This window comes from Bubalus kerabau, chromosome 5, assembly GCF_029407905.1.
Source record: "Bubalus kerabau isolate K-KA32 ecotype Philippines breed swamp buffalo chromosome 5, PCC_UOA_SB_1v2, whole genome shotgun sequence".
Lineage (NCBI taxonomy): Eukaryota > Metazoa > Chordata > Mammalia > Artiodactyla > Bovidae > Bubalus > Bubalus kerabau.
In genome coordinates, this window is record NC_073628.1 from 100,189,226 (window position 1) to 101,342,658 (window position 1,153,433).

The 1,153,433-nt window shown below is 46.9% G+C and overlaps 5 protein-coding genes, 2 long non-coding RNA genes and 1 other non-coding gene across 11 annotated transcripts; 3 read left to right on the top strand and 5 right to left on the bottom strand.

The window, feature by feature from the left end:
* The first annotated feature begins 58,921 nt into the window (after nt 1–58,921).
* On the top strand, nt 58,922–64,979 carry UTS2 (urotensin 2). Its single transcript, XM_055582413.1, has 4 exons — nt 58,922–59,170; nt 61,973–62,080; nt 62,861–62,904; nt 64,854–64,979. Exons 1-4 carry the CDS (start codon nt 59,068–59,070, stop codon nt 64,965–64,967), a joined length of 369 nt encoding a protein of 122 aa, XP_055438388.1. The 5' UTR covers nt 58,922–59,067; the 3' UTR covers nt 64,968–64,979.
* Nucleotides 64,980–68,755: 3,776 nt separating this feature from the next.
* Nucleotides 68,756–137,612, bottom strand: PER3 (period circadian regulator 3). Its single transcript, XM_055583784.1, is given in 24 exon segments — nt 68,756–70,106; nt 70,424–70,486; nt 71,659–71,854; nt 73,277–73,427; nt 73,991–74,174; nt 83,495–83,606; nt 85,218–85,396; nt 85,754–85,870; nt 86,559–86,792; nt 92,751–92,918; nt 93,504–93,628; nt 94,083–94,215; nt 103,776–103,902; nt 104,497–104,625; nt 106,240–106,345; nt 114,154–114,310; nt 114,774–114,880; nt 117,789–117,867; nt 122,573–122,715; nt 125,959–126,010; nt 132,771–132,972; nt 134,921–135,036; nt 136,327–136,472; nt 136,902–137,612. Coding segments are annotated over 22 exon segments (3,102 nt in total). The 5' UTR covers nt 137,081–137,612; the 3' UTR covers nt 68,756–70,106; nt 70,424–70,486; nt 71,659–71,698.
* Nucleotides 137,613–141,742: 4,130 nt separating this feature from the next.
* Nucleotides 141,743–151,338, bottom strand: VAMP3 (vesicle associated membrane protein 3). 2 transcript variants are annotated; one of them, XM_055582416.1, is made up of 5 exons: nt 151,177–151,333; nt 149,065–149,146; nt 145,144–145,302; nt 144,336–144,387; nt 141,743–143,537 (listed from the first exon to the last, which is right to left on the bottom strand). In XM_055582416.1, coding segments are annotated over exons 1-5 (315 nt in total). In that variant the 5' UTR covers nt 151,179–151,333; the 3' UTR covers nt 141,743–143,517. The 2 variants fall into 2 exon arrangements, with proteins under 2 accessions (XP_055438391.1, XP_055438390.1); XM_055582415.1 differs by lacking the exons at nt 141,743–143,537; nt 144,336–144,387 and adding an exon at nt 144,827–144,963 and having other exon boundaries at nt 151,177–151,338.
* A 1,547-nt stretch (nt 151,339–152,885) lies between these two features.
* On the bottom strand, nt 152,886–162,648 carry LOC129653100 (uncharacterized). 2 transcript variants are annotated; one of them, XR_008714956.1, is made up of 2 exons: nt 162,387–162,648; nt 152,886–156,150 (listed from the first exon to the last, which is right to left on the bottom strand). It is a non-coding gene; the product is annotated as an uncharacterized LOC129653100 (long non-coding RNA). The 2 variants fall into 2 exon arrangements; XR_008714957.1 differs by lacking the exon at nt 162,387–162,648 and adding an exon at nt 161,509–161,814.
* A 4,893-nt stretch (nt 162,649–167,541) lies between these two features.
* LOC129654283 (calmodulin-binding transcription activator 1) lies at nt 167,542–831,484 on the bottom strand. The gene is made up of 21 exons (XM_055583785.1): nt 831,303–831,484; nt 830,947–831,014; nt 658,864–658,999; nt 433,069–433,140; nt 275,890–276,043; nt 253,280–253,420; nt 249,837–251,683; nt 243,333–243,459; nt 236,127–236,261; nt 185,066–185,217; nt 181,521–181,717; nt 181,067–181,145; nt 180,498–180,813; nt 179,560–180,086; nt 176,565–176,752; nt 175,828–176,074; nt 174,687–174,758; nt 173,148–173,168; nt 171,382–171,575; nt 169,825–169,899; nt 167,542–167,645 (listed from the first exon to the last, which is right to left on the bottom strand). The coding sequence occupies exons 1-21, from the start codon at nt 831,321–831,323 to the stop codon at nt 167,558–167,560; spliced, it is 4,857 nt and encodes a 1,618-aa protein (XP_055439760.1). The 5' UTR covers nt 831,324–831,484; the 3' UTR covers nt 167,542–167,557.
* On the top strand, nt 492,477–492,549 carry TRNAG-UCC (transfer RNA glycine (anticodon UCC)). The gene has a single exon. It is a non-coding gene; the product is annotated as a tRNA-Gly (tRNA).
* Nucleotides 831,485–1,048,990: 217,506 nt separating the features above from the next.
* Nucleotides 1,048,991–1,051,584, top strand: LOC129653101 (uncharacterized). Its single transcript, XR_008714958.1, has 3 exons — nt 1,048,991–1,049,085; nt 1,049,498–1,049,643; nt 1,051,481–1,051,584. It is a non-coding gene; the product is annotated as an uncharacterized LOC129653101 (long non-coding RNA).
* A 2,764-nt stretch (nt 1,051,585–1,054,348) lies between these two features.
* LOC129653099 (calmodulin-binding transcription activator 1-like) lies at nt 1,054,349–1,138,930 on the bottom strand. Of its 2 annotated transcripts, XM_055582418.1 has the most exons (5): nt 1,138,776–1,138,930; nt 1,108,621–1,108,690; nt 1,103,676–1,103,794; nt 1,096,699–1,096,848; nt 1,054,349–1,054,613 (listed from the first exon to the last, which is right to left on the bottom strand). In XM_055582418.1, exons 1-4 carry the CDS (start codon nt 1,138,818–1,138,820, stop codon nt 1,096,822–1,096,824), a joined length of 261 nt encoding a protein of 86 aa, XP_055438393.1. In that variant the 5' UTR covers nt 1,138,821–1,138,930; the 3' UTR covers nt 1,054,349–1,054,613; nt 1,096,699–1,096,821. The 2 variants fall into 2 exon arrangements, with proteins under 2 accessions (XP_055438393.1, XP_055438392.1); XM_055582417.1 differs by lacking the exons at nt 1,096,699–1,096,848; nt 1,138,776–1,138,930 and adding an exon at nt 1,131,783–1,131,866.
* Nucleotides 1,138,931–1,153,433: the final 14,503 nt, after the last annotated feature.

Consider the following 1,153,433-nt stretch of genomic DNA (forward strand, 5'->3'; position numbering starts at 1 on the left):
TTGTCTGCCTACCACTGACTCTCTGCTGTGATCCTTGGAAAGTGCCTGTGACTATGGGTTGAATGAATGAGGGAATGAATGACATCAAGGAGGCACACTAGGAGCCAGCCATTTATCGAACGAGTGGCAAGAAAATATTCCTGCAACATCAACTCTCTTCACTTATTGAAAGAAATCCTGCCAAAATTCTTCCCTTTTACCCAATGAAGCCAGGTTGGGTGAGCTGCTCACTATGGTTCCTGAGAACTCTAAGATTGGCAGTGGTGTATTTTCTTTGAGCTTTGATCATGATTGCTGCTCATACCATCAGGGAGAGGGATTTGCATGACAGCTGTTGTTTAGTTACTAAGTCGTGTCTGACTCCTGGGACCCCATGGACTCCAGCCTGCCAGGTTCCTTGGTGCATGGGATTTCCCAGGCAAGAATACTGGGGTGGGTTTCCTTTTCCTTCTCCAGGGGATCTTCCTGACCCAGGGATTGAACCCGCATCTCCTGCGTTGGCAGGTGAATTCTTTTCCATTGGCTGAGCACCATATAAGTGTTCTTTTCCACTTTGGGATAACTGGGGGGAAACTTAAAAGATTTTACCTCCCATTTGAGAGGCATACCATTCCCTTTGCATTCTGACTTTGCTTCTCTTCAGAGGATCTGAGATTTGGATGGGATTTCAGTTTCTGCTCTTGGTGTTGGCAGGGTCCTGGGAAATAAACAATTTACCCCAGTGTGGAAGAGACAACTTAACCTGTCAAACACAGAGAGCTGAGATGAGGTGGCATTAGATGAACACAGGCTCGCATACTTGTTCTGTCGCTAAGTCGTGTCCAAATAATGTTTGCGACCACGTGGACTACAGCACACCAGGCTTCTCTGTCCTTCACTATCTCCCAGATATTGTTCAAATTCGTGTCCATTGAGTCAGCAATTCTATTTAATCATCTCTATGCATGCATGCATGCTGAGTTGCTTCAGTCGTGTCTGACTCTTTGTGACTCTATGGACTGTAGCCTGCCAGGCTCCTCTGTCCATGAGATTCACCTGGCAAGAACACTAGAGTAGGTTGCCATGCCCTCCTCCTGCGGATCTTCCCAACCCAGGGATTGAACCTGAGTCTCTTATGTCTCCTGTATTGGCAGACGGGTTCTTTACCACTACCATGACCTGGGAAGCCTAACCATCTCTAAGAAATCCCAAATTGTGCTCTTTCAAGATTTCTTTTCACTATTATTAAAGAAATGTATAGCAAACCAGAATCTTTAGTGAACTCTCCCATCTGATACACCTAATAGACAGCTTGAGGCCATACAGTATCTGGGTTCAGTTCATGGGCATTGGACTCAGCCAGTTTGAGGTTTGATCCCTGTCACCATCCCTTTTCTCTGAGTCAACATAATCCTCTAACGAGGATAATGGTTTCCTCCTGCCTAAAATGTCATGGGACAGTTGCATAGATGACATAAATATGACATTTATCACCATCCCCTTTGCAAACCAAGCGCTCAAGGAACAATCTTACCTTCTTCTTAAATAAGCATGGACAGCACATTAAGCTGTGCTCAGTGCAATAGTACTTCTCTTGAGCCTTTAGCATTCCTGCTTGCAGTCAATGCCAATAACTCAGTGTAATTATAATCAGACATCCTTCAGTCGTGGTGTTTCCAAATATAGACACTGACTGATCTGGTCCTAAGAGGTCCCAAGAAATCAATCCTAGCAAAACTGCCCAAAGTGGGGCTGCCTGCTCACCTTCTGTGCAACTTGGCAGTCTGATAACCACTGCTGTTTTCCAATTCTTCCTCCTTCACTGAAACAAATACAGGAGTATTTGCATGCACTTCCCTCTACTGTAAAACATTCCATTTATTAAACTTTACAAGTGAATTCTGAGTATATGTTTGACAGTGAAACAGTGTTTCCTTATTTTAAAAGACAAAGTCCTGTATGGCTTGTGTGCTGTGTCACTCAGTCGTGCCCGACTCTTTGCGACCCCATGGACTGTAGCCAGCCAGGCTTCTCTGTCCATGGGATTCTCCAGACAAGAATACTGGAGTGGGTTGCCATGCCCTCCTCCAGGGGATCTTCCCAACCCAGGGAATCTTCGAACCTGGGCCTCCCACATTGCAGGCAGGTTCTTTATGATATGAGCCACCCGGGAAGCCCACATGGCTTGTGTAACAAATACATGTTTGGTGCTTGAAATTACCCCACGCTCTGCTTATTCCTGTCTTGCAAGAACACTGTTTGAAGAACATGTTTTTAAAACTGGAATTCTTCTTCTGGCATATAGATCTCAAATATGAGGCATTTCTGAAATAAATTTAAATGTTCATAGAGAATACTATGGAAAAATCATTCTCTATTAGAATTTTTAGGTATCAATGATTAAGTTGAATAATTTTTAATATACAAGTTTTATTTTTTATATTTTTAAAGTTTTTTTTTAATGTGGATCATTTTTAAAGTTTTTATTGAATTTGTTACAATATTGCTTTGGTTTCATGTTTTGGGTTTTTGTCCTCGAGGTATGCGAAATCTTAGGTCCCCGACCAAGGATCGAACCTGCACCCGCTGCACTGGAAGGTGACGTCTTAACCACTGGGCCACCAGGGAAGTCCCTGAAATGCAAAATTTTAAATAAAGATACAGAATAAGAGTGTTAAAACAACCTCAAATGTAACTGCTTAAGTTGCTACAATAAAGAGTAAAAACAAATTTGTTTTCAATAATACATTTTCAATGATATTTTTTAATTAGGCCATTCCACTCAACTATATATACTTACTAATTATTAAATCGAATATTAATACAGCAATGAATTTCTTCTCTCATTCTCATGAATAGTTTTATAGAGCCCTAGAGGTGAAACTGTTAGATGACAGGGCATGTGAGTTTAAAATGTTTGTAGGTACTATACAGCACAGGGAACTCTATTCAATACTCTATACTGACCTATATGGGCAAAGAATCTAAAGAAGAGTGGATATATGTTTATGGACCTAACAGAAGCAGAAGATATTAAGAAGAGATGGCAAGAATACACAAAAGAACTGTACAAAAAAGATCTTCACGACCCAGATAATCACGATGGTGTGATCACTCACCTAGAGCCAGACATCCTGGAATGTGAAGTCAAGTGGGCCTTAGAAAGCATCACTACGAACAAAGCTAGTGGAGGTGATGGAATTCCAGTTGAGCTATTCCAAATCCTGAAAGGTGATGCTGTGAAAGTGCTGCACTCAATATGCCAGCAAATTTGGAAAACTCAGCAGTGGCCACAGGACTGGTAAAGGTCAGTTTTCATTCCAATCCCAAAGAAAGGCAATGCCAAAGAATGCTCAAACTACCACACAATTGCACTCATCTCACACGCTAGTAAAGTAATGCTCAAAATTCTCCAAGCCGGGCTTCAGCAATATGTGAACCGTGAACTTCCTGATGTTCAAGCTGGTTTTAGAAAAGGCAGAGGAACCAGAGATCAAATTGCCAACATCCGCTGGATCATGTAAAAAGCAAAAGAGTTCCAGAAAAACATCTATTTCTGCTTTCTTGACTATGCCAAAGCCTTTGACTGTGTGGGTCACAATAAACTGTGGAAAATTCTGAAAGAGATGGGAATACCAGACCACCTGACCTGCCTCTTGAGAAATTTGTATGCAGGTCAGGAAGCAACAGTTAGAACTGGACATGGAATAACAGACTGGTTCCAAATAAGAAAAGGAGTTCGTCAAGGCTGTATATTGTCACCCTGTTTATTTAACTTATATGCAGAGTACATCATGAGAAACGCTGGACTGGAAGAAATGACACCACCCTTATGGCAGAAAGTGAAGAGGAACTCAAAAGCCTCTTGATGAAAGTGAAAGTGGAGAGGGAAAAAGTTGGCTCAAAGCTCAACATTCAGAAAACGAAGATCATGGCATCCAGTCCCACCACTTCATGGGAAATAGATGGGGAAACAGTGGAAACAGTGTCAGACTTTATTTTTCTGGGCTCCAAAATCACTGCAGATGGTGACTGCAGCCATGAAATTAAAAGACGCTTACTCCTTGGAAGGAAAGTTATGACCAACCTAGATAGCATATTCAAAAGCAGAGACATTACTTTGCCAACAAAGGTTCGTCTAGTCAAGGCTATGGTTTTTCCTGTGGTCATGTATAGATGTGAGAGTTGGACTGTGAAGAAAGCAGAGCACCGAAGAATTGATGCTTTTGAACTGTAGTGTTGGAGAAGACTCTTGAGAGTCCGTTGGACTGCAAGGAGATCCAACCAGTCCATTCTGAAGGAGATCAGCCCTAGGATTTCTTTGGAAGGAATGATGCTAAAGCTGAAACTCCAGTACTTTGGCCACCTCATGCGAAGAGTTGACTCATTGGAAAAGACTCTGATGCTGGGAGGGATTGGGGGCAGGAGGAGAAGGGGATGACAGAGGATGAGATGGCTGGATGGCATCACTGACTCGATGGACATGAGTCCGAGTGAACTCCGGGAGTTGGTGATGGACAGGGAGGCCTGGCGTACTGCGATTCATGGGGTCGCAAAGAGTCGGACATGACTGAGCTACTGATCTGATCTGATCTGATAACAGATTCACTGTGCTGTACACCAGAAACTAATACAACGTTGTAAATCAACTATACTCCAATGAAAACAAACAAACAAAAAAGATATAAAAGGTACCCAAGTGACACATCTTGGTAGAAAAATAAAGTCATATTTCCTGATATGAAAAAAAGTAATATTTTAAAATATTAACCTGTAGATTCAGTGATGCTCCATTAAAATTTTTACCATTTGGTGTTCTTCATGGAATTTAACAAACATTTTCTGAAAGGTATTTCAAATACCAAATAACCTGGCTTATCTACATCATTACTTTCCAAGAGTCCATCTTTCATGTGCTATCTAGATTTATTATTATATAAATACAGATTGAGAGGAAGCAGTTAACATTTATTTTCTATTTCAACACATGTTCCAAATTGATTAAAACAATGAATCAAAATATTTTGCATTTTAAAACAAAATAAAAATGTTTATAGGTGTTGCAAAATTGTCCTTTAACAGGGGCTGGCAGGAAGAATGATGAAAATGTTCTGGAAATAATGGCAATAGTTACACAACACTGTGAATGTTCATTTTTCCCTCTAAAGTTTTCTAATGACATGTTTATAATACTGCTAAGTCACTTCAGTCTTGTCCGACTCTGTGCGACCCCAGAGACGGCAGCCCACCAGGCTCCCCCATCCCTGGGATTCTCCAGGCAAGAACACTGGAGTGGGTTGCGATTTCCTTCTCCTGTTTATAATACAATATTCTATAATTCAATCATTTCTTTTTCTACTGAAGCACAGTTGACATATAGTAGTATGTTAGTTTCAGGTGTCCTCCATAATGATCTGACAATTTCATACATTATAAAATGATCAGCACAAAAATTCTAGTAACCATCTCTCCTCTTATAAAGTTATTACAATATTATTGACCATACTTTTAAAAACTTTTATTTATTTATTTATTTTGGCTGTGATGGGTCTTCATTGCTGCATGGGCATCTCTAGTTGCAGAGAGTGGGGTTACTCTCTTGTTGTGGTGCAAGGGCGTCTCATTACCATGGCTTCTCTTGTTGCAGAGCAGGGCTACTAGGGCTCAGGCTCACTAGTCGTGGCACTGGGGCTCAGCTGCTCCACCACATGTGGAATTTTCCTGGACCAGAGATCGAACCCAAGTCTCCTGCGTTGGCAGGCAGATTCTTTACCATTGAGCCACCTGGGAAGCCTCCATTTCTTTTTTTTATTGAAATACAGTTGACTGCTGTGTTATGTTAGTTTCAGGTGTATTCTGTAATGATCTGACACCTGCATACATTGTAAAATGTTCAGCACAGTAATTCTAATAACCATCTCTCCCATGTAAAGTTATAACAATATTGTTGATCATAGTCTTTAAGCTGTACATAATACATACCTGTTGCTTATTTGTTATATAATTGGAGGTTTGTACCTCTTAATCTTCTTCATCTATTTTGCAACTCCACCAGTCCCCTCCCTTCTGGAAACCAAATATTTGTTCTCTGTATCTGTATGTTTTCATTTTGCTTTTTAGATTCTATGTATAAGTGAGATCATATGGTATTTGTCTTTCTCTGTCTGACATTTCACATAGCATAATGCTCTCTAGATTCATCCATGTTGCTGTAAATGGAGAGATGGTCTCTCTCTCTTTTTTTTTTTTTTTGCTGAGTAATATTCCATTCCAGTAACATTCCATTGGAATACTCCATTTCATTCCCATGTGGCTCAGTGGTAAAGAATCTGCCTGTCAAGCAGGAAATGTGGGTTTGACCTCTGGGTCAGGAAGATCCCCTGAAGAAGGAAGTCGCAACCCACTCCAGTATTCTTGCCTGGGGAATTCCTTGCACAGAGGCGCCTGGCGGCTTATAGTCCACGGGGTCACAAACAGTTGGACGTGATTTAGCAACTGAACAACAATATTCCACTGTACATACACCACATCTTCATTATCCATTTATCTATTGATGGATGCTTGGGTTGCTTTCCTATCTTGGCAATTGTAAATAGAGCTGCAGTGAACATTGGAGTGCAGATATCTTTTCAAATTAGCATTTTTGTTTTCTTCAGGTAAATACCAAGAAGTGAAATTGCTGGATGATATGGCAGTTCTATTTTCAATTTCTTGAGGAACCTCTGTGCTGTTTTCCACAGTGGCTGTACCAATTTACATTCCCACCAGCAGTGCACGAGGGCTCCCTCCTCCCCACAGCCTTGCCAGTACTTGGTATTTGTTCTTTTTAATGATGGTCGTTCTGACAGGTGTGCAGTGATACCTTATTGTGGTTTTTACTTGGGTTTCCTGATAATGAGTGATGTTGAACATATTTTTATGTGTCTACTGGACATCTCTATGTCTTCTGTAGAAAAATATCTATCAGGCCCTTTGCCTGAATTTTTTGAGTTTTTTTGATGTTGAGTTGAATGAGTTCTTTGTATATTTTGGATATTAACCCCTTATTGGACATATTGTTTGCAAATTAGTCCTCCCGTTCAATAGGCTGCCTTTTCCTTTTGTGAATAATTTCCTTTCCTGTGTAAAAGTTTTTTAGTTTGATGTAGTCTTACTTATCTGTATTTGCTCTGTTTCCCTCTGCCTGAGAGATATAACAAAAAATTTTGCTAAGACTGATGTCAGGGAGTGTTCTCCCTATGTTTTCTGCTAGGAATTGTATGGTTTCAGGTTTTACATTTAAGTTTTTAATCCATTTTGAGTTTATTTTTGCATATGATGTGAGAAAGTACTCCAATTTCATTCTTTTGCATATAACTATCCAGTTTTCCCAAAATCATTTATGAAAGAGTTTGTCTTTTCCCCATTATATATTCTTGCCTCTTTTGTTGTAGATTAATCGCCGACATATGTATGAGTTTATTTCTGGGCTCTGTATTCTGTTCCAATCATCTATGTGTCTGTTTTAGTGCCAGTAACATATGGTTTTGATTATAGTCATCTTGTAGTATAGTTTGAAATCAGAGAGGATGATACCTCCAACTTTTTTCTTCTTTCTCAACATTGCTTTGGCTATTCAAGGTCTTTGCATTTCCATACAAATTTTGTGTTGAATTTATAAATTGCTTTGGGTGGTACAGTCATTTTAACAATATTAATTCTTCCAATCAGTAAGAAAGGTAAAACTTTCCATTTGTTTGTATTGTCTTCAGTTTATTTCATCAGTGTCTGATAATTTTCTGAGTACAAGTCTTTTCAGCTCAGTTCAGTCCCTCAGTCATGTCCAACATTTTGTGACCCCATGGACTGCAGCATACCAGGCTTCCCTGTCTATCACCGATTCCCGGAGCTTTCTCAAACTCATGTCCATCAAGTCGGTGATTCCATCCAACCATCTCATCCTCTGTTGTTCCTTTCTCCTCCTGCCTTCAATCTTTCCCAGCATCAATGTCTTTTCTAAGGAGTCGGTTCTTCGCATCAGGTGGTCAAAGTATTGGAACTTCAGCTTCATCATCAGTCCTTTTGATGAATATTCAGGACTGATTTTGTTTAGGATTGTCTGGTTTGATCTCTTTGCAGTTCAAGGGACCCTCCAGAGCCTCTCCAACACCACAGTTCAAAAGCATCAATTCTTTGGCACTCAGCTTTACAGTCCAACTCTCACACTGGAAAAACCATAGCTTTGACTAGACAGACCTTTGCTGGCAAAGTAATGTCTCTGCTTTTTAATAGGCTGCTAGGTTGCTCATAGCTTTTCTTCCAAGAAGCAAGTCTTTTAATTTCATGGCCACGGTCATCATCAGCAGTGATTTTGGAGCCCAAGAAAATAAAGTCTGTCACTGTTTCCATTGTTTCCCCATCTATTTGTCATGAAGTGATGGGACTGGATGCCATGATCTTAGTTTTCTGAATGTTGAGTTTCAAGCCAGCTTTTTCACTCTCCTCTTTCACCTTCATCAAGAGGCTCTTTAGTTCTTCTTCACTTTCTGCCATAAGGGTGGTGTCATCTGTATATTGAGGTTATTGATATTTCTCCTGGCAACCTTGATTCTGGCTTCTACTTCATCTAGCCTGGCATTTCTCATGAGGTACTCTGCATATAAGTCACATAAGCAGGGTGACAATATTCAGCCTTGATGTACTCCTTTCTCAATTTTGAACCAGTCCATTGTTCCATGTCCAGTTCTAACAACTCTTTTACTTTCTTGGCTAAATTCATTCCCAGGTATTTTATTCTTTTAGATGCAGTTGTAAATGAGACAGTTTTCTTAATTTCTCTTTCTGTTATTGTTGGTATGTAGAAATGCAACATATTTCTGTATATTAATTTGTGTTCTGAAACTTCAGTAAATTTATTTGTCCTAATAGTTTTTGATGCTGTCTTTAGTATTTTCTATCTATAATATCATGTCATCTGCAAACAGTGACAATTTTGCTTCTTCCTTTTCAATTTGATTTATTTCTTCTTCTTGTCTGATTTCTATGGGTAAGACTCCCAATACTTTGTTGCTGTTCTTTTTTATTATTTTATTTATTTTTGGCTGCTCTGGGTCTTCACTGCTTTTTGTGCAGGCTTTCTCCAGTTGAGGTGAGCAGGGGCTACTCTTCATTGTGGTGCGCAAGCCTCTCACTGCAGTGACTTCTCTTGCTGGTGAGCACGGGCTCTAGGTTTGCAGGCTTCAGTAGTTTGTGGAACACAGGCTCAGTAGTTGTGGCTCATGGGCTTATTTCCCCGAGGCATGTGGGATCTTCCGGGACCAGAGATCGAAATTGTGTCCTCTGAATTGATAGGCAGATTCTTAACCACTAAGCCAGCAGGGAACCCCAAGACTTCCAATATTTTGTTGAACAAAAGTAGCCAGAGTGGGTATCCTTGCTTGTTCCTGATCTCAAAGGAAATGCTTTCAGCTTTTCACACTTGAGTATGATGTTGGCCGTAGGTTTATCATGCATGTGTATGCTTAGTCGTGTCCAACTCTTTGTGACTCACTGGACTGTAGCCTGCCAGGCTCCTCTGTCCATGGGACTTTCCAGGCAAGAATGCTGGAGTGAGTTGCCATGCCCTCCTCCAGGGGATCTTCCCAATCCAGTCCCACATCTCCTGCATTGCAGGAGGTTTCTTTCTGAGCCACTGGGGAAGCCAGGTTTATCAAATATAGCCCTTATTATGTTGAGGTTTTTATCCTCTATATCCACTTGTCAAGAGTTTTTATCATAAATGGATGTTGAATTTTGTCAAAACCTTTTTCTGCCTCTATTGAGATGATCATATGATTTTCACTCTTCAATTTGTTAATGTGATATATCACACTGATTGACTGGCAGATACTGAGTCATTCTTGCATCTCTAGGATAAATCCCATTTGATCGTGGTGTATGATCCTTTACATGTATTGTTGAATTTGGTTTGCTAATATTTTCTTAAGACTTGTGTTATTAAATTTATTGAGAATTGTTTTGTGGCCCAGCATGTAATTTATCCTGAAGAATGTTCCATGTGCACCTGAAAAAAATGCATATTCTTCTGCTTTTGGATGGAATGTTCTGTATATTATATCTATTAAGTCTACCTGATCTAATGTGTCATTTAAGGCCACTGTTTCCTTATTGGTTTTCTGTCTGGATGATCTGTCCATTGATGTAGGTGGGGTGTTAAAGTTCCCTACTTTTATTGTGTTACTGTCAATATCTCCCTTTATGTCTGTTAATATTTGCTGTATGTATTTAGATGCTTCTATACTGGGTGCATATACATCTAAAATTGTTACATCTTCTTGTTGGATTGATCCTTTGATCATTATGTAATGTCTTCCTTTGTCTTTTGTTTGTTTGAAATTCTGTTTTGTCTGATGTAAGTATTGCTACCCCAGCCCTTTCTTTCCATTTGCATGGAATGCATTTTTCCATTCTCTCGTTTTCAGTCTGTATGTGTCTTTAGATTTGAAATGAGTCTCTTGAGGCAGCACATATATGGATCTGAGGTAGTAGATAGACTGGGCTCCCAGTTGGCTGATTTAGAATCAGCCAGCCTCCTCTTTGCATTTCCTGAGACAAGAGATAGGTAGGTTCCAGCTAAGGAATTTACAATCAGCCTCCTGTTTGCTCTTAGCGAAAGTGAAAGTGAGTGGCTCAGTCGTGTCCAACTCTCTGTGACCCCCATGGACTATACGGTCTATGGAATTCTCCAGGCCACACTACTGGAGTAGGTAACCTTTCCCTTCTTCAGGGGATCTTCCAAACCCAGGGATGGAGCCCAGGTCTCCTGCAATGCAGGCAGATTTTTTACCAGCTGAGCCACAAGGAAGTCCTTAATGGAAGTAACAATATAAACAAGGTCAGTCTTTGTCTCTTGTAAACACCTCAAGGGAATGATCATGGCAAGGACACAGAGAGGCAAAAACCCTGTCTGAGTAAAAGATAATAGAGACACTACATATGTACATAAAGGCTCCTTGAGATAAAAAAGTCAGAGGATAATTCCAGACCATAATGAGTCTTGCTTGTCCCAGAAACCTTTACTTCGAGATCCTTCTTAGCTAAGATGTGCACACCCCAGGAGAGGGTCCTGAGACAAATTAACCAGAGAGGGACAAAGCAAGATGCTTGGCCTGAGGGAAGACTAAGACTGGAAAAACTGCCCCCTGCTAAAGGATTTAAATTCCCAAAGGCATGACTCTCTGAGCTCACCCATGAGTCTTTCTGCCTGTACTTTTCTTTTCAGTAAACTTCTTACTTTACTCTTTTCCTTTGGCCTCCTCACCTGAATTCTTGACTAGGCAGGCAAAGACTAGGGACCTCAGCCCTAACTGCTAGCTCCTGTGATCCAGTGGTTAGGACTCCAGATCTAAGACGTTGCTTTCAGCTACCGCTTACTGCTGTTTGCTTCCAGCAGTTTGTTACCACTTACTGCTATGTGCATCCAAAATCAGGTCTAGATTTTTTTTATCCATTTGGCCACTCTATGTCTTTTGATCAGAATGTTTATTCCATTTACATTTTTAAGCTTTAAGCATAGTTGATTTTGGAGAAGGCAATGGCAACCCACTCCAGTACTCTTGCCTGGAAAATCCATGGACGGAGGAGCCTGGTAGGCTGCAGTCCATGGGGTTGCTAAGAGTTGGACATGACTGAGCGATTTCACTTTCACTTTTCACTTTCATGCATTGGAGAAGGAAATGGCAATCCACTCCAGTGTTCTTGCCTGGAGAATCCCAGGGACGGGGGAGCCTGGTGGGCTGCCGTCTCTGGGGTCGCACAGAGTCGGACATGACTGAAGTGACTTAGCAGCAGCAGCATAGTTGATTTACAGTATTTTAGGTGTACAACAAAGTGATTCAGTTTTATACATATATGTAACTGAATCTATATATAGATTTTTTTTTCTTTCATAGTTTTCATATCTCTACTTGTGGTTTTTTCTTTTCCACCCAGAGAAATCCCTTTACCATTTTTTTTGTAAAGCCAGTTTAGTGGTGCTGAACTTTTCTAGATTTTGCTTATCTGTAAAACTCTTTATCTTTCCTTCAAATATGAATAATAACCTGCCAGTAGAGTGTTCTTGGTCATAGGTTTTTTCCTTTCATCACTTTGATATAGCATATCACTTCCTTCATGCCTGCAGGGTTTCTTCCCTTGCATGTAAGTAGCTACTTTTCTCTTGCTGCTTTTAAGATTCTTCTTTATCTTTAATTTTTGTCATTTTAATTATAGTGTGTCTTGGTTTGGATTTCTCTGGGTTCATCTTGTTTGGGACTCCTGTGTTTTCTGTGTCTGGATGTTTTGTCTTCTTTCTCATATTAGTAAATGTTTCTTCTAATAAATTCTCTGCCTCTTTCTGTTTCTTCTTTTTCTAGGAGCCCTATTATGTGAATTTTAGCTGGCTCCTGGCCTGATTTGGCCTTCAAAGACAGATGTACTGGGGGCTCATCTTCCCAGATTGAGGAGTTAAATGTGGAGCTCAGATCCCTCACTGTTTGGGAAGGTTCTCTGCAATTATGATCATTTGCCCATGTGTCAGTTGCCTGTCTAGGGTATGGCAATCATAAGTAAACTGTTTTCTCGAGTTTTATGAGTTATTATTGCAAATTATTAAACTTGAGGGAGGGGTCATGGAGTTCCCTCAATTTATAGCTCATCAGTCAGAAATACTGAAGGAACTTGTGATAGGCATTGGAAGAGAGGCAGTCTTATGGGACAGAGCCCTTGGCTTATGAGGTCTATTCTAACAGCAGTAGTTAGTGCCAGATTTGAACTGAATTGTAGGACTTCAGGTTAGTGAATTGGTTGAGGTGGAGGAAAAAAAAACAAAAACACATACATCTGATGTCAGAAATCAGAGTAAAGTGGTTTGACTACAGAGTCAAGTGATTTTCTTCTTGCCCTCCCAAGCCTTACTCTCCATGCCCTGTGTATCAAGTCTTAATCAGACCCAGCTTCCCAACCCCCTACAGTCTTCCACTGAGTCCTCTGGAACCCAAAGTCATTGTCACAAAACCCCCTGAGTGCAGTCTTCCTGGTCCTGCCTAGTGGTCCTCTGGCTGACCACCCAGAACCCTGTGCCCTTTGCAGAATCAAAGTCTAGGGGCTGGACTCGAGTTAGAGTCGCCTCTAGGACTCTTCCTTTCTTGTAATAAACATTTTAGCATCAGGCTCAGTGGCTTCCTCCCCACCATTAGCCCATTAACACTGTATTCTCCCCTCCACTCCCCCAGCCACAACACATGGCGTGTGGGATCTTAGTTTCCCAGCCAGAGGTCAATCCCATGCCCTCTGCAGTGGGAGCTTAGGTTCTTAACTACTGGACCATCAGGGAAGTCCTAAGCATTTTATTCTTATTATAAACTATCCATGACCCATCCAAAGTTGACCTCCTTTCTCCTAACACCTCATTCACCACTCCTTTTGTCAAGGCTAGAGGGAACTTGTCTTTTCCAATAACTGCACCATCTTAAAAAATTCTGGTTTTAAGCATCCCCCCAACCCGTGGCTGTACCATTCAGTTCCAGCTTACATTCTCTACTACTGACAACCTCAAATTCTTCATCAGCCTGTAATCTGCAGATTGGATCACATTTTCCTGTCTAGCAGCCCATTCTATTTTTTATAGTTGTTTTTGAATCGAAGTATAGTTGATTTACAATGTTGTGTTAGTTTTGAGTGTGTAGCAAAGTGATTCATATATATAATATATATGGTTGGTGATGGACAGGGAGGCCTGGCATGCTGCAATTCATGGCGTTGCAAAGAGTCAGACACGACCTAGCGACTGAACTGAACTGATATGTACATATATTCATTTTCAGATTTTTCCCTTGTAGTTATTCCTTGGGCTATATAATAGAGTCCATTTTTATATAGTAGTGTGTATATGTTAATCCCCAACCCCCAATTTTTAAAATTTATTTTCATTTTTATATTTTTAAATTTTAAATTTGTATCATTTATTTTTATTTTTAAATTAAAAAAAATTTTTGGCCACACCACATGGCATGGAGGGTCTTACTCCCTAACCAAGAACTGAACCTGTGTAAGTGCAGATTTTTAACCACTGGATCACCAGGGAAGTCTCTCAAACTTCCAACTTTGACCCTCTCTTCCCCTTTGGTAACCATGAGTTTGTTTTCTGTGTCTGTGGATCTATTTCTGTTTTGTTTGTAAGTTTATTTGTATAACTTTTTAAAAAGATTCCACATATAAGTGATACCAAATAATAGTTGTCTTTCTCTGTCTTAGCAGCCCATTCTTGCTTTTTCTTCCCCCAGCTTAGATTCTATGATGTACTGTCCCTCCAGTGCCTTTCTACTAACAAGCTCACTGGAAAATCTCACCCCAATTGAATCCCTCTCTTGATTGCACTCCAGAAGCTGGCGGGGCTGGAGAAAAGCTCAATGAGATGCCTGCTTTCTCATCACACTTCCCACCGGAGACCTCCAGGTTTCCTCATCATGACCCATCACCCTACATTTCCCTGGTCAGGTGGCTTTCTGCCATGTCCAGATGACCATCTTGAATTTTCCACTCTCTTCTCAAATTTCAGTAACCTCTGCTTGCTTCCCTCTCTGATGATAACCCTTTTATTTCACTGAAAAAAGCAGGAAACCTCAAAACAGAATTTTGGCTGGCTGAATAATGGCCTCTCAAAGCTATCCACACCCCGACCCCCAGACCTCTGACTGTGGCGCCTTACATGGCATGTGTTACCTCACATGGCGGAATTAAAGTAAGGATCTTGCAGTAGGGGGATTATACTGTGATTACATAGGTAACACTCCAAAAATGAGGGCAATTTCCCTATTTTAGGGTTATCCGATTAGCGACCTCAGTTCTATTTCTGGGGGATATCTTTAGAATTCTGCCCACCACATCACCCATGCCTGCATCGCCCTTGTTTTGTTTCATTTTCCATCAAAGCACTTAACATCATTGAACATAAACACACACATATGTATTATAACATATACCTTATGTGTTATGTGTGATGTGCTGTGCTTAGTCACTCAGTCATGTCTGACTCTTTTGCAACCCCACAGACTGTAGCCCACCAGCCTCCTCTGTCCATGGGATTCTCCAGGCAAGAATACTGGAGTGGGTTGCCATGCCCTCCTCCAGGGGATCTTCCCAACCCAGGGATCAAATGCAAGTCTCCCATACTGGAGGCAGATTCTTTATCATCTGAGCCACCAGGGAAGTCCTCTATGTTATATACACACACTCAAATAAATACCATATATTGGGCCATTAAGAAGGCTCGAGAATCGATACTTTCAAATAGTGGTGCTGGAGAAGATTCTTGAGAGTCCCTTGGACAGCAAGGAGATCAAACCAATCAACCTTCAAGGAGATCAACCTTGAATATTCACTGGAAGGACTGATGCTGAAGCTGAAACTCCAATACTATTGCCACCTGATGTGAAAAAAGACCCCGATGCTGGGAAAGATTGAAAGCAAAAGGAGAAGAGGGCAGCAGAGGATGAGATGGTTAGATAGCATCACTGACTATGCTGAATGAATAGTCACAGATGAATGAATAGAACAGACATGAGTCTGAACAAACTTCTGGAGACAGTGAAGGACAGGGGAACCTGTGTGCTGCAGTCCACGGGGTCACAAAGGCTTGGACACAACTTAGCAACTGAACAACAACAAACTACATGATGGCATGCCGGGGTCCAGCCCCGGTGGAGTCAGGGGTTTCCAAGGGGAGATGGCTTCGGGGATCAGGATATGATAGAATTAAAGATAAAAAGAGTGGTTAAATAAGGATAGCTCAGTGAGAAAACTCAGTGGAGAAAAGAGGCTGAATAACCTGGTTTACGTGGAAAGCTAATAAAATTCCAAAATAAGGAATTTACGTCACCTACGTAGGCCACAGGTGTCCTACTGTTCTCCCGAAGGAGAGGAGACACTAAGGCCTCCCAGGTCAGATCTTAGAAGCCCAGGCATAGTTAGTAGGCTTGAGGAGTCTCCACGCTCCAATTCAGCCAAAAGGTGAGAGAAAGAACAACATGGGGAGACCAAGTTTCAGTGAACAAGGCCAGCACTTTATTTTCCAAAGTAGTTTTTATACCTTAAGTTGTGCATAGAAGATAATGGGGGAAGGGGTAGAGTTAGCAGTAAGCCAGGCTTTCTTCCTGCAAACTTTATCATATGCAAAAGTTTAGGTGAATTACATCATCTTCTGGCCAGGGGGCCTGTCAACATTTTAAGATCCTTTCTTCAGAAAACTTGTTTTTCTCTAAAGGTGATTATTCTAAAGTCAGGCGCCACCCTCCAAAAGCATTAGATAAAGTTGCATTCCTATGGGGCAAAGGTGTGGCGGGCTATAACAAGAAAAGAATTAACGCAAGGGTCCAAGGTTACAAACATTAAAGCTACTACTTACATTCCTATACACCAACTATATTAATCAATACACTGCCAGGGACACAGTAGGTAATGGATATGGAAACTTAGCAGCAAACATTGGCCCAACAAGTGAAAAACCCTTCACCAATACAATTTCTAATCAATCTTTTAACTGCTCAAAGGAATCTGTATTTAGACAGTTTAGAACATCTCATGCCTCTCGCGGTTGGGAGGCTGTGAACAATCACATGTGGCCAGAATAACCTTCAGAGGAGTTTGTAGGTTGAAACACTCTTATCACGCCTAGGAACTTTATCAACTGGAGCTCTAAGTTAACTCTTTTTCAGAGAGAGGTGGTGGGGGACAGGCCCCCATAAAGTCAGAGCTGTAGGTGAGAGCACAAAGCAGTAAAGTAGGCAGACTCTGGTTTTGCGGGTAGATGCTCAAGAATTTCCAGGGGGACTCCTGAGGCTCGATCCCGCCTTTGCATATGCCAAGCCTCCTTCCTCATGACCTTTGCCACAGGCGGAGTTCCTCACACTGGTTCCCGGCATCGGCAGATAATAGGCTTTACTCAAAGTCTTTTGACTTTAATGTTAATCACTTGCTTAAAAACAAAAAACAAAAAACTTTCATAGCACATCTAGATTGGGGTCTGACCAAAGCCTGGTTACAAGAGCCTAACCAAATTGGCATTGTAAAATTAACTATCACAGAGGTACTTAACTGTGTTGGCAATGTTTATTTCCTAAACCAGGTGGTGGAAATACAGGTATTTATCAAATTATTCTTTAAACCATATTTCTATATCTAAAATACTGCATGGCCTTCCCTGGTGGCTCAGATGGTAAAGAATCTGCCAGCAATGGGGGAAACCTAAGTTTGATCTCTGCATTGGGAAGATCCCCTGGAGGAAGGCATGGCAACCCACTCCAGTATTCTTGTCTGGAGAATCCCCTTGGACAGAGGAGCCATGGCTACCATCCATGGGGTCCCAAAGAGTCAGATACGACTGAGTGACTAAGCACAGCACAGCAAATACTGCATATAGAAATTTAAGAGTAAGTAGTAAACAGCAATAATAAGAATGCATTCTTAAAGTACTAGAATAGAAACAATTACACATTATACATATTCTTTAAAAAGCCTAAAATAAAAATTTCTATAGAGCCATAAAGTTTAAATTATAATGAAATTGATCCAAACAGATTCTAATATAAATTTTGGGGACATTTTACTCCAAGATTTGAACTTTAAAAATCACAGAAACTTAGAACCTATTACACAGAGTGAAATAAATCATAAAGAGTAAAACAAATATAGTATACTAATGCATATATATGGAACCTAGAAAGATGTACTGATGAACCTATTTGCAGGGCAGCGATGGAGATGCAGACATAGAAAACAGACTTGTGGACACGTTGGGGGAAGGAGAAGATGGGACGAATGGAGAGAGTAGCATGGGAACATGTACACTACCGTATGTAAAATAGATAGCCAGTGGGAATTTGCTATATGACTCTTGGAGCTCAGACCATCCTCTGTGACAACCTAGAGGGGTGGGATGTGGTGGGAGGTGGGAAGGAGCTTCAAGAGGGGGGGACAGAGGTATACCTAAGGCTGATTCATGTTGATGTATGGCAGAAACCAGCACAGCATTGTAAAGCAATTATCCTCCAATTAAAAGTAAATTAAGATGTATTTTTAAAAAGTAAAAACAAAAAATCACAAAACCCTAAAATTCTAACTTCAGTAGTTTGTGTGCAGCAAACTTTTTTCACCTAACTCTTGTGTGAAAAGTATATCAAATGGATAATAAAACACATGGCTCATTTTACAAATTTGGGGTACTAGTCAAGGAGAATAAGGAATAAGTTTGTTTGGAGGTTTTTTTTTGTTTGTTTGTTTGTTTTGGTTCTTGGGTCAGAGATTAGCCTACTCAGATTCTAAAAGGCTGTGGCTCGTTTTCTCCCTCCCCCCCGCCCCCGCTCCCTCCCTCCGTCCTTTTTTCTTCCTTTTCTCCCTCCCTTTTCCTTTTCTCTTTCTATACTAAGGATGTCACCCAAATATAAATATAATAACATGTGTTCTTGCAAAACTTGATCTTTTAGATTTCATCTTAAAAAAGTCAATCAACTGGAAAGAGCAAAATCCCTCTACCACCAGAGGGCAGTAAATACCACTCGATGCAGACGTCTGGGGTGTGCTCAAAGAGTGCCGGATGGGAAAGGAACAAAATATTGAATTCCTGCCTCTCCTGTGGATGGAAAGAAGCTGGCTTGTTGGAGACCGTGGAGCTAGTTGCCATAGTCTGTTAACCTCAGAGGTTGCCAGGCCCCTAAACTGAATGAATATGAAATAGTGTTATTTCAAATTGAATGAATGAGAATGAAATAGTGTTAGTGTGTGTGTGTTAGTCACTCAGTTGTGTTCGACTCGGCAATGCCATGGACTGTAGCCCACCAGGGTCCTCTGTCTGTGGGATTCTTCAGGCAAGAATATTGGAGTGGATTGCCATCCCCTCCTCCAGGGGATCTTCCCAATCCAGGGATCGAACCCAGGTTTCCTGCAATGAAGGCAGATTCTTTACCATCTGAGCCACCAGGGAATGAGATAGGAGATAACTTATTAGGGATACTCTTCTCCAATAATTTAGTCTAATGATTGTGTACAACTCACCAGAAGAAAGAAAATATGTGCTCATGGACAGTATATAAGAAGAGAGGAAAAGCAACGCTGAACAAGGCCATTTTAGGGCACATATGACCTAATGTGGAGAAGGCGATGGCACCCCATTCTAGTACTCTTGCCTGGAAAATCCCATGGACGGAGGAGCCTGGTGGGCTGCAGTCCATGGGGTCACTAGGAGTCGGACACGACTGAGCGACTTCACTTTCACTTTTCACTTTCATGCATTGGTGAAGGAAATGGCAACCCACTCCAGTGTTCTTGCCTGGAGAATCCCAGGGACGGGGGAGCCTGGTGGGCTGCCGTCTCTGGGGTCGCACAGAGTCAGACACGACTGAAGAGACTTAGCAGCATCAGCAGCAGCATGACCTAATGTTAATAGAAATGATTTCCAGGGCCTTTACCAAAGTGGTAAAATTGTTGGGACTTACCCCTAGCTCCAGGCTTCCCACCTGCCAATACAGGAGATGCAGGAGATGTGGGTTTGATTCATGGTTAGGGAATATCCCCTGGAGGAGGACATGGCAACCCTCCCCAGTATTTATGCCTGGACAATCCCATGGACAGAGGAGTTTGGCAGGCTGCAATCACTAAGAGTTGGACATGACTGAAGCGACTTAGCATGCACCCTTACCTCCAGCAAAAACCCTCTTCCCTGACCAGTTGGCTGGACCCCTTCAGAAGAGGAGCGTCTAACCTGGAACCCAAAGAGACTGGAAGATAGTTTCTTTCATTTAAAAAGCACTGGTAAGAGTGGGGTAGAGGCACATGTTAGTTCTATCAGGACAAAACTTACATGAAAAAGTCAGGTCTTTATAACCCCCATATGGAGGGCATCAGTGAGAGCCTGAGACACAAAGGCTCCCAGCCTGATCCCGGCTGCAGCTGTTGGACCAGGTGGAGGATGGCTGCCATCTGCAGTCCTCTCAACCCAAAAGACAGAGCCCCATGGCCTTGCCCCCGCCTCCCCAGGTCTCTCTCATCTCATCTCTCACTTCTTCCTCTCATCCCCTCTGCTCTAGGATCACTGACTTTCTGTTCCTTGAACCTACTCAACACTTTCCTGCTTTAGGGCACTTGAATTTGCTGTTTGTTCTGCCTGGAATGCTTTTCAACCAGACCTAACCCCCAAGGGCTCAGCCTCATACATTCAACTACCTGCTGGTCGTGTCACCCATTACAGGGTCCTCACAGATGGGTCACGCTCATAATATTCCAACCTTGTCATGCATTCTTGCTTTGTGTGTGACAGTCCTGCATTGACCCTGGTTCCTCCGCTATGATGGCTGAAAAGTTACTTAGCTTCTCTGGGTCTGTTCCCTCATTTATAAAATGAAGACAATAGCACCTACATTACAGGCTTTTTGTGAGGATTTAAATGAAATTTTACATCTAAATCATGTAGCACAGGGCCTGATCCATAGAATATATTGGGTTAGTCAAAAAGTTCATTCAAGTTTTTCTGTAACATGTTATAGAAAACCTGAATGAACTTTTTGGCCAGCCTGATACCTCAATGAATGGCTACCTTCACAGTAAATTATAGTATGATGTTACTGTTGTTTAGTGGCTAAGTCGTGTCTGACTGTTTGCAACACCCTAGACTGCAGCACACCAGGCTCCTTTGTCTTTCATTATCTGCTGGAGTTTGCTCAGATTCACGTCCATTGAGTTGGTGATGCTATCGAATCATCTCAACCTCTGCTGCCCCCTTCTCCTGTTGACGTCAGTCCTTCCCAGCATCAGGGTCTTTTCCAATGAGTCGGCTCTTCGCATCAGGTGGCCAAAGTATTTGAGCTTCAGCTTCAGCATCAGTCCTTACAATGAATATTCAGGGATGATTTCCTTTAGGATTGGCTGGTTTCATCTCCTTGCAGTCCAAGGGACTCTCAAGAGTCTTCTCCAGCACCACAGTTCAAAAGCAATAGCATCTTCCTCCATAAACCAGCTCCCCTCACTTCCTTTCCCAAGGCAGATAACAGATAAGCATTCCTAGATGTTGCTTATCTTTCACCATCTATATTGAACTCATCAAAAAATCCCAGTGTGTGCATCCAGAATCCAGTCCCTTCATTCAATCCTGACAACCACTTTCCTAATTCATTTCATTATTTTTTTTTTTTTTTGCCTGGGTTATTGCAGCAGCCTTCCAACTTGACTCTCATCCATGGTCCACATGATGTTTAAAGTAATCTATATTACTTGGTCAGATGCAGGTACACTTCGTTTTATTGTGCTTCACTTTACTGGGCTTCAGAGATAATTGCATTTTTCAAATTGAAGGTGGGTGGCAACCCTGTGTTGAGCAAGTCTATTGAAGCTATTTTTCCAACAGCATCTGCTCACTCTGTGTCTCCAAGTCACATTTTGGTAATTCTTGCAATATATTAAATTTTACTATTATTAATAATATTAATAGTATGATATTTACTATGGTGCTCTCTGATCAGTGATCTTTAATGTTGCTATTGCAAAAAGATTAAAATTTGCCAAAGACGCAGATGATGGTTCCCATTTTTTTAACAAAAAAGTGTTTTTTTTATAATTAAGGTATTTACATAATAGACATAATGGTATTGCACACTTAATAGAGTATAGATAGTGTAAACATAACTTTTACATTATATTGCATTAGGAAACCAAAACTGTATGTATTAGGAAACCAAACAATTTGTGTGACCCACTTTATTTGGGTATTCACAGTTTTACAGTGGTCTCAAACCGAACTGCAGTATCTCCTATGCATGCCTGTAATGGGGCTTCCTGGGTGGCACATAAAGAAGCCATGTGCCAGAGCAGGAGCCACAAGAGATGCAGGCTTGATCCCTGGGTTGGGAAGATCCCCTGGAGTAGCAAATGGCAACCCACTCTAGTACTCTTGCCTGGAAAATTCCATGGACAATGGAACCTGGTGGATTACAGTCCTTGGGGTCGCAAAGAGTCAGACACGACTGAGAGACTGACTGAGCATGCACACATGCCTGTAATCAATAGGGTTGATTCTGTATACTGTAGGACTTTGTCATAAAATGAGACTACAAGGTAAGAATAGCATTATACCAGTAAAGTCATCTAGATTTATGGTTTAATTTGATGAAGTTTTTACTGTTTTAATTAGTTCATCTAGAATTGACTTTTATGTTTGGTGTGAGGTAGGGATTCTGTTTTATTTTTCCTTTTAAATGTGTGCGTGGTTAGTCCCACTGACATGTCCAGCTCTTTGCAACCCCATGGACTGTAGCCCTCCAGGCTTGTTTGTCCATGGGGATTCTCCAGGCAAAAATACTAGAATGGGCTGCCATGCTCTCCTCCAGGGGATCTTCCCAACCCAGGCCTCCCACATTGCAGGCAGATTCTTTACTGTCTGAGCCACCAGGGAAGCCCATCCCTTCTCCAGGGGATCTTCCCAGCCCAGGAATCGAACCAGGGTCTCCTGCACTGCAGGAGGTTTCTTTACCAACTGAGCTATCAGGGAAGCCTTTTAAATGGATAACCAGCAATTCCCCACTTAGTTGCAAAGTGGTTTGTTTTTTTTTGTTTTTTGTCACACTACTCAGCTTGTGGGATCTTGTTCCCCAGTCAGGGATTGAACTCCAGGGCCCTCAGCAGTGAGAACACAGAGTAATCCCTAGACCACCAGGGAATTCCTTGCAATGTTGCTTATTTTAGGAGAGGTGCCAGGTCCCCATAGCAGCACGTGGGATCTTAAATCTTTGTTATGGTGTGTGGATCTTTAGTTGTGGCATGTGGGATTGACCAGGGATTAAACCTGGGACCTCTGCATGGGGAGTGAGAAGTCTCAGCCGTTGGGCCACCAGGAAATTGCCTGCAATATTACTTTTGAAAACTCAAATACTAATTATGGATGAAGTGAAAACACAGTTTGGAGGCTTAATTCACACATTAAAGTTCAAATAAAGTCTTTATCAGATAAATTAAAGGCTTTAAATATCTTTATTTAAATATCTTTATTAAATAGAAGATTCCACTCAGCACTTGTGATATTTCCCTTGGAAAGGGGTCTCAAAATAAACTGAAATAAGGAAAGATGGCATTTCCCCACCCTCACCTCACTTTCCACCTATTGTCTGGATGACAGAAACACAGAATGTCATTTAACTCAAGCACTGATATAAAAATCTCTGCTGCCTCTGAGATTTAGTATCTTAAGCACTGGCCCAGAAAAACAGAGCATCCTGTGATGTACATTCAACTCTTAGTTCAGTTACAAAACATAGTTCCTGAATGAACTCTAAGATTCTTGAATAATCAATGAGAGTTGGTTTAAAAAGAACAAAAATAATGCCATTTGCAGCAACATGGATGGACCTACAGATTATCATACTAAGTGAAGTAAGTCAGAAAGAGAAAGACAAATACCATGTGATATCAGTTATGTGCAGAGTATTAAAAATTATACAAATAAATTTATTTACAAAACAAAAACAGACTCATGGGCATAGAAAATAAATTTATTGTTGCCAAAGAGCAAAAAAATGGGGTGAGGGGGATAAACTAGGAGTATGGGATTAACAGATACATACTACTATAAAATAGATAAGCAGCCAAGACCTACTGCATAACACAGGGAACTATATTCAATATCGTGTAATAATCTATAATAGATAATAATCTGAAAAAACATATAGGTATAATGATCAAATTGGGTTCGATCCCTGGGTCAGGAAGATCCCCTGGAGGAGGAAATGAATCAGTTTTATGTACACCTGAAACTAACACAGTATTGTAAATCAATTATAAATCAGTAAATATATACACTTCTTATTTTTTTATTTAAAAATTTTTTTAAATTGAAATATAGTTGATTTACAATGTTGTGTTAGTTACTGCTGTATAACAAAGTGATTCAGATATATATATATATATATATATATATTCTTTTTAAATATTCTTTTCCATTATGATAAACCATTATGGTTTATCATTGGATATTGATTATAGTTTTTTATACAGTAGGACCTTGTTTATCCATTCTGTATACAAAAGCTTACTTCTATTAACCCCAACCTCACTTCATCCCTCCCCCAACCCCCTCCTCACTGGCAACTACTAGTCTGTTCTCTACGCCCATGATTCTGTTTCTTTTTCATAAATTATCAAATAATTTATGAAATTCAAATGATAATTTGATTAATTTGTTTCACATTTTAGGTTCTACACATAAATAATGGTATTTGTCTTTCTCTTTCTGACTTATTTCACTTAGTATGATAATCTCTAAATCCATCCATGTTGCTGCTAATGGCATTATTTCATTTTTTGTTAGCCAACCCTCCTGTTTTGATCTTTTTCTTCAGGATTGCTTTGGTGATTCTGGATCATTTATGGTTCCATATGAATTTTAGAACTATTTCTTCTGGCTCTGTGAAAAATGTCATGGGTAATTTGATAGCTGCTGCTGCTGCTAAGTCGCTTCAGTCGTGTCCGACTCTGTGTGACCCCAGAGACGGCAGCCCACCAGGCTCCTCTGTCCCTGGGATTCTCCAGGCAAGGACACTGGAGTGGGTTGCCATTTCCTTCTCCAGAAATCACATTAAATTTGTAGATTTCTTTGGGTAGTATGTAAATTTCCCCCTCAAGTGCCTCTTTATAATTAAAAAAAAACAAAGCCCATTGGCACCGCCATGATTATCACACCTCACACTGGCTGAGCACATTGCCGCACTAACACCTGTAACCCCGCACCAAACCTGGGGTAAGCAATGTCCTCATCCCCAGTTTGCCGATGAAGAACAGAGAAGCAGAAGGAAGAAAAATGTCCAGAGGCAAGGTGGGATGCCCTTCCTGAAAGTCGGCCCTGAGCCTCATGGGTCAAACCTCAAAATGTTAGCAAATAGAACCTCTACCCCTTCAACCTTCCCCCAGCTAATTGTCACCTCAATTATTCCTCGATCCCAGAGGTGATTCCCAGACACCCAGCCATCATCTGGACACAATTCAGTTGGTCAAAAGTCATGCCTATGAAGCAGGGCACTCAAAGTTGGTGCTGTGGGACAACCCAGAGGGATGGGGTGGGGAGGGAAGTGGGAGGGGGTTCAGGATGGGGGGACACATGTATACCCGTGACTGATTCATGTCAATGTATGGCAAAAACCACCGCAATATTGTAGAGCAATTAGCCTCCAATTAAAATATATAAATTAATTTTTTAAAAAGTCATGCCTAAATCTCTCACTTAACAAGTGGTCTAGTGAGGCAGAAGCACAGCACTTTCACCCGCTTCGTCTTAGACATTGAGTCTTGGATGAGACGGCGGGGGGACTTTTAGCAGTCGGGTAGTCCTGTTGGCTCTGGCAGCTGATGAAAACCTTGGCGTAGAGACAGCACTGAGAATGGAGAAGGAATGAAGAGAGGCGTACAGACTTTTTCGGGAAGAGCTACCTCAACCTCGTTATTGAAAGAACAGAAGACCGGTGACTCAGAGATGATGCATCAAAGGCCAAGGCTGGTCCCTATGGGTGAGGGTGGGGGTAGGGAACAGAACCTGCTGGAGGGTGGGGAGAAGACAGCGGAGACTGCTGAGTGCTTTTCGGGAATTGCTGCATTTCAGAGGAAAGTGTTGTCTCTGTGAAAGGGAATTGTGAGCTGGAACTGTGGTTTAGGTGAAAAAAGTTATTGAAGAGACAGATGTGGATCATAAATATAGATGTATAAGTTAAACTTCAAGGCTAGCCTGACAAAGCAATTAATGAATCCAAGAGTCAGGACTGTTTCGGGCTCTTCATTTGATGGAGAGAAGCAACTGTTTAACATTTGAAGTCTTTAAATGTGCTCAATTCCTCGTTGATCCCCTAAATTCCTAGGCCCCTCATGCTCAAGCCAGGGCAAGAATTCTCAGCATCTTCTTTCTACACGTCCACTTTAGGCTGCTCATGGCAGGTCATTTCTGCTTTTGAGCCTAGCTGCAGTCAAACCTATAAAATGTCAATCTAAATGGTTTCATGTTAAAAGAAAAATGATCACCAATGACTACCCCAAGTTCACTTCTAATCTAATCTGTTTTAACTTTCAGGTATTTTTAAAGTAATGTGTTTATTGTTGCAGATAAAGTTAATGCTTCAACTTGATGTGTGTGATCACATTCATTATCAGGAAGAAGAATTTTGTCCTTCTGCTCCCCCAATCTCTGCTTTAGCAACCAGATTATAAGTATGTCCCCAAGCCCAAAGATAACGTAGAAGTCCTTCTGGACATTGACACCTGCTATGTGAGACCCTATGCTATGGTGAGAAACACATTAGAGGGTGCTGCCATTATGAAAGGCCACTGCAGGGCCCCACAGATGGAAAAGGCCACTCCAGCAACTTAATTCCATTATGGAATCTCTTAAGAACTGGAAAAAAAACAGAATGACGATTTTTGTGATATTGCCATGGTCATGTTGACGGAATCATACCACCTGCTACTTGGCAGTCAAGAACAGGGACAGCTCAGAGAGAAAGAAATAAAAGCTGAAATACAGCCTGTAAGAATGGCCAAATCTGGACCTTAAAGCTGCAGAAGAGTTACTGTGTAATATAATGGCTGTATTGATGAACTGAAGCCCAAAGAGAGAGAAGGGCAAGAAAAATTGTGCTCTAGGGTTAATGCCCGGCTTCCCTGGTGGCTCCATGGTGAAGAATGCGCCTGCCAATGCAGGAGATGCAAGAGACACAGGTTCGATTCCTGGGTCAGGAAGATCCCCCAGAAAAGGAAATGGCAACTATGCCATTATTCCTGCATGGGAAATCCTATGGACAGAGGAGCCTGGCGGGCTATAGTCCATGGGGTCGCCAAAAAGTCTGACATGACTGAGCCACTAAGCAACAACAACACAGGGTTAATGCCGAGATTTGAAGACTGGATTGTGTTTGGCAGCTGTGAGTAGGTCCTTTGTGAAATGTCAGTTCTTTTGCCACCTGGCACCACCTGCTCCCAAGTTCTTCAGAAACGTCTGCCTTTTAATGGAAACCTGTAACTCGAAAATGCTGATTCCTCTAGATCTTTAAGAAAGCAAATACTACTGCTTTTGTTTTCTCAAAGGTAGAATGTTCAATAACTGCCTCTGTGCTGTGTTCAAGACAAGATCAGTCCACTGTGGCTGGGTTGGTTTCCTCAGGGTTCTCACACATGTGATAGTTCTACATGGGCTTTAGGACTGCTGATGGTAGTGCGTGGGTTTGTTAAAAAATAGAGGATGAAAAGAAAGGAAAACTGTTCCAGTTAAAAAAAACTTAATGACTCTTAAAAATGATTTTTAAGAAATATTTATGTATTTGGTTGCATTAGGTCTTGGTTGCATCATTCAGGCTCTCTAGCTGTGACACAGGCTGCAGAGCAGGCAGCCTCAGTAGCGGCGGCATGTGGGCCTAGCTGCTTCATGGCACGTGGGATCTTAGTTCCCCGACCAGGGATCGAACTTGCGTCCCCTGCATTGCAAGGTGGATTCTTAACCTCTGGACCACCAGAGAAGTTCTTTTATCTACTTTTGAATCTAATAAAACTTAAATCTGTCAGCAATATCGATTTTGAGCCTATTGTATGAAGAAGGCTGACCTAGAGTTTGCAAGATTTCTTCTCTCTGGAGTTTAAAAGCTAGAGCAGCCACTATATTATATATAGCTATTCTGGAAATATTCCAGGGACAAAGGAAAAGAGAAGGGAAAGAGCCAGAGAGAACCCATGGAAAAAGCAACTCCAGGGCACTCATTGGAGGCTGATCCTGTATGGATTGGTTACTAGTGCTGTGTAACAAACAGCCCCAAAATGTGATGGCATAAAACAATCATTTTAATATATTCATGGATTACATGTCCTAGGAATCAGTCTCTGCCCACTACTTCCTGCTGGTTTACATAGCATGCTTTTAAGGAGTGAGGATTCAAATGAGTTCACAGGTAACTTGATTTTGGAAAACTATGGAGGTTTACAGAAGGAACTATCTTTGAGCAGCTGTTCTCAGTGCAACATTCAAATCTGTAGAAACAGCAAGGCTCATTGGATGAACATTTAGAATATTAGTAAATTGCTTGGATATTCCCAAAGTTCTACTTCAGAGGATCGGACCATGTGACTGTGTTTTGTTATCATTATTTTGTGTACTGTGTCCAAAGTTACTTTTTTTTTTTTTTCTAGTTTTTTTTTAATTTTTAATTGGAGGATAATTGCATTACAAAGTTGTGTTGGTCTCTGCCATACAACAACGATCAGTCATAAGTATAAAAAGTTACAAATTAAACAGAGTGAAGTAAGTCAGAAAGAAAAAGAAAAATATTGTATATCAATGCAAACTAGAAAAACATCTACTTCTGCTTCATTGACTATGCTAACGCCTTTAACTGTGTGGATCACAACAAACTGGAAAATTCTTCAAGAGATGGGAAAGCAGACCACTTTACCTGTATCCTGAGAAATCTGTATGTAGGTGAAGAAGCAACAGTTAGAACTAGACATGGAACAATGGGCCGGTTCAAAATTGGGAAAGGAGTAAGTCAAGGCTGTATATTGTCACCTGCTTATTTAACTTCTATGCAGAGCACATCATGTGAAATGCCAGGCCGAATGAAGCACAAGCTGGAATCAAGATTGCCGGGAGAAATACCAATAACCTCAGATATGCAGATGACACCACCCTTATAGCAAAAAGTGAAGAACTAAAGAGCCTCTTGATGAAGGTGAAAGAGGAGAGTGAAAAAGCTGGCTTAAATTCAACATTCAAAAAATGAAGATCATGGCAAATAGATGGGGAAACAATGGAAACAGTAACAGACTTTATTTTCTTGGGCTCTAAAATCACCGCAGATGGTGACTGCAGCCATGAAATGAAAAGATGCTTTCTCCTTGGAAATGACCAATATAGACAGCATATTAAAAAGCAGAGACATTATTTTGCCGACAAAGGTCTATGTAGTCAAAGCTATGATTTTTCCAGTAGTCATGTATGGATGTGAGAGTTGGACCATAAAGAAGGATAAGCGACAAAGAATTGATGCTTTTGAACTGCGGTGTTGGAGAAGACTCTTGAGAGTCCCTTAGAATGCCAAGAAATCAAACCAGTCCATCCTAAAGGAAATCAGTCCTGAATATTCATTGGAAGAACTTATGCTGAAGCTGAAGCTCCAATACTTTGGCCACCTGATGCAAAGAGCCACCTCATTGGAAAAGACCCTGATGTTGGAAAAGACTGAGGGCAGGAAGAGAAGGTGACGACAGAGGATGAGGTGGTTGGATGGCATTATGTTCTCAATGGATATGAGTTTGAGAAATTTCCGAGAGATGGTGAAGGACAGAAAAGCTTGGCATGGTGCAGTCCATGGGGTAGCAAAAAGTTGGACACGACTGAGTAATTGAACAACAGCAACAACAATTATCCTCTAAGAAAGATAAAAAATAAAAATTAAAAAAAGCAAAATACCCATTAGTAAAACAAAACAAACAAAAAAAGTGTTCATGCTTTTTGTAAAGTGTTTGTTCTAAGCACATTAAATGTCTTTCGAGAGTTAAAAAATATAACATGTTCATGGATCATGGAATTCAGACAAGGGTGACTTGTCCCTGCTCCACAAAGCCTTGACCTTTAGCTGGAGAAATCTGGTGCCTGGAAGCAACGCAATTGCTGAGGTTAGACTCACCCCAGAATCACCTTCACTGCCATGCCGCGCTGGCACCTGGTGGTCTGCAGAAACCCAGCTGGGGCTGTCAGTGAGAATCCCTATGCATGGCTCTCCTTGTGGTCTGGGTTTCTCATGATACAGTGGCTTCAGGGCGGTAGCTGCTTACACAGTGACTTAGGTCTCCAGAGGTGAGTGTCCTGGTGCAGGATTACCTTTTATGACCCAACTGCAGAAATCACACAGGGTCTCTTCCCCACGTTACATCTGTTGCAAGTCACAAGGTGGAGGAGTTTTGTTTTATTTTGGATGCACCGAGTCTCTGTTGCGGTGCGCAGGTTTCTCCAGTTGTGGCACACGGGCTTAGCTGCAGCATATGGGATCTTAGTTCCTCAACCAGGGATCAAACCCGGGCCCCTGCATTGGGAGTGCAGAGTTTCAGGGAAATCCCAATAGTGTTTGTTTGTTTTTAATAAGGTATTCCTTAAAAAAAATTTTTTTTAATTATTTATTTTTGTCTGGGATGGATCTTCCATGCTTTTTGCATGGGCCTTCACCAGTTGCAGAGAGTGGGGTTGGTCTTCCATATGGTATGGGGGCTTCTCCTGTTTTGGAGCACAGACTTCAGGCACACAGTCGTCAGTAGTAGCAGCAGGCAGGCTCTAGGCACGCAGGCTCAGTAGTAGGGTTAGGATTAGGGTTAGAGTTTGCCCAGCTCTGGAGCTTTAGCTCAGTAGCTGTGGTTCATGGGTTTAGTTGCCACGTGGCATGTGATATCTTCCCAGGCCAGGGATTGAACCCTGGCCCCCTGCACTGGGAGTGCAGAGTCTTAACCACTGGGCCACCAGGGAAGTCCCTAGATGCTATCTTGTTCACACAGTTTGTTCATACAGTTGGCTCTTGAGATTACTGAAGGGGAAGCAAAAGAAGGGATCTGGTGATTTCTTAGCTACTTATTCTTCATCTCTACTGCTTTGATCTATGGAAAGAGCCAAGGAGTTAGGCAAGATATTGCTTGATCAAAAGATTTGAAAGGTGTGTTTTGGACTAGAGATGAGTAGAGCAAGGGGATGCCTGGTTTAAGGTCAGTGACAATATAATTTTGCCAAAGTGACAGGACAAAAGGGGGCTTCTGCAGAGAAGCCTTTCCTGTAGAGAGCTCTCTCCTGTCAAAAACTGCTTATGAGAGGGACCACCCACCTCCTCACAAGATACATCAGACCCCAGAACCTGAGCTGCTACCACAATTCTATACTGAATTCTATATTTTCAATCCAAGTAAAACAAGTTCTAGTGGTCATGATTCTTAGAAAGAAATACTGTCTTGACTTTCCTAGTGATCCAGTGGTTAAGAATCTGTCCGCCAAAGAAGGGGACATGGGTTGATTCCCTGGTCCAGGAAGATTCCACGTACCACAGGGCAACTAAGCCCGTGTACCACAACTACTAAACCCATGTGCCCTGGAGGCCCTGCTCCGCAGCAAGAGAAGCCACCATGATGAGAAGGCTACCCACAACTAGAGACCTTCGTCACTGCAAATAAGAGAAAGCCTGCCTGTGGCAATGAAGACCCAGCACAACCAAACAACAGCAGCAAAAGATAGATTAATTAATTAAAAAAGAAACAATGTCTCAGAATATAAATGATAGTTTATTGATGTGTGCCATACTAACCATGGTAAAGAAGAGGAAGAAAGAGAATAAAGCCCAATAAAATCAACTTCATAACAGGTTTAGCTCATCTTTCAGTAAATGTATATAAAAGAATTCAGTCATAGATCAGTTTGAAGGACATTCTTTGAACTGTAAGACCTGCCGACACTGAGAAACTTCCAGTCTCAATGACTAGGAAAGAATCCATCAAATTCCCTCAGCTACAATCTAACCTTTCAAATCAATGAAAATGGCTTTCCCTCTAAAAACTTTGGCCTTCCCAAATTAACAGAACTAATCTACCTACAGAGAGATCCAGAGGGTGAACCTCCAATCCTAACACTCACATGGTAGAGACTTTAAGACAAATCTCATGTAAGAGTAGAAATTGTATTTAATGAAAATGGAATCTCCCATTGTAATGTAATTACACTCTACTGCCGGCAAAATGCTTTCTTTAAAATGCAATTCAGTTCACACTGATTAAGTTATACTGCCCCATATATTTAAGCCAACAAGATGAGTATAGGATACAGACTAACCATGATATCAACCTTGTGAAGGTCAAAAGAACGACAGACACACTCTCCAGGCTTAGTTTTTAAAAACTGTTCACGTAAGGAAAATATTTCCTTGCATGCTTCTACTGAGGGCCTGAATCTGGTCTACAGTTCGCCAAAAGAGGTTGAAGTTGTGTGTGGTGTATTCATTGGTGTTTTGAATGCAAATGTTACTATTTAAAGATTGGCCTAAAGTGTGACATTGAGATATCTATGAAGAAAAAAGGAGGAAAAGAACAATTTTTAGCCTAATTTGTGTTATTATTTAGACAGAGTTTCAACTTCAGTGACAAGTCCTCCTTCTTTAAAAATCTTTTCATTTTATATTAGAGTATAATTGACTAACAATGTTGTGTTAGTTTCCAGTCTACAGGAAAGTGATTCAGTTACATGTACAAGTATCTATTCTTTCTGAAGGAGGAGGAAATGGCAACCCACTCCAGTGTTCTTGCCTAGAGGATCCCGTGGACAGAGGAGCCTGGTGGGCTGCTGTCCATGGGGTCGCACAGAGTTGGACACGACTGAAGTGACTTAGCAGCAGCAGCAGCATTCTTTTTAAAATTATTTTCCAATTTAGGTTGTTACATAATATTGAGCAGAGTTCTCTGTGCTATACAGTAGGTCTTTGTTGGTTGTCTATTTTAAATGTAGCAGTGTGTATTGGTCAATCCCAAAATACCTAACTATCCCTCCCCTTCTTCCCCACCCCTCTGCCCTCCCCCCACCGCCCATAACCCTAAGTGTGTTCTCTAAGTCTGTGAGTCTGATCCTGTTTTGTAAATAAATTCATTTGTATCTTTTTTTTTTAGATTTCCCATATTTTTTTCTTTTTCTGACTTACTTCACTCAGTATGGTCATCTCTAGGTCCATTCACGTTGCTGCAAATGGCATTATTTCATTCTTTTTAATAACTGGGTAGTATTCTATTGTATATATGTATCACATCTTCTTTATCCATTCCTCTGTCCACTGACATTTAGGTTGCTTCCATATCTTGGCTACTGTAAATAGTACTGCAATGAACATTGGGGTACTTGTATCCCTTTGAACCATAGCAACCCATATGGAAGGGAAGAAATCAAAGGATAAAGAGCAACTACTTGGGACCTCTGAGAAGTAAATGATAGATGAACTAGTAGGGAAATCAAACTTGAAGGAGAGGTGGAAGATTTTCTGATTCCCCCCTCCCCCTTTTCTTTCTGGTTTTGGGCCAATCATAGAATAGGTAAACTTTTTTGGGGGGAGTCAAAGAACCAAGAAAAGGGGCCTATATGAACCACAGCATAGAAGAATTCTTGTTTTGTTTTTCCTTTCTCTCTCTATTTTTTCTCTCCAGGCCCTGCCCTGAGACCCCCAGCAGTAGACCTATAAAGTTTCAAGGAAAAGCAGCTGGATTTCTAGCCGAAGGACTGAGAAAGGGACCCATGGGAATCAGCAGAGAGAGAAGAGAGTTGGGGAAGGGATCTTCTAAGTCTATGTATGAATAAATGCTTGCTCTTGAACACAAATATATATAGATATAGAAATATAGTTGATATATATATATATAGTTGCTGTTTGTTCATGAAGTTATGTCTGATTCTTTGTGACTCCTTTGACTGTAGACTGCCAGGCTCCTCTGTCCATGGGATTTTTCCAGGCAAGAATACTGGAGTGGGTTGCCATTTCCTTATCCACAGAATCTTCCCAACCAAGGGATCGAACCTGTGTCTTCTGCATTGGCAGGTGGATTCTCTACCACTGATCCACCAGGGAAGCCCTGTATCACTTTGCTGTACTCTTGAAAGTAGCACAGCATTGTACATCAGTTATACTTCAATAAGAAACAAATACCTCCCAGCTCTCCCCGCAACAAACAACAAACAAATGAAATAGAAATCACACAGATAGAGTCAGTTCTATAGCACCAATAATATACTCCTACTCCCAAGTGAAAAAATTTAGATCTGCACAAAATCTGTATGTTGGCACTCACAGCAGTGTTACTCATAATCACCAGAGACTGCTCTTCCAATAGCGAATGAATGAACAAATTGTGGAACACAAGTAAATGTAATACTTCAAGATAATGAAAAAACTGAAATATTGACTCAGATGAATCTCAAATGCCTTATGCTGAATGAAAGAAGCCAGACCCGAAAAGTTCTGTGCTGCATGATTCTGTTTAGCGGATATTCATGCAAAGGCACACTTTAGGGATGGGAAAGGGATTTCCAGGATGTGTGTGGGAAGAAGCACTGACCACAAAGGGTCAGCATGAAGGGATCCTGAGGTGTGGGTAGAACTATTCTGCACCTTGATTATGGTGGTGGTTACATAACTATCAAATTGTCAAATCTCATAGGACTGTACAGCAAAAATCGTTCACTGCATACTAATTCAAAATCAGAGAAATGAAAAAATCTATCTGAGTGTAATCTGAGCTATCAGTCCAGTTTCTAAAGATGGTGGGGATTGCAAAAGAGAAGTTTTAAATCAACAAGGACATGGGAGAAAATTCCCTTTCATCATTGCTTTATTCTGATAAAATAAAGAAGGGAAATAAATGTTCTGTATCATATTATTAAAATACTAACACAGTCAACAACTGTCAATGGATTTTTTTTAAAAGAAGAGGATAGGGACTTCCCTGGTGGTCCATGGGTTAAAACAGCAGGCTTCCAATGGAGGGGGCATGGGTTTGATCCCTGGTGGGGGAACTAAGATTCCACATGCTGCCTGGAGAGGCAAAAAAAAAAAAAGGGCAGAATAAAATAGGATATTTCCTTTTAGAAGAAAAATATTCATGAGGTCAATAAAGTGATGTCAAGTTTCCTTAAATAACATGCATCATGGATTTCTCCCTCCAGAATGCATTAAACTTTGGATCATTCTGGCATTTTTTCCCCCTTAATTTCAGGAGGGCTACTGAAATCCCTACATTCATTCCCTGTGCCTGAAATAAAAATATAAAAAACAAAATATAGGTCAAATGCAGAAATAATATTTCCTTATTGTCATACAACTCCATCTTCAGCAGGGAATGACAAACACTCAAAGTATATTTTAGCTGTTTTCTTTGAATGTCATACTGTTGTTGGAGCAGCATTTTGTTTTGAAAACTATAGACTAGATCGATGTGCATCTGTTCAGGGGAGTGTCCTGTGTATAAGGCTTCCCAGCAGGAATGACCATGAATTGGTCTGCAACTGTGTCCAATTGTGTGTGAAAACATAAGCCCATTAAATGGCTCAGAACATTAAGAACAAATATTTCTCAATACTTTGTAAATGGGAATATTTGTAAGTACTGCTGCTGCTGCTGCTGCTAAGTCACTTCAGTGCAACCCCACAGACAGCAGCCCACCAGGCTCCTCCATCCCTGGAGTTCTCCAGGCAAGAATACTGGAGTGGGTTGCTATTTCCTTCTCCAATGCATGCTTGCATGCTAAGTCGCTTCAGTCATGTCTGACTCTGTGCAACCCCATGGACAGCAGCCCACCAGGCTCCTCTGTCCACGGGATTCTCTAGGCAAGAATACTGGAGTAGGTTGCCATGTCCTTCTCCGTTGTAAGTACTGAATGTTTTTAAAAATATGTTATAACAATGTCTTTTCAATGCCAAACAAAACCATACAATTTTCTTCAGCAATTTCTCAAAAAGAATTTTTATTCCCATGTGGTGACTCAAAATCTTAATTAGGTGCAAAAACACAACTAAATATCAAGTATAAAAATTCTTTAATAAGGTAAAAATACATCCTCCTGTAATTCAAACTGTGAAATTAATCCATTTTATTAACCTTCAATTATAGGAGCCATAGAGTATGCTTATGACCATGCTTAACTTCTATTAACAAAATCCAGAAATGGGCTTCAGAATTAACTTTCTAAATAATACTGATTTAATTCCTTTTAAAAAAGTTTATTTGTGATAAAACTGTGGAGTTGTTTAAAATCTGACATAAGGAAGCCCTATTAGAACCCATTTCTTTTATTTTGGGCATTCTTGTAAATGACAAGTCTGTTCAAAGCCCTCAATCTGATCCAGCATTGACTGATCCAGCTTGGGTTTGGATCCTATGAATTAACATTGAAATAATTTCTGCTACATTTATTTAAAATTAACACTAGCTTGAAACCATCTTGAGCATCTCTGTCTGAGCTGGATACAGCTACCTAGAAATGGCAAAAAAACTTTCTTTTTTCAATTTGATAAAATTAGCCATTGGTGTCACAGGTGGCACTAGCGGTTAAAGAAGCCTCCTGTCAATGCAAGAGGTTTAGAGACGTGGGTTCGATCCCTGGGTCGGGAAGACCCCCCAGAGGAGGGCATGATAACCCACTCCAGTATTCTTCCCTGGAGAAGCCCATGGACAGAGAAGCCCAGGCTACAGTCACAAAGAGTCATATATGAGTGAAGCAACTCAGCATGCATGCACACACAGCAATTGGTGTTATTTGGGGCAAACTGCAATCTGTTTCAGAAAAGGCAATGGCACCCCATTCCAGTACTCTTGCCTGGAAAATCCTTGGACGGAGGAGCCTGGAAGGCTGCAGGGGTCTGGAAGGCTGGAAGGGGTCGCGAAGAGTTGGACACGACTGAGCGACTTCACTTTCACTTTTTACTTTCATGCATTGGAGAAGGAAATGACAACCTACTCCAGTGTTCTTGCCTGGAGAATCCCAGGGACGGGGGAGCCTGGTGGGCTGCCGTCTATGGGGTCGCACAGAGTCGGACATGACTGAAGCGACTTAGCAGCAGGAGCAGCAGCAGCAGCGGCAGCAGCCATCTGTTTCCTCAGTCTGGAGGAACTCAGATGAGTTTGGAGTGTGTGATCCAGACCATAGGAAAGGGTAGAGGTTTGAAAGACTCTGGTTCCCAGAGAGCCAACGTGGGCACGAAGCACTCAGTGTCAAACCTGCGCAGGGAGAGCTCGGCCTGCAGAAACAGAAACTTAACACCTGTACACCTTATACTTCAGAACAGGTGCGGGGCAGGTGACTCCTGATGGCCCGAGAGACAGATCCCTTGATCTCAGGGATGGAACATGAAACTGGGGCCCATCCAGCCTCACCAGTCAGGGGCTGTGATTTCACCATATCATCCCCAGCTCTGGCCTGACAAGCCCCCTGAGTTCCTAACCAGGTGTCTTTTTCTGCCCACATGGTCCTGGGAGGCCTTGTCCAGCCTTGACTTGGTGCACCTGGCTCCTTCCCACCACCAAGACCACACTCCCTTCCAGCCCTGCATTTAGTTCAGTTCAATCACTCAGTCATGTCTGACTCTTTGTGACCCATGGACTGTAGCAGTTCCATTCCAGGCTTCCCTGTCCATTACCAACTCCAGAAGCTTGCTCAAACTCATGTCCATCGAGTCGGTGATGCCATCCAACCATCTCCTCCTCTGTCGGCCCCTTCTCCTCCTGCCCTCAATCTTTCCCAGCATCAGAGTCTTTTCTAATGAGTTGGCTCTTTGAATCAGGTGGCCAAATACTGGAACTTCAGCTTAAGCATCAGTCCTTCGAATGAATACTCAGGACTGATCTCCTTTAGGATGAACTGGTTTGATCTTGCAGATCAAGGAACTCTCAAGGGTCTTCTCCAACACCACAGTTCTTAAAGCATCAATTCTTCGGCACTCAGCTTTCTTTATAGTTCAACTCTTATATCCATACATGACTACTGGAAAAATCATAGCTTTGGTTAGATGGACCTGTGTTGGCAAAGTAATGTCTCTGCTTTTTAATATGCTGTCTAGATTTGTCATAGTTTTTCTTCCAAGGAGCAAGCACCTTTTCATTTCATGGCTGCAGTCACCATCTGAAGTGATTTTGGAGCCCAAGAAAATAAATTCTCTCACTGTTTCCATCTATTTGCCATGAAGTAATGGGACCGGATGCCACGATCTTGTTTTTTTTTGAATATTGAGTTTTAAGCCAGCCTTTTCGCTCTCCTCTTTCACTTTCATCAAGAGGTTCTTTAGTTCACTTTCTGCCATAAGGATGGTGTCATCGGCATATCTGAGGTTACTGATATTTCTCCCAGCAATCTTGATTCCAGCTTGTGTTTCATCCAGCCCAGCATTGCGCATGATGTACTCTGCATATAAGTTAAATAAGCAGGGTGACAGTATACAGCCTTGACTTACTCCTTTCCCAATTTGGAACCAGTCTGTTGTTCCATGTCCAGTTCTAACTGTTGCTTTTTGACATGCATACAAATTTCTCAGGAGGCAGGGAAGGTGGTCTGGAATTTCCATCTCTTTAAGAATTTTCCAGTTTGTTGTGATCCACACAGTCAAAGGCTTTGGTGTAGTCAATAGAGATGAAGTAGATATCTTTCTGGAACTCTCTTGCTTTTTCGATGATCCAGTGGATGTTGGCTATTTGATCTCTGGTTCCTCTGCCTTTTCTAAATCCAACTTGAATATCTGGAAGTTCTCAGTTCGTGTACTGTTGAAGCCTGGCTTGGAGGATTTTGAGCAGTACTTTTCTAGCCTGTGGGATGAGTGCAATTGTGTGGTAGTTTGAACATTCTTCGACATTGTCTTTCTTTGGAATTGGAATGAAAACTGACCTTTTCCAGACCTATGACCACTGCGGCATTGGCCCCACCTCTTCCGCCTGGGCTATGCCTCTCATCATACCACGCACCACTAACAGATCCTGCTGAGCCCTGGCCCCTTGGCCCAGTCGGGTCACTGCCCTCACCCCACCACTCCAGATGCCACCTAGACTTGGCCAGGTTTTGCCAGGCTCCACTACACTCACATACATCAACACGCCTCCAGACCGGCCCATTCCAGGCACTGCCCCGCCCTGGCCTAAAGAGCTCCCGTGCCAAGGCGTTGGCTGCTGGTGCAGGTGGTGGCACCCTCCTGTGGACCCCGAGTCTCTCTTCCCAGCTCTGCTCCCAAGGTTGCTCTATGCCTTGTTTCTCCTGCACTTCCAGGACAAGAAGACCTCGTCCTTAGCAAGGCTTGAGGGAAACCCAGTCTCACACCACCAGTGTCGGCTTCCCTGACCCCCTGGCCCAGCCCAGGTGTTAACCAAACGCCTGACAAAGGGACTGCCCAGGATGTGGACACATGGACAAGGAGGAAACAGAAAGAAAAATGTACCTTTGGGAAACTTTCCAAAGAGAATCACTTTCTGAAGAAAAATGATGTACAAACCCATAAAAGCTGGTGGTAGATGAATGGATGAAAATGTGAAACTTAAATAAAATAACTGACAAATTATTAAAGCAGACTAAAATTTAATTGGGAGTAGTCTCCTAAGAAACCTGTATATGGGTCAAGAAGAAACAGTTAGAACCCGACATGGAACAAGTGACTGAATCAAAAGGAGTACATCAAGACTGTATATTGTCACCCAGCTTATTTAATTTACATGCAGAATACATCTTGTGAACTGCTGGGCTGATGAAACACAAACTGGAATCAAGATTGCCAAGAGAAATATCAACAACCTTAGATATGCAGATGATACCAGCCTTATGGCAGAAAGCCAAGAGGAACTAAAGAAAGAGCCTCTTGATGAGGGTGAAAGAGGGGAGTGAAAAAGCTGGCTTAATAGTCAACATTAAAAAAACAAAGACCATGGCATCCAGTCTCATCACATCATGGCAAATAGATGGGGAAACAATGGAAACAGTGAGAGACTTTATTTTCTTCGTCTCCAAAATCACTGTGAATGGTGACTGCAGCCGTGAAATTAAAAGATGCTTGCTTTTTGAAAGAAAAACTATGACAAACCTGGACACCCTACTGAAAGGCAGAGACATCACTTTGCTAACAAAGGTCTGTATAGTCAAAGCTATGTTTTTCCAGTAGTGACATACAGATGTGAGAGTTGGACCATAAGGCTGAGCCCCGAAGAATTGATGCTTTCGAATTGTGGTGCTGGAGAAGACTCCTGAGAGTCCCTAGGACTGCAAGGAGATCAAACCAGTCCATTCTAAAGGAAATCAACCCTGAATATTCACTGGAAGTACTGATGCTGATGCTCCAATACATTGGCCACCTGATGAGAAGAGTCAATGCATTAGAAAAGACCCTGATGCTGGGAAAGACTGAAGGCGAAAGGAGAAAGCAGAGGATGAGATGATTTGATAACATCACTGACTCAATGAACATGAATCTGAGCGAACTCCAGGAGATAGTGAAGGATAGGGGGAGCCTGGCTTGCTGGGCAAAGAGTTGGACATGTCTTAATGACTCAACAACAACAATAATAAGTGGAGAAATTACAGTTGGTGACAAACAAGCTATGGTGAGTGGAGCCATAGAACAGTCTGAAGAGACAAAAGGAAGGTTATCTTTTATTAGGTTTTAGGAGGAACTAGTGGAGGTTTGCTTTGAATAATAGTTCACTGGAGAAAAACAAAAAATTTGAGATTGTGAGGGTTTCTCATTGGCTGCAATTGGACTGGGGCAGGGAGGGATCTTCTTTCCTTTTCTTTAACAAGAGATGAAATTCCTATGTGAAAATATCCTTTCTTATCAAAATTACTCTTCTTCTGTCTTTCTTTTGGTTATGTGGTTTGCCATGAGTTGGTACCCATATGAGAGCTCTTCATTCAGGGCTTCCTGACTCCATTTCAAATGAGGTAAATGAATGGATGAATGGTGAGTGGGTGGGTGGGTGGATGAATGGTAGATAAGTGGATGGTCAATGAATGGATGGTGGATGAGTGGATGGTGGATGGATGGTGGATGAATGGATGATGAAGAGATAAATAGATGAAGTGTAGATATATGTTTGGAATGTTGGATGAGTAGGTGGATGGAAAGATGAATAGAGGTAGATGGATAGGTGGTGGATGGGTAGATGGACGGATGGGTGGGCAGATGGGTGGATGGATGGCAGATGGATGGGTGAGTGGATGAATGGGTGGGTAAATGAATGGATAGATGATGGGTAGGTGGGTGGATTGACGGTTGAAGTGTATATGGTTTGATGGTTTGATGGGTGGATGGATGATGGATAGATGGTGGGTGGCAGCTATTCCTAATTGTCTTTTTAAATTTTTTATTTATTTTTAATAGAAGGATAATTGCTTTATAGAATTTTGTTGTTTTCTGTCAAACATCAACATGAATCAGCCATAGGTATACATATGTCCCTTCCCTCTTGAACCTCCCTCCCACTCCCTCCCCATCCCAGCCCTCCAGGTTGATACAGAGCCCCTGTTTGAGTTCCCTCCATCATACAGCAAATTCCCATTGGCTGTCTGTTTTACATACAGTAATGTAAGTTTCCAAGTTACTCTCCATACATCTCACCCTCTCCTCCCCTTCCCCCATGTCTTTTCTCCATGCTGCCATGCAAATAACTTCATTGGTACCATCTTTCTAGATTCCATATATATGTGTTAGTATATGATATTTATCTTTCTCTTTGCAACTTACTTCACTCTGTATAGTAGGCTCTAGGTTCATCCACCTCACTAGAACTGACTCAAAAGCGTTCCTTTTTATGACTAATATTCCATTGTGTATATGTACCACAACTTCTTTATTCATTCATGTGTCGACAGACATCTAGGTTGCTTCCGTGTCCTAGCTATTGTAACTAGTGCTACAATGAACACTGGGATACATGCGTCTTTTTCAATTTTGGTTTCCTCAGGGTATATGCCTAGGAGTGTGATTGCTGGGTCATATCCTAATTGTCTTTTGAAGAGTGGCCCCAGAGATCAGTGGAGCATACCATTAGGGATAAAAAAGGTGTGTTTTGGCCAGTCATGTCTTTATCATACAGATATGTGCTTTAACTAATAGCCAACAAATATTTATTGAGCACCTGCTATGCTCCAGGCAGTAAGAATACAGGAATGAACAAAATAGAGAGCCCTGCCTTTTTATGGAGCTTACAGACACTAAATAAACCAGAAGTGAATAAAGCCCCCTGTTGGAGGGCTGTGGAGAAAAGCCATCGTGGGGTGAGGGGCACAGGAGGTGAGGGAGGGTCCTAGGGCAGCCTTTGTTGAAATGCATTCCTGCTTGTAAACCACTGGATGTCCTTTACAGAGACAGCAACCATATTACATGTTGAATGAAAGGAGTACATGGATGAACGGCAGGAAGAAATGGACCATGGGGTAGCCTGGCCCTCACAGCTAGGCATTGGTGTTCTTCCATTGAACACTGATGATTTCATGGGACACCATCAGACAAGGGTACCCTGTGTCCATGCTGGACCAAAGCAAAAACAAGAGCACTCCAAAGTCACATCTCCTCAGACAAAAGCAGGAATATTATGGGAACCACAAAAATGGTCCGATGTCTCTTATCCTGACTAATATAATGGATGGCTGCTGCTTTTCCAGTTATGAGTTAGTCTCCCAATCTTCTGGATAAGAATTAATAAACCATCTGGATTTCCCCAGTGGCACAATGGATAAGACTCCACCTTCCAGTGCAGGGGACAGCAGCTCAATCCCTAGTCTGGGAGATCTCACGAGCCTCAGAGCAACCAAGCCTGTGCATCACAATTACTGAAACCTGCACGCCGTAGAGCCAGCGCTCCACAAGAGAAGCCACCACAATGAGAAGCCTGTGCACCACGAGGAAGAGCAGCCTCTGCTTGCTGCACCTAGGGAAAGCCTGTGCTCAGCACTGAAGACCCAGTACAGCCAAAAACAAATAAGTATGAGTTAGTAAGATATCCAAACACAAATTCATCGCTGCTTCTTGACAGCATCCAACACCACGCAAAGCCTTGCCTCCTTGGACACCACCTCCCCATCACCCAGCTCAAATCCTTAAAGTCCTTTCCAATTCCTCTTGTTTCTCATGATGTAGGGTTCTACAGAACAACTAAAATAACCCAACGTTTTCTGGCTGCAGGTGTGTTCTTGTTGGTTGTTGGAAAAAGACATTGACAGTCAAGAAGCAATCAAAATGAAATTATTTGAACTGAAACAATAATTCAGTATTCTGTGGTTTTTGAAACTTGAGAGATCCTCTCCTGGCCCCCACTCCCTACCGTTTTTACACTGGAGGACCTGGATAACCTAAATTCTCTGATTTCAGAAAAAGCCTCCAGGAAACACAAGGAGAACTCTGGAAATCAAAGTTTAGTTACTGCTCCAGGGAACAAGAGGGCTTTCTTGACTGAAAAATCCAGTACCCCTGTGAATTAGGGATTCTGATGACTTGTGCAAAATTTGGTTTTAATGATTATATTTGAAATGTAATGGAACAGTATAGCTAGCCTTCCAGTATACGTGAGTTAAGGATGGAAAGTAAAAATAATAATCATTAAATAAAGTCACCCAGTTGACCCAGCTCATTTTAGCATCAATTCTCTTCATCAACCCATCATCTGTGAATCTTTTCTGAACTTTTCATTTCTGTTCAACTTTACACCCTGCTCTCAGTCGTGATTAATATTCTCCAGCTGAAATTCTCCTCTAATATCAGAAATATGACAAAAATGCTGGCAGAAGCCCTTTGGGCATCATTCAGGTGACACTTGAGTCATTCTCCTGAACCTCTCTGAAATGAGCTTCTTGTGTAATTGGATGAATCAAATCAATAAATGGAGCGGATATTTATCCATCACCCTTCCTCTTCCGCCATCACTTGTGGGGTGTGACGCATGCCCTAGTGGATTAAATCCAGACCCAGGGTGTCAGAACTTTGGCAGCTCATCCTTCTTTGAGAAATGGTTTTCTAGGTCACAGGCTGGAGATGGACGTCTCTGAAAGAAAAATGATGCCTGAAAGAGAAGCACCAGCCCATCTGTCACTGCCCAGAAGGTCCCACAGAAATTCATCATTTTTCAGGCAAACGCATGGACTTGTTTTTCAAAGTACTTTACAAAAACGTCTAGGCCTGTTGGATTGTGCTCTTGTCATTGGGAATATAGCCATTTTCTCATGTGGTCACCCCCATTGCAGGGTAGGGGTGGGAAAGTCATACTAGTCCAATTCCATTAAGCCAGTTCTTTTGGGTACCCTGCAGTGGAGGGACTCCTGAGGCCCAGGACTCCCCTAGAAAGAGATTTTCCACATACTCCCCACCTTTCAGCAATGTCAGGAGTGGGACATTTGAGGGGTGTTACATACAGAGAACCAGCTCAGCCAGATCTGGGTTCCCATGACAGGCACAGTGCTGACCAGTTGGGAACTTGGGCAGCCCCACTTCCATTATCTGAAAAGCAGGAGAGTCACTGTGGCTCTGTACCTCCTTCCTGGACACCTGGCCATGTGCTGCCCACAATTCACAGAGCCTGGGACACCAGCATAAACCTTGGCATCATTTTTATTATCCCACTTATAGAGTAAGTGCCAAGCTTCCCTAGTCTGTTTGTGGAGATGTGGGCTTGCTGACTGTCACTGGGAGGCTTGTCCCCAAGCCTGGGGACTCTGCTGGGCTGGCTAGGCCCTGGCTTCCCCCAGAGCAATGTCCACACTCCCATGATGGAGCCAGGCACTCACATGCTGCTTCAACAGATGCTGGTGGAATAGTGTACGATTGTGTCCTCTGAGTCTGGAAATTAGATGTACAAAGTTCAATATAATCCTCCTGCAACTGGATGGGGCTTCATTACTGGGCTTGATAAAAATGTGTGCCCACAAGGGAGAACCAGTTCCCCATCTGCAGTAAATCAGTTGAGGGTATTAACATAGTCAGTCTGCTGTCAAAGTAGAGATGGGTACACATTAGGTGATGCTCAGTCAGAAGCGTGCATGTGTGTGCAGTCACTCCAATTGTGTCCAACTCTTTGTGACCCCATGGACCATAGCCCACCAGGCTCCTCTGTCCATGGAATTCTCCTGGCAGGAATACTGGAGTGGGTTGTCATGCCCTCCTCCAGGGGATCTTCCTGATCCAGGGAGCAAACCCACAATTCCTGCATTTCAGGCAGATTCTTTACCACTGAGCCATTGGGGAAGCCCCAGTCTGGAAGACTGTTTTGTTAATAAACCCACTAGAACACAAAAAAGCATGAGGAAGATTACTCTTAGGAGACTAGTTGGCAGGTCTATAAATTTGTTTTCAGATTGTGGAAGCTATTGTACTGCGAAGAAGAAAATTTTGGACAGCTGGGTTATTTTGTAATAATTTCTCTTCTACATTTTTTTCCTGGGTATGATTCAATACATCTTTCCTATAATCAACCAACATCCACTTGTGTTAAGTTCTTCATATTTTGAGAGTCTCCCCATTTTTTCACAACAGGAATTGATGATGTGTTTTGAACTTCATCTGATCATTGCTGCCAGAACTCTGATTCTGTGTCTGGCACTGTGGTCAGCCCTGAAGATGAAGATGATTTGTGGGATTCGATGGGATGACACATGAAAGCTCTGGCAGGTGCCTGGCATGGTTGACCAATACCTTCCATACATGTCTAGGATGCCCTGGACTGGGTTGTTTAAACAACAGATGCTTATTTACAGTTCTGGAGGCTGGAAATTTAAGAAGGATGCCAGTTTGGCCAGGTTCAGATGAGGGCTCTTTTCCTGATTTGCAGGCAGCCACCTTCCTGCTGTGTCCTTACATGATAGAAGGAGATCATCTCTCTCATGTTTCTTTTCAGAAGGGCACTAATTGCATTCATGAGAGGTCCATTCTCATGACCTAATCACCTCCCCGAAAGGTCCCACCTCCCAACACCATCACTTTGGAGGTTAGGGCTTCAAAATATGAATTTTGGGCACAAGTGTTCATGTCACAGGTGGGTACATTACTTGATACATCTTTTTCCCCTGGGCTCCCCAAGGAGGGGAGCAAGCACAGGGAGCCTTCAGGCTGGGTCTTAGGGATGAGTTCGATGTCTACAAGGCAAAGAGCATCATGAGCAAAGGAGAAACTTCAGAGACACAGGACAGTGTCCATCCAGAGGTCAGTCCTAAGTAGCTCACTCTGTGGGGAGGTGGTCCCAAGAGTTGGGCTAAAACCAGATTAGGAGAGGGCTGGAGCCTCCTTTGTAAGGGAAGGAGTGGACTTTCTCCTGAGAGCCCTATCCCACAAGCATTTGGCTTTCTGATTCTGTTCCTTTGCTCCTGGTGCTCCACAATGGCCAGAAATTCCTGCTGGGGGGCTGAATGGAAGCACTTCCAAACCAGCCCCAAGTCTGATTTCCTGTCCACTCTGAGCTGAGAAGGGCTCTGGAGGCAGATGTCTTCTACATTGAGCAAGCAGACGGTGGCCAGTGTGGTAAGTGGGAAGATTGCAATAGTTCCTCTACTGAGAAGTGGGGTTTCTCTCTGCTCTTGTTACAGGTTGAATTGTGTACCACCTCCCCACCCCCAAATTTATAAGTTGAAGTCCTAAATCCAGGACCTTAGAATGTGATGTATTTGGAGCCAGAGCCTTTAAAGAGATGGCTAAATGAGGTCATATGGGTGGGTTCGAATCCAGTGGGATGTGTGTCCTTACAAGAAGAGATTAGGACACAGACCCACACAGAGCAAAGGCCTTGTGAAGACACAGGGAGAAGGTGGATGTCTACATGCCAAGGAGGGAGGCCTCAGACATAACCATCTCTGTGGACAACTTGGTCTTGAACTTCCAGCCTCCAGGACTGTGATGCAATAAATTTCTGTTATGTAAATGCCCCAGCAAATTATTACAGGACCCTTTGAAGGTAGGCTGGGTAGGCTTAGGTGAAAGGAATTTAGTGTAAGTGACCTTAAGGGCTTCCAAGTCAGGTCGAGGTCTCAAGAGCCCCAAAGCTTTCACTCTTGCCCTTGTGCTGCCCAGAGACACCTCATACTGCCCTGAGACACTGTGTGAAGGCTTGAGGACCAGGTGGAGAGGGAGGCCTGGCTGCCAGCCAGTACCAGCCCCCAGCCAGGTGGGTGAGGTCCTCTTAGAAGCCAGGGCAATGTGAGCGACCAGAACAATACCAGCAGAGTCCTCACCCTCTGTGAACAATGCAGTCCAAATTGCTGACCCCCATACTCAGGAGCCACCACTTCATGGGAAATAGATGGGGAAACAGTGGAAACAGTGTCAGACTTTATTTTTCTGGGTTCCAAAATCACTGCAGATGGTGACTGCAGCCATGAAATTAAAAGACGCTTACTCCTTGGAAGGAAAGTTATGACCAACCTAGATAGCATATTCAAAAGCAGAGACATTACTTTGCCAACAAAGGTCCATCTAGTCAAGGCTATGGTTTTTCCTGTGGTCATGTATGGATGTGAGAGTTGGACTGTGAAGAAGGCTGAGCGCCGAAGAATTGATGTTTTTGAACTGTGGTGTTGGAGAAGACTCTTGAGAGTCCCTTGGACTGCAAGGAGATCCAACCAGTCCATTCTGAAGGAGATCAGCCCTGGGATTTCTTTGGAAGGAATGATGCTAAAGCTGAAACTCCAGTACTTTGGCCACTCATGCAAAGAGTTGACTCATTGGACAAGACTCTGATGCTGGGAGGGATTGGGGGCAGGAGGAGAAGGGGATGACAGAGGATGAGATGGCTGGATGGCATTACTGACTCAATGGATTTGAGTCTGAGTGAATTCCGGGAGTTGGTGATGGACAGGGAGGCCTGGCGTGCTGCGATTCATGGGGTCGCAAAGAGTCGGACACGACTGAGTGACTGATCTGATCTGATCTGATCTGATACTCAGGAGCCAATACAATGGTGTTGTCTTAAGCTGTTAAATTTTGGGGTGATTTCTTGCACCGTAACAAATGAATGAGACAATAAGTTTCCATTGGGATAATAAACACAGAACCCATGTACCAGGTGAAAAGATTTCCAAAAATTCACTCATTCAGCAAATCGTGTTTGAGACCCAGTGTGTGCCAGCCTCTGTTCTAGGGACTTAGGATACACTGGTGAGCAAAACAGAGTCCTTGCCTTCATAATATCGCTAATAAATAGAATAAGTAAATAAGATATGGTTAGTGAAAACACTTTATTCAAAGATTGTCAGGCAGGACCCATGAGCAGAGGCAAAGTTGTGTTGTTGTTGTTGTTGTTGGCTACAGTTGGTTTTTGTCGTGCACAGGTTTTCTCCTGTTGCAGCAAGCAGGGTTACTGTCTAGTTAAGGTTCAAGGGCTCAGTAGTTGCAGCTCATGGCCTCTAGATGAGGGGGCTCAGTGATTGTGGCCCACGGGCTTAGCTGCCCTGTGGCATGTGGAATCTTCCCATGGACTAGAGATTGAACCCATGTTCCCTGCATTGGCAGGCAGATTCTCAACCTCTGGACCACTAGAGAAGTCCATATATTTTTAATAATATCTTTAAAATCAGGCGTAGGAACTGTTTTCTTTCTTCTGTTTTGGAAAAAATGCTCTTTTTTTTTTTTTTTAAAGAGCTGTTACTATTCTGTTTATTTTTGGCTGGGCTGGGTCTTCACTGCTTCACAGGCTTTTCTCTAGTTGTAGCGAACAGGGGCTGCTCTAGTTGCAGAGTCAGGCTTCTCATTGTGGTGGTTTTTCTTGTGGAGCACGGGCTCTAGGGCACACAGGTTCAGTAGCTGTGGTTCCCCAGCTCTAGGGCGCAGGCTCAGTAGTTGTGGTGCATCGGCTTAGTTGCATGTGGGATCTTCCTGGATCAGGGATGGAGCCCGTGTCCCTGGCATTGGCAGGCAAATTCTTATCCACTGAGCCACCAGGGAAGTCCTCTATTTTTTAAAAAAATATTTATTTGGCTCTGTGGGGTCTCAGTTTTGGCATGTGGAGTCTTAGTTCCCCAACCAAAGATCAAACTCACATCCCTTGCTTTGCAAGGTGGTTACTTAACAACTGGACCACCAGGGAAGTCCCAGAGACTCAACCTTGATGAATGAGCTGGCCATGTAGATATCTGGGGTGAGCATTCCAGGCAGAGGGAGCAGCCAGTGCCAAGTCCCCAAGGTAGAAGCCTGCTTGGAGGACAGTGAGCAAGGCAGAGAGAGGACCATAGAAGAGGAGGGATGGCCCACTGAGCTACTGTAAAGACTTTTCTCAGAATGGAGTTGTTGTTTTTTTTTTTTTTAATAATAATAAACCAGTATTTGGGTGAGTGATACCCAGGGGAAGCCTGAAGTCCAGAACTGGCTGCTTACCACCAAGAAGAACTGAACAACTCTTCTTGCTGTCAAAAGCTCTCCACACTCACAAACCTGCTGGGAGCTGTGCATAGTCATGCCCGTGGGTCCTCCTGATTCTATCCCGTTCCCCAGGAAGGGGGCTTTGTGTGGTCAGTAGAGGTGGGATGGGGCAGTGGTCAGGCACCAGGCGCTCTGCTTTGTGGCCTAGGTCACCATGTGAAGACACCATGTGAGGTCATTGTCACCAAGAAGACCACCTGTGACACTGACCTTCTCTAACCATTTGTCTCCTGACCTTGGGACCTTATCGGCTGCTGCTGCCGTTTCTCTTCCCGCCCCCCTGCCCCACACGCACACAGCAAGATTCCTTCAAAGAGCTCCTCATTCATGGGCTCTGCTTCTTTCCCCTCATTCTCACTTGAACCCACTCCTATTGTCGTTGCAACCCTCTAAGCCACCAAAACTGCTCCAGTCAAAATTGTTAGGCCTTCTGTGTTGCTCCCTGGATCCCCTAGTCATTCCTCATCCGCGGTCTTTGATGTGGTCTATCCCTCCCTCCTTCTAGAAACGCTGACTTCATCAGGCCTCTTCCTTGATCTCTTCTCCCTTGCTCCCCCTGCCCCCCGTGGACCCTCTGCTAGCTCCTCCAGTCTCCCCGTGTGGCTCCTGGCCCCATACCCTCCTCTCTTTTCTCCACCTTCACTTCCTTGGTGATTCATGCATCTGATGCCTTTAGATACTGTCTGATGACCCCCATATTTTACCTGCAGCCCTTCCTCCTGGACCCCATGTGCATCCAGACACCCTCCTGTCCTCTTCTCTGGGAGTCTATGAAGTACCCTCAAATTAACATATCCAAATCACCCTGGACATCCCCTGCAGACCTGCTCCTGCATTTTAATTGCAGGTGACGTCACCTTCCAGGTTCTCAGGCCAATAACTTTGGGGTCATCCTCGATGTATCCTCTCACTTCCACTTCACCAGCAAATCTCGTTGGCTCTTCCTTCAAAATAGCTGCAGAGTCTTCTTTCTCACCATCCCTAGTTCCCATCTCTACTGAGTGGTCCCCACACCACTTTTACCCTGTCTCCCTTGCAGTCTCCTTCCCACACAGTGGCCAGAGTAAGCCTTTTAAAAAGTAATTCACAGGGACTTCCCTGGTGGTACTGCAGTTAAGAATCTGCCTTGCAATGCAGGAGATGAGGGTTCAGTCCTTAGGGAACTAAGATTCCACATGTGGCCGAGCAAATAAATCTACCTGCCGCAACTAGAGAATCAGAGCACTGCCTCAGAAGGTCTTGCGTGATGCAACATAGACCCTGCCTGTGTGCTGCAACTAAGACCCGATGCAGCCAAATAAATAAACAAAATAATTACATTGTGCCTTATTTTTGCTCCAAATGAACGGGGGCTTCCTTGGTGGCTCAGATGGTAAAAATGCAGGAGCCTGCAATGCAGGAGACTGAGATTTGATCCCTGGGTTGGGACGATCCCCAGAGAAGGGAATGGCTACCACTCCAGTATCCTTGCCTGGAGAACCCCATGGACAGAGCAGCCTGGCAGGCTACAGTCCACGGGGTCTAAAGCAGTAGGATACAACTGAAGACTAAACACTTTCACTCACTTTAAAACAGCAAGTCTTTAAGAGCCTAGATCTGTCCTACCATCCTTCTGTCCTCAACTCCCACTTTCTCCCCCTTGACCGCTCTGCTTGAGCATTGAATTCCCGCGTGTGGCTCAAACAGGCATAGCCCAGTCCTACCTCAGGGCCTTCCCCTATTCCCACGGCCTGGAACATTGTTGTTCTCAGATGGCCACATGATATGTGGTTCATGCCTTCCATGCTGACTACCTGTACAGAGTACATCTATGTATAGTCAACATCACCCTCCAAAGTGTACTTCCTTTTTGATGGCACTTGTCATCACCTGGTGTAAACTGAGGCTTTGTTTATTTTTATATCACCAGTATCTTGACCAGTACCTGGCACATCCTAGGTGCTCAATAAATATTGTTGAATGAACAAGGGAATGACATGACTCCCTTGTTTAAAGCCCTCATTGTGTCCTCATGGTTATTAAAGTGAAGTGAAGTGAAAGTCACTCAGTCCTGTCTGACTCTTTGTGACCCCAGGGGTTATACAGTCCATGGAATTCTCTAGGCCAGAATACTGGAGTGGGTAACTGTTCCCTTCTCCAGGGGATCTTCCTAACCCAGGAATTGAACCCAGGTCTCCTGCATTGCAGGTGGATTCTTTACCAGCTGAGCAACAAAGAAAAGCCAAGAATGCTGGAGTGGGTAGCCTATCCCTTCTCCAGCAGATCCTCCCAACCCAGGAATTGAACCAGGGTCTCCTACGTTGCAGGAGGATTTTTTACCAACGGAGCTATCAGGATTACTAAAGGATAATCCAGATTTATTGATGTGGTGATGCGATCCAGTCCTGTTGATCTCTCTAGTCTTTGCTAGCTGTGTCCAGGTTTTGAAAACATGTGAGGTGCATCCTCTAGGCCCTGGTTTAGGCTGGTCTCTCAGCTGTGCCTTGCTCACCTCTCCTGCAAAGCCCTCCTGATTCTCCTGGGAGACCTTTGATTCCCACAGTTTATTGTTGTGGAATTGACAAGCGAGGCATTCAGTAACTGTGTATAAGAAATGGTTGCATGCATGCACGTGTGCTCAGTCGCTCAGTTGTGCCCTACTCTTTGCGACCCCATGGACTATCACCTGCCTGGCTCCTCTGTACATGGGGTTTTTTTTTTTTTTTTAATAGGCAAGAATACTGGAGTGTTTTGCCATTTCCTCCTCCAGGAGATTTCCCCACCCAGGGACAGAACCTGCATTTCTTGCATCTCCTGCATTGGCTGGCAGATTCTTTATCACCATGCCACTTGGGAATATAAATTGTTGTTGCTGATGTTCAGTCACTAAATCATGTCTGACTCTGCACCCCATGGACTGCAGCACATCAGGCTTCCCTGTCCTTCACTGTCTCCTGGAGTTTGCTCAAATTCATGTCCACTGAGTCAGAGATACAAATTAAACCTACAACTAACATAGATGAGGGTAAATATAGAATTTTAATTAGAATAAAATTAATCTATCTCTGAGCATATGACACATTTTTTTTTAACTTTTTCTTGCTGTTTTTATTATTATTATTTGGCTGCACCTCGAGGCATATAGGATTTTAGTTCCCCAACCAGGGACTGAGCCCATGCCCCTGCATTGAAAGCATGCCGTCATAACTGCTGGACAACCAGGCAAGTCCTGACCTATGATTTGCACATAAATAGAAATAAGAGTGGACCCCATGACATCTGAAACATCAGATGGATGTCTGATTCTGAACTTCCACAAACCAACATCGGCCTAAAAAACAGCATGATATAGCAGTATTTGAAGGGCACAAGCACATTCCTATTGGATCATCCTAAATTAGGAGTTAGTCATCGCCAAGAAAGAACTGAACAGGCTTAAAACTTTTGGCAAAGTCACTTCCCATCAATTTCTCCTCATTGAGCTCTCACAACTGGGGACAATCGCTATAAATACTACATTCAAAAGTTCTGCTCACATTATAAAAAGGTAAAGATGGAGCAGAGAGGGTCAACTTAGATCAGCTTCAAAACAAGGACTAAAAGGAGGTTTTTGACTTGGTGCTCCATGGGCCCAAGTCACCCAAAAAATGTCCTATTAATTGTTTGCTTCTACGTGACACAAAAGCAACATCCTTCTGGTTAATAAAGGGGATTTGCAATTAATAGAAGCAGTCCCACTGGTGATGATCAAACCAGTCAATACTAAAGGAAATCAACCCTGAATATTCATTGGAAGGACTGATGCTGAAGCTCCAATCCTTTGGCCACTTGATGTGAAGAGCTGACTCATTGGAAAAGACCCTGATGCTGGGAAAGATTGAGGGCAGGAGGAAAAGGGAGTGACAAAGGATGAGATGGTTGGATGGTGTCACTGACTCAATTGACATGAGTTTGAGCAAGCTCTGGGAGATAATGAAGGACAGGGAAGCCTGGTGTGCTGCAGTCCATGGGGTCACAAAGAGTCAGATACGACTTAGTGACTGAACAACAACATCAACATGGGTTATGAAAGGTGGTCGTTGTTCATACGTGTTCATGAATGTGAAGTCGTGATGCCCAGCACAGGGACTGTTAGGACTGAATGATGTGCTTGGGACATTTCTGGGACAAGGTGACATTGTTATTGACAGTCTGTTGAAGGAAAGAGGCTAATTTTCTTTTAAGCTTAAGCTTGAGTAGTAACTTAATTAGGCCAGGCTGTAAAAATCATCACTAATAACTGTCAGAAGTACCCCTGAGTCACCAGAGAATGACAAACTTGGCAGACAGCCTCCTCCACAGTGGAGAGGAGCAGTCTGGTGTTTCCCTGTCTCTAAAAGCCCTCAAGGGGTGCCAACAAGCCCCTAGTCTCAGCTTGAATGCTTCTCATCTCTTGGAAGGAATTTACTTCATGAGTTCCTACATATACACACACAGGCATGTAAGCACACACACACCATGCATATATACTGTGTAATACATATATACTGTGTAATACATATATACTATATATACTTTTTACATATATATTTTACATCTATGTGCAAAATAGCATTTTAAGAAAAGAAAAAAATCTTGTACCTTCACACAACTACTTTCAATTTTATATTATATATTTTTATATACATAAAGTTCTTATCCAGAGTCACCTTTTTTACATAGTGTCAATCATCTTATATTCGAATTCTTTAAACTGGGAAAGGACATCAAGGCTGTATTTTGTCACCCTGCTTATTTAACTTATAGGCAGAGTATATCATGCAAAATGCCGAGCTGGATGAAGCAGTAGCTGGAATCAAGATTGTCAGGAGAAATATCAATAACTTCAGATATACAGATGACACCACCCTTATGACAGAAAGCGAAGAAGAACTAAAGAGCTTCTTGATGAAGGTGAAAGAGGAGAGTGAAAAAGCTGGCTTACAACTCAGCATTCAAAAACTGAAGATCATGGCATCTGGTCCCATCACTTCATGGCAAGTAGATGGGGGAAACAGAGGAAACAGTGACAGACTTTATTTTCCTGGGCTCCAAAATCACTGCAGATGGTGACTGAAGCCATGAAATTAAAAAGATGCTTGCTCCTTGGAAGAAAAGTTATGACAAACCTAGACTCGGAGGCTTAGTTGTGTCTGACTCTTTGTGACCCCATGAACTATACAGTCCATGGAATTCTCTAGGCCAGAATACTGGAGTGGGTAACCTTTCCCTTCTCCAGGTGATCTTCCAAACCCAGGGATCAAACCCAGGTCTCCCATATTGCAGGCGGATTCTTTACCAGCTGAGCCACAAGGGAAGCCCACAAACCTAGACAGCATATTAAAAAACAGAGACATTACTTGGCTGACAAACGTCTGTCTAGTCAAAGCTTTGGTTTTTCCAATAGTCATGTATGGATGTGAGAGTTGGACCATAAAGAAAGCTGAACACCAAAGAATTGATGCTTTTGAACTGTGGTGTTAGAGAAGACTCTTGAGAGTCCCTTGGACTGCAAGGAGATCAAACCAGTAAATCCTAAAGGAAATCAGTCCTGAATATTCATTAGAAGGACTGATGCTGAAGCTGTAGCTCCAATACTTTGGCTACCTGATGCAAAGAACTGACTCATTGGGAAAGACCCTGATTGCTGGGAAAGATTGAAGGCAGGAGGAGAAGGGGATGACAGAGGATGAAATGGTTGGATGGCATCATGTACTCAATGGACATGAGTTTGATCAAGCTCCAGGAGTTGGTGATGGACAGGGAAGCCTGGCATGCTGCAGTCCATGGGATAACAAAGAGTCAGACACAACTGAGTGACTGAACAACAATATTATTGTATTGCCCAATTTGTATAATCTTTTAGTTACTATTTTAATGATTACTAAAATCTCATGTTTATAACCTCTTTTGGCTACTAACTCAGTCACTTGTGTTGGGCATTTGGGCCAGAGATGGGGGCATGCAGGTTGAGTTATGGGGCTTCCCTGGTGGCTCAGTGGTAGAGAACCCACCTGCCAACACAGGAGAAGCAGATTTGATTCCTGGGTCGGGAAGATCATCTGGAAGAGGAAATGGCAACCCACTCCAGTCTTCTTACCTGGGAGACCCCATGGCTCCCAGAGAAGCCTGGAGGGCTATAGTCCATGGGGTTGCAAAAGAGTCGGACATGACTTAGTTGTTGTTCACGACTGAACAACAGGTTGAGTTACGCTGTGGATATGTTTGCTTTGAAAAAGCAAACAAAAGTCCTAGCATTAGCTAGGATTTTGTTGTAGTTCTTGAGTTTTGTTTTTTTTTTTTTTTTAAGATTTTAATTAGTTGCCAAGGGAAAATCATGGATAACCCTTAAAATCAGATTTATAACACTCAAGCTTGGCCTCTAGCAGCTGCAGTCCACCCTCCCTTAGAGAGAACACATGTTCTCCACTAGGTTGCAGATACCACCACTCCCTGTCGTCATTCTCCAAGCCAGCATCGCTCATCTACATTATCACGTCTTGATTCCTAGATGCACTTGAATTTTCAACCTTTGGTTTAATCTCTTTCCCACTCTAGGTAATTGTTTGCTTCTGTTGTATTATTTCCTTAGGGTATATCTCTGAAATAAGCTTCATGGGTACAAATACATTTTTACTCTTGCTATAATATACTTCATTTGGGATGTCTGTTTAGGTCACAGTCCTCTTTTTTTGGGAATAACTGTCCTAGATCCTCTCCTGTAAGGGAGCTCAGCAAAAGCCCAGCTTTCCCACCATCCCCCACCCAGGGAGATTCTGCTTCCTGCTACTGCAAAGTTCTTTCTCATTCTGGAAGCTACCCTGTGACTTCCAAATACACTTTATTTTCTTAAGCTGGATCTAAGTGGTTTCTGGTGGCCCCATTCTGCATGTCGGTTTCTTTTTTAAAATACTTTATTTATTTAGTTAGTTATGCTGGGCCTTGGTAGCAGCATGTAGAATCTTTAGTTTCGGCATGCGAACTCTTAGTTGCGGCATGTGGAATTTAGTTCCCTGACCAGGGATCAAACCTGGGCCCCCTGCATTGGGAGCATGGAGTCTTAGCCACTGGACCACCAGGGAAGACCCTGAAATGTGCCCATTTTAAGTGTACAGTTTGATGAGCTTAGATCAGTGTATGTATCTGTGTAACCATTGCCTTGATCAAGATACAGAACACTGCCATAGCCCCCAGAAGTTCCCTTGTCTCCCTAAGTCTATCTTCCATCTCCCACGGAACTCTTTTTTTGTTTTGTTTTAAAAACTAATCTCTTGGTCAAATTCCTGTTTTTAAAATTTATTTTTAATTGGAGGATAATTGCTTTACAATGTTGTGTTGGTTTCTGCTGTACAACAGCAGAATCAACTATAAGGATACCTATACTTTGATGCCATAGACTTGTTTTTACCTGTCCTAGAACTTCATTTAAATGGAATCATGCAACATGTACTCTTCTGGGTCTGGCTTATTTCACTCGGCATAGTTTTTGAGATTCATCCGCCTTGTCTTTATCAGTAGTTCCTTTGCATTGCTGAGTGGCAGTCCATCATGTGATGTCTCAATCATGGCTGACTCTGCAATCCCATAGACTGTAGCCCACCAGGTTCCTCTGTTCATGGAATTTTCTAGGCCAAAATACTAGAGTGGGTTGCCATTTTCTCCTCCAGGGGATCTTCCTCACCCAGGGATTGAACCCGAGTCTCCTGCATTGCCGGTGGATTCTTAACCGTGTGAACCACCAGGGAAGCTTATGGTGTGATGTGGCACTGTTTATTTAACCAGGCTCCTGTTGACGGACATCTGAGTTATTTACAGGTATTAACAGCAGTGAACACAAGTGTCTGTTGAATGTATGTTTTCATGTCACTTAGGTGTACACCTCGGACAGGGATTTCTGTGTTGTGTAGTTTGTGCTCAGCTGCTCAGTTATGTTGACTCTGTGCGACCCCATGGACTGCAGCCCACCAGGCTCCTCTGTCCATGGAATTCTCCAGGCAAGAATACTGGAGTGAATTGCCATTTCCTCCTCCAGGGGATCTTCCCAACCCAGGGATTGAACCAGAGTCTCTTGAGTCTTCCTGCACTGGCAGGTGGATTATTTACCAGGTGGATTATTCCGCCACCCGGAAAGCCCTGTTTCATAGTGTAGTACGTGTTTGACTTCACAAAGTCTCAAATTGTTTTCCCGAGAGATTGCACCATTTTACATTCCAGTCCCTTATATGACAGGCCCACGCTCTGTACCTTTGCAATACTTGGAATTATCGATCTTTTTGATTGCAGGAGTTGTGGTGGGTATGTAGTTGCATGTCATTGTGATTTTAATTTGCATTTCTCTTATAACTAATGATGCTGTTTTTTCAAGTTCTAATTAGCAGCCTGAATAGAATATCTTCTCATGTGAAGAATCTGTTCATTTTGATTATTCTTTTATTTGGGTTGCTGGCTTTTTGAGTTATGATTGTTACACCATCTGGGAGAAGTCTTTGGTCTGGCATAGGTTTTGTGAATATGTTCTTGCAGCTGTGGCTGGCATTTTCATTTTCTTAACAGTATCTTTCAAAGAGCAGATGTTTCTAATTTTGATGATGTCCAATTCATCCATTTTTTTCCTAATATGGCTGGTGTCATGTCTAGGAAATATTTGCCTGCCTTCAGTTTGTGAAGGTGTTCATGTGTTCTTTTCTCTAGTAATTCCTTAGTTTTAACCTTATGTTCAGGTCAATACAGGGTTTGGGACTTTTAAAAAATTTTTTATTTATTTGGCTGTGCTGGGTCTTCGTTGTGAAACATGGGATCTGTGATCTTTGTTGCAACATGTGGGGTCTAGTTCCCTGAACAGGGGTCAGACATGGGCCCCCTGCATTGGGAGCTCCAAGTCTTAGCTACTAGACCCCAGGGAAGTCCCCAATACAGAGTTTTGAGCAAAGAGTTGGTATGACATAATATATGTGTTAATAGCATCATTGAGCTGTTTTGAGATGAGACTGGTGGGCTGAATTTAGCCTTGAGGACGTTAGCAAGGAGGATACTGCGATGATTCAAGCTGAGAGCAGCCAGGCAAAGTGGGGCTTCAGTGAAATACTGGGAATATAGGTGAGGTTTTCAGGCTTTTTCTTCATCTTCCTTAATGAATATCCAACTTTAAGGAAAGTTATTTCCCTTCTCTGAAGACCCCTGTGCTTGTAGTTTTACATGAGGCCAAGTGTATGTATAGAACTTGCCTTGAGATTGAATTTTTGCTGTGAATTTATCTTCATTTTTTAAAAGTAAATAATTTGTTTTGACTTTAATTTCATGCATTGTCATTCTTCAGGCATTGTTGTTCAGTCACTAAGTTATGTCAGACTCTTTGCAGCCCTATGGATTGCAGTTCACCAGGCTTCCTGGTCCTTCATTATCTCCCTGAGCTTGCTCAAACTCATGTCCATTGAGTCAGTGATGGCATCCAACCATCTCATCCTTTGTCTCCCCCTTCTCCTCTTGCCTCAAATCTTTCCCAGCATCAGGGTCTTTTCCAATGAGGTGGCTGTTTGCATCAGGTGGCCAAAGTATTGAAGCTTCAGCTTCAGCATCAGTCCTCCCAATGAATATTTAGGGTTGATTTCCTTTAGGAAATCTTCAGGCATGAAGCCCCAAAGAAAATATGACAGTTCATCTATTCATTCACAAAAGATTAAAAAAGAAAATCAACACATTTCACGCAGTGCTCCACAATACTTCTGCTGGGTAAGACTCATAAATCCATGTCCCTGTCTTGGACACTTCAACTCCTGTCTGATCCTTTCTTTAACTCGAGATTTATTGCTCTCAATTACTCCTTTTTGCCAGATTTATAAACGTAACTGTTCTTTATTTAATACCTATTTTGTACACTAGGCAACAAGACAGTAAATTTATTGTCTATGAGTTGCTACTTTGAAAAATTACATCAATGCAGAGTGATTGCTTTTCAGCCTTCCTAGCCAATAAATTCATTTCTTTTTTTTTTTTTGTAGGGGATGATATGAGGTCATAGGATAATATATATAATCGCTGATTACAGAATTAGAAGAAGCAAGTTGCAGGCAACTGCTCTAACACTGGACTCTACCCCCGAGAAGGAGCAAGTTGGAAGAAGCTAAGAAGGAGACTTCTATCTCCTGCCAATCATGTATAAGCTGGTCTCCTGCTGTTTGCTTTTCATAGGATCCTTAAATCCGCTCCTGTCTCTTCCTGTCCTTGACTCCAGGCAAGAGTCCCTACAGCTCTTAGGTAAGATGATTTTTTTTCCCTTATGTTAGTCTTGAACACGTCTTCAAGGGTCTTAAATACAAAGTTAAAGATGAAAATGAAAATTCTCTCTTAAAGGAGTCTTGTTAATAGTCCCAGCTATGAAAAGAATTCTGAGGATTCTTAAGGCATGTCTCAGAGTCAAGAATGGATACAGTTTTTTCCTTTCTAAAATATAAAAGTAGAAGGGGAACATTGCTTATTTAACGTGACTTCTGTAATTCTGAGTTATTTTGGTCAGTCTTTTTTTTCTGTTTTGAAAATGGCACTAAATTTAAAACACCATTGCTTTTAGTCTTTATTTTAAGTGAACTGGTTGAATGCAGAACTGGTTGTTCCAATTATAGATTAAAGTATTTTGATTTTATCTTATATTATTTTAAGTTAAAAGGCAATCATCTGACATGTGTTACATGAAAAAAAAATGTTTTTTAAAATATAAAAAAGTAACCAGCTGGGACTAGAGTAGACACAGATTTCCAAGTTCATTTATCTTTTCCTTCTGGTTTATGTTTCATTCAGTTCAATTCTAAGTTGAATTTTTTAAAGTGTATCAATCAAGGAGATACTTATTGTGCTTTTAGCTCTTCATTTAACTTAAGAAATGAAAAGGTTGGGGAAAAAAAGAAAAGAAAAAGTTGATGTTTGGGGATTGTGTTCATAAACATTTTAACTGGATTTTAACTTGTCTTTAATTGTGGATACTTTTAGACATTTTTTTAAATAAAGGAAATAAAACTCTGGTAAGCCAGTAATTTTATAATTTCTAGTCCATAAGTTTCTCCCAAGCAGCTTTCTGATAATAGTCAAGCACTAATTCATGCACTATTAATCACTTTCCAGAGTCACTGAACTCAGAAGTGGCAGTCATCTTAATGGTTAAAATGAGCATTAACTTTATCGAATCTCTGCTATTTAAAAAAAAAAAAAACTTTGAAAAGCATAAGGTGAAACGAAGAATGAATATTCAGATATTACTGACATCCTCAAAAAATTACATGTCATTATTATGATTTTTTAAAAACTTGAGTGAGTGTAGCATCCCCTTTCCAGTTCTTAATAGGTGGCAGCTTATCTTAGCATTTTTGCCTGAATTTTTTCCTACTTACTTGTTTCTCCATAAATGATCCTTCCCTGGTGGCTGAGCAATGCAAGAGACTCTGGTTCAATCCCTGGGTTGGGAAGGTCCCCTGGAGAAATAAATGGCAACCTGCTCCAGTATTCTTGCTTGAAAAATTCCATGGACAGAGGAGTCTGGCGGGTGGCAGAAAAATCGGACATGACTTGGCAACTGTAAACAAACAACAACAAAACAAATGATCCTTCATGACAAAAATATTGATATGTAGCCAAACTTTGTAGACTTTCATTAACATTCTTCAGAAGTACCATGAAGCCTTCATGATGGCTTGCTTTTTATTCTGCAATCAACGTTGGAGCTGAGGGTTTGAAAGCGTTAGTGAAGCAGGCACTCCCTGCCTCACTGCTTTTACAGGACTCCCTGGGGGCTCTGATCCCCGCAAGGCAGAAACCGGCCAAGAGAACAATCTGGGCCCAGTATCACTCACCAGCCCTCACACTCACCTTTCGCACACCTGACACAAACTTACCATGCATCTTCTATGCTACCAAGCTGACCAAATTACAGGCTGAAAATGTTGCTATCAGCTTCTTCAAAGAATATTGTAAAGCTGACTTGTTTCTGATCATTGTATCTAAATCTTAGAGGCCAGAGAAGAGGTGCTGTTATCCTATCTGCTTTAGGTGTGAGTGAGTCGCTCAGTTGTGTCCAGCTGTTTGTCATCACCACGGATCTTAGCCCACCAGGCTCCTCTGCCCATGGGGTTCTCCAGGCAAGAATACTGGAGTGGTCACCATTCCCTTCTCCAGGGGATCTTCCTGACCCAGGAATCAAGCCTGGGTCTTCTGCATTGCAGGCAGATTCTTTATTGTCTGAACCACCAGGTCGGAAGAACATAAACAAGCCCGTCTTTTAGAAAACCACTCCTTTACTGTTCCTCTCACTCCAATTTTGCCACCCCTCTATCTAAAAGCAAAAGGCAAATGATAGCAGTAGGTAAACAGAGACGAAGAAGAATCACTTTGTAAGTGGAAATGTTTTTTCACTGATTCTGTGGCTCAGCCCAATCCTTTTTTTTTTTTAATTTTTAACATTTTTAATTTCTTTACTTTTTGGATCATGTGGGATCTTAGTTCCCTGACCAGGCATTGAACCCACACACCCTGCAGTGGAAGTGCGAAGTCTTAACCACTGGACCACCAGGGGAGTCCCAGCCCTACCTTCTTATTCAGGGTAGTGAGCGTCCAGCAAGGCTGTGCAGGCAGGAGTCAGGATGAGACCCATGCCTCATGATTTCCTGTTCTGCTGGCTTGCAAATTGGACTGTAGCGTTCCCACTTCTCTGTTAAAATACTGCTAATGACAAACCATGAACTCAGTATTTGAAATCTGTCTAGTATTAGCTTCCTGTTCCTGGTGCATGCTCATGCTCAGGCACTCAGTTGTGTCCCACTCTTTGCGACCCCATGAGCCTCCTCTGTCCATGGGATTTCCCAGGCAACAATACTGGAGTGGGTTGCCATTTCCTCCTCCAGGGGATCTTCTCAACCCAGGGATTGAACCTGTTTCTCCCGCATTACAGGCAAATTCTTAACCACTGAGCCACCTGGGAGGCCCCTCCCTGTCCCTGGTACCTCCCTAAAGACAATGGGGAACACAACTGAAGCAGGAGCTGTCACTAACATCAATCATTGCTCTGTGTAGCACCTGAAGATGTCAGATCAACTCTGGATGAGCTGGAAAGAGCGTCTCTTCTGCAGATGCTGCCAGAGATGTCAGGCGCAGAGACAGCAGAGGGTCTTAGGAACACAGGTAAAATGACTCGTGTTTACAGGCTGTCTGATTTCTTTGCTACTGAATTTATTGTGAGTGATCACTCTCCCCTCCTGCATACAGTCTTCCTCTGCCATCTTCTGTCTCCTTCTTCTCAGCAACTCCTTGCAAGCATCCTTCTCTGCTTGGCCCCTCAGCATATTCATTCTCTGTATGATTTGGGGGGTGGGAGGCAAGGGGAGGGAAGAAGAGCATTATCCCAGTTTTCAATAAGTACAGTTTATAATGCTGGCTTCCCACTTAGGTGAGTTAATCTATCTGTATCTCAAATTCTTAAACCAGTACACAGGAATGATTAAAAAACAAAATTCCCATCGCATGGGGTTATTGAGAAGATTCAATGAGGAAATGCAAGTAAAATGTTCATCACAAACACAAAATAACCCATAAAATGTCAGCCTTTACTGTTTTCTCAGTGACAGCATTCCTCCTAGCACAGATACAAATGCTCAGAACATTCTGGAGTCCTTTAATAGATTTGGTTTTGTAGAAAGAGATTCATTTGTAATAAAGTATTGTTGACAGACTACTGAACTGCTACGTCACTGAGGAAGGTGCAGTGCCCTGTGAACTCTGGGGGCTAAAGAGCCAGGTGCTTGCCCATCCTCCATCAAATAAATATCACTGCGGTGTGAAGGAAGGAAAACCAGAAACTAGACATGATTTAGTAATATTCTATTTTGTGTGTTTTAAATAAGACAAAGATAAAATGGAAATAATAGATCTGATGATGAATGGTTTCAAAATACTGTTTTCCAGATCCCATTACCAACATTTTTTACCCAAGAGGAAACATGAGAAAGGTAAGTAGGTCCTATGTGAGAGTTAGGTTAAAAAAGGTGAAGATTTCTATGCCTTGACTTTAGAGGAGCCTCAATACGAACCAGTCAAGCCTTGTCAGTACAAATCTTAACACCCAGTATTATTTCAAAGCATTATTTTTTTTTCCAAATTTTGATCCATGTAAAATGGGGATACAACAAGAACTTACCTAGTGTTCATCTCTGATAAATGATCATAACAAGTTTTAGAGAATCCAAAATAGATAAAGGCCTTGCCCTCAAGTCTGTCATCCACTTGTGCTGTGTCACTGATTATCTTCACTGGGTCCAAGGAGCAGCAGTACTGGCGTCACGTGGAAGCTTGTGAGAAATGCAGACTCACCCCACCCCTCAGCACCTACTGAATCAACATCTGCATCTGAACAGGATTCCCCCACGTGGTTTGTATGCACAGTAAAGTTTGAAAAGCACTGTCATATAATATCTAAATGGAAGAAAGACAGGGTCAAAACACTGAGAGGGAATATGTGTGGTAAAGGAGAATATGAAGGAGATAATTTTGGGGGCAGAAGACAGACTATGGTAGGACATGATTAATGAAAATATTAAATGGTTAGAAATGGTGCACAATTAATGGAGGACCTTAACTGCTAAAAGAGAAATCTGTTTTGATCATTATCAACCCCTCAAACTAAACTGAGCTCAGTTATTCAGTAATGTCTGACTCTTTGGAACCCCATGAGCTGTAGCCTGCCAGGCTAGTCTGTCCATGGGATTTCCCAGGCAAGAATACTGGAGTGGGGTACCATTTCCTTTCCAGAGAATCTTCCTGGCCTAAGGATCAAACCTGCACCACTTGTGTTTCCTGGACTGGCAAGTGAATTTTTTTTACCACTAGCCCCACCTGGAAAGCCCCAAGCTAAATTAGTGTTTCCTAAAGGATTTTCTGTAAGGTCCTTTGAATTCCCCTGTAGCTTTTTTGGTAAAGAATCTGCCTGCAAAACAGGAGACCCGGGTTCGATTTCTGGGTCAGGAAGATCGCCTGGAGAAGAAAATGGCAACCCACTTCAGTATTCTTGCCTGGAGAATCCCATGGGTAGAGGAGCCTGGTGGGCTACAGTCTATGGGGTCACAAGAGTCAGACACGACTTAGCGACTAAACCACCAAAGGATTTTCTGTGAATATCAGTCCCATAGAGTCAGTCTACAGGGCTGCCCTGCATTCTAACCCCTCTCCTGTCCTGGAAATTCTTTGTGTATAAAGCCTCCAGGAAATGAGATAAGTTTTAATCAAGAATTTCCCAAATATTTTGACCAGAAACATCTTATTTTGGTGTAGTGCCCACTAACCTCCTTGTAAAAATATACCCTGAAAGCCCTCAATTCTGAAGATGGCATACACTGCCTGAGGTTCCCAGGTGGGGTAGACCACACAGAAGGGGAGGGTGTGGCTTCTATTACATTAAAAGTTATCATTCAGATATTTATATTCTTCTGAATAGAAAGATTATGGTGAAAGACTCTAAAATCATAAAGGTGATTAGTAGAGATGCTCATAAAATCGTAGAATAAAAAGAAAACTAAAGGTCCATGATTAATTTCAAGACAAATAAAAGACCTGATTTACACAGAAGACATTGAATGTACAGAACATGTTACTGAGAGATGAAATAGAAACAGGTAAATGAAGGTTTAGGAAAATTCATGGCAATCACGAGGCTAAATAGACTGGATGGACCACAGGTTGGGCACAAGGAGACCTTTCAGAGTCTACATACTGGGTGCTCACTGCAATTCTACCCCATGAAACAGCAAGAAAACCCTTTTTAAAACCCTTTTAAAGGTCCTGTATCTGAGTAAGGTTCATTTGTGTGTGTGTATGGCACTCAATTAATTGATAACCTATTTTTTTTTCATTTGTGTGTGTGTATGGCACTCAATTAATTGATAACCTATTTTTTTAATTTCAGGTCTTCTCTGGGCAAGATCCTAAGCTTTTCCTGAGTGACCTTTTGTCCAGAATTAGGAAACAATCTAAGAAACGTGGACCTTCCTCTGAATGCTTCTGGAAATACTGTGTCTGAAGCAAAATGACCCTCTACTAGTTACCTCCAAGATGACCATCTGAGAAAATGTAAAATAAAAATGCTTGATTTGAAAGCAGTATAGATGAAAAACTAGGCAAGCTAGACCCTGTTCATTATTATATGGAAAATAAATCCTCTATGTTTTGCAGATACTATGAGTGGTTGTTTTACTTAAAAATGTATCCTGAAAAACAAACAAACAAACAAAAAAAGTACCCTGAAAATCTATACTTTTTCTTTTTAAAAATAATTTTATTTATTTTTGGCTGTTCTGGATCTTCGTTGCTGTGCAGGCTTTTCTCTAGTTGACGTGAGCGGGGCTGCTCTCTAGTCATGTTGCACAGGCTTGTCACTGGTGGCTTCTCTTGTTGCAGAACACGGACTCCGGGGCACACGGGCTTCAGCTGTGGCTCCCCGGCTATGGAGCACAGGTTCAGTAGTTGTGGCGCATAGACTTAGCTTCTCCACCATATGAGGGATCTTCCTGGATCAGGGATCAATCCCATGTCCCCTGCATTGGCAGGTGAATTCTTTACCACTGAGCTACCAGGGAAGCCCCTATATTTTTTTCTTTCTTTCAATTTATCCTTAAAGAATTATCCAAAAGTTTAAAAGTAAATGAATAAATGAACAGAAGCAAATACGAAAAAGTCATAACTGCAAATTTTACTTAAATAGTAAAACTCCAAATCATTTGAACTACATTATCTTAGCAATGATGTCCTCTCAACCCCTACAAATAACAATGTAAGTTATTACTTAAAAAAAATCCGTATCTAAGCTTGGAAAAAGATCTACAGTGAAGGATGCTGAAAGATAAGGGCTGGAAACAGTCTGAATTCTCCTTAGTTTCTGATGGAAAATGTCCACACGCTCAGATCCCCTCTCCTTAGCTGGCCTGAGTATTGAACTGGTGAAAACTTTAATCTCTGAACACTGAAGTCTGTTCGATCTCAGTTGCTGTGAGCTCAAGGATCACAATACTGGAAAAAATACCTTCATAATCTGTTCCTTAGAGAAGAAAGCGGAAGTGGGATTTAAATTGTGGAATGGAAGAAATAGCCTGATTTGCTAAATTTTTAAAACCATGTGTGTGTGTGTGCACATACTAACTTATCCTCTTAATACATTATATCCTCTTAATATATTGACGTAGCTCATCTCTGTATAGAGTATGAAGCATGAGAACCAAATGGCCCATGCCCACGGCAGGAGTGCTTCTCCTGGGAAACCAGGGTTCCCCTTCTTTGCTCTGCCAACCATACCCCCAACTCACAAGGAATGAAGGGTCAGGTCTGTGCCAAATAACCACTGATAGTACTTACCAACAGCCATCCAGAATCTCTTTCGAATGGAGGTCTGATAAATCTTTCCTTCCCTTATTTAAGGCACCAAGAACATATAGGAAGATGGTAACAATAACCCTGTATACGAGACAGCAAAAGAGACACTGATGTATAGAACAGTCTTATGGACTCTTTGGGAGAGGGAGAGGGTGGGAAGATTTGGGAGAATGGCATTGAAACATGTATAATATCACGTATGAAACGAGTCGCCAGTCCAGGTTCAATGCAAGATACTGGATGCTTAGGGCTGGTGCAATGGGACGACCCAGAGGGATGGTATGGGGAGGGAGGAGGGCGGAGGGTTCAGGATGGGGAACACATGTATACCTGTGGCGGATTCATTTCGATATTTGGCAAAACCAATACAATATTGTAAAGTTTAAAAATAAAATAAAATTAAAAAAAAAATAACATATCGGCAGGGCAGGTTGTTTTCAACTTGAAGGATGGATGTGTCATCTCAGGACCAGGCTGGCTGGGAGGATGCTGTAGCATTGCTTGATGCTGAAGTTCAACTGAATTCAATCCCCTAACACAGCACTCTGGCACCACAGGCTACAAGAAGTTTATGATGCCAGGAAGAGGTCAGGGTGGATTTCATCATTGCAGTAGAACACGAAACCCCTCCTGTTTTGTGGCAGACACATGGCAACTGCTCTTACTGCCCAGGCTCTGGAGTCAGGTCCCTGTGGCCACACAGCTGTGAGCTCTCAAGCAGGTCATCCAACCCCCACCACCCCCATGTCCTTCTCCATCAAATGCGAGCAGTGACGCTGCATATTTCATGGGTGGTTGCAAACATTAAATGAGATAATTCACAGGGAAGCACCAGAACAGTCCCTGTGGGCAGAGCACACACTCCATCAACACTGAGCTCTCTTCCCTTCCTGGGTTGTTTGTGTGTGTGTGTGTGTGACCGGAGGGGCAGGTGGTTTGAAAGGGGTGATGTTTAACGAATCCTGTTGGCTTCAGGATCCCGATTCATATTTTAATTCTGAGACTGTTGCTCCCGGGTTCCACAGTCAGATTTTGTGAAACACAGGTTCACTCTACAGAATCTGAGAGAATAACTTTGATAGTTAAATTTTATAAATTAGGCGTTAAAATACAACTGCACTCATTTCACATGCTAGCAAGGTAGTGCTCAAAATCTTTCAAGTTAGGTGTCAGCAGTATGTGAACCAAGAACTTCCAGATGTACAAGCTGGATTTAGAAAAAATAGAGGAACCAGAGATCAAATTGCCAACACTTCTTGGATGAAAGAGAAAGCAAAGGGATTCCAGAAAAACATCTACTTCTGTTTCACTGCCTATGCTAAAGCCTTTGACTGTGTGGATCACAACAAATTGTGGAAAATTATTAGAGATGGGACTACCAAACCACCTTACCTGTCTGCTGACCACCTGTCAAAACGTAACAGTTAGAACTGGACATGGAACAACAGACTGCTTCAAAATTGGGAAAGGAGTATGTCAAGGCTGTATATTGTCACCCTGCTTATTTAACTTATATGCAGAGTACATCATGTGAAATGCTGGCCTCAATGAATCACAAGCTGGAACCAAGGTTGCTGGGAGAAAGATCAACAACCTCCAATATGCAGATGATACCACTCTAATGGCAGAAAGTGAAGAGAAACTAAAGAGCCTCTTGATAAAGATGAAAGAGGAGAGTGAAAAAGCTGGCTTAAAGCTCAACATTCAAAAAACTAAGTCTTAGTCTCATCACTTCATGGCAAATAGAAGGGGAAAAAGTGGAAGCAGTGAGAGATTTTCTTTTATTGGGCTCCAAAACACTGCACTGCAGACAGTGACTACAGCCATGAAATTAAAAGATACTTGCTCCTTGGAAGGAAAGCTATGACAAACCTTGATACTGCATTAAAAAGCAGAGACATCACTTTGCTGCCAAAGTCTATGGAGTGAAAGCTATGGCTTTCCAGTAGTCATGTATGGATGTGAGAGTGGGACCATAAAGAAGGCTGAGTGCCAAAGAATTGATGCTTTTGAACTGTGGTGCTGGAACTGACTCTTGAGAGTCCCTTGGACAGCAAGGAGATCAAACCAGTCAACCCTAAAGGAAATCAACCCTGAACATTCATTGGAAAGACTGATGCTGAAGATGAAGCGCCAATACTTTGGCGACCTGATGCAAACAGCTGACTCACTGGAAAAGACCCTGATGCTGGGAAAGATTGATGGCAGGAGGGGAAGCGGGTGACAGAGGATGAGATGGTTGGATGGCATCACTGACTCGACAGACATGAGTTTGAGCAAACTCCAGGAGACAGTGAAAGCCCAGTTCTGAAGGGAAGACCAAGTGCCATGTTGTCATTGGGAAGGAGCTCAGACGCAGAGATGACACAGACATGTGTGCAGAATGACCCTAACGTGAGCAGCCTGCAGTGTGTTTCAAACTCAGGAAATACTTCTCAATAACATAAGTGATTTATGTATTCGGGGCAAAGGTTTGTTCATGGAGTGCAAGAAAACTTCTCAAGCTTTACATGTACACCCTTTATTGTTTTTAAAAAAGACACCCAATTAAAATATTAATAACCATTAAAAAAGGGAAATCCACACAATGATAAACTTAGCTGATACAAAATTTCCATTTGGATTAAATTTACCTTTTGAGTTATGATGAAGTTGCACTTAATTGTAAAATGATTCCATTCACACAGCATCTGTTGTTTGTAAATTCTGACCTCTTATTCAACAAAACACAGCCTTTTGGTAACATTTATGTAAACATGGAAACCTGTAGTACACATTTTTATTACTGATTTCTATAGCCATCAATACAAAAAGTTACTAAACTTGAATGACAGTTTACTGTTGGGTGGAGCCCCTGTGGTGGGGAGAAGCTGGCACTGTTGAAACTTCTCTGCTCATCTTCAGAAGCAGAAGCATCATGGTCATTTCTAAATATACCAGCTCAGCTATTTACCAAAACACCAAAACTATAACTGGTTTTATAGCTCTGCTTACAACAAGCACCAATTTTAAATTGAGCCTAAATGTGTAGTAAGGCAAAGAAGCAGTTAACTGTCAATAAAACAAACATACAGAAAGAAATCTGAAAGAGGGCTTGTACTAAAAAAGTGCATTCACACATGCAGAATGGTCCTCTGACTGCTCTGTGTCATTTCTGATTTACACAAGTCAAAACGGTCATCAGCACAGAAGGCTGCAATGATTGTATCCATGACAATATCCAGGCTGGTTCACTGTTTAAAATTTGATTTTTCACCAAGGGCAAAAATATCACACAACTTAACCAAAGCAATGAGGGCTTCAGAGATCATTTAACAATCAAGATGGAGCAGAACAGAAGAGTTCTCTAAGCCTAAGATAGGAATATGGGCATGAAACGGCTTCAAGTGAGAACATTCTAGAAAAGTCACAGTCATTGTTTCAAAGTGGTTCTGACAGTTAAAGAAAGAAGTACCTTCTGGAAACTACAGCCGGCCCCTGTGATCGAAGTGGGAAGAGTCGGGGAGGGTAGAGAACTCTGGATGCAGAACCCACGGGTATAGAGGGCTGGCAAACCTTCCTGTTATAGAAGGGATGTTGAGTGTCCATGGATTTTGGTATCTGTGGGGGTCCTGTAACCAACTCCCTGCAGATACCAAGGGCCAACTGTTCTACTTTAGAAAGTAAATCTATGAGAGCTTGAGTCTCAGGTCAGGGTCCAGCAGCATCATGGATAGAAAGGTCGATTCTCCTGATTATGATCATATGATTATAGCATTTTATAAAAAGCTATAAGAAAGGAAGAAGCATTTTCCTAAAAAACACAACAAAAGCAGAAAAGTAAGTTAGTTTGTTGCATGTTATTTAAATGAGAAAAGGTTACTGGGGTCTTCATTTTCTTCTATTCCTGGTTCTGACCTGCACGGGTGTGATTTAGACACCATTTCAGGTTCGAGAAGGAATCATCAACTCTCTAAGAAGAGGGCCAACTTATCAAGTGAACAACTCATGTGCTACTCAGGAGAACGACTATAGCAGGCCCAGGAAGCCCTGATTTGTGGCAGACTGGGCACCCCCCTTGGCTAGGGCCCTCCCAGAGACCCCTCACCCCTACTTAAGGGCAACACTCACCTTTATTTAGGGGCAAAGAGAAGACAGTGGCCATGAGACCTCTGGCAGGGATGGAGAGACCTCCTTTTGCATAAATTGGTTGAAAAAGAAAGAGTGAATTGTTAGTTTTGATAGGACAACATTTAAACACACATGCATAAGAACTTATATAACTTCAAAAATGTTTACAATCATTATTTTAAAATGTAAAAACAGACGAGTCAGAAGGTGATTGAGCTAGAAGCTCTTTTGTTTTTAACATTACACATGCAAAAGCTAATTTACATCCTTCAAGGAATAAGCCCACTGTAAGCTGATTGATTTAAAAATATATTTATTTGTTTATTTATTTATGGCTGTGTTGGGTCTTGGTTGCTGCACGGGCTCTTCTCCAGTCATGGTGAGTGGGGGCTACTCTCTAGCTGCGGTGCATGGGCTTCTCATTGTGGTGGCTTCTCTTGGTGCGCAGCACAGGCTCTAGGGCATGTGGGCTTCAGGTGTTGTGGCCCCCGGCCTCTAGAGCACAGGCTCAATAGTTGTGGCACACGAGCTTAGCTGCTCCACAGCATATGGCATCTTCCTGGATCAGGGATCAAACCCACGTCTCCTGCACTGGCAGGTGGATTCTTCACCACTGAGCCACCAGGGAAGCCCAAGCTGATCTATGTTTAAGAGAAGACTTCCAGGATTTCAGTGGAAGGCAGAAAATCAAAAGGAAAAGCATCTATAAGAATGAACGTCAAAGTTCAGCCCTAAAAACCAGGAATTTCCAGGATACCAATGAGCTATATGTTTTCATACTGGTAAATGCTGGCGTGGCCTGTGTTGTGAGAACTCTGGAACGCTGCCGCTTAACTGTGGAGGCACATGTCACCGTGTGAAGACCAGGCAAGGGCAACGTGGTTATGGAGACTGTCGGGAAAGGTGCGTGACCTCTAGTGGGGATTTCTTCAAGTCTCTACTGTGGGGCAGGAGATGATCCATGTAACAACAGAAGAAAGCCAATGAGGCTGACGTTTGGGCTTTTTCTCGCTACACTCCTAACTGCGATTTATTTGGGGTGACACCTGCAATGAAGTGTACACATACCTCTTTAGAGGCCATCCAGCCTCATTAGAGGGCAGCTAATAAACCAGAAGAAGAGTCTATTCGCCAGTTTAAATACACTGGGAAAAAGGAGGAGTGAAAGAGTCTATATACAATGTCTGCTTCAGGAAAAAGATGTCTGCTAAAAAATCAAGAAGGGAAAGCCTTACCATTCAACGACAGCTTCTTGGTCCCTTAAGCTGCAAGGGTTCACAGAGAATCACAGGGAGGAGGAGCAGTCCAACAGGTCTGGAGGGGGAGTGCAGGTCCTTCTTCAGAGTCACTCGGCTGCTGCCTCTGTTGGATCCGGACCATGGGGTCTGCAGCATCACCAGCTGAGTCTCTGTGTCTGCAGGTGGCACAGCCCTCCCAAGGGGAACAAGAGTAGGCAGGTGAGTTGGTGTCAAGTCATCTGCAAAGTTCTAAAGTCAGTAAAATGCCGGCCTAGCAACCTATGTCTAATTCCCCCACATGATTTATTTAATAAGACTATCTATTATTTATACTATATTTATTTAACTATTTAATTTATTTAATTTAACTAATTTATTTAACTATATTTAATAAGACGATTATAGTTCATTCTTCATTATTAGAAGGTAAATGATGGTAATCATTTAAATACTTCTGCTTGAATTGTTCTGGGGCTCATTCTTCATATACTCTACCCACAGAAATCCTACCTCTGGCGTCAATCTAACATCTTGAATTTGAACTCTTCTCAAACGTGCATGTGTATTTGACATGCAAATCTTATACTCACCTCTCCAGTCAAGCACGGATCAAACCATGTGTGTTTATTCCTAATTGACCCATAACATTCCAACTGGGGGAAGAAAAAACCACTTGGAGCCAAAAAGACCTGTATTTAAAATCCGATGAACTGTGTGAACATACACAGCTGTGTCTCAGTTTATGCAGGGGGCTTGGCTCCTGAGGCTGTGAAAATCTATGGATGCTCACGTCCTTACATAAAATGACGTAGTCCAGTCAGCACTCAAGGGTTCCACATCCTTACCGGGACTGAAATTTGACCCGTGACATACAAGGCCTCACTTTGTTGCTATTGGTAAAGTTGGGGTAATAACACCTCCCACAGAGGAAGTTGTGAGAAGTAAGGTTTCCAGTGGAATAATGCAATGCATGGTGGGCCTTCTGTATCTGCATGCTCCACATCCACAGATTCGACCAACCACAGATCCAAAACATTTGGAGATAAAAATTCCAGAAAGTTCTAAAAGTCACAACTTGAATTTGCCATGCACTGGCAACTATTTACATAGCATGCATGTTGAATTTACAAGTATAAACAGCATTTACACTGGATTAGGTATTATAAGTAATCTGCAGATGATTTAGGATGTATGGGAGGATTAAATAGTGAAGTAAAGTGAAGTGTTGGTCACTCAGTTGTCTGACTCTCTGTGACCCCAGGAACTACAGCCCACCAGGCTCCTCTGTCCATGGACTTCTCCAGGCAAGAATACTGGAGTGGATCTTCTCTAGGGGATCTTCCTGACCCAGGGATTGAACCCAGATCTCCTGCACTGCAGGGGGATTCTTTACTGTCTGAACCCCCAGGGAAGCCTCAAGGAGGATGTGCACAGGTTACATGCACATACTATGCTGTTTCACATGAGGGGCTTGAACATTCGTGGATTTTGGAAGCCGCTGGGAGTCCTGAAACCAATCCCCTGCAGAAATCAAGGGACAAGAATACAGCCAGAGCCCAGAACACTGCCTGGCACAAAGCCATCAGCACACGACAGCTGTCATTACTGTGCTTACCTGGGTGTCTATTTCCTGAGGGATCGCCCGGCGCTGAATCCAAGAATGCACACTGGCTATCTCCTCCCTTTGCCCTGGAGAAAACTGTGGCTGCTGCCATCTCATGCTTTCCAGCTTGTCTAGGTCTTCTTTCAGTACAATTTCTTTAACCCTGAAAACAAACAAGGGCACAAACAAGCTTCATAGTCCTAAATAAGGCACAGGGTTCTTCTCTTGTCATCCAAAACCAACACTTCATTTTGGTTTGTAACATACTTCAAATCTCTCATTAAAGTATGACTTCATATCTCACATTGAAGAAAAACAAACTGACTCATTTCTTTGTCACGTTGGTAAAGCTAGACCTCTTCTTGATGGAAAGCACCTGCATAGAGTTTTAATGAGTCATATGGAAGAAACAGGTTTCCTTTAGGTCTTCTCTTCTTTTAGAATGAGAAAAAAAAGCCCAGACTCTAAAAATAGTTCATGTACCTGTGAGCCATCTTGGAAAGCCCTGCCTCTCTTTGTTTTCACCTTATGACATATAACATTTGTATCCACTTCCACCACAACCCTTGTTTTAAGAAATCACTCACAATTTGACTTCAAATCAATGAATTTGAAAATACATATCTCTGAGGATATGTATAAAAATGTTAAAATCACTTTTTATTAAAAAACACAAGAAACCCCAAAACACTTATATAAAGGTGGGTCTTCCAACGTGCTTCTTACCTCTCAGGCACCTGATACATCATTAGAATGAGGTCAGGTGTCTGCTTTATCATTCTCCAAATGGACTCTTCAGCTAACTTAGGAAATGTTTCTTTTTTCTGTACATCCTGAGATTGCTGCCCATTTTGAGAGATTTCTGAAGAATCATCACTAGGAGCAAAGTTTATACTGTTGCCACTGCTTCCTATCAAAAATCAACAACAACAAAGAAAGCCAAATTAGAAAATACCCGTCAGGGGCTGATCTGCCAAGCTGATTCTCATTCTTCACAGACCTGGGAGACTAGCTGGTAGTGTCCTTCACCACCCAGCCCAGCGTCATCCCAGGTCACCTCAGCCTTCCCGTTCCTCCATCTTTCCAAGATCTCCTTCTCACTCTTCCTGAACTATCTGCTCCTCAAGGTCATACCGCCTTTCTCATCATCACCCATAACTGCTGCATCTCAGCTCCACTTTCTCCTTTGCTTGTTCAATTGTTCCAGCTACAAATCTGGAACAGAGCTTTAGTCATTCTGCTTAGAGCCCAAAGCCTATCACTCAGTAATACTCTGCCATACCTGAGTCTTTTCCCCTTTAATTTCCCACAATATCAAATGTCAACTCTGATAAAGCCACTTATTAATTCCATTCTTATCTGAATCCAAGTTGCCAAAAGCATAGAGAAAGTCACACGGAACAGGGTACGTCGGTTCTGCAGTAAATTCATCATCACCCGAGGACCATCAGAAAGCCTGTAATCCTGGTACAGTTCTCTGGTCACTGCACTGTTTCCAGCAGGATTATCTTCTGATCCCTATTTCCTTCCTCAGTCTCACTTATAAGGAAAGAAAAGGAAGCCATGAGAAATGAAATTCATTACCCTGATGCCAAACACAAATTTACTCATATGTGCATTCTCTCTTCATTGCCCTATTAAAACAGAGAAGCCACCCATCCATGCCAAGGCCCATCCCTTTACAGCTGCTATGGAGCCTCATAGATCATTCCTTTCCTGTCCTGCATCTAATTCTTCCAGGTCCTTCTCATTTACTTCGGAACAATTAAAACGAAACAAAGTACCTAATTTTTAAAAAATAAGTGTATGGATAAATACAAAAGACATTTTTCCTCATTAGAAGAAAATCTCTTTGAAAGGTAATTATTTAAAGCCAAAACCAGCAACATTTTTACTGTAGGACTTGTAATACATGTTGAAATAAAATGTATGACACATTTTACTTAGCACAAAAGACAAGTGGACGAAATGGAAGTACTCTGTTTTAAAGTTCTAAGACAAAAAGTGAAAGAACAGTGTAAACTGTGGTAAGCAGAAGACATATGTATAAATCCTACAGCAATGACTATTTTTTTTTAAAAAAAAGAAAAAAAAAAAGAATAGCAGAGAAGTCAACAATGGAGAGAAAATGGAACTTTGGGGCTTCCCTGGTGGCTGAGATGGTAAAGAATCCGCCTATAATGCAGGAGACCCAGGTTTGATCCCTGAGTTGGGAAAATCCCCTGGAGAGGTAACGGCTACCCACTCCAGTATTCTTGCCTGGAGAATTCCATGGACAGAGGAGCCTGGAGGGCTACAGTCCATGGGGTCACAAAGAGCTGGTGTGACTGAGTGACTAACACTTTCATGTTCCTTCTATACTCATTTTATAGAGTTTTTAAAATCACAGATATTGAATCTTGTCAAATGCTTTTACCACATCTATTGAGATGATTTTTATCCTTCATCCTGTTAGCCACATTATTTCACCCTGATTGATCTATGGATGCTGAAACATCTTTCCTTCCCTGGAATAAATCCCACTTGGTCATAATGTGGTGGTGGTGGTGGTTTAGTCACTAAGTCGTGTCCGACTCTTGCGACCCCATGGACTGTGTAGCCTGCCAGGCTCCTCTGTCCATGGGATTCTCCAGGAAAGAATACTGGAGTGATCATAATAAATGATCCTTTAAATGTATTTGCTAATATGTGGCTCAGCTGGTAAAGAATCTGCCTGCAATGCAGGAGACCTGGGTTAGATCCCTGGGTTGGGAAGATCCCTTGGAGAAGGAAAAGGCTACCCACTCCAGTATTCTGGTCTGGAGAATTCCATGTATGTCCATGGGGTCACAAAGAGTCAGACATGACTGAGCGACTTTCACACTTGAGGATTAATGTTCATCAGAGATAACTGGCCTGTAATTTTCTTTGTGTGTGTGTGCTGTCCTTGTCTGGTTTTGGCATCAGGTAATGACAACCTTGTAAAATGAGCTGCGAAGTGTTTCCCCCTCTTCAATTCTTTGGAAGAGTTTGAAAAGTAGAGGTATTAAACCTTCTTTGAATGCTTGGCATAGAATTCACCTGAGAAGTTGTCTGGTCCTTTACTTCTGTTTTTTGCAACATCTTCAAGGACTGTTTTATTCTCTTTACTAGTGATTGGTCTACTTGACTGGTCTGATGGTAGTGGGTTACCATCTCTTCATGATTTAGTCCTAGCAGGTTATGTGATTCTAAGAATTTCTCCATTTCTTCTAGGCTGTCCAGGTAATTGGCAGATAGCTGTTCATAGTATTCTCATCTAATCCTTCGTATTTCTGTAGTATCACTGCATTTCTCCTCTTTCACTTCTGGTTTTATTTATCAGAGTTTTGTCATTTTTTTCTTCTTAGTAAGCCTAGCTAAAGGTTTTCAATTTTATCTCAGTTTCATTTCTTCCCTCTCTGATCTTTATGTCCTTCCTCCTAATGACTTTGGGCTTCATCTAGTCTTCTTTTTCTAGTTCTTTTGGGTGTAAAGTTAGACTGTTTGATATTTTTCTTGTTTCCCGAGGTAGGCTTGGATTGCTATAAACTGTCCTCTTAGTATTGTTTTTCCTGCATCCCATAGGTTTTGACAAGTTATATTTTCACTTGTCTTCAGGTAATTTTTAATGTGTCCTTTGATTTCTTGACTCAATAGTTGTTTAGTAACATGTTGTTTGTGCTCAAGTCGCTCAGTTATGTCTGACTCTTTGCAATGGACTGCAGACCTCCAGGCTCCTCTGTCCATGGGATTCTCCAGGCAAGAACACTGGAGTGGGCTGCCATTTCCTCCTCCAGGGGATCTTCAGACCCAGGGATCAAACCTGTGTCTGCCAGCATCTCCTGCATTGCAGGAAATTCTTTACCTACTGAGCCACCTCAGTCTCCACATATTTGTGAGTTTTTCAGCTTTCTTCTCATAGTTAATTTCTACTTTCATACCACTGTAATTGGGGAAAAAAGGCACGATATGATTTCCATCTTCTTTAATGCCTTGTGACTTGAACTATCCCTGAGAAAGTTCTATATGGACTTGAGAAGAATGTGTATTCTACTGCATTTGAATTGACCATATATATCCATCAATACATCCTTGCTGTCTGGATGATCTATTCATTGATGTAAGTGGAGTTTTAAAGTCCCCCTGGTAGCTCAAATGGTAAAGAATATGCCTGAAATGCAGGAAATCCAGGTTCGATCCCTGGGTTGGGAAGATCCCTTGGAGAAGGAAATGGCTACCCACTCCAGTAATCTTGCCTGGAGAATCCCATGGACAGAGGAGCCTGGCGGGCTACAGTCCATGGGGTTGCAAAAAGTGCTCCTATGCTAGGTGCATAAGTATTAATAACTGTTATGTCTTCCTGATGACTCGTCCCCTTTATCATTATATAATGTCCATCTTTGTCTCTCATCACCTTTTTTTGAAGTCTACTTTGTCTGATACAAGTATGGCCACACAACTCTCTTTTGGGTGCCATCTGCTTGGAGGACCATTTTCCATCCTTTCTTTTGCGTCTGTTTTTCTGTTGAGCTGGGACAGGTCTCTTGGAGGCAGCATATAGTTGAGTCTTGCTTTGTAGTACTCCAACCACGTTGTGTCTTTTGATTGACAAATTCATTTACCCATATGGTGATTATTGGCAAATGGGGATTTAGTATGGCCTATTAATCTTTTGTTTTCTGCATGCTCTCTTCCCCCATTGTTTCTTTTTCCTTGTGTTTCTGTCTGCCATTTTGGTTTGGTGGTTTTCTATAATGTTTTTCTCAATTTCCTCTTTTTTTTTTTTTTTTTTGGTTTCAGATTTCTGCTCTGGATTTTTGTGGTTACCATGAGGTTTGCATAAAATACCTCATAAATAAAATAGCCCTTTGTATGCTGATACCATCTCATCTTTACTTACCTATACGGGTCTGTCCTTTTCCTCTTCCCCTTTCATGGGGGAAGTTGTCTTAAATGAACCACTTTTATGTTATGAGTCTGTTACCCAACTGAAGTAGCTTTAGTTGTTTTTACTGCTTTCCTTCCTTTTAACTTTTATGCTCCACCAGTGTGTCTAAAAATCTATTCTGACTGAGTTGGGATTTTCTGATTCTATTTATACCTCACTCAAGGTTTTGTGTACTTTGGCCTTTTCGTTTCAGGCAGAAGAGCTTCTTTGAACATTTCTTGTAAGGCAGGTCTAGTGGTGATAAACTTCCTCAACTCCTGTTTGTCTGGGGAAGTATTTCTCTTTCATATCTAAAGAACAGCTTTGCTGGATAGTCTCGGCTGACAGTTCTTATATTTCAGTATTTTGAGAATGTCATTCCACTTCCTCCTGGCCTACAGAGTTTCTGTTGAGAAAACTGCTGACAGCCAAATGGGGGTTCCTTTGTAGGTTATTATCCTTTGCCCATTGGTTGCCTTGAAAATTCTTTGCCATTGACTTTTGACAGTTTTAATGTCTTGGAAAAGAAAGTATTTTTTCATTGAAGTAATTAGGTATTCTCTTAGCTTCATGGACTTTTCATTAATACATTAAGTTCCTCTCCCATGTTTGGGAAGTCTCCAGCTATTATTTCTTTATATTCTCTATTTATCATTAATTTTTGCCATTTTAATTGCAACGTACCTTGGTGTGGTTCTCTTTAGGTAGATTCTGTTTGGGACTTTTCTTCCTGGACTTGTATATGTTTCCTTTCCCAGTAACCTGGGACGAGGTTAAAATGGGCTATTTTCAGCTACTATGTCCTCAAGTATATTCTGTAATCCTTTTTCTCTCCCTTTTTCCTCTGGAACCTCTATAATGTGAATATTAGTATTCCTGGGAGTTGTCTCAGATGTCTCAAAGTGTCCTTACGCCTTTTTATTCTGTTTTCCATTCAGCTTCAGTGATTACTACTACTCTGTCTTCCACCTCACTGGTCTAGTCCCCTGTATCATTTAGTTTACTATTGATTCCTTCTGGTGTATTTTTCATTTCAGTTATTGTATTCTTCATCTTTGTTTGGTTGTTCTTTATATTTTCTAACTCTTTGTTAAAAACTTTGAATTTTTCTCTCTGTTTATCCATTCTTCTTCCAGTTCTCTGATCATCTTTACAGTCATTACCTTGAACTTCTTCTTGGGTAGATTGACTATCTCCATTTCACTTAGCTCTTCTGGGGTTTAAATCTTGTTCCTTTGCTTGGACCATGTTTCTATGTTGCCTCATTTTGCCGAAATTGCTGTTTTCATGTCTATGTATCTGGAAGGTTGATTACGTTTCCTGATCTTGGAGAAGTCGCCTTTTGTAGGAGTTGTCCTAATGTCTCAGAAGCACACTCCCCTCTGGTCATGAGAGCTGTAAGCTTGCTCTAGGACTGACCCCTAGGTGAGCTGCTGGGATCCTTCTGTTGTGGTAGGCTAGCTACCATGGGTGGTCTGGTAGGCTTGCTTATCCCCCCGTCTGGTTGGTTCCTAGGCCTTGTCTTTTGCCAAGGTTGCAAGGACCACAAGGCACCTGGGCAGCACCCAGGGGCTGAGATGGGTGCACTGGGGTGAGGGCTGACTCACTGGTGGGTGGAGTCAGTGTCCGGGAGATCCTGCCAGCCCCCTGGCAGGCAGAGATGTGTCCTGGAGTCTGGCTGTAGGACCCAGGGGTCCCAGAGCTGATGTCATACTGCCAGTAGGTGGGGCTGGTACCTGACACAGCTGGTTGCAGGGTCCAGGGTATCCTGAAGCTTGTGCTGGCCTGCTGGTGGACAGGGCCAGGGCCCAGCTGGTCCTAATGTTGGTGCTGGCCTGCTCACATGAGAGCTAGGTCCACAGGCTGCAGGACTGCCTCTCTCCTGCACTGGTGCTTGTCTGCTGGTGGGTGAGGCTGGGCCTGCAGCTAGAGCAGGCTTGCTGGTGGCTGAGGCAGGAGGTTCTGGGTCTGGTGCCTGCTGCTGGTGGGAGGAGCTGGATCCCAGGGTCTCTGTGTGTAGGGTCCTGGGTGTCCGGGGTCTAGTACCTGCACACAGGTGTGTGGGGCCTGGCCCTTGGCCCCTTGGTGGGCAGTCATGTCCAGGGAAAGGTGTGAACTTAGAGGTCTTAAGGCAGCCTGTCTGCTCTTGGGTGGGGCTGTGCCCCTGCCCAGTTAGTTGCTTGGCCTGAAATGTCCCAGCACTGGTGCCTAAGGCCAGTGGATATGGGTGAGGCTGGGTTTGGAGGCCAATAAACTAGAGCAAAGATTCCAAAATGGCACTAGCCAGCAAGGGAGTCCATGTGGTAGAATGAGTGCCCCCAAGTGGCTGCCACCAGTGCTTACATCCTTGAGGGTGAGCTCCCATTAACTGGCTCCTGCCTCTGGGGAGCTTCCTGGTGGCTCAGATTGTACAGAATCTGCCAACAATGCAGGGAATCCGGGTTTGATCCCTGGGTCAGGAAGATCCCCTAGAGAAGGGACTGGCTTCCTAGGGGACTCTCCAACTTCAGCCTGTGGGTCTGATCCAGGCTCCTTCCAGATTATTGCTTCTGCCCTGGGTCCTATAGCATGTGAGAGTCTGTGTGCACCTTTTAAGAGTGGGGTCTCTCTTTCCCACACCCCTCTGACTCTCCCCAAAGTAAGACCTACTGGGCTTCAAAGTCAAACATTCTGAGAGCTCCTCTTCCTGGAGAAGGATGCCCAGGCTGTGGGGACCAACATGGGGATCAGACCCCATGCTCATTGGGGACAGCCTTGCAATTGCGATTACTCTTTCATTCATGGGTCACCTACTGGGGAATATGGGTCTTTACTGTGACTCCCACCACCTACCCGTCTCATGGTTCCTTCTTTATATCATTAGTTGTAGAAGATCTTTATTTTTTTGAAAAAATTTTTTGGCTGCACTAGGCCTTCACTGCTGCCTGTGGGCTTTCTCTAGTTGTTGACAATGGGGGCTACTCTCTGGTTGTGGTGCACAGGCTTCTCATTGCAGACGCTTCTCTTGTTACAGAACTCAGGCTCTAAGAGCATGTGGGCTCAGTAGTAGCAGCTCACGGGCTCTACAGCATGGGCTCAGTAGCTGTGGCTCCCAGACTCAGCTGCCCCTTGGCGTGTGGAATATTCCTGGACCAGGGATCGAACCTGTGTCCCATACATTGGCAGGTGGATTGATTCTTCACCACTAGACCACCAGTGATGTCCAAAAGATGTAGGTTCTGATCTTTTTTATTGATAGGTGTTCTGGAAGCAGCTGCAATTTTAGTTTGCCTGTGGAAGGAGGTGAGCTCACCTCATACATAAAAAGTAACTTAAAATGGACCACAGACTTAGCTATAAAAGCTTAACCTGTAGAATTTCCAGGAGAAAACAGGAGGCCAACTTAGTGACTTCAAGTCAGGCATGAACGTCTTTAAAAAGGACACAAGAAGCACAACCTATAAAAAAAAAAGTTGATGAAAAAAAAAAAAAAAAAAAAAAAAAAAAAAGTTGATGAACTGAACTTCATCAAAACATTTGCTTGTACAGCCACTATGGAGAACAGTGTGGAGATTCCTTAAAAAACTGGAAATAGACATGCCTTATGATCCAGCAATCCCACTGCTGGGCATACACACTGAGAAAACCAGAAGGGAAAGAGACACGAGTACCCCAATGTTCATCGCAGCACTGTTTATAATAGCCAGGACATGGAAGCAACCTAGATGCCCATCAGCAGATGAATGGATAAGAAAGCTGTGGTACATATACACAATGGAGTATTATTCAGCCATTAAAAAGAATACATTTGAATCAGTTCTAATGAGGTGGATGAAACTGGAGCCTATTATACAGAGTGAAGTAAGCCAGAAAGAAAAACACCAATACAGTATACTAACGCATATATATGGAATTTAGAAAGATGGTAACAATAACCCTGTGTACGAGACAGCAAAAGAGACACTGATGTATAGAACAATCTTATGGACTCTGTGGGAGAGGGAGAGGGTGGGAAGATTTGGGAGAATGGCATTGAAACATGTAAAATATCATGTATGAAACGAGTTGCCAGTCCAGGTTCGATGCACGATACTGGATGCTTGGGGCTGGTGCACTGGGACGACCCAGAGGGATGGAATGGGGAGGGAGGAGGGCGGAGGGTTCAGGATGGGGAACACATGTAAACCTGTGGCGGATTCATTTTGATATTTGGCAAATCTAATACAGTTATGTAAAGTTTAAAAATAAAATAAAATTAAAAAAAAAAAATGAAGATAAAGATACAAAACTGAACAAAAAGACAAGCCACACACATGGAAGAAAAATGAGTGTTTGATAATAGACTTGTATCCAGAATACACACAGGAATCTTACTACTCAATAAAAAAACTAACAAGCCCCCCACAAATGGGCAACAGATATGAACACATCTGGATGGCAAATAAGTAGACAAGAAGACAGCCAACACCATGAATCAATAGTCAAATGAAAACTAAAACCACAGTGAGTTTTTCAGTGCACATCTACGTGAATGGCTAAAATTTAAATGATGGACAATGTCCGGTGTTGGCCAGGACGTGTTGTAAATTGGAGTTTTTATATGTGGCCGACAGTGATGCAAACGGTATAGCCACTTTGGAAAACAGTCTGCAGTTTCTTATAAAGTTAACTATAAACTTACCATGTGACCTAGCAATTTCATTCCTAGGTATTTAACCAAGAAAAATGACAACATATGTCTACAAAAAGACTCACACTTAATGTTCACAGCAGTGTTCTTCTTAATAGCCCCCAACTGGAAACAACTGAATAAACCATCAACTGGTGAATGGCTATTCATACAATGCAATTCCACTCGGCAATAAAAAGGAGCAAATTACTGATATGCACAATATGAATGAATCTCAACAGCTCTCTGCTAACTCAAGAGAACCCTGACACAAAAGACTGCACGCTGGATGATTTGATCTATGTGAAATTACAGAAAGAGCAGCGTTAAAGTGACAGAAAGTGGATCAGTGCCTGCCAAGAGCCAGAGGATCAGGGACAGGCTCTGACTGCAGTGAATCAAAGAACGTTTCCAGGTGGTGGAAACATTGTGTGTGGTGACTGAGGTGGTGGTTACACTGCTGTAAGTCCTTGTCAGGATTCTTATTTTGTACCCCTAACTGCAGTGAATTTATTGTGTATAAATATACCCCAATACAGCTTACAAAAAGAAAAAAAAATATTTTACTTTCACACCAGGGCCAACACCTGAAAGCCCATTAAACAGTGACCTCCTAACCATGGGGTATGAAGAATATGTCATTTTGAGCTACTACCTGATGCTGCAGAGCCCGTTCCTGGTGGAGACACTGAGTGCAGTGATGCTGTGGATGGTTTCTTGGTAGTAAAACCATCTATCTTAGTCCCACTGCTGCCACGGAGACCCTGCTAGAAAGTAAGAACACAAGGAAAGAGACTGAACATCTCAAGCATCATATTATAGAATAACTGGCAGATCTTCAACTTCACATGTCAAACAGAAAAAAAAAAGTACATAGCAATACATAACTGAGAAGTAAAACATTTTCAGCCTGTCCCCAAGAATCTGGTCAAAGTTCCTTTGCATATAATGTTAAAGATATGGCTTGTGTGTGTGTATATATGTATATACACACACACAAGTGAAGTGAAGTGAATTGACTCAGTCGTGTCTGATTCTTTGTGACCCCATGGACTGTAGCCTAGCAGGCTCTTCCATCCACGGGATTTTCCAGGCAAGAATACTGGAGTGGGGTGCCATTTCCTTCTCCAGGAGATATGGCCTGTGTGTGTGTGTGTGTGTGTGTGTGTGTGTGTGTGTGTGTATATATATATATATATATATATATATATGAAAAGTGAAGTCGCTCAGTCGTGTCTGATTCTCTGTGACCCCATGGACTATAGCCTAGCAGGCTCTTTCATCCATGGGATTTTCCAGGCAAGAATACTGGAGTGGGGTGCCATTTCCTTCTCCAGGAGATCTTCCCGACCCAGGGACTGAACCCGGGTCTCCCGCATTATAAGCAGATGCTTTACCGTCTGAGCCACCAGAGAAGGGGACCTAGGTCACTGACCAAGGAGCGGACCCAGACCTCCGGTACTAGGAGCACGGATCTTAGCCTCTCAACCACCGGGGAAGTTCACTACTGCTTTCTGAGCACATTCCAGGGCTTCTGTGGTGTCTCAGATAGTAAAGAATCTGCCTGCAATGCAGAAGACCTGGGTTCAATCCCTGGCTCAGGAAGATCCCTGATTCTTGATCTAGATCATCAGATTCTGAACATTTGTTAAAAATGGTTATACCTTGAAGTGAGGACTGAAGAAAACCTTAGTGAAAATACTTATGTTTGTCTTGGATCCTATATCTAAATATAGGAAAGTCTTGCCCCAAAGTTTAAACTGACAAATCTGAGAAGGCCTTTTTACATAAAGAATGAAAAGTTAAAGGAAAGTGACAAAATTTTTTTCATATAAAATTGATATGTATCAGTATAAAACTATAAACTGCCTACTTTACTGATAAATAATGACAAGGAGGAGCTCTCCCCATACAGACCTGCTATCCCACAATTATGTCTGAAAAAGTAAAACTGTTCAATTTATGTCTTGTCAGTATGGCTTGCTCCTAATCTAAATAGTCCATAACCCCAGTGGTAAGAGAACACATTTTTTCTAGGTAATGAACATTTAAGTTTAATGCCTAGATATCAAATTTTAAAGCAGAGGGGAAATCCAGTTCACAAATAAAGTTTGAAAGATAGCACTTGGGGGAAAACCTAGCAAAGTAAGAATTCAGGACATAGAAAATCCTTTCACTGCAGCTTTTTAAATGGAGTCAGGAGGGAATACCGTGTGTTTCTGTAGAACAAAGTCTTAACTTCAGCTGTAATGAAGGTTACCCTCAGCTGTAATGCAGACTAGGTCATTCATCTTGAGCTTCAGCACAAAAACCTTAATTTTAATAAGAGGACGCACAGTTACTTTCTTGTTCGTGTGTTGGAAGTTAGCATCACTTACACACACAGTTTCTGGGGATGCACAGGATCGGAGCCTGTCCTCCTGCAGGAGGTCAAGCTGGAGCATGGAGCTTCTCCCTGAGTTAATGAGGGGGTGTCCTTCATTCTGTGTCTCCCACTTCTCCTCTCTGCTCCTTGGGTTGATGGTTGAAGACGGTGGGCCCGGGTTTGGAGCCACTGCTGATACCGAAGAGAGTATTTCAGAAGAGGGTGCTGCTCCCAAGAAGGGATATGGGGAGAATGACAGTGACAAGAGGGGAGAGAGAGAGGGGTCATGCAGGAAGATGTTCACAAAAGTGTCGACGTAAGCAGAAGGCAGAGCTGGGAAACACTGCAGGCTGCTAGGCAAAGGTGGCTCAGGCAGCCTTGGCAGTACAGTTATCGAAGCTTCGTGTTCTCTGCCAAGGGAGGTCGTGGCTGGGAGGCGAAGAGCTGGGACGAGGCCAGGGGCTGGGCTGGGAACCATCACTGTAGCTGGGAGCGAGGGGCCAGAGGCATGGGGACAGGAGGCGGAGGAGGGGCACCAGGGCTGCCCACCCTGGTGGGGACAGAAGTGACCCTTGGCGCTGCTGCCATCTGACCACACGAGAGGCTTCTTACGCTTGTGTTTCCCCTTTTTGCAACCAGCTGATCGTGTCGGCCTGGAAGCAGAACCTCCTGCAGGATAAAGAGGGAGACGAGTTACAGAAAACTAACCCAGAAGAGAAGGACTCCATTGACAGGTAGTTGTAAGCACATTACAAGGAATAAACATTGGTCAATAATAACCATGTCCACTACAGGAATGACAGAAAGTAGACCTCGAAAGATGGACGAGATCCTGGATACAAGCTGTTGCTATAAAGTAAACCCCATTTCAGCATTTCTCAGCCATCTTCTTACAAGCAAACATCCTACACTTCATTCCACATCTTCCAGGACTCATGTATGATTCCTAAACTTGATAACTCTGTTGATAAATGGAATATATATATATTTAATTTATTTGTAATTAGAGGATAATTGCTTTACAATGTTGCATTGGTATCTGCTGTACAACAATGCAAATCAGCCGCAAGTATATGTATATCCCCTCCTTCTTGAACCCCCTCCCACACTCCCGCCACACCGCTCTAGGCTGTCGCAGAGCACTGGACTGAGCTCCCCGTGCTATCCGGCAGCTTCCCACTAGCTGTCTGTTTTACACCTGGTGGTGTATATGTTTCAGTGCTACCCTCTCTCCCTTCCTTCTTCCGTCCCATGTCTACAAGTCTGTACGTATTCATCTGTATTGCTGCCCTGCAAATAGGTTTGTCAGTACCATTTTCCAGGTTTATATGGAATATATTTTTTAAAATTTAACTACCTTGAACATACAAGTATTTAGCTTTGCTTCTGCTTTCCTGCTGAAGATAGGAGCTATAGGGTGACTACAGAATCTTCTCCTGGAATTTATCTACATAGCTCAGCTCTTCCTTCTGTGTGTGGGCTGACAGCACAGCCTTTGTGAGCCCTGAGTGTTTAAACGCTTCTGCAGCCAGTGGAGCTGGGTGTGTGCTGATAGTCCAGGGCTCACAGGCCAGCGGTACGTGCTCTGCTGGAGTCAATTCCGCTGAAGTGGAAGAAGACAGATTTAATTTTAACTCCAACTGGTTATTTTGCATTTATTTACTTTCACTAATTTAACTGCCTTTCAATGAATTTTTACAATCATTACATGGCTGGAACATAAAATCTCCATCAATTTAGCAGGTACATTTTTATTTTTCAGCCTTGTTTTACACTCTTTGCATACTTATATATACATTTTGGGCTTCCCTTGAGGCTCAGCTGGTAAAGAATCTGCCTGCTATGTGGGAGACTTGGGTTTGATCCCTGTATTGGAAAGAACCCCTGAAGAAGGGAATGGCTACCCACCCACTCCAATGTTCTGGCCTGGAAAATTCCATGGACTGTACAGTCCATGGGGTCACAAAAAGTTGGACACGACTGAGTGACTCTCACTTACTTACTTACATACATTTTAGAGTTGTAATGCTCAATGTGCACACATTTATTTAGATCCTGCTTTCATTGTAAATATTTTTTTATCTCCATGAATTCTTTGAAAAATTGTTATCTCTGGATTAATCTTTTAATATGTAATATAAATATGTGGTTTAAAAATTAACATGTGTTAGACATTTAGTAGCTTCTCCCCAACCTTGTGTAACACCTGCCTAGTTCTCATTTATTCTCCCCACAGAAAACCTTTTATTTGCTTATTTATCTACTTTCTTTAAGCATCTGTAAATAAGTACAGATATAGATTCTTATTCCTTTTCCTCATTTTTACCCAAAAGGCATATAATCTTGTACACTAACCTGCAGTGTCTTTTTTCATTTAACAATATCCCTTTTATCAGTACATCACATAGGATTCCACTTTACATGCATGCATGCCACATGCTAAGTTGCTTCAGTTGTGTCTGACTTTTTGCGACCCCATGGACTGTGGCCGGCCAGCCTCCTCTGTCCATAGGATTCCCAGTCAAGAATACTGGAGTGGATTGCCATATCCTTCTCCAGGGGATCTTCCCAACCCAGGGATCAAACGCATGTCTCCTGCACTGGCAGGTGGATTCTTTACTGATAAGCCACAGGGATGCCCATAACCACCTGCAGACAAATGCTGGGTTGCTTCTAAACATTACTTCTTCCAGGTACAAGAGATTTTACAGCAGACTCTGGTGGTCCTTCCAGCCTCCATTCCCCCTCTCCTCTGCTGTGTGGTACTGAGGTGTGGGTAGGCTTGGTCCCACTCCACTTCCAGAAACGGGCTCTGACTAGTCTAAGTCAACACACTGGACAGAGGGCCACGATGGAGGAACAGGGACTGGACTGACCTTCTCACCTGAAATAACTAGGAAGGGACAACATATGTGAAACAATAATTTCTGAGACACAAAACATCCTACGGGATTGAAAACAAGGTGAACCTCAGGCCTGCCTAGCTACTGCCTTGAGAGTGAGGAACAAGGTGGGCTCCCTGAGGGCAGAGACAGGCGAGAGAATGGGGAGGTCACAGTGGCTGGAGTTCAGGAAGATGAGTGGAGGGGACAGCTACACGAGAGGCCTCCAGACAGTTGTAGGGAACCCCCAAGTCCTCAGCAGTTCATTCATGGGAGGAAAAAAAAAATCAGCTGAAAGGATCAGACTGAAGCTCACAGCAGGTGGAGAACAGGGCTCAGTCCCATCAGCCAGGCTAGAAGATCTCATAACCCATATGCACAGGGTAGAATACTCTTAAGAGTCTTGCCTCAGTAGTAGAGAAGAACTAGACCTCCCTACACCGCTCTGTTCCTGTCTAAGCAATTTAAAAAGGAAAGCCTGAGAAGATCCATCTGTTTCCATGAAGTTAAACTGGGTCCCAGAATAAAGCTCAACAAATGTTAACAGGAATATTTGGCACCCATTCACAGAATCTGCTATCCTATCAAAGGCTACTTGGCATGCGAAGAAGCACGAAAATACAGCCCACAAAAAGGAGAAAAATTAATCATGCAAAACCAACCCTGGCTGGGAGAGAATTAGAACTGGAAGATAGAATATTAACAGTTATACTGTATTTCATACAGTCACAGGGAAGATATTTTAAATATGCTATATAAAGACATGGAAGATATTAAAAAGACTCAAATAGAACTTGAAATGAAAACTATAATATGTGAGATGGAAAAGCTACTGAATGGAAATAATGACAGATTTTACAATAGAAAACACTAGTGAACCTGAAGACACAGCAATAGAGACTGTCCCAAAATGAAACAAAGACCTAAAAAAATGAAAAAGTTTAAATGAACAGAGCATCAGTGGACTGTGACACAACTTCAAGCAGCCTATATGCATATAACTTGAGTCCCAGAAAGAGGGCAAACAGAAAAAATATTTTAAAAATAAGGGAAGAAGTTTTTTCAGTTTGATGGAAACAATAAACCTACAAATCCAAGAAGCCGAATAAACTCCAAGTATGAAAAACATGAAGAACTCTACATCCCGGAACGTCAAAATCAGACTGTCGAAATCAGTGATGAGTAGAAAAGCTTACATGCAGCCAGAAGTTGCATATATATGCAAACAATACAGATGACAGAAGACTTCCTGTCAGAAATGATGCAAATGAGGATTCAGTAGAGCAGCATCTTTAAGGTACTGAAAGATAAACACTGTCACCCTAGAATTCTCCAATCTGTTAAAATGTGTTAAAAACATGAACGTGAAATAAAGACACTTTCAGATGCACAAAAATGTGAAGGAGTCATCACTGGTAGACCTGTACTACAAGAGACATAAAAGGAATGCCTTGGGCAGAAGAAGGGTGATACCAGATAAATCTACATAAAGGAATGAGAAACACTGAGAGATGAGTAAAGGGATAAACACTTACATTTCTTTAAAAGATAATAATTACATAAAGTAATAACAACATAGGGTGGGATATCTAACACATGTAGAAATATATGCCAACAGACAAAGACCAAGGTGGGTAAATGAAGTTTGGTATTTTAAGTTTTTTATACATGAAGCGGTATAATATCTCTAGAAGACAGACTGTGAAAAATTAAATGCATACACCATAAACTCTAAAGCAACTACTAAAATAAACACCACTTTAAATACCAAGACATACATAGGTTAAAAGTAAAAGGTTAAAAAACAATATCAGATTATATAAAAAAAAAAGCTAGAGTGAATATATTAATATAGACAAAGTATACTTTAGAGGAAAGAAAATATAAGAGATAAAGAAAGACATTTCACAACGATAAAAGGATCAATTAATCAAAAGGACAAAACAATTCTAAACAAGACCCTGATGCTGGCAAAGATTGAGGGCAGGAGGAGAAGGGGGTGACAGAGGATGAGATGGTTGAATGGCATCACTGACTCAATGGACATGAGTTTGAGCAAACTCTGGGAGATGGTGGAGGACAGGGAAGCCTGGCGTGCTGCAGCCCATGGGGTCGCAAAGAGTCAGACACAGCTTAGCGACTGAACAACAACAACACGCACAAATTAAGACAATTTCAAAATGCACAAAGCAAAGACCAATCAAACAGCAATGAGAAATAGACAAACCCACAATTATGGCCAGAGGCTTCAACACCCCTTCTGAGGTACAACAAGTATTCAGAAAATCAGTGGACAGAGAATAATTGAAAAAACTATCAACCAACCTGACCTAGTTTATACACTGATAGAATATTCAACCCAACAGAGGCAAAATAAACATCCTTTTCAAATGAATACAGAACATTTACCAAGATAGACCATATTGTAGACCATAAAACTAGTCTCAATAAATTTAAGAGTTCAAGTTTTGTATTTTCTCTGATCACAATGGGATTAAATTAGAAATCAATAAAGAAGTATGGAATATCTCTAAATGCTTCCTAATATATGATGATACATATGAAAATATAAAATATTGCAAAGAAAATATTAAAAAGAATATTAGGCAGCATTTGAACATGATGAAAATGAAACAAAATACATCAAAATGTGTGAAATGCAGCTGAGAGTAAAAGGAAAGTTTATACTCAAATCCACTAAGGAAGAAAAATGTCTGAAATTAATGACTTCAGCTTCCATCTTAAGAAACTCAAAAAAACAAGAGTAAGGTAAAACAAAAATAAGCAGGAATTTCCCTGGTGGTCCAGTGGTTAAGACTCTGCACACCCAATGCCAGAGGCCTGGGTCAATCCCTGGTCAGGGAATTACAGAATTGATATTATTTTTTCCTTAAATGTTTGCTCAAACTCACTAGTAAAGCCATTTGGGCTTGGAGTTTTCTTGTTGGAGAAGTTTTTATCAACAAATTCAGTTTTTTAAATAGATATGAGGCTATTCAGGCTTTCTACCTCTTGAGTGACTTTAGTGTGTATCTCTCAAACAATTGGTCAATTTTGTCTAAGTTGTCAAGTTTATTGGGAAAACTTGTTTATAATGTTCAGTTGTTATTCTTTTGATATCTAGCGATGGTAGGATCTCTAAGGATGTTTCCTCTATAATTTCTGAAATTGATAACTTATATCTTCCCTTTTTTTTTTCCTGATCAGGCTTACTAGAGTTTGATCAATTTCATTGCTCTTTGCAAAGAACCAGCTTAAAATTTTATTATTTTTCTCTATTATTTTTCTGTTTTCTACTTAAAAGATTTTTACTCTGATCTTTATTTCCTTTCTTCTGCTTCATTTTTTAAAATTTGGCTGCACTGGGTGTCCCAACTCATCATCAGAATATGGTGTAAACCCCAGGAATATGGGCTTCCCAGAAAGCAAAAGACAGATGCAGCTTAAGACCATTTGGGCTCTGATTCTGCTTGCTCTCCTTAGAATAAAGAGGTGGACCTGCAGATGCTAAGACTGGGGTAAGATCAGGAGAAATAATTATCAGTAAATACTAATTATTCCTTAAATGAAAACATACAGATTTCAGTATGAATTCTTTCAAAGTAGTATTAACATAAGACCAAAATATACAAAGTCTAGTGCTGCAGTCAAAAAAAAAGGTTTCTGTATCAGGTAAGACCCTGCCTTGCATGGACTGACTGTGTCACTGACTGCTCCGTATCCACGTGGGTATCCGAAGCATTAAGAACACGTACACTAAAAGATATGCATCTGCTCTTATCCTGAGGGACTAGTTCAATTCCAATAAAAGTCTACCTGTGGCTAATTAGAAATAATAGAAAAATATATAGAAATAAACTAATCTCACAATAGCCGTGTCTCTCTCTGGTCTTTTCCCACCATCCACAGTCCACTTGTCAATATAATGCTCTCCATCTCAAAGGGTGGCATGAGGATTAAGAGAATTAATTTATATGAAGAACTAAGGGCAGGGGATGGTATACAGTAACAGCTCAGCACATGTTCACTTATATTCCACTGAAGACTAGTAAAGATAAGTTAGACACAATCTGAAAACCTGACTGAACATGTTTATCACCATTTCCTTACCTACCAAAGCAAATCCTTATGAAGAATGCAAAAGTCAAAAGGGCAGGTGAGAGCAAAACAGAATAAAAAGGAGACATCAGAATAATTTACTAAGTCACTATGTTAAAGGAAGAGAGCTTCAAACATACACTCCTCATTTATAAGACCAATACAAAAACTTGAATGTGTTTATATGTATAATCCACCTAGTCACCATTGCAGTCCAAGTTCAAAATGAACACACTCTTTCAAGGTCAGCAACAAAGTAACCCAAGGCAGTCTCAACAATAATTGCATTAATAATGGTGAAGACTAATTGATGGCTTACTACTACAGACCAGGTACCATCCTAGGAGCTTCACACGTGTCAGAGAGTTGACTGGCCAATGACATAACTAGCAGATACAGTCCAAAATATGCTGACCATTATAAACGTGATGATATTTCCAAAAATACTTTACCTGAAAAAAAATCCATCTTAAACATGTTTACTAAGTAAATGGTATTAAAGACTTGTTCTTACAAGGGTTGTATCTAACGTTGAGTGTATTCTAAAGTAAAGGCTACCATGGTACCTGAGTCTGGTGGTGGGATGTTGGCAAGGACACTGCTGGAGCTGCCCTGGCTTGTGTCCAGGCTCAGAGTCACTGTGCTCAGGGTCCATGGAGCTCCTCTTTCAGCCTCTGTGGACTGCCCATTAGTGGCCATTTCTGATGCAGGTACAGCTGGGATCTGAGAAACAGCTGGTGATGTAATAGTGAAAAGAAAAATTCTCAACAGGAAATTCATATTAAAAACCTGAAGAGTTTACAGACATTTATAACCGGTAAGTTAAAATCTACTGGTCATGTAGAGGCAATATGAAACTAGGATTGTTTGTGATTGCAATGAAATAATTAAAGGCAAAAGATGAAAGAAAAACAGGGCTTCCCTGGTGGCTCAGTGGTTAAGAATCGACCTACCAATGCAGGGGACACGGGTTCAATCCCTGGTCTGGGAAGATCCCACATGCCACAGAGCAACGAAGCCCGTGAGCCACAACTACTGAGCCTGCGAGCTCTAGAGCCCATGAACTGCAGGTACTGAAGCCCATGTGCCTGGAGCCTGCGCTCCGCAACAAGAGAAGCCACTGCAATGCGAGCCCAAGCGCTGCAACAGAGAAGCCCCTGCTCGCCGCGACTAGAGAATGCCCATGTGCGCAAGGAAGACCCAGTGCAGCCTGAAGTAATAAGACAAATAAATTATTTAAAATGCTTAAAAAAAACAGACGAAAGAGAAACAGAGAGGGGTGGCTCTCTTGATCTAACTACAGAAGACACCCCTCTCACCTTGCAGTGCCTGGATGTCATCTGCTCTGTGGCTTTGTCTGACCTCTTCTGAGGATGAGGAAGTTGTATTTGTAGAGGAGATACACTTCCTCTTCAAAGGTGGGATGTGGTAGCTCTTCAGGTACCTGCATATTAATAATTCGGCCATGTATTCCTACCTGCCCCCAACATGGGCACCTCTCACCTCTCTGCTTTCCTTATGCCATTTCTGTTTGGGATATTTCACTGTCTTCTTTGGGTGAAGTCTTCCCTGACCATCTGGGCCCTCATCAAGGGATTCTTATATATTCCCTTCTATGGTCTTGCACTGATTTTCACAACTTAATTCTTATGAGCACAGGTCTTGTCTTCTCAACTATATTCAAAGAAGGGAAGCATCTTCTAACTTTCTGGATCCCCTGAACTGTTCAATTTATTATGAATTGTAGGTGGCATGTATCTACTGATCTATAGTGAAATATCAAGACAATAGCTGGTGAAAAATCAAGACAACAGCTATTAAAAATGATACAAAGGCTCCATAGTGACAACACACACTTCTGGAAAAACTAACACATTATCAAAACTTGTGTCTCATACCTAATAACACTATCAATACAGTTTATCTGCTGATAGGATGGGCTACGCTGAACCTTTCTCAAATCCTCACAGGACTCAGTGTACATGCTATTATTTTTCACTGTCTGGAAGGAAGAGGAGGTCTTCTGCTCATCTGAAATAGAATGAAAGGATGTTCAATTAAAAATATATTCTTGAGAACATGTACTTATTTAGCAAAATTAAATCATGATATTTTAGGATAGATATATGGTACTTTAGAATAGACATGATCAATATTATATAGCTATTAAAAATGAGCTCAGATCTAAATGAGCAGATATAGAAAGGTATCACACAGAACAATTACATGAACAACTGCATTTGTACCTTTTAAAAAAGGAATGAAATAAATGTTTCAGGCAAAGATTATCAAGGAACAAACGGGTGAAAGGTGAAAGGCTGATGGGGACTTTTACAATGTTACCACCTGTACAACTGATGGATCCTGGTATCACTAAGCAGGGGGTGACAGACACAGTGCGTTCTTATGTGTGGTGGCAGAAAGTGCGTGGCACTGCCTGTGCTGAATTGGTATCCAAGAGAACATTCTATGATGACAGAATTGTATTTTATCTATACTGTCCAACCTGGTAGCCAGTACCACATCCAGCAACCAAGCACTTGAAGTGTGGCTACAACAAAAGAGGAACTACATTTTACGTTTTATTTATTTGTAACTTATTTGTATTTAAATTGCAAAATGTGGCTGCTGCTGCTGCTGCTAAGTCGCTTCAGTCGTGTCCGACTCTGTGTGACCCCATAGACGGAAGCCCACCAGGCTCCTCTGTCCCTGGAATTCTCCAGGCAAGAACACTGGAGTGGGTTGCCATTTCCTTCTCCAGTGCATGAAAGTGAAAAGTGAAAGTGAAGTCGCTCAGTCGTGTCTGACTCTTAGTGGCCCCATAGACGAAAGCCCACCAGGCTCCTCCGTCCATGGGATTTCCCAGGCAAGAGTACTGGAGTGGGGTGCCAGTGGTTACCAAATCGGATAGCAGAGGTATAGAGAGAGAAAAAAGACCACAGGCTGGAGCACTGAAGAACCTTCTGTAGAGAAGACACAGCCAGTAGAGGAGTCTTATCCAACCACTGATTTATTCTCTGTATCTATGAGCTTTTTTTTTTTTTAGATTCCACATATAAGTGAAACCATACGCCGTGTGTCTTTCATACAGCACAGTTCTCCTAAAGTCCTTTTGCTGCCACAAGGGAAGAATTTCATTCTTTTTATGGCCAAAGAGTATTCCATTCTCTATATATACCAGTTGCTTTATCCATTCATCCATGGACGCACACTTAGGTTGTTTCAATGGCTTATTGGAAATAATTCTGCAATGAACATAGTGAAGCATATATCTTTTCAAATTAGTGTTTTCATTTTCCTCAGATAAATACTCATAAATGAGACTGCTGGATTATATGGTAGTTTCATTTTTAATTTTTTGAGGAACCGCCATACTTTTTTCCACAGTGGCCACACCAGTTTACATTCCCATCAATAGTATAAAAGGGTTCCCTTTCCTCCAGGTCCTCACCAACACTTGCTATTTCTTGTCCTTTTGATGGCCATTCTGATGGGTGTGAGGTGAAGTTTCATTGCAGTTTCGATATGCTGTGGTCTCTAACCATAGCTATGGATTTATTTCTCCTTGAAATTTTCATCAATTTTTGCTTCATATTACATATTTTGAAGCTCTGGCATTAGGTGCATCAACAGGCTTGTTTTATGTTCTCAGAGAATCAACTTCCTAGTCTTTATGCAATATTGCTCTGAAAGCCTCAATCTAAAGGCGACTGTGTCTGACCTTAGTACAGTGCTTTCCAGTTTTCTCTGGACTCCTGTTAGCATGGCACATCTTTTCTAACCTTTTACTTTTATCCTATGTTTTTAATATTCAAAATGGGTTTTGTTGACAATATACAGTTGCACTTGCTTTTCCATCCAGTTTGACAATTTGTCTTTTCACTGGTATATTGAGATCATTCACATTTGATGTGATCAATGCTGTTGGATTAAAATGTACCCCCCTTCTAAAAATTTTAATTGGAGGATAATTATAATATTGTGATGGTTTTTGCCATACCTCTTGCTAGTTGTTTTCCATTTGTTCCATCTGGTTTTTTGGTTTCTTTTTTCTTCATTTTCTGTCTCACTTGGGTTAAGTGTTTTAAATTACATTTTACCAAGTCTACTGACATTATTTATACTTCTTTAAAATTTTTTACTAATAATTATCCTGAAGTTTACATACATATTGTAAGAAGTCAGTTTCTATCTCATCAATATACTCCAAATAATAAAATTTGGAAGGAATTTTACAACAGTATATTCCCAATACCTAGCTCCTGTTCTTTGTAGTATTTTTTACACACATTATAAATGCAAAATATTCTTTTTGCTTTAGTCAGTTATCTTTTAGAGTAACTAAAAATAAGTGAAAAATAATATGTATTTTATCTTAAGTGCATAAGTATTAGTCACTCAGTCATATCTGACTCTGTGTGACCCCATGGACTGTAACCAGCCAGGCTCCTCCATCCATGGACTTCTCCAGGCAAAAATGCTAGAGTGGGTAGCCATTGCCTTCTCCAGGGGAGCATCCTGACACAGGGATTGAACCCGGGTCTCCTGCACTGCAGGCAGATTCTTAACCATTTGAGCTACCAGCTCAAGGAAGCCCTTGGCATTTCATCTTAGTTTATTCCATTTCCAGTGCTCTTCATCGGTTTGTGTAGACCCAAGTTTTATGTCTGGCATCATATTCCTTCTACCTTTACAAATTCCTTCAGGACTCTTATAGAACAAATTTACTGCTGGCAGTAAATTCCTATAGCTTTTGTTTCAGAAAAATCTTTATATCTCCATTTCTGAAAGATACTTCCCACTAGGTGTATAATTTTGCATTTATGGTTTTCTCCTTTGAAGATTTTACTGTCTTCTAACATTCATGGTTTCTGAAGAAATGTATACTGTAATTTTTATTCTTATCTTTCTTTCTCTGTTTATAATCTTTTTTCTTTTGGTGACCTTCAATATATTCTCTTGGTTTTATTTTAGTTTGAATATGATATGCCCAAGCATTTTTATTTTGTGATTTTTTTTTTTTTTAATGCTACTTGATGTTCTTTGAATGTGGAAAATCTCAGCCATTATTTCAAGTATTCTTCCTGGGATTCCAATTACTCCTACTAGATCATTTAATCCTGTCCTCAAATTCTTTTTTTTTTTTTTTTTTGGCTGAGCCACATGGCATGCAGGATCTTAGTTCCTCAATCAGGGATTGAACCCACACCCGCTGCACTGGAGTCAACCACTGGACAGCCAGGGAAGTACACCTAAGTTCTTAAGAGGTTCTACCTGAATGTCCTGGTTTCCTTCTGTTTCAGCTTGCATCATTTTTATTCATTCACCTTCAAGTTCATTGATTCTCTTCTTAGTTGAGTGCCCATCAGTGGCATTCACTTACCTCCAGTGCTGCCAGCATTTGCACTTGATCCTTCCTTTTATGTTGCCTCTCTACGCTATGATTCCTTATGTGGTTTTGCATGTTGTCTACCTTATCCTTTGGAGCCTGTATTCATTATTCAGTTATTTCCAATGTCTGTGTCCTGCCTGACTCTTGTTCCAATGACTATTTTGTCTCTTAGGAGGTTTTTTCCTTGGTTTTCGTATGTTTCACAATTTGCTGAGAACATATTATATAAGACAGCAGGGACTGGGCATGGCTTCCCTTCCACAACATCAGAGTCAATCTAATTAAGCTTTAGGCCAGGCTAAAGGTCTACTGTTGCTATGACTTCATTCAGTGTATGACAGCTTTCAGATCCCTCCAGTGTCACTCTGCTTCAGGTGGTGGCTGGTCCCCTGAGAGCTCTTCTTTTCCAACATTTGTTCCACTTTCAGGTCTTGGGCTTCCCTTTGCATCGTGCCTCAGAGAAGGTCCGTCTCTTGCAGGTGACAAGATTCAGTCGGTTACGGGATCCAGCACTTACTTCACTTCATGTAAGCGTGTGCCTCTCCTCAGATTACAGGCCTGCTGGCTGTCCTGTAGCCTCAGCACTCTGATGGGTTCAAGAAAGATCATGAACTTAATGCCTGTCTGGGCTTTTTCCCTGTTATGTTTGGAATGAGTTGTTCAGTTTATGAGTCATCTTTCATCTGGGCTTTGTGTCACCCTTGCAGCGGAACATTCAATTTCCCCTAATTTCCCCAGTTCTCTGGCAGCAGGTTATCAATCGGTATGTACAGCTGATGAAGGGACTTTACGTGTCTCTGTTGTTCCTTGTCCTGCCATAATACATTTAAAAGTTTCCCTTCTTAAGTGTGTGTGAGTGCTCAGTTGTGTCTGACTCTCTGCGATCCCATGGACTGTAGCCCGCCAGGCTGCCCTGTCCATGGGGTTTGCCAGGCCAGAATGGTAGAGTGGATTGCCAATTCCTTCTTCAGGGGACCTTCCTTCTCCCAAGGATTGAACCCATGTCTCTTGTGTCTCCTGCATGGGCAGGTGGATTCTTTACCACTGTGCCACCTGGGATGCCCTATTATTCTTTCTTATTCTTTCCTAAAGCATGACCTGCCTTCATAAAACGGGTCAACATGTATACTTAAAACCCCGTGTTCTTGTGTGCTGCAGCACCCCGTATATAAAACATGTGTACAATGACCACTTAGTGTTTTCCTTTTCATTGGTGTATGTCTCTACTCAATTTCTAATACTTAAATTATAACATTTTCCATCTTTAAGTTGTATTCCTGTTCTCTTGAGTAATAAAGATTTTTTTTTAAACTAGCTCTTTAAACTTGTAGGTCTTAAAATGTTAATACAATCAAGATGCCCAAGTAATATCAGTTTTCTGAGGTTATTCCAAATGGCAACAGATTTTTCCCCAAAGTCACATCCCAGGTGTGCTCACTAAATATAACACATATGTTAGAAAATGTAAGTTTTTAATAGCAGCATAAGTACACAGAGTTACCTATAGCTTAAATTTTATAAAATGGTGAACAAAGTACTGATGTCTGCTTAGATATACAGCTTCAAACAACAGTACTGGTGGTATTGCCACACCAATGGCAGATAGTAAGAAGCTGGATAAAGCAGGAGCTTACAAAGAATTTCTACTCTGAGAAAAAATTCCAGAGGTCAGGACACAAAAATCTCATCAACATGAGATCAGAGGTCAAGGCAGCAGCAGGTAGCACTACCTGGATCAGACGATGAAGAACACATTTAGAGAATTTAGATTTAAGATCTCCCCCAAAGAATTTTCTCTGCCAGGACATGGGATAATGATAAAGAGCAAAAAAAGATATTTAAGATAAATCCTTTTGTGGAGGAGATCTGATGGTGTCAAGCAACAAAAAGAGTTGTCATTTCTATCTTGTGCCCTTACGTCTACAGCAAAAGAAACAAATGGAAACGTGAAACCTTCTGTCAAGGTGAAGAAAAAGTACAAAAACCCAAAGTAAAGGACTTGCTGTATCCAGAGGGCATCCTATGGGCTCCCAGTGATACCACTTCTAGGAGCCACAGTTTGATATTTTTGTTGTGGAAATCATGTCAAGTCCCAAAAAACACAGCTACTATATTATTACTGACTTCAGATAAGATTTCACCCTATTCTGTAAAATACCCATTTGACAATGGTAGAGACCATCAGTAACATTTAGGTGACCAAAATCTACAATAACTTCCAACATTATATTAATATTTGAGGAGAAAAATTAGAAGAGAAATTTACATAAGTAAAGAGTTATGAAACTCATATATATGTGAAGTGAGGTGAAGTGAAAGTCACTCAGTTATATCTGACTTTTTGTGACCACATGGACTGTAGCCTGCCAGGCTCTTCTGTCCATGATATTCTCCAGGCAAGAATACTGGAGTGGGTAGCTGTTCCCTTCTCCAGGGGATCTTTCCAACCCAGGGCTCGAACCCAAGTCTCCCAGATTCTTTGCCATCTGAGCCACCAGGGAAGCTCGTGTGTGTGTGTGTGTGTCTGTGTGTGTCCGTGTGTGTATAGATATAGCTTATCAGTTTCAGTTGAGTTGCTCAGTGATGTCCAACTCTTTGCAACCCAATGAACTGCAGCATGCCAGGCCTCCCTGTCCATCACCAACTCCCAGAGTTCACCCAAACTCATGTCCATTGATCGGCGATGCCATCCAATCATCTCATCCCCTGTCGTCCCCTTCTCCTCCTGCCCACAATCTTCCCCAGAATCAGGGTCTTCTCATGACTCAGCTCTTTGCGTCAGGTGGCCAAACTATTGGAGTCTCAGCTTCAACATCAGTCCTTCCAATGAACACCCAGGACTGATATCCTTTAGGATGGACTGGTTGGATCTCCTTGCAGTCCAAGGGACTCTCAAGAGTCTTCTCCAACACCACAGTTCAAAAGCATCAATTCTTTGGCACTCAACTTTCTTTATAGTCCAACTCTCACATCCATACATGACCACTGGAAAAACCATAGCCTTGACTAGACGGACCTCTGTTTACAAAGTAATGTCTCTGCTTTTTAATATGCTGTCTAGGTTGGTCATAACTTTCCTTCCAAGGAGTAAGTGTCTTTTAATTTCGTGGCTGCAATCACCATCTGCAGTGATTTTGGAGCCCCAAAAAATAAAGTCAGCCACTGTTTCCCCTGTTTCCCCATCTATTTGCTATGAAGTGATGGGACTGGATGCCATGATCTTAGCTTTCTGAATGTTGAGCTTTAAGCCAGCTTTTTCACTTTCCTCTTTCACTTTCATCAAGAGGCTCTTGAGTTCTTCCTCACTTTCTGCCATAAGGGTGGTGTCATCTGCATACCTGAGGTTACTGATATTTCTCCCAGAAACCTTGATTCCAGCTTGTGCTTCCTCCAGCCCAGAGTTTCTCATGATGTACTCTGCATATAAATAAGCAGGGTGACAATACACAGCCTTGACGTACTCCTTTTCCTATTTGGAACCAGTCTGTTGTTCCATGTCCAGTTCTAACTGTTGCTTCCTGACATGCATACAGGTTTCTCAAGAGGCAGGTCAGGTGGTCTGGTATTCCCATCTCTTTCAGAATTTTCCACAGTTTATTGTGATCCACACAGTCAAAGGCTTTGGCATAGTCAAGAAAGCAGAAATCGATGTTTTTCTGTAACTCTTTTGCATTATTGATGATCTAGTGGATGTCGGCAATTTGATCTCCGGTTCCTCTGCCTTTCCTAAAACCAGCTTGAACATCTGGAAGTTTATGGTTCACGTATTGCTGAAGGCTGGCTTGGAGAATTTTGAGCATTACTTTACTAGCATGTGAGATGAGTGCAATTGTGCGGTAGTTTGAGCATTCTTTGGCATTGCCTTTCTTTGGGATTGGAATGAAAACTGACCTTTTCCAGTCCCATGGCCACTGCTGAGTTTTCCAAATTTGCTGACACATTGAGTGCAGCACTTTCACAGCATCATCTTCTAGGATTTGAAAGAGCTCAACTGGAATTTCATCACCTCCACTAGCTTTGTTTGTAGTGATGCTTCCTAAGGCCCACTTGACTTCACATTCCAGGATGTCTGGCTCTAGGTCAGTGATCACACCATCGTGATTATCTGGGTCATGAAGATCTTTTTTGTACACTTCTGTGTATTCTTGCCACCTCTTCTTAATAACTCTGCATTCAGATGCTTTTCTCCTTTGCTTTTTGCTTCTCTTCTTTTCACAGCTATTTGTAAGGCCTCCCCAGACAGCCACTTTGCCTTTTTGCATTTCTTTTTCCTGAGGATGATCTTGATCCCTGTCTCCTGTACAATGTCATGAACCTCTGTCCATAGTTTATCAGGCACTCTATCTATCAGATCTAGTCCCTTAAATCTATTTCTCACTTCCGCTGTATAATCATAAGGAATTTGATTTAGGTCATACCTGAATGGTCTAGTGGTTTCTCCACTTTCTTCAATTTAAGTCTGAATTTGGCAATAAGGAGTTTATGATCTGAGCCACAGTCAGCTCCTGGTCTTGTTTTTGCTGACTGTATAGAGCTTCTCCATCTTTGGCTGCAAAGAATATAATCAATCTGATTTCAGTGTTGGCCATCTGATGATGTCCATGTGTAGAGTCCTCTTGTGTTGTTGGAAGAGGATGTTTGCTATGACCAGTGTGTTCTCCTGTCAAAACTCTATTAGCCTTTGCCCTGCTTCATTCCGTACTCCAAGGCCAAATTTGCCTGTTACCCCAGGTGTTTTCTTGACTTCCTACTTTTGCATTCCAGTCCCCTATAATGAAAAGGACATCTTTTTTGGGTGTTAGTTCTAGAAGGTCTTGTAGGTCTTCATAGAAACGTTCAACTTCAGCTTTTCCAGCATTATTGGTCAGGGCATAGACTTGGATTACCGTGATATTGAATGGTTTGCCTTGGAAATGCACAGAGATCATTCTATCATTTTTGAGATTGCATCCAAATACTGCATGTAGGACTCTTTTGTTGACTATGATGGCTACTCCATTTCTTCTGAGGGATTGCTGCCCATAGTAGTAGATATAATGGTCCTCTGAGTTAAATTCACCCATTCCAGTCCATTTTAGTTTGCCAATTCCTAGAATGTCAACATTCACTCTAGCCATCTCCTGTTTGACCACTTCCAATTTGCCTTGATTCACGGACCTAACATTCCAGGTTCCTATGCAATATTATAACATCAGACCTTGCTTCTATCACCAGTCACAAGCACAACTGGGTATTGTTTTTGCTCTGGCTCCATCTCTTCGTTCTTTCTGGAATTATTTCTCCACTGATCTCCAGTAGCATATTGGGCACCTATGGATCTGGGGAGTTCATCTTTCAGTGTCCTATCTTTTTGCCTTTTCCTACTGCTCATGGGGTTCTTAAGGCAAGAATACTGAAGTGGTTTGCCATTCCCTTCTCCAGTGGACCTATAATGCATACAGACTAACTTCTTAAAATAATGTCAACTATCATGATTGATCCAATTCTTCTGAAATGTTCCTTACCTCGTATTGAGAAAAGAAAAGCATGTAAGCAAGAAAAAGACCAAGTTTTTCATTCAATTTAGGTCACTGACATTCTCCAGTTGTTTGAAATTATAGGAAGGGATTATCATTTTAATAATATTTGATTATCTGAAATCCATTGTAAAATTAACAAGTTTGGTTTATAAATTGCTCATACAGAGGAACTGTGGTGCTGGAGAGTCCCTTGGATTCAAGGAGATCAAACCAGTTAATCTTAAAGGAAATCAACCCTGAGTATTCACTGTAAGGACTGATGTTGAAGCTGAAGCTCCAATACATTGGACACCTGGCATAAAGAGAGAACTCGCTGGAAAAGACCCTGATACTGGTAAAGATTGATGGCAGGGGAAGAAGGGAACGAGAGGGGACAAGATAGTTGGGTGGCATCACCAGAGCGCAGTCCGTGAGGTCACAAAAAGTCGGATGTGATTTAGAGACTGAACAACATAGAGAGGAAATCAACAAATCAGTTGGAATTAGCAGAAACGTCAGTTCTTTAGTAGAAGTGTTCTGTGACTACGTTCTAACGCCGTTCAGCTTTCAGGATAGTAAGTGCTGCTGCTGTCGTCATTATTATGATTATTATTACTTTTGTCATCTGGGTATATAAACCTGAATAGCAACACCCAGGGGTCATGGCTTCATGAGAGCGGGGAACTGCCCTGATGACAAACCCCCAGGCTGTCCTGAGCGGGTTCCCGACACTGGCTTGTTTGCTGACTTGGCCCTTGACTCGATGTAGAGCTGCTGACCTAGATTCTTGATCTTGTTCACACTGGCACAGATCTGCTGTAAAGTCAACTTAGGGCAAAGAGTGATGAACAATGTTTCAAAGATTGTAACAATGTGCATCAAGAGATATATAAACCAAATACATGTAACTCTTGGTTCTCTGAGGACAGAATAACTGAAATCTCCATAACAGCATTAGTTCAGTCTTCCGCTGAGCCACAGCACATGGGTGCCAAGGAGGCTTTGCATCAACCTGTCCACAAAATGCTAGTTTTTAATTTTGTTTTATTTTATTTATTTATTTTTTTGGCTGCACCCTGTGGCATGTAGGACCTTAGTTCCCAAACCAGGGATTGAACCCATGCCCTCTGCAGTGAAAGTGCTGAGTCTTAACCACTGGACCACCAGGGAAGCCTCCAGGCTAATTTTTAGAAAGCACACAAGTAGCCTAAATGCCACCTTCTTAAAGGTGGGATTTTGTTTTTACAGACATTTTTCCCAAACCGAAGTAGATCAGAAGGTCTATGACCATCGGGTCTTCAACTCAAGAGCATATACTGAGAAGCCACACACGTCGAGGTACAGAACCGGCGCTGACACGTCACGGGTAACAACACATGGAGAAAAGGATAAGTGCTCAGAAGCACACACGTGCCTGCTCACCGGTGCCTTCGGCTCCTCATCCACGCCATGCCCGCTGGACTCACTGGAGGAAGCGAGGCTGACCTGAGGCTCCTGTGACCCACTGCTCCCCAGGCTCCCGTAGCCGCTGGACATGCTCCCGTGAACGGGCTGTGAGAGAGAGGGAGGCCCACGCAGCCCCAGGTTACACGGCAAGTTAGAGGGGAGAACTGCATTACCTGCCTCTGTGCTCACCTGCAGTAATCACTAAATTAAGGTAAAAATTTTTGGACTCCTAATGGTGGCGTGTGAAGGGTGATGCTGACGTAGAGGACATTTCTCTCTCATCTCAGTAATTCTCAAGGGCAGAGTTTACTTTTCTAGTCTAGGTGGGTATTTAGAGTACAACTTTTTTTTTAAAAGCCATGGTTAATAAATTTAACAAAACATGAAAATAAACTCTAACTCTTGATGCTGAGTTTAAAACAGGCAGAACAAACAAAATACCAATACATACCATACTATCCCCCCAAACCTAACAGATACTTCATGAACCCTAGAGATGGCTGGATAGCTTCATTGACTCAATGGACATGAGTTTGAGCAAAGTCTGGGAGACAGTGAAGGACAAGGAAGCCTGGTGTGCTGTAGTCCATGGGGTTGCAAAGAGTCAGACACGACTTAGCAATCGAACAACAGAGATTTTATGAACGACATTTTGAAAATTACTGACCAACAGTTTTAGTGGTACCACTGTTGTAGCCAAACGCTCAGGGAAGCCAACTCACTCAGAAGGACAGCGTGAATAGCGGAGTGCAGTTTATTACATCGGCAGGTCCAAGGCAGAGTTTCCTCTTGACCCAGAGACCCTGACCGATATTTGTGACAACCTTTTATATCCAAAGTGTAGGTACCCAAACCCATATCCCCAGATTCTTAAAACCCACTCTGGACAATGTTATTAAAAGATACAATCAGGTTACAGCCATAAATTCACATTCTAAAGCTATCTGGACATACAGCTTAGCCAACAGCAATAGGTATTATTAAGATTATAGTGATTGATTACACAGGGGACACTGCATTCCTTCTGGCGCTGGGAGCTCTAGCTAAGTACAGGGTCTGCCTGGTCTGGTTTTTAATCTGCCCGAGAGGCCTATTCGGCTGCTGGTATTTTATCTCCATGGCCTCCTAGATATACAGTCCAAAAGTTTGCCGAGACTGTAAGACGGAGTTCCTTTTCCTTTAAAAACGGAGTCAGTCCAGTGAGGGCAACCTGCTCCTCTCCTCTTTCACCATTAGTAAACACTCAGCAAGGTTACTCACTGAATCTCTAGGAGAAATCATTTTGGTACTTGTTTTCAACAGGTAGTTGTTTTTCACACTTTTGCCTCATAATGACTAGAGATACTGAGACCTGCCACTCCTCCCCCCACTTTTAAAATTAATTATTTCAAAGAACAGCAAAGCTAAAACACTGGCAGCATTTGAAAGACAAGAATTCTCTCATTTAGAAATAACTTCTTTGTCTAATTGCTTCCTGTGACTCATTATGCTGTCTTCAAAAAGGTTCTTACAAAAATGTCCTGTGTATTTAACACAGATAAAGGAAAACAAGATTAATGAAATTTAACTTAAAAAGAAGACAAAAATTTCTGGAATGTAGAGGGTAAGGCTAGCAGTTTATTTCTGTGAAATGACTTTACTAAGACTGAATGTTAAAATTAAACACAACTATGAGAATTTTGTGTTTGTTTGTTTTTTTTTTTAAATCTCTCACTTTACCTGTAAGAGAAGTTTTTGAATTTGTTCTTGTAATTCTGTGATGTCTTTGTCATCATTGCTCATCTTTCTTACTCTGGTGGCAAAAATATCCTTGTTTAGTGGACTCCTACAAAATGCCAAGGGAAAGACTGAGTCAAGCAATTTAAGATTCATTCACAATGAAGTCTAAAGTGATCTTTAATAGAACATTCAAACAATAAAGCTATGTCTTTACAAAGCAACTCTTCAACTCCAAATACAGAAAATATGAAGCTCATATTCTATTTATGGAAGCAGAGAAAATCCAAAGAAACAAGGGAGACGTTAACAGATTTTAGTTCAGTCTCTTCATAGCTCATATCTTTCCATAATCATTTCAGCATTGTATCTGTATAAATTTAAAACAGTGACAAGTAACCTCCTCAGCTACTAAAGCATGTTCAACAACTACTGGTCTCCAAATTTAACATGAACTGAGTAACCTACTGGTTCTGAAACTGAGGGCTTCCTTGGTGGTTCAGACAGTAAAGAATTCACCTTAGATGAAAGAGACCTGGATTTGATCCCTGGGTCAGGAAGATCCCCTGGGGGAGGAAATGGCAACCCACTCCAGTCTTCTTGCCTGGAGAATCCCATGAACAGAGGAGCCTGGTGGGCTACAGTCCATGGAGTCGCAGAGTCAGACACGACTGAGTAACTAACAATTTCACTTTTCACTTTTTTTCTAAGAAATTTTAAGACCTTGAAAGTGAAAGTGAAAGTGAAGTCGCTCGGTCCTGTCCAACGCTTTTCGACCCCATGGACTGTAGCCTACCAGGCTCCTCCCTCCATGGGATTCTCCAGGCAAGAATACTGGAGTGGGTTGCCATTTCCTTCTCCATTTAAGACCTTAAGTTTGTCAAACAACATTCAATGCTTAATGTATCTAATCACTTGAGCTATGTAATAAAGATGACTCTGCTCCCATCCTCATGGTGAACATGTGGCTGTCACAAAACCTTCAGTCTTCTTTATATTCAAATTCTAGAGCATCTGAAATCTACTAGCTGAATAGCAACTAAGAGAAGGAACTGACGACGACTCAGGACCCTCTATGCGACAAGAAGTAGCCTTGCTTCATGACATACATCAAGAATAAGCCACATTTTCTAAACTCTCACAATAAGTGAGCACCACTGCAACTACTCCACCACTTCCCCCTCCTCCTGTCCCATGCACCATGAGCCTGAGTGTCATCCAGAGGTGTCTGGGCTGCTGGTCAAGTGCAAGTTTGAGTGAACATAGGACGTCCGACTTTGTGCAATGAGACTGGGATATTCCCGGTGGGGACCCTTCATACAAAACTGAGCTGTATATTTAATCACCAATTACATCACTCAAAGGATTTACATGAGAGGATTCCCTGCTGGTCTAGCCATGAGGACTCAGAGCTTTCACTGCCAAGGGCTCAGGTTCAATCCCTGGTCAAGAACTAAGGATTCCTCGGTGGCTCAGTGGTAAAGAATCTGTCTGCAATGTAAGAGATGCAGGAGATTCAGGTTTGATCCCTGGGTTGGGAAGATCCCCTGGAGGAGAGCATGGCAACCCACTCCAGTACTCTTGCCTGGAGAATCCCATGGACAGAGGAGCCTGGTGGGCTACAGCCCATAGGATTGCCAAGAGCCAGATACGACTGAGCATGCACATGTAAGGAACTAAGATCAACTAAGATACCACAAACTGCATCACTCAGCCAAAAAAAATGATTCACGTCGCAAGAGCGACACCACTTTCAACAAATGCTATCAACTCAGCAGGAAGAGTTGGCTGCGGTGCTCGTCAGGAAATTGGTTGAAGGCTAAGGAAGGAAATTTGATATTCATCTCCTCTTTGCAACTTCCTCCCTCAGAGATCGGTGAGAAAGTGACTCTCACCGAATGTGAATTTTTTTTTTTCTGTAATGTGAGAGGTAATAAGCACCTAGCCTTCCTCCCCACAGAGCTGCTTAATATCAAAGAGATAATTAAGGTTAGGGTCCCTCACTGAACACTCTCACAGCCCCCTCCCGCCTCAACTGTCACCTTTCCAAACTCTACTCGTGTGTCACAGCGCATGAGTCGCTTCTGCTTTCCCGTGCGCGCTGGGCTACATGGAGGCAAAGAGAATGTCTGCTCTGTGTACAACCTCATCCTTAGGGTCCAGCACAACGCCTGACTCAGCAGCTACTTCATTAATACGTATTGAAGGAATAAATGCATTAAAGTAACTACACAAACATAACAGATAATTATTATTCTGTGAGAGGTTAATACCTACTAGACTCTAAATGCTTTCCCTCACATAACCCTGCATGTGGAGATGCAAATATTGGTATAATCTTTAAAAAGCACTGAAAACACTGTAAGTATTAATATGTCAATTTATTCCACATATTTTTAAGATTGTTTTTTGATGTGGACCATTTTTAACGTCTTTATTGCATTTGTTACAATATTGTTTCTGTTTTATGTGTTGGTTTTTTAGCCTCAAGGTATGTGGGGTCTTAGCTACCCAACTGGGGATCACACCTGCACCCCTTGCAATGGAACTCGAATTTTTAACCACTGGACCACCAGGAAAGTCCCTACTCCATATATATATATATATTTTTTTTTTTTTTTTAAGTAATTTTTTTCTCTTTCCTTTTTTTAAATTACGAAAGTGTGGTATTTACAGAAGACTTGGAAAATAGAGGAGAGTTACATATAGCTCCTATATATACATATATATACATTATTTTTTAAAGTAGATAAATTAAGATTTTTAGTTGGGGTTTCAATATCAAAGGGTTTCCATGGTGGCTCAGATGGTAAAGAACCCACCTACAATGCAGGAGACCTGGGTTCAATTCCTGGGTTGGGAAGATCCCCTGGAGAAGGAAATGGCTACCCACTCCAATATTCTTGCCTGAAGAATTTCATGGACGGAGGAGCCTGGCTACCTATACTCCATGGGGGTCACAAAGAGTCAGGCACAACTGAGTGACTAACACAAACACACTCAATATCAAACTCTCAAAAACGAATAGAATGAATATACAGAGAAGTAGAAGGATATAGTAAACCTGGGAAGCACTGTGAATCAATTCAACATAATTAAGATTTATACAATTTTCACACAACAGTAGGATCCAAATTATATTCAAGCTCCCATAGAGTCTAAACTAGGAGACAATGGAACATATCCAGGGACATAAAACAAGGTGCAAAAATTTCATGGTCTAAAGGTACTGAAATCCTACAGAGTCTGTTCTCTTATCACTGTGGAACTATGCTAGAAATCAGTATCAAAAGATATCTGAAAATAACTCACATATTTTCAACTGCAATGTGACATGTACCAAGAGAGATTTTTGACTTATTAGCCATGGAAAGCCCCTATTCCATACATTTTTAAATCAAAGAACGGAAAGGATAGTTGGAGAAAAAATCTAGGACATTCCTCTGGTGCTGATGGGGAGGTGCTCAGACCAGTCAACAGACACCCAAATGGACATCTCATCAGAAGAAGTGGGGTTTCCTGTATTCTTTCTAAGCAACCATCTAATTTTATCTTCATTTCCCAACAGGTTTCCCTATTGGGCTGATCAATATGAATAGCTCTTCCTTGGCAGTCATATTAGCTACCTTAATTATCAGATTAGTCTTCTACCACAAATCAGCCTCATGAGTCAGGGATGCAGGGAGCCTGATGCTTCCACTAAGGCTGCAGACTCACTCTGCTGAGAGGCTGAACCCTGGAGCACAGTCAGGTCAGAGCAACCTGAGGCCTATCTCACCATGGCCCAGCATCACTCCATCACAATATTAACACAGGATAAAATAAGTCTGACTGGGAGATCTACTGTTCTTAGTTTTATGCTTATATCTGCAAAGTTGAATAAAAAAATACAAAAGATAATTTATCAACCTATGGTTTTTCCAGTGGTCATGTACATATGTGAGACTTAGATCATAAGGAAGGCTGAGTGTTTTAGACCTGATGCTTTCGAACTGTGGTGTTGGAGAAGACTTTCGAGAGTCCCTTGGACTGCAAGGAGATCAAACCAGTCAATCCTAAAGGAAATCAACCCTGAATAGCCACTGGAAGGACTGATACTGAAGCTGAAGCTACAATACTTTGGCCACCTGATGCAAAGAGATGACTCATTGGAAATGACGCTGATGCTGGGAAAGATTGAAGTCAAAAGGAGAAGGGGACAGCAGAGGATGAGATTATTAGATAGCATCGCCATCTCAACAGAAACTGACAAACCCTTGGAGAAAGTGGAGGACACAGAAGTCTGGCGTGCTGCAGTCCACGGGGTTGCTAAGAACTGGACACAACTTAGCAGCTGAAAAAGAACAACAGCAGCAGCATAACACTGAAATTCAGTTCAGTCGCTCAGTAGTTTCTGACTCTTCGTAACCCCATGACCCACAGCACTCCAGGCCTCCCTGTCCATCACTAACTCCCGGAGTTCACGCAAACTCATGTACATTGAGTCGGTGATGCCATCCAACCATCTCATCCTCTGTGGTCCCCTTCTCCTGCCCTCAATTTTCCCCAGCATCAGGGTCTTTTCAAATGAGTCAGCTCTTCACATCAGGTGGCCAAACTATTGGAGTCTCAGCTTCAACATCAGTCCTTCCAATGAACACCCAGGACTGATATCCTTTAGGATGGACTGGTTGGATCTCCTTGCAGTCCAAGGGACTCTCAAGAGTCTTCTCCAACACCACAGTTCAAAAGCATCAATTCTTTGGCACTCAGCTTTCTTTATAGTCCAACTCTCACATCCATACATGACTACTGGAAAAACCATAGCCTTGACTAGATGGACCTTTGTTGACAAAGTAATGTCTCTACTTATTAATATGCTGTCTAGGTTGGTCATAACTTTCCTTCCAAGGAGTAAGTATATTTTAATTTCATGGCCACAATCACCATCTGCAGTGATTTTGGACCCCCCCAAAATAAAGTCAGCCACTGTTTCTACTGTTTCCCCATCTATTTGCTATGAAGTGATGGGACTGGATGCCATGATCTTAGTTTTCTGAATGTTGAGCTTTAAGCCAACTTTTTCACTCTCTTCTTTCACTTTTATCAAGAGGCTCTTGAATTCTTCTTCACTTTCTGCCATAAGGGTGGTGTCATATGCATATCTGAGGTTATTGATATTTCTCCCAGAAATCTTGATTCCAGCTTGTGCTTCCTCCAGCCCAGAGTTTCTCATGATGGACTCTGCATATAAGTTAAATAAACAGGGTGACAATATACAGCCTTGACATACTCCTTTTGTTATTTGGAACCAGTCTGTTGTTCCATGTCCAGTTCTAACTGTTGCTTCCTGACATGCATACAGGTTTCTCAAGAGGCAGGTCAGGTGGTCTGGTATTCCCATCTCTTTCAGAATTTTCCACAGTTTATTGTGATCCACACAGTCAAAGGCTTTGGCATAGTCAAGAAAGCAGAAATAGACATTTTTCTGGAACTCTCTTGCTTTTTCAATGATTCAGCAGATGTTGGCAATTTGATCTCCAGATCCTCTGCCTTTTCTAAAACCACCTTGAACATCTGGAAGTTCATGGTTCACATATTGCTGAAGGCTGGCTTGGAGAATTTTGAGCATTACTTTACTAGTGTGTGAGATGAACACAATTGTGCGGGACTTCCCTGGCGGCTCAGACAGTAAAGCATCTGCCTACAATGCGGGAGACCCGGTTTCAATCCCTGGGTGGGGAAGATCCCCTGGAGAAGGAAATGGCAACCCACTCCAGTATTCTTGCCTGGAAAATCCCATGGGATCATAAAGAGTCAGGCACGACTGAGCAACTTCACTTTACTTCACTTTGAGCATTCTTTGGCATCCCCTTTCTTTGGGATTAGAATGAAAACTGACCTTTTCCAGTCCCGTGGCCACTGCTGAGTTTTCCAAATTTGCTGACATAGTGAGTGCAGCACTATCACAGCATCATCTTCTAGGATTTGAAATAGCTTAACTGGAATTTCATCACCTCCACTAGCTTTGTTCGTAGTGATGCTTCCTAAGGCCCACTTGACTTCATATTCCAGGATGTCTGGCTCTAGGTCAGTGATCACACCATCATGATTATCTGGGTCATGAAGATCTTTTTTGTACAGTTCTTCTGTGTATTCTTGCCACCTCTTCTTAATATCTTCTGCTTCTGTTAGGTCCATACCATTTCTGTCCTTTATTGAGAGCATCTTTGCATGAAATGTTCCCTTGGTATCTCTAATTTTCTTGAAGAGATCTTTAGTCTTTCCCATTCTATTGTTTTCCTCTATTTCTTCGCACTGATCACTGAGGAAGGCTTTCTTATCTCTCTTTGCTATTCTTTGGAACTCTGCATTCAGATGCTTATATCTTTCCTTTTCTCCTCTGCTTTTCACTTCTCTTCTTTTCACAGCCATTTGTAAGGCCTCCTCAGATAGCCATTTTGCCTTTTTGTGTTTCTTTTCCACGGGGATGGTCTTGATCCCTGTCTCCTGTACAATGTCACAAACCTCCATCCATAGTTCATCAGGCACTCTGTCTATTGGATCTAGTCCCTTAAATCCATTTCTCACTTCCACTGTATAATCATAAGGGATTTGATTTAGGTCATACCTGAATGGTCTAGTGGTTTTCCCCACTTTCTTCAATTTAGTACTGAAGAGTTAGGTATAATTCCCATTCCTAATAGAAACAGACATCAAAGGGAAATTTATGGGCTGGCTGAGAAACCTACAGGTCAATTTTATACGGACCACAAAGCCCAGGGACCAACAGGATATCAGACTATAAGAACAATGGTCCAAGTTCCTTGGGATTCATTTGTAAGGTTTTTACACAGACAGGAAAGAATAATCAAGCAGGCTTGAATTAGAAGTGCCAGGAGGCAAATAAATATAAAATAATCTATATTTAAAAAATAAAGATGCAACAAAATTGAGACAAATAAGTGGAATTCGACAGCAGAAGAAAAGAAAAAAAATAGAAAAAAGAAAAAAAGAATCTTATAGGCTCACTAAAGAGAATGTTAAAGTTGAGAAAAGGAAAAGAAGAGAAAAAAAAACCCCTTACTTCAAACCACTATCCACACATAATCAAAATTTATATTTTATTTCTTTCTAATCTTCTTTTTCCTGTTTCATAGTGTTTGTTTTAAACATAATTAGGCTGTATAAAAATTCTGCAGGCTGCTTTTCCCATCACCTAATATATCAATTTCCCATGATACATAGTTTCTATAAAAATTTTCATTGGATCAATATAATAACATGTCAAACAAATATTTCAGAACTTCCTTAATGATGACATTTAAGCTATTATTGGTCAATCCTAAAGGAAATCAACCCTGAATATTCATTGGAAGGACTAATGTGAAGCTGAAGCTCCAATATTTTGGCCACCTGATGCAAAGAGCTGACTCAATGGAAAAGATGCTGATGCTAGGAAAGACTGAAGGCAGGAGGAGAAGGGGAAAGCAGAGGATGAGATGATTAGATAGCATCATCGACTCAATGGACAAGAGTGTGAGCAAACTCCAGGAGGGAGTGAAGGACAGAAAAGCCTGGTGTGTTGCAGTCCACAGGATCAAGAAGCGTCTTAAATGACTTAGCCATTGAACAACAACAATATAAGCTATTACAATTAAATAACATTGCAGAATCTGTCTTTTCTTTACAAAGCTCTCTGCATGTAGACTTATTTCTTTAGCATACTCCCATAATAGAGTTACTAGGCCAAGGAAGTAGAAGTAAAAATATTATAAGGCTCTTAATATTTGAAGGCCAAAATGTCTCCCAGAAGCACTGTCAAAAACCTGTTCTTTGTTGAGTTCGTGTGTCAACTGATTCAAAGAGGAGTCAATGGGCCCGAGAATATTATTTGAAAAAACATTTTTTAGAAAATAGGAAAACTGATTGACTTACGTTCGCACTTTATGGCGACCGATGATGAAAGAAACCTTCTGGCTCCATGGGTTCACGAAGCTGGACCAACTGGAGTCCAGTATGACGTAATCCCCATTTTGACAACAAAATCTAATGGGCAGGTGTTCAAAGGGAGGATGGCCTGCATACTTCAAGACTACATAAAACAATGAGACAGAATTTAACATGAATGTTTATTACAAATGCCTCTCTTGAGGCACTTATTTGTAAATGTTTTAAAATATCAAAATAGAAAAAAATAATGTTTCCGTGGTTTCAATACACTGTTTTTTTGATTCAAGGTAACACTAATGATCAAGGGGCTTCCCAGGCCGCACTGGCGGCACTGCTTGCCAATGCACGAGAGACGGGCTCGATTCCTGGGTCGGGAGGATCACCTGGGGGATCCCCTGGGGGAGGACATGGCAACCCACTCCAGCACTCCTGCCTGGAAAATTCCATGGGGGTGGTCTGCAGTCCAGGGGGCTGCACAGGACGGAGTGACTGAGCACTTCTAATGATTAGAGGTTGAGAGAAGCTCTAGTGAGAAATGAAATGAAAAATTTAAGGAGATCAGTGAAAAACAAAAAAAGCCCTCCTGTAAAGAAGCAGGTGCTTACCTTTTTGGTGCACAGCAAGTATCAGAGAGCGATCTTCCGGGTGCAGGTACACTAGGATGGATGTCCCGATCAGGTCCTAAGGTAGGTAACCCAGGAAAGGCACGGCCCTGAGCACAGACACAGCACAGGCAGCACGTCATCGCGCCAAGCGACTGTTGTGCCTTACACACTCTCAACAGTACTTTTCAGATAAACTCTAAATATGAAGAAAGGTACGCAGAGATGTTCATTACAGCATTTATAAAAGCAGCAAGCAACCCGAGTGCCTGTATTGTGGGTAAAGAGTTAACATAATCTAAGAAGCGCTGGTCACTGGAGGTGTTGCATCAGAATCACCTGCCAAACTTCCAAAAGCCAGACTTGCAGGCTCACCGCTGCCTAAATCAGTGTTTCTGGGGTGAGACTAGGAGTCTATACTTTTCACAAGTTCTGTAGAGGTCTCAGAGGGCTTCCCTGGTGGCTCGGACAGTAAAGAACCCGCCTGCAATGCAGGAGAACTGGGTTTGGTCCCTGGGTCGGGAAGATCCCCTGAAGAAGGGAATGGCAACCCACTCTGGTATTCTTGCCTGGAGAATCCCCATGGACAGAGGAGTGATGGGCTACAGTCCATGGGGTCACAAAGAGTCAGACACGACTGAGCAACTAACATTTTTCACTTTTTCAGAGGTCTCTTGAGGCCCTCAATTGCACTGCCTTTTAAAAAGTCTACAAAGATCATATTATAACACAGAAGAATGCTTATGGTGTTAAATGAAGAAAGCAGGCTACAAATTTATACAGAGTATTTATAAGTATACAAAAACAATGTCTCCCTAACAGTAGTATCAAATAGAGGACCAGTCACAAAGACATTTGTAGGATAAATGTTCATAAGAAAATTCTAATGATCAGACATTCAAGATGACTTAGAAAAAAAACTGACTCTGTAAACATTTTCTATGTGTACAAATTCACAAACAGTTTCTTTTTTTCATGTATATATAAGAAAGAAAGAAAATGAAGTCGCTCAGTCGTGTCCAACTCTTTGCAACCCCATGGACTGTAGCCTGCCAGGCTCCTCCATCCATGGGATTTTCCAGGCAAGAGTACTGGAGTAGGCTTCCATTTCCTTTTCCAAGGGATCTTCCCGACCCAAGGATCGAACCCAGGTCTTCGGCATTGCAGGCAGATGCTTTACCGTCTGAGCTACCAGGGAAGCTCATGTATATATAATCTTTGTTATTTTTTGCCACATCTTCATGATATTCAGGATCTTAAGTTTCTCAACCAGGGATCGAATCCACACTCCCTGCAGTGGAAGCCTGGAGTCTTAACCATACTTTCTAATGCAATAAACTTAAGCTATTTTTAGAATATCTTTAGCCAAATTTTCTTACCTTGTACAGATTATATTATACAAAGTAACTCACTATTACTGTTTAGTTTCATAACTAAATGGTAATAAATGGGTAATAAATCCATTTCTGGAAGTTAAAAAAACTTTTTATTTTTTATTTATTTATTTTTTTTTGCCTCAATGCAGTTTGTGGGATCTTAGTTTTCTGATCGGAGAAGCAATGGCACCCCACTCCAGTACTCTTGCCTGGCAAATCCCATAGATGGAAGAGCCTGGTAGGCTGCAGTCCATGGGGTCACTAAGAGCTGGACACGACTGAAGCAACTTAGCAGCAGTAGCAGCAGTTTCCTGATCAGAGATTGAACCCAGGCTCTCAGCAGTAGAAGTGCAGAGTCCTAACCACTGGATCATCAGGGAATTCCCTGGATGTTAAAAAATTTTTAAAACCAAAATTAATACCTATCATAACTGTGTCAGATTTTTTCACATTTTTGCTTTATGCTCACCTATAATATGATTGATGTATTAGTTCTCAGATTTTCAGGTTTCACAAATAAAGTAAAATTTTTACATAAGCGTGGGGGAAGATGGCACCCCACTCCAGTACTCTTGCCTGGAAAATGCCGTGGACAGAGGAGCCTAGTAGGCTGCAGACCATGGGGCGGCGAAGTCGGACACGACTGAGCCACTTGACTTTCACTTTTCCCTTTCATGCATTGGAGAAGGAAATGGCAACCCACTCCAGTGTTCTTGCCTGGAGAATCCCAGGGACGGGGGAGCCTGGTGGGCCGCCGTCTATGTGGTCACACAGAGTTGGACACGACTGAAGCGACCTAGCAGCAGCAGGGGGAAGATGAAGGGTACGATCAGGGGATAACAATGTTTCATTTTTCCAAATAAAGGTATAAAAAAAAAACAATAAGCAATGATGACTATCTACTATCACTACTTGTTAAATAACAAAGACTATTTTAATAACTAAAAAAAGTAGGTAGGACACAAGTTCAAAACAAGTAACAATTCTTTAAATTAAGTAAACTTAGCTTTACAAAAAAATAAGTGTGCCTTATTTTTCTTGCTCCTTTCCCCCTTCACTTCAGACTAATAAAAATTCATCATAAACTGGGAAGCACTTGCCTAGAGCAAGCAATACATGTGCACAGGGCTCAGAGGCCAGCGTCTAGGTCTCATTTTGACCATAATTATACGCTATGGGGGCTTCCCTAATACACTGCAGGAGACCCAGCTTCCATCTCTGGGGTAAGAAGATCCCCAGCAGAAGGGAATGGCTACCCACTCCAATATTCTTGCCTGGAGACTCCCACTGACAGAGGAGCCTGGCGGGCTATATACAGTCCATGAGATTGCAAAGAGTTGGACACAATCCTGGGACTAACACTGATATACTATGGGTCCAAGGTTCACTGTCCTCTTGGGCAGCACGGAAAAATAATTCTGACCCACCTAAAGCTTTGAAATAAAACATGATAACTTGTAAATCTTAGAAGTACAACAAGCAAGATATGTTAAAATTTTAGACAACACAAATTTCAAACTAACAAACATCAAATGGGCAAATGGATAGATGTCATTATGTAGATGTATGTTAAACATAAAGTTTTAAATATTTTAATTTATTTTCCAAAACAAATTTCTTTTAGGCTTAAAGAAGTACTTACCTTTCATCTATTTCAAGAAAAACACAACCAGGAGTATGTGTTGTGGTAAAAATTCTTTTACCTGCTGGGATTCGAGGAGCTATGAAGAACAGAAAGACTCGTTTTAGAGGCAAATATCTAATTAATTATCCACTTAACATATTAAAAAGGCAGCAAACTATATGATATGGCAGAAATCTCACTTAAGGGGCAGGCCTTTGAGCAGCCAAATCTAATACTTTTCATTATTAACTACATTTTAAGTAGGTCAAAAGGTAAAACCTATGGGCTTCGCTGGTGGCCCAGTGGTTGAAAATTTGCCTTATAGTTCAGGGGACACAGGTTTAACCGCTGGTCCAGGAAGAGCCCATATGCTTCAGAGCAACTAAATCCAGGAGCCATAACTACTGAGCCCTCACCTGAGAGCCAGCCCAAGTACTACAACTACTGAAGCCCACTCACCTAGAGCCTATGTTCTGCAGCAAGAAACCACCAGAATGAGAAGCCCTCGCACTGCAACTAGAGAGCAGCCCCGCTTGCCAAAACCAGAGAAAGCCCTCACAGCAACAGAGGCCCAGTGAAGCCAAAAATAATAATTTTTAAAAAATAATACCTACTCAAGTTAAATACAGAGAGTCTGTGTACACTGAATACTTTATTCATCCCAAGTAATCCAACAGTCAAACCCAGAGTGATTTAGAATTCAGGGTGGGAATCTTTTATTATACTTAGAGGTTGCAAAATGTGGTCCACTGGAGAAGGGAATGGCAAACCACTTCAGTATTCTTGCCTTGAGAACCCCATGAACAGTATGAAAAGGCAAAAAGATAGGACACTGAAAGAGGAACTCCCCAGGTCGGAAGGTGCCCAATATGCTACTGCAGATCAGTGGAGAAATAACTTCAGGAAGAATGAAGAGACAGAGTCAAAGCAAAAACAACACCCAGTTGTGCTTGTGACTGGTGATAGAGGCAAGGCCCGATGCTGTAAAACTGCATAGGAACCTGGAATGTCAGGTCCATGAATCAAGGCAAATTGGAAGTGGTCAAACAGGAGATGGCAGGAGTGAACGCTGACATTCTAGGAATCAGTGAACTAAAATGGACTGGAATGGGTGAATTTAACTCAGATGATCATTATATCTACTACTGTGGGCAGGAATTCCTTAGAAGAAATGGAGTAGCCATCATAGTCAACAAAAGAGTCCGAAATGTAGTACTTGGATGCAGTCTCAAAGATGACAGAATGATCTCTGTTTGTTTCCAAGGCAAACCATTCAATATCACAGTAATCCAAGTCTACGCCCCAACCAGTAACCCTAAAGAAGCTGAAGTTGAATGGTTCTATGAACACCTACAAGACCTTTTAGAACTAACACCCCAAAAAGATGTCCTTTTCATTATAGGGGACTGGAATGTAAAAGGAGGAAGTCAAGAAACACCTGGGGTAACAAGCAAATTTGGCCTTGGAATATGGAATGAAGCAGGGCAAAGGCTAATAGAGTCTTGCCAAGAGAATTCATTGGTCATAGCAAACACTGTCTTCCAACAACACAAGAGAAGATTCTACAGATGGTCAACACCGAAATCAGATTGATTATATTCTTTGCAGCCAAAGATGGAGAAGCTCTATGTAAGTAAAAACAAGACCAGGAGCTGACTATAGCTCAGATCATGAACTCCTTATTGCCAAATTCAGACTGAAATTGAAGAAAGTAGGGAAAACCACTAGACCATTCAGGTATGACCTAAATCAAATCCCTTATGATTATACAGTGGAAGTGAGAAATAGATTTAAGGGACTAGATGTGATAGAGTGCTTGATGAACTATGGACAAAGGTTTGTGACACTGTACAGGAGACAGGGATCAAGACCATCCCCGTGGAAAAGAAATGCAAAAAAGCAAAATGGCTGTCTGAGGAGGCCTTACAAATGGCTGTGAAAAGGAGAGAAGCGAAAAGCAAAGGAGAAAAGGAAAAATATAAGCATCTGAATGCAGAGTTCCAAAGAATAGCAAGGCGAGATAAGAAAACCTTCCTCAGCGATCAATGCAAAGAAATAGAGGAAAACAACAGAATGGGAAAGACTAGAGATCTCCTCAAGAAAATTAGGACTTCCCTGGTGGCTCAGATGATAACGTGTCTTTCTACAATGCGGGACACCTGGGTTCGATCCCTGGGTCGGGAAGATCCGCTGGAGAAGGAAATGGCAATCCATTCCAGTACTATTGCCTGGAAAATCCCATGGACAGAGGAGCCCGGTAGGCTATAGTCCATGGGGTTGCAAAGAGTTGGACACGACTTGAGTGACTTCACTTTCTTTCTTTCAAGAAAATTAGAGATACCAAGGGAACATTTCACACAAAGATGGGCTCAAAAAAGAAATGGTATGGACCTAACAGAAGCAGAAGATATTAAGAAGAGGTGGCAAGAATACACAGAAGAACTGTACAAAAAAGATCTTCATGACCCAGATAATCATGATGGTGTGATCACTGACCTAGAGCCAGACATCCTGGAATATGAAGCCAAGTGGGCCTTAGGAAGCACCACTATGAACAAACTAGTGGAGGGAATGAAATTCCAGTTGAGCTATTTCAAATCCTAAAAGATGATGCTGTGAAAGTGCTACACTCAATATGCCAGCAAATTTGGAAAACTCAGCAGTGGCCATAGGACTGGAAAAGGTCAGTTTTCATTCCAATCCCAAAGAAAGGCAATGCCAAAGAATGCTCAAACTACCGCACAATTGCACTCATCTCACACGCTAGTAAAGTAATGCTCAAAATTCTCCAAGCCAGCCTTCAGCAATATGTGAACCATGAACTTCCAGATGTTCAAGCTGGTTTTAGGAAAGGCAGAGGAACCGGAGATCAAATTGCCAACATCCACTGGATCATCAAAAACGCAAGAGTTCCAGAAAAACATTTATTTCTGCTTTCTTGACTATGCCAAAGCTTTTGACTGTGTGGATCACAATAAACTGTACAAAAATTCTGAAAGAGATGGGAATACCAGACCACCTGACCTGCCTCTTGAGAAACCTGTATGCATGTCAGGAAGCAACAGTTAGAACTGGACATGGAACAACACACTGGTTCCAAATAACAAAAGGAATTCGTCAAGGCTATATACTGTCACCCTGCTTATTTAACTTATATGCAGAGTATATCATTAGAAACCCTGGGCTGGAGGAAGCACAAGCTGGAATCAAGATTTCTGGGAGAAATATCAATAACTTCAGATATGCAGATGATACCACCCTTATGGCAGAAAGTGAAGAGGAACTAAAAAGCCTCTTGATGAAAGTGAAAGAGGAAAGTGAAAAAGCTGGCTTAAAGCTCAACATTCAGAAAACTAAGATCATGGCATCCAGTGCCATCACTTCATAGCAAATAGATGGGCAAACAGTGGCTGACTTTATTTTGGGGGGCTCCAAAATCACTGCAGATGCTCATTGCAGCCATGAAATTAAAAGATGCTTACTCCTTGGAAGGAAAGTTATGACCAACCTAGACAGCATATTAAAAAGCAGAGACATTACTTTGTCAGCAAAGGTCCGTCTAGTCAAGGCTATGGTTTTTCCAATAGTCATGTATGGATGTGAGAGTTGGACTATAAAGAAAGCTGAGTGCCGAAGAATTGATGCTTTTGAACTGTGGTGTTGGAGAAGACTCTTGAGAGTCCCTTGGACTGCAAGGAGATCCAACCAGTCCATCCTAAAGGATATCAGTCCTGGGTGTTCATTGGAAGGACTGATGTTGAAGCTGAGACTCCAATAGTTTGGCCACCTGATGCGAAGAGCTGACTCATTGGAAAAGACCTTGATGTTGGGAAAGATTGAAGGCAGGAGGAGAAGGGGATGACAGGATGAGATGGTTGGATGGCATCACTGACTCAATGTACATGAGTTTGCGTAAACTCCGGGAGTTGGTGATGGACAGGGAGGCCTAGCATGCTGCAGTCCATGGGGTCACAAAGAGTCAGACACGATTGAGCGACTGAACTGAACTGGGAGGTTGCATGTAACTAAGCAAAAAATTAGGATGTGAGATTGAGAGAGTTAATTCTTAGGTAGATTGACAAGGAGTCTGCCTCTCCCCAGCCCCCAGCACAAGAAAGGAGTCCAGGGCCCTTGAAGAAGAGAAAGGGACAAACATTTTTTTCTACACTGCTTTGTCTAAGTCACATAAGATGTTTTTTCTTAAATTCTGAGTTGTTATGACAACAATCTTTAAGACTAACTTTCTTCAAGCCTGGAGCTAATGATTACACAACAAAACAACTCTTGTCCCTAAGTCCTGTGATTTGTGTGAATTTTTTTGCACAGGATGATAAATTCCAAAAAAGCATGTGTCACGTTACAAGCAGAATCAACTACAATTTCAAAATATAATGAATGGAAGCTGCTTCTATACTGATATGTGAATTTAGCAATGTAGTTACGCCATCAGAAAACAAACTACACTGTACTCAGGGGGGCTTTCAAAACACTTAAAAAACCTAAACTCATTCTTGTGGTTTCTCTGTGCAACAGTTTCAGGGCTCCTATGTCACACAAGACAGAAGCAAAAGACCACAGGATGGTCATCAGCAGAGAAAGGATAGAAGACTGTGTATCTGTGGCCAACTCTATGCTTGGACCCGGTGGCCCTGCTGTCCTTGAAGGAGACACCAGCCCCAGAAGTCAAGGCTGGCAGACAGAGACGCTGGGAGACTGGGCTCAGGGAAGAGGTGGGCTCTCACGCTCCTTTCTGATGCATGGACGCGTCACACCTGAACTGAACGCAGATACTCCCGACTTACCTTGGTAGCCCGAGTGAATCTTCTCCACCAGCGAGAGACAGCAGGGCTCAGGCTCCGTGAGGGCCGAGCTGTGCATGTGAATCAAGTAGGGGGTGATCCGGAATGGGCAGTAAGGCCGCTGCAGCTCCCTGGCTTCACCTCCACTGAAGAAGCAAAGAGTGGTTAGTGCTGGTCATGAAGCGTCCACTTAGTCCAAGGTGAAACGAGGCCAGGGAAAATGTTCAGTAATTTTCAAGGGAGATATGTCCAAGTCTCAAATGCCTGAACATATTTATTTACTTTTTAAAACTTTAGTTTGTAGTCGGGGATAGCTGATTAACAATGTTGTGACAGACAGTTTCAGGTGAACAGCAAAGGGACTTGGCCACACATATACATGTATCCATTCTTCCCCAAACTCCTCTCCCATCCAGGCTGCCACATAACATTGAGCAGCGCTCCCTGTTCTATACAGTAGGACCTTCTTGGTTTATCCATCATAAACAGAGCAGTATTAAACATATTTATTTTTAAAAGAAGGGAAATGTTAGTTTAAATGTTTAGTACCCAAGGGCAATGATACTTGTTTGTTATTCGATGAGTAAGAGGTTTTCTGGAAACCTGGCTCATCACTCTGAGTGTGAACTGGTCACTGATTCCAGCATGACTGTCCACTCCTGCTGGGAAGAGAGACAGGCAGAGCCGTCCATCTCATTTCATGTGTCTAAACCAAGCATCACGTAACAGGGTCCCTTGGGACCAGTGCCCCCAAGCCAGCCCCCAGGCACCCCCTCCTTTCTACATTCTTGTTCAAAAGACAGATCCAGCACCGCCACTCCCCTGCCTGGTGCAGGCCTGGCCACGGTTAAAGTTATTCATGCCAAATGATCAGTACATGTCAGTTCATTATACTAGTTTTTATATTATTTTGAAAATTCTCGGGAGTTTTAAAAATAATTAAGTGGCTACCCTGAACAAACGTTTCATCCAGGAGTCAGCGTGCCCTATGGTCTCTGCCCCTGCTTCCTTGTCTTTTCCACCCACTCCATCCCCATCCTCCCAGGAGCCAGGCATGCTCTGCCCAGGGTCTCTGTCCTCGCCCAGAATGTCTTCTCTCAAACACGCTGCTTCCTCACCTCCTTCAGGGCTCTGGTCAGTTAGGCCTCTAACTAGAGAAGAGTTCCTTGACCACTGTGAATACACTGGCAACCTCTCCACTGCCCGGAACCCCCTTACTCAGCTCACGGTTCTACACGGAACTTACTACCACTGACATATGTATATTTACACAGCTGTTTACAATTAGCCCCCATCCTATAGAACACAAAATCCATGAGGGCAGAACTTTGTTTTGATCCTAGCACCACAGTGCTCGCCTCAGAAAAAGCACCTGAAAGGCACCTACCTGTCTATTACTAGAGTAACAAACACATACAACGCTTACGATTTGGCAGGCACTGCTCTCAGATCTTCATGAACAACTCACCAGCGCGTGACAAAGGGAACCAGCATGGGCCTCCTCCCCTACACCATTCCAGGTTACCCCACCCCAAACATTTGAATACTATTAGCCCAGGTCCCCCCAAGTCCATGGAGTGTCTGAATGATCTATTACAAGGATTTTTCTTCTCTAAATATCAAGGCTATTTATTAACAGTAACTTCAACACTAATGTTGGTGATCACAATGTCATTTTTAAATGTTTTTTTCTTTTACTATGAAGGGCTCTCCCAGCAGCCCAGTGGTAAAGAATCTGCCTGCCAATGCAGCAGACACGGGTTTGATCCCTGGGAAGGGAAGATCCCCTGCAGGAGGAAATGGCAATCCACCCCAGTATTCTTGCCTGGAAAATCCCACAGACAGAAGAGCTGGCAGGCTACAGTCCATGGGGTGGCAAAAGAGTCGCACACGCCTGAGTGATCAAACAACAACAAACATTAACATGTCATAGTAAACTTAAAGGAGAAAAAAAATCACTAATAAATTCTACCAGAAATCAATTACAATTAAACTTTTGATCTCTTTTTTTCTAGTTCTCTGTCTCTGGACCTTTTAGTGAAAGTTGCTCAGTTGTGTCTTAACTCTTTGCGACCCCACGGACTATACAGTCCATGGAATTCTCCAGGCCAGAATCCTGGAGTGGGGTAGCTGTTCCCTTCTCCAAGAGATCTTCCCAACCCAGGGATTGAACCCAGGTCTCCCGCATTGCAGGTGGATTCTTTACCAGCTGAGCCACTAGGGAAGTCTTTAAGTCTTCTCATAAATATGCCTATCTTGCTTTAAGGTTGTTCAAAGTTGCAAAAATTAATTTTAAATGTGACCGAAAAACAAAAACCAAACAAAACCAAAAAGGCCCCAGACAACAGTGGGCTTCAGATCTGAGTGATCTTTCCGGTCTTTTCTCCTATTGTATTACTATCTACTTTTCTCATGGGTACATGTATCTTCTCAGTTAAAATATAAGAACTCCTTGTAGCAAGAACCAGGTCTTGTCTCTTGTATCCATGGAAGACCTAGCTGAATACAGAAGAATCAAAATAAGTGCTAAATAAAATCAGAGGGGTAAACTTGGAATTTGGGATTAACAGATACAGACGACTATATATAAAACAGATAAACAACAAAGACCTCCTACACAGCATAAGGAACTATATTCAATTATCATGTAATAACCAGTAATGAAAAAGAATCTGGAAAAGAATATATATGTGAATAGTGGTGCTAGTGGTAAAGAAACCGCCTGCTAAGGCAGGAGACACAGGAGATGGGGGTTGGATCCTTGGGTGCGGAAGATCCTGGGAGGAGGGCATGGCAACCCACTCCAGTATTCTTGCCTGGAGAACCCCATGGACAGAGGAGCCTGGCGGGCTACAGGTAGGGTCGCAGAAAGTCAAGCATGACTGGAGCGACTTAGCACTGGCATGCACACGTGAACGATGGCACTAGTGGTAAAGAGCTCACCTGCCAAGGCAGGAGATCTAAGAGACATGGGTTTGGTCCCTGGGTCAGGAAGATCCCCTAGAGGAGGGCACTCCGTTATCCTTGCCTGGGGAATCCCATGGATGGAGGAGCCTGAAGGGCTACAGTCCACAGGGCTGCAAAGAGTCTGACACAACTGAAGTGACTTAGTATGCGTATATATAACTGAATCACTCTGCTGCACACCTGAAACACTGTAAATCAGCACTGTTTTTTCATGTGCGTGCGCATGTGACGCCATGGATTGTATGTATCTCACCGGGCTCCTCTGTCCATGAGATTCTCCAGGCAAGAATACTGGAGTGGGTTGCCATTTCCTACTCCAGGGGATCTTCCCAACCCAGGGATAAGCCACACATCAAGAAAAAATTAAAATATAATCAGAGCCTAACCCACTGCTCCTGGCCTCAGGGAGCCCCCATACTCACCCGATTCTGCAGTAGAAGGACTTCACCGGTGCCAATTCATACTGTGAGGCCACTAGAAACAAAGACACCCGTCAGTGTCCTGCCCTGGGTGGCTCCCCCTCAAAGCACCACTAACCAAACAGGACGCTCTTTTAAGAGACAGAGCTACTCTTAAAATAGGACTCTTCTCCCCTTTACCAAGATCTCATCCCATCCAGGATTTACCCAGGGCTTTCCTGCTGATCAGCAGCCCTCAGGAGAGGCCCTGAGAGCCGCTGAGGATGGCCTTTCCCTGTCATCTCCTGCAGTTCTGTCTGTGTTTCTACACCTGCCTGCACTCACTGCTTTAAACGCCAATACAGTCATCCTGTGACACAAGTATTTTGCTGGTGATATTCCACGCCATGGTAATAGTTTGGACACGTCTCAAAGACTTGGAATTTAGACTACATAGAGCTTTTGGGTATAGGGTATATAATACATTTTTTCCATTGTGTTTTCTTTCCTTGGATAAATTTCCCAGAGCTGTGTACCTAAGCGATATGATCATTTCATGACTCTCATAATATGTTGGCAAACTAAGTTCCAGAAAGTGGTACCAATTCAGTGTCATTAATAACATTTTCTCGGGATTTCCCTGGTGATCTAGGGGTTGAGAATCTGGCTTCCAACGCAGGGGAGTTGGGTTTGATCCCTGGTCAGGGAAATAAGACTCCATTCGCTGCAAATAGATTCACTGCTCTAGAGCCTGTGCTCTGGACTAGAGAGCCTTTGAGCCACAATGAGGACCCAGCACAATGGAAAGACAGAAATAAATTTTTCCCCTCACAACTCTCATGCCAAAGGTTCTGCTTCAGTTTTATAAACTTTTGCATTTGTTTTACTGATTTATAAGGGGGTAATTCAGAAACCTTTAAATTTGCCCACCTTAGGACACAGCAGGAAACTGAGTCTATTCTCAGGTATTGTTGATTACTTTTGTCTGGTGAGTCTCCCTAATTATATATCTTGAACATTTGTTCACTGGAGTGAACAGTCCCCAGTTATAGGAACCAAGGAAATATTTTTTTTAAAATACACTGAAGGAGCATTTACAATGAGAATTCTAAAGACCCAAAATACCAAATATAGTCCAGGCATTTATATCCCTGAGGGAAGGATCATTAGCAAGAGTCAGAAACTGGACTTCTGAATAATCAAGAAAAGTGTTTATGACTTTTTAAAAACCTCCAGTTTAAAAGTAAGTGGACTGATGACCAAACTATCATAATTCATGAAACTCTAAGAGCTGCAGTCCCAGAATCCTGAAACCAGAAGTTCTTACAGAATATCCATGAGAAATAAAGGAAAGAACTTGACAAAGTGAGCTGCCCGGATGGCTCAGAGGTAAAGAATCGGCCTGTGATGCAGGAGACACAAAAGATGCGGATTTGATCCCTGGGTTGGGAAGATCCCCTGGAGAAGGGAATGGCTACCCACTCCAGTATTCCTGCCTGGAGAATTCCATGAACAGAGGAACCAGGTGGGCAACAGTTAAAAGCGTCGCAGAGTCAGACACAACTGAACACAGTGAGAAAAAGAAGTGAAAAAATAAGGTAAAGAAATTCATTTCTCTAAGATGTCCTGTTGTCTCAACATAAAAACTGTTTCACTCAAGGCTCAAATAAATCATGGAGGAATTAAGGCAAGAGAAGGATGTTTCAAAAACATCCTTAGTTTCCTGATCTGACTTTCAGATCAGACTGGGGGAGCCAGGGTCAGACGGGAGCCATGCCGTGGGGCCACTTTCAAGTGCTTAGCTTTGTCTGGGGCGAGGTTTCCCGCTTTAAGGTGCAGTCCCAGCAGCCAAGCTGTCAAAGGGGCTCTGGATTCACGGCGCCAAGGTAAAGGCCGCTCCATACTGACAGGCAGTGTGACACCGGCACCTGTGACTGTGGCAGCCCAGAAATGGCTCAGCTCTTGACTGTGGGGGACCTGACTGCCACCCAATTCCCAGGCCACGCACTGAGGGGCTCGCAGATAGGACTACTCCATCCAGAGGCGAGGATCCTCTAGCATGTGGAGTTTGGACCCCCTTTAGGTGCCTGGCCCAGCTGCTCTCTAAGCTGCACTGCAGCCTGAGCTCCTGCCCCCAGCCCTCCTTTGGCCTTGCTCCTTCCGGCCAGGCCCGTGATGCGGGTTGAGGGCTCCTCTCAACCCCTGTTCCATAACCATAACTGCCCTGCTTCTAAGCACACACAAATCAACACAGTTACTGTGTCGGTCCACTGGAGAAGTCTTTGTGAAGGTTAACTGGGTTACTCCACTAAAGCATCAAGAAGGGATCTTGACAACCAGTAACCACTCAATAGATGACAGCAGTAAAGATAAGCCTTGATGCTGTGGATGCTCCAAACATCCCCAGGGCTTCACTTACCCACTGACTGCTAGGTCCTCTCGGCAACCCTGTATTAACAGGCACATCAGAAACTAAGATTCTCATTTTACGATGAGAAGCCAGGTGGCCTCCAAGGTTCACAAGTTCGGTCGCTAGGTCATGTCTCTTTGCCACCCCGTGAACTGCAGCATGCCAGGCTTCCCTGTCCTTCACCATCTCCCAGAGCCTGCTCAAATTCATGTCCATTGAGTCAGTGATGCCATCCAACCATCTCGTCCTCTGTCACCCCCTTCTCCTTCTGCCTTCAATCTTTCCCAAGATTAGGGTCTTTTCCAATGAGTCGGCTCTTCACATCAGGTGGCCAAAGTATTGGAGCTTCAGCTTCAGCATCAGTCCTTCCAGTGAATATTCAGGACTGATTTCCTTTAGGGTTGACTGGTTTGATTTCCTTGTAGCCCAGAGAACTTTCAAAGAGTCCAAGGTTCATGAAGGGACATAATTCAATTTGAAACTCAGACCTTCAGATTCCAAGGTTAAAATTTCTTGCACATAAAAAATACTGCAACTCTACTGTAAGGTAAACTCGCCTGCACTATTTATGCATCAGGCATCTGAATTCAGCTGCACTCCCCAGGAGTCCTCAAACACAGAACGTCAGCCTATGGGATCTCAAACAGTAGACGGGTGCCCACAGTCACTTCCACACCTGGGCGAGTGTGTGCAAGTTCTTGTTGCTGAAGCTGTGTTCTAAAGAAAGAGTGGTCAGCTCCTTCTCAGAGGTCTATATGACAAACCTAAGTGGAAACGTGCTCTGACACTGGGCCAGACCTGACGACCACTGAGTTATACAGCTTCCTATGTCCTCTTAATGTTCTCTGAACTCAAAGGAACGGACAGAAGGAGGCAACACATGCATAAGCCAGGAGCAGTGTGGGGGCTAAAAAATGGCTCTTGGGGAGAGTCTGGATCCTTGGGGTTCCTAAGGCAAAAGCACAGTGTCAGGAGTGAACGAGATGGACACCGTCTTTATGGAGCAAGTTAATGTTTAGGTGTGAAAGACAACAATTTCAGAAACTAGTATGTTTTCACAAGTAGGGAAAATATTAAATAATTAGCAAAGATAAGAAGGTGAAAAAATCAGACAGAGACAGTAGGGTGATACTGAAAGGTAAATGAGAAAAGAGCTGGTGAACAGTCCCACATGTGGGTTCTGCTCACAGTTGTACCTCAGCACCTAGAACAGCTCTCAGCCCACAGAGACAGCTGCATAAATGTCCCCGGGATGAATACATGACAAACAAAAGCAGAAAAACAAATATGGACAGCTAAAGTTTGATAACACATATTTAGGAAAGAGGAAGAAAAATGAAATCAGTGTTTCTGAATGATGGCAACAGGAAAGAAGGAAAGCTATGACAAATCTAGAGAGCATATTAAAAAGCAGAGACATCACTTTGCCCACAAAGTGTCTATATATTCAAAGCTATGGTTTTTCCAGTAGTCATGTATGGATGTGACAGTTGGACCATAAAGAAGCTGAGTGCTAAAGAACTGATGAGTTTGAATTGTGGTGCTGGAGAAGACTCTTAAGAGTCCCTTAGACTGAAAGGAGATCAAACCAGTCAATCCTAAAGGAAATCAACCCTGAACAGTCACTGGAAGGGCTGATGCTGAAGCTCCAATACTTTGGGCACCTAATGTGAAGAGCTGACTCATTGGAAAAGATCCTGATGCTGGGAAAGATTGAAGGCAGGAGGAGAAGGGGACAACAGAGGATGACATGGTTGGATAGCATCACCGACTCAATGGAAATTAGTTTGAGCAAACTCTGGGAGATGGTGAAGGACAGGGAAGCCTGGCATGCTGCAGACCGTGTAGTAACAAAGAGTATACGAGACAGCAAAAGAGACACTGATGTATAGAACAGTCTTTTGGACTCTGTGGGAGAGGGAGAGGGTGGGATGATTTGGGAGAATGGCATTGAAATACGTATAATATCATATATGGAATGAGTCGCCAGTCCAGGTTCGATGCATGATACTGGATGCTTGGGGCTGGTGCACTGGGATGACCCAGAGGGATGGTATGGGGAGGGAGGAGGGAGGAGGGTTCAGGATGGGGAACACATGTATACCTGTGGCGGATTCATTTCGATATTTGACAAAACCAATACAATATTGTAAAGTTTAAAAATAAAATAAAATTTAAAAATAAATTAAAAAAAAACAAAGAGTAGGACATGACTGAGCGACTGAACAACAAAACAGGAGAGAAGGAGCTGGAAGAAAAGCAGGGGTGACAGGTGTCTTTTCCGAAGCTTCTACAAAACGTGTACAGAGGACAGAGAGAGGGTCTGTGGTTAAAAAAAAAAAAAAAAAAGCTTGTAAAACTGATCTTCACTGGGCTGGGCAGTGGACTGAAAACCAGAAAAAAGTACAGAAATCTGGATCTGTAGGATGAAGTTCTGGGGATCCACTTCACAACAGTGTGAACAGACTTTACGCTGCTGAACCATATACTCAAAAACGGCTGTTGTTCAGTTGTTAAGTCATGTCTGACTCTGCAATTCCATGGACTGCAGCATGCCAGGCTTCCCTGTCCTTTACCATCTCCTGGAGTTTGTTCAAACTCATATCCATAAAGTCAGTGATGCCATCCAACCATCTCATCCTCTTCCACCCACTTTTCCTCCTGACTTCAATCTTTCCCAGCATCAGGGTCTTTCCTAATGAGTCAGCTCTTACAATGGTAAATTTTGTGAATGTGTTTTTTTTTTTTTTACCATAATAAAATAATCAAAACAAGAGAAAAGGGTTTGGGATCAAAAAGAAAGCTGACCTATACTAAAATCTTTAAAAGATGTTTCATTAAAAGTATGAAATAAGATATAAAGGGTGACTTGAAAAAGGATTTCTGTCAGTTTCAGAAAAAACATCTGCTTCTGCTTTATTGACTATGCCAAAGCCTTTGACTGTGTGGATCAAAAAAAACTGTGGAAAATTCTTCAAGAGATGGGAATTCCAGACCACCTTACCTGCCTCTTGAGAGTCCCTTGGACTGCAAGGAGATCAAACCAGTCAATCCTAAAGGAAATCAGTCCTGAATATTCATTGGAAGGACTGACGCTGAAGCTGCAACTCCAATACTTTGACCACCTAATGCAAAGAACTGACTCATTGGAAAAGACCCTGATGCTGGGAAAGACTGAGGGCAGGAGGAGAAGGAGAGAACACAGGATGAGATGGTTGGATAGCATCACCGACTTGATGGACATAAGCTGGAACAAGCTCTGGGAATTGGTGATGGACAGGGAAGCCTGGTGTGCTGCAGTGCATGGGGTCACAGAGAATCGAACATGACTGAGCGACTGAACTGAACTTACCTCCCTCCTGAGAAATCTGTATGCAGATCAAGAAGCAACAGTTAGAACCGGATGTATATTGTCACCCTATTTATTTAAGTTATATGCAGAATACATCATGTGAAGTGCTGGGCTGGATGAAGCACAAGCTGGAATCAAGACTGCTGGGAGAAGTGTCTATAATCTCAGATATGCAGATGACACCACCGTATGGCAGAAAGCGAAGAGGAACTGAAGAGCCTCTTGATGAAAGTGAAAGAGGACAGTGAAAAAGTTGGCTTAAAACTCAACATTCAAAAACTAATGTGAAGCTAAAGCCCCAATACTTTGGGCACCTGATGTGAAGAACTGACTCACTGGAAAAGACCCTGATGCTGGGAAAGACTGAAGGCAGGAGGAGAAGGGGATGACAGAGGATGACATGGTTGGATGGCATCACCGACTTGATGGACATAAGTTTGAGCAAGCTCTGGGAGACAGTGAAGGACAGGGAAGTCTGGCGTGCTGCAGTCCATGGGGTCACAGAGAATCAGACATGACTGAGTGGTTGAACTAACTGAGAAAGGATCAACAAATGCACGGAAGATGACATGAGATAGAAGATGGCAAAGAAAATTTCGAGTAGGAATCCATCCCCCATCCCCCAGTTCAGGCAAAGCAGCATTTTCAAAGGAAAACAAAACTTTTTCCAGTTTTTCCAGAAGGAAAACTGGAAAGGGATCTAACTTTGAGAAGCTTATCTCTAGAGAGAGAGAATGAAGTCAGTGTAAGAGGAAAAACATTGAATTGTATTCACGTGAAGGAAACAGAGCCTTTGTAGCAATTAACCTGCTATATAGCATGCTGTAATGAAACCATATTTATAGCATATAATCTGTGAAATTAAGTTGACTAAATGAAAGCAAGTTTATTGGACCTTTATGTCATTAGAAGCATTTAAAATGTGATTTTCATCACACTTTGCCTTTTAAAAATAAATAAGAAAAACCATATAATTTGCATTGCTGAATAATGCATTCACTTGTATACTATTTCTGGTAGAATGAAACTGATCTTAACCAGCTGAGATAAACATCTGAATATTGGTCCCATTACCTCTTTGTGTCCAGTTGTTCCAGAACGGAAGCTGAGCATGGGCAGTGTGCGTGTAGAACACCCTCATGTCTTGGGGGGCAAGCAGTTCAACAAAATGACAAGACTCCAAGAACTCTTTCTTACAATTCAGGATCGAAGGAGCCAGTTCAGAAACGTGCACTAACCTTCCAGAGAGAAGTGAAAACACTGCCACAAAGGTATCCTATGAAAAACATTCAAAATAAATGCACGGTGTTGAGATATGACTAGCAACATTTCCTGAATAAATTTCATCTAGATATCTACTATGATCAATAACTTGAAATATACACACACATACATCTGGCAAAGGTAACAAAACTCTCCAACATACTTCTTAGTTATCACTGTAAAACCTGCATTTTTCCTTCTGAAGTAAGTTCTGCCAAACGATACACCAGCTCATTCTATACCTATTAAACAGTGAATCCCTGGTGGCTCAGACGGTAAAGAATCTGCTTGCAATGCAGGAGACGTGGGTTCAATCCTTGGGTCAGGAAGATCCCTTGGAAAAGGGAGTGGAAACCCACTTCAGTACTCTTGCTTGGAGAATTCCATGGAGAATTCCTGGCGGGCTACAGTCCATGGGGTCAGAAAGAGCTGGACACGACTGAGAATGACTAACAGTTTCAGTTTCACACTATACACTGTGTTCACTCAATTCCTTCCTCTTTGCAAACTGTGCTGTATCCCTAAGAGGATGGTCTTCCCTTCGCCTGTGCATATCTAGGCTTCAAGATCAAGCTCTAGATTTTCTTGCTCCAAGATGCTGTCTTTGACATACCTCGTAAGAATCGTTTGTCTACTTCGTTTCATTAGACATAAACATAATCTACTTATAATCAGCCACGGTTTGTACTGCCTAGCACTGGCATATGTTTTCCTCTCTAGTGTTAATCTGAAGATCTTGAAAACGTTTTTCTAAAGCTTTTTTTTTTTTTAATTTCCATAGCACTTACTACAATACTATAAACACACTAGTTATTAATAGTAAAACAAGCATGTAACATTAGGGATATCTTGTGCTCCAATATTATAAAATCTTTAAGTTACAATTATGTTGTTCAGTTCAGTCGCTCAGTCGTGTCTGACTCTTTGCAACCCCATAGACTGCAGCAGGCCAGGCTTCCCTGTCCATCACCAACTCCTGGAGCTTGTTCAAACTCTTGTTCCATCTACTCGGTGATGCCATCCAACCATCTCATCCTCTGTTGTCCCCTTTTCCTCCTGCCCTCAATCCTTCTCAGAATCAGGGTCTTTTCCAGTGAGTTGGTTCTTCACATCAGGTGGCCAAAGTATTGGAGCTTCAGCCCCGGTCCTTCCAGTGAATATTCAGGACTGATTATGTTGAGGTCTACACAAAAATTGGGCTTCTCAGATGGTGCCAGTGGTAAAGAACCTGACGGCCAATGCAGGAGACATAAGAGATGCAGGTTCGGGACCTGCATTAGGAAGATTCCCTGGAGGAAGGCATGGCAATCCACTCCAGTATTCTTGACTAGAGATCCCCATGAATAGAGGAGCCTGGTAGGCTACAGTCCATGGGGTCACAAAGAGTCGGACATGACTGAAGTGACTTAGCATGCATGCACTATACATAAATTAAGTAATCTCCATCATGTCAGCAAAACATGAACCTCAATTATTCTGTCCACATGAAGAAAAGATAAATACTAAATAACTCTTTCAAGATTTTACAAAAGATGGCATCATCTCAACTCACCTGGTCTATAAAATCCTGTTGTTACAACCTGGAGTAGTAGGTATTGGAACTAAGAATGATATAAATAGAAATCAACATTTGGCGATTAGAATACGATGCAGGAAATTACTCTGTAGTGTTGCTTTTTTCTTTTTCTTAATTTGGGAGAACTCAGGGATGCTAGGAGAGAGAGGCACACCAGAACCAAAGCAAAGCCGACCAGCACTCATGTGCTGCTTCCTGTTTTCAGATGTTTTCTTTGTCAAGGGCAAGAGAAACTCAAGATGACTCATTAGCAGTTTTCTCCAGTTGTTTACCTCAAACTGTGGTTACTGAAAGGTTCAGTTGTCACTTTTAAAAATTTACATCAAGATAAGGTCCCTAGGAAAAACCACCCCGGGCTGATACGGCAAAATTTGTGAATTCTTACTGTGTTTTTGCAAGTGTGCTCTGAAGCAATAGTGGCCAGCTCCTCCAGACTGTACAAGGTCACATCAGCTTGAGGTGCTCTGTTCTGACTGAGAATCTGGAAGGACTCACTGTTTGCTAAGAAACACAGGAAAATAGATAGGTAGTCTGTTTCACAACAATATCTTTAGGAAGTCATTTTCATCACGATTACAGTTGGCTAATTTTTTTAGGATAGGGGCACCTTGGAATATTTTCCTTGAAAGATCAGTTTTTTCTTTCACCTAAAACACTGACAGTCGTATAAACTTACGATTTTGAATTTATGAATTTGGCATGTTCTGGTTCATAGGGAACAAGATAAATTTAAAGTACCAAAACAAGGTACTGAAACCAAAAATTCTCAATATACACAGAGGGGATTTGTATGGTAGAAACATCACTTTAGTATTCAGGAATTATATATCATCTATGAAGCCACACGGAGAAGGTGATGGCACCCCACTCCAGTACTCTTGCCTGGAAAATCCCATAGATGGAGGTGCCTGGTAGGCTGCAGTCCGTGGGGTCGCTAAGAGTCGGACACGACTTCACTTTCACTTTCACTTTTCACTTTCATGCATTGGAGAAGGAAATGGCAACCCCCTTCAGTGTTCTTGCCTGGAGAATCCCAGGGATGGGGGAGCCTGGTGGGCTGCCATCTATGGGGTCACACAGAGTCGGACACAACTGAAGTGACTTAGCAGCAGCAGCAGCAGCATGAAGCCACAGAGGTTTGTGCTACAGAATGTGCATTTTTAAAATCTCTTGGGAAGAAAGTTGTCAAAAGAAAAGTGTTTACAACCATTCCATTTTAATTTGGTAAATTCCTGACATGACATGACTGCATTTTAAAAGTCCAACTATTTTCCCCCCAATAATCATAGAAGACAATATTCCTTTAAAAAGACAATCTCCAAAATGTGGTTATGCCAAACTCTTACTCTCCCAAAATAAAGCTGCAAAATACTGCAACAAAAATACTAAACTATTACACAAATAGGGCTTCCTGAATGGCTCTGTGGTAAAGAATCCACCTGCCAAGCAGGAGACGCAGATTCGATGCCTGGGTTGGGAAGCTCCCCTGGAGATGGGCATGGCAACCCAATCCAGTATTCTTGCCTGGAGAATCCCATGGACAGAGGCGCCTGGCAGAGGCACTAGGGGTTGCAAAGAGTCAGACACGACTGAAGCGCATGCACACAGTGCTAATTTGAAAAACTAAGATGCCGGTGGCATCAGTGTAGATTTACTCATCTCACATAGAACAGCATAAAAAACTCAAAACATTTCTGTGCCTAAAACCAAGCAGACAATGCTTCTGGCCTGGGTGTCATCTATGAGCAGTGATGTTTGTGCAAGACTGGATTTTCTGGGCAGCCCGTTTACCTTGTGCCCTGTATACACAGAGAAGGGCATAGTTAAGGGCATCCACTGTGCTTGGTTTACTATGTCTTTTCGATGGGAAGTATTTTTTCATTTCTTGGACAACCATTCTAAGTTCTTCAGAAACTCTGTTTCGATCTTGCTGTTCACTGTAAGATCAAAAAAAAAAAAAATTCTAAATTCACATTTTGGATTACAATAGGTCAACTTTCATTGAACAGCGTATTTCGGGCTATGCCTGCTTTCTGAGCACTTAACATGAATCAGCTCATTCAGTTCACAGATTTATTACCCCCTTTTTACATGTGGGGAATCACAGGTCAAGAAATTGGTAAACATCAAACCTTTTCTACTGTTTGATTCCCACTTCAGCCTAGAGTCAGCAATTCCCTAACCACTTTTTACCTACTTAATATAGATAATTTCCTTTAGTGTCTCCAGGGTTATTTCATTCCAAGCTGCTGGAGACTCCCGGTAAACTTTTTCCTAGGCTTACAAACAAAATGCAAAAAGATGGAAGCCCGTCTTTCCCTTCTACTGCCCCAGCAAAGAACAACAAACTCATCAGATCATTTCACCTGTTGCTGGTCTGCACGAATTTGCTCCGCAGCTCGCATTTCTGGCTCCATAGCTCAGCAGCATCATTCCCGGGCGCCTCAGGACCACTGGCCTGTGGTCCTTCAAGTTCATGACGCTGACTCCCCCTGGGGTTCTCAGATTTACCACTGGACCTTTCTACATCTTCACAGGGATCCATCTTTCGCCCAGCAGCCCTCAGTCAGTCGCCTGCTCTTTGCTACTTTGCAATCGGCGACCGAACCATATTTCTCACTGTGGTCCATGCCACCGCCTTAGAAATATCAGTCATCATTAGCGGGCAATTACTGACCCTGCTCCTCCCGGGGCACTTTTCTCCCCAGTATTTCCCTGCAATTTTGGATGTCTCCGCTCACCGGAAATCCACCCTGAAGGGGGAGGGTGGAAATAAAAGTGACAAGTGTCAAGAGAAACACAATTCGATTCCGGAAGCCCAGCTGTGGCTCCTAGGGTGAGCAGCCCTGGGGGAGGCTCCGGCCCCGGCAGCCTCAATAATCGCCGCGCACCCAGGAACAGAACCGAGCAAGGAGCCACTTGAAGCACAAAGTTCCTACAGCGCAGGACAGGCTTGAGGCGACCGCGGCCGGCGGGCTCCGAGCCCACCAGGCCCGGGCCGAGCGCTCACCCGCCGCCGCCGGCGATGCTCAGCCCAGCGGACCCGACCGCGCGCGGTCTCGAGGCCCGCCGCGTGCCAGGCGACCGCCGGCACCACGCCCCCCTCGCGCCACGTGACACGGCTCCACCCTCGCGGAGCGCGATTGGCCGCCGCCGCCAGCTCTACGGGTCCCCATTGGCCCGGGGGCGGGGTCCGCGCCGGAGCGCCCGGGTTACATAAAGGGAGGCGAGGGAGCGAGGGCAAAGGCTCCAGAGGCCGTTACGTAACGCCGGGGATTCGGCCTGAGGACTGCCCACGACTAATCCTACTGGTCGGCGCGTAGGCAGGGGGCGGAGGGAACCTGAGGAGGCCCTAGTCCCCGCCCCCTTACGGCGTCGGAGGATGGGCCACGGGGGCCGCCGGAGCGAGCGCGGCAGTGATAGGACGCCGGAGCCACCAATCACGAGGGGGCGGGCCCCGAGCGGCAGGGTGGGCGGGATCGGCCCAGCCTCCACGTGATTGGCAGCTGCACCCCACTCCAGTACTCTTTCCTGGAAAATCCTATGGACGGAGGAGCCTGGTAGGCTGCAGTCCATGGGGTCGCTAAAAGTCGGACACGACTGAGCAACTTCACATTCACTTTTCACTTTCCTGCATTGGAGAAGGAAATGGCAACCCACTCCAGTGTTCTTGCCTGGAGAATCCCAGGGACGGCGGAGCCTGGTGGGCTGCCGTCTATGGGGTCGCACCTTAGCAGCAGCAGCAGCAGCAACCAGGAAGCGCCAGGAGGTGTCCGGGAGAGTGGAGCCGGCGGGTTGGGCATCCGGAGGAGGGCGCTGGACGTCCTAGCGCAGCGCTTTCCTTCTGTCTTCTCGAGTTCCCTTCGTTTCCATCTTTGTTAACGACCTTCTTTCTCTCACTCCTGCCGACACTGAGCGGCTGGGAGGACCCAGGCCGTGTAGCCGACCTGGGAAGATCAAATCTGGTTTTCAGAAGTGGAATTCTCACAACTTGAAACATTTCCCTCGTCTTCCTAAAGATTTCATTTAGCAACTGGAGAAAGACAAGTGTTTGTAAAAGACACTATTTTGGAAGGGAAAGTGTAGAGAAGCCCTTTAAAAAACACAGAGGGCTCTTTTTAATTGTGTCTCGACTTAGCTGAAGTGTGGGATACTGTGCAGAGATTCTGTGCTGTCTCCAGTGCCTGGTACAGAAACCTTCAGTATTGGTTGGATGAATTGAAGCAATTGTGCATAAAAGAGGAGGGTAAAGCGGAATGTGGCAGGTCATATTAGGTATTGAATGCATGTGAGCATGTACAGTGACTCAGTGGTTTCCGAATCCGACTCTGCGACCCCACGGGCTGTAGCTCTCCAGGCTTCTCTGTCCTTGGGATTATCCCGGCAATAATACTGGAGTGGGTTGCCACTTTTCCAGGGTATCTTCCCCACCCAGGGATGACCCACCGTCTCCTGTGGTTTCTACATGGGCAGGCAGATTCTTTATCATTAGCACCACCTGGGAAACCTGGGTATTAGATAAACCACCTTATTTTTTCAAATGATGTTCACTCTCCTCTGAAGCCCTGTTTTGTTAAACTGCATTTATTCAGCAAATGTTTACCGAATGCAAGTCTGGGGATTGCAGGTTTTGATGGAGAACAGAGAGTTGTTTGCTACACATTACATTTGAGATGTGCGTCATACATCTCAGAGTGGTCAGGTAGGCAATTGGATTTGCCAGCTGAGAGCTTAGGGGAGAAACCAGGGGTGGAGATACAGCTTACATTTAAGGGAGTCATCAGAGTCTCTGTGGCGTTCACAGTGGTGGGTGAAATGGTGTCAGTGACAGAGTGCAGACAAAGAAAGGCCAAAGGCCAAGCGTCAGGGCATAGGGAGATAAGGTCAAACAAAGAATAAGGAGCCATAGATAAGGCTGAAAGAAAGCCAGGAGTGTGGGGTCCTGGAAGCTCCATAATGAAGCATTTCAAGGAGACAGCTGGCAACTGTATCAAATGCTGGTGACAAGCAGAGTGAGACAAAGGCAGAGAATTTCCTGTTGGCCTTCACCAAGACGATGACCTTGGTTACAGATGTCTCAGTGGTGTGGACTGAAGAAAAAGAGGACGTGCAACTACATAGGGAGGAATTTTGCTGTGAAGAGCTATAGACAAGCTTTGTTGACTGGAGGCAGGGATGCGGGGATCACTATTAAGTGATGGCGTGATCCAGTAGGAGGTGAATGAATCCGGAGAGGTGAATGACACAGAAAGGAAGAGCTGCAGACAAGAGGCAATGGCTGGAGAGAAGTCCTTCCTGCAGTTGGGAATCCACAGTGTTGCCCAGAGGCAGGCACTTCTGCCAACATGGGATTGTCCATGTGGCAGTAGAGAGTCAAGTAGATTTCTAAATGCACTTACCTATTTAAAGGATGAGGGGAAAAAATATTTCCGAATAATAACTATACCATAATTGGTTTATTTAGTAAATTCTAGTTTTACAGGTTGAATTTTCTGCTACTATGAAAAGCAGCTCAGTTGGAAGTTTGCTTATTTTTTAAACGAGCTAAGCAGTCTGGTCAATTTTAAAGCAAATAATTAATCCTCGTTCAAAACCAATGAAAAAACTACTATACTTTAAAAAACATTTCATTCGTGATGCAAATGTAGAATTATCATGTAGGGGACACAACTCATTAGACGAGATGGTTGGATGGCATCATCAACTCAATGGAGATGTTTGAATAAACTCTGAAAGACAGTGAAGGACAGGGAAGCCTGGCATGCTGAAGTCCGTGGGGCCACAAAGTCAGACACGACTGACTGAACAAGACAAGGGGAATCTGCCCCCATTTTTTGACTGAAATGTCAACACAGAGGAAGATATTCATAGAGGTTCCACTTCTCCTTTGGGTGACAGGTAGGACTCCCTTCTGAGGTGAGCCACGGTCAACAAAGTCACTTTGGTTGATGAAATGTGAGCAGAGCTGCTGGCTCCATATCCAGACGGGGATTTTGAGAGCCAGTGCACAATTCCTGATGGTTCCTTCCTTCTGCAGTGATCAACTAAAATGAATGTTTATAGGAAGTTCCCCACCCTGTCTGCAGGAGCTGATGATAGCGCGTTCCTGCTGACTGGCATCAGACACAAAGCACAAGCGAGGCAAAAACTTGAAGCCGTTGCGATTTTGGGGGTGTCTGTTACACAGCACACTTCCAGCATATTGAGTGATAACAGATGGTGACCAAAAATACCAGCAAGTCCAGCAGATGTGTCTGGAATGATCCCTGGGTGGGTGATGGGGCCCTTCTCTGCAACAGTTAATGACAGGAAGACCGTGAGGAAGGAGGGGTTTCCTTGTCTGGTGAACACTGAGTTTGAGAGGCTTGTATCCAATAGGCCAGGAATCATCAGCAGATTAATGAATGATCAAGAGCAGAGAACTTGCCTGAGGGCAGGTGGTTAAGTAGAATGAAAAGAGAAGTTGGCTGAGGTCCCACCCTAAGGAACCCTGACATTTAAGGGATATGTAGTGAAAGAGGAGGCCATTTATGGTAGATTTTCCTTTAAAATCTTGAAAATGATACCAAGGGTTCACATGTATTTCATTCTCTCAAGGTCCTGAACAAAAGGCAGAACTCTCAGTGCTTTTTCAGGAACATGACTGTCTGTCAGACAAGAAAAACAGTCACCATCTACCTGAGGCAATGGAAAGAAGTCAACCTTTTTCATCAGATTCTACTGAAAACTGGCATTTCATTGTAAACATAAGTCTCCTTCCACCCATATTATATTGTTCTGTAGGGGTTGTAGAAGAAGTGTGGAAGTATATTCAAGGGGAAAGAGATATGCTGAATGAAAACAAGAGACACGGTTTGGAGATGTCCATTCCCCACCTGGGTCAACTTCCCCATGTCCCATGGGGGCAGCTGTTTGACCCACCACATACTGGCCAGCTCTGCACAACTCATTTCCAAAAGACCATCTATTTAAGAAACTCAAAAGCCAAATCCTGAGTGTTTCAGTGACCATAAGGAAGCCAGTTCCCCAACATCTCCTCAGCTGAAGAGCACTATTTTATACAGGGAGTGGGGTGTGAGGAAATCAGGGTCCTCAGGCAATGAGGAAGGGGAGTCAGGGTCTGTAAGGGAGGGGGTGAGCAGTAGGGAACACCGTTTCAGGACTTGGACCACACGCTACTCCTCTATCAGGGACACAGGCACCAGAGTTATGTTTATAAACACTTTATTCAGTTCATTATAGTGGGTGAGTTCCCAGCTAAACACACAGATATACAAGTTGGGTATTCCTGGGTTAATGCAGCCAGTGGGTTACATGGGACCAAGCACCAAAGCTGCAGAATCAGACCTGGCAGAGACCTGAGACAAAGGTGGGCCACTGTCCAGACACTAACTGCTGTCCCCTTCTCCCAGCAGGGCACACCGCAAGGCAGGTCTTCAACTTCATACCATTGCACTGATGTCAGGGGAACAGATGTTAAAGTGGAACCCAGGTCCTGATGCACCTTAACTGCTGTTGCTTTGTATGTCACCAAGTAGCATGTGAATGAGACTGTGAACACTCTGGTCACGGTGAGCCCCAGGGTGCTAAGACTTCTTTCCCTCTCCGTGCCTCCTCGCCTGTTTTCATTCCTACCTGACTTCTGGACCTTAAGCCACACACTCTGGTGTCCAAAGTCTCACATACACAACAAAAGTCTCTCAGCTGACAACACCTCTGCCCAAAGCAGGGTCTCATGCAGAAAGTCTGTGATGTCAAAGAAAGTGTCTCTTGTTAGCTGTCCCCTGGGAAGAGGGTCATCTACCCTGACCAATGCCTAGTAGAAAGTGAAATTTACAAGACAGATTTAGAGAGTGGAATATGGATCACAATTAGAAACAAACTCCAAGAAGCTGTTGTCTATGGGGACTGGGCCAGAAAATGACCTGTCTACAGACAGTCTCACGTGAAGGCTACAAAATTGCTGCTCACATATTATTAGAAACATACTGGGGCTTACAGCTGATCATCTGCAAACTGCTGAGTAAAATGCTGCCCACAGGTAGGAGACGGTCAGCATCGAGCTCAAATCCTCTCTAAACCTCAGGAAAAATGCTAGATCGGAAGGGCAGTTGCAAGACCTACACCCTTTCAAGGGCAAGAAAGGCCTGCCAGGATGTCAGAAGTTCACACACAACATTACAACTTTAATTCTGAAGGGGACCTTGAGTTCCACTGGTCACTTTTCTGAATTTATCTGGCAGGAACAAACTTGACGTCTGACTGGGATTTAACTTTTTGGCAAGATAGAAACTTTGGTCACAGCCATAGTTCTATAAAAATGTTTTAGAGAGGTTATTATTTCTGATTAAAACAATATTTTTAGCAAGTGATACATAACAGTAACAAGAAAGTAAACACCTTCATATGTAATGTAAGAGCAAAAACTCTTTACCAGTATCTTATTTTAAAATACAGCAAAGGTCAGTAGTGTCTATAAACAGTAGAGAGTTCTGCTATAGGGAATCAGAAAGAGCAAAATAAGGCACAGCCTGTTATTGTCACAGATTTGTGTTAGGCAGTGGTGTTCTTTCTGGAAGGCACAAATTGGAATCTGATTACCCAGAGGTTTAAAATGAGGGTAATGTCATATGATGAGGACAGTTAACTTGGAACAAATTTCCTTAACTGCAGTCAATGGCAATTAACCAGACAACATTACTGCTAGGTTATAACACTCTGCAACCGAAGAAGTCCTCTCCATCAGCCCATTTGTAAATCTGAAAAGGCACTGTGCAAAACGGAGGCTGGGCTGACCACGCTTCTAGTTTGGAGTGCATATTACAAAACAAGGCACGTCTCCTAGGAAACAAACTTTACAGTCACTAACAGAAAAATAATCATTTTAGACAGAACAGTAGGCGAGCTTGATAATATAGCAGGTTCTAAATCAAAAGTCTTGAAGAGGTTTCTTGAACAGCAGGCTGGAGTTTCACTGGTTCTTCAGGAAGATATACTCCACACTAACAAGCAGAGGAGATTTAAAAAAGGAGAGGGCAGCGGGGAGAATAGCTGTTTAGTCTTTCAGTGCAAACACAGAATAAACATCAAACACTACAGTCTAAGTGTGAACAGAAATTCAGTTTCTGGCCAATTTCCTACTAGCAGCTTCTCTACATTTTGTGGAAGATTAGAGGAGGCTGCCGAAAAAAGGATCCAAGACACATTTCTTTAAATAGTTCTCATGTTCTGGGCTACTAGTGGCAATGGGCTGTTCCGATACTGTCTACAGTAGTACTAATGGTTATAGAAATAGTATTAATGATAGTGTGGGTGTATATATGTTCCTTTATATAACTATTCTTATTATATGCCAGGCACCATCCTAAGCACATTTTATATATTAACAGCTTTGTCCTCATAATAAACATATGAGGTAGGTAGTAGTATTATTGTCCCCATTTTATAAATGAGGAAATTGAGATTCAGAAATAAGAAATTACTTGTTGAAGGCCACACAGCTGGATGGTAGAACAGAGTGGATCAGAAGTAGCCCATGCTCTTCATCACTAGGCTGTACTACTTCTCATGAAAGGAAATATCTGATGAAAGTTATACAGAGATCAAACTTATGGATCAGGATAATGTTTATGGTGAAAATCTCAGATTCAGCACTCAAGTATTTACAACACTTACTAACAAAAAGGAAAATCTTTGGGATACATTAACATCTCCAAGGGAACTTTTCTGAGCTCTTGTACATGAAGTCAAATGTGAACAGACAAGACTTTCTGCAATGAGTTTGGAGCAGGAGAACTCACCGACAATGATAATGATGATGATGACCACAACAGTGATTCCTATCGCCCACATCTGTAACCAAACATACGTCCACTTCACATTCAAACCCAGACATTAACGTGCCAACTGAAGAGTATCATTTAGTATCATTCTAGTCACAGAAGGAGAAATTAAGGTGCCCACCCATCCCAAATAGTCATAATTATTAAGGCCTAAACTTAATGTTCTTATTAATGTTCAGATAGGTGCTAACGCTCACCTATCTGCTTTTTTATAACACGTTCAAATGATTATGGTCTCTAGATAGGCATCTGTCTGTGGATACATGGATTAAGCCTGTGTCAGGTATCTTCCAACCCAGGAAGGGATGTGACCACAGCCCACTTCTTTGGCAACCATGTGAACTCAGCTTTGGGCCCTGCTCTTCACGTGGTGCTTCCTGCTTTTCTGTGGAGCATGCTGCAGCTCTCCAGCACCTCTTTCCTTTTACCCTGGAGCCATTTGCACCTGCATGCAAACTGACCTTCCTGTTCCAGCCCTCTCCTGTCAGTCTGTGTGCAGGGCTGGAAGGGGCTGCAGTCTGTGACTGATTCTGGACCTGCTTGTTTCTACAAACTTCTGAAGGTCAGCCACAAAGCATGGAGCATTCTCAATTGTGGGGGCAGAAAAAGGATATGTAGTCAGAGTTTTAGATTCAAAGTCAATGCAAATTTCTGTGTGGGAAGTCAGATTCACCTCTAAGACTCATGAAAGTCCAGTATTTGTAGCCTTTGTCTACCCCAAGACAAGACAGTGACTTGATATAAAGACCAGTTAAAAGCGAAGTACCTTGCAATTCTTCCACCAGTATTTTCTCTTCAACTTGGCAGCACTTGTTTCAAATTGGGAGGCTCCTGCCTGTAGCGCATCTGCACGGTCATCCAACTCAGAGAGCTTCTGGTCTCTTTCCAACACTTTATCCACATTGACTCTCATGATGTCCACCACCTGATGAATATGATCACATTCAGGTACAAGTAAAGGAAAGAAAAACACAACTCATCAATGAAGTTTACTGGCATTTTTTTTTTCCAGGTCAACTCTTTACTCTTTTGAGTCAAACTTTCAAAAAAGAAAAAAGGGTTGACTGTTTCACGATAAAAACACTCAGCAAACTAGGATAGAAGGGAACTTCCTTAACATGTTACAGGGTATCTGTGGAAAACCCATAGTTTACATCCATGCTCAGTGGTGAAAGACAAGGAGGCCAACCTTCAGTACTGCTGTTCAACACTGTACTGGAAGCTCTGGCCAGGTAGGAAAAAGAAATTAAAAAGCATCCAAATTAGAAAAGCTTCCTGGTGGCTTCCCTGGTAGCTCAGCTGGTAAAGAATCTGCGTGCAATGCAGGAGACCTGGGTTCGATCGCTGGGTTGGGAAGATCCTCTGAAGAAGGGAACGGCTACCCACCCCAGTATTCTGGCCTGGAAAATTCCATGGACTGTATAGTCCATGGGGTCACAAAGAGTTGTAAACAACTAAGCAACTTTCACTTTCCTTTCAAATTAGAAAAGAAGTAAAATAATCGCTGTTTGTAGATGATTCCATGTACAGAAAATCCCAAAGAATCTACCAAAAAACCCTACTAGAGTTAGTAAACAAACCCAGTAAAGTTTTAGGGTACAAGATCAACAGCCATACATTAGTGTGCTTCCGTAACTAGCAATGAAAAGGAAATTAAGAAAACAATTCCATACAATAGCACCCCCAAAAATAAAATACCCGGGACCAAGGAGGCCAAAGACTTGCATGCTAAAAACTACAAAACACTGCTGAAAGGAATTAGACCTAATGAAATGGGAAGACATCTCACATTCATAGGTTGAAAGACTTAATTAACAGTGTTAAGATGGCAAAACTCCCCCTAGTGATGTACACATGTATAGATTCAATTCAATCTCTATCAAAATTCCAATGGCTTTTTTTTTTTGCCTAAATGGAAAAACTAGTCCTCAAATTCATATGGAATTCCAAGGGGCCTTAAACACTCGAAACAATATTGAAGAAGAAAAACAAAACTGGAGGAGTCACACTTTTGAGTTTCAAAACCTGGTGCTTAGATAGCCACATGTGAAAGAATGAAGTTGGACCCTTACCTTACCTCACATGCACAAATTAACTCAAAAAGGATCAATGACCCAAATACAGAGCTGAAAACTATAAAACTCTTAGAAGAAAACATAACTCTTTACAACTTTGGCTTTGGCTGTAGATTTGGCCCCAAAAGCAAGAGCAACAAGAGAAAAAAACAGATAATCTGGATTTCATAAAAATTAAAGTCTTTTGTGCTTCAAAAGACTATCAGGAATATGAAAAGCCAATCCACAGAATGGCAGAAAATATTTGCAAATCATATATCTGACAAAGATTTAACATCCAGAATATATAAAGAACTCTTTATCAACCAACATTAAAAACAGACTACCCAATTAAAAAACTAGTGATGGTCTTGAACAGACATTTCTACAAAGAATTTATACAAACAGCCAACAACCACATGAGAAGACATTCAGCATCTCTGGTCACTAGGAAATGCAAATTAAAACCACAAAGAGTTACTAATCCATACTCATTAGGATCAGTTCAGGATGGCTATAACCAAAACAGTAGAAAATAACAAGTGTTGATGATAACGTGGAAAAACGGGAACTCTTGGACATGGCTAGTGGAAAGGCAAAATAGTGTAGCCACTGTGGAAAAGCTTGACAGTTCCTCAGAAAGTTAAATACAGCATTACTATGGCAGTGGTTTAGTCACTAAGTCATGTCGACCCTTGCGACCCCATGGACTATAGGTTGCCAGGCTCCTCCATCCATGAATTTCCCAGGCAAGAATACTGGAGCCGGTTGCCATTTCCTTCTCTAGGGGATCTTCCCTACTAAAGGATTGAACCTGCATCTCCTGAACTGCAGGTAATCTCCTCCATTACAGGCAGATTCTTTACCACTGAGCCACCAGGGAAGCCCTTAGATACATAACCAAGAGAAATGAAAAGAGATGTCCACATAGAAGCTCACATGAAAATGTTTATAGTAACACGATTCATAACAGTCAAAAGGGGAAAACAACTCAAAAATCTACCAACAGATGAATGGATAAACAAACTGAGGTATCCACCTGCAATGGAATACTATGCAGCTACAAAAAGGAATGATGTACCGACAGACGCCACAACTAGGATGAATGTCAAACAAATGATGCGAAGTTAAAGAAGCCTGACACAAAGGCCATGCATTGTATTATCCCTTTCATATGATACATCCAGCAGAGGCAAAACCACAGAAACAGAAAGTCAGTTAGAGGCTACCACTCTGGAGGAAGAGGGAATGGGAAGTGATTACTAAATGCCTACAAGGTACTCTTCAGGTGATGAAAAAACTGGAACTAGACAAAAGGAATGGCTGCAGGGCATTGTGAATACACCAAATACCACTGAATTATACACTTTAAGGTGGTTATGCAAATTTCCACTTCAGTTAAAAAAAAAACTCTGGTAAAGGAAAAGTACCAAAGGGAGGGAGGAGATATGTGTCTACCTATGGCTAATTCATGTTGAAGTTTGACAGAAAACAGCAAAATTCTGTAAAGCAATTATCCTTCAATAAAAAATAAATTAATTTAAAAAAATGTAAAAAAAAAAAAGGACCCAATTTGAGTTTGTAAGTAAACAGAAGTTTCATGGAAGATGGAATTAGAACGGGTTTCTTAGCATGAAAATGTAAACAATTCAGAATTTAGTTCATAAACAAAACCATCGGACCAAAATATTGCCATAAGATTTAACAATGGGATCTAACATTAGTTTAACTCTGCTTTTTAAGATAGCCTAATACAGAAAGACCAAGACAGCCTTGCTTAGCTATGATGGCTTTTGAAAGAGAAAGTGAAAGTGAAGTTGCTCAGTCGTGTCCAAGTCTTTGCGACCCCGTGGACTGTAGCCCACCAGGCTCCTCCGCCCATGGGATTCTCCAGGCAAGAATACTGGAGTGGGTTGCCATTTCCTTCTCCAGGGGATCTTCCCAACCCAGGGATCGAACCCAGGTCTCCTGCATTGCAGGCAGATGCTTTAACCTCTGAGCCACCAGGGAAATACGAGCCTAAATTTCTCAAATAGTCCTTCCATTGTAGGTCTGCATGTATAGGGCAGAAGAAAAGATGCTCTAAGGGCCTCCCAACCTAACATTTCTACAAACACAGATCTGCTGGTTAGAGCAGTTTTCCAGCACCTGCCTCTTGCACAGTACTGGATGGCAACTGACAGAGATTTGTTGGGCTGGGTAACTGGTAAAAAGCATCCTGATGAAAACTCTGTTCAGAAGGATTCATCCTGGCTTCTGCAATCTACAGACCTCATCCTTAAGATTTTATTATTTTATAAAGCAGTTCTTTTTTCTTCTCTAATGTTTAATTTATTGTGGCAAAATATACATCACCAAGTGATTCTTGGGAGGAATGTCCTCAGGGAGAAGAGCCTGTACTTTAGGTGTGTGATTTGGTTAAAGGAAAACAAGCTTGAAACCAGGAGGATATGACTTCTCAGGAGCTTAGAAAAGGGCTCCCAAAACAGTAGGGGACAAATTTTTGTTACAGTTAGGATAGTCCAAATTTACTTTACGTTCACACTTCTATGATCCTTTTCCTAAACAGAACTATTCCCAGAGGGTTCTCATGTTGGCTTGTAATTCAGGTTTTCAACATTTCAGAGCAATACCTCATCCACTTGATTTTGTGTCTGCTGAAGTCTTCTACTACTGCCAGCGGCAGCGCTTGAACCTGCAGGTGCATTTGTAGTCCTGAAACACGTAAAGACACAGGCAAGAGTAAGTTAGGATTCCAAACACATTTCTGTTAAGTATGTGGATATTTTCCAGGACCCTCAGTGTTAGAAATTTCAGAACTAAAGCAGAAAATGAACATCTTTTCTGCAGCAATGAACAAAGGTTCTAAAGACATCTCTTCTAATTCCTCTAAAATTTCAAAGATTCACCCACATGTTAAAAGTGACTGAGGTCTAAAGTGAAGGTTTGATAAGCTCTCCTTTGTATCACTGAAGCATCTGATCCTCACATGAAAGTCAAAGTGTTAGACATTCAGTGACCCCCTGGACTATAGCCCACCAGGCTCCTGAGTCTATGGGATTCTCCAGACAAGAATACTCGAGTGAGCTGCCATTTCTTCCTCCAAAGGATCTTCCTGACCCAGGGATCAAACCCAGGTCTCCTGCATGGCAGGCAGATTCTTTATCATCTGAGCCACCTGGGAAGCCTGATCCTAAGATAGGTAGATGCTATGTTCCCATTTTTTTTTATTACTTGTTTTAAGGTATACAGCTACTTAAATGCACTCAGTACTCTTCTGATCTTTTCACTGTGGCAAGAACTGTCTTCAGAGTGGTGAACAATTACAGAACACCCTTTTTCCAGTACAGAGAAACAGACTCACTTAGAGAAACAGAGTGAGGAACACTAGGATGCAGGGAGTGGGGGCGGTGTGAGTGGCAAAGATAAGATGAAGCAAGGCTCCCTCTCTTGAAAGGTACTTCTTTTAACATCCTCATTGAATGCTTTACTTTTCCCCCAGACAGATCTTTTTTGAGCACTCTGGCTTGGAAGTCCTAATTGCTTCCATGACTTGGTTGGCAATACTTTTGATTTTTCAGAGATACCTATATACAGTCTTGCCTACAGCCTTGCCTTCTCCTACAGATCCTTCCTATGTCTTAGGTCTCTTCCCTGTGTCTTTCCTAGAACACCCACTGATTCATTGATTCAACAATTATTTTATACCATGTGTCAAAGATTAGGGATGCAGCAGACCCCAGCCATGCCCTCAGAGTTTACTGTCTGAGAGATAACAGCAAAGGGTCATGTACTATGCATTTGCTGCAAGCATCTTCTCATTTAGTCCTCAAAACTCTTTGAGGGGGACACTACTACTATTAACCTCATTTTACAGAAAACTAAAGTAAGGTTTAGAAAGTCGACACCACCGGCTGCACTGGAGCCTGTGTTTAGACCAGGTTCTGTATAATTCTACCGATCTAGATTTTAACTGCTGCGATCATCTGGCACAGCAGCCTCAAGCAGGAAGACTCCAGAGGAGGGGTGACCCTAGTTCCGGGAGGAACCGTGGGAAAGCACCCATCCCTTTCTCTGTAGGTGAGCGACAAGCAGGTTGAGGCGGGGGACAGCGGGTCTTTGTGATTCCTGACCTTTAGCGTTCTCTGAACTGTTACCACGGGAAATTCCTGTTTTCAAGGGCCACTACCAGAATGCTTCTGCTTAAAAGGAGAAGGCCCACAGCTCTGCGCCTGAGTCCACTCAAACCACAGGTGCTTCAAGACAGGGCGGAGGTCCTTCTTCCCCTTACAACTTCCGGAATCCAGCCCAACACTAGGAGGGGAGCAGGCGCTCCAGGACGAGGGCTGCGGTCACAGCACCCCTCAGTGAACTTGGGGGGGGGCAAGGAGGGGAAAAAACAGGACGGGGAGGGGAGGTCGGAGCTGAAGCAGGGCTGGCGGTGGAATTCTCCCTACCTCTGGGAAACCCCGGCTGCCCCGCCCTCACCCCTTCCGCGTCCGCCCGACAGCCGCGGGGCCCTCAAGGGCGGCCGGCGGGGCCGCAGTGCCGACCCGGCCCGTATGCAGCCCGCACTCCCGGGGGCCGCCGCCCACCCCTAGGCCTTGGGAGCCCCCGCGCATAGGCGCGCGGGGAGCGCCCGCGTCCGAGGGGCGGCGGGCGGGAACCGGGCCGGGCCGGGGTCCCAGCCGCGGTCCGAGGTCCCTCGGGCCCTCGGGCCCTCCGCGCCGCGTCCTGTCACTCACATTTTGGCGGCGGAGGCAGAGTCTCAGGATCGGCTAACTGGCGCTGCGGGACCGGAGGCCGGGGACCTGGGACCTGGGCGCGGTGCCGGCGGCGCAGGGGCGATGACGTCATCGGGAGGGGCTGACGGGGTGGACGGGGCGCGCGAGGCGCGAGGGTCGCGCCGGAAGGGGGCGGGGTGTGTCGAGGGCGGGCGGGGTGTGTCGGGGGCGGCCCCCTTCCACCGAGCGCTGTGGCCAGTTGCTGGGCGACTGCCGGCTGTCACTGCCCGCGCCAGTGCTGACCTGGGGCACGTGAAAAGGCACCACGGAAATAAATGAGGGTGTGGGAGTTTTACGTTATTCTGGGCCCGTGAGTTATTCCTCTGACTGTGACAGCATCGGAGACAGCCCTTGGGCTTCTGCTTAAAGTTCCCCATTAATCCAGTGGTCCTGGAGACACCACATTTTCGCAAGAAACTTGTTAAAATGGGAGGGGAGGTTCATTCATAGTATTTGTTACAGGCATTGATTGGATTAGGCTTCCTTTTCGTGTGTTCATTTGTGACACAAATATCTGTCATTGCACAGATCTTATTATTAATATAATCTCTTCATGGAAATCTTGATATCAGGGACTGTACTTTCTACCTTTCTGTATGTATTTCGGGACACCAAGCACAGAATACGTCCTCAACTTCTGAATTTCCGGTTGAGGCTGAGGCACAAATCTGAGTAGTGATTTACTGTGCAAGGAATTTCAGTTGTACTAAAAGCGTTCCTACCAGCAAAGGAAACTCCAGCGTTAAATAAACAGAACACCAGTAGGTCAACTGGCAGAACAGATGAGAAATGAAAAAAAAAAATAACATCAAACTGTCTTTTCCAATTCTAAATGGGATTTGAAAAAGGAAATATTAGTGTATATTAGAATAAGAAAGAGTGTCACAGAGGTGAAATTCAGATTGAGTTAAGTAGCTAACAAGAGAACTTTCCAGGCATGGGAGGAACAAATCATATGAACAAAGAACAGTGGACCTGGACACGATTTGAACAGACCAACCAGGGAGTGCAGGTTGGGGCAGAGATGAAAACAAGACTGAGTAGTGAGTGAAAATAAACAAGAAAGGAGAATATCATTTCAGTGCAGTGGGCTCTAGAAATCACTGAGGCTTCATGAAACTGGGAGATCTATCATGCAAAACTTGTCTGACAGCAGCTCCAGAATGGTTTAGATGGAAGAGGGACCACCAGGGAGTTGAGTTTCTGCAGTGAAAGGGAAGACTGATGCCAGGGTTCCGGAAAAGAAGGCTGGGCTTAGTAGTCAGCTGAAAGGTGCATTTTTTAAAAGTCAGAGGGCTTTAACTGAAAAGGTGAATTTCAATCCGTGTTTTTATCTTTCCCGTAAGTGCACTTAGGCTGAGAGGTGCCTGAGAAGGTATCAATAACTCAAGGACAGTGAATATTGATAGATGTATACACATAATATACACATAATCTAAAGCTCTTTGAGATCCTCCTTGAATCCAATAGTGGACAAGCAAATGTTCTAGGAACAGTGGTTCTATTAATAAATGTTCTCTTTCCTGGACAGACCTGAAACTATGTAGCATTCCATGTCAAAACACTGCATCAAGATAGAAGGAACTATTTGAAATGATTTTGTAAGGTTTAAAACCTGCTGATCACCTTGGATTTCAGTATCAGGTGAAGTTAAAGCAACACACACATAGTATGGGGAAATTTTCTTCATTTTTAATTTACAGCAGAAAGAATATAAAGCATTCAGAAAACATTTTCCATATTTTAAGGGCAATTCAAAACATTTTGCATGGTTTCCAGCAGCTGAGTTCTTCAACAGATCCATTGATTCAATGATGCTTTACATGCACAATTACAAAAATAAAACTTACAAAAAAGAAGACATCTAGACTAGTTTTACATGCAAGTCTCAGGGACCCCCCATTGGGCGCCAACTACTGTGTGGAACTGCCATAAGCGACCGTGCAGCCAGAGAGGGGTTCGAGTTATTGTCTCGATTTCGTTCACACAGTACAGCTGATTTCAAATGGGTAACAAGTGTAGCAATTAAATCATCAGGAGACAGAATAAGATTAGCTATTAATTTTATAATGAGATCCTACTCCTGGCACTTGGGAATTCAGATTATCCAAGAAAGCTGCGCTTACCTATCATCTTATATTCAAAAGTAAGATTCACAAACAAGAAAAAGCGGTCAGAAATGTTTCATTTCAGTGGAAGTGCATTTGTACCTCACCTGGGATTCACAGTTGTACTGGTAGATGACACTGGTAGGTTCTGAACCTACTTCTATCCTCTCCGTAAGAACGCTCCTAACTATGTCAGTCTTTTATCTTCCAGATTATCTAGCTTACTCAGCTAATAATGTAGCATGTGAGACATTTAAAAAAAAAAAAGTGAGGGTTAAAGCAAATCCACTGAGGTCATTACTCCTGTCAAAAGATCGGCTATTTGTACCACAATGGAATAAACGTACCTAAATTCAGGATTACTAAAGGATATTCTGAAAGAGCTGGCTTTCACATTCTCTTCCCATTTATGAATGCAATTGTGTGTTTGTAAATTACTCAGTGTCCTCCTGTAGGTCAAATTGTGGGAAAATAATGGGGGAACTGCAACCGTTGCAACAAAACCCACACATTTAAAAACAAAATTGAGTCAGGTCAGTTTACAAATGTACAGGTGGCTGCTAGTTGTAGGGCTGTCACCGTTGTCAAAGCTGATCACAAGCAGTAAGACATATACTGTACAGTAATTCGAGGTTGGCAGTGAAAGGAAGTAATTAAAAAACAAGTACAATTATAGAAAAGGCACCAAGAGCACTGACCCCAGTTGTTACCACAATCTTTTTGTATCTATCTTCCTTCTAAGACACCAGTTTAAAAGCTGATTTGTGAATATTTTTAGGCTTCATAACAAGCCTTGAGTTTTCACTTACAGTTGGCAGCCAGAACCAAGGGAAAAAAAAAACACCAAAACTATTCTCTCAGCTTTACACCAACTGATCCTGAAACTTAACCTGGGAATTTTAAACTGGCATCGGCAAGTGCGAACTTGATTCTCTCCATTTAACATTAGTAGTTGAATTGTTAAAAAGCATCAGATTTCTTTGGCTCCTCATTATGTGGAAATAGTAATATACCATGACATTCCTACGAGACCAGTTTGCATCCTTTTAATTTGTAGTTATTTTGTGTGCAATTTTTTATTACATTTTCTGATTTCCAGCAGGAGATATGAAAACGTGAGATATTTTTCTATTTTTCATCCTATTTCTTTTGTCATGTTTTGACCATTCTAAGTGTTCTTTGTTGGAGTGAGTGGATGGTGTTAAGCTATATACTGATTCATCTTAATGATTATCTGTTTAGCAAAATTAACTTAATTTTCTTAAGCGATATCAGCATTCACATTACTTGGCACCATTGGCAAAAAAATCTTTTAAATAAAATAAAATAAACTCCTGGTAGCCAAAATTAAATGTAAACATATCCTTTTTTAAGTAATGTTACTCTGCCTTTTTTTCCTAAGTCTTAATACAGTAGCTCTTTTTTTTTTTTTTTTGCAGTTTAGTCATGCTTTAGCAAAATGTTCTTCTAAAGAACATTTAAAATAAAGTACTCTTATAGTGAAATAAAGTTTTTTTTTCATTTTACAGACCATAGCCACTAATGCTTTGCTTTTTTCATTTCTTTTTCTTGATTTCATGCACATATCTCTTTGTTTTAATATATACAATATATACAAACAATACATCCACATTTTTTTCTCGCTCATTCAGACAAAACTATACAAATAATTTTATCTTGCCATGTTATTGACCTTTGTGAATAAAATATTTAGCAATTAATATAATCCCTTTCAAATATTTTCTCACTTTCCATTTCTACCTTCTATATATACACAGAAACTGCTCAGGTTGGATGAGATATAGCCAAAAATATGGAATTTACTGGCCAGAACGCAGCACCACACTGATCTTTTAGGTGGCAAATGTCCAGGCAAGGTTCATGATTCCTTAGAATGACTACAGTTTCCAAGGCTACTAAAAAAAGCTACATGCTTTACCAACTCTTTAAGTAATTCTCATTGCACAAGAAAGTAAGGCAAAAAAATTAAAGTGCTGAACATGAGAAAAGGGATAAGATGATGACTCTCCTCGCAGGTTCTTGGGAGGTGGTGGGGACAAGAAAATAAATTTAAACTCTGTACGCTGTTCCTCGTCACTTCCCATGCATTACCCGTGTACCACGCACCCGCCCCCTCTGCAAACTTCCACAAAACACTAAAAACCTGCAGATTTTTAAAAGTTGCATTAAGTGTGCTGTAGAGATTGAAACGCAAACAGACAAACAAATTAAGATCAAATAAACACAGTGAAGGAAATGAGAACACACGGACCCAATAAAGATTTGTATGATCTAAGCCCTCCACTGAGAATCAATCCCAAAAATTCAGCTTCTTGGAAATAACCGACAGGTGCAGGAACAGCATTCTCTTCGTTGCTAGTGCATCCCCACCTTTTCTTATCTATATTTTTGGTATAAATATTTGTACAGTTCCACACGATGTTTGAATACAGCCCTATGTGAGAAGGAAGATGGCTTCTTCCTAAGAGGAGGAAAGCCTCTTTCGATTCCTCGTGGTGTCTTGTTTGCCCATGATCCAACAGAAGATTGAGTTCCAAGATGTCTTGCTGATCAAATTAAAAGTTGTCCATGAAAGTGCAAATGCAATGACCAAAACATTCCTGTTAAAATCCTGCAGCTGATCTCCCCAAAACTGCAGAGGGATTGTGTGTGTGTGTGTGTGTGTGTGTGTGTGTGTGTGCATGTGCGTGTTGTTGCATGTCTCTGCTAAAAACAGAAATGAAAACAGTCTGAAAAGCAGTGTCACATTGCTAAGGGATGCTGTTGTATGTCTTCAAGTTCCTTGGCCTTTTTCAATTCTTTCACTCTGGAAGAGAAACAAAACAAAATACCAGGTGATAACTATAGAGTGAAACTGTCACCAGATAAAGGAAAGGGTGTGGCCATTTCCCTAGGAAGTAAAAAGCCAAGACAAAAACCCCTCTGAGGACTGATGGCTAAGGAAACTCCTGTGAAATTGCTGGGGAAAATATTCAAGTGGAAGACTGCAGCCTTCCTGAAACTCTCCTCAATATCAAGAGCTCTAAACACAAAGCAAAACCAAAGTTGAAAGCATTAAATCAAGTCTAACAATAACGTGCTCCTTCTAGAAAAAGTTAATTGGTCAAATAACTCTTTTTAGCCTGGTCGACCCCCATGAATGCCCTGTGATTCCACAGGATGCAAGCTAGTTTGTTTGCACACACGTTTGTTCATTAGCTTTTGATGTACCTAGGGCATGAGTTCTTGCTTGGCTCACAGACTCAAGATCCTGAGCTATCTTGAACCTGATGGGCTCCCCTGCACAACTCTGATTTTGCCCAGGTATTGTTCAGTCTTTCTGATTTTCAGAATTGTTTACTTTCCTCCCATTCCACATTGGAGCTTTAAAAGATGTTTGGGTCACTTCCCCCGTGCCCCTGGGTAGACAGCACCAGCGTGCAATACCAATAAGGTACTTCTTTCTGTTTATCAAATGTGTGGTGGTAAACAAATTTAAATTGCTATAAATAGAGTCAGGGAAAGTTCACAGCAAATTATTTGTTGATGACTGCTTTCAGTTGAAATTTTTTAATATAAAAATTTGCCTTGGCTTTTGAATGAATATGGCCACCTGATGCATATGGGGACCTGGGAAAGTGGTTCTAAGCTAAAGAATATATTTCTCTTTATTGTCAGATAACTAAGAGCTTGCCTGACTATTGGATTGGTCAAAGGCAAGTGTGACTTTAGGGTCTAATTTCTGAAGTCAGTGTGCGCTGTGTTAAGTCATACATAGATTGTTTGCAGCACTGCATGGCATGTGGTAACATTTGTTTACTAAAAACGGGTGTGAGAGGATGATCTCAGCCACACAGAAGCAGCAGTTTCTCTAGACACATACACTCTACCTCAATAGTATGAAAAGAAAAAAAATTTGATTTGTTTCCCCAATATGGTCCTGTACAGAGCTAATTCCCAAATACCATTTTCTCATTCTCTAAGAGAAGGGCCTCTCCTGTTATCTTAAGTTATATGGGTAAGTTTAAATTTTATTTTAAGAAAACTGTTAGTTTCCTTTCTAGAGAATGCTCAAGTGGAAATAAAACATTTTGAAAAACCAGTAATAAGTTATGGCTCTATTGAGGTTGGCATTCAATGAAATGGCACGTGTGCTATAATAGCGATTGAAGAAAATTATATTTACCACCTCCAAGCAGAATCATTTCTGAGTATTCTGTCAAGTTGGTATGATCTCTTCAAAGAGAAGATGCTCTCTTTCAGAAAAAAAGCTTTGTCATTTTATCATCACCAGAAAGAATTATAATATTTGAAAACGTACTTCTTTGTCTGATTTATTTACTAAATATACCAAGCCCAGTTTGCTCAAACAGTATATCTTCGAAACTATGAAAGCCTTCTTTCTTAACAGGTACACTTAGAATACCCTGCTGTATTCACAACTGCATCCAGGTATCATTTGAACTTTATGATTAAGTACATGATGGATTATTAAATTGTTGGGTACTCTGGGTCATACTGCAGTACAAAAATACACATCATTATAGGTCCCTAGTTTTGGACATGCATACTTGATAAATAAATGGCTTTTTAAAAATTGAAACATGCTATATTCTGTGTTCAATTTTTAAACATGCAATATCTATACTAACAGTCCTCTGGCTGGAAGAATGCAAGGCATGCACCGATGCCACCTTTCCTTCTGGGCATGCAATGTACCCGTACTTGTGCAGACCTCCTTGCCAAATTACCGCAAAATGTGCATGCTACTTCGGATACGACACCTGACTTCTGCACTAGCACAGGACTCCTTCACAAATGTGCAACAGAAACTCCATCACTGGTGAGACTTCTAGGATTTAAAGAACCCTGAACTCAAAACCTGAGAGCATAAACACAAAGATCTCCATTCACAATTTCTCTAGTGGGAACAGGAAGGCTTTACGAATCTTTTTTTTCCTTTTAGTAAAGTCTTCAAGTTTTTATATTTTTATTTTTTGGCCACGCCGCCCAGCATGTGGGATCTAGGCTTCCTGACCAGGGATCGAACCCAGGTTCCCTGCAATGGAAGTGCAGAGTCAGGCTCAGGTCTTTAGTCACTGGACCACCAGGGAAGTCCCACTTTACAAATCTTAAGTTCATCATTGGGATGAACTAAAAAGGAATGTGAATTATAGACCAGAAATGTTTTATAACAAATGTTCACACCAAAAATCTGTAATCAGCTGGTCATGTGGGTATACTGCAAATTTTTTTTAAATGGTCACATTTGTTTCTGTGCCTTTTTTTTTTTGCTAGTTTCTTTTTGAGCTAATTAAAATGTCAACTAAGGTTTTAAAGTTACTATGTAAATATGGCGCTATGAAACTAGCGCTGGCTTCACACACCGTTAAGTTAAAGCGAGTTGCATGTCCACAAACAGAATGACCACAATTACCAACTTGGGGAAAATGAGACATTCCTATTTCCAGATATATTTTCTAGGCTTTCCGAACTACTGAATTCCGATGGAGAATTAGTTTCACGGTACAGTTTTCACAGTCTGCTTGCATTACAAATACAAAACATCAAAACGAATTAAATGGCATAGGCATTTTTTAAAAGGAAATTGTTAAAGGAAAAATTAGCAAAAAAGGAAGAAAATGCACATTCCTATAGCTCGATGGGATCCTTAGTGTGTGTTACCTTATTTAGTCCTCACAACCTCACCATCTTCTCCAATTTGTAAATAGAGAACCTGAGATTTGCAGAATTGAGCAGCCTGCCCAATTATATGTAATAGTTAACAAATGGCAGAATGGCGATTTGAAGCCAGGTTTATCTGGCTTCACTCCTCCACTCTGATGCCTCGAGCAGTATCTCAGGGCAACAGCAACAAAGAATAAATGTTTAAACCCAATTCTTATTTGTCTTTTCCAAAAGTCTGTACAGAAAACATGCATTTAGAAATTTCCTGTGGCATGGGTGACTACAATGTTGAAACTGATGACAATTTCCTTTTCTCAATTCTAAGATGCCACCCTTTATAAAACCATGTGTTCATTTTATTACAGTGTTTTAGAGTGAAAAATAGCTCCACGTAAAACACACACGTGGATCTGAAGCGGATCTGAAACGTGAAAGGAATGGGTGTAAGAATCAGGGCAGCCGAGGACTGTTAGCTTCATTTACCAATTTCCTGAGCATGTTGATTGCTAACATACCCCTAGAAGTGGCTTTTACAGTCTGCTCTACCGAGATCATAAATGGAGGTTTATGTGACTCAAGGGTAGATTATTAGGGTAAGACCGTGGTGCCTAATTTTTTGTTTTGTTTTGCTTTAAATCAAATGTCAATTGGAAAAAGTATGTTTGAATGTTAGGCTGACTCCCCAAAATACCAGAAAACACTTATATTCACTGAAGTGAATGAGAACAACTTCTGATACAAGGATTTTTGTTAATAAATTCCGAGTTAGATGTTTCAAACCACAGTATTTCAAATAGTCACAGAAATTTGTGTCTGCCTTGTCTCACTCATTCAAGACGTGAAATAAAAGGCACAGGTTAATTGAAAATACTTCTACCATGAAAAGGATGTACAATAAAAGTTTAACAATTATTATTTCTGGGTAATATCCCTTGCTTATTTGTATTTCCAGAATGCACTACGAGTATGTGTTTCCTTCATAATAATGATCTCTGCTTGTCATTTTATAAAAAACTTATAAGATATTTTTCTATCCATCAGTTACAACTACTGTGTCTTACAAACACTGTAGTCACATGACATTAAAGAACAACTGAACAATTCAGTGGAGGGGAAAAGATCATTGTTATAGACCAAAACCAAAATCAATTGATGGAGCTAGTTTCATTGATCCTGCCTATATTATGAGCTTCTTTTCAGTGTGAAAACTTGGCAAATGTAGAGCAGAATTTTTGAAATTGGAAATATACTTGAAATCTCAGTAACTGTAGTCATCACACCTACAGAACTGAGAATACAGATGTTCAAGTCATCATGTCTACAGAACTGAGAATACAGATGTCCAAGTTACCCCATCTACAGAACTGAGAATACAGATGTCCAAGTCACATCTACAGAACTGAGAATACAGATACCAAGTCATCACATAAAGAACTGAGAATATAGATGTCCAAGTCATCACGTCTATAGAACTAAGAATACAGACATCCAAGTCATCGTGTCTACAGAACTGACAATACAGATGTTTAACTCACTGCCTCTGCAGAACTGAGAATACAGATGTCCAAGTCACCACATAAGGAACTAAGAGTACAGATGTCCAAGTCACCACATCTACAGAACTGAGAATACAGATGTCCAAGTCATCACATACAGAACTGAGAATACATATGTCCAAGTCACCACATAACCAAGTCATCATGTCTACAGAACTGACAACACAGATGTTCAAGTCATCATGTCTACAGAACTGAGAATACAGATGTCCAAGTCACCACATAAGGAACTGAGAATATAGATGTCCAAGTCACCCCATCTACAGAACTGAGAATACAGACGTCCAAGTCACCACATCTACAGAAATAAGAATACAGATGTTCAAGTCATCACATCTACAGAACTGAGAATATAGATGTCTCAGTTATCACAAAAAGAACTGAGAATATAGATATTCAAGTCATCACATCTACAAAACTGACAATACAGATGTGCAAGTCATCACATCTACAGAACTGAGAATACAGATGTCCAAGTCATCAAGTCTACAGAACTGAGAATACAGATGTCCAAGTCACTGCATCTGCAGAATTGAGAATACAGATGTCCAAGTCACCACATAAGGAACTAAGAATACAGATGTCCAAGTCACCACATCTACAGAACTGAGAATACAGATGTCCAAGTCATCACATACAGAACTGAGAAAACAGATGTCCAAGTCACTACATCTGCAGAACTGAGAATACAGATATCCAAGTCACCACATCTGCAGAACTGAGAATACAGACGTCCAAGTCACCACATCTATAGAACTGAGAATACAGATGTCCAATAACCTTTGGTTACATTACACAAACTCAACTAAGGGTTACTAAGTTTTGCGTTCTCTTAAAGAATTACAAGTGTTAGACTCATTCAGGTCGAGGAGGGAAATGAATTTAATAATCTCCATGTTAAAAAAAAAAAAAAAACCAAGGCCTGTGATAATTACACTTACTTCTGAATTCCCTTGCATGGAAGCAAAGCAGTCTTCCTTGAGATTGTGAAGACAACCATATAGATAGAAACTGTAGCTTCTGCAGGTACAAGGAGATTGCTACTCTAAGGACAGCTGCCAGGACCATGTATCTGAACTTTGCACCCGTTAACTTGGGAAATGGTCCTCGTGTTACTGGCTTGGACTTATACAGTAATTAGAAGAGTACGACTTTGGCCTGTGATCATCCAGCTATTAAAATTAAAGACAACCCTGAGATTACCCCCCCAAACATTCTAGGCTGAAAATAATCACTTTAGGATATTGCTTCAGTCTCAACCCAAACTGCGTTGCGCTGTAATGCACTGAAGTGAGGAAGAAAAGCAACAGCACTGAAAGCCAGCAGAAGCCCACGGGGTTTCTGTCCATCAGACGTCCCATGATCGTTATGGATAAATGAAGTAGGCCTGCTTCAGAAACTCATAGCAAACAATGGCTCCATGGGTAAAGCATTAGGCAAAGCGGCTTCATTACATCTACTTGGTGATGCTCAGCCAGGGAAATGTGTCATGAGTCAGTGGATCTTGGCAGGTATATTCTTGCAATGCTGGACGTCAGAAATGTACAGGGCAGCCAGAGGCGGCTTTCTGCTTAGTTACCTGTTGTTCTGAGAGCTGCAATAGCTCGTGGGGGGGATTAGGCAAAGAGAGGTCTTGCCATTTTCCGGATACCTCATTTGGATTGCAAAATGAAAAAGACAGAGAGGCCCAATAAGAACAACACAGAGCATGTTGTCTGCAATGTAACACACACCACTGTGTTCCCAAAAGATTCATTTCCTAAAAGAGGCAAGTAAGACAGAATTACTTTGGAGATTTTAATGAGATGCCACGTCCCACCTTCATCTCTCACTCCTCCCTGAGCCGACTGGGCCACTTGGAAATTCACCTAACGTCACGTTTAACTAGAGAAGTGAGACATCCGAGTTGCTGACAGACGCTGTTCCTTAATTAAACCGCTCACTCGCAGGCATTGTTAGAGAGCTGCCCTTTGGACGAAAGTGGAGAACCACACACAAAGTCTATGTGTGACCTGCAGAACTTGCTAGTGACCCACTGCAGATATTTGGTTTGACTGCTCTTCTCAAGAATCTGTGCTGTCAACGCTACTTACCAAGATAACTAGCAGCATCTGGTTAAGTGTTTGGAAACCCAGCTGTCAAATAGAAAACCTGTTGTTTAAAAATCTGTGATCAGAAAGTGTTATTTCTTCTTCTCCCAATCAGGGCTCTTTTCCTTCCAGTTGCATGGTTTCACCCACCTTTACTGAACATGGGTAGCTAGGCCAGCAATTTATAAGAAATTGGTTATTTCAATACCGGGGGTCCTGCTGTTTACAATACCTGCAGGGACTATAACAGGTTATTAGGCTCTCTTGCAGAAATCTGATCTCATCAGGGAAAGAAAAAATTTGTCTAAGGCAATTTCTATTTTAGTCTCAATACCTTGAGAATAAACCTGTTAGGTAATTCAGCTGTTTTCTATTTTCTTTTTCATCTGAGGCATCCTGGTTTTTCTGCTGTTAACACTGAATAACACCCTGTTTGAGACACTTAAAATCCAACTGGAATGCAGAATTATTTACAGCCTGTGCACTAAAAAATTTCTTCAAGCTTAGCAATCTTTCAGCCATTTACTTCAGTTGTATCACACCTCAATGAACTAAGAAAATAATAATTAAATCCGTTGACTCAAATATCTGTGTTTAATGCTTTCTCGAACAGATAGTTATTGTGTCCAAGACAAAACAAATTCCTCTGACGGCATTAGGATTTGGATGATTCCATTTTAAGTGACTAGATAAATTAGGGGCGAAGTCTGGAGGAAAGAATTAAGTGAAAATGAGCTAGATTCGGCGAAGACCATTTGGTGCTTTTTCTTAGCTTTCCCCAAGACTGATAATTTGAATGGGTATTTTCTGATTGCTCAGCTGCTGGAATTAGCTTACTGGCTCCCAATTTTGATGGCTGACATCACTTCCCTTTATATATCTTTCCGCTTCATTAATTTAGCAGTTGGGGTCAAACTGCCTTTTATATACACTATACCATGAAATTTCATTCTTTCACTTTTCAAATTATTATCTCTGAATACGTAAACCTTAAATGTCTTAACTATGGTGTACTTTATACATTAGTAAGCATATTATCTTCTTTGGCATAAACTTCAGGAATATAACTTCTCCTCAGAGAAAGCCCTGCCTCCCAAGGGACTTCAACCCAGGGACTCTTAAAGGAAGGGCCATCCTGACTTCTCCAGTGGACAGAGAGAACACGAGATCCTACTGGGAATTAGACAAGACACAGATAAGTTGTTCCTCGTTTCAAGTTGTTGTTTAGTTGCTCAGTCGTGTCCAACTCTTTTGTGACCCCATGGACTGTAGCCCACCAGGCTCCTCTGTCCATGGGATTTCTCAGGCGAGAATACTAGAGTGGGTCACCATTTCCTTCTCCTGGGGATGTTCCTGACCCAGGGATTGAACCTGCGTCTCCTGCATTGCAGGCAGGTTCTTTACCACTGAGTCACCTGGGAATTCATATGTTAGAGAAAAATAACCATATTGGAGGGAACCTGAAAGCTTCTGAGTTCCTCTCTCTCCAGCCCCCTAAGACCGAGAGGGATGGGGGTGTTATGAAATTCCAAGTTTTCATGCATGAAGAGTTTTAGGAACTCACAGCAGAATGCAACAGGCATTCAAGAAATGAAGGTGGGGACTCTGGTTGGCATGGAAAAGCACTTCTAGAAAATGTACTCTTAAAAAGGATTATTAACATACCAGACCCTAACAAGCTTCAAAAGTGCATAAGCAACCGCTTTTACTAAACTGTTGAATCCTTGCAGCAAACTATATAAATTGCATAGAACATGCAAGATACTACCACTTGTAATTGAATTGAATACTAGGGCATGCATCTGTTCTCCTGGGAGTTTTTTTTCTTTTTTTAATGGAAAGAGATATTATCTATGTATGCAGAGAGTGAGAGGGAATAGAAGAAGAGAGAAATGGAGATTTGTGTTCCATTTTTCTCTTGTATTTCAAACACAGAGGAATCTGCTCAAATCTCTGAGCCGGCTCCACCACATGGGACCTGAAATAATTCAACTGTGAGCAACTGCCTAATTCTAGAGAGCTCTGACTAGTTAAATTTACAATGCCATGTAGCTGCTTTACATTTTTTAAAACAAATTTCTCCTTCAGTGTCAACTTTTTACAGGAATATATATATATTATATATATATTATATATATATATAATATTATATATATATATATGTTATCCAGTTGTGTCCAACTCTTTGTGACCCCATGGACTGTAGCCTGCCAGATTCCTCTGTCCATGGGACTCTCCAGGCAAGAATACTGGAATGGGTCAGTGGATCTTGGCAGATTCCCTTTTCCAGGGGATCTTCCTGATCCAGGGACTGAACCCAAGTCTCCTGCATTGGCAGGCAGATTCTTTACCACTGAGCCACCTGGGATCTTGACTTAGGAAGAACAATAAAAACTCAATTCTCTTGTCACCCTAGGTCAGCAAACTACAGCCTGTGGACCAAATCCAGCCCAATGCACATGTGTGTAAATAAAGCTTTATTGGAATACAGCCATGACTACCCACCGATGGGAGTGTCTGTGGCTCTTCTCATGCTTCAATGGCAGAACTAGATACAGTGGTCCTCTCCTTATCCGTGGTTTTGCTTTCCAAGGTTTTAGCTGCCCACAGGTCAACTGTGGTCTGAAAATATTAAATAGAAAACTCCAGAAATAAACAATTCATGAGTTTTAAATTGTGTGCTGTCTGAGTAGCGTGATAAAATCTCACACTGCCCCACGTGGTCCTGCCTGGGACGTGAATCACCCTTTTGTCCAGCACATCCATGCTGTATATGTGAACTGCCTGTCAGTATAGGCGAAAACACAGTATATATACATATGCATGTTTAGGGTCTGGTACTACCCATCCACTAGGCATCCACCGGGGTCGTGGCGTGTGTCCCCCTTGGATAAGGGGAACTGCTATATTGCAACAGACATTTATTACCTGGCCTTTTAATTAAAAGGCCTTTTAATGTTTGGATTAAAATATAATAAATAAATATTAGCATCAACACAAATGTGGTTGTATGGGAAATAACATCTCCAGAGACATTAGAAGTTTGGGAATTTTTGAAGCATGATCTTTTCTCAGAAATCTTGTAAATGATTAAATACAGTGCTAGCGTAAGGTAAGAAGGGAGGATGTTGGATGTAGTTGAGTTGATAGAGGTAACTGCCAAGTTTTATTTTATTTTTCTGCCATGTTAGATTTTTAAATGCATCTTAAGACTATCTCTAGGACAAAAGTTGCCTAGTTAACCTAAATTCAAGTCTGATTTTGGTGAATTCAATTTCTGGCTTTTAAAAAACAGTTTTCTGCCTGCTACATCCTTTATTATAACTTAAGATGTGTTTGAGAAAACTCCAGGAGATAGTAAAGGACAGGGAAGCCCAGCATGCTGCAGTTCATGGGCTCACAAAGAGTTGGACATGATTTAGCAACTGAACGATAACAACAAAGACTTGTTATAGGCATGTCTGCATACTTACAAATCAGCATCAGAGTCTAAAAATCTCACAGGTCCACTGAACTACCGCTATCATTTCTTTAAACTGGAACACGCACTCGGGACTGTAATACAGAATGCACAGATTCCAGACACTTCACAGCGCCCTGCCTTTCTCCAGCACTGTCATCGAATGTTGGAAGTCGGCTTCACTCCCTTTTGGATCATGAACGTACTGGGCTGGTTCAGGAAGCGCAGCTCTGGGTACTGACTTGGCTCTGGGTACTACTGACTTACCTCCTAGCACTAGGGAAAGGGACAGTTAGAAAATGAAACTATGTAACTCTAAATACGAAATAGATGAGTTAAAAGAAAAACATCAGTATTGCCTAGCAAGCCTTCTTGCTTTGGAAATTTCGACACAGAAGTAGTTGAATTTCATGTAGCAGATTATTTTCATCGCCAATTACCACTTGCTTAAGGTTTCCTTCTAGTGCAGCCTTGTTTAGATTTAAACTTGTCCCACCAGCCACCTTTTTCACACGGAAGGCTTCTCCCACCAAGTGCTAGCATGCCCTGCGGTGGCTTCAGGGCCTTTCAGCTGCTCATGCATTTTTCTACGTCTGTATGTGACTGTTCTCCTGTTGTATAAAGTAGCAGTGTTAGTAGTCAGGGTTAGTTTTTATCTTATTTCATTCGAAATGGATGTGAAACTTTACTGGCATACCTAGGCTGCAGCCCCATGCAAGCAAGCAAAAAGCAAAATATTGAAAATGGAAGGTAAAGATAAACTGGCTAGCAGGCAGCTACACTCACCCTTTTGTACAGCCTATGGTCCACCAGGGGGCTTTAGACAGTAAAACAACACCAAAGAGCTATTAGCATGTGAGGGTCACAACAGAAATCTTATAAATAGCTTTATTTCAACAACAACAACAAAGAAACTATAAAGTAGTTCCTTTTTTTTTTTTTCTGGAAAGAAAGAAAAGGAGAGTGGTGGTGGGAGATGTGAAATGAGCAGGTAGGAAAGTCACCAATTTATTTTTTGGTCTAAAAATGTTGAGGTCACATGACTTGGCAAAATCCTTAAGAAATGGGACACTTGCTGTCTCCCAATGCCACTTCCTACCTACATTTTCTGAGAGGGCATCATAGGAAATTTCCTGTTTTAATGCTTCTAAGGGACAATACAGATGATAGTCTCTCTTAAGATAATATTCAATAACCTGGATGGAACAGCAATGAGGTGACAACTTATTCTAGGGGAAGTGAGTTCAAACTTCGAGGATAGCTTTTCGGGATTTCTTCAAGTTCCTTCATTGACTATATAGGCGTGGAAAGTGAACACTGACCATGCATAGTAGACAAAGGTTACTCCAATTTGCCTGCACATTTTTTCTAACATCTGGAATATCAAGGGGCAAGTAAAAAAAAAAAAACAACAACAAAAGAGCCAAGAGATGTCATTGTTTAATCCCAAACAGTGAAAAGAACTTCAGACCCAGAATCTGATACTTTCTTCATAACAAATCTTCTAGTTAGCTTCATGAGGTTATTCCTGGTAAAAATAAAAGCTGAAGAAAGACAAAATCCTCACGAAATGCTTCTTACCAGTCTGAAAAAGGAGAACTCTTAAAAACGAGTGAAACCATTCCTTCACCCAGGCTCCTATGTGAAGCACACTTTTGGGCATTTATGTTCTTACCCTCTCAGTTCATCCAATATAAACACAGTAAGTTGTGGCCACAAAAAAGAAGAAGAAGAAGAAGAAAATAGGATTGTATTGAACAGCTTTGCTCACATTCACCAAGGAGGCATTGGTTGTTCAGTAACTCAGTCATGTCCTAGTCTTTGCGACCCCGTGTAGCCCACGAGGCTCCTCTGTCCAAGGGATTCTCCAGGCATGAATACTGGAGTGGGTAGCCATGTCCTCCTCCAGGAGATCTTCCCGACCCAGAGAGTGAACCCGCATCTCCTGCATTGGCAGGAGGATTGTTTACCACTGAGCCACCTGGGAAGCCCAAGAGGCATTACGTATGCATATTTTCAAAGTTTGAGGATACAGAAGAACCAAGGAGAATTCAACTTGAGAACATATTTGTTTGATGTGGCTTAAGGAAGAGCAATGTTGAGGGGGTTTTTCTTAAAGATCAAATCTGCTGGGAGAGTGTTAACCACAGACTCAGTGGTGCTGGGGAGAATCCTCCTGGGCTTTTTGTTTTCCAGGAGGAAGAGGAAGAAGGGAGAAGAGTGTGAACATGCATTGAAAGGAAGGACTTGGTATTGCCACCAAAGGAAGAACAGCAACTCCTTGATTTGGCTGCAAGTCCTCTAAGGCAGGTATGACTAAATAATAAGGAAGAGACTGATTTTGGTAAGGCCTGGAGAATTCATTTCATTATGTCCTGGTCCTGCCCCATATTTTGATATGCATTTTCTAACAAGACTTGCTATTTCAGAACACTGATATGGGATGTCTCATCACTTAGCTAATCAGGGGAGAACCCCAATCACCGCAGGTGGAGAGCAAATGCACTGCAGAGGAATAGGGTAAAAGTGCCTCAGCTGCCCTGGCAGCCAATTCTGGCTAAAGAGTACCGTATATATCCTAAAGAATGTTCCTTTTAATTATTACTGCATGTGTAGCTCTATCCACTTTCCCTTCTGTGTTCATATAAACAAATTATTTTGTTAATTTAAGTAAAAGTGCACACAAGTAGCCAGTTAACCCCTAGTAAGTTTCAGAGTTAGAATACTGCCAAAGTTAGCAAGCAGACAATTTGAGGAGGAAAAACACTAAAGTGAAACCTCTGAGGAGTCACACTACACCCAGACAGCTTGGGCTCTGGGTACAATTAAAAGGGAAGAAATCAGACATTAAAGAGCTTGCTTTCAAGTTTGGGTCTGTGAACTGCATGGCTCCTGATGGACGGAGAAACAACAGAACCATGTGGAGAGTCGTCTGAACACAGCTCAGACAGCCAGTGTCACAGAAGTGAGGACAGAACATTAACCCATGTAAAGAAAACAAACGCGGGGTTCACCAGCCCCCGAAATCTGAGTCAAGGACCGCGTCTTCACCAAGGCATCTCAAACTCGGGAAAACACAGAGAAAGGTTTGGCTCCCCAGGAAGATGCTGGAGTCATCAGAGCCCACTTCTAGTTGGAAATTCACCTCCCATCTCAAGGTGCCTGTCCTTTCCTGCCCAGTTCCCTTCCCACCACCTCTCCTGTTCCCCATCACAGAAGAGTGGGAATTGATCGGCTGATGGAGGGTGTTAGCCCTGACACCACCAGCAGAGGGCACAAGTTATTCAGTGGAAACGACATCAGAAAACTTGGTACTCGTGGTTTCCCATCCTTTCCTTCAGAAGAGAAACTCTTTGTCTTTTCTGTTTGGACACACATTAGCACAGGAAGGGTTTAGAGTGAAGACCACACTGCTGAAGAAAAATCTGGAATGAAAAGCTACGCAGCTAAGTTCTCCTCGAACCAACACAGAGAAACACTGGCAGGACCCCCGTGATTCAATACACACACAGCACCGTCTGGAACAGAGAGCAGGGTTCTCACGACTGTCCCTAGAGTGAGTTCTGTCCTCCTGGCGTCACTTTAGCCTGATCACTTGTGGGGCGAGCGGGTGGTTAGCTTCACCTAGGAGTTTATGAGTGGTTAAGGCAATGCGGGTGGTTTCCTTCTTCTAGATGAGGAAAATGTCAAAATGAGGGTGAATGTACCTGTGGCGACAACGGCGTAGAAACCTCATTATCTTTCGAGCAGCCTGGTCCTGCTTTTTGGTTAGCAAACTGCTCCTGAAAAAGCCAGAATATGAATTACGGTCACGAGAACAGTGCTGTGAAGTTCCGTGTGTGAAAGCTGAAAGCAAGTCAGTGGTGAGAGAGAACTTTTAACCCGACAGTTCATGCAGCAAATCCAACAGCACAAGCCTATCTCGTGGATTTGAGTCTGGACATCACTGGGAGAGATGGAAGGAGGGGAGTGTAAACACTCTCACCACTCAAAGGGAGACACCAGAAGGACTGAAAATAAGATGTCCTGCCACTACTCCTCAAGTCTTTGTAAGCTCGATTTGTTGAAAACGGGACACAGACACTCATCCGCCGTGTTTGGGCTTTCTCAGTTTAGTTCATTCTCTCTTTGGGCTATTATTTTAAGACTTTTTTTTTTTTTGATGTGTTCCATTTTAAAACTCTTTATTGAATTTGTTCAATAAAGAACCAAAGAGCTGACTCATTGGAAAAGATGCTGGTGCTGGGAAAGATAGATGGCAAAAGGAGAAGGGGGCAGCAGAGGATGAGACAGATAGCATCACCAACTCAACGGACATGAACCTGAGCAAACTCTGAGAGAGTGTGAAAGACAGAGGAGCCGGGTGGGCTGCAGTCCATGGGGTCGCAAAGAGTAGGACACAACTTAGCAACTGAACAACAACAAATTGAACTGGTTACCCCTATTGCTTCTACATTATGTTTTTTTTTTTTTTTTTTTTTGGCTGCAAGGCATGTGGGATCTTAGCTCCCTCACCAGGGAATCAAACCCGCACCCTCTGCATTGCAAGGTGAAGTTTTAACTACTGGACCACCAGGAAGTTCCTGGGCTATTGTTTTCTAAACTTTTGTCATTGTATTTTCCAGGGCTAAAACTCTTTATGACTCTCTGCAAAATAGAATAGCTCAGCCCTACTTACTTTTCCAAGGTCGTGGGTGTAGACACGCTACAATTTAGACGACGATCCTGTGTGTGCACCCATGTGCTGTGTGCTCAGTCGCGTCCAACTCTTTGCGACCCCTGGACTGCAGCCCACCAGGCTCCTCTGTCCATGGGATTCTCCAGGCAAGAATACTGGAGAGGGCCGTCATTTCCTACTCCAGGAGACCTTTCTGACCCAGGGATCGAACCCACATCTCTTTTGTCTCCTGCACTGGCAGGCAGGTTCTTTACCACTGTGCCACCTGGGCAGCCCCAGTTGACTATATTAGGGTGACACCTTTCTGAGTAGGAACTGTGGTCCTTCCAGGTTCTGATACAAGTTGAAACCGGGTGGGGCATCAGAATGATTGGGTGGGGAGTGGAGAGAGACAGAAGGAGCTAAATGGACCAAAATGGGCAAAGGGCACAGGTATAACTCTACGGTAACACAGCCTCTACACTGCTCTGGGAGGAAATCACTGCAGAATGCTTCACTCCCTGTACAGACCGACCCGCACGTCTGCAAGGGGCTGCTCTTGCGCCCGAGCCGGGGTTCTCCTGGCTGCCACCAGATCTCCACCCACCTGAGCTTCTGCTGTACGATGACTGCTGTCCGGCGCGCCTGCCGTCTCTTGCCACACTTCTTATAACTCCGGTAGAACTTCTGGATCAGCACAGCGGCACGCCGGCTCTGCTGGAATTTTTTTTGTTCATAGTAACTCCGGAATTTGCTCTGGATCAGGATGGCAGCCTGGGTCATCTTTTTGTAAAGTGCATACTGTGAGGGCACAAGGAGAAGCAGAGCAGTAACAAGGGGAGCCATGCAGGCGGGGTGTCCTCTAAGCCGACCGGGTGAGGACGGCAAGAAGGAAAACTACTTTTTTCTTTTCTTTTCGTGTTCTGTTCTGGCTTTCATCATAAAACAGGCAAATGAAGCTTCTTTCCACCTACCTTTCCAAAATGCAAAATGTTAACTTTAAGAGTCACCTTCAGACAATGCACTGCTTTAAATGTGTTTTCCCCCACCTCAAATATCAAAATCGTTTACCCTTCTCGGAAAAAAGTTTTAACAGCAATAAACTGAGACACTTGAGTTGAAAAAACATATTTAGGAAGTAAAATTTTATGATTTTTTTTGTTTGTTTTTTGTTTTGGCCAAACTGCTTGGCAGGTGGGATCTTAATTCCCGACCAGGGATTGAACCCGTGCCCCCTGCATTAGCAGTGTGGAGTCTTAATCTCTGGACCACCAGGGAAGTTCCAGGAAGTAAAACTTTACATGTTGAAGATGAATATTTCCTATCCGATTTGGAAACGCTTTGAATTAATCCTTTTTGGATGCTTCCCAATTCCTGCCAAACACAAATCCACTTCATCTGACTTCTAACTAGAAGTTCCACACGACATATTTCTGAGTTACAGGGTCCCAAATACAAGGCTTATCATGAAACGCTGACACCTTTAAGCCACTTTAACCTGCAAAAGATTAATGCCTGTCAGACCAACACAGGGGTGAAGCCATGAAACCTGGAAGGTGGCCCCAGAGCTGGGGACCACTCGGCAGTCAGTCCCTGTGCCCTCCAGCCAGCCTGCCACAGAGATGGAAAGTAAGGCACGAAGGCACGCTCGGGGAGAATGAGTCCCCTTCCCTGCCAGGCACGAAAAACGCAGAGCTCTGCAGATGTTAGCAAAGGCTCTGTCCAGATTGCTAACCACTTAGACTATGACTCTAGGGACCAGAAGTCACAGGCGAGGGCTTTGCTCATAAGAAGCCAACTTACCATGAGAGGGACAAGTGCTCCTCAGAACATACCTGTGCCTAAGTCTCCCTCTGCATGTTTAAGTAGAGTGAGGGGCAAAAACTGACTTCTCAAAAGGTTCCAGACACAGGGCCCTGCTGCAAGAACCCTCTTGAGTCTTATCTGATCCACTTGACATTTTCATTTGACCCAAAGTTTTTCAAGACAAGGGCACTGCATCCCACAGAGTCTCCATGACCTTGGCCTGAATGCTCTGCATGGTCAGAACCTTGCAGACACAGCTCAGCACAAGGGGAAACAGGTAAATTTCCTCGGTGGCTCACTGGGTTCCCAGTGATTATCTTGGATGGATTGTTTAGATGGACACTGGCCAAGAAAATGTCCCAAGACTGCTTGCTGAAACCCACACCAACGGCATAACCACGTGGTCCCCAGAGGATAGATGTGCTGTGGTGAGGTGGCCGGGTGAGGAGGGGGTATGCCTACTGAATGACCGTGCCATCCTAATGGCCCCTTCTTGTAGCTGGTGATGGGTGTGAGGCTTGTGACTCTGGTGGAATGGTTTGTGAGAGGACTTGGGTGTGTCATTACCTTCAAGGCTATCCATGTCAGCTTGGGGGAGAAACAGAAAATACAAGATTAATGTTAGATTGCTGAATAGAAGGAAATGAAAAACCAGAACCAGAACCAATGAAATGCCCAACCAAAGAAAGAAACAAACAAAGAAAGGCCTTTCATCTTCCAAAATACTTGTCTTATATTTGTCAGTATTTTTTTTTTAATGCCTTCCATCTTTCTGGTTGTAGCCAACACTTCTTTGGGAGGGGATTAAAAAAAAAAAAAAAACACAACTAACAAACTCACATTTTGGAATAAACTCCTGCTGTAATCAAAGACTTGAAATTCTGATTCTGAGTATTGCTCTTGTTAACAAGAAGTCCTCTCACCAAACAGAAGCCAGGATGGTTCCCAACAGGGACTGTGGTGTCAGCGTTTACACAATAAACCTTCATTTTCTGGGACCATGAACTCAACTGGCTATAAGCTGAAGACACTCCCCCCGCTCTCCTCACAATTAAGGCTTAATCCTAGAGAAACTTGAGAAAGTGGCAATCCACATGAGACATCAAGCAAATCTTAGAAATAATAAAGAGAACAGAATCCTGATTTTCTGTGTGGCTGGCAGCTATCTCAGCATTTATTATTCCTTAAACAAAAGTGTAAGACCTACCAAAAGCACCACCTAAAAAATGGTTCTACTAAAGGGACTGAACTTTACCGTATGAACCAGTCAAAATGCAATTCGGCACTTTTTAATATCTCTACCTAGGTGGTTAGAAAGGTCCAATGTTTACTTAATCTCTCTGAGTCTCAGCTTCTTCACCTGCCAAATGGAAATAAAACTGTGCACTTCAGATATTTTTGTAAGGAGAAAATGAAATGATGAGTCTGAAAGATCTAAGGTATATTAGGTGTTCTCTGAACAGTGCCCTTCCTGTCTGACTAGAAATCCGTGACCCTGCAGGTCACTTCACAAGCAGTAATACTGAACGAAAGAGTAATTCAGGTGCTCCTCTTACAACGCTTACCTAAGGAATGCTCAGTGTAAGATACTCTGGGCTTCTTCCTATTTTCAAAGATTTTTTACAATTCTTCATTTTACACTGGGTAAGAAGCAGCCAAAAAGAAAAACCGGCTGAAGGTTATATGATGTGTATGATTCAAGGTAAACGATAACAACCAGTATTTACCTTCTCCCATCACCATACCAAACCTCCTCAAGCTCTTTAATTACTAATGAGCTTAATAGGCAAAATGACTCACACAGAGCCTCACTTCAGACCCAAATAGCTTCCTCTGTATCAGACCAACGTTGCAGGAAGTGATACCACTAAGAGGTCAACAGTCCGAACAAAAATTATTTTGTGGCAGTAGATGCAGATAATTTTTTGTTTGTTTTTCCTTTTTTTCCCTCTTTCGGAACATTTTCCTCTGGTCTTTAACCAAGGTGATTTGAAGCCAGTCTTTGGGTCAGGCATCGGATGCTGTGCTCTCTGCCAAACATTACACGGGACTCCCCACACCTGTTTGGATGCTGTGTGGGTAGGACGCATTCACAAGCTGGCTCACCTGTTTATATTTTCTGTAACAACGTTGAATGACAGCTGCCGCCACTTCCTGCTGCTCCCGTAAGGGTCGGCCCTTCAGGGGAAAGCGAGGCAAGAAAAGAAAAGATGATACAGTATAAGAAATGCAGCTTTCCCAAGACTTCAATGGAATGACCACTCGTTTCATTGACTTTCTCAGAACTGAGACCCGAGGTTTACCAAAATATGACAAGTTAATTTCAGGATAAATTAAGAAAAATGAATTTACAGAATACCTCTCTGGCTATTCTGGCTTTTAAACAGAACTATCATATTTGGATGTCAGGAGGCCTCAACAACAGTCAAAGGATTTAAGGAACTAGGTATTGTGCTATTTGTCCTTATACATTGCTGCTCTGTTCTGTCCTTCCTAAGATAACACCGAGTCCTCTACTTCTGGGTCAAAGATTGATGACTTACACACCTCCCTGTTGTTGTTTAGTCGTTAAGACATGTTCGACTTTGCAACACGATGGACTACAGCATGCTAAGCTTCCCTGTCCTTCACTATCTCTCAGATTTTGCTCAGACTCATGTCCAGGGAGGTCAAAGACTCCTCTGAGAGATTGTGGAAGGCTCTGGACCTTGCCCGCCAAAAACACACTTAGAGACACTTCACCATAAAATTTTAGGAGTTCATGGGCAGCCAACAATCAGCCTCCAGGCCTCCAGCCAGAAACCCCTGCTCCAGGTCATATGTTCCTTGTGGTAGAGATGTCAACTTTGTATTAACTAAATAATGAATATCTATTATTACCCTGACAGTAAGTTCAGAGGGTAATAACCATCGCATTACTGGTCAGTTTTATTTCACTAAAGTTTCTGACAATTCTTAATAATCTTATGTGACCTAATTATAGAATCTTTATTTCAAATTATAAGCTCAGAGAAAAAAAGAAATGGCATGTATTTCAGTTTGAATGATTCTGACTTTTCCCTGATCACAAAAGGACTCTGTTGTCTGTTTTTGTTTTTGTTTTTTAAAGAAGTTCTTTATTTTTGGCTGCAAAGCATGTGAGATCTTAGTTCCCTGACCAGGGATTGAACCCTCACCCCCTGCAGTGGCAGGGCAGAGTCTTAACCACTGGATCACCAGGGAAGCCCCCAGGACTCTTGTCTTTTACCTTGTATTTCCGGAAAGCTGTCTGGACAAGCCTGGCCGCTTCGTAGAGTTCTCTCTGTTCGTGATCAGACAGGGTCAGCTGTGCAAATTCATTCTCCACCTTCTCACTGGTGGACGCACTCAGGAACTCAGACCAGTCTGCTGCAGAGGGAAGGCTGGGCTTCTCAAAAGTTATTTCACTGACTGGTGAGCCTACAGGGCTCAGGCTGGTATTAGAAGAAGGGGTGAGAGGCTCATTATATGCACTTCTGAAACAAAAGAAGACATGAGGCAGAGAGGCTGGTGATTGGTCTGCAGGATTCATCACACATCGGTCAAAGAGACAAGATGGTACCCACTGTGGACCATGAAGGATACACCTCTACTCAGTCCAGAGAGATGCTACGGAGACTCTGGGTGTCCTTCAATTAGTAAGTTCATGCTGAATACCTGTTATGAGTTCAGTACTGGGCTAAGTACAACCCGGAAAGTCCACTATCCAACTGTGAAGCTTCAGTTGAACTGGGGAGAACATGCTATGACACATTATCTCCTACACTCTGCTGTGGGAAAAAACATCACAGCAGAGGTGAGGAAGAAAGAGGTCCTTGAGAGAGGCAATGAAATCCATCCTAATGCTCCCTTCCTTCCTTGATAAGGGCATCCACTACCCAGATCTCCTCAGATCCAGTGGGTCTCCTGCGCCTCCAGGTAAATCCAGGAACTTGCCCTGGGAAGAGGCCCGTGGACTTTACTGACCTGATCTGGGCAGCATTTGGCAGATGGTCTACGTCAGCCAGGTAACCAGCCAGCCAGCTCATGGTACTGCTAATGGTGGCCACATCTGTCCTTTCCAACGCCGGGGACTCCAAGGGCACAAAGTTCTCCTGCTTGATCCGCTCAGGTGTGGCTTCAATGATGTGCTCTGCCAAGGTCATCATGTTCACCTGGAACCCGGAGGTCACAGAGCACTCAGGTTAGGATGGCGCCCTAGAAGCCAGCCAGGCCCACCTCCCGCCCGCTACCTGGGAAAGAGAGAAATGAAGGAGGGTGGGCTTACATGACAGTCCAGTGCCCTCTGATATTATCTAAACATTTTACATGATTCGCTCACATATGCTGAGATCCCAGATCTGAGGAGCTCCAAAAATCAGCTCGGTCCAAACCTTAAGTCTTTGAGAATATCTGGCTTATGCCTACTTTCTACTATCAGCTAGGATCAACTGATTAAGGATCCTAAGGCCTGGGTAGTTCTAGAGGACGTGGTCATGTAATTATAGTGATATTGCTGGTTACCTGACCACTTGTTCTTGTTGTTTAGCTGCTGAATCGGGTCTGACTCTTTGTGACCCCCATGGACTGCAGCACTCCAGGCTTCTCTGTCCATGGGATTTCCCAGGCAAGAATACTGGAGTGTGTTCCCACCTGACCACTATGCCCCTCCACACTTTGTCCTGCCCAGAGAACCCTAGTTTTGCAGAGAGCAGCAAAGAGCCAAAGCCCAGGGGATAGCTGGTGACTAAGACAAGCCACCTGTCCTGATCCTCCTCTCAGTTTCCCACCTTCGTGCACCAAGGCGGGGATCTGTGACCAGCCTCTGGACAAGGAGACTATACACAAGTCTGCTGGGAGAGATGTGGGCAGAGCTTCTGCTTTTCCCAGTGAAAGGTGCTGATGCACCCGGTCCCGCCCCTCTTCTCCTGTTCTGACCACAGCCAAGTTCAAGAAGCCACATTATGATCATAAAGCAACAGGAGTGAAGAGAAAAGCCAAAAGAATAGAAAAAAAAAAAAAAAAATCCAGGTCTCTGATGGCATTAGTGAATCACCAAACCTCTGGACTTGTAGAAGAAAAAGAAATCACGTTCTTATTAAACCACTGGAGTCAGGGTTGCTGATATGAGAATCCCAAAATAAATTCCTAACATATATTTAGGAATCCTCACAACGAGTCTGGAGTAGATCTATTCAATTAGAATCAGAGATATGAGCTTGGTTTTAAAAGTTTTCTTGCACATCTCTTGAAAATGGAAGTTGAAATACAGCAGTTTTTAAGTGAACTGAAAATGTTCAGAAAGGATCTATACAAAAATGATTAAATGCTTATCTTACAACATGTGTGAACCTCATGAATATTATGCTGACTGAAAGAAGCCAGACACAGAAAGTGACAGTTTATGATTCTATTTATATAACATTTCTAGAAGCAAAATTCTAGGGGACAGAAACAGATCCATAGGACTGGAATGGGAACAGAGGTTGACTGCAAAGGGGCACAGGGAACTTCTGTGGGGGGAACGAAGTGTCTTAAATGGGACTTTTGTGATGATTGTGAATTTTGTACAAAGTCACAAACGTTCATTATGTTGAACACTTAAAATGAATGAATTTATGGTATGTAAGTTATACCCCAATAAAACTGTTAAAAAAATACTTATCTTGGGTAATTTTCGATATTGTCAACAAAGAATTGTAACAGGAATACAAATGAAAACATTTAGGGAAGAAATATCACAGCTTTTCTTCTCCTATATTGACCGTCTTGATAACAGGAGGAAGTAAGTCCTACCTTGATTCTTTTCCCATGAAAGTATTAAAAAGTAGAATTTCTGGAGACCAAAGGTTATAACTATCTGTAATCACTCTTCTCCCAAATCCTCTATTTTATAAAACTGTGTTAACATCGTAAGTGCAATACTCTGAGATACCAAGTAGATGATTTCTTAATGTGACAGCTACAGAAGGCAATGGAATTTAAACGACTTTAGGGCTTTTTGTTCAAATGATGTTGGGTTTTTATTACAATTCTCCTTGGGTTCTAATATACGAGCAGTTTTCACAAGTGTGCTTAGATATGTCAGAACAATGATATGTATATTTACCATGTTTTTATTCATACATCTACATAATTACATAATTATATATTAAGTATATATACTAAGTCAAACTTTCTAATTGTGTTGTCCATTTTTTTCATTTTCTCTTCACATGTACCTCAGCTGACAACTTTTGAGACAGTCGCCTTAGTGTCATACTATGATTGTGGTTCTGGTACCACATTTCTTTGTTATTTATTTGCTTTAATATTTATAAACTATGTTGTTAGGCGCACAATGGTTCATTATGGTCATAACTTTTTGATAAATTGTATATATATAATATTTGCCTTAATTATACCTTTTTTTTCTTTTTTATACTCTTTTGTCTGTTATATCTTCACCTGTCAGTTCATTTTCATCCTTTCTGTTTCATTTTAATTCTGTCTTTTACAAGTAGTATATAATACACTTTGCTTCTTTTTATCCAGTCTGAGGATCTTTTAATAGAATTAACAGTTTCCAAAGTGGGAATGACTCATGCTTAAAAATATTCCTATAATATTATATTTCAGAGTATTATTTTTGTTGTTGTTTTTTTTCCTTATTGCCAATTCCTGAACTTTTCCCAAGTGAGCCAAATTTTCTTTCTCCCCCCTTTAGGTGACTTGGAAACCCTGAGCCTGTTTTGACACTATCTACTAACTTGAAATTTCTAATAAGCATATTTCCAGTCCCTGGTTTTCAGGCCCAGTTCAAAATGTTTGATTCACGAGTGGCCCAACTGAAGACGACTCTCCACTAGTCTTACACAAAAGCCCAGACTTTGAACCAGTCACTGGTGAGAAAATGACAAGACCTATAGGAAACTGGCAGTAAAGAGCATGGAAGTGCAGGTGGATGGACCAGCCCCTGCAAGCTTACCTTCTCCACGCTCACCTGTATGTCATCCATGGGCTGTGAGCACTCCTCACTCTCTGTACCATCACGGTAGGCCCCCAGCTCGCTGTTCACCACCTCTCTGTTAGCCATCATCAAGACACTCATTGGTTCCCGTGGACGCACCTGTGAAGGTGTTGCATCCTTGCCTACACTGGTCCCCTTCGGATTTCCAGTCACCTGTACTGTAGACACACCAATGTAAAGATCTTTGGGGTTCCACTTTACTACCGGCTGGGATGCAGAGGCGTGGAGGAATCCTGCAGTCTCTGGAGTGGGAGGGGAGATCTCCCGGCTGTAGTCCCTCAATCCTTCACTGGGGCTGATTGTCTCGGGGACAGGCTGCTTAGAACTAGGGCTCTGCTTCCTGATATTTGGCTGTTCCAGACTCAGTGCAGTGGACAGCAGCTTCTCCTGCCTTGCCTGGAAGTACTCGGGGTTCAATTTATGCTTTTTGGGAGCTGGATAATCTTTGTGGCTCTCACTGCTGTAGTAATTAGAGGGTTCAGACCGAGGTCTTCTCAGCTCTGAAAAGTACAGTAGAAAGGACAGTCAGGACAGGTGGTACAGTGAGGAATGCTAAAGAATTAACACGTTCTCTATGCCTGAGAGACACAGAGTGCAAAGCCAGAACTCAAGACACATCCCTAACATTTACATATTCCCCAGCAGCATATATTGTATTCAAATAATCCTCCTCCAAAATTTGTAGTTCTTTCTCACATTAACATAGTTTTTTTTTCCCCCCTCAGTTTTGGGCGTGGGATGGGCGAGCGGGGTTGGGGGAAGCACTAGGCATTCTAACAGCTAAAAGGAAAATTAGAAACACTAAAAAGAAAACCCCAAACCCTTAAACGTATGTGAACATCCTATGGACTTTTCCGAGGGTAGTGACATGACAGCAAAAGGGGAATCCGCCAAGTGCTGAGATGTCTTACCTGGGTTGGTACTTGCGATGACAGTGACTCCTTTGGGTATTTCTGGGGAGCTGATGGCCTCGCTGTGCCACTGGCTCACCCAGCTCTCCGTGCTGGGCTCGTCGCCTGCAGGACAGTGGATTCTGGGGTTCTGTCCTAGCTGAGCCTGCTCATCCCTCTGCAGGTGCTCCAGACACTCTGCTAACTTCACGTGACCTCGTGACCTGGCGATTCCCAAAGGCAGCCTTCCTAGAGAGTCTGGAATAGAGATGGCCCGACGGTCCCATTTGTACAGCACGACAGCTGCTTCCAAGTGCCCGAGAGCACACGCCCACATCTAAAAAAACAGAGAGACAGAGTGCGCTTCCTCAATATGAGTTAAAAAAAAAAATCCTATTTGACTTCTGCCACTGCTGCCAATTGACAAATTGGCCTTTGGCAGCAATCTCAACAGTGCCATAAAACATTTCCTTTACAAAGTGGCTCCGATATATGTCATGTATCAACAAGGGTGAACACAAAGGGAGCCAGGCATATCCTTATGCCAGCCCAGAAGAACAGTTTGGGGACTAAATGAACCCATTTCTTACCAGAGGAGTACAGGAGAAGTGGTCCACGTTCAAGGGGTCAACCTCCAGTTCCAAGTCAATGCTGTCTGCATGCTTTGTGCTGGAACAGATAGCATCACAAATTACTGCACAGAGAATCAATGTTAAAAAATACCACAACATTATAAAACCCACAGAGATGAAACTGAAGTGGGCAGCCAACATTGCTGATGGGAAGAAACAAAGTCCCGGGTTTCCTAGGTGGTTTGGATGCTCTGTTTTGCCAGGAGCCAGGAGGAAATGAAAAGTCCAAAGTTTACTTTAGCATCTCGCTCAGTACTTCTTGGGCGGAAGTTCACAGAACTTTGTGGAACTGTCCTCAGAGAGACTCCTTTGCTGAGAGGATTCCATACTCCCTGAATGGCCAGATTTCCGTCCACTGGTGGACACACTAAGAGGAGTGCCTGCTGATGGGTGAGGAGGACACCGGCCTTACCGCCACTTGATGAGGGTCTGGATGAGGGTGGCATAACCCTGGGCAGCGGCCAGGTGGAGGAGGGTCATCCCACGGAAAGTCTTTGAGTGGATCAGATGCTTGGACTTTGCCCAGCAGGCTCGGCTCATCATCTTCTCACACACAACAACCACTCGGCTCTCAAAGCAGCTGCCCAGCGTCCCAGGGCCGGATGCGCACTGTAACAAGACAACACGTGTTCCGATGACCAGAGGCCCAAAGGCCCACCACCATGTCAGCCTTCGGACACCAGAGGGGGAACAAACTCTGTGTGATTAGCAATTGAAAACGGGAAGCCCAAAACTGAAGATAAGGAGGCATCGTGAAAGAGAGACAGAATGTGCCGAGTCCAGCTTAGCGGCACACCCACAGCCGGGCACACGGGAATCTTCCACAACTCTAAGGGCATCAGAGTCTGTCTACTGCAGCTGACAGTCTGACTGTGAACTCCATGCTGATCCAGTTCAGGTAAAGCATATACTATAAAACAAACAAAAATGTGGTCTAGCCTCCCAGGTGATGTAGTTAAACATTGTAGACAGGAAACCGGCAGAGGAGAGCGAAGCAGGTAACTTTCTTAATGCTTCTACGGAAGGGGGGTTGTGGGGGGCTGCTGCCTGGACCGCTGACTCCCCAGCTCCTTATGGAGGAGAACTGTCACTTGGGGATTTTTCTCCCTAAATAAGAACTCGAAAATTTGCAGCTGCATGGATGGACCTTACAGGTGTTCAGTGAAATAAGTCAGAGAAAAAGACAGGTACTGTATAATGTGTATCACTTATATGTGGAATCTTAAACAAAAACCAAACACACACACACAGAAAGCCTTCTTGACTTCATGGATCCTGAGAACAGACTAAGAGTTGTATGCAGAGGTGGAGGGTAGGAGGTGGGCAAAATAGTGAAGGAGTCAAAAGATGCAAACTTTCAGTTATGAAATGAATAAGTCCCGGGGATGTCACATACAGTATGGCAACTAAAGTTAGTAACACTGAACTGCATATCTGAAAGTTGCTGACAGAGTGTATCTTAAAGGTTCTCACCACAAGGGAGAAAAATTATAAGTGTGATGACAGAAGTTAACTAGGTCCATCATGGTGATCATCTGGCAGCGTACACACACGCTTAATCATCCTGTTGTACACCTGAAACTAACACGGTGTTATATGTCAAGTATAGCTCAATTGAAAAAATAAATTTAAAAAATCCAGGAATAATCCAGTCCTTTATAGAAAGCAAAAAGGGGGCTGGGGAGGGCATTAGAGACTTCCAAATTCAAGTGTTATTACAGTACTAACAACAACAGAGGCATATGGGAAAGAGAAATTCACTCATTTTAACCACCTGGCTTTCTTCTCTTCATTGTAAGGAAGTTGTACAAGAAGAAAAATACAATCAAAGTTAGTAACCTCAGCTTATCTGAGTCTCTGTGATAGGTTTTTTTTTAAATGAAATTTTATTCAGAATCCCCAGCATCTAAACAAATGACATTTTACTAGCCTCAAATACCATCTGTGTTTGTCTACAATATTTTCTTTTTAAAAATTTTTTATTGGGGTATATATTTTATCGGGGTATATTTTATTGTTTTACAATGTGGCATTAGCTTCTGCTGTACCACAAAGTGAATCATGTGTATGTTTATATATATATCCTCTCTGTGATAATTTTATGTTTCATACCCACTCTCAAACAAGTGAGACTTTAGTCCAATTCTCATTTATGGTGTTTTTTTAAGATTTTTTTTTGATGCGGACATTTAAGTCTTTATTGAATTTGTTTCAGTATTGCTTGTGTTTTATTGTTTTGGTTTTTTGGCCGAGAGGCATGTGGGATCTTAGTTTCTTGACCAGGGATCGAACCTGCACCCCTAGCAGTGGAAGGTGAAGTCTTAACCATTGGACCAGGGAGGTCCTGTCTCTGGTTATTATTTTAAGTTATTTTGTCCAGTAACGAACCCCATGAAATACTTTTGTTCCTCACTGTTTTTTTTTTTAATCTGGAAAACAAACGCCTGTAAAAAATTTTTAAACACCTAGAAAATGGCTATAATGTCACCCTCACTAGAAATGTCGTGACATGTTATAGGCATGTAGTCAGGCAACCCTGACCTGCTGCAGAATGGCCTTGACTTGAAAGACCCAGGCAGGGCTGCTCTGTATACACCAAGCAGATGCATTCCGGACACATAGAAGTCACCAGGTAAGGAACAAAAGGAATTTTTTTTTTTGCATTAACAAGACCAGCTACATCTCTATCACATAAAGTGGACACATATTCCTTGACGCCAACGTAAACTGATGAAAGAGTATTCAGTAGCAGTTAATACGGGATCAGATAACAGGCCAGGGGCCAAACAGCTGAGCTATACAATGGACATTACACTCCAGTCCCTTTCTGTAGCCTTTGTCAGTGAAAGAAAAAGGGCTTTGTGGAACTCTTATTTTAGCCATGAGATACACAGTAAACAATGTTTACTACTTTTTATAAAACAGTTGTATCAGGTGGACAAGAAGCCTTAATATTTTACTTTGTGCCAAGTCTTTCCTTGTCCATTGATTTCCAAAGACAGGTGAGAAATAAGAAAATTTTCCAAAAAAGGTTGATATTTTTGGGAGGGTGGTGGTACCTTATGCTTTGTTTTCATCTATTACTAAAAATATTACTAACACTTGATATTTACAAGTCTCATAAAACTCAAAATGTTTACTTACAAATGTGATTGTTCAGGGAAAATCATCATCTTGAAGGGAAAGAGGGAGAATTATCTGAGGCTTTTAGGTAATGGCTCAGCAAGGAAGGTGATAAACACCATCCGTCCCTCTACCTTTATTCTAGAGTCTCCTGGGGAAAAAAAAAATGTCTACCTAGGAAACTTTCCCAAAATGAAGCTCCTACAAGAAACTGATATAAAACTCTCAAGACTCCTGGGACTCTAGTATTTGGTGATTTCCCTGTACCCAACGACACTAATTCACCCGCCACGGAATTGCTGAAAAATCATCTGGACAATGACAGAATGTATAATGGTGTTTTATTGTTCTCTACTGAAAAGGGCCCAGTTTCTCTGGGCCCTTTTCCGATCGAACTCCCAGAGTTTATACAAGTCTTATGAATTACTGAATTCAATTACGGTTTCTATTTATACTTAAGATAGAGATAGGACACAAGATACAAAATAGGTTCTAACTGGACTCTGAGCCCAGAAGATCTGAGTCATCGCCTGGGCTCTGTCTTGTCACTGGATGCCCTCCCTCCTGCTGGCAGGTAACTGCAGTGACTTCTGAGGTCCGCAGGTGATTTAAGGCTTAGGGAGGTGAACGACTGAGAAGGCCCACAGTCCAGGGCTTCTTCCCTGTCGAACAGACTTAAATACTCAGAAGCACAAGGGCTACAAAGCCCCCCGCCCTGCCTTTTGCCTCAGCCAGGAAGCACACCAGTGGAAGAGAAGAGACTTGTGATCGACTGCCACACTCCTCGGTGAAACGTGAAATGTCAGGAAGGCGATGGCCCTCAAGGACTCGTACCTGGGCTTGGCTCCCTCCGTTGCCGCTCCCTGTGCCCCCTCCGCTGCTGCCTCCTCCACTCCCCTGCTTGTGCTGCTGGGACCCGGTCATCTCTGCCATCCTCCTCTCCATCTGCTCCAGCCGCTCCAGGATGGACATCCTGAACTGGTTATCTAGGGCAGAACATGGAAGGGTAAGGCTGTGTTTCGGAAGAATGGGCATTAATCCGTGGCCCAGTCCAGCCTGTAGGATGGGCATCCAAGACGATCACCCACTCAACCAGATCACCTGGGTTTGTCCAGGCTGGTGATGACCCCGACACCTCACACAAGACCGTAGCCGTGACTGCAGCCCAAGTTCTCAATGAAAGGAACAGAAAAACCCTTTCTGTCAAGGTCGTGGTTTCAGGTTCCGGGACCCCATTTCTTTGTCAAATTCCCCAGTGGAAACCCTGAAGGGAGATCTGGTGGACAGGCCCCTAGAGCAAACAAATGAACACAATTTAAATCGGTGAAAGAAAGCAATCATTGGGACTTCCCTGGTGGTCCAGTGGTTAAGGATTTGCCTGGCAATGCAGGGGATGCTGGTTCAATCCCTGATCAGGAACTAAGATCCCATATGCTGTGGATCAACTGAGCCTGTATGCCACAGCTAGAGAGCCCCTGCATTGCACTGAAATATCCCTCATGGCGCAATTAAGATCCCTTGTGCCGCAGCAAGGACCCAACACAGCCAAATAAATAAATTAAATTAAATAATAAAAGTTCAAGTTCATTTAAAAATAAGAAAGCAAGAGATCACTGTGAGAAAGAAGAATATACACAAACCCACACACATATAGTTACATATATATATATATAAAAGGTATATCAGTTATACCCAAAAACTGAAAAAAAAATTATTTTCTGATCCAGGCTCTAGCTGCAAACACACACACATATATGACAGCTGGAGTGAGGTAAGAGCTCTGCAAAGCCCTGAGGCAGAATGTTCAAGGAGAAGAAGCCTCCCACCTAGACCACACCCGAAAGGACAGCAGAAGATGAAGTTGGAGAGGTGAGGAAGGACCAGACAGGAAACAGTTAGAACACTGGCTGTGCCATATAATAGTTATATAACTCTGATATATAACTCTATATAAACTCCTCAGTTTCCTTAACTCTTAAATGGGCATAGTAACAGTCCTTATCTCAGAGGGTTGCTGAGAGAATTTAGCGAATTAACAGATTTGTAAATGCTCAGGACATGGTTAAGTCCCAGACAAGGGTGCCAGCCATCAGCATCATCTTATGGTAAGGGAATAAAATATCTTGGGAAATTGATCAACCTGCTGTGAAGGCACTATTTTCAAAACACAGCCATCTGAATCAAGAAAAGGAGTACCCTGGAGAAGAAATATTTTATCAGCCTCCCTTGTCATCCAGATTATAAGTCCTGACACTAGGGAGTAAACAGTACTGCTCCGCAACTAAGCCTGTGCACCACGACAACTGAACCCGAGTACTGCGACCACTGAAACCCACGAGTCCAGGAGCCCGTGCTCCACCACGAGAGAAGACACAGCAGTGAGAAGCCTGCACACCGCAACTAGAGAAAAGCCCCGCAGCAGCAAAGACCCAGCACAACAAAAAACAGGCAAGGGAACACTCCGTGCGCTACTCACCCATGAAGCAACTTCACAAACGTTAACCCATGAACCCTCATGACCGTCAGGTGAGTCGGGTCTGCTGGCCTCATCTTACAGATCAAGATACTAAGGCATTCACGCGTGCAAATAGCATCTGACTCTGCGACCCCACGGACTGTAGCCTGCCAGGTTCCTCTGCTCAAGGGATTTCCCAGGCAAGAATACTGGAGTGGGTTGCCATCTTCTACTCCAGGGGCTCTTCCCAACCCAGGGGTCGAACCCATGTCTCCTAGGTCTCCTGCATTGGCAGGTGGGTTCTTTACTACTAAGCCACCTGGGAAGCTGACTGAGGCATGAGAAGACACTTTATCTGTTGGTCTCCATGATTCAGAGCTTGGCCACCAGGTGCTAAAATCAGGAAGGGAAAGTCATGGGAAGAGAAGACGCACAAGAGTTAGCTGATCTTACCCCAGGGAACAGAACTTTTTTCTCAAAGTCAAAAGGTAGTAAGCACCTGTTTCAGGGGCAAGTTTTCAATACTGAATGTCAAATTGATTTCACTTTCCTAAACCACAGAAGCAGGACGAGGAAGACTGCTTTGCAAGAATCGTATTATTTTCTTAGTAAGCTATTTCCAGGACCACCACCAAAGGAAAAGCCTTCCTCTTTAAAAGAGAAAGGTGACATCTTTCCCCCCAGTTTCATACAGAATGACAAACTCTGAGACCCCTCTAAGTATCTCAGTGGCATGGTCACAGATAGGGGCTCAACCCTGAATGAATATCTGCTTGTGATGTACCGGACATGGCTCGTCATCCTGGGATCACTGATGGGAAACTTCCAAGTTGGTCCCAGAACCCTTTCTCTGTGCCCTCTCCACTGCTGCTGCTGCTAAGTTGCTTCAGTCATGTCCGACTCTGTGCGACCCCATAGACGGAAGCCCACCAGGCTCTGCCATCCCTGGGATTCTCCAGGCAAGAACACTGGAGTGGGTTGCCATTTCCTTCTCCAATGCATGAATGTGAAAAGTGAAAGTGAAGTCGCTCAGTCGTGCCTGACTCTTAGCGACCCCATGGACTGCAGCCTACCAGGCTCCCCCATCCATGGGATTTTCCAGGCAAGAGTACTGGGTGGGGTGCCATTGCCTTCTCCACCTCTCCACTAGAAAATGGGAATTTTGCAGAATGCAGCACTCCTCCATCTGAAGCCAACAGAAGACAAAGAATTTTACCTTTTAAAAGACAGTGAACTCAAGTGGAACAGCAACTATCCTTCAGGTATGTTTTTAAACTCTCCTTGCTTCCTCCTGATCCTGCCAGCCAGATAACCACCCAACTCTGAACGCATGCAGAGAGCCTCATGCAGACTGCTGAACCAGCTTAAACATCTTGATGGTTTCTTCTGCCAGCCTGCAAATCTTGTGTCTCTTGAGTATGTGTTTAGAATCTTTTCGCTTCTTTTGGAGCTTGGTTTGCACTGGTCTGGAGCATGGTGGCCAAGATTAACATGCCAAGTCATGCCAACAGGGAGAAGGGCACAGGGCACGCCACGTGGCTGTGCTCTGCCTGTCGAGGTGGTTCTGTTTCAGCTGCACTGGCGACAGAGCAGGCGGCCCTGGTTTGCGCCCCCAGCCCATCCCCCGTCCAAGCCCCTGCCAATGCAGCTGCCTGTCAAAACCGAATGACCCTGCAATCCCACTCCTGGGCTCGGGCCCAGGGAAAAACATGATTCAAAAGGATACATGCACTCCAGTGTTCGCTGCACCGCCATTTCCAATGTCAATAACCAAGACATGGAAGCAAACTAAATGTCCATCAACAGAGGAATGCATAAAGAAGACGTGGTACACATATACAACGGAATATTTTACTCAGCCATTAAAAAGAATGAAGTAATGCCATTTGGAGCAACATGGATGGACCTAGAGAATATCATACTGAGTGAAGTAAGTCAGACAAAGAAGGAGAAATATCATACATCTCTTATATGTGGAACCTAAAAAGAAATTATACAAATGAACTTACTTACAAAACAGAAAGACCTGCAGACTAGAAAAATACGAACTTACGGTTGCTGGAGGGAAGGGATAGTTAGGGAGTTTGGGATGGTCATGCACACACTGCTATATTCAAAATGGATAACCAACAAGAACCTATTGTATAGCACAGTTTGGGGGAGAATGGACACATGTATGCTGAATCCCTTCCCTGTTCACCTGAAACTATCACAACACTGTTAATCAGCTAAAACCCAGTAAAAATAAAGAGTTTAAATTTTGAAAAAAAAATATATTAAGGTCGAGGGAAAAAACACTAAGTCACCAGCGCCCGGTCTGCCCCAGGGGTCACTGGCTCCTGCTCCCAGACTGAGCGTCCAGTGCCAGCCCCACAGTGGACTGTGTGGTCAGCTCTCACACGTTATCAAGCTGTTCTAAGAAGCACTTAGTGAAGACACTCAGAAGCAGTTATTTACCTCTTAAGAAAACTGTATCATGCAGAACAGCATCGCTGAGCCTACTGACTTCAAATGGGGGAGGTGGTGATGATTAAAATACGAAACAATTGAGCTGGCATCCTGGAGCACAGGACCATGGTACCCTGTGGACCAGGAATCAGATCACACTTCCTTCATCATCTTAAGATGATGGTCTACACCTCTCCATGACTGGCAAGTCAAGAGCAACAATGTGATGTTAGTTTTGGTTTTATAGCTTTATTAATTAAACCTTTATTGTAAGATACTCAGCAAATTCAGAACTATCTCTCATGTTAATTGTGTTGCTGTTGTTGGCTAGCATCATTCAGTTGTGTCTGCCTCTCTGCGACCCCACGGACTGCAGCATGCCAGGCTTCCCTGTCCATCACCGTCTCCCAGAGTTTGCTCAAACTCATGTCCACTGAGTTGGACATGAGTGATGCCATCCAACCATCTCATCCTCTGTTGCCCTGTTCTCCTCCTGAGTTCAATCCTTCCCAGCATCAGGATCTTTTCCAATGAGCTGGCTCTTCACAACAGGTGGCCAAAATATTGGAGCTTCAGCATCAGTATTTCCTGTGAATATTCAGGGTTGATTTCCTTTAGTATTGACTGGTTTGAAATCCTTGCAGTCCAAGCAACTCTCAAGAGTCTTCTCCAGCACCACAAATTGAAAGCATCAATTCTTCAGCACTCAGCCTTCTTTATGGTCCAACTCTCATATCCATACATGACTACTATGGACCTCTGTCAGCAAAGTGATGTCTCTGCTTCTTAATATGCTATCTAGGTTTGTCATAGCTCTCCTTAATATGCTATCTAGGTTTGTCACAGCTTTCCTTCCAAGAGCAAGCATATACATCTTAACTGTGTATTACTGGATAAAGGTAATATAATTATTTAGAAGCAAAAGACTTTTGATTAAAAACTAGTTACAGATCCACTTATTCATCTGCAAGTATTTATGGAGCACTTACTGGGTACCATGAAATTAAAAGAAGCTTGCTCCTTGGAAGAAAAGTTATGACCAACCTAGACAGCATATTAAAAAGCAGAGACATTATTTTGCCAGCAAAGGTCCGTCTAGTCAAAGCTATGGTTTTTCCAGTAGTCATGCATGTATATGAGAGTTGGACTATAAAGAAATCTGAGTGCCGAAGAATTGATGCTTTTGAGCTGTGGTGTTGGAGAAGACTCTTGAGGGTCCCTTGGACCGCAAGGAGATCCAACCAGTCCATCCTAAAGGAAATCAGTCCTGAATATTCATTGGAAGGACTGATGCCGAAGCTGCAACTCCAACACTTTGGCCACCTGATGTAAAGAAGTGACTCATTGGAAACGACCCTGATGCTGGGAAAGATTGAAGGCAGGAGGAGAAGGAGATGACAGAGGATGAGATGGTTGGATGGCATCACCGACTCAATGGACATGAGCTTGAGTAAACTCCATGAGTTGGTGACAGACAGGGAGGTCTGGCGTGCTGCAGTCCATGGGGTTGCAAAGAGTCAGACACGACTGAGCGACTGAACTGAACTGAACTGACTGGGTACCAGGTACTGGGGGATGCCTTAGTGAAGAGATCCCTGTCTTTCTCTGTTGACCAACAAATAATTTTTGCAGCCTGAAGCACCTGAATTGTTGAATTAACGCGGTGTGGAGGCAGGGAGGAGAGAACAATGTGCGGATGGAGGGGGCTGATGAGGTTTGCCCCAGTCTCATCCATGATGTTTCAAACAAAGCCAACGGTGATTCAGTTCTGAGGGGTTGCAAGCCCCCTGTCCTTGGGACAGTTTGAGTGAAGTGATCAGATTGCTCCCTCGGGAGACCCTGGCTGGACGGAGAGCAAGCCGAGAGCACATGTTTCCTAGAGCATGTGAGCCTCCAGGGGTGTGTGCTTCTGCTCAGCCCAGTGGTTTTCGGTGTCAGCAGGCAACAGAATCACCTGGAGGGCTTCTTGGTGGGCCCAATGCCCAGGATTTTTTGGTGTTGGGTTTCTAAAACATTTATTTATTTTTGGCTCTGCTGGATCTTTGTTGTTACGTGGGCTTTTCTCTAGGTGTGGAGACCCGGTACTCTTGCTTGTGGTGCATGGGCTCGAAGGCACCACTTGGGCTTCAGTAATTGTGGAACACGGGCTCAACAGTTGTGGCTCCCAGGCTCTGGAGCACAGGCTCAACAGCTGTGGGGCATGGGCTTAGTTGCTCCATGGCATGTGGGATCTTTCCCCATCAGGGATCGAACCTGTGTCTCCTGCATTGGCAGGTGCATTCTTTACCACTGAGTCACCAGGGATGCCCCTGGGTGTTGGTGTTGATGCTGGTTTTGGTGTTGGTAGGCTTAGGTGAGCCCAGATATTGCATTTGAAGCAAGTTCTCAGGCGATGCTCTGGTTTGGGACCACATCTTGAGGACTGCTGCTCTAAGACCCCATCCTCTCTCCACAAGAATGAACCCTCTCTCTGCCCAGTGTTTGTTAAAGAAAGGCCCCAGGACCACCTGCTCCAGCGGAGACACAGGTTCCCACCCAAGGTGGACACATGAAATGTCACCTCCTGTATATCACGCAGGGGTACCCAGTGGTTTAACGGTACAGAACCTGTCTGCTCTGCAGGAGCCGTGGGTTTGATCCCTGGGTTGGGAAGATCCCCTGGAGAAGGAAATGGCAACCACTCTAGTATTCTTGCCTGGAGAATCCCATGGACAGAGGAGTCTGGCGGGCTACAGTCCAAGGGGTCGCAAAGAGTCAGACACAACTGAAGCAACTGTGCACGCACGCACATACATCATGGCGGATCCCTCCACACGGGCTCCAACAGCATCAGCTGCACATCTTCTCATGCACACGGCCAATTCACACCTGACAACACTTGAAAATGATTTAAAATACACCTCCTTGCCCTGCTTTCTGCAACTAATCAGGCATTACTTTCTCAACCTCACCAAACCTTACCTCTTCATTGCTCTCTCCTCTCTCAGTGGGATGTCTTCCCAGGTGTGTTTTTGTCTCCTGCTTCTCTCTAAAACAGTTTATTTACTTGGATGGCTTCAGGGGATGAGACGGTTCAACTGCCATGCAGCAATTCCTTCCCACTACATTCAAGACATGTGCACCCACCTACCTGTACCCCAGATGAAAGATAAATGATGCTGATGGCACTGTAACCAGTCTGGCTCACAATTCATTCCAAGCCTCTTCATAAGCCTGTTCGACCTGTTTTTTTGTTTGCTTGTTTTAGAAGAAGCAGCATTTCTAGACTAAGCAGCAATGAAAGAGTAGAAAGAACACCAGAGTAGAGAGAAGGGCTACAGGTTTAATCCTGTCACCGTGTGACTTTGGAAAAATTACGATCACTTTGCATCTCAGTTTTCTCATCCATAAAATGAGAATGCTGCTGCTGCTAAGTCGCTTCAGTCGTGTCCAACTCTGTGCGACCCCATAGATGGCAGCCCACCAGGCTCCCCCGTCCCTGGGATTCTGCAGGCAAGAACACTGGAGTGGGTTGCCATTTCCTCCTCCAATGCATGAAAGTGAAAAGTGAAAGTGAAGTCACTCAGTTGTGTCCGACTATTAGCGACCCCATGGCCTGCAGCCCACCAGGCTCCTCCATCCATGGGATTTTCCAGGCAAGAGTACTGGAATGGGGTGCCATTGCCTTCTCCGATAAAATGAAAATATCACTATCTTATTGTTACCTATGAGGATGATGAAACAAAGCAAACTTTTAAAAAAGTAGTCAGATTCTCTTAAGTCTGAATTATTACTGGGGCTTCCCAGGTAGCTCAGATGGTAAAGAATCTTCCTGCAATGCAGGAGACCCGGGTTCAATCCCTGGGTCAGGAAGATCCCCCAAAGGAGGAAATGGCAACCCACTCCAGTATACCTGCCTAGAGAATTCCATGCACAGAGAGGCCTGGTGGGCTACAGTCTAGGGGGTCGCAAGAGTCAGACATGACTTAGCAATTACACCACCACCAATTAACATTTACCTAAAATTTCTAAACAATACCAAAGTTTTAAACACACACACACACACAAAAACTTCATGAAGTTAGATAGCCACAGTGTGTTCCAAGTTTAGGTTTGTGATTTGCTGCTGTCAAAGTGAAGAATCCCAAGTGTTTGGACATCTAATGAAAGGAACTGGCTGTGTCAGGAACCAACAACTACCCAGACTAAGGCTCTCGGTTCAGCCACACCTACCGTCACCTGCAGATTTTGTACAACTCACTTTAAATCTGGGAACCGAATGGATTTTCACATTGAGCAATACAACATGAAGCAATTTCTGACTTTATATCAGATAATCTAGTTTTACAAAAACATGAATCCCTCCCCTGTGACCCACAAAGTTAAATGTCAGGTGTTTGGCAGGAAATGGGTCTTTGCCGACAGCCTCGGGCAATTGTTTAGGGGTCCTCTCATGCTCATTGGTCTCCAAAGCGACCAGGAATGTCATATGCTTTGGGGTCCTGGGGCGATGCCCATCTTTCTCCATATCCACCTGGTGACCTTCTTATTTTTCAGGGTGTAGCTCAAACATCCTTTCAGAATTATTATTTGTAGCTATCACTGAGCATCTACATGGGCTAGACATTCCACAGGTTTTATTTTTAGTCCTGGAAACAATTCTTATTTTCCTCTCCCTTTTACAGATGGGGAAGCTGAGGCTCTGAAAATGTGTTATTTATCCAAGGTCATGAGCATCAGTACAGGGACTTGAGCACAGGTTAGGCTCTGAACCTACTTCCTAGTCCACTCAGCAAGCCTCCGTGCCCTGTTCTGTGTCCTGACAGCATTCAGCAGACGAACCTGTAGTTCTTTATTTACCTGGCTGAATTGGGTCTTAGTAGGGTACTCGGGATCTTCCATTACTGCATGTGGCTGAACTGCCCCAGGACATGTGTGATCTTAGTTACCCGACCAGAAACTGAACCCAAGTCCCAGCAACTACAAGGTAGATTCTTCTTTCTCTTTTAAGTTTTTAAAAAAATAATAATTTTAGTTTTTAAAATTAATTTAAAGAATTTTAAAAACTATTTACGGCTGCACTAGGTCTTTCTCTAGCTGCGGCAAGCGGGGGCCACTCTCTAGTTGCAGTTCAAGGGCTTCTCACTGTGGTGGCTTTCCTTATTGCAGAGCATGCACTCCAGGCTCGTGGGCTTCAGCGGCTGCAGCACTCAGACCCAGCAGCTGTGGCACAACAGGCTTAGTTGCTCTGTGGCATGTGGAATCCTCCCGGCCCAGGGACTGAACCTGTGTCCTCTGCATGGCAAGGCAGATGCCTAACCACTGGACCACCAAGGAAGTCCCTACAGGTACTTTCTCACATGTGTCATTTCTTCCAGAGCAAGCTTTCTGCAAGTCTTGTACCCTTGGTACCAGATCCAGAGTGGGCATACCCAGTTGGCGGGAAGGAATATCATGTTCTAATTTAAGCTCCTTCAGAAGCCAACTAATGGATGAGGTCAGCCAAACTCTGGAATGAGGGCTCCAAATGACCTCTACTCTCCACAGTGGGCTCCAGGGGGCTTTACATACGCTAGCCCATTTTATCCTTTATTCTCAGGGAGACAAAGAGCATTGAAAATGACTGAAGCCCAGTGGAGTTGTTGTACAAGCACGTGAGAAAGCTCTAGGCATTTCCCTGGGTGGCTGCCCTCTCCTTGGGGCTCAGGTAAGGAAGTTACGTAAGTGCCGTGTGTTGGTGCAAGACTCTGGCAGAAAAGCCGCAGAAGACCTGACTTCTCCATAGACACAAGCCGGGATTTCACGCAATGTCACTTTCCTTTATCCACTGAGATCCCCGTTATCAATACAGATCCTCACCCTTCAGGTATTCCCACTTTCCCCAGGGAAGTGAAGTACTTGGATCACGGGACCTGGCACCGCACCTTGATGAAAGGACTACCTCTAGGTAGTTACACAAGTGCTTAACAGGTTGAGCTGTTGGAGAAACGGGACAGTCTTACTGTGAGACCAGAGAGATATTTTCGAGAACAGTGGGCATGGATTTGCACAGCCTGAAAATCAGCAAACAAATAACATCTGCAACCCCGAGAGCTTGCTATGACAACTGCTCGACCCAGGCTACCGCTGGTCTCACTGCCAGAGCAGGAGAGAAAGTTTTGCCTTGGCAGGTAAATGAATGAAGGCGCGATCATCAAATACCATCTGCTATTTTAAAACACGTTATTTGTGGCTCTGGCGCACATGTGCCCTCTGGTTGCTATTTGGACCGGGGACCAGAGGCCGTGTCTCCTGTTCCGTGGCCAGCCCTTGGCCATGCTGGCAGTAAGGGCTGCTGAAGCATAAGAAGGCATGACTCCGGCTATTTCTGTAGAGAACTGTAACTGCTGCCGAGGAAGCTGCCTGCATTTTGCAGGGGAGCTCAGAAGGATGGGAAACACGAGGTCGCTTAATTCCTTCCCAAAATCGAGGGGTGGCCAGAGTGCCCAGAGCGGCTCCTCCCAGGAGAGCTGCTGAAGACGTTCAAGTGCAGGGGAGAGGGTGAGGCCTGCCTGGAGATAAGGCACAAGCTGTACCACTCTGATTTTCCAAAGCAACAGCTAAATTTAGCCTTAGGAAAAACTGCCTTCCTCCACTTCTTCACAACTCCCAACTCTATGGACCAAGACGCCAGTAATGGACGTCAGCAAGCCTTCTTAAGACCGTCTTCATTGGCTGGGATGGGGGATTTGGATTTCTTCCTGGTCTATGGTTCACACTGCTCACAAAGTCAGAGTCTCAGGTGCGATGGGGAAAAACCCTTTAAGCTGATGAAGAGCGATGAGACGAACTTATGAGGGGCGCAAAGCCAACCTACAAGGATTTCTCCTTTGAAATCCTTCAGTGCAAAGCGGGCAAAGAGGCCCAGCCTCTATCCTCTAAGCACACGAAGGCTCAGTGGAACCCAAGGAGCTCAGCTGGATCATGACACAGCATCCAGAGTGTACGAGCACCCGGATTACACAGGAGCCAACCTCACTGCCAATCAAACAGCAAAGCAACTGCAGTTCAAGGCCGCAGAACTGCAGCTAGTGAGCGTGAGAGCAAAGGAGATGGGAACTCTGACAGACGCGCCACCTACCTTCATCAAGTCTACAAAAGAGGAGGCTTGCTAATGTCCCCCAAAGCAGCACACTTGGAGGCCACTGCCTCAGCAGTTTCAGTGAAAATGACAACTGCTGCCATACACGCTACACGCACGATGCGCACAGATTGACACATTCCAGAAATGGGTGGGGCGATGGAGGAAACCACAGACACCAACGGGATATTTTTTTCCAATTATAAAATGCAGTTTATTAAAAAATTAAGGCTGATATGAAAATATTTCTTTCCTAATACATGTCTTAAAATTATATTAAACTTCAGAGGTAAGCACTATGCAAAATTTTTAACTTTTTATTTTGTATTGGAGTAGAGCGGATTAACAATGCTGTGATAGCTTCAGGTGGACAGCAGAGTGACTCAGCCACACGTATACATGTATCCATTCTCCCCCAAACTCCCCTCCCATCCAGGCTGCCACATAACACTGAGCAGAGTTTCCTGTGCTGTACAGTAGGTCCTTGTTGGTTATTCATTTTAAATATAGCAGTGTGGACATGTCGATTCCAAACTCCCTAACTATCCTTTCTCTCCCATCTTCCTTCCTCCCCCCCACCCCGCCCCCAGTAAACATTACCAATGGGGTCTTTAGAGGGAAAAGATGTCAGGATGTGAGTGAGTGCTGAACTTTAAATATCTTGCCCAGATGAGGTGGTAAAGGAAAATCCTGCATTTAAGAACCACAACTGCCAAGACGGGAACTTGTACAAAACACACAGAAATTGTCAAGGGGCAAGCATCCATTAATTAACTGCCAGCAGGTTGTCCTGGGGTGCCCAGCTGTGCCAAAAAAACCACTCCGAGTCCTCAGGGAAGAAGGATGGGGAATCAGGGCCAGAACAGACTCCTGCTCTGAAAGTCAAGTGCATACCCTCTGCTGGGCCTGCACTGCCTAGTGCCTGTCGGGGTCCGAGGGGTGGAACGGTGAACAGCACGACTCAAGTTGTCACGGTGGCCACCAGGGACACAGAAACCAAACGAGACGTGTGCCTTCATTTCCAGAACCCCATCCTGATGGAAGCAGAGGGCAATGAAGAGCGACCTTGACAGTTCTATGGGGCCAGCGCCTGCCTTTACTCTGTTCACTCATCTTCCTGAGGCCTGGCACATAGTCGGCCCCAAATAAACATTTACTGAACAAGGGACTTAATTTCCTCTGTTCAAAAGAGAAAGTGTGAATTTCGAGTAGGACAAGGCAAAGGAGATTGCGTAGGACAAAATATTTGTTTCCATTCATCATTTCCAGGTGACTTTCCTCCAGCCAGGTTATAAAAAGCAGTTCCTCCCTTTCTCTCTTCCCTAATCCCATCAAACAGGTTGGGGACCAGGCACGTGGAAACAAACAAACTGACCGAGCCAGACACATGATAACGCTTTTGCCTGAGCAGCACTGCTCCACGAAGGCTGGGGGACAGAGACGATGGGGGAAAGTCGAGTATGCAATAAAAGAGAAAACTCTGCCAATGAGAAGTGTTACAAGGTACTTGGGGCAAAGGTTTTTGTTTTTGTTTTGTTTTTTAAAAAGTCCTGGGTGCTTCTAGAGAACGCTGCTCATCACAAGAGATGTTGTTTGCCCTGAGTTTCTGGTGATTTTCAGCATCTGAGTGAAACACCGTGCACCGTGCATTCGGGATTCTGGTTGAAAGCAGCCTCTCGCTCTTTCCAGCTCACTCCCCACACATTGCTTAGAGCCGCAAAGCTTTCTCCCTGGGCTAACTGTAGGGTGCCGATGTTCCCAAGCTGTCCTGCGACCTCGTGAGAGAGTTTAAGTCCAAGATGTTCCACAAATACACATTTTTTTAAACTCTGGATTCTACAGAGAACTCGAAAGTGTACTACTTTTTTTTTTTCCTACAATGACGTAAGATTCTGTAAAACTCTGGGATAAATATAGACGAAGAGGTCCTTTTCAAATCAATTGACTGAAATGTCTCTATTTTAAAAGAAATAGCTATACTGCTTTAAAATACTGGATGTATTTTTTAAAAAGGTGAAAACAGATAAAATGATCTAAAGATACTGTTTTACAATTTATCATAGGTCTTTCTGACAGATAGAGAAATAGTTTTAAAGATCAAAGTTATACCACTTTAACCATTTTATTACAAAATAAAATACTTCTCCAAGGGAACCACCAGACCCATAGAAAAATTTTAACCAGTAAGCTCCTTTATTCAATATTGTTGTGATCCCTGTGAGGACCATTTTGTGTCCTGGCTCCAGAAAAAAAGTGAAAGTAAGTGAAAGTGTTAGTTTCTTAGCTGGTCTGACTCTTCGGGACCCCATGGACTGGGGTAGCCTGCCAGGCTCTTCTGTCCATGGGATTTTCCAGGCGAGAATACTGGAGTGAGTTGCCATTCCCTTCTCACTGCTTAGAAACACATCAAGGGCTGCTCTCCTGTGTCTGCAGGCTACTCGCTTCCACAAATTTTGAGTTTGGGGGGGCTGATACTATTTGATATTACTGGGTTGGCTAAGAAGTTCTTTTTGGTTTTCCCATAAGCACGTACAGAAAAACCCAAACAAACTTTTTGGCCAACCCAATACATCTTCTATCAGCACTCCATGCCTAGACTCGAGTCATCTTCAAATTTTTACAAATTCCAAACGAGTGAGGCCTCAATGAATGTATTACTGAGGCCACTATTCAAACATCCCTTGGATTAGGGGGAAAAGCTAAAACCTTATAGCACTTTTCACTCAATGGGGATGCAACTTGCCAGGGGGTGGGGGATGCAACAGTTGTCGGGTCATCTTGCTATTCTCGGGGACCTCTCCAAATCAGGCTTCTTTCATCATCCTACAGGGGTTCACTGGTGGCTCAGTGATAAAGAATCCGCCTGCCATGCAGGAGACTTGGGTTTGATTCCTGGTCCGGGAAGATCCCCTGGAGGAGGGCATGGCAGCCCACTCCCATAGTCTTGCCTTGGGAAATCCCATGGACAGTAGAGCCTGGTGGGCTACAGTCCATGGGGTCGCAAAGAGTTGGACACAACATAGCGACTAAACAACAACAAAAATCATCCCACTCTGAGTATAGCTGGTCTAAAGGTTCAGGGAGCAGTTAATGATGGAATAAAAGGTAAATAACCAACTCAAACTGCAGTGGGAGCTAACCCTGCTACACACCCATCAGAAATCCCTGACATGGCCCCCCTCTCTTTTTCTTCCCTGCTTCTTCCCTTTCCCTGGTCTCCCTTCCCTGCCTTCACCTATCCCCCCTACCCGAACCTCTCTAACTCCCTCCTTCTCTCACTTAACCTGGATCCAGGTATGTCCCTTTGAGATGACTGATAAAAATACTTACGCTTAACAAGAGATTAGGGAAAATGGAGATTCATGAAAAGAGTAAACGAAAGCTCACATAAAGCTGTTATACAGAAAATACACACTAAATATCCTCTAAGATGGTTAACTCTGAGCCTCAAATTTGGCTGAACTTAGCAAACAAAGCAAAAAAGGGAGGCAAGATCAAGATCACTGTCAATTGCTGTGGACAGCATGGCTCTTCTAGGTACTGAGTGCTGAGAGAAGATACTAGTAAGAAAGGCTGTGACATAATGCAGTGGTCCCCAAACTTTTTGGGAACCAGGGAGAAATGTTTCCATGGACGGAGTAGAGGGATGGTCTGAGGATGATTCTCAGAAGGAGTACACAACCTAGATCCCTCGAGTGCACAGCTCCCAGGAGGGTTTGAGCTCCTATGAGAATCAAATGCCACTGCTGATCTGACAGGAGGTGGAGCTCAGGCAGTAACATGAATGACAGGGAGCAGCTGTAAATATAGAGGAAGCTTAGCTCGCTCGCCCACCGCTCAACTTCTGCTATGCAGTTGGGTTCTAACAGGCCATGGACTGATGCTGGTCCATGGCCCGGGGTGGGGGTGTTGGGTGTCCCTGATTTAACAGACCTCAACATCCTTGCAATAAAGGCAATGCATGTGTGCATGCTAAGTCGCTTCAGGCATGTCCAACTCTTTGTGACCCCATGGACTGTAGCCTGCCAGGCTCCTCTGTCCATGGGATTCTCCAGGCAAGAAAACTGGAGTGTGTTGCCATTTCCTCCTCCAGGGGATCATCCTGACCCTGGGGTGAAACCCATGTCTCTTGCATGTCCTGCATTAGCAGGTGGCTTCTTTACCCCTGAGCCACCTGGGAAGTTATTGCGCTAATGTGCGCTATAAATTACTGGTAAAGAGCTAATGGCAGGCATGTCTCCTAACACTTATCTGATCATTTTTTGTGGTGGGGAACATCTTATATGCATGTCTTATAAGTAATTCCAACAAAAGGGTTTAGTAACTAAAACTAGTCCTAAAGGATACCTTGATACAGACAGTCTCTGAGTGAGGAAGCTCCCGGTCCACTTTAACCTACCACAGACCCCAGCAAGGTCATGTAGGTTAATGGTGAACGTCACCCAGGAACTAGCGTGGGAAGCTGCTGGACCCCACATCGCCTCCCACTGCCTCCGGTCTCCCTCCTTAGGGGGCTCCTCCTCTCATTGTCTGTGGTTCAGTCAATTCTTCCTCAGACAACCTCTGACACACTGAACCACCTCTTTAGCCACATTTTCCTTCCCTTTTCATTGTTCTAACTCTTGGAGATACAGCAGAAGGATTTCTGTCATTCTTTTGTTCAATTTAATAATAAAAATATGACTGTACTGATCATGGATTGCCAAAGAATTGATGCTTTTGAACTGTGGTGTTGGAGAAGACTCTTGAGAGTCCCTTGGACTGCAAGGAGATCCAACCAGTCCATTCTAAAGAAAATCCATCCTGAATATTCATTGGAAGGATTGATGCTGAAGCTCCAATACTTTGGCTACCTGATTCAAAGAACTGACTCATTGGAAAAACACCTCGATGCTGGGAAAGATTGAAGGCAGGAGGAGAAGGGGACGACAGAGGATGAGACGGTTGGGTGGCATCACTGACTCAACGGACATGAGTTTGCGCAAGCTCCAGGAGTTGGTGATGGACAGGGAAGCCTGGCGTGCTGCAGTCCATGGGGTCGCAAAGAGTCGGACATGACTGATCGACTGAACTGAACTGAACTGAACTAATCATGGATAATAAGATTGTTAGGGTTATCAAGAAACTGAAATTATTTACTTTCTCTGGGTTTATTCCTCTAAAAAGTTAGACAGCTGGAGTTTGTAATTTCAGAGAATCATTTAGGGTTCCACCAGTAAATTAAGAATCTTCACCAATAAGTTTCCATTGACTGAAATTCTTTTATGTATACATTTATTAGTATTTCAAGAAGGTTCATTTAATATTCAAATGTGCAGTTCATTTTTCCATTTGTCTTGAAACATGTAAGTATAGGCTATGTATATATATTATGTAGACTAGTTAGTTCAATATTTTATAGTTTATACGGATATATGCATGCACACACATTATTTTAAATTTTTCTTCTGCAAATTCTGAGTATCTATTATGGATTCAAAAGGTTTTTGTTCTCAGTCTAGCCTGGGAATCTACCCACCATTTACTGCACTGTTTGGGAAATATTACTTAACTTACCTTTAAGTTTTTAGAATATCATGAACTTTAGGATGGGCACTTCCTATTTTTTACATTATTAGATAAAACATCTTTCACACACAAATGCCAGAGGCATCGATTCTGGCTAGAATGGAATGAGTGGTTTCTTTCACTAGAAAAGACAAAAGCGTATTTAAAGAAATCTTTAGTGGATGAATCCAAACCACAGAGAGCAATATTAAGGACCTGAATCCTATTTTCTGAAAATGATCTTAGGGAATGTTAGTCAGTACCCATTTAAAAGTCTACTGAAAGGTGATGATCCTGGGGAGCCTTCAGTTAAAATGGGACCACGAAAATGAAAGTATGGAATGAGCCTTTTTATAAGCTTCTGCAGTTTCAGAATGAAGGGTGCTTTCTCAAGGAATATGAGACTCAAGGGTGAAGATCAGCGCAGTATGCCTGCTCAGCATCCCTCCCCTGGACACTGGCCATGACTCTGTGTTTCTCCTCAGTTCAGGTGGTTCTAACCCCAATTCTTGTCTCCAGGGGCGGGCAAGTCAGGTCTCGCTAATGAGGGTACCACCCCTCCTTCTTCAGGTGATTGGACACAGGAGTCAAAGTGGGCCAGCAACAGAACATTTCCTGGAAGTCCTGGGAAAGAAGTGCCATCTTCCCAGAAATATTTGCTAAAGTGGCAAAATATAAGCCTGGAGCTTGAGAGGGCCATCTTGCTACAGCTTCGGAAACTTCTGCCTGAGAAGAAAATCAACACAGAGGAGAAGAGAGCCAAGAGACGGAGAGACAGGTTCCTAGCGACATCACTTGAGCATCTGGAAGCAGCTGTACTTGAAGACAACTCCAAACCGGACTTCATGAGAGTCAATAAATTGCTTTTTTTTTTTTTTAATAGAAGCCAGTTAGAGTTCTGTCACATAAGGCTAAAAGAGGGGCCTGAGGTGAATCCATCAACTGAAATGTGGATCCTTCCACTAATAAATCCTAGAAAAGTTCTACTTTCACTTACCAAAAAAAAAAAAAAAATCAGTTTCATTAAACAGACCTTAGTGACAGTATCTAAGAATCATTCAAAGATCCCTATTAAACATGGGACAAATTCTGGCAGAAATAAACTGTCATTCTCATTTGAAACATTCTGATTACCCAAATAAATCAGAAAAACAGAGAAAGGTACACTAAGCTCCTGCCTAGCTAGACACCTTCTGCTGTTGAATTAAATACTTACAGAAGTATTTTAACTCTTCCTGGCCTTAACCCACTGCCAAACTGACAGTCATAACAACAGACACATCCCACAAAAGAGAATCACTACAGAATTGCTGCTGCTGCTGCTAAGTCACTTCAGTTTATGTCTGACTCTTTGCAACCCTGTGGACTGGAACCTGCCAGGCTCCTCTGTCCACAGGATTCTCCAGGCAAGAATACTGGAGTGGGTTGCCATGCCCTCCCCTCCAGGGGATCTTTCCGACTCAGGGATCGAACCCCTGTCTCTAGGTCTCCTGCACAGGGAGGTACCACTAGCGCCAACTGGGAAGACACTGAGATTTAAAGACAATTATGAATTATCTAATCCAGCGGCTTTCAACAGGTTTTGCCTGTGGCCCACAGAAAGAAACAGAGCCCAATTCGTGCACATGCACACACACATCCCCTCTGAAACAAAGACTTCCCAAATTGATACTGACCATACTACATGCAATGCATTCTGATTTTAATAACTAATGACACTGACCACTAAGTTAATTTCCTGAACCACTACTAACAGGCTTAGAAAACAGGCTGAGGTACTGATCCAGGGCTGTAAGGTGAGTTACCTATGATTTCCCATTTACTTAGAGGTAGAGCTAAAACAAAAACACCTTACCATACTATATTCAAGCAAAGAGCTGTTACCTTCACACATTTCAGCAAGTTTCTGGCCAATCTTAAGAGAGCCCCCAAGATGACTCAGGTGTTAGACCCTGCTATTTAACATTGGCAAGGGCCAAGACTTTTAAAGCCACTTCAGGACCACTTAAATGGAAACCCAAATCTGCTAGGGATGGTGAATGAACCTGAATGGGAGACCCTGTGGAGCTTGGGTCTGAATTACCAACAGGCAGGACTGAACTGAATGCACGAAATAGGATCAGAGTCATGTTTGTTTCAGAACACTCCTCTTACGTTCTTCTCACTCACTCTGAGGAGTAACACCATGCATACGATTTTGTGGTCAATGAGTAGTATTTATGAAAGTTCAGGGTCAGTAGGGGGGAGACACAGCTTCAGTGCCAGCCTGCCCCGCAAAGAGCCACTAATCTAATCTGGGAGCTGAGGATAAAGGGTTCATTAATGAGATCAGGTGTGAGTTGGGCTCAGAGAATAAGGAGGAAGAATTTTAAAGGGTTCATGCTGAGTAGTTGCTGGGGCGGCGGGGGGGGGACGTAGGGAAACAAAGTGGGGGATCAGGTTTGGAGGGTGGGGAAGGTCAGAAGAAGGAAGGCAAAAAAAATAGACTGGTTCATTTTGGTAGTTGATAAATGTACATTTGATACATTTGGAGGCACTTGTAACAAAGAAAAGCCAGTCATTTGACTTTAGGGCAACCCCCTTAGGCAGGGTAAAGCCCCTCACCATGACTTTCATGATCAGGAGCTCCAATGTCCTCAGGTGAGGGGTCACCCAGCAGGTTCCCTGGCACTTCCTAAATGTTCAAAGTGACTGATATTAACCTGCAGTTTTTAAGCTGATTCAATGTACCTTGTTTAGACTTTTCCCACCAACAGAGTTCATCGATGGCTGTCAGAACTTCCATGAAATATAAGAAGACGAATGGCATGTGAGGATGAGATGGCTGGACAGCATCACCGACTCAAAAGGCATGAGTTTGAGCAAACTCTGGGAGACAGTGAAGCACAGGGGAGCCTGGCATGCTGTGGTCCATGAGGTCACAAAGAGTCAGATATGACAGGGCCGCTGAACAACAACAAATGACAAGTGAGAGGTAAGAAAGAGAAAATTAAGCCGTGTCACGTCTACAATTTCCAGAGAGCTTAGAAGGCAGTACTCGGCATGCCTCAGAAGGTGTGGAAGGCTTTATGGAATGGAGGTCCCTTCCTATCTTCATTAGTACCCCCAACTCACTTCCCTGGACCCTGGCTTTCCCTTTGCCTACTCCCTCTTTATTTTACCTATTTTCACTGCATACTATGTATCTCTGTAACCTCCCTTGTTCAGTCACTAAGTCATGTAAGCTCCCTTAACCCCCTTAAAAAAAAAAAAAGGTGAGATGTATGCAAATAAACTACATCACATGTGGATGCCAAAAGCTTTCTGGCAAAGGAATATATAACTGCAATAAACTCTCGAATATTCAGCTTATGTAGCGTGACAAGATGCCACGGTTGATATTTAACAATGAACACTTGGCACCACTCGGAGAGTCTTCTTTCTAAAAGATCGATGGGATACAAATACTAACCCACTTTAAGTCAGAGAGCAAACCCTTTTAAGTGTAAGAAGATATGGCAGCCACACAGAAACATTTGTGAAAGGGGTGGGGTAGTGGATACCGCTAAGGAAGAAGAAAGGACTTTCCAAAAACCACTGCACTGGCAGAGGAACGGTGGCAACTTTAACGGAATGGTCTTTATTGACCCTCCTGGGTGATAAGAAATGTAAATATGAAAATAAAATATAAAATTTCCCTTAAACATTTAAACAGGCAGCCTACAAGTACAGCTCTGCAATGTCAGAAGTTCACAACGGCGAGGCTAGAAAATATCAGAAAAATTATGATGGCTCCCAAAGACAACTCTCGATAACTGAAAAGGACATTTCCGGCAGTGCCAGAATGCATAGGATCATGAGCTGAGCTGAGCACTGGAATCCTGGCCATCAATACGTGCTTCACACCTTTCTCGTGGGAAACTTTCAAGGTCAACTGATTCTTTAACTTCACCATCTTTCTCCGGTGAAGTAAAAAATTTTCAGTTCCACCATTACCCATGTTTTCTAGGACAGCCCAACATGAATGTCCTACATCAGGGCCAGCTGCTGTAACAAGCAGGAAGGCCCAGCAGAGCCCTCCACAGAGGACTGAAGAAAATAATAAGGGGTCTCTACATGTTTACCACAAAAGCACAAGAGTTAGTAAGAATCCTTAAGGGATATGATGTTGTTATTAACTACTGCACTAAATATTAAGCTTCCACTCGGGTTATTTGGAACATAATTAGGATGAGTGGGTCCAGGTCCCTTAGGAATTGGAGGCAGTCCTCTGCTTGTTTTCACCTAGCTGAATTTATTTGGGAAATGCATACCCTGTAAGCAAATGTTGTTTCTAGAACATTAAACATTGTTGTATTCCTGAAATCTAATACTAAGAAAAAAGAGAAACATAAGTTTATTTGCTGGAGAAGGGAATGGCAACCCACTCCAGTATTCTTGCCTGGAGAATCCCATGGACAGAGGAGCCTGGGGAGCTACAGTCTATGGGCTCACAAAGAGTCAGACACGACTGAGTGACTAACACACACAAGCCTCTCTGCTATCATCTGATTTGGGTCTTAAAATAAGAAATATCTTTCTATAAACAAACACCATGAAAAGTGCTACGGCTTAATATATTTCTTTTAATTAGGTTCCCAAGCAATAGTTCGTAAGACACAGATTCTGTAGAAAAACTCTGAAAAACTCCTTTAGACCGAGAGAGAAAAGGACTCCTTTACATGAACCAGACATTTTATCGTGTGTGATAAAACTTTGGGTGAGCACAATTTTTAAATTCCAGGTTTTGGCCCCACTGGGGGAAGAAATATAATGCATTCAAGCAAACAAATACACGAGGCACTTCATAATTATCTAAGAGCTCTTCTGTTTATTCCATCTGCTTTGCCAATTAGGTACTTCAGATTTACCAGTAGAAATCATGCTAAGCAATGGTGAACGAAATACAAAACGGGCTTTAAAGCTGCCATCATTCCCTGGTGAAGCCATTGATTAGGAAGATAAGTTGCAAGGGTATTACGTTTTCAGATATTTGATGCCTGCACAAATCTAAAGATTGAAAAACGGTCTCAAACATTTGAAAACCACCGGGGCAGCCTCTGACATTGTGCAATACCAAGGCGACCAAAGCAAGCGAGATCTTATAAATGCAAGAAGGTCACGCTGAGCCTGGCTGGTGGAAGACAGGGTCAAGGCGCCTCTCCCGTCCCTGGTCTGCAAGTAAGCAAAGCTCTCAGGAAGTTCTTCCAAATCTTTAGATTCTGAATTCAACCAACTTTCCCCGCCGTGTTCTACGCACAGATTAATAAAACGTTCATTCACTCCATTGGCCTGCTAGCAAAAGGCAGCCTCCAACCGCCGAATCCCGCAGAGGCGCCGGGGGGCCGAGAGCCAGGCGGTTCGGCCCCTCTCCCCGCGCCCGGCCGCGGGAGCGAGCACTCCATCCGAAAAGCCCGCCGCCCGGACGCGCTTCGCAAACAAAAACCAGCCGGCGGCCCACGGGCGCCCGCGCCGCTCGCGCCCGCGCTCCCCCGACGCGGCCACTCCCCGCACGCGCATCCCCAGACCGCCACTCACCCAAACACTCCCACTGGCTCGCGCGCACACTTGTGTCCGCACACCCACGCCCGCACCCCCACCTCCCCACCACACGTGCGCGCTCTCCCAGACTCGTCCCTCTCGCACCCCACGCTCCCCACGAACACGCGTGGGCACACCCCACCCAGACACACTCGGTAAACACGCCGGGACCCACGCGCACTCACGCGTCAAAACACACCGGGCCACTGCGCTCTCTCCATCAGCTCGCGCCCCCCCCCTTCCCACTCACTCCGTAAACACCCGTGTTTGCGCCCCCGCCCCGCAAACATGCGCACGCCCTCCCCCGGCTCCATCCACACACGCCCCGCACGCTCATCCAAACACCCCCTCCCGCACGCTCGCCCCGTAAACACTCTCGCCGGCCCCCACGCGCACCCGTCGTCCAAACACACTCCTCCCTCCCGTGAACACGCGCGCCCCTCCCACGCCCTCCCCCCGCGCCTCCACAAGCGCGCGTGTCCTCGCACCCGCTCCTCCGACACGCTCCCTCCCCCAACTCCGCGTAAACACGCGCGCCCCCGCCGCGAGCACGGGTGCTCCCCACGCCCCGGCCGCGGCGCGCGCCCGCCCCCGGCCCCGCCCCCGCGCGCTGGGCCGCCCCGCGCGCCCCCGTCGGCCGCCGCCCTCGCCCCGCACGCGCCGGGCCGACTCTCCCCTCGGCCGCACGCACACTCACTCGGACTTGGTAAGCACGGCCAAAGCTCCGTCGGGCTGGCGCCGAGCCGCCTCTGTCTTCCTCCTCCTCCCGCGCGGCCCCGCCCGGCCCGGCCCGACAGCCCAGCCCTGCCCCGACCCGCTCAGCTCCACACGCCGCAGCTGGAACGACTCGGGCTCCGGGTACCGTTGTCTCCCCGCCACAGCCCGAGTGCACCGCCCGGGCCAATGGCGGGGCGCGGCGGTGAGCTCACCGGCCTCGGCCCCGCCCTCCTGGCCGCGAGGACCAGTCGGAGAGCGCCACGTCACCCGGAGCCGGGCAGAGGCAGGTGTGGGGCGCGGAGCCGCTCGGCGCGGGGACTGCGCCGGAACTGCGCCCGAGCCGCGCGGCGCCGCGCTGGACGGCGGCGGGCCCGGCCCGGAGGGTGCGGGCGGAGCGCGGCCCCGCGGCTCCGGGCGCGCCACGACCCTTCACGAAGCCGCTGGCCACCCCCAGTCCAGGTTCCAAGAGACCCGCCAGCCGGGTGGCCGAGGTCCACTCGAGGGCAGGGACGACTCCGAGCCCGACGGCCGCGCCCGCTCCCCCGGGCCCACGGCCCCCAGAGCTCGTGTCGCGCGGCGGGGGCGCTCGGGCTGCGTGTTCCCTGCTCCCGGAGCCTCCCTGCACCCGGCCGCCGGCTCCGAGCCCCGGGGCGCCGTCGGGTCTGCCAGGAAGCCCCGCACCCAGTAGCCCTGCGTGCCCGGGCTCCCAGCGCATCCCAGGCGCACCCTGCGGCGGCGGCGTCTGCAATGCAGCCCCGGGAGGAGCCGGCGCTGCGCGGCGAGCAGGGGAGCGCAGAGGGCTGGGCGCGAAGGAGGGGCGCGGCCACCGGCCGACGGCTGTGGACGCGGGACAGCGCTCGGGAGGCCGCCGGGGCACTTGGGCGGGTCCCCGAGCCGCAGTGCGGAGGGGCTCGGGTCGTCGACCAGGGCGGGGCCGGTGCAGGACGGCTCCCGTGGGAGTTCAGGAGCATCCGAGATGCCCATTTCGGTGGCACAGCGCCCGACCTCCTTAGCTGGAGTTCCAGGGCCTCCGCCCATCCCTCGACTCTAACCCTGGTGTCCAAAAGTTCTGGCTTCGGCTTTCTCACTTGGATACTTATGCATAATATCCTCTCGCTTCCCGCCTCAAGCCCAAGTCACACCTCTCCATTAAGACTCAGGTTTCCAAGCAGCCTTCCCAGGCATCTCAGATGGACAGCATCACCCCTTCTGCTTTCATTTAAATTAACCCCACCCACGGCCTTGCACAGAGAAAGTGCTTGACCCACGCAGGCTTGTTATGAGCCCATCTTCTCCTTTTTTCTTGATATTCTTAATTATCTTAAAATTTGGTTATGTCTCCTCTCTGCCATCTGGGTTAAAAAGAGTCGCAAAAGATGGGGGCGGAGTCTCTTTTTTCTGAGCCTACCCAAACACACAGAAAAACAACCAGAGAAATTTGCACAACCCTCGAGACTGTGTGGGCTTCCCTGGTGGGTCAGCGGAAAAGAATCTGCCAGCCAATGCAGGAGATCTGTGTTCGATCCCTGGGTCGGGAAGATCTCTGGAGAAGGAGATGGCAACCCGCTCCAGTATTCTTGCCTGGAGAATCCCAGGGACAAAAAAGCATGGTGGGCTATAGTGCATGGGGTCCCAAAGAGTCGGACACGACTTAGTGACTAAACAGCAGCAAAACACACACAAAAACAGCCAGAGAATTTTGCACAACCCTGAAGACTATACAACCAAAACAGAGTTCTCGTTTAGAGACCAAACCAAAGACATCTTTTGGGGGTGGGTGGGCTGCCTCCATCCTGTGCCACGCCTCTGAACCAGGAAAGCTAGCAAGTGAATTATGGCCTCACTCTTGGGGGCTGACCACTGACTAAACCCCAGCGGGTCCCTCACCTGCTCTGACAAAGTCAGAACACTCTTGAGCACTCACAGTCCTGCTCCAACAAGTCCTTCATACTCACTCCTACCCCCATTGCCTGCCCCCTGCTCTCACCACACTGGACCCCTGCACTTCCCAACTGTGCTTATGTGCCTTCTCCCCTTTATCTGCTAGGTGCATTGGCTGCTCTCCACTGAGCAGCCCCAGGATCATTGTTATGCATCACTATTTCAACACAGGGTGAGCAGGTTCTATTTGTTTCCAGGGGAGGCAATATAAGGGTAGTAGCTGGGGACAATGTTAGTTAGATTTTCCCCGCTTGCTAACTGTGCCTTCCTATCTATGGGTGAGAATTAGATGAGCTAGTAGATGTAAGATGCTTATATCAGTGCCTGGCACTTGAGGTATACTTATTAAAAAGTTAGCTCTCTCGATGCTATTAGAACATCTTGGGGTGGTGGATAGTGACTGGAAGGAGAGGGGGCTTCTGAGTTTCTGGTGATGTTCTCTTCTTGATCTGGGCACTGGTTTTAGATTGTGAAAACTCAATGAGCTGAGTTTCACATACTTATGATATATGCAATTTCCACATGTATATTGTACATTAACACATGCTAAGCCTGCTAAATTGCTTCAGTCATGTCCGACTCTTTGAGACCCCAGTGGACTGTAGCCCGCCAGGTTCCTCTCTTCATGGGGTTCTCCAGGCAAGAATACTGGAGTGGGTTGCCATTTCCTACTCCAGGGGGTCTTCCTGATAATAAGTATTTTTAAAAGTTAGTTATTACTAGCTAAGAAAGAGACACCGCTAATCTCCTTGAGAACAGGAATGGAATCTCAACTTATCCTGGCACCTTGCACAGCATCATGCATACTGGAAGGACCCTGCTAATAGGTGTTGAATTGCTCTGAGTGAACTGGGAGCAACAGAGACCAACTGGGGAGGTGGGATCACAAGGGGCAGCACCTGCCTTTATACTTGACAGTGCAGGGAACTCAGGATGTTGGGTCCAGGTTCAGCTACCTGGACCCAACTAAAGAGAACGCCTCTAGTCTTTTCTGTCTTTCATGTGGGGAAGTTGGTTTTTACTTCCTGCCCTCCTTGGATTTGCTTTTAAAAAGATGGAAGTTCAGCTCTGGTTCAGACCTGGCCATCCCCACTGACTGCCATGACCCTTCACCCTTCCTGCAGCAGCCCATGCCCACCTGGCATGAAAGAAATGTTTATCCAAGTATCCATGGCTATGGATGCTTCAGCACATTGGCTGTGCCCTGGTGTCAGAGTCAGGGACAGCAGCCTGGAGCTCTCTTTCAGGCAGCTCGAGGTAACATTTCTACACTAGGAAAGTCCCCTTACTTTTCTCTGCTGGGGTCACCCACTTCCTGAAAGATCTCCCCCTCTCCTTCCCCTCTAAATCTGTCTCTGGGTAGAGGCCACCAGAGCAAGCGTCCTCCATGGGCCCATGTCTGGAAGGCAGACAGAGTTGGGGGGTGAGCTGGATGCTTCCAGAGCAAGCTCAGAGCTTGGGCAGCATACTGGATCCAAGTACCCACAGGGTATTCATGCTCTGTTCCAGGTTAGGAAATGACAGGGTAAGACAGGCCTGTGCTTCAAACAAATTCTTCCACTCAGTTTTTATGGGGCTTTGCATTTATCTGAGTCGGTTTTTTAAATAGTGAAGAAGAAATCTTTGTTCAGTGATTAGTTCACTTGGCAGCATCCAGACCAAGTGCAATTGTTGCATCTTAACACATTATATTTTTGCTTCAGTATTCTTTTTTAACATTTTATTGACCAGGGGCTTTTTACAGAAATTAACACCTGTGACCAATGATTTGTTATGTAAGTGAATATTGAAATGTCTCTGGTCAATAATGTCCAAGTAACAAAAGATTTATTAACATGTATCTGGTCAATAAGTTGTTTAAGCAGAAACCTAACCTCTGCTGAGGATCTCAGGAGGAACCAAAGGGAAACATCTTGCTGCAGGCGAGGATAAAGGGAACTAGTTTGTTGGATGCCTGACATCTACCTGCTACTCACTCACATACACTGCTGCTGTTTCTCCCGCAAGTTGGATATTGTCCAGAGGCGGGGAAATGAGACTTCAAGGAGTTAGATAACTTGCCTAAAGTCATAAAGATGGTAAGCAGGAGATCTGGGTTTCAAGTTTCAAACCTGCACTCATCCTGCCCTTCTGATGGTTCTCCCAATTACCTGAAAACTCCTGCCATCATTTAGATTCCTGTTAAGAAAGCAGTCTGGGAAAGTCCTAAGAACCAGGACCTGCCCGCCACATTCTTTTCTTCAGCCCTGGAAGCTGTGAGAGCTTGTTTATGTCAAGAGGTAGACTCTACTGGGTCAGGTACCTGAGTGACTGGGGTGAGTGGGGCTCTTCTTGCCAATTAGCATTGAACTTGAGCATGAGAGAGAAATAAATCACTTTACCTTGGGTTGTCTGTTACTGTAGCATAACCTCACCTCTCCTATCGCATAAGAAATCAAATATGTTTCTGTACATATTAACTTCTAATAAAAATAATCAAATAGGAGTCTTCCCAAAATAAGTGATCACTTAAAAATAAGCACAAGATGCATAAACAGTGCATCTTTAAGGCTTTAAGAAATAAAAAAGTAGTTTTAGAAAACATGAGCAAGAGTGACAAAATAATTCAATGAAGAAAGAAAGCCTTATATGTCTTTTCAACAAATAGGTCTGGGGCAATCGGATGTCCCCATATAAAAGAATGAAGTTGGGCTCCTACCTCACACCATATGTAAAAATCAACTCAAAATGGATCAAAGACTTACATGTAAGGACCAAACTACAAAATTCTCAGGAGAAAATGTAGAGGTAAATCTCCCAGTCTTTTGAATTTGGCAATGGCTGCTCAGCTATGACATCATATGCCTGAACAACCAAAAATAAATCAATAAATAAATTGGGCTTCATAAAAATTAAAAACATTTGTGCTTCAAAAGACACCATCAAGAAGGTGAAAAAACCAAAGTTTGTATATCATATATGTGATAAGGAAATTCCATCTAGAATATAAAAAGACTTCTTACAACTCAAGAATAAAAAGAAAGCCTAATTTTTTAAAAATGGGCAAAGTATCTGAATAGATATTTCTCCAAAGAAGAAAAACAAATGGCTAGGTGAAAGAAGCCAGAACTGACACCTGCTCCAACAAGGGTGGACCTTGAAGACACTATGCTGAGTTGAAAGGAGCCAGTTCAAATGATATGACTCTAGGATAGGGAGGTTTATAGAAATTTGGAAGTAGATGCATAGTTGCCTTAGGCTGGGGGGAGGGTGGGGGCTTGGGGGAAGGAGCCTAGGGGCAGTGGGACAGGACTGTTATGAGTAAAGGGGTTTCTTTTTGGAGGAATGAATGGTTTCAAAAATTGAGTAGTGGTAATGACTGTACAACCCAATGAATAGACTAAAAACTTTGAATCGTACACCTTAAGTGGGTGAATTGTACAGTATGTTAATTATATCTCAGCAGAGCCAACTCATTGGAAAAGACCCTGATGCTGGGAAAGATTGAGGGCAGGAGGAGAAGGGAGCAGCAGAGGATGAGATGGTTGAATGGCATCACTGACTCAGTGGACATGAGTTTGAACAAACTCTGGCAGATACTGAACGACAGGGAAGCCTGGCGTGCTGCAGTCCATGGGGTTGCAAAGAGTTGGATACAACTTACTGACTGAACAACAAAGAGTTGTAAAACACAAACACAATAAGAGGAAGAGAAGAAGAATGAAGCTTAAAAAGAATCAATGGATTAACTTTAGAAGAGAAGACCAAGTGATGGAAAAAGGAAAACTGAGGTCAGGAGGGTCTGATGACTGACCCTTGGTCAGTGGGTCCCCTCCTGCTCACTGAGTCCCCATGTCCAGCCCTCGGTGGGATATGGTGGTGATGGAGAATGTGGATCGAGAGGCCGGGCCAGGTGATTGCTCAATGAGGCGATAAGACAGATATAGGAGAGGCGCTGAACACCATGAGGACCCCCCAGGGCCTCCGAGGATGACCTCAGAAGAGGGTTCATTTCTAGTTGTGCTTCTGAAGGATTGTGAAAAGACCAGGGGTGAGTCCATCCAGTTCCCACTTGCTTTGACTGCCTCCTAGACAGCTAGGGATCCTGGAGAGAACCATGCCCTGAACTTGGGGTTCCTCCTGGAGAAGTCCCTATAGACCAGGGTTCTCCATCAAATGGTTGGCTGATTCAGAGGTGAAGGCGGGCTTTCAGAGAACAGTAAACACTTCAGCTGAGTTGCCACTGTCCTGGTCAGGCCCCTGAACCTTCCATGGGAGGGAGGCGCTGGCATGGGGGAAGGCAGCCTGGACTGTGGTTCCTGCCTCACCACTAAGTACCTGTGTGCCAAGCTCCTTACTCTTCCTGTGCCTCAGTTTCCTCTTTTGCAAAACGAGATCTAAAGCCATGCAGATGGGGTCCTGGCAGGTCCAGCAGAACCTGACAGAGCGAGGGCCCCTGAGCTTTGGCTGCAGGGACCGTTGGATTTGAAATGACCAGTCCTGTGAATGCAGCTGCTTGTGTGAGCCCAGGCAACCCACAGCATGGAGGACACTGATGCAAGCATGCTTGCTGTTTTGAGCCACTCAGCTTTGGGGTGGTTTGTTACACAGCATTAGATAAGAGACAAGATGTTTGCTACCTGGGCAAACCATGCTGCCATGATCGGTATTAGCCCAGGAAGGCTGTCAGCGCTAATCTACAGGGAGGAAGAAGTTCATTAGCCATCAGCCTAGGAGCTTGAAGTTCTCTCTTAAGGACTGTGATGCAGGAAGAGACTTCAAAGAAGCTGGGTGAAAGAAACCACCTTCGTGCATTCTCCTTGGTGGCTTATAGAGGCCCATCCATAGTTATATATGGATAATATATAATCCCTCTGTGCCCAGCCCCAAGATGATACATGTGCCAGATGATAAACATCATGGCTAGTCTCCTATCAGAGTGGGGGACATGCAGAGATGTGCTCAGCAGCAGAGTCAAAAGATGGATAATCCCACGTACACTCAGGAAGTGATAACGTGCAGTGATAAAGCACCCATTCAACGGGCTTTATTATGTGCAGCCCTGAGCTGTGTGACACAGAACAAGTCACCTGGAGAGACTCAGCTTCCTTGTCAGGAAAATGGGGATGAAACATCTCCTGGAGGCAGGGAGAGGATGAAATTGGATAATGAATGTAAAGTGGGAGCCCAGGGACAGGAGGGCACCTAGTGTGGGCTTCGGGATGAGGACCAAGGCCAGGGCTGGAACTGTGATGGTCTTCATGATACTCTCCAGGGTCTTTTGTTGTGGCAGATTCTTTCCCACCACAGTTTACTACCGAGTGCACAGTTGGTGTGTGAGGGGGCTGGCCTGAAATCCTAAGGCACAGCTAGGAGTCACAGATGGAGGAGCAGGACCTCTAACCAAATCCTATTTTGTAGTCATTCAGGAAGAACTGGGGCAAGAGGACCCAGACCCCTTAACTCATGCCAGCGTGGCTCATGGTTGCACCCAGGCCTTCTACCTCACCAAGGACCCATCTGCTCTAGCTCTCTGGGTAAAATGGTCCTCATGGACAAGCAGGTGCAGGATCCATGGACGGAGAGTGAAGACAGCTCAGTGAGCAGGTGCCACCTGGGGAGGGGAGAGACCTGGTTCTTCCTCTTGAGATGGGAGCTGCCATCACCACCATCATCATCACCACCACCATCATCACCACCACCACCATGATCACCACCATCACCATCACTATCACCACCACCACCACCATCATCACTATCATCATCACCACCATCACCATCACCACCACCATCATCACCACCACCATCATCACCACCATCACCATCACCATCACCACCATCACCATCATCACTATCATCATCACCATCACCACCATCACCACCACCATCATCACCACCACCATCATCACCACCATCACCATCACCATCACCACCATCACCATCACCATCACCACCATCACCATCATCACTATCATCATCACCATCACCACCATCACCATCACCACCATCACCACCATCACCATCACCACCACCATCATCACCACCACCACCATGATCACCACCATCACCATCACTATCACCACCACCACCACCATCATCACTATCATCATCACCATCACCACCATCATCATCACCACCATCACCATCACCACCACCATCACCATCACCACCATCACCATCACCACCACCATCATCACCACCACCATCATCACCACCATCACCATCACCATCACCACCATCACCATCACCACCACCACCATCATCACTATCATCATCACCATCACCACCATCACCACCATCACCATCACCACCATCACCATCACCACCACCATCACCATCACCACCATCACCATCACCACCACCATCATCACCACCACCATCATCACCACCATCACCATCACCATCACCACCACCATCATCACCATCACCACCATCATCATCATCAAGATAACATTTATTAGGTACCAACTCCATCTTTACACATGTTAATTCCTTTCATCCTCACACCAAGCTTGTACAGTGGGCGTTCTTATTACCACAGTTTTACAGAGGAAGAAACAGGCACAACGGGTTAAGTAACTTGTCCTGGACTGTGCAGTAGTGAGCCCCAGAGGCCCCAAGCTTCCACACTCCAGAGCCGGAGCTCTCTGCTTGGCCTCACCTGGAAACTAGGGATACAGCTTCCAAAACAGTACAAGCAGGTGAAGGGCCCCTCTTTGGCCAAAGGGTAGGCTTGGCGGCTTGGCTGGCAGGGCCACTGCCCCTTCCTTCCCTAGCTCACTTCCTGAAGCTGTGCTTGTTAACACACCACCACCATTTGGTGCCAGGAGTCTGGGTGGCACACAGCAGACACACTCAAGGAGACAGGGTCATGTCTGGCCTTAGAACCCTCTAAGCTGGGCCAGCCAGGCCAGTCTGTGCCCGGGCTTTATTTTAATCCAGAGCCCTAAAACCCCTAGAAGACAGAGTAGCCAAGTGGTGAGTGCTCAACTCAGGAGTCAGAAGGGCTGGGCAGTGTTTCCAGCTCTGACACTTTGGAAAGGCTCTCTTCTCTAAGCCTCAGTGTCTTAATCTATAAAACAGGGATGATTATAGGAGCTGTATCCCAGGGTAAGCTCGAAGCCTGGTGCCCAAAAGGTGTTCGCTCCTTGTCTTAGCTAAACAATAGGGCAAGGTGACTTGACTAGTCCATACCTTGGCCAAAGGAGCTATAAAACTCAAGCCCAAGCCAGCAAAACTCCAGCTGAAGCCCCTGGCCTGGGGGTCTGAGTGTCGGGCCCTCCATGGAGTCCCAGAGGGCAGGCCTGGGGCCTTGGCAAAGCCCTCACAGCAGGGATGAAATCCTCTTCATGCAGGATATCTCAATTTTGGAGAATGGCTCTTTTATGGGCTGAGTAGTGTCTCCCCTTCCTCCATCCCCCACCAAATCCATAGATTGAAGCCCTGATTCTCAGGACTTCAGATTGTGACTGTAGTATTTGGAGTCAGGGTCTTTAAAAAAGTGATTAGATGAAAAATGAGGCTGTTAGGGTGGAGCCTAACCCAATGTGACTGTGTCTTTACACAAAGAGGAAATTTGGACTCCCAAAGAAACAGCAGCGGTGAGCACACTGAGAAAAAGCCATGTGAGGATACAGCAAGAACGAAGTCATTTAGCAAGACAAGGAGAGAGGCCTCAAGAGAGACCAAACCTGCTCACACCTTGATCTCAAACTTCTAGCCTGCAGAACTGTGAGAAAATAAATGTCTGTTATTTCAGCTGTTAGGTCTGTGGTACTTTGTCACCTGGCAGTAACAAAGACAAGCTGACGAAGACAATCTTTGTCTTCTAAGCTCAGCTCCCCACATATCCATGCATCTCCTTACCTGGCTGAGGGGTTATAGACCTTCAGGTGCAGAACTCTATGGGAATGAGATGGTTAGATAGCATCACCAACTCAATGGATGTGAATTTGAGTAGACTCCAGGAGATAGTGAAGGATAGGGGAGCCTGGCGGGCTCCAGTCCATTGGGTTGCAAAGAGTCCGACACGACTTAGCAACTGAACAACAACAATGACCGTGTTCAAGGTCACCTTTGCCAAGTCAGGTTCCAACCCCACCCCCAGTGGATCCTTCCAGGGAGGATCTTGGGAAGTTCCAGGCTTTGGGGTCCCGTGAGCATCACAGGCACTTTCCAGGCTGCGGATGGCCTCTCTTCCATGCACCCTACTGCCCAGTGGAGTCAAAATGAAGAATAGGTATGTCAGGACTTCCCTGGTGGGCCAGTGATTAATTAACAGTCTGCCTTGCAGTGCAGGGGACACAGGTTCGATCCCTGGTCAGGGAAGTAAGATCCCACATTCCTTAGGGCAACTAAACCTGTCCTGCAATGAAAGATCCTGTGTAACACAACAAAGATCCTGTGTGTCACAACTAAGACCCAACACAGCCAAATAATAAATATTTTTTAAAAGAAGAATAGGAGTTTTTACCCAAAAGGCACACTCAAAGTACATTTATTAAAACTGCTTTGCTGTACTTTTTTTTTATGAACAAGATACTATTCATTTTTTAAAATTTGGTAATCTGATTAAAGAGAAATGAGCATATTCTCTTGAAGGTGACAACAGAGTCAAAAGACCAGGTGTCTACACTGAAGACCACTTTGAAATCACCATCCTGACAACTGCTGTGACCAAACCCTGAAACTTCGGCATCAGTGGTAACAGGAGTTGGGAAGCCCCCCATTTAGAGGACCAGCAGCTTCTTACAAATAACAGATCATTACCAAGGTCACTAGCGGAGGCTTGTCAAATCAAAAGGGAAAGCACAATGAGAGGCGGGTGCATTTTAAGCTACAGCCATCTCTGAGAAGGGGAGCTGACACTGAGCTCAGGAAGTTTTAGACACCTTAGGTGCTAAACGCTGCTACTGAGAAAAACAAAAACAGCGGCCAAGGAAAAGCACAGATGTGTTACACACACGTGTGTGCGCCCCCACCCCCATCCCCCAGGCTGGTCTCTCTTTGACACCCTGGTTGGTCCCTCACGGTGCAGCCGTGGCCCCACGCAGGCCTGCAGCTCACCAGCTTCTGGACCATTGATGCCGAGTCAGCAGCCCCTGGTTTGGCCCTGCTGCCTGGTGGGCCTGAGAAGTACCATCCGCATCAAAGTGAAACCCCCTGGGATGCTTTCCTGAGAAATGCAGCCCCACCCAAGGATCCTCCACGCTTTAACTCACTTTCAAGTAACTTAACGTCAGGGCCTTTCAGCAGATATAAAATGAGCCCCTCTTCACCTTCTTACTGGGAATCAAACCTGAGGATGCTGGGGAAGAAATGATGTCTGTGAGCGTAGTCAGGGGACCTGGAGGTTCACATGTCCTGCTGCATGACTGCTCTCTGCTCTAAGTTTTCTATTTTCCTGCTACTTTTCCAAAAAAATGAAGTGAAAGTGTTAGTCGTTCAGTTGTGTCTGACTCTTTGCAACCCTATGGACTGGCCTGCCAGGCTCCTCAGTCCATGGAATTCTCCCAGTAAGAATACTGGAGTGGGCAGCCATTTCTTTCTCCAGGGGACCTTCCTAACCCAGAGACTGAATCCAGGTCTCCTACATTGCAGGCAGATTCTTGACCATCTGAGCCACCAGGAAAGCCTCGTGATAAATGCACCAGCCATCTCCAAGTTCCAGGGCATGGGGGACTTTGAATGCGCCAGGCCCAACTTCATGAGGGCATGTCTACACCACTTCTTGGAAGGCCCTGCTCAGAGTGTCCCTGGCTTTAGTTTATTCCCCAGGGGCCCAGGCCAGGCCTTCTGATGTCATAATAAACATCATCAAGCTTATAAAATTAGAGCATTGATGCATTTTTTATGTCTTAGAATCACACTGAATTGTTAACATCATAGAGGATGGCTGAACGCTGCATCCATGTCTTCCTTTTCTCTTAAAGGTGAATTATTGAGCAGGGATGCTCTTTGCTCAGGCCCCCACCCCAGCTCTGAGATTCCTGTTTACACCCGGGTGGTCAGATCCATTTGTAAGGTTAGATCCATTTCTATCAGTGTTGGGGGAGGGAAAGGAGCACTGTCGAAGGAGGGGGCACTGGTGAGGGGACTTCCTCCAGGCTCCCAGCCCCCAGCGCAGGAGAAGGAGATGGGGAGAGCGTAGGGGAGGGAGCTGAGTGGGCAGCAGCTCCAAATGGAGCCACTCATAACCCTTTAGCAGCAAATGGAGCCACCAGGAGAACACTTTAGTGAGGAGAGAACACTGCTGGAGCGGGGGGTGCTGTCTGCAGAATGGAGACAGGATGAAGGTTCATTTACAGAGCATCACGGGCCATGGCACAGGTGAGCAATTTAAAGAGGTAATTGAGATAATATGTCAGAATAATAACCTTAGCTGTCAAAGGCTCTTAAAATTTCTCATTTGATTTCACATTTAAGTGGATGGATCTGCAATCTAGTGAATTTCACATCCCTGCCCAGGAAATCTTGAGCTTTGCACAGTATTCTCTGCAGAAGACAAAGTAGTTGACTGAACCATTTTTCATAATAAAATGTGTTCTTTGGCCCGAAAGACTTGCTGAATGCTACACAAGATCTGCGTATGGGCGACACTTTAAAAACAACAGCAACAACAACAGCAAAAACCATGTCAGACACATAGCATTTCTTCTCTCAACAAGAACAGCAGAAATGAATTGGTCTGCTGGGGTGAGGAGCAAGAGAGACAGGCAAGAACCAGGTAGGGGCAGAGGAGGGGAGGTGCAGTTCTGCACAGTAGAGATTTTAACCTTGACTGAAGAGAAGACTGGCTTTTGTCCTTGCCTTCTGGGAGGTGAGCTCCATGCCCTTGGAATGCCACACCGGCTGGGAGTGGCTTAGTTTGCCTGAGTCACTGGATAGTCCTATAATATGATTTAAGGTAAGAGCTAGTTATACTGGTTAGTTGTGGGGTTGGGGCTGGCCAGTCTAGAAGGATCAACTATGTGATTTAGGGTAAAAGCTTTCAGTCACATGGTATCAGCCAACTCAGGAGAGACTGGAGACTCAAGCTGAGATCAGCCACATGGGCAGCTGCTCACACGTATGTAACTGTTGTTCAGTCACTCAGTCGTGTCCAACTCTTTGCAACCCCATAGCCTGCAGCACACCCAGTTTCCCTGTCCTTCACCGTCTCCCACAGTTTGCTCAAACTCATGTCCATTGAGCTGATGATGCCATCCAACCATCTCATCCTCTGTTGCCCCCTTTTCCTCCTGCCTTCAATCTTTCCCAGCATCAGGGTATTTCCCAGTGATCTTTTTTGCATCAGTGGCCAAAGTATTGGAGCTTTGTAATGGAGCTCCAATACTATGTGATGGAGCCCCAGTTAAAAACTCTGGAAACCAAGACTCAGGGGAGCTTCCCTGATTGGTGATTCTCCATCAGCAGTGTCATACATTGATCCAGGGACATTAATGCTGGCCATGACTCCATGGGAGCAGACAGGGGAAGCTGGATGTTTGGTGCCCTCTTGGACCCTGCCCTGCACACCTCTTCCCTTGGCTCGTTTCCATGTGGGTCCTCTTGATGGAATTAACTGTAACTATGAGTAGAACTTCAGCTTCTTCGGCATCAATGGTTGCGGCATAGACTTGGATTACTGTGATATTGAATGGTTTGCCTTGGAAACAAATTGAGATCATTCTGTTGTTTTTGAGATTGTACCCAAGTATTTTGGATTCTTTGCATTTTGGATTCTTTTGTTGACTATGAGGGCTACTCCATTTCTTCTAAGGGATTCTTGCCCACAGTAGTAGAATTAAATTCATCCATTCCAGTCCATTTAAGTTCACTGATTCCTAAAACGTCAGTGTTCACTTTTGCCATCTCCTGTTGACCACTTCCAGTTTACCTTGATTCATGGACATAACATCCCTGGTTCCTATGCAATATTGTTCTTTAGAGCATCAGACTTTACTTTCACCACCAGACACACCCACAACTGAGTGTCGTTTCCGCTTTGGCCCAGCTTCTTCATTCTTTCTGGAGCTATTTCCTTGATCTTCCCCAATATCGTATTGGACACCTACTGACCTGGGGAGGGGGGTGGGCTTGTGAGTATAACAGCTTTCACGGGCTCTATGAGTCCTGTCAAAGATTAAAATCAAGCATGGATTGTGAGCTGACCAACTCTTCACACATTCTTTCTACCTATGAAGAGCATTTCTATGAACAAACATCATTTTCATGGTCAGCCCCTGTCAAGTGCTGTCTCTTCCTGATGGAACACAGAAGGACTCCCAGGCCCTCGTACATGCTCACCTAATACTTAGAACCTGCCCCTACAGGTTGCTCATCACACCTACTGTCCCATCTGGCTTGCCTCATGTCCTGGGCCATGCCCTCCCGGAGGCAGGGGCATGCCCAGTTGACCCATAAAGCCCTGAATCCAGGAGAGTGCCCCTCAGATGGCTGGGACTCAGCAGGTACGAGTGACAATGGGCAGGTGTACAGGTTGCCTTCTGCCAAAACTGCTTCTTCCAATGTGGTTTATGACCTGGTTGAGGGATGAGGTGCTTACCTAAGAAAGTGGGGCCATAAGTGCCAGAGGAGGTGGGTATTGTGAGATCTCAACAGGAGCTTGTACATGAACATGAAGCTGTTGGCATGTGGCCTCGCTGGAATGGCTGTCATTGTCATACCAGAGCATTTTGGTGCGCTGAATTCCATGGGAATGAGTGTGGATAGCCAGGTTTTCATGGCCCCCAACTCTGCTACCCACCTACCAACCCCTTCATTCATTCATTCATTCACTGACAAGGCTAAGGTGGGGCTGAGTCAGACAATGAGGAAGTCACAGGGGGTCAGATGAGACCCTCCTCCAGACCCCAGGACTCTGACACACCACGCGATGATTTGCCAGGGACCTGTTGGGAAGTCCCCAGTCTCTCTGAGGTCCAGAGGAGAGATGGGTCTGAGTAGCTCAGGGAGGAAATTTACTTTTTCTCTTTTCCAACTCCAGGGAGCTGAGCGGTGAATTCTCTGTTCTCACTAAGTGGCCCCATAAAAGCTCTGAAGGCAGCCTCAAGGACACATTTAATAAAGGTCAAGAATCTGCATTCTTGTCTTAGGTTTTTTTCCTGAAGCTTGTCCAGTGATGGAGAGACCTGAAAGGGGTTGGTGGTGCCTGGTCAGTTGTGGACACCTGCCCCAACTGCTTTTGACATCAGGGGCCATGCAGCCTAAAGCTGGAGTCAGTCAGCAATGAGGATGACGGTTACAAAAACACCACTGGATGTCCACCCACCCATCTATCCATCAATCTATCCATCCACCTGCCCATCCATCCATCTATCCATTCACCCATCCATCCATTCACCCATCCATCCATTTACCCATCCATCCATCCATCTATCCCTTGAAGAAATACTTATTGAGCAGGTACTGTGTTCATGGCCTCTTGGGGCAAGCTTATAATTAAGATAAAAGTCCTTGGCCTAGGGACTCAGCTAGATTCTCCCCTTTGTCAATTTGATTCCCACCCCTTGACCCACTTCTTTCCATGCTACCTTCATGCAGACATGTCACAGACATCCCCTGCCCACATGCTTCTCTGAGCTCTGGATCTTAAGTCCACTGACTTGCTATTGACTTCTCCCTGCAAACTCAGCCCAACTCGTGACAGGTCTTCCTCCAGGGTGAATGACATGGAGGCCCCTTACCTAACCAATCTATAAGTCCTACTGATGCTACCTCATGAATCTCTCTTGACTGCCCCCTTCTTTCCAGAACCACCAAGTCCAGCATCATCTCAAACCTGGAGGATTCACTGGTCTACCCTTGCTTGCTCTGACCCTCCTTCAATCTGTTCTCCATCCAACAGCCAATAGCACTTTTCGAAATGCAAACTTGGCCATGTCTCTGCCCCTCCAACCCTCCATGGCTTTCCTCTTCTTGGGGATAAAGCCATTATTTCTCATCCTGGCTGGTACCTGGGGGTCCCTCTAACCTGTCTGATCTGATCCCCACTCCCTCTCCACCTCCCAAGCCATCACATGCTTCCTACAAAGCTCCTTCCCACCACAGGCTGTCTGTTCCCTGAGTTTTCCCTCCCTCTTCATGGAGTTAGCTTCTGCTCCTCCCTCAGATCTCAGATCAGGGGTGACTTCTTCAAGAAGTCCCCCCACCCACACACATCTCCTCCTAACCCTCCATCACAAATTCCCCACAGACTTGCTTGTGCACAGGCTTGGTGGTCAGTTCTTTTTTCCTCACAGGGACCTCATCTGCTCTTGTCCATCCATTCTGTTGTTCCGATTCCAGACCTGGCCCAGTATCTGGCACCCAGTGCGGGGTTCCAGCACCAGTTAGTGAATAAATGATAACAAAGAAAGAATTGCTAGGGGAGGAATTTACAAATGGTAGTGGGAAAGCCAAATAAAAAGAAGGTGTCCTGAGTTGGGGGGAGGGGGACAAGGGGAGGGGAAGTCAGCCTTCAGAGCAGACAGGCCTTAGAATAGAAATTTTCAATAGCGCCAGAGTTCTTTAAAGTGACCACAGGGTGAGGGGCCAGAGGGAAGAGCATGTGTGAAGAAACATGCCCAGAGGGGAGAAACAGTACAGAGTTTGGGGAGGTCTGGGTATTTTGGTAGAGAGGAGGGGAGAGCCTTCTGCGGGGGAGAGGTGGGAGAGCTGAGGATAAGGCAAGAAAGATAGGCTGACGTCAGCTTAGGAAGGGTCTTGGGGTTAGACTGCACAGTCGGGATTGCCCCTGACCTTCCCAGATGGCCACGCCCCTCCCCACAGGTGCTGCTGGCAGCCCTGCCTCCCTTTCTAACTCATCATGTGGCACTGGGCTATGGTCACCAGTTTTCAGGTCTTCCCCTCCCAGGGGACAGCACCTTGCACCGAGCCTGGCACACAGCAGGCGCCTGTCAATCTTTTCTGAACACAGCAGTGAGGTGCAGCATGGATGGGGGTGGTGCTGGAGAAAGTGGCAGCAAGAATGGAGCCCTCCTGATGGGGAGGCTCCAGCCCTAGGGATGTGACGCTAAAGGCCTGCAGTATAAAAATGGCAAAGCAATGGAAAATGGGAGGAGGAAGCCCTGTGGGTTTTAAAGGTGTTCACTTACAAACTTCTTGGCTTGGTAGAGAGGGGATTGTGGGGAAGAAAGAAGCAGGAACAAAGGATGTTTCTAGCTTTGCAGGCCTCTGGCAGATGCAGCACGATTACAGCAGGGAGAAGAGGCCAGAGGAAGACTCCCACTGTGATGAGGTCAAGAGCAGATGGGTGGGTTGAGAGCCATATGTATGCACTGCTATATTTAAAACAGATAACAAACAAGGATCTACTGTACGGCACAGGGAACTCTGCTCAATGCTACGTGGCAGTCTGGATGGAGGGGAGTTTGGGGAGAATGGATACATGGATCTGTATGGCTGAGGCCCTTTGCTTTTGTTGTGTACCGGAAACCATCACAACATTATTAATCGACTGAGTGTGTGCTAAGTTGCTTCAGTCATGTCCAAGTCTGCGACCCTGTGCACTGTAGCCCGCCAGGCTCCTCTGTCCATGGGATTCTCCATGCAAGAATACTAGAGTGGGTTGCCATTTCCTTCTCCAGGGGATCTTCCCGACCCAGGGATGGAACCCAGGTCTCTTATGTCTCCTACATTGGCAGGCGAGTTCTTTACCAACTAGTGCCACCTGGGAAGCCCCTTAACCGGCTCTACTCCAATACAAAATAAAGTTAAAAAAATAAAAAATAAAAGGAGGGTTGATCAGAGGGAAAAAAAAGAGAGAGAGAGAGCAGATGGATGGGGTCAGACCACCTGTGTATGATTCTTTCTGCATCACCTGCTCACTGCATGTCTCAGGGTCCTCGTCTATACAATGGGGACTTTGTTGTTTTGTTGTTTAGTGGCCAAGTTATGTCCGTCTGTTTGTGACCCAATGGACAGTAGCCTGCCAGGTTCCTCTGTCCGTGGGATTTTCCAGGCAAGAATACTGGAGTGGGTTGCCATTGCCTTCTCCAAGGAAGCTTCATAGGTCGTTGGGAAGTCTGAGTGAGTTAGCACATGTAAACGCTTCATGGATAGGGCCTGGCAGTTGGTGGCACATGGATGTCAGCTACCGTAACCCCTGGCTGGACAGCTCTGTGCCAAGAGGCAGGTTTGCAGAAAGAGACAATCACGTGGCTCAGAGGTCTGTCAGCTCTCCTTCACGTCTCAAAACCCAGGGATGCAGCTTTGGTGCCTCTGACGTGACACAAGACATCAGCAGTGCCACCAAATAGGGTCAGGAACCATCTCAGACCCAGACACGAGAAAGGACACTCGGGAGCCCTTTCCACCTGCCGGTGTCAGAACTGGCCTGGGGCCCCAGCCAGTTGGTTTCTCACCTGCCCTGTATCACAGCTCCTGGAGTCTGTGAGTCTGGCTGTGGGATGTAGAACGGGAAGTGGGTTGGGGAAGCCAGGCACGCTGATCTAGAGGACATCTGTCCTGATTCAACAGTGATTTGTGGCCAATCACTGCTCTTCTGGGGGCCCAGATTCCTTCCACAAAGATGAGGAAGTCAGAGGACGTGATAGCTGCTTCTTTCAAATTCTGTCTCTTGAAGTGTCTCATGTCCACTCTGCCATGGATTTTTATAAATCTCTTCTGTTATTAAATATGGAACATCTGACACATGCCTGCCTGTCCCTTTTTTCCCTCAAACAAAGGACTTTGAGTTCACGAGTGGAGCATGTTGGCAATGGAGAAAGCTGGTCTCCAGCCTGTCAGACTATTCTGAAAGTCCTGTTTTCACAGTGGCAGGAGACAAGGTCTGTCACTGAGCTGCTTGGAAGGGATCAGAAACGTGTATTTTTAGGAGTTTTTAAAAGGAGAGGCCTTACGCAGGGTCCCAGCCAGAGGCCATTTTGCCTTTTCAGTCCTGCGAGGAGCTGGAAGGCTCATGGGGGAGTCTGGGGTCTCATCTCACTCAGCTCCTGGACTCCAGGACCTGGCTACTTCCCAGAGGCCGCGCCAGCAACCACTCCACCCCCAGCCCCTTCTCTTTGCTGACAAATGCTGTCCTGGGCCTCCCCATCTCAGGACCATGGTTCCTACTGCTGAGTCAGCAGATCAGCACCTCTAGTCTTTCCCAGGGAGGTTCATTCTGGGAGCCGGATCCCAGAAAAGGTGAAGGAAGCTCGCAAAACTCTGGCCTGAATTGGCCAATCCGTAGGCCTGCTGGTCTTTCTGGGATCCCAGCTTTGCCAAGAGGTCTTTCTTTGAGTTTAGGCCCCCTGGAGCAGAGCTGACCCATGTCCAAATGATGTGGTTTGATAACAGGAGTCTGTTGTAATGGATTTAGGAGCAAGGGTGTTGCTGCCTGAGCAGGCCTGTGGGTCAGCCATCGGGCTCACCTACAGGATTCCTGCATTCCAGCCACAAGTGGTCGGGGCAGAGAGGCGTCTCCACCGAGTCTGACATCCACACGCCAGTTGGGGGTGAGTCTCATTCTGTTCCTGCCTTGGGATTTGCCTCCATTCCCACACCCCAGTGGAGAGTGACTGGGAGGGAGTCAGTCCCTGGGACTCGAGCAGGTGTGCATGCCTCCCTGAGTCCGGAAGACATCCCAGGGACCACAGACCTGTGTGCTGGTTTGCTGGGCCAACACCAGAGGGCACAACAGGAAAGGCAGGATCCGGGGTCTTTTCTCCTGCAGCAGGAGGGGTGGGGGCACAAGGTCTCCTGGGCCAGGTCTTTCCTGTCCTGTCCCAGCCTGGGGTAGGCCAGGGCTCCGAGCTCAGAGACAGTCTCTGGGAGTTTTCAGCCACTTGTCTGGGTTCTGTAAACTCAAGGAGCTCCCTCCTGCCTTGGGGTCTTTCTGTATGTGGTTTGCTCAGCCTGGAATGCCCTGCTCCCCTACTCCTGGCATTGACAGGCTACCACTTCTCTTTTCTCGAAACACCCTCTTCTCTTGGTCTCCCTGTGGTCATGTCTTCCCTGTTTTCCTCCTGCCTTGCTGGGTGCTTCTTCTCACCCGTTTGCCAGCAGCTTTTCCACTTGACATCCAACTTCCTTGGAGGTCCAGTGGTTAAGAGTCTGCATTTCCAATACAGGGGAATGGGTTCGATCTCTGGTTAGGGAACTAGATCCCAAATGCCTTGCAGCAAAAAAAAAAAAAAAATACTGGGGGTGCCCCTGTTTGGCCCTATGCCCTCTCCTGTCCTTTATCCACCCTCCTTCATGGCCAACTGCACCCCAGACCCAGGCTTCCCTTGTGGCTCAGCTGGTAAAGAATCTGCCAGCAATGTGGGAGACCTGGGTTCGATCCCTGGGTTGGGAAGATCCCCTGGAGAAGGGAAAGGCTACCCACTCCAGTATTCTGGCTGGAGAATTCCATGGACTGTATAGCCCATGGGGTTGCAAAGAGTCGAACACGACTGAGCGACTTTCACTGCCTGCACCCAGACCCATGATTTTAAACTCCGTTGCTCAGCTGATGACATCTCAAGTTTATCTCCATTCTGGACCCTTCCCTGGCCTGAAGACTTTCAAACCCAATGAGTTGCCTGGTGACTTTAACAGCCTGTCAAACATAATGTGACCAAAACCCACTCGAGAGTCCCCTCTCTCCCACTTCACTGCTTCTGCAAACTCCTCCAGCTCAGGAAGTGACTCCCTGAGTCCCCAACCCCCGTTGTTTAAGCTCCAAATCTAGGCAACACACATCCTTCTCCTCATCCTCCATGTTCAAATCATCAGCAGGGCCCTTGGCTCTACCCTCAAAACATCTCCAAACTGTGTTTCCTGTGACTTATCATCCAGCCTCCCTGGAGCCACCCTCATCCCTTGCCTGCATAGATGCAGAGCATCTGGGGTGGATTCTCTGCAGGTGGAGTCACAATTCATGCTCCAGACAGCAGCTGGGGGCAGCAGGGATCCTGAAACAGAACTGAGCGTGTTCCCTCACCTCCTTATAACCCCCCTCCCCCACTGTCCTCAGGATGAAGTCCCAGCTCCCTGCCTTGGTTGATGGCCACCCCTCTCCCAGGCCTGGTCCCTTCTCATTCTGCTGCACCTCCCCTTAACTCTGTTCACCACCACACCCCCCTCAACACCCCCAACTCACCAGGTGACTTTGTTCCTGTGGTTCCCTCTACCTGGGATGTCCTTCCCAGGACCTCAGCCTAGTTGGCTCCTTCCTGTCGCAGCATCTTCCTGGAGGGGCCTCTGCTGGCTCCTAACCTCAAGCTGCCACCCTGGCCACCCTCTACCAGGTGGCCACCCATTGTAAGTACTCTGACATTTCCTCTGTGTGTGTCTGTTATTTTTCTCCCTCCTTTGAATGTAAACTCCAGGAAAAGAAAGGGCCCCTGGAGTCCAAGCAGTGCCTGGTGATGCAAGAAGGAACGACCTTCGTGGAAGGAGGCAAGATGAGAGGCCAGAAGCCTGATTAGGATGTGCAAGAATATTTGGGGCTGAGTCAAGGTGGTGGTGGGCTTCCCAGGTAGCTCAGTGGTAGAGAATCTCCCTGCCAATGCAGGAGATGCGGGTTTGATCCTTGGGTCAGGAAGATCCCTTGGAGAAGGAAATGGCAACCCACTCCAGTATTCTTGCCTGGGAAATCCCATGGACAGAGCCTGGTGGGCTGCAGTCCATGGGGTCGCAAAGAGTCTCAGACATGACTTAGCGACTAAACAATAGCAAATTAGTTAATAACAGATCCAACTAGTTAAAACAGCTTCATTGGATTTGGTGGGGCCCTAATCCAAAAATGGGTGTCCTTGTAAAAGGAGAAAATAGAGACACAGATACAGAGAAAGAAGATGCCATCGGATGATGGAGGCAGTGATTAGAGTTATGTTGCTACCAGCCAAAGAGCACCAAGGATCACTGGTGGTCACCAGAAGCTAGAAGAGGTAAGAAGGATTCTCCCTTACAGCCTTCAGGGAGTGTGGCCCTGCTGACACCTTGATTTTGAACTTCCAGCCTCTAGAATTCAAGAGACTATGTTTATGTTTTAAGTCCCCAAGTCTGTGGCCATTTGTTATGGTATCAATGAGAACCTCATGCAATGGTCAAGGATAAGTTGGTTGATGATGGCCATCAGGGGTCGAGCTTCCCACCTTCAGGCCTCAGGATGAGCCACCTATGCCTTGCCACCCCCTCCCCCAGATGGCTGGGAAGCTGACCCTGTGAGAGTGACCACGTCTGCCCGAGCTCCAGGGCTTCACCCGTGGGTTTTACTCTGTTTCCTGCCCAACAGCCAGGACAAGGATGCAGAGACTGCCTCCCTGGCCTCTGCAGATGCCGGGCTTGCCGGTTCTCTGCAGGGCACCATTCGTCACTGCTGCAGCGAGGCGGCTGAGGCCCAGCCCCAAGGTGACCCATCCCTGCTACATGGAGAGCTCCACACAGATCCATTCAGTGGGGCCCGGCCGTAAACCGCAGGAGATCACATCCCCTGGGGGCATCTGAGCACCAGGCCCCTTGGTTTCTGCCTAAGAAGGGCTAAGGACGGACACCCACCCCAGTCTGTAATGGCATGGACCCCACAGAGAACAGAAAACTGAGGAGGAGGAGGGAGCGAGGCCCTGGCTGGGCAGCTGCAGCTCAGACCAGAGGTCCTTCTGGCCACTCAGCTTCAAGATCCAAATGTAAGACTGGCTCACATCAGCTTCTTTCTGCCACTGCCATCTTATCTCTTAGGTCTCTGCTGTGCAAAGAAATACCCAGAGACCCAAGAGCTAATCCACGTTGGCACACCCCAGACCCCAGTGTAGGTGAATGCCAGAAGATTCTAGGCAGTGCTTCTTCTTACTTACTGAGCAGACCCCTGTGTCCAAGCCTGCGAAGTTGGTGCAGAGTGCTCCCAGAGGAGGAGGGCATGGACCCCGCCTTGGGCACTAACTCAGCCTGTAATTCAGGCACTCTCCAAAGTCAAGACCATTCACAAATGCTCTATGTCTGACCTGAAAGACTCTCCTGAATTTTGTATTCTACTCCATGAAACAAATCTTTGATTTAGTAAAAACAGTGGCCTTTCAAATTAGTTACAACTAGATTACTTACCCCGTGCTCCTCCCCTGCCCCCCATCATCTGGTAGAAGTGATGCGTTTTCTGATAGCTCTGTGCATGTTCTCCCTGGTTGAGGGTTTGTCACACAATAGGCCCAGAGGAGGGTGGCTGGGAGGTGGGCTGGGGAACCTGCAGGAGGGAGGGAGCCAGGCCAGGAGGAGCCAGCAAGGTACACATATCAGAGAGCCCTGGGGTGTCCCCATGGGGGCAGGAAGCATCCAGAAGCTTCCTGGGGCCAGTCTCACAGTTGGAATGGCCCCTCCTGTTGCCACTGGGCTGCGCCTCTGACCTCAGGCTCAGTGTGTGGTCTCCCACTCCTGGTGGGTGGAGGCTGCTATTGGAAACCAGCCGGCAGGGGAGAGGCTGGCAGGAGCATGGCCACAGGCCAGGGACAGGCGGCTGGGAGGTGAGGGGAGGTGGACAGAGCTGGGGACCATCCCAGCTACACATCTTCTAATAGCAGTGAAGGTTTGGTCACAGAAGACCAAACAGGGAGACCAAATCCTTCTTTTTCTTCTCTCCACCTCCTTACCGGAGGGCAAGGCTCCCATCTTCCACACTTCTAATCCGGAGCCCGGCTGCCCCAGAGCCTGGCTTACTGGGTACTCTACTCTGGGCCTGGTGACCTGGACCACAATTGCCAGGGTGTCCGCCCTGCCCCCGAAGCAGGCCCCTAGGTGATGAAATGAGAGCTACTCTGCCTCACCACTCTGCCTCAGATGACAAGGTCCTTCCCCTACTGAAGGTCAGCAGGAGGCCTGCCCAGATGGCTGGCCGGCTGAACCCAAGAAAGCTGCATCCGTGACTCCCTTCAATCCTCTCACCCTGGCAGGAGGCTCAGCCACCCAGAGACAACTGAAAATAGAGTCTAAGAATAAGCTGCTTAGTAGGGTTTGGAGAGGGGCCCAGGCCAGGGCCTTGGGGAGCATCAGCTGGTTGCAGAGGAGAGAACCAGGCACCCCAAACTTCCACTCACCTCTTCCAGGGACAGGGTTACTTAAAGGTGTCCCAGGGCCCTTGGCCAGATGTGAGCCCCATCCCCTCGGTTCTAAAGCTGCAGGATCAAACCACCTGGGTTTATGCTTTTTGCAAAGACAGGCCCAGCCCATGCCATCTAAACACACAGCATCTCCTCCCCACACTCAGCAGAGCCCTGGCAGTCTCCACAGGACCAGAGGTGACCAGGAGTGACACTTCCCAGAGGCCTTCCAGAAATGGTCTCCAGGGTAAACTGGCTGCTTGACTGCCTCTAGCCTGGAAGAGGCCCCATTGCTCCCCAAAGTCATGGGTGGCCCCCCCAGACCACCCTGGGATCCTGGTGCAAGCAACCTGTGGAAATTTGCTCTGAATCTGAACGTCTGGGAGAAGAAATGGTGAAACTGGTAGCTCCCTGAGCGCCTTGAGTAAGGGAAGTGACTGTTGCACCTCCTGGGACCCTTGCTGCTCCCTCCCCGCAGGGGAGGCTCTTTCCCCTTCCTTAGCCTGGCTGCAGCCTGCTCAAGCTGGAGATCTCAGCGGAAGAGACACTTCCTCCGGGAAACCTTCCTGAACACCGGGCTGGATGCAGCTCTCCTGATGTTTCCCGTGACACTTCATTCATTCACGCAATCATCCCTAAGACAGATAGGAACTGTGGCCCGCAATCTGCCAGCCTGTGCTAGGCAGGGGGTGGGGGTGGGGGTGGGGGCAGGCACACAAGGCCTGTGCCCCCCCCTAGAGCTCCCAGTGAGGGACGGGGAGGGGGGGGGGGGCGGAGGAGGCCCCTAGGTCTGGAGGAAGCGATGCAGCGCCCGCGACCCCAGGGGCTGCGCTCCCCAAAGTCGGCTTGAAGCGGGTAGATGCCGGTGACTGAGGTTCTTCCCGGTTCTCCCCCTCCCGCGTTTCCACGCGCCGTCTCCGCTTGGATGGTTGTGTCCTGCTGAGCTTTGGGGGACGCGGAGCCCCTGCGCAGATGACCCCCTGCGGGGACGATCGCCTCCCACCAGCTCTGGCTGCCCAGACAAAGGCTGCGCCCCAGCTGCGGCCGCTAAGCGCGTGGATTCCGTGTCAGCGTCCCCCACCCAGTCTTTAGTTTGGCAAGCCAATCTATATTTTAAACAAACGAAAGCAGAAATTCTCTTCCCAAACAACTCTCCCTCTCTGGGATGGGGGAGGGGCAAAGAGCGCCCCCAGGATCGCGAGCGGGGCAACAGACGCGGGGCGGGGGCTGGGACCAGAAACTCGCGCATCCAGAGGCGGCCGCCGGCACGGGAGCGCGCATCCCTGGCCGCGCGTCCCCGCTCTCTCCCCGCAGCGGGCGAGGGCCTAGCGGTGCCGCAGTCCGCGGGGCGGGCGCGGGCGCAGCTTGCCCGCCGCTTCGCGCAGGGCCACTGCATTGCAGCTGCGCCGGGGGTGCAAGAGTGCGTGTGTGCATGCGTGTGTGTGCGACTGTGTGTACACGCAGCCGCGCCCCAGTTTGCCAGGCGCTGCTGTCCCCGCACCCCCTCCCGTTCCGCCGCCGCCCCTCCCTCTCGCCGCAGCGCGCGCGCCCGCACGTCCCCGCGGCTTTAACTGCGAATTTGCCCGGTAACCGTGGGGGCGGGAGGGACTGAGCCGAGGAGCTGCGGAACCCGAGGGGAGGGGAGCCGAGAGGAAGGCTTCAGACAGCCTGGCCGCTGCGGCATCTTCTGCGACACACTTCTCCACTGCCGGGTCATAGGGTTGGCCAGAGCCCTGGGGACCCCCACCCTCTGGGCTGTCCCAGCCGTCCTCTCTGCACTGAGAGGATTATGTCCCCGGCGCTGTGGCTGCCCCCCGACCCCCCCGCCCTCGGTATTATTTATCAGGCTGGATAAATGCGGGTGGCTAAATCACTTGTATTCATTGAAGGGGGCGGAGGACTAGAAGGACGTTTTATTCCTCTACCCTGGCAGGGTGGGAGGTCTCATGGTTCCTGTGCTCTGGACCCCTTTCGCCTCCCACTATTGAAAGGATGCCTGGTCAAGCCTAAAAGGAAGGAGAACCAAGGGGTCCTTCCAGGCCCCCATCTACTCTCTGTCTGGGGGTGGTCCTGCCTTCTCCCCACCCCACCTCCTGTCATCTCTCCTGTGTATTCTGCCAGGGGCTGGGGGATGTTTATTTCAACCGGAGGCCTAGGGAGGTCAGAGCTCCAAGTCCCTGCAGAGGGGGCTGCTGAGGAGCAGTGTTCAGCTTGGCCAAGGACTCAGGGGTGTGCTTCTCATGGAGCAGTTAAGGTGGCTTCCCTTCCGCATGGTTCCTGTCATAGCGTCTTCTCCTGCAGGCACCCTCCTGGATAGCTGGCTCTCTGTCTCCCCTCCCCCCGCCGGGAGGCCGGAGGTGGGGGGTGGGGCAGCTGATATTTCCTGTGCTTCCAGGTGAGGCTCTGCTTGGCTGGACTTGGTTCTCGAAGTGCTCCATCTCCCATGCAGGTCCCACACTGACTGGTCCCAGCATCCTTCAGTCACCCTGGAGAGGTGACCTGGTCACTGAGGGAGAGCCAGGGCTCTGCAGACTTCCCTGTTCCCTTTCCCATTTGTTCTGCAAAACTGAAACCGGATTTCCTGAACGGGAGCCCCTGGTCACTCTGCCCTTCTCTGTTACATCCTGCGGGTCATCCGGCTGGCTGCAGCCTTGGCCAGGGTGACTGCCAAGGCCAGCCTGGTGCTCCCAGGCAGCCACTGCCAGGCGCAGATGCCTGCTGACCCAAAGCCACCTCCGGGAACAGCTCAGAGGGTTCAGTGGCTGGGACGGCTGCCAGGCACCCTGTCCCTTCTGGGGCCAGGGCTGCGATGAGGCTGAGGTTTACACCCTGGGTGGCTCAGGAAGGCTGCCAAGGCATGTAACCATGCCCAGAGATCCTCCAGCGGCCAGCAGCAAGGGGAGGTCTGAGAGGGGAGAAGGCAAAGGGCTGCTGTGGATGGGAAAGGGGAGCTTAAGGAACTGACCCTACAGAGGGCCCTGGGTGAGCTTAGCCGAGACCTAACACCTTGGGTTGGCATGGTCTCCAGCAAGGGATCCCACAGACGGGCATCTCTGCAGCTGCCCTGATACAAATGGCAGGTTCAGTCATCCTTTCCATTCCGTCTCTGTCCAGAGCAGACCATCAACTCAGCCCTCCAGCCAATTTCGGAGCTTCCCTTGGGCATGTCCAGGCATGGAAGGGCAGTCTCTGACCTTAGCACCCTCCTCCCCAACACCCCGACACTCCTGCGGAGCAGGGCAGCTGCTCTTAGAGAAGCAGCCTCAGCCATCACATCCAGCCTCCTCCCTTGGAGCCGCCGGGGGTTCCCTGGCCCTCCACCCTCAGTCCTGATGGTGATCCTGGGCTTGTGTCAGATGCTGTACAGGACAGTGCGTGCTCAGTTGCTCAGTCGTGTCAAACTCTTTTCCAGCCCCATGGACTGTAGCCCACCAGGCTCCTCTGTCCATGGAATTTTTCAGGCAAGAATACTGGAATGAGTTGCCCTTTCCTACTCCAGAATATCTTCCAGACCCAGGGATTGAACCTGTGTCTCCTGCGTTGGCAGGCGGGTTCTTTACCACTGTGCCACCTGGGAAGCCCATATAGGGCAGAAGCCTAAGTAAAAATAGCTTAGAGGCAGGAGTGATGGGTGGGGAAGAGTTTCCATAAGAAGGTTTGGCTTATGGTCTCTAAAAGGCAGAAGCACTGGACACACAGCCCTGAAGTCCAGCCTTGGAATCAGAAAGAAGCCCATCGTGGGCTGCCTTCCCCCGGCCTCGCCTCTGAGAGGCTCAGGGCTTGGTAATGGCCTCCAGGAGCCCCTCTGCTTCCAGGAACTGCCCTGGGTGGGTGGGATGGGGTGGTAGAGGATGCTTCGACCTGGCTGCTCCGGGGCTGTCGAGAGAGGCTTAGCAACTTGGGGGTTTGTCTGGCTGCCAGATCCCCTGGCAGGCCCTGGGCCCAAGCTCACAGACTCACTGTGTCCCAGGGAAAGGCCGAGATTAAGGTGAGTCTCACCAGGTGAGACTTGGGCCCTGAGCAGAAGTCAGGACACCTGGGTGCTTCCTCCTTTCCCACACCTTGTGCACAGGGTTCCTGGGTGTCCCTCTGCCTTGGGGCTTGGTAAGGTGACCCGAACGCCCTTCTTACCGTCCAGTGACAGCCAGTCGTGCTGGGAGGACGGGAGTGTGGGCAGGGCCCGAGCTTTGTACTCAAACACCACCGAGTTGGAGATGATCTGGTTGTTGAAGGCAACTTGTAGGGTCACAAGACCAGTGTCGTGGGCTGAAAGCAAACGAAAGACCAGTCAGGGCGGGGGTTGTGGGGGGGCGTGGACCTCTCCCCGCCCCCAACCTTGTGTACCACCCCAGGGCCTGGAGGAGCCTCTTCCCTCTGCTCCTCATGGATTAGCCCTGCCTGGGCCTGCTCATTCCTCGAGGCCAAAATGCAGTGCTGCTTCTACTAGAAGGCTTCTCTGGGGGCTGGACTCAGCCATTGCCCCTGATCACTCTAGTTTGTCACTGCCTGTTTGCCCCTCTGCCCTGTTGGGAGGACAGGGACTGGGCGCTCTGTATAGATTTGTTGAATGAATGAGTGAACGGTCCTCCACTCCACAGCATGCCTGACTGAGTCCTCCCCCTCCAGTCCATCCTGGGGGGTGAGGTTGGGTTCATGTCCAGCATTTCCTTTGTGCTTATTTCTGTTTCGTCCTTTCCTGCAAGCAAGTCCTGACTCACTTAGCATGGCCTGCGTTGTATTTTCAGAAGTTCTGCCTCCCTGATGGAGGCAAGGGCTTCGTCTGTGCCTGTTACTCTGAGTCCAGTGGGGGCTGGGCTGGGGGCTGGCAGGAAGCTTGTGCCTCCCTCTCAATGCCTGGACAGCAAACTTTGGAAAGACAGGCCCTTATGGGCCTCAGCAGCTGTTCTGACTCCAGCACAGGGCCCAATGAAAACTTCTGGTTGAGTAACGCATGGGATGTTCTCACTGTCTCCCGGCCTTGGGCAGAGACCGGCTTTGTTTCTGGGGAAGAGGCTGCTGTTGAAGTCTTGGGGACCGGGTGGGGGGCTGTGCGGGCTGCTCTGCCCCACCAGGCCTCGTCCCCCTACCCCCACCGGGAGACAGCAGGGTTCTGTGCTCTCTGCCCTGCTTGTCTGGAACCAGCGATTGGGGCCTCCCCAGGACAGGTTTCCAGGGAGGACGCACCCAGGGATCGTGTTACTGTTTGGGCTCTTGGTTTTCCGAAGCTTAGCCTGGAGGAAGCTATCCAAGTCAGCTGCTCCTGGGGGCAGAGGAAAGCTCTGGCTTCTCTGGGAGGACGGGTGGTGTAGGCTCACTTCCCGTGGGAAAACCAACTCATCCACTTGTGATGTCTCTCCATTTCAGGTAGAGGTGTTACATCATCGTTCCCAGAGTGGGTCTTCAGGAAGTCATTGCCCCAGGATGACCCGCAGGCTTATTGTCCCCCTGTGCTTTCTGCCCTGGTGTGGCTCCTCAGATCCAGGTCACAAGCTGGCTCTGTGGTGGGTGGGTGGGTGGGGGGGCCGGTGTCCTGCAGGACCTCCTGCCGTGCCTCTCTGGGCAGGGAGGCCCAGCCAAGTCCAGGCTCCAACTACATCCCCGGGGAAGACCTCCGAGCTTGTGGTCACTCGCCTTCCCTGGTGATTTGCCTGGCTTACCAACAGGAGGGCAGGACATCAGCGTGCGTCCATCTGAGCCTGCCCAGCTCTGCTCGTCTGAACACGCCTTGCTGGCCCTGGGGAGTTCAAGGATTCCCTGCACCAGATGTTCCAGCCGGAAGGTCCTCCCCCGCCGCTGCTCATCTTCCACCATCTCCTGGCACATGCACAGCCTGCAGTGATGCTGGAATGGTGGCAGATCCAAAGGTGCCCCGTCTGTCCCCAGAGAGATGCAACAGAGAGCACCTGTCACCGTCTCCTGGGTCTCAGCCCAGCGGTCCCACACACACAGGCCCATCACTCAGGGTATTTCCTGGAGTCTCTTTCCTTCCCCTGCATTCAGTCCATTAGTGGGTCCTGGGTCCATTGACTTCTCTCCATCTTAACAGCCACCATGCCAGCCCAGGCTGCCATCACTTCTTCCTTCCCAGATGCCTGGACTCCTGCATTAGCCTCCTGCTGAGGGCAACCTCAGAACACCTGAGACCTACCTGTCCCTGCTGGGATGGTGTCAGGGGGCCACACTTGGGAGGCCCCACAGGACACAGGTGGGAGTGTGTTCCCCGGGAGATCCTTCCTCCTTAAGTTGGGAAGGATTACCCCTCTGCTGCTTTCTCTGCTTCTTTCTATCCTCCTACAATCCATTCTTCCACACACCCAGAATAATCTTTAATTTTTTAAAAAAGGTTTTTTTGTTCTCTGTTTGGCGGTGGTGGGTCTCAGTTGTGGCACGTGGGTCTGCGTTGCGTCATGGGGGATCTTTTGTTGCAGCATGTGGACTCTCTGATTGTGGCTCACAGGCTCAGTAGTTGCGGCACGCAGGCTTAGTTGCCCTACGGCAGGTGGGATCTTAGTTCCCCGACCAGGGCTTGAACCCACGTCCCCTGGATTTCAAGGTGGATTCTTAACCATTAGACTGCCAAGGAAGTCCCCACCCAGAATCATCTTTCAAAGACATAATTTTGGTCAGGCTGCTGCTGCTACTGCTGCTAAGTCACTTCAGTCGTGTCCGACTCTGTGTGACCCCATAGACGGCAGCCCACCAGGCTCCCCCGTCCCTGGGATTCTCCAGGCAAGAACACTGGAGTGGGTTGCCATTTCCTTCTCCAATGCATGAAAAGTGAAAAGTGAAAGTGAAGTCGCTCAGTCGTGTCCGACTGTTTGCGACCCCATGGACTGCAGCCTACCAGGCTCCTCTCTCCATGGGATTTTCCAGGCAAGAGTACTGGAGTGGGGTGCCATTGCCTTCTCCCCACTTAAAACGAGTGGCTTCCATTGCAGATAAAACCAAATCAGACTCCTTCTTATGACTCAGAAGGTGGGACATGATTTGGACCCTGCCATCTTCTCTACCCTAGCTGTCTCCTACCTTTGTATTTCTCCAACTTACCCAACCTGTTCCTGCCTCAGGGCCTTTGCACCTCCTTTGCCCACAGTCTGGAGGCTTTTCTCCTACTCTTCAGGACTGGGAGCATCTCATCATTCAGGTTCCAGCCTACTGTCCCAGCCTACTGTCCCAGCCTACGGGAGGCCTTCCCTCATCAGTCTATCCAAAGGAACCTCCCTTACTGCATTACCATCTTCTAGTGTCCTGGTATCATTTTCTCCAGTTTACCCTGGTTATGTCTTTGTTTCCTTTTTTTTTGTCTTCTACAATAGAACGTAAGTTCCAGGAGAGATGGAAGCTGGTCTGTTCTGATCTCTTTATGTCCAGGGTCAAGGTCAGTGCCTGGACTGTTATAGTCTCTCAATACATGTATGTTGAATGAATTGCTTAGAAAACACAGTGCACTCGCTCATCTTTTTTTTTTTTTTCCCCAAATGATGGGAGGAGAGAAGATATGCAGGGGGAACACGGTTTTTTGTTTCGTTTGTTTTTTGGCTGTGCTGGGTCTTCATTACTGCGTGGGCTTTTTCTAGTTGTGGTGAGAGGGGGCTGCTCTTCCTTGCGATGGGTGGGCTTCTCATTGTGGCGACTTCTCTTATTGCAGACCACGGGCTCTAAGGGTTTCAGTAGTTCCAGCTTCAGTGGTTGTGGCTCCTGGGCCCAAGAGCACAGGCTCAGTAGTTGTGGTGCATGGGCTTATTTGCTCCTTGGCATGTGGAATCTTCCAGGATCAGGGATTGAACCAAGTCTCCTGCATTGGCAGGCAGATTCTTTACCACTGAGGGAAGCCCTGCTCATCTCATTTTGAACTTCATTTTGCCTTTGGTGCCTCCAAGGACACCAGGAGAAAGCGCCAAAGAATTGATGCCTTTGAACTGTGGTGTTGGAGAAGACTCTTGAGAGTCCCTTGGCCTGCAAGGAGATCAAACCAGTCAATCCTAAAGAAGATCAGTCTTGAATATTCATTGGAAGGACAGATGTTGAAACTGAAGTTCCAATACTTTGGCCACCTGATGGGAAGAACTGACTCACTGGAAAAGACCCTGATGCTGGGATAGATTGAAGGTGGGAGGAGAAGGGGATGACAGAGGATGAGATGGTTGGATGGCATCATGGACATGAGTTTGAGCAAGCTCCAGAAGTTGGTGATGGACAGGGAAGCCTGGTGTGCTGCAGTCCATGGGGTCGCAAGGATTTGGACACGACTGAGCGACTGAACTGAAGTGACTGACTCCAAGGACTCCAGAATGGGGCTGTCTGAAAATCCCAAAACAAAGTCTTCTTGTTGTTGGCAGTGGGGGTTGGGTGGGAGGGGAGTGTCCTTCATCTTCTCCTGAGCCTGGTTGCCCTTCCTAAGTCTCAAGTCCTCTTTCACTGCTGCTTCACTTGGGCTCAGTGGCCTGACTTGGTTGTCTCCCTCCTGACCTTGGAACATTCCTGGAATCTCACAGGAGGGAGTTTCCATTTCTGTGTCTTCTGCAGCCAGTGATGGAAGGGGAGCAAGAACCGTATTCTTGGTCAGGGTCAAGTCCCTCCATCCGTGTTGCCTGGGCACGTGCACCAGGCCAGTGGGCGGGGGCAATTTGCACCCCCTGTGCCCCCTTCTCCCATACTACTTCCTCAGGTGGCCTGGCTTGTGCTCACAAGCCTCTGAGGCCTTCTTGTCAGCAAGGCCAGTTTGGTTCTCCTTTCAAGTCTCCTTCATTTAAGATCAGCTCCAATTTCCCTGAGCCTCTGGGAGACCCAGGGCAGAGGTCCTCAAGCAATCAGCATCATCCCCCAAGCCAGGGTGTGGCTTGTTTGCGTGACCGACTCCTTCCTGACTGAGAGTTCCTTGGGGTCAAGGTCAGGGTTAGGGGTCTTAGCCTCTATTCCAGGTGCATACCAGTTCCTGGCAAACTGCTTGATGAATGAATGAGTGCCAGGGCTGTTTTACAGAGTGACATGTTTCCATTTGGGCCTCAAAAGAGGGATGTCCAAATGGGACCCCCCTCTTTGTGGTTAGGGGTAGAACAGGGCGGGTCCCCTGGCTCTCAAGCTGCCTGAGCCTCCCTGGGTCCAAGATGCAGGATGCTAGGGGAGCCGGAGCCACTGGGAGACATAGTGGCCTAGGCAGACTCTCCTGCAAGCTGGCTGCTCTGAGGACCCAGAGATGCTCTGGGTCCAGGAGAATTGCCTGTGAGACCTAAACAGCAATGGACCCCTCTCCCCAGTCCCCTACCTGCTGCCAAGGACAAAAAGAGCAAGGCCTCACTCATGAGAAGCTTCATGAATTGAGCCAGTGAACCTGAAGCTTCCTGGACCTGCCCTCCTCTCAGTCCCTCTGCCAACTGGCCGGTGGTTTTTAGAGATGCAGAAGAGGGGGCTCAAGAGGTCAACCCCTGGGCTCAAGCCACCAGATGGTAACTGGCTGATCTGGGATGCGTGATGTGACTGCTCCGGCGCCCCGGGGTTTGCCAGGTCCTGGCCTGGGACACCATCCAGAGGGCACACAAAGGCCGGTCTTTTTTTTTTTTTTTTTTTTCCGGAGGGGTAAGATAACTCAGGACAGACAAGGTCTGGGTCCTCAGCCAGGCAAGAACCAGGTACAGGAAGTGGCATCTATTTATAGGTCAGGCCAGTGCCGTTCCAGCAGCAGGTGATAAGTGGGTAGGTCAATAACACGCTGCCCCCTCCCCCTCTCTAGCCAGCAGAGGTTGGGGGCTGCGTTAGCTACAAGCAGCCCTGAGCTTTGATAGGCTGGCCCAGCCTGGCTGACGTCCAGATGGCTGTGCTCCAGCCCCAGGAGGGCTGCTGGGAGCCTGGGAGCAGCAGGACCGAGTGGGAGCCAGCCAGGCCGCCCGTGGGGGAAGGGCCAGCAGGGGAGGCCGCCAGGGGCAGCAGCCCTGGCTCCCTGGGTGTTTGTGGTGAAGAGGTTGCTGTATTCAAGTGGAAGCTGAGCCGGTGAGCCCAGCCCTGCAGCAGGGCATTCTGCTCTGATGGGCTTTGTGGGGAGATGGAGAGAGAAGAATGTTCCTGTCAGCTCGGGAGCCCCAGGTTGGGGGTGTGGTGGGGGCGAGGTAGACGTCTAGGGTGGCCAGAGGTTCAAGCTGGACCACCCCAGGTGAACCAGGCCCCTGGCACCGACCAGTTCTACCCCTGACTTGGGGACCCCCGCCCCCACTTCTCTTCCCCCCAACCCCTAGCTCCACAGGGAGCTCTCTCTTTTTCTCTCTCTCTCCCCTTTTGAAGTCACCTTGGCTTCAGATGACATGGAGTGGGACTCTTCACCCTCACCACCCACCTCCTCCTCTGCCTCTCTGTCCATCATCTGGGCCAGCTGGACAGGTCATCCCTGGGACTAATGGTATCTGGGAAGCGCAGGTTGAGAGGTCACACCAGCACCAGCCCAGGGAACAGAAAACTATGAGCAGATTCGAGTAGATATCCACCCCCTTTCTGTGACATGCCAGGCACTTTTCGAGTCCCGGGGGGCACATGGTAACCAAAAAAGACACAGACTCTGTCCTCCTGGAGCCCACAGGCCAGTGGGGAGGTAGCGATGACCAGAGGTCAAGGGCAAGTTGACCAGACAGGGACACCAAGCTACGTGGACGATGATGAGCCCCGCCAGAGCGAGAGGGAGAAGGCCAGAGCCCTGGGAAGAGCACAAGGGGTGGGGGGGTACCGTCCCCGAAAATGGATGGAAACCTCGTGCCTGCACCTTCTGGCCACGGGGTGGCTGGAATCACCGATGTATAAAAGGAGTTTGTGCGGATTAGTCTCAGTTTGACGCCCCGTCCCCGGTGGCCTGCTGGGTCTTCTCCCTCCCTCTCTGACCTGCTCTGTGTCCCAGGGGACTGGTCCTGTGGCCCGCATGGCCTGGGCTCTCTTGTTCTTGTGACTTCTGCTTGGCTTGGGCCGTGGGAGAGGGCTGCTCTGTGGCCCCAACACCAGATGTAGCTCCTGTCTGGACCCCTCCACCCACCGTGCTTTCACCAGCTTCCATCACCCTTCAGGTGGAGACTGGTTAGAGCTTCCTGCTGTGGCCAGTCCTGGGTGTGCCCACCTGGCTCGCAGGTTGACTAAATAGTCCTCCGTCAAGTTCTCTTCAAAACCCAGCCCACCTCACCTGTGCCCCCATCTCACTGACATTCTAATAGCTGATCTGGGACTCACTCCTTCACAGTGCAGGAAACTGAGGTCCAGAGAAATGACACAATGTGCCCCAGGTCACCCCTCTCGCCTGCTGACCCAGAGCCCAGTGCTCCGGGGCCCCTGTGGCCTCTGCGGACAGGCGGCCTTCTCTCTTACCTGGGCAGTAGCAGCGCAGCACGCCAGGCTGAATCAAGGACGCAGGCACCGAGATCTGGTCGAACAGGCAGCTGTAATTATTGCTGGCTTCTTGCCAAGGGCCTGTGATGAGAACCTTCACTCCTCCCTGGAGGGAACAGAGGCCAGCAGGGGGCGGGGGTCAGCCACAGGGCGACACGGGCCTCCGTGGCTGCACCACTCAGACGGCGGGCCACACCCCCAGCCCACGTGCTTGTGGAACATGCAGGCTCCCCATTCCCATGAGCCCTACTTTATTTGTTTCTAAACTTTTGTTTTGTGTTGGGGTCTAGCCGATTAACAATGCTGTGATAGTTTCAGGCGCACAGCAAAGGGACTCAGCCATACACATACATGGATCCCTTCTCCCCCAAACTCCCCTCCCATCAGGCTGCCACTTGACACTGAGCAGAGTTCCTATATAATAAGACCTTGTTCATTATCCATTTTAAATCATACAAATGAACTTATTTACAAAACAGAAACAGACTCACAGACTTAGAGATCTAACCTATGGTTGCCAGGGGGCGTGAATTGGGGGAAGGGAGAGTTAGGGGGTTTGGGATCCACATAAAGCCCACATTTGAGAACCACTGTCTCAGGACTGTGGCAGGGAGAAGGGCCCCAGTTCTCCTCCCCCTGGTGTGCAGGGGCCCCAAGACGCCCTTTGCCTTTCACAGCTGGCATCCCGCAGGGGGATGGCAGTTCTGACCCCTGACCCCCTCCGGGAAGTGGAACTTCCAGCTCTAGCCAGAAGGGAGCACGGTCTGTCAAACCGTTCCTCTCAGGATGCACCTGAGAAACTGGCTGGGGGCACCTGTGGAAGGCAGTGGAGGGGAGGGAGGGGTGTTCTCTTTCATTCGCTTGTGGACAGACTGTGGGAACTCTGAGCTGTGGAAACAGGCCTGGGCATCTCAGTGGCCCCCCAGGGAGCGGACATGGTGGTGGCAAGGATGAGTGGAGACCCAGGAGGCCCAGGGTGTGGGGAGAGCCAGGGAGGTGGATGCAGATGGTGATGGGAAAGACATTGGAAGGAGCGCTCCGGAAGGGAGAGGCTCAGAGGTCGCTCTGGGCTGGACGGGGGGCTCCCTGCTGGGGGCTGGGGACTGGGTGAGACTGTGCATGGCCTCCTGACTCTGGGTTGAGCCACAGAGGGCACCCCTCTGTGCCGCCAGCACGGCCTGCAGCCCCCTGACTGTGTGTGCACATCGTACCTGCAGCCCTGATGTGCTTGCAGCCTGGCTGAGCGGCAGCCCCTCTCACAGGGCGGGGGTGGGGCAGGGGGAGGGAGGAAGGGGGATGGCGGAGGGTGGCTCAGATGACCTTGCTCAGCTCCAGAGGAGAGGGCCCCAGAGGCGCCCAGGCGCAGGAGGGTGCAGGAAAGGGATCAGCACTCCCTGACCGCCTGCTGGAACCAGCCAGGGCAGCCACTCAGGGTGGCCTCATGTCTCGGTGCCCTGGGCAGTCCTGTTTTATTGTCTGAGCTTAGTGATTAATAGCACACTGTCCTGCCTGATGTGGGCAGCACGGTGTAGGTGCCCCACTCAGGGCTCAGACTGCGGTCACTGAGTCGGGGAGGCTTGCCCTGGGGGTGCAGAGGGTGAGGTGGCTGGCCTCTAGGGCTCCCCCGGCTCTCCTAGGGTGGGCGAACCCAGGCTCCAGCCGTCTTGCCCAGCAGGGGGCCAAGAGCTGCCCAGGACGGGGTGGAGGGCACCACCTAGTGTCCAGGCAGGAAAAGTCAGGAGGCACCCCTGCTGGAGACCTGGGTGCTGGAGGGCGGGTGAGGAGCACCTCACTTCTCCAGGCCAGAGAGGCCAGACCCCAGCTCTCCTGCTGCTCCGAATGCCAGCGAGACACTCTCTCCTGCTCACTAACCCGTTCTTGGGTGACCTGTCCTTGGCACTGGCCCATCCATGCTCCCAGCCTCAACACGGCACTTGCTTTGGAGGCTCCCCACAAGGTTCCTGGAAGCAGACCTGGCGCAGGACTGGCCTTGGGTGTCCGTAGTGAGAGGCTTAGAGGTGGGTCCCCCATGGGCCAGCACAGAAAGGAGATTCCCCCCTGGAAGGGGCTCTCCCAGACTGGAAGGGGCTCTCCGAGACTGGAAGGCATTTTCCGTGTGATCTTAGATGGGTCTTCCTTCCTCTGCCTGGAATGGCTAGGAAAATCAGCTTCCTGCTAGACAACCAAAGTTTAGAGGGCAGTAGAGAGACCTCCAGAGAAGGCAATGGCACCCCACTCCAGTACTCTTGCCTGGAAAATCCCATGGATGGAGGAGCCTGGTAGGCTGCAGTCCATGGGGTCGCTAAGGGTCGGACTCCACTGAGCAACTTCACTTTCACTTTTCACTTTTCATGTATTGGAGAAGGAAATGGCAACCCACTCCAGTGTTCTTGCCTGGAGAATCCCAGGGACAGGGGAGCCTGGTGGGCTGCCGTCTATGGGGTCGCACAGAGTCGGACATGACTGAAGCGACTTAGCAGCAGCAGCAGCAGAGAGACCTCAGGACCAAGAGCCAAAAGCAGGAGGCCTGCCCCTGCCCTCCAGTAGCTGTGTGTCCTCAGGCAAGTGGCCCACCTTCTCTGGGTGGCATTTGAACTCTAGGCACGCTCTGGCCTTAACTGTCTTTGGTTCTGACATATGGCCCCAAGGAGAGGTTTGGAGTTCTGTCAGTGGGGCGGGGCTGGGGCCACATCCACGAGTCCCTGGGGCTGGGAGTGGGTGCCTGCCTGGGAGTTGTGCCACATGACTCGGGAGAACCTAACTTTGGGGTGCCTGGGAGCACCTGAGACCAGGTCGGGGTACAGTGGTCCCTGGATCCTGGGTAGTGGAAGTGCAGTGGCTTCAAGAGGCCACAGACAGTTACTCTGTGAGAAAAAAGGGAAAAAAAAAAAAAACACAATAACCCCAATCAATAGCTGCTAGCATGAAGCCAGGGCTGCTGTGAGGAACAAAGGACTGCAGAGATTACTGGAGAACATCAGGCCCTTCTCCATGGAAACTGTCACGGGAGGGGCTCAGCATCCATCCCGTTCAGGAGGGGGTTTCCATGGCAACATCGCCTGGCTGGGCTGAATCACTGTGACGCGGGCACCTGATGGCTCTAATTGCAGACTCCTGTGCCTGGTGCGGCAGGAGCTTCAGTGGAGGGAGATGACGCAGAAGGGCTTGGGAGAGGAGAGGCAGCAACACATGCTACCTGCAGTCTCTGTGCCCCTGGAGCCCTGAGATAAAGGCTCTGTATTTCTGATGCACCTAGGGAGGGTCCTGGAGCCTGGGGGAACATCAGTGTGTGTGTGTGTGTGTGTGTGTGTGTTAGGTGGACAGGTGGACACGGCAGAGGGGAAACGGGAGCAACGTGTGTGGAGGCGGAGGGACACTCCAAGAAGAGAGAGCAAGATAGCCCTAGCTTTAGCATCCCTGTGAAGTAGGTGCCTACGCACACTCAAATTTTAGAGCCGGGTGAGGGCACTGAGCCACTGACCTCATATTTACAAGCGGGGAAGCATCCCCAGGCCTAGGTCTTGCTGCAGAGCCCTCCACAAGCTTTGCAGAACCTGACTAGAATGGGGCTCCTGACACAGGTGGAAGCGGGCTTCTTCCTGGTGGAGAAGGGGTGAGGGCGAGGGGAACCCTGCTAGCTGATGGGGGGTGCTCTGATGGGAGGGGGGAAGGGGCACGGGAGGAAGATGCTGTCTCCTGCAGGAGAACCCAGGAGGGGCAGTCCCTGCTGCTGGACCCGGCAGAGGGAGGAAGTGGCTGCAGATCCGCTGGGGCCTCTGCAAGAGGCCTCCCCAAGCCACCACATCGGGCTCCAAAGCGCCTGGCTGGGTGACATCTGCCCATTTCCCAAATCAAATTGAGTCTGAGCTGCTTTTGTTTCTGGGTAGCTGGAAGCAGGGAGAGCTTCTGCAAAAGCAGGCTGGCTGCTGCCTCCCGGAGGGGCTTCCCTGGTGGCTCAGACAGTAAAGAATCTGCCTGCAATGCGGGAGACCAGGCACCCGGGCCGTCATTCCTTTCCTGTTCCTGTGCCGCCCTCTCGTGGCGAGCTGCTAAACTGACCTTCTCCGAGATAAACAGTTCAGGGATCCGCAGGTCCTCGATTGGATGGATACTGGAAGGAGAGGACCAGGCTAGCCAAGGGCCCCTGACCAGTGCCCACGGGTCCCAGGGCCTTGGGATGTGTAGTCAGCTCACAGGACAACCGCAGGGGTAAAAACCTTCGCTTCCTTGGGCTCCAGGGAGACTCAGCATCCTGAGGACCGGATCCCAAGGTTGTGGACTTGGGCCTTGAAGCCACCCTGCTCAGCAGGACACTGAGGCCCGGAAGGCAGGTTTCAGAGTCAGGCCCAGGAGGCAGCACCCCAACTCCCAGCTCTGACCTCCCCACGCCCCAGTCCCAGGGCTCCCTCTTGGCTTCTCTGAATTGCAGTCTTAAGCCCTGTGGCGGGGGGAGGGGGGCAGCTGCTGGGCTGAGCTGACCTATCTCTCCAGAGGGCCAGGGTCACACTGAGCCACACCGAGGGCAAACTGAGTCAGAATCTTGCAGAGTCTTAGAGCAACCGCGGGGACTGGGGGCTCCCATGGCGGGGGTGCCCATGGATGTGGGCGGAAGAGGCAGGTGCTGCTGGAGCTGTTCACTGAGTCCTGACAACACCCCAGTAAGGAAGACAGGAAAGCAAGCCACCTTGGCTGAAGTCACCTCCGGCCAGCCAGCAGGGGACAGGATTTGAATTCGGACTGTGCGCTCCCAGCCCCGTGCTCCTCACCACATAGGGGAGCCACCTCTGGACACCTGAGCTTTGAAGCGCCTGTTGCCTGTGGACCCAGAGCTGCTATGATACATGCTGAATCTCTGGGAAGCTCCTGTTCAAGGTGGGGTCACTACCTGGGCTGATGTGGCATCTGAGAGCCGGGACATTCGTGCACAGTGGACACCCTCTGCCACGACCACGGCCACGGCAGGAGGACACGGAGAGGAGCCTGGGCCATGAGCTGCGAGGGCCACAGAGTAATAACCAGTAACATAATAATAAACTACTGATTACTTGCTACGGGCCAAAGACTTTACCAAGCCCTTTTGGAACCTTGCCTCACCCCGAGGCAGGCACTGTTATCACCTCCACCTGATAGGTGAGGAAGCCGCGTCACAGGGAGGGAGGGTCACAGCAGAGCCAGGACTGACACCCAGAAGTGGACCCCTGAGATGTGTCCTCCACTCTGGGCATCACTGGCCCCTTCACCAGGGCCCGGGGGAGGCTCAGAAGCAGAGATGGTCTCTCAGGAGAGTTTCACTTTTCAGGGAACCCCATTAGCTTGTCCCAGGGCAAGCATCATCCCGGGAGCCCCTAACAGCGCCTGGGTCTGTTTAGCCAGCATCTCTGCCCTGCCTGTGCTGGAAGATGTTTTTTTGGGGTGTGCATCACTGCCTTTTGGTGACCCCGTGAGCTTCAGGATCTTTTAGGAGCACCATTCCTTCAGTGTCCTGGTAGCAGCCCCTACCCCGGAGGCTAGGCAACGTGTCAGGGGAGCCAAGGGAGCCGTGGGCAGCCGCCTGCAGCCTGGGGAGAAAGTGCCAATCTGGGCCCCAAGGTGCTGGGACCCAAGCACCTGGCAGGTGGCCTGGGAGGGGGCATGGGCATGGCCTAGTGGGCAGCAGGGGGTTAGGGAAGGCTCAGGCCATCCATCCCTTTCCTATGCCATTCTACTTCACAGGAAAAGCAAAGGTTCCTTCCTTCATCACCTGCACCAGCCTGGAAGACCTGGGTTTCCTGTGGTCCTGGGCTTTGGAGCAGTGATTCTCAACATCAGATCTCAGCCCCCAGAAACTGAGGACAGACCCAAGGAGGGGGCTGAGGCCACCGGTGGGAAAGCCTGGGTCGTGTAACATGCCTTTGATCTTGTTGAGGCTGGATATACCCCCAAATCTCACAGATGACTCTTCAGAAACTGTACCCTCCCTCTCAATTTGAGGGGAATTTGTTTTGTGAAACAAATCAAAAGCAATGGATACAGATGGTCTATGGTGGTGACGGTGGATTTTCAAATGGTTTTCCAGCAGCCCTAGGACACTTTTTCCAAAAAAAAGACAAAGCAAAACAAAGCAAAACATGGATGGAATCTTAACACATCAGCCACGTGACAGTGGTGACAGCAAACACTGACCCTGGCCCAGCTAGGGGGCCACCGGCCTCCGAGGAGAGCCCTGCTCCTGCGAGGACCGGGAACGCTCCTTGAGAGAGGCGGGGTATTTCTAGTGCCATGGGGACAGAGGGAGGGGACTTGGTCTGCACCGCCCAAAACTTCAAGGGGAGGGCAGCCACATGCAGACGAGCATCTCTTGCTGCATGCTGGCAGGTGGGCAGGTGGTGAGGCAGGTGGGACAGGTGAGGCAGGGGGGGAGGCTGGCAGGTGAGGCAGGCTCGACAGGTGAGGGAGGTGGGCAGGTAGGGCAGATGAGGGGTGGTGACGGCAGCGGCAGCTTACCTCTGGGTAAGACCACTCCGGGGAGTAGTCGGTCACCATGAACACCCGTCCGCTCTGCTGCAGCATCCCCAGGGTGCCCGAGGCCGAGGCGGCCGAGACCACCTCAGCGACGTGCATGTAGGCCATGGTGCCAGCCCCGCCCTCGGCGCTGCTCAGCTGCAGGCCCCCTTGCTGGGGGCTACAGCAAGGGATGCACATCTCAGCCTGGGTGAAGGGGGCGCGGGCCCCGTCCTCCGACTGCGAGAGTGCTGTGCCGTCCCCCGACACCAGCTGGTGCCCGTAGATGGTGCCACCGCCCCCCTCCACGGAGATGAAGTCATTGATTAGGTCGGAGAACTGGTTGCTGAAGGAGATGTCAAAGTGGTCCAGGCTGAGCTCCATGTTGGAGGCGTTGCCCAGGCCGGGCTGGGCCACGGGGTAGAGCCCCTGCACCACATTGCCCGGGAGGAGGGGAACGCCCCCAGCACTGCGGATCACTCCGGTGGGCTCTGGCTGCAGGTAGTGCTCAGAGCTACAGGCCTGAAGCTCCCCGGACTTGATCAGGCCCTCGCCCCCTTCAGCCACCTGCGAGGTCTCCATGGTGACCTCCCCTTCCGTCGCCATGGCCTGGAAATTGGCCTGAAACTGCATGAGGTGGAGGGAGGATGTGGACTCGATCCGCGTCTCCACGTGGCCGCTGCAGGAGCTGGTCTGTGACGAGGCCTCCGTTTTCACCGTGGGCATCACGAAGGTGCCCCCAGAGTCACTCAAGCTGCTGTGGGCATTCTGCTCGATGGGGAGGGGCTTGCTGGCGTCCTGCAGGAAGAAGCTTGGGGAAGGGGTCTGGTGGACATGGGGGCTGTGGCCCGTTTGGCTGAAGCTGGACGTGTAGTCCTTGTTGGAGTCTATTGCACTGAAGTCCATTTGCTCCAGCGTGGTGCTGGGGCTCAGGCCACCGCCCGACGGCAGGAGGCTGGAGCCGGCGGTCAGGGTGAGGGAGCTGGATGCTGCAGCCGCCGCGGATGAGGAGTAGGCTTCTTTGGCCATCTGCTGCTCAAAGGAGGTGTCCTCGGTCTTGATCTCCTTGGTCAGGACGGTGGTGAAGCCAAAGCCCCTCTCCACGGGTGGCGAGTGCCGGACGTTGGTGCTGACCATCTCGGCTTTCAGGCCTCCACCCCCATACGTCTGGCCCTGCTTTGGGTTATTGAGGAAACAATCGGGGTCAAAGTTCATGGTGGTTTCTGGAATCTTCCGGCCCCCGTCGAGGGTGGTGGAGAGGACAAGCTCTTCAGACACGTTGGTGGGCAGCATGGACAGGCTCTCCGAGCTGCCCGTGGTGGGGAAGGCGAACTTGTGGCCGTCGGAACTCACGGCCAGGACGAGGCCCTGAGAGGCGTCAGGCGAGAGGAGGTGGTGGTTGGGGCCAGCGGTGGGGGACATGGTGTACACGGCCTCGTTGGTGACCTCGGACATGAACACCGTGGCGCTCTGGGACAAACTCCCCATCACGGACGCCACCGCCATGCTGGACACGCCCGTGACCACAGGGCTGTCCACCATGTCCGGGTCGCTGTTGAGCCCGCTGCTGATGGACACGGGGGAGCTCTGGGTGGTGTCGGGGACCTCCACCTGGTTGGTAGAGGAGACCTCCGTGCTGTTCTGGTGCAGCAGCACGGGCTTGGCCACCTTGCCGTTCCTCTTCTCTCGACCCGAGCCCTTGCCGTGGTGGCTGTGCTCCTGCTTGCCCTCCGACACATCATTGTGCTGCACCTCCGCGTGGCCCCCGCACCCGCCCGCCCGCGGCTCCACCTTCGGCGAGATGATGCGGTGTTTGGCACTGTTACACTTGTGCACGCTGCTGCCCGCTCCTGCGGAGATCGCAAGCACAACACACACGCGCGCACACACACGGGTACACATACACACACATGCACCAGAGAGTCAGAGCGAGGGCTGTGGTGGGCCCCGTCCCTGAGGCTGGGGTCAGGCAGAGCCCAGCCTGGGAGATCAGGCAGCCCCTTCTCCACACCCGTCCCCGAGGCTGGCATGGGACAAACCCTCAGGCTGTTGGGCCATCTTACCCCACCTGGGTTCTCACATGCCCTCCGAAACCATCTTCCTGACCTGGGCTCTTTGTCCCAAATGGTCTTTTCAAATAGTAATCGAAGCGACCCAGTGCATGGGTGATCGGGAAGGAGGGGCTGGGGAGAATGTCATCCTCTAGGAAAATCCTTCCCAGCCTTGGAAGCATTCACTTACTGGACTGGGCCTTGCTGGCCAGAGGGGCTCAGTCCGGGATGTTGACCGGGCCCCTCCCCTCTCCCGCTAAACTTTCCATGACTGCCCAGCAAGCCCCTCTGGGACTGAAAGCCAGAGATTGATGGTGTGTGTGTGTGGCTGGGGGTGGGGGGGGGTGAGAGGTGGGGGTGGGGGTTGACTGGGAAGGAGGTGGAAAGCAATGAACTCTCCCTGGACTAGCTCTTAGGCCCCAGGACCAAAGAGGGTTCTAGATTTCACTCCAGAGGCAGAAAGGTTTTTGGGGCCACCACCGCCTGTTTAGCTAGCCTGAGCCTGTCCTTGGCTCTTTGTAGGGTGAGATCCTTCTAAGACCTTAGCAAGGATGGAGCCTTAGCTCTCAGTTGAGTGGCAGAAAAGAAAGAGCCTCGGGCTCTGAGCATTTTGAGCAAGCTGCACTCAGGGCTCTACCCCCAGGCCTCCACTTCTGTGTAATTTTCATTCCATCTGATAAGGGTGACTCTGCTTTTGATGAAAGGGTGGATTCTCCCCTGATCTTGTTCCAGCCTCACTAAGATTCCTAAATGCATGAAGAGTTCTCGGAGAAGCAGCATGGCCCTCTAATGGAAATAGCTAATTAAGGCAGCTAGGGAGTGAAGAACTACATTTCAAAGAGCAAATACCATTATCAGAAGCACAGACAATCGGGATGGGGGTGCAGGACACTGCGTTCTTGGAGGAGGCAGAGGTGAAAGCGAGAGGTTTAGCTTGAGCGTTCCTACTGACTCAAGGCTGACTCCCTGGAAAAGCCTCTGTTGGCCCAGTGCCCCGGGGACCTGGCTCCTGCCTCTGATGCCTGAGATCCTGAGGCCTGGAAGGCACCTGAGGCGGGTGGATGTGGACGGTGGCCCAACCCCATGCACTCCTGACTGTGCTGCTCACAGCACCTTCCAAAAGGAGGTGTTTATCTGGAGACTGTTCTCTCCTGCCCAAAGGGGGCTGCCCTGCCAACCTCGCCAGTCCCACCAGCCCCACCAGCTTCATCAACCCCACCAGCCCCACCAGCCCCACCAGCTCCACCAGCCTCACCAGCCTAGCCAGGCAGGATGAAGGAGAGTTGCCGTGGGTGCTATGGCCTGGATCGTGGCTGACCCCCCTCCCCTCCTGGACGTCACACCCACTGCCTGGGAGCGCCCTTTGCCCGCATGCCTGCTGGCGGCCTGGCTCACCCAGGCTGCCGGTGCAGAGGCAGTTGTGAGTCCGAGGCGGCGGCTTGGTCTGGTGGCTGTCGAGGATCTGCTGCACAAGCTGCTCCACCGAGAAGCCCGAGCTGCTGTTCCCATTGCTGCACGTCCACTTGATGCCGTGGACTGTGGGGAGAGAGGCGGGCGAGGGGGTGGTGCGGTCAGAGGCCACCTGTGCCTGGGGGAGGTCCTGGGAGGGATGGGGCCTGAGCCCTCCCGGAGCACGGCCCCCTTTCTGCTGGCAGGCTGACTCCAAGCACCACAAAGCGATGCCCGTAGGAGGGGAGAAGGGAGGAAAGAGGGAGAAACCAGGCTGCCCTATCACAGCCCCTCCCCTGGGGAGCTCCAAGCCCTCCACCCCCACCCCCCACCCCTTCTCCCATCCTTGCTTCCTGTGGTGCCGTGCTGGGAGGGATCGCCCAGAGAGTCGCTCTGGTTTTGCAAAGCTCAAGTGGATCTGGTGGTTCTTCAAGGGGTCGTGGAGTGGAGGCACAGAGAGCGAGGGTGGGGAAGGAGAGGTCCGGGAGGCCTAGGGACCTCCCCAGAGTGCAGGCTGTGGAGACGTGGAGGAGAGATGGTGGCTGGGGGGTCCGGCTCCCAGCAGGATGCGTGGCCAACCCTGGCAGAAGGGGCACTCCAGCTTCCTGCTCTCACCAGACTTCTCAGCCTCAAGGGGCTGCAGATTGAGCTGGGGGAGAAGGGGGTGGACAAAGGGCCCACATGGCCTGGACAGCGGGTGTCCACTGATGATGGCCGGCCACCTGGATGACCGCCCTGCAGTTTCAGCTCCCCCTTCTCTACCCTGGACCGCTGCCATCCCTGGTATTGGAGTGGGGGCCCGGGATGGCTGAGGGTGGGCTCCCCACCTGCCTGGCAGGACGGGGCTGGAGGTCTAAAATAAACGACCTGCCTGGCTGAGTGTGTGGACTGACTGAGCTTCACGCCCACTTGCCCTGCTGTCCTTTCTCAGCTGTAGCAGACCCGGCCGAAAGGCGGCTGAGCCAGGGCTGGCATGTTGGGCACATGGCACAGCCCAGCTCTCTCTGGTGGGTCCAGGGGGCATGGGCCCAGAGGCAGTGAATTCACAGACCCAGGGTTGGGGCTGGTACTGGGGGTTGCAGGAGGGACCCAGGTCCCTCTGAAGGGGGGATGGTGGGAGCTTATAGTTTGGGAGGAAGCGCAGGGCATCAGGGCCCAGGGTCAGAGTAGGGAGAGACCAGGGGCTTTGCCAGGCAAGAACAGTTTCCTTTCTTCATTGCTTAAGCTGGTCTCACATGAACTCCAGGCAAAGAACCGTCACAACTTGCAAAGCCTTCCTTTGCTTTGTGAGGGGCATAAGGAAACACGTAGGGAAAGTCTACACAGCAGGTAACTTCCCTGGTGGCACAGATAGTAAAAAATCTGCCCGCAATACGGAAGACCTGGGTTTGATCCTGGGTCAGGAAGATCCTCTGGAGTAGAAAATGGCAACTCACTCCAGTATGCTTTCCGGAGAATTCCCTGGACAGAGGAGCCTGGTGGGCTACAGTCCATGGGGTCACAAAGAGTCGGACACGACTGACCGACTAACACAGAGCAGGTGAGAGCTGGATTGGATTCAGACCTGGATTGGAGCCCAGGCTTTGGTCTTTACTTGCAGTGTGAATTTGGGCAAGTCATTAAACTTCTCTGAGCCTCAGTTTCCTCATCTGCAACATGGGAATACGAGAGTAGCCACCTCACAGGGTGGCCTGGGGACCCCGATCTCCTGCTTGGCACTCTGTGTGGTCCCCGCCAAGAGTGGCTGTTGTCATCACCATTAACGGTGATGCCGTGGTGGCAACACACACACGGGATGCTGGCCCTGCCCTGCGCGTCGGCCGATGCTAGGCCAACAGGCCGGGCCATCCACAGGCGGCTCAGCCTTGGAACGGGCAGGGAGAACTCCATGGTGCTACCCATCTCACGTTTCTGCTGCTTGTCAGCGCCTTCCTGTAGAACTTGAGTGGTTTTTCAAAGAAATCCCGCGTGAGTGTTGTGATCTGCTGGGACTCCCTCGGGAGCACTGCTTTTCTTCTGTGTGCCCTGTCCCAGGTGTTTGTCCAGCATCCTTGACCTCCACTCCATTCTGATGAGCCTCTGGCTCCTCTGCTTCCTGCACCTTCAACAGTACTAGGGCCAGGCCCTGCACCGGGCGGGTCCTGAATTGTGACGGGTCATCGAGACAGGGTACTGGCTGAGTGGCTTCTGCTCCAAGCTAGCTCACCTGCCTGGATTTGAAGCCACGGGTGCCTGTTCAGAACCCTTTGTGATGGCGATGTTCAGGGGTCAGGGATTTACAGCCCACCTTTCCACAGGTGGATGGCATCTCTCCTTGGGATTCCCTGGGAAATTCTCCAGCAGCCCCAGGAGGTTTGAGCTCCTGCTGACTCAGGGCCTCCTGCCTGGCAGCTGGAAGGCACAGCCCAGGCCAGGGGTTTGCAAACCCTGTCATAGTCTTGGAGTGATTTTCTCAAATAACCTCTGCCTAGAAATCCACTATGGAAAACAGATCACAGTGGAAGGGGCCTGGCTCAGGTGGGAATTGGAGTCAGGCCCTGACACCCATTCCCAGGATCTCCCTTGGCTCAGGACCTTTTCCAGAATCCTCAATTTATAGATGAGAAAACAGAAGCTGGGGGGCAGGGTGGGGCCCAGAGGGCAGGACTCAGGACCCCTTTCCTTGAACTGCGGTACACACAGATGGCCTTCCAGCTGTCCGTTCCCTGCCCCAGCGTGGGGGTTCCAGAGGGGGTGCCCAGGCTTGTTTCTAAAGCCCTGCAGGAGTTCCTCCCTTGCAGTCAGGATGACAGTCACACAGTTCTGTCCTGGGCCCAGAGCCTGCAGGTTCTGCAAGCCTGGGACCAGAAACATTCCCAGAGCTCCTTGCAGTGTGTTTCCTTGTGGGAGGGCTTGGAGCAGCTGCTCATTGCACAGCCAGACCAGGTGTTCTCAGGGAAAACCTTCCATGAGTCTGAACTCGAATCTCTGGGGAGATGAGCTGGGCTCAGGCAACCCCCCCTTGGCATCTGGCCACTTGGCAACTCCCTACCCAAAGCTCTGAGGTCCTGGGGTTGAGCGGCTTTGTTAATCCCCAGATGGGCAGTCACCTTTGCTGGAATGTTCTGGCATTTCTGACCAGGACCCCCTGTGCTGACAACTGCCTCTGAGACCAGTCTCCTCTGGCCCTCATGAGGGTGCGGCTCCCGAGTTCTCTCTGCCTCTTGCTCGTCTCCTTATGTTGTAAAGGTTATAAAATGAAAACCCAGTGAAGGGTGACAGATTGCAAGCAGAGAATTTCTGGATGCTAAATGCAAATTGCCTACTGTCTTAGCACATCCAATATGCAAATTGTCTCCCTCCCACTCCAGTGGGGGCGGGGAGAAACCCCCCCTCCTTGGAGGTGGTGAGCTGTTAGTACTGAATATCAAATACTATCAAGACGGCTTTTAACATGTCACGCTCCGCTTCCCGACACGTAATGAATCAGCGGGAAAGGAGATTTCTATGGGGAAAAGAGCTCTGCGGAAGGGAGGTTACTACACGCGCACTGGCCCCTCCCCCTCCACCGCCCCTCCCCCTTCATAAAAGCAGCGGAAAGGAAACTGCATTGAAAGTACAGTTGGTGAAAGGTAAGGTCATGACCTGGGGTGGGGGCGCACAGAAAGAGAAGAGGGAATTCCCCCTCCCCCCAAGTCACCTCCTGGTGGCTCTGGGCCACCTCGTGCCCTCTCCCGAGGGCTCAGGGGTCCTGATTCCCAGACCACAGTTGCCGGCCCTGCCTGGGGTGGAGGAGGAGGCTGAGTGTTTGCTGCCGAATTCCAGGCAGAGGGGGCCCTCTATAGCCACCCATACACGAGGAGGCCTGGGCGATGGTCCCTGGCTGCTCAGGTGATGTGCCCAGGAAGGCTAGGGCAGGGAGGTACCAGGGATGGGGAAGGTGGGCATGGGTGATTCCTCACAGGCCTGCACAGGACAGAAAGTGGCCAAAGGGCCACACTGGCCAGCAGAAAGGGGTGCGGCAGGGCACTCCTGCAGCGCCGCCACAGTCTTGCTGCTGCCTGGGGAACCCAACGCTGGCTCTGCCGGGCGGCCTGCCGCAGGCCCGGTGGGAGGACTGGTCTGTGAGCCGACAGCGCTGACCCGGCCTATCCACAAGGCTCACCCTAACGACCTCCTGCAGCTGGGCAGCCACGGGAACACTAATCTGAATCATCAAAATGAAATCAATGACAACAGCATGGCGCCACGCTTTGGGGGTGTCTTCAGATGAGCAATTCACCCAAGAGGTGGCCAACCACCAGGAAGAGTGTAATTGAGATCTGGAGGCGGGGCTGGGGAAGGTGCACGGGTGAGGCACCCCCTGCCCCTGCCAGGGGCTGGCTGTTAGACAAGGGTTATGTCTGCTCCTTCCCAATTTGGGGGGTGATGGTGGAGAGCTTTGGCCAGCCAGGCTTAACTTGACCCCACACTGAGCCGCCCTGTCACCCATTGTGGACAGAAATGTGTATCCCCAAATTCTTAATTTTGAAACCCTGACCTCCAATTTGAGTATATTTGGAGACAGGGCCTTTCAGGAGTTAATTAAGGTTAAATGAGGTCCCAAGGGTAGATCCTAGTCCAATAGGACTGGTGTCCTTATAAGAAGAGGAAGAGACATTGGGAGTGAGCACACAGAAGTCATGTGAGGACACAGCGAGAAGGTGGCCTTCTGTCAGCCAAGGGGAGGGGTCTCACTGGAGACCAGCCTTGCCCACACCTTGATCTTGGACTTCTAGCCTCCAGAATATGAGAAATAGATTCCTATGGCTCAAGCTGCCCAGGCTGTGGTGCTCTGTTATGGCAGCCCCAGATGACCAATTAATACATTAATAGTTTCCATCAGGGCTTGGGCTTCCCAGGTGGCCTGGTGGTGGAGAATCCACCTGCCAATACAGAAGCTGCAGGAGATGCAGCTTTCATCCCCTGGGTTGGGAAGATCCCCTGGAGGAGGAAATGGCAACCCACTCCAGTATTCTTGCCTGGGAAATCCCATGGACAGAGGAGCCCGGAAGGCTACAGTCCATGGGGTGGCAAAGAGTTGGACACGACTGAGCGACTGTGCATGCCCGTATGCCATCAGGGCTCAGGCCTCCCCGTCCCCAGGCTTCCTGGCTAGGGTTCTACTAGCCAGGAGAGACCCACCCTGCCCTTTCTGCTGCACACATAGGGTGTGTACATTCGAGGGGCCCTGAGATCTTTCTGGAATGCCTCCTTTTGAAACTGAGCAGGACTCTGGGGCTCCTGGGTTCCCCTCTGTTCCCCGCTCCTTGTTTGTAGGGAGTAGACTCCAGTCTCCACGACCTTCCCTGAGTTCCAAAGGGCAGGTTCAAACAGTTGCTAATCAAGGGAGGAACAGCCAAGGAATCACCTGAGTCCAGAGGGGAGAAATCAGAGGAGCTCATCAAGAAGATCACCCGAGAGCAGACTGGAGGGCTCGCACAGACCCTGCACACAGCCTGTTCTTGTCAGCAGCCCCACCCTTGAATCAATGCTATAAGACTCCTCACCAGATCCTCCTGGGTGAGGACACACAGGTTTGCAGGGCAGGAGCCCGTTGTGTCCCCCTTTGCCTGGCGAAGCAAAAAAGCTATTCTTCTCTACTTTACACAAAACTCTGTCTCTGAGATTGGATTTGGCACTGGCGCCCAGAGGCTGAGCTTTTGACCTCACTTTTGCTGCTGCCTTTTTCTTTTTTCACTTTCTAAAAATTTACTGATTTTTAATTGGAGGATAGATGGTTAGATAGCCTCACCGACTAAATGGATATGAATTTGAGCAAACTCTGGGAGATAGTGAAGGACAGGGAAGCCTGCTGTGCTGCAGTCCATGGGGTCGCAAAGGGTCGGACAAGACTTAGTGACTAAACAACAACAAAACTGCTTTACAATGCTGTGGTCGTTTCTGCCACACATCACCATGAATCCATCCCTCTAGGTTGTCACAGAGCACTGGGTTTGAGCTCCCTGAGTCATATAGGAAATTCCCACCAGCTATCTATTTTACACATGGTAGTGTATGTTTCAATGCTACTCTCTCAATTCTTCCCACCCTCTTCTTCTCCCCCTGTGTCCACAAGTCTGTTCTGTCTGTGTCTCCACTGCTCCCCTGCAAACAGGCTCATCAGTACCATCTTTCTAGATTCCATACATATGCATTAATATACAATATTTGTTTTTCTCTTTCTGACCTACTTCACTCTGTATAATAGGCTCTAGGTTCATCTGCCTCACTGGAACTGACTCCAATGCATTCCTTTTTATGACTAATATTCTACTGTATATATGTACCCCAGCTTCTTTATCCATTCATCTGTCCATGAACATATAAATCTTACCCTTCCATCCAGCACATGCCAGCTCAAGTGTCACCTCGCTCTGGAGGCCCTCCTGGTTACTCCAGCTCTGGTCCCCACTAAAGCCAGAGTCTGAATCATGGGGACAGGATGTTGTTCAAGGGCCCTGTTCTATTCTCCATGCTTTGAATGATTCTTGGCACATAGAAGATGCTCAGTGAACATCAGTTCAGTTCAGTCACTCAGTCCTGTCCTACTCTTTGTGACCCCATGAACTGCGGCACACCAGGTTTCCCTGTCCATCATCAGCTCCTGGAGCCTGCTCAAACTCATGTCCATTGAGTCGGTGATGCCATTTAACCATCTCATCCTCTGTTGTTCCCTTCTCCTTCTGCCTTCAATCTTTCCAGCATCAGGTTTTTTTTCCAATGAGTCAGTTCTTTGAATCAGGTGGCCAAAGTACTGGAGTTTCAGCTTCAGCATCAGTCCTTCCAATGAATATTCAGGACTGATTTCCTTTAGGATTGACTAGTTTGATCTCCTTCGAAGAAGGCAATGGCACCCCACTCCAGTACTCTTGCCTGGAAAATCCCATGGATGGAGGGGCCTGGAAGGCTGCAGTCCATGGGGTCGCTGAGGGTCGAACATGACTGAGTGACTTCACTTTCACTTTTCACTTTCATGCATTGGAGAAGGAAATGGCAACCCACTCCAGTGTTCTTGCCTGGAGAATCCCAGGGATGGGGAAGCCTTGGTGGGCTGCCGTCTATGGGGTCACACAGAGTCGGACATGACTGAAGTGACTTAGCAATAGCAATAGTTTGATCTCCTTACTATCCAAGGGACTCTCAAGAGTCTTCTCCAACACCACAGTTCAAAAGCATCAATTCTTCGGTGCTCGGCTTTCTTTATAGTCCAACTCTCACATCCATACGTGACTACTGGAAAAAACCATAGCTTTGACTAGATGGACCTTTGTCAGCAAAGTAAAACCTCTGCTTTTTAATATGCTGTCTAGGTTTGTCATAACTTTTCTTCCAAGGAGCAAGCGTCTTTAAATTTCATGGCTGCAGTCACCATTGCAGTGATTTTGGAGCCCCCCAAAAATAAAAAAAAACAGTGAACATGGGTGGAGTGAATGAATGAATGTGTAGTTTCTCAGTTGCTCATATCCTCATACGCATTGCTCTCTTTTTGTTTTATCTGTTCATTAATTCTCCCAATGAACTGGAAGCATAGCTCACATCTCAATAATAACAACAAAAAAATGTTTACTGAACTTACACTACATGCCAAGTAATTTGTTAGGTTCTTTCTGTGTTAATTCCATTATAAAAAGAAATAAATCACAATAATACCTACCCTGGATTGAGTATCTACTGTGGACAGGGCATTGGGCAGTGGTTCTCAAAGTGTGGTCCGAGCCATGGTATAATCACTTGGAAATATGTCAGAATGCACATCCCCTCGCTAGCCCAGTGATGAATCAGAGATTCTGAGGTGGGGCTCAGATCTGTGTTCTATCATCTAGGGAAACTGATGCTGGGAATTTGAGGCTCATTGGTCTAGAGATTACATCTCTCATCTCTCAGTGACCTTTGAGGCAGCATTATTGTCCCATGTTATTAATGTGAGAATCAAGACTCAAGAAAGTTATGTTGCTTGCCTAAGGTCACACAGCCCATAAGTGGGGGCGGGGAGGGGTTGTAGTGGTCCGCTGGGCCATCTGCCTCCCATGGGTCTTCCCAGCCTGCATCCCTCCCAGACCAAGGAATGGCTTGGACGGTTCAATATGGGTGGAGAAGGGAGGGTAACGCCTATCAGAAGGTCAGGGGTTCCCTCCACTGGCTTCACGTCTTAGAGAGATGGGTTCGGATTTCCTGGGGGCTGGTGAGTTTGCAGGAAACTCAGACCGGCCCTGGGGCTGGGCCAGGGGCTGCCCCTCACTGCCCTCTCTGACTCTGGACGGGGCTGGTTTTCTCAGAAGGGCCAGGTGGGATGGGGGTGGGGAGGGGACAGAAGTTCTAAAGCCTCTGGCTCTTCCTTCAAGATCATCCTCACCTGGGACCGGGCCAGCTGGGCAGCAGGGTGGGAATGTGCAGCCCAGAGCTGACCGTGCCACCCAGACGAGGACAGAGGAAGCCTGCCTTGGGCTCCAGGGGCAGGGCAGGAAGTGGGAGGCAGGGCCTGCTGTGCACCTGCTCTTGGAAGAGAGGTGGGGAGTCTGTGCAAGGAGAACATCTCAGCACCAAGACCGAGACTGCTGGGGCTCCTGGAGGCGTGCCTGGCCTTGTTCATTGCAGCCCACTGGGATGTTACTGCTCAGTCGCTAAGTCATGTCTGACTCTTTGTGACCCTATGGACAGAAGCACGCCAGACTTCCCTATCCTTCACCATCTCCCAGAGTTTGCTCAAACTCATGTCCATTGAGTCAGTGATGCAGTCGGACCATCTCATCCTCTGTCATCTCCTTCTCATCCTGCCCTCATTCTTTCCCAGCATCAGGGTCTTTTCCAATGAGTCAGCTCTTTGCATCAGGTGGCCAAAGTATGGGAGCTTCAGCTTCAGTATCAGTCCTTCCAATGAATATTCAGGGCTGATTTCCTGTAGGATTAACTGGTTTGATCTCCTTGCTGTCCAAGGGACTCTCAAGAATCTTCTCCAGCACCACAGTTCGAATGCATCAGTTCTTCAGCGCTCAGTCTTCTTTATGGTCCAGCTCTCACATCTGTACAGGTCTACTTGGAAAAAACCATAGCTTTGACTATACTGATCTTTGTTGATGAGTTTCAGGGAAATTTCTATGAAAGACAGGGAGCCTGAAGAAAGACTCTTTCCGGAAAATGTGAGATTTATGGGGGCAGCGTTTGTCTCCTTGCTTGGATTTCTAGTCACTGGGGGTGGGGTGGAGTGGAGAAGGCATCCATGGAGTCACAGGAGGGGGTGGCAAGTAGGGGCTGGGGTCCAGGGGTAGCCGTCTTGATTGTCTGCAGAAGTCTTAAACATTTCTTCTCACTGTGGGGACCCTGGGCAGTGGTGGAAATTTCCTGAAGGGCCAGGAAAAAACTTGTGAGTTCAGTGCCCAGCCAGCTGTACAAAAAAGAAGGGCTGGGATTCAGGAACGTCCAGAACCTGTGGGATGCAGGTTGGCAGGACCACGCTGGCTGGGGGGTCGTGGGCCCCAGTGGCTGCAGCTCTTTTCCTCACAGGCATGTGATCTTGGGCAGATCTTTGATTCCTCTTGGCCTCAGTTTCCTTGTCTGTAAAATCGGTGCCTCTCATGGGTTCACCTGATGACACGTCTCTGTTCCCCACTGGACTTGAAGTCAAAAGCGGGCCCCCACACCCCGGGTTCTGATTGGGTGGCATCCACAGGAGGTCTGAGCAGGACAGGGGTGATGGCCCTGAGTGAGGTGACCATTTCTGCTCTGAAATATCATGCCTGGAACACTTTGGAAAAGAATTAGAGAAGTACTCTGGAAGTCCCCTCACCCCACAGTGGCACTGGGACCTGGGGAGAGCAACTGCCTGCCCTCCTTTGTGGGGCAGTAAATTCTGGAAGGATAACTGGAGCTTGGGTCACCAAGACAACAGCAAAGATGGCACCTGTTGGGATGGATATTTGGCCTTCTTTACATAGGAGGAGATTGCTTGGTGCTATGGTGAGTAGGTGACAAGTGGCATGTTGGTGACAAAGAAAATCCTCCCACCTCTTGATAGAGGCTTATGGAGGGGACCTTTCTCCTGGCTGCCATCAATCTGGGCTTGTTCAGTTCCTGCCCAGGGACTCAACTCTCCAGAGGCGGCCGTTTAACTGCTGTCCCGACAGGTCACCTTGGAGACCAAAACGGGCACTGCGATAATTTGTCTGGACAATGGTGTCCCCTGGAGGCTCCCAGGCAACCCAGAAACGTGGTCATCCCACAGAAGAACCACGTGACAGAGGCGGGCAGGAGAGGGGCCCTCACGTGCCTCTCGGGGCCTGAATGAGCCTGTTCAGACGTCTCCCAGTTGTTGACACTAGAAGGCTGTCTCTATGGCAACAAGGTCAATGGGAAATGGCAGCCGCGTTGGTTTAATTTTCACTGTATTCTTGTTGACAGGAATAAAGGCCCAGCTTCTGATTTCTTGGTTCAACTGGATAAAATTTTCATTAGCTTTAACTTCTCATATCCAGACACCCACATACGATTCAATTTGCCCATCTCACCCTCAACTCTCATTCTCTATGGGTCCTGAGGACAACATTTTCAGAAATCTCATCTCGAGAGGTATGGAGGCTGAGCAGGGCAGGGACTGGATGGCATATGTGTGTGGGGACATGTGGGCTGTGCCCCAAGTGAGCTTGTAATTCCTGTTTCTGAGGACGTGGGGCACAAGATCCACCCCCCAACCTTTTACCATCTTCTACCAGGAGGCATCAGCTGTATTCTGACAGTGAACAAGTCCAGGGAAAGGCAGAGGGTCTGGGGGCTTCTTCCAGGTGGGAGGGACCTCGGGTAGGGGGTAGGGAGCTGGTTTGGGTTGCTCAGGCATCACAGCAGGAGTTCAGGCCACGGGGGAATAGAGCTTCCTCTACATCCGCACTTGACCTCACAGGCAATCTCCTAGGGGCTCTGCGGCATTAAAAAGTGGCCTTGGCTGAGTGTTTCTGCGCTGGTCCCGCTAGCTGGGCCAAGGATATGCATCGTGGAGCCATTCAAGGCTCGGAGAATCTCCTGACTTGCTGAGTGGCATTGTTGCCGAGGCGGGGAATTCTTCGTGCTATAGTGGGAGCGTGAAGCCCTTGAGGTTCTCTGATTGTCTAGTGATGTTGAGTGGAAGCCCTATTTGGCAAGGGGAGAGGAAGCTTGAGATTTTCTCCTTCACCTGGGAACCACGTGAGCTCTGAATCTTCTCTTTTGGGCTCAACTGCACTGTCTTCTCACAGGCTCTGCCCAGGGGCAGAGGTGGTGGGAGGAACTGGCCGTCCACCAGCCCCTCCAGGCCACTAGCAGTAGGGGCAGAGACCAGGTGGTGTTCTGCATGGTTTCCATCTTTCTTTTGGGAGACCCTGGGCTCAGACATCTCCGTGTGCTCAGACATGGTGCCTGCAGGGAGGCAGGTGCCCTAGAAAGGGGGTAATTGCCCCTGGCTCCTAACGATGTGGGCCAGAACCTTCGATCTTCAAAGAGAAGCTGAAAATCTGGGGACTAAAAGGCTGGCAACAAATTCCAAGTTGAAAAAAACCACCCCCCCCCCCCAGCTAGAACAGGGCTGTGTCAGCCCTAGGAGGCAGTCAGGCACCCCCCAACACCACCACAGAGAGGTCCCCATCAAAGCTTATGGAATCAGTGGGTGGCAGAGTTGGAATGGGGGAATTCTGTAAAAGCAGGGGGTGCCTGGTGCCCAAGTGGCCTTGAAAGGCAAGTAGCCAGGGAGAGACAGGAAATCAAAAGAACCATTTCTCTTAGCGCTCCAGTCTGGGGGCCAAATCAGCTAAATAAAATTTAGCCTGAGGGAGAAAGGCATATTTGCAAAACCACCTGGATCCTCCCAGCAGAGCAGAAAAAGAAAGTCAGCCCATTTTTAAATCAGCCTATTCTACTAAGTGAAGTAAGCCAGACAGAGAAAGACAAATATCATACGGCACAGTTTATCTGTGCAATCTTAAAAAGAAAAGATACAAATGAACTTATTTACAAAACAGAGATTCACAGACACAGAAAACAAACTTATGGTTACCAGTTGTTCTTTAGTTGCTGAGTCCTATCTGACTCTTTTGCAACGCCATGGACTGTAGCCCACCAGGCTACTCTGTCCATGGAATTTCCCCTGGCAAGAATACCACGGGTTGCCATTTCCTTCTCCAGGGGATCTTCCCCACCCAGGGATCAAACTTGTGTCTCCTGCCTTGGCAGGTGGATTCTTTTACCATTGAGCCACCTGGGAAGCCAATGGTTACCAAAGGGAGGGATAAATTAGGAGTTTGGGGATTAACATATACATACTGCTATGTATAATAGCACAATTTACTCAGTATTTTGTAATAATCTGTAATGCAAAAGAATGTGAAATACACACACACACACATTTATGTAACTATATCTATTGTTGTTGTTCAGTCACTTAGCCGTGTCTTAGTCTTTGTGACCCCACAGACAGCAGCACACGAGGCTCCTCTGTCCTTCACTGTCTCCTGGAGTTTGCTCAGATTCACGTCCACTGAGTTGGTGATGATATCTATATATTTATTTGCGTGTGTGTGTTTAGTTTCTCAGTCATGTCCGACTCTTGATGACCCCATGGACTGTAGCCCACCAGGCTCATCTGTCCATGGGATTCTCCAGGCAAGAATACTGGAGTAGGTAGCCATTCCTTTCTCCAGGGGATCTTCCTGACCCAGGGGTCAAACCCTGGTCTCCTGCATCACAGGCAGATTCTTTTACTGTCTGAGCGACCAGAGAAGCCCCTATATCCAAAGCCACCAGGGAAGATATCAATGTTGCTGCTGCTTAGTCGCTTCAGTCATGTCCGACTCTGTGCGACCGTATGGACTGCAGCTTGCCAGGCTCCTCTGTCCATGGGATTCTCTAGGTAGGAGTACTAGAGTGGGTTGCCATGTCTTCCTTCAGGGGATCTTCCTGACCCAGGGGTCAAACCCAGATCTCTTACATTGCAGACAGATTCTTTACTGCTGAGCCACCATGGGAGCTGAAAGCTGAAAGCTGAAATATAGATATATTATATATAGATCTGTTATATCTATATCTATATATCTCCATCTGAGTCACTGTGCTCCAATACTTTGACCACCTGTTGCAAAGAACTGACTTATTGGAAAAGACCCTGATTCTGGGAAAGATTGAAGGTGGGAGAAGGGATGACAGATATTGAGACGGTTGGATGGCATCACTGACTCCATGGACATGAGTTTGAGTAAGCTTTGGTGATGGACAGGGAAGCCTAGTGTGCTGCAGCGCATGGGGTCGCAAAGAGTCGGACACGACTGAGCAACTGAACTGAAATGAACTGAAGTCACCATGCTATACACCTAAAACTAACACATCACTTGTAAATCAAATTATACTTCAATAAAAAAAAAAATCAGCCTTGTCTCTCTCCTGTTTCTGCACTGCCTGGTCTCCCTCATGCCGGGCTGGGAGGTGCCAGAAGGCATTCCGGTGGAGAATAGTGAACGTAAGGAGACCCACCCTGCCAGCTCTTCATCTCAGCAGCTCCTAACCACAGGGACAAGCAAGGCTGGGCAGGGAAATCCTCCCCTGGTCCTCCTGCACTGAACCACTCCCCCTGTGAACCACTGAACCACTCCCCCAGTGACTCCAAATCCAGCTGACACAGGCAGGGAGGGGGGACCTCTGGGTCTTGCGGGCTCCGTGCACTGATGAATGCCTCTGCACTCAAGACAGAGCCTAGGTCCTGGGCCCCAGGCCCCCCAAGGGGACACCGATGTGCTCCTCTTTACAGTGTCCCAGGGCTTCTCATCAATAGGGACTAAGGGGACAAAGTAGGTGATTAAATAGTTAACCCTACTAGGGGATTATAAGAAGAGAAAAAATATGAGAGACCCCTGTAAGCTAATGATCACTCAAGAAAGCAGGTTTGCTTACCCACAAGACCAAGCAGGGTTGCTTAGCAATAAAATTCATGCAGCAGAAGGAGGAAACATCCCCCCCCCCCACAAACAATAAAACAACGGTGGCCTGAGACCCACATCCTGCTCAGTAAGCTCAGTAAGTTAATGACCCCTAGGACATATTCTCTGCCCACATAAAAAACAATAATTTGTGGAAAGATGACATTTCACAGTAAAGACCCTCATTGTACTGAGACCTGAAATATTTTTTCCATAGTGTCATGCTGTCTGGGCTTGATGGTGTGGGGACAAGAAAACTCTCCTGCTCAACCTGGAGGAGGAGCTTGATATGAACTCAAAAACGAGGAGGAAGGTGGTCTTTGTCTTCTCTCCCTCCCCACTTTTCCTTTGATTATGAAACTGCAGACCAGTAAGTTTTTAGGGTAGCTCCCTCTTGCCTGCCTGCTTGTAAGCCTCATAAGCATTCTATTCTAATAAGTCACTTCTTATCTATCACTTTGCCTCTCACTGAATTCTTTCTGTGCTGAGACATAAGGGACTGGAGCTCTTTGGAGCCCCCTGAAACACCATCTAACAGTTTCAGAATGACTTCAAGTCAATAAGTGTTTGGCAATACCCCATTATGTTCTTGGTCCTAACATCTAATTTTCAACCCAAGGAAACTCCTTATGTAGATACCATGTCTTAACCTAGAGTCTGGAAAGACGTCACCGGGTCCTGAAATAGCCAGAAATGATACACCATGTTGTTTGTGCAAGTTTGAGAGCAGCATTCCCTCAAGCCTCCCTTCCACCTGAATCTGAGAAACAGCTGATGCTCAAGGAGGCCTGTGGCTCCACCAAGGGGCCGACCCTGATCTCCATGGCAGGGCTCCTTGGCTGGCCTTTTGCCAGAAACTGGGTTAGACTGGAATCTTGCAAGAAGCAGGAGAATCTTGCTTGTTAGAAAATAAATGTTCCCAGGGCCCAATCCCGACCTGTGGAATCAGAATGTGTTGAGGGCGCGGGTGGGAGTAGGGTACAGGAGTCTGCCTACCAGCAACCTGCTCCAGAGGTTCTGATGGGGACCGCTGCTCCTGGCACTGAGACAATGTCTGTGTCCAAGCTCTATGGGCCACAGATGACTGGCAGGGATGGGGTGGTGGGGTTGGGGGTTGAGAAGGAGGGAAGTATAGTTTCCCTGAGCCTCATTGTTCCAGCCCCACCCCTACCCACAGAGCAGGTCCCCGACACCAGGTCCACGGGCACGGATGCATCGTGGCCCCTGCCTGCCCGAGGCTGGGGAGCAGGGCTCCTCCAGATAGCTTGCATCTGAGCTGCTCTGCTGATGCAGGCCACCAGGTGGCGCTAGTCGACCAAGAACCGGTTTGCCGGTGGGGGCCCAGAAAGGAAAGCCTTTGTTGATTTTACTTCCTGATGTTCTATAATCACCAGGATTACAATCTAAGCAAAAAAGCAAAACAAATAAACACCGCCCCTCTTACTGGGTCTTTGGTCTTTGTCTGGAAAATGATGAGAAAACAACAGACGCCTTGACTATACAACCCGAGGGTTGGTGTTACAGCAGTGAGGTCCCCCCGGGGAGGGAGAGGAAAGGGTGGGGGCTCTGAAGACCCAGGAAGCTCACTGTTGGTTTAACCTGCAGGGCAAGGAGCTCCTGGAAGAGGGCCCTGAGGACCAGCTTCTGTTCTTTTCAGTCTCTGCTGCAGCAGCCACATCTCAGCACGGGGGTCCTGTCTCCAGCCGCCTACCTTTGCTGGGTCCTCCTGGCCTGCTGTCCTGCCCTCATCGCTGCACAGAGGCCAGGAATGCATGCGAGGGGCTGAGACCCTGGCTCCTGGAGACCCCAACAGGCTGAAGGTGCCCAGGGACTAAAGGTGATGGGGGTAACTGAGGATTGATTGTGGACAGCCAGGAGGGCTTATTTGATCCCCACACTCAACATGGGCTCCACCCACTATCAACATGGTCTTCATCACCTCATCCTTGACATGGCCTCCACCCTCAATGCCAACATGGCCTCCACCTCTCTCTACACACAACATGGCCTCCACTCCTCTCCACACTCAACATGGGCTCCACCCTCTCCACACTCAACATGGCCTCCACCCTCACTGCCAACATGGCCTCCACCCTCACTGCCAACATGGCCTCCACCCTCTCCACACTCAACATGGGCTCCACCCTCTCCACACTCAACATGGCCTCCACCCTCACTGCCAACATGGCCTCCACCTTCACTGCCAACATGGGCTCCACCCTCTCCACACTCAACATGGGCTCCACCCTCTCCACACTCAACATGGCCTCCACCCTCACTGCCAACATGGCCTCCACCCTCACTATCAACATGGCCTCCACCCCTCTCCACACTCAACATGGCCTCCACCTTCTCCACACTCAACATGGCCTCCACCTTCACTGCCAACATGGCCTCCACCCCCTCCACACTCACCATGACCTGCAATCCTACTGTCAACACAGACTTTATCACTTCATTCTTGACATAACTTTCTCTCTCACACTCAACATGACTTCCTCAACATGTTCTTCACTCCCTTATACTCCACGTGAATTCTGCCTTCTCCTCTTTGAGCATGACCTTTAGTACCTCATACTCAACAGGCCTCTATCCCCATCCTTAACATGGCCTCCTGCCTCACATGACCACTGACCATGTGACCACTGCTCACATGACCACTGCCACCTCAGACTCCATGCGCTTTCCATCACTTCATACTTAATGTGCCCTTAAAGCCTCAAGCGTGACGTCACCTCAGTATCACACCCGTGTGTGCGTCTGCCTGTTTCCTCCTTTGTGCCTCCCTGCCTCCTGCCCGTCCTGTGTGTTCATCCAGGCTGGGTGACAGGAAGCCTTCTGACTGTCTCTGCCCAGGTTCTCTGAACGTCTGGGTACTTGAAGGCAGAACCATTGACTCTGCTCTCAGTCCATCTCCTTCGGCCTCCTCAGCTGGTCCAACCTCTTGGATTTGCCTTCCTGAGGGCGGGGCCTCAGCATTCCCCCCAGGGCAGCTTTCCCAAGCACAGGGCTGGGCTCAGGGCAGAGGTTCTAGAAGCCTGTTCTGGGCGGGTGTTGGTGATGCAGGAGTCCCTGACGGACCGTCAGCTGGCCTTGCACAAGGCTTAGCAGGGGTTGAATGCTGAGCACTCACCCTTTTCCTGAGTCTTTAGGAAAAGGGACAGGGTTCCTGCTCTGGATGCAGCCCTGACACCTACATTCTTTGTGTCCACATTGAAGTTTGATGGCATGGGGCTTCAGGGTAGAGGCCATGACCCCTCCTGCCCTGAGGAGGTCAGCGCTGCTCAGAGCTGGGGTGGCCTGTGCAAGGCCCCTCGCTGTTGGGGGGAGCAGGGCAGGATCCACCCCCACCCCCAGGTCTGTCCTGCACATCCGCCCCCCCTCACTCCCACTGCCGCTTTACCCACTCTCAGGGGTGGGGTGGGACAGTCACGTGCTTGCTCTGGCCCGGATGGTGCCAGTGTCTCCACCTGAGGGCTGTGGTCTTGGTTTCCGGCCCCAGAGGCAGGGTGGTGTTGGTGGTGGTGATGGAAGGCTCGTGTGGCTGGAAGGACTAGAAAATCAAGCACTGCCCTGCTGCCTCCCGAACATGTCCCTGAGTGTGTGCTTGTGGGTGGTGAGGGCAGCCGTGTGTGCATGTGTGCACTCGGGAGTGTGTGGACATTTGCATGGGTGCCCCTGTTTTGCCCACCCAGTGCTACTGAGACCTGGGAACCCCTGAGCAATAATAACAGAGGGGCTCCAGGAAGGCAGTGGGAGCAGAGCCAAGCCCAGAGGTGGCTGGTGGGGCTTCCAGATGGCCTCTGGGGCCAGACAGGCCTCTGGGAAGGCCCCATGTTGCTGGTCAATGCAGGGCTCCCTGGCTGGCTAGGGTGCGCCAAGAGGAGCCCTGAGTGGGGACAACTGGGGGAAGGGCTGAGAACACAGCTTAGAGCTCCTGCCTTTATCCCTCACTCTGGATGGAACAACCTTGCCACCTGCTAGCTGGGAAGCGGCTGGCATGCCTATCCCCTCCCAGGCTGCCAAGGAATGGGTGAGGGAAGAATGCCATGGCACTCAGAGGTGAGGGTACACTCCAAGGGAACTGGCTCCATCTGGCTTCCTGAGGGTGGAGGGTCTGGGCAACTGTGGTTCTGGGCAGCCAAGGATCACTGAGCAAGTTTCTTGCCAGGCTGGCTGGACTGAGGTGCAGGGCTCATCTGGCCCGTCATTGCTCCCACTTAAGGTTGATGGAGAAGGAGCCGACCCCACCTGCCCAGCCCCGCTCACATTATGGCAGTGTGGGGGCCAAAGAGCGTGCTCTCTCAGATCAGCTGCACTGCAACAGACCCTGGGGTTTGCAAGATGAGACCTGCTGACTTTTAGATCATGTTCACTTGAGTTCTAAAAACTCCAACCCCCAGACAGATGGAACCCAGGGTATCCATCCTCAGGCCTTGAGTTAAGCTGAGCCAAGCCTTTCTCAGCTGAGGCCTTACAAGAGGCACCCTGGCTGTACTGAAGGACTCAGTACAGAACTGAGAACTTATTTCCAGAGAAAGTTAGGATGTCAGTACTTAGAAAAGACTTCACTTCCCAGATTCCCTTGCCAACGAGGGGGTGACTACCACTGAATTCTAGCCAATGACATATGAGTGGAAGCGTTGTATGCCACTTCTGGTTCCTGTCTTTAAAGTTAAGAAAGTTGCTCTCCTTCTTCTTTTCCCACCAGTTGGAATGCAGTTATGATGGCAGGAGCTGGAGCAGCTATCATGGAGCCACATAAAAGATGGCAATACCCTAGGAATGGCAGAACAACCAGCCGGAAAGAGCCAGGATGGCTGATCTGATTCCTGTCCCTGTGAGGCTGCCCTATCAATCCTGAATTGCTCTGTGAAAAAGAAATAAGATTTAAGCCACTGTTCCTTTTATCTTTGTCACAGAAGCAGGACCCATATTCTAAATACTGCTGAAGGGATTGCAAAAGACAGAAGGCATCCTTGGAAACATGCTGGGAATTCCTATCAGATATCTGAATATTTTTTTCCTCTCTCTCTCTCATTTTTTTAAATCTGGAGGAGGCATCTTTCAGTTTGCAGACTGAAGGAAAGTCCCCATGCAACAAAAGGTCACCACTTTTTTTTTAAGGTGGGGTTCTTGGAGTCAGTCTGGCACAGAAGCTGGGGTCTGTGAGATCCTCCCACCCACCTTCAACAGGTGAGGCAGAGGCTGAGGAGCGGTTTCACTTCACCCCCGCTAAGCACAACATTTTGATTGAACCACTGACAACTCTGCTGTAGGGCAGGGAAATTTGGAAGCATCAGGAAATCAAACCGTGAAGTCTTTGAAGGAATGTGATTTATGTGAAAATGTGATGAAGCTAATGTGTTTGGCTCCGGCGTCGGGTGGCACGCCTGATTCTGGAACCAAATCTGATGCCTTCCTGGCTCGCAGCACACACCTCTGCTTTCCCCAAACACGGGGAGCTGGTGTCCTGTGTGTGTGTTCCAAGCCGGATCGGCATCTAAAGCTTTTATTGGAGCCATATTTCCTGGGCCGTGTTTCCAGGCTGTGCACGTGTAACCAGACCCCCACACGCACGCACGCATACACACACACACCTCCTGAGTGACTGCACCGTGCTGCTCCCGCCCCCGGACACCACAGAGCCAAGTGTGATTAGACTTATGAGGAGTTTGCTGTACTTTTCCATAATTCCCATGATGCACTGCAAGCTTTTGGAAAGGCGCTCACAGTTCCCTCCTGTTAGGCATCAGGGTTGGACCGAGGTCTGTTTCCAGCGCCTGGAGTTCATGGCTTAACCCCTTCCCCTGCTGTGGGGACATGCACTCCTATCGGGCTCCTGTGGGTGAGGGTGACTTTTCTGGGGAAGGGCCCCTTCTGAGAACAGGGGATGTGAGGAGGTAGAGACAATGAAGAGAGAAGGAAGCATCTCAAACAAGAGGATGGGGGAAGGAACTGGGGTGATGGAGTGACTTACAGGAAAGGGCCCCCTGTGTGTGTGTGTGAGATATGCTGGGAGGGCCCAGGCCGGAGCCTCTGACAATGGTGATCACCTTAAAAGGTGTCTCTTTCCTCGGGAACATCCCCTTGGCTAATCTCTGGCTAACTCGGTCTCTGGAACCTCCCAGGACATGGGACGAAATAGTGGTCTCAGCACCTTGGACCTGGGTCTGCAGAAACCCAGGAGCCAAGCCCAGCCCCACGGAGCTGGCTGGGTGATGCTGGACTTGGTAGAGAGAACGCTGGACTCTTTCTCTCACTTTACAGAAAGGGAACTGGGGTGCAGTGAGGGTAGGTGATGGGCCTGAGGTCACACAGTGGAGCAGTCACGGAGCTAGACAGAGCACCCCACTCCTGAATGCCCAGCTCTCACTCAACTAGCCTGACTGGGTGGCGCCAGTGCCCAAGGCTAGCGGAGTCCTTGCTGCTGCCCAGACAAGCCTCTGCCAAGAGGAAGTGTGGGCAGGCCTGGGGAGGAAACGCAAGGCCAAGGACAAGCCCTACACATTTAGACACCACTGAATGGAAGGGGTGGGTGGGCAGGGGTGAGCGGAACCCCTGGCACCATTACCTCACTCTCCACGCAGCCAGGCCTGGCCATGGAGGGTGCCACCGGGCAGCTCTGGCTCCCAGGGCCTGGCCACTGGGGTCTTTGTCAGGGACTCAGGTCCCTGAGGGCAGTGGATCAGGCTGGGTCCAGTCGCACTCATTCAGCACCCACAGATATTTAGAGAGAGCCCTGCGTGTGCCAGTATGGTGGGGGGCCCGAGGAACAGCAGACAGGAAGTACTCATGGCAATGAGCTGGGACGTCTCCCAAGTTTCCAGGTGCTCTGCAGAGCTTTGCAGAGCTCGCGTGGCCCCTTCCAGTTAACTGTGGGAGGCTGGCTTCAGTCTGGTGTCTCCCTGAGAGGTGTCAGGAGGCCCGGGGTGCTGGGGCTGTAAGGTCCAGCCTGGGTGGTCTGGGATGGTCAATGGAAGAGGCACTGTTTGGGCTGAGGTGGAAGGATGAGGTGGGTGAGCAGGTGAGGGTGGAGGAGAGCCAGGCAGAGGGGGGTCGAGAGACTGCAGTTCCCACGGAGGGACCACCCGGCCGGCAGCCCGGGAGGGCGGGGGCACCAGCGTGCCTGAGAGTGGAGGAGCTTCGGGCACACCTAGGAGCTTGTGCTCCGTCCCGAGGGCGCCAGATGGCTTCAGCTCAGGATGGTTCCACTGGACATAACCCGAGCCTGGAAGACCCCAGGCCTCCTGGCTTTAGTTCCTGGTGACAGCAGCAAGGGCAGGCTGGCCAGACCCTCACCTCGGGCACGTGGTCCAGGAGGAGAGCATGGGGGGACCTCAGTCTTGGGGTCGAGCCCCTGAGGGGGCTGGCCCATTGGCCTACTGGTGTCTACTTCCCTACACAGAGGCTTCTCTGGTGGCTCAGATGGTAAAGAATCCACCTGCAATGCAAAAGACCAGGGTTTGACCCCTGGGTTGGGAAGATCCCCTGGAGAAGGGATGGCAACCCGCTGCAGTATTCTTGCCTGGAGAATTCCATGGACAGAGGAGTCTGGTGGGCTACAGTCCATGGAGTCACAAAGGGTTGGACATGACTGAGCGACTAACACTTTCACACTTTCCCTGCACAGAACGCTGTCCTTCCTGACTCCATCCTCAACCTGTGGCTGCTGGGGGCAGGGGCCATCCTCATCTGAATACTGAGGGCCTCTTTGGACGAGCTGGTCACTGCAGGTGCCACCTGGCCCTGGCTCAGACACTCAGTGACCCGATACTGTCTCCAGGAAAGGACATTTCACTGGCTCTCTCTACATGGTTCTTCCCCGCAGCTCCACTTCCAAGGGGGCACAGGTTCTTAGGGCCCTCTTGACCGGCTCAGTTAGGTCCCATATCATGACTGGTCTTTGCCCTGAGCCTTGAGAGATCAGTGTTCCAGAGCCCAGGGCCCCGTGCGCTGCACGGCTTTCCTCGGGTGTGTTCTCCCTGAGCCCCGCCATGCAGGCAGCAGGAGAGGCCACCCAGAGCCCCGGCGGCTGCCCATGGAAACGAGACACTGGCCGCATCCGGCTATCTGGGCACGCTTGGTGTTTTGCATTCAGTGATCTGCACCTGACAGATGCTCCCGAAAGCATCACTCCGCTGACAAAACGAAATCCAGCTCAGTTCCCACCGTCTGTGTGTACCGCGTCTGGGAGCAGGGCAGGCCCCGTGCCCAGGAACAGATGGGCCAAAGCCAGAAGGCAGCCAGCCCGTCCTCAGCCCACGGGCCTCTCCCTCCCCAGACTGCCACCGTGATCCTGTCTGCGGCCTGCAAGACAGCGGTCGGGGCACTCCCAGCTCTGCTCCTCGCTATGGGTTTTGGGCTCAGGAACCCCCTTTCTCATCTGTAACGCAGGCTGACATCCTGGTTCTGGCTGTGGCTTAGGGAGTCCCCCCTCAGGGACTGTGGGCTGGGCAGGGTCCTTGTAAATGCTGAGTTCACCGTCATCCGAGCAGAATGGGGCTCCCACACCTGGGTCTCCACTCCACAGAGGACCTCTGGCCCCGTCTGGGTGATGCTGGCCGGGCCCCAGTGCACCCTGGCCGGCTGGCCACGCCTACTCACACATGGGCTTCAGCTGCCCAATGAGCTCCTCCTTTGTCCATTTCGCCCACTCCTTCTTGTCGGTGTTGATGGAGCAGAGGATGGGGCCACAGGGCTTGCCGCAGTCCTCGATGGCCGGCACGTTCAGGTAGTGCACCAGGACGATGTCGGGGTTCTGGGGGAGAGCACAGACACTTGGCAGCATAAGGGTGGCTGGGAGCCCGCCCAAGGTCACCCCGCCCACAGTCATCCCAGCAGGCCTGGACAGGCTGCGCATCCCCATGCCAGGCTTTCTCAACCTGGGCACCACTCACCATTAAACCAGCTCATTCCCTGTTGTGGGGGCCATGCTGTGAAATGCAGGATGCTCACCAGTAGCGCCCCTGGCGATCACCTGCCAGAGGCCATTAAGCACTGCCTCCTTTCCTCAAATCTCCAGATTTTGCCCATTGCCCCACTGGGGCACCAAAATTGCTCCGAGTTGAGACCCACTGATCCACATGTGAGCAGCTTCATGCATAACTAAAGACCACACGTGCATGCTCAGTGGCTCAGTTGTGTCTGACTCTTCAGGACCCCATGGACTGTAGCCCGCCAGGCTCCTCTGTCCATGGAATTTTTCAGGCAAGAATACTGGAGTGGGTTGCCATTTCCTCCTCCAGGGAATCTTCTCCAACCCAGGGATGGAATCCCCATCTCCTGCATTGGCAGGTGGATTTTTTTTTACCATTGTGTCACCTGGGAAGATGTAATTAAGGACCACATATGAGGTAAATGTATCTCCAGCCCCACATCCAGGACCCGTGCCTACAGCTGCCCAGCAGCACTGGCCCCTGTTCTGTGCTCTACATGCATTTCCCCTTTGCAAGTCTCTGGACTCCCCTCGCATGGACATCACCACCACCCTCCTCCTACGGGAGAAATGGAGTTCCTGGAACTTAACATGCTAGGATCAATTTTTTTCGGCCATACTGTGTGGCACATGGAACTTGCCCCACTAGGGATCGAATCCGTGCCCCCTGCAGTGGAAGCATGGTATCTTAACCACAGAAGTCCAAGGCACCCACTTCTAAGAGTTGGATACCCTTCTGCCCCTCAGGCTGTGGTCTCCCTGCACAAGCATCACCCAGGAGACAGCTGTCACAGAGTCTTTGAAAACTCAAAAAAAAAAAAAAAAAGAGTCTTTGAAAACTCCTCCTCGGAAATCTCCAGATCTTTTAAGTGGAAAGAACTCTCTCCGTGAAGATGCTGAAGACACATTTTGTCCTAAAATGGTTTCATTGAGATGGGTCAGCCTCTTCCCATCAGATCCAACTCAAAGTGCCCTCCATTGCTCTGCCCATCACCAGTTCTGGTAGCCACTTGCCAAAGGGGCTTTTGTGGGGAAGCAGCTACATTGCAAAGACCACAGGCCCCTCTGTGGCTTTCAGTGACCGCCCCTCCCACCCCCACCCCATTCCCAGAAAGCCAAGCTGTTCATTGGGCCACGTTGGGCCTGATAATGTTGTTAAGAAAAAGCAGCCATGTCACTGAATAAACCAGAAAGGCCTTATACCCCAATCAGAAAGTATTTCTTTGCTTTCCTCTCTTTTTTCGGCCATGCTGTGTGGCACGCAGGATCTTAGTTCCCCAACCGGTGATAGAACCTAAGTCCCCTGCAGTGGAAGTGCAGAGTCTACCACTGGACCATCAGGGAAGTCCCAGAAAGTATTTTTTGAAGCATCAAGAAACATATGATAATATATCAAGTACAGCAGGAAACTGTGGAAAAGCCACTTGGAAGACCCCATTCTCTGCTGGTTCTCAGATGCATCTCTTTGACTTTTCCCTTCTAATACCCAACAAGAGGAGTCCTGGGTGGGTGGGTATAAGGACCCCCATCATGGAGTAGCTTGAGTCTGCCATCACCTTTTTGGATCTGATCAGAGCAAGAGTAATACAGGACCGTGTGACTCAATCGATGCGTTAATAAATAAAGACTGAAGATGACACCATGACCAGTGCAGGAAGGTACACTGGCATCATTTTAAAAGATTTTCAATAAGGGTTGAAACGCAGGGTTTTTTTTCTGGCCAACGCTCAGTTAACCAGGAAATTAAATCAACATGAACAGGAGCTTCTCTTTAATGGCGGCATTTCTAGATTGCAGTAATCATGCTTCTTAATAATAATGATAATCCCTGACATCGGCACCGCACTTTCTTCTTCTCAAAGCACTTTCCATCCATTATCTAATTTGGTGGCTGTGCAAGCCCGGAAGGCAGGCTGGGCAGGGCAGTGCACCCCTGACTACAGTGAGGACCCTGAAGCCCAGCGAAGCTGTGTGCCCAAAACTGTGTGCCTGGCAATGGACAGAAGACGGGGCTGGAAGTCAGGGTTCTGACTCTGCTTTCAAGTCCTGCTGAGATCTGGTGGCCTCTCTTTGCCCAGTCTAACTGCTTTCCCGTTTCCTGTTTTACTTCATCCTTGCAATATGCCCACGAGGCAGGTGGGCTGGCTAGATCTGCCATGCTCATGGCCTGGATGAGGTAGTCCAGGAGATGAGGGACCATACACCCGCATTCCAGCCCTGCATCCTTCCTACCAACCAGCACACTGGCCTCCCCAGGCGGGGAGCTCCTGCCTGAGCCTGTGCCTGGCCAGACAGCAGCGCTAGCTGCTGAGCGAGACAGAGTAAAGATCAAAGGGACACAGGGACGCCAGGGCTTCCTCTGATCCCAGCCCCAGGAGCAGGAGCCCGGCCCTGCAGGGAGGAAGCCAGGATGCCAGATGTCTGAGAGATGAAAGGCCCACAACTTCCTGCCCCACTGCCCCACTGAGCACAGCCTGGGTGCTTGGAAAAGCTGTGGGAGGGCATGGTAGTGGGTGTGCGGGCAGGTGGGGACCTGGGGAGCAAAGGGCAGCCCTCACCTTGCATCAAAACTCCCAGAACTTGAGTTCCTGCCCTGTGGCACTTGGACTCTCCTAATTCAGGAAGCCCCGTCCCTTCCTTCCAGGTCCAACTCCATTTCTGCATAACCAGCTTCTACCTACCCTATGAAGACAGGCACAAGGTTTGCCGCCTCCTCCAGGAAGCCCTTCTGGACACCTCACCCTCTGTACTTCCACCACAGCAGGGTGGAGATTGTGTTTGTGTCTTAATAGTCTGTGCACCTCTTTATCTGCTCAACAACAGGGACAAAGCCTGGGAGCTATCACTGTGTTGGGCAATGTCTGCTGCTCATTTCATGTTTGTAGAATTGCATGAGGCTGACTTTGGATGCAACCAGTCCATTCTGAAGGAGATCAGCCCTGGGATTTCTTTGGAAGGAATGATGCTAAAGCTGAAACTCCAGTCCTTTGGCCACCTCATGCGAAGAATTGATTCATTGGAAAAGACTCTGATGCTGGGAGGGATTGGAGGCAGGAGGAGAAGGGGACGACAGAGGATGAGATGGCTGGATGGCCTCATTGACTCGACGGATGTGAGTCTGAGTGAACTCCGGGAGTTGGTGATGGACAGGGAGGCCTGGCATGCTGCAATTCATGGGGTTGCAAAGAGTCAGACATGACTGAGCGACTGAACTGAACTGAACTGAACTTTGGATATTCTGTTCTTACTCTTCCCAGACTTGTGTTCAACTGACACCTGGCTTTAGTTTTCAGTGTCTTCGAAGGGCAGGGCAGCTTCTCTGAGCATGGGGTATTCATAGAAAGCTAAAGGCAAGGCTGGTTCTTAACCTTTTCTGGGTCTAAGGCCTCTGAGAATCTGATGAAGGCTGGGGCTTCCCAGGTGGCTCAGGGGTAAAGAATCTATCTGCCAATGCAGGAGACCCAGGTTCCATTCCTGGATCAGGAATGTCCCCTGGAGAAGGCACTGGCAACCCACTCCAGTATTCTTGCCTGGAGAATCCCATGGACAGAGGACCCTGGTGGGCTACAGTCCAGGGATCAGGAAGAGTCGGACACGATTGAACAAGTGAGCATGCACACACGTGGCTTCTCTACTCCCAGCCCCGAAGAATGCCCAAAGTACATCAGCACTGCATTTCAGGAGTTCACACATCCAGTGGTCTGTGGGTGCTCTGCCTGCTGCCAGTGACGTAGGGACTCAAGATCCACCACAGCCCCTTTCAATGCACCCAACACGTACATCTTCCCAGGTGCCTCCATTCTAGGCCTTATACTTCTCAGCGGCCTTGATAGCCTCAGTCCCTGACGGCTGCAAGGAGGCTGGGTTTGGGATTAGGAAAGGCAGAAGCGGGCTGCATCATGGTTTATATCTTTAACACAAATTCCATCCCTGGGCCTGGAGTTCCCACAGCTGAAACTCCTCAGTTGAATTTTAAGTAATGACTTCCTGGCTTGAGGCCGGTTTTAAGACACAGAGTGATTGAGGTATTTTTGGAAATTGGGGGCACACATCACTTCTTGGCAACATTGCGATTTTATTCATTAGTTGTACATTTTATTGGGTGTTTCTGGCAGAAAAATATATTAGGCATAGAGCTCCAATGCTTCAGTTTCATGGGGGAGCTCATAACAGTGTCAAATCCTGAACGAGTAGGGAGCTGCCAGCCCGGTGGGGCAGGCTGGCTCCAGGGGACACGACCAAGGATGCACTCCACCAGACCCACCCAGACTCTCGGTCCTAGACCGTTGTGAAGCCAGCCTGCCTTCATCTCCCTGTCCCCACCTCAAGCATACATCCTCTAAGGGTCCCCCAGGATTTACCACCCAGGTCAGACCTTGCAGGTCTGAGTTCTCAGCTAGAGGCTCTGCTCTGGGATACGGAATTTCCATGAAGATGTTACAGGCCGACCCTGCAAGGTGAGAGTGGCCTTTGAAATGACCTCCCTGAGTGTCCAGGAGGCTTGTCTGCTGTTAAAGGCCTGGAGGAGCCCGATGGGGTGGCTGTGGAGGGGAAGCTGAGGTTAAGAGAAAGTCTCAGAGAAATTTCACAGTATGGATGTTCCTTAAAAAAGCTAAAAATAGAACCACTATATGATCCTGCAATCCCACTCCTGGGCATATACCCAGAGAAAACTATAACTTGAAGATACATGTGCCTCAATGTTCATAGCAGCACTATCTGCAATAATCAAGACATGGAAGTTAGATTAGTGTCCATCCACAGAGGAATGGATAAAGAAGATGTGGTACATATATACAGTGGCATATTACTCAGCCATAAAAAAGAATGAAACAATGCCATTTGCAGCAACACGAATGGACCTAGAAGTTGTCATACTGAATGAAATAAGTCAGACAGAGAAAGACAAATATCATATGATATAGCTTATATGTGGAATCTAAAAAAGTAAGGGTATGAAGAAACTTACCCAAAACAAAAATAGAGGTACAGATGTAGAAACAAACTTACGGTTACCAGGGAGTCAGAAGGGTGAGAGACAGATTGGGAGATTGGGACTGACATATACACACTACTATGCAAATGGCTCCAACACTTTGGCCACCTGATGTGGAGAGCCAACTCATTGGGAAAGACCCTGATGCTGGGAAAGATTGAGGGCAGGAGGAGGAGGGGACGACAGAGGATGAGATGGTTGGATGGCATCCCTGACTCAATGGACATGAGTTTGAGCAGGCTCCTGGAGATGGTGAAGGGCAGGGAACCATGGTGTGCTGCAGTCCATAGGGTCGCAGAGTCAGATATGACTTAGTGACTGAACAACAACAAATGCAGATAACTAATAAGCCTGGCGAGCTATAGTCCATGGTCTCACAAAAAGCTGGACGTGACTGAGCGGCTAACATACACATACACAATAAGAACCTACGTTATAGCACAGGGAACTCTATTCAATAACTCTGTAATGGCCTATATGGGGAAAGAAGCTAAAAACGAGTGGATATATGTGTATGTATAACTGAGTCACTTTGCTGTATACCCGAAACCAACACAACATTGTACATCAACTATGCCCCAGGAAAAAAATTCTCAGAGAAGTTCCAGAGTTTTCTGGGTGGAGCCATGGACTAGGAGACCCCCTTCCTCCCTTTTGAGCTCTTCACCTATGAGTGGACAGAGCCCCCACTCTTCTGTTGCAGGGGCTGTGATGGGGCCTTTGTGAGGTTCAAAGTCCCATCCTGGAGGGTCCTGGTCTTCTAACTACTAGTTGCCACCAAACCCCAAACCAACCAAGCCCTGGTGTTTTTCTGGAGAGAATGACCAGAGCAAGCTTCTAACAGGCAGTTTACCCACTTACAATGCACACCTTCCCCACTGATAGTCTGTCCATCCAGATTTTCCTCTTATGGCTGTCTTGTCCCTTCCTCCTCAGGCCTCACAGCAGGGTCTTTGTCCCCCTGCCCCCTCACTACCCTCCTCCAGCTTCACGGCCTTCTGCCCGCCATATTCCAAGGAAGGCTTTATTTCCCCCTCCAGCCTTCCTCCCTGCTCTGCTCCAAGCTCACCTGTCCCATTGCCCATCAAGGGGCCTCGGAATGCCCCTGACTTATGTGACCCAGCCTTATGGCTGCACTCCCCACACCTGGGCCACCCCGGCTTCACCTGATGACGAATGGCACCACCTCCCCGCAGTGGCCCCAGTTAAAGTCTTTCTCCTCTCTGTCTCTCCCTCCAATCCACCCGTCACCAAGTTCCATCAATTCTCCATCCTCAAGTAAGCCTGCCCACCCCCGACTCGGCCCCACACTCTGGAGACCACCTGGTTGGAGCCCCACCCCCTGCCACACGGACCGTCCACCTGCATCTCCCTGCTTCCTCCCTCCTCTCCTCCCCATCCCTCTTCTGACACTAGCCAGTGGACCCTAGGATTCCGGCACGGGCTCCCTGGCCCAAGAATGAACCCCACCCTCCTGACTTGGTCCTGGGGACCCGCCATCTGTTTTCCTCTCCAGTCATTCGTGCTCCCCTGGGTTCGTCCTGCTCTGCTGCCTTCTTTCTCTCCTGAGCTGTTCTTTCTGACTGATGTGCTCCTCGCCACCAGAGTCTCAGTGCCACCTCCTCTTGGACACTGTATTCAGAGACACCCCCAGCCATGCGTGGTGCCTCCCTGCTGCCACCTAGGGCCCTACTGCCTTTGCAGCCTTTATTTTCCTTACTGTGGCACCCACCCTGGTTCACATTTCTGAGCAGTCACAGCTGGGTTTGGCCTGTTTTCCCATCTGGAAGCGAGAACTCCGGTGGCCGGGCTCCGTCCTGTTCAGAGAGGGCTCCCAGAGCCCCGGGGTCGGGGGGGTGGTGCTGTCCACCTGCTGAGTGCCAAGGGTAGGGGCCACTCAGCCGCCCCCAGAGCCCAGGCCCTGCTGGGAGAGGGGGTGGTGTGGGGCAGCTCCCTTCTCCTGGTCTCCCTTCAGCTGGTCCTCAACCAAGCTCCTCCTCAAGTTTTACTGGAAATGAGAGGTTTGGACTTGCTACGGACCTAGTTCCAGGCTGTGGGCTGGGCCTGCTGGCCAGAGAACTGTGAGCTAGAGCTGGTGGAAGAGGGTTTCCTGGGGCCGAGTTAGGGCTTGTCCCCTAAAGCATCTTTCCTAGTTGGAGTCTTTCACCTGAGCTAGGGGGACAAACGGAAGCTGGCCCAGGAGGGGTTGTGAGAATGTTCTGCAGAGAGCATGCGGGGCTAAAGTGAAATCAGCTCCTTAGCTGCAGGACTTGTCAGAATCTTGGGGATACCCTGCCCGGGAGGATCTCTGGGTGGGCCTTGTGCAGGCAGGATTTCCAAGCTTATTTGACCATGAACCTGACCACCTCTTGGGACCCAAGTGTTTCTTGGAACACAGTTTGGGAACCACTGATAGAGTTCAAAGTCAAGGGAAACCACCATTAGCAGTTGCTGAAAGGCAGGGCCCACTGTAGTTTCTGGGTCCCTTTCCCCTGGGGCCCATCCCTGGCCTGGCCTGAGGCTCACCAGGCATTTGAGCTGCTTACAGGTGACCACCAGGTTTCTAAGGAAACCTGACCAGCTGGGTGCACTGTCCCCACAGCCCTCCCCTCTCCAGAATGCCCCTTTCCTGGCATCTATGACTACAGTTGTCTTTCCTGACCTGGGTACCCCAGGCTGCTGGGGTACCCATGGGCAGACATGGGACTGAGGTGGATTCCCTGCTCTCAGGCTGAGCAGGTAGGGGAGAGGCAGGCAGGAGAAGGGCATTGGACTGGTAGGGGGAAGTAGATTTAATCTTAATTACAGGTGATGGGGATTTCAGGAGGGGAGACTGCTGTGAAAAAGAAAGCACCCCCCATTCTGCTCTTCCACGAGGGTTAATGCCCTAGCGGGGTGTTAGTGGCTGGGGCAGCAGTGGAGGGGGCGGCTGGGGTGCCAACGGCGGCATCAATGATCTGAGTTAATTTGCAACAGCTCTTGCTACAAACAGGACAAATCCCTAGACCCTGGTGGCTGGGGCGAGGTGGGTGCAGCAGCCCAGGAGAGCATCAGGTGGGGAACGGCTGCCAGGTGTTTCTCTGTTTGTTCCCACAGGTCCTTTTAGCACAGCCCCGAGGGAGAACTGAACTCAGTCCCCCGCATCATGCAGAACGCGGGCCTGGAGGGCTGGACCTCAGGCCTGGGCGAAGCTGGAAAGGGAGGCGGAGGCAGGGTGGGAGAAGGAGAGAGGAAAGGAAATAGACCAAGGTGCTCAACAGAGATGTGAGAAGCCAGGAAGGTGGCAGCCAGGGGGAACGCAGGCCTGGAGGGCTGGACCTCAGGCCTGGGTGAAGCTGGAAGGGGAGGCGGAGGCAGGGTGGGAGAAGGAGAGAGAAAAGGAAATAGACCAAGGTGCTCAACAGAGATGTGAGAAGCCAGGGAGGTGGCAGCCAGTGGGTGGGGGTGACACAAAGACTGGGGGTTGGGGATGCCAAGCTCGTCCCTGGAGAGCTCTGACTTCCAACCTTGAGGTGATGCCCATGGGACTCCTGGGACTTCTGGCTCTGATTGCTGTGGGCTGGGGTGCAGAAGCATGTGTCAATGGCAAACACTTGATCCAGCTGAGCCCTCATGCCTGCTCCTTAGGCTGGAGGAGATGAGTGTACATGTGGTCTTAACCTTGTTGGCAGGGAGGCGAGGCAGGTAAGGGGCTCAGGAGGGGCCTGACCCACAGCTGATTAGAATGGGCGTTCGTGACCTGTTACTGGTTTGAGATGCAGGTGGGGACGCCTTCCAGTTTGCAGGGGGAAATGGAGCCCTGTGCCTCCTATAGGTCAGGGCTGCTCCAGGGTTTGTAGTGCAGGCCCTGGAATTGGCAGAAAGCAGCGCGATTTCACCAGAGACCCAAGTGGCCTGGAGCGAGAACCTTCAGGAGCTCATATCCTCCCGGCCTCAGCCAGCGGTGGGCCCCAGGTGCCTGGATGCTAGGGGTCCTGCAGCCGCAGCCCCGACTCCTAGCCTCTGACTGTGAAGCGGGAGACAGCTCCCCTTTCTGTGGAGTTAGAGGGATGGTGGTGCAAGAAGTGGTTAAAAATGCAAAAAGCTGTTGGTTTTGATAAAGAAAAATGCAGCTGCAACATCTGTTTGACTCTTGTTTGCAGCTTCATCAACGCTAAGTGTTCAATAAATCAGGGTGGCATGGTGCTCCGTTTCTTCAGTGGCTCGGTCATTAATCTCGTGCCAGTTCTCATGAAAAATGAAGGAGAGAGGCCGTGTGATGGTGAAAATGTATACATTACCCAGAAAGTCATAATAGCATGTAATAGTGGCCACACACCTCCCTACTAGGGCTGGGGGGAGAGGGTGGGGGCCGGGACTGAGCGCCACCGGCCTGGGAGGAGGCGGGAGGCAGAGAGCAAGTCTGCAGCGTTCGCGAGTCCATTCTGTGGTTGCATTTGTCGTCCGAGCAGATTCTGAGAGCCCTCTGATCATCACAGGCAGAGGCTTCCCCATACCTGGGTGCTTTACGAACGAGGCTAGGCGCCCATAAAACAGGAGTGCAAAGCCGGCAGAAAGAAGGGCAGAATTTATGAGAGAAGGAATAAATGATGATACCAGGCAGCTCAGGGCCAGGGGTGTCACCACGCTGCAAAGCAGAGAGAAATCCTCTCACATGGGCTCCAGCTGCTCTGGGCGGCCTGGCACCTGTCCGCTGCCCTGGATAAAGGTATGGGGTGGGACCACTGTCCCCCTTAGGTCTCCAGGGGTCTGTCGGCCCCTGCAGCCTGCCAGGCCCTCCTCGTTGTCTTTTCCCTACCTAGGGAAACCCAGGTGTTCCCATGACCGAGTCCACATTTTACCACCATCTCTGGAGGTGTGCTGGGTGCTTCTGGGGGGGCAGGACCATGCCTGTACCCCCAGAATGCACCTCCCAATGGGCGCCTCTATTTGCAAAGATTGCTTTCTGAGTGTCAGCGATGTGTGGGCCCCACCTTTATGCCCCATGAAGGTCTTGTTATTCACTGCATTCAACAACCCACAGAAGCAGTTGACATTATTACATGTTTGAGGGCTGCAGACTCTCATGCTCAGGACTCTGTGATTCAACCCAGGCCTGAGCTCCATGCCAGTATCACCTCCCCTCCACAGGGGCCCTGGGGCTACAAGGGAGCTCGCCGGACAGCAGGTGGAGGGCTGCGGACCTAGCCTCGATGCCCTGAACAACCACAATGAAGATAGAGCTGTACCAGAGCATAAACAGATCCAGGGAGCCTGGCTGGGCCCATGGGGCCCTGGGAGCTGCTGGAAAGTGGTGGGGTGGGGTGGCTGTGGCTCCACGGGGCACGGCCAAGGCGGCAGAGCTCCTGTCTCAGTGTCAAGGACCTGTGGTGGTCAGGACACCCTAAGTGGTCAGGCAGGGCTGTAGAGTTTGGGGGAGGTTGGGGACACCTGGAGCTGAGCACCTGGCAACTGGGTGGAGGGGGGCAGAAGCAGGTCCCCAGAGTTGGGGCCTGTTGAAGAAGCCAGAAGAGAAAGAAAGGAGGCAGAGTAGGATATGAAAGAGGTGCCCCTGGGCGTCCCTAGTAATAGGCAAAATCAGCTGTCAGTTGTGGGCTTCCTGGGAGCCAGGCCCACGTCCCTGGCTGGGGACCGGATGCCGCTGCAGTCCCAGCAGGCGGGAGACACAGAGAACCTCCTTGCTCCTCTGCCAGTGCTCAGCAGAGTGGGGACCTGGAGACACTTGGGGGGCTCACAAGGGGCCTCATCTCCTGCTCCAGGCAGGGAAAGAGGCTAGCAGCCTTGGGGGAGCGCCCGCGGCCCCTCCGCCAGGCGGCCGTCATTAAGCCCGCACGTGCACCAGAGGGAGTCGGGGGCCTGCAGCCCATCCCCGCTTTGGAGGGAGGCTGGGAGACTTAATTAGTTAATGTGGGTAAAGTGGTCTAAAGATGAAAAACCCTGGGTAACTGCTGAGTGCTGCGGCTGCTGCCGCATCTGTTACACAATCACCAGAATTTTCCAGTCATGGGAATACAGTTAAACAATTTCCACCTGCTGTGGGCTTCCAGGAACCCTGCCGGCTTGGGGGATGGCCAGCTCGGTCCTCTTTCACCCACAGGTGATGTAGGGAAAACACACGAATTGTGGGAAATCACACCTGGTACCGTCCTGACCACCCAGGGACACTGAAGTGGAGATGGTGTCGCTCATCCCGCGAAGTTAAAGATGCCTGGGCTCAATGGATGCTGCTGGTCCAGACTTTCTGAAAGCCTCCGAGCAGGTTCTATCCAAAGGCCCCTGGAAGGTCAAGCCATCCTGGAGGATGCTGCTGGGGAGAAGGTTTAACTGTGCAGGTGGACCTCAAGGCCCCACCACACCTGTGGGGTGGGATGTGTGGGCACATTCTGGATGGACAAATGGAAGCCAGAAGATTCATGCTGGCTCAGGACCAGGCCATGTCTTACTTAAAATCATTATGCTTTGGGGGAAGAAATTCCCAATAATATCTCCACGTTTGCAGATGATGCGAAACTGTCCCAGGTGATGAAGCACCACATCATTTGTGATCAGTCTTGAGAGGACTTGTTTAGTGGGTGCAAAGTGACAGATGGCACCCGCTGTGTGGGAAGCGCAGGGCCCTGGAAGCTGTTCAAAACTAGTTTTTAATTAAAGAGATGCTTTTTGTGCCATTGGGCTTCCCAGGTAGCACTAGTGGTAAAGAACCTGCCTGCCAATGCAGGAGATGTAAGAGACTCCGGTTCGAACCCTGGGTTGGGAAGATCCCCTGGAGAAGGGAATGGCAACCCACTCCAGTCTTCTTGCCTGGAGAATCCCACGGACAGAGGAATCTGGTGGGCTACAGTCCAATGGGGTTGTAAAGAGTCCGACACAACTGAAGTGACTGAGAATGCATGCATTTTGCGCCATTAAACTTTGTCCTGAGGGTGGAAGGTGGGGGCACCTTGAGGATGGGTTAATCCAGTCTGGGCTCTGAGTCTGGCACTGCCACATTCGCCAAGGCCAAGGCTCTGACGGGCTGGCTCCTGCTGGGTCAGCATGGGCCCTGCCTGGCACCTGCTCCTCCACACTTGGTCATGGGCGGGTTTGATGGGCTGTGCCTCTGCTCACCACTATCCCCAAGCCAGGAGGGAAAACCAATGTCATGGTGGGAAGGCCACAAGGAGTCACAAAGAGGGGAGAGCCTGGGAGTCAGAAAAGAGGGTTCAGGACTTCCCTAGTGGTCCAGTGGTTAAGGCCTGCCAGTGCATGGGACTCGGGTTCAATCCCTGGTCCCGGAAGATTCCACATGCCTTGGAGCAACTAAGCCACAGGCCACAGCTACTGAGCCCGTGCTCCAGAGCCCGTGCTCCAGAGCCCGTGCTCTACAACAAGAGAAGCCTCTGCAGTGAGAAGCCCCTGTCACTACAACCAGAGAAGCCCTCATGCAGCAACAAAGACCCAGAGCAGCCATAAATAAATAAATAAAAATTTTATGAAAGGATGCTGCTGCTGCTGCTGCTAAGTCGCTTCAGTCGTGTCCGACTCTGTGTGACCCCATAGACAGCAGCCCACCAGGCTCCGCTGTCCCTGGGATTCTCCAGGCAAGAACACTGGAGTGGGTTGCCATTTCCTTCTCCAATGCATGAAAGTGAAAAGTGAAAGTGAAGTCGCTAGGAAGAACTAAATTAAAGAAAAAAAAAAAAAAGAATAACACAAATTGCCTGTGGAGGCTGGTGGGCCTGTCCACTCAGGAAGACAGCTGGGGTTTCTGGAAGCCAGTGTCCAGAGTTGTGCTGGCACCAGGAAGGACCAAGCCCGGAGTGCCTGGCACGAGGGCTCTTCATCACAAACCTTGACCTGGGGCAGTGAGTGAGGGGGCGAGGGGAGGCTCCCTTGTGGAGGCGTGGGTGGCCATGCTGAAAACAAGATAAGGATTTTTCTGGCCAGAAAGACAAAATGCTGAGCGGAAATGTGACTCAGGTCTTCCAGGTCAGAAAAAGGAGAAGAAGGTGAAGGCATGTTTTTCCTTTCCAGATTCCCGAATACTAAGAATATGGGTAACCCCCTGGAGCTCAGGGAGGCAATTTAAGCACAAAGTCTGCACAGCGGGCAGTTAATGTAGGAGACTCATTATCTCCAGGGAGACATGGGCTGAAATAATACGAAATAGATTTAAAAAAAAAAAACGGGCGACATTAGTTCCTGGATGGCTGATCCATAAGGTGTTACAGAAGGAGGGCAGGAGATTGGGGGTCATCTCTCTCGGAGCTACCAAGATGCTCGGTGTCCCCCATCCCCTACTCCGCCACCTCAGGAGGGACGGACCCAGGCTGGAAGTGTCAGCTGGGGTGTTTACTGCCTGCTGTTGCCTGCTTGCCAGGCACTGGACAGGACACCGGGGTCTGGCAGAGCCTGAGTCTGGATGAGATTCCATTTCTGTCTCCTGTTTGTCATCTGATCTCACCTTGAATTCATTTTTGAGTTATTAGAAATCACTGCAAGGCTTGCTGCAACCAGCCCCGGGGTAAGAAGCCCTGGCCCTTTCACTGGGACGTGGTGCTCGAGGGATGGGATTGAGCTCAGGGTGGGCAAGCCCTGGCCCAGCAGGACGGAGGGTGGGATGGCTAGGCATGGGGTGATCAGCTGTCAGCAGGCTGAAGCCCCTGCTCCTCTGACCTCCTCTCCTCCCCCAGGAGCCAAATCCATGGGCCACATGAACCCACCCCTCCCCACCAGCTTCAAAGAAACTCTGCCTGTGTCTTAGACTCACTGTGGCCACCTGGGAGGCTGGAAGCCAAGCCCACTGCTATCCCCTCCCTGACCCTCCGCTCTAAGGATGGCGCATTAGCTGTGCTCCCAAGACTGATGTGTGTGCTCAGAATCCTGCCCCATTAGGCAGCAAGTCAACCTCATTAGGGGGCTTCCCAGGTGGCTCAGTGGTAAAGAATCTGCCCGCCAATACAGGAGACCTGAGTATGGTCCTTGGGTTGGGAAGATCCCCTGGAGAAGGAAATGGTGACCCACTCCAGTATTCTTGGAAAATTCCATGGACAGAGGAGCCTGGTGGGCTACAGTCCATAGGATCACGAAGAGTGAGACATGACTGAGCACATTGCCAATCCATCAGATGACAATGACCCCAAACAGTCATCCAGGAGTCTCCAGAGTGACTGACACGCTCTGGAGCCTTTCCTGTCCACTGGCTCCTCACACCAGCTCTGGGGGAAGCTGAGCATTGCCACCAGACCCATCAGTCACATGAGCCCCCTCTGACTGATGTGATCTGCCACTGGGCTAATGGGAGGCAGAGCTGGACATGACTCTGGTACATTTGGTGTTCTCATGGTAAGAGTATCCAAGTGTTCTTTAGGGAACCAACCATCTCTTCCCAACTGAGTCCAGGGTCGGAACATGTGATTCAGGCTGTGCAATCAGAACCCTGTGTTCTCTGGGCTGCAGTGATTGGCCATGAGTCCCAACCAGAGGCAATCAGAGATAATCCCTGGACTTGGGAGGAATCCCTGGGTCAGGGGATGGGGGGCGGGCAGAGATGATGCTCTTTCCCACCGGACATGACCTGGGATGAGGAAGCCTAGAGCTCCTGGAAGCCACCTCTTGCCAATACATAGAGTCCAAGAAGGAGACATATAGAAGAGACAGAGTCAAAGGAAGGAGACCATAAGTCTCCATGCCAGTGACTGAGTCCCTGGATCCAAATGTGCCTGAAGCCAGCCCACCTCCAGACTGCTCAGGAACTTGAGTGCCCAAATCTCCTCTTGTCTGGAGCCAGTTCAAGCTGAATTTTTCTGTTGCATCAACCGTGAGCCCTAACTCCAAAACAGACCATATGTCTTCCTTTTACTAAGTCTGTCCTCTGGTTACCACAACAACCACCATCACCATGGCTACCAAGAGCTACCAGTTATTCAGCACCTGTATGCTCCAGTGTTGGGTGCTAAGCTCTCAGTACATTGACCCCTCAGGAGGCAGGACTGGGTACATCATTTGTACTTTACACACGAGGAATATGAAGGGAAAACTGAGTAGCCTACCACCCCCTACTCCACCAGGTCTGTCTGATGCTAAAAGTGCTGGTGAGTTAGGGTGGTCCAGATGTGTGCTCTGGAGATCATTGCTTGGGTCTGAGCCTGGGTTCTGCTGCTTCCCCGACATGAGCCTTAGGCAAACACATCTCAGTGCCTCAGTTTTATCACCTATAAAAATAATAATACTTACTCCACCAAGTTGTTGTGAAAACTAAATGAGATAAGGCATTTGAACAGTGGCTGACACACGGCAAACCTTCAAAATTGACAAGTATTCTCACAACTGTCTCCCTGAACCTGTGTGACTTTGTCTCACAATATTGCTACAGAGAATGTCTCCCTAAGATCTTTTGAGGACTTCTATATGGAACAAAACCAAATTGATCCAGACACTGCTTATTTGGGAAGTATAATTCTTAGGCAAGAGCCCATCTAGGCAAAGTCAAGATATTCTCTTAAAACACTGAAGAAGCATCTTTGTCCCCAATGGATGCTTAAGCCATTGAAGGGTCTAAATGAGCTAAAACTGGTCATTCTTGTCCAGACAACAGGATCACTGAGACAATTCTTGGCTATCTTCCAAGTGCTGGAGAGAAACAAATACACATTTCTTGAAAAAAATTTTGTAATTTAAGTGTCCATGAATTTAAAGAGATATCCACTCCACCCTTATTCAGCCATATCTCCTAGTGTGTGGGATTCTCCTGGGCCTCTAGAGTCATTTCTGGTCCTCAGCCAGATGATACAGGTGTCAGATGACTGGCAGGTCCTTGAGGAAACCAGGTCTTCCAGTCTCTTCCCTAACGATCACCAGTTACCTCCTCATCTGGTTATGGTTCAGTCGCTCAGTCATTTCCAACTCTTTGCAGCCACATGGACTGCAGCACGCCAGGCTTCCTGGTCCTTCACTATCTCATTGTCCATTGAGTCAGTGATGCCATCCAACAATCTCATCCTCTGTCACCTCCTTCTCCTCCTGCCCTCAATCTTTCCCAGCATCAGGGTCTTTTCCAACGAGTCAGCTCTTTGCATCAGGCGGCCAAAGTATTGGAGTTTCAGTTTCAGCATCAGTCCTTCCAAAGAATATTCAGGGTTGATTTCCTTTAGGATGGACTGGTTTGGTCTCCTTGCAGTCCAAGGGACTCTTAAGAGTCTTCTCCTACACCACAGTTTGAAAGCATTAATTCTTCATCAAGACATCTGGATGCTTTACATATTTTAATTTGTGCAGGAGAGATCCTCAAGGATCCTGCAAATCACAGGCTTTGAACTGAACTGTCTGCATATTCCTCTTGGAGCAGAGTGAGAGGAAACTTGGGGATCATCCACGCTCCACCTCTTTCTGCTTCCAGTTGAGAAAACTGAGCCAAGAGAGGCTATGGCTTGTCTGGTAGCTCCCAATGAGGACAGGGCCCCTCCAGCACCTCTGCTGGCATCCTGCTCTGCCCCTTCCTGGGGGCTTTAGAACCATCTGGAGCCAACAGTCATACCATCCTTGCTTCACGGAGAGGATGTGCAGAAGGCCAGAGTTGGTCTGTTCACCCACATGGCACCAGCAATGAGGCTGGCTTCCTGGCCACCGCCCTCCTCTGTGACCTTGACTGTGAATAGGCTCCTGAGATCCACAGTGGCTGGAATGAGAGCTTGTGCTTCTTGTTCACCATCTTCCTGGTGGGAGCAATGGTGGGGAAGGTGCTCCAAGCAGGGAAGTCTCGGGGGCTGAGAGCTGGGCCACCCTCCCCCTAGTCTGAGGGTGCACCCCAGGAGCCCCTCCACTGAATCCTGTGTGTGTGCCTGTGGTGTCACTTCAGTTGTGTCCGATTCTTTGTGACCCTACGGACTGAAGCCCACCAGTCTCCTCTGTCCATAGGATTCTCCAGGCAAGAATACTGGAATGAGGTGCCATGCCCTCCTCCAGGGGCTCTTCCCGATCCAGGAATGAAACCTGCATCTCTTGCGTCTTCTGCATTGCAGGCAGATTCTTTACCGCTGAGCCACTGGGGAAGCCCCCCACTAAATCCTACTAAAGACATAAACCCCAAGGCTCTCCCTTGACTGACAAATAGGCCGGCTGTGGAGGCAGCAGAGGATGACTTGTGCCTGGGCCACAGAGCATCTGTAGGACTTTTATGCTCTGCAACTGTAATGGTGAGATTCCAGCAATTGTCTTAGAAGGAATCATGATTAAATTGAGCTGTATGTTTTTCTAATGTGTTCCCCGGTTTCTCCTTAATACCTTGGTAGGACAAGATAAAGTGTAATCACTGAAGTAATTGTGGCACTCAACAGTTTATGCCTTGAAAGAGTGACTGGGGGTTAACAGAGCCATGGCAGGGCAAGGCTTGGATTTGAAATTTCAGTTTTTCTTTGTGTTATTTCTTTCGAAATCCCTCTTTATCTCCCTTCTTTCTCCACTGGCTCCTGGAGCTTGCTGATATAACCTGTAAGCCTCCCTGGGTAATAATGGGACCTGCCTTACAAATGACACAGGCAAACGGGGGCCGCCCCTCTGCAGAGCTGCTGTGGAGGGGCCCTCCTTCCCCAGAGCCCATGCCCTTGTGGGCAATGCCAACTGTCCCCTAAACCGGCAGGGCTCAACATCCTGGGTCCCAACACCAATCAAGACCTGATCACTGAGTCCTGAAACCACCGACTGCAGCCAAGAGGCTGGGCTGCCCAATGTTGGCCCCCCATCGACAGCTCACCAACTCTGACAACTCCTGGAACCATCCCCCATCCTGGCAAATGTCAAAGGTGCCCTTGGGGCAGAGGGCTATGGCCCACAGGGGCCTGAGGACCACATCCCTCTCCAGATGGCCTCCCCCAGCTTCCTCTGGGGTCTCCAGGCATCTGCCAGTGGAAACAGAACTGAGCCAAGGAGCTGGGGAGCATCAGAATGGTGGTGGGGCACCGTGGCTCCCGTGGTGCCCAAGTCTACAGAGCCGTGACACCAGCAGAGCAGAAGGAGGGTGGAAATCTGGGACAGGCGAGGTCCTTCTCTCTGTCCCCGAGGTCACTGCCCCAGTCTGGTCCTCACAGCCTTAGCCATGCAACCTGGCACAGCCCTCCTGCGGGTCTCCCTGCCTGAAAGTCAGCCCCTCTCATTTGCCTCCCAGAGCCCTCTCCTCTCATCCCAGTCCTGGTGGTGAGTCTGCTGGCTGCTAAGCTTCCCTGGTGCCTCATTTCCTGTGAATGCAGCTCCCTCCTGATAACAAAGCCCTCACGATGGGCCAGGTCTGCCTATCATCCACGCCCCCTTGAGTACCGCCCTCAGAACCCCAGCTCAGTCCTCAGGACCACTCAGCCTGCTCTGCCCACCTGCTCTGCCTACCCTGTTCCAGGGCCTGGAACCTACCACCCAACTCAGCAAGTTCCCATTCCACCTGCTTGTCGAGACCCTGCTCAGATGCCACCTTGTCCTTGAAGCTTCCCTTTATCCTCCCAACCAAAAACATCTGCATTCTCCTTGGATGCCCAGATCAGCCCTCCAGGCCTCCTGCAGTGTCCTCTCCAGTCCTCTTCATCACACTGATTGTGCACCAAGTCCACGCCCCTCTCCAGACACCAGCAGCAACATGGTAGGCTTGGAGCGTATTGTGCTCAGTGAAATGTCAGACAGAGGAAGACAAATACTGTGTGCTATCACTCAGATGTAGAATCTAAAACTACTCAGCCAACTAGTGACTGTAACAGAAGAGAAACAGACTCACAGATAAAGAGAGCACACCAGTGGATACCGTGCAGAGGGGAGGGGAAGATAGGGGGAGGGGCTAAGCAGTACAAGCTGCTACATATAAATACATAAGCTATGAGGATATATCATACAGCACAGGAAATATGACCATAAATGAAGTGTAATCTTTAAAAATTGTGAATCACTATATTGTATACCAGGAGCTTTCATAATGTTGTGCATCAACTATACTACAGTTTAACAAATAAACAAATGCCAGGCTTCCTGAGAGCAAAGTCTATGATAGAAGGAAATCCATTCCTTGGTATGTGACCAACAAGTGTTGGCTGAATCAAGGCTGGGTGACCTCTTCTGCCCTGGGGGTGTGGTGAAGGGGGTGCCCAGCCTGGACTGGCACAGGCAGGGATGCTGTGTCAGAGAGCAAGGGTGTCAGCCAGCGGGTCACACACACCACACACAAATAGACACACCCCACCACACACACACACACACATCCCTCCCATCCACACACACCACCCATCTAAACATACCACACACATGTATACACATATCACACACATACACATACACATGCCACACACCAGACACACACCCCATACATAAACACACCTCCCACCACACACACCACACACCTATATACACATATCACACACACACACACATATGCCACACACCACATAAACATCACACATACACCACACACACCACCCACATACATATAGCACCCATCCACACATATCACACAGATAAATACACATATCACAGACCACACACACACCACACACACCACACACATACATATAGCACCCATCCACACATATCACACAGATAAATACACATATCACAGACTACACACACACCACACACACACCACACACATACATGCCACACACCACATACACACCAAACACACATACATACACCTCCCATCCACACACACCACACACATATATACACATATCACACACACATGCCACACACCAAACACCACACACACACCACACACATCACACACCTATATACACATATCACACACACACACATATGCCACACACCACATAAACATCACATATACACCACACACACCACCCACATACATATAGCACCCATCCACACATATCACACAGATATATACACATATCACAGACCACACACACACCACACACACCACACACATACATATAGCACCCATCCACACATATCACACAGATAAATACACATATCACAGACTACACACACACCACACACACACCACACACATACATGCCACACACCACATACACACCAAACACACATACATACACCTCCCATCCACACACACCACACACATATATACACATATCACACACACATGCCACACACCAAACACCACACACACACCACACACATCACACACCTATATACACATATCACACACACACACATATGCCACATACCACATAAACATCACACATACACCACACACACCACCCACATACATATAGCACCCATCCACACATATCACACAGATAAATACACATATCACAGACCACACACACACCACACACACACCACACACATACATGCCACACACCACACACACACACACACATATGCCACACACCACATACACACCACACACACATACATACACCTCCCATCCACACACACCACACACATATATACACATATCACACACACATGCCACACACCAAACACCACACACACACCACACACATCACACATATACACACACTGCCCATCCATACACATCACACACATATATACACACATCACACACATATACATGCACATGCCATACCACACACACACCCCATACATACTCACACCTCCCACCACAAACATATGTATACCTATCACACACACATATGCCACACACCACACATACACATACCACACACTCACACACACACACACCCCCCTCAGTTGTGAGGCTCACAGCTCTCTTGTTTGTTTTCAGGACTCACGGCTGCTTGAAGCTGAAAAGACAGACGCTGGGCCAGGGGCCTTGGCGCCAGCCCAGGGTAACTGGGACACCCGTGTTTGCAAAGAAAGCGTTTGTGAAGTGTGAAGAAATCAGAGCAGCGCTGTTCAAAAACTGTTTAAATTTCACTCAAAATGTTCTATTTTGTGTAAGGAGAGAGTCCCTTTAGAAAAACACTTGCTGGCGTTTGTGAACTGATGTTGCCATGGAGCCATGAAGAGGAGCTGGCTACCAGACATAGCAGTTAGTTCTGCGTGTGCTAAGTCGCTTCAGCTGTGTCTGACTCTTTGTGACCTCATGGATCGTAGCCCACCAGGCCCCTCTGTCCATGGGGATTCTCCAAGCAAGAGTACTAGATGGGTTGCCCTGCCTTCCTCCAGGGGATCTTCCTGACCCAGGGACTGAACCCACGACTCTTACATCTCCTGCATTGGCAGGCAGATTCTTTACCACTAGTACCTCCTGTGAAGTTAATTCTGTGGTTGTAGGTGAATTGAGCCCACAGCTCCTTTTGGGGAAAGCTGATGGGAAGGGGAAGCAAAGAGGCAAAAGTTGAAATAGTACCTCTTGTGATGGAGGATTTTCAACTCACTAGAGCAAGGTGCCTTTTTTTTTTTTTTAAAGCATTTTCTTTATGCCCCCTTGCTGCATAGGAGAAAGGATGCAAAGCTTTCTCTCCAGTTATCTTGAGATGAGGGGTCCAGCTGTCCCACCCCTCAGTGGGTGCTCCAGGAGAGGACTCCTCGCCCCTTAGAGGGACAGTTGCCTCCTCTACAGAGTGAAGAAGAATGCAGTGCTCACTCCAAAGGGTGCTCATTTGTTCATTCATTCATTCAACGCACATCACACACATGTACTTAACTAGAGCTATGATGTACCAGGGCTGGTCCAGGTTTGGAGTCCGTGGTAAACAAGTCTAAGTGCCTTGCTCTTAAAAATCTTGGGAAAGACAAGCTAGAAATACCTGAAGACGTGCTGGGACTTACCTGGTGGTCCGGAGGTTAAGAATCCGCCTTCCAATGCAGGGGACAAGGGTTCAGTCCCTTATCAGGGAACTAAGATCCCACATGCTGTGAGGTAACTAAGCCCATGGGCCACAACTAGAGAGACCTCGTTGCACAACTATAGAAAACCCACAAAGACCCAGTGTAGCTAAAATATAAAATAGAAAAGAAGAGGTGCTTTGAATACTGCCAGGTGCTATGCTATTAGGGGCTTCCCTGATATCTCAGTTGGTAAAGAATCCACCTGCAATGAAGGAGAACCCGGTTCAATTCCTGGGTCGGGAAGATCTGCTGGAGAAGGGATAGCCTACCCACTCCAGTATTCTTGGGCTCCCTTGTGGCTCAGCTGGTAAAGAATCTGCCTGCAATGCAGGAGACCTGAGTTTGATCCTTGAGTTGGGAAGATCCCCTAGAGAAGGGAAAGGCTACCCACTCTAGTATTCTGGCCTGGAGAATTCCATGGATTGTATAGTCCATAGATTGCAAAAAGCTGGACACAACTGAGCAAATTTCACTTTCACTTTCAGGTGCTATGAGCATAAAAAGAGGCAGCGATGGGTGAAGGTGGGTGAGTGCATTTGACCAAGGAACTGAGGAGGTGACCTTGAGCTGAGTTTGAAATGGTAAGAATTCGGCCATGGGAAGACCTGGGGAAACAAGGGTTCAGCCCACCGAAGCGTGAAAGGAAGAGCCTGGGGCAGCTCAGGGCCATTCAGGAAAAAAAGCTTTGAAAAAGATGAAATGGAAGTTCAGCCTGAAGGCTGAGCTTTGGGGCTGGTGAGGCAACTAAGCCCCATCCCTTTCATGATGGGAACTCTGCATCTACCCCATGTTCAACGGCTGCCTGGCCCAGAGCTGGGCTGGGTTAGTCTTACAGCAGGTGTTAGTGTCAGTCGCTAAGTCGTGTCTGACTCTTTGCGACCCCCTGGACTGCAGACTGTCAGGCTCCTCTGTCCATGAAATTTTCCAGGCAAGAATACTGGAGTGGGCTGCCATTCTCTTCTCCAGGAGATCTTCCCGACCCAAGGATTGAACCCGGGTCTTCTGCATTACAGGCAGTTTCTTTACCAGCTGAGCCACCAGGAAAGTCCCCTGGGTTTGGTTAGTATTTGTTGAATAAGCAACACAGACCAGGCACATTGATGTTGAATGAGCTTCCACCTTGAACTTAAGAGTCAGTCTCTCAGTGGAAGGAAAGCCTGAACATTTTGACATCAAATCACTCATATGGGTAGCCAAGATACTGCAGAGACAAAACATACAATTTTATCCATTACTAAGAAAATCTACCTTGTTCAAGGCTTGTTCTGAAAAAAAAAACAAAAAACACAACAACAATGTTTTCTTGGCTATTTATTGAATGAAGATGTAAAAAAATGGGTTTTAATTAAGTCAGTAGTTTTCAGTAGTGGGAGTCCCTTGTTCAGCAAGATCAAACCAGTCAGTCCTAAAGGAAATCAACCCTAAATATTCATTGGAAGGGCTGATGCTGAAGCTGAAGCTCCAACACTCTGGTGACCTGATGTGAACAGCTGACTCATTGGAAAAGACCCTGATGCTGGGAAAGATTGAGGGCAAAAGAAGGGGATGACAGAGAATGAGATGGTTGGATGGCATAACCAATTCAATGGACATGAATTTGAGCAAACTGTGGGAGATGGTGAAGGACAGGGAAGCCTGGCGTGCTGCAGTCCATGGGGTTGTAAAGAGTCGGACATGACTTAGCAACTGAACAACAGAAACTAACTTTGGAATTAATATCAGATAGAAAGAGTGTACCAATCTGTTATCTCACCAACAGCCAGGAGATGGAAAAAACTTGGGCTTGAAACCAGGCCTTGGCTCAAACCCCAGCAGGGCCATTGGAAATGCTGTGTGGTCTTGGGCAAGTTATTTAACCCCTCTTAGTCTCACATCCCTCACATATAAAACACCTATCAGGGTGACTGTGGGGATCCAAGGAGAAAATGAAAAAGGGACCCCCAACACCATCCCCAGCAAGTAGTAACCACTGTCATTGATTGATGAATCACAAAGAAACCACTCTCGGCCCTTCTGCCCCCTCCACCTCTAGGGCCAGGAACTGAAAGAGCCTGGTCAACTTTATAGTGACTTTGGAGGCAAATAACTCCCTATCTGACAGTCATTTCTGTAAAACCATAGGTTTGATGTGACTCCAATGTCGCATGAGGTCACCCTGAAGAAGATGCCATGTTTTGTCCTTAGCTGTATTCTATCTAGAGGCAGAGGGGGTTGGTTGGGAAGCCAAGATGTGGCAGAGTTGAGCTGATGCCTAGAATTTTGCAACAAACCAGGTAAAAAAAATCAAAGTGACCTTCTCAGAAGCAATGGTCCCATCGTGGCCAGGTGTGTGGCTGGCATTCTCATCCTGGTCTGGACTGCATGGACTTTCGCCTCCCTTTTCCAGTAAACTTCCAGCAAGGCCAGCACAGCACTGGGCACCCAACCCCACCCCCAATTCCTTTGCTATTTAAATACACTCCCAGTGATGGAGAGGTCTGAGCTGTCACTGCTGGGCAGAGGCAACTGACAGGAAATTAATTTCTTAGTTTCTTGTTAACTTTGAGGGGAGTATCTTTGTGAAGCAGCATTGCCAGGACAAGGTGGACCAGGACTTCCAGCAATTTTAATATTGGAGATTGGCACCAAAGTGTGATGTGCAGCCTCCTTTGTCACCTTCTCAGGCTGGCACTGGGCTTAGCAAGTGTCTCTGGAGTGGAAATTCCTGGCATCTGAGACTGCAGCACCTGGTGAAAATTCTGCTGATGCTGACAGGTGACAGTGACAAGATATTCTGGCTGTGGCCTGTCATTCTGAAATGGAAGGGCCCTGGGGCTCTCCAGTGCCCACCAGGGGGTCTTCCCAGAGCCCTTGGTTGCTCTTGGACCAGTGGCTGCACGCCTTGGGATCTCTTCCCTCTGGCCACCCCTCTTCCCCTTGCTTGGCCCTCGCCCTGCTCTCTCATCCTCCAGTCCCAATCAGGGCTTCACTGCCTCCTGTGGATTTTCACCTTCTCTGCTGGCCCTGCTCTTCCTGTGATGAGATGGAACTTTGACAGGTTCCATTTCTGGCTCTGACCTTTCCTCAGCTCTTCCTCGCTCCTCCCGCTCCACCTTCTCTGGCCCCATTCATCTTGCATCTGTCCTCGGGCTGCCTCTTCTGACCTCCCTACCTTCTCATCTCTCCTTCCCACATTCTCTTGTCAAGGGACTCTTTGGTTCGGTCTGAACGGTCAGGTTCAATTTCTCAAGCAGAACCTTTGAATCTCCCTGACCAGCCATTGAATGTCTTTGTTCCCTAGCTGAGCATCAGCTGATCTCAGCCCCAGCCAAGGTTTGCCTTGAGGGCCTTGGCTGTAAATCATCTTCTTTACTCAGTCCCAGACCTTTCCTCCCACCCCTTCTCTCTTCTTTTTCCTCCCCCCTTCGAAGCCACATTTATGGAGTACCTACTATGTGAGTGCTGGAACTGATACAGGAATGCTAAACAGGTGTCTGCTCTTCAAATGTTTAAGTCTCCCAGGGAGATACTCATATGAAACTAAGCTGAGTCAAATATATTCTCTTTTTGCCAGAAACCAAAGAAAGCTCTGTTGGAGAAGGGGAAAGAGGGGTGATGGCTAGTTCTGTCTTCCAGCTTCCCATCACTTCTAATTAGGAAGCCATTTTCCTTTCTCCCCTACCCCAGGGAGCAAAGCATCATGGGAATATCCTGGATGCAAGCCAGGCTTAAACACAGTTTTTCAATCTCACAATGGTAGACATTTGGGACCGTATGATTCTTTGTTATGGAAAGCTGTCCTGTGCATTGTAAGATATTTAGAAGCATCTCTGGTCTCTAATACTAAATGCCAGTTGCATCTCAGAATAGTGACAACCAAAACTGTCGGCAGACATTGCCAAATGGCCCCTGGGGAGCATAATTGGCCCTGGTTGAGAATCACTGGGCTACACAATGAGCCCAGGTCCAACTCATTCTCCTGGTAACCATGTTGGTCAGCATTCAAGACTTCAAGAGGGATGGGGAAGAGTCAGTCTGTCCTTAACAGCGCTAGGGCTGCTTCTGGTCTGTTCTGGGGGTTCATTTTAATCTTATTTTTGGTTTCTTACATATACATTTCTTTGTGCTCAACATTTAATAAGAGTGTTATATGGTGGATGCTGAGGGGTTACCTACCAGCATTTATTCTCCACCAAAATCCATCCCCCTCCACATAGCCATGAGTGTAGGGGAGAGGGGTAAGTGCGGGAGAGGTGGGCCCAACTGCCCATGTGATTTTCTGCCCACCCCCCATATCAGTGGGAATTATTTGGGAATGATATATGACCCAGTTCTGGCTAATAAGGCAGCAGAAGTGTGAGGGCTTCTAGGACAGGGTTTCTCACTGGCAGGTGCTGCAGGAGATCCCACCTCCTCTTTTTCCAACATGCCTTGTGTGCAGATGTAAACTTGGGCTTGCTGTAGTCACCTTGCTCCCAGCAGGAGATTGAAGCCACCATTAAAGATGATGGAGTGAAGATTTGGAAAGGACCTGGGTAGAAGGCTCAGTGGAGGAGAGAAGCTGGATCATGGCTTTCCCCCTAAACAATCAGATCTCCAGCCCCACCTCCTCATGCTTTTGTTGTCATCAGGCAAACTGGGAAGCCTGCTCCTTGCGGGGGGACATGCATGGCCTCAGCTTGTTTCTCAGCCCCAGCTTCCTCAAAATCTGAACCACTATTTGCATCAGCTCAAGATGGAAATATCCTAACCAAATTTCAATAAATCCCGATTTCCCTTCCTGATTTCTAATCCAGGGTAGGCAAAGAGAAAATTAAACACACACACACACACACACAAACCTTTGAAATAGATGGCTCTAAATTGAAACCCAAATAACATAACAGCTTTCAAACTGGCACTTGCAATTGGGCTGAGCAAACCTAATTCCATATCAAAGGAACAGGGAAGTATTTTAATTATCTCATTCTCATAATGGGAGAGGAAACTGGTTCCACAGGAGGTAAACACCCTAAGCCACCAGGTTTCCCTGTAAATTACAATGCTCAACTTGAGCTGACAAGGAGAGGGGACGCTTCTTCCTGTTTGATGGTGTTCCCTGACGTGTGGCCTTTTACTATAGTCATAAAAAGGCAGTAAATTAGGAAGGCGCTATAAAATATCATCGGAACCAACTGGGATCAACCATGAGAAGCCAAATTTCCAGTCAAAGCCTTGAAAATGAGGGAAACATGAAAGGCATTCAACCAGTTCCCAGGGCAGAGTCCCCAGCCATGGAGAAAGTAGGACAGCACTTCCAAAGGTGCAGAGTTGCAGGTCTGGAGCCATGCACAGAGCAAGAGGAGAGGGAGAAGAGGGCTGCCTCTTCCTAAAACATTATCCTCTTGGCGTGGGGTCTGCTCAGGCTTAGTACAAGTTGGAGAAGCAACTTGGGCTGAGATGCTATCTTCTTATTTACCACTCAGGTAACACTTTGAGTTACTCTGTGCCAGGCACTATAGGTGTGGAAATAGAAGAGGGAGCCTCTGTCCACAGGGTCCAGAAGCAAGAGACAGATGATGTATCAGCCACATGGTCTAATGAGATCAAGGTTAGCTGAGACGACAGTAAGGGATACTAGAGCTGATGGCCGCAATGGAAAAATGCCTGGTTGCTGGGCGAGCACTGCCTTTTGGAAGCAGCCTCAAGTCCACCTGAATAATTCAGGAGTACCTAGTCTATAGCATGGGGTAGGGCTGAGTCCCTGCCTGGCCAGTGCTAACAAAGGTAAATGTTTATCTATGCCAGGCATGGGGCTACAGGCTATATAAGTCTTTCTGTCTTGAATCTACATGAGAACCTTATCAAGCCCTGTTATGATGATTGGCTCTTCTTAAAGGCTTAGGACAGAGAAGGCAATGGCACCCCACTCCAGTACTCTTGCCTGGAAAATGCCATGGATGGAGAAGCCTGGTAGGCTGCAGTCCATGGGGTCACTAGGAGTAAGACATGACTGAGCGACTTCACTTTCACTTTTCACTTTCATGCACTGGAGAAGGAAATGGCAACCCACTCCAGTGTTCTTGCCTGGAGAATCCCAGGGACGGGGGAGCCTGGTGGGCTGCCATCTATGGGGTTGCACAGAGTCGGACACGACTCAAGTGACTTAGCATAGCATAGAATAGCAAAGGCTTAGGAAATGGGCTCAAAGAAGTTAGAGAACCTGCTTTTGGTGACAGTTTCATGCTAGAGGTACCAGTCATAGAACCCAGAGCAGTCTAATTTTGCTCTGACTGGTTCGGCTCCCATGCTAAACATGTGAATGGTTGAGACTCTGGACTCTCCACTTGTTGGATTATTTCACAGTTGAGAAGTCTTCAGATCTGACAGCAAATCTGTATGAGGAACATAGATCCTGGTCCTCTGGAAACAGTGTCTTGGACACCTTAAATAGTGCTTGTGTGTGTGTGTGTGTGTGTGCATGTGCTTTGACCAACATCTTCAGGGTGAGCCCTCCAGCAGGACATTCATCCCTTGTCTGGGTACCCTGGGTATTGGAGTGTCTGATTAGTGGGGGAAGATGCTACGCCAAGATCTGAGTACTGGTCAGCTTTGAGGCCTTATTTGCTCTGCTGATATGCTAGTCTGAGAACCAGAGGGTAAACTCAGGTCCCTCCAGGAAACTCCCCAAGCTTTTGAAGTTTTCTCCCTTTTCCTTGGTTCCAGAAAGAATTGCCTTGAGTGACTTCAGCCCAAAAAGTGGCTGTTGATAAGCCCTGAAGTTTTCTTCCTGCTTCACCTGACTCTGCTTCTACACTTTTGTGCCATCACCTCCTCCCCCAATGGAGGTGGAGAGGGTCCTATAGACAAGTCTTACTGATATTTAAAGCCAGGATTGAGAGACTCCTCAGCCAAGAGTGGGACCTCATGACCCATGTAACTTGATCTCCTGGATTCTAGGTCATGGCACTGTGACCCAGCAGCCTCCTGGCTGGAGAAGAAGGTCAAGGCCACCAAAACGGCTCATAACTGAGCCCACAGGAGGCTTGGATATCATTCCTGGCCCCTTTTCTTGGCTCCCAACAGCCTCAGTTCCTTGTGGGAAGGGCTGTTTATAAAACAGAAAGAGCAGTTACAGCCACATGTACCTCAAGAGCTCAGTCCTCCATGTCTTAGAGGGGAAATTTCACTGCAGCTGACACCTGTGGGATGGCAGGACTTATTTGGGAGACAGATTTATAATAAACAGCCTTATTTAATAGAGCCCCAAATATTTGCACAAAAATGAGCCCACCGTATAACTTGCTCCATTTATCTTCCTGCTGTCACTGGGCATATCTCTCTATTTTATTACTTTATTTTCCAGTTCCTCCAGCTCTGCACTCACCTCTCTCTTATTCCCACCACAGCTGTCAGTCTGGTGGCTCCATCCTCCTCCCCTTCATGCTTCCCTCTCTGTTAGTACCCCACCTCCACTACTTCAGGGGCCTTGGCCTCTCCCAGACCCCTCCCTTCCTTTAGGAGTCCAGGCAGCAACAGCGGTGTGCCCTGGAGAAGTAGCCCTCTCTCAGAAGCCCTTCCATCCCAATCTGCAGGGAGGCCTTCTTTTTTCAGCAACACGGACAGAGCTTCTGGCCACTGTTCTTTTAATAGACTTGGCCTCGGCCTGGAGCCTTCAGGAAGCTTCCTTGCCTTATCTCTTAGCATTCCTAACACTATAAAGTAAACCCCAAGTGGTTTCTAACCTCCTACTACCCCAAGACATAGGCTCAATAACAGGGTGAGAAATGTATGAAAAAAAGGAGCGATTTTAATTTCAAAGTTCTGCCGACATGTGAGTGCTCTAAAGGTTTATATACACAGAACGCCCTGCTTGAAATATCACTTTGAATTCCATCCGTGCCATCGCGCCTCTAATGTGCTTCTGTTTTGGTTTCTCTCGGCAATGGGAGCCTTTGTGTTTTAATAATCAGAGGCACAAGGAAGAGGGAAAATTATAGCTGGGGATGCCCAGGCTTGGCTCTTCATCATCCAAGTTAAATTTGCCTGAATTGAGGGAAAACATCCTTTTAAAAGGGTGGTAAATGGGAATAATAATCTCTTACATTTACAAAACACTGGGTATTTTCAAAGCCCTCGTGCATTCATTAACTCATTAGATTTTTTTTCCAGCAAACCTGTTCCAAACATTCCAAAAATAGGAGTGGGAGGCTGAGGAGGCTACCTTGGCAAATGGAGAAACTGAGGCTGGGGGTGTGTTAGTAACTGGCTAGAGGTCATTCACAGTGGCCAAACTGGGCAGGTTGGACAAGGCCATGAGGTGGCAATGCTAGCCATCCCCTTTAACAGCCACCCACCTCTCTGTGCCTTATCCACCTCCCCGAAGTGATCTTTCATCTCTCCTCCCATCAAACAGTCTCTCCAAACACAGGTGCCACTCAAACCCCTCACAGGAGTGCCTGCTTTTTTAGGAGAATTAAAGTCCAAAGCAGAAGGAGAAAAATCCGTAAAATCAGCAATGAGTCTTTGTCTATTGAGCATTTACTTTGGGCTAAGACATGTGTTGTGGGCTTCCCAGGTGGTGCAAGTGGTAAAGAACTTGAACGCCAATGCAAGAGATGCAAGAGACTTGGGTTTGATTCCTGGGTCAGGAAGATCCCCTGAAGCAGGAAATGGCAACCCATTCCAATATTCTTGCCTGGAGAATCCCATGGACAGAGGAGTCTGGTGGGCTACAGTCCATGGTGTTGCAAAGAGTCGGACACAACTGAACGGCTGAGCACACATGCATAAGACATATGCTGTATCCTTGACATGCATTATTTCATCTAGCCTCCTTAACAACTCTGAGGATGCTTTAGTCCCATTTCACAGCAACAAAAACTGATGTTCAGAAGATGATCGCTAGGTACCATTTGGTCACGTTCACACCCAGGTAGCCGACTACAAAGCCCAAGCTCCCCATCTACTTCCTTTCTGTCTCCGAGGGCAGTTTTTAGCATCAGCTCCTGGAGGACTTGAGAGGGAGTATGAGGTCTGCTTTGCCCACGTGTCCTATAAGTGGCCAACTTCCTTGAGCTGCTCCTGGAGGACCAGAGTGCTGTGGTCTCTGACATCCCATGTTCCGAGGCTACCCCTCTACCTGGCATTGCTCAGGATGGGAAGTCCATGGACCACGTCCTGGATGTGGCAATGACATTCGTGCAGCATTGTAACATTTCAGAAAATGAGTTGCTGTATGGGTGGATGAATAAGTGAATGAATGAATGAATGAAGAAGAGGGTCTGACCTTTGTAGGTGTGCAGACTGGGGGCCAGGCAGCAGAAAGGCAGTAGCAGTCAGGACATGTAACACCTGACCTGGCTCAGAGCCCAGATCCTGAATACAAGACCCCCTCACCTGGCCCCTGCAGCATATGTTCCTCCCTCCCCCGCCCAGCAGCATCAAAAGTGCCTGACAACTAAGAGGAAGTGAATGCAGCTACCCCAGTTTTCCCAGGGTTCAAGGTGAGTGAGGAGGGCGGGAGCCTCAGAGTGTCAGGGGGCCCCATCAGATAAGCCTGATATGACGGCGTTCATGGTCTAGCCAGGGTTGGGAAGGCTGATGGGGGATTGTTCCAGGCTGTCTCCGGGGTTGGTGTCATTTATAGGTTCTGGAAATTTGTTACTGTTGATAACAGTGACGAGCCATAAACATCTCAGAGTGAGGAATGTTAATAACATGGGAGGCATTTTTTAAGTGGTGACTTTGGGGAGCCTTCGGCCTGTCAGAGCCAAAGGGGCGGCTGTTGTCACTGTCGTATATCTGGGAAGTTATTCCGGGAAGGTCGTGCAGGGCTTCTGTTGTCATTACGTACAAAATATTTCAATTTTCCAGAATAGAGTCAGTTCTGGCATCAATGAATCTTCATCTTTTCTCCTTTTTATGTCTCCCTGTTTGTCTCTGGGGTCTGGTTTTGTGTGAGTAGGAGAAGATGGGCATAAATAGGTGGCTGGGGCTGGAACAAGACACAGAGCTGTGAATTAGGGGGCATGGTTAGGGATGCAGGATGAGCCCCCAAGGCCCTCTGAGGGGGTGGGGAGAAGCTTGACTGGCTCAGGGCCTGAAAGGAACCCCTCAAACAGCTCGCACCACAACTCATCCGCTCCAGCACACCGCTCCCTGATGCAGCCTGAACCTCCTGGTCTTGTCCTTCTGCTCACAAGGTCATTTCTCCTGCTATCACAGCTTTTCTGCCTGCCCACCCCTGAGTCCAGCCTGCTGCTTTCATCCCATGGAGAGCGGGTGCAGTCGGCGCGATTTATCCAGCACCTAATCATGTGCTTTGCCGTGTCACAACTCCTGTTCCCCACTTGGCAATGGGTCTTAACTCTCATCCTATTTAACTTGTCCTCAATTTGTCATCACCTCCTTGTGGGCAAGGACCATATCACACGCTTCCGCAGGCTCTGAAGGGGATGCCTGCTGTTTCTGCACCTCTGTGCATCCTCTTCTTCAGGGCCTGGTGAACCACTGCCGGTTCTCCCGACCCTGACTCTGGCTTTCTTGGCTCTTGTGCTGGTCTGGGTGCTTCGGGGGCAGCCACACTGATCATCTTCTAGCTTGCACCCACGGCTTTGGACCCTCTTCCCTCCTGGCCTGTCCAGCACAGCACAGTGCTGGGCACACGGTAGGTCTTAACTAAATGAGTGGGTGAAGGAGAGGACTTCATCAGGGCATCAGCTAGGATGCAGGGGCTTGGCAGTGCATTCCAGTTCCAAGGGGAAAAGCTTGTTGCATGGCCAGAACTAGAGTTCACACCCAGCCCCGGGTTATCCATGTGTTAGACACCATTGCTGGATGGCTGCCAGCTCCCTCTCCCCCAGGTCCTTTAAGCCGTGGCTCATGGGTCTGGTTGGGCACCTGCTGATGCCATGAGGGAGGGACATAAAGATTTCCCAGCTGGGGCCTCCGCCTTCAGGAAACACACACTTGGAGGGTGTGATAAGACTGGTGCGATCAACAAAGAACGTGTGGGTGTTTGGAGGAAAAGAGCAGCCAGGGTGCAAGGGGGTTCTTGGACAGAGAAGGGGGTGTGGGGCTGGGTATCTTTGCTTCCCACATGTCTCTTCCACTGCCTTATACTCCACCTGAACCTTGTCTTTGAAATGCCTTATTAAACGACAAAGGGCAGTCATGGCCCCCATAAGTCCCAGCAGGATGGCTCCAGCCCTTTGACCACTGGCCTGGCTTGCACTCTGGGCTCTAGAAATGTCAGGATGGCCACGCCTGGCCAGTTTACCTCCAGTGCCTCACCCCCCAGTGAGCTCCAAGCAACATCGGCCAGCACTGCCACAGACGGAGGTGGAGCTGGGGGAAGCACAGAGCCGTGAGGACCAGGGGGCCACACCAGGGATGGCCCCGGGGGTAGGGGTGTGGGTGAGGGGCAACCTGAGGCAACAGCAGTCCTGGCTCTGCCCAGGTGCCCAAGCGCCTCTGGGGAAAGAAAAGTGCCTGACAGGTGAGGCCAGAGCAGTTTCAACTGCACACAGCTTTTGTAAGACTCTCGCTTGCGAATTGGACCCATCCGTGGTGGGCCACCCTGGACCTCCTGTCACATTCCCTGTTGGGCACAGCCAGCCTCCTGCTCATTCAGGTGCCCCAGTCAGGCTCAGGCCCTGGCACTTCTCACATCCTGCTCCCGATCATTTTAGGGAGAAAGTGAAAACCCGCAGCTGGGCTTGAACCCTGCTTCCAGGGGCAGAGGTCCGCTCTGGAGAGTGCAGTCTCTCAGGCTGCGTGTGCCTCCTGTTCCTGGGGTCAGGGTTTGACCCTTTGCTCCCTACGACACTGCTGACAAGCTCCCTGGGAGGGGCTGCTCCTCATCACTTCAGAACTGCAGAAAATGGAGTGTTTGAGGTATAAGGGATCTAACCCGCTGGTCTCCCCTTATTCCCGTGCCAAGGCTGGTGGGAGGTCTTGGCTCATTACGTCGGATCAGCCTGTTCACCGTGTGTCCCCGGAACTCAATAGCTAGCTATAAATTCCCTTCATTTGACCCATATTTGTTCAGCACGAAGTGGGTTTCTGGCACCATGTGTTCGTGAGTGGCAGCCCCGCCCTCCTGAGGGAGCTGACTGTGAGAAAGGCAGATGGGGAGGTGGGCGGCAGAGAGCCCGGTGCTGTTGCCTCCTTGGAGCCCCGGACTTTTCAGTCTCTGCACTGAACTGGCTCTGTAGGCATCCAAGAGTCCTCGCCTTGTCTGTTGATGCTGTTGTGTGTGTGAGTGTCCATGTGTATACTGTATGCTTTTGTGTTCACACATGTGCACACGAGTGCCTGTGCACGTCTGTACATGCCTACGTGCGTACGTGAGTGTACTGTGTACATGCGCACTTTCATATATGTACATTTATGTATGCATGTGAGTGCTGTGTGCATGTGTGTTCACACACTGCACACATTTGTCTGTGCAGGCAAGCATCTGTGCACGAGTGTACTGTGTATACGTGCGCTTTCATGTATGTACGTCCATGTGCACGGGTGTGCCTTGTGCATGTATATGCATAGCACACCGTGCATGTATGCCCACATATGTGTGCCCCATGCATGTTTACACATGTGCACACAATGCCCGCTCACACACGTGTGCACTTTCATGTGTGTGCACATGTGTGTATGCACACATGTGCAAATTCACACACGTGCACACACATGCCTGTGCATGCATGTGTGTGTGTGCGCTCTGTGCATGTGCATGTGTATGCACACACAACTGCTCTCTGCACTTTGCACTCTTGGAAGGTGGGGCTGAGTCTGCACCCCACCCCCTGCCCCCCAAGGGGTCCCCATCCCAGTGTTTGTCAAGAAATTTCCCCATGAACCAGCTCAGAAGCCAGAGGCAGCTCTGCTCTCTCTTGGAATCCACTCCCAGAACAGGCAGAGGCCTGAGTCGAGTGCAGGGCAAAGAAGGCTGGGGGACCACCTAGCTTAACCCTCTCGTTTTACAGCCCAGAGAAGAAAAGAATAGGAGGTGAGGTAAGAGTGCGTCATGTCATGTGCCTGGGCGCTCAGTCGTGTCTGACTCAGTGTGAACCCCTGGACTGTAGCCCGCCAGGCTCCCCTGTCCATGGGATTTCCCAGGCAAGAATACTGGTGTGGGTTGCCATAGTGAATAATAATAGCTACCATGTTTTGGCTGTTTTGATGCACCAGGAATTGCACCCCCATGAGCTCACTCATGTTCACGGCTGCCCTGTGGGGGAGCCACCTCATCTGGCTTCACAGGCAGGAAGGGGAAGCTTGGAGAAGCAAGCGACCCGCTCAAGATCACACAGGCTGTCAGTGGTGGAGGTCCAGGGGAAACTGAGGGCCGGAGCTCTGACATTCTCTGCAAGGATACTGGGCAAAGGGTGACAACCGGCACCCGACATCAAAGTCCATTCCTGGCTGGTGCAGGCTCCTGGCTGCATGTGCCTCCTCTCCCTGGGGTCAGGGTCTGACCCTCTGCTCCCTATGGCCACTGTTGACAGGCTTCCTGGGAGGGGCCGCTCCTCATCACTTTTGAACTGCAGAAAAGATTTGAGATACTAGGGATCTAACTGTCTGGTCTCCTGCTTTAATCCTACAGGGGAAATGAATGCCAGGGGAGGTCTTGGCTAAATATGTCGGATCAGCCTGGTTCACTGCGTGTCCCCAGAGCTCAGTAGCTAGCTGTGAATTCCCTTTTCTTGACCTGTGCTTATTAAACATGAATCGGGTGTCTAGAACCCCACTCTTCTCCCTGTTTTTACTCGGCTTGGTGGGCGGCAAGCTGGGCTGGGGCTGCAGGGAGAGCCCTGAACATTCCCGAGGAGCTCGGAGGCCAGAGCCCAGATGCCCTTCCCACTGCCACTCGGCTCCTGTGCACAAGGGCTTTGATTTTCCGTTAACACCCAAAGTTGATCGGAGCCTCATGAATCATTCATGAAGAGGCTCCAACGAGATCATTATTTTGAGTGTTGAGTGTCAGGAAAACAGTGTCTGACGGGTAAACATGATGTCTGATGACAGAACAGCCGATGGGGTCACCCGGCAGCCGGGCACCTGCCACGCTGTGGGGAATTTTTAAACATTAAAAAAAAAAAATCCAAGCTAGGCTCAGGGAGGAGCAGCAGACTCATCACCAGCCCTTTGTCTGTCGGCTCCCCAGGCCAGGAGGAGGTGGGTAGCGGGCAGGGCTGGGGAGGGTCCAGAGCATCCTCTACCAGGAAATGACTCAGCGCGGCCCCCAGTCCCCAGTCACGGTGGCTCCCAGCCCTGCAGGTCCCAGGCTGCACCACCAGCCTCCCTGCCAACACAAAATGCAGGCTTCTTAGTTAGGCAGCCCCTGCCTTTGCTCTCTCTTAGAATTTCCCAATAGATCATCCTTTTGGAAAAAGCCAGGGAGGCCTCAAGCGCCTGTCCATCCACCTTGGATCAAGAAAGGGTCTGGCCTCTGCCTGAAGGCTGCGCAAGCACCTGGCTGGACCAGCTCGGGCCGAGGCCCCGGGGGCTCTCCCAGGCCTCTGGCCGTGTTGAAGCCACTTTCTAGCAGATGACAGTTTGTCAATAGCTTCACTACCTGCATTATTTAAGCAGAACAAGGTGAACCTCAGCTGTACCCTTGAGCACAGATCAAGTTGATGGTCAGACTGGACGCTACAGGCAATTAGGTTTTCTAAAGAGAAAAAGGGCCAGAGGGGGCCCTACTGGCTCCTTCCCTGCTGCCAGCCCTCGGCCCTCCTCCCTCCCTGGTCATCCAGTCCTGTCCCCAGGCTGTCTTCTGCTCCACTGGGCCCTGGATTTCATGAGGGGAAGGGGGTACTCGCTCCCAGAAAAGAGTTCCTTGGGCCCTGAGAATCCCCCAGAAGAAGGTCCAGGAGGCTCAGCCCTGGCTCTCTTCCCAGCATTTCTGCAGGGACTTTCCTGGCTGCCTCTCCTTGCCTCCCCAATCGTCTACTCACCTCAGCTCTCTCAGGACCAGGCTCACGCTTGGCCATTATGGACTTTCTCTTCTCTTTACAGACCCCCTTTGACCAGGCTTATTCCAGGTGAGTACCAGGTATAGCACAGGTCCCCCTGCAAGGGTCACAGCCTAACCTAGAAGAATCGATGCTTTGATCTAGCTGAGGACTCGGGCCTAAGAAGGATCATGACAGCTCAGAGCTGGGAAGGCCCCCTGGGGTCATCCAGCCCTGCCTCCAACGAGCATAGACACCTTCGACTCCACCCCGCAGGCTCCTCTGCTTCATCAGGGACAGGGGCTTGCTCCCTCACATACCATCTGTTCCATCCAGAGCACTTGGAATCATTATCATTAGAAAGATAATTATTACTTTTCATAACCTGAGGCCAAATCTCCTTCCTTAAAGAGTCTGGAATGATTCTGTCTTTCAGGTCCACAGAGAATAGGAACTCTATGCCTCAAGATGTGAGAGATAGTCCTTCAAAGATCTGAAGAAGATTCATGTCACTCATCCATCCACACACCCATCCATCTATCCACCACCCATCCATTCATCCATCCAATTTCCTTTCCATCTACACATTTATCTATTATCTTCCCATGAGTCCATCTATCTACCCAACTACTTACTCATCCATCTATCCATCCATCCACCTACCCCTCTCACCATCCATCAACCCACATATTCACCCACCCATCCATACATACACTCACCTATCTATTCTCACATCTACCTACCTATCTACCTAGTCACCCACCCCTCTTCTATCCATCCACCTACCCATCCATCTACCTATATATTCATCCATCCATCCATTTGTCCACCCAATCATCCACCCCTTCATCCTTTCTTCCATTTGACATGCATTGATGAAATGCTGCTACCACTCTGGGTGTTGAAAGATGCAGTCTCTGGCCTCAAGGAGCTTATACTCATAGTGCTGAGGCAGAATCACAATATAGCCTCTTGCTAGAAATGTTGTTCACTCACTAAGTGATGTCCAACTCTTTTCAACCCCATGGACTACAGCACAGCAGGCTTCCCTGTCCCTCAGTATCTCCCACAGTTTGCTCAAACTCATGTCCATTGAGTCAGTGATGCCATCCAACCATCTTATCCTCTGTCACCGTCTTCTCCTCCTGCCTTCAATCTTTCCCAGCATCAGTGTCTTTTCCACTGAGTTGGCTCTTTCCATCAGGTGGCCAAAGGACTGGAGCTTCAGCTTCAGCATCAGTCCCTCCAATGAATATTCAGGGTTGATTTCCTTTAGGATTGACTGGTTTGATCTGCTTGCTGTCCAAGGAACTCTCAGGAGTCTCCTCCAGAACCACAATTCAAAAGCATCAGTTCTCTGGTCCTCAGCCTTCTTTATGATCCAACTCTCACATTCGTACATGACTACTAGAAAAACCATAGCTTTGACTATATGGACCTTTGTTGGCAAAGTGAAGTCTGTGTTTTTTAATATGCTCTCTAGGTTTGTCATAGCTTTTCTTCCAAAGAGCAAGCGTCTTTTAATTTAGTGGCTGCAGTCACCATCCACAGTGATTTTGGGGCCCAAGAAAATAAAATCTGTCACTGTTTCCACTTTCACTATAATAAAGGAATGAAAACAGCATCTGAGGCTTCTGTTGCTCTATGTTCTCAGTTTCCTCCCCAATGGTTCTGAGGACTCCGGACCCCTCCTCACCCTGAATAACCGTCTTTGATGACTCCTGGTTTAGACACCATTCTCTTCAGGCCTCAACACATAAAATGGCGTTGGGCATTATCTGGTCTACAGCCAGTCTTCACTGAAGCCAGGCTTGAGCCCAGGGAGTGACTCTTTAGCTCAGAGGGTCTGGCAGGACAGTCTCCTGCAGTTTGAGGGGCATTCTCATCACCAGAAGAGGGGGAAATGTTTATGCCATTAACACAAACACTCTCTTCCCAGCTCCTTTGTAGATCATGTCTGGTTGCTTTCAGACACACCAAAGAACATTTCAAATGAGTCCCTGGCGGGCTCAGCTGGGAAGTTCTTTCAGCCACTTAAAATTTCAGCCTCTGAATGTGAGGCACACTGGTGGTAATTGTTCAAGAAAATCAAATGAAAGCAGATACAGCAAGTTTCTGGTTATTTATCAGCCGCAGATATAGGCCACTTTTCATCATGCTGAGCCTCAAGAAAAGATAAAAGCAAGAGAATTGATCTGAGCTTCTATTGTGAAAGCGTCAGGCATTGCAGGTGTCCAAGTTCCGTCATAAAGGAACCACTTCCGGGTCTGTGACTTGTCTCGGGCGGCAGCTGTTGGGTCTCAGACCCTTCTCCAATCACTCCTGGGTGGGGGGGGGGGGTGCAGTAGACATTGACCTCTGGCATCACTTTTTCTGCTTCCCAAGGGCCGATGGTGATTGCATCCATGAAATTAAAAGATGCTTACTCCTTGGAAGGAAAGTTATGACCAACCTAGATAGCATATTCAAAAGCAGAGACATTACTTTGCCAACAAAGGTCCGTCTAGTCAAGGCTATGGTTTTTCCAATGGTCATGTATGGCTGTTAGAGTTGGACTGTGAAGAAAGCTGAGCACCAAAGAATTGATGCTTTTTTGAACTGTGGTGTTGGAGAAGACTCTTGAGAGTCCCTTGGACTGCAAGGAGTTCCAACCAGTCCATTCTAAAGGAGATCAGTCCTGGGTGTATTTTGGAAGGACTGATGCTAAAGCTGAAACTCCAATACTTTGGCCACCTCATGAGAAGAGTTGACTCAGTGGAAAAGACTCTGATGCTGGGAGGGATTGGGGGCAGGAGGAGAAGGGGACGACAGAGGATGAGATGGTTGGATGGCATCACCGCCTCAATGGACATGAGTTTGAGTGAACTCTGGGAGTTGGTGATGGACAGGGAGGCCTGGTGTGCTGCGATTCATGGGGTCACAAAGAATCAGACACGACTGAGCGACTGAACTGAACTGAACTGAACTGAAGGGCCCCCCAGAGGCACCTGTGAGTCTCAGCCTGGTGAGAGAGGCTAGGGATCTGGACCTGGGTGGGATCTTGCATCAGGATCAAGGCTGGGGGCCTGTCCATGCTCCTCTAACAACACAGACCATCCAGGACAACCTCCTTACTCTCTGCCCAAGGGCTTTGCTTAAGTTACATGACTCAGAGGGCACTGGAATTCTGATGCAGTGCTTGTCCTTTGCTGAAGTCCAGGCACAAGCTACCCCTGAGGGTGGGAGGTCAAGGGTGGGAGAGAGGCAGACCAGGAAGATGGAGGGCCACCATGCCCAAGAGACCACAGTGTTGGTAGAGGACAGCCAAGGGCACTGGGCTCTTCCCCCCTCCCCTGTGATGGTTACTGTCCTGCATAACTCATCCATTCCATGGGATATAATTATTTTGTCAAATACCTGTCAAGACATCATGATGAATGTATTTTTTAGTTACTTTGGGTAAGCAGATCAGCCTTCATGATGGGAGTAGGCCTTATCCAATCAGCTGAAGGCCTTAAGAGAAAATGACCAGGTGGTGCAGTGGTAAAGAATCTGCCTACCAATGCAGGAGATGCAAGAGATGCTGGTTTGATCCCTGGGTCAGGAAGATCCCTTGAGAGGAAAGTGGCAACCCACTCCAGTACTCTTGCCTGGAAAATCCCATGGACAAAGGAGCCTGGCAGGCTACAGTCTATGGGGTTGCAAAGAGTTGGACATGACTGAGCCCACACCCCAAGGGAAGGAAGAATTCTGCCTCCAGTTGCCTTTAGACTCAAGACAGGAATATCGACTCTTCCTGAGGTCTCCAGCCTGCTGGTTTGCCCCATGGAATTTAGATTGCCAGCCCCACAATCCTGTTAGCCAATTTCTTAAAAAAAAATTTTTTTTATTGGCGTACAGTTGCTTTGTAATGTGTTAGCATCTACTGTACAGAAAAGTGAATCAGCTATACATATACATACAACCCCTCTTTTTTGGATTTCCTTCCCATTTAGGTCACCACAGAGCACTGAGTAGAGTTCCTTGTGCTATACAATAGGTCCTCATTAGTTATCTGTTTTATACATGGTATCAATTGTGTATATGTGTCAACCCCAATCTCCCAATCTCACTTCTTCCCCCTTGGTATCCATACGTTTGTTCTGTATATCTGAGTCTTTATTTCCTAAGATAAATCTCTCTCTCCATATATACATACTATTTCTCTAGAGGACCCATTCACCCAGGAGGAGATTCATACCATACCCCTCTGACTCTATCAAAAGCTCATAAGTTTCCCCTCTTAGGCCAGGATCTCTCTTCTTTCCTGGGCCGCACTTGGGACCACAGTTAGCAACTGATCAACCAGTCAGTAGTTAAGAGGAAATCATGGTGCTTCCGGCTACTTGCTGAGCACTCACTCTGCTGGACACAGAGCTAACTCTTCATGCTCATCACCACCTGCCCTCATGCCAGTCCTAGGAGGCAGGTCTGTCATTGCTCCCATTTGGGAGCAGAGGAATGGAAGCTCAGAGATGTCAACCATCTTGCCCAAGGTCAAAGGCAGCTGGTAGCTGTAGACCAGACTTGAACCCAGCATTGTCTGAAGCCCCAACCCATTTTATGGATTCTGGTACTGGTATTTGTTGGGAGCAGGTAGGTGGTGTTAGAAACAAGCAGGCCAGGATTGTAGGGCAATAAAGAAGAAGATGGGACTTGCCTGGTGGTCCAGTGGTTAAGAATCTGCCTGCCAATGCAGGAGACATGGGTTCCATCCTCGGTCTGGGAAGTCCACATGCCACGGGGTAACTAAGCCTGTGCACCACAACTACTGAGCCTGCCCTCTAAAGCCTGACTGCAACGACTAAGTACACACGCCACAAGTACTTAAGCCTGTGAGCCTAGAGCCTGTGCTCTGCAACAGGAGAAGACACCACGATGAGAAGCCTGCACACAGCAATGAAGCGTGGCCCCTGCTTGCCACAGTTAGAGAAAGCCTGCACGCAGCAACAAAGACCCAGCACAGCCAAAAATAAATAAATACATTAATTAATGAATAATAAAAAAGGGAGATGACTGCAAGGATGAAAGCCTGGGCTCCCAGGTGCCTAGGGGGACATAGCCGGCCCCCAGGGACATCAGCTCTTGTTGGGAGTTGCCAAGGGCTGTTATCTCGTCACTCTATCCCACAGGTAGAGGCCTGGGTGGGGGTGGGTGGAGGGCAATAAAATCTAAAATGCCAAGGGATCCTGGGAAGCCAGGCTCTCACTGCTTATCTGAAGAGTGGGCACCTAGCATGTCTGGGAGCAGGCTGTGCATGGCCCAGGCGAGGGCAGTCCTGGAGCAGAGCTGCAGGTGGGCACGGATCCTGAGGAAGGTCGGCCCATGACACACACGTGCTATGAGCAGGCATGAGGAGTAGGGAGATACTAGGAATATTCTGGGTCAAGGGCCCTAGCGGCTGTCAAGGTTTATTCTAAGTCAAACAAGAGATGGTCCCTTGTTCCCAAGATCCAGGTGGCACCTGGCATGGAGTCATTCTCCCTGAACCTGCCTTCATTTCCACCCAGACCTCAGGCACACAGCTTGGCTGCAACAGGCCAGGCCAGCCCCTCCAGCTCTGTCTTGGATTTCGGCAGGTGGGACAGACAGGCCACCAGCCTTCCTGGACTCCGCAAGCCCTCCTGTCTCAACCCTTCCGCCCCACCCGCTGGCTCCTGGGAACCGTCAGCCCCGCCTGCACCAACTGCTCGGCTCTGTCCCCTCCCTTCCCATCTGCAGGCCTCTGGGACTTGTCACTTATTGTAGTGACCTGTCACGGACTTCCTGCCATCTCCCAGGACAGAGGAAGGAGAAATGGGCAGGAATCAGGTAGGCTACTATGCTGGAGCCTGGGACCCCAGGGACTCCATGGATGGCTCTCACCAGACGGTGGCCAGGTCTCCAGCCATAGTTTGCCCAGGTACCGATCTCTTGTCTTTTGCCCTGAGAATGGCACCAGGATTTCCCTGGTTGCCCAATGGTTAAGAATCTGCCTGCCAATACAGGGGACACAGGCTTGATCCCTGGTCAGGAAAGATTTCCACATACCGCGGGGCAACTAAGCCTGTGTGCCACAACTACGGAAGCCCACAAGCCTAGAGACCATGCCTTGGAACAAGAGAAGAAACCGCAGTGACAAGTCTGAGCACCACAACAAAGAGTAGCCCCCGCTGGCTGCAACTTGAGAAAGCCTGAGCAGCAACGAAGATCCAACACAGCCAAAAAAAAAAAAAAAAAAGACACTTCTTTGGGGCAGATAGCTTGCCTCTTCAGGCTGGCTGGAGGCTGGGCCAAGGCCAGGGGTGGGGCGGTGTATGCAAGGAGACCCTACCTCGGGAGTCAGAGGCCTGGCTTCTGTAGACCCTGAGTAGGGAACTTCCCCTCTCTGGGCCTCCAGTTCCCCAGCTGTGAAGGAGAGGGGTGACTCCATCACTGCTCCCTGGATTCTTTGGGTCTGGTGTCACGTGTTGATGTGCAGGGTGGCCAGGTATCTCAGAGTTTACTGAGTGTCAGAGTCCCCTGAGGATCCACCCTCCCTAAACTCCAGTTAGCATCACTGCTTAACAGGCACCCAGGGTGCTGATGGAGGGCTCTAACCTCTCTGAGAACCATGGCAGCAAGCCTCCTGCAATGGGGCCAAACCCGGAGGCGCATCAGGCCCCACCCCGACCTGGTGAGAAGCCCAGGCAGCAAAGGGTAATTAAAAGTATAAGCTTTCAGGGTACAACACATAGAGTCCCCCTCCATCCCCCCAGCTCTAGTGTGTTGGACAAGATTCCTTCCTTTTCCCATCTCTAAAGTGGCTAAAGGAAATCAACCCTGAATATTTACTGGGAGGACTGATGCTGAAGCTCCAACACTTTGGGCACCTGATACAAAGAGCTGACTCATTGGAAAAGACCCTGGTGCTGGGAAAGATTGAAGGCAGGAGGAGAAGGGGGTGACAGAGGATGAGATGGTTGGATGGCATCGACTCAATGGACGTGAGTTTGAGCAAACTCCAGGCGATAGTGAAGGACAGGGAAGCCTGGCATACTGCAGTTCATGGGGTCACAAACAGTTGGACATGACTTAGCCACTGAACAACAACAATAGTTGCTAAACCTACTTAGCTTCTTCTTAACCAGTCTGGGCCTCAGTTTTCCCATCTCTCAAATGGGGGAACATATATCAGTGGTTCCCCCTCATGGGATTGCTGGGAAAATTATATGTCTTCATGGTGGGAAGTGTTTGGAGCTCTTCCTGCACAGGGCATCCTTGGAAATGTCCAGGCTCCATGACGCTAAACGAGATTAGATTCTAGATTCAGCAGAACTGAGGGAAGAAGCAGCCACCCACCTTCTTTGTTTTAAGAAGAGCCAAACGAAGGCACTAAGTTTATACATTCATTTTGCTACAGACGGGAGGATTTAAATAGCTTCCTAAAAGGTATTTTTAAAAACTGCTCTTCAATGCTCCATTAAAAGATTCTCTGCCTTGCCTTGGCGTCTCCAGGGCTGCCAAAAATACTATGAAAATTACTAAAATGCAGTCTGCGGTCGGCTCTAAAAGGGTTTGCCAACTGGCTTCAAATAATCTAAAACCTGATCCCATCTGATCTGGAACACAAGAGCTCGCGTTGCTCAGAAGGATGATCTGGGAGCCTCGTGGAAGCACCTCCTTACTTAAGAGACCCACGTGGACCCCACAGGCCTCCTTCCTGAAAAGCTCTCTTCTTGGCTTATGGAAGCCACAGTCGTCTGTCCTCTCCAGCTATCTCTCCTCCTCTCTCTCCCCTTCCTGTCATCCCTAAGTGTTGGGAACTCTCAGCCTCAGTCTCTGCCCCATTCTTTCCCTTCTGGCTGACCTTCCACACACTGACCCTCGACTCTAGTTCCTAATCCTGACTCGGGTTCTGACGTTATCACCCAATTCCAAACTCACAGTGCGTGTGTGCATGTGCTAAGTTGCTTCAGTTGTGTCTGGATCTTTGCGACCTCATGGACTGTAGCCCGCCAGGCTCCTCCATCCACAGGATTCTTCAGGCAAGAATACTGGAGTGGGTTGCCACCTCCTACCCTAGAGAATCTTCCCGATCCAGGGATCAAACTTGCGTCTCCTGCATTGGCAGGCAGATTCTATAACACTGGGCCACTGTATAACACTGTGCCAAACCCACAGCATCCACTGCCTATTTGATAAGCATGGACTGAATGTCTGCGTCCCCCAGAATCCCTATGTTGAAGCCCCAACTCCCAGTGTGATGGTGTTAGGAGGTGGGGCCTCTGGGAGGTGACTAGGGCTAGATGAGGTCTTGAGGGTGGGGTCTGTGATGGGATTAGTGCCCTTAGAAGAAGGTGAGGCCAGAGGGCTCTCTTGCTTTCTCCGCCATGGCCCCCTTAGGACACAGGCAGGAGACAGCCCTCTGTGAACCAGGAAGCAGGTGGCTCCTTGATCTTGGACATCCAGCCTCCAGAACTGTGAGTGACACATGACTGCTGCATGAGCTGCCCTTTCTGTGGTGCTCTGTGATGGCAGCCTGGGCAGACTAAGACATCACGGCTGGCAGGGCAACCACAGCCACCGTGATCGAAATACGGCCAACGTGGTCCTTGGGAGCCCACCTTGGTCTTCTCTTCTGAGCATCTGGCACCACCACCCACCTGGCTCTTTAGCCCTGAGTCCATCTGATTCCTCTCTTTGCCTTATCCTCATGTCCAAGCCTTTGGCAAGTATTGTCAACCACACCTCGAAACCCTGATGCTGGGAAAGACTGAGAGCAGGAAGAGAAGGAGGTGACAGAGAATGAGATGGTTGGACAGCATCATTGACTCAATGGATGTGAGCTTGAGCAGACTTCAGGAGATAGTGAAGGACAGGGGAGCCTGGCATGCTGCCGTCCATGGGGTTGCGAAGAGTCTGACATGACTTAGCGACTGAACATCACCTCAGAACAGATCCCAGACCTCATCCCTTCTCCCTTCCCCATGGCTCCTGCTCTGGTTTGCCTGGTCATCCTCTCACCTGGACACTGCCTGGCTCTTCTGTCTGGTCTATTTGCCTTCACCTTGGCTTCTCTACAAACGACCATTTAGCTCTTACCAGCTAGAGGAAGCCTTTAAAATACATCAGCAGGTCCTGATGTATTTTCAATGCTTCCAAGGCTTCGGCTGAAGTGAAATCCACACCCCGACCTCCCTTCTAGTCATTTTCGACTCCCGGTCCCCGCCCCTTGCCCCCTCCCCCATGCTCAATGTCCTGTTCCTGCTTTCTTTCTTTTTCCTTCCTCCCAGCCCCGGTGACTTTGCATTGACTGACTGTTCCCTCTGCCTGGAGCATTCTTCCGGGTTACTCTACCACCTCCTAGGAAGAGAAGAAGTCATAGAGAATCCTCATTTTCCAAGGAAAAGGCCCCAGGGAATGCTGCTTGGCCTCAAGGAGGGCTCTCTAGGTCCTACATAAAAGGCACAGACTAGAACCCTTCTGATAGGACTCAAAGCTCCCAGAGGCGGTCCACACTGCAATGTCTGCATGCCCATCATCCATTCTCCACTGGTGGGATGCTCACAGCAGCCAGGCCTCTCACCTGCTAGGTCCTGTATCCTTAAGCATCCCTGCTCTGGGCACTGGGGGCGGTCCCCATCTCTGGAGGGGGTTCTGCCCCATTCCAGTGGGACGCTACCCATGTCTCATGTTGGAGCATTCACCAATGCAATCCAATGTTGATGCTCCTGTTAGGAGGCGGGCAGGCCCTGTCCCCTGTAAGGTGCTGGGGACAGCAGACCCCGAGTCCAGGGGATGTGCCGCAGGGGATCTGTGAGCAAGATAGAGGTAACCAAGGAGGACTATGGCTGCCGCCGAACCTGTGCCAGAGCCAGTGGGGCTGAAGCTTGGGACCAGAGGCAGAGAAACTGCAGATGTAACTGAGGGGCAGGTGGAAGCCCAGCCATGCAGGGCATATTTTGGCCAGAGTAGTAATCTGCATTTCTCCGTGAGAGCAGAAATCATAGGAGGGATTCCAGTGGCCTCTGATCCCCTGGACAGAGGAGCCTGGAGGGCTATGATCCATAGGGTGGCAAAGAGTTGGACACGACTAAAGGGACTTCAGTAAGCACTCACGCACACACACATTCCTCCCTTGGACGTCACTGCTGGGCCCAGGGTTTCCCACCCGCTGTCAGCAGCCCTCTCCCACCATTTGACTGCCTCAAACAATGAAGAACTGATTAGAAGTTTTAATTGTGTCTGGAAACTTGGAGGCCTTGGAGCTGTGTGAAAGGCCTACTTTAAATGTTTTACAATAACGGTCTGTTAACAAATTCCAGACTTAATTTATCCAAGAACTTGTTAAAATTCCCTCTGTGCAGCCACGCAAGGAATGTGATTTTGAAGTCATTTACTTACCAATAAATTACAATGGTCTGAAATCATTAGCAGCAAAGTAAATTGTTTTAATTGATCTGAACTTCCTTCCGATCCAGGGACTCTGTATCTTTGCTGCTGCACTTTCTAAAGGTCTAAAATAACAAATTAACCTCGTTTGAATCCTGTCATCTTTGGAGTTGTCCTTCCTCTCAGCGACCAGGAAGGAAAAGGAATCCATGGTGGGAACAGGACTTCCTGCTCTGGCCCGGGACTGCCCAGAAACAGTTCAGCTTTGAGGTTGATATCTAGCTGCAGGTTACCCTTTCCACTGTGGGCAAGTCTCAGAACCAACTGGGGTTTATGTTCCTTCTCTGGTCCTAGGCTTAGTCATATATTTTATTGTTATTTATCCAGCTGTTCATTTTCGTTTCGTGCAATTTTCTGTATGTCTAGTATGTGTGACTCATCGGACAAGACCCTGATGCTGGGAAAGATTGAAGGCAGGAGGAGACAGGGACGACAGAGGACGAGATGTTTGGGTAGCATCACCAACTCGATGGACATGAGTTTGAGCAAGCTCCGGGAGATAGTGAAGGACAAGAAAGCATGGCATGCTGTAGTCCACAGGGTGGCAAAGAGCTGGACACGACTGAGCAACTGAACAACAACAGCGTGTATGACAGTAACAAGAGCAAATACAGAAATACATAAAAAGCTTCGAGTCTGCTTCTAGTGACCTTGATTCCCAGACAGGTCCTTGGGAGAGTCCTGGGATTATGTGCTAAGCCATCAATACAGTGAAAATCCCCCTCTGGTCTTTTCCACAGCACTTCCAGAGTCTGAGCCCTGTGTCTGGTCACTGAGGGCGTGCAGAGGAGCCAGCCACCTAAAAAGCAGGACCAGAGAGTGACCGGGGCTGCATTTTAGGACTTCTCTGGGTCCTCTCTAAACCCATCCTAACCCTGACCCCGACCCTGACCGGTTGATGGGGAGGGAGGGGGAAACTGGGGTGACTGCTAGTGGTCCAATCCAAGTGCGGCCAGTGTTTGGGGGTGACCTCTAGCCATAGCCTCATAAATTACCTCCAAGGTTGAATGGGCCCAAGTCACAGTCCATTGTGCAGAGAGGCTGGTCCAGAGGGCTGTTGCCGTGGCCCTGGGCTCCATTGCTCTTAATTTCCTAGAACCAGGGTTATATAGGGGGATAGTGGTGGACCCAGCATCATCCAGGCTGCCTCCCCGCCCCCGCCTGTGCCTAAGTCCCTGTTCTGTCCCTGTGGAATGCTTTGCTTTTTCTGCCTGGAACTATCCTTCCTCTTAACTCACTGCTGCCAAGTAAGGGGCTCAAGATGGGCCCTGGGGACTTCCCTGGTGGTCCAGTGGTTAAACGTTCACCTGCCAAGGTAGGGGACACAGGTTTGATCCCTGGTCTGGGAGAATCCCACAAGCCACATAGCAACTAAGCCCATGTGCCACGACTACTGAAGGCCGTGTGCCTAGAGCCCGTGCTCTGCTACAAGAAGCCACCGCCACGAGAAGCCTGCGCACCACAGCTAGAGAGTAGTCCCCACTCACCGCAAATAGAGAAAGCCCAAGTGCAGCAACGAAGACCCAGCACAGACAAAAAATTAATTAATTAGTTAAAAGAGAAAGCTGGGCCCTGCCCAGGCTGGATGATGCCCAGCTGTGTACGAGTCCTCCCAGAGGTGCCTCGGTCCCCAGTGGTGGTGGCTTCTGTTCCAGAGAACACCCCATCCCCACCCCAGGAAGGTGGGGGCCCTAGGATGGTCTACGCAGGTGAATAGGGACCTCAGGGCTCAGGGTGGAGATGCCCCAGGACAAGAGTCCAAACCCAGTCCTGTTTCCAGAGCAGGTTTGGCGTGATGCCGCTGGCAAGGTGTGCAGAGGGCTGGCAAATCCCATCCGCACACAGCCGGGCCTCCTGCAGCCAGCGCAGGGAAGGCTGATCAAACAGGAGGAGGCCGGGGCTGGAGCCGCGCCCGGTGTCAGACTATCACAACAGTTTATCTTGCCGCATTGACTGACGGAGGAGCCTCAAGAGAGAATTATGAAATCCACAAGCAGAGATACATTTACATCCCAGCAATCACTCGTCTTATTCCCAGGATGGAAGGAGAAGCCAGCCCAGGGCTCTGGCGTCTGCCCTGAGACCTTGCCTACTTTCCCGCTGTTGACAACACAAGAGCAGAGATTTCTTTTTTGGGCCCCACTGTGCAGCATGAGGAACTTTTCCGACCAGGGATTGAACCTGTGCTTCCTGCAATGGAACCATGAAGTCTTAACTGCTGGACTATCCAGAAAGTTGGAGAGCAGATATTTCTTTCCTAGAATTCTGAGCAAACCTTGTGAGACTAACCCTATAGGTGCTGAGCAGCAGAGGCTGGCAGGGTGTCTGCGAGCTGGGTGGAGAGAACCATCACCAGCACCAGGATACCAGGGGCCTGGCCTCGGGACGACAACAGAACGTGTCACAGACAGCTCCTCACTGTCAAACGCAGGAGCACTGACTCTGCACCCTTCAAGGTCTCTGTCTTCTCCTCATTCCCAAGCAACCCAAAGACGACCTCTGCTCCTTTGTGGGAAACAAGACAGAAATGTCCCAAGGCTGGAGAGCACGTGCCTCTCAGTGTGGAGGGATGCAGGGAGCCCTGTCAAGGCGGTGGGAGGTCTGGAGCCCCTTTTAGAGTACCTCTCGGCTACCCTGGGGGCAGGGCTGGGTCTCCATCTCTGCTGGCTGATGGAGCCAGTGACCCAAGGATGGGCAGAGAAATGCAGGAGGCAGTTTTGCCAGAAGGAAGGGAGGTTACCCCAACACTCTTAACCCTCAAGAAAGAGGCGCCCGAAGGCAAGTTTCCTTGGCCCAAGGAAGCGAGTGGGAGATACCGTCACCACCAACACCCTCCCCGCACCCCAGCCAAACCCCAATCTCAGGCAGGAAACAAATGTTAATGGAAAGCACTTAAAATGGAAAGGGAGTCTATTTCTCCTTAACTGTCTCTGGCTGCACAAAATTCTGAGAAGCGATTGAAGGTAAATTGCTTGGTTTTCAATTTTAAGCTGCACTTATCCAAGCACGATCAGTCTTCCCTGATAGTGGCAGAAAATAATAAGCGTCTGATGCCGAGTTGCCCTGGTGCCCAATAACACGGGGGGCTCGCATCCCCATTTCATTAGGGGAAGACAGAGTGTGCCTTATGTGAGTTTATTGAGATGATAAATTGCCCCGTCACTTCCCTTTGGGTGAATCTCCTGCCTGGAGGCTGTCAGCCCTGCTCTGGGGGCAGCACCCAGTGGCGAGGCCAGGGGGGTGCCCAGGTCACAGCAGCAGGGGCCAGTGGCCCATCTGGTCAAGCTTGCTGTGGACCCCAGGGCTTCCGAGAGGCACGAACCGCATGGTTGGGGCCAGGGCGTGCTCAGCGCCCAGCCCCAGCCCTTGCTCTGCCTGTGACCTTGGGTTCCAGTCCCTCAGTGTCAGCTATGAAGTGCGGGTTGCATAGGCAGTGGTGAGGGTTAGGTAGAATGGCCATGCAGAGCTGCTAGTGTAGTTCCAGCACTGAACTCTGGAAGCTGGGAAGATTATGAAGCCTCTGGCAGCTCCTCCTTTTCCTTCTGTGCTGCCGAGCTGAAGGCTCAAACCCCACAGAGACCCCTGTCCCCTAACCCCGCAGAGGCTGGGTGCCCTTGCAGGACTGTGCCAGTTGGGGGCGCTACAGGGTAGCAGCACTGGGGTGGGCTGCCAGGCCAGTCCAACCTGCTCAGCCTCATGGCCCCAGGGGGTTGATTCAGGGCTTGTCTAGGGTGAGGCCCATGCAGCCATAGTGTCCCCTTGGGCTTCCCTGGTGGCTCAGATGGTAAAGAATCTGCCTGCAATGCAGGAGACCAGGGTTCGATCCCTGGGTGGGGAAGATCCCCTGGAGAAGGGAACGGCTACACACTCAAGTATTCTTGCCTGGAAAATCCCATGGACAGAGAAGCCTGCTGGATCCATGGGGTCGCAAAGAGTCAGACACGACCGAGTGACTAACACTTTCACTTTTAAGGTGAGGCTTCTCCTGGCTCAGGGAACAGGAAGGTCTCCCAACAGAGCCCCAGATGGGGCTGTGTAGGTTGAGCCTGTGCCTTTCTATTGGATCCTAATACCAGGGGATACTCCCCAAATGCCCCAGGGCCTAGGGCAGCATCCTGGGCCTACCTAGCACAGTGGAGACAGGCCACAAGGGCTTGCATGTTTGAATGGCTGCACACTGGCATGCATGAATGAATAAATGAATGAATGAACAGATAGGGGCATGATGGGCGAGCAAGGATCTGTCCTCAGGAGCTGCTCTTCCCTGGACCAAGGAAGGAGGGAAGGTGTGAGTGCGTTTTATGTTCCTCCCAGGAACATGAAACGTTTCACATCTCTGAGCCTGACCTTCCTGCTCAGCTACCTCTGGGGGCCTCTCTAGTCCCGATGACCCTCCCCCGGGGGAGGGGATGCCTCCAGGTCCCAGCCAGCCTGGGACACAACCCTGGCCGTGCCTGCAGGAGGAGAAGAGGTTCTCGCAGAAGCCAAGTGCAAGGGGAGGCCAGGTGTCTGGGACCTGTCTGAGGTTCTCATCTCTAAACACTTAATGTGAAGATAAATGGGTCTGAAAGGAGCGTTTCCCCCTCAACCATGTAAACACGGAGCGGCAGCTGAAGCAGTCACATTAGGTCTGACACGTGGAAGCTGTGAGGTATTACTCACCCTGATAAGTTTAATGTATAATTTAGAAACATATCATCAAAATGGGAAAAAAGGGAAGAACCTCTTAAATAACTCTGAAAGATATTCAGCTCTGAAATCACCGGCGGTTAGAGCCGAGGGTGAGCAGCCCCCTCCCTGCAGATGCGCACCCCACGCCTGGAGTAATTGGATTTAGATGGATCCTCAGGCAGAGAGCCTCAGGGAGGGACAATCCACCCTGTCTGAAAGCGGAGAGCTGGGTGGGTGGGGGCTTCCTCCTGAGCCCCAGGGGTCTGCTGGGCCCAGCGGGACTGCCTGCTGGAGTCAGGCTGGGTGTGGGATGGACTCAGCCCGGCAGGCAGGCTGCAGCTCCGGAAGCCCGGGGAAGGTGCGCGGGCCCCCATGAGGCTCCCCTCCCCTGCTTCTGCCTCTCCCCTCTCACTTGATCCTGGGGGATGAGGGTGGAAGAGGTGCACACGTTCCTGCATTTACATTTCTCTCTGCCAGGGAAGCTGGTAGTAGGTACATGGAGGGGTCCCTAGGAAGCTGTATGCAGGTGTCACAGAAGGTGAGCTGGAATGGGGGGATTTCAGGGACACCACGGGCTCCTGTCCTGGGAAAACCTGCCCACCTTGGTTACCCAGCCCCCGTGGTGATGCGGTCCCACCCCCCAACAGCAGGGTGGAGGCAGCCCCAACTGGCACCACTGCTGTACCCCCGCCCCGGCCCCTAGCACCAGGTAGACAGTGGCATCGGGGGACTTGCTCCTGGTTCAGTGCCCACTGGCCACGGCTTGGAGCCCCTGAGCCCATGTTGCCTTCTCTGCAATGTCTCTGGTTGTTGCTACTCCACCTGGAAGGGTGTGAGTATTAAGAGAACACGCCTAAGGAGGTAGTGCCCGCCCAGTGTGCCCCAGAGGGCAGCCTTCTCTCCTTTCAGGTGTTTCTGCTCTGATGAGACCAGGACAGAGCTGCCTGGGAGGTGGCCTTCAGGGCCCATGGGGACTGGCAAGGGGCTGCTGGGGTGGGGGTTGCTGCCAGATCCCCCCCAAGTGGGGTTTTTAGAAGACACCTGTCGGTGCCCTGCACCTGGGTTTTCGGGTCGTTGGTAGGGGCAGACCGTGGTGTTGGTTTGAAAGCTCCCAGGGGGGTCACCCAGGGAATTTGAGCACACTATGGGAGAGAGTGAAAGACAGGGAAGCCAGGCGTGTGCTGCTGTCCATGGAGTCACAAAGAGTCGGACACGACCAAATGACTGAACAACAAGGGGTGACCGTGTCTTTGGCTTCAGAACTCCGGCCCAGAGGGGGCACGCAGCCCTTGGCCCATGGGGCTGTGTGAGCTTCATCTCAGGCCCTGGGAGTCCAAATAAAGCTCCTTCTTTGGTAAAGGGGAGGAACTGATATTTGGACCAAGGACGTTTCCTTAGTATCTAGGGTTTTATCTTCAGAGTGTGTCCAGTCATCACTGCTGCTGCTGCTGCTGAGTCACTTCAGTCATGTCCGACTCTGTGTGACCCCATAGACGGCAGCCAACAGGCCCCCCCCGTCCCTGGGATTCACCAGGCAAGAATACTGGAGTGGGTTGCCATTTCCTTCTCTAATGCATGAAAGTGAAAAGTGAAAGTGAAGTCGCTCAGTCGTGTCCGACCCTCAGCGACCCCATGGACTGCAGCCCACCAGGCTCCTCCATCCATGGGATTTTCCAGGCAAGTGTACTGGAGTGGGGTGCCATTGCCTTCTCTGACAGTCATCACTGGCTCTGCTTAAACACCAGTTACTGACACCTGCCACTTGGGCCTGAGATGTAGCTGCGGGGGCAGCCTGCCATGAGGAGGGCAATGGGGGGTACCCCAGGGCTGAGGGCTTGGACATAAAGATGCCTGGGGCAGAAGAGGACCTCAGCGAGAAACGAGCCCCTTCCCAGATGCCCCCTTCACTCTTCCAAACCCCTCTGTCATTTTGGCTCCTTTGCTCCAGGGCCCGTGGCCTCCCTGGGAACTGCCCTGACCACCTTGCCTCTACCAAATGTTTTGAGGATTTCTCAGCTTGAATTCCACCCTTGTCTCTGTGAGCATCTCTGAGGAGCAGTGGCCAGGGTACCAGAAGATGCAGAATGAAGGCTCAGCGTGCCTGCCGGGCAGCTGGAGCCCACCTGGGAAACTGGACACAGTGACATCAGAGCCACCGTGTCACTCACAGAGGTAGTTCCATGGGGGGAGGAGGAGTGGGAGAGGGAGGTGTGGCAGGGAGGATGGGGGCTGACTTGAACAAAGGCCTTGGGGCAGGAGGCTCGTGGTGGATTAGGGCCCTAGAGCTGGGTCTCGTAACTTGTCTGAGCATCAACACTGACCTGCTTCCCTTTACTTCTCAGCATGAGCTCCCCCAGGATGCATGAACCCGGGCCCCTCAGTGTCCCTCTTTGCCCTCTTTGTCTCTTAAGGGCACCTGCTCTTGCATTCCCATAGCCCATTCTCCACTCCACAGCCAACATGATCCCAACCCCATTGGCCTCTGGATCCCAATCCACTGACCTCTGTCCTTACTGACCTCAGAGCCCCAGGTCTTTGATCAGCTCTAGGCTGGGCCCATCTGCTCCCTGGTCACCTCTGCAGCCCCACTGCCCACTTGTCTCTTCCTGGCATGTCCTATGGAGGTACATAAGCCTCCTGGTTGTTGGAATGCCAAACACGCCAAGTTCACTTCTGCCCCAGGACCTTTGCACATGCTCTTCTTTCTGCTGGGACTCATGGCCCATCCTCTCTGCTTCTCACAGGTCTCTGCTCAGAAATCACCTCCACCAAGACCCCTTCCTGGCTACTCTCTCTAAAACCCTGCATTCTTCCTTCCTCACCCTCCTTTGTTTTCATTACAGCATTTATCACTATCTGAAATGACATTACAGGTCCACACTCCAATTCCAAAATCCATAAGGCTCTGCAAACCAAAAGCTTTGTTCATAGCTCATTTGGTGGCAAAACAGGATCTGGACTGACATGAAGCTATTTATAGTCATGGTTCAGCCCTCTTCGTGTGAATATTCATGTATTTTCCTGCAGAAATATTAATACTTGTGATTACGGGGAGTTACTACACACCCCCCTGGGGACATACCATAATACATGGTCTATACACCACAGCAGGTTTCTCAAGTGCAAAGTCTGAATGCCAATCCAGGCTGCTAACCCTGGGTGCTGTTGGTGTCATGCACCCCACAGTTCTTTGCTCTGGGGGCTGCCCTGTGCAGTGTAGGCTGTTGAGCGGCATCCCTGGCCTCCATCCATTACATGCCAGCAGCATCCCTTCCTCTCAGAGCTGCGACCACCACAGATATCCCTAGATGGTGCTCTCAGTTGTGTCTGACTCTTTGTGACCCTATGGACTATAACCCTCCAGGCTCCTCTGTCCATGGACTTTTCCAGGCAAGAATACCGGAGCAGGTTGCCATTTCCTCCTCCAGGGGATGTTCCCAACCTAGGGATCGAACCCACGTCTCCTGTGTCTCCTGCACTGCAGGTGGATTCTTTACCCGCTGAGCCATATCACCATAGTGGGGGACCACTGGCTGAAGTACATCTGATCCTCAGAGTTTCAGATGGATTCTGGACCTCTCTCTACTGGTTTATTTACTTACTTGGAATGTAAATCCACAGGGGCAGGAATTGTGCTAGTTCTGTTTTCTGCTGTATCCACAGCACCTAGAGTCTATCTCAGGGCTGGCACTTAATAAATAACTTTGAAAGACACAAAGGATTCTATGGTTCCCCCACCAGGCCCCTGTGGTCCTCAACCCATGGGTTCATCAGAATGCCCTTCAGGTGCTCCCTAGGAGGAATACCTTTCCATCCATCCTGGCTCATCTCCAGGGATGCAACTGTACCCTGAAGGCGTAGGCCCTGGAGCAGCTGCTCAGATCCTTCACCTGACCCCACTGCCACTAGGAGGTCTGGACGTTGTTGACCTTGGATTCTCCATCCCTAGGGCTGGGACAATGATCCTTGCCCACATCTTGGGAGATGATGCCTTACGAATGACTAGATACTCATTCACTGTATGGAATTGAACTTCCTTTATCTTCTTCTGTACCTGACACAGGTGTGGGGGTTGGAAGGGCCTTGTGGTCCAGGGCTGACCTGTGAGGGGACAGAGCCTCCAGATGATGCTCAGAATGTGATCATGGGCAGGCTGAGGGGAGGGGAGGGGAGGGTCAGAGATGGGGATCCTTGATAAGCCTTGGTCTTTGGCTTGTACTCTGCTAAAAAGTGCTCATAGGATTTCATAGGAGGCAGGATAGGTTTCTGGGTCCCATACACATGTCTTTCCAGTGATAGTTCTTTCTTTACTTGATTACTCCCAGTGGTGGGAAGCTCATCTCCTTCAGTGGCAGCTTAGTCTACGAGAGGACAGTTCGAACAGTCAAAAAGGCCTTCCTTCCACTGAGATGAAATCCAGTAGCCCCACTGTTGGTCCCACCTGCTCTGCAGAGCTCAGAGCCCCAGACCAATGCCCCCCAGCACACCCTGGTGTTTCTGGCATCCTCAGGCTCCCTTATTTCATATCCACACAGGGAGGCCAATATTCTTGGTTCTCCCAGGACAGTCCCAATTTTAGTCTCCATGTTTTATTAACAGCAGCCCTTTCACTCTTCAAGGAAGGTCGCCTTTTATCCAGGGTTCCTATTTCACTTCTACCTTCTCACATGTATTTTCACATGATGTGGAATTGAGTTCCTTTTTGCCCAGGGTGATGAGAGGATTGAGAAGGGATCCTCTTCAGAAGCAGCCAGACCTCCTGCTACAAATAAAGCCCAGCCACTCTCCACCAAGCATTTGCTTGATCCCCAGTCTTGCCTTCAGATTCCTGCTTAGCTGATTTCCTTTGGAAGGTTCTGGGGAGTGTGTGCTCAGGGTCTGAGTGGGGCTCATTGACATCCAGCATCTAGGGGTTTGACAAGAAGGTGATAAAAAACAAACAGGGGTGGGCAGATGGAAGGTGGCCAATGAGATGTAAGTGAAAGGGGCGTGTGCAAGTTTTGGGAAGTGTTCTTAAAGGGAGGAGCTGTGCCTGGGATGCAGGCATGATGGCTGGAGTTACAGCAGCCATATTGGACAAGAATGGATGAATAATGGAGTGAATACCAAAGCAACAGGATAGAAGCCTAGGTGCCCTGGAATTGTGGAACTACCATCCTAGCCCTCAACCACTTCTATTTACAGAGAGAAATGAACCTTGATACACTGAGCCTCAGTTTAGGTTTTCTGACGGTCCTAGCTGGATCCATCCCCAATGTATCCAGAGCCCAAACATGATGCAGATAATCATAGAAGACTTGTGTATGGCCACACCTAAGGGTGCAGAGCAGGGTCTGGTGAAGGTCAAGGTGGTGAGGCCCTCAGGAGTGGGATGGGGAGGGGATTTAGGAAGTCGGCACCAGTTAAAGCACTGTGTTATTGGAAGGACAGGGAGTTTCTGGCAGATTGACAGGAGGCAGTTTCTTCTTTGGCTGAGCAACTGCCGCGTGGGTTGTCATTTATGGGAACCACCAGTTCCCAGCAAAGCAAGGCTCCACTTTCTCTGGAGTCAGACTCCTAGAGCAGGTGCTCCAGTTTGAGGGGATCACAGCCACCTCTCCTCCTATCACTGAGAATCATAGAAGCAATGAACGATGCCCTTGGTCTTCTAGGAGAAAGCATCCAGGAGCTGAGAGCTCATATGACTGAGAAGAAGCCTGCTGGCAGGTATACTTGTCGAGGATGCTGACAGAATCCCCAGCTGGAGTTGCTACGAGGCCGAGGTCCAGGGAGACAGGGAGCCACACCCAGGGTGCAGGGCTGGTGGGAGGCTCTTCCCTGAGGGGCTGCAGCCACGCTGGGGCTGTCCTGTCTCTGAGAGGCTGACCCATGGTCTGGTGGAGGATGGGAAATCCTCCCTGTGGCTCTTTTAACACCTGCCTCTGGTCCGCCCCGCCTCCTGTTTTCTGGCTCCTAGCCCGGCCATTGTTTCTGTACTTTCTCCAAATTAAAAACCCATCTCTGCCCCTTCCTAGGTAAAAAGAGTGAATTTTCAATTCGAGTATGTGGGAGGGTGTCCCCAGGGAACGGAGTAATGAAGCCGCTGGTGCTAGTTGCAAAACAAATAGATAAATCAATGTTTCAATTTTCTCCATGTGAGAGAGCGGCTGCGTTGCTTAGCAATTCAAAGAACATTACTGCGGGCTCTTGGAGGCAGCCATAAATGCTCCAAAAGTTGCTGGAGTTTGAGTCATATTAGAACGACAAACTAACTTATATTCTTAGAGCCGAAGCCAGTTGGAGCCAAGGATGTGGGCTGCTTCCAGGAGAAAGCCCTTCAAACCCATTTTTTTTTTTTTTTTTTTTTTTTTTACCTCAGGGCACCCAGCGGGATGAAGGCGGGAGCCCCCATGGGTGGGCAGGTTGGGCAGACCCAGAGCCCCACTGGACCAGCAGTACCAACAACACCCAGGCAACCTGCCTCTGAACCTTCTGGGCTGCCAGGGTACCACAGAGAAACAAGAGGGGAGCCTGCTTTTTCCTGGGCCCAGAAACCTCAGCCCAGCCAGTCCTGCCAGGGTGCTTCCTCTCTCAGTCCTGCATATGGAAACACAGCCAGCTGCCTCCCCCAGGTCCCTGCTTTCTGCTCCCACACCTTCCATGGCTCCCCGGTACCCTGCCCACTCAGGCATTGAGAACTACCTTCTGTATTGTATTTTATAAGCACTGCACATCATCCCACTTTCTCAACGACCTTTTGAGCTAGCTTCCTTTAGTATCCCCATTTTACAGGTGAAGAAACTGAGGCTCGGCAAGGTATGCGGCTTCCTGAGGTCACATAGTCCGGGCCCAGCTCTTCCCACTATATGTCACTGAGCACCTCTATGACTGAGGCTTGTGGTGGATGCTGGGCTTGGGCACATTTTGGTTGGGGAGTGGAAACACAGGCCCTCCCATCGCAAAGAGCCGGATGCCAAGTTCGCCTCCAGCCAGCCGCCTAATCCGGGAGACAAAGCACAGGAGGGGTTTTGCCCCGTGCTTGGCATGAAATCAGCCCTCAGGCCCAGGTGCAGTGGGCATGAGTGATAGCATCGTCCCGACACAATTGTCCTAAAGCTGGTGTGAGTCTGTCTCCGCCTACCCAGGCCCAGCATCAGCACACTGTGTGTTGAGGGCACTCTGGAGGCTGCTGGGTCCATGATGAATGAGGCTGAAAATGGGATCAGGGGAGGAAACCCCAATCCCTCAGCCTGGATCCTGGTTCCCCTTGTGGCCTGAGCCCCCAGTCTCCCCACCTCCTCCTCCTGAACTTCTCCTCCCCTCATTCTCTGGTCACACTGTTCCCTCCCTACATGTCCCCCTACCTGGGACTTCTGAGGTCCACCGGAATCCCACGTGATTCCCAAAGCCATGACTCACCAGCAGGCCGGGCTGTGTGACCCAGGCAGAAGGCTCCATATGTGGGTATCCTGTCTGCCACCTGGCCCCCAGGGAGGAGAGCCACAGGTTTCTGTGGCATCCAGGGTGTCTGCCATGTTCCAGACAGGCCATGATGCCCATGTGACCCCACCAGGCTGCCCGTGCCTGGAGGTCAGCCCCTGCCAGCCCATCTGCTGCCTTGCTCTTCCCCCATCCCTCTCTGGAAGGCTCCTCCCTCTTTTCCACTTGCCCCACCCCCCAAGCTCCCAAGGTCCCACCCAAATGTCACTTCCTGGTGACACTTCCTCCCCGCCCCCAGTCCCTGCTGGAACCCACATACTTCTGCCAGAAAATTCTCTTGTTGCCTCAGTTCACACATCTGCCTTCTCTCTTCGACTGTGAGCCCCCCGAAGGCCAGGGCAGTCTCGTCTCTCCCAGACCCCAGCCCTGGGGCTGGATCGGAAGTTGACCCCAGGTGGATTTAGTTACGCAGCCCAAGGCTTAGGGTCTTACCGCTTCTCACAGCACATGTCTCTACTTGTTGCCATGACCCTCTCTGCGCCAGGGCCAGAGATGAAAAGGAAGCCCATCTTTCTTCAGAGCACTATCCAAAAACTTAAGAAAATGGGCTTTGGAGTAGAACCAGCTAGCACCGAGATCTAGTGCTGCCTCTGAGTGCTGAGAGCGTGGAAAATTCCTCAGCTCTCCACCCCTTGTTTCCGGGTCCCCAGCGGCAGGAAGTAATTGTGGCCCCACCCCCGGGGCTGTTGTGAGGCTATGGGGCACACTCTGTGATGCCCAGGCCCCGATGCCCCCACTGGGACTGCTGTTATGTCCTGACGGCCCTGAGCGTCATTCTTTCTGGAGGCTGCGCTGGCTTCTCCAGGTCAGAAGAGGGCTATCAGTCACGGCACCAGACTGAGGGCCCAAAGACTCAGGCCAGCGGGCCTGTCCCTGTCCTGGGAGCTGTGGTCAGCCCAGATGCCCCCAGCGCATGCCCAGTCACCCCTCTCAGGTTTCACCTCAGCCACTTCCGGTACCCTCCCCTCCCCAGCCCGCATCGGGTCTCAAGCTGACCCCTTGATGGCGGAGTTTGGCCCTTTCTCCTGGTCCCTTCTTCCATGAACCTAAGGCTCTGCACTCACTGAAGAAGGAGGCTGGGCTAAACCTGCTGCCCGTGCTCCAGGGTTGGGTAGGGGTGGTGATGGGCGAGCCCATCCCACCAAGGGGATGGTCTGAATGCCTCAGCCCCATTTCCTGGGGGGGGGGGGGGGGGGCGTGGCCATCTGTGGCCATGGAAACGGGGGAAGCTTGGGTCCCTGAGTCCGTGTGTTGCACGCCTCATCAGTGACGGCTGAGGACAGGTGGGCAGACTTTCCCGGCAGTGACTGTGGGACCACAGGTCACCGGGCAAGGCGCCTTCCCAGAGACGTCACTGGAAGAGCGTGGGGCTACGGATGCGGGGAGGCAGGCTCCAGAGGCTCCCGGCTCCTCGGAGGACCCAGGGCTGTGGTTCTCCCTGTGAAACGGGGAGTCAGGAATCACTGACGCACACGACTCCGTAGCTGGGCCACACTGCAGGCCCTGCATCACCCCCTCCTACAGGTCCGGGAGCTGGAGACGACCTGGCTGTGACCACCTTGAATCCTCCAGGGACCTCGCCTTAACTGCCTCAAGAGAGAAGTAATAGGTGTGTGTAGGAAGATGAAAAAGTTACCAGGTCCAACTGGAAACAAGGCTTCCAAAGTCAGATGAGTTTGGGAAGCAGACCTCTTACCCCGCTTGGGGATTCTTGATGTGATGTTAGCTTATTTCTGGGAAAACCTGTCAAATTTGATTTATCCCGTGTTTCCCAAAGTCACCTGGTCATGGAACCTTGTTTTTGTGGGACAGCAAATAATGGTGGCTGTTATTTATATTTTGAAATACATCACTTGAGGATGATGATCTGGATCATGGGTTGGCAAACTACAACTTATGGGCTGAATCCGGCCCACCACTTGTTTTTGTAAATAAAGTTTTATTGGAACACTGCCAGCCCATCCAGGTGCGCATTGTCTATGGCTGGTTTTCCTGATACAACATAGACCAGAGTAGTTGTGAGAGAGGCAGGAAATACCTACTATCAGACCCTTTAAGAAAGTCTGTTGACCTTTGTTTTACACCTTATGAGAGTATTTGAAAACAATGCAGACTTCTGTGGGTGTAAAGAATATCAACCTATTTTTATACCACCAGAAGCATTTCCAGTTAGGAAGGAAATCTGATGCTTAAAAAAAAAAATGCAGCTCATACTCCAAACAAAATCCTGAACCTATATCTGCTATTAGAGTGGGGAGGGGAGGCCAACAGCGAGACTGGCTAGAGCAGCTGTCCCCTGTGCCATGACTGACAGTTAGGGGGTGCCCTGGTCTTCCGGTGACCAGGAGCTGAGGTGTGATGTCTGTGCTTGCAGGCATCCCTCTGGGCTGTGGTTGTGGGTGGTGGTGGGCAGCTGGCTGGTGAAGCCTGAGCACAGGCTGGGAAAGATTGGGGCTTCTCTTCAAAGCTGTAAATCTTAAATAATAAATAGCACTGGGGGTGGTGGGTGGGGAGTTGGAAACTTCAGACTCACTCAACACACCTGGGTGCATCTAGAGCATCTTGGGAGGCCTGGACAGCCAGAGGTGATGGGGATCTGAGGACCATCTCCTCTCAGCCTCTAAGGACACAGAGGCAGCCAGAGGTGATGGGGATCTGAGGACCATCTCCTCTCGGCCTCTAAGGACACAGAGGCAGCCAGAGGTGATGGGATCTGAGGACCATCTCCTCTCGGCCTCTAAGGACACAGAGGCAGCCAGAGGTGATGGGATCTGAGGACCATCTCCTTTCGGCCTCTAAGGACACAGAAGCAGCCCTGTGGATCCTTCACTTTGATCAGTCCTGGGGCTGCTGCCTTCTTAAATTCAGCCCCAGCCCCTATTCTCAGAGTGACAAATGGGGGCCTCATTGGCAAATGCCCAGTATTTGCACTGATGAGCCCTTCACCCTCTAACTGCCTGCCCAGGTGGGAGCCTACCTCCCTACACAAGTCTCTAAAATGTGGCTTTTGTGCTGTGATGCCCCCTCTCAAGGATTATCACTGGCTCCCCAGTGCTGCTCCTCTAAACGGCAGTGCCAACTTGACTTACTCTCCATAACACATCCCCACTCTGCATGCTGAGGTGCTAATGTCCCTGGTGCCCCAGGGCTGAGCCTCCCTGGAGTCAGGCCCATTCCCCTGCTCCACTACCTTGAGCTTTCTCTTCCATTTTCCTCCCTGAAGTACTCAGCGAGGCAGGACCTGGCAGGATCCCTTAGCAATCATGGTGAATGGTTATGACAAACACTTTGACAAGTGCAGCTCCTCTTCCCCTGCCTACCCCATGCCAGACATTGCCAGACATCACAGCACTCTTCTCTGAGCTAGAACTCAGATGCTCCCTTGACAAATGTTACTAAAAGCACCAAAGCCTCTTTGCCATCATTTTGCTGGGGTGAAAATGGAAGGCTTGGAAGGGGAGGTGACTGGCCTAAGATCACATGATCATTTGGGGCAGAGTCAGGCTGAGTTCCCTCCTCCTGGACTGGTGTTCTACACATGACAGGCCATCTGCAAACTCCAGATCCATTTTCTGTAAGTTGGATCTTGCCTGAGACAAGCAGGAAGGACTAAGCCTAGCAAGGAGCTCAAGCTCTTGCAATGAGTTCTGACCCGCCACCTGACCTGTCTGTTCCGTGGGTGTGATTTTGATGCCCCAGAAATAGGGAGGTGTCTGAGGCAGCGTGAAATGGAGGAGTTAAGTGCAGAGGCTCAGCCCAACACTGAGTCAGGCCACCTTGGGCTTGATCCCCAGCTCCCAGGGTTGTGAGGCTCGGTAAAGCATAACCAAAAGAAAACTCACACTTACTGACATGTAAGTTCAATCCTTAGATCAGGAAGATCCCCTGAAGGGGGGCACGGCAACACACTCCAGTATTCTTGCCTGGAGAATCCCATGGACAGAGGAGCCTGGTGGGCTACATTCCAAAATGTCGCACAGAGTTGGACATGACTGAAGCGACTTAGCACATAGCACAGCACTGAGCATCTAACACCCACCAGGAATGGAGCCCAACCCTCCAGGCAAGGTTCTGTGCCCTTCCCTGCCTTTTGAGACAGCACTATGAACCCATTATACAGATGAGAACACAGAGGCACAGAGAGGCAGAGTCCTGCCGGGTGGGGGAGGTAAGGGATGTACATGAAGCAGCAGCCAGGGGGCATCACATAAGAACTGTTGGTATAGATATTAAGGCTGGATCTATACCTACGTTCTTCCCCAGGGCCCCTAAGCCCAGGCCTCAGAGGAAGCCAAGCGTTGGTGGGCCTGTGTCTGGGAAATGGCAACAGCAGCTGGACACCAAGCTGGTTGGAGTGGGGAGCCTGGAGCTCTGGCCCTGACTCAGCCAAATTGACCTCAGAACTCTCTTTGCCAACCCCTGAACATCCAGCGACCTTCCCCAGGACAGTGGCTGGACTGTGGCTCATGGAGGGCAGAGCTGGTCAGGGAGACTCATCTGTGGGGAGAGGGAGCTGAATAAACAGCCCTCCCTTTCTGGAAAATGACCCTGCTGATCCAGAGTTAAAAATAGAGGCACATCGATTGGGCCATGCCCAGCACAAGTTATCAGAGCTTCATTGGCAAAATGACTGGCTTGAGTCAGCCCCCTGGGTAATTAATTTTTCTCCTCAGCTGGCCAGGGAGCATCCCACGCACATGCTGGTCCATGCACAGGAGGCCTGCGTATCCCCAATGCCATGGCTCTCTCGCCAAATGCCCCAGGGAGGAGGGGGGCTGCTGCTCCCCCTGGTTCCATTCAGACACCGCACTGGTGTAATTCATGACACCCAGGAAGTCTGCTTAGAAGGTATATGGGACCAGCTTACAGCCCTCTGTGGGTGGCACTGCCTCCTCTCCTGTCATCACCTGGATGAGCTGCTGCTGCCGCCCGGGTGGGCACTTACACCAGCGCCCCAAGCCCTCTCTGGTCCCTGGCAGTGGTCAGACCTGGCTCCTGGCCTGGGTGGACTCTCGCGCTTCCCGGAGGGGCTCCCAGGCTGTGGGGATGGGCGCGGAGACCACATCAGTGGCTCACCTACTGATGGCACTGGGAGCCACATGGTTTCCCATCCTTCAGGCAGCACCCGCCTTGCAGGTGCACGTTCCCTCTCTAAAGCAATTTCTTTCAGCCTTCTTCCTCCCCAGGGTCTCACCTAACTGGATGCTGATGTTACCACTGAACTGGAGCATCAGGTTGAGTAGTGGCCCACGAGATTCATGCCCACCTGGCACCTCCAAGTGTGACCTTATTTGGAAATAGGGTCTTGGCAGAAGTAATGAATTTAAGGCATTCTGGATTGGGGCTTCCCAGGTAGCTCAATGTAAAGAATCTTCCTGCAATGCAGGAGATGTGGGTTTGATTCCTAGGTCAGGAAGACTCCCTGGAGGCAGTGTTCTTGCCTGGGAAATCCCAAGGAAAGAGAAGCCTGGCGGGCTATAGTCCATGGGGCTGCAAAACAGTTAGACATGACTGAGTGACTGAGCATGCATGTTGCAGAAGGAACCAACCCTGGTGACACCTTGATTTCAGACTTCCGGCTTCGTGAATTCAGAAACGTTTCTGTTGTTTTAAACAAAAGAAACGGGTCCTACTGGACCTTAATCTGGGGCTTTCAGCCTCCAGAGCTATGAGAAAATAAAATTCATGGTTTAAGCCGCCCTGTCAATGGTGTCTTGTTATGCCACCTCTGCTGACTGAGACACATCTAGTGAGTTTAGGATGACTGCCCCTGGGATTTCCCTGGTGGTCCAGTGGTTAAGACTCAAAGCTTCCACTGCAGGGGCCGTGGGTTTGATCCCTGGTCAGGGAACTAAGATCCCACATGCTGCATGGCCAAAAAATTAAAAAAGAATGACTACCCCTGTTTTTCAGTTGAGGAAACTGAGGCTCAGAGAGGTTAAGGGACATCCCTAACTTCATAGGGAGCCAGGGTTGAACTCTCTTTTCTGACTCCAAAGCTCTCTCCTTCCTGTGACTCCCTGTGGCTTCCTCACTATGACATTGGTTTTCTCTCCTGGTCTGGGGTTGGTGGTGAGCCGAGGCACTGCCCATCAACCCGCCAATGACCAGGCTTAGGGAAGAGGGGTCCCAGGCAGGGTTCATGCTGACCCAGCAGGAGCCAGCCCATCAGGACCTTGGCCTTGGTGAATGGGACAGTGCCAGGCTCAGAACCCAGACTGGATTAACCCATCCTCAAGGTGCTCCCGCCTTCCACCCCCAGGACAAAGTTTAATGGCATGAAACACATCTCTTTAATTAAAAACTGGTTGCAGAACAGGTTTCAGGGCCCTGGCTGAGGCCCCATGCAACCAAACTCATACCCCTGCTGGTAACAGCCAGCACCCTGGACTAGCCCTCAGCACATGCACATACCAGCAAGGGTTTACCCCCAGCTTCCCCTTCTCTGTGCTGCCTCTCTCTACTCTCCCAGATCTTGAATACTAAGTTCTTCCAACTCTCTCCCAAAGAACCCTAATTCATACTAGAGTGTAAATGACTCGCCATGGTCTGTGAAGGAGGGTTATACCCCATCAAAGATCAACATGAGAAGCTCTCTTGCATGGACTTCAGGATTGAGGCAGAGTGAGGGGCATGTGGGCCAGCAGGGAGCCTTGGAACCCTCACGGAGCTCTGTTCTCCTACCCGAGGTCTTGGCAGGTGGCTCTGAGGCCTCACAGGACCCCTAGTTACCAAAGCAAAAGGCATTTTTAATTGATATACTGTTTTTAATAAGGTAGAGAACTAGACACATGGTTTTAGAAACTTTTCCACTCAGTTAAAAGGATTAGGGGGTTCCCTGGTGGCTCAGTAGTAAAGAGTCTGCCTGCCAATGCAGGAGATGCAGGTTTGATCCCTGGTCTGGGAAGATTCCACAGCCTTGGAGCAGCTAAGCTCTTCTGAAGGTGACTCCCCCACACCTCGTCCTTCTCACAGTGCCCACAGCCCTGCAGGTCCTCCTTATGAGCTAGGCTTGCTGTCCCCCATCTTCACTCCAGCCACTTCCTCTGTGGTCATGACCATCAGTTTCTGGAAGGCCTCCTGACCTCACAGCCCAGCCCCTGGTGCTTTCAGCCTGTGTGTCCTTCCTCGGTCAGCACTGGCTCCTCCTCCTCCTCTATCAGTCACCTGAATGTCACCTCCTCAGGGGGCCTCTGTGACCACACTACTGAAAGTCGACTTGCCCACCGCTGCCCCTTATTTTGTGTCCTCATGGTCCCCATTACACGGTCTCTAGGCCGACCTCATTTCCTCACTAACAGCTGTTTGCTCAGTCTTCTCTGTCCCAGACCCTGTCTTGGGTACTGGATGATACACAGGGAACCCCACGAGCCCCTGTTTTCATGGATCTGTGGTTGCCCGCATGTTTTCAGCCTTTCCCATCACATGCAACGTCCTTGGGGACAAGGCCCACTTTAACATACCTGGCACCAGGACCGTGTGAGCAAGAGGAGCTTTAGGAAATCTGTCCGGGTAAGGTCCGAGCGTGTGAAGTGCTCCCAGTACCAACCACACAGATTTGGGGCTTGAACTGGTCTCACTAGCTCCCTAGCCTAAAACAGGGCTCCCTGGCTGTAGGAGGTCATGTGTGGGCATCCCACCTCCTCCCCTTGTGGAGATCAGGAGGCTGAGGCCCAGAGACAGCAGGAGACTTACTAAGCGCGACACAGCCCAGGGACCTGGAGCTCCCATGGGGGACTCTGCATCCTGGCTGGGCTGAGGTCTGGGTGTCACATCAGTTTAACCAGGTGTGCAGAGCCATGACTGCAAGATCTTTCTGAAGCTGGGCCCGCCTGTGTGTGGCTTAGGCCCTGCTCTCAACCACGGGGGGAGAGGGAGGTAGACGGGGCCAGCAGGAAATTTGGCAGGAGCTGGGCCGGGGTCTCTTTGGTATTCTGTGCACTGCCTGGAACTCAGTGGGTGTTTAAGAAATGTTTACTATTAATAATAAAACCAACCTTATTTACACTAGGCCTGTCTCCAAAGATCACTTTACATACTTAGAAGTAACCTTAATTACTCTCCCAGCAGCCTCTGGAGGTAGAATTGAACCTTTAAGATTTATCAATGGAGGGAAAGGCCCAGAGAGCGGCAGCAAGGGCCTGGGGTCACACAGGGGCCTAGCCAGTTCCTCCCAGAGGCCCTGTCTCCAGCTTCCAGGGAGCACGAGATATAGGAAAACCTTCATTTTTCTTTTAAAAGGGATTACAGGGGCAAATTAAGCACCAGCGGAGCTTCACATGGTGGCTGAGGCCTCCTCAGTGGCAGGACATGGTTCTCCCGGGGTCCCAGCCAGACAAGGGGGAGCTGGGTCCCAGGCTCTGCTGCCCTGTCCCCGTCACAATGGCAGTTTTTGTGCAGAGCTGGGCACCTACTGGGGCAGCTCTAGGCCCCTGGCGTGGACCCCAGCCCAGCCCTCTGCTCCTGGCCTCTCGCTCCGAGATGGTCTGGGAACCAGGTTGTCTGAGAAAGGGTTCCCATGGCCCTCATCGGCCCCTTCCCCCTTCCCCAGGGCCTCACTCCTGTTGTCCCAAAGCCTGTCCTGACCCCACTCTGCATGGTACTGTGAGGAGCGAGTTCAGACAGAAGGATGGACCTGTTTTCTGCCTCAAGGAGCTTTTTATATGTGGGCGGTGGGCCCCAGCCAACTACATAAATGTCCCCTTGTCATCTGGTTTTATAAGAATGAAGTCACCGGTCACTGCAGTCACTGCCCTTCAACACTCCCTGGAAGGTGTTCAGAGTGGAGATCAGGAATGGGGTGCTCTGGCCTCTGGGAAAAACCGGCAGGATGGGCTTTTGAATAGTTAGATATTCTTAGGAGAAAATTGGATGAACCTGATTTCTTGCATCTTCTCATACTTAACAAAGCATTACAATTATTTATGATGACATCGGCTCCTTGTGATCAGCAGCAAGCATATGCCAAAATGTATGCCTGACTGCACGCTCCCCTTCATCAAAATCACACAGACACTGACACCCCCCCAACTCCACTAAGAGGCTGTTTCCCGGGCCACAGTCTTCATTTTGCCCCCAGTAAAACTTAACTCACAGCTCTCACACTTGCCCAGCCTTTCTCTTTCTCATTTCTCTCTCTCCCCATCTTTCTCTCTGTCTCTGTCCTTTTCACACCATTTTTCTCTGTTCGTTGTCTCTCCTCTGCTTCCTCTCCCAATTCTTCCCTTACTGCCTCTCCTCCCTTCCTCTCCCCTCCTCCTTTGCTCCATGAACCTTCCAAGACTCCCCTGTTCCACCCCGGTTCCTGAGATCTTGCTTCCCCAGAAACATGGAGGGCAGTGGGTCTGGAGAGCTTTTTGGATGACGACCGTGTGAGGTGGAGACCACACACAGGCCCAGGTACGCACACACATGCGTGTGAACACACATCCCCGTGACCCGTGTATCTGCTCCATCTTATGTTTGGCATGCGGGGCCGTCCCAGGAAACAGGCAAAGGAGGATGCTCTCTAGCAGCGGCTGGGAGTCTAAGAAGCCTGTGAATAAAGAGCTCTCCACTGCCTGCCAGGGGAAGACGCTGTCCTTTCTCATCAGTTTCACCGAGTTCACTGTCAGCTGCAGAATGGAAACCCCGAAAACCTGAGGCAGCTGTCCCTCCCCGGACTCTAACTGTGCCTACATGCCACAGCAGGGACAATGATCCCCTCAGGGTGCCATCTCCAGGGAGGGGACCATTAGGGCTATCCACTCCAGTATTCTTGCCTGGAGAATCCCATGGACAGAGGAGCCTGGCGGGCTATAGTCCACAGGGTCGCACAGAGTCGGACATGACTGAAGTGACTTAGCAGCAGCAGCAGCAGCAGCAAAGCAACCTAGCATGCATGCACAGCATCTCTTGCCTTGGAAGCTGGTCTGGCTGGAGGTGACGAGGATGGCCCTGTCGAGGCCGGGGCTCCCCTCTCCAGGAGGGACTGGGAGGACTAGAGGGAGGACGATGCTCAGAGAGGGAGATGGGGCCTGGCCACCCCAAGAAGCCTCTGGGGCTTGCTGGCCACCCACATGGCCCATCATGTAGAAGACCTTTCCCTGGAATGGGATTTAACGTCTATCTGATCCTCCTTATTTGGATTCAAAAAACTGAACACTGAAAGTGAAAATGTTAGTCATGTCTGACCCTTTGGACTGTATGTAGTTCACCAGGCTCCTCTACCCATGGGATTTTCCAGGCAAGGAAGAGTGGGTAGCCATTTCCTTCTCCAGGGGATCTTCCCAACTCAGGGATTGAACCTGGGTCTCCTTCATTGGCAGGTGGATTCTTTACCGTCTGAGCCATCAGGGAAACCTGAACACTGAAAGGGGCCTTACAGATCAGTGATGTAACTTAACGCCTCCATCCACACGCACTGCCCACCTGGCCTGCTCGCCTCTGTCTCTGGTGCCCACCATGACTGAAGGAAGTCTCTTCCTCTGGCATGTCAGTTCTGTGGGGCAAGGGGTCGGGTCTGCTTTACCCTCAGTGTAGGTTCCCAGTAGGCACACAATAAATGTTTGTTGAGTGGCTGAATGAGCCCCCAGTTGTCACAGCTGTGACATCTGGCAGGTCCCTGAATCTCTCTATGCCTCTATCTCCCCGATGAGCCTAATGAGATACACGGTCCCCAGTGCTGTGGTGTCCCCATGCGTGAGTAGCATGGCCATCCCTTCAACTTGGGTGACTCGATGTGGACAGTGCACTGGCTGCCGTCCAGTCTCAGGATGGAGGTCTAAGCTAAACCCAGGCCAGGAGCTCGGAATTCTACATGGGGAAGACAAAACTCCCTTGAACCACTTGGGTAGGCTCCCCTCTATGTGACGAGGCTGCTGCCTACTGGATCCTACCACCTGCCAGCTTCAGTCCTGACCATCACCCGGAATAGGCTTCTGTGGGGCAGACCAGCCCCCTGAATCCACCCCCTCCTCTCCTCCTGGGTAAGGACCAGGACCAGGTTGAAAACAGCTTCATTTCCAGCAACCGAGTGGAAGGCCCCAAGACAGACACTTGTGTGGGCTTAGCAGCCTGCTGGGTCTGGCCGGACTCAGTGGCCATCAGCTCCCCTCACAGGTCCCCATATGCGAGGAAAAGTCCAGAAGGGGAAGTGACCAGGTGAGCCCAGCTGGGTGGGGTGACCCAGACACTGTAACTCAGGACTGAGGTCACACTGGTGTGTGTATGGGGAAGATGGGGCATATTCAAAGGTCACAGCAGGACAGTGGTAGGGGGCACCCAGGAAATGTGTCTGTGATGGGCCTGCCAGCCTCAGACCAAATCAGGATGTGAGCTCAGCAGGGTGGGCAGCCCCTGAACTCCAGCCGAGCATGGACCCGGAGGCATTGGGGAGATGCAGAAGGTGGAGCTTTGCAGCCCGTGGGTAAGTGGACTTGGGAGGAAAGGACCAGCTGCTGCCTCATGCAGACGTTTGGGGCCAGGAGACAAGAACCAGGAGGGCAGCTGGCTGGCCTCAAGAGGGTTAACGGCAGCTGCGGGAAACACCTGCCCTGCTCCACGAGGGCCTGGGTGCCAGCCTGACTCAGATAAGCCATCTGAGCAACATTGTCCAACAACTCGGGTATTTCTTCCAACGGCAGTGGGTGACATCTCCGAAAAAGAGGAGATAACACTTCTGGAAAGCACAGGTAGCATGACAGCCGAGTTACAACAACCTGTCAAGGGGGTTCGGGGGCTGTGAAGCGGGGGACAGGAGGGGGTCGTAGCGGGGGGGTGGTGGGGAGACGGGGGAGCGGTTGATGCAGCCATGGGGATGAACGAGGCAGAGGGAGGAAGAAGTCCCTGCGTCGGTGGCAAACTAAGCTTAAATTACCCAAACTGCCTCAGCCCTTCCAGGCTGCTGCTACCAGCCGCTGGTATCAAACTGAGTTATGCCTCCAAACTGCAGGAAAGCACTGAATTAAACAGCTTAGTGCTTTTGCATATTCAAACTGAGGGAAAGCACCATAAAATACACTGAGTAACAGTTGTCTAATGCACATTCCTTCATTTTTTTTTTGGGTTACAATAGCAGGTTTGGGGGAACCTGGAAGCCTGGGGCCTGCAGACCTCAGGACAGGGTGGCTGTGACCTGCTCCTCTTAGCTTGGAAGTGAGTCCAGAGGCAGGCAGGTGTGGGGTGGGCAGGGCGACCTCAGGTGGCTTTTCCTGGGGCACAAAAGCATCCTCTGAGCCCCCTTTCTGGGTCATCATCTCGGCCATGACCCTTTGATGTTGTGTAGTCGCTCAGTCGTGTCCATTTCTTTGTGACCCCATGGGATTAGTAGCCCGCCAGGGTCCTCTGTTCATGGGATTCTCCAGACAAGAATACTGAAGTGGGTGGCCATTCCCTCCTCAGGGGATCTTCCTGAACCAGGGATTGAACCTGGGTCTACTTTATGCAGGCAGATTCTTTACCATCTGAGCCACCAGGGAAACCCTGACCCTTTGATGGGGAGAATCTAAGCAGCCCTTCCCAGGGTCTGTCTCCAGAGACCCTTCTGAGTCAGCACACGGCACAGGTGGGACAGGGAAGCGACAGAGCCAAGGAAGGCGGGGGCTGCTGGGGTGTCCTGTGTGGGCCGGGGTGTAAGCAGGTCTTGGGTTTGTTCTCTCTGACCCACAAGCCACTTCTGCCCCGGGAAGTAGGCAGGAGTCATTCTAGGACTGTGGCCTGGGGGACCTGGGAAGGCAGTGGGTGGTCTCTGTCAGGCAGCAGCATCTGTGGGGCCCTGCATGCTGAGCCAACGCCCGGCAGAGTCAGCTCCGCTTTCCGGAATGCTTTGTGCCAGGGGCCCGCTGTCTCACTGCCCCCCACAAGGCAGCCCCTCTCTGGGCCTGATGGAGGGGCACCGCTGTCAGATGCAGACCACGTTCCTGCCATTGGTGATGTCCTGCAGGGACTGGGAACCCAGCGCCCTCTGGTGTCAAGTGACTCCCAGGAGGAGGCCTTCTGCCCTGCTGGGCCCCCTGCCATCCCTCTGTCTCTCCATCACCCCAAAAGGGGCCTCTGGAGGCTCCTCCGAGGCTGCTGACCTCAGCTATGGAGGCTGAGCACACGGCAGGGGCCTGAGGTGATCGCTAACCAGATGCTGCTGGTGGGACCCGGCTGGACCCCACCTGCCTGGGGGCATGGGTGGGGGAGGGAAGCCCTTCACCCACCCACCCAGCTCCCCCAAACCAGTGCCCAGCTGTGCTTGAGATGTGCCTGGTCTCGTATGGAAGCACAGAGATGAGGACCCCGTCAAAGGATAAAATGCCTCGCTGAGGGTCACACCCCAGGTCCCATTCATTCTCTCCTGACCTGCAGCTGAGGGCCCCGAGAGGCCGAGGAGTGATCTGAGGTCATTTCATCCACGAATGAATCATTACCAACGTGGCTGACACTGGGTCTTGAGCCAGCTGTGGTGCATACCTAACCCCGTGACCTTAAAACATGATCCATCAGGTCATGCTCCTGCTGACACTTGGGCCAGCTGGTCCAGCCTGACCACGTGCATCCAGAGAGCCCTAGTGGCTGGTTTTGGAGGCCTGGGCTTCATCATGGCCCAGACAGCAGTGTCTTCTCAGGGCCTGATGGAGACACAGACCAGTGGGTATCGTCCCCTGGCTGATTCACAGAGAGGGGGGAGCAGGGGTATCTCATGTCCTGGGCTCCCTGCCTGAACGCCCACAGTGACCTGCACTTCTTTCTCCCTCCCCTCATCGTGGGTTCAGTGCCGGAGACCAGGCTGCAGGGGGCTTCCACTCACCCTGTGACATGCTCAGCGCCCCATCTCAGGGCACACGAGGGGTACGGGGCTGGAGGACATAGTGCAGGTCCTCATGCAGGTGCAGACACCCAGCCCCCTCCCTCCCCCTGCCCTGGGGCTACAGGATCCCGGGTGTGGACCTTAACCCCACAGCGGGAAGGGGAGAGTCACTCTCTAGCCACTGGACCTCAAACGCTTACTTGGAGTCAACTTCACCCTGGCCTTGGTCTCCTAGTCTCAGCAGTGACTGTGGAGGGAGAACATGCTTATCTCTGCTGGGAAAGATTGAAGGCAAAAGGAGAAGAGGGAGGCAAAGGATGAGATGGTTGGATGGCATCACTGACTCAACAGACATGACCTTGAGCAAACTCTGGGAGACAGTGGAGGACAGGGAAGCCTGGTGTGCTGCAGTCCTCGGGGTCAGACACGACTTAGTGACTGCACAACAACACCATGTTTCTCTTACGTAGAATCCCCAGAAGGATGAAAACATCATGTACGGCCATAACAAGCAAGAACTGACCTCTCACCCAAGACCCTCGCCGTGTTCCCAAACTTGCTGCATGTTCAGCAGTGCTTCCTTCTAGAACTTTCCTCCAGCCAAGCCTCAAGACCCTGTCTGTCCCTTTATGTCCCAGAGGCTGCAGGCTCAGTTTAAACCCAGAGCGGGGGTGCTCATACTTCTGCCAGGACCCTGAGTTCACAGAGCTCTGCTCTGGACCCCAAGGGGCTGTGGCCACCCTACACCCATCCTGTGACAGAGGCGGGCTGGCCCACCTGATGACACAGGAACCCTCTAGCTCCGACCCCCACCACACTGGTCTGTGGCTTTAACTGCCCCTTCCGGGAAGCTCCAGCTTCGCTCTGTGTAAAAATATGAATGCAGGCAGCTGGGCTCCCTGCCTCCCTCTGCTCTCTGATCCTTTAATCTGAGACTATTAAAACTTCATTCCACTCCTATTGGTAAACCATCAATCACCGTCACCAAGCAGCCTCTGGCTTCCAGAGCCCAGCAGGGGAGGGCAGTAGGGGGAGCGGGGGAGGCCACAGCTGGTCACTGAGGGCCCAGACGCAGGAGGGACCCCCTGCAAGTCCCTCTCCCCTGGATGCAGCCCGAGCTCCAGAGCTGCTGTGACCTTGAGAAGGACTGAGCTGCTGGGCGATGGGAGGCAGGCGGGAGGCTCATGTCTGGGGTGGAGAATGGCCCCATGGCCTTCCATATTGGCCACTCAGGGCCCCTTGCAGTGGGGTGGTTGACAATGCCCACGTCTGGCCTCCAGGGGGGCAGACTCCCGGGGGGCAGACGGCGCCATCAGCACCCTCAGCCTCCTCTTTCCTTAGCTGCAGACACATTGAAAACCTTGACTTTTCTTTCTGAGCGGCCCCCAGCTTCCTTCCCGGTTCAGATCCCAGGCTCCCATGTCCTTCTTCCCAGAGTGATCCTGACCTCAGGCAGGAGGGACAGGGGTTCTGGGCTCAGCTCTTAAAGGTTAACTTCCGACCAGGCAGCCCCAGCCCAGTGCTTACAGGATTATGGGTCTTTTTCTTAATTAAAAAAAATCCAATTAAATTAAGATATCAGAACTAAATAACACTCAAGTCATTACTGCGACTTTTATCTTAATGACTACAGCTGCTGAATCCTTTTCCAGTCCCGACGGCCTCCTGCCACGGTGGAGGGAGGGCATTCACTGTAGAGGGGGCTGGCCAAAAGATGTAGGGTGGGGTGCGCTCAGTGACCCCAGAGTCCCTTGCGCCCCCACAGGTACTGGGGCTGGGGCCTCCCTTCCTGTCCCAGCAACTGTGTTCCCTGCCCCTCAGCCTGGTGCATTAAGGCTGCACGGGCCACTTCAGAAGGAACAAGGGTGGCGGTCCCTGCACACATTCTGATGACTCTCCCTGAAGAAGGAGCAGAATCCCCTTCTCTGCTCTGGCCCAGGAGCAGCTGTCAAGACCCTGTGGGCTCTCCTACTCTGAGTGGGGGGAAGGGGCTGGTCCCCGGGCCCCCAGGACCTCCCTGTGGAGAGTCCCATACAGGGGCTCCTGCCTGTCCCCCTGTTAATCCCCAGGGCCTTGGTCCCCTCTTCCTGCCGTGTCCTAAGGAATCCCGCCCTGCCTGGAAGTACTGTACTGTGCCCAGAGATGGAGATCAGGCCCAGCACAGGCCCATGCAGCCCAGGGGTTCGGGGCTGGGCAGGCAGGGCCCCTGAAATGGGAGATAAAAGGCTGCTGGAGTCTGAGGGGCCTGGAGGGGTTCTGAGTCGCAGGCAGGTGGCAGGGGGTGGTGGGGTGAATCCAGGGAGCCGAGCATGGAGGAACCCTGGTTATCACTTTGTCTCAAGAATTCCCAAAAGACAGGGCGAAGGAGGGAGAGTCCGAGAGCTGGAGGCCCTCCCGATACTCATCTCTACAGGGGAGAAACTGCTTAGCGGGGGCTAAGCAGGCTTCCCGCTCCACCACCACCTCCTCCATGGCAGCCCCAGACGGTTCCGCCTCGGTTCTGTTTCCTCTTTTCGGGAGCTCACAGATGGAAAAGGCCCTCACTGGGACCCTAGACGACCACTTCCACCATAATGACATCAGGATCTGAGGCTGCAAGCCCCCTGAGGGCAGGTGGCAGTGTCCCCTCATTCACCTGTCCCCTCTCACCCCCATCCAGACCACAGTCTGGCACAAAGTAGGTGCTCAAGAGATGTATGGCTCATAGTAGGTGCTCAACACATGTGTGGCACATAGTAAGTGCTCAAGAGATGTGTGGCTCATAGTAGGTGGGAAGCACTCCCTAAAAGCAACCGCGATGAGCGATGGACCTGGTATCCCCCCTGAGTTCTCCCATCTCTCCATGAATGTGTATTACTGTACCAATCATTTTAAAAAGCAATGACAATGATATATTTCATTTGTTTTTTTTTTACTAAAAGACAAAGACCTATAAAGAAAGAGACTCTGGAAAATTCTGGATCTAGAACGTCACAGCTGAATTAGTGGTGCTGTTCAGTCGCTAAGTTGCATCTGACTCTTTTCAACCCCATGGACTGCAGCGTGCCAGGCTCTTCTGTCCTTCACTATCTCCCAGAGTTTGCTCCAATTCATGTCCATTGAGTCAGTGATGCTATCTAACCATCTCATTCTTTGCCATCCCCTTCTCCTTTTGCCATCAATCTTGCAAAGCTGAATAACAGCTGGGAAAGCATGTGTTCCAAGCCCCTCTGTGCATCAAGGAATTGAGGGTCCAGGGATGGGTGGGAGTGGGAGAGAGCTGGTCCTGTAGCTTGCCAGGGCTCTGGACTCTTGGTCCAGGCCTTTTCTGTGAGATCATTCCCAGTGTGGACATGGTGGGATCTGATGGAGCCTGGGTCAAGGCCATTCAGTGTCCTGGGTCTTGGGGTACATTCAGGAGACAGGACATAGGAGGAGAAAATCCCCAGGGTTGGCTTGAATTGTATCCACCCTCCCCCTGCCTCAAATCCATGTCCACCCAGAACCATAGGATATGACCTTATTTGGAAATAGGGTCTTCGCAGCTCTAATTAGTTAAACTGAGATGATATGATGGTGAATTAGGGTGGGCCCTCATCCAGTGGGGCTTCCCTATATTGGCTCAGAGTTAAAGAATCCGCCTGCTAATGCAGGAGACACAGGTTTGATCACTGGGTCAGGAAGACACCCTGGAGAAGAAAATGACAACCCACTCTACTTTTTGCCTGGGAAATCCCATGGACAGAGGAGCCTGGTGAGCTACAGTCCATGGGGTTGCAAAGAGTCAGACATGATTGAGTGAGTGAGCACCCTACATCGGTATAACGGTGTCCTTACATGGCTAAGTTGTTTCAGTTGTGTCCAGCTCTTTGATACCCCGTGGACTGTAGCCAAACAGGCTCCTCTGTCCATGGGATTCTCCAGGCAAGAATACTGGAGTGGGCTGCCATTTCCTTCTCCAGGGGATCTTCCTGACCCAGGGATGGAACCCACGTCTCTTATGTCTCCTGCATTGGCAGGCGGGTTCTTTACCACTAGTGCCACCTGGGTGTCCTTATAAGGGAAGGAGAACCTGGGCAGAAACACAGACACACACAGGGAGAAGGCCATGTGTCCACAGAGGCAGAGATGGACATGATATATCTACGAGCCAAGGAATCCCTGCAGCTGTCAGAAGCGGAAAGAAGTCTTCGGGGGGAGCAGAGCCCTGCTGACCTTATACTTGGACTTTAGCCTCCAGACTGTGAGACAATCAATTTCTGCTGTTTAAGCCTCTCGGTATGTGATATTTTGTTACAGCAGCTCAAAGATACTAATACACCCCTAGCCAGCTTCAGCAGGAGGAAAGCCCCTCCCCCATCAGAACCTCCCCCCATCCATCTTGCCAATGCTGGTTCTCTTGCCCAAAATAGAATACAGGAGCCCGGGAGGTAGGTTCAGTGCTAGCTAAGTCTCCTAGAGGCTGGGCCTTGACTGACTCCCCAAAGGATATCAGCAACCTCACTTGGAATGCCGGCTTGGTCCCCTTCTAGCTGTGTGTGACCTGAAGCCATTGAAGCTCCCAAGACACCATCCGTTCATCTGAAGAATAGGGGTAAGCAAGAATCTCCACCACCTCTCCCTCCCTTACAGTTGCCAAGATGTTTAGAAATCCCTTTGCAGCATCACAGCAGAGTGTCTGCTGTGAGCTGTGTCTCATTAGAGATGCTGGGGTCCCCGGGTGAGTGCAGTCTTGTGGGGAGATGCTCCCAACCTGGGGCTCACACCCTGAGAAAGAGAAGCTTGCTTCTGTGAGCATCCTCCTGCAGAGACTGGATGGCCAAGCAGGTGTGAGCAGGCGGAGGGGTCGGGGTGAGTGGCCAGGCAGGTGGAGCATGTTTCTATGGAGCACATTTGAGGACCTGCGAGAAGCCAGGCTGTCTGGAGAGGAAGGAGGGGGCATACGGTTCCCACTGGGACTAGACAACACGAAGGGACATGGTGGTCTTCAGACTTAGAGGGAAGATTTTTAATCAGCAAGGGTGTGTGTGTACGTGTGTATTCCTGTATGAAATGACCAGATGAGCATTTTTTATTTTTTCCTTGTTGGCTGTTGAATGGAGAGGAATTTGGGAGGACCAGAACTGGGAAAGGGTCCAGGGGAAGGCATGTTATTAAACATGCCTTTTATTTTATGAATTTCTGATGTGGGACTTTCTGGGTAGTCCAGTGGTTAAGGCTCCACACTTCCACTGTGGGAGGTGTAGGATCAATTCTTGTTCGGGAGAACTAAGACCCCATATCAAATGTCACACGGCCAAAAAGTGAAAAAAAAGAAAAAAGAAAAAATTGAATTTCTGATGCTTTGACATCTGGGGTCTCCCTGACCCTGGAGAGATCACTGCTTACAGCTAGTTCCTAGAGCTGGTAGAAGACTAGCCCCCATGCGCTTTTATATGCAAACCAATCCCTGCGGAGCCCCTCACCTCCTCCTCTATCAGGCTCTCACTCTAGCCACTATCCTCCTGCCTTAATCACCCGAGACAGGTGCCAGACAAGAGGAGCAGCCCTAGTGCCCCAGGGCCCACTGAAATCTTTCAAACTAGCCAACTCTAAACCTGATTTCTTTGCCTTGGCTATTCCTTCCCACCCATTGCCCATTGTTCAGATGCTCAGTTGTGTCTGACTCTGCAATCCCCTGGACTGTAGCCCGCCAGGCTCCTCTGTCCATGGGATTCTCCTGCAAGCATACTAGAGTAGGTTGCCATTTCCTACTCCAGGGGATCTTCCTGACAAAGGGATTGAACCCAGGTTTCCTGCGTTGCAGGTGGATTCTTTACCACTAGTGCCACTTGGGAATAAAGAGAAAGTGTTAGTCACTCAGTCGTGTCTGACCCCTTTGGGACCCCATGGACTGTATCCCACTCTGTCCATGGAATTTCCTGGGCAAGAATACTGGAGTGGGTTGCCTTTCCCTTCTTCAAGGGATCTTCCTGACCCAGGGATCGAGCACAAGTCTCCTGTATTGCAGGCAGATTCTTTATCAATAAGCCACCAGGAGAGCCCACGGAAACCACAATAAATGTCCTGCCCACCTTCCCTCCCTTCCTCTGCCTCCCTGTGGCACCTCCCTGTGCTGTGTCCTCCCCTCTGGCTTGGGGACCTGTGAGTCACAAACCATCTTTTCAGTGGCAGTCATCTCTGGATCTGTTGGCCCCACCCCACTGGAATAATTATAAAGCCTATGTGTTAAATCAGAAGGACTGTGGTGGAGGTTAGCAGTGGGTGGGCACCAGTGTTGGATTTGAGTTGTTCAGAAGATAAGACAGACAGACTTGATGGCGAGTTGATGAAGGACACAGAGAGATGGGGGTGGCATGGGTACCTTCTGGGGTTTAGGCCTGGTTTGGAGAGACTCATGCCAGGAGCTTGACTATTGAGCTGGGACCCTGATCCCATCTGCCTGGGGCACTGAGGAGATAGTGGGCCTGCAGGAGGGTCCAACCTTGGGTCTCAAGAAGGGAAAAGGAGAAGGCAGAGGAGAAGATTGCAGGTGGATAGGGGACCAGGAAACCAGCTGACCCTGTCGAAGGAGATGGGATGGAGGCTTGGGATTGGGTTCCAGTCCCAGCTACCCTCCTGGGTCCTGCTCAGGTGCACCCCAAGAAAAGCAACACCATTTCAAAAATGGAAACACATGCTCCTTTGCTTTTGGGGGAGGTTTCTGTCAATCCAAGCTGTCAGTTTCCTCCAATTCTAAATAAGGGAATGCTCCGTGGATCCCATAAATAGATTTCCAAAGATGCATGCCAATCCAGTCCCCAGAACAGACCCCACCCCCTGAGGGCCTCACAGGGGCTGCCAGGTACCACCCCCTTTCGCTGGAGGGCCCCACGGCTGCAGGTGCCTGAGAATGTCTGCAGGCTCACAGTTTACTTCGAGGTGCAGCTTTCGCACCTCATTACCCAATGTTGACAGAGGCAGCTGATAACTCTGTGAGCCTCCTTCTCGCCTCCATTAGCAGATTGCTGGAACACAAAATCTGAAATACTCAGCTCTCAGATACAGGCCCCACCATCTGGCTGGGGGAGTCAGCTGGGTTTGGATTCTGCCCTAAAAGAGGTTTGGCTCCTTCTTTGGCGGGGGGCGGTGGGGGGGATGGAGCAAGACAAGGAAAGGGATCGCAAGAGTAGGGGCAACTCTGGAAGGTCATGAAAGCTTAAGTCCTGGGGAGGAGGACACCCCCAACTTGTGGTCAAAAGGGGCTTCCAAGGAGCAAGCCCTTGGGAGGAATGTGTGCTTGGCGTTCATGTGTGGCTGAAGATGGGAGAAAGAGAAGAGGGACAGAGGCCAGCAGGCTGGAGGCAGTGACAGGAGGGGATGGGGAAGGGAGGGCTGATCACTTCCATGTTATTGGCCAACCGGCCAGCTGCAGGGCCAGCTTGAGGATTTTGAGCCCACATGCAGGCAGGTGGAGCAGGAAACAGTGCTGTGATCTATTAGTAATGTCTGCCCTGGGCTTGGGAGGGGAAGGAGGCAGGCAGTAGATTAGTCATCTCTGAACTTAAGGCAGGTGGTTTAGAATTAAGATGTGAAAGAACCATGTCACCACCTTCCAGGTGGCACCTGGAATGTGGGGCTGAAAGCCATCTGAAGGGACTGTTGGGCTCTGTGCTTCTTCTTCACGGCATCCTCTCACTTCTAATGACCAGAAACTCCCTGAGGGCAGCTGTGTCCATCCTGCTCACAGCTGTACTGTCAGCCCCTAGAACAGTGTACCCAGTCATGTCTGACTCTGCGACCCCATGGACTGTAGCCCACCAGGCTCCTCTCAGTGTCTGACACATAATTGTTCCATCGGTAAGTCATGTCCCACTCTTGGTGACCCCATGGACTGCAGCTTGCCGGACTTCCCTGTCCTTCACTATCTTCTGGAGTTTGCGCAAACTCAAGTCCATTGAATCAGCGATGCTATCTAACCATCTCATCTGCTTCCCCCCTTTTCTCCTTCTGCATGTAACAGGTCTCCACAAAAGGCTGTTGAATCACTGACTGAAGAGTGAGTGATGTGGGGGGATGGAAGGAGGGTGGACCCTTCTAAAAATTCCTGAGCCCCAGGCCAGCAAGGGCGACACCATCTCCTTCTGAGGGTTGAAATGAACCACTGCGACTCCCGGCCCTTCCTTCTACTGGGGTCACCTTTGGCTTCCAGCTCCAGGGCATCCCCCACACTCATGTCTCTCCTTCCTTCCTCCCTGCAGCACTAAAGACAGCACACACCAGGGTGCTGTTGTGCAGAACCAATCGCTGTGTGCCCAGCAAGGGACACGCTTCCCAGGACGGTGTGCTGGGCAAGTCGCGCTGGTCTCAGGGTTCACTCCGAGATTCACAGTCACGTCCAGGTTCGGCCCTGCCTCCGCAGCACTTGTTCAGACCCGGCTCTCAGTCACGGCCACAGCAGTGCTCTGCCCTCTGAACCCGAAGCCCAGCTCCCCCGTGCAGGTGAGAGCCTCTCCCCTCTGAACCCCACACACTGCCCCCCACTGCAGGGAGTGTCTCTCCTTGGAGCTCTCTGTGCTGGGGGTCCTGCTACTTTGTCCAGGGACTTCTGGTCTTTCCCTTTCCTGGAGCTTAAACCAAAGAAGAAATTTCTCTTGCTTCTTTCAGCACCCCACTCCCTCCCCCATGAGGGCCTCCAGGAGATTTATGGAGAGGCTGTTCTAAGCCAGGTTCTATTCAGGGATAGAGGGTGGCAAACGGAGACCAGCACGAGCTCTTCCCCTGCTCTGTGGACCTCTCTGGGGAGCGGCAGCCTGGCTCCCAGCAGCTCCCTGCAAGGGTCTGTGGCCACCGTGAATGGATGCTGCACGGCCTCCAAAGGGCTGACTTGGTTACATCCCTCCCTCACCACCAGCCTACTCTCCTCATCTGCCAGAGACCTGGATTCACTCATCCACTCACTCATTCATCTGTCCATTCATTCCATATACTTCCTGCAGGCTGGGCCCTGTCTTGGACCAGAGTTTGGCCTCTCTGAAAGCCAGCTAGACTGTGGGGACCCCATGAGGTTCCTCCAGCCTTACAAGCCGGGAGGTGCAGGTTTATCATGAAGACTTCCTGCTCAGGTACTGCTGATGCCCACAAGCCCAATGGTCCTCGAGCTGTCTCTCTCTGTTCGGTGGATCATCACCTCCTGGTCCCTCTTTGCTTCCATGGAAGTCACTCTGGAGCACACAGAGGGCAGAGCTCAGCAACTTTCTGTTAAACGGGAAGTTACTGAACTTGCATGGGTGGCCACCTCAGTGGACGGGCCTCTGAGCAGCTGGGCCAGGAAGGCCAGCTTCTGGACCTCCTCCCAACCTTTTTCCTCCTGGTCCTGGCTCTGCTGCTGGCCCTCCCTGGGTGTCAGGCTTACATGGGATGGTCCATCAAAGGCCTTTCCACTTCCCAGGTCGGGCCAAGACCGGCATGTCCACTGTTGCAAGTGAACAGGAGTGGCAGTAGCTCTGGGAAGCTGAAGAAATGGAATGTCATTTGCCTGACCCTTGCCCAGCACCCTGCAGAAGGCTGAGTGAGGTCAGGGGTCAGGGTCCTGTCATGGGATGCAGGGGTCCAGAGATGCTCCCTGGGCTCCAGAGCTCGGCCAGGAACACACAAGGGGTTAGATGACCTTGGGAAGGCCACTTGCTAAGAGTTAGGTCCATCCCTCTGTGGTCTTGAAGGAGGTTGGCATGCACTGAGGTCAGGATTTACAGCCCAGTTCCACCATCTCTGGGCTGGGTGGCCTCTGGCAAATCAACAAACCTCTCTGAGCTTCTCTTCCCTCATGTGCAGAAGAGGATCACACATGCCAGCTTCAGGACTCTGGTGAGGATTAAATGAGAGGATTTGAAAAGTGCACAGCCTGGCACTTGGCCCAATCTACACAGGGTCCCAGGACCATGCCACACTCCCTCCTCAGGGTTTCCTGTGCTTGGCTCTGAGCTACGGCCTTCGGGCCTGCAGGGGTGCCTGGGATGTGGTCCCTGCCCCTGAGAAGGGACCAGCCAGCTGGAATCAGAGATTCGGGAGCCCTTCTGGCAGCAGGGGCCCAGTGCCAGGCAAGGCACAGGGGAGTCAGGAAGCTTCAAATCCTTCTCTGTGTCTCAGAAGCTTCCTGAGCCAGAGTCCTCTGAGTAGGGAAGGGGCTGCTGGAAGCCTGGTTGAGGGTTCACCCCACAGGTGTGGGGAAGGATGCTCGATGCAGCTTTGTGCAAATCCTGTTGCAAATGGAGGGAGTGAATGAGGGTCTGGGAGTCAGGGAGCTAGGTGGGTGTCCCCTTCTCTGACCCCCACCAACACTCATGCAGGCACATGTGCAGGTGTGCGCGCACACACACACACATGTGCACATGTCTTTCGGCCTCTGTCCAGCTTCCAGAGCCCGGCTCAGCCTCAGAACATGGTAACCTCCTCTTCCCCTTTCCAAACCTTCTCCTCTTCTGATGGGGGTGAGTCTTCAGGGAGGGCTGAAGGGGAGGGGTCTGCGAGGGCCAGTGCCAGCTGCACTCAGCGTTGCCCTCCTTGACCTGACTTTCCGGGTCAGTCCTGCTCCCCTCTTGAACCTTTGGTGCAACACTAGGCACAGTCTTCATGGCTGTTCCAATCAGGAACTGAAGAATAATCACAGACAAGTGGGGCTGCTCCGCCCTGCGGCTCCTCTAGTGGGAGGACGTTTTCCTCCCTCCAGTGTCCTTCTAAAGGAACCAGTGGAGACGCCCCACGGGCAGGGAGCAGAGAGAGTCAGGATCCTCCTGGCTGAGCTATGTGGCTATGAACCCAGCTGCTGGGCCTGGTAGGGAGAGGGCCGATGGGAGGGGTCAGGTGGAAGGGGACCAGGTGGGAGAGAGGACCAGATGGGAGAGGGCCAGATGGGAAGGGACCAGGTGGGAGAAGCCAAGTGGGAAAAGCCAGAATGAAACTTTTGATGGAGCCATAGTAGGAGCTATCGTGCTGTGAGTGTGACCCTGACAAAGAAGGTCAAATGTCACATGAGCAGACCTAGAACATGCTTTCCCAGCGGACAACAGGATGACCAGATGACTTGGTGGATGCCTGCTTATTGTTGTTCAGTTGCTAAGTCGTGTCAGACTCTTTGCAACCCAATGACTGCAGCCCTGATGTCTGCAGTGTAATTATTAATTTATATTAATTGTAATTGTGAATTATTATTTTTCTCAAAATTCAGCTGATCAATATGCATACTCCTATTGATTATCATAATTCAGGGATAGCATATGCATGGCAGGTCGTCCCATACTTCCTGTTCCTCTGTCCAAGGCAGACATTGCTAATCAATCACATTACTCTTTCTTCCATGCCTGGAGACCTTCTCATGAGCTTCAGAATCCTTCTCACAACAGCATTAAGGGCGCATTGATAGGAAATGAGGGTATCCACATAGGAGAGGAGATGGTGGCAGAGATGTGAGATTCGTTATATACAAGGAGATTGATCAAACATGTAATCATATTTAAGGATCATGGGAGACAGTTTTCTTACTATTGGAGAAAGTGAAAGTGAAGTCGCTCAGTCGTATCTGACTCTTTGTGACCCGTGGACTATAGCCCACCAAGCTCCTCCATCCATGGGATTCTCCAGGCAAGAATACTGGAATGGGTTGTCATTTCCTTCTCCAGGGGATCTTCCCGACCCAGGGATCGAACCCAGGTCTCCTGCATTGTAGGCAGACGCTTTAACCTCTGAGCCACCAGGGAAGATAGTTACAAATATGGAAAGGGAGAGTAAGAATGAATGCTCTGGAGATGGTTTGGAATTGGCTATATTGGAGTAAGCTAATGGTTTTCAAAATATCTACCTCTATATGTAGAAATAAGATATAAATTGTATCCATATCTGTATCTGTATCTATGGGCTTCCCAGGTGGCACAGTGGTAAAGAATCTACCTGCTAATGCAGCAGACACAGGTGTGATCCCTGGGTTGGGAAGATCCCCTGGAGAACGAAATAGTGATCCACTCCATTATTCTTGCCTGGGAAATCCCATGGACAGAGGTGCCTAGTGGGCTACAGTCCCTGGGGCTACAAAAGAGCTGGACATGACTTAGTGACTTAACAACAACAACAAATGTCTATGTCTATATCCATATTTATATCTATATCTATCCGTCCATCCACATACACAAAACATGTATATTGTTGTTTAGTCACTAACTTGTGTCAGACTCTTTTGCGATCCTGTGCACCGTAGCCCACCAGGCTCCTCTGTCCATGGGATTTTCCAGGCAAGAATACTGGAGTGGGTTGCCATTCCCTTCTCCAGGGGATCTTCCCAATCCAGGGATTGAACCCAGGTCTCCTGCATTGCAGGCAGATTCTTTACCACTGAGCCACCAGAAAAGCCCAACACATGTATATATGATACATGGCAGCAGTGACCTCCCAATAACCATGAGTACACTCACACTTAGATCTTGGCTTCTAAATACTACCTTTCACTAAGAGGATCAAAGCTTCATTGGACAGATGGCTGATCCCAAGAAAGTACAAAATGTGCCTGGAACATCTTGTTCAGATAGCAATAAAGCAGTCAAGAAATGATGATTTTAACTTACAGGATATTGTACATCAACTATATTTCAATTAGAAAAAAAAAAGAATGATAGTCTTATAAGAAATGACACTGAAGCCAGCTTGAATGGGCACCCACCAACCAAATCTGAGACCATTTGGGCATCAAAATAAATAATGATAGTAATGGATTATAACCCACGGAATAGTTAAATGATGAATCAGTAAAATTATAAATAAATAACTGAATATTCTCAACATTTGATGAGGAATAATATATTTATGTGGTCTTAACATATTTCCTGATGAAATACTGATTAACTGCAACAGGAAAAACAGTAACTTCACAGTGGATAATCCTTGCAGGAGCCCCCTTAATGGAGCAATCTGAGTGAGCATCACCAGAATTGAAATTCTGTACCACCCAAATTGTTTCTGTGAGATTCCTGCCAAAAATGTACAACTTGAATCTAATCATGAGAAAACATCAGACAAACCCAAACTGAGAAAAGTCTATGAAATAACAAGTCTGTACTTTTCAATAATGGCAACATCATAGAAGTCAAGGACAGAGTGAAGAACTGCTCCAGACTGAGGGACATGACGACTAAATATGACCCATGATGCTGATATTATTGGGACAATTGGTAAAACTTATTTTGCTCTTTGGAAGGAACACTATGACAAACCAAGACAATGTATTGAAAAGCAGAGACTTCATTTTGCTGACAAAGGTCTATATAGTCAGATCTACAGCTTTTCCAGTAGTCATGTACAGATATGAGAGTTGGACTATAAAGAAGGCTGAGTGCCAAAAAATTGATGCTTTCAAATTGTCATGCTGGAGAAGACTCTGGAGAATCTCTTGGACAGGAAGGAGATCAAACCAGTCAATCCTAAAGGAAATCAACCCTGAATATTCATTGGAAGGACTGATGCTGAAGCTGAAGCTCCAATCATTTGGCATCCTGATATGAAGAGCTGACTCTGGAAAAGACCTTGATGCTGGGAAAGATTGAATGCAAAAACAAAAGGGGGTAGCAGTGGATGAGATGGTTAGATAGCATCACCGACTCAATGGACACGAATCCAGCAGCAAACTCTGGGAGACAGTGAAGGACAGGGGAGCCTGGTGTGCTGCAGTCCATGGGTTTGCAAACAGTGGGACAAGACTTGGCGACTGAACAATAACACTGAGGATTAGGTGGTAGTGATGTAGCAATGTTAGTTGCCCGATTTTGAGAGCTCTGCAAAGGTTATGTAGGAGAATGCTCTTGTTTGAAGAAAACACACACGAAAGTATTTCAGTGTAATGGGGCATCAGATCAGTGACTTTCAAATGGTTCAGAAAAAGTTTCTTTCCATTGAAATTTTAGTTAACTGGTGATTGTTTTAAAAATGTTAAAAAAAAAAGACAGTTTAGAAATTCCTCCAACACAAATTACTGCATTAGCAACTTATGGTTCAAATTTTAGTAAGCTAAAATGAAGCAGATGATGCCAATAAGGTGTACATTTAAAGATAAACCTCAGCTCTGTAGAAAGTCCTTCTGTCTTGTGGGTGTATGCGAGTAGCTCAATCGTGTCCAACTCTTTGAAACTCCATGGACTGTAGCCTGCTAGGCTCCTCTGTCCCTGGGATTCCCAGGCAAGAATCCTGCAGTGGGTTGCCATTTCCTACTCCAGGGAATCTTCCTGACCCAGGGATCAAACCCATGTCTCTTGTGTCTCCTGCATTGGCAGGCAGATTCTTTACCAGTGAGCTGCTTGGGAAGTCCTGGAAAATCCTCTTTGTATGGCAATTCTCAGAGTCAGCAGATCTGGGCATGTTTTCCTAGGAGTGAAACAGGTATAGGCAGCCCTGGTTTTTCTATGCCAGCAGGGAAGAACTCTACGTAATCAGGACTGGCTACATAATTTGTGGGGCCCAGCGCAAAATGAAAATGTGGAGTCACTTGTTAAAAAATTAAGAATTTTAAGAATGCCACAGCAGAACCTTAAACCAAGCAATGGGCCCCACGTGACTACATACATTTGAATTGGCTCCTGCAGTAACAACCTCCACTGGCTGTTGCTTTAAGAACTCGAGCTTTTGTAATACTCAGAGATGGGATGAAAGATTTATGAATAACTGTGTTGACCAGAGTATTATCTCTAATGCTGAACACTGACAACAGAATAAACATCCAACAACAGGAAATGACTAAATAAATTTCAGTATGTCTGTAAGAAGGAATATTATATAGCCATTAAAAATCATGTTTTGGAGAATGCTGAATGATAGGAGAAAATTCTGTTGATCTAATGTCAAGTGAAAAAAAATACAAAACACTCAACAGCATCTATATCATATTATCAATTTTGGAAAAAAATATTTCATACATGTGACTGTAGCAAAAAAGACTGGCAGGAAATAAACCAATATGCAAATGGGGGTTCTCTCTGGGTGATGGGATAATAGGTGATTTATAGGCAATTTCTATTATCTTTTTTCATAGCTTTTCACATCTTACAAATGTTCTACCCTGAACATATCTACTTTTGTAATTAGAAAAATATTTTTAAATATTTGAAAATAACATACCATTTGTTATCATGAGCCTGTTTGCTTTGTAATTAAAAAATTTTAATAAAGACAAAAGTAAAATAATAAAAGGCTGTTCATTCATATTTAGTCAATTCTTATGGAACATCTCTGCCCAAGCACAATGCTTGGCTCTGGAGGAACATAGAGGAGGCACGAGCTTATCATCTCATGGTGAGACAAAGGAGTAAACTGAAAGACATTCCCAGGTCTTCCACACACATCTGCTTGGGGTCCAGGAAGACCCAGGACAGAGCAGGACCCCACATGGGCGTACCTGCATGCAGAGCCTGGGGGGGCAAGCACAAGATCATATGCCCCTCCCAGGGGACTCCCGCATGCTTCAGTAGCAGGCACCAGGGGAGGTATTTGTTAAACATATTTCCCTTTAATAAACTATAACTTTAAAAGCTATGGCAGGCTCTAAGTAATCAATACCACATTGCAATAATTTCAGGCAAACAGATTTATATTCTTTGCACCTTGGACGGCACGCATAATCCTTTATTCTTTGAATATACTTAGGAAAACTGGGTTTATTTGCACTTAAACCCGTTTGCTTTATTGACCAAGTGAAGCCTGGTGCCCATCACACCAACCTCTCTCCCATTCTCTGACTCAGCAAATCCAGCTCACGTCAATAACTACGACAAGGGTGATGGTTCTTTCCTCTGAGCCCACTCCACAATGATGTGTATTTACACACACCTAGAAGTAGCATTTTCCTGCTCTTCCTTCTCTGAGCTGGGGAGGAGTAGGCAGGGGGCTTGCCCATGCAGCAAGGCCAATGGTCAGAAAATAATTTCCAAAATGTCACAAAGAGAATATGTGGAAGGGAAGGATCAAGAAAGAGCAGAAAGGAAGGAGGAAAGTGAGAGAATGAACAGAAGCAGCCTGGGAGAAGAAGAAAAAGAAGAAAAGTCACCCTGTCCTTCAGCATAGCTCCATGTCCTTTCTGGGTGAAAGTCATTTTGCTGGGGGACCCTGCACCCCGCAGCTCTGCAGGTTGACACACCGGGGCTATTGGAAGCAACCCACTGGGGCATGTCATTAACTGAAGACCAATGACCTACTCCCTCCTTGTGGTTGCAAAACAACTTAATGCAACTAATCAACTAATTCATTAAACCTCAGAGAGGTAGGTCAAAGCCTCTATGATTTAGTCAATTAATCAAGGACCGGAGTTTCACTTGGTGTTTGGTTCTTAGCAATAGTTTTCTTGACCTTTTTTTGACTGTTTAACAATCCCTCAGAAGCCTTTAACTTACTGCATTTTTCATCCTCAACTGGTCCATGGTTCCCACCTGCACACAAGGCAGGGCCAGCAATTAGGCCCCTGTGTCCAGGCTGGTGCCCATGAAAAATGGGGGGAGGCAGGTGGAGGGCGCTAATCCAGCTGTCCTGCAAAGATGCACAGTATTTCCTGCATCAATTACACGTGCCCCCGAGAAGTGGGAATCTACTGAACTCACAGCCGGGGGGCCAGGAAGCAGAGCAGGTGCTTGGGAGGTAGGACTGTGGCACCCTTCCAGCTGCTGCTCCCTCTGGCTGGGGCCACAGTTTGGGGGCAGGTGGGATGGTAGAAAGAAGTGACCCTCAGGAGCTTAGAGATTTAGTGGAAAGACTAGGGGTTAGTCCTACTCTTATGGTGAAATCTGCATCCAAAAATGAACTCACTCCAACTAAGTCTTGCCTGCCTTCCAGTTCTAATGTTGGGCCCAGTGAGTCCCTAGGACTGGGATTCCTGTATGTCCTCCATCCATTCTACCCACACACCCACTCACCCATCCATCCACCCATTCACCCATCCATCCATCCATCTACTTGTCCATCCTTTCCACCCATCCATCCATCCATTTACTCAATTAATAATTATTCACTGAGTCCCAACAATGTACCAGGCACTGTCCTAGGCACTGGGGCACAGAAAACACACAGTGGATCAGGTCATGCTAACAAAATCACAGTGCATAGAATATGTGCAGTGTTTACTGGGCAGGTCCAGAGGGAGCCCAAAGAAGGGTGTGGCTATCTCTCTGGAAGGTAGCATTCCTGGAGGAGGTAACCTTCCTGGAGGAGGAATGTAACCTTCCTGGAGGAGGTAGCATTCTAGTTGGGTTCTGTAGGAGGCACAGAAGTTTGCCAGGCAGCCCAGGCAATAGTAAGGGTGACGCCAGCAGAGGGGGCTGCTTGGTTCCCTGCCTGGAATCTCAGCTCCAAGCTCAAACTTCTGCCCACCTTCTAGTATTTCTCAGATACGGGACCTGTCTACCAGGCCCTTCTCATGCTGCCTGTGCAGGGATCTGTCACACTGGGGCTGCTGGTCTCTGGGCTCTGCCCTCATCATGTCCTGTCAGAATTTCCATGAGGCCTTGGAGAGTCTGCTCAGCCATGTAGGCAGATAAACAAGAACCATGGTATCCTATGCAGAATTATTTTGATACTGTTTCAGTGTGCAGAGTAAGTACCCAGAAATCAGGCTGTGTACGCTGTGCGGGGCACAAGCCCAGGAGGCGCCACTCCCACAAGCTGTGATTGGGGATGTGTCCCTGCGAATGGCTCAGTGCAGTGGCTCCAAAAGGAGTATCCTTCTCCCACAAAGAAATATGCTGTGCACATTTCTCCTGAAACACATGGCCCGCTTGCTCTATCTTTCATTCCCCACTTTCAAAAGAGACCTGGGTAGAGGAAATATTTCTCTAAGAAAAACCACAGTGCAGGCACCATGAGAAATGGCAACTGCTCCCTGGGCCCAAGCTGGGGAGGCAGCACAGAGGGGTGTAGACCTGGAAGCTGACGGCCTCATCTTGGGAGCCGTGGTTTTCAGCAACCCTGGCTGGTTGCTGCCAGGTGGGGATTCAGACCAGTGAGGCCAGGTCTTCTGGTTTTTCAAGAAAAGTCAGAAATCTTGAGTTATAAATCTTTATGTATACGTTGGCTCAAGTCTTTATAAAACATTATGTCAGCCAAACATGTTGGAAGGCCTGGGGTCTCTGTGTTTGCAACCCTGGTCTGGGCAGGTACAGACTCCTGAAAATTAGAGGTCGTGATCTCCATGATGAGCTCTGATCCCTGGTGGGGAGGCGGGGGGTTTAAGGCAGGCTTAGAATTCAGACGCCTCTACCTGGGACTTGCTGGAAAGTGGTGGTAGGTCAGAGCTTGGATGTGTTTTTGCTGTTGTTGTTCAGTCGCCCAGTTGTCTCCGCCTCTTTGCGACCCCATGGACTGCAGCACACCAGGCCTCTCTATCCTTCATCATCTCCTGAAGTTTGCCCAAGTTCATGCCCATTGTCATCTCATCCTCTGGATGCCCTCTTCTCCTTCTGCCCTCAGTCCTTCCCATCATTAGGGACTTTTCCAGTGAGTCAGCTGTTCGCATCAGATGACCAAAATACTGGATATGTTTTGGGAGGCTCAAAAAACTAAAGGCCAGGGAACCCATCTCCCCAAGTAGAATAGAAAGTTGGGGTTCATTGGCAGTAACAACTCCATGCTCTTTGGCCTGAGCCCAGCCTGGTGCAGGGTTGTCACTGGGGAACCAGCAGGTCTTACTATTACATCTTTCAGAAACCCTACTTCTACGTCATCATTAGGGACAGACTCAGCTTGTTGGGTATGAGGTTTATACAACTTGACGGGTCTCTGTTAAGAAAAAGAACACATAACTGGAGAGGACCTGCAACCATGATGTGCTGGCTTTTAGAGACACAAAGGAGCCATTGACATGGATTCAGTCCCAGCTCTGTTTTTAGCGACTTCATGTTGGTAGCTTGAAATGGGCCATGATGGGACTATTTACAGGCTTTCCAGGTGTCTCAGTGATACAGAATCCACCTGCCAATGCAGGAGACATAAAAGACTCAGGTTCTACCCCTGGGTCAGAAAGTTCCCCTAGAGGAGGAAATGGCAACCCACTTCAGTATTCTTACCTGGAAAGTTCCATGGATAGAGGAGCCTGGCAGGCTACAATCCACGGGGCAGCAAAGAGTCAGACAGGATTAAGCGACGGGAGCGCATGTGCACAGGAGTATTTACACGATGGAAATTGGCAAATGACAGGAATCAAGCACCGCCCTCCCTCCCCTTGCCAGAGAGTCAAACCAGCACACCACTGCATGTCCAAATGAGGACCCCTGAAGCTTATACCTCATTAGCTTCATGGTCAACCTGCCTCTGATCAAAATACATTGATTAGGCAGGAATGCGCTGAAAGACAGAGGGGAAGAAAGAGACAGAGCAGTGATGTCCAAAAAGGAAGAAGGATTTCCTTCCACAATAGAAGAAAGTAGAAAAATATTCTTCTGAGAGCAAGAGGCTTTCCCTTCTCAGGTTGAGCTGGGGGGAGAAAAAAGAGAGAGAGAGAGGGGGAAAAAAAAAAAAGAAATCTTCAATTCCCCAAAGACTCCACTGAAGCTGGAGTTTCCCTTTGAAAAGTACATGGTTTTGGGGCATTTGCTGAATAAAATCATCCTAAATTAAAATCTCATTTCTTCCAGGGGGCTGGAGAGTACGTCTATTTGTCTGGGACCAAAGGATTTAAATTCGTTTTAAGGGAAGAGATTCATCACGGGACGGGCTGAAAAGCTTCCGGGAAAATCCGACTCAGCTCTCGCGTCCTTATGCCCTTCAGCAGCCAGAGGGCCCTCCTGGGAAATCAGGCTGGAGACCAGCAGCCCCAGCCCTGACCCCGGCCGGGTTCCCTCAGCCCTCTATCCTACGTCCCCTATGACCCCGCCCCTGATCCATTCCAGCTGGAAAGCCTGAATGCAGCCCTGGGGGACACAGATGCCTTTAGACAAAGGGCTGCTGGGTCTCTGCCGCCAGGGCTGTGCTTTGCGCTGCCAGGGAGGGGCCCCCTGATCACACCCAGCCCCTTGGAAGCCAGGAGGGCTCCACGTGTCTGCTGGACATTCTGCACTGAGGCCAAGGGGATTAGGGTTCAAAGCGTCCTTCCACAGGGTTGGGGGTGGGGGCACTTCACTGACTTGAAGGGGTGGGGGCTCTGCCAGCTCCAGCCTGCTGCCCAATGGGCAAAGGGTCACAGGAAGAGTGTCCTCGCAAAGACAGCCCAGGGGACCCCCTCCGTTTAATCACGTTCTGCCCCATAAACTGTGGGTAATGCGTCCCTCCAAGTTAAGCCATATGCCTCCGCGCTTCTGAATGCAGCAATAGTCGGATGGGGGGCGGGGGTGGGGCAGAGGTAGAGGAGGTGGCCCCTGCAGCCTGGAGCAGCTGCTAGATGTCACCCCCCACCCCACGCCCCCACGCATCCCTGGGCATCTGCTAAGCAATGGTTATCCAGCTGGACAAGAACCCTCTCCTAAGCTGTGAGCCCACAGGGAGGGAAGTCAGGAGCCGAGACCCAGATGTAGTCCAGGGAAGCTCCCTGGAGGAGGCAGTGTCTGAGATGACACAGGAGGACTCAGCAGGCAGAGGAGGGGTGAGGAGAGCATGGGGCGGGGGTGGGGGGCTGCCAACTGTGCTCAGTCACTCAGCTGTGTCCACCTCTTTGTGACTCCATGGACTGCAGCCCACCAGGATCCTCTGTCCATGGGATTCTCCAGGCAAGAATACTGGAGCAGGTTGCCATTTCTTCCTCCAGCGGATCTTCCCAACCCAGGGATTGAACCCGAGTCTTCTGCATCTCCTGCTTTGGCAAGTGGGTTCTTTACCACTGAGCCACCTGGGCTTCTATGGGGGGCCAAGGCCTGGGGTGAACAAGACCCTGACTTGCTGGAGACACTGGGAGTAGCTCAAGGGATCTTTGGGGACCTGGGGCTTCAAGCTGCAGGCTGAGGAACAGTTCCTGGAGAGTCAAAGGCCTGGGGCAGATCTGCTATTTACAAAGAGCCCTGTGTCTGATGCCCAGAAATCCACACATGCTGTGAGCACCCACCCGGAGACACACCCCACATCGCCCTCCCACCCTGGTGGTCCACAGAGAGACCCCTTCACACAGGTGGCTGGAGAAAAGCCAGCCTGGGGGACCAAGAGCCTGCGTCCTAGGCCTCTGCAACCCCAGCCCAGCCCTGCCTTCTGGGAAACTCGCAGACCTGCCCAGATCCTAATCCTGGCATCTCCAGAACTTAATGGCCTTTGATGGAGGGGGAACTACAAAGCAGATAAACCAGAGCTGTAGTGAAGGCCAGAGGCAGTGGGCAGTGGGGCCCCAACATTGGGGTGAACCGCGGGGCCCGGAGCCTCCTCTTTGTCCTTAGATCTTACTACAAAGCGCCTCCCCACCTGTACCCGAAAAGTGCTGAGTCAGATGCAGGTTTTTTTTGTTGTTGTTTTTTTAATGAAAACACACTGCAATTTATTTTGCATGAGAATCTCCAACTATGTGCCCCCTGGGATCCAGACTCCGTGGGGAAGGAGCATGGGGTTTACAGCCTGTCGCTGAATCCGCAGACCTAGTGTCAGGGTTGGAACCCCAGCTCCCAGCCGCCAGGGATGCTCAGCCCTCCTCTGCCTTGTCAGCACTTAGTGTCACACCAGGCGGAGGTTGTTCCGGGCCAAGTCTATAAATAAAGGATTTACAGTGAAGGTTATTAGCGTCGGGTGGAGCTGTAATCTCAGGACCCTCGAGTGTTGTGGGCAGAAATAAGCATGTGGCACTTTTTGTTCTGGTTAAAAAAATAATGACCAGAGCAAATGAGAGACGCCCCTGCCGAGACAGGCAGTGCCTGGGTTCCTGGAGAGCAGTGCCTCTTTGACTGAAGGTCCCCCCCATACCTCCCCCACTTCCCGGTCCCAAGGAACCAGTGCTGGGAGGTGGTCGGTTCCCGGGCCCAGGCGGTGAGCATAAGGAGGTGGCTGTCTGCCTAAGCTGTGAGGTCAGTTTCCCCCGGCTCTATCTCTGGTCAAGGCCACGTTTGTGTGCATCAGTAATACAACCCGAGGAGAGATTTCTGTCCACTCCTGTACCCGAGACAGCAGCGCTGCCCACCTCTCCATGGTGACTGAGCCATGTCCAGAACCCCTCAGATCCTAAATTTAGAATCACAGAGGCCCTGACCCCATACTCTCCCCTGTGTGAAAATCAGCCTGCTGTTACAAACTAGCAAGTGGTGGATGGGGGGAGGGGGCCCCCACTCCCTGGGACCTTAGAGGAGCCTTAGAGGGGCTAATGTCTGGCTGGGGTGATGTCTGGCCTCAGAAGAAACGTGCCAACCAGTTGGAGCCCGGTGTCACCCTATTCATTCATTCATTCATTCACTGAAATTCAGGGAACTCCTCCTGAATTCAGACCCAGTCCTGCCTTGACCCTGGTGTGAACTGGTGGCTTTGGCATCTCCGAGGCCTGGAAGGCATGAGCAAGGGGCTGGCCTGTGGTCCCAGGTATCACCCCGTCACTTGACTCCTGTTCTCCGGTAGAACTTCCTTTCCCGCCCCCTCCCCTCTTTTTTGGATCCCCTCTCTGCCCCACCCCTGCTCCATGTCTCTCTCTTTCCTCATCTTTTCTGAAACCTAGGCAGAGTTGCTGGTAATGGGCAAAGCCAAGTCTGCTTTATGTGTCCCCGCGGCAACCCTCAGGATGGGCCATAAATAATGCTTTATGCTGACCTCTCTCTAAAGCTGAGGACTGTTGGAGCCCTAGGCAGGCTCCCCAAGCCCCCAACTCAGCCACTTGTGGCATTTAGGGGTCTCAGGGAGGACGGGGGAGGAGGTCCTGCTGGAGACTCCCCTTCTCACTGCTGTGACCTGCCAGCTGTTGGCATTTTGCAGTCAGAGCCCGATGATGCTGCCTGGAGGAGTCAGAGGGCGTTGGTCAGTGTGGGGAGGGGCTGCAGGTGCCCAGGGAGCGAGTAGGGGGGTTAAGAAGGGGTGGGGAGCAGGCAGCGGCACGCCACGGGGGTTGCCGTGGGGACACATGAAGCAGACTTGGCTTTGCCCATTTCCAGCAACTCTGTCTAGGCGAAATGGATCCTGTGTGAAACGTGACACAAATTTATTTGGACAATTAATACACCATTGTAAGCTGCCTCTCTTCCTGGGCGGCCTCCCCCTCCAGGGTCTGCAGCTAGCTCTCCTGATGTGGGCAGAGAAGGCACCGAGTGTCAGGGAAGATTTAATTCCTCTCTGTCGAAAATGAATGTTTGGAGCAGGATGTTGGTACAAACTAAAAATAGCCCCGCGTTCCCCAGCCTTGGCCTCCAGCCAGCTCGGGCTTTGTGGAATATTATGATGATTCTCACGTAAAGGAAAGACTAATGGATTTCTTCCTTGAGGCAATTAAAAAGTGATTTGTCACACACCAAGATGTATGGCTTTGTATTGGCAGATAGGAGGCTGTGAGAGGGCCGGGTGTGGGGGGTGGGTGATGGATGGTGGAGAGGGGTTCTTGGGGCCTGTATGTGGCTGCGGGGTCCCAGGGGCTCTGAGGGGAGCCCAGGTAAGTGAAGGAGGTGAGGGGGTGGGCACAGGCAGGGGTCAGGACCGGCTCCAGGCCCAGCTCCCTGAGGCCTGGCCCCTTGGCCTCTGGAAAGGCCCCCTCCCTTGGCTTCGGGTCTGCACCGTTTCCCACATTTCAGCCCCTTGTAAGAGTCCAGGAGCCCCCAATCCTTCTCCGGCCTCACCAACAGGGAGAAGGCTGGTCTTAGGCTGTTCTTGCCTTTGGCGGGGGAGCCCTGGCTCCCCTCCCGGTGCTTCTTTCCTTGAGGAGGAAATTATAGAGGACAACAGGGACCCTCACCGCCCCTCACTCAAGCTCAGGAAGGAATCCCTTGACCCAGGAGTGGTAGGTCCCCCTCCTGCCCCTGCTGCAGAGGGCAGGGCCATCCTGACCCCCACCCTGCATGGAGCAAGGTGAGGGGCTTGCCCAGAGGAAGCCTTGGAATGGACGTGGGGCAGCCCAGGAAAGTTCTCCACTGATTCTGAGGGCCCTGAGTCAGAAGCCCACTGCTGCCTCCCACCCCTGGGCATGGCAGATTCGTCAAGAGTAACACAGGATGTCAAGCTCCCTCTGTCTCTCAGTCAGTTCAGGGCTCAGCCAGGTGGACACAGTATTATTCATCCTCAACCTCCCATCTGCACCCACCCTCTTGAGCTCCAGTCAAAACTCTTCCTTTCTCAAAGCACTGCCCACTCTGGTCCCCCAGCACTTCTGGGGTCCTAGGTCAGCTTCACCCCATCCCCTTTGGTACCGCCACCCCACCAGCTACTTCATCCTTCCATCATTCTGTTCTTCCTTCTCCATGTTATTCATCCTCATCCATCTCCCAGTGGGTGAGTGTACTGAGCCTACCCAGTCTGTCCTAGACTGGGAGGGAAGAGGGTGCCACCTTCAGGGGTTCCAGGAGAAGATGAGGGATGCTGGAATCCCCTGACTGGTGAGACTCACCGACTGAGCAGGATTGAGAAAGAAGCTGAGAAGCTGGGGCAAGGGCACTGGTGGTCAAGAAGCCTCTCTGGGGACCTCCTTGGTGGTCCAATGGTTAAGATTCCACCTGCCAATGCAGGGGACAGGCGTTCAATCCCTGGTCTGGGAAGATTCCACATGCTGTGGGGCAACTAATCCCCTGGGCCACAACTATTGAGCCCACCCACAGCATCTACTGAAGGCTGTATGCTCTAGAGCCCGTGCTCTATGACAAAAGAAGCCGCTGCAATGAGAAGCCCACGCATCGCAACTAGAGAGTAGACCCTACTCGCTGCAACCCAGGAAAGCCTGCGTACAGCAACAAAGACCCAGGGCAGCCAAACATTAATTAATTCATTAATTAAAAAAAAACCCTTCACCAAGATCCCAAAGTTGCGTGGAGAGCAGGGGGAGCCAGAGGGAGGCCCCTTGGGATGCAGCCTAGGGCTCACATGGGCTCCTGGTCAGTGGTCACCCCAGCTCCTTAGTGAAGATCCCCAAACCTCTACTTCCAGTGTCACCTGACCTCTTTTCCTCCACTCATTTCCCCTCCCTCCTACTGCTTTCACTTCTTTTGTGGCTTTGGACATCTAAGAGACTAGCTTCGTTTGAAGCCGTAAGTATGCCAGCAGTTTAGGGGCATTTTGTAGGTAGACTGAAAAAATAAAAAGCTTTCCTCTCACTCTGAAGCTAATGTCCAGCTCCACGTTTCTGTGGCTGCCCTGGATGGACGCTCAGAAAGGAGGAACAAGGACAGCCGATCGGCTCATAGGGGGTCCCAGCCCATCAGAGTCCCTGAAGTGTTGTGGACGGAAGACTCAGCATGGAAGTGCTTTGCTTATTCTATGAGGTTTATCTAAGAAACTCTTAGCTCTCAGAGGCAGCTCAGTTTCAGAACTTTTAGGAACACAGAAAGGCAGAGGGTGCCCAGTGTCAAAGTCTGTGTTCTGGGACCCAGTCGGTCCCTCTCTGTGGAGCCAAGCCCCTCTCTTCCGAGCCCCACCCCTCTTCCTAGAGCCCCGGCCCTGGGGACCTGGGTACACCTCTCCCAGGCCTGCTTCCTCGCTGGAGTCCTGGTGGGCCAGAATTCATCTCTCATCTGAGCCTGTGGTTCCTCTGTGAGGGCCTCTGGAAATTTGAGCTTCTGTGAAGGTTTGCAGCATAATGACAACATCTGACATTGCTGGAAGGCTCATTTTGTCTGGCACTGTCCTGAGTGTGGCTGCATGTGTTAGCTCATTTAGTCCTTCCAGAGACCCTAGGAGGTAGGTGTTATGATTACTCATCCCATTGTACAGAGGAGAAGAGTGAGGCATGGGGAGGTTGAAGAACATAGAGACTTTGAAAGACACACAGTGGCATCAAGGCAGAAGAACAATGAATCCCTTGGATTCCACTATTCTTTGCTGGGCACTTTGTCCACAGCTCCCGGCCTCCATCCCTCCCTTTCTTCTTTCATTCATACCGTTCTTCCATCTTAGTACTTCCTGAGCATATTAAGAGTTCAGACTGCTGGAGATACTTCAATGAGTTAAAAAACGAACACACAACAAACATATTCTGTTCTCGTGGATACAAAGCTTACATTTAGGAGGAAATGATAATGCACATTTAATGAGTCCCTACTGTATGCCTGGCACACAGCTTCAGGGCACCAGAGACTTGACTCAGATGGACTGAAATCTGAATCCTGGTTTTGCCACCATCTGCATGGCCCTGGACAATGTCCTTAACTTCTCAGACCCTCCAGTGCTGCTGGGAGGAACCTGGGGTCCATTGGATGGTAACATTCGTGAGGTCACAGAGCTCCTTGGAGTGGGCTTGGTCTCTATAAATCTCAGAAATGTGTGCACATCCCTAGCTGCTGGGGACTGACCGGTGCACCACTCCACATGGAATCAATAGACTTAATATTTAATAATAATTTGCTGAAAGGCACTTCGGTCAGCTCATCGCATCAATGCTGCACTAATAACAAATCACTTCTTAAGTTATTAGCCTCGGTTCCTTTCATGAAGCTCTGGTTCAGTGTGTGGCAGGGAGGGAGGAGAATGAGCAGGGGCCCCTCTGAAGCCCGGGAGGCCAAAGTGGCCCTGCACGTGCTGTGTGATGGGTGCCTGGGTGTCTGCGGATGGCCACAGGAGGTGAGGGTGGGGGGTGGGGGTGATGGTTGGGGACTGGGCATTGCTGCTGAGTCCACCTGGCCCAGGAGATCCACCTCACTGCTAGGGTCATTCCGGATCACAACCACCATTGAGCCAATACCTGCTGTGTGCCGAGCTCTACATTATACCATTCCGCTGAAAAATCTAACACCATCTTTAAGAAGGGACTGCTTTTTCCAGTTTACAGATAAAGAAATTAAGATTCCTTGTCTAAGGCCAATAGCTCAGAAGTAGCAGGTCTGGGCTGTACACATAGGCTGGGAGGACCCACACATGAATGTTTGAAACCTTTACACAGAGGAAGGATCTTAGAGCACAGAGAACATGTGCCCAGCGACAGGGTTCCAGGCCCAGCTCTTTCACTTCCTCTCTGTGTGATGTCAGGTAAGTGACTTAATTGCTCTGTGCTCTAAGTTCGTCATCTGTGAAACAGGGGTGACAATCATGGCACCTGCCCCAGAGGATGCTGTGTGGACTAAGTGTGCTGACAGGGTGGGGCTGAGGCCAGGATGAGGTGCCATAATCCTGCCTGGAACCCCGTGCATCACACTCACGTTCTTTACCTTATTCCTTCACAAAGGATGGGGGGGGAGGGCTGCTGGACCCTGGGGTGAGAAGGAGGGATCAGACAAAGTTGCCCCACACAGGGAAGCAGGTAGAGACATGTCCTAGGTCACAGTCACCTGGGATAAGCCTGTCCATGCTCCACACTTCCAACCATGCTGAGTCATGCTTCCTCTGGTCCTCTCCACCCCCAGAGTTACTCAGACCTCCATAAAGCTCTGTGAGGTGCCATTATTCTGTGCCCAGGGCACCCCAGAGATGGGCAGGACCCAGGGAGCTGGTAGAAAGTTGGGACTTCAAGCAGTGAGCTGAAATCCCTGCTAGTTACAAGCATGGTGGAGGTGGGAGGGGGACCAACCTGGTTCTCTTTCTAGCCCATGCTGGGGGATAGGCCCATGGGACATATTCTCAGACACTGTCAGTGCTACAGACTGAAGAATGTACAATCTTTCTTCATCCATCCACCCACATAGCCGTCCATCCATACATCCACTCGTCCATCCATCTATCAGCTCTTTGGTTTCTTGGATCTGAATTCTGACTTTCTCACTAACCTGGTGCAAGTCTCCAGGCTTCAGCATCCTCATCTGTCAACTGGGTGTGCCATTGCCTCTTTCTGGGACCACTGTGAGGGCACAGGCCACAACCCACTTGAAAGCTCCTTGTCCAAACTCACAGACACTCAGCAGCAAGATGTCAAATACAAATTGGATTCACAGCTGAGTAACCTGGGCTCTTGGAAAGGAGGCAGGCTCCCTGGGCCCCTGAAGGACTTTTACTTGTACTTTTCTTTAAGAATGAAGATTTTTACCAAAATATTAACTGTAGTCACCTTTGAATGTCAAGTTTTGCGGCTACTGCAGTTTAAAATTAGACCTGCCTGTTTTGTCTGAAGTTTCTAAACCTTCATCAATAAGCTTGGATCATCAGTATCATGGAAAAGATAATTGAGGTGTTGAAATATCTTCCAGCCATTTCCCTTGGGGGTTAAGCCATGACCCTTGCCTTCTATTTTTTGATTTCCCAAAAGGGAAAGGAACCACATGAAAAATGCTTAAGAACCAGATGGGTTGCCTTGTGAATCCAAAGGGAGCGGATCTTCTCAGCCTTCTTCCAGGCTGAGATTGCAATCCTTGTGTCATGGTGTCCGCAGCTGGGAGGCTTGGAGGCTGCTATGCTCCATGCCCACTCTCCTTGGCCCCAAGATAACTCAGGGAGACCCAGGTCAGGTTTTCTCTAGAGCTGGAAAACCTGTCCTTGGCTCTGGGAAGTTCAAGTTCAGTCCTGCTCTGCGCCCTGCAGAAACTCAGCAGCATCAGAGCAATAGTTCAGGGAGAGGGATGGAAATGCAGGCCATTTATCTAGGGGGTGGGATCAATGGATGGTGCTGCAGCAGGCAGTGAGCATGGGCTTGCTGAGTCCACCCCCAGGGCTCCTGCTGTCTGCACCCCGAAAAGCTTCTCCATCCTCTAGGAGCTGAATCTGGAATACCAGCGCTGCTATTTGCCCCAGTCTCTGGCTATTTACAGTAAGAAAGAGGGATCTGGAGTACAGTGGGTGAGACAAACAAGCACAGGCTTGAGTTTGTGGAGTCCCAGAACCATAGCTAGTCATGGGGCTCTCAGGTAAATGCCCTCTTCCCTTTAACTGATTGGGGAATAAGCTCAGAACTGGGCCCTCAGTTCCTTGGCTCTGTCTGGGTCAAGTCACCATCTTCCAGTGACTTCTAAGAGATAGCCTGGGCTGGACTAGATGAGTCTTGGGCTACTTTTATGCCCAAGGGGCATGACCCCAAGTCAACCAGGCTATTTTTCTCTACCTCCCTTGACCTTCCACTGTCCAGATCACCTCCCCAAGGTCAGGGTCCAGGCTCTGTGCTATGCCCTTGGCTCTGGTCCCACCACACCATATGGCTTCCCTGTCCCAAGAGTGAGTTTAGGTATCTCAGTGTCCCAAGGAACTAACAGGGGGAGCTTCTCTGTGTTGTGGGGCCAACGGAGACTGACCTGGGGCTGCCCATCTTCAGCCCAAATATGCATTGTCTGAGAGAGGATGCCTCTTGGCCACAAACATGACTCCATTCAGATCTCAACCCCTCACTAACTGGCAAGTTAGGTCAACTTTCTCAACTTCAGCTTTATTCTTGGAAAACAGTCACACCTCCTTCATGGGTTTGTTTTGAGACTCACAAGGTCATCATCGATCAAGCTGACACGATGCCTGGAATCGGTTGACGCAGAGTCAGGGCAGGCCTGGGACCCTGCTCCGAGCAGGAGGGAAGAGCCGGCTGGTGGGGGCAGGAGGAGGCAGGCCTGTGGAGCTCAATGATAGCTCTGGGGGTGGGGAGACTTTCCTGGCACTCAGAATCCTGAAAGGCCAGTTTCTGGGAAACAGAGGCCCTAGCAGCCACATGACTTGGAAAGTGGTCTGATGCCCACTGATGCAAATAGAGTCGATTATTCAAACAAAGCTCCTGGAGGCAGCCAGCCCAGGGCCTGGTAAGGCTGGAGCCAAGCCTTGTCTGCTGCTGGAGTGCAGACAGGAGAGCCAGGATCCTCATTCGAGGGGGGCCCTGAGGATGCTTAAATGGTCCACGTCCAGAGCCCAGTGAGTGGCTGACTCCACTCCACTCCATCTCTACTTCCTCCAGGAAGTAGGTGCCCTCACTGCTGTGAATGGATCCAGAGAGCCATCTCTGGTGGAAGGAGCTCTCCAGTGGTCATGGGCTGGTGCTGTCCTCCCACAGTTTACCTCCTCTGGTCTCCAGGTGCTTCCTCTTAGAAGTCACTAGGAGGTGTCTCCACACTGAGCCAGAGCACGGAGGCTCCAGCCCTCATCACTTAAGGGGGGAAGGCTTTTTATTTAATTTTTTTTACTTTTGAAAATGCATTTTTATATAATTTTTAAACTTTATTAATTTTAATGATTTTTTTTTTTTTTGGCTATACCTCATGGCATGCAGGATCTTAGTTCCCTGACCAGGGGTAACCCATGCCTCCTGCAGTCAGAGATGTGGAGTCTTAACCACTGGATCACCAGGAAAATCCCTAATGGCTTTTTATTTGAGAGCCCCACAACTGGCTGAGGCTCTCAGGATATGTGGTCCAAGTGCTATTAATAGTTCTTTCATAAGGAGGGTTGGAGAGGTGACCACTCAGAAACTCGGGTGGAGTGGTAGACCAAATAATGGCCCCCCTCAAAGGTCCCTGTTCTGATGTTCAACACTGGGAATATGTGATGTTACATGGGAAAGACGGCTTTACAGATGTGATTAAGGACCTTGAGGTGTGAGACTCCCCAGACGATCCTGGGGCCCCATGGAGTCATGAGGGCCCATATAAGAGGGAAGCTGGAGGATCAGAATTGTGAAGGTGATGTCACAGCAGAAGCAGAGACTGGAATTATGTGAAGTCACAAGACCGGGAATATGAGCAGCTTCTAGAAGCTGGAAAAGGCCTGGAAACAGATTGTTCCCTAGAGCCGCCAGAAAGAACACGGCCCCGCCCTCAGCTTGCTGACACTGATTTTGGACTTCCAGCATCCAGAACTGTAAGATAATAAGTGTGCATTTTTCAAACCACCAGATTGGTGGTAGTTTTGTTATCGCAGCCACAGGAAATTCACACAGACCCTTTCCTCGCAGGCATTGAGTCTAAGGAAGCTGAGAAATCAGGAGGTTTTAACCTCACTTTCATCCTGGTCTATTCTGATGTCAGTTTCAGCCATGGCTGATAAATGGCCATCTTGTGTCAAAGTCACCTGACATGGGTGCTCAGGTGACCAGTATCCAAATCTCAGTGACCCAGGACTGGAGATGGGGGTCAGGTAAGAGACTGCACCCCCTGCACACACACCTCCTTGTTAAATACTCCTGCTCTGTGCCAGTCCCTCCCTGGGCACCTTCATGAACAGAAGCCTCAGGCAGTGTCACCAGACCTTGGAGACAGATGTCATTCATTCCATTATCAGGTGAGAAAGCACGAGAGATGAGAGCCATTGAGTAGCTTGTTTGGGGTCAGCCCGCAAGGAAACGCTACAGGTGGGATTAACACCTATCTCTATCTGACTCAGAAATTCATGCCTTCTAATCCCTCCTGCCACCGTGACTCCCACTTTCTTATAGATGAAGTTTTGCTTTTTCTGGAAGATGCTAACCTGAATGGAGGACCCAGAACTTGCTGGGGGTTAGGGGCATATCCCTGCCTCTCCATTCAGAGCTACCTTCTCATCACTGGGCAGCCAAGGAGGTGAACTGGAGCCTGCAGTCCCTAGCAAGTGGAAGCTGGGACATAGGTGTACGTCCCTCTTGCTCATCATCAAGCCTGTAGATGGAGCCCTGCATGCCATGGTGGTCTCTGGACTTTAATTACTCGTCTTCCCTAAGAATAGTGAATAGGACTTCCCAGGAAAGGTGGTTAAGAATCCACCTGCCAATGCAGGGGACACAGGTTTGATCCCTGGTTCCGGAAGATCCCATGTGCTGCAACTAAGCCTGTGCACCATAGCTACTGAACTTGCGCTCCAGAGCCTGTGCTCTGCAACAAGAGAAGCCACCACAATGAGAAGCCTGAGTACCACAACAAAGAGTAGCCCCCGTTTACTGCAACTAGAGAAAGCCCATGTACAGCAATGAAGACCCAGCACAGACAAAACTAAAATAAAGTTAGAGCAAAAAAAAAGAGTAGTGAGTAAAGGGACACATGACATGGATAAGGTGTGACCAGGCATAGGAAGCCACATCCTAGCGTGTGGGACCACGCTGCCGGCAAGCTCCACCTTCAGCTGTAGACCCTCTGAACCATACCCTTGAATTCTGAACATTCATTAGAAGGACTGATGCCAAAGTTGAAGCCTTAATACTTTGTCCATCTGACTCGAACAGCCGGCTCATTGGAAAAGACCCTGATGCTGGGAAAGATTTATGGCAGGAGGAGAAGGGGACAACAGAGTATGAGATGGTTGGATGGCATCACCGACTCAATGGACACGAGTTTGAGCAAACTCCAGGAGATGGTGAAGGACAGGGAAGCCTGGTGTGCTGCAGTCCACAAGGTTGTAAAGAGTTGGACATGACTTAGAGACTGAACAACAACAACCTTCTCTTGCAAAGTGTCAACTGGCACTGTATTCCGCATTCTGGATCTTTCCAGGCCTGGCTAGCTGGCTGCAGACATGTCCCACTCCTGGGAGTCACAGGTACCCTTCCCCTCTGAAGAATGGGTGGAGTTCACCCCTCGGAGCTCCTGAGAAGGTCAGGAGGGCCTCGTGCCTCCAATCATGACCTGAGGGTTTCCCCCTGTCCAGCTCCCCCAAGTCCTCCAATGCTTGGTCAAGTAGCAGGAGAGGTGAAGGCCGAGGCATCTTGTGTCTTGGGGTCAGAGAGACCGGCTATGAATGGTGACTGCATACCTGCTAGGTGACCCAGGCAAGTGGCTTCCCTACAGTTTCTTCATCTGTAACGTGCAGTGACCCCACCCCACCTCCACCAAGTGACTGCTGTATACACCACAGGAGATCCCTCCACAGATGGAGCCCATTGGAGGCAGCAGGACCTGGAGGCTCAGAAGGTCCCTGGTGGGTGGGGGTGGGGGTGGGAGGAAGCCCTCCCAGACCCTGCTCTACCCTCACCCTCCAAGTCCCTGTCTCATGTGCCCCCAGGTGCCAGCAGAAGGAGTTTGGGATTTCACAAATCCCAGGAAAAGAACTATTTGGCCAGAGCCAGCCCAGGCCGGGACCAGTTGCCCATAGGAGTAGGTGGAGTCCTGTCTCTCTCCGGAGACTCCTGCCATGAGGGATCCCTTATGGGACCCCTCTTGTGGCTTGCAAGGAAATCTCCAGAGATGGGGCTCAGAGATGGGTTGTGGGTTTAGGATGGGTCTAGAAGCTTCCATGTGTGAGCACAGATCCTGGGCTGGGCCCTGGACTGGGAGCTTCACAGACGTCACCTCACTGAATGCTCATGTCCGCCCTCCACTCCATCACAGAAGGTGAGACAGAGGCAGCTTGTGTTCAGTTACACAGCTGCGGGGGCTGGAGACAGGGCTTGAAACACCATCTGTGACCAATGCGAAGGCCAGGGCAGCCTCTCTCTGAGCCTCAGTTTCCCCACGTGAAAAGTAAAGGGTCAGACTGAATCCAAACCTGCCAGGGTCATCCACAAAGAGAAACAGGGCAGAAGTGCCTAAGGGCAGGGGGTGGGGCAGGGCCCTCCCTTTCAGCCCCAACAATCTGAGTCTGTTTTTTTTTAATCTTATCCTATTCTATTTATTCTTCTAGCCTAAATGAGGCAGACTACTCTTGCTCTGCATCAGGCCAAGACTGTAAGAATTTCCCTGTTACATGAAGGCCATATGCTTTAATGAAATCACTGGGGGGGGGGAAGGAATCCTTTGTAATTTTCTCTAGTTCATTTCATAGCATATGTAAATCCTCAAGGAGAGAGAGGGGGAAAAGAATGAGGGCGAGTGTGTAGGTCAGGGGTGCTGGCTAGGTGAGCATCCCTACTTCCCCCAAGAACTTCCTGACATTTCTGACCATGCCCTAGGCCACATTCAGCCTGAACAAAGCCACCCTGACCCCTGGATGTCATAGCCCTCTGTCCACCCTCCCCGGCACAGACATAAGGAGAATGAACCATGAACAGGCCCGTCCACAAAGGGCAGGCTCCCACTCCCTTGGGAGGGTTTATAGTGTGCAGAAGGGGTGACCAGGGAAACAAGGAGAGCTCTGACTCCTGCAGGGCTATTCCTCGGATGGAAACTCAAGGACCAGCTGTTTTGGGCCACTGTGTCAGAAAGAGAGGCACCTGGGCTGCCTGCATGTGCCCTCTCACTCTTGGCCCCCTGTAAAGGTGACACTGGTCTCCCCAGATGGCATGGAGCTCTGGTGGGTAAAGAATGAGGCAAGGCTGGCCCCTGTCCCAACTTCTCTGCTGTCCCCTCTGCTCCCGGCCGGCCTCCCCGGTCTTCATCCCCAGTCACCCTGGCTCTCCACTGTCCCCGAGTCCCCACCCCTTCCTCACCAGGTCCTGCTGGAACAAACCCCTCTCCTTCAGAGGACCTGGATTCTTTCTGTTCTTGCCGGGAAGCCCCTGTTTTCGTCCCACCTGTCCTTCAATTTACAGGGAAAACTCTGGGGAGTCTTCCCACAGGCTTCCTGTTCTTATTTCAACTTCTTATATTTTGTTCATCATGGATTTTACGCATTCCTTTTGATTTAAAAAAATGATTGTTGGGACTTCCCTGCTGGTTCAGCAGTTAAGACTCTGTGCTTCCAATGCAGGGGATGTGGGTCAGATCCCTGGTTGAGGAACTAAGATCCCATATGCCTTGAGATGTGGCCAAAAAAAATAAATAAATAAAATGAAAACAGCAAAAACAAACAAAAATCCCACTGTTATCCACAAAAAATAACTCCTGCAGTGTCAAGGATGGTGTTTCATTAAAAGAGAAGACGTTTAAAAAATATTACTTTACATTATCAGTTGGCTTGACCACTGAGGGTTTTTGCATCCCCTTAAATCTTGTGCCTGGGGCTTCTCTCATGGCTCAGTGGTAAAGAACATGCCTGCCAATGCAGGAGACGCAGGTTCCATCCCTGGGTCGGGAAGATCCCCTGGAGAAGGAAATGGCTACCCACTCCAGGTATTCTTGCCTGGGAAATCCCATGGACAGAAGAGTCTGGTGGACTACAGTCCATGGGGTTGCAGAGAGTCAGAAAGGACTGAGCAACTAACCAACAACTCAAACCTTGTGCACAAGGAGAGGCGAGCTCTTCACTTTTCTTACCAGAGCCTGGGCCTCCCAAGTCTGGGTGGCGGAGGCGCTTGTGGGGTCATGGGCCGCAGGAGCCATACATTCTGCACTGTTCTGTTTGCCTCCCTTTTGGGGCTGTGAGCAGCTCCCACCATCCCTGCCTCGCCCCTGCCCCCAGCTCAGGCCTGGGCAGTAAATGATGGGTGCTCTGTAAGTGCCGGTGGAGGGAGACCCTGGATCCAGGCTGCTGCTTGTCACGGCCACCCAAGCTGGGCTGTGGCCTGAGTGGGAGGATGGGCAGCATGGGGGACCCGGGGAGGGTGGGCTGACTTCTCAGATCTTCAAATGAAAATGTAATAGCCAGGTATCTCTGGATACCCACCGGATCTTCCCAGCCAGAACTTTAAAGGAAAACTGAGCCTCCCTCTGCTCCCAGGAGCCGCTCTGGGCTGTGATACTGAAAAACCATAAATTCACCCATTCTCCAATTTAGCCAGACTCTGCCTGAGGCCACACTGATAATAATAATATTATTGAAGAGTCTTGCATTTAGAGAAATTGTTCCCTTGATTAAAAAAAAAAAAACAAAAAACTGAGGACATCAATAGTGTTCCATCCCATGGCTGTGGCTGTGGGGAGGAGGGTCGTTCATGGCTCTGCAGAAGCTTCTGGTGTTCTGCCTGGGGGTAGGATGATGTGAGGAGGTTGGTTTGTCTTCTGCCTGTGGTGGGCTGGAGGCTCTGGTATGGGAGGGGGCTGAGAGACACTGGAGGGCAGCCAGGGGAGGGTGGGCTCAGGGGGCTCTTTAGAACATGTGCTTCCTGGACAAAGAAAACAGTTGAGTGGAGAAAGCTGGGGAGCCTTAGTCCCAGCCGACCCCAAGGGGAGCAGGGGGACAGATAATCATGCCTAATGAAATGGGAGTGGTAGGGGAGATGCAGACGGAGCTTGTGTGTGAGACCCAGTTTCCCATGGGCACAGAGTGTTCCCTCATTTCTATATCCAGGGCCTGGTCTGGAGGGCTCCGGGCTTGCCGAATGAATGAAGGGATGAATACATGAATGTGTGAATGACCTGCACTGGCCTGTCAGAGCTCCTTTCTCTGATTCTTGCTGACACCAAAAAGGAGCCTCAGTGTAGGAGAGCGGAAGGGGTGGAGTAGAAGACAAGACTGTTAAAAAGACATTTATTTATTTATTTGGCTGCATGGGGTCTTCGTTGCCGCACAAGTGGTCTTCGTTGCCTCCTATAGGACATTTCATCGTGGCTCAGACTCTCTAGTTGTGGTGCGTGGGCTCAGTAGTTGTGGCACAAGGGCTTAGTTACTCTTCAGCATGTGGGATCTTAGTTCCCCGACCAGGGATCAAATCCATGTCCCCTGCATTGGAAGGCAGAATCTTAACCACTGGGCCACCTGGGAAATCCCAGAAGATGACCTGAGCTCAGAGCCACGGCCCCCTAACCTGCTACTGTAGACCCTTGAAGATGGCTGTGACGTGCAGCACTGGGGGCAGTACACGCTGGTGATTCCCAACATTTCAGACAATATGGAGAGCGGTGTTTAACAAATGAGGGACCTCTCTCAGCAAGTCCAGAATAGAGGGAAATTATCTCAACTGACAAGCATCTACAAAAAGCCTGAAGCTAACATAACATGTAATGGTTATACTGAAAGTTTTCCCCCAGAAAAGGATTTCTGCTTTCACAACGTAGAACAGTGAGTTCAAGCGCAAGAAGGCAAGAAAAAAAGAAAAGGCATATGGATTGATCTGGAGGAAATAAAACTGACTCTATTTCAGATGACATGATTGTCAACAGAGAGAATCCCATGTCAAACAGTGGTGCTGGAGAAGATTCTTAAGAGTCCCTTGGACAGCAAGGAGATCAAACCAGTCAATCCTAAAGGAAATCAACCCTGAATATTTATTGGAAGGACTGATGCTGAAGCTCCAATACTTTGGCCACCTGAGGCAAAGAGCTGACTCATTGGAAAAGACCCTGATGCTGGGAAAGACTGAAGGCAGGGGGAGAAGGGGACAACAGAGGACGAGATGGTTGATGGCATCACCGACTCAATGGACATGTGTTTGAGTAAGCTCTGGGAGTTGGTGATGGACAGGGAGGCCTGGAGTGCTGTAGTCCATGCGGTTGCAAAGAGTCGGACATGACTGAGCGACTGAACTGAACTGAACTATATACATACAATACATACATATATTTATTAAGAAAGTGATGTTGGAGGAGGTCTAGATGCATAGATCAACTGAACGCCATATAGAACCCAGAAATATCCCCACAAATATGGTCAACCAATTTTTGACAAGGTATGTAAGCAATTCACTGGAGGAAGAATAATCTTTTCTACAAAAGATGCTAGAGTCAATGGACATCCATAGACCAAAAAAAAAAAAAAAAAAATTTAACCTGAACCTAGACCTCATGTCTTCTGCAAAAATTAACCAAGGATAGGACTTCTCTGCTGGTCAAGTGGCTAAGACTCTGTGCTCCCAATGCAGGGGACCTCGGTTCAATCTCTGATTAGGGAACTAGACCTCACATGCTACAAGTAAGAGTTTGTATGCCACAGCTAAAAATCCCACCTGCTGCAACTATGACCAGGTGCAGCCATCTAAGTAAATATTTAAAATATTAAACAAAGATGGATCACAGATTAAAATATAAAATGTAAAACTGCAAAATTTTTAGATAAAAAATAGAAAATATTTAGGATCTAGGACTGGGCAAAGAGTTCTAGATGGAACATTAAAAGCATGGTCCAAAGAAAAGAGAAAAATGGATAAATTGGACCTCATCAAAATTAAAAACTTTTAATTTGCAAAGGCCCTTTAACGAAGACAAAAAGGCAAGCTACAGACTGGGAGAAATGTCTGCAAACCACATATTCAACAAAGGACTAGAATATATTCTCTAGTATCGAGACTGTATAAAGAAACTTTCAGAATTCAACAGTAAAAGCCATCAAGCAATCCAATTAGAAAATGGGCAAAAGATGTGAATAGACGTCTCAGCGAAGATGATATACAGATGGTAAGTAAGCACATAAAAAGATGTTCACCATCATTAGCTTCAAAGAAATGTAAATTAAAACCATAATGAGACATGACTACACACCTATCAGAATGGCTCGAATAAAAAATACTGACAACCTCAAATGCTGGTGAGGAAGTGGAGAAAGAGGATCCCTCACACACTGTTGGGGGAATATAAAACCACACAGGCCTTCTAGAAAACAGTGTCTCATAAATTTAAACATGCACCTACCCTATGACCCAGTGATTACACCCTTGGGCATTTATCCCAGAGAAACAGTTATGTTCACAAAAATCCTGTATGGGATGTCAACAGCAGCCTTCTCGGTAGCCTCCCAAATGGGAACACCCACATGTCCTTCAGTGGATTAATGGCTAAACTGTGGGACCTCCACACAATGGAGTATTACTCAGTCGTATAAAAGAGTGAACTATTAATATTGATACATGCAACAATATGAATGAATTTCTAGTCAATATCTTGAGTGTGGCGGTGGCTATACAAATACATACATACATACATATATATATATGCTAAAACTACAGGATTAAACACACAGGCGTGCAAATAAGAACAAGTAAAACGAGCACTGAGCAATGGCTGTATCGGTGTCACTATTCTTGTGGTGTGCTAACACTTTGCAAAATATTACTGTTGGAGGAAGCTAGCTAAAGGGTAAATGGGATCTCTCTGTATTATTTCTTACAACTGCTTATGAATCTACAATGATCTCAATAAAAATTTTCAATTACAGATGAGGGAACTGCTGGGGATGTTGCCTTTTAATTTTGCCAAATAAGTCATTAAAAAATAATCACCCCATCTACTGTTGCCATACTTTCATAAGAGAAAGGGCATTTTCAGCGTTAAAAAAAAAAAAGCAGGAAGGTCACAGTCTCAGAATAAAAGATGGTCTTTTCAAAATGAACATTTAGCTTATGAAAAGCTCACCACATTTTTTGTATTTCTTTCATTTCTCCAAGGACTGATAAGAATTCCATCCTACGAGATAAAGGATTGATGACAAGCGTTTGGGAGTCACTAATATTAAGTGCTGGCTGGTCAGATAGGATTCTTGGGAAGGTGCTGATTGTGTGTGTGTGTGTGTGTGTGTGAGAGAGAGAGAGAGAGAGAGAGAGAGAGAGAGAGAGTGCGTGTATGCACATGTGCCTTTGTCTGGAGGGGATTTTGCAGTCTCCGGAGGCTGTGTTTAGGATAGGCTGCTCTGATTACAGAAAACGATGCTCTGGTAGGTTCTGTGGACACCTGGGGAGTCAGGGTGGGTGCCTTTCCTGGAGATGTGGGACACCTGCATCCCCCTCTCATGTTCTCTGCTAAGATGCAGAGGCTGCATGGAACTTTGGGTCCTCAGGACCCCAGGACAGCTGGGATCATCCAGGTGCAGGCCACCCTCAGCAGCCAGTGTGCCACGACATGGTGCCTGGTGAGATGCCCTTACTGTTCTGGGCAAATTCTGGGTCCTCACAGGTTTCTCTCATGCTGCAGGGAGAAGCATCCCTTTCAGCTGAATCCTCCCTGTGGCGAGTCACCCTATGACCCCCGTGATTGACGGCTTGATGAGATTGGAAACCATGCGATGCCCCACTCACCCCGCCTCCTAGCCAAGAAGCTCACACTCAGCACTTCTGAGAAAGGCCTCACCCCAGTGCCTGTCCACTAATTGAATAACACTCAGCTCCACGTTCTTCCATTTGGTCAGGAATTAGATTTCACCCATCCAGCTCTGGGCACCACGTTAGCAGAACTGTACAGAGGAGAGTCCCCAGAAGAGGGAGGCCGCTGTCAGCCTGTGACTGCTCAAGGTGTGCTGACTGACCCCAGCCCACAGTGACCACATGCCCTTTGAATATAGGGACTGCCTGCTCTGGAACTTTCCTTGAGTGGACTCTCATGTGGCTGAGGGGCACTGTGGGGGCTCAAGTGCTGGAGTGGCCCATGTCTCACCATCCTCAGGTGGGGTGATGGACAGACAGGATGACAGCAGTGGGGACTGAGGTGTCCTCAACCAGCAAGGGGCCTGCTTCCACACTCCTCTACAAAACAGCCACCCTGCAGGGAATGGTTGTTCGGCATAGAGCCTCAGAACCAAAGCTGGAGGTGGGCATGTTTCCTAAATACAAACATGTGTCCCTTTATCCAAGCAAGTGGTCTTGCCATGAATTTGTCCATCCATCCATCATCCATCCATCTACTTATCATCCATCCTTAATCCATCCCTCCATCATCTCTCCATCTATCCATCTTTCCATTATCCATCCATCATCCTTCCATCATTCACCCATCCCTCCATCCATCTATCTGTCTATCCATCCATCATCCTTCCATCTATCCATCCATCCATCCATCCATCCATCCATCATCTAGTACATCCCAGGCACTGACAGGGAATCTATCAGAATGGTTGCGAGCTCAGAGTTGGAACTAGACTGCCTTGGTATGAATTCCAGGTCCACTACTTACTAGCTGTGAATTTACCCAAGTCACTCAACATTTCAGCACCTCAGTCTCCTAAACTGTGACATAGAGAAAGTGATAGCATGACACTCTTGCATGGATTCAAAAGTGAGGTGATTTAATGCAGGTAAAGAATTGAATACAATGTATGAGAGAATAAGCCCCCAAAGAAGGTTAAAAACAAACATGGCCTGCATTAGATGTTGGGACACAGGGAAGACAAGATGCCACCCAGACCCTAAATAAAACTTATTAACACCTAAATAAAACAATTAACACCTAGCAAAGCACTGGACAGAGGTTTCTGAACTTGAGAGTGGGGAGGATTCCAAAGGCTGATCCCATAGAGCCATGGCAGGGCCAGGATTCTGCATCTCTAATAAAGCCCTTGGTGCTTCTGATGCAGTGGTCCAACAGACCCCCTAGGAGCCTCAGGGCTCCTTACCAGAGTGGGCTTTTGGTTTTGAGGTGATTTTGGAAAAAAAAGAAAGAGGAAGAGGAGGAGGCGGGCGGTCGAGGTGAGGGGCTGCAGCCTGAGAGGCAGCCAGCTGAGATCGGGGAACCACAGGGTGGGTCTGCAAGCCAGAGCCTGGTGCTCCTGGTGACAGAGCTGGCGTGCCAGCCAGGGGCAGCGGGAGCCCCCAAAGGGCAGGGGGGCTCTGTGCAGGAGTCCCTTTTCCTCCCACAGGATGAGGGGTCTCTGTAGACTGCTGGGTAGGGAATGGCATGAAGTGGTGTGTGTTGGACAGACCACCCCTGAGGACACTGTGGGCCATAGAGCAGAGGAGGATGAAGGGTACTGATGTCCCCGAGATGAGCAGGAGATGATGCCAGCAGCTAAGGGCTGGGCAGGAAAGCTGGGGAGGGCACAGCCCTGCGGACAGAGGTGGGGACAGCCTGGGGGAATGTTTCACGGACAACTGACAGGTTTGAGCGGTGCAGGGTAGGGGTGAGAGTGGGGTCAGGAGGGAGGGAAGAAGCGTGGATGGTGAGCTCAGCATCACCCTCAAAAAGTAGAGGGTTGGGGCTGCCCGAGGGATGTGTCCAGCAGGGGTGGATACCAGGTCTTCAGCTCAGCTGGCTCAAGGCTGGAGATGGAGGTTTGAGCATCAGTGACCCAGATCTTGAGGGTGGTCCAGATCTCAGGTCCATGTACAGTGAGGCAGGGACAAGGAAGGTCCCCAGCTGAGGAACATTCAAGGGAGATCCACAAAGCCGGGAAGAAGCCTGCCTCCAGCTGGAAGAGTTCCTGCACTCCTTGATGGGGCTTCCAGGCTTCCCTGTGCATGAGGGCTCCAGGTGTGTGGGACTCCCTCTGCTGAGAACCCCAGGGGCGTGTGGCTGGGCCAGAGAGCCACCCATGGAGTTTCCCTTCCTGAGACTTGATTGAAGAACCTGTTTGCCCCTTCTGCCTCCCCCGGCCCCTGCCCACCTGCCCAGGCCATGAGAAGACAGACGTACCCTCCCCAGAGTCCTCGCCAGCATGGAGTACCTCACAGCACCCAGACATTTCTGGCACCTCACCTTGCAAATGAGCTGTGGACGACCTGAGAAGACTTCTAATTAGAGCATCTGTTTATGATCTCAGCTTCAACTGCATATGAACATTTTTCTCCCCTCTCCTTATCTGGAGCAGGCTGTCTGGGGTGGCGGGTGAGCAGGAAGGAAGGTGGGAGATTTCCTTGGGGACCCCCTTCCTCTGGCAGGGGGACGGGTGGGTCTGCTCTTGGCCCCTCCCCACCCAGGGCTGGCAGGCATCACAGGCAGCTTTCCTCAGAACACTTAATGGGGGTATTGCCATATTCGACCTCAGAAGGGAGATTATATTGGCCAGGTTCCCTCTATCCGTGGGATGTGATGGGTACCATGAATTTCTGCTGTGACATTTGGCTTCTAGAGAGACGGCAGCAGAGAATGATGGACACATTTCATTTCAAGAAGAGTCAACTCAATGGAGTTGTAAGACACACGGTCTTCACTAAGTCAGGCAGCGTGGGTCCTTCTCCAGAACCTGTTCTGGATGGGCAAAGGGCCCATCTCCTCCAGGGCAGATGAGAGGGACCAGGCTCCCCACTTGCCAGGCTACCCAGCTTCATGTTCCATGCACTAGCTGACTTCTTCAGGGCAGGCTGGGGGTGCCAGACCCACAGCCTCTCAACCCCATTGCCCAGCACTGGACTCCTGATGAAGTTGGTGAGGATGAGGGTCACACCCAGAATGAAGAGGCCCATGCAGAGGAGAAAAGATGAGCATAAGGAACGGGGTGGCTCAGTCTCTGGCAGGTCCAGTCTCACCTCTGGAGGAGTTTCTAGAGGTCTAGGGGCTAAGTGCCAGCTTTAATTTACCAGGTACTTTTTCAATTGTATAAGAAGTAGAGCCTACAACCAGCCATGGGAATTGCTAGAGTCCCAGTCCCCAAGTGAGTGAAGTCACTCAGTCGTGTCAGACTCTTTGCGACCCCATGGACTGTAGCCTGCCAGGTTTCTCCATCCATGGGATTTTCCAGGCAAGAGTAACAGAGTGGGTTGCCATTTCCTTCTCCAGGAGATCTTCCTGACCCAGGGATCGAACCCTGGTCTCCCACACTGCAGGCAGATGCTTTACCCTCTGAGCCACCAGGGAAGCCCAACATACACCGAAGTGCTTTGTAACCTAAGTTAGCATATAATGACTGCAAAAGAGGAGCTCAATTTTAGCAGCACCTACAGGTGCCAGCCTCTGTCCTGGGTATGACCATCCTCATCACGACTCAGAAGAACAGCATCATTATACCTGTTGCACAAGTAGGGGAACAGCTTCAGGGAAATCAAAACACTTGGCCAAGGCCCAGATAGAAGTGGACCCAAAACTTCCCCTTCTACAAAGAAGTCCCTTTGGTATCCAATCTATCCTGAATGTATAACCAGACCAACATACAAGGCATGTTCAGAAGAACCCTGCCAATAGCTATGAATAATTATAAATAATACCAGTGGCTCAGCGGTAAAGAATCCATCTGCAATGCAGGAGACATGGGTTTGGTCCTTGGGTTGAGAAGATCTCCTGAAGAAGGGAATGGTAACCACTCCAGTATTCTTGCCTGGAGAATCCCATGGACAGAGGACCCTGGCAGGCTCTAGTCCATAGGATCGCAAAGAGTCAGACATGATTTAGTGACTAAACGACTACAACAACAGCAAGTATAAATCATCAAATGACCAACTATCAGAGATTGGTTAAATAAATTATGGTCTATTTGCAGAATGGAATATAATGTGATCACTAAAAAAGATCATGCAGATCTATATCCATTAGCCCAAAGAGATGCTCATGAAATGTTATGTAAAGGAAAAAAAAAAAAAGGCAGAGTTACAAGATAGCACTAAATAATACAAGTATATTTTAAAATAAAAGTTCACATATTCGTGTGCCTAAAAATAGCCTATGAACTTTAAGTTCGTACACTAAAAATGTTCAAGCTGTGATTTCATGTGATTTATGTTACCTTTTTACTTTTCTTTATTGTTGGGTTTTTAAACATGGGCATGGATGAATTTGGAGAAGGAAATGGCAACCCGCTCCGGTACTCTTGCCTGGAGAATCCCATGGATGGACTGTGGTAGGCTACAGTCCATGGGGTTGCAAAGAGTCGGACACAATTGAGCGACTTCACTTCACATGGATGAGTTCATAATTTAAAAGGAATAGTAGAGCTGTACTCATTTTACAAAGAAGATACCACTGAATGTCCTTTCACCATAGAGGAGGGTTCCCTTCATTTATCTAAAAATATGCAAGCTCTCCTCTGGGGCCCCTTCCTCTGGATTGTGGGGATGAGGGAGCAGGTCTATGACAGTCCTGTGGGACGGCCTTGGTCCCTCTCCCTTTCCATGTGACATGCTCAGGAAAGAGTCTTGATTTCTTCCCATCTTGGGGTAAAGGAATGAGGAACATGTGACTCTGAAACATCTGAAAAGAAGGGAGCCTTGGGGAGCCATTTGGTCAACTCTCCCCCATCCACCTGCTCTTACCTTCAGCTCAGCCATTTTGGATGGTCCAGATGCTGGGAAAGACTGAGGGTGGGAGGAGGGGGCGACAGAGGATGTGATGGTTGGATGGCATCACTGACTCAATGGACACGAATTTGAGCAAGTTCCAGGACATAGTGAAGGACAGGGAAGCCTGGTGTGCTGTAGTCCAGGGGGTTGTGAAGAGTTGGGCACAACCGAGCAACTGAACAACAACAAGCTCCAAAGAGTCTGCATTACAGGCTGGAGGACGCTTCTCCCAGGCCACAGGAGGGGCGTGCGGGCTCTGGACTCTGGCCAGCGAGCTGCCTGGCTGTCACTGGCTGCCCCTGTGGCCCCTTCCTCCTCCTAACCCCCATTCTGCAGCATGACTTCAACAGGAGGCTTCAGGACAGCAGAACAATTTAATTCCTATTACAGTATAAAAATTAATAACATTAAAATGTCATGATCATCCCACACTAATTAAGCATCTAATGAATAATTAGCTGTGGACACATCTGACATTTTTGGTCATTAATCTGAGCAAGTGTTTTAAGTTCCAAACAAAAACCCCCTCTGTGGTGGAGCTTGCAACTTTGTGTGCAGTGGCAGAGACATACAAAAGCATCCTGCATTTCCTGCTCAGCGGGGAGGCAGGAGAGGGGCCAGAGGAGAGGCTGGTGCAGACTGGCCCTCTCTAATTGGGTAGCTGTGCTGGGGAGGGGCCGATGTGAAGACTCGGGGGCCATCAACATCCTGAGCCCCTGGGTCTGAGCCCCTGGGTCCATAATCCCTGTACGTGGCTGATGACTCAGAGGCAGGGATCAAGCAGACTGTCTTACTGGGACCTCTTGTCCTTCCAGCTTGTGAAGCCTCAAGGAGGAGCAAGGGCCTGGGGTTGTTGAGCAGACTTGCCAATCTGACCCTTCACTTAAAAGTGAAGTCAGGTGTTTGAGGCTCATGCGTGGCATCAGCAAAGCGGAGACCTAAAGAACAATGGCTTGGGATATTGCTGAGGACAGGACTCCCCTCTTGCCCTCTGGTCCCTCTCATTTCAAGATAAGCCGGGGCGCTCAGGCAATGTCACAGTTGCAGAGGGACAGCCTGGGATCCCAGCAAGAGCCCAACAAGGTTTAAACCTGGGGTGACAACCCCTGGCTGTCAGATAACCTGTCGCTCAGCTCCTAAGATAGCTGTGTGTTGTTCAGTCTCTCAGTCGTGTCGCACTCTTTGCAACGCCATGGACTGTAACCCTCCAGGCTCCTCTGTGCTTAGTACTCACACACAAAACTCCAGGAGGAGACAGGGGCCCAGAGAGGTTAGGTGACTCCCCCAAAGTCACACAGCTGGAAAGCAGCAGGGTCTAGACGAGAATCAGGGTTTCTGGCTCCAAAGTCTGCATTTTAGATGCTGCTCCTTATACGACTTTCTTTCTAATATCTGAAGGAACCCTCCCAAGGTCACAAGAGCATGGAACTGCTGGACCCAGATTAAATCTGCCCACGAGTAAGCGATGCTCATAAGGGCATGTGGTCTCAGGTGGAGGGAGCCTTCAAGGACCCCTCTGGGCTCTCAAGGCCAAGCAGAAATCAACAGACAGCTTGTCCTGGTTTTCCTCCAAGACTGTCTTGAATCTCAGGCGTACATATCAGCTGGTGTGCTCTGCTGCTAACAAAGAGGGAGCCCCAGGGTCCCGCATGAAACAGCCTCAGCCCCTAGGACCCACAGCTGCTGGATATGTGTCCAAGGTGCCCCCGAGGGAGAGTGTCTTCCCTCCCGCTACTGTTCCCATAGAACCTGAGAATGGGACTGTCTTAATCTGCTCAGAATGCTGTGACTAAATACCACACTCTGGGGGGTAAACCACAGATATTTATTTCTCAGAGTTCTTGAGACTGGAAGTCTGAGGTCAAGGGCAGGCATGCTTGGTTCCTGGTGAGGGCACTCTTCCTGGTTTTACATGGCTGAGAGAGATCTTGTGTCTCTTCTTCTTATACGGATACTAATCCCATTGTGGGCCTCCACCCTCATGATCTCATTAACACCAATTACCCACAGAGGCCCCACCTCCAAACACAATCATATGGAAGGTTAGGGCTTCAAGATATGAATTTGGGGGACACTCATTCAGTCCATGGGCAATCATTCAGTCCATGGCATGACCTTACTTGGGAATAGGGTCATTGCAGATGTAACAGGTTAAGATGAGATCATACTGGAGTAGGGTGGCCCCTGATCCAACATGACCCGAGTCCCTATATTGCTGCTGCTGCTAAGTCGCTTCAGTTGTGTCCGACTCTGTGCGACCCCATAGACCACAGCCCACCAGGCTCCTCTGTCCATGGGGTTCTCCAGACAAGAATACTGGAGTGGGTTGCCATTTCCTTCTCCATGAGTCCCTATAAAAAGGGGAATGTAAGGCTTCCCTGGTGGTCCAGTGGTTAGGAATCCTGGTCCTGGAAGATCCCACATGCTGCAGAGCAACTAAGCCTGTGCACCACGACTACTGAGCCAGTGGTCCAGAGCCCAAGAGTTGCAACTTCTGAAGCCCTTGAGCCCATGCTCTGCAACAAAAGAAGCCACTGCAATGAGAAGCCTGAGCACCACTAGAGAGTAGCTAAAGAAAGTTTGCTGCAACTAGGGAAAGCTCATGTGCAACAAAAAAGACCCAGCACAGCCAGAAATAAAATAAATTAAAAAAAATTTTTTTAAACAGGAAATGTGGACCCAGGTGCACAGAGGGAGATGCCACGTGAACATGAAGGCACAGGTGGAGGCAACCATCACAAGCCTGGAGATCATCTGCAAGCCATCAGAAGCTTGGAGAGATGCCTGGACCAGATTCTTCCTCAGAGCCTTCAGACAGAACCAACTCACCATCACCTTGATCTTGGTCTTCCAGCCTCCAGAGGTGGGAGACAATAACTTCTGGTTGTTGAGCCACTTGGTCTGTAATGCTTGGTGCGGCAGCCTTAGGAAGCTAACTCAGATGTCTACAGGCATCTCTACTGTATCTAGGACAGTTCTCCTGACCCCCTACAGCCTCCTTCATTGTTAGTGAGACCCCTGCAGCCAGTCTGGAAGCTTCTCTTTCTCTACATCCTGCATCTGATTGGTCAGCAGACCCCACCGCTCCACTGAGCGTTCGTCTGGAATTGGACTGCTTCTCACCACACACAGCTCCCCCATGGGTACCACCATGGTCCTCAGAAGCACCTCCCACTTGGTCTCCAGCATTGTCCCCTGAAATCTCCCTCTGATAATCAGTGGGATGGTGTTGGAATGTAAGTCACTCATGACCTACAGAACTCCCATCTCTCATCCTCCCTCTAGGCCCTCCCCTCCTCCTGCACTGCAGCACCCTCCCTTCCATGAAGACGCCATGAACACTCAACGCCTTGGCACAGTCTGTTCTCTTTACCAGATGCTCTTCCAGCTTCCCCTGACCCAGTTCTCCCTGCTCCCAGGAGAAACCTGCGTACGTGGAGAAACCTCCCCAGCAGGGCCTGTCAAGCCACCTTCAGGAGATTACACTGCTGTCCAGCAGCCATCGCTCCCCTACTCCAATTTTTCTGCTACCATTGCTGGCTCCACCTTGTGATTCACTTTGGCCACTGCAAGCGGTGGGGCAGACATGACTTCCCAATAAACCAGGTCCCCGAGCAAGGCTGATGAAACAGCCTAAACCTTCCACTCCGCAGGGGCAGAGCCCCAGAAGCTGCTATGATTGGAGGGAGAAATAAATACCTGTTCTTAGCCTCTGAGATTCCCAGGCTGCCTGTTACACAGCAAACCTGACTAGTAAGTTGCCTCCTCCCCGTCTCCTTGAAATCACAACTCATCCTCTCTTGGGGACCCTCCAGGTCTCCCCTGTCTTCTGCTTTACTGGCTCTCCCCCCAGCACGGAGTCCCTCCTCCATGTGGTATGACTGATGATGCTTGTTGCTCGGTGTCATCACTCTTGCTGGGGGGTAAGCTGGGTGGGTAGGGCCCTTGGTCTGCTCTGGTCTTCTGCATATTCTTGATGCCCAGAGGTGTGACTGGCAGGAGCAGGTACTCAGTGCTCCTTTTTGAGCAATGAATGAATGAGAGAGTGAGTGAATGAATGAATGAAAAGCACCCTCATGGATCAGTAATGGGCACTCTCCACTCCCCTATGGAGAAAAGGTCTTAGCTCTGTGCAGGCAGGAGACCCTGAAGAACAGCCAGACTCTGAGCTGGGCAGACCAGGGATGTGGTTTCAATTTTCCAGACAAACCTGAAATTCTCGAGTCTGGATCAGAAATCCTGGGAGCCTCAGAAGGCATGGAGAAAACAGAGAAAGCTCCCTGCCACCCACCAGTCCCCCAAGTCTGTGCTCTGTCCCCATGGCTCCTAGGAGGGGATAGGAGGGACTAGAAAGGGCTCCTAGGCCTAGAAGGGGCTTCCTCTGCAAAGTGAGGTTAGGGGCCAGGAAGACCGCTGGGCCACAGTCTCCGCACAAGGTTCCAGGCACCCAGAAGCCCCAGCAATGGCCGGGTTCTGGGGAGAGAGGATCTCAGAAGCATCACCAGCCTGTTGGGTTTCGTCTCCAGGGCTATGCTGTTCCCCAGCACTGGGGCATCTCCTAGGGAACTGCTGAATGAAACAGCTCCAGATAAATCCAGTAAATTCTGGGGTAGGGGCTTGAAAGGGGGGTCAGGAAACTGTCATTTCTTTTCCAGGCTTCCCAGGCCTGAGAACTGCCGGGCTTCATTCTTCCACTTCCCAACACAGGCATCTCAGTAACCAGCACTTTAATGAAGCAGGGAGCCTTATTTCAGAACCTATGATGTTAATACCAAGTGCGGCACCTCTTTCTGGTGTGAAGATCGGTTGGAAAGGGGCCTGTCTGGTCCCCGAGTCAGTGTGGTTGTCCAAAGGGAACCATATTGCCAGGAGGAGGCATATTTTGGGGCAGAAGGACTTAAGAATGACAGTCAGAAACTTGAGCAGGAGACTCACTGGTGGAAAGAAAGAAAGTGAAAACAACCCCATGGACTGTGGACCTCCAGGCTCCTCTGTCCATAGAATTCTCCAGGCAGGAATACTGGAGTGGGCTGCCATTCCCTTCTCAGGGGATCTTCCCAACCCAGGGATCAAACCCGGGTTTCCTGCATTGCAGGTGGATTCTTTACCATCTGAGCCACCAAGGAAGCCCCTCACTGGTGGGCAGGAGCTCTTTACCCCATTGGTGGCCCTCCCACCAAGAGGCATCCTGGCCCTAAGTAGTGACAATTTTTAATGGGCAACCATTTGGAGAAGGAAGCTTGCTGGCAGCAGCAGAGGTAGGGAGAGCCCATATTCTCATCAGATTTGCACCCCCATACCCCAGCCTCTGTTCTGTGGCTCGCTGACGGCTGTCCCTGCCCAGAGACCAGGAGGAGACCCAGGCAGCTGCTTGTGGTCCAGTCTGGGCCTCAGGCCTCGGTGCATTTTTACAGCCAAGTTATAAACCTCTGAGAAATGGGGTTTATAATGGAAACTCTGACACCACTAGAAATATATCAGCTCTACTGGGTGCTCTCAGCATACAGCCCTAATTTATAAACCACTCAGGGATCCCGGGTCATTTTGAAACTTACAGACAGTAATCCAGAGGCAGAGTAAACCAGGAGGAGAAAAAAATGGCACAAGCGTCCGTGGATTATGAAGTGTGTGGAGGCCGACAGCTCAGAAATCAACACTGTGTCACAGGCTCTGGTCTCTTTCCCGAATCCTGGTACTCCCCACCCCCACCTCCATCTCCAAGGGACCTGGAGGAGGCCTGCAGCTCCATCATTTGCCCAGATGCTGCTCCGGGCATCTTCTAGCTGTGTCTTTAGTGTGAGGATTGGAGAAAGAGGATGAGGGAAGAAAGGGTCTACCACGTGGTTTGACGAAAGAGACGGGTCTTCGAGATTTTTTCCAGTGTGTGTTCTCCTTTACATTGAAACAGTGCTGGAGTGGGCAAACTTTACTCACCAGAGACACAAGCTTATCCCTAAAGGGGGCGGAAGACCCTATGCCCACTCAGCTTGTTGCCATAGGCCTTGGCTCTGACACCCTGGCGACCAGCCTCATTCCCAGGGGCCACTCTTCTGCCCATCTGCTGGGGAGGGACCCGCAGCAGTGAACGAGTGGCAGGAAGCCCAGCCCATCCTCACTGAGGGCTGCAGACTGGGCCTGGGGAGCCTGCAACCCACATCCCCCACCCCGCCAGCACTTAGCTCCCTGTCTCAGGCCAAAGCCATCTTTCCATGTGTTTTCCAGCACTCTGAGGACCCTCACCTTCTTACTCAGCAACTGCATGTGTGGAAGAAATCAGGATGGAGACAAGGGCCCTGGAGGTAACCAGAGTAGTATTATAATTTCCTCCTCTTTCCTAAGGACAGGGATGGGCATCCTGGGACATTCCCACTTACTCCCTCTTCCTGGGTCTCCCCCTCTCCCTCCCTCCAGCCTTCCTTCCTTCTTAATTCAGTAATTCCATTCAAGGAATATTTTCTTGGCGTGGCAGTGAGCTGGGCTCAGTGCCAGGTGCTGGGGACGCGGAACGACTCGGGGAACCTACGCGTCATATGAGTCGCTTTGTAAGAAAACCAAGGCACTAAAGCAGCTTTTCCCGCCCATTTCCACCCATGCACTTTCTTGCTATTCCTCTTTAATTCCATGTGGAATTTCAAAGTAACTATTATGACTAACAACAAACCAAAGTCCCTTTGTGGGGGCGTTTTCAAACCACACCAACCCTGTATCCAACTTTCAGGGGATTCCTAGCTGCCTCTTCTGATGGAGAAGTAGACCCCTCCCGGAGCCGCTGGCATTCACTAGGGGCCACCACGGCCGGGATGGGGGTCTCCCATCGGCATGGGGGAGCAGGGCAGCAATAGACCTGGCACAGAGCATGGGCTGAGTAGCCCTGCTCTTGGGAGGGGAGCCTCACTCCTCCAGTCCCTCTACCTGTAATCCACCTGGTAAGGGTTTCCCAAGGGGCACTAGTGGTAAAGAACCTGCCTGTCAATGCAGGAGATGTAAGATATGTGGGTTCGATTCCTGGGTTGGGAAGATCCCTTGGAGGAGGGCATGAAACCCCACTCCAGTATTCTTGCTTGGAGAATCCCATAGACAGAGGAGCCTAGAGGGCTATGGCCCATAAAGTCACAAAGAGTCAGACACGACTGAAGCTACTTAGCATATGTGCAAGTGTGCCAGCAGGTTTTGTGGGATAACAAGCAAAGTGCTAAGCTCCCTGTCTGAAACACAGAACATGGGGTGTGCACAGTAAACCTTGCTGCTGTAGCCATTCGTCAAAGGAACAAGCAAGAGTGGGAATCGTGTGAGCAAAGGCCCTGAGGCAGGTCCAGCATTCAGTCAATACTCATGAACGGTGGCCGTGAGCTGGCAGAGGTACCACTGTGTGACTAGCAGGGAGACGATAACATCTTTTCAGAAATATGGTGGGGCATCTCTTAGGAAGGGTGTGTACCTGCCGGCTCAGGGCTCAAGTGTTCTTTGCAGGGTGTGCATCAGAGTTCTGCCCTTGTCTGGGTGTGGATGCCCCAGGGAGCCCCCTGGGGACTTGTACTCTGCCTCCAAGGTGGGGAACCGTGTGCCAACTCTGTGCCTGGCCTTGAAGTTCCCTCCGCCCCCTCCTCCCTCCCTCCTTCCTGGGAGTGTGTCTCTCACGGCTCCTAGGAAAATGCAATTTGAGTCAAGCCACTTTCAATTACTGCGATGCAGTGTTCTGAGCCCACGAGGTGATAAAGGGCCTGCTTTCTCTCCTGGGAATGTTTGGGGTTTTCCAGGCACCAAAGGAGAGAGGAAAAGGAAGTGAAGTTAACTGCTGCTTAGAGGAGCAAACAGTTCCAATAAGATCCCAGGGCTCGGCTGGTGCCCCCCTCATCCTGCTCTGCAAACCGCGGGCACCCCCACCCTTATGTGGAGACCAGCCCCTCAAAAGCGGAGAAACCAGAGGGCTGGGGACGAGCCCTGGAGCCAGAGCAGGGGGCAGGGGACCTGGAGAGCTAGGAACGGTGGGGTGAGTGTGTGAGCGTGCAAGGGTATGGGAGAGGCATTGAGTGTGTGCATGTGTATACACGTGTGGGATCATCAGGTGAGCAGTATGCACCTGAGTGTGTGCTCCCACTTGTGTGCATTTGCTCTCCACATGTCTCATGAGGTGCACACAGGTATGAGCCTGTGCATACCCATGACGGAGGCTGTGAACCACACTGAGCCCCTCCCCCAGGGATTTTGCATCTGGGCTGGGGGAAAGGCAGGTGAGACATGGATACCACATCCCTGTGGAGTCACTGTTCGGAATGTCCCTGCCCTCTGGGAGAGTCTGGTCTGCTCTCCAAAGTGACCAGGACAAACATTCCTGCTGGCCATGGAGCATCTTTGTCCTGTGCACTGGAGCAGCAAAGAGATGAAGGGCCAGTGCTCTAGAATGTTCTTGACCTTGCTGTCTCTCTAGTGCAGAAATGTGGCCTGTCCTTTGGTGCATCCCAGCTCTTTTGCTCCTGTAGGTAACACAGGTGGGTGGGGCCCAGACACAGACATGGGAAAGGCTGGAAGCTTCTGGGTCTGTGTCTTGGAGTAAGCTGGCAGACAGACCAGGTGAATTCCTACTTTTTGTTTTGAGAATATTAATTTTTATTTTTTTTAACAAAAACATTTAATAAAATATCTTTGTGATCTTGTGGTAGGGCAGGAATCTTTTTAACTTTTTGTTTTGTATTCGGATATAGAATCTGCCAGCAATGCGGGAGACCTGGGTTCAATCCCTTGGGTTGGGAAGATGCCCTGGAGGAGGGCATGGCAACCCACTCCAGTATTTTTATCTGGAGAATCCCATGGACAGAGAAGCGTGGGGAGCTACAGTACATGGGGTCGCAAAGAGTCAGACATGACTGAACGACTATGCACAGCACATAGCCGATTAACAATGTTGTGATAGTTTTAGGTGGACAGCAGAGGGACTCAGCCCTACATATACATGTATCCATTCTCCCCCAAACTCCTCTCCCATCCAGGTTGCCACGTAACGTTGAGCAGAGCTCCCTGTGCGATACAGCAGGTCCTTGTTGGTTATCGATTTTAAACATACCAGTGTGAACATCAGACCAGGTGACTTTCTAAAGGAAACTCAAAGTGGAGCCTGTGCCATCTGACAAAGCTGTGCAATCCTAGGTCCCCTTCCTCCTTAACACGTGACTGTCTTGCTCACAGGGTCCCCCGGAAGCCACAGGAAAGGCTGAGCCTCATGTGCTGGTGAATTTAGAGGCTACACCCAGGTAGCAGGGAGCAGGGCAGTGGGGTCAGTGTGCTGCCCATAGTTGGGAGCCAGGAGTCACACCTGGTGGTTTCTCTGGGCCAGGAGAGCTGTGGCTGTGGGATGCTGGGGAGCAGAGCTGTGAGGGGAGGCTGACTGCCTGGGCCCCTCCATCAGTCAGGCTGGTTCTCCCTGCGGCTGGGGCCCCGACAGCAGTGTGCTTTGCCACCAAAGTCCTAGGATGTGGCTATTTCTCTGGTTTACTGGATCTCAGTCAAAGCCAGATGTGGGTTGTAGGGGGCAGTCTTCTGGGGCCCAGAAGGTCCCCTCTGGCCATGCCTGGAAATCCTTGAGCCCTCTGGGCTCTGGCAGTCCCCTCTTACATCGCCATCACCTGGTTTTCTCCTTCCTGGCTGCCCACCCCTGCCCTGCTTACCTGCCTCCTCCCAGCCTGTCCCTCCAGGTCCGCCCCCTCCATGGTTTGGTCCCCAGAGGCACAATCAGAGGTGGCTCAGGGGAGGGCATGTGGAAAGGTCCAGATGGACCCCAGCTGTGGGGAACGTGGGCAGGAGGTGTTGCCAGGATAGCAGTGAACATCTCGTGTGATGCTACCCTGTGGGTTAACCTGAGCCAAGTGCAGACAGGCCGGCCTCCCCACCACCTGAGGGCTCAAAACCTAAGAGATCACAAGCCTTGATGGACCCTGTCGAAAAGGGGAAAGCTGTGATGGTTCCTTGGGACCCAAAATGAAGCCTGGGATGGCCTGAGACCATCCAGCATATATGAGCTATACCCAGCATAGCTCATAGACAATGTGGCTCAGACAGTAAAGCGTCTGCCTGCAAGGCAGGAGACCCAGGTTCGATCCCTGGGTCGGGAAGATCCCCTGGAGAAGGAAATGGCAACCCACTCCAGTACTCTTGTCTTGAAAATTCCATGGACAGAGGAGCCTTGTAGGCTACAGCCCATGGGGTCGCAAAGAGTCGGACATGACTGAGCGACTTCACTCACTCATAGGCAGAGCAGCCCTGAAGGAGGCTGGCCCTGTGCTCAGCTCCAGGCAAGTCTTTACACACATGTTCACATGGAATGTTCACGGATGTATAAATGGGCGATAGAAAGCCAGTTCCTTCCTGGAGGCTGCCCAGTGGACGCAGATCCTCCTCTCGTGTTGTTCTCATGATCTGCCCCTGAGAGCAGTGGGTGAGGGTGGTGACCATTCCCCTCCCTTTTAGTGAGGCAGGCCAGGCCAAAGGGAGACGCAGGCCAGCTCCCCACGCCTCTACCTGGGCCAGTTGTGTTTCTCTAGGATACACTGGCTGAGCTCTGCAGAAAAATTACTCTGAGTTCTGAGACCTGAGAGCTGTTTGATGAGCACACCCCTGGCTCCTATGCCCCATCTCCAGTGACATGTTCCACATTTTTTGTAACAGGGACCCAGGCAGGAGGGCCCTCCATGCTGCAGACTCTGCTCATGGGCTGCAGACCCGCCCTGTTGTTCAGCAGAACCTGGGAGCATTTTCCAATGACTGGATACCATTTTACCAGGATGAAGGCCGAGGCTATTGCGGTCAGGCCTGGGGTTTCCTAACAAGCCAGAGGGTGACCAGCAGGCTCCCCCATACTGTGGAGCCCACAGGCAGCCCCGCTTCCTTCCTCCTTTTTTTTCTTTGGCCATACCATGCAGCTTGTGGGATCTTAGTTCCCCCATATGTGCATGCATGCTCAGTTGCTCAGTGGTATCCGACTCTTTGCAACCCCACGGACTGTAGCCTGCCAGGCTCCTCTGTCCATGGAATTTTCCAGGCAAGAATACTGGAGTGGGTTGCTATTTCTTACTCCAGGGGAATCTTCCCAATCCAGGGATCAAAACCCTGTCTCCTATATCTCTGCACTGGTCAGTGATTCTTTACCACTAGTGACACTTGGAAAGCCCCTTACTTCCCCCACCAGGGATCAAACCCAGGTACTTGGCACTGGACTGCCAGGGAATTCCCTTCCTCCCCGCCCTGGCCCCGCCCTCTGTCCAGGCAGGGCTAAGAGCCTAGAACAGAGGAGTGAATGGGGGCTGCCTCACACCCAGAAGCTTAGCTTCCAGCATGATTTTCCCTCTAAGCTCATTGGTACCCACCGGGACCCTCGGGAGACCGAGCAGGGCCCACACACCTCTCTTCAGCCCTGGAACTCCTTTTCCAAGTGCTGAGCAAGTGTCCAAAGATAATAAATGAAAATTTATTATACTTCCCCATAATCCACAGTGGATTCATTTCTGTTCCTTCACTGACTTCAGGTCCTCGTACACTTCAGGTCCCCCTGGAGCATCCTGTGTCCTGCTCTTGTTACAAGGGCCCCGGTTCCCAGAGCTCCCAGGGCCTGGGGCTCAGCTCCTCCTCTGAGAGGCTCCACCTTTCCAGCCTGTGCCCCCCAGGGAAGCAGGGGGGGTCTGTGGACAGGTCATTTCTCCAAGGACCTCCCGCTAAAGGAGGCCATTTGCAGACTGGAGCTGGGCTCCTGCCCAAACCAGGGACCAAAGAAACACTTGGAATTCGTAAGGAGATTCTGCTGAGCTGCCGGAGCCCATCAAATTTTTATTGAATGCATTTCCTCTGGAGAACTTGTGTACTAAATCCTGCCTTGGCCGTATTAGAGGAATAAAAATTCCATGCACAGACTTGACTGCAAATGTTCCTCCTAAGGGCAAAGGACACACTTTCTCAAAGGCCACATTTATTTTTTTTTTTTTTTTTTGCACGGAGGCTGGGTATGGGCTTGTCCTTGGCCAGGGCCCAGAGGGCTCCAGAGCAGTGGGCTCCTTCCTTCCATGTGGCAATGGGTGGGATGGAAACCACTCCGCATCCTACCAGCCCACGTTCAAGACTTCTGTGGACTTGGACCTGTCCCAGCAATTTCTCCTCACCGCTGCACCACTTGCTCCAGCCCAGAGTGAAACCCACCATCAAGGGATCAGGGGAACTCTTGGCTTCCTCTCTACCCTGGAGGCTCAGGTGGGTCAGGACGATACCCTGGAGAAGTAAATGGCAACCCATTCCAGTATTCTTCGCTGGGAAATCCCATGGACAGAGGAGCCTGGCAGGCTACAATCCATGGGGTTGCAAACAGTCAGGCATGACTGAACAACTAAACAACAATCACCCCATTAAGCTACATTCCTGGTTGTCCTCCACCCTCCTGGATGGGCTCTCTTATAATTCTCTTCTGGACTCCGACTTTGTGCGGTTGTCTCCCCAAGAGAGATAAGTCCCTTGAGATAAGGTACAGTGGGGGAAATGAGAGAGATAAAGCTCCAGAAAGTATTAGAATCACAAGTGGAAGGTCTGCACGAAGTGGGAGATTACTGTGCAGCATCACACCGAGAACTTGCCAGGATAAACCAACCAAGGGTGATTTGTGGGCTTGAGGTCGCCTGCCAGCAAGTGTGGACGGCACGCAAACTGGGGTTGTCTTTCTTGTTCTCTGGACTGGCCGTGACTTATCCAGGTTTCCCTGGTGAGAGAGGATGGGGCAAGTGGCTCAGAGGATTGGGGGCAGGGTGGGGAGACCGTCTCCTGGACCCAGGCCGCCTCAGGGACAAGGAGGTGCTTGTGAGCAGCACTGTGGCTGATGGCATGGAGTGTGGGCCTGATAGAGGCTTCATCTTTGGGGGACGGGGGTGCCAGTAGCCATTCCAGCCTGTCAGGTCCCTCAAAGAGCCCTTTAGGTAAGTGGCCTCGGGCAAAGCTGCAGCCACTTTTCTTTCTGCCTGTCTTGGGGGATGCAGTTAACGTTCCGTGAAACTGAAAGGCTGGTGGCCTTTGTGGGCTGGGCTATCTGTCCCGGTCCTGGGTCCCCAGCGGGTAGCACCTGGCTTGACTTTATTACTTCCTCCCCAGGCTGAGCCCAGGAAGGGAGCCCATCTGTGTTTCCCCAGACTCTCTGGACAGAGGCTCCTGGGCTGAGCTTCCTGACCACATGGAGGGAGGGTGATGGGGGAGGGGCTGAGGCAGGAGGAGCCTCCTTCCCGCTGTGCTTGGGGTCAGCATACTCGGAGGAGGAAATCTGGACCGCAGTCCTCTGGGAGACAGAGGATGGATGGCATGACCTCCGAAGCACCTTCCTTTAATGGGGACCACGAGCAACGGGCCGGGCAGGCTGCATTCTCTCTGCCCTCATTTCCTGAAGCACCCACTTTGTAATTACGGCCGACGCCAGACGAGCCAAGCTTGACTTAGATGCTGGGGATCAGTTCCCAGGGAAACGTTATAGTGGCTGTGACATTTCAGCAGGGCGGCAGTCACCAGGGTATTGAGCAGATGCTACAGTCAATGAGTCACAATTCCCTGTCCCTGGCATGGGGACGCAGATGCACCTGTGCATGTACGAGTACCCAAACTGCTAGAGCTTGCAGGCTGTGATGGGCTCATGGTCACCATTGATGCACGCCACCCCACCCCCCCACTGGGTGCAGGCCACCCACATCTGGAAAGTCATATACATAAACTTGCGTGTCCCACATACAGTTCTATCCCAGAAGGAGCGCTCCTGGCTCACACACATCTTTCTCTCTCCTGCATGCCTTCCCACATGTGGGCTGCTTTTCAAGTACAAAGGAGCCCCGTTCTATTCAGGCAATCCGTATGAAGCTGACCTCGCGCAAAGACCAGGCCACCACGCTGCTCTGAGCCGTCCCTCTGGGTCCAGACAGTTCTGCTCAGGGTGCCTCCCGCTGACTCCTGGGAGCGGGTGAGGGGAACCCTGAGAGATGGCCCTGGCCCAGGGGAGAGAGAAAAGTGGCTCGACAGTTCTGGATAAGAAGAAGCTTTCATCCACCTGAGATTAAATTATAGCTAGGAGGCACTTCTGAATAGGACCAAAATAGATAACTGGAAACAGGCAGCCCTACTCTAAATTCCCAGAATCTGTAGTCTTTCATGGGCTGGGTTATCCTTGAGAAGCTCTTACAGTATTTCTGTTTGAACAAGATCTGGGGGGTTCCACGTGGAAGAGTGTGATCTTCAGGTTAATAGAAGCCGCATTAGCAGAAACCTCCCTGACAAAAACTCAAATCTTCACTTCTCACCCAGCCAGGGGCTCGTAGAGACTCCGGACTGGATCCTACTTGGCCTGGAAGGGGCCAAAGTGCCCAGGGCATTGCTTCCACCCCTGGTATGCCAGCAGCCCAGCTGGCCCTCGAAATGAGAGACTGGAGGTCAAGGGTCTGACAGCCTTGGACTCAGGCCCTGCCACACCAAGGAGGGTGGATGCTGGCTGGTGTGTGTGTGCTCAGTTGCGCAGTCGTGTCAGACTCTTTGCAGTCCATGGACTATAGCCCACCAGGCTCCTCTGTCCATAGGATGCTCCAGGCAAGAATACTGGAGTGGGTGGCCATTTCCTCCTCCGGGGGCTCTTCCCCACCCAGGGATCAAACCCACATTTCTTTCATCTCCTGCATTGGCAGGTGGATTCTTTACCACGATTGCCACCTGGGAAGCCTGGATGCTAGTTGGTGGTCAATGCAAATCACTTCTATGAATGGAAAAATGGGTGCCAAGACAAAGCATCTTAGAAGGGACTCTGATGTCTGAGGAATTCATTGCTACTCTTCCACCACTCCCCACCTGAACTGGATCCTCCCTGCAAAGAACCCAGAAGGCAACCCCAGGAATCAAATGAACCCTAATAACACTGATTGAGGAGAAACAGAGCCAAAGGAGAAAAATTGCTAAATAGCAGTTTGTCGGCCCTGAAACACTCTTCTGTCCTCTGTCTCCCACCAGGATGCAGGCTTGCCGTCTGGGTGCAAACAATGATTAGATTTTTAATTATTGATGAGTTTGCATCTCTTACTCCTCTGCAGCAACCAGACAAGAGTCTGATAAGTTTGCAAGAAGGTTTTCAAATATGGGGACCATTCTTTTGGAGTGACAGCATGTGGGTCAACAGAAACTTGGGTTCCTTGTCTCTTGTTAAGAAACAGGAGTGGTATTGGCCCCAGTCACCTGTCATCCTTGGCCTTCCAACTGGCTCCAAGGGCATACAAAACAGGGCAGGGTCAAGCTCTCTGTCCAGGACAAATAAAGTTTGCCAGTCGAGGCTGCGGGGCTCTGGGACCCTCACTATTGTCTTTTGTGTTTTCCATGTGGCTGCAGGCTCCTGCCTGGGGACCAGAGACTCTAGATCCTTGACCTATACATTCCCAGACCCCAGCAGCCTCGCTCGACCCCCTTCATGGTTTCAAGTCCCCAGAGACTTCCTGAACTGCCCCCTTTCCCCCATCTGGGAGGCAGTCTTTCTGGTAGATGCCTGCAGCCCAAGAGATTGAATTCATTCTTATTTCCAGGTGCTATACATTCAGATGAAGTTCTTCTTTGGATCTTCTGCCCAGAAAAGTATAAATATTTCTGATCTATAGCAAATGTGTTTTCCTTTAGCTAACATCTTGGCAGGCAAGTACACTAATCTCCCAGGAAAATCTAGGGCCTGAATAGCAAGCAGATTTTTTTTTTCCCTGAGCAAATAGAAATTCTGAGTTGCTTTTTTAATGTTGCTTTTTTTTAAAAACAGCAGATCTGGAGAAAAATCACAGTCCATTAAATCTGCATCTCTTGAAAGAAAAACCCAGAAGGCCACCTCCCCATCAAAGGCAAAATGAACAGAGTTGGGAAGTGTGTTTAAAATGCACCAAGGGAGCAGCCGCCATCCTAAATTACCCCGCTCAGCCTGCGGATGCAGGGGTTCAAGCATCCCCTACGAGATGGGATGAGAGAGGCCGGTCGGCACTGCACAGCCCGCGAAGTGGAAATGGGACCCGTCTGCTCCTGCCGAAGGCTCAGGAGTGCCCCACCCTGTAGGTGCCAGGGACCCCAAAGTTGAGCAAAGAACATACCTAGCAAGACCCCAGACTCCCCAAACCATTCTCGATTCACATGCTTACATTTTATAGGCTCCTTCTGTGGCCAGACCTGGGGTCTGAAGTGGCCCCCAACTTAATCTCTGGGGTATGGGTAATAAAAATGAGGTCAGAAAAGGACCTAAAGCGGTGGGTCTGCTGCCATGGGCCAACTACCGAGCAATGCTGAGGAGTGTGTGCATGTTCAGTTGTATCCCACGCTTTGCAGCCTTATGGACTGTAGCCCACCAGGCTCCTCTGTCCATGGGATTCTCCAGGCAAGAGTACTGGAGTGGACTGCCATTCCCTTCTCACCACATAGAAACACATCAAGGGCTGCTCTCCTGTGTCTGCAGGCTACTTGCTTCCACATTGAGTTTTGGGGGGCTGTAAGTTGATACTATTGGATTGGCCAAGAAGTTCTTTCAGGTTTTCCCATAAGCGCCTATAGAAAAACCCGAACGAACTTTTTGGCCAACCTAATACATCTTCCATTAGCACTCCATCCCTAGACTAGAGTCATCTTCAAAGTTTTGCAAATTCCAAATGAGTGAGACCTCAATGAATGTATTAGTGAGGCCACTATTCAAACATCCCTTGGGTTAGGTGGAAAAGCTAAAAATTTATAGTGCTTTTCACCAAATGCGAATGAAACTGTTATAAGGTTATCCTGATGCCCTCCTTGTTGCTGTTCAGTTGCTAAGTCATGTCCAACTCTGTGACCTCATGGATTGTAGCCCACCAGGCTTCTCTGCCCATCGGATTTCCCAGGCAAGAATACTGGAGTGGGTTACCATTTCCTCCTCCAGGGGATCTTCCCGACCCAGGGATCAGACCTGCATCTCCTGAGTCTCCTGCATTGGCAGGTGGATTCTTTACCACTGAGCCTCCAGGGAAGCCAGCACAGAGGAGTAGGTGTTGTTATTTCCACTTCCTTGTCTGGAAAGGTCTTTCCATCCCACTTGACTGGCTCCTCCTGTGAGCCAGAGGCAGGTGGAGGGATTGTCTGAACTGAGGATCCCAGGACCACAAAAGGCTGAGCCTCCGTGCACACTGCCCAGCCCAGACCAGGGCAAAGCAGGCCCTTCTGGAACCTTCCATTACTTCCCCCTCACCGGGTTGACCTGTCTGCTTCTTTCACTCTAAAAGGGGAGTGGGTGGAGTAGGGAATGGCAACCTATTCCAGTATTCTTGTCTGGAAAATTCTATGGACAGAGGAGCCTGGCGGGCTACAGTTAATGGGGTCTCAAAGAGTCAGATACGACAGAGCACAAACAAACAAAAAAGGGTCCACTCTAAACCCAGGGTGATCTCATCTAAAAATCCACAATTACATGCGCAGAGATCACTTTTCCAAATAAGGTCACTTTTGCAGGTTCTGGGGGTTACAACTGGGGCACATCTTTAGGGGCCACTTTGAAACCTGGTGGCTTCTATGAAACCCAGGACGTCCCTGGTGTCTCAGACGGTAAAGCATCTGTCTACAATGTGGGAGACCCGGGTTTGATCCCTGGGTTGGGAAGATCCCCCGGAGAAGGAAATGGCAATCCATTCCAGTACTATTGCCTGGAAAATCCCATGGACAGAGGAGCCTGGTAGGCTATAGTCCATGGGGTCCAGACATGACTGAGCGACTTCATGTATGAAACCTGGTAATGAAACCACTATGAAACCACCATATATCTGGTACAATCTGGTAAGAAAAAAAATATAAGGGGAGTGGGTTGCTCTAGCCCCTCTCATTTGGATGACAAGCAACACCTCCACCCAGGAGACTGCTTCATGCCTTCCCACCACCTTGTCTGCAAGAAGGTGTCCTTGATCCAAGTGGGAGAGCACCCCACACTCTGCCCACTCACCTGAACCAGCTGGTTGCTGCCAGCTTCCGGCTCAGAAGCTCAAACCGAGCTGGTGAACGTCCAACACCAACAATGCGGACAAAGAACTCCACCCAACACAAGGGTTGGACCACAGCGTCCGTCTTTGGTTGGAACACGGAGAGCTCACAGAAGGGAGCATATTAGGCCTGTGTTTTTCATCATGGAGATGGTAAACAAACCCTGAGGAAGAGCTGCCCATCACCCGAGCTGGCTTCCCGACAGGAAATGGTATGAGTGACTTCGTTTTTAAACATTATTATCCTCTTGAAAGCAAAAGATAAAGGACGCCTTGGAGCAGCCAAATTGCTTTGGCTCAAAAATCATTTTAAATACCATTTCCTTTAACAAGCCTACTGCCTGGGCAACGGATCAACACTATCCATTTTAACCTTAGTCAGTAGGAGGAAAAAAAAAATCACTGGAGTGCTTGTAATTAGTTAGCTCTCTCCCTCTCTCCCCACCCAGATATGTTAACTAATGACCAAACAATGCATACCCAAGTCCTATTTTAAACAACTGAACCCATCAGGGATCATTTTCCCTCTGTGTCTACTATCAACCCAGACAAGGGGGATTTGGGGCTATTTTCAACCATTCCCAGAAAGTACTGGAAACAGTCTTCCCCTCTTGCTTAGGTTGGTAAAGCACCAAGTTAGAGCGGGTGTTCACCTTTGCCCTTAAGCTAAACAAGTCTCTTTAAAGATGTCTTTATGAATGGGAAGGATGGAGCCAATCTACCTCTGCTGGGGAGGGTCAGGCATGGAAGGGCTCAGACGAAAGCAGGGGTGGACAGGTGACCTCTCAGGATGCCGCTCAGATAGAAATGCTGTTAATAAATAAATAAATAAAGCTTGGAGGCTTTCAGATGTGTGGGTAGAAAGTGTGCTGTGGTCTCCTTTTTGTTTTGGAAAGAAAAGGAGTTTCCATTAGGTTATTTGCAAACAGACAAACTAGGAAAACATGCATAAGTTCAAAGTAAATGACTTTCACAGAGAATAGCCTAGGCGGTGGAAGGGATCCGAGTCTCTGCGTTTGTTCTTGTTTGGGTCGAGAGACATGTGCACAGGAGGGAGTGTCTTTACTGCTGAAATGGGAAGGTCTGAAGAACTTTTGGGTTGTAGCCTCGCCTGGAGGGCTCTAGGTCTCCCCAAGGAAGAGTGTCCAACCTGGGAGAGGGTGGTACCTCCGCCTACAGTGCCCTCAGAGGCCACATCCATCTCCAAGGACCCGGCTCAGGACTTTATCTTCACAACTAGATCGGAAGCCCCTGCAGGACACACGGCATCTTACAGCACAGACCCAGCAGGGAACTCACTTTGGCACCAATGACTCTGGTCCCACCAGCCCCTCACCAGGTGAAGGGGCAGCTTTAACGCTGCTCTTGGTAATTACAGTTTTGGCTTCACTGAGGCCAACTGTAGTGCTTCTGGGAGGATGGACTCCTTACCGAGTGACTGCCCATTTTACCTGCATCTCTTACAAAAAATAGGCTCTCAAACTACAGCCACTATGGAGAACAGTATGGAGATTCCTTAAAAAAAAAAACCTAGAAATAAAACTACCATATGAGCCAGCAATCCCACTACTGGGCATGTGCCCTGAGAAAACCATAGCTGAGAAGGACACATGTGCCCCAGTGTTCATCGCAGCACTGTTTACAATAGCTAGGACATGGAAGCAGCCTACATGTCTGGCAGATAATGGATACAGAAGCTGTGGTACATATATACACAATGGAATATTACTCAGCCATGAAAAGGAACAGACTTGAGTCAGTTCTAATGAGGTGGATGAACCTAGAGCTTGTTATACAGAGTGAAATAAGTCAGAAAGAGGAAAACAAATGTTTGTTTGTTTGTGCTAATATATATTCCTCATATATTAGCACACATATATGGAATCTAGAAAAATGGTACTGATGAATGTATTTGCAGAGCAGGAATAGAGACTCAGACATAGAGGACAGATTTATGGACACAGTGGGGGCAGGAGATGGTGGGATGAATTGAGACAGAAGCACTGAAACATACACATTACTGTGTGTAAAATAGATAGCTAATAGGAAGTCGCTATATAACACAGGGAGCTCAAACCATGCTCGTGACAACCTAGAGGGGGAGGGAGGTTTAAGAGGCAGGGGATATATGTATACCTATGGCTGATTCATGTTGATGTATGGCAGAAAACCAACACAACATTGTAAAGCAATTATCCTCCAATTAAAAACAAACAAAAACTACCAAAAGAGCAGATACGAAGCCAGGAAGCCCAGAGAGGGAAACTCAGCTGAGATTTAGGATCAAGAGAGTCTGATTCTGGGTCTGGGTGAAGAGTTATTCGTTCCGCAACCCTCTGCGACAACCAGAATGTTGCATCAGTTGGGGAGGAGAGAGCATCCCCTGGGCGGAGACGGGGAGGGCTCTGTTTTCAGATGCCTGGCGAGGCTGACCCTGAGGTCCAGCAGGGAGCATGGAACGCTTCCACTGGGACCCAAGTGCCCTCTTGTAGCTGCTGAAAGTCACCCCGTGTAACGAGCAGAAGAAACAAGCGAATGACACCAGTACGCCTCCTCCCTTCTGTCCAGGGGACCAGGCACAGGTGTGTGTGTTCACGTCCCCACTTCCTCTAGGGCATGGAATGTCAGCCGAGGGCCCTCAGTGTGGAAGCATGGAGTGGAGGGTCGGACAGTTGGGGTGTGGCATTCTCTGCCGACGTACCAGCCTCACAGGGGGGCCCTACTCAGAGAGTCTCGTACATGAAGGCCCAGTCATCTGACTGCATGCATCCAGGGTGACTCTTTGCTTCCCAAAGGACTCCCACTAGGGCCCCCGTGAGCCTGTGTGCTATCTGTGCCACCTCTGGACTGTAAGCGTCCAGAGGTCAGGGTACCCGTCTGCCTGGTCATCCCCGGGTCCCCTGCACCCGGCACAGAGCAGTGGTATCTGAGGAATGGATTTCTCTAGTGCATTTAAAAAAGATCTCAGAGCCTAGCAGGTGCCTTGGTGACCCACAGTGGAGCCGATCTGCCGATTCTCTAGGGACAGCTCTGTCCTGCCCCACAAAGACTCCATGAAAGACCCCTGCACTGTGGGGTTTATTTAAGACCTTCTGGACCGTACTGTATAATATGTCATCTGGAGAGCTAAATAGGACAATAGGAGCCTGGCTAAGGGGCTAGGAGAGTGTCATTGTCCCTTCCCAGGCCAGGGCCACTAGTGGGGAGGAGCGTGGGCACAGAAGGGAGGGGACTTCTACAAGGTTACGTGGAAGGAGAAGCCAAGCACTAAACTTTACATGGACGATTTCATGACACTTTTATAAGGTCCCTACAAAACAAGTCTCTTAGCATCCATTTACAGTCAGGGGAACCAAAGGCCCAAGAGGTTAAGAAGTGTGTCCCCAGGTCATGGGGCTGGGTGGCCGAGGAGAAACTTCTACAGTGGAAAAAGGCCATGAGCCCCCTTGGGACGTGACCTTAGACCCTAGACAGTCCCTGGGGCCCACGTCTCCCGCCTCCTCGCTCATCTCCTCACCACTCTGACAGTAGCGGGCAACCCGCCACCTAGGGACGCCCGGGGCACAGTGTGGTAGGCAGAACACAGGCAGGTGTGTGATGGGTTTCATCAGAGGAACAGAAGAGGAACAGGTGCTCCCACTGAAGGTGTGAATGAGTGAATGAATGAATGCGGACTGAAGGTTTCCAGCCTGGAGTCTCGGGAAACCACAAGCACATTTGGGCCTCACCTGCTGGCCTGAACTTATTCCTCCAGAGTCGGGATTATAGGGTGTTCCATGACGATGAACAAGCCCAAAGTGTGCACGTGGGCCTGATTCCAGCAACCCCAGAGATGAGGACAGATGATGGACTCTCCAGAATCAACACTGCTGGGGGGCCCCTTGGTCACCTGGAAACAGCGCTTACAAGGCTTCACCAACAGTGCTGGGTAAATGTCAAGAAGGGGGCAGAGGGACCGCAGGGCCACAGAGGAGGCCCACCCTGGGGTCTGGGCCAGTGAGGCCTATTCTGGACCATGACCTCTAACCCCAAGTGTTCTGGCCTTCAGGTTGCGAGTGCGGCTGTTGAAGGCCGCCATGCTCATGGACCGGCCTTGACATGCACACGGGAGCTCTCGGGTTTGCTGACTGGAGAACCCACGTTCAACTTGGAAAAGTTTTCCAGCTTCTATCAAGGGAGTCTGCAGAAGAGGCTGGGGGCGGGCAGGGTCTGTGGCAGGACAATGCAGGAAGCTACTCAGGGAAACAGAAGCCATCCCTAAGGGGCAGAGATCCTGGACAGGCACTGAGAGGAGCTGACAGCTTTTGCTTCCCCTGTCCTCTTCCCGAGAGGAGGCACAGAACTTTAGTGACCTGATCAAGGTGGCCCGTCCAGGGAAAGGGCCCCCAGACCCAGAGGCGGACACTTGGGTCTGGGCTTTGCCTGGCCGGCCGTGGGGAGGAGCCCTGGGACTCTGGGCAGGTCCAGTCCCTCTGGGCCTCTGTTTTCCATCCTCAGAGGGTGTCCTGTGCTCCCCAGGGAAGGAAGGAGGAAGGGGGAATGTTGTCACTTCCCCTGTCCTCCCCCAGCAATTCTGCAGGCTCTGAGACTCCTCTGTGAGATTCTACCACGGATGTTCATGGGGGCCGGCAAGGAAGGAGGGTTTTCTTCCCAAGCTGCCTGCCTCCTAATGGCTGTCTCCTTCACTACCCCCAAGGGAGAGAGCAGAGCATCAGGTAAGGGTGATGCCCCAGAGGACCCTCTGCAGCCACAGGTGGGATCAGCTTCCCCATACCGGCAGACCTCTTCCTCCCCAGGTCCCCACATCAATTGCCTGTTGGTAACACCCTGTCTCTCGGTCTGATTTTGCAAATCTGGGTGGGCTTTTGACTTTTCTGGGAACTTTGCCAGCATCAGCACCTGGTGCCTGGTGAAGCTGTCCCTCCCCACCCTCACCCAGGTGATCACAGCAGGAGGAGCATGGTGTGTCCAACTGGCTTGCAGCCACGTCCATCTCCCATGGAGCCATGAAGCCCACTGTCAACGTGGGTTCACACAAAAGCCCGGCGTCGGTGCTTGGCCACAGTTCCCCTCACAACCTGCACCTCCTCCACCCATACCAGGCTTTCGAGTCAGTTTGTGAGAGAAATAGAGCCTAAGTATTAACAAATACTGTATAAAAATCTCAGCGAGAAAACTCGCATTCCATGGAGCGTCTTGGTCTTTGAGGCAGGACCCGGGTGCCTCTTTTCCTGCCTTAGTGGAGATGAGGTCGGGGCTCTGCATCTGCAGGCTGGTCTTTCCCAGGATGTGTCTGTGTATGTGTGTGTGTGTGCGTATGTGTGTTATATGTATCTCTGTGTGTATATGTATGTGTGCATCTCTGTATCTGTGCATCAGTGTGTGTGTGTGTATGTGTGTATATATGTATCTCTCTGTGTGTATATGAATGTGTATATCTTTGTGTATCTGTGTATCAGTGAGGGTATCTGTGTATCTGTGTAGATATGTATCTCTGTGTATCTGTGGGTGTGTCTGCAGGCTGGTCCATCACAGGGTGTGTGTGTGCGTGCATGTGGGTATATGTTTCTGTGCATCAGTGTGTGTAAGCGTATCTGTGATGTGTGTGTATATGCATCTCTCTGTTTGTATGTGTGTGTATATCTGTGTGTGTGTGTGTGTATGTATCTGTGCATCAGTATGTGTGTATCTGCGTATGTGTGTGTATATATATGCATCTCTGTGTGTATATAGGTATGTGTACATCTGTGTGTGTGTCTGTGTGATGAGATGGGCAGAAAGGCTGGGTAGACAAAACAAATTGCAGCCTCAGGCTCCACACCCTCCCAGGCCCCTTTGGTCCCTGAGGCTTGAAGTGTGAAGCTGGGGGTGATATGAACTCTTTGGAGGGGGTGCTGGGACCAAGGTCTGCACCCACTCTGGCTTCCCCAGCCTGCACCCCAGCCAACAAGAGCACACCCAGCATTGGGACCCAGCCTCCAGGTGGCCATGGAGCTCCAGACCTGCCTGTGGAGAGGCTCTGGCCACCTGGGCCAGACTGACCAGGAGTGTCTAGAGTGAGTCAGATGGCAGATGGGCAGATCCCAGATGAAGAGGCAGGCTGCTGTGGTCTGTTCTCCCTGGGGGAAGTGAGGAGAGGTGAGAGAAAGTGACCATGGCTCCAGGAAACATGTCAGAGGCCAAAAGGCAGGTCTGCGAACAGAGCTGTGATGTGCAGACAACTGAGAGGAGCCCAGCTGCATCACAGCAAAGAACCCAACTGGAAGGTAACTAATGGGACCAAGAACAGGCCAGGGTCTGGGATCTCCCCTTTAGGTGCCTGGTTCTAAAGACCCTGGAAAGTGCAGCCTTTGGGATTCTCTGTGGTCCTTTGCTTCCTGTCCCTCAACCAAGGCTTGGACACCTACTGTATCCTGGGCCCCTCTATGGGCTGGCATCTGAATGTAGTTTCTTCCCAAGAGTTTTCTTGCATCACCCCATTAGCAATACTTGCAGGCCCAGGCTGGTCCTCAATGGACATCTCAGGCGGGGCTGGAACTAGCGTGAGGCGATGGATTGGTCTCATGCCTTGGGTTAAAATTTAAGTAGGTACCCAAATGCTCATCACTGAGACAAATGCTATTTTAATGCAACCTTCCAAAAAAATTAATGCAAAAATTCTCAATGAACTAAATGCTAAAACGTTAAATAAAGATAGGATGATCATCACTGACTTCTCCTTTTGCCTTAAAGCTCTGATATGGCTTAGGCTGGCCCCCGAGCTGAAGGGTAGTGGCTCCACCACAAGTGAAGGTTTATCGCCCAAAGTGCTGGCTTCCTAGTCCCATCTGGGTTGCCACGACTGCTTCTCTCCGTGTTAATTCGAGGAGACTGAAGCACAGATGGCAACTGCTGAGGGGCCTTTGTGCATTTGCTACAGGGAGTGAGGAACACGGGCGGGACAGGCGGCCATGTGTGAGAACAGTCATTGCTACCGTGGGTTCCTGTGCACTGAGCACGTGCCATGTGCTCCGTGTCATGCTGAGTGCTTCACACGTGTTGCGGCTTTTTTTCCTCCTCCCAACAACTGCCCCAGGCAGGTACTGTTATCACATCCATTGTGCAGGTGAGGAAACTGAGGCACAGAGAGGTTAGGCTACTCCCCAGAGGACTACGGGCAGAGCTGGGATTTGAACTCAGAGCCTGAGTGTGCTAGGAAGGTGGGCAAGGAAGCCCCTGGTCCTGCCTCGGGGAGAGAAGCAAGGGGAACTTGAGAGCAGGACAGTGCCTGGGGAGGGACAGCCCTTACTGGGGAGGAACTGACTATCCAAGTGGAAGCCAAGGGCACTGCCATGACCCTGATGAGATGTCCACTGAGTCACTCCAGGCACAGGGGTGGGGCGGTGTGACCTAGAGTCTGGGGCTGGCACCCCATGGAAGGTCTGGGGAGCTGTGACAAATACAAAGGGGACAGCGACCATCCTGGACCACATTCAGCCTTAGAGATCGCCATGGTGGCAGCTAACTTGTCCCCATGGAAACTCAAGCAGGAACCTCCTCCTTTTACTCCACAAGGCAGGAGCCTTTGTCGTGTGGGCAAGGACTAGGGAGGCCCAAGCAGGTCCTGTGACATAGGATGTGGGCTCCAGTCTCCACATCTGTGCTGCACAGAGGTGACAGGGCAGTGGTGTGCTGAGCTGGATGTGAGAGTTGCTTGTTATGTTTTCAAGAACACTGTAACTGGGGCTTCCCCAGTAGTCCGGTGGTTAAGAATCTGCCTTGCAATGCAGAAGACATGGGTTTGACCCCTGATCGGGGAACCACATGCCATGGGGCAACTAAGCCCCTCACTGTAACTACTGAGCCCATGCGGCACAAACTAGAGAGTCTGTACACTGCCATGCAAGATTCCACATGATGCAAGGAAGCACCCACGAGCTGCAGCTAAGACTCGACCCAGCCAAATAAATATTTTTTAAAAAGAGAATGTTGTAACCAATGGCCATCAACTTGGAATCCTAAGATCCGCTATAGTGGGAGTATTTACACCTTGGAAATTGGCAAATATAACCCATCAGGAATTTGTTTTTGTTCTTCCCTCCACACCCCGCCCCGCCCCCCCAACAAGAGACCTGGTTGTTAAATATTTACCAGCACACCACTGCATTATGGAACAAAGTCTCAACACCTACAAAAATCTGGCCACCTCTCAATCGGCCATACTAATCACAGGAGCATTTGTGTGTTTCTTCCCCAAAGAGGCGATCATCATGCCAAACAGGGGTTATAGTCCAACATTGTTTCTGGGTCTGAAAACACAATCTGTTTCTGGCAGCAGAATGGTCTTTGATCTAATTAAGCTTGACTCGGGCTGCTGTTGTAAGCCTGCATCCTCTGATCAGACACCATCGGCTGGCGGCTGAGTTGTGTGCTGGGGTGGCCAGGAAGCCAGCCTGGAATTTTAAAAGGCTGTGGGTTGCCTGCAGTCTCCACGTAGAAGGGTGTCCCAGAAGGAGAGGCCTGGCCTTTGGGAAGCAGGGTTCAAGCCCAGTTCCTCCTGTAAATTGAGGTGTCCCAGGTAAATCTCCCAACCTTCCTCTGACAGCTGTACTATGCAAACAAAGGGGTTGGGCCAGCTGGTCTCTGAGGCCTTTCAGGCTCTGCAGCCCATGAAGCTGAAACCTCCCAAGTTGAGTGGGGCCTGGCTGGTGCCCCAGAAGCCCCTCCTGTAGAATCAGGGTTACTCCCCGGGACCCCTCTCCATCTGGCCACTCAAAGCCTCACAGGGTCTCAGCAACCCAGATCCTGCCAGTGATGCTGACCAGAGATGGCAGAGCCCGCCCAGGCCCCAGCCTCCAGGGACCCTTCCTTTGCTGTAGCTCTCTGCCCCGTGCTGTCCATACTGCTTAACTTTGCAGGAGCAGGGGTTGGCTGAGAAGGCGCCACGCCGTTCCTGGGCCGGCTCCAACCCCTCCCAAAGCCCCAGCCGCCACCAATGGCAGCTGCTCCTGGGAAGCAGAGAGAGTGGTGTGTCAGGGAGCATCTCGGGGGCTGTCACTCCGTGATGCCTGTCGGGGGCCGCCTCCCCCCCGCCTCCCCTGGGGCAGTGGAGCTGCCTGCTCTGGAGACAGGAGACACGGCGGACTACAGCTGTGGATTCAGCCACAGGAGAGCCTGGGGTTCGGTCCCGCTCCAGGCTCTCCTGTGGCTGCATCCACAGGAGAAGGAAGGCAGGGAGGGCCTGGCCAGGAGAGGTCAGGGCTGAGCTGGAGGGTGCGGAGGAGACCCTGGGGCAGGACCTCTCATTCTTAACTTCTCAGAGGCCACAGAATGATCGGGATCTGTGGGGACTCAGCTGGAGTGAGCTGGGTCAGGCACATCCCAGGGGATCATGGACTCGGGCTCAACCAAGGCCTTCAGCTGTGAATGCCAGAGGCAGGGGCTTGGCTAAGGTGGAGGGGCCTACTCTGCTGATGGTCAGAGAGGAGAGGACCCAAGATGGGGGCTCTACAGGGCCCAGCAAGGTGTGGGTAACTCTTTAGGGGTGAGAGCTGGGTTTATAACATTTCAGGAGGGGACAGTACAGAGAAGGCTGGATTAACAGTAAGGTGCTGGCTGGTGAGATCAGGGTACAGGTATAAACATGGGATCATTAGCGTAAAACTGGTACGTGAAGCTGTGGACCCAGGTGAGAGGATCCAAGGAGATGGTGTAGACACAGAATGGAAGGCAGAGGAAGCTCAGGGACATTCCAAGATCTAGGGCTTGAGGAAAAGATGTGGGGTCTGCAAAGAACCAGCAGTGTGGGAGGTAGCCAGCAGTAGAAGAGAACATTCCAGAAAGAGGGAATGGCCAACCTCATAAGTGTTGCTAGAGGTCAGGAGAAATGAGGATGGAGTGAGGTGACCTTTGTGTTCTGCAATGTGGAGGTCACAGGTGAGCTCGAGACAGCCCTGCCATGGCACAGAGGAGAAGGAGAGCCGGAGGAGGAAAGAATGGGGGTGGGCAAAAAATGATGACAAGCAGACATGTAACTGAGGAGGACTCTGGTGTGTCCAGAAAGGAGAGGTAAGAGCTCCCAGGAAGCCCTGTGCATCTGCGGGTTGCAGGTGATGGCAGTAAGTCTCCTTCAGGACCCCCAGAACCTCTGCTTGGGAAGAAAGCAGGAGAACCAAGAGGGGAGGTGAGAGGAGCATTGATGTCTTTGCGTACGTGTGTTCATCTCTGTCCACTTGTATGCACCTGTGCACATATGTGTTCACCTGTGTATAGCTGTTTACCTGTGTATACTTGTGCACACCTCTGTATACATGTATTCACACCTGTGCTCACCTGTACCTGTGCACACCTGGGTTCACTTGTGTATACCTGTTTACACCTATATTCATCTGTGTTCACTTGTGTACACATGTGCATACCTGTGCACACCTGTGTACATCTGTGCACATCTACACATACCTGTCCAGCTAAAACCATCTGTCGTGAATCTGGGGTGTGTGATGTATCTCACTTGCATCCTGGAGCCATTGAAATAGTAACGGTTGTAAAAGCAGCTATGATGTCACGTTGGGGGACCAGAGTCTACAGCACCCCCAGGCAGTCCGACTGCACTAGCTGGGTGCTGCCGGAGGCCTGAGCAAGCACTGACGTTCACACATGGAGCTTGTCACCAACGACTCACGTCTGCCATTTCACTCTATTAAATTACATCTGAATTTCATTCTTGGCCCTTTGAGTTCTTTCAGAGGCAAAATAGAAAGTGTTTCCTTGAGGCAAACTTTTGTCTTTTGCTTTGGAAATGGCACTTTCCCCTTTGCTCCAAAGAAGATTAGGATATTAAGGACAGAATGTCAGCTGAAGATTACATGAAATGGATAATTAAACAAAAGCCCACATTATAAGCCATCCAGAAGGGAAATTAAGCCGCTTTTGCCTTCTCTCTGTCTTTGAAGGATGCTCTGTCGAAAGGGAGCAGGAATTGTTTGGCTTGATAAATAAAGATAGTAACCAAACTGTAGCGCCCATTGTTCTGCCTTTATATTAAAAGCAATCGCTTAGCCGAGCTGACAACACACACCATGGAGACATAAACCCCTCTGCAGACGGAAGGATTAAGAGGCTGACAAGGTCTGGATAATAAGACTAATTAATAATTTCCATCCTAAGGAACTGTAGCTCTGGCAGCTTCATTCTTCCTCTGCCTCCCAGTCTGGCCTGGGCAGCCCCGTCCTCGAAGAGAAGGACAGAAGGTTTGCAGGATGGGCCAGGATAGATGGCGGTCAGTCCCAGCAGGGCAGGGAGCCAAGGGGGTCCCGGAGGAGGGGCTGCAACAGATGGCGGGTTGCAGTGTGGAGGCTGCCTCTCACTAACCACGCAGAGACCGCAGAGTGAGAGAGGAAGCTGGGATTGCTGTCACACGGTTGCATCTGACAGACTAGTATTTCTTCATTAGAAAGGTGGTCTGGATGGGACTTTCTCAAGGGACCCCCCTCCTCAATTACACCCACCCAACCAACCCCTTGGAGCAAAAACGGCTGGAAATGGAGCAAAGGCATCGGTCAGCCACCCCTGCTTGCAGCCAAAACTGACTCAAGACTTGTGCAACCCTCTCCCTCCCCCCAGGGAGGTATTTTATGCCTGTTTTACAGACAAGACCTAAGATTCAGAGGTTAATTGACTTGCCAGAGTCACGTGGCTAGTAGAAGGCAGAGCTGAATTCAGATTTCAAACCTCGGGCTTGGAAGAACCACGGGTGTGTGTGTGTGGGGGGGTGGGGTCCCAGAATTCAGCCAATGAGAAGCCTGTCCAGCAGCCTCAAGGCCTCCCCCACACTCAGGAGCATCCCCCTCCTTCCACATCCACAAGGTGTGGGCAGAGCATTCTGCTTCCCCAGAGAACCCCAGGGACACATGCAGCTATGATTCCCAAAACGAAGATCAAGCAGCTGAGACCCAATCACTGGGACTTTCTGGGTTGCCCCCACCCCCCCAGCAATGTGACCAGGTGAAAAGACCAACCACCTAGGCACGCCAGAGGAGGGGGCCAGGATGAGGGAACCTTCTGGAAAATGCCCAGCGACTTTCCCGAGCGAGGATAATGGCTGCTTTGGGCAGGGGGACGACCATATTTCTCTGGAGGCTTTAGGTGGTAAGGCAGAGACCTTGGCATCGTAAATTGCAATCAAGCAAAGATGTCTGAGAAGGAAATAATATCGGCTCTGCTGCGCAGCCTTGGCAAAGATCCTGAAATCTTAATGGAATTGAGCAATTTTTTGCATAGCACCGTAAATTCCTAGTGTCTACCTTATCTTCTCATCACGTTCTTCAAGGCACATTAAATGGAGAAAGAAGTGGAAGCTGCTAGTTAGAATGAAACCGGAACACGAAAGCGGCTCCCTGGATGATCCGTCTGAGACCACAATTCATCCCCACGCACGCCTTCCCCGCCGCAGAAGGCCTTCACCACTTACTGCTTGTCTGCTCCTGTCTCCGTGGGTAAAAAACCTCTCCCGGGCTTATAAGCCCGGGCTTCGGTCTAATTATCTATCCCGTGGTCTGCAGGGTCTCTGCTCCACCTGCCTCCTGCCTCCAATCGCCTCTCCTTCAGTGCCAAACCCCTTCTGGAACTCTGTCCTAGAACCCCCAGCCCCTGTGCTTCTTTCCAGACCTTGCCCGTCTCCATAATTTGCCAACAACCATTGCTTGGTGGGCCATGGCAGCCCTGACTTACGATGGCTATTGTTACTATTACTGATAACCATCACGATAAGGATAAAGGGTCTCATTTCAGCCTGGGAAGTCTTTCAATGCCTCTGCTGGGCTGGTCCCCTCTCTCCTGCTGTCTTCTCCTGGGTCCAACCAGACATGGGGGCACGTTCTCTCCCCACGCTCCCTCCAAGTCACTTAAATAGGCACCAGGGCCTGAGACACCCGTCCTGAGGGCTCTTTCTTGGACAGCCCTGTGCCTAGCCCATGGATCTGGTTCCCCACATGTCCTTATTGCTGTACACTGTGGCCCAGACCTGCCGTCGGAAAGGGCATGGAAGAACATCCCTGCAACGTTCTTCCATCCTTGAGTTCACCTCCTCCTCCAGGAAGCCTTCCTCGATCACCCAGCCCACTCTATGCTCCCTTCTCTGGACTCATTGCATTGACAGGCTCCCAGCACCATCTGTTAGGGTCATAATAGAGTTTCTAGGTCACATAAACTCAGGCTCAGAAATGACTTTGATGCCACAGGGCCTTTCACACATCTCCACACAGAAGATTTCAAATGTTCCAGGCCTGAGAGCTCCCTCCCCTGTCCTGCTCTGTCCCTGGCGGCCTGGAGAGAGCTCAGAGTGAGTTGGGGAAGGAGGGCCAAGAGTGCAGACCTACATGAGGCATCAGATCTTTCTGTCCTTCTGGACATCTGGACCGACGCTCAGAGGTTAGCAGCTCCAGAACTGTGAGCTACCTCCCTTCCCATCCTTGCTCCCTGCCCCTCCCGTGTCCTTTGGCCCGGCCACTGTGGCCTGTGAGCTCCGGAGGCTGTGACCACGTGTCTTTAAGGGGCCTGGATCAAGCCCTGCTTTCCTTAGTCTTTGGGGGGGGGGTCCCATATTCTCCTGGACCCTCTTTTCCTTAGAAAATCAGGGTGAATTCACCCAGTCCTGACTTTCCTCCCACGGCAGCTGTGAGAACCCAAAAACTAGATCTGGAGCCTCACCAAGTGCTGAGGGCCAGCAGGTGCCCAGGCTATGGTACCCCTGAGTCTTGTACCCTCTGTCCCAGCCCAGCCCATACATGCCATCTGCCACGTTGCCTCTTACGGCAGAGGGTGCAACACAGGGGCTATGCCGAGCCAAGCTGCCACTTCCTCCATGCAGGGTCCGCGGGATGAAGCAGAGAGGGTCCAGCCAGCCTGGGCCAGGGGCCAGGGACCCCTCAGGGACCAACTCGCTTCTGTTCCCTGAACTGCATGTGTCAAAATGCCCCGTTTGGGACAGAGTCAGCCTGCCGGCAGCGCCTCCATCTCTCTAAACTCAAGCAAAGCCTCATTTGGTGGTGAGCCCACAAGGCCTTGTTCAAGGGCCGCGTGTAGGGCGGACTCTGGGTGCTTTATTTCCCAACCACTTCGATTTCACCCCGATGAAACATAAAAGCGGTTACTAAGCAAGAAGCCATGAGTACATTTTATGAAGCTATAATATCTTCCATTAAAGAAAAAAAGATGAAAGAGAGAGAGAGAAGGAAAGAAAAGAAGGAAAAAAGGAGGAAGAAAGGGAGAGAGATGGATTCCCACGTCTCAGGGGCAGCCTCCTGGTGGAGCCCAGCTCATCTCGAGTGGAGACGTCCTCCCATTAGAATGAGCTTGGGGATGGGGGTGGGGCGAGTGCAAACACCTTCCAGCTGCTCCACTGGTCTCGTTTGGTGACCCAGCTCATCTGCAGGCCACCCTCAGGGCTGCAGGGCCTGGTCCAAGGAGGGGCCATGCTTCCAAACAGACTGAAGATGAAGATGGGGAGAGGGGAGAGGCACTTGGGTTGCAGAAGAGCTGATCATTTGCCAGATGGAGTTCAAGTCACTTTGAGGGGAGGAGAGGGGAAGGGACATTTATAACCGTGACAATGCTGTCGCTGCAGAGTAAGCGGAGGGAAGGAGGAGAGGTGCCCTGGCCTGCTTGTCCTGATCCGCCCCGCTTTGGTGGGGGGTGTGGATGTACCATGAGAGATGAAGAGGTGGTGGGAGGTGGGGTCACAAAGCTTCCCAGGTGCATCAGGATGCCCTGTGGAGATCTAACCTGGAGCTGATGGGGTTGAATTGTCCGTGATCCATGGGGCGCTTGCTGTGGGCCAGGAGTTGGGCTCCCTTTTCATGTGTTCTGTGTTTCATTTATAGGGAATTCTTACAACAGCCCTGAGCAGTCCACACCATCCTCAGTCCCATTTTACTGATGAGGAAACCGGGATTCAGAGAAATGAGATAAACTGGCTGGCGTCAAGGAGCTAGTGACCCCATTCCACTATATTAAGGGGTTCAATGAACACCATCCCAAACCTCTGTCCACTCAGTGCTCTGGGCAGGCACTAAAAGGGCGACCTCTGGGCCACACACAGGTGACCAGGGGGCACATACTGCATGTCCCCCTGCTTGACACCCCCCACCCCACCTCACCCCAGCTTTGCCACTTCAGGAAAGCGATGAGATTGGAAGACCCTTCCTGGGGAGCCGGAGGCAGTGGGCTCAGAGAGAGGCCCTCACATCCACAGTTAGGTCTGTGCCGATGGACAGAGCTACGCCCTGAGGCCCCAGGGGTGTGGTGTCGGGACACAGCCCTGGCCCCACGAGGTGCCCCAGTCCCAGGCCGGGAGGGGAGGCCGGGGCCCACAGCCTGCTCTCCCTGCCCATGGGCGGTGCCTGCAGGGCTGCCCAGTTGCCCTTGGGGGCCTGAAGGCCTTGTTCAGAGGAGAAGAGGCCCTAGAGGCTCTGGTGAGAGCCACATGAGGTGGGAAGGGTCCCTCTAAAGGAAGGCAGGGCTCTCTCGGGACATGCTGGGGTCCAGGCCTGTATCCCGTGCTGTGAGCAGAAGGCCTTCTCTGGGGCCCTGTCTGACCACCTGTGAAGCTTCAGAGATCTGGTTCACCTGGGAGGCCACAGGCCACTGCCACCGCCCCTTGCCAGCAGCTGCCTTGGGAGTCCCCTCCTCCTGGCAGAAGGAATGCCCTCCTCACAGGCTCCCTGCTCTGGTTCCTTCACAGTTCTGCTATCAGGATGGGGTGGATGGAAATTGACCACACTGAGGGGGAAAGGCCAACAGGGGGCTCACAATCCACAAAGGGACTAAGAGCTTCAGTTCGACCCCCTAGGTCTTGCCAGGCAGGCGGGGAAGTGGTTCTCATGGGCATTTTTCAGGGGACCCTGGGCTCGAGCAAGAATGGGGGCCTCCCCCATCCTGGAAGGCAGTCAGTCCTGTGGTGGGGCTTCCCTCCTCTCCAGGGGTGGGGAGGGTTCGGGGGCCAGGGCAGCCAGCAGTGAGCCCCCTCGGTGAGCTGGCTTCACCCCATCACCCCTGCACTCCTCTGTGATGACTGCACCCACTGTTTCTGTGGTGGCTGGGGTGGCAAAGCTCAAGGTCAGACAGGAAGCAGCGAAGTTGGGGGTGAAGGCAGGTGCCCCCTTCCCTGGCTGCATGACCTGGGACCAGGTGCTCAAAGCTGTCTCTGCTCACAGACTTAGAGAACTGAACTCATGGTTGCTGGGGGTGGGGGGAAGAATGGGGGAAGGGAGTTTGGGATCGACATGTCCACACTGTTATATTTAAAATGGGTAACCAACAAGGACCTACTGTACGGCACAGGGAACTCTGCTTAGTGTTATGTGGCAGCCTGGATGGGAGGGGAGTTTGGGGGAGAATGGATACATGGATATGTGTGGCTGAGATCCTTCGCTGTCCACCTGAAACTATCACAACATTGTTAATTGGCTATACCCCAGTACTTTGGCTACCTGATGTGAAGAGCTAACTCCCTGGAAAAGACCCTGATGCTGGGAAAGATTGAGAGCAGAACGAGAAGGGGGTGACAGAGGATGAGATGGTTGGATGGCATCACTGACTCAATGAACATGAGTGTGAGATGGGGAAGGACAGGGAAGCCTGGTGTGCTTAAATCCAAGGGGTTGCAAAGACTCAGACATGACTTAGCTACTGGACAACAACAATGCAAAATAAAAAGTTAAAAAAAAGCTGTTTTTAGCACCTCCCAATAAGAAGGGAGACAATGGCACTCCAGGGAGACAGAGAAGGGTGCCCTAGAGCTGGTCTCCTGGAGGACAGGAGGCTGGCGGTGGGGGTCAGGTGCACTGCCTGGTGGGAAGTTGGTCCCCAGGGGCCTGGCTGTGTGGTGCCCAATTCCCATGTTTAGGGTTGTCAGGGCAAAGCTAGAACCCCGCTCCTGCTCACAACCCACATTCCTAGAACTGGGAACCCAAATGCCTGCCATTCTCAGGGGTCCAGGAGCCCACAGTCCCAAGGTTCCCCTCAAACCCCAGGGTCTTTGTATTTGCCCAGCAGCACCCAGGGTCCTGCAGGCCTTGGTGTGAGCTGCCAACGTGGCCAGGGAGCAGCCCCCGCTGCCTCCACCCCGGTGAGCTGGTCTCGACAGCCGCACAGCACTGAATGAACGGCGGTGGCAGACACACAGGGACACACCCCCTGCTTCACTTGAGCATGGAAAACATTCATTAAGCGTTTTAGAGGACAAGGGCAAAAAGAAAAACACTCATTAGAAGCAGAAATAGTTTCCAAATGAGCCATACAGAATCTGCTGGCAAGTCTGGCCTGGAGTGGGGGCCTGGCCTCCTGGGGGAGCAGGCAGGGTGAGGAGAGCACAGAAGGGGACATGTGGGACCCAGGAGGGAGACACAGGAGGAGGCAGGGAGGCTGGAGCCTAAGCACTGGAAGATTCCCAAACAGGAGAGGCCACAGTGGCAGAGATGGTGGTTGACGCCCCTTGCTGTCTGGCCCAGCCAGAAACTGGGGCCACACCTCCATGGCCCCAGCAAGACTCAAGGCCTGGGCGCCTGCAACGATAGCCATGTTCAAGGCCGTGGGAGGCAGAGCAAGGAGGAACGGGGAGGCCTGATCCCAGCCTGGCTCCATCACTGACCAGCTGGGTGACCCTGGGTCTCACCTTGACCTCTCTGGGCCTCAGCATCTATCTAGGAAATGCGGCGGCTGAGCTGGGGGCAGCCTATGAGGGCCTCGCCAGCTGGGACACATGCAGCCCTCAGTGGTGCTGGGGATGTGAGGAGCGTAGGTGGGGCCGGCCGGGTGCAGGGGCTTCTCTAGGTCCCAGGGCAAACCCCCCAAAGGCCCTGGAGAAGTGGCCTGAGCTTGGGTCCTCTGGGGGTCTCGAGACACTGCCCATGCAGGTGACCATGTGGTGCCCGCAGAGCACGGCAATGACCTTACGCGCCCTCCACTCCAGGGGAGGACTCTGGTTCCTCAGTGTCTGTCGACTCACATCCTCATAAAATATTTATCAGCAATGGAGAGAGAGAGGGGGCTGTCACACCCTCCCTGAAGCCAGGTCACAGGGAAACAGGGCCGCATCAACTCCTGTCCTTTCCTCACTCCTCCTGCTCCCCGGCCCTCTGCTTCTAGCTGGGGCAGCCACCTCCGTGCAGGCTCTGACATGCTGGCCCCTCCCTGGTCCTGGCAGCAGAGCGTGGTAACAGGGGGAACATGCTGGCCCCTCTTGATCTGTGCTGGGCACTCGGGGCAGACGGAGGAGAAGATGACAGTCTGGCTGGAGAGGAAAACCAGGCCTGTGTGGGTGGGGTCCCCATAGTGCTGAGAGGCCTTGGAATTAGCCATGTCACTTTGAGGCTCTCAGAGGCGGGAGTGAGTTCGCAGAGGCTGCCTGGCAGGAGACGGCCACTCAGGCAGCATGGCAGCTGCTGGATGGGTAGGGCTGCTCCCAAAGGAAACTGTCCTTTATCCAGAAGCCCTCTTTTCCTCCTTCCTTGTCCTCCAAGCTCCCTTCCTTTCATGGGGGCCCCCACCCCAGCCAGCCTGCTCGCCTGGGCAGTGGGGCTTGAGGGGCATGGCTGCTCATTGCTCCCTTGGCCAGCAGCATGTCACGGGTCCCCTAAGAGACCCACTGACTTCTTTGTTGCCGTGTTGGCACCAAGCTCCTCCTTTCTCAGCTCTCATCCCGTCAGTGCCCTGACACCTTCACTCCCACCCAAGCCTTTTTCTTGGTAATTGGTGTCAGAGGCAAACTTGGGCCGATTTCCATCTGAGCCAGTGTCTCATGCCTTCTTTCCTATTTAATAGCAGAGAAATTAAACCTGGCCACGCATCATTATCCTGGTGGTGTAATTAGCATCAGAACAACTGCCCTGAGCTGGGCAACTGCCACACTCGCTCTGGGGCTTCACGCAGGCATGGCACCGTGCCTATTGCTTTGGTTTTTGCTCCTTAACCTCCTCCCACCTGGGATTGACCGGGCACAGGAGCCCCTTACCACATCCATGTACATCCTCACTATGTCACCTGCTCACAGAAACAAGAACGATGTTTGAGGACACAGAGGAGAAGGTGAAGAGACAATCCCCCAGGGACCAGGAGAGAAAGGCTCAGATCAGCCCTGGAGAAACCAGATCATGTGATCCTGGCCTTTGGGGAGACTCGGGTTCGCCGGAAGAAGCTGAAAGGTAGAAAAGCCCAGAGGCATGTGGGTAACCCCAGGTACATTACCAGCACACAGTGGCCAGGACCAGAGTGCCAGGGAGGGGAGGGCTGAGACAGAGGAGCAGGATCCCTCCTACTTCTTTCGTGACCCCATGAGAAAGGCGAGGGCAGCCCAGTCTAACAGTGAGCCCACTCCAGGGGCCTGAGTGACTAGAATCCGATTTGGGAAGCAATTGGCTCAGACTTCACGGCTGCCTGGAGATGTCTGAGATCACGGAAGGAGAGGGAAGGAGATCCACCAAAATTTAAAAGCCATCAAAGCCTGAGGGAATGGAGACAGGGATGCAAGAGAAGGGGCTGGAGGAGAGGGAGCAGCCTGGGAGAGCAGACAGCTGGGGCTGCCAGATGGACTGGCTGGCAGGAAGTTGGCTCCAGGGATGCTGCGCTAACAGGAGGTCAGTGGTCAGGCCGGACAGAGGAAAGAGGTACTCTGATGGGGTCTGAAAGTGGAAAACACCAACACGGGACCTGGGGCATTGGAGACCCAGGAATGAGATCACAAGGCTGCTTGGGATGAGAGTGATTCTCTGGCAGCCATAGTGCAACCCTGGGGACAAAACACATTCCAACTCCACCAGATCTCTGCTCTCAAGGAGGAACCCACACCCCACCCCTGAAGCTGCATAGAAGACCCTTTGCAAGATGGAGAAATGCCTTGGGTCCATTCTTAGTTACAAGACCTGGAAAGGATCACCCCACGTTGAAGGTCCCTTTCACAAGGACAGAGGGCTGAGCAATTAGAGAGGCAGGTGTTACTATGCCAACCTCCAAGGGGGACAGACCCCGGGAAGCTGACCCTGGTCAAGGTGTCGAGGAAGTTGTGTCTGCAAATTAGCACCTCCTTCCTTGGACAGCCTCAGGTGCTACCCATTAATGAATGTATTGAACCACAGACAGTTATTTCTGGGGACTAAAGAGAACAGACGTGTTTGAAGGCAAGGGGCTTGATTCGTGGAAGCAAGGCAGATCTGATGGGCAGAGGCTGGGTCTAGGTGTGGACGCTGAGGCTGTTCTGTGCCTAGAAGACATCTTCCAGGCTGCCTTCCCTGGAACTAGTTGCCCGTCTGCACTCCATGGCGTGTGCAACTCTCTTGTCTCAGAACATGTGCCATGAGCAGTGGGGGGCTTGCTTTCCCATCTGCTGGACCCCTTCCAAGTGCATCCTCCAGGTCGAGGAGATCCCCAAACCCCTGGGACGCAGGCTAACTTGAACCAAAGTGGATACAGAAAGTAAGACCTATGGAGGGAAAGGCAAGAGGCAGCAATTCCTGGGCAGAGGCAGTAGCAAGAAGTTGCAGTGATGCAGACAAGGCCCCCCAAGGAACGGGTTCTACAGAGAGCAGCTGAAAATCACAGGACAGGGTTTGGAAAGGACCCAGGTCCAGGCTGACTGGGTGGATCCCTCAGACCCTCCCACTCACACAGCAACACCTTCTACTAGGCAAGATCATCAACACAATCAATCGGCCAGAGGCTGGGTGGCCTCAGGGCTGTGCATCAGCACCATGGACAGAGGATCCAGGAGCCAGGCTTCGATTGGAGCTTCCGGATGGCTCCTCCACTCCCCTCTCCACATTGCTCCACAGCAGACATCACAGATCGATTACAGAGCCCCTTCCCCGAGAGCCAGGGGCTTCTGCTCTGCCAACAACTGTCCCAATCAATCCGACAGCCAAAGGTGTGACTCTGGAAGCCAATTTTACACACGTGCCGACGACAATGAACCCACGTGAGAAAACAAACGTGATTTTCAGCCAAAAGGCTTTTCTCAGTCAGGGGCACAGTGCCCAGCCTTCCCTGTCCTCCTTTGAAGGAAACTGAGGTACCCTGGAAGCACCTGGCGGGACTTTATCCTCACGAGGCAGGCAAGGACTCTCCCCGCCAGTTTCTCCTTTTCCTGGTACCTGACATTGCACTGGGCCAATTGCACAGCTGGCCTCAGGGCCACATGTCAACATCCCAAAGGAAAGCTGACCAGGGCGCCTGGGCCTGAGGCCGCCGCACGCAGGAGCCCCGCCCGACTCAGCCCCCTCCGCAGACCCTTCCCCAGTACCAGAGACGGAAGAAGAATCCAGTCCCAGCCACGTACCTGAAGGAGCCAGTAGCACCTCCGGTGGAAGGTGGGGATGATGGAGGAATGGACATAGCAGCCGTACAAGCACTAGGGAGAGAGGAAAAACGAGAATTCAGTTGGAAAGAGGGAAAGGAGGAACAGAGAACAGAGAAGGAGCGAGAAAGGGCCACGCACACTGCCACCACCCCAGGGAGACCGAGGGGTGGGTGCCTCCACGTCTGGCTCTAGGACCAAGGCTAAGGTCTGGGATACACCTAAGAAGCATAGTTGGGACACCCCAGTGGGCAAACACGGATGGACAGCAGGGGTGCTCACCCTTGTGGGGCCATGGGGACACGTGGGAACCCAGACAAGGCAGGGGCCAGGAGAATGCACATAGGTGTACATTATGCCCATCACTTTAGGGCAGTTACCCTGGGAGTTACCCTGGTGCTCATGCAGAGAGTCTGGGTTAAGACCCTTTGGTGTTCAGGGAGGGACTGAACAGACACACATTCCAGACCTTTCTTGGCCAAGGAGAGTCCTCCCTGGCGGCCCTGGCTGGGAGGAGCTTGAAGGCTGGGGGGCTGGGGAGAGGCAGCACTCCCTCAGACTAACCTCTAGAGCCTGAGACCTCTTGCGTACAGCCCCCACTTTCTGGTTTTTATTTAGTTTTCTATTCATACTTGTGCTTGTTACAAGTATCAACCTGCATCTTTTGCAGATGGATCTGGTTTGAGAAAACAGCTCGAGCCAGGATGGAGAAGGTGGGCAAGGACTCAAGTTCAGGAACAGCAGAGAGAGGGGACATGAGGAGGGACAGCTCTCATGGGGCTTGTCTCTCAGATCCAGGTGAGCTGACCGGGACTGAGGGAGGGACACAAGTCAGGGCAGCACATTATGTCCTGGGCGCTGTGGGGGCCTGCCTGTCGGTAGGGGTGAGAAAAAAGGAGCTAATGAGAACAGTCAGATCCCTCCTGAAATTGAACTCTCAGAGTCTGAGCGGGAGGAAATTGGTCTTTTCTTTTGGATCCTCCAATTCCAAATTAGAATGAACTTCTATTTTCTTTGGAGTTCCGCTAGCTTCCCATAGCACAGGTTCCAGAAGGGGCAGAAAGAGAAGGCAGCCCACAGAGCCTCAGAGGACGGAGGACAGGAAGGTGTTCCCCTCCCCTCTCACCGAAGTCCCCCAACACCCACACCAACTCTGCAGAGAGCGATGGCCGGCAGCTCTGCGTTTACAGCTTTTATCAGTTATTTTTCACATCCTCAAAAAGACCAAGTGCAATTTGGTTCAACTAGGAGTCCATTTGAGCCCTGCCTGTCTGATTAGCAGAGCTGAAAGAGAAATCATTTTGGACTATGGGACTCTGGCTGCAAGAAAATCAGATTTCCAATATGTTAGAACTTTTACAGATTGCTGTCAGCTGGGACTTAAGCCCTGTACAAACCAAACAAACAAAGCGGAAATTAATTTAAACGATTCCCTTGCAATTCTTGCCCACAAAATGTGTATTTATTATTAAGAAGGCAATATTCTTTTCTGACTTTTCTGGTTTTCAATAAACTGTGTTTCTTTCTTTAAAAAAAAAACAACAGAACAAAACTATTTTTTTGATAGCTCATTCCTTCCTGCCAAAGGAGCCTCGTGTCTGGACAGTTTCTATGAGTGTTTGGTTGCTGTGGAGGAGCAAGCCACCTGCAACTTACATCAGCCCCTTCATTTGGATGCTGCGTGTCCTTGTGGGCAGTTTCATTGCTTTCAGTCAGGCCGGATGGAGGGAGCCGGATGGAGGGAGACATAAACTGTTGGGAGAAGTCTCTCCCTCTCTTTGAAATGAAAGCCTCTTTCTGCACTGTTCATCCTCTCGAGAGTTTGCAATGACTGCCCCTCTTCACCTGTCTCTTTCTCTTTCCACCGCTTTTCTTTGAACTTGAAAAGAACATGGCCGTTTGCAGCACACCATCTGCCCCTCCATTAACTGCATTCTGTCTGGGTTGGTCTGCAGCATCCTTGCACCAAGTGCTACGTAATCACCGAGAGTTTACCAAACACCTACTGTGTTTCCCTCCCATGAGAGTACGGCCCCTCTCCCCAGCCATCCCAGCACCCCCCTCTTGGGCACTCTCCCCTATCCTGAACCATCCAGAACCATCCAATAAACAGAGTGATGTTAAAAAGAAAAATCACCGTTTCTACATCAAGGCTCATGCATTTTAATCAGAGGAACCCTTGGGGCCTCACTCAGAACCTAGCTAGTCTATTTTTAGATGTTACTCCAACCACCCTGGTGATCTGATGTCTCTGGTCTCCACAGATGAGAAGCACGATCTTAGAAAGGTGGGAGAGAGGCACCCTGGACAAGAGCAGCTGCGTCAAATGGCATGGAGGGAGGAAGCTCCCCAGGGAGCACCAAAGACTCAAGAAGCCTGAAGGCATCAGACAGTCCTGCCGGACAGTGTTTCCCTGCCTAGCACACCAGTCAGTCCATAGCTGATTTATCTATCTGTATCTCCTGGAAGGGAGCTCCTGGCAGGCAGGACCTTTCAATGAAGGTGGCCCAAAATTCCCCCAAACAGTACCCTCAGAACACTGGTCTCAACAGCCTGGTGCAGGGCAAGACCCAGAGACAATACATGTTTAATTTCTGCTTGTGAGGACTTCCCTGGCAGTCCAGTGGTTAAGACTCTGAGTTCACAATGCAGGGGGGCCCGGGTTCAACCCCTGTCAGAGAACTAGATTCTGCATGCCACACCTGCAAGACCTCACATGTTGCAACTAAGACTTGGTGCACCCAAATAAATACTATTAAAAAAAGAGGGGGGCTAAGCTTCAGTTTCAAGGAAAACTGACAAGTGTTGGATAGCTGTCTGGAGGGAGGCTTTCAGTGCCTGGTCTTAGTGAACTAGGGCCAGTAGGGGTGGATTTCAGAGCAAGGCATCCTGCTCATGGGGGGAGACCTGCCATCCGCCTGCTGGGAGGGGTCTCCTCCAGCCTGGCTGCAAAGTGGGCACCTTCCTCTCTCTGTCTCCTGGGCAGCTGTGAGGGCTGATTTCACATTTCTACTGGAGATTCTGAGGAGCTCGTAAGACCCCCAAGAGAAGACACACAGAAAGCGGAAGGTTGCCGAGCTCTGGATCTGGGCTGGCAGTAGGAATCTCCATGTCCTCAGCATAGGAATGGTGTGGAATGCCCAGGAGTGGGGTCCATCCACTCAGGCTGGTTTCGGCAGCACAGAGCCGTGCCTGCTGGTTCAGGTAGGTAGAGCAGACAAGACGTGAATTCACAGATTCTCTGACCAGCGGGTATGTGCCATGCCAGGCCACCTCACTGCGTGCCTATATACCTCGCAACTCCAAACCACCCACGGCCCCATCCTGGTCCAGGCTCCCTGGCCATTTCTCATGGTCACCATCATCCTCACGCTGCAGCCTTCCTGCCCGTTTTCAGTCCACATGACAGAGTTATCCCCAAGCCAATCATGGATTAATTGCACACAGCATATCAAATCCATTCCTTTAACCACTAATCAAAAAAGCCAAGGTGTTTTTCTGTAGTCATCTGTGTAGTACCAGCTCCTGGTGCTTTTTGATCAGGCTCTGGGGGTCCCCTGGGGGTGGTCCCTGGGTTGAGGTTTGCATCTGGGGGCTGTGACATGATGGAGGCGGGGAGTTCAATCCGGGGCTGGCGGGTGCTGCTGAGTGTGCGTGTCTATGTGTGTGTGAGTATGTGTGAGCGCAAGGGATGGGTGCACCCGTGTGTGGGGGTGTTTGCAGGAAAGGACACACTGGGCCTCTTGTTTATGTGCATCACATAAAACAAGGAAAGAACAAGAGAAAACAACTAGCTATTTATAGGAAATGCAGGCAAACATCGCCCTTTAGATGAAAGTAATGCTCAAATTAGTTATAGTCGAAAAATTAAGGTATGACAGCTTCCCTTTCAAATGACAGTTGAGCAAGGAAGAGTTTTTTTCTTAAATATTCAAAATTGCTTGTGTGACACTATAGGCTGTTTTTTCTTTTTTTTTCTTAAATAAAGAAGAAAGATACAATTATAGGGGAAACCAATAGCAGACAAGAACTCCCTTCACTTTGAAATGTATGTTTTGGAAAGGGATATTTCAGAAGGCAATGTCATCCTCAAATCTCCTCAAAGGGATTTTTTTTCCTAACAGACTCAGCTGCCAGGGGTCCCCCAGGTGCCAGACGGTCCATCAGGGCTTGATAATCCAGTGGCCTCGGTGGACCAAGAAGGGAATGTCTCAGGTGGTGAGATGTTTACTGGTGGGCATGGAGACTGGAGGATGGGCCCCCTTCCCATCCAGCTCTCAAAGGCTGCTTCTCTGTCTCTGTCTCCAACTGTTTCTCTCCAACAGGAGCTCAGCCCCTCCCATCCCCCATGGTTTCTGCCACTCTTGGCTTCTGCTCTAGAAAACGTTTGCCTCGCTGTTAGCAAGCCAACCCAGTGCTTCCCACTCCACATGTTCACTTGTACAATCCCACACCCCAGGGTGGGCTCCGTCCTCTCCTGTGCAAACTCCACCCTCCTGAGTCGATCTCAGATCCTCCCTCCTCCACAGAGACTCTCCTGATGCAGTCAGTGGCAGAAATCCCTGGAAATGACCCCTCTGGAGGCAGGGGGCAGCATGGGAGGTGGGCTGTGCCTCAGGGTATTAGACACCCCCTCTGCCATCCAATGTTCCCATTAGCAGCTCCCCTATCACAGGGATTGGCAGACTTTCTGTAAAGGGCCAGAAGTAGATATCCTCAGCCTTGTGAGTCAGGTGGTCTCGGCTATCGCTGCTCAGCTGTATTCTGGCGGAGGGGGGGGAGGGGGGTGCAAAAGCAGCTTAGATGACAGGTAATGAATGTGTCCCCAAACTTTATTTATGGACACTGGAATTTGATTTTTGCATAATTTTCACCTGTCATGAATATCATTCTTCTTTGGATTTTTTTCCCAACCATTAAAAAAAAAAATGTAAAGAGCACTCTTTAACATCAGAGTAATCCAACTCTATGCCCCAACCACTGATGCCAAAAAAGCTAAAGCTGACCAATTCTATGAAGACCTACAAGACCTTCTAGAATTAACACCAAAAAAGATGTCCTCTTCATTATAGGGGATTGGGATGCAAAAGTAGGAAGTCAAGAGATACCTGGAATAACGGGCAAATTTGGCCTTGGAGTACAAAATGAAGCAGTGCAAAGGCTAACAGAATTTTGTCAAGAGAACACATTGGTCATAGCAAACACCCTTTCCAACAACCCAAGAGATGACTCTACACATGGGCATCACTAGATGATCAATACTGAAATCAAATTGATTATGTTTTTTTGCAGCTGAAGATGGAGCTCTATACAGTTAGCAAAAACAAGACCTGGAGCTGACTGTGCCTCAGATCATCAGCTCGGTATTGCAAAATTCGGGCTTATATTGAAGAAAGTAGGGAAAACTACTAGGCCATTCAGGTATGACCTAAATAAAATCCCTGATTATACAGTGGAGATGATGAGCAGATTCAAGGGATTAGACCTTGTAGAGTGCCTGAATATCTATGGGTGCAGGTTCCTAACATTGTACAGGAGGCAGTGACCAAAACCATACCAAAGAAAAAGAAATGCAAGAAGGCAAAGTGGTTGTTTGAGGAGGTTCTACAAATAGCTGAGGCAAGAAGATACATGAAAGACAAGGGAGAAAGGAAACGATAAACTCAACTGAATGCAGAGTTCCAGAGAATAGTAAGGAGAGATAAGAAGCCTGTCTTAAATGAACAATGCAAAGAAATAGAGGAAAACAATAGAATTGAAAAGATATGAGATGTCTTCAAGAAAACTAGAGATATCAAAACTAGAGATATCCCATTCATGCAAGGATGGGCATGATAAATGAAAGAAACAGTAAGGACCTAACAGAAGCAGAAGAGATTAAGAAGAGATGGCAAGAATACACAGAAGAAACACACACAAAAAAGGTCTTAATGATCCAGATAACCATGATGGAAACCTAAAAAAGGTCAATTTTCATTTCAATCCCAAAGAAAGGCAATGTCAAAGAATGTTCCAACTACTGTACAATTGCACTCATTTCACATGCTAGCAAGGTTATGCTCAAAATCCTTCAAGATAGGCTTCAGCAGTATGTGAACTGAGAACTTCCAGATCTACAAGCTGGATTTCGAAGAGGCAGAGGAACCAGAGATCAAATTGCAAACATTTATTGGATCATGGAGACAACAAGAAAATACCAGAAAAACCTCTACTTCTGCTTCATTGACTATGCTAAATCCTTTGACTGCGTGGATCACAACAAACTGGAAAATTCTTAAAGAGATGGGAGTACAGATCACTTTACTTGTCTCCTGAGAAACCTGTATATGGGTCAAGAAGCAACAATTATAATTGGACATGGAAAAATGGACTGGTTCAAAATTGGGAAAGGACAAGGCTGTATATTGTCACCTCTGTTATTTAATTTATGCAGAGTACATCATGCAAAATGCCAGGCTGGATGAATTACAAGCTGGAATCAAGACTGCCAGGAGAAACATCAACAATCTCAGATATGCAGACGATACTGCTCTACTGGCTGAAAGTGAAGAGGAACTCGATGAGGGTGAGAGAGTGAAGAAGCTCGCTTGAAACTCAACATTCAAAAAACTAAGATCATGGTATCCAGTCCTATCACTTCATGGCAAGTAGAATGGAAAAAGTGCACCAGTGACAGATTTTCTTTTCTTGTGCTCCAAAATGACTGCAGCCATGAAATTAAAAGACATTTGCTCCTCAGAAGGAAAGCTATGACAAACCTAGACAGTGTGTTAGAAAGAAGAGACATCATTTTACCAACAAGGATTCAAATAGTCAAAGCTATGACTTTTCTAGTAGTCACATATGGATGTGAGTTGGACCATAAAGAAGGCTGAGCACTGAAGAATTGATGCTTTCAAACTATGGCACTGGAGAAGACTCTTGAGAGTTCCTTGGACTGCAAGAATATCAAACCAGTCCATCCTAAAGGAAATCAGTCCTGAATATTCATTGGAAGGACTGTTGCTGAAGCTGAAGCTCCAATACTTTGGCCACCTGAACTGAAGAACTGACTCATTGGAAAAGACCCTGATGCTGGGAAAGATTGAAGGCAGGAGGAGAAGGGGACGACAGAGGATGAGATGGTTGGATGGCATCACTGACTCGATGGACATGGGTTTGAGTAGGCTCTGGGGGTTGGTGATGGGCACGGAAGCCTGGTGCGCTGCAGTCCCTGAAGTCGCAGAGTCAGGCATGACTTAGCAACTGAACAACTGAGTATATCACACTCCCCAGCATCGTCTGCGGGAAGCTCAGAGGACCTGATTGTTTTTCAAACTGGACTCAGTTGTAGAAGTGTGTTTTGGGGGCCAGAGTGAGACATGCATCACCTAAGTGTGAGATCAACAGACACTCGGGCACAGTGCTTGGCATGGAGGATGTCCTGGCATGCAACAGGTGTTCAGTGAGAACAAGGCTTCCTCTCCTGGTCAAGCATCTTCATTTTATGAACTAAGCAGAATTCAGTGAAATAAAGTAAGGGCAGCTGAAAGCAGCCAGAGCAGGACTGGAGAGGTGAAGCTGCTTCTCATCCCCATGGCCTTGATCACCTACAAAATTTCTTCTCTGGGCAAGACCTTTGTATTCTGCTCTTTGGGGGCCCCTCCCACAGGAGGCAGGGAACCCCCAAAGCCAAAGCCTGCTGTCGACCTCCTCCTCTGGGGAAACTTGAGCCCAGAATCTTATTCTGTGGACCATGGGAATGCACATCCCTAGTATCAAGAGACAGGTCTTTCTAGAGGAGGGCATCATAGTTAGGAGAATTTGTTCAAATTCAAATTACGTAGAATGAAATAAACTAGAAATTCCAGTTCCTTGGCACTAGGCTCATTTCAAGTGCTCACAGGAGTCAGTGGCTCCCCATTGTCACAGAAAATTCTATTGGACCCTGAGGTTCCAGAGACCATGAGCAGGGGCCCAGTTCAGAGATGCTCAGTGGGGCCCCCTGGAACCTGGGATCCCTGGACCCAAGATTTGGAGAAGCTATGGCCTGGGGGAAGAAGTGGAGGCTGGGGTGTTGGGGGCAGCTCCACTTTGGGGGGCTGGAATGTTTGATGGTTGGTGCTCACAGTGAGTGAATCCCTGAGTCCCTGTGTTCAACGCAGAAAAGCTCACTCCCCAGCTTCTCCCCCTGCCTCCCGTCTCCCCACCAAAGCCTCCTTTAACATAGAGATAATACCTACTGTGTCCCCAGACTAGGGTGTTTACAGCTAATCTCCATCTCTAATCGTCTTTATGGGGCTTCCCAGGTGGCTCAGCTGTAAAGAATCCACCTGCCAATGCATGAGATGCATGTTTGATCCCTGGTTAGGAAGATCCCCTGGAGAAGGGAATGGCTACCCACTTCAGTATTCTTGCCTGGGAAATTCCATGGACAGATGAGGCTGGTGGGCTACAGCCCATGAGGTCACAGAAGAGTCAGACATGACTAAGCAACTGAAGGACAACAATCCTCCCTATGAGGGTCCCCCTGCCACCTCCTCTGCAAACAGTCCTGCACTAGCCCCCAGCAGCCAGGCCACCAGCAGGGGCGGGAGAGAGAGCTGGGTTAGGCTCATGGCCCACATGCCTCCTCTGTGGCCTGGTCTCAGGTCCCCCAGTGGCTTTGCCTGTCTCTCCCTGGGGAGACGAATATCTCCACAAGGGAATCAGAGTACAGATTTTAAGTGCCTGGTTTCTCTCACACTTGAATCTGACGCACACATGACAAAGATGAAGAGATTTAAGATGCATCATGGTAAAGGGGCTTCCCAGGTGACTCAGTAGGGAAAGAATCCACCTGCCAATTCAGGAGATGCAGAAGACATGGGTTTGATCCCTGGAAGGGGAAGATCCCCTGGAGGAGGGCATGGCAACCCACTCCGGTATTCTTGCCAGGAGAATCCCATGGAGAGAGGAGCCTGGCAGGCTACAGTCTGTGGGGTCGCAAAGAGTCAGACACGAGCGAAGTGACTGAGCATGCACACCTGATGTAAAGGTGGCAGAAGAAAAACAGATGATAGAAGGGAAGGGAAAATCCACCGAGATGAGGATTTCATCCCGCTCTGAAGCAATGACAGGGCACAGCCATTCATCCAGAATATTCCAGGCAGGGCAGATGAATTTTCCAGTTCCGGTGTCTGATATGGTGATGGCCACACTCGAAAGTCGCCTGGGTTGGGCTGGGCCTTGGCTCCCATGTAATAGGAGGGCGTGTAAACCACACTCCATATTGTCTGCTCTGTGCCTGGCCTGCACCCTTGCCTCCAGGACCTTCAGTCTTGTGGTTGAGAGAGAGGATTTGGTTTGTATTAATCTAAGATTAGACTAAATGATTCAATTTGCAGGCTGCCTGCAAAAGCACAGGGCCTCAGAACTTGTTAAATAGCGAATTGCTTTAAAATTAGTTTGAGCTAAATGGATTGCAGTCTGATTCGGCCTCCGGGGTTGGGTGACAGGAGAGACCTGGAATATTAGATCATCATTGACTTGGCCTCCAGCCTCTCCTAAGACGATCTCTGACGGCACCTCCGAGAACCCAAACCCCTGTGTGCAGATGTGCAAATGGGGTCTCAGGGATGTCAACACCTTGTCCAGGGTCACAGGCTGTGTCCTCGGAGCTGGGGGGATTGAGGGGCAGACAGAAACTGATGTGGGGGCAACAGACTGCCACCCCGCCCAGATGGGCAGCGTGCAGGAGAGAATAGGGTAGTGCCTGGCAGGCCCAGCACATGTGCGACCTCAGCCCATTGTCCTGCATGAAGTGCCTGTGGGCCCCTAGTCCCTGGAGACAGGAGAGACCCCACCCCCACCCCAGGCACCTGAACTGGCGGAGCTCAGAGGAAGGGCACGTAGGATCGGGGGGTGGCACCTTGGGCGAGAAGAAAGCACCACAGAGACCCTCCAGGTGGGGGCTCTGTTGGGGGGAGGACAGGTGGGCTGTAGCCTGGGGGGAAGGATGGAGGCAGTGCCTCCCACCCCCACTTCAGGCTTCACGGCCCCTGGGTCTGGGTGGGGAGTGGCGAGAAACAGGCAGTGGGTCTTGGAGAAAGGTGCTCAGTTTTCACTCTGGAAAGTTCTAGGTCATCTTCACAGCGCAGGCCCTTTCAGTAGCTATAAAGGAACCTGAAGAGGAAGTGAGGGGCAGGAATAAGGGATGAGGGGATGCTGTGTGTTCTGGGAAGTCCCCTCACTGCTGGCCTTTTCCAGGGACTGGAGAGGAGACAGTCCTGACCTGGGGCCACTGCACAGCATCAAACCCACCTGCCTCCGCTCACCTGGGCAGCCTTCCCACGGGGGAAGCTGAGCATTTGCTGGAGGAACCCATCTAAATTGAGCCGCTGCAGCCTAACCACGACATGAATGAGGAGGGTGATAAAAATTAAATGAATTTTTAGATAAAAAGGCATAAAAATCATGTTGAAAGATATAAATAAAATCCCTTGGAGCCTCAGCTTTATTGTTTTTGGGGGTTTCCAGGATTAATAAATTAGCGGGCATAAAATGGAATAATGGCTAAAAATTGATAATAAGGTAAATTTGGATTTAGGGAAGGAGTTGATCTGAGTCATGAATCTCCAGCTGGAGACCAGGGCAGGTGGGAGGGGGCCGTGGGCTTAACCCTCTGTGGTCTCCACCAGCGTCTGTTCCCATACGTGACCCCAAGGGTAGAGCCTCGGCTGGGGTCTGTCCAGGTATTTGGCCACTCTCACCTGCCCCCTTTCCCATCTCCTGGGGACTCTGAGCTGGGTCTGTGATCTCCTCTCCCTCTCCTTGTCCCCAGCATTTGTCAAACTGCTCTGGGAAATCAGGTCACCCAGGGCATTCCTGTGTCTCAGAAGTCCCTTCTGGCACTGGTTCCCAGGGCCCCCACGAGGGTGTTCATTCACCGCTTTTCCCACTGGGTGCGCCGGGCAGCACCCCACACTCTGCCAGCAGCAGTAGGGACGCCTGTCTCTTTCTCCCTCTCCTCCTCTCTCTCTCTCCCTCTCTCTCTCCGTACTCTGATCTGGTTACCTTCCCACTTTGAAGTTCCTGTTCTTTTAGCCTGTTTCACTGTGTCTGGGCTGTTTTTATCCCAAATACTTCCTAAGAGTACTGGGCATAAATAATAAATAAATAAAGTGAAATTTCCTCTCTCTCATCAAAGTGCATTGCTGAGACCTGTTTCTTGGAGCCCAGCCAGGTGGCTGGAACGGATCCGGAACGTGCTTTACACTGATCGTGGCCTCCTTCCCCTGCTCTGTCCCTCCATCCCCTCCCCCCTGCTTTCCTCCAGTGGTTTCAGAACCCCCGCATTGCCCACGGGCCCCCACCTGCACCGAGTGGGGACTCTGATGAGGAAAATGAACGCCTACGAGGAATTCTCGGTCTGGCTGGTGTTCCCCTTGCCCACTGATCTGTTTAGGCGGACACATCATAACTGGATCTTGCCGGTTTTAGACTGTGGTGACTAATTAGAGGGGAGGGTCACTGAGCCTCTGTAGGGGGCTGGGGGCTGCATCCATGGTGCTGGAAGTTTTCCGTGTGCATTCCCGGATAGCTGTCCTTGCCCGTCTCATCTTGCGTGCTTTGGTCCCCTGTTTTCAGAAGGGAGGACACCGGGAGCCCACCCCATAGCCCCCAGAAGACATTCAGATGTTAAGAGCTGTCCAAAACTCGAACGGCCCTCTGACGACTGCCCTGCTCAGCACACGCAGGGCTGGCACTTTGGCTGTAATTACCGCTTCGCTCTGGAGCCTGCTAGAACTCAGCTCCCAGCGCCACCCACTCCAGGCACCCGTGACACCATCCTGGTACCCAGGGCTCCCTTCAACACACGCAGCGGCTTGCAGCCAGGGAGTCTAGGCAAGGAATTCTTGCACGAAGCTGCCGATGGGGTTTTGTTTATTACGAAGCTGGAGGAAAACGCCAGGACTCTGTCTGGCTATGTTAATGCAAGGCTGGGCTCCCTGCCAAGACATTAAGTGGAATCGAATTCCTGAAACCAGCTTTAATCAGCAGATTTTTAAGGTTAGAATTACTCTCTCCTCTCAAAGCCTTGCCAAGGTTAATTCGGGCCTGAGAATGCAGAATTAATGGGCTGGACAGAGGGAATTGGCCCTTTCCCGTTTTTTTCTCAAGTTCACAAAACATTCCTACAAAAGAGAGAGGGCAGTGGGGCAGTGCCCAGCTGTGCAAGGAGCTCCCAGCATCAGGAGATGGATCAGGGGCAGTGTCAGAAACGCTCACAAATCAGAATCACACCAAAGGCTGAATCTGGCTGAAGAGAGACCCCAGGATGGGTAGGGAGTTGGGCCCATAGGAAGCTGAGGGACCCACCGAGCAAGGCGAGCTCAACCCCACCCTGGCGCTGGAAACAAGTGTGCTGAGGACGTCTATGGACCTAACAGAAGCAGGAGACATTAAGAAAAGGTGGCAACAATACACAGAAGAACTGTACAAAAAAGATCTTCACGACCCAGATAACCATGATGGTGTGATCACTCACCTAGAGCCAGACATCCTGGAATGCGAAGTCAAGTGGGCCTTAGGAAGCATCACTATGAACAAAGCGAGTGAGGTGATGGAATTCCAGCTAGGCTGTTTTAAATCCTGAAAGATGATGCTGTGAAAGTGCTGCACTCAATATGCCGGCAAATTTGGAAAACTCAGCAGTGGCCACATAACTGGAAAAGGTCAGTTTTCATTCCAATGCCAAAGAAAGGCAATGCCAAAGAATGTACAAACTACCACACAATTGCACTCATCTCACATGCTAGCAAAGTAATGCTCAAAATTCTCCAAGTGAGGCTTCAATAGTACATGAACTGAGAACTTCCAGATGTTTGAGCTGGATTTAGAAAAGGCAGAGGAACCAGAGATCAAATTGCCAACATCTGTTGGATCATCGAAAAACAAGAGAGTTCCAGGAAAACATCTACTTCTGTTTCATTGACTACACTAAAGCCTTTGACTGTGTGGATCACAACAAACTATGGAAAACTCTTGAAGAGATGGGAATACCAGACCATCTTACCTGCCTCCTGAGATATCTGTATGCAGGTCAAGGAGCAACAGTTAGAACCAGACATGGAACAATGGACTGGTTCCAAATTGGGAAAGGAGTATGTCAAGGCTGTATATTGTCATCCTGCTTATTTAACTTTATGCAGAGTACATCGTGAGAAATGCTGGGCTAGATGAAGCATAAGCTGGAATCAAGATTGCCGGGAGAAATACCAATAACCTCAGATATGCAGATGACACCACCCTTATGGCAGAAAGTGAAGAGGAACTAAAGAGCCTCTTGATAAAAGTGAAAGAGGAGCGTGAAAAAGCTGACTTAAAACTCAACATTCAAAAAACTAAGATTTTGGCGTCCGGTCCCATCACTTCATGGCAAATAGATGGGGAAGCAATGGAAACAGTGAGAGACTTTATTTTCTTGGGCTCCAAAATCACTGCAGATGGTGACTGCAGCCATGAAATTAAAAGACGCTTGCTCCTTGGAAGAAAAGCTATGATGAACCTAGACAGCATATTAAAGAGCAGAGACATTAGTTTGCTGACAAACATCCATCTAGTCAAAGCTATGGTTTTTCCAGTAGTCATGTATGGATGTAAGAGTTGGACCATAAAAAACTAAGTGCTTAGTGCTGAAGAAAGCTAAGTGCTGAAGAATTGATGCTTTTGAACTGTGGCATAGGAGAAAATTCCTGAGAGTCCCTTGGACTGCAAGGAGATCAAACCAGTCAATCCTAAAGGAAATCAGTCCTGAATATTCAATGAAAGGATTGATGCTGAAGCTGAAGCTCCAATACTGACCGAACTGAAGATGCTTTCAGTGCCTCCCGGAGCCCCTGCCCTAGTGGCATTCGTTGATGTTCAGTCACTATGTCGTGTCTGACTCTTTGCAACCCCATGGACTGCAGCACACCAGGCTCCTCTGCCCTCCACCATCTTCTGGAGTTTGCTCAAATTCATGTCCATTGACTTGGTGATGCTATCTGACCATCTCATCCTCTGTCACCCTCTTCTCCTTTTGCCTTCAATCTTTCCCAGCATCAGGGTCTGGAGAAGGAAATGGTAACCTACTCCTGTATTCTTGCCTGGAGAGCCCCATGGTGGCATTTAGCAGCCTATGAACATTGCCTACACCACTGGTCTCCCTGAGCATTGATTTCTTGATCTGATCCACATCCTTCTTGGATGGTCTGGGGGAGGAGGATGTGGGTGTTGGAGCCAGACCTGGGTTGGAAACTCACCTGTATGTCTGGAGTCACAGGGCAATGACTAGGGTGGGGTGGGGTGGAGGTGGGGTCAGGATGGATTGGGTTTTGATGGATTGGGAATTTGAATCTCAACGTCCTGGTTACTATAAGACAGATGGACAAGGACCCCAGTCCTGCAGGTTTGTTGGACTGTGTGTGTTCAGTCGCTCAGTTGTGTCTGGCTCTTTGTGACCCTATGAACCATAGCCCACCAGACTGCTCTGTCCATGGGATTCTCCAGGCAAAAATACTGGAGTGGGTTGCCATTTCCTTCTTGTTGGACTGAATGGGAATTAAATAACAATGTGTGTGCAGTGCTGGACACATAGGAGGTCTTTAGTAAACACAGGTTCCCCCGGTTTTCCCAGGTACGCCCTCCTCCTGCCATCTCAGGGTGCTCTTCCACACAGATAACATCTCACCTGCCCTCCTCCCTGGGATCACAGAGGCTCTCCCTCAGCACCACTGACAGCTCGGGGCAGCTACATGGTGGAGACCCCACTCAGGCTGTGTGTGGAGGCATCACTCTCATCATTTCTCTCCAACTTCCACAAATATTCAGGGCACATTTTAAAATGAGCAGCAGAGGCTGAGCTTCCTAGAACTGGCCAAAATGGAAATGGAAGAGGGAGAGGCCAGAGTCAGGCACTCCAGGGGCCTGGAGCTAGAAGTCTACCCCACAGGGATGAGCGCTAAGACCCTCCTGTTGGCTGGGGGGAAAGTCAGATCCTCCGGGATTCTGTCCAGGTTTCCCTTGACATTCCCAGTTTTCCTCAAGATGGGCTGGACTAACCTTTATGGAACAGATCACATGCCAGGACACACTCCTTCGCCGGGGCCTAGCTATGTGGGCCAGGCTGCAGGTTCGGGGGAGGCCTGGGGGACCAAAGGCCCCGCAGCAGCCCCCAGGGCAGACAAAACTCCTGCCTGCCTACCCTCTCTCATAAGGTGGGGGCTTCTGCCCCTACAGCCAACCCCCCTTCTCCTGCCTGTAGGTCTGCTCTGCAGGCATTGCCTTCTACTCTGGAGGGAGGAGGGCAAGGTGGCCAAGGCCAGACTATTGGTCAGATTACTGCCCGCACATCAGGAACCACCGCACGGAGGAGGCCGCACAGGGCCAGCAGACCCCCAGGGCACACCTCGGAAATGGCCCCACAGAACCTTCCTCACCCATCACCCCACCCCAAACCTGCCAGCTCCCTCCTGTCAGCCCCTCTGCTCTGCCTGTGTGAACTTCTTCACCTGGTTGGCTTCACGGCCCCCCAGCCTCTGCACCACAGTGAAGAATCTAACTGTGCTTTCACTACTGTGAATCCAGAGGTGGCCGCCCCTCCCTTGGGATAAAGGCCTATTCACCGCCTGCCCACCGCGGTCTGGGTCCCGCTTACTCTGTCTCGTTTCTCAGCACCCACCAGCCCACACCAGCTCCTTGAATAGTGAGTGTCCACTGCTTCCTTGGAGCCTGGCAGTACCAGGCGATTGCAAGGCTATTCAAACATCTCTCAGAACCTTGTAGAGAAACTGTCCTGTTCCTCAAAAAGTTAAACATAGAATTAGCATATTATCTAGCAATTCCACTCGCAGATATGTACCCAAGGAACTGGAAAAGGTTCTCAAGCCAGTGTACGTACACTCGTGCTTATGGCAACGCTCTTCACGCGAGATGGAAACAGTCACGTGGCCATCCATGGATGCACAGACAAGCACGACGTGGCATAGTCACACCAAGGAATGTGGTTTGGCCATCAAAAGGAACGACGCATTGATACATGTTACAGCTTGGATGGACCTCACAAACAGTGCTCTGACAGAGAACCAGACCCCAAAGGTCACAGACCGAATGATTCCTTTTGTAGGAAATATCAAGATCTGGGAAATCCGTGGAGTCAGAAAGCAGACGGGTGTTTACCAGGGCCTGGGGATGGGGGATGGGGAGTGATCACTGACGAGTACGGGGCTTCTCTGCGGGCGATGAAGATGTTTTGGAACTAGACAGAAGCCAAGACTGCACAACACTGTGGATGGAGTAGGTATCTCAGAATGGTCCACGTAAAAATGATTCATTCTTGTGGACACAGTAGGGGAAGGAGGGGGTGGGGTGAAGAGACCAGCACTGAAACATACACGTTACCATGTGTAAAATAGACGGCCAGTGGGAATTTGTTGTATGACAGGGAGCTCAAACCCGGTGCTCTGTGACAACCTAGAGGGGTGGGATGGGATGGGAGGTGGGAGAGAGCTTCAGGAGGGAAGAGAGATACGTACTGATGTGGCTGATTCATGTTGATGTTTGGCAGAAACCAACACAGCATTGTAAAGCAATTATCCTCCAATTAAAAATAAGTACATTTAAAAAACCTGTTCACTCTAAGTTCTGTGAGCTTCACCTCAATTAAAAAAAACAAACTAAAATAGTGGCCCAGGCACAGACACGGGGCAGGGACCCCAGTACACCCCTTCCCCGGTGCCACTGCCTCAGCTCCAGGACCTCGGAGGATGGAGGAGAGACCGACCCACCTGTGAGGCCACCTGTCCCATTGACACGTGCTAGCTGAGCACCGACGCGTGCCGGGCTCTGTTCGAAGTGCTAGGGTTTCCACAGAGGGCTGGACAAGGCTGACCCAGCCTCTGGGGCTGAGGTCTTGGGGTGGGGGCTGGGTCACCCTTTCTGGCTGTCTCCCTGCCCAGCACCTGCTGTCCAATCTCAGCCCCAAAGTCGAGCTGCCCCGCCTCTCTGCATCTCTTCTCCATCACTTTCTGAAAGGTTTGGCTGCTCAGCGAGGCTGTTCCCTCCTCCTGGGTGTGATGTGACCATCTGTATTCCCTCTGTTGACCCTCCACCCCCTTGCCCTGTGACTGCCCTGACCTGGTAATGGAGAGGGACCTGGAATATCCTGTTGTTGGGATCTGGCTCGGAGGAAACCAGGGTTGCGGGAGAGGAACATGGGATGTCTGGGGGCAGGGACTCCTTATGATGGAGCTCTGTGGGCTGAGGGTCTGCCCAAACTCAATCCCCTACACCAGCCATGCCAGGAGCCTGCACAGAAAAGGCAGGCAGGCATGGAGGTCTTCTGCCCCTTTGAAGAACTTCTTAAGGAAGTTTGGCCTCCCGTTCCTCTATGCCTCCCAATCCTGGCACTGAATGTTCTAGAAAAGCTGTTTGGGCAGAGGATGAAAGGAGAAAACATCCCTCAGGAGACATGGAGCCTGAGCTTCGGAGAAGGAGGTACCTTCGTCGTGTTGTTGGTACCTCCAGGGTGGGGTCCAGACCCCTCAGGCAGTGTCGCGGCAGGGAGGGTGGCCAGCTAGTGCTGGTGAGGCCCACGCAGGGTGGAGCCCAGGGGCTGAGCTGCTCTGTGAGGTCCAAGCAGCCGTGGTCGCTCCACATCCTGTGATCTGCAGCCCTGGAAACCTGCCTTCTGAAAGCCCACCCTGTAGGTTCTAAGAGTGCAGTCTGCAAGAGAACATTATGTAAACGTCTCTGCCCTGGAGGAGGGCAGAGCGGGGGCAGGGGGCAGACTGGGACTGGCTCCACACTTGAACAGGCCAAGGCGGGAGGACGATCTCCCTGGACCAGGAGTCTGAGCACAGAAATGGGGGGATCTCAAGGCTCAGTGTTCTGTACTTAAAGCCCTGCCCTACCAGGACCTCTGTAATTACACCTGCTTCTCCCAAGCAAGTGAGCGCCTTCACCAGGTCCCCTTATCTGGGGAAATAACTGATTGTCCTGAAGCCTCAGGAGGGAAGTTCCCCGGGGCTGGGGGCTGCAGGCTGGATCCTTACTGTGAGATGCAGACACCCTACATTTAGCTGCTCCCTCTGGGCCCCACGGAGGGGCTCTTGGGTGGGGGAGGGGCTCTCCCCCCAGCCCTGCATTCTACCTGCCTTGTGATGGATCTTCAGGCTTGAGAGAGAGAGAATGCAATATTTTAAAGTGTGTAATGACATGCAGGCTGCATGTGGTACAAATTTCCTGGATGTATAAAATGGGAAAGAAACAGGTTTTTTGTCGCCTGCAACTATTCGGCAGCGTTAAAATATGACTCTTTGGAATCCAATATTCTGCTAACCTGCACAGGGCAGTATTGAATCTTGCAGGCAGTTGGGGGAATGGGGGAGAGGCGCGGGGGGGCACTCACAGCCCCCGGCACCTGTGGCTAATTTAATACCACCTGTCTTCAACTCTGCATCTGTGCTGCCTGCTAGGCCAGTGGGCTGCAGTGGCTTCCTTCTCCCCCACCATGCTCCTCCAGTCCAGAGGCAGAGCTAAGGCTTCGGGGTCCTGCTTTGCCTCCTGCTGCTGCTGCGAACAGAACTCTTGTGTGACATCACACTTTGCTGTGCTCTGCACTCAGCTCAGCTACTGGGGTCATCTCTCTGGGATCGTGTGTCTCTGGCCACTGCTGCCTGAGCAAGTGATACTGCACGCTGGCTCACAATGAGGGGCTGCAAGGATGGACAGGCTTCCTTCACCAGCAGCAGGCATGGGGGTGGGCAGGGGCTCCCTGGAGCAGAATTCTGATATAGGCCTCCTGCTGTAAGCACTCCATCCTCAGCTCCTTATGCCCACAGACAGAAAGGTGTAAGATGCGAGGCTTCAGTGGCTTGGGAATGTTCTCAAGACCCCATGTCCCGGAGGAAGGTCCATGTGCTGGGAGAGAGCCTGACCTCAGGGTGGGGCTGACCTGACTGAGGTCCCCAGCAGAGGTGATGTGCTCTGTGTCCCCTAACCCTCAAGGGGGGGATTAGCATCCATCCCACTTGGAGGATGGCCCAAGCCTTAGAGGAGCCAGGACTTGTCCAAGTTTACAGGGACTCTGCCCCAGGGCTTGCTGGGTAGTCTCAAAGCTGGTGCTGAGTAGCCGCTGGCCCGAATGGTGGGATTTCACTCTTAGTCTGTCTCCAGGCAGAACTCCTAGCCTTATGGGTTGTGTGCTGTCAAGGCCAGAACTGGGACCACTGCTCTGTTTCACCCCTTAGCTACTTCTCCATTTCAAAGCGTGGAGTCAGAAGCCTTTCTCAGCCAGAAGCTGCTCTGAGAGAGGAGCTGGTGTTTACTCAGGCCTGTTTTCTGGGAGAAGAAAGAGGCCTTGACGTGGAGGGGTAGAGCCCGGGGGTGGCCTTGCCTGTCCTAGGAGCACACTAAGTTCATCCTTGCTCAGCCCCAGGGGGGCCAGCCTGCCTCTCCCGCTGCTTCTGTCTTCCCTGATGACAGGTGGGGGTCTCACATCGGGGAAAATGCCAGTGGCCACCTCCCCCTTCCGCTCCCCGACCAAGTTTGGGTGCAGTTTCAGGTTAAGAAACCCGTGTCCCATCCTGATGAGAGATCCAGGCTGGCACCAATCATTTCAGCAGCCCTGTGGCATCCGGAGACTCCATGCCCCTGGACAGAGCCTCTTCAGCAGTTTTCCTTAAAAACAGGTGAACCAGCTCTTCCTGGCCCAGCAGCACCTTCAGGCCATTGCCCTGAGCCTCTGGCCCCACCACTGTCGCCCACCCCCTGGTTCCAGACAGGCCACGCTGAGATCAACAGTCACATAGCCTACTGCTTTGTTTGGGGAAATGTTTTGCTTCTCTACCTTGGAGCCATTTTCCACCCATGAATGGATGGAATAGCAACACAGCCCAGATGGCAGAGCAAGCAGGGCAGGCAAAGGCCTGCCAAGGGGCCCCATCCCCACCCTGGACACAGAGCACATCACCTCTGCTGGGGACCTCAGTCGGGTCAGCCCCACGCTGAGGTCAGGCTCTCTCCCAGCACATGAGCCTTCCTCCGGGACATGGGGGCTTGAGAACATTCCCGAGCCACTGAAGCCTCGCATCTTACACCTTTCTGTCTGTGGGCATAAGGAGCTGAGGATGGAGTGCTTACAGCAGGAAGCCTATATCAGAATTCTGCTCCAGGGAGCCCCTGCCCACCCCCATGCCTGCTGCTGGTGAAGGAAGCCTGTCCATCCTTGCAGCCCCTCCCCATCCAGAACATGAGGGCAGGGTGGGGGGCGAGGAGGGAGCAGGGGAGGCCTATGTATGGGTATCTGCATTCTCTCTTCTGAAAACACCTGGGGCTGGTGTGAGCCGGGAGGGAGAAGAGGCTGGCACAGGTGACGGGGGGAGGTCTGCTAACCTGCTGGGGGACTCGGTGACGTAGGAAGTTGGTGAGCTGTTACTGAGAGCATGGGCTCTAGGGTCAGGTTGGCCTGGGTGTGAACCTGGCTTCGTTGTACATGTGACCTTGGGAAAACAGCCTAGCTTCTCTGAGCCCAGGTGCCTGTGTAGAGGGAGGGGGAGAAGGATTGCTCTAGCCAGCAACCCTGTGGATGCTGGCCTGGGGTCAGAGGGCAGCCCCGGAACCCTGGCACTGAGTCCTGCAGCAGCCCCAGACTTCAATCCAGGAAGCAGGAGATGACGGGTCCCTGCTCTCACATTCAGGTTGGAGAGGCTGCCTGGACCCCCAAGCCACTCAGGTGGATAAGAGAATCCAGGGGCGAGAGGGCCCTAGCACCCACCAGGCCAGGCAGAGTCCTTGCTATTCAGCTGAGACCCAGACCTGGGGAGGGGAAGGACTGGTTTGTGTTCCTAGCGCGTGCTGAGTGGAGGTGAGCGGAGTCCAGGCCCCCAGCCCATAGCCTGGTGCCCAGCCCCCTGCCCCCTGGGTCTGGAAAGGGTGATGCAGGGGAGCTGGAAGGAGGCAGGGCTGCAGGGAGGTTGGGGGGCCTGGGGGCAGAGGGAGGCTCAATGTGGGCCTTAAGAGGGGGCATTGGTGTTGCTGGTGAGCAGTAGGGGCTCTGTGGCTGTGAGGTGGGGGTGGGAGGAGGCAGGGGGTGGTGGAGGCCCTCGGCCCCCAAACCTTCAGGAAGGCTCCGGGTGGGGAAATGTGAGCAGCTGTATCCAGTGCTCACCTCCTCCCACTCAGAAGTCCTAAGACAGCCCACCCTCCACCATGACTGGCTTGGTTTTCCCCCTCCTCCCCCCCAGCACCCAGCCATCCACACACAGCACCGAGCTCACCCAGGGCCTGTCTTGCAGAGCAGAGTTCCCTACCAGGGATGGTTTTGCCCCTTGTGGACACAGGGCGACGTCTGGGACCATTTTAGGTGGGCATGATTTCGTGGTGCTGCTGGCACTTTGGGGGGTGGGGGATGCCAGGGTTCTTGTTGCATGCCCGGCAGGGCTTGGCTGGCTCCCACCATAAGAGGACCCAGCCCGATGCTCAGGAGCTCTGAGACTGAGTCAGCCTTTTGCAGAGCCCCCTGCAGACCCCAGCATTGTGCCTGGGAGGCTGGAAAAACAGTTGCTGGGGACTTCCTTGATGGTAGAGTGGCCCATGCTCCCAATGCAGGAAGCCCTGGATCCATCCCTGGTTGGGGAATTAGATTCCAAATGCCACAACTAACGTCCCATATGCTGCAACTAAAAGAGCCCACATGCAGCAATGAAGATGCCATGCGCTATGACTAAGACTGGCACAGCCAGATGAATTAAGAAAGGAAAAAGGAGGGAGTTAAAAAAATCGCTGGCCACAGAGAACTGTTTATATCCCTCTTTGGCAGACCAGGGGCTGGCTTCCCTGGTGACTCAGATGCTGAAGAATGTGCCTGAAATTTGGGAGACCTGGTTTGATCCCTGGGTTGGGAAGATCCCCTGGAGGAAGGCATGGCAACCCACTCCAGTATTCTTGCCTGGAGAATTGCCATGGACAGAGGAGCCTGGTGGGCTACAGTCCATAGGGTCACAAAGAGTCATACACGACTGAGCAACTAAGTTTCTTTCTTTCTTTTTTTTTTTTTTTTGGTAGACCAGATGCCTATTCAAGGAATGGCAGAGTTATGTGCAGTTTGGGGAAGTTATGGATGACAGAGGACAAGATGGTTGGATGGCATCACTGACTCAATGGACATGAGGTGGAGCAAGTTCCCGGAGATGGTGATGGACAGGGAAGCCTGGTGTGCTGCAGTCCATGGGGTCACAAAGAGTCAGACGACTGAGTGACTGCTGCTGCTAAGTCGCTTCAGTCGTGTCCGACTCTGTGTGACCCCAGAGACGGCAGCCCACCAGGCTCCCCCGTCCCTGGGATTCTCCAGGCAAGAACACTGGACAACAACAAAAAGAGAAACACCCGCCCCACCACCACCCCAGCTCCCAGAAGGGACCTAAGCGTTTCCAGCCCAGCCACTGGTTTAACAGAGGTTCTTTTCACAGCACCTCCCAGGGCAGGACAGCTGGATCCCACAGCTGGAAGAGGCCCCTTCTGGCGGAAGATGTTTCTCTGGAGCCTGCAGAGGCGCCCCCTAGAGGAGAACTCCACCAACGCAGGTTCAGCTTCCCCTGAACCGCTAATCCTACAAGATCATGACTGTGGATGTCACTTCATTTCTCTTCAGGCTCACATACTCCATCAGCTGACCTGTGGGCCCCCAGGCCCCAGTCCTTCTTGCCCAGTCTCCTCCCCGTGAGCGGGATTCCCCATGCCCGAGGGAACGGAGCCCCAGATTGTCACCCTTTCTGAGCCTCTGTCAGGCCATGCAGCTTTGGTGATCAAATATTGTTATATTTACGTAAGGATCTGTTAGGAAGCAATTTTTGAGATGATGAATATTTAATGCAATATTTAAATATTTAATAGGAACTTTTTTGAACCTGACTTAATAATCCATGTCACAGGGAGAGGGAAATGGGGGTCGTCTTTTTAACATTGTCACTTCCTCTAGTCCTCTCTGTGGTTTGCTAGGATTTTTTTTTTTTTCCCACGGCAGAGTTTTAATTATACTCACTATTCCGGAGAGAAATTCTTTTCTCATTAAAAGTTAACTCTTGCCAACAGCAAGGTGAGCGGGTGGGCAGAAGATGCATGGAGTCGGAAAAATGTCTGGATTTGAAAGTACTGAGGGATCATCTACTCATGAGCTTGACACCTTCATTTTCCAGCAGAGGAGAGTAGGACCTCCTAGGTAGGGCCAGGCTCACCTGGCTGCGAACCCAAATCTTTGGACACCCAGACATCTGGAGCCCCATTTATGACACCATCTTGACTCCTGAATATTTGCTCAAATCATGGCCTGGCTCTCACCCCCATTGGAGCCAACATTAGTTTACACCTCCAACCTCAGGTCCCTTCATTCCTAGCCACTGTAGCATCAGCAATTTGAGATTCTGATCACTTAGCAAGTGACTTCAGACCTTCTTGGAAGACTTAAAAAATTCAAACCAAGTGCCAGAATCTTTCACGTGAGGATAGGTATGACTGAAGGTCATGCCCCTGCTGAAGCCAAGTCTTTGCCAAGTCCTGAGTGCCCTGCCGTTTCCCTGGTTCCCTTGGCATCAGGCAGCCTGGGTCAAACAGTGCAAAGGCAACTAAATCTGTCCATCATGCAGGATCTTGGGTCCAACCTCTCAGATCCAGGTGGGGCCTGTCCCAGTTCAGGGTCACCTGGGACAGTTTGCTCTGTCTGGGCACTCACACCTTACAGGCCACTCTGGCCCAGCCTCCAGCTCCCCTGTGGGTGGTGGGCATCACTCTGCTGCCACCCCTCCACACTTGGCTCCAGCCACAACTCCCACAGGCTTCCCCTCCCCCAGCTCTGCCAGCATCTCATTTCTACAGTCTCTTCTCAGAGCAGCAGCCTTCCCTGCTTAGATCATTCTAGAGGGCTCTGGTTCCTTCCTTCCCCTTCACTTCTCAGCCTTTTCTCTGATCTCCTTCAGCGGCACATCCCTCCATGACCCAACTGTTCAGGTCACACCAAACCCTTCCACATTCCCAGTGAATGTGGGCATACCTTCAAAACCCATTCAGAAATTCTTTCCTCCTGGAAGGCATCCATGCCCCTCCCACCTGATACTTAGACCTAATCACTCCTCTCTTTGTGCTACAGAGGTTGCTGGAACATGCTTTCATTAGGGCAGATTCACAGTGCTAGTGGTAAAGAACCCACCTGCTAATGCAGACCTAAGAGTGGCAGGTGTGATCCCTGGGTCAGGAAGTTCCTTTGGAGCAGGGCATGGCAACCCACTCCAGTATTCTTGCCCAGAGAATCCCATGGACAGAGGAATCTTGAAGGCTACAGACCATAGCATCACATAGAGTCGGACACCACTGAGGCAACTGAGCATGCATGTATTTAACTTGTGGTGCTGTTTTTAATCTGTCTTCCTTACTAGATAACAAACTTTATGAGGGGTAGATACATGCCACACTTATTTTTGTATTCTCCAGGAGTGGCCTGGCTTCTGGTATACAGTAGGCACTCATTCATTAGTTGGATGAAACCATGAATGTGCTGTATGCTTCCAGCTCTCCATGCCTCTGCATCTGCTCTGCTTTGGTTTGGAAGGTTTGGAGAAAGTCCCATTTCTAGGTGTAATGAACTTGTATTTGTCCTTCAGGGGATCCTGCAAACACCTCCTCTTCTGATCCAGCCTGGACTCCAAGGCTCTGCCAGGTGGTCCTTCCTTGACATCCGTATGCCCCTCTGCTCACTAGCCATCACAGTAAGGCTGAGACCCCACTGCATCTTAGAAGTCTACCTCCATGTCTCCTCCCTCTCTAGTGGGGAGCATCTTGACAGCAGAAACTGGGCCTCCTTAGCTTACCTGAGGGGGCCTCCCAGGTGGTGCTAGTGGTAATGAACTTGCCTGCCAATGCAGGAGATATAAGAGATGCAGGTTTAATCCCTGGGTCGGGAAGATCCCCTGGAGGAGGTAATGGCAACACACTCTAGTATTCTTCCCTGGAGAATCCCATCGACAGAGGAGCCTGGCAGGCTACGGTCCATAGGGTCCCAGAGTGGACGTGACTGAAGTGACTTAGCATGCGTGCACAGCCTCCTTCCCCATCCCTGGCCCAGCCCAGTGCTTGGGTTGGAGGCAAGTGACACGTGGAACCCTGGGCTGAGTGGAGCACGCCTTCCTGCCTCTTGCTCTTCACATCCCCTGAGCCCTGATCAACCTGTCACCAGCAGAAACCACCCAGAGAGGCCCAGTCTGAACCACCAGAGGTTTGTGTCTCCTCCAGCATTGGGTGCTGTAGGTCCCCAAGGCCATGCTTGATACGATATCAGGTCCCAGGGCAAGCATTGTCCACGGCTGGGTGCTTGGACATGGCCCCAAGGCTGAGCTCCAGAGGAAGGACATGACAGATGAAGAGCTGACATCTTTAGGATGGCAACTCTTTTAATAAAGTTCTTTTAATTATTTAGTGAAACAGAGGAAGAGGCCAATTCAGCAAGGAGTGATAGTTTTAATCTCTCCAAGCACTAGTGGTTTACCTCCAAGGGAGGAATCCAGCTTCCCCTGCTCTCCCCTTCGCCCCTCCCCTCCCACCAGACGCTTACAGTTTATTTCTGGGGGCCTGAAGGAGAGTGGGCTTGAATGGCTCACTCATTGATCACGACATGTGAATCTCACCAGACCAAGAATGACATTTCCTGGTCATTGTGTCCAGGCAGAGGTGTGCATGAGAGGCTGGGCCTCCTGCTTCTGGCCTGTGTAACTGGGGCCCCTTAGAGGCTTAACAGGATGTTGGGAAGTAAAAATAGACAGAAAGGGAGGCAGGGACTTGAGGGGCAGGGAAAGCTTTGTGCTGCCACCCCTTTGCCTAGAATTCATTTCCCAACTCCTGCATCTCCTAAAAACCCAGTCCTGACATTGGCCCATCCAGACCATCCCCTGACGCTTGCTCTGTGCCACCCGGAACTAATCTCAGTGCACTGCAATGATCTCTTGACTGTTCATCTCCCCCACCCCACTGGATGTTGCTGGAAGGCAAGAGCAGATTCCAGCCTCTTAGCATAGCCATATGCCAAGCAAGAGCTCATCCTGAGACCTAGAAGATGTAGACCTGGATGCCCAGGGCTAGAGGTCCCCTAACCTGCCCACTGTCTTCTGGCACAGCCACCACCATCTCTTTGATGCTTCTAAGCCACCTTTATTCAGCATCTGTGAACTCAACAAGCATTTGCTGAGGCTCTCCTTGCATCAGGCCCTATGTAGGGTATGAGGATGCACTGGAGACTAGAACAGACCAGGTCCCTATCTCCTGGGGCCCACACCCCACATGCGTATGGAATCAGGCATCAGGGAGAACATCACACATGTATCGGGGCGAACTGCCTCTCTGGATTATGAACAACACGCTGCAGTGCTCTGTGGGACTGTCATGGCAGTAGGGGGTGGGGGGTGGGGACGAGGCTTTGACCTGAGCAGGGAAGCAGTACACTTGAAGCTGGAAACTGAAGTTGTGTTGGCATCAAGACCAGAAGTCAGGGAGAACATCCCAGAGGGGCAGGCACCACAGGCAGGAGGAAGTCCTCAAAGACCAAGGACTGACTGACATCATGTGTCTGGGTTCAAAAAGTCAGCAGAGAATGTGGCACCTGGGAAAGATGGGGTGGTGGGCTGGCCTGGGCTGGTGGGATTCTCCCTTCTGTGCCTCAGTGGGGATATCCTTCCCCATCCCTGAGCTACTCACAATCAAAGCTCCCACCTAGGCACTGCTGATTCATAAAACCTGGCTCCTCAACGTGGCCAGAAGCCCCAAGGAATCTGGCTACTGCTCCCACTTCCCAGCCTCACCTGGGGCTGCCAGCCTCCTCACCACCCTGACCTCCAGATGGCTTCCATCCCTGCCCTCCTTCTTCCGAGGTCAGGGCCTCATCTGTGCTTTTCTCGCCCTCTGACACAGTCTTTTAGCTGATCCCCACCCTGCCTCTTTACACCAACTTAGCCCCAGGCTTTCCTAAGAGCTCAGACCAAATGTTCCTTTTTCTGGAAAGACTCCCTGTGCCTGGAGCAGGTCAAGCTCCTTGGATCCTGTCTGCTCTCTCAGTCCCTGGGCTTCTTCCCAGCCCACTCCAGCACCAGGATCCTGTCAAGCAGGATCAATGTCTGTTCTCCACTGGAATGCTAACTCTAAGAGGGGTGGGGACCACACTTACTGATTCCTCACAGATCTCTATATACCAGCATGGCACAGGCATACAGTAGGTGCTCAATAAATATTTATAGAATGGATGAAAAGTGCTTCACAGACCTCACTTCATCTAATCTTAATAACCATCCCATGAGGGAGGCGGCTTTAACATTCACATCTCACCAGCTGGGAGATGGAGATGAGCATCTTAGCTGAGTACCTAATGCGTGAGCCATGGAGGCAGGATTTGTTTTTAAATATACATTATCTAGTTGCATTGGGTATTAGCTGTGACACATGGGATCTAGTTCCCCAACCAGGGATGGAACCCGGGGCCCCTGCATTGGGAGCACAGAGTTACCACTGGACCACCAGGAAAGTCCCTGGAGGCAGGATTTGAACCTAAGGCTGGTCCTTCTCCAAAACCCAGATTCTGAACTGGTGTGCAATTCCAGATATCCAGTCACGTCCAGGAACTCAGCTGTCCATTGGAAGGCAAACCTGCACCCTTCCCCCACTCCCAGGGCTGACTGCTCATCTCTGCATCTCTCTTTATTAAAATAGGGATTCTTTAATCTCAGTCTAATTCTGTCTTCAGGGAAACTGTCTCCAGGCTGCCTACAGCTCCTCAGGGGCAGGCACCTACTTGTGATTCCAGCCTCGCATCGATCTGTCAACACGTTTGCCTTCTGTATTTGCCATCTCTTATTTATAATCCCGCTCAGATTAATGAATGACAGTAGTTCTCATCACAGGAAATTTGATTAATCAATTTAAGTGCTTAATCACCACAGCCTTGTTGAGTGCTGAACAGAAGGGATTGTGCTTTGATGTAGATGAATTCCAGAAAGTGATGGGAGAGCGGAAACAAAACAGTCAGCACTTCTCCGTGGAAATGGGAGGGGTGAGGGCAGCGCTGGGAGGTCCGGGGAGGTCCCCAGGAGCCAGCGGGGGGTCTCTTGAGAGAGGCCTACTGACTGATACAGGCATGAAGCAGCCCTCTGAAACTTCTGGAATCAAGGCCTCCCCTGGGCCCTGAGTCTGCTCAGAGTCTGCTCTTCCGTTTGGCTAGATGACAGGAGTAGGTGGATGCTGCAGGCAGAGCCCACCTTGTTCTAGAAGGCAGGGGAGCAGGCAAGGCCAGGCCACTGCCAGCCACAGTACAGCATCTCTTGGACTTAACATCCAATGAATGAACAACATAAGCCAGAACATGATCTGTTTCCTACTCTTTGCTACTGGCTGCCCTTTATCTGGGCTTCCCAAGTGGCCCTAGTGGTAAAAAACCCACCTGCCAATGCAAGAGATGTAAGAGGCACAGCTTCGATCCCTGGGTTGGGAAGATTCCCTGGAGGAGTACATGGCAACCCACTTCAGTATTCTCGCCTGAAGAATCCCCATGGACAGAGAAGTCTAACAGGCTCCTGCCTGGAGGCTTTGGTCAAGGTCATGACTCTGCCTGCAAAACTATCCCTTCCTCTCAGCTGACACCAACTCTGCCACCTTTCAGAGCTCATGACCCCACCTCCCAGAAAGCTCCCAGGTCTTCCCTGGTGGCTCAGATGATAAAAAGTCCACCTGCAATGCACAAAATCCAGGTTTGATCCCTGTGTCAGGAAGATCCTCCAGAGAAGGAAATGGCAACCCACTCCAATATTCCTGCCTGGAGAATCCCAGGGACAGAGGAGACTGGCAGCCTACACCACAGAGTGGCAGAGAGTCAGATATGACTGAACGACTAACACTTTTCTTCCCTCTTCTAAGCTCAGCTTCAGGCCCTTGGCCTCCACCCCTATCCGTGGGCACGGCCCCAGAGCCCATGCCTTGGCCTCTGCTGTTTCACGTCTCTTAACTCCTATCTCCTTCACCAGACAGAGGGCTAAGAGGACCCGACATCACTTTTGAATCCTTGGGCTAGCTCAGCACGGGGCGAGCACACAGCAGGCACTTAGTGTAACACCAGCAGCTTTTATACTCACTGGCAGATTTGCAATAAAGTGTCAAGGGAACGTGACCTTGCAAGAGCCAAAATCAAGATGCTGGAGGTGGGGAGTGGTCTGAACAAACACACTCAACATTATACCCCCATTGTATATAGGGAAGGCGGAAAGATCTTACTGCTTTGAATCACAGACAACAGAAATAGAAAACTCAACAACAGAAAATCTTGGCTGGTAGAGGAACTCAGAGGCTCAGAGAAGATGAGCACCTTGGTGGGGGGGGGGTGGGGACTGGGGGCCCCCTGGGGGAGACTCATGTTCATCCAAAGGGGATGTGAGTTAAAAGAAGGATTTGAAATCTGGCACCAACAGAAGCAGTAAAACTGAGACAAAATCAGTTTTCCAAAGCCACCAGAGGGCAAAGAAAGATATAGGAAGCTATTGCTTTCTGTACATGTGTTAAGGATCTACTTGTTTAAATTCTACATTATTACTTATTTTAACCCCCAAAGAGCTTTGTAAAATAACTGTAACCACGGCGTTTTATAGCTGAGGAAACCAAGATGCAGAAAGGTGACGTCACCTGCCCCCATGCCATGGGAGGAGGGGCCAAGGGGCAGCTCAGAGTTGGTGGGTGGGCTCTGTGCATCCCAACTGGCTTGGGACCTCCAAAAGGATGGGGGCCGGACACCCCCAGCTTTTGGGCGTTGGGACCCGGGGCAGTGCCTCCCTCTGCTCTCTCTTGAAGGAAAACAAATATCTACCACTGGCAGGTAAAAAAGATGCATCCTGGGCTGTTTGTGATCACTGCTGTACAGAGAAAAGCTAATTTTAGAAACAGATTATTAAAAAATATATCCATTCCAAACAGCATGATCAATCAAGCCCTCGAGATGCAGATCTTCCCGGCATTCTGGGCCTTCCTGGCCACACAGGGCTCCTCTAGGCTGCAGTCTGGCCTGGCCAGGCCTCCTTCTCATCGGGGCCACCCTGGCTCTGCATGCTCAAACCTTTGCTTCCTGCCTCCCAGGCTCCAGGGAGGATGAACAAGGGGACAGGGCTTCCTGTGCTGACTCGTCTGGACCACATTGGTCCCCAGGTCCCACCCCCTAACAACGCTGGGGGATGCTTTGGCTCCCACGCCTTGAGTTGAAAGCCTCCTTCCCCCAGGCAGGGAGCTGCGCTGGGCTGATGCTCCAGGGTCTGAGCGGCACGGCACGTGTGGAGGCCCCGAGCAGGCACGCCCACTGCCACCTCCCTGCTTCACCACTAAGCCTGGCCTGCTGGGCCTCCACAAAGCCTAGTGGAATTCTAGAGGTGATTACCCCAAGGGGCCTCAGAGCTCCTTCAGGCCTCCTTGCTCTACAAATGGGAAAACCAATGGCAAAAGTGGAAGCAATTTGCCCACGTGGATAGTGCATTCCAAGTGCATCATCTGCTCTGCCCCTTGCAAATCCCCAGTCTCTGCTTCCGCAAGGCTGGGTGCTCAGCGCCCTCCCTTCCTTCACTCACAGAGTGCGGGGGCGGAGGTCAAGGTCCCTGCACCCTGAGGCTTCCCCCGTCATGTTCCTGCCCGAACTCATGGTGGTAGCAGTTCTGGCTGAAAACCAGGCCAAGAGGAGGCTCAGGTGAGGACCTGGGGTCAGGATCCCAGCCCAGGAACAGGTGTCTGGATTCAGGAGGCCCTACAGGGTGGCTGGCTGAGCCCGGGGGCCCCAGCACAGAGTCCTTCTCATCTGCCCCATCAGGCTGCCAGCCCATAGCATGGTGCTGAGGGGACTTCTGTGACACCTGGCCCATGCAGGTGCTGACCCAATGTTCCCATTGGATCTGCATGAAAACATCGAGGCCTCAAGCCGCCCTGTCCAGCCTCTGTGGTCTCCATGTTCCCCACCTGAGAGGGACCCTCAGCTCACTGCCATATCCTGCATCCTGCCCACTGTCTGCCCACAGGGACTCCAGGCCCAGTGCCTTCCCAGGTCTGCAGATGGGGGCTGGCAAGTTCACAAGAAAAAGCATCGAAACTGTACTGTCTGTCCTGGAGTTAAGTCCTCATGATGCTACCAGGCTGTGGGCAGAGGGTCAAGTCCCAGGAACCGGTATTAAATTGACTGGACATCTGGCACAAGGGAGCCAGGGATGAAGGGTCAGGCCTGGCTAGGAGGGCCCTGTAATCTGCAAGCAAGGGAGGCCAGGGGGACACCAGCCTGCAGGTTTGACAGGAACAGTCTGCAGCCCGAGCCTTCACCAGGCTCATAAGACAGCTTCAAGACCTTTTCAAGATGCTGTGGGGTCCTGACAGGTTTCCTCCAGGTGGGCACCAGAGGGGGTCCTCACACCTGTGTACTGGAAATCAGCGTCCAGACCAGCACGTCATCTGGTCCGAAGACAGCGCTGCCTGGAGACTTCCCAGCCTCGAGCATCCTCTTCTCCCGGCCCAGCCCCCTCTCACCTCTGACTGCTCACAGAGCTCCCTGAAGGCCCAGGCCCCGGATACCCTCCTATGAGTATTCATCCCTGGCTGTGGTCTCAGCAGCTGCAAAGCTGAGAATCTACTCGATAAATAATGGGCTAAGAAGCTTGGAGCCTCCCCTCCTGCTTGCAGATCGGTGGGTCTGTGGCAGGCTCCAGGGCTGGGACACTTCCCGCCTCTGCTCCCTGTTGACTTTGTGGCTGAGGAAGAGCCTCTCGTGGGGTCTTGCACAGCCAGGACCCCAGCTGAATGTTGTGAGCAGGGTTCCTCCAGCCCCTTCCAGAAGCCAAGGGAGCAGAAGGAGGGGTCCGGCCCCTTGAGGGAGGTCATTGAGAGGGCCCTCTGCAGGTCCACCGTGACTTCCATGAATCAGCCCCTGAGCCACCGTGAGCATGTGCCCTGGGGCAGGGACTGGGCTCCAAGGCCTCCACGGACTGCCAGGCTGGGGTTGCTGTGGGCAGAGAGCCCAGGGTCTGCTGCTTCCCCAGTGATGAGGATTCCTCTCCTGAATGTCTGCAGGGCAAGGGCCCAGCTGGAGGGATCCCAGGGGAAAAGGCGCTCCAGTCCCAAATTTGGGATTCTGGAACTTTGGAATTCCGGGCTTTAGATGCACAGGATCCTGGCCTGAGCTGGTGGCTGAGAGAGAAGAAGGCCTGGGCCCGGTCTCTCTGCTAGACTCTGAGCTCACTAGGGCAGGCAAGCCGATGTCACTCATATTCAGAACACCCAGCGCCCTGGGAGGGTCCTGGAACCTAGCAGGGTCTGGGGGGATTTGCCAGATGAATGAATGGTGCTTTCCTCCCTAGGAGAACTGGGCCTGCAGGTGCATGGATCTGTCCAGCCAGCCGAGAAGGCAGATGTCTGGCCATGTGTTTGGGCTTAGCCCTACTCCTATGGCTCCTGTGTTCCCACAGTGCTTTGAAGGGAGGCAAGGATCAGCCACCGCGAGCTGATCCCTGGTGAAAGAGCAGAGTGCTCTGCAGATGCTCAGAACTGTCCAGGGCAGGCTTCTCTTGTTTGGAAAGGAAAGGAGAGAGATTGAGCCAAGGGAAGGACCACTGGGGGAGGGGCATGGGGGGTGGAGCCCAAGCCAAACCACAGACGTGCGACCCCTTGCACCAGGACTTTCCCCTTGAGGAGGGCCAACCGGCACCTGTGTCCTCTGGACTGACAGCAAGGCTGCCTGCTGTCCTGGGACCAGGAGCCTCCATGTCTTCCTCCCTAGATGTTGACCCTGACACAGTTAAGATAGAACATTCACATCCCCACAAAGACTGCCCTGGTCCCCTCTTGAGCCACTCGCCCCCTTCCTAACCGCTGCCAGCCACTAATCCATCCTCTATTTCTGTGATTTTGTCATTTCAGCAACGGTCCTGCTCATGCTGCCAGGAGGGAGGTTTGGAGGAGGCAGAAGGTGGAGGTGGGCTGGCTAGCTAGCACCCCCTAGCCCCACCCCCTAGCACCCCTCCCTCCTTTTCTGACACCCACCTCCAGCCTGGGACAGAGACAAGCCTCAGGCTGGCCTGCTTCCTGGGGAGCAGGTAGTCTGGGTTTTCTGGGAATGTGGGAGCTGGGGGGCTAATACATGACTTTGCCATGAAGGGGGCTGCCTGCTTCCTTCCGGGGGGCTGATTTCTCCCAGGCTGGGGGCTGTCAAGTCTGAAGACCCCCTTGGGGCTGGCCCTGGTGCAGAACCCATAAACAACACTAGGCAACCCCTGTCTGAGTCGCCCACCTGGCCCACCGCTACCTGCTTCCCGGCAGAGCCCAGTCTGGGCATTTCCTGCAGAGTGAAATAAACAAGGCCATAAATATTTCTCTCCCTGTGAAGCTGGAAGACAGAAGGGCCCTAGATAGAGATAACAGGATATGCAGGGCCACAAGGGGACAGCAAATTTTGTTTGACTGTGTGGAAAGCAGACAATAGAATTTGGCTGCTTTGTGGAAAGGTGCCAGCTGCCTTTCCCAGTGCTGTGCTCTGGTTATTGGAGCCTAACTCGGCACCAAAGGGCTAGCCCTGCTCTTGAACCTGCAGCCACAGCCCAGACAGAGGCAGAGCCATGGCCCCAGCCCCCAGCATCCTTGCATTGGTGGCCCCACTGGAAGCCCTCCTCAGCCAGGTGAGAGCCCTTGGTCATCCTCCCCGAAGGGTGTGGTCTGCATGCCCCACCTCCTCTACCACCCCTGGGACTCATTCCTCCCACCCTTGCTGGTCCATTGGGTCATGTTGGAAACACCTTCAGAACCACCCAGACTGAACTCCCTGGGACTCCAGTTGATAGTCCAAGTACTGGGTTCCATGCTCCTGGATGTGTGACCTTGGGGAGGTCACTTTGCCTTTCTGGGCTTGTTTCTCAACTATAGATGTAACAACTAGCTCACAAGGTAAGTGTGAGGGTGAAAAGAGAGAGGAGATCCTCCTGGGGCCTGGAACATGCTCATCCAACAGTGATTCTCGTGGTCCCAGCTTTGCCCGCAGCCCCCTAACTTCCCGCTGGGCAGTCTTGCTTCTGGTCTGCTTCATGAAGGCTATTCCATCATTTCCTCAGATTTAGGTCCCGTTCTCCAGATCTGCATGCGAGCTTCTTGAGGAGCAGGGCTGCCTTTGCCTGGCTCAGGGTTTAGGTATTCCCCAGGGATCACCATCTGTGATTCGCCTGCATGCCCACCACATACTGGGTACTTCCTACCATCCACTCCATCACTGGAGGGAGATGAGCAGCCAGCACATGGGTGCTGCCTTGTGGAGCTGGCAGTAGGGGTTGGGGGAAGACAGGGTGTCCCCAGGGGCTTCAGGTATCGGAAAAGGGTTACATCTCAAAGATCAGGAGGGGCAAGAGCAGCCTGAGGGACAGGGAGGGGGATTCTGAGCAGGAGGGTGCCCTGAACAAGGGTGCAGGGGCTAGGGACTCACAAGGGGTCCTGATCTGCAGCTGGGCTAGGACCAGCCTGAGAGAGACAATGGTAGGGGGGAGTGGTAGAGGCCACCAACAGGCCTACCTGTGTGGCATCCAGCCCAAAGTGGCCATCTGTCCAGGGAGAGCCCTTGGGAATGCTCATTCCTCTGTTTTCCCAGTGGGGCTGCCCAGCATGGCGCTGGGTCTACTCCAGGTCCAGGCAAGGTCCTAGACCTGCCACATGCCGGGAGCTGAAGCACAGTGGCAGGACATGTGCTCCAGGTGGAAACTGGAAATCTGGATGACCAAGTGACCGGGTCCTCTGGGGTTGGCTGTGATGGGCCCCTGGGATAGCCAGGTCCATCCCACATACCCACTCCAAACCAAACTTCCTGACCAGGCTCCTCAAGGACTCAGCTACTGATTGGTCCTCAAGGGGACATCTCTGAGTTCTCAGAAACGACCTAGGGGAAGGAGACCTCATGGGTTGGAAGGGTTTACTCTCACAGACTGAGGCAGTACCTCTGAGTCGGCAGAAAGCTTCTCTCTGTGAATCCCCATAAAGTGTCCTGCGCTTCCACTAACTCATTGATCCACATGTTTTCCCAGGCCTGAAGATTTCTTAACTGTCATCACAAGGTTAGAAGAATTGTGCATTGGAAAACCATGCAGCATATTAAAGTCAGCCTGAAATATTGCCACAAAACACAGAAATATTTTATATTTATTCTCTTTTAGAAATTGTTATAAAGGGAATATAATGAGAATGTTGCAAACGAGTGGAATATTTTCTTCTAACCTGACAATAAAAATATGTCAAAGGGATGCGTGAAACTCTAATAGGAAATAGCTGATGGGCCCTGGAAGTGCAGGGATTTAGCAAAGATTTTACCTGGTGCCTTGACTGGCCCAAAGGACAGAAGTGGGGGCTTCAAGAGCAGTTTTTTCCTGTGGGTAAATGCACAGAGGATGGGAGGAGAAAAGACAGGGTGGTCTGTGTGCCTGGTCAGGACCTGGAACTGATCAAATATCAGATATGCTCACAAAGACCTGAAGACATAGAGCCTTACTGAGCCTCAAAATGGCAGAAACATTACCAACCACCCCCAGCACCATCTCCCTCCTCCTCCTTCTCATGATCCCTATTTCCATCCTTCTTATCATCATCACCAACAACACCTCATTATCATCACCATCCCCATCATCATGACAATCATCATCATCACCATCAGCAGCAGCATCACCACCCCATCGTCATCACCAATCCCATCAACACCATCCCCATCATCTCCAACCCCATCACCATCCCCCTCATTTCCATGACAATCATCATTATCATCATCCCCACCACCATCACCACCCCATCATCCCCATCATCACCATGACAATCATCATTGTCATCATCACCATTAGCAGCACCCCCATCGTCATTATCATCACCATCCCATCCTCATCACCAACCCCATCCTCATCACCATCCCACCCTCATCACCATCCCCATCATCCCCATCATCATTGCCATCCCACCCTCATCACCATCCCCATCAACCCCATCCCCATCACCACCCCATCATCATCACCAATCCCATCAACACCATCCCCATGATCCCCAATCCCATCCCCATCCCCATCATCCCCATGACCATCACCATTATCATCAGCACCATCACCACCATCATAACTGAGCTAATAGTTTCAGTTTGTTGAATAATGTGCCACACACCATGGGAAGGGCCTTACATAAACGATCATATTTCAACCTCACAACAACCACATGAACCACTCTCATGTTTACCAAATGTGGAAACTGATGTTCAAAGAGGTTTAGAACTTACTCAAGCTCACACACATGTAGGTGTGAAGCTCAAATTGGGACGCAGGTCATTCTGGTTCCAAAGTCCTGACAACTCTGTCTCAAATGGAAGAGCTTTTCATCAAACCTAAAAGCAGTCCAACCAGCTTCAGGATGGTAAGGAATCTTCTTCCCAGAGGCCTCTATGCTAGGTGTATATAAACTACAGACTGAGATGACTTCAACCATCACTGTCGGCTACCAGAAGAAAGTCCATTTAATAAATGCCATGACTTCTTGCCATGTGTCAGGTGGTGGGATCAACTGAGGGAGTCAAACACAGAGACAACCAGCCCTGAATCAAAATACAAAGACCACACATCAGGAGACACAAATGAAGGGAACCATTCTGATTCAGCACAGAGGTGGGGGAGGGGGGCAGCCTACATGAAAAAGGAGGCCCTTGAACATGGCTTAAAACTCAGCATTCAAAAAACTAAGATCATGGCATCTGGTCCCATCACTTCATGGAAAATAGATGGTGAAACAATGAAAACAGTGTCAGACTTTATTTTCCTGGGCTCCCAAACCACTGCACATGGTGCCTGCAGCCATGAAATTAAAAGATGCTTGCTCCTTGGAAGAAAAGCTATGATGAACCTAGACAGCATATTAAAAAGCAGAGACATTACTTTGCTGACAAAGGTCTGTTTAGTCAAGGCTATAGTTTTTCCAGTGGTCATGTATGGATGTGAGAGTTGGACCATAAAGAAAGCTGAGCGCCGAAGAACTAATGCTTTTGAACTGTGGTGTTGGAGAAGATCTTGAGAGTTCCTTGGACTGCAAGGAGATCCAACCAGTGATTTGTAAAGCAAATCAGTCCTGAATATTCATTGGAAAGACTGATGCTGAAGCTGAAGCTCCAATTGGCCCCCTGATGCAAAGAACTGACTCATTGGAAAAGACCTTGATGCTGGGAAAGATTGAAGGCAGGAAGAGAAGGGAACAACAGGATGAGATGGTTGGATGGCATCACTGAGTGGATGGACATGAGTTTGAGCAGGCTCTGGGAGTTGGTGATGGACAGGGAAGCCTGTGTGCTGTAGTCAGTCCATGGGGTCACAAGAGTCAGACATGACTGAGTGACTGAGCTGAACATGACTTTGAAGGACTCATACAATTTCACCAGGTGAATATGGGAAAGGCAGTGTGAGAGAGCAGAGGAACAGCCAAGAGTTCTGAGAGTTTTCACAATAGGATTCTCAGGAGGATGGTGGCTGGAGACCCAGTGGGAAGTGAGGTTAGGGCACCACTGCAGAGAGCCCTGACCTGTGGTATATGGGGAGGGCTTTGGACTTGACTTTGTGCAGGCACCTTCTAAGGTAGCCGAGTAGGCAGGTTCATGAGAGCCCCCCAGTCCCTGTTTGGGGATGGATCCTTGGCAAAGTCCCAGAGGTTGTGAGCTCTGCCTTAAACACACTTCTGCCTCCTCCCCTCTTCCTGAGTCCCACCCTAAGAACCTATTAATATCACAATTATTCTCTGCACTGATGCTCCACACTGGGCACTGCCTAGGAGCTGAGGTTGGGAGGGTGAGGAAACCAGACAAGGTCCTGCTCTCTGGGGATCCATCTTCCACTGCACAAGGACAACATTCCCGGGCCAGGCCATCCTGACCACCTTCATCGATGTCCCCGCAACTCCGCAGCATCTGATGGGTGCCAATGGCCCCATCCTTCCCCCAGGTAGTACACCTGCATGCTATCCTGAACCTTCCAGAGACATGATATCTTCCCCAGACACCAAAACTCTGATGTTGACTATATCAGGTCCCTGGTGAGTTGGGAGGAGAGGCTGTGCCTTAGTGGGGTGGATGGCAGCATGCCCTCCCCATGCTGTGCTTTGGATCTTTTCTCTAGACCTAGGCTCATCTCCAGAATGCCCTAGGACAGCCCCAAAAGGAAGTGATGGGCAGCAGGGAGCCTTGAAAACACTTTGGAGTCCATAGCTAAGTGTCCCTGGGGGCTGACCCCAGAGGACATGCAGTGTGTGAAGGGCTGGCTGGTCGGCAGTTATGCGCTCTCTCCCAGAGGTTCTGTGGGGATGATCAGTCTTCTCTGGGCTAAGAAACATGTGCAGAGGGTGGGAGGGGTGCTCCTAGGGGAAGGCTTTCTCAAATTGACATTCAATTTCCCTTCGCTAAAAATACATCTGAAGCCAAGCCACTCAGGATTATAAAAGAGACCTGAGATTGAACATTAAGTACATATGCACTCAATGTTGGGAAGGCTTTGACCTTCAAAACTTCCTTTCGATGAATTCCCAAATAAAATACTATTTATACAGCTTAAAGCGAATTATTGTGTAGCCCACGACTCAATATTCACATCCTAATTTAGACTCTACAGACCTTTCTGGAGCTTAGCTCTGCAGGCAAGCACAACCATTGGTGAGGACTTGAGAAGGCCTTTCTGAACTCATTGCAATAGAAATACTGAGTTTGGATCGCTCACAATCAACTTATATATGTTACATTCATGTTTCATGAACCCAAACAGCAGAGCATTAATCTCTTAAGATTAGTGACTCAGGGTGTTGGAATTCACAATACACAAATAGCACCAGAGCTTTGCTGATATTCGTGGGCCACTTGAATTCCCATGGACAGAGGAGCCCAGTGGGCTACAGTCCATGGAATCGCAAAGAGTCAGACACAACTGAGCGACTGACACTTTCACTTTAGGAAGCAGCCAAAAGGTTGACATCATCCTGGTTTTAATTTCTTATCAAATATGGCCAAGCTCATTTTCAGGATCTTAATAAACTGCTGTTCTTGGATGGGACCCCTTCTATCCCTGAACTGCTGGCTCCCTCCTGGTCTCTGGGGATGTGCACACCACCTTTTCAAACCTCTAAATCTCAACTCCGCCTCTGGAAGATTCAACCAGAGCAGCTGAAGAGTGGATGACAACAAAGAACGTAAAGAAAATATGGTTCCAAATGCCACTGCTGAGCAAAAAGTCCTTAGAGGTGCCCTGATAAATTACCAAAAACACTGGCCAGATTCAAGGGCCAAATTTCACCTCACCTGCCTCCAGGGAGGACGATTCCCAAGTCGTTCTAACTCTGGTTTCACAACTTTACCAGAGTCCTTATTTATAAGTCAAGTGCTAGTGAATATACTGAAACTAAGCACAAAATGATCCAACTCAGAACTCCCTCTCCTTCAAGTCTCAGTTCCTCCTCCCCAAATGTGGTGAGCGAAGGAGTTTCTCTACTCCTTTCACCGCCTCTCCTTCTTTTTTGCAGATTTGTCACCATCCCCCAATTACAGGAGCTCTGAGTCAGGCTGATTAATTATGGATTTGCCAAACCTTGAAGCTTTCACTAAAGTTAATCTTTGAAATGATCTCATGCAGATCAGGCCTTGCTCAGCCCCATCGAGGGCCCTCTGCTCTATCTAACAAGTAGTATCAATCGAATCAATACAGTTATCTAGCAGATAATGGGAGAAGGCAATGGCACCCCACTCCAGTACTCTTGCCTGGAAAATCCCATGGATGGAGGAGCCTGGGAGGCTGCAGTCCATAGGGTCGCTCAGAGTTGGACACGACTGAGTGACTTCACTTTCACTTTTCACTTTCCTGCATTGGAGAAGGAAATGGCAACCCACTCCAGTGTTCTTGCCTGGAGAATCCCAGGGACGGGGGAGCCTGGTGGGCTGCCGTCTATGGGGTCGCGCAGAGTCGGACACGACTGAAGCGACACAGCAGCAGCAGCAGCAGCAGCAGCAGATAATGGGCTGCAAGCTGGAAACCCCAGGTCAGTAGTTCTTAGGGCAGATGGTTTCTGCTCGTCTGATATCAGCACCAGGACAGGGGTCAACATGGTCCCCAGACAGCCTGCCCCTTCCTGCACCCATTCCCCCCAAAGGAGTACCAAGCTTCAGGCTGGGCACCACTCTCTGGCCCCTGGGTACCTGGTGGCTGTGGTGGTGCGGGTGTTCAGTCGTGTCCTACTCTTTGAAACCCCATGGATTTGTAGTCCGCCAGGCTCCTCTATCCCCCCATCCATGGGATTCTCCAGGCAAGAATACTGGAATGGGTTGGGTTGCCATTTCCTCCTCCAGGAGATCTTTCCCACCCAGGGATCAAAGCTGCAGCTCTTGCCTCTCCTGCACTGACAAGCAGATTCTTTACCACTTGGGCCACCTGGGAAGCCCTGGGTACCTGGGGATGCAGTTAAAGGGCCAGGCCTGCAGGGGGTATCTGCATCTTTTCAAACTTTAAAAAGTCAGGCTAGAAACGTGATCCACTCATGGTGCTTAGTGATGGCGTGGATGCGGGGCTGGAGGAAGGAAGAACTACTTTCCAGATGCTGAGAGCCCTCTTCACCTGCTGTGTGTCCCCAGGGCCACAGCTCACCCATATATCTGGGGGCAAGGAGTGCTCCATCCTCACTGTAACCTTTTTCCCCACAGCTGGCATCATGCCCAGCCAGAGGGCACTCGGAAAATAAATGCATGCTGGGTGACTGAAAGGCCAAATCTGATCGCTGATGACTGCCCCAAGTTGTCTACCCAGAGGCTATCTGGGGTGGGGTGCGGGGCAGGGAGAAGATGGGGGGCCTGCAGCCACGCTATGGCACCTCTTGCTGGATAGTGAGACCACAGTGCAAGGTGCTGTGGGCCCTAGAGTCCAGGGGTCCCTGGTGCTCTTACCAAGGAGGCCAGCAGGTTAGATGGGACACTGTTAGCTCCCCATCCTGCCAACAGGGTGAAGTGGGCAGGGCCTGCCAGCCCCAGGGAGGCCCTTGGGTAGGTGGGGGCCTCTCAGAGCCTGGGGGAGGGTGGTGTGGAGATGGACTCTCAGCCCTTCTCTGTCCTGCACTTCCAACACCTCCTGTGCTCTTTCAATACCCTGAGCCATAGGCCCCCAGCAGACTCACCCGAGGACACCTTCTCCCTCATCTGTAAGAACCAAATGGCTGGACACTTTTTGCCAAGACACATCCATGGGGCGGATCCCAAGGACTGGCCTTACAGTACCTGCATTAGAAAAGCCCCTCAAAGGTCTGTCTTTCAGGCCCCAGCTGGGATCCACAAAGATGAGTGACTCAGGGTTACGGAAGGCCAGGGCCTCTTTCCCTGTGGTCAAGACACCACCTCCATATCCAGACCACATTACCCCAAGGGCCCCACCTGGACCCCCAGGAGACTGTACTGTCCTTCCTCCCTGGGCTCCGTGGAAGATCCAGCAGCTGTGTCATCTGGTGAGGGAGCTGAGCCCCCAGCCACTCCCTGTGGTTGCCAGAACCATGGACCTGCCACCCCTACCGTGGACCCTTGAGGCCAGCTCTTGTCTGCTGCCAACTCTTGCACTTGGCTGGGCGCATAGAGGTCTGTTCAGCAAAAGTGGATGGATGAATGGACGGCTATGTGGATTTCTGCTTCAGCCAGTACCTTTGTATTTGAATGAAGCAGCACTTCCTGCCATCTCTGAGCAGAAAGCCTCTGTCTTGAATGAGGGCAGCAGTCAAAGCCCATGTTGCAGGATCAAAGTCTCTTAGCCTGGGGACTGTGGTCCCTCTGAAGCTCTGCAGACACGAGTGTGAGGGGCATGTTCTCCCCCTGGGGACCAGGTTTATAGCTTCAGTCCAATTCTCCAATACATTCAAGTTCTCCCAGAAATAAACATGCACTAAGGTCTTATAGCTGAGATTTGATTCTTAGTCTCCCTTGGAAGTGACTTTGAAATCAGCTCCACTCTGCCTCCCTCTGTGCAGGGGCACCTCTTCTTCTGATACCTCCCTCCCTGAGCAGGAACACAGCATCCTGGGGAGGAAGCTATTGCCACATGTAGACTGATGCAGTGCTGTGTTCATTTCAGGGGAGAGCAGTTTATCAGGCATGGGGCCTTCTTCCCAAGGTGAGTCCCTGACGGTGTGAAGTTTGACACTGTGGCCATCCTGCCTTGTCACTCAGCTGCGACATGATGCTTTGGACATGATGCTTCCCTGGCCCCTGAAGCCACCTGGCACCCCCCAGGATCCTGGGCCATGACTCCCGGAGGATTTGTTGTTGTTGTTCAGTTGCTCAGTTGTGTCTGACTATTTGCGACCCCATGGACTGCAACACACCAGGCTTCCCTGTCCTTCACCATTTACGAGTTTGCTCAAACTCATGTCCATTGAGTCAATGATGCCGTCTAACCATCTCATCCTTTGTCACCCCCTTCTCCTGCTGCCCTCAATCTTTCCCAGCATCAGGGTCTTTGCCAATGTGGTCCATGCCATGTAGGACCAGCCAGAGGATTTAGCCCATGAGAAAGGAACTGTGGCACAGCTCGCCTGATGGCACCTGTTCTGACCCCACCCCACCTTCTGCACCTAAAGGCTCAGCTTCTGGCCAGGACAAGGCTGCTCAGCTAGTGCAGTGAGATAACAACCTCCTCAGACTGGCAGAGCCCCAGTCTCCCTCCACACTTACCCTCCTAAGTGTGTGTTAGCTGCTCAGTCATGTCTGACTCTTTGCGACCCCATGGACTGTAGCCCGCCAGGCTCCTCTGTCCATGGAATTCTCTAGGCAAGAATACTGGAGTGGGTTTCCATTCCCTTCTCCAGGGTATCTTCCCAACCCAGGGATCGAACGCGGGTCTCCTGCATTACAGGCAGATGCTTTACTATCTGAGCCACCAGGGAAGCCCCACTTACCCTTCTAGCTCATTCAAAGGAAGACCCCCATTTCATGGGGGATCCCTTACCATGACCCACTAGGCAAAACAGATGTTTCTAAGATCTGGCTAAGAGCATGAAAAGCCAAAGTAGTTTAATTTACAGAGCAAGGGAGATAGGGGATGAAGAGCCCTTACTTGTGTTTCTTTCATGAAAATTTCTATTAATGCTCATATGATAAATGAATTTTAAAAATTTCTTGTTGATTCAAGACAGAAGCTGCTATGCACAGATGGTTGTATCCAAGGGGCTGCCCACCTCCCCTTCTTGTGCCTCCAACCCTTCACCCCCCACCCCCACCTCCACCTCCACTGCAGGGAGGAAAGAACATCCCAGAGAAGGTGACCACCGCTGCAGAGGACAGGCCCCTTTGTCAACAGCCGACCAAAATCCCACTGAGGGTGCAGAGGTGAGAAGAGTGCCCCCCGCCACCAGAAGGGCATAGCCCCGTGCTGGGGCAGACAGTGAGTGCTAACTAGACAGCACAGCTCGTAATGTTAAATTTCAATAGCATCACATAGTCTCTCCCATCACAGTCACCAGCACTGGGTTTTTATTTCACTCCATTTTTCTGTCTCTTTAAAGTGATGCTAAGGGAGAAAATGCTATTGTTGCTAGAATTTACCTTTCATTGATTATAAGTGAAGAGGCACCTTTGCATGTAACTGTGAACCCGTCCCTTGATCTCCTTTCAAAAGAGTCAATTATTTTCCTTTCACTTTTTGTCTACTGTCTCTAATTTTTCTTGTCTACTTGTAGAGTCTTCCTTTTAGTAAGTGTTTAAACATAATTTCTATTCTATTTTCCTTTAAATTTTCATTTGAATATTTTCGGTTAATATACACTTTAAGACTTCTAAATAGTCAAATCCATCAATACATTTCATCTCCATTCTTAGTAAGCTGCTCCACTAGAAATTTGAGAAACATCTACTTTATTTTATTTTGTGCACCCAGGAGCTCAGTTGTGTCTGACTCTTTGCAACCCCATGGACTGTAGTCTGCACGGCACTTCTGTCCATGGGATTTCCCAGCCAAGAATACTGGAGTGGGGTGCCATTTCCTGCCCCCCTGGGATCTTCCTGACCCAGGGATCGGACCTGTGCCTTTTGTGTCTCCTGCATTGGCAGGCAGATTCTTTACCACTGAGGCACCTGAGAAGCCCAATTTTTATAGTTTTTAAATATTTTTATAATTTAAGTTTTAACTAACTCTTCAATCTATTCAGAATTTATTTTGGCATATGGTAATGATTTAAATTAACTTTCTCTACCTAGTGAGCCATTGTTCCAACACTACTTGTTCACTATATTAAATGTTTACATCTACCGAAAGAATGTAGGATTATAGCTTTACGTCTCAATGTAGAGTGTAGTTACATTATAATTTTTAAGATATTTTCATTTTTGTTATTTCCTACAGAGTGTGTAATTATATTTTTAATTTCCTCTTTGACCAATAATTGCTTTAGGAGAATATTTTAAAATGTCTATGCATTTATAATCTTTCTGCATAAAATACCTTTTTTTATTGAGGTGTAGATGGCATAAAACATTATATTACTTACAGGTGTACAACATAATGCTTCCATACTTGTATATATTGCAAAATTATCACCACAATAAGCGTAGTTAACATCCATCATTACACATAGCTACAAATTTTTTTTCTTGTAATGATTTACTCTCTCAGTAGCTTTCAAATATGCAGAGCAATATTGTTAACTATAGTCACCATGCTGTACATTATATCCCTAGGACTTATTTATTTTATAACTGGCAAGTTTGTACCCTCTGACCCCTTCAGCCCATTTTATCTGCCCCCACCCCATACCTCTGGCAACCACTGATCTGTTCTCTGTATCTCTGCATGCATGCTCAGTCACTTCACTCATATCCACCTCCTTCTGACCTTATGGACTGTAGCCCGCCAGGCTCCTCTGTCTGTGGAATTTCCCAGGCAAGAATATTGGAGTGGGGTGCCATTCCCTCCTCCAGGGGATCTTCCAGACCCAGGGATTGAACCCACCTCTCCTGCATTTGCAGGCAGATTCTTTAGCACTGAGCCACCATGGAAGCCCTCTCTTGTATCTATAAGATTGGTTCCCCCCCTCTAGATCCCACATCTAAAATGAGATCACATGGTATTTGTCTTTCTCTGACTTATTTCTGTGAGTTTGATGCCCTCAAGGTCCATCAAGGGGGAAGAAGGCGAGGTCTTGAAGGATGAATAGGAGTTCACTTGGTAGATACAGATGAAAGGCATCAGACTCCCTTGCTTTCCCACCCCCTTGACTCTCTCCCCCCACAGCTACTATATTTTTATTCAGAACACTTTTCTCCACCTGACATGTTATACATTTATTTGCCCAATGAATGAATGAAAAAAAAAAAAAGAACGTACACAAAATCCTCAAGGCATAAATCTCTACCCCCATTATCGCAATTGACTCAACAATTTTAGATGAAGAAGATAGCGACTTATTTTATTGATAAGGAAGAAGCAGAGATTAAAGAGTTTGGCCACAATGAAATTCGTGTTAATTGACAAAAGCAGGAGATAAACTTGAATATGTGGCACCATCTCACAAGGAAATGTATGCGTGCTCAGTTGTGTCTGACTGCCATTTCGTTTTCCAGGGGATCTTCCCAACCCAGAGATTGAACTCAGACCTCCTAAATTGCAGGTGGTTTCTTTACCACTGCACCACCTGGAAAGCCCTCACAAGAACAGTAGGCCCCAATGTTCACAGTGACACTGTTCACAATATTCAAGACATGGAAGCAACCTAAATGTCCATCAAGGGAGGAAGGGACAAAGATGTGGTCCACAAAGTCAATGGAATATTACTCAGCCATTAAAAAGAATGAAATGACACTGTTTGCAGCAACAAGTGTACACCTAGAGACTATCATGCTGAGTAAAGTCAGAGAGAGAAGGAGAAACATCATATGATATCCCTTACATGTGGATTCTAAAGAGAAATAATACAAATGAACTTACAAAACAGAAACACACATGCAGGTTTGGAGAATGAACTTCCAGTTGCCCTTGCCAGGGGGAAAGATGTGGCGAAGGGATAGTCAGGAAATTTGTGATGGACATGTACACACTGCTATATTTAAAATGCATAACGAACAAAGACCTTCTGTATAGCACAGGGAACTCTGCTTGAGATTATGTGGCAGCCTAGATGGGAGGGGAGTTTGGGGGAGAATGGATACATGCATATATATGACAAGAGTCCCTTCACTGTTACCTGAAACTATCACAAAATTGTTAATCAGATATACTGCAATACAAACAATTTTTTTAAAAAGAATAGTAACACCGAATGAGGAAAATATCCCAAAATGGTAACAGTTGGGGTCGGGGTGGGAGGTAGCCCCTGGAGGGTGTGTGTGAATGTTTCCATTTTCTTAGCTACACTTCCAGGTGATTTCAACAAAGCACACCAGCCAGGAGAGGCTGGGCACGTGCAGAGGGCACTGTCCATGCCTGGTTCTAAGCACTTAGGAAGGCATGGTTCCCGCCCAGGCCTGACCCTGGGGCTCTTTCTCCCTAACACTCTGCCTAACTCATGCTGTGTCTTCATTAGCCTTACTGGCAGTAATCGGCTTCCGATCGAGATTAATAGAGAAAATATTTCCAAAACACTTAAATAAGCATTCCCATTCATCTATGCTCTGAAAAGTAATCTTGAGGGGCAACCTGTGAGAAGGGTTAATTGCAGTTTCAGACAGAAATCCACATGGAGCTTGCAGGGGGCCACTCACACCCGCTGACCAGCCTCTGAGAGCCAGAGGGCATGTCTGTCCCCAGCTTGGTGCTGTGAATTCGGTGGCCGTGGCCTGGCTGTGGGGGCTGCAGACAGTGTGGACAGCCTGGCCCCATGGGTTGTGGCCTTGGTCTTACCTTCTCCAGGCCATACTTTCCTTATGCATAAAGGAGGTTATTAAAACATTTATTTTTTAATATTTTTAGTCCATTGTCTAAAAGAGGTATTTTCATCATGGCAACCTACGTTCTGCCAGGCAGCTGGGAGAAGAAGCCCAGCCTACGTACAGAAGAGCTCAGAAGGCTATGCCCACAGTGCTCCCCTTGTGGGAACGCCCTCCCAACTGTCCTTAGAGGTGGCTATGGACTGAATATTTGTGTCTGTCCAAAATCTCCATGTTGAAGCCTTAATGTAATGGTAATTAGGAGGTGGGGGCTTTGGGAAAGCTTAGATGAAGTCATGAGGGTGGGTCCCCTAATGATCGGGGGGGGGTGTGTGCGCGCACGCGCTCATGTACACACTCAGTCATTCAGTCATGTCCGACTCTTTGCGACACCGTGGACTGTAGCCCGCCAGGCTCCTCTGTCCGTGGGATTTTCCAGGCAAGAATACTGGAGTGGGTTTCCATTTCCTTCTCCAGGGGATCTTCCTGACCCGGGGATCAAACCCACATCTCCTGTATCTCCTGCACTGGCAGGCGGACTCTTTACCACTAAGCCATCTGGGAATATTAGTGCCCTTCTAAGAAGTGAGACCAGGAGCCCTCTCACTTCTCCATGTGAGGACCCAGCGAGAAGGCAAATGTCCGCAAGTGAGGAAGACAGTCTGCAAGCAGCTGCCCTTAACGGGAGTATGAACCAGGCCCTCTTTGGAGCTCTGACCCTCCTCTGAGCCTCTCTTCTTGAGTGGTTCACTGTTACCCTTGAACCTGCATTGTGTGCGTACACATCTGCAGCTGCCTTGGAAGCTGAGCCTCACCCAAGTATAGGACCCACAGCACAAGCCCAGCACAGGGTGGGGCAGGCTCCATCCACACCTGTCGAGCTCTCACTACCTGCTCACCCTTGTGCCGCCATCGGGATGCCAGCTTTCCGCATGTTTAAGCTGCTGTGGTTTCGGATCCGTGGCACGTTGCTCCCTAGGCAGCCTGCAGGTGTCTCAGGAGGGTATCAGGAAGCACACTCTGGTCTAAGGGCTGAGGAAACGAGGGAAACCATCACAGGAGCAGGAATCCGGCAAGGAGAGAGACCTGATCAGCCGTGTCCCACCTGCCCCGAGCTGTGGGGTCCACTGTGATAGTTGACTGTGGATGCCCATCCCTGGGAGAGCAGCCCCCTGCCTCACTGGTCCTTAACTTCTTATCCTCCACCCTGGAGTGAGTGCTAAGTCACTTCAGTCATGCCCAACTCTTTGCAACCCTATGGACTGTAGCCCACCAGGCTCCTCTGTCCATGGGATTCTCCAGGCAAGAATACTGGAGTGGGTTGCCATGCTGTCCTCCAGGGGATCTTCCCAACCCAGGGACCAAACCTGTGTCTCTTATGTCTCCTGCATTGGCAGGCAGGTTCTTTACCACTAGGGCCACCTGGGAAGCCTCCTCCACCCCAGACCTCCTGCCTAAAGGCACCGACATGGTGATCAACGTGAACTCAGGTACCTGGTCCTTGTGCTCCGTCACTGTTCTGACGGCTTCACACCAATTAATCCTCCCCCATGGCCCAAGGCAGGGCTGCCCTTGTCTCCAGTTCACAGACTGGGATCTTGAGGCCCAGGGACTTTAAGTGACTTACCCAAGGTGGCGCCACTAGTTAGTCATGGAGCCCTAGTCCCTGGGCTCAGCCACAGTGTACACCCTCTGCTTAAAAATAGTCAGCCAGCACAGATGGAGCACTTGGGGTACCCGGTCATGATTCTAAGGGGTGCTCAGGGCCCCCCAATGAAGGCAAGGTGAAAACAAGAAAAACCCAAAAGTTCTCCCAGGTGGTGGCAAGAGACAGTTGGGCCTTTATCCCCAGGGAGCACCTGTGAACAGAATCCTGATCTCCCCAGGAAGTTTCCCAGGAGTCCCCAGAGACCTGGGTGCTCAGTCCCCAGGGTGCTCCAGGCTCAAGTCCAGGACAACGCTTGGACCCGACCCATGGGTTGTAGCCAAGGACCCTCTGCCCACCTGGCTGAGCGCCTGCCCCAAGGCCCTGCTGTGCAGACTGATTCATCCTGGAATGTTCTACTACCACCAGCATGGAGGCGCAAAGGTTGTGCCGATTTGGTTTAGAAAACTGCTGACATTGGGACCATGCGCTTACGTGCATGGATTTCCAGGAGACTGGGCAGTGAGCAGAGGTTTGTCGACAGAGCTCTGCAAATAACCTGGGCCAGGGGCTTGGGGCGCCTGCAAGGCAGGGTGTGAGAAAGGGACGCCTTCCCAGCCATGTACTCACTCACTCATTCATTACGGTAGCTCCAGAGTGCCACATGCTATTGAAGGCCCTGGGGATTCGCAGCAAACCCACCCAGCCCCCAGGAAGCTCCACTGTAGTGGAGAGGCAGACAGTAAACAAACAAGTGGATGCAGAGTATTCCAGAAGGTAATGAACACAGTGGAGAAGAAGAGACAGGGCAGGAGAGGGGCAGTACTGGGAGGGCAGGGGCTGGTTTGGCACAGAGGCCCCTCTACCGAGGGGTCCTCTGAGCAGCCCTGGGAAGGAAAAGGATGGGGAAGAACAAGCTGGGTATTCCAGTTGGACGGAGAAGCCAGTGTGAGAGCCCCGAGGAGGGGCGTGGCTGGACAGAGAAGACTATGGACTCACGTCCGCAGGTGGGGCCCAATGCTGGAAGGCCCTGCATGCACGGTGACGCTGTGGGCCCTCCTGAGCTGCAGAGCCATCCTGTGACTTCTGAGCAGAGAAGTGACATGAACTGATGCCTGCCATGATATAAATAGACCATGGGGGGGCCAGTGGTAGAAACGGCAGCTGCAATGATGAAGCAGAGAAACACGACAGGAGAGGCTTCCAGAGTGAGAGAAGTCAGGGGGTGACATGGAAGGAAGGAAGCACAGTGAGATTTGCTGATAGATGGGAGGTGACACGGAAAGGAAGGGAGGTAGGTCAAGGATATGATGCCTGTGTGTTTGGCCAAACACTTGGAGAGTTAGAGTTGTCATTTTCTGATTCAGGGAAAACTGCAAGAAGAGGAGTGGTGGGAGGTGGGCAGGGATCTGGGGCCTGAGTGTGTATTAGTTTAGGCTTGATACGTAAGCGTTCAGCGGGGAGGTTGATTACACACTCAGGTTTGAGTCTAGACTTCAGGGGTGAAGCCAAGGCCTGGAAAGGGCTTGGGAGCCAGCACTTACATGTGACATTGAAAACCACGAGACTGAATGAGCTCTTCCAGGGTGTGTGTGCAGATGGCGAGAAGGTTGGCAAGGGAGCCCTGCGTGAAGCCAGCCAAGGAGACTTACAAGGGGCCACCAGCATGTGAGAGGATACCCAGGATGTCGTGGAGTCCGGGGAACAGAGGGAAGACAGCATTTCAAGAATGAGGACATTGATGGGTGGTGTGGAGAGAGTGCTATAGACTGTGCGATGAGGGCTGCAGACAGAGCTCTGAGTGTGGGGTCGAGGAGGCCACTGGTGACCATGACGTGGGAGCCACTGCAGGGCTTTGAGCAAGCAGTGACCTGATTCCACTTGCACCTGAAAACCAGTCTGGCTGTGGTGTTGAGATTTGATGGATGGGGTGAAGGAGGACAGTGGCCATACCCAGACACCCATGGACATAAAGAACCAACAGGTCCATTGACAAGGGGGGACGAGGGCAGCAGAGGAGAGGAGCCAAGGATGGTGCCTAGGTGCTTGGCCTCAGAGCCTGGGAGGATGGAGTTGCCGCTGACCAAAGGCTGAGTCTGAGCAGGTGTAGGGGGAGGGAAGGGTCAGGACAGACAACATTTGAGATATTTGACTAGATGGCCAAGTGCAGCTGTGGAGCAGACAGTTAAATGGTCAATGGGACATTCAGGAGAGAGGTCTGAGTGAGGACAGAAATGGGAGACACCAGCATAGAGACAGCGTTTCACATCTGGGTGGCAGGAGGTCCCTAGGTGATGTGATAGGATAGATATACAATCCCAATAGGGGCCCATAGAGAGGGAAACCCAGGGAACTTTGGGAGACTGCTCTAAGTTAACATTCACTCAAGAAAGCTATTGGAACGTCACGGAATGAAGCAGGCTTTCTTAACTAGAAACCCATAAATAAAAGCATGAGATACGCCCCAGGCCATTAGGTGAAAGAAAAATGCCATCACTCTTCTCCTGATGTGAATAGCACTGTGATATTTGGGGCTTCCCTGGTGGCTCAGTTAGTAGAGAATCTGCCTGCCATGTAGGAGACCCTGGTTCAATTTGTGTATAGGGAAGATCCCCTGGAGAAGGAAATGGCAACCCATTCCAGTATTGTTGCCTAGAAATCCCATGGACAGAGGAGCCTAGAGGGCTACAGTCCATGGTGTCATGAAAGAGTTGGATGCGACTTAGCGACTAAACACCAACAACCCTAGTTTGACCTGACAGGGTCAGACACTCTCCTGCCTGATAGAAAGGAGGGGTGAGTGAGTGAGCCTCACGTCTACTAGAACCAGGTGGTCTTTTCCCCTCCCCGTCCTTTGACTATAAAGTCGTAACCCACTTAATTCTCAGGGCAGAACTCCCTCGCCCCCACCTGCATTTCTTACAAGCATCCTACAGTAATAAATCTATTTCTTGCCTGTCACTTTCCTCTCACTGAATTCCTCCTGCACTGAGACACAAAGAACCTGAGACTCAGTGTGTCCAGGCACCAGGTGGGGAGTGATCCTAATTTAAAAATTGTGGGTTGGAGTCCCAAGCAGCATGAGGGTTTGGGGCAGGCTTGAGTCCAGGCACATGGGTTCAAGTCCCAGTCTGAGGAGAATGGCTTCAGATGGAGCAGCAAGTGAGCTCTGGGCACCCCACCTGCCATCAAGAGCGGGGAGAAAGAAAAAGAGTGAAAAAGAGTGACTGGAGAGGTAGGAGCAAGGCCAGGATAAAGTGGTGTCACCAAGTTAGGGCAGCGAATCAAGAGACTGGGCGGTGGACAATGTCAAAGCCTCCAAGATGGACTGAGAGATGACAAATGCTATTGAGGAGGGGCAGGAGGGAGGCATAGGTCTTCAGACTTGGTTTTCTAAATTATGGCAAAAAGCTGACCTTATTCTATGACGATCTTTCACTCGACTTTATTTGGATCCTAACGCAGATCAAGGTTCCCTCTCTTCACCCCACTTCCTCAGAAACAAAGGCCAATGAGATCAGCTACTGTCAAGGGTGGCCTCAGCCTTCAGAACTGTCCCTGTCATCAATAAAGTCTCCTTCGCTTGAGGCCTTTAATTTAATTTCCTCCTAATTCTTTAAAGGCTAGTGATTCTCATCAAGTCAATGAGCTGCCTTGAGTAACCAGAGCGTGGGCATCAAGTGCAATGGATGCAGGGCCACCCACGACTGGAGCTAAAGGGCACGGCCCGCCAGAATGCAGGCGAGATGGAGAGGGGGCTGGGAAGATGCAGAGACTCCCTGAACCAATGCAGTCCTGTCCTTACCCAAGTCCACCTTACTGAGGAAGTTGACTATATTTCCCATTCACTTGGAAATCAGTTGAAATGTATGCTTTCTACTTTCCTTCAAGGAGGAGAAAGCTGTGAGACAAAAAAGCCCCGGCCATATCCTCTGCCCTTTGTTGAAACACGAAGCTTTGAGTCACCTTCCCCATCAAAGCTCCTGTCCCAAGGCAGCGGCTGAGCTCCCACAGGCAGGGCATCAGCTCCTTCCTGGGCTGTTTTTCGTGACCAGGTCCAGGCTCAGCCCTCATATCAGTTGGGAAGGTTCCTTGAGCTTAGAATGTCATGCTGTGATATGACTGAAACCAAAATGCTTGGGGGCCCCTCCCCAGGCGCTCTGGAGAGAAACCTGGGCTGGGGAGTTAGATGTTCCCCTCTGAGAAGAAAAGTTATTTATTTCTCACTTGAAAGCTAAATGATGTGTCCCCATCTCATCCTGGACAAAATGCTTAACTTCTGATTACATGACCTTGGGCAGGTGCACATGACCTTGGGTAGGTGAGTTAGCCTCTGAGCCTGTTTCCTCCCACAAAGACAGTAATCACTTCTCCCCACATGCTGCTGGGAGGGGCCAGTGCTATCCTGCTGCGTGTCGAGCACACACTTGGCCCAGGCGATGGTCACTCAGCGTCAGCCTTCAGGATTGCTGTGGCCTGGGAGGCACGTGGGACCCTGTAAGGGGAGGACCTCGGCAGGCGGGTTCCTCATGCTTGTCCTTTCCCACCAGGGAAGCCTGGGTATCCTTCCCCAGACTGTGCAGTGGAGGGACTGGGGGCTGGTGGTCACAGGGGGTGGGCTGGTGACCGCAGGGGCAGGGATAGCAGTCTTTCCCGGGCAAGGACAGTGAGACCAGGAATCTCCAGATGTCTTGGGCTGACAGTGGGCTCGCCCTGGAGGCAGAGCTTTCATACACAAGCTGCCCATCTTCCCCACTGGCCCTTCCTGGTCCCCTCTGTTCTCCATCTGGGAATACCAGTACATGAAGAGTAGTTCCAGCCTATGGCCTCATAGTACATTGACCTGCCTCCCTCTCCAGCTCCTGGTGGCTCAAGGCAGGGAGGGCGGAGTCACTGGGCTCATGAAGCTCCTCCCCCCAGGCTACCATCATCACTCTTGGAGAGGCCACGAGCAGGCACTTGGGGGGAACTTAATTACTACCCATTGAGGGCTCACACTAAAGCCCCTGGCTGTGCACCTTCCCAGGCCCGTTACTGGAAGGGAGAGTGGGCCGTGGGACCATGTCTTAGGAGGAGATTCTAGCCAGGCAGAGGTGCCACCTATGATGGCTCCCATCATGCCCTCCCCGCCTCCCAGTGGCCTCCTGTGATGCTTCCATGAGGGGCTGAGGGGCACAGAACATAAAGATGCTGATGAAAGCAGAAGCCAGGATGAGAGAGAGAGAGGGCTGAATGGACCTGCTCTGATTTCTCTCTGTGCCACTTGCAACCATCTGGTGTAAAGGGGACCCCCAATGGCCCAGAGGAGCACCAAACCCTGCCCCCTGGCTGGCCTCCTGGGCAGAGCAGGGATGGACAGAGTGGATTCTAGAGTGTCACCCAGGAGCAGCAGCCCCACAGCCCTGATTCTGACTTTCTGTGAGGGCCAGGATCTCTGGCCCTCTCCTTATTGTCATCACTGGTTGCCACCTGGGTCTGTGGATGAAGACAGGTCCTCCTCTGGGAGGTGGGGCCATCTGTCCTAAATGCAGGGGTAGCCCAAGGCAAAATGGGATGTAGACTAAGATGGCCTGGCTCCCTCCCTTCCGTGGGGGCCATCTCCTACCCCTAATGCCCTACAAGGGCCTCACTGGGCCAGATACACACCTGCGTCAGACTCCCCATGGTCCCAGAGTCCAGCTCTGAAGGTATCTGTTCCCTCTCCCTGAGTTACCACCCCAACAGCCCCACCTACCAACAGGTGCTTAATGGTAATTAGGCAAGAACACATTATTGAAAACCTATGTGTGTGATTGTGCAGCAAAGTCACCAAAATCCATTCAGAAGGGTTTGCTCGACCAATCTGTCTTCAGTGAATCAAACAGTATTTAGCAATCATATAATAACAGCCTCCCAAGTGCCATCACAGGGCTTCCCTGGTGGCTCAGCTGGTAAAGAATCCACCTGCAATGCGGTGGATTGCAGATCCAATGCGGTGGATCAAACCCAGACCTGGGTTCGACCTCTGGGTTGGGAAGATCCCCTGGAGAAGGGAGAGGCTACCCACTCCAGTATTCTGGCCTGGAGAACTCCATGGGCTGTATAGTCCATGGGGTCGCAAAGAGTCAGACACGACTGAGCGACTTGCACTCACAAGTGCCATCACAAGCCCAGCTGGGCCGGGGCTCTGGGTTTAAAGTGGGAACAAGTTCCAGGGGCAGCTGGTTGGAGCCTGAGATTCAGAAGTGACAAGGGCCTCCCTCCTAGTTAATCCAACTCAAACCCCCCACTCTCAGGCAGGTGTACTTGCTGAGGGGCTAGTTTCTACACAAATAACTCAGAGATAAAACCAAAGGAGAGTCATGTGAGTTTGTCTGAAAAGCCCACACACCAAGACCTGCAGCCGTTGCTGGGGCAGCAGCGGGCTGGTCAGCCCCGTGTGAGCATGAGTGTCTGGTCACACAGGAGGGGGGCACTGGAAAGTGGAGGGAAGAGGCAAAATCAAGGGCACCACTGACAACTCCAAGGGCACCTTCCTAATGCCACTGGTAAAAGAATATTTCAAACCCTCCCTGCTCTTGGCTATGCGTCTCAAACATGATAGCCTCTGGGCTTACGTTCCATCTTTTGGGAACGCTCAGTGCTAGTTAGCTGCAGTACAAATTGGCTCCCTACAGTCTCCTCCTTCCTTGCCAAATTCTGGGGTCTGGTGGGCCTGGGGCTCGGAAACCATGAATGCTGGGTCATGCTCCCTGAGGCCATCCCCTCCATGGCCAAGGTCTCTGCATAGACCGCATCCTGGGGGTTCCCCTTCCCATTGTCCTGGTCCAGAGGGATCTGGAGATGGGACCAGATTTGCAGGTCATGGGAGGAATGGGCACGGCCAAGCCAGTTCTGCTGCAGAAGCCCCAGCTCTGCACTCAGGCAGGACCCTCCACCCTGACAGCTGAACCTCTGTCCTTACTGTTCTCCAAACCTCATACTGCAGTTCTGGGGTGAGGTGCACTGGTGGTCAAGTCCACTATCAACTGCAAACAGTCCCCACCAGCAGGGAGCTATGTACAAAGAGACACTCCTTCCAGGCCCCTGCATCTGGGAGGTGCCATCTCAGCCAGCACCCCATTCTCACCCAACTCGAGTCACACTTGCTACACCTCAGACCCCCAGCTTGGGGCTAATTCTGTCCTGTTGTTCATGGAGGCCTCACACTCACCCACCATGGTGTTCTTCCCGTTTACAGATTAGATAATCTGTAAATGAGGCTCAGCAAAAAGAACTCACATGTCCAAGGTCAAAGCTTGTTGTAAGTGAGGCATCAAGCTTTGAGGCCCTCCTCGGGGACCCCAAGCCTGGTACTGTTTCAGGGACATCAGACTCCACTGTGGAGTCAGGAGGTGGTGCTGGCTGGTGCAGAAGCTTCCTGAAGGTCACGGCCAACAACCACCCCCCAATAGCAACTCTCACCTCTCAACTGCAGTGAGTACCAGTACTGCACAATTGCACTGATCTCACATGCTAGCAAAGTAATGCTCAAAATTCTCCAAGCGAGGCTTCAACAATACGTGAACCGAAAACTTCCAGATGTTCAAGCTGGATTTAGAAACAGCAGCAGAACCAGAGATCAAATTGCCAACATCCGTTGGATCATAGAAAAAGTAAGAGAGTTTCAGAAAAATATCTACTTCTGCTTTACTGAGGATGTCAAATCCTTTGACTGTGTGGATCACAACAAACTGTGGAAAATTCTTGAAGAGATGGGAATATTAGACCACCTTACCTGCCTCCTGAGAAGTCTGTATACAGATCAAGAAGCAACAGTTAGAACTAGACATGGAACAATGGACTGGTTCCAAATTGGGAAAGGAATATGTCAGGGCTGAATGCTGTCACCCTACTTACTTAACTTATATGCAGACTACATCATGAGAAATGTCAGGCTGGATGAAGCACAAGCTGGAATCAAGATTGCATGGAGAAATATCAATAACATCAGATATGCAGATGACACCACCCTTATGGCAGAAAGTGAAGAGGAACTAAAGAGCCTTTTGATGAAAGTGAAAGAGGAGAATGAAAAAGCTGGCTTAAAACTTAACATTCAAAAAACTAAGATCATGGCATCTGGTCCCATCACTTCATGGCAAATAGATGGGGAAGCAATGGAAACAGCGACAGACTTGGGCTCCAAAATCACTGCAGATAGTGACTTCAGTCATGAAATTAAAAGACGCTTGCTCCTTGGAAGAAAAGCTATGACCAACCTAGACAGCATTTTAAAAAGCAGACACATTACTTTTTGACAAAGGTCAGTCTAGTCAAAGCTATGGTTTTTCCAGTAATCGTGTATGGATGTGAGAGTTGGACCATAAAGAAAGCTGAGTGCCAAATAATTGATGCTTTTAAACTGTAGTGTTGGAGAAGACTCTTGAGAGTCCTTTGCAAGGAGATCAAACCAGTCATTGCAGACGGATTCTTTACCAACTGAGCTGTCAAGGAAACCCTAAAGGAAATCAGTGCTGAATATTCATTGGAAGTACTGATGCTGAAGCTGAAGCTCCAATACTTTGGCCACCTGATGAGAAGAACTGACTCACTGGAAAAGACCCCGATGCTGGGAAAAATTGAAGGCAGCAGGAGAAGGGGATGACAGAGGATGAGATGGTTGGATGGCATCACAGACTTGATGGACATGAGTTTGACCAAGCTCCTGGAGTTGGTGATGGACAGGGAAGCCTGGCATGCTGCAGTCGACAGGGTTGCAAAGAGTCAGACACAACGGAGCAACTGAACTGAACTGAACTGATGAAGTTCAATGCTGCCCCATCTTTAGGATATTTTTGCCTCAGCTCAGTTGTAAAATTAACGGATAAATTATTATTGTACTAAAAAGACTTTTATTTTATGCTGATCATTAAGGAGGGAGGCTTCACACTCCAGCCTGGTTACAGAGACCTGAAATTGCTTATATTAATCTCCTTGTTCTGCAGGAATGGACTCTCTCAAAATGTGTTTTAAATTGTTTTCCAAAGGAAGGGAAGGCTGTGAGGAGGGAGCTGGTGGCTAAGAGTGGCCCTATATTTCCAGTGGGAAACCCTTAGCAAGACTCCTGGGAGACCCCATGGGGAGCCAGGGCCCTCAGTCCAGGATGGGGTCCCTGGACACCCTCCGGCACAGACGTCCCCCAACCAGACAACACAGATGGCGCTGTGGCACTTCCAATCCGAGAGCTCACGTTCTCCATCAGCTTCATGCCCAGCGGCAGGCTGACCTTGTGGGTGAACGGACAGAGGGCTGTTGCTGCCCCAGGGTGCCCACCATCTTCTGGGGAAACCAGAAAAAGTCATCTACGCTAGGGGATGTTGGAAGCCAGTCTCTAAATCCATGTGGAATTGCTCAGAGTGCCATGGGGGGTGTTGCAGGCGCCCTTTGGAGAGGCATAAGTAGAAGCTAAGAGCCACACGGCAAAGGCAACAGGGGAAGGAGCAACCTGAGGACGGGCTCAGAAACCAGACTGGGATATGTCCATGGGCCAGTGGAGCCACGGCCTGGGCCAGAGTGCAGGGGGTATTGCGGAGAAGTGAGATGAAGACAGGTCAAAACCACGACAGCAGATAAGGTAGGCGTCAGGTCAATGAGCAAAAAGTGAGGCCAAAGAGACACTTTATGATGTTAAAGGCTGCCATTCCCAGTGAAGAGACAACTGTTAGAGGCCAAACTGAAAAAACAGCAACCTTAATAAAGTGGAAATTAAAGAAGATGAGTGGAAAAGCAGAAACACACTAATGACAGAAGACTGCAATTCTCTCGCTCCGTCTAAGATAGATAAAGGAGGCAGAAACATGTGAGAACACAAATACAGAAGACTGAGCAAGATCAATCGCAATTATTGAAGAGAAAAATTACAAATGAGTCATTACCCTCTGACCCAGCAAGCCCGTTTCTGGAATTTATTCTTCAGATATATTCAGAGTGCAAAATGACACATGCAGAGAAGTAGTCCCTGCAATAATGTTTCTTACAGCAAAATATTAGAAACAATAATACATTATGGTACCTGTACACACTGGAGTATTGTGTTGCATTGGAAAGAATTAAAAGGGGAAAAAAAGAACAAGGAAATTCCCTATGTACCGTGGAAAACGTTTTCTGGGATTCATCATTAAATGATAAACCACGGGTCCATCATGGTGAATAAATAAATGGGCAAGAAGTGTAAGCAAGTGGGAAAGTAATTATACACGGGCTTCCCAGGTGGCGCTAATGGTAATGAACCCACCTGCCAATGCAGGAGACACAAGAGACGCAAGTTCCATCCCTGGGTTGGGAAGATCCCCTGGAGTAGGAAACAGCAATCTACTCCAGTATTCTTGCCTGGAAAATTCCATAGGCAGAGAGCCTGGCAGGCTACAGTCCATGGGGCCACAAAGCATCAGATCTGGCAGAGCGACTGAGCACAAGTATATATACTTGCAGCTGAAATGCTGGAATAATACAATAAAATCAATACAGGTTGCAACACATACCTTTCTATAAAACGTCACTTTGAATTTTGAGCCATATGAATACGTGAATGTGCTGGCAGAACAGTGACCATCTAAAAGTGCCCACATCCTAGTCCCTGGAACCCATGACTATGTACTTCCTGGCAGAAGGGCCTCAGCAGGTGGGAACAGAGTTAAGGACCTTGAGATGGGACGGTTATCCTAGGTCATCCAGGAGGGCCCCAGATAATCTCATGCATCTTTAAAAGCAGAGACTCTACCATGCTGGGATGAGAGGGAGCTGTGACTACAGAAGAAGAACCAGAGAGGGTCATCCACGGTGGTCCAGAGGTTAGGACTCTGCTCTTCCACTGCAGGGGGCCCAGGTTCAAACCCTGGCTGGGGATTGTAAGATCCCACGTGCCATATGATAAGCCAAAAAAACAAAAAACAAACAAAAAAAAAACCCAACCTGAAAACAACAGACAAATATACAAACAAACAAACAAACAAAAAACTCTCTGAAGAGAGAAGGGTCAGAGAGATGCAACACTGGTGGATATGAGGCTGGAGGAAGGGGCCGGGAGCCAAGGACTGGGGGCACCTCCAGAAGTTGGAAAAGGTAAGGAGTTTCCTCTGGAGCCTCCCACCCTGCCCACACTTGAGCCCAGTGAGATCCATATCAGACATCTGACTTCCACAACTTTCAGATAGTAAGTATGTGTGGTTTTAAGCCATTACATTTTTGATAACTTGTGACAGCAGTCACAATTTATTAATAAATTAATTAACAATTATTTTATTAATGACTATTTAATAATAAATTATTTATTAATAAGTAATAAATATTTATTAATCAATAATTAACACAATTAATTGTTTTAAAAAATTAAATTGAAAACATCAAGAAGACATTTTTAGCTTGTCCCACTGGTCCGGCTCAGACACTGCTGGTGGTGAGAAGCCCCTGGGTCAAAGCTGAGTGGGTACACAGCTCACAGTCCTGTCCTTACCTCGACATCCCAGGAAAGCCCATCTTGGGTTCACCCGAGGACCTGGGGACAGGGTGAGAGCCAGGAGTTCAGATACCCCGAGTCAGGAGCAGCCCTGGGAGGGTGCGGTCCTCAGAAAAAACCTTGTCCGGTGGACAGCTCTCATGCCCTGTGACCACTTGGCAAGAGAGGCCAGGCTTAATGGGAAGGCAAGTTTGTTGCTGCAGAGTTAGAAATGGTGCTTTGTTCAGGCAGCTTTTTAAAGTCTGCCTGGAGGGCCTGCTGATGGCCAGGACAGGATCGAGTTAGTGACTCACAGCCTGGCCAGGCCCAGAAGGTGTCCACAGGTCCGTCCTGGCCAGACCCGCTTTGGAAAAGCCAGTGCAGAGCTGCAGCAGCAAGGTCAGTGAATGTGGCCGGGGCTTCTGGGGAGGCTGGGACCCCGGGGTTGTGGGGGGCAGCCCTGGTCAGCACAGAGTCTGGAGTCAGGTCTGACCATGGTTAGGGCAGATGGCAATAGGCCCGGGTGGAGGGGTCAGTGGTGGAGTGGCCTAGGGCTGAGGAGGAACCCAGAGTGCCCAGGTCATGGGGAGAAGGGAGGAAGAGCCTCATGGGCTTGTGAGCTGGAGCTTTAGTTCTAAACCAGAGAAGCAAGCACCATCATCATCAACGCTGACTTGCAGCCCAGGTGGCAGCTTGGACCTAAACACTGTGAGAGGGAGCCTTGCCCCTAATGCCCTTATGTCATCATCTGCTTGTGACTGGGAGCTGTCACCCTCGCCCAGAGGCCTCTGGGAGCATAAGGGTCTGGCCAGATGACTGTAGTACCAGAGCTTTGGGGTCATGACCAGCTCCCATTCAGCCTTAAAGGCCTAGTGTCACTTCCTCCAGGAAGTCTTCCTGAGGAACTTTCCTCTCCCCTATCCTCCCTATGACCACCTGCAGAGATCTCTACCATTAGGCTTATCCACACTGCTACTTTTGCATCTGCCTCCCTCACTAGGTAAGCTTCTGCATAATTAATACTACTTACCATTCATCTTCGGAGAAGGCAATGGCACCCCACTCCAGTACTCTTGCCTGGAAAATCCCATGGACGGAGGAGCCTGGAAGGCTGCAGTCCATGGGGTCTCGAAGAGTCGGACATGACTGAGCGACTTCACTTTCACTTTTCACTTTCATGCACTGGAGAAGGAACTGGCAACCCACTCCAGTGTTCTTGCCTGGAGAATCCCAGGGACGGGGGAGCCTGGTGGGCTGCCATCTATGGGGTCGCACAGAGTTGGACACGACTGAAGCGACTTAGCATGGCACCATTCATCTTAGTATTGCCAATACCTAACATAGTACCTGGCACAAAACACATGGTCACTCACCTATTCATTTATTCTCTAAGCACTTACTCTGTACCAGGGACTATTTTATGAATGAAAGAATCATGAATGGATGCTAGTTCACCGGCTTCATTCCCACGATAGATGATGCTTTGAGAACATTTCCTACTGACAGGGTCCAGGCAAAGGTGCTGTTTGATTGAGGGGCCACTCGGGCGACTGGTGGGACCACTTTGCAAGGTTGGTGTGATGGGTTCTGGACTTCACTTCTTGTCCAGTTTTAACAATGAGGTCGTGAGCAGCACCCCAACTCCCCCAATTCTCATTCCCCATGCTCTTCATGCTGATGCCCACTGCCAGTCTAGCAAAAGATCCTCCCAAGCCTACTTCAAACCTCACAGAAAGGAGAGGAAGGGGAATCTGGGAACCCCAGGAGAAGCAGGGCATCATTCAGCACAGCTGAGCCCCCACCCTGACCAGGGCAGCTGATGGGACTGTGACATCAGAAAGGAATCTGATGTCCTCCTAATGCCTGTGGTTTGGAGGACAGGATGGATCACCAATCCCGATGAGGATGGAGCACCAGTGGTCAACTGCTGCTGGGAGGCTGACAGGTGCTGGCGATGGCCTGCTGTGGTGGATGGTGAGGAGAGAGGGTTCCTAGGGTCTCTGGGTGGGCAGGAGAGAAAGGTGATGGAGAGGGTGCCCTCGTGGGGGCATGGCACAAACAAGGGAGTCCCCCCATGGTCTGAGCCTGCCTGAGAGAGTGGCTGGAGGCAACTGTATTCACTTGTGCATACCTATGCCCTCTGAGATGCAAATAATAACAGCTGGATTAGAGGAAGAAAGGAAAACAATTTGATCTCAACCACGTAAGACCACTCATGCCCAAGAGCGGAGGCCCCTGCCACCTTAGTCCCTCATCTTTAATGCTCCTGGGAACAACAGGGGAGCAGGTGGCTCGATCCTTGTTCTAGAGAGTGGAGAACTACAGCCAGAGGCTGGTGACTCAGAGTCAGGTGTCAGAGTGATAACCAAGGGACTCAGCTTCAGGCTCTGCTCCTGGTGCCAAACAGATAGCCTGGGTGGGGTGGGGATACTGCATGTGGAGCCAGAAAGAAATGAACTCAGCTCAATACACAACAACCAGAAATCAATCACATTTCTACATGAAGGCAATGCACACCTAGAAATGGGTAAAAAAAGAATCAGTATCATTTATGATAGCAACAAAAGCATACCCAAACATTAGGAATAAACCCAGAAAAATACGTGACTTATATGCTGAAAACTACAAAAAACTGGTGAAGGAAATCAGAAAAGACCTAAATCATTGGAGACATAGTCCATGCTGATGAATTGGACTACAATTCTACATCTACTGACTATATCAGTAGTGTTAAGATGCTAATTCTTTCCAAACAAATCTATAGATTCAATGCAATCTCAATCAAGGTCTCAGCAGGATTTTCATTTTGGAGAAATCAACAAACTGATTCTAAAATGTCCTTGGAAACACAAAGGAAGTGGAATTGTTGAAGCAATTTTGAAAAAGAAGAATGAAGTTGGAAGACACACATTACCTAATTTCAAGACTTACTATAAAACCATAGTAATCAAGACAGCATGGAATTGGCAAAAGTACAGATATCAATAAGTAGAGTCCAGAATTAGAACTACCCATACATGGTCAATTGCTTTTCAACAAGAGTTCAGAGGCAATTCAATGGGGAAAGACAATCATTTCAATAAAAGGTTCTGGAAAAACTGGGTATCTATAAGCAAAAAAAAAAAAAAAAGAAAGAACTCTGGCCCATACCTCATACTGCATACAAATATTAATGCAAAACAGATCATAGACATAAAACCCCAAACTAGTAAAAGCAAAGAAAATTCTTGTGATCTCAAGTGAGGCAAAGACGGCTTCAATAAGATTTCACAAGCATGATTCATAAAAGAACAAGTTGATAAATTTGACTTCATCAAAAATAAGAATGAACATCTGTTCTTTGAAAGACACTGTTAAAAGAGTAAAATAAGCCACAGACTAGGAGAAAATATTTGCAAATCACATATATGATCGAGGACTTGTAGCTAGAAAGTATAAGGAACTCTCACCCGCACCTTCTCCCTCTGAGTCCAGGGGTCTGTTCTTTACATCTGTGTCTCCTTTGCACCCCTGCAGATGGAGAAGTCTTGAGGCTACTGTAAAAATAAGACTGAAAACCAGAAGCAGGAGGCTTAAGTTCAAATCCTGAGAACACCAGAGAACTCCTGACTCCAGGGAACATTAATCGACAAGAGCTCATCAAACGCCTCCATACTTACACTGAAACCAAGCACCACCCAAGGGCCAACAAGTTCCAGAGCAAGACATACCATGCAAATTCTCCAGCACCACAGGAACACAGCCCTGAGATTCAATATACAGGCTGCCCAAAGTCACTCCAAACCCACTGACATCTCATAACTCATTACTGGACACTTCATTGCACTCCAGAGAGAAGAAATCCAGCTCCACCCACCAGAACACCGACACAAGCTTCCCTAGCCAGGGAACCTTGACAAGCCACCCGTACAACCCCACGCACAGCAAGGAAACTCCACAATAAAGAGAACTCCACAAACTGCCAGAATACAGAAAGGCCACCCCAAACACAGCAATATAAACAAGATGAAGAGACAGAGGAATACCCAGCAGGTAAGGGAACAGGATAAATGCCCACCAAACCAAACAAAAGAGGAAGAGATAGGGAATCTACCTGATAAAAAATTCCAAATAATGATAGTGAAAATGATCCAAAATCTTGAAAACAAAATAGAATCACAGATAAATAGCCGGGAGACAAGGATTGAGAAGATGCAAGAAAGATTTAACAAAGCTTTAACCCAGAAGAAATAAAAAAAAGAGTCAATATGTAATGAATAATGCAATAAAAGAGATCAAAAACACTCTGGAGGGAACAAATAGTAGAATAATGGAGGCAGAAGATAGGATTGGTGAGGTAGAAGATAGAATGGTAGAAATAAATGAATCAGAGAGGAAAAAAGAAAAATGAATGAAAAGAAATGGGGACAATCTCAGAGACCTCTGGGACAATGTTAAATGCCCCAACATTCAAATCATAGGAGTCCCAGAAGAAGAAGACAAAAAGAAAGACCATGAGAAAATACTTGAGGAGATAATAGTTGAAAACTTCCCTAAAATGGGGAAGGAAATAATCACCCAAGTCCAAGAAACCTGGAGAGTCCCAAACAGCACAAACCCAAGGCGAAACACCCCAAGACACATATTAATCAAATTAACAAAGATCAAACACAAAGAACAAATATTAAAAGCAGCAAGGGAAAAACAACAAATAACACACAAGGGGATTCCCATAAGGATAACAGCTGATCTTTCAATAGAAACTCATCAGGTCAGGAGGGAATGTCAGGACATACTTAAAGTGATGAAAGAAAATAACCTACAGCCCAGATTACTGTGCCCAGCAAGGATCTCATTCAAACATGAAGGAGAAATCAAAAGCTTTACAGACAAGCAAAAGCTGAGAGAATTCAGCACCACCAAACCAGCTCTCCAACAAATGCTAAAGGATCTTCTGTAGACAGGAAACACAAAAAGGGTGTATAAACGCGATCCCAAAACAATAAAGTAAATGGCAATGGGATCATACTTATCAATAATTACCTTAAACGTAAATGGGTTTGCTGCTGCTGCTGCTGCTGCTGTGTCGCTTCAGTCGTTTCCAACTCTGTGCGACCCCATAGACGGCAGCCAACCAGGCTTCCCGTCCCTGGGATTCTCCAGGCAAGAACACTGGAGGGGGTTGCCATTTCCTTCTCCAATGCATGAAAGTGAAAAGTGAAAGTGAAGTCGCTCAGTCGTGTCCGACCCTCAGCGACCCCATGGACTGCAGCCTACCAGGCTCCTCTGTCCATGGGATTTTCCAGGCAAAAGTACTGGAGTGGGGTGCCATTGCCTTCTCCGGTAAATGGGTTTACCAAAAGACAAAGACTGGCTGAATGGATACAAAAATAAGACCCCTATGCATGTTGTCTACAAGAGACCCACCTCAAAACAAGGGACACATACAGACCGAAAGTGAAGGGCTGGAAAAAGATATTCCATGCAAATAGAGACCAAAAGAAAGCAGGAGTAGCAATACTCATATTAGATAAAATAGACTTTAAAACAAAGGCTGTGAAAAGAGACAAAGAAGGACACTACATAATGATCAAAGGATCAATCCAAGAAGAAGATATAACAATTATAAATATGTATATACCCAACATAGGAGCACTGCAATATGTAAGACAAATGCTAACAAGTATGAAAGGGGAAATTAACAATAACACAATAATAGTGGGAGACTTTAATACCCCACTCACACCTATGGATAGATCAACTAAACAGAAAATTAACAAGGAAACGCAAACTTTAAATGATACAATAGACCAGTTAGACCTAATTGATATCTATAGGACATTTCACCCCAAAACAATGACTTTCACCATTTTCTCAAGGTCACACGGAACCTTATCCAGGAGAGATCACGTCCTGGGCCATAAATCTAGCCTTGGTAAATTCAAAAAAACTGAAATCATTCCAAGCATCTTTTCTGACCACAGTGCAGTAAGATTAGATCTCAGTTACAGGAGAAAAACTATTAAAAATTCCAACATATGGAGGCTGAACAACACGCTGCTGAATAACCAGCAAATCACAGAAGAAATCAAAAAAGAAATAAAAATATGCATAGAAATGAATGAAAATGAAAACACAACCCCAAACCTATGGGACACTGTTAAAGAAGTGCTAACAGGAAGGTTCATAGCAATAAAGGCATACCTCAAGAAACAAGAAAAAAGTCAAATAAATAACCTAACTCTACACCTAAAGCAACTAGAAAAGGAAGAAATGAAGAACCCCAGGGTTAGTAGAAGGAAAGAAATCTTAAAAATAAGGGCAGAAATAAATGCAAAAGAAACAAAAGAGACCATAGCAAAAATCAACAAAGCCAAAAGCTGGTTCTTTGAAAGGATAAATAAAATTGACAAACCATTAGCCAGACTCATCAAGAAACAAAGGGAGAAAAATCAAATCAATAAAATTAGAAATGAAAATGGAGAGATCACAACAGACAACACAGAAATACAAAGGATCATATGCGACTACTATCAGCAATGATATGCCAATAAAATGGACAACGTGGAAGAAATGGACAAATTCTTAGAAAAGTGCAACTTTCCAAAACTGAACCAGGAAGAAATAGAAAATCTTAACAGACCCGTCAAAAGCATGGAAATTGAAACTGTAATCAGAAATCTTCCAGCAAACAAAAGCCCAGGTCCAGACAGCTTCACAGCTGAATCCTACCAAAAATTTAGAGAATAGCTAACACCTATCCTACTCAAACTCTTCCAGAAAATTGCAGAGGAAGGTAAACTTCCAAACTCATTCTATGAGGCTGCCATCACCCTAATACCAAAACCTGACAAAGATGCCACAAAAAAAGAAAACTACAGGCCAATATCACTGATGAACAAAGATGCAAAAATCCTTAACAAAATTCTAGCAATCAGAATCCAACAACACATTAAAAAGATCACACATCATGACCAAGTGGGCTTTATCCCAGGGATGCAAGGATTCTTCAATATCCGCAAATCAATCAACGTAATACACCACATTAACAAATTGAAAAATAAAAGCTATATGATTATCTCAATAGATGCAGAGAAAGCCTTTGAAAAAAATTCAACATCCATTTATGATAAAAACCCTCCAGAAAGCAGGAATAGAAGGAACATACCTCAACATAATAAAAGCTATATATGACAAACCCACAGCAAACATTATCCTCAATGGTGAAAAATTGAAAGTATTTCCCCTAAAGTCAGGAACAAGACAAGGGTGCCCACTTTCACCACTACTATTCAACATAGTTTTGGAAGTTTTGGCCACAGCAATCAGAGCAGAAAAAGAAATAAAAGGAATCCAAACTGGAAAAGAAGTAAAACTCTCACTGTTTGCAGATGACATGATCCTCTACAGAGAAAACCCTAAAGACTCCACCAGAAAATTACTAGAGCTAATCAATGAATATAGTAAAGTTACAGGATATAAAATCAACACACAGAAATCCCTTGCATTCCTATACACTAATAATGAGAAAATAGAGAAATTAAGGAAACAATTCCATTCACCATTGCAACGAAAAGAATAAAATACTTAGGAATATATCTACCTAAAGAAACTAAAGACCTATATATATATAAAACTATAAAACACTGGTGAAAGAAATCAAAGAGGACACTAATAGATGGAGAAATATACCGTGTTCATGGATCGGAAGAATCAATATAGTGAAAATAGGTACACTACCCAAAGCAATTTATAGATTCAATGCAATCCCTATCAAGCTACCAACAGTATTTTTCACAGAGCTAGAACAAATAATTTCACAATTTGTATGGAAATACAAAAAAAACCTCGAATAGCCAAAGCAATCTTGAGAAAGAAGAATGGAACTGGAGGAATCAATCTGCCTGACTTCAGGCTATACTACAAAGCCACAGTCATCAAGACAGTATGGTACTGGCACAAAGACAGAAATATAGATCAATGGAACAAAATAGAAAGCCCAGAGATAAATCCATGCACCTATGGACACCTTATCTTTGACAAGGGAGGCAAGAAAATACAATGGATACAAGACAATCTCTTTAACAAGTGGGGCTGGGAAAACTGGTCAACCACTTGTAAAAGAATGAAACTAGAACACTTTCTAACACTATACACAAAAATAAACACAAAATGGATTAAAGATCTAAACATAAAACCAGAAACTGTAAAACTCCTAGAGGACAACATAGGCAAAACACTCTCCGACATAAATCACAGCAGGATCCTCCATGACCCACCTCCCAGAATATTGGAAATAAAAGCAAAAATAAACAAATGGGACCTAATTAATTAAAAGCTTCTGCACAACAAAGGAAACTATAAGCAAGGTGAAAAGACAGCCTTCTGAATGGGAGAAAATAATAGCAAATGAAGCGACTGACAAAGAATTAATCTCAAAAATATACAAGCAACTCATGCAGCTCAATTCCAGAAAAATAAACGGCCCAATCAAAAAATGGGCCAAAGAACTAAACAGACATTTTTCCAAAGAAGACATACAGATGGATAACAAACACATGAAAAGATGCTTAACATCACTTGCTATCAGAGAAATGCAAATCAAAACCACAATGAGGTACCATTTCATGCCAGCCAGAATGGCTGCGATCCAAAAGTCTACAAGCAATAAATGCTGGAGAGGGTGTGGAGAAAAGGGAACCCTCTTACACTATTGGTGGGAATGCAAACTAGTACAGCCACTATGGAGAACAGTGTGGAGATTCCTTAAAAAACTGGAAATAGAACTGCCATATGACCCAGAAATCCCACTGCTGGGCATACACACCAAGGAAACCCAGAATTGAAGGAGACACATGTACCCCAATGTTCATCGCAGCACTGTTTATAATATCCAGGACATGGAAGCAACCTAGATGTCCATCAGCAGATGAATGGATAAGAAAGCTGTGGTACATATACACAATGGCGTATTACTCAGCCATTAAAAACAATACATTTGAATCAGTTCTAATGAGGTGGATGAAACTGGAGCCTATTATACAGAGTGAAGTAAGCCAGAAAGAAAAACACCAATACAGTATCCTAACGCATATATATGGAATTTAGAAAGATGGTAACAATAACCCTGTATGTGAGACAGCAAAAAAGACGTAGATGTATAGAACAGTCTTTTGGACTCTGTGGGAGAGGGTGAGGGCAGGATGATATGAGGGCAGGGCAGAGAGAATGGCATTGAAACATGTATAATATCATATGTGAAATGAATCGCCAGTCCAGGTTTGATGCATGATACAGGATGCTCGGGGCTGGTGCACTGGGATGACCCAGAGGGATGGTATGGGGAGGGAGGTGGGAGGGGGCAAGGATGGGGAACACGTGTACACCCGTGGCAGATTCATTTTGATGTATGGCAAAACCAATACAATACTGTAAAGTAATTAGCCTCCAATCAAAATAAATAAATTTATATTTAAAAAAAGAAAAAGAAGTATAAGGAACTCTCAAAACTCAATAGTTAGAAAAAATAAGAATGCAAACAACCCATGGAAAAATGGGCAATAATCATTTGAACAGACATCCTCCAAGTAAGTAAGCTGCTGCTGCTGTTGCTGCTAAGTCACTTCAGTCATGTCTGACTCTGTGCGACCCCATAGACAGCAGCCCACCAGGCTCCGCCATCCCCGGGATTCTCCAGGCAAGAACACTGGAGTGGGTTGCCATTTCCTTCTCCAATGTATGGAAGTGAAAAGTGAAAGGGAAGTTGCTCAGTCATGTCCAACTCTTAGCGATCCCATGGACTGCAGCCTACCAGGCTCCTCCGCCCATGGGATTTTCCAGGCAAGAGTACTGGAGTGGGGTGCCATTGCCTTCTCTGCCAAGTAGGTATATGTATGGCCAATAAGCACAAGAAAAGATGCTCAACATCATTAATCACTGTTGTTGTTTAGTCACTAAGTTGTGTCCTACTCTTTTGCAGCCTGTAACCCACCATAGACTGTAACCCACCAGGCTCCTCTGTCCATGGGATTTCCCAGGCAAGAATACGAGAGTGGGTTACCTTTTCCTTCTGCAGGGTATCTTTCTGAGCCAGGGATAGAAGTCAAATCTCCTGCACTGGCAGGAGGATTCTTTACCACTGAGCCACCAGGGAAGCCCCTTCACTGGTCATTATGTATGTGAAGTCGCTCAGTCATGTCCGACTCTTTGCGACCCCATGGGCCGTAGCCCACCAGGCCCCTCCATCCATGGGATATTCCAGGCAAGAATACTGGAGTGGGTTTCCATTTCCTTCTCCAGGAGATCTTCCCCACCTAGGGATTGAACTCGGGTATCCTGCATTGTAGACAGACACTTTACCATCTGAGCCACCAGGGAAGTCATTAGGGAAGTCGTGTCCGACTCTTTGCGACCCCATGGGCCGTAGCCCACCAGGCTCCTCCGTCCATGGGATATTCTAGGCAAGAATACTGGAGTGGATTGCCATTTCCTTCTCCAGGGGATCTTCCTGACCCAGGGATCGAACCCGGGTCTCCTGCATTGTAGACAGATGCTTTACCATCTGAGCCACCAGGGAAGTCACTGGTCATTAGGGAAATACAAATTAAAATCACAATCAAATACTAACTACCAAATTTCTATTAGAACCACTCAAAAAACGACAATACCAAATGCTGGCAAGGATATAGAGAAACCAGAACTCTGATACACTGCTGATGGACATGTGAAATGGCAATCTTTTTGGGAAACAGTTTGGCTGTTTCTTAGAAAGTTAAACAAATTTACCAGATGACCCAGAAATTTCACTCCTAGGAATTTACCCTAGAGAAATAAAAACTTATGTTTACACAAAAACCTGTATATGGATGCTTATAGCCCATTACTTGTAATAGCCCCAAACTAGAAACTGCTCAGATATCCTTCAACAGGCAAATGGATTAATGAACTGCTGTGTGTCTGTACCACAGAATACCTACCGCTTATAATACAAAGGAATCAACTGTTGATACACGCAACCACGTGTATGAGACTCACAATCATTATGTTCAGTGGGAGAAGCCACACTCAGAAGTCTACGTTCCGTATGGTTCCTTCCTAAGGGGCTCTGGAAGAGGCAATGCTATGGGGACTTTAAATACATCAGGGGTTGGGATGTAGGGAGGGCTTGAGACTCAGGGACATTTCTTGAGGTGATGAAAAGGTTCTATTTCTTTTTTTTTTTTTTTTTAAGCCCAGATTCTTAACTGCCTTTTTTGTACAAAATCAGGGTTTTGTAATTTTTGTTTTTAAAAATATATTTTATTTTGGCTATGTAGGGTCTTAGTTGATACGCTTTGGCTTCTCTGGAAGCCCAGCTTCTTCAGCCCAACTTCTCTGGAGTTGTGGGGTGCTCTGAAGCCTGTGGGCTCAGCAGTTGCAGCTTTCAGGCCTTTGTGGGATCTTAATTCCCTGACCAGATATCGAACCCATGCCCTCTGCTTTGGAAGGCAGATTCTTAACCACTGGACCATCAGGGAAGTCCCCAAGCTCTATGTCTTGGTTGTGGTGGTGATGACAAGGCTCCATGAATGTGCTAAAGCTCTCAGGACTAAACAAAGGGACGGGGGGCGGGGGGGGTGGTGGGGGGCGGGGCGGGGGGGTGGTGGGGGGCGGGGCGGGGGCGGGGCAGGGATGGTGGTGTATCTTCTTGAGATATGCAGTAAACCAAGAATTTCCAGGCTATGTGACTTGGGGCAGGGGTCTTTCTGAGCAGCAGTTTCCTTATCTGTATAAAGGGGATAATAAAATAACTTAGGGATGGCCAAGGATCAGCTAAAGGTATGCCTATGTGCTCTGAGTAAAGGGTTCCATGAAACATCTAGATACTTGAATGCAGGAAACTATCCTCAGCACCAGGGAAACAGCTGGACATGCCACCCAGCTCCTTCCCATAGGAGAGCCCAGAAGTGACCATCTTGAGAGGAATGTCCACTTCGTCCTGGCAGCCTGGGCAGTGTTGAGATGTCTGACCCAGACCCAGCCCAGACAGAGGTTCTTGACTGCAGTATATGACGCCACCAGGCTGCAGGCTACTCATTCTTAACAGGAGCTTGTGAGGAAGATTTGCTCTTTTTCTTTACAAACTTGGTGGTGGGTGTGGGGGTTGGTTTACAGTCATCCCTCATTCTTGCTTTGGTACTGAGGTTTCACCAGTACTAGGGTGGTGCCCCTGCCAGGAACTTGTCTTGGATGGGTGTCTATGTTAACTATGCTTTCTTATTTTCTGTATTCTTGAAGCTCTGGCATCTGGGTCCCTGATGACCTGACATGGGAGGGACTTGCCCCTCCAGGTCTAGCTAATTCTTGTCTAGCACAGGAGTGTGCCTTTCATATGCAAACCAACCAGTCCAGGGCCCATCCTGAGAACCACCTCCTCTCTCTCGCTCCAGGAAGCAATACTCCTTTGCCTTAATCATCCCAGGGTCAGCACCAGACAGCTTGGACAGTCCTCCACCCAGAGTCCACTGAAATTACTCAAACTGGCCAATCCTAAGCCTGCTTACACTGCCTCACTGATTCCTTCCGGTGGAAACCATAATAAAGGCTCTTGTCCACATTTTCCTCCTGCTCCTTTCTTCTGACCAGCCCTGATGCACATGGACCTGCACTGCATCCTGATTCTAGGCACCCACGAGTACAAGCTTCTTTACCACAGTCATTTCTGTGTCTGCATGACCTACGGTGCCTGATTAAAACAGAACTTGGAAACACATTAAAACCATGTCTAGAGAGTAATCAGTGACACAGGCATTATTATCACTTCCATTTTATACAGAGGGGAACTGAGGCCCAGAGAAGAGAAATCATCTGCAGTGTCCCAGGGCTGGTGAGGAGCAGGGTCATTCTCAGAGCCTCAGTCTGTCTGCTTCCCAAAGCTGCTGCTCCTGCTGCTGGCTCCATGGACGGCCATGGTGTGTGTCACACAAGGAGTGACACCTACCATGTGGATGCAGGTGGAATGCCAGAATGCTAGTGTGGAGCATGGGGCTAGGGGGCCCACCGGCAGAGTCCTCAGAGTGCGTGGGGGAGGGGTGGGAAGGGACCAGCACTGTACTAGCCTCAGACTTTTGCCTCTGCCAGAGCTGCACCACAGGTAAGAGGCAGGTAAAGGTGAGTCCCTAATTCAGGGCTGCAGGCCAGGCAGTAGGTAGGTCTACAAAAGTTATGCAGATGCTGAAACAGTGGATGGTGATCAACAGTGCCTGTGTGCTAAATTAGTTCCCTGGACTTGGAAAGCAAGACCCCTGCCGATGTGGATCCCCTCGACTGAACTTGACTGACCCCGCCCTGACTCCTCCCATCTGGACTGAGCATCCTGTCTTCTCCAAGGCTTGAGAGGTCCCCAAGCTTCTCCTACCTGCATCCCCTCTTTCCTTGGTCTCAACCCCTCCCCAGTGTTTAGATTCCATACTTTCCTGCCTGGACCACTGTGAGGGGCTTCTGTCACCTCCTGGAGAACAGGTCTTCCCATCCTGGTTCTCACCGTGCTCCCCCCCACCCCACCCCGACACATGCTAAATAAAATTGATTACCCACCCACCAATTGCCCACACATGTCTCACCAGAGCCTCGTCCAGGGCAAATCGGCAGAGAAGCTGCGGTGGTGCTCAGCCAGAGGCACTCAGGTGGAGCCATGCACCTAACCTTCCTGCTCAGCCTGGGACAGGTGGTATCTGGGAGCCACTCCTCTCTGCTTTCTCCCCATTCTGGTCAAAGAGCTGGCTGCTTACAAGAGGTGCCAAGGGAACATGTTAGATACGCTGACAGCAACGGTCTGGACACCTGAGCCCTCTGGGACCCAAAGAGAACCAGCAGGGGCTGCAGGAGGGAATGCAGGCAGAGATCAGAAGTGAAGGAAGTCACCCTAAAGAGACAGGCTGAAAAGGATGGAGCCGGGAGCCACAGGCCAGGGGAGAAGAGGCTTGGGGAGAGCTCCTTCTTCAGGAGACTGAAGAACAATCTCATACTAAAGTAGATGTCAAGGAAGCCCCAGCAGGCCAAAGTGTGCAACACGGGCTGAGCAGCTGCATAGAGTCCCTGAGCCTCCGTCCTTCATTTGGTCTGCCCCCACCTCCTTTCACTCATGGAGCACCTGTCCAGTGCTGTGAAGCTCTGGGCCTGGCACTGGCCCCACCCTGGCCACATATGCAGGCCTAGGCAGAGAGAAAAGCTCAGGTCCAGGGCACACTGCCCAACCAGGAAAGAGTGGGTGCAGGGCTCCCAGGCCCTCCAGCCCTGCTTTGGGCATCTGGCCCAGCCAAGGGCCTGGCCTCTCTAGGCAGGAAAGGGGAACTGCCAGCTGGAAGCAACAAACGCTCCACTGAACTCCCAGCTGTGACCAGAAGAGCATCCCCAGCAGGTGCATCCTCAGCGGGAGCCAGGTGCTGTCCCCAGGCCACGGAAGCCAGAGAGGCAGGTTGGTGGCCAAGCACCCTGGAGTGGGAAGTCTGAGGCCAGGATGTGCACCAGGGCCCCAGGACGGTGTTTCCAACTAAGGCTGGGCCACCTCCGCTTCCAGCTTCCCAGGACCATCCCTCCCAGGACGTTCCCTCCAAGAAGAGAGAGGGTGTTTTTGTTTGTTTTTAAATTTTTTATGTTTTGGCCACATTGCACAGCATATGAGATTTTAGTTCCCCGACCAGGGATCGAACCCGTGCCCCTTGCAGTGGAAGAGCGGCATCTTAACCACTGGACCACCAGGGAAGTCCTGAGAGAGGATGTTAAAGCCTTCCCACCTGATGACAGGGACGTTCGAATTTCGTGACGTGAGAGTTCTGTTCACCTTCACCGTGACAATGATGACCACAGAGCAACGTGACACCCACACCTGCTAGAGCTAAACGGCTCCTGTGTATCATCCCACTGAACTGTCACAAGGACCTTGTGGGGAAGGGACTGTGTCCCTGTTTCCCAGATGAAAAACCTGCTCTTTCCAGTGGCAACCTGCTCCAGACTAGTGGTGGGGCTGGGAGCTGAACCCTCCAAGGTCCCACATCACAAACAAAGACAGACACGTGTCCCCCAGGACGGAAGAGGCAGCCTGGGAGAGGAGATCACAAGGATTCTGAGGGCCGCCTTCATAAATGGTTCCAACAACAGAAAAGGGCTTTCCAAGCATTATCTGCCAAAAAGCCAAGTGAGGAGGAGGGAGGAGAAACAATAAAAGCAAAGATCAATTGTGCTGAAGAGAAGGTGGCAGGAAGACGGATCTTGCTGGAAATTCCTTCTGACTGGACTCTGCCAGGATCAGGGTATTTTTCATCCCAAGATTAAGCAAAATTCTTTTCCGTCATAACCTCCTACCCATCTGTGTCCAATCTCCCACTCTCATTTCTAGAACATGCACATTTAAAAATCTATTTTGCAGCTTTATATGTGTGTGTGTTGGGTGAAGGACGCTGCTTCCTATCTTGAAGATGAGCAGAGGAGCACGGGAGGCCTTGGGAAGTCGGAGCGCAGTCCCCTACCCCCCGGGCTGGGAGGGCGTGACAGTGACAGGGTTCAGGGTGCTGGCACCCAGCCTGCTGGCAGGGGGTGCTGTACTCATGGAGCCCAGAGACTGGGCCTGGCTTGCGCAGAACCAGACCAGCTGGGAGAGGAGAAGTTGGGATTCTTCCTAAGGATTGGACTTGGAATGTGAGGGTGGGGAGAAATGGGGAGGATGATGTGAGAAAAAGAAATCAGTCCTGGTGGTGCTGATGGCTGAGGGCTGAGGGATGGGAATTACGAGGCTCTGGTCTGAGGGTGTTCAGTGAGGGGGGTGCGGATCTGGGGTCACGAGAGCGGGTGAGATTCCCCAGGGTCAGAATATAGAGACATGGAGAAGGAAGGGAGGAGGACAAGGGCAGGGTCCCCAGGGACCTGGACATTCAGGAGATGTCAGCAAAGGAGCATGTGTGTATGTGTATGTGTGTGTGTATGTGTGTGTGTGTGTGTGCACACACACATGCCCAGTTGTGTCCAACTCTTTGTAACCCCATGGACTGTGGCCCACCAGGCTCCTCTATCCATGGGATTTTCCTGGCAAGAATGCTGCAGTGGGTTGCCATTTCTTTCTCCAGCGGATCTTCCCGACCCAGGGATCAAACTTGTGTCTCCTGAGTCTCCTGCATTGGCAAGAGGATTCTTTACCACTAGCGCCACCTGGGAGGCCACATATCCACAAAAGGAGACTGGGAACCAAAAGGGTAGCAAGATAATGTTGCCGTGAAAAAGAAAAAAGAGATATGAATTTTTCTTTCTCTTCTTTCCCTTTCATGAGAACAAAAAAGATAAACAGAACAGTGAATAGGCCTGATCACTACTAGTTTTTACTTCAACTGTTCCTAATCTGGGGGTTCCCAGGTGGCTCAGCAGTAAAGAAACCGCCTGTCAATGCAGGAGATGCATGTTGGATCCCTGGGTTGGGAAGATGCCCTGAAGGAGGAAATGGAAACGAATTCCAGCGTTCTTGTCTTGGAAATCCATGGACAGAGGAGCTGGTCTCAAAGAGTCAGACACAACTGAGCAGGAGTGTATACATGTTCCTCATCTGTAGTCCGTAAATTATTTACTTTCCTCGCAGTAAAGAGGGAGGTGTGGTGTGATGCCAGGGGTGCCTGGAGTTGTATGCACCCCTTGGGCATGTGGAAAGATGCTCAAAGTGCACAGGATGGTACAGAACCACCAGCTGAGCCTCGGGTTTCCAATCAGGCCATCAGAAGCACTTGGAGCTGGGAGGCAGGATGTGGATGGAGTAGCTGGCAGGGTGGAGCCTGAGCTGAGCTTTCGGGGGAGCAGAAGGGGTAGAGAGGACACCCCAAAGTTGCCTTGAGAGTGCCAACCCCACAGGAGGAGTGAGTATGGCATCAGATGTCCAGGTCATAGCCTGGCCAAGCACCTGGGGGGGATCTCCCAGGGGCTGGTGTAACCTCACCTGCCCATATCCTGGGGTCTGCTGCATCTCCTTCTGTTGCAGCTTCTCCCACTGCCCATTTGTGGGTGCATAGTGGCCCCTCAGGACCCTCCCCAGCCTGCCTGGTTCTCATCACTTCAAGTACTGGCGTGTGAGCAGGAAATTTAAACATCCCAGACATCCCCACGGAGATGCTATTCAAACAGCAAGGCTGAAATAAACATATTCAAGTTGAAATGTAAAACGCCTAGAGCAAATGTCCATGCAGCTTTATTTGTTCTGGAAATATTGCTTGCTGCTGTCCAACTAAAATCAAGTGTCCTGTTAATAGCAAACAGACAACAGGGACCAGGAAACAGTAAGGCGGGGACCGCGAGCAAGGTCCCACAGTCAGCGAGGCATTTGCACCATATGAAGCTGGGAGGCCTTGATGCCCACGAGGTGCAGCCAGGGCTCACAGCTTGGAGTCCTGGGTCCATCCCCAGCCAGACCCATGAGCCATCCCCAGACAGAGGCACCGACTGGTGGGGGCAGGGACAGGCAGAATGCCCCTGTGGCTTGGGAAGCAATCAGTTGTATTTCTAAAGATCTCAGCACCACCTGCTTTGCTCAGCCCTTCTGGATGCAGCATTAGGAGCCACAGGACAGATTCAGGACTCCAATGAGGGTATAGAGACAGCTGGGGGCTGACAGGGCCAGCATTCCCCGGCTCCCATCCCAGGGCTGTGGTATGTGCTTGTGGGTGTGCTCAGCGCCAGCCACTTCTCCTTGGACCAAGCATTCTCCATAAATGAGGGAGCTGGGCTGACAGGTGTCCTGGGGGCCACCCCATCCTAAGAGCCTATGGAATGGTCTTCTGGCCAGAATGCCACACATTTAGGGCCTGGAAGAAGAGGGCAGGAGGAGAAGGGGACAACAGAGGACAAGATGGTTGGATGGCATCACCAACTCAATGGACATGAGTCTGAGCAAGCTTTGGGAGATGATGAAGAACAGGGAAGCCTGGAGTGCTGTAGTCCATGGAAGAGCATAGAGTCAGACATGACTGAGCGACTAAACAACAACAGGGTCTGGTGGAGGTGGAGGCAGAGGGTGCGGTGGGACATCCCATCAGGCCCTGAGTCAGAGATAAAGACAGTAACTTCTAAGGGAGGAGAGGCAGGCAGTGGTGCTGGGGAGTGAGAACCCCACAGGGGAGGAGCCCTATTGGAAAAGGTGGTTTGGCCTCAGATTGCTAGTCTTCAGAAAGGCTTTGAGAAGGGGACATCTCCCACAGGAGAGTAGGGGGACCTCGACCTCCTTGGAGGCCTGGGGCAGGAAACAGAAGCTGCGCTAAAGGAGTCTGAAGCCTGGGGAGGAGAGGCAGGTGTGTGTCTGCTGGGGGGCAGCTGGGAACTGGAGGGAAAGCAGTTCAGGGTCTGTGCCACACACCCAAAGCCACACACTGTGCCCCTCCTGATCACATACCTGCTCACACAGCACAGTGATGGATGGGGCTTTATGGTCTGTGATTTAGCATACCTAGACTTGACTATCTCCATCCTAATTAAATTAACAAAAAAATCAGGAGTGACAAAATGGCAAAGATGTACTGATTTATCTAATGCATGCCCTTGCTGCTTAAATGGGCACACACTCCTTTTAACTTTGAATGAATTAAAGGGAAATTTCAGGCAGTTGAGCTACTTGTTGGCTAAAAAATTAGCACTGGATCAGAAAAGGCTCTCCACAGCCCTCGCATTCACTTGTGTGGATCATTGCACAGTGTAAGGGCCCGCATCACAGTGTAGAAGAACCAGACCTGGACACTCAGGACTTGCACCAGCTGAGGACCTCCACCATAGAGGACACTGGCCACTTTGTCTCCACGAGAAGCAACGCGTGGCACTGCAAGGGAGTTTACAGACCCCTGAATGCGCTCATTCCCACCTTTTGATATATTGTCCCTGGTGACCACATGTCCTGGATAGACATCTTCCCATGGAAGTTTCCACAAAAGGAGGCCACAGCTTTCCCATGCCTCTTGTCTCTTTCCAGGCCCCATGTGGGCAGTGGGGCAGCAGATGAGACCAGCCCTGAATCCCAGATTCCTTTTGCTAATCTACTGAATTTACTGTGCCTTGTGAACATCGCTGGATGCGTTCACTTCCTGCTGTACTGGGGGGATAGAGGCAGAGATTCTCTCTGTTCCCCTCTGCACACCCAGCACCCATGGTGGTGGTTGGCACACTGTGGAAACTCAACAATCTCCTCCCGTCAACATCACCATCTTCCTCCTCTTCATCAATGTCACCCTCACCCTCACCCTCCTCCTCCTCATCATCATCATCTTCATCACCTGGATAATCCTCACCATCCTTCCAGCGCTTGCTTACACCTGGGCCGACACAGTCTGCACCATGTAGACTGTCTTATGTGTTTTTCCTAACAGCCCTATCAAGTACCAGTATTTACCTAGTTTTATGATAAAGGCATAATATTCAGAAGACAGATCCTAATTTACCCAAAGTAAACAACTAGCTTGCATCTAGGTCTGTATGGCAGAGACAGCCATCTGCACCCCTTTACCCATTCTCCTCTTCCTTGAGTACTGGAAGCCCCAAGTTTAGTTCGGCATATGGCAACCTAGAATGAAAACTATCTTTCCCCACCTCTCCTGTAGTTAGACCTAGTTGTAATTGAGTTGAGTTGTGGTCAATGGGAGATAAGAAAAAACTATTGTTCTTTCCTTTCTTGCTGTTGGAATGTAGTCACTATGGTTTGAGCTCAAGCAGCTGTCTTGTGCCATGAGGTAGAAGCCGTGTATTAGGATGATGATGCTGGGTTATGAGAACCTGAGTCTCTGATCAGCCATCAGCTGCCATGCTGTCTCTGGGTTCCTTAGCCAAGCTTTTTCAAGGCAGGGAAATCAAACTATCCTACTTAAGCCACTGCTGTTTTGAGGTTTTGGTTACTTGCAGCTGAACTTCTCTTAACTAATATGGTCTGTTTGATTCCAGAGCAACGTTTTCTTAACCATGATCTTTAGAAAGTAACATATCTTCATCACCCTTCCAGGACCTCGGGACAATAGGACAAAGCCCTTGGCACAGTGTCAGGATCAGAGTGAATGCTCAAAAAAGGCTAACTAGCTACTGTTCTCATTACTCTAGCGGCTGCTGCTGCAATCTGCAGACATGCACCCCTCCCGGCCCAACAGCGGTGCTTAGCAATCCAGAATGACCGCATCAAGAAAGAGGGCAGGAAAGACAGTCTTCATTAAGCCCAAAATGCTCCCTCCCCATCCAGCATTAGAATGGAGGTCTCTTATTTCGGCTCCAAGAAGAGTCCGAGAGTCTTTGTGCCAATTGTATATTTATGCCAAAGTCTTACTTAGGTGTGATGGAATTAGGCTATAAAGAGGGAAAATTTTTCCAGCTCAGCAACCCCAGTGGATGTGTGGCCAAGAGTGGTGAAATTCAACCTCATTGGGAAATATTTTAAGGACTCCCAAGGAGAGGGACATGCCAGGCAGATGGGCAGTCACCTTCTGGGCTTGCAGGAAAACTAACCCATTGGTCTCTCGAGAAACCCTTTCGCGAAAGCCAGATTTGCATATAAATAATAGACATGTCAGAACATATGATGTCTGGATTTGGGTATTTATCCTAAAAAGAGTTGAATGTACAATCTGTAATAATTTCCTCCAACTTTAGAGAAGCTTCTGCAGACTCGGTCCTCAGCACTGGCATCAGGCAATTAATTAAATTGCCTTTTCTTCCCTGAAGTGGTGAATACTGATTAAGAATCACCCTTTCCCTCCTGCTTACTTTGATGGCCCATTTTCAGCCTGGCCACAGCCTCATCAAGTCTGCTAGAGAACACAAGACAGACAGACGCAGACAGGCTTTCTCGGCTCTGGGCTGGTGTACAGCTTGAACAGTGAGAACACAGGAAATATTTTCCTGGAAGGAGAGGGAGGAGAGGCAAGCAGGAAAACTGAAAGATAAAAGTGAGGAATAGGAAAGAAGTTCAGGTCCCCTTTCAACCCTGCCCACTCCTTTGGACAGCCACTGCCTAGGGAATTCTACTGGTTGAGAGGTTCAGAGGTGGTCCAGAATTCCCCGCTGAGAACCCAGCAGGAAGATAACCCATAGAGAGAGAAAGCGCTTGTTCTACATTTTCCTGGACACCAACACCAGCAGACTTTTCCGCTACCAGCTTGAAATATGAGACACCGGTGTTTGTTCCTGGCTCCCAGAATTGCAATTACATCATCGAGGAAGAACCTTCCCAAAGGAAATGAATCTCTGCAGATAATGATCCCTCACAATGGGCTTCAAATTGTAATAAAAATATAACTTGAATGTTAAAGGTGAATTTCAATTAAGAATCATATCCTAACCACAATAAAAAAAACAAAAAAACTTATTTCACTGCCAACAGAAAGTCTCCTGCGACATCTCTTTGAAAACCAACTATTTCCGAAAGCCAAGTTAGAAAAACACATGTGCTCTAGGGTATAAAGAAAGCGGCATTGTGTATAAAATGTAACAAGGAGAGGTAGATCTCGGTATATTGACATTATAAAAACCAGGTAGCAATGGGAAATAATATTTTTACAAAGGTGGCAAACATAAATGCCAAACCTGCAGGCAAATTTATAGCCCCTGTCATGCACTGTGGCATTTCACCACCAGGGTGCTAAAAAGAGCCTGGCAAGGAAGTTGCCAATGGTGCCCCGCCCCCCACAAGACGCAGCACAAACCGCTGTCAGAGCACCTCTGCGGGGCGGGTGCCAGTGCTGCCTGAACACTCAGAGCGCTGGCAGGGAGCTCGTGAGAGACAGGAGGTCGGGAAAAGTGGGAATAGAATTCTGCCAGGGAGCCAAGTCTGGCCCCTGGGCTCCTTCTCTGAATAACTACAGAGCCACAAGCCTTTCCACCAGTTCAGTGCTGATTCGGGCTCTGTTTTGTCTTTTTTTTTTTTAATTGAGTTCAAATTCACATACCATAAAATTCTTTCTTTCTTTTGGCTGCAACCCACAACATGTGGGATCTTAGTTCCCCGACCAGGGATCGAACCCATAGTCACTGCTGTGGAAGTGTGGTGTCATGACCACTGGACCACCAGGAAAGTCCAGATTTAACTATTTTGAATCATACAATTCAGTGACATTAAGCAGCACACTGGCACCCACTCCAGTAGTCTTGCCTAGAGAATCCCATGGACAGAGGAGCCTGGTGGGCTACAGGCCATAGGTCAGCAAAGAGTTGGACATGACTGAAGCAACTGAGCCCCCCCCCAACACACACACACACAAGGACGCTGGCAATATTGCAAAACCATCAGCACTTCCTAGTTCCAAAACAATTTCATCACCCTCAAAACAAACCCCATACCTATCACGTGCTCCCTATACCCCTCCTCCAGCTCCCGGCCACCACCCATCTGCCTTCTGTCTGTGTGAATTTACCTATCCGGGATACTTCATAGAGATAGAATCGTGTAATATGTGAGCTTCTGTGTCTGGCTTCTTTAATCGGCATCCCATGTTTGATGTCATCCATGCTGTAGCATGCGTCGGTCCCCTTTGATGAGTGAATGATGTTCCACTATATGGAGAGATCACATTTATTTATCCAGTCTTCAGTTAAGGGACATTTGGTTGCTTCCACCTTTTAGCTCTTCCAACTATTTAATGTAGCTTTGTTCTCTCTCCAAATCAAGCTCTCTTTGGCAGAGCAAAGGGGGCCATTCCCATACAAGCCCACCAAGCTGCACTTGCTGAATAAATAAATAAACAGAGGGTGCTAAAGGGAACAGATTGAATGCCTCTGCAGTATTTATTCCACCCCACGCCCTGCTGTGTAACAATCATAACAGCTGTGGAATTTCCTCTAACATCACCTTCCAGGATAGACTCAGATGTGGTTAAGCCAGTGGTTGGCAAACTTTTCTTGTTAAAGCTTAGCTAGTACATATTTTGAGCTTTGTAGGCAATACAGTCTCTGTTCACCTTATCAATTCTGCAGTCATACACAATACGTAAATGGATAGTCAAGGTCATGTTTCAATAAAACTTTATTTACAAAAACAGAGGCAGGCTGGATTTGGTCCATGGCCCATGGTTTGTCAACACTTAGGAGATCAAACCAGTCAATTCTAAAGGAAATCAGTCCTGAACACTCATGGGCAGAACTGTTGCTGAAGCTAAAGCTCCAATACTTTGGCTACCTGATGTGAAGAGTTGACTCATTGGAAAAGATTCTGATGCTGGAAAAATTGAAGGCAAAAAGAGAAGGGGGCAGCAAAGGATGAGATGGTTAGATAGAATCATAGATTCAGTGGACATGAATTTGAGTAAACTCTGGAAGATAGTGGAGGGAAGGAAAGCCTGGCATGCTGTGGTCCATGGGATCTCAAAGAGTCAGACATGATTTAGCAACTGAATAACAACAATAAAGTCTAAATTAATTGCACCCTTTCAGCCCCAGTGATTAGTCCCAAGTGGTCAGGTGACCTAAACTGATCCAATCAGAATGAAGCCCAGGACTTTTTGCTCAATGGTTTGCTCTTCTTTTGGACAGTGAAGTATGTGTCTATAAGGCCTGACAAGCTTACTGCCATCTTACTATACAAGAGAAGCTGGCCGGATATAGAAAACCCAGGGAGGAAGGAAGCATTGAAAGGATCAAGAGAACATGACCAGAGTCTTGATCAAGCCATGTCTGAACTCCATTTCTTATCTGGACTTTCACTGTCTAACATATGTATTGCCTTTACACATTTATTATTTGTTTCTCTTCTCATTAAGAGGATTTTGTTAAATGCTATATTCCCAAATGTTTAGCACTTAAATACACATTTATTACTCATTTTTCTCTCCATTACAGGATTTTGTTAACTGCTATATTCCCAGTGCTTAGCACTTTTTATCATTCTGACCATTTGTGCGTGCTCAGTCGTGTCCGATTCATTACAACCCCATGGTTGTAGCCTGCCAGGCTCCTCTGTCCATGGGATTTTCCTGGCAAGAATACTGGAGTGGGCTGCCATTTCCTTCTCCAGGGAATCTTCCCCACCCAGGGGCTGAACCCGCATCTCTTGTGTCTCCTGCATTAGCAGGCAGATTCTTTACCATTGTACCATCTGGGAAGCCCCCAGCACCTTTTAAGCATTTAGCAAAAAATTTCCAAATGAATGAATGCTTGGAGACTTTTGGATCTCTCCTGGAGTAGAGGATGAAGAGAGCAGGGACCGAGCCAGGACAGCCCATGCTCCGCTGTGAACCTACCAGGCGGGTGGCTCTCCATGTGCTGGGACCCAGGTGGGGGCCTTGCTGGGGGTGCCACGCTGCCACAGCAGAGCCCTCTTTGGAATGCATGTGCAGCAGGGGCCAAGTCTGTGATCTCATTCACAAGAGCCTTTAGACTCGGGATAAAGTGGCCCCAGGAAGCAGTGCCCATCTGAGAGGCAGTTTCATTCACGTGGGCAGGAGGTAATCAATGATGGGCAGACACTGGCTTCTGACTCCAGAGCAAAAACAGTACCAGGTCTGGACAGCAGAGGGTGCCTACAGTCAGATGGACCTGGGGCCAAATCCGTGCTCCACGAGGCGGCAGTATTTTCCTCCTCTGGTCTGGAGTATTAAGTGGGTCTGTTCATCTTGAGCTCTTAGCAGGGCAGTACCATCACGGGCAGAGGTTGTGGGTGGAACAAAGCAGAGTCTCCATCAGCCCCCGGCGGCCCCATGAGCTCACCGGCTCAGATGAATCAGGTTGCCCACTGTGGTGCTGCCTGCCTCTCTCTGTGGGACACCCCCCATGCCTCCTCTTTGCAGACTAGTTCTAGGTACTAGGCCAGGGTTACCAAGTCAACTGCACAGCCCGCCTGGTGCTCAGGTGTGGTAGCAGCATGCGCCCCCTCCTCAGCCCCTGGGACCAGCTAGCTTTATGCTTGCAGTTGAGGACGGAATGCAGGGCAGGGCTTTCACTTAGCTAAAGAGCAGGCAAGCAGCTGTCAACTCTGGACAAGCACATAGGCCCGGCCAGAGCTGAGGTCCCTTGCTGCCCAGGAACACCCAGACCCAGCTGTGTGATGGAAGCAGCAAAAATAAATACATTCATAATCAAATAAATAAATAAAGAGCTGTGTTCTTGCTATTCGTACTTCTACAGTTTGAGACATTTCTACACTGAGGTGGCCGAGGTGCTGTGAATAAACAAGGCCCAAGGGAACCCTTGGGTGACCCTTGAAATATTTATTTGGCCTCCCCATTAGCAGTTTAAAAGCCAAGAACCTATGGGCCTTTTGGTCCAAGGCCTTTGGTCCAATTTGGGGAGGAGCCCCTAGTAGGTAGGAGGAGCCTCTAGTAGAGGGAGTACCTAGAAGCTCCCACAGGAAAGAACCACTTAGGACAGCCAATGGTGGTCCCTGCCCTCAGCTCCCCCAACTCCATCCTCCCAGGGCCCTCTCCCCTCAACTCCATCTCTGCTAGCTTTGGGGGGCTTGGAGGAAGATGGTCCTAGCAAGACAGCTGCCTTAAGGACTTCCCTGGTGGCCTGGTGGTTAAGAACCCATTTTCCAATGCAGGGGATGTAGGTTCAATCCCTGGTCGGGGAACTAAGATCCCACATGCTTTGAAGCAACTAAACCCACGCACCACAACTACTGAGCCCAGGCATCATGACTAAAGTGTCCATTCACCCCAACAACAACAACAAAAATGACCCCGCATGCCACAGTGAAGACCCGAAGCAGCTAAACAAACAAACAATAAATATTTTTTTTAAAAGAAATATTTACCTTAATCAGTGGAAAGACCATAAGGGTGGGAACTATCTGATCCTCAAATTCACAAACAAACCTGAGTCTCACATCTCTTAGCTGGAACTGAGCTCCCCATATGTATTTATCACCATCCTATAGTGTGGGTAACCGTGGGGATGTGGGTTCCCCGTCCAGAGGGGCTGTGAGCTGGGGCCAGGCCTGTGTGGAGGAAAGGTCCCACCACTGCTGCTCGGGGAAGGGAAATGCGTCAGGAAAGCTGAGCTCCTCGGCAGACTTGCCCCTCCTCGCCGGGTGCAGCCCCCGCGGCTGGGTTCTTCCCTTGCCGGCTAACACACTTATTATCTGCATCCACCTCAGACCCCCGGGGGCAACCAGGGAGTGCCTGAGGCCAGGTTGTCATAGTAACAGTTACTCTTTGAAGGATTCTGCTTCCAGAGATCCTGGGTGAGGTGGCCCAGTGCCCTGTCAGGGTCGGGGGTGCGGTCGATGGCAGGCAGAGTGTGGTGGGGTGGCCCAGGACTGGGTCGAGTGACCCCTTGCCAGCTGGCTGGAGGCTGAGGACAATGGCCCTGCTTGCAAGGGTGTCCTCTCTGACTGCCCCAAAATGCCCTTTCTCACAGAAAGTCATCTCGGCTCTCTCAGTGCCCCAATGGAAATGACCCAGGCCACAAACACTGCTTCCAGAATCTTCCAGTAACTTGTAGAAACACACGGCTCTATCAAGCAGCCCCTCCCTGCATACTTGTGAAAACATGAGGATACATGGGGGTTGGAGGAAGGAAACTGTGTTGCGTCTCTGGTCCACCCAGCTGGGCTGGCAGCTACCTGCCAGTTATTTAGCATGAATGGGGGACAGTGGGTGGGCCCAGAGAGCACCCTTCTCCTCCTAGGGCCTCCATCATCTTGGCATCTAATGATTATGCAGATTCTTCACTCAGAGTCCCACATGCTCCCTCCGCTGCCACTCGGCTCATTGTAAACAAGCCTCCTTCTTTTAAAAAAACTTTTTACTTCATATTGGAGTATAGCCAATTAACAATGCTGTAATAGTATCAGATGGACAGTGAAGGGACTCAGTCATATATATACATGAGTCCATTCTTCCCCAAACTCCCACTCCCCCAAACTCCCCTCCCATCCAGGTTGCCACATAACATTGACCTGAGTTCCCTGTGCTATACAATAGGTTCTTGTTGGTTATCCATTTTAAATATAGCCATGTGTACATGCCCATCCCAAACTCTGTAACCATCCCTTCACCTCATCCTTCCCCCTGGCAATAATAAGTTCCTTCTCTAGGTCTGTAAGTCTATTTCTGTTTTTTAAGTAAGTTCATTTGTATCATTTCTTTTTAGAATCCACATACAAGGGATGTCATACGATATTTCTCCTTCTCTGTCTGACTTCGCTCAGTATGACACTCTCTAGGTTCATCCATGTTGAAGGAGCCTCCCTGTTAACCTGGAGCCACTCCACCAAAATGTGCAGAGCCTCTGTTCTGGGGAATGCCCAAAGACTTCTCAAACCTTCCCCCTCTGACCAGGTGAGGCTGAGGCCATTGCTTCTGTGCTCAGGAGAACAAGTCAGCAGCCCCCTCCACTTCCCTCTATACCTGCAGGATTTGCTAGCTCCTTTCCTGTTTGCCCTGGGACTGCAACAGTTCCCTTTTAAGTGGAATGTGAAAGTTCTTCCATTTCCAGTTTGAGGCTATTACTCTGATTTCCCCTCTCTCAGCAGTCTGTGAATTTTCTAGTATGGAGAAAACACAGTACTGGTGTGTGCGCACCCACACACACACTCACAACTTGGCCCAGCCCCAAGCAGTGGTATTGGTGAAGGCTCTGTTAGAATTGCATCTCCACGTGGGAGCGAGCAGTTTGGACAAGGTGCACCCTTGCCGTCTGCACTGAGATGGACGGTTTTCCATCAGGGACCTGGCTGCTTCCTGAGCAATCTGTCAATGCCACATGTTAACCTGAGGCTGCGGTTGCCAGTGCCAGCTGGGAGGCCATCTCCCTCGCAAGGGCCACCAGTCAGGACTCCTTCCGGTTTTCTGGACTTTGCCAAGCTCAGAGCAGTGAGTCCTCCCTGTTCATCCCATCTGTGAGAGAGTTCTTTATCACCCCCAGGGAACTGAGGATGTCCAGTGGTGAGGGAGGAATAAGTCATTGCTCTCAGCTAAATGGAGGAGGGCGGATCTGCTGGGCATGGCTCCTTTGTCAACAGTGCAAATAATGAAGATTCCATGCGCCGAGGACAATGAAATGAGCCCCTGTACTATTGATGGGGTATTTGTACAACTCCGTGAGTTATGTTTCAAAACCAGGCTCTATTAAAGATGCAGAACCCTTTTCAGAAGCAAAAAGACTAATATTGCTCTCCAAATAATTTATAAGTTTCCCCACAAGGCAGAAAAGCAAAGTTGTCTGGAAGCAGGCAATCATTGTTTGGGGTTTCCTGCCGTCTCTGGGCTCCTCGCTCAGCTCCGCTGGGCTCTGACAGAGTCTGGCTATAACAATCCCCACCTGTGGTGCTGGAGGAAGGGTGGATGGAGGCTGAGAGCTCCCACATGCTGCCTGTGCACAGCATCCATGCCTGGGCCTCACTTCATCCAACTCATGGGTCCAGGGGATGAGGAGGACTGAATCCACCACCCTGCACATCCTGCTTGTCTCCTTACACCTGAACTTTGCCGGTGGTCCTCAGCCCCAGCGATTTTGCACCCCCCCACCCCCACCCCCAACCAAGAACACTTGACAAAGGCTGGAGACACTCATGGTTGTCAGGACTTGGGCAGGGAGGGGAGTTGCTGCTGTTGTTCAGTTGCTCAGTTGTGTCTGACTCTTTGTGACCCAACGGAGTGCAGCACTCCAGGCTCCTCTGTCCTTCGCTATCTCCCAGAGCTTTCTCAAATTCATGTCTGTTGAGTTGGTAATGCTATCTAATCATCTCATCCTCTGCTGGTCCCTTTTCCTCCTGCTTTCAATCTTTCCCAGCATCAAGGTCTTTTCCAGTGAGTCAACTCTTCGCATCAGGTGGCCGAAGTATTTATTAGAGCTTCAGCTTCAGTCTTTCCAATGAATATTCATGGTTGATTTCCTTTAGGATTGACTAGTTTGATCTTGCTGTCCAAGGAACTCTCAAAAGTCTTCTTCAGCACTACAGTTTGAAAGCATCAATTCTTCAGCACTCAGATTTCTTTGTGGTCCAGCTCTCACATCCATACATGACTACTAGAAAAACCATAGCTTTGACTATACAGACCTTTGTCAGCAAAGTGATGTTGTTACTGGATAGAAATACTCCAGTAGGTGGAAGACAGGGGAAACTGCTGATCATCCTTTGGTGCACAGACAGCCTCCACTACAAAGACACCGCCATTACCAAAGGTTGATTGTGCCAAGGTTGAGAAGATCTAGACTAAAAGTCCCCAGTGCATTTCCTCCTGCTAGCTATGTGTGGGTGGAGGGAGCCAGCAAGGACCTTCAGAGGGTCCATCTGGGACACAAGGCTGATTACAAAGCCCTGGAGCCATCAAGGCATTGCAGAATCACCTCGTGAGCCCGGGGCCACTTTAGTGACATCTGGCCTCCTTGAAACAAGAGGTGTAGCCATTGAAAACCAAACGTCATTGAGGGTGGTGACTTAAGAGGCCAGGCTCTGGATGGCTGTTCTGGGTTCAGATTCTGGCCATGCTGCCGACTGGCTCTGTGACCTGAAGCCACTTGTTTACTCCCCTTGAGCTTCACTCTCATGCCAGGGAGTAATAAGCATGCACACGGCCTCATCTGGCTGCTGTGGGTGCTGAAAGAGCTCACACATGCAAAGCACTGATGGAGGGAGGCACCTGGGTTCTCCATGACCATGGGCTGTTATCATTATTAATACCAATGATGATGAAGCTGATTGAGAAAAACACAGAAGAGTTGCTCTTTAAGGCTAAGTAAGAGAAGGAGACACCAAACCATGTGCCCGTTATGCCCGCTGCCACTTGGCAGTGAGTCTGCAGTAGACCCAGCCCAGGAGGGGCGTGCACAGCCGCTAGGCAGTGGGCCAGGCTGTAGACTTCTGGATATTTATCTTTGGAAAAAAATTAAATGCTAGTTAAATAAGTAAGGTCAAATACCATAAACACACCACATTGGACTCCTCACCAAAAATGAAAAAAAAAAAAAAAAAACAAAAAAAAAAACCACTCATCATTTTCAGTCTTAGAATGGTTTTACCTGGATTTGTGTTTATTGGCAGAAAGTGTTGGGCTGCCCCCTATGGAGCCTGCAATGGCCTCGTCAATAGTGGAAAGGAGTGGGGCTAGAGAAGCAGGGGCGTGGTCAGGGCAGGCGGGATTTAAGGCAGGAAAGAGGGATTTCCCCTGGTGGTCCAGTGGCTAAGACTCTGCACTCCCACAGCAGGGGGCCCAGGGTCATCCCTAGTCAGGGAACCAGAGCCCACATGCTGCAACTAAAGATCCCGCATGCCACATGACATTTAAAGATCTTGCATGTCACATCTAGACCTGATGCAGCCAAATACATAACTGTTGCTGTTCAGTCACTCAGTTGTGTCCGACTCTTTGTGACCCCAGGGACGATAGCCCTCCAGGCTCCCCTGTTCATGGGATTCTCCAGTTAAGAATATTGGAATGGATTGCCATTTCCTTCTCCAGGGGACCTTCCCAACCTAGGGATCAAACCTGAGTCTCTTGCACTGCAGGTGGATTCTTTACATTGAGCCACCAGGAAAGCACAAATAAATAGATAAATATTAAAAAAAAAAAAAAGCCACGAAAGAACTGTGGGGCCAAACCACATCAGTAGCAGCAGAACTTGAGGGACAGGAAAGAGTAGGGACCCCGTTAAAGAAGAGAGGTTCCCACTCAGCTCAGGACTTCCCCAGGTTGGCAGCTCAGGTCTGGTTGAGACGTGGGAACAACACAGGGGTTTCCAAGAGGCTCTTACCCATCTCGACCACTGGCTGGTTATATGATTGCAAAAAGGCACAAAATCTTCCTGGATCTTCGGTGCCACTAGACACCAGGAGCCCCACCCCCCACCCCAGGTGCGACCTTTGAAAACGTCTCAAGGCATTGCCAAGTGTCCCAGGGGGCAAAATCTCCCGCATCCCCCCACCGGGTGTCAAGCCATTGAACTGACTAGTCTAGAGGATTTCTTCAGCCCTCAAATTCGAAGATCCTAGGAACAGATTCACACTTCAAAAGCATTTTGAAGATGTGTGCAGATTTCTGCAGGTAACTGCTTTCCTGCCAAGAGAAGCAGGATGGGGCCGATTCCTGGAGAATCTTGGCTGTTTTACAGCCATAGAAACAATCAGGCAGGTGATGATGTCCAAGAGATACTAAACACAGGGCGGTGCAAAACACAGAGTGGGAGAGTGTGGGGTACCCCAGGACCTAGAGCAAGGAAAATGGGATTAGACAGTAAGGACCCTGCAGATGGCGAAGATGCACGAAAGGGTCAGAATACATTCTTGATGCAACGCAAGAATGGGAGGTTGGCATCATTTCTCAACTGATATATTAATTTCTATGCCATGTGGTTGAAAACATGGGAGGAAACACATTAAGCAGTAGCAAGAGGTCCAGGGCTTCCCTGGTGGTCCAGTGGCTAGGAATCTGCCTTGCAATGCAGAGGACATGGTTTCAATCCCTTGTCCGGGAGGATGCCCCATGCCATGGAGCAACTAAGCCAGTGGGCCACAACTACTGAGCCCCCATTTTAGAGCCTGTGCTCCGCAACAAGAGAATGAAAAGTCCACTCGCTGTAACCAGAGAAAACAAAGGCCCAGCGCAGCCAAAAACAAATAAATTAAATTTTTAAAAAATAGCAAGTGGTCCAACAAGGCCAAGTGTGAAGGCTTCTCCCCCACCCCGCTCTTCCCTCTCACTTGGCCAGGAGTGCATCCTCACACAGTAACATGTGTCGATGAAGAACAGTCTGTGGGATGTGAAATATGAAAAGTGTTCCCCATAATGTGTGCCTTTCCTCGAATCCGACCTGGATCATAATGGATTATTTTCCTCCATTTCTGGATATGCGTGTTTCTGACGTCTATTTTTAAAACCCTTGGGTTCAAATGTACCTTATTACATTTTAAAGTCTTTGGATTGTAGCAGAAAAATGTTCTGCACTATAAAACATAGAGCATAGTTGAGGTTTGATGGGTTTGCTTCTATTTTCTACCCCACAAAACGCTTTCTAAATGCCATTAAAATTTAGCATACACCATAATAACCAAGCTGCATTTGTTCCATGTTTAAGTCAATTGGCTTCTGAGTTTTATTTCTTTCATATACATCAAACCCAATAAAGTTGTTGCTGCAGCCGGAGGTGAGGAAGACGCCGTTGTGCTATAGACCGATCCCCCTAACCAATCCCCCTGTTTTGTCGCCCCCAACAGAGGGCTGGGTGGGTTTCAGAGCAGCTGCTGCTTACAGGGGACAGGATGGATGGACGGGGGCAGAGGGAGAGTAGGGGGTGTCGATGTCAAGAGCCCATCAACGAAGGGAGTACGTGTGAAGTGAGGGTGGTCTTCACTGACTCTCACACGTGGAAACTGGGGTGTGGCAGAGAGAATTCAAGTCTCAACTCCGTCCTGCCCCTGGCCAGCCAGGTAATCTTAAACATAGGGCCAGAACAGCCACATCTGAATGCCAGCATGGCTCGTGACTCAGACCAGTGTGGCAACTGGGAGTCCCCCATTTTGCTCCTGGGCTTCCCAAGTGGCTCAGTGGTAAATAATCTGCCTGCCAGTGCAGGAGACATAGACGTGGGTTCCAGCCCTGGGTCAGGAAGATTCCCTGGAGGAGGAAATGGCAACCCACTCCAGTATTCTTGCCTGGAGAATCCCAAGGATGGAGGAGCCTGGTGGGCTACAGTCCATAGGGTCGCAAAGAGCCAGACATGATTGAGCTCACACACACACATCCTGCTCCTAGGCCTGGGGCTGAGGGTCCAGTTCAGACCCTTCTCACCATGGTCACCACCCTACCTCCTCCAGATCCCTGGGATGGGGTGGAGGAGGGGCAGGAAGCAACTCACCCAACCTAGGACCTGGCCAAGTCTCCTCTGGTACCCGTGCCTCCACCTGTTCCCCTCTAGTCTCAGGAAACATGCCAGGTCTGACTGAACCCCCAAACCGGAGGGAGAGGAGGGAAGGTGTGGGGGTCAATCATGACAGGGGTGGTGTGATGGGGAGTCTGGAGGGGCAGTATCTGTGGCCTGGGCTTTGGGGTAGAACAGCAGGGCTTGAATCCAGACTGTGTGGGTGACCAGCTAGGCAGCTGCGGACAGGAATTCATCTCACTTCACTTCCATTCAGTCATCAAACAAGCGCATATGGGATGCCTGCCACGGGCTAGGTACAGTGTTGGGCGCTGAGCTACGGCAGCCTTCCAGAAGAAACCGGGGAGGACGAACCAAGACAGTGCAGGTGATAAGTGCTGCCCCAGGAGTACACGGAGCCCTTGTCCTAGGGCAGGGTGGCATCTGGAAAAGCTTCACCACCTGTAACCTCACTTTGCTCATCCATTCAAAAGGGCATACGGGACTGCTTTTATGGACCAGCTGTCTGGACCCATTGAGACCAAGGGTGCCAAGTGTCTGCTCACGGTCTCAGTCAGGGTGAGGCTCAAGACACGAGGTCTAGAGCAGAGTTAAGTCCAAGGCTGCATGCCAGGTCCGCCCGTCCCCCTTGTAATGGCCCGAGGCTGTGTATGGGGGTGTGATCTGGGGAAAGAGCAGGAGAGTGCAGAGCACTCAGGCCTCCCCACGTTTTTCCAAAAAGTCCCCTCATCCTCTGCCCAGAGCGGGGCCAGGCTGATGGCACAGAGCCTGTGTCAGCGGCTGGGCAGTCGGCTGGACCTGCCAAGCCAGCCCTCACCCCAGGCAGGCGCAGCCACCCGAATGTGTTGTGACAGGAAGGAAGTACAAATAAATATAATAAATCTGGTGGCGTGGTCATCATGATGGAGAGTCTGGATGGAGGCTGGGGACAGGGGGCAGTCGGGTCTCCTTTATGTCAAGGGAGCTTACAGCCGGCTCTTCCGTTTTACCTGGGGCTCTGTTCTTTACAGCAAATTGGACCTTTCGCTCTGAAAGAAATAATTACTCTCCTAGGAGAAGAACGCTGGCCGTGAATGCTGATGCGACACACAATGTCACCTTGCCAGTCAAAAGAGTTCCAACTCCTCAGCTTGGGTCCCGGCCAACAAACCGTTTCTTTCTCATAATGGAGGTCACCTCTCTATAGAATTTGTTGATGATCTCCAAAATGACAAGGAAGAAAGCTCCTGTCAGCAGGATTTTTTTAAAGAGGAAAGAAAAGCGCAGAGATGAAGGCAGGCAGCAGCGTGGGGTGAGGGGAAGGAAAGGGGCCAGGAGATGGAGGCAAAGGTCAGATTTTGCATCATCAGAAGGAAGTCATCTGTGAGGTTCCATCCCAGATTAACCTGGGAACCAGAGACCCAGGCGGATGGGCTGGATCAGAAATAGGGTGCAGACCCTCACCCAGCTCAGAGAGGGAGGTGGCTTGGCTGGCCGGTTTGAATCAACGCAGGAGACCAGCGCGGGTGGCTCCAGCTTGTGTTCCGAGAGCCTTTCACTGTCGGCGTGAAGGTTTAGATGCTGGCTTGCCCGGGGAAATAAACACATCCCTGGCCATGCCACTGAAGACACATCGGTGGGGAGGGATTGTTGAATGTTATCATTAGCTCCCAGCAGGAGGAGAGCATCAGCTTCACCTGCTGCAAGTTGTCTGTGGAACAGGGAAATCTTGGCCCCGGCGGTTGTAAATAATTCCATCTGCTGAGAGTCCAGAAAAGAATTCTAGCTGCGTGCGCACCCAACCAAGTGCACAGGTGGGGCCGCAGAGCTATTCTGAGCTTTCTCCCAGCAGACTGTGGCCTTGGCTGAGCAGCCCCTGGAGTGGAAGGAGCCGGGTCCCCACCAGGCTCCTGCCAGCCAAGGTCAGGAAGCTCCTTCCTCCAGTGTAATCCCCAGCAGACCTGGCGGGGGGTGGGGAGTGGGGGTCTCTACCCCAGGCTGCATCACTAGGACTGTGTATCCAGGTGGAAACATACCTCAAGGCTTAGAACTGCGGACTTAGCCAAGAACAAAGGGAAGCAGTGAACGAAGGTAGGCGTGTTGGAATTGACAGGTCAGGATGTCTTTGGCCCGGGCAACCCAGATGCACCAAAAACATCACCTCTGTCCTTAACAAGTCCTAAGTCCACCTCCTTCCCCAAACCCACACTGCTTTCTAGGTGCTGATGTTAACTGCTCTCCATCAGACATTTGCTGAGCACCTCATGTCAGTGGCTGGGTTGTGTCCACCTGGGTCACAGTGAGCACGCAGAGACCAGAGGAGACAGGATGCTGGCAGCTAAGTGTGTGATGAAAGTTTGTGAGACCTGTGGAGTCTTGATGACCACCCAGTTCCGAGACTCAGATCCAGGAAGCAAGAAGGCTTTGGAGAGGTGGAAGAAACCCACAGAAAAGACAAGAAATTTTCCCAGGGGTGGCACTTTCCACCAGTCCCTTGACCTGGGTCCTGACCGCCCTCTGGGAGACTGAGCCAGCTCCCCTGAGATCCTCAATCCGTGGAAAAGCCAAACTCTGGACTATATATGGCCACAATTCCCAGAACTGTCTTATTGGCAAATGACCCCAGAGTTGGCTCAAACCAGTAACAAGGGAGCTGCCATTTCAGCCAAAACTGCAATGAGAATTTCATGTCTAATCTTAGCACATGATAACCATCTTATGAAGCAGCCAAGCCAGAGGGACAGAAGGGGATCATCCTTACCATGCAGGGCTTCCCTGGTGGCTCAGATGGTAAAGAATCCGCCTGCAATGTGGGAGAGCTGGGTTCAGTCCCTGGGTTGGGAAGATCCCCTGGAGGAGGGCATGGCAACCCACTGAAGTCTTCTTGCCTAGAGGATCCCCACGGACAGAGGAGCCTGGCAGGCTACAGTCCATGCGGTTGCAAAGAGCCAGACACAACTGAAGCTCCTAAGCATTGCACAGCACTCACCACGCAGGAGTGCCGAAGGGGACCCAGCCTCCCACCCAGCCAGGGCCACGCTCTCCCAGACTACCCTGGCGAGGCTGTACCCTGGCACAAGGCCCTGGGAGAGAGACTTTGAAGCACATTAGAATTTTAGAAGCGTAGGAAAAAAAAAAAAAAGAAAGAAAGAAAGGTCTGAAATTATTTTTTTAATATGAACAGGAGGTTTTAATCAGAACAGGAGAGAGGAATTCCTTTCAAGTAATAGCCTAGTAATAGCACTTCCTAAAGTAATGAGATTTCAGTATTCAACAATAAAATGTGATCTATTCAGGATTCGAGGAAATAAAACTCTGGAGATAATTTTTAGGGTGATTTTCATATGCCTGAATTGGTGTTATAGGTTTGGGCCATTAAGCCTACCTGGGGGAGGGGCAGCCATGTGTATGGAGCTAGAAGGACCTCTTCATAGAGGCAAGAAGGCAGTGTGACCTCTGGGGACCACGGCCCCAGGGTCAGTCCTCACAAGGTGTCAAGGCCAAGTGTGAGGCCGGCTGGAGGTCACAGCTGCTCCCTGAGAAGGTCACCCTTTGGGATGACTCTCAGTCTTTCATCATCAGTCACACCGAGCCCAGAGGTCATGCACTCTAGAACCAATCACCAACTCCAGCCCCACTCCTGTCCTGCCTGGTTGGAGAGGTCACGGTGGACAGGTGGCTCCCTGGCTGGTTCATTCATTCCCCGTGTATATGTGTGCAGAGCCCCTGCTTTGTGCTGGGGACTCTAACGGCTGCCGGAAGCACTATGTGCAATATGTCCACTGGCCTTATCCAAGTGCCACAGACAGCGGACCTCATCTTTGTGGCCTTAGTGTGCCTCCCAGAGGGATACCTTTCTCCCACAGAGCCCAGGACATCCTAAGCATCTTTGTGTCTCACTTCAAGGCTGTCCTCAGGGAAGCCTTTCCTCACTCTCCCTCCCCCATAACTGCTGGAGTCCCCTCCCTCCCCTGACACAGCACACCCTGGAGACGTGATGATCACGCTGGGCTGCTCGGTTTAACAGGCATCATCCCGGAGGGCAGGGACCCTGCTCTCTGCGGTGTCCCCAGGATGCTGCATATAGTTGGCACTTAATAAAAATTTGTTTACAAACAAACCAAGTGAATCTAGAGCCATCCCATAATGGAGAGGTCTGGATATGGAGGCCAGAGTTCAAGAGTCAAGTGGAAAATCTGCTAGGCCCCACATGTGACCTGGGGAAAGACCTTCGGCTTTTCTGAACCCAGTTCCTCTCTGCAAACTGATGGAGCCGAGCTAAACAAACATCTTGGGCTTGGGGTTTTTTCCTTTTTCTGATTTTAAATTTCAGTGACTTAACAGTTCTGTGACCCTCCTCTGGGAGCTGGCCACACGTGTCTTGATCCTTATGCTGCTCTGTCTTGCCGTGCCTTGGAGGAGGGCTAGCGAGATGTGAAAGATTTAGCAGAGGGCCCTTCTTCAGAAGCTCCTTCGAGAGACACCCACATCTGGCTGGCTGGCCACAGGGCTGCCACATCCAGACACACAGAGCCCCTCTGGGGTCAGCACCTTGAAGAAACAAAGAGCCTTCTTCCTCCCTGCTCTGCAGGTTCCCCAAGCAGACCTGCTATCACTGGGCCTAAATCCTCCTAAGATCCTGGAGATAAGCAACGTCCAACATTAGCTGTCTTTCCTGCGGAAATATCACTCACTGGCAGGAATCAAACCAGCTGATCTGCAAACTGGATGCATATCCTGCAAGCCAGGAGTTGGTGTAAAAGGAAGGATTAAGTGAAGTTTGGCTGACGGATGATGTCCTACAAAAGGTCACCCCCCAGATCATATCTCCATTCATTATTTATTAACAAGCCCTGAGACGTGAGCATTACATCAAATGTCCAGAGTGGGGAAGATGATAAAGTAATATTTTATAGCTGGAGGCCTCTTAAAGGTGTTAACGAAAAGCTTACAAAGTGATTTCAATGTGTTACAAAATAATTTATTAAGAATTCACTGCAGCTGAACATTAAAAAAGATATTAATCACCCAATGAAATGGAGCTAAGAAAAACAGCGCCCCATGTCCATGAGTAAGATGATGACTGAGTACCACATCTGCAGTGACCTAGTACTCAGGTCAGACAAGGGTGTGGGATCCCCCACACATGGTCCATGTGTTTCCCACTAGGTGTGTCTGCATTACAAAATTCCCCCAAATCCTCCAGCTTCTAGACAGAGCTTCCCTAACTTGAGTGGACTGGTGCAAACAGTCAGGTTCCTCCAGTCATATTCTGACAATTGCCTTTGTTCCAAGAACCCCAATTCACCAACTCTGCCCACACTCATCAACTCAACCCACCAACTCCATCCACACCCACTGACTCCACCCAAGACCATCAACTCTACCTATACTCACCAACTGTGACAGAAAGACTAAGACAGAAAAAGTGGAAGTTACAAACCCAGGTGACTGGAATGGGAAGCAGGTCAGGACCGTGTGAGTACATTGAGCCATCTGGGAATAACTGTGACTATTTGCAAATAGGCTACCTGGCCCTGCCCGAGTACAGAGAAAATTTAATGGATGGGTTTTCAAAGATAGATGGACTGTGGCCCATTTATTTTAGGAATATTAAATTCCCCAGGTTTGATCCCTGGGTTGGGAAGATCCCCTAGAGAAGAGAATGGCAACCCACTCCAGTATTCTTGCCTGGAGAATTCCAAGGATGGAGGAGCCTGGCAGGTTACAGTCCATGGGGTCACAAAGAGTCGGATTTGACTAAGTGACTAACACTTTCACTTTCCAACTCCTAGATGGTGGATATCAGAGACTCCTCCTCAAAGGGTAGACAGGGCAAAGGGCAGCCCAGGCCACTGGGAATCAAGTCAGAGATGCAGATGCTGAGAAAAGGGGATGGAGAACCAAGGATGTGCATGGACCCTACCCAGAGGAATGGGGGCACCAGGGGACTTCCACCAAGGGAGTTTTTCACCCCCAACTCCTTTAACTCATAGCAAGTCCTCTCTCGTGTAAGAAATCAATTGTGATGTATAAAAGTTTAATGTGCCCCAACCTTCCAGGTTAATATTTATTGCATGAAATGAGATTCACCTTGACTTTTTAAAAAGTCAAGCAGATGGAAAAGTCATTTAGGTGACTGGGCACATAGGACCTGTATATTCTGGTTCCTTCTACGCAGTAAACAATGAGAATCACGAAAGTCCTTGAAGGAAGAGGAGTCATTTCCTCAGGGGCCCAGGTTCTGCAGCCTCCCCTTCCAGCCTGGCCCACTCGGACTCACCACCCAGCAGGGATCAGCCAGAAGGCCACCTCCCCAGAGAGGCTTTTCCTGACCACCCCTACCCCGAAGTTCCTTGGCTTTTTTTAAATGCTTCATTTTGTATTGGAGTAGAGTTGATTAATGGGCTTCCCTTGTATCTCAGTGGTAAAGAATCTGCCTGCAATGCAGGAGACTGGGGTTTGATCCCTGGGTCAGGAAGATCCCCTAGAGAAGGGCATGGCAACCCACTCTAGTATTCTTACCTGGAGAATCCCAAGGACAGAGAAGCCTGGCATGCTACAGTCCATGGGGTCGCAGAGAGTCAGGCACAACCGAGTGACTAAGCACAGCAGCAGAGTAGACTAACAATGCTGTGTTAGTTTCAAGTGTGCAGCAAGCTGATCCAGTTATACATATACACATATCTGTTCTTTCTCAAATTCTTTCCCCATTTAGGTTGTTACAGAATATTGATCTGAGTTCCCTCTGCTTGACTTTACGTTCCATGAAGCTGAGGACCAAATCTGCCCTGTTTGCTTTCTATCCCCAGTACTGATGACCGGCTTGGCCCAAGCTAGGGGCTCAGGAGATATTTGTGGAGCCAATGAATGAGTGTATGTTCAGAGAGAAGTATGGTACCCACACCCCTTTTTGTTAACCCTAAGGTAGCAGCTTGCTATACTGAGGGATCGCAAATGCCAAACAAACACAGCATCCCTCCTATTTTCTGTCATAGGCAACCCCTTGGCCAGGCTGGCAGATAGCACCTGAAGAGCCAAAGCAAGCTTCTATTGCTAAATCTTCCCGTGAGCTGTAGCCCTTCTCAAGGAAGAAGCATCCAGAATGATGTTCTCACACTCACAGCCCTGCTTTCCAGAGGGGCAAGTCCCGTTAACAATGGCTGGTGTCCCAGAGCCTGGAGACCTCAGCAGAGCGCAGACAGATTTATGTGCTGCAGAAAATCACCCTATTAAGTTCAGCAGTAAACTCCCTTCAACCAAGCCGTGCTGTGCCCTGACTGCCAAGTGGCTGCAGACACATCCGGCGATGAGAAGGCGGCAGATGTGGCAGGAGACGGGGTAGCCTCTGGCTTTCTTCTCTCATAGCAAATCCCTGTGCCTGTGTGGCTGGCACTGACCAAACACACTGCCAGGCTGGGCGAGGATGTGGGTGAGAGGCCCGGACAGAAAGGAAGAGCTTCAAGGGGCATGCGGTCTGGGGGGCAATGCACAGTCCGTGAGCACTGATCATGTTCCCAGCACAGGGTGGGTGCAGGGACACTTTTCATTGTTTATTTCACTGGACCCCAGGTCAGCCTTCCAAGGTGGGCGGTCATGCCGTTCATAAACGGGATTGCGCTTTGGAGAACTGAGATCATTGGATGGAGGTCATTTGCTCGTTAACAGTAGACCTGAGATTTGAACCGAGGTTTAGGGGGCCTGTCTTCTCAGTCCCACACTCCACTGCCTCAGCACAGTGGTCCCGTCGGACACATTCTCAGCGGGAGTCACTGTCAGAACCCGTGTCTTTGGTGAACCGCAGCCAGGCCAGCAGGCTGCATCTCTCCTTCTTAGCTGTTATGAACTGAATTGTATCCCCCTGAAAATTCATATTTTTCAACACTTTATGGGCAATGCATTGTAAATATGTGTTACTTTTATTTTTTGGCTCAGCAGGATGCAGGATCTTAGTTCCCAGACCAGGGATTGAACCCATGCTCCCTGCAGTGGAAGTGCAGAATCTTAACCACTGGACCACCAGGGAAATCCCCAAAATTTGTTTGTTAAAATCCTAACTTTGGTATCTCGGAACATGATCTTATTTGGAGAGAAGGTCTTCATGGAGGTAATTAAGTTAAAATGAATCCATTAGGGTGGTCCTCACCTAAGACATCCAGTGTGCTTAAAAAAAGGGGAAGCTTGGATTCAGAGATGCATCCAGGGGGAGACCTTGTAAAGATGGAGGCAAAGATGGGGATACTGTATCCCAAAGATGAGGAATGCTGAGGACCATCAGCAGAGTCCCAGGAGCTAGGAGACAGTCATGGACCAGACTCTCCCTCAAAGACTCTGGAAGGAGGAAACCATGACAAGCCCGTGTCCTGGACTCCCAGGCTCCAGAAGGGGGAGAGGATAGATTCCTGTGGTCCAAGCTGCAGAGTCCCTGCCACTCTGTCACAGCAGCCTCCCTCCAACAAACGAACACACTCGCTCTGAAAAGTCCCACCCGAGCCTGCTCCAGAAGAACGCAGGGGTTTTATCTTCTCTCCTCTCACACACAGTCTTCTCACTTCCCTTTCAGAGTTTCTACTCCAAGAGCACAGCTGGAGTTCCTGTACCAGCTTGAAAGAGACACTTGAGCACAGCCCATGGGTCCATCTGCAGACCGCCATACCTCTGCAAATGACAGTGATTAAGACTGTTTCTTGCCACAAAAAGAGCTAAAAACGAATTGCAAAAGCAGAGCAGGGGAGAGAGAAATGAATTCAAAGTGAAGGCTGCAAGAGGAAGGGGACTATGTGCTGAAAAGTGAGGACGGTTCTAAGACTCACAGGGGTGGTGGGTGGGCTGCCTGAGTCTCCCTCCTCCTGATGCACTGGGTCCACAGCGAGGAGCACAGAGGAGGCGAAGAGAGAAGTGGGGTCTTGGCAGCGTCTTCTGGGGGGACAGCAACTGTATTCGCTATCCTGGGCCTGGGGCCATCAGCTGCCAAGCTCGCCTGTGAATCCTGGTACCCATTGGGACCTCTCCTCGGCGTGGGAGCATCCTTAGGGCACAGGGACGAGAAAAGGCTGGCTGGTCTCTGAGTCCTCATATCCCCAGTATCTCATTGGGAAGGCATCACCTGGTCCCTCCCAGGGACAACGGGGCTATACAGATGGAGCAGGAACCCACAAACTCTCGGCCATCACCCCCGGCACATAGCAAGCCCACTCCACCTGAGCGCTGCAGCAGAATGAGCCTTCCAGAACTTTCTAGAAGGGAGGTTCCCCCCTTCCTGTGTGCCTTCCGGGCTGCTGAAGGGGAGACTTTGCAGCGAGAGCTGCAGCTGGTCTGCGGGGACTGCAGCCTCTCTATCACTTTCCAGAATGGTCAGTGCCAATCAGAGGCTGAGGAGACAAAGCCGGACGACCTGCCGGCCCATAAACAATGAGGTTCACGGCAAGGAGCTCCGTTAACAAGACCCTGAGGCCTCGTTTAGTCTGGAAACAGCAGTGCTTCCCCTGACCGTGAGGCTGCCGCTGCACGTGAGGGTGGCTGGTTGACATGAGAAGGAAGCTGCAAATCACTTTCCCTTGGAGGAGGAGGAAGGCAAATCAGCTATATCCAGCACCTAAGATTTATTTCTGCACAGGTAGCCAGGTCTGGAGGGGCGAGTCCAAGCATAGCGATGAAGGAGCAGCAGAGGCAAAGGGAGGGAGGGTGGGGAGGCTGTGGGGTCGGAGGGACCAGGAGGGCCCCAGGGGAAGAACCCAGCTCCACGCCCTAAGCAGCCTGCCATCGGTGACGGCTACCTGAGCGCGACCACACCAATAAAAAATACAAACAGTGTAAAAAGTCATCAAGCGGAGATGAGTTTATTACTAATTACGAGAAGCTTGACATGCTCCGACTCCTCGTAAAATAAATGAAGTCCATTTTTAATATCTGCTTCCCTGACTCCTAAATAATAGGCGAATTTACTTCAAGGTCACAACTCATTTATCAAGTCAAGGTTTTTAGCTGAAGACACAGAAAAGCAAGTGGACATCTGACCTCCTCCCCTGGAGGACAAAAGCACCAGGGTTTGTACTTTCTAGTTTCCTGGGACCACTGACCACTGCCTTGCCATCGTCCCTTTACTGGCAAAGAGGGAAACTCAGAGGAGCCTGGAAAAGGGGATGTTTTCTGTGTCCATTCGCCTTTCAAAGATCTGGGCTTGGATCTTCCTTTTGTAAAGAAATTCATGATCCCCTTATGCTCCCAGCACACAGAGAGCCTCAAAGTGAAAGTGAAATGGCTCAGTCGTGTCCAATTCTTTGCGACCCCGTGGACTGTAGCCCACCAGGCTCCTCCATCCATGGGATTCTTCAGGCAAGAATACTGGAGTGGGTTGCCATTTCCTTCTCCAGGGGATCTTCCCGACCCAGGGATCGAACCCAGGTTTCCCGCATTGCAGGCACATGCTTTAACCTCTGAGCCACCAGGGAAGCATCACCACAGCCCTAAAAACCCCAGGCCCCATCTGCAGCCAACCAAAAGGATACTGAGGGTGTGTACAGCCTTGCAGGAATGATGACGGTCCCCCACCATCCCAAGTGGGGAGCGGGTCTGGGGATGAGGCACCCACTCTGGCCCTAAATGGAATCCCACCCAGGGATTTCTCCAAACCAGAAGGAGCTTTGCACAGACAGGTCCAGGCCACAAACTCACCAGATCCCAGCAGACAGTGTGCGAATACCAAACAGGGATGGGAGGAAAGGAGAGGAGTCCTGTGGCTGGAACAAAGAGGACAACAGGCCGGCTCTCCACACAGAACAGCCAGTAGCTGTGTCCTTTGGCAGCACACAGAGAACAGGCCCCCATCATCCAAAATGAAGTCTGAGTCTTGGTTCGGCCATCAAGAAGGGCTGCCAGTGGAGATGGCATATGGATCACCTCTCTCAAGTGAAGTGAAGTGAAGTCGCTCAGTTGTGTCCGACTCTTTGTGATCCCACGGACTGTAGCCTACCAGGTTCCACCATCCATGGGATTTTCCGGGCAAGAATACTGGAGTGGGTTGCCATTTCCTTTGCCTTTCATAAAGCTACTTCTAAATAATAACATTTGCCTTTACTGAGAGAGTTGTGCTAATGGTAAAGAACCCGCCTGCCAATGCAGGAGAGGTAAGAAACACAAGTTCGATCCCTGGGTCAGAAAAATCCCTTGGAGGAGGGCATGGCAACCCACTCCAGTATTCTTTGCCTGGAGAATCCTGTGGACAGAGGAACCTGGCAGGCCACAGTCCATGGGGTCGCAAAGAGTCAGACGCAACTGAGCTACTTAGCCCAAAGGCAAATAATAACATTTACCTTTACTGAGCAAGTTCTAGAGCCCAGGTGTTTCACACTGAATCCTCAAGCCCCGTCTGGAGGCAGACTTGTTTATTGTTCCTGTTTTATGGGAGTGGAAACTGAGCGGGTGGATGTGTTAAGTAACTGGCCCAAAGTCACTGAACTAAAGAGTTGGAATTCAAAAGTATGTCCTCATGGCTCTAACCTGGGCTTCACCTCAAGCTCTTTCAGACAGGCAGAGGGATGGAGAGAGGGAGGGACAGAACAAAGGGAGAAGCAAAGAAGAGAAGGAGAAAAAAGTAAGAAAAGAACTAAAAAGTAAGGAAGAGGAGGAGAGAAAAGGAAAGAAGAGAAGAGAAAAGAACAAAGCCCAACATGGTCAAACACATGTGGCAGGGGAGACCAGTGGGTTTCCCAGCCAAGGTTCCTGCTGGAAGGACAAGAAGATGGATGGACAGGACAAGACCACATCAAGAAGAGAACCACGGCCTCTCACTGAAGACTCTTTTCAATGTTCAGCAACAATGAGCTAAATCCCCTTCCTTGGACTTTAAAATGCTCCAAGGTTGATTGTATGAAACCAACAAATTTTAACTCACTGTATCTAAATTCAATGAAAGTGCAAAGAACCAATTTGTTTTCTAAGCCCTGAGACTGGCTTCCCTACCTCACAACGAGCCACGATTGCCTAGGACCCCCGTCCACCCACTGCCAGGCAAACACAGCTCCCGACCTCAGAGCAGCCTCACACTCCCCTCCTCCTGACTGGCAGCTGTTTCATTACACATCGCTGGACCCCAGCCCGCTAGACCCCAGCCCGCTAGACAGAGGCGCACAAGGACCTACAACTGTAGATGAAACCCTTGTCCTTTGAAATGGGATTTCCAGAGCTAGAGCGCATCACTTTCATTAGGAAGACTGGCTGATTGTCCAACAATTGCCATGGTGAACATAATAACAGGAGCTAGTGCTCTTGGGTGTGTCCCATACGCCAGGAACTGTGCTACCTGCTATGCATGTGTCTCACTCCATCCTGACAATTTCCAACCTAGTCCTCACCTATGAGCCAGAGTAATCTTTTAAAAATACAAATGAATGACAGTCCCCTGTTTAAAAATAACAAAAACCAACCAATAAACCAAAAACCCTTCTATGGCTTTCAGAGCCCTTTGGAGAAATGGTGAAATTTTTAGGACCATCTGGGTGGGCCCTGCATAAATCCATCCCTCCCATCCTCCTCATGATCCCTCTCACATTTCTTAAATGGAAGAATGAACATCCCTGAGATGGAAATCATTATCCCTATTTTATAAACAAAGAAACTGAGGCCCAAAGAAATTAAGCAACTGGCTCAAGGTTGCCTAGCTGGGAGGGACAATGTCAAGACTTGAGATCCTAGTGTCTGGGCAACTTAGTTCTTCTCTCTTGAGGCTGCCCCTCCACCAGGCCACATCCTCCCTTCTCATCAGGAGCCCTGGATGGCCCCTGGGGAACCGAAGCAACAGTGCTTAAGAAGGGAGCCTAGGGTTTCCCTGGTGGCTCAGAAGTAAAGAATCCACCTGTCAAAGAAGGAGACACGTGTTCGATCCCTGGTCCAGGACGATCCCCACATGCAGTGGAGCAATCAAGCCCGTGTGCCACGACTACTCAGCCTGGACTCTAGAGCCAAGGAGCTGAACCTACTGAGCCCATGCCCAGAACCTATGCTCCAGGAGAAGCCACCGAAATGAGAAGCTGCCCACCACAGCTAGAAGGCATCCCCTTGCCGCAACTAGCGAAAAGCCCATGCAGCAATGAACACCCAGCACAGCCAAAAATAAATTAAAAAAAAAAAAAAGGGAGCCTGGATCTTGGGTTCTCTGCATTGTTAGGTAAGGAAGGAAAGCGATGGAGGGAACCCATGGATGTGCCATGATGCTAGACAACATCACAGGGCCCTTGGTTTTATCCCAAACCTTCTGTGAGCCACAAACCCCACCAAAGTACCAATAGGCTCTGCACTATTAGACCCAGAAGATGCCAGAACAGATGGAAGACTCCAGGGAGCATCTGTATTGGCTGTGACCCATCAGAAGACTGTGCGGGCCAGTGAGCAGGGAGGACAGCCATCAAGTCAGTGACCGCTGAGCATGGACCGTCACATAAGCCACTGGCTGACATGAACTTGGGGCCCTGTTGCCTCCTCAGTCCAGTCCCAAGGGGCAGACACTACACTGGCCCCAGCACAGAGCAGGAGATGGAGGCTCAGAGAAGTAACTTGTCCTCAGTCACTCAGTCAGTAAGTGGAGGAGGCAGGATGTGCAGCTGGGTCTACATGGCTCCAAAGGCCTGGTTCTAAACCAACATCCTATCTCTTCCCTATAAAAGCAGCCACTGGGAAGAGGGCAGCCTGGGTACCTGCAGAGCTGAGCACTGTGGGCTACAGGGACTCCCAGGGACAGGGAGCCTGCTGGAGGCCCCTAGGTTTAGAGCTTCCCCTTCACCTAGATTTAGGGATTTGAGGAGGAGAAGTCACCCCACAAACTATCTGTAGTCTCCACAAGCATCTTGAGGTAGAAAAGGCTCAGAGACTCTGTAAACACAAGTCTCACACATGATCCTCTAGTGTGGATGACTTAGAATGGAGCCAGAAGAGCATCAGTCAAAGCCCAGAGCCAGGTTGGAAAATTTCCCAATAAGTGAGTGCCCAGATGCAGAGTCGACACTTTGCCGACAAAGGTCCATATATTCAAAGCTATGGTTTTTCCAGTAGTCATGTACGAATGTGAATTGGACCATAAGGAAAGGTGAGCACCGAAGAACTGATGCTTTTGAACTGTGGTGCTGGAGAAGACTCTTGAGACTCCCTTGGACTGCAAGAAGATCAAACCAGTCAATCCTAAAAGAAATCAGCCCTGAATATTCTTTGAAGGACTGATGCTGAAGCTCCAATACTTTGGCCACCTGTTGCGATGAGCCAGTTCACTGGAAAAGACCCTGGTGCTCAGAAAAATTGAGGGCAGGAGGAGAAGAGGGCAGCAGAGAATGAGATGGTTGTATGGCATCCATGACTCAATGGACATGAGTTTGAGGAAACCCTGGGAGATGGTAGAAGACAGGGAAGCCTGTCATGCTGCAGTCCATGGAGTCGCAAAGAGTTGCACATGACTGAGTGACTGAAAAACAACAGATGTGGGGTACACAGAGGCCCTGGGAACTGCCTGGAGCATGCACCAACCTATTTAGAGGCCTGTCTACCCAGGATAAGGAAGCAGGAAACTCTGTGAGAACATCCCAACCCAAAGGAGCAAGTCTGCTGAAGGAGCACCTGAGGTCCTCAGCCCAGACCATCATCCCACCAACAGCATCCCTGACATGAAGTCTCCATTATTCAAACAGTCTCTGCTTGAGCTCTCTCTGTCCTTCTGGATGTGAGAGGGGTAAAGCTTTTGTCTCTAGGCCATGCATAGTGATGCCACCCCCAAGTTCTCCAGGGGAAGAGGAGGGAACATTTGAGCTTAGCCTGGATAAGTGGAGCCAGCTGTGCAGCATCTGGAGTGAGGGTGTTCTAAGCAATGGGAAGAGCGTGTACAAAGGCCCTGGGGTGTGGTCAGGCACAGCCACCCTGAGGACCAGCAGGGGAGCTTGGTATGAGCTGAGGCTGGAGTGCAGGCCTGACCCAGCAGGGGTAGGAAGACCACAGGAAGGAGTTTGGATTATATGCTAGGCACAAGAGGAGCCATGCATGCATGCTCAGTCTTGTCTGACTCTTCCATTCTGCCAGACTCCTCTGTCCATGGAATTTTCCAGGAAAGAACACTGAATCAAGTATTGCCATGTCCTTCTCCAGGGGATCTTCCTGACCCAAGGATCAAACCCATGTCTCCTGCATCTCCTGCACTGGCAGATGGATTCTTTACCACTGAGTCACCTGCAAAACCCCATAAGAGGAACTACTGGAGAATATTAAGGAGGAAAATATGATTTGATCCACATATTGGCTGCTGAATACAAAGTGAGTCATAGGGGACTCAGGAGGGAGCTTCTGCTGCTGAGGAGGAAAGAGGTGGATAGACTTGAGCAGTATTTCAGGGACAGAGTCATCAGGGCTGAGTGATTCAATGGGAAAAGGAGGCAAGATAGAAATCCAGGGAGCCTCCTCAGTTTTTAGAGAAAATGGATGGGCGGGCGGGTGAGGAAGACTTGGAAGGAAAGATTTTGGTAGATATTTATTTACAAAGAGTTCCACTTTGGGTGTTAAATTACAGAGGTGATAGCTCAGTTGGTAAAGAATCCACCTGCAATGCAGGAGACCCCAGTTTAATTCCTGGGTTGGGAAGATCCACTGGAAAAGGTATAGGCTACCCACTCCAGTATCCTGGCCTGGAGAATTCCATGGCCTATAGAGTCCATGGGGTTGCAAAGAGTCAGATATGACTGAGAGACTTTCACATTCACTTCACTTCATTAGACCCCCAGGAGGAGACTCTGAGTAAATGCTGGACACAGGAGTCTGGGGTTCAGGAGAGAGGTCAGAGTTGGAGAAATAAATTGGGAGGTTATGGCATAGAGGTAGCATTTGGTACCAATATGTGTCTGTTTACCTAACAATGGTGAACAGATAGTGACACTGGGAGAGGTTAGATAACCTGACCAAGGTCACATCAGGACCCAGGCTGACTGCCTAGGTTCCTGACCACTGATCTCTCTGTGTGCAGCCCTTTCACCCCGTGGTGACCTCTGAGTGTCTCATCCAGTGTCTGAACCTCCAGATGCTCCATATACATCTCTGGCCATCTTGACTACTGAGGCTATCCCCGGGCATGGACAGGGCTCCCTCTGACCTCAATGTCTGTGCCTTGGTGGGATGGCTTGTTTGGAGAAGAAAGAGATTTTTCACACCAGTTTTCTGGCATTGCCTCACCAGATTGAGTCCAGCCAGGGAAGAGGGGGGACTTCTGATGGGTCCACAGAGTGCCCCTCCAAGTTGGACCCCAGAGCAGGCCCAAGCCAAGACCCCACCCACTGCCCCTCCCACCAGAAGGTCCAGCTGCCCTCCTAGGGCTGTGCAGGAACTGGCCTGCTGGACTGAGGCTACGAGGCCCAGAAAACATGTGGCTCATTATAGCTGACTACAGATCCCTCCCCTGGGCAGGGGAGCCCTAGCCGATGGCCGTGAAGTCTCCCTGGAGGGGAAATCAGCCAGGACAGACACCTTCCGACACAAACCCCACACACAACCCCTGGAGCCTGGAATCGTCCCTACCGTGGCCACTCTGTCCCCGTCAATGACTCAACAAGATAGTAACCTCCAGAGGGCTTTGTGAAGATGCCAGGACAGAAACACTTGACAATGTCAACAGCACATCTGCTTTTTGGAGTCCACAGCCTGAAGAATCCCCTCGGTTATCCTTATTAGGAGGTGTCAGGGCATACCCTCCACCAAGCCTCCTAGATCAGGGGCCTCCATGCTCTGGGATCTAATGCCTGATGATCTGAGCTGGAACTGATATAATAATAATAGAAATAAAGTGCACAACACATGTAATGTGCTTGAATAATCCCAAAGCCACCCCCCAACCATCCGTCAAAAAATTATCTTCCATGAAACTGGTCCCTGGTGCCAAACAGCCAGGACCCCTGTGACCTAGATGACAAAAGTCATGTCCCCTCCCCCAGAGGCAACTAGGAGGCTCAGGGTGGACTAAGTGGAGAAAAAAATTCAATGCCAAGTTCTGTGACCACTGACCCCCTCTCTCCACTCTCCCTCTGCTTCTGCCTCTTCTGATTTTCTCCATCTTTCTCTTGCCTCCTTCCTGTCCTTTCCCTCCTCGACTTCCTCCTCCCCCACCTCCTTCCTCCTCCCCGCCTCTTTCCTCCTCCCCTCCCTCCCAGAATTGGGGCGATCCTTGAAGGAGGAATCAGCCCACTTATTTCATCAGCTTTGACTCTGACTTCTGTCTTGGCTGCCCTGGAACCTGACGCTTTTCTGATGGTTTCAATTTTCTGCTCTTCGCTTCCCTGCTTTACAGCAGTAGTATTAAAAATCAGGAGCTCATCGCTCTGCGCTCTGTTCTCTTTTGTATGAAAACTCCTCTCGCACTTGTGTGCTCTCAGAGCGCTGCCGTCCCTGTGGTCGGAGGCTCATGATTCGGTAGTAACAACGCTCTGTTTATCCATGCCATAAATGTCAACCCAAATAATACACTGTGCTTGCATCTTACCCTGCACCTCAGGGGCTTACACACAGCTCCAAAGGCAGTTAAAAGGTTTCCCAAATGATGGTTGCTCCTCGAAGGCCCTCTGACTGACCCACCCTGGCTGGACATGTACCTAGAAGGGAGTGATGCCCTGGATGAAAGATGGACTCGTTCCCCTGTCTGCTTTCCAAGTTCATCTCCCCACCTGACCCGCCTCCCCTAGAAGCCCATCTCAGGGCGCAGCCACGGGGCCAAACCACTGACCTGCAGACCAGACAGAGGCCACTGTAACATCCCTGCTGAATGGCTGGACTGGCTCCCTCACTGGTGGGTGACCTCTGAGTTTTGGGAGATGTTTTGGCCCTTTGAACCAGGGCAGCACCATCCACTCAATCTGCATTTCGGCCGAGTCAGGAGCCTGGAGGCATTTCTGGCCTTCGTCCTGCTAGAAGTTTCTACCTGGCTGTTTCCAGCTCCCAGAGTGCCTGGTGCTGAGATTAGAAGACAGAACACTTTGCCAGCTCTGCACTGGCACGAGCAGTTCAGACACGAGGGTTGTGCCCGGGAAAAGTGCGAGGCCACTTGGACTCTCCCGGAGAAAGCGCTTACTCGGGTAGGTGGCTCTGTCTGAGTCACATCCCGGGGTCTCGCTGCCCAGCCCCACGAGCCCCGGGTATTCTAGGACAGTGAGGTCTGTACTGACAGAGTGCTCCAAGGGAGCCCTGCAAGGAGCCACAGAGGGTGAGCCCTGCCGTTGGCAGACCTGGAGGACCCAGTGAGCAGCGAGAGTCTAGACAGTACAGCCAAGAGACACATTTTCAAATGGCAGTGATCCCTTCCCATCAGCCCAAGAGAAAGAGTGGGACCCGGGCAGGACATGGTGGGACACAGCCCCAGCTCTGAGAAGGTTCTGCCTTGTACAGTATTTGCGTGTGTGTGCGTGTTGCATACGTACCTGGACCCACACATTCACACCTGCATACCCACACATCCTTAGAATTTCCTTTGTATAAACTCCCCTCTATGATTCTATACCACCAGTTCAATATGAGCTAGCAGTCCTGGGAGATGGATTTCAGCTCAGTACAAAGAAAATAAATGAGATTTTCTGACAGTTGGCACTTCCCAGCACAAAAAGCAGGCTGCAGTGAGCGAGGGGTTATGAGCATCTCGTTACAGGAAGTTTCCAGAGGCCAAGCTGCCTGCTTCTTGTGGCTGACGTCACAGAGCCAACATAGCCCTTATATCTTCCCCTAGACAAGGGAGGGTGAAATGAATAACATAAGAGGTAACATTTCAGGCTCCCCCAAGCTTGCAATCATGTGACTGTGTGTGACTATGGGCTCAGGTCACTGAAGGGACTCAGGATATGGGAGGGTCAGGAGGACTGGGTGTGAAACAGCATCGTCAATTAGCACCCACTCTGGGCACCTTCCCCAGCTCCAGGTGGATCATCACACCCACAGTTTCCAGGCCAAGTTGTCCTTGTTGTGGGGAAACAGGTGGAGGGGGACATGAGGTACCAGGACAGAGGGTGGCAGGAAGCACCCAGGAGGGAGCTCCACCACCCAGAAGGCCTTGCCATGGGCCACGGGTGCAGCCGAAGAGGAGGGGGTGGCTCTGAAGGATCCACGGTGGAGGCACTTGGAAAGATGTGCCCACCCTAGAGTTAGATCCTAGGGCAGGCCCATGCTGAGACCCTACTGTCTTCCCTCCCACCAGAAGAACCATCTCCCCTCACAAGGTCTGCATAGGAGCTGGCATGCTGGCCTGAGGCAGAAGGCTGGGAAGATAGTGACTCATTATGGCTGACTTTATAGATGAGGTCCTGGTGCTATTATGGGGTGAACAGTATCTCCCAAAAGATGGTGAAGTCCTAACTTCCAGCCCTAACCTGTGACTGTGACCTTATTTGGAAATAGTCTTTGCAAATGATCAAGTTAGGGTAAGGTGATCAGAGCAGGCATTAATCCAAGATGACTGGTGTCCTTATAAAATGGGGAATTAGGACACAAAGACATGCATGGAGAAGATGACGTGAAGGCACCAGGACAACACCATCTGCAAGCCAAGAAGGAAGGACCCGAGGCCACCAGGCTGGGAGGGGCCTGGAGCAGATGCTCCCCCATGGCTCTCAGAAGAAACAAACCCCACTGAACCTTTGACTGATTCTGACTTCTGGCCTCCAGGACTGTGAGACAATCAATTCCTGTTGTTTAAGCCACCCCATTCGTGGAGCTTTGCTGAAACAGCCCCAGGAAACTAAAGCAAGAACCAACACTACAAGCACCCCAGCCTGATTCTGTCTATTTTGTTTCGTTTACAGGAAGGGAAACCAAGGCGTCCAGCTGGAATCATGGCTCTGTCTCAAGTTACTCAGGAGTCAGTGACAAGTGTCATAGACTTCGGAATTGAAAAGATCTGGGTTCCAATCTCACTCCACCACAAGCAAGCCTGTGTGACCTTAAGCAAGTTACTCAACCCTCTGAATTGAAGTTTCTACTTCCAAAAGAATGATAATAAGAGGCATCCTACACAGGGTTATGGTATGGATAATAAAGGAACACATCTAGAAAGCTGCCTGAAAATATCCCAAGGACAGAGGAGCCTGGTGGGCTACAGTCCAAAATGTTGAAAAGAGTCAGACATGACTGAGCAACTAAGCATTACATGCACTGCATAGAAAGTTGTCCAAGTATGGTATTTCCACTAGTCATGTACAGATATGAGAGTTGGACCATAAAGAAGGCTGAGAGCCAAAGAACTGATGCTTTTTGAATCATGGTGCTGGAGAAGACTCTTGAGAATCCCTCGGACTGCAAGGAGATCAAACCCATCCATCCTAAAGGAAATCAACCCTGACTATTCATTGGAAGGACTGATCCTAAAGCTGAAGCTCCAATACTTTGGCCATCTGATGCAAAGAGTCAACTCATTGGAAAAGACTCTGATGCTGAGAAAGATTGAAAGCCAAAAGAGTAAGGGGCATCAGAGGGTGAGATGATTAGATAGCATCACGGACTCAATGGACATGAATCTGAGCAAAATCCAGGAGATAGTGAAGGACAGGGAAGCCTGTCATGCTGCAGTCCGTGGGGTTGCAAAGAGTCAGACACGACTTAGCAACTGAACAGCAACAACAGAAAGTTGTGGTACAGTAGTTGGCATGTACTAGTTGGGCAGTGTTTCAGATCAAGGAAAAACAAATCTACTCTAGCACCCAACCAGTGCCTGACACAAAGTGTGAACACATGACAGGCACCCAGTCCCCAGTGAGCTGGCCTCTGTTGTGCCTCTGAGCAGTGGACTATCTGACTCTCTCCAAGCAGAAACTCTCCCAACTCCACCCAAAAGAAGGACCATGGGATGTATTATCCAAACCAGAATACTTTTGACATGGGGGGAGGTGGGTGATCAACAATTACATGGCATCTAGGAAGTTTAATGCCCTGCAGACAAAGGCAGCTCTGTAAAGAATCTCACTTGCTCAGAAAAGGCTGCCACCAGGCCCATGGGAATTTGGTGCATGTTATGGGCTGAACTGCTGCTGCTGCTGCTGCTGCTGCTAAGTCGCTTCAGTCGTGTCCGACTCTGTGCGACCCCACAGACGGCAGCCCACCAGGATCTGCCGTCCCTGGGATTCTCCAGGCAAGATCACTGGAGTGGGTTGCCATTTCCTTCTCCAATGCATGAAAGTGAAAAGTGAAAGTGAAGTTGCTCAGTCATATCCGACTCTTCGCGACCCCATGGACTGCAGCCCACCAGGCTCCTCTGAACTGAGTGCCTCCCAAATTTGTATGTTGAAGTCCTAGCCCCTAGTGCCATAGAATATGGCTGAGTTTGGAGGTAGGGTGTTTAAAGAGGTAGTTAAGGTAAAATGCCTCTTGATGAAAGTAAAAGAGGAGAGTGAAAAAGTTGGCTTAAAGCTCAACATTCAGAAAACTAAGATCATGGCATCTGGTCCCATCACTTCATGGGAAATAGATGGAGAAACAGTGGAAATAGTGTCAGACTTTATTTTTTTGGGCTCCAAAATCACTGCAGATGGTGACTGCAGCCATGAAATTAAAAGACGCTTATTCCTTGGAAGAAAAGTTATGACCAACCTAGATAGCATATTCAAAAGCAGAGACATTACTTTGCCAACAAAGGTCCATCTAGTCAAGGCTATGGTTTTCCGGTGCTCATGTATGGATGTGAGAGTTGGGCTGTGAAGAAAGCTGAGCACCGAAGAATTGATGCTTTTGAACTGTGGTGCTGGAGAAGACTCTTGAGAGTCCCTTGGACTGCAAGGAGATCCAACCAGTCCATCCTAAAAGAGATCAGTCCTGGGTGTTCTTTGGAAGGACTGATGCTAAAGCTGAAACTCCAATACTTTGGCCACCTCATGCGAAGAGTTGACTCATTGGAAAAGACTCTGATGCTGGGAGGGATTAGGGGCAGGAGGAGAAGGGGATGACAGAGGATGAGATGGCTGGATGCCATCACCGACTCGATGGACATGAGTTTGAGTGAACTCTGGGAGTTGGTGATGGACAGGGAGGCCTGGCATGCTGCGATTCATGGGGTCGCAAAGAGTTGGACACGACTGAGAGACTGAACTGAACTGAAGGTAAAATGATGTCATTGGAAGTGGGCCCTAACCTAACATCTTCCCAGGTGCCGCAGAGGTAAAGAATCTGCCTGCCATGCAGGAGACGCTGGAGACTCAGGTTTGATCCCTGGATCAGGAAGATCCCCTGGAAGAGGAAATGGCAATTCACTTCAGTATTCTTGCCTGGAGAATCCCGTGGATTCTCCAGAGGAACCTGGTGGGCTACAGTCCATGGGGTCACAAAGAGGGGGACACAACTGAGCACATACATACCCTAATTCAATACGATAAATGTCCTCTAAGAAGAGATTAGTGCACCAATGTTTTCTTATGAAATATAAGCAAAAATAAACAAGTTGGACCAAATCAAACTTACAAGTTTTTGTCAGCAAAGGAAACCACAAATAAGATGAAAAGACAACCTATGGACTGCAAGAAAATATTTGCAAATGATGCGACCGAAATGGGTTTAATTTCCAAAATATACAAACAGCTCATACAACTTAACAACAGAAAACAAACAACCCAATTAAAAAATGGGAAGAAGTCCTAAATACATATTTCTCCAAAAAGACATATAGATGACCAACAGGCACATGAAAAGATGCTCGATGTTGCTAATTGTTAGCAAAATGCAAATAAAAACTACAATGAAGTACCACCTCAAGCCAGGCAGAATGGCCGTCATTTTGAAAATCTATAAGTGACATACACCAGACAGGGTGTGGGGAAAAGGGAACTCTCCACATTGTTGGTGGGAATGTAAACTGTGCAGCCACTATGAAAAACAGTGCACAGGTTCCTCAAAAAATTAAAAATAGAGTTGCCATATGATCCAGCAATCCCACTCCTGGGCATATATCTGAACAAAACTATAATTGTAAAAGATACATGCATCCCTGTATTCATAGCAGCACTATTTACAATAGCCAAGACATGGAAATAACCTAACTGTCCACTGACAGATGAATGGATAAAGAAGATGTGGTGTATATATATACATACAATGAAATACTACCCAGCCATTGAAAAAAGAATGAAATAATGTCATTTGCAGCAACATGGATGGACCTAGAGATTATCATACTAAGTAAAGTAAGTCAGAGAAAAACAAATGTAAGATGTCACTTATATGTTGAATCTAAAATATGACACAAACAAACTTATCTATGAAGCAGAAACAGACACACAGACATTGAGAACAGACTTGTGGTTGCAAGCGGGGAGAGGGATGAGAGAGGGCTGGAGTGGGAGGTTGGGGTTAGCAGATGCAGACTATAATATACAGAATGGATAGACAGCAAGGTCCTACTGCACAGCACAGGGAACTATGTCCAATATCCTGTGATAAGCCATAACATAAAAGAATATGAAAAATGTATATATAATAAATATAAATGTATAACTAAAGTGAACATATATTATGCCTGCATGCTATCTACAAATACTCTTTAAATTCACACTATGCATTGTCCTTAAGAACTGAAAATTCCTAATTAAAATTTCAACAAATAGGAAAAAAAAAAAAGATGAGGAGATCAGGATACAGACACACACAGAGGGATGGCCATGTAAGGACTAAGGATGTAGATGGCCATCTAACAAGCCAAGGGGAGAGGCCTCAGGACACCCTGGATTTAGTCCCCGGGACTGTAAGAAAATAGATTTCATTTGTTTAAGCTGCCCAGGTTGTGGTGCTTTGTCAGTCAAATGCAGCAGACAAACACAGCCATTCCTGGTGGCTGAGCTGAGGGCACATGTCCAGAGGTTCTGGGATGGGAGAGACAGAAGGAGATCCCCAGAAAGAGGCTGGAGGTGAATGTTGGGATCGGCAGGCTCGTAAGACAGTAATTAACAGTCGCAGGATATTTTTCTCATCGGATGCTTTGGGATATTGTACAAGTCTCCATTGTGCTGACTTTGGAGAAAGAAATGGTGATAAATAAATGTAAAGCACACTGGTGATGGTGTGAAATGATGCTTCATCTAATTATCACCATTCCGTGGTGTCATTAACATATACTCGAGGAGAATGGTAATGACTTTTATGTTTATATCACAGTGCGGATTTGCCATCTTAAGCCCACAGTCTGCGGACACTGTATGCCCTAGGACGGAATCTTACAGACAAACGATAGAATTAAAAAAAGGTAAGAAGAAATGACTCACTGTGGCAGAACTGCAAACAGCATTGTGATATAGAGGAGTACAGAAAAGCCCAAAGAAGACGTGGAGAGCTGAGAAATGAGGAGTAGGTAGCTTTGATGGGCACCCGAGAGTGTTGCTGGAGACTCTTTTCTCAATCACAGATACTGTTTCCTGCCTAATGAGGGTCATGATACAGTGCACACGGCTCCATCTCTCTTTGATGCTTAAAGGACCATAGAATCCCTGGAAGTCACTGTTTTCAGTTTAGGGGAGACTTGGACTGAAGCTAGAACATTCTCCTGTGGTTGCTTTTTTCCAGGTCCCTATTATCTGTGTCTCTTTCTTCTCAAACTAGAATAAAACTGGAAACATTTCAGTTAACTGACAACTTGACGATTACACTTGGTTGGATTCCGATACCTTGAAGTTCTCCTGCATGGAGCAGGCAGTCACTCTGTGCCCTCGTGGGTGTTCTAACCTCCACCACGTGCCTGCAACGCTCCTGGCCCTCCCAGGAGGTGAGGAGGAAGTGCGTGCTTGGTACCACTGCTCCACCCTGCTGTTGGATCAAAGGTGGATGTACAACCCTATGACATCCAGTTGGCTGGCTGGCAGGGTAGGGTCACCTTGCAGAGGAGAAAAGATGGGTGCAGCCAATAGGACTTACCCGCTTAGAAATCAGAGTGGGAAAAGGTATAAGGAGGAAGTAATTAGCAGCAGATACTGGAGTACAAAAGTTGCTTAGATTGAGGTAGGAAGAGCTGAAATGAGGCGATGAGAAATCAAGAGAAGCAACGGGGAACGGGAAGCAGATGTCACGGAGAGAAATACGAGAGAATGTAGAAGCCGATTGGCAGTGAAAAGAGAAGCAAGCCTGCCAAGCAAGGCAGAGACTCAGAGACACAGCGAACTGAACATCACAGAGCGTCACAGAGCACAGATCCCTGCCAGCCCCTCCCTGGGGTTGCCCATGGTCTGGTTTTGCCGCGAGGTCTACCCTCCACCCCGTCTGTCAAACCACACTCCTCGTCGGGTGATTGTGTGGATTGAAAAAGATCCATCCACTACCTGACTCTTAGAAGCTGTGACTGTGAACTTATTTGGGAACCGGGCCCTTGCAGACCTAGTAAGGGGTGAAGATGATGTCATACTGGACTAGGAGGGTCCCCAAATCCAGTGAGACTGTCCTTCTGAGGGACAGAGGAGGCAAGTGAAGATGGAGGCAGAGGCTGGGGTGATGCACCTACAAGATAAGGATCCCTGGCAGCCACCAGAAGAAGCCAGGGACAGAGCCTCCTTCAAAGCTTCTGGAAGGAACCAACCCTTCCCACACCCTAATAAAAGCACACCTTCATTTGAAGCTCAGGTGGCTCCTGAGCTTCAGATGAATAATCTTTATATTGTTTTAAACCACCCAGTTTGTGGTTAATTTGTTACGGAAACTAACAAAAGTTGATCTGAGCCAATCCCAGCTCCTTGCAACCAAAAGGAGAACACTTTAAAAACAAATAAATAACTGAAGGCCATGACCTGTGTGACAGCAGAGGCCTCACGTGACCTGACTCTGGATCTGCCAGGCCACCACCCACTCTGTGACCTTGGGTGAGTCAGTCCCTGCAGTGGAGCTCAGTCTTACTGCAGAAAACGGGGGCTGAGCCTCAAAGCCCCTTCTTGATGAAACAGACCAGGCCTCTGTGGATTTCTATGGAGAAGGCGAAATGGGGACAGGCCAGGGACTAGGGGACAAATCCCGAACCATTTCTTAGAACCTCTGGCCCCTGTCCTCTCCGAGGACCATGACTCACGCAGCATGAGGCGGAGGTGGCTGAATACTTCCTGCCATAAATAGCTCGGGATCTCTTTAGCATTTTGCAGTTGGAGAGGAGTCTGTGGGATCTGAGACCATTACTGAACAGCTGAGCGGCTCAGGACAGGTCACCCCGCAGAGACGGAGGACAAACGCATCTATGCCGTCTGCCTGATTCACTCTGGGCTCCAGAGCGTGACAGCCGGTGGGTGGAATCAGGACACGGGCTCTCAGTGGCTTGGCTCGGCCCCATGGGGCTCCCAAGAAAATCTGGGGGTCAGGAGCCCGGCCTCCTAAGGTGAAGGGGCCTGGGTACCTGCCGGAGGTACCACAGCCTTCAAGTGAACAATCAGTGCCCTTCGGGTGTCAGAGCTCTGAGAGGCCGCCTCTTGCCCAGCCCTGAGGGCTGGGAGGATGAACCTCCTCCTGGCACTGAGCCCACCTCCATTTCAGAGGCTCCAGCTTAACTTGCCACTCTCTTTCACACAAATTCATTTAAAAATAGTAGCATCAACATATATATATATATATATACACACACACACACATACATATACCGCTGCTGCTGCTGCTGTGTCGCTTCAGTCGTGTCCGACTCTGTGCGACCCCATAGACGGCAGCCCACCAGGCTCCCCGGTTCCTGGGATTCTCCAGGCAAGAACACTGGAGTGGGTCACCATTTCCTTCTCCAATGCATGAAAGTGAAAAGTGAAAGTGAAGTCGCTCAGTCATGTCCGACTCTTAGCGACCCCATGGACTGCAGCCTACCAGGCTCCTCCGTCCATGGGATTTTCCAGGCAAGAGTACTGGAGTGGGGTGCCATTGCCTTCTCTGATATACATACACATCAGGTGTAAAACAGATAGCCAGTAAGAAGTTGCTGTATAACACAGGGAGCCCAGCCTGGTGCCCTGTGATGACATAGAGGGGTGGGCTGGGGGGAAGGGAGGAAGGCTCAACAGGAAGGGGATATGTACAGCAGAAACCAACACAACATTGTAAAGTGATTTTCCTCCAACTAAAAAATAAATTTAAAAACAAGAAAAAGAAATATAAAAAAATATTTCAAGTGGTGGAAATGGGGAGATGTGGGTCCAAGGGTACAAACTTCCAGTTGTAAGATGAACGCATTCTGGAGACCAAATGAAGAACGTGGTGACCACAGTTAATATTGGGTTGTATACTTGAAATTTGCCAAGATATCAGATCTTAAGTTTCCTCATCATAAAAAGAAAATGTAAGTATGTGAAGTGTTGCATGTGCTAATTAAATTGATTGTGGTAATCACTTCATAATATGCGTATCAAATCATGTTGCATGCCATAAATACATACTATATTTGTTTGTAAATTATACCTCGATAAAGTTAGAAAAAAATAAGAAGTGAAACAAAATACTCCAGATTTTCAAAATAATACATGATGATTGTTACAATTCTGAAGGGAGAAAATCTTGTTGGCTGAACCCATCTTTTCACATCCACCCACCTCCTTGGGCGGCCAGGCAGTGATTTTTAAAAATATGGAGGTGTGCCATTATCTTTTGAAGCTTACCCAATTAAGAGGCAAGCTCTCAGCTGCTTACATTTAAAGTGAATTCTTGGGCTTTTCTTGCTCTGCTTTCAATTCCTTAGTGTGAGACGGGTCAGTATCATCAAACACTTGCCTCCGTTGTAGATCCAGAGACCATCAAGAGGAGGAAACTGAGAGACTGGGGCCACTGATGGCCCCTCCGTTCTAAGGAGAAGTAACCTGAAGATCAGAGAGGGAGAGTGACCTGTTGAAGGTCACACAGCAGGCAGAGGTGAAGGGGCACCAGATCCAGAACTTGGGGGCCCACTTCTCTTCTCAGTTTCTAGGTTCCAAGAAGAATGTTCTGACTCCTGGGCAATCGATGGACTGACTCACCCCAGGGGCTTTCAAGCCCTAATACCACTACCCCACTAAAGCCAGCCCCACATTACCACTGCGACCAGTCCCTTTTCAGTTTTACTCCCAAATACAATTGTTAGCTAGCCTGGTGCCTGGATTCTCTGGCTTTGAGGGATGAACCAACGCTGACTACAAGTGGGAGACTGCCCCTCTCCATACACCTGAAGCACCCGCTCAGGATCCAGCGACCCTGTTGTTTCTCACCCCCCATCTCTGTCTCTTCACAGATGTGGTGCGATTGTTCACACCTGTTTGGGAGCAGAAGGCAGCTAGGTCAGCTACAATGCTTCAGCCAGAATGACTTACTGGAGCCCATGTGTAAAAAAGCAGACTAGACGGAGAAGGAAATGGCCCCCCACTCCAGTATTTTTGCCTGGGAAACCCATGAACAGAGAAGCCTGGCGGGCTATAGTCCACAGGGTTGCAAAGAGTCAGACAAGACTTAATGACCGAATGGCAGCAGCAGCAGCAGCAGCAGCAGAATTTAGGACAGGACATGGTTTAAATAGAGAGACAGAGATGCTAATTTAAAAAAAATGTCAGACTAGAGATGACAGCTCCCAGGCATTAAGCACTTATCACATGACAGACCCCAGACAAAATGAACTAGACTGAATCTTCACAGTGGGGATGGGGAGTCCAAGCAGTTCACTCAGTCTGGGTGTGGGTTTGAGCCAAGCAGTCAGACTGGGAGACCTCATGGTTCACCCTACCCACTTGGCCCATCAAAGAGGGAGGGAGGTGGACAGTGAGGCATGGAGTTTAAAAATCCATGTTCCCATGGGTATGACTTGGCCTTAAGCAAGTCACTGTTTTTTTTGTTGTTGTTGTTGTTATTTTTGTTTTTTTAATTTTATTTTTTTAAATTTTATTTTATTTTTAAATTTTACATAATTGTATTAGTTTTGCCAAATATCAAAACGAATCCACCACAGGCATACGTGTGTTCCCCATCCTGAACCCTCCTCCCTCCTCCCTCCCCATTCCATCCCTCTGGGTCGTCCCAGTGCACCAGCCCCAAGCATGCAGTATCGTGCATCGAACCTGGACTTGCAACTTGATTCATACATGATATTTTACATGTTTCAATGCCATTCTCCCAAATCTTCCCACCCTCTCCCTCTCCCACAGAGTCCATAAGACTGTTCTATACATCAGTGTCTCTTTTGCTGTCTCGTACACAGGGTTATTGTTACCATCTTTCTAAATTCCATATATATGCGTTAGGATACTGTATTGGTGTTTTTCTTTCTGGCTTACTTCACTCTGTATAATAGGCTCCAGTTTCATCCACCTCATTAGAACTGATTCAAATGTATTCTTTTTAATGGCTGAATAATACTCCATTGTGTATATGTACCACAGCTTTCTTATCCATTCATCTGCTGATGGACATCTAGGTTGCTTCCATGTCCTGGCTATTATAAACAGTGCTGCGATGAACATTGGGGTACTCGTGTCTCTTTCCCTTCTGGTTTCCTCAGTGAGTATGCCCAGCAGTGGGATTGCTGGATCATAAGGCAGGTCTATTTCCAGTTTTTTAAGGAATCTCCACACTGTTCTCCATAGTGGCTGTACTAGTTTGCATTCCCACCAACAGTGTAAGAGGGTTCCCTTTTCTCCACACCCTCTCCAGCATTTATTACTTGTAGACTTTTGGATCGCAGCCATTCTGACTGGTGTGAAATGGTACCTCATAGTGGTTTTGATTTGCATTTCTCTGATAATGAGTGATGTTGAGCATCTTTTCATGTGTTTGTTAGCCATCTGTATGTCTTCTTTGGAGAAATGTCTATTTAGTTCTTTGGCCCATTTTTTGTTTTTGTTTTGTTTTGTTTTGTTTTTTTAATTTATTTCATTTTTAAACTTTACATAATTGTATTAGTTTTGCCAAATATCAAAATGAATCTGCCACAGGTATACATGTGTTCCCCATCCTGAACCCTCCTCCCTCCTCCCTCCCCATTCCATCCCTCTGGGTCGTCCCAGTGCACCAGCCCCAAGCATCCAGTATCATGCATCGAACCTGGACTGGCAACTCGTTTCATACATGATATTTTACATGTTTCAATGCCATTCTCCCAAATCTTCCCACCCTCTCCCTCTCTCACAGAGTCCATAATAACCCTGTGTACGAGACAGCAAAAGAGACACTGATGGCCCATTTTTTGATTGGGTCATTTATTTTTCTGGAGTTGAGCTGTAGGAGTTGCTTGTATATTCTCGAGATTAGTTGTTTGTCAGTTGCTTCATTTGCTATTATCTTCTCCCATTCTGAAGGCTGTCTTTTCACCTTGCTAATAGTTTCCTTTGATGTGCAGAAGCTTTTAAGGTTAATTAGGTCCCATTTATTTATTTTTGCTTTTATTTCCAATATTCTGGGAGGTGGGTCATAGAGGACCTGCTGTGATATATGTCAGAGAGTGTTTTGCCTATGTTCTCCTCTAGGAGTTTTATAGTTTCTGGTCTTACGTTTAGATCTTTAATCCATTTTGAGTTTATTTTTGTGTATGGTGTTAGAAAGTGTTCTAGTTTCATTCTTTTACAAGTGGTTGATGTTTTTTTCCCCTAGAATTATTTGTAAGGTTTTGCTTTTAATTTTTATTGGAGTATAGTTGCTTAACAAGGTTGTGTTATTAATAGGTTCTGCAATGGAGGAGCCTGGAGGGCTACAGTCCATGGGGTGGCTAAGAGTCGGACACGACTTCACTTTCACTTTCACTTTTCACTTTCATGCATTGGAGAAGGAAATGGCAATCCACTCCAGTGTTCTTGCCTGGAGAATCCCAGGGATGGGGGAGCCTGGTGGGCTGCCGTCTATGGGGTCACACAGACTAGGACACGACTGAAGCGACTTAGCAGCAGCAGCTGTATAGCAAAGTGAATCAGCATTTGTATACATATATCCCCCTTTTTGGATTTCCTTCCCATTTTGGTTACCACAGAGCACTGAGTAAAATTCCCTGTGCTCTATTGTGGGTGGGCTCAGTCATGTCCAACTCTTTGCTACCCATGGACTGTAGCCTGCCAGGCTCCTCTGTCCATGGAATTTTCCAGGCATGTTCTCATTAGTTATCGATTAATATTTTATACACAGTAGTGTTGGTATGTCATGTCCAATCTCCCAGTTCATCCCACCCTCCTTTTCCCCCACTTGGTATTTGTTCTCTACCTCTGTGTCTCTATTTCTGCTTTGCAAAAAAGATCATCTGTACTATTTTTCTATATCACACATATATGCATTAATATATGATGCTTGTTTTTCTCTTGCAGACTTACTCCTTCAGTCTACATGACTGGCTCTAGGCTCATCCACATCATTGTGGATGGCACAGTTTGTTCCTCTTATAACTGAGTAACATTCCATTGTATATATGTGCCACATCTTCTTTATCCATTCATCTGTCACTGGACATTTAGATTACTTCTGTGTCCTGGCTATTGTAAACAGTACTACAATAAATAATGGGGTGCATGTATCTTTTGGAATGATGGTTTTCTCCGGGTATATGCTCAGGAGGATTGCTGGGTCACATGGTGCATGCATGGATGCTAAGTCACTTTAGTCATGTCTAACTCTTTGTGACCCTATAGACTGTAGCCCGCCAGGCTTCTCTGTCCATGGTATTTTCCAGGCAAGAATACTGGAGTGGGTTGCTATAATCTTCTCTACGGGATCTTCCCAACCGAGGGACTGAACCCATTTCTCTTATGTCTCCTGCATTGACAGGCGTTATTTATTTATTTATTTTTAACCGCTAGTGCCACCTGGGAAGCCCGGAACATATGGTGATGGTGGTGGTTTTAGTCACTAAGTCGTGTCTGACTCTTGTGACCCCACAGACTGTAGCCTGCCAGTCTCCTCTGTCCATGGGATTTTCCAGCCAAGAATACTGGAGTGGGTTGCCATTTCCTTCTCCAGGGGATCTCCCCAACCCAGGTATCAAACCCAGGTCTCCTGTGCTTCAGGTGGTCTCCTGCATCACAGGCAGATTCTTTACCGACTAAGCAACCAGGGAAGATTCACCAGGGAAGATTTAAAAACCAAATCACTCATAAAAGCTTCTAAACACAATGAGAGGGCTCTCAGGATGCATCTACCATTGTTGATGCATCAGAAATAGCACAGCAGATCATGGGAAAGGAGTTAGCAACACTGGTTTTCCCCAAAGTGAAAAAATAAAAAGGAAATCAAATCCAGATAGATTCAGAATTAAACTGTTAATGTCAAAACTTTAAGAAAAGTGGTGATGAACATCCATCTGACTTTGAGACAGGGAAGGATATTTTTTTCTTAAAGAAGATTAAAACATGCTAACTGTAAAATAAAATATTGATAAATCTGCCATATTAGAAGTAAGAACTTCTGTTCATCAAAAGACATCTTGAAGAAACAGAGAAGCTACAAATTGGAAAATAAAATATATTTGCAATACATAAAAAGGAAAAAGGATGAGCATCCATTAAATACAAAGAATTCTTATAACAGAGACAACCAAGTAGAAAAATGGGCAAAGGACTTGAACAGGAAAGAGGAAAAACACGCAGCTGATAATTTTAGGAGGAGATGTCTCACTTTTCTCATGATCAGAAATGCAAATCAGACCAGGACCAGATCCCAGCTGATATCCACTCCACTGACACCAGTGAGACTCTGACAAGGTCTGCAGAGCGTGATGAGCTTGGGAATCATTTGTGCATGGCCAGCGTGGGGCAGGAGCTGTCAGTGATGTGATCTCTTGGGTTAGCTTGTAAAGACGAGGAGCCACCAGTTGTACGGGATCTAGTCAACACAAGTGCTTTGCTACTCCTCGGAGAGTTGAAATGCTGTTCCTCTGCCCTTCTATCTGCTCTGCTCCTAGTGATCATCTTCACCCATAGAATGTGATGGGAGTGAGACTCCTATCTGAGTTCTGAGACTTTGGGGTTGGCCATAGAAGCCAGCAGCTTCAACCCGGCAACTGGAAAAACTCACTTGGGAAGCTCGAGTTGCCATGCTGGGAGGGACGAGCTGAAAAGACCTCATGGAGAAGTCCTGGGCTCCACAGAGAGGAGAGGTGCCAGGCCAGCCCCAGTGCTATTGCCCCAACCACTCCAGCCACCCCCTGTGGGCCCTGTGAATGGCATTCATGATGGGTAGTATGTGTCTCAGCAGTAGATAAGTGGTCACCCAGCATGGCCCGCTCCTGAGAGAAACTCCCAAGTAAGTAACAACCAGGAGAAACATAGATGCACATGGTGACTCTGGGCAGTGCTGTTTATAAGAGCAAAAACCTTGTTGTTCAGTTGCTAAGTTACGTCCAACTCTTTGTGACCCTATGGACTACAGCACACCAGGCTTCCCTATCCTTTACCATCTCCTAGAGTTTGTTCAAATTCATGTCCATTGGGTCATGCCATCCAATCATATTATCCTCTGTTGTCCCCTTCTTCTCCTGCCGTCAATCTTTCCCAGCCTCAAGGTCTTTTCCAATGAGTCAGCTCTTCATATCAGGTGGCCAAAGCACTGGAGCTTCAGCACCAGCATAAGTCCTTCCAATGAACAAAACATGGTCCACTGGAGAAGGGAATGGCAAACCACTCTAGTGATTGTTGCCTCAAGAACCCCATGAACAGTATGAAAACCAGAAACCTAGAAACAGCTAAATGACCACAGGCAAGAGGAGGGTTAAGTGAATTGTAGCAGAGACTACAACTGTGGAATATTACACAGCTGTGAAAAAGAATTGAATCTGGCTACATACCAACATAAATGGGTCTCAGTGACATGATGTTCAAAAACAGGTGAACCCAAATGATGTATTATTTAGGGACACATGTAGAAGTGATGACAGGAACAACAGGGAAAAAAATTTAAGCATGAATTCAGGACTGTGATGATCTCTAGGAGATGGAGAGGCAGGGGAGGATGGGGCATCCCCGTGGAGCACAAAGGGAGCTGCATTCATTGTCATAAAAGTGAAACCAACACTGGAATCCAAACAATAATGGTCTGTTGTGAACTAAGATTATGCAATCCAATTACTCAAATTCCCGTTTTAAAAGCAAACACCTCACTGGACAGATAATCAAGGCCCTAGTTCTACAAGACCACAGGAGGATGGCCAAGATGACCCAGGCAGAGGGCTCTAGCTTTAGCTGATAGAGCATGATGTGTCATCAACCAACTCTAGCTGCCACGTGCCCCACAGTGGAGGAAGGCTGAGCCTAGGAAAAGTGCCGCCGTAAAAGGCAGATTCCCCCAAACACCTCGAGTCACTCGGCATCCCAAGCTTTCAGTTTTATTTCACAATTGTGTGCCTACCGCTTAACACAGAAAGATACGACTTAGAAAAGATGATTCCTAAAAGGAAAGTTTGGGGATTTATTATACCTCTGGGCTAGATTGGGCGATCTTTGAAGAAATGAGGTTGTACCCTTTTCATTTCCTATCCACAGGACAGTATTTTAGCAGTGCTCGGGGGCAGGGAGAAGGGGCCCAGGGCCCGGCCATGAGCTGCAAGGAGGAGAACCAGTGCCCGCAGAGCAAAGGGGGCTTCAGGCCCTCATGGGAGCAAGGAGACAGCGTCTGACTGATGGGCCCAGTGGGAAATACCTCTCAGAAGACAGGCGTGGCTGATGGGAAACCGCTGGGGAGGTGACAGTCAGGGCAGGGGACACTCAGGCTTGAGCCAGCCTTTGTCTTCAGCCCCTGAGTTCCTGGTGAGGCCCTCCAGAGACCTATGGTGGCATTTGGACACCATCCTCCCCCCAAACCACTTCCTATTTCCAATACAGAGGCTGAATTATGTTTCCTAAAGATGGTATCACCAACTCAATGGACATGAGTCTGGGCAAACTCCAGGAGATGGTGAGGGACAGGGAAGCCTGGCATATTGCAGTCCATGGGGTCGCAAAGAGTTGGACACGACTGAACGACTGCAGAATAACAAAGAGGGTCCAGCCCTGCAGTCTAGGATCCTAAGTGCTGTCGGACTGTAGGAGTTCAGGCGGCAAGAACAGTCTTCTCTGTTATGATGGGCACCTTCCGCGAGCACCATGAGTCAATCTCTTCCCATCCCAGACCTCTCAGCCCTCTGGCCCCACCTCCTTTCCGCAGCCTGAGCAGATTCTGAGTCAGTTCCTGTGCAGGTCATGGGTTAGCAAGGAAAGAACTTGAATCCTGCCACCTTGACCTCCAAATGGTTCACCAGGAACCCTGGAACTGCAAGAGGAGCAGTCAGGTGAATTCGTGCTGGGAGGGTGGAGGGGTTCTGCTTTCCACCCCAGGCTCCCCTGGGCTCTGCATCCACCTCGCTGTCTCTGGACAGGCCATGGGGCCTGGAGGACTTGGAGATCACCTGGCAGCAGTGGCCGCCCTCCCTCCAGGCCATCTAAGACCTGCAGCCACTCCAGAGAAGGCCCCGAGGTGGCTTGGACAGCCCCCGGAGAGCAGGACTCTGCACACCTGGCTTCCTGAGAGGGAATCGCTATGCACCCCAGTTTCCGCTTTTGTAAAACAGTTGACAACAACCTACCTCATAGACTTAGTGTGAAGATGAAATGAGGCAGGTGACAGTTCGGAGGACAGAGTTGAACACATGTTCAACCCAGTGCTTCCCAGGACCATTCAGCATCGTCATTCCTGTGATCTGCCCTCCCACCCAGCACAAGGGTACCAGACAACACCCAGGCTGGCCGCCCGCCTCTCCCCTTACAGTGGGCAGTCAGCTCCGCGGTGCCTTCTAAAATTTAATTCTGCTTCCCACCCAGGGTGTGAACGCCTCATCTCATTTCTGCCATGGAGACGAGACAGCCACGATTCTGGGTTTCTGGGGAAGAGAGTAGCCCTGGACCCTGGCCAAGCGGCCGGGCCCAGCCTGTCTGAAGATAACACACACACAGATGATGTTTATGGCAGAACAATCACGCCGACATTAGGCGGGTGGCAGCCGGGAAACCCAGGCTGGCAAACGCTTTCATTGTCGTTGGCAGGGGAGCCAGCTCCAAACTGGGCGACAGCTCAATTCAGGGGAGCCATGGGCACCCCTCACAAGGACTCATCCTACTTGTCACTGCCCAAAACAACCCCGACCTGCTTTGCTTGCTCCTAGATGACAAAGAGAAAGGAGATATCTTCATTTCACTGGATGTGGTGACAACTGCCCCCGTCTTCTGGAGGGGTCCCAATCTGCTCAGCACACACGGGCTGGCCCCCCATTTCTGTGGGGGGAGGACAGAGGTGACATTGCTTCTCTTCTTCATGGTCCCACCTCCCTCCCAACAGCCAGACACTCCTCAGCACCACCTGTGTGTCCTTGGGGACCGACTCTCTTCCCACTCCAGATCCCAGGGCTCCTGAGGGCCCTGCATGACTGAATGGCAGGCCTCTACCTGCCTGGGGCAGAGATCCAGAGCTCAGTGGGCAGGCTGGCCTACAGTCCTATGGGAAAATTTCTACCTCAGAGACCATTTAGGGTTGAGGAGCTGGGGTCCTGAAAGAATGCGAGGGACTGCTGACAAGAGTCGGCCTCAGTTTGGTCTGAGAAGGAAGGGATCCCAGGGTGAACCGTTCTGGCTACTCCATGCCTTATCTATATCATCCATTCCCTGGGTTTATAGACTATGCATGGGATTGTTTGTAGTGGGAGCTCCTTGAGAGCAGGGACTCTGTCCTGTTCTCCACTGAAGCCTGAGGGTCTAATTCACAGCCAGGTGCAGAATAGGAGCTGAGAATGTTTGAGAATGAGGTAGTGCAGACTGATGGAGACATGTGTGGATGGATGGATGACATCTCATTGGCTGTCTATGGAAGAAAGCAACCATCCATAAAGGGCTACTTCCTAGGCCTTCCCTTAACCTTCTCCTCTATGCAGATATTTCTGTGTGTATATTCCTCCTTCATCCTGTTGCCCTGGGGAAATCCAGCTGGTTGGAGCACTTCACATGCCTTTTCCTGGACACACGTTTAAGGGGGAGAGACTCCCTCCAATTGCATCTTCCTTAACAGGGAGTCCTTCCAGAGAAGAGAAAATGACAAGCTAGAGCAAGAGTTGGCAAACTATGGTCCTTGGGTCAAATCCAGCCTTCTGCCTGTTTTTGTAAATAAAGTTTTATTGGAACACAGCCACCTCTGTGTGTTTACAATTCTATGGTTGCTTTTGTGCCATAACAGCAAAGTTGAGGAGTTGCCACAGAGCTCATACAAAGTCTAAAATACTGCCTCACTGGCCCTTTGCAGAACAAGTCTGCTGACCTCCAGGACAGTATTGTGTGGGTTCCTGGCACTGACAGTGGGACTTGGGTCAAGCCCTGAACATCTGCTTCTCACTCTGTCTGCTGGAAAAAAGACAGAAAGTGAGGATGCCTGGAACAGAGCAGAGTGAGATGATCAGTATGAAAGGGCTTGGAAAAGAGGAAAAACAAACAGAACTCAGAATGGGCAAACAGAGCAGTCCTAGCTCTAGAGGTGGCAGGCCTGGGTTTGCATCTTAGACCTGCCACTGTGGGCAGGATGTCAACCTCCGCAAGACGGTAATTTCCACCAAAGGTCGCCTTCTTAGATTGTTCTTCCCTGCCCACTGTTGTGAAATAATCCACCCTCATCTGACTATCACTCTTTTTTCAAAAACAACTTTATTGAGATATAGCTCAAAGACCATTCAATTCATCCAATTTAAACCCACAATTCAGTGGTTTTGATTTATTTATAATCTTGTGCAGCCATCAATACAACACATTTTCAGTTCAGTTCCATTGCTCAGTCGTGTCGATGCTTTGCGACCCCATGGACTGCAGCATGGCAGGCTTCCCTGTCCATCACCAACTCGTGGAGCTTGTTCAAACTCATGTCCATCAAGTCGGTGATGTCATCCAACCATCTCAGCCTCTGTTGTCCCCTTCTCTTGCCTTCAGTCTTTCCCAGCATCAGGGTCTTTTCAAATGAGTCAGTTCTTCACATCAGGTGGCCCGAGTATTGGAGTTTCAGCTTCAGCAAACAGTCCTTCCAATGAATATTCAGGACTGATTTTCTTTAGGATGGACTGGTTTGATCTTGTAGTCCAAGGGATTCTCAAGTCTTCTCCAAAACCACAGTTCAAAAGCATCAATTCTTTGATGCTCAGCCTTCTTGATGCTCCAACTCTCATATCCATACACGGCTACTGGAAAAACCATAGCTTTGACTAGACGAACCTTTGTTGGCAAAGTAATGTCTCTGCTTTTTAATATGCTGTCTATGTTGGTCATACCTTTTCTTCCAAGGAGCAAGCGTCTTTTAATTTCAAGGCTGCAGTAACCATCTGCAGTGATTTTGGAGCCCAAGAAAATAAAATCTGTCACTGTCTCCATTGTTTCCCCATCTAAACAATAAATTTTAGAACACTTTAAAATTTTGTTTAAAATTGTGCCAGAATAGGCCTAGTGTGAAACGTGCCCTCTTACCCACCTAAGTGTGCCATCCAGTGGCATTAAGTGCAGTCACATCGTTTGCAACCATCATCACTATGGGGCCATCTTTTTGTTCTATATTTTTTTTCTCCTGGCACTTACATCTACCCCCAAAATAAACAATATATGTATTGTTTATTGGGTGTCTTTGTTGTGTAAATCCCATGAGGTCAGGATTTGGTCTGGTCCACTACCCCCAATGCTTGGAAGAGTGTCAGGACCTAATGAGTGCTCAATAAAGCTTCAGAAAAATGGAGGAACAATGGGTCAGCATGCTGAGCCCATCACTGTGCACACAGGGTACTTTACATAAAAGGCTTAGGCATGTGCCTGGTGCCTTTGTGAGGCATTCCCAGTCCCTGTGAGTAGCCTTCATCCCTCATCACCTGGTGTGAATGTGTAAGTTATGTGGTCACTGGCATGCAGTTGTTTCCACAGGAGGGAGTGTGCTCTTGTACTTCTTCCAAGTCCTTCCTTCTGGGTCTTAACTGCAGGCTGGGGGCTGGGAGGGTCAAAACACAGGGGAGTCAGGAGTGGAACCCCCAAAACTCTGGAGGAGGGGACACTATCATCCATATACTAGTTCAGGTTCCCCAGAGGAGCAGAACCAGAAGGATGCACACACACACATATATATTTCCTCAGTCACTCAGTCGTGTTCGACTCTGTGACCGCATGGACCGTAGCCCACCAGGCTCCTCTGTCCATGGGATTCCCCAGGCAAGAATACTGGAGTGGGTTGCCATTTCCTACTCCAGTGGATCTTCCCAACTCAAGGATCAAACCTGCATCTCTTACTTCTCCTGCATTGGCCTTTACCACTAGCACCTCCTGGGAAGCCCTGAAAGTCCTTTTACCCCCTTGCAAAGAAGGGGGCCATGTAGTGGTCAGAATGCACACCTGGTTTAAAGGCTGCAGAGAGGACACAGGCCCTTGGCATCCATCCCTCACAGGCATCGGGCAGCCGGCTCCAGGCCAGGCCTCCAGGAACAGCAGCATGCCTGTGGATTTGCCAACAGTCCGCTCAATGATCTGTCATAGCCTGTGTAAGCAACCACTTGGAGAGTCAAATCCTCAGAAACTGTGTTCATTATGAATTGGCTGCTGCTTCCGTGGCTTCAAGAACATAAACCAAACAGAAATATGGCCTCTGGGCCCTGCCCCTGCCATGCGCTCTCTTCCCGAATGGGCCCTGGGAGCTATCACTCGGAGCAAGATGTGAAAGGTGGCTTCCGTTTCCTCAGGACACAGAAGGATGAATGAGAGAAGGACCTGCTTGAGGGGCTCTGTGGACCAAGCCCAGCACTGAGCCTGGATGGTTCACTCTCAGCCACCCTTCCTTTCTCAGGACACGAAATGTGGAACCATGGTCATTCAAGGCTTCCCATGGGGGGCCTTGCCCTAGCCATGTGCACCTCAATTGCGCTGCTGGTCACTTTTCAATAGAACTTTCTGCACCTCTTCAGCCTTCCCAAGTAGCTTACATAACAAGCCCTGTGCCTTGCAATTAACCATTTCTGGGCTCACGTGCTCATTCTAACTAGGTTGGTTCCCCCATGCCAGGTGTCCATGTCGGAGTCCCACCAGGCAGCCCTGGGCTTTGTGGATGGCCCAGGCCTCTGGTGCTCACATACACATGTACACAAACTCTCTCCTATACACACACACACGCTCTCCTGTTCCAGCCCCAGGCTGCCAGCTAGCAGAGCTGCTCAGTCCCACTTAGGGCTTCATGGCAGGTCAGCTGTGCTCACCCTCTCCAGTGACCTGAACCACCGCAAGTAACCCCTTCTGACATACATCCAGGTTGGCAACAGCCAGGCAGATGCTGGGAGTGTCTACTCCAGACGACCAAGCCAGGCCTTTGTTGTTGTGTGTCCTTGTGGGACAATGAATGAAGAAACATCCCAGGTGCCCAGAACAGGGCTGCTTTTTGGGCGGGAAAGCCTAGTTATTGGAGTCAGTGAGTCAGTGGTTACATTTTAATTAATTTGATAAATAATTATGCCTTTGAGATGCCCAATCTGCCTTACAGGTGCTCTTTTCCATCACAGATAAATTAATCTTATTTAACCACATTTCACTCACTACACAAACCTATGTCTGCCTCTAAAACAGGAAGGTGGCAGAGGTCTTGTTTTCTGCATTATCTGTGAATACATCTACCTTCCCTCACTGGCAGAATTCCTGTGCCCCAAATCCACCTGCCAGGTTTCCCCTCTCCCCTGTCCTGGAGGACACACATGTAGTGCGAGTTGCCATCTCTCTGAATCCAAACACTGGCTTCTCTCTGCCTCTGTGTGAAAGCCCAGCCTTGGTTCCCCACCCCACCTCCACGCCCCCAGAGTGAGATGTTTATGACTCTCAGGTGCAGGGTCATCTTTTTATCCAGAGCATCAGGAAACTGCAGGCTGGAGCCCAGCTCAGGGGCATCAGGCTGGTGATGAGCAGAGCTGAAAGCATTCAGCTGTTCTGATGGGCATCTCGGGGACTGTGGGCGTCCCAAGGAACTGACAGGTGGCTGCTGGGTAAACTGTGATTTAACCTAGATGTTTACTTTGATAAATACGCTGATAGGAACATGCTGCCTATAAATTTCAATTCTCTGCAAAAGAAAAGAAGGCTTCTGTTTCCAAAGACATGGGTTCCCAGCCCTCAGCTCTGCAGGGCAAACCAGGACTGCACTAAGAGTCTGAGATCTAAATCACTTCCAACTTATTGAGAACTTTCACAGCAAAAAAATCAAAACGGAACCCCAGAAGGGTGGTCTTTGGTCTGACTTGCCCCCACCTCCCTGTTGGTGGTCTCTTGTGTTTCAGACACTTGATGTGCCTTCTTGTTCACAGGGCTCAGGTCCAGTCGAATCATGGCAGGTGCATCTCAGGCCTGGATTTGGCTTGAAAAATGGTTTGTCCTAAAGGGAGCTGTATGAGCTTCAGCAAGCAGACTCATCAGTCTAAACTGTCTGCAGAGTACAAAATCCGAGCTTCCTCCTAAGTCATGCTATGACATGTTCTAGTTAGAAGCGAGAGTCCTGAACTCCAGATGCCAGGTGATGAGAATTACTGATGCATTGCTTTCAAAGCAGTTGGTTTTATGGCTTGGCGGGGCTGGCTTGGAGGTTCTGCTGGGCTTCATTTGCATGCCGAATGACAGCAGAGGAAAAAGCCACGGGAGGCCTCAGACACGCTTAGCCTCTTCTATCTCTGCTGCCAGTTATAGGTCATTTTAAACTAACATCTGGTGAGTGTACTTTTAAACCGCCTCTGTAGCTTTAATTGGGGATCTCCTGGGAATGTCAGGGGAGGAAAAAAAGAGAGACATCCCCAGGGGAAGATTAAGACATTGGCAGTTCCACTGATGCAAAGCCTGGGAAGCTGCCTTGGCCCGATTTTATTAAACTGTATGATCCACTGTGATAAGGGGGCCCTTTGTACAAGAGGATCTTAATATTAGTGAGATGCTGGGATAAGCAGAAATTCTGTCTCCACATCTGAAACAATCTATTGTGTCCAGAAAGTACTTTCTGTGCCCCAAGATCCAAGAAAGGTTTCCCTTATATGTTGTGGTCGTTCAGTAGCTCAGTTGTGTCTAACTCTTGTGACCCCAGGGTCGGTAGCCCACCAGGCTCCCTGTCCGTGGGATATCCCAAGCAAGAATACTTGAGTGGGTTGCCACTTCCTTCAAGCAGCTACAGAAACTAAATCTGTCCCTAAAATGCCCCCATGTTGTTGAGGTCACTTCCAAGTCTCTTGCCAAGAGCATGGGCCACAAGGAAGCAGTCAAGAAGATTCTCGGCCCTGCAAAGGAGGTTATTTTTTGTTTTTTCCTTCTTTTTTGGTAAGGATGATTCTTCTTTTTAAAAATATTTATTTATTCAGCTGCACTGGGTCTTAGTTGGGCACACAGGTTCTTTAGTTGCAGCATTCGAACTCTTAGTTTTGGCATATGGGACTAGTTCCCTGACCAGGGATCGAACCTGAGCCCCGTGCATTGGGAGCGTGGAGTCTTAGCCACTGGACCACCAGGGAAATCCCCTCAGTAAGGACAGTTCTTACAGGGTACCTCATTAAATAAAACAGGTGTTGCCTTCCACACTGGCCAGTGAGATTTCATATTCTCCTTACACACGCTCATTTCTTTCAGTGATGTTTGAGACCCTAAATTACTGTTTTAAAATCCTGCAACCTCACAGGGATGTCTATTTTAAACCGAAATTTTAAAAATGGCCTTTCTCCTCCTGCTTAATGGTACGCTTCACTTACGTGAGGCTGTAACCCACTTGAAGAGAGAAGCGGGTGGGCTAGAGAGAATGCAGCCCTGCCATTTGGCTGTTTCCATCCCCACCTTCTCTCCTGATAAATGTAAGTTATAAAAAAAATCCTCCATTTCACTGGAATGCCCATTAAAATGTAAACACAGAGAGAGGATTTTGAGTAGGCTACAAAAATGCTTTATTCAAGAGCTTGCAAAAGGCAAAGCAAATCTAAAGTTGATTTTTAAACCTAGTACACAGTATGTAAATATGCTGTGCTCTCCGTTCCATAGAGGTACATGGAGACTCGACGTATTTATTGGAAAACCTGCAGTATGGTGTCGGGGGGCTGTCAAGAATCCCTGCAAAGATGCCAGCCTAGACTTTTCCCTTCACAGGCTGTCTGTCTGTATCAGACACAAAGAACCCGATGCCCAGGGCTGCACTGGCAGGAGCCCCATGCCATTTCTCACTGGTAAAATACAGGACCTCTGCCTGGTAATCCCCCATGAAAAGGGAATTTCAGAGCAGAAAGAAAAGTGTGTTCTATTTGCACCCACTCAGGATGCTTTTTGTTCCAGGTGTGACCTTGAATGAAGGTGCTCCTCTGTAATCACCCATGGTCTTTTCCTCATTGACAGGAAGGACAAGTGGATTCGACTGACGCCAATTTCCACGGCTCGGTGGTAACTGCCGAGAGCCCAGGCTCATCGGGAAAGCTCATCATCCCATTCAGAGTCAAGTTCTGACACATGGTTGCCATTCCTGTCTGAAAACTGTGAAGGGTGCCATCCCCAAGTCTCCTATTGGTTCAGCTCTGGAAAGCTAATTAGCTGTAGGGTGCCCACTGCTGTGATTAAGGGGCATCCTGTTGCCAGTGGCATTTCAAATGGGCATAGGAAGAAATGGCTGAGAAAGGAGAGGGGGCAGGGTGTTAAGGTCATTGTGCTTACTCCCTTTGATGGAATCTCTTGGCTGCCCCCAACTCTCCATAAGCTCATGGTCCTCCAAAGGACCATCCACAGAGTCCACTGTAAACTTACAAAACCCTATGTCAGCTTTCCCTGTTCACCATGAAAGGGTAAGTTCATGTCCCTTGATGTCAAGGGGGCAACAGGCTGCTAATAGATATTGTGTGTGCATGTATCCACGGATCTGTGCATATTTATATAATCTGTGAGTATATTCTTTATTTTTACTGCCTGCTTTGCTCAGACTGCAGACAGCTCTAAGACCATCAGCAGCCTCCTAAATTATAGATCAGCTCACGAAGTGCACTGTGTCACTCATTAACCACGTCGTCTCACAGCTCCGCACAACAATAAATTAAGGAACACAATAGCTGCGGGAAAATTAGGTGAATAATTCTCACATTAAACTACAAAGTTTGGGTTGCCTTTAGTTTTTCTTCCAGGCTGCTCCTAAAACAATCCAGGACCATGAAGAGATAACAGACAGGACTCCAAATTCCAAGGGTACCATCCTTCAGAGCAAGTTAGGTGTGGTTTACATTAAAAATAGAACAGGCTCCCGCAAACAGACTTGTATTTATATAGAATGTTGCGACAACTGTCATTTTACATTAGTCAGAGAAATCCCACAGGACCGGTGTAAGTATTAAATGTGGCAATTTTTTTTGTTTACCGACAAAACATAATAAAAAGAACACAGCCTCCTGGATGACATTCTGGATGATTTTTTTTTTCCTCTCTCCCTGAAGTCATTCATAAAATAAACATGTGTTCCCAGTCCTGGCGGGCTTCTTTATGAGAGCCTCCTGACAGTGAACTAGGAATGATGGGCAAGAGTGGGCTCCCCCGCAGCCTTCGAGGCCCCAGAGCAGTTCCCACTCCAGACCCTCTCATTGCATTTCTATTTGTAGCTCAAACAGCAACCACAAAGCGCTATCCCAGGATCTTTCTCGAACCGTGTAGCAAGGATGGAGTTACAGGGGTTGAGTTATGGGGATTCAGTTATATAGGGATATTGACAACGTGGGGTAAGCCAGATGTCTTGCACAAGTAAGTCAGGGAGAGGAATCTAGATTATGAATCCCAAATAACTCATAATGTGCTTCCTGTCAGAGAGCTCCAAAAAGCTCCAAGGAAACAGGCAAATAAGCAAAGAAGGTAGACTGAGGACAGGAAGACTGTTCATATAGAGTCAACAGCCTTTGATGGCCACCTGTCCGGGCTGTTGCCAGGGGGTGAGAGAGCCAAAGAGGCAGCAGGCCAAAGGAGACATTGACTATGGCATAAAGTTGCCTCTGGGCTTGCCAGGGATGTGGTCAGCTCCCTCTGGCTGGTTCTCAGGGGTGTGCCTAATACAGAGGTTCTCAGAGTTGTCCCTAAGATCAGCAGCTCCCACTTAAGGCCCTCTCTAGTAGGCAGCAGTGTTTTTCAAAAGCTGTATGACATGATGATGAGGTCACTCTGACAGCTCATGGAACACGTGATACTGTGTGTTCTTACACTTTACAATTCCTCCAGTTTTAACCCCAAGACAGTGACTATTGATAGATGCAATATACACATAATCAAAAGCTCTCTGAGATCCTCATTGAATCCTGAGAGTGTGAAGGGCTCCTGAGAGCTGTCTGAGGACAGGATGACTGCTGCTGTCAGGGGTGGAGGGGAGCTGGCTGAATGGGCACAGCCAGCATGGGGGACCTCGCTGAATTTTAACTCTGACCTCATGACCCAAATACACTCTGCCTCCCAAACCCACTCCTGCCTCTGGTGGGCACCTGTTGCCTTGACACCTCTTCCCCCAACCTCTGGCTGAGGGGATGAACATAACCCCTGCTTGGCCATGCTGGTCTGCACAGACAATCCCTACATTAAAGAGAGAGAATGGCCATAAGGAAGCCTCTCAGCATGTAATATTTTTCTCTTATAAATTAACAGCCAATTAGTACAAGTAAATGTGATTGAATAATTGCTTTACACTTTCTACTGCATATTCACTCATCCTGAGTAATGTCCTCATTTAGAATTCAGGTGTGTGAGACTGAGGTTATCTTGAATTTGCAAGGAAAGATCTGATTCAATGAAGAAACATGCTCGAATCCTGTTGGGGTCACTTTGGCTCATGCAGGCACTACTGGTTTCAACTCCAGTCTCCACTCACATCTGGGACCAGAGGAGCCTCAGAAAACAGCTCATACTTCACCTTGCAGCCAAGGCAGAGAATGCCAAGGGGCAGAGAGAGCTTCAGGTAGGGAAGGAACTGGCCTCTTTTGCAGAGTCAGCTGTACACGAGGCCTCCTCCACCAGCACAGTAGGGACAAGAGTGCACTGGGTTTGTTCCTATTACCACTGCCCCTGTGGCTGTGGGCTGGCCATTTGGTGGCTTAGATACTTGGTCACTTCACTGTAAAAAGGGAATATACATCTACCTCTGGGAGATGCTCTCAAAACCGAGTCCCCTTAAAACTGAGTTCCTCTGCTGAGTTTATGGTTGAATCTCTCTACCCTAAATTTTACACCCTTTCTTTTCCTGAACCTCAAGCACATCCCCTCAAGATTGAGGAGTAGTAAAAAGGGTAATGAACCCATAAACAAGTGCCTGAGTCCCTGTTATCTGAACTAAAAAGGCTTCTGCTTTAGTCTCTAAGACCTCCCTTGAGTCTCAAAAGACTGGCTCAAGAGTTAATGATTAAATGTTGATAACCTGTTGCTTAACAGGTGAAAAAAAATGGTCACCAAAATTAAACCATGAAATATCATTCATGGTTTTCTGTTTAAAATATAATTTTAGTCATATGTATTTTTGTATATTCCCAAGTATGGGAATTAATTATACTGAATTACAAGTTTTTAAAATAGGACTTTTGTTACTTGTAAAAAAAAAAATCAAAAGAGTCATGATTAGTAAATGTGAAGATGTAGAAACAAAAAACAGCTTTTCCACTGGGGAACTGGTAACAATTTAGACTATAATTCTGCCACATAGCAGAATCACCAAACTTCCAGTTCCATTAAAGATATGGATAAAGGCTTGACACATCTTCCTATGTTGTTTTTTTTAGGAAGCAGACCCCCATCAGATGAAAACTCCTGACCCCAAGAACATAGAGCCTTGACTGATTGAAACTAGACAACTGATGACACTTTAAACTTTACCTTGATGCCAGCCAATCTGAGAATTATGCATGAGCTGATCACATGCTCTGCAGCCCCCTCCCTCAAACTGCCTTTAAAACTCCTTCCCTGAAAGCTGTGAGCGGGGTTGGGTCTTTTGAGTATGAACTGCCCATTCTTCTTGCATGGTCCGTGCAATAAATGCTGTACCTTCCTTCACCACAGCCTGGTGTCAGTGGATTGACTTTACTGCAAACAGACAAGCGGACCCAAGCCTGGTTGGGTAACACTCTGAGGAGTAGAGAAGATCTCATGAGCAGAGCTTCAGCCCTGCACCCAAATAGTGTACAGCCTACCCAAAGTTCTCTCCTTTCCTTCCTGCAGGAATGCCCCAAAGCTGAACCGCTTGGCCGCCAGTCCAATCTCCAAGCCTGCTCCTTGCCTAGAAGCCAGAAGAAAAGGGGTGGGGTAGAGAGGAGGGGAGGGCTGGGACATTCCCATCAGTAACCTAAAAACCAACTATGATGCCTGTTACCTCTGAGCATGGGTCTGGGGGAAGTGGTGAGACAGACGATTTTTATTACCTATCCTTTTGTACTTCATTTTTACCAGGTGTGTGTGCTTTCATAATAAGGTGTGTCTTCATGTTGAAATAATCATTAAATGAGATTTCATTTCATTGTCTATTAAAGTGACATTTTTGCAAGCCTTGGCGTTATAAAACTTCAGTAGCAATGAATTTAAGGGTACACATAGAAAAGATAGTGGATCACTTCTGTCACCAAAGGGATTGCCTGCAGCTTCCCAATACCACTCCATGAATATGAGGTGTTTAAGTGAGACTTTCTGGATGTTTGGTTTTCAGGGAGGGATGGACCTCTAAGCCCCTTCATCTCTCAGGTTTGTGATTCTAAAGTGATTAGCCCTGGGAGAAACACTGAAGGAGTTTTCCAACTGAGAAAATTAAAGTCTGAAAGCAAAACTTTATTGCTCAAAGGTGTAACAATTTGGCATCTTAAAGTGGCAACATTTTAAAAAGCAATCTGAAAATCTCTTAGTTCTAAGTTTTACTTAAAATTAAACAGGTTTTACAGGAAAGGGGTAATGATTAATTATGAATATAACTGCAATGTCATTATTATTAAAAACATTAATTTAATTATTTAGACAATATTTAGTCACAATTTATGTTCATCTGGGGAATGAGATTTAAAAACCCCAACATAATTAGAAATTACATTAAGTTATTAATTTAGAGTTTAGGAATTTTTTCAAGATGTTACTTTGACATGTTTGATTTAACACATCTGCAGCTTAAATTATAAGGAAGATAATCACACTCCTTGGATTTTTAAGGGCAAATTCAGGAAGGATGGAGATGCATTAACTGGAGTTAAAGCATTTTTATTTTATCTGTGGTGCAGCTTTTAGAGCACGCAGTCATAAGAAAAAATCACCAAGCATAGGAGGAAAGAATTCTCCATAAGTAAGAACTGCTGCTGCTGCTGCTAAGTCGCTTCAGTCGTGTCCGACTCTGTGCGACCCCATAGACAGCAGGCCACTAGACTCCTCTGTCCCTGGGATTCTCCAGGCAAGAATACTGGAGTGGGTTGCCATTTCCTTCTCCAATGCATGAAAGTGAAAAGTAAGGGAAGTCGCCCAGTCGTGCCCGACTCTTAGCGATCCCATGGACTGCAGCCCACCAGGCTCCTCCATCCATGGGACTTTCCAGGCAAGAGTGCTGGAGTGGGGTGCCATCGCCTTCTCCGAAGTAAGAACTAGCACAGAAAAAAAAAAGTTAAGAATCAGAACTGAAAGACTCAGGTATTGGAATGATCAAAAACAGGTATATAAAATTACTTTAATCTATTTAAGGAAAGACAGGCAGAGGAATAAAAGTATGAGGGGAGAACAAGTGAATCTCAAAACTGATTAGGCAAATTTGAAGAAAAAGGTGGACAGAACTCCTTGAAACAAAAGCACAAGCATTAAAATTTTCAAATTCAGTGTAAAGGAAATATTAGACAAAGAGAGAATATCATTTGATATTACTAAGAAGACCAATAAATGTGGAAAATGTTTGAAAAAAATGAACTGTAGGTTAAAATGTGGGAAAATAAACATGGTTTGCATTTGAGAGGGAGTGAGGGCAATCCAGCAGAAAAACTGAGCTCATCTGAGAATTTTTTAGAACTCAGAGGTTCTGAAAGTCATCCAGTCATCCACAGGGTCAAGAAGCCTGTTGAACCTGTGAATCCCAATCAGAAAATGCAACAACAAAGCCTTGCCTGATACATCATAGTGAAAACACAGAAGCCAAAGATAAAGAGACTATCTCAAGTGCAGTCAGGAAAAGAGAAATGACAATCAGACGGACGGCTGATTTCTCAGCTCCAACAATAAGTCTCAGGAGACACTAAGATTTTCATGTGCTGAAAGAAAATAACTGCCAACTGAAGCCTGTACATCCAACAACACAGTCTTTCAAGAAGGGGGATGAAATGAAGATATTTACAGCAACAGAACAAAAAGAAAAACAAACCTGAGGGAGTTCACTACCAACAAGACTCCACTAAGGAGGCTTCTCAAGGATGTACTTCAGAAAGAGGGAAGTGATCCCAGAAGGAAGGTCTGAGACATGAGAATAAGTGGTGAGAAAGGAAGTGGTAAAACTGAGGTTCCTTATCCCATATACAAGCTCTGCTCCTCCTCACCAGATCAAGGACATGCCTTTGAAGTTCTCCCCTTCATCTCCTATATTATCAATATTTTAGTCTCTACCAGATCATTTCCACGTGTATCCAAACATGCCATTCTTTCTTCCATTAAAAAAAAATATTGTCCCTATGTCTCTGACAGCTACCATCTCATGCTTTTGCTTTCCTCTGTAGTTATCCCTAAAACACCACCTTCACTTACTGCCTCCAAGTTCTCTTCTCCTGGCCTCTCTTTAAAAAAGTGAAAGTGTTAGTCACTCAGTTCAGTTCAGTTCAGTTGCTCAGTCGTGTCCGACTCTTTGCGACCCCATGAACTGAAGCACGCCAGGCCTCCCTGTCCATCACCAACTCCCAGAGTTCACTCAAGCTCACATGCATCGAGTAGGTGATGCTATCCAGCCATCTCATCCTCTGTCGTCCCCTTCTCCTCCTGCCCTCAATCCCTCCCAGAATCAGAGTCTTTTCCAATGAGTCAATTCTTCACATGAGGTGGCCAAAGTACTGGAGTTTCAGCTTTAGCATCATTCCTTCCAAAGAACACCCAGGTCTGATCTCCGTTAGAATGCACTGGTTGGATCTCCTTGCAGTCCAAGGGACTCTCAAGAGTCTTCTCCAACACCACAGTTCAAAAGCATCAATTCTTTGGCGCTCAGCTTTCTTCACAGTCCAACTCTCACATCCATACATGACCACTGGAAAAACCATAGCCTTGACTAGACAGACCTTTGTTGGCAAAGTAATGTCTCTGCTTTTGAATATGTTATCTAGGTTGGCCATAACTTTCCTTCCAAGGGGTAAGCATCTTTTAATTTCATGGCTGCAATCACCATCTGCAGTGATTTTGGAGCCCAAAAAAATAAAGTCTGACAGTTTCCACTGTTTCCCCATCTATTTCCCATGAAGTGATGGGACCGGATGCCATGATCTTCGTTTTCTGAATGTTGAGCTTTAAGCCAACTTTTTCACTCTCCTCTTTCACTTTCATCAAGAGGCTTTTTAGTTCCTCTTCACTTTCTGCCATAAGGGTGGTGTCATCTGCATATCTGAGGTTATTGAGATTTCTCCCAGCAGTCTTGATTCCAGCTTGTGCTTCTTCCAGCCCAGCATTTCTCACGATGTACTCTGCATATAAGTTAAATAAGCAGGGTGACAATATACAGCCTCGATGTACTCTTTTTCCTATTTGGAACCAGTCTGTTGTTCCATGTCCAGTTCTAACTGTTGCTTCCTGACCTGCATACAGGTTTCCCAAGAGGCAGGTCAGGTGGTCTGGTATTCCTAGTCACTCAGCCGTGTCCAACTCTGCGATCCCATGGACTGTAGCCTACCAGCCTCCTCTGTCCATGGGATTCTCCAGGCCAGAATACTGGAGTGGGTAGCCATTTCCTTCTCCAGGGGATCTTCCAAACCCAGGGATCAAACCTGGGTCTCCTGCATTGCAGGCAGATCCTTTACTGTCTAAGCCATCAGGTAAACCAATGCCAAAAAGACCTTCACCATCAATATTCTACCAAGGTCATTCTTGACTGTGACCTCCTCTGGGCTGAGTCCAATGGTCAGGGCTTGGTTCTTCTGGAGTGTGACCTGGAGATGTCATTTCACCCCTTCCTCCTTGATACTTTTAATTGACTTGCCATCGTAACACTGCCCTTCTCATGATCCTTTCCCACCCCATGGTCACATCTTCTCCACCTGCTCTCCTACGTCTCATCTTTCCCTGATGAACCTCAGGCCTGATTCTGGTGTTTTTCTTCCTCACTCTCTCCCTCATTGTGTTAATTTCCCAGGTTGGTTTCAAGGTTCTGGAAACTACAAGTCTGAAGTGAACGTGTTGGCAGGGCCACGCTCTCTCTAAAGACTTAAGGGAGAACGCTTCCTTGTTGCTTCCCAGATTCTGGTGTTTGTTGGCAATTCTTGATTTTCTTTGGCTTGAAACTGTATCATTCCAATCTCTATCTCCATCATTTCATGCCTTCTTCCACTATGTGTCGGTATCTAATTTTCCCTTTCTTGACAGGTACAACAATATTGGCTTTACACCCCTCCACAATTCAATATGACTTCATTTTAACTTGATTACATCTGCAAAGGTCCTATTTCCAAATAAGGTCACATTCACAGGTGTCAAGGTTGGGACTTGAATATATCCAATCTCATGACAAGAAATACCACCCCTGTGCTAATACATACACATTCTTATTTCTAGCATGTACTTTCCCTGAAACCTTCCCAAAGGTATCTCTCTATGAGCTAATGGAGCTAAAGCTTTTGAACTTCTCTTGTATATGATTTTTAGGTAATTTTCATCTTCTTCCTTAAAGAAGGCTCTTTTAAATGTATAAGCGTCAAACCCATGAAACCTGGCTCTATCTCTGAAACTCCAAACTTGTGTATCCTACTGCCTTTCTGAGCACTGAGACACTTAAAATTCAGCATGCCTGAGGCAGAATTCCTACTCTTCCTCCATCCCCAAACCTGCTCTTCCTACAGCTTCCCCACCTTGGTTGATGGCCGCTCCATTCTTCCAGCTGCTCAGCACAAGAACACTCAGAAACATGCTCAATTCTACCCCACACCTGATACTTGAGGAAATCTATTTGTGCCACCTTCAGATTACACTCAGTATTGAACCCTTTATCATCATTTCCCTGGCTACACCCTAACCCAAGTCACTATTATATCTTGCCTCAATTACTACATTAGTCTCCTAACTAGTCCCCTCTCGCAATGGGATGAAGGTTTATTCCCTCACCCCCTTCACATGTTGAAATCTTAAGTCCCTAGTTGACGGTGTTAGGAGTTAGTGCCTTCGGGCAATGAGTAGGTCATGAGGGTGGAGCCCTTGTGAATGGGATTAGTGTCCTTATAAAAGGAATCTCAGAGAGCTCTCTCACTCTATTTCTACTTTATTATGATACAACAAGAAGTCGTCAGTCTGCACCTGCAAGAGATTCTCACCAGAATCCAACCAGGATGATATCCTGCTCTTGAACTTCTAGCCTCCAGAATTACAAGATATAAATGTCTGTTGTTTAAAATCCACCCAGGCTATGGCGTTTTATTATAGCAGCTGAAATCAAGACACCTTGTTGATCCTTCTTTCTCCTCTTGCAGTCTTTCTCAACATAGTGGTGGAAATCAAGTATAAAGCAGATCCTACTGCTATTATACTTGAAGCCCTCAAGCAGCTCTCCATCGTGCTCAGATGTGAAGGAGACAAAGCCCTTACAGTACACAGCCTACAGGCTTTCTGGGGCCTGGCCCTCTGCCTCTTCTCTGCTCTCATGACCTCACTCACTCTGCCCCAGTCATGTTGGCTTCCTTGCCACTTTGGACATGCCAAGCATGTGTGTGCATACAGGCTAAATCCCTTCAGTCATGTCTGACTCTTTGTAACCCTATGGACTGTAGCCTGCCAGGCTCCTCTGTCCATGGGATTCTCTAGGCAAGAATACTAGAGTGAGTTGCCATACCCTCTTCCCAGGGATCTTCCTGACTCAGGGATTGAACCCAAGCCTCCTGCATTGCAGGCAGATTCTTTACTGCTGAGCCACCAGGGAAGCCCCATGCCAAGCACGTTCCCACCTTAAGACACTGCACAGCTGTCCCTCCCCATCCATGTCCCTCCGCCAGATGGACGCAGCTCCCTCCACACTCCCTCCAGCCCCAGACCTCAACCCCTCACTGAGGCCAGCCTTGATCGCCCACAGAAAGCTGCATTCCTAGCCTCCCTTACCCTGTTCTATCATTTTCTCATACTAGTTACCTCTTTCTAACATCTTACAACATTTACTTATGAAGTATGTTTATTGCTTAGACTCTGTCACCCCTCCAGCTAGAATATAATGTCCATGAAGGTGGAGACCTTTGTCTATCTCACTCATTATGTGTCCCAAGTTCCTAGTACAGTGTCTGACACATCTTGCTCAATAAATATCTGTAGAAATACTAACTGTGAAAATGATGATGACAATAATTTCTATTTTGTGGGATATTAAAAATAAAGACACAATCAGCATTTTGATAGATGCTGAACAAATGTGTTGGATGAGGAGGGCCTTGTGGGAGTTGGTCATGGTCAAGTTCCTTGTGTTGTTTCTTGTATTGTTTGAGGGATGGTCAAACTAGTGATTAACTTTAGATTCTGCTAAGTTAGATATCTATGTCTAAATTTCTAAGGTAACCATTTAATAAAAAGAAATAAAGGATACAACTTCCAAACCATAGACATTTTTTAAATGAAAAAGTGAAAAACACATAGTTCAATCAATGGAAAATATGGCAAGAAAAGAGGGGGGGAAAAAGAATCACACACAAAAACCCAGAACAAATGGAAAGTACTAGATGGGCAACAGAGGATGAGATGGCTAGATAGCATCACTGACTCAATGGACATGAGTTTGAGCAAAATCTGGGAGATAGTGAAGGACAGGGAAGCCTGGCATGCTGCAATTCATGGGGTCGAAAAGAGTAGGACATGACTTAGTAACTGAATAACAACAACAGATGGCAAAAAGGAATTCAAACTGATCAATAATCACAGCCAATACAAACAGACTCAGCTCATAAGTTAAAAGGAGAGATTGTCAGCCTGGATCAAAGATAAAGTCTCATTATATGCTATTTAATCCTTGCATACTAAAATGTAAGGAATAAAATGTTTAAGGTAAAGAGATGGAAAGAGATATACCAAGAAGAAAATAGATAAAATAGACTTTAAACCCAAAAACATTCCTAGAGGTAAAGAGGCTCACTACATAGCAATGAAATATTCAATTCAAGAGGAAGATTCTAGTCTTGAGAAGATGAACTTGGGGCAAAGATCTAAAGGAGGTACAGGAACAAACCTTGTGGATATCTGGAGAAAGAGTCTTTCAGGATTTCAATTATGGAAGTCTTTACCCCCTCTTCCTCATGTCTTGCCTGGATTATTTATTTGGAAACCTTAAAATAATTCAGACAAGCCATAAGTCTTACAGAAGAAATAAAAGTGAAAATCAGAGAATATATAGAACTAAGTGACAGTTCAGGAAATGCTCTGGCGAAACTTGTGGGTGTGCCCAGAATATCACTTGAGGGGAAAAAAGTATATGTTTTTTAAAATTGAAGAAGGGTGGAAAATAATGAGTTAAATAATAGAAAAAATATCTTAAAGTAAAAAGAAAGAGAAAAATGGAATCAACACAGAGTAGAAGGAAAGAAAAAGGAAGGAAGGGAAAAAAGAAAGAAAGAGGGTGGGAGGAATGAAGTAAGCAAAAGGAAACAGACTGGAGCTGAAATTTATGAAGTGGAAAACAAACATATAACAGAGAGGATCAATGAAGTTAGAAGTTGATTCTTTGAAAAATCTAATATTGACAAACCTCTGGCAATTTTTTATCAAGAGAAAGAGAGGGAAGCCACATTTAAATGATCTTAGGAACAAAACAGGCACAAAGTACAGATGAAACAAGGATTAAAGAGATAGGAGACTGTTATAAAGGCTTTTATGCCATCTAGTTTGAAAATGCAGGAGAAACAGAAGAATCACTAGAAAAATGCAAATAACAGAGTGTGACTCAAAAAGAAACAGAAAGGGGCTCCACCATTTGCATCTCTGAGCAGTGTCAGAGTGGTATGGTTGCGGTGATGGGACCACAAGCCTGTTCCCTCTGATGCTCTGCAGCTGGGACAGGCAAACAAATGCCTGCAGGTAGTCACCTGTGTTTGTAAGTAAAGTTTTATTGACACATAGTCACCAAAGCATGCCTGCAATACCAGGGCCAGGCACCAAGCTGGAGAAATTGGAAACCCCTGACATGTGGAATGGAGGCATCTGGGTAGATGCCTCCAAAGATTCTCCAAAGCAACCTGAAATCTCCCAAACCTGCAGAATGGTCCCCTCCTCCCTAGGAAAAGCTGGCACCCACCTCCACCTCCCATCCTAGGAAATAATGCAGAGGCCTCAATGCAAGAAATGTTCCCACATTCCCTACTAAATATTGGGCAGAAAACTTGGGTTACATAACAGTATAACTCAGAAGGCATGTGCTGGCCTGATAGGAAAAGAGAGATGGCACCCCAAAGGAGCTGCAAGTCCCAGCCAACAAGCTCTTGCAGGAAGGAGGAAAGGCTTGGGGGATGGATTCTGAGGGTGCTTGGTGAAGAGGGCCTGGCCATAAGTGGAACAGTGAAGAACACATCACAGAGATGAGGGGCTGTCTAACAAAGATCTGAGGAGATGTTTTAAACTCTCTACTGGGATGGCTCCTAAAAATATGCAAAGAGAGAAGTTTAAATGCCAGGATTGCCCTGACCAATGGCAGAGGAAGAGATGAAAGGGCCAAGAGAAGCAGATATGTTAGAATGGACATGAGGTTCAAAGTGATTTGAGTGTCACTTTCATCCCCCTGTTAGAGTAGAATCTGGGTAATAAATGGAATCCTGCCCAAAATCCACTTACGGTGGGTCTGCTGGGTCTGTGGATCCACTGGATGATCGTTTTCTCCATCCTCAAATGTATAATTAGGATTAATCTACTTGGCAGTTGGCACAGCCCCACATTGGGTCCTTGGTCTCTGAGGTACAAAAAGGGGTAACCAAATGGAAATCTCTGAAATTACTCCCCTCCTCACGCTCGCTAAGGTGGAGAGCAAAGAACAATATTGCATCCCAGGGGAATGGCAGAGGTAACTGTGATCTTTAAAGATCTAAAGGAAGCAAGGGTGGTAGTCCCCATTACGTCATCACTTAATTCACCAGTGTAGGTCCTACAGAAAACAGATGGATCCTCAAGGATGAATGTTGACTACCGCAAACTCAGTTGAGTGGCAACCCCATCAATCCACAGCCACCGTGCCAGATGTTTTTCCTAGATATCCTTTCCAGATTTTAATACAGCCTCAGATATATGTCACAGGCTGCTTGATCTGATGGCTGTGCTCTATTCTATCTCAACTCAAAAGGATCAGAAAAAGTTTTCATCCACATAGAACTGACAGCAATATTCATTTACAAAAATAAAAACCTGAGCAAACTGGGAATAGAAGATAATTCCCTTAATCTGATAAAAAAAAAAAAAAGGGCATATCAAAACTTTAAAGCAAATACTACAACTAAAGATGACTTACTGGAAGTTTTCCTTCTGATGTTATGAAAAAGACATAGATGTCTACAACCACCATTTCTATTTGATATTGTAATGGAGGTCTTAGCCAGTGTAATAAGAGAAGAAAAAGAAATCAAAGGTATAAAGATCATAAAGGAGGAAATAAAACATTCATTATTTGCATATGATATTATTATATAGAAATACAAAATATTTAGATTAGAATATAAGAATTTACCAAGGATACTGGATACAAAGTCAAAATACAAACATGAATTGACTGTTTCTATATTGAAAGTGAAAGTGTTAGCCACTCAGTCATGTCCAACTCTCTGTGACCCGAGGGACTATAGCCTGCCAGGCTCCTCTGTCCATGGGATTCTCCAGACAAGAATACTGGACCAGTTGCCATTCCCTTCTCCAGGAGATCTTCCCAACCCAGGGATCAAACCCAGGTCTCCTGCATTGCAGGAAGATTCTTTACCATCTGAGCCACCAGGAAAGCCCCTTCTCTATATTAGCAACCATAAAATACAAAAGATAAATTGTGCAAGATAAGATTTAGTGTAGAATCAGAAAAACTGACTCTCTGAGAAGTAAACTAATAAAAGATGTACAAAACTTTACACTGTGTTTTAAGATCATTTAGGGCAAGACCTTATTTTACTTACTGATGAATTTCCCCAGCACGTGGAACATGCACCTGGAACATAATGGGTACTTAATAATTATTTGCTGAATGAATAAATGAATAAAAGAATGAATGAATGTATGTGTATTCCCATCATATTTTCCCTCTTTACTACCCAACACTCACTCTTCTTTCAGGCCTCCATGTAAATGTCACTTCCTCAGGTAAATTTTCTATCATCACTGTACAACATTAGGTCTTCATGTTTTCATAACCTCTTTTTTGAAGTGCACACCACAATTACACTTAAGTAATTAATTGTGTAACTGTCCAATGTCTACCTTCCCCACTAAAAGGCAAATTCCATGAGGACAGAAAATTTACTTGGTATAAGAAGCCAACCCCAGATTTCTTTAACTAATTTAATGAATCGACATTCCCTGCAAGCAATAAGGTCTTTGAGGCTCTTCAAGTGTTCATTTCTATCCATCCAGCACACATGGCTCCATGCTGCCTTCATCTTTTTCTAGTTTTCCCTACCACCCACTTCTTCACCAATCCCTATTCATCCATCCATCCATGCATTCATTCAAGGAATACATTCTGAGACACCTGTGCCTGCTGGGGACTGTGCTGGGACCTAGGGATACAGCAGGAAATAAGACACACTGCACCCAAGGGCTGGCTTCCACTGGTGGTCAGTGGGCCCACTGAATGACAATAAAAACGATCTGGGCTGCAGAAGAGAAGGGTTCTCCTTTTTTACAACATTTTATGTAATTCCCCCAAAATAGCTCAAGAAAAACATTCCTCTGCTCCTATTTGTCACATCCAATAATCCTCTCCCATGGAATTCCAATTTGGTGGCTCCCTCGGCTGAGTAGTCATCGAAGAAACCCCATTAATACAGTCAGAGCTTGTAGGAGCTGTGATTCATTTAATACCAAAATGGAGGAGAAAAATCAATAATACTTATCTCTGGTCACACTACATTTTTCTTTAACCAAGGTAAGTGTCTCTCATAAATATTCTCCCAAAATGGAAGTGAAACTCACTGCCCTTCCCCCTCCATTAACTTTGCCCAATGTTGTGTTTCATTCAGTATATATATACAAACGACCCTGAGGAGAGGCTCCAAGCCCAGTTGCACTGACCAAGTTCTCATCCTCCGGTGAAGCCTGGAGTGACCCACTCAACAGGGAGAAGCCAGGAAGCCACGTGTGCCACTGGTACAGAACTGCATTTCCTGTGTCAATGCAGTGCAATTTCTGCCTTGCTGGGAGGAACACAGCCTACTCTTAGAGCAGAAGTAAACTCTGAGCAGGAATGGCAGCACCTAGCACTGCCTGGGAACATGGGGGCTCTGACATCAACTTTGCAGTAGATCCTTTTTAAATAAATATTCATTTATTTATTCTTGGCTGTGCTCAGTCTTCATTGCTGCATGTGGTCTTTCTCTAGTTGCGCCAAGCAGGGGCAATTCTCTAGTTTGGTGCATGGGCTTCTCACTGCAGTGGTTTCTCTTGTTGAGAAGCACAGGCTCTAAAGCACAGGCTCAGTGATAGCAGTGCCCGGGCTAGTTGCCCCACGGCATATTGAATCTTCCTGGACCAGGGATTGAACCAGTGTCCCTTGCATTGCAAGGCAAATTCTTAACCACTGGACCACAGGGAAGCCCTGTAGTAGAGCTTTTTCTTCTTCCTTTCAGACATGCCAGCTCCACACACTTCTCCACCCTATGGACTTCTTCCCACCCACAATAGGCTCACTAGCCAGCAGGGCCTTTGTTAGGAATGGCCTCTATGAGCAAAGCACTGGCCTCTCCCTGGGGCTTTAAAAGGGTCAAGAAATGTGCCCAAAACAAGCAGGGATAGAAACAACCCCATGATACTTAAGTTCTGGTCACACTGTGTTCTTTGATAAGTGAAATCAGTAGCTCTCATAAATACCCACAAAAGGGTCATGAAACCCTCTGCTTCTGTCTCCCTGTTCAGTTGCTCAATGTTGTGCTCTATTCAGGGCACACTGGTGGACCACCCAGGTGAGGGACCCAGCCAATTTGCCACTAGCCAAGAGCATGGGCTCAGATAAGACATCTGTCCTATGAATGTCATTCACCTCAGTGCCTTCCAGACCTTTGCCATCTCCTCCACCTCCTGTGTTTGAAAGCCTCCAAGCATAATGAAGACACATCAGCAAAAAGTTGTTTCCAGCTCATTTTAAAATCCCTCTGATTGGGCAGTCTGCTAGCTAGCAATGTGAGTGAACCTGTAACTGTTTTTACTCTAACAGCTTAGGTGTATTCACTCATTTCAGCTTCCCTGATGGCTCAGCAGGTAAAGAATCTGCCTACAATGCAGAGGACACAGGAGACTTGGGTTTAGTCCCTGGGTTGGGAAGATTTCCTAGAGAAGGAAATAGCAACCACTCTGACAAAGATCCGTATAGACTCAGCTATGGTTTTTCCAGTAGTCATGTACAGATGTGAGAGCTGGACCATAAACAAGTCTGAGTATCGAAGAACTGATGCTTTTGAACTGTGGTGTTGAAGAAGACTCTTGAGAGTCCCTTGGACAGCAAGGAGATCAAACCAGTCAATCCTAAAGGAAATCAACCCTGAATATGCCTTGGAAGGAGTGATGCTGAAGCTGAGGCTCCAATACTTTGGCCACCTGATGCAAAGAGCTGACTCATTGGAAAAGACCCTGATGCTGGGAAAGATTGAGAGCTAGAGGAGAAGGGGGCGACAGAGGATGAGATGGTTGGATGGCATCACTGACTCAATGGACATTGAGTTTGAGTAAACTCCAGGAGATAATGAAGGACAGGGGAGCCTGACATGCTACAGTTTGTGGGGTTGCAGAGTTGGACACGACTTAGCAACTGAACAACAAATTCATTCATCTAACCCCCAATGATACTGTCATTCCATTTTGCAGATGAATATAGGCTGCTATGGGAGAAGGAAATGACAACCCACTCCAGTGTTCTTGCCTAGAGAATCCCAGGGACAGAGGAGCCTGGTGGGCTGCCGTCTATGGGGTCACACAGAATCGGACACGACTGAAGCGACTTAGCAGCAGCAGCAGCATAGGCTGCTACAGAGAGGTTAAGTAAGTTCCTCAAAGTCACACAGACAAGTCTGAGGTTATTCATTCTTTCAACATGTACAGTCAACAGCTGCCCTCAGCATCTCTGAGGTTCTAGGCCCAAGGCTACGAGCTGGGGAGAGCACAGTGAGCAGCCATCTTGAGGTCACCGTTATGGGCCAAACACATCCTCAGAACCCACCCACCTTGGCCCCCTTTCTCCTCTCGCAGGCTTGTTATCCTTTCTCAGTCACAAGCCTTTCTTACCTGGGCTCCCAGGCAAAAGGGCCCTTCCCTTTCCATGGGATCAGTCCCCAGAAAGGAGAAGGGGAAGTATGCATGATCAGTTCCAGGAACAGAGTCACGTCCTGTTCGCCACATTTCTGAACCCCAGTGACAGCACAGAATCTGTCAGGGTCAGGGCCCTGCACAGCAGGCAATGAGCAGATGATACTCTTTCACACATGGCTGCTCCCTCAGTTATTTGAAGGTAACCCTTACTATACCCAGAGTCTCATGTGAGAAGCCACCTTCTCTGAGAATTTTCCTGATTCCCCCAGGAGGCCTGAGAACAACTTTCCCCCAACTCTCCTGGAACACAGGCCCTTCCTCACACAGTTATCTTGTTACAAGTTTGTCAGTTATGTGCCCAGTTGTGAGCTCCTTAAGAACAAGGGGCCATGCCTTTTAGTTCTACACCCACCAGCCTAGCAGAATGCCTGAAATATAAAGGTCTGTGACTGAATGAATGAACAAAACTGTTGCCAGTATTTAGAAGTAATAGTAAAGCCATTTCATAAGGGTTCTACAAAAGGTGCAAGTAATAATAACCAAAGTAACAATAATAGGTACCAGTTATTGAGTACATTCCGTGTATTAGACCTTACACTAAATACTTCCCAGGTATTATCTCATTTAATCGTTCACAGTCACACAAGAGTCCTGAGCTGACAGCAGAGATAAGGTGTCTGCAGCTCCAAGTCCTGAATGTCACCACATTGGGTGGCTCAGAATCCTGGGGTATGTAGGTAAATCCAACATGAACCTTGGCTTCCATGCTGCTCTGTAAGTCAACCACTGTTGATTGCTTTCAAAGAGAGGGAGCAATGACATTGAAACTTTGAGCATCTTCTTATTCACTCCTTGTACCTGATGACACACATCACTGACCTGCAGGTCCAAAATCCCTCCAACACCCTCACCCTTGGCCTCTCTTTCTCAGAATCTAATCATTCCTCTTATAGATGTCTCAAGGTCATGTCTGACCTTCAGCAAGAGAGAATCTGAGGATGATTAAAACCTGGGGATGCTCTCTGGGACTTGGAAAGTTGCCTGGGGGTCAGATCTCAGAGGTACAACAAAATACTTTAGGTCTCAGGAGGTCTGACTGAAACTCAGCCTCATAGGCATAGAATTGGGGATGGAGTAGAATTAGTTATGTTCCAGAGGGAGAAATAAGTAACTGTCAGAAATGTGAAAGATTTGTCAATAGCACATTGTTGTTGTTTGTTCAGTCACTAAGTCAGGTCTGACTCTCTGTGACCCCAGGCTCCTCTGGGGTCTGCAGCAAGCCAGGCCTCTCTGTCCTTCACTATCTCCCTGAATCTGCTCAAATTCATGTCCACTGAGTCAGTGATATTAGCTAACCATCCCATCCTCTGCCACCCTCTTCTCTTTTTGCCTTCAGTCTTTCCCAGCATCAAGGTCTTTTCCAATGAGTTGGCCCTTCACAAGTATATCAGTTACCTGAATTGTGAAGCCTAAGTCAGGATTCTATTTGTTCTATGATCATTTAAAAGCACAACTCTCTCACTCTTCTCTTTGCACTTCACTTACAGCCTAATGATTCATTTTGTTAAGCATTATTGGAAGCAAACACCTTAAAGACACCTGGGTTCTATGTTTAAAAGAAACTGCGCCTTACTTGGAAATTGTCATTGAGAACCATGGACAGCACCACAAACCGTGGTTCAGAACCATGGACAGCATCATAAACCATGGTCGTGGGCGAAGGACAGGGCCATGACACATGCTACTCCTGTAGGCAGACCAACCTCCCAGGTCCCTGTCTGGTACTGGGAGCTGTAGTCTTTGACCCAGACAGGGTTCTGTCCAAGCAGTACCAGGGTCTCCCATTCTCTCCAGAGACAGCTGCTGTTGCGAAAACCTTCCATGGAGCATTCTGCCTTCTGATACAGGAACAGCTACCATACATGTGGAGAGGAACAGATTCGTGGGGCTCCCAACTAGAATAGCACCAAGTAACTGAAAGGCATATGCCAGGATCTGCATTATCCAGATCAGGAATGGATCCCTTCCAAGGGAACAAGTTCCCTGTCCTTGCAAATAATCCCTTCTCAAGATTATTGGGGTTAGTTGCCCAGCCTGCCCTGAGTTGGAGTTTTGATTCCTGACACAAAAATATCTTCAACACATGGAATACTTTAACTTATTATTTATTGTCTCTAACAGCTCTCTTTGCCCTCATATGACCCTCTGCTCTGCTTCCTAGAGGCTTCCCAAGTGGCACTGGTGGTAAAGAACCTGCTTCAGTAAGAGATGGGAGTTCAATCCCTAGGTCAGGAATATCCCCTGGAGGAGGCCATGGCAACCCACGCCAGTATTTTTGCCTGGAGAATCCCCATGGACAGAGAAGCCTGGTGGGCTACAGTCCATAGGGTTGCAAAGAGTCAGACACAACTGAAGCAACTTAGCACACATGCACACCTGCTTCTTAACTGCCTATCCAAAGATGACAGATGCTTACAGCTTTGTAGCTCACCTTTCCAGCCTGTCTTCCTGCTTTTTCATGTTTACTGTTTCCCCACATACCTCTTCATACTTCCCTAGTGCATCAGGTAAAATTTATTTAAAAACTCTACAGACTCTAAGACTCCTGAGGGTAATTTGATAATGTGTATCAGAATTGTATACATACTTTGATAATGTGTACAAAAATGAGCCTACTCAAACTCTAGTTATAATAATGTAGAGTAAATATGATGCTATCTCCTTCTTTTCTAGGAAATCACTCTCAAATCTTATGGAGAACAAGAGAAATCCAAACCCTAAACTTGGTATCTAGAAAAGATCTCCACTCTCCTATAATAGTGTCTGAGGAAGGGCTGCCCAATGCAAGAAGGGCCGACAGGGTTAGGGGAAGATGCATAAAGAGGATGTCCTCAATGGCAGACCAGGAAAAGCCTGCAGAGTTTAATTCATCACAGAAGAAAGCATATGCCCTGAGGTGCAAAACCAATGTGCTTATGTCTGAGACAAAGAAAACAGGATACATAGACTGGCATCAGAGAACTGCCAGGATTCAAGGCTGGTCCAGAGAGCTGCATGTGGGAGGAGGTCAGAGAAGAGGATACAAGAGATTGAATTGGCAGCATCCCTAAAGCTTCTTATTTCTATTGTCTGGGGAGAAGCAAAAGTTCATGGAAACATTCAATTCCCTGTGATAAGGACCTTGACTGTGATTCAGGGAAAATTCCTGCTAGCCAGAAACAGTGTCACAGATCATCCCCTTAAGGAAATTCCTTCCAAGAAAGACTAAAATAACAAGAAAAGAAAAAGTCAAATGAGTATAACAATACAGAAAAAAGTAGAAGCAAAATAGAAATACATGGATTTAGAACAATCACCAGAAAAATGCCATGGAGCCACTAAAAAGTGTTGGAAAGCATTATCATGAGCTCAAAAGATTAATAAAACAAATGTCTCTTCAAAATGAAAACTCAAAGCAGAAATACAAAAATCTCAGGAAAGACATAACATGGCATCAAAGGGAGGTAAAACAAAAGCTCAGGAAAGAAGTAGGAAAACAATATAAAGCTTTTAGAGACATGAAATCATATTGGAAGCAGATCAAAGGAGAGCAAACCTGTTGGAAAATGAGCAAAGGTGAATGGAAGTAGTTCTGGTTCTGGGCAAGATAGAGTGACCACACAAAGAAGGTATAAAACCCAGAGAGATGCTAGACAGCAATTTGAGGACTCTGAAAAGGAAAGAGCAGCAGACAGACTGGAGAAAACGAATAAGAATTAGAAGTACAACAGAGGCACCTATGAATCACCATCTTTCCTTGAGCCTGGACTCAACACAACCTGAAACTGAGAAGGTGGCACCAGCACGTGTAAAGAGAGCTCAGGAGAGGCTATCTAGCTGTAGCTCAAGGAGGCAAAAGGGGCTCCTGATACTCAGAGAAAATAAAGGAAACACCCCTACTTTTTTCTGTTCCCTTCTATCCCAATCCCCTGGCAATTCTAAGGGGGTGATGGCAGCAACAGCAGGGCCCTCAAGTGCCTGAAACCATGAGGGAAGAGAAGCTTCATCACCAATAGGAAGATCTGTGGCACCAAGAGTGTGAGCCAAACCCCTGGTGCTTTCTCTCTCTGACCTATGGCTGTCCCTTGATGTGGACAGTCACTGGATCTACACAATAGAGCAAGGTTAGTAAAGCCCCAGATTTCTGGCCAGAGGAGTGAAAAGGAGAAGCCCGGGGAGATGGTTGAGAGGGAGAATCCCATTAGGCTGTTCATGAATTCCTAGACTCATCCCTAAGCTGTGTATGTATGGATCTGATCCTAAATAGGATGCCAAAGACTTTGAGTTAGACTGGCCACTGTCCATACACAGGACAACTCCTGGTAGGAAACAAAGTCTTTGAAACAGAATTAATAATGAAATCACAACTCATAAAATATGGTTGGAAATTATAGATTGAATCCAACTACGCTGATTGTCTTCTAAAGCAAAAATATCCGATATTCCCCTTGGGATTTGAACAAAACCCAAAGTCTCATACTATAATAGTTGAAATATACAGAATATAATCTAAAATTGACTGGTACAGAAAGAACTAGAAAAATTTCAACTTTTATAGGGAAAGATACATAGATGATGAAATAACCTGACAAAGACCTGACTGCTGTTATAAAGTTATTCCAAGAAGTAAGGGTAAACACTCTTAAAATAAATAGAAGCATACAAAATACCAGAAAATAAGTTGAGATTATAAAGAAGAAATAAGTGGAAATTTTAGAACTAAAAAGTAACAACCCAAATAGAAAACTCATTTGGTGGGTTAAGTAGCAAAATGGGGCCTACAGAAAAAAAAAAGCTAAGTGACCTTAAAAATAGAACAGTTGGAATTATCTAATCTAGAAGACAGAGATGAAAAAGGCTGAAAAACAAAACAAAAACCAGAACACTCGGGGAGCTGTTGGACAATACAAAAGTCTGTCTTTTGTGTCACTGGAGTTTTGCAAGGCTCTGGGAAAGATTGTGGTGTCAGGGCTGTTGTGGGGTGGGGGATATATATATACACATATGTGAGTGTGTGAGTGTGGGTATGGGTGTGTGTGTGTGCTAAGTTGTTTCAGTTGTGTCCAACTCTTTGCGATCCTATGAACCATAGCCCACCAGGCTCCTCTGTCCATGGGATTCTCCAGACAAGAATACTGGAGTGGGTTGCCATTTCCTCCTCCAGAGGATCTTCCCAACCCAGGGATCGAACCTGTGTCTCTTATGTCTCCTGCATTGGCAGGCGGGTTCTTTACCATTAGTGCCACCTGGTAGGTTCATATGTATATAAATAATGGGTGAAAACTTCCCATGGATTTGAGAAGTTGAATGAACTACAAACAGGATAAATCCAAGAATTCACAATCAGACACATCAGAATCAAACTGCTGAAAACTGAATACAAAGAAAAAAAATCTTAAAGTTTAAAAATAAAATAAAATTAAAAAAAAAAAAAACTTACCTGCAACAGAGAAAAAATAAATAAATAAATAAATAAATAAATCCTCCCTCCTGTTACTGTAATCACTGGTATTATTCATTTAACTTAAACATAAACATATTTATAAACACATATACATATATGTATGTAATCAAGTATATTGTTGCTATTATTATTTTAAATAAGCTGTTATTTGCAGATTAATCAAGAATAAGAAAAATAAAAGTTCTAATTTTACTTAAAAAAAAAAAAAAGTGGCAAAAGGAAAGTGACATTACTTACAGGGCAGAGGTCAACAAACTATGGTCCAAGGGCCAAATCTGCCTTACTATATGTTTTGGTAAATAAAGTTTCATTGACATATAACCATAACTACCCCTTTATGTATTATCTATAATTGCTTTAGTGTCACAGTGGCAGAGTTTAAGTAGTTGTGACAAAGCCATATGGCCGGCAAAGCCAAAATATATTTAATATCTGGCCCTACACCGAAAAATGTTGCTGACCCTTGTTACCAGAAATAGAAATTTAAATGAATCCAGATTTCTCATCGGAAGTCATGGAGGCCAAAAAGAAATGGACTAACATTTTTTAGGTGATTAAAGAAAGAACTATCAACCCAAGATTCTATAAACAGCAAAAAAGACTCATCAGGAATTAAGGAGAAATAAACTCAATATCAAATGAAGGAAAATAAGACAATTAGTTGCCAGAAGACCTGCTTTTAAAAATTGCTAAAAGAAGTTCTTCAGATAGAAGGGAAATTACATACCAGAAGGAAAATTGGAACATCAATACTGAAGGAAGAGCATCAGAAATGGTAAACATCTGGGTAAATATAAAAGCCTATTTTCCTCTTGAGTTCTTTAAAAATCTTTTGATGGCTAAAAGCAAAAATTGTAACACTCTCTAGAGGGATTTTCAATGTATATACTTGCAATGTATTAAAAACCTAAAATATAAACTGAGGAGAAAAGGGACCTAATAGTGGCCGAAATTCTATAGTCTACTTGAAATGGTAAAATATTGATTATAATAGATTGATTCTAAGAAAGGTTTAAATGTATATTGTAATCCACAGAGCAACTGCTAAAAACTGTAAAAAGAGATGTATTAAATAATACAACAGATAAAATAGAACACAAAAAGTTTTAAATAACACAAAAGAAGAGAGGCAAGGGAAAACAAAAGGACAAAAACATAAAAACAAATAATAAAACACATCAATAACTTTATTAAATATAAGTTGCTTAAATGTACAAGTTAAAAGACAAGAGGTTTTTCAAAACAGATAATAAAAAATATGAGCCAGCTATATACTGTTTACCTCAGTTATAATGGCATGGGCAGATTAAAATTTAAAGAATGAAAGAAGATACACTATGTAAACACTAGACAAAAGAAAGCTTGATTGGCTTTACTACTGTTAGAAAAAGTAGACTTCAGAGTCAAGAAAATTATTAGGGATAAAGAGGAACATGACATAATGATAAAGGATCAGTTCACCAAGAAGACATAACAATCTCCAACAACAGAGCTTCAAAATATATGAAGCAAAATCTGAAAGAACTGAAGGGGAGAGTAGACAAACTGACAATTGCAATTGGAGAATTCAATAATTTTCTTTCACTAATAAAAGGAATGAGTTAGATAGAAGATCGACAAGGACACTAATACAGACTGAATAACATATCAACCAACTGAATCTAATTGAAATTTATAGAATATTTCACCCAAAAAGAGCAGAATATACATTCTTTTTAAATATACAAGGAATATTCACCAATAAAGACCATATACTGGATCATAAAACAAACCTTAAAAAGTAAAAGAATTGAAATAAAGTATGTTCCCTGATGGTAATGGATTTAAACCAGAAATTATAACAGGACCATAAAGAAAATACCTCTAATGCTTGAAAGCTAAAAAAAAAAAAAGATTCCAAATAATCCATAGGAGAATCCATAGGTGCATCCAGAGAAAGCCTAAAGAGGAATTAGAAAATATTTTCAATTAAATAAAGTTAAATTACAGCATATCACAATCTGTAGGATGAAGCTAAAGCAGTACTTAAAGAGAAATTCATAGCATTAAATAAATGCTTATAGTAGAAAAAATTCTCAAATCAATAATACAAGCCTCTACCTCAAGAAACTAGAAAAGTCAGAGTAAATTAACCAAAGTAGGCTTAGTGACTAAACAACAACAGGGCTAAATGAGGGAGATAATAAATATAAGCATGAATTGCAAATGAAACTGAAAACAGAAAAATAACAGAGAAAGTCAAAGAAATAAAAAACTGGTTTATTGAAAGATAAATAAAAATAGCAAACCTCTTACAAACTTGACAAGAAAGAAAAAAAACCTATATCAGGAACGAAAGAAGAGACAGATAACCTGAATTGTTCTATAATTGCTGCTGCTGCTAAGTCACTTCAGTTGTGTCCGACTCTGTGAGACCCCATAGACAGCAGCCCACCAGGCTCCCCCGTCCCTGGGATTCTCCAGGCAAAAACACTGGAGTGGGTTGCCATTTCCTTCTCCAATGCATGAAAGTGAAAAGTGAAAGTGAAGTCGCTCAGTCGTGTCCGACCCTCAGCGACCCCATGGACTGCAGCCTTCCAGGCTCCTCCATCCATGGGATTTTCCAGGCAAGAGTACTGGAGTGGGGTGCCATTGCCTTCTCCACTGTTCTATAATTAACTGCTAAATAAATTGAATTAGTAGTTTAAAACCTTCTGAAAATAATTCCACAGACCTAGATGGCTTTGCTGGCAAATTCTACCAAATAAAAGATGAAATAATATTGATTCTGCCCAATCTTTCTCTGTAAAGAGAAAAGGAGAGACCACTCCTCAATTTACTTTATGAGACTAGCATCACCTTGATTACAAAACAAGGCAGAGATAATACAGCAAAGAAAACTACAAATCAATATAGTTTTTCATAAATGCAAAAATCCTTAATAGAATATTAGCAAGTCAAATTCAGCAATATGTATAAAGAATAATATACCATAACCAAATGAATTTTATCCTGGGAATGTAAAGTTGGTTCTATATTGATAAATCAATGTAATCTACCATATAAACAGTTTAATAAAGAAAAACCATATGATGTTACCAATTGATGCAGAAATGGCACTTGAGAAAATTCAACATTCATTCATGAAAAGAAGTCTTAGCAAAATAAGAATATAAGGAAACTTCCTCTTCCTGATGAAGGGCATTTATAAAAACCTACAACTAACATCATACTTAATGGTGAAAAACTGAAAGCTTTCTCTCTAAGACCAGGAAAAACACAAAACTCTCACAACACCTATTCAGCATTATATGGAAGTCTTAGCCATTGCAAGAAGGCAAGAAAAAGAAATGAAAAAGTCATATAAATTAGAAAGGAAGAAGTAAAACTGTCACTATTTTCATACAACCTGATTGTCTACATAGAAAATCCCAAGAAATATATCCCCAAAATTAGCACTCTTAGATCTCACATGAGCTTAGCAAGGTCACAGGGACAAGGTCGACACATAAACATCAATCATATTCCTATACACTAGCAATGAAGAATTGAAAATCCCCCCCACCAAATTCTTAAATACCATTTGGAATTCCAATATTCCAAAAAATTGAAATCCTTAACAAATTTTTACAGGACCTGTATACTGAAAACTGCAAAACACTGGGGAAAGAAATCAAAGCAGACCTAGATAAATGGAGATATACATCACAGTCATGGATCAGAAGACTCAACATTATAAAGATTTAAATTCTCCCCAAAGGGATGTTTAGATTTACTGCAATATAAATCAAAAATTCAGCAGAAATTTTTGTAGCTATAGACAAGCTGATTCATAAATTTATATCAAATGGCAAAGAACCAGAATACCAAAACAATTTTGGAAAAGAAAAATCACACTGGAGAAATCTAATTACACAATTTAAAGACTTATTACAGGAATAGAGACAGTGCAGTATTGGAGGAAAGATAGGCATATCAATTAAAGGACAGAATATAAAGTCCAGAAATAGACCTTAATTAATTTTGATAAAGGTGCAAAGGCAATTCAATGGAGAAGGGACAGTTTTTTCAACAAGTGGTGTTGTAACAATTGGTTAACTGTATGAAAAAAAGTGAGGGGGGGGGGACCTTGACCTAAACCTTTATATAAAAATTAACTCAAAATGGACCATAATCTAAATGAAATATATAAAATCATACAATTTTTAGAAGGGAATACAGTGGGTAAATAATTGTGACCTGAGAGTAGGCAAATATTTCCTAGACAAAACACCAAAAGTAAGGTGCACTTACAAAATGAAAAATTGGATTTCAGTGAAATTTCAAAACTTTTGTTCTGTGAAAGGCACTCTTAGGATAATGAAAATTCAAGCTACAAACTGGTTAAAAAAAAATTGGCAAGTCACATTTATTACTCAAAAACATAATTTAAAATGGGCAACAAACTTGAACATAAGCATCATTAGAAAGGATACACAAATGGCAAATAAGCACATGAAAAGTCTTTAACATCATTAGCCAGTAGAGAAACACAAATTAAAACTACAATGAAATACCAACACACATCTAGTAGAATAACTAAAAAATGAAAAAATTATAAAACCCCAAACAGTAAGAATGGTTTCTTATAAAATAAATCCAACATCTACCATATGACACAACAATCTCATTCCTAAGTAATTATCCTAGAGAAATAAAAACTCATGTTCACACAAAAACCTATACATGAAAGTTTGTAGCAGCTCTGTTCATAGTCACCAAACATGAGTTTACTCAGTGAATGGGTAAACAACAGTGGTTCACCCACACAGTGGAATTCTACTGAGCATAACAACTTGGATGAGTCATAAGGCATTATGCAGAATGAAGGAAGCCAGTCTCAAAGGTTCCACACTGTACAATTCCACTTATAAGACATTGTGTCAAAGACAAAACTTTGGCATGGAGCACAGATCACTGGCTGCCAGGGATTCAGGGTGGGGTAAAAGTGTGACTACAGTCAAAATACCAACCAGGGCTTGCTTTTAGGTCTGGGAGCTCATTCGAAAGCTCAATAGAAAAATAAACAACCAAGAGTTGTCAAGAACATTCTGAAAATGATGAGTAATAAAGGTGGACTTGCCCTGTGAACATGAAAATGCATCCTATAACTACAATAATTTGGAGTATATCAGTGAAACACAAGTAAACTGATAAATCATTGAAAAAGTATAGACCATCCTCAAATAGATCCAAATACAATTGGAAATTTAACATATGACAGTGAGAGGACATGAGCTTCCCTGGTGGTTCAGTGGTAAAGAATCCACCTGCAATGGAGGAGACGTGGGTTCAATCACTGGGTTGGGAAGATTCCCTGGAGGAGGAAATGTCAACCCAGTCCAATATTCTTGCCTGGGAAATCCCATGGGCATAGGAACCTGGCAGTCTACAGTCCACAGGGTCATAAAAGAGTTGGACACAGCTCAGTGATGAAACAACGAGAGGACATGCTCATAAACAGGTTAAAAAGCAGATTCATTCAATAAATAGTTTGGGAACACTTGAGTATCTCTCTGGGGAAGAAAAAACTGTATCCACTTCCTCTACATCAATAAATTTCAAATCAATGAATGATTTAAATTAAGAATAAAATGAAACCATTAAAGTTCTAGAATAAGTTGTTTATAATTTTAGAGTGAAAAAGGCATTTTTCACTATGCCATACACATTAGAAGTCATAAAATAAAAGACTAATACATTGGGCTACTTAAATGTTTTTTGAACTGGTAAAATAAAAAGTTTTTTAATCAAATAAAAACTCAGGAATTACTTAAGATACATATTACAGAAAAGGGGCTAATTTCTGTAATATATAAAGAGCTCCTAACTGATAAGAAAAAGACCAACTATCTAACACAAAATTTTATTAATATGTGAATACATAGTTAATAGAAAAAGAAAATATGTTCATCTTTCTTAATAATAAGATAAATGCAAAATAGAACTGTAAGATAACTACTTGTATATGCCAGACCACATGAATAAAATAATACAATAGTATAATGTTTGGGTAAGAATGTGAGGAAACAGACACTTTCATATGATGTTGCTTGGAATGTAATTTAATTCAGCATTTATCCATCAGCAGAGTGTTGACTAAATCAAGTGTGGTTACATTCATTCTGTTGACTACCAGCTCCCAACTCAAGCCTTTTCTTTGCTGTCTTAAAGGAAAACTTCTCTCCTGGAATTCCATAGGGACTTTTGTGCTCCACCAGCTCTTTGCTTATCTATCACTTTCTCAGTGGGTCTTTCCTGGTCTACCAACTTGACATTGCACCCACTTCCTTGGACACCAAGGAGATCAAATCAGTCAATCCTAAAGGAAATCAACTCTGAATATTCACTGGAAGAGCTGATGCTTAAGCTGAAGCTCCAATACTTTGGCCACCTGATGCAAAGAGCTGTCCCATTGGAAAAGACCCTGATGCTGGGAAAGATTGAGGGCAGGAGGAGAAGGGGATGACAGAGGATGAAATGACTGGATGGCATCATCAAATCAATGGACATGAGTTTGAGCAAACTCTGGGAGATAGTGAAGGACAGAAAGATTGGCATGCAGCAGGCCATCATGTTGCAAAGAGTTGGACACGACTGAGCAACTGAATAACAACCTTTGTTGTTTCTGCTTTGTTTTTCTTAATGGTGCACACCACCATCTGACTTACTATAGATATATTTTTCATAAGTTATTGTCCATGTCTCCTCTTCAGAATTCATCAAAAAGATCTACTCTGTCTTCAGCACCTAGAATGATGCTTAGGCATATAGTAGCTGCTCAGTAAAGCTACTTATTAAGAATGAGGCAGCTCTGTATGTACTAATAGAAAACAATCCACAAGTTATAGTGTTACACTGAAAAAATAAGCTACAAATGTATGAAGTATGCTACATTGCACAAGAGAAAAAAAGGAAAAAGTGTCCTTCACTGGAAGGGTCCATGAGAAATGGTAACATGTTGACCTCTGGGGAGCTGATTGGATAAAGAGGGGTGGGAAGTGGGGGAGGGAGATTTCCTTTTTACTGTATAGTTTTTCTACCTTTTCAGTTCTTTATCTTGTATTACCCCTTCAAAGTTTACATGATTTATAGTTTAAAAATACATGACAATTTTAAAATATGAAAGCCCTCTAACCCTCAATACCAGTTCTAGAAACTTATCCTAAGTACGTAAAAATTGCTCAAGAATAATCATAGAAATGTGGATAGAAAAAAATCTGGAAACAACACAATTACCCAATAGTAGTTTGTTGTTGTTCAGTGGCTAAGTTGTGTTTGATTCTTTGCAACCCCATGGACTACAGCATGCCAGGATCCCCTGTCCTTCCCTATCTTCCAGTGAAAGTGAAAGTCACTTAGTCGTGTCCAACTCTTTGCAACCCTGTGGACTATATAGTCCATGGGATTCTCCAGGCCAGAATACTGGATTGGGTAGCCTTTCCCTTCTCCAGGGGAATCTTCCCAACCCAAGGACTGAACCCAGGTCTCCCGCATTGCAGGTAGATTCTTTACCACCTGAGCTACCAGGGAAGTCTTTCTTTCTCTTAGACTTTGTTCAAATTCATGTCCATTGAGTCAGTGACACTATCTAACCATCTCTTCCTCTGCCAGCCCCTTCTTCTTTTGCCTTTAATCTTTCCCAGCATCAGGGTCTTTTCCAATAGTAGGTTAAGTCCTTGCGAAGAACTACTGTACAGCTGTTAAAATACATGTATTTGTGCTGATTTAAGGTTCACAGTATTTTGCTGGTTCAAAATGATACTTTTTGAGTGTGCGTGAAAATGTGTGAGTGTTCCCTGGATTTAGGGGGGATATTAACTATCTGCACATTTTTGTACTGATAGCATTTTTATAATAAATGACTTTTGAGATCAAAACAAAGACAATGGGAAAAAGTCACTTCTTCAACAGAAAATTTTATAAGATAAAACATGCAAAATAAATTATTTCTCTTTATAATTATTTTAAATGTTTCTTTAAATTTCCAAGCTACCAAAAAAAAAAAAAAAAAGAAAATACTTTCATGTTACAGAGAAAATACAATGTCTCTAAATACAATGTCTCTTTCATTCAAACCTTGCAGTGCTGAAGGCCATGCTCTTCAACCAAGAAAGAAAGCACTCTTGCCATGATCTCAGCTATTAATTTTGGGCATAAGACAGCAAGAAATCAAGTAATAATGAGTGTGGTTATAATAGTTAACATTTACTGCATGCTTAATTTGTGCCAGGCACTGCTCTAAACTAATGCTTTTATGCACAGGAACTCAGAGAATGTCCCCACCAGCACCAAGAGGGAGGCGGGGATACACCCCACTGCCCTTCACAGATGGGGAAAATGAGACAGATTTTTCAAAAATCATCCTTAGACCCTGCACAGCTCCTGGGTACCCTTCTCGCTGGGTCTCACCCCCTGCACCGCCATTCCCTGGTAATCTGTCCATCTCTTCGAACAGGCCATGCAAGTTTTCGAAATCCCAGTCGGCCGTGGATTTCCAGTCTAGCACAGTTTGGAAACACAGCATATGCTATTGAACCTTTGTTTATAGAATCCATGTGAATGACAAAGGAAGGAAGAGCTCCCAACCAGGGCAGCCCAGCACCTGAGAGATGCTCCCTGCAGGACTCCCCTCGGAAGAAAGATCCTCACAAGGGACTCCCAGGAGAGAAGGCCAACCTGCACTCTAACTAGGAAACACTATGGACTGTGAAGTTCCCCAGCTCCTCCCAATTTATAGCATGTGCATGCAGAATTACAAATCTTAAAACTGCAGATATTAGAGGCGCATATTTCATCACTCTCAGCGCTGCATATTTATAATTTAGCGGTGTGTAAAAATTCATAAAGGCACAACTAGTGGTTGGTTAATGACAGTTACTGTGCAGCCCATATTTAGTGTATTTTTCACGTCATGGAAACCTGGCCTGGGAACAGAATGCCACATTCATAAAACAGGTGATGAAAAGGGGCTTTGTGAAAAGCGCTGCTAGACGCGCAAAGGCTGTCCCCTCTACTGTCAGTGGGAGGCGCGCTGCTCCAAAAAGGAGACCTGAGGGGAGATTCAAGGGCGAGTCAGAGGCATCTCTCAGAGCCAGTTGCATGGGAGCCCACTGCCAGCTCAGCTTCAAAAAGAAAAGCTTTCTGATGGAGAATAATTAAAGCGAGAGACCCCCAAGAGAAAGCGGTCGATGCTATTGCTGTATTGACAAATGCATAATTTTATCTTGGAAAAAGAAATCCCCTGCCTTTCCAAAAGTGAGTCCTGAAATAGCTGCCTTTCAAGGACCAGCGTCCTAATTGAGTTTTTATTCATCAGTGGCTGCAGATGAGCCAGAGCTGGTCCTGGAAGTTTATCCCTGAAGCCATGGCTCTGGTCTCACAGCTTATCAGTTCTAGGCATTGGGTGACATGGGGCCAGGCCCAGGGGTCAGGAAAGCCTGCAGCCAAGCCCCCTCATGAAGCTCAGAACAGCTCAGCCCTGGGTGGGGCTGGGAAGGTCGGGGGTCTGATGCTGCAGGAGGTAAGAAATGGCTGGGCGGCAGTGAAAAAGGGTATGGAAGCTTTGCAGCAGACACCCCAGGAGCATCCCTCCTGCCCCCAGCACCCATCGTCTCCACCCTGCCCTCTCCTCCAAAGATGATGAAGAGCTTTGGCTTTTCCTGTCCTATCCATACTAGCTTCCTAGGTAGCTCAGTGGTAAAGAATCCACCTGCCAAGGCAGAAGATGCAGGTCTGATCCCTGGGTCAGGAAGATCCCCTGGAGAAGGAAATGGAAACCCACTCCAGTATTCTTGCCTGGGAAATCCCACAGACAGAGGAGCCTGGTGGGCTATAGTCCATGGGGTCACAAGACTCAGACATGACTTAGCAACTCAACAACAACAGAAACAACATCCATACTGTGGGGAAGAGGTGATGGGACTTGGGGCAGATGTCATTACATCCATCTGTATCCTAAGCACTAGGTCACACTTTGAGTGCTGCCCGCCCAGGCTAAGAGGGGTTCACCCCAGGTCCCACGTGGCAAAAACACTGTGATTACTGACAAGGGCTGAGAAACCATAAGACTCCCTTGTACTCCCCAGTCACAAAGTCAAGGGATTTGATAAACAGATTCATCTACTTTCACTTAGTACAACAATTAAAGCAGATCGTATTTTCAAACCATCACCCTTGAACAAGTCAAACCACACTACAAATCAAAAAAGAATAATTAAAACCTACACTTCTCACGATACCACAGAGTAAGGCAATTACAAGGCGCTTCTAATGAGCAATTTATGTAATTTAAAAAGTCAGACCCATAATATGCAAAGAATGCTGGAGTGAATTGCTGCTGGTGACTCCATGCCCTCTGATCCTCCTGCCTGGGCCCTGCCCGCTGCGACTTCTCCGTCATCTTCTGCTCGTATTTCCGGGCGCCTGGATAACGGCCACAGAAGATTTTCTGCATCAGCTGAGACTGTGCCTCATACTTAGAAAGCACATTTAATACCAAGTTGTATAAAGGATGGTGGGTAATTGCTGCTCGCATCCAATGTGAGCACTGTATCTCATCTATGATATGCAATTTAGAAGCTATATTCTAGTAAGAGAACTTTATGACTCGCTGTCATGATAAATAAAAGTTTATGGCATAATGGAATTAATATTTACTTTGAGTGCAACACAGACTATTCAAATAAAGTTGTTCTGGAATCACTTTATACCACGAGAGTTGGAAAATGTCGCCAGCCGACAACAGGACTTGAATTCGCTCCCCCTTATCGCCCAGCTGATGACTGATAATCTTTCCGTTTTCTGGTTCAATCTGTTTTTGGACAATTTTGTAAACAATGACTGTAGTTAAAACGTTGGTGTTGGGTATGATGCGTGAGACGTGGAAGGGGGTCTGCGAAGCTGGCAGCATGTGAAGGGGTGGGGCAGGAGGAGAAGGGAAGAAAGAGGCAGGGGGTGGATGGAGCTATGGGAGGGCTGGAGCAGCCTCGGAAGAAAGGAAAGGATGTGTCCTGAGTGAGTCTCTCTAATGCCACTGTTTTCATAAGGGCATCTGTGACTCACCGGACATTCAGTCTGTGGCTTTTATGTGAAGGAAATTTGTTTAAAAAAGAATACTATCTCACATCTAAATTCTGCAGCAGGTGCTGAATTCTCACATAACAACACAGCAAGCAGTTCTCTTACTTATTCCTAAGTAAATAAGTAAGAAATTACTTATTCCTAAATTATAATCTACCAAAGGTGCAGGAAGAATTTATAGCTGTTCTGAAGTGAGTCAGAATCACGGCATGTTTACCATGAAGCTCCTAGAACCGAAGTTCCAGGACGTCCCCACCACCCCCAGCCCAATGTTGAATGGACAGACCCCTTTCAAGATGCCAGGCCTAATTTTATCTTCATTATCTTGAATTTATATAAGACCCCCAATTGTACTAGCTTCACACCCCATTAAACTGGCATCTGCCCCTGATCAGAAATAAACTCACATTTCAAAGCAAAACACAACAAACCCCTAAGAGGAGTGGGAGATCCTGCCCCAGGGTGGGGCTGGAACCTCTCAGGGTCCTTGGCATGGATGTTCTTGATGACACGAGTGGGGTTGGGGCAGTGCCGCCTGAAGGTGATGGGAGGGGGAAGGAGACGCAGGGCTTCATCTGAAGGGTCCAGGAGACTAGGACACAAAGGCCAGCTTCTGACCCAGGGGAGCCGCTGGCTGCCAGGCAGGCTGGATGCTCTCCGAGTCTGAGTCATCAGCAGCAGGAGGCAAGTTGCCCAGACTATAAACAAGTGGAGAATTCCAGAGAAAGCAGGAATTAGTGGGGCGGGCCAGAGTCCCACCCTCTCCCCCTGCCTAGTCCCTATGAGTCACATGTAGGATTGTCGTGACTGGGGAGACTGCTGATGATGCTGTCACAGGGCCAAGTCTGAAGCTCTTGCTCAGACATTGAGATGATTTTAATAATATGTGGATGTAAAAAGTGCCTTTAATATAAAGAAATCACATCATGGTTTCATACAATTTTTGCTATGAAGGATAGTTTTACTATTGGTCTTCTTAATGACCAATCTATAAACACATAGTGAACTGGGTAAAGATCTGAGTCTTTATGCCTCTAGCTCAATTTTTTTTTAATAATTTTATTTATTTATTTATGGCTGTACTGGGTCTTTGTTGCTGCAAGGACAAGTTGCAGTGATCAGGGGCACAATCAGGATAGTATTTAGTTGTGGTGAGTGGGCATCTCATTGCAGTGGCTTCTCCTGTCTCAGATCACAGGCTTTAGGGCACCTGGGCTTCAGTAGCTGTGGTTCCCAGGCTCTAGAGCACAGGCTCAGTAGCTGTGGTGCACAGGTTTAGTTGCTCCGAGGTATGTAGGATCTTCCCAGACCAGGGATTGAACCCATGACTCCTACATTGGCAGACAGATTCTTTACCACTGAGCCAGCAGGGAAACCCCAGTTCATACTGTGAAATAGAATATTCAGATATTTTGAAGATGGGGAACACAGCCCAGAGAGGGGACAGTACTTCTTAAGGTCACAGCAAGTCGGTAGAGAGAGGCAAGATGCGAACCTGAGACATCTGACTCTACTACAGTGTTGTTGTTGTTCAGTCGCCCAGTCATGTCCGACTCTTTTTGACCCCATGGACTGCAACATGCCAGGCCTCCCTGTCCCCCACCATCTCCCGGAGTTTGCCCAAGTTCATGTTCATTGCATTGGTGATGCCATCCAGCCATCTCATCCTCTCACATCCCCTTCTCCTGCTGCCCTCAATCTTTCCCAGCATCAGAGACTTTTCCAATGAGTCGTTTGTTTGCATCAGATGACTAAAATCCTGGAGCTTCAGCTTCAACATCAGTCCTTCCAGTGAATATCAGAGTTGATCTCTCTTAAGACTGACTAGCTTGATCTATTAAAGTAGCCCCTTCATTAAAGCAAGTGACCTCCTTAGGACACTGCTGGAGAAATAAGGAGCCAGCTGTGCATCCAGACATCCTGAACCTGGTTGGCCATGGAGGAAACTGGAATGCTAACTGCTCAGGAGTGCCCGTTTTGAATGCTTTGGTGTTTCCATCTCAGCGCATGAGTCCAGACTCACCCATCTCTCTGACATGGTCCCTGAGTACATTTCTGAGGCCCTCAGTCAAGGATTTGTAGGCTCCAGAACTTAGCACAATGCCTGGCATATCACAGGTGCTTAATAAAAGTTTGACAGATAAACAACTTAGTAGGTGGTATTAGTGGTAAAGAACATACCAACAGGTGCAGGAGACATAAGAGATGCAAGTTCAACCCCTGGGTCAGGAAGATCCCTTAGAGGAGAACACAGCAACCCACTCCAGTATTTTTGACTGGAGAATCCCATGGACAGAGGAGCCTGGTGGGTTACAGTCCATGGGGTCACAAAGAGTTGAACACGACTGAAGCAACTTAGCACAAACACATAGAATGTATTGATACATCTATAAAAGATTCCTCAGAAGTGATAAAATATACAACAGACTTTTGGTACTCCAGGGCCATTTGGGAACAATGCTCTAGAACTTCCTCTGTAGCAAGTGAGAGGAATTCTGAGCCTATAGATGAAAAAAAGGTACCTGTGTGAACAGACTCCCAGGAGAGAGGGTGGCATGCACTTTCTCAGAGACAGTTACCAGTCCCATTTCAATTAACAGGCAGAGAAAACTGTCCTCTCAGGTTGAAAAAATCTATTCCCAGCAACCCCAGGAGTCCTGGGCAGAACCTGTCCGTGGCCCTTTCTAGAGCAGAAAGCATCTTTGCTACAAGAAGGAGGGGAGCTGTATTGCACATGAGCATCCTGGGGTGAGGGGACCATGCATCTCTGGGGAAGGCCAGAAAGGAATTTAGCCCCCACAGCTGTGCTCAAAACCCCTGCCATGTTTCCCTGACTCTTGCTGTGGACCTCCCCCAAAGGAAGCCCACCCATTCCTCAGCCCTGGAGATCTCTGTCCAACCACATCCCATTGAGTCTTCCTTGAGAACCCTCCCCTGTAAGTTCCCCACAGACACCAGCCTAAAAGCGCAACCACAACGTCTTTACAATGGTCTTTGTTTATTTCAGATTCCAAAATGTCTGAGTTGATTTTATTTCAATGAAAAGGACTGCTCTGCATCACACTACAGACACATACAGAACTGTCCCTGATAAGGGTGATGATCTGGTGCAGGGGATGGGAGGAAACGGTAAACATTAAATCAAAGTGACTTGGCTTCCAGCCACGATGAAGTGACTGATGCGGGACCTACCCTCCCGCTGGAAACAAACATAAAACTCGATGAAAATATCTGAGGCTACTCTTTGCAGGCACTGGATGACAGGCAGTTCAGGACTGTGCTCCTATAAGAAACAAAACACACAAGGTGAGCCCTACATCAGCCGGATTTCTGGACCATTACACAGGGAGGTAGGGTCCTAGCTCAGCATGGCAGCCAACCTAATCAGAAAAGGTGAAAATCAGAATTCGGGACTGCTGAAGCAGACAGAAATTGTAGGTCTGAGCCCTAGAGAGAAGGGAGATGTATGGAAGGAAGTCTGCTTGGAGGTTCCTGGGTGGGAGGGGCACCGAGTTGAGGGCAGAGCTGCCCATAAGCAGGGCAAGATTCTATTAATAGATACTATAGCATTGAAAGCTAAACAGTGGTACTGGAAGTCATGCAGGGCTGCGGGGACCTTGAATTATGAACCAGCCAGATGTGAGAACTGTCACTGGGGACCTGCAGCATTCACTGAAGACTCCAGAAAGCCCAGGCTTAAGAGAAAGGACCACCCATTTGCACAAGTGGCAGAACCTTCAACTAGGTGCAAAGCCAAAACAGACCCACCCTAACAAAAGAGTAGAACCAAGTCATCTGTCAGAACAAAAATCAATATGCTTTACAGAAAACAACACAATCCAGACTCCCTACAACATAAGTTCCATAATATTGAGAGTATACCATGTTCATAGATTGAAACTGGCCTACAGACTTAATAATCAAAAAGAGCTTTGGAGGGGGGAATTGCTTTAACAAAATTAGGATCTTTCTGAACATAGTTTTGCAGTTTCTTTCCCCATTAGTCCTCCATCCTGGTCCAAACCATAATCCCATCAGGCATCTGGCACAGCTAACCACTTCCTCTCCAAAGTTCCTCTCACTTTGCATCCAGGTCATCATACTTTCCTTGTTCTCCTCTCTCATGGGTCCCTTTGTCCCCTTTCCCTGTGCTGGCTCTCCCTATTTCTTCCAGACTACCAAATGTTTTAGATGTCATAGTGTTTCAGTCATTGGACATTTTCTTTCCTTTGTACTCCTTCTCTGAGTGGTCATCCATGGCTGATGCTTACAAAAGTCTGTATCTCTGGTCTGACTGCTCCCCTGAAATCCAAATCATGCCGTCAATAGCTTACTCAACATCCACATTTGGATGTTGCATTTAATGTGGTTGAAACATATCTCCTAATTTTCTACCCCAAGCCCTCTCCTCTCTTATGATTCTCTATGTCCATTAATGGCACCATCCTTTATCCAGTTGCTTAGTCTGCAACCTGGGAATCATCTTATGGATTTTTTTTCCCCTTTATCACACATTCGAGTTATCCACAAGTTCTACCAACAATATCTTCAAAATGTATCCCCTGTCAGCTCACTTCTCATCACCTCCACTGCTGCTAAAGTAACTGAGCCACCATTTTCTCTTATCTGGAATACTGAAATTGGAGCAATAGTATAATGAGATAGAGGCATGGGCACTGAAGTCAAACAGCATGAGGCCAAACACTTGACTTGCCACTCACAAGCTGCATGAAGTCAAAGTGTTAGTTGTTCAGTTGTGTTTGACTCTTTGTGACTCCATGGACTGTAGCCTGCCAGGCTCTTCCATCCATGGAATTCTCTAGGCAAGAATACTGCAGTAGGTAGCCATTCCCTTTTCCAAGGGATCTTCCCAACCCAGGGATCAAACCCAGGTCTCCTGCATTGCAAGCAGATTCTTTACCATCTGAGCTACCAGGGAAGCCCCACTAGCTACATAACCTTGGGCAAAATACTTAATCTCTCTCTCTGGCTCATTTTCCATCACTAAAGTGGATATCCTATAGTACCTACCTCACTCAGAAGACTGGTACAAAAGACTCTGAGTCAAGGGTCCTAAAAGACTCACTCCCTGAGACTCTTCTCACTTGCTCTGATGAAGCAGGTTGCTGTGTTTTGAGTGTGAACTACAGAGGTCCACATGGCAGAAAACTGAGGTGGCATTCAGAAAACAACTAGCGAAGAACTGAAGCCCTTAGTCCAACAGCTCATGAGAAACTGAATCTTCCCAATAACCACATGAATGAGCTTGGAAAATCTGGGCCCAGTTGAGATGACCGCAGCCTTGGATGTCATCTGGACTGCAGCCTTGGGAGGGACCCTGAGCTGAAGGACCCAGCTAAACCATGCCTGGATTCCCAGCCCACATAAATGGTTAGGCAGTAAATGTGGCTGTTGTACGTCACTGAGTTTTGGAGTAATTTGTTACACAGAGGTTGGTAACTAATGGGGCTTCCCAGGTGGCACAGTGGTAAAGAATCTACCTGCCAATGCAGGAGATGTAAGGGACACTGGTTCAATCCCTGGGTCGGGAAGATCCCCTGGAGTAGAAAACAGAAACCCACTCCAATATTCTTGCCTGAAAAATTCCATAGGTAGAGGAGTCTGGTGGGCTACAGTCCATAGGGTTGCAAAGAATTGGGACATGACTGAGCACACACACACATAGGTAACTAATATACCCTGCCTTCTTTGAGGCACTGGTCACCTCCTGGATTGTTTCTGTCCCTTATCAGTCTTCCCTGCTGGCAGTAAGCTATACAGGGCATGGATACTATCTATTTCACTTCTGAATCCCCAGGAACTAGAACTGTGTCATGGCGAGCACTCAATAAATATTTGTTGAATAGATGAATAAATATCACACAGTGATCACACAGTGGGCCTTTTCCTGTGTGACTGTGTGATGTTGAAATGACAAACACCTGGAAGTAATTTGGAAAAGAATTCTTAATCTACACCCCTGATTCACAGTACCACTAGCCATTCAATCAGCCAGCGTGGATCAGAACTCTGCCAGGCACCATGGTGCAGACTGGAAAGAAACATGGAGCAAACTTTCCCCTGAAGGAGTTACACTTTGGTTTAAAGGAAAAAGTCAGCTCATGAAAACGTGTAGAGGGGTTTAGTTTTCAGTCCTGGGCCACTGACAGAAAGATTTTACATGGAGATGCGTGGGTCCTCTGGTGACACTGAGCCACTGGCATCAGCCATGTGCAAGTGCTGGGCACGTGCTGCCCCACATGTGTAAACCTCCAATCCCCGGAGAGGTAGGTGCCACTACGATCCCCGTTTTACAAACAGAAAAACAATGCAGAAAGGAGTTAAACAGCTGCTCGTGGTCACAGGATGGGTAAATACTGAAGCTGGTGCTTTGACACCTGAAGGCTGACTGTGAGTGCAGGCCATGCCCCGCCCACACACGATGATTGGCCCATGCCCCACATACACACACGATGATTGGCCAGGCAGCCAGGAGGAGGCAGGGTGTGAGCGGAGGAAAGTTGACACCAGAATGACCTTGGAGACCAGGTCAAGCCTGGAGAGAAGTTATGGGGCAACCTGTGACCAAGGGCCTTGGCCTCAGAGGCCATTAGGGGAAGGACTCTTAGAGTCGCTGCCCAAGGAGAGAGGCCGTCTTCCCTTTAACCAGGTTCATAAGGCACAGGGATAAAATGAAATACCTGCTTATTAACGTCTGACAAGAAATCACTACTCCAGGGACCAGAAAGTTGTATGATTTAGAGCATTCTCTTAGGGAGAGCAAAGGAGAACAGGTGGGCTCTGGGCAGACAAGGTCAAGACAGCCCTTCCTCTATGGGGCTGGTCTCACCACGGACTATGTATGAGCTGGCTGCTGGCCAAGACTGCCTGTTCCTCTGACAAGCTCTCCTGCCCCATGGACACCTACCATCAGGTGCCGTCCAGTTCTGAGGGCCTGAGACCACCGTCCTTTAAGGTGACTGCACATCTCTGCAGTTTCACAATGATTTATGAGATCTATTGAGTTTCCCTTCTTGCTGCTCCCAGGAGAAACTCATTGTAGCCCCAAATGCCTACACTCAGCAGGTGGTCAATGGTATAAACCCCCCAGGGGTGAAACCAGGTTGAAGAACACAGCCCGATCCACACACATACAAGGAAGACCCCACCACCTGAGCGCGCCTCCACATGCCTCCCCTGCCCGCTCCTGAGCAGCCCAGTCATTTGCACTTCTAGGGAGAGTTTGTTCAGCAGTGATATGCTCAGGCACCTCCTCTGACAAGCACCCAGGATTAAAACTGGTACCCTCTGTACAGAAATGATAGAAGCGTGGAATACTCTGGGCTTGGGGCTCAACCATTTCCCCTGGGCAATGCCTGCTGATGATATCTTTGCAGGCTTTAACACGTGGGAAGCATGAGCCTGCTGGCATGGAGCGGAAAAAAAGGATTACAACTGCCAAATACTCAATACTATCAAAATCTCCTGCAACTACCTCTAAAGAGGCCCCAAGGGTGTTTCTGAGTTTTTGGAGAAAGATGAACCTATTTGCAGGGAAGGAATGGAGACACAGATACAGAGAATGGACCAGTGGACACAGTGGGGCAAGGAGAAAGTGGGACGAATGGAGAAAGTAGCATGGACATATATACAATATGGTGTGTAAAACAGATAGCTGGTGAGAAGTTGCTGTATAATACAGGGAGCCCAGCCTACACTCTGTGATGACCTAGGGGGACAGGGAGGCTCAAGAGGGAGGGGATATGTATGGCAGAAACCAGTAAAACTTTGTAAAGCAATTTTCCTCCAATTAAAGAATAAAGTTTTAAAAAGAAAGAAGGGTGGGAGGCACGACAGAGCTCAGGACCTTGGATAGCAACATTAGAGCTGATGTTGGACAGAAGACCTGATGTGATCATATTCCTGTCCTCATCCCCAGGGGAAGTCCCAATACTTTGAGGCAATAAGCTGGGGTAATCCGTGTCTAAAGTGCTCCATCCAGAGTCCTAGGTGGGATGTGATCCATTTCCAACCCCCACCCCCACCCCCGCTTCAACAGCATTGAGCATTTTGTTATAACAGATGAAAGCAGACCACCGCATTACGAAAGCTGTAGTGCTAGATAAATTTCCTGGTGGATGGTGAGAATGCAAATGACAAACAGACCCAAACAGGAAGACGCGCATGGATCACAGAACAACCTGGGCCTTCAGCCACAGCATTCTGTCTGCTCTATAAATCGGCTCATCATGACTCTTCCGTCTCGCCTGACGAACAACCAAATGGGCTCTGCTCACACTGAGAGCCAGAGAAATGCTGGCCCAGGAATGGCCTCCAGGTGCAGGCAGGGATGGTTCTCTCGGGCTGGCTGCCAGCCAGCACACGTCATCCAGGTTGCAGCGGGTCTCAGAGGCAGCTCCTGGAACTGGAGGCCTCTGGCCACTGGGACAAGCTGTGCCTGTGTTCTCCATCCTTTACCAGACCCCCCAGCCCCAGCTTCTCCAGTCCAGGCCTTCCCACATCTACTGGAAAGCAGCCAATATGTGAGGTCCAGGAGAAATATTACCATGGAAATCAGTTGGGCTTTAGAATGCCCAGAAACCCAGTTGGACCCCATGGCCAAGTGTCTGCTGCTTCTTAGGGTGGTTCTTCCCCAGGATTCCCAGGAGAACAGGTCAAAGACTGGCTTTCCAATGGGGATGGATGTCTGTGTGGGGATGGAGGATGGGCCTGGGGTAGGCCGGTGCTCTGCAGGAACTCCTGTGTAGCTCCCAGAGGGAAGCAGAGCTGCAGAAATCACTTGGCTGTGAACTGGGAGTCCTCTGGAAAGGAGCTGTGGGCAGGATGGCAATCATGCCAACTCATTTGGGCAGAGTGACTGAGTTTCCTGAGCCGGCAAATGCACACCAGGCTGTAGGGGCCCCTAACAGGATGGGGAAGGAACAGTAGCCCTCGGTGATTTGTAAGGGCTAGAAGGGGTTTAACTCAGAAGGATTTCAATCAAGGATCAGTTGGGATCCATCAGGGAATATGAGCTTCTTGCTCCTGAGTACAGAGAGTGGGGGACCTGGCATCTAGACTGACCCAAGAAAGAAGCAGTACCATGAGGTATCATCTTTCAGAAGACAATGAAGTCCTCAGAGTGGATGGCCAGGCTGGGATAGCAGAGGTTGGGCATTTTAACAGCACCCTAGCCTCTCCAGTGTATTCAAGCTTCCCAGAAAGATCGAAAGAGACGCACATTCACCAGAGTTCAAACCCAAGGTGGCTTCCAGAAAACACAGAATATTGGCCCTGCCTGCTAAATAAGTTCTTTCAAATAACTCCCCCCCCCACCCGCCTCCTTTTCAAACCACTAGCATGTGAGTCATTCAGAATTGGTCCCCAGAGAAGGCTCTGTCCAATAAACTTTGCCTCTAGCTCATATCCCAGGAAGCCTCCGAACAAGCCACAGCTTCAGCAATTTAATCTCCATATATTTTATTTTTAAAATATTTCATTTCTGGCCACCAGTCCTTAGATCTCCAATTTGATTTGGTTTCTATAAATGGATTTTTCATAGTGTTGGTATAAAGTAGATTTAATTTCAAATTTCTGCAAACTAAAATATTCAATATAAACGTCAGAGTGTGTGTGGGCTATCCATCCTCCCTGCGATGCACCCACCAGCTTTGAGATGGGCGTGCATGCCCTTGGATGGTGTTCTCAGATGTTTCCATTTACAGAACCCAGTCCAAACAGCGGGGGAAGCTGGCATCTGGTTTTCTTCCCTGCACCACTTTCTGTTTCCAGACAGTTGTTGGAAATGCGCCTCTAGAATTTCAACTAAGAAGCCAAATTTGGGTGACGACCAAAAACGTCTGATGCATTAGCATTACCCGCCAATGGAGCAGATCCAGGCTGGCTCCCCTGTCCACCCTGGTCACTGTTCCTGGGGTAAGTTCTCTGTTCTTCCACTTCTGCCAGCACAGAAGAATGAAGCATAAAGCCCAAGGCAGGCTGGAGCTGTTCAGGCAGCTGAAATAACCCCAGGAAGCATCCTGCCAACAGCCACTAATTCATCACCAGAAAATAACTTGGGCTACAATACAAGTAGACCATTCACTAGGCATGGTAGGAGGGTGAACTTAAAGGAACCACCAGCCTAGTAGGAGGAGGCATCTAACAGACACCTTCCTTCAACAACTCCTAGGAGTTACACAGAATATTAATTCTATTTTAGATGAGGACACTGAGGTTCAGAGAGGCCCACTGTGGCTGCATAACTCCTCTGTGGCAGAACTGGCTCAGGCTGGCTCCACAGCCCACGTCCTCCTTACCATAGCGGCATTCCGTCGGACACAGGTTTCCCGAGAGTCCCTACTGCAGCACGAGGGTAGTCCTGCCAAAGGGCAGCTTACCCTGTGTCTCTCTACTGGTTTGAGTCTCCATCTCTCCCAGTTATGGGGCACTGCGTCTGCTCCTGGAGCAAAGGCCCATCTGGAGCTTTCAGTGGGTGCTGAAGAAACTAGACCTGGCATTGCATACAGCTTCCAGCATCTTCCATGGCCCAGCAAAAGTCCATGGTTAATAGCAGACTCAGGAGAACATGAGAGCCCATATCATGCACTCAGCACCTGAGAGTCAGGATTCAGTTCCCATCCTACCTTTGAGAGCTGGGCCACCTTGGGAGAGTCATTTCACCTTGAGGCCCTTGCCTCACCTCCACATCAGGAGAAATTCCAGAACAGTCAAGTCCAAAGGAGCCTCAGGGAACATGCAGGCAAAGGCACAAACTGAGAAAAGATTGCAGGTTTCCCAGTGATTGGGACTTTGATTCCTCTGCTCTCTTCAATTGGGAAGGACAAGTGAGAGCCACTGTCCACCACCCCCCTCCCCGAACTGACGCAAGAGCAGAAAGAAAGATGGTGATGATGATGACGAGGATGACAGAAAATGGACGAAAAGGGATTTTCATTGACTCAAGAAAATATAAGCTGAAGAGAGCAGCAGTTTGAATGTGGCGAAAACAGTTAAAATCTTTCTTAATACAAGCTAGAAGATTTAGGCAGTCAGTACCTTGATGAAGCAAGCTTCAACACTTCCATTTGGAAACACAGAATGGACTGACAGAGGCCAGGGTTGTTTCTTATGAAAGCCACACACCCCAGTTACCCTCCCAGAAGAAAGGCAGGCGAAGTGCAGTAACAGGAGCCCTACCCCATAGCACCTTCAAAATCTAAAAGTGAAGCAGATGAACTGCATCTACTGAAGCTGCAAGCAACCAAGAAGGGGGAAAAATGTTTTGTTAAATCACTTAAATCCAGAGTCTGCACTTAACGTAGGAGGAAACTGCCAAGTTGAGGGAAAGCATTTTCTAAGGTGGGAACTCTGATTTCCCTCCCATCCACAACTCACCTTGGTGCAGCACTGCCTGACTTTCCCTTTTGTGATGACTTTGACGGAAACACCACACATTTCATTGGAAGTGTACATTTCCCACTACTTTCAAAGGCATCTCATGTGTTTGCCACTATATTAACTCCCTGGGGGCTCTGTATAAATGACTGCAAACTGAGGTGAGGTGGGGACTTAGAGCAAAAGAAATGTATCCACCCACAGCTCAGGAGGCCAGACGTCCAAGAGCAAGGTGCTGTTAGGGCCCATCTCTGTGTCTGTCTTCATGTGATTTCCCTCCCAGTGTCGGTGTCCAAACCTCCCTCTTCTTATAAGGACACCACTCACTGGATGAGAGGCTCCCTAAGCTAGTACAAATTCATCTTGACTTGATTAGTTACATCTGCAAAGGCTCTGTTCCCAAATAAGGTCACATTCTGAGCTTCCCTACTGGGGGCAGGGGAGATACTATTTAACCCCAGACACCCCAGTGGCTCAAACCGTAAGGAATCCACCTGCAATGCGGGAGATCTGGGTTCAATCCCTGGGTTGGGAAGATCCCCTGGAGAACAGAATGGCAACCCAATCCAGTATTCTTGCCTGGAGAATCCCATGGACAGAGGAACCTGGTGGGCTACAGTCCACAGAGTCTCAAAGAGTCAGGCAGGACTGAGAGACTAACACTTCCCTTTTCACCCGTGGTAACCTTGAGGGGTACAGGGAGAAGTACCCTCCTTTCATGGATGAGGGATCTGGGTCCATATTCCTCTCTTTCACCTGTCTCAGAGAAAAGGTTGTCCTTTCCTCTCCAAGGTCAACCCTTCACCTCTGACCATTTTGAAAAATATTTGTTTATTTATTTGGTGGCATTGGGATCCTCAATGCCCATTGTGGGATCTTTTGTTGTGGCACGTGGGGTCTCTAATTACAGCACGCAGGCTTAGTTGCTCTGAGCCATGTGGGATCGTAGCTCCCTGAACACGGATGGAACCCATGCCCCTTACATTGCAAGGCAGATTCTTAACCACTGGACCAGCAGGGAAGTCCCCCACCTGTGATCTTAACCTCTTGCTTCCCTGCATCCTCTGGGACTGGCTCTCAAAACCAGCCCTTCTCCTTAAACCTTCACTTTTGCCCCCTCTACTCATGTTCCCTCATGCAGACACACAAAGACCTCACCTTGACTTTGATTCTTTTGATACTTCTCCATCACTTCTGTTAATACCAGATGTCTGAAAAGAGGAGTCTGTACCCACTGGCTCCACCCCCCACCCCTCTCCACCCAAACCCTGGCACTCTGGCTTCTGCCCATCATGTGCTGTGTTTTCCAAGGGCACCAATAACTTCTTGGTTACTGTTCTCCCCCGATATTCCTCCCCTTCCTGATTCTGCTGCATGCAACACAATGAACCACCTCCCCTTTCCCAACCCTGGCTCTGCCCTTGGCTTTCCTGCATCCGGCACACTGCCCTTCCTCTGGGTCTTCACCCGAAGTCTTCTTGCTTCTTGTCCTGCCCCACCCTCCCATGCTCACAACCCCAAACTCTCTATTGACTTAATGACCCACACCATAGGCACTCCATTCAGCTAGTGTTCGCTAAGGACATTGCAGAGATGCCTACCCAACACTGATTCTGAATCTTAAAGTCGAATAGAGAAGATAGATTGAATAATCTTTGTCATTCAGTCTCTCAGTCATATCCAACTCTTTGCAATCCCATGGACTACAGCACGCCAGGTTTCCCTGTCTTTCACCATCTCCTGGAGCTTCCTCAAACCCATTTTCATTGAGTTGGTGATGCCATCCAACCATCTCATCCTCTGTTGTCCCCTTCTCCTCCTGCCTTCAATCTTTCCCAGCATCAGGGTCTTTTCCAATGAGTCACTTCTTCGCATCAGGTGGCCAAAGTATTGGAGCTTCAGTTTCAGCAACAGTTCTTCTAATGAATATTCAGGATTGGTTTCCTTTAGGATTGACTGGTTTGATATCCTTACAGTCCAAGGGACTCTCAAGAGTCTTCTCCAACACCATAGTTCAAAAGCAACAATTCTTCGGGGCTCAGTCTTCTTGATGGTACAATTCTCACACCCATACACGACTACTGGAAAAACCATAGCTTTGACTAGATGGACCTTCATTAGCAAAGTAATGTCTCTGCTTTTTAATAATCTGTCTGGGTTTGTCATAGCTTTTCTTCCAAGAAGCAAATGTCTTTTAATTTCATGGCTGCACTCACCATCTGCAGTGATTTTGGAGCCCAAGAAAATAAAGTCTCTCACTGTTTCCATTGCTTCCCTATATATCTACCATAAAGTGATGGGACCAGATGCCATGATCTTAGTTTTTTGAATGTTGAATTTTAAGCCAGTTTTTTCACTCTTCTCTTTCACCTTCATCAAGGGTTTATTTAGTTCCTCTTTGCTTTCTGCCATAGGGTGGTGTCATCTGCATATCTGAGGTTATTGATGTTTCTCTCGGCAGTCTTGATTCCAGCTTGTGCTTCATCCAGCCTGGCATTTCGCATGATGTACTCTGCATATAAGTTAAATAAGCAGGGTGCCAGTATTCAGCCTTGATGTACTTTTTTCCCAATTTGGAACCAGTTCATTGTTCCAGTTCTAACTGTTGCTTCTTGACCTGCATACAGGTTTTGCAGGAGGCAGGTAATCATAATGTAAAATAAACTAGAGGTAAAGTGTTCTGAGTGATCTGGACAAAAGGCAACCCTTTCATGTTGGAAAGCACACTCTGGGTGTGAAGGTCTTCATGTGGGCTTCTCTGAGTGTGGACCTGAGAGCTATGATTCCTGTTCCTGAAGCCTGGCTCTACCACTTACTCGTGGAAGTCAGGTAACCTGTATGTACTGCATATTTCTCTCTTACAAATAGGAATAATAGTGGCACCAAATCCATGGGCTTCTTTGGAAAAGGAAGCAAGATAATACAAATGTGGTGGAGACTTGCCAGATGTCCATCAAGGTCATTTCCTTCCCCTGAGCCAAGAAAGCTACATTTCCCACCCTCCCTTGCACTTAGACTGGCCACATGACTAAGCTTTGCCCAATAAAATGAGGCTAAAAGTGATGTGTACCACTTCTGGTCCTAGCTCCTTCTCTCTTCCCTGTCCTCAGGGCTGTGAAAGGAAGCCTATGAGATGGTGGAGCCATGCAGTGGAAGGATTGGGATCCCTGAGTCACCAGCTGGAGGAGAACCACTCTGAAGAGTTATCTGCTCTACCAGGGTTGAGTGTGAATGAGAAATAAACTCATATTCATCCACTGGTATTGCAGGGTTTATTTGTTACACAGCAAAGTCTCAAATATCCTGCCCAATACAACATGAAAAAATATTAACTATGATGATGACGAAGGTGGAGGATCATGGTCAGAATTGCCCAAGCCAGTCCCAAGAACAGTTTGGTACACACACCTTAGAAATCTCATGAGCCCAGGCCTGTTCAGAGATCTTTGCCCCCAGATGACTACCATGCCCCATGTCTGTACCATCACAATGAGATAAGACCAAGCTGGAGTCCTAAAAGAAATGAAGACTAATGTCATGTCCAGCCCTTCTCACATCAACATGCATTCTGCAGACACATGGGTGCCCTCGCCCTCTCAGGAACTGCTCACTTTGCTCCAGCTGCTTCCAATCCTCATCTGGAGCATCCCCCTCCCCCAAGCCTATTCGCCTTCCCAAGTTTTTCATGATTAAAATAACCTACTTTCCCCTCATTTTCTAATTTTCCCTGCCCCACAGCTGCTGTTTCTCAGGGCAGGCTGATCTCAGCTAGGTAGAATCAGATGGACTGAACTTATACTCATGGAGTAGGTTTCACAGTGACAATCACAATTGTTCTGGACACTTACAGAAATGAGAATAGGAGTAGCAGCTCCAGCTTCTATTCGCTGAAGGCCAATTCATTGAAAAACCCTGGGCTGAACTCTATACCCACAACCTGAAGTCCTGAGCACACTTCTGGCCTTAGAACCAAAGGAGTAAGCTGAGGCTCAGGAAGTCCAGTTAACTCACCTGAGGTCTCACTGCTCTTGAGTATGAGTCTTTCACTCTGACTATCTTGTTTCCACTTAGCCCCAAGAGCCCCTCAAATCTCTAACTTGTAGACTGTTAGCAGAAATATTTGGGGTCACTTAACACTCTTCCCCTTGGACAGTGAGATAAAATCAGTCAATCCTACAGGCAATCAACCCTGAATACTCATTGGAAGGACTGATACTGAAGCTCCAATACTTTGGCCACCTGATGCAAAGACCTGACTCTTTGGAAAAGACCCTGATGTTGGGAAAGACTGAGGGAAAGAGGAGAAGGGGACGACAGAGGATGAGATGGTTGGGTGGCATCACCGACTCAATGGACATGAACTTGGGCAAACTCCAAGATATGGTGAGAGAAAGGGAGGCCTAGCGTGCTGCAGTCCATGGGGTAGCAAAGAGTTGGAATAGACTGGGCGACTGAACAACAACAAAAAAGACCCTTCCCACTCTGAGCCTAACATACTTTGAGACTTGAGAGCCTGTCTCTAGCCTGCTGGTCTCTCTAGGAGTCTCCCCTCCCCTCCCAAGAATCACCGCCCCCTAATCACTCAAGCTGCAGGTACCATGAGGGCAGAGACCAGGTGGCATTGGTCCTCAGCCTGGTACAAGGCTTGGGATGCAGGAGGCTCCATCAGAATGGTGGTGGCTCCATCAGCACAGCAGTGGAAGCATCAGAAAGAGCCACTTGCGAGAACACATGAGAAAGGAGCAGCTTTTTCCTGGCCTTTCTGCTGTGAATAGAGGACACGTGTGGCCTGTGAATTTTTAAGGAATTTAGAAATGTACATGGTCACCTGCACATGAGTCTCCTGCTGGTCCCAGTCCTGCATGGTAGGGACCTCAGCCAGCAGTGGGGCTGCGAACTGAGGATGCACAACTGCTACAGCTGCCAGGTGCTGTGGTCGCCAAGTGTCATTGTGGGACTGCCTGATCCTTTCGGGACCCTGCTTTCACTGCAGAAGGAGGCCTGTGAATCTCTGGTTTAGTAAAAAAGAGATGAGGCAGATCTGGCTGTTGGTTCACCTGAGTGCTGGTTTCTCTTTCTGTGATGTTTAGATTAGAGAGTTCCCTTGCACCAAATAAAAGAGCTCAGCTCTTCATAAACTGTAGAATTCGTGGTCTGTATTTCAGAAAGAAAAAGAAGCCTTTGAGTGTCTATGTAGAAGGGCTGCCATGAGATGGGCAGGAAGTAGCATTAAGACAGGACCTGCTTGGAGAGAAACATGGACGATCCTGGAGTCACAAGTCAGTAACACCACCAGCTAGAAGGTTCCTGCAGAGGCAACACCAGGGCGGGGTTCAACCCACACATCACAGAGCTTCCCAAGTACGTGTCACCATTATGCACCATGAACTCAGTGTGAATCACAGACTTGGCCAGAAAGTTGCTCCACATTCTCCCCTCAGGGATGTGGAGAATTACCTGACAAGGTTCCATCTGTCTTCTTCCAAATTAAAAGAAAACCAAGAACAGGAAATTGGCCCTTGAGGATTCTCACAATCCATTTTCTCATCAGCAGCTGGGCTGATGGGGGCAGGGGCAACCTGGAAGTGAGTTGCCAGGTGCTCATGTGACTCTCTATGTCCAACTCAGGCTAGACACCTCCTCTCTGGGACTCATGGCCACTGGGACCACCTGGCCATAAGGAGCCTTAGGATAGTGAGTCATCAGGACACTGTGGGGGAGCCTTGAGGAGTAATCTGTTTGCAAGAAACCTGCTAGAGTTATGTCTTTCCCCCACACGTGGGACTGGAAAGCTGAGCTCCACTCACCAAGTCATCCTTCTCTGGACAAGTTCTACAGATTCTCTAGGAAGAAGGACCCAACATCAGGGAGATGTGGCCTGATCAGTGAGACCTGGAGGTAGCATTAAGCCAAGACCTGAGAATACATAACTAGGAGAAGAGGAGAGGGAGTATTCCAGGCAAGAATAAGAATGTGTGCAAAGGTCCTTTGACAGGCAGGCATTGGTGAGCACAAGGAACTCAAGAAGCATGTAGATCATGGGGATAGCAGCAGTATATGGCACAGGATGAAGCTGGAAGGACCATAACAACTGCCAACAGCAACCAAAGGCTTACTCTACAGCCCTTATAGCATGCCTGTAAGCATTTTGCCCATGTTGATGTGTGAGCTTTTTGCTACAGTCCCTATTTCACAGATAACAACAGCAAATGCTGAAGTGGCCTTTTTATCAGCCTTCCCAGGGCTGTCCTAGGACCACAGACTTTGATCAGTTCACCCAACCCTCAGAGAAGACAAGAAAACTGCAACACAGAAAGGGAACAAGGACTCAACCCCAAGCAAGCTCACTCCAGAGTCCCCATTTCCAACCAGATAGTTCTACGTCCCCTTCTGAGAACTGAGGAGGGATCCAAGGGGCTTAAACTGTAGAAAGAATTTTAGTATGGAGGATGGGTTGAGGGTGAGAACAGACCCGGGTGGACCACTTGGAAGGATGGTGCTAAGTCCAGTGGTGGCAGCTTGGGCAGTGTGATGGCCAAGGGGATTGTGGGGAAGGGATGGATTTGTGAGCTTCAGGAAGTAAATGGATTGGAGTTTATCTGGATCAGGGACTGATGGAGATGAATGTGTCAAGAACTTCTCTGGTTCTTGATTTGCAGAACTGGATGGATGGTGCTGCCTTTCCCTGAAATAAAGGCATGTGAAGATGAAGGTCATGAGTCTGGTCTCAACCTGCTGAGTCTAACAGGAGAAGTCAAGGGGGCAGTTGACTAACCACCTGGAGCCCAGAGAAGAGGTCTGGAGAGGGGGGCGGGATAGAGAAGTTCAGGTCACCTACCTATTGGCAGGTACTGATGGAGGGGTAGGCACGGATGATATGGCCTCAGAGCAAGTGGAGATCAGGAAGGGAAGGTCTCTGTCCAAACCTAGAGGAGCCCTGTACCCCAGAACAACTCAGAATTGCAAAATGTATTCAAGGACATGAGAAGCCACTTACGACACAGTAGCAAGTATAAAAGCTGATCAAATAGAATGCCTGGAAGTGTCTGGATGGCAGTGTACGCAGTGTACCTTGTGTGGAGGGTGGAGGAGAGATAAACACACAAACATTAAAAGTGATGTTGGGGGACAGAATTAGAGATGATTTACTTTCTTTTTTGCTCTTATACTCTTCTACATAATCATCTATTCAACAAATATTTGAGCACCCTGATTTATTTAACTGGTTCCTTGTTGTCGGAAATTTAGGCTTTTCCAAACTCCCTCTGTTATCAATACTGCGATAATGAACATCATCACGTAAATCTCATGGACATGTCTTATTTCTGTCCTGTTCAAAATCTTCACTTGTTCACTACAGCCCAAGGCAACAGAATCAAACCTCTCTGTACCCAGGATACCTACTTGCCGGCCCAATCTTCCTTTCCTGTGCCTCCTTCTTTACTCAGCCTTCGAGTAGAGTCACTCTCAAGGCTGAGGCCAAAACCTTAACAAAGAGAAGTGGTGAGACAGAGATCACAAAGCCCCAGATCTCTGGGCCGAGGACAAAAGGAAAAGGAGGTTCAAGGAGGGCGGGATGAACTGTTATCAAAGGCGGCTGAGGGCTAGCCATCAATTCTTAAAGAAGGAAACAGCCCCAAAGAATTCCCAATTTACAACATGTCTGATTCTGTATCTAAGATAAATACATTTGTAATGATTCATACTTTCTGGGAAAGACAGAAAATGACTATCATAAATGCTTATGAAGCAGATGTTTAAGATTACACACAAAAGAGTATTCCTTGGATCTAGACATATGGGGCTTCCCAGGTGGCACTAGCAGTAAAGAACCCACCTGCCAAAGCAGGAGACATAAGAGACATGGTTCTATCCCTGGGTCGGGAAGATCCCCTGGAGGAGAGCATGGCAACCCACTTCAATATTCTTGCCGGGAGAATCCCATGGACAGAGGAGTCTGTTGAGTCCATGGGGTCTCAGAGAATCGGACATGACTAAAGCGACTTAGCACATGCACACCTAGAAACATAGCTAATTGTTTCAAAACCTGAAGAAAATTAAATTGTACAATATCTAAATTAAAAAAAAATGGCTGAGGGTCCAGTGGTTGAGACTTCACACTTCCAATCTGATGTGGGTTTGATCCCTAGTCCAGGAACTAAGATCCCGAATGCCATGCGGCATGGGCAAAAAAACACACTAAAAGATAAAAGCCGTGGAGAATGTGTGTGGGCTAAGAAATGAACAGTCTTTCTCTGAGCAGAATGGAGATCACTGGTTGCCGCCAGCCTAGTAGTTCTGGTCTGAGGGCAAGTATCAGAGAGGCAGGAATCGAGGGGAACCAGGAGGAGGTTTTATGGGGGCAAAAGAAGGTTGGATTGGGCACAGGGCGAGAGCAATGGGATGTGCAGAGCAGAGCAGCCTCAGAGGAATGGAGAGCCAGAAATCTGCTGTGTCAAAAGGTGAAGGGGCTCAGGACCACAGGATCCTTGTAAGGTGCTCCGGACAACAACCATCTGAAGTTCCTCTCCAGATTGCTGGTGCTTTTATCGCCCGGCTGCTGCTGCTAAGTCGCTTCAGTCGTGTCTGACTCTGTGCGACCGCATAGACGGCAGCCCACCAGGCTACTCCGGCCCTGGGATTCTCCAGGCAAGAACACTGGAGTGGGTTGCCATTTCCTTCTCCAATGCATGATAGTGAAAAATGAAAGTGAAGTCGTTCAGTAATGTCCGACTCTTCGCGACCCCATGAACTATAGCCTATCAGGCTCCTCCGTCCATGGGATTTTCCAGGCAAGAGTACTGGAGTGGGTTGCCATTTCCTTCTCCTTTATTGCCCTAGGTGAGCCAGAAAATTCACAAGGAATAAGCCTCCTGAAAAGCCCCTTTGTGTAATAATGGGTCAACCGTCTGCCTCGATTGCATAGTGAAGGGTTAACCGGGATGTCCCTAAGGTCTCTCTGCTCCTAGAATCTCCACTGGAACTGCCCTGTTTCTTGTTAAACTGATCATTTTGTTAGGGGAAGCACACTGACTGAAACTGCCCACCCTGGCCAGTAACCATTTGCATGAGTTGTTTTACTACAGGCAGTCCTGGTAAGGAACACGGAACTAGTAAGCCACCACCAACCAGAAGAGTTCAAAAAGAGATACCACATGTTCGACCGCCTCCCAGAATCCTTCTCACCGGCATCCATCTTGGCTGAACAAGGCACACACCACCAGGAAGGGCTCTGAGTCAGAACGACTGATTAAAGACAACCAGGAAACTAATCCCATCACCATAAAACCTGAGACTGTGAGCCATGTGGCAGAGCAGTTCTCCTGGGTCCCCTTACCCTACTATTCTCAGCCTAGGCGCCCTTTCCCAATAAAATCTCTTGCTTTGTCAGCACATGAGTCTCCTCGGACAATTCATTTCTGAGTGTTAGACAAGAGCCCAGTTTTGTGCCCTGAAAGGGGTCCCCCTTCCTGCAACAGTTTCTTGGGAAAACACAGAGAGCTCCTGACCTGGAGAAATGCTGATTCCTGGCACCATTGGCAAGAAGGACTGCTGCTCATCTATCCTACAAAGTAGGAATTTGAATGTAGACTCATCAAACACACACACATGTATTTCTATTACTCTTTCTGTAAACAGCAATAACAAAAACTACACGCATTCAGAAGACTTTGCAATGACAATTTAAAAGTCACTTAATACTCCATGAAATTCAAGCTGGTAAACTGAATGGACAGTGATATTAAAATATTTCATTAGATGCTTTTTCTGCCAAATTAAGCTGCTGCAATTACATTGATATTCACAGCCTGCATTAATCTAAAACTATTTTAATACTTTTTCTAATTTAGCATGATTAATTCTTTCACTTAAGAACACACTCATTTTCAAGTTTTTGACTGTTTTGCTGCTTTGACGTCTCTTTGCTGGAATATTTAATTCACAGGGATTTGTACTCAAGGGAATGGAATCCAATTTTTCAGGGCATTTACTTACCCAGGAAAAAAGTTTTACTCTTGTTTCTCCAACGGTTATTTTCTCAGTGTGGCAGACCAGGCCTTTGACACATTAACTGGAAAGCACTTCAATTTATTAAATATATATCTACAACCTTGAAGCCCAGAAGGCCATTTTTTTAAGAGATTCCTGAATTGGTTTGCAAGATTAATATTCTGCCTAGTTATAAATTTAGAAGTTACGAGTCTGTGTTTTAAAAACTGAACTAATGTCTTTAATATAATTTTGGCTGCCAGCAGGGGGCTAAAAACAGTGTTCAGGTGGAAAAACAACTGATGGGGAGATGTGAGAAGAGAACATCTCCATGTTTGCCAGCACGGATAATTTTTCACTGGAAAGTTTATCAGTGGAATCATTAATTCTGTGTTTGTGGAGAATTCGGCTCTTTAAGTCAAAACAAACAGGTCATGTTTGGATTCTTGTTTACAAGTAGTTGTTTTTGTATTTTAGCAGTTATCTCCTCATTTCACTTTAATAATAATAAAAAAAAGGGTGCAAGTTACAGTGCCAATTTCTTTCTCCAAGATGTACCATGCCATTGTTTTATCAATTATTCAGACAATTCCAATCTATCCAGATGCTAATGTCATTAGCCCATGGAGAACCTTCCGAAATCATTTACACAGAAACTGCCTTTCCATGCTAAATGAAAAATACGCAGCTGTAGTCAGTGGAATTTGAATTACAATCCCACCACGTGCAGGTTGGTTTTATTCCTGCTATTTATTAAGCTGGAAGAAGGTGACGCAGTCAATTACAAAGCTATTACCTGAGCAGTTACTGCAAACTTGTGCCACCTGACAACTAAGATGCCGCCTCCCTGAGAAGAGCTTGCCCTTAATCCCTCTCCTCCATGCCTGCCTGGCATCCCGAGCCCACCTGCCCTCTGTGTGTTCCCACCAAGTGTCCAGAGACAGGCTGCTTCTGCAGAAGCCCCTTTTAAAATAAACTTATTTATTTATTTTTAGCTATGCTGGGTCTTTGTTGCTATGAGGGCCTTTCTCTAGTTGCGGTGAGAAGGAACTACTCTCTAGTCACAGTGAGTGGGGACTGTTCTCCATTTGCAGTAAACGGGCTTCTCATTGTGGTGGCATCTCTTGTTGCAGGGGCTCTAGAGCACAGGATCAACAGTTATGATGCACGGGCTTAGTTGCTTCTGAACATGTGGGATCTTCCCAGAATAGGGATTGAACCCCTGTCTCCTGCATTGACAGGTGGATTCTCTACCACTGAGCCACCAAGGAAGCCCTAGAAGTTCCCTCATAAAGTCAGTCTTTGCTGTCCCCAGTACTTTTATCCTTAGGATAGGAGGGTCTTATAAAAGTAGGGAGACTTGGAATCATTCCAGTATCCCTCAGATGAACCAAGGGGAAGCTATTTAGATGAATCCTTCCATTTTCTTCCTGGTGGGGACCATTCAGAAAACCAGACGGCTTCCAGTGACCTGCCAGCCAGAGGGGGCAGAAGAAATTAGCATGAGGCCAGGCACCCAGGTGGGCAAGAGGCTTGGCTATTCATGAGGCTAGGAAGATCATTCATGGTCACTGGGTTTTCTTTGTTTTTTTTTTTAAGGCCAGGCATTTCTGACATTTACAGGAATAAAAGCATCCAAGGAGGGCTGAGTGGCCTTGGCAGGTGCTGCGAGTGAGGTTTCTGCAGCAACCAAGGGCTCCTTCTCTGATGCAGGGCACGTTCTCCCCTCTGTGCCTGCCTGACATGGCACGGAGGGTACTTCCTGCCCTCCCTTTCTACTTGGGGGGCTCTGGGATGATAAGGAGCCCATTGGGCAAGTCCTTTCTCTCTGAGCTGGGGCCCTGCATCAGTAACAGAGGCTGTGGTTCAGCCTCCCCTTGTTCCTGAGAACAGACACAGCGATTCCTGCTCCTACCTTGGCCGGGCATTTTAGCCTGCAGGCTCCACAGCATCCCAGAGCCCCACATCGAGGGTTTTGGAAGTACCAAAAACAGATGCTGGAAGAGAAAGCCTGGCCCGCGGCAGAGGAAGAGAGGGGGTGGAGGCCAGAAGGTTATCTCTGCAGAAACCTGATCGTTTTGTTTATGGTGTTCTGACAACGCTCAGAGCCTCTCCGAGCAGCTGCTCCTCGTACCCAGCTGCTTGACATTCTGCCGGGAAGGTAGCTGCGGCTCTGGAAGGATGACTTGTGTGACATGTGACAGCTTTCGGGGCCTCCAGTCCCCTGGTTTCGCTGCTCTAAGACCCAAGCCATCTGTAGCCTCTCAGTTCTGAAGCCGGGGCCCAGAATGGTAAAACAGAAGGGAGAAGAAAGGAAGCAAAACAGAAAAAGAAGAAAGGAAAAGAGCAGGAAAAAGACCACCTGTTTTGAACAATGAAAAGAGAAATCCCTCTGATGTTAAGCCTCATTCTGCCCCAGTCAATCCTCTATATAGCAGCCGAAGCGATGTTTTTTAAAACAATAAAATGAGGACTTCCCTGGTAATCAATGCAGGAGACGTGAGAGATGTGGGTTTGATCCCTGGGTCAGGAAGATACCTGGAGGAGGAAATGGCAACCCACTCCAGTATTCTTGCCTGAAGAATCTAATGGACAGGGGAGCCTGGCAGGCTACAGTTCATAGGGTCACAAAGAGTCGAATACGACTGAAGTGGGTGACACTTTGATCCCTGGTGGGAGAATTAGGATCCCACATGTCATGTGGCATCATCAAAAAAAATTTTTTTAAAAAACAATAATGGCTGTCGTCTATGCAGTTGCACAGAGTCGGACACGACTGAAATGACTTAGCAGCAGCAGCAGTGCCACTCATGTAAAACATATCAGTGGCTCCCACTGCTCCAATGCTAAATTCTAAAGGCCTTAACACAGTCCTTTTGTACTCTGTGCTCCATGTGTACTAACTGGCCTTCAAGCCTGACCTCCAGCTCCCATCCTTCCTCATGCCTCAGGGCCTTTGCACAGGCACTCTCTCTGCAGGAATGCATTGCCCCTTCTCATTGCCCTCCCCACTGCCAATCTCAGTGAGACATCACTTCTTCCCTGATTTTCAGGTCAGATCAGATCCTCCTAATCTAAGATCTTAGTGTTTCTCTACTTTTGCCATAGTAATAGATTTTTTCACACAATTGAGTAATGAAATCTGTCTCCTCTCCATCAGACTAGCTATGGTTTTTCCAGTAGTCATGTATGGATGTGAGAGCTGGATCATAAAGAAGGCTGAGTGCCAAAGAATTGATGCTTTCAAATTGTGGTGTTGGAAAAGACTCTTGAGAATCCCTTGGACTGCAAGGAGATCAAACCAGTCAATACTTAAGGAAATCAACCCTGAATATTCATTGGAAGGACTGATGCTGATGCTGAAGCTTTAATACTTTGGTTATTATCATTTTTTATGTTCAGTTCAGTTCAGTCCCTCAGTCATGTCCGACTCTTTGCGATCCCATGAACTGCAGCACGCCAGGCCTCTCTGTCCATCACCAACTCCCAGAGTTCACTCAAACTCATGTCCATCGAGTCCGTGATGCCATCCAGCCGTCTCATCCTCTGTCGTCCCCTTTTCCTCCTGCCCCCAATCCCTCCCAGCATCAGAGTCTTTTCCAATGAGTCAACTCTTCGCATGCGTTGGCCAAAGTACTGGAGTTTTCAGCTTTAGCATCATTCCTTCCAAAGAACACCCAGGACTGATCGCCTTTAGAATGGACTGGTTGGATCTCCTTGCAGTCCATGGGACTCTCAAGAGTCTTCTCCAACACCACAGTTCAAAAGCATTAATATGCTGAATTATACTGATTGACCTTCAAATGTTAAACCAAACCTGCATACCAGCAATTGGCCCCATGGATCACAGTGTATTATCCTTTTTACATACAACTGCATTCAATTTGCTAACAGTCTATTAAGGATTTGTATATCTATGTTTATGAGATATTGGTCTGTGGTTTTCTTTTCTTGTAATATCTTTATATAGTTTTTTGTGTCAGACAATGCTGGTCTCATAAAATTAACAGAAGTGTTCCACCATCCTATATTTTCTGAAAATGTTTGGTAAGATGAGCAGTGATCTGTGTTCTTAAATGCTTAATAGAATTCACTATGAAATAGTCTTCTTTTTGGAAAGATTTTTAAATAAATTCAATTTAATAAATATAAAGCTATTCAGATTTTCTATTGTTGTTGTATAAATTTTAATTGTACTTGTCTTTCAAGAAATTTGTCCATTTCATCTGAATTGCCAAACTTATTGCTGTAAAGTTGTTCATAGTGCCTTCTTATTTTACCTTTAATGGGTGTAGCATCTGTAGTGATGCCTCCTTTTTTATTTACAATACTTTGTGTTTTCTCTCATCTGTTTCTCAATCCAACTAACTATAGGTTTATTATTTTATTGATCTGTGCAGAGAGGCAGCTTTTATTTTGTTTGAATATTTACAAATTGTTTTTCTATTCATTGTTTCATTGATTTCACATTTATCTTTACTATCACTTTTTTCTACTTTGGTTTTCATTGGCTCTGCTTTTTCTGAGTTTCTTAATGTGAAAGTTTAGATCATTTTTAAACCTTTGTTGCTATGAATTACATTTATTGATTTTAAATGTAAATATCACATAAGCAATTAATGAAAGCATTTAAAACTGTAAATTTTCTTCTGTGGTTTGCTCAGCAGCATCACACAAATTTTGGTATGTTTTCATTCCATTCATTTAAAAATATTTTTTAGTTTCCTTTGTGATTTTTTAGAGTTTTACACTTAGAAGCATGTTAATTTCCAAACATTAACTGAAATTCTAAATTAATCCAAATTACTAAATCTAAATTACTGTCAGAGAAACAATAACCTTGTAAGTTTAATGAAACAGACTTGTTTTCTAGTCTCAAGGTCTAGATTAGTAACTGTTCTAGGTGCAGTTGAAAAGGTGTATTTTTCTATTGTTATTTTGTTTCAAAATGTCAATAAGATCAAGTTGGTTGATAGTGTTATTCAAGTTTTCCATGCCTTTACTGATTTTCTGTCTGTTTTATTCAGTACTGAGAAAGGAATATTAATGTGTTCCACTATAATTGTGAATTTATCCATTTCTCCTTTCAGTTCTGTCACTTTGGCATGTATTTCGAAGCTATATAATTAGGTATACACGCATTTAGAACTGTTATGTCTTCCTGACAGACTAACTGTCTATTATGAAAAGTCTTGCCTTGATTTTTAGTGATTCTCTTTGTCCTGAAGTCTACTTTGCTTGGAATTATAATCATTTTCATTGTCTTATGGTTAGTGCTTGGACACTATATCTTTTTTCTATCTTTTTACTTAAAAGTTTTCTGTGCCTTTATTATTAAAGAGTGTTTCTTATAGAAAGCATGTAGTTAGGTTTTGCTTTTTTTGTCCAGTCAGATAACCTCTAACTTTTCACTGAACTGTTTTAGCCAATTATGGTTAATGCAATTATTTATATAATTGGGTTATCTCTATTATCTAGCTACTTGTTTTCTATTTGTCCTGTTTCATTTTCCTCTTTTTCTTGACTTTTTTTTTTTTTTTACACATTCCACTTTATCTCCACTATTGATTTGTTGACCATTTCTCTTAGCTTTTAGTGGTTGTTCTCGGATAGTTTGGCCACCTGATGCAAAGAGCTGACTCATTGGAAAAGACCCTGATGCTGGGAAAGATTGAAGGCAAAAGAATAATAGAGTGGCAAAGGATGAGATAGTTACACTCAATGGACATGAATTTGAGCAAACTTCAGGAGGTAGTGGAGGATAGAGGAGCCTGGTGTGCTACAGTCCATGGGGTTGCAAAGAATTAGACAGGACTTAGTGACCGAACCACAACTAGGATTTACAGCGTGTATTTTTAATCATAGTATTCTATCTTCAAATAATTATAGAACTTCATCAATAATGTAAAACTTTTCAACAATATGCTTCCATGTCCCCCATGCTTTCCTTTGTAGTACTGTTGTACTGGAATTTGAGCATGCTCTGGGAGTTGGTGACAGACAGGGAAACTTGGCATGCTGCAGTCCATGGGGTCACAAAGAACTGGATACAACTGAGAGACTGAACTGAACTGTTGTCATACATTTTGCTATTATATATTATTATTTGGGGGCTTCCAGGTGGTGCTAGTGGGTAAAGAACATGTCTGCCAATGCAGAAGACATAAAAGAGATGTGGATTTGATCCCTGGATAGGGAAGACCCCCTGGAGTAGGGCATGGCAGAACTGAAAAGAGAAATGGATAAATTCTCCAGTATTCTTGCCGAGAGAATCCTGTGGACAGAGGAGCCTGGCAGGCTACAGTCCATAAGGTCACAAAGAGTTGGACACCAATGAAGCTACTTAGCATGTAAGAAATACTTTTGCTTTAGACAATCATCTTTAAAAATAATTGGGGTGTAGTTGCTTTATAATGTCATGCTAGTTTCTGCTGTACAACAAAGTGAATCCGCTAAATGTATATCCCCCCTCTCTTGGGCCTCCCTCCCCTCTCAATCATCTTATTGATATATAATTCACACATCATACAGTTCACCCATTTAAAGTGTGCACTCAACATTTTTAGTATATTTACAGCCTTGTGCAACAGTCATCATAATCTAATTCTGGAACATTTTTATCATCCCCAGAAGAACTGTATTCCCAGTAGCTGTTGTTCACCATACAACACACACCCCTTCAGCCCTAGGCAGCTAGTAATCTGCTTTTTGCCTCTATGCTGCTGCTGCTGCTGCTAAGTCACTTCAGTCATGTCCGACTCTGTGTGACCCCAGAGACGGCAGCCCACCAGGCTCCCCCGTCCCTGGGATTCTCCAGGCAAGAACACTGGAGTGGGTTGCCATTTCCTTCTCCAATGCATGAAAGTGAAAAGTGAAATGGAAGTCGCTCAGTTGTGTCCGACTCTTCACGACCCCATGCACTGCAGCCTACGAGGCTCCTCCATCCATGGGATTTTCCAGGCAAGAGTACTGGAGTGGGGTGCCATTGCCTTCTCTAACTGCCCTATTCTGGGCATTTCATAAAAACTATATCATATAATATGTGGTCTTTTGTGACTGGTTTCTTTCACTTAGAATAATGTTTAGCAGTTTATCTTTACTGTAGTATGTATTGGTACCTCATTCCTTTTGGTTACCATTTCCTTGTATGAATATACTACATTTCATTTATCAGTTCTTCATTCAATCAACATTTGAGCTGCTTCCACTTAATGGCTATTATGAATGATTCTGCTATGAACATCTATGAACAAGTTTTTCCATAAACATGTGTTTTTATTTCTCTTGGGTATATACATATCTAGGAGTGAAATTTTTGGGTCATATAGTAATTCTATTTTAACATTTGAGGAACTGATAAAGTGTTATCTATAGCAGTAGTACTATTTTACAACCCCATCAGCAATGTATGAGCATTTCAATTTCTCTGCATCTGTGCCAACACTTATTATTATCTGTCTTTTAAAAAATTATAGCTATCTTAGAGAGTGTGAAGTGGTATCTCACTGTGGTTTTGACATCCCTGAGGATTAATGATATTGTTAAACATCTTTCCATGTGCTTACTGGACATTCATATATCTTCTTGAGGGAAATTTCTATTCAAATTCTTTGTCCATTTTAACTATTTTTCTTTTTATTATTAAGTTAAAAGAATTCTCTATACATTTTAGACACAAGTCTTTCACAAGTTCTATAATTTGAAAATGTTTTCTCCTAGGCTGTATGTCATGTTTTGACTTTCTTGACAGCATCTTTTGAAAGAACAAAAGCTTTTAATTTCCGTGAAGTCCAGCCTCTCAGTCTTCTTTTTAATCAGCTGTGTTTTTGGTGTCATAAAAGAAATCATTCCGCAGCCTAAAATTACTAAGATTTATTTCTTTCTTCTTCTAAGATTTATATTTTTAGCTCTTATATTTAGCTCTGTGCTCTACTTTGAGTTAGTTTTTGTGTATGATATAAGGCAGGGCCTTAAATCCTCTTTTATGCATGTTGTTTATCCAGTTGTCACAGAACCCTTTGCTAAAAAGACTATTCTGATAATATTGTCTTGGCCCCTTTGGAGAAAATCAACTGACCATAAATACTGAAGTTCATTTCTGGACTCAATTTTACTTCATTGATCTATTGTTGTTGTTCAGTTGCTTAGTTTTGTCCGACTCGTTGAAACCCCATGGACTGCAGCACAACAGGCTACTCTGTCCTCTACTATCTCCCGGAGTTTGTTCAAATTCATGTCCAATGAGTCAGTGATGCTATCTAGCCATCTCATCCTCTGCCACCCCCTTCTCCTTTTGCCTTCAATCTTTCCAAGCAGCAGGGTCTTTTCCAACGAGTCAGCTCTTTGCCTCAGGTGGCCAAAGTATTACAAATAAAATCTGTCACTGCTTCTACTTTTTCCTCTTCTATTTTCCAAGAAGTGATGAGACTGGTGAAGAAAGCTGAGCGCCGAAGAATTGATGCTTTTGAACTGTGGTGTTGGAGAAGACTCTTGAGAGTCCCATGGACTGCAAGGAGATTCACCCAGTCCATCCTAAAGGAGATCAGTCCTGGGTGTTCATTGGAAAGACTGATGCTGAAACTCCAATACTTTGGCCACCTCACGTGAAGAGTTGATTCATTGGAAAAGACCCTGATGCCTGGAGGGATTGGGGACAGGAGGAGAAGGGGACGACAGAGGATGAGATGGCTGGATGGCATTACCGCCTCAATGGACATGAGACTGAGTGAAGTCCAGGAGTCGGTGATGGACAGGGAGGCCTGGCGTGCTGTGAGTCACAGGTCGCAAACAGTCGGACACGACTGAGCAACTGAACTGAACTGAACTGATGAGACTGGATGCCATGATCTTAGTTTTGTTTTTTTTTAAATGTTGAGTTTTAAACCAGCTTTTTCACTCTCTTCTTTCACCACATTGATCCATATGTCTATCTTTATTGCCAGTACTGCACTATTATGAAAACTGTAGCTTTATATTAAGGTAAGTAAGAAATTGACATTTTTGAGTCTTCGAACTTTGTTATTCCTTTTCAAAATTATTTTAACTCTTCTAGGTCCCTTGCATTCCCAAATTATCTTTACGTTCAGCTTATCTATTTCTGCAGAGAAGTCAGCTGAGATTTTGATATGGGTTGCATTGAATCTGTCGGTCAGTTGGGGGACTATTGCCATCTTAATATTAAGTCTTCTGACCCATCAGCAAGGGGTGTCTTTCCATTCATCTAGAACTTCTTTAATTTCTTTCAACAACATTTTGTAGTGCCCAGTTTATAAGCCTTGTACTTCTTGTCAAAATTTTATTACTAAGTATTTTATTCTTCTTGATGTTATTATAACTGAAATCGTTTTCTTATTTGATTTTCAAATTGTTTATTGCTAGTGCATTGAGATACAACTGAAGTGCTTTGAAGTGTTCCCTTCTCTTCTACCTTCTGGAATATGTTGTCAATGATTTATGTTAACTATTTTTTTAATTTCTTTTAGTATTTACCAACAAATCTCTCTGACCCTTGGCATTTCTTTGTCAGAAGATTTTTAAACTGCTATCTTTCCTTCTCTATTCAGATTTTCTATTTCTTCTTGAATCAATTACACTAATTGATTCTTTCTAGGAATTTGTCCATTTCATCTAAGTTATTTATTTGTTGGCATACACTTGTTCATCGTACTCCTTTATAATTCTTTTTATTTCTATAAAGTCAGTAGTGATGTTTCCTCTTTTATTCCTGATTTTAGTTACTTGGGTCTTCCTTCTATGTATCTATCTAACTATCACTGTCTATCAACTATCTATCTATCTATCTGTCTATCTATCATCTCTCTGTCAGGTCAGATAAAGGTACATTACTTTGTTGTTTGCAAGAAACAACTTTTAGGTTCATCAATTTTCCCTATTAGTCTTTTATTCTCTATTTAATTTAAGTTGATCTTTAATATTTCCTTCTTTCTACACACTTTGATGTTAATTTGCCTTTCTTTTTCTAACTTTCTGAGTTGGAAATTTAGAATATTATTTAAGATCTTCCTTCTTTTCTTGATATAGCCATTAAGAGCAATATCTGTCTAAGTTGTGGTCAATTATTTTTAAAGAAAATTTTAAAAACAAGAAGGAGAGCATTTTATATCTACCTACATATTTATCACCCCCAGTACTCTTGCCTGGAAAATCCCATGGGCGGAGGAGCCTGGTGGGCTGCAGTCCATGGGGTCGTGAAGAGTTGGACACGACTGAGTGACTTCACTTTCACTTTTCACTTTCATGCATTGGAGAAAGAAATGGCAACCCACTCCAGTGTTCTTGCCTGGAGAATCCCAGGGACGGCGGAGCCTGGTGGGCTGCCATCTATGAGGTTACACAGAGTCGGACACGACTGAAACGACTTAGCAGCAACAGCAGCAGTGCTCTTTATTCCTTTGTATAAATATGAGTTTTCATCTACTGACATTTTCCTTCAGCCTGAAGAACTTTTTTTTTTTTTTTTTTTTTTTACCATTTTGCAACTTACTTTATTCATTTAACAACGTATCATGGAAATATTTTTTTTTTTTTTTATACATCAGTGTCTCTTTTGCTGTCTCGTACACAGGGTTATTGTTATCACTTTCTTTAATATATTTTGTATTTTTGTCTAAAAAGGTTTTCATTTCATCTTTATTTTGAAGCATATGCTTATTGAATATAGAATTCTTGGTTGAGGGTTTATTTTTTTAGCAATTTTAAAATGTTTTGTCTTCTAGCTTGACATGTTTATGATGAGAAATCAGTAAAAGCTCTTAATTTTGTGATGTGTCTTTTTTCTCTGCCTAATTAAAAGATTTCCTCTTTGTTGCTGGTTTTTAGCAATTTGATTATAATAACTTCTCGTGTGCTTTAATTTATATTTATCCTATTTCAAGTTCAAGTTCATTAAACTTATTGGACCTGTGGTTTTTATAGTTTTCATCAAATTTGGGAAAATCCTGACCTCTGTTCCTTCAAATATTTCCTTCTGAGCCTGGCCCTCCCCCAACCATGGTCTGGGACTCCACTTGGTATTGTTCACTGAGTTTCTGTTATTTTTCTCTTACCCTTTCTTTTCTGGTGCTTTAGTTTGAATAGTTTCTACTGGTATATTTTCAGGTTTACTGATCTTTTTTCTACTGTGTTAATCTACTATTAAGCCCATTGTGATAGCTAGACTCTAAAATGGTCCTAACAACCTCAACTTCCTGTTATCCATCCCCTTGTATAATCCCCACCTCCTCTTTGCAGGCATGTTAATTTGCTTCTAATCAAACAAATACATCAAAAGGGATGGGATGTCACTCCTATGGTTAGATTACCATAGGCGGTGACTCCTGTCTTTCTAGTAAACTCTCCCTATTGTCTTTTCAGCTCACATCCTTTTGCAGAAACAAGCTTCTGTTTTTGAGAGGCCCAAATGGCGAAGAACTGAAGGTGCCCTCTGGCTAAATTGAAAGCCTCAGTCCAACATCCACTGAGAAATTGAAGCCCTCAGTCCAACATCCACTGAGGAATTGAATTCTTACATCAACTAAGATGGGTACATGTAGATCCTCCTTAAAAAGGGAACCCTCCCTTTTCAACCCTACACTGTTGACAGGAATGTAAGTTGGTGCAGCCTATGTGGAAAACAGTATGGACATTCCTCAGAAAACTAAAAATAGAATTACTATATGATTCAGCAATCCTACACCTGGGCATATATCTGCACAAAACTATAAATCAAGAAGATGCACACACCTCTGTGTTCATAGCAGCACTATTCATAATAGCCAAGACATGGAAATAACCTAAGTGTTAAGTGTCCAAAAACAAATGAATGCATAAAGATGTGGTGCCTATACACGATGAAATAATGCCATTGGCAACAACATGAATGCAACTAGAGATTATCCTACTAAGTGAAGTATGTCAGAAAGAGAAAGACAAATACCATATGATATCACTTATGTGTAGAATCTAAATTAGGAAACAAATAACTCTATCTAGGAAACAGAGACAGAATCACAGACATAGAGAACAGACTGGTGGTTACCAAGGGAGAGCAGACTAGGGGAGGGATGGGGTGGGAGGCTGGGGTTAAAAGATGTAAACTTTTATACATAGAGTGGATACACAAGGTCCTATTGTAGAGCGTACAGAACCATATTCATTATCCTAGGATAAACCAGGATGGAAAAGAATATTTTAAACCAGAATGTGTTTAAAATACACATACGAAAAGGAATCACTTTGCTGCACAGCAGTATTTTACACAACATTGTAAATCAACTTCAATTTTAAAAACAGAAGTAGACCCTCCTCACTTGAGCCTCCAGATGAGACCTCAGCCTGACTGGTACATTAATTGCAGTCTATGAGAGACCCTGACACAGCAGACTCAGCTGAATCACTTCTAGAGTTTCAACCCTCAGAAACTGGGAATCAACCTGTCATTTTAAGTTGCTATGTTTGTGGTAATTTTTAATACATCAATGTTTAGCTAATACACTCATCTGGTGAACTTTCACTTTAGATATTGTATTTTCCAATTCTAAAAATTCTACTCAGTTCTTTTTTTCTATCTTATGGTTCTCTCCTCACACTGTTCATCTTGTCCTTTAAATCACTGAGGATATTTATAATAACTGTTTTAAAGTTTTTGTCATCTGGAGAATTCCCTGGTGCTCCAGTGGTTAAGAATCCACCTTTCAATGCAGGGGACATGGGTTCGATCTCTGGTTGGAGAAGTAAGATCCCATATGACACAGAGCAACTAAGCCCATATGCCACAACTATTGAGCCTATATACCACAACTAGAGAGCCTGCATGCCACAACTAAGACCTGATGCAGCCAAATAAGTAAATATTAAAAAAATAAACTCCTTGTCTCCTAATTCCATATCTGTGCTACTTGAGGTTTCATTTCCATTGATTTTTATCCTGAACATGGGTCATATTTTCCGATTCCCTAACCTTTTAATAATTTTTGATCAAATGCAAGGCATTGGGGATGAGTGTGTATTTTGCTGTCTAACTTTAAAGAACATTGACTTTTCTTATGTAAGGCACTTGCATTACATGCAGGTCAACCTGTTCATTTTGAAGTTTGGTTTTATGCTTTGCTGGGGTGCATCTAGAGCAGTCTTTACTCCCAGGAGAGCTTAAGCCCTATTATTAAGTTGTGAGCCTCTGGGGTTTCTATTGAAGGCCCCAAGTGTTCAATAACATCTCTTCACACAGCCTCTTCCAAAAGTGAACATTTCCCAGTTCTGTATGAGCTTTGAGAATTTTTAGCTTACAGCTTTCAGTGGTTGTTTGTGGACCTCACAGAGTTTCACCTTATACACACTCAGCTTAATATTTAGCCAAAGACGGTGGGGGGGGGGAGGCTACTTTGCAGATTTCTGACCTCTTTCTCTGTTTATCTCTCCTCTTTCCAGCACCCTGTTCTACAAATTACAGTTTCCTTGACCTCCCAAGCTCTGAGGTCCATCTCCTCAAGTCAGCTAGACCACCATGTTCTGCTTGGCCATCCACTCCCATCCCCATGCTACTGGAAATGGCTCTGTCCAGAAAGCCAGAGTTCTTATCTGTATAGTCCCCTCAGGTATCCCAGTCCTGCACTGTTTTCCAGTGTTTGACAACCATTGTTTCATATTTTTTGTCCAGGATTGTAGTTGGTTTTGTTGAGGTGGGACGTTTGCTATTAATCTTTATCATTTCCATTAGAGGTCTCTGGGTATTTTTAGAGATGAACAAGAGGAAATAGGATTGCCACTTGGCTCCATCCTTGGATTCTTAAACATTTTACAGACGCTCGGCTGGCTTACTCATGTTGGGGAAGGGAGCGGGGAGTCAGATGTATCAGAAATGCTCCTCACTGGCTGGGTCATAACCCCTATATCCCAAATCCTCATTAGCAGCACTCCTGAAAACCCATTCCTATGCCCTCTCAGCAAATAACTTGCCAGTGTGAGACAAAAAAACCTCAGTCCACCACGGATTTATTTATTCTGTGGGTTGCATCAGATTCCCTTTGTATAAAGTGATGTGATTATAATTTCTGAACTAAGACCCTTGACCTGATGGTAGGTCTAGATATTTGAACACAGGAGGGGGTGGTCCCAGGAGACCTTGTGCATCTTAGGCATCTGGCCAAAGGGACCATCTTTGTCCCCTCTTAGAGGCCCAATCCTCACTGGATCTCCAAACAGGCTGATATGTGGAGTCAATCGCGTGGGAAGCTTTTAATAATTACAAATGCCCAGGTCCCATCCCAGACGACAAATGAGAACCTTGGCAGCCCACGGTGATTCTGATGCAAAGCCAAGGATCACTCTGTCTTCTTGTATCTTATGAAGCCAAAGGACTCTCAGACATGGAAGCTGATGGAAATGTCAGCAAGTCATCCGGAATCAGTCCTGGGGGCACGAAGGTCACTTGACTTCAAGATGGGGAAAGACTGAGCTCTCTGAATCACAGCAATTTGAAGCAGAACAGAAACTTCCTATTTGGAGAAGGTTCAGGCCAACTTCCTCCCCCTCCCTCAGCCTTTCCATTTTGTTGATAAAGAGACCAACCCCCAAGGGATTAAGTGACATGCCCAGTATCCCTCAGCCCAGGGCCAAGACACCCAACAACTTCCCCCACTGCCTCCCAGACCCTCCTAAAATCCCATGAGTGGCCTCCTATGGCTTTTAGAACAGAATCCAGAATTCTTACCACAGCTGAACCTCCATGCAACCTGGCTCCAGTCCCCACTAGCCACACCTCACACCACCCTCTCCCTGTCCACCACTCCCCAAGCACACAGGTCCTCTTCTGTCAGAGAAAACCAAGGTCCTTTCCAGCCTTTGGGCATCATGCTGTTCCATCTGAGAATGCCCTGCCCAGCTCTTCACAGCAATGGCCCTCCATGCTGAAAGTCATGGGTTGACTGTTCCTGATTCATTTGGGCCCCTGAACCACCAAAGGCCAGGCATGCAGTCATGTCCAACTCTTTGCAACCCTATGGACCATAGCCCACCAGGCTCCTCTTTTCAGGGGATTCTCCAGGCAAGAATACTGGAGTGGGTTGCCATGCCCTTCTTCAGGGGATCTTCCCAGCACAGGGATCAAACCTGTGTCTCCTGCATTGCAGGCAGACTCTTTACCACTGAGCTGGCCCCAGAGACCAGGGTCTGGCCTTTCTCTGGGGTTTGTCACCCTCACCCCTTGCCAGGGGGGTTCTGAGGTACTTACTTCTTACCCCCACCATGTCTGTCCCAACCCCACTAAGTTGGGGGCTTCAAGAGGGCAGAAAATGTACGTGATTTCTACATCACTGTGTCTCCAATGCCCAGCCAAGTGCCTGGCATAGTGGGTTTATCATAATGTTTCTTAGATGGATAGATGGATGGATGGATAGAAGAATTATGCAATTAATTGACAACTAATAAGTGACCAAAATCACTTTGTGTCTAACCTTCCAAATGCTAGGAAGGCAAAGAGCTTCACTTGGACCTGGCAGGAGAGTGTCTTGGATTTAGGGTCTCAGGCTCTATCTGTGGTGAACCCCACAGTGGCGTCAGCCAGAAGACTGGCCAGCATGAGGTTATAGTCTGAACACACTGATACCACAAGGTCAGACACCCTGGTGCCTGGCAGGGCCCCGGTTTCCCCATGAGTGAAGCGATATCCATCCTTCCCTCCGCTGGCAAGTGCGTGTCCATTCTGCAGACCTGCCTCGTGGCAGGCCTTTTCTCTCATCCTTCTGATGGGTCTGCATGAGCAAGAGAGAAGTTTAGATTCACCAGTTTGCACTCTGAAACAGTGTGGGAGCTGGGCTCCTCCACCCATGGGCAAAGGCTTTAATATTTAAGCTAGAAGCATCAACCAAGCACCACTGAAAGAAAAGAGCTCAGTTTTCTTGTATTTTTCTCTCACATGCCCCTCCAATCCCCAGCCACACCATCAGACAAGACCTACCCTCCCTACTGCATCACTTCCTAAGTTCCTGTTTATGAGGCAGAGCCTGCTGTGGGGCCAGCAGAAGAACAGAAGCAGTCTAAATAACGAGCATGCTTATTAACCGTCATCCAGGGCCCAGCCTCTTGGTTAGCACAGGATAGTCCTAACACTGCCCGGCAGAGATACAGTATAAGCCACATTTTAAATTTCCTAGTAGCAATGGTAAAGCAGAAAAAGGAAATGGTGAAGCTAATTTTAATGATGTATTTTATTTGGCCAATATATTTAAAACATCATTTCAACATGTAATCAATAGAAACAGGAATGGGTTATTTAACATGACTTTTTTTTTTCATGCTACATCTCAGAAACGCAATGTGTGTTTTATACATCTAGCATGTTGCAGTTGGGACAACTGGTGCTCAGGGACAGTCCAGGGGTGACACGTGGGTCCTGGATGGGACCGCACCAGGAAGAGTCCAGCTGCTCACAGGTGGCAACTTTGGCACCCAACCCAAGCTGCCTGAGAAGGTACCGACAGAGAAAACAAGAAAGAGCTTGGAAGCCCGGCTCCCTGGTCCGCACAGCCCCCTTCCTGCCCTGCAGGTGCGGGTGCCATGTTGGTAATCGGGCAAACCCAGCAGAGGAAGCCACACTGCTGCTCGGGGCTCCCTCCGAATACTTGGATTAATTCACTTGTATTTATTTGCTTTTTATAAACAAAAGTCAGACTTAATGCATTCCATTCATCATGAGGAAAGGGCAGTAATCCTAAGGGGATCTGTCAAACAGACGCTCTTCCTGTAAACAAATAAAAAGGTGACTGTGCAGGAAGGGAAAATTACACTGAACTGAAATCTGGCAATTTTTTTTTTTTTTTGCCCCTTTTAGATCCATAAGCCAAAATATTGCTAAGTCTTTTTATAAACAAAGATAATGAGTTGTATAATTTATGTAAATTAAGTAATGCTGCTGCATTTTCTAGAAGTAACATAAACTGCATTATTTATTTGACGTGCCTTTTGGAGTAAAAATAATTATAATTGGATATTATACCTAACAGGTTTCTCCCATTGTTTCCTTATTAGTATTTGTGGTTTTGAATATAAAACACAGAATCACTGAGTTCACTGCAGGTGTGACTTTCCTTTTGTACGCATAAAGCCAAGAATGAGCTTTTGAAAAGATAGGAGTCAGATCAGGGCTCTTGACCACAGCTTTTGTGCCCCAAGGAAACTGCCCTGAGGCCTGGGCATGGCTCTGTCAGCAGGGATTTTCAACTAGCAGGGGGTACCAGTTTTTCGGCAGCCTGTGGGATACAGCCGATGTCATTTTCATTGCCTGACATCTTCCCATCTTCGCTATTCAAAGTATGATTTATGACTAGCAGCATCACCACCACCTGGGAGCTTACTCTGAACGCAGCATCTCAAGGCCCCACCAAGACCAATGGAATCAGTATTCCCCAGGGACTTGTATGCACATTAAAGTTTGAGAAAACCTTTCTACATCATTTGCAGAAAAGACCCAGTCCCTCCCCCGACCCCAGTTGCAGGAGGCAGACCTGCCCTCAGGAAGGCACAGGGTCGGGTCCCCCAAGTCCGACTGTTCCCAGCATCCACCCACATCTCCCCTTGCATCTCGCAGATATTGTAATCAGCAGTACATAATCACACCCTGCAATTCTTAATATTATCATATTAGGAGCATTAAAAATGCAAGGAAGGATAATTAAGCAAAATAAATTAAACAAGGATCTTGAAATACGCAGCCTTGGAAATACTTTCACTGCCTAAATGCTTGCTAACATCTGTTAGCCTCTATCATGCTTGCTAGCCTTTTTCTGATAGTCAAAGCACAAAATACGATCAAATACCAAATGTAAATAGCTCTGATTCGTAACCTTGTTTATGCAGCAAAAGATGGCCCTAAGGAAGAGGCAAGAACTCTATTGAAAACCCATTGATCTTTGGAAGGACTGTCTTGTTTGGGAACAGAGGTCGGGGTCCCTGCTCCCCCCACTGCCCATCCTCCCACTCATTCAGTACTAGGGGCAGGGGAAAACAAAGGAAAAGCATCACAGCCCGAAAAGGAACGGAGGGTAATTTACTGAATTTATTTCATCTCATCTCCCTTAATCATGTAAAAACAAAACCCAAAAATGTTCTACATTCTGGTTTGTGTCCAACACAATGTGCAAACTAATTGAGTGTAAAAAGCGTTCCTTTGCATTGTATCAGTTAAAGTAAGTGTAACAATTGCTCTTCCTACCCCCGAGCTCTGTTTCATTCCTGTTTTTGTTATAATTCAGTCCATTCACAATATGTCATTGCAAACACTATTTGCAAAAGAAAGTATAAAAAACAGATTCTTTATTTCTTAGTGCATTTATTTTCATTTCCCTTCTCCAGCTCTCCACATTTATCCCAGGCTTCCATCTGGAGGGCTTAAAAAAGTTATAGACGAAGATACTATACATAATGAGGCGCATGCTCATCTGGTATTTAGCCCCAAAATTTTTATTGCCAGGTGTTGTGAAAGGAAAAAAATGTATATATATGGCCAAAATGCTGTGCTGCTTTGCGTTTCCAAAGATTTCATATCATGTCTGAAGGTGTTCATTCATTTGGGAGTGGGGCAACTTGCACGGGCTTCCCAGGTGGAGTGGTAAAGAACCTGTCTGCCAGTGCCAGAGACATATGACACACAGATTCAATCCCTGTGTTGGGAAGATCCCCTGGAGGAGGGCATGGCAACGCACTCCAGTATTCTTGCTTGGAGAATCCCATGGACAGAGGAGCCTGGCGGGCTACAATCCATGGGGATGCAGAGTCAGATACAACTGAAGTGACTTAGCACACAAAGTGTGAAAGCATCCATCATCCCTTACTTGCATGGGATTTACTTAACCGCCTCTGGGGAAAAAGCAAATGTGACAGTTCTTCAAGCCAGCAGGAGGCTGCCGCACTTAACCCACACTCCGTGGGAATGTCAGGCTCGGATCAATCACCAGGCAGACCACCGCCCCCACTGGGAAACTGAAATTGATGGGTTATCTCCCCTCCACGTTCACCTCCGTCATTTGGGAAATATAAACTGAGTCCCTATAGTGCTCGGTGCTGGGGAGGTAGAAGCTGATCCGCAGACAGAGAATCCAGAGCATCCTCCAAACCACCATCCTCTTCAGAGCAGCCCTGAGGATGTAGGCTCCAGGGGCAGAGAATCTGATGAGAGCAGGGTAACCCAAACCTGCCCTGCTGTAAAGAGCCGGAGGAAGCCTCATTATACCTACCCTTAGGTGGGGGCTAGTATTTAAGACTTTCAACTATTTCCCAGCAATTAAGAAATTAAAGGTCAGCAACAAGCTCCTTTCCTCCTGGACTGATTAGTCCAGTGGAAAGTCAAGCAGATCCTGTTTGTGAGAAATAACTGCTGAGCAGTTCGGGGTGGATTCTTTGGGGAAACTGAACCTAATACGGCATCATACTGACAATCAGGTCTAACTCCATGTATAAAAACACACAGCAAAATGAGGGAGGTTAAATAAAATTTCAGAGTTGGGGCGTCACACCGGAGAAAGTGCTAAGCGTGTGTTTCGGCTGCACTGCAGTGCTCGGAAGGAATTAGGGAAAAAGACAGGCATCTTGGGATTTCCCAATTTCATCTCCCACAGTCTCCTATGGAAAAGATTATGGTATTTAACCATCTGTCTATTATTTTGGAAAGAGAAAGAGGTCATGGAGTATTCTGGAACTCAAGCTATCAGACAATGCTAATACCTTTGAAATGTCACCATAAGGCAGGCAGATTTGTCATCCTTGCTACGCGTCACTTGGGAGCTCCTCCTGCCTGGTCTGTCCTGCACTGACTGCTGGACGGTCACACCTATGCTGCCTTCAGCAGCGCCTGCTAACCCTGCCTGGCTCCCCGTCACCTGAGAAGGGGCGGAGTCCCAGGGCTTCCCACCTGCTGTCCTCTGCACAGATGCAGCCCACCAGATAAGCCTGGCTGCCCAATAGCTTCTGAAAGAATGGGGTCAGGGTAGCATCCTAAATTCCACTGGAGCTCTGAGGTCTCATAGGCATCCATAGTCCCCTCCAAGATTTATCAAACCTTTGAGGAAATTTCAAGCAAAGGGGGCGGTACTGTGGTCTCCACCAGCATCTTGTGTGCTAGAATACTTAGACCTCAGCTGAGCTTTTCAGCATTAAGAATTAGAAATGGATGGACTTCCCTGGTGGTCCAGTTATTAAGTATCTGCCTTGCAATGCAGGGGACACAGGTTCAATCCTGGTCGGGGGACTAAGATCTCACATGGCACGGGGCTACTGAACCCAAGAGCCACAAGTGGAGAATCTGAGTGCCCCAACTAAAGATCCTACATGCCACAACTAAGACCGGATGCAGCCAAATAAATAAATATTATTTAAAAAAAAGAATTAGAAGTGGGAAGACAAAGATGCGGAGATTAAGGGATTGTAAACTCTAAACACTGAAGAATAAAAGCAGATCATCCGTAAGGAAAGGATGGAAGGAAGCAAAGGGAGGGGGAAAAAACACAGCCACTTGGTTAGAATTTATGTTTCCGTAAGTGAAACATTAGGATTCTTGTATGAAGAAGAAATTATTGATACGTGTGTTCCCTTAAGGAAGCCTTCTCAGGAGGCCCATTCCGGATTTAATAATAATCCATATTCTTCCCCTGAAATGGCAAACCGAGTCTCTGATTTCCTTATCACCTTCACGGATACATGAATCATTAGGCTGCAAACCAGCAGTGGTTCTGTTTATCACATGCCACCTCGAATATTTAATAAAATAAATTCTAGATAATCAATTCGGGAAGAGTCAACATTTCTTACGCTTTTGTAATAAATGTCTACCTCTCGCATTCATCAGAAACCTGGACGTAAATCGTGGCAGTCAAGATGAAAGAGAAAGAGCCCGGTTTTCTCGTGCTGTCATGTAAACACTTAAACATGGACAAACAGCATCTGCACCCTCCCCACGGCCTCTGTTCCGGGGACATGCTGGCACATCAAACATGTGCAGGCTGCTTTCAAGGCACTTCAAGCCCAAGGACGTAGGCAATAGCGCCTTTCCCTCTTCTGTGAGATCCTTCCTCAACCCACCCGGTCTCAGCAAGGCCACACGCCTTTGGCTTAGCTGTCCCTGGACAAGGGATCTCTCAGCACATCACGGGGACTTGCCCACCCTCTCAGCAGTACCATGGAGCAGAGCCTTGGGCTCATGGGAGAGACAGGACTGGTTCCCAGTTTTCATCTCAAGCTCCCCTTTGCAGGAAGCTCTTCCTAGTTTCTTTAGACAGAAGACAATTATCCTATGTCACATGAAATAAGTGGAATTGTCAATAAAAGTCAAGAGAAAGGAGAGACCCTAGTTTCACCAAGACAAATACAACTAACAATGCTGGCATGTTATGCAGAAAAGTGTTAATTACTTGCAGAATTATAAGCCAAGTAGCAGAGACATGAGTTTGCTGACGAAGGTCCATCTAGTCAAAGCTATGGTTTTTCCAGTAGTCATGTATGGATGTGAGAGTTGGACTATAAAGAAAGCTGAGTGCTGAAGAATTGATGCTTTTGAACTGTGATGTTGGAGAAGACTCTTGAGAGTCCCCTGGACTGAAAAGAGATCAAACCAGTTAATCCTAAAGGAAGCCAGTCCTGAATATTCATTGGAAGGATTGATGGTGAAGTTGAAACTCCAATATTTTGGCCACCTGATGCAAAGAACTGACTCATTGGAAAAGACCCTGATGCTGGGAAAGACTGAAGGCGGGAGGAGAAGGGGACGACAGAGGATGAGATGGTTGGACAGCATCACGGGCTCAATGGACATGAATTTGAGCAAGCTCCGGGAGTTGGTGATGGACAGGGAAACCTGGCGTGCCACAGTCCGTGGGATCGCAAAAAGTCGGACAAGACTGAGCAACTGAACTGAACCATGAATACCATCAGGTCGCAAACGTGAATCCTAGGATGCACCAGTGATCGAATTTAAGTCTGTAAGAGGATTTGTGGCAAGTCCTTCATCATTCCTCGCCCATCTCTCACAAGTGTCCAGAGCCCCTCCTATTTCTTTTAGAACCTGCTGCTGTAACCTTGAACAGGAGTCCGTGAAGTACACCCACGGTCCAAATCCGGCCCTCAGCCTGCCTTTATAGATAAAGTCTTATTGGGACACAGTCATATCCATTCCTTAACTATGTAACCTATGGCTCCTTTCCCGTTACAATAGTTGCCATGGAGACCTCTGAACTGCAAAACCAAAACTGTTTACAGGTTTCCATGCTATCCAAAAGGAAAGTATTTCTATGAAACCTTTTGTAAGTTGAAATGGTGTAAAGCAAAGAAGCAATTACCTTAGGATGCATCTAGCTAACAAAGACACAAAATAAATGGAGATAAAGCAGAGGTGCTCAGATCCAGGTCACAGCTCTGGCAGCTGAATCCTGAGAAGCTGTATGTGGTTCTGGGGGAAGGAGTTTGGTGGTGCCACTCCCATCACTCAGGGTACCACTTTCTCTATAATGGCATCTGCTAAACCAATGCTGAATGCTATTTTTGCCTTTTTTTCCTAAAAGTGAAAATTGTCTGGATTTCTTTTGGCTAGTGAAAACAGGTGCTAATGTTGGTCTTTCATAAAAGTGATGCAGCATAAAAAGAACTTCTGAAAAGCAGGGAATTCCTGTACTGTCCAGCTCTTCACAAAATAAATGCATTCATGTTATCCATTCATTCCAAAAGTTTTTACTGAGCACCAACTGTGTACCAGGTACCATGCCAAGCCCTGGACCATAAAGGGGACATTGAATCAGTGCAAGAATGGGCTACTTCACCTGAAGGAGAGAGGTCAGGGCTGCTGCTCGGTCATCGGCAGCCTCTCTGTGTGCTCCACGTCCAGAGATCCGCTGTCTACCCACTTAATGGCCAAGGGCAGAATAAGGACTAATAGGCTCAAACATCAGAGATTTCAGTGAGATATCTATAAAGGATGCTTAGAGTCAAGTAACGAATTACCAGATGAATTTGTAAAATCTTCCTTTGGACATTTTTCTTAAAATAAGATTTTAAAAACTACCTGCCTAGGACTGAGTCACCAAGGGAGGATCCCACCAACAGCAAGAGGATGGCACGTGTCAGTCTTTTTCCAAATCCACATGCCTCTGAATCATGGCGGGGGCGAAGGGCAGTTTGTGCATGCATGCTAAGTTACTTCAGTCATGTCTGACTCTGTGCAACCCTACGGACTGTAGCCAACCAGGCTCCTCTGTCCATGGGATTCCCCAGACAAGAATATGGGAGTGGGTTGCCACTCCCTTCTCCAGGGGATCTTCCCCACCCAAGGATGGAACCTGCATTTCTTATGTCTCCTGCATTGACAGGTGGATACTTTATCACACCAAAGGCAGGTTTGGATTCAACAGAACTTGGGGCAGGACCTGAAATTCTACCCTTCTAAAGGGCTCCAGGTGGCCTGATGCTGCTGACCAAGGGACCGCACGTGGGAGCAAACAGCCATGTGAAAACATAGGTGTCTCTGCTGGTCTTGGCCTTTGCAGGAGTTTTTTGCAACAAGAAGGAAAGGCAAACCCTGAAGGGCACACAGCACTATGAGGTGTTAGAATTAAGAAGAACAAAGAGGAAGTGCAAGGACATTTCACCTGTCTGGAAGAAAAGCTCCAGATCAGAAAAGGGCTCTTTTGTGAAATTGCCTGCTTTATGGTTCTAACCTTTAGTCCAGGGAGGGTAAATGTAGAGCAGTTTAGCAGCCACAAACTCCAACAAACACACATGAGAAACCAGGCAACCAGAGCCAGCCACCATCGAAGCGGCCTCCACCCTCCACTGCAAAAGCTGTGTGAATAGCCTCTCTGTTTCTCATTTATGCAGTAATGCTTCTCTCTGACCCACTTCTGGGAGCACAAAAGCCCTTCACCTCATCTTTATTTCCCCATGGTTTTTGCTGGCCTGTGGGAAGTGGGCAGACAGAGCAATGGGGGCCCTATTACTCTGCAAGCCACAGACCTTCTTCCCTTTGACAGTTTCAACTAAAGAGGGGCCAGGTGTGACTCTTCTAGGACAAGGCTGGTGATTCATGCTCTCCTAGCACAGAGAGCACTGTCCCACTGGATACAAGCCGCAGTCACCGATGACAGAAGTAAATTTGCCCAGCAATGTGAGGGAATTGAAAGATGTGCAGAAGATCAATAATTTACTATTCAGTCAAGCGAAGGCCAGAGATATCCTTTACCCAACGCAAACAACCAAATCTGGTCATTTACTGAGGGGGGTAGCAGTTAGGATATATATCATGTTCTTAAAAGGCACCCCCAGCCACCAGACGAGGCCATAAATTATGCTTACAAATCAAGGCTGTGTGGCCCGGCTAACGTCTAACTTTGTGCCTGCCGAATGTGGAGGCCCAAACAGAGGCAGGCCCTGGGTGAATTTTGACAGTGGTATTCAAGGGTTTCTGTTGTAATTGAATATGCTAAAATTTCCATTCATGTCCTTGTGGGCTAATCTGCAATGATATTAAGGGACTGTTATGATAATAATTAAATACAAGCTCGGCATACCAAGTTGGCATTCTGCAACTCCACCTTCTTGGGGAGTTTCTAGTTCAATAAGGCTGTGATCAAGTTTAAAAAGGGAATTGCAAAATATTTTACATGTTGTCATCTACCAGAGATATGAGGAAGGCAAAAACTATAAACGTGTTCCTTCAAAATCTTCCTGGCACCTTTTTCACTAACAAGTTGCTTTCTAAACACCGCTGGCAGGAGGCCTGCCTTCCTCCAGGCAGTGGTCTGTAAGGGCATGGGACTCAGGCTTCTGCAGATCTCCTGGGAGAGGAAGCACCTAGGACTCACTTCTCAGAGAGGGCAGGAGGGGCCCCAGGCTGGCAGCATGTGGGTTCATCAGCTAACTAACTGCCAGGAAGTTCTTATTCCCTAAGCCAGGGCCAGTGTCTATTCTTGTTTTTCTGGTTCCTGTATTTATGATGTGTCTGGAGAGAAACCAACACAATTCCTCAAGTCTTCAATGAGACCGATACCCAAGCAGCCAAATCTCTGTCTGCAAAGATGCCCAGGAAACTGCTCTGATGGCGAGAGGGTAGCCAGACAAAATACAGGACTATATGTGAGTTTCAGAGACACATCAGATAACTTTTCAGTAAAAGAGACTTCCCTGGTGATATAGTGGATGGGAATCTACCTGCCAGTGCAGAGGCCACAAGTTTGATCCCTGGTCCTGGAAGATTCCACATGTCGTGAAGTAACTTAGCCCATGTGCCACAGCTATTGAGCCTGCACTCTAGAGCCTGGGAGGGAAGCCACAAACTACTGAAGCCCAAGCACCCTAGAGCCTGTGATCCACAAGAAAAGCCACCACAATCAGTAACCCGTGCACTGCAATAGAGTAGCCCCCACTCACGGCAGCTAGAGAAGGCCCAAGCACAGCAAAGAAGACTCAGCACAACCAAAAATAAACAACTAGTAAAAAGCTTTAGTATAAGTATGTCCTAAATATTGCAAGGAACATACTTGCATTAAAAAATCAATTTTTGTTTAACTCAAGTTCAAATGGGACTGAGCTTCTATATCTCATCTATGTGTGTGTGTGTGTGTGTGCACTAATTCTGGCAACCCTACATGGGGAGAGTAAGCACACAGACCCTTATCACCATGGTGAGAATAGCCTGTAGCTTCAGGAGTAATGGAAATAGGCAGTTCATCCCAGGAGCAGATAAACATAACATGGAAATATAAGAGGCTCCTAAAAGACTTGGCTGAAACCAGAGCTAAGACAGGTCATGCAGGGTATTCAGAGTGTTGAGGACGAACTCCCAACCTTGGAAGTGGATGACATCCAGGTCTTCTGCAGCCCGGGGTGGCCCGACAGAACCAGGCTCCTGGGCTGGAGGCTCAGTGAGGTAAGAACTCTTTCCCCTTGACTGGTTGGAGTCATGAGGAAGGGCTGACCAGTGACCAAAAAGGGGCCCATCACTTCTCCTAAAGGCTTTCCTGATCCCCAGTCTTGACTTTGACCCAGGCTTGTGTGCTCAGTACTATATCTTTATATTTTCATTCCCAGGATTTTGTGGACCAAGAACACATCTTCTGGGGATCCAGGTACTTTGGAAGTCAATGAAGTATAATGATGAGGAAACTGGGAATTTGAAAGACAATTTCCCAGACAGACCTGGGACGGTATGGTATCTTGACTCTGATATTAACCAGCTAGTGTATCCTTGGATACATTTCTTTGTGTGCCCAGTTGCTCAGTCATGTCTGACTCTTGACTCCATGGACTGTAGCCTGCCAGGCTCCTCTGCACATGGAATTTTCCAGGCAAGAATACTGGAGTGGGTTGCAGTTTCCTACTCTAGGGGATCGTCCTGACCCAGAAATTGAGCCCATGTCTCCTGAATTGGCAAGGTGATTCTTTACCACTCTATCATCTGGGAAACCCTCATTTATTTACCTCCAGAAAATTAATTACTTTGTCAAAAATGAAGATCATGGGACTTCCCTAGTGCTCCAGTGGTTTTAAGAATCTGCATGCCAATGCAAGAGTCACGGGTTCAAACCCTGGTCCGGGAACATTCCACATGCCACAGAACAACTAAACCCATGTGCTGCAGCTGCTGAGCCCGCGCTCGCTAGAGCCTGTGCTCTGCCACAAGGGGCGCCATCACAAGACACCCGTGCACCGCAACCAAGAGCAGGCACTACTTGCCACAACTAGAGAAAGCCCACACATGACAACAAAGACCCAGGAGAGCCATAAATACAAATGAGGATCATGGCAGTACCTACCCATGCTGGGTAGGGAGGCTGCCAAGTCACTGAATGAGATGGTACTTGCCAAGCGCTGGGAACAGGAGCAGGTATTCACTAGATGGTCACTGAATGACGCACAGCATCCTTGCTGTTGCGTCATCGGCTGGCTGTGGTCAGGAAGGAGGGAGCCCCAAGAAGAGAGGTAGAACCAGCACCCTGGTCAGGCCTCTGTGAGCTGGCAGACTGTGAACAGAAAGGGTGCTCTGGCCACTTCAAAGCATATCTGGTTTATGCTATTTATTAGTTAAAAATTTAATTATATGAATTGGGTAGGGACCTGCCACCAGGGATGCTAAGTAATTAGAAATAAAGGAAAGACTATGGATTTGTGTTCCTGAATTGATTCCACCAAAACACACCCAGGTAACAGGAAATTAAGTTTAATGTCTGCACGTGCCAGCAGAATGTGGCACAAAAATTCAGAGGATTAAAAGGCAGAAGAGAGCCCCAGGAGGCTCTCCCAGCTGCCATTTGACAGACTGGCTCCCGGGGCTTCCCTGGTGGCTCAGTGGTAAAGAACCCATCTGCCAAGGCAGGAGACACGGGTTCAATCCCTGGTCTGGGAAGACCCAACATGCCGCGAGACAACTAAGCCCATGAGCTGCAACTGCTGAAACCGACATGTCCTAAGCTTGTGCTCTGCAACAGGAGAAGCCACCGCAGCAACTAGAGAAAGCCTGTGCGCAGCAGTGAAGACCCAGCACAGCCACATGGAAATAAATAAATCTTCAAAAAAAGGGACTGGCTCCCTGAACTGGAGACAGTCATAAGACCAGATACCTTGATCACAGCTCTCAGAATCAGATGGGAAGCATGGACGAGACTGGACATCCAAGACCTGGGTTCGATTCTCAGACATGTGACCAGCAGGGATAAAAATACCTGCTGTGACTGAATGGCAGGGCTGGGGCGAGGCTCAGAGGAGGGGGTACCTGTGAAGCTGGGTGGTCCTTCAGCAGATCCCCCTGCTAAGAACAAGTCTCCTTGGGTGACTGAGGAGAACCTCTCCTCAGACAGAGAAACAAGTTTGTCCCCAAACCATTTCTCCATGGCAACAATCACCACACCATACTGAAATGATGGTTTCAAGTTTCTGAAGGTTCCCCAGTAGGATCCTCTATCTTACTTGCTTGTCTCTATCCTCTCCGCATCACCTCATATCTAGACACCAGATAGAGGCATTAAGTATCTAGAAAACCTGATGTTTAGTCACTAAGCTGTGTCCCACTCTTTGTGACCCCATGGACCCCATCAGACTCCTCTGTCCATGGGATTTTTCACAGCAAGAATACTAAAGCAGGTTGCCATTTCCTTCTCCAGGGGATCTTCCTGACCCAGGGGTCAAACCTGTGTCTCCTGCATTGGCAGGTAAATTCTCTACCACTGAGTCACCAGGGAAGCCCAATCTAGAAAATATACTTAATATATGTTTATTGAACTGGACAGAACTCATATAGACTCACAGCGAACACTTCCTCAAGGGAGGTGCAGACGGAGCACTGTAGCAATTAAAAACAGGGGATAATTTCTTCTGGCTATAGAAGATCAGAGAAGATACCCTGGAAAGTTCAGAAGTTATTAATACAAGGCTGGCTAACACAGTCGATGCAGACATGGTAAAAAGAGGTTCTGAGCAAGGAACTCTTTATACAATGTAGACCAGTGGGTGCATGACAAGTCTGAAGAGGAACGGGATGAGATAATACATCCACAGACCAAAGCCACACGATCATTTACAGAAAGAAAAAAAAAATCTGCATTCTTTTTAAAAACACAGAGTGCCAACACAGACTCATTTGCCCCTTCCTGAGCTTCTGCCACTCAGCTGTTTCATCAGTCAACTCACTTCCTCCTTATCTATTCATTGCCATTTCCCAAACCTGATTTGGGCACCATACATGTTTGTGGCTGGCTATTTTAAATATTTCCCATCAGCTGCAAGCAAGATACCTATTTATCTTATTGCTGCAAGCAGAGCTGAAATGATCTGGCATCGCCATGAGGCAGACAGTTATTTCATGCCCTGCTAATTCCTAACGCGGTAACTACAATATTGCTCCTACTTTTAAAAGAGGTGCCTTTTTTTTTTTCCTTCTTAATATGTGGCCTAAGTGTCCAAATAAAGAACCTCACTTCTAATAAGGCCAAGTCAAATAACATAACCTTGCCTACCGCTGCCACATTCCAGATGGGGCATTGAGCTTTCAGGCGTTCAGTTGAGAAGTCAAAGCAGTTTTCCATTCTTTCAGGCAGCACAAACAGGTCAGCAAAACAAAACTCTCTCTTTACTGCTGAAAATTCCAATCAGAGGCGATGGCGGGCCTTTCTGCTGGGCGGATGGCTCAGACGAGGGGGTTCCTTTCCACCTCGGAACAGGCTCGGGAGGGAGGATGTGTTTGTGCTACCCACGGTCAAATCAACAACCTCTGGTTCAAGTCAACAGCCCACTGGTTCTAAAGGCAGGATGTCTATGGCAAGGAACACCTTGTGACCAGAGCAGAGAGAGCCTTGTCCCCAGGGGTTGGGCATCGGGTGTGCAAAGGGCTGGAAGAGACGCTGACACGCTGTAAGTCTGGGCACCTGTTGCTTTAAATCATCTTAGCTATTTTTCAACAGCCTCTGTCTCTGTCCACTGATATTCCCCATCCCTGCCTTGCCACTGTCTGGCTCCTCCAGCACCTAGTGCCCCATGTCTATAAGTCTGCCTTAGGCACCTATGTGTCCTCCTATCCAGCCCTCAGGAACCCCCAGTTGTGAACTTGATTTTTTTTTTGTCCCCACGAGATGGTGAGTGTTCTTGATGACATTACTGCATCTTCAGTACCTTTCCCAGTGATGGTGGGTAGAAAGTATTCAACAGCAGGCTGATGAACAAAGTGTATGTGCTGGACTTGACCCAAAACCCTACCAGAATGCGAGGGCAAGTGCTCACATGGTAGAGCCAGGCGGGTCTTGGCTCAAGTCCCAGCTCCACAATGATTCAGGGCGGGATGTGGAGCAAGAAGCCCTCTCAAGGCACCATCACTTCATCTATGAAGTGGGTGTAACAGTATGTATCTGGCATGGATGTTTTGAGAAAGGCTGAGCGAGATAGCGTACCTGGCATATAGGAGACTCATAAGCCTGCAGCCAGGTGTGGCTCCTGGTATGACAGCGGTCCCCAGGCTTTTTGGCATCAGGGACGGGTTTTGTGGAAGACAATGTTTCCACAGGCCAGGGAGTGGGGTGGGGATGATTCAAGCACATTTACTTACTGTGTACTTTATTTCTACTATTATTACATCAGCTCTGCCTCAGATCATCAGGCATTAGATCCCGGAGGCTGGGGATCCCTGTGTGATGGGACCCCCTGTGTGATGGGACCCCAGCAGTAAGGGTGTTGGGAGGTAGACAGCCTGGATTCTGAGACACTGGGCACTTTCAGGAGAGAGGTGTGCAGACAGGGCTGAAGACAGCCAGAGAAGAGCACCGTGAACTTGAAAAGTGCTCTTCTAGCTCAGCTTGAAGAACATCTCCCTGGGCTGACTTCACCCAGCGCATCCCAGCCGTGGTGTGGTGATCCCAGGGGCACGGGGTCATGAGATGTACCTCTCTGCTCTCCAGGAATACACCCCACCTCCCTGCCAACAACAGCTCATCTCCCCCACCCAGGTCCCAGGTAAGCAGGCGTCAATCTACCTGGTGAGCAGGACCCATTTTAGGCAGGCCTGCTGAGATTTCATCTCACGAAACACTGACACCACAACCACCTTCTTTTTTCCTCCCTGCCAACCTCTGTCATCCCTAGAAACCTTATCGAGCTGGCTTCTCCTTGGCTTACAGACAAGACAACTAATCATGGACCTAAGAGCTCAACAGCCTCCAAAGCAGCTGCCCCCATCCTGGGCCAGGATGAGAAAATCAATGTGCCTCTGAATCGCTGTCTGTGCCGAGGGCCCCAGCTTCTGAGAACAAAAGCAGCCAGGCCTCAAGCAGTTCTGTGAACAGGGCTGGAAGTTTTCCTGGCCTGAGGGAAGGCTTACAGCAAGTGATGTGTTAAACGGTGGATCCAAATATCTTTATCATGCCCTTGAACAGAGGAAACTGGGCGAGTGGTAGAAAAATCACAGCCCCAAGACCCGAGCAGGGCTGTCTGCCTCACCCAGCAGTAGGGGTAGCTGGCGGGTACCGTGTCTGGCATGATATAGGTACTCAGTCAACAGAAACTACTGGATTGAATCCAATGAAGAAGAAAGTAAAAGTGTTAGTCGCTCAGTCCTGTCCGACTCTTTATGACTCCATAGACTGTAACCCGCCAGGCACCTCTGTCCATGGAATTCTCCAGGCAAGAATACTGGAGTGGGGTGCCATTCCCTTCTCCAAGGGATCTTCCCAACCCAGGGATCGAACCTGGGTCCTCCTCATTACACGCAGATTACCATCTGAGCCATTAAGGAGGACTGAAAAAGGAAGAAGGGCCCAAAATGGGAAGCCCCTCCCCTTGTGAGATTCAAAACCCACCTATGCTCACATGGCAGTTTCCCAGGTGCAAAGGACCCACCTGCCTCCTGTCCCTGGAAGGACCACTGGGCTTCATCACTGGTCTAGCTCAGAGCAAAGGCAGGAGAAATGCCACTGACAAGTGGGACTTGTCTTGCCAGAGAAGCCTTCCTTTGGGACTGTTTACAAATCCTGCCCAGGGTAGACAATCCACAGCAGAGAACTTCCATGAACACCAGAATGAATGAGTTCATCCCCACGAGTAACTGAGAACAACCCCAATTCACACTGAATGGGGTACCTTCTTTCACCTAGCAGCAATGAGAGGCACAGAAGAAACGGTCATTCTCAGTGCTAATGGAGGCCAGTTGGCACAACCATTTGGAAGCAATTTGGCCATATCCAGTAAGATTGAGGGGCTTCCCAGGTGGCACTGGGCACCTGCCTGGCAATGCAGGAGATGCAAGAGAGGCAGGTTCGATCCCTGGGTCAGGAAGATCCCCTAGAGGAGGAAATGGCAACCCACTCTGGTATTCTTGCCTGGAAAAATCCCATGGACAGAGGAGCCTGGTGGGCTACAGTCCATGGGGTTGCAAAGACTCAGACATGACTGAGCAACTGAGTAAGACTGAAAATTCTCAGACCCTACACCCAGCAATGCCAAGTCTTGCACAAGCAGGCAAGGATCATAACATTGACCCAAACATCATAATGTTGGAAAACTGGAAAGAATCCAAAGTCCACCCACCAAGGAGGGTCTCAAATGCTCCTAAGCTGAATACTCTAGAACAGTTCAAAGGGATGAGGGACTCTCAGAATCACATGGCTAAATGAGAAAGGTAAGCCAGGAAACACTATGGAAGTTAAGACACACAGTCCCACCCAACTGTAACACCTTAGCTTACAGGAAGCTTCTTCCCACCCAGGAAACTTCTCTGATTATCCCAGGCCACTCTGAACCCTCCGGACATGCCTCTTTAAAGCTCAGCCTTCCATACTGCTCAGAACTGTTAGTGACTTTTAGGTATGTACATGGCTACCTCCTCAATTTGAAGGCGAGTTCTTGGAACACAGAACACTGCTCCTATTTTCTCAGTAGACACCACAGGGCCCTCCCTGCACAGGATAGGGCCACAGGTAGGCGTTTGCTGATCAACTCAATGGGACAGCTCCCCAGACTCATTGGGATCAGCCACCGCATCTCATTGGGTGAGAGCCTCACTCTCACTGTGGGGTCTCACTGGGGGGCCTCACTCTCCAAGAACCTGAAAACACACCCCTTGTGATGCTGCCAAGGCTCCTCCAAGCCTGCCTCCCGTTACTACCTCCCCACTGCCACTCATGCCTGGAAAGTCATGGAAACCCGCCACCACCTTGTCCATCCATCCCCTTCCTCAGTGGTCTGAGGGTCCAATCCACCTCCCCGCCACGTCTACACATTAGCCTGCAGGTAAGGGAGCCACAAATAACTCCAAACATAAATGTGGCCTAAAAATACCCATAAATCATTCTGATTCCATCCAGTGACGATTCTAATTTACAACACGCAGGAAGAAAATGAACACTGGGGCTTTTTTTTCCCCTGAGCTTTGGCTGCTGCCAAGCCAGAATCCCACCCCACTGTTATTAACACTTAACAACCAGAAATTCCAGAGTTACAAGGCATGGAGATGAAATCTACCAGATGCCTGTGGGCACAGGGGCTGAGGGCCATGGTTTGGGTGTGAATTCCCACAGCCTGGGTGGCCCTTAATTAGGGGCTCCACCCACACTTGTCACTTTCTACCTATCCCTTCATCAGGGGAGATCAGAGCAAAGTCCCGCCTTCCTCTGGTCCCCTAACAATGGCTAATCTGTTTGCACAATCACCAGCCACAGTCCAGGAGTTGGGTCTGGAGCAGCCTGTTGAGGCAATCTGCATTTGAATGTTCTCTGCAGTCACTTCTTTCTGGGCTGTGCAAGCAATGAACCCAGGAGAACAGAGGGAACTGGGGTTTCTCCCACCCCAGCTTTTTCTTTGTTCATCACCATAAAGCATTGTTATTAGGTGTTTTTAAAAAAATGCAAAAGCATAAAACAAAAGTATCTCTCTCTGTGGGGCAATATAATAAAAGCCATTGGATGCTATTTTTAACAGCCATAAAAGCACATGATTAATATAGAAGAAGTCGTAATGACAAAGTGCGTCACAAAGAGCATCAGCGTGGAGGGTGAGCCGTTGAACTCGAGTGGGTCCCCGCCATCAATCCTGATACACTGGAGGACCCAAAGTGCCAGTGGACTCTGGGAGGCCCCTTTCTGGCCACTGTGAAATCCCAGGTGGATCGCAGCCAGCTTCTGGTCCTGGTCCAAGACAGAAGCTGCCAGACTCCTGGGGAAGATCCTTTACGAGGATCAGCAAGAAAAGCACAGAAGTGGGTGCTCTCACTAACTTGCAGGCCAAGACGCACCACGATCCAAGTTCTCTCTCTCCTGCTATGACACGTGGCTCGGCCCCTCAAACAACGGAAAAGAGGAACCAGGGGACTGTCTCCGTGGCTCCCTAAGGGTGAGAACATGCGGGGTCAGGATGATACCAAGGAAACCAGACCATACCCTGTCTTCCCGCAGGCCCCAAACTGAAGTTGGCACAACATTCCAAGATGTTCTCTGCAGCGCCCAGCTCTGCCCCAGCCCTGCAACACACCTTGTTAGCCCATCTAATGATCTTCAACATCTGCAAGCTCCCTGAGGCTGCAACACCCAGAGGGAAACAGAAGGGTCTGTCAGTAAAGGGAGGGAAGACAGGTTCTGGTTGGGGGCCACCGGTTCCCAGGGGTCACGCTCAACTGAGCACCACCTGGAGAGGAAGATGCCACACACAGCTCCCCATTCCCTCACAAACTCTCAAGGTGGCTCCTTGGGATCTGCAGGAACCTTGCAGATCCCAATGTATATGCCAAGGACTCTCAAGAATCAGAAACACTCTAGTTAAATCTGATTTCATGGAAATCGTAAATGGAGACTATTAGGGTAAGAAGGTAGGAAAAAAGAGAAACAACAAACGGGGTCTTGGCAAACAAAAATGCCTTTGAACAAGAGGGGGCTGGCATCAAATGACCACAGAGCAATTCCATCCTCTTGCAGCCCGGAATTGACATTCATGGAACAAGAGAGCTTTTCTGTTCTTTACCTCCACTCCCTGGACTTTCAGTTTCATGTGGTCCTCTCTGGTCGTTTTGCCGTCTTTCCTCTTTTTCCAGCAATACCCATCTTTCCTGTATTTCACTTTCTTCCTGTTGTAGAGGATCATGGAGCCATTCTGGGGTCTGGAAACAACAAATGGTTAAGTTACCAAGAGAACCAAGCAAGAAAAAAAATTTATGAAGAAAGATATCATAGACCAGTAAAAGTCTCTACAGAAAAGCAATATTCCACATTTGCTGGAACATAATTTTTCACCTTTTATTGCAGCTCCCTGGATTAACCGTGTTTTACAGCCAGCCAAAATTTGCTTGTGGATTTGGTACCTAATGAATTAAATGTGTCAATGATAGGCTTAAAAAACATCCCCTTAGTAATATTCACCGTCTAATCAGGATATACGATGTGGGGGCCTGAGCTCTGCCCTGAAAAGCAGGAAAAAAGAGAGAAAGCGAAAAAAGCCGGGGGTGTTGTCGCAGCCTGCAATATCTTATCTCTTGTGGAAAGATTTTCTGCACATCTTTTAATCCATCACCCTACATTAGGAAATAAATAAGTTTAACGCAGACACTAGATGACTATGTTAAACACAGACCAGTGGAAGAACTAGACGCCGAGGCCAGATGCTCTGATTCATTGCCTGCATTTAGATTCCTGCTGGATGGGGAAGAGCCCTACAGCACTTCTTCCCAAGCAAGCTAAGTACCTGATTTTTTCCCATTTGGGCTTCAGCTGTCAAAGGGCTCAGTACCGCCAGGTAATCTGTCTATTCTGTCCACGATCATAGTAAGTTAGAAAAATAGTTACCCACATGCTCACGCTAAGAGCAGGAGGGCTATTCTCTGTGCCCTTTAAAAAGAACAAAGAGAATTTTCCTGAAAGACCTCAAGTGTCAACCACAGAGAGCAAAAGATGTTTACACTCATCCTCATAGCCAAGAAGAAAGTGAAAGTGTTAGTCACTCAGTCATGTCCCTCCAGGCTCCTCTGCCCATGGGATTTCCCAGGCAAGAATACTGGAATGAGTTGCCATTTTTTTTCTCCAGGGGATCTTCCCAACCCAGGGTTCGAACCCAGGTCTCCTGCATTGTAAGCAGATTCTTTACCATCTGAGCCACCAGGGAAGCCCCTCATAGCCATTGCCTTGACATATTTTGGTTTGGGGACATCAAGGAAACAAAGAACTAAACTCTCCTGGCAGCTGAGGGCAGGTGTTGTGGCAAACCTTCCAGAATAAAGTTCCAGTAGCTGTAGCCTGGAACATCCTTCAAGGAAGATGCCTCTGAGAGCTACAGCACACGGTACACCCACCCTGGTCAGCTCAGTGCCCTCTCCACCTGAAGGCTCCACACAGGGAAAGGAAAGCCCAGTGATCTGAGCACCCAGGGACCACAGAGGTCTTCTAGCTCCCTCCTAGCCAGTGTGAGACAGCTCCTGACACAAACAGGGCAAAGCAAGGGCTTTCCTCTTTTTTTAATTTAATTTAAGTTTTAATCCTTAGCTGCAAGACATGGCATGCTGGATCTTAGTTCCTTGACCAAGGATCGAACCCACACCCCCTGCAGTGAAAGCATGGAGACTTAACCACTGGACTGCCAGGGAAGTCTTTTTTTTTTAATCAGTATGTTTTTTATTGAAGTATAGTTGATTTGCAATGTTGTGCTAACTTCTGCTGCACAGCAAAATGATTTAAGTATACATACATATACCCTGATGCTAGGAAAGATTGAAGGCTAAAGGAGAAGAGGGTGGCAGAGGATGAGTTGGTCAGATAGCATCACCAACTCAACAGCCATGAATCTGAGCAAACTCCAGGAGACAGTGAAGGACAGGAAAGCTTGGTGTGCTGTAGTCCATGGGGTTGCAGAATTGGACAGAACTTAGCGACTGGACAACATATATGTATGTATATATATCCATATATAAACACACGTACATCTTGGGGGGCTTCCATGGTGACTCAATGGGTAAAGAATCACCTGCAATGCAGGAGATGCAAGAGATGCAGGAAGATCCCTGGAGGAGGGCATGGTAACCCACTCCAGTATCCCTGCCTGGAGAATCCCATGGACAGAGGAGCCTGGTGGGCTACAATCCACGGGGTGTCACAGAGTCAGACGCGACTGAACATGCATGCATACATTTTTAAAAATACTCTTTGCCATTATGGTTTATCATAGGATATTGAATATAGTTTCCTGTGTTATATAGTAAGATATTGTTTATTCACTCTCTATATAAGCTTACATCTGCTAACTCCAACCTCACACTCCATCCCTCCCCCAACCCCCTCCCCCTTGGCAGCCACCAGTCTGTTCTCTGTGCCCAGGATTCTGTTTCTGTTTCATAGATTCCTTCTGATGCAAGCTGGCTGCTGTTTCTATGCTGCAGTAGAGGTGAGAAAGTAGGCAACCAGGCTTCCCTGGGGCCCAGGGCAAAAGCCTCCATCCCATTCTTTTCTTTTCTTTTGAACTATGGGCCATTTCACAATTGGGCACAGACCACTGACTATTGATCTCTTACTATTCCATTGTCTGTAGGGAAGAAAAAAATCACTCTAGGGTGACAGCAGCTAATTGTAGTTCCCACCCAGCCGGGCGGTATCGTTCAACGGCCAGGTGATGACTAACCAGCAATTCCATTGGAAATTACAGACTTTCAGCAGTGACTCCCAGCACTTCATTGTTTGCCGATCACCGTGCAATTGGTTTGTGTCAGTGTTGGTTTCCTCCCTGAAGTCTGCACCGACTAAAACAATCTGGAAACAGCTCGGCACGCTTGTCACAACCTGTCAGCTGATGATATCTGTCTTGCTCTTACCAGTCTGTATTGAAAACCTTACAGTTCTCTTTCATTTCTGAATGGCAGGAAAGCTGGAATCCCGGCCCCACTGTGCCAGGCCCTTTCCACTGCAGCCCTGTTCTCATATTCAGAGAGCCAGCTCCCTAAAAGACCCATTAGAAGGACCCCGAAGTCCAACAGCTGCACTTACCCACTTCCCAAGGACTAAGCAAAGAAGACATCCCATGAAATAGATGGGTGCTGCTTGTCTTGTCCCCTCCAAAGAAGAACAAAGACACCCACAAGAGTGTTTCAGGGATACCCTCCATCCCAGAAAACTCATCCACTGGAGAAGACATGACATTAATCCTAGCAGCTTCTCGTGAGCTAAGACAGGATTTGTGATTTGTTCTGTCCTCTTGGTCTTCCTAAACATGGTCAATGACCCTCTGCAGTGTCTTCAGGCCAACTGTCCCCAGATCATAAATGGTATGACCCAGAGAGAGCAGGCATCCGCAGATACCATCACATCCACAGTCAGAACCACAATAGCACCCACTGAGGAAATCTGCCTTCTGGTGACCCGCCCTTTGCTTTCTGGAAGGGCGAGGGGCCCTGTCATCCAACACTTCTGGCAGGACATAATCCCACAGGGAACCTAAGTGTCCAACTTAAATGGCCTTAATAAATGGAATCATCATTTTAACTCGCAATAATGAGCAACCTAATAGTGTTTAATCCACCACTCTGATTTTATTAGAACTTGCTCTGCTCTGCGTGATGGGGAAGGTCCCTCCGCCCACAGTTCACAGGTCCTGAGGACAGAGAGGGAAAGCCAGAGGGCTGCAGCATGGCTCATGTGCCCCCCACCCCCACTGCAAAGAGAGTGGGGCTTCCCTGCCTCCCAGAGAACACTCAGGAGTAAAAGAGAGCGGGGGGAAGATCCAAGGAAGGGGTGGAGGCTGGGGCACCACTCTGGGGGGAAGGAGAGGTGGGCTAGACCCCATGAGAGGGGTCCCATCAAGGGAGAACTTTAGTAAGTTTCATTTCTGCCTAAAAGGGAGCACCCACGCGAGAAGAGCAAAGAAATGGGAATGGATTTGAGGACAGAGGGTGATGCAACTGCAAGGAAGCTGCATGGAAAAGTCGATCCATTTTGTCTTTTATGTTACCAGCTCCCCGTGAGCACCAGCTCTAGGGGGAGCACGCCATGTGTGGTCTAGGTTTGCTTCTATTTCTACATCTACAACTACATCTGTGCTCAAGTCACTCAGCCATGTCCGACTCTTTGCAACCCTGTGGACCGTAGCCCACCAGGCTCTACCTTCCATGGAATTTTCCAGGCAAGAATACTGGAGTCGGTAGCCATTATACCTGCATCTGTATCCATGTCTATAGCCCCATCTGTCTGTCCATCCCTGTCTACATCTATACCTATATCTATGTCTACACCTATGTCTGTATTTGAATCTATGTCTACGTCTGTATCTGTATCTACATATACTTCTTTATCTATGTCATTTTTTTCATCCTCATGGCAACCCTATGAAGTAGCTACTATCACCATCCCCAACATAAAGTTGAGGAAATCAACTCTTTCTAGCCAGAAGGTGACCGAGCAGGAGTCCCTTGGAATCACTGTGACTCCAGAGCTTCCTCTGAGGCATAGACTGAGGGGCCAGTCCAGGTTTGAATCCTAGTTCTGCCCTACTGGCTGGGGGGAACCCTGATGCCCTGAAAGCACCCCTCATCCAGCAGATGAGGACTTGGGGTTTTCCTTCCAGGCTTCCTCACTTACTGTTTGGGTGGAATAATATGGAAGCCATCCAGACCTCCTTGTAAGCTCCAGTCACCCACAGTGGTGACTTGCAGGGGAAGGGTACCTTTATTTGGTATGCCTCCCCTTCCTCTCTCACATGCAGACTCCTCCTCCAGTGTTTCCTGGGACCACCTCTCAAATAAACTGCCTGTACTGAAATCCTCATCTCAGGAGCCCCAGCTGAGAGAAACTGAACTAACAGTGACAGTATAAGAGAGTCTGGGAAAAACAATCCAAGTCCTCCGTGGCAGCAGGGAGGGGAACATTAAAGGAAGAAAGGTGAGCATCCAGGAGCTTCATTCTCACCAGGGAGGTTTCTAGGTAAGAAATCTTTCAATCGGATAAACCTATCTAAAGGGCAGTAACAGAGCTGCAGACACAGAGAACAAACTTGTGGACACAGTGGGGGAGAAAGAAAGTGGGATGATTTGAGAGAGTAGACCTGAAACATATGTATTACTGTATGTAAAGTAGATGGCCAGTGGGAACTGGCTGTGTGATCCAGGGAACACAAAGGCAGTGCTCTGTGACCACCTAGAGGGCTGGGAGGTGGGAGGGAGGTTTAAGAGGGAGGGGACATATGTATACCTATGGCTGATTCATGTTGCTGTATGGCAGAAACCATCCCAATACCATAAAGTAATTATTCTCTAATTAAAAATAAAACTAAATTAAGAAAGAAACATTTTAATCTAAGAAACTAATAGTTAGCAAAGCCAATAATGCTCTGTGCAATATAGCAAAAAGATTATGAGATCAATGGAAAGACTATTGCAGATCATCAAAGTAAAGAAGTAGGTGTAAAATTAAGATACATAATCAGTAAAATAGATATGTGCTTATATAATAGCTTATATGTGTGTGTGTCATATACACGTACCCACATGTGTGCACACACACAAATAAGACAGAAGGAATGTCGGAAGTCTCCATTAATTGAGAGAAAAAGAAAATTAAATACCTAGGCATACATTTAATAAGAAATTCCCAAAACCTAAGGAGAAAAACTATAAATATCAAAAATACACAAAAGTAGTTTTCAATAAATGAAGAGTAACATGTTCTTGGTTAGGAAGCGTGAGGATCATAAAAATGTCAATCTTCCCAAAGTTAATTTATCAATGTAATGTAATGGAAACAAGAATCCCAACAGAGTACTTTTTCTGTGTCTAGAAAAATGTATTATCAAATTCATCAGGAGGGGAAAGAAACACCAAAGAGAGCCAGAAAAACTTCAATAAGGAGGACTGAGGTATAGAGGCCCATCCTAACAGCTATTAACACATTCTGTAAAGCCTCTATATTTTAAAAAGTATGGAATCATCATACAAATAAATAGCCAAGAGAACAGAATAGAAACTCCAGAAATAGTCTCACTTATACACGCAAATTTAGTATATAATAAAGGAGGCATCTCAAGTCAGTGCGCAAGGGAGACTGACTTTTAAATAAGTGATGTTGGCATGTGGCGGAGAAGGCAATGGCACCCCACTGCAGTACTCTGGCCTGGAAAATCCCTTGGACGGAGGAGCCTGGTAGGCTGCAGTCTGTGGGGTTGCTAAGAGTTGGACACGACTGAGCAATTTCACTTTCACTTTTCACTTTCATGCATTGGAGAAGGAAATGGCAACCCACTCCAGTGTTCTTGCCTGGAGAATCCCAGGGACGGGGAAGCCTGGTGGGCTGCCGTCTATGGGGTCGCACAGAGTCGGACACGACTGAAGCGACTTAGCAGCAGCAGCAGCAGTTGGCATGTGGAAAAAGAGAAAACTGAATGGATCCTTCACACCTTACAGTGGCATAAATTCCAAATGGACTAGAGATTTAAATGCAATACTTTATTTTTGGGGGCTCCAAAATCACTGCAGATGGTAACTGCAGCCATGAAATTAAAAGACGCTTACTCCTTGGAAGGAAAGTTATGACCAACCTAGATAGCATATTCAAAAGCAGAGACATTACTTTGCAACAAAGGTTAGTCTAGTCAAGGCTATGGTTTTTACTGTGGTCATGTGTGGATGTGAGAGTTGGACTGTGAAGAAGGCTGAGCGCCGAAGAATTGATGCTTTTGAACTGTGGTGTTGGAGAAGACTCTTGAGAGTCCCTTGGACTGCAAGGAGATCCAACCAGTCCATTCTGAAGGAGATCAGCCCTGGGATTTCTTTGGAAGGAATGATGCTAAAGCTGAAACTCCAGTACTTTGGCCACCTCATGCAAAGAGTTGACTCATTGGAAAAGACCCTGATGCTGGGAGGGATTGGGGGCAAGAGGAGAAGGGACGACAGAGGATGAAATGGCTGGATGGCATCACTGACTCGATGGACGTGAGTCTGGGTGAACTCCGGGAGTTGGTGATGGACAGGGAGGCCTGGCATGCTGCGATTCATGGGGTTGCAAAGAGTCAGACAGGACTGAGCGACTGAACTGAACTGAACTGAACTGAACTCTAGAAGAAAATGCAGGTGAATTTCTCTAACCTGAAAGTGGAGAAAACTTTCCTAAACATGATTTTTAAAAATCTAGTAACAATGTGTGAAAGGTATATCTGATCACATAAAAATAAAGCTGCCAGACTGTTTTCCAAAGCAATTGCTTTGGAATTTTTTTACAATTTTACATTCCCATGAGAAAAATATGAGAGTTCCAAAGTCTCCCCACCCTCCCCAACAGTTGGCATTGTCTGTCTTTTGGATTATAGCCATCCTAGTGGGTGTGTGGTAAGGTTTTAATTTGCATTTCCCTAATGACTAATGATGTTGAGCATCTTTTCATGTCCTTATTAGCAATTCATGTAATTTCTTTGATAAAATGTCTATTTGAATCCTTTGCCCATTTTTAATTTAGTTGTTTGTCTTCTTCTTTTTGAGTTGTAAGGGTTATTTACATAAAATCTGGTTACAAGTCCTTCATCAGATTTGTGATTTGCAAATATTTTCTCCCAATCTATGATTCTTCTTTTTAAAAATTGTTTCTTTTAAGGAGCAAAGGGTTTCAATTTTGATGGAGTCCAACTTATCAATTCTTTCTTGTATGAATCATGCTTTTAATGTCATGGGGTTTCCCTGGTGGCTCAGACAGTGAAGAATCTGCCTGCAATACAAGAGACCTGGGTTCGATCCCTGGGTCGGGAAGATCCCCTGGAGAAGGGAATGGCAACCCAGTCCAGTATTCTTGCCTGAGAAGTCCCAAGGACAGAGGAGACTGGCAGGCTACAGTCCTTGGGGTCACAAAGAGTCAGACATGACTGAGCAACGAACATTTTCACTTTAGTGTCATACCTAAGGATGTTTTGCCTAACGCAAGGTTGCATTTTCTTCTAAGAGTTTTATACTTTTACCTCTTACATTAAAGTCAATGATGTGTTTGAGTTCATTTTTGTGTATGGTGTGAGGTAAAGGTCTAAACTGGTTTTGGGCACATGCATATTCAATTGTCCAGTACCATTTGTTTTTTTTTTTTAAAGGACTCTCTTTTCCCCCACTGAATTGCTTTTGTACCTTTGTTGAAAATAAATTGACCATAAACATAAGGTTTTATTTCTGGACTTCATATTCTACTCTACTTTTTATCTTTATGTCAATACTGTAATGTCTTGATTGTTGCAACTTTATAGTAAGTTTTAAAGTCAGGATATAGTCCTCAAACTTTGTTCTTATTTCTCAAAATTGTTTTGGCTGTTCTAGGTCCTTAATATTTCTGTATACATTTTAAGATTAGTTTTTTTCTTTCCATTTTGTCAATGAAAAGAAATCTTGAAATATATACAGAAATACAACAAACCTAGAATAGCTAAAATTTTTTTGAAAAATAAGAACAAAGTTGGAGGACTTATAGTAAAAAATATTTCCAAATTATATGACCAATGAAGGGTTAATATCCAGCATATAGAAATAGCTCATACAACTCAACATCAAAAAATCAAAAAACCCAATTTAAAAATGGGCAGATGACCCGAACAGACATTTTCCAAAGGAGAAATGCAGATGGGCAATGGGCACATGAAAAGATCTCAATATCACTAATCATAAGGAAAATGCAAATCAAAACCACAGTGAGATAGCACATCTCACCAGTAAGAATGATCATCATCAAAAAGAACACAAATAACAAACAGTGGTGAGGATGTGGAGAAAAGGGAACCCTTGTGTACTCTTGGTGGGAATGCAAATTGATGCATCCACCATGGAAAACAGTATGGAGATTTCTCAAAACACTGAAAATAGAACTGCTGTATGACCCAGCAATTCCACTCCTGGGTATATAACTGATAGAAAACAAAAATACAAACTCAGAAAGATACATGAACCCCAATGTTCGTAGCAGTATTATTTATAATAGTCAAGATGTGGAAACAACCCAAGTGCCCATCACAGGTGGATAGATTAAAAAGATGTTGACTCATATATATGTCAGTCACAAAAAGAATGAAATTTTGCCATTTGCAGGAACATGCATGGACTTGAAAAGCATTACACTAAGTGAAATGTTAGACAAAGACAAATACTGTATGATATCACTTATACATCAAATCTAGAAAATACAACAAACTACTGAATACAATAAAAAAGAAGCAGACTCACAGATACAGAGAACTACTTTTAGTGGTTACCAGTGGGAAGAGGGAAGGGGCAAAAGGCAATATAGGGGTAAGGAATTAAAGATTCAAACCATTATGTATAAAACAAGCCATAGGGATATACTGTATAACACATGGAATATAGCAAATATTTTATAATAATTTCAAATGGAGTATAACTTTTAAAAGTTCTTAATCACTATATTAAACATCTGTAATTATATACTATTATATACATTTATGGAGAAGGCAGTGGTGACCCACTCCAGTACTCTTGCCTGGAAAATCCCATGGATGGACGAGCCTGGAAGGCTGCAGTCCATGGGGTTGCTAAGAGTCAGACATGACTGAGAAACTTCACTTTCACTTTTCACTTTCATGCACTGGAGAAGGAAATGGTAACCCACTCCAGTGTTCTTGCCTGGAGAATCCCAGGGACTGGGGAGCCTGGTGGGCTGCCGTCTATGGGGTCTCACAGAGTCAGACACGACTGAAGTGACTTAGCAGCAGCAGCAGCATATACATTTATACATTATATATTATCATATATTAGCTATACTTCAATTTTTAAAAAAACATTCATTTGACATTTTCTGCAACAACAACAAACAAGCCCACAGGGATTTTTATAGGGGTTGCATTCAATCTTGAAATCAGTTTGGAAATAACTGCCATTTCACAATATTGACTGCTCTAATTGCTTCCAATCACAGAACATAGACTGTCTTCCACTTATGTAATCTTTAATGTCTCTGTAAGACTTTGTAGTACAGGTTTTACACTTTGTAAATTAATCTAAGTGCTTTATTCTTTTTGATGCTATTGTGAATGGAATTGCTTTCTTAATTTCATTTTTGGATTGTTCATTTTATTGTATAGAAATACAATTGATTTTTGTATGTTGATCTTGTATCCAATGACCTTGCTAAACTCATGTATTAGTGCTAGGAACTTTTTTGTAGATTCCTGTAGATATTCTACATATATAATAAAGTCATTTGTGAATAAATATTGTTCCGCTCTTCTTTTCTATTCTAGATAGCTTCAATTCATTTTTCTTGCCTTATTGCACTGGCTAGAACCTCCAGTAGAATGCTAAATAGAAGTGATAAGAATAAACACTCTTGTTTTATTCCTCATCTTAGAGGGAAAATATTAAGGACTCAAGAACCAACTTGAAGAGGCTCCCAGTAACCAAAGACGGGACAATATGAACATCAATAATAGTAGTAACTGCAATGGATTAAAACCTCTTCAGTTCAGTTCAGTTTAGTCGTTCAGTCATGTCCGACTTTTTGCGACCCCATGAATCACAGCACGCCAAGCCTCCCTATTCATCACCAACTCCCCGAGTTCACCCAAACTCATGTGCATGGAGTCAGTGATGCCATCCAGCCATCTCATCCTCGGTCGTCCCCTTCTCCTCCTGGCCCCAATCCCTCCCAGCATCAGAGCCTTTTCCAATGAGTCAACTCTTCACATGAGGTGGCCAAAGTATTGGAGTTTCAGCCTCAGCATCAGTCCTTCCAATGAACACCCAGGACTGATCTCCTTTAGGATGGACGGTTGGATCTCCTGGCAGTCCAAGGGACTCTCAAGAGTCTTCTCCAACACCACACTTCAAAAGCATCAATTCTTTGGCACTCAGCTTTCTTCACAGTCCAACTCTCACATCTATATATGACCACTGGAAAAATCATAGCCTTGATTAGACGGAACTTTGTTGGCAAAGTAATGTCTCTGCTTTTCAATATGCTCTCTAGGTTGGTCATAACTTTTCTTCCAAGGAGTAAGCGTCTTTTAATTTCATGGCTGCAGTCACCATCTGCAGTGATTTGGGAGCCCCCAAAAAACAAATTCTGACACTGTTTCCACTGTTTCCCCATCTATTTCCCATGAAGTGATGGGACCAGATGCCATGATCTTAGTTTTCTGAATGTTGAGCTTTAAGCCAACTTTTTCACTCTCTTCTTTCACTTTCATCAAGAGGCTTTTGAGTTCCTCTTCACTTTCTGCCATAAGGGTGGTGTCATCTGCATATCTGAGGTTATTGATATTTCTCCGGGCAATCTTGAGTCCAGCTTGTGCTTCTTCCAGCCCAGTATTTCTCATGATGTACTCTGCATAAAAGTTAAATAAGCAGGGTGACAATATACAGCCTTGACGTACTCCTTTTCCTATTTGGAACCAGTCTGTTGTTCCATGTCCAGTTCTAACTGTTACTTCCTGACCTGCATATAGGTTTCTCAAGAAGCAGGTCAGGTGGTCTGGTATTCCCATCTCTTTCAGAATTTTCCACAGTTTATTGTGATCCACACAGTCAAAGGCTTTGGCATAGTCAAGAAAGCAGAAATAGATGTTTTTCAGGAGCTCTCTTGCTTTTTCCATGATCCAGCAGATGTTGGAAATTTGTCTCTGGTTCCTCTGCCTTTTCTAAAACCAGCTTGAACATCTGGAAGTTTACAGTTCATGTATTGCTGAAGCCTGGCTTGGAGAATTTTGAGCATTACTTTACTAGCGTGTGAGATGAGTGCAATTGTGCGGTAGTTTGAGCATTCTTTGGCATTGCCTTTCTTTGGGATTAGAATGAAAACTGACCTTTTCCAGTCCTGCAGCCACTGTTGAGTTTTCCAAATTTGCTGGCATATTGAGTGCAGCACTTTCACAGCATATTCTTTCAGGATTTGAAATAGCTCAACTGGAAATCCATCACCTCCACTAGCTTTGTTCATAGTGATGCTTCCTAAGGCCCACTTGACTTCACATTCCAGGATGTCTGGCTCTAGGTGAGTGATCACACCATCATGATTATCTGGGTTGTGAAGCTCTTTTTTGTACAGTTCTTCTGTGTATTCTTGCCACATCTTCTTAATATCTTCTGCTTCTGTTAGGTCCATACCATTTCTGTCCTTTATCGAGCCCATCTTTGCATGAAATGTTCCCTTGGTATCTCTAATTTTCTTGAAGAGATTTCTAGTCTTTCCCATTCTGTTGTATTCTTCTATTTCTTTGCATTGATTGCTGAGGAAGGCTTTCTTATCTCTCCTTGCTATTCTTTGGAACTCTGCATTCAAATGGGAATATCTTTCCTTTTCTCCTTTGCTTTTCACTTCTCTTCTTTTCACAGCTATGTAAGGCCTCCTCAGACAGCCATTTTGCTTTTTTGCATTTCTTTTCCATGGGGATGGTCTTGATCCCTGTCTCCTATACAATGTCACGAACTTCCATCCATAGTTCATCAGGTACTCTACCAGATCTAGTCCCTTAAATCTATTTCTCACTTCCACTGTATAATCATAAGGGATTCAATTTAGGTCATACCTGAATGATCTAGTGGTTTTCCCTACTTTCTTCAATTTAAGTCTGAGTTTGGCATAAGGAGTTCATGATCTGAGCCACAGTCAGCTCCCGGTCTTGTTTTTGCTGACTGTATAGGGCTTCTCCATCTTTGGCTGCAAAGAATATAATCAATCTGATTTTGGCGTTGACCATCTGGTGATGTCCATGTGTAGAGTCTTCTCTTGTGCTCTAAAACCTCTTAAATATATTTAAATCCACAAGCTCATATATGGTCTTAAAGCACACAAGCAAAAAACTGATTATTGGAGGATGCCAAGATTGCTGGGAGAAATACCAATAACCTCACATATGCAGATGACACCACCCTTATGGCAGAAAGTAACGAACTAAAGAGCTTCTTGATGAAAGTGAAAGAAGAGAGTGAAAAAGTTGGCTTAAAGCTCAACATTTAGAAAACTCAGATCATGGCATCTGGTCCCATCACTTCATGACAAATAGATGGAGAAACAGTGGAAACAGTGGCAGACTTTATTTTGGGGGGCTCCAAAATCACTGCAGATGGTGACTGCAGCCATGAAATAAAGAGACTCTTACTCCTGAGAAGAAAAGCTATGACCAACCTAGACAGCATATTAAAAAGCAGAGACATTACTTTGCCAACAAAGGTCCATCTTGTCAAGGCTATGGTTTTTCCAGTGGTCATGTATGGATGTGAGAGTTGGACTATAAAGAAAGCTGAGTGCCAGAGAATTGATGCTTTTGAACTGTGGTACTGGAGAAGACTCTTGCGAGTCCCTTGGACTGCCAGGATATCCAACCAGTCCATCCTAAAGGAAATCAATCCTGAATGTTCATTGGAAGGACTGATGCTGAAGCTGAAACTCCAATACTTTGGCCACCTGATGCAAAGAGCTGACTCATTTGAAAAGACCCTGATACTGGGAAAGATTGAGGGCAGGAGGAAGACAGGGGGATGGCAGAGGATGAGATGGCTGGATGGCATCACCAACTCGCTGGACATGAGTTTGAGTAAGTGCCAGGAGTTGGTGATGGACAGGGAAGCCTGGTGTGCTGCAGTCCATGGGATTACAAAGAGTCGGACACAACTGAGCTGAACTGAACCGAAAGGAAATCAACCCTGAATATTCATTGGAAGGATTGTTGCTGAAGCTGAAGCTCCAATACTTTGGCCACCTGACATGAAGCGCCAACTCATTGGAAAAGATCCTGGTTCTGGGAAAGATTGAAGGCAAAAGGGGAAGGAGGCAGCAGAGGATGAGATGGTTAGATAGCATCACCGATTTAATGGGCATGAATTTGAGCAAATTGTGAGAGATAGTGGAAGACAGAGGAGCCTGGTGTGCTACAGTCCATGGGGTTGCAAAGAGTCAGACCTAACTTAGTGATTGAACAACAACAACAATGAATTAATAGGTTATCAACAGTGATTGACATCACAAAAGAAAAGCAGATAGTGTGTGTCCCCGATGGAAGAACATTTTGCTGTATCAAAAAAAAAGAAGCTTGAAATTATTCTGATCTCCTAAACTAACTCCCATTTTATCAGCTCTATAGACGGCAGATAAATACAGTAAAAAGGACACCTTGGGAATATAGACAGCAAATTCCAGACTGTAGGAAACTCTATAGGACAAATGACCTGACTTCTTCAACAAATTCAATGACAAAAAGAGTAGAGTGGGGAAAGTGGGAACATATAGAGTAAAAGAGACAAAGAGAAATCAACCAGTCACAATGTATAAATCTTACTTGGATACTGAGTCAAACAAACTTTGAAAAAAAAGGATGGGGGTATTTTTGCAAAATTGGCATTTTGAACAATGATTGGATACTTAATGATGTTTAGAATTATTACTAATTTTCAGAGTGACAATTTTAGTGCAGAAGTATTTTTAAGGTGATCATGTACAAATACTAGAAAAGGAAATGGCAACCCACTCCAGTGTTCTTGCCTGGCAAATACCATGAACAAAGGAACCTGATGTGCTACAGTCCACAGGGTAGCAAAGAGTTGGCCACTACTGAGCAACTGAGCACATGCACATATACACCAGGGGTTCCCAGGTGGCTCAGTGATAAAGACTCCAACTGCATCTCTTGCAGGAGATGCAAGAGACGTGGGTTCGACCCCTGGGCCGAAAAGATCCCCTGGAGAAGAAAATGGCAACCCATCCAGTATTCTTGCCTGGAAAATCCCATGGACAGAGGAGCCTACCAGGCTGCAGTCCATGGAGTAGGGAAGAGTCATACATGACTGAGCATGCATATATATGTGTGTATATATGCACACACATGTATATATGTGTGTGTGTGTGTGTGTGTGTGTGTGTGTATACATCAGAGAAGGCAATGGCACCCCACTCCAGTACTCTTGCCTGGAAAATACCATGGACGAAGGAGCCTGGTAGGCTGCAGTCCATGGGGTCGCTAAGAGTCGAATACGACTGAGCGACTTCACTTTCACTTTTCACTTTCATGCATTGGAGAAGGAAATGGCAACCCACTCCAGTGTTCTTGCCTGGAGAATCCCAGGGATGGGGGAGCCTGGTGGGCTGCCGTTCATGGGGTTGCACAGAGTCGGACACGACTGAAGCGACTTAGCAGCAGCAGCAGCAAAGAGAGAGAGAGAGGTGCCTATATGTATTAGAAATATATACTGTAATATTCACTGACGAAATTATACAGTCTAAAGTGTGCTTCAAAATAATGTGCGTGGTGGGTTGTGTGTGTGGATGAGACAAGACTGGTTGTCTGCTGTCTCCCACAGTTGAAAGTAGGTGATAAGTATATGTAGTTGATTATACTAGTCTTTCCACATTTGCAGATATTTGAAATTTTCCATAATAAGAAGTTTTAAAAAAGAAGATGCTGGTGGAATTTAGAGCGAACCCTTGGTAACATCTTAAGTCTTGACTCATCTCCTGATGAGCTGTGTGACCTTGAACAAATTACTTGATCTCTCTGTCGAAGTAGACACAATATATACAAGTTCCCCAGCATGCTGCAGGCCACAGAATACATATTCTGCATGACTCTTGATGATAATAAACTTGGCTCCCTTTTGCAGGGTTCCCTGAAGGAATCTTGGGCTTCCCAGGTGGTGCTAGTGGTAAGGAACTCGCCTGCCAATGCAGGAGACATAAGAGACGAGGAGGGTTCAATCCCTGGATTGGGAAGATCCCCTGAAGGAGGGCGTGGCAACCCACTCCAGTATTCTTGTTTTTTTTTTAATCTTTTTTTTAAATTTTAATTGGAGGCTAATTACTTTACAACATTCCAGTAATCTTGACTGGAGAATCCCCATGGATGGAGGAACCTGGCAGGTGGCAGTCCATGGGTTTGCAAAGAGTCAGACATGACTGAGTGACTAAGCACCGCACACACAGCCAAAGTACTGGAGCTTCAGCTTCAGCATCATTCCTTCCAATGAGTGTTCAAGGTTGATTTCCTTTAAGATTGCCTGGTTTGATCTCCTTACTGTCCAAGGGACTCTCAAGAGTCTACTCCAGCATCCCAGTTCAAAAGCATCTATTCTTCTGTGCTCAGCTCTCACATCCATACATGACTGCTGGAAAGACCACAGCCTTGACTATACGAACAATGTCTGGGTGACTTCTAAAATAGTAAGCATCTCCAAAGAACTTCCCTTTGTCCAGCTGGAACCCAAGCCCTAGGCAGACTCTTCTGTTCTTGTCCTTGCCTTTGGTCACATCCCTCCCACAATGAGGCACATGGCAGGGACCTGCTACAGGAAAATGCTGTCCGTGCAGTTCTAATGGCCTCCCGGCCCTGACCCCAAATGTAAAACAGGCCCCTGTGACAAGGCACAAATGCAGTGTCCTGGAGCCACGGCTGCTACTTCTGAAACAGTGCTAAATCTCAGTTCTAGTGGGCAGTTAGGAAATGAGAAATGCCACCCCTAATTGCAGCTCACATATTTATGTACCCACACCTTTCTTCCTGATCTTCCCAACACAGAATGGCCTGATTTAAATGCACCATTACAAGTACACAGCCTGGTCCAAAATGTCAATAATAAGCATGGCAACAATTACTATGACAACAAGAGGCTCTGTTTATGGTGTGTCAGACACAGAGGAAAGCCCTTTACACCCATTTCTCAACCTAATCCCACAACCACTTTCATGGGTGGGTATTGTTACCCTCATTTTCCAGGTGAGAAGGTCTGAGGCACAGCGAAAGGAATAAACTTTCCCAAGGTCACACAGCTCATATGGGCAGAACCAGCGAGCCACCCACTGCACCCCTTCCCAGCATCTTGCTATGAATCCCCAGCACATCCCAGGGACCCTCTCTCCTTCTCTAGCAGCATTGAGCCAGGGCATTTTCAGAACCCCCGGGAGCCATTCAACGCTTCATACAAAGAAAGGATCATTTGAGCTTGATTTAAATTGTTCCTATAGTTCTTCCTTTTGTTGCAAGGGGAGGAAAGAAACCTGGAAAAGGAATGTCTCCCCTGCTTATCTCCCTCGCACACAAACCCAGTGAGAGTGGTAATTGATGGCGAGAGCATAGCAAGGTTGATGGGACGCCAAATGGAACCCCGAGACTCCACGGCGACAGCTCAAGTCTCACGGGAAGGGGCTGGCTTATTACCTTTCAGCCCACCCTCTTCTTCTGCCTTGTTTATAGGGTATTCACGATTTGGGGGACCAGGAGCAAGGGAGCGGGTGGGGAACAGCCTGTGTCCTCCCCGCCCCTGCCCCAGTCTGGCCACTCTGGGCTATTTATGGAACGATCAGGAAGAAAGGGCTGTCAGGTCCGGCCTGGGCTGCAATCTGCCAGATATGAAAACCAATTGCTTTTCATAATAAATTCCAGCTGGAGCCATAGAAATAATAAGGACGAGGAGAAGGTAACACCAATTTGCTTTATTTGATTAGCTCCGTCTTGGGCGGTCCAACCCTGGCTCCTTTTCATCAGAATAAGGGCAAATTGAAAATCGTAAAAGAGGCTTTCTTATCAGGGGACAAACAGCTGGGGAGATTCATATGCCTGAGAGCCCCCCGCGAGCCACGCCGGCATGGCTGCTGCGCCTGCCCGTGCTGGCTTAGATGAGTTGATCCCAGAAGTCACTCCCTCAGCCAGCGGGAGGGCCCCTTGGCATTGCTGTCAATTTCCTGAATAAAGGCAGAGGTGACCCCAGTGGGGGCATGGTCAGCCATGTGCAGGACCACGTGGAGGCCTGCCCTCTACGCTGCGCAGGGTCTCCCCCTGGCGGGTAGCCCGCAGACCCTCTTCTCCAGGGCCCACAGTCCTCCCGGAGGGCTGAAAGCAGAAGGTGGGCAGCTCAAGCTTCCAGAACTCAGAGGCAGAGCCAATGCCTTTCCCAAGGATGTCCACACGCAGGCTGCTAACCACAGAACTGCTCATTTCAATGGTGGCTGGAGGTCACAGAAAAGAAAGGGCTGCCCGGACTAGGGGACGGTCATGACTAGGAATCACTCCAGAGCAGGTCTGCAGGGACTCACTAAAGCTCCCAAGGCACTCGGCTTGAAATTCTCTTGTGACATTTGGTGATTTATTCAACTAATATTTACTGAGCAGCTATCATGGACCAGGCAGTTGTGGAAGGCCGATCTAGGTACTGGCAAGAATAGAGGGGTCCAAAGCCCCACCTTTGTAACGCTCAGGGGTCGGGGGGAAGAACATACGGGTGGAGGAGGAGCAAGAAACACTGGGGCTGCTGGAGCCCATGCTGGGGTGAGGGGAGGGACAGGTGGCACCAGTGAGCGCATCCTACGACAGCTGGCAGTGATGGGTGACAGCCACCCAGGGACACCTCTCCCAGAACACCTGAATAGAAGCCTAGAAGAAGGCAAGGGCTCACCTGGGGAAGCTCCCCAGGAAAGAGCTTTCTCATAAAGAAGATAATAAGATGGGGGCCCCATTGGTACTCCTGGGGCATGACTGGAGGGCAGGAGCAAGTGGTGGGGGCATGCAGGCAGAAGAAGAGCCCAGAGAGCAGGGTGGGCTGGGACGAGGGGTCCTGAGTGAGGGCGGATTTTGTCCTAAGCATGATGAAAGACACAGGTTACCCAGGTAACGACTGTGTTACCTGCCATAAAGGAGAAGTGAGGAGTCTGGGTTTTAAGGCAGGCATGACACGCATGTGAGCAACTTTCACTTTCACTTCACTTCACTGACACACAACACAGGGTGACATCAATGGCTACAGACACGTTGGTAAATTCGAGGAAGAAAAGTAGAGGGTACCGAAAAGAGTATACCAGGAGCGTCTCGGCTAGGTTGGGGCAGGGGGTTGTGCCCTCCAACCTGCAGCCCACCACTCCTCTAAGAATTCTGAACTTGACCTTCAGGCGATGGGAAGGTTTTAAAGCAGAGTGGGCTTCCCGGATGGCTCAGTGGTAAAGAATCTGCCTGCCAATGCAAGCTTCATGGGTTCCATCCCTGATCTGGGAGGATTCCCACGTGCTGGGGAGCAGCTAAGCCTGTGTGCCACAACTACTGAGCCTCTGCTCTAGAGCCCGAGAGCCACAACCACTGAGTCCACGTGATGCAACTCCTGAAGCCCGTGTGCCTAGAGCCTGTGCTCCACAGTAAGAGGAGCCACCGCAGTGAGAAGCCCAAGCATCTCAACTAGAGAGCAGCCCCTGCTCACAGCATCTAGACAAAAGCCCGATCAGCAACGAAGACCCAGCACAACCAAAAAATTTTTAAAAAGCCAAGAGTGGGGTGACTTTGGATGTGACATGTCTGCCTCACCCAGGCTGTCTTGTTCTTTTTTTTTTATTATTTTATTTTTAAACTTTACATAATTGTATTAGTTTTGCCAAATATCAAAATGAATCCGCCACAGGTATACATGTGTTCCCCATCCTGAACCCTCTGCCCTCCTCCCTCCCCATACCTCCTCCCCCAACATAAAATCTTGTAAACAACAAACACTCCATAAATGCTCAACGAGTGAGGTAATCAAGCAACTCAGTGGCTGTAACAAAGGAAATCCTCTCTCTTCTCTTGAAAATGGAACATGCAGAAAGCATCTCTTCCATTTAAAGTGTCTGGCCACTGAGGAAGCAAAGAGAAAAAGGTGAGAGAGAGAATGAATGGCCTCCCCATCTGAGGACTCAATATTATCCGGAAGAAAGCAGACCTTCCATTCCTGCCTCTGGCTGCAACCCAGGTTTGGGAGGTGAGCCTGGAGGAGCAAAAAAGGGCATCATCGTTCAAATGCCACCGGGTGTCTGGGTCAAGTTTGACCCCACCGACCTCTCATTTGGCCCTAAATAGAGCTGGGCACTTCCACAGACCCTTACTGTCATTTTCCAACACCGATATTTTATTAATAATCCAATGTAAATCTGAGAGAAAATTAATGTGTCAGCTCCTAGCAGGAAGGACCGAACATCTCAATGTGATGGTCTGTTAGAGTTGTCATTTATCATTAGCATGCAATTCAAAGCAAGCTTCCCACGTTCTGGCGGGAGCTTCCGAGACAATGAATCTCTGGGAATTAGCTTCTGGTCCAATTATTCCTGTTTCCCCGCTCCCCCCACCCCCCACCTACCTAAGAGATAAATTCTGTCTCAGTGGGAGGAAAAAAAAAAAGAAGAAGAAGAAGAAAAGGGGAAGGAGGGAGTTTGCTATTCTCCTTCCTGGTTGAAATCAATTTTTCTCAAGGAGACAAGGCAATATTCATTTTGTGAGAAGGGAATACAGCTGTACGCTAAAGACCAATAAATGGAGCCCTTCTGATGAAAACTTCCTCAAATCAAATGTAGGGGAACCTCTTAATGGGCTTTGTTCTTCTTTCCCATAATCCATAACTATTAAGAGAAAGATGGGGAGAGAGAAGACACTGCCAAGGGAGGAGCTTGTGTGAACAGCAGCCGGGGCCACCTTCCAGCTGACCCAAAGAAGTCACTGCAAACATTGGTCTCTCCATCCACTCAGCACACCTTTCCTGCGGCATCACTGTTGGCCCCGGGGGTGCAGCATGGCACAGACAGGCACGCTCTGGTCCTCAGGGAGCTTACAGTCTAGTGAGGAAATCCATCGGTAAAAAACAGGTAACAGAGAAGCGTATCAAGAAAATAACCCAGGATAGGAATTCTGTGCATTGAAATAGAACTGTTCTGCCTAGGAACTTTTTCTTTTCAACCTTTAGTGAGAAACAGAAAAATGCAATCTGGAGAAAATCAGGCTTCTGGTTCTAACCCGAATAGGGTAGTCAGATGGACGGCAGCTTCTGGAGGCAGACGTTGGCTCCTCCTGGCCGAGGTGACTGGAAGCCCTGCTCAGGCTGACCTCGCGGTCCCGCACAGGCACAGCCAGGCCTAGCGGGGGGGGGGGGGGGGGTGTGGGGGGGGTGCGGTCCCAGGGGCCCTTCCACTTTCAATGGAGCTCAGAGTCAACCACACTGTCTGCCCCAGCAGAGCAGTCAACCTCAGCCGGCAGGCCTGTGCAAAGGGCTGGGGGCTCTGGGTCAGTGAGAGATCCCTCCACCTGGGAGGTCTTCCACAGGCCCCCAACCATGAGGCTGGTGTCTCCCCACAATGCCGGACCCCTTCCACATCCTCCGCCAGCACCGTGTGCAGCCCCTTCATGATACCGGGCAGCTGAGCTGTCCCTGCTCCTGTAGCCTCGTGAGGGGACCCCGCTCCCTTTGTTTGAGCTCACAGGGTTCTCTCCTTCCACCCGCACCACCCACAAAGGCCTCTGCTCTTAGTCCCGCATTTCTCAGAGGAGGAAGCCACGTCTCAGTGACTCAGGGTCATGGAGCTGCCAAGTGGAGCCTGAACTCAGCTCCCTCCTGGGCTGTCTAATGTGGAGCAGGGTGGGGTGGGAGAGCAACCACTGCCTCCCCACCCCCATCTCAGGATTCCAGGACCCCACAGGCTTTGACTAGAAACCTCACAGCCCAGGTGCATCAGCTGAGTATGGCTGCACCCCTCTCTGCCTGATACGCCTTCCCCCACCACCACCCCCAGCCAGCCAGATGTCCTGTCTCTCCTGCCCGCCCTTCCTCTCCAGATGTGGCCTGGACAGCATCTGGCTTCTTCCCATCTTCAAACCACATCACAGGGCAAAGACACTGCCTGGGCAGGTCCCTAAGGGCCTGAACCAAGACTTCCTGCTCCACACAGGAGGGGCACTCTCATTCAGGGCACAGACTCAAATGTTCCCTGAGTTGGGAGCCCCCTTGCAGGTGGACAAATCTACCTTCTTTTGCATACAAGCACCTGGGGACCCAACGATGGCCCCTATTCTGCCCACCATGTCCCTCCTGGGTGCACGAGGGTACCTCCCACTCTGACTGCTGATGGCTCCCACTGGCAGTGGGCATGGAGCTGGGTCATTCTGAGCTCAGGAGGGGGGACTCTGGAGCAGAAAACATGTCATCTGCCCACAGCAGGACAGGCTCTGATGGCCTACACCCTCGGCTTTCAGGGAAGCCGTGGGCATGGTTCTCCTGCCTAGTTGGCCTGGTGCCCAGGGGCTGCAGAGGCACCCTGAAACCATTTCAGCTGCCCAGCGCCCGAGCCCAGAAGTGATGACCCTCTCTGCCTGACCCCTCACTGGGTCCCAGGCAGAAAAGCCGGAGTGATCACCTCCAAGGCCAGGAATTGCAGTCATCACCTCCATCATGACCTGAACAATGATTTTTTGTTTTTTTCCAACATAAGACAAAAACCCCTGCAAATGCAGCTGGATTAATAACAGAATCAGGGAAGTGGCCTTTGGTGCAGATGGAGGGGTGATGAGGTGGAGAGAGGCAGAGGGATGTTCCAGATGGCAGGAGACAACAGGAAGGAGCTTTCTCACAGGAAAGGGTCAGCCTGGGGAGGGCTGCAGGGAGGCGGGGGTGGTCCGGGGATGGGATGAGGCCCCAGGGGCATGGTGGGGTGCCAGGAGCCTTGGGGCCAGGGAAACGGGGCAGAGAGCACCGGGCCAGAGCTGGTGCTCACACCTCGGCCCCCTTGACTCGGCTGCGTGGGGGCCATGTTCCCCAGTGGCACTGACACTTGGGCCCTGAGGTTAAAGAACCCCAGGGAATTCTCCACCAGGGGCCCAAGGGGCCTTTCCTTGGACTCAAATCAGCCTTTCAAAACCCCCAAAGGGAATATTTGGATACGAGTAAGAATGAGTCCCAGGCTCCACATTTTCATCAGTGGTTCTCTGTGGCCCCAGGGACTTTTTACCCACCTGCGTTCCCAGTTTTCCGCAATGAACATATACTGTTTTCTAACAAGAGAAAGGGGGCAATTCTCTCCCATTGAGCAGCTGGATTCTCAGGGAGGCATAAGCGGATTCCCTGCCATCTGTGCACGGGGTCTCCTCCCCTCCAGACACAGACTGCCTCCCTCCCCGCCCCTCCTCTTCTCTACCCCCACCCACTGGACCCCAACCCCGACTCTGGTCTTCTCTTCGCCCCTGCAGGCCCTGCCTCACTGGCACTTGCCTTCTGGTTCCTTGAGAACAGGGGCCATGTCTTACAAGTTTCTACGGACTTGAGAAAGTCCTCCCGTGCAAGTGTCAGGCTTTCAGCTGGTGATGGTGGCACAAGCAGGGCGGTGGCGCTCTGATGGGGTGAGCCAGTCCTGAGCGCCGACCCCTGCCCTCACCTCCCACCCCGCCCCTAGACCTTAGAGCCACCTCTCCCCTCCGCCCCCGGACACCGAGAGTCTCATCATGGCCTCCTCCAGGGTGAGGCTCCCCACACTCAGGGACATGCTCAGGGACACACTGAGTCACACTCTCTTTTGGTGCCCCTGGCACCAGAACGCTCCTTAGCTTGGCATCCACAGCCCTCTGCCAGCTGGGCTCAGCCCACTTGGCCACCCTTTTCCACATGTGGCCTTAAGCCCCAGTGGCCCCCAGGCCTCCACATCTCTGTGCAGTGTTGCCTTAGCCCAAAGTCCCTTTCCTCCTCCCCAGGCCGGAGTTCAGAATCCTGTTTGGTTCTTGGAGGCCCATCTCTAACGCTGCCACCACCTCGCTCCCCAACATGAGATTAAATGTGGCACCTCGACCCTCCCAGAGCACAGGGTCCCTCAACCTCAGCCCTCCCTGCACTGGCCCTTGGTTTTTATTCCAATGGGTTCCACGCATCAGCCTCCCCAGAAGGCTGCAAACCCTTGGGCGAAAACCATATCCATTTGGGGAGTGGTCTTCTATGGACCTAGCGGTGTCCTAACTATGGAAAGTCTTCACAAAGATCTCCGATGGGTTCCCCACCAGGGCTGAGAGCAGCAGTGACCTGTAGGGACTGCTTCCAACCCCAGTGAGGGGACTTCCCTGGTGGTCCAGTGGCTGAGACTCCAAGCTCCCAATGCAGGGGGATTAATAACAACCCAAGGTTTGATCCCTTCTCAGGGAACTAGATCCCACAGGCCACAACTAAGACCCAGCACAGCCAAATAAATAAATGTTTTTTTTTTTTTTTTTTAATTTTATTTTATTTTTAAACTTTACATAACTGTATTAGATTTGCCAAATATCAAAATGTTTTTTTTTTTAAAGAGAAAGGCAGCAAGTCCTGAGCACTAAGTGAGCTTTGGAAACTGTGTGTGGCATGCATGCACCCATTTGATTTGGGCGATGACTCTGGGCAGGAAGTAATACCATCACTCATCTTCATGGCCAGAGGCCTGAGGCTCACAGTGGTTAGACAATTTGCCCAAGTCCTCTAGGCAGGTACGAGTGACACCAGTATTCCAGTGTAGGTGGGTCTCACTCCAGGAACATGCTTTGATCACTGTCCTATGCCATTTCCCTTGGAAGATGGTTTCAATTTCACAGAGACTTACAATGTGAACCAAACCATCGGAGGCTAGGAAAAGCTCTCCTCTATCTTGCCCCCGACCCGGAAGGCGTAAGTGCCCTGGGTGCTAAATTCCCCCACTTCCAGAGCACACACTCCCAAACATGCTGTCCACACTTTAAGAGAGCACTCAGCCCCACCCTCGAGTTGCAGGGCTGTACCATCTGGAAAATCCTTGACTTTCATTCATTACAACCTGAATTGTGCTGAAGGTGTTTTGGTCAATAGAGACCTCTCGCCTCCTCTCTTCCGAGCTCGTAAATCAGAGCCCTATGGTCCAATGGCCATGATGTCCCCCTAATCACCTCACTGCAATATTAATAAGGCTGTTCAATGCAACTCGTTCCTTCCAAATTGTCACATAAAGATTTGGTAAATGTCAGACACATCATTTACTAGAAAACGATGTTTCACTGCCAGGGGAGGTAGGTGGCTGAGAGAATAAGGTAAAAGGCCCAGAGATGACCTTAAGGCAGCTCACGGCATGCAGTCCTCTAGCCTAACTTGGGGCTCCTAACTTGGGTCCCTCTCGCCTGGCAGGCAGCAGTCACCCTCGGAGTCCACCAAGTGCAGGACACTGGCCAAGGACTTGTGGCAGAGGGGCAAGGTTAGGTTTGGCTCAGAAAGAAACAGCAGTCCCTGTCTGCAGGCAGCATATAATCCTGTTGGTGCAAGAGAGAACTCCTCATGATGCTTCTAGCAAATTATTATCCCCATTTTAGGAAGCTGAGAAAGTTCCAGGAACATTGACCCACATGTAAGCAACTTGACATTTACAAAGGGATGGGTTCCCAAAAGCAAATTAGTGCCATGTCAGCTGCTTATACTACAGTCAACTGTACCAGGCATCCCTGGGATATAAACTCAGGATCTCCTATTTACTAAACAGTCACTTTAACCAGCTAGAGTTGGACTATAAAGAAGGCTGAGCGCTGAAGAATTGATGCTTTCAAACTGTGGTGCTGGAGAAGACTCTTCAGAATCCCTTGGACTGCAAGTAGATCAAACCAGTCAATCTTAAAGGAAATCAACCCTGAATATTCATTGGAAGGACTGGTGCTGAAGCTGAAGCTCCAATACTTTGTCCACTTGATGTGAAAAGCCAACTCATTGGAAAAGACCCTGATGTTGGGAAAGATTGAAGGCAAGAGGAGACGGGAACAACAGAGGATGAGACGGTTGGATGGCATCATCGACTCAGTGGACATGAGTTTGAGCAAACTCCAGGAGATAGTGATGGACAGGGAAGCCTGGAGTGCTGCAGTCCATGGGGTCACAAAGAGTCGGGCATGACTGAGTGACTGAACAACAACAACTGCTCATAAAAAGATAGGGACGGAATTCCCTGAAAGTCCGGTGGTTAGGGCTGTTCACTTTCACTGCAGGGGACCTAGGTTTGGTCCTTGGTCAGGGAACTAAGATCCCACAAGATACGTGGTATGGCCAAAAAAACAAACAAAAAAGGATGGAGGCTGGTCCTACCAATTGGAGTGGACAGATACACAAACAGTGACATTCACCACAGACTAGTTTCTGATGGAGAAAGTGGAAATCACCTACTAATCGCTTCACTGAATTGCTCTGGCGAATGAATAATCACAGTATATTGATATAATGGAATAGGATACAATTATTGTTGTTTAGTTGCTACGTTGTGTCTGACTCTTTTGCGACCATATAGACTGTACTTTTCCAGGCTCCTCTGTCCATGGGATTTCCCAGGTAAAGAATACTGGAGTGAGTTGCTATTACCTTCTCCAGGGGACCTTCCTGACCCAGGGATCGAACCCATGTCTCCTGCATTGGCAGATGGATTCTTTATCACTGAGCCACTAGGAAGCTGAAAAATGTTTTATAGAACTTGTTTATTGTTGTTTAGTCACTAAGTCATGTCAGACTCTTTTGTGACCCCAGTGACTCCAGGAGATACTGGAGGACAGAGGAACCTGGCCGATGGGGTTGCAAAGAGTCCACTTTTGCACTGGGGAGGCTCAGGGCTCACTAAGTCTGTGCCTCTGGGATTATGACCGTCTCTGGAGAGGAGACCAAGGCAGAGAAGTGAACCCCCAAAATTGTGCTAACTGTCCTGGGGATCCTCTGTGTTTCTCTGGGGCCACCTGGCATATTGCACTGGGGTACAAACCTCGACATTCCTCCTGCGTGGCTAGAGGAATGTCTGGAACTTCTCTGGAAAAGAAGTTCCAAACTTCATAAATCCAATTCATTAGAAGCTAATTCCTATGGCTAGTCAGAGAAGCTCCCAGGATATTTTTGGTTGGCGGGGAAGAGTGATGGGAGAGGAGGGGGCTATGTGGGAGAATAAAACATCTGACCATTAGTGAGAATTTGCACCATTATGGCACATCCCACCCCCCACCAGCTGGCACCCTTTGGCTCCCTCCTGACACTTCTAGACTGTCCTCAAACTCTTTGTGGGTCATGGAGAGGGAGGTACTTTCTGCCACTCGGCTGGCTGTGGGCGGCTGGAGATGCACCTCGTGAATCGAGGCTCGTCACAGCGGCAGCCTGTGTGGAGAGCAGCAAATGAAGCTGCAACCTGGTGGGCAGGTTTCCATCAATCCATCCCAATGACATGGGGGAGCTGTAGGAACCCAGGGAGCTATAGGAACCCAGGCAGCTAGACCAGCAAAGGTGTATCCGTTGAATATTCCCACGCCCAGAACCCCAGGGGTGCCTCACCAGCCCTAGAGCTTTGCCCTTGATAAGTCACCCAACACCAGAAGAGAGGAACCATCCCTCCATGCCTCCAACCTCCTTAGGGAGGCATCTGGACCCCACCGGAGCAGGAGGCAGAGAGGGGACAGGCGAGCTCTCGAATTTTGTGCTGCTATGTACCATCATCTGATATGACGATAATATCGCATGATGAAACCACTACATGGCAGATTTCCTTTAGAGTTAATTTTAGTAAGTGGCAATGCTTTAGAAAGCCTGCACTGTGGACCTTGCTGGGAGTGTGAACACAGCTGCTGGTACTTGGCAGCTCCTGGTTTCTCCCTTTGCTGCTGAGTGGAAGGTGAGCCGCCCCCTGCGAAGCCCCTGCCAGCTGGGAGAGGCCTGCAGATTGGTGCAAAGCTAGGCTATCCAGTGGCAAGCTCACCAAGAACCTCCGCTCTGGCTTACAGTCTGCCCTTGAGCAGCTATTACATTTCCAGCTAAGCCACAGTCATTCCTGCTAATAAAATGAGGCTGGTGAGATCTCAGTCAGACCTCACCTGCAAGGAGTCAGCCTCTGTCCCCCCAGGAGACATTCAAGGATGCTCTGGACTCTCTGGCTTTATGGCATATGGCATACGTCAGGGCGTCACATATGCCATTGTACATCACGATGGTTTATGCCAGTGGTTGTAATCATGGCTATTCTGTGGTCATAATAAGCCCAGCATCTCTCTGGTCATCGGTGCTGATCAAGGTCTTCAGGAATTTTTCACTCAGGACATCACCTGCTGGACTAGCTTTCTATTCTCTACTGACCACGCCAAAGATGGAATGATGCCTTCGTTAAATTTCTCATAGATCCAAGTGAAAGACAGGTCTAATAAATAAATTAAAATACATCTAATAAAATAATATTTGAGATTAAAAGGAAGCTGGCTTGCATATTCATGAACCAAGTGAAGACTCAGATGAGCTCTTCTAAGCTTCTTACTCATGGGGAGTCACAGATTGAACATGTGCTGAGAGCATTTCTTAGCAAATATAAGCCTGGCAAAGGCACATTCACCCATGAATTCATTGAACAAGCAGTTATTAACCATTGCTTTGCATTACCATTTCTTTTGTATCTTCACCCCTCTTTGTAGCCCTAGGACCTCATAGAAGTAGTAGGCACTCCCTTGACTGCTTGTTGATGACACTAAAATGCACACTCCCTGTCCCCAGGTTGTTTATATGTAGTCAAGGAGGTAAGAGTCACTTCCTCCATGAGGTCTTCCTGATCCTCCCAGACCATGTTTGGTGACCCTGCCGTGCATTTCCCAAGCAGTCCTTATTCTCTCTGCCTGGCACCCACCCCCAACATACAGACACACACACACACATCTTTAATTGTTTCTATCCTCTGAGGGACTATAGGCTTGGGGAAGGCAGAGAATCTGCTTTGCTTCTCACAACCTGACATATAAATAAAGGGAATGTCCAATAAATCATTATTAGATGAATAAAAAAAGGAATGGATGGACATATGGGTGAATGGATAGGTGGAAGGGTTGGAGGGTGGGTGGGTAGATGGATGATGGATGGGTGGGTGAGTAGATCATGAATGGATGGGTGAATAAATGGATGGATGATGGATGGATGCTGGTTGGGATGGATAAACGTATGATGGATGGAGATGGATGTACAGATATATGGATAAATAGGTGAAGGGGTTGGAGGATGGGTGGGCAGATGGACAATGGATAGATGGGTGGGTGGATGGATGATGGATGGATAGGAAGATGGGACAATGGGTGGATGAACAGGTAAGTAAAGGCAAGAAGAAAGTCTAAGCTGTACCTCATGATAAAATGTACTGAGATGGTGGCCAGCAAGGGGAGGGAGGAGTGAGTATGTTGGTAAGATCTAGAAGGAGGTGTCTCCCAGATCTTAAGAAAGCAAACGATTTGGCTTCCTGTGTGCCAGACAGTGTGCTGGGTAACTTAGGAGCATCGTGTTGCATCCTCTCCAGGCAGGTGTTTCACCCATGTGGGGAAGGAAACCAGGTCCTGCAGATCAGCCTGCTCAACTGCAGAGCCCACATGCAGTGGAGCCAGGATGGAGACATCTGCTGACATAAGCTCCCTCCACAAAGGCTGGAAGACCAAAGGGCATTTCCTGGCCCAGCATGGGACAGTGCTACGAAGAAAGAGGTACCTGTGGGAATCTCTGCAGTGGACATAGATGAAGTTGCTGGCATGGCAGTTGTGCCCCTCAGAACAGAGACAAGGAGTCAGAGCTCTCCAGGGGGGCCCAGGATGCATGACCCCCTCCAGTCTATAAAAACACAAGCTCCTGCTCTCCCCAGGCACAGCCACTATGTCATGGTGGGGAAAGGAGTGGGGTGTCCTAGAGAGGCAATTTGACTTTCCTAAGTAACATTCTATAGTTGCCAGAGTCAGGAAACAAGAAGACAGAAAGGGAACGGGAGGGGATGAAAGACAGCAGAGCCCAGGAAGGACCACGTGATCCATGCAGATCAGATCTCCACCCCCCTCACAAGGACACTAGACATCAGGCATCCTTACAGCCAGGGGCCCCCAGGAACCAGCCCAGGAGACGCAGCGTCAGCCTCCCAGGGTCCCAGCCCTTGACGCAGCACTCACGGATTCTCTCAAATGCATCGTCTATTTAGCTGATAGCCTGAAGTGTTTCATTTAGCTGGAAGTCATGGTTGGTCCATTTCCCAGATCTAACTGACATTATAAGAACCCTGCACATTACGTCTGGTAGCAAAGCCGTTCAATAACCCAGAGTCCCCACCCCACCCCCAATCTGGAAAGCCAGCAGTTCAGACAACTTTTAGAAGGCAGAGCCACTGCTGCCTCCCAGGCCAGGTTTATTACTGTGTATGTGTGTGTGTGTGTGTGTGTGCATGCACGCGCGTGTATGCGTGCATGAGGGTGTACACTTCGGGAGGAGGAAGAGATACCACATGGCAGTTACTATCCCTTCTGACCATGGGGTAAAACTTGCCAATTTCTTTACCTATTTAATTCTCCCACTGGGTAAGAATTATTATCCTCAAACCACTTATTAGAAAATCAAAACCCAGTGAGGTTCAGGTAACCCCAATCCTACAACTATGAGCAGCAGAGCTGGGATTCTAACCCAGATCTATCAGGATCCAAGTCCATGCTCTCACCCATAAGCACGGTGGCCCGTTCAGCAGACCTGGGGGCACTGTACAGCGTGTCCACACCCTGCCCACCACAGTGTAAGGAAGAATAGAGCCCACGATTGAAGAAATCAGCAAATGTTTCAGTTTAACAAAACGGAACAGGTTTGGGTTTCCCTGGTGGCTCAGTGGCAAAGAATGTGCCTGCTATTGCAGGAGACACGGGTTCATCCCTGATCTGGGAATATCTCACATGCTGGGGAGCAACTAAGCCCATGCACCACAACTATTGAGCCTGTGCTCAGGAGCCAGGGAGCCACGACTATCAAGCCCATGAGTCACAACGACTAAGGTCCGTGAGCCCGAGAACCTGCGCTCCGCAACAGAGAAGCCACTGTAATGAGAAGCCCACCTGCCACAGCTAGAGAAAGCAGCCAAGACCCAGCACAGCCAAAAATAAAGAAATAAATACAGTTATTTGTAAAAATTGACCAGGCTTGATTCTGAGCAGACTTCCTCCTTCAAAGAGTCACATACTGCGAGTCCCCAGGAGCCACACTGCTCTTCAAAGCTCCCCGAGGACAAGGGCTCTGAGTCTGTCTTTGGTTCTCCAGAGCCAGTGGTTCAGAGCACAAGGGAGAAGAATGCAAGAGTCACTGAAAGTGTGAGTGAATGAATGAATGAACAAGTAAATAAACGTCATGAATGACAGTGCTGTCTAAAGGTAAAACAGTGGGGCTCTGGGAGAAAAACAGGTGGGGTCTCAGGGTCTTCCCACCACCCAGAGCATCTCGCCTGGCACCTGACCTCCTGCGGTGGCCTGCATGTCCACACGATGGATTCTGAGGACACCACACTGTTCATCAGGGCCAGTGCCCAGTGGGCTTCCAGGGCCTCCTGCCTTTGGCCCTCCCACCTGGCAGGAAGGATTCCTGGCCAGCATCCACACAATGCCACTACTAAGAGGTGGGGGGCCCACCTGGTCCAGTCTGAGGGTGGAAAGAAGCTGTCATGACTGAAGCCTGCCCTGTCCTGTGTCCTACAGCTCCTGACCATGTCCCCCTTGTCCAGGCACACAGGGACCTTTAAACCCCAAATTGGAATGGAGGTGCCAGACTGGAGGATTCTGTCTGGATGCAGGGACACCAACCCTTGACCCACTGCCTGTGAGCTGATGTGAGAATGCACGGGACCCTCTCCCACTTGGTGCAGGTGCCCCTCAGGGTGCCAGGGCAGCTCAGACTGTGTGACATCCTTTCAGAGTCTGTCTGAGCACCTGTTCCTCCTCCAGAGGGTCGGAAGCCACAGAGCTGGCATGGTCCCTTTTCCGGGAGCCCATAGAGGACAGAGCAGATGAGCAGCATCTTAAGGACATCAAGTGACCAAACCCTTCAGAGGGTCTCCAGCAACCCTGTGAGTGAGTACTCCTGTGCCTAGAAGAAGGGCACGACCCAGAGGGAATGCGGGGGAGTGGGGCAGGACGCATGCCCTGGCAGGAGGCCAAGGCAGTGACCCGGCTGTCCCCCAGGCAGAGCTGAGGTTCCTGCAGAGGGTGGGTGCATGAACGGAATTTCCCAGTGTGCTCTGCCTCTCTCTGTTGCTCGTCTGGGGCTGAAAACAGATCCCTGACAAGCTCTCCCTCTCTTTCCAGAGGCCTCGGCTTTCCTACTCTAACAAGTCATAGGTGGTCTAATTTCAGAACAAAGATGGTTGATTCATTCCTTCCACAGATATTCTTAGGCCCCTGTTATGTGTTGGGCACTAGGCCGCTTCCCCAGACGTGGAAGGCGGAATCCAACTCAGGTTTTGGACCCTGTGTGAAAATTCTGTAAAAAAAATATGCTTGGATGGGGAGCAGTCCCTTCTTGACAAAGACCTGCAGACGTGGGAATTCCCTGGTGGCCCAGTGGTTAGGACCCTGAGCTTCCTCTGTAGGAGCACAGCTCTGATCCCTGGTCAGTGAACCAAGATTCCATAAGCCACACAGTGCAGCCAAAAAATGAAAGACCTGCAGTCGTGCATACGCTAGATCACACTCCAGCAACCGAACAGCACTGCTCCCTCCCAAGTGCCACCAGAAGTAACACCCTTATCGATTCCAACCTCCCCAGCAAATGCGGAAACTGACAACTCTCCAGGATCGCACTGAAGTATGAGAAAAGGCTGGCCAAGCAGATGAGATGTGGGTGATCTTCCAGGGGATACACTCAATCGTCTTAAGCAAGCACACCTTTTCAAACATGTCCACAAGATTCATTTGTGTACCATCAACATGAAAACACTGTGGATGACAGTGTTTGCTATAAACTTGAAATTGATATAACTGCCTGATCTCTCAAGATGCTCTACAGGCAGCTCTTTGCTGGTGATGTAGAGGCTAAGATTCCATGCTCCCAATGCAGGGGGCTTGGGGTTCCATCCCTCGTCAGGGAACTAGATTCCATCTTTCAGAACTAAAGATCCCACATGTGACAGTGCAGGCTGAAGTTCCTAAGTACTGCAACTAAGACCCGGTGCAGCCAAATATATAAAATGTTTTTAAATGCTCTATAGGGGTCTTCTCGGTAGCTAAGGCACTGGTGGTCACAGAAACCCAAACTTCCCCCTCCAACAGGATCCCCCCAAACAACAGATCAACAAAGTTAATAAATAAAAAAGCACACAAGCCACAGCTTTAGCACAACTAGAAGACAGAAATATTATAATGCCAAATTATCTCTAAATAGAAAGATAAACATCCATTTTCCCCATTTCCAGTAAAGTGACTTCTTGAATTTCCACCCAAAAACCTTTGTGGAGAGCTAAGGAAGGGGTGGGAAGGGCTTCCCACATGGCTCAGTGGTAAAAAAAAAAAAAATCTGCCTGCCAATGCAGGAGATGCAGATGTGGGTTCTATCCCTAAGTTGGGAAGATCCTCTGGAAGAGGAAATGACAACCCACTTCAGTATTCTTGCCTGGAGAATCCCAAGGACAAGGCAGGGCTACAGTCCATAGGGTCCCAAAGAGCTGGACATGACTAAGCACACGCTCACCACTACAAGGGGTGGGAAACGGTCCCAAAACCACAAGAAGAGCGGAGCAGACAGTGGAGGGATCAGGAATAAACCACAGGCATCTGGAGAAAGAGAAAGTATAACCTAAGTGGAAAAAAAGAAAAACTGGAAAAAGAATGCAGAACATTGACCAGGGTTCATTGGGTTTAAAAGGAGGGGAGAGTTTAAAGGTGGCCATGAGCAGGAGAGAAACAAGGGGTGGGCACCATCCATAAAGTGTGCAGTAAAAGGAGAGAAAGCAAGAAACTGACATTTACAAATCTGCAAAACTAAAATAATAAAATATATCCAGGGACACACTCTTCTTCAGTCCCCTCCCCCTGCCAAATGTCAACCATTAAAGAAACTGCACTCTGCCACACTGACAGAAGAGGGGGCACTTGAACTAAAAATCACATGAACCACTCGGCCTGTGAAATACAGAGGTGGGAGCATCTTCATCTATATAAAGGCCGCTCAGAGAAGGAAGACGAAAAGGAGAATCCAAATACTTCAGCTGCTGAAAATTACTCCAAAAACACAACCATAAAGCAGAAGGAAAAAAACTGAAACATAACACTGCAAATGGAATTAAAAACCTCAAAGAAGCATTTGAGAAAATATCCTCACAGCCTGCAAACCAAAAGATCAAATAACTTACAAGGGCAAGAGATTTAGACTGTCATTAGGCTTCTCAACAGCAACCTACAAAGCAGAGCGGTGATGGAGCAGCATTTTCATGAAACTCAAAGTAAGAAGGTGTGAATCGAAGTTTATATCCAGCAAAGCAGGTCTTCTAAAATCAAAGTCATAGAAAAAAAATGGTTTTAAACACATAAGAACTCAGGGAATAAAGTACCCACGAGCCAGCCCTTCTTAAAACATCTACAGAGAATTAACTTCAGCCGGCCAGGAGATAACGGGGACTCTTTGCAAAGGGATTTACAGGGAATTTTTTATATATTTAATTATAGGCCTAAATTAAATAGGGGAGTAGGGAGAGAAGAATAACGTACACATTTTACATGTTTGGTCAAAGTGAAAATAATACAACTACAAAATGGCAGGCAACAAAAGAAAGACAAAAACAGAATAAGCGCAATCAAGGTGGTACAGGGGATTTTGTATAATATATGCACTTCGTACAATGGTGACTGTACAGGAAGTTAAGGGATTCCATCTGCAACTGACAAATCAGATAGTAAAGCTCATAGGGGACTTAAAAAGATTTTTAAGCTAATAAGCTAATACAAAGGTAGCCAGTAGCATAAGGAAGCTTTTTGTATATCAAAAGAAATTAAATAATAAGTGAGCAAAGAAAATGTGTCATGTAGAGAAAGAAGTACAACAAATAGAACATAAAATGTATTATTCATAAAATATTATGAAAATGTTAAGACCAGGCTTGTCAGTCATATAAATATTAGACATATAAGTGATTGTGAACAGGCTTAACTCGCCTATGAAAAGAAATAGATTTTGGATTTGGCTTAAAAAACACAATTCAACCATATATCACTTACAAGAGACACACTTTTAAAAAGGGATTCGGAAAGGCTGAAAATAAAAAGAGTTCAGATCAGATCAGTTGCTCAGTCGTGTCCAACTCTCTACAACCCCATGAATCGCAGCACGCCAGGCCTCCCTGTCCATCACCAACTCCCAGAGTTCACTCAGACTCATGTCCATCAAGTCAGTGATGCCATCCAGCCATCTCATCCTCTGTCGTCCCTTCTCCTCTTGCCCCCAGTCCCTCCCAGCATCAGGGTCTTTTCCAATGAGTCAACTCTTTACGTGAGGTGGCCAAAGTACTGGACTTTCAGCTTTAGCATCATTCCTTCCAAAGAACTCCCAGGGCTGATCTCCTTCAGAATGGACTGGTTGGATCTCCTTGCAGTCCAAGTGACTCTCAAGAGTCTTCTCCAACACCACAGTTCAAAAGCATCAATTCTTCGGCGCTCAGCCTTCTTCACAGTCCAACTCTCACATCCATACATGACCATAGGAAAAACCATAGCCTTGACTAGACGAACCTTTGTAGGCAAAGTAATGTCTCTGCTTTTGAATATGCTATCTAGGTTGGTCATAACTTTCCTTCCAAGGAGTAAGCGTCTTCTAATTTCATGGCTGCAGTCACCATCTGCAGTGATTTTGGAGCTCAGAAAAATAAAGTCTGACACTGTTTCCCCATCTATTTCCCATGAAGTGATGGGACCGGATGCCATGATCTTCGTTTTCTGAATGTTGAGCTTTAAGCCAACTTTTTCACTCTCCACTTTCACCTTCATCAAGAGGCTTTTGAGTTCCTCTTCACTTTCTGCCATAAGGGTGGTGTCATCTGCATATCTGAGGTTATTGAGATTTCTTCCGGCAATCTTGATTCTAGCTTGTGTTTCTTCCAGTCCAGAGTTTCTTATGATGTACTCTGCATAGAAGTTAAATAAGCAGGGTGACAATATACAGCCTTGACGAACTCCTTTTCCTATTTGGAACCAGTCTGTTGTTCCATGTCCAGTTCTAACTGTTGCTTCCTGACCTGCATACAAATTTCTCAAGAGGCAGATCAGGTGGTCTGGTATTCCCATCTCTTTCAGAATTTTCCACAGTTTATTGTGATCCACACAGTCAAAGGCTTTGGCATAGTCAATAAAGCAGAAATAGATGTTTTTCCGGAACTCTCTTGCTTTTTCGATGATCCAGTGGATGTTGGCAATTTGATCTCTGGTTCCTCTGTCTTTTCTAAAACCAGCTTGAACATCAGGAAGTTCATGGTTCACACATTGCTGAAGCCTGGCTTGGAGAATTTTAAGCATTACTTTACTAGCATGTGAGATGAGTGCAATTGTGCGGTAGTTTGAGCATTCTTTGGCATTGCCTTTCTTTGGGATTGGAATGAAAACTGACCTTTTCCAGTCCTGTGGCCACTGCTGAGTTTTCCAAATTTGCTGGCATATTGAGTGTAGCACTTTCACAGCATCATCTTTCAGGATTTGGAATAGCTCAACTGGAATTCTATCACCTCCACTAGCTTTGTTCGTAGTGATGCTTTCTAAGGCCCGCTTGACTTCACATTCCAGGATGTCTGTTAGGTAAAGATATATCAGGCAAATAGGAACAACAACAATGCAAGTATTGCAATCTTCATATACCAGTCGAATATGCAGAATTCGAGGGGAAAAAGAAGCCTAAATGTGGCAAACATATTATAATACTAAAAAAAACCCAAATACTAAAAAGAAAAAAATTCAGATTTCACAATGAAAATATAATAGGAACGACTATCAGTGCACAAAGAAAGACTAATACTCCCTTTATTAGTAGAAACTGTAGCAAAGGAAAGAAAAAACAGATGGAAACACACTAATGCTAGAACACTCTGACTCACCACTTTCAGCACAGAAGAGATTAGGCAGGCAAAAATGTAGGTAAAGGTACAAAGTCTAGAAAACATAGTCAATAAGGCAATCATATGGAGATATTTAGATACCTAATTTAGAGATCACAACTTCTTATTAAGTGCACATAGATTATCCACAGGTGACAAATAATCAGCATGTCGACCTTGATGCTGGGAAAGATTGAGGGCAGGAGAAGGTGGCAACAGAGGAGGAGATGGTTGGATGGCATCACCGACTCAATGGACAAGAGTTTGAGCAAACTCTGGGAGATGGTGAAAAACAGGGAAGCCTGGCATGCTGCAGTCCATACGGTCACAAAGAAACGTGACTGAGCAACTGAATAATGACTCATACACTAGAAATGTCTCAAAGAATGTTTTCTGATCACAGTGTAGTAAAACTAGAAATTAACTTTTAAAATAAACTATTTTAAAGATACAAAGAAGTATCTCTCTTTTGTGTAAGGGGGAAAAAGGAGAAACCAATACAATATTAGCAAAAGAAAGTCAGGACAGATAAAGTGAAAATAATGATTGGTTAACACTTCTCTGAGTCTACCTGTTTTGCATTGCTTTGGCTTTTGCAACACAGGAATCTTTTATACACTAAAAAGAAATCAACAAAGATGGGGTGGGACCCTAAAGTGGAATAAAAACAAAAGAACCTAACTTTTTTCCAAGAATAACATAAGCAGAGTGAATGGGAGTGGGGAGAGAAAGATTAATCTGAGTAAATTTAAACAGAGGATTTCAACTGTTTGACTTCAGACTAAAGCCCAAAAGCACTATAAACCAATTTTGAACTCTAGTTGGTAGGTTTATTTTCTTCCATGGTATGGGTTAACTCTTACTTAACTACTTTATATGTATTTTGGGATTTGGAAAATAATGTATTCAGGAAAATTTCTCCTTTGTTGAAGGAAATTCCATATATGGAAAGATTAAAGGCCAGAATGAACCTAAGGTATTGGATTACAATTAGTGTCATTACAAATGGATGGTTTTACACATACATGCACAAGTGTATATGTGTAGAAATAGTTGAACGTGTATGTGTATGTGCATGTGTGTGTATTTCTGAGTGTATACTCACACACATGTTTCTTAGTTCTTTCTATCAAAGGAGCGAACACCTAGAAGCAATGATACCGGTAGCAATGAATACACCTAAAATCCAGAAACCATTCTCTACTGAAAGAAGCCAGGGTTCCTTCAAGAGAGAGCCCGGGACTAGTGGGAGGACAGTACAAGGCAACCTTGGAAGAGTTCATTGTGCCAGAAAGTGAGGAAATGCTCGGAAGTTGATGGAATGAATGACTGACTGATATAATCAATGACATGTACAAATCTCAAAATCGTAGTGAAGAGAATAATTCTTACACAGAAGAATACATGCTGTACATGTTCCATTTATATGAAATTCTAAAATAGGCAAAACTAATTTATGGTAGGAACAAAATCAGAACTCTGGCTGCTCATGAGGAAGATGGGGACAAGCACTGATTGGAAAGGAACATGAATTAATTTTCTTGGGGGTGATGACAGAGCTTTATATCTTGACATGAGCTTGAGTTACGTGGTGAACACATTTGTCAAAATGCATCAAAGGGTACACAATATTTGTACATCACACTGCATGTAAATTTTACCTAATAAAAGAGCTGCAAAAAATATAGATCTATAGACAATAACATGTCTGCCCAGTGTTTAAGGATGCCTACAGCTTACTATGACATGCAATTTAAAAATAAGATGAATTTCTGGAAGGTATACAAGTCACTATGGTAAAGCCTGGTAAAATGTTAAAGAATCTAGGTGATAAGCATGTGGATGTTCACAAAATATCCATTCATTTTCTCTATGTTTGAAATTTTTCAAAATAACAAGTTGTAAAAAATATCATGGGGATTTGTCAAAAGAACATAGCAGCCAAGTGGAAGGTACTCCCACTGGCCAAAGCTGTGACAATTTAACCATTGAAATAACTGGATTATAAACCATTGGACCAATATATAACCCACTGAATATAACTCAGTCAATGTAACCCATTGAGTAGAATGGGAATACATGAGTACACATGGGTATAAATAAATGAGTACATAAATAAATGTAAGAAAGCAGAAGCTCTTCAATACAGTAGAAAGAACTAAGCAATAAATAAATTTAGGAAAAAACAACACCATCTGGCAAATATTATAATAATTCAGACAAGACTTATCAATGGATGCCAAAACAAGTGGGTAAAAGTTTAATGAAAAACAAGATATTTACATAGACCTAAACTATTTCCTCACAAAATGTTAATTAATTACAAATGGGGTGAAATAACTTTACACTGAGAAATGTAGCAGATATCATCTTAACCAACAGTGTTAACAGCTCCAGGAATAGGACAGCTGGTACCATGTACCTCTTAATAAGACACAGTGAAATGACCCCACATGACTTCTGTGGTCTTCTTGCCTGAAATGCATGCCCTGAACCTAGTCATGAAGAAACGCCAGACGAACCCAGATGAAAGAACATTCTTCAAAATAACTGGCCTGTACTCTTAAAAACGAGGCCAAGGTCATGAAAGACAAAGAAAGATGGAGAAACTCTTCCAGTTTCATGGATATAAGAGTCATGGAGGGGTTCCCTGGTGGCTCAGTGGTAAAGAGTCTGCCTGCCAGTGCAGGAGACACAGGTTTGATCCCTGATCCGGGAAGATCCCACACGCTACAGAGTATCTCAGCCTGCGCACCACTGCTGTTGAGCCTGTGCTCCAGGGCCCGAGAACCACAACTGCTGAGCCCACCCACTGCAACTACTGAAGCCCATGCACTCTAGAGCTCCAGCTCCATAACAAGAAGCCCGCGTACTGCAATGAAGAGTAGCCTCCACGCTCTGCAGCTAGAGAAAGCCCGCGCTGCAAAAAAGACCTAGCCAGCCATAAATAAATAAGATGATTTTGAAAAGGGAGAGAGACATAGGAACCAAATACGTGAGATGTTAGACTGGCTCTTACACCAGACGATGGTGAGTAGGACGATGATGGTGATGACGATGATTATGTTTTGCTAAAAGGACTTTATTGGGATGTAATTGGTTACAGGAAAGAGCCTGTAGATTGGATAATGGCGTTGTATTAGGGCTATTTTCCTGATTTTGATCATTGTACTGAGTTTTGCAAGAGAACGCCCTAATTCTTAGGAAATACACACTGAAGTGCTTAGGAGTAATGGGGCATCGTGTCTGGAACTTACTTTCAAACCGCTCAGAAAAAATGCACAGGCACACACGCACAGAGAGAGTGACAAAGCAGAAATGATAGCCTGGTGACAATTGGGGAATCTAGGTGAAAGGCATATGGCATTTCTTCGTACAATTCCTGCAACTTTTCTGAAGTGTTGGAATTATTTCGAAATGTAAAAGCTTTTAAAATATAAAAGAGAAAGAAAATGCTAGATAATGTAGGTTATTCTCTAAGTCTAACTGGTCTCTCCTGGTCCAAAATGCCAAGATGCCACTGACTTGCAAATCTCTAAAGACTGAGAGCTGCTGTGTCCATGTGACACACCCTGAAGAGACACAGCACTCAAGGTATGAACCAGAAGCTAACCAGGCAGGATGACCTGCAGAGTGGACGGGCAAGGCTCTTGGGTTGAAGAGCGAGGTTGTTTCACACGTTACTCTGGCCAATTCCAACAGATTGCTGCTGACAGAGCCCTGAGTTCTCTCAGAGAGAGTGCCAAGGAACAGGCCTGACAGCTGCCTCCCCCTCCCAGCGCTGGAACCACCATCAAAGACGCAATTAATCATCCAAGGGCAAGGCTCCTCTATCTCCTACAGCCTCGGATACAAATCAACCCCAAAGTGTTAATAGATCAACAGTTATCTCTAATACCAAATACAATTTGCATTTGAGATGACATCTGCAATATTTTAAAAGCCAAAGTCTAAAACAACAAACTTGGCAGTTTTTCTGAGTAGCAATTAACACAGTGACTAATCCTATCAAGGAGGCGGTAATTGGCATGGAGATAGCCTCTCACACCAGCAGCAGGTTGAAAACCTTAATCCTAACCTCTTTTTAACAGCACAGACTCTGGAGCATCTCTGCTCATCAAGGAAACTAATGCAATTATTAAGGACAAGGGTAATTACCCTACAGCTTTAAGAACAACAAAAAAAGAATTAAAATGTTCAAACAGCAGTCACCAAGGAGAAGGATGGGAGGCTTGATTCATGGTTGAAGGCTATTTTCTGTGTCATGGGCAGCCTAGGGTTAGGCTATGCAACCTCCAGACCCTGCCCAGGATAGAGAGTCAACCACAGCCGGCTCTGCCCAGCAGTGGCCGCTCCAGGACAGCCTCCTATAGAAAGGTCCCAAGTGCTAATCTGGTCAAGTAGGAGGTCCCAAGGATGTGACGTTTCAAACAGCTAACAGAGCATCAAGCTGGTCTCTTCAATGTCTCTAGAACCCATTGTGCAATTCAAGTTACTTTCAAGAGTTAAGCCTTTTCCTGGATTCTGTCTAAAGTCTACCCATCCTTTAGGGCTGAGCTTAACTTTTAGGAAGTGGTCTTAAGCCACTCCAGTCCTCAGTAAACCCTGAACAATTTAAGTCTTTCTCGTCCAAACCATGAGAGCAGAGGTGCCCCGTTCATTCAGTATGTCTTGATTCATTACTGGCTTGATTTGCTTCCTGACAGAACCACATGGTTTTCAAGAGTCAAGACCCTGCCCTATGCAGGGTTCAGGTTGCCTAACACAAGGCTAGAAGACAGGCAAAGTTCTGGCAATAAGTTGACAGCCCTCAGAGGCTCAGAGACACCCAGTGGGAGGCTCTTTGCATGTGTGTGGCTGACAGGGTAATTCTAGAACATTCTGTGAAGCCCACAATAAGGGTTTAACACATGCATGATTGGTGAATCAATCAATGAAAAGTGAACAAACCAACTAGCACAAGTCCTGATCAGTTTGCTTGGTAGGTGAGCAGGTAGATCTGGTGAGGTCACAGCTACAAACAAGACGTCTGCACACGTCAGCTGGCCTCCCCTGAGAGCACTGCTTGGCAGAAGCCCAATCTACACCTGCCATGCTGCCCAGCTGCCTGGAGGGTGTGCTGTTGGCCACAAGAGGACCAGGAGATGCAGAGAGAGGTTTCTAACTCTGAAAGGATATGTCACTCTTGTGTAAAATGGATGAGGTGTCATGTTATTGAGCATGCAAACTTCTTACTCCCAAGCTATGACCAGACCCTCATCATCACTCCAGTTTTGGCTAGCAGCAGAAGGAGGAAATAGCTAATTTAGGCAAGACCTGGACTCTGGGTGTGGGGGGACTTGGCACTGAGAAGCCCAGGAGAGGTGCCAGGACTCCTGACACCAAAAGGAATGGAGGAGCACTGCTATCAGGAGGGCTACAGAGATCAAGGCAGGGCTGCAGTCTTGGAGGTATTAGGAGCTCAGCATAAACTATAGTGTGGGGAGAAGCACAGAGCCAGCAATCTGGTCACGAGAAACAAGGATGACACACCCGGCGCAAGGTCACAGCTGGACCAGCCACCAGGTCTCACGATGCAGAATCTGAGACATGCATACTTGGGAATAAGGCTGACCCTAGATCTGCCCACTGGAGGTAACAAAACTTGGTTCAAAGGTGACACTTAAGTTGCCAGAGATTGTACAGATTAGAAAGAAAAAGGAAGTATTTTAAATGGTGTGTACCTTTTTATTAGGATGAACTTAGCCTGTTTAAAAGAAGAAAAAACACAATGACAGCTCTTCCTCCTGAATTTGTAATACAATATGAAGAAAGAGATATGCCCTTTTCTCCTTACATTCATTTTTATGTAGACCTTTCTGCCTGCTTCAGCGACCTGACACAGAACATCCTCACAGGGTGTCACTGGTGTCGTCTCATGGTATGTTCCAATGTAACAGTGTTTTCTTTCCCAGTTAGGTTACAAGCCCCTAGAGGGTGGGAGGGTCTAATTCATCACCAAACCATATACAGAGCCTAGCAAAGTGCTAGGTACAAGTTGTTACTCCGTTAGTGATGATTGTTGATAATTATATAGCAATTATAAATGCAAGTAACTGAGCAAAAAAGTTCCACTAGGAGGCTTGCTAGGGGCTGAGCATTCCTCATCTAATCAAGGATACATTTAATTGTTATAGAAGTGCCTTTGCCTGTCAGGGGGTTATGAAAGAGACATCAGTTTCCAATTCTGAGCAGCAGCCAAACACTTCTGAGTGAGGGGAGGGCATAGAAAGGAAGCAGACACACAGGTGTACAGCCCACGGAGACTGTCCTTGTGGGAGAGATCATTTGGCTCAGAATTTAGAACCAAAATCTTAAGAATAGCCATGTAAAGCCACATTACTCCACCACTTACTAGCCATCAGACTGACCAAATTTAAGGATTGACAATAGCTAATGCTGGGGACTTTCCTGATGGTCCAGTGGTTAAGACTGTACTTCCAGGGCAGGGGGCATGGGTTCACTTCCTGGTCATGGAAATGAGATCCCACATGCCATGCGGCCAAAGAGTTAAAACAACCAAACAAACAAATAAATAAAATTGGGTCTTAAAAAAATTTTAATGTATAAAAAAAAGTTATGCTGGCAGAACCGGGAAGCAACAGAGAGTCCTACACTACAGATGGGAGTGAAAACTGATATAACCACTTTCAGAAACTACTTGGCAATTTTGACAAACAGTAAACAATCTAAATGTTCACCCACATAGATAGATATACTGTGATATATTTATACAGTGGAAAATAGAGTGCAGTAGTTAAAATTAATAAACTAGAACTACAGGCATCTACATACATGAATCTCATGAAAATATGCTTTAAAACCACATTAATGACTTATTTCCCCCAAAAGAAGATTAGAAGGATATAAAATTAACATTCATAAATCAATTCCAGAAAGAAAAACCTCATTTACAATAGCAACAACAAGATAAAGTAAGTAGGAATAAACTTAGTAAGAGATGTACAAAACCACTATGAGGAAACTTTTTTAAACACAATGTATTTTTGGACAAATGAGATGTAAGTAGATCTTCAGTGGGAAAGTCAATATTGTTAGGATATCACTTCTCCCTAAGCTAATTTATAAGTTCAATGCAATTTTGTGGGGCTAGACAAATTGATACTAAAGTTCAGATGGAAAAATAAACTTTCAAAAATAGCCAGAAAAACATTGAGAAAGAAAAGCCTCAATGGGGAAGTAAGGTAGAGGCTTTTATTCCTCAATGTTTTTCCAGCTATTCCTGAAAGTTTAATTAAAAGAGTGGTATGAGTATATCAACAGATAGAGAAGTAAAAGAAATTCAACTATAGATGCAGCAACATTTGGAAACTGTGTATACAATAAAGGTGGTCTCTGAAATCACTGAGGCAAAAAGGCACTTTCTGACAAGTGTTGCAGCTAACAATTTTAACACACCAAATACAAGAATAATTTCCAAAAGGATCAAAGATATAAATAGAAAAAATAAAACCATACCAGTACTAAAAGGAAATGTAGGTGAATTCCTTTACAGTCTGAGTGTAGGTAAAGATTTTATTACTATGATTCAAAAATACATATGCTATAAAAGAAAAGATTGATAAATATGACTACATAAAATAAAAACATTTTGCACCTGAGACACATTTCAGATTCAAAGATACAAATATATTGAAAAGAAAAGGATGGGTAAAATAGATCATGCAAACAGAAATCACAAGAAAGTGGAGCTGGAAACCTACACTAATCTCCGACAAAGTGTACTCTAAATAAAGACTGTCACTAAAGAGAAAGAGGGACATTTCATAATGAAAAAAGTGCCAATGCATCAGGAAACATAACAATTATAAACACATATGCACCTGATAACAGGGCATCAAAATACATGAAGAAAAAAACTGACAGAAATAAAGGGAGAAATAGACAGTTCTACAATAGTATTTGGAGGCTTCAATATCCTACTTCCAATAATGGATAGAACAACTAGATAGAATATCAACAAGGAAAGGGAAGATCTGAGTAATGCCATAAACTAACCAACCTAACAGACATCTTTAAAACACTCAACAAGAGAATATACATTCTTCTGAACAGCACATGTAACATTCTCTAGGATAGACCATATGCTAGACCATTAAACAAGCCTCAAAAAATATAAAAGAATATAAATAATACAAAGTATGTTTTCCAACCACAGCGAAATAAATGTAGAAATAAAGAGCAAAACTCTCAAATATGTGTAAATTGTAAAAGACACTCCTGAATAAGCAATGAGTTAAAGGAAATCAGATGATACATTGAGATGAAAGAAAAAGAAAGCAGCGGACATTAAAACTTATGGGAAGCAGCTAAAGCAGTGCTTAGAGGAAAATATATAAAAGAAAAAAAATCTCAAATCAATAACCTAATCTTCTACCTTAAGACAGGAAAAAGCAGAGCAAAGTAACCCTAAAGCAAGAAGAAGGAAAGATACAACAAACATGTGAGGGAAAGTCCATGAAATACAGAACAGAAAAAAACATTTATGAAAAAATCTGGTTCTTTGAAAAGATCAGTAAAATTCACACGTCTTTAGCTACAATGACCAACAGAGAAAAAAGAGAAGATTCAAAATACCAGAGTGAGAAATGAACAAGGGGGCATTACAGTAAGTCCCCGACACGTGAGCCTTCAAGTTGCAAACTTTCAAAGATGCAAACATGCATTTGCATGTCCAAGCACATAAGTTAGTTCACATGTCTGGTGAAAATTGTCAAGCATATGCATACTCCACAAGTTCGTGTGCTTTTGTATACTTTATTGTACGTGTAGAGCACAGTAGTACAGTATCTCGCATTTCAAGCCCAGGATGTCCGGAAGCAAGTGTAAAAGTAGCCATGATGTAGCTGGTACTGCTAAGAAGCATCGAGTGATAACAATGGAAACAAAAGAGAAAATAATTGAGAGAGTGGAGCAACAAGAAGTAACTAAAGAACTGAAGAGATTCACGAAGCAGGAAATGACAAGGAGATTTCCTTTCTTTTAGGAAGCACTGTAAGTTTTTTGAGGCAGGGACTTGAATGTAGAATGGAACATGAAGGTGGTGGCAGCCATTCAGAAAGCAATCTGTCATCTGTGATGGGAAGAAAAGAGGTACTACCCAGACATCACTGGATCATTTTTTTCAAGAGAGTACATAGAATTGAATCCAGCAAGGAACCAGAACCTATGCCATCAACATCAGGCTCATGCCTGATGTCAAATTGCAGCTTGCCCTCCATCTCCTATTGTTGATGATCCTTCAGCTCTATCATCTCCCACCTCCTCTCTCTCCTCCAGTCAGTAACTCTTATTGCCTCTTCACTCGATATCAGTCCTTGTGTGCCAGCTGTTATGCGGTACTACTGTGCTTTTCAAGGATTATACTGTAAGATTAAACATGTTTTGTTTTTGTGTTTGTTTTTTATGTATTATCTGTGTGAAAAGTGTTATAAACCTATTACAGTATAGAACTATACAGCTGATTGTGTTAGTTGAGCAACCTAGGCTAGCTTTGTTGGAGTTATAAACAAGTCGGACTTCTGAACATGCTCTTGGAACAGAACTTGTTTGTATGTAGGGAACTTACTGTACTATGACTCTACAAAAATAAAAAAAAATATTATAAAGGAATATTATGAGCGCCAACAAATATTATGTACACCAACAAATTAGATAACTTAGAGGAAATGGATGGACAAATTTCCAGAAATACACAAACTACTGAAACTGTCTCAGGAAGAAATAAACAATCTGAATATATCTGTAATAAGTAAAGAGATTAAATTAGCAATGAAAAAAATACCCACAAAGGAAATCTCAGGCCCAGATGGCTTCACCACTGCTGCTGGTGCTGCTAAGTCATGTCAGTTGTGTCCAACTCAATGCGACCCCATAGGCAGCTCATGCCTGATGTCAGCCCACCAGGCTCCCCCATCCCTGGGATTCTCCAGGCAAGAACACTGGAGTGGGTTCCCATTTCCTTCTCCAATGCATGAAAGTGAAAAGTGAAAGTGAAGTTACTCAGTCTGTCTGGCTCTTCGCAACCCCATGGACTGCAGCCCACCAGGCTCCTCCGTCCATGGGAGTTTCCAGGCAAGAGTACTGGAGTGGGTTTCCAGTGCCTTTTCCAGCTTCACCACTGAATTCTACCAAACATTGATAGAGTAAATAATCCTTTGTAATTCTTTACAAACTCTTTCAAAAATTGTAAAAGGAGAGAACACTTCCCAACTCACTTTATGATATTATTACCCTGTTAAGAAAACCAGACAAAGACATCAAAAGACAAGACAACTACTCACCAATACCTCTTGTGGATATGCATGCATGAATCCTCAACAAAGTACTGGCAAACTGAAACCAGCAACATATAGAAAGAATTGCATACTATGACCAAAGTGACTTCATACCAGGAAGTCAAGGTTAGTTCAGCATCTAAGTAATACATCAACTAAATAATACATTATATAAATAGACTACAAAATCACAGGGTCATCTCAACAGACAGAAAAAGCATTTGACAAAATCCAAGATGATTAAAAAAAAATCCAACAAACTAGAAAGGAATTTCCTTAACCTCAATAAAAGGCATCTGCAAAAATATCTACAGTTAGTATCATACTTAATGATGAAAGCTGGATACATTCCCTCCAGGATGAAAAAACAGAATGAGGATATCCACCCTCATCACTTCTATTCAACATTATACTGGAAGTTTTAACCAGAGTGACTTGGCAAGGAAAAGAAAAACAGGCATCTGGATTGGAAAGGAAGAAATAAAACTATTTGCAGATGAGATGATCTTATAGACAGAATATCTTAAGAAATCCACTTAAAAATATTAGAACTAATTAACAAGTTCAACAAAGTTGCAGGATTCAAAGTCAATATACAAAAGTCGATTGTATTTCTATACACTTTCAATGAACAATTTTAAAATAAAAATTAAGGAGACTCCATTCATGATAGCATCAAGAGGAATACAATATTTAGGAATAATTTTTAACAAGAAATACAAAACTACACTGTAAAACCTAGAGAACATTTCTGAAAGAAATTAAAGACCTAAATAAGTGAAACAACATTAATATCCATGAATCAGACAACTAACATTAAGATGGCAATACTCTCTAAATTATTGTACAAATTCCCATCAGAATTCTGACTTCTTCATTGATATCAACAACCTGATTATAAAATTCACATGGAATTGCAAGGGATATAGACTATCCAAAACAATCCTTAAAAAAGAACCGAGTAGGAGACACACATCCCAAATTCAAAATTTATTACAAAGCAATGCTAATCAAGACAGTGCGGTACTAGTAGTACGAGGATAGACATGTATCAAGAGAATAGAACTGAGCCCAGAGATGAACACACACTTCTGTTCCCAACTGATTTTCCAAAAGGCAGCCAAAACGCTTCAATCAGGAAAGAATAATCTCTTCATAAAATGGTACTGGGACATCTGGGTAGCTGCAACCAGAAGAATGAAACTGGACCCTTACCTCAGACCACATACAAAAATTAACTCAAAAACAAAGTAGATCTTCATTACCTTGAATTCAACAAAGCACTCTTAGATGTGACACCAAAAGCATGAGCAACAAAAGAAAAATTCGTAAACTGGACTTCATCAATATTTGAAACTTTCATGCTTCAAAGTGAAGCACACAAAAAAATGAAAAGACAACCCATGGAATGGGAGAAAGTTTTTGCAAACCATATGCCTGATAAGGGAGGGACTTATATCTAGAATATATAAAGAACTCTTACAACTTAATAATAAACAGACAAGGAGCTTAATTTGAAAATAGGCAAAGGATCTACATAGACTTTTCTCCAAGGAAACTATGCAAATGGAAGTTATACAAATATATACAACATTGGAAAAGCCCTGATGCTGGGAGGGATCAAGGGCAGAAGGAGAAGAGGGCGTCAGAAGGTGAGATGGCTAGATGGCATCTCTGCTGCAATGAACATGAACTTGGGCAAACTCTGGGAGATGGTGAGGGACAGGGAGGCCTGGGGTGCTGGGGTCACAAAGAGTCGGACACAACTGGGCAATTGCACAACAACCAAGAAAACTACACGAATGGAAGTTATACAAATATATACAACATCAGTCATCAAGAACACACACATCAAAACCATGAGATATCGCTTCCCATCCACTATGATGGCTAGAATGAAAAAGGCAGATATTAGCAAGTGTTGACGGAGAAATTCCAACTCTCATGCACGGCTGGTGGGAATATAAAATGGTGCTGCCACTTTGGAAAACTCTGTGTCTCTCAGTTTCTTAAACAATTAAACACAAGAGTTATCATATGACACAGCAATTTCACTACTAGGTATATACCCAAGAGAAATGAAAAATATGTCTACACACACAAAAAATTTTTATAGCATAGCTATTCATAAAAGCCATAAGGTAGAAATCTCACAAAGTCCACCAATAGAGGATTGGACAACCAAAATGTGTGGAGGAGTGCTCTCCGCATAAAAAGAATGAAGTACTGACACCTGCTACAACCTGAATGAGCACTGAGAACATTATGCTAAGAGAAAGGCCACATATCATGCAATTGCATTCAAGTAAAAGTCCAAAAGAAGGAAAGAGGAGACTGCAAGTGATTTCATGGTCACATAAGACAGGGGTAGGGAGAGGTGTAGGGAGATAGTGGGCTGACAGCTAAATGGCATGTGGTTTCTTTTTAAGGTGATGAATATGTTTAAAATTCATATCTGTGAATACACTAAAAGCCATTGAATTGTACACTTTAAATGGGTGGTTTGTATGGTATGCGAGCCATATCACAATAAAACTGCTGTTAAACATATTAAATTTTTAAGTTTGATGAGAAACAAGGTATTCACACAGTCCCCAAGTTTTATCTCATGAGATACTAACTACAAACAGGAAATAACAACTTTACAGTGGAGAAAACTAGCAGACATCACCTTAATCAAGAGATTAGATGATGTCACCAGCAATGAGACACACAGACATCACGCACCTAGAAGATGGACTGAGGAGGATGCAACATTACCGGCTGTGGCATTTTGAACGAAACCGTGTAACTTCATCAAACCATAAGCAAACATCAGACAAGGCAGAACCAAAAGGGCACATACAAGCTATCATGTCAAAATCAAGAACCAAAGAAAAGACTGAGAAACGGTTCCAGATGAAGAGGCTAAATGCCACTCATGACAATTAAATGCAACCCATGATCCTGGATGGTTGGATGGCATCACCGACTTGATGGACATGAGTTTGAGCAGACTCAGGGAGTTGGTGATGGACAGGAGCCCTGGCGTGCTGCAGTCCATGGGGTCGCAAAGAGATGGATATGACTGAGCAACTGAACTGAATATGATCCTGGATTGGATTCTGGACCCTCCCAAAAAAAAATTGTGGGAGTACCCTGGTGGTCCAGTGGTTAGGACTGTATGTTTCCACTGCATGGGTTCGAGCCCTGCTGGGGTAACTAAGATCCTGCAAGCCATGGGGTACAGCCCAAAAAATTGTTTTCCTTTTGCTATAAAGAGAATTTGTGGCACAATTATTGAAATTTCTTTAAGGTCTGAGGGTTAGATAATAGTGTTATATCAATGCTGATTTCCTGATTTGGGTACTTGTACTGTGCGCACATGCTCAGAGACTTCAGACTCAGCAACCCTATGGACTCTTTGTGACCTAATGACTGTAGCCCACCAGGCTCCTCAGGCCATGACATTCTCCAGGACTGGGATTCTCCAAAATATTGGAGTGGGTTGCTATGCCCTGTGCCAGGGGATCTTCCTGACCCAGGGATTGAATCTGGGAAGCCCACTTGTACTGCGCCTGTGTAAAGGTATAGCCTTGGTCTTAGGAAACCTGCACTGAAGTGTTTATAGGTAAGGGAGCATCCTGTCTACAACTTATCTCAAATGTTTCAGAAGAAAATTAAAATATTACACATGTACACCATTTCATGGACTTCCCTGGTGGCTCAGACGGTAAAGAATCCTCCAGCAATGCAGGAGCCACAGAAGACATGGGTTCAATCCCTGGGTTGGGAAGATCCCCCAGAGGAGGGCATCTCCAGTGTTCTTACCTGGAGAATCCCATGGACAGGGGAGCCTGGCAGACTACAGTCCATGGGGTCACAGAGAGTCGGACACGACTGAGTGACACAGCACACACATTTCATGTATGTGTGTGAGTATGTATATCACACACACAAGGTGTGCATGAATGCAAACACAGAAATGATTAAGCCTATATAGTAAAATGGTAACAACTGAAATCTGGTGAATATTTGCACTATAAGTACAAGTGATATTTGTACTAATTTGCAAATTTTCAATATTTTGAAATTGTTTTAAATAAAAAATTTAATTTAAAAAGTGTTTGCAATACATGCAGTGATTTGCATAGAGTTTAAAAACACATGAAAGGAAATTATTCACTGTTTAAGGATACATATACATGTAGCAAGAGTACAGAAACATTCATGCTACCAGTTATCATGAGGGTAGAGCAGAGTATACAACTGTTGTTCAGTCGCTAAGTCGTGTCCAACTCTTTGCGACCCCATGGACTGCAGCACGCCAGGTTTCCCTGTCCTTCACCATCTCCTGGAGCTTGCCCAAACTCATGTTCATTGAGTTGGTGATGCCATCCAACCATCTCGTCCTCTGTGGCCCCCTTCTCCTCTTGCCCTCAGTCTTTCCCAGCATCAAGGTCTTCGCCACCTGATGCAAAGAGCTGACTCATGGGAAAGAGTGTATGGTAGCTGTGCTTTATTTCTCAAGCTAATGATGGAACAGGACTATGCATTTCATTATTATTTATAGTTTTATATATATAAAATATTGAAAAACAATTTTTAAGTAATAAAAATCTTCCTGTCCTTCCTCCACCACCCCATCCCTTCTTTCATCCACTATCCTTCCCTCCTCCAATGATGCAGGATTTTACAGAGCAGGAAATTCCCTCAAGCCCGCACACATATTTCAACAGCACTGAGAAATTCTCAGTGCACACAGAGGATGGATTCCCTGGAGAAGAAGACTAAGGAGGGAGAGCCCCACAACACACTGTTCTCCTTGTGGAAAGGAAGATGTCTCGCAGACGGCGGCTGAATGCTTCTGGAAAGGCCCAGAGGGGGAGAAGACTGCACAGGACTGAGGTGTCTAGGACTGCAGAGGCAGGTGGTTACCCAGTCTCGGGAGGAGCCTGCAGAGCAGGCCCAGGTCTGGGGAGCGGTGTGGGGTTCCCACTGCCACCCAGGAAGCAGGAATTCCCAGCAGTACTAACCCAGGGCGCGCTCCTCCCTGGATAGGAGCTGCCACCACCACCAGCATGTGATAAAGGAAGGGCATCTGCTTGAATGACAACTGGGCCTCTGGACCTGGAAGATCCCACTGGCCCCCACTGGCTTCCCTGACAGTCAGGCTGCAGGAGGCCTGTCCAGGCAAGAGACAAGACCCTGTCTTTCAAGTGTTCAAAGCCACCATGTCCAAGGGGGTCAGCGCCTGACTCTGCCAATGAACCCCTCATTCGTGTCCTGCAGCCTCACTTCCCATGAGAGTAAGGGGCAGGGCCAGGGGAGCAAACTATCAGGACAAGCTCCTCCTGGGGTCCCCAAATGCAGGATCAGCCCCTGAGAGTCCTGGCTCCACCAACAGTGATGAGCAGGTGCCCCAGGGGAGGTCCACATGGGGGGAGGTCTACACATTCCAACAATTTTACTTTTCATGGCAGAGAAGAGCAAGGACAGAGGCTGGGTTCCTGGGCTTGTGGCACCCCCATACCCTAGAAGTCACTCAGCAGTGAGGTCCTTCCGCTCCTTTGACCATCTGATGCAAAGAGCCAACTCATTGGAAAAGACCCTGATGCTGGGAAAGATTGAGGACAAGAGGAGAATGGGGCGACAGAGGATGAGATGGTTGGATGGCATCACCGACCCAATGAATATGAGTTTGAGCAAACTCCAGGAGATGGCGAAGGACAGGTAAGCCTGGCATGCTGCAGTTCATGGGGTTGCAGAGTTGGACACAACTGAGCGACTGAACAACAAGTGAGGCCCTCCATGCGGATCCTGAAAATGGATGTGGCTTGGACATCAAGAACTCTCTGCAAACTTCTGGCTAAGTGAATTGCAGTGAGATTTCTAATCTCTGGAATCTGTCTTCTCATGTAAGAAAAGGAAGTCAAAAATACCCCGGGGTTGGGAGGATTCAATAAGATAACAAGGGCATCAGCAGGACCCTTGGGAGGGACAACACTGCAGGTGTCCCTTGCCCTTTCGTGTACTTTATCCCTCCCTCTCCCTCTCTCCCAGAAACACACCATGTTCTGGTTCCTAGAAAGACCAGTCATCTCAGCCTCTGAGAGCTGGAAGCTCATGGCTCCTCGGGAAAGGATGTTAAATCTTGACATGAAAAATGCCCACATATGACAAAACAGATATCCCAGAATAGCCCAGCCTGGGCTTCTGGAAGAGCCTCTCCATCTTTGGGAACTCCGGAAATTCCTTCCTGTGTTCAAAGGCTAACCAGAGAGTGGCTCCTCTCCTTGCCCCGGTCAAGCCTAGGCAGAGAGTCCAGACTCCATGTCCCATCTCTGACCAGAAGCTACGTCAGGTCTCCCAGCCCCAGGTGACCCTTCCCACTTCTCACTCATAAAGTGTCCATGGTCTGCTTCAGAGTTCTCAGACAGTTTCACGGCTTAATTTTCCCATGAAATTTACACTTCTGGAGTTCAAGAATCACATACATACTGTATTTTTTTTGTAGTCTCCAAGGTTCCTGGCACAATGCCAGACCACCAGTATGTGAATAATAGGTACTTGTGGACTTGAAGGTAGTAAAATACGTGCTCATTTAAATTTTTTAATTAGAAAAAATGACTAAAATTAGATAATGAAAGTTCTGCCTCATGTACCAGATTTGAACTTTTTCTAGAAACACTTTTTTTATGGACTTCACAGGGAACCAAGCAATTAATGCCTTTTCATTACAATTTAGGACCGAAACTGGAATATTAAAATTGCCATTCAGTGGGATGTGCACGAAATGCTAAAAATCTCCTGGTGAATAATTCCTGGTTATAACGACATGCTATATACTTAAATCTTACTCCTAGACACGGAAAAAGACAGTTAAATCAACTTTGCCCATTTAAATATCATTTTAAGATATCTAGAACCCATCTCTTTATTGCTCAACAGCCCTTAGCAATTTCTTTTGCCCTCATTTATTTCTGGTTCCCAGGGGAATCCTGTCTGATTTATTGAAAATTAGCTCCTACAGCTAGTAAATGCTTTAAACCTGTTTTCATATAAAAATCACTCTCAAATATGCTAATGCCCTGACACCTGGTCTGAGAGATCTCCTCCAGCAATGCTGAACACCCCATACCCCTACCCTGGGCGAGGCAGGTGCCCTCACCAGCCAGTTGCTCCAGAGATCAGGCAGACAGGTCTCTAAGGAAACTTATGTTTTCTTCACATCACATACACACTTACTCAGAGCCCCTCTACCTTCCACTTGTACAAGGATGGGTTGCCTCTCAGTGTGTGAGCAAGGCACCTTCCACATGGGACCAGAGTTGTCCCTAGAACAGTCCCAGTGTGTGGATGAGTGACTGAATATGATGGGAGCACTCCCCGTGGATGCTGCATGTTTTAATCCACCTGTCAGTCAGGGAAGACGGACCCCACTGCAGAAACAACACAGGTTTATTTCCTGCTCACACCACACAGCCGTGATGGCCCCCCTGGGGCTCTGTCACACTCTGCCCTCACTCAGGGGACCAAGTGAGGCAAGCGTGTCTCCACGCATGCTCTCAAAATCACCCCAGCAACAATGAAAGTGGTAAGGGGCTTCCCAGGTGGGCCAGTGGCTAAGATTCCATGCTCCCCATGCACGGAGCATGGGCTTGATCCCTGGTGGGATGACTAGATTTTGCATGCCGCAACTTAGACCTGTGTGCTTAGTCGCTCAGTCGTGTCTGACTCTTTGCAACCCTATGGACTGTAGCCCACCAGGCTCCTCTGTCCTTGGGATTTCCCAGGCAAGAATACTGGAACAGGTTGCTATTTCCTTCTCGAGAGGATCCTCCCTGCCAGTTCTTCACAGCCAGCACCACCTGGGAAGCCCCGCTAAGACCTGGTGCAGCCAAATAAATTTTTTTTAAAGTATTAAAAAAGAAAATGTAGTCAATGACTCTGGGCTGCTTAAAATGTGTGCCTTGAAGTGACACATGTCATACCACTCACATGTTACCAACCAAAGCAAGTGACATCATCAAGCCAAATATCAAAAGCCCCAAGGAAAAGGAAAGTGAAAGTGAAGTCACTCAGTCATGTCTGACTCTTTGTGACCCCATGGACACCAGGCTCCTCCATCCCTGGGATTTTCTAGGCAAGAGTACTGGAGTGGATTGCCACTTCTTTCTCCAGGGAACTTCCCGACCCAGGGATCGAACCCAGGTCTCCCACATTGTAGACAGACGCTTTATCGTCTGAGCCACCAGGGAAGTCTGAGCCACCACGGAAAAGGAAGCCCCCCATAAATGCCCAAAAGGTGACCAGTGCTCATAAGGCTCAAACTCCCCGACCCTTCTTGCAAGTGCGCTAGACAACAGTAATCCCTCCACCGTTTCTGTCTGCCTGCCTGTTTGTTTGTTTGTATGTTTTCACTATAAAACCGAGAATCTTCAGCCTGGCCAGCAGGCATCCTCCCACTCTGAAAAGTCTGACAGTTTGCCACATTTTAGCCCTTGAAATCCCTAATGTACTCTTCCTAGGAATCAATTTTAAAAACAAATGGTTGTTATCTAGATAACTACTAGGAATAGAAAGAGAGCTCTTCAAATTGACAAAGAAGGAGTATGGAGGGAGGGAAGAGGCCTTGGAGGCCTAAGTGGAAAATAAAAAAGCACAGGATTCTAAGACTCTTAGCAGAGGAGAAGAGCCACATCCTTCTCATTGCCCGGAGACACTGCGCAAGAGCTCGGGGAGGGTGGGGGTTGGGCTAGGGACCGCATGCTCCTCCCGCGGCTCCAGGCAGATGAAATACAGCGAGTCCTCTTCCTTGCCCTCTCCCTTTCAGCTTTCCACAAATAAAGAGCTATTTTCAGAAGAAACCCTCCTGTAAAACAGCAGGATATAATGCTCACCGCGATAACAAATGTATGTAAAATATCATCTGTAGAAATCATTTTTAAGTTGAGATACCGTTCAAAGGCAAAGTGATCTATATGCTGAAAGACAGTGCTCATACATCTTGCAGAGAAATGATGGGGCCTTATTCAATGATTTAAAGAACAGCACCATAAAAAAAATAATTCCACATATAAATATTTAAATATAGTTTATTATATTCAATACCTGTCCAAATATATCCTCCATGTAGATCTTTTCCAAACGCACTCAAAGCTGGCAAACTCTAGGAAACTAGAGGGAATCCAAAAAACATCAGCTATAAAACTTGGCCATACTTCTGGAAGATAGGGCTGTTTCTTAAAAACCAAATTGCCAAGAAGGTAGCTGTATTTTGACCAGATTTTAAGAGAGAAGGGGATTACAGAGGGAAGGAACTGGATAAAAGTATTTTTATTCATTTTTACGGCGTGCTTCTGCTTCCCTAATGGTTTAGTCAGTAAAGAATCCACCTGCAATGTAGCAGACACAGGTTTGATCCCTGGGTCAGGAAGATCCCCTGGAGGAGGGCATGACAACCCACTTCAGTATTCTTACCTGGACAGAGGAGCCTGGCAGGGTATAGTCCATGTGGTCGCAGAGCCCAACATGACTTAGCTAAACCACCACCAACCACCACATGGCATGTTTCTAAAGACCGCATTTCTTGAGTTGAAATGCTTAATATTATTAGGTACAATTCTGTATTTAAAAATAGATCCTTTAAATTGAAGCCACCTGAATTCACATGTATATATATATATAATGCTTCCATTAATATGTATCTATCTCCAAATCAATGTGATATGGTGCAAAGGGCATAAGAGATTTTGGATACAGCATAGTTTACCACTTGTTCTGCTGCTGTCTTCAAGGGCCCTGTCATTTCAGCGTCAGAGATTGTAGAAATCACTAATGGAAATCTGACAGCTGGTGACAACTTCAGACTGAAAGCCTCTTCTGTAAAATCTACCCCCAAAAAACAGAAAAGAAAGAAAGAGCACACAGAGAAAATAATTTTCCAAATCTCCTTTCCCACTCGCACAGTTATAGAAATTTGAGCATCTACAATGCCTGCGTTCTGAAGAGTGGTCCAGCATTTACCTGGGCTTTCTGCTCAGGGGCCCAAGCTCCTGCCCCACTCTCCCTATGTCTCAGAGCCTGTGTCCTTTACCTGCCTGTTCGTGTCCCATCTCCAGCAGCTGAACTTCAGGAGAACTTACCTATTATTATCAGAAACATTGACAATTTTTGAGAAACAGAAGCAATTGGGCTTCTACTTAAGTACCATAAATTTCGAAAGGCACTTGACTTTTGTTGCAGATGTGTGAATTTGTGGCCGTGAAAAGGAAAAAATGAAAGAGTAATGAGCTTTTCCTTCCCTTTCCTAAGAAGGAAGAAGATGAAGAGAACAATGAGCAGGCCTAGACATCCCTAATTTTTACTTCAAGTGTTCCTAGTCCATAATCTGTAACTAAATTTGCTTTTCTGCCCCCTAACTCTGCAGGAGCTACATTTTGCACCTATTATCCTTTGACTCTATGCTAAATACATCCTGTATCTGATGTTTACCCTTACAACACCCTTCTCCTTGCAGTTACGTATCAGAAAGAAGGCCACAGAGCCATCAAACTGCCAGACTCAATTACTAGGTTACCGGTGCCAGCCTATGACTGCTTTTGAAACAATGAAAGAGGAAGAAGACAAGATCCTAACACCTTTGTTCCTCATCACCGACCCCTGACTGTGAGCCCTCGTGTTGTATAAGCCCCTAGATTCTTCATGGTGGGAGAAGCAGTTTTTGAGACACGAGCCTACTGTGTTACCTCGAGAATTAAAAGCCACCTTTCTATTTCCTCCAAACTCTGTCTCTGTATCTTTTATTCGGCTTCAGTAGACAGAGAAAGCCAAGATTGGGGCAAGCAAAAACTTGAAAAATGACATGCTCTCTAGAAAGCAAATGACTATTTTGAAAGGACCAGCAGAAGATGCTGAAGTGCTCAAAGAGTTTTGGCACCAGTAGGGATCTGTCATGCAGTAAGGAGTCCCACCCCAGAGCCACCAGGGACCTGAGCTCTCTGCAGGATGAAATTGAGACTAGGTTCTTAGCATCTGATTTAGGATCTCGGTCCACTGCTCACCCAACACTGATCATCCTCACAGTCTCAGCTCCTGCTCCCCCTGGGGATTCTGTATTCAAGATGTTCACTCCCGGTTCAGATCCTTAACCTGCAAAAATGCGAGGTATAACTACACGAACCCTCACTTCTCAGTCTGTAGAATGGGAGTCATGTGCCTGACCTGGAAGAGCTGTGAAGAAGCTATGATACCAGGGGGCTCCCAGCTCCACACCTGGCCAGGAGCAGGCACCCAGGACCTGGCCTTTCCCAGAGTCACCATGGCTCTGGCATGGGGAACTCGATTCAGTGCTTATCAATGGCCACAAGCACAGATGGTCCACTGGTGTTACTTCTGGCCCCAGGTTCCAATTCTAATTCAAGAATTCCTGAATATGAAAGCCCAGGTGGCTCTTGCTACAATGACTGTATTTCCCCTGCCAGGCTCTCTGGCTTCAGCACCTTCTCTCTGTGGGATTTGCCCATAAAGGCCTATTTCTCGTTGAGAAAATATAACACTCCTGGAGGTCATAGCCACTTGTGAATAAAGTGATGCTGTTCCAGCAGAAGGCCAAGTGCCTCCCAGGTGGTGCAAGTGGTAAAGAATCTGCCTGACAACACAGGAGATATAAGAGACTTGGGTTCCATCCCTGGGTCAGGAAGATCCCCTGGAGGAGGAAATGGTAACTCACTACAGTATTCTTGCCTGGAGAATCCCACAGACAGAGGAACATGGTGGGCTATAGTCCATGGGGTCACACAGAGTCGGACACGACTAAGCGACTGAGATCAAATCAAACCAGTCCCAGCCAAAGGCCAAGTGCCAAGGCCCTAGGCCAGGTTAGACCCCTGTAGCACAGAGTGAGGTTCCCGGGCTTGTCACACCTTAGCCTCAAAGTGGAGAATGATGCAGGCCAAGGGCCTGGCTGCTAACACTCTGCCAACATCAGCATCCGAGTCTTACAGATCTAATCCTGCAACCCTGCTAGAACAGCAAAAGTGCCAGGAGGTCAGAAGCAAAGAAGTCAAATGTATATCAACCTGTGATTCTCCAGATAATGCCCCTTAGATTGTTCTAGTAGCTCCTAACAACATGTGTGTGTGCTAACTCACTTCAGTCGCATCGGACTCTTTGTGACCCTGTAGACTGTAGCCCACCAAACTCCACTGTCTGTGGGATTCTCTGGAGAAGCAAGAATACTGGAGTGGATTGCCAGGTCTTCTCCAGGGGATCTTCCCAACCCAGGGACTGAACTCAAGTCTCTTAAGTCCCCTGCATTGGCAAGTGGGTTCTTTACCACTGGTGCCACCCGGGGAAGCCCCAGCTCCTAACCAGAGATGGCGCTATTCCCCCAGCAGCCCCTGAAATCCGCTGAAGGGACAGGACACCTTGGATATCATCCATTTCACAGAGGAGGATGTCAAGGCACAGAGAAGCGGGAACACGTGTCTGGGATGACACAACACATTTCTAAGCATCTCAGGAAGTGGGCCCAGCTGCCTTGATGTCCAGCTGTTCTGTATTGTCCTTCACGCTGCAAGAAGAGAACGTTCTTGGAGAGGTAATGCAGGGCCTCATGTTTTACCAGGAAGCTTATTCCTGGGGGTTGCAAGCCAGTGGTGCAGAAACCGTCAAGGACAAAGCGCTTCCCCACCATTCCTGCATTTGTTATCACCGCTCCATCCTCATCCCTCATGGCTTGCAGCTGCACCAGATGTGGAGAAAATTACATGTTCCCTGAAACTTAATGACCAAATTTAAAGCAATTTCAAACTAATCAGGGTTCTGTTAAGCTGATTTTATTAATTTAACAGTTTTAAGAGTTTAACAAAATGATGCACTTGGAAATCTTTGTTGTGGAAGCTGCGCGTTTAGGTGCAGAAGGCACGGTGCTGGCCCAAGAATCCCCCTTCAAATAGAAGAATGGTGTGGCGAGCAAGAGAATAATGCTTCTCAAACACGCCTAACTATTGATAACACAGTGCAGAGCAGAACACCATACCCACCACTTGGGCTGTTAGGAGTAATTTATATGTGGTGCCTCTACAGAGGAAAGTTCATAAGACACTTAAAGCCAGAAAAGGAGACTTCACTAGTAACTTTAGAATAATCTGACAAGTCTGTATTTGCATCTAGGGTTCAGAACAAAGCTATGAGCTGTCCTATCTAGTAATTCTTTTTATTCAAAATAGAAATGTAAGGACTTCCCTGGAGGTCCAGTATTTAAGACTCCACGCTACCAATGCAGAGGGTACAGGTCTGCTCCCTGGTTGGGGAACTAAGATCCCACATGCTGTGCAGTGTAGGGGTGAGGGGGAAGAGAATTTAAAAAATAATTTAAAAATGAGAATGAATGCAGTCTTAAAAATAATAATAAAATAGAAACACTGCATCTTTCATTTCTGATGAAGACAGCTGACAAGTTCTTGGCTTCCTTCCCTTGACCAAGAGCTCTTATTTAAGGAGCTATATTCAAATGAAGTCAAACAGCAACCAGAACAAAAAGCCAGACCCTAATGGTCCTTGAATCCCACAAGCACAGTCTGCAACATCTTGTATTTTATAAAGATAAATCAGAAGTTAAAACCCAGATTTAAAGATATTACCCTTGCATATGTCTGGAAGAAAGTCTTCTCATCATTAAAGGACTAAATATGCATCAATCACTAGCTGTGTGCCTTTAGGTGAGTGACTTCCCGTCTCTGAGTTTATTTCTGCACTGGTAAAGCACGGATACAACCCTTCACTGTGAGGTTTTGGTGGAGGTATATGAGTGAGTGCTTAGAACAGAGCTGGCTCTCAGTGAGCACCGGAATAATATAACAATTACTACTATATGTATCCCCTGGACTGCAAGGAGATCCAACCAGTCCATTCTAAAGGAAATCAGTCCTGAATATTCATTGGAAGGGCTGATGTTGAAGCTGAAACTCCAATACTTTGGCCACCTGATGAGAAGAACTGACTCACTGGCAAAGACCCTGATGCTGGGAAAGATTGAAGGCAGGAGGAGAAGGGGACGACAGAGGATGAGATGGTTGGATGGCATCACCAACCCAATGGACATGAGTTTGAGTAAACTACAGGAGTTGGCGATGGACAGGGAGGCCTGGCGTGCTGCAGTCCATGGGGTTGCAAAGAGTCAGACACCACTGAGCGACTGAACTGAACTACGTGTATCTGAGCTACCTGTGGTTGTGCTTGTGTTCGATGCTCAGTCATGTCTAACTCTTTGCGACCCCATGAACTGTAGCCCACCAGGCCCCTCTGTCCATGGGATTGTTCTGACAAGAATACTGGAGTAGGGTGCCATTTCCTCCTCCAAGGGACCTGCCTGAACCGAGGATCGAACCCGCCTCTCTTATACCTCCCGCACCAGCAGGTGCACCTGGGGAGCCCAAACTACCTGGGGTGCCACCGTTGAAAGTTTGTGCATCAGGTTTACTGCATGTGTTTGTTTTCCTTTCATTGTTTCTATTTCCTAAGTTACAGAAGTAATACATTCTTTTTTAATAAAAAATATGAACTTGTTCATTTATTTATTTTGTTTTTGTTTTGTTTTTGGCCGCACCATGCAGCACGTGGGATCTTAGTTCCTTGACCAGTTATTGAACCTACGACCCCTGCAGTAGAACCACTAAACCACTGGATCACCAAGGAAGCCCCAAAGAAATACATCCCTATTTTTTAAAAAAGACCCTCAAACAATTGGAAGCATGACAAGTAAATATTTAAATTCCCCTCCCCCTCTAACTTCAGTCTCCTTCTCAGGAAAAGTCACAGTCAACAACCTTATGCATGTTTTTCCAGAGCTGTCTGTACATGTGATTGTAAAAACATACAACTGTATATAGAGAGATAGATGTCTATGTTATATGTTGTCTACACTGTGCATGCTGCTGCTGCTGCTGCTAAGTCACTTCAGTCGTGTCCAACTCTGTGCGACCCCATAGACGGCAGCCCAAAAGGCTCCCCCGTCCCTGGGATTCTCCAGGCAAGAACACTGGAGTGGGTTGCCATTTCCTTCTCCAATGCTTGAAAGTGAAAAGTGAAAGTGAAGTCACTCAGTCGTGTCTGACTCCTAGCGACCCCATGGACTGCAGCCCACCAGGCTCCTCCATCCATGGGATTTTCCAGGCAAGAGTACTGTAGTGGGGTGCCATTGCCTTCTCCACACTGTGAATACATATATAAAAATACTTTACATTGTACATAGTGCATCCTCCTAGATATCAAACATTAACATAATCCATATACACCTGTGGGCTTCCCTGGTGGCTCAGACAGTAAAGAATCCTCCTGCAATGTGGGAGAACTCGGTTTGATCCCTGGGTTGAGAAGATCCCCTGGAGGAGGGCAAGGCAACCCACTCCAGTATTCTTGCCTGGAGAGTCCCCATGGACAGAGAAGCCCAGTGGGCTACAATCCATGGGGTTGCAAGAGTCAAACACGACTGAGCAACGAAGCACAGCACATATTCACTTGCACATGCGTCTGTTTGCACACAGAATTTTTAATATCTTCTTCTCTCTTTTCATTTAACGATACATAACAGATCTCATCCTCCGTTGGTACTTGCAGATATAACTCCTTCTGTTGAATTGCTGCATGGTCCTTCGTGGTTTGCGTGTGGCATACATTGTTTAACCTTTCCTTTACTGATGGGCATTCGGATTTTCTCTAGCATTTCTCTGTTAAAAAACCACACAGCAAAATATTGATGTTCACCTAACAGTGCCTTCAACTTTGCTGTATCTGAACATTTTCATAATAAAATATTGGGAAGAAAACCAAGCAGCAAGGACGAGTCTCTTGTGTTACAATTTCATGAATACAGCAACCATAAGGAGGAGAGCTGAGGCTGAGGGAGAGCAGGAGTCAGGGATAGAGCATGGATGTCTGGCTTGCACATTGCTTGGTAATAAAAGAGCTCAAAGAGTGATGGTTTTTTATTGTTTTACACCCACTAGGTTGGGTATTAAAAAAAAAAAAAAAAAAACAGGAAAAAGTAAGTGAACCCTTACTCCAATAGTAGGAACCCTTGCTATTGGAGGAATTAAAATGGTATAGCCACTGTGGAAAACTGTATGTTGGTTCTTCAAAAAAAAAAAGTAAACATAGAATTGCCATATGATCCAAATGGCTCAGTAGGTAAAGAATCCACCTGCAATGCAAGAGATACAGGAGACATGGGTTCAATCCCTTGGTCGGGAAGATCCCCTGGAGTAGGAAATTACAACCCACTCCAGGATTCTCACCTGAAAAACCCCAGGAGAGAGGAACCTGGCGGGCTGCAGTCCATGGGGTCACAAGAGTCGGTCATGACTTGGCAAATAAACCACCACCAACCACCACATGGCATGCTTTTAAATATCACATTTCATGAGCTAAAGAGTCGGACACCGCTGAGCAACTAAGCACAACCAGCACAGCACCACCGATTCTATTTCTGGGAATATACCCCGAAGCACTGAAAACAGGCACTCGGACAAATAATTGTACAACCCTGTTCACGTTCAGAGCAGCATTCTTCACAATAGCCAAAACTACTCAGACGTCCATGAACAGATGAACAGATAAACAAAAAGCGATAGGTTCGCACAGGGGGATATTATTCAGCCTTAAAAAGGAAGGTGCTTCTGGTGTCTGTAACGTGAGTGAACCTTGAAGACATTCTGCTAAATGAAACAAGTCAGACACTAAAAGACAAATACGGTAGGGTCCCACTCACATAAGGTTCCCTACAGCAGTCAGATTCCTAGAGGCAGACAGTAAGAAGGGTACGTCAGGGGCTAGGGGAGAGGAAACAGCCCGCTAGTGTTTCATGGGAACAGAGTTTCATTTGGGGAAGATGAAAGAGTTCTGCCGATGGATGGCGCCGATGGTTGCACGACTGCATCACGTATGCCACTGAACTGTACGCCTAGCAATGGCTAAAATGGCAAATGTAACGTTATATTTATTTTACCACCGTTTTTTAAACATGAAATGTTTTGTTTTGTTGTAAGCTCACAGTCCAAATGCCCCTGCATCAAAACAGCTGCCTCTGACATGGATGGACCTACAGAGTGTCATACTGAGTGAAGTCAGTTCAGACAGAGAAGGATAAATATTGCATGGCATCCCTTATATGTGGAGTCTAAAAAGAAAATGATACAAATGAACTTGTTTACAAAACAGAAAGAGACTCATAGACTTTACGGTTGCCTGTACACACTGCTAAATTTGAAATGGATAACCAAAAAGAACCTACTGTACAGCACAGGGAACTCTGCTTAATGTTATGAAGCCTGAATGGAAGGGAGTTTGGGGAAGAATGGATACGTGTATATGTATGGCTGAGTCCCTTCCCTGTTCACCTGAAACTCTCACATTGTTAATCAGCTATATCCCAATACAAAATAAAAAGTTTTTTTTAAAACCCAGCTGCCTCAAAGAAGCAGTTTCCAGAGAGCTTTATAAGAACTATACTCAATATTCAGGGACCTGAATAAGATCTGGCCCCTGCCTTCCAGTGTGTTACACCATGGGTTGCAGGAGGGAGGGGCAGGCAATTAAATCATCAATGACAATAAAAATAGCAATAATCCTGCCAGTACAAAGGAGCCTGAGCTTTTCTGAAATCCAGAAGGCAGGACAAACCAAAGCTCCTCTTATTTGCTATAATTTTCTGTATGTTTAAAATATATTAACTATTCTAAATACATGTCTTTAAAACTGGATGAAATGCTCTTCAGGAAGTCTGGAATGCCTAGGTTCCCAGATGTTTCAGTTTTATGATCCACTTTTTAAAAATGTAACAGAGAGACAAATATGGGATTGACAACTTTTTATTTTGCTAAGTAAGGATGTTTAAAAAATGCCATCTGTCTTCAGTAGTATAGTCAAAGAAGGTATATTTTATGTTTAAAAAAATGACCCTGGGGGATTTCCCTGATGGTCCAGCATTTAAGACTCCATGCGCCCAATGGAGGGGGTAAGGGTTTGATCCCTGGTTGGGGAACTAAGACCCCACAAGCTTAACAAAGAGTCAGATGTGACTGAATGAACAACAGCAAATGCTTAACAGTGCATCCTGAGCTTTGAGATACAAAACTGTCCTTATCAGAAAGAGAAGATGGACCTCTCCCACCCCAAGTGTTCCAATAGAGATACCTAATTGCCCTAATCTTGCACACTTCACCGCAGCCTAGCCCACCAGGCTCCTCTGTCCATGGGATTCTCCAGGCAAGAATACTGGAATGAGTTGCCATGCCCTCCTCCAGGATCAAACCCACATCTCTTACGTTTCCTGCAATGGCAGGTGGGTTCTTTATCCCTAGCCCCATCTAGGAAGCCCACATTCCTCACCTGCAAACACGGAGTCATTTCCAAGCCCAGCTTGAAAGCCCTAAACTCTCCCCTTGCCCCCTGGTCACCCTGCACTATGCTCCCCTTGCAATGAATTCTAGCCCACTCCCAAGACTATTGCTAGCTGACATCCTCTCTCACGGGGACTGTCCCCAGTCCTCCTTACAGACATATCAGCAACAACTCTCCAGGGAGGCTCCTGACTTACCCCACTGGGAGACTCTGAATTGCATCCAGCAGGGAAATCCAAAATTACCCCCACCAGGGAGGCTCCAGATTATACCCACCAGGAGACCAGGAATACACCCGCCAGGAATACCACCCGGATGTGTGTATTTCTCTACACTCATTGTTTTGTCTGTTTCTTTCCCTTAAACTACGGTGTTCATTCTCTCAAAGTTGGCTTATTGCAAGGAATAGTGCCCACCACCTTTTTTCAATAAATGATGCTTAATGAATTGGGAAGATCCCCTGGAGAAGGAAATGGCAACCCACTCCAGCATCCTTGCCTGGAAAATTCCATGGACGGAGGAGCCTGGTGGGCTACAGTCCATGGAGGCGCAAAGAGTCAGACACGACTAAGCAACTAACACACACAGTGAGTGAATAGTCAATGACCAAGTCTCATGCTAATATAGGTCTTTTAGGAAGACTGCTCCCCCCAAAAATGATGGCATCAGTGAAGACTACCCACGTGCACAGTCACAGTGGGTGGGGGTCAGATTTGAGTTATCAGTAAGGCTGCCACCCACCATCACCTCCCAATCACAAAGGGATGTCCAGCAGGTCAGGCTGTAGGCAGCATCACTCCACTGAGGGCAGAGCTAACATTTCCTTGGTGGTTCCTACGTCCAATCCCAGCACTAAGCATGTCTATGCACAATCTCACTGAATTCTCCAACAGTACCAGAAAGCACATATTGTTGAACCTTTTTCATAGATGTCTATTTTGAAACACTTTACGATTGATGGAAAATCTGCAAAAATAGTGCAAATGGTTCTTGTATATCCTTCACACAGATTCCCCAAATGTCAACACATACCTCCTTTGTGTTCTCTCTCTCCAGACGCACGCACGCACACACACGACACAAATACTCCCACGTACACATATTGTTTCTGAACTGTGTGAGAGGAAGATGAAGTTGCAATGCCCCTTTATCTCTAAATACTGCATATTTATTAAAACTCAGAATGTTAACATTAACATAAAACTATCATCTAACGTAAGGCAATGGCACCCCACTCCAGTACTCTTGCCTGGAAAATCCCATGGACGGAGGATCCTGGTGGGCTGCAGTCCATGGGGTCGCTAAGACTCGGACACGACTGAGCGACTTCACTCTCACTTTTCACTTTCCTGCATTGGAGAAGGAAATGGCAACCCACTCCAGTGTTCTTGCCTGGAGAATCCCAGGGACGGGGGAGCCTGGTAGGCTGCCATCTGTGGGGTCGTACAGAGTCGGACACGACTGAAGCGACTTAGCAGCATAGACCTCCCGGTTTCACCAATTGTCCTTTAACGTCCTTGAGAGCAAAGAAAAAGAACAAACGTGCATCTGGCCCAGGATCCAATCTGGCATCACACCATGTCCATATTTTATGTCTTTGGTCTCCTGTAACCTGGAAAATTTCCTCGTTTTTTTTTTTTTTTTTTACATGACCTTGACATTTTTCTTAGGGTACAGGCCAATTATTTCGTGGATGTCCCTCAGTTTGGGTTTGTCCGATGGTTTCCTTGTAATTAGGTTCAGGATGTACATTCTGCCAGAAAGACCACAGAAACGGTCCTCTACCTTCTCAGTGCATCATATCAGAGGCACAGGATGGCTATTGTCCTGTTATTAGTGATGTGAACTTTGATTGCTTGATTAAGGAAAGGTTGGCCATAGATCTCCACCACCAATTACAATTTCCCCCCAAACTTCCCACAAACTCATGGCAATTTTGTGGGGAGATATGCTGGGACTTCATAAATTCCTTCTGCATTGCCAGTCTATTCTAAGGAAACACTTTTCTCTCCTCCCCACTTATTTGTTTATATTAATCTGATGCTCAGTTATCCCAGATTCAACCCCTGGGAGCCCAGCTCTTATGCCCTGTCACTGTCTCCGTCTCTCCTTACTTTCTGGCCTTCCAGGTTGGTCCAAGCTCATCTTGTCCTCTTTATGCCCTAGCCCTGCAATTAACCATAGCTCCAAAGACCCCTGGTGCCTCTTAGTGGAGAAATTATTTAGCAAACAAGATGTGGGTCCTTGGTTTGCCACTGGGGTGTCATGGCTTTTAGGCTCTCTTGGCAGACACAGCCACATCAGTCCACTCACATATATATTTGAAGGTCTCTGTGTGTGCCAAAACCTTAAATTCCAATCTGACACCAAGGGACTAATGCTAGCCTTTCACCTTCTAATACGTGTATCTTCCTCCACTAATTTGGAGAAAACTGGCTTCCATTACTGACAATACATTTATTGTCAATCAATCTTCAACTGTCAATCTTCAACAGAAACAAAGTCATTTCAGAACTACAAGTCCTTAACACCTTTAAAAGCAAACCTACTAATGAAGTAACAATATATTTGTTTACGACTGAGGATGTATGGTCAAAATACCAAGTGCAAAAGTTGCTTGGGGACCTGGCTTCACCCTCAGCATGGTTTATTATCGGTTTGAAATACAGCTAGACTCACTCTGTTTCTGTATTTTTTTCACACTGGGTCTTGATGCTTTTTCTCTCACTTTATTTTTTTTTTTTGAGTTGTGAAATATCAACATGATTATAAATATCAAAGAAACACAAAAAGTCATACTCAGAGAAATTCCACTCATTTTTCTTCTGGCCCATTCTCATCCTCCCATTCTTTCAACTCTGGTCCCAACCAACCCCATAGGCAACCAATCTCATTAGATTCTAGTTTACCTTCCTATTTTTCTTTTTTGCTAAAATATGCAAATACATATATACATTTTAATTTCACCTCCTTTATTAAACAACAAAGTAAAAATGTTCTTTTGCTTTTACAGCTTTGCTTAGGTATATTTTTATATCATAAAATTCACCCTCTGTAGGTGTAGGGTCTGGTGAGTTTTAATAAAAGTATGTAATGTGCAACCGTTACCACCATCCAATTTTAGAACACTTCTGCACCCCTGATCAAATCCTGCTCCAACCACTCTAGAAGATATCAGATCAGATCAGTCGCTCAGTCGTGTCCGACTCTCTGCAACCCCATGAATCGCAACACGTCAGGCCTCCCTGTCCATCACCAACTCCCAGAGTTCACTGAGACTCATGTCCATCGAGTCAGTGATGCCATCCAGCCATCTCATCCTCTGTCGTCCCCTTCTCCTCTTGCCCCCAATCCCTCCCAGCATCAGAGTCTTTTCCAATGAATCAACTCTTCGCATGAGGTGGCCAAAGTACTAGAGTTTCAGCTTTAGCATCATTCCTTCCAAAAAACTCCCAGGGCTGATCTCCTTCAGAATGGACTGGTTGGATCTCCTTGCAGTCCAAGGGACTCTCAAGAGTCTTCTCCAACACCACAGTTCAAAAGCATCAATTCTTCGGCGTTCAGCCTTCTTCACGGTCCAACTTTCACATCCATACATGACCACTGGAAAAACCATAGCCTTGACTAGACGGACCTTTGTCGGCAAAGTAATGTCTCTGCTTTTGAATATGCTATCTAGGTGGGTCATAACCTTCCTTCCAAGGAGTAAGCGTCTTCTAATTTCACGGCTGCAGTCACCATCTGCAGTGATTTTGGAGCTCAGAAAAATAAAGTCTGACACTGTTTCCCCATCTATTTCCCATGAAGTGATGGGACCGGATGCCATGATCTTCGTTTTCTGAATGTTGAGCTTTAAGCCAACTTTTTCACTCTCCACTTTCACTTTCATCAAGAGGCTTTTGAGTTCCTCTTCACTTTCTGCCATAAGGGTGGTGTCATCTGCATATCTGAGGTTATTGAGATTTCTCCCGGCAATCTGGATTCTGGCTTGTGTTTCTTCCAGTCCAGCGTTTCTCATGATGTACTCTGCATAGAAGTTAAATAAGCAGGGTGACAATATACAGCCTTGACGAACTCCTTTTCCTATTTGGAACCAGTCTGTTGTTCCATGTCCAGTTCTAACTGTTGCTTCCTGAACTGCATATAGGTTTCTCAAGAGGCAGGTCAGGTGCTCTGGTATTCCCATCTCTTTCAGAATTTTCCCCAGTTTATTGTGATCCACACAGGCAAAGGCTTTGGCATAGTCAATAAAGCAGAAATAGATGTTTTTCTGGAACTCTCTTGCTTTTTCCATGATCCAGCAGATGTTGGAAATTTGATCTCTGGTTTTTCTGCCTTTTCTAAAACCAGCTTGAACATCAGGAAGTTCACGGTTCACATATTGCTGAAGACTGGCTTGGAGAATTTTGAGCATTACTTTACTAGCGTGTGAGATGAGTGCAATTGTGCGGTAGTTGGAGCATTCTTTGGCATTGCCTTTCTTTGGGATTGGAATGAAAACTGACCTTTTCCAGTCCTGTGGCCACTGCTGAGTTTTCCAAATTTGCTGGCATATTGAGTGTAGCACTTTCACAGCATCATCTTTCAGGATTTGGAATAGCTCAACTGGAATTCCATCACCTCCACTAGCTTTGTTCATAGTGATGCTTTCTAAGGCCCACTTGACTTCACATTCCAGGATGTCTGGCTCTAGGTCAGTGGTCACACCATCGTGATTATCTGGGTCGTGAAGATCGTTTTTGTACAGTTCTTCTGTGTATTCTTGCCATATCTTAATACTGCCCTTTAATTGTCATTTGTATATCTTAGAAGTCATCATTTGCCACTTCATAGTCATTCCCCTCCTTTTTTATAGTTGTGTAGTACTCCATTGACTGTATTTACCAATGGTCACTCAACCAGTCCACCAAGTTTTGGAATTAGTTTACTTCCAGCAATTTGCGACTACAAATAATTCTGGAATGAATAATCTTGTGCAGGAATATTTTCATACTTTTAAGGTATATCTTCAGGGTTAATTCTTACCAGTGGAATATTTGGTCAAAATGCAAACACACAGGTAGTTGTGATAAATATTGCCAAATTTCCCCTCAAAACAGTTGTACCTATTTGCATTACCAGCAGCAATATACATGAATGGCCAATAGGCTGTATGATCAAGCTTTGTCAATTTTGCCAAGTGACAGTTGAAACATGTTATCTCAGAGTCATTTTAATTCTCTTTTCTCTAATTAGGACTGATGTGGAACATGTTTTCATATGCTTAAAATCTACTTGTATAACTTATAGGTGAATTATCTTTTCATTTCTTCTGTCTATTTTTCTATTTGGTTCCCTTCTCCTCCAATTTTAATAGTGCTTTATATATTGAGGATGCATGCTCAGTCCCTTCAGTCATGTCTGACTCTTTGTGACCCTACGGACTGTAGATCACCAGGGGTCCTCTGTCCATGGGATTTTCTGGGCAAGAACACTGGAGTGGGTTGCCATTTCCTCCTCCAGGGGATCTTCCTGACCCAGGGATCAAATCTGGGTCTCCTGAATTGCAGACAGATTCTTTATTGATGAGCCACTGGGGAAGCCCATATGTTAAAGATGTTAATCCTTCATATCTGAAGGATTTTGCAAATATTTTCTCCCACTTTGTCATTTGTGTTTTGATTATGCTCAAGGTGGGGTCTTTTGCAGGTTTATTTGTTTGTTTGCCCTGCCAACAGTGTTCATATAAAAGTAATTAGTTTTATGTAATCAAATGTATCAACCTTTTCTTTTACCACATCCAGATTTTGAGCCACAGTTAGAAAACTTTTCCTCGCATCCATATTGCTGGAAAATTCATCCATGTTTTCCTCTAGTATTTTTATGATGTAATTTTTTTATAGTTAGGTCTCAGATTCATTTGGAGTTTATTCTTGTGCAGGTGAAGATATATATCTAATTTTATCTTTTTTCAAAGGGCTACCCAGTTATCCCAACACAATGTATTAAAAAGTTAATCTCTGCTCCCACGATATGAGATCCCACCTTTGTTGCTGTTTTTAGTTGCTCAGTTGTGTCCACCTCTTTGCAACCTCATGGACTGTAGAACCCCAGGCATCTCTGTCCATGGGATTTCCCAAGCAAGAGTACTGGAGTGGGTGGCCATTTATCATACACTAAATTCCATATGTAATTGGCTCTGCTTCTGGATTTTGCATTCATTCCACCGCTATTTTGTTTCTTCACGCACCAGTACCACACTAGTTTAATTACAGAGGTTTATCCTTCGTTTTAAAGTCTGGTAGAGTTGTTTCCCCTTATAACTTTTATTTTTCATGATTTTAATGGTTATCTTGTGTCTGATTTTTCATACAGACTGAAGTATCACTTGTCTCACTCCATAAAAAAAGCTTATTTGTATTTTCACTGGGATCATGTTAAAGTCATAGATTAACTTTGGAGAAACTGGCTCTTTTTATGATGTTAAGTTAACCCATCCAAGATCAAGGGATGTCTTTCTATTTGCTTGAGACTACTTCTGTGTCTTGCAGAAGTGTTTTAAAGTTTTCCTCAGGTAGGCTTTGCCTGTTTCTTGCTAAGTTTATTTCTAAGTATTTTATCTTCTTTGTTGCTGTTGCTCCCTCTAACTGGTTTTTGTTTATGTAAAAGAAAGCTATTGATTTCTGTACATCAAGTTTTTACCTGCTATCTTAAAATTTCTTTTACTGTTTGATTTACTATTACCATTGATTTTCTACAGTTTTCCTATTTTATTATCATATCATTCATAAATTGAGATGGTTTTGATTCTCTCTATAACTTACACTTCTAATTGATTTCTCTAATTGCTGATACCTCTAGAACAACTGTGGAACAGTAATGAAGGTAGTGGGCATCTTGCCTTTGTGGAAATGCCTCTAGTGTTTTCCCATCACTTTGGGATGTTGACTTTAGGATTCAGGCATACAAAATATTTTATCATGAGCAGAAGTGACCATCCATTCTTGTTTTCTTAACTGATATATCAGGCATGGGTGTTGATTTCTATGAAAGGTCTTTCAGAATCTGTGGAGATACTTACATGATTTTTTCCTTAAGTGTATTGTTATACCAGTGGATTTCCTCATGTTGAACTAAGCTTGCATTCCTGGAAAAAATATCATTTGGTCAAGGTGCATTGATTTCTTAGTTGCATTTGATTCAGCTTATGAATAATCTGTTTAGTACTTTTGCATCAATATTTATAAGTGATATTGTTCTATAATTTCATTTTTGTACTTGCTTTGTCAGGTTGAGGAATCAATGTTATTCTCACTTTCAAAAAAGAATTAATATGTTCTCCTTTATTTTCAATGCTCTGAAACAATGAATAAAGACAGGAACACAGCTGGTCTTTGAAGATCTGGTAAATTTCCCCGGTGAAACTATCTAGACCTGGTGCTTTTTTGTGGCATAATTCTTTCATGATTTTTTCTAAACTTTTAAAGAAATTGACTTTTTTAGCTTTTCTATTGAATGGAGCCAATTATGATACTATATTTCATCTAGCTTTTCATATCTATTTTTATAGAGGTCTGCATAATATCTCATGATTTATTCAATTTCACCTGCTGCAATGATTATGCCCTCTTGTCATGTCTTATTTTATACATTTGTGCTTTCTCTCCATTTATTTATTGTTAGCAAGTGTTTCACCCATTTAGTCACTGTTTTTAAAACAATATTTTAGAATTGTTAATTAGATCTATTTTTTCTCTATTCTCTAACTTATTTTTTCTGCTTTACTTCTTATTATATTATTTCTTGTGCTCTCTTTCAGTTTATTTTGTGGTACTTTTCCTAGATTGTTGAGCTGGGATCTTAGTTCATTTGTTTTCCTTTTCCTGTCATTATTCATAAAAGTGTTTAGAAATGTGAATTTTTTTGTGATCACTGCTCTAAATTTAGGAATGTTAATTTTTCTGTAACCACCACTCTAAATGTGTCCCATAAATTCTGATATGTAGTGTTTTCATTTCATTATCTCTTTTTTTGTTCCAGATTTGTTTCCCCTTTATCTAAAAGTTCTTTAATAGAGAGCTTCCCTGATCGCTCAGGTGGTAAAGAATCTGCCTGTAATGCAGGAGGCCCCAGTTTGATACCTGGGTTGGGAAGATCCCCTGGAGAAGGTAACAGCTACTCGCTCCAGTATTCTGGCCTGGAGAATTCCATGGACTATACAGTCCATGGGGTCACAAAGAGTAGTATTTTCATTTCATTATATCTTTTTTGTTCCTGATTTGTTTCTCCCTCTTTATCCAAAAGTTCTTTAATGGAAGGTTTTTAAATTTCCAGAAGAAAAGTTCTTTTTGTTTTTCTGTTTTTGTTAATAATGCCTAGCATACTGCAAAGTATTGCCTGTAATATTTCTACTTCATATAACTTACTGAAGTTTTTTGTGACCTAATATATGATATATTTTTGTAAATATTCCATGTGCACCTTACCATGCACTATGGCACAGTAAGAATCTACCGTCTTAGGTATATACATATATATATATATGTATGCATACACCCTTCCCTGGTGGCACAGTGGTAAAGAAACCCTGTGTCAATGCAGGAGACACAGAGATGTGGGTTTGATTCCTGGGTTAAGAAGATCCTCTGGAGGAAGAAATGGCAACCCACTCCAGTATTCTTGCCTAGAGAAGCCTATGGACAGAGGAGCCTGGTGGGCTATAGTCCATGAGGTCTCAGAGTCAGACACAACTGAGCACTCACACATAAGTGTGTGTGTGTATATATATATATACACACACACACACACACACATATGTACCTCATTAATTATGTTGTTATGTTTTTGCCCACTTGTGCTGAGTGTAGTCTGTTAATCTCCCATTATTAGTGTGTTTCTATCCAAGTCTCCTCATTTCTTTATAGTTTCTGCTCTGTAAATGCTGTTTCTGTGTTATTTAGTACATGGCTACTCATAACTGCCATATACCCATTTTGAATTGCCACGAGCCCCCTTTTTTATTTTTTCAAGTCAAATGCCTTGACTGAGCACCTGCTGTGGGCAAGGCAGTATCCATAAACTGCCATTTATCCTTCCTTGTATCTGGGAGCAATGGCCACAGAGGGATGGACACAGGGGTGCCTTTCTGGTCATGAAGACTCCCAGAGCTCTGGTACAGGTGTTTCTCACTTAGGGCACCAATTGTTCTAGAAAGAATTCATGACTTCTGGGCTATTCCCACCTGTCCAGCCAGCCAGCATCCTGCAAAACACCTCCATAGGCAAAGCCAAGCAACCTACTGCTGCTGAGAATAGATGCTTCCAGTCCAATCATGTTCTTAAAACTTAGCACCACACAAACCAAGGAAATCCCCCAGGTTATGGTTTCCTAACACAATACCATGTTCTGTTAGCTGAATTACACAGATTTCTTGTGAGGAGGCTGAGAAGGGCTTCATCCTGTATCCAGAACAACTGCAGGGAGCTCTCTGCACCCTGGTGATTCCACAGCACCCTTTCTCCTCTGCCTTCTTACAGAAAAAAAAAGTGAAAGTCAGTCACTCAGTCACATCCAACTATTTGCAACCCCATGGACTATACAGTTCATGGAATTCTCTAGAGCAGAATATTGGAGTGGGTGGCCGTTCCCTTCTCCAAAGGATCTTCCAACCCAAGGATCTAACCCATGTCTCTTGCATTGCTGGCGGATTCTTTACCAGCTGAGCCACAAGGGAAACCTAAGAATACTGGAGTGGGTAGCATATCCCTTCTCCAGGGGATCTTCCCGACCCAGGAATCGAACCAGGGCCTCCTGCATTGCAGGTGGATTCTTTACCAACTGAGCTATCAGGGAAGCCTCATGCAAATTCGGGCTTCCCTGGTGGCTCAGATGGTGAAGAATCTGCCTGCAATGCAGGAGACCTGGGTTCAATCTCTTTGTCAGGAAGATCCCCTGGAGGAGGAGAATTCCATGGACAGAGGAAGCTGGCAGGCTACAGTCCATGGGGTCACAAAGGGTGGGGCACAACTGAGAAACTTACACACACATTCACACACATTCAGGGGCCACTCCTTCTATAGCAGTAGCAAAGCAGAGAGGCACTCTCTTTGAACACAGAAAGCATTTTGGAACCAAAGTCAGTATCCCTTGGCTAAGAGTCAAGCCAGGATGTAAATGCAAAGACAGTCAACTAGACTTCATTGATTAGCAAAGTACCAGATGGACCCAAGTGAACCTGGGGTTAATCAGCAGACGGAGGGAGGGCTGTGGCTCAGTTCAATGCCATTAACACACCACGGTCCCTCTTCGCCCCAACACACAGTCAAAATGTTATGGAGAACTTGCCAGCCTAATTACAAATTCTGAGCTTTCATTTGGTAGGCAATTAATAGCCACTAGAAACATAAATCAGGACAGAGACACAAACAGGGGATAACTGTTCACAAACATTTCTTAAAATTATCAGCAGAGATACAGGCTGGCCAGCTTTCACATTATAAGGGCAGAGAACTTATGGCCTGGAAAGATGAACACACTTACTGTCTGGACCTTTATAGAAAAAGTTGTCAACCTCTGGACTAAGAAGCAAACAATTATATTTTTATTATGTAAAACCCATGATTGAGGGGTTGCTACTACATTTAGCTTACCTAGATTCACTCATTAATGTAACTGTCCTTTATAAAAAGTCTAGGAAAAAGTGGAAGTCACTTGAATTAGCCACCCATGCAACAGTCCCCACACCTATAAATATTACAGCTGGTAATATTTCGGCTGTTGTGATGGTTCAAGTTGGCTACGTGCACCAAATCTTGGCTTCCAGTACCACTTTCCAATAAAAGGAACCAGAGCTCCTTGGAGAAAAGACTGACTCTAGAGCTGCGGCAGGAAATAGACAAGATGAGCTGGAGCCTGCCACAGAGTAAAGAAGCACTTTAAAAAAACACACAGTGGATATGTCAATGTGACACAGAAAGGGCCCAAAGATGGAGCAATTTGGGCAAAGAAAGGGAGAATGTAGCACTGCCTGCCTCACATCCAAAGCATAAATATCCATCCGTTCATATTGATATAAATAAATAACTGGATAAATAATTAGGGGAGAAGAAACAAATCTCCCATGCAAAAGAGTTTTAAATAATTTATGTAGATACTCTGCCCTGAAGGAGTGGGGCTTCCAGTTCATCAATAGAAGGCCCCAGGGCTGCATAGTGACCTCTTTCCAGGGGACAGTATGGAAGGAGGGTGGGGGACAGAGGGAACACCTGGAGACACCTGGTAAACACCACCTCGGCCAGGTGACCATGGTCAACGTCAACAAGGGTAAGTCAGACTGATAGTGGGTACCCTCGATACAATGTGAATAAAATGGTATTGCACCTCTGTGGTGTTCCTTCCCAAAATGTATGAGCCCAGTCTAATTATGAGCAAAACAGCAGACTGAAGGACACTCCACCAAACACCTGACCAGCCGTCCTCAAAGCTGTCAAGGTCATCAAAAGAAAGGAATATCTGAGAAACTGTGACAGTCCAGAAGAGCCTAAGGAGATGTGATAACTGAATGTCATGCAGTGTCCTGATGGGATCCTGGAACAGAAAAGGACAGTTTACTAGCTTTTACCAAAGAAATCTGATTAAAGATTTTAGTTGAACATAATGTATCAATCGCATGCTTCACTGGTGGCTCAGAGGGTAAAGAATCTGCCCACACCCAGGTTTGATCCCTGGGTTAGGAAGATCCCCTGGGGAAGGAAATGGCAACCTGCTCTGGTATTCTTGCCTGGAAAATCCTATGAACAGAGGAGCCTGGAGGGCTACAGTCCATGGGGTTACAAAGAGTTGGACAGGACTGAGCAACTTCCCCCACTCAGTGTATCAATCCCCTATTCCCAGGTGGCACAGTGGTAAAGAATCTGCCTGCCAATTCAGGAAACGCAGGAAATGTGGGTTGAATCCCTGGGCCGGGAAGATTCCGGGTGTAGGAAATAGCAACCCACTCCAGTATTCTTGCCTGGAGAATTCCATGTATAGAGGAGTAGGGGGATTGTAAAGAGTTGGGCTAGACTGAACACAGCACAATTTATCAACATCAGCTCATTAAAAACAGTAAAAAATGTACCATTCTAACATAAAACATGAACAACATGAGAAATAGATCTGGGCAAATGTTCCCCTGTATGACCTTCACAACATTTCTATAAAGCTAAAACTGATATAAAATGAAGTTTATTTAATTTCTTTTTTAAACTAAGTGCTGCAAAGGCATACAAAGGTTCATGCTAAATATTTGACAAAAACACATCTCATTCAACCCCACAACAACATAATAGTTTTATGGAATGAGTTGGATAGTGTTCTTCTCTGCTTCTCTTTGACAGGGATTGTAGAAAACTTGTATAATTTCTTCCTTAAATGTTTGGTAGCATTCACCAGTGAACCCATCTGGGCCTAGTGCTTTCTGTTTTGGAAGGTTATTAATTTTTTATTCAATCTCTTTAATAGCTGAAAGCCCATTCAGACTATCTATTTCTTCCTGTGTGATTCTGGCAGGCTGTGTCTCTCAAGGAATTGATCCATTTCATCTGGGTCATCAACTTTGTGGTCATAGAACTGTTCATAATTTTTCTTTTTTATCCTTCAATGTCCATGGAATCAATAGCAACAGCCCTTCTTTCTTTAAAGACATGAATAATTTGTGTCTTCTTCCTTTTTTTTCTCAGCCTGGCTAGAAGCGTATCAGTTTTATTGATCTTGACAAAGGATCAACTTTTTTCTCTTTGATCATCTCTGTGCATGTGTGCATACTAAGTCCCATCAGTCTTGTCCGACTCTTTGCAACCCCATGGACTATACCTGCCAAGCTCCTCAGTCCGTGGGGGTGCTCCAGACAAGAATACTGGAGTGGATTGCCATGCCCTCCTTCAGGGGATCTTCCTGACACAGGGATCAAACTTGTGTCTTTTACAGCTTCTGCATTGGCAGATACTGAGTTCTTTACCACTAGTGCCACCTGGGAAGCTTGGTTATATCTATTGAAGCCCTATTTTTTATTTCAGGTGAGAATTTTTATTACCTTGACCTTAGACGCGAGGTAACTGAGTTTTGGAGGCCTTAAAGGAATCTCAGAGTGACCTGACCATTGCTACAACTCACTTTCATCACTATACCATACTGCCTCCCAGCTCATCTCTTCTTCCAGAATTTCTTGATTAAATATTATATGCCATGATCTGGGCTTCCCAGATGGCATTACTGGTAAATAATCCACCTACCAATGCAGGAGACTTAAGGGACGCAGGTTCAATCCCTGGGTCAGGAAGATCCCCTGGAGGAGAGCATGGCAACCCATTCCAGTGTTCTTGCCTGGAGAGTCCCACGGACAGAGGAGCTTGGCAGGCTATGGTCCATAGGGTCGCAAAGAGTCAGACACAACTGAAGTGACTTAGCATGCACGCATGCCATGATCTGGTCTAGAAATCCACAGATGTACCTCATGCCCCAGAGCAGACACCCAGCTAGGGGGTCCTGAACAGCCAGCCTCAGGACCTGCTTGTCCCCACCCGTGACCCAAGCCAGTGAGGAAAAAAATGCAAATGACTCAGCAGATCAGAAGCCTCTGGAGCTGGTGCCCAGAGTGGCTGGGGTGGCTGGGTCGAAGGGCACATGGACTCCAGCATGTATCCACTCCTGACCTAGAGGACACCCACTGTACAACTGTGTAGGATTCCTGGGGGACCCTAGAAGGAGTACCTCATCTGAAACCACTTAGCTCTTCCAGAACACAAGAGTATCAGCCCCTTGTGTAACTGAGCAGGACCCTATGAGGATTTCCCAGAATACAGCCCAGTCCATGTCCTCCGCCTGCCTTTTGTCTGTAGAAAAGCTTTAGTCAAGGAATAAATTTAACTAGAAAAGTGAGAAAATGCAGAAAGGAAAACAGTCAAGCAAGACAAAAGCATAATACTTTAGCCATTAAACAAAGTCAAGGACCTTTAGCTCTCACTCAAGGACTAAAGGCAATATTCTGAGCACTGTTCTTTGAGATGTTCTGCAGATACTGAAATCCCCACCAGGTGGAAGAAGTTAACTGTTTGCTGCCCACAAGCAGGTAGACAGACCCTAGACCTGTTGGAACCAGAAGGTTGATGATGCTGACTCCCGATTACCTCACCACCAACCAATCAGAAGAAGGTCCATGAGCTGACCATGCCCTGCTCCTTGGACACTGTAAGACTCATGACTCCCTTCAGGGTTGGACACAATTCTGAGGGCATTGGCTGTGACCCCCTTTGCCTGACAAAGCAATAAAGCTCTCCTTTTCTACTTCACCCAAAACTCCTGTCTCCACGTTTCTATTCAGCACCGGTACACAGAGGCCATTTCAGCAGCACACAGAAGAGGCCCTTCACGTTGACTCCAGGCAGGCGGCAAGAGTTAGCAGGCACCTCTGAGTTTCTCAGGGCTTCTTTAGACCCTGAAATCCCCAGGTGACCCCAGGAGCACTCATTTTTCTGGGTTACCAGCTCCATATGTTCTGAATATGGGTTTTTCTTCCCTTCAGTGTTGCTTCCATGCCTAACCCCCCTGGCTAGGAAAAAATACCCAACACTCAACTCATTGAGACCAAAAGCATCTCACTTTAAGAAAATCCTTGCTGCAAAAATCTCACCTTACAAAATGTAGCAGGGGTGGCTCTCCACAGCATTACCAAAGGATTCCATGTTGTCGTTGTTGTTCAGTCACTAAATTGTGTCCAACTCTTTGTGACCCCATGGACTGTAGCCCAGCAGGGTCCTCTGTCCTCCACTAACTCCTGGAGTTTGCTCAGATTCATGTTCATCGAGTTGGTGATGCCATCCAACCATCTCATCCTCTGTTGTCCCCTTCTCCTCCTGCCCTCAGTCTTTCCCAGCATCAGGGTCTTTTCCATCAGCTCTTTACATCAGGTGGCCAAAGTATTGGAGCTTCAGCTTCAGCATCAGAATTTTATTAAAAGATTCCATACTTTACATAAGAGTAGAGAGCTACTCCCCACCCCACCTCTGTGTCCAGTGGGGAGGACTCTGAGGTCAGAATAGACCAAGGAGGGTGGGCACCCAAGGCCAGGTGGCAGAGCTGAGGCCCTGGGAGGCCCGGCACATCCCCCAGGAGTAGCCTCTGATCCATTTCAAGGTTTGCCTATAGATCATTCATTCCACAACGTTGGGAGCAGAGAAACTGACACAACGTGTGGGAAAGGGCTGATAAGATCAAAAACAACACATTTGTGAAATCACGGTGTTGGTCAGCAGGAAAGAGCTCTCCCTGACACCCAATTTTCTGAAACCATGATGGCATGAGGCAAAGCCTACATCCAGAATGGCCAGAGGGACTCAAGGGGACCTCACCCCCTCCCCTCAGCACCCACTGCCCAGAGGAGTGGGGTGGAGGACCACAGCCGGGGGGCCGTGCACACGGTCTCCCACTAGCTTGTGGTCTGACTCAGAGCCTGACTCCGGGATGCATCTCTGCTTTGGGCAGTGCAGAGTGGCTGTACATTTCAAATTTTGGTTTAGAAAGTGGGGTTGCTTTTGCAGATAAAGAAGAGATGCAGCCTGGGTGACATGGGGATGGGTCCAGCATCACCCCCCCAACTCCTCCCTTGCTCGTTGTAACACCAGCAGCACACGGCACTGCCACCGTGCCTCACTAGGGGTCCTCAGACTCCCTGAAATCCACAAATTTGGTGGCCATGGCACCTGTGGTCAGGGAACAGGGATCTGGGCCCAGCTTCTCCACTTACCATGTGAGCTTCAGAAACTTCACCTAGGCAGACCTCGATTTTTTCATGTATAAAAGAGGGTCATGTACATATAGGTGTGTATCACAAATTTGAGCAAACTCTGGGAGATAGTGGAGGACAGAGGAGTCTGGGCTACACCCCATTGCATCACAGAGTCAGACATGACTTAGCAACTGGACAACTATATACATATATATATATATATATATATATATATATATATACATTTACATATATATATATACCTCCAACAACAAGCATTTATGAAGCATCTACTATGTGATTGACTGATTTGATCTCCTTGCTCCAAACCAGTCACTTCTAAAGGAAATCAACTTTCAATATTCATTGGAAGGACTGATGCTGAAGCTGAAGCTCCAATACTTTGGCCACCTGATACAATGCAAAGACTCACTGGAAAAGACCCTGATGCCAGGAAAGATTAAGGACAGGAGCAGAAAGCAGTGACAGAGGATGAGATGGTTGGATGGCATCACAGACTCAATGGACATGAGTTTGAGCAAACTCCAGGAGATGGTGAAGGACCAGGAAGCCTGGTGTGCTGCGGTCAATGGGGTGGCAGAATCAGACAGGAGGTAGTGACTGAACAACAACAGCTACGTGCTTAGCCCCCAAATACTGTTGTGAATACAACTCAGGCCAGGAAATGTCACCACAGGCAGGACAACCCGAGGTCAGGCAGCAAAGACCAGCTGGAACCCAGAGAGGCCGGGCATCATGGCTCAAGGAGGAGAGGGCCAGTGGAGAGCAGGGATTCAGGCAGGTGGCGGGGATGCTGAGGCCATGCGCACGCGCATGCGCAAACACAAGGCCCAGCGCTGAAGCCATCAGTGTGGCGTTAGCCCCCACCTGGAGCAGACACTGGCGCCCACTCAGAGTTCCCTGCTGACAACGATGAAGGGGGCTGCAGCCAGGAGTGGGGGTGGGGGTGCCTTCTAGGCGGAGGGCCCACAGACAGGTGGCAGGGCTCTGAGGAGCATCATGGGACCCGAGAGAGGAGCTCAGCAGCACCCCGAGGCACCCCACCTCGCACCCAGACAATGAGAGCATCCACGCAGGTAGGTCCAGCTGCCTGGCCCCACCCCTACCGCTGTCCTCCATGCATCTCATTCACTCAGGCTTGGAGAGAAAGCACATTTTGAAGAGGTTGGGATTCTGCAGTTTAATTCCGATTACAGCTTAATACGACACGTAGGCCATTTGGCCTGGTGCCTTTCTGCTGAATGTAGGAACATTTTAGTGGAATTGGGTTATCCTGCGCATGTGTGGCCAACTGTTCAAACAAAACACTCTCTCTGGCTTTTCTTGAAGAGCTTAGCAGGTGATGGGAGAACCGAACACCAAAGAATAGCAATTCCAGAACCAGACTTTTATGCACTGAAATAAACATTACCGTTGTTTTACTGACATGCATCTAACGTTCCCACCACATACTCCACTGCATTAAAACTGCCACGAGCCTCAGAGCCAGATGTCAACGGCCCTGTCTATTGCCCTCCTCAGAGTGTCCACAGGGACTAGAGGGGACACCTGGACACCTGAAAGGTGCCAACATTTAGGCATGAGCTTCACACCCAGGCCAGTGCCTATTTGTCTGTCTCATTCTCCCCTACTTCCCTCTTACACACAGACACACACACACAAACACACACACACACACATGCATGCCACCCTCCAGGAAGTGCCAATATAATTTATGATTTTTTTCCCCCAAATGTCTATTTTTCCAGGTTACCTTAGGGTTAGAACATTTGAAATTATTTTGCATTTTCTCAGTAATTTTCAAAAAGAACTTAGAAAAGTGCCACGCACTAGACCTGGGGAGAGACAAGCTGGATTCCAAAGTCTGACGGAGGACAGTACCTCCCTGTCCTCACTGTGGACCGCCCATCCTCCGGGCTCCTGTCCTCCCACATCAGTGAAACATCCAGCTGAGAAACAGCCCCAGAGAATCAACGACCTTCTGCTGGTCCTTGGCTCGGAACGGCGGGGATCATGAGAACTGGGGCTCCAGGTCCTCCCCCTACTTCTCCTAAAGTAGCTTTCTTGGAGTCCCCTCAGAAGTGGTCACCCGAGCTAATGGCTGGTCTTCTCAGCACCAGTGGGTGGGCATCACCCTCCCCTCACCCTATGGTCTGAGAGCAGGGAGCATGTTCTCAGCCCCACTCTTTCTCCTTCTGGAACCTTCTGTCACACAGCAGCTCTTTGGGTTAACTCTTCTGTCATCCAAGGCACTTGTAAACAGTGACTTTTTGAAAAAAAAAAGCCTTGTGTGTTTTTCTGTACCCGAGATTTATGGAAATAATTAAGAAATTTGATTACGATTCCATTGTGGCTGTTTACTCAGAGAACAAACCTTTCACGTGAACACTTCCTGGCGCTGACTAATGGACTCAAGTTTCTTTTTATTCTTAAAGCATAAATTTTCCTTGTTGATAGTGACTTTGTATAGCGGTTGCAGCTGCGGCTGTTTCTACTAGGTTTCTCATCTAATAAGTTCTGCAGAAGAATAACACAGCCGTTCGCACAGCCTGACAGGTCTGCTCCTTCAGGGAAAGGGGGCCCAGGGAGCCTGCTTTGCACAATTCCTTGCTGAGCTGATTTTCCTCAGGAGGGGGAAGTGGGGGGTAAGGAAATGCCTCCTGTGACAACTGACTACAGGGCTTGACAGTCACGACAATAAGGAAAGAGACGGGGCAGAGCACCCAAAGGCACCTTGGAGGGTGGGGGTGGGGGAACCACAGTAATCAGTGACCTGCAGTCAAGGCTGGTTCCAACAGGCTCCACTGAGTCTCGCTGGTTTCTGCTGCGCCCTACGAGGTTCCACGAAGTCTACTGGAGTCTGCTAGGTTTCATGAGAAGGAAAGTACTCTGTTACTTTCCTGCCTGCACCCTCTTTCCCACAACCAAAGGGTCGCACAAATGAGTCAAGAGACAAATAATCTTTAAAAAAAATTATTCTCTTTTCTTTCATAACCTGGCACAAAGATTTAAACAGAGACCCAGGGGACCTCTCCAGTGGTCCAATGGCTAACACCACGCTCCCAATGCAGGGGGACTGGGCTCAATCCCTGGTCAGAGAATTAGATCCCATGTGTGTGTTAGTCGCTCAGTCATGTCCGACTCTTTGCGACCCCATGGACTGTATGTAGCCCGCCAGGCTCCGCTGTCCATGGGATTGCCCAGGTAAGAAACTTCTTTCTTTTCTTTCTTCTTTCTCTGCCATTTACTTCTCCAGGGCATCTTCCTGACCCAGGGATCAAACCCACGTCTCCTGCATTGGAAGCAGACGCTTAACCATCTGAGCCACCAGGGACATCTTATTAGATCCCATATGCTGCAACTAAAGATCCAGCAGACTACACCTAAGAACCCTCGCAGCCAAATAAATAAATATAGAAAATAAAAGAAGAGACCCGGACTTAATTAAGCACCTATGATAGCCAGGCACTGAATAGGTGCTGTCCCTTCTATATCCCCCTTAATCACAGCTCCATGTAGGGATTATAATTCCCAGTTTGGGCACATGTACTAGGGGGGGTTCAAACACAGGCATGTAGACTCACAAGAGGACATGGGAGCAGCAAAATGCTATGGCCGAGGCCTCAGAGGACAGCACAACTGAGGGGGTTCCCCAGCCCCCCAGCCCGTAGCTGAACACTGAGCCCCGCCACCCCCACGGCTGTCACCAGCCACATTTTTATGCAAGACGGATGGACAGAGAAGGCCCATCCTTCCCCGGGCACAGGAGAGGGATTCTAATTTTAGCTCACAGCATCTAAAACTGCTGGTGCAGAAGAAGATCATTAAACACGCAACTATCCCCAACCGAGGGGACTGCAGGCAGAGAATCTGCAGAGACCCAGCCGTGGGGAGCTTTACTGTCCACGCCACTATCCCTCACACCTCACTGCCCAGAGCCCCAGGGATGCCGGCCACTCTCGGGCACCATCCCAGGAAGCAACTGTCTTTCCTGCTCCTGAGTACAAGCATCCTCCAGCTCCCCTGGGAAGGCCTGGCGGGGATGAAGACATTGGGCCAGCGGGGATGCAGCAGCCTGGTGAGACAGTGGCTTATAAGTCAAGGACAGGCTCCGATACTAGTTCTCCTCACCAGAGAGGCACATGCAGAAACTTGGCTGCAGGTTCCTGTTCGCTCCCTCGAAGCCCTAAGCATGGGGACCGTGCAAGCCTGGCACTTCACACTCCCCATAAGGATGCTCCCCACATCTCCACCTCCCCAGAAGCACTTCTGGATTAATCAGCAGGGGGTGAACAGTTCCATCTCCACAGACTTCAACAGGAACCCCTCCTGTCACAGTCAAAATCAAAGGGTTGGGGGCTTCCCTGGTGGTCTAGTGGTTAAGAATCTGCCAGTCAATGAATGGGACATGAGTTCGATCCCTGGTCTGGGAAGATTCCACATGCTGCAGGCAACTAAGCCTATGTGCCACAACTACCAAAGCCCGGGCATCCTAGAGCCTGTACTCCGTAACAAGAGAAACCACCGAAACCAGACAGCAGCCCCCGCTCACCACAACTAGAGAAAGCCCTCGTGCAGCAGCAAACACCCAGCACAGCCAAAAACAAATAAATCTTGGTGGCAGGGGCGGGGGAGGATTGCATGAGGAGCAGAGTGAGAAGAGAAGAAAAACAGGATAGAAACAACCCAAATGTCCATCAATAGATGAACGGGATAAACAAAAGATGAATGGATAAACAAAAATCCATGCAAGGGTAGCTTGCTCAGCCTTAAAAAGGAATGGAATTCTGATACATTTGACAACACAGATGACTTAAAAACGTGGTGCTAAGTGGAAGAAACCAGACAAAACAGGTCACGTGTTGTATGATTCCACTGGTATGAACTGTCCAGGGTAGGCAAATCCACAGAGACAGACAGAAAGCAGATGAGTGTCTTCCAGGAGCTGTGAAGAGGGAAGTATGAGCCAGGGTACTGCTTAATACACTCAGGGTTTGACTCTGAGTCATGAAAATGCTCTAGAACCAGATCGATGTGGTTACCTAACATTGTGAATGCATTCAACACCACTGAATTACACTTTAAAAGGACTAATTTTAAATATTGTGAATCTCACCTCCATTTAAAAATGTGTATAAGGGAAGGATTTGATTTGAGAGGGAAATAATTCATAGGAAGGAGGTCCTTGAGGGCAGAACTTTTTCAGTCCAGTCAGTATGTGCTGACCACTTGGTCGGTGTTGGTCTGTGCTCCGTGCAGTGGTGGTGGAGGATGCAGAAGGAGACACAAATAACAGTGATAGGAGGTAAGTGCTGAGCAGAACATGAAAGGCAAAAAGCTCACCAGGTACACGGCGGGCAGAGAAAAGGGGGTCAGAGATGCTCTGGGCAGAAGGCACAGCACGAACGCAAGCGCAGTGATGAATGTGTGCAGCCAGGTTTCTAGATCAACAGAACTGAACAGACAGCTCATTGCTGCTGAAAATGATGGACGTGACTCCAGCCCTCCCTGAACTGGCCACTGGACACATGGAACAAGGAACAAGCCGTGTTTTCCTCTAGTTTCAGGAGAATGGGTCAAAAGCAAGTTTATCAAGGAGTAATGCATTCAAGAAAGGAAAGCTTTGACAGAAAGACCAAGGAGAAACTGACAAATCCGCCATTACAGATGGGAACGGTTGTAGCACAACTTTCTCAATCATTTGTAGATCAAGTAAAAATTAATGTCAGTAAAGATGAATCAAATTTGAATGCCTTAACAGGCTTGACCCTGGAGACACGCTTAGAACCCTGCACCCACCAAATGGAGAATACATGTTCCATGACCCATATTTACTGGAACAAATAATGGGTCTCAAAAACTTCAAAAGGACTAGCATCAGAGAGATTGCATTCTCCAAACAATTATTTATTAATTAAACTAGAAACAAAAAACTAAATTAAGCATCATTCCCACATGACTCAGTGGTAAAGAATATGCCTGCCAATGCAGAAGATGCAGGAGACGCTGGTTGGATCCCTGAGTCAGGAAGATCTCCTGCAGAAGGAAATAGCAACCCACTCCAGTATTCTTGCCTAGAAAGTTCCATGGACAGACAAGACTAGTGGGCTATAGTCCATGGGGTCACACAGAGTCAGATATGACTGAGCACACACACATGCGGGGCCAGCAAAAAGATGCTACAAAAATTCCTCAAAGAAGTCACTTTTAAACAACTCAAAAAATAAAATAGAATGGAAGTTGTAAAATATTTAGAACTGAATTATTAACAAAATGCTACATATTAAGCCTGGGACACAGCTAAAACATATTTTGAGAGGAATTTATACGTTTAAATGCTCATCTCAAAAAGAGGGAAGGTTACAAATCAATGAGGCAAGCTTTCAACTTCACATGTAGAAAAAGGAAAATAGGTAAACAATGTAGGGAGCAGGAAATAAATACAAAAGATAAATTAATAAAATAGAAAACAAAATATAAATGTAAATAGATATGAACAACAAAGCCAAAAAGTTGGTTCTTCAAAAAGAACAACACTGTTGACAAAATTCTGATGAAAAAAAGACTAACAGTTATCACTGATAACTGATAACAGGCTATCACTTCAGTTCAGGAGTGAAATGAGCATAACCAAAGAAGCATCAAAAATGTTTAAAGTTATTAAGTGGATATATGACAATCCTGTGACAATAAATAGAAACTCAAATAAAATGGACAAATTCCATGGGAAAAAAAAAGCCTATCAAAGCTGTCTCAAGAAGACATAGACATCTGAATATTCTTAAACACCAAAAAAGTGAAGCAGTAGATAAAAATACCCGGCCCAGATGATTATACCATTTAAACAGTTTATAAAGAATCCCACCTATAATGCAGGAGATCTGGGTTCGATCCCTGGGTTGGGAAGATCCCCTGGAGACAGGAAAGGCTACCCACTCCAATATTCTGGCCAGGAGAATTCCATGAATTGTATAGTCCGTGGGGTTGCAAAGAGTCGGACATGACTGAGCGACTCTCACTATACTATATTAAATATTAAGGCAACAAATAATTCCAATCTTACACAAACTATTCCCAAACATAATTATTCCATAATCTCAAACTAACAACAGTCTTGACACCAAGCCTGACAAGAACAGCATAGGAAATTTAGAGGCTAGTATCATTAATGAATATAAGGTGCAAAACTCCTAAACAAGGGGGAGGGAAGGACTGGGAGTTTGGGATTAGCAGAGGCAAACTATTAAACATAGAATGGATAAACAATAAGGTCCTACTGTAGAGCACAGGGAACTATATTCGACATCCATTGATAAACAGTAATGGAAAAGAATATGAAAAATATATACATATAACTAATCACTTTGCTGTACAGCAGAAATGAACACAACACTGCAAATCAGCTGTACTTCAGTGGCTCAGATGGTAAAGAATCTGCCTGCAGTGCAGGAGACCTGGGTTCAATCCCTGGATCAGGAGGATCCCCTGAAGGGAATGGCAACCCACTCCAGTATTCTTCCCTGGAAAATTCCATGGTCAGTGGAGCCTGGCAGGCTTCAGTCCTTGGGGTCGCAAAGAGTCAGACATGACTGAGCAACTATCATATGCCTTGCTGTGCAGCAGAAATGAACACAGCCTTGCAAATCAATTATACTTCAGTATCATTTTAAAAATAAGTTTTTTAAGTCTCAAAATACAGACATATGCAACACACATAACTAAAGAGCTTTACAAATCAAAGAATTCTTACAAACCAATCAATTACTAAAAGCAAGCGATTGTCTCTTATACGTGGAATCTAAAAAACAAAACTAATGAACAAACATGAAAAAGCACAAACAGACTCATGGATTCAGAGATTAGATTAGTGGTTGCCCAAGAGGTGAGGGGTTGGTGCAAATAGGTAAAGGGGATAAAGATCCAGCTATAAGACATATAGGTCACAGGAATGTAATTCACACATAGGAATACTTGCATGACCACATAGGTCAATAATTGTACAAACTCTTTTTTTTAGCAAAGATGGTTGCTAGACTTAGCATGGTGATCAATCTGTAATGTACATAAATGTCAAATCACTACACTGTACACCTGAAGCTATTAATAATATAATACTGTTTGTCAGCTATACCTCAATTAAAAAATTAAAAAGACAATTCAGTAGGGAAAAAAATGGGCAAAGGAAATGAATGGACAATTTACAGAAGAAGAAACCCAAATGGCTATTAATATACACAAAAGCACCTCAACCTCACTGACAGCATGGGAAATGGAAATTAAGACCTAATGAGATACTTCATAATCTTCAGGTTGGCAAAATTGTTTAAGTCTGCAATGGGAATGTAGACAGATGGGAGCTCTCATACTAGTAGTTGGGAGGGTAAGTCAATACGATCACTTTGGAGCAAAAATTGACAATATCAGGTGAGTTGAAGACGGATGCAGCCTACCAGCAAGCAGTTTCAGTTTCAGGAAAGTGGGGAAATCTATGCACATACACAATTTCTAGGTCACTTAACTGCTATATGGAATTTCCTAGCATTAACATGAACATGCTAGTGTTTCTCTACCGGGTGTGTGTGTGTGTGTGTGTGTGTGTGTGTGTGTGGTGCAGCGGGGGTGGGGGGGCCAGGAGGGGTGGAGAGAATGAGAAAGGATAAAACTTAAGAACGATGTTGGTGAGAGGGTACTGGATGGTCCAACTGTTATAGTTTTCAAATGTGCAAAACAATGTTATGTATTGTAAATGAATGAATAAATATGTGATAAAAATATAAAAAATACACTGGAATGAAAAGCATGCATCAGAATAAATAACACCATTCCTGGGCAGGAGGAAGATGCGCATGTGTATGAGGGCATGCATGCTAGGCTTTATTTCTTTTCAAAAATATCAAGTGAAATGGGGCAAAAAGTAAGAGCTCATAAAGTTAGGTGCTACAGAAACAGATGTAATTATATATTCTCTATATTTGTCCCTAGATATCACATTATGAAACAGTCAATAATCCATTTTAAATAAAGATTTCCAACCAATAGTTTGTATATCGACAACTTTTGTCCCTCCTAGGGTGATTTTGTAATCTGCACCAATTTTAAGTGATGTGTCCAACTTTTAATTGTCTTTTAAAAACTTGGTCTTTTTTCAGCCACGACTGTGTATTATTCTCATAGTTTCAACATTTTTCAACTATGCTGTATTTAAGCAGATTTCCTAATGCTTTTTCATAAAGACAGGTGACAGCTCCGAAAAAAAGGGCCAAGGGACAACCAATTTAATACAGGACTGTCCCGAGAAGAACAGTACCGTTACAGATTTTTTCCCATTGACAGGGAGGGCAGAAGTGCTTGTCTGTGTCATGTCTCTTGGTAATCCAGTGATCACAGGCATCACCGGCCCCTTTAGCCCTAAATGCATGATCACATGATTAAACAGCATTCTTCTCTTAGCTCCATTAATCATCCTTTATAGATGTGAAATAGACCTTCCTGGCCAAAAAGCTGCAGAAACGTGTTAACAATTTTCATTTTCAAATAATCTGTCCATTTCCATTTCTCCCTGTTTTCCAAAGTTACAGTATAACTTTAGCACTTCCTGTGGGGTCTGACCTCCAACCCAACCCAGTACATGACCGATGGGCCAGTCCTGGGCATGAGACCGAAGACTGGCTGCTCCGGGTTGCGGGCTCCACAGCTTCGGAATTAATAAAGCTCCAGGCAGCGTGAGGGATGCCAGCTCAAACACAGACCATGCTGGCAGCCAGCCGCCTGCCCATCAAACCCCTAGCACTTCTCTAGAATCCTCCGATTAAATAAATATTTGGCAAAGCACCACTGGCAAAGTGATAATAAATTCAACTCAATTCCCACCACCAACTGGCAAACTCCTTCAACAACCCAATCCAATCTGTCTGCCTCAACTTCCAAATAGCTAGTAATGGGGCCAGCTGGGGCCTGTGGGATCCTCGGAGCTCTGGGTCAATATCTTATGCCTCGTTATCTGCCAGAATGTCTGAGATAAAATGCAGGACAGCCTGGACTTCTACACGCGGGTCAGAACGCTGAGGAGCTCAAGGAGTGGGGGATGGGAAAGGCTCTGATTTGAGGTGCCCTTCACCCCCCGGACCCCGCACCCTGCTAGACTCACACTGTAACAGCATCACCAGATGTCACCGCCACCACCCCCCTCCTGCACTCATTCAACAGATGTCACTTAGCCCATACTAGGGGCTTGGCAGTGCAGTGGTAAAGACTCAGCCTGTCAATGCAGGAGACACAAGAGACAAGGGTTCAATCCTCGGCTGGGAAAATCCCCTGGAGGAGGAAATGGCAACTCGCTCCAGTATGCTTGCCTGGAAAGTTCCATGGGCAGAGGAGCCTGGCGAGCTACAGTCCACGGGGTCAGAAAGAGTCAGATGCGACTGAGCACTGGCTTCAAAGGTGCCAGACCCTGTGCTAGAAGCTGGAGAACAATAAAGATACGTTCCCTATGAAACAGAACATCCAAGGAATTCCCTGGTGGTCTAGTGGCTAAGACTCTGTGCGCCCAGGGAATCAGGTTCAATTCCAGGTTGGAGAACTAGATCCTACATGCTGCAGCTAAGAGTTTGCATGCCACAACTAAGACCCGCCATAGCCAAATAAATAATTATTTAATAAAGTCTAGTGGAGGGCAGTCATACCAATGCCGTCAATCTGCTTCCAGGTCTGCTCTTACCCCAGGACCCTGTCCATCCGTGGCCTTCCCAGATGCTACCTGTCTCTCACACCCCAGGTAACTCAGATTCTACACATGAAGCTGGTGCCTTCCGTGTTCCCAATTAGCAGCTCCCAAAATACTTTTTCTTGCTTTCTTCCCCAAGCCCCAGTTCCTTTAAGGCTGTCATGGCAGTCCCTCCCTCCCCACTGCTGGCCTTGCAGGTCTCCTGGCTGCACCACCCCTCCCCCCCAACCTGGCTCTGGTCTGTTACGCCTGGATCATTGGCATCCTCTCCAGTCCTGTGTCTGCCATCTTTCTGGGTGATCTCAATGTTTGTGTAATGACCCATCCCTCCCCTCAACCCTCAGATCCTCAACCTGCTTCCCTCCACCCCAGTGGCGGCCACTCACTCCTCCAGACACCTCTGAAGCTACCATTGCAAACCTTCCTTCTCTGACCAGCATCTCCTGTCCCCCCAGCTCTCTTGTGTGAGGATGGATACCCAGCACCTCTTGGGTTAAGGAAGACCCAACTTCACTCTCCATCGCTGTCGTCATGGCCTCACTGCTCTCCTCACCTGAATTAGGGTATGTTGCTGTATTTCCTCCTAGACACACTGTCCACCTCACTCCTTTTCTTGCATTTGAAGAAAGAGGAGGAGAGTAGAAGGGGAGGGGAAAGGAGACAGGGAAGAAAGTAGAAGGAAGGGAGGGAGAGAGGGATGGACAGGCAGAAGAGAAAAGGGCACACCAAGCCTTGGAACTCCACTTGTTTCCCAACAATGGCACATTACTGGGAATGGTCTAGGCAACTGCTCTGATGAGTCTCGGGTAAAATCTATCACCTCCTCCCTCCTTCCCTTTCCTGTGAGTCCACTTGGCTGCACTCAGATGTCAAGGTCACATGTCCTCATCCCTCAAATGTCCAACATCACTTTTGCCCCCAGTGCCCAGATGAGACTCGAGCTTACATTTCTCTGAGAAAGTAGGGGTGCTCCCCAACCATCTTCTACCCTGCCCACATCACTTGTCCTTTCTGGCCTCTCTCCTGCCCTGGGAGGAAGGGCATCCTGGCCCCTCTCTGTCCTCCTGCTCCAGCCCCTCCTCAAGGGCTCTTCTCTCCAGTTACCCTCCTTTCTCTGACTTACCATGTTCTACCTCTCTGGTGGGTTATTTCCATCAGTATTTAAATACACTCTAGTGTCTCCATAGTATAAAATACCCTCCTTGACTTCATGCCCCGATCCAGGTACCATCCCATTTCTCTGCCAACCTTCACAGCAAAATTGAAAAAAGATGTTTCTCTGTTACAAATTATTCCTCTTTATCGCAGTCACCCCCTCACGTCATTTCAACATGCTTTCTGCGCCACCATGTATGTGGCCATGAAGTTGCCATGTATGTGGCCACATGTTATGGTCACTTAGCCTTCAAATGACATGACTTTCAGGAGCACGTGACACCAATGCCTGCACTTTCTCCTTAAAACATCCCCCTTCTGTGTTGCCAGGATGCTGTCCGTGGCATCTGGATGTTCCTCTTCCCTTGCTAGAGATCATTTTCAGTCTCCTTTAGTGAATTCTTCTCTGCTTAACCCCCAAATGCTGGAATACCCTATTGCTATAATCTGAGACCCCTTTCTCTGCCTCATTCCCTCTATAGATTAATTAACATCCTCTGACTTTAAATATATCTGTGTGCTGATGCCCCCAAAAGTGTATCTGCCCTCCTCGCCTGTATACTTCTGTATCAACCGCCTTCTTTCCATCTCTTCTTGGAATGCCTAATAGGCATCTGCAACTTAATTTATCCTACAGAGAGCACTTGGCTGAATCCCAGTCCTCCACATCCCTCACTAAATGGCACAACCTTCTGCTCCATTCCTCCTGTGAAAAGCCTTCCCGACATCTCTTTCTCCCACTGTACATCCAGTCCCCTGGGAGCTTTGGCTTGTCTCCACAATACACCCCCACCCATACTCCTCCGTCCAGCCTGTGGGGCACAGCCCCTCTTCTCCCATGGGGTACAGCCACTCTCCTCCTGTGGGTTACAGCCCCTCTTCTCCAGTGCGGTACAGCCCTCTCCTCCCATGGCACAGCCCCTCTTCTCCCGTGAGGCACAGCCCCTCTTCTCCCATGGGGTACAGCCCCTCTTCTCCTCGGAGTCATGCCCCAGCCTCCTAGCTGGTGTCTTGCTTCCCAAAATTCACCCTCTACAGCAGGAGAGAACCATAACTTATAAATCTTTAAAACAAAATCTCTGGTGTGAAAACAAAATGGTGCAGTCACTTTGGAAAACATCCCAGCAGCTCCTCCAAAGACTGAATGCAGGGCCACCCTGTGACCCGCAGGGCCACCCTGTGACCGCAGCTCCACTCCCATACATGCGTCCCTGGACAAACTTGCACACGAATGTTCACAGAACCAAAAAGTGGAAACAACCCGAAAGCCCATCAACTGCTGAACAGATGCGTAAACCATGGCCTGTCCCTACAGTGGGCTGTTATTCAGCCATAAAAAGGAACGAAGTACTGAGACATACTACAACACGAGCAAGACAGCACACTAAGTGACGGAGGCTGGTCCCAAGGCACCGAATGTTATGTGCTTCCATTGATGTGAAATGTCCAGAACAAGCAAATCTGTAGGGAGAGAAAGCAGATTCATGGTCGTGATGAAAATTGATTGTGGTTCTAAAATCAACAGTAGTGATGTTTGTGCAACTCTGTGAATATACTTTAAAATCACTAAGATGTACATTGTAAATGGATGAACTGTACTGTACATATGAATTATCTCATTAAAGCTACTGTATTTTAGAAAACCTAAATCAGATTTTATTACCCCCCTGGTTAAAACCCTCCAGTATACTAAAAATAAAATCAACTCCTTAATGTGACCCTCAGGGAAGTATGTGATCCTGCCCCTGACAGTCAGGAAACCAGATATCTTACTTCTCTCCCTGGGGCTGGCTGTACTCCAAAACTCTGGTTTTCTCTCCATTCCTCAAACAATCAAGAACCAACCCCCTCCCCACTTTGAGGTCTTTTGAGGTGTTTCTTCTGCCTGGACTGTCCTTTCCTCTGATCTTTGCACAGCTGGTTTTTCAAGTTCCATCAGGTAGAAGTTCAAAGGCCACCAGGGGCAGGTATTCAATGTTTCCAACACAGAAACACATGTAAACTGTATTGCATCACCTCGTTCTGTCTTCATTGCCATTGTCGCTACTGGAACCTATCATATTAATTATTTACTCACTTACTGTCTTTCCTTCAATAGAGGTCAGCTCTGTGAAGGTAAGAACTTGCCACTCTTCTAGGGTCCTCCATCCTCAGCAAAGGAAGTGCTTGTGAATGATGCATGAATGAGGAAAAAGATCAGAGAAGGCTTCCTGGGGGAAGTGACAGCTGAGCACTAGAGGATGCTGGGAGTTATCCAAGAGATCTGGTGCAGGAAACATGTCGCAAGAAGTGAGAACAAGATGTAAAATCCCACAAGAAGAGAGCACACAGCACTTAGAAGACTTGAAAAATGGAAAGGAGGATGGGGGAAGGGCATCCTGGGGCCAGATTACGCAACACCTTGTGAATCAAATTCAGGAGGCTGGATCTCATGAATGAGCAGTGGAAAGGTACTCTCATGGGTTAGGTAGGAAATGACATAATAAAAATGGAGATTTAGAGGGTGAATTAGGGCTTCCTCGGTGGTGCATCATGGGAATGCTGGTTAGATGATTGGATGGCATCACTGACTCTATGGACATGAGTTTGAGCAAACTCCAGGAGATAGTGAAGGACAGGGAAGCCTGACGTGCTGCAGTCCTGGGGTGGCAAAGAGTAGGACCTGACTTAGTGACTGAACAACAAGGTGGTGCTAGTGGTAAAGAACCCACCTCTCAGTGCAGGGCATGCAAGAGACACGGGTTCAACCCCTGGGTCGGGAAGATCTCCTGGAGGAGGGCATGGCAACCCACTCCAGTATTCTTGCCTGGAAAACTCCATGGACGGAGAAGCCTGGCAGGCTATAGTCCATCAGGTCAAAAGGAGTCGGACACAACTGAAGCAATTTAGCATGCACTCCCTGGTGGTCTAGAAGTTAGGACTCAGCACTTTTCATCACCAAAGGCTGGGGTTCATCCCTGGTCAGGGAACTAAAATCCCACAAACCAGACAATGCAGTTAAAAAAAAAAAAAAAAAAAAGGCTGGGGGTGGGAGGCATTAGGAAAACAATGCTGGTCTCTGCAGAGAGAATGAATTGGAGGAGGGCAAGAGAGGGGCCCAGAGGAAGAGACTTTGCAGCAGCTGGAAGGGAGATGATGGAAGCCAGGTCTAGGACAGGTGCAATAAGGGCAGAAGAAGGAATCTAGTTGTAGGTGTTTAGGAGGGAGAGTGGACACAAGGTGATGGATCAGGTGTGGCAGTTGAGAAGCAGGAGAACTCAAATGGAGAGTGCTCTGCAGTAAAGAGTTCAAGAGGGGAGCACACGGTGGACGGGGAAGGGGATGTCTAAGCTCAGGTGTCCCCTGTCCAGGGGTTCCAGTTCTGAAACCAGGAGAGCTGTTTAGGCTATCAATAGATATCTGGTTGTTGTTGTTCAATTGCTAAATCGTGTCCATCTCTTTGCAACTCCATGGACTGCAGCACACCAGGCTTCCCTGTCCTTCACCATCTCCTGGAGTTTGCTCAGACTCGTGTCCATTGAGTCAATAATGCCATCCAACTGTCTCATCCTCTGTAACCCTCTTCTCCTCCTGCCCTCAATCTTGACTGTCATCATTAAAACGAAAGCTGTAAAACTAATGACACTTCCCAAGAGAAATTTTTTTCAAGGAAGGAAATGGACAGCCTTGGGGCACATCCGGAGGGTCACAGACATTGAAGGGATAGGCTTAGGGATAGGAGTTCATTTGCAAAGGTAAGAGAGAAAGCAGTCAGAGTGTCAGAAGGGGAGCCAGAAAGCATGGTACCTCAGAGAAGCCTGCCTGAAGAAGAAGTAGCTGCTGAGATCTGCAGAGGATGAGGACAAAGAAACGATGGGTTTGGTGATAGGGAGTGTGTCAGTGGGAGACTTTTGAGGCCAAGTGACAAGGTAGCAACAGCCAGTGGGAGGCCACGTCAAGATATTTGGATGAGGGGCAGAGTGGAGGCAGATTACAAAGACATTTTACAGAAAGATATATAAAGGAGGTATAATAGGTAGAGTCGAGTCATAATGCTGGAAGTGACGGAATCCCAGCTGAGTTATTTCAAATCCTAAAAGATTATGCTGTTAAACTGCTGCATTCAATATGCCAGCAAATTTGGAAAATTCAGCAGTGGCCACAGGACTGGAAAAGGTCAGTTTTCATTCCAATCCCAAATAAAAGCAATGCCAAAGAATGTTCAAACTACCACACAATCGCACTCATCTACCACACTAGCAAAGGAATGCTCAAAATTCTCCAAGCTAGGCTTCAAGAGTACATGAACCGAGAACTTACAGATGATCAAGCTGGATTTAGAAAAGACAGAGGAACCAGAGATCAAATTGTGAACATCTGTTGTATCATAGAAAAAGCAAGAGAATTCCAGAAAAACATCTGCTTCACTGACTACGCTAAAGCCTTTAACTGGGTGGATCACAACAAAGTGTGGAAAATTCTGAAAGAGATGGGAATACCAGATCACCCTACCTGCCTCCTGAGATACCTGTATGCAGGTCAAGAAGCAACAGTTAGAACCAGACATGGAACAACAGACTGGTTCCAAATTGGGAAAGAAGAACATCAAGGCTTGCGGGGAGCCGGCGGGAGGACCTCCACCCATGGCAAAGGTCATGAGAAGGAGGCTCGACATACGCAAAGGCGGGATCGAGCCTCAGGAGTCCCCCTGGAAATCCTCGAGCATCTACCCCCATAACCAGAGCCTGCCTACTTTACTACTTTGTGCTCTCACCTACACCTCTGACTTTACGGGGGACTGTCCCCCACCACCTCTTTCAGAGAAGAAGTTAACTTAGAGCTCCAGTTAATAATAATTCCTGGGCGTGATAGGAGTGTTTCAACCTACAAACTCCTCTGAAGATTCTCTAGCCTGCCTGACAGGCTTGTCTGGCCACATGTGATTGCTCACAGCCTCCCAACCATGAGAGGCACGAGATGCTTTAAACCTTCTAAAAACAGGTTCTTTAGAGAAGTTAGAAAACTATTAGTATAAGTATAGTGGGCTGATTAGAAATTGTATTGGTGAAGGGTTTTTCATTTGTTGAGCCAATGTTTACTGCTAAGTCTCCACATCCCCTGCCCTTATATACATTAATGAATATATAGAAGAAATAAGTATTAACCTTTGATATTAATCACATTGGACCTTAGGCTAAGTAAATTCTTTCCTTAACTAAAACCCACTACACCCTCACCCTATAGGAATGTAACTTTATTTGGGTGGCATCTGTTTTAAGAATAATCACCCCTGGAGAAATAAGTGTTGACTGACCACTGTCACAAGGAGAGGGTCATAAATTGTCAGCAGGCCCCCCTGGCCAGAAGATGATGTAACACCCCTAAGACCTCTGTATACATTTGTATGAAGCACCTGACTTTAATAAAAGTCAGGACTGCTGTCCCCGCATGACTTTTGTATAACATCTCAGTGTATAAAAACAGACTCTGGAAAATAAAGAATGGGGATCAGTTTCTCGAAATATTGGTCTCCCCATGTCGCTCTCTCTATCAAACTCTGGCTGAGTCTCCATCTGGAGTGTGGAACCCACCAAGCTTACTAATTATGCCTGGGCTTCTAAGATCCGACCAGGGAGGCCTCAGTGTCTCCTCTCCTTCGGGAGAATGGAAGGACGCCTGCGGCCTACGTAAGTGGTGCAAACTTCTTGTCTTGAAGTTTTATTGGTTTCCAGCGTAAACCAAGCTACTCAGCCTCTTTTCTCCACTGAATTTTCCTACTGAGCTATCCTCATTCTATTACTCTTTACATCTCTAATTAATATCTAATTGAAGCTATTGTATCCTGATCCTCGCCGACGCCGTCCCCGCTTCGAACTCCCTGGATCAGCCAGGGCTGGACCTCGGCAAAGGCTGTTTAATGTCATCCTGCTTATTTAACTTACATGCAGAGTAATCATGAGAAATGCCAGGCTGGATGAAGTACAAGCTGGAATCAAGATTGCTGGCAGAAATATCAATAACCTCAGATATGCAGATGACACCAGCCTTACAGCAGAAAGTGAAGAAGAACTAAAGAGCCTCTTGATGAAAGTGAAAAAGGAGAGTGAAAAAGTTGGCTTAAAACTCTACATTCAGAAAACTAAGATCATGGCATCCAGTCCCATCACTTCACAGCAAATAGATGGGGAAACAATGGAAACAGTGACAGACTTTATTTTGGGGGGCCCCAAAATCACTGCAGATGGTGACTGCACCATGAAATTAAAAGACGCTTGCTCCTTGGAAGAAAAGCTATGACCAACCTAGACAGCATATCAAAAAGCAGCTACCTACCTTTGCCAAAAAAGATTCATCTAGTCAGAGCTACGGTTTTTCTGGTAGTCATGTATGGACGTGAGAGTTGGACTATAAAGAAAGCTGAGCACCAAACAATTGATGCTTTTGAACTGTGGTGTTGGAGAAGACTCTTGAGAGTCCCTTGGACTGCAAGGAGATCCAACCAGTCCATCCTAAAGGAAATTAGTCCTGAATATTCATTGGAAGGACTGATGCTGAAGCTGAAACTCCAATACTTTGGCCACCTGATGTGACGAACTGACTCATTAGAAAAGACCCTGATTGCTAGGAAAGATTGAACGTGGGAGGAGAAGGGGACAACAGAGGATGAGATGATTGGATGGCATCACCGACTCAATGGACATGAGTTTGAGCAGGTTCCAGGAGTTGGTGATGGACAGGGAAGCCTGGCGTGCTGCAGTCCATGGGGTCGCAAAGGATCAGACACAACTGAGCCACTGAACTGAACTGAATGTTTACTGAATTTGCATGGTGTGCAAGGCCCCCTTCTAAGCACTTGAGAGATATTGTCATTTAATCTTTAGTCAACAACACTGTGTGGTAAGCACAGCAAGGTGAGGCCAGCGTTGCTCGTGCTTAGTCGCTTCAGTCGTGTCTGATTCTTTGTGACCCCATGGGCAATAATGCACCAGGCTCCTCCGTCCATGGTATTCTCCAGGCAAGAATACTGGACTGGGTTGCCATATTCTCCTTCAGGGGATCTTCCCAACCCAGGGATCAAACCCAGGTCTCCTGCAGCTCCTGCATTGCATGTGGATTATTTACTGCTGAGCCACCAGGCAGCCATTGTACATTTATCCAATGATGGAGGGAGATGATGATGGAGGGAGCAGAGCTCAGGTGGATGAAGAACAGATAGACCCCTCTCTCGGATTTCTAAGGGGAACCAATGGGGAAGTTGGTAGCTGGGGCTGTAGTTGAGGACTCTAGTTTCATAGCTTCCATTTTGGTTGGAGAAGCAGGAAGTGAGGTCATTTGCAGAGCTCTTCATGCAGAGCATGAAGAGGGAAAGTTATTATTGGATTTGAGGTTTGAGTTACCAGAGTTTGAATTCCAGATGTAATAGTTTATGTGGTTTTCTACATACATGTAAAATAAGTACATGGAAAACAGCCATCACTTTGAACTTTTGCAACTAAAGTCAAAGTTTGAAGAGCCAGGGACTTCCCTGGTGGTCCAGTGGTTAAGACTCCACCCTTCCACTGCAAGGGGTGCAGGTTCAATGCCTGGTCAGGAAACTAAGATCCTGCATGTCACATGGCATGGGCAAAAAATTTTTTTAATTAAATTTTAAAAAATGTTTGAAGATCCACTTTCCCGAGTCACGAGAGCATCACCATTTTACCCCAGGCTGGATCCCTACTGGTTTCCTCCCCTGAACTCCAGCACACACTGGGGATGAAAAGCAGCCCTTCTTGGACCCAAACTATGCGAAGTCTATTTAAAAGGGAGTGGCCTAGTCATTTCCTTTAAAATCTTTCTTCAGAATCTTATAGATTCTTTAATATTTGTGTAATATTTAACACATAGTGGGATATGTACTCTGCATATGTAAATTACAGAGTTTAAAGAAGACCCATTAACCCACCCAACTTAGAAACCAGAACATTTCACATAGAGTCGCTGTGGGCATTTCTTTGGGATCAAAAACCCAAGCAGAGAGATCACCACTATCTTGATTTCTGTTTATAATTTCCTCAAAAAAATTTAATCTAGTTTTACCAGATATATATGAACCCATGAAAGATATATTGCTTAGTTTCCTTCCAACACTTTATTATGAAAACTATCAAACATACAGAAAAGCTGGAATTTTTCAGAGAAAACCCTTGTTCCCACCACCTAGATTCTACAATGAACATTTTGATATATTTGCTCGGTCTTATAATTATCCATCCTTCTATGCATATATCAATCCATTTTATTTTCTGATGCATTTCAAAGTGAATTGCAGAGACGACTACAGTTCTGCTGGCATATCATTAACTAGAGCTCAATATTGGATTTGTAGGGGATGTTTAAATAAAACTTACAGAAAATAATCTCAAATATATCATGGGATGTATTTTGACAAATGCACGTATCTGTGAAACTCAAACTTCTGTTAAGGTATAAGACACTGTTATAATTCAAGAAAGTTCTCTCATGTCCTTTCCCAGTAAATTGCAGACACCATCATCCACAGTAGAGGCAACCGCTGTCATAGATGAGTTTTGCCTCATCTAAGGGCTCACGTAAATGGCACATATAATACGCAATCTTCTGTGTCTGGTTTCTTTCACCCAGCATGATGGTTTTGAGCTTCACCCATGTTGTGGCATGTATCAGTAAATTCTCCCTTTTTATTGCCAAACAGTATTCTATTTGGCATGACTGTATGACTGTATCTCTTTGTATCTATTCATCTTCTGGTGGATACCTGAGTTGCCTCTCATTTTTATGAATAAAGCTGCCAAGAACATTCTTGTACAAGTGTTTTTATGAACCTGTAGTTTCATTTCTCTTGGTAAATGTCCAAGAGATAAATTGCTGATTCATATGGTATATACGTATTTAGTTTTGTTAATAATAACTTGCCACACAGAAGTCCTAAACAGACATATCTCCTATGATACAGGTGGCCAACAAACACATAAAAAGATGCTCAATACCCCAGTGTTCATTGCAGGACTATTTACAATAGCTAGGACATGGAAGAAACCTAAATGTCCATCAACAGATGAATGGATAAAGAAGATATGGTACATACATACAATGGAATATTACTCAGCCATAAAAAGGAATGGGTTTGAGTCAGTTCTAGTGAGGTGGATGAAACTAGAGCCTGTTATACAGAATGAAATAAGTCAGAAGGAAAAACAAATATCATATAATAATACATATATATGGGATCTAGAAAATGGTACTGATGAGCCTATTTGCAGAGCAGGAAAGAGACTCAGATGTAGAGAATGGACTTGTGGACACAGCAGGGGAAGGAGAGGGTGGGACGAACTGGGAGATCAGGACTGACATATATACACTACCATGAGTAAAACAGATAGCTAGCGGGAAGGTGCTGTACAGCACAGGATGCTCAGCTTGGCGCTCTGTGATGACCTAGAAGGGTGGAAAGTGGGGGTGGGAGGGAGATCCAAGAGAGAGGGGATATATGAATACATATAACTGACTCATTTCATTGTACAGCAGAAATTGTACTCCAATTAAAAACTAAATTTAAAAAATTTTAAAAAGAATCTGCCATGTATTTTTCCAAAGTGGTCATACCATTTGATTCCCTACCAATAACGTATGAGACTTTCCGTGATCATCAGATTTGTCAACGTTGGTGTCCTCAGTCTTTTTACATCTTAACTGGTTGACTGAGTGTGTTGTGTATCTCACTGTGGTTTCAATTTGCATTTTCCCATACTATGGATTTTTGACAGTTACTGTTACCTTTCATCACACTAAGTTCTACCCTAATCTGCTGAAAGCTTTTTATCATCAACATGTGTTCATTTTTAGCAAATGCTTTTTTTTTCTGTGTAAGAATTCTTTCTAATTCATGCTTTTCTCAGAGACAAGGTGATTGAGAATTTTTGCCTTAAAAATAGTTCCTGCTGGTCATAAGCTGCTGGTGATAAGAAAACCTAGTAAATGGTGTGGAGAAGGCAATGGCACCCAACTCCAGTACTCTTGCCTGGAAAATCCCATGGATGGAGGAGCCTGGTAGGTTACAGTCCATGGGGTCACTAAGAGTCGGACATGACTGAGCAACTTAACTTTCATGCATTGGAGAAGGAAATGGCAACCCACTCCAGTGTTCTTGCCTGGAGAATCCCAGGGACGGGGGAGTCTGGTGGGCTGCCGTCTATGGGGTCGCAGAGAGTCGGACACGAATGAAGCGACTTAGCAGCAGCAGCAGTAAATGGTGGTGGTCTTGTAAAGAGTAGACCAGCAATAAAGGAAATATTGTCTCAGGTGTTGACAGTGGGACCTGGTTCAGATAACCTGAAATTGTAAATGATCTGCTTGCCATAATATTACACACTGACCATAGACCTGTCCAAAGGATAGAAGTGACAACTGGTGTCCATGCTTCTGTAATCGTCTAGGTCTTGGTATGAGAAAGCTTGGCCAGGCTGAACAAAGCTGTAGGCAGCTTGTGACAAAACACCTTACACTATTTTATATTTGCTGTAGGGCTTCTTCAGCTTCTTGCAAACAAGATCAGTACCCTGCAACATCTGTGGTACACCTGAAGAATCAGTCCAGGTCCCAGGGAGCTCATTTGGAAGGGAATTCAGTTCAGGTGTCCCCTCCCTGTCCAGATGCCCTCTCTGGTCCTCGAAAGCCTGCTCGGGACCTTTCCGTCTGCTCTCACGTGTGTATTTTCATAAACGTCCTTCCTACATCACATTATATCTAGATATCCATGTGTCTCCTTGCTCCACTAGACTCTGATCTCCTTCAATACAGAGACAATCTCTTGTTCATCATGTCTCCTTCTGGGCACAGAGCTAGACCTGGAAATGGTGTCCAGTACCTGTGGAGCTAAGTAACAGAGAAGTGGATGGAGAAATGTGATCACCCACTTGAAGGCACAAGCAGGGAAAACTGGACACCAGAGACATGTGGTCTGGACCTGGAGTGCACCAGACTCTGAAACCCCAGCACCTACAAAGAGGAGGCTTAGGTGGGGGTTATTCCATGGGTTCTATTCATTCTGCCTCCAGAAAAGGACACCCCTAAATTATATTAGTGAGTGGGCCCATGCATCACTTGCATTTTTCACTGATCTCTCCTATAAAAATCTTTCAAAGCCTCTCCCATGAGTCTGACCTAACTCTGCACGGTGATGCTGCAGAGGAAACCAGGACTCCCTGGCAGGTGGTCAGAATCCCTAGCACTCTGGCTGATTTCTAGCCCAGCACCTCCTGGTGTGTCTGCAACACCAGGTGCTCCAGAAGGGATCTGCTGCCTCCAGGACCACCTAGGGAGGTCAGGGCAGGATGGTGACAGCCTTCAGTCTTGTTCCAGGTCACCACTCCCACCATTTAAGGTATATGACCTACCTTCTCCCTTCTAACAACATAGGCAGGTCATCCAAGAAACGCTCCCAAGACCCAGAATGCCTTCCTCTCACTCTGAGGACCCTGCACCGACTCTCCAGGTGTACCGCAGGTATCACCCGAGGGCCCTACACTGTCCAGGTGTACCGCAGGTATCATCTGAGGACCATACATTGACTCTCCAGGTATACCATGGGTATCACCTGAGGGCCCTGCACTGACTCTCCAGGTATACCATGGGTTTTACCTCTGAGGGAAGAAGAAGAGGGTCGGGAAGCCCAGGCCCAAAAACTTGCCATATCCTCAGGCAGGGGGCCAGTGGGGGAAGCAGGGGGCTCCAATCCTGCCTGCTGCACATCTCACATGAATGGTCCACTGAGAGGAAGAGAAGGCAGAGTTCTAATCACTCTCCCACCCCTTCCCTCCTCTCCTGGTCCAAGCCCTTTCTTCTCACACACCTGGCTCCTCTCCTCTGGTTGATATCAGTTCTTCAGAGGGTCTGCTTCATTGGAGGGAGGGACACAGCCTCAGTCACGATGGGCTGGGGGTCTGTCACCCCCTCCTTCTCTCCCTCCTGCTAAAATAACCTTGTGAATGGGACACTGGAGTTGGACAGAGGCATGTGCCTTTCCAACAGGAGCCTAAGAGGCTTCCAATCCAGTCTTTCCTTTTTTTCCTTCTACCAGTGACAAAGGTCGCAGCTCCCGATGTAGATATTGGGTTCCACACTGCAGCCAAGCTTCCTAAGTAGTGGAGATTTTGTTTTTTTTTCATGAATACAAAATTATTTCCATGAAAGGTCTCCTTTTTTTCATTCCAAACACCGCAAGAGACAGGAGCAGGTTCAAGACATTTATTATGCGTCCCTCATGGTGCCTTGCCCAGCAGAAGCCTGATGAACCACTGCGATTCAATCCCGCCGCATTCACCCACCTTGCTCCCAGTGTCTATGTAATGACCCCGAGGTGCTCGCCGTGTCTGCTGCTGATGCAGTATGCAGATTTCACAAACAAGATTTAGGTTCACAGCTGGTTTTCAGAACAGCTTAGAGTCAAAGATTCAAAATACAGAACTCGGCGAATGAGTTCTTATCAAAATGTCAGAATCGATTTTACCAGAAAAACCTTGGCCTGAAACATCTGTAAGAGGCTAGAGGGGAGCACCCCTCCCTCTGGCTCATTCAGATGCCAAATTAATCAGGGCAAATGGAACATGACAAAGCGGTGCGAGGCTCCCGGGTTCTCTGGAGCCCACTCAGCCTCTCCCCCAAGAGGGAGCCCGTCTCGGGCTCTGCAGCTGGGAGGAGCCTGAGAGGCCTCCGGGGAGTCCGAGATGCTGCTGGGAGCTGAGCAGAGGGAACAGTCACCCAGGCGTGGAGCACCCCCGTCCCCCTGGGGGCCTGGAAACCTCAGAGCAGGGACGAGACATCACTGCCCTTTTCAACTTTCCCCTTTGCCCTGTACAACTCAGAGGCAGCCTCAACACAGAAAGAGGGGGAAAGTTAGCATGTCAAAACCAATAATATCCAACGAAAACCTCCAGACACATCTTCCCAATGGGCAGCATCTTCTGTCAAAAAATAGACCTGGGGACTTCTCTGGCAGTCCAATGATCAGGACTCCTTCCACTGCAGGTGGTGTGGGTTCGATCCCTAATCAGGGAGTTAAGATCCCATGTGCATCATGACCAAAAAACCAGAACATAAAAAAAAAAAAAAAAAAAAACAGAACCCAGGGCTCTGTAACAACCTGGAGGTGGGAATAGGAAGGAGGTTCAAGAAGGAGGGGACATATGCGTACTTCTGGTTGATTCACGCTGTTGTGTGGCAGAAACCAACATAGCATTGTAAAACAATTATCCTCCAACTTAAAAAAATTTTAATGAAAAAACCCAGAAGCAATATTGTAACAAATTCAATAAAGACTTTTAAAATGGTCCATGTCAAAATAAACAAATATATAAAAGAAATCTTTAAAATGAAAATAATACTGGGAAATTCCCTGGTGGCCCAGTGATTAGGACTCTGCATTTTCACTGCAGGGAGCATGGGTTCAACCCCTGACAGGGGAACTAAGATCCTGCAAGCCAATCAGAGCAGCCAAAAAAAAAAAAAATAGAGCTGGAGTGGAAACCTGAATTTGGGGGCTTCAAAGTGTCCATTTGCAGATGGGTAGAAATCACACCTGCCCTGTGTGTTTCCCCTGAGGGCCCTGTCTAGACAGGAGATGCTTTCCACAAAAGAAAGAGCTTTAAGCCATGATAAGGAGAAAGAGGGAAAGGAGAAAGGTGTCATGGTCTCATTGCTGCTGAGACAAAGCACAGCCTCACCGGAAGATTCTTTAAACGCCGGGCGCTTTGACTCTATAATCGGCATGTCTCCTGCCCAGTGCAGGCTTGTGTTGAGGTCAGAGCTAATTACTGATTCTAATTTTTTTTTCACTTCAGACAGAATCATAACACTATTAAGATCTAATACATTTACGGCTGTGATTTTCAACCGGGCAGTATTAAAAACTTGTGAAAGTGACTTTGCAAATTACCAAACAGTCACCAAGCTAATGAAGCAGGACTTTTAAAGTGACTGAGAAATAATTCCTATATTATAAAGACAGCAATCTGTGAAGGGAGATTTGGTTTAAAAAAAACACATTAGAACGTATAATGGAAAATGTTAATCTGCAGTGAATCCAATCAGAGCTGGTTGAAGAGAAAAACATAAGGGAAGCGAAATTTACAAATGAAGGGTGTGCACTTGAACCCATGGAAGGAAAAGTTCCCAGGAAGGAAGCTCCCTCCAGTGCCTCTGGGTGGTCACCTCCAGGTGGTCACCTGGACCAGTGGTCCCAGGACCTTCCCACTGGAAGATCCTCCTAAAAGTCCAAGGAGGAAGTAGCAGAGACTCCCCTTAAAAGCACAGGGACCATCCCTCTGCCCTGACCCCTGAGATCATCTGGACACGTCAGGAATTGGTGATGCCTCCGTGGCTTTCTAAGTTGCAAGCCTTAGAGGCTCTGGCAAGAAAATGGAGCTTACATCATAGAGGACAGTAACACCCAGAGATCTGGTTCCAAGCAACAGACAGCAGGGACACAGCCTGAGTCCAGAGGGGAGTCATCAGGATGGACCCTCCCCACCATCCAAGATCCAGACACCCTTGCTAGGCACTCGGGCTGCCCACTGCCTGCTGTGAACAGATAAGCGGAAAGGGAGCAGGTGGAACCAGGCCTGCCTTGGTGCTAATGAAGAATAATTAGGGTGGGTGCTCCCTTTCAGAAGAGGCTCTCCCAGTAATGAAAACACTTGAGAAGGTGCCACATCACAGCACAGAGCAGAAGAAAGCCAAGGAGACGGATGTACAAGCCAACGCTGGCCAAAAGGCAGAGAAGACCCATGTTTCTTGTTAGCATTTGACAGTAAGCACCATGTGTTACTTAGTGAACCAAATCCTCCTTTATGCAAAAGTGTTTTTCTCATTCTTGGCCCAGTGGTTTCAACGGTTGCTCCCCTCCCAACCCCCATCCCCGAAACAGATTTCAAATCCTATTATACAGTAAACATCTGTGGCATTAATTTTCACCCTATAAACAAATGCAGGCAGCTGAGGCAGATCACTTGATGAGTCAATCAATATATGAACAGCACACAATGCCTGCTTTCTTTGCTCGGGCAAAACGAGATGATGATTTCTGAGCTCATCTGCAGCAACCACAGCAGGAGAGAGACAAACTTCCCACTTTATGTCCACCCAGGACCCAGGTCCTTTCCCCTAGAACATCCAGAAGGAATGTGCGCTATCCCAGCCCCTGGGATCCGTGCCCTGCCCTCTGCACAGGCAAACAAATGTGTCAGTCACTCAGTCGTGTCTGACTGTTTGCGACCCAATGGACTGCAGGCTCCTCTGTCCATTGAATTCTCCAGGCAAGAACACTGGAGTGGGTAGCCATTTCCCTTTTCCAGGGGATCTTCGCAATCCAGGGATGGAACCCAGGTCTCCTGCATTACAGGCGGATTCTTTATCATCTGAGCCATCTGGGAAGCCCATATTTCATCCCCAAAGAACCTAAGTCTTTGCACCATGCGGAGTGAGGCCCGACCATCCACAGAGAACCCTGCATCCAGCATTGTCTCCTAGTCTCCATGTGCATCTGGGACCAGGTGGGAAATCTAGCCCAGTGTTCAGTCCCAAACAAGAAACAACTCACATTACTGACATCCTGCCTTCACCGACATTAACTCATCTGATCCCTGAACAGACTTAGGAGATAGGTGTTATTGTCCCTGGCTCAGAGAGGTTAAATAACTGACTTAAGACCACATAGCACCTCAATAACCCTGTCACCTGGGCTGAAGTTTGTATTTCTACCACTGAAGGCTACAGAAGTGAAAACAGATCTCCTGCTACATTAGACCCCAATAGAGAGGCAGAAAATGAGCAAATTCCCTTAGGCAGGAGGCCCCCAGGCCCCCCACCCCTGACCAGGCTGCCTCAGGAGCTGTTTGCAGGGTTAGGCCCTTCTAGGTTCCAGCCCCACCCCCTCCCGGCTGGGGACACTTGTGCTGCTCAGAAATGAAGGCCACGTGCTCAGACACAGACACCCCCCCTCCTCCAGGGAGACGTGCCCCGTTCCAAACTCAGAAGAGAGGCATCCGGGGCCCCCAGTTTCCTGCAGGGGTAGCTGTCCATCCCCGCCCTCGCTGAGGCTCAGCTGGGGAGCAGCAAGACAGGAACCCCATCCCATCCCGCCCTGCACAAGCCCCCCGAGGAGTCCCTGCCCCCACTTCTGCCACATCCCAGTCTCTGGGCAGCTGGCAGTGATGGCGGCCAGTGGAGGTGCCAGGCCAATGGGCCAAGTGCCCAGGAGCCCAGGCTTCTTCCCTCCACCCTGTTCCTTGGAGGCAGGCCCACGGGGTGGATGGGCCCCCTGTACCCACCAGGCTTGCTTGTGCTCCGCATCTGTGCCCTTCTCTTTGCTGACACTGTGGCCTGTGGACAAGCAAGCCGGGCTCTGACCACAGGGACCCTCAGTCAAACCGGGCAGAGAAGTAAGTGACTGAACATCCTGACCGCAGGACGGGTGACAGAGTGGTACCTGCCCGCACGGTGGGTCAGTGCTCTGCAGGGGTTGTGGAACATGGTGACCACACTCAGAGACCTGACTCTCTGTGTGTGGAACATGGTGTGCTGGAACATCATGGCTTAATTGCTCATTTCTTTTTAGCACTGAATAGTATTCTGTTTTTTCAGTTGCATCACAGTATATTTATCCAGTCACCTACTAAAAGATATTTTGGCTGCTTCCAAATTTTGGCAATTATGAATAAGGCTGCTATAAATTCCCATGCCCATAAGTTTTCAACTCCTCTGGGTAAATACCAAGGACTGCAATTGATTACTGGATTGTATGGTTATGAGTATGTGTGCTGGAACATGGTGGCCATACTGAGAGACCTCAGAGATTCCCCCAATCAAGGTGGGGAGGAGCTAAAGCCTGGGGACAGCAGACACCCAGACTGGATGGGCAGGCTGGCTGTACTCCAGTGGAAGAGGAGAACCCTGGGTGCACACCCAGAAGTTGGTGGAGCTGGGACTGGACCCACTCCACCCTCTACAGGATAAAGACACCTGGTGGTGAGTGCAGGTGCTGGCCTATGTGGGGTGAGCTGAAAAATCAGGGAAAACGCCTCATCACAGAAGATACACATGGTGAGTAAGCACATGAAGAAGATGCTCCATGTCTCACGTCATCAGGGAAATGCAAACTCAGAACAATGAGACACCTCCACATGCCTAGGAGAATAGCCAAGATCCAGGACCCCCACACCACCCAACACTGGTGAGGCTGTGGGGCAGCAGCAAGTCTTAAATTCTCTGCTGGTGGGAATGCAACATGGTGCAGCGACTGTGGAAGAGAGCAGGTGGTGTTACTGGTAAAGAATCTGCCTGCTAATGCAGGAGACGTGAGAGACAAGGGTTCGATCCCTGGGTTAGGAAGATCCCGTGGAGAAAGAAATGGCAAACCACTCCAGTATTCTTGCCTGAAAAATCCCATGGACAGTGGGGCCTGGCGAGCTACAGTCCATAGGGTCGCAAAGAGTCAGACATGACTGAAGTGACTATGCTCAGACATGAGCACAGACATACTCATAACCATACGATCCAGCAATCAATCGCAGTCCTTGGTATTTACTCAAAGGAGCTGAAAACTTATGTCCACACAAAAACCTTGGCCATGGGAGTTTATAGCAGCCTTATTCATAATTGCCAAAATTTGGAAGCAGCCAAGATATCCTTCAGTAGGTGACTGGATAAATATACTGTGATACAACAAAAAAACAGAATACTATTCAGTGCTAAAAAGAAATGAGCAATTAAGCCATGAAAAAGACATGTAGGAAATTTAATGCATATTACTAAGTGAAAGAATTCAATCTGACAAGACTCCATACATACAATTCCAACTATATGGCATTCTGGAAAAGGAAACTATGAAGACAGCAAAAAGATGAGCAGTTTCTGGGGGATTGGGAGATGGGGACAGAGATGAATAGGCAGAGCACAGAGGGTATTTAAGGCAGTGAATATACTCTTCATGCTTCTACAATGATAGACACAAGTCATTATACATTTGTCCAAGCCCACAGAAGATCCAACACCAAGAGTGAACCCCAAGGTAAACTATGGGCTTTGGGTGATTATATGTCAGTGTAGGTTCATCAGTTATAAAAGAGGCCCTGCTCGAGGGCTTCCCTGTGGTCAGATGGTAAAGAATTTGCCTGTAATGTATGAGACTGAGGTTCGACCCCTAGGTGGGAAGATCCCCTGGAGAAGGAAATGGCAACCACTCCAGTATTCTTGCCTGGAGAACCCCATGGATAGAAGAGCCTGGTGGGCAACAGTCCATGGGGTTACAAAGAGTCAGACGTGACTGAGAGACTAACAATTTCACCGCTCGAGTGGGGGTGTTGATAAAGAGGGCACTGTGAGTGTGTGGAGCAGGGGTACATGGGAAATCTGTATCTTCCCTTCACTTCTGCTGTGAACCTAAAACTGCTCTAAAAAGTGAATTTTTCCAAAAACTAGGGAAAGGAGCAGGATTGAGATTTGGAGCAAAAGAAGGTCCTTGTTAGACACCCAGGAAAGGTGGAAGGAGCACACACACGTGTATGAGTGTGCATGTGTGTGGTGTGACAGGGTGGCCCCAGTGTGCCAGCCCTTCCTCCCTCCTCGATCTGACAACCCCAGCCACCCTTCCCACAGCAGCCCGGGAGGACCCAGCCCCAGTGTAGGACAACTGCCCTCCCCAGTGGTACGGCTCCAGGCTGCTTTGAGCATCCCCCACATCCCTCCCTGCGAGGAGACTTTGAGATGCAGTGGGTTTCCCCTATTGGGAGGAGAAGAAAGTTCTGGGAGGTGGAGGGAGGGGGGCTGGGGGCGGGGGTTGGGTGCTCTGCAGCGCTCACACCAACAGATTTTATTCTCATTCAACCACTGCAATGATATTCCTGGCAAGACTCCTGATGGGAAGAATCGCTGCCTTTCTTAATTGAAAGATAACCTTCTTGCATGTTATCTCTTCACTTCATTCGTACGTGCGTGCTTTCTCCTCTCTGAAGATGAACATCTATCCTGGCTTATCAGGGAGGCCAGGGGTGGGATGCACTGCTGAGAGGATCAGGGCTGAGGGCTGTCCAGCCTTGGTGCATGGGCACCATGCAGGACCCAAGGCCCATGAGCAGCTTCTAGAATCACCCCCTGCCCGGCCCTAAGGATGGGGAAGAAGGACCTGCCCTGACCAAGCATCCCCCAGGATAATATTCTCGGCAGGGCCTTTAGAAATAGCATCTCACTAAAGATCAGCACTGGGCAGGATCTGGGTGTATAGTAAGTGCTCGGTAAATGAAATCAATGATTCACGTCCCTGGCAATGCTCTCTGCTGAGAAGGCTGAGGTTCAGGGAGGTTTACAGAGCAGCCCAAGGTCACACAGCTCAGAAGTAGCAGAAGCGGACTGAACCCAGGATGCTCCTAGTCCAATGCCCTGTCCTCTTCACTGTAAAAAGCCCCCAATCACCCTATATTCCTCCCTCCTCAGTGGGAGGCTTCATCCTCCCAGCCAGGAAACCACTATTAAAAGCCTGACAGCAAGAAAACCAAATATCATATATTAATGCATGTATATGGAATCTGAAAAAATTGCTATAGATGATCTTATTTACAAAAAAGAAAAAAAGAAATAGACACTGATGTAGAGAACAAACGTATAGACACCAAGAGGGAAAGTGGGGATGGGATGAAATGGGAGATTGAGATTGATCTATTGAGGCATACATGTATGCTCAGTCACTAAGTCATGTTTGACTCTTTGGGACTCTATGGACTGTAGTCTGCCAGGCTCCCCTGTCCTTCACTGTCTCCTGGAGTCTCCTCAAACTCATGTCCATTGAGTAAACTATATCCCAAATTAAAAAAAAAAAAAAAGGCTGACTGCATGCAGACAGCATGCAGACAGCCCCAGCAGCTGTGATAGTCCCGAAACTTAGGGGCTCACAGGCTGGGGGGCAAACGCTGCTCTGTCCTGTCAGCCAAGCTCTGGGTCCTGCCACCAACCCAGGGCCACTGGACACCGAGCCGCCATTCCTGTGCCCTGCCTTCCCCAGGACAGCCGTGGTCTTGGGGTGCTTCACCTGGCCTTGGCTCCCCCACACCCCCGAATCGCCCTCCCTCTCAGCCCAGTGGCTTCCCTGCTATTTCTTGTCTCTAGTTCCAATTGCTCTTTAAGTTACAGGGCAGCTCTGCTCCTCCTGTATTAAAAGCCCAATTTTCCCTGCATTATTAAACAAATTTCTTCAAAGATAGAACCTCACATTGAATTAAACCCTTTTGTGAAGACTTTAGTGGTTTCCATAAATACAATAGATGAATAAGCTGGCAGTCTACTAAAACCCTTATTTAAGGTAAGATGAAGAGGAAAGTGGAGTCCTGCACAAACCAGGAGTTGTGGGGGTGGGGGGTCCTCCCTGCCCTGGCCCAGAAAGGAGACAGGCTGGACCCCGACAGGTGGCCACAGCATAGAGCAGGCACCTCAGGCTCTTGGGAATAATATGGAGTTTAAGGAGACACAGCGAGAAGGGCCCTGGACCCAAGACTCTCCCTGCCGGAAGATCTTGGCTGTGACACTGGATCTCTCTTTCCTCCCTGGAGCCAAGTGAGACAGCAGAAAGGAACAGAGCTCTGGCAGGAAGACAGCCTATCCAGATTCAAGTGTGAGCTAGTGACTGGACTTGCCTCATCTCTTTCTGAATCTGTGAAATGGGATGAATAAGCGGAGTTTGTTGGAAAAGACAAAGGACCAACTGAGAGTTGAATTCTTACAGTTGTTCAAGTAGTAGGGAACATTCTCAATGGCTCTTCTTTGAATAAATAACAAAGCACTATCTGGTGAAGACACAGGAGTTGAGACCTCAATCAGTCCTAGTTTGGGATGCTTACAGTCACCTGAACGGAACTGGTGAAAGGAGGCAGGGAAACCTGACACAGTCTATACTCTGAGTGATGTGACCTCACAATGCAAGTTCTTTTTTTAATGAATTTTATTTTTATTTATTTTATTTTACTTTTTCGCTGTGCTGGGTCTTCGTTGCAGCATTTCTCTAGTTGCAGTGCACAGGCTTAGTTGCTCCATGGCATGTGGGAGCTTAGTTCCCTGATGAGGGATCATACCCAGGTCCCCTGCACTGGAAGGAAGACTCCTAACCACTGGACCACCAGGGAAGTCACGCAGTGGAAGTTTTGATGCCTCGATAAACAAGCCTCATAAAGATCTTGAAAGAAGAGTAAGTCTTTACAACACGAAGATCACAAAAAACTATACCTCTCAGTTCAGTTCAGTCGCTCAGTCATGTCTGACTCTTTGCGACCCCATGGACTGCAGCACGCCAGGCTTCCCTGTCCATCACCAACTCCCAGAACTTACTCACACTCATGTCCACAGAGTCAGTGATGCCATCCAACCATCTCATCCTCTGTCATCCCCTTCTCCTCCTGCCTTCAATCTTCCCCAGCACCAGGGTCTTTTCAAATGAGTCAGTTCTTCGCATCAGGTGGCCAAAGTATTGGAGTTTCAGCATGAGTCCTTCCAATTAATATTCAGGGTTGATTTCCTTTAGAATGGACTGGTTGGATCTCCTTGCAGTCCAAGGGACTCTCAAGAGTCTTCTCCAACATCACAGTTCAAAAGCATCAATTCTTCGGCACTTAGCTTTCTTTATAGTCCAACTCTCACATCCATACATGACTACTGGAAAAACCATAGCTTTGACTAGATGGACCTTTGTTGGTAAAGTAATGTCTCTGTTTTATAATATGCTGTCTAGGTTTGTCTTAGCTTTTCTTCCAAGGAGCAAGTGTCTTTTAATTTCATAGCTGCAGTCACCATCTGCAGTGATGTTGGAGCCCCCCAAAATAAAGTCTGTCACTGCTTCCATTGTTTCCCCATCTATTTGCCATGAAATGATGGGACCAGATGCCATGATCTTAGTTTTCTGAATATTGAGTTTTAAGCCAACTTTTTCACTCTCCTTTTTCACTTTCATCAAGAGGCTCTTCAGTTCTTCTTCACTTTCTGCCATAAGAGTGGTGTCATCTGCATATCTGAGGTTATTGGTATTTCTCCCGGCAATCTTGATTCCAGCTTGCACTTCATCCAGCCCAGCATTTCTCATGATGTACTCTGCATACAAGTTAAATAAACAGGGTGACAATATACAGCCTTGACGTACTCCTTTCTCAATTTGGAACCAGTCTGCTGTTCCATGTCCAGTTCTAATTGTTGCTTCTTGATCTGCATACAGATTTCTCAGGAGGTAGGTCAGTTGGTCTGGTATTCCCATCTCTTTCAGAATTTTCCACAGTTTGTTGTGATCCACATAGTCAAAGGCTTTGGTGTAGTCAATAAAGCAAAAATAGATGTTTTTCTGGAACTCTCTTGCTTTTTCGATGATCCAGCGGATGTTGGCAATTTGATCTCTGGTTCTTCTGCCTTTTCTAAATCCAGCTTGATATCTGGAAGTTCATGGTTCACGTACTGTTGAAGCCTGACTTGGAGAATTAAAATTTTAAATCCTGCGTAGTGTTTTTATATATTGAACCTTGTGGCAGGGCACTAGGAGCTGAGTTATGCACCTCCCCCCAAATCTGTATCTTGAAGCCCAAACCCCCAGAGTGACTATATTTGGAGACAGGGATTTTAGAAGGTAATTAAGGTTAAATGCTGAGCACTGAAGAATTGTTGCTTTCAAATTATAGTGCTAGAGAAACCTCTTGAGAGTCCCTTGGACTGCAAAGAGATCAAACCAGTCAATTCTAAAGAAAATCAACCCTGAACAGTCATTAGAAGGACTGATGCTGAAGCTGAAGCTCAAACACTTTGGCCACTTGATGCAAAGAGCCGACTCACTGGAAAAGACTTTGATGCCAGGAAAGTTTGAGAACAGAAAGAAAAGAGGGTGACTGAGCATGAGATGGTTGGTAGGGATCATCGGTTCAATGGACATGAGTTTGAGCAAACTCCAGGAGATAGTGAAGAACAGGGAAGCCTGGCATGGTTCACTTCATGGGGTTGCAAAGAGTCGGACCCGACTTAGCTAGCAACTGAAGAACAGCAACAAGGTTAAATGAGATCAAAAGAGTGGGGTCCTAATCCAATATGTCTGTGGCCCTACAAGCAAAGGAAGACAGAGATTTTTGGTCCAAAGAAAGCTCACTAAGGACATGGTGAGAAGATATCTGTCCGTAAATCAGGAAGAGTGCCCTCATCAGGACTTGACCCTTCAGGAACAGAGACACAGATGTAGAGAACAGACTCGTGGGCACAGGGTAGGAAGGGGAGGGAGGGACAAATTGAGAGAGTAACACTGACATATATATACACTACCATGTGTAAAACAGAAAGCCAGTGGGAAGCTGCTGTATGGCACAGGGAGCTCAGCTCAGTACTCAGTGGCGACCTAGAGGGGTGGGATGGTGCGGGGTGGCAGGGAGGTCCAAGAGGGAGTGCACACATGTATGCTTATAGCTGGTTCACGTTGTTGCACAGCAGAAACTAACACAACATTGTAAAACAATTATACTCCAATTAAAAAAGATCCCAACCCTTCCAGTTTCCAGAACTGTGGGAAAATAAACTCCTGCTGTTGAAGCCACAGAGTCTATTGTATTTTGTAGGGCAGCTGAGCTAAGACTCATGGAACACAACTTCCAGTGCAGCCTAGTATCAAAAAGTGGTGCCTCTCAAAGCACGGAGGGTACAAAATGTCCTGTGTCCAACCACATTCATATTGGTTCCACCCAGGAAGAATATGAACAAAAACACCTTCAAAAAATGACAGGATAGGAAAAAAGCTACATTTCTACAAATAACTTATTTTATATACCTATGACTTTCTACATGTCCATAAGACTAAATCAGTCCAATAAGTCACATAAATTGCATCTGATTACTTTACCTAAATCCCTAAAAGTCAACATTTCAAATTAATCAAAAATTCATTTTTCAGCATGGGGAGTCCTAAAAAAAAAAAAAAAAAAAAACCTAGAAATAAAACTAGCATATGACCTGGAAATCCCACTACTGGGCATATACCCTGAGAAAACCATAATTGAAAAGAATACATGTACCCCAGTGTTCATAGCAGCACTGTTTACAATATTTAGGACATGGAAGCAGCCTAGATGTCCATTGACAGATGAATAGATAAAGAAGTTATGGTACATATATACAATGCAATATTGCTATGCTATGCTGTCACTTCAGTCGTGTCCGACTCTCTGTGACCCCATAGACAGCAGCCCACCAGGCTCCCCCGTCCCTGGGATTCTCCAGGCAAGAACACTGGAGTGGGTTGCCATTGCCTTCTCCAATGCATGAAAGTGAAAAGTGAAAGTGAAGTCACTCAGTTGTGTCTGACTCTCAGCAACCCCATGGACTGTAGCCTACCAGGCTCCTCCGTCCATGGGATTTTCCAGGCAAGAGTACTGGAGTGGGGTGCCATTGCCTTCTCCGCAATGGAATATTACTCAGTCATAAAAAAGAACACATTGAGTCAGTCCTAATAAGGTAGATGAACCTAGAGTGAAGTAAGTCAGAAAAACAAGTATCATATATTAATGCATATATATGGGATCTAGAAAACCAGTACTGATGAACCTATTTGCAGAGCAGCAGTAGAGACATAGACATAGAGAGCAGACTTATGGACACATAGGGTGAGGAGAGGTGAGGATGGGATGAATCAAGAGAGCAGCATGGAAACATATACATTACCATATGTAAAACAGATAGGGGGAATTTGCTGTATGACACAGGGAGGTCAACCTGGTGCTCTGTGACAGCCTAAAAGCGGACGACGGGGTGGGATATGGGAGGGAGGTTCAAGAGGGAAGGGACATGTGTATACCTATGGCTGATTCATGTTGATGTATGGCAGAAACCAACACAATATTGTATGTAAAGCAATTATGCTCTAATCAAAATAAATAAAATTTTAAAATTAAGTTTTTATTCTATCACAAGGAAAAGGGGTACTGCCTTGGAACTAGGGTCATCCACATTTAGGTGTGTGGTAACTGCCCTATGAGAACTCCTCCAGAAACACGAGAAGGTTGGATAAAACAACACCCAGGGCATCTTGATTCCTTGATTCAGTGTCAACTGTCGATGTGTGTTGTTGCCATGGAGCTGATGGCTCCCTCCTTAGGGGGGTAGCAGGAACAGTCCCTCCAAGGTGCAGGTAGGAACTCCCATGTCGGCCAGAAGAACAATCAGAACAGAAGGGCCGGTTCCATCCACAGACAGGAGAAAGCTAACTGCTGAACCTGAGAAGCTGATCAGGTGCACAGGGTGTAATTAATTTTGCTTTCACCCACATCTAAAGAGGCTCTGAGTGATGCTAACTTTGGAACGTTCAGAGATGTCTCCAGGAAGGTTTTTAGCTTCTGATGGTGAGTCCTTGAGGACAGGACTGATACTCAAAATACATAATAACCGATTAGAATGAAGACCAACACCTGTGCACCAGATCTGACTGTCCACCTAGCAGTCTGAGGGCTCAGACATCACCACTCTGGAGCATATCTGAGTCTGGGCCCAGCTTACCTTGCTGTTGACACCCCTCCTCCCACCCAGGAGCCGTAGACTCACAGAGCCAGCACCCAGGACCCTTTTCTGCATGGAAGCCCCTTGGTTTCTACATGCTCAGGCCTGAGTTTCCTCACTACAGCCTGTGGATGGATCAGCATGGAGTCAGATTAGCAGCCCATCTTCCTGTAGGGTCACCTTGAGGGGCAGAGGTCTAGACCCAGCCCACCAAGTGGATGTCAGACTGGGAAACCAAGATCAGGACAGGTATGAAAACACCAGATCAGAATGGACATGTGCAGCCTGAAAGCACCTGGAAAGGCAGCTGGTCAGGGAAAGAGCCCGGGGCCCGGGGAGGTGATGTCACCTGCCCGTGATCACAACAGGCCCAGCTGGCCCGGGGCACTCTGCCCATCACCTCACACCATCAGCCTTCACTGTGCTGTCTCTCCAGAGCCATCCACCTCCCCATGAGGGGTCCCTGCCCTTTCCAGACAAGGGGAGCCACAGCCTCGCAATTGACATGACAGTGACCATGAGAAGAGCCAGAGGCAGCCCAGACAGTACGTCCCATCCGGACTGTCTGTGGTCCCAACGCAAAGCAAGACATGAGCCTGTCCTGACATACAGTTTCACTTGTCCGTCAACCATCCTTCTGTTATCGCCCATCCATGTCCTCCTCACTCCTAGTTCACAATGCCCTGCGTGAGGCCAGGAGGCCACGCAAATGGGCCTGCCCACCCACCATTCTGCCTTCACAGGCTCCCCCCCATTCTAACCTCAGGTTCCACCTCCTCTAGGAAGCCTGCTTGCTTCCCAAAGCAAACACAACACAGTGGGTCCCAGGTTATAGGTAATGTCTCGCAGCATCCACCCTAGATCAGACACTAGCTTGTTGTCTCCCAGGCCAGCCAACTGCAAGCACCCAAGGAAGAAGCATGGGTTCTCCTGAGCCCCCAGAGCAGGTTCGGGTAGGCTGAGCTCCAAGCAGAATCCTTTTTTCCCAGCATCCGATCCCCTCACAGCAAACCTCCTATAGACACACTGAGAGTCCAGAGAACAGCAGGTCCTGGACCATGGCTTTCAAAGACATCATCACCAACATGCTCCAGTGCAAGGGACGGAAGTGGCATTCCCTGGCACAGGGTGTGGATGGTACGCGATGACCAGCAGGACTGCAAAGAAGCAGAGAGGCTGCTGCAAACAGGAAAATTCCTTAATGTTCGAGGAGACCCTCTGTGGCCAGTCATTCTGCCCACAGCCTGGAAGGATGGTGGCAGTGGGCAGGGTTCTCTAAGACAGCAGGGGACACCATCATCCCAACACAGTAACCAAGCAGCTTAGCCTTGGCTCTGCCCCAGTTCAGAGGAAGCTGCAATAAGGTTCTCAGCTTCAAGCTACTGGAATGAACAAGGGACAGCTCCACCATAGCTCGCTGTATACACTGAGTGAGTCTCTTCTCTGCTAGGATCTCTGGTTTCCTGTCCTGAAAACACAGGGCCAGGCAATCTCCCCTTGGCTCCCGTCCCCCGCATCTGGTGGCCAACAGGTCCTCCAGACCATGTACAGATTGCTTGTTCTCCTTCTTCCTACCTGTTGGCAGCTTCCAGAAAGATCCTAAATAGGGCCTAGCAGGATGTGATTATAATTAGAACAATAAAATATTCATCATCTCAGTAATAGCCAGTATTTACTCAGCACTCACTGTGTGCTAGGCTCTATCATAGGTGAGTTAGAAGACGGATCTCATCTGAAAAGTAACACTGAGCATGTTTATAGCTGTTAGTTAGCTACAGCCAGAACCAGGCCACAGAAGGACCCTGGCATCCAGCCTGCCCTTCTGTGTCCTCCCCTCTCTGAAAAGGTCAGTTCCTGGGCACTGATATCCCCTGTCTTTATGATCTTTCAGAAGGGCCTGGGGACCTCAGCTATCTCAAGGGCTCAGTGATGGATGAGGAGCCAGTGACCTATATTTTAAGAGAGACTGAAACATCAGGTCAAAGGGACAACCATCCCCCACCCCCAAAACTCAGATATCGGAAAGTCAGTAAAAAAAGACTAAAGGGAGAAAACATGAGCAAAAGGACCCACTGTGTGTGCCACTCTGAGGGGACACCTTCTAAGGTTGCGCACACCTGGTCCAGGTCAGTAAGAGCTGGGCAGGTGTCATCCCTCTGCCTTCACAAAGCCCTTATCACTTTCTTCATCTATGGAATGAGCTGCAAGTGGTTGGAAGGTTTGAGCCACCAGACGCCTCATGGCCTGGATGACACCAGATATGTGAGGGGCTACCTTTTGGCCTAGAGTGGGCCCAAGCCCAGCTGAAGAGCCACAAAAATTAATATTTAATTGAAAAGTGATTTTGTGCATAAACATTCCCAAAGGTTCATAGAACAGCCAAGCTACTTCATCTCCTATCAGTAAATTTTAGGAAAGAGGTGAAGATGTAGCAGAGAGTGGGGATGGTGCAACTTTAAGGTACATTTTTAATTAAAAGAAAAAGATCAGAGCTGTGATGCGGCGTCATAAAGCAGATAATTTTACAGCTGGATGGTCTCCCTCTGATGTACTTGAAAACCATTTTCAAGCGACATAAAGTTTAACATACCGGTACATCTGCCTACCCACTAGATTCTACATGGAATTTAAAATTTAATTATATTAAAGCTTTGTTACAGTGTGCATTGCAAGCATGCTAACCAAGTGGAACTTTCACAAAATCTCTGCAGATAGCTTTTTTTTTTCCTTTTAAACTCAGTTTGGTAAAAGCAAGGGTTTGACAAACAGTTGATGATTCTGTCCAAAGTGTTTACTGCTTACATAACAAACCACTTGGGACCTCAGTGTTTATTCTCCTGGGTATAATTCATGAGTTCATCTTCTCTTTGCTAAAACAAGAAGCAGCCAAAGAAATCAAGTAGTCAGGGAGCTGAGATTGACCCTTTGAATCCATTTAAGGTCTGGTTTTGTGTTTTTTTGTTTGTGTGTTGTTGAGAGGGAAGATTGGGAGAGATTTACTTATTCTGGAGAGGGTCTTTTCACTACTAGTTTTACATGCAAATAAAAGAATTACCTTCTCAGGGTGACAAGTTGTCATATTAATCTGTTAACCACAGGTTGGGTGCTTTCTGCAATTAAAAATGCAACCAGTTCCAACAGGAAGAAACAATTCCTTGCAAACTTGGTTCCCAACAAAGAAGAGCAAGGTTGGGCTTGAGAAGTTGGCAGCCTAGCTTTGATCCTTAGCTCTGTCATTAACCAGCTGTGCATTTTTGAGCAAGTTACTTCACCTCCCTGAGCCTATTTTACAAAATGAAAATAATCATCGTATCTAATTCACATAGATGGTTGGAAAATTAAAGAAGACAATGTATATAAAGCTTTGAAGCATAGTGCCCTTACAGCTTAAACACTCAAGAAATGGTAATTGTAATTTCGACTGTTGTTATTGTTGCTACTATAATTCACTTTTTTTTAAATGCCAATTGGATTCCCTGGTGGTCCAGAGGTTATGACTTCATCTTCCAATGCAGGGGAATTCAGAGATATAAGATCCCAGAGATATAAGATTCAGAGATATAAGGCCTCTGACCTTTCAAAAAACAGAAGCCAACAGTTGTAACAAATTCAATAAAGACTTTAAAAAAGATGCCAATGCTACATCACAGGTGAGCAAGCCAGCAACTTCATTTGAAGGACTAAAGTAAGAAAGCTCAAGTTGCAGCTAGCAAAGCTGCACAATTCAAGGTAGGAAGCATTTTGAGGTATCACTCAGGGGAGAAAAAGGAACAGAACCTGGTCTTTTCATTCTTTCATGTATCTATCCATCCAGCCATCCATCCATCCAACAAGCATCCCACACCTGGAGAAGACACAAAGCCACCAACATACACACTGCCTGGGTCCCCAAGGAATGATAATCCAACGAATTAGACAAGTAAGTAGCAACACCACAGGCAGAAAGAAGGTGGTGGGAGAGTAATGGGAAACAGTCCCATGGGGGTTTTGAAGTGGGAAATGTCACCTCCACTCAGAGAATCCAGGCTGGAGGGAGTGAGGAGAGAGCAAAACAGAACCCCAGATGTCAGACTAGTCACAGACGATGCAGAGGCACCAGCACAAAAACGTATCTTTGGTATATTTTTAAGTGAAAAAGGGGGTGAACTATATAGTACAAAACAAGATATCATTTTTTAAAATATCCATGTGTGTATATTTTAAAATGTTCACATGTGTATGTTGGGGCTTCCCAGGTGGCGCTAGTGGTAAAGAACCCACCTGCCAATGCAGGAGACGTTAAGAGATGGAAGTTTGATCCCTGGGTCAGGAAGATCCCCTGGAGGAAGGCAGGTCAACCCACTCCACTATTCTTGCCTGGAGAATCCCAAGGACAGAGGAGCCTGGCAGGCTACAGTCCATGGGGTCGCAAAGAGTTGGGCACGACTGAAGCAACTTAACATGCACGCACGTATGTATTATCTTTAGAGAGAAATGTACACAGGACTGCAACAGAGGTGTACAACTGTGGAAAATGTGATGGCAAGAAATAAAGATGGGAGAAAAAGCGGAAGGGGTCATCTTTCACATTTTATTATGCATTTCAGTACAGTTTGAATCTTTAAAATTCAGCATAAATGTTTAATAATAGTTATTAATGATAAAAATGCACATTCAAGCTTTAAGTGATCTTATTTCTTTTCTATCATCATATTTAATTTCTGAAATTTAAATTAATAGTAAAAGAGGGCATGGGATTTTTACGTTTATTAATTTAGGATGTGGGTTGAAACTTATTCATTCTTAAAAGTTTACTGAGTCTCTACCACACCTGGGCACTTGTCTAGGCTCCAGGGAGCTCAGTGAACAAGGAAGTCAGGGCATCTTCCCCTTGTGTCCCAGCTGGGGACACAGACAGTGACAAATGTAACGCCAGATGGTAGGAGAGGAAGGGATTGGGTGAGAAGGTGATACTTGCAGAGACAAGTGAAAGATCCAAGGACATCTGGACAGAGTGAATCCCAAGCAGAGGAAACAGAGTGTGCAAAAGCCCTGAGGCAGGAGCATGCATGGTATATTTCAACAACGTGGCTGGAGCAGAGTGGGTGAGCAGCAGATGAGCTCACAACATTGGCAAGAGCCTGGTCCCCTGGACTTGGTAGTCCTTGAGTTGGACACAAGTCCCTGGGGGTTTCTGAGCCACAGGGTAATATGACTGAATTTCCTTTTAAAAGGAAACCCTAGAACAGGGCTCTTATGACAGTGCACGAGAAAGACAAGGTGATGTAGATAACATGGAAGTAGTGTGTATTATGATGATGTCAATGGATTCTGGGTCAGTTTTGAAGGCAGAGCCAGTAGGCTCTGCTGATGGATTAGATGAGGGAAGAGAGAAAATGGACTCAAGTTGGAGCTCCCATTTCCTGAGATGGGAAAGATGAGATGAGCATCTTGTGCTCAGTCACTCAATCGTGTCTGACCCTTGTGGCCCCATGGACTGTAGGCCATCAGGTTCTTCTGTCCATGGAATTTTCCAAGCAAGAACAGTGGAACAGATTGCCATTTCCTACTCCAGGGGCTCTTCCCAACCCAGGGATAGAACCTACATCTCCTGCAGCTCCTGCATTGGCAGGTAGATTCTTTACCATGAGTGTCTCCTGGGATGTACCTTAGGAGATAATAAATCTAGTCTTGTTTCAGTTCAGTCACTCAGCCATGTCCGATTCTTTGCGACCCCATGGACTGCAGCACACCAGACCTCCCTGTCCATCACCAACTCCCGGAGTTTACTCAAACTCATGTCCATTGAGTCGGTGATGTCATCCAAATCTCATCCTCTGTCCTCCCCTTCTCCTCCTGTCCTCAATATTACCCAGCATCAGGGTCTTTTACAATGAATCAGCTCTTCATATCAGGTGGCCAAAGTTTTGCAGTTTCAGCTTCAACATCAGTGCTTCCAATGAACACCCAGGACTGATATCCTTTAGGATGGACTGGTTGGATCTCCTTGCAGTCCAAGGGACTCTCAAGAGTCTTCTCCAACACCACAGTTCAAAAGCATTAATTCTTCAGCACTTAGCTTTCTTTATAGTCCAACTCTCACATCCATACATGACTACTGGAAAAACCATAGACTTGACTAGACGGCAAAGTAATGTCTCTGCTTTTTAATATGTTGTCTATGTTGGTCATAACTTTTCTTCCAAGGAGTAAGCGTCTCTATTTAATGGCTGCAGTCACCATGTGCAGTGATTTTGGAGCCCAAAAAATTAAAGTCTGCCACTGTTTCCACTGTTTATCCATCTATTTTCCATGAAGTGATGGGACCAGATGCCATGATCTTTGTTTTCTGAATGTTGAGCTTTAAGCCAACTTTTTCACTCTCCTCTTTCACTTTCATCAAGAGGCTCTTTATTTCTTCTTCACTTTCTGCCATAAGGGTAGTGTCATCTGCATATCTGAGGTTATTGATATTTCTCCTGGCAATCTTGATTCCAGCTTCTGCTTCATTCAGACCAATGTTTATCATGATGTACTCTACATATAAGTTAAATTACCTTAATTTCAGGGTATAAGAAGAGTGACAATATACAGCCTTGACATACTCCTTTTCCTATTTGGAACCAGTATGTTTTTCCATGTCCAGTTCTAACTGTTTCTTCCTGAACTGCATACAGATTTCTCAAGAGGCAGGTCAGGTATTCTGGTATTCCCATCTCTTTCAGAATTTTCCACAGTTTATTGTGATCCACACAGTCAAAGGCTTTGGCATAGTCTTGTTTAGAACATGTTAAATGTGAAGTGCCTGTTTGACATCCAAGCAAATAGAGAAGTCGAAGTCAGAAGTTCAGGGAAAGGTCAGGGTCAGAATTATAAAATTGGGGTCATCAGCATAGAGATAGTGTGTAAAGCTAAGGGCCTGGAACATTTGGGTAGAGGAGCAGAGACTGTGCACTCCAGCCTGCAGAGGTTGGGAAGATATGGAAACACTCAAAAGAGTCTGCAAAAGAGCAGGAGAGAGCCAGGAAAGAGTGGGTTCATGAGAGAGGGGAACCAGTCATGTCAAATGCTAGTCAGAGGCCAGTGAAGTGAGGACAGAAACTCAACCATCAGATTTGGTGCCCTTAAGGAGAGTGGAGTGAAGTAGACCAAAGCATGACTGAACTGAGAGAACTGGAGGACAGAAAACACAAGACAACCATCCAAGCTGTTTTGCTGCCAAGGGTGAAGCCAAGAGAAGCTTCGGTAGCTTCAGAAGCTTTCAGGAGCTGCAAAGATGGACTTCTCTCGCTCCTTCTTTTTTTTTTTAAGATAAGAGAGCCTATAGACTATTTTATGGTGATAAGAATGATCCAGGACTTTCCTGGTAGTCCAGTGGCTGAGACTCCACACTCCCAGTGCAGGGGGTCTGGGTTCAATCCTGATCAGGGAAGGACTAGATCTTACATTCCACAACTAAAGAGTCCTCATGTCAAAACTAGGGCCTGGTACAGCCAAATAAATAAATATATACATTTTTTTTTAATGATCCAATAGAGAGGAGAAAACTAAGGCTGAAGGAGAGAGAGGGAACATTTGCAGGAACGATGTCCTTGAGTAGGTAAGGAGGAATGGAATCAGCATGCAAGCAGAGGGGGCTGGCTGTGGCCAGGGGTACAGACCAATTGTCCATAGGAACAGGAGAGAAGGCTGCTCCTAAGAATGTCAGTACAGGAAGGCAAGTGGCTGGGCTGACGGGAGCAAGCAGAAATGCTCTAATTTGTCCTATTCTTTCAGTGAAATAAGAAGCAAGGTCTGAGCTGACACTGAGGAGGAGGAGACGCTGTGAGATGTTTCGCATAGGCATGATCAGAATTGTGCATGGAATCTCTAGGTAGCATGAGGGCCTGGGGAAGGGATTCCAAATTTAAAATAAAACCAGTTAGCCTTGGTGTGTAATTTTATCCAGACATATTGGGCTGCTTGGACCCAAGACTTCAGAAGATACAAAGTTGGACTTATCTAGGAGTGAGGTTTTGCCAGGTATGTGTCAGGAAGGTGTATTATATTTGGCATAAGCAAGAAATAATCTTTTATTGGTTAAGCAACTGAGATTCTGAGGTGTGCTGGTAACAGCAGAAAGCATTACTTATTGTAACTATTACTCCTGGGTTTTGAGAGGATCTCTATGTGGCTATTAAAAATCACCAAGAATTATAAAAAGTGTGATGTTGGAAATAGACAGTGAACTAGGGGCTAAAATCGTCAATGAATAAGAGCCAGCCATGCAAGAAATCTGTGATAAGTGCAAGAAGGAAGGATATTGGATGATAAGACCTTGAAGGTACAAGCTCTAAGGGAACAAGAAGGTTTTCAGGAAAGAGGAAATGACAATGGCTTGGGAGTGAAAATGGGGACCAAGGGAGATTCCTACACTGTCTCCAGGTTCAGTGATACCTGAGTGTGGACAAGAAAACTGCCACTGCCAGGATGGATGGAGGTATGACCTCAGGCAACAATGAATACGCCTGCCAGAGCAGCAGTTCTCCAGATTTTGTACTTCAGAAATCCTTTACAGTCTTAAATATTACTGATCACTTCTACTGTCAGCCATGATGAAGTAACAAGGACTGGATTTATTCTCCCTTCTTAAGAAACTTTTTTAAAAGGATGTAATATATAAAACAGTAGTTTTCAGACACTGACAGTACAGGACAGTACAAGTGAAAAGTCAATGGCTATTTGAGAAGATCAATAAATTTGACAAACCTCTAGACAAACTGATCAGGAAAAAAGAAAGAAGATACAAATTACCAACCCCAGGAATGCAAGCAAGTACATCACTACAGGTCCTACAGACATTAAATGTAATAAGGGAATATTATGAACAATTTATAGCAATAAATCCAATAACTTAGATGAAATGAACAATTCCTTAAAAGACACAAAGTATAAAAAAAGATAACCTGAATAGATCTTTACCTATTAAAGAAATTAAATGTGTAGTTAAAAGCTTGGCCACAAACAAAACTTCAGATACCTCCACTGGTGAATACAGCCAAACATTTAAAGAACAAATAATACCAACTGAACACAAATTCTTCCAGAATATGAAACAAGAAACATTTCCTATCCAATTTTATGGATTTAGTATCGCTCCAATACTAATACCAAACAAAGATATTATAAGGAAAGATAAGCGTGACTAATAATCTTCATAACATATATGCTAGATCTTTAAATTTGAACAAATAAAATCCAGTTATATATAAAATAATAATACATCATAGTGAAGTAAAATCATGGTTTCACATTTGAAAATCAATTAAGGTAATTCACCATATTAACAAACTAGGAGAGGAAAATCATATGATCATCTCAATAGGCACACAAAAACAGCATTTGGCAAAAATCCAACACCTATTGATGATTGAAAACTCAAAAGAGATATGCAAGAAGGTCTGAAGTCTAGCTAATAGCATTGCACCAACTGCAATTTCCTGGTTTTAATAACATCCTATAGTTATATAGGCTCAGATATAAAGAAACTGGCCTACAACACAGGAAACTTGGGTTCGATTCCTGGGTTGGGAAGATCTGCTGGAGAAGGGAATGGCTATCCATTCCGGTATTCTTGCCTGGAGAATTCCATGGACAGAGTAGACTGGAGGGCTACAGTCTATGGGGTAGCAAAGAGTTAGACACGACTGAGTGACTAACACTTTCAGTTTCACACTTTCTATAGCTGTGTAATATGTTGTCATTGGAGGAAGCTAGATAAAGGGTACAGGGAATCTTTGCACTATTTTTACTCTTTGAGTCTATAACTACTCATGATTAAGAGCAAATCTCCTCCCAAAAATATGTTCAGTAAGCCAGAAGTAGAAGAGAATTTCCTTAACCTGATAAAAGGAACTTATTTAAAAAAAAAACAAAAAAACAAAAAAAACAAAACCCTGCAGTTAGTATCATACTTAGTAGAAAAAGACTGAATGCTTCCCTGCTAATATCAGCAATGAGGCAAGAATTTCTGCTTCACTATTTCTTCACTATTTCTTCACTATTTCTTTTCTATATTGTTTTGGATGTCCTAGCAATGAAGCAAGAGAAAAAATAACAAGCATAAAGATTAGAAAGGAGAAAATAAAATGGTCTTTATTCACTGATGCATAATTGTTTAGGTAGAAAACCTATGGCATCAACTAAAACGTTACTAGAACTAGTAGGTGAGTTAAGCAAGTTTGGGGGAATTCAAGGTCAGTACATAAAAATCAATTGTATTTCTATATACTAGATTCAATAATAAATAGCTCTTAATACCCACTTACAATGGCATCAAAAAATATTAAGTACTTAGGAATAAATCTGGCCAAAATATGTACAAAACCTGTACACATTTTGTATAGGTTGGGCTTATTCATTTACAATTTTATTGAGGTGAAAACTCAATAAGTGAAAACCATCACACAATGTTAAAAGAAATTAAAGAAAACAAAAATAGAGATATATACCATGTTTATGGAAAGGAAAATTAAGTATAGTTAAGATGTCAAGTTGCTCTAATTTTATCTATACATTCAATTCAATCTTAATCAAAATCCTACCAGGCTTTTCATAGAAATTGATAAGCTTATTCTAAAATATATGTGGAAATCAAAATGACTTAGAAAAGCCAAGTTAATCTTGAAAATGAGCAAAATTAGAATATTTACTCTAGCTGATTTAAAGATATCTTATAAAGGTATACTAGTAAAATGTGGTATTGGCATAAACATAGACATATAGAAAAGTGCAACAGGATTAAAAGTTTAGAAGAAGACCCACACATTTATGGTCAATTGATTTTCAGCAAAGGGGCCAAGGCAATTCAATAATAAAAGGCTAATCATTTGAACAAATAGTGCTGGCAAAAAAAGAACTTTGATCTTTATCTCACACTACATATAAAAACTAAGTAGAAAAGATGACAGACCTAAGTATAAGAAGAAAATTTTCTGCAGAACATAGGAGAAAATCTTAATGACCTTGAGTTTGACAAAGATTTCTTAAATATGGCACACATACAAATTAACCTTTTATAAAAGAATCAATAAACTTGAGCTCATCAAAATTTAAACCTCTTTATCTTCAAATAATCCTGTTATGAAAATATATGAAGAATTATTTGTTTGTTTTAGTTACTAAGTCATGTCTGACTCTTTGCGACCCCGTGGACTGTAGTTTGCCAGCCTCCTCTGTCAATGGGATTTCCTAGCCAAGAATACTGGAGTGGGTTGCTGTTTCTGTCTCCAGGGGATCTTCCCAACCCAGTGATTGAATCTGCATCTTCTGCATGGCAGGTAGATTCTTTACCACTGAGTCACTTGGGAAGTCCCTCAGAGAATAATTACAACTCAATAACAGGAACACTATCCAATTTTAAATAGGCAAAATACTTGTATTTAAACTTCATCAGAGAAAATATATGGATGGAAAACAGACACATAAAAGATTATCCACATCATTATTCATTAGGGATACAACTATACATCCAGTAGATCAGCTTTAAAAATGCTTAAATAGGCAGAGAGGCACCAAGATGGTGAAGTAGAAGGACCCTAAACTTATCTCCTCTCAGGAGCACACCAAAATCACAAGAATCTGTATAAGAATCATCCTTGAAAAAGTCAAAACTCTCAGAAAATATCTTCTACAACTAAAAACATAAAGAAAGAATCACAATGAGACAGGTAGGAAGAGTGGACCAATGATATAATCAAATCTCATTCACTCCAGGTGGTCAACCCACAAATTGGAGAATAATTATATTACAGAAATTCTCCCACAGGAGTGAGAATTTTGAGCCCCATGTCAGACCCCTCAGTCTAGGGGTCTGGCATCGGAAAGAGGAGCCCCCAGGGCATTTGGCTTTGAAGGCCAGTGGGGCTTGATTGCAGGAGCTCCACAGGACTGGAGGAAATAGAGACTTCACTCTTTAAGGATGCATACAAAATCTCACATATACGAGGACCAAGGGCAAAAACAGAAATTTCATAGGAGCGTGGGCCAGACCTAGCTGCTTATCTTGGAGGGTCTCCTAAGGAGGTGAGGGGTGACTGTGGCTCGCTCTAAGGACATAGACACTGGTGACAGACGTATCAGGGAGTATTCATCTGCATGAACTCTCCTGGAAGATATCTTGCTAGAGTCACTAGCAACAAGACCTGGCCCCACCAAGAGTTTGCAGGCTCCAGAGTTGTGAAGCCTCAGACCAAACAACTAATTGAGTGGGGACACATCCCTGCTTGTCAGCAGACAGGCTTCCTAAAGACTTGCTGAGCCCACAGCCACCTCTAGATACTTAAATAGAGATGGTCCTGCCCACCAGAGAGCCAAGACCCAGCTCCATCTACCAGTGGGCAGACACTGATCTCACTCACCAGGAATCCTTCACAAGCCTCTAGAGCAAATTCACCCACCAGGAAGCAGCCACCAGAAACAAGAAAACTATGGTCCAGTAGCTTGCAGACTGAATTCACAAACAAAGGCTAGATACTATCCTGGGACCAACTATCTCCTAGGCTTTGGATGATGCCAAGGGAGTGCACCTCTGGGATGCATAGGATGTCTCCTACAGAAGGTCACTTCTCCAAGGTCAAGAAACATAACTAACTACTACATACATTAAGATACAAATAGCAATTTAAGCAAAATAAAGCAACAGAGAAATATATTTCAGACCAAGGAACAAGATAAAACCCCTAAAGAAGAACTAAGTGACATGGAGACAGGCAATCTACTTGACAAAGAATTCAGAGTAACGATCATAAAGATGATCAGAGAATTTGGGAGGAGAATGAATCCATGGGGTGAGAAATTAAAAGTTTCTAACAAAGAATTAGAAATATATATATATATATATATATATATATATATATATACCAAATAGAATTAAAGAGTACAGTAACTGAAATGAAAAATATACTAGAAGAAATCAACAACAGACTAAATAAGGCAGAAGAATCAGTGAGGTGGAAGATAGCACTGGAAATCACAGCTGCTGAACAGAAAAAAGAATGAAAAGAAACGAGGATGGTTTAAGAGATCTCTGGGACAACATCAAATATGCTAGCAGTCACACTTCAGGGATCCCAGAAGGAGAAGAAAGAAAAGGCCTGAAAATATTTGAAGACATAACAGCTGAAAATTTCCCTAACCTTGGAAAGGAAACAGTGACCCAAATTCACGAAGACAGAGTCACAGTTCAGGGACCCAAAACAGAATCCCATACAGAGTTAACCCAAGGATGGACACACCAAGACACACTGTAATCAAAATGACAAAAATTAAGTATAAAGATAGAATATTAAAGGCAACAGGGAAAAACAACAAATAGCACACAAGGGAACTCCCGTGAGGCTGTCAGCTGATTTTTCCGCAGAAACCCTGCAGACTGGAAGAGCATGGCACAATATATAAAAAGTAGTTAAAGGGGAAAAAAAAACAACAACAACCCTACAACCAAGAATACTCTACCTAGCAAGGCTATTATTCAGATTCAATGGAGAAATCAAAAGCTTTACAGACAAGTAAAAAGTAAAGAATTAAACACCACCAAACCAGCTTTACAACAAATGCTAAAGGTACTTCTCTAGGCAGAAAAGACTACAGCTAGAAACAAGAAAACTATGAAATGGAAAAGCTCACTGGTAAAGGCAAGCATACAATAAAAATAGGAAATCATCCACACACAAAGCTAGTAGAGAAGTTAAAAGACAAAAGCAGTAAAATCATCTGTATCCACAACAAGAGGTTAAGGGATACACAAAACAATTAGATGGAAAATACAAAAATCAAATATAGTAATCAGGAGGGAGGAGCAGAAATGCAGGGTTGCTAAAATGCATTTGAAATTAGGAGATCAGCAATTATATGATATATATATATATATATTTTCAGTTTAGTCACTCAGTCCTGTCTGACTCTTTGTGACCCCATGGACTGCAGCATGCCAGACTTCCCTGTCCATCACCAACTCCTAGAGCTTACTCAAACTTGTGTCCATTGAGTCAGTGATATCATCCTCTGTCTCCTCCTGCCTTCAATCTTTCCCAGCATCAGGGTCTTTTCCACTGGGTCAGTTCTTCGCATCAAGTGGCCAAAGTATTGGAGTTTCAGCTTCAGCATCAGTCCTTCCAATGAATATTCAGCACTGATTTCCTTTAGGATGGACTGGTTCAATCTCCTTGCAGTCCAAGGGACTCTCAAGAGTCTTCTCCAGCACCACAGTTCGAAAGCATCAATTCTTCAGTGCTCAGCTTTCTTTATAGTCCAACTTGCACAACTTCCACTGGAAAAACCATTTCACTAGATGGACCTTTGTTGGCAAAGAATGTCTCTGCTTTTTAATATGCTGTCTAGGTTGGTCATAACTTTTCCTCTCTTCCAAAGAGCAAGTATCTATATGCTGTGTGCTTAGTCATTCAGTCATGCCGACTCTTTGCGACCCCATGGACTGTAACCTGTCAAGCTCTTCTGTCCAAGGGTATTCTCCAGGCAAGAATACTGGAGTGGGTAGCCTATCACTTCTTCAGGGGATCTTCCCGACCCAGGCACCAGATATATATTCATAGAAAAATGAAATATATCCCTATCTATAGACAAATGAAAACAAAAACACTATTATCCAAAATCTATGATACACAGCAAAAGCAGTTGTAATGGGAAATTTATAGTAATACACACTTACCTCAGAAAACAAGAAAAATCTCAAATAAATAACCTAAAGCAAAAGTGAAAGTCACTAAGTCATGTCCGACTGTTTGAGACTCCATGGGCTATACAGTTCCATGGAATTCTCCAGGCCAGAATACTGGAGTGGGTAGCCTTTCCCTTCTCCAGGGGATTTTCCCAACCCAGGAATCGAACCAGGGTGTCCTGCATTGCAGGCGGATTCTTTACCAAATGAGCTATGAGGGAAGCCCAAACAACCTAAACTAATGCAAAAGCAACTAAAGAAAAAACAAACAAAACCTAGTTAGTTGAAGAAAAGAACTCATAAAGGTTAGAGCAGAAATAAATGAAATAGAGACTAAAAAAACAACAGAAAAGAACAATGAAACTAAAAGCTATCTCTTGGAAAAGGTAAACAAAATTGATAAACTTTTAGCCAGACTCATAAAGAAAATAAGGGAGAGCACCCAAATCAATAAAATCAGAAATAAAGAAAGAGAAGTTTCAACCAGCACCACAAAACTACAAAGGACCATAAGAGACGACTATGAGCAACTATACACCAATAAAAATGAACAGCCCAGAAGCGGACAAGCTCTTAGAAAGGCACAGTCTCCCAAGACTGAAGCATAAAAAATACAAACAGACCAATTAACCAGTATTGAATTTGAATCAGCAATTTAAAACTCCTTTTATTGGAGTTCAAGGCCAGATGGTTTCACAGGTGAATTCTATCAAAAATTTAGAAAAAAGTTAATACCTACTCTCTGAAACTACTCCAAAAAAACTACAAATGAAAAAATAAATCTGAATTCATTCTATGAGGCCACCATCACTCAAAACCAGAAAAATATATCACAAAAAAGAAAATTACAGGCCAATATCACTGATGAACATCACTGCAAAAATAGAGATGCAAAAATCCTCAACAAAATACTAGCAAACTGAATGCATACTATACATTAAAAGGATCACATGCACCATGATCAAGGGGAATTTATCCCAGAAATGTGAGGATTTTTCAATATCCACAAATCTATCAAAACGATACATCACATTAACAAATCAGAGAATAAAAACCAAATCAGAGAATAAAAACCATCCTAATAAATGCAGAAAAAACTTCTGAAAAAATTCAACATTCATTTAGATTTTTTCAGGATGGGGAACACATGTATACCTGTGGCGGATTCATTTCGATACTTGGCAAAACCAATACAATATTGCACAGTTTAAAAATAAAATTAAAAAAATAAAGTATGTTAATAAAAAAAAAACTTTTCATAAAGTAGGCATAGAGAAAATATGAAAAAGTGAAGTGAAAGTGTTAGTTGCTCAGTCACCAGGCTCCTCTGTCCATAGAATCCTCCAAGCAAGAATACTGGAGAGGGTTGCCATTCCCTTCTCCAGAGGCTCTTCCTGACCCAGGGACTGAACCCAGATCTCCTGAATTGCAGGCAGATTCTTTACCAACTGAGTCACCAGGGAAGCCCAGAGGGAATATACCTCAAAATCATAAAGGCCATATATGACAAACCCATAGTTAATATCATACTCAAAGCTGAAAATATTTCCTCTAAGACAAAGAACAAGACAGGGATACACACTCTTGCCATTTTTATTCAACATAGTTTTAGAAGTCCTAACCACAACAATGAGAGAAGAAAAAGAAATAAAAGATTACAAATTGGAAAAGAAAAAGTAAAACTGTCACTTAGTTTGCAAATGACATGAAGCTATACATAGAAAATCTTAAAGATAGTACCAGAAAACTATTAGAATTCATCAATGAATTCAGTAAAGCTTCAGGATAAAAAATTAATACATGGAAATCTGTTGCATTTCTATATACTAAAAACAAAATATCAGAAAGAAAAATTAAGGAAACAATTCCATTTACCATTGCATCAAAAAGAATAAAATACCTAGGAATAAACCTGCCTAACAAAGCAAAAGACTTGTTCTCTGAAAATTATGCCACTGTTGAACGAAACTGAAGACGACAAAAACAAATGGAAAGATATACCATGTTCTTGGATTGGAAGAATCAATATTGTTAAAGTGACCATATTACCCAGGGCAATCGACAGATTCGATGCAATCCCTATCAAATTACCAAAGGCATTCTTCACAAAACTGGAACAAAAATATTTAAAATTGTGTCAAAACACAGAAGAATAGAAAGCCCAGAAATAAACCCAGCACTTACAGTCCATTTGTTGTTGTTGTTGGAGAAGGAAATCACAACCCACTCTCGTATTCTTGCTTGGAAAGCCCCAAGGACAACAGAGCCTGACATGCTATACTCCATGGGGTCACAAAGAGCTGGACATGACTTAGCAACTGAACAATAGCAACAACTTATGGTCAGTTAGTCTATAACAAAAGAGACAAGAATATACAATGGAGAAAAGACAGTCTCTTCAATAAGTAGTACTGGGAAAACTGGACAGCTACATGTAAAAGAACGACATTAGAACATTCTCTTATACCATATACAAAAATAAACTCAAAATGGATTAAAGACCTAAATATAAGACTGGATACCATAAAACTCCTAAAGGAAAACATAGAACGTGCTTTGACATAAATCACAGCAATATTTTTTTTGGATCCATCTCCCAGAATAATGGAAACAAAAACAAAAATAAACAAGTGGGACCTAATTAAACTTAAAAGCTTTTGCACAGCAAGGTAAATCGCAAACAAAACAAAAAGCCAACCTATGGACTAAGAGAAAGTATTTGCAAACAATGCTACTGACAGGCATTCATTTCTAAAATATATAAACAGCACAATAAAGCTTAATATTGAAAAACCAAATAACCCAATCAAAAAATGGGCTGCTGCTGCTACTGCTAAGTCACTTCAGTTGTGTCCGATTCTGTGTGACCCCATAGACAGCAGCCCACCAGGGTCCCTTGTCCCTGGGATTCTCCAGGCAAGAACACTGGAGTGGCTTGCCATTTCCTTCTCCAATGCATGAAAGTGAAACGTGAAAGTCAAGTCATTCAGTCATGTCAGACTCTTTGCGATCCCATGGACTGCAGCCTACCAGGCTCCTCTGTCCATGCGGTTTTCCCGGCAAGAGTACTGGAGTGGGGTGCCATTGCCTTCTCCACAAAAAATGGGCAGAAGATCTAAAAGCACATTTCTCTAAAGACATAAATAGCAAAGAGGCACATGAAATGATGCCCAATTAGAGAAATGCAAATCAAAACTGCATTGAAGTATTGCTACATACCAGTCAGAATGACCATCATAGAAGTCTACAAATAATAAATGCTGGAGGGGTCGTGGAGCAGCACCCTCTATACTGCTGGTGGGAATTTAAATTGCTGCAGCCACTATGGAGAACAGTATGAAGGTTTCTTAAAATACTAAAAGTAGAGTTACCATATGATCCTACAATCCCACTCCTGGGCATATATCCAGAGAAAACTATAATTCAAAAAGATACATGCACCTCAGTGCTCATAGCAGCAAGTACTCACATCATAAACTTCATAAAGAATATATGAAGTTTACTTCAGAGAAAACACTATTCACAATCATACACACACACACACACATTAAAAAGAATAAAATAATGTCACTAGCAGCAACATGGATGGACCTAAAGATTATCAAACTAAGTGAAGTAAGTCAGACAAAGACAAATACCATATGATACCACTTACATGTGGACTCTTAAAATGATGTAAATGAACTTGTTTACAAAACATAAATAGACTCATAGACATAGAAAACAAACATGGTTACCAAAGGGTATAATAGTGTGGGGGTGGGGAGAGATAAATTAGGAGTTTGGGGCTAACATATATATACTGCTATATATAAAATAGATAAGCAACAAGAACCTACTGTATAGCCCAGGGAACTATATTCAGTATCTTTTAATAACCTATAATGGTAAAGGTGCTTCACTCCATGGGGTCACAAAGAGTTGGACATGACTGGGCGAGTGAACAACAATGGAAAAGAATCTGAAAATAACATATGTAACTGAATTACTTTACTGTATGCCTGAAACTAACACAATATTACAAATTAACTATACTTCAATTAAAAGTGGTTTTTTAAAAAGCAGTAGTACCATACTCAAAAAAATTGTTTAAGTAAACTTACTATACCAAGGGTTGGCAAGGATGTAGAGCAACCAGAACTCTCACACGTCTGGTAGGATATAAAATGAATACAACCATTTCAGTGATTTCTTATAAATACACACCTACTATAACAATCCAAGGGCTCCACTTCTGGGTGTTTACTTGCAAGAAACACAGTTTTTGTCCACACAGACTTGCCCATGAATGTTCATACCAATTGTATTTGTAGAAGCCAAAAGTTAGAAACAAGCCTGTGCATCAGCAGGTGAATAAATGGAGAAAACCTGTGGCATGGTTAAAGGACACACAATTCCTCCAGCAGCAGTGGGACAACACATCAGGTGCTGGCCACCAGGGAAGCCCATGAGAGTCCCAGCACGTAGGGTTCCTACTGGGAAATCATCACATAGGCATCTCCGGCTTGGCATGGACCAAAGTCCCAGGCTCCAAGAAGGAAAGCAGGTGTACAGCATATACTATGCTGTTTTTATAAACAGTTCAGGAAGAGTGAGTCTCTCTTACTGTTCATGGAAAGTTTAATATGAGAATAGAGACCTTCTTCCCAGGTGCCACAGTGGTAAAGAACCCACCGACCAATGCAGGAGATGCAAGAAACGTGAGTTCAATCCCTGAATCGGGAAGATTCCCTGGAGAAGGAAATGGCAACCTGCTCCAGTATTCTTGCCTGGAAAATTCCATGGACAGAGGAGCCTGGTGGTCTACAGTCAGTGGGGTTTCAAAGAATCAGACTTGACTGAGTGCACACAGATAGGTATAGAGACCTGTTAACCAACTGGGTTCCCAGATACCAGCCAAGGTCTAACACTGCCAGCAAGCCTTTCTAAGGGTTCAGTTCAGTTCAGTCGCTCAGTTGTGTCCGACTCTTTGCGACCCCCTGAATTGCAGCACACCAGGCCTCCCTGTCCATCACCAATTCCCGGAATTCACTCAGACTCTCATCCATTGAGTCAGTGATGCCATCCAGCTATCTCATCCCCTGTCGTCCCCTTCTCTTCCTGCCCCCAATCCCTCCCAGCATCAGAGTCTTTTCCAATGAGTCAACTCTACACATGAGGTGGCCAAAGTACCGGAGTTTCAGCTTTAGCGTCATTCCTTCCAAAGAAATCCCAGGGCTGATCTCCTTCAGAATGGACTGGTTGGATTTCCTTGCAGTCCAAGGGACTCTCAAGAGTCTTCTCCAACACCACAGTTCAAAAGCATCAATTCTTTGGCACTCAGCTTTCTCAGGGTATGCGAGGTTAATTCTTTTCTGCACACCACCACAGACTGGACTTAATCCCCTTGAAGGTTTCCTGTGTAGCCTCTGTCACACTCAGAATTAACTGGGTTGTGCATTAACTATTTGCACAAACTACCTGTATAATGTCTGTCTCCCTTTTAGGTTGTAAGTCCCATCAGAGCAGGCATGGAGCCTGCCTGGTACCGAGTTAAAGTTTAATAAATGAATGTTGAATGAAGAATGAATGAACGTAGTCTAGCACTAGCACAGGGCAGCTGTTTTCTCTTCTGTGCTTGATTCCTGAGCCTCCGTGAGACTCCCTGGGGAAGGTGGGTAGCCAAAGCAAAGCAAAGTCAGAATTGTAACCCTGTGGACAAAGACAGCCCAGAAACTTGATGATGCCATCGTCCAAAGTCGTCCCAACAAGAGAGGCCAAGGTGAGTTCAAAGGGTGGTAGCAGAGCCCTTGGGCTCAACTGTTGGAGATGAACCATCCCAGATAAAAATGGAATAATTTTGGGCTCAACACGATGAAAATTAAAACAGCCCCACAAATCCTCTCTGGCCTTTCCTTTACCTCATGTGCCCAGGAAAAGTGGAACAGTCTAAGAACTTCCCTGGACTTCCCACAGCATCCAACTGCTGGGATAACCCCACATACAACAGGTTCCCACATACAAGGAAAGCCACCTGTCTCCCAAGACCCCTGACTTCCAAGCCCCCCAAAAAAGCAATCTTGAGGGACAACAGAAGAAAAGCATGTAGACAGGCAGATATAGGAATTTCAAAAATTTGTTGCAAGTTAGGCGTTGGTTGGATCTTCAGCTATTCTGAGAAACATAATTTTTAAAAGGATACCAAGGTCTAAGGATTACTTGATTATTTTAATAGAGCCAGATACTTCATGATCAATATGAATTCTTGTATTTTTAATGTGAATCATTATTCAAAATATGTCACTGCCCAATCAATACAAAAGTTAAAACTCATCAATATTTAAATTTTTCAAATTGATGTCTTATCATTCTATCCAGGAAAGAGCTTGGTGGATCACAGAATACATTATTTAATCTTTCAGGTTTGCAGAGTTCAGAATTAAACACCATGCTGTGTCATTAGCTGCCTGAATGGTGGCAGATCAAATTGGGGAGGGGGGCAGGAGAAGTGGGAGGGGAAATCCATGCAGGTCTCAGTCTGAAATGGCCTCCAAGGACAGGGAGGCATTCATCCAGTGTCTGCAGAATGACTGGGCTCATTCAGAAGGTGGAGAGCAAGGACCCTGGAGCCTCTGCTACTTGACTCCGCATTGGGCCAAAGTCAGGATTCCTTAGCTTGCTCAGCTGACCCACGAGGTCCTCTAGAGACTATTTCCTCCACTTCCAGACCCCTCCAACCCTACACTCTGGTCCCACCGAACCCTAACCCTCCAATCACCGCAGGCTAGCCCTCTTGCCTCTAGACTTTTCAATACTGTTTCAGCCTGAAATGTGAATCGTCATCCTCCCCTTCCCACAGGCCTAGCTAATGCTCACCCTTCCTTGGGAATCTCGGCTTCAAGGTCACTGACTCCAGGAAGGCATCCATCTGGGATGAGTAAGTGGCCATCATAGGCCACATGGGACTCCGTGCTGACCTTGAACATGGTAGCTGTCTGGCTACTTCTCCATCATCTGAACCCTCCTGTCACAGGGACTGGTCCCATCCATTCTTGTATGCTTGCTTCCCAGGATTGGGCCTGGGACACAGGAGGGGCTCCATCAGCCTCTAATGGATGGATGATTGGATGGTCAGCACCCCCAGAGCCAGCAGATCTCCTCATGGCCCTGAGGCTGACTTGGAGGAGAGTGACCAGGGGAAGGGACAGTCCCTGCAGGTGGTCAAAGGGTGACACCCACATCTGGCTCAACCTCCCCACCAGGCACACTCCTCCATCCCACGGCAGTGTGGAAACAGAGAGCTGTTTCCTGGGGACTTTACACAGGGGAGCTGGGGCAGCTTGGGGTAGAGAGTGGAAGACTGATGGGGACTTTCCATTCTGAATTTGAATATTCAATCTGATAAGAAAAACCAGGCTCAGAGCCCCCTGAGGGCTCACAGGTAAGAGGACTAAGATGCAGACTTTGAGTAGATTTACGGGCAATGGGAAAACCCCTACACAAAATCTCCTCCTCTTTCCATTCTAGATCTCCACTTCTCTAAGCTTCCACTAATAAAAAGTCATTTTCTTTGAGCCTGAGTGTCTTTGTTTGCTCAGAGTTCACTGCTAAATTGCACCAAACCTGGGAGGCAGACATTAAATCTTAGCAACTTTATTCATTCCATCCATACCTCCTGAGTCCCACCTCCCTGTCAGCACTGTGCTTCCCCCCAGGACTCAAGAATGAAGCCCACAGTGCTAACTTTAGAGAATCTGCTTAACATTTACTGATGGCAAAGCCTGAAAAATCAGTCAACAAATCTACCGGGTATCCCCATCTGCAGCATAAAGTGTTAAATAACACATCATCCCTGACTTCAAGGAATTTACAGTCAAGTTTAGGGATGGACAGAGAATAACTGTCTACTGAATGAGTTACAGCTGCTGAGGCGCCATATCCACACCACGTGAAGTGTCCTAAAAAGGAAAGAGCAACTGAATGGCGCTGAGGATGTAGAAGCAGACACCAAAGAGGAGGGCATCTGAGCCAAGCCCACAGGATGAATAGAATGTTCCAGGTGGGGAACTTGCTCCAACAACAGGAGGGAGCAGGAGCTGGACCCATCAGTTGTCTCCACGGCCAGAGGGAAGAATGCAGCAGAGCAGAGGTGTCTGGAGGGTGGGATTCATTCCAGGAGGAGGAAAAGGAGCACGGAGGGAAGGCGGACAGGATCCCAGAACCAAAGCAGCACGGTGCCAAGTGCACACCCAGACACAGAGCTCTGGATGCTCTGCTCCACAGCCTCACGCTGGGACCCAGCTGAGAAATTCAAAGAATGGCAAGGTGCCTGGCAGACCAGCTGAAGACCAGGCGATAGGGGTGAGGTGGGCGGGCTGTGTCCCAGTGCCATCCCGTCTCTGACCAACACATCCCTGCTGATGAGAAGCAGTGGGAGGGCTGAGGCTGGACCAGCCCTCATGGTTCATAACCAAGCTCACCCCCTTGGACTGACTGCATGAGACACCTTCCCAGAGAAGCCCACAGCCACTCCCCTGGCTGCCCCTGGACTTGGACATGACCTCGACCTCACAGGCTTCTCCCACTGCAAGTTCTTGGTTCCCATCACCCACCAAAGGGACACAGCAGCGAATGGGATGGACACAGTCTCTTCCCTTGTGGGGCTGACATTCCCACAGAGGGGACAGGCCAGGGAGGTGAGGGTCACAAAGAAGCATTCCAGGTGCTTCGAGAGTGACAGCAGGGTTCTCCAAATGAGTCAGGGGTCCAGAGAAGGAGCCCTGAGGGCAACCAAAGAGGTTAATTAGGGGTCAGCCAGGCCAAGGTCCTTCACCCAGGCTGGGTGCCTGGGGTTTATCCAAAGCAGAAGGGGCACATGTGTGTCTGGGTGAAGGCGGCAGGGGAGAGCTGGACCCACCCAGGGGACAGAGAGTGGGTGTGCAGAGTGGGGAGCAAATGGCACACAGCGTCTGTTGCTGGCAGAGCTGTGTCCCCCAAAAGGTATTGAAGTCCTGAATGTGAATGTGGCCTTATTTGGAAACTGTGTCTTTACAAATGATCATGTTAAGATGATGTCACTGAGCAGACCCTAATCCAAGACAACCACTGTTCTAATAAACAGGGGAAATCGGGACACAGAGACAGACACATTCAGAGGGAAGGTGACACCATGAGGGGATCAAAGGACCAAAGAGGAGGGAGCCTCTCACTCCATCAAACCCCGACAAGACTAGGAGACATGAAGAGACCCCCAAAGACCTCCCGGGGCATCCAGTCCTGGCTCTCCTCCCTCCACCAAGGATCACTCATTGAGCCTGAGACCAACAACCTAGTTTAGGGAATTCCCCCAGAGAAGGGTTTCCAGGGCCCAATGTGTGGGTCCTCCGATCTCAGGCTGGGAATCCCCTCCCCAGGAGCAGAGAGGGAGAGCAGGATTGTGTTTTGTTCTTTGAATTGGCCCCTTCAGGTTGGAGTTGACCCAACACTCCAGAAACCCAAGAGTGCACTTTCAAATCTTCAGAAATGCAACCCAGTGATAAGGACATATTCATTAGTGCCCTTGAATCATCAAGGAAAATGGAATCAATGGTCAATGACCATGGCTCTCATGTTTATCAAAAAGGAACCATACCCATAACCCTATAGAAGTCCTAATTCTCTCAACACTGACCATTGCTGTGGGCAATTACATGGCTGCTCGCTAGTAACCAGAATATTCCAGTAACAAGAACACCTATTTCCTGACCACCTTAGAGATTTACTGAATCCACCTGATTGCACTGACTATGTCAGAAATCGTGTCTTCATGTCTGTCTGTGCACAGTATCTACCAGGATGCCCCACTGGTTCCCCACTGGGTCTCATCTCACACAGAGCTCATTGTGTTCTTTTCCATTTAAACTCAGTCCTGGGACAGCAAACCAGGGTGACTCAACAGCACAGGAGCTCTTTGCTTCCCACCACACTTAAGTCTCCAGTCACTGTGCTTCACTCAGCTTCCCTTGGAATACCTTTTTTTCCCTTCTAATTGTAGGCATCAGACCCTCGGGAAGCCATGTGGATGCTGACACCACCGGCAGAATCGGGGGCTTTTCTTAGCTGCCCAAAGTGGGAGCGCCTATGCAAAACAGTCCATGCCTTTGACACTCCTCTTGGAAGCAGGTTCATGTTCTTGGAAAGATAATTTTATGAAACGTGTAATACTGCATCTCATACATTAATCAAAAATGTATCTCAGAGATTTTAATTCTGTCCCTGATAACATAAGAGATGTAGAAAACAATGGAAACTGTATCGGCTGAAAGAGACAGTCCAATTAAACCTCTGGGCCCACCCAGGGTGTCTCCAACCTGTCACTGAGTCTGGACATCTCCACTCCACATAGGCGTGGGGCAGTGGGGCTGGACTGGGTCGGAGGCTGTGGTGGACAAACTCCAAGAGGTCCCCAGTCACCCTCTCTGCCTGGAACCCAGACCCTCATGTAATTCCCTGCCCTCAGGTGAGAGGAGAGCATATACTTTACTTCTAATCAAGAGAATATGGCAAAGGTGAAGGGCCAGCACTTATCTGTGATAATTTACATAACACTATAACTCCTGTCTTGCTGGAAGGCTCTTTACGGCCTTCTTGACTGACACGCTTTGATGAACAAGCATCCGGGTTGGAGGGACTGTGTACTGGGGGCAGAGGGGCTCCGTCCAACAGCCAGTGAGGAATCAAATCCTGACAACAATAACGTGAGCTTGGAAACAATGCTCACAATCATTGGAAGGATCCTGCACCTTCTAATACAAAGCTGAGCCTTCATATGAGACTATAGCCCTGGCTGACACCTCAACTGCAGCTGTGAGACACCTTGATACAGAGGACACAACAAAGCTGGGCCTGGACTGCTGACCCACAGACATGGATAACCGTGCTCTTTTAAGCCTCAAAGTGGCTGGTAACTTTTTACGTGGCAACAGATAACTAAGAGTCAGAGGGATCTGGGTCCAGTCCTCAGTCCCCCACTGACTATCTGTGATCTCAAGCAAGTTACTCACTATCTTTAAGCCTCAGTTTCTTCATCTTTAAAATGAGGACAGTAATCATACCTAGGGCTTCCCAGGTGGTGCTAGTGGTAAAGAACCCGCCTGCCAATGCAGGAGACGTAAGAGATGTGGGTTCAATCCCTGGGTCAGGAAGATCCTCTAAAGGAGGGCATGGCAACCCACTTAAGTATTCTCACCTGAAGAATTCCATGGACATAGGAGCCTGGCAGGCTATGGTCCATGGGGTCATAAAGAGTTGAAGCAAATTAGTACAGCACAGCAATCATACCCATCTCAAGGAACGGTTGTAAGGATTACATGAGAGAAAGTATCAAAATGGTTTAGTATCTTTATGTCAGGATTCCCCAAGGGAGCCAGCCTAATGAGTCCACAAAAGTAAGAAATTCACTTCTCTCCTGAGAATCAGAATGGTATCAGCTAGGTACCCTCCTTGAAAGAATGGAGAAAAATCCACACACAGGATTTTTTTTATAGTTTAACTGTCTCCTGGAAGCCCAGGCAAGAAAGGCTACGTGTAAGTTCTCAATGACCAGTATGTGTATCTTTTATCACTGTTGTGTGTTCCCTCAGGTGCCCTGTTCTCCAAAGGCAGAACTTCAGGAACGTCAGCTTTAGTGTCAAGGGGCCTCTTCTGAGACCCCTTTTTTGTGCTACAGACAACAGTGGCCCACCGTCTCCACCAATTAGCCTGGAGGACCCCCAGAAGACGGATCTCAGAGTGCCTTAATGACAACAGTACTCCTTGCCAGTAACAAGCATTTTCCTCTATATTTTTGGCTCAAGGGCTCATCCCAGCTAACACCCTAGGCCTCACATCAGACGGGACAGAAACAAAAACACTGTTGCTGCCTCTGTTCTTGACAATGCTTTCCCAAGGATTACACTGGTTTGCAAAGGAGAGCAGATGCAGGGAGGCTCAGGGCCCTGGTGGCGCGTGTCGCTCACTTCAGCGCTTTGGGTTTGTGAGACATCTCACCAGCACCTTCTGCACCGGTTTTCATCTGGGTCTGAACCGAGATGACGGCTAGACCTAAAGACGGAGTAGAGGGTCTCGGCAGCGCCACAGCTGCTCTTCACTGGTTTATGGGGGGCAGTCATCACACCCAAGGAGTTATTTTGATGAAAGCGATCAAGAGTGAGTCAGTCTTCAGAGAAAACAGAAAGCATTTAATCCTTTAATTTCTAGAATTTGAAGTGTCATCAGGGGTTCTTTAAGAGCTCTGTGAAGTCAGGCGATTTCCAGCGCTCTAGACCCCGGGCTGTAAGGGAGCCACGCGGGATCTGGGAAATGCAGAAGTTACTGGCTTAGCAAATTATTTCTCATCCCACACCAAGATAAACTCTCTTCATTACACATGCCACACTCTGCTCTCTGGCATAAAAATCAGCTTCTGAAGTCAGCTCATCTCCTAACAAACACGGCTTATGATACAAATGGGTCTGTATTCAGTGAGTCTGAATAGCAAGTTCTGCATTATGTCAGCTCCCAGTCAAGGTCTCCCACCTCAGTCCCTGACACGTTCATGGTTCTGGTGCCACCAAACCATAGCCCCCATGTCTGATGTTTAGTGCATGTTTACAAAAGCGAGCAGAGAGCCATTCATTTAACAGACTAGAACATGCATTATTTTTATCACAATGAAAAATTTCTAATGACGTGTAAAATCACAGTCATTAACATTTCTGATTCCAAAAAGCACCTTTTGATTAGGATCAAAAGCATCAAAGACCAGGCAGAGTGGGATGCCAAGAACTCAAAATCTAATTTAGACCCATCTACTCCTGAGTAGGGCTTCCCAGGTAGCTCAGAGGTAAAGAATCCACCTGCCAATGCAGGAGACATGGCTTCAATCCCTGGGTTTGGGAATATCCCCTAGGGGAGGAAATGGCCACCAGATCCAGTATTCTTGCCTGGGAAATCACATGGACAGAAAAGGCTGGTGAGCTATAATCCATGGGGTTGCAAAGTGTCAGAAATGACTTAGCAATAAACAACAACTCCTAAGCAAGGAGAGCCTGGTCCAGCTGACCCCCCAGGTAACAGGAAGAAGGGGGGCAGGGTTCTTTCCCAGCCATGAGAGATGGTTGCATCCATCCACAGGGACAACCACAAACACGTGGGGATGTGGAGTAATGTCCTAGGACCGGTCAGCCTATTGTCCAGGCACGGAAGCCCATGACACCTTTTCAAGCCAATGCCTTGGCTGAAAATGCTGATTAAATTAATCGGCCTACTAGGACCCTAAGGGCTGGGGCCTAGATGGAGACAGGGAAACATGTAATAGGAAGAGTAGAGTGTCATCTGAGGAGAGTGGCCCAGTGGGGATATTAACAGCAGAAGGGCACTGTGAAGGACCTGGAGGACAAGAAAAAAGAAAGCAGGCTAGCCATGGAGAAATGAGGACCTTCTTTAGGTTAGGAGCATAGGAGGCACTGGTCGCTGAGTGAAGATGAAGGAGGGCTGATCTGTAGGGTCAGGAAAAGCTTTAAGTAGCCTCTCCTTTATCAAGGACCCAGATAAACCACCTCCCTCCCCTCTCTCTATGAAACCCAATGCCTGTGGCCCATCACCTGCCCAGGATGGGAGGTGATGATTCTGTGCCCTGGGGTATATCCGTGCCCACTCAGTTGAGCCAGTTGTCACGATTTTGGGGGGCGGGATTTGAGCTGGTTGGATTGCTGAGCCATTGGTCACAGGAAATCAGCTGGGTGGGACTGTTTGCACCCTGGAAACTGGCGAGTGCTCCAAGTGAGCAACCCCACCCCCTCTGTGGAACAACAGCTCATTGACCAAAGGCAGTGACCACTCTCCCGCAGGGCATTGCCGAATCTGTCGATTGCACTTGACTGTGTCCCAAGAGCCAGTTATGTTTATTTCCAAGCCTGTTTGTGTTGGCTGCATTTTTTCACTGTAATTATGTAAATAAATAACATATAGAATAGTGAAACATGAGCCTAAAAGGGAAGCTGATGTCTTCTGTGAATGCTAAGTCAAATACTCAGAAAGACTCAATAAAAGTGAGTTGCCACGTTGAAGAGGATTGATTCAACAATAAAATATTGGGGGAGATCATACACTCAGACTGCTTCACACATGTCCTTAGCTTTCCCCTCCACTTTCATGACATCTGAATTGGAAATGGTACACAAGGTATTGCAAGGTGACCTGTGAAAAAAAGATGGAATGCACCCACAAACAGCAGGCCCACACTAGGGAAAACCAAAAAAAGAAAAACCTTGGCCTCAAGTTAAAAGACTGCAAAGTCAATACGTATTTACAGGTTTTGGAGCTTCCCAGGTGGCTCAGTGGTAAAGAATCTGCTTGCAGTGCAGGAGACATGAGTTCATTCCTGGGTTTGGAACATCCGCTAGAGAAGGGAATGGCAACCCACTCCAGTATTCTTGCCTGGGAAATCCCATGGACAGAGGAGCCTGGTGTGCTATAGTCCATGGAGTCGCAAAGAGTCAAACACAAGTGAGAGACTAGATGACAACAATAATTTATAGGTTTTAAGTTAAAATTTGCAAGGCATGTATCTATCATGATGATGATTCTCTACATGATTTTTTTTTTAATTAAAACCAGTGGGGTCAGCAGCTGAGCACTGAAGACCACTTCCCTAGGATGGTGGAGGAGGACACGGGGGTGGAAAGCATGGAAGAGCCAGCAAATGGGACCAGAAAGGGGACTCTGAAGGCAGGAGGTTGTGATGGCTGCTTCCTGTGTCAACATGACTGGGGTGCCCAGACATCTGGTCGCACAATATTCTGAGTGTGTCTGTGAGGGTGTTTGGGGATGACATTAACATTTGGATCATGGACTGAATACAGCAGATGGGGCTCCCAATGTGGGTGGGCCTCTCCCAATCAGTTGAAGGACTGAAGAGCCCAAAAGCCCTAACCATCCCACGAACAAGGAAAGACTCTGGCCTGCCTGCCCTGATCTGAGGCTTCAGTCTTCTTCCTGTCTTCAGTCTGGAATGAAACACTGGCTCTTCCGGTTGACTTTCGGACGGGAACTGCCCGTCCATCAGCTTTCCCTGGTCTCCAGCTGGCTGACCGCAGGTCTTGGGATGTGTCGGCTGCTAAAGTCATGTGAGCAAACTTCTTCTAGTAAATACATTCACACACACACACACAGAGACATACACAGAGACACACACACATATAGACACACACAGAGACACACACATATAGACACACACAGAGACATACATACAGACACATATACATACCGACACACACACAGAGATACACACAGACATACACAGACACAGATACAGACACACACAGAGACACACATACAGACACACACACACACACACACATACACACACACACTCTACTGGTTCTGCTTCTCTGGAGACCTCTGGCCAATAGAGAGGTCAACTGGGCCACAACAGAAAAGCCCTCCCTCCCTGATAGCTCAGGGAAGTGGCTTTTCCCTCCCCTGTGCTCCTCTCCCTCCCCTTGAACGTGGCACTCTCCAGTCCCCTCTGTCACCATGATCTGTGTATCTGCAGCCCCTCCCCATACTTGAGCTCTGAGGGTAGGAAGGAGCCTTATTCATAGCAGTTGTCTCCATAAAATCAACCAGAAACAACTTTCACAAAGGGTAAATCAGTCCATGGGGTCAAATACTGCGAAGGTCAAGGGGAAAGAGGGCAGAGGAAAGGTCCTGCCTTGGCACAAGGCTTGGTTATGGCCACAGTGCAAGGGGCTGCGAGAAGCAAGGCTGAAGAATCAGAAACCACGGCTCATGACTGATCAAAAGAAGGGTCCACGTGGTCACAAGGCCAAGGGCTCCCGTGATGATGTCACTATTTCACCTCCCAGACAGCTCTTGACCAAAACTCCTGAGGAGCAGAAACCCCTGTGTCCAAGCAGCTTCACCTCCGCCAGGCATTTGACTGCAGGAAGCACCCACCTCCTCTGTCTGTTACATTTTTGAGGCATAAAATATATCGCTAACCTGAGAGAATATCATTAAAGGTTAATTATGAGAAACTTAAAGGTTATTTTTGCATATCTCACCTCTTGGACAAAAGCTGCTTCCTCATTACCACATTAGACTATAAATTAATCTGAAAAGCATTTAAAATGCCAGCAACTCGTTAACTTTATTATGATATGAAATACCATGAATCAGTAGTGGTGGCTCTGGTCTGTCCAGGGTGGGAGGTCTGCCCGAGACCCTCATTCCTCTCTCTACTCCTGGACGCTCAGACCTCAGTCATGCCAGCCCGAACCCTCCTCTGGACCCAGGGAGCCGGGTCAGGATGCCCCCACCCCCCGAGGAAGCTGTTCACCCTCCTCTCTCCAGGCAGCCCCGTCAGGTTAAAGGGGCCACGTCTGCACACAAGGTCAAGGGAACAGGTGGGATCCCAGCTGGAACCCAACTCGGGTGCTCAGTCCCCCACAGCCACAGTCCTGTGGCCCCAGGAGCCATCGGGTCCCGGGGCTTCCTGTTGATCTCACCCAGTCCGTGGCTTCTGACAGAGAAGGATGGTTCTGGCCTTAATAAAGTGAGGCTGAGTTTCCCTGAATTATTTATCTGCACACGTTGCATTTCAGAAGGTTGCTGCTTCTCTTGCTGATGCTACACTTTCCAGGGTGAACAGGGAACCCCATGGAAGGACCTGGAGGGACTTGGCTGGTGTACTGAAGGCAGGCTCCCCAGGAAGGCTTCCACAGACGAGGGAAAGGGAGACATACGGGGGAAACGAACCAGTACCTTCACTAGGGCAGCCACAAAAGTGTAAGAGATCCAAACCCAGAGTGCCACCACCACAAGCAAGGTAGTAAGTCCTGGAAGATAGCAGAAATAAGCCAGTGGTCCCTGTGATTCAGCGCCATAGCCTGATCCTTTGAGGACAGCAAAGGGACAAGGACCCTGGAGATGGGGTCCCCCTGAGACTCACTGGGGCCACAGGCCAGCTCCATGTGATCACTGCCATACCCTTCCCGTGTCAAGGACAAGAGTGAACAGGGGTGGGGGGAGGACACGTGGAGATTCGGAGAGACTGGTGTGCTCAGAGCACGGATTCTCCATTCTGTCTTCCCGTACCCTGCCCTCTGCATCTCTTCCAGCTGGCCACCTTTGTCTAATAAACTGGTAATCTAGCACGTAACAAAAGAGAGAGACAGAGTGACCAGGGGGCTGCTGACCCCCGGGACGTGCTTCCAGAAAGGGGGACAGAAATACACAGGGGAGAGGGAGGGGCCCCAGAGCTACTTAAGAGGAGCCAGTATCTGCCGGGCTTCCGAGAACAGCTGGAACCCAAAGGGACACTCGACCTTGATTCGAGGGGCCAGGCTTGGGGATCAGCTCTGCCCCTCATCAGCCAGTAACCCTGAGCAGGTGGTCACATCTTTATCTTTTGCCCGAACTGGGGATGAGCATCTCCATCTCCACCAATCTCATGAGGAAAACACGAGCTGGTACAGCCCCCACCCCCCGACCCCTGGAGAAGCCGAGAGAACCCACCCCAAGAGGAATGTCAGGAAGATTATCTACAACCATCTGGAGACAGACAGAGGACAAGGTCAGTCCGTGCTTCTCAGGGCATACGGTCCTGTCCCTAAGGGTAAGAGAATGGGTTTGAATGAAGCCAGACGTGGGAGACAACAGTTGCGGGGGTGATGCAGAGGGGGCCAGCAGTCCTGCAGGAAACACACCGGCCCCAGAATCAGACAGATGCTCCCAGGACCCCTGCATGGTGCCACCCCCTGCACAGGGTTCAGGGAACAAGCTAATGAGACCTGCTAACCCCTCCTCCCAACAGAGAGGTGCCCCCACGCTCAGACTGAAAACAGACATATGATGATGTATTGGGTTGGCCAAAGCATTCATTCAGATTTTTCCATAAGATGTTATGGAAAAACCCAAACAGATCTTTGGCTAGTGCAATAGATCCCAGGAAGCACTACCGCCTCTGGATGGCTCGGCTGCACGGCATCTCACTGACTCTTTGACACAGCTCTGGGAGATGGGCATTTATAAGCCTGTCTTACAGGAGAAAAAATGCTGTGGCTCAGAGAGATGGAGCAACTTGCCTGCTGGCCATCTGCTGTCTCTGAGCTCAGAGGTGGCAGAACTAAGACGGACCCACGTCCTGTCTGTCTATCTGTCTGTAACACCCACACTTAAAATTATGAGGCTGCTGCTCAGGGAAGTTCTCAGAGCTTCTCTTCCCAATAGAAAGTTCCATAAACTCAGCAACAGTGAAACCAGGGCAATGGTAGGTGTTGAATGCAGCATAATGCCCCCCAAAGATATTTACATCCTAATGTCTGGAACCCACAACTGCGTTCGGTCATGCAGTAAAGGGGAATTAAGGTGGTGGATGGAATTGAGGCTACTAGTCAGCTGACCTTAATGCAAGGAGAACATCCTGGACTATCTGGTTGGGCTCAATGTAATCATAAGCATCTTTATAAGTAGAAGAGGAGGGACTTCCCTGGTGGTTGAATGGCTGAGACTCTACCCTCCCTACACAGGGGGCCCAGGTTTGATCCCTGGTTAAGAAACTGGATCCCACATACCACAACTAAAGATCCCATCTGCAGCAATGAAAGATCTCCTGTGTCGCAACAAAGATTGAAGATCCTGCATGCCACAACTAAGACCCAGCAGAGCCAAATAAAGTGGAAGAGAGAGAGGAGGAGAGGAGACCAAAGGCAGAGAGAGAGTCAGAAAGATGCTACACTGTAGTGGTGTAGAGGCTTCACTCTCTGTTAAGAGGGAGGAAGGGGCCATGAGCCAAGGACTGTGATGCTTCCAGCAACTGGAAAAGGCAGTGTGTTAGTTGCTTAGTCATGTCCGACTCTTTGTGACCCCATGGACCCCACAGTCTCCTCTGTCCATGGGATTTCCCATGGCAAATACTGGAGTGGGTTGCCATTTCCCTTTCCAGGCAATCTTCCCAACCCAAGGATCAAACCCAGGTCTCCGGCACTGCAGGCAGATTCTTTACCATCTGAGCCACAAGGAAAGCCCAGAAAAGGCAAGGAAATGCTTTCACCCCAGAGCCTCCAGGGGGACCCAGCCCTGCTGACACCTTGATTTTAGCCCGGTGAGAGCTGTATTGCACATCTGACCTACAGACTGTACAATAACAGAGGTGTATAGTTTAAGCCATTATGTGTGTGGTGGTCAGTTATGGAGGCAACACAACATCACTGCGGTAGGGATGGGAGTCACCCAAGAGTCCCTCAACTAGGAGGAATCTGAGGTCACTTTCTACAGGCATGGGCAGAGGACCAAGCACAGGGGAGCCTGGACAAGCCCAAGGATCAGTGTAGTTGCTCTGGGGTCAGAGGACAAACCATCCTCCTTGAAAAGGCAGAGCCTGACCCTTGTTCTAAGAATGCCCATTCATCTGCCCGAGGTGAGCAGCAGCTGTCTGCAGAATGACGTTGGCCTCCTGGGTTGCTAATTAGATATTACAACGAGGAGACCCACTCACCCCTGCAAAAGGGCTGAATAATTCATAGCGGACGAATTTGAATGAAGCAGCAGAAGGCAAGGAGCCGAACTGGGTCACGCTGGCCCAGCCTGCTCGAGCAATTCAGCTATTAGATCATTTTAAAACAAAAGGGACGAGCTGTTGAAAGGATTAATTATTGGCTTCTCAACTCTCCTGAAGCACAGTGGCTAAAAATCATTGCAAATCGATGTCTATTAAACTGCCTTTGAATATTCCAGCCCTTCAGGAAAAGAAACTTTAAGAAAAGCAGAAACGGGGGGAGGGGGGCAGAAAATTCTAATGCATTGGGATAAATGGTTACTTGGTCCAGAAAATGCACTCTGCTCCTTGTTAACAGAATGCCCCCAGCAGCTCCTAGGAGCAATGAGCGGGTAGTATCAAGATCTCAGAAGCAAATTAAGCCAACACCTTGAGCCCAGGAACACAACCCGGGGAAGTAACAGAATAAATCACTCGAAAGTCTGATAAATTGAATGCAAGAATGAAGGCTGCCTCAAGCTCATTTCCAAAATGACCTGGGTTCCCTTTCCACAGACCCAAATCTGCTCCCACGAGGAACCAGACAGATTCCTTGGCCCACCCACCAATGCCAAGGCCAGATCAGGCCAACCCCATGCTGGGCTTCAGACCCCACAGCTCCTCAGCCAGTGTCCTCTCCAAACCAGTCCCTCTGGAGTCTGGGTGTGTGGTAGGAGGAAGGGCTGGGCTAGCAGAGTGAAAGCAGAGCCAGCTGGGATCCACAAGCACTAAGCTGGCAGCTTTCTCTCTCAGGCCAACAGGAGGATGGTCCACCCGCCCTTTTCTGCTGTAACATCTTGTTGGTCTGAGCTGCCATAGCCATAGACTGTCCCTTTAGAGGTCACTCAGAGATGGCAAATGGAGTCAACACAGCTAGGAGTGGCCGTCTGAAACAAGCGCTGTTTAGGAAGGCTTCTAAGGCTTTGGGAAAGTGGTGGCGTGATCTGTGACAGGATGCCTGCCCTGAGCACTGATGGGTCACCCACACTTGCCATCCCAGAATCCAACTCAGCCATATTAAGGAGAAGGTAACTGAGTCCCAGAGAGGAAAAGTGCTTTGTCAAGGTCACACAGAAGGTGAGTGTGAATGCCATGACTAGCTCTCCAGATGCCCCTGGCCCTTCTCATCAGTCCTATGTCATGGGTGATTGTGCGATGCCGCAGCCAAGTCAACCCTCAGTGACCCCCGCCCCCTGGAATCCATGCCCTTATATGATTCCCTCCCCTCTGTGTGACTTGGACCCCGTAGCTCACTTCTTAGAAACAGATTCCAGCAGAAGCAATAAAAAATCTGACTTGTGAGGTCAGGTCCCAAAGAGACCCCCACGCTCTCTCCCTAAATGGTTATGCTGAAGCTGCCATGTTGGAGAGGCCATGTGGCAAGGAGCCCAGGTGATCTCTGGCCATCAGGCAGGAGGAACCAAATCGTCCAGAACCACACACATGAGCTTGGAAGTGGGTCCCACCTCACTCGAGTCTCCAGATGGGTCTGCAGCCCTGGAAGACACCTTGGCTGTGGCCCCGTGAGACACTCTGAGGCAGAGCTGTCCTGAGTTCCCAACCCACAGAAATGGTGAAATGATAAATATTTGTTACTTTAAGACACTAAGTTTCTAGGTAAATTGTGATACAGCAATAGATGATTAACACAGTGATGAGTAAACTCTTTCAGCACGCAGACATGAGTCTGGGCTCTGAGCTTGGCCCATGCAACTTCTGACTCTCATGATAACCATCCATTTAAATGCTCTTCTCTGCTGAGTGTTGTGACATGAACCCCCATAGTTCTCTCTCCCCCTCCTCTCTGAAATGTGTTTATCCAAGGATCATTTTTAAAGCTGAGAAGGACATGAGACTTCGGGCCATCACCCTGCACAACCACATAAATAGAAGCAGGGAACAATTGGCTGTGTGTGTGCAGAGTCCACGGCCATCTGGGTTCCTGGTGAGAGAGTCATAATAAAAACACCAATAACATGCCATCACTTCACGGCAAACAGAAGTGGGAAAAGTGAAAAAACATTGACAGATTTTATTTTCTTGGGCTCCAAAATCACTGTGGATGGTGACTGCAGCCATGAAATTAAAAGATGCTTGCTCCTTTGAAAGAAAGCTATGACAAACCTAGACAAGATATTAAAAAGCAGAGACATCACTTTGCAGACAAAGGCCTGGTCATGCCATGGTTTTTCAAGTAGTCGTGTATGGATGGACCATAAAGAAGGCTGAGCACCAAAGAATTGACGCTTTCGAACTGTGTTGCTGGAAAAGACTCTTGAGAGTCCCCTGGACTTCAGGGAGATCAAATCAGTCAATCTTAAAGAAAACTAACCCTGACTATTCATTGGAAGGACTGATGCTGAAGCTGAAGCTCCAGTACTTTCGCCACCTAATGTGAAGAAGTGACTCATTGGAAAAGACCCTGAGGCTTGGGAAAGGTTGAAGGCAGGAGGAGAAGGGGACGACAGAGGATGAGATGGTTGGATAGCATTACCGACTCAGTGGACATGAGTTTGAGCAAACTACAGGAGATAGTGAAGGACAGGGAAGTCTGGAGTGCTGCAATCCATGGGGTCACAAAGAGTTGGACATGACTTAGCACAACAACAAGCGCTCCACACACTTCAGCCACCACAGGAGTTTCCCTATTATAATTCCCATTATACAGATGACGGAACAGGCTGCTAATAAGTGGCAGAACTGGGATTCAGATCCAATTTGGCTCATGACCACCACGCACTTCAGCATGCAGTCTCTAAACTGACCCCAGGAGTCTCAAACTCAGCACTGCTGACACCTGGGGCTGGATGATTCATGGGAGGAGCTGTCCTGAGCATCGCAGGATGTTTACCAGCATCAGTGACCTCTACCTGCTGGCTGCCAGTAGCAAGCTTCCTCCCTCCCACCAGAAATGTCCCCAGACATTGTCAAATGTCCTGGGCAGAGAGGGGGAGGGGCGTGCCAGAGTCACGCCCTGTTGAGAACCACTGTTCTCAAGTATGGGAAAAATCAGCACAATCTCCAAGACCCATAAGGGTGACCCTGTAAATGGTTCTGCTCATGGTCCCACAAGCCTTATGAGTCAGAAGAACAAATAGGCTTTCCACTCAGACAGACGGGGTCTGACTCCCCACTTGGGAAGGTCCTCCAACCTCAACCTCCCTGTGCCCACCTAGGCATGCCATCAAATGTGGTATGTCTGTGTTGAGGACAGCTCTTTGGCATCAAGAGCAGCTGTGCCTCCCCACCCAGGCTGGTCCAGGCTCCACACACACTGGGCACAAATGAAGATGTCCAGGAACCTCTCTCCCTTCTAGGATGGACCCATCATGGGGCACCTGGGGGCCCTCTAGAGCCTTACAATCATTTATACCAAGACCATCAATTAACCGCTCCCTCCATGATTCCAGAGCAGGAAACCTCCAAGTGTTGAGTCTTCTGTCTGCCATCGGGGCGCACCATTCCCCCACCCAAACTCAGGGTTTTCTGATTGAAATTCACCCTTACAAATGTTGCTGTGCTGTTTTTCCCAATGAAATCAATAGAATCCAATTGATCTTGGCCCCATTTTGCATTCTTCCTACAGCTCTGTGTGGGGAGAGCAAATGCATGAGTACACACACATACACACACACACACCAGGTGCTCCCGTGCACTCTCTGGGAATCACACTAGTTATCTCAGACACGCGTGACTTGTCTCTCCGATTGGATTAGGGGCCATGTTTTCCACCGCCTTTGTAACTGCACGGTGCCCAGTACAACCCATGCATGCAGCAGGCACTCAAGAGAGACTGGCTGAATGATGCTAGGCACCCCGGAATTGCATGTCAATGCCCCCTCTCCTGGCCCCACCTGCCAGTCAGCATCCCTGATGAGACAGGCTGCCCCTGGCAGTTTCCACGCCACCTCCCCTGAGACAGCACTTCAGTCTGCACCTTCGCGATATCATCTCGCCCTCAGTTAACAAGACCACTATCACAAACCAGATCGAACCCAGGCACCTCCCTGAGTCACAGCCAGAAAGTCAAGATACTAAGCCAGCTGCCTGTTGGAAGCCGCTTTCCAAGCCAATTAGGGATAATTTGGGGAGTAGGTTCATGAGATGCAGCATCAAATGCTCCCCTCTGAAAGGAAGGCGTACCATAGGATTGACTTCCTCAGAGCAGAGTCTCGCTGGAAAATTATGATGGACACTCGACGGTGCAGAGAGAACTGTCCCATGGGTTATAGATACTCCCACGCGCCCCGCTATTCCGGGTGGTTAAAAATTATTTTCAAGCACTAAAGATACTGAAGTTGGGGGAAAAAACCTCAACTGTGAGTCAGAAAGACCTGGGCTCTGGTCCAGCTTCCATGGGGCTGATTAGCTGAGTGACCTTGGGTGGGTCACATAATCGCTAAGACTCAGTTTCCTTGAGTTTAGGGAAGTGGCTGGACGGCTGGGTGGGAGAAAGAAGGGCTTCATTTAATACATGACTCTTTCCCTCTGGCTCTCTCTTGCTCTCTCTCTCTCTCTCTCTCCCCAAGATTTGCCCATTTTGCAGGGCTGTTGAAGATCCCCTGGAGGAAGGCATGGCAACCCACTCCAGTATTCTTGCAGGGAAAATGCCATGGACAGAGGAGCCTGGCGGGCTGCAGTCCATGAGGGTCGCAAAGAGTCGGACAAGACTGAAGCGACTGAGCACTAGCACATATGAGGATTAAGGGCCCAGATTTGAAGGGGCTTTGCGAGTTATCAACAGCCTATGAGGTACTCAGAAACCTTCAGTACCAGTGCGTGGTCTGTGCTCGAAGCAGTTTGACAAATTAACATAACATAAAAGAAACTGGATAGCTAGAAAATGCAAATAAAAATTGAAGCTGTAGTTAACCCTTGGCTGTGAGCATTTACCATTAGGAAAACAAGCACCTCCTAAAACTCCAGGAGAAAACCCAAAGTTATGCTGAAATTGACTCTGAAACATGAGCATTTAGCATTCTTTCACCAGGCTGTGTACCCTCGTCAGCTTTGGTTTGGGCTCCTCTTAAATCCTGTTGTAGCTCTTGAACAAACAACAAACAGCTCAAAGCCACAGCCAGACACTCCCGGGAAAGGACCCCAGACCTGCCCTCTCCACTCACCTGCCTCACTACACCCATCTCAGTGCCCCAGTGCCCAACGTCGTGAACTGGGAATGCAGAAGAAAACCCCAGCAGACTCGTGGAATTCTCCTAAACTGATGGCCATGTTACTCCTGAGAATTCAGATACTTCTCTGTAAAGATGAGGCCCTAACTCTCTGGCAGGAGGTAAACTCACAAAGCAATGACCTTAACTTCATAAATTAATTCCAAAGCACAATTGTTTTCGATCTTCATTTAAAGTCAGCCTTTGTTAATCTAGATTTAATGACATAGGAAATGGAAATTCCCTTAATAAAATAAGTTATGAATATTTATCGTCCCATTTTACCTGAAAAATTGAATAATTCATCAATTAACTTTACTATTAATTATTTAATGCAAAATTAATAAACTGCGAAACTCTGCCATACCCCGGCAGACCCTCTGGCACTGGGTAAAGAAATTAAACACCAGAGAAATGGCATGACTATGAGTAATTCCAGACATACCCCAATGGGATAATAGGGGGCTACGGGTGGAATTTTTCTCCAAGAGGAAGAATTCTCACCTTAGAATGCTGTACCACAGCCAAAAAAAAACCTCAAAGTTTGGCGATTATTGTAAAAGAGTGGTTCTCTTGTGCATCCGCCTGTCACCATCACCATCATCAATATTTTTTTCACACATGTGTGGATAGACTGTGATGTGAAGCCATCCAAGCCACAGATCCCCTCGCCCTGGAGGTCCTGTCCTCCCCTGCAGCCTCAGACAGGACCCCAGTGTGAAGAGGATGGGTGGAGAGGGGAACAGAGTACAAGGGACAGAGGGACAGGTGGGAGGTGACGTCGGCTAAACGCTGAGCAGTTGAAATTAGGGAGAACCACAGCTTTGAGTCACTGAACACCCAGCTCACCATGTAGCCTGGCTCACTGAGAGCTCTTCTGACTCTCCAAACTCAGAAGGTCTGTCCCTGTGGTAACAGGACACTGATACTTTCCACTAGATGGAGACTCGGTCTTTTCATCATTAAAATGCGCATCCACAGACGCCAGTGCAGGCACCCTCCTGTTTCTCTCCTTCCAGTTCTTTCTCTACCTCCAGGGTGCCCAGGACAAGGCTATCATCACAACTGCTCATTTAACTGCCCCATGGGGGTCCTCACTGTCCAGCACTGTCCCTGAACCCTGAGCTTGGTCTCCATGCCTCTCCCTAACCTCACCCCCACCTGCTTCTCCCCAGCTTCACTACCTAGGCTGCAAGGACCTTCTGTCTACTCCCACACTCTCCTGGCACCTTCCCACCTCAGATCTGTACAGACTCCTCCAGCACAGCCAGGAAAAACATGCTTGCCTTCTGCCCCCATCATCCCACCCAGCACACACACATACACGCACACACACATACGCACACACACACACATACACACACACACTCATACCCATCCTTCAAGTCTCCATCCAAAGCTCAGCCCCTCAGGAAGGCAGTCTGACTGTCCCCCCACCCTGCCTGCTGGAGAGGCAGCCTCTCACTGCACCCTTGCAGCATCGCCATGGGTGTAAACCATCCGTCTCATTTGCGACTCCATCCCCAAAGCCCAGCATGGCACCTGGCACACCATGAGCAACCAGAAAGTGTCCACTGAAGAAACAGATGAACAGAGCAGACCAAGAGCATGAGAGGTGACAGCTGGATTCAGGAGTAAAAGGTTCACATGCAACCCCACGGGAGAAGACGATGGACCTGCAAAGAGAGCACCATCAACCCCCAGATCCAGGGGCAGCATCTCCCGGAGTGGGTGGACAGAATTAATTATTGCGAGCCTGTGACACAGAGGTAGGAGATCGCATGTGTGTATGTGGGTGTGTGGGGGTGGGGGTGTGTGAACACACGTGGAAATAGCACATATCCCTGTGTAGGCCGAGCACCAGGGTAGGGTGACCTGTCTCCTCTGCTCTTGCTTCTCCATTGCTGGACACATTTTGTGATTTCCTAATTTCACTGTCTTCTTCTCCAGCTTTCCCAAATGCCTGGCAGGGCTCTGGTCTCCCTGACACCTCAGCCTAAGTGCCATCTGCCCTTCTATGTATAAATCCAGTTCCACCACAGTCAGAAAGTTCCTGTTCCTGAAGATTTCTCAAAAAAATAAAAAATTAAAAAAAAAAATAAAAAACATGATCCCAAATTCCCACAGACCTGGTTAGGGCAGTGATGGGACTCACAAAGCAGCCAGTCGGGAAGCACCTTGCCCAGTCCCCTGCCCTCAGCACAGCCAGAAGCCCTTGCCCAGCAAGCAACTATCCCAGCCTCAGGCTCCCCTCTGCCCCCCGGAGTCACCTCAAATTAAACAGCTCAGTCAACCCTAAGTTCCATCCATCCCGGATAAGGTCAGGATTGCCAGGAGAGAAGAATTCCTCTCTCCTAGGAGAAATTTTCCTCCACCCAAAATGTTCCCATGGTCCATCTTATTAAATCATTGAATAAAAAGATGAAAATTTTTCCCAGAAATCTTTTTCTCCCACAAGACGTCCATGAAATGGACAGTGTGGAGAATATAGTCAATAATTATTTAATATCTCTGTATGGTGACATACTAGACACTGTGGTGATCAGTGCAAAACGTATAGAAATACGGGATCACAAGGCTATGAGACAGGAACTGACTCAGTGCTGCGGGAGCAGGAGCCACTAACACAGTGCTGCAGGCTGATTTTACTTCAAAAGCAAACAAACGAACTCACGAAAAATGAGATTCGACTCGTGGTTACCAGAGGTGGGGAGGTGGGCACAGGGGGGAATTAGATGAAGGTGGTCAAAAAGTACAAACATCCAGTTATTAAATACAATAAGTGCTAGACATGTAAAGTATATGATAAATAGAATTAGCACTGCTGCTGCTGCTGCTGCTAAGTCCCTTCAGTCGTGTCTGACTCTGTGAGACCCCACAGACTGCAGCCCACTAGGCTCCCCCGTCCCTGGGATTCTCCAGGCAAGAACACTGGAGTGGGTTGCCATTTCCTTCTCCAATGCATGAAAGTGAAAAGTGGAAGTGAAGATGCTCAGTGGTGTCTGACCCTTCGCAACCCCTGCAGCCTACCAGGCTCCTCCGTCCATGGGATTTTCCAGGCAAGAGTACTGGAGTGGGGTGCCATTGCCTTCTCCATAATTAGCACTGCTCTATGTTATATACAAAAGTTGTTAAGAGAGTAAATCCTGAGTTATCGTCACAAGGAAACTTTTTTTCTGTTTCTTTAATTTTGTATCTACTTGAGATGAAGGATGTTCACTAAAGTTACTGTGGCAATCACTTCATGAACTATGTAAATCAAATCTTATGCCATATGCCTTAAACACATACAGTGCTGTGTGTTGATTATATCTCAATAAAACTGGAAGACACAAAAGAAAAACACAACTCAAGTGGCCAAGTATGTATTGTGTATGCATGTGTGGGATGTTGTGTATTTGTATATGTTGTGTACTTAGGTATATATGTATAAGTGTGCATGTGTGTACTGTGTATTTCTGAATGTGTATATGAGTGTTGTGTGTACATACGTATACACGTCCTTACATGTGTGTTATGTTGTGTATCTCCATGCACGACTGTGCATGTGTGTGTATGTGTGTGCTTCTGTGTACATGTGTGTCTGTGCACATGTCTGTATTGTGCATGTGTACATGTGTGTATGTGTATAAACACACACCATACAAACACTCATGTGGGAAGTAGGATACACAGTAGAGTTGGAGAACTAAGAAAGATATGCTTCCTTTGTTTTTGGCTTATTTTGAATTTTTTACACTCCACAATAAAAGACTAGACAATCTAAGAATAGCAAAGATAGTACTACCTCTTAGCCAGAGTGAGAAAAGTGGGAGAATCTCCAGCTGATTTGAGAATTACTCATCACACAGAAAATGATGGAGTGCAGAAGTGATCTGTTCTGAGAATATGACTTCCAGCCTCCCGACCCCACCAGGCACTCCCTCTCCCCACAGCCAACATTGATTTATTAGATCAGAACTGACCCAGGGCAAATATCAGACACCAATCCATATCAGTAACAGAAACACGAGACAATCCTAATTTTCCAGATTCGGGAGAAGGAAGTGAAGATGATAATAAACTGGTAGGCCCCAGAAAGAAAGTGAGATTCCAGTGGATGGACTCTCTGGCAGGGTAGGTAAACACCTATGCGTTTGTGCTACTTCATTCTCAGAAATAGTCTTTACTGCCAGGTTGCTCTGCTTAGAGATGCCAGCAGGTGTCCCTGGGGTGAGCAGTCTCCGGCAGGGTGTCGCACCCCAATTTGCATCATGGGCATGAGTGCTAAGTTGCTTTAGTCATGTTCAACTCTTTGAGACCCTTTGGACCATAGCCAGCCAGGCTCTTCTGTCCATGGGATTCTCCAGGCAAAAATACTGGAGTTGGCTGCCATGCCCTTCTCCAGTAGATCTTGAGACCCGGGGATTGAACCCATGTCTCTTACGTCTCCCACATTGGCAGGTGGTTCTTTACCACTAGGGCCACCTGTGAAGCCCTGCAGCCCATATGAGAAGCACCCTGCCTGGAGACTAGGCCAATCGTGGAAGACACCTTCATAGCCAGGTAGACACAAAAGGCATCAAGGTTCATTATCAGGTGACATGCATGGCATACTGGACGGCCCCAGAAGCCCCCCAGGACTCACAAAATTCCACACAGGAGAGGCCATGCACCTTGCACCAACACCAGGTATGGCTCTGAGCCAGGGTTGCTGCATTGAAGTGAGCATACTGTTGTTGAAGCGACTGGCTTTGGGGCCACCTCCCTGCACCCAAGAAGTCTACACATCCCAGGGACAGGGTTTTCTGGGTCCTGAGTGGCTGTGCATTTAGAAATCTGAAAACTACATTGTGAGGCATTTCTTTTTACAGACTAAAACAAGAGAAAGAGAAAAAGCAAGACAGTGAGACAGCAAGAAAAACAGAGTGAGCCTAAGAAGAGGACAGAGAAAAAACAGAGGTGGCGCTAGTGGTGAAGACCTGCCTGCCAATGCAAAAGACATAAGAGACCCCAGGTTGATCCCTGGGTCGGGAAGATCCCCTGGAGGAGGGAATGGCAATCCACTCCAGTATTCTTGCCTGGGGAATCCCATGGACAGAGGAGCCTGGCAGGCTACAGTCCATAGGGTCACAAAGAATCAGACATGACTGAAGCAACTTAGCATGCACACACAGTTCTCCATCAGAAGGGCTGAGCGGTGGTCAGCCAGGAAGACAGGGTTTCTTGACATGAAGACAGCATTGCACCTCTGATCCAGTGACAGCAGAGGGATGACCACGGTGTAAACCCACAAGGACAGATGGGGTGTGGATAGCCAACACCGTGGAGTAGAAGCAGCAAACCCCACCTACTGTCTAGGGGCCACCAGGAAAAACAAGTCAGTTTGCCTTCAGAGCCCCAGAAAGACCCGTGCACTGGAAGCATCGAGTACTGGAGAAGCAGAGACTCGGGAAGGGAAGGAGAAAGGGGAAGGTCTGTGCAGGGAACAGATAGACCCTCCCAGGGCCCCATGTACCTCACCTGGCCTCTGCCCCCACTGGAGACACATTTCTTCTTGCACAAAGGGACCCCGAAAGACCCCAGACTTGAGACAGCAGAGGAGAGGCAGGCAACACGGATGTAAACCAGGAGAATTCATGACTTGGTGGTAAAATTGCAAGCGCCCTTCCTGCCTGGTTCCCAGACCCCTAGCAGCCAAGCCCAAACCACCAGGCACCTGCAGAGAGATCCTTTCCTGGAGAACCTGAAAGACCTCTCCAGACGCCAGCATCTAGAGATGCAGACTCTAGAATCCCCCCACCGGAAGCTGGCTGCCCCCACTGATGAGCCCACTGACGAGAAGCCTCGTGAGAGGACAAACTCTCCTTCAGCAACCAGGGAAGTCAGAAGATAACATCTGAAACTGACAAATCAAGAAAGAGCAGAACAAACATTGAAAAGTCAGGAGGTAAATATCAGAACGAAAAGAAGTGGGCGTTCCTGGGAAGTGGGATTGAGCTGTAGAGCAGAGGGCGGCTACTTCTTACAAGGCTTTTCGGATCATTTGATTGATTAAACTACATGCGTGTGTGCTAAGTCGCTTCAGTTGTGTCTGACTCTGCGACCCCATGCACTGTAGCCCACTATGCTCCTCTGTCCATGGGATTCTCCAGGCAAGAATACCAGAGTGGGTTGCCATGCCCTCCGCCAGGGTATCTTCCCAACCCAGAGACTGAACCCAGGTCTCCTGCCTTGCAGGTGGATTCTTTACCACTGAGCCACCAGGGAAGCTTCATATGCCCGTGTATTTGAGATTAAAAATAAAAAGAGTAAAAGAAAGCAGAGGCTGGAATCAGAAGCTGGCAGCTGTCTAACCCAGTGAGACACGAGACACAAACTCCCACTCCCCCGCTCTGCTCCCTCCCAGGATGCAGATCCTGGACTTGCACTCCTGGCTCCAGGAAGCAAGAAGGAAGGTGAAAGTTGGCAGGACACAAGAGGACACACGAACCCTGGAGTGTGACAAACACCCCATGCCCACTCGCAAAAAGGGCAGCCACTTAAGGCTTTGCAGCAAGAAACCGGAAGGAAGCCCTGGTCTGCTCCCAAGGGCACCAGGGACCAGGGTTCTGGGCAGCCAGGACGCCTGCCTCGGCCCCCTTCCTGGGCACTGAGGGGGATCAGTGGCCTCCCCATCTCCTCTGGCTTTGATGCTCTGCATCCTGTGATTCTGGGAAACGCACCAAAATCTGGGGCAGTCCCACTTTGATACCGTCGAGACACCAGACATTTCATCAGGATCCAGGTCACAGCTTCTTCCCTACCTCATTCAGAAACTTATCCCAACTACTGGGGCCCCCAAGGCACATGCCCTCCAGGAGGCCAGGGGCGCTGAGGATCCTCAAGAGTCCTGAGCCAGCAGCCGCCACCCACTGCTACTTTTGTTCTTTGATTAATGATAAGACTTTGGACTTTGTCAGGAATTTGCTCAGTGCGTTAGGAAATGCTGGAATGGATGTAACATGACACATCGTTATGCTAATTTGATAGCAGGTTCCCCAGTTCAGCAGAATGCAAAGGTCACCACATTGAAACCGTGGCCGACTTGGTTTATTTCTTCTTTTGTAGGACAGAGTCCCAGAAATGATCTATGTATAGAGCAGACCTCCCAAACTCTGTTCCTCCATAGTACCTGCTACACACACACACACACACACACACACACACACACACGACCAATCATCAACTCCCCACTCTGGCTGGCTGGACACAGCTACAGAGAGAGCTCAGGGAATCTTTTTCTTTTAATTGTTGTAAAATATATATAACATAAAATTTTCCTTTTATAAGTGCACAGTTCAGTGGCATTAAGTACTGATAAATTCACACTGTCGTGCGGCCTGCACCACCATCCACGCAGAGAACTTTTTCCTCCTTCCAGACTGAATTCCGTCCCAACACTAACTTCTTGTCCCCCAACACAGCTGCTGGCAACAACCATTCTACTCACTGCCTCCATGAATCTCACAGCTCTCAGCATCACCTATAAGAGGGACCAGGCAGTATTCACTCTCTTGTGGCTGGTTTATTTTACCTATCAGAATGTCCTCAGAGTTCATCCACGTTGCTGTCTGTATCTGAACTCCACTTCTTTTTAGTTCTGGGAATGTTTTAATCCCTCAGATGGGATCTCCATGTGATCTGTGCAGCTCCATTCTAGTCACTTCCTAGGAATAGGGGCTTCCTCAGGAAAGTCCTAGAACTGCCCCAAGGAGCAGATGCCCTAGAGGTGGCCAAACAGGTCACTCTCCTGTGCCACTTAGAGAGGTCCTGGCCAAAGCAGCCCACCTGCCCAGGGACTCATCTGGGACTCAATGAGACTGGATTTCTGGGTGGAGCACTCTGCCCACACCTGGTCCCACAGCCCAGCCCCTCTCTGCTGGTCCGCACAGGTGCCAGCCTGCTCACCCACAAGCCTGCACTGCACCATGCACACCCCCCATCAAAGCTCCTGCTCTTCTGTGCACAAGCCCTTCAGAGACAACAGAGGTGGCACGGCCCTTCCCATGGGGAGCACGCTGTCCCCCTGCGTGGAGGCAAGGCTTCCACACTTGTAATCACTCAATTGTCAAAAATTGATGACAAAGAACCTGGGCTACAGAAGCTGACAGCAAAGAGACTCCCCTAGAGCTGGTGTGCCTGGGGGGCTCCAGGAAGACCTCAAAGCCAAAAGATGGGCAGATTGGGCTGGACATGGGGTATTGGAGGGGAGATCAGTGGCCGAGTAAAAGCCAAAGCAGGGGACACAGAGGTGTGTCTGGAGAGCAGTAGCAGCGTCCTAACTGCAGTGGGTGCTTTGTGGTGGGGAGTCAGAGAAAATGAATGAGAAAGGGAGGTGGAGGAAATGTGCTAGGACCCTGAATACAGCACTGGACTCCACCCATAGGTTTTCAAGAACAATGATGCAACGAAAGGAGTGTCTTAGGGAAACCAGGGGGAGGAAGTCCAGCCTGGAGAGGGATGTGGTTGGAGCTGTTCAGTTACCCAAGAGTGATGCAGATGGCCAGGGCCAGGCCACAGAGACAGAGGAAAGTAAGTATGTGAATTATAGTCTGAAACACTGGCAGAACCAGTGACTAATTCCATCCAGGGGAGGAAGACAAAGCCATGGAGGAGGACAAGTGGTAAACCCTGGAGCCTTTAAGATGAGGTGGCTCTTCTGAGAGCAAAGGAAACCAGAGAGCAGAAACAGAGCCGGAGCGAGGGCAGGAGGAAGAAGGAAGATGATGAGTTTGAGATGATACTATGACAGCCAGGTGTCCAGGAGAGAGTTCAGGCTTGGGGAAGGTCCACAGAGGGTTAATAGTCAAACCCTGTAGTTCTTAAGAGTCCTGGGAGGGAGAACTTTGGAGGAAAGAGCAGAAGACGCAAGACTTGGTCTCACTATCAGCATAGGAAAGACCCAGGGTGGAATATGCAATGGACCTGTGGGGTCCTGAGAGCCCAGAGGCGAGGGTGGGTCTCCCGCTGAGTCCCTTGTCTTCTTGAAACTCAGGTCTCACTTTTCTTCTCCTTTCCCTCCGGACCCCTCCTTCTACTTAGCTGTTTTATTGCTTATTGACCAAGAAGCATTCAGTGTTCATTATAGAAAAATTCTATTATTAGACCTTTAGTGTTTCAGTGTTAAGGTGCTATCTACATAAATCTAATTAATTAATTAGTTAATTAATAGCATTTTCCAGCCTCCAAACAAATACAGACAAGATCCCTGGGAAGAAAGTGTTTTCAATTCCATTTTGAGCTTCATGTGTCCCTGGCTTCCAAGAAAGGTTGCATGTTTCCCAGGGGAGGAGAAATAAATTATTGGGCTTGCTAAATTTTGCAGCCTGCCTGCCTGGGCTATGCTGGGCTCTGCTCTCTGCCCTGTGGGGGAGCATGTGCTCCTCCACACTGCCTGCAACTTGGAGGCTAGATCAACTCCAGAGGTCAGCACAGGAACCCAGAGCCAAGCTCACCAGCAAAGGGAGGCTGGGTCTCCCAGGTGGTTCAGAATCAATGGAGATGGGAGGTAGAAAAAAGTAGTGGGACCATTTGCGGGGCCACCTTCACATCCCACAGCAGCGGAAGTGTAGCCTCAAAGCTAAGATTGTAGGCTTTGCTGTAAGATAATCCTGGGTTCAAATTCTAGCTCTCACATTTGGCTGTGCCATCTTAGACAGATAATACACCCTCTCTGCCTCTCATGTCTGACAGAGCTGCTGAAGAGACTTGAAAGCCCATCACGGAAGTGCCCCAGAGCACAGCACTAGGAAATCTATACAAGACAAAAATAAAGTGAAGTAAAACCAGATCTCTCCCTACACAACCTTCAGACTCACTCTCATTCATTTCACAAATATTCACAGAGCACCCACTATGTGTCCAGCAGCTCTGCAGGCACTGGAGAGACCCCTTGAACAAGCCAGACTGAAAATCCTTCTCCTTGTGGTACTTTTGGAGGGAAAGGAGGTCAGATGGTGAATAAGTGAATTAAATAAACAGGGAAACCACACCATGTCTCAGGTAGTGAAGGGCGCTCTAGAGAAACAGAACACAGGAAGAGAGGAAAGAAATTTCTGCTGGATGGGAAGGGTGTGATTTTTAAAGCATGTGTTCATGGAAGACCTCATGGAGAGAATGATACCGAATCAAGGCCAGAAGGAGGAGCTGGAAGAACGTGCTAGATGGAGGGGCGGAATCTCTCGATCCTAAGATTCTAAATTCATCTGGCATGGTGGGGAGTGTGGAGACTCCTGGGGTCTCCCAGTGGTATTATTATAGTGCTGAGCACACAGGAAGTGCCAAATAAAGACGTCCTAAAGGGTGATTTTTCAAGCTACCACTTTCAGAAGGACCCAGTTGCTGATAACACAACACGGGGCTGCTTCAACAATCTGCATGCAGCCCTATTGTGGTGACAAAGCCGGCCCAGGGGCCCCCAGCCCTGGGAGCCTCCTGCAGCACACCTCATTACTAAACAGGTGAGCGGGGCTCCCGGGACCGCCACTGTAATTAGGGCAGGATCGAGCAAGGGCTCTATTTATAACCCCCAGCCATCAGCCAGCCAGGGAGACGACGAGTGGGTCCCTCTGCAGCTCCTATACCAACATCTATATGTGAACTGATTACGACAATTAATTTAATAGGGATTCCTCCACACAAACAATGTATCATTTTATTAGGAAACTCTATAAATGTCAGTGGTGCAATTCATTTTTATTAATTTTCTGAAATGAAATTAGCAGTGGCGGCGGTAGCGGCAAACAGAAGTTGTATTGCCTCCTCATTCAGCAGAGTATTGGTGTCATTAATTCCTTAATACCAGGAGGCCGGTTTGCATGAACTCAGCAGTTAACTGCACCAATTAATTTCAATACAAGAGAAGGGAGGGGGGTGGGGAGATCCAAACTCAACCCAACAACTAATTTAGGAAGGTCCTTGAACAACCACAGCAACTTTTCCGCCTCCTGGGACAAGAAGCTTTCAAGTGTAAACACGGACTGGATGTTATAATACTAATAGGAATCATTCTATCTTTACCCTCTGCTTTCAGAGAAGAAACTCATCCTTCCAAAGCCCAGAGAGATGGTGGCAAGTACATCCCCAAATCAAAGCCAACAGGAAGCTTGGGGACAGCCCGTTGCAAACAGACCTGCTTGGGCACAGACCCTCATAGCATGCAAAGCAAGATCACAAATACTATCTCATTCAATGCTCGTCGTGACCCAATGAAAACACAATCAACGTTGGCCTCCGTCTCATGCATGAAGAAGAAAAAATGGAGCTTTGAAAGGGGATGAAACAACTCTGTTAAAGTCACAAAGGTACTGAGTGATGGGGCCAAGGCTCGGACTTGGATATGTCAATATCAAAACCTTCATCCCTTCTCTGCCGCCAGGCGCCCCCCTTGTGCCTCGAGACAGGAAGGCTCTTGGCTCTATTTATACTCTCCCAAAGTCAAGTGAGTCAGGCACGACTATGAGTGACGTTCACTTCTCAACGGAAACCCGAATTCAGGCTGAAACACGAGGCAGGATCCCCGCCCTGTCGTGCTGTCAGGGAGCGACTGAAGCAGGACTCGCGCCTGCACATCTAAAATCAGATGTCTAGCCCAGGACGCGTGACAGAGAACCTCGCTCTCTGGCTAAAGAGAAGCTCTTTCCTTCCACTTAGATTCAAGAGGTGTTTGGCTGAGGAATGAAGGGTGTGTGGAGAGCCTGGAGGCTGCTTGAGATGAGGACCACAGTGGGGAGTCAGGAAATGGTGCCAAGGTGGAAATCAGACAGACTTCCTCCTGCCCAGAGAAACTAGAGCAGTGGTTCTCAAAGTGGGGTCCCCGGCCTGCACCCCATCACCTGGGGCTTGTTAGATATACAGAGGATCAGGCCCCCCCCAGACATCCTGAATCAGAAACTGGGGGTGGGGTCCAACATGTTACTGGAGCAAGCCCCCCAGCTGATTCTGATCCCTGATTAGGTTTGGAAATCACTGCCCTGTAAGGTGACTCCAAAGAACGGAGAGATGAGTGGGCCAGGCTCTCCACAGTACAGGACACAGCTGTGCTCACAGACGGTCAATGGGCATCACATTCGCTCTCCCTGCCCCCACTCTGACCACCCTCTAGCAAAGAATGTCCTTCTTGGCTTCATTCTTTCTGGGCTTGGCCACAGGAATTGCTTTGGCTAATGGATTTGCAAGCAGGTGTGACATATGATGGGCTTACCAGGTGGCACTAGTGGTAAAGAATCTACCTGCCAGTGCAGGAGACGTAAGAGACGTGGGTTTGATCCCTGGGTTGGGAAGATCCCTTGGAGGAGGGCACAGCAACCCACTCCAGTATTCTTGCCTGGAGAATCCCATGGATAGAGAAGCCTGGCGGGCTACAGTCCACTGGGTCCACAAAGAGTCAAACATGGCTCAAGTGACTTAGCACACATGCGCCCATGTGACATATGATGCCACATCCAGGGGGCTTCACTGTGCCTACATGGACTGTCTTGGCTTTTAAGCCCCTGCCATTCTCCATGAGAACCAGATGCCCCAGACAGGGAAGTGAGGGTGGGCAGCAGGGGGTGGGGGAGGCTTCTAGGCCTAGGTCCTACAAAAAGAAGACACATCGAGTGGTCCTGAACATAACTCAAAACTAAAGCCAACCCACAGACCCATGAGCAGGAAATAAACATTTATTGTTATAAGTTACTTAGTTTGGAGATTGTTTCTTACAAGGCATTATCACATCAAAAGCTGACTGATACAAACCATTTGACTTTATAGCAAAGGAAACCATGGCCCCAGAAGGCTGAGAAGTTGAAGAGATCCTATAGAGGGGTTCAGGATGAAAGGCAAAAAGATCAGAGTCAACCTCTGCCCCACCTGGGGATGCAAATCTCAGGAACTCACCTGCCTTTCCTCAATATCCTCTGATACACTCTTTCAAAATGGAAATTTTGGTCCTCATCTAATGGATGTGTGTGTGCTAAGTCACTTCAGTCATCTCTGACTCTTTGTGATCCTGTGGACTGTAGCCTCCCAGGCTCCTCTGTCCATGGGATTCCCCAGACAAGAATACTGGAGTGAGTTGCCATGCCCTCCTCCAGGAGATCTTCCTGACCCAAGGATCAAACCCGCATCTCTTACACCTTCTGCATTGGCAGGCAGGTTCTTTACCAGTAGGCCACCTGGGAAGCCCAACTAACCTAAATGTCATAAAGAAATATTTTAAAGAACCTTCTAAACTGAGTAAATATCTTTCTTCTGTGGCTCAGAAAGGACAAACAGGTCAAGTGGATGGCCAAGTGGGCAGAGGGCACACCCCCACCCCTTTCCCTGGTCTCCCAGTTAACAAACAGGGAATTTGGCGCTTCTGGGCTTTCCACCTCTCAGGTTCAAACCCACAGCCTGGTTATCCTGTAAGCTGTGCTCTGGCTAATACCACTCAAGCTGTTAAACATCTGGGCCCATCACCACTAATAGAAAACCTGTGGCAATTGGAAGAGAGTGGCTGTGTTTTTCCAAAGCTCTAGGATGGAACGTACCAAAAATGAAAAACTGAGAGCTGGGAAGGAGAAGAGGCTGCCTTTAAAATCAACCCTAAATCCCAACATCCCCATTCTTCACAAAACAATATCACTCTCACTGACAGAACACAAGTCAGCTGAATCCTTGCCAATTCCCTCTGTTCCCAGGTGGTGAGACGAGTTTGGTGTCCATGGCAGTTGGCAGGTTCACCGACGTGGACTAAATAATAAATTGCAAACAGCCATGCCTTTCTGATTGGGGCGATCTTAACACCATCCAGAAAAACTGGACTTGCAGTTTGTGAAACATGTTGAGATGAAAGTGAACAGTTAAGGTAGTTTCTCTTTTTGAAAGTACATTTATAGAGAACATCGGTAGCACTTTCCCCAAATAAACTTCCCCTGACAGTCCTGCCTGCCAAGCCTTTGCAAGCACCCAGCTGAAGGACCCAGCTTTAAGCCAGCGGGTTAAAATCTCCAACTTGCATGACGGCAGCTGCAGCGGCTTTAATCCATCCCACCGCGTTCACTATCACAGTCTTGAGCCAACGAATGAGGCCCCAGCGTCACAAGCTATCAGGCACAACACGGCATTCTGAACTTGCTCGTGAACGAACTGACCAAACACAGTAATCAATGAAAATCAATAAGTTTACTGCACATATTCAAAAACCCATGAAATCTGGGACATTACCTTGTCTTAGGGGAGGTGGTTAGCCATTCTTCGTGTTTCTCAAATGTTATTAAATAAGCTGCAATTTCCTGAAACAGAAGAATAAAAAGATAATAACAACAATTAGCTCACTTCGGATCCTGAGAGGTAAGAAGGATGATTTTATTTTATTTTATTTTATTTATTTATTTACTGCTGTTTTCCCAGCTGCCATCCTCTTTTGTGAGGTTGGAACCTCATCTCCAGTGGAGAAATACTCAACTTGGACTGCGTTTCTATTTTGATTTTTTTAAAAGATCTTTCCATTCAACCTGCCATACCGTAATAATCAAAGCACCAGGTTTCAAAAGATGAGTTGGTGGCAAGGACAAAGATACCTCTCTGTGGAAGGAAAACATCAGACACTGTTCCAGCTTCTAAATGTCATTAATTTGAAGCGGGAGAAAACACACGCCAACAACAGGTCTCCACTCATGCAAGGTCAGAACTGGAAAGTTTAGTCGGTCTCCCTTTGAAACTGGAGTAACCTTTCATCATTGTCACAAGGAGCGCTGCCTTCTCTCAGCATGAGCCCCGAGCGCCGAGCCAAATCACACAAAGATTAAAAAAGGAAAGAGAAAGCCATAGTACAGAGACAGAGACGGTGAGACAGAAAGAGAGAGAGAAAGAGAGGGCGGGGGGTGGGGGGTTAACCTTTCCTACTTCTGATAATCTACCGAAGAGCACTTCAGAATGACGAGCCATGTCAGCAGAGTTTAAGGCAAAGATGGAGAAAATGTGGGCACCTGAAGGTAAATTAAATATTTATAAACACAACAACATCACTGCAGATAGAATTACTGATTTATTAATCATTTCCATAAAAAGCCAGTGGGTGACATCCACATAAGTCATCGCTCAGGCTCCAAGGCATGATATGGCCCATTACTTCCAGCTCCAAAAGGACCTGCTGATGTGAAATTGGCAGGAACTGTAAGTTAAATTAAGGCTGGACTAGTATGCCGTTCCCTTGATCTTGGTGATGATACAGCACGGAGCTGCCGCCCTCGACAACCAGAAAAATGCAGGGAGCTGGCCTCCCTTCTCAATTTCCTGTGCCACTGGGGTTCTGGAAGCACTCCTGGGGATGGAGCAACAGTCAGCCTCCTCCAGGCTTGGATGTCAGGGTGTGGACACCAATGCCACAGAGACGCTAAACTTAGCCTTGAAGGAGAAGAAGAGACACCACCAAAGCCAGGGAAACAGGGCAAGTCAATGTAGAAAACACCACCCGGGCCACAGTCACAGGCCCAGATGGGGGTCAGGATCTCTCATCATGGTGGAAACCGGCCACAGCCACAAGCTAGCCATGACTGCTAACCAGAGCCCCAGCTACATCAGTCCTTTCCCCAAGAAGCTGGGAAACAGAAACCTATGGCAAAAACAGAGTTGCCTTGTACACATTTCTTTTTTTCCCCCTCTGGCAGTGCTCTGTGACAACCTTGAGGGCTGGGATGGAGTGGAGGGTGGGAGGGAGAGTCAAGAAGGAGGGGACATATGCATACTTATGGCTGATTCATGTTGCTGTACGGCAGAAACCAATACAACATTGTAAAGCAATTAATTAATGGCCACCTGATATGAAGCACCAACTCATTGGAAAAGCCCCTGAGGCTAGGAAAGATTGAAAGCAAAAGGAGAAGGGGGTGACAGAGGATAAGATGGTTAGATAGCATCACCGACTCAATGGACATGACTTTGAGCAAACTCCAGGAGATGGAGGACTGGGAAGCTTGGCATACTGCAGTCCATGGGGTCACAGAGAGTCGGACATGACTTAGGGACTGAATAACAACAATCCTCCATTTAAAAATTTTAAAAAAGACTTCTATTGTTGATTTCAGTTAAAGAAGCTGATCAACCAGATCATTCTCTTTCCTTTCCTTGGACGACGTCTTCCCTAAGGCCTTATCACAGACAGATATCGCCTCCCCAGGCTGGCCCTCCTAACTCATCATGACAGGGCTGGCTGCCCATCCTCAGTGTTCCCATGGCACCTGGCACCTTCCTCCAGCACGAAGGATTGATCACTCTGCATCCTAATGGCTTGTTTACTTGGATAGCATCCCCCACTGGTCCATGTACTCCTCAAGGGCAGGGACTACGTCACCACTGATACATCCCCAGGACGTAACAATGTCCTGAAAAATGTTTGTTGGATGGATGAATGGATGAGTGAGTGGGTACATAGGAGGGAGGCATGAAGAGTAGGCACTGTAGAAATAAAAGTGCCTATATAAGGGAGGGATATATGTATACACATGACTGATTCACATTTTTGGATAGCACAAACTAACACAATATTGTAAAATTATCCTCCAATTTAAAAAATATTATAAAAAATCACCAAATTTCAAAATACTGAAATTCTAACCTAATGACTTTTTTTCCAGGAATAATCCTATTGTCTATAATGCTATGATTTACTTTTTCTAAAAATGTAGATTTCTTGGTGAAAAACGTGTATATATAAGTAAGGGTGTTTGTGTGTGTGTCCTAAGTATGTTGAGTGTTTCTATACGTTTATTACTTAAGATAGTTGAGTGTTCAGTGCTCAGTCAGGTTGACTCTTTGGGATCCCACGGATTGTAGCCTGCCAGGCTCCTCTGTCCATAGGATTCTCCAGGCAAGAATACTGGACTAGGTTGTCATCACCTCCTTCAGGGGATCTTCCCGACCCAGGGATCGAACCCTCGTCTCCTGTGTCTCCTGTATTTGCAGGCAGATTCTTTACCACTGTGCCACCTGGGAAGCCTAAGAAAGTTGAAGCAAGTGCTTAAAAGCAGCAAAACCCAGCAGCTCTGAGACAGACCTTTACTGGTGAGTTAATTAACTCTGGTCACCTGGGAAGGTGATAGAGTCTGACGGTGAAGAGCATACACTCTGGAAGCAAACAGACCCAGCTTGGGCGCTGGCTCTGCCACTTACTCACTGTCTGGCCTTGAGCATGTTACCTGACCTGTCCAGACCTCGGTTTCCTAGGAAACTGAGATCAAACCACCTCGTGGGTAGTTACAAGGAGCGAAAATTCTTAATACCCTGCCTGGCATATAGCAATGCCCAACAATCATTGCTGCCACGATTATGATTAGAAGGTCTATGTGATACAAGCCGGCTCTACAGAGACCCCTGATGAGGTAGCAAGTACCCAATGGTCCAGTCAATCCCCACCCTCTACTGTCCTCCACCCCCAATACCCACCATGAATGCTAACATCACAGTGACTCTTCAGAGTTAGTTGGCATCAATCCTTCCCCTTTTCTACTGGAACCCACCTTGTTGCACAAAGCACTGGGAACTAACAGTGGCTGGAGTCAGGAAGTGGATAAACTGGGCCACTTTTTAGGTGCTCATCTTCCTGAACTTCAGTAGTTTTGATATGGGGGGAATGATCTACGCCAACTGGAACCCCTGGGACCCAGGCTCTTGCCCAGGCTAAGAGCTGAGAGCTAAGTGACCCCTAATAGCCCAGAAGGATGGGGGCACAGAGCACCCCAGCCACCTCTAAATTCATCCCAGTGTTCCAAAGACACAGAGCCCCAAAGAAGGCCTTCGTGAACAGGCAATGCTTGCCCCAACCTGTCAGGGTTCCGCACTACTGCTACTGTTGTGCGAGGAGAGAAATCCCCTGGACTGCTTATTGCATTCACTGTTGACTACAAATGTTTATTGTGCACCTAGTATGACCAGCCAGTGAAAAAGACCACATGAAGTCTGCCCTTAAAGAGTTCACAGCTGAGGACAAAGACAAGTCAATGTAATAGTGGGGCTTTCATGTCATCACAGGGCCAACTGTCCTGTCAACTCTGTAACCAGACCCAGTGGCTCATCTCAGGCCTGCCAAGCTGCCGTGCAAATAAGCAGAGGCCCCAGGGAACCACACCAATTCATGGACTGTCTTCAAGCGCCAGCTACACCCTCCTCCACTCTCAAGTTAACAGGGACCCCCACACACACATAAATCTGCCTGGTGGAGCACCCGTCCCCCTTAAGAGCAGCCCCTCCAAGCAAAGGAAACTGAATGCCTCGCCCCAGGCTCCCTATTCTGTGGTGCTCACCTCGGCTCAGACAGTAAAGCATCTGCCTACAATGTGGGGGACCCAGGTTCGATCCCTGGGTCAGGAAGATCTCCTGGAGAAGGAAATGGCAACCCACTCCAGTACTCTTGCCTGGAAAATCCCGTGGATGGAGGAGCCTGGTAGGCTACAGTCCATGGGGTCGCAAAGAGTCAGACACGACTGAGCAACTTCACTTTCACCTTGGCTAAGCCTGAAGCTGGACTGGATTACAAGGGAGCATCGCTCTGCTACTGCCTGACTCCCAGCTGGACTGGGAGTGTCTGGGTCACCTGTCTACTCCCCAACCCAGGCTGCCCAGGCATTTCCCTTTTTCTGGTCTTGGTCTGTCTCATCCTCAGATGGGCAGACCATAGGCCAGACTCTGCCTCCGCAAAGCTTAGAATTTTGTTGGGGAGATGGCTAGGCATATCCCAAAGAACCACACAGAATAGTAGATGTTAAAGAGTGTTAAGCAAAGTGAGACCCATCACTACTCAAGAGTCATCTGGGTAATGAAGGGGAATGATTTCAGAGGGAAGGGGGATTTCACCATCTGTGTCATCATAACAGCTGATGCTGGCAGAGTGATGTCCAAGGCCAGCGAGTGCTCCAGGACTTCACACAGGACAGTCTCACTTAATCTTCAAAACAAACGATGCAGTGGGAACTGTGCCCATTTTACAGGTGGGGAACCTGAGGCGCTAGGCAGTTCAGTGACTTGCCCAAGGTCACATGGCTACGCTCTGCAGAATTAGAACCTGAATCCATGTGGAACTGCTCCAGAACACACACTCTCCACCACTGATCAGGATTTCTTAAAAGAACAGCTACAATGTGTTCAGAGGGAGGAAAGGAAACCCTGCCCTTGGACAGTCATGCTTCCCCCAGCTCAGACTAACAGTTTCCTGGTCTCTGATGAGCCAGAGTCACCTCACTGCCCCATCTCCCTTCAGAGGACCAGGAGCAGTGAGACTGAACATCCGTGAGCAGGATTCTATCCTTCCAGCAGGATCAGGCTCCTTTTCACCCCAAAACCTGTGTATGATTCATGGGATCATCTATTTTGGTGACAGAAGTTTCCTATATCCAGGAACCATTTGCTTTAAATGCCTTACAATACAGACAAAACAGACAAAGAGAAAGAGACACTCTAGCTGAAGAGGGGAAGAGGTTTTGAAAAACAGCAACTTCAGCCCAACTTTCTGGCCCTCCCCACTCTTTCTCTGAGGCTCTACCAACCTAGGGCTCCAAGAAGGACAGATGGAAACACAGATCCGGGCCATCTAATTTGCATAGAGCAGGAAACAGAGGCCCAGAGATAGGGAGGGACTTGGCCAAGATCACATGTTTGTGACTGAACCAAACTGGGACTCGGGACTCCCCACCCCAGTACAGGGTGCTCTTTCCCTCTCATTTGTGGCCTCTCAAACACAAGCGTTGCCCAGGAAATTCACTGAGTCCTAAAACCAGAAGAGAACATGCCCCAGAGAAGTGAAAGCTGGGACTCGAACAAAATCACATACACAAATGTTCCCAGCAGCATTGATCAAAATCCCTAGTGTCCATCAACAGACAGACAGATAAACAGAATGTGTTCTCTCCACACAAGAGGTTATTCAGCCACAAAAAGGAGTAAAGTCCTGACACATGCTACAACATGGATGGACCCTGAAAACATGCTGGTGAAGGAAACCAGACACATAAGACTGCGTGTTGTATGAGTTAATTGACGTGAAATGTCCAGAATAGGCAAATCCACAGTGATAGAAGATAGGTTAGTGGTTGCCAGGGGCTGGACAAAGAGGGGCCATGGGGAGTGACTACTAATGGGGGGTGCGTCTCCTTTTGAGGAGATGGGATTGTCTGGAAGGAGACAGTGGTGAAGTTTATATGCAATATCGAGAATATACTGAATGCCACTAATGGGAAATTTTATGTGTATTTCACCACAATAAAAACAAAGAAGAAAGTGCGATGTCCAGCTCAGTGCAGCCTGACATGAAGAAAATGCCAGCCCTCCCTTCCTACAAGGTCGGACCCTGCACTCATAGGGCCACCCTGCACGCCTGCAAGTCTCCCCCAGCTCCTCCCTGGCTCCCTTGGGATTTCTCTCTTCCTGGATCCTAAACAATGCATCAGTGCGGAGAAGAACGACTCAACTGTCAGGATGAAGGAATTCACTGCAGGATCCAAAGCAAAGACTGTCCAGCTTGCAGATTTTAAATGTTTAGTTTGTCCTTTGGATGTTCAAACAGAAAAACTGTTGCCAAGATACAATGTCTGTGTGTGTCGGTGGAGGGGGGCTCCGGGAATCCCACAGGCCCCTGTATCTGCTTGGCATTGGGTTCCATCCCTGCAGACCAGGGAGGAAGGTGGTCCCTCCCCAAGTGAAGTGAAAGTCGCTCAGTCGTGTCCGACTCTTTGTGACCCCATGGACTGTAGCCCATCAGGCTCCCCTGTCCATGGAATTCTCTAGGCAAGAATACTGGAGTGGGTTGCCCATTCCTTCTACAGAGGATCTTCTCAACCCAGGGATTGAACCCTGGTCTCCGGCATTGCAGGCGGATTCTTTATTGTCTGAGCCACCAGGGATTTCACTGACCAAGCCCCACTGAGAAGGACAGAGTGGGCAGGACTGCTGCCATTGTTGCCTGATCACACGCCATGTCACTATGCATCTCTGTCATCCAAAGTCATGCTGACCGCTCACCGTCCAATTGCCAGGTGGGGCTGGTCCTGTCTGCCCCCAGGTGATGGTCTGGCGGAGGACTGCAAAGCCCATCTTGGTGGTGAGCCAGCTTGGGCCAGCGAGGCTCAGGGTCATCGGAGGCTGCCCTGGGACTGAGAGATGGAAACACAATGTGCCAACCTGGCTCCCCTTGACCCTTCCCACCTCAGCTCCTGTGCGCTGATTCTTCCCACATAAACTTCCTGACCTTGTTCATAGGTCACCTCTTCCAGGGAGTCTTCCCTGCTGTGTCACTCTAGAATGAACTCTAGCTTCTAGAACCTTCTCAGCAGTGGCTGCACCACTCTTGGACCCCAAGTGCCCTGTGCTTTCTGGGGCTAGTTTACAGGCCTGGTGGTTCTCCCTTTCTTGTTTTTCAGTGTCTGAGGAGGGTCTGAGTCTCAATCCCTCCATCACCAGAGCCCTGAGCGGTTCTTGTATCTGAAGGTGACTGTTGGCAGATAGAGACTGATGAAAGAATACCAAGTTCTCTTCTAAAGGATGCAGGCAGAAAGAGCCCATGTCTGAGCCAACTTTGCTACAAGCTGGGGGGTTGGGGGCGGAAAAATAAAGGTGCACCTGCCATCAAGGCTCGATGCCCTACATAAAGAGGCTCAACAGAAATGTTATGTAAAGCTCTCCACATCCGAAAAGGCAGCACTCAGCCAAACCATCAGCACCAGGGCAGCCCTGTCCAGCAGAAACAGAACATGAGCCACAAAGGCAAGCCATGGGTGTGACTTTTTAATTATAGAAGCCACATTTTTTAAACAATATAAAGAAACAAGAGCAATTAATTTTAACAATATTTTTTTCAGACTTCCCTGGGTGGTTCTATGGTTAAGAATCTGCCAGCCAATGCAGGGGACACAGGTTCGATCCCTGGTCCAGGAAGATTTCACATGCCTCGGCGCAACTAAGCCCATGGGGCACAAATACTGAAGCCTGCATGCCCTAGAGCCCGTGCTCCACACCAAGAAAAGCCACCACAGTGAGAAGCCCATGCACCACAACTAAAAAGTAGCCTCTGCTCGCTGCAACTTAGAGAAAGCCACACAGCAACAAAGACCCAGTGCAGTCAAAAATAAATAAAAATTTGAATAATAATAATATATTTTTCAATATATTTTATACTTTAATCCAATATATCTAAAACATTATGATTTCACTAGTTCTATTTTTTTTAAAGCAGTCATGAGCTATTTTACAGCATTTTCAAACTAAGTTTCCAAACCCCAGAGTGTATTTCCCATTTCTGGTCCATCTCAGTTGGGAGCAACTGCATTGCAAGATCTAGACAGCTACCTGTGACTGCCATGTTGAGCAGGGCAGCTCCAGATACAGACGTCACAGGAGCCTGCAAATCTCAGCATGCCTCCTGGAGCCAAGCCCCCTGCCTCCACAGGGCTGAGGTGGAGCCCAGGTGTGAATAAAGAGGCAGCTGCAGCAAACCACTGCCTTTGAAGCAGGGCTCACTGGCCCCCTGCTCCCCCTCGGAGGTGAGGAGCCGTGTCCGGCCTCTGAGAGGCTGTGTCTGTTTGGAAGAGGATATGGGATTCTCAGAGGAGCTGGATTCACCTCCATTTCTCAGCCTGAGCACAATGTCACAACCATTCCTTCTCCAGAAGTCACTCCCTGAGGACACCCCTTACCACTGCCCAGCCCAGAGCAACTGACTCTCCTTTCTGAAGCTGCCCTCAGAAAAAGGACCGGGCCCTCCCAGGCCTTCCATCAGCTCTCCCTGGGGCAGTCCATTCTCTATCTGGGTGTCCAGTGTCAAGGAAAGAGCAAAGTCAGTCTTTAGGGGTTTTTAGTGCTTATTGGGACAAATTCAACAAACAAACGAACAAAAGCCACAACCAGCTATACAGAGATATGTTTTGTTTTTTTATTCTCCTGACTCCAAGTAAAGGAAATATCTGTGGTCTACACAATCTCAGATATTTTGCACACACGCACAAAAAAAAAAATACAGATCTTTCAACCAAGGGATAATTTTTTAAAGTTTGTTTTTTATGAGAGTTTTGCACAAGGGTTTTATCTGTAAGGACTGAAGCTGAGGGGGGAAAAAAAAAACCAGGACTCTCCCAGCAGCTGGCCCCAGCATCTGCTAGAGCCACAAAATGCAATTATATTACTCCCAAACGAGAAGTAAAAATATCTTGCTTCCAATACTCTTGGTTTTAAGATTCATACTTAATGTCCTCTGGGTATTTCAATGGTTCCAGATCTCTGTTATGTACTTTATTAGGGATGTGTGAATGTCATATTAATGACTTCTAACCAACATGTTTGCAGTGGCAGGGAACTTTCCCAGAACCTACTACTCACTGCACTTTACCAAAAATATTAATAATAATAATTGGCCTTAATTTAAATAAATAAATAGCCATTCCATACCCCGCTCCCAGTGGCATGCCCCACCTGCTGCCTACAGGGCACCCCATGCATGAAGCTTGTGGGTCTACTCCTCCATGATAAATATTCCAACACGGGGTTCAAGAGCGCCATACCCCCTCTGTATACATCCTGTCTCTATCTTTGAAAGTGAAAGTGCTAGTCACTCAGTCATGTCCAACTCTTTGCGACCCCATGGACTATAGCCCCCATGAACTATAGAGTTCATGGAATTATCCAAGCAAGAATACTGGAGTGGATAGCCATTTCCTTCTCCATGGGATCTTCCCGAACCAGGTATCAAACCCAGGTCTCCCACACTGCAGGAAGATTCTTTACTATCTGAGCCACTAGGAAGCACATCCCAAAAACTCAGATGGCCAGGCCAACACTCTCTATGAAATGTTCTCAGTCCCCACTCAAAGGTCAAAACTAACACCACAAATCATGCTTTCGAAATGACCAGCTCCTGTGATAAACAAAAGCATATAGAATAATGGTTTACACTTTTATTTATATAAAGGGTAGCATATTTCTACTCTGACAATTTATGAGGGTGCTGGCAATTAAGATCTCAGGGACCCAAGGGTGTCTGGAGGACTTTCTATGAAATGGTAAGTAGCAATTCAGGATAAATTCCTAACAGCCCAGACTTGTGAAATAAAGCCTGGCTCAGTTGGCTGTCTGTTATTTAGATGTGGGAAAGCATTCTCATGACCATCAAAGTGCCAATCAGAGCAGAAACAATGAGCTATCATAAAAAGTCAGAGAAAGATTCAGGGAGGAAGCAGTTCCTCCAGTCTCTCCTTCATTTCATTATCCACTCATTGGTTCCATCATTTGATGAATTATTGAGCACCTACTATATGCCAGACACTACCCGAGGCCCTAATGATACAAAGACATATGAGTGATGGTCCTAGGAAATACAACCGGGAAGACAGACAGGGCTGTTGGATCCAGAGCTATTGTCAACTGCAAAACAAACGATGAATGCTAAATTAGCAGCATGAATAATGCGTTCATACTGGGAAGAGAAGGGAGGCTTTCTCCAACGAGCCAATGTTCAGACTGGGTCTTGAAGAACGAGTAGGAGGTTGCCTGGCTGACAAATGGTAAGGGCATCAGGGAAAGGAAGCGGCCGGTGCAGAAACAGGAAAGTGGGGAAAGCAAATGTGCTTGGGAGACTTTGAGTAACGTGAAGTCGTAGAGTCTGCAGGGCACGGGGAACAATAGGACCCAGAACTGAAAGGGGTAGAGAGACTGCGGAGGAATGAAGATGCTTGGCAAATGGAGCTTTATCCACAAGAGCCAGGGGAGCCATGGAAAGCTTTCAAGTGGAAAGGAGACACAAAAACAATTATGCCTCAATATTTTTTGACCATGCTGCACATGTGGCATCTTAGTCCCCCAACTAAGGATCAAACCTGTGTCCCCAAGATTGGAAGCACCAAGTCTTAACCACTGGACCGCCAGGGAAGGCCCAAAAGAGCTGTGCTTTATTTTTTACATATATTTTTAAATTAACTTATTTATTTTAATTGGAGAATAATTACAATATTTTGATTGTTTCTGCCATACATCAATATGAATTGACCACAGGTATACATGCGTCCCCCACATCCTGAACCCTCCTCCCACCTCCCTGCCCACCTCCCTCCCCACCCTATCAACTGTGCTTTAGAAACATCAGTCTGATGGTGCCAGAGCAAAGAAGGGGCTACTAGCCAGAGACTATGATTAGAGCCCAGGAAGGAGACGGTGAGATCTGAACTATGACAGTGGGGACGGGCAAGGTGGAACTAAGTTGCATTGTTTCAAAAGTGAAAAAGTGGGGTGGCTTGAAAGCCAATTGGTTGGAGAAAATGAATGAGAGGGAGGCAGTGAGGGCGCTTCCAAAGCAAACAAGCCCAGGGGCTGAATCAACCCCAGATGTGCTTGCTTGGTGAACGTGGCATTTGTCCCCATTCAGTTTATTTGCCAACATTAAAGATTGGGAGATGGGGATTTGCAGTTCCCTTGAAACCTAAGGGAACTCACATCCCTCTAAGCCCACATCCCTAGAGTCTACCCACTGCTTGGAATTGAGGAACAGCCACCTGGACTCCCCACCTGGCTGATCTCTTCACCCACAATACATGCCTGGACCTAGAAGACAGGCATCTTTGGGGCTCCATCTTTGGAACTCTGATGTTCCTGGCATTGGAACTGAATAGCTTGTAGGACCATGAACAATATAAATTATCCAGAAAGAAATACATTTAGATCAACAGATTTTAGAAGAAAGGTATGTTAACCAGAATACTCATTGCTTCTAGGGTAATGACATTTGCTGATTTGACTGAACCAAGATTACCCCAACTGCTATTTCAACATTGTGCTGGTTGTCAATTTATTCTCTCTCAGCTCCAATTGCACCCTTACTTGTCCTGCACTGTGACACTGAAGGTGGGCCCTATAAACATTTCTCCCTTGCCGGTTTGGCAGAATGTTAGGCTTCTTTAATAGAGCGATGAAGCGTCCCTGCAAGATGATGGTGGCGAAACATCCCTCTGGTGTCTGTCCTGTGTCACTCTTATTATGATCATCATTATTATTCAGAGCAGGAGCCCAGTGGCCATGCAGATGAGTGCCAGCCATGTCCCCATGGCACGGCTCCCCTCTAGCGGCAGGCTGCAGCTCCGGTCTACCTGATGCCCTCAGGCAACAGTGAGCCACTTCTGTAGGCCACCTGCAGCCCATGGCCTTTGGCAGCCAGCATGCTCCCTGTGGTGGCCCTGTGCTCTGAAGAGCTTCGAACTACAGCCTATGCAGTGGAGGGAGGGCACTCTTCCAGTCCTTAGTTTATTTACTGTCTACTCTTTCTCAGCCTACAGGTAGTTGCTGCTCTAAGAAGTACTAGAGACTTCCAGAACCCTTAGAATTTTCTTGTATCCCTCTGAGCAATCACCTTTTACCGGTTAACAATTCTCTACATTAAATTTTCTCTGTTCAAATAACCAACATGGTTTCTGTGTCCTGATTGCACCCTGACTGGTGTAAGAATTGTCCACAACCCTGAAGATAAAATATTTACAACCTCACTGTTCTGCCATCTTAGAAGACACTCTAAAAAGTATAGGGGGGGTTTAAAAAATCACCTGAAGGAAAAAAACAGATGCTTTGAGGGAAAATACGTACATTGCCCTAGTGATCACTCTATAGCAAGTTTGCTAGACGCCAACCACATAGTAGTTTGCAAGGCACTGGAACAATGTGTGTCTCTACTTTAATTTGTAAGAAGATCAAATCTGCCTGTATAGAGAGATAAAAAGCATTTCTTGCAGAATAGAATAAAGGCACTCCTGTCTCCCTTTGGCTGTGTGATCTGGGGGGGTAGGTCATTTGACATGTCCTCACCTGAAACGTGGGATAAAGAACCCGCCTGCCAATGCAGGAGATGTAAGAGACGCGGGTTTGATCCCTGAGTTGGGAAGAGCCCCTGGAACAGAGTATGGCAATCCACTCAAGTATTCATGCCTGGAGAATCCCATGCACAGAGGAGCCTGGAAGGCTACAGTGCATAGAGACTCACAGAGTCAGACATGACTGAAATGATTAAGCACATGGGCATAACATGGGGTAATATATGCAGATTCTGGGCACACAGGGTTAAAACTTTCAAAAATCAGCTCCATTGAGGTATAATTCACATACTGTAAAATGCAACTCATTTTAAATGCATAGTTCAATGAATGCTAACAAATACATTACATTATCTATCATCACATTCAAGATATAAAACATTTTCAGCACCAAGGAAAGTTCTCCCGTACTCCTTTTCCGTTAATCTCCCTCATACCTCCAGCCTCAAGCAAGCATTGATCTGCTTTCTGTCACTGTAGATTAGTTTTGCCAGCTCTCCAATTTTATATAAATGAAACCATACAGTAAATACTCTCTTTGTTTCTGGTTTCTTTCATTGAAGATAATGTTTTTGAGATTAATCCATATTGTTGTGTGTATCAGTAAGTAATCCATTTTTTTTTATTGTAGAGTGTTATTCCATTGTATGGATATATCATAATTTGTTTAGCCATTCAAATGCTGATGAACATTTATGTTGTTCTTAGTTTGGGGCCGTCATAAATAAACTATTATTAACGTTTATTTACAAGTTTGGGGGCAGACATATGTTTTCATTTCTCTTTGGTAAAAAACTAGGCATGAAATGTCTTGGTCATACAATAAATAAGTGTTTAATTTTATATGAAACTACCAAAGTGCATTCAGTAGAAGCTGTGCTATTTTATATTTCTATCATGTATATGAATTAAAGTCGCTCCTCATCTTTGCCGATACTTGGAACTGTCTCTCCAATTTTAGCCGTTGTCATAGACATGCAGTCATCTCACTGCAGCTTCACTTTGCTTTTCTCTAGTGACTAATAATATGTAAATTTATTCATGCATTTGTTGACTATTTATATATTTTCTTTTCTAAAGTCTGTTTTAATGTTTGCCCAATTTTTAATTGGGTTGTCTTTCTTTCTATTGTTGAATTTTAAAAGTTCTTTTTGTATTTTGGATTTGAGTCCATCAGGTTTATGCATTATAAATGTTTTCTTCCAGTCTCCAGCTTACTTTTTCATTTTCTTAAAGGTCTGTTTTGAAGAGAAGAAGTTTTTAAATTTGGTTAAAGTCTACTTTATCATTTTTTCTTCTTCTGCCCAATTTAAGAAATATTTCTACTCCAAATTCTCTGGTTTTTATTTGAAATGTTTAGACGGTTTGTGTTCAGTGTCATTGTTGATGAGGTTGAGTTTACATTTACCAGCATGATATTTTTTTCTGTTAATTCCTTTGTTCTTTGTTCCCTTTTCCTGCTTTTCTTGCCTTCTCTTGGATTAACTGATTTTTTTTTTATTATTCCATTTATCTCCACCACTGACTTATTAGGTTTGTTCCTGTTTTATTTGTGGTCACTCTAGGATTTACCTATGTATCCTTAACTTAACAGAATCTACCTTCAAGTAATATTATCACATTTGGGTGTCTCGTAAGGACTTAAACAGGATGCTTCCAGGTTGTCCCTTCTTTCATTCATGGTATTGTTTGTTGTCATATATTTTATATCATCTCTCTGTGTTCTAGAACCCCAATGCAGTGATTTAAGCAATTCATTATCTTTTAAAGAAATTAAAATGAATAAAATTCTCTGGTATTTACATATATATGCATTTGCCATTTCAGCACTAAGTCCTCACTCTTTTTTTATAGCTCCAAATTTTCATCTGGTGTCATTCTTCTTCACCCAAACTTCCTTTAACAGTTCTTATAGTAAGGGTCTCCAGGCAAGGAGTTCTCCGAAGTGCATGGAGGAGTCTGTCTGTCTATTGGAAAACATCTTCACTTCACTTTCATTTTTTAAGGATAACTCCACTGAATGTAATATTCTAGGCTAACAGGATTTTCCCCTCCCAGTACATGAGATATCATTCTATCATTTTCTGGCTTGCATGGTTTCTGATGAGAAATCTGCAGAAATTCTTGGTCCCACCACCACCTTCTCACTCAGGCTGATTTTAGGACTTTCTCTTTATGCCTTATTTGAAGCTGTTTATGGTGCTCTTTGCTTTGGTTTTCTTTGTATTTAACTTGCTTGGTGTGTGTTGAGCTTCTTGTACCATTGAGTTTATAGTTTTCATCAAATCTGGAAAGCTGTCAGGCATTGCATCTTTAAATACAGACAATTAGACTTTGTTCTGGCAGGCATTTGATTTACTTGTGGATCAACCGGATCCTCTCCAGACTTATTTATAATCTTAGTAAAGGTAGGTCTGCAGTACCTCTTACTCTAAAATGTTTTAGCCGGACTTTTATTTTTCCTTCTGTACTAAATGTCTCCTTTATTCAAGGAGACTCTCCAATCTGACTGGTCAGAATTTGAACACTTCCAAGTCCTGTATGAGCTCTGGGAATTTTTTACCTCATAGCCTCTAGATGCTTTTAACCCAGATTTTCAGATTTTATCCTTACACTTCAACAGTTTAGAAATCAATAGAACTTTCCAGGGGACCCTGGAAAGATATGCAGATATCTGGAACACCTTTTCTCTGCAAGGCTCTCTCCTCCCGAGAGTCTACCTTCTGAATTTTGGCCATCTCAAGATCCCCAAACTCTGATATCTGTCTCCTCAACTCAGCAAGATGACTGTATTCTATGTGGGCTGCCTCCCTGAAGCCGGTCTTGAAATGTCTTGAAACAGAAATACAGAGTGACTGTCAGACTCACAATCTTCTCCTGGGAATCACGGTCCTATCCTGAGTATTGTATAATATCTGAAAATATTTATCTCATGTATTTTGTCCAGTTTTATCATTATTTATGTTAAGAGGACAAATCTGGTCCCAGTCACCCCATCATGTGAAAGTCGCTCAGTCATGTCTGACTCTTTGTGACCCCATGGACTAAACAGTCCGTGGAATTCTCTAGGCCAGAATACTAGAATGGGTAGCCTTTCCCTTCCCCAAGGGATCCAGGGATCAAACCCAGGCCTCCCGCATTGCAGGCAGATTCTTTACCAGCTGAGACACAAGGGAAGCCCAATCATTCCCATCATGAACAGCAGCAAAAGCCTTATCATGGTTTCTTAGATTTTTGTTTTAGTCTTTAAGACGTCAGCAATCTTTGGACAAAAGACAAAGCCAGCCTAAGGCAAAAGGGTTAAAACTTTGAGGGTGTCATTGTGGCCTCAGAGAGAGACTTCCATGAAGCCTAGGCAGATCCAGGCTTTCTCAAATACCAAAAAGCAAATGGGGAAGATAGCATCCAGGGACAAATGAATCCTGATTCTGCTTTAACAACACCCAGTCTTCACCTCTACCCCTGGATGAAGATGTAAACTTGCTGCTCTGAAAGATTCAGTTCAAGAATCAGAAGAGCCTAAAAGAGCACAGATTGTTGTTATAAGTCCTTCCAGAACAGCAATATAAGCCTGAATATAAAACAGAAGTAGTGTTGCAAGAATTTGGCTTCTTTTTCAACCCTGGCAGGATTCTATCTGCACAGAGAATGTCGCTGACAGCCACACACTGCCAACTCCCATTAAGAACCAGGGACAAGGGACAAGCTATGTAAAAATATCCTGTATCCATTTGGTCTTTGTGTATATACCTCCCTTTGAGATAAATCCTGAATCCCTGGTTAAATAAATCAGGGATTTATATCAGGGTTTGTGTGTTCTCTTCCTACCAATAGATAACCCCACCCACAATGCCCAAAGCTTCTACCTCTAATCTAACATATTAACCAATAGAGCCTTTTGGAAATGGGTTTTAAATCACTCAAAGAGATTAGAAAAAGGCTTTGAAGGTAGCAGATGATGGCTCTGGTACCTATAGAGACAGAGTAGAGGTGAGCATCTTGCTTGGCACCCGTCCTTTCCTGCATCCAAGCAAAGCACAGTCACCTAACTCTGGGGAACTAAATTTCCTTGCAGAACAAACTCCAACACTTACCCTCACCCCTCCCCATCCCCAGACCCAATAAAACTAATAAAAACAGAAGCAAGCAATCTTAAAATTAACACATCCAAGATACAAGCAGAAACCATTGATCAAAACCTGCTATCTTCCTTCACAGCCGACAGTTCCAGAACAGCCTAACACCCCATAATGGAATCCCATTATCTACAAAGGAAACTCGTTCAGAGGACAGCCACAGACAAAGACAGAATCAAAGGCAGCAGGCAAAGGGGGGGACTCCGGAGCTCGCCTCTGCTTCCACAGAAGGGGTGCGGCACTCAAGCTGAGAGAGCCATTAGGACAGCAGCAAGGAGAAGACACTCCCCACAAGTTATGAAACTGAGAACGAAATTAAGGAAGAGTCCAGTGGGGAAGGAAGACTGGGGAGCCAACTTCTTTCCATCTGTGCAAAAAGCAAAACAAGCTGATTTCAAGAAGGAAGAAAATAGAGTCGACAAATACCTCTCCTTAAGTTCCAGAACTGTCTAAATTCAGAAAATACAGGGATTCCTGCTAAAGTAGGGAGGAAGATTCATTAGCAAATGCCTCAAATCCTTAATTCACACTTCAAACAAACAAGTTAATTGTGTAGCTAACAGAGTGTGACTTGATTATAAGCCACTGGTGGCCATTAATAGATGAAAGGTGTTTGGATTTCATAAGCCGCCTTCACAGGAGAAGTTGAGCTTAGTCACCACCTCCATTTGCAACACCTGTGATCATGAGTCCCACATGGCAAGCAAGCACCCCAGCTTTGAGCTTTAAGAATTGAAGAGTAAACAGGAGGAGAATTCATGAATTTTCTAGAGCTAATTGTTCTACCCTGCTTTGAAGCACAGTAGAATTTGGTCTCAGAAGGCCTTAACATATGCATGAACATAGCCTTCCTAGCTGACCCACAACTCAAAAGGCCCACTGCTGTGCTGCTTCAGCAGGAATTCCATTGAGAAAGCTGAATAGGACCAGGCTCCAATCCTCAGATATTATTGATCAATCATGCAGATGCCCTGTTCCCAAAGACATAAGCCTAAGTTATATGAGGCCTTAATTAAAACTACAGAAATAGATGCATCCAAAAACTGACCACTGAAAAATCTAAGTCAGTCTTTACATTGACCAAGTGGGCCCTATCCTCAGAAGTTCTGATCCTATTAAAAGGGGAAAAAAAGAGATCTTCCTCTTTCTTGCTTCTTGATAATGTCAGGCAGTAATATGAAAGATAAGGAACCCAAAAGCACCATGTTGTGTTCATCTAAAGAGCAGCAGTGGCTGCAGTCAATCAAATATACCTTCCTGAGAACCTTGGGATGTGATGATGCACGTAATGTCAAAACTTTCATATTTTGTAAAAGGCGACTTTGCTTTTCAAAGAGTCCTTATAGGGCAACATCAATAGTAGGAGAACAAAATTGTTCCTTTTCTTCTGGTCATGTAAAAAAAGAGAGAGAGAGATTCCAATAAAAGGAGTCTCTCCCTGTCCAATGTGATGACTATCTACCAAGTCAACCCCAGGGGATCAGTATCTAGCAGCACTCCAAGGAGAGCAGCCTCAAAGAAATATTCTTATCCTCACTGGCTGGGCTCCATTAATTTCTTGAGAATCTAGGTCAAGCATTATGGGGGATGTAAGCCATGGAGAAGACCTAGCCTTCTCTTCATGAAATTTATGATCTCAGAAGACTAGGCACCTAAATTAGAGAGTGACACAAGACCCTAAGACCACTAAGATCCAAAGTTGGTCATGGGAAGCCCAGGAAGAGACAGGGCAATGCAGGCTGGAGGAATTAAAATAAGAAACCATAATGTGACCTCAAAGGAAGGAGCAAGGGGTAGCTGTCCTTGGTACTGAACCAACTTGTGTTCAAGGGTAGCAATTTCTTACTGCATGTTGTAACACAGTTGCCTATTAGTGAATCTTAAAACCAATCTAGGGTGGAAAATGGTATTTTTTAATGTAATAGGCTGGGTTGGGATGGGATAGGTGGAGTGGAATGGAAAATACAGTGTATCGTGGATAGTACTGTTTCTTGAAACATCTGTTCAGGTATTTGATCACAGATGAATATACATATGTGTTTTCTGGTCATGATGTGAAATGTCTTTCCAGATGTGAAGGGCAAAGTATTGGAAAATCACATTTCCAGGCACAGCTGTTTCTTTCCATCCCTGAATACTGAAGACTTCTGTCCCAGGAATTCTAACTAAAGTTTCAACTAAGAGGCAGTGGCACGAGAAAACATGGGATGAAAATCACAAGAGACAAATAAACAGAAAACTTCAGCCACTAACAGATTGTGAAGGGAGATATGAGGGAGCAATTTTGATGTGTTTACATCACAGTTACCAAAATGTGGGTGACTTTTTCCTGAAAAGTTGAAGCACAAAGCACATCTTCAACCTCTGCTCCCAATACAACATGGGTTTCAAGAGGAAGGTGGCTTCATGGCAAACCCAGGCAACTCATCAATTCTCTCATCCTTTGATCCTCACATTCAAAGAAGGGCTTTAACTTAACATTAAAGGCTTTTCTGTTAACTGGGGGAAATAAGTGTACCTGTGTCAGAAGATGGTAATGAGGATTAAATGAGTTAATTTATGTAAACCACCTGAAACAGAGCCTGGAACACAGTAATTGCTATACGAGGGTTAACTATTATTATCATTTTACTTTGATATAAGTTTAGGTGGCAAACTAAGATTCTATACTACATAGTCATCAAAAACATTCATGAGATCCCCTGGAGAAGAAAATGGCAACCTACTTTAGTATTCTTGACTGGGAAACTCCATGGACAGCGGAGCCCAGTGGGCTATAGTCAATGGGTCTCAAGAGGGTCAGACATGACTTAGTGACTTAATACAATGCTGAGGAGAAAAACCAAGAAATGAAGCTGTGGAGAAGGCAATGGCACCCCACTCCAGTACTCTTGCCTGGAAAATCCCATGGACGGAAGAACCTGGTAGGCTGCAGTCCATGGGGTCTCTAAGAGTTGGACACCACTGAGCGACTTCACTTTCACTTTTCACTTTCATGCATTGGAGAAGGAAATGGCAACCCACTCCAGTGTTCTTGCCTGGAGAATCCCAGGGACGGGGGACCCTGGTGGGCTGCCGTCTATGGGGTCACACAGACACAACTGAAGTGACTTAGCAGCAACAGTATACAATTTCAAGTATGTTTTAAACATAGAAACAGTATAACAATCTCAAATCTGCTTTCAAAGACTTCATAAAAATATTGGAAGAGAATTTACTAAAATGTTCACAGCAGTTGGATTTGGGTGTGAGGTAGTTGTACATTTTCTTCATCTTTCCAATTTATTTTTTCACAATTAGTATGTGCTTTTGTAATCAGAAAAGAAAAACCTAGACTTCAAAGCCTCTAACTCAAAGTCAAAATGGCTTTCATCTTGAAAATGTGCCATTTTGCAAAGCAGGCAATAAAACTGAATGTAGGAATGAGGGTAGCTACATGTTTCATCTGTAGAGTCATGGAGATGTGCCAAGCGCTTAGCAGGAATATGGCGTTGCTGACTTTCTGATCTTCCTATGATATTGAGTGACTCCGAGATCACCTTATACATTCTGGGATGCAGACATATCGGGTTCTGCCCATACCTTAACCAGAAAGGGCCAGTGACAGTACTGAAAACACACTCATAAGTCCCTTGTTCAGTTGCTCAGCCGTGTCCGACTCTGCGACCCCACGGACTGTAGTATGCTAGGTCTCCCTGTCCTTCACTATCTCCAGGAGTTTGGTCAAACTCATGTCCACTGAGTCGGTGATGCCATCCAACCATCTTATCCTCTGTCACCCCCTGACCCTGCCCTCAATCTTTCCCAGCATCAGGGTCTTTGCCAGTGAGTCGGCATTAAGCGGCCAAAGTATTGGAGCTTCAGCTTCAGCATCAGTCCTTTCAATGAATATTCAGGGTTAATTTCTTTTAGGATGGACTGGTTTGATCTCCTTGCAGTCCAAGGGACTCTTGGGAGTCTTTTCCAGCACCACAGTTCAAAAGCATCAATTCTTCAGCATTAAGTCTTCTTTATGGTCCAACTCTGACATCCATACATGACTACTGGAAAAACCATGGCTTTAAACTGAGCTCCCCAAAACACCTCATTTACTCCTTGATAATAACTCTGTGATGTAGGTATTGTCATTGTCCTTTTTCACAGATCAGGAAACTGAGAATTTTAAAAGTTAAGTAACCTTATCATTCCACCTTTATGCTCCCCTTCAGAGCAAATTTCCTTTAAAGAGCATCCATATTTACTACCTCCAATTTCTCCCTTCTCATCCTTTCTTTTTTTAACCACTAGTTTATTCTCTATATCTGTGAATCTGCTTCTTTTTATTTTATTCACTAGTTTGTTGTCTTTTTGGATTCCACATACAAGTGATATCATACAGTATCTGTCTTTCTCCGACTTATTTCACGTAGCATAATACTCTCCAAGTCCATCCATTTTGCTGAAAATGACAGAATTTCATTTTTTTTGGCTGAGCAGTGTTCCACTGTACATATACACCACATCGTGGATCCATTCATCTGTTGATGGACACTTAGGCTGTCCCTCTAATCCTAAACCTGCTCCTATCAGATTTTTGTGGAAACAGTGACAGATTTTATTTTCTTGGGCTCCAAAACCACTGTGGACTGTGACTGCAGCCATGAAACTAAAAGATGCTTGCTCCTTGCAAGAAAAGCTATGACAAACCTAGACAGCATATTAAAAAGCAGAGACATCACTTTGCTGACAAAGGTCCATATAGCCAAATATATGGTTTTTCCAGTAGTCACATACAGATGTGACAGTTGGACCATAAAGAAAGCTGAGCACCGAAGAATTGTGGTGCTGGAGAAGACTCCTGATAGTCCCTTGGACTGCAAAGAGGTCAAACCAGTTCATCCTACAGGAAATCAATCCTGAATATTCATTGGAAGGACTGATGCTGAAGCTGAAGTTCCAGTATTTTGGCCACCTGATGCTAAGAGATTACTCACTGGAAAGACCCTGATGCTAGGAAAGATTGAGGGCAGGGTCAGGGGGCGATAGAGGATGAGATGGTTGGATGGCATCACCAACTCAATAGACATAAGTTTGAGCAAACTCCAGGAGATAATGAAGGACAGGGAAGACTACAGCCTGGTGTGCTGTAGTCCATGGAGTTGAAAAGAGTCAGATACGAGATAGTAGCTGAACAACAACAATCAGGTTTTTAGCCCATCAAGACAGCTCTTATCAATCACCAATGGCATTCACATTCCCAGAGCCAGTGGTCAATTCTTAGTCTCCATTTCACTTGCTCTATCAGCATCTTTTGATATCACTTCCCCCCTTTTTGTTGAAACACTATCTTTCATTGACCTCTGCTGCTGCTGCTGCTAACTCGCTTCAGTCGTGTCCGACTCTGTGCGACCCCATAGATGGCAGCCCACCAGGCTCCCCCGTTCCTGGGATTCTCAAGGCAAGAACAGTGGAGAGGGCTGCCATTTCCTTCTCCAATGCGTGAAAGTGAAGTCACTGGGTCGTGTCCGTGTCTTAGCGACCCCATGGACTGCAGCCCACCAGGCTCCTCCGTCCACGGGATTTTCCAGGCAAGAGTACTGGAGTGGAGTGCCATTGCCTTCTCCGTCGTTGACCTCTAAGACTCCCCATTCTCTCTTGGTCTTCTGCTTCTCTGGCTGTTCGTTCTTCTCTTTGTTTGCTTGTTTATCCTCATTCTCCTTTCTACCTTCTTACCTTGGATGGTTCTCAAAGCTTGATCCCTGGACCTTCATCCATCACTCCTCTCCATCCCCAGCCACTCCTTGTCAGTTCTTCAAGATTTGAAGCTCGAAACATCACCTCTACACTGACTACTGCAAAATGTATTTTCAGCCTGAACTTCTACCCTGAACTTCCTGTTAAATAACTCCACCTGAATACCTGCTAGGCCTCTAAACGTCACACATCTCATTGTGAAGACACACACAAAAACCCTTGTCCTGTAGCTTCCCCATCTCAGCAGATGAGGGCTTCACGCTTCCTGTGGCTCAGGCTAGATATCTAAGGGCTATCCTGGTCTCCTCTGCTTCTCAAAAACTCATGAGCAAATCCTGTTCCCTTTACCTTCAAAATATGCCCCAAATCCAACATTTCTCCCACCTTCCTGGCTGCCCCCTTGGTTCAAGCTGCTAGAATTTCCTACCTGGAGGATGTGAGAGATGCCTACCTGGTCTCACTCTTCACACCCTTGCTCCCTGCACACCAGCAAGGGACATCCTAGAGATAGCTCCCACCTCATTCAAAGCCAAAGCCCACCAGCCCTGCACGATCTATTCTCTGCACTCTGCTGCAGCCACACTGCTCCTCGCTGGTACCCAAACAGATCAGCACATTCCTTTGAATTTGCAAGTCCCCTGTGTCCAGAAGAGCCTCTTCTCTGGAAGGCTCACACCTGGCTCACAGCCTCCCTTGATTTGGGTCTCAGAGCAAATGTCCTTTTATCAGTAAGGCCTTCCCTGATCCCTGTGTAGAAGAGCAGCACACCCTACACCCTCTCTGTCCCCCTCACACCCAAGACTTTTTCTCCATGGTATATATTCCTAACATCCTGCAATATACTATACTTGCTGCTATACTATTTTTCTTTTTTGTCCCTCTCTGTTTGTTAGCACCACCCGCTCTGGAATGCAGATATTTTGTTCATTTGATCACAGCCTCTAGAACAGTGCTCAACCCATAAATATTTATTGAATGAACAGACCAACAAATAAGCCCATTCAAAGCCATCTGGCTAACAAATTCTGGTGGCAGGTTCAGACCATGACCTTGTGTCTCCAGAGCCCACACACCTCTCATCTCCTGCCTCTGGTTGCCAAGACATGTTGCCTGACAACCTTGCAAAGTCAGAAATAGCCAACCAGCATGCAGCCAGGGAGGAAGCTGGTGTGAGTCCCCATGTGGCTAATGGAACCAAATACTGGAAATAAGGGGTTTGCACTGGGAAATTTTGGACATCTGATCATGACACTAATACCATGTGCCATGTAGTGCAGCTCAGGTGAGTTCAGTGTTGAAAGAGTGGTCAGGGAACTGATCTCTGTGAGACCAAGACTGTGCACAAAGCCCCAGCAAGCATGTAACAAGGATTTGTCCTTGACCTCAGAAAGGCCCAGATAGGCCAACACAGTCCACCCTGGTGCGTACGCATGCTCAGTCACTCCATCACATCCAACTCTTTGCAACCCCGTGGACTGTAGCCCACCAGGCTCCTCTGTCCAGGAATTTTTTTAGGCAAGAATACTGGAGTCATTTTCTCCTCCAGGGGATCTTCCTGATTCAGAGATCAAACTCATATTCCCTGCGTCTCCTGCAATGGCAGGCAGATTCTTTACCACTGCGCCGCCAGGGAAGCCCCTCAGTCCATCTTTACCACTGGAGAAACAGCCCCCAACCCCAATCCTATTAGATCCCACCAACAGAGCCTCTAGCTACTACTTTATCCCTCAAAGTCAGGGTGGACAGTCACCTCCATCCTCTCAGCTCATTTCAATAATGATCCCCTAGACAGGGAGGCATGGAGTACTTTCACCACATCACGGCCAAATTCTTTGTTTTAATTGGTCCCAGGCATTTCCACTTTGAGAGCTTCCTTCAGTTATTTGGTTTAAAAAGTCAATCTCCGCATGATCCAATAGGAGTCCAGAGAATAGATAAGATGGTGGGGCTAATCTATAGCATTTGTGTTTAATAGTTAGATATTAGTTGGCTTTTTTAAAAGTGTGTAAATCGGTCCATTTTCGGTCTTTGTAATCTGTTCGTTCTCATTAATGGAGGAGCAGTAGTCATCAACAGCTCTGCCCCACATATCACCTTGTAAAACTATAGTCCATTTGTTTTAAAAAAATAAAATAGATTTATCATGATTTGAAATACAGAAAGCCATTAAAATAATAATTAAAAACACAAGTACAAGCACAATAAAAGTTCCATGATAATAAACTACATTTTAATGTATACTAATTCTCCTAATGATTTACTGGATATGTCTTACAGGGTCAGATCAATGTCTGCACCAAAAAAAAAAATTTCAATTAAATTCTATTCACTGCATCTTTCAAGTGAGTCTATCGTTTGCTTTTGTTTCCTATCAGGCCATTTGTCAGTTGTTCTAGCCCCAGGATTACAAACAGAAGGAACACGGATGGCCCCATCAAGGTCGGGAGAAACATGCCCAGATCCTACCCAATCCACCTCTGCAATCACTTGCTCATTTGTCCTTTATGACCTTGTTGGAGGAGGGGAAGGGAGGGTGCCATTCCACCCTCTCTCTGAAGCAAGCTAGGGCTGGGGCCCGACTCTCCATCCCCTCTCCTGCTCAATCAGCACAGGTAACCCCTGAGGGGGCCCCTGGGAGCCCCACCAATAGCTAGTTTCGTCTGCCAGGGGCTGCAGCCTGACACTCAGGCTGTCCTTCTTTAAACTTCCTCTTGCCCAGAAACACACACAAAATCGGGCCTCCCTTCTGACCATGCCTCACCTGAGTGTTCAGAGCCAGAAAAAGCACATCTGTGTCCCAGTGCCGTGCACAGAAGCAAGCTCTTCACTAAGTCTTTAGGTTCCCTGAGTGACCTTTCCAGAATCAAAACGCACACACAAATTATTTCTATGCTTAGGAAAAAGTGGCGACTACTGACAGTGTGATGAGATGAAGGGATGTATGGGGGAGGTGGGGCAACTAGGGAGGACTCTGTCGACTCCCTGCTGCCGACAGAGAATGCATCAGAGCCGACAGGAAGGTTGGTCCAGGTCGAGGCCTGGGTCTCAGCTGACCACTCCCTTTACTGTCACCACTAGGGTCAACCTGCATATTAGAGAGAAAGCCGAGTTCTCAAAAGACATGTTTGGTTTGGTTTTGCTTTGTTTCTTTAATTTTTATTAGAGTATAGTTGATTCACAATGTTGTGTTAGTTTCAGGTGAACAGCAAAGTGAATCAGTTGTACACATGCATATGTGTACATGTGTGCTAAGTAGCTTCAGTCGTGTCTGACTCTTTGCAACCCTATGGACTATAGGTCACCAGGCTCCTCTGTCCATGGGATTTTCCAGGCTAGAGTACTGGAATGGGTTGCCATGCCCTCCTCCAAGGGGATCTTCCCCACTCAGGGATTAAACCCGAGTCTTTTATGTCTCTTATATCTCCTGTGTTGGCAGGCAAATTCTTTACCACTAGGGCCACTTAGGAAGCCCACCTATACATATATCCACACTTTTTTTAAAATTCTATTTCCATACAGGTTCTCCCAGGTAGCGCTAATGGTAAAGAATCCACCTGCCAATGGAGGAGATGCAGGAGATATGGGTTCAATCCCTGGGTCAAGAAGATTCCCTGGAGAAGGAAACCACAACCCACTCTAGTATTCTTGCCTGGAAGATTCAATGAACAGAGGAGCCTGGTGGGCTACAGTCCTCGGGGTTGCAAAAAGTTGGACAAAACTGAATAACTCATACGATTCATTACAGAGTATTAAGTAGAGTTCCCCATGCTATATGGTAGGTCCTTATTAGTTACCTATTATTTATATTTAAAAAATGCTCCTTGGAAGAATAGCTAGGTCAAACCTAGACAGTGTTTTAAAAAGCAGAGACATCATTTTGCCAACAAAGATCCTTATAGTCACAGCTATGGTTTTTCCAGTAGTCATGTATGGATGTTAGAGTTGGACCATAAAGAAGCTGAGCACCAAAGAACTGATGCTTTACAACTTCGGTGCTGGAGAAAACTCTTGGGAGTCCCTTGGACTGCAAGAAGATCAAACCAGTCAATCCTAAAAGAAATCAACCCTGAATATTCATCAGAAGGATTGATGCTGAAGCTGAAGTTCCAATACTTGGGCCCCCTAATGGAAGAGCCGAACTCACTGAAACTAATAAAACACTGTGAATCAACTATACTCTAAATAAAAACTTCTTTTAAAAAGGCTGACTCTGATACTGGGAAAGACTGAGGGCAAGAAGAGAAGTGGGTGACAGAGGATGAGATGGTTGGATGGTATCACTGACTCAATGGACATGAGTTTGAGCAAACTCGGGCAGATAGTGATGGACAGAAAAGCCTGGCATGCTGCAGTTCATGGGGTCGCAGAGTCAGACATGACTTAGCAACTAAAGAACAACAACAACAATTTTATATATAGTGTATATGTGTCTTGCAAAGCCCAAGGAGCTTTAGAATCTGGGAAGGGAAATGAATGACCCCGGGACCTCATGCTACAGCAATGGGGCAACAATAGTGACCACCATGGCACTGCTTTAAGCCCATTTTTTAAGTGAGGAAAAACAAGTTACAGAATGAAAGACAATTTATTTCAGGACCTAAAATGAATTAATGACAAAGCTAAGATGAAGCCAGAAGTGGCTGTTTAATATCCAGGCTCCTTCAAATCAAGAAAGTTCAGTGTAACATAACACCTCTCCTTTCTGGCTCTTTCTTGGCTATAACACCAGGGGGGCCTGAGCGCCTTCCTTAGGTGGCCCCCCTCATATGAACTGCCCTGGGAATTTTTCTTTTTTTTTTTTTTTGACCAAGCCGCTCAACATGTGGGATCTTAGTTACCTGACCAGGGATCAAACCCTCACCCCCTGGGTAAGAAGCAGGGAGTCTTAAGCACTGGACCGCCAGGCAAGTCTGAGCTGCCCAGGTTTTGCTGTCTTTCTTTTGGCAGAAGAAAGGAGAGGTGCCTGCAGCTGCTGAAGCTCTCATGCCCAGGGAACTGGCACTTCCGGGTACTTCCCGGCCCGCCTCTCAGGGGAGCCCTCCTTCCTCCAGAGAACACAAGGCACATTGTCCCAAGCAACCACCCTTGGACCCTGAGGCCTGAGAGCCTCAGAAGATGAGGAGCAAGGCTGGGGAAAGGAGGGGCCGAGGAAACGAGCAGGGAGCCGCAGAGGTTCTCATTAACCAAGACAGCCTCACGCTGGCGTCAGGCTTTATAAGTCTCAACTGCACGATGCTTTTTAAAATATAGGTGCAATTTGGGCCTGTGGTTAATACTGTTTAATTTTATTTTGTACCATGTAATATTTTCCCAAGCTGGGCCTGGAGTAAAGTCTTGAGTTTCAATTCAGACCTGGGTGTCTTGGCAAGTTCACCCAGTCAGCAGCCGTGTGCATGCCCACGGCCACCCCACTGCCTGGCCCACTTACCGAGTTTCAGTCAAGGCCCACAGTGACTGAGAATGTGGCTGTTCAGATCCTGCGATGCTCCCCCTCCCAGCCCACCTTCCAGAGGAGGAGAAACCTGGAGGCCTGAGACGGATGGCCCAGAAATGTCCACTGCTGCACATCTATCCTGTTGACTGAACCGAGCTCCCATTCCTTTGTTTATTCCTTCAACAACTATTTATGCCTCCTGACTCTGCGCCAGGCAGTCTTCATCCAATTTTTGGTCTGGAAAATATGATCACTGTCATCTCAATGAAAGGAGGTGATGCTCCAAGAGAGAAATTGCAGCTTCTAAACCCAGTTCCAGCACTTCCAAGCTGTGTGACCCCAGGCAAGGCCCCCAAATTCTCATCATCTCCTGTTTGTCTTCTGAGGGTCTCCGTGAGGTCTGGGGGAAGGGAAGCCAGAAACACCCTGGCACAGAGCATGGCACAAAGCTGGGGCTCAATAAATGGCAGCCGCTCCTTTGTGGCAAACGAAGTCAGACTTTCCCAGTTGCATTTGGGTTAAGGCCCAACCATAAAAATGTGACGTGAATCAGGAAGACACCCATAAGCCACCAAGGGCCTCGCAGGGTCAAGGAGGTGGAAGAGGGACCTAGAGGGGAGTGAGTGTCCACACTCCGCCCTTCCTCCTTTATAGCCCTGCAGAGGCCAGACCTGTGTCCAGCTCTAGCTATCCCTCCTACTGACTCAGGGGTTCTCCAGCAAGAAAATGAAGAGGCCAACACAGAAGGCCACCTTCTGCTCCCCTCTGTTCGTTATCTACATGAAAACATGGCAATAATTCCACTCGCCTAAAACTCCTTAAATGCCAGTGTGTAAAAAGAAGATGTTCATGCCTAGCATGCTGGAACATAAGAAAGAGCCTCAGTCTCAGGGAAGCCCCTGGGACAGCCAGGAGGGGTCCCTTGATGGAGAGCAAAGCCCACAGCTAACTGGAACCTAAGGAGCAAGACTGGGCTGAGGTTGTGTAGCCATGAATTCTTCCAAATCCCAATAAACTGCCTTTTATTTTATTTGTCCAGATTATTTATAAATGGATTTTTCAATAAAAGCTAGAGCTCAGGAGACATGATGGATTTTCCCTGGCACTTTGCAGGGACTTGTTCATCCCCACGGTGTCAGCCCAGCCCAGCAGTAGAAGCTGTCCTCCCTTCGGGCCACAGATTGGCTTTCAGTAATTTCTCAGAAGCCCTGGGTAGTCACTAAATTTAAACTCCTGTCCTAAAAACTCAAACTCAATAAACACGTATTGATATCCTACTGCATGCAAGACCTGAGGCTGGCCAGGTGCAGTGCTGGGTGGGAAACTTACAGAAAAGAGAAGCAAAGAGGACCCTAAGCACTTTCCAAGTTAGAAGAGAAAATGCTTGTGTCAAAAATCAGGCACAACACAAGGAGCAACAATGAGGATTAGAATGTGGGCCATGGTGACAAGTGGATACTTTTAGTTGCAAAAAAAAAAAAATTCTAGAAATCCAACCTACTTCTCCTTGGAAGAAAAGCTATGACAAACCTAGACAGCATATTAAAAAGCAGAGACATTACTTTGCCAACAAAGGTCCATATAGTCAAAGCAATGCTTTTTCTAGTAGTCATGTACAGATGTGAGAGTTGGACCATAAGGAAGGCTGAGTGCCAAATAATTGATGCTTTTGAATTGTGGTGCTGGAGAAGACTCTTGAGAGTCCCTTGGACAGCAAGATCAAACCAGTCAATCTTAAAGGAAATCAACCCTGAATATTCACTGGAAGGACTGATGCTGAAGCTGAAGCTCCAATACTTTGGCCACCTGATGTGAAGAGCCAAATCAATGGAAAAGACCCTGATGCTGGGAAAGATTAAGGGCAGGAGGAGAAGGGGATGACAAGAATGAGATGGTTGGATGGCAACATCAACTCAATGGACATGAGTTTGAGCAAATTCAGGGAGATGGTGAAGGACAGGGAAGCCTGGTATGCTGTAGTCCATGGGGTCGAAAAGAGTCAGACACAACTGAGCAACTGAACAACAACAACCTAAACATCAAACAAGTGAGCATCTCAGATCCTAGGAGGCCTGGAGGCAGAGTTGGCATCAATGACATCATTGGGAACCTGGGCTTCTCTTTCCGCTGAGCCTTCCTCTAACTTCAGGCTTGACCCACGCAGCTGCCCAGAGATCACAACAGCACCCCCTCCCCATCATCACATCTTCCAAACCCTAGAAGACACAACTTACAGACTGCTCTTTAAGAGGCAGGAATTTCTCCAGGAGCTCCTACACATCTCAGTGGCAATAACTGGGTCGCAGGCAACCCCTAAACCAATCATTGGCATGAGGGGCTGAGACTGATCCAAATTTACTCCCTTGGACTGAGAGGGGCCTGTTCCCCCTACCAAAGAATCTGGCCACTGACACCCATGAGCAAGAAAGGAGAGGGGTTTGCTGTTGGGCAAACAATCAAAAGTTGCCTGGCCTGGAGAACTAAATATTCTCTGAAGAGGTTTTGCATTAAACTGGCTAATTATTCACACAACAAAATCAGGGAACTGGTCTATGTTGTTCTTTGCGAGGCATATAGTAGACATCCAAATGTTTGCTAGAAGGAAGGAGGAAGGGAGCGAGGGAGGAAGGAAGTGGGGAAGAAACAGAGATGGCATTAAGTCAAAAGACTGCCTGGAAATAGGCTAGAGAACATTCAAACCCCTGGTGGTGCTCAGGGAATCAGAATAGCAAATACCATCATGTAGAGAAAGGAAGGCGACGACACCCCACTCCAGTACTCTTGCCTGGAAAATCCCTTGGATGGAGGACTCTAGTTGGCTGCAGTCCATGGGGTCACGAAGAGTCGGACATGACTGAGCGACTTCACTTTCACTTTTCACTTTCATGCATTGGAGAAGGAAATGGCAACCCACTCCAGTGTGCTTGCCTGGAGAATCCCAGGGACAGGGGAGCCTGGTGGGCTGCCATCTATGGGGTTGCACAGAGTCGGACACAACTGAAGCAACTTAGCAGCAGCAGCAGAGAAAGGATATGCTTCCCAGGTGGTGCTAGTGGTAAAGAACCCGCCTGCCAGTGCGGGAGATATAACAGAGGTAGGTTCAATCCCTGGGTCGGGAAGATCCCAGAGAAGGAAATGGCAAGCCACTCTAGTAGTCTTGCCTGGAGAATTCCATGGACAGAGGAGCCTGGCTGGGTGCAGTCTGTGAGGCCGCAAAGAGTCGGAAACGCCGGAGTGAGTATATACATAGGGAAATGATGCTGATGTGGTCCTCTAAACTATGGGCCTGTGCTACCTCCACGATGAAGATTTAGTCCAGCAAGGAAGCAGAACCTTCTTTCTCTTGATTTCACCTATTATTCGGGTCTCTCTAGCCCAGATGCTCACCTGAGATATTGCAGGGCTAACAGCCATTTGGGAAGCTGACTGTCACATGTCCAGTGTGGCTGGATTCAAGAAAGGAGGAAACCATTTATTCAAGCAGACAAATGGCCCTATAACCCATCTGCTCTTCCTTTAACCAAGACTTCAGCTTCAAGTCCCTACATGTGCCATCTGATACAAGTTATACTGAATCCTTCAGATCGTGGGGAGCAGGTAAATTATTTCATTGTTAGAGGTTAATGGGTACCAGGAATAAGAAGATTGATCTCGAAAGCAGGAAAGTAGGATCTATAGATAACTAAGTCAAAGGTTTGTTTGGAGACCAGAAAAATCCGCCTTGACTTTTTAAAATGACACACCCTGTTTATCACACAGAGACAGATGTGCCATTCACGCTTCATAGGACCAGGGGAGCTCACAGACAGCCCACCTAATATGAGACTCTGGGGGTAGAAGGGCCCCATGCATCCAGCGAGGCAACCAGCTGAAGCCTCAGGAGCTGAGGATGTGGCTGGCGAGGCTGTCACCCCAGGCAGAAGAAGAGGGAACCACTGGGAAGAAGGAGATGATTGTGGACCAGCAAAAAGGCAGGAGAGAGAAAGCCTCTGGCATGAATGGGGGCCCAAAAGGGGAGTAGGGGCTGACAGGACTTGAGAAGTGTGACGTTAAGGTTGGCAACCTCAGATCCATGCTCAGATCCACCCCTCCTCCAAAAGCCGGTCGATCCTGGGCTCAGCACTGCGCCTCTCACTTCTTCCTTCAGGATGGGGAGCAGCCCCCAGTGAGAGTAGATGCCCCAGTGGGTGTGAAACAAATGCTGCCTTCCTCTCTACTTCCCTTTCCTCAGTCCAGCTACTGCTGCACTTTCAGACGTGGCAGGCGGTGGACATTGACAAACATGCCTGAGCCCACCTGCTCTTTGAAAAGAGGATAATTCTTCACTGGGTTGGAAGGGAAAAATTATTTCCCTGGTTGGTCTTTACTACACTCAGATCCTGTGACTTCGGGCACCCACCTGCCCAGCAGCCCCTCTCCCTTCTCTGAATCCTTCCAATCAGCTGGCATGGAACCCAGCAGCAGGACGCCCCCACCTCCTCCTCCAGCCCTCTTGCTGCAATGGAGTCAGCATCATGGCCACGTCAAATCCTCCAAATCTGCCCTGCACCTCAACTGCTCGGGCTTTCCCAAGGGCCTCACCCCTGAGGCTCTCCTTCCTCTGCCTCATCCCTCAAGCAGAATCCCCTTCCCTCCTCTCCTCCCTCCAGCCCTCCCTCTGCCAGCTCATTCCACGCCTGCCCCTTTCGAATCCTCCACGTTCACTAGGAAACATCTGCAGGGCCACACTCAACCTCTAGACACTGAACCCAGTGCTTCTTCTCTCTTATCTTAGCTTCTCTGTGGCCTCCCAGGGAATGGCCACTCCTCCATGCCCCCTCCCCTCCAGGCATCTCCGAAACCACCCAGACCTGCTTCTCCAGGCAGCGCCGCCTGGTCTCCAGCACCATCTCCTCTGCTCTGTAGGATGTCTCAGCATCTGAGCACTGCAGGGTCCCACCTGGCCCCCTGGCTCTTCTCGCTGCACTTTCTCCTTTGTGTGTGTGTGGAGGAGGCGGGGGGTCCTCTCCTGGTTTATGGCTTTATGCACCAAGTCCTTGATAACACACAGACTGACTTCTCTGGGCCCCTGACTCCAGTACCCATCTGCCTGCCTGCCCTCTCCATGGGGACGTATGATGAACATCTCGCATTAAACGTGTCCAAAGAGATTTTTTTTTTTTTGGCCTCCTTCCTTATACCTCTTTCTCCTCGGACTTCACCCTCCCCATATACTGCACTGCTGATCATCTGGCTCTGTGAGTCAAAAACCTACAAATTCTTTGGTTCTAACTCTAAAGGAAATCTCAGAGCTTTCCACTTCTCTCCTCCCCTACGGCCAGGCCCCCTCCTATCTCACCTGGACAACTGCTGTAGTCACCCAGCCAGCCCCCTGACCACCCTCAGGATGCTGTCATCGAGAAAGACCCAGGCAGGACTTCCCTGGTGGCCCAGTGGTTAAGACTCCGTGCTTCCAATGCAGGCCGTGCAATCCCTTGTCAGGGAGCTAAGATCGCACACACCAAAAGACCAAAGCATAAAACAGAAGCATATTGTAACAAATTCAATAAAGGCTTTAAAAGTGGTCCACATCAAAAAAAAAAATCTTAAGAAAGACCCAGAAATCCACTCAAGTCACTCCCCCCACGGCTCCCATCAGGCCCAGATAGCCCCACCCCCTCCCTTTGTGATCTCAGGGTTCCAGTCGTCCCACCCCATCACCTCACCCCTCCCCCAGGCCCAGGAGCACACTGAACTCTCTCCCTCCCAGGCCCTTCTCAATCGCCACTCTCTTCACAGCTTTCTTACTCCCTCCCTCCCTAGAATATAAACTGCAAGAGGCAGAAAATGTCTCTGATTTGTCTACCTTGTGCCCCCAGCCCATGCTGGTGGGACAACCACAAATATGTGCCCTCCCAAAAAAAGTGTGGTTGCTGAACTTGTAAATACAACTTGCTGGGTTTTCTAAAAAGAAAATGTCTAATACTCTAAATCTAAATGCAAATTTAGAGCCAGAGAAGATACTTCAGATCCAAGATAGCTTTAAAACCAAAAAAAAAAAAAAAAGGCTGCGGGGGGTGGGGGGATGGGGCATGGTCACGCAGCAATAATTCTTGAGAAGAAATCTTTCATTTCAAGAGTTGGAAGGTCTGTCTGTCCCTGCCTCCAGCCTGCAATGCAGCTAAGCCAGTGTCCCCTGCAGCGTGCATGGCCACAGACCGTTCTCCTAACATGGGGGCGTGTGGGAGGGGCAGACTGGTGCTCATGGCCAAACAAGTTAGTAAAATGACAATGCGAGGATGCTTCCCTCCGGGGAGGCTGTGTTTCTCCACAACAATGTGTCTTGAAAGGCGCTGCAGTTTTCATTTCTTTCCACCAGCACTTGCAGACCAGCTGCAGTGATGGGCTTGTGCTCCCCAAAGCAATTACTCTGAAGTCCTAACCCCAGTCCCTGTGAATGTGGCCTTATGTGAAAATAGGGTCTTTGCAGGTGTAACCAAGTCAAGATGGGATCTGAGTGGAGAGGGTGGGGCCTGGTGTACACTCTGGGGTCCTACTAATGCGTCTGGCACAGGAGGTCAGATGCACAGGAAGAAGCCACAGAGCAGAGACTCGAAGTATGTGGCTGCAGGCCAGGAGTGCCAAGGATGGCTGGCCCCCACCTGACACGGAAGAGGTGAAGAGGCTCCCACAGTCTGAATCTCAGCCGGCCCTGCCAGCACCTTGACTGTGGACTTTGAGCCTCTGGAACTGGGAGAGAATAGATTCCTGTTGTCAGCTGCCCGGTGTGTGGTCTTTGTTACAGCAGCTACAAGAAGCTTGTACACCTGCAACCCTCAGAGCAAAGATGCCCAGTCATCTCCCAGAGCCTGCTCTTCCTCCCTGTTCCCATCTGGATGTGAGCCCCAGGCCTCACATCCACTTGATGAAGAGTCCTTCCCGGGAGTGCCCCCATCAGCTGTTTCCCAGCATCCTGGCCTGACACTCAAGGACCATTCATTCCTCCATGCTCCAAACATGCAGTCACACCTGATAGACAGTTACACGTCACGTATTTTAATCTTGCCTCATCTTCTCTTCCCTTTCCTCCTTTTATGAACCAAATATGTTCAACTGACTGTGTTATATGTCTCAACAATTTTCCTTAAATGTACCATTTATTACACAGCTATTTATTGAGCACCAGCTGTGTACCAGAAACCTACATCCTTCCTGGAACAACATAGCATATAAACATGTATACATTTTGAAAATAGAACGGGGCCATGAGTCATCAAAACAAACCCTTCACCCCCTCTTCCTCCTGGCTCCTGGCATTTCAACTTGTGTCCTCTGAATCCTGGCCTTCTTTCCAGCTCCTTCGTCTAACAGCACTATTCTCAACTCAGCTACCACTGCCGCACCAGGCGCTGCCCCACTCCACCCTCATCATCCAGCCTGTCATTTCCTCCTCTCCCCTCTCCCCCAGGGCTCCATCACCACTTTATAAAACCCATCCTGAGAGACTTCCCTGGTGGTCCAGTGGATAAAAATCTGCCTCCCACTGGAGGGGACACAGGTTCGATCCCTGCTCAGGGAACTAAGATCTCACATGACACGCAGCAACTGAGTCTGCATGCTCTAGAGCCCACGCACCATAACTAGAGAGCTTGAGCACCACAACAAAGATCCCGTGTGCTGGGACCTATGCAGCCAAATTACTTACTTTTTTAAAAACCCGCCATGCTATTTCCTGCCTCAGTACATTTCACAGTCTAGATCCTTGACTTAGAATGGCCCTCCCCTGCTCCTCCCTGGTCTGTCTTGACCTCCTCCAAAAGCCCTTTCCAAGCACTTAACACTCAACCCAACCCCTCCTATCCATGTGCCCTCCATGGGGGTAACACTGAAAACATTGAACACCTAGACCAGCACAGACAGTGGAACTTAGAATGCATGTGAGCTGGAGCAGTGGGGGCACCCAGGGAGCATAGGGTAGCACCTTATTATTAGCAGTTAGGAAATACTTTCCATGGGCCCACAGCCTGTGAACCCACGTGGATACATATTCCAGGGTCGTGAGGGACACACTCTGAGAATAACTGCGTGTCTGGCTCACTCAGGACAGGACTGGGTTTTACCCAACTTAAGAGCCTTGGCACCTGACCTCGTACCTGGCACACAAAGGAGGCGCTCAACTATTATTTGTTGAACTGAACCAAACTCTTTCAGGCAAAGACAAAAACGGAAAGACTGGGGATTTTCCCAGACTGTCACATCGACGCGGTGAGCCAAATAAAACCTGTTTTTGGACAGTCTGTTTGCTCAGATGGTGAGTCTGTCAGATTTCACAGCTTCGGCGACCTCATGAAGCTCTGACCTGAAAATAAATTGAGAGGGAATAAAAAAAGAAGGAGAAAGAACAGGAGAAAATGATCTACTTCTCCGGAGGCCGTTCTTTTGGCAAGCGCCCTCCAGTCAGTTCCAAGAAACAAAGGGAAATCTTCGTTATGTCAGAAAAACCGACATAAATCTCCAACATTTCTGCTTTCCTGGCAACACTTTACTTGCTCCTGGGAAATTGGAACCCGATTCTTGAATAGTTTCGATGCAGAGGCTTTTCTTGTGTTATACAAGAGGTCACAAAACTTTCCACAGTCTGGAGAGAAAACGGACGCTGTTCGGGCTGGGACATAAAATCCGGGGGCAAGGGTGTGGGTGGCCCTGCATTCATGACCCGCAACTCTCAGCTTGCTCAGCATCCCCAGAGGCCTGAGGACACATGCACAGGTAGAAAGGGGTCCTGTGTAATATGAAGCAGAGGCCCCTATTCTAGCCTGAGTCATGTACCCCCAAAATTCATACATTGAAGTTCTAACTCCCCAGCACACCAGTCTGCAGCTGTATTTGGAGAAGGGCCTTGAAAGACAGGATTAAGTTAAAAGAAGGCCATTGGGCCCTAATCCAGTGTGACTGGTGTTCTTATAAGATGAAATTTGGACAGAGAGGGACACCGGGGATGCGTGTGCAGAGGAAAGGCCTCGTGAGGACACAGCAAGGAGGAAGCCACGTGCAAGCCACAGGGAGAGGCCTCAGGAGACACCAGCCTGCCAACACCTTGACTTTGGACTTGCTCTCCAGGACTCTGAGAGAATACATTTCCCTTGTCTAAGCCCTCCAGTCTCTGGGATTTTGTCGTGGCAGCCCAAGTGCACAAACACAGCCCCTTAGAAGGGGAATTTACTGACCTTAAGGTGCCTGAATCACCAATTAGCCACTGCAGACGTGCGGGCACTACAGCTCATGCACATCGAGGCACAGAAACGACCCCAGCAGTCCTGAAGCCAGGTCTTGGGGCTGCAGCTGCTGCCCAGCCTGGGGCATAGCCACTCAGGCTCCAATTCCAGCTTCTTAGCTGATTCACTGTGTTCCCTGTGCCTCCGGTTACTCTCAGCTAAAATGGGGGTAATTGTAGCACCTGCTTCTTAGTGTTTCCATGAGATTTGGATCCAATCATATCTTTAAAGCCCTAAGCGAAAGTGCCCAGCATAATGGAAAGCACAATCAATTCCACTTGTTTTATCTTATTTTCAATCCCTCCTCAACACATGATTCCACTCTGATCGCTTCGGGTGTTAAGGACTGGGAGGAAGTTCCCATGAGAGTAAAAAAGGAAGAAAAGAGGGCCCATTTGAACAAGACTGGGCACAAGGGGACCTGGACAGTCATCAGATCATAAGATTTCTCAAGCCCTTCTAACTGCCCCAGCCTTGTCACCACCCCGTCCACCCCACCATCTACTAGGCGACATTCTTAACCTGAGCCAGACTGAGTTTCTGAGTCAGTAAAGAAGTCTGGTGTTCTATGGGGTTCTCCTCCCAAGCCTTTCTAGGGAGACAGAAATATCGAGGGACAGGACAGGAGTGGGGATCTGAGATGGAAAGAATGGAAGGATAACCTGGAGTGGTCTGGGGCGGTGGGGAGCAGGTCAAAGAAGAGCCCAGGGACCAAGCAGTGATGCTGGGCCAGGACCTGCCAAAGGCCAAGATGACACAAATGTGGAACTCCTCAGGAGCTCCTCTCACCGAGACTAGAAGAATCCAGCCTACAGAACATACAGAGAAGTGGCCCGAGAGAGCCCCACGCTAACCTTAGCCATTGGAATTGTCTGATTTATCAGAAATATTTGTCACCTTTCCACAGGCCAGGATGATAGCTAAAATATGCTTGTGGTTTAAGGAAAGGACGGGATTAGGTGCCCTCAGGTAGGAAAAGCTCCTCCTAGCACCGGCTCTGAGGAGTCCCTGGGTCCATCCCAGCTCAGAGGGGAAGGATTTACGATCAGAGAAGGGACTTTGTCCACAGGAACAAGGACAAACTGTGTGTACCCTGGGCCAGGACACTGGGTACACCAGAACCTCGTCTGCATGTCAATCAGGATGTGGTCAGGACCCCTGCCTCACACACAAGGAAACAAAACCACAGGTCTGCACTTGACCTGCGTGGATTCCCGCTTCGTGGGCCAGGCTGGTCCAGCGGCAGCTGCACATGAGGAGGCCCCGGAAATCTCAGCCTTTTTCTGGGAGGAAGCAGAGCACAACCTGAGTGCAGCAAGAGCCATCCGGCCAACCGGAGACACTGCTGAGCCTGAAGCATAGAGGTGTCATAAAACCCACTTTAAATCTATGTTTAAACACCTGTGATGTTGGCCTTTCAATCCACTGCTCTGGCAGGGGTACAAGCTCTTGCAAAGATCGATATCCGGGGCCATAGCTGCCCTGATGGACAGTACGTGCATGCGGCGGTGACCACGCAGTGCAGGAAGCAAGAGCCGGATACAGGGCACCCAGCATGGCTCCATCCCCAAACTGAGAGAAAACTGCTGGAAGGACCTCAGGCTGCACAGGACCAGAGGAAGGCCCCAGAGCTGGAACCTGGACCCCTGCCTCAGGCCAGGTGGGGGAGGGCAAGTGAGAGGTCCAGCATCTCTCCACTTGTATCCCACCACCCCAGAAAGGGGCCAGTCTGGAACCTTGAGGATAAAAAGGAGGAGTAAGTGGGCCCCAAAGAAGAGGTGAGCAGAAAGATGAGGGAGAGAGCCTGGGATGTCAGCTCTGGGGGCTGTAACTCAGGTGGGGTTCTGAAAGGGGACAGGATAAGCCCTCATGGTCCCCACAGATAAACACGCTTCCACCTGCATCCAGTCCCTGGAGATACCCCAGGCCTTGGACTGCCCGCCAAGCTTCTCTCCAGAGCCATGCTCCTGCTGACAACCCCTCCTCAGCACCTGCCAAGTGTTCCTTGGTGACCTGCCTCCTGTCCACCCATGAACTCGGGCCTCCTCCCTCAGGGGGCATCAGGTCACTCCCATCACTGCACAGTTAGGGCCAAAGAGAGGCCCGGATTTAAAAGGCACTCAGCAAACACCAGCTACGTTCCCCTTCCTCGAGTGCCTATGTCTGGTTTTCTAGGGCATTGTTTTCAATGTCTTTGTTTTTATCAGAGTTCTTTTTCCATTTTCTAAAATAAAAAGAGCTGGTAAAGAAATTCCTCCCAGATGCCTTTCAGACAATCACACACAGCTTGAGCAAATAGGTCAGACCACGGTCCCCTTTCCCACCTGGCGGCAGCATGTTCTAATTGCAGGTTCAGCTATTTGAGTGGTTAAAAATAAATTATTGAAACTGTAAATTTAAATATTCAAAAGCGCCACAGTAACATCAAAAGAGGTCAGCAAACCATGCGTGTCTGTGATGTGCCATTTTCCTGGCCGGCTCCAGGGGAGGGACGATCCTAAAGGTGTGTGACTTAAAGTCCCCTGAGCTGTCACTCTGGTGTCCTCTGGGCTCCAGGGACCAACCCCATGTCTTCAAGCCTTGGCACAGTTGGTAAAGAATCTGCTTGCCAATGCAGAAACCACAAAAGATGTGGGTTCAATCCCTGAGTCAGAAAGATTCCCTGGAATAGGAAATGGCACCCACTCCAGTATTCTTGCCTGGAGAATCCCATGGATGGAGGAGCCTGGCAGGCCACAGTCCATGGGGCCCTAAAGAGTCGCACAGGACTGAGCATATGTGCTTCTGCCCTTGCTGAGCATTGGAGGAATTACTGGGCTCACAGGGGGTCATCTGCAAACTGGGTGAGAACTGAAACAGCCCAGTTTGTGTCTAGTGGGACATGACCTCATAAGGAGGGTGCCCAGGAAGGAAACTGGGACCAGGTTGTTCTGCACTGGGGTGGCAGATCCTCAGATCTCCAGATCCTCCGAGTCTGAGCTCATGGTGGAGAGAGATGATCTCCACCTCTGAGGGCTTGAGTGTCCGGGAAGGTAAACCCCTGCGTGGGAAAGATGAGAGAATGGCCTGGGGCCTCCACTGTGACGGGGCCACAGCCCCCAGATAAGGATGGAGCCGTCCGGGGGAAGGAGCCACGGACACTCGGCCGCTGCACAGCCGTCTCTCTACACGGGGATTGCACCCCCCCACCCCACCTCACGGCATCTGAAACAGAAAGGGCACGAGGGGTGTTCACTGCGTGGCTGAAGGTTAAGAGATCACAGCTCCCAAACAGGAGCTGCGCCTTAGATCCCTTCTTGTGTGCCCTCTCATTTGTGCCCCGTCTCACGTAAAAGGCAGTGGAGCCCTGGGCGCTAAGTCCCCTGGAGCCACTGAGAGGCAGAGCTGAGCCAACCCAGGGCTTCAAGAGGCCTCACGTGGATGTTTAACATGGTCATAAAGGGAAACCCCTAGTTTGCAACATAGGGCTTTACTTGAAATGAGTTTCCAGTTAATACTTACTATTCATCAGTCACCTGTTCTCATCCAGTCTCATAGCAACCCAGGAAGACCATGCTGCAGATGACAACACAGACCAGAGAGGCTGCCTCTCCTGGGCTCACAGGAGTAAAAAGCAGAGCTGTAAGTCAAGGTTAGGTCAGCCTGGCCCCGAAGGCCACGCTGCTGTCTACTCTGACCAGCAGCCTCGCAGTGAGATGGAGTCCCCCGCAAGCTCCCTCCCCCTTGGCACAGACTGCCTGCCCCGGGGCTGGATCTTTTCTTGGGGTGCCATCCCAGAGACCCGGGAGAAATGGGGCTGACCCTGCCTGCTGTTACCTCAGTGCTCACCCAGCCCCTCCTCAGGAGAAGATGAGTGGTTACTTGGCCTCACTAGTTGCTTCCAACAAATCCCACAGAAGTGAAAGGAAAAAGAATTAGAAGATGAACACGTACATAATATGCTCTGGCAGGAATAAGGCCCCAAATCATCCATCAGTGTTGCCTACCATCCTCAAACTCAGAAAAACCATAGAAGACCTGCTGTTTGTTGTAGGAACTGAGAGAAGTGGGGCAGCTGGCCTCTCTTCCCATCATTCCTCCTGGGGGAGGATGGAGTCTCTCGAAGGTGGGAGTGGGGGAAAGCTATCCATGAGATAGCAGGAAGCCTCTGGTCCCCAACCCCCAGCTCATGGTGATACACTTGGAGAAAGCAGGAAAAGAAGTAAAGAAGGCAGAAGTCCCCTGCCTGGGCGGGGCGGAACCATGTGCCAGCAGTGACTGACTCAGAGGTGATGAGGGTGGATGGTTTGCAATGAGCCAGGCAAGCCCAGGGCCCAACCTCCACCAGGGACTCAATCCAAAAAGGCTGTAGGAGCACACAGCCAGCAGGGAAGGGGTCCCCAAGGTGGGTGAGGACAGAGGGACCGGGGACAGCAGCAATATTGAAGCCTGAGGCCAGATCAGGGTGAGGGGACTGCTGGATGCCATGTTGCTAAGAGCCAGCTCTTGTCAGGAAGACTTGGTGCTCCTGGAGGCAGCATTCATTCATTCATTCGTTCGTTCATTCCACCAGTGTGTGTGGAGCACCAAGCACTTGCCAGGCCCTACTGGATGTGCTGGAGACACAGCAAAACAGACAGACGCCCTGTCCATGTGGTTGAGGGACCCACACACATGTGCAGAAGAAGAGCACTCCAGGAAAGAGCAGCCAGTGCAAACGCCCTGGGGTGAGAGTGGTCAAGAAGCCCAATGACCAGAGTGAGAGACGGGAGAGTCGAAAGTGAGCTCAGGGGACACCTGGAGGCAGGTCCCATGAGGGCTTGTTGGTCATACCAAGGACTCTGGCCTCTACTCTGAGTGACAAGGGGACCCCGGGAGGCTTTGTAGCCAAGAAGTAAAATTACCACCTCTTAGGCAGGTGTGGTGAGAGTGTAAGACAGGAAAGCAGGGGAACAAACTGCAGGAAAGCAGAGAGGAAGCTGCTGCCATGTGTCCTAGTATCTAACCATGGGGTGGAGGTGACCTGGAGAGAAAACATACAACTCACCCTTCAAAGCTGCTGTAAAGAGGGAAATAGAAATGGAGTCAGAGCCGGCGGCGGAAATGAGCAGACAGGCAACTTTCTACAATGGGAGCATATGTAGACACTGATGAGAAAGAAGAAATGGAAAAGTAAGGCCGTAGAGGAAACTGCCAGCATAGCACAGAGAAAGGAAAATGGCAGAAGATATGGCTCAGAACAGATGGGACTTGGGGTCAAGTTCTCGTGTAAAATGTGTCCTCGGCCAAGGGCACAAATAGCCCATCTTCCCACTGGCCCAGTAGTGTCCTCTCTGCCTGTGCAGCCCTGTTCCACTCTGTGACTCCGCTGAGCAAGCCAGGGGCTGGGTGAGGCTGAACATTCTATTCTGACAGCCGGGCTTCCTGGTGAGAAAGGGAGTGAGTGAGTGAGAGGGAGGAGAGAGCGGGGCCTGGGGGGAGAGGCGGGGAGGGACGATGGAAGGAGTGGAAGAGGAACAGTTGGGAGGGTGTCAGGCCAGGTGAAGACTGCACTTGAGGTCCAAGGTCTTGAATCCAAAGGGCATCGAGATGCTGCAGTTGTCTTCGGGGCAGTGAAGCATGTGCAGACACAGAGCAGGAGGGAATTGGGTCTAAGGAGGGTGACATGTCTGATGACGTGGGAGAGGGCAAGGGACCTGGTGCAGGATGCAGGGGAGCAAATGACCCGTGGTGGGATCCGAGCTGAGTCGGATGGACCATCAGACTATGAGGGATGACAAGGATCACTGGATTCCAGGGGATTCTGGTGACTGAAGGAGGGAGGAGTTCGGGGCACTAGGAGGAGGGGGCACAGATGCTTGTGGGTGGCCCCCAGAGGGGTGTCTGGAATCTGAGAGCATGAAGGGTGAAAAGGCACTGACACCAAATCCATGGCAATGGGAGTGAGTCAGTGAGAATGTGGAGGAGGAGACTGGGAAGGGGGAAGGTCAAAGTTCTGAGAATTTGAAACAGAAAGGCTTGGGCTGGAGAGCAAGCCAGTCAGACTGGCAATGCAATATCCAGGAAAGGAAGGAGAATGACTACGACCAGCCAATGACCCCAGCATTGGCCTAGAACAGTGGCCCCAACCCCTAGCAGCAGTCTGAGCCCCATGCAGCCCACCACTTGTCACTTCTCCGTCTTCACTTCCATCCACGTTCCCCTCTCCTGTTCACTCAGTTCCACCGCACAATCTCCCAGCCATCCTTCAAGGGGGCTGGGCACAATCCCATCAGCAGGACACTGCACTTGCTGTTTGCTCTTGAGTGGACGTCCTTCCCCAGATGTGCACATGGCTCACTCCCCCCTCCCAGGCTTTACCCAAACGTTGGGGATGGCATGCCTGATAACCTGACTCCCATCCTCTCTATTCCCTGCCCCTTCCTTACTTGCTCTCATGGCATGGGTCACCCTCTGAGACATCATGAAATCTAGCTATCATCCCATTGACTGTCCCAACCCCCTCCTCCCACTACAGTATAAGCTCCAGGAAGGCAGAGACCTAGACTGTTCCAACTACTGCATCCCCAGCATTCAGGATGGTGCCTGGCATGCACTAAGGGCTTAATAAGTGTTTTGAGGATGAGTAAACACTTTGAAAAGCATCTCAGCTTCTTGGCTCTTAGTTGCTTCTTTGTAAACAGGAGACACCAAAAAAGGATGGAATCAATCAGAACTTGTAGCATCATTCATCACAATTACCCCAAATTGAGGATCCAAGTGAAGGTGGGAGAGAGGGTGGGCTGTCCACACAGGTGGGGAGTAGTCTTCCTGACCAAAGTTTTCAGCTTTCAGAGATGGACCAAGCAGTGTCCCTCTGTATTGTTCGTATTGACCCCACTGACCTCCAGCTTGGGCCAAAACCCCAGAATCAACAGGCAATGAGTGACCCCCACACTGAAACCCACTGAGCTCATGGTCCAGCCAATAGCTGACATTTGGGGTCAAGTTAACCACTTGACTTTCAACTATATTCCCCTCGAGTACATTATTGAGGAGCTACTTGTGAAAATGAAGCTGCACACTGTACATTTCTGAGTCAGTCTGGGACTCGGGAGATTTGGCCTGTCTGTAACTTTAATTTTCAACTAATTCCTAAAGCTGGAAGAGATTTGCAATACAGGTTGATGGATCATCTCCAAGTCTCAAAAGTCTTATGAAGAGTTTCAAGTGCATCTGGGGAAAGTCTCGTCGCAAAGCTGAGCTTCCAGGGGTCGTTCCCACCTCGGAAGATGCAGAGACCATTCAGGCATCATGTCTCCACACGTGTGCTGAGCCATCTGCACAGGCATAAGCCACTAGCCCAGTGACAGATGAAAAGAAGGCAAGGGCTTGGTTAGGAATGCTCAAGATGCTTCTGAGGAATGCTGGATTTCTGGAAGAGGTCAACAGGATGACAACTCATGGGTGACATAGAGAAAGCCTCTCCAGGCAAAGGTTGCCAGGAGCAGTGCCCACCACATCCACAGCTCCCTGGCCCTTCCAGAGCAATCAGTAGATCCACTCGTCTCTCTAGAAGACCCATTTTCCTGCAACTCTTTGTTTTTTAAATATTTTTTTCGCTGTGCTGGGTCTTTATTGCTACACATGGGTTTTCTCTGGTTGTGGCAAGCACAGGCTATTCTCTAGTTGCAGGGCTCAGGCTTCTCATTGTGGTGGCTTCTCTTGTTGCGGAACACAGGCTCTAGAGGGTAGGCTTCAGTAGTTGTGGCAAATGGGCTTAGTTGCCCCATGTCATGTGGGATCCTCCCAGAACAGGGATAGAACCTGTGTCTCCTAAATTGGCAGGTGGATTCTTAACCACTGGATCACCAGGGAAGTCCCATTCCTGAAACTCTTCATTTACTAATTCCATCAAATATTAAACTTTTAATTGCATTTTGTTTTTCAAATGACCCCCACTGTGACTACCTAGTTAGTGTTTGTCTCACTTGAGCAATTACCTGGACTCTAGCAATTGCAGTGGTTTATTTTACCTTGGAGTGACTCTCGTCCCTTTTTCCACACTCAAAAATTTCTCCTTGTCATAATAATTAATAGGTTCTCTTCCTGCAGCGATTATATTCAGATTATCTTAATAAAGCACAGCTCTGAGTGCCATCCAGCCAAAGTCTTATCCCCACTAGGCCAGAAAGACTCCACTTTCCCTGCACAAAAAAAGAAATTCTCTGCCTCCCAGGCTCCCAGATAGACTGTACAATTATGACCAGGAGCATTTCCTGCTCTCAGGATGACTTAGCTTGGAATTCACTAACTGATTAAATGGAATTAATTGGAGAGAAGGGGTGAGAAAACCAGAAAGTCATATGGCAATAGAACTTCCAGGGTTTTTACAGAATCTACCCAGGGCACAAGAGCTGTGCTCCTAGGTGGGCATTAAACTTGGGTGGATGCCATTTGAACATATCTCTTGTATGGTTGACACCTCACCACTGTGCCTACTCAGCCAGTGGAGAATTTGCACTTATCAGCTTCACTATCTAATCCTCATCACCTCTGAGAAATGAGACAGCAACAAGAAACCCAGGAAACAGGAGAAAATGATGCTGCAAAGAGCTTCAACACAATCTCTCTGGGGACAAAGGCCAGTTAGATGACAAATTTCAGGAAGACCCAAGCCTCAGGACACCTGGTGAGAGAAGCAAGCAGAGGGAGGCTGCTGGAAGGGAGGAGATGGAACAGGGAAGAGAGAAGGAAAAAGTAGATGGAAGCGAGGAGGAAGGGGTAGACAAAGAAGAAACAGAAATCTACTGGAGGGAGCCTGAGACACCCCCCTCCAGGCCTTGGTGTTCGTCCCTCCATCTAGAATCTTCCTTGCTCCTCCTACATCTAGAAGATGCTGTGTCCTAACACAAGACTGTGCCCAAAGCTAACCTTCTCTGTGGAGCATCAGCCTCTCATCAAAGGGGGAAAATGCATCCTCACAAACGTCTAGGAAGTAACAATCAACCCTTAAATTTCAGTGGCTTAAAACAAACAAAAAGCTTGTTTTTGCTCAGGGATCCAGGCTGATTGATGGAGGCACTGAATCCAGGCAAGTAGCAAACAACATACTGGCTTTTAAAGCCTCTGCCATAAGAGACCCACATCACTCTGCTCATGCTGCTTCAGCCAGAGCTGGTCGTATACCCACCTGTAACCTCATAGCAGGGAAGAGAGTGAACATGCCCCCAGGGGGACATGCATACATACCACGGTCAGCACTGAGGCCACCTCCATGTCACCCTAGGCCAGTGGCCATGGTGGGCATCACCCCATGACAGCCATTGTACATTGTTTTTATAGTTCATCCTTTTACCAAGCCTGAAGGAAAAGCATGACTGTGTGCATTTTTTACAAATGAAGAGACCAAGGCTCAAAGAAATTAAATATCTTCACTGAGGTGAGATGTCTAATAAGAAAAGAGCTGTCTTTGAAGGCTGTCTTATATGAGCCCAACACGCCCAGTCCTGCCCCTCTCCACAGTTCAGTTCAGTTCAGTCGCTCAGTCATGTCCGACTCTTTGCAACCCCATGAATCACAGCATGCCAGGCCTCCCTGTCCATCACCAATTCCCGGAGTTCACCCAGACTCACGTCCATCGAGTCAGTGATGCCATCCAGCCATCTCATCCTCTGTCGTCCCCTTCTCCTCCTGCCCCCAATCCCTCCCAGCATCAGAGTCTTTTCCAATGAGTCAACTCTTTGCATGAGGTGGCCAAAGTACTGGAGTTTCAGCTTTAGCATCATTCCTTCCAAAGAAATCCCAGGGCTGATCTCCTTCAGAATGGACTGGTTGGATCTCCTTGCAGTCCAAGGGACTCTCAAGAGTCTTCTCCAACACCACAGTTCAAAAGCATCAATTCTTCGGCGCTCAGCCTTCTTCACAGTCCAACTCTCACATCCATACATGACCACAGGAAAAACCATAGCCTTGATTAGACGAATCTTTGTTGGCAAAATAATGTCTCTGCTTTTGAATATGTTATCTAGGTTGGTCATAACTTTCCTTCCAATGAGTAAGCGTCTTTTAATTTCATGGCTGCAGTCACCATCTGCAGTGATTTTGGACCCCTCTCCACACTGTTTCCTAAATGGGATATCACTGGCTCCTCTCTCCTGCTGTGAAGGGTGCTGTAGCCTTGCCCACACAAGCACTGAGAGTTCAGCCCATTCCCCTTATCTGGAACCTTAGACAGCTCCTGTGGTCACCAGCCTTTGGGAACCATGGACAACTCCTGTGAGCTCTAGATTTTAGGAACCACGGACAGCTCCTGTATTAACTAGCCTTTAGGAACCATGGACAGCTCCTGTCGTTGCTATTCAGTCGCTAAGTCCTGTCTGACTTTTCGAGACCCCATGGACTGCAGCACACCAGGCTCCTCTGTCCTCCACTATCTCCCAGAGTTTGCTCAAATTCATGTCCATTGAGTAAGAGATGCCATCCAACCATCTCATCCTCTGTTGCCTTCTTCTCCAACAGTTCCTGTAGTCACTGGCTATGTATGCTGATGCCTCAGGCACCTGAGGACAGTCTGGGAGTTCTAAATGCCCAAGTTCTGCTGTCCTGGCCTCCTGCTGCTCCTGACGACCATGCTCAGACCCAAACAAGCCAGTCAGAAAAATCTGGAAGACTGTAAACAAATACCCTGCCTCCAAGTTTTTATCAGTGTGAGCTTAACCATGTTGGCTGCCAGCTTATTAAATAAAGTAAATTGGGTCTCAATTATTTGCTTACACACCAGGCTGAAAAGATGAAAATTTCAATTTAAAAGTAATATTGCTATTATCATGCAGAAGCAGTTTTGAAATTGGACTTTGTGCACACTTCTGCCAAGAGAGGTCAGAAGTGAGAGGTTTCATGCAGGGGTCTCTTTCCCGCCAAGGTACCCAGTCAGAGGAATCTCAGGCCCTTTCAGAGCACGTGGGTTCTGAGCCCCTGAAAAAGCAGTTTGGACAGGAATAGCAGCACCTAAGCTGTTCATTTAAGCTATTTCCTTTTATTCGGGTTTAAATTCCACATCACTGTCAAACACCCTGCTTAACATTGCCTTTCAGTATCAAAAAATCTAAACCAGGTACATTCAAGGCCTCTGAATTTACACTTTCTAATGGAAAGGGAGAGCCAGTATCAGGTAAAGATGTGTTAACTCCAAGCCCTTATCAGTCACACAATCCAAGAGCAGACATTGGAGGACATCTTCAAAGAGAAAACTCTTGAAATGCACTCCTTCCACTTTATTCAGGCTCCATCAGCACAGAGTGCTTGAAAAGCCAATTTCATATCTTGAATTGGAAGAACCAGGATTCCAAAATGTTGGTCACATTCTAGGGTCCCCCTTTGCAGAAACCCTTTTTCCTCAAGGGCATCTACAATAAGCATGTAATGGTCCTAACGGCATAAAAATAATATTTCAAATGTAGATATATTTAAAAGTTTAAAGACTTTGAGGTTGGCCTGGGGGCAACTTAATGACTAGTCAGATGTACTTGAAGGGGGATTTTGTGCGGGATGGAGACCAACTGGTTTCTATTTCAGCTGGGGACAGAATGAGCAGGAAAGATGCTTCCAAGTGCAGCAGAAGGAAGGCAGACAGGCAGGTGTGGCTAGCAACAGTCAAGACTTTCAGGAGAGGTTGACCAGCACTCCAAGAGGCAACATGTCAGAGGGGGAGAAAGCAGACTTTAGGGTTCTGCAACCTTTCAGCTGGGTGACCTCAGGCAATTTATCTTTTAAATGCACCCAAACTTCTGTTATGTGCTTTTTTAAAATGGGGATAGCATCAGCACTGGCTCCTTGGGGTTTTTGGAGGATTAAAAAGATACGCATCTAACATTTGCTTGGAGCCTGGCACATAGTTACAAGCATGATAGACTCTTCAGTGCACAGTTTGGGGGTAGAGGTTCTACTTTACAAGGTCTCTTTGTGTAGAAGTTATCACCAATCAAGAGACTGGCTTTATAACGATGGCTGCTTCCAAAAAAAAAAAAAAAAAAAAAAAACCTCCAGAATCTGTATAGAAACCCCTTACACATGTGGGCTTGGGGCTTTGTTTTAAGTCAAAATGACAGGATGAGGTAGGAAGAAGAGATACAGCTGGCAGACAGGAATAGAAAAGAAAAACGCAAGAGGGAGGAGGAGGGAGCAGCAGAGAGAAGATAAGGAGCAGGCTGGAGGAAAGATACCAGGAGGATGCGAGGGGACACCATGCAGGGATAAGATCCCTCTCCAGAGCAAGTGAAGAGCTGTGCTTCAGAAGGTCACCAGGAGGCAAGCGGGAACTTCCTGCCCGGGGCTCATTCAGGCTCTAAATACCACGTCTTCAAGGTCAGGAAGCACAGCTCCTCTCTCGGATCTGCTACATCTGTGCACTGGACGCCCATCCTCATGTGCTAATCATGCCTGTGCCTTTCCATCCTGAGCCTTTTGGACCTGCTGAAGCCCCCCAGTTCATGCCACCCATCAAACCAGAACGCACATTGCAGATGCCAGGGGTTCCCCAAGAATACTGCTTTCTCTCTCTCTCTGCTCTCCCACCTCCCAGCCATTCAGAATAGGGCCCTGTGACCAGTCAGTGGGCTTGAGTTCACAGGCCCAGCGGCTGCAGCCCCGTGGTCATGGCGCTGAGCACCTGCTCCGGAGCCCTGGTGATCTTCCGCGTGTGTGTGTCCATGCGCCAGCCCTGCAGAGGCATCCAGGGGAAACTCCCGCTGAAGGCGGATGGCAGCAGGGCATCCTATAGATCGCTGTTCCTGACCTCGTCCACTGGCAGCCCCAGCAGCCCCCCAGAGGGCCCGGGAAAGGCATCCACCCTCCCCGAGACCCATCTATCCTCCAAACATTCCCTGGGAGGAATGTGAACACCTGCCTCCCAAACCGCCTCTCCCCAGGCAGCCTGGCTCCTCGCAGAGATTTGTGTGCATCTCTCATTCCACTGTGTTCAGGAAACTCAGGCATTTAAAACTGGGAGAGAAACATGCACATGAGAAGCCTCACAAAGGCTCAGACAAGAGGACCCCAGTGTTTGCTAAATGCAGCCCACCTGTCTCCCACCTCAAAGCCTTCAAGTTCTCCTACCAGCCACCCAAGGACAAGAACATCTTCCCAGAAAAAATATTCCAGAACTGCTGCCAGTAAAGGCCAGTATTTCTGACTTTGCACTAATGGCATCAACATACAGGAAAGATGCCCAAAGAGGGCAGGGAAGGGAGCCTCCTGATTCCCCAAGAAAGAGTCCAAGCCACCATCTAGGGGTGTGAATGTTGCCTTTGATCCTCCCCCTAAGGACAGCATTATTCTGGCTGACATTCATCAAACATGAGATATGGGCCAAGCACTGAGCTTTTAAGCTCACAATGTGCATCATCCTTTTTTAACCAAACAGCTCTAGGTGGACAGCACTATTACTGAACCCACATTATAGAGAGAGGAGTGTACACACACACACACACACACACACACACACACACACACTCCTAAGAGAAGCTAACCCCCAAGACTGCTGCAGGAAATGGGTTGTGAGGATGAAGCTCAGGGCAGGGAGGGGAGACCCTCCCACTAAGTGTGGGCCACTTCAGCACCAGGAGAGTCAGGCTGCACAGGACACGCACAGGGCCTTGGACTCAAATGTTCCCCAAGCATCCACCTGCCGTCGTCCTGCCAGGCTCTGCAGCAGGATGGACCCTCCACAAGTGAGAAGGTGAGCAGGGACTGCAGGCCCACACCCCATAGCACACCCGGGCCGGTTAGAAAATTTAGAGGGATTCTGTCTGGGTTTTTTTTTTTTTTTTTCTTTTTTTTCTTTTTGATCCAACTGTCAACTTAAGATGCTCTTAAACACCTGCTTTCTACCTTATTACAGTGACCTCTGGTGGTCAAGAGCCAGACATTGCAGATCCAAAGTAGAATTACCTAAATTGCTTAACCGGAGAAGGCTATGGCACCCCACTCCAGTACTCTTGCCTGGAAAATCCCATGGACAGAGGAGCCTGGTAGGCTGCAGTCCATGGGGTCGCAAGAGTTGGACACGACTGAGTGACTTCACTTTCACTTTTCACTTTCATGCATTGGAGAAGGAAATGGCAACCCACTCCAGTGTTCTTGCCTGGAGAATTCCAGGGACGGGGGAGCCTGGTGGGCTGCCGTCTATGGGGTGGCACAGAGTCAGACACGACTGAAGCAACTTAGCAGCAGCAGCAGCAGCAGCAAATTGCTTAATATCAAGCAACTCTAAGTAATAAAGGCCTTGCGGTCCTTTAAGAGCTTCCAAGAAGAGCGGAAGCAAAGAGAGTGAGAGATGGGAGCAACAGCCAGGTTGCTGGCTGAAGACTGAGCTGGCTGTCACCTGACCCCGAGCAGAACCCAGCATGGGCTCCTCAGATGATGCTCCCCGCACCAATGCCAAAGGCGCCCGAGCTCCAACCCAGGGTGCACCTCAGCCTCTGTTCCCCTCCCCCCACAGCTGGTGGCCTCTCAATGCCAGGCTTAAGGGCACAGGCTCTGGGAGGTTGCTGGAAAAGCTTCAGTCCGCCAGAGAACCTGCTGGGAGACTGTAGGGGGGTGGGAAGGGGAGGAGGTTTTCTAGAAGGCCTGTGAGCACAGCGCTGCCAACCAGCCCTGCTCCAGCTGCCCTGGACCTCTTGGGGGTAGGCAGAGGCCTGGGACTGAATCTGGAAGCAAGGAAACAGCGCTCCCTTTCCTGGAATCACAACTTTAGCCAAAAGGTCTGCAGGAACAAGATGGGAAACAAGGATTCTGCCTACAGCCCAGCTGTATTAAGGAGCCAGAGGTGCCCCAGTGAGGGGCGAGGTGAGGCAGCAAGAGAAGCATTTGCTCTGGAGCCATTTTGGAGACTGGAGCCTAGGGCTTGATGGGTGGGCAGAAGGAAGGACAAAACCCCTGACAGATATCCTTTCTGCCCTAAGCCAGATCAGTGGGCAGGGGCATTCCAGGGGAAATGAGGCTAAGCATGGTCTCCTGTGGAGTGGAGAGCAATCACCATGAGAAACACAGCCCTGCCCCCAGCTGCAAGCAATAAAGCTTAATCCCTAAGACCACCCCTAAACCATCCTAGACAGACACTTTCAAATCCTAAAAACTCTTCAGATAAAGGAACAAACAACTCAGAGTCATCCAATCTAGTAGCCTCTAGAAGCTTCCAGCTCCTCATCCGGAAGGTAACATGTGATCTCAACCTCTTGGTCCATCCATGGAGTGTAGGCTTTGGCCAAATCCCCAAAGGCAAACGACAGATGCTCCCAAGGTCCCTGTGAGCATCAGTCTGGACAGTCCAGGCCTCAGTGTTTAGAACATGAAACAGACTAGGTCGCTCTCCTGGTCTTCTCTGAAAATAAAGCTGGATGTAGAATATCAATATTGTCTCAATTTTCCTTTATCTGCGAGGAGACGTCAGCAAACCTTTCTGCCAAGGATTGTACAAGGACCATTAAAAGGAAAATGTCCATGGTAATTGTGCCTTTCTGCATATTTCTTCACTCCAATATTCTATAACATAATAATGTTTCACATTTCTACAGAACTGTCTTTTCAGCATGTTTTCGCATTATGCTTAATTTCGTAAGAGTTTCTCAGCCCCGTATAACGACACAGTTCAATGCAAAATCAGATATAAATCTAGCTTAAGAGACTCTCAACAAGAATTTCATTTAAAACTGTAAATGTTAAAAGATTCTAGCTCTGATTTATGTTATGTTGTGTGTGTTTCAAAGAGCGAGCTTCACCGGCCCTCTTAAACAATAGATACACATGAAAGCCAGGCTTTCATGGGTCTAACCCGACCTACCACGCAGGCAAGAGGGCAGACAGGCCAGACTGTGGTCAAAACGCCAGCTCCCAGCCCAGCTGGGGCCATGTGCGTGAAACAAGAGGCGTATCTGACTCCAGCACCCGTGCTGGCTCAGGGGCCACTTTTAAGGAGTAGTTTTTCAGCATCCTCTCATCTCTCTGTTCCTCCAAACACCGGGGCACCATATAAGGGCCCTCATGTCTCTGCTCCCACTTGGCCTCGTCTTTAGAAAACACAGAGAGAAATGGAAGAAGAGGCAGAGAGTCCTGAGGATGGTTTTCACCTGCATGCTACCGGCTGTGTTCATGACCCTGCTCGATAAACTGCAGTTCCTATTCACAAATAGCTCTGGGAGATTGGCAAACCGACAGTTCCAAATGCTATTTGAAATGCACAGGTCCAGGTCTTCTGGAGCTGTGAGCTGCAAATTCTCCATGGAATGAATGAACCTGGGGAAGGCGTTCACATCCATTGTCTCAGCACATTTAAGACAATTTTAGAATGCAGCTTATTTACATACTGGGCTCTAATGACTCTGAAGCAACTATCATAGGCTGTCATGTAAAACTGCATCCAGGCAATTTTATTGCAGCCTATTGCACACATGTTGAGTTTAGACGACTTGTAATCCACAAATTATTTACATTGCACAAACATCTTTGTGGCCCTGGCATTATGCTAGAGACAAGAGACAACACAGCGGCAGTAGATTAAATTGAAATATGCTGGAGGCTTCTGAAACTTGAAACTCTATTCCAAAATGCTAAAAGTCAAAAGACTCCCAGTTAGCATTTTGGAACTCACCATGTCTAAAATTTCACTTGAAAGGCGGCGCTATTGTGAGTTGCAACCCCAAAAAGAGTAAGCCACCACTTTGTAACTGTAAAATCCATTTATTTTAGGAAGATTGAGGGATCCAAACCCTCTGATAGCACTTAACATATTAAAAAATATGCACTGCAAAGCTCTAAAAGTTCCTGAATTCCTCCAAAAGAAATATTTTTGCCACTTCTAATGGACTCCACCCAACTCCAGGCAGGAACTGTGGGATACACGCCCCCAGAAATAAAGCAATTGAAATGACTTGACTATATGTCTTTCCAGGAAAGTAAATTATATATATGTCTGTACTCACACCCCCCACTCCCCTATAGATTACCCATTTTTCCTCCCACACTCTGCAGCCCACAGAGATGAAGAGAAAATTATCAAGTGGGCTTAAACACTTGGATACCTAATTGCAATAAATCTCAGAGCCTCATCTTTCCATCTTTCAGAACTTTGGTTTCAGACTTTAAAGCGAGTCCCATTAGCCAAGTTGACACATGCCAATTAGCTTCATGAGTTTCACAGAATAAAACACCCCTTGAGATAAGTCACCCCACATACCTGCACGATTTTCACATAGCCCCGTTGGTTTTTCAGTATTTCAATAAAATCAGGCATTTACATGACGATGTAGACGGGCTTCCCAGGTGGCACTAGTGACAAAGAACCCTCCTGCCACTGCAGGAAACGTAAGAGACACAGGTTCAATCTCTGGGTCGGGAAGATCCCCTGGAGGAGGGCATGGCAATCCACTCCAGTATTCTTGCCCAGAGAATCCCATGGACATAGGGTCACAAAGAGCTGGACACAACTAAAGCGACTTAGCACGCAGATGTTTAGAAAGTGCCCTTTGTTTTAATTCATTGTTCTCAAAGATATCAGAAAGGACACTGGACGTCATTAAGGACAAAACAAGGGTCTCCAATCAGAACAGTGCCCCCATTTTTGTATCTTTTGCCACTTGAAATGCAGGGGATGCCTGAGTGTTTATGTCTTTACAACAGAAGCAGAGCTTCCTGTAACTATGCTTGATGACGATGAAGGTGATGATGATGGAGGGGGAGGAAGAGAGAGAAGGAGAAGAAACCAAAATGCCATGCTCCAAGAATGTATTAAATGGTACAATTCAAACTCTATCCACTTACAAAGTACACTGCTTGGTAACTCTGCTCCTAACACATGACCATCCAAAGTGTTTTGCTATGATCCATGTGGACCCACATATATAAACATTTTTGCTTTTTATATAAATGAGTTCATATAATACCTATATGGTTATAAAACTAATTTTTCAAAAGAACTGTAAACAAATAATGAACTCAAATATATGCATGTTTAAGTATTTGAGAGGGAAGTGTACTGATGTCTGCAACATTCTCTGAAATGAATCAAAACATTAAGATGAGTGATGAATGGATGGATAAGTAGATGGATGAGTGGATGAATGGATGGATGAGTAGATGGATGGATGGATGGATAGATGGATGGATGAGTGGATGGATGGATGAGTGTATGGATGGATGGATGTTGAGTGGATGAATGGATCGATGAATGGGTGGATGGATGAATGTGTGGATGGATGGGTGGATGCATGGGTGGATGGATGGATGCATGGGTGGATGGATGGATGGATGGGTGGATGAATGGATGGGTGAGTGGATGGATGGGTGTATGAATGGATAGATGGGTGGATAAATGGATGGATGAGTGGCTAAATGGATGGATGGGTAAATGGATGGATGAATGGATGAGTGGATGGATGGATGAATATGAGATAAAGAATAAAATGTTAATTGTGGAAGCTAACTGGTGGGCATACAGGTTTCACCACAAAATTATTTCAACTTTGTTATTGTGGTCCAGTCATTAAGTTGTATCTGATTCTTTGCGACCCCATGGACTGCAGCATGCCAGGCTTCCCTGTCCTTCACCATCTCCCAGAGTTTGCTCAAACTCATGTCCATTGAGTCAATGATGCCATCCAACCATCTCATCCTCTGTCACCCTGTTCTCCTCCTGCCTTCAATCTTTCCCAGCATCAGGGTCTTTTGCAATGAGTCAGCTCTTCACATCAGGTGGCCAAAGTATTAGGGTTTCAGCTTCAGCATCAGTCCTTCCAGTGAATACTCAGGGTTGATTTCCTTTAGGATTGACTGGTTTGATCTCTTTGCTGTCCAAGGGACTCTCAAGAGTCTTCTCCTTTTCAATTTTACTGTATATTTAAAATTTTCAGACTGAAATGTCAAAAAAAACCTGATTTTTTTCTTTAATAATATGGCATGGATCTCTTTCCATGTCAATACATACAAATCTCTTTATCCTCTTTAATGATTGCACAAGATTCCCTTGCATGGATATACCACGATTGGGTAACCAATCCTTCACTGATGAATATTCAGGTTACTTTATTTACAGTGACAATGCCACTGTGATTATCCATGTAAATATGTCTTTAAATACTTATGACAACTTTCCCACAGGATAAATTCCTAAATGTGGAATTGTTGACTCAAAGGATATATTTTTTTTAACTTTTGCTATATAACAATAACAACTGTTCACATCTACTGTAAGTTTACTCTGTGCCCAAACTGTTGTAAGTACTTTTCATGGACTGTCTCTTACTCTTCTTAACAATCAAATCAAGTAGGTACTATGTAGCCTCACTTTATAATTGAGGAAACTGAGGCTTGAAGATATAAGATGATTTGTGCCAGGTCTGACAGCCAGCAAGTGGTATTCTGACTCCAGCTCTGACCCCAGAGCTTTTCACCATCATGCTTACAAATTATGGTCAAAAGATTAAATCAATACACACACATTCCTACCAACAGTGTTTAAGAGTCATTGCTTTTCCGGGTTGTACTGTTTTCAAATTTATCTAAAACATAAAGAAAACACTGTCCATATTTCCAGATACCATGAAGACAGATTTGAAGACCACAGAGAAAGCACAGACTCGATAAGGCACGGAATGGAAGACTTGTTAATTAGATAAGGGCACAAGGAAAAGCGCAACGTTCTGCCTCAACATGGGATTCTCTCTGTGCTAGTCTCACTGCTATCTGTGGCAGGGACCCTCTCCTAGTTCTGCAGTACCTACCAAACTCTCAAACTTCTATATTTAACTCTATAAATCCCCAAGCCACCTTCCTATATGAACTGATGTAATCTCAAATATTCTGCCTCTGTTTTTCTTCATCAGGCAGTTGTAAGCAGAAAGGACTAAGTGAGTATGTATATCATCTCTCTTCTCAGCATCCCTTCAATTAATTCAAATAGATCTTTAGACAGGGCTTAATGTGTGAGTGGGATCAACAACCTCAATGGATTCTTTTGCTTTATTACCTAAAATATTATAAACAGTCCCATTACAAAACTAATTCTTCCCATAGCAGACTAAGTGCTCGGCAACTGAAGCATGTCCAGCTCTTTGCAACCTCATGGACTGTAGCCCACCAGTCTCCTCTTTCCATGGAATTTTCCAGGCAAGAATACTAGAGCAGTTTGCCATTTCCCACTCCAGGGGATCTTCCCAACACAGGAATGGAACCTGTGTCTCTTGCGTCTCCTGCATTGGTACGCATGTTCTTTACCACTACCCTCCACCTTATAAGCCTCAGTAGGCTAGACAGTACCAGCCCCAAACTTCCCAGGTCTCACCAAAACACAGCCTGGATGCAATTAGCCTCAAGGACAGGAAAGCTACAACCACTGAAATGAGCCCTTTGCAGACAGCAAGGCATCAGCCAAGCTGAATCTAGCTGAATCTTGCAACACAACAAAACAGTAATAATATCTAATAATACCACTACATCACTGCTGTTGGAGGAACAAACACAAGGTAATGGATACTGGCTCAGAGAGTAGAAACATACCAACAACCAAAAAAATAATGAGTTTGGAAGAAAAGCTAAGGGAGAAAGGAACAGCTTCAGATGAAGAGCCTATCATCTCAGACAATTGCAGAGAGGAAAAAGCACAGACCTCAAACCCCAAAGACGTGGGTTCCAGTCATGGCTTCACAACTGACTCACTGTATGATCTTGGGCAAGTTATGTATTTCGAGGAGTCTCAGCTACAGAACTGGGATAACAATTCCCACTTCATAGGTGATCGAAAAGCTAAGTGTGAAGCTGGGTGAACTCCCTGGAAGATCACAGTCTCTCCACACATGGCAGCTGTTGGCACCAGGATAATACATGGTGAGCTTGCTGAGCCCTTGCTGAGAGGTTTTCACATAGAATCTATGAGAATCTATCATATGCTCACATATTTTCTCTTTTTGTGTACTAATTGAGGAGGGAAAATATGAAGAATTTTAAACTTTCCAAAAATAACAGAGAAAAATATCATACGAACCCACCTGCCAGGAAAGTAAGTTGGTTCAGCAACTGTGGAATCAATATGGAAGTTCCTCAAAAAACTTAAAAACAGAGTTGCCATATGATCCAGTGATCCCATTCCTGGACACACATCTGGACAAAACGCTAATCTGAAAAGATACACATGTCCCTATGTTCAAGGCAGCACACTATTCACAATAGCCAAGACATGGAAGCAACCTAAATGTCCATCAACAGATGAACAAATAAAGAAGATGTAGTATATACATAAAGTGGAATATTGTTCAGCCATAAAGAAGAATGAAATAATGCTATCTCTGCAGTAACATGGATGGACCTAGAGATGATCATACTAAGTCAGAAATAGAAAGACAAATACCACGTGATATCACTTATATGTGGGATCTAAAATACGACACAAATAAACGTTTCTATGAAACAGAAACAGAGTCACAGACACAGAGAACAGATTTGTGGTTGCCAAGGGGGTGAGCAAACCAGGGAGGAATGGATCTTAAGTTTGGAACCAGCAGATGCAAACCAACACAGAATGCATGAACAGCAAGGGCCTACCATAGAGCACAGTGAACTATATTCAAGGCCCTGTGACAAGCCATAGGGGAAAGAATATTAAAAGAGTGCATAGATATGCATAAGTGAAGCACTTTTCTGTAGGGCAGAAATTAACACAGCACTGTAAATGAACTATACTTCAATTAAAGAAATACCACCTGCCAACAAACCACATATGAGTCTTAATATTCTGCTAGATTTCCTCAGGGTCATTTTTTAGAAATAAAAATAAGAACTGCATACATAACTAGATCTCCTGTTACCTAGCCCATTTCATTCTCTGTCCTCCAAGAGGTAGCCACTATTTTCCATTTTGTTTTTATTTTACTACATATGTAAGTACCCATAAACAACATACACTTTTTATATTTAGGCTTTTATAAATGGTACCATACAATACATTACTTTCTGCAACTTGTTTTTTTTCCACTAGCTGTTTGGATCTCTAAACATACAGATGGATATCACTTTAGTTTATCCATCTTACCTGCAACATACTATTCTCTATATAAATATACTACAATTTATTTATCCATTCTACAACTGACGACCATTTAATTGTTTCCAAAATTTGTATTAGTATAAACAATACCACAAAGAACATCTTGTATATATCTCTGTGCACACGTACAAGAGTGTCTATAGGGCAATGCTTCTCAGAGTACAGTCTGTGGCCCCTTGAGGCATCCCCAAGACCCTCTCACAGGACTTTGAGGTCAAAACTATTTTTGCAAAACACTAAGAAGTCATTTGCCTTTTTCACCGTGTTGACATTGGCATTCCTGGAGCAAAAGCAATGGTGGGTAAAAACTGAAGGGCTTTGGCACAAATTAAGGTGGCAGTGACAGGCTGTAGTGGAAGTCACATATCTTCATCATCAGGCATGTACAGAAACACACTCCAGTTCTACTCCAGGACTCCTTACTGAAGCAGTACAAATTACTGATTTTATTATATCTCAATCTTCAATTAGATGTCTTTTCTACATTCTGTGTGACAAAATGGCAGTATACACAAAATACTTGTGCAAAGTCAAGTATGACGGCTGCCATGAAGAGGAGCTCTGTGTGCCTGAGCTGCAAGCTCGCCTGGCCAGTTTTCCCACAAAACACCACCTTTATTTGCAAGCATGACTGACAAACTGGTTACATAGACTGGGGTGCTTGGTAGGACTTCTTCTTCTGGCCAAAATGGAGTAATAACAAGGGCTGGATATAACTTCCTGCTCAGAACAACTGAAAAGCTGGCCAACATACAGGAAACATCAGTTTTCTAGATAGCGGACATCAGGCAGTGAAGGGACGTGATCTCTGAGAGATGGATAAAAAACTGAGCTTCTTGCAAGTGAAAGTTTCCAGGCCATGGCACAGGAAGGGAACCCAGGCAGACCCCAGCGATTTCCCTAGGTTGAGGAGAAAGAACTAGGAGTACTTAAGGTCATCAAGCCAGTTGGAGGTCAGCAAGGCAGAGAAATGGAGAACTCCAGAGCTCTCAGGGGTTCTCTCTCAGGTATTCAAATACATACAGAGCAGTGTCAGAAACTACCTGAGGCCATGAAATGAATCAACCAAAAGAACTAGAGGAAACAACCACCATAACATCCATGCTTGGACCTGGAAAGTGCCTGTTTCCACCAAAGCATCATAGTACATAGGGCTCAGGGGAGAGTACACAGCAGAATATTACTTCAGTAGTAACCTACTGCCTGATGAACTATGGACGGACATTCGTGACACTGTACAGGAGACAGGGATCAAGACCATCCCCATGGGAAAGAAATGCAAAAAAGCAAAATAGGTGTCTGGGGGGGCCTTACAAATAGCTCTGAAAAGAAGAGAAGTGAAAAGCAAAGGAAAAAAGCAAAGATATAAGCATCTGAATGCAGAGTTCCAAAGAATAGCAAGGAGAGATAAGAAAGCCTTCTTCAGTGATCAATGCAAAGAAATAGAGGAAAACAACAGAATGGGAAAGACTAGAGATCTCTTCAAGAAAATCAGAGATACCAAGGGAACATTTCATGCAAAGATGGGCTCGATAAAGGACAGAAATGGTATGGACCTAACAGAAGCAGAAGATATTAAGAAGAGGTAGCAAGAATACACAGAACTGTACAAAAAAGATCTTCACAACCAAGATAATCATGATGGTGTGATCACTCACCTAGAGCCAGACATCCTGGAATGTGAAGTCAAGTGGGCCTTAGGAAGCATCACTATGAACAAAGCTAATGGAGGTGATGGAATTCCAGTTGAGCTATTTCAAATCCTGAAAGATGATGCTGTGAAACTGCTGCACTCAATATGCCAGCAAATTTGGAAAACTCAACAGTGGCTGCAGGACTGGAAAAGGTCAGTTTTCATTCCAATCCCAAAGAAAGGCAATGCCAAAGAATGCTCAAACTACCACACAATTGCACTCATCTCACACGCTAGTAAAGTAATGCTCAAAATTCTCCAAGCCAGGCTTCAGCAATACGTGAACCATGAACTTCCAGATGTTCAAGCTGGTTTTAGAAAAGGCAGAGGAACCAGAGATCAAATTGCCAACATCCGCTGGATCATGGAAAAAGCAAGAGAGTTCCAGAAAAACATCTATTTCTGCTTTATTGACTATGCCAAAGCCTTTGACTGTGTGGATCACAATAAACTGTGGAAAATTCTGAAAGAGATGGGAATACCAGACCACCTGACCTGCCTCTTGAGCAACCTATATGCAGGTCAGGAAGCAACAGTTAGAACTGGACATGGAACGACAGACTGGTTCCAAATAGGAAAAGGAGTATGTCAAGGCTGTATATTGTCACCCTGCTTATTTAACTTCTATGCAGAGTACATCATGAGAAATGCTGGGCTGGAAGAAGCACAGCTGGAATCAAGATTGCCAGAAGAAATCTCAATCACCTCAGATATGCAGATGACACCACCCTTATGGCAGAAAGTGAAGAGGAACTAAAGAGCCTCTTGATGAAAGTGAAAGAGGAGAGTGAAAAAGTTGGCTTAAAGCTCAACATTCAGAAAACAAAGATCATGGTATCTGGCCCCATCACTTCATGGAAAATAGATGGGGAAACAGTTGAAAAAGTGTCAGACTTTATTTTTGGGGAGCTCCAAAATCACTGCAGATGGTGAATGCAGCCATGAAATTAAAAGATGCTTACTCCTTGGAAGGAAAGTTATGACCAACCTAGATAGCATATTCAAAAGCAGAGACATTACTTTGCCAACAAAGGTCCATCTAGTCAAGGCTATGGTTTTTCCAGTAGTCATGTATGGATGTGAGAGTTGGACTGTGAAGAAAGCTGAGCGCCAAAGAATTGATGCTTTTGAACTGTGGTGTTGGAGAAAACTCTTGAGAATCCCTTGGACTGCAAGGAGATCCAACTAGTCCATTCTAGGGGAGATCAGTCCTGGGTGTACTTTGGAAGGAATGATGCTAAAGCTGAAACTCCAGTACTTTGGCCACTTCATGCGAAGAGTTGACTCATTGGAAAAGACTCTGATGCTGGGAGGGATTGGGGGCAGGAGGAGAAGGGGACGACAGAGGATAAGATGGCTGGATGGCATCACTGACTCGATGGATGTGAGTTTGAGTGAACTCCAGGAGTTGGTGATGGACAGGGAGGCCTGGCGTGCTGCAGTCCATGGGGCCTCAAAGAGTCAGACACAAGTGAGCAACTGAACTGAACTGAACTGAACTGAAATGCATGCTATTCACTCAGTCATGTCCAACTCTTTGCAACCTAAGGACTGTAGCCTGCAAGTCTCTTCTGTCCATGGAATGTTCCAGGCAAGAATATTGGAATGGGTTGCCATTTCCTACTCCAAGGGATCTTCCCAATGCAAGGAATGAACTTGCATCTCCTGTGTCTCCTGCGTTGGCAAGCAGATTCTTCACCACTGTGCCACCTGGGAAGCCCTTGATCTGTTTGGGATTATTTAAAGTCATTAAAAATCCTAACTTCAGAATACTTTGAGCACCTGGTCAGAAAGAACAAGTGTGCACATTTATTCACCTTCAACAGCCCCAATACTTACTGATCATACTCTGGGTACACAAACAAGTAAGACAGACCTTGAAAATGGGGGTAGGGGTGTGTGGGACACACACATGCACTGTGACCAAAGTGCCTCTCTAAGCCCCACGGGGATGCCGATGAACAAGTTCTGTAGTGAGTCCAGGGCCAAGTATGGTGGCCAAAGGTTTTGCTGATGATCAGCGAAACATCAAGAGAATGGATAACTTTGAGGGGAGGACTTAGATTCATGGGCAGAAGCAAGAAGGAGCAGCTGAGGGCAATTAAATTATAGCTTCAGAGAGCAACTGGGGACCTGCCTGGAGAGGATGCTGCTGCTGCTGCTGCTAAGTCACTTTAGTCATGTCCAACTCTGTGCGACCCCATAGACAGCAGCCCACCAGGCTCCCCCATCCCTGGGATTCTCCAGGCAAGAACACTGGAGTGGGTTGCCATTTCCTTCTCCAATGCATGAAAGTGAAAAGTGAAAGTGAAGTAGCTCAGTCGTGTCCAACTCTTAGTGACCCCATGGACTGCAGCTTACCAAGCTCCTCCATCCATGGGATTTTCTAGGCAAGAGTACTGGAGTGGGGTGCCATTGCCTTCTCCCCTGGAGAGGATATCTGTGCCTAAAACAGCTTTCTAAGCTGGAAAAACCCCAGACGGAGTGTGTTTGGCAGTTCTCATTGGCTCATGCTGTGATTTGGGGCTGTAGGTCCACACTGACCATCAGCTCGACCGTCACTGGTACTAATCCTGTGTTACAGAAAAGAAGGTAATGCCTGATGGCCATTTTGGTGCTTACTAGTCCACACTTTTCCTCTTCAGCTTTCTTTCTGCCAAAAACTTGGACCCAGAAAAGATGTCAGGAAGAAAAATGCTAAAGAATATTTCTGGCTGACAGTAAATGCAGACCCAGGCCTTCTTAACTAAGGGAACAAATAAAAAGTCAAAGAATCACCACATTCACCCCCAACACCACTAAGTTGATGGAGGACATTCTCGAAATATGGGCCCAAGGGAGGGTCAAGATTTAAAGAACAGATAAGAAAATGTAATCTGGCATATATTGATCCCTAGGGTCATTAAAATATATAACTAAGGTTCAATTCGTCCCCTCCCCCAGGTCCAACAGGCCTCCCAGGAGTCATCCTTTCAGGCTTCAACCTTAATTGCTGATATTTAAATGCAGCACGTGTATTGTTATCGATCCTCAAAGCAGCTTTTAATGCTGATATTCATGATGTTATCATGAATCTCAGCAGCTAGTGAGTGATGTGTGTCTGTGTGTGTGCATGCGCGTGCATACATCTGTGTCCAAATTGAACCAGGAAAGGTGGGGTTTTTGCTTTTTACTTTTGGACTTTAACCCCCAAAAGGGAGACAGAGAATGCTGTGCATTGATCCTCCAGGTGCTTTCCCACCCCCGTCTCCATCCATCAGAGATGGAAACTTCTTGAAGCAATGACTCCAGCCACAGCTCAAAAGAACCCTGGGGGCTCCCTGGTGGCTCAGTGGTAAAGAATCCACCTGCCATTGCAGGAGACATGGGTTTGATCCCTGATCCTGGAAGATCCCACATGCCTCAGAGAAAAAGTGCCTGGGCCCACAACTAGTGAGCCTGTGCTCTAGAGCCTGGGAGCTGCAGCTACTGAGTCCACGTGACCAACTACTGAAGCCCCGGCATCTTAGAGCCTGTGCTCTGCAGAGAGAAGCCACCCAGTGAGGAGCTAGTGCGCTGCAACTGTAGAGCAGCCCTCGCTCGCCACAGCTGGAGAAAGCCACGCAGCAAGGAAGACCCCGAACGGCCAGAATAAATTATTTTTTTAAAGAATCCCAGGACCAGGGATTCGCGCCCAACCTGGCTCTGCCACCTCTCAGGGAAAGCTACCCTCACAGGATAAGACCTACAGAAGTGTCTGCGGGATTTCGTGCCAGAGAAGGGGACAGACAGCTGTGGATGCTCCTTGCCCTTGGTTTCTGGGTCCAAGTTTAGAGAAATACCTCCTACCCAGCTTCTATCTTCCTGTTATTGGAAAACCCCCACCATGAAGGCCGCTAATACCTTTCAACCTAATTTTACGGTTTTTGCTTATATCCACATTCTGGCAAGAGGAGCCACAAGATAACAGAAAACCTAGAACTGCTGCCCCAAGCCCCTTCCCTTTTTCCTCCTGCCTCCCACCCTCGGAAACCCATTCACCTGAATTACCCATCAGCCGTACCATGCACATCTGCCTAAACATAAATCAGAGAAGAGTGTGAATAAGTCCAAGAAGCTTACCCATCTGAGCAGCAATCTACTGCCCTGCTCTTTGCGAGTCTCATCTCCCTCCACCTCAGCCTCTAAGCCACCACCACCCACACCCTCACAGCCACATCCTGGCTGTGGGGCCAGGTCTCCTTTCCGGGCTTTTGCCCACGTCCCCCTCCTCACCCGCCCTTGGTCAAATCTGAATGGCTCCTTGGGCTTCACTCAGACACTACTCCAGGAGGCCTTCCCAGATCTAGATCACCTCTTCCACATTCACCCACAAAGTGGGGAAGCAGGGGTTATCTGTGCATGGATCAAACCTCTATCACTACACCGTCTGGTTCACTGAAATTATCTGTTTGGGTCTCTGCCTTTCCTGCCCCTCTCCCTTGGAGCATCTTGGAGGCAAAGGCAATGTCTTAATTATATACAGCAAGGGTCCCCAGATCTCCAGAATCTAATGCCTGATAATGTGAGGTGGAAATGATGTAATAATAATAGAAAGAAAGGCACAATAAATCCAACACGTCTGAATCATCCCAAAACCATTCCCCCACCCACGTTCATGGAAAGAGTGTCTTACACAAGCCCGGTCCCTGGTGCCAAAATGGTTGGGGACCACTAATATAAGGGTGTCCCCAGCATCTGGCCCAGAGCCTGGCACAGTGGCTCATCCAAATTCCTGACAAATGTAGCCACACGCATCTTCCTCAACCACCCCCACCCGGCTGAGACCAGAGGGGCTGACAACGGACCCAGAAACAGATGGCAAACCCCACATCCCAGCTACATCCCACGGTTCCTTCAACACCCTGCAGCCCTTTCATTTGAGAGCCAAAGCTCTCCACCCATGGCCCCTCTCTCACAGTGGGCGCCTGGTTGGGGCCCCCAGTCCTGCAGGGCTGGCCCTCCTGTCCTGCACCATCTCCCCCACAGGGGAAAATCATTGCATTCAGATCAGCTGCCGCGGCAATAGGTCAGACTTCCAGAAGCCTCCCCCAAAGGCTGATTAATGGGCAGGAGCGGCTCCTGCGCATCTCATTACGCACAGAGCTGCAATGAAACCATCTTTGCTTTACAGTTTTGTGCAGGACATAAAAGCGGGAAATATCCCAGCCTTCCGAGGGAACAGGCTATGAATATTGAAGCAGCCCCGGGTTATTAATCCAGCACCATTAGTCTTAGGGAGTCACCCTAGCACTGACCCCCTGGAAGGAAATTTCTCTTGCTGTCCATTTCTCATTTCAAATTATCCGTAGAGCCACCCTACGTACCACCTGTGAATTATTTGATATTTTGGAGAGGAAAGTAAACAATGTAAAAAATCAGCAGAACTTAGGGGATCTATAAATTCTGAGCAAGTTATTTTCGGAGTGAGGAAAGCTGATTCATATGGCACTTTACTTCCCAAGATTCATTTGGTTTGCTTTTTTTCCCTCTTATTAATAGGAGGTAAGCACCCCAGAAAGATCACATTTTTGTTCTCAGCAGCACCTGTCAAGGGGATCTCAGGCCCACAGCCCATATTTGAAAGTTTATCCCCGAAAGGTGTTCATGGAGCAGACATCACACTAGCAACACGTCTGGTGAGCAATGCTTCACAAGGTACCAGGAGCAGACACACACGACGCTTTTGTTTTTAAAGGCTAGCACTACAGGCTGGGGCAGACCAACAGAAGAAGCAAAAGCATCGCATTTTCCCCTGTAAATTTCCTAGCAAGATCTATTAAAATAGAGAAAGCAGTTCCTATTCTGCATTTTCCCCATTTTATATTTATCCAAATGAATGAAGTCTTACTGTGGCTGTTTTACTGGTGGTTTTTAAGGTCATCACTAATGTTCATCAGTTTCATCGTGATACATCCACATGCAGATATTTTGCTCAAAAAACAAAAAATCAACCCATGTTCAGTTTCAGTAAGAGGGTTTGTGATTTTGTTTATTCCCTCAGCTGTATTTCTTTCAAATAGAAGTAGAAGAAGTAGATCTGACTTAAACTGAGAGTAAGAAGGGGCCTTCCTGTCTGTCAGTACAAACTAGAAATATTCTGTCCATTGGCCCACTCTAGCTTCTTCCTCACTCCGTCTTCTCCTTTTGAGACTCCCATTAGATACGTGTTGCACCTTCTCATTCATCTTCCCTGTCTGTACTTCCCTGATACAGCCTGGATGACATTTTCTGTGTTACTGTATGGTTTGCCAACTCTTTTTTTAGCAGTATATCTCTTCTTTTGTTTACCCCATCTATTTAGGTTTTTTGGTTTGTCTTTTATAAGTTTCAAGTATTATATTTTTATTTCTAGAATAACTAATTCTTTAAAAAAAAACTGCTCCATTATCTCCTATTCAAGTCTTAAGAATTTTGTGTCTTATTCCATCACTCCAAACTATAAATATATTGGATTGGCCAAAAATTTGTTTGGTTATTGAATACCTTGTTCAATAAAGTTCTCAGTGAAAATCTTTTACTTAAAAGTGAACAAACTCTCTTGCCAACCCAATATTTGGTCTAATATTCTTCTCAGATTGCTCTATTATCTTTAGTCCCTAACACATGAATCCTCCTTTCACAGCATCTGTTGATTATTTCTTGTGGGGATGGGCCTTCTTGTTTGCTGTGTAATTTTGGTCTAAGAGCTCATCTACATTGGGAGTCTCCCAGTTCTTTTTCCCATAGGAGCCCCATGTCCACTCTATGTTGAGGAAGCATCTCTGCAGGTTTGTTGTTCAGTCACTAAGTCTTATCTGATTCTTTGTGATCCCAAGGACTGCAGCACACCAGGCTTCTCTGTCCTTCACCATCTCCCAAAATTTGCTCAAACTCATGTCCATTGAGCTTGTGATGCCATCCAACCATCTCATCCTCTGTCACCCTCCTCTCCTCCCACCCCCAGTCTTTCCCAGCATCAGCGTCTTTTCCAATGAGTGGGCATTTATGCCTGACAAAGCCTTAGGGTTGTACTAGTTCTGGACCATTTTTATCTTTGGTCCTCAGTTCAGGGTTTCTGCTCTATACAGACAGTGCATGATATGGTCTCATATCTATAGACATCGTAGGCTTGCTTTCCCTCTTTCTTGTAGGAAACTATTTTTACAGCTACACGTTGGGATAGGGGCATACCACGCCCTGGGCCAGTTGACAAAATCTTTCTAGATTTTACTGACAGACAGGACGGCCCCTTCTTGTTCCCAGTTTCACACAGGAGATCTAGTCCACCTCTCCAGCACCTGTGAAAAGCCAGCCCTTAAGGGATTTACTGTGAAAACCCCCACAGGGCTACTCCACTTCATCTCTGAATTTCATCTTCAATTTCTGACACTTGGAAATCTCCCAGTCTCACCTTTGAATTCAGATATGTCTGTGCTGCTGTTATAACCCAACATTCCAACGGCTTTAGAGTTAGAGGGGCAAGTTCCACATGTGCAGGGTCTGAGTCTTGATTGAAAGTTCTGCTGTAATCCCTCCACCCAAGGGAATTATTCTCTTGTCTGATATTCCCCCAAGCACATACTAAACCAGAGACATAGCTGGCCCTCCTTCAAATACCTCATATATGTGGTCAACAGTTGCCATCCAATTCAACAGAGAAACAATAACGGCAAAACAAGCCACCCAGCATCTCAGGCCCACATATGTCTCCAGGGTTTCAGAACTTGTCATGGCAATTATCCCTGGGTATTCCAAAAACCTGGAAAGCAAGAGCTGACCAAATTTGACCTTAATTTCTAGATTTTTTTGATGTGGACCATTTTTAAAGTCTTTATTGAATTTGTTACAATATTGCTTCTGTTTTATGTTTGGGTTTTGGGGCCACAAGGCATGTGGGATCTCAGCTCCTTGAGCAGGGGTCGAACCAGCACCCCTTGCATTGGAAGATGAAGTCTTAACCACTGGACCCAAGGGAAGTCCCTAAATTTGACTTTTTTCAAAGACAGGCTGTTTTATGTCTTCCTGGACTCATCAGGGAGGCCAAACCAAGATGAAGGTCTCTCTCCTCATGTCCCCCAGTTGCATAACCAGCCACTGCATCCAAAGCTTGTGTCAGGGCCATCCTATGGCCTTCCGACAGTCAGCTGGACAATGTCTGGACAACAGGATGACCAAGAAGACCCTCCCCTGGCACAATGGCACCCCACTGGGAATGGGGACCCGTCAGAGAAGCAAAGGGGCAACACCCATGAGCAAGAAGAGCAGACACCATATTCTCTGCAAACTCAAACCCCATCTCCAGGGCACATGACAGGCAATTTCCAACACTCTCTGCTGATTTACTGTTCTGAGTGGCATTTTGTCCCATCCCACGACTGGTGGTGAAGGAGAGGTCACTGTTTGGAGACCTGGGTGTGATTCGGAATTTTGCAATTGACTTGTTTTGTGGCCTTGGACAGGTCATTCCACGTTCCCTCTCTGAGTATCTGATGACAGACATGAGAGCTATTTCTGGTGATAGACATGACAAGACAAGCTTGTCATGCAGATTCAACTGCTCCCCAAACTGGATGCTGTTAATGGTCATCTTAGAGAAACTCACACAACATTGTAAACCAACTCAACTTCAATTAAAAAATAAGAAATAATGATCTTAGAGCACCCAAACCCCAGAAATAAACCTCCCTGTGCTGGCTGGGTCTCAGCCTCTCTCTTACAGGGAAGCAGAATGCAGACTTTTCTAAAAGCTAAATGTTCAAAAACATTCCCTCACTGCTCTCCTACTCCAAATGGGTAAGGTTTTCAGCTTAACTGGAGTAGAATTGACATACAATGAGCTGCGCACACTTAAGGTAAGCCAGTGATGAGCTCTGACACATGTCTACACCTACAAGTGCAGAGTGCTCGTTCGCGCAGTCCTGTTCTGGCTCTTTGCCACCCCTCAGGCTATAGCCCACCAGGCTCCTCTGTCCATGGGCTTCTCTAGGCAAGAACACTGGAATGGATTGCCACACTCTCCTTCACGGGATCTTCACCACGCAGGGATTGAACCCTCATCTCTTGCATTTCCTGCATTGGCAGGCTGATTCTTTACAACACTAGCGCCACGTGGGAAGCCTCCTACGCCTACAAAAGCATCACCTAATCAAAACAGTGAACTTATCCATCTTCCCCAAACTTGCCTCCTGCTCTGGTCACCCCTCCCTCCCGCCTCCACTCTCTCTGTTCAATAGGGCCTGGGGGTGATTATAATAAAATTAAAAAAATAAATAAATAAATCTGACAAAGAAGGGAAGAGAAAGGTGGAAAGGGAGAGAGAGAGACACAGGGGAAGCAAGGAAGCCAGAGAACATGTGTTTGATGGCCCCATGACGGCCCAGAGACACAGAGCGAGAAACAGAACAACGAAGTGTGTGCAGGGAACAGAGAGGGACAGGCGTGCCCATCTGTCTGCTTCCCCTCCGGGGCGGGGGAGGCACCCACCACTTCCGGTGGCTCGAGGCACCGGCTCAGCAGGGACCCCCGCCATCACGCCCCATCGCACTGCCCCATTTTTCACTGTCAAGGCCCTGCTTGAGCACAATTCATCACGGCCACGTTCGGAAACTACCCGTGTAAATGCCGAGCTATTCCACCTGGCAAGGGCCTGATTGCCCTGAAGGGGGTTTCTCAAAGCGTCTCCGACACCGTTCTCTGGTCTGCATCCGCCAACACGACCCCAGCATCAGGGCGGATCCACGGACTCGCTACTGAGACAGAGCATAAACAAGGGTTAGGAGCAGGGGCTGAGGAGGCTGCAGCGGCCCATGCCTCTGCAGGATGCAACAGCTCAGGCCTGAGCCTGGAATCCAAGAGGCCCCTCCAGGGTAGGTGAGGGTTCCAAGGGCCCAGAGCACAAGATCTGCCCAGCTCAGCGACAGCCTGTGAGAGGAGCCTGGAGCTCAGATTCCTAAAAAGGGAGGGCCTTGCAGCCGTGGGTCAGCCCCACCCATCCCAGCCCTCACAGAGCGGGTGCAGGGCACTCTGATCATCATGCTATCTGTGTCACAGCTCAAGGCCAAGCCCAGCGCTGTGACATCCCACAGGCGTCCTCAGAGGGTCCTAACCCCTAAGCCTTGGGCATCAGATGGTAGAAAATGACTTCTTTATCCACATATTTATTTGTTGCCTGTATATGTTTTGGAGTATACTCTTGGCCCACTGACTCCAACTGGCACTCCTGATGACAGCAAAAACTCTTTCAGAGCTCGAACAGAACCGCCTGTTAGAAAACACAGGGCGTCTTCCAGTGGGTGATATTGACACCCACATGTCCTGTCACCATGGTGCTCCCAGAAAAGCAGACACGTGCTGTGTCGGCTTCGGTCACCCCCCAGGGAGCTCCCTGGATGAGGAACCATCAATGCCTGTTACTCTGGAGCTTGAGTCTAAGTCATTCCTGAAACCACAAACCCCATAATCGGCAAAGAGGAAGAAAGGGAGTCATTGACCTTCAAGACTGGGTCGCAAAACAAAGGGGTGAGGCGGAGAGGGTTCAGGTGGAACTGGGTAGGGGTGATCCAGCCACAGGTACCTGCACACAATGGACCAGGTTTCCCCAGGAAATAGTTTGGTTTCAGAGTGGAAGAGTTGTATGTCCTTGTTTTCTATCTTGATGAAAATTTTGACCATGTTTATACAGTTGTTCAGTCACTCAGTTGTGTCCAACTCTTTGCGACCCCATGGACTGCAGCACACCAGGGTTCTCTGTTCTTCACCATCTCCTACAGTTTGCTTAAACTCATGTCCATTGAGTCAGTGATGCCATCCAGTCATCTCATCCTCTGTCGTCCCCTTCTCCTCCTGCCCTCAGTCTTTCCAAGTATTAGAGTCTTTTCCAGTGAGTTGGCTCTTTGCATCAGGTGGCCAAAGTATTGCAGCTTCAGCTTCAGCAATAGTCCTTCCAATGAATATTCAGGGATTGAGCATTTAGGATTGACTGGTTTGAACTCCTTTTACACAGTAGCAGAATAAACAGACTCTGGCTTATGGTTTTTCATTTCTGCAGGTGATTTCTTTTCTTCAGATGGTCTTAGAGCATTTCTGACAGTGGCACGCTGTCCCCTCTGGAGAGACGTGAGGGCATCCAGTGCTGGACCCAGAGTGTTGCTAAGAGGGGCCGCCCTCGACCACTGCACTCCTTGCTGAAGGCTGGGTGACCGCTGTCCCACCACCCACCCCCACCCCCCGCAGGCTCCCCTGATCTGTGTGTCTCACAGATTCATGAGAACCCTGTTGAATTCACACACACAACCTAGAATGCCATCCCCAGCCTGATCTTACTCCTTTGGGAGGTCTTTCTAGCCAACAAGCGGACTGCTGTTCAGAGGGAACCATTTCCATATGTCCCCAACATGCCTTCACGGGACTGTTCAAGTTGACAACAAAAGCTCAGACTATACAAACCGCTAGGGAGTTCGCCCAGCCCACCCTGTCCCAGAGCAGGTCAGCTCCTCAAACAGCCTGAGAACCTGCCAAAGTCCGAGGGCTTGGAATTGCTCTGAATAGCAGCCCCAAGAAATATCAGTGGTTCTGAGGCATCCATGTGCTCCTGGGCCAGTCCACCTCGCTTCCAGGCACCAACATGGTACAGGCGTCCGCTCTGCCCACCACAGCCCTCTTGCCAGGAGGGCAGCCCATGAAGCCAGAGCTGGACCAGACATCCTGATGCCAGGAGTGTCAGTGCCCTGATTCCATGCTGGGGCTCTCCCTCCTGGGTCCCTGGCTGCTTCCTCAATGCTGAGCAGAGATGGTAGAGCCAGGGCACCGAGTCAGGCCAGCTTTCTCTCGGGATACAATGAGGCTGGAAGAGGCTAGAACCTTTAATGGCTAGGAGGGAAAAGCATGGACTTGAAAGCCCTGAAAGGACCCCCAAAATGGCTTCGACCCCAATGACAGGAAGCATTTCCTCGGATAAACACGCTCTGTTGATTACCATGGCTACCTGGCTGCAAGGGGGGTGGAGTCTAGCGTTTGTTATTGAGACCATATTGTTAGCCACTGAAAAGCCATCTGTAAAAGCAGCCTTCCTCTCCAAAAGCCTCCTCTGGCTAGGCTAGTGTAATTGGCAGCATGAATTTGGGTGGGGAGTTGGGAGGGGGTTGGAAGGATAAAGAGTGCTTATAAAATTACCATGGAGTTCTCCAGATGGAGGAAGGCGAGCCCAACATGAATCTCACCCCTACCTGTTCTTTCTGGGAAAAAGATAACAACGAAATGTTGTCCCCCCACCTCACCCCTAGGCAAGCCTACCGGGGACAGAAAACATCCTCGCTTCCTATACCACAAGCACGGCTACACACAGGCAGATCTAACACTTGCCCTCTGTGGCCTTCAGCTGGGTTATTTCCAACATGACTTCTTTCTAGTTAAACCCATTTGAGATCATAAAAAAATGTATTCAATGGAGCGACTTTCTGATGTAGGAATCAAGAGATGAGTCCTAATCCCCAGCTCTACCTACTAGATGTATCTATCACCTGGATGAGCCCCTTGACCCCTGGAAGCCCAGGGGGACAAACAGTGGCCTACGCAGAGATTCTGGAGACCACCAAGGGTGGGACAGAGGAATCCTCAACAAAGCAGGCCCCCAAGGCTCTCAGAAACCAAGGCCCATAGGAGCGAGCCCAGACATTCACACAAAGGACCTCCCAGCACCCAGCTTTGCACCAGATCCCCTTCAGAGCAAAAGGAGCCACCAGGGAGCCCCTCACTCTACTCTTCTGCTGTGTTAGTGAAAGATGCTCAAAGAACAGAGAGGCTGGGCTCAGGCCCCTGCCACACTAACCCACGTGTTGGGGGTACCTGGGCATTTCATCCTCAGGAGGCTCAGCTGAAGGATATTAATCTGAACTGGGTCATCCCAGGAAAAAAGGCAGGAGAAAAGAGATGGCCCATTAAAAACTAGACAGGGCCATGATAGCACAGACCTACTCTTTTCCTGTCCTCTCTTCATTTAAAGAATAAATTTAAAGACTTCCCTGGTGACTCAGACAGTAAAGAATCCACCCACGATGCAAGAGGCCTGGGTCCTATCCCTGGGTTGGGAAGATCCCCTGGAGGAGGGCATGGCAACCCACTCCAGTATTCTTGCCTGGAGATTCGTCAAGGACAGAGGAGCCTGGCGGGCTACAGTCCATGGGGTCGAGAAGAGTCAGACATGACTGAACGATTAAGCACAGCACAGCACAAAGACATCAGTTTTTCCAACTTCTGCTGACACTAAAACTCTCAAGGTCAAACTTACACCTAATAAACATTTGCTAAGTGAGGATATTCAGGAATAAGCAGGAAGCCTACATTTCACAAAGAACCAATGCTCCTTCATTAGAAAACCCTCCTTCTCTATATTTGTATTTATCTGCATGAGTGTGGCATTCATGTCATGTAGTCCCAAAATCATGCTGTTTCAGAGACTGAAGAGACCACAGAAATCATCTGTTGCAGTTTCATCATTTAACACATGTGTACAAAATAAAGAAAAGAAAACAAAGACCAGAGAGGGGAAGCAACCTAAGCAAGGTCACAGAGCAGAGACCAGCAGAGCCCAACCACATCCAGGGGTCTCAACTTCCAGGCTGAGCCAATCTCATTCTGAACCTCCTTCCCGGGAGGTTCAGAGGAGTGACATGGCTCAGATGCAGGCCTGTTCAGGAGCTTCCAAGAGTGTGGCCTTCTTCTCTTGTACTTGAGTTGCTGAAGACTACTTTTTTGACAATGAGGCTTAAGAGATGGGAAGCATGGTTACAGATCCTATGACACAGCCTGAAAGGTACCTGCCTCCCAAAACAGAGATAGAAAGATGGACAGGTAAGTGTAAAGACATCCTTGTCATTACGCTACTTAGATTTCTTTCCTCCTGTATGTCCTGCCAACAGATTATGTGTACTTGTGTGCTTGAAAAGTGAAAGTTGCTCAGTCATGTTCAACTTTTGGCAATCCCATGGACTGTAGCCCACCAGGTTCCTCTGTCCATGGAATTCTCCAGGTCAGAATACTGGAGTGGGTAGCCGTTCCCTTCTCCAGGGGCTTCTCAACCCAGGGATTGAATCCAGGTCTCCCACATTGCAGGCAGATTCTTTTCCATCTGAGCCATCAGGGAAGCCCAAGAATACTGGAGTGGGTAGCCTATTTTTCTCCAAGAGATCTTTCTGACCCAAGAATCAAACTGGGGTCTCATCCATTGCAGGCAGATTCTTTACCAGCTGAGCTACCAGGGAAGTGTGCTTAGTCACATCCAACTTTTTTGCGACCCCATGGACTGCAGTCCACCAGGTTCTACTGTCCATGGGTTTCTCCAGGCAAGAATACTGGAGTGGGTAGGCATTTCCTCTTCCAGGGGATCTTCCAGACCCAGGGATGGAACCCATTTCTCCTGTGTCTCCTGCACTGCAGGTGGATTCTTTACTGCTGAGCCACTGACAAAGCTCAGTTCAGTGCAGTTGCTCAGTTGTGTCCAACTCTTTGCGACCCCATGGACTGCAGCACGCCAGGCCTCCCTGTCCATCACCAACTCCCAGATCTTGCTCAAACTCATGTCCATCGAGTCGGTGATGCCATCCAACCATCTCATCCTCTGTCATCCCCTTCTCCTCCCGCCTTCAAACTTTCCCAGCATCAGGGTCTTTTCCAATGAGTCAGTTCCTCGAATCAGGTGGCCAAAGTATTGGAGTTTCAGCTTCAGCATCAGTCCTTCCAATGAATATTCAGGACTGATTTCTTTTAGGATGGACTGGTTGGATCTCCTTGCTGTCCAAGGGACTCTCAAGAGTCTTCTCCAACACCACAGTCCAAAAGCATCAATTCTTCAGCGCTCAGTTTTCTTTATAGTCTAACTCTCACATCCATACATGACTAGTGAAAAGACCATAGCTTTGACTAGATGGACTTTTGTTGGCAAAGTAATGTCCCTGCTTTTTAATAAGCTGTCTAGGTTGGTCATAACTTTTCTTCCAAGAAGCAAGCATCTTTTAATATCATGACTGCAGTCACCATCTGCAGTGATTTTGGAGCCCAAAAAAAAAAAAAAAGTCTGTCACTATTTCCACTTTCCCCATTTATTTGCCATGAAGTTATGGGACCAGAGGCCGTGATCTCAGTTGTCTGAATGTTGAGTTTTAAGCCAACTTTTTCACTCTCCTCTTTCATTTTCATCAAGAGGCTCTTTAATTCTTCGCTTTCTGCTATAAGGGTAGTGTCATCTGCATATCTGAGATTATTGATATTCCTCCCGGCAATCTTGATTCCAGCTTGTGCTTCATCCAGCATTTCTCATGATGTACTCTGCATATAAGTTAAACAAGCAGGGTGACAATATACAGCTTTGACGTACTCCTTTCCTGATTTGGAACCAGTCTGCTGTTTCATGTCTAGTTGTAACTGTTGCTTCTTGACCTGCATACAGATTTCTCAGGAGACAGGTCAGGTGGTCTGGTATTCCCATCTCTTGAAGAATTTTCCACAGTTTGTTGTGATACACACAAGTCAAAGGCTTTGGCACAGTCAATAAAGCAGAAGTAGATATTTTTCTCAGAGAAGGCAATGGAAACCCACTCCAGTACTCTTGCCTGGAAAATCCCATGGATGAAGGAGCCTGGTGGGCTGCAGTCCATGGGGTCTCTAGGAGTCGGACACGACTGAGTGACTTCACTTTCACTTTTCACTTTCATGCATTGGAGAAAGAAATGAAAACCCACCCCAGTGTTCTTGCCTGGAGAATCCCAGGGATGGGGGAGCCTGGTGGGCTGCTGTCTCTGGGGTCTCAAAGAGTCAGATACAACTGAAGCGACTTAGCAGCAACAGCAGCAGCAGATATTTTTCTGGAACTCTCTTGCTTTTTCAGTGATCCAATGGATGTTGGCAATTTGATTTCTGGTTCCTCTGCCTTTTCTAAATCCAACTTGAACATCTGGAAGTTTATGGTTTATGTACTGTTGAAGCCTGGCTTGGAGAATTTTGAGCATTACTTTGCTAGCGTGTGAGATGAGTGCAATTGTGTGGTAGTTTGAGCATTCTTTGGTATTGCCTTTCTTTGGAATTGGATTGGAATGAAAGGGATTGGAATGAAAACTGACCTTTTCTAGTCCTGTGGCCACTGCTGAGTTTTCCAAATTTGCTGGCATATTGAGTGCAGCACTTTCACAGCATCATCTTTTAGGGTTTGAAATAGCTCAACTGGAATTCCATCACCTCCACTAGCTTTGTTCGTAGTGATGCTTCTTAAGGCCCATTTGACTTCACATTCCAGGATGTTTGGCTCTAGGTGAATGATCACACCATCATGATTATCTGGGTTGGGAAGATAGTTCTTTTTGTATAGTTCTTCTGTGTATTCTTGCCACCTCTTCTTAATATCTTCTGCTTCTGTTAGGTTCATACCATTTCTGTCCTTTAATGTGCTTATCTTTGCATAAAATGTTCCCTTGGTACCTCTAATTTTCTTGAAGAGATCTCTAGTCTTTCCCATTCTATTGTTTTCCTCTATTTCTTTTCACTGATCACTGAGGAAGGCTTTCTTATCTCTCCTTGCTATTCTTTGGAACTGTGCATTCAATTGGGTATATCTTTCCTTAAAGTAGGCGAAGGTTAATTGTTTTAAATTCAGGAAATTGAAGGTTATGTTTTTTAGAGAACTTTGTAGGCAGAGAAAATACCAAAGTTCTATAAAATGAATTTCACTTCCATGATATGTGCTGGGGTTCATTCATTCATCCATTCTACAACCAAGTTCCTAATATTTGCACGGCACTCGGAAGGATGTAAAAATGAATGAGTCGCTGACCCTGCCCCCTGCTCTAGTGATACAGGACATGAACAAAGAAGGTGAAATTCACCAGGAGAAGGTGCAAATGTGCTGTGGTAATGGATTTGTATACCCAGTCACCACAAGGAGACACGTGACTTGGATGAATGTCAAATGCATCGGGCTGGGAAGAGGCAGCCTCTACGTGACCTTTTCATGAGGACCAGGTGCTGGGACAGAGGGCAGCTCAGTCAGTGGCCTCGGGCTTGGGGAAGGAGCAGGACAGGGTACAAAAGGGGCAGCACCAGGGGCCTGCAGGGGATAGAGCTGTTTCGCACCCTGACTGCAGTAGTGCTCACATGAGTTAAAGTTCATAGAACCACACGCTCCCAAGACACTCAATTTTACAGGATGACTCTTCAAAAATAAATTTTTCTGGACCTCCATGGTGATCCAGTGGTTAAGAACCCACCTTCCAATGCAGGAGACAAAGGTTTGATCCCTGGTCCAGGAAGGTCCCCCATACTACAGAGCAACTAAGCCCATGCATCACAATTACCGAGCCCACAAGCCTAGAGCCTATGCTCTGCAACAAGAGTAGCCACCACAACAAGAAGCCTGCACACCACAACTAGGGAAGAACCCCCGCTTGCCATAAGTAAAAAAAGTCCATGCGCAACAACGAAGACCCAACACAACCAATAAATAAATAAATGTGTGTGTGTGTGTGTCACTCAGTTGTGTGACTCTTTGCCACCCCATGGACTGTAGCCCCAGGCTTCTCTGTCCATGGAATTCTCCAGGCAAGAATAGTGGAGTGGGTTGCCATTCCCTTCTCCAGGGCTTCCCTGATAGCTCAGTTGGTAAAGAATCTGCCTGCAATGCAGAAGACCCCAGTTCAATTCCTAGGTCAGGAAGATCTGCTGGAGAAGGGATAGGCTACTCACTCAAGTATTCTTAGGCTTCCCTTGTGGCTCAGTTGGTAAAGAATCCACCTGCAATGCAGGAGACCTGGGTTCGATCCCTGGGTTGGGAAGATCCCTTGGAGAAGGGAAAGGCTACCCCCTCCAATATTCTGGCCTGGAGAATTCCATGAACTGCATAGTCCATTGGGTCACAAAGAGTCAGACACGACTGAATGGCTTTCACTTTCACTTTCTCCAGGGAAAATAAACAAAATTGTTTTTCAAAAACTATTTCTATGAAAAAATAACTTTAAAAAACAAAAATTAAAAATTTTGATGCGCACTCAAGGAGAGGCAGACCATATCTGGCTTGCGGCCCTGTCAGAAGCCTCTGATCAGAGCCTGCAGGGTGGCGGGATCAGGACTCGGGGAGCAGCGAACGCTCTCGGAACAGAGGACAAGCCAGGTGGAGGTGCTGCTGGGACAGCGTGGCACTGGCAGGGGATAAACTGCATTTAACTGTCTCCACTCAGTCCAACGAAACGGTCACTCTGTGGCGATGACAACGGCTCACCGAGCCAGAGATGAGCCTCTGAAGATTCGAAATCTTGACGATTCCAAGCTGCTGGTCCATCCATCCAGCAAAACCCGCTGCAGCACTGGGAGTGGAGACTTCCAAACGCTTCGCCTCTGCTCTGAGAGGGAACAAGCTCCTGTCACCTTCAGCATTTCTTGATTTGGAATCATAGGGCCAGAGATGATCAGGCTGGCAGAAAACCTACAGTTCACTGAATCTGTGGCTGGTGAGTCAGGGAGCCTCTAAAAATCTGGAAGAAAAGCTCCATACTCTTTCTCCAGTAATAGACATGTAGGGATGGAGTTATGCAAACAATTTTCAGACACCGCTCAACTCCCTGACTCAACCCTGGGGACTCAAAAGTGGGAGACTGTCCACAGTCACAGGTTAAGAATCCAGACAGGACCCCGAGAGGCCCTGCTTCCCCAGGTCCCAGATCGCGCACAGAATATTAGGCTCATCCAACCCCACCCTGCCCCACTGATGACAGGGAGGCTGGAGGAGGCACCAAAGAGAAGATGGCTCCTTTTTGGAACCGACGCAAATGCTGAGTTACCAGAAATAATTCGAGGCCGGGAGGCCAGGGCCTGTGCTCACACAGTGTCCTGCCACATTCAAACGGGAGCATATTTCAACCTGCAGTCAGTTTGGACTTTAGTTACCAAAGGGTGGGTCCCCACAGCCACCCGCTCTGTCGCTGTGGTGCTTAATGGGGCAAGCTGACTGGGGGAGTGGGGATGAGATCACATTTCTAGAGGGCGTTGGGATTCCCAGGGAAAAGGAGCCTGTCTCCAGCTTCTTCACAGTTGACTGCACCTCCACCCCGCCTCAGGCCTCCTGGGCTATTTATAGCCTCACACCCAAAACACAAACTGTTGTTTGCAGCTTTTCCAAGGTCTAGCCCAAGGCTCTGCTTCAGTTCTGATTTCCATCTGTGCAAACACCCAGCTCCTGATGGGGTTTTAAGAGCAAGGATGGGGCCAGAAACAGGAGACCCTGGAATAGAGCATGGGCCTCACCTTCCCCAGCGCACACAATGCCCCAGCAGGCTCCAGCCCCCCAGTACAGCAGTCCCACAGAGCCTGCACCAGGGGCGGGCTCCCCCTCCCATGTGGACCGGTCTATTTTAAGCGCTGTATTTTTAGGACGAGCAAATGCACTGGGTTTGTATAGTCCAAGATCACGGCCTCCCCTCTGGCGGCAGCTGCACTGCCAGGCCTCCTTGTCTTTGACTTTGGAGGCTGGTGTCAGCTGGCCATCTGTGGTCTGGGCTTAAGGAAGGGCGGGGTGATGGGGTGTTCTGGGCCTGGAAGGTGCAGGCAGCTCATGACGGAAAATTCCACCAGGTCCTGGAAGCTGAGATGGCACCGGCACCCCTGGCCTTGCCACCAAGAACACCAGGAGCCCACAGACGCTGAAGGGTCCCATCCACACCGGGGAGGCAGCAAGTCAGCACCCCCAGGTTCAACTCCTGGCTCCAGTCTGACTCCAGGAGAAGAACACCTCTGAGCCCCACCTGCTCACCTACGCTGAGGTGAGGACAGCCAGGCCTAGCTGGTGGGGTCACCGTGAATGACCGAGATGAAGCAGCCAAGCTATTGAGTCCTGATGGCTCACTTGAGGGAAAGGTATACCACAAGCATCACTGTGATGCCTCCGGGATCCCTTCATCGTGGGGAGGAGCACAAGGGCTCCAGAAAGACTTCCTCTCGGCTTTCTCCTCCACGCCACCAGGCCTGGTGACACTATCTGGGGCGTGGCCCTAGCTGTGGTCCTCCCTTCGTCATCTTCCTGCCTTCAGCAGGGCTTTCCCCATCCATCACCTAACACCCAAGTCAGCCTGGGTCTCCCCCCGGCCTGGTGCATCCTGTACCACCACCAGGGTGAACATTCCAGAGCACAAGTCTGATCATCTCATGCCTCTGCTCAGAAGGCTTCCGTTCCTCAGGTAAAATGCAACTTCTTTAGGCCTCACAGGCAAACCAGGCTCACGTAAAACCTCCCCCAGCTCAACAACCAAAAAACAACCAAACGACCCAACTCAAAAGATGAGCAGAGGACTCGAATAGACTTTTCTCCAAAGCAGACGTGCAAAGGGCCACCCAGCACATGAAAAAATGCTCAACATCTCTAGGACATGCATGGCGGTAGCTGGCAGCACAGGAGGAGGGAAGAGTGCCTCCTTCTAGAAGGAAGAAAAGAAAGAAGGGCAAACGCAAACAGCTGAGACTGCATGGCTCTCTGAACCAGGAGGAGTGAACATGCAGGCCAAGGTGACCACCCTGAACCAGGAAGAGTGAACACGCAGGCTGGTGTGGCTAGAGCAGAGGGCAGGAGGGGACGGAGCGAGAACGGAAGTGAAGGAGGCGAGTGGAGGAGTGAGGCAAACAGGGCCCCAGGCATCAGCGAAGGGTATTCAGAACAAAGCCCCTGACTCTCGGTAAGACAGGAGTCACTGGGGGCTGTAAATGCACAGTGACCCTCATCTTAGCACAACCATTCTGGCTGCCGGGGCAGGACAGTCTGAGGAAAGACAAGGGCAGAAGACAACAGGGAGGCCGCCACAACCATCCAAGCGCCAGATGCTGGCCACGCGTGTGTGTCAGAGGCGGGAGACGGAAGATGCCTTGCAAGGCAGAGCCAACAGGCTTGATGGGCTGGGTGTGAAGACGAGAGAGGATTCAGAAATGTCCCCAAGGCTTTTGGCCCAAGACACCAGAATGATGAAGTTGGCATGAACTGAGACAAGAGAGAAAATCACAGGTTTGGGGAGAAGTCAGAGTTGGGTTTTGGACCGTCGGCAAATGGAGACATCAGAAAAGCACTGGCCTGGTGAGGCTGGAGTCCAGGCCATGGACACTGGGTTGGGGTGATATTCAGAAGTGTAACAGTGGGTGTGAGTGGTAAACATAGGGACTCCAAGGGCAAGCCTGAAGCACTACAAGATTTACAACAGGGAAGATGAGGAGGAGATGGCCAGGGAAGTAAGGAGAAGAAGCCCCAAGAGGTGACAAGACGTGAGTGGAAACCATGCATGTCCAGGGGGCAGTCAGGCACTGGGAGAAGGGAGCAAGGGGGGGAGAGCCCAGTGCTGTGGATGCGAAGGAAGTGATGGAGAACAGACCTCAGGGCAATGTGGAGGTCACAGAGGGCCTTGAGAACATGGCTTTGGTGGACAGCCGGGGTGGGAGTCAGAGGGCCCTTGGGAGAACAGGGATCAGCTGGCCGGCCCTCTGGGGCAGGGACTCCCCCCAGTCATCACTAGGAAAGAGGAGAGAGGGGTGGTAGCTGGAGGGGAGTGGGGTCAAGACAGGGAACATGTATTTCAATTTCCTTCTTCACAACTTTCTAAACTTTCCAAGCTTCTGTGGATGACTTTTTTAAAATTCTTAATTATAGTAAAATACACTTGACACACACTTTACCCTCTTAATCATTCAAAGTGTAGAGTTCAGTCTTGTTTAATAAATTCACGTGGTTGTGCAACCATTACCCCATCCATCTCCAGAACACTGCATCTCGTAAAACTGAAACTCTGTCCCCATTAAACACCAACCCCCCTCCTCCTGAGGCCCTGGCACTCCCTCTTCTACTTTCAGTCTCTGTGAATTTTGACTGCTCTAGAATCCACGGGGTCACAGAGTTGGACACGATTGAGCGACTGAACTGAACTGAAAGTAATCCATACAAGAGGAATCATAGAGTACTCATCCTTTCGGGGACTGGTTTATTTCACTGAGCACAGTGTCTACAAGGTTCATTCATGTTGTGGCAGGTGTCAGAACTGCATTCCTTTTTAAGGCTGAATGATATTCCACTGTATGGACCTACCACATTTGATTGATCCCTTCATCCCTTGATGGATCTTTGTGTTGTTCCCACCTTCTGGTTAATGTGAACAATGCTGCTGAGAACACGGCTGTACAGATATCTCTTTGAGACTCTGCTTTCAGCTCTTTCGCGTCTGCACCCAGAAGTGGAATTACAGGATCATATGGTAACTCTATTTTAATTTTTCAAGGAAGAGTCATACTGTTTTCCATAGCAGCTGCCCCACTTTATGTCCCCACCAGCCGTGTGCAAGGGTTCCAATTTTTCCACATCGAGAGGGATATTTTTAAGATGGGAGGAATCATGGAATGTTTGTATGCTGATGGGAGGCTCCAGGAAAGAGAGAAAATAGCTGCTTGGGAGGGTGGCAGAGAACAGCGAGGACCGAGCCAGGGCCTCCCGGTGACGAGGTGAAGGCCGCGGGGTGCGCAGGTGCAGGAGCTCAGGTTTGGCAGGAGGAGCCTGAGGAAGTTCTCGCTGCTGGTGTCTGATGAGCAAGGTCTTCAGCCAGGAGAGGGCAGGAGATGTGCTGAGGAAGGAGGAGAGGGAGCACGTGCGTAAGTGTCGCCTTGGAGTGCAGGCGGGGGACCACGGACGCCCCTGGGCAGCGTCTTGGGACTGCCCGGCCAGCCTGGAGAGGAGCAGGAGGGAACTGATTTACACCGGGCTGTGGATTTGCCAAGTAAGAACAAAGCAGTGAGAAAGGCGCAGAGTCAGAAAGAGTGGGAATGGTGAAGTGAGAAACAAGAGAGGGGTGAAGCTGGAAAAGGCCCCAGACATCAACAGGCCTTAGCCCCAAGGACCTCAGGGAACTGGGAACAGGGTTAACTGTTGGGAAGGAGGTCTCGGATAACACATATTTTTAGGATGGGTGGAGCTTACATTCCAAGGTTGAATGGACAAAAAAGGAAAGGAATGAAACAATAAAATAACTACATGAGTGTGTGCTCAGTCATGTCCCACTCTTTGCGACCCCCATGAGCTGGAGCCCACCAGGCTCCTGGGTTCATGGGATTCTCCAGGCATGAATATTGGAGTGGATTGCCATTTCCTTCTTTAAGGGATCTTGTTACCCAGGGATTGAACCCGCATCTCCTGTGTCTCCTCCATTGTCAGGTGGGTTCTTTATCACTGAGCCACCTGGGAAGCCCTAAAATAGCTACAGACCATAATAAATGCCCTGAAAGAAACAAACCAGCCTGGAGACAGGGATTGGGGAGGGGCTTATTTAAACAGAGTGATCAGGGGTTGCCACTTGAGGAGACTGGAGCTGAGACCTGAGTGTCATATTGAGGAAGGACCCTGGTATCTGCAGAATGGAAAGCATGCGGAAGGGGCTGGAGACAGTGCGAGAAACAGGAAGAAGTCCAGAGGCTGAGTTTGAGGGCTGCTGGAGCACCTGAAGAGCTTTCACGGCAAAATAACACAATCCACACTGGAATGTCTAACCGCCAATTCAAGCCCAACATTACCAAGAACCCACGAAACCTGTGATGGATTCCTTCTGCAGTGACACGGCAAGATAGAAGTTAGTAGCTAGCGTGCCCACACGTGACAGCAGGCGCCAAACCAGGAGGGTGTGTATGAATGCTACAGGACAGCAGTTGGGGTGTTTGGGGCTAGAACTTTCCCCCCAAATTAAGGACTGGCCAGCAGAAGCCGTCCTCTGTGGGCATCTACACCTGGGCCAAGGTGCAAGCTCTCTTTCTGCAGACTAACCAGGCTGCCCCAAAGAAGCCACCAGAGCTTCCAGTTTCCTCCCATGCAAGCCCCCTCCAGCCCCCACATCTCCTATCCCACCGGGCCCTGGGGAAGCAGGCCTGGCCCAACCCCAGAGCTGCCTGGGCTCCTGAGCGGCTCCAAGGCGACAGGGAAAATGGGAAGATCCCCTCCCCAGTCCTGGCCAAGCCCCGCTTCTCTCCACCAGCAGGACCAGTGCTGAACTGGGGGAGAGAAAAGCAGAAAGAAAAGGGAGCAAGAGGAAAAAGGCAAAGCCAGCCAGGAGAGACGCAGCAGAAATTCCTGGAACTCTTATTTCCGCTAGAATCACCCGTCCCTACCCTGAGAGCTCCGAGGGCCTCTGCCACCTGCACTGCTGTCTGTGGGCTGGGGATGGGATCCAAGTTATGCCGTTGAAGCCCCACACCTCCCTGAGGAATAAGAATTGTCACGCCAGGTTGAAGATGGGGAGGTTGAGACTTAGTAAGGGATGTGACCTTGACCAAGGTTACACAGCCCAAAGTGACCTGCCAGCTTCCTTGCTCCCCCCCACCTGTGCATGGCCACCACTGGAGAAAAGGCAGATTCACAGTGAAGGGGAGGTGACCCCGGCTCCCTTGCCCAGGGCCAGGGGATAAGTGGCCCCTGCCAACCCCTGGTGAGGGGTAGACAGGTACCCAGCCTCCCAAGGGCTCCTCTCCCAGGAAAGTTGGCAGGAGGCCTGAAGCATCTGTTTATTTCCCTTGGTCTCGTCTTCAGCACTAAACCATAATGTTTATCTTTAGGTCACTGAAAGCATATAAATTAGGTTAAATATTTCATTCACTAAATAGCTCAGATAGTCATGGATTCTACCCTAAGTGAGCAGGAAGTTAATTCTCTCTACACTTACTCAGTAATATGAAATAATCATCTTAAATGAATATTTTACAGTTTGCATTTATTAGCAATGCAATTCCTTTCAGAGCCACTAGTAAGGGGTCCCAACGCCTTAGGAAATTTAAACAGTCCAGATGAAGCCATCATCTTGTAAAGATTCTACCCATTTGGTGTTGATGCAAGGTTAGAACATGCCCTCCTGGCCAGGCCCAGCTCCTCGCTTTTCCAGGGAACTTCCAGCTGAGGAGAGCGGGTCTCCTGCCGCACACAGAGCCAAGTTCATCCCTGGCCTGTCCGGATCCTCCCTAAGATCCTGTTCATGTCAACAAGAAACCAAAACAAGAAACCAACAAGCCACTGAAGTTTTATTCAGCAGGTGTTCTGTGCAAGGGCCATGTCTGCCTGTCCCCACCACCACCCTCCTGTCACCATCAGGCCCCCTCCCACCTCTGCTGACAGCTCCAGCTCAGAGCTCCCTTCACCTCCCCTCATTTCTGTGCTGTTTCTCTGCATGACTCACCTGGCGCTTATCTTGTTCCCCCATGCTGGGCTCTAGGAGGATCTCACTGGAATAAATCTGAGGCCCCAGAGAGGAATTAAAAGTTCCTTAAGAGGCTAGCTCCCTTTGCACCTTCATCCTCCCCCCAGGGTGCCCCAGATGGCACTGACCACAAGGTTGACCCTCCGTCACTGTGCCAGCGAAAGGCACAGACAGAAGTGGGGCTCCACGTCTTCCCTTTCAAAGCCCTCCTTTCTTCCTCTTAAATGAGAAGCCCCCTGCCCCTATTGTCCACTCTGAGTGTCTGTCTGCACTCAGAACTTTGTGCACTAATTGTGTGGGATGCTGTTTTTCAGGTCTTGCAAATTCTAGTTGCTTTGGGGGTCAACTCAGTTAATAATCACTAAGTGCCTTTTAAGTGCAAAGGCCTGGGGGAAGGAAAACAAGTACAAAGAGCCACAGCCTCCCTCACTGTGGAGTTTACAACCTGGTAAGGCATCAGTGGGCAAGCACAGAGCCACTGCAGGCACGGGTGCCGTAAGGGCAGCACCAGGAATCTGGGAGCCCACCAAGGGGGCTTCAAGGATACAGGGCTGGGCATCCCAGGGCAGAAGGACAGAAGCAGCAGGAGGCCTCAAGTGTCACCAGCCAGAGCCAGAATTGAACTCAGGTTTGGTTGCTAGTTACCAAAAAGTCAGTGTTTAAGAGATAAGGGTTGGTGGAGAAAAGAAAGATGCTTTATTCAGGACACCAGCAATCTGGGGATTACTGTTCCAGAAAGCATCTCCCCAGGTTTCTGGCTTCCCACCTAATGCATCTTTCCTTTTCCACTAACTGTTATCTCTTGATCATTGACTTCTGGGTGACTAGCAACCAAACCTGAGTTTGGTTCTAGCTCTGGCTGGTAATAAATTCTGGTGAGCCAGGCAGGAGACTAAGGCTCCTCTTATTTCCTGCCAGGGGCTTCCCACAGCAGGATGATCACTGAGACCCAAGGGTGCCTGTCAGCTGCTCGCTGCCACCCAACCCTAGAACAGCAACTTGTGGCACAATCCCAAGCACTTGCCAAGATTATTTTGTCCGACAGGTGAAGGATGGGGCAAGAAGGAGGCAGATTACAGCTAAAAGCAGGAAGATAAACTGAGTCCCACACATCAGGACCATGAAAGGAGTCCTAAGGAGTTTGAACTAATTCCTCTAGTGGGAATTGGGAATACCCTCGTCTTGAACAAGTGAAGGACCTAGGAGTGATGTCCATCTCTCCAACTGGACTGGAAGCTCCATCAGCACATCCAGCGCATGGCTCTCGCCATGAGCACTCAACACATTGGTCCCTAGCAGGAGTGCCTGTTTTCACACCCCTCATTTCCCAAGTCCTGCTCTCTTAGGCTGCAGCTCATTAAGAGATGGTTACAGGAAACACCTAACATTCCAGGTTCCTACGCAATATTGTTCTTTACAGCACTGAACTTTATGACAAACCAAGACAATGTATTAAAAAGTAGAGACCTCATTTTGCTGACAAAGATCCATACAGACAAAGCTATGGTTTTTCCAGTAGTCATGTATGGATGTGAGAGTTCAACCATAAAGAAGGCTGAGCACCAAAGAATTAATGCTTTTGAATTGTGGTGTTAGAGAAGACTCTTGAGAGTCCCCTGGACTGCAAGGAGATCAAACCAGTCAATCCTTAAGAAAATCAACCCTATATTCATTGGAAGGACTGATACTGATGGAAGCTCCAATACTATGGCCACCTAATGCAAAGAGCCAACTCATCGGAAAAGACCCTGATGCTGGGAAAGACTGAGGACATGAGGAGAAGAGGGCGGCAGAGGATGATGTAGTTAGATAGCATCACCGACTCAATGGACATGAATTTGAACAAATTCTGGAAGACAGTGAAAGACAGGGAAGTCTGCATGCTGCAGTCCACGGGATTGCAAAGAAGTGGACACAACTGAGCAACTGAACAACATTAAGAAATCTGCACGTGCTCTAAGCCATGTGAGGCCCAGCACGGCCCTTCTCTTGGTTAACGTCCTTCAAGTAAGAGCTGGTGTGACCACCCACGGAAGAACGTAGTGATGACAGAATTGCCCTCTGCTCAGAGCTGGTCTATATCCATCCAGATAAATAATCATACACCTGTCATCTTTCCCTCCTGCTCCCAGGGCACTCGTAGCTACTCCTCGTAGCTCCCAGCTACTCCTGCTCCCTCCTACTCGTAGCTAAATGAAAAGCCAATTACAATAATGTTAGGAATACTGTTTTTTTTCAGTTTTTACTTTCATCTGGCAGCTTTGTTGAAAAGTAAATTTTATTACAAGCCATTGCAAATCCTTCTCTAGGCAAAACGGAATGAAACCAAAGTAAATAAGTACATCCTCCAACCAGGGGGGGAAAAAAAAACTAAAAATTATACATTTCCAATGTTTGATTTCATAAAGAAGTTGGAGGAGAAATCATAGAATGTGGATGTGGAGGGGAAGGAAAGAGAAGTCATGCAGCTCAGATGGAGCCAGACTTCTGCCCTCCACACTGGAGCTGAGCTCGGATGTGTCAGGTGCAGACCGTCCTCCAAGGCGGGTGATCTGAGCTTAGTCACGATCACTGCCCAGGGCCAGACGTGGCCCAGAGAGGACTCACCCAGCTCAGTGTTTTGTAGAAGGTCATCATTTTCACTTTCAGCTGTGTTCCTAAGCTTGCCATAGGGATGAGCAAGCTTCTTCTCAGCTGTATCATTTTTCTTGTAATTACTAAGCTAATTTTCTATGCCTGGGTCTCAGGGTAATTCTGAAAGGACTAACAGGCTTGTTATTTGGGGGGGGGGGGGGCGGAATTCATCAAATAAGCAATAAAAGGAATAAAACCTGCCATCTTCCACTTAAAATTTCTAGAAACTAATGCCACACTTCAGTAAAACACAACCACTTTTTTTTCTTTCTACTTTGTATACATTCTAAATTTTCTGTAACAAGCACATATTAGTCTATAATGAGGGAAAGTAAAGTCGATTCTTAAAAATCTCTTTGCTTACAGATCTTACTATCCAGGGTGTTAAGAACAGAGTTAGGAGAATCTGAAAACATCCCATTGTCCACAGCAAGACTGGATTTAAATCTGGAAAGTTTCCAAGCCCAAATACTGTGGGGGGTCTAAGAAGCAATTCCCAGTTTTTCTCCAAGTCTAGCTAAGCCCTGAACACACGCTGACATGCCATCTTCCCTTCTCCATCCTCCAAATGCTTCAGCCAGCCTCAGTCATGATTCCTCTAACTTTCCTTGGCCTCCCAAGAAAGCCTTCTCCTCTGTGAATGCTTTTTCCTCCTCCATCACCCTCCCCGCCCTGTCTGGTCTACTCCATCCCCTACTGAGCCAGTTCTCACAGCTGCCACTCCACCAAGGATGCACCCTCGTCCTGACCGGGTGTCCAGTTGCATGGATTCTGTGAATGGCAGTGTATGTTGAGTGCTCAGTGCACTTGTTGGAATAGCTTACAACACTCTGAGTACACAGGGCTCAAACTAGCCTGGATGGAAACATCTCCTCATGCTGTCAGTCTTAGACTGCTCTGCCTGCCATAACAAAATATCCTAGACTGAGTGGCTTAAACAACATAAATTAACTTTATCACAGTTCTGAAGCCTGAGAAGTTCAAGATCGGAGTGTGGCAGGGTTCGGTGTCTGGTGAAGCCCCCTTCCTGACCTGCCACCTTCTCACCGAGTCCTCAAGTGGTAGAGAGAGTGTACTCTGGTCTTTTCCTCTTTTTACACTTCCCTTATGGTCCAATGGCTAAGATTCTGTGCTCCCAATACATGGGACTCAGGTACGAACCCTGATCAGGGACCTAGATCCCACACGACACAACTAAAAGATCCTGCTCATCGCAGCTAAGACCCAGAGCACCCAAATAAATAAATACAAATATTTTCTTAAATTAAAAGATAAAGGCACTAATCCCATCTTGAAGACCCCACCCTCAGGACCTCATCTAACCCTAATTAGTCACTCAGTCATGTCCAACTCTTTGCAATCCCATGGACTACAACCTTCGAGGCTCCTCTGTCCATGGGATTTCACAGGCAAGAATACTGGAGTGGGTTGTCATTCCCTTCTCCAGAGGATCTTCTCAACCCAGGGATCAAACCCAGATTTGAAAGCAGATTCTTTACCGTCTGTGCCTGGGATTGAACCAAACAACCAATTACTGCCTCCCGAAAGCCTGATCTCCAAATACACTGCAAGTCAGGGGTTCAACATATGAATCTGGGGGACACAACTCAATCCAAAGAAGTTTCATCCTTCTGTCTCAAGGTCCGTGCCTGCAGGAAGCTGCCCTGACCCTGATAGACTGGGCTGGCCCTCTCCCTAACTAACCTGAACTCCCTGTAAGACACTTTCTCTCACCTTCTGTACATTGATCAGGCTTCCCCCTCACACCCTACACAGTAGGTAAGAGCTATGAAAGCAAAGATCAGACCTCTCTCGCCTACCTTGTACCCTAGCTCCTGAACACATACTGTGGTCAGAAAGTATCTGCTGAAAGGAAGAAAGGAGAAGAGAAAGGAAGAGAGAGGGAGGGAGAGCTTAATGAATTAATTCATTGATGGGTTGACTGGTCATTTTTCCCAGATAACTGAGCCTGGACTCCTGGAGGCTCCAAAGAGGCCCCACTCTCTTCATGCCACCAGGAGCCTCAAATGGGCACTGAGCTCCGTCAGGCTCCTGTGTGGGAAACTGATCCGAGGGTAACCTGACAACACAGAAGCCTGGCTCCAAGGCTGGCATCTAAGAATTTCTCGGGTGAGAGAAAGCAGATGAGGCAAAATGACTACAATTGATCCTTCGAGGTGAAGAGTGGACAGGTACTCATTACATCCCTTTTGCAACTTCTGTGTAGGTTTAAAATGTTTTAAGCTCAAAAAACTGAGAAAACAGACAAAACTAAATTATAGGGTTAGAAATCTGAGTAGTAGTTGCCTTTAAGGAGGGGGTGACGAGAGGAGTGGGCTTCTGAGGTGCTGCCACATATATTCTTGAAATAGATGCTTTTCACACTCTCACTGACCTGCACAGTTTTGTCTGGCACCCTATTAAACCAGTCAATCCTAAAGGAAATCAGTCCTGCATATTCATTAGAAGGACTGATGCTGAAGCTGAAGCTCCAATACTTCGACCACCTGATGTGAAGAGCCGACTCATTAGAAAAGACCCTGATGCTGGAAAAGATTGAGGGCAGAAGGAAAAGGGGGTGACAGAGATTGGATGGCATCACTGACTCAATTGACGTGAGTTTGAGCAAATTCCAGGAGATGGTGAAGGACAGGAAAGCCTGGCGTGCTGCAGTCCATGAGGTCACAAAAAGTCAGACACAGTTGAGCGACTAAAAAACAACACCAAGTTCTCCAGCTGAGGTGCCAGTTGCCTCATTTGAAAAATCCAAGTGAAATTGATGCCAAACCCCTATTTTTGAAAAAAAAAAAAAAACAAAACAAAACACAGAATTGGCCTCTCTGTTCCTCAGCAATTATTCTCTCTTCAAATAGACAATTTTTCACCATTAACAGGATGACAGGACTTTAGTGGGTAAGGTGATCCATCTAGAAAATAATGTAGTGTCCACCATAATTCCCATTTCCTAAGCATGTTGGGCTATTTTTATTTCAAGAAAAGTGAGGGAAATTATTTTCTGTAACTGGACACATTCCTGTGCTCAGATCATCTCAAAACAGCTTACACTTTAAAGTGGAAGTGCACCTTCGAGAAGCATAGCACAGCCTGGACCCTTTGGGGAGTGCGTTTTCAAAATAAAGATAATAATGATGAATAATCTCTTGTTTGACAGGCAACGACAGGCTTCGACTCACCTCACACAATTGCTATTGCCTCCCAGTGCATAAACCAGATACTTGAGGAAAATTGGAGATTTCCCACTATTCTCCTTCTCAGCCTGGGATAACATGGGTTTGTTCTTGCTGGTATATGAAAATCATTACTCTTTCTAATGGAAACAATAACTTCCACACAAAGCACCTGTGTGGCCTCCCCTGACCACCAACCTACCTGCATGAGTGATTACTTAAAACCAAAGGAGCTTAAGAGCCCCCTTTATTTGCTTTTGTTGCCTCAAACCACAGTAATAAAGTCCCGAAGCTCCTTCACAGGAGTCATGCACCAATGAGACCTGGAACTCCATCAACATCTCCTCCAAGTCCGACTCCGGCTGCTCTCACGTAGACCACCCACTTAACCAGTTGTCTGGGCCCCAGGCGTTCATCTCAGTCTTGCTCCCCACCCCCCATCCCTGCCCCCTCACCAAACATGCTTCTGGACCACATTCCTCAGTGCTGCAGAGCAAAATCAAAGCATACCAACTTGTTTCAGTACTGACCTTTACCTGGTGGCTCAGTAGTAAAGAATCTGCCTGATGATGAGGGAGACACGGGTTTGATCCCTAATCGGGAAAGATCCCATATGCTGCCGGGCAACTAAGCCCGTGTGCAGCAACAGCTGAAGCCCGCGTGCCCTACAGCCCGTGCTCCACAACAAGAGCAGCCAGGGCAAGAAGCAGCCCATGCACTGCAATAAACAATAGCCCCTGCTCACCCCAGCTACAGAAAAGTCCGCACAGCAACGAAGATCCAGCACCGCCAAAAATGAACTAAATAAATGCACATTTTAAAAAAATCAGTTACCTTTGCAAAACACAATTAGGACAGAAAACCTGTGTGATTCTGAAGCCAGGTTCAGGCAACACGATGGTGATGGTTGGTACCACTGATATCATTCTAAATATTTCTGCCCTCTCTCCTTTAATTGGGCTTCCCTTGTGACTCAGCTGGTAAAGAACCCGCCTGCAATGCAGGAGACCTGGGTTCGACCCCTGGGGTGGAAAGATCCCCTGGAGAAGGGAAAGGCTACCCGATCCAATATTCTGACCTGGAGAATTCCATGGACTGTATAGTTCATGGAGTCACAAAGAGTCGGACATGACTGAGTGACTTTCACTTCACTTCTCCTTTAGTTAGTCCCATGGTTCTCAACAGGGGCAATTCCACCCTCACCCCCCCACCGAAAAGATATTTGACAATGTCATGAGACATTTTGGACTGTCCCAGCTGGAGGTGAACACGCCTGGTACCTAGTAATAGGCAGAGGCCAGGATGCTGCTAGACATCCTACAAGGCACAGGACAACCCCCCAACCCAGCAAAGAGTTATCCAGCCCAAAATGTCAGCAGTGCCGAGACTGAGACCCTGAGTTAGATGAGCAGCAATTCACCATGGCCTTTACCATGTGCCTTCACCATGTGCCTTCAGAGAGTTGTTGAGACTTGCTTGTTTTGTCCTCTGTGATGAAATGCTGGGGATTACAAGTCTGGGGAGGAGCACTTATAGAGAAGCTGATCTGCATCATCAAAGTGAGTCATGACCAACCATCTCATCCCCTTATTGATAGGACTCGAATTCTGCACATCTCAATGACTCTAAATTTCAGCCAGGCAGCCAGCAAAGTCCCTCGTGTTATACTTGGAAATTAGATGGTGGTACTGGCGAGGAGATTCACCCTTGGTTGAATGGCCAAACTTGCAAAGCAGAGAATAATAGATCCCAGTCACCCGGAGGAAGGCCTCTAAGGACACATCACAGGCTTTGCCCTTCACCCCATCACATGGGACATCTCTATCAACAGCCTGAATAGGTACACAGTATTCTTCTGAGATCCCATGAATAGCATCATTGAGAAGGATGCTGATATTCTGGTAGGCTGAGACAGAATTCAAGCAGACCTCAAGGGATTTATGACAGAATAAACCAGCTCCATGGCAGTAATAGGTAGGCCTTGGATGTCTTTATGGCTTTCAAAGCATTTTTCACTAGGCTATTTCATTTGATCATCATCGTCAGCCCATAATATACGTGGGTCTCCTGACCCCCAGCCCAGCATCCATTCTATATTACGCCTTGCTTAAGGGTCAAGAGTCTGTACCTCTCCTGGCTGGAATCCAGGACTGGGGAGAGAGTCCTTTGGAAAAGAGTTTTGGTTTGAGCACCAGCTTGAAAGGCGTTCATCTGGCTGGGTTAATTCGAGGATAATGTCAAGAAAAAGAAGGTAGCAATGCCTTTGCTCTGCTCTGATCAGCAGCCACGTGTGTGGTTTGGTCTTGTTTTGGCCAGGACATTTCAAAGCAGAACTGAAAACAAGAGCTTACCCAGAGGAGGATGATCACGATGGAGGAAAAGAACAACAGCAAGTCCTATGAAGGAGATGGAAGCAGCAGGAGACATCTGCTCATTAGAGACACTCAAGGACGCCCATGATGCTGTCTTCAAAGACAGAGGTGCTGTCCTGGACAAGATAGATTCAAGGTATTCCCTGTGGTTCCAGAGGACAGACGCAAGGCTGGTGTATATTCAGGGGGGAATTATTTAAGCTCAGCAGACAGAACTTCCTGACCATTTATTATACCATCAGAAATGGCAGGCAGGGGACTTCCCTGGTGATCCAATGGCTAAGACCCTGTGCTGTCTGTCAATGCAGAGGGCTCAGGTTTGTTCCCTGGTCAAGAAACTAGATCCCACATGCCACAACTAAGAACCAAGCACAGCCAAATAAATTAATAATAAATAAAAGAATAAATAATTTTTTTTTTAATGGCAGGCAGGTCACTATCCCAGGTGGTAAGCCCCCAGCCTTGAAAGTGTGCAAGCTCAGGGTGGAGCTAAGAGAAGGGCTTCAGAGGTAAGGTTCTAAACCATGTCACTGGTTTATTCATCAAATACATATTGAGAGTGTGGTCCAAGGAGCTGGAGGGGAGAGCAGTGAACGCAAGACAAAATCTGCTCTCCTGAAGCTTAGAGGTCAATGGTGATGAGGTGGTGGGAAGTGCTATGAAGACTTGGGGTTTTGGTGATAATCAAGAACTTCCCACCAGATTATCACTATTCAGGTCCTTATATTATCAATAATATCAACATTCAGGTCCTTAAGAAATTAGGAATGTAACAACAAATAACTATAAATATTTAAGAGTGCAGCTACAAGAAAGTGTGAGGGTTTTCCCAGTAGCATGGGATCTGGGTTCCTCAAATGAGTCATCAGTGAGTCAAATATAAGATCAGCTGAGACCAACAAGGCCCATCACCTCCAAGGTCCCTTCCTGCCCAAAGACACTGGAATTCTAAAAGCACATCTGTGGCTTCCCACAAAGTCTCTTTTTGAAACAAGCCGAACCACGTGACAACACTGAGCTGAGACTGGGACTCCCTGGTGGCCCATCTGGCAAAAGGAGAAGCGGGTGGAGGGGGAGGTTAACAAGTAATACGGGAAAGTGGAGAAACTGAGTCTGAAAGTAACTGAGTCAAAAGCACCGAGGTCAGAGCCCAGAGAAGCCAGAGAACCCGAACCTCGGGGCTCCAGGGGAACAGATGCCAAGGGAAGGCACCTGCTGATGGGACAGTGGCCCCCGAGCCCTGGCCTGCTCCAAGGGGTGTAGGGAGGCTTCGAGCTGTCCCTCATCTGCTCTTGGATACAAAATTAAAAAAAGAATGTTATATAGATGAAAGCGAAAGTCGCTCAGTCATGTCCAACTCCTTGCGACCCCTTGGACTATAAAGTCCATGGGATTCTTCAGGCCAGAATACTGGAGTGGGTAGCCTTTCCCTTCTCCAGGGGATCTTCCTAACCCAGGGATTGAACCCAGGTCTCCCACATTGCAGGGGGATTCTTAACCAGCTGAGCCACAAAAAATGCTATGAGAAATGACAATTACAGGTCCACTTTATCTATCCACGCAAATTAAGACATTATCTAATCAAATAAAAGGGTATATTAAAAAAAATTTTTAAAGGGTCAAGTTGGCCAGGGGGGCGGGCAGGGGGCACCTGACATCAGGGAGTGAGCAAGCCCAAGTTTAACACCCAAGTCTCCACAGTGAGGGACACCCCTGAACCCACTTGTTTTCCAAAACTCACCAGGAAAAGCCCCAGTGGGGGTCTGACACAACCTCTCCCCAGTCCGTACTGCCATCCAAGGGGGCTGGGGCTCCCAGGGGAAGCACAAGACCTCCAGGGAGAGTAGCCCTCCCAAGAGAAAGATGGGAGATACCGCCGTCCATGAAGCAGGATTAATAGACAAAACACAACAAGAATTCAAGCTAAGAAAGACATATCCTCAAAGAGACAAGGGGGGATGTCAGGAATAGAAAGTCAGAACAGGCGGTCGTAAAGAACCAGCTGGTAACACTGGGTGTGAAACACATAAAAAAGCTTGTTTCATGGGGACAGCGTTTCAGTTTAGGAAGATGAAAAGGGTCTGGAGGTGGATGGTGGTGATGGTTGGACAACAACGTGAACGTAGTCAGTGCCAACGAACTGTCCACATAAAGTGGTGAGTTTAAAATAAATAAAAATAAATAAATAAAATAAACAAAAATAAAATAAAATGGTGAGTTTTATATTACACACCACATATTTTTCCACAATAAGAATAGATATAAATTAACAAATAAATTAATATGTAAATAATGCCATGAATATAAAGACCCTAGCACTCTTTCTGCCACAATGAAGCCATCTGATAAAAGGTAGCTCTAGAAAAATTAATAATAATAATAATAGGTGAAATGAATAAAGAATACAGCATTGGGTTGGCCAAAAAGTCATTCAGGTTTTTCTGTAAGACGTTACAAACAACCCGAACAACCTTTCTGGCCAACCCAATACCAACACTGATTCACTTTTTGGGGCTTCCCTGGGAGCTCAGTGGTAAAGAAGCCACCTGCAATGCAGGAATCACAGGAGACTTGGTTTGACCCCTGGGTAGAGAAGATACCCTGGAGGAGGAAATGGCAATCCATTCCAGTATTCTTGCCTGGGAAATCCCATGGACAGATGTTACAAACAACCTCTTTGGCCAACCCAATACAATCACTGATTCGTTTAGCAAATATTTATTGAGTATCCACTACATGCCAGATTCCAGACAATATTACAGAATGAAACAGACAAGAAGTGCTGCCTTCCTGGCCCTCACATTCTGTCAGGAGAGACAGAAAATAAATAATGTTAAGAAATAAAATGCAGCAAATACTAGATGGTGATAGACGTGATGGAGAAGGTTAAGAAGGAGGGGAGTGGATTCCCAGTGGAGCAGTGAGGAATGGTTCCCCTGGGGAGGAGGGGTCTTAGGACTCCAGGCCCCTTGTGGTGGCTGACAACGAGGGGCAAGGAGTGGGTGAGGGAACAAGTGACATATGGGAATGTGGGGACACAGCCAGGAGCGTGCAGAGCTCCAGGCATCCCTCAGACTCACGTGAAGGAATGAAGGCTCCCGGAGGTGCAGATTCATATTTTATTCCTAAAATCAAGCACTCCATAACAACCAAAGAATGATTTAGTGAGCTAGAAGGTGACATCAGGGAACTTTCCCAGAAAGCATCAGGAAAGGATAAAGAGATGGGAAGTACTTTTTTAAGTAAATAAATAAAAGGAAATTTGACAAACAAAAGTTGACCTGTCAACATCCATATCCTGGGAGCCTCAGGCGGTCAGAGACATCAATGGTGGGGGAAACAAATGAAGAACTAATAACTAAGAATTTCCCAGAATTAAAGAGAGATGTAAAAACCTCACACTGGAAGGATGCACAGAGTGCCAGAGGACGGGAAGAGAGATGGACAGACACTAGATGCTTCTGAAAGGAGAAATAACTCAAGAAGATATACTAACAGTGAAAAGATACGAGCCCTAAGAATTTGGCCTAAGAAAAGAAAAAATTAGAGTAATAACTGACAGAACTGTGAAAAGAAATGAATAAATCAAGAGATTTGGTTGGAGACTTTTACACACTCCTCTTGGAAACCAATGGCTTAAGCACACAAAAAGCAAAAAAACAAAGATAAAGAGGTTTATTAAGGTTAAACTAATAAACACATGGAGAATTCACCCAACAGAGAACACACATCCTTTTTGAGTGCACATAGATCGTTCACAAAAATTAAACATGCACCAGGCCATAAAGAAAGACTCAGTAAACGCCAGAGAGTCAACATCCTACAAACCATACTGAGACCATGACATAATAAATTTTTTAAATATTAACAAAAGGATCGCTTGTACATCCAATATATCTGGGAACTTAAAAAACATTCTATTGATCCTTGTTAAAGAAAAAATCATAAGGGAGATTTTTCAATGTTCAGAGGACATAGTAAAATCACTATCTGTCAAAATTTATGGGACACAAAAAATTCCTCTTCCAATAATGGAGGAGTAGCTAGTATTGGACCAACCCTCCAAATTTAAAATATATATCTTTTCATCTGAAGACACCTAGGAGAGACCAAAAGCAGGCAGAAACTGGAGAGATTCAGAGACTTAGAAGGTCAAAGTACTGGGTGAGTTTCTGAGTTGGTTTTGTGTTTGTTTTTTTTTTTTTATAGTTTTTTTTCACCCAAGGCAGAACCCAGTCAGAATCAGGGAGCAATTAATACTCAGATAGAAATCTGTAGTTTGCTGGTTGTAGAATCAGAGGACAGAGTGTGGGGGACCACACCATCTACAAAATGAAGGCGGAAAGCCCCAAAAGAAGAAAGCCAAGAGCTAGAGTCTCAATTCTGTGTGTAAACTTGGCCCAAATCTCCAGTTAATCCCGGAATTACATATGCTTGGAGCAGGCTCTGAGCAACCCAGCTGAGGCAGCAGACTTGGACAGAGATTTCTGCTGCTACCCAGTTCGGATGGAACAGTTTAGGGTTTGAATTTGGCAAAACTGAGTGTCTGCTAAAACAAAAACTCACTATTATTCAGAATAACAAAACAGAATCTCACGTCCTTGCACATTATCATTCACAAGATCCAGACCACAGTCTCAAATTACCAAATATACAAGCAGGAAACTGACTCCCACTAAAGGGAAAAGTAAAGACTGACCCTGAGATGCCACAAATGTCTGTATGAAGCTAGTCTTTTTTTTTTTTTAAGATTTTGTGTGTGTGTGTGTGTGGACCATTCTTTAAAGTCTTTATTGAATTTGCTACAATATTGCTTTCATTTTATTTTACTTTTTTGGGGGCCAAGAGGCATGTGGTATCTTAGCTCTCCAACCAGGGATCAAACCTGCATCCCCTGCATTTGAAGGTGAAGTGTCAATCACTGGGCCACCGGTTAAATCCCTAAACTAGACTTTTTATTCTGGTGTCACGAAACCTTGGGGCCTTGTTGACACTGGAAGAGACTGTTCCTTAGGGTTGGCTAATTCCCAGAGACAGCAAACAACTTGCCCAGGAGTGTACCTTTCATATACAAACCAACCAATCTGAAGCCCACACCCCACTCATCTTTTACTGGGCTCTTGGCCCTCCCAGGGCTCTCACATACAGACCTCAGGGCCAGTACCAGATGAGGAGGGACAGTCCTTATACCCCAGAGCCCAAGGAATTATTCAAACTAGCCAATCCTATCCCTTCTTACCCTGTTTGGTTTTGCCCTTCCCTCAAGAACCATAATAAAGATTCTTGTCCACATTTTTTTTCCTTGCTCCCTCTGCCTCTGGACCAGCCCTGATGCTTATGCATGTGGCCCAGTGTGACACGCTGTACCTCTTCCTATTGGGGAACTATGAAAAACAAGTTATATTTTCAGTGACTTCCCTGGCAATCTAATGTTTATGACTCCACACCCCCCACTGCAGGGGGAGCAGGTTCAATCCCTAAGTGTAAAAAAAAAATTTATATTTTCAATCACAATCATCTCCTGATGGGTTAGTCTCACCATATCTGAATAATAATAAGACCTACATTTTAGAACAATGTTGAAATTAGAAGACAAAGATTTTAAAGGAACTATAACTATACTCAAGTGAGTAAAGGAAAATATGTTTGTAATAACTGTACAGATAGGTCACCTCATTAGAGAAGAAACAACAAAAAGGAACTAAATGAAAATTCTACAACTAAAAAATAAAATGCCTGAAATGTATTCACTGGGTTGACAATAACAGAGGAAGAGTTAGTGAACTTGAAGAGTGGACAATTTCTGTTGATTTATCTCAGTGAATTTCAACTGGAGGTGATTTTTGTCCCCCACAAGATATTTGGGAAAATATCTGGGAAAAAACCCTAATGCTGGGAAAGATTGAAAGCAAGAGGAGAAGAGGGTGGCAGAGGATGAAATGGTTAAATAGCATCACTAACTTAATGTCCATGAATCTGAGCAAATTCTGGGAGACAGTGAAGGACAGGGAAGTCTGATGCGTTACAGTCCATGGGCTCACAAAGATTCAGACACAACTTGGTGAATGAATAACAACAAGAGATATTTGGGAATGTTTGGAGACATTTTGGTTGTCACAACTGGAAGGCTAGGCTATTGGCATCTAGTGGTAGAGGTCGGGGATGCTGCTAAACATCTGACAACACACAGGAAGCCCTTCCCACACCGGACAACTAATGATCCAGCCCAAAATGTCAATCGTGCTGGGATAGAGAAATCCTGACCTATTGGGAAAACAAAAATGTTTTTTAAAAGCGAACAAGTTTTGGTTATTTGTGGAAAAAAAAAATTCAAGGTCAAATATACATATCTTTGGAGTCCCAGAAGGGAAGAATGAGAATAGGTCAGAAAAAAATCAGAGAAGGCGATGGCACCCCACTCCAGTACTCTTGCCTGGAAAATCCCATGGACGGAGGAGCCTGGTAGGCTGCAGTCCATGGGGTCGCTAAGAGTCGGACACGACTGAGTGACTTCACTTTCACTTTTCACTTTCATGCATTGGAGAAGGAAATGGCAACCCACTCCAGTGTTCTTGCCTGGAGAATCCCAGGGACGGGGAAGCCTGGTGGGCTGCCGTCTATGGGGTCGCACAGAGTCGGACACGACTGAAGCCACTTAGCAGCAGCAGCAGCAGAAAAAAATATTTGAGGAAATAATGGACTGAATGTTCCCAAATGTGTTGAAAGACATAGATTTTCAGATTCAAAAAGTTCAGTAAACCCCACACAAAATAAACAAAGTAAAAAACACCTCAGGATACCAAGGTCAAAGTGAATAACATTCAAAGATAAACAGAAAATCCTGAAGGCACCCAGACATAACACATTACATAAAAGAAATAAATCAATAAATGCTGAATAACTTTTTATTAAGAACAAGAGGACAGAAGAGAAGAGAACATCACCTTTCATGGGCTGAAAGGAAAAAACATCAGCCAAGAATTCTGTACACAATGAAAACATCTCCCAATAATGAACACAAATAAAGACATATTCATTGACCCACCTCCCAGAATATTGGAAATAAAAGCAAAAATAAACAAATGGGACCTAATTAAATTTAAAAGCTTTTGCACAACAAAGGAAACTATAAGCAAGGTGAAAAGACAGCCTTCTGAATGGGAGAAAATAATATCAAATGAAGCAACTGACAAACAACTAATCTCAAAAATATACAAGCAACTCCTACAGCTCAACTCCAGAAAAATAAATGACCCAATCAAAAAATGGGCCAAAGAACTAAATAGACATTTCTCCAAAGAAGACATACAGATGGCTAACAAACACATGAAAAGATGCTCAACATCACTCATTATCAGAGAAATGCAAATCAAAACCACTGTGAGGTACCATCTCACGCCAGTCAGAATGGCTGCAATCCAAAAGTCTGCAAGCAATAAATGCTGGAGAGGGTGTGGAGAAAAGGGAACCCTCTTACACTGTTGGTGGGAATGCAAACTAGTACAGCCACTGTGGAGAACAGTGTGGAGATTCCTTAAAAAACTGAAAATAGAACTGCCTTATGATCCAGCAATCCCACTGCTGGGCATACACACTGAGGAAACCAGAAGGGAAAGAGACATGTGTACCCCAATGTTCATCGCAGCACTGTTTATAATATCCAGGACATGGAAGCAACCTAGATGTCCATCAGCAGATGAATGGATAAGAAAGCTGTGGTACATATACACAATGGAATATTACTCAGCCATTAAAAGGAATACATTTGAATCAGTTCTAATGAGGTGGATGAAACTGGAGCCTATTATACAGAGTGAAGTAAGCCAGAAAGAAAAACACCAATACAGTATACTAACGCATATATATGGAATTTAGAAAGATGGTAACAATAACCCTGTATGCGAGACAGCAAAAGAGACATAGATGTATAGAACAGTCTTTTGGACTCTGTGGGAGAAGGAGAGGGTGGGATGATTTGGGAGAATGGCATTGAAACATGTATAATATCATATATGAAACAAGTCTCCAGTCCAGGTTCGATGCACGATACTCAATGCTTGGGGCTGGTGCACTGGGACGACCCAGAGGGATGTTACGGGGAGGGAGGAGGGAGGAGGGTTCAGGATGGGGAACACGTGTATACCTGTGGCGGATTCATGTTGATATATGGCAAAACCAATACAATATTGTAAAGTCAAAAAATAAAATAAATTTAAAAAAATCCAACAACAACAAAAAAATTACCACCATAAAATTTTTCCTATGAAAAAATTTATATGAAATCTTCAGGATGAAGAGAAGTGATTTCAGGAAGGAACAAAGAGCCTCATGCTGCTGCTGCGGCTGCTAAGGCGCCTCAGTCGTGTCCGACTCTGTGCGACCCCATAGACGGCAGCCCACCAGGCTCCCCCGTCCCTGGGATTCTCCAGGCAAGAACACTGGAGTGGATTGCCATTTCCTTCTCCAATGCATGAAAGTGAAAAATGAAAGTGAAGTCGCTCAGTCGTGTCCGACTCTTAGCTACCCCATGGACTGCAGCCCACCAGGCTCCTCTGTCCATGCGATTTTCTAGGCAAAAGTACTGGAGTGGGGTGCCATTGCCTTCTCCAAGAGCCTCATAAATGTGAGCAATTATAAAGATATTGTTTCCTGCTTCTTATTTTCCTAAAATATATATGACTATTTATATAAGAAAGAAAAGAAAAACACTGTATCAGTTTTATAGCATATATATAACAAGTATAGCATGAAGCAGTAGAGATACATTAAACTATACTTTTGCAAGATTCTTACAATGAACAATTCTTACAATGAAGTAGTACAAATACAAACTATAAGTAGACTGTGAAAAGTTGAGAATATATATTATATTCCTTAGTGTAACCATCCCCAAAAATTTAAAACATGAAAAGAACACAGCTAAAATGAGAAATTAAAATGAAACTCATTTTAAAATATTTAATTAACCCAAAGAGAAATAAAAAACAGGTGAGATAAATACAAAACCATTATCAACACTGTAGACATATTTCCAACCATATCAATAATTACATTATATGTAAACAGACTAAACACTCCAATTAAAAAGCAAAGATTGTCAGAACAGATGAAAATAACAAGACCCAACCATATGCTATCTACAAGAAAAATACTTTATAGAAACAAAGAAAGTAGTATGTGAAAACACATAAGTCATGTAAGCTATAAGAAGGTTAGAGTGGCTATAAAAATGCTAAGATAAACAGAATTATCATAAATACAAATGTTCCACGATGATAAATGGGGTAATTAAATCAGGGAGACACCCCATCATAAATTTGAATGTGCCCCATAATAAGGCCTAAAAGCAAGAAGCAAAAACTGACAGATATTAAGAAAGAAACCTGTTCAGTTCAGTTCAGTCGCTCAGTCATGTCCGACTCTTTGTGACCCCATGAATCACAGCAAGTCAGGCCTCCCTGTCCATCACCAACTCCCGGAGCCTACCCAAACTCATGTCCATCGAGTCGGTGATGCTATCCAGCCATCTCATCCTCTGTCATCCCCTCCTCCTCCTGCCCCCAATCCCTCCCAGCATCAGAGTCTTTTCCAATGAGTCAACTCTTCACATGAGGTGGCCAAAGTACTGGAGTTTCAGCTTTAGCATCATTCCTTCCAAAGAACCCCCAGGGCTGATCTCCTTCAGAATGGACTGGTTGGATCTCCTTGCAGTCTAAGGGACTCTCAAGAGTCTTCTCCAACACCACAGTTCAAAAGCATCAATTCTTTGGCGCTCAGCTTTCTTCACAGTCCAACTCTCACATCCATACATGACTACTGGAAAAACCATAGCCTTGACTAGATGGACCTTTGTAGGCAAAGTAATGTCTCTGCTTTTGAATATGCTATCTAGGTTGGTCATAACTTTCCTTCCAAGGAGTAAGCGTCTTTTAATTTCATGGCTGCAATCACCATCTCCAGTGATTTTGAAGCCCAAAAAAATATAGCCTGACACTGTTTCCACTGTTTCCCCATCTATTTCCCATGAAGTGATGGGACCAGATACCATGATCTTTGTTTTCTGAATGTTGAGCTTTAAGCCAACTTTTTCACTCTCCTCTTTCACTTTCATCAAGAGGCTTTTTAGTTCCTCTTCACTTTCTGCCATAAGGGTGGTGTCATCTGCATATCTGAGGTTATTGATATTTCTCCCGGCAATCTTGATTCCAGCTTGTGCTTCTTCCAGCCCAGCGTTTCTCATGATGTACTCTGCATAGAAGTTCAATAAGCAGGGTGACAATATACAGCCTTGACATACTCCTTTTCCTATTTGGAACCAGTCTGTTGTTCCATGTCCAGTTCTAACTGTTGCTTCCTGACCTGCATATAGGTTTCTCAAGAGGCAGGTCAGGTGGTCTGGTATTCCCATCTCTTTCAGAATTTTCCACAGTTTATTGTGATCCACACAGTCAAAGGCTTTGGCATAGTCAATAAAGCAGAAATAGATGTTTTTCTGGAACTCTTTTGCTTTTTCTATGATACAGCAGATGTTGGCAATTTGATCTCTGGTTCCTCTGCCTTTTCTAAAACCAGCTTGAATATCTGGAAGTTCACGGTTCACGTATTGCTGAAGCCTGGCTTGGAGAATTTTGAGCATTACTTTACTAGCGTGTGTGATGAATGCAATTGTGCGGTAGTTTGAGCATTCTTTGGCATTGCCTTTCTTTGGGATTGGAATGAAAACTGACCTTTTCCAGTCCTGTGGCCACTGCTGAGTTTTCCAAATTTTCTGGTATATTGAGTCCAGCACTTTCACAGCATCATCTTTCAGGATTTGAAATAGTTCAACTGGAATTCCATCACCTCCACTAGCTTTGTTCGTAGTGATGCTTTCTAAGGCCCACTTGACTTCACATTCCAGGATGTCTGGCTCTAGGTGAGTGATCACACCATCATGATTATCTTGGTTGTGAAGATCTTTTTTGTACAGTTAATAGATGAATCTGTTGTCTTAACTGGGACACACTAGTGCTCCTTGGAAGTAAAGCTATAACAAATCTAGACAGCATACTAAAAAGCAGAGACATCACTTTGCCAACAAAGGTTTGTATAATCAAAGCTACGGTTTTTCCTGTAGTCATGTATGGATGTAAGAATTAGACCATAAAGAAGGCTGAGCACCAAAGAAGTGATACCTTTGAATTGTAGTGCTAGAGAAAACTTCTTGAGAGTCCCTTGGACTGCAGGGAGATCAAACCAGTCTATCCTAAAGGAAATAAACCCTGAATATTCATTGGAAGAAGTGATGCTAAAGCTGAAGCCCCAATACTTTGGCCACCTGATGTGAAGAGTCAACTCATTGGAAAAGACCCTGATCCTGGGAAAGACTGAAGGCTAAAAGAGAAGAAGGTGGCAAAGGATGATAGTTAAATAGCATCACTGACTCAATGAACATGATTCTGAGCAAACTCCAGGAGATAGTGAAGGAAAGGGAAGCCTGGTGTGTTGCAGCCCACGGTCACAGAATGGACACAACTTAGTGACTGAAAAACAACAACAAAGTGTCCAAGAAACACAAAATGTCTGGAAATAAAGTAACAAACAACAAGCAAAACCTCTACACTGAAAACTACAGAACATTAGGAGGAAGATTAAAGAAGACCTAAATAAATGGATAGACCATATTTATAGATTGGAAGACTCTGTATTTTAAAGATGACAATTGCCTCCAAATTGACCTATATCTTTAACATCATCCCACTGAAAACACCTGCAGGATATTTTTTTTAAATAAATTGACAAACTGATTCTAACATTTAAAAGGAAAAGGAAGTAGAATAGCCAATAACATTTTTAAAAAGAACAGAGTCAGAAGCCTGTCTTGTAAGATTTGCTATGAGGCTACAGTAGTCAAGATGGCAGCACACTGATACAGGCGAGACGGATAGGCTGGGGAACAGAAACGAGGCCCGTGCTTATATGGCCTTCAGTTTCAGGTACCGGAGCAATCCAACGGGGAAGAGAAAGTCTTTTCAACAGACGATGCTGACACAACGCGACATCAGTGTGGAGATTAGCAAATGCCTCCTGTCTTACACCATACACGAAATTAATTTAAGATGGATAATAGACCCACAAGTAAAAGCTCAAGCGATAAAGCTTCCAGAAGAAAACATAGGAGAATATCTCCAGAATGAGGTAACAAGCAATGATTCCTTAGAGAGGACATGGAAAGCAATAACCATAAAAGGAAAAGAGTAATAATTTAGACTTCAGCAAAATTTAAAACTGCTCCTGAAGAGACATCATTATAAAAATGAATAAGCAGGCCACACCCTATGGAAAAATACTTGCAAAACATACAGCTGACTAAGGACCTGTATCCAGACTAAATAAAGAACTCCTATGAGCCAATAATAAAATGAAAATCCAAAAATTTAATGGACAAAAAAGTGGAACAGACACTTCATAAAGGAAGATATATGAATGGACAATAAGCACATCAAAAAATATTGTTAGTCATCAGGGAAATGTAAATTGAAACTATAATGAGATCCACTCTACACCCACCAGAATGGCTAAAATTAAAAAGACTGACAACATTAAATGTTGGCAGGCATGTGGAGCAACTGGAACCGTCATACATTGTTGGTGGAAATGTGAAACAGTCCAATCACTTCAGGGGCAAAGTCTGCCAGTTTCTTTTAAAAGAAAAAATAGCACCCAACAGTGTTCTCTTGAGCATTTATTCTAGTGATATAAAAACACAAATCTCAAAAAAAGATTTGTACAAAATATTCACAGCAGTTTTATTCATAATAGCCAAAACCTGGAAACACACCAGATGTCCATTAACAAATGGATAAACAGACTCTGGTACATTCATACAATAGATTACTACTCGTCAATAAAAAGGAAAAAAAAACTACTGATACGTGCAAAAACATAGATGAATCTCAAAAACATGCTGAGTGAAGGAAATCTTATCCAAAAAAAGTACATGTGATAATGAATTCCCTTATAGAAGTTCTAGAACAGGCAAAAACAATCTGGTTAAAAAAATAACTGGAACAGTAGCTGCCTGTGGGAGGCGTGTATTGACTGGAGAGAAAAAAAGGGAGGTCCTTTTGGGCTAATAGAAATGTCTGTATCTTAACAGACATGTCGTGTGAGTGTACACATTTGTCAAAGCTCATCAAAAGGCACGCTTCAGATCGTGCATGTCACTGTATGTAAATTTTACCTTAAAAGTAAATAAACAGTTCATAATATGCATTCCGAAACATTTAGCAGTGACATGTACTGCTATCTGCAGTTCACTATAAAATGCATGCAAAAGATGAACTGATGAATAGATACATGAATGGATATGTAATCAGGCAAATAGAGTAAAATGTTAGAGATGGGTATAAGGACATTGGCTACAATTCTCTCCACTTTGTGTTTGAAATTTTTCGTAATATTAACACTGGGAGAAAAAAAAATGTGGAACACAGCTTAAGCACTACTTATGGAGAATTTTATTGTTTAAATGCACTTAACAGAAAACAAGAAAAATTAAAAATAAATGCACTAAGCATTTGTGCTACCAGTATCCATTCTCTCCTTCTTCCTAAACAACACACCCCAACTTAATCACTAGCAGAAAACTGCTGAGTAATAGACCACCCGTCTCAGCCCCCTGCTCTAGGAGCAGTCAACAATGACGACAAAATAAACTGAAATTCTTAACAAAATACATCCAGGTTGTGGAAATATTTAAACCTCTTTTAGTCATCAGCAAACCAACAATGTGACCTTCCAGGGTCAAAAGGCTCTCCTTTCAAAGTAGACTCTTCTTGCAGCAGCCCAGCATCCCCACCAGGCTCTTGGCCAGGGCAATGGCTCTTCGTAAAGGATGCAGGCACCACCCAAATGAAGAGGTTTACTGCCTCACTTCAGAGCAATAACAAAGCAGATATCCTGAACCATGGATTGTTTGGCAGAGAAAAAAAAAACGCTTCAATTCCCAGTCAAAATATGCAAAACAGCCTCCACACTGTAAATCTTCCTTTTCAGTTCTAAGGAGATAAGTCGGACCTATTAACCTTCCATGCTATTTTCAACTTCATTATGTGGGCTGACACAACGAGGGAGCAGTGACGGCTCTTTCTGGCAAAGTGCATGTAAATCGCTTTCTCAAAGGAAATTACTTCTCCAGCCTGAATGTTATTAATCTAAATTCTCTGTTAGTCAAATTGTTGCCCATAATAAATATGGAACAGGTTGTGATACTTATCGAGTGTGGCAACTTGGTGGCTGCCACATTCGTCCCGTGGACCTGTCCCCTGGGAGAAGGATGGTCCCGGATGGGTCCCTGATGGTGGGAGGTGGCACCCCCAAGGAGTGGTCCTCGGCTCTGCTCTAGTGTGCCCGAGGCACCTCCATCCCTCTTGTCCCCCTGTTTCTCCAGCCTCAAAAGAGGCTCCAGGCCGAGGGGACCACTTCTGATGGCCTCCCACACGGGAACAGTATCTTTCAAGGAAAACTACCAGGAGGAAGCTTGAATCACCTACTGAGGAGGATCTCCATCTAGACTCTTGTCTGCCTGGGGCTTCACAGACCAGGTCTCCCTGACCGCCTGGGCAGCCAGCCAGATCATGCCCAGGCTGACAACGGGGTCCTGGGCAAAACTCTCCACAGTACCACTTCAGTCACATTCTGTTCAGCACGAAAGTCTTTGCAAATCACACTATTGTCAGAATCTGGGGCGGAAGGAAGGACTTGGCTAATCTACATGTGGCCCAGCCCTACCCGCTGGCCAGGCCCAGAAGAACTCTTCACATAAAGATGCTCATTTCCGACAGGGCAATCTTAGAGATGGAGAAAGCTGGCTGGTGTGAAGCAGGGAGGGTTTGGGGGGGGCGGGGGGAGAGAATACAAAAAGCTTCTTTTTTGGTTTCTACTGGGGTTTTTTTCCAGGGTAATTACAAGAAGTTTAGGATCCATTCGGGGACTTGTAGTTCATTAAATGAATTTCCATCTGTGTCTCCACCACCTAAGAAGTATTGCTTGGTACAATACTCGGGTTTTTATTGTATATAAGTCAGATTGCTAATTTGCAGCATGCAGCACTGGAAGGATCATTTCAATAGCGCCTGATTATGCAAAATGAGACTGGGTTTTCATTAGGTTTGGCTCCTGAGCTCCTTAACACTTGATGGGGTGCCAGGACGCAGGAGGGAGCCCTGTACAGGAAAGGAAGCCCAGAACCAGCTCTCAGAGCATCCCAGTCCTGTTCCCACCCTCCAGCCCAGCATACCCATGCCACCCCTCCACAGAGGGGAGCCCATCTGAGCCCCTACCCCTGCACATGCTCCTGTTCTCCCAGCCCTGCATGGCCCAGTGATGACCACTAGGAGAACTCTGATAGGAAAAGAGAACTTGGGAAAGACGAACTTCTAGATTCCAGGCATGTCCTGGGTCTATTGATTTTAGTTAAAGGATAATGTTCCCAAGGAGGAGGGAGGGGAAGCCAAGAAGCCTCTGCTGATGGTTCAGCACCAGAGTCAAACAGAGATGAGCCCCACAGAGTTACAGGAGGAGAACAAAGATTACAGAAGCCAGCTCTCACTGCAGATGATGCTCACCAAGGGACCACGAGGCTGTGATGGGTACCACATGGCACAGGCTGGGAATGGAGGAGGGAAGGAAGGCATGATGGAGAGGAAGGGAAACCTGGATTCCTGGACCAAGGGCAAGGCAGCCCCTTTTCATCCTATGGGATCTGGTCCATTGAGGCCAAGAGGAAAAAGGGGTGACAGAGGATGAGATGGTTGGATGACATCACTGACTCAACAGACATGAATTTGAGCAAACTCCAGGAGATAGTGAAGGACAGAGAAGCCTAGAATGATGCAGTTTATGGGGTCGCAAAGAGTCAGACATGACTTAGTGACTGAACAACAACAAACAAATCCTTCATTGTATCAAATAGCAAAGGCTATCTGCAAGATGTCCAAGGACAGCAAGGAAGAGCAAGGGGCACTATAAACACCCCCACTTGTCCATAGCTGAACTGTTGTTCTGATCAGACCTACATTCCTCCAGCTAATGCACCTGAAGGGCAGTTCACCTGCCTGAGTGATCACAGGGGTTCTCCACCTGGGTTGGACATTAGATTCTTTAGGGCACCTGAGCCCCAGCTCAGACCATTTAAAGTAAAATCTCTGAGGTCCCCTGGCACCAGTGCTTTTAAAAGCCCCCCCAGGCGATGATAATGGGCAGACAGGGATGAGAAGGCCTGGATCAGATGATCTTTGAGAAGTTTGCTAAAATGCTCATCTGAAGTTAGAGATCCAAAGGAGCACTGGGGTGAAATGACCCCAGGGGTCCCTTATGCTACTAGGGGCCCAAACAAATTGCAAAGTCTGCATCAGAATGTATAAGATCTTGGCTCCTAAGTCACCAAAGGTTTGTGTCCTGAAAGCAAACAGCCAAGGGAGGCTGGGCTGAAAAATTCACCCCATCGCTGCAAAGGTGCAGGGTGAGGGAACGTTTGCCCAGCATTAACTCCTATCCTCAGTGTTTTTGTAACCCACTTGGCGCCAAGTGTAGACAATACACCAGGAACCACTTTCCTAGAGACTAGAAGACTTGCAGACTCTTCCAGGAAGACTTCCCTGATTGATGAGGTGACCTTGGATGGCATTTCTCCACACATCCAGTGCTCACTATTACGGTTTGTATGCAACCACAGACAATTGTTAGTAAATGACCCAAGAATGCTACCCTTTCATCCACATCCTCAGTCATTAGATTATAAATCCCTCTGGGGCAAGCACTGTGGTATTTAAGTCATTTGTAAAACACTAGGGCCCTCTCAGGACAAGACTGCCCCCATGGGCAGTCAGTCTAGCCTGACCCTGATCAGAGCCCATTTCCCTCTGTCTAGGATCTGCTCTGCCCAGCAAGCCCTGACCCAAACTCCCTCTGTCCCATGTGGGTTGTCTCCTTCCTTGGCTGGGGGACAGAAGGCTGCTTGACTTTTGCTAAAAGGAAATCTAGTCTTTTGGTAGCCTTTGTATACGAGTTCAGTCATGTCCAGCTCTTTGTGACCCTATGGACTGTAGCCCACCAGGCTCCTCTGTCCATGGGATTCTCCAGGTAAGAATACTGGGGTGGGTTGTCATTTTCCCCCTCCAGGGGATCTTCCCCACCCAGGGATCGAAATCAGGTCTCTTGTGTCTCCCGCTTAGCAGATGGATTCTTCACCACTAGCACCACCTCCATCAAACAACCATCCCGTGATGCTGAAAGGACCCCCACCCCACCTGGCAACTGGAGCACCTGAACAGGGATGGTCTTGGGAGGAGGCTGCCCTGAGGGGTGCTGTGAGGCAGCAGAGCCCAGGCCTGTTCTGATCTGCTCCCTTGGATCCTCCATCCTCTCACATCCACCCTTGGGGGGCCAACAGGGAAATGCATCCCAGGATGGCTGGATCCAGGAGCAACCCCTTACCAGTTCACCAGTGCAAAACCTGTGTTTCCAGAATGTTCTCCTATCCCCGAAGGAAGCAGGTCAGCTCAGGAAGAGTTAATCTGCCGGTCGTCAGAGGTGAAAAGACGAAGCTCTTGCCCATACAGAGGTGCAGAGAGCACCCGGCACACGATAAATCTGAGAGTCCAGAGGCCTCTCTCCTCATTTGTTAGCCAGCGATGTGTGAAAATGTTAATGAAGGGAGTTATAATCTATGAGAATTTCACTATTAAAATGTGGTTCACGTCCGAAGGCTTCTGCTTACACGCAGCCCACTGTACATCAGTCCTCCCTGGTGCTGCTAATAATAGACGTAATTGCCTCACTCTGTCTAGCCACCTTCGCCCTGGCAATTCTAAGATTTGCTACAACTGTTATTGTAGAAATTATTTTCATGCTATTAACTTTGAGTTTTATTATATGTGTTCTTAAAAGAAAATAAATGCAGAGAGATTGTAAGTGTATATCGGGCCCCCGATGAAAGTATTTTTAAAAATACAACGTAATGACAAGAGGCACTGAAGGAGGGTGATATAATGGTGCCTTCCTTATTGAAACCGAAATTAGATTCTGCATTGTAAAAGCGCATAAAGAGGTTTCTTTCTTTTCGTGGAGAAAATTCCTATTCTGAAATGGCAGCACATTGCCTGATGCAAAACTCGATTGGGGTGGCGAACAGCCAGGCTGGTCCGAAGAAGCTGGACTCTGGCTGCTTCCTGTTCCATGGTGGGTGTCTGACGCACCCCAGGGCAAAACTATGAAGTCTTGATAAAGGGGTGGGGGCACTGTAGGTACAGCCGCCGTCCTCTTCCCAACACCAGGCCGGGCTCATCTCAGCTCTGCAGGTCAGCCCCACTGTCCCTTTGCTCCAAACGGGCAGGTTTCCCGGGCTCGCAGCTGAGCTGGGAGCCTCACAATTAGTGCAGGCTTCCAGGCCTGGGACCTCACAGGCGTCCGGCCAGACGGTCATCAAATGGGAGCTAAGAACTTCAGCCAGAACTGGGAATAAGATCCACAGCCAGAATTTGATCCCTTTCTCTGGGAGGTGACCCCAACACTACAGGAGGTGCCCCCACAGTCCACACCTGTGATCCTGCCCCACCCCTGACCCTCAACTCTCTGCCCCAGGCATCTGGGACTGAATTTGAGGGCCTGCCAGTTGCCTCTTTATGTGGCTGGCTTGATAAGGTATGAATACAGGACTAAGGGATCAGTGTCCAGGCGTGGGACTGAGAACAGAACCAAGCCCGTCTGCCGAGAGACGAAACAAAGCAATGTGCAGAGAGACATGAAGGGCAGAGAGAACCTGGATGGCCTTCCAGTCTCCTGTTCCAGTTTCTACCTAAGCTTACTTCCCTCTGTGAGATATTCCTATACCCTCACAAGAGAAGTTCTTTTTTTCTCAAAATGGCTCAAGTTTTCTTCTATAATGCGTGACCAAAACAGTCAGAATACAGTTGGCTAATGTAGGATGGATTTAGAGACATTGTGAGATGCTTAGGTTAATTTTTATGGAATACCCCAGAAGTATTTGGTATTTTGCCATCTATCCACCCATCCATCTACTTATCAAGCTATCCATCCATCCACCTTCCCATCCTTCCATTCATCCATCCATCCATTGGTCTATCTGTCCATTCACCCAATCACCCATCCATCCATTCAACAGATCTAGTTATTGATTGACTACCATATGCCAGGCCCTGGGCTCGAGAGGTGCACAAATTATGTATACAGTTTTGTAGAGAAAATAAATATGAAATAAAACAAAACACTAAAATGAACGCATAAAGACAGGATGTGATGGTATATGAAGGCACAGCACACGGCATGATGGCAGATTCTGTCGGGATACCTGGTAAGTTTGGGGGGTTGAGATTTAAGCTGAGACTTAGTTAAGAGTTAACAAATGAGGTAAGGGAGGAAGAGGGTACCTGAAGGTGGCCAGCAGAGCCAGAATGTGATGGAAGGACTGGGGTGGGGGTTGGGAGGGACAAGCAGAGGGAGTCACACAGGGCTTAAAAACTAGCTCCTTCTGAAAGCAACTATATATTTTCTAAAGACACTGAGATAGGAAAGATTTCCAGGACTGCGGGTTTCCCAACACACACTCTAGGTTTCTTTCTGGAATTCACATTGGACGACCCGCCTCGGGGGAGAGTAACACAGAATAAAGACAGCAGACAGGACTCAAGCACCCAGCACCTCCCATAAGCTCTAGTGGCTCTTCCCAAACCTTATGCAGAGTTTTGGAGGATGACCATCTAGAAAAGTATAAGGACAGTTCAGAGGCTCCCCCGCCCAGAAGGGACTTCAGTCTCAGTAGGCTGAAATCCCCATCTCTAGGAAGTCTGCCGGCCTGGACCAGTCATCTCCAGTGACCTGCTCCCCATCAAAGCCAAGGTCGGGCGGGCAGAGCTACTGAGACAGGCCTGCCTCCCCTTCTCAGACCCTCCCAGGTGAGCGTACTCACCTGGGGCCACTTCAGGGAGCTGCAGAAGGACCCCTGCAGGTGGAGGGGAGGTGGCCAGGGGGTCCTCTCAAGGCCCATGTCCTGCAGCCACTCTGCCACCTCCCTAGGGACAGGGAGCCGGTGCCGGGACAATGCTGGTGGCGACTCTGAGCAGGGGCCCTGGGTCCCGGGAGATGCACTTGACACCCCAACAAACTAGCAAGGGGCTCTTGTGTATGAAATCCAGGTACTACAGGCAGGAAACAATTGCTTCAAGGGCTGTTGCACCCACTCGTGGGAAGCCTGGCGAAGACGCCCCTCTGCCCCTTCTTCCAGCAACCACATGTGCAAACACACAGCCACCTCTCCAAAACCTGCCCTCGCTATCCAAGCTGACGTGATTCTCAGTTCCCTGTGGCCCGCCTAGAGACGGAACGTTCTGGAAACAACCCCTGAGCTCTGCCCCAGAGATGGCTCCCCCAACACAGATCCTGGAGGCCTCAGGCAGGCCCTTTCTCATAGGGCCTCCCAGATGCTGGAGAACATTCCAGGAGCTAGGAGGATCCGCTGCGGGGGGAGACGGAGGGGACGGAAGTGAGGCAATGGTCTGACCGGTACAGAAGCAGCAGCTGCTGTAGGCAGAAAAGCTGAGAGTCAAGACACCCAGCTCCCAGAACTATGCACTTCAAAAGGGCTTGAGAATTCAAAAACATAGAAAAGTGTTTATTTTGTAAAACAAAGTGGAAAAAGTAGGGTACAAAATTGTACACAGTAGAATCCAACTATGTATAAATACAGAGGCAAAGTCTAGAAATTGGTAAAATTGGGGGCAACTGCGATGTTCTTCTAAAGATGTATTTTTTAACCTTTCGATTTTTTCTCCAAGAGTACATGTCACTACTAGACCTGGATGGACACATCCTTTATTGGAAATTGTGAAAGCTGAAAAGCTCAAGAAAGCCAGTTTTCTTCTTAAGTTTGGCAGCATGTGCTGGTGAGACTTAACCTGAACTGACACAAGTCCTGCCCTTATTTACCCCACTTGGTGTGAATATTCATTTGTTGCTCTGTGGAAATATCAATGAGTTTGCTTATTGGAAAAGACCTTGATGCTGGGAAAGATTGCAGGAGGAGAAGGGGGCAACAGAGGATGAGATGGTTGGATGGCATCACTGACTCGATGGACATGAGTTTGAGCAGGCTCCGGGAGATGGTGAAGGACAGAGAAGCCTGGCGCACTGCAGTCCATGGGGTCGCAAAGAGTCGGACACGACTGAACGACTGAACAACAACAACAATTGAAGCCACTGGAGTTGAGCCAGCACACACACCCATGACTCTTCCCAAATCCAAAGGATTCTGAACTCAGCAAACAACTGACCGAAGGGTTCCTGATGAGAAACAGAAATGTAAAACACACATCAAGTCACAGAAAGGAAGCCCCAGGGTTTTGACCAAGCCTTGGGTCTTTGACTGACTTGCTATGCCGTCTTACAGGAGTCACGTCCCTCTGGCCTCAATTTCTGGATTTGCACCACAAAAGAGGAAGGGCCTAAGTCTCTCCTGAGTCTGCCTTTCCACAAGCTCCTGATTCCTGGTGCTGCCATGATAGCAAGAGTCCTCAAAGGGGACCCATCTCCTCAGCCTATCCAAAGGCTCATCCATCCCTGCTCGTCCAGACAGAGGAGTCCCAGGCCCACAGGAAGAGAGGAAGGCTTCCAGACGTCTGGTGGCTGCAGAAGGGTAACTGCCCATCAGAAAACGCAGTGCCTACCCTTGACCCCACCCTGAATTCATAGGCCCCCCAATGGGTAAGCCCTAAGCCTGACTGCAAGTGGCCTGCGTCTTCAGCAAATGCTCCTGCCAGACCATCAGTAAGGGACAGTGGGAGGAGCTAGCCAGCTGCCTCTCCCAGGGGCTTCCTCCCAGGGTGCTTCTCCCTGGAAGAAAGCCCAAGGGAGACAAGTCCCAGTGGTAGGGTTCTAGGGACTTGAATGAAGTACAGGCGGATCTGGGGGGACATTCCTTTAGGTCCCACAGTTCAAAGTACTAAGATACCCCCTCTCCACATGCAGGTGGTAGACGCTCCCCACACCTGTGGTATGCAAAGAAAGCATGATGAACTTGAACAGGATGAAGAAAGTACCCCACACACCAGGGGTCCTCTCCCCAAATGACACCAACACCCCCACAGCTTTGTGATTTTTAATTTTCTTCTAATTTTAGGATCATCACAGCATTCTGAGAACCCCTCTAAGTGTTTCAGGGAGCGGTAAATGGTCCTACACTAAAATAATTCAACCAACACTATAATTTTAGTGCCACCATCAAAATGAAATAATGGCTGTTTACTATGTTACACCTTTCAAATGACCTTCATTTGAATACAAATTGTGGCTTGAAATTCTAAAAGCTGCTCAGTTCCAGAAGGCTGCAAAATGCAGGAACTCAGTGAGGACTCCTCTACCCAAGCCTCCTCCCCAGGACCCGCAGTTTAAATGGATCTCTTTCTCTGGAGCTGCTGGAGACCCATTTAGTGCCTCCATACAGAATGGAAGGGCCCTGACCGAGCAAAGCAGGATGCTGGGGTAGGTGGTGGAACAGGTAGGGGGTGATCTGGGAAGCCCCACTGTGCTGGGACTGGTTACACAAGGGGCAAGCAAGGTTCAAGAAACTCCCTCAGAGGAGACAGATGCTGCTCTGCCATCACTGGTCCACATGGTGCATCCCTCACCTGCTTCTCCCAGTAGCATCCTCACTCACCTCCCTGCTTGCTCTCCATGCTGCCCCCACCACGCACCCTCCTCCACCCACACCGAACCCCTCACCCGGGATCTCACTGCACTTTCTCTGCTCTATGTCTTTGCTCAGATGCCCACATGCCAGGTGGAAGAGAGAAGGAGCTCCTCAGGCCAACTGCTGTTTAAGAATTCATGCATCAGTTCAACAATTGTCTCCTGCACAGCATGAAGGTGGAGAGAAGCAGGCAGGCTGTGTATATGAGGTTGTCCTTTCTCTACTCATCCAAAAGACCCCGGGTCAGGAGGGTGTCTTTCTTAGCTTAGAATCCCAAATGCCCAGCCCCCAATTTGTGTTCCTTGAACTCAAATCTTAACTTAAGAAGCTTCCTGGTGCTAAGTTGCTTGGTCGTGTCCAATTCTTTGTGACCTTAGAGACTGTAGTCTGCCAGGCTCCTCTGTCCATGGGATTCTCCAGGCAAGAACACTGGAGTGGGTTGCCAATCTAGAAGCTTCCTAGACTCTATCTACTAAGTCTGTCCAGTCTAAAACATCCTGCCATTATCACTGCCTTTCCTTTACATCCAAATGAAAGCTTTTTAAGAACGCAGGTTCAGCAATTTTTAGATGTATGACTTAGGATAAACACTTAATTCCTCTAAATCTCAGTTTCCGCATTTGCAGAATAGTAATAATAATAAAATCTCCTCTGTTGGTGTTTCTCTGTTGTGTTGACACCACCCCACCTGCCCTGTTGGTTTTCTGAGCTCTGCATGGTGCAGGTTCCAGCCTAGGGCTGGACCCACATTCCCTCTCTCCCATCCAGTGCCCCTGTACCTGCTATTTGCCTGGCTAGGATCCAGAATATTCCTTCCCCTCCTCTCTGCCTATTCATGGCTCATCCATCCTTCAGAGGAAGTTTGGCTCCTGCCTTACAGGAAGCCCCCTGGACTATCCTGGTCTGTGCTCACCTCCCCATGGGCAACTCAGCACCCATCACAGACTGCCAGCTGTTCCAAGGGTCTGACTTTCAGGCAGATCCTCTCTCTCTCTCAAAGGCAATTTCCTCAAGGAAAGAGCCCTTGTCTCCCAGGTCCTCCCTCCAGAACCCTCTAGCCAACTGAACTCTGTACCTGCCATCAATCACTCCAACAGCCAAGGCACAAATGAAAACTTGTCTCTTCGTGTTCCAGGTCCCCGTGTCTCAGGTCAAAATGCCGCTGTATATCCCAGGTCCCCTAAAAACATTGTAGAAGGTCCTACTGATGTGTCATCCTCAGTATCTTGCCTGTTCATGCTTCTCTTTCTTTTTCCTGGTTCTGACTTTCCTCACTTCCTACCAAGAAACCCAGGTAAGCTTCCATGTTGATCTGTCTCCAGACACCCCCATTTCATCTGATGCTGCTGTCTACTCTGTGCGTGTGTGTACATGTGCACTCAGTTGTGTCTGACTCTTATTCGACCCCACAAACTGTAGCCCGCCAGGCCTCTCTGTCCATTGAATTTTCCAGGCACGAATACTGGAATGGGTTGCCATTTCCAGCTCCAGGAGATCTTCCTGATCCAGGGATCGAACCCACATCTCTTTTGTGTACAGCCTTGACAGAAGTGTTCTTTACCACTGGATCACCTGAGAAGCCCACTGAGATTCCCATAATACCCATATGATTCAGTCAGGCTCCTGCCCCATGAGCTTCAAGGTAGGGGTCCCTGTGCCTAACTTGGGTACATTCCAGATGCCCAGTCCACATCCACACTGTCAGCAGAAAAGAAGCGAGCCCTGGCAGACCCCACAGCACAGGAGAACCCTGAAAACCGTACACTGAGTGAAAGAAGACAGGCACAAACCATCACATATTGTAGGATTCCATAGACGTGAAGTGCTCAGAATAGAAAAAGACAGAAAGTAGATTGGTGATTGCCAGGGGCTTTGGGGAAATGGTGGGCTTGGGAGATGGTGTTTACGACTGTGGGGGTTTCTTCTTGGGGTGATGAAAACATTCTAAAATTGATTGTAGTGATGGGTGAACAACTCTGTGAATATACTAAAAACCATTGAATTATGCATCTTAAAGGGGTGAATTCTATCTCAGTAAAGCTGTTTTATGCTCCAATCAGGCTCTATCTCCCTTTTTTCCCCACCATCCTCCCCTACCTGCCTGAACTGTGATTGGTCATTCCATTCAGTCCATCCAAAGAACAACCATCCTTCAAGGCCCACCCCTCAAATTCCTATGGCCTTCATTCATTCGCTCATTCACTCAGGCATGCTTCCAACAAATGATGACTGTGGACATACTGAGACTACAAGAGCACCTGCAGTCTAATGACAAACAATATCAAGAAACAGAAAGGCAAGTCCAAGGAGAGTTAAAGTGCGGTGGTGCTAAGCATGTCGTTCCCTTGGTCTTTAACATTCTAAGTGAATTTTCCAGGTTTCTCTTGTTCCTCTTGAGAAGATCCTGAGACAAGAACAATTTTCTGCAGGTCCTCCTCCCACCCCCACCCAAGTTCCACTGCTTGTGGTGAGTGGAGAAAGCACTGGAATTGGCTTCAGAAGACCCAAGACTGGCTTCCTGCTCCATCGACTCTGCAACTCTGTACACCCGCTTCATCTCTGCTCAAGTGTCCCCCTAGAATACAGCGATGGCATTTCCTTCACAAGAAAAGCTGTGTGTAGCAGGGTGATCTACTGGGAATTTAATTTGGTGAGATAATCTGTTGAAAAGTTACCTGTATCTTGTAGACTCATCAGAAATGAAAGGAAGATGATTTTCCCTCCTCCCAGGAGGATGGTAAGCCTTTTAGTCATTCTGACAAATTCTTGATGAGTGGATGATTCTTTTTTCTGATTCTTTACCCCTATGGGAAAAGTTTCAGGGCTGGAAGAAGTTGTTTGTCTGCCCTGAAGGAATATCCCTGGACAGAGGTGTCTGTAATTCCAAGATCTCTGAGCTGACTCCTGAGATGGGAGAGGGCTGAGGCTCCCTCCTGGGGAGGGCCTGGACCTGGGCATCAGCTTGTTCACAGTCTGGAGAGGGTGCAAGTGGAGGGTCTCAGGGTATGGGGACCTGAATTTGACCGGACACGGCAATGCCGAGGTAGCAGGACCTCAGAAGTGGGGTGGGGGCCTGTGAGGATCAAGTGTGTAAGCCAGGCTCACGGTGACCCTGCTTGGCAAGGAGTGGGACCGCTCAACCCCACAGTCCTCTGCTGGCCTGGGCGGAGCTGGGCAAGCCACAGTAGCCTCACATGGAGGGGCTCTTCTGGACTCTCCTACAGCTCTGGGGGGAGTCCTGAGAAAACCCTGGATGCAGGGCCCACCTCTGCTTGTGGCAGGTGGATCCTGGAGCTGGATTTAAACAACAAAGAAAATGTAATCTTGCCCTGCTCTTAGCAGCTTGGAACAGCTCCAACCTGACATTTAGGGGGATCCTCAAAGATGATTAATTCATAACAGCCTCACCAGTTAAGCACACTAGACTGGGAAACAATGGGGGTTTTAATTTTTTTTTTTAAACGATGACCAAAGAACCATTCAGAGAACTGGAGCAGAGAGAAAAGTGGCCTCTCAAATGTTCTGGCTGGTTGTGGGGATCCCAGTGAAGAAAGGAAAGAAACAAGATGAAAAGGATTGAAGAATGTTTCAAAATCCTGGGACAGGCAGACAAAGAGGCAACAGAATGTTCAGGGGGAAAGGCGGGAATAGAAGAGAGTGGGGACCGTATTAAAAAGCAAAGAAACAGAGCCCTATGATTCCAAATACTGGAATAAGAGGTGAGTCACTTGACTATGATTTATTGGTTAATACTACTGAAATCTTGGAAGATTAGGACAATCCTGAGGACAGCCTGTAGCTGGGGGTCCTGCTGGCAGGGGTCCCAGGAACACATCATTGCTGTTGCCAGAGCTTAGGCAGGTGGCTGTGAATCTCAGTGGGAGAATCTTTTCCAAAAACGAATAGGTTTTATTATGGTTGCCAAGGAGCAAGGATGGGGGGAAGGGATAGTTAGGGAGTTTGGGATGAACATGTACACACTGCTATATTTAAAATGGATAACCAACAAGGATCTACTGTATTGCACAGGGAACTCTGCTCAATGTTATGTGGCAGCCTGGACGGGAGTACAGTCTGGGGGAGAATGGATACATCTCCGTGTACGGCTGAGTTCCTTGGCTGTCCACCTGAAACTGTCACAACATTGTTAATCAGCTCTATTTAGATATAAAATAAAAAGTCTTAGAAAATGGGTTCTAGACAGAAAAGGTAGGGATCTACACTCATGGGAGATGGACCAAGACAAATATCCCAATTCAATGTGGCTCAAAGCTTGCCCCGAGTCCTGCTTCAAAACAGTCCGCCGAACACAGCGCCCTAGCGCCAAATGTGAGCCTGCAGCGCCCCATTCCAAAGGCCAAGGGACCACAGTCCTGATGCCAGGATGACCCTGCAGGACACCGCCAGGTGAAAGGCGCCCAGCTGCCCCAAGGCCTCCTTCTCAGGAGCCTCCCTGCCCTCTGGGGCTCCAGCAGGACACCGCTGGCATGGACCATGGGGCCGACAGGAGGCTGGTGGGCAGCTTCCCCTGCCAGCTCCCAGCCAGCACCCAACTGCTCAGTTCACAGAGAGCCATTGCACTGGGGCAGAGCCCAACAGAGCAGCGCTTCCATCATCCTCCCAGCTTATTTAAGAAAACCTGCTTGCCTAAGACTGCAAGCCATCTTGCTGTGGGCCACCCTGTTTAGAGTTTATCTTACATTAAATCTCCAAGCCAGAGACCCTCCAGTCAGTCTGCATAAAGCGGAGTTATTGGTCCAAGTGTTTTTAAAAATACATGCAACTCCAGACCCCAAGAAACTGAAGGGATATTATGGGAATACACAACTGTATTATTGTGTTACTCTATGAAAAATTGAGTTCTCAGCTCCTCTGTTCCCCTCCTGCTCCTCCCTCTCCTGGATCCTCACCTGAGAGTGCAGCTTCTGGCACCAAAAACAGTAAATATTACAAACTAGCTCCCCATCAGAACAGTCCAGAGCACGCTGCAGGGGACCAAGCTCCCCTGTGAGCCATAAAAGGGGGGCCAATAAGCTCCAGAATGCCATTCCAGCTCAAATTTCAACTAATGGTGAGCCCACAAAAAAATCAGTCACAGGGCGTCCCTGGTGGCTCAGTGGTAAAGAATCTGCCTGCCAATGCAGGAGACACAGTTTTGGTCCCTGGTCCAGGAGGATCCCACATGTCATGGAGCAACTAAGCCCGGGAGCTGCAACTACTGAGCCCATGTGCTGAAAGTACTGAAGCCCACATGCCTAGAGCCCGAGCTCCACAACAAAAGAAGCCACTGCAATGAGGGGCCCACTCATCACAACTAGAGAGGAGCCCCCACTCGCCGCAACTAGAGAAAAGCCCTCACAGCAAGGTAGACCCAGCACAGCCAAAAAGAAATAAATAAAATCATTTAAAAAAAAAAAAAAATATATATATATATATATATATATATATATATATATCAGCCACACCTTCAAGCTGGATTCGTGAATCATATTTCATCACAGGCCTCCCAGGCAAGCTGGTCTTGACAGGGGAAGTCCATCTGGACTCAGATTTGGTTTGAAAGTTCCTTCCAGGGCCAGACGTCCTGGGTGTGGCAGCCTCTCCAGGCCAGGCTCCCCGCCAGCCACAGCAGAAGTCAGAAGAGAGGAGCCTTTATTCCCGAAAACAGCCCCAGGAACAGCCAATGCCCACAAACCGTGGCCACAGTCACAGTTCAGGCTGTGTCTGGACACAGGAAATAAAGTGCACCTGACTGGGCTTCCCTCTACTCTCAGCCCCAGCTATAAACTCACACAGTGAAATCATAACCCCTAAGGTGACGTGTTAGGCGATGGGGCCTCGAGGTCCCGAGGTCATGAGGGTGAATGGGATCTGTTGTGGTGGTGGTTGTTCAGACGTTAAGTCATATCCAACTCTTTGCAACCCCAGGGACTGCAGCACATCAGGCTTCCTTGTCCTTTACTATCTCCTGGAGTTTGCTCAAATTCATGTCCATTGAGTCAATGATGCCATCCAACAGTCTCATCCTCTGCCACACCCTTCTCCTTCTGCCTTCAATCTTTGCTAGCATCAGGGTCTTTTCCAATGAGTTGGCTCTTCACATCAGGTGGTAGTGTCCTTATAAAAAGAACCTGAGAGCAAGACTCTCCAGCCTTCAGAATTATGAGAAATAAATGTCTGTTGTTGATGAGACACCTGTTCTATGGTATTTTGTTACCCTAGCCCAAAAAGCTAAGTTCCCTTAACCAAGATTTCCCTAGCCAATTGCCAGTCCCTTGGGTAGCTGGAAAGGCAGCATTTTTCTCAGAATACAAGCTTGATGAGGGCAGAGACCACGCTTGCCTCATTAGCCACCCTAATGCCTGAGAAAAGCAGCCTGGCACGCAGCAGGCACTCAGCGGAATCAACCAGAATGAATAAAGTTTCACTACAGACACTGGCACAGGAAAGTGCTTCCTAAACACGGATCCTCGCTCCAAATGCAGAAAAAGTAAAAATTCAGACACGTGTCAAGTGTCAGATCAATATTAAGTTTACTTAAAGGTACGAGTAAATATCTTAAATGAGGCTTTTTTGTCTTTATTAAAGATGAATGACCAGGTATGTCACTAAGAGTACACACAGGACTTTAAGTTGCTTCCTATGCTTCCCTGCAATTAACAGAAGCTTACACTCCCTGGACACTCTAGAAACCAGGTTCCCTTCCCTCCAGAGCAAGGGAACAGTTCTTTGCTCCCCATGAGATGCTGCCTTGTCAAACCTTCTCTTTGAGGATGCTCCTCACTGGGAGGTAGGGAGGAGGCACACGCTCCTTCCAGAACCCACAGCATCACCTCCTGCTCTTTTCGTTCCCTCCAACGCCAAGTACTAAGCTGGGCTGGCACTGTGCCTGCCCTTAGGCATGGTGGCAAGACCATCCGCCTCCTGCCCACAGCCTGTCAGAGACACACAGATCTCCTCTCAAAAAAGCAGCCAGCAGCTCCACTGGGAGGCTGAGGGGCAGGGTAGAGGGTGTGCCAAGTCACACCCGGGTGGAGCAACAATGTCGTCAAAGCACCTAGGAGCCCCACACAGACAAGCCCGGCTGCTTCTCCAACACAGCCCTGTCCTCCACTTTCAGGGACCAGGAACTCCATTCCCATCATTTACGTGATAATGATGGAGAACAGTCATGGGTGTTTTCATTCTGGCCACAGACACCGTTATCCTGCACCAAATCGACTCTAATGCAACAAAGATTTAAAAGTTATTAAATGCCTTTTGATCAAAGGCCTGCCTGTGGATCTATTCTTCAGTTAGAAATCTACCCAGGAGGTGATTTTCCCACTGTTCAGCTCATGAGACAACCGAAAATTTGTAGTAAGGTTGGAGAGGAAAGAACACTGCCCCCCACCCAACCCCATGCTGGTGTGCTTACCAACTCCTCAGGAAATTACAACTTCAAATTCTGTTTTCTATTATTTGTAATCCTAACTGAAGTTGTAGCAGAATGACACAATACAACTGCACATTCTGCTATTTGATTACCTACCTTCTCATGAGCGTAGTGCCACAAAGCAGAAATTTCGGCACTCCAGCAAAAGAGGCGTTGCTATAAACACGCCCACTCCCAGACACCTACGTGTAATTATTCAAACAAATGAGGAGGATGAGGAGACAGCAAGGACCCATTATATGCTTTCCTTCTTCAGAAACTTTTTGTTCTCCTTCTATTCATTACTTTCAAGGTTTGCTCTGCCTCGGCTCTCTGCTCCTTGACAGTCCGAGGATGATGGTGAATGAGCAGTGGGGTGATCGAAGAGGCAGGCCACTCTGAAAAGCAGAAGGCCTCAGAGCCCCAGAAGGATGGAACCCACCACCTCCCCTCCAGTGCCTGGTCTCTGCCCCAGCCTCCATTCCCCTGCAGTATCCCCAACCCTGCCACCCGATGCTACATCCCACGATGCTATTTGCGTCTCACTGCTCTGCTCCCCCAGCATGTATGGAGAATGCATATGGGATGTCAGGCAGAAAAAAGCAGGATATGAAATTCTATACAGAGTAGGATTGCAAATACATTCAATATATGCACACACACAAAAGGAGGCTAGAAGATGTACATCGGAACGACAGCTGTGGGTGGGCACATGAAAAGATGCTCCACATCACTAATTATTAGAGAAATGCAAATCAAAACTACAATCAAAATGACACCAGTCAGAATGGCCATCACCAAAAATCTATATATACTAAATGCTGGAGAGGGTGTGAAGGAAAGGGAACCCTCCTACACTATTGGTGGGTATGTTAATTGGTGCAACCATTACGGAGAACAGTATGGAGGTTCCTCAAAAAACTAAAAATACAGTTACCATATGATCTAGCAATACCAGGCATATATCTGGAGAAAACTATAATTCAAAAAGATACATGTACACCAGTAGCAGTACTATTCACAATAGTCGAGATGTAAAAACACTAACTGTCCATAGAGAGATGAATGATAAAGAAGATGTATCATATATATGTGATATATATATATGGGCTTCCCAGGTGGTGCAGTGGTAAAGAATCTGCCTGCAATGCAGGAGACACAAGAAGGTGTGGGTGTGATCCCTGTGTATATACATACAAATATGTGGGATATAGCCCATGTATATGGTGTATGTATATATATATTTCCTCTATTTCTCTGCATGGTTCATGTGAGAAAGCTTTCTTATCTCTCCTTGCTATTCTCTGAAACTCTGCATTCAGTTGGGTATATCCTTCCGTTTCTCCTTTGCCTTCCGTTTCTCTTCTTTTCTCAGCTATTTGCAAAGCCTCAACAACTTTGCCTTCTTGCATTTCTTTTTCTTGAGGATGATTTTGGTCACCACCTCCGTAAAATGTTATGAACATATGTCCATAATTCTTCAGGCACTCTGTCTACCAGATTTAATCCCTTGAATCTATTCATCAATGCCACTGTATAATCAAAAGGGATTTGATTTAGGTCATACCTGTATGGCTTAGTGGTTTTCCCTACTTTCTTCAACTTAAGCCTGAATTTGGCAATAAGGAGCTCGTGATCTGAGTCACAGTCAGCTCCAGGTCTTGTTTTTGCTGACTGTATAGACACCTGGGGCTTCCCAGGTGGCGCTAGTAGTGAAGAACACAGCTGCCAAAGCAGGAGATGTAAGAGACGTGGGTTCAGTTTTTGGGTCAGGAAGATCCTCTGGAAGAGGGCATGGCAACCCATTCCAGTATTCTTGCCTGAAGAATTCCACGGACAGAGGAGCCTGGCAGGCTACAGTATATAGGGTCACAAAGAGCCAGACACGACCTAAGTGACTTAGCATGCATGCACACATAGACCGCCTGATGTGAAGGGCCGACTCACTGAAAAAGACGCTGATGCTGGGAAAGAGTAAAGGCAGGAGAAGCGGGTGACAGAGGATGAGATGGTTGGATGGCATCACTGACTCAATGAACATGAGTTTGAGCAAACTCTGAGAGATACTGAAGGACAGGGAAGCCTGGTGTGCTGCAGCTCATGGGATCACAAAGAGTCAAACACGACTTAACAACTGGACAACAACAACAATATATATATGTGGGACATATATATGGGTGTGTGTGTATATATATGGGTAGCAATCTTACAAATATTACAGCCAAAGAAAAGAATGAAATAATGCCATCTGCAGCAATATGGAGGGCCTTAGAAATGATATACTAAGTGAAGAAAGTTAGAGAAAGAAAAATATCATACGCTATTATTTATATGTGGAATCTTAGAAAATGATAGAAATGAACTTACAAAACAGTAACAAACTCATGTAGAAAACAATCTTATGGTTACCAAGAGAGAAAGGTGGGGGGACAGATAAACTAGGACTTGGGGATTTGCAAATATACAGTACTATATATAAAATTGATAGACAAGGGCATTCCCTGGTGCTCTGGTGGTTAGGATTCCATGCTGTCACTGCTGATAGTGCGGGTTCATCCCTGGTCAGGGAACTAAGACCCCACAAGCTACGCAGTAAGAACAAATAAATAAATAAATAACCAAAATAAAATAGATAGACTATAAGGACCTACTATATAGTACAGAAACTATATTCAACATCTTGCTATAACTTGTAATGGAAAAGAATCTGAAATATATATATATATATATATATATATATATATATATATATGAAAAGTGAACTAAAACGGACCAGAATGGGAGAATTTAATTCAGATGACCATTATATCTACTACTGCGGGCAAGAATCCCTTAGAAGAAATGGAATAGCCCTCATAGTCAACAAAAGAGTCCGAAATGCAGTACTTGGATGCAATATCAAAAATGAAAGCACGATCTCAGTTCATTTCCAAGGCAAACCATTCAATATCACAGTAATCCAAGTCTATGCCCCAACCACTAATGCCAAAGAAACTGAAGTTGAACGATTCCATGAAGATTTACAAGACCTTCTAGAACTAAAACAAAAAAAGATGTCCTTTTCATTACAGAGGATTGGAATGCAAAAGTAGGAAGTCAAGAGGTACCTGGAGTAACAGGCAAGTTTGACCTAAGAGTACAAAATGAAGCAGGGCAAAGGCTAATTAGAGTTTTGCCAAGAGAACACAATGGTCATAGCAAACACCTTCTTCCAACAACACAAGAGAATTTTCTACACATGGACATCACCAGATGGTCAATACCAAAATCAGATTGATTATATTCTTTGCAGCTGAAGATGGAGGAGCTCTATACAGTCAGCAAAAAGAAGACCAGAAGCTGACTGTGGCTCAGATCATGAACCCCTTATTGAAAAATTCAGACTTAAATTGAAGAAAGTAGGGAAAACCAATAGGCCGTTCAGGTATGAACTAAATTAAATCCCTTATGACTATACAGTGGAAGTGATGAATAGATTCAAAGGATTAGATCTGATAGACAGAGTGCCTGAAGAACTATGGGCAGAGGTTTGTAACTTTGTACAGGAGGCAGTGATCAAAACCATTCCCAAGAGAAAGAAATGCAAAAACACCAAATGTTGTCTGAGGTGTCCTTACAAATAGCTGAGAAAAGAAGAGAAGTGAAAGGCAAAGGAGAAAAGGAAAGATATGCCCATTTGAATACAAAGTTCCAGAGAATAGCAAGGAGAGAAAAGAAAGCCTTCCTCAGTGATCAATGCAAAGCAATAGAGGGGAAAAATAGAATGGGAAAGATTGGAGAGCTCTTCAAGAAAATTAGAGATACCAAAGGAACATTTCATGCAAAGATGGGCACAGTAAAGGACAGAAAAAGTCTGGACCTAACAGAAGCAGAAAGAGGAGAAGGAGAGGAGAAGGAGAGGACAGAGGATAAGATGGTTGGATGGCATCACCGACTCGATTGACATGAGTTTGAGTAAGCTCCGGGAGTTGATGATGGACAGGGAAGCCTGGTGTGCTGCAGTCCATGGGGTTGCAAAGAATCATACATGACTGAGCAACTGAACTGAAATGAACAGAAAAGAAGACATTAAGAAGAGGTGGAAAGAATACACAGAAGAACTATACAAAAAAGATCTTAATGACCTGGATAACCACGATGGTGTGATCCTCACCTAGAGCCAGACATTTTGGAGTGTGAAGTCAAGGGGGCCTTAGGAAGCATCACAACAAACAAAGCTAGTGGAGGTGATCGAATTCCAGCTGAGCTATTTCAAATCCTAAAAGATGATGCTGTGAAAGTGCTGCACTCAATATGCCAGAAAATGGAAAACTCAGCAGTGACCACAGGACTGGAAAACGTCAGTTTTCATTCTAATCCCAAAGAAAGGCAATGCCAAAGGATGTTCAAACTACCACACAACTGCACTCATCTCACATGCTAGCAAAGTAATGCTCAAAATCTTCCAAGCTAGGGTTCAACAGTATGTGAAACAAGAACTTCCATATGTATAGCTGGATTTAGAAAAGGCAAAGGAACCAGAGATGAAATTGTCAACATCTGTTGGATCATCAAAAAAAGTAAGAGAGGTCCAAAAAAAAAAATCTACTTCTGCTTCATTGACTACGCTAAAGCCTTTGACTGTGTGAATCACAACAAACTGTGGGAAATTCTTCAAGAGATGGAAATACCAGACCACCTTACCTGCCTCCTGAGAAACCTGTATGAAGCTCAAGAAGCAACAGTTAAAACCAGACATGGAACAACAAACTGGTTCCAAATTGAGAAAGGAGTACATCAAGGCTGTATATTGTCACTCTGCTTATTTAACTTTTATGCAGAGTACATCATGAGAAACGCTGAGCTGGATGAAGCACAAGCTGGAATCAAGATTGCTGGGAGAAATATCAGTAACCTCAGATATGCAGATGACACCACCCTTATGGCAGAAAGTGAAGAGGAACTAAAGAGCCTCTTGATGAAAATGAAAGAGAAGAGTGAAAGGTGGCTTAAAACTCCATATTTGAAAAACTAAAATCATGGCATCTGGTCCCATCACTTCATGAAAAATAGATGGGAAAACAATACAAGGTGACAGACTTTATTTTCTTGGGCTCCAAGATCACTCAGATGGTGACTGCAGCCATGAAATTCAAAGCCACTTGCTCCTTGGAAGAAAAACTATGACAAACCTAGACAGCATATTAAAAAACAGAGACACTGTTTTTCTGACAAAGGTCTGTCTAGTCAAAGCTATGGTTTTTCCACTGCTATGAGAGTTGGACCATAAAGAAGGCTGAGCACCAAAGAACTGATGCTTTTGAACTGTGGTGCTGGAGAAGACTCTTGAGATTCCCTTAGACTGAAAGGAGATCAAAGCAGTCAATCCTAAAGGAAATCAACCCTGAATATTTACTGGAAGGACTGATGCTGAAGCTGAAGCTTCAACACTTTGGCCACCTGATGCAAAGAACTGACTCACTGGAAAAGACCCTGATGCTAGGAAAGACTGAAGGCAGGAGAAGAAGGGAACAACAGAGGATGAGACGCTTGGATGGCATCACCGACTCAATAGACATGAGTTTGAGCAAGCTCCAGGAGATGGTGGACAGGGAAACCTGGCGTGCTGTAGTCCATAGGGGTTGCAAAGGGTCAGACATGACTGAGCGACTGAACAACAACATCATGAAAAGTGTTAGGTGCTCAGTCATGTCTGACTCTTGCAACCACATGGACTGTAGCCCATCAGGCTCCTCTGTCCGTGTAATTCTCCAGGCAAGAATACTGGAGTGGGTAGCCATTCCCTTCTCCAGAGGATCTTCCCAACCCAGGGATCGAGCCTGGGTCTTCTGTGTTGCAGGCAGATCATTTACTTTCTGAGCCACCAGGGAAGCCCATATATATCTGAATCACTTTTCTGTACATCTGAAACTAATACAACATTGTAAATCAACTCTACTTCAGTTAAAAAGAGAAAATCTAATAGTAGATGATATAAACTTAAAAAAAATGACAACGGTGGCTGTGTGTGGCAAAGTAACAGATTTATTTTCACATGCATAAATTTATGGAAGATTATCACTATATATTATTATAATTAAAATAAAACCATAATTTAAAATGATCTTATGGAGATAGAGAACAACTAGTGGTTGATTAGGGTTAGAAACAGCAGGAAGGTGGGGAGGCTGACCTCTGTAGGCTGATTAGCAGCATCTTTGGCCTCTACCCCAGATGCCAATAGTACTCTCTTCCTTTCCAAATTGTGACAACTGAAAATACCTTCAGATACTTCAAAGTGTCCCATCAGTTCAGTTCAGTCACTCAGTCATTTCCGACTCTTTGCAACCCCATGGACTGCAGCACGCCAGGCTTCGCTGTCCATCATCAACTCCTGGCACTTGCTCAAGCTCATGTCTATCAAGTCGGTGATGCCATCCAACCATCTCATCTTCTGTCGTCCCCTTCTCCTCCTTCTCTCTATCTTTCCCAGCATCAGGGAAAGATGCTCTTCTTCTCCAGTGAATCGGCTCTTCGCATCAGATGGCCAAAGTATTACAACTTCAACTTCAGCATCAGTCCTTCTCCTTGCGGTCTAAGGGACTCTCAAGAGTCTTCTCCAGCACCACAGCTCAAAAGCACCAATCCTTCAGTGGTCAGTCTTCTTTATGGTCTAACTCTCACATCCATACATGACTACTGGAAAAACCATAGCTTTGACTATACCCATTTTTTGTCAGCAAAGTGAGGTCTTTGCTTTTTAATATGCTATTTAAGTTTGTTATAGCTTTCCTTCCAAGAAGCAAGCATTTTTTAAAATTTCGTGGCTGCAGTCACCATCTGCAGTGATTTTGGAGCCCAAGAAAATAAAATCTGCCAGTGCTTCCACTTTTTTCCCATTTACTTGCCATGAAGTGATGGGATGGGATGCCATGATCTTAGTTTTCTGAATGTTGAGTTTTAAGCCAGCATTTTCACTCTCATCTTTCACCTTCATCAAGAGGCTCTTTAGTTCCTTTTGCTTTCTGCCATTAGAGTGGTATCATCTGCATATCTGAGGTTTTTGGTATTTCTTCCAGCAATTTTGATTCCAGCTTGTGATTAATCCAGTCTGGAATTTCATATGATGTATTTTGCATAGAAGTTAAATAAGCAGGGTGACAATATACAGCCTTGACATATTCCTTTCTCAATTTTGAACCAGTCAGTTGTTACATGTCTGGTTCTAACTGTTGCTTCTTGACCTGTGTACAGGTTACTCAGGAGACAGGTAAAGTGGTTTGGTATTTCCATCTCTTTAATTTTCCACAGTTTGTTGTGATCCACATAGTCCAAGGCCATAGCATAGTCAATGAAGCAGAAGTAGATTTTTTTTGGAATTCCCTTGCTTTCTCCATGATCCAGTGAAGGTTGGAAATTTGACCTCTGGTTCCTCTGCCTTTTCTTAACTTATACATCTGGAAGTTCTCGGTTCATGTACTGCTGAACCCTAGCTTGAAGAATTTTGAGCATAACCTTACTAGCATGCTAAATAAGTGCAGTTGTGCAGTAGCTTTAACATTCTTTGGCATTGCCCTTCTTTGGGATTGGAATGAAAACTGACTTTTCCAATCCTGTGGCCATTGCTGAGTCCTTCCACTTTGCTGACATACTGAGTACATATAGCTAATTCATTTTGCTGTACAGTAGAAACTAACACAATATTGTAAAGCAACTACACTCCAACAAGATTAATTTTAAAAAAGAAACATTTGGAGGCAAAAGCAGGTTGACCATGAAGGATGAAGGGAAAACTTTGTGGTTCCAGATCTTCACTGTGGTGGAGACTACATAATCCACACATGTGACATGAAGTGACTAGACATATGTATGCAAGCTGTGTTGACTCCTGGTTCCCGCTTGTGACACAGTACTAGAGTTAGGTGAGAGAGGTCCCTGGGGGGTGGGACTGGGTGAAGACTCTCCATAACATCTTGGCAATCCCCTGTAATTTCCTAATGATTTCAAGATAAAAGTTTGAAATAGATCTAACTGGTATACATTTCATGCAGAGAAAGACAGGTGAAGCCTGAAGTGTGGGTCTACACTAGCTTTTAAGGCCAGTAAACACCCATTTGACCTCCATCTGATAAATGCAGAAAGACCAAGACGGCACACTGTCCTGCTGTATTTAGCCTCCAAGAAACCCAAAAGTTAGGGCCCCATGTTACAGATGATGACACTGAGGCAGAAAATGTTCACAGAGCTCGAATAAGCCCATCTGTCCATGGTCTGCATCCAAAGCTCATCTCCTGGGTACCACTTCCATCCAGCACATCCCTGAGCCTCAGTACAGTCTTAGGGTATGGAGCCCCATCAGGTCACGGCGTAAGAAACAGCACAACAACTCTGCTTGCAGGGCACTCCCACCCCAGCCCAGCTCCACTCAGGTCACAAGCATCCTTCTGTACCTCCTCAGACCTTGAACACCACCTCCTTCCTGCCCAAACTCCAAGTTCAGGCCTACAACCTGTATCCTGTTCATAAGCGGCCTGATTTAGCCTGGCACGGGCTGGTGGGAGAGCACACTTGGTGGTGGATGAGGCAGCTGGTTTAGCTCATGCTGCAAATGCTCACAGATGCCAAGTAAGGACCCTCCCCCCAACCCCACTGCCCCAGCACCAGTGCATCTCAGCCACCAGCCTTGCCTGTTTGACCCACTCAACAAGATGCAGCCAGGAGCTTTCTAAGGAAAGACAAGGGTCCCTCTCAGTAGCTCCCCGACTTCTTATATGTCCCCCAACCCTTGGAGACAGACCCCTGCAGATCTCTACAGCCCCTCTCACTACCTCGCACCTCCCTTCACTCCATGCTGCACCGTGCATTCACCCCTCCAAGCCACGCACATTCTATTCCCTCTGCCCAGCGTGTTCTTCCCTGTACCGCACCCACCACTTCCACCCTCCATCCATCTACCTCCTTCTGCCAGGGTTTCCCCAGTTCATTCTCAGCACTTCTTAGGGGACTCTTTCCTGACCCACCAGCACTGGATTATATGCCCTGAACAAGTGCTTCAGGAACTGCCCACCACCCCCTCCCCTCAGGCTTCTGATGTGCACTTTGATCACATGCTTTATTCTGCCTGCTTGCTAGTCTGCCACCCCCAGCAGACTGTCAGCTCCAAGACGGCAAGGACTCCATGCACTGCCCAGCACAGCACCTGGCACACAGGAGGGATGGAGTAAATAACTGTCAAGTTCATAAATCTCAGACAAATAAGCTGACAAGACTTCCCAAGGCGACATTCACGGGTACAGAGCTGGGACAGGAACTCAGGTCGTGTCCACCGTGCTGGCTGTGACCTTTCCAACTTCACCAAGGATGAAAAGGATCAAGGTCAATCCTGTCAGCCTTGATTTCTGGTCTTGCCCCGCATAGACAGAAGCAGGGGGCAGGCCAGGCCACGGCACAGCCCTCTGCCCTCAGGAGAGACCAGGGGTCTGAGGAAGTCAGCCAGAGCCTCATTACAAGGGCTCCAGGGACTCAGGAAGGGGGCAGACAGCTGCTCCTGAGGGTGCCATCTGGGGCAGGTTGAGCCGAGGGAATTCTGGGGATCTGTGGCTCAGGGCAGGGAGTGGTTTCGGCAGCAAAGGGAACAAGCTGCCGAATGCTGCAGTTTGGCCATTTATCGATGTTCTTGGAGTTAATGCATTATTATTAGTTTGCATATTTATAATGTGCCCTCTAGTTATTAACAGTGATATAATGCTAACTGAGAAAACCAAGAGACCTCAGAAATATTTACATAGCAGCATAATTAAGACTAAAAGCTGAGTCACCCAGGGATCCTACTGATTTTCCTGGGAGAGGAAAAAATGGGACATTCTGACTTCACATGCTGCCCTAAGACACCCCATAAATCTGCGTCACGTAGAGCCCCCTGCGGCCCCTCCGGAGCACCCACTGACGTCAGCAGAAGACAGACCCTCCGTGAAATGCACACATACAGCACCCCCTCAGCAGACTTAGCCCAGACCTTCAAAAGGAGGATGCCCCCCCACATGCGCAGCATGGCTACAGCTTGTGGAGAGGAGGGGCCCAGGACAGGAACATGAGGCCCCCGACCCAAGGACCCTCTCCATGCTGACACCCCCCAGGGAATGCTTGAACACAGCAGCTGAGGGGCCCCTTCAATACAGAAAGCTCTCTGAATGACAAGCAGTAAAGCCCCCTGGGAACCCTCCCATCAACTATGGGGTCACTCCCTGAGTGAGCCCCTTGGCCAGGTATGATGGCAAAGAATCAGCTCCATCATCTTAAGAGGAAACGTCATTGCAAGACCCATCACCCAGCCCCTCCCCCCATTCTCTGCTTCTTCCCCGAGCCAGAATTCCACTCTCCAATGGCAAAACTCAGCTTTGTCCCAGTGAGCTAAACCATGATTTTTCCACCAGCATCTTCTAAAACAAAAAAGGAAATGGGTTTTTAAAGCGAGGGAAACCCTCTTACACTGCTGGAAATGTAAATTGGTGCAGCCACTATAGAAAATACTATGGATGTGCCTTAGAAAACTAAAAATAGAGTTGCCATATGACCCAGCAATCCTGTATGTGGCATACATCCAGTGAAAAACAAGATCCAAAGAGATACATGCACCACAATGTTCATAGCAAAACAAAACTATTCACAATAGCCAAGACATGGAAACAATACAAGACATGTATGTGTGCATATATATATATATACACACACACATATATATATATATTTATATTTATATACACAATGGAACCACTCAGTCATAGAAAAGAATGAAATAATGCCATTTTTAGCAACATAGATGGACCTAGAGATTATCATACCAAGTGAAGTAAGTCAGAATGAGAGAAAGACAAATATCATACAATATCACTTATATGTGGAACCTAAAATATGATACAAATCAACATATCTATGAAATAAAAACAGACTCACAGATATAGAGAACAAACTTGCAGGTGCCAAGGGGAAGGGGGTAGGGGAGGGAAGGATTGGGAGTGTGGGATTAGCAGAGGCAAACAATAAGGTCCTACTGTATAGCACAGAGACCTATATTCAATATCCTGCGGCAAATCATAATGGAAAAGAATGTGAAAAAGAATTCACACATGTACACATAACTGAGTCTTGCTGTACAGAAAAAATGAACACAACATTTTAAATCAACTGTACTTCAATAAAAAATTTTAAATGAAGGAAATCAACTGATGAAATGAAAATAAAATGTGGCCTATCCATACAGTAGAATATTATTCAGCCACATAAAGGAATAAAGCACGGATATAAACTACCAGGTAGGAGAACCTTGAAAGCATGATGCTAAGTGAAAGAAACCAGACACAAAAGGTCAAAGACTGTGTAATTCCATAGATATGTAGTGTCTGGAGTAGGCAAATCCACAGAGACAGAACCTGGATTAGTGGTCTTTGAGGTCTGGAAGGGATTAAGGGATTAGGGGATTGGGGGTTATGGTAAGGGGTGTCTTTGGAGGTGATAAAAATCTTCTATAATTGTGGTGATGTTGACACAGTTCTGGGAATACACTAAAAGTCATTGCATTGTACACTTTAAATGCATGGATTATTTGGGGGTATATGAATGATATCAATTAAAAAAAAAAAAAAGAACTTCGAAGAAATTCCTGTTTCTCCTGCATGGGCCCTGATTCTTACTGTGGCGATATCCCTCAGGTCAGCCTCCGACAGGCACCGAGGCAAAGCGTAATGCCCCCTGTTCTGTCCGAGGCGGCCCCGCGCCCCAACGCCGCCCCCTCCCCCCCCCGCCCCCACTCCCAAAGCCCTTCCTTGCTCTCTACACCGGAAGCCGATGCGACAGTCCCAGAAAGATCCCCAGACTGAAAATCTACATTCCACAGGACACAACAAGCAGTAACTAATGCCAGACACGCGGCATCGAGCTTGCAATAAATGTCATCCTGTTTGGCTTCTGAAAGGGTCTCTGATATGCAGTTAATGCCGCATTCAGGCTCCATCCAGCCTCCATCACGGGCGGTATGCAAATGCGGCTTTTGTCACAACCGGCACTAACTCTAATAACTCCCAAAGTGAAAATGTTCCCATAAAAACCACCATAAAAAGTCCCTTATTTTATTGCCAGCTAAGTTTTCTTTACTTGTTGTCAGGACTTTCTCCTCACTGTTGATTAGCTAACAGGCGGCACGCCGTTCTTTTCTCCTTTAGAGAAATAGGGGCTGGAAGTCGCCGACCTGTTCCCTCCCTCCATCTGGAGCACGGCTGGTTTCAGCTGCCACCACTGCCCAGCCCCCCCTGAGCCAGAGGGGCTTATAAACCACATTTACCTTCCCCCACGGGCAGCTGAAATGCATTACCTTTGGTCTGCTAGCTGCCCTTCCTGGTCGACTGGGAATAGAAAAATCAGTCTTATTTATAACAATACAGTGTTCCATTCCCCCAGTGAGACTGGCCCAGCCACACACACGCATACATGCACACACAGCACACACTCGCACATGCGCACAACACACAAACAGAAGCACACACAGGCAAGTGCACACATGTGCACATATGCACATTCACACACACACACACACACACACACACACACATCACGCTGCTTTTCCCAAAGCATCACACATCACATACTCCCAGCTGGACCCTGCCTCTCTGTGCCTTGGTGGAGAAACCTGCCTCTCTCCCCTGCTCCCATCCACCCAGGCACTATGCACCCAGGTAAAAGAGGACAGGTGCCTTTCCAAGACAAGGCCCATCCTCTGAATGAGAACATAACTAGACCTCCACCGGCTGCTCTGAGATCCTTGGAGAAAGGCCTTGAACTCCCCAACACAGAATGGCTCTTTTCCTGGCTGACCCAGCCTCCCCTCTCTGAACCCTTCCAGAAGATGACATGATGGAAGATGGTCCCCTGCTTTCAGCCACAAAGGCCTACAGGCTCACGCCTGACTCATCTTTGCAGAGACAGCTCATGGTCCTTCCAGAGAATTCCTGGTGGCAGCCCACGAGCAAGATACACTCCCTACTCTCACCAAGCTGCCCCGTGGAGAAGAGAATGTGGACTCCTGCCAGGCTCTGCACAGGGACTAAATGGCATCTGCAAAGGATGCTTACGGAAATGCAGACAAGAACCAGTGAGTCCGTCACCAGTGCCTATGGGTGCAGGATAGAGAGGACACGTAGCCCCTTAGTGTCCAGCGCCCGTGGACCACTGAGCAGACACTGCTCTCCTTCATGGGCCGGGGAGGGGGGAGCCTACACGACTGCCACCCAAACAACAAAGACCCCTGGCCTCAGGTTATGTGGGACTGAGGCACAGTAATCCTCCCAGGCTCTATGCCAGTCCCCAGGTCCCTGCATACAGGACACCAAGAGTTCTCAAAACTCTCAAAACCCCCACCCAGGCTCCTAAAACACTGGGCCCCCACCAGGCACCCAGGACAGGGCACCCTTTCCAGGGCAGTCTCGGGCTTAGTTTGGTGACAACAGGATGAAGCAGGACCCCCAGCCTTCACACGGAGCCCTCCGCAGTCCCCCAAAGGACCATCTTTCCCCACTAATGCCATCAGGGACCTGGATGTGGTGAGGATCATGTCCCGCTCACTGGCTTTTCGCCCAGGATTGGTGACCACCTGCAGGAATAGGTATCAGGGTACAGGTCACTACCTCTCGTCCCCAGCAGGGGCCACCAGTGTCCCCAGCCCCTCCACCCCGCTGAGAACCGCATCCCCATAGCCCTGAGCGGGTTGGGAGGGGTGGTCATAAAACCCGCTGGTAGGTGCAGCCCAGTTCAGGCGCCGCCCGCCCCATTCTTCTCCTTCTGGCAGCTTTGATTCCTTTACTTGGGGTTTTAAAGGTCATGTTCTCCGTCAGCGGAAACATTCTACATGACACTTCTGAGGCAGAGGCTCCTTTCAGAGGCATTTAATCCAAGAGCCGGCACCCTCTGAATAACAGGGTTTATAGGTCACCGCCCGGACTGCCTTATAAATCACTCCGGCTCCAGTGGGCTGCGGGGAGGAGGCGGGGCAGAAAGGGTGGGGCCAGAGGGTGGGGCGGGGCCATTGAAGGAAGGGCCAGAAAGAGGGGAGGTCGGGGCGGGCGGGTCGCCTAAGTTGGTGGAGCTAGGAGGGCGGGGGTCAGGAGAGAGGGCGGGGCTAGGAGGGCGGGGCCGGGAGGGGAGGCAAAAGGCCAGAGGGAGGGGCCATAAAGGGGCGGGGCCAAGGACTTGTTGGGGCGGGGCCATGTGGAGTTAGTTCAGTTCAGTTCAGTCGCTCAGTCGTGTCCGACTCTTTGCGACCCCATGAATCGCAGCACGCCAGGCCTCCCTGTCCATCACCAACTCCCGGAGTTCACTCAGATTCATGTCCATCGAGTCAGTGATGCCATCCAGGCATCTCATCCTCTGTCGTCCCCTTCTCCTCCTGCCCCCAATCCCTCCCAGCATCAGAGTCTTTTCCAATGAGTCAACTCTTTGCATGAGGTGGCCAAAGTACTGGAGCTTCAGCTTTAGCATCATTCCCTCCAAAGAACACCCAGAGCTGATCTCCTTCACAATGGACTGGTTGGATCTCCTTGCAGTCCAAGGGACTCTTAGGAGTCTTCTCCAACACCACAGTTCAGAAGCATCAATTCTTCGTCGCTCAGCTTTCTTCACAGTCCAACTCTCACATCCATACATGACCACTGGAAAAACCATAGCCTTGACTAGACGGACCTTTGTTGGCAAAGTAATGTCTCTGCTTTTCAACATGCTATCTAGGTTGGTCATAACTTTTCTTCCATGTGGAGTTGGGAGGGTATCAGATAAGAGGGCGGGGCTGGGAGGGGAGGCAAGAGGCCAGAGGGAGGGAGGGGCCAGAGTCAGGACCATAAAGGAAAAGAAAGGTGGGGCAAAAAGGGCATGAGGGGTGAAGCCAAATGGGAGGGTCCTGACACGGAGGGGATAAAGCGGGAGAAGGATGAGACCATACAGTCAGGGAGAGGCCGGGAGCCCTGGCCCCCGACTCTTTGGCCCGGAACTCAGGGCTCTCACACCACGCCCACCTCCCGGCAAGGCCGAGCTGACTTTGGCCGGAAGTGAAGCGGGATCAGAGGAGAGGTTAGAGGAGGGGCGGGCATCTCACCCGGGGAAGACAGTGGGGACCTGGGCTACCTGTCTGTCTGTAAGCAGAGACCCTGTCCGCCCCAGCACATCTGCTCTGTGCTGAAAACAGAGCAGATGCTCCTTGCCTATCCATGTAATGAATAGATAAAGGCGCCTTGGAGAGAGGCAGGAAGGCCATCGGAACAGCAGGTGCTGATGCTCTGGTACAACAGACACCGGGGAGACACAGCCCGGGCCTGGGCAAGGCCAGGAGAAGCGTGTTAGTGGGACAGCGTGCAGGAGCAGCAGAGTCTGGGGGCATGGGTTTGACGACACAGGGCAAGATGATTCCCTCCCGAAAGACCCTGGACTGGGTCCCAGGGAACAATTCAGTCGCCACCTCTATCACTCTGGGAAATGGGTTCCCCCGCCCCACTCCTCTCTAGACCAAGGCAACAACCTGCAGCAACCTCTGAGAAAGGTCTGCTCTGTCTGCCCATGGCCCCTGGGACACCCAGCCTGACTCCACTTCCCCAGTTTTAGAGGCTGGCACCATCTTAGTGAGAAAGAATCCATCTAGCCCTGGTTTACTCCCATCTCCAAACCTCCAAGCTGGGCTGGACCTGCAGTATTCCTGTCCTTTGGAGGCTGAGAATGAATGGGCTTGGATCAATTCAATCAATCCCCTGAAAATGTTAAAAACCTACGAAAGGTTACTGCCAGTGAATATTCCTTTCAGGGAGAATCACCCTGCCCACCCCCAACTCCACAACTACATCTCAAGGAAATATGATGGTGAGCCTTGGGCCCTCGTGCCCCTTATCTCTGGCCCCATGACCACAGGGTAGGAATGGAAGGGGGTGGACAGAAGGGTGATGAAGAAACACCCAACCATGGTCACAGTCCTAATAGTGCCCTGAACAGCTTGGGTCTTTCCCATGTCACCACATGGGCACAGTGGTGAAGAGCCCCCCAGCCAAGGAACCCACATGGGGGTGGGGGAGTGGTGACATGAGGACAGAACAGGGCGAGTGCACCTGGCAAGTCTGTCTTTGGCTCCTGCTAGGAGTTCCGCCTGGCCTTCCCAAAGCCCTTGCTTCCAGCATGTCCCCTCTGCATGCTACCCAGATCCTCACATAGAATCCACTTTTCCATAATCTAGCTGGAGTTGACTTACAACAAAGGAACCTTAACTGCATCACAGCCCAAACCTACCTAAATTCAGGTATTTTTGTAAATGAAATAAGAATTAATTGCAGAAATTCCCTTGTTAAGAGTCACCACTCGCTATCAGAATGGGGTGATCTGCAAGGCTGCTTTAAGCAGATGTGTCCCCCCAGACGGTTTGGGATCTAATCCCAGAGCCACCATTTACTAGCTGTGTGATATGGAGAAGGTGCATAACCTCGCTGGGCCTCAGTTTCTTCACCTGTAAAATGGAGACGATAAGAGAACTGATCCCACAGGGTTGGCACAAAGATTAATAAGTTCATCCATGTGAAGGACTCAGGGCAAGTACTATAACTACTGTAATGTGTCAGTCGTGTCCAACTCTTTGCAACCCCATAGACTGTAGCCCTCCAGGCTCCTCGTCCATGGCATTTTTCAGGCAAGAGTACTGGAGTGGGTTGCCATTTCCTCCTCCAGGGGATCTTCCCAAACCCACGTCTCCTGCATTGGCAGGTGGAGTCTTTACCACTAGCACTACCTGTGTCTGTTGACTTAAATCAAATTCAATCTCCTCTCAGTCTGTCATTTCTACCCTCATCATTTATTTAGTACCCACTGCATACACAGCGCTGCCTGGGGCACAAGGACACGAAGGCAGGGTGGCAGGGGACTTGCACCCGAGAAGTCCCTGTGAGCTGGAGAGAGACTTGTAAACACATAAATCCGAGTCCGCTGTGATGAGACTATTCTGGAGGTACCACCGGAGCTGTAGAAGCAGAAAGGAGGGTGATTAATTTTGCTTCGGGGGCTGGGGGAGTCTTTGCAGAGGAGGTGACATTTGAGCTGGACTTTGAAAGACGAGCTCTCCGCTGAACTAAATCTGGACCCAGTGCCAAGAGAGTCATCCTGGAAAATCAATCCAGCCACCCCGGGGGAGGGGCCATGGGCTGCGGGCCGGCTGGGCTCCCTGCCCTGAGGACCGCTGAGCCCAGCCCTCCCTGGAGGCCCAGCCAGGCCTCTGTTGACACCTGCCGTCTCTTCCAACAATCCAGGAGTCCACTCATCTCCAGCTGAGACTTCCCTGTCCCAGGCAACCTCCCCTGGTCTCTGCCCCTTGAAGGCAACTGGCATTTTCTTCCTCCAAAAATAAAAATAATCACGATTGCATCTAAATTACATCCTTCCTTTGTAGAATGCTTTATAGATTTCAAGAGAGAAGAAATGACAGGATATTGGTTAAGGGTACAGCTTATACTTATTTTTTTCCTTTTTTGACTGTGATGCACAGCATGTGGGATCTTAGTTCCCCAACTGGGGATCAAACCCGCACCCTCTGCAGTGGAAGCACAGAATCTTAACCACTGGACTGCGAGGGGAGTCCCAGTGGCAGAGTTTAATCCCAGCTCTGTGGTCAGTGACCTGGTGACCTCTGACTCCTCAGGTGGTGTTAGCAGTAAAGAACCTGCCTGCAAATGCAGGAGACATAAGAGGCACGAGTTTGATCCCTGGGTCAGGAAGATCCTCTGGAGGAGGGCATGGCAACCCACTCCAACCTCTTTGCCTGGAGAATCCCATGAAGAGGAGCCTGGTGGGCTACAGTCCATAGGGTGGCAAAATGTCGGACACAACTGAAGCGACTTAGCCCACATGCCCACCTCAGTTTCCACATGTGTAAAATGGGGTAAAAGATTGCTGTGGGGATGAAACAATTCAGAGACAGGAAGTTTCCAGAACAGTACCAGGCCGACAGTGGCCATGAGGGGATTTCTGGTAGGCTCCTGTGTGCTTTCTGCCACCCCCAGTCTCCGTCCTACTGTGGCACCCTGGTTACTTCATGATCTAGTGCAGGGGTCTGCAGGAGCCCAACCTGGATTGATACCCTGGCTCAGCTCTGCACTATGTGACCTCAGGCAAGTGCCTAATGTCCCCAAGGAAGATGGGACATCAGGGGCCACCCCCAGATGATGGGAAGGGACTAGGAGAATGCAGGCCACACACTTCACACCTGGTATGCAAAACACACTTGCATACACACTCATAAACATGAGCTATTTTTATGAACAGTTCATGCTTCCTGGGCACCTGACTTCTGTGCCTTGTCTCCCCAGAGAAACGGCGACCTTCTGGAAGTCTGGGACATGTCATAACCAGCAGTTGCACTGTTGATGGTCTGATTCTCAGGAGCCCTGGATCTGCTCTGAGCAAGTGGTCCAGGTCAGGGTCAGAGGGGAAGCAGTGGTGACATGGGGCTTCCTGCAGACCCCATCAGGGTGTCCGCACGTCCTATGGGGACCCTCCCTGCCTACACAGGCTCATCTTCCCCTGGTCTTACGTGAATTGCCTGTTTGGAGACGATTCTGGCTCCCCTTTCCTCCCAGAACACACTGTGTACAAATCTGTGATTTCCCCTGGATATCTAGATCATTTTTTCTCAAAACAAACTGAACCAAGGATGAACATGTTTTCAGGACTCTCTGCAGAATTGCTGATGTTATTTTCCAATTGTTGGCAGCAAGGACTCCGCCAAAATACTCAAGGTCAAGAGACCAGCATGGTTCTAGGCAATCTGTACCTCTTAAAACAGTGACAAATATGTTATTTAATTTTAATGAGCTTTTTTGCATCTCAAATCTAATTACAGCATTATCAAGTACTGCTTTGAACTGCAGGTGGCTTCTCATTATGTGTGCGAAGACTGCCACGAGCATTTTTCGTGAATACTAATAACTGCTTGATTTTACTATCTGCTTAAAAAAATTAAGAAAAAAACTTTCAGCAACTTATAAGGCTGGGCTTTATAAGGCATCTGTGGAGGGTGGGCCACACAGCAACGCAGCTTAATTAAAAAAAATAAATACTGTACGTGGCCACCCTCAAAGATGACAGCTCAGGAGGCTGTGGCGGTGTAGTGGACGGGGGCTGGGAGAAGCTGCGCCTCCCGCACTTCGCGGAGGCTGTTTTATTGCAAGCTTATTGCATCACATTCAAATCTCCCAATTTGCTTGCAGTTCAGAGAAAACAGTTCCGTCAACAGATTTTCTGGGTGACGGACTTCAGTAATAGGCCTGGAGCTGGCGGTCCCTGAGGACACGCTCCAGAAATCTGTCATGTGGACGGGGTTCAGGGAGACGCCTGCAAATCATGGCGAGAGCTGTCTGTCTGAGACGAGGGTCCAGCTGCCTCTTATCCCAGCTGGGTCGGGAGACAGGGACGGCAGCCCATTGGTCCACGGCAATGCATGGGAAAACTCTGCAGTCCCCAGATGGAGAGTTATTAAGCCCACGGTCAGGGCTCCCATCAAGGGTCTACAGCACATCTGGGGTTTGCTGCAGGTTCATTTATTTTTAAAATTGTTAATGGTGAAGAGCCAATTCCTTGGAAAAGACCCAGATGCTGGGAAAGACTGAGGGCAGGAGGAGAAGGGGGCAACAGAGGATGAGATGGTTGGATGGTATCACCGACTCAATGGACATGAGTTTGGGCAAACTCCAGGAGAAAGTGAAGGACAGGGAAGCCTGGCGTGCTGCAGTCTATGAGGTCACAAAGAGTCGGACATGACTTAGTGACCAGACAAAAAAACAGAACTCAGTCTTGGAAAGCCAGCTTCCTCATCTGCACCTTCTCCAGGCAAGTGGTCCAGGAGGAAAAGGTGACCACGGCCCCTCCCCACCTGTGATTTTCATTCAGGAAGCTTCCAGCACAGTCCTTGACATGTAGGGGCCGGGGAGGGGGGGTTGGTAATCTGCTCCTGGTTCTGTTCATGCAGGTTCACAGTCTGTCTCTGACCCGGAGTTTTGAGAACAGGCAAGTCACATGTGCAACGTAGACAGTCCTGTGCACAGTTGGGCCATGCCACAGGTCCAGCTGCACTTTCTTCTTTCTGATTTCAGGTAAGACCAGCCCGGCTCTACCTTGCTCAAGTGCAAGCCCGCCCGTGCTGAGTTCAGAGAGATCAAACTGGCCCATGACCCTGCTCCTCGCTGGCCTCTGGTCAGGAGAAAACCACCCCATACTTCACCATGCTCAGAACCTGTGAATAAGTCATGTTACACGGCAAAAGGAAATTCAGACTGCAGATGCAGTTAAGGCTGTTAATCAGCTGGCCCTGACATGGCAAGATTATCTGAGGTACAATGTAATCACATGCCTCCTTGAGAATGGAAAAGAAGAATGAGGCAGGAGACAGGGTCAGAGAGAGATGATGAGAGGATTCCACCACTGCTGGCCTGGAAGATGGAGGAAGGGTTCACGAGCCAAGGGACACAGGTACCCCTAAAGCTGCCCCACCCATATCTTGTTGATTTCAGCTGGGTGAGGCCTAAATCAGGCTTCTGACTCTGGAGCCCTAAGATAATAAATCTGTGTTGCTTTAAGCCACTGAGTCCAGGGTAATTTGTTAGGGCAGCAACAGGAAGTGAATGCATGTCCAATAGGTATATGGAGAAAGAGATTTGGGCCTCCTATGACAGCATCACTGAGTCAGATGCCAACTGAAGTCAGCAGGTGGGTTGGGAGGGAGGCAAACATCTGTTACCACCTACCAGCCTCCATCCTCCTTAGATCTGTATTAAGCTTCAGTACTTTGGCCACCTGATGCAGAGAGCTGACTCATTGAAAAAGATCCTGATACTAGGAAAGACTGCGGGCAGGAGGAGAAGGGGGTGACAGAGGATGAGATGGTGCGGTGGCATCACCAACTCAATGGACATGAGTTTGAGCAAGCTCTGGGAGAGAGTGAAGGACAGAAGTGAACCCTGGCGTGCTGCAGTCCATGGGGTCTCAAAGAAACGGACACAGCTGAGCGACTAAACAACAACAACAGATACGATGTTCGCTTCCAGATAACCAATTGGAAGCAGGCCTTCTTCATCCTCCTTTGAACCCCACAGTGTTATAGCTCCCAGATCCTCATCTATGGTGCCCTGCCCCAGGAATACTGTCTTTAATGGGTTGTCAAGTTTCAGAGTGGCAGGATTCCACCATTGGCATCCTTGCCCATCTATAGGCTGCAGAAGCTCACCTGGACCCAGCAGTCTCCACGCCAGCCACCCACTACTCACTAAATCACACCCAGGCCTCACGCTGCCACTGCCTCCATGTGAGGCTCGGAGAAGGCCACCCCTCAAGGCAGGAGTGGATCCCTAGTGTCAGCTAGTCAGACGACACTCTGCCGCCCCATCCCTGACAGACAGAGGGAGTTAATGGGCCAACACTGAGCCCTTTGTTTTTATAAGAGAACAAGTGGTTTATGGCAAAGAACAAAGTTTCCTTCTTTACGAGGCCATCCTGGGTGCTCCCTCTCCAAGCCTGTTACGCCTAGTTATCTCCCTCCCAGCCTTGCCACACAGGTACCGTCACCACCGACAAGTTCATTTAAGAGAATTTATAGCCTAATTGTGCAGCTGTTGCCTTCTGAGTCAGTTTTAAGAGATTGTTACACAAGCAGTGTCATAATTTAGTCATGTTTTCATCTCACAACTGTACTGTAATTACTGTTGTTAACAGCGAATGGTAAACAAGAGAGCGAGGCAGACCAGCCAAGAGAGCACTAACAAATCATGGATCAAGCGGGGCAGAGGGAGGGAGGGCACCTGGGACCCTGAGCAGCTCTCCCGGAAGCCCACTCTGCCCGGCAGACCCTCGAGTGGGCCGTGAACTTTAAGCATGCGGTGTGCACCTGAGCACGCACCTGGCCGAGGTGAGCGGCAGAGTGCTGTCTGCCTCCCGAACTCCTATGAGGAGCTGGGGCACCCACAGGGCTGCTGAGGCCAGAAAGGGACAGGACTCCAGTGGTTCTGGACCCTGGGAGTAGGGAGCCCCAAGCAGGGTGCCCAGAACAGAGTGGACGCCCAAGTCGTATACGTCCAGTTGAAAAAAAGATGAGCTCTGGCTCCTAAATGAGACCCTACTGAAGCACCTTCTCAATCTGAAAATACTGGAAAGTACTGCCGCAAAGGAGCTAAGGGCAGCCCGGAGCAGTCCTGAACCTCTCTTCCTCTGGTGCCTCCCAGCGCTGCCTGGAGGATTGTTTGTATGCACAGAAAGACCCAGTGGAAGAAATCTCCCTGAGAGCTCTGAGTCCTCTCCCACTGGCCAAGGGGCAGGAAGGAGTCAGACCCCACATCCTGGCAGCCTCAACCCACCCCATCCTAACCACTCCCCTCTCCACAGGCCACTAAATGGGGAGCCCCAGACCCAGCTAGAACACAGCTGGGTTCAGTGAACCACAAGCCAGGTGCAAAGCCAGGGGCGAGGGCCGCAGGTGTGGTCCCACTCCTCCACCGCAACGAGAGTGATGTAACTCCGAGTGCCATCAGCCACAGCAGCATCAGCACCGGTGCTATTACCCTCCCCCAACCCAGGCATAGAGACATAAGGCAGGGTCCCTTCCCCCAGATCTAACTGACCCCTGTGCCATCTGTGGGCCTGGGCGTAGGGCTCTCAACCAGCAGCAGCCCCTCCCCAATCCCACAGCTGACTCTGAACCTCCGCAGCCCCTGGACGTGATAGGGGACAAGTGCCTGTGGTCCCTTTGACCCTGGGCAGAAGAGGAGCGGAGGTGACTGAAGAGGTGGTGGGACAGGCAGCAGGCGTGGCGCCTGGAGCCTGGTGTCACCCATCCCTCCAGGCAGCCCCCCACACTACAGCCCCTGCTCCCCGCCCTAGCTCACTCTGAGCCACCGGCCATGACTAGTTGGGGCTGATTAGGGAAAGGTCGGATGCTCTTCAGAATACAGTGGCTAATGAGGCTGGAAGACTCATTTTCAGACTGCAGGAGCTGCAGAGAAAAATGAAAGGTCCGGAGACAACAATCAATAAACACCAAGTCCTTCTAACAGAGGAGAATAAAGACCGGGACGTGAAGAGGAGTCAAAACAGTGACCTAGAAACAGGAGCACACAACAGAGGAAGGTCAGGGTAGTCCTGAGAGGGGGCAGCTAGAGTCCAGCCAACAGGCTGAGAGAGGTCTGCCCACCCTGCTTCCCGCCCTGCCCACCCTGCCAAGGAACCACTCTGCCCTGGGTGAGGAGAGGGAGGGGGATGTACTGGGAGGTGGCCAAGTCTCAGCCAGCTTCATCCACTCAGAAACACATGCTCGCTGGCATTGGTCCAACTCCCAGCTGCCCAGGGGTCCTACTGGGCTTTCCAAGGGGTTCATCCTTGGCCTTGGAACCAGTCTGCTCCGAGCTCGGGGCCTGTCTCCTGTATGGCCTTGGTCGAGTGACTTAACCTCTCTGAATCTCTCACGGTCTCACTGATAAGAGTCCCCATCACCTGAGCTGCTCCACACCAGATACAAGCTTGGCACAGAGCAATCACGCCATAAACAGGAATGCTTATTCCTATTCTGCAAAGCAAGACTCAGACCTCAAGATCTGACAAACCAATTGTGTGCAGTTTGGGGGGTTTGGGAGGTGATCTGGGAGACCCACTTTGGATAATGAGATATCGGAACCTGCAGGACTAGAGGGACAGCACTGTGGTGCGTGGAGTCATAGTTATGAGGGTACCGAGAACTGGAGCTTCCCCACGCCCATCCAATGTGGGCTTGAGCCACAGATGTGTGCTCACCCACCCTGAGCACCTCAGCACTCTACTGGGGACCTCCCAGGTGTGTGTGCGCCCTCAAACCCCACCATGGTCTGGGCTCTGTGGCCACGCAGGGTGACACTGAAAAAGCACGCCGTGGGACCAGCTTTCCCAGCCTGGCTCACAGAAGCAAGCAAACCATGCACGAACGATGAGAAAACGGACGAGTACAAAGCAGCATGTGCAGCTGACTGGAGGTTGGGTTCAAGCCGCATCAGAGTCACCCCCCAGGAACAGGGCCTGAGCCTCCCACCCCCGGGACTTGGGGTCAGCAAGGGCACGCCTTGCCCTTGAACCCAGATCCCCCTCAGGACTGGAGAGCTGCGGCTTCTCCCACGGAAGCAGACCCATAACTCCAGGGCTGTTCACACCAGCACTGGGTTGTCACGCCAGTGTAACATTCAGCCATTTCATGTGGGATTATGTGCTGTGTGTACCAAAAAGCTCATAAAAAAAAGGAAAAAAATTGAATGAACATTGTTTTTAAAAGGCCCTTAAAAGGCTATAAAGTGCAGTGACTTTCATACCCTTGGGTTTTTTCCATCTTGTAGGAGAGAGTTCCTCCATCAAAGCTGACTCTGGGTGGAAGAAGGTAACAAGGAGGTGAGGAGAGTGAATTCCAAGGTCGGGGAGATGGGAAATTCCAAGCAGCCCGGCTCCCCGGGGTGTGAGCTTAGATCCACAAGGAAGTCAGCCCGGAGCCAGGAAGGCAGGTCACTAGGTGATCTCTGCTTCTCTAGGCATGCAACTGTGATGGTGAGGGTGCCCCGCTCCCCCCACCAGGGCTGAGAGGAGCATGCCCTGGGGGAGGGTCCGCAAAGTAGGGGACCAAGGACACGGAGGAAAGGAACACAGAGGGCTCTGGTCTCGGCCAAGTCCCCAAGGTGAGACCCTGGCCCCTCCACCTTCCTCCCATCTCTGCCCAGCTCACACTGGCCAGGGCTGTTCATGGTCTCTTTAGTTTCTAGAATCTTCCTCTCTCTCATATTGGGCTAGATTCACTTCACAAAGGGAATCTATACTGAATTCCTCAAAGCTAGAACAGCGACCTGCATAGAAAGTGACCGGACAGCCACAGGATGGACTATTAGGCAAACATTAAAAACAAGGTTTGCAAGAATACTTAATGACCGGGGAAGTGCTCACAGTAGGTTGCTAAATGAAAAAGTAAGCTATGGAAAACATGACCCCAATTTTATGAAAGAAAATAAAGCAAACACAGGCCTAAATAGAAAGGGGCAGGAAAGAAGTCAACCACAAAGTCAATTTGTGTCCTCTGGGTGGAGAAGGCTCCACACTGGCCAATTAACACCCTCTGTCTGTCGGGGATGTGGTTGGTCAGCAGAGAAGTGGGAACCGTGCCGTTTCCTTCTCTGGGCCCTTGTCCTCAGGCCCCATGGAGACTCCTGACCCCAGAACGGCTACAGAAAGCTCGTCTGCAGCTCCCAGCCTCATGCTCCAAAGAAAAACACAGCGGAGTTCATCCTACAGCCTCTTTGTCCTGCTCCAGGACAAAGGCTGGGCCCTGTTTGCCATCTCTCCCTGAGCAGAGACAACACAGACCCCCGCTGCAGGCCAGCACAGGCCTCAGGGACTCCTGCTGGGCACCTTGCTGGCTGGGCAGCCTGTGACGGACCATGTCCCCACCTCTCAGAGCCCTCCCATGCTCCGCCCCACTGTGGTGGTCATCACTGCTGTGACCCAATCTCCCCTCACAACATGTGGCAGGATGGCCCCTTGCTCCCACCCCGGTTAGGGGTGGAGGTTGGGGTGGGACTAGTTCTGGCCAATAAGCTATGAAGTAGCCCATCCCTTCTGGCTGGCACATTTCATACCCAGGTCAGGACACCAGGGCTCTCGCTTGCCCACTAAAGCAGTGACCAGCACACCTGAGGTGGGGCTGCTCCATCAACCAGGTACCAGAGGGGCCACACAAGCCCTGTTACCTACATGACTGGAGGCAGGTGCGAGCATTCACCTGCTACTCCTCCTAGTCTCTCCTGTATGTCCTCCAATCTGGCACAGAAGGCCCTCTGGGTCCTTTTCCACCACGGCAAGTCCCCAGATTCTCAGCCCTGGATGCCAAGGGAACACCCCACATCTATAATCTAAACATGTAACATACAACATCCATCAAGTTAGGAGGCTGCCAAGATGTCTCAGGAGCTGACAGCCTCCACAGCCCCACGCTCCTCTTAGCAATGAGGCATGGGTGCAAATGGAGAGCGAGCGGGATGGTCTGGGAGCAGGAGATGGCCACCCCCTTCCTCACTGCCTCCCCTCCAGGCTCCCTCAGCCCACCCTGGGCCCTGCCCCAGGCAGAGGAGGCCCCTGCTCAGCACCCAGGAGGCAGTGGTGGTAGTCGAGCAGAGAGCCACCAGCAGAGAGGACGGGCCAAGGACTCATGCATCCATTGTGGGACCCACTGGGCCTGGAGTCAGGCACACATGAATTCTGGGTTTTGCTTGTGGCCTCGGCAGAGGAACCCACCCACCCGAGTCTCTCCTTTCCTGTCAAATGCAGTAATACCAGATCTTCTCAGGCTGGTGGTGAGGAGTGGAGGAGAGGGTGGACCCAGAAGAGCCCAGCATATCATGGGCAAGCTATCAACTCACTACTCTGCCCTCCTGTCACTAACGTGTCATGTGGCTTCAGCGATATTCCCCAATTTCAGTACCTTCTTTTGAAAAATGAACTTGGACAAAGTGAGCTCTAAGATGAGAAAACTGAGGATCAAAAATATAAAATCATTGCTGAAGGTGATACACAGAGTGAGTTACCCGGGGCTCTGAGTCCAGCGTCCAGGTTCTACATACTCCAACCTGGGTCTCCAGACTGTGAGGGGTTGGAAGGGTGGGCTGGAGGGGTGGATTCCTGGCCAGCAGCCTCTCCAAGCATTTTTCAGCTTTGTAAACTCTGTCCCTACCTAGAAGGAGTTTCGGCGGCGGTGGGAGGATAGCGGTAATTTTTAAAATTTATTTATGCTGAAGCTCCAATACTTTAGACATGATGCGAAGATCCAACTCATTAGAAAAGACCCTGATGCTGGGAAAGATTGAGGGCAGAAGGAGAAAGGGGTGACAGAGGATGAGATGGTTGGATGGCATCGCCAACTCAATGGACATGAGTTAGAGCAAAGTCTGGGAGATGGTAAAGGATAGGGAAGCCTAGTGTGCTGCAGTCAATGGGGTTGCAAAGAGTCGGACACAATTTAATGACTGAACAACAAGATAGTTAATTTGCAATGTATTTGTAATTTCTGTTCTACAGTAAATTGATTCAGTTATACACACATATGTATTCTTTCTTATATTTTTTTCATCATGTTTTATCCCAGGATATTGAATATAGTTCCTTGTGCTGTACAGTAGGACCCTGTTGTCCATCCATTCTACATGTAATAGTTTGCATCTATTAACCCCAGTTGGGCTTCCCAGGTGGCTTAGTGGCAAAGAATCCACCTGCCAAGCAGGAGATGCAGGTTCGACCCCTGGATCAGGACGATCCCCTGGAGAAAGAAATGGCAACCCACTCCAGTATTCTTGCCTGGGAAATCCCATGGATGAAGGCGCCTGGCAGACTATAGTCCATGGGGTTGCAAAGAGTCAGACAGGACTTAGCAACTGAACAAAAACATTAACCCCAAACTCCCAGGCCATCCCTCCCCTACCCTGCAGGGAGTTCCATAATCTTGGAGCAGAATCCTGGCTTTTGGAATACAATGTGAAAGGAAAGTCACAGAGGCCAGAGTCATCGTCCCAGAATTCTCACCCACATCTTCACCAGCAAGGTCTGTAAAAAGGGGCCCAGCCTGTGTATGTCTGTCACTATGGCAACCAGTGCTGACCTGAGCATCCTAAGGGAATCACCTTGCCGTCAGCAGAAGAGGTTGTAATTCCCACACAGGATCTGGATCTGGCCCCAGGCCCGTCTGCTGGAAACTTTGAGATCCCAGCAGTTCAAAGACCCACATGCCTACCAGGCAGCAGGCCTATACTGCCCTCCTCCCTTAACCCCGCTTGCCCCTAGGGAACAGCCAGGTGTGGGGGCCAAAATGGGACAGACTTAGCCCATTTCAATTAATCATCAGTTCTAAAGATAAAGTCGGGGAGTGGATTAGTCACAGGGACTGGATTAGTCAGACTTCTTTCGGAAAAGGCAGGAGTTCGTGTGAACAGGTCTCTGCTTTTCTCTGAAAGATTATCCAGCCTCTCTTGACAGCAGCTGATCTGCAGTGGTGGGAGGAGGGGTGACACAGGGAGGGGACACATCTCAGGGAGGGATGGACCCTGGCAAGGCTGGCCTTCTGGGGGTTGTTCTTTTTCCATGTTTGTTTCCCCTTTAATGAATTTCCTTAATCATCTCAGGCCTCAGGCATTTATGGAGTCGCTCACTTGGCCCCTTTACCCATCAATTTTCTGAGCAGTATCAAGGGGATGGTGATGTTGCCTGAGGATTAAGTACAAACAGTATGTAAAGTGTCTGGCGGAGTGTCTGGCACCTGGAAGATATTCAGCCCACATCAAACTCCCATCCCTCCCTACCAGGCCAACACTTCCCAGCAGCCAGGCCAGCCATTCTCCCTTTCTGAGCATCAGCTCTCTATCAGTAAAAAGGGGACAATGAGATTCAGCCCTCTTATGTGACAGGGTTGCTGGAGAAGGAAAGGAAATAGGAAAGAGGAAGCCCTTGCAGTGTTTCAGTCTTCCTTCTGCTCTCTTGCCTACACATGTCTCTATGGGGCGGCAGGGGGGGGGGGGCGGTCATCCAGCCCTACAGAGAGGGGCTTAGTGCTGCTAGTGAGACTTCCAGATTTTGTCATTAAACTCTCTGGATGTCATCAGCCAGCTTGGCCTTGGTCTTGTCCAAGTCCCCACCATTTATAGAGATGGTGCTGCAGGAGGAGAAGGCATTCCTACAGGTAAACTGAGGGCAGCAGATCTGGGCTGGCCCCACAGCCTACCACCTGCCAGCTATGTATCCTCGGACAACCTACTCAACCTCTCTAAGCCTTAGTGTGGCTACCTGTCAAATGGAAATAAAAGTTATAGTTGCTCTACTGGGACCTGCCTGGTGGCCCAGTGGCTAAGTCTCCACCCTCTGGGTTAGATCTCTGGTCGAGGAACTAGATTCCACATGCCACAGCTGAGTTCTTCACATGCCACAGCTAAATATTTTACACACCACAACTAAGTCCTGGCACCATCAAATAAATAAATATTAAAAAATAATAACAGGATAAAGGAAGGGTATCATTGTGCAGGTTTATGTCTTAACCTGCCCTATGGATAAGAGTCTCACAAGATTGCCCTCCTTCTATTCCTGGTATAGAGAAGGTGTGTGTGTGCTCAGTCACTCAGTCATGTCCAACTCTTTGTGACCCCACAGACTGTAGTCCGCCAGCCTCCTTTGTCCATGGAATTCTCCAGGCAAGAATAGTGGAATGGGTCGCCATTTCCTCATCTAGGGGATCTTCTCAACACAGACCCAGGGATCGAACTGCAGTCCAGACTTCCTTTCAAATGGAGATTTCCTTTATAAATGTAAATCTGACTCATAGAGGAGACATCTTGACTTGGGTTTCAGAGATTATCGTGTATCCTCTTTAAAAAAAATTAATCAGTCCCAAATAATTCTGAAAGTGAAAGTGAGTCATTCAGTCGTGTCCAACTCTTTGTGACCCCATGGGATACACAGTCCATGGAATTCTCCAGGCCAGAATACTGGAGTGGGTAGCCTTTCCCTTCTCCAAGTGATCTTCCCAATGCAGGGATCAAACCCAGGTCTCCCGCATCACAGGCGGATTCTTTACCAGCTGAGCCACAGGGGAAGCCCAAGAATAATTCTGAGGCCAAGGATTAATTAAAAATTCACTTATTCCTTCCATCCAACATTGTACTTAAGGTTCTAGCCAGGGAAATTGGGCAAGAAAATAAAGGTATCCAGACTGAAAAGGAAAAAATAAGTCTACCTCTATTTGCAGATGAGATGATCTCATATATGGAAAAGCCTAAGGAATCCTCACAAACAAATCTGCTAGAACTCATAAATAAATTTAGTGAGGTTGCAGGATACAAGATCAAAATACAAAAATCAACTTGTAGACACCTGCAATGAACAAGTCCAAAAATGAAATTAAGAAAACAATTCCATTTGTATTAGCATCAAAAGGGTAAAATATTTAGGAATAAATTTAACAAAAGTAGTGCAAAACCTACACTCTGGAAACTACAAAACACTGTTAAGAGAAATTTAAGATCTAAAAAATGGAAAGACATCCCATGCTCATGGAACAGAAGGCTTAACAGTGTTAAGATGGCAATATTCCCCCATACCGATCTACAAATTCAACACAATCTCTTTGAAGAAACTGGCTTCTTTGCAGAAATTGACAAGCTGATTCTAAAATTCATAAGGAAATCCAAATGACCCAGAATAGCCAAACAGTCTTTAGTAGAACAAAGTTGGAGGTCTCACATTTCCCAATTTCAAAATTTACTACAAAGCTATAATAATCAAAACAGTGTGGTACTGACACAGATCAGTGGAATAGAACAGAGAGTTCAGAAACAAACCCTTGCATTTATGGTCAACTGGTTTTCAACAAGGATACCAAGACTGTTCAATGTGGGAAAGAATCGTCCTTTTAATGAATGGTGCTGGGACAACTGGAAACCCACAAAAGAATGAAGCTGGACCCCTACTTCATACCATATACAAAAATAACTCAAAATGGGCCAAAGAATGTAAGAGCTAAAACTATAAAACTCTTAAAAAAAACATAGGAATAAATTTTCATGTGTTTGTATTTGGCAATGGTTTCTTATATGTGACATCAAAGCACAAGCAATCAAAGAAAAATAAATTAGACTTCGTCAAAATCTAAAACTTTTATGCTTCAAGGAACAGCATCAAGAAAATGAAAAGATGACACACAGAATAGGGTGAAACGTTTCAAGTCATAAGGAACTCGTGTCTAGAGTATACTTAGAAACTCTTACAATAATAAAAAGATAATTTTTATCATGCATCAAACCTGGACTGGAGACTTGTTTCATATATGATATTATACATGTTTCAATGCCATTCTCCCAAATCACCCCACCCTCTCCCTCTCCCACAGAGTCCAAAAGACTGTTCTATACATCAGTGTCTCTTTTGCTGTCTCGTATACAGGGTATTTGTTACCATCTTTCTAAATTCCATATATATGCATCAGTATACTGTATTGGTGATTTTCTTTCTGGCTTACTTCACTCTGTATAATAGGCTCCAGTTTCATCCACCTCATTAGAACTGGTTCAAATGTATTCTTTTTAATGGCTGAGTAATACTCCATTGTGTATATGTACAACAGCTTTTGCTTGGGGCTGGTGCACTGGGACGACCCAGAGGGATGGTACGGGGAGGGAGGAGGGAGGAGGGTTCAGGATGGGGAACACGTGTATACCCGTGGCAGATTCATGTTGATATATGGCAAAACCAATACAATATTGTAAAGTTAAAAAAAAAAGAAAGTTTAGTCATGTGTTTAAAAAAAAAAGATAATTTTTAAATGGGTGAAGGATGTGAATTGACATTTCTTAAAAAAATATAAGCAAATGGAAGACATACAAATATACAAATGGAAGATTCTCAAAATCATTAGTCACCAGGGAAATACAAATCAAAGCCACAACGGATACCACCTCATACCCAGCTGGATGGCTATAATCAAAAAGAAAGATAATATTGGTGAAGATGTAGAGAAATTAGAATTCTCATATATAACTGGTAAGAATGTAAAATAGTGCAGCCATGTTGGAAAACAATCCAGCAGTTCCTCAAAAGCTTAAAAGTAAAATTTCCATATGACCCAGCAATTCCACTGCTAGGTATACACCCAAGAGAAATGAAAACATATGTCTACACAAAAGGGACTGTGCATGAATGGTCATAGAAGCATTATTCATAATGGCCAAAAGTGGAAATAACCCAAATGTCCATCAGTTAATGAATAGATAAACAGAAGGTATCTGTCCACTGGCATATTATCCAGAAATATAGAAAGGAATGAAGTAATGATACATGTTATGACATGGATGAACCCTGGAAACACTGTGCTAAGGAAAGAAGCCAGACACAAAAGACCACTTATTATATAATTCCACTTATATAAAATGTCCAGAATAGGATAATCTATAAAGACAGAAAATAGATTAGAGCTTTCATAGCACTAGAGAGATTGGGGAGTGACAACTAAAAGGTTTCTCTGGAGGGTTATGAACATGTCCAGAGCAGGTTGTGCGGATGGCAGCACAGCTCTTGGAATACACTAAACCCCCTGAATCCTGTGCTTTAGGGGGTGAATCATATATTTTATGAATTATATCATAATAAAGCTGTTACAGAAAAAAAGAACCATGTATTCATTCAACAAGTATTTATTGAGTACCTATTATATACCAAGCACTGTTGTAGGTACTCAGGAAACAACAGTGAACAAAACAGAAAAGACTCTTGCCCTCTAAAAGTAGGAGACAGATAATCCACAAAATATATAAAGTAAATCTCATAATATGCATCAAAGTGATCAGTGCTATTTTGGAAGGCCACATGGACTGATACGCCTTTTTAATCTTTTTTTTTTTAAGTATAGTTGATGTATAATACTTCAACATTTTTAAAGGTTATACTCCATGCATATTGTTGTTGCTATACTCCATTTATAGTTATTATAAATTATTGGGTATACTCCATGTTCTACAACATATCCTTGTAGCTTATTTTATACACAACAGTTTGTACCTCCCGTTCCCCTACCTACCTATCTCTACCTTGCCCCTCCTCCCTTCCCTCTCCCCACTGGTAACCACTAGTTTGTTCTCTGTATCTGTGAGTCTGGGTTGTTTTTTTTTTTTTTTTTTTGGTCATATTCACTAATTTGTTGTTTTTATATTCCACATACAAGTGATAACATATAATGTTTGCCTTTCTTTGTCTGAATTATTTCATTTAGCATAATATTCTCCACGTCCATTCATGTTGTTACAAATGGCAAACTTTCATTCTTTTTTATGGCTGAGTAGTATTTCATTATATATATGTATCACATCTTCTTTATCCATTCATCTGCTGATGAACACCTAGGTTGCTTCCATATCTTGGCTGTTGTAAATAGTGCTGCTATGAACACTGGGGTGCATGTATCTTCTCAAAATTTTTGGTTTTCCAAATATATATGCAGGAGTGGGGTTGCTGACTCATATGATAGTATGACTTATATGGTAACTCAGTGGGTAAAGAATTTGCCTGCAATGCAAGAGACTCAGGAGATGTGGGTTCAATCCCTGGGCTGGAAAGATCCCCTGGAGGAGGGTATGGCAACCTACTCCAGTGTTCTTGCCTGGAGAATGCCATAGACAGAGAAACCTAGTGGGCTACAGTCCATAGGGTTGCAAAGCATTGGACGTGACTGAGCACGCATGTGTGCATGCATTTGTTTATTTAATTTTTGGCCATGTCTTGTGGCATGTGGGATCTTAGTTTTCCAACCAGGGATCAAGTCTGAGTCCCCTGAAGTGGAAGCAGAGTCTTAACCACTGGACTCCCAGGGAAGTCCCCCACTTGTGTTTTAAACAATCATTCTGTATCTGGGCACCCACATTCATAGACCATTGTTCATAAAAGGCAACGGGTAAACACAACCCAAGTGTCCATGGACAGATGAATGGACAAACCAAATGTGGTCCAACCACACGACGGAATGTTATTCATCCTTAAAAAGAAGGATGTTTTGACACAAGCTACAATGTGGATGAACCTTGAAGACATCATGATCCGTGAAATTAGCCCGTCACAGAATGACAAGTACTATATGACTACACTCACATGAGGTGCTTAGAGAGGTCAGAATCGTAGACAAAGAAAGTAGATGGTCAGGGCCAGGAGCTGGGGGAGGGAGAAACAGAGGGTCAGTGTTTAATGGGACAGAGTTTCCGTTTTGCAAGATGGAAAGGCTTCTGGAGATGGATGTTGGCAGTGGCTGCCCTACAGTGGGAAGGCAGTAATGCCACTGACCTGCACACTTAAAATGGTCAAAATCGTCAGTTTCAGGGTATGCGTATTGTAATTACCACAATTACACGTAATTTAAAAGAAAGAAAAGAATCACTCTGGCTGCCTAGTCAGGAAGGGACTGAAGGGAGGCAAAAGCAGGGGTGGGAAATGAGTTGGGAGATTGGCGGTCAGTGGTGTCCACCACCTGTTTCTGGCATGTTCCTGGAAGCAGTAACATTCCAGAGTAGAGCAGCCCCAAGGGAGTTAGTGGAGTGAAGGGGACCACAGCCAAGCCCTGAGGCCTCAAGTGGAGACAGAGAGGCAGTGGCCACCCACCCAAGTGGGACGAAACCAGGAACCGTGGTGTCCTGGAAGCCAGGTGAACCACCACAGAGAGGAGAAGGGATCAGCCTTGTTAAATGCTGCTGGCAGTCAAACGATGTAAGGACCATCACTTGTATCAGCCATGGGCAGATCACTGCGACCTTGAGGAGGAGTAACACCCTAAGAACGGTCTGCACAACTCCCAGCACGATCTGATGAGGCCCTTGGAAATTGCTGGAAGCTGGAAGGGCTGGGCCTCCCTGCACCGATGTTCTCATTCTGCCCCGAGGCGCCATTTCGTGCCCCACCCCAACACTGCACAGGCTGTCCAGGTATGCACTGGCCGCAGCATCACAGAGTCCCGGTTGCCCAAGGCCACTGCCTGAATTCCCGCCTCCCAGCACATGCGCAGTGGAATCATTGGGCCATTCTCAGGGCCCGGGGGTCTGCCTGGCCTGCAGGTTACCCTCCTCCTCCTGAGCTCTCCTTTCTCTGCTTGTTACACAAAGAGCCCACAGTTTTAACTCTGGGGTTTATCCACCAGCCAAATGAAGAGGAATATTTTATGGAATTATAATACTGCATGAAATTGCTCAGTACATATATAAGGCTAATGTCATTGTAATATTAAAATACTAAATTCATTTATATACTTTTTATTTAAATTGCTGGGGCAACTTGCCATTGTTGATTAAAAATTCTGAACAGGGTGTATTGTATGGGCCAATTATGAAATAGGGTGTAAGCACTGCAAACGGCACTTGTAATGTTCAGGAAACCATTTGTAAAATGAGATTTTTTTTTTAATGGTGAGAAGAGAATGAGGCCATGGAGACAGGCCTGTGTGTAGCCCGTGGAGTTGCTGGGGCACAAAGCCCCACACTAAGCCTGGGGACAAGGCTTCTCCCAGGGACAGCAGCACAGCCCCTCAACACACCCCAGTCCTGTGGCTCCAGTAAGGCCAGCTCACTCCCCTGCTTTTCAGACTTTGGTGGCTGAATTTCTCATGACTCAAGCCTCCCACCTCTCCTTCTGGGGTCCTGGGAAAGAGCCCCAAGAGGCTACACCTGACTTCTGCCCACCCCACCCCCCCAGGCACTGCCTGGCCAGGCAAAGCTACAGGGCAGCCAAGTCCTTCTGTCCTGCCTCCACCTGTCCGGAGGTCAACTACAGACCACTCCAAGCATGTGATCACTGCTCTCAGGACAGGCTCAGTTGGTCTTCAGGGCTGCCCGGAAGTGCCCCTGAGCCCATGGGGGCAGAAGCTGGTGGATCACTGCCCCAGCTTCATCACCCTGCACTGGGACCACTCTGGTGTGCTCCAGCTATCTCTGAGCCTAAGTGCTAACTGCTCAGTAACTCTGGAGGGGTCACCGCCAACAAAAAAGACAAATCGGTGCCTCCAGGTCCAGAGACACATGATGGCATCAAGGCCCTGTACTCGCCAGATCACAGCCTCCTTCATGTTGGGTGGACACACTGGCATCTGGTCCCAGAGGGACCAGGATCAAGTAAGGGCTGCTGGAGGGCTGGGGACCCAGATATCCCAGGTGGCAGGGTCTCCCGATGGTGTCCTGCAGCTTTGAGCGTGTCGGTGCCCAGCGCCCATTGGACAACACTGAAGTTGACTGAGTCGTCACTGCTGGGAGCCCCTTACAGTTGTGAGATGCCCCTGGGGTGTTCTCGGAGAGGCAACAGCAGAGGGAGGAAGGAGAGGGTCCCAAGCCCCTCCCTGCCCTGCACTTACTGCCAGGTAGGCTCCCCTGCAGGAGGAGTAACCACATCCACTTTTCAGGAGACACTGAAGATGCTACAAGCTGGTGGGGTGTGAGAAGAAGTAAGTGATATTGATGACTCAGAAGGAGACAAAGGCAATGATGACACCTGCAGAGTGGACACTGGTCTTCCATGTCCTCCCTACAGTGACTCTCATCATACCATTGCATCCCTGATTCTACCCCCTAGAGTCCCTGGATTGTTACTTGTTTTGGACTCTTGGCTCCCAAAAAAGCTCAGAAATCCCCTCTATGCCAGACAATCTGCAGCTTCTAGCCCAGTACTGGTTGCCCAACAGGGGCTCCGTCATGGCCTACTGGTTGGACTGTTTAAGGCTCCATGCAGATGCAGGTGGAGGCACTGCCTGGCACTGCCCTCCAGGAGCACATAGTCCTGGGGAGCAGACAGTCTTCATTCATTCATTCATCTGGTAAATATCTGCTGCTTGCCTGCCAGGCGCTGCGCACTGCGCTAGTTGCTAGAGATGCTGGGATGGACAGATCTCATGGAGGTCCCTGATCTCATGGCACTCGATGGCAGTGAGGAGACAAACGCTGAGCAAAAACCCTCCAGGAGTAAATTAGCGCCATGAGGAAAACAGACCTCGCCCTGGGATGAAGGTACTTGGTTTGGGCAGGAAGGAAGGCTTCCTTCAGAGGACACCTGAGCAGCAAGAAGGACCTGTGTGATGTGTCCAGTGATGAAGTAGAAAAGGGTGCGGGCGGCAGAGGCCCTGCAGCCCGAGACGAGGGGCCGGGCGATGCCACTGTCCTGCACCCGGGGCAGCACTGGCTCCCGAGTCCAGACCTTGGGCAGAGCTGGTGGCTCCACAGCCTCTCCACACATCACCGTGGTGATTCCCTTCTATTGGAAAACAATCATGTTTATTTTCTTTTCAACCTCCTGGACCGAGGCCATACGATAATTACAAAACTCACAACTCATAATGTGTTCTAAACTGTCTCTGCATATTCGGTGGTTATGGAATAATACATAAAATGCTTAATAAAAATTAATGTGGAAAGGAGTCATCAGCCCCACTTGGAAATAAAATCAGTATTAATTTCTTGTGTATCAGCTTATCCTGATGAGTTAGTCCTGACATGGCCTGTCTCCTCGGCCTCTGATACAAACCATAAGGGAGACGCCTGCTCCTCCGGCCACGGCCACAAGTCCCACTGGCCCCAGGGTCTGGTGATGCCATTGTAAATGTGGGGGCAACCCTGTGAGTCAGCAGGACCCCCAAGTTTCCTGGCCTCCAGCAGACAGGTGACTTGTATCTGCCAAGAGCTGGCCCCTGAGACACAGTGCAGTCAGGCCCTGTGGTCGTGGGGAGTTGGTGCAAACCCGAGGCCCTGCTGTGAGTGTGGGGCAGCAGGCAGCAGAGAGTGCAGGGTGCCCCCTCTGCTCTGGGGCTGCCACCTGTCATGAGTCCAGGCAGTTCAGTCAGGAACACGGAGTCACAATCCTGCTCAGCCTACACTGCAGTCAAGAGCCCCCAATGGGCCAGCCGCTGGGCACCAAAGAGTCATGAGAAACACAAAGGTTGGGCCTCCTGGAGGCCAAGTGGCCAGGGTGGGGTAGGTGGGGGGAGATCAGGGTGCAGGCCACTCGGCATGACCCCACCTGCTCAGACTTCTCACAGGAAAACAAGCTGCACCACCAAGACCAACACACAGCAGGGACAGGGCTGTGCAGCTTGTGATGGATGGTGGAGACCACTTAGGGAACCTGGGCAGACAGCAAGGTGGAATGCCTGTGCCTGGGCCTGCCAGGCCAGCTCCCAGGGCCCCGCCTCATCCTACTCCAGCAGCAATGGCCCCAGCACTGCTCGGACCGAGCAGAGGCTGCCCTCCAGCTGAGGCTCACCCCTACTGGCTGCGACTCTCCTGGGGAGTCCTAGGGCCGGGACTCCACAGGACCCCCAGTCAGCCTTCTCCTAGGGGTCCTAGTCCACAGATGAGGGGGTGTCAGCCACATGGGAACAGAAACCCCCAAGCATGTCTTCAAACTCAAAACTGTGATGTCCTCAAAGTTTTTTCTTGAAAAGGGCAGAGCTGGCTTTCTCTTTCTTTCTTTCTTTTAACCTAGAAAATGAAATACATATATAATGTATGTGTGTGTATGGGTACACACATATTTAAATTTCATACACACACACACACACACATATATTTCCTAAATGAAAAAGTATAATTGAGAGAGTGGGTTCTAGGGCCTAGCTTAAGTCCTGGCTCTGTCACTTACCTAAACTTCAGTTTTCTCATCTGTAAAATGAACATGGGATTACAGGAGATGACAAATTTAAAAGACTCAGCCAAGGGCCTGGTACATAAGAGTGGTGATGGTGATGATGGTGGTGGAAAAGATAGTGGCAAAGAGGATGGACTCTAATTTACAAGCAAGATCTGATCCATATATTGAAAGCTTGGTGGCTAAGAACTCTGCTCGCAGCCCAAATCCCTAAGCCAGAACTCTCTGTCCTCCCCCAAACCTCAGGTCCGGCAGGCTCAGCAGATGCAACCTTGCATCCTTGTTCATCAAAGAGAAGGTCAGAGGAAGTGAGCCCCTCCCTTTGACAGCCCACGTTCACAGAAACCTCATCCCCTCCTGCCCCACCCATAGGCATCCGCCTCCGGCCACGGCAACACCGGGCACCATCAGAAACACTTGGCGTCATCTCCCCCTGAATCACGAAGGCTAATCCGGTTATTGTATTTTACTTTCAGTGGAAACTCTATCGCTCTGTACTAAATCCCACCACATACAAAACATCGAGTGGCTTCTCCTGATAAGGAGAGATACAGCCGAAATATTGCCACATTATGCACTGCCTATCATCTGGGCTATTTTTGTTGAAAATTGCCTCATCTTCAGCATTGTCTAACGGCACAGGCTCCCGACAGCCACGCCAGAGTCCCCCTGGCCTGCGCTCCGTGAAATCTGACACGTCCCACCCAAGCTAGAGCACTGCTACCCTGCCCAGGGTTCCATCATCCAGAAGGCTCCAACAGAAGACAAACCGGAGGGCAGTTCTGTGAACTGTCCTCTGAGCCCGGCTTGTTCCCCTGAACAGCTGGACCACTCGCAGACACAAGTCACAAGAACACAGGGGCTACCCAGGAGCCAGAGGCCAGACCTCCAGTCCCAGACCTCCACCCTCCAAACCCGGACGCCTGTCCTCTGGATTCTGTCCCCATCTGGTGAAGAAGAGGGTTGGGTCCAGCCAGGGCCTCTTTAGGACTCCCCCGACCCTGCATCTGAGATGTTTTCCCAGAAATGTGAGCATCCACCATCAGCTCCACTGTCCAGGAAGGAAAACCATACATTTCAGCTGAGAAAGGCCACAGAAAAGTTTACTTCCTGCAAATGTTTTCTTTCCAAGAGCTGATATGATATGGGGTGGGGGGTGCGGACAAGACAATTAAAACAGGCACATGGAATACAAATCTGCATTTGTTCAGCTGGGTCTGGAGGAGATGGCCACCCCTTCCTCCCACAAGTCAATTTACTCAGAGCAAGCAGCCTTCGCTCCAGATAAGCACATTGACTTTAAAATAAAGTGGGCACCAACAGCTGCAGCCCTGTGACTGGAGCAGGCAGAGATGTGGCGTGGAATGATAATTAAATATATTTTCATCATCCGTCATTTTTTTTTTTTTTTTTTTTTTTTGCTGCAGGTGCCAGAGTAATAAATCTGGACTCGCCTCTTTTGTCAGCTGGCAGTGAACACATTTTAACGTGAAATCTCCTGGGAGGAATTAAGAGTCACTTGGCCTTGTAAAGGAGAAAGGGTTTTACTTCCAAACTGCCAAGTGGGGAGCTCACAGCTGATTGGTTTCATAATACTTTATTATTTGACAATATATATGCCCCGGGTTGTATTTCAGAATACCACACCTATGGGATACCCAGTGCTCCAGGTCTGTCATCCCATTCTAGAATAAAAACTTATTTGGGGAGATTTTCACCACTATTTCCTTTTATGAATCCCAAATTTCATGTATTATTGACTAGGTAGATACCAGTATTGCAAAACTTTCCCTCCATTTGTTAAATTCCCCAACAGCCTTTCTCCCCAACCAAAAGAAACGCATTGTGGGGTAATCTGTGCCTTCACTGCCTGAGGTCTGAGTTAAGTGCTCTCGATTGGCCGAAGGAATTTGGTTTACTTTCTATTTTGACAGCTTAACAGCTCCTTCTCCCCAGGGGCAGCCTCTAGTGTACAGTCCTTGGAAAAGCCCACTGAAATGGCCCATCAGAGCTTTCCTGGAGCCTTTCTTTCCTTGCTGATCACACGGCCCCTGCAGAACATCTTCCCTGAAAAGCTGATCCAGGAAAGCGGAGGGAACAGGGCACCTGCCGCAAGGCCTTGGCCACGTGCCACTCCTGGAAGGAGGTGAGGAGCTCCACGCACACCTTAAGGCTGGGAACACAGAGGCACGTGGCCAGCCGAGCAGGACTGCAATGACCAAGCCTCCTCCTTCCCCCTCAAAGGAATGTTCTAGAAGGAAACCCTTGCCTGGTGCCCTCTCACAGGGTCACCTGTGGCTCCACTAGGTCAGTGGGCATTCACACTTGTAGAACCTCGGACAGGCAACCCAGGTGGATTAAAACTCCACGTGTACTCATTTCAAGGCCTGACCCTGGACCAAGAGCAATGGAAGCTTCCACAAGCATGGTGGAATCTGTCAGGTCTGCACTCCTCAGCAGGGATCCCAACTCAGCAAAAAAAAAAAAAAAAAAAAAAATCACATCTTGACACATAAGCTCAATGCAAAGTATCTTCAAAAGCGCTTTATAAATACTAACACCCTCTCCTTCAACTGACTGCAATGCCTTCCCACTCAGTCCCTCATTTGACCCCGGAGCCGCCCTGTGTAGGGGGGACCAGGTGACAATTCCAGAGGAGAGAACCCACAGAGAATACAGTGTGGGCCAGGATCCCAATCACAATCTCAGCAGGCTTTGTTTTAGAAATGGGAGCCAATTCTAAAATCCATATGGAAGCGCAAAGGACCAGGGCTGCCAAAATGCTCTGAAAGAGGAGAATGAAGTTGGAGAGCTAACATGGCTCTGAGTCTAAGGATCTCAAGACCCATTATAAAGCCACAGCAGTCAGGGCAGTGGGACTGGAGCAAAAATAGACAACCGATTCCTGAAACAGAACAGGGTCCAGAAACAGACCCTCATGCCTGTGAGTATATGCTAAGTCACTTCAGTCGTGTCCAACTCCTTGCAACCCTATGGACTGTAGCTAGCCAGGATCCTCTGTCCATGGGATTCTCCAGGCAAGAATACTGAAGTGGGTTACCATGCCTTCCTCCAGGGGATCCTCTTGACCCAGGGATTGAACCATGTCTCCTGCAGTGGCAGGTGGATTCTTTATCACTGAGCCACCTGGGAAGCCCTCATACCTGTAGATGAGTGCTTTTCCATAAAGTAGTGAAGGGCAACTCAGTGGAGAATGGGAGGTTTTCCAACAAATAGCGCTGGAATAACTGGACATCCACACTCCAAAAAAGAAAGAATGAACCGACCCCGTATCTCACACCATATACAAAAATGAACTCGACATGGCTTATAGACTTAAGTTTACATCAATAAAAGTTGGGGAAGAAAACTCAAGAGAAAATACTTGTGACTTTGGGTAGGCAAAGACTGCTTTGATACGGCACAAAAAGCATGAGCTATGAATACAAAATAATCCATAAACTGGACTTAATCAAAATTTCTGTTCTTCAAAAGATACTGTTAAGAAAATGAAGAGAAGTCACGAACTGGAAGAAACTATTTGTAAAGCCTGCATCTGCCAACTGGCTGTATCTAGACTATATATAAAGAACTCTTGAAACTCAATAATAAGAACACAGATAATCCAATGTTTTTTGAAATGGATGAAAGATTTGAACAGATATTGCACCAAGAAGATACAGAGGTGGCAATTAAGTGCTTGAATATCATCAGTTATTAGAGAAATGCAATTACAACCACAACCAGACACCACCTATGACCTGTTTCAGTGGCTACAATTACAGTAAATTGAATCCAAAGCAGAAATAGACTCACAGACATGGAGAATAGACTTAGAGTTGCAAAGCGGGAAGGAGGAGGAGAGAGGGGTAGGGTGGGAGTTTGGGACTAGCAGATGCAAACTATTACAAGTAGGATGGATAAACAACAAGGTCCTACTGTAGAGCACAGGGAACTAGATTCAATATCCTGTGATAAGCAGCAATGGAAAAGAATATGAAAAAGAACATGCATATGTATACCGAGGGCTTCCCTGGTGGCTCAGATAGTAAAGAATCTGCCTGCGATGTCAGAGACCTGGTTTCTTCCCTAGGTTGGGAAGATTCCCTCGAGGAGAAAATGGCTACCCACTCCAGTATTCTTGCCTGGAGAATTCCATGCACAGAGGAGTCTGGTAGGCTATGGTCCATGGAGTCACAAAGAGTCAGAGACAACTGAGCAACTATCACTTTACAACAGAAACTAACACAACATTGCAATTCAACTGTATGTCAGTAACATGCAGTTTTGAAACACAAAAACAAAGTGAATGACCATACAAAGGGGTGGCAAGGATGTGGGGGAACAGGGGCTCTCATGACCTGCTGCTGGCATGTAAAACAGTGGGGCCACTCTGGAAAGCGCTCTGGCAGTTTCCATATGATCTGGCCTTTCCACTCCTAGGTGTTTACCCAAGAGAAGAGAAAGCATATGACCATACAGAGACTTGCGTGCAAATGTCCACAGCAACTTTATTTGTAATAGTCAAAAACTGGAAACAGAGTTCCATCAATAGGTGAATGGACCAATCAACTCGCATCCACACACATGTAACACTGCTCATTGATAGAAAGAAATGAACTGATTACACACAAGATGGATGAGCCACCAAGTAACTGAGTGGAGTGAAAGGCAGCCCGAGTAAAGACTGCAGACTGTAAGATCCCATTACCATAAAACTCCAGAAAATCCAAACTAACTATGGCAAGGAAAGCACAACAATGGTGCTGGGAGGGAGGCGGGGAGAGCCTGGAGGGAGGGATTACATAGGCATCTGGGACACTTCTAGGGGCTGGACTTTTCATTCTCTTGAGCCAGTGATGTCAGAACTCACCAAGGTGTATGGGGATTTTTTGTTTAATGTTTTTTAATTTTTTGGCTGTGCCACATGGCATGAGGGATCTTAGTTCTCCAACCAGAGAGTGAACCTGCACCCCTTGCGGTGGGGGCACAGGGTCTTAACCACTGGACTGCCAGGGAAGTCTATGGTGTATGTTTTAAATACGTGTCATGTATCATACATCAGTGATGCTGTATTTAGATAAAGACTAACTTCAATGTGAAGGGGCCGCTGGAACTGTGGGAGGGGCTCCAGGATGTGCAGGTACTGTGAGCAGGGAAAGGAAAGAAAAGGAATCAACAGAAGGAACAGTAATTGACCCATGCCGAGAGGAGGGAAAGCTTGCATCGGAATTCATTCAGTACATTGGTGTTCCCTGAGGACACCGAGGAAAACAGGATACGGTCCCTCTCCTGAACGAGATCAGGACAAGAGCCCTGATTGGTGGCTGCATCGTTGTGTATCTCCACCATAAAACCGCACCGTGTGTGCAGGTGTGCAGTGTGAGTACACAGCCTGACTGCCCAGTGGACTGACTTTCAGCAAATCACACCAGCACCCTGCCTTGGCGCCCTCATCTGTGAAAGGAGGACAACAGTGTGTCCACCCCACAGGGTTGTTAGGATTCAATAAACTAGTATCTGTGTGATTCTCAGAAGGATCATCGTAAGCTCTCAACGCGAGAGCCACATGTGGCGCTGTAATTGCCACCGCTTTTATGACTAAACCTTCTTAGAGACACCCACCAAGATGCAGGGAGAAATCCAGGTGCTCAGACAAATGACTCTGATTCTATTTGTTTTTCTGTCTTTTCTTGCTTTTCCTCATTAAACATGTATTGCTTTTAAACTGAAAGTTTTAAGCAAACACAAATACACAAATGAACAAATAACCGAGAACGCTAGACAGCTCCAGGAGGTACCAGCCCACTTCCCCGGGCGATTCTGAACAAGCTCCCTGTGGGTGCTCAGCCTGCACACTCCCTCCCTCCTCAGACATCCTAGACGTCTCCCCCCAGAGGCCCAGATCGGAACCTTCACCTGCAGCAGGTTCACATGTAGGAGGTGTTAATAGGGGTTTCTCTTGGCACCCTTCCTTGTGGCTTTGCTTTAAGTTATGTATCTGGCTGCATCAGAACTCAGTTGGTGCATGCAGGATCCTCATTCCACCTTGCAGGATCTTTCATTGCTGTGCACAGACTCTCCAGGCCTGGCACACAGGCTCCAGAGCTCACAGTCTCAGCACTTGCAGCACATGGGCCTACTTGAGCTCTGTGGCCTGTGGAATCCTAGTTCCCCCTCCAAGGATCCAAATCATGTCCCCTGCATTGCAAGGCAGCTTCTTAGCCATTGGATCACCAAGGAAGTCCTGTAGGCTTTTCTTCTAATCAGACTGAGGGCATCTGGACTCTGGGCAAGGGTTGTTGCATGGAACAGAAGAATCAAAGCCATGTGGGGTTTGGCCCACCGGCTCCTGCCCTAGTGAAGGGCGAGGCCATGAGGTCCCGGCTCCCCTGTGGAGCCTTGTTCCTCACATGGCCTCGACAGCACGTACAATAAACCCCAGAGAACAGAGATGGCTGCTGGGGGTGGGGGGAGGGTGAGGACAGTCCAAGGGTCCCTCAGCCCCCCAGAGGGGTGTAGAAGCATATGAGAAAAACCTGACCCTGGAGAGGCCTAGTGTGGGGATGAAAGGGCAGAGCAGTGACCCATTCCGGGTGACAGCCAGCCAGCCAGACCCCTCCCTCCACCTGCTCCTCACACACCCACAAACCCGCGGTGAGTTACAGGAAGATTTAAATTGGCTGAGAAATCCCAGAATTAAATGAGATTATGTTTCCACAGCTGGTGGAAGGAGGGATTGAAACAGAATCTAAATTCAGTTATCGAAAGGGAAAGAGCTCCATGTCGCCTACCCTGAGCTGTGGCAGAAGTTATTCCCTGCCACAGACTTGTTTGTGGCCACCATCAGCAGAGCGGTCACCTTTGATGGACTGAAGCAGCACTGGGCACAGATATGAATGTGTGTGCCTGCCCTGGCACTGAGCAGAGAAAGCCCTGGACCCTGCCTGGGCACTGGCCATCCTTTAGGGGGACAGGTGAGTGGAGGAATGAGGACAAGTCACCAGGGAGCAGAGGGAAGCGAGGCCAGCTCAGAGCTTCAGGAAAGGTCATCTGGGTGGATCTGGAAGCTTCCAGAGGACAACACAGGCATGTGATGCACAGAAAAGCCAACTTCAGTCTACAATGTGGTCCCCAAGGGGGATGGGGTGGGATGAATGGGGAGATTAGGACTGACATATATACACTACTACATATAAAATAGATAACTAATGAGAACCTACTCTGTGGAGAGAACTCTACTCAATGCTCTGTGGTGACCTAAATGGGAAGGAAATCCAGAAAAGAGGGGATATATGTGTAAGTATAGTTGGTCCACTTTGCTGTGCAGCAGAAAGTAACACAGCATTTGTAAAGCAACTATGCACGCATGCATGCTAAGTCGCTTCAGTTGTGTCTGACTCTTTGCAACCCCATGAACTGTAGCCCACCCGGCTCCTCTGTCCATGAGATTCTCCAGGCTAGAATACTGGAGTGGGTTACCATGCTCTTCTCCAGGGGATCTTCCCGACCCAGGGATCGAACCTGTGTCTCTTACGTCTCCTGCATTGGCAGGTGGGTTCTTTACTACGAGCACCACCTGGAAAGCCCCAAAGCAACTATACTCCAATAAAAATAAATAAGAATAAAATATGACCCCTCCACCAGAAGTTCACAGTCAAGTGAAGGGGACAAACGAAGAAGAAGGAAACAAGGACAGTGCTGGGAGGGCAAGTGGGGAGTCTCCCAAGTGCTCACTGTTGGACACTGTCGTGTCGTGAGGATGTCCCTCCATCCTTCTCGAGATGAGGAAGCAGATAAGGCAGCACTTGCTCAATAAAGCCAAACTGGGGACTTCCCTTGTGGTCCAGTGGCTAAAACTCTATGCTCCCACAGCAGGGGGCCTGGGATAGATCCCTGGTCAGGGAACTAGGTCCCACCTGCCACAACTCAGAGCTGGCACAGCCAAACAAAGCCAAATTGACTCCATCTAAAGAACTGTCCTTTATCCTGAGAGTATGTCCTTCCAACTTTTCTTTTACGAAATGCTGATGATACACGGTGACTGGAATTTTTCGAAGTCTCACTTGGCAAAATTAAAAGGTGGCGACCCTGGAAATCCCTTCCATTAAAAAAAATCCCCTGATCTAAGAAAGTGCTCACTCGTGGTGCCCATGGGGGGCGGCCTCAGGGCTGGTGCAGAGAAAACAGCACAGCACAGACACTGCCCCTGCCTGGACCAAGTCATGGGGAGTGGGCAGAGGGGCGAGGGGACTTCTTTAGACAGGGGGCTCTTTGGGAAGCGACATTTAAAGTGAGACCTGGAAAATGAGCTGGAGCAGCATGGGAGAAGCTGAAGACAGAGAGGCCAGAGAGGTGGGGTGGGGATACAGCACAAGCAAAGTTCCCGAGTGAGAAGGAGCCAGTGAGATCCTGGAGCTGATGCAGGGGCAGGAGGCAGGGTGTAGCAGCTGCAGCTTGGACTGCAGGGATGGGCCTGTCTGGAAACAAGGCAGCCAGGGGCATTTTCCCCAGGAGGAGACGAAGGTCAAGATGGGAAAGGCAGGCGGGAGTAAAGGTGAAGAGGAGGGGCTTGTGAGAGCAGGAACTACATAAGCAAAGGCCCGGAGGCAAAGCACCTGCTAAGTAAGACACAGCCCAGCCCACCTGGTCTACAATCTACTAAGACACAGGCACCTGCTGAACAGGAAGGTGTAGACACCTGCTTCCCTCTGACACTTGCAACGTGGGCACAGCATTTTAGAAATCTTTTCAGATTCCCTGTGTCAGAAACCGTGTAGTTTGGGGAGCTCCCTGCCAGTTGAAGCAAGAGATTTCCGTAGTTCGGGCAGAGGAGAGGACACTGTACCCACTGAAACAACACTCTCAGCTCGGAATGGCACGCATGATCTTTGTTAGTGTCAGCAGCGTGGCCGAGACTGGAGAGCATCTTGTCCGGAGGGAGGGCTTTCTGAAGCTGGATCCTGGGTTCTCCCACGAGCGTGGAGAAGATGGCCCTCTATGCCCCCACCCCTGGACTGATGCCCCAACTGGGGGCAGAGAATGAAACACAGAGGGAAGAGGGGCAGGGAACAGCCCTTCCTGTCCCCAGAGACGGGGAGGGGCCGAGAGGGAGGATGCAAGTGGGCAAGAGATCCTCGTCATCTCTGCTGCCCACGGCGCCCCCCAAATGGGTACCGGGGGTCTGAGAGCCTGAGGGCCCACGACCTGCTTCCTGGGTGACAAGGAGAAGCCAAGGTCCTAGGAACGTGGTTCCAAAACTGTGCACCCAGGCACCCCAGAAAGCCCCTGTAAACCCATGAGATGACAGGGTATTTCAAGTTATTGAGGGAAACAAGCAACGCTAAGTATCTGTTGGACCTGCCAGACTCCACTGGAACCACTGGCTTGGGGAGGTGACAGTTTCACCGTGAGGGAAGCCTACGTGCCTTTGAGGCTGTCGTGTCACTGTGAAGCTGGGCTTTCAGTGGTTGCTGAGACAGGAAGGAAGGACCTGGAAAAAATCTGGATGGAACAGGAGGTGGAGGTAGCAGCACCCCATCTGACTCTGGAATTTGAAAAGTTGTCCAACCTCTGATGGGAGCACATATCCCATTAATAAATGATTTGGTAACTTAAGAATAAAATAAATTATCAGTAGGATATTTTCAAGTGGCTGTTATTAGGACACAAATACTTAAGGCATTTGATCTAACTGCTTCATAAACGGAACTGTTAAGTATCCTTTGGGCCTAAGAATGCCATGATAAAAAAATCACTGGGGCACCCAGGGTGCCAAGACCCAGGAAAGTTTAGGCATGTCTGCTCTGGGGCAGGTAGAGGGCCAATAAGAAGAGTCATGGTGACTGACAGACCCGCTCGGAGCTCACACTCAGGCTGGCGGGCGCTGTTCAGAGCAGCTGACTTGGATCAACTGTTTCCTTCTCTAACAAGCCCTTTTGACTTGAAGAGGAAACAGCTCCTGAGCTTCCCGGGTGGTGCCAGTGGTAAAGAATCCGCCTGCCAGTGCAGGAGAGACACAAGATGAGGGTTCAGTCCCTGGGTCTGGAAGATCCTCTGGAGGAAGAAATGGCAACCCACTCCAGTATTCTTCCCAGGGAAATCCCATGGACAGAGGAGCCTGGCAGGCTACAGTCGATGGGGTCACAAAGAGTCAAACATGACTGAGCATGCACACAGCTTCTACACAGAGGGTGCAGGCTTGGCAGAGTAAGTGACTCTGTGGGTGATGACTATTGTCACTGTTATTATTATTATTACTTTTATCATTGACGTATGATACACCTAGGAGGTGTGGGCACAGAGAGGAAGTAAGCGCCAGCCCCCCCACTGTTCAGCTGATGAAGGGAGGAGCCACCCATGACCTGCATCTTACCCCCCACACACCCACTGCCCCTGGTGGATAGAACCCCTAAGGCCTGCTTAGTGCCCTGAGACCTGAAGGCCCCAGGCCTCGGCTGGAAGGAGGAGGACAGGCTGAGACCTCTGACCGCCAGGATGGAGCGGTTGCCATGAAATGCCAAAGTGGATGGGCGGAACCTATAGGGCTGCTTCCTCTGAGGAAGGTGGGCAGTGGCTCCTGGGGCCCACCCATCCAGCCTCTCTGCAAGCAGCAACCCAGGACTTGCCCGCCAAGCTCAGGGACCCACTCCCTCAGCCACCACCAGGTTGGGAGGACACATCCCTCCCCAAACCCCATGCAACAGGAGGGAACGGGAGAGAGGCACTCAGAAAGATTGGACAGGAACCCAAAACAGCCAGGCAGAGGCACGTTCCCTCAGGGGCAGCTGCAAGCCACTCGACTAAACCCTTGGCATGGACCCAAAATCCAGGAGCTCAGCCCTCCTCTCTCGAAAGCAAGGCCGGCCATTCAGGGTGAATGAGGAGCACTACATATTTTCTGCACACACTAGGTGGGAGTGAGCAAGTGGAGGAGCCCATGGCACACAGGCTGAGGCATGAGAGACAGAGGACTTGGGAGGAGGGGAGCCCTGGGCCAGGCCAGCAGGGCCTGCCGTGGAGTGGCCTCAGGCCCCAGTCCACCGAGGGATGGATGACGTTGTTCAGTCGCTGAGTCGTGTCCGACTCTTTATGACCCATGGACTGCAGCATGCCAGGTTTCCCTGTCCTTCACTATCTCCCAGAGTTCACTCAAACTCACGTCCATTGAGTCGATGATGCCATCCAGCCATCTCATCCTGTCATCCCTTTTCCTCCTGCCCTCAATCTTTCCCAGCATCAGGGTCTTTTCCAATGAGTCAGCTCTTTGCATCAGGTGGCCAAAGTACTGGAGCTTCAGCTTCAGCCATCAGTCCGTCAAATGAATATTCAGGGTTGATTGCCTTTAGGATTGACTGGTTTGATCTTGTTATTCAAGGGATGGATGAGTGATTCTGAAATTCCCTAAGACCCCAGGCTCCAGGAGCCACCATCCAGGGGACCCACAGTCCGCAGGGCCCAGTGGGGCCAGGGTCGGACATGTTCAGTAACCCCACCGCACCCAGGAAAGCTGGACTAGGTCTCACAAGAAAACGCCCAGAGAAATCAGACCACGAGGCAAAGTCAGGCTGCCAGAGTTCATCAAAATCACTATTTGCAAGATTTCTATCTGCCCTAGTTGACTCGTTTCAAATCCAAAGTGCCACATTCCCCGGTATAGTAATAGAAAGGGTATTCATAGGCACTCCAGCTTCCAAGAAGATGCAAAAACTTAGCTCACATTTTTTAAAGTTTATAAATAGCCTCAGAAAAGGAGCTGGAACACGCTTCTTAGTAAATACAGCTGACCCATTTTCCTCATTCTTCACCAGGAATAAAGCGAGTGTTACCACGGAAAGTACAGAAGAGTCTAAATATATATTTCCTCCTCGCAGGCACCCAGATCAGAAAAGCAATGTCGACACCCAGGAGGTGAGGGAGGGAGAGGCCAGGCCCCTGGTTACCACCCCGCGCTCCTGATGGCCAGGGTGGGAGCGGGCAGCCTCCAGGGAGCCCAAGTCCCAGGCTCAACTCCGGGCTCCTGCAGCCCTCCTCAAGGCCACATAGCTTGGCCAGGCTTTCCCTGACTGCCCCCTTCCCAGCAGCTTTTGTGTTCCTACTGTCTGTATTCCCAACTAGTAGGAAAGCTCAAGAATGGGGATTTTTGCCCCCTGGGTTCACTACTGACACCCATTCCTGGAACCTGGCATGTGGTAGGTCAGCACTATGAACTGAGCAAGGAGGTGACAGCCGGGTCTACTGGCCTGTGCTCACAGCTCTATTTCTAATCCCCATCAGCTGCCATTTCCTTTCTGTGTGGGATGTACCCTGGTCACCCCTCCATTTGGGAAGCTGCAGGCCAGCCTGCCTGATGACCTGGGAGGGGGCCCTTGTTTTTGATGAATTCCATACGTAGGAGTATTGCTTCTTCCCTTCCTTTTGGCAGAGGTGATGGTACAAAACACTTATGCACCAACCCAGCAGGGCTCAGTCCTTCAGAGAAACAACATGACCTCTGGGCAGTCCCTGAGGAAGGTAGGTGTGTCTGTCTGTCCAGTGCTCTATCCGTGGAGCTGGCACCTCTGTCAGCTTCCCCGGGACCCCGCTCACCGCCCCAGTGCTTCATCTGGCACTGGCAGCAGACCCCTCTCTGGAAGAGCAGTCTCAGGGGGCTGGAGGCAGGGCAGAAACTAAAAGCCTCCTGTGCTGTTTTCCCAAGAGTTGCAGGGGATGCAGAGGAAGGGCAGGTATGCAGTGGAACCAGTTCTGCAAGACTGCCCGGGGCTGTGCCTGCCACCCTGAGGAAGGACTGAAGTCTCTGGGGTGCCTGCCAGCCAAGCAGAGAGACACGTGAGCAGACAGCCCATGGGGCAGAAGCCAGGGATGCCCTAGGAGGCTTTCACTGGAGCTGGGGTCTCCATGGAGCCAGGACCCTGGGCCAGACTTGGGGAGGGCACCTGGTTTCCAGCCACTAAACAACGACAGAAGTAGACTTCCTGCCCCAGCTGACCCTAAACACACCCCATATGGCCAACTCATCCCCACGGAAAGAACCATGTGAGACCCTTCCCAGGCTACCCAACCCCACCCACCCACCTCCACTTCACACAATGGGGCTTGACCAGGTGGCCAACCCCACGCTATGTGCTGGGCTGTGGGCGTCCCCACAGGGCCTGGCTGCGTGACTGTGGGGGTGGCTTGTTATTCCTCCCCACTCTCCCAAGAACCCTAACAAACCTCCCTGAATGGGAAACAAACCTCCCCTCCCTGCCAAGAACCAAAAGCTAGCAGCCCACTACCCCACCCAAGCAGAGGGACTTACTATGGGTCTGCTGTCCCCACCTCCCACACTCTAGGACACCCCCAGTCTGATCATGGATATTCAGAGCTCAGGATCGCACCCCCTTCACCCCTCCACAGCACTGGACCCCCATGGTACTCACCCAGTGCCCTACACACAGCAGGCACTCAACCAGGAATGCAGGCCTCCTTCTTATAAAGAGTGAGTGCCTGGAATCCTGGGAGTTTAGGCCATATTTCTGGAGTCTCTTATTCTTTATCAGTTATTTCTCTAGATTGACTTTGGAATTCATCATCTCGCTTATGATCATAAAAGAGCTTAATTGATACTTATTTGATGGAATCTACCTTATCCAAGAAATTTATGACTTCAGAGAAGTGCAAGCAGCGACCAGCAAGCAGAACTTGCCACCTGAGAGCCACCGGCTCCACCCTCCACCAGACTCATTCCTGGAACAGACAAGGGGATGGGGTATTGGGGGGAGGTCTAAGATCCCAGCACCCCAGACTGAAACCTGGCTCTCAGGGGAGCTGGGGACCCACGTGCTGGCTTTAGAGCATGTGGGCAAACCCTTCAGCATTTCTCCCAACAAGCATGCATGCACACATGCTCAGTCATATGCGACATGGAACCCCGCGGGCTATAGCTGGCCAGGCTCCTCTGTCTACGGGAATTTCCAGGCAAGAATACTGGAGTGTCTCCCAACAAGAAGAGGGTGAAACTCCCCCCTCCTTGAAGACATAAAAGTGATGCTGTGTGACGTCATGGGGTTCTCCATCAGGACCCCCACGTCTGGGGCCCCCATGAAAACGCTGGCCAGCCTGCAGACGCCACAGGAGGCCCAAGGAGCTGCCGCTGCTCTGCCCCAGATCTGTCTTTCCAGATAAGGAGTAAAGGGCCCCCCAGACAACTCGGCCCAGCTACTGTCTGACTCAGTGGCTCTGGGACCCCAGGTGAGAGCCCCCAGCCCAGTCCGCCAACCCCCGCAACCAGGACAGGTGACCATGATAAATGATTCTGCTAAGATTGGGGTGACTTGTATGAAGCCAGAAACAGCTGGAACAGTACACAAGCCTTGCTGGCTGTAGGACCCTGGTCAGACACCTTTCCTCCTTCTGCTCATCTGAAATGAGGGGACTGGGGACCAGGAACAACAGATTTTTGCCACCCCTTTAAAATTAAGATGAGAAAAAAAAAAAGAAAAAAAGAAAGGTGCAATGAAACAATTCTTCATAAAGCTAAATTTATTTTTTGAAGAAATATGCTTTATCTTGAAATTATGTTCCTCTTAGATTGTTGGTGCTGGAATATTCTTCCACTTATGAAATGATACAGTAGCTAGCCCCTGGCTTTTAAATGGCCTCACTTGGTCAAATTTAAATTTTTAAAATTTAACCAGCCTGTGACATTCAAAGTCGGGGACCCCCCTGGCCTCAGATCGCTTCCACATCTGATAGGCCCTGATTTATGAAATTCCCTACAGAAAAGGGGAGCTGCCTCTTCTCCCGCCAAGTAGACTCTGCAAAGCCCAGTCCCAGCTTATCAGCTCAGACACCTGGCTCCGGTTTAATATAGCTCATTGGTCACACAGAGTCAGCCCTTAACAGGCCTGTAAGCCCTTCCGCCCTAGGCAGTCCCCTGCCTCAGGTCCCTGGCATGCCCCCTCCCCACCTGCCGGCTTCCAGTGGTGCCCACTCCCCGCTGGGCCCTGGAAGGCTCCAGGAACTCTGTGTGGAAGGAGAGCTGGAAGCTCAAGCAGAGAGAATCCCTTCAAAGTCCAGCATAAAAGGCCTTGTCTCCTATGCCCATGCCTCCTCCAGCAGCATCTGGTCCGTCTTGAGGCAGGACGGCTCACCCCGGAGAGAAACACACAAACCTCCAGAAAAGAGTGTCAGCAGATCCTGCACTTTCCAAAAACAGAGTGTTTTCAGGCCACGGAACAGAGAGATGCCAACCAGAAAACGCTGTGGGCTTGATTTCTCAGTGAAGCAGCCTCGAAGTGTCTGATTCCCTGGCCTGGCTTCTCTGTGGCCTCCAGAGATGCTGCGCCTTGCAGCCCGGCCAGGTTCACATCCTTTTCTCCTCTGCATCAAAGGGTCTGTGGCCATGGAGAGGGGAGGTGCAAATCCCTCCAGCCACAGGATGATGACCAGGGTACCACAGCAGGATTACTGGGCTAGAGTATTTTCCAACCCTCAGGGCATCAGTCATCCTAAAACACATCCCTGTGCACGTGTGCTAAGTCATTCAGTTGTGTCCAACTCTTTGCGGCCCTGTGGACTGTAGCCCGCCAGGCTCCTCTGTCCATGGGATTCACCTGGCAAGAATACTGGAGTGGGTTGCCATTTTCTTCTCCAGGGGATCTTCCCAACCCAGGGATCGAACCTGCATCTCTTATGTCTCTGACATTGGCAGGCAGGTTCTTTACCACTAATGCCACCTGGGAAGCCCAAAACACATCCCTCCCTTTACCCAACTCCAGGGGTGCAGTGGTCCCCAGCGCTGAGGCCCCAGGTGGGGGAGGGGATCCGGGCTTCCTCAGGAGAGGCCGTGAGAAGGATGCGCTGGTGCTGGTGGCTTCCTGACCCCAGATAAATACCACTTTGAAGCCCCCACAGTATTTCTCGGGCACAAACAGTACAGTGAAGCCGGGACATTTATATGCAATTGGGAGACAGTTATCCTGTGACAACATTCTATTCCAATGACTTTTCTATTACCACCCATGATTAATGATGGAAATTCTGTCACTTGGGATGATGGATGCAGGGCTGAGGGCCTGGTATAGATTACCCAAGCCCCAGCTTCCCATTGGCTCCCAGGACAATGTGGCCTGTGCTTCAGTCAAGCATAAATGTAAAGTTCCTTTAGATTAAAAAAAAATTCATCTTCTCCTCTGGAAGCAGCTGGATCAGGACTAGGGGAAAGGTTCCACCCCCTTAAACCTGCTTTCTCTCGCAGGGGGTGGGGCGGGGGGCCTGGGGCGGTAGTGCTGCTAACATGCTCTATGGTTAAGAATAAGTGCATAGTGCACAATTCTTCACAAACAGAAGCTGGGAAAAAGGCCTTTGCTACAGCAGGAAAGTTAAGAGATGGCCAAGCAGGGCTCGGGCATTCAGGGCCCCAGTGCTGGGTCTGACATAGCCCCTCCTTCCCAAGCCTAGGTCCCAGGCAGACCTTCCCTCCTTCCCTGCCACGCCTGCCCGTCAGGGGCCTGCGTCTTTTCCCAGGGCCCCAGGGTCTCTGAGGTCCTGCCTGTCTCCTGAAGCTAAAAGGCTTGCAGACATTCCCCTGGAGGAGGCCTCTCGGGCTCTGCTTTGCGGTCCTGTCTCTGTCCTCCCCTTGTGCCTTTGGTGGGGGTGGGGGCACATGCAGTGTCTGACACTCTCCTTCCCTCTCACCCCACTGCACCCCTTGGGCGTTTCTATTTGCTCCCCCAGCTGTAGCTGCTGCTGACTCCCAAATCTGCATTTCCCAGGCCCTCCTGGATTGTGAAGCTTGATGCTCCCCGATCCCACTGCCTGTGAGTGTCTCTGAGGGCCTCCACCTGCAGACTTCTGTACGCCGACCCCCACCACCACCCTCTGGTCCCACGGGCAGGGAATGCACCCTCCTCCAGCCCAGTTGGCTCCTCTCTGACCCTCACCCTCCAGGCCCGATTGATTCCTCTCCTTTACAGCATCTTGAATCTGTCCCTTTTCTCTCACTCTGGCCCAGTTGTCACCTGGATTAATGACAGCAAGAACAGGGTCTCGAAACAGTTTTCCTTATGCACGGTCTTACCACCCTGGGCTTTCCTCTGAGCAAAAGAAATCTTATCAGCCTCCCGGTTCCTGGGCCCTCCAGTGCCTCCCTAGGCACGTAACGAAACTGGCCACGGCTGCCATCTGGCCTCTGCTCCACCTAGGCCCTGAGACGGCTCCAGCCCAGCCTCCTCCTCATTCCACGTTCCACACTCTGTACTTCCTGCAGCTTCTCAGACACACCACGCTCTCTCTGGAGGTTGCATCTTCACCGGGCAAATCCTCTTCCCTGGAACAATGTCCCCTCCCAGCCCCCTTCACCTGGTTGCCTCCCATTCAGCCCACAGGTCTCAAACATCACTTGCTCAGAGAAACTGCCCCAACCCGCACCAGACCACAGGGGCTTTGCTGAGGGCTCTGGGAATGCCTGTGATCCTGCCCTCCCTGTCACACCTCCTCCCCCCAGGGGTGGGCTCGGAGTCCGCTAGGGGCTTAGCCGTCAGCATGGCCCTGGCACGTCACACGGCGTCAGCACAGAGCACATGTCCATTACAGCAGCCGTCAGTGGGGTCGCCAAGTAGGGAACTTCTCTGCACTTGGGGCTTCTTCCCACCCTCCCACCACCAGAATGCAAACTCCCTGAAGCTCAGAACTGTGACGAGTCCATCTCTGGCCCCCAGGGGAGCCCGTCATGGGTCTTGTGCAGAGCAGGTGTTCAGAACATGTTTCTGGAGAAACTGGCAGAGGTGAGAGAAAAAGACTCATATTGAAGCACAGGGAACCTAGAAAATCAGTGGCCTCATTCATAAGGCAGAGGCTTAAAAGTTTAAAGAAGGAGAGAGAATGGATGTGAAGTGTGCGGGGAACATGCCGGCCTGTAAATCAAGCTGTTGTAAATGCCACGGGAGAGCGGGAGAACGCTGTCTTTCTCTGCAGAAACGCAGAAAGCAGCTGTAATTCAGAGGGGGTGGGGCGCCTTACAGGAACTCGTGGGTCTGGATTCCTGGCACTCCTAACTCAATTTGGCCATCTCTCTCTCAGCGTCCTTTCTTGGAAAACAGATGCGCTTTCTGCTCTGTGATCCTGGGAAAGGCCTGGCTCTGTGCTGACGGGTGGGGGAGCCCCATCCAGGGGACACCTGGGGATCTCTGCTGTCCTGGGGATTCCCACCTGGTGGCAGGAGAAAGCACAGAGGAAGAACACAGGGACACCCCATGCCCTGAGCCCCTCCCCAGGCAGCAGTGTGATCACCTCTGAAGCATCTGGGCCTAGGAAGAGGAGGGCGTTCACAGGGCGTGCCCTGGAAACTTGGGGGCTCTCCAAACACCTAGACTGGGCGGTGGGTGGATCGGTCCCACACCGGAGACTGGGAGTGGCCTGATGGTGGGACCACACTACTGATTGTAGGGATGCTTGAACACCGCTGACTCCTCCTCCCCAGACTCACTGGAGCTGGAAGCCAGAGGATCACGGCTGCCTCTCTCCTTCCCCACCTGGGCCCTCAGGCCCACCACTGCACACCCACTCTGCCCACCCCCAGGTTCTGCCCCATACCCCACGGACCTCCCTCCAGCAAGCCTCTCCTGGCAGACCACCTCCTCCAGCCCTCCCTCTCCTGCCAGGCTGCCCTGGGCTCCCCCATGTGAGAAGCAAGTTTCAGGCAACTCTACTCTTGCCCCACCCCTGCCAGCCCTGGCCACTCCTCACCTTCCTGGGAAGCTTGTCAAACTGAAGCCACACCACCACACCGCCACCTCCAAACCAGGAGGCCAGGCAGAAGAATTCAAGCCCAAGTTCCCACAAGGACAAGACAAAGGAATTTTTATGAAATGCAGAAATTCAGAGACGTTCTAAAACTGCTGTATTTCTTGGTTGAGTGAATGCATGTACCCCACAATAACAAATTATTTTCCAAATTTGGTTTTGAGGTTCCTGGAGGAAAAGGAGTGAAAAATCTAATTTTTGAAACCTTCATAAATATATGCATTTTTTTTAATAAAACTACTTAAATGAATCCACTTTTGCCTGACAAAGTGGAGAAACCCAAAGCTCCTGGATTTTAAAAGCTTCCATTAAAGCAGCTTTTTTTTTTCCAAAAAAAAAAAAAAAGAATTGAAAAATAAATGAGAAGGCTTAATTAAACCCAAGGCCAATAGGAGACAGCCAGAATGAGACTCCCTGACAAGTCCAGGAAGCCCAAGCAGAGCTGTGTCTCCTGCTTTTCTTATTTCTGAAGCAGCTCCAACCAAAGGCATGCCTCTGAATTGTACGGAATTAGAATTCTGCTGGGTTTTTTTCTTTTCTTTTTTTTTTTTTTCAGGCAGTACAGTATGTCTTCATTGGTGCTACAGCAGGCTCGTAAATTAAGATAAAAAGGTGGTGAGATGGAGACAAGCATGTGTTCCTGGGGAGGGACGAGAAATCAGCAGAACATTGGCCCAGTGTCTGCAGCTCTGGGCACCTCCCTGGCTAAGGTCTCCCTGTTTCCTCGGACCTGCTAAACTGAAAGCCTCAACTTCCACCGGCCAATCCTAAGCTGGCTGCATCTCAACCATGCACACATGCCACCCTCCCCAAGGGTCTGCCTGGACCAGGTACAGAGAAGGGATGGACAACCCTACATGTGGTACCACTGGTCAGAGGCACAATAAGTGGCCACTAGCTAGGCGCTCTGTGGCTGTGTGCGCGTGTGGATTTGCTCTGCCTTAACTCAAGTGCATGCTCACTCACTCGAGAACTTATTCAGTACCTGTTAAATCTATCAGGTGCTGCCCCTAACACCAGAGATACAACAGTGAAAAAGTCGGAATGAAAAAGCCTTGCCTTTTCACAACCTACATTCAACAGGGGGAGGCAGGCAGGCAGCAGCCAGAAGCCCTCAGAAATGATCAGTTGTGATCATGCTCAGCACCCGAGGCAGTTTGAGACCATGTGAGCACAGATTTTTGCCGTAGTGCAGGGCCCTTGCCCCCTCTCAAGATGCTGACACGAACCCTGTGCTCCAGACGAAATGGACTAACCCATCCTTGCCAGTCCCCTGCCTGCATTCATGCTGTTCCAGCAGGAGGGCCCCTCTTTACTCTCAGACATCCTTTTCTGCCTTCAGAACCCAGATCCATGCTGCCTCCTCCAGGGGCCTCCCCTGTCCTCTCCCCTCCATCCATACCCCGCCCCCCAGCATGGTCTCCAGCATGGAGCACAGAGCCTGGTCCTCTCCCCTCCATGCCCCCCACCAACACCCGGGCACATTCCTCAGCATGGTCTCCAGCATGGAGCACAGAGCCTGGTCCTCTCCCCTCCATGCCCCCCACCACCACCCCGTCACATTCCTCAGCATGGTCTCCAGCATGGAGCACAGAGACTGGTCCTCTCCCCTCCATGCCCCCAACTACCACCTCAGCACATTCCTCAGCATGGTCTCCAGCATGGAGCACAGAGCCTGGCCCAGCACAGTCTCTGGGCCTCACACAGAAACGTCCACATGTAAAGCAACTTGAAAACCATCAGGAAGAGCAGCAGAGCACTGAGCGTAGGAAATGGTTCGTAGAAACTTCTGGGAAGAAGCTGACCTGAGTCTTGGCTGCGGGAAGCTACGTGGGTGAGGGAGAAGCAGGGTTTTCTGGGTAGGGGTCAGGGACTCCTCGGATCAAGCAGGTGCCGGCCACCAGGGGCAGAATGCCTCCCTGGCTGTGATGGCACAGCGCTTGGGAGGTCACCCCAATAAGCTGGAGGAATGGGGAACCCCAAAGGCAAGAGGCTCTGGGAGGTCCCAACGGACTCCCCAGCAGAGCACTCAGCGACCTGATGGAGCTGGTGTCCAGCAGTGTGGGGCTCACAGGTAGGGGGTGAGGGGACTCAACCTCCCCAACCATCTGAGCCAGAGGATGTGGTGCCAAGCAGTGGAGGGCCAGACCAAAGATGAAGGCTCAGAGCTAGGGACCAGGGGAGAAACTGGCCCCAGAAATCCGACTGCCCCTGTATGGCCTCTGTCCCCAGGGATGTCCACATGTAGAGGGAGGGATGGCACTTGGGCCCTTTCTGGCAGGGGGAATTGAAGCATAGGTAATGTGATGCACCCAAGGTCACAGCACATGGATGGCAGCTCGGGCAGGACACTTAACCTCACAGAGCCCAAGCTGCCTTCCCTGCAAAGTGGGAACAGAAACACCTCCCCAGCTGCCCAGTCAACAGGATTGCAGGGGAGGGTGGGGGGCGCAGGTAATGTTCTGACACACGCACGGTGATTGGCGGTGGCCTGGCTCAGCCCAGAGCGGCTATGATACCACATCCCCTACAAACTGGGGTCAAGTCTCTGCTGAGAGGGTGGCAGAGGGGACCTAGGGGAGCTGGGAGAAGGGGTCAGCCTGGAGGAGGTGCTGGGAGGACTGATCATAATCCACACACACACCCCAACTCTGCAGAGGGAGAGCACCTCAACCCAGCCAGTCACCAAATGTAAATTACGAACTTCTCTACTGTAGCAGCAGAAATACCAAGGTTATTTTGAAAAGTACTAAGAAATGTGAATTCCCTGGGGCTCTTTATATAAAGAGAGACTAGAATCACTGGCCCCCAGGAGACTGACAGGAAGAGAGATACACTTTAATATTTCATTAGTGTCCCATTAGCAAGATAACACACATTTTCACACTTGGTGACTTCTTGGGAATATCTCATTCAGAAACAAACGGGAATGCCACCACGGCTTACCCACGCTGGCCCACTAAGCATCCTGAAGCAGCCCATCAGAAAGGACTTGACCTTCAGGGTTACAACTACTCAAGCCAATGAACTCAAGAGTATGCAACTTCCTGGGAGGCTCCCACAAAACCTGTTAATCCGGACAAGAGCCAGGCTACTGAGCTGAAAAAGTGAGGAGGTGAAGCCTTTCTTTTGCTTCTCAAGCCAGGCTCACAGGGCTCACCCCTCCAGGCCACCCATCAATGAGGGGACCCAAACAGCCCTTCAGTGACAGCTCCGGTGGAGGGCGGGGGAGAGTAACAAGGGGGCAGGGATTCAGGAAGACAAGGGTGGGGTGTCCTTAGCCACCAATGTGCAAATCGTCGTCACTTTCATTTGCCTAGCAAATATGAGCATGTGCCAGGAACAGGCTTGAGGCTGGGCACAGGGCAGGAAGCATGCAGACAGCAGACATGGAAGCAGAGAAACAATGAAGCTGTAGGTTTGTTTCACAGCAGACCCAAGAAGCAGTCTCCATGTTCCCATTTTTCAGATGATGAAAACAGCTCAGGGAAGGTAACTGCCCTCTGCTGTCCTTGCAGCTAGAGGCGGGACGTGGTAAAGGGAGGGGCCTGGGCGGGGGGCAGGGGGCTCTGGGTCCTAGACCTGCTCTGCCCCCAGTGACCTACCTTATGGAGTATTTAGAGATGACACACGCAAGAACAGTGCAGGTGAGCTCTGTCTCTGGGTCTCAGATATGTTGCTACTGTCTCACTTTCTGGATGGACAATAACTGCTGGCGGGTGGGAGGATTGCTCAGCCCCCTCCTCCCAGTCCCTCAGAAGGGCACGAGGTGCCAAAGGAAATGACCCTAGGCAGGGCCCCTGTGGCTCAAATGAGCCACCTTCATACAAGAGGTCTCTTGGGACCACACTTCCTGATCCTGAGCAGAAGTCATCACCTACATCCGAGAAGTAGGGGGCATCTGGCCTCCAGGGACACCCTCCCCAACTCCCTCTAACTCGGTCTGTTGTTAATTTAAGGCAGAGGAACCTGCCCGAGTGGTGGACACAGGGGATGGCTGCAAGCATGTAATTAATGCGGCTGCTCTGAACACAAGGTGACGCCTCGTCTCATTAGCAGGTGTGCAGCGATTCAGGATGATGGCCCGGAGGAGGGCAGTGGGGACTTGCAGCCCCCTTTCAGGTCCGCGCCTCACCCAGCACTTCAGTCTCCTCACTGTCAAGCAATGACAAACACAGCTCTTCCAGCAGAAGGTTCTGGGCTGCCAGAAGACCAAGGAGATGCTGGGACCAGAAAGGCTGGCATCCTGGGGGGACAGGCACAGAGCACCCCAGATCCAGCAACCACAGGGTCCCACACAGAGAACTGTTAGGTGACAGGAGGGCACAGCTCAGTCTTTTAAATTCATCCCCATTAAAGATTCGGCAAGGGCTCCTGACCTCATTCACTGTGCTCTGTAAACACCGAAGAAGAAGGTGAACCATGAGGATGCAGTGACCTCCCCAGCTGTGGCCTGCTGCAGGGACACCAGGGAACAGAGAGCTATCTCCCAACAGAGTGAGCTCACACTGAGTCATCTCAGCATCTTCCCTTCAGGACACAAGACCAGCTAACCGGTAAAGGAGAAAGAATATGAAAAAGGATAGATGAGTGGACAGATGGATAGAGAGACAAATAGATAGAAATATAGTAGAAATACAGGTAGATAGAAATATAGATAAAAATACAGAGAGATGGAAATATAGAAAGATAGACAAACAGAAAAATAGAAATACAGACAGAAAGATAGAAATACACAAACGTAGACAAACAGAAATCTAGATGGACAACTGAACCACTGTGCTGTACATCTGAAACTGACACAACACTGTAAACCGACTACACTTCAATAAACAAACAAGAAACTGTGGCCTGGATAATGAAAAAAAGAAAAGAAACAAAACCAGCATTTCTCTCCACCTCACCCCTCCCCCACCCCACCAACAAAAAGAATCTGGCACTGGCTTCATCTTATAAGCCTCAAAGGTTGCAGAAATATCTCAGTAGAGAGGGTTAACCCTGTAAAGCTAAGCTGCAGCCTGGCTCTGAAGGCACACACCAAGGTGTGGGGCCAGCCTGGTTGACTCCATCACACAGGAGCTGGAAGATAACTGGGGAAAAGAAGAAAGCAAGTTGCTATCTTGGTGCTTTAAGACAACAGCCCTTCTTTCCTTTCCCAGGACATCACCTAGGAAAAGCCCCTGGCGGTTCTGGAACCCTCTGGATCATGAACTTGGATGGTGACCCAGCAGAAAGGAGATGCACAAAAGTGCTCCTTGGATTGCTCAGCAGCCACCTGGGCCCAAAACAGGTCCCACGGCCTTAGCACATCTGCTCCACAAGGACAGTGAGGGGCTGTGTCCAGACCCCACAACATCGTCCATGTACAGATAAAGCCAAGAGCCAAAAAGGGGCGCTGCAGCCTCCACATGGGCACATCAATTTGGGGATCGGAGAGTGGGACAAAGTTGGCCGATGAGAGATCCATGCAAGCTGGGCCGTGCTCAGGGTGAGCAGCTAAAGAAGATGGGGGAGATCTTCCTTGGTGTTAGGGTCACACCAGGGTGGGGATGGGGGGACTTAAAAGTCGCCATTCTCCCTGAGAGCTGAGCCTGAAAAAGATCTGGAGAGTTCACTTTGTGTGTGTGTGTTGTTTTAGTCACTCAGTCGTGTCCGACTCTTTGCAACCCCATGGACTGTAGCCCGTCAGGCTCCTCTGTCCATGGGATTCTTCAGGCAAGAATACTGGAGTGGGGAGCCATTCCCTTCTCCAGGGGAATCTTCCTATCTTCTCGACCTGGGGATCGAACCCAGGTCTCCTGCATTGCAGGATTCTTTACTGTCTGAGCTGCCAGGGAAGCCCGGAGAGTTCCCTGAGGGGAGGTTTTCACAAGTCCTTTCCATGCACACAGATCAGTCTCACCTGGTCACACTCATGACCAGAGGTAGGTGGGACACCTGGGCCTTGCCTGTCAGAGGACAGCCTCCTGAGGGCACCCCCACCGGATGCACTCAGATCCACACTGCAAACTTGAGAGCCCACAGCCTCACCAGATCCTGAGACTAGAACCTTCTCTACCCACTGAGTTCTCTCCCTCTCGCACACAACTGTGCCTCTGCCAGGTACAAGCTCATTCCTCAGCTGTGGCAACTGGTCCAAAGGTCTGCTCTAGGGCCCAGGTCAGGTGGAGACACCGTTCCCCCAGGAACTGCGCCCCCTTCTGGAGAGGCCCTGGGGCGCAGCAATCCTTTCTGGCAGTGAATTTTCAGACGCGTATTCCAACCCGCCCCAAGAGGCCAGCAGCGTTTCTACTTAGATTCTGCTTAGGAAGAACAGTGTTTTGTTTTTTATTCCAAATGCAGGTGGAACAGAGAGGCAAAACTGACCTTTCACGTGAATTTTGCATTAATTCAGAAATACTCTATCCAAATAGAGTATTAGGTGACTTATGTGCCCTTTCATCTAAATTATTAAAAGTCCACATATAACAACACAGGATGACCAAAGCAGACAAACACAAGTTTTCTCTTAAGGCAAGGAAATCCTCATTTTCCTGGAGAATAAAAGAGAATGGGGCGAGTTGGCCTGCTTAATCCTCCTTGCTTCCACCGAAAAAATAGAAAAGGATTATGATGTAAAATGACCAAGATGTTTGTGGTTATTATTGTACTTCTCCATGTTATTCTTTGATTCGATGCCTTTTAATTAAATTCAAATTGATCAAGCAGTTTCAGCAATGACTTCTCAATACTCATGTGTGATTCTAAGATGCTGGAATCTGGCTAAATTAATACTGCACACTCACCTGCCAATAACAACTCCTGGTGAAAAATTGCACATTCTGGAGCCTGGCAAAGCCTGTCCCGCTAAGCGGTGGTGGAAGGACGAAGCTGGGAGCACCTCAGGCCAGACCCCAGCTATCTGTGGACTCTGGTCTCCCACCACCGCATGCACTGCCTCATGAATCCTATTTTATCCAAGCTGAATCAAGGCATTTTTTTAAAAATTTTATGTGTGCCTTCCCAACTCCACTCCAAGAAAATAAAATGGATGCAGGCAGTGGTTCATGACTATGAAACCTGGAGAAGGGTGACAGGACCACTGTCCTAGAAGGCTTGAGTTTATGGGGAGAATCAGGAGGTGAGCGAGTTGTCAATGCACTGACACACAAAACCCTTTTCTGGAGAAAAGTGCACGAAACTTTCAACCTGTTTCTTGACTATTCTAGCTTAGCATCTGCAGTGATCAGTGAACAGCATTCTGTGTGCCAGGAAACAGACAAGCTGTGGGTAGACAGACTGCATGGTGGGTGCAAGACAGAAGTCCCAGCCACCCATCTGCACAACACAGTGGTGGGGAGTGCCCCCGGAGGCCAGGCTCGGAAGCCAGAGGCCACAGTGGCAGTGGAACAGTGACAGCCCCTTCTTCCCACACCTCATCTCCAGAGACACATTTAAGATACAAGGAGAGGATGCCCGTCAGGCAGCTGAAACACCTGGAGAAAAACCTGCCGACAGGGTAAGGGGTGCTCTTCAGATGGGGTGGTGAGGGGAGCCGTGTGAAAGGGATGTCTGAGGGAAGAGGTGAGAACTGCCTGGGGTTCCAAGCAGAAGGAACACAAGTACATAGGCCTTGGGGGGCCTGGGAGCCAGACCACCCGAGGCCTGGAGGTCACAGGAGGGTTCTGGATCGCTCTGCCAGTGTGAAAGGACCACACCAGCTCCTGGCTGGGGGCGAGAGCAGAGGGCAGGCTGGCTGGCTCTCCTCTGAGCACTCAGGGCTCTGGTCACCAGGGTGACTGCCCGTTCCCCTCGTCGGGGTGGCCCAGTTCCCGCTGCTCCCTCTCCCGAGTCTCACTGGGAAGGGACCATTAACCCAGGGAACCATGCAAGCTCACCTCCTGTCAAGAGTCGCCTGAGCCCGGGAGACAATCCAGCTACTAAAGGTCATGAAGCGCCAGTTTGGACAACATCCAGGATTCCTTCCCTGGCCTTCATCTAATGCTCACCCTGCAAGCATGCCGTGCCCAGGGAGAGTTCCTGAATCAAGCTGCAGTAACTCTCTCTCACCCTTCAAAACTTCTGGACCCCTCCCTGGAACCTGGGGGCAGGGGAGGCAGCAGCAGCTGAGGCTGGATGTTGGCTTGTCTTGACTCCTCCCAGCAAGCATCCCCAGAGGTCAGGGACTGTTCCCTCATCATCCCAGAGCCCAGATGTCTGGCGATTCAGCAAATAGTTGCTGCTGCTGCTGCTGCTCAGGCCAGGATGGCCCATAACTCTTACTGTTTCACCAACTCAAGGACACACTGGAAACCACAGGCCGAATTTGTAAAAAGCAAACAAACAGCAAAGCAATAGAGCAGACAAATCAAAAATATTTAAATATTGAGGCCTAAAATTGACGTCTCTATTTCCTCTTCCCCCTGCCCCAGGGACCCTGCCAGCATACAGACAGCGCCAGCCCCCACCTCCTCGTGGGTCACCTCCGCTCCGCCTCTGTCACCTGCAGCGGCTCAGCCAGGGAGGTTTTCAACTTCGCTAAAATGCATATTTTGATTTACTGAAGAAACCTGCGCTGGCCCCAGGCAAATAATAACTGTGTGAGAATATTTCACAGAACACCTTCCTCCCCCACTCCCTTTAGGGAGAAGACTGCCGTGCTCAAAAACCAGGGGGAGGGAAAATGAAATAAAAAATACATCGAAGTAATGGCCACTAAGTGGGGAGGGGAAGCAGATTTCTGAGCCAACTTCCAAACTCCTGTGGCTCTGGTGTGCCTTTGAGACAATCTCACTCTGCCTTCTGTTGCTTAAATAGTAATTATTAAAGGCATCAGTGAAAAATGCCCGCTGCAGCGGGGCCACATCCCTGACTGTCCTTCCTTGCCGTGTCAGTGGAGTAGAAGCTAGCTACAATAGAGTCCTTTCTCTGGCTCCAAGTTCCACTTCATTCAAGGCCAGAAGAGGGACCACAGCCCACCCAAAGCCCTCCGAGGAGCGAGGAAGGAGCAGACATGACTGTTCTTGGCGTGGAAGACAATTCCTCTGTAAGGAGATCAGACTTCCCATCTCCTGTGGGAAGACTCCAGGAAGGGCGTGGGTTTCTCCCCAGTCTCCTTCCCACCCCTCCTCTGGAAAAGCCTGGGAGAGTTGGATTGCCAGGACCACTTGGACATGACATAAACAGGCAATCCCTCTTCTTAGCATCGACGCTGGAAGGCATCCATATCCCAGAGTGGTCCTTCCTGGTCGTCCGAAGAGATGGTGGATGAGTCCAAGGGCTCACGCCCCAGAGCAGGTGAGGGGCTCCCGCGGCCAGAGCGCAGACACTCGGGTGGGACTTGCAACACCAGGTCCATCTGCATCCCTTGGGGTGCCTGGAGGAGCAGGGAATGTGGAAGCATAGAGCCCTTCCTGAAGGGGAAGGTGGGTGCTCCCACCAGGCAACGATGCAGTTCCATAACCCTGCATGAGCGTCTCTGTGTACGAGACCCTGTGTCTGGGCCCAGAACACACGAGTGAGAAATTCAGGCGCTATCCTCAACATGTGCAGACAGACACACTCACAGATTACTAACAAAAAACACATCAAGCCCCAAACCTGAAGCTGGGAACAATCCATTCCACCAGGGGACGAGGACAACACGGGAGGAAAACTGGAACTGAAACTTACAGGTTCTCCCATCACCCAGGTGCAGACAGGGTGGGCAATATGCAGACCAAGGGCTTCAAGGTCAGTCTAAGGAACTGGGGCTTTACCCTGAAGACTGGGGGTGACTGAAGGCAGAAGTGGGTTGTAGAGAAAGTGGGTGCAAAGCAGGGAGACCCAGGAACAGGTCAAGGGGTCATGGGGGCCCACTCTGGGGCAATGGTGGGAGAGACGGAGAAGACGGAAATGGGGGAGGGACATGGAAAGACCGGCAGAAGCTCCAGGTTTTCATCCACTGACTCCAGGGGGCACCCAAGGCACCAAGGAGCAGTAGGCCTGGACCACTGGTCTCGTAACCAGAAGTAGAACCAGAGGACACCACATCTTGGGGTGAGGAGCTTGGTTTGGACGCTGAGTGTGAAGAGTTCAGTACACAACATGAAATACAGACTTGAAACTCAGGAAAGGCAGGGCTTGAAGATACAGATGTGGTGTCGTGAGCGTACACATGGAAATTGAAGCCATTGGAAAAAAAGTTTATTTCAAGCCAGAGTCCTCTCACAAGAGAAAATAGGGCCAAGGACACACACAGAGGCCCTGGAATCTCCAAGGAGAGGCAGGAGAAAGGCAGGGTCTGCACAGTGAGCAGCAGAGAGAACGGTGCCCCAGACCAAGGAAGAGGAGGTTTTCCTTTTGAGACAGAAAAGGATAATTAACATCAACAATTGCTGCAGAGAAGCCAGGAAGGATGAGGGCTGGAAACTGGCTGTGGGATTTGGTCACGAAGCGTTCTCAGTGAATCCTAAAATGAGAAGGTTCCAGGGAGTGGGTGGGGAGGCAGAGCCCGACTTCTACGGTCAAGGAGAAGATGGGAGGGGAAGTGGAAAGACAGAACTGCAGCAGGAAAGGTTTGAGAGAATCCTTACACAGAGTGAGAATGATAGCACATTTGTGAGTAGTGGGGACAGAGCATTCAGAGTAGGTACCGAGATATCTTACTAGCCTCTGCTCAGAAGAGAAGCGTGAACTGCAGGTAACTCGGGAATTGTCCCAGAGTGATGATGGCTGAAGCCACACCCACGGACTACATGCCTCATGGAGAACGAAAGGAAAGACAAAAGCAAGGACCCTGATGCTTAAAAGGAGCTGGGCAAGAGCTTCTATTCCAATTCCCATCCCCCACACCCAGCTCAATCCATAAGGCTGGAATTCCAGCCCAATTTGCTTCTAGAAGGGGTTCCCCAATGATTAAGGCACATGGGAAATCTTCATGTTTTTTGTTCTTTGCAACACTGAGGCTCTATAAATGGTAAACGGGTAAATAAAGGCAGATCCTATAGGACCCAGGGTCAAAACCACAGGTTACTTACCTCTCCTCTTGATGGTCTGAAGCTTTCAGCCATGTGAAATCAATCAATCAGAAGTTGAGCCTTCCCTCGTAACTCCAGTAGAATACTGGATAACATTAACAACATGTACCAAATAGAAACACGTGGGTTATGCGAAAGGCACATCATGATAACCAAACAGAATGGCTAAAAAAAAATCAGGACTCAATAAAATGTTGAGTGAGCTCGTAAAATACTTTCACTAACATATAATTAACATACAATACAATGTACAGATCTTAATCTGTTCCACAAGTTTTAACAACTACCTGTGCTCAGGTGATCACAGCCCCAGTCCGCATTTAGTTCTTTCTTCTCCATTACCCAGGAAGCTTTCCGGCTCTTCCCAGTCACTTCCCCTCCCTGCCCACTTAACCACCACAGACTGGTTTGTACTTCTTTTGTTTTCTAGATCCATCCAAATGGTTGTATCAGCAGTTCACTCTTCTTATAGCTCAGTGGTATACCGTTGTGATAATAATTTATTTACCCCATTTTCAGATGATGGATATGTGGGCTGTTTCCAGCCTGGGGCTTTATATAAACATTCCTCTGCAAGTCCTTTCATGAACGTGTATTTTCTTCTAAGTAGTGGAATTGCTGGATCACAGTGCAGATGTTCAGTTTCATAAAAAGTGCCAAACAAGTCTCCAAAGAGGTTGCTGTACCACTGAATGCTTGTAATAGTCCACAATCTCACCGATATTTGATGTTGGCGGTCTTTCTCATCTGAGCCATTCTAATAGGTGGTATCTCATGGTGATTTTAATCTGTATTCCCTGATGAGTGAGATGTCGAGCACCTTTCCACACATCTACTCTATTGCCCATTTGGGGATCTTGTGAAGTGCCTACACAAAGTGCATAGGTGTATACATTCTGACAGAGTTGTAGAACCACAACCATAATCAAAATATGTAGATTTCTGTCATCCCCCAAAGTTCCCATGTGCTTTTCTCAGCCAGCACCCCTCCATCTCCAACCCCCAGCAACCACTGATCTGTTTTATTTCTGAATAATTCTACTTTTTCCAGAATATCAGGTAGAACTATGTGGAAATAAAAGATTTCCTGTTGAGTCTGGCTTCTTCTCACTACAAAGAATGCTTGTGAGATCTGGCCATGTTGTATCAGTTTCTTTTTACTGCTGACAGTATTCCAAGGAAGATGGTGATTCATTCACCACTTGAATGAATGACATTTGGGTTTTCAGCTACTAGAAATCACGAATAAAGCCACTGTTGACATAACTTCTCATTCTCTTGGGTAAATACCTAGCAGTGGGATTGCTGGGTCATACTGTAAGTACAGATTTAAGATTTTCTTAAACATTTTAAGGCGTCTATTCAAATCTCTTGCCCATTTTTAAACTGGGTTGTTTTCATTTTATTGAGTTTTAAGAGTTCTTCACACGTCCTGGATAGAAGTCCTTTATTAGACATATGCTTTGCAAAAGTTTCCTCCCAGTCTGTGGCTTGTCTTTCCACTGTCTTAACAGTATCTTTGGAAGAACAGAATTTTAAAATTTTGATGAAGTCTGAAATCCATTTTCTTTCTCTTGCAGATTGTGCTAAGAAATCTTTGCTTGTTCCAAAGTCACAAAAAAAATTTTTTTTTCTTCTGGAAACTTTCAAGTTTTAGAATCTAAACTTAGGCCTATAATCCGTTTCGAGTTCATTTTTATATATGGTCCAAGATAAGGGTTGAGGTTCATGTTTTTTGCATACAATGTCTCATTGTTCCATTATAATTTGTTGAAAACACCATCCTTTCTCCATTGAATTGCCTTTGCACCTTTGTCGAAATCAACTGACCACATATGTGTGGGTCTATTTCTGGACTGTCTATTCTGTCCCATTGATCTGTGTGTCTATCCCTCTACAATACTACACTGTCTTGATTACAGGCGCTTTATAGGAAGTCTTGAAAATCAGGCAATACAATCTTCTAACTTTGTTCTTTTCAAACTTGATTTGATTTTTCTAGCTCCTTTGTATTTCCATATAAACTTTATAATCAGCTTGTCTGAATTTTGACTGGGATGGCACAGAATTCATAAATCAATTTAAGGAAAAAAATGAATCTTAACAAAACTGAATCTCTCAATCCACAGTAGAGCCCACCATTTACGTAAATCTCTCATTTCTCTCAGCAATGTTTTGTAGTTTTCAGTGGAGAAGTCTTACACTCATTTACTTAGTTTTATTCTAAGGTGTTTGATGTTTTTGAAACTACTGTAAATGGTACTGATTAAATTTCTTCCTTCTCCCCTTAATATATAAAAATACAATTGACTTTGTATCCTGCAGCCTTGTTGAATCCACTCATTCCTTCTTGTGGCACAAATACATATATTCCCCAGGATTTTTCAGTCATGTTGGCTGCAAATACAGGTTACATTCTGGAGTTAGATTACTTTGTCTGAAACTACAAAGGATAGGTGCTTTTCAATGATTGGAAAGTGTTCAAAATTTCATTAAAAAAAAACAAAAGCCTTGGAGAAATTTCACTTAATTTGTGATGGCAAATTTTTATCTCTGAGCTTTATTTCCTTCTCTTGCTAGATTAACGTCCTCTTACAAGTGAGGTGGGGAGGCTGTGTGGCTATGTGGCAGGGGGATGCCATCATTGGGGAGTTTAGGCATTCCTTCCAGACATCACCTCATTCCCCAGTGTGGTATTAATGCCAGCAACAAGCCTGGAGAACACCCGCAGCCCAGGAATAAAGCAGAGGTCTCAGTGCATCTCCACCCTCTATTACCCTCTATTAAATGTTGGATTTCACATGTGATTTTTCAAAGAGCTCTGGGGAGTGGGGCTGTTAATGGCCTTTTTCCACCAGCACACGAGGCACATAATAAGGTCTCGATGACAAGTAACCAGTAATCCAATGATAACAAAAACATAGCAGAGTTTGAAATGTAAAAACTGGGACTTCCCTGGTGGACCAGTGGTTAAGACTCCACACTTTCACTGCAGGGGGCATGGATTCAATCCCTGGTCAAGGAACTAAGATCTCACATGCTGCTCGGTGTGACCAAAAATTAAAATAAAAAAAAAGAAATGTAATACCTTGAACAAGGAGGCAGCATCAAGTTTACCAAGTTTATGGCTCAACTGCTCAAGTCCACAGAAACAAGGAGCAGATCAACTGATGAAAAACTTGACAAAGGATTGTATTTTAAATGTATTTCTGCCACCGTCTGATTTTTTTCTGTCCTGCATCCTTATATAATTTGACTAAAGTCCTCAGATAGATCTGTGGTGTCAACACTAGGATCTGTCTGAAGTTAATTATTGTCTCCATCACAAAAGTCAGGTAATTATTTATCAAGCTACTGTTTTTGCCCAATCGTCTCAGGCATGATGTCTTTATTATGAGGTGGTGAGACTATGTATGTGTGTGCGCTTCTGTGTTACGCATATAATTTTTAACACAGGAATAACTCTAGAGCACTCCGCTGCCATTCTATCAAATGCAAGGCAAGTGATTGCCGAGTTCCCAATTATGTTCAACCTTAAATCACACTGTTTGGTCTGGTTGTATATCCAGCCCTACAGGGAGCTGTGCAAAGGCATATATTTGGCAAGCTTTCAAACCACGGCTACAAAACATGCGCTGAAGAAAATGATTCAAAATATTAAGAAAGCAGTCATTTATTTTAGAAAGCCTGTTCACGTGAGACAATAAGCTGCTTCCCAGAATAGGCTCCATCCATCAGGAAAACACTATGAGCCAGCACACGCTGGCTGGAGCCTGTCTCTCAGCCGCCACACGGCCATGATTATGATACATCATCCACGGCGCATCCAAGGTGGATAAGCGGCTGGCCACACTTCCATGATGGCGGCCGAGCTGTCAAGGATGGCAAACCCTCCCCTACCCTGGAGAAGCACCCCAGGCACAGACAACCCCATGGACCCTAGAAACCTACCTGATTTTCCCTATGGATCCTCATGGGAGCATGAACTACTTCATTGAAAAATAATACTTCAAACAAAACAAACCAGGGGCTCCATGGCAACCATACCTGTTATCAACCAGGCAGTCTGCTACATGATAAAAGGTTAATAATGTCCATCTAGTCAAAGCTATGATTTTTCCAGTAGTCACATATGGCTGTGAGAGTTGGACCATAAGGAAGGTAGAGCACCAAAGAATTGATGCTTTTGAACTGTAGTGCTGGAGAAGACTCTTGAGAGTCCCTTGGACTGCAAGGAGATCAAACCAGTCAATCCTGAAGGAAATCAACTCTGAATATCCACCGGAAGGACGGATGCTGAAGCTGAAGTTCCAATATTTTGGCCACCTGATGCAAAGAGCCAACTCACTGGAAAAGACCCTAATGCTGGGAAAGATTGAGGGCAGGAGGAGAAGGGGGCAACAGAGGATGAGATGGTTGGATGGCATCACTGACTCAGTGGACATGAGTTTGAGCAAACTCCAGGAGCTGGCAAAGGACAGGGAAGCCTGGCATGCTGCAGTCCATGGGGTCACAAAGAGTGGGACACAACTTAATGACTGAACAACAACAATGTCCTTCTAGGGATCAGGCTAGCTGGGCCATTAAGCTTGGACAACTGAAACAAGAGATTCTGTCTGAGATGAGATTCAAGAAAATCTCATTCCAGTGTCTTTCCTCAACACCCACTGGAAACTTGTACCACCTGAGGGGTCAACTGACAAGCCAATTCCATCCAGGATAACTGTTCCCAAGACCAGCCTGTTCTCTCACCGTCTATGAGCTTTAACTTATCTGCCAGAAAGAATTTGTATCTTCTCCTTCCATCACTCCAACCTGAGGAATGGGCAACAGATGAATCTTGTAAAGTATGGATAATAATCGTGTGTGTGTGTGTGTGTGTGTGTGTACACGCGCGTGCTCACATGTCCAACTCTTTGTGACCCCATGGACTGCAGCCTGCAAGGCTCCTCTGTCCATGGAATTCTCCAGGCAAGAATATTGGAATGGGTTGCCATTCCCTACTCCAGGGAATCTTCCTGACCCAGGGATCAAAACTGTGTCTCTTTTGTCTCCTGTATTGGCGGGCGGATTCTTTACCACTAGCACCACCTGGGTAACAATTAGTTTTCTCTACATCAGGACACACTAAAATTTAACAAATACTTAAGTTTCTCAACCAACTTAAGGAAGTGTTTAATAAGCCAACCCCAGCACCAAGACAAGGAATACAAAACTGCATTTTATTAGCTAAACCACTGGAATCTCAACTCCCCTAAGGCAATGACTTCGAATCTATGGGGTTTTTCTGATACCACCAAACACATCTGCAATGAGGAGGAGAGTTATGTACTGATGGGACAGCCAGGAATTTCTGCAAATATCTAAGACAGGACTTACTAGAAAAGCACAACCATGCAGCTTGTGAGCTGGAAATCATTTAGGATCTTTTAAGGGTAAGAAAGAAAAAATGAACAATCATAAATAAATGAGTGGCTTTCCTTGCTAATACCCAAAGCCAGTGAAATGCAACCAGTGTGTCTGTCCAGGGGCCAACCCCACTTTTTTAAGCTGGATTAAGGGGCCCCATTTCATTTTCAAGCAATTAAATAACAAGGTCCACAGACACTAAATGTGTGTCAAGCACTTTGTCAAGTGTACCGTAAACACTTATTTTTTAATAATCCACAAGGGAAAGTCACGGCCCTTCATATATTTAATGAGATTACTGACCACTAATGGGAAGTATGTATGGCACCACATTTAGCATATTCAGTTGACTAAACCAGCAAGTTAATTTCAAAAGCAATCAACCAAAGCGTCAAATTAGGAGAGTGAGACAGTTCAGGGGGATGATGCAGTGGATGGTTTCCAACATTTGTTATCAGAGAAGAGTGGCTCCAGTAGAGACAGCCTTACTAAGTGTTCAGTAACTAGGAAACCAATGATGGACAGGCACTCCCAATGTTTCTCCCTGCTACTAACAGACCCCAAACACACGCTAGCCCACCAGCAACTCATCATGGGAACACTGCCTGCTGTGTCACCCACTTCTTACAAAGGAGACCCTCCATAAACTGGTCAAAACCCATCTTCCAGCCCAACCTACCCAGCTTCATCTCATATCCCTCGATCCTGCATAGGTGGGCCGTTCCTCAGCTCTGCCTGCCTGCATCCTGCTTGAACCTGTTCTCCATCCGGGCAAGGGAGACCAGGCATCCAGTACCTGGACTTGGGTGGTATTAGGCTCCTTCACATAGAGACGGGAGAGGCTGTCTTCAATCAATTCTGATGAGCCGATGCACAAAAACAACTCAACCCCTCCTGCTCCGGGGCTTTATCCATTGGTTTTGATTCGAAAGGCCCATGTCGCCATATACTAACTGACAAGTTACTGTTTTTACTCATACAACCCAACCACCATAACAATGTGCTGATAAAGACAGCAACGCTCATGGGAAACTGCACGGGGATGCTTCTGCCTAATTGGCAGATGGGTCTCCCGGGTTCTACAACCAGTCCCCGACTAGCACGTTGGAGACCAAAGTAAATGCTTCAACTGACAGCGGGAAGTGGCATCATATGCTTGAGACGCGGTGAGTTGGAAATATGAGTCTTTTCTCCCTAAGGAAGCTGAACGTGAAAGGTTCAATGAACTACTTCCAGGAACCATCACCAACTTTCTAGGTATCAGCAGACTTTCCACATTTTCCTCCTAAATTTCTGAGATGTCAACAGAAGGAAACCCCAGGAACCAAAAAGAAAGTACCCACCAAAGTTCAGATTTCTGCAAATACAGTATCTTAGCAGATTTGTCCCCTCATCCCAGAATGAACACTGAACACTGCAAACTTCCCTCACACTCATGAGGAAGATGCTATAGAAATCACAAAAAATGAGCCTGTCTCTCAAGCTGCTCATGAGTGAGTCAGGGAGGCAGTGCTGTCCTGTCCCATGGCCAGCGAGGAGGCCAAGCACCCCTGATGGGCTCTCACTGTGAGCCAAGAACACTGGCATCGTTAACTTTTTGTGGGGAGGTTGGGAGGGGACCATGCTCACTCATCACATCCTTCTCAGGACACAAGCTGATGTTTAAGTATAGCCACTCTGTGAAGCCCACGATGTCAACTTCCAATGTCTAAAGACAAGATTTACAGCAGTATCTTTTCAATGGTACTTCAAGCCAACTGGGGACAAGGACTTTAGGACTGTCCTTCCAGGTGCCCAGTTATACCAGGTCAGAGTCCCCTAGTAACAGTGGCGATTTCCAGGGTTCCTCGCTTGCATCCAACTTTATCACTGATGATCTGTGAACTTACAGGCACTTCCAACTGAGCAGACAAGGGCCCTGTCCTAAGAGCCTGCATTCTAGTGGGGTAGGGAGGGGAGGAGAAAACATTTTGGACATTAACTATGCTATTAAAAATACACACACACACACAAAACCTGCAGGATGACAGAATGAGGGGGGCTGTGCTAGACTGGGTTGTCCAGGGAGGGCCTCTCTGGGAGATGACATTTGAGTGACATCAAGAAGCCAGCATGGCAGGGGAAGGAGGGAAGGGCACCCACGCAGTAGAAACAGCCAAGGAGAGAGAAGCACGCTTGGTGCATTCTGGGTGCAGGAAGCATCAGCCGGCCCAGGAGGGCCAACGTTGGGAAGTGTAAGCCTGGCAGGACCAGACCTCAGAGGCCAACCTCATGCCAAATTGATGGAAAGTCAGCTCAGGGTTCAAGCAAGCTAGTGACCTCCTCTTAATTATATTCTGAATAACTGACCCTGGCCCTGCCCAGGGAGACCAGGAGGCCACCTGGGAACATCCAGGTGGCGGACATCCAGGCAAAGAAAATGAGGGCCGCGGACTCAGGAGGCACCATGGAGATGTGGAACATGGAAGAGGTCCTGGAAGGGGAACTGAAGGACTTCCAGACAGAGTCCACATCTGGGGTTGGGGGAAAGGGCAGAATCAAGGACACTTCTGAGCTTCTGACTTGAAGCACTGCTGAACTTGGGTGTTGGCCCTCATCTTCACTGTCACAAGTATCTCCAGGCTCTTTCCACCGACGGTGAACTTCAACCCGCACCAGCCACCTTTTGACAGTTTACAGAGGTCACTGCACTTGCTCCAAAACTGCAAGGCAGCCTCAGGAACTAATACTCGCAATCTGCTCCAAGATGAAAGGTAAGGAAGTTCCAGCCTAAAGGAGAGTCAACAGAGTCCAAAGAAGGTACCTGAGCTACTCACCCTCCTCCACCCACAACATTGCCCCCTCGACTGAACTATTTCCTGGCACTGCCCAGGCCCTCCACACAAGGAGCGGCTCTCAGAGGGTTTTCAGCTTCCTTTAACCAGGCTTTTTTTTTTTTCTCATTTGGCTCACATATTGTTATTTTATCTTCAATTTTTCACCTGAGCTGCATGGCATGTGGAATCTTAGTTCCCCAACCAGTGATCAAACCTGGGCCCTCTGTACTGGAAGCACAGTCTTAACCACTGGACTGCCAGGGAAGTCCCCTAACCAGGCTTTATAAAAAACAGATACTTTTTCTCCCTTAAGTTTGTCACCATTTAAAATGCTGTGCTGGTTAGCGGTAATTATGTAAATGCAAGCAGCCATGTCTATTTTTAAAGGGGAACCCCATTTTGCATTCTTACATCCTAAAATGTTTTAAATAGCTAGTCCAGCGATGTTTTCACTTTATTCAAACTGTTTGTGTGGACTTAAATACAGGTTCAGCAGAAACCAAAGCGAGTCACACGTTTGCTTTCTATTAAACATCTAAATCAGAAGATTAAAAACCTATTTTACATTTAACAGAAAAAAGCCGTCAAATCAGCACAGCAACAGTCTCACAGTATTTCCTGACGAGCACGGCTGTGGTCTGAGAGGTAATCAATTTTGGAAGGGAGGGCTGGGTTTCTTTAAACTCTTCAAAAAGGGAAAAATACATCTGAGCAAACCTTTAATTATAGTATCTTCCAAAGAACTTACAAAGCCTTTATTCTTTCCAAACCTAATGCTTTTTAAAGGCAAGTCTTGCCCCTTAATTCCACATGAAATATTCAGTCTAGCATAATTAAATTTTATTCCATGCTATTTTTGTTGGGTTCACAGAAATAGAGGGTGGTAGCATCTTTAAAACAAACTTGCTAGCAACTTCACTTTCGCAGGGAATGGTCGGTTCTCAAAACTGAACTTAAAATGCAAATTCCACTCCAAAGGCATATTTCAGTCCAGCACAGATGGGTGGGTTGACGCATTCAACCTGCAAAGAAATCACTGGCCCCTCCTCTCCTCCACTCACTAAACTGTACTTGCCACAAGGTACCTCTGAACATAGATCTTATTTTTCAACATGTAAATACTGGGGCCTAGTTTAATTTTTCATGTGAATCTATCTGGTAGGTAAAGAAAGCAGAAAGGAAAAAGGGAAAGAAGTACCCATCCATGGCTGAAAGCCATGTATAATCTGAATTAATATTTGGGTAACTACACCATTTGTGGGGAGTCAGCTTGATGTTTTTGCATATTATTCTTATTAGCTTAACCAAAATCTTAATCGCTTTTCCAATCAGTGTCAGTAAGCTACATGTGAACACAGAACACCTCTCTCTCAAACTGGTGACCCAGATCACAGAACTCAAAAAAAAAAAGAAGTGGTAATACATTTCTTGAGTGATTCACAGCCAACTTCACCAGCCACAGGAAGCCAAGGACCCCATCTTGTCTGACCTCCCCGGCATCAGTCCCATAGGAGGCCCTCTGATGAACAGAACCCTGTTGTAACGTGCATCTCCCCTACAAATGTGCATGGGAAACACAAACGCTCATTTTCCATTTTGCACTCGTATCAATAGGGACCGTCTCAGATCAACGGTGACCCAACCTCTGTCCAGCCAGACGGTCCCATTTGTTTTATAACTTCCTAAAAGGCACCAAACCTGAAGAGGGCAACCAAAACAACGACAACAAAGATTTTTTTGTTAAGTGACATCTGATATTGCTGTAAGGCAGCACCTTGCCCAGCTGGTGCTAGGGGCCATCAGAAAGACCACCAAGGACGTACCCCAGATGCTGTTTCAGTTCAGAGCTGCCAGGCTAGAACCAGGCAAATACTCAGATGCTTTGTCAGCATTAAAAAAAAAAAAAATTGTTCTTTAATGAGACTGTTAGAACTTTAAAATATTAAAATGCATCTTAAATTTTTTTAATTAAAAAATAAAATATATCTTAATTCTTGACTTTGGCTTTATGGGTTCATCTATGATATTGATTTTATTTTTTTGGCTGCACCAGGTCTTAGCTGTGTCATGCAGTATGCGAACTCTCAATGTGGCATGTGGGATCTAGTTCCCTGACCAGGAACTGAATCTGGGCCCCTGCACTAGGAATGCAGAGTCTTAGCCACTGGACCAGCAGGAAATTCCCTATGTCATTGATTTTAAAAACAACCACACACCAAACTCAGCCAAGTGGTTGGTGAGAACTTAACAGCCTGAGAAAAGCTGTCACTACAGCCACCGATGGGCTCCTCTGAACTCATGGCTCCACAAGAGTTAAGTGAGCTGCAGAAAATGGAGAGGGAGCCAAAACTCAAACCAAACAAACAAATGTGACACAAAATTAAACTTTCATGCCACAGAAACAGGTATTCGAATGTAAAGCATCTACCTCAACTTATCTGCAAAAGATTTCTTTGAGACTCATTTTTGTTTTCTGTTCAGACCTAATAAATGTTTAAATAAGACGTTCTGCTAGCTTTTCAAGAACCTGGCCCATTTATCACTTTTTCAAACTACAGCATCTTCTCGTTCTAACATCTCAGCGGCTCCTGCAGAAAAGATGCAGAGTTGCGGTGTCTCTGCAGCACAGGACGCCCCTCGGCAGAGGTTGCTGATTCACTGGGGCCTATGGAGGCTCAGCACCGCACACACCAGGGACCCCCGGGGGCGGAAATGGGGAGATTCTGTTAAATTGAGCCTGATGTTTCATAACACTCAGGAAGGGTCCAAGCTAAAACAAAATACATAAGCTGTCGATTATGTACTGAAAAATTGCTGTCCATATTAAAAGTATAAAAGTGATCACTGGGGTGAAGTTGGCCAAATTATTTTTTTCAATTAATTTTCATTGGAGGATAATTGCTCTACAATGTTGTGTTAGTTTCTGATGTACAACAAAGTGAGTCAGCTATACGTATACATATATCCCCTCTATTTTGGATTTCCTTCCCATTCAGGTCACCACAGAGCACTGAGTGGAGTTCTCTGAGCTATACAGAAGGTCCTCATTAGTTATCTATTTTATACATAGTGGTGTATATACATCGATCCCAATCTCCCATTCATCCCACTGCCCCCACTTTCCTCTCTTGGTGTCCATGCCTTTCTTCTCGGAGTCTGTGTCTCTATTTCTGCTCTGCAAATAAGATCATCTATACCATTTTTCTAGATCCCACATATATGCAGTAATATATGATATTTTTCTTTTTCTGACTTAGAAGTTAGCCAACTCAAATGGGAGGAAAGAAGCATTTCCACAACCACGTCCCTGCAGGAGTGCTGGGCAGACATAGGTGGAGGGCCCAGTCTATGTCTGCAGGGCCTCTCTACTAAACTTGGACTCCAACTCCTGCTATGTGACCTCAATCAGGGGGTGACAAAGCTCTCCCTGCCTCTCTCAGGATTGCTAAGAAACCAAATAATGTGCCTGTGGAATCATTTTCTTAAAACTTTAAAGGCACGTAAAATTTGAGTTGCTACTATTTTTTATTTATATCATAATGCTACTTATAGATTATTGATATATTAAAACTAGTCAGTGAACTTTTAACTGGGAAATCCTGCAAGTTTCTTTCTCTATTTCTGAATATTAGAAATATTTAGGGATCAGCAGTGGGAGGTCGGTAGTTGATACATACAGCTGATTCACTTCATTGTACAGCAGAAACTAACACAACATTGTAAAGCAATTATATTCCAATTTAAAAAAAAGAACCTCAAAAGAAAGAAAATGCATATGCTTCTACCTTGACTTAAATTGTGATGGCATGAGCAGCAGCTCTGAGATTGGCAAAAATGCCCAGTTGAAACAATGACATAAACTGCCTATGCTGTCTTTCCTTTGGTTGCATAGCTCATTAACTGCATAAACAGAGAAACTATTTAGGTGTTAAGATCCTGGAAAATCAAAGAAGGTTATTCTAATGTCAAATGGCCACAGACATGGACCAAGGTAAAAACAGAAAGGTGGGTTTGGAAGCAAATACCCCATCTACAGTGAAACTTGAGGTATTAAAGGCAATCATTTTGGCTTTAGGAAAGCACTAAGTTGGCATGTAAAGCCAAATCTGATCAAAGTCCCCAGGGATTATACATGAAAAGTCACCAGGAAACCCCACAGTATACAAGTGAGGCCTGAAGCAAAAACTAGGGAAGGAGTATATGACAACTTGGTACCATTTTTGCAATTTTGCTAGAATATAAAATTATTCCAAAATGAAAAGTTCTATTGTCAAAGTGACCTTTTAAATTTAAAAAGGGAGAGAGAAACTTACTTTTGAGGAAGAAAAGGAAACTTACATATTTAATACACTCTGTGCAATTCAGTTCAAGGCTTTTTCAGGTATCAACTCATTTCAACCTCACAACCATACCTTGACACAGCTCAGAATCAACAGCAGCAGCCCCACCTCACAGCGAAAGAAACTCGTAAAAAAACGATTTCCCCAGGAGATCCCACAGCTTTTCAGAGGTGGAGGTGGGACGCAGTTCCTGGCCTGCCTGATCACAAAGCCCAAAGCATAACCTAGTCTGGCCAAGGGATGTAAGTGGGAAAGGTGGGGCTGCCCTCTAGGGAAGATGATGGGACACGGACATCCACCTGATACCAATACCCTAGCTGTTGCTCAGTTGCTCAGTCTCATCCAATCTGCGACACTATGGACTGCGGGGCACCAGGATTCCCTGGCCTTCACCATCTCCCAGAGTTTGCTCAAACTCATGTCCACTGTGTCATCAGCTGTGCAGTGAGTCACCCAGAGACCATCACTCTAGGAGGAGATCTGGGCCCCTCTTTGAACAAGCAAGTTAAGAGATGTGTCTAAAAACGGATGTCCTGGTGCCCCGTGGAAAATCTTAATCCTGGTATACTTTCTTACAATAAGTTCACTCGACAATGCTTTCCCCCAGAAATCATCCCACAAGCTAATAAGCTTCTAAAGAAGGCTCCCTGGAAGACTGTTTCTAGTGAACTCAGGGCCACAGCTCCATGGAGTAGGATACTGACCAGCACGTAAAAAGTACAGAGTGACAGGTGGGCATAAACCAACCACCGTGCAACTTTTCGAAACACACCGAAAAGAAAAGCTCAGAGAAAAACAGTGATAAGGTGGCTCCTCTTGAGAAAAGCCATCTGAAGGCTGATGGGTCAGCCCTCTCTGCCTGGCATTCTGCGTGCCACCAGAGGGCACTAACTCATGTCATCGCTCTGGAAATCCTCAGGTCACACACTGAACTGCAGGAAGGTTGAATGAAAGCTAGACTTCAAATCAATGAAAGGATAAATCTGACAGGGCCTTTAAGTACTTGGTGGCCATAAATTTCAATTTAATTCCATAAAACTTAGAAGTGCACAGATGATGTGCAGAGTATGCTAAAAAACAGAAAGCTAATTGATGCTTCAGATTTATGAAAATAAAGGATTTCAAAATAACGCTAAGAAATACACATTTGCTTCTGCATCTTTTGTCACTGGGGTTGTCATTTGGAAAACACACCCCAGCAGCTCCAACATGTGTATACAAAGCAGCACAAAGAAAAACACTTTCAGCTACTTCGTTACTTTAAAAAGCCACTCTTCACTGAATTACAAATGGACATTTACCATAATAAAATTATAGTACAGTTTATTATGCATGATTAAAACATGATTTAATCTTTTGTACTAAAACCCCTGTAAGAATAAATAGCGAACATTTACCGGCGCTCATTATGCCCTAGGTTGCTATTCTGAGCACATTACACTTATTTAATACTCACAACGTCCCTCTGAGAGGCTGTAAAATTCTATTTTAGTAAAAAGTTCAACCTTGCATTTCTTGAAGGCAATCAGGAATTTTTCTTTACATCTGTGTCTACCATCAATGATTTATTTGTCCACAAGACTGTAAATGCAGATCTGTGAGTTCTGCCTCATTAACTCCCTTCTGTAATTATTTCTTCACCCCAGAATTCATACTTCTTATGCTTCCATGGGACAGTAACATTACATAATCAAAAGGGTTCAGCAAAAAGTTTAATGAAAAATGCATTTATGCCCTGAAACAGACTTTTGGGGTCTTTTTGCTTTGTGGTACATTAAAAAAAAAAAAAATCTAGCCTTGGCTTTTTACACTTAATTTAAGAGAAACTGAAACATATTTAGTTCTATTAGAAATGCTGGCTACTTCTCCATGTGACACAAAATTCAAGTTCATTTGGGCCTGCTTTCCCTGCTTTTAGTTGATTTCTTCAGTGTTCAATAAATAACCGGAGTTTAGACTGAAATAAACAAAACTGGACCAACTACCCCTGAAAAGAAGTTTCAGCTCTTTAAATAATTTGTCACAACTTGGGAGACACAAATAAACTCACCTTGAGATAAAGGCCCACATCACAGGGTACTGTCTCCTTGGTTTTGTTTTTGTTCTTTGTATTTAAAAAAAAAGAAAAGAAAGAAAAAGAGAAAAAACACACAACCTCCTCAAAGAACAACATCTTCAGGAACAGTATCAGTATTCTAGTCTATGCCAACATTCAAAGAATAAAGACAGAGCACATGTCACACTCATGAAGGTAATCTGGAACAGAAGGGCCCTGTTACTATCACCTAAACAAATGCCTCCCAGTTCCCTCTGCATCTCTGTTAATGTCCATTTGATTTACAAAATATTTTGGCTTATCTTTTTTATTTGATGCCAAGTTTTATTAAGTTATTAAATATCAAGAAAAAATTTTCATTTCTATTTTCAACCTCCCTACTTGTGTTTTGTGATGCTTCTTTCCAGCCTCTCATCAGATATCTTGATGGTAAAATATCCCAGAGACATGACTTACGTATTTCCTACATCTATGTCTTCTACATCTTCATCAGGAGGCACGGACATTGTAACACGTAGAAAGTTTTATTATAATCTTGACTCTGAGGCCTGATATGTACCCTCTACCAGTCCGACAGTCATTTCAATTACAATGAAGTTTTTCTATTCCTCCCCCCAAACTTCACTGCTTTGTCATTCTGAGAAGTCATGTAAAAGAGGTATATTAAAAGAAAACGTTCCGGAAGGATGAGATGCCCACTCCCCCACTGGGCAGCATGTACTCAGACCCACTGTAGGTTCTGTCCTGGGCTCTGGGGACACTGGGTGCACATCAGAGGCCTTGCCCTGCTCTCACGGAGCTTCCAATCTCCCGGGAGTCAGACAGGGGCCAACAAACAGATCATTGCTCTTACATAAAAGGCAGCTCCCTAAGGGGACCGACAGTGGGATGTGGGTATACAGGTGGTAACACAGGCCTCTGTGACCAGATGACACATGGACAGAGACTCCCTCTCCCTGAGCTAGGTCAGGCTGGAGATCTCTTTCATAACTCTGAATGAAGCAAGACTGGTCGCTTTAATCTATTTCATTTTTAGTAACATTCAAATCAAATTAATGTCGGGTTTTGAGTACAATTAATTCACTAATAGAACTGTCTTGAAGCCAGACATGGCGCTGGCAGGATGGCCGCGCTCTCCCTACGAGTTCTGCCAGCTCTCACTCCAGCGGCAGCCCTCCCGGCTCCGGCTCTGTGGCTCCCTCTTCTCGCCGCGCCCATGAACAAGTGTGTGGTGAGAGACTGAAATAAATAAGTGTAAAGTGGGTCAAGACCGTCGCTTCTATTTCTGTTTTCAACTGAAGAAAATGTGCCCCATTTCCTGAGGCAGAGAGGAGAGAGTTGGGTAAAAGCAAACTGAAGTCTATACTAAACACTTACACATATACATATGTGTACACATATAAGTAACACACACTACTTACTATATACACAGATATTCCCACACGCCTGACTTATTTCCCTGTGGTAACTCAAAATTGGTTCTTTCCATAATCATGACAGTGTAACTTAAACTGGGTTGTAGGTTGTATCTTTAAGAGGCCACGAAATGTTTTTAAAGGGTCAAATTAAAAATTTAAGGTTTCAGAGATGATCAAGGTTCAGATTCAATTTACACTAATTTCAGGAGAATTTTTTACTGACTCGGCATATTCAGTAAACTACTTCGGTTTGTTTTGTTTTTTCCTAACAGAGCGTCCCAGGGGAGTCATTATGTACAATCAGCTCTCTAATTCAGATGAACGTGTCTAAGTACATATTGATACAGCACAACACAATGCTTCAAGAGGCTCCCCTGCTAGCGACTATTAGTTGAAGCACAAGACTAAAAAGGTGAACTTCTTAAATTGCATTCCCAGCACTTCCAATCGTCACTTCCTTGGCCAGATTCACAAGTTAGAAAAACTTTTTTAATTTCAAAGGATACTGAATGAGGCAAAGAACTAGCAGTTTCAAATTATGAAAGATCCTAGTGATAAGCTACATAGGTGGTTCCTGCAGTGTCCTCAAAACTACCCAAATGCACATGGATGCAGAAAGCAAGCCTTGAAAATCTGTTCTCCAGAAATCTACCTCTTCTTTACCTCCCCTTGCTCAAGTACCTTCGGGGGGAAGAGCCATAAAGTTAAGTGATCTGGGGTCAAACACTGAACACTGTGCTTATGAGTCTTAATAGGGCAAGTTGGGAACACACAGTGTTGGGGAGAGAAGTAAAAAAGTTAATCACTCAGGCTCCTCTTCCATGGAATTCTCCAGAGAAGAACATTGGAGTAGGTAGCCATTCCCTTCTCCAGGGGATCTTCCCAACCCAGGGATTGAACCCAGGTCTCCCGTGTTGTAGGTGGATTCTTTACTGTCTGAGCCCCAGGGGAAGGAGGAGACGCTGCCTAATTTGTTTTTCAAACGTGGCAAGGACCCTCAGAGGGATGTGGAAGGCAATGCCCAGGAGTGAATCGACAGGCTGTGCAGAAAGGGTGTGGAGAAGTGACCACTGGGCTGGCCTATCGGAGTGCCTGTCAGATTAAGCCGAAGTGGGGAGGAAGGGTAGAAAAAGAGACTGAGTGTGTGAAAGGACAAGTGTGTGGGGAAGGTGAGGATGGGGTGGTGAGATGTTGTTGGTGGAGGCACGTTGCACTTGATCATGAAGGGCTGTGGGGTCTGGTATTTTTCTACCTGAACCTACAGCTACAGGGCTTCCCAGGTAAAGAACCTGCTTATCAATGCAGGAGATGTGGGCTCCATCACTGGGTCAGGAAGATCCCCTGGGGGAGGAAATGGCAACCCACTCCAGTATCTTGCCTGGAGAATTCCATGGACCGAGGAGCCTGGCAGGCTATATACTCCATGGGGTCACAGAGAGTCAGACACTACTGAGCAACTAAATCACCACCACCACCTACATCTACAACCAGAGATGGGAGTGTCTCGTAAACGGATACTTCATTGGTAAAGGCAAACCCAGATGACAATGCACAGAACCATCCAGAGAGCCGGCCTGCATGTGGGTTCCTTGTCCCTTTACAAGGGAGGGACAAGTGCTTGCCCACATCAGGCCAAATATCTGCCCTGGTTAAGGTTCCACTGGCTTCACTGGTTAAAGCGTACATTTCTGAAGGAATAAATTACAAATTCAAATGTTACATTTTGGATTTTCTGAGGCAAGAATTACAGGAAGAGCATTAAAGGTGACCGGTATAAATTTTAAAAATGAACAAAAGTCCAAAAGCTCATCTTCATGGTCTCCTAGACACACTGACCTTTACTTTCAAAGAATCTAGAATTGTGTGTGTACCAAATTAAGTAATTACACTAATGATGCTTTTAAAAAGCTAGTCCTGTGGTTCTCTTACATAACTGTGTTATAATTTACAAATTCCATCATAAAATACTTCTTCCTTTGCTGGGATACATTCCAGTGTGTAAAGGAGTGACTTTCTAAGCAAAACACCACTTACTGAGCAGGAAAAACCTCAAGACAAACTGTAATTAAGCCATTAATGTTATTTTAATTTCTTGCTTAATTTCCAGCTCTTGGTATTCATTTCCCTATCAGATGGAAAATATTTTAATTAGAATAAAGACAGTTTAAGAAAACTTATGCAATGAGTAAGCTTTCATTATTACTAAATTGTGTCTATTGAGTCTTTTCTTTTGTATGAACGCAGTGGGCGAGAAGGCCATGATTTTTATATAAAGGTGCACAGTGAGGGACAAGGTGGATTCTCTGTGATGCTCAAGGGGTTCCTGAAGTTGGGACAGAGACTACTGGGGTAGACCCTGCTTTCTCACGACATCATCTCACAAGAAATCAACCACCAATGACTCCTTCAACACGAAGTCATCCAAGGATAAAGTTTCAGACACGAGGCTCTAGGTGAAAGTCACTCAGTCATGTCCAACTCTGCGATCCCATGGACTTGTAGATGTAGAGTCCATGGAATTCTCCAAGCCAGAATACTGGAATGGGTAGCCTTTCCCTTCTCCAGGGTATCTTCCCAACCCAGGGATCGAACCCAGGTCTCCTGCATTGCAGGCAGATTTTTAACCAGCTGAGCCACAAGGCTCAAGGTGGGCTCCAAAGGCAATGGCACCCTACTCCAGTACTCTTGCCTGGAAAATCCCATGCACGGAGGAGCCTGGAAGGCTGAAGTCCATGGGGTCGCTGAGGGTCAGACACGACTGAGCGACTTCCCTTTCACTTTTCACTTTCATGCATTGGAGAAGGAAATGGCAACCCACTCCAGTGTTCTTGCCTGGAGAATCCCAGGGACGGGGGAGCCTGGTGGGCTGCCGTCTATGGGGTGGCACAGAGTCGGACACGACTGAAGCAACTTAGCAGCAGCAGCAGCAGCAGCAGCAGAACTTTTGAGGATTTGGGCTTAATACAGAAAACAACAACAAGGGACAGAATCAGGGTATCCATTCACCTTTTTCCCTGGGGTTCATTACTGGTATGGGAAGGAGTAAGAACATGTGTGTAGCTGACGTGCTCTGTTCACCCTTTCAAAACAGTTCACTTTCCCTGGGTTACAATATGTTAAAAAGGAAGAACAGCTTTCTGACCTACCATCGATGTTTGTGCATGCGTGCTCAGTCGCTTCTGTCTTGTCCGACTCTTTGCAACCCCATGGACTGTAGCCTACTAGGCTCCTCTGTTCATGGGATTTCTCAGGCAAGAATACTGGAGTAGGTTACCAGCTCCTCCTCCAGGGGATCTTCCCAACCCAGGGATCAAACCCACATCTCCTGTGGCTCCTGCATTAGAAGGCGGATTCTTTACCACTGAGCCACCTGGGAAGTGAACACGCATGCACACATGCACTGCCCACAAAGGGTTAAAAAAAATAGCCTTCTGACCACCCATAAATGTTTATTAATTTTAAATACACACTGCAGATCAAAGCTGACACCTACACACACACACACCCCCCACCATGGGCACACCTCATTTTACTGCACGTCACGATAATCTGGTTTTTTACAAACTGAGGGCTGGTGGCAGCCCTGGATCAAGCAAGTCTATTGGCACCATTTTTCCAACAGGATTTGCATACTTCACGTCTGTGTGTCATGTTTTGGTAATTTTTAAAATATTTCACTTTTTCATTATTATTCTATTTGTTATGATGATCTCTGATCAGAGATCTTTGATGTTACTCTTGCAAAAAGATTATGACTAGCTAGAAGGCTCAATGACAGTTAACATTTTTTGGGAAAGAGTATGTTTTTAATTAAAGTACATACATTCACAAGACTCTGATGCTGGGAGGGACTGGGGGCAGGAGGAGAAGGGGACGACAGAAGATGAGATGGCTGGATGGCATCACCGACTCGATGGCCATGAGTTTGAGTGAACTCCAGGAGTTGGTGATGGACAGGGAGGCCTGGCGTGCTGCGATTCATGGGGTTGCAAGGAGTCGGACACGACTGAGCGACTGAACTGAACTGAACTGAACTAATACATTATTTTTAGACATAATGCTAGTATTCTACACTTAACGGACTATAGTGTAGTGTAAACATAACTTCTAAATGGACTGGGAAACCAAAAAAATCCATGTGATTTGCTTTATTGCATTATTTAATTTATTGCAGCGGTCTGGAATCAAACCCGCAATATCTCCGAGGTATGCCTGTGTGTGTCTGTGTGTGTGTGTGTATTTAAATTCTTTGCATAATAAATGGTGTGTGTGTGTGTGGTGTGTATTTAAATTCTTTGCATAATAAATGGCTAGGCCATGCCTGCCTTTTAAAAGCATCAGAGGGCAGGCAGGTTCTGTATCACGAGACTGTCTCAAAAAGCTACTAAACGTGAGCTTCTTCAGGGATTCAAACACATTTAGGACTGTTAAGTGTAACTAATAGAATTTGAAAGGTGAAAGCTACTTAGTCGTATCCGACTCTTTGCAACCCCGTGGACTATACAGTCCATGGAATTCTCCAGGCCAGAATACTGGAGTGGGTAGCCATTCCCTTCTCCAGGGGATCTTCCCAACCCAGGAATTGTACCCAAGTAGGTCTCCTGCATTGCAGGAGGATTCTTTACCAGCTGAGCCACCAGGGAAGCCTAAGAATACTAGAGTGGGTAGCCTATCCCTTCTCCAGAGGATCTTCCCTACTCAGGATCTCCCGCACTGCAGGTGGATTCTTTACCAGCTGGGCTACCAGGGAAGCCCATAGAATTTGAGGATTATGCCAAAATCTAGGAATCTAAAGATGTGACAAAACAAAGACTCTAAAGGATAAAAGTAAAAACTCATGTGAAAAGTTGCCCTACTAGGGAGATCCTGGAAAAACTATGGCCCTGTGTTCTGCTATTATTGTGACTCAAAAATCTTGCCGTGAATTCCCAATTCCAAGGAATTACCACTCTGATCTGCCTAGAAGCAAGAGCAAGCACCCAAAACATCACAGATGCTTTGAGAAATGACAGGATTGGGCAGGAAACACTCCACAGTGGGCAGAAGGCGAAGAGCAGAGGCCACTGGTGCAGCAACCCTAACAAGGGTCCCAGCCTCCCTCTCCAACCCTGCTCATCTCATCAGGGCCATAAGTGGTTTCAAATCCACAAACACAATTGGTCACAAGCTTTGGCCTCCCTGTTCCTGACCCACTCCCTCTGACACCCTTGGACTGCACTTCCATGGTCATTTCCGAGACCTAGGCTATCCAGTATGGTAGCTACAAGTCACATGTGGCTTTTGAGGTGTGCTGAGACTGAACTAAGTACAAAATAAAGACAAAACACCTCAACAATTTTTATATTGACCATCAGTTCAGTTCAGTTCAGTCACTCAGTCATGTCCGACTCTTTGCAACCCCATGAACCGCAGCACGCCAGGCCTCCCTGTCCATCACCAACTGCCAGAGTCTACCCAAACCCATGTCCATTGAGTCAGTGATGCCATCCAACCATCTCATCCTCCATCATCCCCTTCTCCTCCTGCCCTCAATTCACATAATACTCTAGATACATGGGGCTACATAAAAATATTATTAACATTAACTTCACTTCCTTATACTGTTTTAAAATATGGCTCCTAGATCATTACAAATTACACATCGGTCACACTATATTTCTACTGGATGGCACTGCTCTAGACCTTGATGGTAACCACAACTGCACCCCTTCACAACATCAAGTTCAAGCATCCCACTCTGACTACCCCTACTCCAACAATTCCATGGCCCTACTTCCTTGAATACATGGGCTTCCCTTGTGGCTCAGTGGTAAAAAAAAACCCGCCTGCCAATGCAAGAGAGGTGGGTTTGATCCCTGGCCCAGGAAGATCCCCTGGAGTAGGAAATGGCAACCCACTCCAGTATGCTTGCCTGGATAATCCCATGGACAGAAAAGCCTGGTGGGCTACAATCCATAGGGTTGCATAGAGTTAGACATGATTGAGCAACTAAACAACAATTCCTTGAATGCAGTGATCCAGGGCCTCCTGCTGCCCCTCCTCTCACTCACGCTTCACTTTTGCCCTCTGCTTGGTCCAGAGGCCACTACCCACCATCACACGGGCGCTCGGCTCCCTTGCCCCTCCCCCACCAGCACTCCCCAGGCAGACTTCCAAACCTAGGTCAAATCCAGCTCTCGGCATCCTCCCAGCCCACACTGGGGCAGCAGAAAACACAGCTTCCAAAGCACCTGCTCTGCTTCCTCTCCTGCCGTTTGTGCTTGAACCAGCTGGAGTCAGTGACACCCTTGCCATTTCATTCATCTGGCTCTTATCAAAGTCACCAGTGATCCACGCTGCCAGGCCCAGGGTCAGCTCTCAGCCTGCATCTCACGTGACTTTAGAAGGTTTGACACAGATGACTTTGTTCTCTGCTTTGACACACGCTCCTCCAGGACACTCTACTTTCCTGGTTTCCCTCCGTGGAGTTCCTTCTCACCTCCTTCACTCCCTTCTCCCCTTCCTCTCATCACTGAGTACCCCTGTGCTCCATCCATACACACCCCCTACCAGATTCCATTTATTCCAGAGTTTTACAACCCTTCGATCCACTGACAACAGTGAGGAGCCTGGCTCAAGTCGAGACCCCTCCTCTAAACTGCCTGCCTACTGCACCTATCCACATGGCATCATGACCTTAACACAGCACAGGGCTGTCTCCTCGCCCATCTCCCTCATCTGCTGCTCCCACAGTCTTCCCCATCTCAGTGAATGGGAACTGCATTTCCAGTTGCTTGGTGCAAAAACATTGGCATCATCCCCAACTCCTCATGTTTGCAGACAACCACTCAGCTCTTCCCCTGAAATGCATCCAGCATCTGACCGCTTCTCACTGCCCTGGTCCAGACGAGCCACCAGAGGCCTCTGCAACAGTCTCTTCACGAGTCTCCCTGCTTCCATCCCTGGCCCCCCTAAACCAGGGATCAACAAATTTTTTCTTAAAGAGCCAGAGAGTAAATATCTCAGGCTCTGCGGGCCAGATGGTCTCTGTTGCAACTACTCAACTTGGCTGTCGCGGCTTGAAAGCAGCCTCACACACTACACAGACAAGTGAGCGTGGCTCTGTGCCAATAAAACTGGAGCTTGAACGGACACTGAAACCTGAATTCCATATAAGTTTCATGTGCCACAGAATATTCTTAGTCATCTTACTTCCTTCCCAACCCTCTAGCAATGTAAAGAACATCCTCGGTTTGCTAGCTGCCCAGAAACAGGCAGCGGCTGGATTTGGCCCTGGGGCCAAGGTAGGCCAACCTTTGCCCTAAACTACTCTCTGCACTGCATGGAAAGTGATCCCCTTTTATATATATATATATATATATAGTTTTGGCCAAGCCATGCAGCATTTGGAATCTTAGTTCCCTGACGAGCAGACCGAACCCATGCGCCCTACAGTGGAAACTCAGAGTCTTAGCCAGTGGATTACCATGGAAGCTCCCAAAGTGATCGTTTTAATCATGTCATTTTCCTGCTCAAAAATTCTTGGCTGGCTCCTCTTCTGATTCAGTAAAACCAAAGAACTACCCATGCCCTACAAGGCCCAACCACCTCATCTGCCCCCCTCCACTGTCCTTACCCAGTGCGACCACAGAGGCCTCTTTGCTTCTCCTTTGCTATTGCTGAGCCCACAACTACCCCGGGACCTTTGCTTTTGTTGTTCCCACTGCTTGGAGTACCCTCCGCCCGGATATCTACATGAATCACAGTGCCACTTCCTTCAAATCGCCGTAGGAGAGACACCTGCTCCTGCCACACCAGCCAAGGCAGCGCCCGTGTGCACACACACCCACGTCAACATCCAGAACATTCACTGTTCTTGGTCACACTTATTATCATACAGTATTTATTTCTTTTTTTCAGGTAGAAATAAACAGATTAGGCCATTTTTTAACAGGCAAACAAGATGGCACAGTGTTCATGAAACCTGGAGGCAGACAACCTGGGCTGGAATGCCAACAGCACTGGTACTGTGACCCTGGGTGAGTTATTTTTAACCTCTCTGTGCCTCAGTTTCCCTCTCTGTGAAACAGGGACAGTAACAGCGCCTGTCTCCTCAGTGTTCTTAGCGCTGATGGGGTCGTCAGTGTGGGGTGTGTAGTCACTCACTGTCATCTTTTTGTTTGTTTGTTTGTAACTCCTCCTGGCCAACCAGAAAATAGGCTCTTTGAAAGCAGGCCTCGCTTTGTTTACTGCTTCACGCCTGTACCTAGGACAGTGCCTGCTACTAGGCACTGGGTGAATATTTATGGGACGAATGAATAAATGTTTTGAATTTAAGTCTCTCACGAGGAGTGGAGAACACTCCCCTAGCCCCCAACGTCATACAGGTATCGGGGACAGCAAAACTCTCTTAAAAACCCACCACAGCAAGAGAAAAAAACCCTGACTATTCCAGGTGGACTGCTGGTGTCTTCCTCCAGGGAGAAACCTGGACGTGAGCCCTCAAAGCCAGGCTCTGAGGGGCAGCAGTGTCACTCACAGAAAGTCTCTTATAATCACGAACTGTGCTGTATACTCAGGGCTCACGCGTTTCAGTCTCTAACCAAGTTAAAGAAGAAACGGACCCCAGAGTCGGATTCCAATTCCGCAAGTAAAACACCAACTTAATACCTAGCAGCACAGCTCTGTACAGGTCTAACAACACTTCCTGGGCACAAGCACAAAAGATTATTTAGTCAAAGCAGCTGACACTTAACTGACTTCTAAAAAAAAAAAAAAAGAACATCTCATCAAATTAAAGTCTTTCCTGAGCAAAACGGTGGTTAAAAAAAAAAAACTTCCATCTACCCATCACACATCCCCAACACTCACAACCACCACAGTACCATGGATACGGCAGCTCTCCTAAGATGACTGAGTTCTGACTGATAAACAGTACTAACATGAGCTAAAGTACAAGTCCCAACATCCTGGGGACGGGCCTTTAATGGGAAGATATTAACACTCATACATGTTCTGGTATAACATGGCTCTTCTTCCAGTGAGAATCCTACTTCCTTTAAAGACACAGGACAACATGGTCACCCGCCAGAGTAGACAACTACTCTCCTGACCCTTTAAAATGCTTCTCCATGAAATAAGAAATGAACACCTTTAGTGTTGGTTCTACCAAGTGGGAACGAGTGAGTGAGATGTCAGTGGTAAAAAACACATCTATGTCCATTAGCAGAGAATTCAGGTGTAGAAGTGCCTCCCTGCAACGAATGTCAGAAAACCATGTGCCTGGATACGTAAGTGATTATGAGGAAGGGTAAGAAACTAGGGGGGTCAGTAGGGGAAGAACCCCAGAGGTCAGAGTGAACTGCCTGCCCACCTCCTAGGTGGCTCCTGCCTCCTGATAACAGGGACACAGCCTGGGGGTGGGTTTTTCTCAGAAGTGACAAGACCTGAAATTCATCTTTTCCTGTTAACCCAGGAATGGTTTCATTTTTTTCATTCTGCAGCTGGCTGGCCACTGAGGTCGCCATGACCCGGAACAGAGGACACACAGGAGGCAGGCAGCATCCGTCCCAGCTCTGTCCTGCCCTGCTACACAGGGAGCCAACCCTGAACAGTCAGGATGGTAGCTCTCTAATTTAATACTGTATTTAGCTGATGATCCCAAATAACACTTTGTCAGCTTTTGTGATCTAGCACAAAACCACATGCCTTGTGATATACCAGCTGGGCTCTGGTAATGCCCTTGACTGGAGGCTTAAAGGCTTTGGTTGGGATATAACTTTGATGTACTGAATTTCCATTTCAAACTGTGATGATTATCTCTGGGTTTGGTGTAGCCGAGAGTGCTACCAAGATTCAACTGTGGCTAGTTAATAAGACGACCTCTGCCTTCTGGTCTACTTCTGGGAGCGCTGTCGCTACTCTGCTCTGCTTGTTTGCAAGATCGAAAAGCCGTGGTTGTTTGGTTTACAGGATGCGGGCATCAGAACCATCTGCCTGGTCTGGTGTTTCTTTAATTAAAACTTTAATTACAGATATATCTCTGCACAGATATGTGCTGTCTATCAGCTCCTGTTCTTAATTACCTGTGCTAATGAGAGCTGAAAGGAGAGTGAACGTTGGCTGGGTGTCTCTTACATGCCAGCACTCGTGTCAGACGGTGGAATACATGCCAGGGCAGGTAAGAGAAACCCAGAGTCAAATGCTGCCACCAACTTGCCCCCCTCGCTGTCAGTCCTTCTCCCACCACTACAGAAGGAGGAGAAAAGTCCTCTGGCTTCTCCCAGGGGGGAGAAACAAGGGGCTGAGAGGGGAAAAAACACTCCAAAGGATCTGTAAGGAGAGAGGGGAAGACTGGGGCATCACAGGCTGACCATCCACGTGCTGTGCGGGCACCCACATCTGTCCCGTGGTCTAAAGCCTGTGATTCTGAGGCGTGTCACCTGGTCCCATGGCAACCAGGGCCCCCGTTTCCCGGGAGAGGACAACCGCCAATGAGAACAGACAGGAGCTGCATTCCACGTGCTCTGACTGCGCAGCAACCCCACCGCCGCCTCAGCCAGTGGTCACCCCCCTGCTGACGAGGGCAGATGTTCACTGAAGAATGGCAAAAGTATCTTCCACGTTGGACCATGTTTCTTATCCTCCTCACTGCCTCCTGAGGGGTTAAATGCCATCAGAACTGCCCCTAGGTGGTCTGCTCAGCCCCTTCTCCACCATCCTACCCACCAGGGTTGGGCACTTCCTGTCACCTCCCAAGGCACACAGGCCACAGGCATGGCCATAGGACATCCACACACCCCGGGCAGCACAACTGAGTGGGCTAAAGGCCTCTGGGGAGGGCCTGTCCTCCCCAGGAGCAGCTCCTCAGCACCAAACGGGGGGCCTGACACCTGGCCTCAGACCTTCCAGCAGCAAACACACTGAAAGCTGGATGCAGGTGCCTCTAGAGGGGTCAGGTCCATCACTGCCCCGCACTTGGTCCTAGTTAGCGATGGCATTTCTCAGACAGCCATGCCAAATTACCTACCCGAGATATACCACCCAACTCAAGGTTGATGATCACAAACAAAATCTGACAACTTCTGGAGTGACTCAGGGAGCACCTTCACCTCTGAAAGACAAGTCCCAGGACACATCGAATCAACTACGAGAAACACCAGGCCCCTTGCAGGATTTCAAGTGTTTAAAGCCTGATGACAGATACATTCAGAAGTATCTGGTACATGATGGAGAAAAAGTGAAACAGAGGGAGGATAAGAAAGAGAAGGGTTGGGGAGGAGAGGGAAGGAGGGACTGAAGAATAAATGCACACAAGACAGGAAGAGAAAAGAGAGTGAAAAGGCAAAGGAGAGACCACCCACTGCTTCATTTTGCCCCACAAGCAATCTCCAACCTGGTTTCTGTGATGATAAGATGCCCGCTCTCAGAAGACTACCTCCTACTGAGGTCAGATGGACTCTCTCCTCCCACAGGAAGGCGGCTGGTGGGTAAACCACCAAACTACCCATAAAGGCCACTGCAGTTTACACTGCAACTCAACAACAGGAAGATCCACATGTGCACACATCAGTTCCAGGTATGCCTTGCTGTAAATACCATAAACATCCCGTGTCTCTCCACGCTGCTGATCAACGGTTTCTCTGAACTGGCAGCCTCAAGACTGGGATGGGGTCAGGGCTCCACGATTTAAAGCTGGATGTGTGGTAAAGAGCAAGAGCAAGGAGGCCACTGCCCAGAGCCCCTCCAGGCGCCATGTGAAGGCAGGGCCTTCCTGCCCGGGGCACTGAAGGCCTGACCAAGGCAGGGGTGCTGGTAGCTGAGGGACAGGAATGTGTGCAGAGGAGGGCAGAATTTCCTGCCAGGGGAGCCGCCAGGTTTGCCAGCAAACACAAGGCAGCAGGTCCTGGAAGGGCAGTACCTGGACTGAAGTCCTGGACTCAAGACCCAGTTTTGCAACCCACTAGGGGCGACCCCAAAGGAGCTCATTTAACCTGCCTGTGCATTGGTGTTCTCAGGGGCCAGACGGAGTTAACAAACACCATGGAGCTCATAGATACATGCAACAAGGAAACACTTGGGGAAACCTGACACACAGCAGGGACTTCCTTCTTCCTTATTCTACTGAGGATGGAGCACTGAAGCCTCTCACCGCAAAGCAAAAACCTCTCAACGCTTTCTGACTCTTCAGCTCACTAGACAGCTGACTGAAGCCTAGAGAGAATGAGCAAGTGCTGACTAAGCAAAAGATGGGGGGTCTCGCCCACGGGTCTTTCGTGTGTCTCCTAATTTAGCCTAAATTAGCCAAAACCAAAGAAACTATCATTAAAGGGCCAACAGGCTCTTAATTATCTAAACTTGTCTTGTTAACTGGTTAAGAGCCCAGGTTTAACTTGAAGCATCTGAACTTGCACTGGTTATTCCCATAAACCAGTGGTCCCCAACCTTTTTGGCACCAGGGACCAGTTTTATGCAAGGCAAATTTTCCATGGGGATCTTCCCAACCCAGGGATCGAACTCATGTCTACTGCATTACAAGCAGATTCTTTACTGCTAGGCCACCAGGGAAGCCCCATCAACCCTATTTTAAAGAGGAGGAAACTGAGGCACAGAAAGGTTAGATGATGGTCTCCGCCACGCCACCTGCGAAGGGCCAAGGCGGGAGGCAGGATTCCACGCAAGGCAGCTGAGCTCCCGACTGATCACCAGAGCTCTCACTACCACGTCTTCGCAGCATAAAGACTGCGGCTGCCAAGAGCACAGCCCTCGCATGAGGTTCCATTTCAAAGACACCTTTCTTCTGGGCTCCCAGGGTGTCCGTCATGCATTTTCATTTATCCTGCCAACAACCCTAAAAAGCTAGTAGGAGACATACAGTCCCCATGTTTCACACAGGATAAAACTGAAGTCAAATCAATGAAATGTTCTACAAACCCCTGTACATTAAGTGGAACAAATGATTTCACTGATTTCAACCACAACATGAAAGCCTTTTGAAGTCTTTCTATTTGAGTTTTTGAGTCTTGTGCGTCGCTACCTCACAAGAGACCCCTGGCACATCCAGAGACCCTGCCGGTCCAAAGCAGGTCTTCTGACTCTCAGCCTAGGGTTTTCTCACCGACTCATGCTCACAAAAATGACATCCAGGTGACCTACAACTCACTAGAATTCCTAAATACTAACCAAGTAAGCGCTGCTCACTGACAATAGGTAACAAATGTGACCGTATGTATACCAGCTCTCTCTGACTAAATTGCAAAATAAAAATTATCACAATAAAGACATTTCTCCTGGGTGCCTATTAACTGTCTCCTCAGCTCCTACTGGACTTAAAGTGTCTGACTGTCTCCAGAGGACCTGGCAGCCTTCGGAGAGATGTCAAGAGGCCCTGATTCTGTCAACAGGGAGCTGGGACTCTCTGGGCTCCAGCAGCCAGCTCCCCCTCGGGAGTCGGGCAGGCATAGGACTGCTTTAGCAAGGAGAGTGGATCAGACCACCGCTCACAGCCCCTCTAGCCCTGCCATGTCTGTTCAGTAAACTCTGAGCCACACATTATACTTCTTCTCATGCTAGAGAGGAACAAATAAAAGGATGCAACCTGGAAAACATTCCCACACAACCCTGAAAGCATTATCATTTAAAAAAAAAATCACCTTAAAATGCAAGGTTGGATAAGTAAGCTGCTCCCACTCCTGGAACATTCATGCCCTTTCTGGCTCTGTAATCATGGGATGTTTTACCTACTCATACTTTACAGATCTGACATTCTGCAATTCTGTGAAAAGACACCCGACAAGCCAAGGGCAGTTTCCCAGGTACATTAAGTATAACAGACAAAGACGAGCAAGGAGGCCTGAAGAAGTGTTCATGAGCATTCCGATCTCCAATGAGCAGCTCACTACAACTAATTTTAATTTGTGGTTCTAATGAATGACATAAACTTTTATAGGTATCAACAAAGCTCAGAGAGGACTTAAATCCATTTCAGTGCTCATTTAGCAGCTTCAGCTGTGTGCAATTAAAGCCTCAGCATTAAATGTTAGAGAATAAAATAATGAGACACTTAGAAAATAATCTGTGCTTCAGCAGGCCATGCTACGAGATGTCACATGATTTCTTTTCTTTTTTTTAAAGGACATGATTTCTCAGGAATATCTTGCCAGTTCAAAGAATTAACTTAAGTTTGACTTTTATTTTTAAATTTCAGGGTTTTTCTTTTGCTTTTGAATAAGAGTTTTCTGAAAAGTGGAATACAGTTGCAAATGCATTGTCTGAAAAGCAGTCATGAAATAGCATGCGGCATAAAGCAGTCAGTCTGGTGTATGGACCATCAGAGCCGACTAACCAGGTTTCAGCAAAGGACACATCTGATCACATTAGAAATGTCATTCATTCTTAACTTACATCTCAAATAAAGGATAAAATACTGAAGAAGGGGGAAAGGTGAATTTTGGGAGTGAGACAACTTTCTTATCTTCCAGCCCATACGTGGAATTCAAGGGCTAAACTTTGTCTTCTACCAACACTTGAGAATATAAAATGTCATGTGAGGTGGTAGAACGTGGCAGCGGAGACCAGTTAAGTTCAAGTTGCCACCATTTCTGAAAGAAGGAGAGTGAATCTGCAAAGGAAGGGATGTGTAGTGACCGTGGTGATGGTGGGGAGGTGTGTGTGGTGACCATGAGGCGGGGGAGGGGGGGGGGCACGGGGGTAGGGATTGGGAATGGTGTGGGGAGGAGATGTGGGTGTCTGAGGTGTGTGCAAGTTACATGTGAACACCAAGTTCATCTGGCTACTGCAAAACATGAATAGAAGAGGAAATATACTGTGTGGGGAAATGCACTCATTAAACTTAAAATTTAAAAGGATGAAAACACAGATTACACTTTATTTTTAAAACTGAAATGAATTTTAATACAGAAAACGAAGACAGCATTTTGCAAGTTTATCGCTCAAAGGGGTATCTCTATTTGAGGAAATCAGCGTGTTACACTCTGAGAGATGAAATGTTACAGCTTGTACACCAAAATCAAAAAATGAAATTAAATTAAAAAATGAAATGGTTACCAAGGTAATGCAGGTCAGGGGATCAAAGGTGAAGGGTCACACATTATTAAAAAGAAATCCAAAAGGACGGCTGCATCATGATCTCTGCAAAACAAAGGAGCTCCAGTAAGTAAAACTCGCACCTCCCAGAATCAAACTCAAGTTCTTGAAAAGAAGATGCCCCCTGTAACTGAACACAGTCACTGCTGAGTCCATGTCGAGCCATTTTTAATTAGGTACAAAACCAAATTTTAATTACCATTTTTAAATAAAAATTTAACCATTCAATCATATTAAACCACAAATATCCCCCATTACAAGTGACTGAAGTACTGACATTTCCACTGGACCCCATGCCCTGTTTTCGGGAAATGACACTGTTTGTTAAGTTGCCAACATATCAGAAATCTAATTTGGTCACAGCATGGTGAGTTTTTTTTTTCCCTCTCCTCAAGGAATGAATTCCAAAATTGAGTTTTTGCAAATTTGTTTCATTTGAAGTAGCTGCATAAAATTTCCATTATTGGAACATTTAGTATAACAATGTTCTAGAAGACAGCAATAAAGTGATACATGATAAAATAAACTGTGTAACTATATCTATTAAGATCTGTTCTCACATTCAACTCTCACTGCACAGGGGGGAAAAGACATTTTAAGCAAAATAACTTGCTATCTCTACTGGATTTACACAGAATTAATAGAAGCTTGACATAACGAATATCTTAACAATGGAAAAAAGTGTATGACAGTTGAGGCCTCAATTTTCCGTTATTATTTACTCATTTCCCTCATTAACAAACAAAACAGGACATTAACAAACCTTAAAAGGACAGAAAGAGCCAAGGTTTTGTTTTGCATCATGTAGCCACCACAGAAATCATGACAAACACACTTAACTTTGCGGCAATAGCAAGCATAACAATTAGGAGTTACAGTAAATAATTTCCATATTCCTTTCACTAGTAAATAAAATGGCTACTATTTTATTTACTAATGATCTTCAGTCTTCTCTCTGCAACTAAACTTGAGCAGGCTACATTTCCTGATTTAAGGATACAATCAAATTTCTTCACTTCTTGCTGTACAGTGAGTTGTAACAGGCAATAGAAATAATGCCTCTCTATCTAAAAGGGGAAAAGGGAGCATCACTAGCAACAACTTTAAGTACCATTCCCTCTTCCAGCCTCCAAGGTTAGCTTCAATCTTACAATATCTAACATTTGAGTTTACCTTGATAAAATCAAATTTCCCGAATACTTTCCTATTAAAATAAAGACAACTGCCCTATAGGATTTTATTAAGAGGAACAGGATATTCTTTCTGGTGGCTTAGAGCTATCAATAAATAAACTCTATAAGGATTTTTGTTCCCCCTGATTAGGTTTTGTTAAGAAATAACTGGCAGAGCTTCATGCACTAAATACAAGTGTGTTAGCGCCTCAAGGCCGCATCTCTAAAAACACGACTTTTATTTTAAAGTTTCAGAGCTACTGGAAAGTGAACTAGCCTTTCACTTATCTGGGATGCTCCTCTCCAGTAAAGTCTGTCATATATGAATTTGTTGCTGGGAGGCATGCAAGCAATTTTGAACACTACAGAAGGAATCAATACCCCATCAAAACAATGCAGATGTTGTTTTAGTAGCACTGTTATTCAGACCACTTTAAGCATGTTTATAAGAAAAGGCAAGAAGTCAGCAAGTCTACCATTAGCCAAGTTTTGTTTTATCAAAATATTTCCCATTAAAAATGAGAAAACGTACATTCAGATCCAATATATGTACCCCTTCATTACCAAAACACAAGCATTTATTTAAAAACTTCTTGACAACAAGAGGAGACAGCACTTATAGATGCTTTTCAAAAGTCTTCTAAATCATTTCTAAAATTCACGGACTCAGGAAAAACGTGTTACCCAAACTTTCTACCAGCTTAACCCTCACTGCAAGCTGCAGACACCAGTCTAGGCCAACGTGGTTTGATTCTCCAAGTGGTAAGGAATTGCTCTCTGAGGTCCTGTAAGCACTACAACCAATCACGTTTCCACAAATAAATCCACGAAACTGAATATAACCTAAGTAAAAACACAAACAAGAACCCTCTCCACCCAAGCACTTACGAGTTCTGACAATTTGAATAAATTTGTGCCAGGGTTAACATTGTAGGTGACTTAAAGAAAATCCATGAAGGATTTTAGCCGATGTTTTTCACATGTGTTTGCTATTTGGGAAAGGGAGGGCTATCAGGAAGAAGTTTACCAACGCCTCTAATATTCAAGGACCCTAGCACCTAATTAGGGCTTCCCTGGTGACTCAGGCAGTAAAGAATCTGCCTGCAATGCAGGAGACCAGGGTTGGACCCCTAGGTCAGGAGGATCCCCTAGAATGTAATTTAATAAGTAAAAAGAGGGCAAGACTACTGGGAGAAATAACAATAATCTCAGATATGCAGATAACACCACCACCCTAATGGCAGAAGCAAAGAGGAACTAAAGACCCTCTTGATGAAGGTGAAAAGGAGAGTAAAAAAGCTGGCTTAAAACTCAACATTTAAAAAACAAAGACCATGGATGGCATCCAGTCCCATCAATTCATGGTACATAGATGGGGAAACAATGGAAACAATGATAGACTTTATTTTCTTGGGCTCCAAAACCACTGTGGATGGTGACTGCAGCCATGAAATTCAAAGACCCTTGCTCCTTGGAAGAAAAGCTATGACCAAGCAGAAACATTACTTTGCCGACAAAGCTCCATACAGTCAAAGCCATGATTTTTCCAGTAGTCATGTACGGTTGTGAGAGTTGGACCATAAAGAAGGTTGAGCACCAAAGAATTGATGTTTCCAAACTGTGGTGCTGGAGAAGACTCTTGAGAGTCCCTTGGACTGCAAGGACAGCAAACCAATCAATTCTCAAGGAAATCAACCTTAAATAGTCATTGGAAGGACTGATACTGAAGCTGAAGCTCCAATAATCTGGCCACCTGATGCCAAGAGCCGACTCACTGGAAAAGACCCTGATGCTGGGAAAGACTGAGGATAAGAGGAGAAGGGGGCGACGGAGGATGAGAAGGTTGGATGACATCACCGACTCAAAGGACACGAATTTGAGCAAATTCCTGAAGCCTGGGGTGCTGCAGTCCATTGGGGTGGCAAAAAGTCAGACATGACCGAGAGACTGAACAGAGACCACTGGGGCCAGAACATCTGGGAAGCACAGATTCCGCTGCAACAACCAGGAGCTGCCCCGGAGGCTGGTATCTGGGACACACTTCCTTTTTCCCAGAGACACAATCTGACGCCTGCCTACTTAACCGGAGGTCTGTTGACGCAACAGTTCTGCTCCAGATTCTAGAGGCCATGGGACGTGAGTAGCTTTTTATTTTTTCCCAAAAGACTGGCTTAAGCTGAAATTTGAGAAGCAAAACACTCTCCTAGCCCCCTTCCTGGGCCCCAAAGAGAGTCCTTCAAGGACTACAAATGGACTGGATTCGTAGATACCAATAAAAGCGAAAATTGAGGGGTGGGGGAAGGGCGGTCTTTGACCCCAAATAATTATCCATCAGTGGTAGAACTAGCACTTTCACAGCAAGGGGCAGAGAAAGAGAGTCCTCTTCCAAATGACGAGCAGTAATTAAACAGGCAATGTTCAAAAGTCCTATACTACCCAAATTTTAGGAGCACAACTAGCACACACCCTACCCTCAATCTGAAATTGGAAACAAAACTGTACGCCCACACAGGTGACTTACATTATTACGATAAGAAACACACAAGGTTTCACTGTCACAAGACCAACAAGTCACTGGAGTTCTAGCAAAGAAGACTTTTCCAAAGAAATTCTCACCCATATTAAGTTCTCACTGTCTGGACAACTTTTTAAAGAACACATTTTCCAACATGCTCAATCTGTACTCTGAGTTTTGGGCAGTTGTTTTTTGTTGTTGCTGTTTCAGTGTTTTGGGGATTTGTCTGTTTATTTTTATTTGCCAAGGACCAGCCAGCATTTATAAACACAAAGAATTGGCTCATTCCTCAACTAAAGAGACAAAGAACGTCGTTTCTAATAAGGTTACATCATGACAGAAACGCTGCCATTTTCACCTCAGGCGTATACTTTCAAAATACACATAAGAACCAGACAGATACAGTTATGTAAAGTTTAAAAATAAAATAAAATTAATAAAAAAAAAAAAAAAAAAAAAAAAAAAGAACCAGACAGAAATAAAAAATAAAGAGCCAAGAAAATTCAGAGAGTCAGAGAAGCTAGGAGACAGTTGAAGAAACCCATTAAAACAGAGTTCTATATATTTTACTAATTCTTTACAAAATGGCTATTAACGCAACAATATAATGCTTTCTGCAACAGAAACTAATCTCAGCAAGTGTACTCTGAGAGCAAAATGAGAATGTCCAGCCAAAAGTTTATTACAGTGATGGGACATTAAAAAAAAAAAAAAAACTTGAATCTATAAACATAAATAAATAAATCACCAAAATGTCACTCAATAAAACAGACAATTCACTAGAATAAAATGCACTTGAGCTAAGTATATCCTTCAGTTAAGTGGGGATTATATTTCTATTACCCTTTCATCTTAGAATTTGTTAGTTTTTTTTCAGCATATTAGAAATACTGGTTGTTTGAAAAACCAAGACAAGAAAAGCACTTGGTCTCCAGGAATGTGGTTCCTCCAAGTGCACCCGGTGGGGGGGGCACCGCCAGCAGGAGGTGTTCCCTCCCCCACCCCCTTCCCACTACGGCCACCCTCTCTGCCGTTTTTTTTCAACCTGTCTGAAAATATATTTCTCTGCCAAGCTTCTCAGTCTGTTCTAAAATATACGCCTGTTTCTTAAAACTTTCTATAAGTGATACAGCAACCTACACCTGCAATCATCGTATTATTTCCGCTACAATCCTCGAAAAGAAAACAAAAGCGAAAACTTTAAATACCTGTCTACCTGGAACTTTATCCTCAACAATATAATTTTCTCCCTAACAGCTTCAAAGATTTCATGAAAGGAGAAAGCGAGGAGGAGGAAGGGGCTCACGTGCCGTGAGCACGAGGAACTTTTAAGAGTGATCAGACCGCTCCTTCTGGCGGAGGGGGGATGGCCATGGGGTGTGCACGAGCAGAGCACACGTCTCAAAGGTAGGTGCAACTCAGTATATGCCAATTACATCTCAAAAAAACTATTTAAGAACTGGGGCAGGGACTGAAAAACTCTAAAATCACCAGGCACTGAGGAGTACTCAAACGCTGTGGAGAAGGCCTCAGGAGTCGGGGAAATCTGCCTGAGGTTGAGCACTGTTGCACACTGACCGAACAAAGCAAGACCTCAAAGGATCAAACTGTTTACAAGCAGCTTAGCTGCATCCCAGAGCAAAGTTCAAGGAGAATTCAAGGGTCCTGCTTCCTTAAATTGAGTATCAGTGTCCACCTTCTAATCAGGATATTTAGTCCATATGCAGTTAGTATAATATAATTTAGTCCATATACGGTTAATATAATAAATGTGGTTGGGTTTTAGTTAACCATCCTGTGATTTGTTTTCTACTTATTTCCTGTGTTCTTTGTTTCTTTGTTCTTCCTTTCTGCCTTCTTCTGGATGAATCAAGTATTTTTAGTTTAAAAAAAAAAAAACTTTTTAAGAATGGGGGGTGGGCAAAAGGCAGGGCTGTGCCCTCTTCCTGCGCACTTTAACCCCCACAAAGCCCAGCTGCAGCCATCATGCAGGGACAGCCAAGAGTCATGGGGAGCCAGCAGGAACCACTGAACTAACCAATTCTGGAACCACCTGGTTCTGCTCCTCTTGGGTGAAATAATGAAAGTAACCTCCTTGTTTAAAATAAATACTATATATTTAAAACATGTCCTATTGATTACCAGCTTTCATATTAGCCACAAATCTGAAATTACCATAGTTTCTAAATGGAAAATCAGGGCACAATATGACAGTTTCTCTAAAAGACTTGAAAAACCAGCTTTAGATATACTCCTAGCTTTACAAATGATATGCAAACTTGCCAAATACTCTTAAACTTCCCCCTCAGATTTCACATTCATATGATGCTAACTCTACTACAGTCAAGACCCATTCCTCTCAGGTACTATCCCCACTAGAGAAAAAACAATATGATATAGGCCAAATTCCCCCAAATAAAAATTTATAAAAAATAAAACAAAAGGGAAACATTCACCTACTTTGACTTTACGTCTGTATGACCTGTATCAGGTTAGTAACCTGCACACCAGCGCTTATTTTAATTGCTCTACTGGCTTCCTACATGACACTCGGGACTAAGAGTACACGACAGGAGTTAGGACTCCAACATTTCCCACTTCCTCTTGTCACTGATTCTCAAGTTTCAGACAAATAAGAAGCCCCTATTTAAACCAAGTCATTTGCAAAGAATAGTTCCCAAGTCTCTCCCTTAAGAGATTACAATTTAGTACATCAAAAGAGGAGCTAAACAATCTGCATTTTTAGTAAAACCCCCAGATGAAGCTGACTACAACAGTCCACAGTCCTCACTTTAAGAAAAATTGCCTAGGTGGGTTCAACCCCATCCTCCAGTCTCCACATACACCCGCCTCCTGCAGGCACCAAGCACCGATGTCAGACCTGCCGAAGGGTATAGAAACAAATTCCAGTTGATAACAGCTTAAGGTGGCCCTTAAGTTTTTAAATGCCAATAGATGCTTTAAAAGTCTCTAAAACCCCAAGAATAAAGCTATACTGAAAGACAGGGTACCTATACAAGATACAGAGAATCCTTTTCCAATCAGAACCAATTCCAGGTTTCAATAATAGCTCTACTGCTTACTACTCTGTGACCCTGAATAAACTAATTTTTAACAAAGTCACACTTTCTTCACTTAAAACATGAAGATAATGACATCCCTACCTTATAGGGCTGCTGTGAATATTACAGAAAATAAGTAATACAAACTGAGCAGCATGGTGCTTAAGTCTTAAAAAGCAGTAATGCCAGCTGTGTACTTACTATGATGATGGTGCTGATTATCTTCCATTCTTTCTCTGATCTGATTCTTTACAAGGTTTACAAGAGGGCTACTGCTCTCTCCATTTATTCAGATGAGCAAAGGTTAACATTCAAGACGTAAATCTTAAAAATGGCAGAGCTGGAACTGAAATTACATCTGTCCAGCCTGTCCTGCTCCACGGCTCTGGTCCTGACAGGAAGGTGCTCCACGTGGGGCTCTGCACACTAAGGTTCCCAGTCATGTTTGGGGAGTGAGACAATGAAAGGACAGGAAGGTCGTGCGGGGCAGCAGAGGGGACTGCATCCTTCTAGATTCATTACATACCGACCACAGCATCTTACACAGGGCACTCAGGACACTTCACTCAAGGGAATCACAGAAATAAAAGCAAGGACTTACTTGGATACAATAGAAGGAGGAGCAATTATTTTCCATTCTGCAATTCTGCTCACTAATTAAAAGACAAATTCATTCAACAAATATATACGGAGAGCCTAACTATAGGGAAGGCTCGGTCACTCCGTCCCGGGATATGCAATGAAGAGCAGAGAAGAGGTTCCAGTTTTGTCTATCTTGACGCTGAGGCAAGGATTCAGACATGGAACAAGTCATTTCAAGCACCATGAGCAGAGTTAAGAAGTGCAGAATGCTATGGAAATGCACAGCAAGGGTACCTCATGGATTCTGCTGTGGAGGGCGAGGGGGAAAGAGGCAATTTTCCTGGGGGAAATAATGTTTAGCTGAGATCAGAAGGATGACAAGGTGGAGGTGGACCATATCCTAAGAAGAAGAAAAAATGACATGTCACAGGCAATATGGGAGGAAGGACCTGAGAGTAGACAAGGAATTCGGGGGAAGAAACCAATGGTTGGAAGAGAGAAGGGGAGAGGGGCCAGGAGGGAGGCTGGGTGGGTGACACACAAGATTTCACAGGCCTATGCACGAGGCTGAGAAGCTAGATCTTAAGGACAATGGAAAAGTATTCAAACAACTGAGAAATGGGGTACCATAATCCAACTGGCATTTTTAAAAAACCACTCCGGCATCTGGGTGGGAGCAGGCAAGACTTCAGGCAGGGACAGGGGTCCAGGAGCTCTCTAGAAACCGTTTGGGCACAAGTAATTGTCAACTGGCCTGGAGAGGTGGCTGTAAGGAGTGATTTAGACAGAATGGAAATTTATGTGGAAATAGAACTGGTAGGCTTAGATTCAATACGTAAAAGATGAAGGAGGTGTCAAAAATGACCTCTGAGAGGAAAAAAAGTAACTCTAGATTGGAGATACCTGATAAGCACTGCCTCCACCAGGTGGTGAAGGTTAAGAGTATCACAGTGAGAAGTCTTGTTGATAGCAGGCACCCCTGATCTGATGAGATGAGAAGGGCTCTGCATCTCCATAGTCTTCCTTCCCAAAACACGTAATCCCAGCCTAATCACAGACCAAACAGCAGACCAACCCAAACTGAAGGACATTGTACAAATGCCTGATCTGTCAAGGTCAACAGAAACAACCAAAGTCTGCGCAATTGTCACAGTCCAGAGGAGCCTGAGGGGAAAGGACAACTAAATGTCATGTGGCCTCCTGGATGGGGTCCTGGAGCAGAAAAGGACACTAGGGGAAAACTAAGGAAAGCTGAAGAACGTGTGGAGTTTACAGTCCTCTAGCAGTACTGGTTACTGGTCAGGGTGAACGTACCACTTTCACGTTATTAGGATCAGTGGGAGTGGGGGACACGTGAACTGTCTATGATATTTTTGCAACTTTCCTAGAAAGCTAAAACTACTTTTAATGCAAACGTTTATCTTAAAACTGGCCCCCAGGTCTGCCTTGGACACGTGGGAGGTGTCCTTTTTTGAGACAGGAAAGACAGAGAGGAACACCATGAGCTCATTTCAGACACACTACACAGGACCAGCCTGTCAGACTCTGCCATAGAGTGGGTGGGCAGCTCTGGTGGGGCCCTCGGCAGAGGGAGCTGAGCTCAGGATGCTAGCACACCCCTGGAGGTGAATGTGGAGGCAGCAGGAGAGGAAGAAGGCTCACTGAGAGAGAGAGAGACCTTGGAACAGAGAGAAGGAAAAGCATTACCCTTGGAGAGACCTAGAAAGTAAACAGGACAGAATGTGGGCACCAAAGTTCAGTTCTGGCAAAACATTTTTTTAAGTATTTATTATCTGTTCTTATTTTTGGCTGTGCTGGGTCTTCACTGCCGGGCACAGGGCTTCTCTAGTTGCAGCAAGCCGGGACTACTCTTCGTTGCAGCTCACGGGCTTGAGGCGGGTGGGCTTCAATAGTTGCGGTGCATGGGCTTAGCTGCCCTGTGGCATGTGGATGCTTCCCGGACCAGGGATTGAACCTGTGGCCCCTGCACTGGCAGGAGGATTCTTAACCACTAGACCATCAGGCAAGTCCCTTAGCAAAACTCTGGTTTTCTAAAGTCCAGTAAGACAACAGAAACAAAAAGCAGCAGGTGAGTCTGAACTTGCTAAAAAAACTATCACAAAAATACAAACAGGTACAGACTTATTGCATATAAGGCAGGCTCAAGGATGTATTAATACAACACAAGAGAATATAGCCAATGTTTTGTAATAACTGTAAATGGGAAAAAAATAATAAAAATAGATACAGTTTTTTGTAGCGCAAGTTAAAAAAAAAATCAGGAGCCCTCCCAGCAGGCTGAGGGAGCAGCAGGGTCACTGAGAGTGAAAATGAGTATCTTAGAGGTGAGAACTTCAGTTGATTTCTGAGAAATATCCACATTTACCAGTCACACACGAAGAAGGTCGAGTCAAGCCCTGAGAAAAGCCTACCTTCAGACATCAGGCAGAAGACAGTGGAACATCCAACACTAGGAGAAAATCCAAGGCCACACATCATCCCGGAGGCCAAGGGGAAGGCACAGTCAACTTGTGTGAATACGTCTGAGAAACCAAATAAAATACTGAAAAATGCCCCTCATCTTTACCAATTCTGAGGTCACAAGTGATCTCTCTCTGAAAGAGGTTTCAGCAGAATAATGGGAATTAAATTCAGATTGGAGTACCTGAATACAAGTGAAAAAAAAGAAAAACCAACTCTCACAAGAAGTCTGGCTCTCAGACTTGTACACCCTTATTCAAGGCAACATTACTCACAACACCCAAAGGTGGAGGCAACCCAGGTGTCTATCGATGAATGAATGGATACACAGTGTTGTATGTACATAATGAAATATTATTCATCCTTTAAAAAGGAAGGAAATGACGTGTGGCTGAACCATGAGGATATTATGCTAAGAGAAATAAGTCAGTCACAGAAAGACAAATGTTGTAGACTCCCCTGATCTGAGATAATTAGCGTTGTCAAATTCAGAGACAGGAAACAGAAAGATGCTTACTGGGGCTGGAGGGAGATGGCAACGGGGAGGTAGTTACACAACTGTGTGAATTTACTCAATGCCGAAGAACTGTATACTTTAAAATGGCTAAGATGGGAAATTTTATGTTATGTACATCCTACTACAATCAAAATTTTTTAAAAAGAAGTCTGGCTTTCAAAATGTTAAATTCGTATCAAGCCATAATGATTTACAATGAAAAATATTTAGAGCTGGACACTTTAACCTAGATCAGCACTTTCTAGACATGTCCCTGAAGACGCATGCCTCACACACACATATCACAGATGTTGGTCCCCTCATGCTCTGCAAGGGGGCCTGGACCCCACAGACCCCAGGTCAGTGGTCTCTGATCCCAAGAGTACTCATCTATTAACCCTGTATGCCTTATAAATACTTTTATATTTGACGTGTTCTAAGATGTGAGAAGAGCCGGGAAGCGATGGCTACAGAAATGAGGGTTAGAGAGCATTTCAATTCTATTTTCGGTGGCAAAAAAACTTGCTTTACAAGGGGGAAATCCCTGTAAGAGACCTAAATTTCCATTAATAAGTGAGTGAGTAAACAATTTATGGTAACATTCAGGAAAAAAAGTTGCTTTAAATTGGTTTTCTTCATCAACCCACAACTTCTGCTACCAAAAGGAAAAGGAAAAGAACGTGACCCCAACTTACAGAAACTAGTAACAGGTCATTTAGAGAAACAAAGGAACCTCTACTATAAAGTCACACCCCATTTTTGAAAGATAACTTTAAGGATGGATGGACTACGGGCAACAATTTTCTCTTCATGAATTGTCAGATTGACAAGAACTAAAAAAAAAAGGAAAAATCAAAGAACAACATGGCACTGATGCAGGCCTATGATAAACAGATCAACGAACAGAAAGCATTTAGATACAAAGCCACACATTAGTATCTGTGGAAATTTAGCACAAGGTAAAGGCAACATTTCAAATCAGTAGGAAAGGATCAATGACTCAATAATAAGCATCTATTAATATATGGAGGGAAAAAAGCTTTACCTCACTCTGTCCATATTACCCAAAATGTCTCTGCATTAAACATCTAAGGGAAAAATTCAACACAAAGAAGAAAATCCAGGGAGAACACTTAGGAACTGAGGTAAAGAAGCCTTTCCTGGGTGTGCTTTCAAGGCCAAAGAGACTCAAAGTTTGAGTGCATGACCCACAGGACTGACATGAGGATGTAATGAAGAAAATTAAGACTGAAATACAGCATGCTAGGCAGGAAAAAATTAGACCTTTTTTTTTTTTAAAGAAAAACACAGACATCAGAAAGGGTAAAGAATGTACTAGAAAAAAGAACAAAAAAATGAACAATCAAAAAAGTAATACAAAATGTTACACAAGACAACATGAAGAAAAGCAAATTAAAAAGAAACAATTTTTTCAGCCATTAGACTAAGATCGAAAAACTGTAATACCTGTGTCAGTCAGTTTAGGGAACTGAACATTTTCCTATTCAGCTATAGAGAGTGTAATGGCACCTTTCTAGACGGAATATGGCAAATGTTTACACTCTCTGGTGAGCAACTATGTTGGCAGACCTCCTTTCCTAAGACAATAACTAGAGAAGTGTGCAAAATACTGAGATAAGCAATAAAGGACTGGTTTACAATTTTTATAGATAAGTTAAGCTCCTATACTCTGGCCGCCTGATGCGAAGAGCCAACTCATTGGAAAAGACCCTGATGCTAGGAAAGATTGAAGGCAAAAGGAGAAGAGGGCAGCAGAGAATGAGATGGTTAGATAGCATCAGTGACTCACTGGACATGAGTTTGAGCAAACTCCAGGAGACAGTGATGGACAGGGGAGCCTGGGGTACTCCAGTCCATGGGATTGCAGAGAGTAGGAAATCACATAGCAACTGAAGAACTATACTTTTCAGTTATGTACAGCCACATCCACACACATGCACTGGCATGCAAGGGGACCACAACAGATTTTTGGCATGGGGAGAAAACCAGAGAAGAGGTATCCATGATTCCTTGGGGGAAGGGGCGGGGGAGGAGTGTAACACAAACACACACACACACACACACACACACACACACACACGCCCCACTTTGAGGCAGAATAACTCTTAAAGCAAGACAGGCTGGAAAAGAACCTCAATATATTAATCAATACATAATTCCAACTTGATTTTTAAATTACTAAAAACATTTACCTCTCAATTGGTAATAATACCTAGAAGGATAAGTAGATCTGTAAATTATATTAATACAACTGAGAAACATATAATGGACAAAACTAATGTCATGAAACTAAGCTAACTCAAAGAATTCAACACATAATTGAATAATTCAATCCTTTCAAAGCAAATGTAATTGTAACTTGAGTTGAGGATATCAATACTAATATCCCTACCATATGCAGACATTCCCTACAATAAATCTTCATCTACCACTAATCTCATTTGGGTCCTTCAGTGTGAGATAACAGAAAATAACCTGGGTCTATGGCCCCAAGTCCTGGCAGAGAGCTCCTAAAACTCCGTAATTTCTTAAGTGATAATTAGAACATCTTTGGTTCCAATATCTGGTCTTTGACTTCGTCCCTGACCCAGGGTTCCTGAAACCCTGGCAAACTCTAAGTGATAAAAGCACTAAGGAGCTACTAGGGCTACTCTAGGTGGGGGTGGGGGCGGGGGGTGGGCGGGGAGATGGGCTCCAAGATGGCTACGAATGGGGCTAGTAACCAAAAAGACCAAGGCACGAGTGGCAGCTTGGAATTTTCTGCCCCCACTCCCAATTCTTCAGAGAGAGGTTGGAAATGGAATTAATAATTGATCAAGAGAGAACTTCCCAAAAATCCCAACAGTACCGGATTCAGAAAGCTCCCAGATTGAGGCTGTGAACACCTCCACACTGGGAAAGTGACACACCCCCAACTCCACAGGACAGATACTCACCACTCTCTATGTCCCTAGCGACTGGACAGTGCCTGAAAAAAGGCATTCATAGACTACAGACTCCGCAAAGGTGAGTCCAATATCTATTTGGTCTTCTCTTACGCATCTGGTAACAAACACAATATCTGCTAGAGACAGAATGTTTAACAGCATTTATTAAATAAATGCTGAATGAATGTGAGGGATGGGGTGGGCTCCATAATTCTATTTCTAGGCTCAGTTGTAAAGAATCTACCTGCAATGTAGAAGACGCAGGTTCTATCTCTGGGTCAGGAAGATCCCCTGGAGGAGGCAATGGTAACCCACTTCAGTATTCTTGCCTGAAGAACCCCGTGGACAGAGCAGCCTGCCAGACTACAATCAGTGGAGTCACAAGAGTCAGACATGACGTAGCGACTAAACCACCACCAGCTTGCATCAAGTTCCACCAGCGTGACAGAACAGAGACGTCTCTGCCCTGCAGGACGCCACAGCCTACCCTGGAGACCAGGCATGGGTCTCAGCCCTGGGCACCACGGGGACTCTTCCTCGAGGGCTCTGCCTCATCCTAGAGGATGCAGCTCCCCTCTATGTGTGCTATTCTTACATTCTTTACAGTTCTCTTGACTTTTTATGAACCCAATCCTGCATTACTTCCATTCCCTCATACAGTGAAAAATGGTCATTTAAAAAAAATTTTTTTTATATAGGCAAAATGAAAAAACCTGAATGGGAAAAAATTCTGCAAATGATATGACTGATAAGAGATTAATATCCAAAATATATAAGCAGCTTATACAACTCATCAAAAAAAATCTGATTTAAAATGTTCATAGTAAATTTTTTCTTTTTTTTTTTTCCCCTCCTGATTTGACCCAGATTTATCAGGGTCAAATTTATCAGGCTTGATACAGATTTATCAGGTTTCCCTGACAGCTCAGTTAGTAAAGAATCCATCTGCAATGCAGGAGACCCTGGTTCAATTCCTGGGTCAGGAAGATCCGCTGGAGAAGAGAGGCTACCCACTCCAGTGTTCTTGGACTTCCCTTGTGGCTCAGCTGGCAAAGAATCCACCTGCAATGCAGGAGACCTGGGTTTGATCCCTGGGTTGGGAAGATCCCCTAGAGAAGGGAAAGGCTACCCACTTCAGTATTCTGGCCTGGAGAATTCCATGGATACAGATTTGGAATTAATTTGTATGCAGTGAAAGAGTCACATTTCTTTTCTTTCCCCACATGAATATTTAACTGAATACAGTTACTGAGAAGACTGTCCTTTCTCTGTTATTCTGCAGAGCCTCCTACGTGGTAAATCAAGTGTCCAAATACGAATGCAACTGTGTCTGGACTATTTTGCTTGACTGGTCAACTTGTCTAGCCTTTCACTAAAGTTATATTATTTTAATTACCATAGGGTTAAACTAAGTCCTGCTATCCTGTAGAGTAAGTCTGCTCAGATTGCCATTCTTCAAAACTCTTCCAGGCATCCTTTGCTGTCTACATTTGCAAGCACATGTTAATATCAGTTTGTCAAGTGCATCAAGGAAACAACTGCAGACATTTTTATTGATACTACATGAAGGAACTTTTGAATTTCAGAAGAATCAACATCTTACAGCATTGATTCTCCTAATCCATTAAGATGGTATACCCATCTATTTATTTAGACCTTTAACTTCTCTCAGTGTTTATCTTTCCCTGTACAGATGCCTTACATTTTTTTAGACTTATTCTGTAAAATCAGACTGTGCATGCCACAACAAATGATATTTCTACTTCACTTTTTGTTGTTGATATACAAAATTGCAATTGTGTCCAGAGTTACTCTGAATCTTGCAGCCTTGCTTATTAATTACAATAAGTTATGAGGTTTCTTCCTACATACACATGCCATCTACAAAACCACAGTTTTATTCTTTCCTTGCTGATTCTTGTACCTTATACTTTTCTTGTTGTATTGAACCAGGTCGAGTCTCTAAAGAAAGTCATTAACAGTAATGGTAAAGATAACTTCTTTCTACTCCCAGTCTCAGAAGGAAAACTTTCAACACTTTACCATTAAACATGATTTTTGCTAAAGGATTCTTTTAAGTAACCTCTATCAAATTAAAGAAGCTACTTTTTCCTCATACTGTGTTATGGGATTTCACTTTGAATGGATGCTGAATTTTACCAACGGCAATTTTTACCTCAATTGACAGTATCACAGTCTTTTCTGTTTTACACTATTAACTCAGTGATGTCTGACTGATTTTTCAAATAGTAGACCTAGCTTTGTAATAAGTCTGATACTGATTTAAATCTTTTGAAATCTGTCAACACTTGCTATAGATAAGCAATTTTGATAAATATTCCATGTGTATATAAAAGCATGTATGATCTAACAGTTATGGGTGCAGAGTCCTTCATATTTCATGTTTCATTTTCAATATTTGTTGTTTTCAATCTCCTAGTTCTCTCCTTCTATATCTAGTCTACTGGCAAACCCACTGTGATCTCAATTAGGTCAAGCTTGTTAAGTGTGTTATTGAGATTTTCTATATCCTCAAACCAGTCAATCCTAAAGAAAATCAATCCTGAATATTCATTAGACAGACTGATGCTGAAGCTGAAACTCCAATACTTTGGCAATGCAAAGAACTGACTCCTTGGAAAAGATCCTGATGCTGGGAAAGTAAAGGCAGGAAGAGAAGGGGATGACAGAGGGTGAGATGGTTGAAAGGCATCACCGACTCAATGGACATGAGTTTGAGCAAGCTTTGGGAGATGGTGAAGGACAGAGAAGCCTGGCGTGCTGCAGTCTATGAGGTTGCAAAAAGACAAACACAGCTGAGTGACTGAACAACAACATCCTCAGTGATTCTCTGTTTACTCCATTAGCTAGTAAACTGTACTAAAAACCCCCACTATGATTGTAGATTTGTCTATCCTTTGTTAGTTTTGCCAATTTTTCCCTTGTGTATTTTGACACATGTTTTTAGGCACATACAGATGTAGAACTACTGAATTGAGTATGTCATCATTTTGAAATGTCTCTATCTCCAATAATGCTTTTCCTGCCCTAACTTCTATTTTACTAATATAGGTACACCAGTCTTCTACTGGCTAGTGTTGGAGTGATATGTCCTTTTCCATTTTACTTACCACTTGTATACATCCTTAGAAGCAGTACAAAGTTGTGAAATCCACGTTTTAAAATTTTAATTTCTCAATCTTTGTTTTTAACTCAAATTTTTAGTTCACTTTATTTAATATAATTATTGATATCATGGGTATAAATCTATCATCTCACTGTTTGCTTCCTATTATCCTCATATACTCTGTTCCTCTTCTGTCTACCTGTCTTCTTTAGGATTAATCAAGTTAGTACTACTAACTACCCCTCCTTCTCCTCTTTATTCCCTTCTATTAGTTTAGTAGATATATATTCTTTTACTGTTCTTTTAATGAATATCCTAGCAATTACAGCATGCATCTTTGACTTATCAAAGTCTGCACTAAATAATTTTACCACCTCCTGGACAATGCAAAGACAACAGGATACTAACTCTATTTACATCCCCACAACTTATATGCTACTACTATAGTTTCAAACCACATATATATATTTTAAACCACACAAGACATTAAATTATCATTGCTGTTTTATACATCAACATTCATTTGCATTTACCCTCTCTTTGGTCTCCACTTTTTCCTACATCTTAAAGCTGCCATGCAGGATCAATTTCCCTTCTGCCCAAAGAAGAATCTTTATTATTACTCCCCTTTAGTGCACATCTGGTGTGCATTAATTCTCTCCATTTTGTTGGTCCAAAAAGATATTTTTGCCTTCCCTTTTGGAGGATGTTTTGCTGGGTATAAAATTTCAGTCTGGCAGTTTACATTCTTGTTTACATTTCAAAAATACAGATCCATTGCCTTTTGACTTCTACTGCTTGTGTTGAAAAATCAGCTGTCAGTCTTACTGCCCTTTTGAATGTAACATATAATTCTTCTCTAAGTATTTTTTCAGATTTTCTCATTATTTTTGGTTTTCAGCAATCTTAAATTTTAGTGAGATTTTATTTGACTTTATCCAGTGTGGGGGGTCTACAGTATTTCTTAAATCTGTGATTTGAGGTTTGTATGTTGCAGAGAATTTTCAGTCATTATCTCTCCAAATACAGATTCTACACTATTCCTCCTTTCCTTCCTACTGGGATTTCAATTACACACTTGTTAAATATTCTCACTGAATCCTTATGTCTCTTAGAATCTTTTACCTATTTCCAATCCATTTTTCTCTATATATTTTATCATTCTAAATATTTACTTTCAATTTATTATACTACTTATCTACTGTTAAACCCATCTATCAAGATCTTAATCTCAATTAATTTAGTTATAGTCCTTCAATTCTAGAACTTACATTTTTTTAAATTTTTATTGGAGTATAGTTGATTTATAATGTTATGTTAGTTTCTGGTGTAGAACAAAGTGAATCAATATATCCACTCTTTTTTTAGATTCTTTTCCCATACAGGCCATTACAGAGTATTAAGTAGAAGTTTCCTGTGCTATATAGGAGTCTCTTATTAATTATCTATTTCATACAGAGTAATGTGTATAGGTCAATCCCAATCTCCCAATTTATCCCTTCCTCCCTCCCACATCCCCTGGTAACCTAGAATTTACATTTAAGTTCCAATTCCCTGATTCTTAATCTTGTCTTTGATTTCTTTAAATATATACTATGTGATGGGTGTAGGAGGGCCGAGAGGAGCTACTCCACGTTCAAGGTCAGAAGGGGCGGCTGTGAGGAGATATCCCTCATCCAAGGTAAGGAGCAGCGGCTGCGCTTTGCTGGAGCAGCCATGAAGAGATACCCCACGTCCAAAATAAGAGAAACCCAAGTGAGACAGCAGGTGTTGTGAGAGGCATCAGAGAGCAGACACACAAACCACAATCACAGAAAACTAGTCCATCTAATCACATGGACCACAGCCTTGTCTAACTCAATGAAACTAAGCCATGCCCGTGCAGCAACACAATATGGGCAGGCCATGGTGAAGAGGCCTGAGAGAATGTGGTCCACTGGAGAAGGGAATGGCAAACCACTTCAGTATTCTTGCCTTGAGAACCCCATGAACAGTATGAAAATGCAAAATGATAGGATACTGAAAGAGGAACTCATCAGGTCGCTAGGTGCCCAATATGCTACTGGAGATCAGTGGAGAAATAACTCCAGAAAGAATGAAGGGATGGAGCCAAAGCAAAAACAATACCCAGCTGTGGATGTGAGGGTGATAGAAGCAAGGTCCGATGCTGTAAAGAGCAATACTGCATAGGAACCTGGAATGTCAGGTCCATGAATCAAGGCAAACTGGAAGTGGTCAAACAGGAGATGGCAAGAGTGAACGTCAACATTCTAGGAATCAGCGAACTAAAATGGAACTGGAATGGGTGAATTTAACTCAGATGACCATTATATCTACTACTGCGGGCAGGAATCCCTTAGAAGAAATGGAGTAGCCATCATGGTCAACAAAAGAGTCCGAAATGCAGTACCTGGATGCAATCTCAAAAACGACAGAATGATCTCTGTTCATTTCCAAGGCAAACCATTCAATATCACAGTAATCCAAGTCTATGCCCCAACCAGTAACGCTGAAGAAGCTGAAGTTGAACAGTTCTATGAAGACCTACAAGACCTTTTAGAACTAACACTCAAAAAAGATGTCCTTTTCATTATAGGGGACTGGAATGCAAAAGTAGGAAGTCAAGAAACACCTGGGGTGATAGGCAAATTTGGCCTTGGAATATGGAATGAAGCAAGGTAAACGCTAACAGAGAAAGCCTTCCTCAGCAAACAATGCAAAAAAATAGAGGAAAACAACAGAATGGGAAAGACTAGAGATCTCTTCAAGAAAATTAGAGATACCAAGGGAACATTTCATGCAAAGATGGGCTCGATAAAGGACAGATATGGTATGGACCTGACAGAAGCAGAAGATATTAAGAAGAGGTGGCAAGAATACACAGAAGAACTGTACAAAAAAGATCTTCATGACCCAGATAATCACGATGGTATGATCTATCACTCACCTAGAGCCAGACATCCTGGAATGTGAAGTCAAGTGGGCCTTAGAAAGCATAACTACCAACAAAGCTAGTGGAGGTGATGGAATTCCAGTTGAGCTATTTCAAATCCTAAAAGATGTTGCTGTGAAAGTGCTGCACTCGATATCCCAGCGAATTTGGAAAACTCAGCAGTGGCCACAGGACTGGAAAAGGTCAGTTTTCATTCCAATCCCAAAGAAAGGCAATGCCAAAGAATGCTCAAACTACCACACAATTGTGCTCATCTCACATGCTAGTAAAGTAATGCTCAAAATTCTCCAGGCCAGGCTTCAGCAATATGTGAACCATGAACTTCCAGATGTTCAAGCTGGTTTTAGAAAAGGCAGAGGAACCAGAAATCAAATTGCCAACATCCGCTGGATCATGGAAAAAGCAAGAGAGTTCCAGAAAAACATCTATTTCTGCTTTATTGACTATGCCAAAGCCTTTGACTCTGTGGATCACAATAAACTGTGGAAAATTCTGAAAGAGATGGCAATACCAGACCACCTGACCTGCCCCTTGAGAAATCTGTATGCTGGTCAGGAAGCAACAGTTAGAACTGGACATGGAACAACAAACTGGTTCTAAATAGGAAAAGGGGTACGTCAAAGCTGTATATTGTCACCCTGCTTATTGAACTTCTATGCAGAGTACATCATGAGAAACGCTGGGCTGGAAGAAGCACAAGCTGGAATCAAGATTGCCAGGAGAAATATCAATAACCTCAGATATGCAGATGACACCATCCTTATGGCAGAAAGTGAAGAGGAACTCAAAAGCCTTTTGATGAAAGCGAAAGGAGGAGAGTGGAAAAGTTGGCTTAGAGCTCAACACTCAGAAAATGAAGATCATGGCATCTGGTCCCACCACTTCATGGGAAATAGATGGGGAACAGTGGAAACAGTGTCAGAATTTATTTTTCTGGGCTCCAAAATCACTGCAGATGGTGACTGCAGCCATGAAATTAAAAGACGTTTACTCCTTGGAAGGAAAGTTATGACCAACCGAGATAGCATATTCAAAAGCAGAGACATTACTTTGCCTACAAAGGTCCATCTAGTCAAGGCTATGGTTTTTCCAGTGGTCATGTACTGATGTGAAAGTTGGACTGTGAAGAAAGCTGAGCGCCGAAGAATTGATGTTTCTGAACTGTGGTGTTGGAGAAGACTCTTGAGAGTCCCTTGGACTGCAAGGAGATCCAACCAGTCCATTCTAAAGGAGATCAGCCCTGGGTGTTCTTTGGAAGGAATGATGCTAAAGCTGAAACTCCAATACTTTGGCCACCTCTGTGAAGACTTGACTCACTGGAAAAGACTTTGATGCTGGGATTGGTGGTAGGAGGAGAAGGGGACGACAGAGGATGAGACGGATGGATGGCATCACCGACTCGATGGACATGAGTTTGGGTGAACTCCGAGAATTGGTGATGGACAGGGAGGCCTGGCGTGCTGCGATTCATGGGGTCACAAACAGTCAGACACGACTGAGTGACTGAACTGAACTGATGGTGTATAATTACTCCATTAACTGAGTCCCTGAGAATCCATTTAAATAGTCTTGATTTTCAGTCAAACTGTCCTAAATTCTCATTTGGTGGGTAAGTTTCAGACATTGTAAATAAATGTAGAAATCATTTGAGGCTCCAAGTGATGTTATCTTCTTCTAGAAAAAAATCGCATTTGGTTCTGTCAAGATCACCTTGATCCAATCAAGGACTCAGAAGATTTGAAGTTCAACATCAGTACTTCCGGAAAATCACTATTCCAGGACATAGGCCTTTGGGACTCAAAGCATAAAGAGTTTTCCAGGGCCCCTTCCTCCCTGACTTATACCAAATTCTAGTTTTTGCCCCCCACCCTTCAGCTCCATGAGTCTATTACAATCTCTTCTGCTTCCCAACTTCTCATTTGCTAGCCCCATCTTGAATTGGAAGACTCTTTCAGGGCAGAAGTAGATGCAAATCTCGTCTCACATCTATGAGCTTCCTTACTCCCTGGATCTCAGTCCCACAAATCTTCACTGTTCTTGTTACCTCTATCACCTTCAAACAAATTTTGTTTTAAATTGCGTTCAGCTTTCCTAACTGCAGGAAAGAGGGAGCAACTGCTTAGTCTACCATTAACAAAAAATTTCCCCACTCCCATATTTTCTATTGTTGTGGGTTTATATTTTGTGATTCTTTTCTGTCATTTCACCAGAATTTTGGAAGGAAGAGAAATACATCTTCAATAAGTAACTGCTTAACCAATACTCATCACTGCTTAACCAGAAATCTCCACTCATTTTATTGATAGATCTTTTATATATCAAGGATATTAAACCTGTCAAATACGTGACAAATATTTCTCCTAGTTTCCCATTTACATTTTAATTTCATCATATCTTTGTTGTTTAGTCACTCAGTTGTGTCCAACTCTTTTGCCACCCCATGGACTACAGCACGCCAGGATTCCTTGTCCTTTCCTATCTCCTAGAGTTTGCTCAAACTCATATTCATTGAGTTGGTGATGCCCTCCAACCATCTCATCCTCTGTCGCTTCCTTCTCCTTCTGCCCTCAATGTTTCCCAGCATCAGGGTCTTTTCCAATGAGCTGGCTCTTCATATCAGGTAGCCAAAGTATGGGAGATTCAGCTTCAGCATCTTTAGCACATAGAAATGGTGAATTTATATGCAGTACAATTTATCAGTCTTCTCTTTTCTATTTCTGATGTCATGATAAGAACACTGAACACTGTGTAAATAGACTCATATTTTCTTCTAGTGTATTATCGTTTCCACTTTTTACATTTACTTTTCACTTATTTTGATATAAAGTATCCAACATAAAGTTCAGACATAGTGACTGAACAACATGAGACACACTTATTTTTTAACTGGTAAGCCAACTGTCCCAAGTTGATTTAAATAAACAACCCTCTATTTCTTCCTCTAAAGAGTATCTTAATCTCTTATACATCAAAAAATACTTTCTTAGCATGCATATAATTTTGCAATCTGGCATTCTCCTTGCTATTCTGACTTCCTCTGGTTTCTATAACCCCCCAAGTTCTATTCCTCTTCAACAAGCCCTTCTGAGTCTCTTTTACAAGCTGAATTTCCTTTCCACTTCCCTTATTCAGTCTCATGCTCCAGAGAAGATGAGAGAAACAGCTCATTTCTAGGACCTCTTGCCTCTCATTCTCCCTGCTCTCCTTGGGAGATTTCACCTGTTCTGTCAGCTTCTTCCAGCTCTCTCTTGAGTTCCCAGATGTTCAATCACCTTCTAAGATCTCTTCCTAAATGTTCTGCAGGCACTCTCTAAGCTCAACTATACAAATATAATTTCAATACCTCCTCAAACCTATTTTTCTTTCTGCCTTTCCTTATCTACATACCATTATCATTCAAACCAGATTCTCAGTAATTCTCTTTCTCCATCACATCTTTGAGGTCATGATGAACCCTACTGATTCTAGCTCTCTGGTCAGATCCTTCCCTACTGCCACTGCATTAAAACAAGCCTTAATTAGCTCTGGGATGGATTCCTCCCCAATTCCCAACTTCCCTCCAAACCATTCTCTAAACTATCTATCTACAAAATGACTGTGGAAAATGAAAATCTGATCATCCTACTTTTCTGATTAAAACCTTTCAAGTGATTCTGATTACTTACAAGGTAAAAATGTAAACCCAGAGTGCCAAACAGAGCTTTCTGTGAGCTGGCTATTGCCTACTTCACTAACCTTAATTCATCTAAAGTGAAAGTGAAGTTGCTCAGTTGTGTCCAACTCTTTGCGACCCCATGGACTGTAGCCTACCAGGCTCCTCCGTCCATGGGATTTTCCAGGCAACAGTACTGGAGTGGATTGCCATTTCCTTCTCCAGGGGATCTTTCCAACCCAAGGATCAAACCCGGGTCTCCCACATTGTAGACAGATGCTTTACCATCTGAGCCACCAGGGTAGTGTAATTCATCTAACTCTTCCTTAAACCCTAAGCCAGCCACACCTACCTACTCAAAGAAGTCAAACTGCTGCCTTTTTCCACTCCCTTACTCATGGGGTTCCTTCAGCCTGGAAAGTTTTCTAGCTGATTCTTTTTGTCCAGCAAACTCATAATCATCTTCAAAATACAGACTTAGTGTCATACTTTATAAAACATCCACCACTTACATGTCTCAAATTTATCTTATACACACGTCACAATTCCGTTACATACCTATCATACCACACTGCAATTACACCATATGTGAGTCTTCACTATATGACTGGGACCACCTTTTGTGCTCACTCAGTCATGCTCAACTCTGTGACCCTATGGACCACTAGGCTCCTCTGTCCTTGGGATTCTCGTAGAGTGGGTGTGTTTACCTTCTATTTACTTCTGAATGGCCCAGGCTTACCTCAGGGCATGGGCACACAGTAGGCACTCAAAATGATTACTAAACAAAAAGACTAACAGACATGATGCTTAATTAACTGGTTTATAAAATTTATCAAAAATATATTTCTTAATGGAAAACTATAAAAAGTGACATTTGACTCAAACTGTCAGGTCATTAGGTAACAAATATGTCTCTGAAGTCTTACAAATAGTTTCAGTTCAGTTCAGTCCAGTCGCTCAGTCATGTCCGACTCTTTGCGACCCCATGGACTGCAGCATGCCAGGCCTCCTTGTCCATCACCAACTCCTGGAGTTTACTCAAACTCATGTCCACTGAGTCGGTAATGCCATCCAACCATCTCATCCTCTCTTGTCCCCTTCTCCTTCCGCCTTCAATCTTTCCCAGCATCAGGGTCTTTTCCACTGAGTCAGTTCTTCGCATCAGGTGGCCAAAGTATTGGAGTTTCAGCTTCAGCATCACTCCTTCTAATGAACATTCAGGACTGCTTTCCTTTAGGATGGACTGGTTGATCTCCTTGCAGTCCAAGGGACCCTCAAGAATCTTCTCAAAAGCATCAGTTCTTTGGTGCTCAGCTTTCTTTATGGTCCAACTCTCACATCCATACATGCCTACTAGAAAAATCATAGTTTTGACTAGATGGACCTTTGTTGGCAGAATAATGTCTCTGCTCTTTATTAGCTGTCTGCTGCTGCTACTGCTAAGTCGCTTCAGTCGTGTCCGACTCTGTGCGACCCCATAGACAGCAGCCCACCAGGCTCCCCCATCCCTGGGATTCTCTAGGCAAGAATACTGGAGTGGGTTGCCATTTCCCTCTCCAATGCATGAAAGTGAAAAGTCAAAGTGAAGTCGCTCAGTCATGTCCAACTCTTAGCGACCCCATGGACTGCAGCCTACTAGGCTCCTCCGTCCATGGGATTTTCCAGGCAAGAGTACTGGAGTGGGGTGCCACTGCCTTCTCCATATTAGCTGTCTAGGTTGGTCATAACTTTTCTTCCAAAGAGCAAGTGTCTTTGAATTTCATGGCTGTAGTCACCATCTGCAATGATTTTGGAGCCCCCAAAAATAAAGTCTGTCACTGTTTCCACTGCTTCCCCATCTATTTCCCATGAAGTGATGGGACCAGATGCCATGATCTTCATTTTCTGAATGTTGAGCTTTAAGCCAACTTTTTCACTCTCCTCTTTCACTTTCATCAAGAAGCTCTTTAGTTCTTCTTTGCTTTCTGCCATAAGGGTGGTATCATCTGTATATCTGAGGTTACTGATATTTCTCCTGGCAATCTTGATTTCAGCTTGTGCTTCATCCAGTCCAGCATTTCTCATGATGTATTCTACATATAAGTTAAATAAGCAGGGTAACAGCTTTCACGTACTCCTTTCCCGATTTGGAACCAGTCTGTTGTTCCATGTCTGGTTCTAACTGTTGCTTCCTAACCTGCATACAGATTTCTCAAGAGGCAGGTCAGGTGGTCTGGTATTCCCATCTCTTTCAGAATTTTCCACAGTTTGTTGTGATCCACACAGTCAAAGGCTTTGGCATAGTCAATAAAGCAGAAGTAGATGTTTTTCTGGAACTCTCTTGCTTTTTCGATGATCCAATGGACGTTGACAATTTGATCTCTGGTTCCCCTGCCTTTTCTAAGTCCAGCTTGAACATCTGGAAGTTCACGGTTCGCGTACTGTTGAAGCCTGGCTTGGAAAATTTTGAGCAATTCTTTCCTAGCATGTGAGATGAGTACAATTGTGCAGTAGTTTGAGCATTCTTTAGCATTGCCTTTCTTTGGGATTGGAGTGAAAACTGACCTTTTCCAGTCCTGTGGCCACAGCTGGGTTTTCCAAATTTGCTGGCATATTGAGTGCAGCACTTTCACAGCATCATCTTTCACGATTTGAAATAGCTCAACTGGAATTCCGTCACCTCCACTAGCTTTGTTCATAATGATGCTTCTTAAGGCCCACTTCGCATTCCAGGATGTCTGGGTCTAGGTGAGTGATCAAACCATTGTGATTATCTGGGTTGTGAAAATCTTTTTTGTATAGTTCTGTGTATTCCTGCCACCTCTTCTTAATATCTTCTGCTTCCGTTAGGTCCCTACTGTTTCTGTCCTTTATTGTGCCCATCTTTGTGCATAACATTGTACAGGAGGCAGGGATCAAGACCATCCCCAAGAAAAAGAAATGCAAAAAGGCAAAATGGTTGTCTGAGGAGGCCTTAAAAATAGCTGTTAAAAAAAGGGAAGTGAAAGGCAAAGGAGAAAAGGAAAGACATACCCATTTGAATGCAGAGTTCCAAAGAATAGCAAGGAGAGATAAGAAAGCCTTCCTCAGTGATCAATGCAAAGAAATAGAGGAAAACAATAGAATGGGAAAGACAAATAGTTGAGAAGGACTTTAAGTAATTCTAACAAGCTCTTGTGTTATAAAAATTCAACTCACGTAGAAATCACCTGTTCAAGGGCTCCTGTTAGTTAAGGAGTTAAATTATCTCATTTAAAAAAAAAAAAACCTATGGGGTCGCTAAGAGTCAGACACGACTGAGCGACTTCACTTTCACTTTTCACTTTCATGCATTGGAGAAGGAAATGGCAACCCACTCCAGTGTTCTTGCCAGGAGAATCCCAGGGATGGGGGACCCTGGTGAGCGCCCGTCTGTGGGGTCGCACAGAGTCGGACACGACTGACGTGACTTAGCAGTAGCAGTTCTACACCAAGAGAAGAAGCTCAAAGTCTATATAACTACAGCAAACATTTTTCTAGTCTTTGCATGCAAATAGTATAAGATACTTTGTTTTTGAACTTTTGCAAAAACCTTTACATCCATTTCCTAACTGTGGTACAACTACAGCCCCAGGCAGGAAAGCTGCATATCTTTATTTGGGCAATTGCTTCCTCATTACAAAGAGAATAAAAGAGCCATAACAAACATTCAAATGAAAAGTGGCTCCATGTAAATGGAGAGTAGATAAAGGCATCTTCCAGTAAGTGAGATGATGAGAATGTTTTGATTTCTCAGATTATCAAAAAGGATTTGATATGAAAGTTTTACTATATCTGTAAAATGTACTTTTAAGCACAAAGAAATCTTAGTTCAAATGTTAAAATCAAATGTATACAGTGAAAAGTGACAGAAATACCCCATTAACCTATTTTCAAAACTCACTCACAGACCTGTCAGGTGACCTGAAGACCTTGTTAGAAACCAAAACACAGGGACTGCCCTCCAGTTCAGAGTGACATGGATACAAACTGACAGGAAGCAGTGACTACTGAAGCTTACAGATCTCCAGAAGGAGCATTTACATCAGCCATGTTAACATCTTCCAATCATTAAAAAACTAGAAAATGTAGACTACAGCATACTGTGCCCCCCTACCTTACAAAGGGCACCGATTTCACTGCCTACCACACTGGATTGTGAATTCATGTCTTCCGTGTGTTTTGCAGAATATGTATTTACAGGGTATATGATACCGAAGAAAACACTGGTAAGAACCCCTCACTCCCACCCATAACAAGGGGGAAATTTTTTTTAACATCCAAAACTCCTTTTCACAACCTCTCCTCTCTCCCAAAGGTAACCACTATTCTGACCCTTGCACCAATTATTTCCTGGCTTTTCTTTAGAGTTTTCCACCTGTGGCAGTACTGTTTAAATAACAGCTTTATTGAGACACAGTTCACATATCATCAAGAGTACTTTCCAGATAGTCAAAGAGCTATGCAACCCTCACTGTGCCAGTGTTTATCTCCATCGCTGTGGATCAGCTGGAATTTCCCAGGATCCCGTTCCCTGAGTGTGCCCAAGATTTCAAAGCAAGAATAGAACAAACTCCACTCTCTGAAGGCCTGTGTGGTTACAGGTGGTGACAGGAACTGAGGTGCCAGACTGTTTCAGTCTGTCTACCTGTTTCCCCTGTTTCCTCCTTGGAGACCAGCTTCATTTCCCCAACACCTGCAGCTGGGAAGAGACCTATGAAAGGAGAGCCCAGCCCCAGAGGGCTCCTCTACCCCACTGCCGGGGCCACCCACCCCGGTGTTTCAGCAGGTGGTTCACCACCCTTCTCTCACCTTCTAATTCCTCCTCTGTGCCCTATGTTTTTCAACTTTTCCAAGGATTATACAGACTACTTCTGTAATAAATAAATCCCTTATTCCGTAACACTCACAGCAGTTCTGCTTCCCTGACTGAACACTTATGGGACACCAACTACTTCCGTTTCCCTAAACAAAACGCTTAGTGCTGGCAGTACCCTGACCAAGAGAAGGAGAGGCTGCCAGACCCAGCAAGTCAGCTCTTACCATTTTAGTATCTATGACTCACGAAGTTGGGTACACGTGTACCAAGGGCTCTTACAATCACACCTCATCCTTATCCACATACACAGGACACACACACATACATAACATGCATGTAACATTTACTCACATACACAGAATAGTTCCAGCCCACATTTCAAAAATTAAAGAAGTCAACCTGATTAAAGATTAAATTGTAATTCTAATGCAATCTCATAAAAGAGTGAAAAGATACAGGCTAAACCATTAAGACTTGGCATCAATTTACAGAAAATCACAAGCAGATAATTCAGTGGTACAGATGAATAATGCAAAAAAAAAATTAAACAGTAAGAAAATAAATGAGCGGGCATGGAGGAAAATGACTATTCTGGTAAAAGTTAGAAAGCAAAGTAAGATCAATCTTCACTATGTATTTGTAAAATATTTTAAAAATCAAACAGAATGTGTTGTCATAGTGAGAGTGAGATTATGTCAGTGTCAGACAGAAACAGTAAAAGAAATACGGGAATGTGCAATGAGGATGCTCATAACTGCCCTCAGACCAGTAAGACTATCGTCAAGGAAAAGTTATGAGAGACCATCAGTAACTAGTACCTACCCAGACAGCTAGCTCCCTCCATGAGGTCTGAGCTAACCTCTTGGTCCTTTTCGCAAATCTTTCCCTGACTAAGGCAACAATATAAGGTTTTCTAACAACTAAAGCTTCTCAGAAACTGATCATCTTGTAAAGTACAGTGTTTTACAAAGTGGATGGCCACTGTATCAGAAATGCTCACTGTCACAGTGTCTTGGGACTGGGCGGGGAATGCAACTGACATCAAAGAACCTTAAGGTATGAAGAGAAAAGACAGTATCTACCTGGTGGAGATGATCTATAAGAAGGAAAGAAAAAGTGATCTGTTAACAAATGGGTGTTTCATCACATGAGGCTGAAACAGTCAGAAAGGAAAAAAGAATAAAGAAAGCTACAGGGAAAAAAATAAAACAGAAACAGACCACCTCTGCCCCCACCAGACTCTGAATGCTATCCACGGCTTCAGAGTTTTAATCCAAATTCCAAGGTGTCAGTTCCAGTGATCTGTGGTCTAATAACGTAATTGTACATTTAATAAAGCCCACTTGTCTATTACAAATGCTCCCTTCAGATTTCCTTTTGCTTACTTTTAACCACAATTTGTTTAATTACAGTGAAGACATCTTCTGAAAGCAGTCAACAGAAGATTTAAGGCAGTGATTCCCAACCTGGCTGCACTTTAAAATCTCCCAGGGAGCTTTTAAAACCCCAAGCCTAGGCCCCACCCCCAGAGGCCTCAGTGCAATTGCTCAGAGGTGGGGCCCAGGCCCTGGTATGTTCAGAAAGCTGCCCAAGTGACACTAAGAGGCAGCCAGGGGAAAGAATCACAGACACAAAGACAAGACTGGGGGAGGGAGCAGGCATTGGGCTCTCCAAGCTTCTCAGGGAGGGAACTTTTACCATTTTGCACAGGATCACAGAACACACCCCCCACACACTCACTGTGACACGCCAGAAGCACTGTCACTTATTTCTCAACACCCTGTGAAGGGTCAGCACCAGCCCATGTGTGAGCCGCTGGTTCAGAGAATGCATGGAGCTGATCTGTACTAACTCGGTCTCCTCCTCAGGCAGCAGCTTCCTGAGCTCCAGTCCTTGTGTGAACACAGTCACAGTCTAACCTTGCCTCCTAACAGCCAAGATCCAAGGGCTGGCTGTGGCAACTGCCTCTGGAGGAGGGCAGAGGCCCAGGCAGGCAGTGACAATGGGAAATGGGCAGATCAAACAGAGAAGGTGGGGAGTCCATGAACTTGGATGAGAAAAGAACTACACCCTTACATCAGTAACCTCCAACTGCAGTACAGTATTTTGTTTAACTGTGAGTACAGGACAACTCAGCAATACAGGCTGAACCTGTTACTTCAACCTCAAGACTTTTTTTATCCCAATTACACATGTTATTATGTGAAGTATCATTTGTGTGTATCATTACTTCAAATACAGACCCACTACTCGATCTGTTATTTAAGACACACACATAGCACTGTGTCAAAAACTTTTGTTTCATTAAGACTTTTGTAACTATTTCAGTACAACTGGTTTGCTTTAAGACTGCCTATGAAAAGGTATCCACGCTTTCTCATTTAAATGCAAAAGGGCCTGAGCAACCCTGAGATGGCGGGGGTTGGGGAGGGGCAGGAGAAGAGCTGCCCTACACGGTTTGGGGCTACACTTGCTCTTGAGATGAGACAGAAATGAAGGACAAGGAGCACTGTCGAGGCCGGAGATCAGGGGAATGATCCAGAGTTCCGTTTCGGATGACGATGTTTGAGGTGCAAGTAAGGCATCAGAGTCAACGTTTGAGGAAAAGCCAGGGCTTAATCCGACAACATACAGACAGCATTTGAGCTATGTCAGGAGACAACACCACTCAGAAAGAGAGTGCCGTGTGAAAAGAGACGTTGAGGGAAGAAGCCTAAGGAACGTCAGCCCTGAAAGGCTGGCTGAGAATGAAGACCTGACCTCGGGGCTGAGAGGAGGTGGCCAGAGGAACACATAGAACAGGGTGTCATCACAGAGAAGCATCTTGGGGGGCAACTATGTTGAAAGCTGTTAAGAGGTTGCACAAGAAGACAACCATGTCCACTGGGTTTGGCAATTTGTCTGAGGCTGGAAAACATGGACAGTTGGGGCGAGGGGGAGAGAAAAAGGCTGGACAAAAACAGGTGAAGAATAACTGGAAACCAATAAAATAGAGAAAATACGTGGATTACTTTCTTGAGAAGCTTTGATGTTGAAGCTTTTAAATGGGGCTATTGATGGTTTTTCCAGTAGTCATGTATGGATTTGAGAGTTAGACCATAAAGAAGGCTGAGCACTGAACTGATACCTTCAAACTATGGTGTTGGAGAAGACTCTTGGGAGTCCACTGGACTGCAATGAGATCAAATCCATCAATCCTAAAGGAAATCAACCTTAAATATTCATTGGAGGGACTGATGCAGAGGCTAAAGCTCCAATCCCTTGGCCACCTGATGCAAAGAGCCGACTCACTGGAAAAGACCTTGATGCTGGGAAAGACTGAAGGCAGGAGGAGAAGGGGACAATAGAGGATGAGATGGTTGGATGGCATCACTGACTCAATGGACATGAGTTTGAGCAAGCTCCAGGAGACGGTGAAGGACAGGGAAGCCTGGCGTGCTGCTGTCCATGAGGTCGCAAAGACTCAGACATGACTGAGCAACTGAAAAACAAACTGATGGAAAGGGAGGCTATTTATTTTCTGCTGCAGATGGAGCACACCCAGAAGACCTCAGCACATAAATCTGAATGATCTGGTAGAAATGGAGGGACCAATGATGCAGGAGAAGGCGAAACCACCACTGGACTGAAGTCCCTGAGACAAGAGAGGACCAGTCCAGAGCTCATGGGAACAGACTAGCCTCCGACAGGAGGAAGGAAGACATAGCCCTGGTCTGTTTGGGGTGCTCTGGCCCACCACTGCCTTGTATTTGCTAAACGTGAGTAGATCCAGAGGCTGAGAGGCAATGGGGTGGTGATGGTGAAGGGGTGGTTTAGCATGAAGAAAGAAGACAGTATGATGCGGTAGTGAAGAGTGTGAATACAAGGAGCTGGAGGAGGATCCTAGAACACTGTAGGCAGGGGACACCACCCACTTGAAGCTGGGGATCAAGAATTTACACTGAGAGAGAAGCCCGATCCTTCACCTTATTTTTCTCCAGCAACACTGCACTGCTGGGGGAAGGCATAGAGAAGCCAGGGGACAGGGTCCACTCAGGATGGAGATCTGTTCAGCTGGGTATGACAGAGGAGATGGGCAGGAAAGTGGCAGGTATCTGTTAAGAGCATGATGATGGGGCTTCCCTGGTGGTCTAGTGGTGAAGAATCCATTTACCAATGTGGGGACGCAGGTTCAATCCCTGGTCTGGGAAGATTCCACATGCCTTGGAGCAACTAAGCCAGTGAGTCACAACTACTGAGCCCACTAGCCTCAACTATTGAAGCCCGTGCACCCTAGAGCCCGTGCTCCGCAACAAGAGGAGTCACTGCAACGAGAAGCCCCCATGCCACAACTACACAAAGCTGGACCACAGCAATGAAGACCTAGCACAGCCACACACACACACAAAAATTAATCGACTAATTAAAAAAAGGGAAAGTGATGATGTACTATGAACGCTAGAATTTAAGCTGGAAGAGGGAGGGAGAGGCTCTCTGAGCAAAGGCACCCATGGTAACCAGGGATTAGCTCATAAGTGCTGCGATACAATGGGCAGCTGTGGGTAAGGAGCAGCAGGCGGCCACAGTTCCAAGGTAAACTGAGGGTCCGCAGCAGTCAGAGACCGAGATGTGCAGGTGAGTGTGGACCACACAAGCTCAGTGCCTTGCCTCCGGGAAGAGGTCAGCTTTGAGACGGGACCTCCAGAAGGCAAGCTCCATAGGGCAGGGATCTGTCTTATTCACCCCCATTTTCCCCAGAGCCTAGTGTTCGATAAACACTGTTGAGTATGAATATCATTAAAACCTAATGAAGTAAAGGAAGGACAGAAAAGGACTGCGGCTTCCCTGCATGCAGGACACACTCTCCCCCCGAGGCACTGCGTCGTGGCCTGACCACAGCTGGTCCCCAAGGGAGGAAGGGCGGACCTGCCACACTGACTTCAGAAACAGGGGCGACCACTCGTGGGGTGACAGAGCATCTGACATGGTGGGCAAAGGGCCGTGCCACAGCCACTGACAAGGGTTCTGTCCACTGACGCAGGGCAGGCAACAGTCATCAGAGAGTTCTGCTGCTTATTTCAAAATAACTGCATTATTTCTTTCTTCAGATACCTCCATCTCTGCAAACCACTTCCTGGTCTGACTCTGGGTTCTTCGTTCAGGTGACCCACACTCAACGCCTTCCTGAGAGAGGCGTCTCCACACCTCAGCGCTACATCAGGGTTCCCATTCTGCACATCTACTCTTGAATTCATGCCACAACATTCTCTCCTTCGCAGCAAAATTCCCGGTCGGATCCTTAACACCTGCCATCCCCAAGTCCTTGCCGCATTTGCTTGCAACCCACATTCCACTGGCATCATTCACCAGGGTGACTTGGAGCTTTCGGTGCCCAAATCCAGGGGTCACAGCTCCATTCCCCACCCGACTGGACTTCTCAGTCACCTCCTGACTACGTCCTCTGAGGTAGAAAGAACAGTGTCACGCCTCCCCAAAAGAGCCACATTCAAATCACCAGCTCCTGTAAATACAGAAAAATTAAGCTGCCCATCAGCTGACCTTAAAATAGGGAAGGGACTCTGGACTGTCGGGGTGGACTCCATGGAACCACAAGAGTCCTTACAACTGGAAGAGGAAGGCGAGAGAGGCTGGAGATGGGGAAAGAGATGTGATGACACAAGTAGGGTCACAGAGTCTCCAGTGTTGGCTCCATATGGGAGATGGGGGCCACAAGCCAAGGCATGTGAGCAGCCTCTGCAGGTGGAACAGGCCAGGAAGTCTCCCCTGGAGCCCCCAGAAAGGAATGCAGCCTGCCCACACCTTGGTTTCGGCCCAGGGGGACCCCTGTCAGACGTGTAACCCGCAGAACTCGAAGATGATAAATCTGTGCTGTTTTAAGCCACTACGTTTGTGGTGATTTGTTACAGCAGCAAACCGAAAACTGACGCAGTCCTCCTCGAGGCCCACCTTACCCAGTTCACCACTGCTCCCTGGCTCTCCACACTCCTCCTGGCTGGCTCCTCCTGCTCCACCCAGGGCTTATCTCACCCCTTCTCCATCCATCTCTCGCCCCCGAGTGATCTCACCGCGTCTAACAGCTCTCCAATTTATGTCTCCACACAAGACCTCGCTCAGCCTTCTAGACAGTGGCCTACTCGGCACAGTCACTGCAGTGTCTGAGAAACATCCCAAATCGATACAGCCAAAGAGAACTCCTGACACCCTGCCTTCAGCCTCCTTAGTCTCAATTATGAGCACCGATAGCAATGCAGCAGCTGAGGCTGCAAAGGAGGAATCCTTTGTGACGCCTGCCCCACCCCCACATCCAATCCCAAGAGTCCTGACACCTCCACCTCCAAAAGTCACCCCACTTTTCTCCTCTTCACTGCTTCCATTGTCTCTCACCAAGACTGCCAATCACTGCAACAGCCTCGGACTGGTCTCCCTGTCAGTCACAGAGCAGCCACAGGATGGCTCTGCAAATAAAAAAGCCATATTACACCTATCACTTCCTGAAAGTCCACCCACCAGGGACTTCCGGTTACTTGAAAAATCCCAAGTGTTGGTGCAGACAAAGGACCTCAAGATCTAGCTCCTGCCTATCCCAATTTTCCCAGGTCTACTCTGTTCCAGCCACGTTGTTGTCTATTTTGTTTCTCAAACAAAATGCATTCCTGCCTCAGGGCACTTGCACTTGCTATTCCTTCTGCCTAAAATATTCCCCCATATCCTCAAGCAGTTGTCCTTCATCATTCAGATAGCTCAAATGCTCTAAGGAAGGCCTTCATAACCAACCCACTTCAAGTGCTCACAGCTGAGTATTCTGTTCTATTTTCCCCCAACAACTCTCTGAAATTTTTACATACTTAGTGCTCAGGTATCATCTTCCCTTCTAAACTATAAGCTCCATGACAACAGGAAACTTGTCTGTCTGGGAACCTCAGCATCCTCAACCAGTCCTGGCACATACTGGCCCTCAGAAACCTTGCTGAACTCATGAATGAACGTATGAAACACAATGGAATACTAAGACACAGTCAACAAACGTGATGCTGTGAATCACTGTCCAAAAGGCCTAAGATGCACACATGTCAGGAGAAAAGCCAGACCACAAAACCACCTGTACAGTAAACCCCCTGTGAGTTAACAAACAATAAAATATATGGCCACATCAGTAAGGAATATGTCTACAGAGACACACACCAGAGAGTCTACAGTTTCTTTCTGATGGCAGGCTTTGGGGTGACCTGGCCTTCTTGCTTCCCCTGCTGAACTATGTGGTGTGGAGGGTGAGGGGAGGAGTCCACCCTCCCCCAGGCTTCCTGGCTCCACGGGAAGACCTCCTCCATGGAGCACAGTCCTGCTTCCAGCCTCACTCCCACTCCCACTGCACAAGGAGCGGTTTATCTGATACTGGGTGCTTCAGTACCGCCTCCCATGACTCAGGGAACAGCCTTCAGGGGCAGCTCCAGTAGATCTGTTTGGCAACACCAATGACCATCACTAAGTGGGTTGTCCAACTCAGGGACAACATGTTAGCAGCACACTTGAGTAGAGACCTAAACAGTGTCTGCTGATGGGCTTTTCATGTACTCATTCATTCAAGAAACAGTCACTGAACACCTGATATCGTGCCCTAAGATAACTCTACACTCCCAAGATCCATCCGTGAACAGAATGGGTGAAGATTGCTGTCGACCAGGACCTGACAGCCTAGTAGGGGCAGTCAGACAATACACAATAAAAAGAAGTAAATTATACACTACATTAGATGACAATAAATGCTAATTTCAGAACACTTATGTCTCACTATCCTCATTTATGAAATAAAAAATATATAATCACCACACAGCAGGTTCTCTGAATTGCTTGAGGAATGGATTGTTAAAAATTACTGGAAAATGCTTAAATATATAAAGTTTTGATTGATAATAATTAAAGCATTTAACAAAAATGATTCTTAAATAAAACGAGTGTTAGGAAGTCTAAATTTTGCTCAACAGCACAAAAATAAAATAAAATTTTAACATGCACATTAACAACTGTCCTCTAATGCCGGGAAAGGGGAGCCTGTCACCACACAGTTTAAAGACATGTCAGGGAAAATGGGAAATGACTACACTCTGACCTCAATTGTACAGATCGTGTTTAATTTCTAGTTTTAGTGTATCCTTTCTCAGAAATGGGAAGCAGATGGCATTTTTCCCTTTCTTTCAATTCGTTCTAAACTTTTTAAAAGGCACGTGTATTTCAGTGTTTCCCCTCCTCCTCCTTCTGGAAAAGCAGCCTTTCCTAAATAAGAACCCTGGGTCCAATGGGAAAGCATCCCTCCTGGCAGCTGCTCTGACAGCCCCAGTCTCCTACACAGAGCACTAAAAGGGTGTGACCTCACGACACTCTGACTTGACCTTCTATGTCAACTTCCCCCCCACCAGAGGGATACTCCCTGACGTCTTTAAAAAAAAAAACTATTTCAGCAAGAACTACACACAGAACGGAGGTCTCTCTTTGTGGACTTGGCTTCTTGAAAAACTCCTGTATTTAATGAGCGATTATGCAAGATTGATATACAAGGTCTATCACTTTCCTATACATTAGAAATGAACAAGCGAAATTTGAAATTTAAAACACAGTATTATTTACATTAGCATACCCCTCCCCCCCAAATGGCAACCCACTCCAGTACTCTTGCCTGGAAAATTCCACGGACTGAGGAGCCTGGTAGGCTGCAGTCCACGGGGTCGCAAAGAGTCAGAAACGATTGAGCGACTTCACTTTTCACTTTCTCCCCCAAAAAATGGAATTAAGTATAAATCTAACAAAATATTTACAACAGCTGTAGGAAGAAAATTCCAAAACTCTGATGAATTAAATAAAAAACTAAATAAATGGAAAAGCAGTCCACGTTCACAGATGGGAAGACTCACTAGTATCAAGATGTCAGTTCTTCTCAACTTGATCTCTAAGTTCAACACAATCCTAACCAAAATCCCAGCAACAGAATAATTATAAAGTTTACAAGGAGAGACAAGAGACCTAGAGCAACCAACTCAATACTGAATGAGAACAAAATCAGAGGACCGACACTATCTGACCTCAAAACTTACTACAAAGCTACATAATCAAGAAAGTGTGTTGGGCTTCCCTGGTGGCTCAGTGATAAAGAATCCACCTGCCAATGCAGGAGACACAGGTTCAATCCCTGGTCCAGGAGGATCCCATATGCTGCGGAACAACTAAGCCCGTGTGCCACAACTACTGAGCCTGTGCTCTAGAGCCAGGGAGCTGCAACTACTGAGCCCAAGTGCTGCCAGTACCGGAGCCTGCGCGGCCTAGAGCCCATGCGCCACAACAGGAGAAGCCACCTCAGTGAGAAGCCCTCGCACTGCAACCAAGAGTAGCCCCTTCCTGTCACAACTAGAGAAAGCCCGCTCAAAGCGATGAAGATCCAGCACAGCCATAAACAAATATTATTATTCAGGGGAAAAGAAAAAAACAGTGTGGTACTGTCCAAAGAATGGACAAATGTTCAATGAAACAGAACTGAATTGAAAGCCCAGACACAGACCCACATAAACATAATCAACTGATCTTTGACAAAGGAGCAAAGGCAATACAGTGGAGTAGAGTCTTTTCAACACTTTCAGATAGTGCTGGAACTGGGCCACCAGGTACCAAAAAAAGGACTCAGATACAGGCGTTACATACTTCACAGAAACCCAACTCATAATGAATCACAGACCTCAGCATAAAATGCAAAACTATAAAACTCCTATTAGATAACACAAGAACCAGAAGATCTTGAGTATAGCATTACAATGCCAAAGCATTATCCATGGAAGAAATAATTGATAAGCCAGACTTAACTAAAAAGCTCTGTCCTATGAAGGACAATATCAAGAGAATGATAAAAAGAAACTGGGAAAAAATCCTTGGAAGAAACACCTCTGATAAAGGACTGTTAGCTAAGGTTAAAATAAACACTGTTAAAACTCAACAATCAGACCCTAGCAGACACCTCATCACAGGAGACATACAGATGGCAAGACTGTATATGAAAGGATACTCCACATAACATGCTACCAAGGAGACACAGACTAAGACGACAGTGAGCTACCACTGTGCATCTATGAGAATGGTCAAAATCCAGAGCACAGACAACACCAAATGGTGGTCAGGATTCAGAGCAAAAACAACTTTCTTTGACTGCTGGTAGGGACACAAAACAGTGCAGCCATGCTGGAAGACAGTTTGGCAGCTTCTTATGAAACTAAACATAGTCTTACCACACGATCCAGCAACTGCACTCCTTGGTATTTGCCCAAAGGAGTTGAAAACTTACGTCTATGCAAAATCCTGCACGTGAATGTTTACATCAGCTTTATTCAAAACTGCCAAAAACTGGAAGTAGCCAAAATGTCCTTCAGCAGGTGAATGGGTAAATGATCGGCAGTGCATCTGGATAATGGAGTATTACTTAGCACTAAAAAGAAATAAGTTACCAAGCCATAAAAAGACACAGAGGAATCTTAAATGCCTATTACCAAGTGAAAGAAGCCAATCTGAAAAAGCTACATGTTTTATGACTCCAACTACTACATGACATTCTGGAAAAGGCAAAACTGTGGAGATAACAAAGAGAGGAGCAGTTGCCAGGGGCAGGGAGGTAAAAAGGCGGGGCACAGATGGCTGTTAGGGTGGCAAAACTAACCTGTATGAAACCACAATGATGGATGCATGTCACAAGCGCTTGTCCAAACCCACAGAAAATGCAACACCAACAGTGAACCACATATGAACTATGGACTCTGGGTGATACTGACGTGTCAACACAGGTTCACTGCTTATAAAAAGGCACCCTTCTAGTAGGACTAATGCTAAAGCTGAAACTCCAGTATTCTGGTCACCTGATGTGAACAGCCGACACCCTGGAAAAGTCCCTGATGCTGGGGAAGACAGAGGGCAGAATGAGAAGAAGGCGTCACAGGATGAGATGGCTGAATGGCATCACCAATGTAATGGACATGAACTTGGGGAAATTTGGGGAGATGGTGAGGGACAGGGAAGCCTGGAGTGCTGCAGTCCATGGGGTCAAAAAGAGTCGGACACGACTGGGGGACTAAACAATAAGAACCACCAGTAGGGGATGCTGACAGCGGGAGAGGCTGTGGATGGGAGGGGGCAGGGCACCTATGGGAACTCTCCGCACCTTCCACTCAATTTTGCTGTGAACCTTAAACAGCTCTAAAACCTAAATCATAATAAAAAGTAAATAGAAATTCTAGGTGTGGCCTCCCAGGTGGCACTAAAGTTGGTAAAGAACTCACTTGCCAATGCAGGAGACATAAGAGATGTGGGATGGATCCTGGGAAGATCCCCTGGAGGAGAGCATGGCAACCCCTTCCAGTATTCTTGCCTGGAGAATCCCATGGACAGAGGAGCCTGGCAGGCTACAGTCCATGGGGTTGCAAAGAGTTGGACACGACTGAAGTGACTTAGCAGACATACACACACCTGGAGTCCCGCCCCTCAGACCTGCTCCCACTGACTCAGGCTCAGGCGGCTTCCCAGCCTAGGTCAAGCTACTTCTCAGCTTTCTGGTTTCCTGGACATGGGAAACCTTTTAATCCCCAGAAACTCTGTTGGAATCCCAGTAAAATGAATTCAGTGCTGAATGAAGCTGCCTTAGAACTGCACCCTGGTGGTACTTCGGCTGCCCCACGGAGGCACACACACCTGCTCCACTTTGTTCAATTCCCAGGGCTGGAGCTCCTCCCACTTTCCCCACTTCTCCGTAAATGGGAACTGCATGGAAACGGCACGGTCTTTAACCGTTACATTTACTTCAGCTCTGCACCCTTCACCAGACCAGAGAACACACAAAGCCACTGAGAAAGCTTCAGGAAACCCACACAGCATGCCCACTCCCAGACACATAGTTATCTTTCATCACACTCACTCCAGCCCATCTGTGCTTTCTCATCCATCTAGAAAGGAGTTTCTTTCTGCGTCTTTTTTTTCCCCCCAGGCTTTCAAAAGCATTAAAATTCGGGGCTTCTCTGGTGGCTCAGTGGTAAAGAACCCACCTGCTAATGCAGGAGACATGGGTTTGATCCCTGACGTGGGAAGACCCACATGCCACAGAGCAATTAAGCCTGGGCATCACAACTACTGAGCCCGTGGCTCTAGAGCACGGGAGCTGCGACTACTGATGCCCACACACCTAGAGCCTGTGCAACAAGAGAAGCTACCACCACGAGCAGCCCGCATGCCAATACTAGAGAGGAGCCCCGCTTGCTGCAACTAGAGAAACACCTGTGCAGCAATGAACACTCAGCCCAGTCAAAAATAAAAATAAACAAAAGCCTTAAAACCAGAAAACAGGTTATTTTTTAGGAACGTCTTTTCAAATTTCCAACAGAATTTCATAATCGAGATAACAGAACTTATCATTAGGAACATTTGATAGGTAATATTAAAAGGACTGGAAGGTGGGAGACAGGTAGAGAGGTAAGTAAGTAGATGCTGTCAGCTTTAGGGTTCTGCTGCTTTCAGCTCTCCAGGCCAAACAGAGATGGACAGGGAATGGGGTAGAGACGATCCTTCATGCTTCCTTTTCCAAAAGAAAACGTAACAAAAACTGGAGTATGAACAGAGGCCGCCTGCCCAGAAGGGGGCCAGCTCCACCAAGGCCAGAGGGACAGAAAACCCCCAACCCCCAACCTGCTGGGTGATGAAAATGTGGAATTAGATGGAGGTATACCATGTGTGGCCACAGGACTGGAAAAGGTCAGTTTTCATTCCAATCCCAAAGAAAGGCAATGCCAAAGAATGCTCAAACTACCACACAATTGCACTCATCTCACATGCTAGTAAAGTAATGCTCAAAATTCTCCAAGCCAGGCTTCAGCAATACGTGAACCGTGAACTTCCAGATGTTCAAGCTGGTTTTAGAAAAGGCAGAGGAACCAGAGATCAAATTGCCAGCATCCGCTGGATCATGGAAAAAGCAAGAGAGTTCCAGAAAAACATCTATTTCTGCTTTATTGACTATGCCAAAGCCTTTGACTCTGTGGATCACAATAAACTGTGGAAAATTCTCAAAGAGATGGGAATACCAGACCACCAGACCTGCCTCTTGAGAAATCTGTATGCTGGTCAGGAAGCAACAGTTAGAACTGGACATGGAACAACAGACTGGTTTCCAAATAGGAAAGGACAAGGCTGTATATTGTCACCCTGCTTATTTAACTTCTATGCAGAGTACATCATGAGAAACGCTGGATTGGAAGAAACACAAGCTGGAATCAAGATTGCCAGGAGAAATATCAATAACCTCAGATATGCAGATGACACCACCCTTATGGCAGAAAGTGAAGAGGAACTCAAAAGCCTCTTGATGAAAGTGAAAGTGGAGAGTGAAAAAGTTGGCTTAAAGCTCAACATTCAGAAAATGAAGATCATGGCATCTGGTTCCATCACTTGATGGGAAATAGATGGGGAAACAGTGGAAACAGTGTCAGACTTTATTTTTTGGGGCTCCAAAATCACTGCAGATGGTGATTGCAGCCATGAAATTAAAAGACACTTACTCCTTGGAAGGAAAGTTATGACCAACCTAGATAGCATATTCAAAAGCAGAGACATTACTTTGCCAACAAAGGTCCATCTAGTCAAGGCTATGGTTTTTCCTGTGGTCATGTATGGATGTGAGAGTTGGACTGTGAAGAAAGCTGAGCACCGAAGAATCGATACTTTTGAACTGTGGTGCTGTGGAGAAGACTCTTGAGAGTCCCTTGGACTGCAAGGACATCCAACCAGTCCATTCTGAAGGAGATCAGCCCTGGGTGTTCTTTGGAAGGACTGATGCTAAAGCTGAAACTCCAGTACTTTGGCTACCTCATGTGAAGAGTTGACTCACTGGAAAAGACCCTGATGCTGGGAGGGATTGGGGGCAGGAGGAGAAGGGGAGACAGAGGATGAGATGGCTGGATGGCGTCACTGACTCGATGGACGTGAGTCTGAGTGAACTCCGGGAGTTGGTGATGGACAGGGAGGCCTGGTGTGCTGCGATTCATGGGGTCGCAAAGAGTTGGACGTGACTGAACTGAACTGAACTGATACCATGTGTGTACACACTACAGACCACTGAATGGTACACTTTAAACATAAAAATAAATGAAAAGATGATTAAGAATTAAAACAATAAGCAAACTCCCAAGCTGGCAACAGTGCTCGAGCCTCCACAACTGGAGAACTGGGCTTCAGACAAATCTTTAAAGCTCTCAAAGCACAACCTCGCACCACCACCAAAGACACAAAAGAGGCCTAGAAGGCGTCTTACCTAACACTCAGCTGAATGGTGGCAGAGCCAAGACTATAACCTGTTTCCAGCTGGCCAGTTCTGTATCCTTTCCCCAGACATCGGTGATCCTTGCATTCAGTAAGGAAGTTTTCATCTCAAACATTAACTCATAATCTGAAAAAGTAAAACCTACAGCAATTATATTCTAGCACACAAACTCATTGTTCAAGTCTGTGATTTGTAATTACAATTGCAGGGGTACCCAGTAGTGTCATTTAAGTTGTTCTTAGACTAATGAGAAAAACCAGAAGTGAACCTAAGACTAAATGATATATTTGTGCCAAGGCCTAATGACCGGCTTAGAGAAATGCTTGCTGAGCAAAAAAACAGTTTATGAATAGTTCGGTGCGGGAGGGACAGGATAACTGCAGGGCACAAAGTAGTGCCATGTACCAAATTCTAATGAACCTGCCTGAGCCTGGATGGGACAGGGGTTGGGAAAGAATGGACACATGTGTGTGTATGGTGGAGTCCCTTTGCTGTTCAACTAAAACTACCACAACACTGTTAATTGGCTATATCCCAACACAAAGTAAAAATTTTTAAATAAAAATCAATTAAAAAAAAAAAAAAAAGAACCTGCCTGAGAACAATCAGGACTATATTCACATGGCAAGAAACAATATAGATTTGGCAAAAACATCATCCACTGCATTTAACTAATGCTGTTAATATAAATTTTATTAGTTTTGTGGTCTCTTTTTATGTAATGTATATACTATTTGAGTTTTATATTCACAGAAGAACTCTAAGAATTAAAAAAAACTATGCTGAGTTTTTTGTGTTTTTCCACATTTCATTCATTTAACAAATATTTATTGAACACAGAGTATGGGCCAAATATTCTTTTAAGTGCTACATTCTGAAAAAATATAATAAAAATAGTTTAGGTCAAACACCACTGGGTCTACAGAAATTTTCTTCTTTTAAAGAAAAACTGCTTTACCACCTTAGATTTTATAAACATTACTGGACTCTCTGCAGGTAAGATGTTCTTCTTTTACTGCTCCCTGAGGCCAAACCCACCGGTACTGCTCTCTTCACCTGCCTGCCGTCATGGATGTGGGGGGATGTCCCGCCCCCAGCATTTCAGTGTGCTCGCTCCCCTCTGCTACTGCAACACCAGAGTGACCAACACAGACTGCCTGATGAATAGGCCTGTGCTCACATGGATGGCAGTATCCATCCATTCACTTCATACCACTAAGTTAAACAGAGGAATTATGCTTAACTCAACTGCTAAAAAATGATCACATTGAAAATTTGGTACCACACACTGTACTCAAAAGACAAAGGTTGTCACTCTGAAAATCTGGCTCTCTGTATGTACTGCAGGTCATACATGCATTTTCCTCCGTGTGCGTGTGTGTGTGTGTATGCGTGTGTGTGTGTGCACGCGCATGCTCGGTTGCATGCAACTCTTTGCAACCCTATGGACTGTAGCCCACGAGACTCCTCTGTCAACCACAAAAGCCCTGCTTGGCCTCAAAGAATGATCTGCTGCTGCTAAGTCGCTTCAGTCATGTCCAACTCCGTGCGACCCCATAGACGGCAGCCCACGAGGCTCCCCCGTCCCTGGGATTCTCCAGGCAAGAACACTGGAGTGGGTTGCCATTTCCTTCTCCAATGCATCAAAGTGAAAAGTGAAAGGGAAGTCGCTCAGTCACATCCAACTCTTTGCGACCCCATGGACTGCAGCCTACCAGGCTCCTCCATCCATGGGACTTCCCAGGCAAGAGTACTGGAGTGGGTTGCCACTGCCTTCTCCAAAGAATGATCTGGGACCAGTCAAACCCTTAACACTGCCAAAATCTCTCACTCACCTTTATAATCAAAAATGCTTTTCAGTTTAGCTTAAATGTGGGAAATATAAAGAGTCTTAAATGGTCTCCAAAAAATGTGTGTCTATGTTTCAAAAAGATAATATGTACGTATACTACTATCTGATGTGAAGAGCCAATTCACTGGAAAAGAACCTGATGCTGGGAAAGATTGAGGGCAAGAGAAGGGGGTGGCAGAGGATGAGACGGTTAGATAGCATCACCGACTCACTGGACATGAATTTGAGCAAATTCTAGGAGATAGTGAAGGACAGGGAAGCCTGGTGTGCTACAGTCCATGGGGTCACAAAGACTTAGTGACTGAACAAGTACATGAGTAAGGCCAATAACTGCAAAAACTGTAGCCCTAAATCTACAACTTTATAAGTTATACAAACAAAAATTTTAAATACAAAAATACTCAACAATTTATACCTTTCCAAAAAAACGATTTTAGCAAATCGTAAAGGTGGGTTCTTGTTAAAATAATTGAAATGAAATATAATTTAATAATTTTCATAGTCATAAAGTCCATTTTTCTTACCTGAATATAAAAAGTTGGGGGGAGCAGTATTCAGGATTTAAAATGCTAATTCTCTCCCTATAAAAGGCATTATACCCGAGGGTTTTTTCTTCTTCAGCTTCTCTGGTATGACTGTATCAGCCTGTATGTGTACTGCTCCCTACACAGACATTTTTACCATTAAAAAAAAATGCATTTAATATGAAAATCTCTGAAGCTACCACCACAAACCTTTGCAGCACTTCCTTTAAGATCAATACAAACTGGAATTCTTTTTTGTTTGCTTACTCTGGAGAAACTTTGTGTTAAAGGAAAAACAAACAATAGAAAGAGCATTAATAGTTCAAAAATAGCAGCACACAAAAATGATCTGAACATACTGAAGGAGAACATTTTCATTATAAAAGGTTCATGGTGCTGCATTAACTTCACTTTGGAAGAACGCCACTGGAAACCCAGATCCAGCAAGAGCTAATTAATGACTAAACAAAAGAAATTTCAGTCTGGACAACATATATGGAGTACTAATATGTGTAATTATGAAGTAGTCGTTTGAGCAATCAGAAAGTTGCATTAGCATAATTATTTCTGGCTCTGGGCTTTAAAAATATCAATATTAACTTAAAATGCAAAAAATCTCGTAATAGTTCACCTAATTATGTGAATACCAAAGTGATCATGAAATAAGAGTTGGTTCTCTAACAAATGTGCTCTGTGTTGAAGACATTTTTTCCTGTCCAGGATAAAAAAATCAAGCCTATCAACCTGCCAGTTACGCACAGGTACAGAATTTCTGTTTTTAATGTACTTTCTTCCTTACCTAGAGCCCACACATTAATATTCATTACTAAGAGTTGAAACTCCTTCTCTAACACAATCTACTACTTTTTCAAAAAAATTCTCAGACAAAAATACATTAAGTTTAGGTATAATACTAGAAAATGAAAAATGAAGCAAATGAATAAAACAAAATGATCAGAAGTCACCAAGGAGGGCAAGACCTTGGGGAAGTCGTATCTGAAACTGTTCTTGGAACAGAACTGCAGAAAGTATGTGCTCCGAGATCAAGGGATGGGCTTGGACTCCCAAGGCCACCACTTTCAGGTGCTTTATTTAACAACTCTGCGGTTCAAGTCTCCTCACATACCATGTAAGAATAATCACAAAACCCACCTCACAGGACTAGGTCAAGGAATAAACGTGAAGATTCACAGAAAGAACTCAACAGTGCCTAGCATGCAGGAGACGTTCAATAAATGGTAGCTGCCGTAATTATCATCATCATTATCATCTCCTGGGAAAAGAGTGTTTATGGCTGAGAAAGCATAAGCTAAAATTGATTTGTTTTTAGATACAACATTTATTTTGCAATTGCAAACAATATTCAAGAAGGGCAGGAGAGTTCACCTATCCCAATGAGTTAGAAAAGGTTAGAAGTGCTGAAGCAGGCCCTACAATCTCTTTTATTGCTAACAGTCTTCCTTTTCAGTGACTTTCAGCTTTACCAAAATTTGCAATGTGAACCCACAATACAAATTTTACATTAACTCTTTTTAACCAAAAACTAAATTACACAGTGGATCTGCCAAGTACCCTAATGTGGTTAAGGGTTATGGATCTTTGATTAAAAGCCTGAAAGACACACCACAGAATGAAAGTTCCTGTGAATCAATCAACAACGTAGAAGAAATGAAGCTCAGACAGAGCCAGGCCCTGTCAAGTGTGCTATCTTGACCAAGTTATTTCACCCTTTTTACCAACAGTCCCTCATCTGTAAAAGGAAACATGCTGCGTGTGAACAGGCACAATCTTGCCCCCCTTCTCTCAAGAGATGTACACACACCGGTCACAAGGTGGATTTTCTCCAGTAACCAACCACAAGTGTGACCACACAGGTGTGAGGAAGGGCGCTTCTCCAAAGTACAGAGGAGTCAGATTCTACCCAGGAATTCAATTGTGCACACCCAGCAAAGAGAGAACAACACGGGTGACAGAGAAAGACGACAGCTGACTTCTAATCCAAGCAACCCCGGCCGCCAGTCTCCTTAGCAAGCAGATGCTGCTCAGAGAGTGAGATGGAAAACACGCGACGGCTGTGCTCACAACTGCGCTCATGCAACGTGCCCCTCCCTACGCGAGAGCCTGGTCCTGCCAAGTGGAAGCGACAGGAGTGTCATGTGTGTCCAACACAGCTCCTAAATACCAGCCGACTCCCTCACGCGTCCTCCACTGAGACACGGTCATCCCCTCCAACCGCAGAGGGACTCCATGCCCTGAGCCCCTGGAGAGATTCCACCGGTCCTTAAGGCTGCCTGACCATGAACCCACCTTTCCCGGGAATCTGTCCCCCAGGTCTCAGTGGTGACATAAAGGACAGAAGGCTGAAGGACAAACGAATTGTTTTGTTTCTATTACCCCAGCCAGTAAAAAAAGTAAAAAGGCAGGTAACGATCACCACATAACACCCTACAGAATTAACAACTGCTGTCACTCAAAGACACCTCTATTTTTCCTGAAGCCAAAACTCAACAGGTAACAAAGCCAAAGTCCTCTATCCAGAAATACGGGCCAACCTTTGAATTCAGTTCTCTCATAGGATTTTTCGTCAGGGTTGAGCTGATAGATCACTGAAGGCGCCTCGGATCACAGGGGAGGAGGGCGGTGCCCTGGCCCCCACCAGCCGAGGCCCACCCCACCATGTCCCCAACCCCATGTTTTCAGCAGCAGTGACCACTCCTGCAAACAGCCCACAGCTCTCAGATCCCAGTCTCACACTGCACGGGTCAGAGGGAAACACACTTCAGTCACACTGGGACCTAAACCACAGTCTCCGAGGAGCTACGTGAGCTGAGGTTCTAGAAGAAAATGCAGAACAACTTCTTATCTGCCTTTTAATCTGGTCCTCTCTAAAAATTCCTTATTGGATATTTTATAATATATCTAAAATAATTGTAAGGTGGAACAAATCAATAATTGAGAGGTAAACAAATATGTGAAAGTTGAAGGCTGCATTCAAAAGTTCCAAAAATGTTTTGAAACCACTGATCTAAATAATCTACCAACTAAATTTCTGACACTGTTACCTCCAGCTTTATAACTCTTAAGATCACTAATTTTAATTCACTAAGCAATTACTGGTTTCAACTGAAATTTCAAGTCAAAGGTAAAATAAATTGCCAATTACATAAAAATGTAATATTGAAAAAATTGCTTTGTTACATGTATAAGTAAACCGAAACTGATGTATAATAACATAGCATCAAATCCTCTGTTTCAGGGATTACTAAGGAACATACTGAGTTTTTTAATATTTCATGACCTAGTTTGGACTTAGTGAACGGCTCCCAAATTTATTATTTTGCTGACAGAGTAACGATCTATGATTAATTTTCAGCACATTTACTTTGTTTTCACGTCTAAAATGTCTGAAACAATTAATAGATGACTGATTAAAACAACAGGACTCTAAACCAGCTGTTTGTCAAAGGTATCTTGTCTAAGGGGGGAAATATAGTTTATGCAAATAATCAATACATACATACCTTTAAAGAAGTTTAAAATCAGTTGAGACAAAACTATGAGGTTCTAGTGAGTATTTAAATATATAAACTAGGATAAGTGAAGAGACTCTCATGTAACCTCTTGTAACAAAACAAAAGCATTTTAGGTCAAGAATTTGAGCAGAACAATTTTTAAAAAATAAAGGTAAGTAGGCAGCAGTATTCTCTTCTTGTATTTTAATGACCGATATAGGGTAGGGTTTTGTATTTATAACTTGGAAGTAAATGCTGAACCAGCAATACGAACTGATTTAGACGGACTTCGCAAAACCAATGACCCCAGCCATGTGAACTAAAGAAACAGAATTCCCAGCCTGATGGACACAGACCCAAGTCTCATCACCACGTGAAATGGGTATCATCCTGAATTGAAACAGATTTCAAAAAAAAAGATGACAAAGCAATCCACCCTTAATATTAAGACTTCCAGATTAGGATTTACAAAAAAAAAAAAACATCATCCAAGAAGATAAAACTCTGACTCACTCTACTTCATCAACCTTCTAACTGGATATCAAATAAACAACCTACTACACAGCCTTCATTCTTCATACAAATGCCTTTCATTAAGGTAAACCAGTTAATTCTCCATGCAAACTTTCTTCTAGAGAGGACCAGAGCCATTTTGTTAAAAAGAAGCCTGCCCTTCTCAATTCTACGGAAACTTCACATTGTCAAGACACTGCATGGTCTATGAACACTGGGGCTGTTCCTCTATTTATGATAAGAACTAAGCTTTAACTGAGATGCAGATAAGAGTCAACCACCAAATGCAAGACACCATAATGCAGGAAAACACAAAGACAGAAACTCATGCTATCTTAGTAAGTCAGCGTGCACATTTGAGATTTTTCAATGCAGGCCAGGCAGATCAGAGATTGTTCAAAACAACATGTTGGTCTTTGTCAAATCCAGATTCAGTATTCTTCTCATTCACAATTTCCTAGTTCAGTATTTTGAATTTTAAGCTAACATATAGTAGTACTGCACAAGATGACCTAGCAAGTTTGCCCTTAAAAAAATGAATACCCCTAGAAATAGAAATTTATCTACCTCATTAGTGTTCCATCGGTGCCTCTCTTTGGGTAAACTTGAACATTTCGGCAGACATTCAAGCAGCTTTTTCGGTAAAAAGATTTTTACATGACTACTATTGCTGTTCCCATGATCATCTATAAAGAAGAAAACAGTAAATTCAGAGAAGATAATAGAGAAAAGCTCCTTTTAAGTACACTGGCATGGTCAGAAACAGCAGCTCAGTTTAGTCACTGGGAGACCAAGAGCATCATCCCTCTTAGTTAACAGAACTCACTGACACACTTTTCAGGTAGATGGCAGCAAGACTGTGGTCAAGAAGCTCTACAGTAAGATGGAGCTCTTGGCTCCATGGCGAGCAAGTGAACAGGGAATAGCCCAGCAGCTGCCCAGAACCTAAGCACTGCTTTTAAAGGTTCTTTCACGAGGTTTCCATGAAGTACATCAAAATCCCAAAATGAGTTAACCTCACAAAACCTAGAAATCTTCTGTTAACCAGGTGGAAAAGGTTGTTACATTTTTTAGGAAAGAGGAATTAAAATATAACTACTTACTCTCTTGATAAACTAATACTACTACTTCATCCTCTAAAATACAAATGGGACTTCTCCTTTCCAAAGAAAAGCACAAATCTGATAAATCTAAGGAATTTCAACCTGCAGGTAGCTACCTCAGTAATACAGAGGCTGGACTTTCTAGCCTAAGTCTAAAAGCATATTTTAATTAATTTGAGATATATATGCATATCTATACACTTGATGCATTTCATCAAAATGTAACTCTTCTAAATTAATGAGGGACAAGTTCAAGACTCTCAGACTAGATGGTATGTCTGACTACCTTTCCTTTATGTGTTATTTTATTCACTTATTTCTCTGAGTATCATTTCTTGTTTTATTCCTGTAAGAAAGTCCCTTTGCCTGGCTGCAAACTTCTTGCCAGGTTTGACACATTTAGGTCAAAGTTTCAAATTACCCACTCCAATTGTTTTTTAATGCCAAATGGAAGCTCCAATATCTACAGGGTACAAGGCATAACTGGGTACTAAGGAGCAACACATTAAAATACTGAAGACTGACTTAGCCCCCGCAAGTCATGGTTGACATAACTCACTCTGATATTAGGTGAAAAAGGGCTCCCAGTCAGGAGCCCAAGATTCTGGCCCAGTTCTGCTGCTTTCTAATTGTGTGACCTTGGGTAAGTTACTTAATATTTTCCTTTTTCCCAAATCAAGGAAAATGAGATCATCTCTAATTCTCCTCCAGGCACAGATCCCTACAGAATTTACTGTCACATTCAGTAACTTTAAATGCCTTAGAGTTAAACAACCTTATATAGGCACAGAGGTTTATCAGTTAAGAATGCTGAAAGTGAAATACAGTAAGTAATACATTTTTCCAATCATTTACTACAATTTTGTTTAGCACAGACTACTTTTTGAACATGTGAAAAACATAAAAGAATAAAAAATAATTTTACAGTCCTAATAAAATCTTCTCCAAACATTTTTCATCTGATTAACACATTTCTTCTCAAGGAAAAGATCTTAACAGGAAAATATTGGGCATAGTCATAAAGTCTAAAAAAATTTACTGCATCATATGGAGATATTTTATAGGAAGGAACTTAAGAGTTTTAGCGTACTAAATCTTTTTTGGTCCATGAACTACACAACCAATTGAATTATAATGCATATCCTCTATTTCTAAAAGCAGTATAAAAAAATTGAAAAATTTAAAAACTGACTGCTTTGAAGAATCCAAAATTTTAATTTAACAGCAGAATAAAATTAAACTTTTTAAAAAAATCTTGCTATGAAACTAAAAGAGAAAGTGTTTAACTAAAAGTTCATAGAAAGTTCTGTATGAATTACGCACTATAAAACCTTCGCAATTTTATGTGCTTATGTATGCTCCCTGCACTTCATCCTCCCAAGGGAGGTGCCATGGGCCATAAAACTTGAAAGCACAGAATTCCAAATCACATGAGCCTTCACCTCCCTTCTCTCTTCTCCTAAAGTGGTTTTACTCTGCTTTTTAAAAATCTCCCATGATGTGTACAATCCTGAAAATAGAGGTGATATTCTAACATCTATACTCAATTCTGATATTTACCAATTACAGGGTACCTTTTATGAAAACGGTACTATGCTACTATAGGCTTACTTTGAATTGTATATGACTAGCCATAGCTCTGAAAAACCTGTTCAAGTGTAATTCTGACAATGAACAGAACATTAAACCCAAGCTTCTAGTTCTATGTTTGTGATCATAACCTGATGTTAATTATCTGTCCTTTTAAGTCTCCTTGAAGAATCCCACTGTCCTGGGGCACAGAAAGCATGTGAGTGAGTGAGTGAGTGAGTGAGTGAGTGTGTGTGTGTGTGTGTGTGTGTGTGTGTGTGTGTGTAAACAGAGACAGAGGAAGCACTCTTTTCAACAGCACACCTAACTGCTAGAGAAAAGGCTTCCATCTTCTACTCTGATACAAAATCAGGCAGTGGTGAATGGGCCCACAGGCTTTTAAAGAGGAAAAGGAGAGTGGCTGGGTAAGCACTGTCTCAGCCGAGGTTCTAAATTTAGCACTTTATGGAGCTGTGCAGCCATGGGTTCAAAAGGAAGAGAAGTATGACAGGCCAATGGGTTTCCCTTAATCAGTTTTTAAACTGTGCTATTTCCAGAATTTCAGGTTCACGCTAAATATAAATTAGATGTCTTTAAGAAACATAACAATGGCTATATTTTCCCACAGTGCATTATGAAGATGGCAATTTTAATACTGGGAAAAGAATATCAGCAACTCCAATAGCCAAAACATTAAAACTCGTGTTTTCAGTTTTTCTAGTTAAAGTGGGATAAAAAGTAACTCTGCTTTCACATCAGACAAGAACTGCTCACATGGCTATATTGTGTTTTTTAATTAAATGTTGCTTTTTAATGTTTCTGGAGTAACTATAATTGATATAATAATTAGACAAAACATGTACCAGATATTAAATTCTTGTCTCAGTTCAAGGATTCTAACAGATCTTGAGTTAACACTGAAAATAAGCTATACGGGGGTTTCAACTGCATCTCAGTATTTAAACCCAAAGAGTAAAACTCTGACACTGCAAAATGGAAGTGTCAACCAAATACAGTAGAACATTTCATTATCATTATCTTGCAAAATCTGCGTGTATGATATATGACTTTACAAAATCATTTTCTAACCTACTTCACAATAAAAATAACTAGTGAAGCTCCTGAAATTGACAGATGATTTGTTTGGCTGACAGCTATAATTCTAGAGAATGAACCATTCTTTCCAGTCAACCTTCAAATATTTTCCATATAATAATTTTAGAGGCATAGTATAACTCAACTGGAACTTTCTAAAATGTACAAGAAAACTCATTCACTTAGTTAATTAGCCAAAACTTATTTTCATGGTTTATTTCTAAATTTGAGATTTCACATCATCAAATCCTTCATTTAAATCCAAAGAAATGTATTTGACCTTTTCTTTGGAACACACTGTTGACGGCTGCAAGGTAAGTCATAACTGTATTAACTCTAACCTGGAAATAATGCATCCATTTTTGGTTTTATGAATAATTATAAACTGTTATTCAATCAAGTTGATGATTAACCTCTCAACCTCTAGAACAAACTGTTCAAAATAAGTTGGTCTAATGGTGTATCAAATTGCGAAATCTTACTGGAAATATATTTGATCAACAACTTGGAGTGGTAAAATTAAATGGAAGCTCTACAATTTTCTGTTTAGCTCTAATTATTATGTGCTTAGATTTAATTAGTAGGATAGGAACTGATTCAGGAAAACATAAGCGCGTATTGTTAAATTCAACTCAGCACAGAGCTCACAGCAGCAAACACTGCCATTACTGACCTAAGACCTGCAAATCACTATTCATCCAAAGTAAATATTAATTAAGCACCAACTATGTGCCAAGCATGGGTATGATCTCCTCTTATTCCTTCCAGAGAAATTCTCCAAAATGAATTAAAACTCAGTTGTCATTATCCAAAGGATATTTAAAAGGCTAAAAAAAAAATTTTTTTAACAGAAATAAGTAACTCGTTTTGCTATTTCACAACCCCTTTCCTCTTCTTAGAGTGGGTGTGATCATCTGATTTTACCCTTTCTGTTTTCAGGTGGCCCAGACACCCTCTCCCTGACAATCACACTACCAAACCTCTGACCCGGGTTCAGGTCAGCTCAGACTCAGGTTTAATAAACTCCTCTATCTGAATTTACATTTTCGACCTAAAAACATGTAGGCGGGGGCAGATAAAGTGGGGGAGGCCCAGTAGCCTTGAGACCAACTACCATCAATTTGGGTTTGGGGCATCCTCTCCTGCTTCATTCCATTCAATTTTCATTTGAGCCACACGTAATCAAGTACATTTATCTTCTGCTGTTTATGAGGGAGCAGACATTTGTGAGACTCTATATCAGGCATCCAGAAAGGATTTTACATTAGACTCTCTCCTTGAATCCTCGCAATAACCCACCTGGGCATAATTATCCCCATTTTACAGATGAAGAATCTGAGGTTCAGATTAATTTGCCCAAGATCTACAGCTAGTAAGTGGCTCACATGGGATTGAGACATGACCTCTGGCTTTTCCACGATACCACAGGCTCCAATTCTATGGAATTTGACACTAGAATTCCCAAGTTGTGGTATTTTAGGATAGCTAACATTTGCAGAAAGCTCTGAGTTTCCCATGTGATTAAACTCTCTTCTTTTTTTAATCTTCACAGAAACTTTACGAGGGGAGTTTTGTTTTGCTACCCTCAGAAGGATTAAGTAACTCATCGAAGATCACACAGCAAGTTTAAGGCAGAACCCAGGTCTTCTCACTGCTGATCCCAGGCCTTCCTGCACTACAGCGATGGAGCCACTGTCACTGCCAAGCCCACCCCTTCCTGTAAGTCAAAAGCTTTCGAATCCTACCTTCTAGAGGTGGCACGGTGTTGAGAACACAGTAGGTGCTAGTTCCGCAGAATACACTTTGGGAAACGCTCTAAGGAAACAGAAAATAAAATGTAAAACTAATCTTTGAAAAAGATAAACACTGGCTCTTCTGTGATATTCCTGCCAAAGATGCAAAACCTGAATCTAATCATGAGGAAATATCGGACAAATCCAAATTGAGGAGCATTCCACAGAATGACTGGCCTGGAAACTAAGAGTGGCAAGGTCATGAAAGTCAAAAAAGGACTGAGAACCGTTCTGGATTAAAGGAGGCTGGAGAGACAATAAAGTGCAACCTAGGGTCCCACTGGGCCTCTCCCTACCAGGTCAGCACTGGGTCAACCAGCACCACTGGAAGAGCTCAGAGGATTCGACGGTACAGACGCCTGGGTGTTCACTCCTGATTTAGATTCCTGTATTGTGGTGATGGAAGAGAATGTTCTTGCTTGTAGGAAACACATAATAAAAGATCTGATGCTGACAGCACGTATCAGCAGCTTACTCTCACATAGTTCAAGAGGGAAAAAGTGTCCTTTGCACACTATATCTGTGATTTTTCTGTCAGCTTAAGAGTATTTCAAAATATAAAACATGTACATGGAAAAAGACACATACTGGTGAACCTGTATTACCTGCGTAATCTTTTAAGAGGGAGCAAACATGTGCTATAAGTAACTTGTTAGGAAATAGAACCAATGCCATTTCATTCTGCAGCTCAGTCAACATTCAACGACATTATTACCACTTCCCAACAGTAAGGCCCAAACCCAACCCATTCAAAAGGATGGATCTATGCGTGCCCACCAGCAGCACGGCAGGGGATGAGTCAGGAAGAAGCTAGAGGACCAGGTCTCTGCCCTCAGGATGCCGCAGGTAGATAAAATTACAAGCTTTCATATAAAAACCTACCCCATGGTAACTTAAAAAAAGGGGTGGGGGATTTCTTTGAGTCTCGCCAGCCAATGATTTGGGGTCCTTGTCTGTTCAGTTGCAGTATTAAATAAATTTCTAGACTATTCCTCCAGCACTATAAACCACAGATTTATATACCTAGAAAACCAAAGCTAGTTCAACAATCACCCTCAACATTTTATGTTTAAAATATAAAAAGCTCAGTTCTCTCACTTACTAGCTGTCCCTAGGAAAGTAATTTAACCTGTGTTACTTCATCAAAAAAAAAAGTACAGAAGATAACTCTATCCCCCAGCTGAGGGTAGCTGCAAGAATTGGATGGGGTAATGCATATGGTTGTGCTTTAGATTCAAAAGTACCACTCAAATATAAAACGCCATTGTTACTATGGCTCACAAGTATAATCCACAAAAATGCAAGCATTTTCTGAGAATAAGTTCATAACTGCCTGGATTTTTTGTGCAACAGTAAGGGTTGAAATCTGACTAAACTTACTTCTGTGAATTTCCAATTTTCCTCTCCATCGACGGTGAGCAAGTGCTTCACCACAGAGCAAGTCTTTCTCCACCCTGTAACCCCTAGCTACCAGGACAACCATCAGTTCCCAATTATTTATTTCTTCTTTCTGAAAAACTGTTCCAGGACTTTTACTGTCTTCCTTCTGCCTGATTTAATCAGTAGTGATAACTACCGATCACCAATCTAGGCCTGAGGATTGCTGTCCCTATGAACCATGGACTAACTTCAGAATTCACATTCCTTTGGAAAATTCAAAATTAGTCTCTCCCCCGACCCCCCAGTGTGGAATTCTAGGCTTCCGGCAACATCCGTGGGCGTCACCAGCAGCAGCCTTCTCATCACAGTAACACAACATCTCATCTTAATGTGGTTTCCAAATGGAAGCTGGAAATTTTATAATGTTAAAAAGAATGTTTTACATTCAAGACAACATTTTCTGGCTTTCTATTACCAAGAAAAAAAACAGACAGCTCAGGTTTGCCACCAATCATGACGTCTCACACAAGTTTTCAAAACCACTAATGGACAGAGGAACACATGAATGAATGGCTTCATAAGAACACCTTTCCACCTGACTTCAGAGTCTGATGACAGGCAAAATGTGTGGCAAAATATACTGAATAACAAACTGAAAGAAATGAACACAAAAAAACAACAAACAACATGCGGAACAGAAATATCAAGAGCAACCAACCATGATTTCCCAACATGCTACCATAACAAACGAAGTCTTAATAGTTAATTTGACCAGGAAAGAAACTTACTAAACCTGAGAGTGAAACTGAATGTCATCCTAACCTCAGAAACACAATGATCTCAAAGCAAACAAGGCAAAACAAGCTAACTCACATAAGCAATGGCTGCCTTGCAGTAAGCACCCAAGGGCCAGATCTGAGCTAGGTCCTGTCAAGGGACCCGAGGTCTATTTCTAGACCTGGCTCCGGAAGGGAGGGAGGAAGGTCTGTGGGTCTGTAGTTCTGAGCCCAGGACCACCACCCCTCACAGACAGGCCTGGGGAAGACAGTCAAGCTCTCAGTGCACAGGACAAAGGAGAGTGGGGAAACAAGCCAGCTCTGGGTCCAGTCTCCGTGCTGCCCTCATGCTGCCCTCGCTGGCTGGCTGTGAAGTCTGACTCAGTCACGCACACACCCCGCCCCCTGTTCCTCGGGAGCCTCTCCCACCCTGACCTCTGACATAGGTGAGCGGCCAGACTGGTGCCGCCTGAACAGGCTGCGCTTCTCTCCAGATGCACCCCTCTTTATCTCCTTCCAGGCGCCCCACACCTATTAAGAGAGCACTTCACATGCACCAGACACCATCCTGAGAGCTGGGACCCAGCAGGGAACAAGAGGAATGAAGGTCTGTCTCATGGAGTATCCGCCAGTGGGAGAGGTAGGTGGAGAGTGGGTTAAGAGCTGTGAAGGAAAACAGGGTGATGCGCCATGACGAGGAACCGGGCAGGGGACGCGCCACGATGAGGAACCAGGTAGGGGACGCGCCACGACCAGGAACCGGGTAGGGGACGCGCCATGATGAGGAACCAGGTAGGGGACGCGCCACGACAAGGGGACGCACCACGACGAGGAACCAGGTAGGGGACGCGCCACGACGAGGAACCAGGTGGGGACACTCCACGACGAGAAACCGGGTAGGGGACACTCCACAACGAGGAACCGGGTGGGAACAACAAGGAGCCGGGTAGGGGATGCACCCCGACGAGGAACCAGGTAGGGAAAGCTCTGCTCTGAAAGCATATCCACATGTGGGTCGAGGGAACTACCCGATTAGAGCATCAAGAAACCTTGACTTGAGCACTCACTAGGCTGAGCGGCTCTTAGTGTGGCTGCACTTCAGTCATCGAGAAAGATTTTTAAAGTTCTGGTGCCCAGGCTGCAATTCTGACCATGTAATGCACAGGGATGGAACCCAGGCAGCAGTATTTTTTAAAGGTTTCCAAGTGATCCCAAGATGTATCCAGGGATCGGAACCACTGAGATCAACAGCTGTGTGAGTTTTCTCCAGAGAGAAGTGGGAGGGTGACCTTGAGCAGGGCATCTCCACTGCAATGCACATGTGGGTCATCTGAGGATCTCTCAGCTTCTGACTCACGGGTCTGAGTGTGCCCGAGACTGTGCCTCTAGGAAGGCCCCATGACTCATGGTCACACCTGGGCTATCAGGAACTAGACGATCGGAAAGATCAGGAATTAATCTAATAAAGATCCTTCCAGTCCCAACACTTCAGATGGCACAATTCCATGAATTCCTAATGGCCTACGAAACAACTCTCGTCTGTGGACACAAACTATAATGCAAAACTGTACCAGGAAAGCCAAGCAACAGAAGCAATGGAAACTACAGGGATGGTCACTCAATTGAGTTCAGGTTCCATAGTCTGCCAGAAGTGCCCGAGAGGGGACAGAGGAGCTCCTGAAAATACACTCCCTGCTTTCAATAAGTACATTTAATTGGAGACAATGGTAAAAAGAAAAAAAAGTAATGAAATAATACATGATTTATTAAAGGCTGAAGTGAGTTGATAACTGTGGAAAACCAGTAACTATCTGTGTTTTGAGCACAAACTTTTCGGGGGCGCAGAATATGCTTTATCATTTTTGTCTCTCTTTAGAGAACCTAGGTCAGTGTGTTACACATAGCTACACTTATTTTATATATTTACATATACACACACACACACACACACACACACACTATATAGAATTCTGGATGATGGAATAAACGAAAGAAAATGCTGTATAACAAGAAATGATAAGTGGCTTTTGGACAGAGAAGCAGCATGATGAAAACTGCATTTACAGCTCTTTGACATAAGCACTGGCAATGTTTAAGACTCCACAGAGTCCCTTTAAAGCCGACTGAGGACCCACAGAAAGGCCACACTGAATGCAATAAACCAGTTGTATCAATTAAAAGTGACACGTCAAGAAGATTTTTGCCATGGAGTTTTAAACTGATTCTTGAAATTCACTGATCATTACATATGACGTGACATATAAATAATCAAAATGAAGGCAGAGTCCAAAATTCTCAGCACCTTTACTAGACTCACCAGTGTTGCCTAGCATTGTTAGGCAGGCTAACTCTTAGAACGAACTTTATCATGGCTCAAATACCATAAATATTTACTTCTTGCTCATGTAGAGTCCACAACAGTAAGTCAGAAGGCAGCTCTCCCCCCAGCCGTGGCTCTGGCCCCAGATCTCCTTCCATCCTAGGCACAAGCCTTCCTAGTTCACTGGGCTCTTCTGCAGCAGCCAGCAGACAGGAAAGGGCACGGAAATCCTGCAGAGGGAGGGCCCTGGGGCCAGGCCTGGAAGTGGCTCCCTTCTTGGCTCTCATGCCATTGGCTAGAATACGGCCACTAAGCCACGCCTAACCATCAGGGAGGCTGGGAGATGCGGTCTGGCTACCTGCCCGGGAAGAAGAGACCGGTTTTGTGATCAGCTCACAGACTCTGCCACAATGCCATTTGTAATTATTTTTTTTAATTACAGAAGAGTCAGTCCTCTCAAAAATGCATTCTGAACCTATAACCTCCACCTTTAATCCCTAAAGCCATCCAGCATCTAAACCCAATCTAGTAGTCTTTCTATACTGATAAATATTTTTCTATCATATTCAAAATAAGACTATACCTAGGGCATCCTTGAAGGATGTCTGGCTTTTCCAGTACTTAATGTCTGGCACATAATACAAGCTCAAATATTTGTTGAATTCATGGATGAACAACTTTCCCAGAAGTTCATGGAAAGGAAAAAGAGTGGTCCCATCTCTTGCCCTGGTGATGGCAGGGTTCACTGAATAATGACCATTAGTCTTTTCAAGAATCTCTGTCTCCCTCTTCTAAGGCCACCCCGGGTAGCCACCCATCCTCTGGTCCGTGAACAATCAAGCAACAAGACAAAAGTTCCTTCTGACCCACTAAGAAGAATGAAGGGCTGAAAATACCCTGCCATGTTCACGGACACCAACAGAATCAAGGCTACCATTTGTGGTGATAGCACAGGCCTGTTTAACAGAGGGCAACACAGGGCCTGTCAGAGACCAGCCTCGGGGGGCCTCCAGAAAACCCTCCCAGCTGATGACCTCAGCGACTAGAAAAACACCATGCACCCTAAACACAAACCACAAAGGGTCAGCAGGGGGAAAAATTACAAGGCATACTACAAAAATATTTCATGCTCACATATTACCCTCTTTTCAAGAAGTTTAAAATATACTGTAAGTGTGACTATAATAATCTTCCCAACACTCCTATGGGATAAAGACAAAATTAAAGTGTGTACTCAAGTTAAAAGGAGTGGTGGCTGTTCCCACTACTAGGGCCGGTGCAACAAGAAAGTGAGGCAGTAACCTCTAAGGTAAGTGGGGCACAAACCATTTTAGGCTCTCAAATTGAGTTCAACACCTAGAATTGAGTTCAAAAGCAAACAAGTTGCTAAAACAGACCACAAAACGGTTGTAGGTCTGAGATGCTTACACAGGAACTAATACTACAATCTATCAAGCCTGATTTATGACCTAAGAAATCACATTAATTGATTCACTATTACCAGAGATTCATGTAAAGCGTAAAGTGATTTAAGAATGAAAAAAAAAAATTCTTCCTAGCTATGAATCACAATATCATTAGAATTTTTATAAATTTAATTTGGCTAGGAAGCCAGTATACTCAATACTCTGAAAATAATCAAAGAGCATTTATTAAACATCCTCATTTGTATAAATAGATTCCAGCAGGACACATTCAGAAAAAAAAGCTACATGAAATTTAAAATTACACTTTTTTAGCAGCACTTATCATTACTAATACTGATAACTTTTTTAACTCCTCAAAGAGAGAGAGCTATCAACCCAATAGGCTAGGCATTTTATTTTATTTGGTATTATGTGCATTTAACAAAGGTTTCCCAGGTGGCTCAGTGGTAAAGAATTCACCTACCAATGCAGGAGATGCAGGTTCCATCCCTGGGTCAGGAAGATATCCTGGATAAGGAAATGACAACCCACCCCAGTATTCTTGCCTGGGAAATTCCCATGGACAGGTGGGCTACAATCCATGGAGTCACAAAGAGTTGGACACAACAATTAAACAACAACATTTAACAAGCACTTTCACATATAAAATCTTACTTTGGCCCAACAGGCAGCAGCGCAGACATTATGTCTATTCCAGACACCAAGGCCCAGGCACAGACACTGGTCGAGGGCCACAGGTGGGCCCTTGGCAGAACCCGGAGGAGGTCTCCCTGCAGGACTCCTGGGCTCTCTCCACACAACACAGGCTCTCCCCCTAATAATGCAGGGACTCAACGCAAAAGCTAGGGCAGAAAAAGTTCACAAGCTGCCGTGACAGAAAAGCTCCAGCATACGATGAACATGGAAGAATACCCAGGAATCCATACAGGGAGTTTGACACCCTAAAGGAAAGACCAGCTACACACAAGCCTGATGCCAACCTGATAAGAAGCTTTTCCTGATTCTCTAACATTTTCAGTCCACAAATCACAGATCACCTATCACTTGCTGTAGCCCCCTAACTAAAATCTCACCAAAACCAAAGGAGAGGAGGACACCATTTTGCCTAACAGAGCAGTAAGTGACATGCCTCCTAAATGGAACCCAGTGGCGTGGGGACTCACCTAATTCAAACGCAACCAGAACTAGAAAGGATACAAGACACACTCGAAGGCCAAAAGAGATTGGTCCACGCCTGAAAGCTCACACGCTTCTCTGTGAGAAGGACACCCAAGCCCAAACCCAAGCTGAATTACTGTTAAACCACTCAGTTCTACTGAGCTTGATCATCAGGTTGCCAAGCCCAGAGGAGGTCAGAAGCAACAAGTCAGAAGGCAAAGGACAGCAAGAGATGGACAGACAAGTGGAAGCAAGAGTGACAAGAGACAGCAAGGGCAGATTTTTGAAAAACTACACACAAGGACTTGAAAGGCACCACAGTTTGGGGTCATTTATCATAAAAGCAAACAGTCTACTCCAAAAGTCCTAAAAATAATCACAGCATTAAAATAAAGCCCAGTTCCATCACTTAGGTACAACATAATGAACCCAAGTTAACAAGCTACATGTGTGGTACAGTCTGTGTGTTCTACTAAACACGGGGGGAAAGTAGTACAGTTAATGCCTTCTGTCTGCAAATCTTACATTCCAAAAGATACTTCCATATGAATGACCTCATTTGATCCTCAACAACATCCTACAGCAAGCAGAGCAGATACCTCCACTGGCCAAGAATTTGCAGATAAATAATTCAATCTTAGCCAAGGCAGAGGGGTTATCAATGGCCATGATAATCCTGTTGTATTCCTCTGTGAATTCATCTCACAGGAGAGCGCACTTCCAGAGCACCTATGCCCCTCGAGAGGGGATGAAGAGAGAAGGCAGGCAGCTTCCTGAAAAGGGTCATCAGCGTGACATACCTGGAACTTCACCTTCAAAACCCCCATCCTGCCTCTGTGCCCCACAGCCCTCTTTCTAAAGAACCGTCCTTTGCTCTCTCATGCCATCACCCTCCCCTTGTAACGCCATGGGGGACTACCTGTGACCCCACCCCCTTAGTGAGCACACACTCCTGTGTAAGCTCCCCACCTTGAGTGTGCACTGGACTGACAGACTTGCTTCTCACAACAGAATGTGTCACTGAGACAACACCTCCATGATGAGGCAGCGTGTACAGTGCCTCCATCCGGCTGGCAGACGCTCCTCTGCTGGCTCTGATGAAGCAGCTGCCATGTTGGGGAGGCCCATGAGAACTATGGGACTCAGAAGAGTGTCCATCCCCAGCTGGGCCTTCAAATGTGACCCCAGCCCTGGCTGACAGCTTGACTTCAGGCTGTGAGGTCCTGAAGCAGAAGATCAAGCAAAGCCCTCCCTGAACTCCTGACCCACAGGGCCAGATAACAAGTGTGTCCTTTCTATAAACCGCTAAGTTTGTAGTAATTTGTTACAGCAGCAAAGATAACTAATACACCCATCAGGGCCTAGTAATTTCTTTTCTCAACTTCACTATTTAACTAAGTTGTTTCACTAAGTTGAGTTTTTCTCAACTTAGTCATTTCACTATCATTTGATCAACACTCTCCATTTACCACCAAAACTCTTGAAAGAATTATCTACTCTCTTTTGCTACCTTTTTCTCATCCTCTCAACTCACTATCAAACCAACAAAATCAGTACTTTTTTCTTAGTCTTTATTCTACTCAAACTCTTGGCATTATAATGGATAACTCCTTACAACCCTGTGTACTGAAGCATGTCTGATTTTGTGTTCTCATTCTCCCACCTCTCTGGCCATTCTTCCTGGTCCTCTCCCCCCGTCTGACACTTAAATGTAGGCATTCACCACATTTCTGCCCACAAATCCCCTCTTTTCTCTCATGACAATTTCACCCACTACTATGACTTCTACTAATTCATCTGAACTGATTCATTCCTTCCACCAACAGGCACTGGGCAGAGATGGAGCCACAAGAAAAGACAAATGAGGTCTCCACATTCATGAAACTTACTTTCTCCACCAGAGGCCCCTCCAAGTCTATTTACCACCCTTTTCCACCCTGTCCTGTGCCAGGAAGGCTGACCTCTACGGACGCCATCACCAGGCTCCTTTGCCGTCTGAAAGTTCAATGAAGAAGGAAAACAGGGTGACAGGAATGACTCCCTAATCTCTGATCTGCACTCCCAAAGGTCATACTGTGCACAGACATGCTACAACAACCCCAATTACACCTGAAATAGAAATGACATGTTTGCATCCAGTCACCCCAAAAGACGCTTACTCCTTGGAAGAAAAGTTATGACCAACCTAGATAGCATATTGAAAAGCAGAGACATTACTTTGACAACAAAGGTCCATCTAGTCACGGCTATGGTTTTTCCTGTGGTCATGTATAGATGTGAGAGTTGGACTGTGAAGAAAGCTGAGCGCCAAAGAATCGATGCTTTTGAACTGTGGTGCTGTGGAGAAGACTCTTCAGAGTCCCTTGGACTGCAAGGACATCCAACCAGTCCATTCTGAAGGAGATCAGTCCTGGGTGTTCTTTGGAAGGACTGATGCTAAAGCTGAAACTCCAGTACTTTGGCCACCTCATGCGAAGAGTTGACTCATTGGAAAAGACCCTGATGCTGGGAGGGATTGGGGGCAGGAGGAGAAGGGGACAACAGAGGATGAGATGGCCGGATGGCCTCACTGACTCGATGGACATGAGTTTGGGTGAACTCCAGGAATTGGTGATAGACAGGGAGGCCTGGCGTGATGCAATTCATGGGGTCACAAAGAGTCAGACACGACTGAGCAACTGAACTGAACTGTACCCCAAAACATGGGCTTCCCTTGTGGCTCAGCTGGTAAAGAATCCACTTGCAATGCAGGAGACCTGGATTCAATCCCTGGGTTGGGAAGATCCCCTGGAGAAAGGAAAGGCCACCCACTCCAGTATTCTGGCCTGCACAATCCCAAGGACTAACTATACAGTCCATAGAGTCGTGAAGAGTTGGACGTGACAGCAACTTTCACTTTCACCCCAAACAATATCCCTCGTCACCCCTCACTCAGTTAATGGCCTCACCTGACACCAGTTGAGGTGCAAAAGCTAGAAGTCACCTTCACCTCTTCTCATCCCTCAGAGCCCATGGTCAGTCAGTCACAAAAGTGTGTTTCTCTCGTACATCCACATACAACTCAATCACACCAGCTTCTTTTTCCAATTGACTGCTACAGACATTCTCGTCAGGAGCTGTTTCCTGCCAACTCCAGTCCTTCCTCTTTGCACAGTCATTCATTCGAACAACATTTACAGGTGCCAGGTGCTCAAGCCTCTGGCCACTGAAGATGTAGCTCTAACTGAAGGAGAAAGAGCAGTAAGCCAGCAGCATCAACACAACCATAATGTGCCGTGAGCAGGAACACCATGAAGTGCTACAAGTGCACCAGGAAGGGTGTACAATCCAACCTGAAAAGAAAGGCAAGGCCCAGAGGGCTTCTCAACAAGTGTGATTTAAGGAGGGACCCAGAGGACAAGCGGAGGCAGTGGACAGAGCAAATGCGTGAGTACGTGTGTATATGTTTTAGAGGAAAGCGCACCTTCTAAGCCAAGGCGATGACAACGTGCAAGACGTAAAACCAAGAGAAAGCGTGGTGCCCTGGGACAACCAGAATCTAAAAGAACTGACCACAGCTGGAAAACAGAAAGGAAGCTGGAGCAGTAAGCAGGTGGCCCTTATTAGCACCTTCAAGGAAAAGGGATTCGCCAATCAACCCCACTCCTATGCTAAAGAAGTAACTCTAGAAGCTGCGCCCAAAGCAGAGAGAACAGAGGCCAGACTCCTCAGTGTGCCTTCCCAGCCTCTACACCCGCCCCCCACCTACTTCTCCAGGCTCATCTACCCACACGCACCAGGAATCCCAGCCCCAGGACTCCTGGCTGTGAGCCTCTGCCTCATCTCCTCCACTAGGAAACTCTCCTCAAACCACCATGTTTGCCTGTCAAGGATGCGGCCGAATTCTACCACTTTCCAGAAGTCCTCCTGGGTCCTCCCAGAGCCTGATGACAGCATTCCTTGCATCTGCATCTGCTCCCCTGCATACCGGAAGCTTCTGGAATATTATGAACAGAAGTGAATCCTAATTTCCAAGACTAGGGAAAATGTTCAGAAAAATATTTGATTTACCAGTATTACACTCCTAAGTAAACAACCAAAGAAGGTCATGAAAAAAACAAGTATTTTTGAATTGTATAAAAACAATCAACCAAAAGCCTAGATTTCTGTATGTTTTCAGAAAGTATCTCTAAATAAAGATGGCTACACACTGCCTGATAAGATTAAAAAACAGTGAGTAAAAAAGCTCAGAAAGGCTAAGTTACTTGCTCAAAACAAAATCACAAGGCACCTAAGGGTTAAAGACCAGAGTCAAGTCTTCAGATCACATCAGTCGCTCAGTCGTGTCCGACTCTTTGCGACCCCATGAATCGCAGCACGCCAGGCCTCCCTGTCCATCACCAACTCCCGGAGTTCACTGAGACTCACGTCCATCGAGTCAGTGATGCCATCTAGCCATCTCATCCTCTGTCTTCAGGGACCCCTCAAAAGCTACAAGCAGCCAGATATACCCAGGATATCCCCACATATCTCACTAGCCAGCCCTCTGATTACCTAAAGCTTCCCCCATTCTTCTCTCACTTAATGCCTGGTTTCCTTCAGGTGCAGCTCAGGAAGGATCTCCGAAGCTCCCACATGAACAGATCCCTTTCTGATGCCCTATGCTCACCAGCATAGTATGGACCAGACACAGCACTAGGAAGACGCCTGCAGTGTATCAGCCTTACATAATTACACATGACACCTTCGTTAACTGTCTCAGTGGTAAAGAATCCACCTGCCAATGCAGGAGATGCAGGTTCGATCTCTAGGTTGGGGAGATCCCCTAGAGAAAGAAATGGCAACCCACTCCAGTATTCTTGCCTGGAGAATCCTATGGACTGAGGAGCCTGGCGGGCTACAGTCCATGGGGTCGTAAGAGAGTCAGATACGACTGAGCAACTAAACACACACCTTAATTAACACTGGTCTCCCCATCAGCTGCATGAGGACAGGGACCATGTCTGCCCTTCTCTGGGCTGGCACTTTATTATTACTTGTTGAGTAAATAAACTGCCATGACTTTAACAGTAACTGAGAGTCACACAGCCCCCACAGGACTACAAGATCCTAAAATATTTTCTGACACCTCCAATAATAATAATATAAATTTTAAGGTCACAATATTATTGTAACATATTCCAACACTTTGAAATTAAATGTTCATACATGGAACCTGCTAATTCTCTATTAATCAGAATGAATGCTAACCAGACTATCACATCTTTTCTAAACATGCAAGGCATCAGCAAACTTTCACATCGTAAAAACACACAGCACAAAAAGCCTACACACACAGGCTACATGAATAACTATTTGCTCTCTTGGAATCCGAACAGTCCAATTCTAGCCTAACAGGGAATTAGAGTTTTTCAACAACAAAGCCTACTGTAGTAAATGAATTAAAACATTTTTTTTAGGGCTAGATGCTTGGCTGCTTGAGTTAGCCAGTGCACATGTGTGTGCTCAGTAGCTCAGCCATGTTTGACTCTTTGTGACCCCATGGACTGTAGCCTGCCAGGCTCCTCTGTTCATCGGATTTTCCAGGCAAGAATACTGGAGTGGGATGCCACTTCCTACTCCAAGGGACCTTCCCAACCCAGGGATCGAACCTGCATCTCCTGCACCAGCAGGTGGATTCTTTACCAGTGTGCCATCTGGGAATCCCAAGTTAGCCAATACTAGTTCTCAAACGGTGGATCCATAAAATGGATTTAAACTGCCCAAATTGATCCCTACATTCAATATATAAGCCTTATCAATATAAAAACTGCCTTTTTCGTAGAAATTGACAAGCTGATCCTAATATTCACATGACAATTCAAGGCACCCAGAACAGTCAAAACAATCTTTAAAAAGAACAGTTCAGGGACATTTTCTGATATCAAAACTTAACTACAAAGCTACAGTAATCAAGACAGCGTGGTACTGGCATAAGGACAGACATAGGTCACTGGATTAGAAATGAAACTCCAAAATGAAGCCCACACCCTTATGGGCAGCTGGTTTCTTACAAGGGTGCTAAATACTTCATTGAGAAAAGAATGGTCTTTTCAAAAAATGTTCCAGGACAACTGGATATCCTCACACAAAACGATGAAGCTGGAAGCCTATCTATCTCACAACATACAAAAATTAACTGAAAGTGAACCAGAGACCTAAATGTGAAAGCTAAAATTGTTCAACTCTGACAAGAAAACACGGGTGTTAATTTTCATAACCTTGGACTAAGCAATAGTTTAATTATGAAAGCAAAAGCAACAAAAAGCAGGTAAATGGAACTCAAAATTGAGAACTCTTGTGCTTCAAAGGAAATCCACAAGAAAATGAATCCACAGAATGAGAGAAAATATTTGCAAATCCTACATCTGATAAGGGACTGTTATCCAAAATATATCAAAAAATGCCTACAACTCAAAAGCAAAAAACTAACTCCATTCAAAAATGGGCCTCGGCCTTGAACAGACATCCTTCAAAGCAGACATGCAAATGGCCAATGAGCACAAAGATGCTCCCCATCAGTGGCCTTCAGGAAATGCAAACGAAAACTACAGGACACCACTTCACATCCCCAAGATGCTGCTGCTGTTCAGCCGCTCAGCTGTGTCCATAAGAATGGCTACAATCAAAAAGACAGACAACAGCAAGTGCCAACAAGGATGTGGAGAAACTGGAACTTTCAAACATTGTTAGCAGGAATGTAATATGATGTAGCCATTTTGGCAAACAGTTTGGCAGGTCCTCCAAAAGTTAAACACAGAGTTACCATATGACCTAGCGATTCTACTCCTAGCTGTACAAGAGAACCGAAAACACTGTCCACACAAAAGCATGTACACAAACGTTCACAGCAGCATTATTCATAGGAGCTAAAAAGGGGAAATAAGTGTCCATCAACTGGTTAACAGATAAATAAAATGCAATGTGTCTATACAATAGAGTACTATGCCACCATAAAAGGAATGAAGTTTTGATATAAACTATAATGCTGGGCTGGAAGAAGCACAAGCTGGAATCAAGATTGCCAGGAGAAATATCAATAACCTCAGATATGCAGATGACACCACCCTTATGGCAGAAAGTGAAGAGGAACTCAAAAGCCTCTTGATGAAAGTGAAAGAGGAGAGTGAAAAAGTTGGCTTAAAGCTCAACATTGAGAAAACTAAGATCATGACATCTGGTCCCATCACTTCATGGGAAATAGAGGGGGGAACAGTGGAAACAGTATCAGACTTTATTTTTGGGGGCTCCAAAATCACTGCAGATGGTGATTGCAGCCATGAAATTAAAAGACGCTTACTCCTTGGAAGGAAAGTTATAAGCAACCTAGATAGCATATTGAAAAGCAGAGACATCACTTTGACAACAAAGGTCCGTCTAGTCAAGGCTATGGTTTTTCCAGTGGTCATGTACGGATGTGAGAGTTGGACTGTGAAGAAAGCTGAGCATGGAAGAATTGATGCTTTTGAACTGTGGTGTTGGAGAAGACTCTTGAGAGTCCCTTGGACTGCAAGGAGATCCAACCAGTCCATCCTAAAGGAGATCAGTCCTGGGTGTTCATTGGAAGGACTGATGCTAAAGCTGAAACTCCAATACTGTGGCCACCTCATGCGAAGAGCTGACTCACTGGAAAAGACCCTGATGCTGGGAGGGACTGGGGGCAGGAGGAGAAGGGAACGACAGAGGATGAGATGGCTGGATGGCATCACCAACTCGACGGACATGAGTTTGAGTGAACTCCGGGAGTTGGTGATGGACAGGGAGGCCTGGCGTGCTGCGATTTATGGGGTCGCAAAGAATCAGACACGGCTGAGCGACTGAACTGAACTGAACTGATAATGTGGATGAAAACATTATGCTAAGGGAAAGAAGACAGTCACCAAAGGCCACGTAGTGTAGGATTCCATTTGTATGAAATGTCCAGAACAGCCAAGTCCAGGAAGAGAGAGTGGACTATTAATTGCCTGGAGCAGAGGGGAGGGAGGAAAGCAGAGCGGCTGCTAACGGGCAGAGGTTTCTTTCAGGAGTGATGAAGATGTTCTGGAATCAGACAGTGATGACAGTTACACAGCTGTGTTTAAACACGCCAAAAACCACTTAATGGTATGTTTTAAAAGGGTGAATTTTATGGTAAAAGAATTATACATCAGTAAAGCTATCCTTGTACATTTTTAAAAGTTATTTATTTTTAATTGGAGGATAATTACTTTACAATATTGTGATGGTTTCTGCCATACATCAACATGAATCAGCCATAGGTTGATGTCATCTTCCTCTTGAACCTTCTTCCCACCTCCCACCCAAAACTGTTATAGTGAAAAAAGTGTCAAATCCCTTTGACTACTAAAACCACCTGATGACAATGTTTCTTTTAAACATTATATACTTGCCTCGTTTGTTAAGCAGAGCATACGTGGTGTTGCTTTTGTGAATACACTCAAGGTCATCACTATGAAGCATCAGTCACTGAGCAGCTCACGGACCTCAATGGTGTGCTGGCTACTAGCCTCTTACACAGACCTCCAAACCTGCTCTCTCAGCCTTCCACCTGTTTGCTCTCCTTTTCTTTCCTCTTCTCCCATGAGAAATCAAGAAAAATCTGAGAGTAGATGCAGGAAGGATGAGAAGGAAAAGCAAACAAGTGTGCATTCAGTGGCCATACGTCCTTAAGACATAGGCTGCTCCCTGTTTCCTCCTCCAGACCTCCGCCCTCTTCAGAGGCAACATCTCCAGCCTCCCAGATTTCGTGGTCCACGACAAGGGGAAAGGCAAGGAAGCCCACCCAAGTATGTGAACTGGGGGACACCTCAAAAGACACAGGCACACACCCCCCGCCAACTGCTAGTTCTCCCTGAGAACCACAGGGCAGAGGCTGCCGGACCACGAGGCTCCCGCGTGCATTGCCTGCATCGTCACCCCTGATTTACCCATACACACGCCCAGGCAGGCTGAGGATGCTGGGCCTCGTGGCTGGAGCCACAGTGAACATTTTCTCAGTAAAAAGTTTACTCCCTGGTATCTGGCGGTTAAGAATCTGCCTTGCATATATACACTATCATATGTAAAATAGTTAGTGGGAAGCTGCAGGGAGCCCAGCCTGGTGCTCTGTGATGACCTAGAAGAGTGGGATGGAGAGCGGAAGGGAGGCTCAGGAGGGAAACGGCATATATCTATACGCATATATGTATATAATTACGACTGATTCGTGTTGCTGTACAGCAGAAACCAACACAAAATTGTGAAGCAATTTTCCACCCCAATTAAAAAAAGAAAAAGAATCCACCTTGCAATGCAGGGGACACAGGTTCAATCCCTGGTTGAGGAATTAGGATCCCACATGCCACAAGGTAACTAAGCCGTGCATCACAGCAAAAATAAAAGATTCCACAGGACAGAAGGAAGATCCTGTATGCTGCAACTAAGATCCGACCCAGCCAGATAAATAAATGATTTTTAGAAAGGAATTTTTTTTAAAAGTTTACTCACTATAGCAAGTGAATGCAGGAAATCCATTTTGGGGTCAGTATTCTTCCTTTTACACGGTTTGACAGAGAGAGGTTAAGGCATCAGGACCCCATGCTATGGTCCCCTCCTCCCACAGTCCTTGGCCGTGAGCCCCTCAAAGTGATCAGACGACCAGCAGATCCAAGCCCACCCTCCTTCAGCGTGGACCAGACCAGGGAGAATCCCCAGCCTCTGAAAACAAAACCACCAACTCAGAGAAGTCAGTCCGACCCTCCGTCCTGAGCCCTTTAAACACACGCCACAGAGACTGGAGTCAGAGGACAGAGAGCCCCGGGAAGCCACACGGCATGGAAGGTATGAGCGAGGCATCATGTCAGCGAGGAGAGGCAGAAGGACCAGCACAGAGGGGAGCCGGCAGGGCCAGGCTCAGCCCCAGGCTCGAGTCCACTGCAGACTCACGGCTCCCTTTGGTCTCCTTCCCGCGAGGCTGAGGTGGCTCCACTCTCCTTACACAAAAGCAGCCTTCACTGCACCTAGGACGAGCGCCCATGATCCCTGCGGGAAACTGCTCCAACTGCTTCCCCTGTGACACCAGCGTCCAGCGCCCACCCTCTTCTGAACAAATGAACCACAGAGCTGATGACCACTGTGCGTTCACTGTGGGGGGGGGGGGTGTGCGTGTGTGTGTGTGTGTGTGTGTGTGTGTGTGTGTGTCTACACACACACGTGGCATGAGGTGGATTCTGAACCTCCATTTAAGGCACCACCTGCCAACTTAGAATAATGAAAATACTGCCACATAGTTACTCTCAGCTGCTTATAGATACTTTTATCACTGGGTTTTATATCCATTTGGAGGGTGGTTTTAATCATAAAAAAACATACATAATGTAAAACTAACCACTTTAGCCCTTTTTGAATGTACAATTCAGTGGCATGAAGTCCACTCATGCTACTGCTGTGCACCATCCCTGCTCCCCACTGTTTATCTTGAAAAGCATCCTGAAAAATCCTGACTTTTTCATTCTTATTAAACAAATGATTTCTGTCTCTGCTCGGTCATCGAGCGACAAGGGCACTGAGCCTCCAGAGAGGTGGTGCTGCGGGAGGCTGGAGAGGAGGGAGCAGAGAACACCCGCAACCACTTGGAGCAGCCCCAGAGCAGCTAAATTCATCCTCGGATCCTCTAGACGTGGCCACAGAGGCCGGAGACTAAAAATACCTGGAGAGGACAGATAACAGCTGTCAAGGAGACTCAGCTCGGTTAGAAAGGTTGCCACTATCACCAGATTTGCATCAGAAGACAGCCAGGCAGCAATGGGTCATTTGGAGAATAATCAGATTCAGTAGAGAAAGACTGATGGGCCTCACCTCCCAGAGTGCCTGGAATAAATCTCTGGGCCTTGAATTTGGTCAAGTAATCCATGATCAATTTCTGGAGGACCCCTAGGATGAAAAACAAGTACTTCAAAAATGTTGAGTACCCACTCCCTACCTTCCACTGGTTATGGCTTTCTTTGTAAGCACAACAGCCTATATCAATACAAGTAAATGAGGAAGAGACCTCCATGAGAAGCTTCATCAAAGCAAATGGTTCAGCCAGCACATTTCAACATGGTAGAGACAGAAAGGATAAGGCAGTGTGTTGCCAAGAACACCGGGAACTTTCACTTGCCCCTCAGTATCTTTAAACAGGAAAGAAATGTCCCAACCCTGATGCCAGGCCTTGAGCAGCCCAGGGAATGTGCCCAAGTGAAGATGCAATATGATCAATTACAGTGGCCCCGCCGCAACTCCCCAGTCTACCTGAGTTTCTTAGTAGGAAGAGTCTAGCAATCAATACATCTTCGTAACAGTTATATTAATCAACTCCGGGAAATAAAGCTAAATGAATATAAATAATACTACCTTACACAGAAAATGTCTGAGGTTAGCAGACACTTTTGCATCTGTACTCATGTATTATTTAAGTCTATTTTTCCAAAACTATAAACTCTCATCCATATCAGAATAAAGACCTGAAATGTGTCACAGGGAATAACTAAGCAGAATGAACATTTTTGTGCTGTGCATCTTTTAACAACTTGAACAATCTTTTTACAATTTTTAACTCACAGCATGTTAGACCTAAAGAGTTAAGCCCTCTTGGTACACCAGAAAGAAGGCGCCTGGGCGACTACGGTTCAAATTCCTCCTACACTGACGGCCTGAGCCAACACATTAATTCTTGACCTGGAGCAAGTACCTCAAAAAGAAAAGATAGAGTTACACAGGAAAAGACAGCTGCGTACCAGCATAGCAAGACATGAAGCGAAATCCCACACATCCAGCTTCATTTTCTTATCATTGCAAGTCAGAATGGGAAGGAACTTTAGAGGTCGTCACCAGGACTACCCTCTACTCAACACGTGACTCCCCTTAAAATTAGGACCGACTAACTCATTATGCGAGAGCTGAAGCCTCAGAAAACCAAGAGGAGATGCTGAGCCAAAATGGAGAGCAATGAAGTAGGAGGGGGTGAGGAGGAGAAGGCGGCAGAGGCCAGGGAGACAGGCTCCTCACACCTGGCCTGAAGAAGAGGCAGCCAGGACAGCAGAAAACACACACCTCCGGCCGGAGTCCCTGCTCCCGTTCCCCAGTGTTTCTGGCTACAGAAAGAGAAGGGATGAGCTGGGAACCACTGTGGACTTGTTCTCAAAGCCACGCAGGAAACCTAAGCCTCCGTGGCCAGAGGACTCATCTAGCACTGTTTGGTTCAGGGTAAGACAAAAATGATAATGCTGACACCACAGCTAGACTGCCCAACATTTTGAAATCTGAGCTCCAAACCCATAACTTTTCATAAATCCTACAGCAGTCCACAGGAAAGCATGGTTTTGAAAATGAGGCAGTGTTTACAGAAACCCTATACCATTAAATATTCCTTTCTTCAATAGTATTTACAATCAGATTCCTTCCTGGAAATTGTATTTAAATAATTTTAAAACGATTTAGTTCTTAGAGAAAATAATAAACGTCTTTGAGTCAGCTTCAAATGCTTATTCATGTCTACTTGCTCTCAAGTTTTTTTTCTCGGAGCATCTACTTAAAGGAGAACGCAAGACAACAGACCACAAATCTCTGTTCCCCATCAGAAAACTCGGGTCATCCGAAAAGAACACAAAGCTCTAGTTTCATTTAGGGCTGGGAGAAGACAGTATCTCTGAGTTGTCAGGAGGTTTAAGAAGTCATCTCAGGAGTAACACTGGATATCAATCAAAATGGTTGCAGTTCGAATCATCTCTAACCATAAATTGTAACTGAGCTAAAATGATTTCTAAATATAACACACTTTACTTCTACATGTTTCTTGGCAATTAAATAACTGGAAAGTCAACAAACCCCCAAGAAACCAGAGAAAATGAACTTTTTTCAAGCTCACCATTCATCAACTACAGGAGGCCTGAAAGATGCCAGCCACTAGAGGCTCAGCCCCCAGCCTGGCCCTGCAGAGGCCAACTCCAAACAAGATTTCTTCAAGAACTGCTCTCAGGCAGCACTAAATTACAAGCAGCGACCTCCCTGGAGGAGAAGCTGGCGTCGACAGCTACAGGAGTGAGGGATCGAGGAAAAGGAAACCCAACTCCAACACAAGGATGGCCATGCCAGTTACATAACTATGGTCACAACACAGTGAAACTCTAGGCATCAAACAGTTATTTAAAATATTTCCAGAGCAATGGAACACCACCCCCCCCAAAAAAAAAAACCCAAATGCATTCCAAAAGTAATCTGTGTAGAACGTAATTTAATCTGCAGGCCTCTCTGAAATAAAGCACAATCCTCCAATTCAGTCAAATTACAACAGGAATGCTACTTCATAACAAAGGAGCTACAGCACAGCACCCTGAACTTCATGGGAGAACAAAAATGTAGTGTCAATATGTTCACAACACAACTCAATCCACAGAATCATGAGATAATTAAACTGACTGTTTTTAGGTTTCAATCTGTTTCGCCAGAAACCTTGTCCAAACTACACTGATGCAAATCAGCATGAGCAACCATGGCTCCATCAAAACAACTCCAGCATCTTTTGTTTTACCTTTTATCGCTGACTTATCGGCTGACTGATGGTGAACTGATTTGTGTATGTGCCAGAAGTCAGCTCAGGAGCACAGAACAAGAGACTTGGAAGAACCGAATTCATGAATGAAAACGCTGACGTCATAGTTCAGCTTCCAGCAGAGCTTCGGGTAGTCTACAAAGAAACAGTGCGTCTTTGGGGATGTTAAATCACTAGTCATTTACTAAAGGGTACAAGATAGAAAAGGACTTCCCAGGTGGCTCAGTGGTAAAGAATTCGCCTGCCAATGCAAAAGACGCGGGTTCAGTCCCTGGGTCAGAAAGATCCCCTGAAGAAGGAAATGACAACCAGCTCCAGTATTCTTGCCTGGAAAATTCCATGGACAGAGAAGCCTAGTGGGCTACAGCCCATGGGGTCACAAAGAGTCAGACAGGACTGATGACTGAAACACATACAAGAGAGAAAAAGCCCTTGCCCAAGATAAGGAAAGGGAAAGAAGAGGGGAGGCCGGGAGGCGGGGAGGCGGGGAGGCGGGGGGAAGGGACAGGGAGAAAGAGAGAGAAAGCCAAACGAACAAGCTTTTCCCTTGACCAAACATGAAAAATACATGGTGTATATGCTACAAACAATCATCACTTCTAAACCATGGAAATATTTCATATTATTGTTAAAAGCACTATTTTAAAAAAAAAAAAATATGGTTAGCTATGTCTCTAAATAAGAACATAGTCTCATTCCCATCTTATATCTTCCTCCCACCGTGCACCATCACATTCAAAAAAGAGCACACCGTATAGATTAGTTCTTCACTAAAAACTACCTGGCATTGTCAAACCATGCCTAATTTTGAGCAATTCTGAATATAACAGGGAGGGACTCAGTGATCTCAGGCAAGATACTGGAATTTTTATGTCGGGGGACAGGGGGAGAGGAATGCTTTTATCTAATGATGGAATATAAACTAATAAAAAAGAGATTATAAAAATTGGATTTACTTAGAACTATTAAGAACAGCTAGTGTGCAGACTGTCTACATTTTTCATCTCCTGACAGAATTTAAAATACAACTAGCAATACAAACCTCTATAAAGTTTAAACATAATTTACTAAGATCCTTTTATTCAGGACACTTAAGTAAGTGATTCCTAGAGTCCTAATGTTTCCTAGGAAATTTAAGATTATTACATTCTTAGAAAATAAGTAACCCTCAGAGCCTCAGTAACCTCTCCAGAGCACAGAACTAGAAGGACATTCTCTCTTCTTTACCATTCATGTGGCTTAAAATAGCCACTCACCCAAAATGGACTTTTTTAAAATTTAAGCAGTAAACAATTTTGCCAATAAACATTTTGAAAAGAAAATCTTATTAAGTTAGAATGCAAGCCTACCGGTTTTATCTGTAAATCCAAAGTGTTAAAAGAGATCATCTCACATTTTTACCACAAATATCTTTGATAGAGCATCACTACCCCCTTGTGGATTCACAATAAAAAATCTTTATCTTCAATCTTCACTTTTTAAATGTTTAATTCTCCTGAACTTCCATTAAAGTTTACATTCTCTTCACTAAGGGGTTATTTTATTTCAATTACTTTTTAAAAGAGAAAAAACACTTAACAATTTAAAATCACCAATCCAATCAACTTTATCTTCTAAGCATCCCCATTTCAGGGAGTTTTTCTCATACAATAAGTATATTTGCAGATTTCAACACGGCAATCATACCAACAATCCATTTTTTCTTTAGGATACCTGAATTTATACTTACAGTCATCATTTTAAGATTATTTTTTTTTAAATACAATGGATAATTTCTTCACTATCACATTTTTTCTCTTTGATAATTTCCCACTTTATAACAATTTCTTTTTATTGCTTCCAAATGGTTTGATATCCATGTGCCCCAGAAAACCAGTGGGGCACATACATCCTCAAGAAGAACTTTTCAGATAAGCATTAAAAGCCAAATCTTAAGTCTTAAAAAGACTAATTCTTGATTGTACTGCTGTACCCTCAGAAATGCTTTCTGACCATCTAAATCAACCCTGATGAAGGCAAAAAAAAAAAACACACAGAACCTGGCTTTCAAAACTAGAGAAAAGGACTTTCTTTCTTTTCATTTTTTGTTTTCTAGTTGCAGGAGTGTCTTTGGCTGTAGCTGCATACCATTCTAATGTAACACAGACACATACTGCTAAATGTAAACTTAAATAACTGGTTTACCACTTGGTACAGATACTAGATTTAGCTGGACGTATAAATCACCACCGCAGTAACATGCAGGCTCCAGAGAGAAGGTCCGAGTCCTGAAGGGTCAGACTCCAGTTTTGGGGAGTCAGCGCCCCCTTTTCTCACAGATGTTAGACACAAAAGCAGGGACCAGCGATTCACTAGTCCCATGAGAAGACTAACTCCAGTATTCATTCTAACGGCTAGGCAGAAATAAAGGAAGAAGGATCATCCACTTAGCAAGTGTTTTTAAGTGACTCAATACATGATCTTACCTTGTGGTAACTGATAAGGAAAGACTGGAGAGACAGGCCTGGTCTGTTAAATGACTGAACGCTCCACATCACCTGCTCACCCCAACAGAGCCTGTCTATGCAAAAAGAAGCAACTGACAAGGTGCCCAAAGCCAGCAGCTGAGCCAGAGGGAAGGGGGTCAGAGCTAGCCTTTGTGGCTTCCTTTTCAGGGATTCGTTATGACTGCTGGTTTTAGATTTCAGTGGGAGAGAAAGGGAAAGGGGGTATTTGGATGATATCAAGAAGTGAGATCGGGGGTGAGATTAATGCCACTTAATTAGCGTCCAGGTGACAGCATGTTTGAAACTGTTCTGAACTCAGCCTTGAACATTTTATTTCAAGGCACATCACTATGTGCACTTGTAACTACAAAACCACACGGCAGAGAACTGAGCAGGGAATCAGCCCCAACCCAGCATATCTTCCTCCTCGCAGCCACCCTCTGCTAACAGTCTCAGAAAGGCATGTGTTGGTTACCTGTCGAAGGGCCTTGCTAAATCTTAGGAGTAAATAAAATGTGACTGCACTTTTCCAAATAAGCAAGGGACTCATGTATGACAGAACATGCAATTCCATCAAGAGTGAGCAGAACACTGGGGTAAACACACAAGAACCATTTCAAAAATACATCTTACAAGATGTCAATTGGCTGAAACTAAATGAACCCTCTTTAATAAAAAAAATAAAAGGGGGGGGAGTAATGTGGCTGACACTTGGCCTCTCTTTGCAGCGGGGTACATAATATTTCTTTTTTAGTCCAAGGTAATGAACTAAAAAATGCTCAGGAAGCATTACCAATCTTTACACAAGGAGGCCCATGACCTTCTACAAGCAATGCCGTTCAAAGCAGAAAGATGCAACAGAACCTTAGAAATACACAGCCAGCATACTGATAGGGGAGAGGGAAAAAACACCCTTTACTTTGTCCCATCACATAAAAAAATCGAGGATTGCTGTCTAATGTCAATATATACAGAGAAACACTTTCCTTACAAACACATGACAAATATTATGGGATGGAAGACCATCCACATGTCTACAAGTTTCCCTTTCTAATGACAGAACAGCAATACATGTTAATCACAGGACTGATGGCCACGACATCCATGGATGGCACAAAATAGAGATCTGATGACATCTGATCAACTAAATCCTGAACTTGATTAGATATTCTGAAAATAACAAAAAGACAAGACAGAGCCATCACATGCTGTAATGCAGAACAGGGCATGAGTGACCATGCACTCTAACTCAAGTTCTATGGACAGAGAAGTGGAGCCAGGACACTCCTTACCCTCACCCTGAGAGACACCAAAGACCACAGAAACAGTACCGTAAAAGGCAGAGTGACATTTCAAGATCCCACACCACCTCCTGGATGAAGGCCCCAGATGAAGTCTAGACTTGCTGGCTCTACCCAAAGAAATGTATCATTATCAAGCCAAAGAAACTGAAGGAAGTTGGCTAAATGTAGCAAAAAGAAAAATTTCCAAAATCCCACATGGGGAGGCCCAGGCACTGGAAGGACACAGTGTTTCACCAAGGATGCTGTCCAGTCACAGATACAACCATCACCCCTTACCTTGTGGCTTAAATCCCAGTCTATCTCCCTACCAAGAAGTAGCACTGCCTCTCACTACAGGACAAAAAGAATTGTGGGCATCCCTCTTTAATGACAGAAAGACTTAAATACAGCAGATCTACAAATATTTTTTTAAAAATAATGATGAGAAGGGCAATAAAGAAACCTTATGGGAAAAAAAGGGAGGTAGGATTTAAGTCATCCAGAACATCAAAAGAAAAAAAAAAAAGGTCATGTTAAGTGATTCTAGAAGATACAGAACATTTTAGAAAATGGTCTGTGATAATGGAAATTCAAAAGAAACACACATCACCTGCCACCACAAAAAATATTCAGTCACATCTTCACATGGATAAAGGACCCCATACTACAAGAGTCTTACACAAAAGCTCTTCCTAAGAATGAAATACTAGCAGAATTGGTTTCTACAGACACTGTAGAGGGGAAATCTGATTTAACACAGGAGGGAAAGAAGAAGTACCTTTCAGGTTAATTCTTTATTATTACTGTCACCACTATATACACCAAACCTACACCCCAAAACACTGAAGCTATTGACCAAAATAAAGGAAAGGTACAAATAACAGTACCTTTAAAAAGCGTAAAGAATTAAATCACATAATAAATAAAAACTGTAGTAAGTATACCAGATACCAGGCCTAAGAACAGTCACTAGAATTAGGCACAAAATGTAGATACAACACTTTCTGGTAGTGAAAGTGTGACAGCAGTTCATACACTCCTTACTATCTGATGATATGAAATGTTAACCTTAAGAGAATATTACCTCTCTTCTTCTATCACTGTTTTCTATAAAGGACATATATGATCTCATATTCTCTACAATACTTACTATGCTGCTCTTCAAATGCTACACAAGCATCAACATATATCTAAATGACCTGAAAGTTACACCGAGACAGAACGAAGATTGACTACTTTTTTCTACACACACACCCACACCCACACACATACACCCCACACACTGTCTGAAGGAAAGCTGTTAAGTGCTTCTCCCAGTCTGCCCTCCACCCTCTCCACCACCCCCACTCCTGCAGGGGTGGGGAAGAGCTCAATGGGATAGTACACTGCTCGAGTATGTCTTTGTAAGATTACAATCCAAAAAATTAAAGTTCACAAGAGAATTCCCTGCACGAATATATAAATAGACAAGTGTAAGACAAACTGAAATGTCACGCTCACTAAAAGGTAAAGGAAACCCCTATGGTCTCAAATAGTCACATAAACCCTCACCCCCCCCAACACAGACACACACAAACACACACACAGAGACAGACACACACACAGACACACACTCCTGCATGAAATACAAGCTCAGTGAACGTCTCTAGGATGAACACACTCAATGATGGGAACATGGATGTAAAGACAACTTCTGTCCAAAAGGCCAAATGCAAAGGTCCCACAAAGGAGGCAACAGGCACAAACAGGAAGTGAAAGGAAGAGGACGCATGAGAGTCACCTTCTGTTGTTTTTTCCATGAGGAAATTGGAAAGACGTACATCTGCACACAAAGACGTGCTTCCCCAAAACTCAGGAGAAAGGAAAAGGAGACTGGCCCAGAGGAAGGAGGAATGGAGGCAACATCCAGCCAGAAGATGGGCACTGAGAAGCAGGCCGGAAGAAATACAATCCCCCAGGTACAGGGGCCACACCCAGCATAAACAGAACTAAATAATGCCTCATGCCTCTAACAAACAGGTTATTTTAAGAGGAAAGCCTAAAAACTAAAGAAACAGAAAATGTGGATGAGCAGGATGTATAAAGATGTCTCAGAGAGGAGGCAAGAGCAACCCTACCCGTTTGAAAAGAAAAACCTGACCCACTCTGACCTTGAGTAGAGGTTGCTGCGCACATGTCAACCTTCTGAAGCCATTGAACATGGAGATGGAGAAACTCAACATTTCCCAGATGCAGGATAAGTCAGATTGTCCAAAAGACAAGGGAAGAGATGTCCCATGGGTCACCCACCTTTGTCCAGAAAGCTGGGCAGAGGCGTAAGGGGTGCAGGGGAGGGGCGAGGGATGCTCTAACAGAAAGACATAAGAGAAGTCCATAAGAGGACAGAACCCGTCTAGCCTGGCGGTGCACTGGAAGGGGAAGACAGAGAAACTGAGCTCTGATAATCTGTGAGGACAGGTCACACAGAAAGCACCAGCGCATTAAACTCACAGAAAGGAACCTAACTTCGCACACTAACCTCGATCGTGTTCCTCTAACTTTAGCAATTTCCTCCTACTGCCCACAGATGGAGCACCCCAGAGGGCAGGGAAAATTCCAAAAGGCAGGCGGTGTTACTGGGCAGGGCAGGAGAAGATCCAGCACTGGAAGGGAGAGGAATCTGCTGGGAACACGCCAACACAGACAGCAGGTAGTCAACTCCTGTTTTCCCACGGTCCTTAATACTATATCCTAAAAATACACAATTCCATCAACTGAATATAGAGGCAGGCAGAATAGAAATAGCACAAAAACTTTTAAAAACCAAATTAATAAAAAAAAAAAAAGGAAATTGAGGTCAAAAGCACAACTTTCAGACGTTGAGTATGATGCCCACTGGAGAGCTCAATACAGACTGAGGGGCAAGGTTGTGAAGTCAAGGACTGATGCTGAGCCATCCTCCAGGTATCTGCCTCCAGATTCAGTAACCCAGGTGGAAGGGCTCCTCACTAGAAGAGCTCTTCAAGGACCCCCAGTGCAGAATCCTGACAGAGCTGGGGCAGGGGGATGGCGGTGATGAGGTTCCATACTCAGCCTGTCCCAAAGTAAGACTCAGCTGATGAACGAGGCAGAAGCAACCACTGGAGCTACAGAAGGGAGGGACCCTGAGCCAAGGGGAACCAGCCAAATACACAAACTGTGCGGCTCACAGAAAACCTGGAGGATCATCCCTCCCACCCTCTCACAAAGTGTCACAGGCCCTCCCAAAGGTACCTTTTCCTAGCATGCACAACCTCTCTCAATTATTTAAATGGCCAAAATAAAACAGTGACATATTTACGGCTATTCATTCCTAGTTCTGTCACAGAAACACATATTCTTCTCCCCCGCTCCTATCCTTTGCCCCAAAACACAGGAAATCTCTCTCTCCTACACCGCAGTAAAGAAGTAGAGATGAGAACTTTTCACCCTGTGAAGGATCAAGCAGGGATGATCACTTAAATTCAGAATGCCTAAGTCACGGCGGGTAGGGGCGAGCCCTCTACACTTTGCCTATTCAGGGACCTGGTGAACATTCAGGATGTCATTCTGCTTATTCTGTCCAGTACAAATGACAGAGGAAAGAGCGGCAAGAAGTGGCCATTTATCAATGAGTCTTTGGATTCCTCTAAGCTGAAGAGTTCCCAACAACCGTGATGCATATCTATGTCCTTACACATTAAAGTCTCCATATACACCCAAGATGTAGAGATAGTCATCTAACCCTTTCAACTTCTGTATAAATGTAATGGATGTAATTCCACCTATAAATATTTGCCTGTATGTGTGTAGATATAAACAAATGCATAGTATCCTTTTTCTTTTGCCAAAAGAGAACCAAAGCCACAAAAAAATAGAAAGCCTCTCAATTTCCCCTTCCCTGAAACCTTTAAGCTCGAAAGAAATGTTTGGATCCCACAAGAGACAACACCAGGACGCAAGGAAGGTTCTAGTACAACAATGAGCACACTAGCAACCTCTTCCTGAATGGCATGTGGGCGACATAGGTGTCTCCACTCCCTTTTCTGGATGGAAAGGCATATGGCTTCTTCTTACCCAGCCAACATGAATACAATTTAAGAAAATTAGAAAAAGTCAAGGTAACAGGCTCACTAAATATGGCTGACTGGGAAACAGAAGCCATAAGGAGGATATGAGTTCTCTTAAAAAAGAAATGGGAAGTTTATTTCCAGGGAAGGTTCAAAGTCTCTTGAATGAAAGATGTACGAAGTCTGGTTCTCAGTGCACCGAAGACAGTAATTATGAACACCCAAAGCCAAGGGCACAGGAACCTCTTCCTGGGGGAGGTGGGGGGGTGGGGCAGTGTCAATAGATGAATGCTTCCCCCACCTAAGAGCAAGAGTAAACTGGAAGCAAGAGCAGACCCGTTTCCCTCAGACACAGGCTCGCTGCTGGGACCCCTTCTCACTCGAGTACCAGGCACAATGGAAGCCCTGCCCTACATCTGATGGGGCAACAACCCTCACCCAGAGGAGGAACTCCAAGGAGAGGGACACGACAGGGGAGACAGAGAAAGGGGGAAAGGAGCCCTGGAATGTCCAGTTCTTCCCAAAAGAGAGAGAGAGGGCAACTCAAAGGGTATTCAGGAAATGAGCTCACCCCAACCCAGGAAAGTGTGCGGAGAGGATGCCTCCTCTGTAAGAAGTGTCTGCTTTCCTATTTAGAAATGACTTCTGAGCTGCCCAGGCCCCTATGACCCACTGGGAGAGGCAGAAGAACAAGGGGAGCCCGAGTCCCCTTGTCCTGGCAAAAGGGTCAACAGATGGTGTGCAGAGGCCCCAAAGATTCCACAGAAGATGAGAGGATGAGGCGGACCCCTCTGCCAGAGGAGGATCAGGGTCACAGAAGGTAAAGGGCAAGGGAGTATGAAGAGCCTCACTCGCCGTACCATCGGAGACCCCACCCTCCTGGCTGCGAGGGGCGCAAGGGCAAGAGTGGGATGGGAGCGACTGCTAGGGGCGGGGGTGCTGCGCAGGCCCCCTCCCCGGAAGGAAAGGGGGAGGGGTCACACGAGGCCCTTCTGTCCGGGGACGCTCAGCAGGAGAGGGTCCCCCTGGTGGGGAGAAGCGCGGGGACCCCGCCGGCTCTGGGAGGCGCCCACGGGGCTCCAGGGTGAGGCTGGACAGAGTCCGCCGGGCCCCGCCGCCGAGAGCCAGAGGCGGCGAGGCTGAGCGCCGGCCGTGCCCCGACAGGAACCGGCCCGGGGCAGCGGGGCGCGAGGCCGGAGGGGGCCTGAGGAGGATAAACTTTCCGCCCCGCGGCCCCCACCGGCGCGGGGGGCGGGGGCCGCGCCGGGCCCGGGAGCGGCGGGGATGCCCGGTCCGGGTGGGGGAGGCGCCGGCCCTCCCTCCGCGGCTCCTCCTCCTCGCTGGGCCCGGCCCCCGCCCGCCGGCCCCCCGCCCCTCCGGCCCCAGCCCGCCCCCGGGTGGGGGTGTGCGGCGCCGCGCTCCGCCGCCCCGCGAGTCACCTCAGGACCTGGCCGCGCACCGCCCCCCCATCCGCCGCCCCCTCCCCGGCCCGGGGCGCCCGCCCGCCGCCGCCGCCGCGCCCCCGCGCTCCCGCCCGGCGCCGCCGATGCCCGGGATGTCCGGCGGGGCCGGGTCCCGCTGCCCGCCGCGCCGCCCCCAGCCCCTCACGCTCCAGCTCTTACCTTCCGGCTTGTTTTCGGCAGCCATTTCCCCTCCGCGCGCCACATCCTCCTCCTCCTCGCGACCGGGACCCCGAGCGCGCGCCTCGTACCGCCGCCGCCGCCGGCCCAGCCACCCCGCCGCCGCCGCGCACCCGCCCTGGCCCCGCCCCGCGGCCCACGCACTGCACCCGTTGGGCCGTGCGGCTGCCATTCATCGCTCCCACCACCAATCGCCCCGCACCAGGGGTCTCACTACTCTCCGGGAGGAGCGTCCTATCCATCCGGCCCATTGGCTGGTCACCACCCAACGGAATGAAAGGATTGGTCAAGACTCAACGCCCCCTCCCCACCCACTCCCAGGAAAGCCCGCCTTCCAGACCTAAACAAAGCTTTCCAGTGGCCAGAGCCCGAAACAACTGCCCAATCAGAAAGGGGCCGACACGGAATATTTCCTCGAGGCCGAGACGTGCCATTTTGATTGGGCCTTAATACAGTGTTTCCCAGGCCGTCCAGACCAATCAAAGGGGGTTCCCGGAACTCGGGACCGGCGAAGGGAAGCCCCGCCCCCGAGCGTGACCGTCATGAGGAAGGCGCTCGCTCATTGGTGCGCTGGGGCTTTTCCCGCGTGCTCCCGGGGCTGAAGGACGTTCCCGGGGAAGCCGCTGCCGGCGCGTGGGGTACCGGTGGCAGTGGAGAATGCAGCGGGATCTCCGGGATCCCTCAGCCTCCCGCTTCCGGGGGGCAGCGGGAGCCGTGGGGGCTCGGGGCTGGCTTCCGCCGGTCGCAGCGCTCGGGAGCCGGCCGGCCCGCCGGCCCGGGAGTCCGGGCGTCGCTGCGGGCCGTGGGGGGTGGGGCGCGTCTCCGCCAGGCCCCGCCCCTTCCCCTCCCCCCCGACGACCCGCCCCCTCGGCCCGCGCCGCCGCGGCCCCTCGCGCGGGTGCCCGGCCAGCCTGTGACCGCCGTCGCCCGCCCCCGGTGCGCTCCGTTGTCCCCTTTTCTAGCGGCTTAAAATACTTAAACTTTATTTTGGTCACGTTGGCCATGTGACCCGCAGAGCCGATGACTCATAGATGCCTGTCCCAGGATGAGGCTGCCGAGCAAAATCTTAGAGAAACGTTGATCCTCGGCGAGCCTGCTCGGAGGGCGAGGCGAGCCAAGTTTGCTTCCATCCTGGGCTCACATTCGTGGCTTTCCCGAGCGAATATTCCAGCGTCCACCGCACTCACGCCTGGTGCAAGACGAGGAGACCAGCGAGGTTTCAGTCGCGGAGAGAGAACCCAGAAGCGGTTTACGGGCCATCCTGGGAGGGAGAAGGGAGGGACAGACACACCGCTGCAGCTTCTCTGCAAATCCATCCACCTAGAAAACCAACACACACTGCACAGAGAAGCCTAAAGCCAGAGGAAATGGCAAAGATGAAAATGCCCCGTCGCAGAAAAATTCAGGAATTGTGCACGTGGGCAGGTAGTACCGGAAACAAAGGAGAGGGCTGAAAGCTCCAAGTTTAAAAAAAAAAAAAAAAAGGAAGAAAAGTTGAATGAAAAGCAGAGCTCCAACCACTCTGTGTGGCTCTTGTACAGTTTGCAGTGAGAACCTTTCAATCCTCTACATTTTATTTTGTCCTTTTCTACCCGTAGGTGACAACTAGCAGGAGCAGCGCAGGGTCCTCATTTGAGTATTTTGGCACCAAGTTGACTGTCAGAGTGAATTTTGCTCCAGTTGTAACGACATGTGTTCTTTTTCTTGTTTTCTCAAGTGAAAATTTCTTGTTTCCCGGAAATAAAAATGTTCCCCCCAAAAAAGTTTTGCTTTAGAGACTAATTCTTCAACAAACTTTCATTTTATGAGGGTCAAAAAATGCAAAATTTTAACAACGAGGGCATAACATTTTATCGATTAGCATTCTTAATAGCACCTGTGTTGACGATTTGTGTGGTGAAGCATATTCTTAAAAGTGCCGGTGGCGTTGAAAATTAATGTAACCCTTTTGAAAAGCAATTTTACGGTATGTATTAAAAGCCATAAAAAACGTCTGCATCTTTTGACCCAGTAATCTTACTTCTGGGAATCTATTCTAAGGAAATAACACTAAATGCCAAAAAAAACTATATGTGTGAAGGTATTCTTCACAGGATCACCGTATTTATTACAACAAGGAAAATGTGCAAATGTTGGATGTTTAATAAGTAAATCATGTTGTATCTATACAAGAGAACATCATGGTAGTCACAGACATTAGAAACAGAAAGGAATATTTACTCATTGCTAGTTGCGGGGGGGAGGGGCAGGGATAGTTTTCCGAAAAATGGCATTCTGTTACATGTGATATAATTCTAGGTAGAAAAAACTGCATTTTGAAAAAAGGCTTGATAAACACCCAAAAAATGACATTTGGGAGATTGTGAGTGGTTTTTCTTATTGTCTCTATTTTCTGTAATATAACTATCAGATCAGATCAGATGAGTCGCTCAGTCATGTCCGACTCTTTGCGACCCCATGAATCGCAGCACACCAGGCCTCCCTGTCCATCACCAACTCCCGGAGTTCACCCACACCCACGTCCATCGAGTCGGTGATGCCATCCAGCCATCTCATCCTCTGTCGTCCCCTTCTCCTCTTGCCCCCAATCCCTCCCAGCATCAGAGTCTTTTCCAATGAGTCAACTCTTTGCATGAGGTGGCCAAAGTACTGGAGTTTCAGTTTTAGCATCATTCCTTCCAAAGAAATCCCAGGGCTGATCTCCTTCAGAATGGACTGGTTGGATCTCCTTGCAGTCCAAGGGACTCTCAAGAGTCTTCTCCAACACCACAGTTGAAAAGCATCAATTCTTCAGTGCTCAGCCTTCTTCACAGTCCAACTCTCAAATCCATACATGACCACAGGAAAAACCATAGCCTTGACTAGATGAACCTTTGTTGGCAAAGTAATGTGTCTGCTTTTATAATTAAGATATATGTTTAAATCTAGACTTCTTTGGCAGTCCAGTGGTTAAGACTCCATGCTTTCAATGCAGGGGGTGCCAGTTCCATCCCTGGTCGGGGAACTAGATCTCACTTGCTTCATGGTGTGGCCTAAAAAAAATTTTTTTATTTAAAAACTATAAATCAATATATATATATTTAAATTTAAAATAATTCTTTCAAATGTTCACTAGAGACTAGACACTGTTAGATGCTGAGGATGTGAAGTTGAATAAGGTGGCCTCCCTCCAAGGGGTAAAGCCTAGCGGGGTTAACATATGTGAAAAACAGCAGGTCAAGTGCAATGGGGAAACAAGAGAAGATACTATCACCTGGACCTCAAGTCCAGTCTATAAAACTATAAAACAATACCACTCTGATCACTAATTTTTTGTTTAGGAAAATGTAGTTATAAAAAATATGATGGATGTTAATGTGTAATGGTGACTGCAGTCATGAAGTTCAAAGATGCTTGCTCCTTGGAAGAAAAGCTATGACAAACCTAGACAGCATATTAAAAAGCAGAGACAATCCTTTCTGACAAAGGTCCGTCTAGTCAAAACTGTGGCTTTTCCAGTAGTCATGTACGGATGTAAGAGCTGGACCATAAAGAAAGCTGAGCACTGAAGAATTGATGCTTTTGAACTGCGATGTTGGAGAAGACTCTTGAGAGTTCCTTGAATAGCAAGGAGATCAAACCAGTCAATCCTAAAGGAAATCAGTCCTGAATATTCACGGAAGGACTGATGCTGAAGCTGAAACTCCAATACTTTGGCCACCTGATACAAAGAACTGACTCATTTGAAAAGACCCTGATGCTGGGTAAGACTGAAGGCAGGAGGAGAAGGAGATGACAAAGGATAAGATGGTTGGATGGCATCACCGACTCGATGGAACTCAATGAGTTTGAGCAAGCTCCAGGAGTTGGTGATGGACAGGGAGTCCTTGCGTGCTGCAGTCTGAGATGTGGAAAAGAGTCGGATACGACTGAGTGACTGAAAACTGAATGTGTAATGGGTTTCTATTTTTAATGAACTAATAAAATATTTTGTATGTCTATACAGCACATACACTACAGGTAAATCACAAAACAAAAGCTCAGGACTTCCCTGGTAGTACGGTGGTTAAGAATACACTTTGCAATGCACAGGATGTAGGTTCAATTCCTGGTGGGGGCAACTAGGATCCCACATGCCACCGGGTAACTAAGTCAATGAGCCACAACTATGGACCCTGCATGCCACAACAAAAGATCCCGAATGACCCAAAGAAGATCCCATGTGCTGAAACTAAGATCTGATGCAACCAAGTAAATGAATATTTACCAAAAAAAAAAAAAAAAGTTCTTCAGAGTCCTCAATTATTTTTAAGAATGGAAAGATATCCTGAGACCAACGAGTTTGAAAGCCTCTGCACTGGAGAATGAGATGTTTTGTGGGGAGGAGGACTGGTTGGCTGGTCTTCTAGACCATTCCAATTGCTATAACAAAGCTTCAAAGACTGGGTGGCTTATAGCAACAGAAATTTACTTCCCGCAGTTCTGAAGGCTGGAAGTTGGAAGTCAGGGAGCTCCTCACATGGCAGAAAGAGGAAGTGAACTCTCTCATGACTCTTAAAGGGCGCTAACCCCATCATGGCACCCCCCTACCATGGTCTCATCTAATCCTAATCACCCCCAAAGGCCCCATTTCTTAATACCGTCATGTGGAAGGTAGAATTTCAGCACATGGATTTGGGGGGGGGGGCGGGGAGGGGAACACAAACATTCAGTCCATAACAGCTGGTGTTTGTCTTTGCCTAGGAGGGTAACCAAGAGATGGGTATTTTCAGTAGGGAAAGTGGCCTGTGTTGCTAAAAAAAAAAAAAAAAAAAAAGGTCAGTTAGAAGGGCTTCCTGGTAATCCAGTGGTTAAGACTCCACATGCCAATGTGGAAGATATGGGTTCGATCCCTGGTCCAGGAAGATCCCACCAAGGCAATGAAGCCCATGTGCCACAAGTACTGAGCCTGTGCTCTAGAGCCCAAGAGCTGCAACAGCTGAGCCCACGTAACAACTTCTGAGCCTGCGTGCCTAGAGCCCAGGCTCCACAAGAGAAACCACCACAATGAGAAACCTGCACACCAGCAACTAGAGAGTAACCCTGACTGCCCCAACTAGAGAAAGCCCATGAGCAGCAGCGAAGACCCAGTGCAACCAAAAATTTTTAAAAATACTTTAAAAAAAATTTTTTTAAGAACCCAGTTAGGAAGGAGAGGAGTCAGAAGACACGCTGGACACCCCACCGTCTGAATCCTTGCCCATTTTGGCCTTAATGTTCTTCCCAGAAAGGATGTTACTGTCCAGGACCAGATGGACATACATGAATAATGGGAATATTAAGAAGTTACTTTTCTACCTCAAAAATACTTGTAAAAGAGTGTCCTTTCCTGGTCAGCATGCTGAAGTACTTAAAAGTGACTGTTTGTTATTACTGCTGATGATAATAAAAGTGCTTGGAGCAATTCCGCTCAGTGTTATGTGGCAGCCTGTACGGGAGGGGAGTTTAAGGGAGAATGGATATAGTATGTGTATGGCTGAGTCCCTTTGCTGTCCACCTGAAACTATCACAACATTGTTAATCAGCTATGCTGCAATCATTGTGGACAGTGACTGCAGCCATGAAACTGGAAGCCACTTGCTCCTTGGAAGAAAAGCTATGACAAAACTAGACAGCGTATCAAAAGGCAGAGATATCACTTTGCTGACAAAGGACCATATAGTCAAAGCTACTGTTTTTCCAGTAGTCTTGTATGGATGTAAGACTTGGACCGTAACGAAGGCTGAATGCCAGAGAATTGATTCTTTCAAACTGTGGTGCTGGAGAAAACTCTTGAGAGTCCCTTGGACAGCACGGAGGTCAATCCTAAAGGAAGTCAGTCCTGAATATTCATCGGAAGGACGAATGCTGAAGCTGAAGCTCCAATAATTTGGCCACCTGATGCCAAGAACAGACTCATTGGAAAAGACCCTGATACTGGGGAAGATTGAAGGCAGGAGAAGCAGGTGGCAAAGGATGAGATAGTTGGATGGCATCACCGACTCAATGGACATGAGTTTGAGCAAACTCAGGGAAATAGTGAAGGACAGGGAAGCCTGGTTTGCTGCAGTCCATGGGGTCTCAAAGAGTTAGACACGATGGAGCAACTGAACAACAACTATACTTCAATACAAAATAAAAAGTTAAAAAAATAAAATAGTAGAAATGCTTGGACTTGCTTCCTTCAACTCGTTAGTGAAGCTCCATGTTACTGGGTTGGAAGAGGAAAGCTAGGGCTGAACTGAACCCATCTGAGAGCTTAATGACTCCTAAAGGGCAACTCACCAACACAGGATGAGGAAGAAATAATTATTCTGTCTATGCCTTCCTTAGATTTGAAGGGGCTGCATTGTGAAAAGCAATAACATTTTAAAGTCCTAATTTCAAAAACTTTCTCCCCTTGCCTTTCCTTTAATTAATTCTTTTAATTTGGAGGTAATTGTAGATTTGCATGCAATTTTAGGAAATACTACAGAGATATCCCTTGTCCCACTGCCTTTTCAAGATAAAACATAATAAAAACTTGTAGGCTTTTTTTTTTTCTACCACACTGAACAGCACATAGGATTCCCTAACCAGGGATCAAAATGACACTCCCTACAGTAGAAGGGCAGACTCTTAACCACTGGAGTGCCAGGGAAATCCCCTTGTGAGCTTCTTAAAAGTAACCTTTCACTAATATTCCGTGTTTTCCTACCCTGCAAACCCTCATCTTGCGGCCTCTCCACATCTGTTCAGGAAATCTGTCAGCTATTGCTATCCCAGAATATCTAACATTAGCATACAAGAGTAAAGATTTGTCAGATAACTGCAATATAAGGAGCTATCTGGGCCTAGTAGGCCTGAATTTCAGGTCATTTGAAATGTGATTTGAACATAAAAGTTCTGATTTGTGGACCAGGAATCTGTTGAAATTTTGAAATGAATATGTGGTTTCCCTTGTTCAATATTCCCTAAGTGTAGTAAGAATGGACAGTAGGTCTAAGGACCAACCACACCACTTCGGTTGGTTTTATTTTCCTTTTAGTATCAAAACCAAGAACCTTATCCATCACAATAGGGGTTTCAAGAGATGTTGTTTAATGGAATACTACTCAGTCATATAAAAGAATGAAGTAATGCCATTTGCAGCAACAAGGATGGACCTGGAGATGATCATACTAAGTGAAATAAGTCAGAAAGAGAAAGACAAATATCATATGATATTATTTATATGTTGAGTCTAAAATGTGACACAAATGGATTTATCTGCAGAACAGAAACAGACTCACAGACCTAGAGAACAGACTTGCAGTTGCCAAGGGGGACAGACAGTAGGGTGGGGGAGAGATGGTGTGGAAGCTTGCAATTAGCAGATGCAAAATATTATATATAGGGTGGATAGACAACAAGGTCCGATGGTATAGCACAGGGTACTATACTCAATATCCTATGATAAACCACAATGGACAGGGAAGCCTGGCATGCTGCAGTAAACGGGGTTGCAAAGAAGCAACACAACTGAGCAACTAAACAACAAACCACAGTGGAAAATAATATTTTAAAAAAGAATGTCTGTATATGTATTGAATATAACTGAATCACTTTCCTGTGCATCAGAAATTGACACAACATTGTAAATCAACTATCCTTCAATTAAAAAAGAGATGTTGTTTAAATAATAGCTATAATCATAAAATCTCTCCCTATCACCCAGCTATTGCATAAAACATACCTGAGTGCACCTGCTGTCTAGAGACCCTCCTTGGAGTTACAGCTCAGTGCCTTTGACTGAATGTATCTCACCTCCATACCCTACTTAAAAAGTCAACCCAGCTTTTTCTAGACTTTCCCTTTTAAACTAGAGCCTTTCCTCTCCCTCTTGAGCCTTCTGGTATGACAACCATATAGTTTCTTTTATTCAATCCAAACTCAGGACCAAAGAAATGCTTTTTTTTTTTTTTCTAAAAATGAAAAAGATTAAAGAGATGGGGCTTGGCTGGTTCAGATGGGCATGTAATGACTTCCAAAGTCAATAGATTTACAAGACCAGGATGCCACCTCTGCTTCCTGGAACCCAGCAAGACATCTGTGGAGCCCCCCAAAATCCCTACCAAACAAGGACTTGGGGCAGCAGTATGACTGGAGAGAGGGGACTTTAGTGTCTGCACAGCAAGGCCCGGTTTTCACATGCATTGTCTTGTTTATTCGGGGTACTTCCAGGAGGCTAATGGGGATGGTAAGGTTTCTCAAGGTCCCCCCTGCCCAGCCACCACTGAAGCCTGGTGAGACCATGTGGAGGGCTCTGTTTTGTCTGTTTCCTCACTTATTTGCCTCAACACTTTCCAACATCATTTATGTTGACTCTCCATCTCCCAGGGAAACTTTGTTTAGTTGTCGAAAGCAAAATGATCTGTCAAAACACCTGAAGGAAAAAGCTGCTGTTCCATCAGCACTATTGTCTTTGATGGTCGCTAAGAAGCCAGGGCTGGAGAAGAATTACACCAATGCTATCTACCAAAGAAAATTTGACGAAAAAAAAGTGTAGACTCAGAGGCATTTCGTTGTCATCTTTTCCACTTCTCAAATGAAGTAAGTAATGTAACATGTTATAGAAAAACTTGAATGAATTTTTTGGCCAGCCCAGTAATTTTCTTTGTGTCTTAAGCTGTGGCATATTACACAGCCATTTAAAGTGAAAGTGAAAGTCACTCAGTCACGTCCAACTCTTTGCGACCCCATGGACTGTAGTCCATAGAAATCTCCAGGCCGTAATATTGGAGTGGTAGCCATTCCCTTCTCCAGGGGATCTTCCCAATGCAGAGATCAAACTCAGGTCTCCCGCTCTGCATGTGGATTCTTTACCAGCTGAGCCACGGGGGAAGCCCAAAGGTCAGGGTAAATCCATATGTCCTGCTATGGAAGGTTCTTCAGCTTAAATATGTCACTGATAAGAAGGAAGGCACAGGGCATAGTACATAGGATTCTTGTGTGTGTACAGATACAATGTTCATTGTCATATAGATATTCTTGTATATACAGAAAAAAAGTTTCTGGAAGAATAGCAAGAAGTCTATTGCCTGTAGTTAACTTTCAGGATGAGACCAAAAAAAAAAAAGAAAGCTCACTCTTAGTTTTATATTGTTTAAATTGTTCATCAGGTACATTCAGCCAAGCAGTATTTATTGGGTGCCTCTGATGTGCCAGACCCTGGTTCAAGGTGCTGGGGACACAACAGTGAACAAAACAGACAAAAATCCTGGCCTCATGGAGCTGATGTGGAAGTGGGAGAGACACGATAAACAAGCATATGTATCATCACAGGTTAGAGAAGAAAAATGCTAGAAGAAAAATAAAGTAGTGTGAGAGGGAGGAAGAAGAAGGGTGCTGCCTTAGGTAAGCAAGGTCTCAGACCTGAAAGAAGCTGGAGGGAGCCAGGCAGTTACAGCAGGCGGAGGAACATTCTGGACAGAGGAAACAGCAAGTGCAAAAGCCCTGGGGCAGGGGCGCATTCGGTGTGAAGTAGGAACTGGGATACACCATTCGCAAAGAGCTCTGGGACAGGAATCCAAAGAGGAAACTAAAACTTTATCACACAGGACTGAGTTCCATGGTGAAATCTCTGGGTTTTATTCTGGAGGTTCTAGAAAGCTGGTGGAGGACACTGAGCTGGGAGTGTAATCTCAGTGGTGTCATAAAAGGATCTGTCTGCCATGATGTGGAAAACAGACTGCAAGGGAGCAAGTGAGGTAGCAGAGAGACTGGCTGGGTGACTCTTGCAATCACCAAGACTTGACAGTGGTTTAGGGCACTTTCCCTTTCCTGCGGCTGCTGTAACTAATTACCTTAGCGGCTTAAAACAAGCTAAGTTTACTCTCTTACTGTTCTGGAGGCTTAAAGTCAGAAAACAGTTTCATTGAGCCCAAATCAAGGTGCCGGAAGGGCTGTACTCTCTCCGGAGGCTCCAGGGAATATCCGTTGCTGGCCTCTTCCAGCTTCCAGTGGCTGTCGGCATCCTTGGCTTGTGGTCACCATGCCTATCTCTGAGGCAGACCTTCAGATCTCTCTCTGTCCCCTCTTCACATTGCCCGTTCCCGGGTATGTGTTTCAAATACCCCTCTGTGTCTCTCTTATAAGGACACTTGTGACAGCATTTAGAGACCACCCAGACAATCCTGGATAATCTCCCTCATCTCAAGGTCCTTAGCGTGGTCACATCGACAAAGATCCTTTTTCCAAATGAGGTGACAGTGACAAGTTCCAAGGATTATGACCTCATATCTTTGGAGCCATCAATCAGTCCAGCATACCAAGGGGTGGCAAACTGTTTTAGCAAAGGACCAGATAGTAAATATTTAAGCTTTGCATACCCTGTGGTCTCTGTCACAACTACTCAACTCTGTCACAACTGACATAGAACAGGCAAAAGGAACAGTGGACAGGGTTTCCCTGGTGTCTCAGTGGATAGATTCGAGACACAGGTTCAATCCCTGGTCTGGGAAGATCCCACACGCCTAAGAGCAACAAAACCGGTCTGCCACAATTATTGAGCCTGTGTTCAAGAGCCCGGGAGCTGAAACTAATGAGCCCAAATGCCATAATTACTGAAGCCCAAACACTCTAAAGCCCATGCTCTGCAATAAGAGAAGCCACCACAATAAGGAGCTGCAACTAGAGAGCAGTCCCTGCTCCCTCAACTAGATAATAGCCCTGATCCCTCAACTAGAGAAAAGTCTGCTCAACAGCAAAGACCCAGCACAGCCAAAAATAAATAACTTTTTTTTTTTTAAATAAGCAACCATAGACAATATGGAAACCAGTGGGCATGCCTACATTCCAAAAAGAACTAAAAAAGAATCAGCCTCAGGTCTTCGATCAAAGTGGAAGTCTTGGAGATACGTGGATTTGGAATATGTATTGAAGGTAGGCCATTGCCCAAGTTTTGCTGATGAATTAGATGTGAAGTATATAAGAAAGAAATGCTCTGGGCCAAGATTTGACTCTTAAGAATTTTGCCTGAACAACTGAGTAAATGGTGTTGTCATTTAAAGTCAGGGGCAGAGCAAGTTAAAGATAAGACTTCCATTTAGGACTTATTCATTCTGAAATGTCTATCAGATACTCAAGTGGAGATATCAAGAAGGCAAGTAGGTATATGCATGTGAGGCACAGAGAGGTGTGGCTACAGATAGAAATTGGGAAGTAGCCAGTATTCAGTGGTTTCTACAACTATGGGACCTGATAAGGCTTCCTGGGGGAGAGGAAAGGGTAATTCACTCTTTACTCAATCATAATTTTCAAAAACTTTTTAGAATCATGACTCTCATAAAAATATAGTGCATATGTATCGAAAATTTTCTTTAATTAGTGAGGGAACAAGTAAGGTGTTGAAACCAGTCCAAAAGAGAATCTGAAGAACAGAGATATAAGTATATACGACAAGGAAGAATGCTTGCTAAAAGATGCAAAATTCGTTCATATCCTATAGGGCAATAGTGTCATGTGGGACTTCCCTGGGGGCCCAGTGGATAAGAATATGCCTGCCAATGCAGGGGACACAGCTTTGATCCCTGGTCCAGGAAGACCCCACATGCTAGGCAGTGAGTAAGCCTGTGTGCCACAACTACTGAAGCCCAAGCACCTAGAGCCTGTGTTCTGCAACAAGAGAAACCACTGCAATGAGAAGCACCGCAACCAGAGAGTAGTCTGCACTCGCCGCCACTAGAGAAAGCCTGGGCAAAGCAACGAACACTTAGTGCAACCAGAAGGAAAAGTGTCATATTTGGGGTTATCTTTTCTACAGAACAAGAATCACTTACATCCACGGGCAAGAATCATTTGCAATACTCCCAGTTTTCTACTTGTGCTGAGTCCATAGAAAGCCAGGAGAAAGATGCTCACTCCTGAAGAATCGACTCTTCCCCAGAGGGTCCACTGGGCAATGCCCAACCCTTGGCTGAAAGAATGCTCCTGCTCATTTCCAAATCACAGGCAAATTTTTCCTGACATGGTTGTTCGGCATTTTTAAAATTTATATTATTGAAGTGTAGTTGATTTACAATGTTGTGTTAATTTCTGCTGTACAGCAAAGTGATTCACTTATAATATATATATATTCTTTTTCATATTCTTTCCCATTACGGTTTATCACTGAATGTTGAATACAGTTCCCTGTGTTACACAGTAGGACCTTGCCGTTCATCTATTCTATATATAATAGTTTGCATCTGCTGATCCCAAACTCTCATCCCATTCTTCCTTCACCACACGAGCCCCTTGGCAATGCACGTCTATTCTCTATATCAGTAGGTATGTTTCTGTTTTGTAGATAAGTTCATTTGTGTCATATTTTAGATTCTACATATAAATAACACAATATGATGTTGATCTTTCTCTTTCTGACTTATTTCCCTTAGCGTGGTCCCCTTTAGGTCCGTCCATGTCGCTGAAAATGACATTATTTCATTCTTCTTTATGAATGGATTAGTATTCTATTGTACATATACACCACATCTTCTTTATCGATTCATCTATCAACAGACATTTAGGTGGTTTCCATGTCTTGGCTATTGTAAATAGTACTGCTCTGAACATAGGGGTGCATGTATCTCTTTGAATTATGATTTTGTCCAGATATATGCCTGGGAGTGGGGTTGCTGAATCATGTGGCAACTCTGTCTTTAGTTTCTGAGGAACCTCCATACTGTTCTCCATAGTGGCTGCATCATTTGGCATGTATTGAACATCTACTAAAGGACACACACCATTCTGCAAAATTAGAGTACATCACTGAACAAAACCCAGATTTCTGGTCTCTTGGTACTTTTCTTCTAGCAGGGGACAATAAACATAACAAAGAAATTCTGTAATATGGGAGAAGGTTGTCAATGGTATGGAAAAAATAGAAAGTGGAGCAGTTTGAAGGGGATCAGGAGTACCCATGTTTGGAAACAGTTTTTTGATCAATGTGGATCATTAAGAAATTGATATTTGAGGACTTCCCTGGTGGTCCAGTGGTTAAGACTTTGCCTTTCAGCACAAGGGAGTTTAATCCCTGTGTGGGGAGCTAAGATCCCACATGCCAGGTGACAAAAAAAAAAAAAAAAAAAAAAAAACGTAAACAGAAGCAATATTGTAACAAGCTCAGTAAAGACTTTAAAAATGATCCACAGTGAAAAAAAAACCTTTAAAGCACAAAGAAATTGACATTTGGACCAAGACTCAAAAGAGGTAAGGGAGTTAGCCTTGTGAAAATTGCAGAGAAAAATGCTGAAAATATAAAAAGAGTTCAGAATTTCTTTAAAAGAAGGTTTGTTTTATTTTTAATTAGTGAAGGGAAAAAAGCAGCAAAATTGAAATCCTAGATTGAGTCAAAACAGTTTGTTTTCCTGCCTACGACTCATTCTTTCAAATTCTTAGCAGACGGATGCTGTGAGTACGAGATAAATGTGAAATCAGAAGAATAATTTTAACAGTCCTGATCTTTTCCCCTTTCAGAAGGAAAATTGGCTCTTCATTTTCATTGGAGGAGAGATCCAAGTACCTCACAGTCCCACCCACGAAGAATCAGACTGTGTGTGTGACAATACTTAAGGGAAAATGAAAATCTTAGTAGTAAATAGCAACTCAAAAATAGGTCTCTTGAAAGAGACTATTTGCTAGTTAATGAAAGTGCTGCTCTGGAGTAGATCTGGAACTCCTGATCTGATTTCCAAAACTCTGCTGTAGTCAATGTGGGGAAATTCAGTTTTGTTTCCCTGCTCTTTATTTGGAGGGGGAGGGGGTCACGATTATTTCCATCTTAATTCGAACTGGGTAAAGCAGAGCCCTGGGCTTCCCAGATGGCACTAGTGGCAAAGAACCAGCTTACCAACTCAGGGGATATAAGAGATATGGTTTCGATCCCTGGATCTGGAAGATCCCCTGGAGGAGGGCATGGCAACCCTCTCCAGTATTCTTGCCTAGAGAATCCCATGGATAGAGGAGCCTTGCAGGCTACAGTCCATGGAGTCACAAAGAATTGGATACATCAAGCGAGTTAGCACGCACACAAAGCAGAACCTTAAGACTTATGCGAAGATTTCTTAAAGTACAATTTTCTTCAGTGACAAAAGATTTCTTTCTTTTTCATCTTGTCAAGCATAATCACTCCCAGATAAAGTCAATTTGCTCTTTTTTGCCTTCCTGTTAGGCTATTTCCTTTTGCCAGCTGACTAACGTTTTTCTAGGGCAGGTTGGAATTAATCATTTTGCATCCTGAGGTTGCTCAGGCCAGCCAGGGCTAGGGATTAGAAACAATAAAACCAGGGTTTGCCCTCTAAAGGAAGACCTCACGCTTGTCCAGGTGTTGACATGAGACCACCTGAGAAAGGACAGTCTGGGACATTTTAACCAAATAGCCTGATCTTGATTCTCCATATCTAGGAAAATGTGTTCATTTGTCACCCTAACTAGAAGTCATTTGTGCTAATTATTCCAGAACTAGTGGCCGTTTTCTGCTTTCCCAAGAGGCCGCACCATCTTGGGAACACAGGCACACTTCATTGTTTTTATCTCTGAATCCCCTTGGGCCTTCTAGGGAGTTCACTGAAAAATCCCAAACCCTCCTTGTATTTTCACCCCTGTGGCTAGAAGCCCTGAGTGTTGATTTTCCACTGGGCATCT

Excerpts from the sequence above, each read along its gene's own strand:
- UTS2 (XM_055582413.1), top strand. The coding sequence starts at position 59,068 with ATGTATAAGCTGGTCTCCTGCTGTTTGCTTTTCATAGGATCCTTAAAT. Across the intron at positions 62,081-62,860 it reads AGAGGGTCTTAGGAACACAG|ATCCCATTACCAACATTTTT; the intron begins GTAAAATGACTC and ends ACTGTTTTCCAG. Across the intron at positions 62,905-64,853 it reads CAAGAGGAAACATGAGAAAG|GTCTTCTCTGGGCAAGATCC; the intron begins GTAAGTAGGTCC and ends TTTTAATTTCAG.
- VAMP3 (XM_055582415.1), bottom strand. Across the intron at positions 145,303-149,064 it reads CACAAAATCAAGTGGATGAG|GTGGTGGACATCATGAGAGT; the intron begins GTATTGCTCTGA and ends CATATTCATCAG. Across the intron at positions 144,964-145,143 it reads ACTGGTGGAAGAATTGCAAG|AATGCTCCATGCTTTGTGGC; the intron begins GTACTTCGCTTT and ends CCCACAATTGAG.
- LOC129654283 (XM_055583785.1), bottom strand. The coding sequence starts at position 831,323 with ATGTTTTCCTTCCACAGAGAG. Across the intron at positions 243,460-249,836 it reads CGGAGTGGTCTTACCCAGAG|GGAGGAGTGAAGGTTCTCAT; the intron begins GTAAGCTGCCGC and ends TGTTCCCTCCAG. Across the intron at positions 167,646-169,824 it reads CTACGCCGTTGTCGCCACAG|GAATAACCTCATGAAGCTAA; the intron begins GTACATTCACCC and ends TATTTTTACCAG.
- LOC129653099 (XM_055582417.1), bottom strand. The coding sequence starts at position 1,131,851 with ATGTGGAGCGTTCAGTCATTTAACAGACCAGGCCTGTCTCTCCAGTCT. Across the intron at positions 1,108,691-1,131,782 it reads TCCTTATCAGTTACCACAAG|AGCGTTTCCCAAAGTGTATT; the intron begins GTAAGATCATGT and ends CTGTTTCCTTAG. Across the intron at positions 1,103,795-1,108,620 it reads CACCGTGCCACCTCTAGAAG|ATGATCATGGGAACAGCAAT; the intron begins GTAGGATTCGAA and ends TCTTCTTTATAG.